We start from the raw sequence: 1,153,433 nt of genomic DNA, 5'->3' as shown, positions 1-1,153,433 counted from the left end.
TGCCCAATTTTAGAGTTAAATGTCTTAGCAAGAGCTTCACTGCGTGGAAGTCACCCTGAAAAGACATTGGATTCCATCCGCACAGTCATTGCCCCCCGGTCTCTAATGAGAATTTGCCCAGTTAAAGTTGGAACATTGGGTTTAACCTGAGAGATCTTGACTTTCAGCCTGTAACTTTTGAAAAGGGTTGATATACTTAGGAGTTCCTGCCACAAAGTAAGAGTCAAGGACCCTCTTCAGCAAAGAGGAGCTGGCCTTAGTGGTAAATGGAAAATGAGCTCCTTTAAATCACCGCTCTGTCACCAATCATTAAGAAAACTTTCTAAGAACATACATGTATCGTGTTTTTAGGAGGGCTGGGATTTATGCAAGGTTCTGAGTAACATGCTACCACAGGAAGGTGGAGGTCCTGCTCAGCCCTAGAGACAGACACACACATACAAACACACACACAGAAACTTTAGACACACAAGTGGTAGTGTCAAGCCAAAGACTTAGTAGTATGAGGAGGGCACTGAACCAATCCGTGCTCCAAAGAAGGAGAGACCTTTCCCTAATTCACACGGGCATTCTCCCTCCTTCTCCCCCAAACCTGCCTCCTCCTCAAGCCCCCTCATTATTACATAGAATACAATTAGGCAGCGCTATCAGGTTACAGAATTGTCAGCGATGCTCTCATTGAAACAACGGCACAGTCAAAGAGACCGCATGCTAGCATATGAAATGCGATCAACTCTTTCAGACATGGCTCATGATGAACGTCGCCACACAAGGAGGACTGCAGCTGTGCTGCGCACCGCGCCTAACTGAGAGAATGGCTACCTACCAAAGGGCTTCACACTCTCATTTCACCCTCAGAGGCAGAAAAGAGGACTGCAAAGGACTCATGGGTCTCCCACGCTCTCTGCAAAGGACTCCCATTCCTCCTGCGGACCAAAAGTAACAACAAAAGTAGCTTTTGATCTGCAGAGCACGCAACTTTTGGGAAATACACAGCTAAAACTGTCCCCGCTTTAAGTGCTTTACAGCACTTAAAGCGGGGACAGTTTTAGCTGTGTAATTTGAAAAACTTGCCTCTAAGTGCATAGGTGATGAAGTAAGAACGGGGGAACTGCGTCCACTTGCGTTGAGCATTCTTTCAGTGAGAAAGGATTTGGTTATATTTTCACTCTTTAGAACTGATTCTCATTCTTGTCAATCAACTGTGAAATTTCTGTGTTAATTTCTAGGAGAGGTAATAGAGTTAATCCAAAATCATAGCTGTATATAAGTCCAGGTTGACAAGTATACTCAAAATCCCAGGCACTGAGCTGAAAAAGGGATCATTTCCCAGTGGGCCTTACGTCCCACAGAAACTGCTGTGCAAAAATCGAGAAACAGATACAGAAAGTGACTGGCCTAAGGCTTTTCCCTTGAATGTGAGTGGCTGAATGAGTGGCGGATGGTTGGAAATGAAATCCAAATCTCCTGACCCCTAACTTCAGAGGGTGCAGTGTCTCCCCAATGCCCAATTTTAGAGTTAAATGCCTTAGCAAGAGCTTTACTGCATTGAAGTCACCCTGAAAAGACATTAGATTCCATTCGCACAGTCACTGCCCCTGGTCTCTAATGAGAATTTGCCCAGTTAAAGTTGTAACATTGGGTTTAACCTGAGAGATCATGACTTTCAGCCTGTAACTTTTGAAAAGGGTTGATATACTTAGGAGTTCCTGCTAAGAGTCAAGGACCCTCTTCAGCAAAGAGGAGCTGGCCTTAGTGGTAAATGGAAAATGAGCTCCTTTAAAACACCACCCTGTCACGAATCATTAAGAAAAGTTTCTAGGAACATACATGTATCGTGTTTTTAGGAGGGCTGGGATTTATGCAAGGTTCTGAGTAACATGCTACCACAGGAAGGTGGAGGTCCTGCTCAGCCCTAGAGACAGACACACACATACAAACACACACACAGAAACTTTAGACACACAAGTGGTGGTGTCAAGCCAAAGTCTTAGTAGTATGAGGAGGTCACTGAACCCATCCATGCTCCAAAGAAGGAGAGACCTTTCCCTAATTCACACGTGCATTCTCCCTCCTTCTCCAACAAACCTGCCTCCTCCTCAAGCCCATGCATAATTACATAGAATACAATTAGGCAGCGCTATCACGTTACAGAATTGTCAACGATGCTCTCATTGAAACAACAGCACAGTCAAAGAGACCGCATGCTAGCATATGAAATGGGATTAATTCTTTCAGACATGGCTCATGATAAATGTAGCCACACAGGGAGGACTGCAGATGTGTTGCGCACCGAGCCTACCTGAGAGAATGGCTACTTACCAAAGTGCTTCACACTCTCATTTCACCCTCAGAGGCAGAAAGGAGGACTGCAAATGACTCATGGGTCTCCCATGCTCTCTGCAAAGGACTCCCATTTCTCCTGCGGACCAAAAGAAACAACAAAAGTAGCTTTTTGCTTGTAGAGCACACAACCTTGGTAAAATACACAGCTAAAACTGTCCCAGCTTTGTAGCACTTAAAGCGGGGACAGTTTTATCTGTGTAATTTGAAAAACTTGCCTCTAAGTGCATAGAAGATGAAGTTAGAACGAGGGAACTGTGTCCACTTCAGTTGATGATTCTTTCACTGAGAAAGGATTTGTTTTTATTTTAACCCTTTAGAACTGATTCTCATTCCTGTCAATCAACTGTGAAATTTCTGTGTTAATTTCTAGCAGAGGTAATAGAGTTAGTCCAAAATCGTAGGTGTATATAAGTCCAGGTTGACAAGTATACTCAAAATCCCAGGCACTGAGCTGAAAAAGGGGTCATTTCCCAGCGGGCCTTACGTCCCACAGAAACCGCTGTGCAACAGTCGAGAAACAGATACAGAAAGCGACTGGCCTAAGGCTTGTCACTTGAATGTGAGTGGCTGAATGAGTGGCGGATGGTTGGAAATGAAATCCAAATCTCCTGACCTCTAATTTCAGAGGGTGCAGTGCCTCCCCAATGCCCAATTTTAGAGTTAAATGTCTTAGCAAGAGCTTCACTGCGTGGAAGTCACCCTGAAAAGACATTGGATTCCATCCGCACAGTCATTGCCCCCCGGTCTCTAATGAGAATTTGCCCAGTTAAAGTTGGAACATTGGGTTTAACCTGAGAGATCTTGACTTTCAGCCTGTAACTTTTGAAAAGGGTTGATATACTTAGGAGTTCCTGCCACAAAGTAAGAGTCAAGGACCCTCTTCAGCAAAGAGGAGCTGGCCTTAGTGGTAAATGGAAAATGAGCTCCTTTAAATCACCGCTCTGTCACCAATCATTAAGAAAACTTTCTAAGAACATACATGTATCGTGTTTTTAGGAGGGCTGGGATTTATGCAAGGTTCTGAGTAACATGCTACCACAGGAAGGTGGAGGTCCTGCTCAGCCCTAGAGACAGACACACACATACAAACACACACACAGAAACTTTAGACACACAAGTGGTAGTGTCAAGCCAAAGACTTAGTAGTATGAGGAGGGCACTGAACCAATCCGTGCTCCAAAGAAGGAGAGACCTTTCCCTAATTCACACGGGCATTCTCCCTCCTTCTCCCCCAAACCTGCCTCCTCCTCAAGCCCCCTCATTATTACATAGAATACAATTAGGCAGCGCTATCAGGTTACAGAATTGTCAGCGATGCTCTCATTGAAACAACGGCACAGTCAAAGAGACCGCATGCTAGCATATGAAATGCGATCAACTCTTTCAGACATGGCTCATGATGAACGTCGCCACACAAGGAGGACTGCAGCTGTGCTGCGCACCGCGCCTAACTGAGAGAATGGCTACCTACCAAAGGGCTTCACACTCTCATTTCACCCTCAGAGGCAGAAAAGAGGACTGCAAAGGACTCATGGGTCTCCCACGCTCTCTGCAAAGGACTCCCATTCCTCCTGCGGACCAAAAGTAACAACAAAAGTAGCTTTTGATCTGCAGAGCACGCAACTTTTGGGAAATACACAGCTCAAACTGTCCCCGCTTTAAGTGCTGTAAAGCACTTAAAGCGGGGACAGTTTTAGCTGTGTAATTTGAAAAACTTGCCTCTAAGTGCATAGGTGATGAAGTAAGAACGGGGGAACTGCGTCCACTTGCGTTGAGCATTCTTTCAGTGAGAAAGGATTTGGTTATATTTTCACTCTTTAGAACTGATTCTCATTCTTGTCAATCAACTGTGAAATTTCTGTGTTAATTTCTAGGAGAGGTAATAGAGTTAATCCAAAATCATAGCTGTATATAAGTCCAGGTTGACAAGTATACTCAAAATCCCAGGCACTGAGCTGAAAAAGGGATCATTTCCCAGTGGGCCTTACGTCCCACAGAAACTGCTGTGCAAAAATCGAGAAACAGATACAGAAAGTGACTGGCCTAAGGCTTTTCCCTTGAATGTGAGTGGCTGAATGAGTGGCGGATGGTTGGAAATGAAATCCAAATCTCCTGACCCCTAACTTCAGAGGGTGCAGTGTCTCCCCAATGCCCAATTTTAGAGTTAAATGCCTTAGCAAGAGCTTTACTGCATTGAAGTCACCCTGAAAAGACATTAGATTCCATTCGCACAGTCACTGCCCCTGGTCTCTAATGAGAATTTGCCCAGTTAAAGTTGTAACATTGGGTTTAACCTGAGAGATCATGACTTTCAGCCTGTAACTTTTGAAAAGGGTTGATATACTTAGGAGTTCCTGCTAAGAGTCAAGGACCCTCTTCAGCAAAGAGGAGCTGGCCTTAGTGGTAAATGGAAAATGAGCTCCTTTAAAACACCACCCTGTCACGAATCATTAAGAAAAGTTTCTAGGAACATACATGTATCGTGTTTTTAGGAGGGCTGGGATTTATGCAAGGTTCTGAGTAACATGCTACCACAGGAAGGTGGAGGTCCTGCTCAGCCCTAGAGACAGACACACACATACAAACACACACACAGAAACTTTAGACACACAAGTGGTGGTGTCAAGCCAAAGTCTTAGTAGTATGAGGAGGTCACTGAACCCATCCATGCTCCAAAGAAGGAGAGACCTTTCCCTAATTCACACGTGCATTCTCCCTCCTTCTCCAACAAACCTGCCTCCTCCTCAAGCCCATGCATTATTACATAGAATACAATTAGGCAGCGCTATCAGGTTACAGAATTGTCAACGATGCTCTCATTGAAACAACAGCACAGTCAAAGAGACCGCATGCTAGCATATGAAATGGGATTAATTCTTTCAGACATGGCTCATGATAAATGTAGCCACACAGGGAGGACTGCAGATGTGTTGCGCACCGAGCCTACCTGAGAGAATGGCTACTTACCAAAGTGCTTCACACTCTCATTTCACCCTCAGAGGCAGAAAGGAGGACTGCAAATGACTCATGGGTCTCCCATGCTCTCTGCAAAGGACTCCCATTTCTCCTGCGGACCAAAAGAAACAACAAAAGTAGCTTTTTGCTTGTAGAGCACACAACCTTGGTAAAATACACAGCTAAAACTGTCCCAGCTTTGTAGCACTTAAAGCGGGGACAGTTTTATCTGTGTAATTTGAAAAACTTGCCTCTAAGTGCATAGAAGATGAAGTTAGAACGAGGGAACTGTGTCCACTTCAGTTGATGATTCTTTCACTGAGAAAGGATTTGTTTTTATTTTAACCCTTTAGAACTGATTCTCATTCCTGTCAATCAACTGTGAAATTTCTGTGTTAATTTCTAGCAGAGGTAATAGAGTTAGTCCAAAATCGTAGGTGTATATAAGTCCAGGTTGACAAGTATACTCAAAATCCCAGGCACTGAGCTGAAAAAGGGGTCATTTCCCAGCGGGCCTTACGTCCCACAGAAACCGCTGTGCAACAGTCGAGAAACAGATACAGAAAGTGACTGGCCTAAGGCTTGTCACTTGAATGTGAGTGGCTGAATGAGTGGCGGATGGTTGGAAATGAAATCCAAATCTCCTGACCTCTAATTTCAGAGGGTGCAGTGCCTCCCCAATGCCCAATTTTAGAGTTAAATGTCTTAGCAAGAGCTTCACTGCGTGGAAGTCACCCTGAAAAGACATTGGATTCCATCCGCACAGTCATTGCCCCCCGGTCTCTAATGAGAATTTGCCCAGTTAAAGTTGGAACATTGGGTTTAACCTGAGAGATCTTGACTTTCAGCCTGTAACTTTTGAAAAGGGTTGATATACTTAGGAGTTCCTGCCACAAAGTAAGAGTCAAGGACCCTCTTCAGCAAAGAGGAGCTGGCCTTAGTGGTAAATGGAAAATGAGCTCCTTTAAATCACCGCTCTGTCACCAATCATTAAGAAAACTTTCTAAGAACATACATGTATCGTGTTTTTAGGAGGGCTGGGATTTATGCAAGGTTCTGAGTAACATGCTACCACAGGAAGGTGGAGGTCCTGCTCAGCCCTAGAGACAGACACACACATACAAACACACACACAGAAACTTTAGACACACAAGTGGTAGTGTCAAGCCAAAGACTTAGTAGTATGAGGAGGGCACTGAACCAATCCGTGCTCCAAAGAAGGAGAGACCTTTCCCTAATTCACACGGGCATTCTCCCTCCTTCTCCCCCAAACCTGCCTCCTCCTCAAGCCCCCTCATTATTACATAGAATACAATTAGGCAGCGCTATCAGGTTACAGAATTGTCAGCGATGCTCTCATTGAAACAACGGCACAGTCAAAGAGACCGCATGCTAGCATATGAAATGCGATCAACTCTTTCAGACATGGCTCATGATGAACGTCGCCACACAAGGAGGACTGCAGCTGTGCTGCGCACCGCGCCTAACTGAGAGAATGGCTACCTACCAAAGGGCTTCACACTCTCATTTCACCCTCAGAGGCAGAAAAGAGGACTGCAAAGGACTCATGGGTCTCCCACGCTCTCTGCAAAGGACTCCCATTCCTCCTGCGGACCAAAAGTAACAACAAAAGTAGCTTTTGATCTGCAGAGCACGCAACTTTTGGGAAATACACAGCTAAAACTGTCCCCGCTTTAAGTGCTTTACAGCACTTAAAGCGGGGACAGTTTTAGCTGTGTAATTTGAAAAACTTGCCTCTAAGTGCATAGGTGATGAAGTAAGAACGGGGGAACTGCGTCCACTTGCGTTGAGCATTCTTTCAGTGAGAAAGGATTTGGTTATATTTTCACTCTTTAGAACTGATTCTCATTCTTGTCAATCAACTGTGAAATTTCTGTGTTAATTTCTAGGAGAGGTAATAGAGTTAATCCAAAATCAGAGCTGTATATAAGTCCAGGTTGACAAGTATACTCAAAATCCCAGGCACTGAGCTGAAAAAGGGATCATTTCCCAGTGGGCCTTACGTCCCACAGAAACTGCTGTGCAAAAATCGAGAAACAGATACAGAAAGTGACTGGCCTAAGGCTTTTCCCTTGAATGTGAGTGGCTGAATGAGTGGCGGATGGTTGGAAATGAAATCCAAATCTCCTGACCCCTAACTTCAGAGGGTGCAGTGTCTCCCCAATGCCCAATTTTAGAGTTAAATGCCTTAGCAAGAGCTTTACTGCATTGAAGTCACCCTGAAAAGACATTAGATTCCATTCGCACAGTCACTGCCCCTGGTCTCTAATGAGAATTTGCCCAGTTAAAGTTGTAACATTGGGTTTAACCTGAGAGATCATGACTTTCAGCCTGTAACTTTTGAAAAGGGTTGATATACTTAGGAGTTCCTGCTAAGAGTCAAGGACCCTCTTCAGCAAAGAGGAGCTGGCCTTAGTGGTAAATGGAAAATGAGCTCCTTTAAAACACCACCCTGTCACGAATCATTAAGAAAAGTTTCTAGGAACATACATGTATCGTGTTTTTAGGAGGGCTGGGATTTATGCAAGGTTCTGAGTAACATGCTACCACAGGAAGGTGGAGGTCCTGCTCAGCCCTAGAGACAGACACACACATACAAACACACACACAGAAACTTGAGACACACAAGTGGTAGTGTCAAGCCAAAGTCTTAGTAGTATGAGGAGGTCACTGAACCCATCCATGCTCCAAAGAAGGAGAGACCTTTCCCTAATTCACACGTGCATTCTCCCTCCTTCTCCAACAAACCTGCCTCCTCCTCAAGCCCCCTCATTATTACATAGAATACAATTAGGCAGCGCTATCAGGTTACAGAATTGTCAACGATGCTCTCATTGAAACAACAGCACAGTCAAAGAGACCGCATGCTAGCATATGAAATGGGATTAATTCTTTCAGACATGGCTCATGATAAATGTAGCCACACAGGGAGGACTGCAGATGTGTTGCGCACCGAGCCTACCTGAGAGAATGGCTACTTACCAAAGTGCTTCACACTCTCATTTCACCCTCAGAGGCAGAAAGGAGGACTGCAAATGACTCATGGGTCTCCCATGCTCTCTGCAAAGGACTCCCATTTCTCCTGCGGACCAAAAGAAACAACAAAAGTAGCTTTTTGCTTGTAGAGCACACAACCTTGGTAAAATACACAGCTAAAACTGTCCCAGCTTTGTAGCACTTAAAGCGGGGACAGTTTTATCTGTGTAATTTGAAAAACTTGCCTCTAAGTGCATAGAAGATGACGTTAGAACGAGGGAACTGTGTCCACTTCAGTTGATGATTCTTTCACTGAGAAAGGATTTGTTTTTATTTTAACCCTTTAGAACTGATTCTCATTCCTGTCAATCAACTGTGAAATTTCTGTGTTAATTTCTAGCAGAGGTAATAGAGTTAGTCCAAAATCGTAGGTGTATATAAGTCCAGGTTGACAAGTATACTCAAAATCCCAGGCACTGAGCTGAAAAAGGGGTCATTTCCCAGCGGGCCTTACGTCCCACAGAAACCGCTGTGCAACAGTCGAGAAACAGATACAGAAAGCGACTGGCCTAAGGCTTGTCACTTGAATGTGAGTGGCTGAATGAGTGGCGGATGGTTGGAAATGAAATCCAAATCTCCTGACCTCTAATTTCAGAGGGTGCAGTGCCTCCCCAATGCCCAATTTTAGAGTTAAATGTCTTAGCAAGAGCTTCACTGCGTGGAAGTCACCCTGAAAAGACATTGGATTCCATCCGCACAGTCATTGCCCCCCGGTCTCTAATGAGAATTTGCCCAGTTAAAGTTGGAACATTGGGTTTAACCTGAGAGATCTTGACTTTCAGCCTGTAACTTTTGAAAAGGGTTGATATACTTAGGAGTTCCTGCCACAAAGTAAGAGTCAAGGACCCTCTTCAGCAAAGAGGAGCTGGCCTTAGTGGTAAATGGAAAATGAGCTCCTTTAAATCACCGCTCTGTCACCAATCATTAAGAAAACTTTCTAAGAACATACATGTATCGTGTTTTTAGGAGGGCTGGGATTTATGCAAGGTTCTGAGTAACATGCTACCACAGGAAGGTGGAGGTCCTGCTCAGCCCTAGAGACAGACACACACATACAAACACACACACAGAAACTTTAGACACACAAGTGGTAGTGTCAAGCCAAAGACTTAGTAGTATGAGGAGGGCACTGAACCAATCCGTGCTCCAAAGAAGGAGAGACCTTTCCCTAATTCACACGGGCATTCTCCCTCCTTCTCCCCCAAACCTGCCTCCTCCTCAAGCCCCCTCATTATTACATAGAATACAATTAGGCAGCGCTATCAGGTTACAGAATTGTCAGCGATGCTCTCATTGAAACAACGGCACAGTCAAAGAGACCGCATGCTAGCATATGAAATGCGATCAACTCTTTCAGACATGGCTCATGATGAACGTCGCCACACAAGGAGGACTGCAGCTGTGCTGCGCACCGCGCCTAACTGAGAGAATGGCTACCTACCAAAGGGCTTCACACTCTCATTTCACCCTCAGAGGCAGAAAAGAGGACTGCAAAGGACTCATGGGTCTCCCACGCTCTCTGCAAAGGACTCCCATTCCTCCTGCGGACCAAAAGTAACAACAAAAGTAGCTTTTGATCTGCAGAGCACGCAACTTTTGGGAAATACACAGCTAAAACTGTCCCCGCTTTAAGTGCTTTACAGCACTTAAAGCGGGGACAGTTTTAGCTGTGTAATTTGAAAAACTTGCCTCTAAGTGCATAGGTGATGAAGTAAGAACGGGGGAACTGCGTCCACTTGCGTTGAGCATTCTTTCAGTGAGAAAGGATTTGGTTATATTTTCACTCTTTAGAACTGATTCTCATTCTTGTCAATCAACTGTGAAATTTCTGTGTTAATTTCTAGGAGAGGTAATAGAGTTAATCCAAAATCATAGCTGTATATAAGTCCAGGTTGACAAGTATACTCAAAATCCCAGGCACTGAGCTGAAAAAGGGATCATTTCCCAGTGGGCCTTACGTCCCACAGAAACTGCTGTGCAAAAATCGAGAAACAGATACAGAAAGTGACTGGCCTAAGGCTTTTCCCTTGAATGTGAGTGGCTGAATGAGTGGCGGATGGTTGGAAATGAAATCCAAATCTCCTGACCCCTAACTTCAGAGGGTGCAGTGTCTCCCCAATGCCCAATTTTAGAGTTAAATGCCTTAGCAAGAGCTTTACTGCATTGAAGTCACCCTGAAAAGACATTAGATTCCATTCGCACAGTCACTGCCCCTGGTCTCTAATGAGAATTTGCCCAGTTAAAGTTGTAACATTGGGTTTAACCTGAGAGATCATGACTTTCAGCCTGTAACTTTTGAAAAGGGTTGATATACTTAGGAGTTCCTGCTAAGAGTCAAGGACCCTCTTCAGCAAAGAGGAGCTGGCCTTAGTGGTAAATGGAAAATGAGCTCCTTTAAAACACCACCCTGTCACGAATCATTAAGAAAAGTTTCTAGGAACATACATGTATCGTGTTTTTAGGAGGGCTGGGATTTATGCAAGGTTCTGAGTAACATGCTACCACAGGAAGGTGGAGGTCCTGCTCAGCCCTAGAGACAGACACACACATACAAACACACACACAGAAACTTTAGACACACAAGTGGTGGTGTCAAGCCAAAGTCTTAGTAGTATGAGGAGGTCACTGAACCCATCCATGCTCCAAAGAAGGAGAGACCTTTCCCTAATTCACACGTGCATTCTCCCTCCTTCTCCAACAAACCTGCCTCCTCCTCAAGCCCATGCATAATTACATAGAATACAATTAGGCAGCGCTATCACGTTACAGAATTGTCAACGATGCTCTCATTGAAACAACAGCACAGTCAAAGAGACCGCATGCTAGCATATGAAATGGGATTAATTCTTTCAGACATGGCTCATGATAAATGTAGCCACACAGGGAGGACTGCAGATGTGTTGCGCACCGAGCCTACCTGAGAGAATGGCTACTTACCAAAGTGCTTCACACTCTCATTTCACCCTCAGAGGCAGAAAGGAGGACTGCAAATGACTCATGGGTCTCCCATGCTCTCTGCAAAGGACTCCCATTTCTCCTGCGGACCAAAAGAAACAACAAAAGTAGCTTTTTGCTTGTAGAGCACACAACCTTGGTAAAATACACAGCTAAAACTGTCCCAGCTTTGTAGCACTTAAAGCGGGGACAGTTTTATCTGTGTAATTTGAAAAACTTGCCTCTAAGTGCATAGAAGATGAAGTTAGAACGAGGGAACTGTGTCCACTTCAGTTGATGATTCTTTCACTGAGAAAGGATTTGTTTTTATTTTAACCCTTTAGAACTGATTCTCATTCCTGTCAATCAACTGTGAAATTTCTGTGTTAATTTCTAGCAGAGGTAATAGAGTTAGTCCAAAATCGTAGGTGTATATAAGTCCAGGTTGACAAGTATACTCAAAATCCCAGGCACTGAGCTGAAAAAGGGGTCATTTCCCAGCGGGCCTTACGTCCCACAGAAACCGCTGTGCAACAGTCGAGAAACAGATACAGAAAGCGACTGGCCTAAGGCTTGTCACTTGAATGTGAGTGGCTGAATGAGTGGCGGATGGTTGGAAATGAAATCCAAATCTCCTGACCTCTAATTTCAGAGGGTGCAGTGCCTCCCCAATGCCCAATTTTAGAGTTAAATGTCTTAGCAAGAGCTTCACTGCGTGGAAGTCACCCTGAAAAGACATTGGATTCCATCCGCACAGTCATTGCCCCCCGGTCTCTAATGAGAATTTGCCCAGTTAAAGTTGGAACATTGGGTTTAACCTGAGAGATCTTGACTTTCAGCCTGTAACTTTTGAAAAGGGTTGATATACTTAGGAGTTCCTGCCACAAAGTAAGAGTCAAGGACCCTCTTCAGCAAAGAGGAGCTGGCCTTAGTGGTAAATGGAAAATGAGCTCCTTTAAATCACCGCTCTGTCACCAATCATTAAGAAAACTTTCTAAGAACATACATGTATCGTGTTTTTAGGAGGGCTGGGATTTATGCAAGGTTCTGAGTAACATGCTACCACAGGAAGGTGGAGGTCCTGCTCAGCCCTAGAGACAGACACACACATACAAACACACACACAGAAACTTTAGACACACAAGTGGTAGTGTCAAGCCAAAGACTTAGTAGTATGAGGAGGGCACTGAACCAATCCGTGCTCCAAAGAAGGAGAGACCTTTCCCTAATTCACACGGGCATTCTCCCTCCTTCTCCCCCAAACCTGCCTCCTCCTCAAGCCCCCTCATTATTACATAGAATACAATTAGGCAGCGCTATCAGGTTACAGAATTGTCAGCGATGCTCTCATTGAAACAACGGCACAGTCAAAGAGACCGCATGCTAGCATATGAAATGCGATCAACTCTTTCAGACATGGCTCATGATGAACGTCGCCACACAAGGAGGACTGCAGCTGTGCTGCGCACCGCGCCTAACTGAGAGAATGGCTACCTACCAAAGGGCTTCACACTCTCATTTCACCCTCAGAGGCAGAAAAGAGGACTGCAAAGGACTCATGGGTCTCCCACGCTCTCTGCAAAGGACTCCCATTCCTCCTGCGGACCAAAAGTAACAACAAAAGTAGCTTTTGATCTGCAGAGCACGCAACTTTTGGGAAATACACAGCTAAAACTGTCCCCGCTTTAAGTGCTTTACAGCACTTAAAGCGGGGACAGTTTTAGCTGTGTAATTTGAAAAACTTGCCTCTAAGTGCATAGGTGATGAAGTAAGAACGGGGGAACTGCGTCCACTTGCGTTGAGCATTCTTTCAGTGAGAAAGGATTTGGTTATATTTTCACTCTTTAGAACTGATTCTCATTCTTGTCAATCAACTGTGAAATTTCTGTGTTAATTTCTAGGAGAGGTAATAGAGTTAATCCAAAATCAGAGCTGTATATAAGTCCAGGTTGACAAGTATACTCAAAATCCCAGGCACTGAGCTGAAAAAGGGATCATTTCCCAGTGGGCCTTACGTCCCACAGAAACTGCTGTGCAAAAATCGAGAAACAGATACAGAAAGTGACTGGCCTAAGGCTTTTCCCTTGAATGTGAGTGGCTGAATGAGTGGCGGATGGTTGGAAATGAAATCCAAATCTCCTGACCCCTAACTTCAGAGGGTGCAGTGTCTCCCCAATGCCCAATTTTAGAGTTAAATGCCTTAGCAAGAGCTTTACTGCATTGAAGTCACCCTGAAAAGACATTAGATTCCATTCGCACAGTCACTGCCCCTGGTCTCTAATGAGAATTTGCCCAGTTAAAGTTGTAACATTGGGTTTAACCTGAGAGATCATGACTTTCAGCCTGTAACTTTTGAAAAGGGTTGATATACTTAGGAGTTCCTGCTAAGAGTCAAGGACCCTCTTCAGCAAAGAGGAGCTGGCCTTAGTGGTAAATGGAAAATGAGCTCCTTTAAAACACCACCCTGTCACGAATCATTAAGAAAAGTTTCTAGGAACATACATGTATCGTGTTTTTAGGAGGGCTGGGATTTATGCAAGGTTCTGAGTAACATGCTACCACAGGAAGGTGGAGGTCCTGCTCAGCCCTAGAGACAGACACACACATACAAACACACACACAGAAACTTGAGACACACAAGTGGTAGTGTCAAGCCAAAGTCTTAGTAGTATGAGGAGGTCACTGAACCCATCCATGCTCCAAAGAAGGAGAGACCTTTCCCTAATTCACACGTGCATTCTCCCTCCTTCTCCAACAAACCTGCCTCCTCCTCAAGCCCATGCATTATTACATAGAATACAATTAGGCAGCGCTATCAGGTTACAGAATTGTCAACGATGCTCTCATTGAAACAACAGCACAGTCAAAGAGACCGCATGCTAGCATATGAAATGGGATTAATTCTTTCAGACATGGCTCATGATAAATGTAGCCACACAGGGAGGACTGCAGATGTGTTGCGCACCGAGCCTACCTGAGAGAATGGCTACTTACCAAAGTGCTTCACACTCTCATTTCACCCTCAGAGGCAGAAAGGAGGACTGCAAATGACTCATGGGTCTCCCATGCTCTCTGCAAAGGACTCCCATTTCTCCTGCGGACCAAAAGAAACAACAAAAGTAGCTTTTTGCTTGTAGAGCACACAACCTTGGTAAAATACACAGCTAAAACTGTCCCAGCTTTGTAGCACTTAAAGCGGGGACAGTTTTATCTGTGTAATTTGAAAAACTTGCCTCTAAGTGCATAGAAGATGAAGTTAGAACGAGGGAACTGTGTCCACTTCAGTTGATGATTCTTTCACTGAGAAAGGATTTGTTTTTATTTTAACCCTTTAGAACTGATTCTCATTCCTGTCAATCAACTGTGAAATTTCTGTGTTAATTTCTAGCAGAGGTAATAGAGTTAGTCCAAAATCGTAGGTGTATATAAGTCCAGGTTGACAAGTATACTCAAAATCCCAGGCACTGAGCTGAAAAAGGGGTCATTTCCCAGCGGGCCTTACGTCCCACAGAAACCGCTGTGCAACAGTCGAGAAACAGATACAGAAAGCGACTGGCCTAAGGCTTGTCACTTGAATGTGAGTGGCTGAATGAGTGGCGGATGGTTGGAAATGAAATCCAAATCTCCTGACCTCTAATTTCAGAGGGTGCAGTGCCTCCCCAATGCCCAATTTTAGAGTTAAATGTCTTAGCAAGAGCTTCACTGCGTGGAAGTCACCCTGAAAAGACATTGGATTCCATCCGCACAGTCATTGCCCCCCGGTCTCTAATGAGAATTTGCCCAGTTAAAGTTGGAACATTGGGTTTAACCTGAGAGATCTTGACTTTCAGCCTGTAACTTTTGAAAAGGGTTGATATACTTAGGAGTTCCTGCCACAAAGTAAGAGTCAAGGACCCTCTTCAGCAAAGAGGAGCTGGCCTTAGTGGTAAATGGAAAATGAGCTCCTTTAAATCACCGCTCTGTCACCAATCATTAAGAAAACTTTCTAAGAACATACATGTATCGTGTTTTTAGGAGGGCTGGGATTTATGCAAGGTTCTGAGTAACATGCTACCACAGGAAGGTGGAGGTCCTGCTCAGCCCTAGAGACAGACACACACATACAAACACACACACAGAAACTTTAGACACACAAGTGGTAGTGTCAAGCCAAAGACTTAGTAGTATGAGGAGGGCACTGAACCAATCCGTGCTCCAAAGAAGGAGAGACCTTTCCCTAATTCACACGGGCATTCTCCCTCCTTCTCCCCCAAACCTGCCTCCTCCTCAAGCCCCCTCATTATTACATAGAATACAATTAGGCAGTGCTATCAGGTTACAGAATTGTCAGCGATGCTCTCATTGAAACAACGGCACAGTCAAAGAGACCGCATGCTAGCATATGAAATGCGATCAACTCTTTCAGACATGGCTCATGATGAACGTCGCCACACAAGGAGGACTGCAGCTGTGCTGCGCACCGCGCCTAACTGAGAGAATGGCTACCTACCAAAGGGCTTCACACTCTCATTTCACCCTCAGAGGCAGAAAAGAGGACTGCAAAGGACTCATGGGTCTCCCACGCTCTCTGCAAAGGACTCCCATTCCTCCTGCGGACCAAAAGTAACAACAAAAGTAGCTTTTGATCTGCAGAGCACGCAACTTTTGGGAAATACACAGCTCAAACTGTCCCCGCTTTAAGTGCTTTACAGCACTTAAAGCGGGGACAGTTTTAGCTGTGTAATTTGAAAAACTTGCCTCTAAGTGCATAGGTGATGAAGTAAGAACGGGGGAACTGCGTCCACTTGCGTTGAGCATTCTTTCAGTGAGAAAGGATTTGGTTATATTTTCACTCTTTAGAACTGATTCTCATTCTTGTCAATCAACTGTGAAATTTCTGTGTTAATTTCTAGGAGAGGTAATAGAGTTAATCCAAAATCATAGCTGTATATAAGTCCAGGTTGACAAGTATACTCAAAATCCCAGGCACTGAGCTGAAAAAGGGATCATTTCCCAGTGGGCCTTACGTCCCACAGAAACTGCTGTGCAAAAATCGAGAAACAGATACAGAAAGTGACTGGCCTAAGGCTTTTCCCTTGAATGTGAGTGGCTGAATGAGTGGCGGATGGTTGGAAATGAAATCCAAATCTCCTGACCCCTAACTTCAGAGGGTGCAGTGTCTCCCCAATGCCCAATTTTAGAGTTAAATGCCTTAGCAAGAGCTTTACTGCATTGAAGTCACCCTGAAAAGACATTAGATTCCATTCGCACAGTCACTGCCCCTGGTCTCTAATGAGAATTTGCCCAGTTAAAGTTGTAACATTGGGTTTAACCTGAGAGATCATGACTTTCAGCCTGTAACTTTTGAAAAGGGTTGATATACTTAGGAGTTCCTGCTAAGAGTCAAGGACCCTCTTCAGCAAAGAGGAGCTGGCCTTAGTGGTAAATGGAAAATGAGCTCCTTTAAAACACCACCCTGTCACGAATCATTAAGAAAAGTTTCTAGGAACATACATGTATCGTGTTTTTAGGAGGGCTGGGATTTATGCAAGGTTCTGAGTAACATGCTACCACAGGAAGGTGGAGGTCCTGCTCAGCCCTAGAGACAGACACACACATACAAACACACACACAGAAACTTTAGACACACAAGTGGTAGTGTCAAGCCAAAGTCTTAGTAGTATGAGGAGGTCACTGAACCCATCCATGCTCCAAAGAAGGAGAGACCTTTCCCTAATTCACACGTGCATTCTCCCTCCTTCTCCAACAAACCTGCCTCCTCCTCAAGCCCATGCATTATTACATAGAATACAATTAGGCAGCGCTATCAGGTTACAGAATTGTCAACGATGCTCTCATTGAAACAACAGCACAGTCAAAGAGACCGCATGCTAGCATATGAAATGGGATTAATTCTTTCAGACATGGCTCATGATAAATGTAGCCACACAGGGAGGACTGCAGATGTGTTGCGCACCGAGCCTACCTGAGAGAATGGCTACTTACCAAAGTGCTTCACACTCTCATTTCACCCTCAGAGGCAGAAAGGAGGACTGCAAATGACTCATGGGTCTCCCATGCTCTCTGCAAAGGACTCCCATTTCTCCTGCGGACCAAAAGAAACAACAAAAGTAGCTTTTTGCTTGTAGAGCACACAACCTTGGTAAAATACACAGCTAAAACTGTCCCAGCTTTGTAGCACTTAAAGCGGGGACAGTTTTATCTGTGTAATTTGAAAAACTTGCCTCTAAGTGCATAGAAGATGAAGTTAGAACGAGGGAACTGTGTCCACTTCAGTTGATGATTCTTTCACTGAGAAAGGATTTGTTTTTATTTTAACCCTTTAGAACTGATTCTCATTCCTGTCAATCAACTGTGAAATTTCTGTGTTAATTTCTAGCAGAGGTAATAGAGTTAGTCCAAAATCGTAGGTGTATATAAGTCCAGGTTGACAAGTATACTCAAAATCCCAGGCACTGAGCTGAAAAAGGGGTCATTTCCCAGCGGGCCTTACGTCCCACAGAAACCGCTGTGCAACAGTCGAGAAACAGATACAGAAAGCGACTGGCCTAAGGCTTGTCACTTGAATGTGAGTGGCTGAATGAGTGGCGGATGGTTGGAAATGAAATCCAAATCTCCTGACCTCTAATTTCAGAGGGTGCAGTGCCTCCCCAATGCCCAATTTTAGAGTTAAATGTCTTAGCAAGAGCTTCACTGCATGGAAGTCACCCTGAAAAGACATTGGATTCCATCCGCACAGTCATTGCCCCCCGGTCTCTAATGAGAATTTGCCCAGTTAAAGTTGGAACATTGGGTTTAACCTGAGAGATCTTGACTTTCAGCCTGTAACTTTTGAAAAGGGTTGATATACTTAGGAGTTCCTGCCACAAAGTAAGAGTCAAGGACCCTCTTCAGCAAAGAGGAGCTGGCCTTAGTGGTAAATGGAAAATGAGCTCCTTTAAATCACCGCTCTGTCACCAATCATTAAGAAAACTTTCTAAGAACATACATGTATCGTGTTTTTAGGAGGGCTGGGATTTATGCAAGGTTCTGAGTAACATGCTACCACAGGAAGGTGGAGGTCCTGCTCAGCCCTAGAGACAGACACACACATACAAACACACACACAGAAACTTTAGACACACAACTGGTAGTGTCAAGCCAAAGACTTAGTAGTATGAGGAGGGCACTGAACCAATCCGTGCTCCAAAGAAGGAGAGACCTTTCCCTAATTCACACGGGCATTCTCCCTCCTTCTCCCCCAAACCTGCCTCCTCCTCAAGCCCCCTCATTATTACATAGAATACAATTAGGCAGCGCTATCAGGTTACAGAATTGTCAGCGATGCTCTCATTGAAACAACGGCACAGTCAAAGAGACCGCATGCTAGCATATGAAATGCGATCAACTCTTTCAGACATGGCTCATGATGAACGTCGCCACACAAGGAGGACTGCAGCTGTGCTGCGCACCGCGCCTAACTGAGAGAATGGCTACCTACCAAAGGGCTTCACACTCTCATTTCACCCTCAGAGGCAGAAAAGAGGACTGCAAAGGACTCATGGGTCTCCCACGCTCTCTGCAAAGGACTCCCATTCCTCCTGCGGACCAAAAGTAACAACAAAAGTAGCTTTTGATCTGCAGAGCACGCAACTTTTGGGAAATACACAGCTCAAACTGTCCCCGCTTTAAGTGCTTTACAGCACTTAAAGCGGGGACAGTTTTAGCTGTGTAATTTGAAAAACTTGCCTCTAAGTGCATAGGTGATGAAGTAAGAACGGGGGAACTGCGTCCACTTGCGTTGAGCATTCTTTCAGTGAGAAAGGATTTGGTTATATTTTCACTCTTTAGAACTGATTCTCATTCTTGTCAATCAACTGTGAAATTTCTGTGTTAATTTCTAGGAGAGGTAATAGAGTTAATCCAAAATCAGAGCTGTATATAAGTCCAGGTTGACAAGTATACTCAAAATCCCAGGCACTGAGCTGAAAAAGGGATCATTTCCCAGTGGGCCTTACGTCCCACAGAAACTGCTGTGCAAAAATCGAGAAACAGATACAGAAAGTGACTGGCCTAAGGCTTTTCCCTTGAATGTGAGTGGCTGAATGAGTGGCGGATGGTTGGAAATGAAATCCAAATCTCCTGACCCCTAACTTCAGAGGGTGCAGTGTCTCCCCAATGCCCAATTTTAGAGTTAAATGCCTTAGCAAGAGCTTTACTGCATTGAAGTCACCCTGAAAAGACATTAGATTCCATTCGCACAGTCACTGCCCCTGGTCTCTAATGAGAATTTGCCCAGTTAAAGTTGTAACATTGGGTTTAACCTGAGAGATCATGACTTTCAGCCTGTAACTTTTGAAAAGGGTTGATATACTTAGGAGTTCCTGCTAAGAGTCAAGGACCCTCTTCAGCAAAGAGGAGCTGGCCTTAGTGGTAAATGGAAAATGAGCTCCTTTAAAACACCACCCTGTCACGAATCATTAAGAAAAGTTTCTAGGAACATACATGTATCGTGTTTTTAGGAGGGCTGGGATTTATGCAAGGTTCTGAGTAACATGCTACCACAGGAAGGTGGAGGTCCTGCTCAGCCCTAGAGACAGACACACACATACAAACACACACACAGAACCTTTAGACACACAAGTGGTAGTGTCAAGCCAAAGTCTTAGTAGTATGAGGAGGTCACTGAACCCATCCATGCTCCAAAGAAGGAGAGACCTTTCCCTAATTCACACGTGCATTCTCCCTCCTTCTCCAACAAACCTGCCTCCTCCTCAAGCCCATGCATTATTACATAGAATACAATTAGGCAGCGCTATCAGGTTACAGAATTGTCAACGATGCTCTCATTGAAACAACAGCACAGTCAAAGAGACCGCATGCTAGCATATGAAATGGGATTAATTCTTTCAGACATGGCTCATGATAAATGTAGCCACACAGGGAGGACTGCAGATGTGTTGCGCACCGAGCCTACCTGAGAGAATGGCTACTTACCAAAGTGCTTCACACTCTCATTTCACCCTCAGAGGCAGAAAGGAGGACTGCAAATGACTCATGGGTCTCCCATGCTCTCTGCAAAGGACTCCCATTTCTCCTGCGGACCAAAAGAAACAACAAAAGTAGCTTTTTGCTTGTAGAGCACACAACCTTGGTAAAATACACAGCTAAAACTGTCCCAGCTTTGTAGCACTTAAAGCGGGGACAGTTTTATCTGTGTAATTTGAAAAACTTGCCTCTAAGTGCATAGAAGATGAAGTTAGAACGAGGGAACTGTGTCCACTTCAGTTGATGATTCTTTCACTGAGAAAGGATTTGTTTTTATTTTAACCCTTTAGAACTGATTCTCATTCCTGTCAATCAACTGTGAAATTTCTGTGTTAATTTCTAGCAGAGGTAATAGAGTTAGTCCAAAATCGTAGGTGTATATAAGTCCAGGTTGACAAGTATACTCAAAATCCCAGGCACTGAGCTGAAAAAGGGGTCATTTCCCAGCGGGCCTTACGTCCCACAGAAACCGCTGTGCAACAGTCGAGAAACAGATACAGAAAGCGACTGGCCTAAGGCTTGTCACTTGAATGTGAGTGGCTGAATGAGTGGCGGATGGTTGGAAATGAAATCCAAATCTCCTGACCTCTAATTTCAGAGGGTGCAGTGCCTCCCCAATGCCCAATTTTAGAGTTAAATGTCTTAGCAAGAGCTTCACTGCATGGAAGTCACCCTGAAAAGACATTGGATTCCATCCGCACAGTCATTGCCCCCCGGTCTCTAATGAGAATTTGCCCAGTTAAAGTTGGAACATTGGGTTTAACCTGAGAGATCTTGACTTTCAGCCTGTAACTTTTGAAAAGGGTTGATATACTTAGGAGTTCCTGCCACAAAGTAAGAGTCAAGGACCCTCTTCAGCAAAGAGGAGCTGGCCTTAGTGGTAAATGGAAAATGAGCTCCTTTAAATCACCGCTCTGTCACCAATCATTAAGAAAACTTTCTAAGAACATACATGTATCGTGTTTTTAGGAGGGCTGGGATTTATGCAAGGTTCTGAGTAACATGCTACCACAGGAAGGTGGAGGTCCTGCTCAGCCCTAGAGACAGACACACACATACAAACACACACACAGAAACTTTAGACACACAAGTGGTAGTGTCAAGCCAAAGACTTAGTAGTATGAGGAGGGCACTGAACCAATCCGTGCTCCAAAGAAGGAGAGACCTTTCCCTAATTCACACGGGCATTCTCCCTCCTTCTCCCCCAAACCTGCCTCCTCCTCAAGCCCCCTCATTATTACATAGAATACAATTAGGCAGCGCTATCAGGTTACAGAATTGTCAGCGATGCTCTCATTGAAACAACGGCACAGTCAAAGAGACCGCATGCTAGCATATGAAATGCGATCAACTCTTTCAGACATGGCTCATGATGAACGTCGCCACACAAGGAGGACTGCAGCTGTGCTGCGCAGCGCGCCTAACTGAGAGAATGGCTACCTACCAAAGGGCTTCACACTCTCATTTCACCCTCAGAGGCAGAAAAGAGGACTGCAAAGGACTCATGGGTCTCCCACGCTCTCTGCAAAGGACTCCCATTCCTCCTGCGGACCAAAAGTAACAACAAAAGTAGCTTTTGATCTGCAGAGCACGCAACTTTTGGGAAATACACAGCTCAAACTGTCCCCGCTTTAAGTGCTTTACAGCACTTAAAGCGGGGACAGTTTTAGCTGTGTAATTTGAAAAACTTGCCTCTAAGTGCATAGGTGATGAAGTAAGAACGGGGGAACTGCGTCCACTTGCGTTGAGCATTCTTTCAGTGAGAAAGGATTTGGTTATATTTTCACTCTTTAGAACTGATTCTCATTCTTGTCAATCAACTGTGAAATTTCTGTGTTAATTTCTAGGAGAGGTAATAGAGTTAATCCAAAATCAGAGCTGTATATAAGTCCAGGTTGACAAGTATACTCAAAATCCCAGGCACTGAGCTGAAAAAGGGATCATTTCCCAGTGGGCCTTACGTCCCACAGAAACTGCTGTGCAAAAATCGAGAAACAGATACAGAAAGTGACTGGCCTAAGGCTTTTCCCTTGAATGTGAGTGGCTGAATGAGTGGCGGATGGTTGGAAATGAAATCCAAATCTCCTGACCCCTAACTTCAGAGGGTGCAGTGTCTCCCCAATGCCCAATTTTAGAGTTAAATGCCTTAGCAAGAGCTTTACTGCATTGAAGTCACCCTGAAAAGACATTAGATTCCATTCGCACAGTCACTGCCCCTGGTCTCTAATGAGAATTTGCCCAGTTAAAGTTGTAACATTGGGTTTAACCTGAGAGATCATGACTTTCAGCCTGTAACTTTTGAAAAGGGTTGATATACTTAGGAGTTCCTGCTAAGAGTCAAGGACCCTCTTCAGCAAAGAGGAGCTGGCCTTAGTGGTAAATGGAAAATGAGCTCCTTTAAAACGCCGCCCTGTCACGAATCATTAAGAAAAGTTTCTAGGAACATACATGTATCGTGTTTTTAGGAGGGCTGGGATTTATGCAAGGTTCTGAGTAACATGCTACCACAGGAAGGTGGAGGTCCTGCTCAGCCCTAGAGACAGACACACACATACAAACACACACACAGAAACTTTAGACACACAACTGGTAGTTTCAAGCCAAAGACTTAGTAGTATGAGGAGGTCACTGAACCCATCCATGCTCCAAAGAAGGAGAGACCTTTCCCTAATTCACACGTGCATTCTCCCTCCTTCTCCAACAAACCTGCCTCCTCCTCAAGCCCATGCATTATTACATAGAATACAATTAGGCAGCGCTATCAGGTTACAGAATTGTCAACGATGCTCTCATTGAAACAACAGCACAGTCAAAGAGACCGCATGCTAGCATATGAAATGGGATTAATTCTTTCAGACATGGCTCATGATAAATGTAGCCACACAGGGAGGACTGCAGATGTGTTGCGCACCGAGCCTACCTGAGAGAATGGCTACTTACCAAAGTGCTTCACACTCTCATTTCACCCTCAGAGGCAGAAAGGAGGACTGCAAATGACTCATGGGTCTCCCATGCTCTCTGCAAAGGACTCCCATTTCTCCTGCGGACCAAAAGAAACAACAAAAGTAGCTTTTTGCTTGTAGAGCACACAACCTTGGTAAAATACACAGCTAAAACTGTCCCAGCTTTGTAGCACTTAAAGCGGGGACAGTTTTATCTGTGTAATTTGAAAAACTTGCCTCTAAGTGCATAGAAGATGAAGTTAGAACGAGGGAACTGTGTCCACTTCAGTTGATGATTCTTTCACTGAGAAAGGATTTGTTTTTATTTTAACCCTTTAGAACTGATTCTCATTCCTGTCAATCAACTGTGAAATTTCTGTGTTAATTTCTAGCAGAGGTAATAGAGTTAGTCCAAAATCGTAGGTGTATATAAGTCCAGGTTGACAAGTATACTCAAAATCCCAGGCACTGAGCTGAAAAAGGGGTCATTTCCCAGCGGGCCTTACGTCCCACAGAAACCGCTGTGCAACAGTCGAGAAACAGATACAGAAAGCGACTGGCCTAAGGCTTGTCACTTGAATGTGAGTGGCTGAATGAGTGGCGGATGGTTGGAAATGAAATCCAAATCTCCTGACCTCTAATTTCAGAGGGTGCAGTGCCTCCCCAATGCCCAATTTTAGAGTTAAATGTCTTAGCAAGAGCTTCACTGCGTGGAAGTCACCCTGAAAAGACATTGGATTCCATCCGCACAGTCATTGCCCCCCGGTCTCTAATGAGAATTTGCCCAGTTAAAGTTGGAACATTGGGTTTAACCTGAGAGATCTTGACTTTCAGCCTGTAACTTTTGAAAAGGGTTGATATACTTAGGAGTTCCTGCCACAAAGTAAGAGTCAAGGACCCTCTTCAGCAAAGAGGAGCTGGCCTTAGTGGTAAATGGAAAATGAGCTCCTTTAAATCACCGCTCTGTCACCAATCATTAAGAAAACTTTCTAAGAACATACATGTATCGTGTTTTTAGGAGGGCTGGGATTTATGCAAGGTTCTGAGTAACATGCTACCACAGGAAGGTGGAGGTCCTGCTCAGCCCTAGAGACAGACACACACATACAAACACACACACAGAAACTTTAGACACACAAGTGGTAGTGTCAAGCCAAAGACTTAGTAGTATGAGGAGGGCACTGAACCAATCCGTGCTCCAAAGAAGGAGAGACCTTTCCCTAATTCACACGGGCATTCTCCCTCCTTCTCCCCCAAACCTGCCTCCTCCTCAAGCCCCCTCATTATTACATAGAATACAATTAGGCAGCGCTATCAGGTTACAGAATTGTCAGCGATGCTCTCATTGAAACAACGGCACAGTCAAAGAGACCGCATGCTAGCATATGAAATGGGATTAATTCTTTCAGACATGGCTCATGATAAATGTAGCCACACAGGGAGGACTGCAGATGTGTTGCGCACCGAGCCTACCTGAGAGAATGGCTACTTACCAAAGTGCTTCACACTCTCATTTCACCCTCAGAGGCAGAAAGGAGGACTGCAAATGACTCATGGGTCTCCCATGCTCTCTGCAAAGGACTCCCATTTCTCCTGCGGACCAAAAGAAACAACAAAAGTAGCTTTTTGCTTGTAGAGCACACAACCTTGGTAAAATACACAGCTAAAACTGTCCCAGCTTTGTAGCACTTAAAGCGGGGACAGTTTTATCTGTGTAATTTGAAAAACTTGCCTCTAAGTGCATAGAAGATGAAGTTAGAACGAGGGAACTGTGTCCACTTCAGTTGATGATTCTTTCACTGAGAAAGGATTTGTTTTTATTTTAACCCTTTAGAACTGATTCTCATTCCTGTCAATCAACTGTGAAATTTCTGTGTTAATTTCTAGCAGAGGTAATAGAGTTAGTCCAAAATCGTAGGTGTATATAAGTCCAGGTTGACAAGTATACTCAAAATCCCAGGCACTGAGCTGAAAAAGGGGTCATTTCCCAGCGGGCCTTACGTCCCACAGAAACCGCTGTGCAACAGTCGAGAAACAGATACAGAAAGCGACTGGCCTAAGGCTTGTCACTTGAATGTGAGTGGCTGAATGAGTGGCGGATGGTTGGAAATGAAATCCAAATCTCCTGACCTCTAATTTCAGAGGGTGCAGTGCCTCCCCAATGCCCAATTTTAGAGTTAAATGTCTTAGCAAGAGCTTCACTGCGTGGAAGTCACCCTGAAAAGACATTGGATTCCATCCGCACAGTCATTGCCCCCCGGTCTCTAATGAGAATTTGCCCAGTTAAAGTTGGAACATTGGGTTTAACCTGAGAGATCTTGACTTTCAGCCTGTAACTTTTGAAAAGGGTTGATATACTTAGGAGTTCCTGCCACAAAGTAAGAGTCAAGGACCCTCTTCAGCAAAGAGGAGCTGGCCTTAGTGGTAAATGGAAAATGAGCTCCTTTAAATCACCGCTCTGTCACCAATCATTAAGAAAACTTTCTAAGAACATACATGTATCGTGTTTTTAGGAGGGCTGGGATTTATGCAAGGTTCTGAGTAACATGCTACCACAGGAAGGTGGAGGTCCTGCTCAGCCCTAGAGACAGACACACACATACAAACACACACACAGAAACTTTAGACACACAAGTGGTAGTGTCAAGCCAAAGACTTAGTAGTATGAGGAGGGCACTGAACCAATCCGTGCTCCAAAGAAGGAGAGACCTTTCCCTAATTCACACGGGCATTCTCCCTCCTTCTCCCCCAAACCTGCCTCCTCCTCAAGCCCCCTCATTATTACATAGAATACAATTAGGCAGCGCTATCAGGTTACAGAATTGTCAGCGATGCTCTCATTGAAACAACGGCACAGTCAAAGAGACCGCATGCTAGCATATGAAATGCGATCAACTCTTTCAGACATGGCTCATGATGAACGTCGCCACACAAGGAGGACTGCAGCTGTGCTGCGCAGCGCGCCTAACTGAGAGAATGGCTACCTACCAAAGGGCTTCACACTCTCATTTCACCCTCAGAGGCAGAAAAGAGGACTGCAAAGGACTCATGGGTCTCCCACGCTCTCTGCAAAGGACTCCCATTCCTCCTGCGGACCAAAAGTAACAACAAAAGTAGCTTTTGATCTGCAGAGCACGCAACTTTTGGGAAATACACAGCTAAAACTGTCCCCGCTTTAAGTGCTTTACAGCACTTAAAGCGGGGACAGTTTTAGCTGTGTAATTTGAAAAACTTGCCTCTAAGTGCATAGGTGATGAAGTAAGAACGGGGGAACTGCGTCCACTTGCGTTGAGCATTCTTTCAGTGAGAAAGGATTTGGTTATATTTTCACTCTTTAGAACTGATTCTCATTCTTGTCAATCAACTGTGAAATTTCTGTGTTAATTTCTAGGAGAGGTAATAGAGTTAATCCAAAATCAGAGCTGTATATAAGTCCAGGTTGACAAGTATACTCAAAATCCCAGGCACTGAGCTGAAAAAGGGATCATTTCCCAGTGGGCCTTACGTCCCACAGAAACTGCTGTGCAAAAATCGAGAAACAGATACAGAAAGTGACTGGCCTAAGGCTTTTCCCTTGAATGTGAGTGGCTGAATGAGTGGCGGATGGTTGGAAATGAAATCCAAATCTCCTGACCCCTAACTTCAGAGGGTGCAGTGTCTCCCCAATGCCCAATTTTAGAGTTAAATGCCTTAGCAAGAGCTTTACTGCATTGAAGTCACCCTGAAAAGACATTAGATTCCATTCGCACAGTCACTGCCCCTGGTCTCTAATGAGAATTTGCCCAGTTAAAGTTGTAACATTGGGTTTAACCTGAGAGATCATGACTTTCAGCCTGTAACTTTTGAAAAGGGTTGATATACTTAGGAGTTCCTGCTAAGAGTCAAGGACCCTCTTCAGCAAAGAGGAGCTGGCCTTAGTGGTAAATGGAAAATGAGCTCCTTTAAAACGCCGCCCTGTCACGAATCATTAAGAAAAGTTTCTAGGAACATACATGTATCGTGTTTTTAGGAGGGCTGGGATTTATGCAAGGTTCTGAGTAACATGCTACCACAGGAAGGTGGAGGTCCTGCTCAGCCCTAGAGACAGACACACACATACAAACACACACACAGAAACTTTAGACACACAACTGGTAGTTTCAAGCCAAAGACTTAGTAGTATGAGGAGGTCACTGAACCCATCCATGCTCCAAAGAAGGAGAGACCTTTCCCTAATTCACACGTGCATTCTCCCTCCTTCTCCAACAAACCTGCCTCCTCCTCAAGCCCATGCATTATTACATAGAATACAATTAGGCAGCGCTATCAGGTTACAGAATTGTCAACGATGCTCTCATTGAAACAACAGCACAGTCAAAGAGACCGCATGCTAGCATATGAAATGGGATTAATTCTTTCAGACATGGCTCATGATAAATGTAGCCACACAGGGAGGACTGCAGATGTGTTGCGCACCGAGCCTACCTGAGAGAATGGCTACTTACCAAAGTGCTTCACACTCTCATTTCACCCTCAGAGGCAGAAAGGAGGACTGCAAATGACTCATGGGTCTCCCATGCTCTCTGCAAAGGACTCCCATTTCTCCTGCGGACCAAAAGAAACAACAAAAGTAGCTTTTTGCTTGTAGAGCACACAACCTTGGTAAAATACACAGCTAAAACTGTCCCAGCTTTGTAGCACTTAAAGCGGGGACAGTTTTATCTGTGTAATTTGAAAAACTTCCCTCTAAGTGCATAGAAGATGAAGTTAGAACGAGGGAACTGTGTCCACTTCAGTTGATGATTCTTTCACTGAGAAAGGATTTGTTTTTATTTTAACCCTTTAGAACTGATTCTCATTCCTGTCAATCAACTGTGAAATTTCTGTGTTAATTTCTAGCAGAGGTAATAGAGTTAGTCCAAAATCGTAGGTGTATATAAGTCCAGGTTGACAAGTATACTCAAAATCCCAGGCACTGAGCTGAAAAAGGGGTCATTTCCCAGCGGGCCTTACGTCCCACAGAAACCGCTGTGCAACAGTCGAGAAACAGATACAGAAAGCGACTGGCCTAAGGCTTGTCACTTGAATGTGAGTGGCTGAATGAGTGGCGGATGGTTGGAAATGAAATCCAAATCTCCTGACCTCTAATTTCAGAGGGTGCAGTGCCTCCCCAATGCCCAATTTTAGAGTTAAATGTCTTAGCAAGAGCTTCACTGCGTGGAAGTCACCCTGAAAAGACATTGGATTCCATCCGCACAGTCATTGCCCCCCGGTCTCTAATGAGAATTTGCCCAGTTAAAGTTGGAACATTGGGTTTAACCTGAGAGATCTTGACTTTCAGCCTGTAACTTTTGAAAAGGGTTGATATACTTAGGAGTTCCTGCCACAAAGTAAGAGTCAAGGACCCTCTTCAGCAAAGAGGAGCTGGCCTTAGTGGTAAATGGAAAATGAGCTCCTTTAAATCACCGCTCTGTCACCAATCATTAAGAAAACTTTCTAAGAACATACATGTATCGTGTTTTTAGGAGGGCTGGGATTTATGCAAGGTTCTGAGTAACATGCTACCACAGGAAGGTGGAGGTCCTGCTCAGCCCTAGAGACAGACACACACATACAAACACACACACAGAAACTTTAGACACACAAGTGGTAGTGTCAAGCCAAAGACTTAGTAGTATGAGGAGGGCACTGAACCAATCCGTGCTCCAAAGAAGGAGAGACCTTTCCCTAATTCACACGGGCATTCTCCCTCCTTCTCCCCCAAACCTGCCTCCTCCTCAAGCCCCCTCATTATTACATAGAATACAATTAGGCAGCGCTATCAGGTTACAGAATTGTCAGCGATGCTCTCATTGAAACAACGGCACAGTCAAAGAGACCGCATGCTAGCATATGAAATGCGATCAACTCTTTCAGACATGGCTCATGATGAACGTCGCCACACAAGGAGGACTGCAGCTGTGCTGCGCACCGCGCCTAACTGAGAGAATGGCTACCTACCAAAGGGCTTCACACTCTCATTTCACCCTCAGAGGCAGAAAAGAGGACTGCAAAGGACTCATGGGTCTCCCACGCTCTCTGCAAAGGACTCCCATTCCTCCTGCGGACCAAAAGTAACAACAAAAGTAGCTTTTGATCTGCAGAGCACGCAACTTTTGGGAAATACACAGCTAAAACTGTCCCCGCTTTAAGTGCTTTACAGCACTTAAAGCGGGGACAGTTTTAGCTGTGTAATTTGAAAAACTTGCCTCTAAGTGCATAGGTGATGAAGTAAGAACGGGGGAACTGCGTCCACTTGCGTTGAGCATTCTTTCAGTGAGAAAGGATTTGGTTATATTTTCACTCTTTAGAACTGATTCTCATTCTTGTCAATCAACTGTGAAATTTCTGTGTTAATTTCTAGGAGAGGTAATAGAGTTAATCCAAAATCATAGCTGTATATAAGTCCAGGTTGACAAGTATACTCAAAATCCCAGGCACTGAGCTGAAAAAGGGATCATTTCCCAGTGGGCCTTACGTCCCACAGAAACTGCTGTGCAAAAATCGAGAAACAGATACAGAAAGTGACTGGCCTAAGGCTTTTCCCTTGAATGTGAGTGGCTGAATGAGTGGCGGATGGTTGGAAATGAAATCCAAATCTCCTGACCCCTAACTTCAGAGGGTGCAGTCTCTCCCCAATGCCCAATTTTAGAGTTAAATGCCTTAGCAAGAGCTTTACTGCATTGAAGTCACCCTGAAAAGACATTAGATTCCATTCGCACAGTCACTGCCCCTGGTCTCTAATGAGAATTTGCCCAGTTAAAGTTGTAACATTGGGTTTAACCTGAGAGATCATGACTTTCAGCCTGTAACTTTTGAAAAGGGTTGATATACTTAGGAGTTCCTGCTAAGAGTCAAGGACCCTCTTCAGCAAAGAGGAGCTGGCCTTAGTGGTAAATGGAAAATGAGCTCCTTTAAAACACCACCCTGTCACGAATCATTAAGAAAAGTTTCTAGGAACATACATGTATCGTGTTTTTAGGAGGGCTGGGATTTATGCAAGGTTCTGAGTAACATGCTACCACAGGAAGGTGGAGGTCCTGCTCAGCCCTAGAGACAGACACACACATACAAACACACACACAGAAACTTTAGACACACAACTGGTAGTTTCAAGCCAAAGACTTAGTAGTATGAGGAGGTCACTGAACCCATCCATGCTCCAAAGAAGGAGAGACCTTTCCCTAATTCACACGTGCATTCTCCCTCCTTCTCCAACAAACCTGCCTCCTCCTCAAGCCCATGCATTATTACATAGAATACAATTAGGCAGCGCTATCAGGTTACAGAATTGTCAACGATGCTCTCATTGAAACAACGGCACAGTCAAAGAGACCGCATGCTAGCATATGAAATGGGATTAATTCTTTCAGACATGGCTCATGATAAATGTAGCCACACAGGGAGGACTGCAGATGTGTTGCGCACCGAGCCTACCTGAGAGAATGGCTACTTACCAAAGTGCTTCACACTCTCATTTCACCCTCAGAGGCAGAAAGGAGGACTGCAAATGACTCATGGGTCTCCCATGCTCTCTGCAAAGGACTCCCATTTCTCCTGCGGACCAAAAGAAACAACAAAAGTAGCTTTTTGCTTGTAGAGCACACAACCTTGGTAAAATACACAGCTAAAACTGTCCCAGCTTTGTAGCACTTAAAGCGGGGACAGTTTTATCTGTGTAATTTGAAAAACTTGCCTCTAAGTGCATAGAAGATGAAGTTAGAACGAGGGAACTGTGTCCACTTCAGTTGATGATTCTTTCACTGAGAAAGGATTTGTTTTTATTTTAACCCTTTAGAACTGATTCTCATTCCTGTCAATCAACTGTGAAATTTCTGTGTTAATTTCTAGCAGAGGTAATAGAGTTAGTCCAAAATCGTAGGTGTATATAAGTCCAGGTTGACAAGTATACTCAAAATCCCAGGCACTGAGCTGAAAAAGGGGTCATTTCCCAGCGGGCCTTACGTCCCACAGAAACCGCTGTGCAACAGTCGAGAAACAGATACAGAAAGCGACTGGCCTAAGGCTTGTCACTTGAATGTGAGTGGCTGAATGAGTGGCGGATGGTTGGAAATGAAATCCAAATCTCCTGACCTCTAATTTCAGAGGGTGCAGTGCCTCCCCAATGCCCAATTTTAGAGTTAAATGTCTTAGCAAGAGATTCACTGCGTGGAAGTCACCCTGAAAAGACATTGGATTCCATCCGCACAGTCATTGCCCCCCGGTCTCTAATGAGAATTTGCCCAGTTAAAGTTGGAACATTGGGTTTAACCTGAGAGATCTTGACTTTCAGCCTGTAACTTTTGAAAAGGGTTGATATACTTAGGAGTTCCTGCCACAAAGTAAGAGTCAAGGACCCTCTTCAGCAAAGAGGAGCTGGCCTTAGTGGTAAATGGAAAATGAGCTCCTTTAAATCACCGCTCTGTCACCAATCATTAAGAAAACTTTCTAAGAACATACATGTATCGTGTTTTTAGGAGGGCTGGGATTTATGCAAGGTTCTGAGTAACATGCTACCACAGGAAGGTGGAGGTCCTGCTCAGCCCTAGAGACAGACACACACATACAAACACACACACAGAAACTTTAGACACACAAGTGTTAGTGTCAAGCCAAAAACTTAGTAGTATGAGGAGGGCACTGAACCAATCCGTGCTCCAAAGAAGGAGAGACCTTTCCCTAATTCACACGGGCATTCTCCCTCCTTCTCCCCCAAACCTGCCTCCTCCTCAAGCCCCCTCATTATTACATAGAATACAATTAGGCAGCGCTATCAGGTTACAGAATTGTCAGCGATGCTCTCATTGAAACAACGGCACAGTCAAAGAGACCGCATGCTAGCATATGAAATGGGATTAATTCTTTCAGACATGGCTCATGATAAATGTAGCCACACAGGGAGGACTGCAGATGTGTTGCGCACCGAGCCTACCTGAGAGAATGGCTACTTACCAAAGTGCTTCACACTCTCATTTCACCCTCAGAGGCAGAAAGGAGGACTGCAAATGACTCATGGGTCTCCCATGCTCTCTGCAAAGGACTCCCATTTCTCCTGCGGACCAAAAGAAACAACAAAAGTAGCTTTTTGCTTGTAGAGCACACAACCTTGGTAAAATACACAGCTAAAACTGTCCCAGCTTTGTAGCACTTAAAGCGGGGACAGTTTTATCTGTGTAATTTGAAAAACTTGCCTCTAAGTGCATAGAAGATGAAGTTAGAACGAGGGAACTGTGTCCACTTCAGTTGATGATTCTTTCACTGAGAAAGGATTTGTTTTTATTTTAACCCTTTAGAACTGATTCTCATTCCTGTCAATCAACTGTGAAATTTCTGTGTTAATTTCTAGCAGAGGTAATAGAGTTAGTCCAAAATCGTAGGTGTATATAAGTCCAGGTTGACAAGTATACTCAAAATCCCAGGCACTGAGCTGAAAAAGGGGTCATTTCCCAGCGGGCCTTACGTCCCACAGAAACCGCTGTGCAACAGTCGAGAAACAGATACAGAAAGCGACTGGCCTAAGGCTTGTCACTTGAATGTGAGTGGCTGAATGAGTGGCGGATGGTTGGAAATGAAATCCAAATCTCCTGACCTCTAATTTCAGAGGGTGCAGTGCCTCCCCAATGCCCAATTTTAGAGTTAAATGTCTTAGCAAGAGCTTCACTGCGTGGAAGTCACCCTGAAAAGACATTGGATTCCATCCGCACAGTCATTGCCCCCCGGTCTCTAATGAGAATTTGCCCAGTTAAAGTTGGAACATTGGGTTTAACCTGAGAGATCTTGACTTTCAGCCTGTAACTTTTGAAAAGGGTTGATATACTTAGGAGTTCCTGCCACAAAGTAAGAGTCAAGGACCCTCTTCAGCAAAGAGGAGCTGGCCTTAGTGGTAAATGGAAAATGAGCTCCTTTAAATCACCGCTCTGTCACCAATCATTAAGAAAACTTTCTAAGAACATACATGTATCGTGTTTTTAGGAGGGCTGGGATTTATGCAAGGTTCTGAGTAACATGCTACCACAGGAAGGTGGAGGTCCTGCTCAGCCCTAGAGACAGACACACACATACAAACACACACACAGAAACTTTAGACACACAAGTGGTAGTGTCAAGCCAAAGACTTAGTAGTATGAGGAGGGCACTGAACCAATCCGTGCTCCAAAGAAGGAGAGACCTTTCCCTAATTCACACGGGCATTCTCCCTCCTTCTCCCCCAAACCTGCCTCCTCCTCAAGCCCCCTCATTATTACATAGAATACAATTAGGCAGCGCTATCAGGTTACAGAATTGTCAGCGATGCTCTCACTGAAACAACGGCACAGTCAAAGAGACCGCATGCTAGCATATGAAATGCGATCAACTCTTTCAGACATGGCTCATGATGAACGTCGCCACACAAGGAGGACTGCAGCTGTGCTGCGCACCGCGCCTAACTGAGAGAATGGCTACCTACCAAAGGGCTTCACACTCTCATTTCACCCTCAGAGGCAGAAAAGAGGACTGCAAAGGACTCATGGGTCTCCCACGCTCTCTGCAAAGGACTCCCATTCCTCCTGCGGACCAAAAGTAACAACAAAAGTAGCTTTTGATCTGCAGAGCACGCAACTTTTGGGAAATACACAGCTAAAACTGTCCCCGCTTTAAGTGCTTTACAGCACTTAAAGCGGGGACAGTTTTAGCTGTGTAATTTGAAAAACTTGCCTCTAAGTGCATAGGTGATGAAGTAAGAACGGGGGAACTGCGTCCACTTGCGTTGAGCATTCTTTCAGTGAGAAAGGATTTGGTTATATTTTCACTCTTTAGAACTGATTCTCATTCTTGTCAATCAACTGTGAAATTTCTGTGTTAATTTCTAGGAGAGGTAATAGAGTTAATCCAAAATCATAGCTGTATATAAGTCCAGGTTGACAAGTATACTCAAAATCCCAGGCACTGAGCTGAAAAAGGGATCATTTCCCAGTGGGCCTTACGTCCCACAGAAACTGCTGTGCAAAAATCGAGAAACAGATACAGAAAGTGACTGGCCTAAGGCTTTTCCCTTGAATGTGAGTGGCTGAATGAGTGGCGGATGGTTGGAAATGAAATCCAAATCTCCTGACCCCTAACTTCAGAGGGTGCAGTGTCTCCCCAATGCCCAATTTTAGAGTTAAATGCCTTAGCAAGAGCTTTACTGCATTGAAGTCACCCTGAAAAGACATTAGATTCCATTCGCACAGTCACTGCCCCTGGTCTCTAATGAGAATTTGCCCAGTTAAAGTTGTAACATTGGGTTTAACCTGAGAGATCATGACTTTCAGCCTGTAACTTTTGAAAAGGGTTGATATACTTAGGAGTTCCTGCTAAGAGTCAAGGACCCTCTTCAGCAAAGAGGAGCTGGCCTTAGTGGTAAATGGAAAATGAGCTCCTTTAAAACGCCGCCCTGTCACGAATCATTAAGAAAAGTTTCTAGGAACATACATGTATCGTGTTTTTAGGAGGGCTGGGATTTATGCAAGGTTCTGAGTAACATGCTACCACAGGAAGGTGGAGGTCCTGCTCAGCCCTAGAGACAGACACACACATACAAACACACACACAGAAACTTTAGACACACAACTGGTAGTTTCAAGCCAAAGACTTAGTAGTATGAGGAGGTCACTGAACCCATCCATGCTCCAAAGAAGGAGAGACCTTTCCCTAATTCACACGTGCATTCTCCCTCCTTCTCCAACAAACCTGCCTCCTCCTCAAGCCCATGCATTATTACATAGAATACAATTAGGCAGCGCTATCAGGTTACAGAATTGTCAACGATGCTCTCATTGAAACAACGGCACAGTCAAAGAGACCGCATGCTAGCATATGAAATGGGATTAATTCTTTCAGACATGGCTCATGATAAATGTAGCCACACAGGGAGGACTGCAGATGTGTTGCGCACCGAGCCTACCTGAGAGAATGGCTACTTACCAAAGTGCTTCACACTCTCATTTCACCCTCAGAGGCAGAAAGGAGGACTGCAAATGACTCATGGGTCTCCCATGCTCTCTGCAAAGGACTCCCATTTCTCCTGCGGACCAAAAGAAACAACAAAAGTAGCTTTTTGCTTGTAGAGCACACAACCTTGGTAAAATACACAGCTAAAACTGTCCCAGCTTTGTAGCACTTAAAGCGGGGACAGTTTTATCTGTGTAATTTGAAAAACTTGCCTCTAAGTGCATAGAAGATGAAGTTAGAACGAGGGAACTGTGTCCACTTCAGTTGATGATTCTTTCACTGAGAAAGGATTTGTTTTTATTTTAACCCTTTAGAACTGATTCTCATTCCTGTCAATCAACTGTGAAATTTCTGTGTTAATTTCTAGCAGAGGTAATAGAGTTAGTCCAAAATCGTAGGTGTATATAAGTCCAGGTTGACAAGTATACTCAAAATCCCAGGCACTGAGCTGAAAAAGGGGTCATTTCCCAGCGGGCCTTACGTCCCACAGAAACCGCTGTGCAACAGTCGAGAAACAGATACAGAAAGCGACTGGCCTAAGGCTTGTCACTTGAATGTGAGTGGCTGAATGAGTGGCGGATGGTTGGAAATGAAATCCAAATCTCCTGACCTCTAATTTCAGAGGGTGCAGTGCCTCCCCAATGCCCAATTTTAGAGTTAAATGTCTTAGCAAGAGCTTCACTGCGTGGAAGTCACCCTGAAAAGACATTGGATTCCATCCGCACAGTCATTGCCCCCCGGTCTCTAATGAGAATTTGCCCAGTTAAAGGTGGAACATTGGGTTTAACCTGAGAGATCTTGACTTTCAGCCTGTAACTTTTGAAAAGGGTTGATATACTTAGGAGTTCCTGCCACAAAGTAAGAGTCAAGGACCCTCTTCAGCAAAGAGGAGCTGGCCTTAGTGGTAAATGGAAAATGAGCTCCTTTAAATCACCGCTCTGTCACCAATCATTAAGAAAACTTTCTAAGAACATACATGTATCGTGTTTTTAGGAGGGCTGGGATTTATGCAAGGTTCTGAGTAACATGCTACCACAGGAAGGTGGAGGTCCTGCTCAGCCCTAGAGACAGACACACACATACAAACACACACACAGAAACTTTAGACACACAAGTGGTAGTGTCAAGCCAAAAACTTAGTAGTATGAGGAGGGCACTGAACCAATCCGTGCTCCAAAGAAGGAGAGACCTTTCCCTAATTCACACGGGCATTCTCCCTCCTTCTCCCCCAAACCTGCCTCCTCCTCAAGCCCCCTCATTATTACATAGAATACAATTAGGCAGCGCTATCAGGTTACAGAATTGTCAGCGATGCTCTCATTGAAACAACGGCACAGTCAAAGAGACCGCATGCTAGCATATGAAATGGGATTAATTCTTTCAGACATGGCTCATGATAAATGTAGCCACACAGGGAGGACTGCAGATGTGTTGCGCACCGAGCCTACCTGAGAGAATGGCTACTTACCAAAGTGCTTCACACTCTCATTTCACCCTCAGAGGCAGAAAGGAGGACTGCAAATGACTCATGGGTCTCCCATGCTCTCTGCAAAGGACTCCCATTTCTCCTGCGGACCAAAAGAAACAACAAAAGTAGCTTTTTGCTTGTAGAGCACACAACCTTGGTAAAATACACAGCTAAAACTGTCCCAGCTTTGTAGCACTTAAAGCGGGGACAGTTTTATCTGTGTAATTTGAAAAACTTGCCTCTAAGTGCATAGAAGATCAAGTTAGAACGAGGGAACTGTGTCCACTTCAGTTGATGATTCTTTCACTGAGAAAGGATTTGTTTTTATTTTAACCCTTTAGAACTGATTCTCATTCCTGTCAATCAACTGTGAAATTTCTGTGTTAATTTCTAGCAGAGGTAATAGAGTTAGTCCAAAATCGTAGGTGTATATAAGTCCAGGTTGACAAGTATACTCAAAATCCCAGGCACTGAGCTGAAAAAGGGGTCATTTCCCAGCGGGCCTTACGTCCCACAGAAACCGCTGTGCAACAGTCGAGAAACAGATACAGAAAGCGACTGGCCTAAGGCTTGTCACTTGAATGTGAGTGGCTGAATGAGTGGCGGATGGTTGGAAATGAAATCCAAATCTCCTGACCTCTAATTTCAGAGGGTGCAGTGCCTCCCCAATGCCCAATTTTAGAGTTAAATGTCTTAGCAAGAGCTTCACTGCGTGGAAGTCACCCTGAAAAGACATTGGATTCCATCCGCACAGTCATTGCCCCCCGGTCTCTAATGAGAATTTGCCCAGTTAAAGTTGGAACATTGGGTTTAACCTGAGAGATCTTGACTTTCAGCCTGTAACTTTTGAAAAGGGTTGATATACTTAGGAGTTCCTGCCACAAAGTAAGAGTCAAGGACCCTCTTCAGCAAAGAGGAGCTGGCCTTAGTGGTAAATGGAAAATGAGCTCCTTTAAATCACCGCTCTGTCACCAATCATTAAGAAAACTTTCTAAGAACATACATGTATCGTGTTTTTAGGAGGGCTGGGATTTATGCAAGGTTCTGAGTAACATGCTACCACAGGAAGGTGGAGGTCCTGCTCAGCCCTAGAGACAGACACACACATACAAACACACACACAGAAACTTTAGACACACAAGTGGTAGTGTCAAGCCAAAGACTTAGTAGTATGAGGAGGGCACTGAACCAATCCGTGCTCCAAAGAAGGAGAGACCTTTCCCTAATTCACACGGGCATTCTCCCTCCTTCTCCCCCAAACCTGCCTCCTCCTCAAGCCCCCTCATTATTACATAGAATACAATTAGGCAGCGCTATCAGGTTACAGAATTGTCAGCGATGCTCTCATTGAAACAACGGCACAGTCAAAGAGACCGCATGCTAGCATATGAAATGGGATTAATTCTTTCAGACATGGCTCATGATAAATGTAGCCACACAGGGAGGACTGCAGATGTGTTGCGCACCGAGCCTACCTGAGAGAATGGCTACTTACCAAAGTGCTTCACACTCTCATTTCACCCTCAGAGGCAGAAAGGAGGACTGCAAATGACTCATGGGTCTCCCATGCTCTCTGCAAAGGACTCCCATTTCTCCTGCGGACCAAAAGAAACAACAAAAGTAGCTTTTTGCTTGTAGAGCACACAACCTTGGTAAAATACACAGCTAAAACTGTCCCAGCTTTGTAGCACTTAAAGCGGGGACAGTTTTATCTGTGTAATTTGAAAAACTTGCCTCTAAGTGCATAGAAGATGAAGTTAGAACGAGGGAACTGTGTCCACTTCAGTTGATGATTCTTTCACTGAGAAAGGATTTGTTTTTATTTTAACCCTTTAGAACTGATTCTCATTCCTGTCAATCAACTGTGAAATTTCTGTGTTAATTTCTAGCAGAGGTAATAGAGTTAGTCCAAAATCGTAGGTGTATATAAGTCCAGGTTGACAAGTATACTCAAAATCCCAGGCACTGAGCTGAAAAAGGGGTCATTTCCCAGCGGGCCTTACGTCCCACAGAAACCGCTGTGCAACAGTCGAGAAACAGATACAGAAAGCGACTGGCCTAAGGCTTGTCACTTGAATGTGAGTGGCTGAATGAGTGGCGGATGGTTGGAAATGAAATCCAAATCTCCTGACCTCTAATTTCAGAGGGTGCAGTGCCTCCCCAATGCCCAATTTTAGAGTTAAATGTCTTAGCAAGAGCTTCACTGCGTGGAAGTCACCCTGAAAAGACATTGGATTCCATCCGCACAGTCATTGCCCCCCGGTCTCTAATGAGAATTTGCCCAGTTAAAGTTGGAACATTGGGTTTAACCTGAGAGATCTTGACTTTCAGCCTGTAACTTTTGAAAAGGGTTGATATACTTAGGAGTTCCTGCCACAAAGTAAGAGTCAAGGACCCTCTTCAGCAAAGAGGAGCTGGCCTTAGTGGTAAATGGAAAATGAGCTCCTTTAAATCACCGCTCTGTCACCAATCATTAAGAAAACTTTCTAAGAACATACATGTATCGTGTTTTTAGGAGGGCTGGGATTTATGCAAGGTTCTGAGTAACATGCTACCACAGGAAGGTGGAGGTCCTGCTCAGCCCTAGAGACAGACACACACATACAAACACACACACAGAAACTTTAGACACACAAGTGGTAGTGTCAAGCCAAAGACTTAGTAGTATGAGGAGGGCACTGAACCAATCCGTGCTCCAAAGAAGGAGAGACCTTTCCCTAATTCACACGGGCATTCTCCCTCCTTCTCCCCCAAACCTGCCTCCTCCTCAAGCCCCCTCATTATTACATAGAATACAATTAGGCAGCGCTATCAGGTTACAGAATTGTCAGCGATGCTCTCATTGAAACAACGGCACAGTCAAAGAGACCGCATGCTAGCATATGAAATGCGATCAACTCTTTCAGACATGGCTCATGATGAACGTCGCCACACAAGGAGGACTGCAGCTGTGCTGCGCACCGCGCCTAACTGAGAGAATGGCTACCTTCCAAAGGGCTTCACACTCTCATTTCACCCTCAGAGGCAGAAAAGAGGACTGCAAAGGACTCATGGGTCTCCCACGCTCTCTGCAAAGGACTCCCATTCCTCCTGCGGACCAAAAGTAACAACAAAAGTAGCTTTTGATCTGCAGAGCACGCAACTTTTGGGAAATACACAGCTCAAACTGTCCCCGCTTTAAGTGCTTTACAGCACTTAAAGCGGGGACAGTTTTAGCTGTGTAATTTGAAAAACTTGCCTCTAAGTGCATAGGTGATGAAGTAAGAACGGGGGAACTGCGTCCACTTGCGTTGAGCATTCTTTCAGTGAGAAAGGATTTGGTTATATTTTCACTCTTTAGAACTGATTCTCATTCTTGTCAATCAACTGTGAAATTTCTGTGTTAATTTCTAGGAGAGGTAATAGAGTTAATCCAAAATCATAGCTGTATATAAGTCCAGGTTGACAAGTATACTCAAAATCCCAGGCACTGAGCTGAAAAAGGGATCATTTCCCAGTGGGCCTTACGTCCCACAGAAACTGCTGTGCAAAAATCGAGAAACAGATACAGAAAGTGACTGGCCTAAGGCTTTTCCCTTGAATGTGAGTGGCTGAATGAGTGGCGGATGGTTGGAAATGAAATCCAAATCTCCTGACCCCTAACTTCAGAGGGTGCAGTGTCTCCCCAATGCCCAATTTTAGAGTTAAATGCCTTAGCAAGAGCTTTACTGCATTGAAGTCACCCTGAAAAGACATTAGATTCCATTCGCACAGTCACTGCCCCTGGTCTCTAATGAGAATTTGCCCAGTTAAAGTTGTAACATTGGGTTTAACCTGAGAGATCATGACTTTCAGCCTGTAACTTTTGAAAAGGGTTGATATACTTAGGAGTTCCTGCTAAGAGTCAAGGACCCTCTTCAGCAAAGAGGAGCTGGCCTTAGTGGTAAATGGAAAATGAGCTCCTTTAAAACGCCGCCCTGTCACGAATCATTAAGAAAAGTTTCTAGGAACATACATGTATCGTGTTTTTAGGAGGGCTGGGATTTATGCAAGGTTCTGAGTAACATGCTACCACAGGAAGGTGGAGGTCCTGCTCAGCCCTAGAGACAGACACACACATATAAACACACACACAGAAACTTTAGACACACAACTGGTAGTGTCAAGCCAAAGACTTAGTAGTATGAGGAGGTCACTGAACCCATCCATGCTCCAAAGAAGGAGAGACCTTTCCCTAATTCACACGTGCATTCTCCCTCCTTCTCCAACAAACCTGCCTCCTCCTCAAGCCCATGCATTATTACATAGAATACAATTAGGCAGCGCTATCAGGTTACAGAATTGTCAACGATGCTCTCATTGAAACAACGGCACAGTCAAAGAGACCGCATGCTAGCATATGAAATGGGATTAATTCTTTCAGACATGGCTCATGATAAATGTAGCCACACAGGGAGGACTGCAGATGTGTTGCGCACCGAGCCTACCTGAGAGAATGGCTACTTACCAAAGTGCTTCACACTCTCATTTCACCCTCAGAGGCAGAAAGGAGGACTGCAAATGACTCATGGGTCTCCCATGCTCTCTGCAAAGGACTCCCATTTCTCCTGCGGACCAAAAGAAACAACAAAAGTAGCTTTTTGCTTGTAGAGCACACAACCTTGGTAAAATACACAGCTAAAACTGTCCCAGCTTTGTAGCACTTAAAGCGGGGACAGTTTTATCTGTGTAATTTGAAAAACTTGCCTCTAAGTGCATAGAAGATGAAGTTAGAACGAGGGAACTGTGTCCACTTCAGTTGATGATTCTTTCACTGAGAAAGGATTTGTTTTTATTTTAACCCTTTAGAACTGATTCTCATTCCTGTCAATCAACTGTGAAATTTCTGTGTTAATTTCTAGCAGAGGTAATAGAGTTAGTCCAAAATCGTAGGTGTATATAAGTCCAGGTTGACAAGTATACTCAAAATCCCAGGCACTGAGCTGAAAAAGGGGTCATTTCCCAGCGGGCCTTACGTCCCACAGAAACCGCTGTGGAACAGTCCAGAAACAGATACAGAAAGCGACTGGCCTAAGGCTTGTCACTTGAATGTGAGTGGCTGAATGAGTGGCGGATGGTTGGAAATGAAATCCAAATCTCCTGACCTCTAATTTCAGAGGGTGCAGTGCCTCCCCAATGCCCAATTTTAGAGTTAAATGTCTTAGCAAGAGCTTCACTGCGTGGAAGTCACCCTGAAAAGACATTGGATTCCATCCGCACAGTCATTGCCCCCCGGTCTCTAATGAGAATTTGCCCAGTTAAAGTTGGAACATTGGGTTTAACCTGAGAGATCTTGACTTTCAGCCTGTAACTTTTGAAAAGGGTTGATATACTTAGGAGTTCCTGCCACAAAGTAAGAGTCAAGGACCCTCTTCAGCAAAGAGGAGCTGGCCTTAGTGGTAAATGGAAAATGAGCTCCTTTAAATCACCGCTCTGTCACCAATCATTAAGAAAACTTTCTAAGAACATACATGTATCGTGTTTTTAGGAGGGCTGGGATTTATGCAAGGTTCTGAGTAACATGCTACCACAGGAAGGTGGAGGTCCTGCTCAGCCCTAGAGACAGACACACACATACAAACACACACACAGAAACTTTAGACACACAAGTGGTAGTGTCAAGCCAAAAACTTAGTAGTATGAGGAGGGCACTGAACCAATCCGTGCTCCAAAGAAGGAGAGACCTTTCCCTAATTCACACGGGCATTCTCCCTCCTTCTCCCCCAAACCTGCCTCCTCCTCAAGCCCCCTCATTATTACATAGAATACAATTAGGCAGCGCTATCAGGTTACAGAATTGTCAGCGATGCTCTCATTGAAACAACGGCACAGTCAAAGAGACCGCATGCTAGCATATGAAATGGGATTAATTCTTTCAGACATGGCTCATGATAAATGTAGCCACACAGGGAGGACTGCAGATGTGTTGCGCACCGAGCCTACCTGAGAGAATGGCTACTTACCAAAGTGCTTCACACTCTCATTTCACCCTCAGAGGCAGAAAGGAGGACTGCAAATGACTCATGGGTCTCCCATGCTCTCTGCAAAGGACTCCCATTTCTCCTGCGGACCAAAAGAAACAACAAAAGTAGCTTTTTGCTTGTAGAGCACACAACCTTGGTAAAATACACAGCTAAAACTGTCCCAGCTTTGTAGCACTTAAAGCGGGGACAGTTTTATCTGTGTAATTTGAAAAACTTGCCTCTAAGTGCATAGAAGATCAAGTTAGAACGAGGGAACTGTGTCCACTTCAGTTGATGATTCTTTCACTGAGAAAGGATTTGTTTTTATTTTAACCCTTTAGAACTGATTCTCATTCCTGTCAATCAACTGTGAAATTTCTGTGTTAATTTCTAGCAGAGGTAATAGAGTTAGTCCAAAATCGTAGGTGTATATAAGTCCAGGTTGACAAGTATACTCAAAATCCCAGGCACTGAGCTGAAAAAGGGGTCATTTCCCAGCGGGCCTTACGTCCCACAGAAACCGCTGTGCAACAGTCGAGAAACAGATACAGAAAGCGACTGGCCTAAGGCTTGTCACTTGAATGTGAGTGGCTGAATGAGTGGCGGATGGTTGGAAATGAAATCCAAATCTCCTGACCTCTAATTTCAGAGGGTGCAGTGCCTCCCCAATGCCCAATTTTAGAGTTAAATGTCTTAGCAAGAGCTTCACTGCGTGGAAGTCACCCTGAAAAGACATTGGATTCCATCCGCACAGTCATTGCCCCCCGGTCTCTAATGAGAATTTGCCCAGTTAAAGTTGGAACATTGGGTTTAACCTGAGAGATCTTGACTTTCAGCCTGTAACTTTTGAAAAGGGTTGATATACTTAGGAGTTCCTGCCACAAAGTAAGAGTCAAGGACCCTCTTCAGCAAAGAGGAGCTGGCCTTAGTGGTAAATGGAAAATGAGCTCCTTTAAATCACCGCTCTGTCACCAATCATTAAGAAAACTTTCTAAGAACATACATGTATCGTGTTTTTAGGAGGGCTGGGATTTATGCAAGGTTCTGAGTAACATGCTACCACAGGAAGGTGGAGGTCCTGCTCAGCCCTAGAGACAGACACACACATACAAACACACACACAGAAACTTTAGACACACAAGTGGTAGTGTCAAGCCAAAGACTTAGTAGTATGAGGAGGGCACTGAACCAATCCGTGCTCCAAAGAAGGAGAGACCTTTCCCTAATTCACACGGGCATTCTCCCTCCTTCTCCCCCAAACCTGCCTCCTCCTCAAGCCCCCTCATTATTACATAGAATACAATTAGGCAGCGCTATCAGGTTACAGAATTGTCAGCGATGCTCTCATTGAAACAACGGCACAGTCAAAGAGACCGCATGCTAGCATATGAAATGCGATCAACTCTTTCAGACATGGCTCATGATGAACGTCGCCACACAAGGAGGACTGCAGCTGTGCTGCGCACCGCGCCTAACTGAGAGAATGGCTACCTTCCAAACGGCTTCACACTCTCATTTCACCCTCAGAGGCAGAAAAGAGGACTGCAAAGGACTCATGGGTCTCCCACGCTCTCTGCAAAGGACTCCCATTCCTCCTGCGGACCAAAAGTAACAACAAAAGTAGCTTTTGATCTGCAGAGCACGCAACTTTTGGGAAATACACAGCTCAAACTGTCCCCGCTTTAAGTGCTTTACAGCACTTAAAGCGGGGACAGTTTTAGCTGTGTAATTTGAAAAACTTGCCTCTAAGTGCATAGGTGATGAAGTAAGAACGGGGGAACTGCGTCCACTTGCGTTGAGCATTCTTTCAGTGAGAAAGGATTTGGTTATATTTTCACTCTTTAGAACTGATTCTCATTCTTGTCAATCAACTGTGAAATTTCTGTGTTAATTTCTAGGAGAGGTAATAGAGTTAATCCAAAATCATAGCTGTATATAAGTCCAGGTTGACAAGTATACTCAAAATCCCAGGCACTGAGCTGAAAAAGGGATCATTTCCCAGTGGGCCTTACGTCCCACAGAAACTGCTGTGCAAAAATCGAGAAACAGATACAGAAAGTGACTGGCCTAAGGCTTTTCCCTTGAATGTGAGTGGCTGAATGAGTGGCGGATGGTTGGAAATGAAATCCAAATCTCCTGACCCCTAACTTCAGAGGGTGCAGTGTCTCCCCAATGCCCAATTTTAGAGTTAAATGCCTTAGCAAGAGCTTTACTGCATTGAAGTCACCCTGAAAAGACATTAGATTCCATTCGCACAGTCACTGCCCCTGGTCTCTAATGAGAATTTGCCCAGTTAAAGTTGTAACATTGGGTTTAACCTGAGAGATCATGACTTTCAGCCTGTAACTTTTGAAAAGGGTTGATATACTTAGGAGTTCCTGCTAAGAGTCAAGGACCCTCTTCAGCAAAGAGGAGCTGGCCTTAGTGGTAAATGGAAAATGAGCTCCTTTAAAACGCCGCCCTGTCACGAATCATTAAGAAAAGTTTCTAGGAACATACATGTATCGTGTTTTTAGGAGGGCTGGGATTTATGCAAGGTTCTGAGTAACATGCTACCACAGGAAGGTGGAGGTCCTGCTCAGCCCTAGAGACAGACACACACATACAAACACACACACAGAAACTTTAGACACACAACTGGTGGTTTCAAGCCAAAGACTTAGTAGTATGAGGAGGTCACTGAACCCATCCATGCTCCAAAGAAGGAGAGACCTTTCCCTAATTCACACGTGCATTCTCCCTCCTTCTCCAACAAACCTGCCTCCTCCTCAAGCCCATGCATTATTACATAGAATACAATTAGGCAGCGCTATCAGGTTACAGAATTGTCAACGATGCTCTCATTGAAACAACAGCACAGTCAAAGAGACCGCATGCTAGCATATGAAATGGGATTAATTCTTTCAGACATGGCTCATGATAAATGTAGCCACACAGGGAGGACTGCAGATGTGTTGCGCACCGAGCCTACCTGAGAGAATGGCTACTTACCAAAGTGCTTCACACTCTCATTTCACCCTCAGAGGCAGAAAGGAGGACTGCAAATGACTCATGGGTCTCCCATGCTCTCTGCAAAGGACTCCCATTTCTCCTGCGGACCAAAAGAAACAACAAAAGTAGCTTTTTGCTTGTAGAGCACACAACCTTGGTAAAATACACAGCTAAAACTGTCCCAGCTTTGTAGCACTTAAAGCGGGGACAGTTTTATCTGTGTAATTTGAAAAACTTGCCTCTAAGTGCATAGAAGATGAAGTTAGAACGAGGGAACTGTGTCCACTTCAGTTGATGATTCTTTCACTGAGAAAGGATTTGTTTTTATTTTAACCCTTTAGAACTGATTCTCATTCCTGTCAATCAACTGTGAAATTTCTGTGTTAATTTCTAGCAGAGGTAATAGAGTTAGTCCAAAATCGTAGGTGTATATAAGTCCAGGTTGACAAGTATACTCAAAATCCCAGGCACTGAGCTGAAAAAGGGGTCATTTCCCAGCGGGCCTTACGTCCCACAGAAACCGCTGTGCAACAGTCGAGAAACAGATACAGAAAGCGACTGGCCTAAGGCTTGTCACTTGAATGTGAGTGGCTGAATGAGTGGCGGATGGTTGGAAATGAAATCCAAATCTCCTGACCTCTAATTTCAGAGGGTGCAGTGCCTCCCCAATGCCCAATTTTAGAGTTAAATGTCTTAGCAAGAGCTTCACTGCATGGAAGTCACCCTGAAAAGACATTGGATTCCATCCGCACAGTCATTGCCCCCCGGTCTCTAATGAGAATTTGCCCAGTTAAAGTTGGAACATTGGGTTTAACCTGAGAGATCTTGACTTTCAGCCTGTAACTTTTGAAAAGGGTTGATATACTTAGGAGTTCCTGCCACAAAGTAAGAGTCAAGGACCCTCTTCAGCAAAGAGGAGCTGGCCTTAGTGGTAAATGGAAAATGAGCTCCTTTAAATCACCGCTCTGTCACCAATCATTAAGAAAACTTTCTAAGAACATACATGTATCGTGTTTTTAGGAGGGCTGGGATTTATGCAAGGTTCTGAGTAACATGCTACCACAGGAAGGTGGAGGTCCTGCTCAGCCCTAGAGACAGACACACACATACAAACACACACACAGAAACTTTAGACACACAAGTGGTAGTGTCAAGCCAAAGACTTAGTAGTATGAGGAGGGCACTGAACCAATCCGTGCTCCAAAGAAGGAGAGACCTTTCCCTAATTCACACGGGCATTCTCCCTCCTTCTCCCCCAAACCTGCCTCCTCCTCAAGCCCCCTCATTATTACATAGAATACAATTAGGCAGCGCTATCAGGTTACAGAATTGTCAGCGATGCTCTCACTGAAACAACGGCACAGTCAAAGAGACCGCATGCTAGCATATGAAATGCGATCAACTCTTTCAGACATGGCTCATGATGAACGTCGCCACACAAGGAGGACTGCAGCTGTGCTGCGCACCGCGCCTAACTGAGAGAATGGCTACCTACCAAAGGGCTTCACACTCTCATTTCACCCTCAGAGGCAGAAAAGAGGACTGCAAAGGACTCATGGGTCTCCCACGCTCTCTGCAAAGGACTCCCATTCCTCCTGCGGACCAAAAGTAACAACAAAAGTAGCTTTTGATCTGCAGAGCACGCAACTTTTGGGAAATACACAGCTAAAACTGTCCCCGCTTTAAGTGCTTTACAGCACTTAAAGCGGGGACAGTTTTAGCTGTGTAATTTGAAAAACTTGCCTCTAAGTGCATAGGTGATGAAGTAAGAACGGGGGAACTGCGTCCACTTGCGTTGAGCATTCTTTCAGTGAGAAAGGATTTGGTTATATTTTCACTCTTTAGAACTGATTCTCATTCTTGTCAATCAACTGTGAAATTTCTGTGTTAATTTCTAGGAGAGGTAATAGAGTTAATCCAAAATCATAGCTGTATATAAGTCCAGGTTGACAAGTATACTCAAAATCCCAGGCACTGAGCTGAAAAAGGGATCATTTCCCAGTGGGCCTTACGTCCCACAGAAACTGCTGTGCAAAAATCGAGAAACAGATACAGAAAGTGACTGGCCTAAGGCTTTTCCCTTGAATGTGAGTGGCTGAATGAGTGGCGGATGGTTGGAAATGAAATCCAAATCTCCTGACCCCTAACTTCAGAGGGTGCAGTGTCTCCCCAATGCCCAATTTTAGAGTTAAATGCCTTAGCAAGAGCTTTACTGCATTGAAGTCACCCTGAAAAGACATTAGATTCCATTCGCACAGTCACTGCCCCTGGTCTCTAATGAGAATTTGCCCAGTTAAAGTTGTAACATTGGGTTTAACCTGAGAGATCATGACTTTCAGCCTGTAACTTTTGAAAAGGGTTGATATACTTAGGAGTTCCTGCTAAGAGTCAAGGACCCTCTTCAGCAAAGAGGAGCTGGCCTTAGTGGTAAATGGAAAATGAGCTCCTTTAAAACACCACCCTGTCACGAATCATTAAGAAAAGTTTCTAGGAACATACATGTATCGTGTTTTTAGGAGGGCTGGGATTTATGCAAGGTTCTGAGTAACATGCTACCACAGGAAGGTGGAGGTCCTGCTCAGCCCTAGAGACAGACACACACATACAAACACACACACAGAAACTTTAGACACACAAGTGGTGGTGTCAAGCCAAAGTCTTAGTAGTATGAGGAGGTCACTGAACCCATCCATGCTCCAAAGAAGGAGAGACCTTTCCCTAATTCACACGTGCATTCTCCCTCCTTCTCCAACAAACCTGCCTCCTCCTCAAGCCCATGCATTATTACATAGAATACAATTAGGCAGCGCTATCAGGTTACAGAATTGTCAACGATGCTCTCATTGAAACAACAGCACAGTCAAAGAGACCGCATGCTAGCATATGAAATGGGATTAATTCTTTCAGACATGGCTCATGATAAATGTAGCCACACAGGGAGGACTGCAGATGTGTTGCGCACCGAGCCTACCTGAGAGAATGGCTACTTACCAAAGTGCTTCACACTCTCATTTCACCCTCAGAGGCAGAAAGGAGGACTGCAAATGACTCATGGGTCTCCCATGCTCTCTGCAAAGGACTCCCATTTCTCCTGCGGACCAAAAGAAACAACAAAAGTAGCTTTTTGCTTGTAGAGCACACAACCTTGGTAAAATACACAGCTAAAACTGTCCCAGCTTTGTAGCACTTAAAGCGGGGACAGTTTTATCTGTGTAATTTGAAAAACTTGCCTCTAAGTGCATAGAAGATGACGTTAGAACGAGGGAACTGTGTCCACTTCAGTTGATGATTCTTTCACTGAGAAAGGATTTGTTTTTATTTTAACCCTTTAGAACTGATTCTCATTCCTGTCAATCAACTGTGAAATTTCTGTGTTAATTTCTAGCAGAGGTAATAGAGTTAGTCCAAAATCGTAGGTGTATATAAGTCCAGGTTGACAAGTATACTCAAAATCCCAGGCACTGAGCTGAAAAAGGGGTCATTTCCCAGCGGGCCTTACGTCCCACAGAAACCGCTGTGCAACAGTCGAGAAACAGATACAGAAAGCGACTGGCCTAAGGCTTGTCACTTGAATGTGAGTGGCTGAATGAGTGGCGGATGGTTGGAAATGAAATCCAAATCTCCTGACCTCTAATTTCAGAGGGTGCAGTGCCTCCCCAATGCCCAATTTTAGAGTTAAATGTCTTAGCAAGAGCTTCACTGCATGGAAGTCACCCTGAAAAGACATTGGATTCCATCCGCACAGTCATTGCCCCCCGGTCTCTAATGAGAATTTGCCCAGTTAAAGTTGGAACATTGGGTTTAACCTGAGAGATCTTGACTTTCAGCCTGTAACTTTTGAAAAGGGTTGATATACTTAGGAGTTCCTGCCACAAAGTAAGAGTCAAGGACCCTCTTCAGCAAAGAGGAGCTGGCCTTAGTGGTAAATGGAAAATGAGCTCCTTTAAATCACCGCTCTGTCACCAATCATTAAGAAAACTTTCTAAGAACATACATGTATCGTGTTTTTAGGAGGGCTGGGATTTATGCAAGGTTCTGAGTAACATGCTACCACAGGAAGGTGGAGGTCCTGCTCAGCCCTAGAGACAGACACACACATACAAACACACACACAGAAACTTTAGACACACAAGTGGTAGTGTCAAGCCAAAGACTTAGTAGTATGAGGAGGGCACTGAACCAATCCGTGCTCCAAAGAAGGAGAGACCTTTCCCTAATTCACACGGGCATTCTCCCTCCTTCTCCCCCAAACCTGCCTCCTCCTCAAGCCCCCTCATTATTACATAGAATACAATTAGGCAGCGCTATCAGGTTACAGAATTGTCAGCGATGCTCTCACTGAAACAACGGCACAGTCAAAGAGACCGCATGCTAGCATATGAAATGCGATCAACTCTTTCAGACATGGCTCATGATGAACGTCGCCACACAAGGAGGACTGCAGCTGTGCTGCGCACCGCGCCTAACTGAGAGAATGGCTACCTACCAAAGGGCTTCACACTCTCATTTCACCCTCAGAGGCAGAAAAGAGGACTGCAAAGGACTCATGGGTCTCCCACGCTCTCTGCAAAGGACTCCCATTCCTCCTGCGGACCAAAAGTAACAACAAAAGTAGCTTTTGATCTGCAGAGCACGCAACTTTTGGGAAATACACAGCTAAAACTGTCCCCGCTTTAAGTGCTTTACAGCACTTAAAGCGGGGACAGTTTTAGCTGTGTAATTTGAAAAACTTGCCTCTAAGTGCATAGGTGATGAAGTAAGAACGGGGGAACTGCGTCCACTTGCGTTGAGCATTCTTTCAGTGAGAAAGGATTTGGTTATATTTTCACTCTTTAGAACTGATTCTCATTCTTGTCAATCAACTGTGAAATTTCTGTGTTAATTTCTAGCAGAGGTAATAGAGTTAATCCAAAATCATAGCTGTATATAAGTCCAGGTTGACAAGTATACTCAAAATCCCAGGCACTGAGCTGAAAAAGGGATCATTTCCCAGTGGGCCTTACGTCCCACAGAAACTGCTGTGCAAAAATCGAGAAACAGATACAGAAAGTGACTGGCCTAAGGCTTTTCCCTTGAATGTGAGTGGCTGAATGAGTGGCGGATGGTTGGAAATGAAATCCAAATCTCCTGACCCCTAACTTCAGAGGGTGCAGTGTCTCCCCAATGCCCAATTTTAGAGTTAAATGCCTTAGCAAGAGCTTTACTGCATTGAAGTCACCCTGAAAAGACATTAGATTCCATTCGCACAGTCACTGCCCCTGGTCTCTAATGAGAATTTGCCCAGTTAAAGTTGTAACATTGGGTTTAACCTGAGAGATCATGACTTTCAGCCTGTAACTTTTGAAAAGGGTTGATATACTTAGGAGTTCCTGCTAAGAGTCAAGGACCCTCTTCAGCAAAGAGGAGCTGGCCTTAGTGGTAAATGGAAAATGAGCTCCTTTAAAACACCACCCTGTCACGAATCATTAAGAAAAGTTTCTAGGAACATACATGTATCGTGTTTTTAGGAGGGCTGGGATTTATGCAAGGTTCTGAGTAACATGCTACCACAGGAAGGTGGAGGTCCTGCTCAGCCCTAGAGACAGACACACACATACAAACACACACACAGAAACTTTAGACACACAAGTGGTGGTGTCAAGCCAAAGTCTTAGTAGTATGAGGAGGTCACTGAACCCATCCATGCTCCAAAGAAGGAGAGACCTTTCCCTAATTCACACGTGCATTCTCCCTCCTTCTCCAACAAACCTGCCTCCTCCTCAAGCCCATGCATTATTACATAGAATACAATTAGGCAGCGCTATCAGGTTACAGAATTGTCAACGATGCTCTCATTGAAACAACAGCACAGTCAAAGAGACCGCATGCTAGCATATGAAATGGGATTAATTCTTTCAGACATGGCTCATGATAAATGTAGCCACACAGGGAGGACTGCAGATGTGTTGCGCACCGAGCCTACCTGAGAGAATGGCTACTTACCAAAGTGCTTCACACTCTCATTTCACCCTCAGAGGCAGAAAGGAGGACTGCAAATGACTCATGGGTCTCCCATGCTCTCTGCAAAGGACTCCCATTTCTCCTGCGGACCAAAAGAAACAACAAAAGTAGCTTTTTGCTTGTAGAGCACACAACCTTGGTAAAATACACAGCTAAAACTGTCCCAGCTTTGTAGCACTTAAAGCGGGGACAGTTTTATCTGTGTAATTTGAAAAACTTGCCTCTAAGTGCATAGAAGATGACGTTAGAACGAGGGAACTGTGTCCACTTCAGTTGATGATTCTTTCACTGAGAAAGGATTTGTTTTTATTTTAACCCTTTAGAACTGATTCTCATTCCTGTCAATCAACTGTGAAATTTCTGTGTTAATTTCTAGCAGAGGTAATAGAGTTAGTCCAAAATCGTAGGTGTATATAAGTCCAGGTTGACAAGTATACTCAAAATCCCAGGCACTGAGCTGAAAAAGGGGTCATTTCCCAGCGGGCCTTACGTCCCACAGAAACCGCTGTGCAACAGTCGAGAAACAGATACAGAAAGCGACTGGCCTAAGGCTTGTCACTTGAATGTGAGTGGCTGAATGAGTGGCGGATGGTTGGAAATGAAATCCAAATCTCCTGACCTCTAATTTCAGAGGGTGCAGTGCCTCCCCAATGCCCAATTTTAGAGTTAAATGTCTTAGCAAGAGCTTCACTGCATGGAAGTCACCCTGAAAAGACATTGGATTCCATCCGCACAGTCATTGCCCCCCGGTCTCTAATGAGAATTTGCCCAGTTAAAGTTGGAACATTGGGTTTAACCTGAGAGATCTTGACTTTCAGCCTGTAACTTTTGAAAAGGGTTGATATACTTAGGAGTTCCTGCCACAAAGTAAGAGTCAAGGACCCTCTTCAGCAAAGTGGAGCTGGCCTTAGTGGTAAATGGAAAATGAGCTCCTTTAAATCACCGCTCTGTCACCAATCATTAAGAAAACTTTCTAAGAACATACATGTATCGTGTTTTTAGGAGGGCTGGGATTTATGCAAGGTTCTGAGTAACATGCTACCACAGGAAGGTGGAGGTCCTGCTCAGCCCTAGAGACAGACACACACATACAAACACACACACAGAAACTTTAGACACACAACTGGTAGTGTCAAGCCAAAGACTTAGTAGTATGAGGAGGGCACTGAACCAATCCGTGCTCCAAAGAAGGAGAGACCTTTCCCTAATTCACACGGGCATTCTCCCTCCTTCTCCCCCAAACCTGCCTCCTCCTCAAGCCCCCTCATTATTACATAGAATACAATTAGGCAGCGCTATCAGGTTACAGAATTGTCAGCGATGCTCTCATTGAAACAACGGCACAGTCAAAGAGACCGCATGCTAGCATATGAAATGCGATCAACTCTTTCAGACATGGCTCATGATGAACGTCGCCACACAAGGAGGACTGCAGCTGTGCTGCGCACCGCGCCTAACTGAGAGAATGGCTACCTACCAAAGGGCTTCACACTCTCATTTCACCCTCAGAGGCAGAAAAGAGGACTGCAAAGGACTCATGGGTCTCCCACGCTCTCTGCAAAGGACTCCCATTCCTCCTGCGGACCAAAAGTAACAACAAAAGTAGCTTTTGATCTGCAGAGCACGCAACTTTTGGGAAATACACAGCTAAAACTGTCCCCGCTTTAAGTGCTTTACAGCACTTAAAGCGGGGACAGTTTTAGCTGTGTAATTTGAAAAACTTGCCTCTAAGTGCATAGGTGATGAAGTAAGAACGGGGGAACTGCGTCCACTTGCGTTGAGCATTCTTTCAGTGAGAAAGGATTTGCTTATATTTTCACTCTTTAGAACTGATTCTCATTCTTGTCAATCAACTGTGAAATTTCTGTGTTAATTTCTAGGAGAGGTAATAGAGTTAATCCAAAATCATAGCTGTATATAAGTCCAGGTTGACAAGTATACTCAAAATCCCAGGCACTGAGCTGAAAAAGGGATCATTTCCCAGTGGGCCTTACGTCCCACAGAAACTGCTGTGCAAAAATCGAGAAACAGATACAGAAAGTGACTGGCCTAAGGCTTTTCCCTTGAATGTGAGTGGCTGAATGAGTGGCGGATGGTTGGAAATGAAATCCAAATCTCCTGACCCCTAACTTCAGAGGGTGCAGTGTCTCCCCAATGCCCAATTTTAGAGTTAAATGCCTTAGCAAGAGCTTTACTGCATTGAAGTCACCCTGAAAAGACATTAGATTCCATTCGCACAGTCACTGCCCCTGGTCTCTAATGAGAATTTGCCCAGTTAAAGTTGTAACATTGGGTTTAACCTGAGAGATCATGACTTTCAGCCTGTAACTTTTGAAAAGGGTTGATATACTTAGGAGTTCCTGCTAAGAGTCAAGGACCCTCTTCAGCAAAGAGGAGCTGGCCTTAGTGGTAAATGGAAAATGAGCTCCTTTAAAACACCACCCTGTCACGAATCATTAAGAAAAGTTTCTAGGAACATACATGTATCGTGTTTTTAGGAGGGCTGGGATTTATGCAAGGTTCTGAGTAACATGCTACCACAGGAAGGTGGAGGTCCTGCTCAGCCCTAGAGACAGACACACACATACAAACACACACACAGAAACTTTAGACACACAACTGGTAGTTTCAAGCCAAAGACTTAGTAGTATGAGGAGGTCACTGAACCCATCCATGCTCCAAAGAAGGAGAGACCTTTCCCTAATTCACACGTGCATTCTCCCTCCTTCTCCAACAAACCTGCCTCCTCCTCAAGCCCATGCATTATTACATAGAATACAATTAGGCAGCGCTATCAGGTTACAGAATTGTCAACGATGCTCTCATTGAAACAACAGCACAGTCAAAGAGACCGCATGCTAGCATATGAAATGGGATTAATTCTTTCAGACATGGCTCATGATAAATGTAGCCACACAGGGAGGACTGCAGATGTGTTGCGCACCGAGCCTACCTGAGAGAATGGCTACTTACCAAAGTGCTTCACACTCTCATTTCACCCTCAGAGGCAGAAAGGAGGACTGCAAATGACTCATGGGTCTCCCATGCTCTCTGCAAAGGACTCCCATTTCTCCTGCGGACCAAAAGAAACAACAAAAGTAGCTTTTTGCTTGTAGAGCACACAACCTTGGTAAAATACACAGCTAAAACTGTCCCAGCTTTGTAGCACTTAAAGCGGGGACAGTTTTATCTGTGTAATTTGAAAAACTTGCCTCTAAGTGCATAGAAGATGAAGTTAGAACGAGGGAACTGTGTCCACTTCAGTTGATGATTCTTTCACTGAGAAAGGATTTGTTTTTATTTTAACCCTTTAGAACTGATTCTCATTCCTGTCAATCAACTGTGAAATTTCTGTGTTAATTTCTAGCAGAGGTAATAGAGTTAGTCCAAAATCGTAGGTGTATATAAGTCCAGGTTGACAAGTATACTCAAAATCCCAGGCACTGAGCTGAAAAAGGGGTCATTTCCCAGCGGGCCTTACGTCCCACAGAAACCGCTGTGCAACAGTCGAGAAACAGATACAGAAAGCGACTGGCCTAAGGCTTGTCACTTGAATGTGAGTGGCTGAATGAGTGGCGGATGGTTGGAAATGAAATCCAAATCTCCTGACCTCTAATTTCAGAGGGTGCAGTGCCTCCCCAATGCCCAATTTTAGAGTTAAATGTCTTAGCAAGAGCTTCACTGCGTGGAAGTCACCCTGAAAAGACATTGGATTCCATCCGCACAGTCATTGCCCCCCGGTCTCTAATGAGAATTTGCCCAGTTAAAGTTGGAACATTGGGTTTAACCTGAGAGATCTTGACTTTCAGCCTGTAACTTTTGAAAAGGGTTGATATACTTAGGAGTTCCTGCCACAAAGTAAGAGTCAAGGACCCTCTTCAGCAAAGAGGAGCTGGCCTTAGTGGTAAATGGAAAATGAGCTCCTTTAAATCACCGCTCTGTCACCAATCATTAAGAAAACTTTCTAAGAACATACATGTATCGTGTTTTTAGGAGGGCTGGGATTTATGCAAGGTTCTGAGTAACATGCTACCACAGGAAGGTGGAGGTCCTGCTCAGCCCTAGAGACAGACACACACATACAAACACACACACAGAAACTTTAGACACACAAGTGGTAGTGTCAAGCCAAAAACTTAGTAGTATGAGGAGGGCACTGAACCAATCCGTGCTCCAAAGAAGGAGAGACCTTTCCCTAATTCACACGGGCATTCTCCCTCCTTCTCCCCCAAACCTGCCTCCTCCTCAAGCCCCCTCATTATTACATAGAATACAATTAGGCAGCGCTATCAGATTACAGAATTGTCAGCGATGCTCTCATTGAAACAACGGCACAGTCAAAGAGACCGCATGCTAGCATATGAAATGGGATTAATTCTTTCAGACATGGCTCATGATAAATGTAGCCACACAGGGAGGACTGCAGATGTGTTGCGCACCGAGCCTACCTGAGAGAATGGCTACTTACCAAAGTGCTTCACACTCTCATTTCACCCTCAGAGGCAGAAAGGAGGACTGCAAATGACTCATGGGTCTCCCATGCTCTCTGCAAAGGACTCCCATTTCTCCTGCGGACCAAAAGAAACAACAAAAGTAGCTTTTTGCTTGTAGAGCACACAACCTTGGTAAAATACACAGCTAAAACTGTCCCAGCTTTGTAGCACTTAAGGCGGGGACAGTTTTATCTGTGTAATTTGAAAAACTTGCCTCTAAGTGCATAGAAGATGAAGTTAGAACGAGGGAACTGTGTCCACTTCAGTTGATGATTCTTTCACTGAGAAAGGATTTGTTTTTATTTTAACCCTTTAGAACTGATTCTCATTCCTGTCAATCAACTGTGAAATTTCTGTGTTAATTTCTAGCAGAGGTAATAGAGTTAGTCCAAAATCGTAGGTGTATATAAGTCCAGGTTGACAAGTATACTCAAAATCCCAGGCACTGAGCTGAAAAAGGGGTCATTTCCCAGCGGGCCTTACGTCCCACAGAAACCGCTGTGCAACAGTCGAGAAACAGATACAGAAAGCGACTGGCCTAAGGCTTGTCACTTGAATGTGAGTGGCTGAATGAGTGGCGGATGGTTGGAAATGAAATCCAAATCTCCTGACCTCTAATTTCAGAGGGTGCAGTGCCTCCCCAATGCCCAATTTTAGAGTTAAATGTCTTAGCAAGAGCTTCACTGCATGGAAGTCACCCTGAAAAGACATTGGATTCCATCCGCACAGTCATTGCCTCCCGGTCTCTAATGAGAATTTGCCCAGTTAAAGTTGGAACATTGGGTTTAACCTGAGAGATCTTGACTTTCAGCCTGTAACTTTTGAAAAGGGTTGATATACTTAGGAGTTCCTGCCACAAAGTAAGAGTCAAGGACCCTCTTCAGCAAAGAGGAGCTGGCCTTAGTGGTAAATGGAAAATGAGCTCCTTTAAATCACCGCTCTGTCACCAATCATTAAGAAAACTTTCTAAGAACATACATGTATCGTGTTTTTAGGAGGGCTGGGATTTATGCAAGGTTCTGAGTAACATGCTACCACAGGAAGGTGGAGGTCCTGCTCAGCCCTAGAGACAGACACACACATACAAACACACACACAGAAACTTTAGACACACAAGTGGTAGTGTCAAGCCAAAGACTTAGTAGTATGAGGAGGGCACTGAACCAATCCGTGCTCCAAAGAAGGAGAGACCTTTCCCTAATTCACACGGGCATTCTCCCTCCTTCTCCCCCAAACCTGCCTCCTCCTCAAGCCCCCTCATTATTACATAGAATACAATTAGGCAGCGCTATCAGGTTACAGAATTGTCAGCGATGCTCTCATTGAAACAACGGCACAGTCAAAGAGACCGCATGCTAGCATATGAAATGCGATCAACTCTTTCAGACATGGCTCATGATGAACGTCGCCACACAAGGAGGACTGCAGCTGTGCTGCGCACCGCGCCTAACTGAGAGAATGGCTACCTACCAAAGGGCTTCACACTCTCATTTCACCCTCAGAGGCAGAAAAGAGGACTGCAAAGGACTCATGGGTCTCCCACGCTCTCTGCAAAGGACTCCCATTCCTCCTGCGGACCAAAAGTAACAACAAAAGTAGCTTTTGATCTGCAGAGCACGCAACTTTTGGGAAATACACAGCTAAAACTGTCCCCGCTTTAAGTGCTTTACAGCACTTAAAGCGGGGACAGTTTTAGCTGTGTAATTTGAAAAACTTGCCTCTAAGTGCATAGGTGATGAAGTAAGAACGGGGGAACTGCGTCCACTTGCGTTGAGCATTCTTTCAGTGAGAAAGGATTTGGTTATATTTTCACTCTTTAGAACTGATTCTCATTCTTGTCAATCAACTGTGAAATTTCTGTGTTAATTTCTAGGAGAGGTAATAGAGTTAATCCAAAATCATAGCTGTATATAAGTCCAGGTTGACAAGTATACTCAAAATCCCAGGCACTGAGCTGAAAAAGGGATCATTTCCCAGTGGGCCTTACGTCCCACAGAAACTGCTGTGCAAAAATCGAGAAACAGATACAGAAAGTGACTGGCCTAAGGCTTTTCCCTTGAATGTGAGTGGCTGAATGAGTGGCGGATGGTTGGAAATGAAATCCAAATCTCCTGACCCCTAACTTCAGAGGGTGCAGTGTCTCCCCAATGCCCAATTTTAGAGTTAAATGCCTTAGCAAGAGCTTTACTGCATTGAAGTCACCCTGAAAAGACATTAGATTCCATTCGCACAGTCACTGCCCCTGGTCTCTAATGAGAATTTGCCCAGTTAAAGTTGTAACATTGGGTTTAACCTGAGAGATCATGACTTTCAGCCTGTAACTTTTGAAAAGGGTTGATATACTTAGGAGTTCCTGCTAAGAGTCAAGGACCCTCTTCAGCAAAGAGGAGCTGGCCTTAGTGGTAAATGGAAAATGAGCTCCTTTAAAACGCCGCCCTGTCACAAATCATTAAGAAAAGTTTCTAGGAACATACATGTATCGTGTTTTTAGGAGGGCTGGGATTTATGCAAGGTTCTGAGTAACATGCTACCACAGGAAGGTGGAGGTCCTGCTCAGCCCTAGAGACAGACACACACATACAAACACACACACAGAAACTTCAGACACACAACTGGTAGTTTCAAGCCAAAGACTTAGTAGTATGAGGAGGTCACTGAACCCATCCATGCTCCAAAGAAGGAGAGACCTTTCCCTAATTCACACGTGCATTCTCCCTCCTTCTCCAACAAACCTGCCTCCTCCTCAAGCCCATGCATTATTACATAGAATACAATTAGGCAGCGCTATCAGGTTACAGAATTGTCAACGATGCTCTCATTGAAACAACGGCACAGTCAAAGAGACCGCATGCTAGCATATGAAATGGGATTAATTCTTTCAGACATGGCTCATGATAAATGTAGCCACACAGGGAGGACTGCAGATGTGTTGCGCACCGAGCCTACCTGAGAGAATGGCTACTTACCAAAGTGCTTCACACTCTCATTTCACCCTCAGAGGCAGAAAGGAGGACTGCAAATGACTCATGGGTCTCCCATGCTCTCTGCAAAGGACTCCCATTTCTCCTGCGGACCAAAAGAAACAACAAAAGTAGCTTTTTGCTTGTAGAGCACACAACCTTGGTAAAATACACAGCTAAAACTGTCCCAGCTTTGTAGCACTTAAAGCGGGGACAGTTTTATCTGTGTAATTTGAAAAACTTGCCTCTAAGTGCATAGAAGATGAAGTTAGAACGAGGGAACTGTGTCCACTTCAGTTGATGATTCTTTCACTGAGAAAGGATTTGTTTTTATTTTAACCCTTTAGAACTGATTCTCATTCCTGTCAATCAACTGTGAAATTTCTGTGTTAATTTCTAGCAGAGGTAATAGAGTTAGTCCAAAATCGTAGGTGTATATAAGTCCAGGTTGACAAGTATACTCAAAATCCCAGGCACTGAGCTGAAAAAGGGGTCATTTCCCAGCGGGCCTTACGTCCCACAGAAACCGCTGTGCAACAGTCGAGAAACAGATACAGAAAGCGACTGGCCTAAGGCTTGTCACTTGAATGTGAGTGGCTGAATGAGTGGCGGATGGTTGGAAATGAAATCCAAATCTCCTGACCTCTAATTTCAGAGGGTGCAGTGCCTCCCCAATGCCCAATTTTAGAGTTAAATGTCTTAGCAAGAGCTTCACTGCGTGGAAGTCACCCTGAAAAGACATTGGATTCCATCCGCACAGTCATTGCCCCCCGGTCTCTAATGAGAATTTGCCCAGTTAAAGTTGGAACATTGGGTTTAACCTGAGAGATCTTGACTTTCAGCCTGTAACTTTTGAAAAGGGTTGATATACTTAGGAGTTCCTGCCACAAAGTAAGAGTCAAGGACCCTCTTCAGCAAAGAGGAGCTGGCCTTAGTGGTAAATGGAAAATGAGCTCCTTTAAATCACCGCTCTGTCACCAATCATTAAGAAAACTTTCTAAGAACATACATGTATCGTGTTTTTAGGAGGGCTGGGATTTATGCAAGGTTCTGAGTAACATGCTACCACAGGAAGGTGGAGGTCCTGCTCAGCCCTAGAGACAGACACACACATACAAACACACACACAGAAACTTTAGACACACAAGTGGTAGTGTCAAGCCAAAGACTTAGTAGTATGAGGAGGGCACTGAACCAATCCGTGCTCCAAAGAAGGAGAGACCTTTCCCTAATTCACACGGGCATTCTCCCTCCTTCTCCCCCAAACCTGCCTCCTCCTCAAGCCCCCTCATTATTACATAGAATACAATTAGGCAGCGCTATCAGGTTACAGAATTGTCAGCGATGCTCTCATTGAAACAACGGCACAGTCAAAGAGACCGCATGCTAGCATATGAAATGCGATCAACTCTTTCAGACATGGCTCATGATGAACGTCGCCACACAAGGAGGACTGCAGCTGTGCTGCGCACCGCGCCTAACTGAGAGAATGGCTACCTACCAAAGGGCTTCACACTCTCATTTCACCCTCAGAGGCAGAAAAGAGGACTGCAAAGGACTCATGGGTCTCCCACGCTCTCTGCAAAGGACTCCCATTCCTCCTGCGGACCAAAAGTAACAACAAAAGTAGCTTTTGATCTGCAGAGCACGCAACTTTTGGGAAATACACAGCTAAAACTGTCCCCGCTTTAAGTGCTTTACAGCACTTAAAGCGGGGACAGTTTGAGCTGTGTAATTTGAAAAACTTGCCTCTAAGTGCATAGGTGATGAAGTAAGAACGGGGGAACTGCGTCCACTTGCGTTGAGCATTCTTTCAGTGAGAAAGGATTTGGTTATATTTTCACTCTTTAGAACTGATTCTCATTCTTGTCAATCAACTGTGAAATTTCTGTGTTAATTTCTAGCAGAGGTAATAGAGTTAATCCAAAATCATAGCTGTATATAAGTCCAGGTTGACAAGTATACTCAAAATCCCAGGCACTGAGCTGAAAAAGGGATCATTTCCCAGTGGGCCTTACGTCCCACAGAAACTGCTGTGCAAAAATCGAGAAACAGATACAGAAAGTGACTGGCCTAAGGCTTTTCCCTTGAATGTGAGTGGCTGAATGAGTGGCGGATGGTTGGAAATGAAATCCAAATCTCCTGACCCCTAACTTCAGAGGGTGCAGTGTCTCCCCAATGCCCAATTTTAGAGTTAAATGCCTTAGCAAGAGCTTTACTGCATTGAAGTCACCCTGAAAAGACATTAGATTCCATTCGCACAGTCACTGCCCCTGGTCTCTAATGAGAATTTGCCCAGTTAAAGTTGTAACATTGGGTTTAACCTGAGAGATCATGACTTTCAGCCTGTAACTTTTGAAAAGGGTTGATATACTTAGGAGTTCCTGCTAAGAGTCAAGGACCCTCTTCAGCAAAGAGGAGCTGGCCTTAGTGGTAAATGGAAAATGAGCTCCTTTAAAACGCCGCCCTGTCACGAATCATTAAGAAAAGTTTCTAGGAACATACATGTATCGTGTTTTTAGGAGGGCTGGGATTTATGCAAGGTTCTGAGTAACATGCTACCACAGGAAGGTGGAGGTCCTGCTCAGCCCTAGAGACAGACACACACATACAAACACACACACAGAAACTTTAGACACACAACTGGTAGTTTCAAGCCAAAGACTTAGTAGTATGAGGAGGTCACTGAACCCATCCATGCTCCAAAGAAGGAGAGACCTTTCCCTAATTCACACGTGCATTCTCCCTCCTTCTCCAACAAACCTGCCTCCTCCTCAAGCCCATGCATTATTACATAGAATACAATTAGGCAGCGCTATCAGGTTACAGAATTGTCAACGATGCTCTCATTGAAACAACAGCACAGTCAAAGAGACCGCATGCTAGCATATGAAATGGGATTAATTCTTTCAGACATGGCTCATGATAAATGTAGCCACACAGGGAGGACTGCAGATGTGTTGCGCACCGAGCCTACCTGAGAGAATGGCTACTTACCAAAGTGCTTCACACTCTCATTTCACCCTCAGAGGCAGAAAGGAGGACTGCAAATGACTCATGGGTCTCCCATGCTCTCTGCAAAGGACTCCCATTTCTCCTGCGGACCAAAAGAAACAACAAAAGTAGCTTTTTGCTTGTAGAGCACACAACCTTGGTAAAATACACAGCTAAAACTGTCCCAGCTTTGTAGCACTTAAAGCGGGGACAGTTTTATCTGTGTAATTTGAAAAACTTGCCTCTAAGTGCATAGAAGATGAAGTTAGAACGAGGGAACTGTGTCCACTTCAGTTGATGATTCTTTCACTGAGAAAGGATTTGTTTTTATTTTAACCCTTTAGAACTGATTCTCATTCCTGTCAATCAACTGTGAAATTTCTGTGTTAATTTCTAGCAGAGGTAATAGAGTTAGTCCAAAATCGTAGGTGTATATAAGTCCAGGTTGACAAGTATACTCAAAATCCCAGGCACTGAGCTGAAAAAGGGGTCATTTCCCAGCGGGCCTTACGTCCCACAGAAACCGCTGTGCAACAGTCGAGAAACAGATACAGAAAGCGACTGGCCTAAGGCTTGTCACTTGAATGTGAGTGGCTGAATGAGTGGCGGATGGTTGGAAATGAAATCCAAATCTCCTGACCTCTAATTTCAGAGGGTGCAGTGCCTCCCCAATGCCCAATTTTAGAGTTAAATGTCTTAGCAAGAGCTTCACTGCGTGGAAGTCACCCTGAAAAGACATTGGATTCCATCCGCACAGTCATTGCCCCCCGGTCTCTAATGAGAATTTGCCCAGTTAAAGTTGGAACATTGGGTTTAACCTGAGAGATCTTGACTTTCAGCCTGTAACTTTTGAAAAGGGTTGATATACTTAGGAGTTCCTGCCACAAAGTAAGAGTCAAGGACCCTCTTCAGCAAAGAGGAGCTGGCCTTAGTGGTAAATGGAAAATGAGCTCCTTTAAATCACCGCTCTGTCACCAATCATTAAGAAAACTTTCTAAGAACATACATGTATCGTGTTTTTAGGAGGGCTGGGATTTATGCAAGGTTCTGAGTAACATGCTACCACAGGAAGGTGGAGGTCCTGCTCAGCCCTAGAGACAGACACACACATACAAACACACACACAGAAACTTTAGACACACAAGTGGTAGTGTCAAGCCAAAGACTTAGTAGTATGAGGAGGGCACTGAACCAATCCGTGCTCCAAAGAAGGAGAGACCTTTCCCTAATTCACACGGGCATTCTCCCTCCTTCTCCCCCAAACCTGCCTCCTCCTCAAGCCCCCTCATTATTACATAGAATACAATTAGGCAGCGCTATCAGGTTACAGAATTGTCAGCGATGCTCTCATTGAAACAACGGCACAGTCAAAGAGACCGCATGCTAGCATATGAAATGCGATCAACTCTTTCAGACATGGCTCATGATGAACGTCGCCACACAAGGAGGACTGCAGCTGTGCTGCGCACCGCGCCTAACTGAGAGAATGGCTACCTACCAAAGGGCTTCACACTCTCATTTCACCCTCAGAGGCAGAAAAGAGGACTGCAAAGGACTCATGGGTCTCCCACGCTCTCTGCAAAGGACTCCCATTCCTCCTGCGGACCAAAAGTAACAACCAAAGTAGCTTTTGATCTGCAGAGCACGCAACTTTTGGGAAATACACAGCTAAAACACTTTACAGCACTTAAAGCGGGGACAGTTTTAGCTGTGTAATTTGAAAAACTTGCCTCTAAGTGCATAGGTGATGAAGTAAGAACGGGGGAACTGCGTCCACTTGCGTTGAGCATTCTTTCAGTGAGAAAGGATTTGGTTATATTTTCACTCTTTAGAACTGATTCTCATTCTTGTCAATCAACTGTGAAATTTCTGTGTTAATTTCTAGGAGAGGTAATAGAGTTAATCCAAAATCATAGCTGTATATAAGTCCAGGTTGACAAGTATACTCAAAATCCCAGGCACTGAGCTGAAAAAGGGATCATTTCCCAGTGGGCCTTACGTCCCACAGAAACTGCTGTGCAAAAATCGAGAAACAGATACAGAAAGTGACTGGCCTAAGGCTTTTCCCTTGAATGTGAGTGGCTGAATGAGTGGCGGATGGTTGGAAATGAAATCCAAATCTCCTGACCCCTAACTTCAGAGGGTGCAGTGTCTCCCCAATGCCCAATTTTAGAGTTAAATGCCTTAGCAAGAGCTTTACTGCATTGAAGTCACCCTGAAAAGACATTAGATTCCATTCGCACAGTCACTGCCCCTGGTCTCTAATGAGAATTTGCCCAGTTAAAGTTGTAACATTGGGTTTAACCTGAGAGATCATGACTTTCAGCCTGTAACTTTTGAAAAGGGTTGATATACTTAGGAGTTCCTGCTAAGAGTCAAGGACCCTCTTCAGCAAAGAGGAGCTGGCCTTAGTGGTAAATGGAAAATGAGCTCCTTTAAAACACCACCCTGTCACGAATCATTAAGAAAAGTTTCTAGGAACATACATGTATCGTGTTTTTAGGAGGGCTGGAATTTATGCAAGGTTCTGAGTAACATGCTACCACAGGAAGGTGGAGGTCCTGCTCAGCCCTAGAGACAGACACACACATACAAACACACACACAGAAACTTTAGACACACAACTGGTAGTGTCAAGCCAAAGACTTAGTAGTATGAGGAGGTCACTGAACCCATCCATGCTCCAAAGAAGGAGAGACCTTTCCCTAATTCACACGTGCATTCTCCCTCCTTCTCCAACAAACCTGCCTCCTCCTCAAGCCCATGCATTATTACATAGAATACAATTAGGCAGCGCTATCAGGTTACAGAATTGTCAACGATGCTCTCATTGAAACAACAGCACAGTCAAAGAGACCGCATGCTAGCATATGAAATGGGATTAATTCTTTCAGACATGGCTCATGATAAATGTAGCCACACAGGGAGGACTGCAGATGTGTTGCACACCGAGCCTACCTGAGAGAATGGCTACTTACCAAAGTGCTTCACACTCTCATTTCACCCTCAGAGGCAGAAAGGAGGACTGCAAATGACTCATGGGTCTCCCATGCTCTCTGCAAAGGACTCCCATTTCTCCTGCGGACCAAAAGAAACAACAAAAGTAGCTTTTTGCTTGTAGAGCGCACAACCTTGGTAAAATACACAGCTAAAACTGTCCCAGCTTTGTAGCACTTAAAGCGGGGACAGTTTTATCTGTGTAATTTGAAAAACTTGCCTCTAAGTGCATAGAAGATGAAGTTAGAACGAGGGAACTGTGTCCACTTCAGTTGATGATTCTTTCACTGAGAAAGGATTTGTTTTTATTTTAACCCTTTAGAACTGATTCTCATTCCTGTCAATCAACTGTGAAATTTCTGTGTTAATTTCTAGCAGAGGTAATAGAGTTAGTCCAAAATCGTAGGTGTATATAAGTCCAGGTTGACAAGTATACTCAAAATCCCAGGCACTGAGCTGAAAAAGGGGTCATTTCCCAGCGGGCCTTACGTCCCACAGAAACCGCTGTGCAACAGTCGAGAAACAGATACAGAAAGCGACTGGCCTAAGGCTTGTCACTTGAATGTGAGTGGCTGAATGAGTGGCGGATGGTTGGAAATGAAATCCAAATCTCCTGACCTCTAATTTCAGAGGGTGCAGTGCCTCCCCAATGCCCAATTTTAGAGTTAAATGTCTTAGCAAGAGCTTCACTGCATGGAAGTCACCCTGAAAAGACATTGGATTCCATCCGCACAGTCATTGCCCCCCGGTCTCTAATGAGAATTTGCCCAGTTAAAGTTGGAACATTGGGTTTAACCTGAGAGATCTTGACTTTCAGCCTGTAACTTTTGAAAAGGGTTGATATACTTAGGAGTTCCTGCCACAAAGTAAGAGTCAAGGACCCTCTTCAGCAAAGAGGAGCTGGCCTTAGTGGTAAATGGAAAATGAGCTCCTTTAAATCACCGCTCTGTCACCAATCATTAAGAAAACTTTCTAAGAACATACATGTATCGTGTTTTTAGGAGGGCTGGGATTTATGCAAGGTTCTGAGTAACATGCTACCACAGGAAGGTGGAGGTCCTGCTCAGCCCTAGAGACAGACACACACATACAAACACACACACAGAAACTTTAGACACACAAGTGGTAGTGTCAAGCCAAAGACTTAGTAGTATGAGGAGGGCACTGAACCCATCCGTGCTCCAAAGAAGGAGAGACCTTTCCCTAATTCACACGGGCATTCTCCCTCCTTCTCCCCCAAACCTGCCTCCTCCTCAAGCCCCCTCATTATTACATAGAATACAATTAGGCAGCGCTATCAGGTTACAGAATTGTCAGCGATGCTCTCATTGAAACAACGGCACAGTCAAAGAGACCGCATGCTAGCATATGAAATGGGATTAATTCTTTCAGACATGGCTCATGATAAATGTAGCCACACAGGGAGGACTGCAGATGTGTTGCGCACCGAGCCTACCTGAGAGAATGGCTACTTACCAAAGTGCTTCACACTCTCATTTCACCCTCAGAGGCAGAAAGGAGGACTGCAAATGACTCATGGGTCTCCCATGCTCTCTGCAAAGGACTCCCATTTCTCCTGCGGACCAAAAGAAACAACAAAAGTAGCTTTTTGCTTGTAGAGCACACAACCTTGGTAAAATACACAGCTAAAACTGTCCCAGCTTTGTAGCACTTAAAGCGGGGACAGTTTTATCTGTGTAATTTGAAAAACTTGCCTCTAAGTGCATAGAAGATGAAGTTAGAACGAGGGAACTGTGTCCACTTCAGTTGATGATTCTTTCACTGAGAAAGGATTTGTTTTTATTTTAACCCTTTAGAACTGATTCTCATTCCTGTCAATCAACTGTGAAATTTCTGTGTTAATTTCTAGCAGAGGTAATAGAGTTAGTCCAAAATTGTAGGTGTATATAAGTCCAGGTTGACAAGTATACTCAAAATCCCAGGCACTGAGCTGAAAAAGGGGTCATTTCCCAGCGGGCCTTACGTCCCACAGAAACCGCTGTGCAACAGTCGAGAAACAGATACAGAAAGCGACTGGCCTAAGGCTTGTCACTTGAATGTGAGTGGCTGAATGAGTGGCGGATGGTTGGAAATGAAATCCAAATCTCCTGACCTCTAATTTCAGAGGGTGCAGTGCCTCCCCAATGCCCAATTTTAGAGTTAAATGTCTTAGCAAGAGCTTCACTGCGTGGAAGTCACCCTGAAAAGACATTGGATTCCATCCGCACAGTCATTGCCCCCCGGTCTCTAATGAGAATTTGCCCAGTTAAAGTTGGAACATTGGGTTTAACCTGAGAGATCTTGACTTTCAGCCTGTAACTTTTGAAAAGGGTTGATATACTTAGGAGTTCCTGCCACAAAGTAAGAGTCAAGGACCCTCTTCAGCAAAGAGGAGCTGGCCTTAGTGGTAAATGGAAAATGAGCTCCTTTAAATCACCGCTCTGTCACCAATCATTAAGAAAACTTTCTAAGAACATACATGTATCGTGTTTTTAGGAGGGCTGGGATTTATGCAAGGTTCTGAGTAACATGCTACCACAGGAAGGTGGAGGTCCTGCTCAGCCCTAGAGACAGACACACACATACAAACACACACACAGAAACTTTAGACACACAACTGGTAGTGTCAAGCCAAAGACTTAGTAGTATGAGGAGGGCACTGAACCAATCCGTGCTCCAAAGAAGGAGAGACCTTTCCCTAATTCACACGGGCATTCTCCCTCCTTCTCCCCCAAACCTGCCTCCTCCTCAAGCCCCCTCATTATTACATAGAATACAATTAGGCAGCGCTATCAGGTTACAGAATTGTCAGCGATGCTCTCATTGAAACAACGGCACAGTCAAAGAGACCGCATGCTAGCATATGAAATGCGATCAACTCTTTCAGACATGGCTCATGATGAACGTCGCCACACAAGGAGGACTGCAGCTGTGCTGCGCACCGCGCCTAACTGAGAGAATGGCTACCTACCAAAGGGCTTCACACTCTCATTTCACCCTCAGAGGCAGAAAAGAGGACTGCAAAGGACTCATGGGTCTCCCACGCTCTCTGCAAAGGACTCCCATTCCTCCTGCGGACCAAAAGTAACAACAAAAGTAGCTTTTGATCTGCAGAGCACGCAACTTTTGGGAAATACACAGTTAAAACTGTCCCCGCTTTAAGTGCTTTACAGCACTTAAAGCGGGGACAGTTTTAGCTGTGTAATTTGAAAAACTTGCCTCTAAGTGCATAGGTGATGAAGTAAGAACGGGGGAACTGCGTCCACTTGCGTTGAGCATTCTTTCAGTGAGAAAGGATTTGGTTATATTTTCATCTTTAGAACTGATTCTCATTCTTGTCAATCAACTGTGAAATTTCTGTGTTAATTTCTAGGAGAGGTAATAGAGTTAATCCAAAATCATAGCTGTATATAAGTCCAGGTTGACAAGTATACTGAAAATCCCAGGCACTGAGCTGAAAAAGGGATCATTTCCCAGTGGGCCTTACGTCCCACAGAAACTGCTGTGCAAAAATCGAGAAACAGATACAGAAAGTGACTGGCCTAAGGCTTTTCCCTTGAATGTGAGTGACTGAATGAGTGGCGGATGGTTGGAAATGAAATCCAAATCTCCTGACCCCTAACTTCAGAGGGTGCAGTGTCTCCCCAATGCCCAATTTTAGAGTTAAATGCCTTAGCAAGAGCTTTACTGCATTGAAGTCACCCTGAAAAGACATTAGATTCCATTCGCACAGTCACTGCCCCTGGTCTCTAATGAGAATTTGCCCAGTTAAAGTTGTAACATTGGGTTTAACCTGAGAGATCATGACTTTCAGCCTGTAACTTTTGAAAAGGGTTGATATACTTAGGAGTTCCTGCTAAGAGTCAAGGACCCTCTTCAGCAAAGAGGAGCTGGCCTTAGTGGTAAATGGAAAATGAGCTCCTTTAAAACGCCGCCCTGTCACGAATCATTAAGAAAAGTTTCTAGGAACATACATGTATCGTGTTTTTAGGAGGGCTGGGATTTATGCAACGTTCTGAGTAACATGCTACCACAGGAAGGTGGAGGTCCTGCTCAGCCCTAGAGACAGACACACACATACAAACACACACACAGAAACTTTAGACACACAACTGGTAGTTTCAAGCCAAAGACTTAGTAGTATGAGGAGGTCACTGAACCCATCCATGCTCCAAAGAAGGAGAGACCTTTCCCTAATTCACACGTGCATTCTCCCTCCTTCTCCAACAAACCTGCCTCCTCCTCAAGCCCATGCATTATTACATAGAATACAATTAGGCAGCGCTATCAGGTTACAGAATTGTCAACGATGCTCTCATTGAAACAACAGCACAGTCAAAGAGACCGCATGCTAGCATATGAAATGGGATTAATTCTTTCAGACATGGCTCATGATAAATGTAGCCACACAGGGAGGACTGCAGATGTGTTGCGCACCGAGCCTACCTGAGAGAATGGCTACTTACCAAAGTGCTTCACACTCTCATTTCACCCTCAGAGGCAGAAAGGAGGACTGCAAATGACTCATGGGTCTCCCATGCTCTCTGCAAAGGACTCCCATTTCTCCTGCGGACCAAAAGAAACAACAAAAGTAGCTTTTTGCTTGTAGAGCACACAACCTTGGTAAAATACACAGCTAAAACTGTCCCAGCTTTGTAGCACTTAAAGCGGGGACAGTTTTATCTGTGTAATTTGAAAAACTTGCCTCTAAGTGCATAGAAGATGAAGTTAGAACGAGGGAACTGTGTCCACTTCAGTTGATGATTCTTTCACTGAGAAAGGATTTGTTTTTATTTTAACCCTTTAGAACTGATTCTCATTCCTGTCAATCAACTGTGAAATTTCTGTGTTAATTTCTAGCAGAGGTAATAGAGTTAGTCCAAAATCGTAGGTGTATATAAGTCCAGGTTGACAAGTATACTCAAAATCCCAGGCACTGAGCTGAAAAAGGGGTCATTTCCCAGCGGGCCTTACGTCCCACAGAAACCGCTGTGCAACAGTCGAGAAACAGATACAGAAAGCGACTGGCCTAAGGCTTGTCACTTGAATGTGAGTGGCTGAATGAGTGGCGGATGGTTGGAAATGAAATCCAAATCTCCTGACCTCTAATTTCAGAGGGTGCAGTGCCTCCCCAATGCCCAATTTTAGAGTTAAAAGTCTTAGCAAGAGCTTCACTGCGTGGAAGTCACCCTGAAAAGACATTGGATTCCATCCGCACAGTCATTGCCCCCCGGTCTCTAATGAGAATTTGCCCAGTTAAAGTTGGAACATTGGGTTTAACCTGAGAGATCTTGACTTTCAGCCTGTAACTTTTGAAAAGGGTTGATATACTTAGGAGTTCCTGCCACAAAGTAAGAGTCAAGGACCCTCTTCAGCAAAGAGGAGCTGGCCTTAGTGGTAAATGGAAAATGAGCTCCTTTAAATCACCGCTCTGTCACCAATCATTAAGAAAACTTTCTAAGAACATACATGTATCGTGTTTTTAGGAGGGCTGGGATTTATGCAAGGTTCTGAGTAACATGCTACCACAGGAAGGTGGAGGTCCTGCTCAGCCCTAGAGACAGACACACACATACAAACACACACACAGAAACTTTAGACACACAAGTGGTAGTGTCAAGCCAAAGACTTAGTAGTATGAGGAGGGCACTGAACCAATCCGTGCTCCAAAGAAGGAGAGACCTTTCCCTAATTCACACGGGCATTCTCCCTCCTTCTCCCCCAAACCTGCCTCCTCCTCAAGCCCCCTCATTATTACATAGAATACAATTAGGCAGCGCTATCAGGTTACAGAATTGTCAGCGATGCTCTCATTGAAACAACGGCACAGTCAAAGAGACCGCATGCTAGCATATGAAATGCGATCAACTCTTTCAGACATGGCTCATGATGAACGTCGCCACACAAGGAGGACTGCAGCTGTGCTGTGCACCGCGCCTAACTGAGAGAATGGCTACCTACCAAAGGGCTTCACACTCTCATTTCACCCTCAGAGGCAGAAAAGAGGACTGCAAAGGACTCATGGGTCTCCCACGCTCTCTGCAAAGGACTCCCATTCCTCCTGCGGACCAAAAGTAACAACAAAAGTAGCTTTTGATCTGCAGAGCACGCAACTTTTGGGAAATACACAGCTCAAACTGTCCCCGCTTTAAGTGCTTTACAGCACTTAAAGCGGGGACAGTTTTAGCTGTGTAATTTGAAAAACTTGCCTCTAAGTGCATAGGTGATGAAGTAAGAACGGGGGAACTGCGTCCACTTGCGTTGAGCATTCTTTCAGTGAGAAAGGATTTGGTTATATTTTCACTCTTTAGAACTGATTCTCATTCTTGTCAATCAACTGTGAAATTTCTGTGTTAATTTCTAGGAGAGGTAATAGAGTTAATCCAAAATCATAGCTGTATATAAGTCCAGGTTGACAAGTATACTCAAAATCCCAGGCACTGAGCTGAAAAAGGGATCATTTCCCAGTGGGCCTTACGTCCCACAGAAACTGCTGTGCAAAAATCGAGAAACAGATACAGAAAGTGACTGGCCTAAGGCTTTTCCCTTGAATGTGAGTGGCTGAATGAGTGGCGGATGGTTGGAAATGAAATCCAAATCTCCTGACCCCTAACTTCAGAGGGTGCAGTGTCTCCCCAATGCCCAATTTTAGAGTTAAATGCCTTAGCAAGAGCTTTACTGCATTGAAGTCACCCTGAAAAGACATTAGATTCCATTCGCACAGTCACTGCCCCTGGTCTCTAATGAGAATTTGCCCAGTTAAAGTTGTAACATTGGGTTTAACCTGAGAGATCATGACTTTCAGCCTGTAACTTTTGAAAAGGGTTGATATACTTAGGAGTTCCTGCTAAGAGTCAAGGACCCTCTTCAGCAAAGAGGAGCTGGCCTTAGTGGTAAATGGAAAATGAGCTCCTTTAAAACGCCGCCCTGTCACAAATCATTAAGAAAAGTTTCTAGGAACATACATGTATCGTGTTTTTAGGAGGGCTGGGATTTATGCAAGGTTCTGAGTAACATGCTACCACAGGAAGGTGGAGGTCCTGCTCAGCCCTAGAGACAGACACACACATACAAACACACACACAGAAACTTTAGACACACAACTGGTAGTTTCAAGCCAAAGACTTAGTAGTATGAGGAGGTCACTGAACCCATCCATGCTCCAAAGAAGGAGAGACCTTTCCCTAATTCACACGTGCATTCTCCCTCCTTCTCCAACAAACCTGCCTCCTCCTCAAGCCCATGCATTATTACATAGAATACAATTAGGCAGCGCTATCAGGTTACAGAATTGTCAACGATGCTCTCATTGAAACAACAGCACAGTCAAAGAGACCGCATGCTAGCATATGAAATGGGATTAATTCTTTCAGACATGGCTCATGATAAATGTAGCCACACAGGGAGGACTGCAGATGTGTTGCGCACCGAGCCTACCTGAGAGAATGGCTACTTACCAAAGTGCTTCACACTCTCATTTCACCCTCAGAGGCAGAAAGGAGGACTGCAAATGACTCATGGGTCTCCCATGCTCTCTGCAAAGGACTCCCATTTCTCCTGCGGACCAAAAGAAACAACAAAAGTAGCTTTTTGCTTGTAGAGCACACAACCTTGGTAAAATACACAGCTAAAACTGTCCCAGCTTTGTAGCACTTAAAGCGGGGACAGTTTTATCTGTGTAATTTGAAAAACTTGCCTCTAAGTGCATAGAAGATGAAGTTAGAACGAGGGAACTGTGTCCACTTCAGTTGATGATTCTTTCACTGAGAAAGGATTTGTTTTTATTTTAACCCTTTAGAACTGATTCTCATTCCTGTCAATCAACTGTGAAATTTCTGTGTTAATTTCTAGCAGAGGTAATAGAGTTAGTCCAAAATCGTAGGTGTATATAAGTCCAGGTTGACAAGTATACTCAAAATCCCAGGCACTGAGCTGAAAAAGGGGTCATTTCCCAGCGGGCCTTACGTCCCACAGAAACCGCTGTGCAACAGTCGAGAAACAGATACAGAAAGCGACTGGCCTAAGGCTTGTCACTTGAATGTGAGTGGCTGAATGAGTGGCGGATGGTTGGAAATGAAATCCAAATCTCCTGACCTCTAATTTCAGAGGGTGCAGTGCCTCCCCAATGCCCAATTTTAGAGTTAAATGTCTTAGCAAGAGCTTCACTGCGTGGAAGTCACCCTGAAAAGACATTGGATTCCATCCGCACAGTCATTGCCCCCCGGTCTCTAATGAGAATTTGCCCAGTTAAAGTTGGAACATTGGGTTTAACCTGAGAGATCTTGACTTTCAGCCTGTAACTTTTGAAAAGGGTTGATATACTTAGGAGTTCCTGCCACAAAGTAAGAGTCAAGGACCCTCTTCAGCAAAGAGGAGCTGGCCTTAGTGGTAAATGGAAAATGAGCTCCTTTAAATCACCGCTCTGTCACCAATCATTAAGAAAACTTTCTAAGAACATACATGTATCGTGTTTTTAGGAGGGCTGGGATTTATGCAAGGTTCTGAGTAACATGCTACCACAGGAAGGTGGAGGTCCTGCTCAGCCCTAGAGACAGACACACACATACAAACACACACACAGAAACTTTAGACACACAACTGGTAGTGTCAAGCCAAAGACTTAGTAGTATGAGGAGGGCACTGAACCAATCCGTGCTCCAAAGAAGGAGAGACCTTTCCCTAATTCACACGGGCATTCTCCCTCCTTCTCCCCCAAACCTGCCTCCTCCTCAAGCCCCCTCATTATTACATAGAATACAATTAGGCAGCGCTATCAGGTTACAGAATTGTCAGCGATGCTCTCATTGAAACAACGGCACAGTCAAAGAGACCGCATGCTAGCATATGAAATGGGATTAATTCTTTCAGACATGGCTCATGATAAATGTAGCCACACAGGGAGGACTGCAGATGTGTTGCGCACCGAGCCTACCTGAGAGAATGGCTACTTACCAAAGTGCTTCACACTCTCATTTCACCCTCAGAGGCAGAAAGGAGGACTGCAAATGACTCATGGGTCTCCCATGCTCTCTGCAAAGGACTCCCATTTCTCCTGCGGACCAAAAGAAACAACAAAAGTAGCTTTTTGCTTGTAGAGCACACAACCTTGGTAAAATACACAGCTAAAACTGTCCCAGCTTTGTAGCACTTAAAGTGGGGACAGTTTTATCTGTGTAATTTGAAAAACTTGCCTCTAAGTGCATAGAAGATGAAGTTAGAACGAGGGAACTGTGTCCACTTCAGTTGATGATTCTTTCACTGAGAAAGGATTTGTTTTTATTTTAACCCTTTAGAACTGATTCTCATTCCTGTCAATCAACTGTGAAATTTCTGTGTTAATTTCTAGCAGAGGTAATAGAGTTATTCCAAAATCGTAGGTGTATATAAGTCCAGGTTGACAAGTATACTCAAAATCCCAGGCACTGAGCTGAAAAAGGGGTCATTTCCCAGCGGGCCTTACGTCCCACAGAAACCGCTGTGCAACAGTCGAGAAACAGATACAGAAAGCGACTGGCCTAAGGCTTGTCACTTGAATGTGAGTGGCTGAATGAGTGGCGGATGGTTGGAAATGAAATCCAAATCTCCTGACCTCTAATTTCAGAGGGTGCAGTGCCTCCCCAATGCCCAATTTTAGAGTTAAATGTCTTAGCAAGAGCTTCACTGCATGGAAGTCACCCTGAAAAGACATTGGATTCCATCCGCACAGTCATTGCCCCCCGGTCTCTAATGAGAATTTGCCCAGTTAAAGTTGGAACATTGGGTTTAACCTGAGAGATCTTGACTTTCAGCCTGTAACTTTTGAAAAGGGTTGATATACTTAGGAGTTCCTGCCACAAAGTAAGAGTCAAGGACCCTCTTCAGCAAAGAGGAGCTGGCCTTAGTGGTAAATGGAAAATGAGCTCCTTTAAATCACCGCTCTGTCACCAATCATTAAGAAAACTTTCTAAGAACATACATGTATCGTGTTTTTAGGAGGGCTGGGATTTATGCAAGGTTCTGAGTAACATGCTACCACAGGAAGGTGGAGGTCCTGCTCAGCCCTAGAGACAGACACACACATACAAACACACACACAGAAACTTTAGACACACAAGTGGTAGTGTCAAGCCAAAGACTTAGTAGTATGAGGAGGGCACTGAACCAATCCGTGCTCCAAAGAAGGAGAGACCTTTCCCTAATTCACACGGGCATTCTCCCTCCTTCTCCCCCAAACCTGCCTCCTCCTCAAGCCCCCTCATTATTACATAGAATACAATTAGGCAGCGCTATCACGTTACAGAATTGTCAGCGATGCTCTCATTGAAACAACGGCACAGTCAAAGAGTCCGCATGCTAGCATATGAAATGCGATCAACTCTTTCAGACATGGCTCATGATGAACGTCGCCACACAAGGAGGACTGCAGCTGTGCTGCGCACCGCGCCTAACTGAGAGAATGGCTACCTACCAAAGGGCTTCACACTCTCATTTCACCCTCAGAGGCAGAAAAGAGGACTGCAAAGGACTCATGGGTCTCCCACGCTCTCTGCAAAGGACTCCCATTCCTCCTGCGGACCAAAAGTAACAACAAAAGTAGCTTTTGATCTGCAGAGCACGCAACTTTTGGGAAATACACAGTTAAAACTGTCCCCGCTTTAAGTGCTTTACAGCACTTAAAGCGGGGACAGTTTTAGCTGTGTAATTTGAAAAACTTGCCTCTAAGTGCATAGGTGATGAAGTAAGAACGGGGGAACTGCGTCCACTTGCGTTGAGCATTCTTTCAGTGAGAAAGGATTTGGTTATATTTTCACTCTTTAGAACTGATTCTCATTCTTGTCAATCAACTGTGAAATTTCTGTGTTAATTTCTAGGAGAGGTAATAGAGTTAATCCAAAATCATAGCTGTATATAAGTCCAGGTTGACAAGTATACTCAAAATCCCAGGCACTGAGCTGAAAAAGGGATCATTTCCCAGTGGGCCTTACGTCCCACAGAAACTGCTGTGCAAAAATCGAGAAACAGATACAGAAAGTGACTGGCCTAAGGCTTTTCCCTTGAATGTGAGTGGCTGAATGAGTGGCGGATGGTTGGAAATGAAATCCAAATCTCCTGACCCCTAACTTCAGAGGGTGCAGTGTCTCCCCAATGCCCAATTTTAGAGTTAAATGCCTTAGCAAGAGCTTTACTGCATTGAAGTCACCCTGAAAAGACATTAGATTCCATTCGCACAGTCACTGCCCCTGGTCTCTAATGAGAATTTGCCCAGTTAAAGTTGTAACATTGGGTTTAACCTGAGAGATCATGACTTTCAGCCTGTAACTTTTGAAAAGGGTTGATATACTTAGGAGTTCCTGCTAAGAGTCAAGGACCCTCTTCAGCAAAGAGGAGCTGGCCTTAGTGGTAAATGGAAAATGAGCTCCTTTAAAACGCCGCCCTGTCACGAATCATTAAGAAAAGTTTCTAGGAACATACATGTATCGTGTTTTTAGGAGGGCTGGGATTTATGCAAGGTTCTGAGTAACATGCTACCACAGGAAGGTGGAGGTCCTGCTCAGCCCTAGAGACAGACACACACATACAAACACACACACAGAAACTTTAGACACACAACTGGTAGTTTCAAGCCAAAGACTTAGTAGTATGAGGAGGTCACTGAACCCATCCATGCTCCAAAGAAGGAGAGACCTTTCCCTAATTCACACGTGCATTCTCCCTCCTTCTCCAACAAACCTGCCTCCTCCTCAAGCCCATGCATTATTACATAGAATACAATTAGGCAGCGCTATCAGGTTACAGAATTGTCAACGATGCTCTCATTGAAACAACAGCACAGTCAAAGAGACCGCATGCTAGCATATGAAATGGGATTAATTCTTTCAGACATGGCTCATGATAAATGTAGCCACACAGGGAGGACTGCAGATGTGTTGCGCACCGAGCCTACCTGAGAGAATGGCTACTTACCAAAGTGCTTCACACTCTCATTTCACCCTCAGAGGCAGAAAGGAGGACTGCAAATGACTCATGGGTCTCCCATGCTCTCTGCAAAGGACTCCCATTTCTCCTGCGGACCAAAAGAAACAACAAAAGTAGCTTTTTGCTTGTAGAGCACACAACCTTGGTAAAATACACAGCTAAAACTGTCCCAGCTTTGTAGCACTTAAAGCGGGGACAGTTTTATCTGTGTAATTTGAAAAACTTGCCTCTAAGTGCATAGAAGATGAAGTTAGAACGAGGGAACTGTGTCCACTTCAGTTGATGATTCTTTCACTGAGAAAGGATTTGTTTTTATTTTAACCCTTTAGAACTGATTCTCATTCCTGTCAATCAACTGTGAAATTTCTGTGTTAATTTCTAGCAGAGGTAATAGAGTTAGTCCAAAATTGTAGGTGTATATAAGTCCAGGTTGACAAGTATACTCAAAATCCCAGGCACTGAGCTGAAAAAGGGGTCATTTCCCAGCGGGCCTTACGTCCCACAGAAACCGCTGTGCAACAGTCGAGAAACAGATACAGAAAGCGACTGGCCTAAGGCTTGTCACTTGAATGTGAGTGGCTGAATGAGTGGCGGATGGTTGGAAATGAAATCCAAATCTCCTGACCTCTAATTTCAGAGGGTGCAGTGCCTCCCCAATGCCCAATTTTAGAGTTAAATGTCTTAGCAAGAGCTTCACTGCGTGGAAGTCACCCTGAAAAGACATTGGATTCCATCCGCACAGTCATTGCCCCCCGGTCTCTAATGAGAATTTGCCCAGTTAAAGTTGGAACATTGGGTTTAACCTGAGAGATCTTGACTTTCAGCCTGTAACTTTTGAAAAGGGTTGATATACTTAGGAGTTCCTGCCACAAAGTAAGAGTCAAGGACCCTCTTCAGCAAAGAGGAGCTGGCCTTAGTGGTAAATGGAAAATGAGCTCCTTTAAATCACCGCTCTGTCACCAATCATTAAGAAAACTTTCTAAGAACATACATGTATCGTGTTTTTAGGAGGGCTGGGATTTATGCAAGGTTCTGAGTAACATGCTACCACAGGAAGGTGGAGGTCCTGCTCAGCCCTAGAGACAGACACACACATACAAACACACACACAGAAACTTTAGACACACAACTGGTAGTGTCAAGCCAAAGACTTAGTAGTATGAGGAGGGCACTGAACCAATCCGTGCTCCAAAGAAGGAGAGACCTTTCCCTAATTCACACGGGCATTCTCCCTCCTTCTCCCCCAAACCTGCCTCCTCCTCAAGCCCCCTCATTATTACATAGAATACAATTAGGCAGCGCTATCAGGTTACAGAATTGTCAGCGATGCTCTCATTGAAACAACGGCACAGTCAAAGAGACCGCATGCTAGCATATGAAATGGGATTAATTCTTTCGGACATGGCTCATGATAAATGTAGCCACACAGGGAGGACTGCAGATGTGTTGCGCACCGAGCCTACCTGAGAGAATGGCTACTTACCAAAGTGCTTCACACTCTCATTTCACCCTCAGAGGCAGAAAGGAGGACTGCAAATGACTCATGGGTCTCCCATGCTCTCTGCAAAGGACTCCCATTTCTCCTGCGGACCAAAAGAAACAACAAAAGTAGCTTTTTGCTTGTAGAGCACACAACCTTGGTAAAATACACAGCTAAAACTGTCCCAGCTTTGTAGCACTTAAAGCGGGGACAGTTTTATCTGTGTAATTTGAAAAACTTGCCTCTAAGTGCATAGAAGATGAAGTTAGAACGAGGGAACTGTGTCCACTTCAGTTGATGATTCTTTCACTGAGAAAGGATTTGTTTTTATTTTAACCCTTTAGAACTGATTCTCATTCCTGTCAATCAACTGTGAAATTTCTGTGTTAATTTCTAGCAGAGGTAATAGAGTTAGTCCAAAATCGTAGGTGTATATAAGTCCAGGTTGACAAGTATACTCAAAATCCCAGGCACTGAGCTGAAAAAGGGGTCATTTCCCAGCGGGCCTTACGTCCCACAGAAACCGCTGTGCAACAGTCGAGAAACAGATACAGAAAGCGACTGGCCTAAGGCTTGTCACTTGAATGTGAGTGGCTGAATGAGTGGCGGATGGTTGGAAATGAAATCCAAATCTCCTGACCTCTAATTTCAGAGGGTGCAGTGCCTCCCCAATGCCCAATTTTAGAGTTAAATGTCTTAGCAAGAGCTTCACTGCATGGAAGTCACCCTGAAAAGACATTGGATTCCATCCGCACAGTCATTGCCCCCCGGTCTCTAATGAGAATTTGCCCAGTTAAAGTTGGAACATTGGGTTTAACCTGAGAGATCTTGACTTTCAGCCTGTAACTTTTGAAAAGGGTTGATATACTTAGGAGTTCCTGCCACAAAGTAAGAGTCAAGGACCCTCTTCAGCAAAGAGGAGCTGGCCTTAGTGGTAAATGGAAAATGAGCTCCTTTAAATCACCGCTCTGTCACCAATCATTAAGAAAACTTTCTAAGAACATACATGTATCGTGTTTTTAGGAGGGCTGGGATTTATGCAAGGTTCTGAGTAACATGCTACCACAGGAAGGTGGAGGTCCTGCTCAGCCCTAGAGACAGACACACACATACAAACACACACACAGAAACTTTAGACACACAAGTGGTAGTGTCAAGCCAAAGACTTAGTAGTATGAGGAGGGCACTGAACCAATCCGTGCTCCAAAGAAGGAGAGACCTTTCCCTAATTCACACGGGCATTCTCCCTCCTTCTCCCCCAAACCTGCCTCCTCCTCAAGCCCCCTCATTATTACATAGAATACAATTAGGCAGCGCTATCAGGTTACAGAATTGTCAGCGATGCTCTCATTGAAACAACGGCACAGTCAAAGAGACCGCATGCTAGCATATGAAATGCGATCAAGTCTTTCAGACATGGCTCATGATGAACGTCGCCACACAAGGAGGACTGCAGCTGTGCTGCGCACCGCGCCTAACTGAGAGAATGGCTACCTACCAAAGGGCTTCACACTCTCATTTCACCCTCAGAGGCAGAAAAGAGGACTGCAAAGGACTCATGGGTCTCCCACGCTCTCTGCAAAGGACTCCCATTCCTCCTGCGGACCAAAAGTAACAACAAAAGTAGCTTTTGATCTGCAGAGCACGCAACTTTTGGGAAATACACAGCTCAAACTGTCCCCGCTTTAAGTGCTTTACAGCACTTAAAGCGGGGACAGTTTGAGCTGTGTAATTTGAAAAACTTGCCTCTAAGTGCATAGGTGATGAAGTAAGAACGGGGGAACTGCGTCCACTTGCGTTGAGCATTCTTTCAGTGAGAAAGGATTTGGTTATATTTTCACTCTTTAGAACTGATTCTCATTCTTGTCAATCAACTGTGAAATTTCTGTGTTAATTTCTAGCAGAGGTAATAGAGTTAATCCAAAATCATAGCTGTATATAAGTCCAGGTTGACAAGTATACTCAAAATCCCAGGCACTGAGCTGAAAAAGGGATCATTTCCCAGTGGGCCTTACGTCCCACAGAAACTGCTGTGCAAAAATCGAGAAACAGATACAGAAAGTGACTGGCCTAAGGCTTTTCCCTTGAATGTGAGTGGCTGAATGAGTGGCGGATGGTTGGAAATGAAATCCAAATCTCCTGACCCCTAACTTCAGAGGGTGCAGTGTCTCCCCAATGCCCAATTTTAGAGTTAAATGCCTTAGCAAGAGCTTTACTGCATTGAAGTCACCCTGAAAAGACATTAGATTCCATTCGCACAGTCACTGCCCCTGGTCTCTAATGAGAATTTGCCCAGTTAAAGTTGTAACATTGGGTTTAACCTGAGAGATCATGACTTTCAGCCTGTAACTTTTGAAAAGGGTTGATATACTTAGGAGTTCCTGCTAAGAGTCAAGGACCCTCTTCAGCAAAGAGGAGCTGGCCTTAGTGGTAAATGGAAAATGAGCTCCTTTAAAACACCACCCTGTCACGAATCATTAAGAAAAGTTTCTAGGAACATACATGTATCGTGTTTTTAGGAGGGCTGGGATTTATGCAAGGTTCTGAGTAACATGCTACCACAGGAAGGTGGAGGTCCTGCTCAGCCCTAGAGACAGACACACACATACAAACACACACACAGAAACTTTAGACACACAAGTGGTGGTGTCAAGCCAAAGTCTTAGTAGTATGAGGAGGTCACTGAACCCATCCATGCTCCAAAGAAGGAGAGACCTTTCCCTAATTCACACGTGCATTCTCCCTCCTTCTCCAACAAACCTGCCTCCTCCTCAAGCCCATGCATTATTACATAGAATACAATTAGGCAGCGCTATCAGGTTACAGAATTGTCAACGATGCTCTCATTGAAACAACAGCACAGTCAAAGAGACCGCATGCTAGCATATGAAATGGGATTAATTCTTTCAGACATGGCTCATGATAAATGTAGCCACACAGGGAGGACTGCAGATGTGTTGCGCACCGAGCCTACCTGAGAGAATGGCTACTTACCAAAGTGCTTCACACTCTCATTTCACCCTCAGAGGCAGAAAGGAGGACTGCAAATGACTCATGGGTCTCCCATGCTCTCTGCAAAGGACTCCCATTTCTCCTGCGGACCAAAAGAAACAACAAAAGTAGCTTTTTGCTTGTAGAGCACACAACCTTGGTAAAATACACAGCTAAAACTGTCCCAGCTTTGTAGCACTTAAAGTGGGGACAGTTTTATCTGTGTAATTTGAAAAACTTGCCTCTAAGTGCATAGAAGATGAAGTTAGAACGAGGGAACTGTGTCCACTTCAGTTGATGATTCTTTCACTGAGAAAGGATTTGTTTTTATTTTAACCCTTTAGAACTGATTCTCATTCCTGTCAATCAACTGTGAAATTTCTGTGTTAATTTCTAGCAGAGGTAATAGAGTTATTCCAAAATCGTAGGTGTATATAAGTCCAGGTTGACAAGTATACTCAAAATCCCAGGCACTGAGCTGAAAAAGGGGTCATTTCCCAGCGGGCCTTACGTCCCACAGAAACCGCTGTGCAACAGTCGAGAAACAGATACAGAAAGCGACTGGCCTAAGGCTTGTCACTTGAATGTGAGTGGCTGAATGAGTGGCGGATGGTTGGAAATGAAATCCAAATCTCCTGACCTCTAATTTCAGAGGGTGCAGTGCCTCCCCAATGCCCAATTTTAGAGTTAAATGTCTTAGCAAGAGCTTCACTGCATGGAAGTCACCCTGAAAAGACATTGGATTCCATCCGCACAGTCATTGCCCCCCGGTCTCTAATGAGAATTTGCCCAGTTAAAGTTGGAACATTGGGTTTAACCTGAGAGATCTTGACTTTCAGCCTGTAACTTTTGAAAAGGGTTGATATACTTAGGAGTTCCTGCCACAAAGTAAGAGTCAAGGACCCTCTTCAGCAAAGAGGAGCTGGCCTTAGTGGTAAATGGAAAATGAGCTCCTTTAAATCACCGCTCTGTCACCAATCATTAAGAAAACTTTCTAAGAACATACATGTATCGTGTTTTTAGGAGGGCTGGGATTTATGCAAGGTTCTGAGTAACATGCTACCACAGGAAGGTGGAGGTCCTGCTCAGCCCTAGAGACAGACACACACATACAAACACACACACAGAAACTTTAGACACACAAGTGGTAGTGTCAAGCCAAAGACTTAGTAGTATGAGGAGGGCACTGAACCAATCCGTGCTCCAAAGAAGGAGAGACCTTTCCCTAATTCACACGGGCATTCTCCCTCCTTCTCCCCCAAACCTGCCTCCTCCTCAAGCCCCCTCATTATTACATAGAATACAATTAGGCAGCGCTATCACGTTACAGAATTGTCAGCGATGCTCTCATTGAAACAACGGCACAGTCAAAGAGTCCGCATGCTAGCATATGAAATGCGATCAACTCTTTCAGACATGGCTCATGATGAACGTCGCCACACAAGGAGGACTGCAGCTGTGCTGCGCACCGCGCCTAACTGAGAGAATGGCTACCTACCAAAGGGCTTCACACTCTCATTTCACCCTCAGAGGCAGAAAAGAGGACTGCAAAGGACTCATGGGTCTCCCACGCTCTCTGCAAAGGACTCCCATTCCTCCTGCGGACCAAAAGTAACAACAAAAGTAGCTTTTGATCTGCAGAGCACGCAACTTTTGGGAAATACACAGTTAAAACTGTCCCCGCTTTAAGTGCTTTACAGCACTTAAAGCGGGGACAGTTTTAGCTGTGTAATTTGAAAAACTTGCCTCTAAGTGCATAGGTGATGAAGTAAGAACGGGGGAACTGCGTCCACTTGCGTTGAGCATTCTTTCAGTGAGAAAGGATTTGGTTATATTTTCACTCTTTAGAACTGATTCTCATTCTTGTCAATCAACTGTGAAATTTCTGTGTTAATTTCTAGGAGAGGTAATAGAGTTAATCCAAAATCATAGCTGTATATAAGTCCAGGTTGACAAGTATACTCAAAATCCCAGGCACTGAGCTGAAAAAGGGATCATTTCCCAGTGGGCCTTACGTCCCACAGAAACTGCTGTGCAAAAATCGAGAAACAGATACAGAAAGTGACTGGCCTAAGGCTTTTCCCTTGAATGTGAGTGGCTGAATGAGTGGCGGATGGTTGGAAATGAAATCCAAATCTCCTGACCCCTAACTTCAGAGGGTGCAGTGTCTCCCCAATGCCCAATTTTAGAGTTAAATGCCTTAGCAAGAGCTTTACTGCATTGAAGTCACCCTGAAAAGACATTAGATTCCATTCGCACAGTCACTGCCCCTGGTCTCTAATGAGAATTTGCCCAGTTAAAGTTGTAACATTGGGTTTAACCTGAGAGATCATGACTTTCAGCCTGTAACTTTTGAAAAGGGTTGATATACTTAGGAGTTCCTGCTAAGAGTCAAGGACCCTCTTCAGCAAAGAGGAGCTGGCCTTAGTGGTAAATGGAAAATGAGCTCCTTTAAAACGCCGCCCTGTCACGAATCATTAAGAAAAGTTTCTAGGAACATACATGTATCGTGTTTTTAGGAGGGCTGGGATTTATGCAAGGTTCTGAGTAACATGCTACCACAGGAAGGTGGAGGTCCTGCTCAGCCCTAGAGACAGACACACACATACAAACACACACACAGAAACTTTAGACACACAACTGGTAGTTTCAAGCCAAAGACTTAGTAGTATGAGGAGGTCACTGAACCCATCCATGCTCCAAAGAAGGAGAGACCTTTCCCTAATTCACACGTGCATTCTCCCTCCTTCTCCAACAAACCTGCCTCCTCCTCAAGCCCATGCATTATTACATAGAATACAATTAGGCAGCGCTATCAGGTTACAGAATTGTCAACGATGCTCTCATTGAAACAACAGCACAGTCAAAGAGACCGCATGCTAGCATATGAAATGGGATTAATTCTTTCAGACATGGCTCATGATAAATGTAGCCACACAGGGAGGACTGCAGATGTGTTGCGCACCGAGCCTACCTGAGAGAATGGCTACTTACCAAAGTGCTTCACACTCTCATTTCACCCTCAGAGGCAGAAAGGAGGACTGCAAATGACTCATGGGTCTCCCATGCTCTCTGCAAAGGACTCCCATTTCTCCTGCGGACCAAAAGAAACAACAAAAGTAGCTTTTTGCTTGTAGAGCACACAACCTTGGTAAAATACACAGCTAAAACTGTCCCAGCTTTGTAGCACTTAAAGCGGGGACAGTTTTATCTGTGTAATTTGAAAAACTTGCCTCTAAGTGCATAGAAGATGAAGTTAGAACGAGGGAACTGTGTCCACTTCAGTTGATGATTCTTTCACTGAGAAAGGATTTGTTTTTATTTTAACCCTTTAGAACTGATTCTCATTCCTGTCAATCAACTGTGAAATTTCTGTGTTAATTTCTAGCAGAGGTAATAGAGTTAGTCCAAAATTGTAGGTGTATATAAGTCCAGGTTGACAAGTATACTCAAAATCCCAGGCACTGAGCTGAAAAAGGGGTCATTTCCCAGCGGGCCTTACGTCCCACAGAAACCGCTGTGCAACAGTCGAGAAACAGATACAGAAAGCGACTGGCCTAAGGCTTGTCACTTGAATGTGAGTGGCTGAATGAGTGGCGGATGGTTGGAAATGAAATCCAAATCTCCTGACCTCTAATTTCAGAGGGTGCAGTGCCTCCCCAATGCCCAATTTTAGAGTTAAATGTCTTAGCAAGAGCTTCACTGCGTGGAAGTCACCCTGAAAAGACATTGGATTCCATCCGCACAGTCATTGCCCCCCGGTCTCTAATGAGAATTTGCCCAGTTAAAGTTGGAACATTGGGTTTAACCTGAGAGATCTTGACTTTCAGCCTGTAACTTTTGAAAAGGGTTGATATACTTAGGAGTTCCTGCCACAAAGTAAGAGTCAAGGACCCTCTTCAGCAAAGAGGAGCTGGCCTTAGTGGTAAATGGAAAATGAGCTCCTTTAAATCACCGCTCTGTCACCAATCATTAAGAAAACTTTCTAAGAACATACATGTATCGTGTTTTTAGGAGGGCTGGGATTTATGCAAGGTTCTGAGTAACATGCTACCACAGGAAGGTGGAGGTCCTGCTCAGCCCTAGAGACAGACACACACATACAAACACACACACAGAAACTTTAGACACACAACTGGTAGTGTCAAGCCAAAGACTTAGTAGTATGAGGAGGGCACTGAACCAATCCGTGCTCCAAAGAAGGAGAGACCTTTCCCTAATTCACACGGGCATTCTCCCTCCTTCTCCCCCAAACCTGCCTCCTCCTCAAGCCCCCTCATTATTACATAGAATACAATTAGGCAGCGCTATCAGGTTACAGAATTGTCAGCGATGCTCTCATTGAAACAACGGCACAGTCAAAGAGACCGCATGCTAGCATATGAAATGGGATTAATTCTTTCGGACATGGCTCATGATAAATGTAGCCACACAGGGAGGACTGCAGATGTGTTGCGCACCGAGCCTACCTGAGAGAATGGCTACTTACCAAAGTGCTTCACACTCTCATTTCACCCTCAGAGGCAGAAAGGAGGACTGCAAATGACTCATGGGTCTCCCATGCTCTCTGCAAAGGACTCCCATTTCTCCTGCGGACCAAAAGAAACAACAAAAGTAGCTTTTTGCTTGTAGAGCACACAACCTTGGTAAAATACACAGCTAAAACTGTCCCAGCTTTGTAGCACTTAAAGCGGGGACAGTTTTATCTGTGTAATTTGAAAAACTTGCCTCTAAGTGCATAGAAGATGAAGTTAGAACGAGGGAACTGTGTCCACTTCAGTTGATGATTCTTTCACTGAGAAAGGATTTGTTTTTATTTTAACCCTTTAGAACTGATTCTCATTCCTGTCAATCAACTGTGAAATTTCTGTGTTAATTTCTAGCAGAGGTAATAGAGTTAGTCCAAAATCGTAGGTGTATATAAGTCCAGGTTGACAAGTATACTCAAAATCCCAGGCACTGAGCTGAAAAAGGGGTCATTTCCCAGCGGGCCTTACGTCCCACAGAAACCGCTGTGCAACAGTCGAGAAACAGATACAGAAAGCGACTGGCCTAAGGCTTGTCACTTGAATGTGAGTGGCTGAATGAGTGGCGGATGGTTGGAAATGAAATCCAAATCTCCTGACCTCTAATTTCAGAGGGTGCAGTGCCTCCCCAATGCCCAATTTTAGAGTTAAATGTCTTAGCAAGAGCTTCACTGCATGGAAGTCACCCTGAAAAGACATTGGATTCCATCCGCACAGTCATTGCCCCCCGGTCTCTAATGAGAATTTGCCCAGTTAAAGTTGGAACATTGGGTTTAACCTGAGAGATCTTGACTTTCAGCCTGTAACTTTTGAAAAGGGTTGATATACTTAGGAGTTCCTGCCACAAAGTAAGAGTCAAGGACCCTCTTCAGCAAAGAGGAGCTGGCCTTAGTGGTAAATGGAAAATGAGCTCCTTTAAATCACCGCTCTGTCACCAATCATTAAGAAAACTTTCTAAGAACATACATGTATCGTGTTTTTAGGAGGGCTGGGATTTATGCAAGGTTCTGAGTAACATGCTACCACAGGAAGGTGGAGGTCCTGCTCAGCCCTAGAGACAGACACACACATACAAACACACACACAGAAACTTTAGACACACAAGTGGTAGTGTCAAGCCAAAGACTTAGTAGTATGAGGAGGGCACTGAACCAATCCGTGCTCCAAAGAAGGAGAGACCTTTCCCTAATTCACACGGGCATTCTCCCTCCTTCTCCCCCAAACCTGCCTCCTCCTCAAGCCCCCTCATTATTACATAGAATACAATTAGGCAGCGCTATCAGGTTACAGAATTGTCAGCGATGCTCTCATTGAAACAACGGCACAGTCAAAGAGACCGCATGCTAGCATATGAAATGCGATCAAGTCTTTCAGACATGGCTCATGATGAACGTCGCCACACAAGGAGGACTGCAGCTGTGCTGCGCACCGCGCCTAACTGAGAGAATGGCTACCTACCAAAGGGCTTCACACTCTCATTTCACCCTCAGAGGCAGAAAAGAGGACTGCAAAGGACTCATGGGTCTCCCACGCTCTCTGCAAAGGACTCCCATTCCTCCTGCGGACCAAAAGTAACAACAAAAGTAGCTTTTGATCTGCAGAGCACGCAACTTTTGGGAAATACACAGCTCAAACTGTCCCCGCTTTAAGTGCTTTACAGCACTTAAAGCGGGGACAGTTTGAGCTGTGTAATTTGAAAAACTTGCCTCTAAGTGCATAGGTGATGAAGTAAGAACGGGGGAACTGCGTCCACTTGCGTTGAGCATTCTTTCAGTGAGAAAGGATTTGGTTATATTTTCACTCTTTAGAACTGATTCTCATTCTTGTCAATCAACTGTGAAATTTCTGTGTTAATTTCTAGCAGAGGTAATAGAGTTAATCCAAAATCATAGCTGTATATAAGTCCAGGTTGACAAGTATACTCAAAATCCCAGGCACTGAGCTGAAAAAGGGATCATTTCCCAGTGGGCCTTACGTCCCACAGAAACTGCTGTGCAAAAATCGAGAAACAGATACAGAAAGTGACTGGCCTAAGGCTTTTCCCTTGAATGTGAGTGGCTGAATGAGTGGCGGATGGTTGGAAATGAAATCCAAATCTCCTGACCCCTAACTTCAGAGGGTGCAGTGTCTCCCCAATGCCCAATTTTAGAGTTAAATGCCTTAGCAAGAGCTTTACTGCATTGAAGTCACCCTGAAAAGACATTAGATTCCATTCGCACAGTCACTGCCCCTGGTCTCTAATGAGAATTTGCCCAGTTAAAGTTGTAACATTGGGTTTAACCTGAGAGATCATGACTTTCAGCCTGTAACTTTTGAAAAGGGTTGATATACTTAGGAGTTCCTGCTAAGAGTCAAGGACCCTCTTCAGCAAAGAGGAGCTGGCCTTAGTGGTAAATGGAAAATGAGCTCCTTTAAAACACCACCCTGTCACGAATCATTAAGAAAAGTTTCTAGGAACATACATGTATCGTGTTTTTAGGAGGGCTGGGATTTATGCAAGGTTCTGAGTAACATGCTACCACAGGAAGGTGGAGGTCCTGCTCAGCCCTAGAGACAGACACACACATACAAACACACACACAGAAACTTTAGACACACAAGTGGTGGTGTCAAGCCAAAGTCTTAGTAGTATGAGGAGGTCACTGAACCCATCCATGCTCCAAAGAAGGAGAGACCTTTCCCTAATTCACACGTGCATTCTCCCTCCTTCTCCAACAAACCTGCCTCCTCCTCAAGCCCATGCATTATTACATAGAATACAATTAGGCAGCGCTATCAGGTTACAGAATTGTCAACGATGCTCTCATTGAAACAACAGCACAGTCAAAGAGACCGCATGCTAGCATATGAAATGGGATTAATTCTTTCAGACATGGCTCATGATAAATGTAGCCACACAGGGAGGACTGCAGATGTGTTGCGCACCGAGCCTACCTGAGAGAATGGCTACTTACCAAAGTGCTTCACACTCTCATTTCACCCTCAGAGGCAGAAAGGAGGACTGCAAATGACTCATGGGTCTCCCATGCTCTCTGCAAAGGACTCCCATTTCTCCTGCGGACCAAAAGAAACAACAAAAGTAGCTTTTTGCTTGTAGAGCACACAACCTTGGTAAAATACACAGCTAAAACTGTCCCAGCTTTGTAGCACTTAAAGCGGGGACAGTTTTATCTGTGTAATTTGAAAAACTTGCCTCTAAGTGCATAGAAGATGAAGTTAGAACGAGGGAACTGTGTCCACTTCAGTTGATGATTCTTTCACTGAGAAAGGATTTGTTTTTATTTTAACCCTTTAGAACTGATTCTCATTCCTGTCAATCAACTGTGAAATTTCTGTGTTAATTTCTAGCAGAGGTAATAGAGTTAGTCCAAAATCGCAGGTGTATATAAGTCCAGGTTGACAAGTATACTCAAAATCCCAGGCACTGAGCTGAAAAAGGGGTCATTTCCCAGCGGGCCTTACGTCCCACAGAAACCGCTGTGCAACAGTCGAGAAACAGATACAGAAAGCGACTGGCCTAAGGCTTGTCACTTGAATGTGAGTGGCTGAATGAGTGGCGGATGGTTGGAAATGAAATCCAAATCTCCTGACCTCTAATTTCAGAGGGTGCAGTGCCTCCCCAATGCCCAATTTTAGAGTTAAATGTCTTAGCAAGAGCTTCACTGCATGGAAGTCACCCTGAAAAGACATTGGATTCCATCCGCACAGTCATTGCCCCCCGGTCTCTAATGAGAATTTGCCCAGTTAAAGTTGGAACATTGGGTTTAACCTGAGAGATCTTGACTTTCAGCCTGTAACTTTTGAAAAGGGTTGATATACTTAGGAGTTCCTGCCACAAAGTAAGAGTCAAGGACCCTCTTCAGCAAAGTGGAGCTGGCCTTAGTGGTAAATGGAAAATGAGCTCCTTTAAATCACCGCTCTGTCACCAATCATTAAGAAAACTTTCTAAGAACATACATGTATCGTGTTTTTAGGAGGGCTGGGATTTATGCAAGGTTCTGAGTAACATGCTACCACAGGAAGGTGGAGGTCCTGCTCAGCCCTAGAGACAGACACACACATACAAACACACACACAGAAACTTTAGACACACAAGTGGTAGTGTCAAGCCAAAGACTTAGTAGTATGAGGAGGGCACTGAACCAATCCGTGCTCCAAAGAAGGAGAGACCTTTCCCTAATTCACACGGGCATTCTCCCTCCTTCTCCCCCAAACCTGCCTCCTCCTCAAGCCCCCTCATTATTACATAGAATACAATTAGGCAGCGCTATCAGGTTACAGAATTGTCAGCGATGCTCTCACTGAAACAACGGCACAGTCAAAGAGACCGCATGCTAGCATATGAAATGCGATCAACTCTTTCAGACATGGCTCATGATGAACGTCGCCACACAAGGAGGACTGCAGCTGTGCTGCGCACCGCGCCTAACTGAGAGAATGGCTACCTACCAAAGGGCTTCACACTCTCATTTCACCCTCAGAGGCAGAAAAGAGGACTGCAAAGGACTCATGGGTCTCCCACGCTCTCTGCAAAGGACTCCCATTCCTCCTGCGGACCAAAAGTAACAACAAAAGTAGCTTTTGATCTGCAGAGCACGCAACTTTTGGGAAATACACAGCTAAAACTGTCCCCGCTTTAAGTGCTTTACAGCACTTAAAGCGGGGACAGTTTGAGCTGTGTAATTTGAAAAACTTGCCTCTAAGTGCATAGGTGATGAAGTAAGAACGGGGGAACTGCGTCCACTTGCGTTGAGCATTCTTTCAGTGAGAAAGGATTTGGTTATATTTTCACTCTTTAGAACTGATTCTCATTCTTGTCAATCAACTGTGAAATTTCTGTGTTAATTTCTAGCAGAGGTAATAGAGTTAATCCAAAATCATAGCTGTATATAAGTCCAGGTTGACAAGTATACTCAAAATCCCAGGCACTGAGCTGAAAAAGGGATCATTTCCCAGTGGGCCTTACGTCCCACAGAAACTGCTGTGCAAAAATCGAGAAACAGATACAGAAAGTGACTGGCCTAAGGCTTTTCCCTTGAATGTGAGTGGCTGAATGAGTGGCGGATGGTTGGAAATGAAATCCAAATCTCCTGACCCCTAACTTCAGAGGGTGCAGTGTCTCCCCAATGCCCAATTTTAGAGTTAAATGCCTTAGCAAGAGCTTTACTGCATTGAAGTCACCCTGAAAAGACATTAGATTCCATTCGCACAGTCACTGCCCCTGGTCTCTAATGAGAATTTGCCCAGTTAAAGTTGTAACATTGGGTTTAACCTGAGAGATCATGACTTTCAGCCTGTAACTTTTGAAAAGGGTTGATATACTTAGGAGTTCCTGCTAAGAGTCAAGGACCCTCTTCAGCAAAGAGGAGCTGGCCTTAGTGGTAAATGGAAAATGAGCTCCTTTAAAACACCACCCTGTCACGAATCATTAAGAAAAGTTTCTAGGAACATACATGTATCGTGTTTTTAGGAGGGCTGGGATTTATGCAAGGTTCTGAGTAACATGCTACCACAGGAAGGTGGAGGTCCTGCTCAGCCCTAGAGACAGACACACACATACAAACACACACACAGAAACTTTAGACACACAAGTGGTAGTGTCAAGCCAAAGTCTTAGTAGTATGAGGAGGTCACTGAACCCATCCATGCTCCAAAGAAGGAGAGACCTTTCCCTAATTCACACGTGCATTCTCCCTCCTTCTCCAACAAACCTGCCTCCTCCTCAAGCCCATGCATTATTACACAGAATACAATTAGGCAGCGCTATCACGTTACAGAATTGTCAACGATGCTCTCATTGAAACAACAGCACAGTCAAAGAGACCGCATGCTAGCATATGAAATGGGATTAATTCTTTCAGACATGGCTCATGATAAATGTAGCCACACAGGGAGGACTGCAGATGTGTTGCGCACCGAGCCTACCTGAGAGAATGGCTACTTACCAAAGTGCTTCACACTCTCATTTCACCCTCAGAGGCAGAAAGGAGGACTGCAAATGACTCATGGGTCTCCCATGCTCTCTGCAAAGGACTCCCATTTCTCCTGCGGACCAAAAGAAACAACAAAAGTAGCTTTTTGCTTGTAGAGCACACAACCTTGGTAAAATACACAGCTAAAACTGTCCCAGCTTTGTAGCACTTAAAGCGGGGACAGTTTTATCTGTGTAATTTGAAAAACTTGCCTCTAAGTGCATAGAAGATGAAGTTAGAACGAGGGAACTGTGTCCACTTCAGTTGATGATTCTTTCACTGAGAAAGGATTTGTTTTTATTTTAACCCTTTAGAACTGATTCTCATTCCTGTCAATCAACTGTGAAATTTCTGTGTTAATTTCTAGCAGAGGTAATAGAGTTAGTCCAAAATCGTAGGTGTATATAAGTCCAGGTTGACAAGTATACTCAAAATCCCAGGCACTGAGCTGAAAAAGGGGTCATTTCCCAGCGGGCCTTACGTCCCACAGAAACCGCTGTGCAACAGTCGAGAAACAGATACAGAAAGCGACTGGCCTAAGGCTTGTCACTTGAATGTGAGTGGCTGAATGAGTGGCGGATGGTTGGAAATGAAATCCAAATCTCCTGACCTCTAATTTCAGAGGGTGCAGTGCCTCCCCAATGCCCAATTTTAGAGTTAAATGTCTTAGCAAGAGCTTCACTGCGTGGAAGTCACCCTGAAAAGACATTGGATTCCATCCGCACAGTCATTGCCCCCCGGTCTCTAATGAGAATTTGCCCAGTTAAAGTTGGAACATTGGGTTTAACCTGAGAGATCTTGACTTTCAGCCTGTAACTTTTGAAAAGGGTTGATATACTTAGGAGTTCCTGCCACAAAGTAAGAGTCAAGGACCCTCTTCAGCAAAGAGGAGCTGGCCTTAGTGGTAAATGGAAAATGAGCTCCTTTAAATCACCGCTCTGTCACCAATCATTAAGAAAACTTTCTAAGAACATACATGTATCGTGTTTTTAGGAGGGCTGGGATTTATGCAAGGTTCTGAGTAACATGCTACCACAGGAAGGTGGAGGTCCTGCTCAGCCCTAGAGACAGACACACACATACAAACACACACACAGAAACTTTAGACACACAACTGGTAGTGTCAAGCCAAAGACTTAGTAGTATGAGGAGGGCACTGAACCAATCCGTGCTCCAAAGAAGGAGAGACCTTTCCCTAATTCACACGGGCATTCTCCCTCCTTCTCCCCCAAACCTGCCTCCTCCTCAAGCCCCCTCATTATTACATAGAATACAATTAGGCAGCGCTATCAGGTTACAGAATTGTCAGCGATGCTCTCATTGAAACAACGGCACAGTCAAAGAGACCGCATGCTAGCATATGAAATGCGATCAACTCTTTCAGACATGGCTCATGATGAACGTCGCCACACAAGGAGGACTGCAGCTGTGCTGCGCACCGCGCCTAACTGAGAGAATGGCTACCTACCAAAGGGCTTCACACTCTCATTTCACCCTCAGAGGCAGAAAAGAGGACTGCAAAGGACTCATGGGTCTCCCACGCTCTCTGCAAAGGACTCCCATTCCTCCTGCGGACCAAAAGTAACAACAAAAGTAGCTTTTGATCTGCAGAGCACGCAACTTTTGGGAAATACACAGCTAAAACACTTTACAGCACTTAAAGCGGGGACAGTTTTAGCTGTGTAATTTGAAAAACTTGCCTCTAAGTGCATAGGTGATGAAGTAAGAACGGGGGAACTGCGTCCACTTGCGTTGAGCATTCTTTCAGTGAGAAAGGATTTGGTTATATTTTCACTCTTTAGAACTGATTCTCATTCTTGTCAATCAACTGTGAAATTTCTGTGTTAATTTCTAGGAGAGGTAATAGAGTTAATCCAAAATCATAGCTGTATATAAGTCCAGGTTGACAAGTATACTCAAAATCCCAGGCACTGAGCTGAAAAAGGGATCATTTCCCAGTGGGCCTTACGTCCCACAGAAACTGCTGTGCAAAAATCGAGAAACAGATACAGAAAGTGACTGGCCTAAGGCTTTTCCCTTGAATGTGAGTGGCTGAATGAGTGGCGGATGGTTGGAAATGAAATCCAAATCTCCTGACCCCTAACTTCAGAGGGTGCAGTGTCTCCCCAATGCCCAATTTTAGAGTTAAATGCCTTAGCAAGAGCTTTACTGCATTGAAGTCACCCTGAAAAGACATTAGATTCCATTCGCACAGTCACTGCCCCTGGTCTCTAATGAGAATTTGCCCAGTTAAAGTTGTAACATTGGGTTTAACCTGAGAGATCATGACTTTCAGCCTGTAACTTTTGAAAAGGGTTGATATACTTAGGAGTTCCTGCTAAGAGTCAAGGACCCTCTTCAGCAAAGAGGAGCTGGCCTTAGTGGTAAATGGAAAATGAGCTCCTTTAAAACACCACCCTGTCACGAATCATTAAGAAAAGTTTCTAGGAACATACATGTATCGTGTTTTTAGGAGGGCTGGAATTTATGCAAGGTTCTGAGTAACATGCTACCACAGGAAGGTGGAGGTCCTGCTCAGCCCTAGAGACAGACACACACATACAAACACACACACAGAAACTTTAGACACACAACTGGTAGTGTCAAGCCAAAGACTTAGTAGTATGAGGAGGTCACTGAACCCATCCATGCTCCAAAGAAGGAGAGACCTTTCCCTAATTCACACGTGCATTCTCCCTCCTTCTCCAACAAACCTGCCTCCTCCTCAAGCCCATGCATTATTACATAGAATACAATTAGGCAGCGCTATCAGGTTACAGAATTGTCAACGATGCTCTCATTGAAACAACAGCACAGTCAAAGAGACCGCATGCTAGCATATGAAATGGGATTAATTCTTTCAGACATGGCTCATGATAAATGTAGCCACACAGGGAGGACTGCAGATGTGTTGCACACCGAGCCTACCTGAGAGAATGGCTACTTACCAAAGTGCTTCACACTCTCATTTCACCCTCAGAGGCAGAAAGGAGGACTGCAAATGACTCATGGGTCTCCCATGCTCTCTGCAAAGGACTCCCATTTCTCCTGCGGACCAAAAGAAACAACAAAAGTAGCTTTTTGCTTGTAGAGCGCACAACCTTGGTAAAATACACAGCTAAAACTGTCCCAGCTTTGTAGCACTTAAAGCGGGGACAGTTTTATCTGTGTAATTTGAAAAACTTGCCTCTAAGTGCATAGAAGATGAAGTTAGAACGAGGGAACTGTGTCCACTTCAGTTGATGATTCTTTCACTGAGAAAGGATTTGTTTTTATTTTAACCCTTTAGAACTGATTCTCATTCCTGTCAATCAACTGTGAAATTTCTGTGTTAATTTCTAGCAGAGGTAATAGAGTTATTCCAAAATCGTAGGTGTATATAAGTCCAGGTTGACAAGTATACTCAAAATCCCAGGCACTGAGCTGAAAAAGGGGTCATTTCCCAGCGGGCCTTACGTCCCACAGAAACCGCTGTGCAACAGTCGAGAAACAGATACAGAAAGCGACTGGCCTAAGGCTTGTCACTTGAATGTGAGTGGCTGAATGAGTGGCGGATGGTTGGAAATGAAATCCAAATCTCCTGACCTCTAATTTCAGAGGGTGCAGTGCCTCCCCAATGCCCAATTTTAGAGTTAAATGTCTTAGCAAGAGCTTCACTGCATGGAAGTCACCCTGAAAAGACATTGGATTCCATCCGCACAGTCATTGCCCCCCGGTCTCTAATGAGAATTTGCCCAGTTAAAGTTGGAACATTGGGTTTAACCTGAGAGATCTTGACTTTCAGCCTGTAACTTTTGAAAAGGGTTGATATACTTAGGAGTTCCTGCCACAAAGTAAGAGTCAAGGACCCTCTTCAGCAAAGAGGAGCTGGCCTTAGTGGTAAATGGAAAATGAGCTCCTTTAAATCACCGCTCTGTCACCAATCATTAAGAAAACTTTCTAAGAACATACATGTATCGTGTTTTTAGGAGGGCTGGGATTTATGCAAGGTTCTGAGTAACATGCTACCACAGGAAGGTGGAGGTCCTGCTCAGCCCTAGAGACAGACACACACATACAAACACACACACAGAAACTTTAGACACACAAGTGGTAGTGTCAAGCCAAAGACTTAGTAGTATGAGGAGGGCACTGAACCCATCCGTGCTCCAAAGAAGGAGAGACCTTTCCCTAATTCACACGGGCATTCTCCCTCCTTCTCCCCCAAACCTGCCTCCTCCTCAAGCCCCCTCATTATTACATAGAATACAATTAGGCAGCGCTATCAGGTTACAGAATTGTCAGCGATGCTCTCATTGAAACAACGGCACAGTCAAAGAGACCGCATGCTAGCATATGAAATGGGATTAATTCTTTCAGACATGGCTCATGATAAATGTAGCCACACAGGGAGGACTGCAGATGTGTTGCGCACCGAGCCTACCTGAGAGAATGGCTACTTACCAAAGTGCTTCACACTCTCATTTCACCCTCAGAGGCAGAAAGGAGGACTGCAAATGACTCATGGGTCTCCCATGCTCTCTGCAAAGGACTCCCATTTCTCCTGCGGACCAAAAGAAACAACAAAAGTAGCTTTTTGCTTGTAGAGCACACAACCTTGGTAAAATACACAGCTAAAACTGTCCCAGCTTTGTAGCACTTAAAGCGGGGACAGTTTTATCTGTGTAATTTGAAAAACTTGCCTCTAAGTGCATAGAAGATGAAGTTAGAACGAGGGAACTGTGTCCACTTCAGTTGATGATTCTTTCACTGAGAAAGGATTTGTTTTTATTTTAACCCTTTAGAACTGATTCTCATTCCTGTCAATCAACTGTGAAATTTCTGTGTTAATTTCTAGCAGAGGTAATAGAGTTAGTCCAAAATCGTAGGTGTATATAAGTCCAGGTTGACAAGTATACTCAAAATCCCAGGCACTGAGCTGAAAAAGGGGTCATTTCCCAGCGGGCCTTACGTCCCACAGAAACCGCTGTGCAACAGTCGAGAAACAGATACAGAAAGCGACTGGCCTAAGGCTTGTCACTTGAATGTGAGTGGCTGAATGAGTGGCGGATGGTTGGAAATGAAATCCAAATCTCCTGACCTCTAATTTCAGAGGGTGCAGTGCCTCCCCAATGCCCAATTTTAGAGTTAAATGTCTTAGCAAGAGCTTCACTGCGTGGAAGTCACCCTGAAAAGACATTGGATTCCATCCGCACAGTCATTGCCCCCCGGTCTCTAATGAGAATTTGCCCAGTTAAAGTTGGAACATTGGGTTTAACCTGAGAGATCTTGACTTTCAGCCTGTAACTTTTGAAAAGGGTTGATATACTTAGGAGTTCCTGCCACAAAGTAAGAGTCAAGGACCCTCTTCAGCAAAGAGGAGCTGGCCTTAGTGGTAAATGGAAAATGAGCTCCTTTAAATCACCGCTCTGTCACCAATCATTAAGAAAACTTTCTAAGAACATACATGTATCGTGTTTTTAGGAGGGCTGGGATTTATGCAAGGTTCTGAGTAACATGCTACCACAGGAAGGTGGAGGTCCTGCTCAGCCCTAGAGACAGACACACACATACAAACACACACACAGAAACTTTAGACACACAACTGGTAGTGTCAAGCCAAAGACTTAGTAGTATGAGGAGGGCACTGAACCAATCCGTGCTCCAAAGAAGGAGAGACCTTTCCCTAATTCACACGGGCATTCTCCCTCCTTCTCCAACAAACCTGCCTCCTCCTCAAGCCCCCTCATTATTACATAGAATACAATTAGGCAGCGCTATCAGGTTACAGAATTGTCAGCGATGCTCTCATTGAAACAACGGCACAGTCAAAGAGACCGCATGCTAGCATATGAAATGCGATCAACTCTTTCAGACATGGCTCATGATGAACGTCGCCACACAAGGAGGACTGCAGCTGTGCTGCGCACCGCGCCTAACTGAGAGAATGGCTACCTACCAAAGGGCTTCACACTCTCATTTCACCCTCAGAGGCAGAAAAGAGGACTGCAAAGGACTCATGGGTCTCCCACGCTCTCTGCAAAGGACTCCCATTCCTCCTGCGGACCAAAAGTAACAACAAAAGTAGCTTTTGATCTGCAGAGCACGCAACTTTTGGGAAATACACAGCTAAAACTGTCCCCGCTTTAAGTGCTTTACAGCACTTAAAGCGGGGACAGTTTTAGCTGTGTAATTTGAAAAACTTGCCTCTAAGTGCATAGGTGATGAAGTAAGAACGGGGGAACTGCGTCCACTTGCGTTGAGCATTCTTTCAGTGAGAAAGGATTTGGTTATATTTTCACTCTTTAGAACTGATTCTCATTCTTGTCAATCAACTGTGAAATTTCTGTGTTAATTTCTAGGAGAGGTAATAGAGTTAATCCAAAATCATAGCTGTATATAAGTCCAGGTTGACAAGTATACTCAAAATCCCAGGCACTGAGCTGAAAAAGGGATCATTTCCCAGTGGGCCTTACGTCCCACAGAAACTGCTGTGCAAAAATCGAGAAACAGATACAGAAAGTGACTGGCCTAAGGCTTTTCCCTTGAATGTGAGTGGCTGAATGAGTGGCGGATGGTTGGAAATGAAATCCAAATCTCCTGACCCCTAACTTCAGAGGGTGCAGTGTCTCCCCAATGCCCAATTTTAGAGTTAAATGCCTTAGCAAGAGCTTTACTGCATTGAAGTCACCCTGAAAAGACATTAGATTCCATTCGCACAGTCACTGCCCCTGGTCTCTAATGAGAATTTGCCCAGTTAAAGTTGTAACATTGGGTTTAACCTGAGAGATCATGACTTTCAGCCTGTAACTTTTGAAAAGGGTTGATATACTTAGGAGTTCCTGCTAAGAGTCAAGGACCCTCTTCAGCAAAGAGGAGCTGGCCTTAGTGGTAAATGGAAAATGAGCTCCTTTAAAACGCCGCCCTGTCACGAATCATTAAGAAAAGTTTCTAGGAACATACATGTATCGTGTTTTTAGGAGGGCTGGGATTTATGCAAGGTTCTGAGTAACATGCTACCACAGGAAGGTGGAGGTCCTGCTCAGCCCTAGAGACAGACACACACATACAAACACACACACAGAAACTTTAGACACACAAGTGGTAGTGTCAAGCCAAAGTCTTAGTAGTATGAGGAGGTCACTGAACCCATCCATGCTCCAAAGAAGGAGAGACCTTTCCCTAATTCACACGTGCATTCTCCCTCCTTCTCCAACAAACCTGCCTCCTCCTCAAGCCCATGCATTATTACACAGAATACAATTAGGCAGCGCTATCACGTTACAGAATTGTCAACGATGCTCTCATTGAAACAACAGCACAGTCAAAGAGACCGCATGCTAGCATATGAAATGGGATTAATTCTTTCAGACATGGCTCATGATAAATGTAGCCACACAGGGAGGACTGCAGATGTGTTGCGCACCGAGCCTACCTGAGAGAATGGCTACTTACCAAAGTGCTTCACACTCTCATTTCACCCTCAGAGGCAGAAAGGAGGACTGCAAATGACTCATGGGTCTCCCATGCTCTCTGCAAAGGACTCCCATTTCTCCTGCGGACCAAAAGAAACAACAAAAGTAGCTTTTTGCTTGTAGAGCACACAACCTTGGTAAAATACACAGCTAAAACTGTCCCAGCTTTGTAGCACTTAAAGCGGGGACAGTTTTATCTGTGTAATTTGAAAAACTTGCCTCTAAGTGCATAGAAGATGAAGTTAGAACGAGGGAACTGTGTCCACTTCAGTTGATGATTCTTTCACTGAGAAAGGATTTGTTTTTATTTTAACCCTTTAGAACTGATTCTCATTCCTGTCAATCAACTGTGAAATTTCTGTGTTAATTTCTAGCAGAGGTAATAGAGTTAGTCCAAAATCGTAGGTGTATATAAGTCCAGGTTGACAAGTATACTCAAAATCCCAGGCACTGAGCTGAAAAAGGGGTCATTTCCCAGCGGGCCTTACGTCCCACAGAAACCGCTGTGCAACAGTCGAGAAACAGATACAGAAAGCGACTGGCCTAAGGCTTGTCACTTGAATGTGAGTGGCTGAATGAGTGGCGGATGGTTGGAAATGAAATCCAAATCTCCTGACCTCTAATTTCAGAGGGTGCAGTGCCTCCCCAATGCCCAATTTTAGAGTTAAATGTCTTAGCAAGAGCTTCACTGCGTGGAAGTCACCCTGAAAAGACATTGGATTCCATCCGCACAGTCATTGCCCCCCGGTCTCTAATGAGAATTTGCCCAGTTAAAGTTGGAACATTGGGTTTAACCTGAGAGATCTTGACTTTCAGCCTGTAACTTTTGAAAAGGGTTGATATACTTAGGAGTTCCTGCCACAAAGTAAGAGTCAAGGACCCTCTTCAGCAAAGAGGAGCTGGCCTTAGTGGTAAATGGAAAATGAGCTCCTTTAAATCACCGCTCTGTCACCAATCATTAAGAAAACTTTCTAAGAACATACATGTATCGTGTTTTTAGGAGGGCTGGGATTTATGCAAGGTTCTGAGTAACATGCTACCACAGGAAGGTGGAGGTCCTGCTCAGCCCTAGAGACAGACACACACATACAAACACACACACAGAAACTTTAGACACACAAGTGTTAGTGTCAAGCCAAAAACTTAGTAGTATGAGGAGGGCACTGAACCAATCCGTGCTCCAAAGAAGGAGAGACCTTTCCCTAATTCACACGGGCATTCTCCCTCCTTCTCCCCCAAACCTGCCTCCTCCTCAAGCCCCCTCATTATTACATAGAATACAATTAGGCAGCGCTATCAGGTTACAGAATTGTCAGCGATGCTCTCATTGAAACAACGGCACAGTCAAAGAGACCGCATGCTAGCATATGAAATGGGATTAATTCTTTCAGACATGGCTCATGATAAATGTAGCCACACAGGGAGGACTGCAGATGTGTTGCGCACCGAGCCTACCTGAGAGAATGGCTACTTACCAAAGTGCTTCACACTCTCATTTCACCCTCAGAGGCAGAAAGGAGGACTGCAAATGACTCATGGGTCTCCCATGCTCTCTGCAAAGGACTCCCATTTCTCCTGCGGACCAAAAGAAACAACAAAAGTAGCTTTTTGCTTGTAGAGCACACAACCTTGGTAAAATACACAGCTAAAACTGTCACAGCTTTGTAGCACTTAAGGCGGGGACAGTTTTATCTGTGTAATTTGAAAAACTTGCCTCTAAGTGCATAGAAGATGAAGTTAGAACGAGGGAACTGTGTCCACTTCAGTTGATGATTCTTTCACTGAGAAAGGATTTGTTTTTATTTTAACCCTTTAGAACTGATTCTCATTCCTGTCAATCAACTGTGAAATTTCTGTGTTAATTTCTAGCAGAGGTAATAGAGTTAGTCCAAAATCGTAGGTGTATATAAGTCCAGGTTGACAAGTATACTCAAAATCCCAGGCACTGAGCTGAAAAAGGGGTCATTTCCCAGCGGGCCTTACGTCCCACAGAAACCGCTGTGCAACAGTCGAGAAACAGATACAGAAAGCGACTGGCCTAAGGCTTGTCACTTGAATGTGAGTGGCTGAATGAGTGGCGGATGGTTGGAAATGAAATCCAAATCTCCTGACCTCTAATTTCAGAGGGTGCAGTGCCTCCCCAATGCCCAATTTTAGAGTTAAATGTCTTAGCAAGAGCTTCACTGCATGGAAGTCACCCTGAAAAGACATTGGATTCCATCCGCACAGTCATTGCCTCCCGGTCTCTAATGAGAATTTGCCCAGTTAAAGTTGGAACATTGGGTTTAACCTGAGAGATCTTGACTTTCAGCCTGTAACTTTTGAAAAGGGTTGATATACTTAGGAGTTCCTGCCACAAAGTAAGAGTCAAGGACCCTCTTCAGCAAAGAGGAGCTGGCCTTAGTGGTAAATGGAAAATGAGCTCCTTTAAATCACCGCTCTGTCACCAATCATTAAGAAAACTTTCTAAGAACATACATGTATCGTGTTTTTAGGAGGGCTGGGATTTATGCAAGGTTCTGAGTAACATGCTACCACAGGAAGGTGGAGGTCCTGCTCAGCCCTAGAGACAGACACACACATACAAACACACACACAGAAACTTTAGACACACAAGTGGTAGTGTCAAGCCAAAGACTTAGTAGTATGAGGAGGGCACTGAACCAATCCGTGCTCCAAAGAAGGAGAGACCTTTCCCTAATTCACACGGGCATTCTCCCTCCTTCTCCCCCAAACCTGCCTCCCCCTCAAGCCCCCTCATTATTACATAGAATACAATTAGGCAGCGCTATCAGGTTACAGAATTGTCAGCGATGCTCTCATTGAAACAACGGCACAGTCAAAGAGACCGCATGCTAGCATATGAAATGCGATCAACTCTTTCAGACATGGCTCATGATGAACGTCGCCACACAAGGAGGACTGCAGCTGTGCTGCGCACCGCGCCTAACTGAGAGAATGGCTACCTACCAAAGGGCTTCACACTCTCATTTCACCCTCAGAGGCAGAAAAGAGGACTGCAAAGGACTCATGGGTCTCCCACGCTCTCTGCAAAGGACTCCCATTCCTCCTGCGGACCAAAAGTAACAACAAAAGTAGCTTTTGATCTGCAGAGCACGCAACTTTTGGGAAATACACAGCTAAAACTGTCCCCGCTTTAAGTGCTTTACAGCACTTAAAGCGGGGACAGTTTTAGCTGTGTAATTTGAAAAACTTGCCTCTAAGTGCATAGGTGATGAAGTAAGAACGGGGGAACTGCGTCCACTTGCGTTGAGCATTCTTTCAGTGAGAAAGGATTTGGTTATATTTTCACTCTTTAGAACTGATTCTCATTCTTGTCAATCAACTGTGAAATTTCTGTGTTAATTTCTAGGAGAGGTAATAGAGTTAATCCAAAATCATAGCTGTATATAAGTCCAGGTTGACAAGTATACTCAAAATCCCAGGCACTGAGCTGAAAAAGGGATCATTTCCCAGTGGGCCTTACGTCCCACAGAAACTGCTGTGCAAAAATCGAGAAACAGATACAGAAAGTGACTGGCCTAAGGCTTTTCCCTTGAATGTGAGTGGCTGAATGAGTGGCGGATGGTTGGAAATGAAATCCAAATCTCCTGACCCCTAACTTCAGAGGGTGCAGTGTCTCCCCAATGCCCAATTTTAGAGTTAAATGCCTTAGCAAGAGCTTTACTGCATTGAAGTCACCCTGAAAAGACATTAGATTCCATTCGCACAGTCACTGCCCCTGGTCTCTAATGAGAATTTGCCCAGTTAAAGTTGTAACATTGGGTTTAACCTGAGAGATCATGACTTTCAGCCTGTAACTTTTGAAAAGGGTTGATATACTTAGGAGTTCCTGCTAAGAGTCAAGGACCCTCTTCAGCAAAGAGGAGCTGGCCTTAGTGGTAAATGGAAAATGAGCTCCTTTAAAACGCCGCCCTGTCACAAATCATTAAGAAAAGTTTCTAGGAACATACATGTATCGTGTTTTTAGGAGGGCTGGGATTTATGCAAGGTTCTGAGTAACATGCTACCACAGGAAGGTGGAGGTCCTGCTCAGCCCTAGAGACAGACACACACATACAAACACACACACAGAAACTTTAGACACACAACTGGTAGTTTCAAGCCAAAGACTTAGTAGTATGAGGAGGTCACTGAACCCATCCATGCTCCAAAGAAGGAGAGACCTTTCCCTAATTCACACGTGCATTCTCCCTCCTTCTCCAACAAACCTGCCTCCTCCTCAAGCCCATGCATTATTACATAGAATACAATTAGGCAGCGCTATCAGGTTACAGAATTGTCAACGATGCTCTCATTGAAACAACGGCACAGTCAAAGAGACCGCATGCTAGCATATGAAATGGGATTAATTCTTTCAGACATGGCTCATGATAAATGTAGCCACACAGGGAGGACTGCAGATGTGTTGCGCACCGAGCCTACCTGAGAGAATGGCTACTTACCAAAGTGCTTCACACTCTCATTTCACCCTCAGAGGCAGAAAGGAGGACTGCAAATGACTCATGGGTCTCCCATGCTCTCTGCAAAGGACTCCCATTTCTCCTGCGGACCAAAAGAAACAACAAAAGTAGCTTTTTGCTTGTAGAGCACACAACCTTGGTAAAATACACAGCTAAAACTGTCCCAGCTTTGTAGCACTTAAAGCGGGGACAGTTTTATCTGTGTAATTTGAAAAACTTGCCTCTAAGTGCATAGAAGATGAAGTTAGAACGAGGGAACTGTGTCCACTTCAGTTGATGATTCTTTCACTGAGAAAGGATTTGTTTTTATTTTAACCCTTTAGAACTGATTCTCATTCCTGTCAATCAACTGTGAAATTTCTGTGTTAATTTCTAGCAGAGGTAATAGAGTTAGTCCAAAATCGTAGGTGTATATAAGTCCAGGTTGACAAGTATACTCAAAATCCCAGGCACTGAGCTGAAAAAGGGGTCATTTCCCAGCGGGCCTTACGTCCCACAGAAACCGCTGTGCAACAGTCGAGAAACAGATACAGAAAGCGACTGGCCTAAGGCTTGTCACTTGAATGTGAGTGGCTGAATGAGTGGCGGATGGTTGGAAATGAAATCCAAATCTCCTGACCTCTAATTTCAGAGGGTGCAGTGCCTCCCCAATACCCAATTTTAGAGTTAAATGTCTTAGCAAGAGCTTCACTGCGTGGAAGTCACCCTGAAAAGACATTGGATTCCATCCGCACAGTCATTGCCCCCCGGTCTCTAATGAGAATTTGCCCAGTTAAAGTTGGAACATTGGGTTTAACCTGAGAGATCTTGACTTTCAGCCTGTAACTTTTGAAAAGGGTTGATATACTTAGGAGTTCCTGCCACAAAGTAAGAGTCAAGGACCCTCTTCAGCAAAGAGGAGCTGGCCTTAGTGGTAAATGGAAAATGAGCTCCTTTAAATCACCGCTCTGTCACCAATCATTAAGAAAACTTTCTAAGAACATACATGTATCGTGTTTTTAGGAGGGCTGGGATTTATGCAAGGTTCTGAGTAACATGCTACCACAGGAAGGTGGAGGTCCTGCTCAGCCCTAGAGACAGACACACACATACAAACACACACACAGAAACTTTAGACACACAAGTGGTAGTGTCAAGCCAAAGACTTAGTAGTATGAGGAGGGCACTGAACCAATCCGTGCTCCAAAGAAGGAGAGACCTTTCCCTAATTCACACGGGCATTCTCCCTCCTTCTCCCCCAAACCTGCCTCCTCCTCAAGCCCCCTCATTATTACATAGAATACAATTAGGCAGCGCTATCAGGTTACAGAATTGTCAGCGATGCTCTCATTGAAACAACGGCACAGTCAAAGAGACCGCATGCTAGCATATGAAATGCGATCAACTCTTTCAGACATGGCTCATGATGAACGTCGCCACACAAGGAGGACTGCAGCTGTGCTGCGCACCGCGCCTAACTGAGAGAATGGCTACCTACCAAAGGGCTTCACACTCTCATTTCACCCTCAGAGGCAGAAAAGAGGACTGCAAAGGACTCATGGGTCTCCCACGCTCTCTGCAAAGGACTCCCATTCCTCCTGCGGACCAAAAGTAACAACAAAAGTAGCTTTTGATCTGCAGAGCACGCAACTTTTGGGAAATACACAGCTAAAACTGTCCCCGCTTTAAGTGCTTTACAGCACTTAAAGCGGGGACAGTTTTAGCTGTGTAATTTGAAAAACTTGCCTCTAAGTGCATAGGTGATGAAGTAAGAACGGGGGAACTGCGTCCACTTGCGTTGAGCATTCTTTCAGTGAGAAAGGATTTGGTTATATTTTCACTCTTTAGAACTGATTCTCATTCTTGTCAATCAACTGTGAAATTTCTGTGTTAATTTCTAGGAGAGGTAATAGAGTTAATCCAAAATCATAGCTGTATATAAGTCCAGGTTGACAAGTATACTCAAAATCCCAGGCACTGAGCTGAAAAAGGGATCATTTCCCAGTGGGCCTTACGTCCCACAGAAACTGCTGTGCAAAAATCGAGAAACAGATACAGAAAGTGACTGGCCTAAGGCTTTTCCCTTGAATGTGAGTGGCTGAATGAGTGGCGGATGGTTGGAAATGAAATCCAAATCTCCTGACCCCTAACTTCAGAGGGTGCAGTGTCTCCCCAATGCCCAATTTTAGAGTTAAATGCCTTAGCAAGAGCTTTACTGCATTGAAGTCACCCTGAAAAGACATTAGATTCCATTCGCACAGTCACTGCCCCTGGTCTCTAATGAGAATTTGCCCAGTTAAAGTTGTAACATTGGGTTTAACCTGAGAGATCATGACTTTCAGCCTGTAACTTTTGAAAAGGGTTGATATACTTAGGAGTTCCTGCTAAGAGTCAAGGACCCTCTTCAGCAAAGAGGAGCTGGCCTTAGTGGTAAATGGAAAATGAGCTCCTTTAAAACACCACCCTGTCACGAATCATTAAGAAAAGTTTCTAGGAACATACATGTATCGTGTTTTTAGGAGGGCTGGAATTTATGCAAGGTTCTGAGTAACATGCTACCACAGGAAGGTGGAGGTCCTGCTCAGCCCTAGAGACAGACACACACATACAAACACACACACAGAAACTTTAGACACACAACTGGTAGTGTCAAGCCAAAGACTTAGTAGTATGAGGAGGTCACTGAACCCATCCATGCTCCAAAGAAGGAGAGACCTTTCCCTAATTCACACGTGCATTCTCCCTCCTTCTCCAACAAACCTGCCTCCTCCTCAAGCCCATGCATTATTACATAGAATACAATTAGGCAGCGCTATCAGGTTACAGAATTGTCAACGATGCTCTCATTGAAACAACAGCACAGTCAAAGAGACCGCATGCTAGCATATGAAATGGGATTAATTCTTTCAGACATGGCTCATGATAAATGTAGCCACACAGGGAGGACTGCAGATGTGTTGCACACCGAGCCTACCTGAGAGAATGGCTACTTACCAAAGTGCTTCACACTCTCATTTCACCCTCAGAGGCAGAAAGGAGGACTGCAAATGACTCATGGGTCTCCCATGCTCTCTGCAAAGGACTCCCATTTCTCCTGCGGACCAAAAGAAACAACAAAAGTAGCTTTTTGCTTGTAGAGCGCACAACCTTGGTAAAATACACAGCTAAAACTGTCCCAGCTTTGTAGCACTTAAAGCGGGGACAGTTTTATCTGTGTAATTTGAAAAACTTGCCTCTAAGTGCATAGAAGATGAAGTTAGAACGAGGGAACTGTGTCCACTTCAGTTGATGATTCTTTCACTGAGAAAGGATTTGTTTTTATTTTAACCCTTTAGAACTGATTCTCATTCCTGTCAATCAACTGTGAAATTTCTGTGTTAATTTCTAGCAGAGGTAATAGAGTTAGTCCAAAATCGTAGGTGTATATAAGTCCAGGTTGACAAGTATACTCAAAATCCCAGGCACTGAGCTGAAAAAGGGGTCATTTCCCAGCGGGCCTTACGTCCCACAGAAACCGCTGTGCAACAGTCGAGAAACAGATACAGAAAGCGACTGGCCTAAGGCTTGTCACTTGAATGTGAGTGGCTGAATGAGTGGCGGATGGTTGGAAATGAAATCCAAATCTCCTGACCTCTAATTTCAGAGGGTGCAGTGCCTCCCCAATGCCCAATTTTAGAGTTAAATGTCTTAGCAAGAGCTTCACTGCATGGAAGTCACCCTGAAAAGACATTGGATTCCATCCGCACAGTCATTGCCCCCCGGTCTCTAATGAGAATTTGCCCAGTTAAAGTTGGAACATTGGGTTTAACCTGAGAGATCTTGACTTTCAGCCTGTAACTTTTGAAAAGGGTTGATATACTTAGGAGTTCCTGCCACAAAGTAAGAGTCAAGGACCCTCTTCAGCAAAGAGGAGCTGGCCTTAGTGGTAAATGGAAAATGAGCTCCTTTAAATCACCGCTCTGTCACCAATCATTAAGAAAACTTTCTAAGAACATACATGTATCGTGTTTTTAGGAGGGCTGGGATTTATGCAAGGTTCTGAGTAACATGCTACCACAGGAAGGTGGAGGTCCTGCTCAGCCCTAGAGACAGACACACACATACAAACACACACACAGAAACTTTAGACACACAAGTGGTAGTGTCAAGCCAAAGACTTAGTAGTATGAGGAGGGCACTGAACCCATCCGTGCTCCAAAGAAGGAGAGACCTTTCCCTAATTCACACGGGCATTCTCCCTCCTTCTCCCCCAAACCTGCCTCCTCCTCAAGCCCCCTCATTATTACATAGAATACAATTAGGCAGCGCTATCAGGTTACAGAATTGTCAGCGATGCTCTCATTGAAACAACGGCACAGTCAAAGAGACCGCATGCTAGCATATGAAATGGGATTAATTCTTTCAGACATGGCTCATGATAAATGTAGCCACACAGGGAGGACTGCAGATGTGTTGCGCACCGAGCCTACCTGAGAGAATGGCTACTTACCAAAGTGCTTCACACTCTCATTTCACCCTCAGAGGCAGAAAGGAGGACTGCAAATGACTCATGGGTCTCCCATGCTCTCTGCAAAGGACTCCCATTTCTCCTGCGGACCAAAAGAAACAACAAAAGTAGCTTTTTGCTTGTAGAGCACACAACCTTGGTAAAATACACAGCTAAAACTGTCCCAGCTTTGTAGCACTTAAAGCGGGGACAGTTTTATCTGTGTAATTTGAAAAACTTGCCTCTAAGTGCATAGAAGATGAAGTTAGAACGAGGGAACTGTGTCCACTTCAGTTGATGATTCTTTCACTGAGAAAGGATTTGTTTTTATTTTAACCCTTTAGAACTGATTCTCATTCCTGTCAATCAACTGTGAAATTTCTGTGTTAATTTCTAGCAGAGGTAATAGAGTTAGTCCAAAATTGTAGGTGTATATAAGTCCAGGTTGACAAGTATACTCAAAATCCCAGGCACTGAGCTGAAAAAGGGGTCATTTCCCAGCGGGCCTTACGTCCCACAGAAACCGCTGTGCAACAGTCGAGAAACAGATACAGAAAGCGACTGGCCTAAGGCTTGTCACTTGAATGTGAGTGGCTGAATGAGTGGCGGATGGTTGGAAATGAAATCCAAATCTCCTGACCTCTAATTTCAGAGGGTGCAGTGCCTCCCCAATGCCCAATTTTAGAGTTAAATGTCTTAGCAAGAGCTTCACTGCGTGGAAGTCACCCTGAAAAGACATTGGATTCCATCCGCACAGTCATTGCCCCCCGGTCTCTAATGAGAATTTGCCCAGTTAAAGTTGGAACATTGGGTTTAACCTGAGAGATCTTGACTTTCAGCCTGTAACTTTTGAAAAGGGTTGATATACTTAGGAGTTCCTGCCACAAAGTAAGAGTCAAGGACCCTCTTCAGCAAAGAGGAGCTGGCCTTAGTGGTAAATGGAAAATGAGCTCCTTTAAATCACCGCTCTGTCACCAATCATTAAGAAAACTTTCTAAGAACATACATGTATCGTGTTTTTAGGAGGGCTGGGATTTATGCAAGGTTCTGAGTAACATGCTACCACAGGAAGGTGGAGGTCCTGCTCAGCCCTAGAGACAGACACACACATACAAACACACACACAGAAACTTTAGACACACAACTGGTAGTGTCAAGCCAAAGACTTAGTAGTATGAGGAGGGCACTGAACCAATCCGTGCTCCAAAGAAGGAGAGACCTTTCCCTAATTCACACGGGCATTCTCCCTCCTTCTCCCCCAAACCTGCCTCCTCCTCAAGCCCCCTCATTATTACATAGAATACAATTAGGCAGCGCTATCAGGTTACAGAATTGTCAGCGATGCTCTCATTGAAACAACGGCACAGTCAAAGAGACCGCATGCTAGCATATGAAATGCGATCAACTCTTTCAGACATGGCTCATGATGAACGTCGCCACACAAGGAGGACTGCAGCTGTGCTGCGCACCGCGCCTAACTGAGAGAATGGCTACCTACCAAAGGGCTTCACACTCTCATTTCACCCTCAGAGGCAGAAAAGAGGACTGCAAAGGACTCATGGGTCTCCCACGCTCTCTGCAAAGGACTCCCATTCCTCCTGCGGACCAAAAGTAACAACAAAAGTAGCTTTTGATCTGCAGAGCACGCAACTTTTGGGAAATACACAGTTAAAACTGTCCCCGCTTTAAGTGCTTTACAGCACTTAAAGCGGGGACAGTTTTAGCTGTGTAATTTGAAAAACTTGCCTCTAAGTGCATAGGTGATGAAGTAAGAACGGGGGAACTGCGTCCACTTGCGTTGAGCATTCTTTCAGTGAGAAAGGATTTGGTTATATTTTCATCTTTAGAACTGATTCTCATTCTTGTCAATCAACTGTGAAATTTCTGTGTTAATTTCTAGGAGAGGTAATAGAGTTAATCCAAAATCATAGCTGTATATAAGTCCAGGTTGACAAGTATACTGAAAATCCCAGGCACTGAGCTGAAAAAGGGATCATTTCCCAGTGGGCCTTACGTCCCACAGAAACTGCTGTGCAAAAATCGAGAAACAGATACAGAAAGTGACTGGCCTAAGGCTTTTCCCTTGAATGTGAGTGGCTGAATGAGTGGCGGATGGTTGGAAATGAAATCCAAATCTCCTGACCCCTAACTTCAGAGGGTGCAGTGTCTCCCCAATGCCCAATTTTAGAGTTAAATGCCTTAGCAAGAGCTTTACTGCATTGAAGTCACCCTGAAAAGACATTAGATTCCATTCGCACAGTCACTGCCCCTGGTCTCTAATGAGAATTTGCCCAGTTAAAGTTGTAACATTGGGTTTAACCTGAGAGATCATGACTTTCAGCCTGTAACTTTTGAAAAGGGTTGATATACTTAGGAGTTCCTGCTAAGAGTCAAGGACCCTCTTCAGCAAAGAGGAGCTGGCCTTAGTGGTAAATGGAAAATGAGCTCCTTTAAAACGCCGCCCTGTCACGAATCATTAAGAAAAGTTTCTAGGAACATACATGTATCGTGTTTTTAGGAGGGCTGGGATTTATGCAAGGTTCTGAGTAACATGCTACCACAGGAAGGTGGAGGTCCTGCTCAGCCCTAGAGACAGACACACACATACAAACACACACACAGAAACTTTAGACACACAAGTGGTAGTGTCAAGCCAAAGTCTTAGTAGTATGAGGAGGTCACTGAACCCATCCATGCTCCAAAGAAGGAGAGACCTTTCCCTAATTCACACGTGCATTCTCCCTCCTTCTCCAACAAACCTGCCTCCTCCTCAAGCCCATGCATTATTACACAGAATACAATTAGGCAGCGCTATCACGTTACAGAATTGTCAACGATGCTCTCATTGAAACAACAGCACAGTCAAAGAGACCGCATGCTAGCATATGAAATGGGATTAATTCTTTCAGACATGGCTCATGATAAATGTAGCCACACAGGGAGGACTGCAGATGTGTTGCGCACCGAGCCTACCTGAGAGAATGGCTACTTACCAAAGTGCTTCACACTCTCATTTCACCCTCAGAGGCAGAAAGGAGGACTGCAAATGACTCATGGGTCTCCCATGCTCTCTGCAAAGGACTCCCATTTCTCCTGCGGACCAAAAGAAACAACAAAAGTAGCTTTTTGCTTGTAGAGCACACAACCTTGGTAAAATACACAGCTAAAACTGTCCCAGCTTTGTAGCACTTAAAGCGGGGACAGTTTTATCTGTGTAATTTGAAAAACTTGCCTCTAAGTGCATAGAAGATGAAGTTAGAACGAGGGAACTGTGTCCACTTCAGTTGATGATTCTTTCACTGAGAAAGGATTTGTTTTTATTTTAACCCTTTAGAACTGATTCTCATTCCTGTCAATCAACTGTGAAATTTCTGTGTTAATTTCTAGCAGAGGTAATAGAGTTAGTCCAAAATCGTAGGTGTATATAAGTCCAGGTTGACAAGTATACTCAAAATCCCAGGCACTGAGCTGAAAAAGGGGTCATTTCCCAGCGGGCCTTACGTCCCACAGAAACCGCTGTGCAACAGTCGAGAAACAGATACAGAAAGCGACTGGCCTAAGGCTTGTCACTTGAATGTGAGTGGCTGAATGAGTGGCGGATGGTTGGAAATGAAATCCAAATCTCCTGACCTCTAATTTCAGAGGGTGCAGTGCCTCCCCAATGCCCAATTTTAGAGTTAAATGTCTTAGCAAGAGCTTCACTGCGTGGAAGTCACCCTGAAAAGACATTGGATTCCATCCGCACAGTCATTGCCCCCCGGTCTCTAATGAGAATTTGCCCAGTTAAAGTTGGAACATTGGGTTTAACCTGAGAGATCTTGACTTTCAGCCTGTAACTTTTGAAAAGGGTTGATATACTTAGGAGTTCCTGCCACAAAGTAAGAGTCAAGGACCCTCTTCAGCAAAGAGGAGCTGGCCTTAGTGGTAAATGGAAAATGAGCTCCTTTAAATCACCGCTCTGTCACCAATCATTAAGAAAACTTTCTAAGAACATACATGTATCGTGTTTTTAGGAGGGCTGGGATTTATGCAAGGTTCTGAGTAACATGCTACCACAGGAAGGTGGAGGTCCTGCTCAGCCCTAGAGACAGACACACACATACAAACACACACACAGAAACTTTAGACACACAACTGGTAGTGTCAAGCCAAAGACTTAGTAGTATGAGGAGGGCACTGAACCAATCCGTGCTCCAAAGAAGGAGAGACCTTTCCCTAATTCACACGGGCATTCTCCCTCCTTCTCCAACAAACCTGCCTCCTCCTCAAGCCCCCTCATTATTACATAGAATACAATTAGGCAGCGCTATCAGGTTACAGAATTGTCAGCGATGCTCTCATTGAAACAACGGCACAGTCAAAGAGACCGCATGCTAGCATATGAAATGCGATCAACTCTTTCAGACATGGCTCATGATGAACGTCGCCACACAAGGAGGACTGCAGCTGTGCTGCGCACCGCGCCTAACTGAGAGAATGGCTACCTACCAAAGGGCTTCACACTCTCATTTCACCCTCAGAGGCAGAAAAGAGGACTGCAAAGGACTCATGGGTCTCCCACGCTCTCTGCAAAGGACTCCCATTCCTCCTGCGGACCAAAAGTAACAACAAAAGTAGCTTTTGATCTGCAGAGCACGCAACTTTTGGGAAATACACAGCTAAAACTGTCCCCGCTTTAAGTGCTTTACAGCACTTAAAGCGGGGACAGTTTTAGCTGTGTAATTTGAAAAACTTGCCTCTAAGTGCATAGGTGATGAAGTAAGAACGGGGGAACTGCGTCCACTTGCGTTGAGCATTCTTTCAGTGAGAAAGGATTTGGTTATATTTTCACTCTTTAGAACTGATTCTCATTCTTGTCAATCAACTGTGAAATTTCTGTGTTAATTTCTAGGAGAGGTAATAGAGTTAATCCAAAATCATAGCTGTATATAAGTCCAGGTTGACAAGTATACTCAAAATCCCAGGCACTGAGCTGAAAAAGGGATCATTTCCCAGTGGGCCTTACGTCCCACAGAAACTGCTGTGCAAAAATCGAGAAACAGATACAGAAAGTGACTGGCCTAAGGCTTTTCCCTTGAATGTGAGTGGCTGAATGAGTGGCGGATGGTTGGAAATGAAATCCAAATCTCCTGACCCCTAACTTCAGAGGGTGCAGTGTCTCCCCAATGCCCAATTTTAGAGTTAAATGCCTTAGCAAGAGCTTTACTGCATTGAAGTCACCCTGAAAAGACATTAGATTCCATTCGCACAGTCACTGCCCCTGGTCTCTAATGAGAATTTGCCCAGTTAAAGTTGTAACATTGGGTTTAACCTGAGAGATCATGACTTTCAGCCTGTAACTTTTGAAAAGGGTTGATATACTTAGGAGTTCCTGCTAAGAGTCAAGGACCCTCTTCAGCAAAGAGGAGCTGGCCTTAGTGGTAAATGGAAAATGAGCTCCTTTAAAACGCCGCCCTGTCACGAATCATTAAGAAAAGTTTCTAGGAACATACATGTATCGTGTTTTTAGGAGGGCTGGGATTTATGCAAGGTTCTGAGTAACATGCTACCACAGGAAGGTGGAGGTCCTGCTCAGCCCTAGAGACAGACACACACATACAAACACACACACAGAAACTTTAGACACACAAGTGGTAGTGTCAAGCCAAAGTCTTAGTAGTATGAGGAGGTCACTGAACCCATCCATGCTCCAAAGAAGGAGAGACCTTTCCCTAATTCACACGTGCATTCTCCCTCCTTCTCCAACAAACCTGCCTCCTCCTCAAGCCCATGCATTATTACACAGAATACAATTAGGCAGCGCTATCACGTTACAGAATTGTCAACGATGCTCTCATTGAAACAACAGCACAGTCAAAGAGACCGCATGCTAGCATATGAAATGGGATTAATTCTTTCAGACATGGCTCATGATAAATGTAGCCACACAGGGAGGACTGCAGATGTGTTGCGCACCGAGCCTACCTGAGAGAATGGCTACTTACCAAAGTGCTTCACACTCTCATTTCACCCTCAGAGGCAGAAAGGAGGACTGCAAATGACTCATGGGTCTCCCATGCTCTCTGCAAAGGACTCCCATTTCTCCTGCGGACCAAAAGAAACAACAAAAGTAGCTTTTTGCTTGTAGAGCACACAACCTTGGTAAAATACACAGCTAAAACTGTCCCAGCTTTGTAGCACTTAAAGCGGGGACAGTTTTATCTGTGTAATTTGAAAAACTTGCCTCTAAGTGCATAGAAGATGAAGTTAGAACGAGGGAACTGTGTCCACTTCAGTTGATGATTCTTTCACTGAGAAAGGATTTGTTTTTATTTTAACCCTTTAGAACTGATTCTCATTCCTGTCAATCAACTGTGAAATTTCTGTGTTAATTTCTAGCAGAGGTAATAGAGTTAGTCCAAAATCGTAGGTGTATATAAGTCCAGGTTGACAAGTATACTCAAAATCCCAGGCACTGAGCTGAAAAAGGGGTCATTTCCCAGCGGGCCTTACGTCCCACAGAAACCGCTGTGCAACAGTCGAGAAACAGATACAGAAAGCGACTGGCCTAAGGCTTGTCACTTGAATGTGAGTGGCTGAATGAGTGGCGGATGGTTGGAAATGAAATCCAAATCTCCTGACCTCTAATTTCAGAGGGTGCAGTGCCTCCCCAATGCCCAATTTTAGAGTTAAATGTCTTAGCAAGAGCTTCACTGCGTGGAAGTCACCCTGAAAAGACATTGGATTCCATCCGCACAGTCATTGCCCCCCGGTCTCTAATGAGAATTTGCCCAGTTAAAGTTGGAACATTGGGTTTAACCTGAGAGATCTTGACTTTCAGCCTGTAACTTTTGAAAAGGGTTGATATACTTAGGAGTTCCTGCCACAAAGTAAGAGTCAAGGACCCTCTTCAGCAAAGAGGAGCTGGCCTTAGTGGTAAATGGAAAATGAGCTCCTTTAAATCACCGCTCTGTCACCAATCATTAAGAAAACTTTCTAAGAACATACATGTATCGTGTTTTTAGGAGGGCTGGGATTTATGCAAGGTTCTGAGTAACATGCTACCACAGGAAGGTGGAGGTCCTGCTCAGCCCTAGAGACAGACACACACATACAAACACACACACAGAAACTTTAGACACACAAGTGTTAGTGTCAAGCCAAAAACTTAGTAGTATGAGGAGGGCACTGAACCAATCCGTGCTCCAAAGAAGGAGAGACCTTTCCCTAATTCACACGGGCATTCTCCCTCCTTCTCCCCCAAACCTGCCTCCTCCTCAAGCCCCCTCATTATTACATAGAATACAATTAGGCAGCGCTATCAGGTTACAGAATTGTCAGCGATGCTCTCATTGAAACAACGGCACAGTCAAAGAGACCGCATGCTAGCATATGAAATGGGATTAATTCTTTCAGACATGGCTCATGATAAATGTAGCCACACAGGGAGGACTGCAGATGTGTTGCGCACCGAGCCTACCTGAGAGAATGGCTACTTACCAAAGTGCTTCACACTCTCATTTCACCCTCAGAGGCAGAAAGGAGGACTGCAAATGACTCATGGGTCTCCCATGCTCTCTGCAAAGGACTCCCATTTCTCCTGCGGACCAAAAGAAACAACAAAAGTAGCTTTTTGCTTGTAGAGCACACAACCTTGGTAAAATACACAGCTAAAACTGTCACAGCTTTGTAGCACTTAAGGCGGGGACAGTTTTATCTGTGTAATTTGAAAAACTTGCCTCTAAGTGCATAGAAGATGAAGTTAGAACGAGGGAACTGTGTCCACTTCAGTTGATGATTCTTTCACTGAGAAAGGATTTGTTTTTATTTTAACCCTTTAGAACTGATTCTCATTCCTGTCAATCAACTGTGAAATTTCTGTGTTAATTTCTAGCAGAGGTAATAGAGTTAGTCCAAAATCGTAGGTGTATATAAGTCCAGGTTGACAAGTATACTCAAAATCCCAGGCACTGAGCTGAAAAAGGGGTCATTTCCCAGCGGGCCTTACGTCCCACAGAAACCGCTGTGCAACAGTCGAGAAACAGATACAGAAAGCGACTGGCCTAAGGCTTGTCACTTGAATGTGAGTGGCTGAATGAGTGGCGGATGGTTGGAAATGAAATCCAAATCTCCTGACCTCTAATTTCAGAGGGTGCAGTGCCTCCCCAATGCCCAATTTTAGAGTTAAATGTCTTAGCAAGAGCTTCACTGCATGGAAGTCACCCTGAAAAGACATTGGATTCCATCCGCACAGTCATTGCCTCCCGGTCTCTAATGAGAATTTGCCCAGTTAAAGTTGGAACATTGGGTTTAACCTGAGAGATCTTGACTTTCAGCCTGTAACTTTTGAAAAGGGTTGATATACTTAGGAGTTCCTGCCACAAAGTAAGAGTCAAGGACCCTCTTCAGCAAAGAGGAGCTGGCCTTAGTGGTAAATGGAAAATGAGCTCCTTTAAATCACCGCTCTGTCACCAATCATTAAGAAAACTTTCTAAGAACATACATGTATCGTGTTTTTAGGAGGGCTGGGATTTATGCAAGGTTCTGAGTAACATGCTACCACAGGAAGGTGGAGGTCCTGCTCAGCCCTAGAGACAGACACACACATACAAACACACACACAGAAACTTTAGACACACAAGTGGTAGTGTCAAGCCAAAGACTTAGTAGTATGAGGAGGGCACTGAACCAATCCGTGCTCCAAAGAAGGAGAGACCTTTCCCTAATTCACACGGGCATTCTCCCTCCTTCTCCCCCAAACCTGCCTCCCCCTCAAGCCCCCTCATTATTACATAGAATACAATTAGGCAGCGCTATCAGGTTACAGAATTGTCAGCGATGCTCTCATTGAAACAACGGCACAGTCAAAGAGACCGCATGCTAGCATATGAAATGCGATCAACTCTTTCAGACATGGCTCATGATGAACGTCGCCACACAAGGAGGACTGCAGCTGTGCTGCGCACCGCGCCTAACTGAGAGAATGGCTACCTACCAAAGGGCTTCACACTCTCATTTCACCCTCAGAGGCAGAAAAGAGGACTGCAAAGGACTCATGGGTCTCCCACGCTCTCTGCAAAGGACTCCCATTCCTCCTGCGGACCAAAAGTAACAACAAAAGTAGCTTTTGATCTGCAGAGCACGCAACTTTTGGGAAATACACAGCTAAAACTGTCCCCGCTTTAAGTGCTTTACAGCACTTAAAGCGGGGACAGTTTTAGCTGTGTAATTTGAAAAACTTGCCTCTAAGTGCATAGGTGATGAAGTAAGAACGGGGGAACTGCGTCCACTTGCGTTGAGCATTCTTTCAGTGAGAAAGGATTTGGTTATATTTTCACTCTTTAGAACTGATTCTCATTCTTGTCAATCAACTGTGAAATTTCTGTGTTAATTTCTAGGAGAGGTAATAGAGTTAATCCAAAATCATAGCTGTATATAAGTCCAGGTTGACAAGTATACTCAAAATCCCAGGCACTGAGCTGAAAAAGGGATCATTTCCCAGTGGGCCTTACGTCCCACAGAAACTGCTGTGCAAAAATCGAGAAACAGATACAGAAAGTGACTGGCCTAAGGCTTTTCCCTTGAATGTGAGTGGCTGAATGAGTGGCGGATGGTTGGAAATGAAATCCAAATCTCCTGACCCCTAACTTCAGAGGGTGCAGTGTCTCCCCAATGCCCAATTTTAGAGTTAAATGCCTTAGCAAGAGCTTTACTGCATTGAAGTCACCCTGAAAAGACATTAGATTCCATTCGCACAGTCACTGCCCCTGGTCTCTAATGAGAATTTGCCCAGTTAAAGTTGTAACATTGGGTTTAACCTGAGAGATCATGACTTTCAGCCTGTAACTTTTGAAAAGGGTTGATATACTTAGGAGTTCCTGCTAAGAGTCAAGGACCCTCTTCAGCAAAGAGGAGCTGGCCTTAGTGGTAAATGGAAAATGAGCTCCTTTAAAACGCCGCCCTGTCACAAATCATTAAGAAAAGTTTCTAGGAACATACATGTATCGTGTTTTTAGGAGGGCTGGGATTTATGCAAGGTTCTGAGTAACATGCTACCACAGGAAGGTGGAGGTCCTGCTCAGCCCTAGAGACAGACACACACATACAAACACACACACAGAAACTTTAGACACACAACTGGTAGTTTCAAGCCAAAGACTTAGTAGTATGAGGAGGTCACTGAACCCATCCATGCTCCAAAGAAGGAGAGACCTTTCCCTAATTCACACGTGCATTCTCCCTCCTTCTCCAACAAACCTGCCTCCTCCTCAAGCCCATGCATTATTACATAGAATACAATTAGGCAGCGCTATCAGGTTACAGAATTGTCAACGATGCTCTCATTGAAACAACGGCACAGTCAAAGAGACCGCATGCTAGCATATGAAATGGGATTAATTCTTTCAGACATGGCTCATGATAAATGTAGCCACACAGGGAGGACTGCAGATGTGTTGCGCACCGAGCCTACCTGAGAGAATGGCTACTTACCAAAGTGCTTCACACTCTCATTTCACCCTCAGAGGCAGAAAGGAGGACTGCAAATGACTCATGGGTCTCCCATGCTCTCTGCAAAGGACTCCCATTTCTCCTGCGGACCAAAAGAAACAACAAAAGTAGCTTTTTGCTTGTAGAGCACACAACCTTGGTAAAATACACAGCTAAAACTGTCCCAGCTTTGTAGCACTTAAAGCGGGGACAGTTTTATCTGTGTAATTTGAAAAACTTGCCTCTAAGTGCATAGAAGATGAAGTTAGAACGAGGGAACTGTGTCCACTTCAGTTGATGATTCTTTCACTGAGAAAGGATTTGTTTTTATTTTAACCCTTTAGAACTGATTCTCATTCCTGTCAATCAACTGTGAAATTTCTGTGTTAATTTCTAGCAGAGGTAATAGAGTTAGTCCAAAATCGTAGGTGTATATAAGTCCAGGTTGACAAGTATACTCAAAATCCCAGGCACTGAGCTGAAAAAGGGGTCATTTCCCAGCGGGCCTTACGTCCCACAGAAACCGCTGTGCAACAGTCGAGAAACAGATACAGAAAGCGACTGGCCTAAGGCTTGTCACTTGAATGTGAGTGGCTGAATGAGTGGCGGATGGTTGGAAATGAAATCCAAATCTCCTGACCTCTAATTTCAGAGGGTGCAGTGCCTCCCCAATGCCCAATTTTAGAGTTAAATGTCTTAGCAAGAGCTTCACTGCGTGGAAGTCACCCTGAAAAGACATTGGATTCCATCCGCACAGTCATTGCCCCCCGGTCTCTAATGAGAATTTGCCCAGTTAAAGTTGGAACATTGGGTTTAACCTGAGAGATCTTGACTTTCAGCCTGTAACTTTTGAAAAGGGTTGATATACTTAGGAGTTCCTGCCACAAAGTAAGAGTCAAGGACCCTCTTCAGCAAAGAGGAGCTGGCCTTAGTGGTAAATGGAAAATGAGCTCCTTTAAATCACCGCTCTGTCACCAATCATTAAGAAAACTTTCTAAGAACATACATGTATCGTGTTTTTAGGAGGGCTGGGATTTATGCAAGGTTCTGAGTAACATGCTACCACAGGAAGGTGGAGGTCCTGCTCAGCCCTAGAGACAGACACACACATACAAACACACACACAGAAACTTTAGACACACAAGTGGTAGTGTCAAGCCAAAGACTTAGTAGTATGAGGAGGGCACTGAACCAATCCGTGCTCCAAAGAAGGAGAGACCTTTCCCTAATTCACACGGGCATTCTCCCTCCTTCTCCCCCAAACCTGCCTCCTCCTCAAGCCCCCTCATTATTACATAGAATACAATTAGGCAGCGCTATCAGGTTACAGAATTGTCAGCGATGCTCTCATTGAAACAACGGCACAGTCAAAGAGACCGCATGCTAGCATATGAAATGCGATCAACTCTTTCAGACATGGCTCATGATGAACGTCGCCACACAAGGAGGACTGCAGCTGTGCTGCGCACCGCGCCTAACTGAGAGAATGGCTACCTACCAAAGGGCTTCACACTCTCATTTCACCCTCAGAGGCAGAAAAGAGGACTGCAAAGGACTCATGGGTCTCCCACGCTCTCTGCAAAGGACTCCCATTCCTCCTGCGGACCAAAAGTAACAACAAAAGTAGCTTTTGATCTGCAGAGCACGCAACTTTTGGGAAATACACAGCTAAAACTGTCCCCGCTTTAAGTGCTTTACAGCACTTAAAGCGGGGACAGTTTTAGCTGTGTAATTTGAAAAACTTGCCTCTAAGTGCATAGGTGATGAAGTAAGAACGGGGGAACTGCGTCCACTTGCGTTGAGCATTCTTTCAGTGAGAAAGGATTTGGTTATATTTTCACTCTTTAGAACTGATTCTCATTCTTGTCAATCAACTGTGAAATTTCTGTGTTAATTTCTAGGAGAGGTAATAGAGTTAATCCAAAATCATAGCTGTATATAAGTCCAGGTTGACAAGTATACTCAAAATCCCAGGCACTGAGCTGAAAAAGGGATCATTTCCCAGTGGGCCTTACGTCCCACAGAAACTGCTGTGCAAAAATCGAGAAACAGATACAGAAAGTGACTGGCCTAAGGCTTTTCCCTTGAATGTGAGTGGCTGAATGAGTGGCGGATGGTTGGAAATGAAATCCAAATCTCCTGACCCCTAACTTCAGAGGGTGCAGTGTCTCCCCAATGCCCAATTTTAGAGTTAAATGCCTTAGCAAGAGCTTTACTGCATTGAAGTCACCCTGAAAAGACATTAGATTCCATTCGCACAGTCACTGCCCCTGGTCTCTAATGAGAATTTGCCCAGTTAAAGTTGTAACATTGGGTTTAACCTGAGAGATCATGACTTTCAGCCTGTAACTTTTGAAAAGGGTTGATATACTTAGGAGTTCCTGCTAAGAGTCAAGGACCCTCTTCAGCAAAGAGGAGCTGGCCTTAGTGGTAAATGGAAAATGAGCTCCTTTAAAACGCCGCCCTGTCACGAATCATTAAGAAAAGTTTCTAGGAACATACATGTATCGTGTTTTTAGGAGGGCTGGGATTTATGCAAGGTTCTGAGTAACATGCTACCACAGGAAGGTGGAGGTCCTGCTCAGCCCTAGAGACAGACACACACATACAAACACACACACAGAAACTTTAGACACACAACTGGTAGTTTCAAGCCAAAGACTTAGTAGTATGAGGAGGTCACTGAACCCATCCATGCTCCAAAGAAGGAGAGACCTTTCCCTAATTCACACGTGCATTCTCCCTCCTTCTCCAACAAACCTGCCTCCTCCTCAAGCCCATGCATTATTACATAGAATACAATTAGGCAGCGCTATCAGGTTACAGAATTGTCAACGATGCTCTCATTGAAACAACAGCACAGTCAAAGAGACCGCATGCTAGCATATGAAATGGGATTAATTCTTTCAGACATGGCTCATGATAAATGTAGCCACACAGGGAGGACTGCAGATGTGTTGCGCACCGAGCCTACCTGAGAGAATGGCTACTTACCAAAGTGCTTCACACTCTCATTTCACCCTCAGAGGCAGAAAGGAGGACTGCAAATGACTCATGGGTCTCCCATGCTCTCTGCAAAGGACTCCCATTTCTCCTGCGGACCAAAAGAAACAACAAAAGTAGCTTTTTGCTTGTAGAGCACACAACCTTGGTAAAATACACAGCTAAAACTGTCCCAGCTTTGTAGCACTTAAAGCGGGGACAGTTTTATCTGTGTAATTTGAAAAACTTGCCTCTAAGTGCATAGAAGATGAAGTTAGAACGAGGGAACTGTGTCCACTTCAGTTGATGATTCTTTCACTGAGAAAGGATTTGTTTTTATTTTAACCCTTTAGAACTGATTCTCATTCCTGTCAATCAACTGTGAAATTTCTGTGTTAATTTCTAGCAGAGGTAATAGAGTTAGTCCAAAATCGTAGGTGTATATAAGTCCAGGTTGACAAGTATACTCAAAATCCCAGGCACTGAGCTGAAAAAGGGGTCATTTCCCAGCGGGCCTTACGTCCCACAGAAACCGCTGTGCAACAGTCGAGAAACAGATACAGAAAGCGACTGGCCTAAGGCTTGTCACTTGAATGTGAGTGGCTGAATGAGTGGCGGATGGTTGGAAATGAAATCCAAATCTCCTGACCTCTAATTTCAGAGGGTGCAGTGCCTCCCCAATGCCCAATTTTAGAGTTAAATGTCTTAGCAAGAGCTTCACTGCGTGGAAGTCACCCTGAAAAGACATTGGATTCCATCCGCACAGTCATTGCCCCCCGGTCTCTAATGAGAATTTGCCCAGTTAAAGTTGGAACATTGGGTTTAACCTGAGAGATCTTGACTTTCAGCCTGTAACTTTTGAAAAGGGTTGATATACTTAGGAGTTCCTGCCACAAAGTAAGAGTCAAGGACCCTCTTCAGCAAAGAGGAGCTGGCCTTAGTGGTAAATGGAAAATGAGCTCCTTTAAATCACCGCTCTGTCACCAATCATTAAGAAAACTTTCTAAGAACATACATGTATCGTGTTTTTAGGAGGGCTGGGATTTATGCAAGGTTCTGAGTAACATGCTACCACAGGAAGGTGGAGGTCCTGCTCAGCCCTAGAGACAGACACACACATACAAACACACACACAGAAACTTTAGACACACAAGTGGTAGTGTCAAGCCAAAGACTTAGTAGTATGAGGAGGGCACTGAACCAATCCGTGCTCCAAAGAAGGAGAGACCTTTCCCTAATTCACACGGGCATTCTCCCTCCTTCTCCCCCAAACCTGCCTCCTCCTCAAGCCCCCTCATTATTACATAGAATACAATTAGGCAGCGCTATCAGGTTACAGAATTGTCAGCGATGCTCTCATTGAAACAACGGCACAGTCAAAGAGACCGCATGCTAGCATATGAAATGCGATCAACTCTTTCAGACATGGCTCATGATGAACGTCGCCACACAAGGAGGACTGCAGCTGTGCTGCGCACCGCGCCTAACTGAGAGAATGGCTACCTACCAAAGGGCTTCACACTCTCATTTCACTCTCAGAGGCAGAAAAGAGGACTGCAAAGGACTCATGGGTCTCCCACGCTCTCTGCAAAGGACTCCCATTCCTCCTGCGGACCAAAAGTAACAACAAAAGTAGCTTTTGATCTGCAGAGCACGCAACTTTTGGGAAATACACAGCTAAAACACTTTACAGCACTTAAAGCGGGGACAGTTTTAGCTGTGTAATTTGAAAAACTTGCCTCTAAGTGCATAGGTGATGAAGTAAGAACGGGGGAACTGCGTCCACTTGCGTTGAGCATTCTTTCAGTGAGAAAGGATTTGGTTATATTTTCACTCTTTAGAACTGATTCTCATTCTTGTCAATCAACTGTGAAATTTCTGTGTTAATTTCTAGGAGAGGTAATAGAGTTAATCCAAAATCATAGCTGTATATAAGTCCAGGTTGACAAGTATACTCAAAATCCCAGGCACTGAGCTGAAAAAGGGATCATTTCCCAGTGGGCCTTACGTCCCACAGAAACTGCTGTGCAAAAATCGAGAAACAGATACAGAAAGTGACTGGCCTAAGGCTTTTCCCTTGAATGTGAGTGGCTGAATGAGTGGCGGATGGTTGGAAATGAAATCCAAATCTCCTGACCCCTAACTTCAGAGGGTGCAGTGTCTCCCCAATGCCCAATTTTAGAGTTAAATGCCTTAGCAAGAGCTTTACTGCATTGAAGTCACCCTGAAAAGACATTAGATTCCATTCGCACAGTCACTGCCCCTGGTCTCTAATGAGAATTTGCCCAGTTAAAGTTGTAACATTGGGTTTAACCTGAGAGATCATGACTTTCAGCCTGTAACTTTTGAAAAGGGTTGATATACTTAGGAGTTCCTGCTAAGAGTCAAGGACCCTCTTCAGCAAAGAGGAGCTGGCCTTAGTGGTAAATGGAAAATGAGCTCCTTTAAAACGCCGCCCTGTCACAAATCATTAAGAAAAGTTTCTAGGAACATACATGTATCGTGTTTATAGGAGGGCTGGGATTTATGCAAGGTTCTGAGTAACATGCTACCACAGGAAGGTGGAGGTCCTGCTCAGCCCTAGAGACAGACACACACATACAAACACACACACAGAAACTTTAGACACACAACTGGTAGTTTCAAGCCAAAGACTTAGTAGTATGAGGAGGTCACTGAACCCATCCATGCTCCAAAGAAGGAGAGACCTTTCCCTAATTCACACGTGCATTCTCCCTCCTTCTCCAACAAACCTGCCTCCTCCTCAAGCCCATGCATTATTACATAGAATACAATTAGGCAGCGCTATCAGGTTACAGAATTGTCAACGATGCTCTCATTGAAACAACGGCACAGTCAAAGAGACCGCATGCTAGCATATGAAATGGGATTAATTCTTTCAGACATGGCTCATGATAAATGTAGCCACACAGGGAGGACTGCAGATGTGTTGCGCACCGAGCCTACCTGAGAGAATGGCTACTTACCAAAGTGCTTCACACTCTCATTTCACCCTCAGAGGCAGAAAGGAGGACTGCAAATGACTCATGGGTCTCCCATGCTCTCTGCAAAGGACTCCCATTTCTCCTGCGGACCAAAAGAAACAACAAAAGTAGCTTTTTGCTTGTAGAGCACACAACCTTGGTAAAATACACAGCTAAAACTGTCCCAGCTTTGTAGCACTTAAAGCGGGGACAGTTTTATCTGTGTAATTTGAAAAACTTGCCTCTAAGTGCATAGAAGATGAAGTTAGAACGAGGGAACTGTGTCCACTTCAGTTGATGATTCTTTCACTGAGAAAGGATTTGTTTTTATTTTAACCCTTTAGAACTGATTCTCATTCCTGTCAATCAACTGTGAAATTTCTGTGTTAATTTCTAGCAGAGGTAATAGAGTTAGTCCAAAATCGTAGGTGTATATAAGTCCAGGTTGACAAGTATACTCAAAATCCCAGGCACTGAGCTGAAAAAGGGGTCATTTCCCAGCGGGCCTTACGTCCCACAGAAACCGCTGTGCAACAGTCGAGAAACAGATACAGAAAGCGACTGGCCTAAGGCTTGTCACTTGAATGTGAGTGGCTGAATGAGTGGCGGATGGTTGGAAATGAAATCCAAATCTCCTGACCTCTAATTTCAGAGGGTGCAGTGCCTCCCCAATGCCCAATTTTAGAGTTAAATGTCTTAGCAAGAGCTTCACTGCGTGGAAGTCACCCTGAAAAGACATTGGATTCCATCCGCACAGTCATTGCCCCCCGGTCTCTAATGAGAATTTGCCCAGTTAAAGTTGGAACATTGGGTTTAACCTGAGAGATCTTGACTTTCAGCCTGTAACTTTTGAAAAGGGTTGATATACTTAGGAGTTCCTGCCACAAAGTAAGAGTCAAGGACCCTCTTCAGCAAAGAGGAGCTGGCCTTAGTGGTAAATGGAAAATGAGCTCCTTTAAATCACCGCTCTGTCACCAATCATTAAGAAAACTTTCTAAGAACATACATGTATCGTGTTTTTAGGAGGGCTGGGATTTATGCAAGGTTCTGAGTAACATGCTACCACAGGAAGGTGGAGGTCCTGCTCAGCCCTAGAGACAGACACACACATACAAACACACACACAGAAACTTTAGACACACAAGTGGTAGTGTCAAGCCAAAGACTTAGTAGTATGAGGAGGGCACTGAACCAATCCGTGCTCCAAAGAAGGAGAGACCTTTCCCTAATTCACACGGGCATTCTCCCTCCTTCTCCCCCAAACCTGCCTCCTCCTCAAGCCCCCTCATTATTACATAGAATACAATTAGGCAGCGCTATCAGGTTACAGAATTGTCAGCGATGCTCTCATTGAAACAACGGCACAGTCAAAGAGACCGCATGCTAGCATATGAAATGCGATCAACTCTTTCAGACATGGCTCATGATGAACGTCGCCACACAAGGAGGACTGCAGCTGTGCTGCGCACCGCGCCTAACTGAGAGAATGGCTACCTACCAAAGGGCTTCACACTCTCATTTCACCCTCAGAGGCAGAAAAGAGGACTGCAAAGGACTCATGGGTCTCCCACGCTCTCTGCAAAGGACTCCCATTCCTCCTGCGGACCAAAAGTAACAACAAAAGTAGCTTTTGATCTGCAGAGCACGCAACTTTTGGGAAATACACAGCTAAAACTGTCCCCGCTTTAAGTGCTTTACAGCACTTAAAGCGGGGACAGTTTTAGCTGTGTAATTTGAAAAACTTGCCTCTAAGTGCATAGGTGATGAAGTAAGAACGGGGGAACTGCGTCCACTTGCGTTGAGCATTCTTTCAGTGAGAAAGGATTTGGTTATATTTTCACTCTTTAGAACTGATTCTCATTCTTGTCAATCAACTGTGAAATTTCTGTGTTAATTTCTAGGAGAGGTAATAGAGTTAATCCAAAATCATAGCTGTATATAAGTCCAGGTTGACAAGTATACTCAAAATCCCAGGCACTGAGCTGAAAAAGGGATCATTTCCCAGTGGGCCTTACGTCCCACAGAAACTGCTGTGCAAAAATCGAGAAACAGATACAGAAAGTGACTGGCCTAAGGCTTTTCCCTTGAATGTGAGTGGCTGAATGAGTGGCGGATGGTTGGAAATGAAATCCAAATCTCCTGACCCCTAACTTCAGAGGGTGCAGTGTCTCCCCAATGCCCAATTTTAGAGTTAAATGCCTTAGCAAGAGCTTTACTGCATTGAAGTCACCCTGAAAAGACATTAGATTCCATTCGCACAGTCACTGCCCCTGGTCTCTAATGAGAATTTGCCCAGTTAAAGTTGTAACATTGGGTTTAACCTGAGAGATCATGACTTTCAGCCTGTAACTTTTGAAAAGGGTTGATATACTTAGGAGTTCCTGCTAAGAGTCAAGGACCCTCTTCAGCAAAGAGGAGCTGGCCTTAGTGGTAAATGGAAAATGAGCTCCTTTAAAACGCCGCCCTGTCACGAATCATTAAGAAAAGTTTCTAGGAACATACATGTATCGTGTTTTTAGGAGGGCTGGGATTTATGCAAGGTTCTGAGTAACATGCTACCACAGGAAGGTGGAGGTCCTGCTCAGCCCTAGAGACAGACACACACATACAAACACACACACAGAAACTTTAGACACACAACTGGTAGTTTCAAGCCAAAGACTTAGTAGTATGAGGAGGTCACTGAACCCATCCATGCTCCAAAGAAGGAGAGACCTTTCCCTAATTCACACGTGCATTCTCCCTCCTTCTCCAACAAACCTGCCTCCTCCTCAAGCCCATGCATTATTACATAGAATACAATTAGGCAGCGCTATCAGGTTACAGAATTGTCAACGATGCTCTCATTGAAACAACGGCACAGTCAAAGAGACCGCATGCTAGCATATGAAATGGGATTAATTCTTTCAGACATGGCTCATGATAAATGTAGCCACACAGGGAGGACTGCAGATGTGTTGCGCACCGAGCCTACCTGAGAGAATGGCTACTTACCAAAGTGCTTCACACTCTCATTTCACCCTCAGAGGCAGAAAGGAGGACTGCAAATGACTCATGGGTCTCCCATGCTCTCTGCAAAGGACTCCCATTTCTCCTGCGGACCAAAAGAAACAACAAAAGTAGCTTTTTGCTTGTAGAGCACACAACCTTGGTAAAATACACAGCTAAAACTGTCCCAGCTTTGTAGCACTTAAAGCGGGGACAGTTTTATCTGTGTAATTTGAAAAACTTGCCTCTAAGTGCATAGAAGATGAAGTTAGAACGAGGGAACTGTGTCCACTTCAGTTGATGATTCTTTCACTGAGAAAGGATTTGTTTTTATTTTAACCCTTTAGAACTGATTCTCATTCCTGTCAATCAACTGTGAAATTTCTGTGTTAATTTCTAGCAGAGGTAATAGAGTTAGTCCAAAATCGTAGGTGTATATAAGTCCAGGTTGACAAGTATACTCAAAATCCCAGGCACTGAGCTGAAAAAGGGGTCATTTCCCAGCGGGCCTTACGTCCCACAGAAACCGCTGTGCAACAGTCGAGAAACAGATACAGAAAGCGACTGGCCTAAGGCTTGTCACTTGAATGTGAGTGGCTGAATGAGTGGCGGATGGTTGGAAATGAAATCCAAATCTCCTGACCTCTAATTTCAGAGGGTGCAGTGCCTCCCCAATGCCCAATTTTAGAGTTAAATGTCTTAGCAAGAGCTTCACTGCGTGGAAGTCACCCTGAAAAGACATTGGATTCCATCCGCACAGTCATTGCCCCCCGGTCTCTAATGAGAATTTGCCCAGTTAAAGTTGGAACATTGGGTTTAACCTGAGAGATCTTGACTTTCAGCCTGTAACTTTTGAAAAGGGTTGATATACTTAGGAGTTCCTGCCACAAAGTAAGAGTCAAGGACCCTCTTCAGCAAAGAGGAGCTGGCCTTAGTGGTAAATGGAAAATGAGCTCCTTTAAATCACCGCTCTGTCACCAATCATTAAGAAAACTTTCTAAGAACATACATGTATCGTGTTTTTAGGAGGGCTGGGATTTATGCAAGGTTCTGAGTAACATGCTACCACAGGAAGGTGGAGGTCCTGCTCAGCCCTAGAGACAGACACACACATACAAACACACACACAGAAACTTTAGACACACAAGTGGTAGTGTCAAGCCAAAGACTTAGTAGTATGAGGAGGGCACTGAACCAATCCGTGCTCCAAAGAAGGAGAGACCTTTCCCTAATTCACACGGGCATTCTCCCTCCTTCTCCCCCAAACCTGCCTCCTCCTCAAGCCCCCTCATTATTACATAGAATACAATTAGGCAGCGCTATCAGGTTACAGAATTGTCAGCGATGCTCTCATTGAAACAACGGCACAGTCAAAGAGACCGCATGCTAGCATATGAAATGCGATCAACTCTTTCAGACATGGCTCATGATGAACGTCGCCACACAAGGAGGACTGCAGCTGTGCTGCGCACCGCGCCTAACTGAGAGAATGGCTACCTACCAAAGGGCTTCACACTCTCATTTCACCCTCAGAGGCAGAAAAGAGGACTGCAAAGGACTCATGGGTCTCCCACGCTCTCTGCAAAGGACTCCCATTCCTCCTGCGGACCAAAAGTAACAACAAAAGTAGCTTTTGATCTGCAGAGCACGCAACTTTTGGGAAATACACAGCTAAAACACTTTACAGCACTTAAAGCGGGGACAGTTTTAGCTGTGTAATTTGAAAAACTTGCCTCTAAGTGCATAGGTGATGAAGTAAGAACGGGGGAACTGCGTCCACTTGCGTTGAGCATTCTTTCAGTGAGAAAGGATTTGGTTATATTTTCACTCTTTAGAACTGATTCTCATTCTTGTCAATCAACTGTGAAATTTCTGTGTTAATTTCTAGGAGAGGTAATAGAGTTAATCCAAAATCATAGCTGTATATAAGTCCAGGTTGACAAGTATACTCAAAATCCCAGGCACTGAGCTGAAAAAGGGATCATTTCCCAGTGGGCCTTACGTCCCACAGAAACTGCTGTGCAAAAATCGAGAAACAGATACAGAAAGTGACTGGCCTAAGGCTTTTCCCTTGAATGTGAGTGGCTGAATGAGTGGCGGATGGTTGGAAATGAAATCCAAATCTCCTGACCCCTAACTTCAGAGGGTGCAGTGTCTCCCCAATGCCCAATTTTAGAGTTAAATGCCTTAGCAAGAGCTTTACTGCATTGAAGTCACCCTGAAAAGACATTAGATTCCATTCGCACAGTCACTGCCCCTGGTCTCTAATGAGAATTTGCCCAGTTAAAGTTGTAACATTGGGTTTAACCTGAGAGATCATGACTTTCAGCCTGTAACTTTTGAAAAGGGTTGATATACTTAGGAGTTCCTGCTAAGAGTCAAGGACCCTCTTCAGCAAAGAGGAGCTGGCCTTAGTGGTAAATGGAAAATGAGCTCCTTTAAAACACCACCCTGTCACGAATCATTAAGAAAAGTTTCTAGGAACATACATGTATCGTGTTTTTAGGAGGGCTGGAATTTATGCAAGGTTCTGAGTAACATGCTACCACAGGAAGGTGGAGGTCCTGCTCAGCCCTAGAGACAGACACACACATACAAACACACACACAGAAACTTTAGACACACAACTGGTAGTGTCAAGCCAAAGACTTAGTAGTATGAGGAGGTCACTGAACCCATCCATGCTCCAAAGAAGGAGAGACCTTTCCCTAATTCACACGTGCATTCTCCCTCCTTCTCCAACAAACCTGCCTCCTCCTCAAGCCCATGCATTATTACATAGAATACAATTAGGCAGCGCTATCAGGTTACAGAATTGTCAACGATGCTCTCATTGAAACAACAGCACAGTCAAAGAGACCGCATGCTAGCATATGAAATGGGATTAATTCTTTCAGACATGGCTCATGATAAATGTAGCCACACAGGGAGGACTGCAGATGTGTTGCACACCGAGCCTACCTGAGAGAATGGCTACTTACCAAAGTGCTTCACACTCTCATTTCACCCTCAGAGGCAGAAAGGAGGACTGCAAATGACTCATGGGTCTCCCATGCTCTCTGCAAAGGACTCCCATTTCTCCTGCGGACCAAAAGAAACAACAAAAGTAGCTTTTTGCTTGTAGAGCGCACAACCTTGGTAAAATACACAGCTAAAACTGTCCCAGCTTTGTAGCACTTAAAGCGGGGACAGTTTTATCTGTGTAATTTGAAAAACTTGCCTCTAAGTGCATAGAAGATGAAGTTAGAACGAGGGAACTGTGTCCACTTCAGTTGATGATTCTTTCACTGAGAAAGGATTTGTTTTTATTTTAACCCTTTAGAACTGATTCTCATTCCTGTCAATCAACTGTGAAATTTCTGTGTTAATTTCTAGCAGAGGTAATAGAGTTAGTCCAAAATTGTAGGTGTATATAAGTCCAGGTTGACAAGTATACTCAAAATCCCAGGCACTGAGCTGAAAAAGGGGTCATTTCCCAGCGGGCCTTACGTCCCACAGAAACCGCTGTGCAACAGTCGAGAAACAGATACAGAAAGCGACTGGCCTAAGGCTTGTCACTTGAATGTGAGTGGCTGAATGAGTGGCGGATGGTTGGAAATGAAATCCAAATCTCCTGACCTCTAATTTCAGAGGGTGCAGTGCCTCCCCAATGCCCAATTTTAGAGTTAAATGTCTTAGCAAGAGCTTCACTGCATGGAAGTCACCCTGAAAAGACATTGGATTCCATCCGCACAGTCATTGCCCCCCGGTCTCTAATGAGAATTTGCCCAGTTAAAGTTGGAACATTGGGTTTAACCTGAGAGATCTTGACTTTCAGCCTGTAACTTTTGAAAAGGGTTGATATACTTAGGAGTTCCTGCCACAAAGTAAGAGTCAAGGACCCTCTTCAGCAAAGAGGAGCTGGCCTTAGTGGTAAATGGAAAATGAGCTCCTTTAAATCACCGCTCTGTCACCAATCATTAAGAAAACTTTCTAAGAACATACATGTATCGTGTTTTTAGGAGGGCTGGGATTTATGCAAGGTTCTGAGTAACATGCTACCACAGGAAGGTGGAGGTCCTGCTCAGCCCTAGAGACAGACACACACATACAAACACACACACAGAAACTTTAGACACACAAGTGGTAGTGTCAAGCCAAAGACTTAGTAGTATGAGGAGGGCACTGAACCCATCCGTGCTCCAAAGAAGGAGAGACCTTTCCCTAATTCACACGGGCATTCTCCCTCCTTCTCCCCCAAACCTGCCTCCTCCTCAAGCCCCCTCATTATTACATAGAATACAATTAGGCAGCGCTATCAGGTTAAAGAATTGTCAGCGATGCTCTCATTGAAACAACGGCACAGTCAAAGAGACCGCATGCTAGCATATGAAATGGGATTAATTCTTTCAGACATGGCTCATGATAAATGTAGCCACACAGGGAGGACTGCAGATGTGTTGCGCACCGAGCCTACCTGAGAGAATGGCTACTTACCAAAGTGCTTCACACTCTCATTTCACCCTCAGAGGCAGAAAGGAGGACTGCAAATGACTCATGGGTCTCCCATGCTCTCTGCAAAGGACTCCCATTTCTCCTGCGGACCAAAAGAAACAACAAAAGTAGCTTTTTGCTTGTAGAGCACACAACCTTGGTAAAATACACAGCTAAAACTGTCCCAGCTTTGTAGCACTTAAAGCGGGGACAGTTTTATCTGTGTAATTTGAAAAACTTGCCTCTAAGTGCATAGAAGATGAAGTTAGAACGAGGGAACTGTGTCCACTTCAGTTGATGATTCTTTCACTGAGAAAGGATTTGTTTTTATTTTAACCCTTTAGAACTGATTCTCATTCCTGTCAATCAACTGTGAAATTTCTGTGTTAATTTCTAGCAGAGGTAATAGAGTTAGTCCAAAATCGTAGGTGTATATAAGTCCAGGTTGACAAGTATACTCAAAATCCCAGGCACTGAGCTGAAAAAGGGGTCATTTCCCAGCGGGCCTTACGTCCCACAGAAACCGCTGTGCAACAGTCGAGAAACAGATACAGAAAGCGACTGGCCTAAGGCTTGTCACTTGAATGTGAGTGGCTGAATGAGTGGCGGATGGTTGGAAATGAAATCCAAATCTCCTGACCTCTAATTTCAGAGGGTGCAGTGCCTCCCCAATGCCCAATTTTAGAGTTAAATGTCTTAGCAAGAGCTTCACTGCGTGGAAGTCACCCTGAAAAGACATTGGATTCCATCCGCACAGTCATTGCCCCCCGGTCTCTAATGAGAATTTGCCCAGTTAAAGTTGGAACATTGGGTTTAACCTGAGAGATCTTGACTTTCAGCCTGTAACTTTTGAAAAGGGTTGATATACTTAGGAGTTCCTGCCACAAAGTAAGAGTCAAGGACCCTCTTCAGCAAAGAGGAGCTGGCCTTAGTGGTAAATGGAAAATGAGCTCCTTTAAATCACCGCTCTGTCACCAATCATTAAGAAAACTTTCTAAGAACATACATGTATCGTGTTTTTAGGAGGGCTGGGATTTATGCAAGGTTCTGAGTAACATGCTACCACAGGAAGGTGGAGGTCCTGCTCAGCCCTAGAGACAGACACACACATACAAACACACACACAGAAACTTTAGACACACAAGTGGTAGTGTCAAGCCAAAGACTTAGTAGTATGAGGAGGGCACTGAACCAATCCGTGCTCCAAAGAAGGAGAGACCTTTCCCTAATTCACACGGGCATTCTCCCTCCTTCTCCCCCAAACCTGCCTCCTCCTCAAGCCCCCTCATTATTACATAGAATACAATTAGGCAGCGCTATCAGGTTACAGAATTGTCAGCGATGCTCTCATTGAAACAACGGCACAGTCAAAGAGACCGCATGCTAGCATATGAAATGCGATCAACTCTTTCAGACATGGCTCATGATGAACGTCGCCACACAAGGAGGACTGCAGCTGTGCTGCGCACCGCGCCTAACTGAGAGAATGGCTACCTACCAAAGGGCTTCACACTCTCATTTCACCCTCAGAGGCAGAAAAGAGGACTGCAAAGGACTCATGGGTCTCCCACGCTCTCTGCAAAGGACTCCCATTCCTCCTGCGGACCAAAAGTAACAACAAAAGTAGCTTTTGATCTGCAGAGCACGCAACTTTTGGGAAATACACAGTTAAAACTGTCCCCGCTTTAAGTGCTTTACAGCACTTAAAGCGGGGACAGTTTTAGCTGTGTAATTTGAAAAACTTGCCTCTAAGTGCATAGGTGATGAAGTAAGAACGGGGGAACTGCGTCCACTTGCGTTGAGCATTCTTTCAGTGAGAAAGGATTTGGTTATATTTTCATCTTTAGAACTGATTCTCATTCTTGTCAATCAACTGTGAAATTTCTGTGTTAATTTCTAGGAGAGGTAATAGAGTTAATCCAAAATCATAGCTGTATATAAGTCCAGGTTGACAAGTATACTGAAAATCCCAGGCACTGAGCTGAAAAAGGGATCATTTCCCAGTGGGCCTTACGTCCCACAGAAACTGCTGTGCAAAAATCGAGAAACAGATACAGAAAGTGACTGGCCTAAGGCTTTTCCCTTGAATGTGAGTGGCTGAATGAGTGGCGGATGGTTGGAAATGAAATCCAAATCTCCTGACCCCTAACTTCAGAGGGTGCAGTGTCTCCCCAATGCCCAATTTTAGAGTTAAATGCCTTAGCAAGAGCTTTACTGCATTGAAGTCACCCTGAAAAGACATTAGATTCCATTCGCACAGTCACTGCCCCTGGTCTCTAATGAGAATTTGCCCAGTTAAAGTTGTAACATTGGGTTTAACCTGAGAGATCATGACTTTCAGCCTGTAACTTTTGAAAAGGGTTGATATACTTAGGAGTTCCTGCTAAGAGTCAAGGACCCTCTTCAGCAAAGAGGAGCTGGCCTTAGTGGTAAATGGAAAATGAGCTCCTTTAAAACGCCGCCCTGTCACGAATCATTAAGAAAAGTTTCTAGGAACATACATGTATCGTGTTTTTAGGAGGGCTGGGATTTATGCAAGGTTCTGAGTAACATGCTACCACAGGAAGGTGGAGGTCCTGCTCAGCCCTAGAGACAGACACACACATACAAACACACACACAGAAACTTTAGACACACAACTGGTAGTTTCAAGCCAAAGACTTAGTAGTATGAGGAGGTCACTGAACCCATCCATGCTCCAAAGAAGGAGAGACCTTTCCCTAATTCACACGTGCATTCTCCCTCCTTCTCCAACAAACCTGCCTCCTCCTCAAGCCCATGCATTATTACATAGAATACAATTAGGCAGCGCTATCAGGTTACAGAATTGTCAACGATGCTCTCATTGAAACAACAGCACAGTCAAAGAGACCGCATGCTAGCATATGAAATGGGATTAATTCTTTCAGACATGGCTCATGATAAATGTAGCCACACAGGGAGGACTGCAGATGTGTTGCGCACCGAGCCTACCTGAGAGAATGGCTACTTACCAAAGTGCTTCACACTCTCATTTCACCCTCAGAGGCAGAAAGGAGGACTGCAAATGACTCATGGGTCTCCCATGCTCTCTGCAAAGGACTCCCATTTCTCCTGCGGACCAAAAGAAACAACAAAAGTAGCTTTTTGCTTGTAGAGCACACAACCTTGGTAAAATACACAGCTAAAACTGTCCCAGCTTTGTAGCACTTAAAGCGGGGACAGTTTTATCTGTGTAATTTGAAAAACTTGCCTCTAAGTGCATAGAAGATGAAGTTAGAACGAGGGAACTGTGTCCACTTCAGTTGATGATTCTTTCACTGAGAAAGGATTTGTTTTTATTTTAACCCTTTAGAACTGATTCTCATTCCTGTCAATCAACTGTGAAATTTCTGTGTTAATTTCTAGCAGAGGTAATAGAGTTAGTCCAAAATCGTAGGTGTATATAAGTCCAGGTTGACAAGTATACTCAAAATCCCAGGCACTGAGCTGAAAAAGGGGTCATTTCCCAGCGGGCCTTACGTCCCACAGAAACCGCTGTGCAACAGTCGAGAAACAGATACAGAAAGCGACTGGCCTAAGGCTTGTCACTTGAATGTGAGTGGCTGAATGAGTGGCGGATGGTTGGAAATGAAATCCAAATCTCCTGACCTCTAATTTCAGAGGGTGCAGTGCCTCCCCAATGCCCAATTTTAGAGTTAAAAGTCTTAGCAAGAGCTTCACTGCGTGGAAGTCACCCTGAAAAGACATTGGATTCCATCCGCACAGTCATTGCCCCCCGGTCTCTAATGAGAATTTGCCCAGTTAAAGTTGGAACATTGGGTTTAACCTGAGAGATCTTGACTTTCAGCCTGTAACTTTTGAAAAGGGTTGATATACTTAGGAGTTCCTGCCACAAAGTAAGAGTCAAGGACCCTCTTCAGCAAAGAGGAGCTGGCCTTAGTGGTAAATGGAAAATGAGCTCCTTTAAATCACCGCTCTGTCACCAATCATTAAGAAAACTTTCTAAGAACATACATGTATCGTGTTTTTAGGAGGGCTGGGATTTATGCAAGGTTCTGAGTAACATGCTACCACAGGAAGGTGGAGGTCCTGCTCAGCCCTAGAGACAGACACACACATACAAACACACACACAGAAACTTTAGACACACAAGTGGTAGTGTCAAGCCAAAGACTTAGTAGTATGAGGAGGGCACTGAACCAATCCGTGCTCCAAAGAAGGAGAGACCTTTCCCTAATTCACACGGGCATTCTCCCTCCTTCTCCCCCAAACCTGCCTCCTCCTCAAGCCCCCTCATTATTACATAGAATACAATTAGGCAGCGCTATCAGGTTACAGAATTGTCAGCGATGCTCTCATTGAAACAACGGCACAGTCAAAGAGACCGCATGCTAGCATATGAAATGGGATTAATTCTTTCGGACATGGCTCATGATAAATGTAGCCACACAGGGAGGACTGCAGATGTGTTGCGCACCGAGCCTACCTGAGAGAATGGCTACTTACCAAAGTGCTTCACACTCTCATTTCACCCTCAGAGGCAGAAAGGAGGACTGCAAATGACTCATGGGTCTCCCATGCTCTCTGCAAAGGACTCCCATTTCTCCTGCGGACCAAAAGAAACAACAAAAGTAGCTTTTTGCTTGTAGAGCACACAACCTTGGTAAAATACACAGCTAAAACTGTCCCAGCTTTGTAGCACTTAAAGCGGGGACAGTTTTATCTGTGTAATTTGAAAAACTTGCCTCTAAGTGCATAGAAGATGAAGTTAGAACGAGGGAACTGTGTCCACTTCAGTTGATGATTCTTTCACTGAGAAAGGATTTGTTTTTATTTTAACCCTTTAGAACTGATTCTCATTCCTGTCAATCAACTGTGAAATTTCTGTGTTAATTTCTAGCAGAGGTAATAGAGTTAGTCCAAAATCGTAGGTGTATATAAGTCCAGGTTGACAAGTATACTCAAAATCCCAGGCACTGAGCTGAAAAAGGGGTCATTTCCCAGCGGGCCTTACGTCCCACAGAAACCGCTGTGCAACAGTCGAGAAACAGATACAGAAAGCGACTGGCCTAAGGCTTGTCACTTGAATGTGAGTGGCTGAATGAGTGGCGGATGGTTGGAAATGAAATCCAAATCTCCTGACCTCTAATTTCAGAGGGTGCAGTGCCTCCCCAATGCCCAATTTTAGAGTTAAATGTCTTAGCAAGAGCTTCACTGCATGGAAGTCACCCTGAAAAGACATTGGATTCCATCCGCACAGTCATTGCCCCCCGGTCTCTAATGAGAATTTGCCCAGTTAAAGTTGGAACATTGGGTTTAACCTGAGAGATCTTGACTTTCAGCCTGTAACTTTTGAAAAGGGTTGATATACTTAGGAGTTCCTGCCACAAAGTAAGAGTCAAGGACCCTCTTCAGCAAAGAGGAGCTGGCCTTAGTGGTAAATGGAAAATGAGCTCCTTTAAATCACCGCTCTGTCACCAATCATTAAGAAAACTTTCTAAGAACATACATGTATCGTGTTTTTAGGAGGGCTGGGATTTATGCAAGGTTCTGAGTAACATGCTACCACAGGAAGGTGGAGGTCCTGCTCAGCCCTAGAGACAGACACACACATACAAACACACACACAGAAACTTTAGACACACAAGTGGTAGTGTCAAGCCAAAGACTTAGTAGTATGAGGAGGGCACTGAACCAATCCGTGCTCCAAAGAAGGAGAGACCTTTCCCTAATTCACACGGGCATTCTCCCTCCTTCTCCCCCAAACCTGCCTCCTCCTCAAGCCCCCTCATTATTACATAGAATACAATTAGGCAGCGCTATCAGGTTACAGAATTGTCAGCGATGCTCTCATTGAAACAACGGCACAGTCAAAGAGACCGCATGCTAGCATATGAAATGCGATCAACTCTTTCAGACATGGCTCATGATGAACGTCGCCACACAAGGAGGACTGCAGCTGTGCTGCGCACCGCGCCTAACTGAGAGAATGGCTACCTACCAAAGGGCTTCACACTCTCATTTCACCCTCAGAGGCAGAAAAGAGGACTGCAAAGGACTCATGGGTCTCCCACGCTCTCTGCAAAGGACTCCCATTCCTCCTGCGGACCAAAAGTAACAACAAAAGTAGCTTTTGATCTGCAGAGCACGCAACTTTTGGGAAATACACAGCTCAAACTGTCCCCGCTTTAAGTGCTTTACAGCACTTAAAGCGGGGACAGTTTTAGCTGTGTAATTTGAAAAACTTGCCTCTAAGTGCATAGGTGATGAAGTAAGAACGGGGGAACTGCGTCCACTTGCGTTGAGCATTCTTTCAGTGAGAAAGGATTTGGTTATATTTTCACTCTTTAGAACTGATTCTCATTCTTGTCAATCAACTGTGAAATTTCTGTGTTAATTTCTAGGAGAGGTAATAGAGTTAATCCAAAATCATAGCTGTATATAAGTCCAGGTTGACAAGTATACTCAAAATCCCAGGCACTGAGCTGAAAAAGGGATCATTTCCCAGTGGGCCTTACGTCCCACAGAAACTGCTGTGCAAAAATCGAGAAACAGATACAGAAAGTGACTGGCCTAAGGCTTTTCCCTTGAATGTGAGTGGCTGAATGAGTGGCGGATGGTTGGAAATGAAATCCAAATCTCCTGACCCCTAACTTCAGAGGGTGCAGTGTCTCCCCAATGCCCAATTTTAGAGTTAAATGCCTTAGCAAGAGCTTTACTGCATTGAAGTCACCCTGAAAAGACATTAGATTCCATTCGCACAGTCACTGCCCCTGGTCTCTAATGAGAATTTGCCCAGTTAAAGTTGTAACATTGGGTTTAACCTGAGAGATCATGACTTTCAGCCTGTAACTTTTGAAAAGGGTTGATATACTTAGGAGTTCCTGCTAAGAGTCAAGGACCCTCTTCAGCAAAGAGGAGCTGGCCTTAGTGGTAAATGGAAAATGAGCTCCTTTAAAACGCCGCCCTGTCACAAATCATTAAGAAAAGTTTCTAGGAACATACATGTATCGTGTTTTTAGGAGGGCTGGGATTTATGCAAGGTTCTGAGTAACATGCTACCACAGGAAGGTGGAGTTCCTGCTCAGCCCTAGAGACAGACACACACATACAAACACACACACAGAAACTTTAGACACACAACTGGTAGTTTCAAGCCAAAGACTTAGTAGTATGAGGAGGTCACTGAACCCATCCATGCTCCAAAGAAGGAGAGACCTTTCCCTAATTCACACGTGCATTCTCCCTCCTTCTCCAACAAACCTGCCTCCTCCTCAAGCCCATGCATTATTACATAGAATACAATTAGGCAGCGCTATCAGGTTACAGAATTGTCAACGATGCTCTCATTGAAACAACAGCACAGTCAAAGAGACCGCATGCTAGCATATGAAATGGGATTAATTCTTTCAGACATGGCTCATGATAAATGTAGCCACACAGGGAGGACTGCAGATGTGTTGCGCACCGAGCCTACCTGAGAGAATGGCTACTTACCAAAGTGCTTCACACTCTCATTTCACCCTCAGAGGCAGAAAGGAGGACTGCAAATGACTCATGGGTCTCCCATGCTCTCTGCAAAGGACTCCCATTTCTCCTGCGGACCAAAAGAAACAACAAAAGTAGCTTTTTGCTTGTAGAGCACACAACCTTGGTAAAATACACAGCTAAAACTGTCCCAGCTTTGTAGCACTTAAAGCGGGGACAGTTTTATCTGTGTAATTTGAAAAACTTGCCTCTAAGTGCATAGAAGATGAAGTTAGAACGAGGGAACTGTGTCCACTTCAGTTGATGATTCTTTCACTGAGAAAGGATTTGTTTTTATTTTAACCCTTTAGAACTGATTCTCATTCCTGTCAATCAACTGTGAAATTTCTGTGTTAATTTCTAGCAGAGGTAATAGAGTTAGTCCAAAATCGTAGGTGTATATAAGTCCAGGTTGACAAGTATACTCAAAATCCCAGGCACTGAGCTGAAAAAGGGGTCATTTCCCAGCGGGCCTTACGTCCCACAGAAACCGCTGTGCAACAGTCGAGAAACAGATACAGAAAGCGACTGGCCTAAGGCTTGTCACTTGAATGTGAGTGGCTGAATGAGTGGCGGATGGTTGGAAATGAAATCCAAATCTCCTGACCTCTAATTTCAGAGGGTGCAGTGCCTCCCCAATGCCCAATTTTAGAGTTAAATGTCTTAGCAAGAGCTTCACTGCGTGGAAGTCACCCTGAAAAGACATTGGATTCCATCCGCACAGTCATTGCCCCCCGGTCTCTAATGAGAATTTGCCCAGTTAAAGTTGGAACATTGGGTTTAACCTGAGAGATCTTGACTTTCAGCCTGTAACTTTTGAAAAGGGTTGATATACTTAGGAGTTCCTGCCACAAAGTAAGAGTCAAGGACCCTCTTCAGCAAAGAGGAGCTGGCCTTAGTGGTAAATGGAAAATGAGCTCCTTTAAATCACCGCTCTGTCACCAATCATTAAGAAAACTTTCTAAGAACATACATGTATCGTGTTTTTAGGAGGGCTGGGATTTATGCAAGGTTCTGAGTAACATGCTACCACAGGAAGGTGGAGGTCCTGCTCAGCCCTAGAGACAGACACACACATACAAACACACACACAGAAACTTTAGACACACAACTGGTAGTGTCAAGCCAAAGACTTAGTAGTATGAGGAGGGCACTGAACCAATCCGTGCTCCAAAGAAGGAGAGACCTTTCCCTAATTCACACGGGCATTCTCCCTCCTTCTCCAACAAACCTGCCTCCTCCTCAAGCCCCCTCATTATTACATAGAATACAATTACGCAGCGCTATCAGGTTACACAATTGTCAACGATGCTCTCATTGAAACAACGGCACAGTCAAAGAGACCGCATGCTAGCATATGAAATGCGATCAACTCTTTCAGACATGGCTCATGATGAACGTCGCCACACAAGGAGGACTGCAGCTGTGCTGCGCACCGCGCCTAACTGAGAGAATGGCTACCTACCAAAGGGCTTCACACTCTCATTTCACCCTCAGAGGCAGAAAAGAGGACTGCAAAGGACTCATGGGTCTCCCACGCTCTCTGCAAAGGACTCCCATTCCTCCTGCGGACCAAAAGTAACAACAAAAGTAGCTTTTGATCTGCAGAGCACGCAACTTTTGGGAAATACACAGCTAAAACTGTCCCCGCTTTAAGTGCTTTACAGCACTTAAAGCGGGGACAGTTTTAGCTGTGTAATTTGAAAAACTTGCCTCTAAGTGCATAGGTGATGAAGTAAGAACGGGGGAACTGCGTCCACTTGCGTTGAGCATTCTTTCAGTGAGAAAGGATTTGGTTATATTTTCACTCTTTAGAACTGATTCTCATTCTTGTCAATCAACTGTGAAATTTCTGTGTTAATTTCTAGGAGAGGTAATAGAGTTAATCCAAAATCATAGCTGTATATAAGTCCAGGTTGACAAGTATACTCAAAATCCCAGGCACTGAGCTGAAAAAGGGATCATTTCCCAGTGGGCCTTACGTCCCACAGAAACTGCTGTGCAAAAATCGAGAAACAGATACAGAAAGTGACTGGCCTAAGGCTTTTCCCTTGAATGTGAGTGGCTGAATGAGTGGCGGATGGTTGGAAATGAAATCCAAATCTCCTGACCCCTAACTTCAGAGGGTGCAGTCTCTCCCCAATGCCCAATTTTAGAGTTAAATGCCTTAGCAAGAGCTTTACTGCATTGAAGTCACCCTGAAAAGACATTAGATTCCATTCGCACAGTCACTGCCCCTGGTCTCTAATGAGAATTTGCCCAGTTAAAGTTGTAACATTGGGTTTAACCTGAGAGATCATGACTTTCAGCCTGTAACTTTTGAAAAGGGTTGATATACTTAGGAGTTCCTGCTAAGAGTCAAGGACCCTCTTCAGCAAAGAGGAGCTGGCCTTAGTGGTAAATGGAAAATGAGCTCCTTTAAAACACCACCCTGTCACGAATCATTAAGAAAAGTTTCTAGGAACATACATCTATCGTGTTTTTAGGAGGGCTGGGATTTATGCAAGGTTCTGAGTAACATGCTACCACAGGAAGGTGGAGGTCCTGCTCAGCCCTAGAGACAGACACACACATACAAACACACACACAGAAACTTTAGACACACAAGTGGTAGTGTCAAGCCAAAGACTTAGTAGTATGAGGAGGGCACTGAACCAATCCGTGCTCCAAAGAAGGAGAGACCTTTCCCTAATTCACACGGGCATTCTCCCTCCTTCTCCCCCAAACCTGCCTCCTCCTCAAGCCCCCTCATTATTACATAGAATACAATTAGGCAGCGCTATCAGGTTACACAATTGTCAACGATGCTCTCATTGAAACAACGGCACAGTCAAAGAGACCGCATGCTAGCATATGAAATGCGATCAACTCTTTCAGACATGGCTCATGATGAACGTCGCCACACAAGGAGGACTGCAGCTGTGCTGCGCACCGCGCCTAACTGAGAGAATGGCTACCTACCAAAGGGCTTCACACTCTCATTTCACCCTCAGAGGCAGAAAAGAGGACTGCAAAGGACTCATGGGTCTCCCACGCTCTCTGCAAAGGACTCCCATTCCTCCTGCGGACCAAAAGTAACAACAAAAGTAGCTTTTGATCTGCAGAGCACGCAACTTTTGGGAAATACACAGCTAAAACTGTCCCCGCTTTAAGTGCTTTACAGCACTTAAAGCGGGGACAGTTTTAGCTGTGTAATTTGAAAAACTTGCCTCTAAGTGCATAGGTGATGAAGTAAGAACGGGGGAACTGCGTCCACTTGCGTTGAGCATTCTTTCAGTGAGAAAGGATTTGGTTATATTTTCACTCTTTAGAACTGATTCTCATTCTTGTCAATCAACTGTGAAATTTCTGTGTTAATTTCTAGGAGAGGTAATAGAGTTAATCCAAAATCATAGCTGTATATAAGTCCAGGTTGACAAGTATACTCAAAATCCCAGGCACTGAGCTGAAAAAGGGATCATTTCCCAGTGGGCCTTACGTCCCACAGAAACTGCTGTGCAAAAATCGAGAAACAGATACAGAAAGTGACTGGCCTAAGGCTTTTCCCTTGAATGTGAGTGGCTGAATGAGTGGCGGATGGTTGGAAATGAAATCCAAATCTCCTGACCCCTAACTTCAGAGGGTGCAGTCTCTCCCCAATGCCCAATTTTAGAGTTAAATGCCTTAGCAAGAGCTTTACTGCATTGAAGTCACCCTGAAAAGACATTAGATTCCATTCGCACAGTCACTGCCCCTGGTCTCTAATGAGAATTTGCCCAGTTAAAGTTGTAACATTGGGTTTAACCTGAGAGATCATGACTTTCAGCCTGTAACTTTTGAAAAGGGTTGATATACTTAGGAGTTCCTGCTAAGAGTCAAGGACCCTCTTCAGCAAAGAGGAGCTGGCCTTAGTGGTAAATGGAAAATGAGCTCCTTTAAAACACCACCCTGTCACGAATCATTAAGAAAAGTTTCTAGGAACATACATGTATCGTGTTTTTAGGAGGGCTGGGATTTATGCAAGGTTCTGAGTAACATGCTACCACAGGAAGGTGGAGGTCCTGCTCAGCCCTAGAGACAGACACACACATACAAACACACACACAGAAACTTTAGACACACAAGTGGTAGTGTCAAGCCAAAGACTTAGTAGTATGAGGAGGGCACTGAACCAATCCGTGCTCCAAAGAAGGAGAGACCTTTCCCTAATTCACACGTGCATTCTCCCTCCTTCTCCAACAAACCTGCCTCCTCCTCAAGCCCATGCATTATTACATAGAATACAATTAGGCAGCGCTATCAGGTTACAGAATTGTCAACGATGCTCTCATTGAAACAACAGCACAGTCAAAGAGACCGCATGCTAGCATATGAAATGGGATTAATTCTTTCAGACATGGCTCATGATAAATGTAGCCACACAGGGAGGACTGCAGATGTGTTGCGCACCGAGCCTACCTGAGAGAATGGCTACTTACCAAAGTGCTTCACACTCTCATTTCACCCTCAGAGGCAGAAAGGAGGACTGCAAATGACTCATGGGTCTCCCATGCTCTCTGCAAAGGACTCCCATTTCTCCTGCGGACCAAAAGAAACAACAAAAGTAGCTTTTTGCTTGTAGAGCACACAACCTTGGTAAAATACACAGCTAAAACTGTCCCAGCTTTGTAGCACTTAAAGCGGGGACAGTTTTATCTGTGTAATTTGAAAAACTTGCCTCTAAGTGCATAGAAGATGAAGTTAGAACGAGGGAACTGTGTCCACTTCAGTTGATGATTCTTTCACTGAGAAAGGATTTGTTTTTATTTTAACCCTTTAGAACTGATTCTCATTCCTGTCAATCAACTGTGAAATTTCTGTGTTAATTTCTAGCAGAGGTAATAGAGTTAGTCCAAAATCGTAGGTGTATATAAGTCCAGGTTGACAAGTATACTCAAAATCCCAGGCACTGAGCTGAAAAAGGGGTCATTTCCCAGCGGGCCTTACGTCCCACAGAAACCGCTGTGCAACAGTCGAGAAACAGATACAGAAAGCGACTGGCCTAAGGCTTGTCACTTGAATGTGAGTGGCTGAATGAGTGGCGGATGGTTGGAAATGAAATCCAAATCTCCTGACCTCTAATTTCAGAGGGTGCAGTGCCTCCCCAATGCCCAATTTTAGAGTTAAAAGTCTTAGCAAGAGCTTCACTGCGTGGAAGTCACCCTGAAAAGACATTGGATTCCATCCGCACAGTCATTGCCCCCCGGTCTCTAATGAGAATTTGCCCAGTTAAAGTTGGAACATTGGGTTTAACCTGAGAGATCTTGACTTTCAGCCTGTAACTTTTGAAAAGGGTTGATATACTTAGGAGTTCCTGCCACAAAGTAAGAGTCAAGGACCCTCTTCAGCAAAGAGGAGCTGGCCTTAGTGGTAAATGGAAAATGAGCTCCTTTAAATCACCGCTCTGTCACCAATCATTAAGAAAACTTTCTAAGAACATACATGTATCGTGTTTTTAGGAGGGCTGGGATTTATGCAAGGTTCTGAGTAACATGCTACCACAGGAAGGTGGAGGTCCTGCTCAGCCCTAGAGACAGACACACACATACAAACACACACACAGAAACTTTAGACACACAAGTGGTAGTGTCAAGCCAAAGACTTAGTAGTATGAGGAGGGCACTGAACCAATCCGTGCTCCAAAGAAGGAGAGACCTTTCCCTAATTCACACGGGCATTCTCCCTCCTTCTCCCCCAAACCTGCCTCCTCCTCAAGCCCCCTCATTATTACATAGAATACAATTAGGCAGCGCTATCAGGTTACAGAATTGTCAGCGATGCTCTCATTGAAACAACGGCACAGTCAAAGAGACCGCATGCTAGCATATGAAATGGGATTAATTCTTTCGGACATGGCTCATGATAAATGTAGCCACACAGGGAGGACTGCAGATGTGTTGCGCACCGAGCCTACCTGAGAGAATGGCTACTTACCAAAGTGCTTCACACTCTCATTTCACCCTCAGAGGCAGAAAGGAGGACTGCAAATGACTCATGGGTCTCCCATGCTCTCTGCAAAGGACTCCCATTTCTCCTGCGGACCAAAAGAAACAACAAAAGTAGCTTTTTGCTTGTAGAGCACACAACCTTGGTAAAATACACAGCTAAAACTGTCCCAGCTTTGTAGCACTTAAAGCGGGGACAGTTTTATCTGTGTAATTTGAAAAACTTGCCTCTAAGTGCATAGAAGATGAAGTTAGAACGAGGGAACTGTGTCCACTTCAGTTGATGATTCTTTCACTGAGAAAGGATTTGTTTTTATTTTAACCCTTTAGAACTGATTCTCATTCCTGTCAATCAACTGTGAAATTTCTGTGTTAATTTCTAGCAGAGGTAATAGAGTTAGTCCAAAATCGTAGGTGTATATAAGTCCAGGTTGACAAGTATACTCAAAATCCCAGGCACTGAGCTGAAAAAGGGGTCATTTCCCAGCGGGCCTTACGTCCCACAGAAACCGCTGTGCAACAGTCGAGAAACAGATACAGAAAGCGACTGGCCTAAGGCTTGTCACTTGAATGTGAGTGGCTGAATGAGTGGCGGATGGTTGGAAATGAAATCCAAATCTCCTGACCTCTAATTTCAGAGGGTGCAGTGCCTCCCCAATGCCCAATTTTAGAGTTAAATGTCTTAGCAAGAGCTTCACTGCATGGAAGTCACCCTGAAAAGACATTGGATTCCATCCGCACAGTCATTGCCCCCCGGTCTCTAATGAGAATTTGCCCAGTTAAAGTTGGAACATTGGGTTTAACCTGAGAGATCTTGACTTTCAGCCTGTAACTTTTGAAAAGGGTTGATATACTTAGGAGTTCCTGCCACAAAGTAAGAGTCAAGGACCCTCTTCAGCAAAGAGGAGCTGGCCTTAGTGGTAAATGGAAAATGAGCTCCTTTAAATCACCGCTCTGTCACCAATCATTAAGAAAACTTTCTAAGAACATACATGTATCGTGTTTTTAGGAGGGCTGGGATTTATGCAAGGTTCTGAGTAACATGCTACCACAGGAAGGTGGAGGTCCTGCTCAGCCCTAGAGACAGACACACACATACAAACACACACACAGAAACTTTAGACACACAACTGGTAGTGTCAAGCCAAAGACTTAGTAGTATGAGGAGGGCACTGAACCAATCCGTGCTCCAAAGAAGGAGAGACCTTTCCCTAATTCACACGGGCATTCTCCCTCCTTCTCCCCCAAACCTGCCTCCTCCTCAAGCCCCCTCATTATTACATAGAATACAATTAGGCAGCGCTATCAGGTTACAGAATTGTCAGCGATGCTCTCATTGAAACAACGGCACAGTCAAAGAGACCGCATGCTAGCATATGAAATGCGATCAACTCTTTCAGACATGGCTCATGATGAACGTCGCCACACAAGGAGGACTGCAGCTGTGCTGCGCACCGCGCCTAACTGAGAGAATGGCTACCTACCAAAGGGCTTCACACTCTCATTTCACCCTCAGAGGCAGAAAAGAGGACTGCAAAGGACTCATGGGTCTCCCACGCTCTCTGCAAAGGACTCCCATTCCTCCTGCGGACCAAAAGTAACAACAAAAGTAGCTTTTGATCTGCAGAGCACGCAACTTTTGGGAAATACACAGCTCAAACTGTCCCCGCTTTAAGTGCTTTACAGCACTTAAAGCGGGGACAGTTTTAGCTGTGTAATTTGAAAAACTTGCCTCTAAGTGCATAGGTGATGAAGTAAGAACGGGGGAACTGCGTCCACTTGCGTTGAGCATTCTTTCAGTGAGAAAGGATTTGGTTATATTTTCACTCTTTAGAACTGATTCTCATTCTTGTCAATCAACTGTGAAATTTCTGTGTTAATTTCTAGGAGAGGTAATAGAGTTAATCCAAAATCATAGCTGTATATAAGTCCAGGTTGACAAGTATACTCAAAATCCCAGGCACTGAGCTGAAAAAGGGATCATTTCCCAGTGGGCCTTACGTCCCACAGAAACTGCTGTGCAAAAATCGAGAAACAGATACAGAAAGTGACTGGCCTAAGGCTTTTCCCTTGAATGTGAGTGGCTGAATGAGTGGCGGATGGTTGGAAATGAAATCCAAATCTCCTGACCCCTAACTTCAGAGGGTGCAGTGTCTCCCCAATGCCCAATTTTAGAGTTAAATGCCTTAGCAAGAGCTTTACTGCATTGAAGTCACCCTGAAAAGACATTAGATTCCATTCGCACAGTCACTGCCCCTGGTCTCTAATGAGAATTTGCCCAGTTAAAGTTGTAACATTGGGTTTAACCTGAGAGATCATGACTTTCAGCCTGTAACTTTTGAAAAGGGTTGATATACTTAGGAGTTCCTGCTAAGAGTCAAGGACCCTCTTCAGCAAAGAGGAGCTGGCCTTAGTGGTAAATGGAAAATGAGCTCCTTTAAAACGCCGCCCTGTCACAAATCATTAAGAAAAGTTTCTAGGAACATACATGTATCGTGTTTTTAGGAGGGCTGGGATTTATGCAAGGTTCTGAGTAACATGCTACCACAGGAAGGTGGAGTTCCTGCTCAGCCCTAGAGACAGACACACACATACAAACACACACACAGAAACTTTAGACACACAACTGGTAGTTTCAAGCCAAAGACTTAGTAGTATGAGGAGGTCACTGAACCCATCCATGCTCCAAAGAAGGAGAGACCTTTCCCTAATTCACACGTGCATTCTCCCTCCTTCTCCAACAAACCTGCCTCCTCCTCAAGCCCATGCATTATTACATAGAATACAATTAGGCAGCGCTATCAGGTTACAGAATTGTCAACGATGCTCTCATTGAAACAACAGCACAGTCAAAGAGACCGCATGCTAGCATATGAAATGGGATTAATTCTTTCAGACATGGCTCATGATAAATGTAGCCACACAGGGAGGACTGCAGATGTGTTGCGCACCGAGCCTACCTGAGAGAATGGCTACTTACCAAAGTGCTTCACACTCTCATTTCACCCTCAGAGGCAGAAAGGAGGACTGCAAATGACTCATGGGTCTCCCATGCTCTCTGCAAAGGACTCCCATTTCTCCTGCGGACCAAAAGAAACAACAAAAGTAGCTTTTTGCTTGTAGAGCACACAACCTTGGTAAAATACACAGCTAAAACTGTCCCAGCTTTGTAGCACTTAAAGCGGGGACAGTTTTATCTGTGTAATTTGAAAAACTTGCCTCTAAGTGCATAGAAGATGAAGTTAGAACGAGGGAACTGTGTCCACTTCAGTTGATGATTCTTTCACTGAGAAAGGATTTGTTTTTATTTTAACCCTTTAGAACTGATTCTCATTCCTGTCAATCAACTGTGAAATTTCTGTGTTAATTTCTAGCAGAGGTAATAGAGTTAGTCCAAAATCGTAGGTGTATATAAGTCCAGGTTGACAAGTATACTCAAAATCCCAGGCACTGAGCTGAAAAAGGGGTCATTTCCCAGCGGGCCTTACGTCCCACAGAAACCGCTGTGCAACAGTCGAGAAACAGATACAGAAAGCGACTGGCCTAAGGCTTGTCACTTGAATGTGAGTGGCTGAATGAGTGGCGGATGGTTGGAAATGAAATCCAAATCTCCTGACCTCTAATTTCAGAGGGTGCAGTGCCTCCCCAATGCCCAATTTTAGAGTTAAATGTCTTAGCAAGAGCTTCACTGCGTGGAAGTCACCCTGAAAAGACATTGGATTCCATCCGCACAGTCATTGCCCCCCGGTCTCTAATGAGAATTTGCCCAGTTAAAGTTGGAACATTGGGTTTAACCTGAGAGATCTTGACTTTCAGCCTGTAACTTTTGAAAAGGGTTGATATACTTAGGAGTTCCTGCCACAAAGTAAGAGTCAAGGACCCTCTTCAGCAAAGAGGAGCTGGCCTTAGTGGTAAATGGAAAATGAGCTCCTTTAAATCACCGCTCTGTCACCAATCATTAAGAAAACTTTCTAAGAACATACATGTATCGTGTTTTTAGGAGGGCTGGGATTTATGCAAGGTTCTGAGTAACATGCTACCACAGGAAGGTGGAGGTCCTGCTCAGCCCTAGAGACAGACACACACATACAAACACACACACAGAAACTTTAGACACACAAGTGGTAGTGTCAAGCCAAAGACTTAGTAGTATGAGGAGGGCACTGAACCAATCCGTGCTCCAAAGAAGGAGAGACCTTTCCCTAATTCACACGGGCATTCTCCCTCCTTCTCCCCCAAACCTGCCTCCTCCTCAAGCCCCCTCATTATTACATAGAATACAATTAGGCAGCGCTATCAGGTTACACAATTGTCAACGATGCTCTCATTGAAACAACGGCACAGTCAAAGAGACCGCATGCTAGCATATGAAATGCGATCAACTCTTTCAGACATGGCTCATGATGAACGTCGCCACACAAGGAGGACTGCAGCTGTGCTGCGCACCGCGCCTAACTGAGAGAATGGCTACCTACCAAAGGGCTTCACACTCTCATTTCACCCTCAGAGGCAGAAAAGAGGACTGCAAAGGACTCATGGGTCTCCCACGCTCTCTGCAAAGGACTCCCATTCCTCCTGCGGACCAAAAGTAACAACAAAAGTAGCTTTTGATCTGCAGAGCACGCAACTTTTGGGAAATACACAGCTAAAACTGTCCCCGCTTTAAGTGCTTTACAGCACTTAAAGCGGGGGACAGTTTTAGCTGTGTAATTTGAAAAACTTGCCTCTAAGTGCATAGGTGATGAAGTAAGAACGGGGGAACTGCGTCCACTTGCGTTGAGCATTCTTTCAGTGAGAAAGGATTTGGTTATATTTTCACTCTTTAGAACTGATTCTCATTCTTGTCAATCAACTGTGAAATTTCTGTGTTAATTTCTAGGAGAGGTAATAGAGTTAATCCAAAATCATAGCTGTATATAAGTCCAGGTTGACAAGTATACTCAAAATCCCAGGCACTGAGCTGAAAAAGGGATCATTTCCCAGTGGGCCTTACGTCCCACAGAAACTGCTGTGCAAAAATCGAGAAACAGATACAGAAAGTGACTGGCCTAAGGCTTTTCCCTTGAATGTGAGTGGCTGAATGAGTGGCGGATGGTTGGAAATGAAATCCAAATCTCCTGACCCCTAACTTCAGAGGGTGCAGTCTCTCCCCAATGCCCAATTTTAGAGTTAAATGCCTTAGCAAGAGCTTTACTGCATTGAAGTCACCCTGAAAAGACATTAGATTCCATTCGCACAGTCACTGCCCCTGGTCTCTAATGAGAATTTGCCCAGTTAAAGTTGTAACATTGGGTTTAACCTGAGAGATCATGACTTTCAGCCTGTAACTTTTGAAAAGGGTTGATATACTTAGGAGTTCCTGCTAAGAGTCAAGGACCCTCTTCAGCAAAGAGGAGCTGGCCTTAGTGGTAAATGGAAAATGAGCTCCTTTAAAACACCACCCTGTCACGAATCATTAAGAAAAGTTTCTAGGAACATACATCTATCGTGTTTTTAGGAGGGCTGGGATTTATGCAAGGTTCTGAGTAACATGCTACCACAGGAAGGTGGAGGTCCTGCTCAGCCCTAGAGACAGACACACACATACAAACACACACACAGAAACTTTAGACACACAAGTGGTAGTGTCAAGCCAAAGACTTAGTAGTATGAGGAGGGCACTGAACCAATCCGTGCTCCAAAGAAGGAGAGACCTTTCCCTAATTCACACGGGCATTCTCCCTCCTTCTCCCCCAAACCTGCCTCCTCCTCAAGCCCCCTCATTATTACATAGAATACAATTAGGCAGCGCTATCAGGTTACACAATTGTCAACGATGCTCTCATTGAAACAACGGCACAGTCAAAGAGACCGCATGCTAGCATATGAAATGCGATCAACTCTTTCAGACATGGCTCATGATGAACGTCGCCACACAAGGAGGACTGCAGCTGTGCTGCGCACCGCGCCTAACTGAGAGAATGGCTACCTACCAAAGGGCTTCACACTCTCATTTCACCCTCAGAGGCAGAAAAGAGGACTGCAAAGGACTCATGGGTCTCCCACGCTCTCTGCAAAGGACTCCCATTCCTCCTGCGGACCAAAAGTAACAACAAAAGTAGCTTTTGATCTGCAGAGCACGCAACTTTTGGGAAATACACAGCTAAAACTGTCCCCGCTTTAAGTGCTTTACAGCACTTAAAGCGGGGACAGTTTTAGCTGTGTAATTTGAAAAACTTGCCTCTAAGTGCATAGGTGATGAAGTAAGAACGGGGGAACTGCGTCCACTTGCGTTGAGCATTCTTTCAGTGAGAAAGGATTTGGTTATATTTTCACTCTTTAGAACTGATTCTCATTCTTGTCAATCAACTGTGAAATTTCTGTGTTAATTTCTAGGAGAGGTAATAGAGTTAATCCAAAATCATAGCTGTATATAAGTCCAGGTTGACAAGTATACTCAAAATCCCAGGCACTGAGCTGAAAAAGGGATCATTTCCCAGTGGGCCTTACGTCCCACAGAAACTGCTGTGCAAAAATCGAGAAACAGATACAGAAAGTGACTGGCCTAAGGCTTTTCCCTTGAATGTGAGTGGCTGAATGAGTGGCGGATGGTTGGAAATGAAATCCAAATCTCCTGACCCCTAACTTCAGAGGGTGCAGTGTCTCCCCAATGCCCAATTTTAGAGTTAAATGCCTTAGCAAGAGCTTTACTGCATTGAAGTCACCCTGAAAAGACATTAGATTCCATTCGCACAGTCACTGCCCCTGGTCTCTAATGAGAATTTGCCCAGTTAAAGTTGTAACATTGGGTTTAACCTGAGAGATCATGACTTTCAGCCTGTAACTTTTGAAAAGGGTTGATATACTTAGGAGTTCCTGCTAAGAGTCAAGGACCCTCTTCAGCAAAGAGGAGCTGGCCTTAGTGGTAAATGGAAAATGAGCTCCTTTAAAACACCACCCTGTCACGAATCATTAAGAAAAGTTTCTAGGAACATACATCTATCGTGTTTTTAGGAGGGCTGGGATTTATGCAAGGTTCTGAGTAACATGCTACCACAGGAAGGTGGAGGTCCTGCTCAGCCCTAGAGACAGACACACACATACAAACACACACACAGAAACTTTAGACACACAAGTGGTAGTGTCAAGCCAAAGACTTAGTAGTATGAGGAGGGCACTGAACCAATCCGTGCTCCAAAGAAGGAGAGACCTTTCCCTAATTCACACGTGCATTCTCCCTCCTTCTCCAACAAACCTGCCTCCTCCTCAAGCCCATGCATTATTACATAGAATACAATTAGGCAGCGCTATCAGGTTACAGAATTGTCAACGATGCTCTCATTGAAACAACAGCACAGTCAAAGAGACCGCATGCTAGCATATGAAATGGGATTAATTCTTTCAGACATGGCTCATGATAAATGTAGCCACACAGGGAGGACTGCAGATGTGTTGCGCACCGAGCCTACCTGAGAGAATGGCTACTTACCAAAGTGCTTCACACTCTCATTTCACCCTCAGAGGCAGAAAGGAGGACTGCAAATGACTCATGGGTCTCCCATGCTCTCTGCAAAGGACTCCCATTTCTCCTGCGGACCAAAAGAAACAACAAAAGTAGCTTTTTGCTTGTAGAGCACACAACCTTGGTAAAATACACAGCTAAAACTGTCCCAGCTTTGTAGCACTTAAAGCGGGGACAGTTTTATCTGTGTAATTTGAAAAACTTGCCTCTAAGTGCATAGAAGATGAAGTTAGAACGAGGGAACTGTGTCCACTTCAGTTGATGATTCTTTCACTGAGAAAGGATTTGTTTTTATTTTAACCCTTTAGAACTGATTCTCATTCCTGTCAATCAACTGTGAAATTTCTGTGTTAATTTCTAGCAGAGGTAATAGAGTTAGTCCAAAATCGTAGGTGTATATAAGTCCAGGTTGACAAGTATACTCAAAATCCCAGGCACTGAGCTGAAAAAGGGGTCATTTCCCAGCGGGCCTTACGTCCCACAGAAACCGCTGTGCAACAGTCGAGAAACAGATACAGAAAGCGACTGGCCTAAGGCTTGTCACTTGAATGTGAGTGGCTGAATGAGTGGCGGATGGTTGGAAATGAAATCCAAATCTCCTGACCTCTAATTTCAGAGGGTGCAGTGCCTCCCCAATGCCCAATTTTAGAGTTAAATGTCTTAGCAAGAGCTTCACTGCATGGAAGTCACCCTGAAAAGACATTGGATTCCATCCGCACAGTCATTGCCCCCCGGTCTCTAATGAGAATTTGCCCAGTTAAAGTTGGAACATTGGGTTTAACCTGAGAGATCTTGACTTTCAGCCTGTAACTTTTGAAAAGGGTTGATATACTTAGGAGTTCCTGCCACAAAGTAAGAGTCAAGGACCCTCTTCAGCAAAGAGGAGCTGGCCTTAGTGGTAAATGGAAAATGAGCTCCTTTAAATCACCGCTCTGTCACCAATCATTAAGAAAACTTTCTAAGAACATACATGTATCGTGTTTTTAGGAGGGCTGGGATTTATGCAAGGTTCTGAGTAACATGCTACCACAGGAAGGTGGAGGTCCTGCTCAGCCCTAGAGACAGACACACACATACAAACACACACACAGAAACTTTAGACACACAAGTGGTAGTGTCAAGCCAAAGACTTAGTAGTATGAGGAGGGCACTGAACCAATCCGTGCTCCAAAGAAGGAGAGACCTTTCCCTAATTCACACGGGCATTCTCCCTCCTTCTCCCCCAAACCTGCCTCCTCCTCAAGCCCCCTCATTATTACATAGAATACAATTAGGCAGCGCTATCAGGTTACACAATTGTCAACGATGCTCTCATTGAAACAACGGCACAGTCAAAGAGACCGCATGCTAGCATATGAAATGCGATCAACTCTTTCAGACATGGCTCATGATGAACGTCGCCACACAAGGAGGACTGCAGCTGTGCTGCGCACCGCGCCTAACTGAGAGAATGGCTACCTACCAAAGGGCTTCACACTCTCATTTCACCCTCAGAGGCAGAAAAGAGGACTGCAAAGGACTCATGGGTCTCCCACGCTCTCTGCAAAGGACTCCCATTCCTCCTGCGGACCAAAAGTAACAACAAAAGTAGCTTTTGATCTGCAGAGCACGCAACTTTTGGGAAATACACAGCTAAAACTGTCCCCGCTTTAAGTGCTTTACAGCACTTAAAGCGGGGACAGTTTTAGCTGTGTAATTTGAAAAACTTGCCTCTAAGTGCATAGGTGATGAAGTAAGAACGGGGGAACTGCGTCCACTTGCGTTGAGCATTCTTTCAGTGAGAAAGGATTTGGTTATATGTTCACTCTTTAGAACTGATTCTCATTCTTGTCAATCAACTGTGAAATTTCTGTGTTAATTTCTAGGAGAGGTAATAGAGTTAATCCAAAATCATAGCTGTATATAAGTCCAGGTTGACAAGTATACTCAAAATCCCAGGCACTGAGCTGAAAAAGGGATCATTTCCCAGTGGGCCTTACGTCCCACAGAAACTGCTGTGCAAAAATCGAGAAACAGATACAGAAAGTGACTGGCCTAAGGCTTTTCCCTTGAATGTGAGTGGCTGAATGAGTGGCGGATGGTTGGAAATGAAATCCAAATCTCCTGACCCCTAACTTCAGAGGGTGCAGTGTCTCCCCAATGCCCAATTTTAGAGTTAAATGCCTTAGCAAGAGCTTTACTGCATTGAAGTCACCCTGAAAAGACATTAGATTCCATTCGCACAGTCACTGCCCCTGGTCTCTAATGAGAATTTGCCCAGTTAAAGTTGTAACATTGGGTTTAACCTGAGAGATCATGACTTTCAGCCTGTAACTTTTGAAAAGGGTTGATATACTTAGGAGTTCCTGCTAAGAGTCAAGGACCCTCTTCAGCAAAGAGGAGCTGGCCTTAGTGGTAAATGGAAAATGAGCTCCTTTAAAACACCACCCTGTCACGAATCATTAAGAAAAGTTTCTAGGAACATACATGTATCGTGTTTTTAGGAGGGCTGGGATTTATGCAAGGTTCTGAGTAACATGCTACCACAGGAAGGTGGAGGTCCTGCTCAGCCCTAGAGACAGACACACACATACAAACACACACACAGAAACTTTAGACACACAAGTGGTAGTGTCAAGCCAAAGACTTAGTAGTATGAGGAGGTCACTGAACCCATCCATGCTCCAAAGAAGGAGAGACCTTTCCCTAATTCACACGTGCATTCTCCCTCCTTCTCCAACAAACCTGCCTCCTCCTCAAGCCCATGCATTATTACATAGAATACAATTAGGCAGCGCTATCAGGTTACAGAATTGTCAACGATGCTCTCATTGAAACAACAGCACAGTCAAAGAGACCGCATGCTAGCATATGAAATGGGATTAATTCTTTCAGACATGGCTCATGATAAATGTAGCCACACAGGGAGGACTGCAGATGTGTTGCGCACCGAGCCTACCTGAGAGAATGGCTACTTACCAAAGTGCTTCACACTCTCATTTCACCCTCAGAGGCAGAAAGGAGGACTGCAAATGACTCATGGGTCTCCCATGCTCTCTGCAAAGGACTCCCATTTCTCCTGCGGACCAAAAGAAACAACAAAAGTAGCTTTTTGCTTGTAGAGCACACAACCTTGGTAAAATACACAGCTAAAACTGTCCCAGCTTTGTAGCACTTAAAGCGGGGACAGTTTTATCTGTGTAATTTGAAAAACTTGCCTCTAAGTGCATAGAAGATGAAGTTAGAACGAGGGAACTGTGTCCACTTCAGTTGATGATTCTTTCACTGAGAAAGGATTTGTTTTTATTTTAACCCTTTAGAACTGATTCTCATTCCTGTCAATCAACTGTGAAATTTCTGTGTTAATTTCTAGCAGAGGTAATAGAGTTAGTCCAAAATCGTAGGTGTATATAAGTCCAGGTTGACAAGTATACTCAAAATCCCAGGCACTGAGCTGAAAAAGGGGTCATTTCCCAGCGGGCCTTACGTCCCACAGAAACCGCTGTGCAACAGTCGAGAAACAGATACAGAAAGCGACTGGCCTAAGGCTTGTCACTTGAATGTGAGTGGCTGAATGAGTGGCGGATGGTTGGAAATGAAATCCAAATCTCCTGACCTCTAATTTCAGAGGGTGCAGTGCCTCCCCAATGCCCAATTTTAGAGTTAAATGTCTTAGCAAGAGCTTCACTGCATGGAAGTCACCCTGAAAAGACATTGGATTCCATCCGCACAGTCATTGCCCCCCGGTCTCTAATGAGAATTTGCCCAGTTAAAGTTGGAACATTGGGTTTAACCTGAGAGATCTTGACTTTCAGCCTGTAACTTTTGAAAAGGGTTGATATACTTAGGAGTTCCTGCCACAAAGTAAGAGTCAAGGACCCTCTTCAGCAAAGAGGAGCTGGCCTTAGTGGTAAATGGAAAATGAGCTCCTTTAAATCACCGCTCTGTCACCAATCATTAAGAAAACTTTCTAAGAACATACATGTATCGTGTTTTTAGGAGGGCTGGGATTTATGCAAGGTTCTGAGTAACATGCTACCACAGGAAGGTGGAGGTCCTGCTCAGCCCTAGAGACAGACACACACATACAAACACACACACAGAAACTTTAGACACACAAGTGGTAGTGTCAAGCCAAAGACTTAGTAGTATGAGGAGGGCACTGAACCAATCCGTGCTCCAAAGAAGGAGAGACCTTTCCCTAATTCACACGGGCATTCTCCCTCCTTCTCCCCCAAACCTGCCTCCTCCTCAAGCCCCCTCATTATTACATAGAATACAATTAGGCAGCGCTATCAGGTTACACAATTGTCAACGATGCTCTCATTGAAACAACGGCGCAGTCAAAGAGACCGCATGCTAGCATATGAAATGCGATCAACTCTTTCAGACATGGCTCATGATGAACGTCGCCACACAAGGAGGACTGCAGCTGTGCTGCGCACCGCGCCTAACTGAGAGAATGGCTACCTACCAAAGGGCTTCACACTCTCATTTCACCCTCAGAGGCAGAAAAGAGGACTGCAAAGGACTCATGGGTCTCCCACGCTCTCTGCAAAGGACTCCCATTCCTCCTGCGGACCAAAAGTAACAACAAAAGTAGCTTTTGATCTGCAGAGCACGCAACTTTTGGGAAATACACAGCTAAAACTGTCCCCGCTTTAAGTGCTTTACAGCACTTAAAGCGGGGACAGTTTTAGCTGTGTAATTTGAAAAACTTGCCTCTAAGTGCATAGGTGATGAAGTAAGAACGGGGGAACTGCGTCCACTTGCGTTGAGCATTCTTTCAGTGAGAAAGGATTTGGTTATATGTTCACTCTTTAGAACTGATTCTCATTCTTGTCAATCAACTGTGAAATTTCTGTGTTAATTTCTAGGAGAGGTAATAGAGTTAATCCAAAATCATAGCTGTATATAAGTCCAGGTTGACAAGTATACTCAAAATCCCAGGCACTGAGCTGAAAAAGGGATCATTTCCCAGTGGGCCTTACGTCCCACAGAAACTGCTGTGCAAAAATCGAGAAACAGATACAGAAAGTGACTGGCCTAAGGCTTTTCCCTTGAATGTGAGTGGCTGAATGAGTGGCGGATGGTTGGAAATGAAATCCAAATCTCCTGACCCCTAACTTCAGAGGGTGCAGTGTCTCCCCAATGCCCAATTTTAGAGTTAAATGCCTTAGCAAGAGCTTTACTGCATTGAAGTCACCCTGAAAAGACATTAGATTCCATTCGCACAGTCACTGCCCCTGGTCTCTAATGAGAATTTGCCCAGTTAAAGTTGTAACATTGGGTTTAACCTGAGAGATCATGACTTTCAGCCTGTAACTTTTGAAAAGGTTTGATATACTTAGGAGTTCCTGCTAAGAGTCAAGGACCCTCTTCAGCAAAGAGGAGCTGGCCTTAGTGGTAAATGGAAAATGAGCTCCTTTAAAACGCCGCCCTGTCACGAATCATTAAGAAAAGTTTCTAGGAACATACATGTATCGTGTTTTTAGGAGGGCTGGGATTTATGCAAGGTTCTGAGTAACATGCTACCACAGGAAGGTGGAGGTCCTGCTCAGCCCTAGAGACAGACACACACATACAAACACACACACAGAAACTTTAGACACACAACTGGTAGTTTCAAGCCAAAGACTTAGTAGTATGAGGAGGTCACTGAACCCATCCATGCTCCAAAGAAGGAGAGACCTTTCCCTAATTCACACGTGCATTCTCCCTCCTTCTCCAACAAACCTGCCTCCTCCTCAAGCCCATGCATTATTACATAGAATACAATTAGGCAGCGCTATCAGGTTACAGAATTGTCAACGATGCTCTCATTGAAACAACAGCACAGTCAAAGAGACCGCATGCTAGCATATGAAATGGGATTAATTCTTTCAGACATGGCTCATGATAAATGTAGCCACACAGGGAGGACTGCAGATGTGTTGCGCACTGAGCCTACCTGAGAGAATGGCTACTTACCAAAGTGCTTCACACTCTCATTTCACCCTCAGAGGCAGAAAGGAGGACTGCAAATGACTCATGGGTCTCCCATGCTCTCTGCAAAGGACTCCCATTTCTCCTGCGGACAAAAAGAAACAACAAAAGTAGCTTTTTGCTTGTAGAGCACACAACCTTGGTAAAATACACAGCTAAAACTGTCCCAGCTTTGTAGCACTTAAAGCGGGGACAGTTTTATCTGTGTAATTTGAAAAACTTGCCTCTAAGTGCATAGAAGATGAAGTTAGAACGAGGGAACTGTGTCCACTTCAGTTGATGATTCTTTCACTGAGAAAGGATTTGTTTTTATTTTAACCCTTTAGAACTGATTCTCATTCCTGTCAATCAACTGTGAAATTTCTGTGTTAATTTCTAGCAGAGGTAATAGAGTTAGTCCAAAATCGTAGGTGTATATAAGTCCAGGTTGACAAGTATACTCAAAATCCCAGGCACTGAGCTGAAAAAGGGGTCATTTCCCAGCGGGCCTTACGTCCCACAGAAACCGCTGTGCAACAGTCGAGAAACAGATACAGAAAGCGACTGGCCTAAGGCTTGTCACTTGAATGTGAGTGGCTGAATGAGTGGCGGATGGTTGGAAATGAAATCCAAATCTCCTGACCTCTAATTTCAGAGGGTGCAGTGCCTCCCCAATGCCCAATTTTAGAGTTAAATGTCTTAGCAAGAGCTTCACTGCATGGAAGTCACCCTGAAAAGACATTGGATTCCATCCGCACAGTCATTGCCCCCCGGTCTCTAATGAGAATTTGCCCAGTTAAAGTTGGAACATTGGGTTTAACCTGAGAGATCTTGACTTTCAGCCTGTAACTTTTGAAAAGGGTTGATATACTTAGGAGTTCCTGCCACAAAGTAAGAGTCAAGGACCCTCTTCAGCAAAGAGGAGCTGGCCTTAGTGGTAAATGGAAAATGAGCTCCTTTAAATCACCGCTCTGTCACCAATCATTAAGAAAACTTTCTAAGAACATACATGTATCGTGTTTTTAGGAGGGCTGGGATTTATGCAAGGTTCTGAGTAACATGCTACCACAGGAAGGTGGAGGTCCTGCTCAGCCCTAGAGACAGACACACACATACAAACACACACACAGAAACTTTAGACACACAAGTGGTAGTGTCAAGCCAAAGACTTAGTAGTATGAGGAGGGCACTGAACCAATCCGTGCTCCAAAGAAGGAGAGACCTTTCCCTAATTCACACGGGCATTCTCCCTCCTTCTCCCCCAAACCTGCCTCCTCCTCAAGCCCCCTCATTATTACATAGAATACAATTAGGCAGCGCTATCAGGTTACACAATTGTCAACGATGCTCTCATTGAAACAACGGCGCAGTCAAAGAGACCGCATGCTAGCATATGAAATGCGATCAACTCTTTCAGACATGGCTCATGATGAACGTCGCCACACAAGGAGGACTGCAGCTGTGCTGCGCACCGCGCCTAACTGAGAGAATGGCTACCTACCAAAGGGCTTCACACTCTCATTTCACCCTCAGAGGCAGAAAAGAGGACTGCAAAGGACTCATGGGTCTCCCACGCTCTCTGCAAAGGACTCCCATTCCTCCTGCGGACCAAAAGTAACAACAAAAGTAGCTTTTGATCTGCAGAGCACGCAACTTTTGGGAAATACACAGCTAAAACTGTCCCCGCTTTAAGTGCTTTACAGCACTTAAAGCGGGGACAGTTTTAGCTGTGTAATTTGAAAAACTTGCCTCTAAGTGCATAGGTGATGAAGTAAGAACGGGGGAACTGCGTCCACTTGCGTTGAGCATTCTTTCAGTGAGAAAGGATTTGGTTATATGTTCACTCTTTAGAACTGATTCTCATTCTTGTCAATCAACTGTGAAATTTCTGTGTTAATTTCTAGGAGAGGTAATAGAGTTAATCCAAAATCATAGCTGTATATAAGTCCAGGTTGACAAGTATACTCAAAATCCCAGGCACTGAGCTGAAAAAGGGATCATTTCCCAGTGGGCCTTACGTCCCACAGAAACTGCTGTGCAAAAATCGAGAAACAGATACAGAAAGTGACTGGCCTAAGGCTTTTCCCTTGAATGTGAGTGGCTGAATGAGTGGCGGATGGTTGGAAATGAAATCCAAATCTCCTGACCCCTAACTTCAGAGGGTGCAGTGTCTCCCCAATGCCCAATTTTAGAGTTAAATGCCTTAGCAAGAGCTTTACTGCATTGAAGTCACCCTGAAAAGACATTAGATTCCATTCGCACAGTCACTGCCCCTGGTCTCTAATGAGAATTTGCCCAGTTAAAGTTGTAACATTGGGTTTAACCTGAGAGATCATGACTTTCAGCCTGTAACTTTTGAAAAGGTTTGATATACTTAGGAGTTCCTGCTAAGAGTCAAGGACCCTCTTCAGCAAAGAGGAGCTGGCCTTAGTGGTAAATGGAAAATGAGCTCCTTTAAAACGCCGCCCTGTCACGAATCATTAAGAAAAGTTTCTAGGAACATACATGTATCGTGTTTTTAGGAGGGCTGGGATTTATGCAAGGTTCTGAGTAACATGCTACCACAGGAAGGTGGAGGTCCTGCTCAGCCCTAGAGACAGACACACACATACAAACACACACACAGAAACTTTAGACACACAACTGGTAGTTTCAAGCCAAAGACTTAGTAGTATGAGGAGGTCACTGAACCCATCCATGCTCCAAAGAAGGAGAGACCTTTCCCTAATTCACACGTGCATTCTCCCTCCTTCTCCAACAAACCTGCCTCCTCCTCAAGCCCATGCATTATTACATAGAATACAATTAGGCAGCGCTATCAGGTTACAGAATTGTCAACGATGCTCTCATTGAAACAACAGCACAGTCAAAGAGACCGCATGCTAGCATATGAAATGGGATTAATTCTTTCAGACATGGCTCATGATAAATGTAGCCACACAGGGAGGACTGCAGATGTGTTGTGCACTGAGCCTACCTGAGAGAATGGCTACTTACCAAAGTGCTTCACACTCTCATTTCACCCTCAGAGGCAGAAAGGAGGACTGCAAATGACTCATGGGTCTCCCATGCTCTCTGCAAAGGACTCCCATTTCTCCTGCGGACAAAAAGAAACAACAAAAGTAGCTTTTTGCTTGTAGAGCACACAACCTTGGTAAAATACACAGCTAAAACTGTCCCAGCTTTGTAGCACTTAAAGCGGGGACAGTTTTATCTGTGTAATTTGAAAAACTTGCCTCTAAGTGCATAGAAGATGAAGTTAGAACGAGGGAACTGTGTCCACTTCAGTTGATGATTCTTTCACTGAGAAAGGATTTGTTTTTATTTTAACCCTTTAGAACTGATTCTCATTCCTGTCAATCAACTGTGAAATTTCTGTGTTAATTTCTAGCAGAGGTAATAGAGTTAGTCCAAAATCGTAGGTGTATATAAGTCCAGGTTGACAAGTATACTCAAAATCCCAGGCACTGAGCTGAAAAAGGGGTCATTTCCCAGCGGGCCTTACGTCCCACAGAAACCGCTGTGCAACAGTCGAGAAACAGATACAGAAAGCGACTGGCCTAAGGCTTGTCACTTGAATGTGAGTGGCTGAATGAGTGGCGGATGGTTGGAAATGAAATCCAAATCTCCTGACCTCTAATTTCAGAGGGTGCAGTGCCTCCCCAATGCCCAATTTTAGAGTTAAATGTCTTAGCAAGAGCTTCACTGCATGGAAGTCACCCTGAAAAGACATTGGATTCCATCCGCACAGTCATTGCCCCCCGGTCTCTAATGAGAATTTGCCCAGTTAAAGTTGGAACATTGGGTTTAACCTGAGAGATCTTGACTTTCAGCCTGTAACTTTTGAAAAGGGTTGATATACTTAGGAGTTCCTGCCACAAAGTAAGAGTCAAGGACCCTCTTCAGCAAAGAGGAGCTGGCCTTAGTGGTAAATGGAAAATGAGCTCCTTTAAATCACCGCTCTGTCACCAATCATTAAGAAAACTTTCTAAGAACATACATGTATCGTGTTTTTAGGAGGGCTGGGATTTATGCAAGGTTCTGAGTAACATGCTACCACAGGAAGGTGGAGGTCCTGCTCAGCCCTAGAGACAGACACACACATACAAACACACACACAGAAACTTTAGACACACAAGTGGTAGTGTCAAGCCAAAGACTTAGTAGTATGAGGAGGGCACTGAACCAATCCGTGCTCCAAAGAAGGAGAGACCTTTCCCTAATTCACACGGGCATTCTCCCTCCTTCTCCCCCAAACCTGCCTCCTCCTCAAGCCCCCTCATTATTACATAGAATACAATTAGGCAGCGCTATCAGGTTACACAATTGTCAGCGATGCTCTCATTGAAACAACGGCACAGTCAAAGAGACCGCATGCTAGCATATGAAATGCGATCAACTCTTTCAGACATGGCTCATGATGAACGTCGCCACACAAGGAGGACTGCAGCTGTGCTGCGCACCGCGCCTAACTGAGAGAATGGCTACCTACCAAAGGGCTTCACACTCTCATTTCACCCTCAGAGGCAGAAAAGAGGACTGCAAAGGACTCATGGGTCTCCCACGCTCTCTGCAAAGGACTCCCATTCCTCCTGCGGACCAAAAGTAACAACAAAAGTAGCTTTTGATCTGCAGAGCACGCAACTTTTGGGAAATACACAGCTAAAACTGTCCCCGCTTTAAGTGCTTTACAGCACTTAAAGCGGGGACAGTTTTAGCTGTGTAATTTGAAAAACTTGCCTCTAAGTGCATAGGTGATGAAGTAAGAACGGGGGAACTGCGTCCACTTGCGTTGAGCATTCTTTCAGTGAGAAAGGATTTGCTTATATTTTCACTCTTTAGAACTGATTCTCATTCTTGTCAATCAACTGTGAAATTTCTGTGTTAATTTCTAGGAGAGGTAATAGAGTTAATCCAAAATCATAGCTGTATATAAGTCCAGGTTGACAAGTATACTCAAAATCCCAGGCACTGAGCTGAAAAAGGGATCATTTCCCAGTGGGCCTTACGTCCCACAGAAACTGCTGTGCAAAAATCGAGAAACAGATACAGAAAGTGACTGGCCTAAGGCTTTTCCCTTGAATGTGAGTGGCTGAATGAGTGGCGGATGGTTGGAAATGAAATCCAAATCTCCTGACCCCTAACTTCAGAGGGTGCAGTGTCTCCCCAATGCCCAATTTTAGAGTTAAATGCCTTAGCAAGAGCTTTACTGCATTGAAGTCACCCTGAAAAGACATTAGATTCCATTCGCACAGTCACTGCCCCTGGTCTCTAATGAGAATTTGCCCAGTTAAAGTTGTAACATTGGGTTTAACCTGAGAGATCATGACTTTCAGCCTGTAACTTTTGAAAAGGGTTGATATACTTAGGAGTTCCTGCTAAGAGTCAAGGACCCTCTTCAGCAAAGAGGAGCTGGCCTTAGTGGTAAATGGAAAATGAGCTCCTTTAAAACACCACCCTGTCACGAATCATTAAGAAAAGTTTCTAGGAACATACATCTATCGTGTTTTTAGGAGGGCTGGGATTTATGCAAGGTTCTGAGTAACATGCTACCACAGGAAGGTGGAGGTCCTGCTCAGCCCTAGAGACAGACACACACATACAAACACACACACAGAAACTTTAGACACACAAGTGGTAGTGTCAAGCCAAAGACTTAGTAGTATGAGGAGGGCACTGAACCAATCCGTGCTCCAAAGAAGGAGAGACCTTTCCCTAATTCACACGGGCATTCTCCCTCCTTCTCCCCCAAACCTGCCTCCTCCTCAAGCCCCCTCATTATTACATAGAATACAATTAGGCAGCGCTAACAGGTTACACAATTGTCAACGATGCTCTCATTGAAACAACGGCACAGTCAAAGAGACCGCATGCTAGCATATGAAATGCGATCAACTCTTTCAGACATGGCTCATGATGAACGTCGCCACACAAGGAGGACTGCAGCTGTGCTGCGCACCGCGCCTAACTGAGAGAATGGCTACCTACCAAAGGGCTTCACACTCTCATTTCACCCTCAGAGGCAGAAAAGAGGACTGCAAAGGACTCATGGGTCTCCCACGCTCTCTGCAAAGGACTCCCATTCCTCCTGCGGACCAAAAGTAACAACAAAAGTAGCTTTTGATCTGCAGAGCACGCAACTTTTGGGAAATACACAGCTAAAACTGTCCCCGCTTTAAGTGCTTTACAGCACTTAAAGCGGGGACAGTTTTAGCTGTGTAATTTGAAAAACTTGCCTCTAAGTGCATAGAAGATGAAGTTAGAACGAGGGAACTGTGTCCACTTCAGTTGATGATTCTTTCACTGAGAAAGGATTTGTTTTTATTTTAACCCTTTAGAACTGATTCTCATTCCTGTCAATCAACTGTGAAATTTCTGTGTTAATTTCTAGCAGAGGTAATAGAGTTAGTCCAAAATCGTAGGTGTATATAAGTCCAGGTTGACAAGTATACTCAAAATCCCAGGCACTGAGCTGAAAAAGGGGTCATTTCCCAGCGGGCCTTACGTCCCACAGAAACCGCTGTGCAACAGTCGAGAAACAGATACAGAAAGCGACTGGCCTAAGGCTTGTCATTTGAATGTGAGTGGCTGAATGAGTGGCGGATGGTTGGAAATGAAATCCAAATCTCCTGACCTCTAATTTCAGAGGGTGCAGTGCCTCCCCAATGCCCAATTTTAGAGTTAAATGTCTTAGCAAGAGCTTCACTGCATGGAAGTCACCCTGAAAAGACATTGGATTCCATCCGCACAGTCATTGCCCCCCGGTCTCTAATGAGAATTTGCCCAGTTAAAGTTGGAACATTGGGTTTAACCTGAGAGATCTTGACTTTCAGCCTGTAACTTTTGAAAAGGGTTGATATACTTAGGAGTTCCTGCCACAAAGTAAGAGTCAAGGACCCTCTTCAGCAAAGAGGAGCTGGCCTTAGTGGTAAATGGAAAATGAGCTCCTTTAAATCACCGCTCTGTCACCAATCATTAAGAAAACTTTCTAAGAACATACATGTATCGTGTTTTTAGGAGGGCTGGGATTTATGCAAGGTTCTGAGTAACATGATACCACAGGAAGGTGGAGGTCCTGCTCAGCCCTAGAGACAGACACACACATACAAACACACACACAGAAACTTTAGACACACAACTGGTAGTGTCAAGCCAAAGACTTAGTAGTATGAGGAGGGCACTGAACCAATCCGTGCTCCAAAGAAGGAGAGACCTTTCCCTAATTCACACGGGCATTCTCCCTCCTTCTCCCCCAAACCTGCCTCCTCCTCAAGCCCCCTCATTATTACATAGAATACAATTAGGCAGCGCTATCAGGTTACACAATTGTCAACGATGCTCTCATTGAAACAACGGCACAGTCAAAGAGACCGCATGCTAGCATATGAAATGCGATCAACTCTTTCAGACATGGCTCATGATGAACGTCGCCACACAAGGAGGACTGCAGCTGTGCTGCGCACCGCGCCTAACTGAGAGAATGGCTACCTACCAAAGGGCTTCACACTCTCATTTCACCCTCAGAGGCAGAAAAGAGGACTGCAAAGGACTCATGGGTCTCCCACGCTCTCTGCAAAGGACTCCCATTCCTCCTGCGGACCAAAAGTAACAACAAAAGTAGCTTTTGATCTGCAGAGCACGCAACTTTTGGGAAATACACAGCTAAAACTGTAAAGCACTTAAAGTGCTGTAAAGCACTTAAAGCGGGGACAGTTTTAGCTGTGTAATTTGAAAAACTTGCCTCTAAGTGCATAGGTGATGAAGTAAGAACGGGGGAACTGCGTCCACTTGCGTTGAGCATTCTTTCAGTGAGAAAGGATTTGGTTATATTTTCACTCTTTAGAACTGATTCTCATTCTTGTCAATCAACTGTGAAATTTCTGTGTTAATTTCTAGGAGAGGTAATAGAGTTAATCCAAAATCATAGCTGTATATAAGTCCAGGTTGACAAGTATACTCAAAATCCCAGGCACTGAGCTGAAAAAGGGATCATTTCCCAGTGGGCCTTACGTCCCACAGAAACTGCTGTGCAAAAATCGAGAAACAGATACAGAAAGTGACTGGCCTAAGGCTTTTCCCTTGAATGTGAGTGGCTGAATGAGTGGCGGATGGTTGGAAATGAAATCCAAATCTCCTGACCCCTAACTTCAGAGGGTGCAGTCTCTCCCCAATGCCCAATTTTAGAGTTAAATGCCTTAGCAAGAGCTTTACTGCATTGAAGTCACCCTGAAAAGACATTAGATTCCATTCGCACAGTCACTGCCCCTGGTCTCTAATGAGAATTTGCCCAGTTAAAGTTGTAACATTGGGTTTAACCTGAGAGATCATGACTTTCAGCCTGTAACTTTTGAAAAGGGTTGATATACTTAGGAGTTCCTGCTAAGAGTCAAGGACCCTCTTCAGCAAAGAGGAGCTGGCCTTAGTGGTAAATGGAAAATGAGCTCCTTTAAAACACCACCCTGTCACGAATCATTAAGAAAATTTTCTAGGAACATACATATATCGTGTTTTTAGGAGGGCTGGGATTTATGCAAGGTTCTGAGTAACATGCTACCACAGGAAGGTGGAGGTCCTGCTCAGCCCTAGAGACAGACACACACATACAAACACACACACAGAAACTTTAGACACACAAGTGGTAGTGTCAAGCCAAAGACTTAGTAGTATGAGGAGGTCACTGAACCCATCCATGCTCCAAAGAAGGAGAGACCTTTCCCTAATTCACACGTGCATTCTCCCTCCTTCTCCCCCAAACCTGCCTCCTCCTCAAGCCCATGCATTATTACATAGAATACAATTAGGCAGCGCTATCAGGTTACAGAATTGTCAACGATGCTCTCATTGAAACAACAGCACAGTCAAAGAGACCGCATGCTAGCATATGAAATGGGATTAATTCTTTCAGACATGGCTCATGATAAATGTAGCCACACAGGGAGGACTGCAGATGTGTTGCGCACCGAGCCTACCTGAGAGAATGGCTACTTACCAAAGTGCTTCACACTCTCATTTCACCCTCAGAGGCAGAAAGGAGGACTGCAAATGACTCATGGGTCTCCCATGCTCTCTGCAAAGGACTCCCATTTCTCCTGCGGACCAAAAGAAACAACAAAAGTAGCTTTTTGCTTGTAGAGCACACAACCTTGGTAAAATACACAGCTAAAACTGTCCCAGCTTTGTAGCACTTAAAGCGGGGACAGTTTTATCTGTGTAATTTGAAAAACTTGCCTCTAAGTGCATAGAAGATGAAGTTAGAACGAGGGAACTGTGTCCACTTCAGTTGATGATTCTTTCACTGAGAAAGGATTTGTTTTTATTTTAACCCTTTAGAACTGATTCTCATTCCTGTCAATCAACTGTGAAATTTCTGTGTTAATTTCTAGCAGAGGTAATAGAGTTAGTCCAAAATCGTAGGTGTATATAAGTCCAGGTTGACAAGTATACTCAAAATCCCAGGCACTGAGCTGAAAAAGGGGTCATTTCCCAGCGGGCCTTACGTCCCACAGAAACCGCTGTGCAACAGTCGAGAAACAGATACAGAAAGCGACTGGCCTAAGGCTTGTCACTTGAATGTGAGTGGCTGAATGAGTGGCGGATGGTTGGAAATGAAATCCAAATCTCCTGACCTCTAATTTCAGAGGGTGCAGTGCCTCCCCAATGCCCAATTTTAGAGTTAAATGTCTTAGCAAGAGCTTCACTGCATGGAAGTCACCCTGAAAAGACATTGGATTCCATCCGCACAGTCATTGCCCCCCGGTCTCTAATGAGAATTTGCCCAGTTAAAGTTGGAACATTGGGTTTAACCTGAGAGATCTTGACTTTCAGCCTGTAACTTTTGAAAAGGGTTGATATACTTAGGAGTTCCTGCCACAAAGTAAGAGTCAAGGACCCTCTTCAGCAAAGAGGAGCTGGCCTTAGTGGTAAATGGAAAATGAGCTCCTTTAAATCACCGCTCTGTCACCAATCATTAAGAAAACTTTCTAAGAACATACATGTATCGTGTTTTTAGGAGGGCTGGGATTTATGCAAGGTTCTGAGTAACATGCTACCACAGGAAGGTGGAGGTCCTGCTCAGCCCTAGAGACAGACACACACATACAAACACACACACAGAAACTTTAGACACACAAGTGGTAGTGTCAAGCCAAAGACTTAGTAGTATGAGGAGGGCACTGAACCAATCCGTGCTCCAAAGAAGGAGAGACCTTTCCCTAATTCACACGGGCATTCTCCCTCCTTCTCCCCCAAACCTGCCTCCTCCTCAAGCCCCCTCATTATTACATAGAATACAATTAGGCAGCGCTATCAGGTTACACAATTGTCAACGATGCTCTCATTGAAACAACGGCACAGTCAAAGAGACCGCATGCTAGCATATGAAATGCGATCAACTCTTTCAGACATGGCTCATGATGAACGTCGCCACACAAGGAGGACTGCAGCTGTGCTGCGCACCGCGCCTAACTGAGAGAATGGCTACCTACCAAAGGGCTTCACACTCTCATTTCACCCTCAGAGGCAGAAAAGAGGACTGCAAAGGACTCATGGGTCTCCCACGCTCTCTGCAAAGGACTCCCATTCCTCCTGCGGACCAAAAGTAACAACAAAAGTAGCTTTTGATCTGCAGAGCACGCAACTTTTGGGAAATACACAGCTAAAACTGTCCCCGCTTTAAGTGCTTTACAGCACTTAAAGCGGGGACAGTTTTAGCTGTGTAATTTGAAAAACTTGCCTCTAAGTGCATAGGTGATGAAGTAAGAACGGGGGAACTGCGTCCACTTGCGTTGAGCATTCTTTCAGTGAGAAAGGATTTGGTTATATTTTCACTCTTTAGAACTGATTCTCATTCTTGTCAATCAACTGTGAAATTTCTGTGTTAATTTCTAGGAGAGGTAATAGAGTTAATCCAAAATCATAGCTGTATATAAGTCCAGGTTGACAAGTATACTCAAAATCCCAGGCACTGAGCTGAAAAAGGGATCATTTCCCAGTGGGCCTTACGTCCCACAGAAACTGCTGTGCAAAAATCGAGAAACAGATACAGAAAGTGACTGGCCTAAGGCTTTTCCCTTGAATGTGAGTGGCTGAATGAGTGGCGGATGGTTGGAAATGAAATCCAAATCTCCTGACCCCTAACTTCAGAGGGTGCAGTCTCTCCCCAATGCCCAATTTTAGAGTTAAATGCCTTAGCAAGAGCTTTACTGCATTGAAGTCACCCTGAAAAGACATTAGATTCCATTCGCACAGTCACTGCCCCTGGTCTCTAATGAGAATTTGCCCAGTTAAAGTTGTAACATTGGGTTTAACCTGAGAGATCATGACTTTCAGCCTGTAACTTTTGAAAAGGGTTGATATACTTAGGAGTTCCTGCTAAGAGTCAAGGACCCTCTTCAGCAAAGAGGAGCTGGCCTTAGTGGTAAATGGAAAATGAGCTCCTTTAAAACACCACCCTGTCACGAATCATTAAGAAAAGTTTCTAGGAACATACATGTATCGTGTTTTTAGGAGGGCTGGGATTTATGCAAGGTTCTGAGTAACATGCTACCACAGGAAGGTGGAGGTCCTGCTCAGCCCTAGAGACAGACACACACATACAAACACACACACAGAAACTTTAGACACACAAGTGGTAGTGTCAAGCCAAAGACTTAGTAGTATGAGGAGGTCACTGAACCCATCCATGCTCCAAAGAAGGAGAGACCTTTCCCTAATTCACACGTGCATTCTCCCTCCTTCTCCAACAAACCTGCCTCCTCCTCAAGCCCATGCATTATTACATAGAATACAATTAGGCAGCGCTATCAGGTTACAGAATTGTCAACGATGCTCTCATTGAAACAACAGCACAGTCAAAGAGACCGCATGCTAGCATATGAAATGGGATTAATTCTTTCAGACATGGCTCATGATAAATGTAGCCACACAGGGAGGACTGCAGATGTGTTGCGCACCGAGCCTACCTGAGAGAATGGCTACTTACCAAAGTGCTTCACACTCTCATTTCACCCTCAGAGGCAGAAAGGAGGACTGCAAATGACTCATGGGTCTCCCATGCTCTCTGCAAAGGACTCCCATTTCTCCTGCGGACCAAAAGAAACAACAAAAGTAGCTTTTTGCTTGTAGAGCACACAACCTTGGTAAAATACACAGCTAAAACTGTCCCAGCTTTGTAGCACTTAAAGCGGGGACAGTTTTATCTGTGTAATTTGAAAAACTTGCCTCTAAGTGCATAGAAGATGAAGTTAGAACGAGGGAACTGTGTCCACTTCAGTTGATGATTCTTTCACTGAGAAAGGATTTGTTTTTATTTTAACCCTTTAGAACTGATTCTCATTCCTGTCAATCAACTGTGAAATTTCTGTGTTAATTTCTAGCAGAGGTAATAGAGTTAGTCCAAAATCGTAGGTGTATATAAGTCCAGGTTGACAAGTATACTCAAAATCCCAGGCACTGAGCTGAAAAAGGGGTCATTTCCCAGCGGGCCTTACGTCCCACAGAAACCGCTGTGCAACAGTCGAGAAACAGATACAGAAAGCGACTGGCCTAAGGCTTGTCACTTGAATGTGAGTGGCTGAATGAGTGGCGGATGGTTGGAAATGAAATCCAAATCTCCTGACCTCTAATTTCAGAGGGTGCAGTGCCTCCCCAATGCCCAATTTTAGAGTTAAATGTCTTAGCAAGAGCTTCACTGCATGGAAGTCACCCTGAAAAGACATTGGATTCCATCCGCACAGTCATTGCCCCCCGGTCTCTAATGAGAATTTGCCCAGTTAAAGTTGGAACATTGGGTTTAACCTGAGAGATCTTGACTTTCAGCCTGTAACTTTTGAAAAGGGTTGATATACTTAGGAGTTCCTGCCACAAAGTAAGAGTCAAGGACCCTCTTCAGCAAAGAGGAGCTGGCCTTAGTGGTAAATGGAAAATGAGCTCCTTTAAATCACCGCTCTGTCACCAATCATTAAGAAAACTTTCTAAGAACATACATGTATCGTGTTTTTAGGAGGGCTGGGATTTATGCAAGGTTCTGAGTAACATGCTACCACAGGAAGGTGGAGGTCCTGCTCAGCCCTAGAGACAGACACACACATACAAACACACACACAGAAACTTTAGACACACAACTGGTAGTGTCAAGCCAAAGACTTAGTAGTATGAGGAGGGCACTGAACCAATCCGTGCTCCAAAGAAGGAGAGACCTTTCCCTAATTCACACGGGCATTCTCCCTCCTTCTCCCCCAAACCTGCCTCCTCCTCAAGCCCCCTCATTATTACATAGAATACAATTAGGCAGCGCTATCAGGTTACAGAATTGTCAGCGATGCTCTCATTGAAACAACGGCACAGTCAAAGAGACCGCATGCTAGCATATGAAATGCGATCAACTCTTTCAGACATGGCTCATGATGAACGTCGCCACACAAGGAGGACTGCAGCTGTGCTGCGCACCGCGCCTAACTGAGAGAATGGCTACCTACCAAAGGGCTTCACACTCTCATTTCACCCTCAGAGGCAGAAAAGAGGACTGCAAAGGACTCATGGGTCTCCCACGCTCTCTGCAAAGGACTCCCATTCCTCCTGCGGACCAAAAGTAACAACAAAAGTAGCTTTTGATCTGCAGAGCACGCAACTTTTGGGAAATACACAGCTAAAACTGTCCCCGCTTTAAGTGCTTTACAGCACTTAAAGCGGGGGACAGTTTTAGCTGTGTAATTTGAAAAACTTGCCTCTAAGTGCATAGGTGATGAAGTAAGAACGGGGGAACTGCGTCCACTTGCGTTGAGCATTCTTTCAGTGAGAAAGGATTTGCTTATATTTTCACTCTTTAGAACTGATTCTCATTCTTGTCAATCAACTGTGAAATTTCTGTGTTAATTTCTAGGAGAGGTAATAGAGTTAATCCAAAATCATAGCTGTATATAAGTCCAGGTTGACAAGTATACTCAAAATCCCAGGCACTGAGCTGAAAAAGGGATCATTTCCCAGTGGGCCTTACGTCCCACAGAAACTGCTGTGCAAAAATCGAGAAACAGATACAGAAAGTGACTGGCCTAAGGCTTTTCCCTTGAATGTGAGTGGCTGAATGAGTGGCGGATGGTTGGAAATGAAATCCAAATCTCCTGACCCCTAACTTCAGAGGGTGCAGTCTCTCCCCAATGCCCAATTTTAGAGTTAAATGCCTTAGCAAGAGCTTTACTGCATTGAAGTCACCCTGAAAAGACATTAGATTCCATTCGCACAGTCACTGCCCCTGGTCTCTAATGAGAATTTGCCCAGTTAAAGTTGTAACATTGGGTTTAACCTGAGAGATCATGACTTTCAGCCTGTAACTTTTGAAAAGGGTTGATATACTTAGGAGTTCCTGCTAAGAGTCAAGGACCCTCTTCAGCAAAGAGGAGCTGGCCTTAGTGGTAAATGGAAAATGAGCTCCTTTAAAACACCACCCTGTCACGAATCATTAAGAAAAGTTTCTAGGAACATACATGTATCGTGTTTTTAGGAGGGCTGGGATTTATGCAAGGTTCTGAGTAACATGCTACCACAGGAAGGTGGAGGTCCTGCTCAGCCCTAGAGACAGACACACACATACAAACACACACACAGAAACTTTAGACACACAAGTGGTAGTGTCAAGCCAAAGACTTAGTAGTATGAGGAGGTCACTGAACCCATCCATGCTCCAAAGAAGGAGAGACCTTTCCCTAATTCACACGTGCATTCTCCCTCCTTCTCCAACAAACCTGCCTCCTCCTCAAGCCCATGCATTATTACATAGAATACAATTAGGCAGCGCTATCAGGTTACAGAATTGTCAACGATGCTCTCATTGAAACAACAGCACAGTCAAAGAGACCGCATGCTAGCATATGAAATGGGATTAATTCTTTCAGACATGGCTCATGATAAATGTAGCCACACAGGGAGGACTGCAGATGTGTTGCGCACCGAGCCTACCTGAGAGAATGGCTACTTACCAAAGTGCTTCACACTCTCATTTCACCCTCAGAGGCAGAAAGGAGGACTGCAAATGACTCATGGGTCTCCCATGCTCTCTGCAAAGGACTCCCATTTCTCCTGCGGACCAAAAGAAACAACAAAAGTAGCTTTTTGCTTGTAGAGCACACAACCTTGGTAAAATACACAGCTAAAACTGTCCCAGCTTTGTAGCACTTAAAGCGGGGACAGTTTTATCTGTGTAATTTGAAAAACTTGCCTCTAAGTGCATAGAAGATGAAGTTAGAACGAGGGAACTGTGTCCACTTCAGTTGATGATTCTTTCACTGAGAAAGGATTTGTTTTTATTTTAACCCTTTAGAACTGATTCTCATTCCTGTCAATCAACTGTGAAATTTCTGTGTTAATTTCTAGCAGAGGTAATAGAGTTAGTCCAAAATCGTAGGTGTATATAAGTCCAGGTTGACAAGTATACTCAAAATCCCAGGCACTGAGCTGAAAAAGGGGTCATTTCCCAGCGGGCCTTACGTCCCACAGAAACCGCTGTGCAACAGTCGAGAAACAGATACAGAAAGCGACTGGCCTAAGGCTTGTCACTTGAATGTGAGTGGCTGAATGAGTGGCGGATGGTTGGAAATGAAATCCAAATCTCCTGACCTCTAATTTCAGAGGGTGCAGTGCCTCCCCAATGCCCAATTTTAGAGTTAAATGTCTTAGCAAGAGCTTCACTGCATGGAAGTCACCCTGAAAAGACATTGGATTCCATCCGCACAGTCATTGCCCCCCGGTCTCTAATGAGAATTTGCCCAGTTAAAGTTGGAACATTGGGTTTAACCTGAGAGATCTTGACTTTCAGCCTGTAACTTTTGAAAAGGGTTGATATACTTAGGAGTTCCTGCCACAAAGTAAGAGTCAAGGACCCTCTTCAGCAAAGAGGAGCTGGCCTTAGTGGTAAATGGAAAATGAGCTCCTTTAAATCACCGCTCTGTCACCAATCATTAAGAAAACTTTCTAAGAACATACATGTATCGTGTTTTTAGGAGGGCTGGGATTTATGCAAGGTTCTGAGTAACATGCTACCACAGGAAGGTGGAGGTCCTGCTCAGCCCTAGAGACAGACACACACATACAAACACACACACAGAAACTTTAGACACACAAGTGGTAGTGTCAAGCCAAAGACTTAGTAGTATGAGGAGGGCACTGAACCAATCCGTGCTCCAAAGAAGGAGAGACCTTTCCCTAATTCACACGGGCATTCTCCCTCCTTCTCCCCCAAACCTGCCTCCTCCTCAAGCCCCCTCATTATTACATAGAATACAATTAGGCAGCGCTATCAGGTTACACAATTGTCAGCGATGCTCTCATTGAAACAACGGCACAGTCAAAGAGACCGCATGCTAGCATATGAAATGCGATCAACTCTTTCAGACATGGCTCATGATGAACGTCGCCACACAAGGAGGACTGCAGCTGTGCTGCGCACCGCGCCTAACTGAGAGAATGGCTACCTACCAAAGGGCTTCACACTCTCATTTCACCCTCAGAGGCAGAAAAGAGGACTGCAAAGGACTCATGGGTCTCCCACGCTCTCTGCAAAGGACTCCCATTCCTCCTGCGGACCAAAAGTAACAACAAAAGTAGCTTTTGATCTGCAGAGCACGCAACTTTTGGGAAATACACAGCTAAAACTGTCCCCGCTTTAAGTGCTTTACAGCACTTAAAGCGGGGACAGTTTTAGCTGTGTAATTTGAAAAACTTGCCTCTAAGTGCATAGGTGATGAAGTAAGAACGGGGGAACTGCGTCCACTTGCGTTGAGCATTCTTTCAGTGAGAAAGGATTTGCTTATATTTTCACTCTTTAGAACTGATTCTCATTCTTGTCAATCAACTGTGAAATTTCTGTGTTAATTTCTAGGAGAGGTAATAGAGTTAATCCAAAATCATAGCTGTATATAAGTCCAGGTTGACAAGTATACTCAAAATCCCAGGCACTGAGCTGAAAAAGGGATCATTTCCCAGTGGGCCTTACGTCCCACAGAAACTGCTGTGCAAAAATCGAGAAACAGATACAGAAAGTGACTGGCCTAAGGCTTTTCCCTTGAATGTGAGTGGCTGAATGAGTGGCGGATGGTTGGAAATGAAATCCAAATCTCCTGACCCCTAACTTCAGAGGGTGCAGTCTCTCCCCAATGCCCAATTTTAGAGTTAAATGCCATAGCAAGAGCTTTACTGCATTGAAGTCACCCTGAAAAGACATTAGATTCCATTCGCACAGTCACTGCCCCTGGTCTCTAATGAGAATTTGCCCAGTTAAAGTTGTAACATTGGGTTTAACCTGAGAGATCATGACTTTCAGCCTGTAACTTTTGAAAAGGGTTGATATACTTAGGAGTTCCTGCTAAGAGTCAAGGACCCTCTTCAGCAAAGAGGAGCTGGCCTTAGTGGTAAATGGAAAATGAGCTCCTTTAAAACACCACCCTGTCACGAATCATTAAGAAAAGTTTCTAGGAACATACATCTATCGTGTTTTTAGGAGGGCTGGGATTTATGCAAGGTTCTGAGTAACATGCTACCACAGGAAGGTGGAGGTCCTGCTCAGCCCTAGAGACAGACACACACATACAAACACACACACAGAAACTTTAGACACACAAGTGGTAGTGTCAAGCCAAAGACTTAGTAGTATGAGGAGGGCACTGAACCAATCCGTGCTCCAAAGAAGGAGAGACCTTTCCCTAATTCACACGGGCATTCTCCCTCCTTCTCCCCCAAACCTGCCTCCTCCTCAAGCCCCCTCATTATTACATAGAATACAATTAGGCAGCGCTATCAGGTTACACAATTGTCAACGATGCTCTCATTGAAACAACGGCACAGTCAAAGAGACCGCATGCTAGCATATGAAATGCGATCAACTCTTTCAGACATGGCTCATGATGAACGTCGCCACACAAGGAGGACTGCAGCTGTGCTGCGCACCGCGCCTAACTGAGAGAATGGCTACCTACCAAAGGGCTTCACACTCTCATTTCACCCTCAGAGGCAGAAAAGAGGACTGCAAAGGACTCATGGGTCTCCCACGCTCTCTGCAAAGGACTCCCATTCCTCCTGCGGACCAAAAGTAACAACAAAAGTAGCTTTTGATCTGCAGAGCACGCAACTTTTGGGAAATACACAGCTAAAACTGTCCCCGCTTTAAGTGCTTTACAGCACTTAAAGCGGGGACAGTTTTAGCTGTGTAATTTGAAAAACTTGCCTCTAAGTGCATAGGTGATGAAGTAAGAACGGGGGAACTGCGTCCACTTGCGTTGAGCATTCTTTCAGTGAGAAAGGATTTGGTTATATTTTCACTCTTTAGAACTGATTCTCATTCTTGTCAATCAACTGTGAAATTTCTGTGTTAATTTCTAGGAGAGGTAATAGAGTTAATCCAAAATCATAGCTGTATATAAGTCCAGGTTGACAAGTATACTCAAAATCCCAGGCACTGAGCTGAAAAAGGGATCATTTCCCAGTGGGCCTTACGTCCCACAGAAACTGCTGTGCAAAAATCGAGAAACAGATACAGAAAGTGACTGGTCTAAGGCTTTTCCCTTGAATGTGAGTGGCTGAATGAGTGGCGGATGGTTGGAAATGAAATCCAAATCTCCTGACCCCTAACTTCAGAGGGTGCAGTGTCTCCCCAATGCCCAATTTTAGAGTTAAATGCCTTAGCAAGAGCTTTACTGCATTGAAGTCACCCTGAAAAGACATTAGATTCCATTCGCACAGTCACTGCCCCTGGTCTCTAATGAGAATTTGCCCAGTTAAAGTTGTAACATTGGGTTTAACCTGAGAGATCATGACTTTCAGCCTGTAACTTTTGAAAAGGGTTGATATACTTAGGAGTTCCTGCTAAGAGTCAAGGACCCTCTTCAGCAAAGAGGAGCTGGCCTTAGTGGTAAATGGAAAATGAGCTCCTTTAAAACACCACCCTGTCACGAATCATTAAGAAAAGTTTCTAGGAACATACATGTATCGTGTTTTTAGGAGGGCTGGGATTTATGCAAGGTTCTGAGTAACATGCTACCACAGGAAGGTGGAGGTCCTGCTCAGCCCTAGAGACAGACACACACATACAAACACACACACAGAAACTTTAGACACACAAGTGGTAGTGTCAAGCCAAAGACTTAGTAGTATGAGGAGGTCACTGAACCCATCCATGCTCCAAAGAAGGAGAGACCTTTCCCTAATTCACACGTGCATTCTCCCTCCTTCTCCAACAAACCTGCCTCCTCCTCAAGCCCATGCATTATTACATAGAATACAATTAGGCAGCGCTATCAGGTTACAGAATTGTCAACGATGCTCTCATTGAAACAACAGCACAGTCAAAGAGACCGCATGCTAGCATATGAAATGGGATTAATTCTTTCAGACATGGCTCATGATAAATGTAGCCACACAGGGAGGACTGCAGATGTGTTGCGCACCGAGCCTACCTGAGAGAATGGCTACTTACCAAAGTGCTTCACACTCTCATTTCACCCTCAGAGGCAGAAAGGAGGACTGCAAATGACTCATGGGTCTCCCATGCTCTCTGCAAAGGACTCCCATTTCTCCTGCGGACCAAAAGAAACAACAAAAGTAGCTTTTTGCTTGTAGAGCACACAACCTTGGTAAAATACACAGCTAAAACTGTCCCAGCTTTGTAGCACTTAAAGCGGGGACAGTTTTATCTGTGTAATTTGAAAAACTTGCCTCTAAGTGCATAGAAGATGAAGTTAGAACGAGGGAACTGTGTCCACTTCAGTTGATGATTCTTTCACTGAGAAAGGATTTGTTTTTATTTTAACCCTTTAGAACTGATTCTCATTCCTGTCAATCAACTGTGAAATTTCTGTGTTAATTTCTAGCAGAGGTAATAGAGTTAGTCCAAAATCGTAGGTGTATATAAGTCCAGGTTGACAAGTATACTCAAAATCCCAGGCACTGAGCTGAAAAAGGGGTCATTTCCCAGCGGGCCTTACGTCCCACAGAAACCGCTGTGCAACAGTCGAGAAACAGATACAGAAAGCGACTGGCCTAAGGCTTGTCATTTGAATGTGAGTGGCTGAATGAGTGGCGGATGGTTGGAAATGAAATCCAAATCTCCTGACCTCTAATTTCAGAGGGTGCAGTGCCTCCCCAATGCCCAATTTTAGAGTTAAATGTCTTAGCAAGAGCTTCACTGCATGGAAGTCACCCTGAAAAGACATTGGATTCCATCCGCACAGTCATTGCCCCCCGGTCTCTAATGAGAATTTGCCCAGTTAAAGTTGGAACATTGGGTTTAACCTGAGAGATCTTGACTTTCAGCCTGTAACTTTTGAAAAGGGTTGATATACTTAGGAGTTCCTGCCACAAAGTAAGAGTCAAGGACCCTCTTCAGCAAAGAGGAGCTGGCCTTAGTGGTAAATGGAAAATGAGCTCCTTTAAATCACCGCTCTGTCACCAATCATTATGAAAACTTTCTAAGAACATACATGTATCGTGTTTTTAGGAGGGCTGGGATTTATGCAAGGTTCTGAGTAACATGATACCACAGGAAGGTGGAGGTCCTGCTCAGCCCTAGAGACAGACACACACATACAAACACACACACAGAAACTTTAGACACACAACTGGTAGTGTCAAGCCAAAGACTTAGTAGTATGAGGAGGGCACTGAACCAATCCGTGCTCCAAAGAAGGAGAGACCTTTCCCTAATTCACACGGGCATTCTCCCTCCTTCTCCCCCAAACCTGCCTCCTCCTCAAGCCCCCTCATTATTACATAGAATACAATTAGGCAGCGCTATCAGGTTACACAATTGTCAACGATGCTCTCATTGAAACAACGGCACAGTCAAAGAGACCGCATGCTAGCATATGAAATGCGATCAACTCTTTCAGACATGGCTCATGATGAACGTCGCCACACAAGGAGGACTGCAGCTGTGCTGCGCACCGCGCCTAACTGAGAGAATGGCTACCTACCAAAGGGCTTCACACTCTCATTTCACCCTCAGAGGCAGAAAAGAGGACTGCAAAGGACTCATGGGTCTCCCACGCTCTCTGCAAAGGACTCCCATTCCTCCTGCGGACCAAAAGTAACAACAAAAGTAGCTTTTGATCTGCAGAGCACGCAACTTTTGGGAAATACACAGCTAAAACTGTCCCCGCTTTAAGTGCTTTACAGCACTTAAAGCGGGGACAGTTTTAGCTGTGTAATTTGAAAAACTTGCCTCTAAGTGCATAGGTGATGAAGTAAGAACGGGGGAACTGCGTCCACTTGCGTTGAGCATTCTTTCAGTGAGAAAGGATTTGCTTATATTTTCACTCTTTAGAACTGATTCTCATTCTTGTCAATCAACTGTGAAATTTCTGTGTTAATTTCTAGGAGAGGTAATAGAGTTAATCCAAAATCATAGCTGTATATAAGTCCAGGTTGACAAGTATACTCAAAATCCCAGGCACTGAGCTGAAAAAGGGATCATTTCCCAGTGGGCCTTACGTCCCACAGAAACTGCTGTGCAAAAATCGAGAAACAGATACAGAAAGTGACTGGCCTAAGGCTTTTCCCTTGAATGTGAGTGGCTGAATGAGTGGCGGATGGTTGGAAATGAAATCCAAATCTCCTGACCCCTAACTTCAGAGGGTGCAGTGTCTCTCCAATGCCCAATTTTAGAGTTAAATGCCTTAGCAAGAGCTTTACTGCATTGAAGTCACCCTGAAAAGACATTAGATTCCATTCGCACAGTCACTGCCCCTGGTCTCTAATGAGAATTTGCCCAGTTAAAGTTGTAACATTGGGTTTAACCTGAGAGATCATGACTTTCAGCCTGTAACTTTTGAAAAGGGTTGATATACTTAGGAGTTCCTGCTAAGAGTCAAGGACCCTCTTCAGCAAAGAGGAGCTGGCCTTAGTGGTAAATGGAAAATGAGCTCCTTTAAAACACCACCCTGTCACGAATCATTAAGAAAATTTTCTAGGAACATACATATATCGTGTTTTTAGGAGGGCTGGGATTTATGCAAGGTTCTGAGTAACATGCTACCACAGGAAGGTGGAGATCCTGCTCAGCCCTAGAGACAGACACACACATACAAACACACACACAGAAACTTTAGACACACAAGTGGTAGTGTCAAGCCAAAGACTTAGTAGTATGAGGAGGTCACTGAACCCATCCATGCTCCAAAGAAGGAGAGACCTTTCCCTAATTCACACGTGCATTCTCCCTCCTTCTCCAACAAACCTGCCTCCTCCTCAAGCCCATGCATTATTACATAGAATACAATTAGGCAGCGCTATCAGGTTACAGAATTGTCAACGATGCTCTCATTGAAACAACAGCACAGTCAAAGAGACCGCATGCTAGCATATGAAATGGGATTAATTCTTTCAGACATGGCTCATGATAAATGTAGCCACACAGGGAGGACTGCAGATGTGTTGCGCACCGAGCCTACCTGAGAGAATGGCTACTTACCAAAGTGCTTCACACTCTCATTTCACCCTCAGAGGCAGAAAGGAGGACTGCAAATGACTCATGGGTCTCCCATGCTCTCTGCAAAGGACTCCCATTTCTCCTGCGGACCAAAAGAAACAACAAAAGTAGCTTTTTGCTTGTAGAGCACACAACCTTGGTAAAATACACAGCTAAAACTGTCCCAGCTTTGTAGCACTTAAAGCGGGGACAGTTTTATCTGTGTAATTTGAAAAACTTGCCTCTAAGTGCATAGAAGATGAAGTTAGAACGAGGGAACTGTGTCCACTTCAGTTGATGATTCTTTCACTGAGAAAGGATTTGTTTTTATTTTAACCCTTTAGAACTGATTCTCATTCCTGTCAATCAACTGTGAAATTTCTGTGTTAATTTCTAGCAGAGGTAATAGAGTTAGTCCAAAATCGTAGGTGTATATAAGTCCAGGTTGACAAGTATACTCAAAATCCCAGGCACTGAGCTGAAAAAGGGGTCATTTCCCAGCGGGCCTTACGTCCCACAGAAACCGCTGTGCAACAGTCGAGAAACAGATACAGAAAGCGACTGGCCTAAGGCTTGTCACTTGAATGTGAGTGGCTGAATGAGTGGCGGATGGTTGGAAATGAAATCCAAATCTCCTGACCTCTAATTTCAGAGGGTGCAGTGCCTCCCCAATGCCCAATTTTAGAGTTAAATGTCTTAGCAAGAGCTTCACTGCATGGAAGTCACCCTGAAAAGACATTGGATTCCATCCGCACAGTCATTGCCCCCCGGTCTCTAATGAGAATTTGCCCAGTTAAAGTTGGAACATTGGGTTTAACCTGAGAGATCTTGACTTTCAGCCTGTAACTTTTGAAAAGGGTTGATATACTTAGGAGTTCCTGCCACAAAGTAAGAGTCAAGGACCCTCTTCAGCAAAGAGGAGCTGGCCTTAGTGGTAAATGGAAAATGAGCTCCTTTAAATCACCGCTCTGTCACCAATCATTAAGAAAACTTTCTAAGAACATACATGTATCGTGTTTTTAGGAGGGCTGGGATTTATGCAAGGTTCTGAGTAACATGCTACCACAGGAAGGTGGAGGTCCTGCTCAGCCCTAGAGACAGACACACACATACAAACACACACACAGAAACTTTAGACACACAACTGGTAGTGTCAAGCCAAAGACTTAGTAGTATGAGGAGGGCACTGAACCAATCCGTGCTCCAAAGAAGGAGAGACCTTTCCCTAATTCACACGGGCATTCTCCCTCCTTCTCCCCCAAACCTGCCTCCTCCTCAAGCCCCCTCATTATTACATAGAATACAATTAGGCAGCGCTATCAGGTTACAGAATTGTCAATGATGCTCTCATTGAAACAACGGCGCAGTCAAAGAGACCGCATGCTAGCATATGAAATGCGATCAACTCTTTCAGACATGGCTCATGATGAACGTCGCCACACAAGGAGGACTGCAGCTGTGCTGCGCACCGCGCCTAACTGAGAGAATGGCTACCTACCAAAGGGCTTCACACTCTCATTTCACCCTCAGAGGCAGAAAAGAGGACTGCAAAGGACTCATGGGTCTCCCACGCTCTCTGCAAAGGACTCCCATTCCTCCTGCGGACCAAAAGTAACAACAAAAGTAGCTTTTGATCTGCAGAGCACGCAACTTTTGGGAAATACACAGCTAAAACTGTCCCCGCTTTAAGTGCTTTACAGCACTTAAAGCGGGGACAGTTTTAGCTGTGTAATTTGAAAAACTTGCCTCTAAGTGCATAGGTGATGAAGTAAGAACGGGGGAACTGCGTCCACTTGCGTTGAGCATTCTTTCAGTGAGAAAGGATTTGGTTATATTTTCACTCTTTAGAACTGATTCTCATTCTTGTCAATCAACTGTGAAATTTCTGTGTTAATTTCTAGGAGAGGTAATAGAGTTAATCCAAAATCATAGCTGTATATAAGTCCAGGTTGACAAGTATACTCAAAATCCCAGGCACTGAGCTGAAAAAGGGATCATTTCCCAGTGGGCCTTACGTCCCACAGAAACTGCTGTGCAAAAATCGAGAAACAGATACAGAAAGTGACTGGCCTAAGGCTTTTCCCTTGAATGTGAGTGGCTGAATGAGTGGCGGATGGTTGGAAATGAAATCCAAATCTCCTGACCCCTAACTTCAGAGGGTGCAGTGTCTCCCCAATGCCCAATTTTAGAGTTAAATGCCTTAGCAAGAGCTTTACTGCATTGAAGTCACCCTGAAAAGACATTAGATTCCATTCGCACAGTCACTGCCCCTGGTCTCTAATGAGAATTTGCCCAGTTAAAGTTGTAACATTGGGTTTAACCTGAGAGATCATGACTTTCAGCCTGTAACTTTTGAAAAGGGTTGATATACTTAGGAGTTCCTGCTAAGAGTCAAGGACCCTCTTCAGCAAAGAGGAGCTGGCCTTAGTGGTAAATGGAAAATGAGCTCCTTTAAAACACCACCCTGTCACGAATCATTAAGAAAAGTTTCTAGGAACATACATGTATCGTGTTTTTAGGAGGGCTGGGATTTATGCAAGGTTCTGAGTAACATGCTACCACAGGAAGGTGGAGGTCCTGCTCAGCCCTAGAGACAGACACACACATACAAACACACACACAGAAACTTTAGACACACAACTGGTAGTTTCAAGCCAAAGACTTAGTAGTATGAGGAGGTCACTGAACCCATCCGTGCTCCAAAGAAGGAGAGACCTTTCCCTAATTCACACGTGCATTCTCCCTCCTTCTCCAACAAACCTGCCTCCTCCTCAAGCCCATGCATTATTACATAGAATACAATTAGGCAGCGCTATCAGGTTACAGAATTGTCAACGATGCTCTCATTGAAACAACAGCACAGTCAAAGAGACCGCATGCTAGCATATGAAATGGGATTAATTCTTTCAGACATGGCTCATGATAAATGTAGCCACACAGGGAGGACTGCAGATGTGTTGCGCACCGAGCCTACCTGAGAGAATGGCTACTTACCAAAGTGCTTCACACTCTCATTTCACCCTCAGAGGCAGAAAGGAGGACTGCAAATGACTCATGGGTCTCCCATGCTCTCTGCAAAGGACTCCCATTTCTCCTGCGGACCAAAAGAAACAACAAAAGTAGCTTTTTGCTTGTAGAGCACACAACCTTGGTAAAATACACAGCTAAAACTGTCCCAGCTTTGTAGCACTTAAAGCGGGGACAGTTTTATCTGTGTAATTTGAAAAACTTGCCTCTAAGTGCATAGAAGATGAAGTTAGAACGAGGGAACTGTGTCCACTTCAGTTGATGATTCTTTCACTGAGAAAGGATTTGTTTTTATTTTAACCCTTTAGAACTGATTCTCATTCCTGTCAATCAACTGTGAAATTTCTGTGTTAATTTCTAGCAGAGGTAATAGAGTTAGTCCAAAATCGTAGGTGTATATAAGTCCAGGTTGACAAGTATACTCAAAATCCCAGGCACTGAGCTGAAAAAGGGGTCATTTCCCAGCGGGCCTTACGTCCCACAGAAACCGCTGTGCAACAGTCGAGAAACAGATACAGAAAGCGACTGGCCTAAGGCTTGTCACTTGAATGTGAGTGGCTGAATGAGTGGCGGATGGTTGGAAATGAAATCCAAATCTCCTGACCTCTAATTTCAGAGGGTGCAGTGCCTCCCCAATGCCCAATTTTAGAGTTAAAACATATATTTTATATATGTTCCCAATAGTTTCTCAGAGATTCCCAGGAGGACTGAGACCTCGTTGCTTTCAGCACTAACCTGCTCTATTATGCATACTTTATCAATTTTTTCTCTTTTCCTGTCTCACTTTTTTTTAACTTTCTAATTTGTGCTTCCAGGGATTTTCTCCCTCCAGAAGCTACCTGCACCCAAGTCCTTGTCTCAGGTCCATGGTAGACAAAATCCAAATTAAAGCAGATGTCCCATGAACAAATGGCCTTAGTTGGATGTAAGATTGAATGATACCCCATGGCTAAGAATTTGTTAATTGAATAAACAAATAATTCTTCCACAGGGTGAATGGGCTGCCTCCACTTATCAGGAAGAGGAGAGGCAAAAAGAGTTAAGTTGTGAGTTCTCATACTTCAAACAAATGTGACAATATGACAGAAAATTCAACTGTCTCCCAGCTATGCAATAAAGTATGCATCATTCCAAATGTGAATGAATCCTGTTTTATATAGCACTGGCATAGTTCGTATTGCAATTCCAAGTGGGGTAGACACAAGACCCTTTCATATATGCTGCAAAATATCTCCCTCTACCTCTCAAATTCTCTTCGTTATTTTAGTAAATCACCTGTAAGCACCCCCATCCCAATTCTAGACTCAAAACTTTAAGATAATGTAACTTTGGAAAAATAGCTGGACCTGTGAGTGCATCCGCTTCCTAACCAGAGGAAGATATAAGACTCTGGGGACAGGAAATTTTTAATTCATTTCTTTGTTATTTAAAATCATTCCTTTATCTCTGAGCCTCCACCACACTTTTTTCTTTCTAACTGGAAGAAGAGTACATGTTCAAAGAGTGTGAAATTAACACAATGCATGCATAATCTCAATAAATAAACACAAAAACCTTTTTGTTGCACATCACAGGTTTCATTCAATTAGTGAAATGTTAAAACACTGCTGTATTGCACAACCTAACCTTTTAATATCAGGAAAACCCAAATAAAACAAACAACTAATAAATAAGAAAGTCAGTGTTCTTAGCCAAACAGGGAACCAGCAGAATCTGTTTTCCAAGATTCACATTTCCATCTCAGAGCCTCATTAGCCCACTCTACCTGCTAGTTCCATAGTCTTCCTCTTTGCAGTCAGCTGTTTAAAACGTTGGCTGATAGCTAAGGCAAGAAGAGTGGTTTAACACATTCATGGCAAACATGTTACAGGTGCCCTAACTTTGCCCACTGTACACATGGCAGACATTGATAATCAATCATTGAAATGGTATTGTACCCCTCAGCAAAGTGCTGCCAGCCTCCGTCGGCAATCAGAGTCATTTCTTAACTAATATTTACTGAACTTATACTATGTTCCTGTCATTGTTCTGGCTTTAGGAATATAGAGGAACAAGATAGACAATGTTCTTGCTTCTTCTGGGGTACTAGCATTCTAACTAATGCTTTTAAAGACAGAAAACTGAAAATCCGAAAGAATAAACCTCCAGAACTTGATGATATTGGCATTTTCAGCTTCATACTCTAGCAAATAGCCATTCTCGTTATTTTCATGTAAGTTTCCTCCTATAAGTCCAGCAATTCTAGCATTGATTCATTAAGTCAATTATCTCATTATTAATAAAAATTCAGGCCTAGGGGAAGAAGGTAAATAAACTGAATAGAATATTCGATTCTTCTCTTTGCCTCTTTCCATTATATAATACTGAGTGCCTACTGTGTATCAGAGGCTAAATTTGGTATGGGATACAAGGATAATTTCATTCTCTGCCATTTAAGGTTCATAATGTAATGAAGGAGGTAGAAACACAGCAGATGAACTCAAAGTAATCCTATAAAGGACTAGGACCTGAACTCATTGTGTCAGCTCAACAAGCAGACCCTAGAATGTAATCAAGTCATTGTACAATTGTTGCAGTAAATATTCCAGATATAATGGATTACTTTTATGAACTATACCACGATAATTAGTGTCTTTAAAGTAAGCAATCTTTTCTTTTTTTTCTCTAGACATAAGGGACACTCAGAGGGCAAAAAGTTAAAAACCATGCTGTAATTTTTAATGAGCGTTTATATCCCATTATTTAAAAAAATTTTAAAGCAAAATCAAACATCTATGTATTAGCACCCAAAGGCATTTTCATATTTTATTAATCTACTGATATTTTAATAAGGGTAAGTTAAAATTATATTTAGTCAGCAGTTTTTGTATTTTTTCTTTTAGAAATTACAAGCATTTAAGGCTAATTTATTCACTAAATTGGGCCTAAGTTTTGTTTTGTTTTGTTTTCTTTCTTTGAGACAGGGTCTTACTCTCATCGACCAGGCTGGAGTGCAGAGGCATGATCACTACTCGCTGCAGCCTCAAATTCCTGAGCTCAGGTGATCCTCCTGCCTCATCCTCCCAAGTAGCTGGGACTACAGACACATGCCACCATGCCTGGCTAATTTTTCATTTATTTGCAGAGATGGGTTTTGCCACGTTGCCGAGACTGGTCTTGAACTTCTGGGCCCAAGTGATCCTTCCACCTTGGTCTCCCAAAGTGCTGGGACTACAGGTGTTAGGCACTGCACCCACGCAGGACTAAGTTTGTTTTGTTTTTGTTTTTGTTTTTGTTTTTGAGACGGAGTTTCACTCTTGTTGCCCAGGCTGAAGTGCAATGGCGCAATCTCGGCTCACTGCAACCTCCACCCACTGCAACCTCCACCTCCCGGGTTCAAGCAATTCTCCTGCCTCAGCCTCCGGAGTAGCTGGGATTACAGGAATGCACCACCATGCCTGGCTAATTTTGTATTTTTTTTTTTTTTTTAGTAGAGATGGAGTTTCTTCACATTAGTCAGACTGGTCTTGAACTCCCGAACTCATGTGATCCACCTGTCTCGGCCTCCCAAAGTGATGGGATTACAGACATGAGCCACCACACCTGGCCCAGGACTAAGTTTTTAAAGTTAGTTAAGAATCTGAAAATTACAATTTAGTATATATATTAAGTCTTTATGAATTGCATTATATTGTTATAAACTTAACTATTTAAGAAGACAACCACTGTTATTACACCATTCAGTTTAAAACAACATAATACATGTATAATTTTATGTTTTAAATTTTGTCTTGAACAAAGCAAAACAATGTCCCAACCTTTTTTTATGGTAAACTAATTGCTAGAGACTGAATGATGTCAAAACTTCAGGACTGCCACTCAGACACTTGCCATCAGTTATTTCAACAGTGAACCCGGTGTAGCTTAGCAGAATTCCTACTTTTGTTTTTATCTTTTCTCGTTTTAAAATGGTTTCTTTAAATGGGAGTACTTACGGCTGCTGATGTGTGTAGATCACATATGGAGTGAAATTACAATCATTCAAAGCTGTGTGGGAGTTCTTGCTGTCGAACAAGTGTCTCTGGTGATTCTTATGATGAAGCAAGTTTGAGACACCTGAATATCCTTGTTAAGGTCAACTTCGCCAATACATTTTTTTCTCTCCTTTTTTAAAAATTTTACTTTAAGTTCCGGGATACATGTGTAGAATGTGCAGGTTTGTTACATAGGTATATATGTGCCATGGTGGTTTGCTGCACCTGTCAACCCATCTTCTAGGTTTTAAGCTCCGCATGCACTAGGTATTTGTCCTAATGCTCTCCCTCCCCTTGCGTTCTAACTCCCTGACAGGCTCCAGTGTGTGATGTTCCCCTCCCTGTGTCCATGTGTTCTCATTGTTCAACTCCCACTTATGAATGAGAACATGTGGTATTTGGTTTTCTGTTCCTGTGTTAGTTTGCTGAGAATGATGGCCTCCAGCTTCATCCATATCCCTGCAAAGGACATGAACTCATCTTTTTTATGGCTGTATAGAATTCCATAGTGTATATGTGCTACATTATCTTTATCCAGTCTATCATTGATGGGCATTTGGGTTGGTTACAAGTCTTTGCTATTTTAAATAGTGCTGCAATAAGCATACGTGTGCATATGTTTTTATAGTAGAATTATAATTCTTTGGGTATATCATTCTTTTTTTCTTAAATGATCTTTTTTTTGAAGATGGAGTTTTGCTCTTGTCATCCAGGCTGGAGTACAGTGGTGTGATCTCGGCTCACTGCAACCTCCACCTCCTGGGTCCAAGTAATTCTCCTGTCTCAGGCTCCCAAGTAGCTGGGACTACAGGCGCACACCACCAGGCCCAGCTAATTTTTGAATTTTTAATAGAGATGGGGTTTTACCATGTTGGCCAGGATGGTCTCGATCTCTTGACCTGATCTGCCCATCTCAGCCTTCCAAAGCGTTGGGATTACAGGCGTGAGCCACAGCACATGACCCTTAAATGATTTTTATTGGCAGCTTCCCTGATTTCATGGCTTTTTAGCAGTTTTCATTTACTTCTGCTCTCACTCTCTTGTTCTATGTAGTGTAAAGTACTCTATATTGCACCTGTGTTTCCTAGGTTTTGGTAGTTTAATAGTGCAACTATCTGTCTTGCCCATTCAGAGCTATGGTTCTTATGGTTACAAAAGAAATTGCTTTTCAGTTGGGTGCTGGGTGGTTTTTCGGATCATGTCTGGTGGCTCCGCGAATTACAACAGAGAACATGGCAGCCCAGAGGGAATGGACCCTGATGGTGTCATTGAGAGCGACTGGAATGAGATTGTTGGTAACTTTTATGATATGAATTTAAAGAAGTCTCTTCTTTGGGGCATCTATGCTTATGGTTTTGAGAAGCCTTCCGCTATTCAGCAGAGAGCTATTATTCCCTGTATTAAAGATCCAAAAGGTAATTCTGGCACTTGGAGACTATATGGGAGCAACTTGTCATGCCTGCCTTGGTGGAACAGATGTTCAAAATGAAATGCAGAAGCTGCAGGCTGACGCACCACATATTGTTGTTGGTACACCCAGGAGAGTGTGTGATATATTAAACAGAAGATATCTTTCTCCAAAATGGATCCAAATGTTTGTATTGGACAAAGCAAACGAAATGTTGAGTTGTGGGTTTAAGGATCAAATCTATGAGATTTTCCAAAAACTAAATATAAGTATTCAGGTTGTGTTACTTTCTGCCACAATGCCAACTGATGTGTTGGAAGTGACCAAAAAAAAAATTCATGAGAGATCCAATTCCAATTCTGGTGAAAAAGGAAAAATTGACCCTTGAAGGAATCAAACAGTTTTATGTTAATGTTGAGAGAGAGGAATGGAAGTTGGACACACTTTGTGACTTGTACAAGACACTGACCATTACATAGGCTGTTATTTTTCCCAATACAAGGTACAAGGTGGACTGGCTGACTGAGAAAATGCATGCCGGAGACGTCACAGTTTCTGCTCTGGTTTATTAATTTGCAGCATGGTGACATGGACCAGAAGGAGAGAGATGTTATGAGGGAATTCCGATCAGGGTCAAGCCATGTTCTGACCACTACTGACTTGTTGGCTCTTGGGATTGATGTGCAACAAGCATCTTTGGTTATCAGTTATTATCTACCTACCAATCATGAAAACTATTCACAGAATTGGCAGAAAGGGTCGATCTGGGAGGAAAGGTGTGTGGCTATAAACTTTGTTACCGAAGAGGACAAGAGGATTCTTTGTGACACTGAGACTTTCTACAATACTACAGTGGAGGAGATGCCCATGAATGTGGCTGACCTTATTTAATTCCTGGAATGAGAGTTTTGGATGCAGTGCCTGCTGTTGCTGAATAGGCGATCACAATGTGCACTGTGCTTCTTTCTTTGGGAATATTTGAATCTTGTCTCAATGCTCATAGCAGATCAGAAATATAGATTTTGATAGCAAAGCAACATTAGTCATGAGCTCTTGTGAGGAAAGTCATCGGCTTTAACCTCTTGAGTTGGACTGTTGAGGTCTGCCAAATCTTTCTTTCTTGGAAATTTATTTCCTAGTTCTGTAGAAATGGTTGTATGAGATGTTCTCTATCATTTAACAATATATTTGTGCACTAAAAGATATAAGTGCTATATAAAATCAGCCAATTATGTTAAACTAGCATGTCTGCCTTTATTGTGTTTGTCATTAGCCTGAGTAGAAAGGCCTTTAAAATATTTTTAGAAAGCATTTGAATGCATTTTGTTTGGTATTGTATTTATTTAATTAAATTAGTGCTAAGTGTGAACTGGACCCTGTTGCTTAGCCCCAGCAAGCAATCATCCTAGGTAGGGTTTAATCCCCAGTAAAATTGCCATATTGCATGTGTTTTAATGAAGTTTGAATGTTAAATAAATTACATATTCACTTAAAAGAAGAAATACTCATTTATTATGTTGATGATGGAGCTTAAAACTAACTCAGAAATGTCTCAGCAACATCAATTCCTTATATGGAACATGCAGGTATAGTATTTGTAATGAAGGATTAAAAATTGTTAACTCACTTGGCAAGTTTGAGTCTATTGCCACGCACAGTGGCTCACACCTGTAATCCCAGCACTTTGGGAGGTCGAGGTGGACGGATCACCTGAGGTCAGGAGTTCAAGACTAACCTGACCAACGTAGAGAAATGCTGTCTCTACTAAAAATAGCTGGGTGTGGTGGCGCATGCCTGTAATCCCAGCTACTCCAGAGGCTGAGGCAGGAGAATTGCTTGAACCTGGGAGGCGGAGGTTGTGGTGAGCTAACGCTGCCCCATTGCACTCCAGCCTGGGCAACAAGAGCAAAACTTCATCTCAAAAACAAAAAAAAAAAAAAAAAAAAAAAAAGAAAGAAAGAAAGAAAAACAGAGTCTATATATCTAGAAAAAAGTTTCCTTTTTAAAACAAATCATTACACCTGTAACCTTAGCACTTCGGGAGGCCGAGGCAGACAGATTGATTGAGCCCAGGAGTTTGAGACCAGGCTGAACAAAGTGGTGAAATCCCATCTCTACAAAAAAATTAAAAATTAGCCAGGTATAGTGGTGCATGCCTGTAGTTGCAGCTACTTGGGAGGCTGAGGTGGGAGGATCACGTGAGCCTGGGGAGGTAGAGGCTGCAGTGAGCTGTTATTGCACCACTGCACTCCAGCCTGGGTGACAGACCTTGTCTTTAAAAATACACACACACACACACATCTCCAACCATTTTATATATTTAACAATATATATTTTGTTAAAATATATATAACAATATAATATATACCTATATATAACTATATATTACATATAAAGTATATATATGAAACTATATACATGTATAAACAATCATTACCATTTCTTTTCCTTTTTCATAGTTTCTTAACGTATTTGCCTCATTTCTTACTGGTCTCATTTCCCCTGGTAAGGAGGAAAGAGAAATGCAGTCAAGAAATGATGATCACAAAGAACAGTCAGTCCATTGTCTTGCTTCCACCCTTACCATTGGCTGTTCTTGTGAATTGCTGGGTGCAGAAATATCAGTCGTTTTCTCATTAGCGATTATACAGTACTAGACTAACCCCTTTGTGGCACAGCACCTGGGGCTGTGTCTGGCACATAGGAAGTACTCTGTAGTCTTAGGGATATTTCCCCCACTTAATCAATTGCTCGTTTAGTTCAGCGTCATTTTCTCAGAAAGCAGTTATCAATGAAAACCTTATCCAATATGAATTCTCAAAGGTTTATAACACCTCTAAAAGTAATTTCTGATTTCGATTTCTATTTTATAATAAGATGCATAACTCTGTGGCCAATAAGACCAATTTTCCAATTCCTAAAAATAGCTTTTATAAAAATAGCTACTGGAAACATAAGCACAGGTTTGCTTGCTAGCTTTCCTCTGTGGGAGACCATGAAAGTACCCTGATCATTTATCACTTTTGCTCCCATAAGGCATGGCTAATATGCATATTGTCATTCTCTGTGGAGATCCATTCTCTGTGGAGATCCTCAATAAGCAATAACCAGTGTATAATCTTTATAATACCTTTTATTAAAGAAAAGGATGCTAAAAAGATTTAGCATTGTGGGCCAGGCGAGATGGCTCATGCCTGTAATCCCAGCACTTTGGGAGGCTGAGGCAGGTGGATCACGAGGTCAGGAGATCGAGACCATCCTGGCTAAAATGGTGAAACCCTATCTCTACTAAAAATACAAAAAATTAGCTGGACTTGGTGGCAGGCGCCTGTAGTCCCAGCTACTGGGGAGGCTGAGGCATGAGAATCGCTTGAACCTGGGAGGCAGAGGTTGCTGTGAGCTGAGATCACGCCACTGCACTCCAGCCTAGGAGACAGAGTGAGACTCCATCTCAAAAAAAAAAAAAAAAATCCACTGTTATGGCCATGACACTTGGATCCATATCTGTGACCCATGAGCCAAGAACTGTGACCACGTCCTTGTGGTCTGTATGCTGTGCCACCCATCATTCCTCCCTGCCTGGATCGTGCAGCCAGCTGGCTTACCCCACCCAGCACCCACTAGGGAAAAGGTAGTAAAGACAATGGGCAGAGGATGGAGCCGAGCACAACAGCAGTCTCCCTGGCCAGCCAGGAGGCCCTCTTAGGGTGCTAGAATCAGTTTGGAATTCTGGGAAAGTTTCCATTTTTAGCCCTCTAATTCAACAACTGTCATAGTGATAATTTGCCATAGTAACAAATAAGAATAGTAATAGCCACTATATGTTTGTTTATATTTTTTACCTCATTGTATTAGACCATATGAACACGAATCAAAGTAGTATATTTGAAAATAAGCAGCAAAAGTTTAGGCAAGCTGGTAAATATACAAAATTCTGAAAATTAAATTCATATTGCAAGTTACAAAAGATCTAGATGAAACTAGAATGTGTGTACATACAAGACATCATGGTCAAACTCAGTTTGGTGATGAGGGTGCATGCCAGGGTTAGAGTGTAGTTGAAGGTCACGATCAGGGTCAGTGCAGCTCTGGTCAGGATTAGGATCAACTCTGCATAATGGTCAGGCGTCAGGTGTAGAGTAAAAGTAAGATTCAGCTCAGGGCATAATGAGGGTCAGGAAGAGGGTTATGACAGGGTGAGGTTGGGAGTCAGGATCAAAGTCATGGTGAGAGTAAGCTTAAATTTCATGATGAGGGTCAGGAAGAAGTTGAGGTCAGTGAAGGGGTTAGTGTCAGAATGAAGGTTAAAAAGGGTCAGGTCAGTATCAGAGTGAGGGTTAATGTCAGAGTCATAATGAAGGCCAGTGCACATTTCAGGGTCAGTTTCGGTATAATGGTCAGTGCCAGGGACAGGGTCAGATTGAGGATTCAGGTCATTGTCAGGGTCTTGATCAGTGAGGACAAGTAAATGTCAAGGTTCAAATGAGGCTGAAAGTCAGTGTCAGGGCCAGGATAAGGGTTAGGATCAGGGTCAACATGAGAGTGAGGGTCAGGTTTAGGATAAGGGTCATTGTTCAGGGAAGGGTAGGGGTGAGAGTCCAAGTCAGGATGAAGGTCAGAGTCAGTTTCAGTGTCAACATGAGGTATGAGTCAATGTGTGATTTAGATTACAGTCAGAGTCATGGTCAGGGTAAAGGTAGGGTGAGAATCAGGTTTGGGATGGGGTAGTGTCAGGGTCAGAGTCAGCGTCAGGGTCAAAGTCAGGATGATGGTCAGAGGTAGGGACAGGGTCAAGTAAGGTACAAGGATTGGGGGGATGAGAGACAGTGTAAGGGTGACATCAGGTTTGGGTCAGATTTGAGGGTAAGGATCATGAGAAGGGTGAGGATGAGTATCAAGATCAGAGGAAGGGTCAGGCTCAGGGTCTCAGAATGAAGTTCAGAGTCATGGCCATGGATAGGGTTAGGGTCAGTGTCAGGTCAGGTCAAGGTCGAGATCAGGGTCAGAGTGAGGGTCAAGATACAGATCAAGGTCAAGATCAGTAAAGGAACAGGTCAGGGTCAAAATAAGTGTGAAGGTCAGAGTGAGAAGAGTCAAGGTAATGGTCAGGGTCAAAGTATGCCACTGGGAACGTGAGGGAAAGAGTATGAGGATCAGGATTAGGCTGATGGTAAGGATGAGGGTAAAGGACAGGTTAAAGTCAAGGTGAAGATGAGGATTGGATTCAGTGTCAGGGTGAGCATCAGAGTGAGTGCCAGAGTCAGGATGTGGGTTGGGGTCAAGTGAGGTGTCAGGGACATGGTGAGGATGAGTGTCTGGGTGAGAGTAAGGTAGAGAGTGTGGGCAGGATCAGCATCAGGGTCATGGTGAGGAATAGGGTCTGGGTGTGGGTGAGCATCAGGGTCAGGCGCAGGGTCAGGATAGACAACATAAGGGCAAAATTCTAGGTCAAGGCAAGGTCCTAGTGAGGGTCACTGTAAAGATCAGATGCACCTGAGGGTCAAAAGTCAGATTCAGGGTGAAGGTGAGTGTCAGGGACATAATGAGGAATAGGGTGGGTCAGAATGAGTATGAGGGTGTGTGTCAGGGCTCACTCACAGTGAAGTATAAAATCAAGTTCAGATTCAGAGTCAACTTCAGTGCATGGGTCAACATCAGTTGAAAGTTAAAGTAAGGGTCAGCATCTATGTGGGTGTCAGGCTTAGGTCGAAACCAGTCAGAAAGGATCTGGGTCAGGATCAGGGTGAGTGTCAGGTGGCCATGAAGGTCATGTAAGCTTCAAGGTCAGTGTCAGCTTAAGGATAAAGACGAGGGTTGGAATCAGTGTCAAGATGAGCATCTAGGTCAGAGTCAGGTTCACATGAAGATGAGGTTCAGACGATGTTGAGTGTCAGAGTCAAGTGCAGGATAAAGGGGATGGTCTCAGTGATTGTAATGGTGGGTGTTAGAATCAGGTGAGGGTGACATCAGACTCATAGTGAGATAGGATGAAGTTCTCATCCTAGGCTGAAGGTCAGAGTCAGGCCAAGTGCAAAATGTGCAGTCATTTTGAGATTAGGGGTAGTCCTGGGTCAGGATGAAGGTTAGTTAGGGTAAAGTTCAGGGTCAAGTTCAGAATTAGGACCTGTGTAAGAGTAGTGTAAAGAGTAAATCAGGGTCAGGGTAGGGTGGGTTCTCAGTGCAGACAGGTTCAGAGTGAAGGTCAGAATCAGGGTCAGAGTAAAGGTCTAGTTCAAGGTGAGATAAGGTTTGGGGTGAAGGTCAGGGTTACATTCAGATGAGGGTCAAGGTAGCTACCTTAACTTGGGGTAAGGTTCAGTGAGAATCAGATCAGAATCTTAACTATAAGAGAGAAGGTCCTGGCGTGGGTTAGGGCAGTTTGAAGTTTCAGAGTAAGGATTAGGTGAAAGCTCAGGATCAGTGTGAAGGGCAGTATAGGCTAAGTTTCAGGGACGGGGCAGAGTGAGGGAAGTGTCAAGGTTAAGGGCAACTGAGGGTCAAGTTCAGGCTGTCGATCTTAGACGGATTGATCAGGGCCAGTGTTAGGGTCAATTTCAGGATAACTGCTAATCGGTGAGAAGGTCTGGGACAGTGTCAAGGCGATACAAAGTCAATTTGAATAGTGAGGTCATTCAGAGGGTGAAAATGAGGTCAGGGACAGGGTGGAGGTCAGTTTCAGAGTCTGATTTGGGCTCAAAGTCAGCGTGATAGCCAGGATCAGAGTCAGTATGTGGGCAGTGTCAGTTTAAGGTCAGAGCTTGCATGAGAGTCTGTATAAATGCCAGAGTCATGGCAAAGATCACAGTTGGGACCATTATGAGAGTGAGGGTGAGGGTCAGAGTTAGGGACATAGTGAGGCTTAGGGTCAATGTCATGGCTAGGGTGAGGGCAAGTTCAGAGTGTGTCAAGGTCAGTGTCAGGGTGAAGGTTAGGTCAAGTAGGTTCCAGGTTTATTTCATGAACAAGGTCGGCATGAGGGTCAGAATTAGAATCAAGGTAAGTGCGAGCAACAAGGACAGGTCAGAGTGGCAGGATCAGAGTCAGGGTCAGGGTCAGGCTAGGGGACCTTCAGACTCTGTCCTGTGTGACAGTGAGGATCAGAGTCTAACTCAGGCTTAGTGTCAGGGTCAGCCTGAGGGTCACTGTCGGGTTTACAATCAATGTGAATGTGAATATCGTGGTCATGTTGAGGGTCAGTGTCTGAGTCAGGCTCATGGTGAGCGTTGGCACGAGGGCTATCATAGAATGAAAGTGAGAGTTAGCAAAAGTTTGAGGCATAGGTAATTGTTAGCTCAGGGAAAGAGTGAGAGTGAGGGTCAGATTCAGGGTCAGGGTCAGTGTGAATGTCAGAGGAGAGGTGAAGGTCATGGTGTCGTGTGAAGGTCAGAGTTGGGTTAGGGTTCAGGTTCAGATTAAGTATCAAGGTCAGGATGAAGATACAGCCTAGGACAGGGGCAGGGTAAGAGTCATGTCTGGATCAATTTTAGGATGAAGGTCAGATCAGAGTCAGAATGAGGGTGAAGGTGAGTCTAAGCTTCAAGGGTAAAGGTCAGGGTCAGAGTCAGCATGCAGGTCAACATGAACCGCAGTGTCTTGGTAAGGATGAGAGCTACCATTAGGGCCAGAGTGATATATTGATAGACATGATGAGGTTCAGGCTCAATGTCAAGTTGAGTGTCAGGTTAAGTTTGAGGGGTCAACTTGACCCTGACTATGCTTAGACCCTTGATTATCATCCTATTCTGAAACCACTGTAACCTTGACAGTGATCCTGAAGCTGACTCTGACTCAGAAAATACCCTTAGACTAACCCTAATCCTGCACTTGACTCTGGACTTTTCCTGACACTAATCTTCACTCTGACCTTTATCATGATGCTGGCTGAACTTCATCCTCAACCTGACACTGACCCTGACCATCAAGCTGATGCTTTCTCTGACATATACACTCACGCTTATCATTATCTTTATGCTTATTCTGATGCTCTCTGACCCTAATCCTGTCTATGACCATCATGTGACCTTGGCCCTTCCTCTGATCCTCATGCTGACTCTGAGCTGACCTTCACCCTGAATCTGACCTCTGAATTTTATTGTCAAATTCACCATTTTTATAACTGTGAGCCTTATCCTTACACATATACTGACTCAGAATCTCCTTCTTATCTCACAATAACATTATCCTGTGCCTGACTCTGACCTTGACCTTCAGACATGGAAACTCACCTACTTCTGGCCCCTAATTCTTAGTCTTTCCCTAATCCACACACTCAAGTTCACCCTGCATTTGACATTGCCACTCATCCTGCCCTCACATTGACCTTGACCCTTGCTTACTTAGCCTGACAATGATTTCAACCCTCATTCTTAACCTAACCCTGACCCTGACCCCAACCCTGATCTTCCCTAATCTTGATAGTGACCCTCACCTGATATTAATCTGACCCTGAAGGTGAGCCTGACTGAGACTTACCTGATCTTACCTGATCCTTTCATTGTAACACTCAACTTGATGTTGATCCTTATACTGAATACTGAACCTTACTCTGAACTTCACCTTGACCCACACTCTGAACTTCACACTTGACACTCACACTTACCCTGACCTTATCCGTCATTAAGTCCCTGATGTCAACCCTAATACGGACTCTGACACTGACCTTCGCCCTGAATCTGACTGATATTCATTGTGTACCTGACCTTACAGTGACCCTCACTATTACCATGATGCCTAGACCCTGATCTAGAGCATTACTACCGTGTTCATCCTGACCTTACACTTGACCTTACAACTCACCTGATCCTAACCCTCGGCCTCATCCAGACCCTATTCCATACCATTACTCTGACACCAACTGTTGCCTACACCTTCAATATTACACTGGCCACATCTACTTTGCATTTGACCCTGACACTCATTGTTACTCTGACACTGATGGATCATCCTAACATTCAATCTGATCTTCACTCTCAGCTTGACCCTTTACCTCACCTAGTCCTTGTCCCTGACCTTTACCCCTATCTTCACCCTCACTTTCATGCTGTCACTAACCCTGAAGCTGAACTTGACCCTGACACTAACAACTGTCCTTACTTTCACCATGGCACACCCCGGCACAGACCCCTACCTTGACTCTTGCCTCGCTCTGTCTCTCACAGTTATTTTGACCCTCTCTCCCTGAACCTATCACCGTGATCTTGATTATTACCCTGAGCCGATATGCCGCTGACCCCAACCTAATCCTGATACTGACCCTGAACCCTGCCATGACCCCAGCCCTGACACTGAGCATTACCATTACCAAATAAAGTTAAAATGAAATGTATACATGCACTCTAGTTTTATCTCGATTCCTTGTCATCATAACAAGAAGGTACGTTTGAGAGCTAAGAATAGTTCTGAACTCGCTTACACTTGAACTGTGTGTTTTCAAACATGCTGCTTTGACTTGAGTTAATACAGTCTGCCTCATAGTAAGAAAATGCAGTTAAGAAGAATGCGTGGTACTCATTGATTTGCCTTAGATAAAGCATAGGTCCACCTATTAATTCTAAGTCATTAAAAATTGTCTTTAGAGACTAATGTTTGGTTCTGAGTTTGATTTCTTCTTTACTGCTTGTCTGTACAAAGACCTACAAGTTTCAACTATATTTGCTTTACCTCTCAGTGAGAAGTCACAGTCAAGAACAAAGTACAAATATACATTTTCACATATACAGCTTAGATTAGCCTTATCTTCTTCTAACTGACAGGAAGAAAAGGCAGTCAAGAGGAATGAGAGTTTCTGAATTCTGGAGTTTTTTCCCTCTTATAAATCATATATATGTGTGTATGTGTGTGTGCATCTATCTATCTATCCATCTATCTGTCTGTCTATCTATCTATCTATCTATCTATCTATCTAGATATATATCTGAGTTTAGGTTGGCAAACAGAAGTAATGTTGAAAAATTAATATTGGGGCAAACCAGCTCAGCCTTACACATTCCTCTCAAATGAAACTTCTTATTGCTTTTTAAGAGTAAACTGAGATAGACATAAGGATAGCAAAACATACTCATTTCAAAGGCACAATCTTACTAAAATAAAAAAATGTACAAAAGATCACATATAAGCCACATTTTAATTAACCCTTATTTCTTAAAATATCAACGAATTAACAAAATACACCTTTGGATGATAATACATATATATTTGTATTTGCCTTCTCAAAACTTTTAATTAAGATAATGCTTATAAAAAATGACCCAGATGGTTTTTAACTCTCTGTCCTCTAGGTGTCACTTATGTCTACAGAAAAAGAAAGAAAAGGCTGATTAATTCAAGACAATAATTAATGTAGATAGTTGATTATATTGGGTATGAGAATTACAGAGAGTGTTTCTAATTGATTTCCTATTAGTTTATTTTAAAAAGTTATTGCAGTTCATTCATATAATAATTTAATTTCATATAGATTGTTTTATTTAATATAGTGATTAATTACATTTTAAGGCTATTGTTAAACACTTTATTATTTAATTGTGTGTTGTATATAGCCACAAAATTAGCCAATCTACTAGAATTAGCTCCACTTTCTTTTTTTCTTTTCTTTTCTTTTTTTTTTTTTTTAAGACGAAGTCTTGCTCTGTTGCCAGGCTAGAGTGCAGTGGCGTGACCTTGGCTCACTGCAAACTCCACCTCCTGGGTTCAAGTGATTCTCCTGCCTCAGCCTCCTGGGTAGCTGAGATTACAGGAGTTGGCTACCACGCCCAGCTAATTTTTTTTTGTACTTTTAGTAGAGACGAGGTTTCACCATGTTGGCCAGGATGGTCTTGATCTCCTGACCTAGTGATCTACCTGCCTCGGCCTCCAAAAGTGCTGGGACTATAGGTGTGAGCCATCTCGCCTGCCTGGCCCCCACTTTCTAACAATGCCCAATCTAGAGCAAACCCCTCACTTCCCTAGACCTTCCCACAAATCACCCAACAAAAGATCAAATTCTGTAACAGCTACTTTCTGACACCTTCTTACTGCTACACCTGCAGTTCCCAGTGGTGTGCATTCTCCCTCAATGCAACCCATAATGAGCCCAGTTTATTCATCTAAGGTATGTGCCTGGGGGTCTTGGACACAAGGACACTGACAAGCTGAGCGCATAGATAGGCACAGAAGCTGTGAAGTCAGTGTGACCAGGGCTGGATCCCTTGTTTTCGCCTTTTCAAAATTTAAAATACTAGAAGATAAATTCTTACGAACAAATAAGTTGGATGGTTTTAAACTTTCTGTCTCCTGGGTGTTCCTTATGTCTAGAGAGAGAGAAAAAAAAACCAGACTGATTACTTAATTAAAGGTAGTAATTAATGTAGATGTTGATTAAACTGAGTAGAAAAATTGCAGAGATACAAGTCTATGCAGAGGATAAATGTATTTTAATAGAAATCTATTTTTATGTTTGTACATGTGTGCATGCCTAAATTCGTACAAGTAAATGTATATCAAGTTCCTACACTTGATCTTAGCCAAAGATGGAGAATTAATATCGATAGTTCTTTTACTACAATTTGTTATATAAATAATATGCCAAATGAATAAATTAGAATTTAGATCTTTCATGTAAATTTACTAAATATTTCTATGTCCAGATCAATAGAGGTTCCTTTTGTCACGAAATTATTCTGTTAATTCTCAATGCTTTATGCATACTCTTCAACCATTCTTTTGAGACTCCTTTGGATAGTGTTGACCTAATTTTATATGCTCATATTTTACAATGCCAGCACCTACTTTAATCCATCCCTAAAATACGGACCACACAGCCGGCAGATGGAGACGCCGAGCGCGTGCGCTCCTCGCTCTGCAGCACCACCCCTCAGCCAGACGCGCGCCCGAGGGCCTGCCCAGCGCAAGCGCACTTGCTTGAAGAAACAGGTGGTGAGAATCTGGTTTTTAGCTCAGCCTTCAACCCTGCCTCCTGTGTTGTTCCTCCTATTGAGGAAAGAGGAGGGTGCAACCCATCTCCCCGTTAATCCCGAATCCTTTTCAGGCCGCTGCAGCAGGCGCTCCCGGGGCTGCCGATGGCTCCCTACCACTTGGCAGCCGTTGCACCCGGAATAGTCTGTGCATGCTCAATAGTTGGGCAGGGGGCTTTTCCCAAAGATCATCACACGACAGGGTCAAAGGGATTACAGCGGGCGTTTCCTAGCAACGGTGAGTCCTGCCCACTGCAGATTCTGGGTAGGGGGAATGGGGCGGAGACTACTCTCTGCGAACTTTGCCAAGAGTGGCAGTACCGCATAATAGCGAGCATGCGTTGGGGACCAGTGGGAGGATGGCTTATGCCAAAAGAACTCAATTGCAGGATTCTGGGTGCATTAAACTTGCAATCCGTGACTGGGTCACTGGTAAAGGAGGAGGGATTGGGGTGGGCAGAGAGCTCTGTTGCACTTTCCTCCCTTCCCTACCAAGGGGAGGAGTGGGTGAGTGGCAGGGTGGGGTTCCCAGGTAGACCACAGGGTCCAACTTTCCTTTAAGAAAGTTTTCAGCCGGGCGAGGTGGCTCACGCCTGTAATCCCCGCACTTTGGGAGGCGAGGCGGGCGGATCACCTGAGATCAGGATGTCGAGACCAGCCTGACCAACAGGGAAAAACCCCGTCTCTACGAAAAGTACAAAATTAGCCGGGCGGGCGTGTTGGCTCATGCCTGTAATCCCAACTACTCGGGAGGTTGAGGCAGGAGAATGGCTCGAACCTGGGAGGCAGAGGTTGAGGTGAGCCAACATGGTGCCACTGCACTCCAGCCTGGGCAGTAAGAGCGAAAGTGTCAAGGAAGGAAGGAAGGAAGAAGGGAAGGAGGGAAGGAGGGAGAGAGGGAGGGAAGAGAGGGATGGGAGGGAGAGAGGGAGGAAAGAGAGGGATGGGAGGGAGAGAGGGAGAGAGGGAGGGAGGGAGGGAGGGAGGGAGGGAGGGAGGAAGGAAGGAAGGAAGGAAGGAAGGAAGGAAGGAAGGAAGGAAGGAAGGAAGGAAGGAAGTTTATTTTCACCCTTGCAGAATAAGGATCTCAGAAAGGGTTGATTTTAGACTTGAAAGCTAATGGTAATGCTTTCTGCCATGGGAGTTTAACAGATTTTGAGAGCCTTGTTAATTTTAGTTCTAAGATTCCATTCACTCTCTCTGTTCATCTTGGGGACTGCAGATGATAAGGACAGTGAAGTTTCTGCGTAAAATTACTTAAGAGCAGTACTAGTAAAAAAAAATGAGCACCTTGGTCACTAGAGAGATAAATGGGAATTCCCCAGGTGGGAAAATAAAACCAAGCCATCCCCTGAACCCTTTCAATCTCCCACCCGGCATGGGATAGCTCTCCAGCAAGGAAAAACTTCAGTCCACTCTGAGAATAAATGAACAATAAGAAAAACATATTTACAATTCATTGTAAAAAGTATTTGTATGAAGTCCATTTGTAGGTATTTAAAGGGCCATAGAAGCTATTCCTCTCTGTGACCCCACCTTGGCAGTTTATCAGGATGTGTCACAGGCAGATAAGACATGCTTTCAAACACATCCTTGGCAGCTACATCTAAAATTAAGCCACCAGTGTTGGTTTATATTGTTGTCAACTTATCATTCCTTTATGGTTATATCATGAAGAATTTTCATTAAGCTCCATTTTCAAGTGTTTAGGCATGCTTAGTTGGCCATCCTGATGATCATCTAATGATCATCCCAAATTGAATTAGAGACTTGTTTCTGACAGTTAGGAACAGCGTCTTTGAATTTCTCCAAGACTTTTCTTACTGGTGTGATGATAGGAGTGTTTACCTAGGTTAATATTGTTTATTTAGCATAATGACCAGCCAAAGCATTACCATGAGTTTCTGGGTCTAATATTTTCAATGACTGTGTTTTTATGATAGCTATTTTTTTAGGTAATAGCAAAGCATCTAAAAGTTCTTTAATTTGTCATCCACTTTGTGTGGTTTTTTTTTTCAAGGTTAGAAACACCTTTGTTTCTAAACAACTCTGAATTTGTGGACTACTCCCTAAACACATTTACTATCAGCATAAATATCTCTCTTTTATTTATTGATTTATCTATTTATTTATTTGTGAGCTGTCAAGCCCAGGTAAGGACAATGATGTTAGTTAACTGAACTGATTTAATTTCTGGAAGTTGTCTATGTTTTAAGGGTGAATTTCACTCCATGATAGCATTTTAACTTTGAACAAATAAAATTAGGTCAAGGTTATCCAAGGGAATCTGTGAGAATAGTTGAAGAGAATACAAAAAGCAGTAGAACAGTTTGTTGACAAAAAGGAACCTCTGTTGACCTGGGCATACAATCAGTCATTTCATACAAAAGACCTAAATTCTAAGTTTATTCTTTTGATATATTATTTATATAAAAATTTGTAGTAAAGGATATGAATTTTTTTTGTATGCATTGGGACATACACAGACATACAAATATAAATAGGCAATAATTTAAAGTTTTAAACTATAGCTTTAAAGCATAACTGTCAGTATACTAAATAAAGCAGTATGCATTATATCAAATTTATTATATGAGTGAGCTGCACAACTTTTAAACATTTACAAACAAAAAATCACATCCCATATATATATACTCATATTTCTCTGCAGCCCTTGTACCCAGTATCATGAACTGTCTTTGTTAATTACTATCTCTAATTAAAGGAGTGATTCTTTTTTCTTTTTCTTTTTTTCCTCTAGACATAGGAGACATCTAGAGGATAGAAAGTAAAAAACTAAATTAAAAAAAAATTAAAATTAAAAAAAACTTAAAAAAAAGAAAGAAAGTAAAAAACTACCAAGATAATTTTTCATGAGCATTTATCTCATAGTAATTAAAAGCTTTGAGAAGGCAAATATATACAAATATGTCTTATTATCCAAAGGGATTTACATATTTTGTTAATCCACTGACATTTTAAGAATGAAGAGGTAATTAAAATTAGGTTTAATAAGCAGTGTATTTTTGTCTTTTTTCTTTCTAGTAAGAATGTGCCTTTGTTACGTATTTTGCTGTCCTTGTGTTTGTCTTGCTTTTCTCTGAGAAGCAATAAGCATTTTTGATAGGAATATCTCAGGCTGAGGCTGATTATATGACTACAAATTCTTTTTAATACTACTATTCACTCTCATTCGCTCTGCTGTGTTAGTCAATTCAGGCTGCTATAACAGAATACCATAGACTGAGTGGCTGAAACAACAGACATTTATTTCTCACAGTTCTGGAGGCTGGGAAGTCCAAAATCAATGCACCAGCAGATCCTATATCAGGTGACAGCCCTCTACCTGGCTTGCAGATAACTGTCTTCTCATACCCTCATATGGTGGAGGGCAGAGAGAGGGAGCAATCTTTGGAATCTCTCTCTCTCTCTCTTTTTTTTGTAAGACAGAGTTTCACTGTTTGTTGCCCAGTCTGGAGTGCAATGGCATGATCTCAGTCACTGTAACCTCTGCCTCCTGGGTTCAAGTGATTATCCTGCCTTAGCCTCCCAAGTAGCTGGGGTTACAGGTGGGTGCCACTACCACCCAGCCAATTTTTGTAGTTTTAGTAGAGATGGGGTTTCACCATGTTGGCCAGGCTGGTCTTGAACCCCTGACCTCAAATGATACACCTGCCTCAACCTCCCAAAGTGCTAGGATTACAGGCATGAGCCATCTGGATCTTAACTTATGAATTTGGGGAGAACACAAACATTCAGTCTATAACACCTACCTTGAAAAAGAGAATATGCCTTTTAGATGGATATATGCTGTTCTTCTTACATTCATCTTAGTTTACTGCAGGAAATAATAATAAGATATTTTTGAGAGGAATGTCTAAAACTGGGTTTGCTGATACTAATATGGATTCTCTGTGTGTGTGTCTGTGTGTGTGTGTGTGTGTGTGCATGTGTGTGACAGGTTCTCATTCTGTCACCCAGGCTGGAGTGCTGTGGTATAGTCACAGCTCACTGCAGTCTCAACCTCCTGGACTCAGCTGATACTCCCGGCTCAGCCTCCTGAGTAGCTGGAACTACAGGTGTGTGCCATCGAGCCTGGCTAGCTTTTTGTATTTTTGTAGAGACGGGGTTTCACCACGTTGCCCAGACTGGCAGATTCTTTTCAGTACTGCTGCTTAGACTCATCCTCATTTGTTGTCCCTCACAATAGGGCTGCACCTTTGCGATGAACACAAACTCATCTGTGTTTATGTTCATCTCAGTTTAAGAAGCAAAAGGCGATTCTCCTGCTTCAGCCTCCTGAGTAGCTGGGATTACAGGTGCCTGGGCTTATATGCACTAATACAGATTGTTTTCAATGCTTCTTCTGTTTGCCTAAACCAAGATGTATTTAAGATTTATTTGACCCCCCAAAAAACTCAGAAACTCATATTCATCTCAATTACAATTTCTTCCTGTGAGTCAGAACAAGATAAGAGGAACCTAAGCTATATATGTGAAAATGAGTTCATATTTACACACTGTCATCAAGAGTAATTTCTTGCAAGTTAAAGGAAATATCATTAAAAATTGTATTTATGTGAACAGACTAACAGTACAAAAAAAAAAATAAGACACTGGTCTCTAAAGAAAATTCTGGTCAGGCACAGTGGCTCATGTCTGTAATCCCAGCATTTTGGGAGGCTGAGACAGGCGGATCACCTAAGGCCAGGAGTTTGAGACCAGCCTGGCCAACATGGTAAATAAAACCCGATCTCTACTAAAACTACAAAAATTAGCCAGGTGCAACTGTGTGCACCTGGGATTACTCAGGAGGCTGAGGCAGGAAAATCACTTGAACTTAGGAGGAAGAGGTTATAGTGAACTGAGATTGTGCCACTGCACTCCAGCCTGGGCAACAGAGTGAGACTCTATCTCAAAAATAAATAAATAAATAAAGGCCGGGAGTAGTGGCTCACACCTGTAATCCCAGTACTTCAGGAGGCCAAGGTGGGTGGACCTGTAATCCCAGTACTTCAGGAGGCCAAGGTGGGTGGGTCACCTGAGGTCAGTTCAAGACCAACCTGACCAACATGAAAAAAAACCCTGTCTTTACTAAAAATACAAAGATTAGCTAGACATGGTGGCACAAACCTGTAATCCCAGCTACTCAGGAGGCTGAGGCAGGAGAATTGCTTGAACCTGGGAAGCAAAGGTTGCAGTGAGCCGAAATCGTGCTATTACCCTCCAGCCTGGGCAAAAAGAGCAAAACTCCATCTCAAAAATAAATTAAAAATAAATACATAAATAAATGAAATTCTTAACTGTTATAATTAACCTATGCTTTATCTGAGGTGAATCAATGAGAACCACACATTTTTCTCAACTGCAGTGTCTTTCTTTTATTTATTTATTTATTTTTACCGGGGTTTCACTCTGTTGCCAGGGCTGGAGTGCACTGGTGCAATCTCAGCTCACTGCAACCTTTACCTCCCAGGCTTAAGCCATCCTCCTATCTCAGCCTCCCAAGTAGCTGGAACTACAGGTTTGTGCCACCATACTCGGCTAATTTTTTTAAATTATTTTTTGTAGATGACTTTTCACCATGTTGCGTAGCCTGGTCTCAAACTCCTGGACTCAAGCAATCCATCTGCCTCGGCCTCCCAAAGTGCTGTAATTGCAAGGCCTGAACCACTGCACCCAGCCTCAACTGCAGTTTCTTTCTTTTCTTTCTTCTTTTTTTTTTTAAGACAGAGTCTCATTCTGTTGCCCAGGCTGGAGTGCAGTGGCATGATCTCAGCTCACTGCAACCTCCACCCCCAAGTTCAAGTGATTCTCCTGCCTCAGCCTCCCGAGTAGCTGGGATTACAGGCACCTACCACTGCACCTGGCTAATTTTTGTATTTTTAGTAGAGATGGGCCTGGCTGGTCTTTAACTCCTGACCTTGTGATCCACTGCCTCAGCCTCCCAAAGTTCTGGAATTGCAGGTGTTAACCACCACGCCCAGCCCAACTACAGTTCTTACTTTAAGGTAGACCACAAATCAAAGCAGCATATTTGAAAACACACAGTAGGTTGGGTGCAGTGGCTCACACCTGCAATCCCAGTACTTTGGGAAGCTGAGGTGAGAGGATCACTTGAACTGAGGGGTTCGAGACCAGCCTGAGCAACATGGTAAGAGCTTGTCTCTATTGAAAAAAAAAAAAAAAGAATTAATTAGCTGGGAGTGGTCGTGCATGCCTTTGGTCCCAGCCACTCAGGAGGCTGAGGAGGGAAAGTCACTTGAGCCCAGGAAGTTGAGTCTGCAGTGAGTCATGATCATGTCACTGCACTCCAGCTTGGGCAATAGAGAGAGATCCTGTAGGTAAGGAAAAGAAAAGAAAGCACACAATGCATGTGTAAGCAAGTTGAGAATTACATGTAGTTCTCAAAAGCATATTCTTACTCAAAAGCATATTCTAATTGAGAACAATAAGAAATCCAAAAAAACCTAGAGTGTGAGTTTATAAGATTTCATGTTCAAACTCAACTTGGTGATGGTTAGGTCATTATTAGAGTCAGGATCATTATAAGGATCAGGGTCACAATGAGGGTCACAGACAGGATGAGGTTGTGAGTCAAGATCATGATAATGATGAGTGTTAGGATCATGGTAAGTGTCAGGATCAGGATCATGATCAGTATTAGGATCAGCATCTGAGGATGTATTTGGGGATCAAGTTGGGGGTCAGGGTCAGTGAGAAGGTTAGTGACAGGGTGAGGTGCAGAGGATCTGGTACAGGGTCAGAGTGAGAGTGGGTGTACATTTCAGAGTCAGTGTTAGGGTGATGGTTAGGGTCAGGGTCAACGTAATGGTCAGTGTGTGGGTTGGAATAAGAGTGAAGTCAAATAAGGGTCAGTGTATGAATGAAGTTCAAGGCCAGGTGAGGTTTAGGATCAGGATCAAGGTGAAAGTGAAGACGAGGCACAGGCACAGTCATTGTTCAGGGGAGAAATGATGTACATATCTAGATGAGGGGTATCCAGATGTGAGTTGGGATGAGGACTTCAGTCAGGTTCAGCATCATCGTGGGGTAAGAATTAAAGATTAGGGTCATGGTAAGGATTAGCCATCACAATAGTGTGAGGGTTAGGTTCAGGGTGAGGGTGGTGTAAAGATCAAGGTTAGGGCATCAGTCAGGTTCAGAGGGACTAACAGGGTCAGCTTGATTATCAAGGACAGTAATGTTTGCAGAGTAAGGAAGTCAGATACAGTGGCAGTGTGTTAATCGTGATGGGGTGGGGTTAAGTACCAGGTCAGTGTCTTAGTCTATTTTGTGTTGTTATAAACAAAAACCTGAGGCTGAGTAATTTATAAAGAAAAGGGGTTTGTTTAATTGACTCACAGTTCTGCAGACTATATAAAAAACATGGCATCAGCATCTGCTTCTGGTAAGAGCCTCAGGCTGCTTCCACTCATGGCAGAAGGCAAAGGGGAGTCACATGTGCAGGGATCACATGGACAGAGAGGGAGCAAGAGAGAGTAGGAGGGGAGGTACTGGGCTCTTTTTAACAACCAGATCTCATGGGAAATAATAGATCAAGAACTCACTCACTCCCCACTTTCCTCCCCATACCCCAGGGAGGGCATTATCTATTCATGAGGGATCTACCCCCATGACCAAAACAACCTACACTAGACCCCACCGCCAACATTGGGGATCAAATTTCAAAATGAGGTTTGGAGGAGACAAACTTTCAAATCATTGTGGTCAGAAACTTGACAAATATAAGGGTCTGGGTCAGAGAAAGTTTGGGGTTGCAGGTGAAGATCAGTTTCAGGATCATGGTGAGGGGTAAAATCAGGATGAGGATAGGGACAAGGTCAAGTACAAGATCAAGGATACAGTGAGGTCATGGTAAGTTTGAGGGTCCAGGTTAGGGTTCATATCAAGATTACAGTGAGTGATAGATTAGAGTGACCTTCAGTGTTAGTTGAGTTTCAGGGTCAAGATGAACATGAGAATAGGGTTCTAGGTAAAGTTCAGAGACGTGGTAATAGGAAGGTCATAGTCAGCATGACAGCCATTATCAGGCACATGGTGAGGGATAGGTTCAGGGTGAGAATAAAAGGTAGAGTCTGGGTTGCATCATGATAATGTTCAGGGTAAGCTTCAGCTTCAGAGTCTTTTCGTTCTCAAGATAAGGGTTAATATTAGGTTTAGGATCAAAGTGAGGGTCAGGCTCATTGTGAGGGTCAGCATAAGGGCCATGATCAGGATGAGTCTCGGGGACAAGTCAAGGTCCAGTTCATAGTCAAGGTGTTGGTCAGGGTGTGGGTGTGCATGAGTGTGGGGGTTATGGTCAGGGTCAAGTTATATGGAAATAGAAGGATCAATGACAATGTCATTGTTACAGTTAGGGTCAAGGTTGGGGTGAGGATTTCGGAGGAAAGATTAGTTGACTGTCAGGGTCAGTCAAGGTTCAGGGTAAAGTTCAGGGTAAGGGTAAGGGTAGAGTCAGGGTAGATAGCATGAATATCACAGTCTTTGTGTGAGTCATTATCAGGGTGAGGGTTACTGTAAGGATAAGGGTGAGTTTCAAGATGTGGGTCACATGCAGGGTGATGGCCAAATCCGAGTCAGGGTAAAGATGAGAGTTAGGTGCAGGTCAGGTTCAGAGTGAGAATAAGAGTCATCATAAAGGTCCAGTTTAGGATGAGGCCAGGGTGAGTATATGGTTTGGTCCAAGGTCAGAATCACTTTCAGGTGAGGGTCAGGGGAAGAGTAAAGCTGTGTGTGAAGGTCAAGGTGAAGGTGAGGATCACACTCAAGATCAGGTTCAGGAAGCTGATGAGGCTCATGGATGGTGTCATGGTAAGGGTCAAGGTCAACATGCAAAACAGTACAGGGTAAGGTCAGAAAAGTATCTGGTTGAGGGTCAGAGTCAGGGTTAAGATTAAGATTAGAGTTGGCCAAGGGTCTGGCTGAAGTTGAGGATCAGGGCTGATGTGAGAATAGTATCCATACCATGCTCAGCTTGAGTGTCAGAATCAGGCCAGGGTGTTGGTCAGGTAAGGGTGATAAACAGGGCCAGGATCGTGATAGGGTTAGGGCCAAGCAGAGGGTGAGGATCAGGTTGAGGTTAAAGTTCACAAGCAAGCTCAGGGACACCATCAGGGTTAAGGTTCAATCGAATATCAGAGTCTTGCTGAGTGTCATGGATAAAGTCAAAGTCAGGCTCAGGGACATGGTGACAGTCAGGGTCACAGTTAGGCTGAGTATCAGTTCAGTGTGAAGGTCAGGGTAAGAGTGAGAGTCATGATGTGACTCAAGGTAAAAGTAAGGGTGAAGGTGGTCAGGGTTATGGTCAGTATCAAGTTCAGCCAGGTCAGGTTTGGGGACATAGTGAGGGTCACAATTGTTTTCATCCTTATAATCTGGGTCAGATTGATGGTCAAGTTCAAATCGATGGTCAGGTTTAGGATAAGGATCATGTTAAGGGTCAGTGTCAAGGCAAAGGTTAGGATCAGGTAAGGTTCAGGATCAATGGAAGAGGCTGGTCAGGGTCAGAGTGATGAATAAGGTGACATTGAGGGACAAGATAAAGGTCAAGTTCAGCAGCAGAGAGGTCAGAGTCAGTTTCAAGGTGTCATCATGGTCAGATTTCATTTAAGATCAATGGAGAAAGTAAAGATAATGGTCAGGGACAAGTTAAGGGTCAGATTTAGAGTCCAGTTTAGGGTCAGGATCAGAGTGAGATAGTATCATGATAACAGTCAGTATGAAAGGTTGAGGGTCAGGGTCTTCATAAGGGTGGAAATCAGGGTCAGTGTGAGGGTCATATTTAGGATAAGGAAAAAGATGGAGGGTCAATATCATGCAGGTTTAGGTTAAGGATCAAAGAATCAGGTCGCCAGAATGAAGAATAGGGTCAGGTATGCACAAGGGTCTTGGTTAGTATCAGGTTTACTGTGAGGGTGAGAATCAGAGTCAGTGTCAGGATGAGTGTCAGGGTCAGAATCATGGACAGGGTCATGGTGAGGGTCAGGGTTATGTTCTGTGTGAGGATAAGGGTCAGCTTTAGTCTTTAAGTCAGGGTGAATGTGAAGGTAAAATCATGGCGAGGTAAGGGTTAAGTTGAGATCAGGTTCAGGGTAAAGGTCTGAGCAAAATCAAAGTAAAAGTCTAGTTCAAATTTAGATACAGGGCAGGGGTTAACTTCAGGGTCTAAGTCATGGTGAAAGAGAGGTGAAAGTCAGGGTGAATGTACAAGTATATGTGTAAGATACAGAGTCAGAGTCAGTGTGAGGTTGACAGTTTGGGGCACGGTCAGGCTCTAGCACAGTGTAGGGACATGGTAAAAGTCAAGACAGTGTCATAGTTAGGGTCAGCATGACGGTGACATTCAGGGTGGAGTTCAGGTTAAAGATCAGGTGGAAGGTCATTGTTAGGGTCAGGATGTAGGACAGGGTCAGGTAAAGTTCAGCATAAAAGATAGGGTCATAGCCACCATGGAAAAACAATACGGTCAGTTCCTCAAAAAATTAAAAATTACTACATGATCCAGCAATTCTACTTCTAGGTATATATACAGAAGAATTGAAAGTAGGGTCTCAAAGAGATGCTTGAACACTCATGTTTATAGCAGCATTATTCACGACAGGCAAAATGTAGAAGCAACCCAAGTGTCCATGGACAGATGAACGGATTATAAAATGTATATATTCTGAATATTATTCAGCCTTAAAAAGGAAGGGAATTCTGATGCATGCTACAACATGGATGCATCTCAAGGTTGCTATGCTAGGGGAAATGATCCAGTCACCAAAGGACAAATACTGTACGATTCCACCTATATAGTTAGGTTACTCAAAAGTATAGAGACAGAAACTATAATGGTGATTGCCAGAGGCTGGGAAAGGGGAAAAAGGAGTTGCTATTTAACTGATACAGAGTTTCCGTTTTGCAAGATGAAAAGAGTTCTGGAGATTGGTTGCACAACAATGTGAATATACTTAGTGCCATTGAACTGTATATTTTTAAATACTTAAGATGGTAAATTTTGTATTTCTTTTACCACAATTATTTTTTAAGCCAGAGTCAGTCTAGTCAGTTTGGTGGTCAGTGTGAATGTGAGTCTTGGTGAGAGTCAGTGTCAGGCTGATGGTCAGGATCAGGGTCAAGGTCAAGTTATTAGTCAGGGTCATGACCAGGGACAGGGTGAAATTCAAGTTTAGGGTAACTTTTGAGAGGTGGGGTGGTTAGAGCCAATGCCAGCATGATACCAGAGTCAGAGATACTTTTAGGGCCAGGGTCATAGACACAAGATGAGAGCAAGAGGGAGGGTCAGATGAGGGCCAATTTTAAGGTAAACATCAGAATAAAAGTCAGGGTCAGGGTCAGGTTTAGAATGAAGATTTGGTTGAGCATGTAGTATATAGTAAACTCAAGGTGAGCAGGGTCAGGTGAACGTAAAGGTCCTAATGAGGATGCCCAGCTAAAGTGGTAATGGTGAGGTAGAACCATTTGATGGTCACTGTGAGTGCCATGGTCTTTTCAAGGTCATAGTCATGGTCAAGACAAGGATAAGGGTCAGAATTTGGGTCAGGTTCAGGGTGAGGATGAATTTAAGACCAGTGTAATAGGGTGATGGTCTGGGTCAGGGTCAGGATTGAGTCAGTGTTCATACCAGGGTAAGGGTCAGGGCTAGAGTCAGGGTCATAGCTTCATCAGGGTCATGACGAGAGTGGGATAGTCCAAGGGTCAGAGTAAGGGTGAAATTCAGTGTCAGAGGGAGTTTTTGGATTAGGGACAAATTCAGAGTGAGGGTAAGGGTCAGAATAAGCATTAGAGCTGTGGTTCAGAGTGAGGATGAGAGATTCAGAGATAGCAGCAGATTCAGTGTCTCAGTCATGGGGAGGGTGTGGAGCAGGGTCTTGTGAAGGATAAAGTTTAGGGTGAGGTTCAGAGACAGGGCCAGATTTATGGTCAGGTTCAATGAGTGTGAATGGGTGATGGTAAGAGTATGGGTCAACATCAGTGTGAGAATGAAAGTTAGTGTCAGACTGTGTCTCGTAGGTTATGGGTAAGGGTCAGAGTCAAGATTAGATGAGTGTCAGGTTCAAATTATGGTTCAAGAAAAAATTAAGGTAAGGGTTAGACAAAGGTCAGGGTGAGGGTGAAGGTAGAATCAGGGTGAGAGCCAAGTTCAGAGTCAGGAGCTTATTTAGCATCACGTTCAGGGTCAAGCTCAGGTCATGGTAAGAATCAGTGTGAGGTTCAGGTTAAGGGTCAGAGTTCAGTCAGGAAGAGAGTCATGTAAGTATCTAGGTCAAGGTCAGGGTCAAGATCATGATGAAGGTCAGGTTCAGGATCTGAGTAATCGTGAGTGTCAGGGCGAGGATTAAAGTCAGATTCAGAGGGAGTGTGAGGTATATGTCCAGGGTTAACATCAGGATAAAGGTCAATGTCAGCATCAGGGTGAAGGGTGGGGTTAGATTGAGAGAGTAAGTGTGAGAGTCAGAGTCAATGTGAGGGCCATAGGTTTGGGGACATGGTGAGGGTCAGGTTCAAGATTAGGATCAAATTCAGGGTGAGCGTAGGATCAGCCTCAGAGTTAAAGTCTGCCTATAGACAAATTCAGTGTGAAGGTGAGAATCAGAGTCTGTGTCAGGATCAGAGTCTGGGTGGGCATAGCAAAGAATCATGGTAGTGTGGGAAACAGGGTGAAAGACAAGGTCATGTTCTGTGTCAGAGTAAATGGCAGACTGAGGCTATGGTTCACCAGGAGGCTCAAAATCAGGGTCGGTGTCAGAGAAAGGATTAGATTTAGGGTCAGCTTCAGGCTGAGGGCCAGGTTGAGGTCAGGGTGTGGGTCAAAGTCTGGGAAAATGCAAGGCCAAGGCTCACCAACACTTTTGGGGTGATTTGTTGTGCAGAATAATCAAAACACACCCTATCCCTTAGAGGGGCATTATTTATACGCACCAAAAGCCATGAGCTGCTTCGTTGACCCTCCACATCCCTTGCTGTCCAACCTACTACTTTAGATCCTTGGAAAGACCGACCTGAAGAACCCTGGCCCTTAGGAAGCCATCTAGAACAGCAGGAGTATCTGCTTTTGTGTTCCAAATGCCTTCCCAGTAGCATCCTTCAGCTAATTGGGCTGACGCCCTGGGATTGGTCCCAGCCTCCTAAAGCACATTTTAGTTCTCTTTCTTAGGAGTCGAGGACGACTTGTTGGAGAGCCCCTGGTCTTTTCTATGGATAGTCCCCCACTGCGGGTTGAGGCCATTGCTGCTCTCAGCCAATCCTGTTATGAGCATTAGATCTTGTGCCAGCGACTTCTCTCTGTGCCTCAGTTGCCTCATCTGTAAAACAGAGTTGGGTTTTATGGCTTTTTCAAACTCTATGGGAACCTTTCAAGCACTGATTCCTTGCAACTTTTTAGGCCTTGCTTCTTTTCTGAAGACTACGAAACAGCATTTTCCAGCTTTTTATATTCAAGTCCCTAATGGCCAAAAATACACGGTAATGATCTCAGCTCTCACGATTCAGAGCCCACCTCCTGTTTCATTGGAAATTGCTGTAACTCTTATATAACCCCAAGGGTCAAAAAGATTCTGGAGAGCTTTAATTTCTGTAGTTCGTACTATGAGAATAACAGCTTTTGTGAGGATATTTTTCTAAATACAAAATTGCTATATGAAATCTGCTTTTTCAAACATTCCCCCACCTCCTCACTCCCTAGGAGAGCCCAGCAAGCTTCCTCAGGCTGTCATTTTCAGGTCTCTTCTCACCTCCCCTTTGGGAATTTCTGCTCTCAAATCATTTAAAGATATTGATTATCTGCTCCACCACGGACCCTGTTCTCTTTCTTTTTGTCGTAGTTGCCTGTGCTTCGTGTCAGTTTTCAGATAAGAAAAGAGAGTGCTGTTAAGGGTCTATTTATAATATGTCCTTGAAAGCCAAATGCCATCTTTGCGCTAAAACACTGGTAGGTAAAGAGAGGAGACGCAAGGCAAGGTCACCCAGAGGGAGAATGAGAGCCCTAGATGCCCAAATGTGGGCACACAGGCATGCTCCCAGGCAGGCTCACACACGTACACACGCACAACATCCAGGCCAAAACAAACCAGAGAAAAGATACACAGGTCCAGGGAAAGAAGAGGAAATGCCTGGAATGTGACAGAAACTCAATACATGTTTGGTGGAAAAAAAAAAAAAAGACAAAGAAAGGGAGGGGACAAGGGAGGGAGGAATTCGGAGAGACTGCAAATTTAGTGAGGAAAGCACTGAGCTTGGAGTCAGGGGATCTTGATTTGAAGCCTGGCTCTACTTTTCTTAGAAATTTGAGCTTGGACAAGTTCCTTTCCTCTCTGAATTCTGGTTTCCTCCTCCCTCAAGTGGGTGTAAGATTTCCTTTCCAACTAATCTCATAAGATTGCTGTAAAAATCAAATGAAATAATGGCTGTGGAAGTACTTTGTAAACGGAAACTACTATAAACAAATGAGGTGCTCAGCATCGTTGTCGGAGCTAACATTTTTTAGGGTGCTGTTTGCCAGCAACTATGACACGCTCTGCATACATTAAAGCATTTGACCTCACAACAGTCTTGCAGATATAAGCTTTTATTATTCCTCTCCTACAGATGAGGAAACAGAGAGAGTAATTTGCTGGAGGTCACACTACTAGTCAGTGATCAACTGGGATTTGAACCCAGGCCCACCTTATTCCAGCAGCCAATTCTTTTAACCACTCGGCTACCTCCTAGGCCTTAATCTGTTGTCCAATGCCTTGTCACATACACAAGTGAACTTCAGTCTGCCTTTCAGTGTTAAAAGACATTGTATTCATTGGCTAGGACTGCCATAACAGAATATCACAGACCAAGCAGCTTAAACAACAGAAGTTTGTTTTTTCACAGTTCTGAAGGCTGCAAGTCCAAGATCAAGGTGCCAGAAGGATTGGTTTCTGGTGAAGGACCTCTTCCTGGCTTGCAGACAGCTGCCCTCTCCTTCTTCCTTACACAGGCCTTTTTCCTGTATATGTACACTAATGGTGTCTCTCTTGTTTTTGTTTTGTTTTGTTTGAGACAGAGTCTTGCTCTGTCACCCAGGCTGGAGTGAGTACAGTGGAGTGATCTCAGCTCACTGCAAACTCCATCTCCCCAGTTCAAATGATTCTCCTGCCTCAGCCTCCTGAGTAGCTGGATTATAGGCATGTGCCACCACACCCAGCTAATTTTTGTACTTTTAATAGAGATGGGGTTTCACCATGTTGGTTAGGCTGGTCTTGAACCCCTAACCTTGTGATCCACCCGCCTCAGCCTCCCAAAGTGCTGGGATTACAGTCATGAGCCACCGCGCCTGGCCTCTTTCTCTTCTTATAAGGACACCAGTCTTACTGGGTTAGGTCCCCACTCTTGCAAGCTCATTTAACTTTAATTACCTCCCTAAGGCCCTATCTCCAAATACAGTCATATTGGGGGTTAGGGCTTCAACACATGAATTTGAGGGGGACATATTTCATTCCCTAACAGACAAGCAATAGATAAATACTCCAAAAAATAAAAGTTTGTCTACTTCCCCTCTCTGTCCCCCACTCTGCCCCCAATGAAGGATTTTTTAAAATTTCATCAGGTTAACAATGGCCACTGCAGCAAGATTTTTCAGCTCTGGGTTCTGCCCAGATAACTGCTCTCCCATAATGCCAAGCAGCTCTGCTATGAAGGAACGAAGCAGGTTTTGTGCAAAACATTTAAAATGTTTCTGCTCTCTCCCTCCTGCTCAAGAGCATTCTGAAGAAGTGGAAAGATCTGTCCCATCTTTCCCTCTTGCCAGGCATTCCTATTTATAGTTTCTGATGCTGGCGGGTCTGAAGGAGTCAAGAGTTTTAAAATCACTTCCGTTGTTCTGCGGCATGTTCCCTGTCCCTGCGCCGGCTTCTTCTCGGCCATTAGAAACTTATTATTTCTGGTTCCCATGTGGTAGGGGTTGGGGTCAAAGGAAGACAAAGAGAAAGAAAGATTTGCAGCATGCAAAAGTGTAGGTTCTTTTTTTTAAAGCCTCAGAGGAAAATAAATTGTGGTTGTATCCCTGTAGTGTTTTCTATTTAGGTTTGCCCATAACTAAGCCCTCCCAGTCTGTTCCTGGAAACCTAGAGAAACAGTTTTAGGTTGACTTCATCCTTGAATCCTACTTCACAGAGATACTGATGAATCTGAGGGCAAAGAGAGAAAGGCAAGAGGAGTTTGTTGCCTGGATGCCAGAAGCCAGTAAAGGGTTTTGCAATTCATCTCCCTATTCCTAGCAGCACATGATAAATTACCAGCATCAATCTATTTAACAGTATCAGATTTCAGAACTTGTGAGTCATATGTTCATGGCATTGTTTTACGCAAATATATACCGTAAATATACATCGATCTGGCACATTTTATGAGTATTTATCAAAATGTTCTCATCTCCCAGCACATATATTAATAACAATACTACTAAATAATACCGCGTTGCAGCCATGCACAAGATTCCAAACTCTAGATATAGTTTGCAAATGTAATGAAGGCTATTTATAATCATAAAAAGAAAAGAAAAGCCCAGTAACAAGAAGTTCTTATGGAAGATAGACTAAAGCTTGTATGTTGTAGTTTTTATAGAGGGATGATAGAGGAAATATAGAAGTATGGTTGAACTTGATTTATTCCCAGTAAAAATTCTGCATTGGAAAGAACAGAAATTCTTTACTTTGAGAACCTTATCCATGTGACTGTGAACTAAGTCATAGCCTATATTTACTCTCACAGTGCTAATCTTACATTTTCTAGAAAATAAATCAGATGTACTCTTTAAATTTCTCTGTTACCTGGACTTCCTCCAAAATTGCCTTCTGAATTTGAGGGGGAAACATTTCACAAAGTTGCCGTAGACAACGATGAAACTTCTGAGTGTCTGAAGATACAGCAAGACTAACACAGTCACATTTCAAATCGACACACATGAAATTTAAAAAAACATCTGGAGGAACATATATATCAAATTGGCAATATTGGGTATTGCTTGGGGCTTGATGCTGAGTTTATAGGTCATCTTCATTTTTTTCAAAGCTTTGAATTTGCCAAATTTCATTTAAAAACATTTAAAGCTGTCTTAACTTCTTGCTTAATTTGGGAAAAGTTTAAAACACATAATAGAGAAAAATACAACAAATGTTCGCACAGCTTCCAACCAAAAATATCTAATGTTAACAATTTTTTCAACTGTCCTTTCAATGTTTGCCTTAAAATATATGACAAAAACTACAGATAAAGCTGAAATCCTCTCTATGTTTTTTGCAAGCCTCATGTTCCTGTCTGCCTCCCCAAAGCCACCACCACCAGGAATCTGGAGAATATCCTTTGGCCACAAATATGTGTAGCCATCCATAACATGAGATATTGCTTTGTGTGTCTTCAAACAATTATATATAAATACCTTACTGTATCATTCTTCAACTTAATTTTTCCTTCTGCATTACACTTTCTTGAAGGCTTTCTTTCTGTGTTACTTGCTGGCATTTAAAAAACATTTAATTTTTAAAACAATCTACATCTCCAACTTTAATTAGCAGGATAAGATGATTCATAACTTTAACAAATCAAAGTAACTGAGCGACCTCTATCATCTCAACACTTTACAGAATGTTATTGGGGAATGCTACTACCTCAGTGGCTCAGTTTGGGACTCCCTAAGATGAGGACTTGTGTGCACTTAATCTATCAGGAGAACCCAGAAAGTAAGAGTGAGGCAAGTGGGGCAGTGGACAGTGGAAGCCAATATAAATGTGCATTACCGAAAGTGCTACTGAGCAAGGGTAACACGGGACTAAGTCTATCAGTACCTCATGAAAAGCGCACCAAACACTTCCCAGAAATGCTGCCCCAGGAGGCGGGGATGGAACCTTCATCTGCAAGCTCCTTTTCCCTATTGGTTGAAGGTGGACCCAGGGCATTAACTTCCCCACACTTTAGGCTATTCCTTCCATAAGACAGGAGGGCATCAGAAAAGGTCTGGAAGCAAAGCAGGAAAGACACACAGTGCACACTTCAGTGGGGCTCAGTCAACCACCCAGAACTGTTGGGCCATCTGAATCTGGCTTCCAGTTAGGACCACTGAAGCTGTACAAAAGCTAGCAGCAGGCCTCTGTCTTCCTTACACGTGAATCCGACTTGACTCTATGAAGTAGGGCTGCCCTGCTTCCTGAAATTCAATGAATGATGGCAAGAGTAAGTTTTTCAATTCTAACTGTCTCAGTTAGAAAATTCCAAACAAGGGGTCACCATCTTTGAAGTCACCCATCTCTTACAGCCCCAAACAAACAAACACACAAAAACAATCCATTTAAGTCACTCATCTTACCATGTTCTTTCCTATACATAGAATCAAAGAGCAGCTCCCCAGCAGTGTGAAGAAGTCAACATCTTTCTGGCTGGCCTGTACTAGACTATAGGTAAAGGGAATAAGCCATATCTATTTCTAAAATTCCAGCACATAGTAGATGCTCAGTAAATGTACGGTAAAGTGTTGACTCCTACACACCTAAAATGCCAGCTTTACTTAGCATTACTCTTCAAAGGATGAGTCCATACCTGAGGTGGTTTCATACAGTGTCCAGATCACTTATTTATCTCACTCCTTCCCATCCCCAGGTTAACCACAGGACAGACGATGGGTGTGTTGTGAGAAATAAAGGGACTCACAGCATAGGTCCTACATAGGGCAAAAGGCAACAGTGGGGATTTAATGTGAGGTAGAGGGAAACAAGGAATTGGTAAGGAAGAGGTCAATAGTTCAAAGGGTGAGCCGGAGAAACTAGGAAGTGTCGTGAGTTGTTGGTGATAAAAACTTTCTGTATCTTCACAATGGCTAGGAGTCTACTGTGATTCTCTTTATGTGAAAAAGGCAATTTGTTCCAATGGTCTCTCTGGAATAACTTACTTCTTCAGGGCCTTCTTGTTACTTGTCATTGTCACTCAGATTGCCCAAACCTGTATGATAATCTATTGTGTTCAGTCCAACTATCTCAGCATTGCCAGTATTCTGCAGGGCAGAGAACATGTCAGCTGACCTCATTGTGGTGCCCAGTGTATTCGCAGTTCTCAGTGAACCCAGTTAACTGCCCATTCCCTCAATCCAGATGGCCTTTCTTTTGATTAAGCATACTAGGCTTCCACTGGCAAAGAGAAACAGAGGATGGTAGTTATTTTCTGGAAAATTCCAGCCATGATGTCACTTTTGCCTAAGTGTGATTTTTACCTTAATTGCCTTGGCAGCTAGAGGGACGTTATTCTTTATAGGGCCAGAAAGAGACCTAAGAAGGTTATTTATCATCAGGATAATAGGCTCAATTATCTGGTGGAAATAGAGACTAGATGCCTCTTCTCTTTCATGCTGTCTCTGGGAAGAAGGCCGATTTCCCAGGGCCCTCCCCTTTCATCTCACCACCTTTCACCCCTTCCCCAATTAAGGCAACCGAAAATGAAATCCTCATCGGATTCTACAAAATCAGGAGGGGACCCTTAGGAGAAATAACAATACAAGGTGTCTTTTGAGTCCCATCCACAAATAACGCCATTTATGTTACTCATTAAGTATGATCTGATGTTAGACTTTCAAACCATGAGTCAAGTAAACACAGAAGTCCGAGACTTTCTAAACTCTAACACCCTGTTTTCTGGCTACCATTTTCCCCCCAACAGTCTCAACTTTTAGGCAATATCCCGTAACTGCAAATAGGTTTCAGGAGAAGACTGATTTTTATTTTTTTACGTGATCAATAAGGTTCAAATGCGTTTTTGATTTAATAGGCTCCAAGGCATCCACTGAATTTATATTAGATCCGAGTATTATAGGAAGCAAGGGCTGTCACTTGTAAAGGATGCCACCATCCACACACTTCCTCCGTGTTTTCCCCCTTCTGGCTACAAGAACGTTCATCATTCCTAGTTCTTTATGCTTACATAACATCTCAACACTTTCTTAGTTTCGATGGAAGACACCAGAATATTTGCTCTAGTTTTTTTCTTAAAGAACTCTGTGCTATAGATATGCATAGATGGCTTTTCAAAACAGTTACTTAGAGATGTAGCTTATTCTTGTACTTCATACCAAACACACGATGAAACACTTCCCTCACAAATGGATAGGGTACCTCTTTCAAGATTAAAAGCATTAGCCAGATGTGTTTTTTCAAAGATTCCATTTATCCAAACATTATGTTCAAGCAGAAGGATCAAGTGCATTGAAGGTTTTCTAATTATTAAAGGAAAAAAATTAAATTAACAACTGTTACTGTTTTGCTGAGTGGTTCCTGTTGATAGATAGTATGCCATGTCTGTATGTGTTATGATTAATTTCATGTGTTAACTTGACAGGGCCATGGGTGCCCAGATATTTGGTCAAACAGTATTCTGGGATGAGATTAGCATTTAAACCAGTTAACTGAGTTAAACAGATTGTCCTCCCTAATGTGTGTGGACCTCATGCAATCAGTTGAAGGCCTGAATAGAACAGAAAGTTAGCCCTCCCTAGAGTAAGAGAGAATTCCTTCTGCCTGGCTGCCTTTGATCTGAGACATTGGCTTTTTTCCTCCCTTTGGACTTCTGTGAAAACATCAGTTTTTCCTGAGTCTCAAGCCTGCCAACCTGCAGACTACAACATACAACATTGGCTCTCCTGGGTCTCCAGGTTGCTGACATACCATCTAGGTCTTTGGACTTCCTGCTTCCATAATCACATGTGCCATTTCCTTAAAATAAACCTTTATAGCCTGGCATGGTGGCTCACACCTGTAATTCCAGCACTTTGGGAGGCCAAGGCAGGTGGATCACCTGAGGTCGGGAGTTCGAGGCCAGCCTGGACAACATGGCAAAACCGCATCTCTACTAAAAATACAAAAATTAGCTGGGCATGGTGGTGCATGCCGGTAATCCCAGCTACTTGGGAGGCTGAGGCAGGAGAATCACTTGAACCTGGGAGACGGAGGTTACAGTGAGCCAAAATGGCACCACAGCACTTCAGCCTAGGTGACAAAGCAAGATTCCATCTCAAAAGTAAATAAATAAATAAATAAATAAACTTTTATATCTTAAATCTGTGTGTATGTGTGTATGCATGTATATATACATAAACATATAATGTCCTGTTGGTTCTGTATCTCTGGAGCATTCTGACCAATCCCTAATACAGTAGGAATCTAAAAGTCAGTTTTGCAAACCACCATTATGCTCAGTGTACCAGCTGAGCTTCATTTAACATGTAAGTTCAGGCTGGGCACAGTGGCTCATGCCTATAATCCCAGCACTTTGGGAGGCTGAGGCAGGTGGATCACCTGAGGTCAGGAGTTCGAGACCAGCCTGGCCAAAATGGTGAAACCCTGTCTCTACTAAAAATACAAAAATTAGCTGGGCATGGTAGCACATGCCTATAATCCTAGCTACTAGGGGTGCTGAGGTAGGAGGATCGCTTGAACCTGGGAGGTAGAGGTTGCAGTGAGCCGAGATTGTGCCTCTGCACTTCAGCCTGGGCAACAGAGTGAGACTCTGTCTCAACAACAACAACAACAACAACAAACCATGTAAGTCCACATGCAATTCTATTCATTTTCTGGATTAATGGAGGTGTGGTGCCAGATAAACCAAGCTGTACTGACTGTATCTTTAGAGCTTCAGGTGGCATCCTCTGCAGAGCAATCTTTTATGACTTTTCATAGTGCATTTTCATAAGCCTGACATCATTTCATTTTGGCCTTCATTTAGAAATAATGATGAATATTAATAAGTGCTTAAGGCATAATGTCTCTTTTCTCATGAGAGTCTTGTCACATGAATAAGTGAGCTTCTAGAAAGTTTGGTGCAAAATGGAAATATGGATATAAATGCAAAAGTGGGGAGATATGGGTGTTCTGAGCTCTGTAAACTTAGGTAGAACTTCCCAAGCTAGGGCTTATCTCTGATGAGGAGTTGGAGGGAACCCTGAATTTTCTGGAGAGAGCTGTTCATCAGGCAGGAACTGTCTATCTTAGAAGAATTAAGTAAGTCTTATTTTGAGGAATACTGAATAGGAGCATCCTATCTGTCTCCTGCTACTTAATGTTTTAAGCAAGCCCATTCTACCAATGTCTTTATTAGGCTTTCATGTTATTCTTATCAAGACGTAGTGCCAGGTAGCAGACACTGTGTCACTATCAGGAATGCAAATCAAATCCCACTAAAACTCACTCCATTTGAACCAAAGGAAATTATGTTCTCTTATATAATCGGTCTTTATTTGGATCAAATGCTACTCAAGGAGGGGAAAGGAAGTTTAAGTATGTCATCAAAGAGAATCGCAAAATCCCACATCTGCAAGGCACCTTACAGATGATGTAAGTTTAAGCAAGTGAAGACAAAGGAAGCCTAACAAGTTTAAATGTCCACCCTGGCTGAGGAGCCTACGTGGCACCAAGCTAGCAGAACGGTGTTACCTGCGGAACTGTAGTGGTCAGCTTTTGTCTACTTACGTGAGGCCTCTGCTGGTAGCAGTACCCTACTTTTCTTCTGTGGACCACCACCTCACCTCTACTCTCAATCTACATTATTCAGGTAGAACTGACCTAAACCCTAGCTCCTGGGGAAAGCATGTGACCCAGGGCTGGCAAATCTGAATCTTCCAATCCCTGGCCAGGCATCGGGTCAGTGATAGGTATGTGATCCAAGTCAGGACAGCCGCAGACAATTCTAGGACTTTTTTTTTTACAACTGGACAAAAAAAGGCTTATTTCTGATTGTGGAGATGCTGATAGCGTATCATGATTTGGCGAGCGCCTGAACAATAATGAAGAAAACACAGAGAGCAGAGCCAACAGATGGAGAAAAAGATTACTGATAACACTGTTGGAGCCTGCTGGGGTTGAAATGTGTCTGCCTCCAAATTCATATTTTGAAGCCCTAACCTTCCTGTCCTCAGAATGTGACCTTATTTGGAAATTGGGTCCTTGTAGATGTAATTAGTTAAGATGAGGTCACTAGGGTGGGCTCCTCATCCATTATGACTGGTGTCTTCATAGAAAGGGGAAATTTGGACACAGAGGCATGCATCCAGGGAGAACACCATGTGAAAAGGAAGGCAGCACTTGGAGGATGCTACATGCCAGAGAACACCAAAAATTGTCAGCAAACTACCAGAAGCCAGAAAGAGAGGCAAAAACAGATGATCCCTTACAGCTACAAAAGAAACCAACCCTGGTGACATGTTGATCTCTAGATTCTAGAACTCTGAGACAATAAATTAATGTTGTTTAAGCCAGCGGCTGTGGCTATGGCACTTTGCTAAGGCAGCCCCAGCACACAGTATACAGTCCTGACCAGTCTTGCCTGAAGGAGGCTTACCCTAGAATTTTTAGTTTCCCAAACTGATAATTTGTTTCCTTTCTCTCTCTCTCTTCTTGTATTTTTAGTAGAGATGGGGTTTCACCATGTTGGCCAGGCTGATCTTGAACTCCAGACCTCGTGATCCACCCACCTCAGCCACCCAAAGTGCTGAGATTACAGGTGTGAGCCACGGTGACTGGCCATTTTTTTTTTTTTTTTTTTGACTGGCCCAGGCTAGAGCAAACATGGCTTACTGCAGCCTCAACCGCCTGGACCCAAGCAATCTTTCCACCTCAGCCTCTTGAGTAGCTGGAATTATAGATGCATGACATGACACCTGGCTAATTTTTGTATTTTTTGTAGAGACAGGGTTTCGCCATGTTGTCCAGGCTGGTCTTGAACTCCTGGGCTCAGGTGATCCTCCTGCCTCCACCTCCCAAAGTGCTAAGATCACAGATGTGAGCCACTGTGCCTGGCTTTTTTTTTTTTTCTTAGTCTAATTTGATTGAGTTTCTAGCACTTACTACATAAGATTCCTCACAAATACTCTATTAACCTATAAGCATCAGGGGAAGGGGGCCAGGATGTTGATGGAATAAGACTGTAGCCTAGGAAAGGTTGAAAGAGCTGAGAATATTTAACCAGCAAAAAAGACAACTTAACAGGAAAGCGGGGAAGGAAGAGTAGCTAATCCTCACTGGACCTCACATAAGCTCCATGAGAGTAGGGATATTTTCTGTGTGATTACTTGCTATATTTCCAGTTCCTGGCACATAGTAAGCTTCTCTATAAACATTTAAAGAACAATTGAAAGGAAAATCTCAGGGCTGAGTGTAGTGGCTCACGCCTGTAATCCCTATACTTTGGGAGGCCTAGGCAGGCAGACAGACCACTTGAGGCCAGGAGTTCGAGGCCAGCCTGGGTAACATGGCAAAACCCCATCTCTACTAAAAATACAGACAGTAGCCAGGCATGGTGATGTGTGCCTGTAGTCCCAGCTACTCAGGAAGCTAAGACATGAGAATCACTTAAGCTCAGGAGGCCGAGATTGCAGTGAGCAAAGATCTCACCACCGCACTGCATCCTGGGTGACAGCATAACACTCTATCTCAAAAAAAAAAAAAAGAGAAAAGAAAAATCTCAGAATCTTTCATAGCAAGCAACAGAACATGTTTAAGAAAACAAAAAAAGTAGAGGAAGGTTTATTAAAAGGATATTGTCAAAGAGACCAAACAACAGTTCAGGATGACTGGAGAACGTGACTAGAACAAGCAGCTGGCATCATAACCAAAATCATGCCACAAAACCAGATGTGAGGATCCCACTCACATTTGTCACTGTCACCAAGGACTAAGAGAAATTTTTTACAAAAACATTGCATTCCAATCTCAGTTTACCCATGCTACATCTGGTCCACAAAAGTAAAATATTCAAAATGTCTTCAGAAATTAGACCACGTTGGGGATAGCTCTACTGCCAACTATTCCAACACAAAGTAATGTTTTCAATGAAACAATAATCACATCTATTAAACGCTTGCTGTGTGCTGGGCTGCAGGCACTACATGTGTCAGGTGCTGTGGGATTATAGATGGATGGAGTAGCAGTTAGAATTCTGCAGGGATATTTAATAGCTGTGTGTCTTTGGTCAAGTGACTGAACTCCTCAGAACCTCAGTTTCTCAATTTATAAAATGGCAATGATTCTTAGGTGACATACCTTGTAGATTCTTAGGAGGATTCTATTAAAATTGAGTTAGTATATATAAAGCAGCTACAACAGCGCTTGGGATACATGTGCTCTTCATCACAATTCTGTAAGTGTGATGGTGTGCCATTTTATGATGCTGAAACTGAGGTCCAGTGAGGATTAGTGGTCTGTGCATAGTGACACAAAGTGGTTGGTCCTATATTCGAACAGAAATCTGATTCCAGAGCGTGAAATCTTAGGCATCTACAGGATTGACATTGGAAGCAAATTATGTGGAAATGCCTCAGTCATACCCGAGGTATAAAACCATGGACAGTTTTGGACCACAGAGAAATTAGCAAAGTTTTCAAAATATATTTCCTGCTTGATTTTTGCAGATCTTACACAAACTGCTTAGGTATCTAAGTGGTTTCAAGTATTTCTTTAATAGATTATCATAAAACCATAAAGGCAATACAAGTGCTTAATTTGGAACTTGCTTGGAACCTGAATGCAAGGTGCCCAAGCTTGCAAGGCAAAAATACTGGTTGTCCAAGTGTGTGCTTTTGTGCAGCAGAATTGGGTTAGAGTCAGTCTAGATAAGCAGCAAGTCAGCCTCAGCCCATCCCATTAGAAGTTTGAGGAATATGACTGCTTTTCTCCCCAGAAAAATATACATATAATTTCAGGGGGTTCATGGACCTCTAAAGATATCCATAAATTCCAAGTGAATAACCTCTCTTCTTGATTTGTGACTCTAAAATATTTTTTTAATCTGCGATCGTTTTTTAATTCAGCATCACACCATAGTTCCTCCTAATGTTCAGTAAAAAAAAACTAATATCACTGGGCGTGATGGCTCACGCCTGTAATCCCAGCACTTTGGGAGGCCGACGCGGGCAGATCACGAAATCAGGAGATTGAGATCATCCTGGCTAACGCAGTGAAACCCTGTCTCTACTACAAATACAAAAATTAGCCAGGTGTGGTGGCACACACCTGTGGTCCCAGCTATTCTGGAGGCTGAGGCAGGAGAATCGCTTGAACCCAGGAGGTGGAGGCTGTAGTGAGCCAAGATCACGCCACTGTACTTCAGTCTGGTGACAGAGCAAGACTCTGTCTCAAAAACTAAAAACAAAAACAAAAGCAAAAAAGCCTAATATCTGCATGCTAGTATGTGAAGTTGCTTAGAAGCTAGCCAGATTTTTTAATCCAACAAATATTTATCAAGTGCCTAGCATGCATTTGATATTGTTTGTAGGCACTGGTGACACAGATATGAAGAAGATAAACCAGGCCCTTGTCATGAAGCTGAAATTCTAAGGGTGAAACCAACAATAAACACGAAAAAGCAACATACTAAATAAAACAGAGTAAGGTAATCAAGAATGGCTGGTGGCTATTTTAGATGGGGTGGTTACAGGGGAGTCAGCTGAGCTGATACCAAAGAGAGGGGATGGAGCCAACTGTGTGAAGCACTCAGAGACTGCACTTGAAGGCAGAGGAAATGGCAAGTGCAAAGCCCAAACAGGTAAGGGATTGGTCCAACTGAGACAGAACCAGCGTAGTAAATTCATACTGAATTTGATGCTTCAGTAAATCTAATAATGCACTAAGTTCAGTTTCTGGATATTTAATTTGAGCAAGTATAATAACTACTTAGTGACTACTTAATAGATTTTTAAGAACATACTCTGGCCATGCATAATAATGAAAATCTAGGAAACCAAAAGTAAAATGTCAAGAAAGAACCAGGATTTTCTTTTCTTTTAGACACAGGGCCTTGCTCTGTCACCCAGGCTGGATAGCAGTAATGCGATCATAGCTCACTGCAGCCTCGAACACCTGGGCTCAAGTGATCCTCCTGCCTCAGCCTCCCAAGTAGTTGGAACTACAAGCACACATCACCATGCCAAGCTAATTTTTGAAAAATGTTTTGCATAGACCAGGTCTTGCTCTATTGCTCAAGTGGCTCTTAAACTCCTAGGTTCAAGTCATCCTCCCTCCTCGACCTTCCAAAGAATTTGGATTACAGGCGTGAGCCACGATACCTGGCCATTTTCTCAATTATTAAATACCTTATCAGGAAAACCTACATGGCTATCGATCAATTTTTAGAAATTGCCAAATTAAATGGTTCCTTGAGGAAGAGCCCCAAACTACCTCTGTGAGCCGGAAGCTTACATGTACCCAACTTTTAGACCCTGCCTCGGCCCCTGCTTTCACTTAAAGCAGTAAATCTTCAACATCTCTAAATTATATTCCAAACACAAGCTTACTTTTGGAGGAAAGACAAAGTCTCATGTTTCTAGGAGTCATATTTCAAGTTTGGGGAAAAACTAAATGTAATTACAGTTCTGACCATAAGTCAAAGCTCTAAGACTTTCTAAAAATGCCTTAGAAAGGCAAGACTTTCTAAAGAACCAAAAAAGAAGAAAAACATTAATTTTAAAACTGCAAAAATGTTTATCCTGCCTCAGAATTTCAGGAATGTTGCTATAATGGATTCATCTTAGTGAGGATGAAGTCGAGGACTGCAATAGTAAAGTTTTCTAATACCCACAACTGCAGCCATTTCACTGCCATTTAACAAAATATCGAAAGAGTAGTGGTTTCCTGAAGGTTCTTCCTATAAAGTAATGCAAAAAGCTGGTGGTGTTCAACTTTGACTAAATATATATTTTTAACCCATATTGAAATAACACAGAGATCTTTCAGTTTATTATTTAGTTTGTTGAGAAAATTACTAGATGAAATGCATTAGCTTAATGTCAAAGGAAAGAAAATGGAAGATTTTCCCCATCATCAGGCCATTAAGGCCACAGGACAGAATGGAATGAAATAATATATATTAAGCACTTAGAGACATGTAGAGAGATTCAAGTGTTAGCTCCCAGAGAACATTACTGCAGCTTTTGCATAGGGCTTTCAAAAATCTTATTTTACTTGGTCCTTATAATAACTCTTATAGTTATTATATTAGTTTTTGTGGTTGTAAGTGAAAGAAGCATGTCTTAAACATGCATAAGCATAAAAGGGAGCTTATTGGCTTATATAAAGTGTTCTACATTCAGGTCTGGCTAGATCCAGAAGCCAACTACCTCTCTCTTATTATTCTATCTCATTCTCTCTTGCTCCCTTCCCTGTGTCTTGGCTTCACTTTTTCTTTTAAATTTAACATGTTAGTGCCATTTTCTCCTGCTGCAGATGACTTCCCACAGGCAGCTAAAGCTTACATCACCCTTGCAGATTGCAAGGCCAGATGAAGTGGACATCAGATCGTGTGGAAAGAGTCTAAGTGGCCCTACTTTGGCCATGTGCCCTTTCCTTAAACCAGTCTCTATGAACAATAGAACCATTTACGATCTGTATTAGTCTATTTTCACACTGCTGATAATTTATAAGGAAAAATAGGTTTAGTGGACTCACAGTTCCACATGGCTAGGGAGGCCTCACGATTGTGGCGGAAGGTGAAAGGCATGTCTCACATGGTGGCAGACAAGAGAAGAGAACCTGTGTAGGGAAACTCCCCTTTATAAAACCATCAGATCTTGTGAGACGTATTCACTATCATGAGAACAGCACAGGAAAGACCCACCCCCATGATTCAGTTACCTCCTACTGGGCCCTCTCACAACACATGGGAATTGTGGGAGCTACAATTCAAGATGAGATTTGGGTGAGGACACAGCCAAACCATATCACCATCATTGACCAGGCTCAGGTCTATGGCCATTCCAATGGCCAGGCACTGGATATGACTGACAGTCCAACTGCAGCCACATGGAATTAGGGTTGGGGATACTCATTCAGCAATGGAAAGGGAATGCTAAGCTGACAAAAGCTACGAATAGGCAGTGCCAATATTGATAGCCCCATTTTGCAGATGAAGAAACTTTAATGGTGAACTTGACCAAATTAAAAAATATCTGTTAATGCCTCAAGTCTCTTTACCAGAATATTAAGTCTTCCATTCCAAAAGACAGGTCAGGTGTAAATTGTATAGTAGCACAATGAATTAAATTCACATCGAAGCAAAACTATCTGTTACAAGATCCTTCTCTGAGAGTCTGTCTTATTTAGGGGACAAATAGAGTGTCTAACTAAAGGATGAAAAAGAAATGCAGCAAGGAGAGTTATTTGAGTCTTTGTCATTCTCTCTCTAGATTGCAAACTTTCTGAAGGAAAAATTTGCTACTTCCTCTCCTTTATCTCCTGCAGGGCTTGGCAAATGATAGCACACAGCAGTAAAGGGAGCCAAATAAAAATAAATAAATTAGCACCCTTTGCTTGTCTTCTTTCCCTAGTAAACTGATGTCAGTTCAGTATGTTACCTTCAATTCTATATTCACCTGATAGACAGGACTGACCTTCCGCATTGGCAGAAACTGAAGGCATTTGATAGGGCTTTGAGAGCAGAGCAAATAACCCAGAATCATGAATATACAGAATATTAAAGCTGAGTTTTAAATATAATATAATTCAACTCTTCTAATTTTATATATCAGAGAATATATTTCTGGATGCTGGAAAGTCTATACCGAACCCAAAATTGACTATGGGGTGGGGATGGGGTTGCGGGGGAATAGGCGGGGTGGGGTTGGGGGGGGAGGAATTGGGTTGCTGTCCTTGGTCCTGAATTACCACTCCTTGCACGTTGTTTTTCCTAACGTTGGACACTTGGACTCCTGTCTAACCTCTCCAGGCACTAGGGATTTTTCTGTATTTTGCTTTTCAAGATCAATGGGGGAAAAGGCAAATTACATACTACTTTAGAGAAAATAGAATTGAGCCTTATATCACAGTATATAGGTTATTCCATATGCTTTTGATAGTTTCATTTTTCTGACAGTTGTTCATCCTCTCATTCCCAAGATTTGCTTATGATGTCTAAAGAAGTAAATCACTTTGTTTCACCTTCACAAATGAACTAGAGGTCCCAGGCTTACCAAATCCTAGCCAGCTGTTTCCCCATCACCCCCAGCCCTATAACTCACTGTCTCACTAGTATCTAAAGATGTCATTCTAAGAGCCTGGACACTAAGGCATTCTTACCCTCTTAGGAACCTCTCTATTCATTATCTATGGCTGCATTAAAAATCATCCTTAAAACTGAGGAGCTTAACATAACAGATATATATTATCTCATAGCTCCTGTGAGTCAAGAATTCTAAAGCAGCTTAGCTGAGTAGTTCAGGCTCAAAGTTTCTCGTGAGGTTGCAGTCAAGATAGCAGCCAGCACTGTAGTCAACTAAAAGCTTGTCTAGGGCTAGAGAATCTGCTTCCAGGGCTGCTCACTCACGTGACTGGCAAGTTGAAGCTGGGTGTTAATGGAAAGCCTTAGTTTCTCACTGTGTGGGCCTCCACAAGCCACTTAAGTGTCATCACAATATGGCGGCCACCTACCCCTAGAATGGGCAATCCATAAGACTGAGGTAGAGGTGGCAATGTCTTTCAGGATATAGTCTCTGAGGTCACATACCATCATTTCTATTTGTCTAAGAAACTAACCTGATTCAAAGGCACAAATGCTAGAGGCATGGATCACTGGGGGCATCTCGAAGGCTGGCTACCACAACCTCTTCCATGCATCCTTGTCATCTCATTTGTCCCACTGTGTTATAATTACCTTTTACTTGTGCACCCTTCTGTGGCAGATCTGGTTACTACCATGATAACTGGGTTGCTAAGAGAACCCTGATTTTGTGCAGGTATCAGAAAGCCGTTTCTCCAGGGGTCAGCAAACTATGGCCCATGGCCTGTTTTCATGTAGCCCATTAGCTAAGAATAGTTTTTACATTTTTAAAGGTTGTACAAATTGAAAGAAGAAGAATGTGCAACACAGATCATATATTGCATACAAGGCCTAAAATATTTGCTATGTGGCCCTTTACAGAAAATGTTTCTGACCCCTAGTCCAAGTCATTGATGGTAATCCTATTCTAAACTTTCCCTTAATGGCTTAAGAATGGGCAGGTATCCAATTCTGGCCTGTAGGATATAAGAGAAAGCCTACTGGACATTGGAGGGCTTCTGGAAAGGATTTTTCTCCCTCATTAAAAAACATAGATATATCAGAAGAGATCCTTTATGCCTTTCATCCATCCTGCTTTGGGAGTTATTTGCTAGAATAGAGCTATGGCAGCTATTTTGCAACCATGAGGGGAAAGACAAAAATATTCTGTGGAAGCTCACCCAGACACCTGACTTTGTTGAGTTGTCTAATTAAGCAATCCTAAAATAGCTTACTTCCAGATGTTTATTACATGAGAAAACTTCAAGTATCTTTGGGAAATTCTTTGGGTATCTTGTTAATTGCAGCTGGAAAAATTCTAAATGATATACGCTCCCTCTAGATAATGAAATTTTAGAGGGCAAAGGTCCTATTTAATACAGAATCTTCTATTTCTACAATAAGTCCTGGAATATAATTACATTTTAAGTATTAGTTGTTTAAATCAGGGTTTCTCAACCCCGATGCTATTGACATTTTGGGCCAGCTAATTTTTTACTATGGGGGCGTCCCTGTGCATTAAAGGATGTTTAGCAGCATCCCCGGCCTCTATCGACTAGATGTTATTAACATCTCTTTCCCACAGATGTAAGAAACAAAATGTTTCCAGGCATTTCCAAATATTCCCTGGGGCACAAAATCACCCCCAGGTAAGAACCATTGGTTTAAATGAATGATTGTTAGGATATTAATTACTACCACAAATTGTTATGCAAAACTTCAGATTCATCACTGGGTTCTATCAGACTTTGGTCAAGGCAGAGAGGACTTGGAGACAGTGGGTTGCGAAGCGGGATAGAACTATAAAGACAGTAAAGAGGAGGGAGGTGGGCACTGTAGCAACCTGAGCTCTTTCTCAGCCTCGCCAGGCCTAAAGAGAATCACTACCATCTCCTCTTCTGGTCCTAATTGACAGTAGAAGTCACGAGATCATAATGAGAATGATTTCTTGGTCTGTCTTAGACAAAACAGTTGTGGGGACTGCAAAGGTGCAGACAACAGAGATGAAAGCAATGTGATATTACCAATGGTATCCAGAGTCCAGACAGCCCCTAGCCCTTTGGGAGAAAGGTTATGACAAAGGATGGGGGGAAAAAGATGAGAAGATAGCACATGAAAGTGGTTGGAAAAACAACCCAATAATGAGAAAAATATATCAGTGTTTCAGAGTGGTTCTCTGCAACATGTCTCTCTCTTTTGAAATGACAACAGAAAAGTTTCCATCAAACTGTTTTCCATCAAATGCTGGCCCCCGGACAGATTGTGGCACATGGAACGTGGTTTGCCTTTTAAGTCATTGGGGTTTTCTCACTCAACTTTACCAAATAGTGGCTGTAATTATGGTAGTAAATGCCTCTCAAATAGCAGCTTTTTTCCTCATTAAAAGAGTGAACATTTTAACAAGGATGTCGAGGACACCACAAAGAAATATGCACTGCAGGGCTTCTCAGAAGACAACCTAGAGATGTGGTTCATGCCTCAGAAAGGAGGCTAATTTCCTAGAAAGAGCCAGGGTGAAAGGTGAAAAAAGGCCAGAGTTCCAATCCAGGCTGGCTCTTTGCTGGCTTTGTGGCCTTAATGAAGCAAGTCCCTCCATCTCTCTGAGCCTAAGCTTTCTCAGCTGTGAACTGGGGTTAATTTGTGAGGATTATATGGGAGCATCTATACGAAAGAGTTTTCATAACTTCACCTCTGTGTGCAGGGAATATTCTTATCCTCACCACCTCCACAATTCATGTTCCTCTATGAGTGGTGACAGCCACAAGACTGCTTCAGCAGGGCTCATGCTAAGCATTCATGCACCCATCAGTGGTCTTTAGATATTATGTAATTTAAGTATGATCCTCTTGCCTATAATTCTTCCATGTGCTTATTGTCCCATCTTTAACTCAGATGACAAGGACTTCCATGATCCAGCCCTTCTCAGAGCTCTAGCCTCAAATCTTCTTGCTTTCTACATTACATCTAGACTTTACTCACCTCAAAATGCTTGCAGTTTGCTGCGTGGACCACTTTCTCTCACTTCCAGGCCTTGATACATGGGTGCCTCTGGCACACTAAATTCTGCTTTTTCTCCATGTCCCAGCTTAGCAGTCACTTCTCCTGTGTTTTTGGCTCAGTTGTGTGACTCCCAGACTACACACACACAAATTCATGTTGAAGTCCTCTCCCCCAGGACCTCAGAATGTGACTCTATTTGGAGATGGGCCTTTAAAGGGGTAAGTAAGGTAAAATGAGGTCATCTGGGTGGTCCCTAATCCTATGTGACTGGTTTCCTGATGATAAGAGATTTGGATGAACACAGACATGCACAGAGGGAAGACCACATGAAGACACAAGGAGAAGACGGCCATCTACAGGCCAAGGAGAGAGGCCTTGGGAGAAACCAATCCTGCCAATGTCTTGATCTCAGACTTCTAGGCTCCAGAACTGTGAGAAAATCAATTTCTGTTGTTGAAGCCACTCAGTCTGCAGTACTTTGTTATGGCAGCCCAAGCATACTAACACACTCTAGAAGTCTTCCATGAATTCCCCAAGACCAGCCATGACACTATCACACCATTGTTCATTTTTCTTTTCAAAACAGCTGTCATATGGAACTGTCTCCTTTTTGGGTCTGTCTTCATCTTAGTGTGTGGGTTGGTGAGGTGGCTTGAGGGATGAATAGTGGAAAGTCCTGAAGTCAGGGACTGTGTATCTCTCTGCACCATGAATATTTATCTGAATACCAGGGATATCAAAGGCAAATGCGTGTTGCTCATAGATGAATGCATAGATATGAATGAAAAATATTATGTCAGTCATCCAGATAATTTAGGCAAACCAAAACCCTCTCACAGAAGAAAAGACATGAATTTGGAGTCGCATTTTCCTAGTTTACCTGAACTCACTAACTTCTAATAGAAGTATCTATACCTCACGAGACCTATGCAGTCACAGGTTCCAAACATTTCCCAGACTTGACCCTAGATTCATTAATAGAGAAATATTTCTAGTGGGTTTCCCATTATTTCTCTTGCTTCTGTGGCTCACCATTTCTAGATCACATTTCCAAGAGGGGTGAGGGTCAAGACTGGTGGGAGGGAAAGAGGAAAGAAAAAAAGAAAGAAGATTCTTTATATAATGTAGCAGTCTGCAATCAGGAAAATTTCAGATATCTAACCTCAACTCTCCTGCCACAGCTCAAATCCAATTAATGCTGATTCCATGGGGAAAAAGTTGGTCACCACTTTCCAGGCAACCATCAATCATAGAGCAAATTGGCAGTTTGAAGAAACAAGTCCAAGATTAAAGAAGTTATTTTTTTAACAACCAGAAAAAAGGATCTTTATCTATCCTTTTGGTAATTGCAACCACCCAATAATACCTAGACTGAATCAGCTTATTTAATATATGGATAACAAACCATTAAAAGCTGTGACAGCCAGAGGGAACAATTAGGAGGGGAAAGAAAATGAAGAGCTCTTGAATACATTCAGTTTTGTCAACTAATTCAGATAAGTGTTCCCTTTAATTACTTTTTTTTTTTTTTTTTTTTGAGACAGAGTCTTGCTCTGTTGCCCAGGCTGGAATGTAGTGGCACAATCTGAGCTCACTGCAACCTCAGCCAACCGTGTTCAAACGATTCTCCTGCCTCAGTCTCTCTAGTATCTGGGATTACAGGTGTGCACCACGATGCCCAGCTAATTTTTGTGATTTAATAGAGATGGGGTTTCACCATTTTGGCCAGGCTGGTCTCAAACTCCTGACATTCAGTGAGCCACCTGCCTCAGCTTCCCAAAGTGCTGGGATTACAGGCATGAGCCACCATCCCTGGCCCCTTTAATTACCAGTAATTTTCATAATCGTGTATTAAGCCAATATATCAATTCAAGTTTTGTCACAGATTATTATGCATATAGAATAATTCATTTTGCAATATTGTAGGGGAGGGGAGGCCAGGTGTTTGGGGAATAGATGCATCCCCTTCACACATTTGCATCTGACTTTTAAAACTGCTCTGCTTGAGCAGAACTTTATTTTAACGGAATTGATCAGTCATCTTGACAGTGTTTTGGCTCTGAGCATAAGCTTCTGAAGCAGTATTTTTACCCACTGGCTCTTTGGAACAGTGGTGAAATAGGGGACAGAACTGATTTGACAAATCAAGTTGATAAAGCATCTGACAAGATTTATTATTAGGCTGGGCATGGTGGCTCACACTTTGGGAAGCCAAGGCAGGTGGATCACCTGAGGTCAGGAGCTCAAGACCAGCCTGGCCAATATGGTGAAAACCCGTAAAAAAATTAGCCGGGAATAGTGGGGCATGCCTGTAATGCCAGCTACTTGGGAGGCTGAGGCATGAGAATCACTTGAGCCAGGGAGGTGGAGGTTGCAGTGAGCCCAGATTGCACCACTGCACTACAGCCTGGGCAACAGAGCAAGACTCTGTCTCAAAAAAAATAATTCATTATTAATATTTTATGAATGCTGTACAGGTGTTGCTTAGAGTTGAGAGAATCAGGGCCAAGACCCATTTTTTCATCGCTTGCTACCCTTCTCAAGCCTCAGTTTCCTCATGTAGTTACAATGGGTTGTAACAAAAGATACCTACCAAGTTGTACCTTTCAGGGTTGCCATGGGACCTGAATGAGATAGAGGCAGGGCTTTTCTTAGGGTTCAAAATGCACCAAAAGTGACAATAGGCTTTGCTGTTCACTGGAAGTTATCATTAGCTTGCAAACATCGAAGGACCTAGCAGGCTCTTCGAGTGCATGCCTGGAACCAATATCTCCCAAGATTTACTGATCTGGCTAATAAAATAGAAATTAAACAGCAATTACTATGGGAGGAAAATCAGATGAATGTAGTGGTGCTTTACCTGAATATTAATGATGAATTAGGAGGTTCTGTTCCAAGACAGTGGCAGGGCATGCTTTATTGGTTTATCAATAAGAAGCTCATGCTAATGTACTGGCAAAAACATCCTCTGAGGGATCAGCCCTGGTTTTCCCACCAGAGACCATAAACTCAAAATAATTTACATGGCACAAAATCTATTTTCTTCCAGTCTGTAAAACAGTAATGAAAAACACCAGGTTGGTGGAAAAATGAAGATTTAATAGGTCATAGATGCACATATCACCACTTTCTTCATTAGGGTCAAAGTTCCATATAATTGTCAGGCCTAGCATTCTTTAGAAGGAAAAAATAAAATTAAAACATTGCTTTGCACAGGGCCTTTGAGATAAGGTTTATGTACACAGTCCCAGTGTTTGCTGGCCTGTGGGTCAGAGGTTCATGCCCCTCGCCTGCTGACCCAGCTTCTAAAGCAGGACGTGGGCCCCACCATGTCGCCATATGTTCTTGCATCCTGGCCTCTTCTTGGAAGCCACTGCCTAGCAGCTATTTGATGAGGGCTCCCAGACTCTACATCCTTCCCAAGCTTCTGTGGGCATGTGGCAACGCTGTCCTGCTGTGCTGATGTCCCTCAGCACCTCACCTACGTGCTGTCCCACAGGATGGGGGAAGGTCCCCCTAAGCTGTTGAACCTGGTCACTTGGGTCCCAGTGTATCCTGCTGGTGTGGCATCTTGGGCTTAACTATATCTCCTCTCTTCTCTGAGACTCAAGAGCAATTCCTTAGACAAGGTTGGGTTACAAAACTCATGATTGTCCTCATGTCTCCCTTCTTCCCTCTGCCTCTCTACAAATAGATAAATAAATTCTATTTTCCTTCAGTCAATAAAACAAAAGCCACTTTGCATAACAACCTAAGAACTCAATGCCTGTGAGAATTACCTGCCCATAGCCAAAAAGAGGGACAATGACAAGTGTTGGTGAGGTCATAGAGAAACGGGAACTCTCCTACCCTGCTGCAAATGTAAAATGGCGCAGCCACTTTGGAAAAAAGGTTGGCAGCTTCTCAAAATATTCAACATAGAGTTAATGTATGACCCAGCAATTCAATTCCTACATATGTACCCAAGAAAATTCAAAATATAACATCCACACTAAAACTTGTACGTGTTTAAAGCAGCATTGTTCATAACAGCCAAAAAAAATGAAAGAACCCAAATTTCCATCAATTGATGAATAAATAAAATAACGTATGTGCATACAATGGAATATTATTGAGCTGTTAAAAAAGAACGATACATGCTACGACATAGACGAAACTTAAACATATTATGCTAAGTCAAAGAAGCCAGGCAGGAGGACCACATATTGTGCATCAAACTATACTGAAGCATCAAAAAGGCTGCCGTACTCTCAAATACTTCCCCACCTACTTGCTGATGCCTGAAATTCCACTGTGGGGTTCGATTTTTTGCTAAGTAGTTTGATGCTTTGCTCTCACCTTCCACGCTCAAGGGGTACTGTCTGGGACCAATCTTGTCTCTAAATGAAGACTAGTATAACACAACACATTCTCCCATCAGTAGGTGTCAGACTATAATGGTTTGATGGAAGAGTTGCAAAAATAAAAACAAAGGCCAGGAGTGGTGACTCACACCTGTAATCCCAGCATTTTGGGAGGCCGAGGTGGGTGGATCACCTGAGGTTGAGACTTCAAGACCAGCCTGACCAACATGGAGAAACCCCATCTCTACTAAAAAAAAAAAAAAAAAAAAAAAAAAAATATATATATATATATATATATATATATATATATGAAATTAGCCGGGCATGGTGGCACAAGCCTGTAATCCCAGCTACTTGGGAGACTGAGGTAGGAAAATCACTTGAACCTGGGAGGCAGAGGTTGCGATGAGCTGAGATCACACCATTGCACTCCAGCCTGGGCAACAAGAGCAAAACTCCATCTCAATAAATAAATAAATAAAAACAAAAACAAATTCTGTATTTGACCTGAAATCAGAGGTTGTTCACTCTCCTTTTCTGAATTTGAATAGGAAGTTTGAAAGACATCAGACATGTTGCACCACTGCACTCCAGCCTGAGCAACATAGTGAGTCCTTGTCTCAAAAATTTTTTTAAAATAAATTTTGTAAATGAAAGATGCCAGATATGCATGTGGCATGTAGTACAAAATTCAGTGGAACTTGTAAGTGTGATGGAGTCATTTCATTATTCAGTACTTACTTTGATAAAAGCCTCTATGTACAAGAGACAGGGCTCTGAGTCACCTGGGAAAAGGCATTATTGATAAGAAAAAAATGGATTTTGGAGCTAAAATGCCTAGATTTGAAGTCCACTTCTACCACAAGACTTTGAGCAAGTTATAGAAGATTCCTGTGTGATTTTCTCACTTGTAAAATGTGGATAACAATAGTACCTACCTCACAGTATAATTGTAGAAGTTAAGAGAATTAATGCATGCAAACTTTTTTTTTCTTTTTTAATAGAGATGGGGTCTCACTGTGTTGCCCAGACTGGTCTCAAACTCCCAAACTCAAGTGATCATCTTGCATTGGCCTCCCAAAGTGCTAGGATTACAGGCATGAGCCAGTACCCCCAGCCTGCAAGCAAGGCTTTTAGAACATTGCCTAGCATATGTTAAGCATTAGTTGTTGTTTCGTTATTTCTTTTCTTTTCTTTTGAGACAGGGTCTTGCTCTGTCACCTAGAATGGAGTGCAGTGGCGTCATCATGGCTCACTGCAGCCTCAACCTCCCAGGCCCAAGGGATCCTCCCACCTCAGCCCCCAAGTAGCTGGGGCTGCAGGTGTATGCCATCACACTCGGCTAATTTTTCTTCATTTTTTGTGGAGATCAGATCTCACTATGTTGCCCAGGCTGGTCTTGAACTCCTGAGCTCAAGCAACCCTCCCACCTCAGCATCCTCAAGTGCTGGGATAACATATGTGAGCTACCACGCCCGACCAGTTGTTATTTCGGAGGATGGTGATGGAACTGCCCTTAAGTTAGTTGTATCCTTTCCATGGAAACCTGTTGGGAAAAGTCTAAGAGGCCTAAAGTTGAAGTGAACAGGTGAGCTCTCTCCACCCACTACACTCCCTCTACTTTCCCCGAAGCCTGTATTAGGCAGGCTCCAACCCAATCAGAGGCGGGTGGCTCTCAGTGCGGCATGTTCTGAGCCACTCAGAGCTGTTTTGATAGGTTTGAAAAAAGAGTTAGAAAGGGTGGCCCCAGGGCCTGGTTGTCTCTTCTCCAGTCCCAAGATAAGTACTTTGCCTCCAATTGTCCCCCACATCATGACAAGCATAAGGAGAATTGCAAAGAACATTCTGGACTCTACTCTTATGCCCTTCTTTATAAACAGAAGAACCAAATTTTCGCACTGTTTTTAGTACTTTTGGCCAGTATAACAGAACAGGACACTAAATGGCAATCAAAATTAAAATTACCCTTCCCACCCCTGGCCCTATCACCCAATGTCATGTTGCTAATTTCTCCTCCACATGAAGAAATGAAGCTCTCTTGGTCATGTACTTGTTTGTTGGAATGTGGAATTGTTTGCATTGTAGAATAAGGGCTCAGGAGGGTAGGATCCTTGTCATCTTCCCTGTTACTGTTGTATCCCCAGCACCTGGAACACTGGCTGTTACGCCGTAGGCATCCAGTGAACATTTCTGGAATAAATGAGTGGTACCCCCATGTTCAGCACTGTGCCCGTGCTATTGATGGGCCTTTACCAATGATTACCTCTCAGCCGCCAATCCTCCCTCTTGGGATATGTATCCATGGTCTCCCTCTGAGCTCCTGCTTTTGGAGTCCCTGAGCAGTGAAGGGCAAATCAGAGGACCGCCCTATCTCCCCAACATCATCTACTTGTACCTGGAATTGACTCTGCCCCTAAGCTAAGACATTCATCATTTTTCAGAAATTTGGGTTTGGGACTCAGAGACTCTGGTTCCTAAGTAAAAGTCAGTGCTTAAAATGAGAGACTGGGGTGGTCTGGTCTCATGTATGATCAAAGCAGAGGAGCCTGTATGCAGCTGAAGAGAAGAATAAAACTAACTGCAGAGAGGATGTGAGGAGATGAGAGGAGAAGAGGGAAGTAGGGAGAGAGCAAGAGAGTCTGGGCAAGTGAACTTGCTGATCTGAGTGTGCTGATTTTTCAGTTTTTCACCTAGTCCCTGGAGACCTGGCTGTACTTCCAGACTTGGCTATTTCTTTCAGTTCACATTAGTTTGCTTGGGTTTCTATTTCTTGCAAACAAATAATTCCTAACGACAAAATCCTACCACATAGGAGGCATCCTCAAAATCTTTGCTGTTTGTAGGCAGGGTCTTGCTCAGTCACCCATGCTGGAGTACAGTGGCACAATCACAGCTCACTGTAGCCTCAACCTCAAGTCATCCTCCCTCCTCAGCCTCCTGAGTAGCTGGGACTACAGGCACACACCACCACCTCTGGCTAATTTTTTCAGTTTTTTACATAGAGACAGGGTCTCACCACATTGCCCAGGATGGTTTCAAACTCCTGGGCTCAAGTGATCCTCCTGCCATGGCCTCCCAAAGTATTGGGATTACAGGCATAAGCCACCACGCCCAGCCACATTTCATTCATTCATTTGTTTACTTAACAAGTATTTATTGAGCCGGTCACTGGGCTAAAAGGTAAAGGCACACAGATATGCAAACAGTAGACACTGTGTTGCCCTTGTGGAATTCTAGCAGGAAAGACAGCTATTAATAGAACAAAGACAAGAAGAGACATAATGAATTTAACTTTGTAGCACAGGCTGCCTACAGCGGACCAGGGATGTTATTGGGCTAAACAAAGACACCTAAGCCATCATCTAGATGAAGGACAGCATGGTCTGCTCAGAATAGGGAACACTCATAATGTTGTTTACCAAAGAGCTGATACATGCTTTATCTGATTTAACCTTCAAAATGATTCCATGAGATTGGTCTTAGAATATGCCCATTTTATAGGCAAGCTGGTAAAACTAGGCATCACCAGGGTTAAATGACTTACCCAAAGTAAACAAGGCTGGCCGGGCTTGGTGGCTCACACCTATAATCCCAGCACTTTGGGAGGCCAAGGTGGGTGGATCACTTGAGCCCAGGAGTTCGAGACCAGCCTGGGCAACATGATGAAATCCCATCTCTACTAAAAGTAACAAAAAGCAGCCAGGCATGGCGGTGCACACCTGTATTCCCAACCACTTTGGAAGCTGAGGTGGGAGGATCACACTGCAGCCAGGGAAGTTGAGGCTGCAGTGAGCTGTGATGGCGCCACTGCCCTCAGTCTGGGTGACAGAGAAAGACCCTGTCACCAAAAAAAAAAAGAAAAAAAGAAAGAAAAAAAGAAAACAAGGTTGGACAGAGGCAGAGCCAGAATTGAAAGGCAGTCTTCTGCCTCCAAAGCCCAGGATTTTTCATTTTCCTCCTCCACAAAATGTTGCCTCTTCCATGAGACAGCAAGTGTGGAAGAATAATACACATCTTACAACCCTGCAGAAATGAGGCAGAAGGCATCCGGGCAGGACTGGGCTGTGCTATTTTTAGGATAATCTCTGCCAAAACAATGCAAGCAGCAAAGGAAAGAGGCATTTAGTCAGCTCCCTCTGCTGAAGCTGCTACAGTGTGGGTCTCAGCAGGTCTATTTGCAATGCTCTGTCTTTGATAGATGCCCAGGGTCTCCCAGGGAGACAGGGTGGATGGCTGAAGTTTGTGAGGTCTGCAGTCCCATACCCAAATTGTCCAGACAGCCAGGGTCTGGTGCCCAGGTTTTATATTCAGGCACTGCAGTGAAAAGACAAACAGCCTGGTCACAGAGCTTCCCAGAGGCTCAGACCAGACTCTACCAAGCTCATCACAGCTCACGATTACATGAGGCAACTCGGCTAAACTATACACTCCTGAGAGAATCTCATTTTCCTTCCCTATCATCTCACATTATGGACAAGATAGAAACAACCTTCTCAGAGCTGTGAAAACGAATGTCACTAAAACCCCCAGATCTCCCTTGGTGCTTTGGAAGCAGTAACACTGTCTTCAGACACATCTTTCCTCGGTAGAAGACAAGATCATGAACTAGCTGGGATTTTCATGTCTTTACAAGACCAAGCCCAGCAAGGAGCAAGGGGGAGAGCTGCCAGGGCTTTAGCAGCCTGAAATATCTCCACACCCACGGCTGGTGCCTGAAATTCCACCAGGAGACTTGCATTCCTGGCTCAAGATGCTGCCTTTCATGATGCTATTTCTGGACTTTGCCTGGGTTCACACCTGAAAGCACGCATTGAAGGAAATTCTGTGCATTCTGAGGCTATTTCTCAAAGCACGGTCTGTGGAGCACCTGCATCAGAAGCAACTTTATCAGAATAAACATCTAGATGACCAGACTGGAAGAATCTATACTTCAGAGAGTCAAGCTTCAGGAACTTTCATCTTAAACAGGCACCCCTGTTAATTCTTAAGGACAATAAACCTCGAAAACCATGGTTCTATACTATATGTTTTCTTATCAGTGTGCCTGAATATGACGGAAATAAATAATTGGTTCTAACATCTTGTCCCTCTACGTCAAATGTCCTCAACCTTAACGCTATCAACATTTTAAGCCAAGTAATTCTGTGTCTAGCGGAAAAGAGATTTTCCTGTTCTTTATAAGATGTTTAGCACCAACCAACTAGATACCAGTAGTATCACCAAAAGTTCTCAGTAGTAATTATGATAACCAAAAATAGCTCCAAGCATTGAGAAATGACCCCTGCGGGAAACACAAAATCCCTCCCCTTACACACCCTGCCGAGTGAGAAGCACTGCTTTAGGTAAATGGCTCCTACCCTAACTACACATTAGAAACCCTCAAGGGTCTTTTAAATACTTGGATTATTGGGTCCTGCCCCAGGAAACTCATTTTACAAATCTAGACATCTATATTTGTAAAAGTTTCCCAGGTAATTCTAATGTGCCAGAGTTGAGAACCTCTGCCCTAGGTAGATGCTTGAAGGCAAACACCCAAGGCACAAGATGGGATTACTTGAGCACCTGTGTACCATCAGGACCCAGCTAGGACAATATAAGCTACCACTTCTGAAGCTAGCAAATACACAACTTCTGCCAAATAAATTATAAATTCCCTACCACTGCACCCCAGATAGCACCTAAGTTGGTCAAATTCTAGCTAAGACTAGACCTTTTCTTGATGGCTGGGGGAATCGATGAATTCCTTTCTACTAGATGATACCATATGGAGATGTGACAGCTGAAAAAGCTGATATCATTTTGCCACCATCAAGGAAGTCAGCCAAAAAATGAAAAGGACACTCGTAGGTGGGCAGTACCAAGAGAATCACAGAGAAACAGAGCTGGAGCCTTGATCAAATCGTGCCTGAATTCTAATCTGTCACAGGCCTCTTCAGTTGTATGGCAAAATAAATCATCTTTATTTTTTAAGTAAGTCATTTTGAGGTGGAGTTTCTCTTAATTGCAACCAAAAGCATATTCACTGATGTATTGCTCTAAGCTAATATCCTCTTGCAACTACGTTACATTGCTAAGAGTCTTGCTACTCAAAGTGTGGTCCTTGGGCCAGCAGCCTCAAATCACCTGGTAGCATGTTGAACATCTCAGGCTCCTCTCCAGAGCTACTGAACCAGAAGCTGCATTGTAACAAGATTTTCGAGGACTGGTACAAACACCAAAATTTTAGAAGTACCTGCTTAAATAATGGATCTCTCAAGCACTGGGCTAGATGATAGGGAGACAATGACAAGCAAAAGCCAGACATGGTTATTGGCTTCTCTGATTTGATTAGATGCCCTCTTATATACTCAGTAGCATGTCAATTTCATCTGTCCATTCATTTTTCCGCTCATTCTACAAAGATATATTTAGCACTACATTAACAAACTTAACAAAATTTAAAATATTTAAAAGTGAGCAAAAAAGAGAGAGGGGAATAGTCCCTGCTCTTAAAAATCTCACTGTCTATTTTAGGAGACAGTCATTACTTATTCACATAAACAAATGTTAAGTGCCAGTTATGTAAGTGCTACCCTGCAGAGGTATATGAGGGCATGTAGGAGATCAGGCCTGATCAGGATGGTCAGGCACAGTTGCCTCAGGAAAACCAGAAGGGTGAGTTGGAAGAATGGGGCAGGTGAAGCGGAAGGCAACCAAGGCAGAAGGAGAGGATGATGTGTAAGCCCCTCCATGCAAGAAGAAGCAGGGTGAACCCAGTGAGCTGCCACAAGAACAGGGAGCATGGGATGCAGAGAGTTGGGCATGGAACTTCATCATGAGCTCAAAGGGGTGGCCAAGGATCAGGCTGTGTAACACGTTACAACCCAAGTTAGAATTTTTTTCCCCTTAATCCCCAAAGTAACAGAAAGCAAGTGATCCACTTAAATACAATGTTTGCTGGCATGGCCCAGCTTTTTGCTTGAGAGTGAGGCACAACCTGAGCTGGGTTACCAATGCCTTTTGCTCTTATCTCCCCACTCCCCATCCCCCGCTTTCCTCATAACCCAGCAGAGTAGACCAACTTTGCTTAGCATGTCCATGGCTCACTTATTGGAGCTCATAGGCAGAATGGAGCAGTGGAGTAAGGCTGACTTGGCATGCACCTTTTTTGCAATGAGTGCCACAATGACAGGACTTACATGTGACATCATCATCACTCTGCACTTAGCACTCCACAGCACTCCCTGGCCCAGAGAAAAGGATGTGAAAAATATGTGTTGGAGGAATAGCCTAGCCCAGGTTCCTTAACTTTTGTGAGGCTCAACTTCCTTGTCTGTAGAATAGCATAAGAACAGTACCTGCTTCCCGGGGTGGCATTAGCTTGTGACTGTGTAAGTACACAGCACAGTGCTAGGCACATGCCATGTATGTTCTCACTTATAAGCAAGAGCTAAGCTACTAGGATGCAAAGGCATAAAACTGATGTAATGGGCTATGGTGGGGAGAGTGGAAGGTGAGTGAGGGATAAAAGCCTACATACTGAGTACAATGTACGCTACTTGGGTGATGAGTGCACTAAAATCTCAGAATTCGCCACTGTAGAATTCATCCATGTAACCAAAAACCATTGTAACCCAAAAGCTCTTGAAAAAAAATTTTTTTTTAGTCCTGAGTGTGCCATCTGTTTCGAGCCAAGGCTTTGACCCATTAATTAGAACTAATGTAATTTATTAGAATTTGAATTAACGTAATTAGAGTTATATTAGAAGACTAATGCTTTGGTTACATAAGTTTTCTCTTTTTCCCCCATATGTACAAATAATATCTATCCATATAGAAAAAATAAGAAAATACAAAAAAATCATAATCTTAACACCTACATGTGATAATTACTCAAATTTGGGATATAACCTTCCATATTATATTCTTTGTATGTAAATACATATACAGTTTATTTTTTTTTTTAAGCAAAAGTGGAATGATTATCAGATTTTTATCTTTTTTTTTTTTTTTTTTTTTTGAGACTGAGTCTCGCTTTGTCACCCAGGCTGGAGTGCAGTGATGCAATTTCAGCTCACTGCAAACTCCGCTTCCTGGGTTCAAGTGATTCTCCTGTCTCAGCCTCCCAAGTAGCTGGGATTACAGGCACCCACCACCATGCCTGGCTAATTTTTGTATTTTTGGTAGAAACAGGGTTTTACCATTTTGGGCAGGCTGGTTTTGAACTCCTGACCTCAGGTGATCCACCACGTAGGCCTCCTAAAGTGCTGGGATTACAGGTGTGAGCCACCATGCCCGGCTGATTATTAAATTTTTAAAAGGAAAGTTCTCACAAGTCAAAAATGTGTAAAAATGGTCTACTCTCATGTTAAACAGGTAATAGAAAGTTACTGTTTTTAAATTAAACTTTAATCACACAAAGGTTAACTTTCTGTTGGTAGAACATCATTCTTACAGTTATTCGATTTTTTTCAAAACAATTACAAAATAATTCTTTTCGAAGTTTTCATTTGTAAACAAACAACTCTGAAATTTTACTCAGGCCAGGAAAAATAAATGTGAGGAATGTTTTTGGATTTGACTGGTTTTCAGTGATTTTCTTTGACTGTCATAATAGTGTGAAAAAAAGAAAATTGAAATAAGATGAAACATGTTCTAATTTCTATTTCCATCTGTTTACTTAGCTTTAAACGAGAATACAACATCTTTCCTAGGCACTTCAATTTTAAAAAAATTTTAAAGTTGCCAATACTTATTAGTATTTTAGAAAACAAGAAAGTTATATATTGTATAATCTGAAAGAAATGCTGATTCAGCAATGCCTTTTAAACAAGGCAGAGGGATTTGGGACCCTGTTCCTACCAAGAATTATCTTGTAACTAGACTCCCTTGCATGGCTGAAACCAATCACAAATGCTATTCTCACCAGTTGGTAGTTCCACAGATGCAATAAATTTGAAGGCCACTTTAGAACCTGATATGGTGTCCTTTGAAATAAGTATGACTGCCTTTATAGCTCCAAGTTATTCAGAGTGACCTAGGATAACAAACTGTTTATCCACCAAAACAAACTGAGAACATTCACTGATGCAAACCCTATGAGAATTCAGACTCCATGTAATCATTTCTGTGATCTGGTGTCTTCACTTTCTTCTTTCACATGATAATCATTGCTCTTCTCTCATAGCTTTTAATACTGCTTGGAGAAGATAGAGAATACATAGATTTTTTTTTCATTGTTAATAGTCTCCAGCCCCATTAATTCAGTTTTCCAATCCATTGATTTTACAGTAATTCCTAAGGGATTTCTTCTGGCATGCATCATTTCTCTGATTCACCCACCACTCCCTCACGGCTCTGAAGAAGTCTCGGCTTGGATGTAAACCTTACTTCTTTGGCATGGCCTTCCCCAGTTGCAAAGAGAACTCCTAGGTCAGCCAGACGTATGACTCTTTCACTTACGCAGTTCTTGTAAATGTTGTCTAGAGTCATGATCTTCACGTTTTCCCAGAACCTTATGATTATGAGAGCTCTTGAAAGCATACTTAAAGTGATGAAAAGACACTCATCGAGTCAGTGATGATTGCAATACACTGACTACTCCAGTTTAACAAAGTCTGGTGGGGTCCATGAAAGTGTGCACAATAATCACTCTATTTTCGCAACCTCCTTTACTTCCAGGACTTGGCTCTCAGAAGCCCCACATTCTGCATACATCCCAGTAGACAATCTTTGGCATTATGATATGCTTCTTATCACACATTAGTACCAAACTGTACTCCACACACACCACATCCAACTAATCCTCAGTTCAGTATTCTGACAGATACTCTGTGTTCTCAGTTGAAGCAAAACAAACCGTACCCACTGGGCAAAACCTAGGCCCTATCGGGAAGTTCTTGGGAAATACCAGTGTGCTATGTCATCCTCACTGACAACCACAGGTCTAGAGTTTGATGTTACCAAGACTGATTTTCACTGGCTTTATTCCAAAAAAGAGGCCCAAATCTTCCTCCAGGATTGTGGTGTTAGAAATTGTACTTACACCCAGGCTAAACATAACCCAGTTCCTGCCACAGTGACCTTGTTTGGGTTCTGAACAACACACTTGGAGGCGTGGCTCAATCTCTTCCCTCTGCTTGGATACTCTGCTCCAAGATCTTGATAAAGTTGGTTCTCTTGTTAACATTCAGGTCTCAGCTTGAATGTGAGCTTCTCAGAGAAGCCTTTCCCAACTACTGAAAGTAGCTCACAGCCAGGCGCAGTGGCTCACGCCTGTAATCCCAGCACTTTGGGAGGCCGAGGTGGGCAGATCACAAGGTCAGGAGTTTGAGATCAGCCTGACCAACACGGTAAAACCCAGCCTCTACTAAAAATACAAAAATTAGCTGGGCATGGTGGCACACAACTGTAATCCCAGCTAGTCAGGAGGCTGAGACAGGAGAATCACTGGAACCCGGGAGGCAGAGGTTGCAGTGAGCTGACATTGCGCCACTGTACTCCAGCCTGGGTGACAGAACGAGACTCCGTCTCAAAAAAAAAAAAGAAAGTAGCTCACCCACTTCAATTTGTTCTCTATCATATTACCCCATTTTGTGTATTTGTGTGTGATTAACATCTGAAATTACTGTATTTTCTTATTGTCAGGGTTAGCTTCACGGGCCAGTAATGTATGCGGTCTCTCAGGGCACTGTGCCTACTTAGAAGGACTCCCCACTTGGTTTAAGGCTTTGCTGTTCTCATCTTAAAATTATTAATTTTGTTTTTGAGACAGGGTCTTACTCTGTTGCTTAGGCTGGAGTGCAGAGGCGCAATCTCAGCTCACTGAAGCCTCTGCCTCCCAAGCTCAAGCAATCCTCCTACCTCAGCCTGAGTAGCTGGGACTACAGGTGTGTACCACCAACCCCAGCTAATTTTCATATTTTCTGTAGAGATGGGGTTTTGCTATGTTAACCAAGCTGGTCTCGAACTCCTGGTCTCAAGCGATCTGCCAACCTCAGCCTCCCAAAGTCCTGGGATTACAGGTGTGAACCACTATGCCAGTCAATCCTTTTCTTTTTTAAGCAAGGGACCTCATTTGCATTTTGCATCACAAATTAGGTACCATTCCTGCTTATTATTTATTGTCTTTCTCTTTGCTATTAGAAATTAAGTTCCAGAAGAGCAGGGATCTGACCTTTTTTTTTTTTAAATTTATTTTTTTATTGCATTTTAGGTTTTGGGGTACATGTGAAGAACATGCAAGATTGTTGCATAGGTGCATACGTGGCAGTGTGATTTGCTGCCTTCCTCCCCTTCACCTATATCTGGTATTTCTCCCCATGCTATCTCTCCCCAACTCCCCACCCTCTGCTGTCCCTCCCCTATTTCCCCCCAACAGACCCCAGTATGCAGTGCTCCCCTCCCTGTGTCCATGTGTTCTCATCGTTCAACACCTGCCTATGAGTGAGAACATGTGGTGTTTGATTTTGTGTTCTTGTGTCAGTTTGCTGAGAATGATGGTTTCCAGGTTCATCCATGTCCCTACAAAGGACGCGAACTCATCGTTTTTGATGGCTGCATAATATTTCATGGTGTATATGTGCCACATTTTCCCTGTGTTGCCAGCACATAAAGCACTACAAGGAACGCTGTAGTTGCCCACCAAGTATTTGTCAAGTTCAACAGAACTGTCATATGACCCAGCAATTTCACTCATAGGTATATACCCAAAAGAATTGAAAATGGGTGGTCAAACCCATACCTGCACACAAATGTTATACCGGCACTATTCACAATAGCCAAAGGTGGAAACAACTTAAATGCCCACCAGCGAATGAATGGATAGACAAATTGTGGTATGTTCATACAATGGATATAATGGATAATGGCAATTTGTTTTTATTATTCAGCCATAAAAGAAAATTGTAGGAGAGAAGAGATTTATTTTCTAACCCATTGCTAGGTCTGTAGCTGAGGCACCTATCATAAAAGACAGTTTAGGCTCATACCTGCAATCCCAGCACTTTGGGAGGCTGAGGTAGGAGTATCACCTGAGGCCAGGAGTTCACGACTGGCCTAGTCAACACAGCAAGATCCCATCTCTATAAAAAATTTAAAAAAAGATTGGCCAGGCATAGTGATACTGCCTGTATCCCAGCTACTCAGGAGGCTGAGGTGGGAGGACTGCCTGAGCCCAGAGTTTGAGGTTACAGTGAGCTAAGATCACACCACTGTACTTCAGCCTGGGTGACAGAGGCAGACCCTGCCTCAAAAGAAAGAAAAAGAAAAAAAACAGCTTAACAAGAGAATAGTATACAAATTTTATGTGATATAGGAGCCTTTTAAAATGAAAAAACAAAAAAAAATTGGGAAACCTATGCATTTTTATGCTTAGGTTTGATGACGAATGGATAGTCAGGCAGCAGTACGAACGGACAAAAGTGGTATAATCGGTTGGTAATAAACTAGGGCGAATTTGGCAAGGCCTGTTTGTTCAGGTTCTTCTCTGAGTTCCTGTGTCTTCAGAGATAAGGACATTTTTCTCTGAGTATAGTGTGGCCATCTCTGGAAGGAGGGTCTTCTGCCCTACTTCAGGAGAAGATAAAAAAAAATTCTCTTGTAGTCTACTTCAACGAAGAAGGGTGGGAAGAAGGTCAGAGAGAACTTCCTGCTTCTGAGTGTTCTCAAATGCCACGGGGGATATTTTAGGGCAGTGTGTCCTGAACACCATCAGAACGAAGTACTGATACTGATACATGCAATGGCATGGATGAACCTCAAAAACATTATGCTAAGAGAAAGAAGCCAGACACAAAAGATCATATCTTGCATGATTTTATTTACCTGAAGTGTCCAGGATAGGTAAATTTAGAGAAACAGAAAGCAGTTTGGTAGTCACCGAGAGGCTGGGGTGGGGATGGGAAGTAACTGCCAAATGGGTGGGTGATGAAAATGTTTCAGAACTGAAGACAGTGGTTGTACAACATTGTCAATGTACTAAATGCCACTGAATTGTTCACTTTGAAATGGTTAACTTATGTTATGCAAATTTCACATCAATTTAAATAAAGGAAAGTGAAAATAAATAAAAATGTGTTGAACAGCTACTATTGATAGAACTTGTTTCAGAACTCTTTGCTGGCTGGGCACGGAGGCTCACACCTGTAATCCCAGCACTTAGGGAGGCCGAGGTGGCCGGATCATGAGGTCAGGAGTTTGAGACCAGCCTGGCCAATGTGGTGAAACCCCATCTCTACTAAAAATACAAAAATTAGCCGGGCATTGTGTTGCATGCCTGTAGTCCCAGCTACTCAGGAGGCTAAGGCAGAAGAATCACTGGAACCCGGGAGGCGGAGGTTGCACTGAGCTGAGATTGGGCTACTGCACTCCAGCCTGGGCAACAGAGTGAGACTCCATCTCAAAAAAAGAGAAAGAACTCTTTGCGATAACTAAATCCAAAGTATTTTTAACCCAGCCTAGGGCTTCAACAACTTCCATCCAAAGCTTTGAGTCTGCAGGAAGATAAGAACACATTCAGGCCCAGCACAGTGGTTCACGCCTATAATCCCAGCACTTTGGGAGGCCAAGGTAGGCAGATCAACTTGAGGTCAAGAGTTCGAGACCAGCCTAGCCAATGGGGTGAAACCCCCGTCTCTGTTAAAAATACAAAAATTAGCTGGGTATGGTGGCACATGCCTGTAATCCCAGTACTCGGAGGCTGAGGTAGGAGAATCGCTTGAGCCCAGGAAGTGGAGGCTGCAGGGAGCCAATATCATGCCACTGTACTCTAGCCTGAGTGACAGAGTAAGACTCTGTCTCAAAAAAAAAAAAAAAGAAAAAAGGAAAATTCACACTATTTCAAAGATTTGCTTTCATCAAGATGACACAGGACACCATTATTATCCTCATGACAATCCTACTCCTTTTTGTTTTAGTAGTTTTTTTGTCTTACGCAATTTTTTGAAAATTTTATTTGGTTGGAGCTGAGTGTGGTGGTATATGCCGGTAGTCTCAGCTATTTGGGAGGCTGAGGCAGACAGGCTCCTTGAGCCCACAAGATCAGACCACATATGTAGCAAGACCCCATCTCAAGAAAATTAGAAAAAAAAAGTATTTGGTGATAATTGAAGAGGTACATGCAACTATAAAATATTATAGAGAGATCTTGTGTGCCCTTCACCCAGTTTCCCCCAATGCTAACAACTGTAATACTATAGAATAAATGGAAACCAGGAAATTGACATAAATACAATCTGTCTACCTCATTTGGATTTCACTGTTTTATATGTGCTCATTTATCTGTGTGTGTGTGTGTGTGTGTGTGTGATCCTGTTTCTATATTGAAGTGTAACAATAGCTCCTTTCAGAATGGTAGTCTGTTGACTAGTAAGAAATTCCAGAGAGCTAGTGGCACCACCACAGTAACCGCAAGTAAGTGACCCAGAGCAAAAGTTAAAAGAAAGAAACATTTCTAAAGTCTTGCAAGGGACTTGGCAGTCTGGAACCTGTTAGTTCAATCATGCCTTTGACATTCATTTGACCCTTTTAGTGCCGCAGTTCTTAGAAGGGCTGGCACGCATTTTGTTTACTTCAGCAGATGGAGGGATGTGATACAGTAAGAATTTCTTTAAGAAATTGGGAAACTTGAAAGTGTAAACATAGAATGGTAGTGTTAACAAGATAGATGCCAATAGGTAGTTTTGCTTATGAAGAATACTTGCTAGTTCAGCCTCCTAATAGATTTAACTTGGAACTGAAACTTCAGGTGAGTGAACAGACTAAGGACATTTTCCAGTGTTTACTGCAGCATCCATCCTGAATTCATTTGAAGGTTCTAGTGAATGATCCTTCTAAAGTGCTCTGGTTGAGGGATGAGAAATCCCATTTTGCCTACTTGGCTTCCATGCCACCTTCCTGTGTTAGTAGCATGTCTATTTTCTTTGAGGAACCACTTATGCCCTCTCCTAGTCCAGCTGTCTTGGTGATGCTATCCACAAATCCCACTGACCCCTGCTCCACACTCAGGGCTCACAGGATGGACACATGGCTCAATGGAATACACATTCCATTCTTCCACATGTAATCATTGGTTCAGAAAATTCACATATCCAGAATTGGTCAAAAGAGATGTAATTTCTGATCTTTTGCTAGAATGATAACAAAGAACCTCTTTCCATTGGACTTGCAAGTGTTAATACATAGGCATGGAGCATCTGAACACCAGTAACGAGAGCCTGCTGTGAATGAAGCCACCATGCAAGAAAACAGATCTGACAGCCATACTAGCACCTAGAATCAGCCATACCTGAAGCTCTGATCTTCTCAGTTCCATGAGCCAATAAGTTAATAAGTTAATTACCTTTCTTCATGTGCTTAAATGAATGAATTTTGGGGTTTTCTTGTCCCTTACAACACCACAAGAAGGATCAATAGCAAATAACATCTACTAGGTTAAGCTTGGGGCCATAAATCCTTAAGCTAATTTAGTGTTTATGCTCTCATTATTCAATAATTCCCTTATCTTCTCATCTGTCTGCATTACTGCCTGCAATAATTTGCCTGACCCATGGCTTTGGTGCTTAGTGTGAAAGAAGTAACTCAAGTAAACAAATGGCACTGTGAGTATATTAATGCTCCTGGCCCTATAATGTCATCTTTTAAATAGGTTATGCATGTGTAACACTGCAGTGGACCATCTGTACTGCTTATTTAAGTTCTATAATGAAATGGCCAGGACTCTCATTGTTTATTTATGTGATATAGGCAGCCTCCCTCTAAATCTAATTCAATCGTCAGTCACTGTTTTGTAGGCTAGGAGCTCTAACGACTGCAAAAGAAATGTGTGCTGCTTCAGATGATGCTATTAAAAGAAAATTGTTCCCAAAGAAATTTTTATCTCCTGATCGGGGGAGCTAAATCACTATAAATTATGGAAAAGGAAATTGCAAATGTGTCTTGCTTTCTTTTTATTGGAGGAATTGTTTTATCACAACTGTCAAGTAGAGCATACATCTATTTTGAAAAGCTTTTTACAACTTTGAATTAAGCACAAATGGAGAAATAAGAGGCTGTATAATTAGAGGAGCTAATGGAGCCATGCTTTGCAAAGCAAAGGCAGAGTTTCACCATTCCTTTTCTATTCACAAATGGCACCAGCAACGAGGGGAGCGGGGTGGCACAGAAGGTGAAACGGAGAACGGCAACAGCAAAATACAGTAAAGAGAAGCGAGATCATCAGGAGAATCATAAGAATCTTTAAAGGAAAAGCTGAGACCTTTAGAATTTTCTCTTCTGGGGCAGAGGAAAAGAGGGTGGGAAGGGGAGGAGGGGAGGAGGGGTGGAACAGGAATTTGAATTTGTTTCAATTGAATAAGTAATCAACCAATCTACTCCTGTCGGTGTAAACTTTGATCTTATTTTTAAAAATCTCAAAAAGAATAACTATTTGTCTTTTCTGTCCATCACAGGGGATTTCAATGGACTCAGCTCCATTGTAGCTACCATTCACGTTAATCACACAGTGGCTGTGCTCGGCAGAGCCAGCAGAGGGAGCGCAAGATTAATGGGTGGGTTCCAAGCTTTGCCAAGGAACCCATGCCCTTATCTGAGACCTCCCAATATGGTTTGTGAAGATGAACTTCTGGCTTTCTCCCATGCCTCCTTCTTTACCTGCCTCCCTTCATCTCCCTCTTTCCCTACCCCCTGCATCAATCCTCCTACCCACATTGTCTGATTTGTCATTTGGAAACGTTTTACCAGAGTTCACAGGCTGACATTCTGTTGGCCAACCCCATGACAGATGGGAAAGAAAGGCCCCGATGTGGGTCAAACAATAAAAACCATGGTGGAAGAATTTTGAGTGCCAAGCAAAATCTAATATTAGGAGAAATTAACAGGTTGCAAAATTGCATATATACTAGGATCTCAGGTGTATGTTTTTTAATTAGAGAAAAAAAGAGAAATTTGTTAAATTAAGAGTGGTTGTTCTGGAGTGTGATATGTTTGGAGGGGGGTGATATTTGGGGGATGATTTCTTTTGTCTTCCTTCATTACCTATTTCCATACTTCAGATGTATACTTCAGATGTATACAATGTATACATTGAACAGCTTTGATCACCATAGGAAAAATGAAACATTATGAATGCTCATGTTTATTTTACATGTTCATATGCAATACTCTTTGTTTAACAATGCCACAGAAAATGTTCATGTGGGTCAAGCATGGTGGCTCATTCTGTAATCCCAGCACTTTGGGAGGTGGAGGCAGATGGATCACTTGAGGTCAGGAGTTCAAAACCAGCCTGGCCAACAGAGTGAAACCCCATCTCTACTAAAAATACAAAAATTAGCTGGATGTGGTAGTGCATGCCTGTAATCCCGGCTGCTCGGGAGGCTGAGGCGGGAGAATCTCTTGAATCCAGGAGGCAGAGGTGGCAGTGAGCCAAGATTGCACTACTGCACTCCAGCCTGGGTGACAGAATGACACTCTGTCTAAAAAAAAGAAAAGAAAAGAAAAGAAAAAGTTCGTGTGACTACACTAATTAGCCTCACAAAAGGAAAGAAGAAAACAAGCTCTTATGGAGTCCTAGGTGCTAGAGAGTATTAGGAGCTGGGGTATAACAAGATGAGTTAGACCCACTCTGACCTCAGGAAGCTCACAGTCACACATAGCATCTTACTCCCTTCTCACAATGACTCTATGAGTGTCTTAGTCCATTCTTGCTGCTCTCACAAAATACTACCAACTGGGTAATTCATAAACTGTAGAAATTTATTTCTCACAGTTGCAGTTTGGGACATTCAAGATCACAGTGGGGGTAGATTTGGTGTTTGGTGAAGGTCTGTTCCATAGATGGTGATTTCTCATGGCATCCTCACATGGTGGAAAAGGTGGACGGGATGAGCTCACATCTATTAGCCAAGCTATTTAATTAATGCTTTCCTTTATCTCAACTAATTTTTAACTGAAATATATTTTAAAAGAAGATTTGTGCTACTATCATAAATGCAAATCAGAATTGTTTTCCATAAGTAAGAGATAACCATTAAATAAGCAAAATAAAAACAAAAATGTATATACTATTGTTGAGGAAGATCAAGCTCTCTCTTTGTTATGAACGGGAGACTAGCAAGTATGAGAGCGGCATACCACCTCACTAAAGCTTTCTTCTTGAAATAAACAGAAGGTCTTAATAAGTCCAGAAAGGGAAAAGCTTTGTATACAATTTAATGCATACTGCAAATGACATGGAGGCTTTGAAAACACAGTACTACTTGATGCAAAGCCAAGAGAAATATCCCAGTCAAAGCAGAAGAGAGAAACTGAAAGCCAAAGCTTAGGTGAAAGAATATATACATCGAATTTCACTACCATGATTGTTTTGGAAATATAAGCATCAACTGGAACATGAAACTAAAAGCCATCTTTTAAAATACAAAAATTTTATTTCTCAGTGAGGAGGCAGCGCAATGAGTTAGAATATCAGTTTAGAAACCAAACAGACATGAATTCAAATCCAGTTAAGCTATTTATTGCCTGCTTACCTTGTTTTTCTCCAAGCTTCAGTGTCTTCATCCAGAGGCCAACGGAGAGCGATAAGCAGTTTTTAATTATACAATGGTCATTTGCATATCTTAAGTTAAAGGACAATTTTCCCAAAAAGGTAAAATTATGACTATCATATACACATAAAATGAACACCTGGAATATATTTTATTTAACTCATTACTAATGAGTGAACCAGTGAAATGTTATAATTCATTCAAAGGAGAAGTCAAAGAGCAGTTACATATGTAGATGGGAATACTAAAATAAATTCGCAACTGGACACGAAACTGTTTATTTCCACAATAAGAGAGGAAAATCAATTGGCCATGACCATCCATAAGACGGAACTTCCTTGAATGACTATGACAAGAAATATTTGCATTCCTATTAGTTTTATCATCAATTTCTGAATTGTTGTGGTCAACACAGAAATCTATAGTAAAACACTTTCAAGTTAACTTTTACATCAACAGACTTGTAAAATAGCTTAGCCAAAGACCAAGATGTATATCCTTGTAGGATTACATGGTCTCTAGAGACAGGTATTTCTTTGAAAGAATATTCAATTGAAATATTCCAAAAGAATATCTCTTTTATTTATTCCAAAGTCTTAAATTTTGCCTTATACTTAAGAATTGAAAAAATAATGGTAAAAGTTACCATTATTTTTTAATTTTTTTTTTTTGAGACAGAATCTCGCTGTGTCGCCAGGCGCCAGGCTGGAATGCAGTGGCCCCATCTCGGCTCACTGAAACCTCTGCCTCCTGGGTTCAAGCAATTCTCCTGCCTCGGCCTCCCAAGTAGTTGGGACTACAGGTGCACGTCACCATGCTCAGCTAATTTTTGTATTTTTAGTAGAGACGGGGTTTCACCATGTTGGCCAGGATGGTCTTGATCTCTTGACCTCATGATCCACCTGCCTAGGCCTCCCAAAGTGCTGGGATTACAGGCGTGAGCGACTGCGCCCAGCCTATTTTTAATTTTTTTTATTAAGACAAGGTTTTGCTCTGTCACCCAGGCTGGAATGCGGTGATGCCATCAGGGCTCACTGAAGCCTCAATCTCCCAGGCTCAAGAGATCCTCCCACTTCAACCTCCCAAGTAGCTGGAACTACAAGCATATGCTACCATGCACACCTATTTTTTTTTTTTTTTTTTTTTTTTTTTTGTAGAGAAGAGGTCTCACCTCGTCACCCAGGCTGGTCTCAAACTCTTGAGCTTAAGCAATCCACCTGCCTTGGCCTCCCAAAGTGCTTAGAATACAGGCATGAGCCACTGTACCCAGCCAATTGTGCACAATTAATAATTGTTCACATTAAAATGTTGCCAATGTTGGCTAGGCTCGGTGGCTCACACCTGTAATCCCAGTATTTTGGGAGGCCGAGGTAGGTGGATCACCTGAGGTCAGGAGTTCAAGATCAGCCTGATGGCATGGTGAAACCCCATGTCTACTAAAAATACAAAAATTAGCCAGGCATTGTGGCAGGCGCCTATAATCCCAGCCACTCAGGAGGCTGAAACAGGAGAATAGCTTGAACCCGGGAGGCGGAGTTTGCAGTTAGTTGAGATCACACCATTGCACTCCAGCCTGGGCAACAAGAGCAAAACTCCATCTCAAAGAAAAAAAAAAAGAGAAAGAAAAAAAGAAAAGAAATATTGACAAAGGATGACAACTATCAAAGAAGAAAAGCAACAAACTCCAACTCAGTGTCCTGTTCAATCTAGAAATTGATGGAAAAACGATTTCCAATACTTTTTCCAAAGGCATGGACATGATTTTTAGTGATTTTTAAGTTATTCCTTTGCAAGTCCTTAAACAGTATTTCACTGGCAAAAAATTACCGTTTTATACATTGAGAAAGGTAATTATTAAAGGTACACATTCTCTAAGCAATTAAGGTAGCTTGAGGGTGTTTGGGGGTTGATTTCTTAATTTCATGGTGACTCAAACTTAGATTTCCAGTGAAGTTCTGTAAGTCTGTTAACTGTTTCCCACTGGCCCCAGACTGCCTGGTTCTTATTTTTGGTGCAGAGGCACTTCTCTGTGACAAAGCCACAACTCAATGATTCTCTCTTAGCCACTTAAACCACCCAAGCCCTCAGATAAACTTAGTGAACTCAGCAAAGGAATTCAAATAACATTTCCTTCTATTCACAAAAGCTTCAACTTTTATGTTCAGTAATTAATGGTGCTATATAACCAGGGGTAACACGACAAAATAAGGGCAATTATTATTTACTGCTGCTGTGTAAGTAATAAAGTGTCAAAAGTTATCACAACAGGATATCTGTGTTTAAATAGAAAGAGATAAAAAGACCAAGTCAGGGGCCAGGCATGGTGGCTCATGCCTGTAATCCCAGCTCTTTGGGAGGCTGAGGTGGGCAGATCACGAGGTCAAGAGATGGCAACCACCCTGGCCAACATGGTGAAACCCCGTCTCTACCAAAAATATAAATATCAGCTGGGTGTGTTGGTGTGCGCCTGTAGTCCCAGCTACTCAGGAGGCTGAGGCAGGAGAATCACTTGAATCTGGGAGGTGGAGGTTGCAGTGAGCCAAGATTATGCCACTGCACACCAGCCTGGTGACAGAGTAAGACTTCGTCTCAAAAAAAACCAAGTCAAACTAGTTATCCTGGTTTTATTTTTCCACTGGAGGGAAGTCTGCTAAAATAAGTCTGCTAAAATAACTTCTAAATAGCTAAGTTGAGTCTTAGCACAAATGGAAACTTTAATGTTCTAGCCCTTCTTTCCTTCCAATTGGAAAGTGGGTGGCGATATTAGAAATAATTCTAATGAGTACCTGCAATGTGTAGATGCATTTTCTTTGTGTCTTTTCATGATCTGTATGTAGTACGTATTTTCATTCCTTCTTATAAAATGAGGGTAGCTAAGTTCTAGAAGCAATCTAGAAACAGGCATGATGAGCCCATGCTGATGGTTGGGCAACGATGAGCATGAACCTCATCAGGGCTCAACTCAAACCGCCTTCTCTCCACTTTCATCTCATGGTCTTGATTTCTCAGATCCCTCTACCATTTCTCAACATAATTCTAACAGCCATCATCTCAGCCTTTCATCCTTATGTTTATGGAAAAAGGTGCAGCTTTGGAGAATCACTTATTCCTCTCCCTGGGCTTACAGATGAAGACGGGGAAACTCTGAGAGCTTCAGGTTGCATACAAAGTCATGTGTCACTTAACCACTAGGATACTCTTCTGAGAAATGCATCATTAGGTGATTTCGTTCTCATGCAAGCAACATGGAGTGTAACAACACAAACCTAGATGGTGTAGCCTACTACACGGCCAAGCTTTATGGTATAGCCTATTGCTCCTAGACGCCAAAGCTGTACAGCATGTGGCTGTCCTGAATACTGTAGGCAACTGCAACATAGTGGTAAATATTTATGTATCTAAACATGAGAACAGAAAAGTTACAGTAAAAATATGGCATAAAAGGTCAAGATGGTCCACCTGTATAGGTTACTCACCATGAACAAAGCTTGCAGAACTGGAAGTTGTTTTGGGTGAGTCAGCAAGTGAGTGGCGAGTGAATGTGAAGGCCTAGGACACGACTGTACACTACTGTAGACTCTATAAACATTGTACACTTGGGTTACACTAAATTTACTTTAAAAATTTTCAGAGCGGAGAGTAGGAGGAGGGTGAGGATCAAAAAAACCACCTATGGGGTACTATGCTCATTACCTGAGTGACAAAACAAACTGTACACCAAACTCCTGAGACATGCAATTTACCCATGTAACAAACCTGCACATATACCTCCTGAACTTAAAAGCTGGAAAGAAAGGCCGGGCGCAGTGGCTCATGCCTATAATCTCAGTACTTGGCAAGGCTGAGGCGGGTGGATCACTAGGTCAGAAGTTCGAGACCAGCCTGGCCAAGATGGTGAAATCCCATCTCTACTAAAAACATAAAAATTAGCCGGGCACAGTGATGGGTGCCTGTAATCCCAGCTACCCAGGAGGCTGAGGCAGGAGAATCGCTTGCACCCAGGAGGTGGAGGTTGCAGTAAGCAGAGATCACGCCACTGGACTCTGGCCTGGGTGACAGAGCAAGAAAAAAAAAAGTTGGAAAGAAAAAAAAGTAACTGAATACATGTGGGTTTAAATCCAACTAACCATTTATTATACAGTCAGGCGCCCCATAATGCTGTTTTGGTCAATGATAACATATAAAATGGTGGTCCCATAAAAATTATAAAGAAGTATGAAGAAAACCTATTCCATTTTCTTTCTTCAATAATAAATTAACCTTAGCTTACTGTAACTTTTTTGCTTTTGAAATTTTTAATTTTTTAAACTTTTGACTCTTTTGTAAAAACACTTAGCTTATAAAATGAGTTGAAAAGGATTCCCTCTTTTTGGATTGCTTGGTATAGTTTCAGAAGCAGTGGTACCAGCTCCTCTTTGTATGCCTGACAGAATTCGGCTGTGAACCATCTGGACCTGGGCTTTTTTAGGTTGGGAAGCTATTAATTGCTGCCTCAACTTCAGCCCTTGTTATTGGTCTAGTCAGGGTTTCAACTTCTTCCTGGTTTAGGCTTGGGAGGGTGCAAATGTCCAGGAATTTATCCAGTTCTTCCAGGTTTACTGGTTTATGTGCATAGAGTTATTTGTAGTAATCTCTGATGGTAGTTTGTATTTCTGTGGAATTGGTGGTGGTATCCCCTTTACTGTTTTTTATTGCATCTATTTGATTCTTCTCTCTTTTCTTTTTTATTAATCTGGCTAGCAGCCTGTCTATTTTGTTGATCTTTTCAAAAAACCAGCTCCTGGATTTATTGATTTTTAGAAGGGTTTTTTGTGTCTCTATCTCCTTCAGTTCTGCTCTGATCTTAGTTATTTCTTGTCTTCTGCTAGCTTTTGAGTTTTTTGATCTTGCTCCTCTAGCTCTTTCAATTTTGATGACAGGGTGTTGATTTTAGATCTTTCCTTGCTTCTCATGTGGACATTTATTGCTATATATTTTCCTCTAGATACTGCTTTAAATGTGTCCCAGAGATTCTGGTATGTTGTGTCTTCATTCTCATTGGTTTTAAAGAACATCTTTATTTCTGTCTTAGTTTCATTGTTTATCCAGTCAACATTCAAGAGCCAGTTGTTCAGTTTTCATGAAGTTGTGCGGTTCTGAGTTAGTTTCTGAATCTTGAGTTCTAATTTGATTGCACTGTGGTCTGAGAGACTGTTTGTTATGGTTTCCGTTGTTTTGCATTTCCTGAGGAGTGATTTACTTCCAATTATGTGGTCAGTTTTAGAGTAGGTGCAATGTGGTGATGAGAAGAACGTATATTCTGTGGATTTGGGGTGGAGAGTTCTGTATATGTCTATTAGGTTTGCTTGGTCCAGATTTGAGTTGAAGTCCTGGATATCCTTGTTAATTTTCTGTCTCTTTGATCTGTCTAATGTTGACAGTGGAGTGTTAAAGTCTCCCACTATTATTGCGTGGGAGTCTAAGTCTCTTTGTAGGTCATTAAGAACTAGCTTTTTGTATCTGGGTGCTCCTGTATTGGGTGCATATATATTTAGGATAGTTAGCTCTTCTCGTTGCATTGATCCTTTTACCATTATGTAATGCCCTTCTCTGTCTCTTTTGATCTTTGTTGGTTTAAAGTCTATTTTATCAGAGACTAGAATTGCAACTTCTGCTTTTTTTTTTGCTCTCCATTTGCTTGGTAAATCTTCCTCCATCCCTTTATTTTGAGCCTATATGTGTCCTTGCATGTGAGATGGGTTTCCTGAATACAGCACACTGATGGGTTTTGACTTTTTATCCAATTTCCCAGTCTGTGTCTTTTGACTGGAGCATTTAGCCTATTTACATTTAAGGTTAATATTGTTATGTGTGTCTTCAAGGAGAACTACAAACCACTGCTCATGGAAATAAGAGAGGACACAAACAGATGGAAAAACATTCCATGTTCATGGTTAGGGAGAATCAATATTGTGAAAATGGCCATACTGCCCAAAGTAATTTACAGATTCAACGCTATCCCCATCAAGTTACCAATGACCCTCTTCACAGAACTACAAAAAACCACCTTAAACTTCATATGGAACCAAAAGAGAGACCACATAGTTAAGTTAATCCTAAGCAAAATGAACAAAGCTGGAGGCATCAGGCTACCTGACTTCAAACTATACTACAAAGCTACAGTAATCAAAACAGCTTGGTACTGGTACCAAAACAGTGATCAATGGAACAGAACAGAGGCCTCGGAAGCAATGCCACACATGTACAGCCATCTGATCTTTGACAAATCTGACAAAAACAAGCAATGGGGAAAGGATTCTCTGTTTAATATATGGTGTTGGGATAACTGGCTAGCCATGTGCAGAAAACAGAAACTGGACCCCTTCCTGACACCTTACATTAAAATTAACTCCAGACGGATTAAAGACTTAAACATAAGACCTAACACCATAAAAACCCTAGAAGAAAACCTAGGCAAAATCATTCAGGACATAGGCATAGGCAAGGACTTCATGACTAAAACACCAAAAGCATTGGCAACAAAAGCCAAAATAGACAAATGGGATCTAATTAAACTCCAGAGCTTCTGTACAGCAAAAGAAACAATCATTAGAGTGAACCAGCAACCAACAGAATGGGAAAAAATTTTTGCAATCTACCCAGCTGACAAAGGGCTAATATCCAGAATCTACAAGGAACTAAAACAGATTTATAAGAAAAAAAAACAAACAAACCCATTCAAAAGTGGGCGAAGGACATGAACAGACACTTTTCAAAAGAAGACATATATGACGCCAATAAACATATGAAACAATGTTCATCATCACTGGTCATTAGAGAAATGCAAATCAAAACCACATTGAGATACCATCTCACGCCAATTAGAATGGCTATCATCAAAAAATCTGGAGAAAACAGATGCTGGAGAGAATGTGGAGCAATAGAAACACTTTTACACTGTTGGTGAGAGTGTAAATTAGTTCAACCATTGTGGAAGACAGTGTGGCAATTCCTCGAGGACATAGAAAAAGAAATTCCATTTGACCCAGCAATCCCATTACTAGGTATATATCCAAAGGATTATAAATCATTCTATTATAAAGACACATGCACACATATGTTCATTGCAGCACTGTTTACAATAGCAAAGATCTAGAACCAACCCAAATGCCCATAGATGATAGACTGGACAAGGAAAATGTGGCACATATACGCCATGGAATACTATGCAGCCATAAAAAAATGATGAGTTTGTGTCCTTTGTAGGGACATGGATGAATCTGGAAACCATCATTCTCGGCAAACTGACACAAGAACAGAAAATCAAACACCACATGTTCTCACTCATAGGTGGGTGTTGAACAATGAGGACACATGGACACAGGGAGAGGAGCATCACACACTGGGGTCAGTTGGTGGGGACCAGGGGAGTGACAGCGGGGGGTAGGGAGGTAGGGGAGGGATAACATGGGGAGAAATGCCAGATACAGGTGACAGGGGGATGGAGGCAGCAAACCACATGACCAAGTATGTACCTATGCAACAATTCTGCATGATCTGCACATGTACCCCAGAATCTAAAGTACAATAAATATATATATGTTAAATAAATAAATAAATAGAACCATTAATTTAAAAACAACAACAAAAAACACTTAGCTTAAAACACAAACACATTGTATAGCTATACAATTATTTTCTTTATATCTTTACTCTTTTTTTTTTTTTGAAATGTTTTACTGTTTTTAAATTTTGCTAAACACTAAGACAAACACACACATTAGCCTAGGTCTACACAGTCAGGATCATCAGTGTCACTGCCTTCCACCTTCACATCTTGTCCCAGTGGCAGATCTTCAGTGGCAACAATAAGCATGGAACTGTAACCTCCTATAGTGACAATGCCTTCTTCTGAAATACTTCCTGAAGGACCTGCCTAAGGCTGTTTCACAGCTGATTTTTGTTGTTGTTGAGACAGAGTCTTGCTCTGTTGCCCAGGCTGGAGTGCAATAGCACCATCTTGGCTCACTGCAACCTCCACCTCCCTGGTTCAAGTGATTTTCCTGCCTCAGACTTCCAAGTAGCTGGGACTACAGGGGTGCATCACCACTCCCGGCTAACTGTTTTGTACTTTTACTTATATTAAAAAATGTCAGCCTGGAGAAGTGGCTTATGCCTGTAATCCCAGCACTTTGGGAGGCCAAGGCGGGTAGATCACCTGAGGTCAGGAGTTTGAGACCAGCCTGGCTAACATGGTGAAACCCTGTCTCTACTAAAAATACAAAAATTATCCAGGAGTGTTGGTGCACACTTACAGTCCCAGCTACTTGGGAGGCAGGATGATTGTCTGAATCCAGGAGGCAGAGGTTGCAGTGAGCTGAGATTGTACCACTACGCTCCAGCCTGGGTGACAGAGTGAGACTCCGTCTCAAAAAATAAAAAATTATCCTATCCTATAAATATCTAAACCAGTAATGTAGTCATTAATTATCAAGTATTATGTACTTTACATAACGGTATGTGCTGAACTTTTATGCAACTAACAGCACAGTAAGTTTGTTTACACCAGCATTACCATAAACTTATGAGTAACGCACTGTGCCATGGATGTTAAATGCTAGTCACTTGGCAATAGAAATTTTTCATCTCCTTTATAATCTTTACGGAACTATCTTTTTATATGCTATCTGTCATTTACCAAAACATCATTATGGGGTTCATGACCATATAATCAACGCTTTTTTTTTTTTTTTTTTTTGAGACGGAGTTTCGCTCTCGTTACTCAGGCTGGAGTGCAATGGCGCGATCTCGGCTCACCGCAACCTCCGCCTCCTGGGTTCAGGCAATTCTCCTGCCTCAGCCTCCTGAGTAGCTGGGATTACGGGCACGCGCCACCATGCTCAGCTAATGTTTTGTATTTTTAGTAGAGACGGGGTTTCACCATGTTGACCAGGATGGTCTCGATCTCTTGACCTCGTGATTCACCCGCCTCGGCCTCCCAAAGTGCTGGGATTACAGGCTTGAGCCACCGCGCCCGGCCAATCAACGCTTTTTTAAACCCTCATCTATTCAGTTTCTAAGCTGATGCCTTCTCCCTCATGCATTACCTCCTTATTGAAAAATAAGCTTGTATTCTTTTTAAAATTGACTTTACATCCGGGTCTGGTGGCTCATGCCTGTAATCTCAGCACTTTGGAAGACCAAGGCAGGCAGATCACCTGAGGTCAGGAGTTTGATACCAGCCTGGCCAACATGGCGAAACCCATCTCTACTAAAAAAGACAAAAATTAGCCAGGCGTGGTGGCAGATGACTGTAGTCCCAGCTACTCGGGAGGCTGAGGTGGGAGAATTGCTTGAAGGTAGAGATTGCAGTGAGCCAAGATCGCACCACTGTACTCCAGCCTGGGTGACAGACCAAGACTAAAAAAAAAAAAAAATTGGCCAACCATGTGAGAAAATACACTATACGAAAATAAAAACTACTCAAATTCCCACCGTGCAGTGGTTAATACTTGGATATATTATTTTCAACGTTGTTTTTCACAGTTGCTGTTGTTTTTGTTTTTTGAGATGGGGTCTCACTCTGTCACCCAGGCTGGAGTGCAGTGGCACAGTCATAGCTCACCCCCAAACTCCTGGCCTCAGACAATTCTTCTACCTCGGCCTCCCAAGTAGCTGCGACTAAGGCAAATGCCACCATGCCTGGTTCCAGTTTTTAAAATACATCTTACAAAACTGAAATCATCTAGTAATAACATTCTATAACCTACTTATTTTCACTCAACAGAATATCAGTACCATTTTTTCTTTAAATATTTTAAGAATATGGTTGCTAATCATTGCAAATAACCCCTTCATATTAATGTACTAATTTATTTAAATGATTCCAGTAACATTTTAATATAATTTTGGTTATCAAAATCTTTCATTTTAGATATTTATTCCATAAGTGGAGTTATTGCATGAATAACTCATAGAAATGAGAAATTAAGACTATAGGGTTTCTAGCCAGGGCAACATGGCAAAACCCCATCTCTGCAAAAAAATATAAGACTTATATGGGCATGGTGGTACACCCCAGTAGTCCCAGCTACACAGGAGGCTGAGGTGGGAGGATTCCTTGAGCCTGGGAGGTTGAGATCATACCACTGCACTCCAGCCTGGGCAACAGAGTAAGACCCTGCCTAAAAAAAAAAAAAGAAAAACAGTATAGGATTTTCTTACCAGCAGTTGCCAGTGCAATGGGCTAAAGAGCAGGGACTTCCAAAAAAATAAAAGAAAAAACAGTTATGCATAATAAAGTATAATAAAGATATTAACATGTCTGAACCCTTTAGAACACAAATTTCTTCTTTTTTTTTTTTTTTGCCGAATAAAAATCTCAGGACACAAATTTCTTAAAATTAAAAAGAAAAACTTTTCACTTAGCACTTACTCATACTGAAAAGATTCAGGTCAAGAATGAAAAATGATAAATATGGAAAATTATCAGGCATTTTTGTGTAAGTGGTGAATCATCTGTATGATTTTGGTAATATCTAGGATGAAAGTGTACTTCATCTTTAAAGTACAAAGGGAAAAACAAAACAACCGCATTGCAATCTAAAAATGAAATGCAATGGGATATGTTTGGAACATTTCTACATGAAGCATAAAAAGTCACTGGTAAATGTGAAGTAAGACGGTATTACAACCACAGTGTTCACTGACATTTTTCCACCCTTCTCCCTGTTGAGTCTCTTGCAAGTAGACTTGAACACACCTGCTGATTTGGGTCTAGCCAGGAATTTATAGGAGCTATAGTTCTCAAAGCGCACAAAGGGGTTTGCTTCCATCTGTAGCATATATTAGATAAAGGATAACTAATTAGAGCACAAAAACATTGGGAGGAAAAAAGCTGGCAGCAAGAAGTCATATGGCAACAGTCTCAAGAAGAAATAAGTTCAGTAACATTTAAGTTGCTTATTGTGACCAGCCAATCTTCCAGACATAAAAAGCACATTTCTCTATAACAACTGACTTACTAACATAAGCATGTGAGAGGCTTCTAAGGCTATGTGGATTAGAATGTGACATACCAAGAGTTTCACCCAATACCACAGAGATCCTCTTGAATCGAAAACATTGAGTATTCAGAAGGCATCTTCTTTGATAGTATCTACATTCACCAGACTGGCTGATGGGTTAAACAGAATTTTCCTAGAATTACTCCCTCTCTTATAAATTGTGCACATCTGGCTTATTTCTCTGAAAAAAAAAAATTTTTTTCTGGCATTAAGCTTTTTTTTTTGAGACAGAGTCTCGCTCTGTTGCCCAGGCTGAAGTGCAGTGGCACAATCTTGGCTTGCTCCACCTCCTGCCTCCCAGGTTCAAGCGATTCTCCTGCCTCAGCCTCCTGAGTAACTGGTATTACAAGCGTGAGTCACCATGCCCCACTAATTTTTGTATTTTTAGTAAAGACCAGATTTCACCATGTTGGCCGGGCTGGTCTCAAACTCCTGGCCTCAAGTGATCCTCCTGCCTCAGACTCCCCAAGTGCTGGGATTACAGGCATGAGCCACCTTGCCATGGCCACATTAAGCTTTGTTAGTCTTTAAAAAATAACAAACAAAAACTTCCTCCCACGCTCCATTCCATGATCATTTTCCATTATTGTCAAGGAACTACCTCATTTTTTGCTTTTTGTGAGAAAGAATAGGGAGGGAAGGGAAGGGGAAAGATGAGTACGAGAAGGACAAAAAACCTCATCACAGCTCTGAGGGAATGCTTAGGAGAAATAAGGATGATTTATCCCACATCTTGAAGGCTGGATTTTATAGAACTAGGCAGACATGGTTATACTGCTTTCTTGTCTGGGATGAAATTATAACCAACAAAGGATCAGTAAAACCAGTTAATCTTGGAAAAGTCGTCCCTGCCTCATCATTCAGAATTCAGCTCCAATGTCACTTCCTTGGAGAGCTGCTCCTCTGACTCCCAGGTGTAATATAGAACCTGAGTCACCTTTTAACTCCCCCTTATCATGAACCACCCTGCACAGCACTTGTGGCTGTTACATTTGGAATTTTTTACAAGTCCATATGTGTTTGCTTCCTTGTTTTCTATTTGTCTGCACTACAGTGACAGCTTCAAGAGAACATGGTGATTAGCCTTATGGCAGGTATTGCTAGTCACCTACTCAAGATGCATTTAATCATACCCTACTTCCCAAGTTTGTTTACAGAAAAAAAGGAGCCCATCAAAGAAAACAAAAGCAAACAAATGCTACATTTCTTAGCTCCCCTGCTGCTAGGGGTAGCCATGAGATGTGCAGAGAGATACGACCAGGTATTGTTGGGTAGAGCTTTTTGGGAAAGCATCTTGGAGTGAGGAATCCTCTGGAATACACATTCTCCCCTTCTGCTCCCCCTTCCTGATTGAAATGCTGCTGGAGGGAGAGCAAGCTGGGATCACATAGAGAAGGTAGAGGCAGGCATGCTCCCCAAGGGCCCCTTGGAGCCACTGTACAGGCACTGGACTGTCTGTGTCTAGACTTCTAATTACAGGATAAAAATAAAACCCTTATTTGGTATAAGCCATTGCTGTTGGTGTTTCTGTCACTTCCTGCCAAAAGTCATTCCCAGCTGATATATCGCAGTACTCCTGGAACTTTGAACAGTGTCTGGCACATGGTAAATGTTCAACATTTGTGGAAGGGGGTGAGATTGAAGGCTATTCACCATCAGGCCCTCATATAAAATAATAGATATACAACGGAGTTTGAAGATACCAATTAACCATATTCCTCCTTCCTAAGGATTACAAGTCAATTGACAAATAGACACGGGAGACAAATAGAGGTTTTTTAAAATGACCTTTCATTCATTCATTCAATATTTATTGAACTTCTATTATGTACCACACACCATACCAAGCACTGGGGATAAAGTAGTGGATCTAACAGACCAAAATGCCTGCCCACGTGGTGCCTCTGTTTAGTGGTAGAAGAAAGACCATAAACAAGATATATGTGTGCGCTAGGAGCTGGGGGACAATTTGGAAAAGGTGATCAGAAAAGGCCTCCCTGAGGAGTCATCTGAATATAGTTCTAAAGGAGCCACATGGGACTCTCTGAGGGAAGAATATTCTAGGCAGACAGAACAGCAAATCTGTGGGCCTGTCGTGGAAACTTTCAAGGTCTTGACTGTATGCCTCAAGTTTTCCCATTTTAGTGCCAGCCTGATGTCAAATTACCAGCATCAGCATCCCTTTTGCCTGAAGCCTTTCTCTGGGCGCTGGACCCTGCCTAAGCCAGGCCTGAGACAGGTCCGTTGAGAGAGCTATTGTTCACTCTGTAATTTCTACACTGGCTCCCAAACCTTGCCAGTGGAATTGAGATCACTTGCCCACAGGGGAAGCTGGCTGAGTGGCACCCCCTTTATTAGGGGCCTTTCCTTTCCAACTCCTCTCCCAATTTCCTATGGGTATTTCCTTCACTTTCCAAATAAACAATTTACACTCAAATCCTTGTTCCTGATGGAGGACACAAAGTGAGAAAGACAGAGTTTGGGTATGTAAAGAGGCCAGGACTGCTGTAGCTGAGGGAGGGAATGGGGAGAGTAACATCAAGTCATGGTACAAGGTCTTATAGGACCCCACACACTCCAGCTTTTATGCCAAGATAGGAAGCCTTTGGAGGGTTTGGGGTAGGGCTGTGACTTATGTTTTAAATGCTCACTCAGCCGGGTGCAGTGGCTCACACCTGGGATCCTAGCACTTTGGGAGGCTGAGGAGGGCAGATTGTTTGAGCCTAGGAATTACAGACCAGCCTGGGAAATGTGATGAAACCCTGTCTCTTCTAAAAATTTAGAAATTAGCCTGGTGTGGAGGCACACACCTGTTGTCCCAGCTACTTGGGAGGCTGAAGCAGGATTGCTTGGACCTGGAAGATCAAGGCTGCAGTGAGCTGAAATGGTGTCATTGCACTTCAGCCTGGTGACAAAGTACAACCTTGTCTCAATAAATGAATAAATAAATGCTTACTCTAGCTGTTGTGCTGAGAATGGGTGATAGGAGACAATGTTGGAAGCAGGGAACCTTTTTTTTTTTAAATAGAGATAGGGTCTTACTCTGTTACCCAGGCTGATCTTAAACTCCTGAGCTCAAGTGATCCTCCTGCCTTGGCCTCCCAGAGTGCTAGGATTACAGGCATGAGTTACCATTCCCTGCCTGGAAGCAGGGAAACTTCCAATAAGGAAACTATTATAACTAGTGCAGGTAAAAAATGATCAGAACTAGGGCAAGAGTGGCAGCTTTGTGGTTGTCAAAGCTGGAGTGAAGAACACTGCCCAGACACAATGCCAGCATGATCTTTGTCCCTGCTCACCTCAGCTGAATTTATCCTCCAGTAGAACAGCTGGAAAACCTCAGACCTACAGCTGCTGGCCAGAGTCAGCATTCATGAAGTCACACACTCAGGTCTGAGTCCTGGCTTCATTACTTACTACCAATGTATCTTTGCCCAAGCTGCCTAATGTCTCTAAGGCTAAAATATATTTCCTACCATATAGGACTGCTCTGAAGAATTAAATGAAATGAGAGAATGTTTGTAAAATGCTGAGCACAAGGCTTGGACCAATAAATTACACCTTTAATATGGTCATCCTGATTATAATATTTCATCAATTATAAGACATCATAGCTACTAAACGCATTGTTATTTATCTACCTCCAAGAAAGAATAAAAATGGTACAACTTAAATATGATGCAAGATCGTAATGTCAGTCTTGCATGACACATGAATGAGACACATCAGCTCTTCACTGCTTTGAAGTATCTTTCATCTATTTCCAAAGAATTTGGCCATTTCCTTGCAATGGAAATTTGGCCAATTTCATGCAAATGAAATTTGGCCAATTTCAGTTGCATGACGTGTGATGGGAAATGCTTTTGCATATATCTGAGAAACAGCATGAACTCAGTATAACTGGCAGTTTCATCTCCTTGAGGGTGTCTATCTTCTTAGGTTCCTTCCCCAAAACACTTAGAGGATTGATGTCATTCTTCATTTGACAAATATTTGTTTCAATAACATCATCTGCAACTACTTTACTTCTGTAGCCACAAAAACTGTGAAAACCGTGGATATAATAACTTTTCTTTTTAGTGCTGAATCACTATGTATTCTTTCATAAAGTATAGCAAATGTCCATTAAACTGAACATATAGAGTTCCAACCACGGGCAAAATGTCATAGAAGCAACAATTTTGGATGTATATAGCTAAGTTAACAGATTCATAAGCAAGAACAACTATGTCATGACCCAACAGAAGTGGATACACATGTGTGCTAAAACTCACATACTGTGATGTTCTTAGCAGCAGCAGGGGAGAAAAATAAGATCTTTTCCTCACCAACACAGGTTCATGGCTGAGACCCCTGTAACAAAAATCTAACTAACAAGAGAAAAGCAGATTTATTTCATGTAAGTTTTACATGACATGGGAGCCTTTAGAAAAGACCTGAAGAAACAGATACAAGTGTGTACTTTTATGGACAATTATGTCAAAGTATGACTGGAGGACAAAAGGGTATGATCTAATGGGAATAAGTTGGGGGAAACTTACAAGGTCTGTTTGTTCAGATTCTTCTTGGCATCTCTGTGTCTTCATACCTTACTACCAATGTATCTTTGCACAAGTTGCCTAATGTCTCTAAGGCTAAAATATATTTCCTACCATATAGGACTGCTCTGAAGAATTAGAGTGTGTTTATGTATTTATGTGTTTATATATGTGTGTGTATATCTGTATATAGATATACACACACACATACACATACCTATATCTGTGTATAGATATACACACATATGTAAACACATAAATACATAAACACACTCTAATTCTGTGTATAGATATACACACACATATACACATACCCATACATAGGTACTTGTACATGAGTTTATATAAATACAAATACAGTTTAGCTCACTGTAGCCTCCAGGTATCAGGAGGACCTCTCTGGAAGGAGAGTCTAATCACCTACTTTCAGGGGAAGGTCAGCTAGTTTTTATGGACTACATCAGAGGAGAAGGGTGAGACAAGGTCAGAGAGACCTTCTTGCTTCTGTGGTTTTCTCAAATGCCAACGTGCCGTATTTGGGAGGTAGCATGTCCTGAACCCCTTTTACAGCCCTATTCACAAAAGCCTCAAACTAGAAACTTCCCAAATATCCATCAATGGAGGAATAGAGAAATGTTGGTATATTCATACTATGAAATACACAGCATTGAGAATGAATAAAAACTACTAGCAACAACATATGTAAACCTTACAGATATAATATAGGGAAAAAGAAACCAGGTAACAAAATATAATTCCGTTTCAATGAAGTTTAAGAACAATCAAAACTCATCTATGCTGTTAGAAGTCAGGAGAATTGTTACTTGGGGTGGGGGTGGAGTTAAATAACGACTGCTTTTGAATAAGAGAGGAGCAGCTAAGAAGCTGATAATGTTCTGTTTCTGGAGCTAGATGCTAACTACATGTGTGTGAATGGTTTATGAAAATTAAAATTTGGCCAGGCACAGTAGCTCACGCCTATAATCCCAGCACTTTGGGAGGCCAAGGAGGGCAGATCATGAGGTCAAGAGATGGAGACCATCCTGGCCAACATGTTGAAACTCCAACTCTGCTAAAAATACAAAAATTAGCTTGGCGTGGTGGTACGTGCCTGTAGTCCCAGCTATTGGGGGGCTAAGGCAGGAGAATCATGAGAATCATTGAATCTGCGAGGCAGAGGTTGCAGTGAGCCAAGATCACACCACTACTCTTCAGCCTGGTGACAGAGTGAGACTCTGTCTCAAAAAAAAAAAAAAGAAAATTAAAATTTACGGAGTTGTGGACCTATGACTTTTTCTGAAGTTATTTTATTTCATTTTTTTTGAGACAGGGTCTCAATCTGTCACCCATGCTGGAGTGCAGTGGTATAACCTTAGATCACTGTAGCCTCAGACTCCTGGCTCGAGCAATCCTCAACCCTCAGCTTTCTCATTAGCTAGCACTACAGACATGTGCCACCACACCTGGCTAATTTTTAAATATTTTCTAGAGATGGGGTGTTGCTATGTTGTCCAGTCTGGTCTCAAACTCCAGGCTCCAAGCAGTTCCCCTGCCTTAGCCTTCCAAAGTGCTAGTATTACAGGCAAGAGCCACTGCACCCAGCCATTTTTCTCTAAGTATACTATAGATCAAAATAGTTAAAAATATTGAAGACCTAGAGTGTGTTTATGTATTTATGTGTTTATATATGTGTGTGTATAGATATACACACACATATATATACACATACATAGATATGTGTACATGAGTGTATATAAATACAAAACTCATCTTCATAAAGATAAACAAGTGACACTTGAGTGAAGGATGACTTGTCACATCTTATTAAATTTTACTGATTAAAATTTTATGTAAAACATATTCAGAAGGCTGAAGCAGAAAGGTTGCTTGAGGCCAGGAGTTTAAGACCACTCTGGGCAATACAGCAAGACTCTATCTCTAAAAATATATGTGTGTGTGTGTGTGTGTGTGTGTGTGTGTGTGTGTCTGTGTGTCTGTGTGTCTGTGTGTTTTGAGACAGAGTCTCACTCTGTAGCCCAGACTGGACTGCAGTGACGTGATCTCGGCTCTACCCCCCAGGTTAAAGCGATTCTCCTGCCTCACCCTCCTGAGCAGCTGGAACAACAGGGGCACACTACCATGCTCAGTTAGTTTTTAAATTTTTTGTAGAGAAGGTCTCACGATATTGAAAAATAATATGTTTTTAAACTTTTGTGCAAAACAACACTTATTTCATTCTTGGCCTCTTGCACGTAGTTGCAATCAGAAACAACATTTTATTGAATAAGAAAAAATAATTTTCTATTTATAATTTTATTTCTGTTTTCTTTCAAGGAAAATTCCCATTGAACCTGCATGCACCCAAACACACACTTATGCTGTGTACTGAAGTTTGCCCCTCATTTAAATGGTTTTTATCTAGTGGTAGTTTTCTTCAAATAATTAGGATTTCTGTGAGTGAAAATTGCTGCAGAAACACAGCACAAGAAACACGTATTTATTCCTTAGAAAAGCCTGGAAAGTATTCCTGGAGAAATGTGTAAAACTATGGCTTCTGACACAAGAATCCTCAGCTCAGAAGGCCAAGGCTCAATCATTAGATGAGATGAGACTGATGAACTAGAGGAATACCCAGGATTCAATGGCACTGTTTTCTCTGCACACTAGAAAATTGTCTCTTCTTATTTAGGCTGCAATTTACCAAACTTCTGGTCACTTCCCTTTACTTCTGTAACAGCCGTGGAGGCTAAGAAGACTAAAATCTTCTCCCCAGGGATAACCAACCTTCTCTTCCTACACACTACAGTGTAATTACTTTTCATATGTTCTTTTTTTTTTTTTAATTGCATTTTAGGTTTTGGGCATATGTTCTTACATGCTTGCCTGCATGATTCAGTTCACATTGCTCCTCGATGAGTATACGAATTTATCCACCAGCTGAATACCATCAACAGACTTCCAGCTACTCCAACTAGACAAGAAGAATCATCCAGCCCAGCCCAGCCCATCTCTGCACCTGCAAAATCATGACATATAAGAAAATGGAGACAGGCTCAGTGGCTCATGCCTGTAATCCTAGCACTTTGGGAGGCCGAGGTGGGTGGATCACCTGAGGTCAGGAGTTTGAGACCAGCCTGACCAACATGGCAAAACCCTGTCTCTACTAAAAATACAAAAATTAGCTGGGCAAGGTGGTGGGTGCCTGTAATCCCAGCTACTGGGGAGGCTGAGGCAGGGGAATCACTTGAACCCGGGAGGTAGAGGTTGCAGTGAGCTGAGATTGCGCCACTTCACTCCAGCCTGGGCGAAAGGGTGAAATTCCATCTCAAAAAAAAAAAAAAAAAGAAAGAAAGAAAGAAAAGAAAAATGGTTGATGCTTTAAGTCACTGGGTTTTGATGAAGCATGTTATGCATCAATACATAACTGAAACAGCAACAATTTGTTTCCAATGATGAGTAATTAAAAGGAAATACACTGATTTTTATAGATTTGGGAAGAGACTGAGAAACTTATTAGCCCCAAGAGAACTACAAAATAAGATAATTGAAAGGAATCTTAGAAACTCATTGGTACCAATCTTTACTTTTATTTTGTTTATCAATTTTTTGTGTGTGTAACAGAATCCTGCACTGTCACCCTTGGCTCACTTCAACCTCTGTCTCCTAAGTTCAAGTGATTTTCCTGCTTCAGCCTCCCAAGTAGCAGGGATTACAGGCACATGCCACTGTGCCTGGCTTTTTTGTTGTTGTTGTATTTTTTTTTTAAGACATGGGGTTTCACCATGTTGCCCAGGCTAGTCTCAAACTCCTGAGCTCAAGTGATCCACCTGCCTCAATCTCCCAAAGTGCTGAGATTAGAGGCGTGAGCCACCGCGCCAGCCTTTGATTCCTTTTTATCTATTTTTGTTTTAAGAGACAGAGTCTCAATCTGTTGCCCAGGCTGGAGGGCAGTGGTGAGATAATAGCTCACTGCAGCCACAAACCCCTGGGCTCAAGCAATCTTCTCACCTCATCCTCCCAAAGTGTTAGGATTACAAGCATGAGCCACCATGTCCAGCCCCAACCTCTACCTTTAAAGTTTAAGCTCAGCCCATGTTCCTCTGCTCTTCTCAAATACACTCAATCCTTTGGTGATTTCTTTCAGTCTCATGGCTTTAAACATCATCCACATATCCTTAACTCCGAAGTTATATCTGGCCCAGACCTTTCACCTGAGCTCCAGACTCACTAAACTACTCACTCAATTTCTCCATTTGGATGTCTAATACATATATGTTGAAATTCACATGGCCAAAACTTGACTCCTGTCCTTCCACCCCACCCCTGACTTGTTCCTCATGCAGTCTTCCATATGGCAGCAAATTTCAACTCCATTTATCCAGTTGCTCTGGCCTAAAACCTTGAATTTCATCCTTGCATGCTCTCTTTGCAGCGGCACGATCTTTGTTCACTGCAACCTCTGCATCCCAGGTTCAAGTTATTCTCCTGCCTCAGCCTACCGAGTAGCTGGGACTACAGGCACACGCCACCACACCCGGCTAATTTTTTATTTTTAGTGGAGATGGGGTTTCACCATGTTGGCCAGGATGGTCTCGAACTCCCAACCTCAGATAATCTGCCCGCCTCAGCTTCTCAAAGTACCGGGATTACAGACGTGAGCCACTGCACCTGGCCATTGTCTGACTTTCTATATTCTATCCACCAGAAAATCCTGTCGACTACATCATCACAATGCATCTAGAATCCAACCACTTCTATCACTTATGCTAACAATAAACACCCTGGTCTAAGTCATCATCATCTCTCCCCAGATCAAGCCACAGCTCACAGCAGCTGGAGGATGGATGCCCTCTAGGTAAAGGAGATTTGAGCAGGGCACTGACAGCATCGACTCCAGAGACAGCACATGGAGCTGCACCTACCACCGACGTCATCTGGCTCTCCATGTTAAAGTCCTTTGCCTTGCAGTACAGATACTCACGCATTCAACAAACATTGTAACCAAAAAGTATCAGAGACAAATCTCAATCAATTTAGAAGTTTATTTTGCCAAGGTTGAGGACACACCTCGTAGACAGGTCTGTGCCTTTCTCCAAAGATGATTTTGAGGGCTTCAATATTTAATGGGGAAAAGCAAGCTGGTGGTAGCAGGGAGAACAGGGAGGGTATGGTCACATTCCTGAATTCACACGTTGCAAGAGAAAAGGAGCAGGTAAGAGAAAAGCTGATTATGTGTCCCTCTTGCTGTCAGTAAATCGTCACTCTCCACAAGGTAAGGTGAACATAGAGTGAAGACATTTAACCTTTTATCTGTTGCTATCCGCTTAGGAACAAAAGGAAAGGCAGTTGCTTGCATGACTCAGCTTTCAGCTGAATGTTTTCCTTTTGACTTAGTAGAATTGGGGTCCTAGAGTTTTTATTTTCTTTCACAATATCCTGAGCACCTACTCCATGCCATGTGCTTTTCTAGGTACTATGGACAAAGGAGTGAACAAAGCATGCAAGATTTTTGGAGCTCATGCATCTGCCCCTTCACATTCTAGAGGGGATGATGACAAGCCTGGACTCAGCAGTGACCAGACTGATTCTTTTCTATTGTCCAGGTGAGATCCAGAAGTATTTTAGTTTCTTCCTTCTTACTCTGGATATGAATTGGTCTATAATTAAATAGGAAAAATTGGCTGGGCACAGTGGCTCATGCCTGAAATTCCAGCACTTTGGGAGGCTAAGGTGGGCAGATTGCTTGAGTTCAGGAGTTTGAGACTAGCCTGGGTATTATGGCAGAACCCTATCTCTACCAAAAAATACAAAAATTAGCTGGGTGTAAAGTAGCATGCACCTGTAGTCACAGCTACTTGGGAGGCTGAGGCGGGAGGATCACCTGAGCCCGGTTATGGCTGCAGTGAGCTGTGATCAGGCCACTGCACTCCAGCATCGGTGACAGAGTGAGACCTTGTCTAAAAAATATACATATATATGAAAAATGAACATATATATATATAACGTATACATGTGTATATATTAATATGTATTTGTGTATACGTGTGTGTGTGTATATATATGTGTGTGTGTATATAAATATAGGAGCAAATCAAAAAAGTTTTATAGGTCTATGTACATATTTCTAGTTTCTAGGATATGTGTGTATACGTATCTATGCATGTATACACATACACACCTACCTCTGAAAGTTGGAAGGCCTCAGGGTAGATCCTGGCCTAGACCACCAGCTTTTCTTCTTTCTTCATCTGCTGATTTCTCTAGCTGATCTCACCCAGTCCCACAGCTTTAAAATCCACATACTTATTTGTGGACGACCCTTGGTTACAGAAAAAAAAAAGGAAGGGAAGTGCTTAGTGCTATGCACTGGCAATGAAGAAAGACCACGAGTTCAGACTTCGTTTGGGGGCACAACGTTAAAAGTGAACTTGGGGAACTTACAGCAAAACTAAAAAGGCTTTTTCGAAAGTGAAGACTCCACATAAAACATGTAGACCAGAGTGTGAAATTGAGTATCCTACCTTCTTCATTTCCCACCGGGAGAATTTAAGAATATAAACATGCTGAATGGCCCACATGTAAAACAGCTGGGCTTCTGTGTAGTTATAGATATGCTCTAAACACCCTAAGGCTAGGGCTGTGTTCTCAACTGGGGAGAACACAGTTGCCCCCATGGAACATTTGGCAACTGACTGGAGATTTTTCTTGGTTGGCAAAATTGGAGGGGTGGCCGGTATTGTGGCTCATGCCTGTAACTCCAGCACTTTGGGAGGCAGGTGGATCAATCACCTGAGGTCAGGAGTTCAAGACCAGCCAGGCCAACATGGCAAAACACCATCTTTACTAAAAATACAAAAATTAGCCGGGCATGGGGTAGTCCCAGCTACTTGGGAGGCTGAGGCAGGTGAATCATTTGAACCCAGGAGATAAAGGTTGCAGTGAGCCGAGATCAAGCCACTGCACTCCAGTCTGGATGACACAGCAAGACTCTGTTCAAAAAAATAAAACAAAAAATCAAAATTGGAGGGGAGATGCTAATGGCAACCAGATAGAGGCCAAGGATGCTGTTAAACATTCTACAATGCACAAGACAGCCCTCCAGACAATTATCTGGCCCCAAATGTCAACACTGCTGAGATTTAAAAACCCTAGGCCAAGGATAAGTCCTTTCTCTGACCTGTCCCTTCCACCTTTCCATTCCATCCTGCTTTGGAGCTCTCATCCCTTCAATGATGTTCTAATGTAAATACTTATGACTCTATCAGTTTAGATAACCGCTTTTCACAGTCTTGGTCTCAGTTTCTGTAGTAGCTAATCTGCAGAGATTGCCCCCCATAAAGCACACCTCTTGTATGTATGCCCTCCGACAGTTCTCTATCCTTGAATCTGACTCATTTTAACCAAAGGGATGTGGCAGATGTTACACAAAGCTGGATCCAGGATAAGCCTTAGGAAGGCCTGGTGGCTTCTACTTTTGGGAGAGTGAAGGTGCTGTATAGGAAGTCCACATAGAAAGGCCACATGAACAGGGAGAAGCTCTGAAACTGCATGAGGAGAGAGAAAGGACCTGTGTCACAGCTGAGTCCAGCTTTCCAACTATTCCTGTCAAGGCATTAGACAAATGAACCCATTGAGTTTCATGGTAACTGTAGCCACAGCAGACATCACAAGGAGCAGAAGAACTGTCCAGCTGAGCCCAGTCAGTTCACAGAATTCTAAGAGGTAACAAAACAGCTATTGTTTTAAGCCAGGGAATTTTGAAATAGTTTGTAATGCAGCAACAGACAAGTCAAACTGTTGCCTTATCTCTCTCTATAATGAAAAGATGGGATGAGATCATATTCAAATTCTTTTTAGACTTGGAATCCTAGATCTAAACAAAATCTTATCTGGAAGCACAATATGCGTATGTCTATCAGGAATGCTTTTTGAGATTCAAGTGACAGAAAACCAAACTACACTGGTTTAGATAATAGTGGCTTCTTCCTCACATGGCAAGAAGTCTGGAGCCAGGTGGTTGCCAGAATTGGTTGAGTGACTCATAGAGGTCAGAGCCAATGTTTCTGAGATTCCAAGCATTCCTGTGCTTACAGCCACATGGTCACAAGATTGCTGTTGTAGTGGCAGACATGATGTTAGAATGGAAGGGAAGAGGAAGGAAGAAAGGGAAGGACCGTATCTGCCACATATGTCCCTTTTTAGTAAGAAAATAAAAGCTTCCTAAAAACTTTAGCAGCAGTTGGCTTCTTCTCACATTTCATGGGCTAAAACTGGGTCATATACCAATCCATAGCTTCCAGGGAGACTGGGAAATTGAAGAACAGGATTATCATGAATGACCTTGACCACACTCCATGACTTGAAGTTGAGCCCATTTCCCTGCATACAAAATTAAGAGTCAGGAAGACAGAGTGAGGGATGGGGTTCTGAGCCAATAACCAGCTTCTGAAATAATGTTTTTTAAAAAGAATTAAAAAGCAGTACATCTGATTGAATTAGGGGAGATGGGGCATGGATTTCTACCAGCTCAACTCCCCCTGCTTCCTGACTATTTCCCACTATATCCTAGATCCCCAGGGGGATCCAACAAAACCCTAGGTTTCCAGAGAGCCAAGTCTAAAAATCGCTCAGCTGTGTCTTAACAAATCTTCCTGCTTTAATATTCTAGAATCTGTACAGTCAATTGATGTAATTTCTTGGGGTTATCAAGTTTCATACTTTCTATTTGGTAGGATAAACATCTTAAATTTTACCATCTGTCTCAGATTGTGAGTGTTCCCCTTTCAGTATCATGAGATTTCATTGTCATTCTTTCATTTATCAAGGTCCTTTAGGAAACTCCCAAATTTCTCCAAACAGTAACAGAATAAAAACAGTAACAGAATAAAAAATATTTTATTGGCCAGGCATGGTGGCTCATGCCTGCAATCCTAGTGCTTTGGGAGGCTGAGGCAGATGGATTGCTTGAGCCCAGGAGTTCGAGACCAACAAGCCATGATCAAAGCATTGCACTCCAACCTGGGTGACAGAGTAAGACCCTGTCTCAAAAGATATGTGTATACTTTTTTTCTTGCTCATTGTTCCAATGATCTTCACAAGTACTCTGTGAGGTAGGTATTATTACTCTCGTTTTACAGATGAGAGAATGAAACTCAGGAAGACAGGAAACTGGGCATTTACACAGTTCTGGAACTGCCACCCAAATCGTCTGAGCCCATCAAGAGCTCTTTGTACTTACTAAATCCTACAATCTCAGTCAAGTGTCATGCCTATAATCTCAGTACTTTGGGAGGTTGAGGCAGGTGTATTCCTTGAGCTCAGGAGTTTGACACCAGCTTGGGCAATATCAGAAAAACCTGTCTCTACCAAAATTACAAAACAATAGCTGGGCATGGTGGTGCATGCCTGTAGTCTCAGTTACTTGGGAGGCTGAAATGGAAGGATCATTTGCACCTAGGAGGCAGAAGTTGCAGTGAGCTGTGTTGTGCCACTGCCCTCCAGGCTGGGCAACAGAAAAAAAAGAAAAGAAAGAAAAAGGGCTTAAGTATTTTATATATTTAAAAATATATAAAAAAGGGAGAAAAAAATAAACTCTAGAATTCATTCCTACTGGGAGTAGAGTAGAAAAAAGTCAAATGAGGTTTTTGCTCTCCTGAGGGACTTATGTTCTAGATGAGAAAAACATTAAAAAGCACAAACTGGGACAAGTAAATAAAGCTATTATTCCAGCTAGTGCATTAAGGAAAAGATACAAGGGTAAAGTGTTAAAAGAGTACTGTCAGAATAGGGTTGGAGCTCCTCTCAGCTGGGTTTTGTGTAAGCTTCTCTGAGAAAGTGGTCATTTGTGCTGAAAAGTGTCTGCAGTGAGAAGATCAGGGGAAAGAGCTCCAGGTCATCAGGAAGGACTTGTGTATTTGAGCATTTTAAGGAGACCACTGTGGTTGGACTGGAAGAAGACGGGGCGAACCGTAGCCAGAGGAGAGGTCAGAGAGGAGAGCAGGAGCCAGCTTGTTCATTTATCCACAACTGGCTACTTCTCAAAGCCCACCTTCCCCAGGATGCTTTTTCAGAGGATGCACTCTGCTTTCCCTTTTATCTCCTTTGAGGATCAAGATCTAGAAAGGCCAGACCCAAAGTCTCTGATTCTGGAAGCTAGTGGCTTTATAAAAGTAGGCTCAGAAGAGAAATGGAGGAAAAGAATCAAAGGATAATCTTCCTAATCATCTTTCTTTCTTCTCATTTAGAAGTTGGCACTGACCAGATGAATCACTGTCTTTGCAGCTAAGAACTGCTGCATCAAGAAAATATGACACTTTATTTTATGGCACATATACTCCATCCGTAATACATCTCTCCTGGGGGTAGGGACCCAGTGCAATGATATATGCTCCAAAATAGGAAGGGAGAGTCCTAATGTTCCTAGTTCCTCAGCTGCAGAATTTATGGCATAAGCCCTGGCTTTCTACAGACTTGATAATTGCAAAATCACCCTAGGCTAAGGTAAACAAATGGATTGACATGTCTGCAAGCAATTAGTAATCCCACAGGATTATTGCCCTAATAAACTTAACATGTTTGGGTGTTTTTTTTTTTTTTTAAATTAAGATAAAGATTGGAATTAGAAAGTTAGATGTGCTCCTTTTGAGCTAGAGCATCAGAAAGCTTCCAAGGACAAGGAGAATCTTTTAGTGTGCAAATGAGACCTGGAACCTCCATAGGGATTTCAACAAACACCAAACATCATTTACAAGTTTTCTTTTCTATTTTTTTTGAGATGGAATATTGCTCTGTTGCCCAGGCTGGAATGCAGTGGTGCGATCTCGGCTCACTGCCACATCCACCTCCTGTGTTCAAGTGATTCTCCCGCCTCACCCTCCCAAGTTGCTGGGATTACAGGCACCTGGCACCATGCCTGGCTAATTTTTGTATTTTCAGTAGAGATGGGGTTTCACAGTGTTGGCCAAGGTGGTCTCAAACTCCTGACTTCAGGTGGTCTGCCCACCTTGGCCTCCCAAAGTGCTGGAATTACAGGCATGAGCCACTGCACCCAGCACAAGTTTTCATAACAAGACACTGGGAAAGAAACTTAAGGTAATCACCTTTGCCCTTTGATGAGAGAGCTAAGATACTTTTTTAAAAAGTACAACACCATGGTGGTATAACCTGTAACAAAACAATGACTGAGGGATTGATACTGTGCAAGCACCATCCTCCCGTGCCCGCATGCCTGATGATGATTGCTATTGTCCCTTTACTAATATAAAGGGTCACTAAAGACCCTCAAATGTTAAATACCTTGACCAGTGTCAGCATTTTGTTCTGCAATCCTCAACGAAACGATAGTAAGCCATACAATAAGATGGTGATGATGGTGATGACGGCTACTACTGTGAAAACAATAGCTTCTGCCACTCACTGAGCGTGTATAATGTGTCAGGAGCCTGACATGTTTTATCTCATTTAGCCCTTACAACACCCATGTGAGAAAGTAGTAATATAATCACAGATAATATTATAATAGTACATGGTATTATAATCACACTGAAAATAAAGCTGAGTCTAAGTGTTCAGTAACATCCCTAAGTTCACTGAGATACTTAGAGGAAGATTTAGAATTCGATGCTTTTGAATCTAGACGATATGAGCTTAATCACTAAGCATTCAGACTCTCAAACAGCATTTGTGCCAATATGATCAACTTTCTGTTTTTAAAGATTGCCAGAGAGCAGCCAGATGCTTCCACTGAAGTCACTTCTCATCTTGGTGGGGGATCTTTTGCTTATCTGTTGCCCAGTGACACAATCAGTGCTCACTGCAGCCTCTACCTTCTACCTTCCTGGGTTCAAGCAACCCTCCCATCTCAGCCTCTCAAGTAGCTGGGGCCACAGGCATGTCCCACCATGCCCGGCTTTTAAGTTTTTTTTGTAGAGATGTGGTCTCGTTTTGTCTTCCAGGCTGATCTTGAACTCCTGGCCTCAAGCTACCCTCCCACCTCGACCTCCCAATGTGCTGGGATTACAGGTGTGAACACCATGCTCAGTCTGATTCAGCTAAATTTCTAAGTTCACAGGTTCACAGTAAACAAATATGTCAGGCCCAGACAAAGGCAGCCTAAAGTATATTCTAACTTGGCTGTGTAGTAGTCCATATTCTATGCCATATGGAAAGGCCAGTTTGCACACTGCTTGTTTTCTAGGAAAAATGCTATGAAGAAGTTCAAAATTCTTAACAAAACAAAGGTAATCACAGTCAAATTTCCCTTTTGGAAGGAAGGAAAGAAGGGGAGGGGAGAGGAGAGGAAGAGAGGAAAGAAGAGGAAGAAAAAATGAAGAAAGGAAGGGAGGGAGGGAACACTTTCTACAGCATCCTGATGGACATCCGTGAGTCGGGGAGGGCAAGGAGATGAAACCCTCCTTTAGGTTTCTGCAATGTCTGACAAAAACATTCCTGGGCTAGAAGAATTCTTAGCCAAAGATCAAGGGAGACACCCGTCTCCCTATCAGCCTCTGATCAATTAGTTTGTTTTGCAAGGTACTGAGCAACCAACTCAGGACTCCAAAAGATGGACATCAGTTAGAAAACTTTTCATCAAAGCCCTTTTGATTTTCCACTCAAAATGCCATTAAGTAATATATTGGAACACAGACCCGGTAAACCTTCTCAGGTGCTTCCCCTCTCCTGGTCCGTGCACCCCATTCACGTGGGTCACCCTTCCACTCCAGGGCATGGGATCTGCTTCCTCAGCAGTTGCCAAGGGGATGGGTTACACAACAGGAAGAGAGGAGGAGTCTCTCCTTATGGGGGTAAACCTCGGCCAGCCGGGAAAAAAACAATGGGAAATGCAAGATAGGAGGGAGCAGAGCAGATGAATCTCTCCTCTTTTTCCTCTCCCATGGACTATTTGCAGTCATAGTTCCTCTCTGCAATCCTTGCAGAAAAAACTATGTGCAAACCAAACAAGCCTGCTGGGTGGTTCACATGTCTCCTCATGACTGGCTCGAGATAAAAACATCACCTTGCTTCACATCTTTTCTTGCCTGGCTGGTCTTTTTCCCTCACCATCTTCCTGGGTTTGAAACTCCCAGATCAAAATTTTGGTGCCTTCCACATGACTGCACAGATGCGGAACAAACTCTTTGAGCTGAGTGTCTATTTGACCAAGTTCTTGCTTGTAGGATGCAAGCAGAAGTGGTATATGCAAATTCCAGAAATTGCCCTTAAAAACAAGCAAGTTTACACCTCTCTCTCAATACCCCTTCTCCCTCTATCCTCCTCCTCCTTCCTTTCCTCTCTCCTCTCTCCATCTATCCCCATCCCACACAATGGCTGAGAAGTGGCAACAGTTGGAACAATCTTGGATGCTACATATTAGTGACATAATGAACCAGTCAATACTGTGTTTTTAAGTGAGAGAGACACAAACTTTTATATTTAAAATAAAATTGGGCTGAGTGCAGTGGTTCATGCCTGTAATCCCAGCACATTGGGAGGCTGAGGCAGGAGAATTGCTTGAGCCTAGGAGTTCAAGACTAGCCTGGGCAACATAGCAAGGCCCCATTTCTATATAAAAACAAAACAAAATGAATAATAATAACAACAATAATAAATTTGCATTAGACACATTATGCTTTGCCTCAGGCTCTACTTTCTAAAGAACTCAAGCGAAAACCAATCATAATTTGCATTTTGTTTGACAGCTCTCTTCTGGTAAGGACACCTTTTTGGCTTTTTGTTTTTGAGATGGGGTCTCCCTCTGTTGCCCAGGCTGGAGTGCAGTAGCACAGTCATGGCTCACTGCAGCCTCAATTTCCTGGACTCAAGTGATCCTATCACTTTAGCCTCCCAAGTAGCTGGGACTACAGGTATGTACCACAGCACCCAGCCAATTTTTGTTTTTATTTATTTTTGGAAGGGACAGGGTCTCATCATGTTGCTCAGGTGGGTATCAAACTCCTGGGCTCAAGCGATCCATTCGCTTGGTCTCTCAAAGTGCTGGGATTATAGGTGTGAACCAACACAGTCAACTGAGGGCACTTTTTTGAATTCTACTGGAAGTCCCAGCTACACTAGAAGTGTTGCTCTGATTTAGGAGGGCAAGTACATCTGAAAAGAAATTATTCCATGGTCAAGCATACAGACATAACTTGGACCTCAGCTTTTCCCTCTGCAGGGTGATGTTCTATTATGTCTGAGATGATGGACAGATGACATCTGAATGCAACTTCTTTCCTTCTCTTTGGAGTACTGAGCAGTTGGTTGCCTCTATTCTCAAATAGGAATATGACAAAGACAGAAAGCATGCTCAAATGTTCATGATGTAGAGAAAGATAGAAGTCTTAAGAACTTCTCAGGCTTCCATTCTCTCCCTGGTAAAAATTATTAAATTAACTCTCAGGAATGAGCTAGCCCAGGCCTGTCATGCTAGGGTCTTATATGTTCAACTCTTGCAACATGAAAGAAAGACCCTACAGGGCTGGAATCATACAAAAACCCTACAAAACAACAGAATATATTGTTAGAAACCGTTATATAAATTCTAGTACAGCCACATAATGCAATACTAGGTAGTCATTCAAAATGATGATAAAGATTTCTATTTCTTGGCTAGGTACAGTGGCTCGCCCCTGTAATCCTAGCACTTTGGGAAGTGAGGTGGGTGGATCACCTGAGGTCAGGAATTCAAGACCAGCCTGGCCAACATGCAAAAACCCATCTCTATTAAAAATACAAAAATCAGCTGGGTGTGATGGCGCATGCCTGTAGTCCCAGCTACTTGGGAGGCTGAGGCAGGAGATTCGCTTGAATCCAGGAGGCACAGATTGCAGTGAGCCAAGAACACACCACTGCACTCCAGCCTGGACAACAAAGCGAGACTCTGTCTCAAAAAACAAACAAACAAACAAACTTCTATGGCTTGACATGAAAAGGAAGCCCATGATATATATTATTTGACTTTTTAAAAAACCATGTTACTAAATGCAGTAAGATGGTGTCTATATTCTAATCATTCTCCAAGTGTGGCCCCTGGATCAGCAGCCTCAGAATCACTTAGGAGCTTGCTAAAAAATGCAAGTTCTTGGCCTCATCTCAAACCTACTAAATAAGAAACTTCAACAGCTGAGTCCAGCAAGCTGTTTTAATCAACTCTCCAGGTGATTTGATGCACGCTAAAGATTGAAAAACAGTGGTTTAGAACAAACAGGAGGTTGCTAAACATATTTGTAGGGGATAAGTAAGAGCCTTGTCTCCCCTTTGTTATTCTACGTTATTCTAACAAAGCCTAGTACCAGGGGTATTAGGTAGAGTGGTCAGTAATAGAAAATCCCAGCTCAAATGGTCTTAAACAATTGGTGAATTTGTTACTTCACATAAACTTGAATAGGGCAGGTTCCAGATCCTGTATTTAAGGATCCATCTCCATTTGTTCTGATCCTTTCATGGATTTGCTTCATTTTCGGCTCGCAGCCAGATGGCTGTTGTAGCTCTAGGCATCACATCCAGACATACCACAACCAGCGGCAAAAAGGGGCTGTCTCTGCAGGAGTCTCTTTAGCAGTAAAAAACCTTTCCCAGGAGCCCTCCTCTCCAGAGGTATGCCACTGTTGCTCATATCTCATATTTTATTAGCCAGACTGGGTCACATGCTCATTCTGAAACTAATGGCTGGCGAGAGAAATAAGAAAGCCTGATTAGGGCCAGGCGAGGCGGCTCACACCTGTAATCCCGGCACTTTGGGAGGCAAAAGGGGGAGGATCACTTAAGGTCAGGAGTTTGACACCAGCCTAGCCAACATAGTGAAACCACGTCTCTACCAAAAAATATAAAAATTAGCTGGGTGTGGTGCCTCATGCCTGTAATCCCAGCTACCTGGGAGGCTGAGGCAGGAAAATTACTTGAGTAGGAGGTGGAGGCTGCAGTGAGCCGAGATCACACCACTGCAGTCCAGCCTGGGCAACTGAGAGAGACTCTGTCTCCAAAAACAAAAAAAAAGAAAGAAAACCCTGATTACCTTAGAGGTATCAAGATTCACCACTAAGCTAGGGATAAGATCATCTTCCCTGTTGAACATGCTGTTCAGGATGCATGCTGAACAAAACTGAGGTCCTGCTAGAAAGAAGGAAAGGGAAAAAGAATGTTTTCTTTGTTTTTTTCCTGAGATGGAGTTTCTGTCTTGTTGCGCAGGCTAGAGTGCAGTGGCACAATCTCAGTTCATTGCAAACTCTGTCTCCTGGGTTCAAGCAATTCTCCTGGCACAGCCTCCCCAGTAGCTGGGATTACAGGCACGCACCACCACACCCAGCTAATTTTTGTATTTTTAGTAGAGACGGAGTTTCACCATGCTAGTCAGGCTCGTCTCAAACTCCTGACCTCAGGTAATCCACTCACCTCGGCCTCCCAAAGTGCCGGGATTACAGGCATGAGCCACCATGCCTGGCCTGAAAACGGCTTTGGGGTAAACAACAAACTGTCTGCTACATTTGATCTAGACTCAAAACAGCTTTTCTATATTTTTCTATAAAACTAATGACAGTAACTTAGGTGTGTTTAGAAAAATGGGACTTGCTAGTTTTGTTTTGTTTCTAGCCATTTCCTGTTTTGGAAATGATTCTTGAGTTTCAAGAGGAAGAAGAATTATGTCATACAAAGTTTTCTTTCTTTTGTTTTCTTTTAAGGCAGCTTCAAAGACTGACAATACCAAGTCCTAGCAAGACTGTGCAACAGCGGAAAATCTTATACATAGCTGGTACAAGCACTTTGAAAAACTGTTTGGTATTATCTACCAAAGTTAAATATTCATTTATTCTATGACTGAGCAATTTCACTCCTAGGAATTCTGAGAGACATGTGTACATGGTTGTGCCAAAAAAAAAAATGTCCGTAACAGCTTTCTGCACAGCAGCACCCAACTGGAAACAATTTACATGTGTATCAACAGGAATGGATAGATACGTTGTAGCAGAGGCATACAAAGAAATATGACACAACACTGAAAATGAACGAGCTGCTGCTACTTCCAACATCATGAATGTATCTCACAGATATAAGATCAAATGAAAGAAGTCAGACATAAAATAACAGATACCATATGATTCTATTTATATGAAGTTCAAAAACAGGCAAATTTAATCTAAGGTGACAGAAGTCAGGATAGTTGTTACCCACATTGAAAAAGAAAAATTTCAAAGGTGGTCTTGCCTTACCAGACCAATAGACTTTTTAATCAAAGCAGTGTATAGTTGCAAAAAAAAAAAAAAAAAAAGACAAATAGACTTGCAGAATAAAATGCCCAAATATACATTCAAGTCGATATGAACACATTTAGCATGTGATAAATATGACATCTCAAATCACTGGGGAAAAGATAGATTTTCACTAAACAGGGTTGAGATAAATGAATAGCCACTTTTAAAAGATAAAATTAAATGCATATTTCCCACCACACGCAATAATAAACTCCAAATAGACCAGGAAGCTAAATGAAAAAGGGGAAAAAAAACCCAAAACCATACATATACTAAAAGAAAACATGAGTGAATTCCTTATTAACCTTAATGTAGGGAAATATTTTATGACTTAAAAATCCTGAGGCAATAAAAGAGGGATAAATTTGACTGCATAATGTGTATTTTGTCAAACACATTAACAATTGTATATAACAAAAAGACAACTGGACAAACTTAGGGAAAATATTTGCAATATGTATAAAAAAAGACTAATATCTCCAACTGGGCATGGTGGCTCACGCCTGTAATCCTAGCACTTTGGGAAGTTGAGGTGGACAGACTGCCTGAGCTCAGGAGTTCAAGACCAACCTGAACAACATGGTGAAACACTGTCTCTATTAAAATAAAATAAAATTTAAAAATTCTTTGGGTATGGTGGTGCACACCTGTAATCACAGCTACTTGGGAGACTGAGGCAGAAGAATCACTTGAAACCCAGAGGCAGAGGTTGCAGTGAGCAGAGATCATGCCACTGCACTCCAGCCTAGGCAACAGAGAAAGACTCTGTTTTCAAAAGAGAGAGACAGAGAGAGGGAGGAGAGAGAGGAGAGAGGGAGGGGAGAGAGGGAGAGAGAGAGAGAGGAGAGAGAGAGGAGAGAGAAAGAGAGAGGAGAGAGAGGGGAGAGAGAGGAGAAAGAGACAGAGAGAGAGAGAGAGGAGAGAGAGAGAGAGAAAGAGAGAATTCCAACACTTTGGAAGGCCAGGGTAAGCAGATCACTTGAGCCCAGGAGTTTGAGACCAGCCTGGGCAACATGGTGAAACCCCAATCTCTATAAACAATATAACAATTAGCCAGACGTGGTGGCATTCACTTGAAGTCCCAGGTACTTGGAAGGCTGAAGTGGGAAGATCACTTGGGCCTGGGTGGTTGAGGCTGCAGTGAGTCAGGATCAAGCCACTACATTCCAGCATGGGTGACAGAGCAAGACCTTGTCTCAAAAAAAAAAAAAGAAAGAAAAAAGAGTATGACAAATCATTCTGATAGCAAGATCATAGGGAAACAGGTGCTGTCATACGCTGCTGATGGAAATGCATGATGGTACAATCCCTGTAGAGAGGAATTTGGAACTATCTGACAAAACTACCCACTAACCTGTCGAGCCAGCAATTCCCTTTCTAGGAATTCATAGTGGAGACACATTTCCAACCATACAAAAATACACACAAATAATTATAGCATTGTTTATCATTGCAAAATATTGGAAACCACCTACATGCCCAGAGATGGGATACTGGATGAATAAACTGAAGCACACTCACACAATGGAGTATTGTGTTGCTGTACAAAGAGAATGAGGAAGCTCTCAATGAACTAGCATAAAGCAATTTCCAATAGTATGTTTCAAGTGAAAAAACAGAGTATCTGTAGTATGCCACCTCTTTGTAAGAAAGGAGATGAAAGGAAATATACAAGTGATGGACAGCATGGAAACTAATGAGACTGATTAACAACAGAAAAGTGGGAATGGGGTGGAAAGAATGGGGAAATGGGAATGGGGTAGAAGATATGAAAAGAGAATGACATAATTCTGAGTATAGTTCTAGATTCCAGAAGCAAGGTAATGTTTTTACATCCTAAGGAAATAAATACATCATTGAAATCAACCAGGATGTAGGGAGAAAACAAACAGAATACAAACATTAACAAATAAACCTGAGATACAACCAAGAATAATCACTGGGGGTAGGGGTGGAACAAACTAACCTAAGTAAATTTAGAACACAATATATATGTTTTGCAAGACTAAAAAATACTGCATATTGCAAGACTAAAAAAATGTATACAAATATTGTATTCTAGTTAAATTTTATTTTCAGAGGGGTATGGATTAGCAACTCTGAAGCTACATTATGTGTGTTCAAAGACTGAGCAAGTTAGTGAATATATTATGAAAAAGACACAGGTTTATTTCTGTCCGAGCAAAAAGTTACATTTAAAAAAAAAAAGGAAGAAGACTAGAATAAACCATGTGGTGTTAACTGGAATTGAAACTATCAATATGAAACCATAGCTTTTTAATTTTCCAGAGAGGGTCTTGTGCTCTGTCGCCCAAGCTGGAGTGCAGTGGTTGGAGCATAGGTTACTGCAGCCTCGACCTGCTGAGCTGAAGCGATCCTTCCTCCTCAGCAATCTGAGTAGCTCAGACTACAGGAATATGCCACTACACCCAGCTAAATATTAAATTGTTTTGTAGAGACAAGATATCACCATGCTGTCCATGCTGATCTTGAACTTCTGAGCACAAGCGATCCTCCCGCCTGATCCTCCCAAAGTGCTAGGATTACAGTCATGAGCCACCGCGCCCAGCCAGAACCACAGTTTTATAGACATATCTACAGAGTTATACAGATAGATAGATGTAGAAATAGAAGTAGATGCATGTGTGTGTGTTAGTATATACATATATGTGTCCAAGTGCTTTCTGCTCAAAGGACCTAGAAGCAACAAAAGCAATGACACCTCAGAAGTAATGAGCTCAGATCTCTGTCTCTATGCCATTCACCAATGAAAATAATAAGAGTCTCTTGGCCAGGCACAGTGGCTCATGCCTGTAATCCCAGTACTTTGGGAGGCCAAGATGGGAGGATCGCTTGAGGCCAGAAGTTTGAGACCATCCTGATCAATGTAGCAAGACACCATCTCTACTCTTTTATTATTAAAAAAGAAAGAAAGAAAGAAAAAAGAAAAGAATAAGAGCTTCTTAAAGAAAATATTGATTCCAGCACTGGGGCAGGAAAAGCATAAGATGAGCCTGGAACATCTTAGGTTCCAGAAAGCAGAGAAGCGTTTTGAGTGTGTGTGTTCAACAGTCTCTCTCTGTCCCCCAAGCTGGAGTGCAATGGCATGATCTTGGCTCACTGAAATGTCTGTCTCCCGGGTTCAAGCAACTCTCCTGCCTCAGCCTCCCGAGTAGCTGGGATTACAGGTGCATGCCACCACTCCTGGCTAATTTTTGTTTTTTTAGTAGAGACAGGGTTTCTCCATGTTGGCCAGACTGGTCTCGAACTCCTGACCTCGTGATCCGCCTGCCTTGGCCTCCCAAAGTGTTGGGATTTCAGGCCTGAACCACCGCACCCAGCCTTCTTTTTTATTTTTTAAAATGATGTTGGCATGTTTAAAGGACACAGGAGGAAGCATGAAGGCAATCCCAATGACCAAAGCTGGGACAATGTGAGCAATAAACCCGGCAGTGATTAAAAAATAAGAGAAAATAGCTATGAGTCCAGGCTGACACTAAATGAATAGTTGGTAAATAAATATATAAAATATATAATTATAAAAGAATTTTAAATGTACTTATTAAATTATATTTAGAATAAAAATTTAATTAATACATTTAAATGATAAATATATAACTGAATAAAGAAGTAAATGGGGGCTGGGCACAGTGGCTCACATCTGTAATCCCAGCACTCTGGAAGGTCAAGGCAAGCAGATCACTTGAGGCCAGGAGTTGGAGACCAGCCTGGCCAACATGGCAGAACCTCATCTCCATTAAAAATACAAAAAAAAAAAAAATTAGCCAGGTGCAGTGGCACATACCTGGTGCATAGTCTCAGCTACTCAGGAGGATGAGGGACAAGAATCACTTGAACCTGGAAAGTGGAGGTTGCAGTGAGCTGAGCTCGTGCCACTGCACTCCAGCCTGGGCAACAGAGCGAGACTACCTCGGAAAAAAAAATGTAGGCCGGGTGCGATGGCTCACACCTGTAATCCTAGCACTTTGGGAGGCCAAGGCAGATCATTTGAGGTCAGGAGTTCGACACCAGCCTGGCCAACATGGCAAACCCCCCGTCTCTACTAAAACTACAAAAATTAGCCACGTGTGGTGGTGGGCACCTGTATTCCCAGCTACTTGGGAGGCTGAGGCAGGAGAATCACTTGAACCTGGGAAGCGAGACAGGGGTTGCAGTGAGCCTCGATTGTGCCACTGCACTCCAGCCTGGGCAATAGAGCAAGACTCATTCTTAAAAAGAAAAGTAAATGGGGAGAAGGTATACCTCTTTCTAACAGTAGAATTCCAATTCATAAATGTAAAAGGAATGATCCAAGTATAGAACCACCATTTGGCAATAATGGGTGCTAAAATTAGTAGGTAAATGTATGATAAGTAACAAGATGTTTGCACCATTTCAAAATATCTCCCAACAAGATATTTATTAATTAGAAAGGCAGAAATAATAACTCTAAAGTTAAGAGATCTGGCAGACACCACCTTTAGCACGTGATCAAGGCCAATATCACTACCAGTGAGAAATTATCATGTACCTCCAGATAGTAAGCACTAAGAAGGGCATAAGATCTTTGTCGAAGCATTGCCAAAAATGCAGAGCTTGAATTTAATCATGAGGAAACATCACACAAGCTTAAATTGAGGGATATTATATAAAATAACTGACCAGTCTCTTTTAAACTATCATAAAAGACAGGAAGGACAGAGGAACTGTCCCAGATTGCAGTAGGCTAAAGAAACATAACAACAGGATACAATGTGTGAACCTGGCATGGATCCTGGACCAGAAAAAAAGACATTAGTGGAAAAATTGGTGAAAGGGGAATAAGGTCTATAGAATTCTATTGATGTTAATTTCCTGGTTTTTATAATTATTTCATGACTTGGGAAAGGTGAGTGAAGCATAGGCAGGGATACTTACACTACTTTGCAATTTTTCTTTCTTTTTTTTTTTTTTTTTTTTTTGGAGACAGAGTTTCGCTCTTGTTACCCAGGTTGGAGTGCAATGGCGCGATCTCGGCTCACCGCAACCTCCGCCTCCCGGGTTCAGGCAATTCTCCTGCCTCAGCCTCCTGAGTAGCTGGGATTACAGGCCCGTGCCACCATGCCCAGCTAATTTTTTGTATTTTTAGTAGAGACGGGGTTTCACCATGTTGACCAGGATGGTCTCCATCTCTTGACCTCGGATCTCGTGATCCGCCCGCCTCGGCCTCCCAAAGTGCTGGGATTACAGGCGTGAGCCACCGCGCCCGGCCTACTTTGCAATTTTTTAGTAAGGCTGAAATCATTTCAAAATGAAAAGCTACAAAAATTTTATATATTAGTTATCCTTGGAGGAAGTACCAATTAGGAAGAGCATGAGGAAACCTGGGTGCTGGAAATATTCTCCATCTTGATCTGGGTTGGAGGTATGTGGTTGTATATTTTACTTATTTACCAATTTTTTTTTTTTTTTTTTTGAGACAGAGTTTCACTCTGTTGTCCAGGCTATAGTGTAACAGTGCGATTATGGCTCCCTGCAGCACCTCCCAGGCTCAAGTGATCCTACCACCTCAGTCTTCTAAGTAGCTGGGAATGTAGGTACCTGTCACTATGCCCAACTAATTTTTTAAGAAAATTTTTTTGTAGAAACAAGGTCTCGCTATGTTGCCCAGGCTAGTCTCAAACTTCTGAGCTCAAGCAATCCTTCCTCCTCAGCCTCCCAGAGTGTTGGGATTATAAGCATGAGCCACTGCATACTGCCCATGTATATATTTAAGTTATACTGAGCAATGAATTTATGTACTTTGCTATAGATATATTATTCCTGAAATTTTTTAAGTGTTAAAAACCTACACAAATTTAGTTTGGCCAAGTAAAGTTAAAGAATAAGGCCAGGCGTGATGGCTCACACCTGTAATCCCAGCACTTTGAGAGGCCGAGTTGGGTGGATCACCTGAGGTCAGGAGTTTGAGACCAGCCTGGTCTCTACTAAAAATACAAAAATTAGCCAGGCATGGTGATGCATGCCTGTAATGCCAGCTTCTTGGGAGGCTGAGGCAGGAGAATCATTTAAACCTGGGAGACAGAGGTTGCAGTGAGCCAAGATTGCGCCACTGCACTCCAGTCTGGGTGACAGAGCAAGACTTCATCTAAAAAAAAAAAAAAAGTTAAAGAGTAACCTCAGTGATTTACATTGAGCTAGGCTCCTAATAAAAGTCCAGAAAACTGGGCACGGTGGCTCACGCCTGCAATCTCAGCACTTAGGGAGGTCAAGGCAGGCAGATCACTTGAGGTCAGGAGTTTGAGACCAGCCTGGCCAACAAGGTGAAACTTCGTCTCTACTAAAAATATAAAAATTAGCTGGATGTGGTGGCGTTGATCCTTCAGGACATAATACCGGAGGAAATTATAGTACCATTCTAATTTGTTTTAAGGATGAGGAAACCAGTCTCAGAGAAATGAGAAGACATTGGCCACCCAGCCAGAAACTGGCAAAGTAAGTACTGCCAAGCTGGCTGTGTCTGACTTCCAAGTCCGCAAAGTTTCCTGCATCCCACACTGCCTCAAACAGGAAGATTTTTACTTGTATTTTTTAAAAAATGAATTCTGAGTTATTTACTATAGCTGTAATTGTTAAAACCCATATTGTGATCATATTTAGCTGCATGCTATATAAAAAAAAAATGCCACAAAAAGGAGAGAGATCATGTCCTTTGCAGGGACATGGATAGAGCTGGAAGCCATTATCCTCAGCAAACTAATGCAGGAACGGAAACCAAAATACCCCATGTTCTCACTTATAAGTGGGAGCTGAATGATGAGAACACATGGACACATGGGGGGAACAACACACAGTGAGGCCTGTCGGGGGGCCGTGGGGAGAGAGCGCATCAGGAAGAACAGCTAATGGATGTGGGGCTTAATATCTAGGTGATGGGATGATCTGTGCAACAAGTCACCACGACACACGTTTACCTATGTAACAAACCTGCACAACTTACACAGGTACCCTGGAAATTAAAATAAAAGTTGAGGGGAAAAATGCCTAATTAAAGAAAATTTTGGACACTTAGGTCTTTTTATTTTCTAAAAAAAAAAATGAGACTTCAAATATTAGAAGAAAAACTTCAAGTTCAGCTTTTAAGTATCAACTTGACTTTTTTTTCTCCTTTGGCTAACTTTTGGGTTTCACTTCATTAACTTTCCCTTGACTTTAAGTTGACCATCTATCACTAATCATAACAAGATAATAGAGCAAGTTCAGATAGACTCATTGTCAAGTCAATGGACAATGACTAATTTCTTAGCAAAGTGCTTCTTTGTGTTACTTTGCCACACATATTAGAGGCTGGTCTATTGCACCTCAAACATCTTTCATTGTAATTAGTCCAGGAATCCTGAAATCATCTCAATGGATTCACAAAGTTTAGCAGTCTCCTCTGTGGGCTGCCTGTTGTTTAAGACCACTGGCCTTAAAATCTGATATGCCTAGTGCAAGTCCTGGCTCCATTTTTTTTTTTCCCCCAGTGGGATACCTTGGGCAAGTTACTTAACTCCCCTGAAGTCGAGTTTTCTTATCATTAAGGTGAGATAACTATTACTCCTTACTGTCCTTGGGTTACTGGAGAAGTCAATGAGATAAAGCATGTAAAACACTTGGCATATTCCTTGGTGTATAATCATTGTTAACCATTATTATTATCTGGCACTAATCCAGGCTGACTGGTATTATGTTCATTGTTCAATTGTTCACTTCAAACCTCAGAATCACATAATATACCCAAGTTACAAACCTGCGCATATTCTCTCTGAATCTAAAATAAAGGGAAGGGAAGGGGAGAGGAGGAAGGAAAGATGTTGAGTGTGTGTCTACAATGTTCCAGCCATTGTATCACATGTCGGGGAAACAGTGGCAAATAAGACAAAGTCCCCGAGCTCCTGATGCTTATATTCTATTGGGAAGAAAAAGACAATAAACAAACAAAAACACAAGATGATTGCAGTCAGTGGTGAAAGTAAAACAGGTTTATACGATGGAGAGTGCCTGAGAGAGCCACTCATTGTCTATGGAAGCCTTTCATTTTCTGCCCTTTCTGCCCTGACCTCTCTGATTGCTTAACTGCTTGAGGAGCTGGAACAGCCACATTGGAATAGAGGCAGGAGACACAGGTGGAAGGGGCTTTGATCCTGGGCACCATTCTACACCAGTGTCTCTTGTCTAAGCCACTGTTATCTTGTGGTTTTAGCCCTCATCATCTAGCTTAATAATAAACAAAACAGTTACTTTCTTCTGAGGACATTTCAGCTCCCAACATGAACAAAAATGAAAGTCTGGAAGAAGTTTAAAATTTGATTCATAAAAGTAGAATGTCAGAGACTGCATAGTAGTAATAATTTCGGTATATTTCATGAGTATCTTTAATTACCATTTATTGATTACTAAACTGTAAAGCATCATTCATATTCTTTTAAACATCATAGTAACTTTATGAATTATCTACCTTGAGTGTCATTTGAAAGACAAACACAATCCCAGCAATCAAAAAAAAAAAAAAACTTCTTAATGGGAGGCTGAGGCAGGAGAATCGTTTAAACCCGGGAGGCAGAGGTTGCAGTGAGCCGAGATCACACCACTACACCCCAGCCTGGAGAAAGGGCGACACTCTGTCTCAACAACAACAACAACAACAACAAAAATACTTCTTAAATACGTGACTCAGCCAAGATTTGAAACCAGGTATGAGTGAGCTTTGGGTCCAAATGCCTAATTCCTTCCTCATACCGTCTCCAGAGTTAACAGGAAAGTAGAAATAAACTGAAAAGATAGAGGCGCATGACAGGGATAAAGGAAGCATCAGATAAATGGCATGCATAAAAGGAGGTGAAAGCAAGAAGGACGACAGAAATGAAGAACTGGTGAAGGCCACGTTCACGGTCCTCTGGCTGGTGACTTGTTCCAAAATTGTGTGGCTAGAGACCATCACACATATTACGAATGAAAGCATTGTCTTATCATCCGAGGGTACTACCCAGTGAAGGATTTCCTACCTAGGAAAGAAAGCACTCAAGCTTTGTTCTATGGCAAGGTATGGCTCTTGGGCCAACACCTGCCTACAGTCTGTTTTTATAAATAAAGTTGTATTGACACAAAACCATACCCATGCATTTACCTGTTATCTACAACTCTTTCACACTGTAATGGCAGAGTTGAATAATTGCAACAAAGACCTTATGAACCTCAAAGCCTTAAATGTTTACTATCTAGCCTGATACAAGAAAAGTTTGCCAACCCCTGATGGATAGTATAGCTTCAATCCAAAGACCTCCCTGGTTATACTCTGCCAGCTCTCTTAACACATCAAGCTGAAGCATTGGGAACGACAATCTATTTCCTCTACTTTTTCCACGTTTGAACATACACTGTTCAGGGGAAATGCCGAACCTCTATATCCTAATGAAAACTTTAATTAAAATGCTCAGCAAAATCAAATCCATTCTGACTCCCCTCCTGTGTGTGAGTGATCCTTTTAATTCCCAGTATCTCTGACTCTATACCAGGAAATACTTCCGGAATCTTGTTAGCATACACCATCATATACGCCTGCTACTTTGCTTAAAAACATGACAGTAGCTTTAATTAAACTTAAATCCACTGATTCGATTTTTATTAAATCATAATAAACTAAAGCAGAAGAAAATGGGGAAACTTGCTACAAGGAAGATGGCTTTTAGAATGCAATTGGCAAATACAGTGAAAAAGGGCATCTTGGCTATATTTTTGAACTAGCAGAAAACTGCAGTGATTACGTTATTCAGGAGTAATATAATACTCTCACACATTCCCGGAGGGCAGAACCTAGGGTTTTAATCATTTAGTAATGCACTTGCATCGAATCTTGCAGATTTGTCAAATGCCATCTAGTTTGCTCTTTTGGGGCCAGCTCAATTTTTTATCCACAGTATGAGCATAGAAAGTTGGGAAGAGAAAACATCTTTCCCAAGAACTCCTAAATCTCCAGGTGCTGGCCAAGTTGTCTGAGGAATAAGTTGGCAATGGACTTTGGATACCTCCTATAATCCAGGTTTCCCAGAAGCCTCTGAAACCACCTTTGTAGAGATGACGACAGTGAGAGAAGTCTAGCATGGCTGACTCAATCTTGCTTCTAGCCTCACAGGCTGGCTGTCCTCGCTTATTCCCAGGCATAAGCCAAGATAATCATGGGATAATTTAGTTTCTAGTTTAATATTAAAGAAAGGATGATAATAGTCCTTCCCTAAAACTGACACCCTCCTTGTTCAGGGATGGAAATCACCTTTGTAAGACTAATGAAAGGCCACAGGGCTGGGCAAAGTGGCTCATGCCTGTAATCCCAGCACTTTGAGAGGCCAAGGCAGGAGGATTGCTTGAACTCAGGAGTTCAAGGACAGCATGGACAACAAAGCAAGACTCCACCTCTACAGAAAATTTAAAAATGAGCTGGTCATGGTAGTAAGTGCCTGTAGTCCTGACTGCTCAGGAGGCTGAGGCACAAGGATCACTTGTGCTCAAGAGTTCGAGATTGCAATGAGCTATGATCACACCACCACACTCCAGCCTGGATGACAAAGCAAGACTCTGCCTTAAAAAAAAAAGAAAGAAAAGAAAGGCCACAAGATTAGGATTATAGGAATGGCTTGAATTGTTCTAAAATGTAAGTGTAGCTTGCCCTTCTATAATTGGTTACTGTGTTGGAGGTCACACTTCCCCCAATTGCTCCTATAGATAACATCACTATTGTAGAACCTAAGGTTTGTCTTTTGAAATGTTTTTCAAACTTCTGCATTTTTGTGACCAACTGACTTCACTCGGACCCATGACTCATGATAGCTGGTCCTGTGGCCCCCACCCAGAGGCTGATTCTGTGCAAGAGGATCATTTTCCATACTCCTATAATTTCATCCCCAACGAATCAGTAACATACATTCCCTATCTCCCGCCAGTCAAAGTATCCATAAAAACTCTAGCCTTTGAGTGCTCAGAGAGACTAATTTGAGTAATAAACTTCCCATCCTTCCATTTGGCTAGCTCTAAGCTAATTAAACTCTTTCTCTATTGTAATACCACTGAATTGGTTTTTCCTGAACAGTAGGCAAGATGATTACACCTCCTTTAAGGCAGCAGAAGCAGAAATAACTGCATCGTTTAAAATTTTTCTGGGCCCTTAATGGGAACCACTTTTGGTGATGTTTGATTTACATGCTTGGTTCACAGTGCCCGTGTGCACCTTATGACGCTTGCCTCAATGTGATCCTTTTCCTGTGTAATTTCAGCCATGTATCATTTCTGTTTCTTCTTGGCTTTAGTCACACTATCATACGGCTCTCCAGGGTAGGAGGAAGTGTACAATCTATCTCCCTGGGGATTATTCACTGGGTAGATTATGCATGGCATGTTTCTTATCCCAGCTGGAGTCTCACATACTACCCAACATGAGCTCAGCAACACACTCCTCCATCATCTTGTGGGTTTGGGAAACAAAAATCAGTTTGAATGAGTTAACTCTGGCCTCCACCTAAGAAAAACTGTAGCGCTGGGCAATTCAGAGGGTAGAATTTAGCAGTAAGGCCAGCTTGGTTCCAGACATCAGTTTTGCCTCTGCCTGACTGTATGCCTAAGTCACTTAACTATTCTGAACCTGTGTTTCCCCATTTTTAAAATAGTCTGGCAAAACTCCATTCCCAAGCTTGCTGAGGGTTAAACAAGTTCACATATGTAGAGAATTTAGCTTAGACTCAAGAGGTAAAGGAGAATGATTGCTTGAACTCAAGAGTTTGAGTTCAGCCTAGGCAACACAGCAAGACTCATCCCCGCCCACCCCCCAAAAAAAGAGGAAAAAAAGAAGATCTTTAGAATGAATGTTCATGAAGAAGACTAAATTTTTCTCTGAGAAATTATTTTTAAACAATCAACAAAGCAATAGCAATATGACCAAAAATCATTGACAGGTCAAAAAAAAATACATAAGGGTCTCTTAACCATATAAAAATATATTTAATCTCATTTTTGTTTTGTTTTGTTTTTGAGACAGGGTCTCACTCTGTTCCCCAGGCTGGAGTACAGTGGTGCGATCATGGCTCACTGCAGCCTTGACCTGCCTGGGCTCGGGTGAACCTCCCAACTCAGCCTCCTGAGTATCTGGGACAACAGGCACATACCACCACACCTGGTTACTTGTTCTATTTTTTGTAGAGACAGAGTTTCACCATGTTGCCCAGGTTGGTCTTAAACTCCTAGGCTCAAGCAATGTGCCCTCCCTAGCCATTCAAAGTGCTGAGCTTACAGGCATGAGCCCCATACCCGGCCTAGCCTCACTTTTAATTAGAAAAGTGTACATCAAAGCTATGAAGGGATATCATTTTTTTTTCCTAGCAAATTGCCAAAAATCCAATCCAAAAGTTTTACAACATATTTTATAATCAATAGTAGAATGAAGTACTCTCATCCATTGCTGATGAGAGTGCAAAATGATACAACGCTTTGAAGAGCTGATTGACAATCCCTATCAAAATTACAGATGCATTTACTTTTTTATTCAGCAATTTCACTCCTGGGAATTTGTTTCACATCTAAACCTAAACCAGCACTACATGAAGTTTCAGATATACCCTGGTATTGGTTGTAGAGTTGTGTGCATGAGCCAGAGGCTGGGAATACTCAAATATTCATCTAGAGGTGAGCAGGTGAACAAGCCACAGTACTTCTACACAATATTCACAGCTATGAAAAAGAGAATGAAGTTCTCTATGCCCTGTGAATGTCACAGGAAAACAACTAATTGAAAAAGATAGCATGCAAAACAGTAATATAGTATCCAAACTTCTACATAAAAGGAGGGACAATAAGAATACATTTATATCTGTGCAAAAATAAATACCAGAGGCTATGAAGAAAATTAATAAGTGTTGTTACATATAGGAGGCCAAAGGATAGGAAATTAGGTAGGTTGGGTCAGGAATTAGAGTAAGACTTCTTTTGATTTCACTTTTATTTTTGAACCATATGACTATATTATCAACTCAAAAAATAAAATCAAACTAAAGAAAATGATTAATGTCTTCTAAAATGAAAAAGGACTTCCAAAATCAGTTAGAACTCATATTGGAATTACCTGTCACTTTGGATATACTGTATTTATGGACCCTTGATGGGCTGTAAACCTTGAAGATGGAACATGTCTTACATAAACATCACTATAACCTGGGTGGCCAGCCACATGTCTTCCTCTCCCTCACAGTTAAATGAATACTTTTTACTAAACCAATGAACAAATGAATGAACCTGTGGCTTTCAGGTGCAGAGAGAATGATCATTAGCTGGCTCTATCAGAAAACTATCAAACAGTCAAGAAATGACATGAAAACGATGAAATTTTCTTCCTTTTCTTAATTATACTTTAAGTTCTGGGGCACATACACATATCTTGCAGGATTGTTACATGGGTATACACATGCCATGGTAGTTTGCTGTCTCCATCCTTCCTTCACCTATATTAGGTATTTCTCCTAATGCTATCCCTCTCCAACCTCCCCACCCCCTGCTATCACTCCCCTAGACCCCCATTCCCCAACAGTCCCCAGTGTGTGATGTTCCCCTCCCTGTGTCCATGTATTCTCATTGTTCAACACTCACTTATGAGTGAGAGAACATGTGGTGTTTGGTTTCCTGTTCTTGTGTCAGTTTGCTGAGAATGATGGTTTCCAGATTCATCCATGTCCCTGGAAAGGACATGAACTCATCCTTTTTTATGGCTGCATAGTATTCCATGGTGTCTATGTGCCACATTTTCTTTATCCATTCTATCCTTGATGGGCATTTGGGTTGGTTCCAAGTCTTTGCTATTGTAAACAGTGCCACAATGAACATATGTGTGCATGTGTCTTTATAACAGAATGATTTATAATCCTTTGGGTATATACCCAGTAATGGGATTGCTGAGTCAAATGGTATTTCTATTTATAGATCCTTGAGGAATCGCCACACTGTCTTCCACAATGGTTGCACTAATTTACACTCCCACCAACAGTGTAAAAGCATTCCTATTTCTCCACATCCTCTCCAGCATCTGTTGTCTCCAGATTTTTTAATGATCACCATTCTAACTGGCGTGAGATGGTATCTCAATGTAGTTTTGATTTGCATTTCTCTAATGACCTTTTTTTTTTCTTTTAAGACAAAAGACAGGCTGAAGCACAGTGGCACAATCACTGCTCACTGCAGCCTCCGTTCCCAAACCTAAGCAATCCTCCTACTTTAGCCTTCTAAGTAGCTGGGACCACAGGTGTGTACCACCACACCCAGCTAATCTTTACATTTTTTGTAGTGACAGGATCTCCCTGTTTCCCAGGCCAGTCTCAAAGTCCTGAACTCAAGCAATCTACCCACTGTGGCCTCCTGAGTAGCTAGGACTATAGACTGTGCACCAACACACCTGGCTAATGTTGCTTATTTTTTTTGTATAGACAGGGTCTTGCTATGTTGCCAGGGCTGGTCTCAAACTCCTAGTATCCAGCGATCCTCCCTCCCCTCACTCCTCAGCCTCCCAAAGTGCTGTGATTAGAGACATGAGCCACCATGCCCAGCCAAAATTTTCATTTTTATAATGGGAAGTAGAAAGTAGACCCACTACTAAAGAGCTCAATGACAGAAAAGGAAAAAAAATCAACAACTATAAACATATTCCTTCTCTGAACTCTACAAACTACTCTAATCCAGTTTCCTTTTGGGGACGACATTTGAAACTGAAACCCAAACGCAACAGCAGTGCTTTCTTGACAAAGCTGGAAAAGTCCACAATTCTGCCGCTGTTCCTGTCAAACCTGAGGAGGGCCTTGTTAGGTCAGAGAACAAGTTTCTAGGCAGAACTTTTAACTCTTTCCTCATCACCAATCCCCTTAATAAGCACTGGGGGGAAGATTGTCCCAAACAGATGATTGATAAGATGATTCCTACGCCCAGAAGACAATAAAAATTTGTTCATCCACACTTTTACTTCCTGGATCCAGAATAATTTATTTTAAAATGCCATCTTCCTTACCGCAGGGTGGCTGGTTTATAGATTAGGCATCTGTTTCATATAATGGTCCCCAAATGGAACAACAATCTATGTTTTAACAAAACAGAGAACTCATTTCATAAATCACTTTCAGCCTATCTGATATCTCACACTGAATTTCTTTTAAATCCAAGCAGATTTCCTTCTCTTCAGAGCTTATCCTGCATGTTGTTATCAAAAACAGAAAAACACACCTATACTTCAACCTGTTACAAGACTCCAAAGAAGCGTAGTGGCTCATGCCTGTAATTCCAGCACTTTTGGAGACCAAAACAGGCAGATTGCTTGAGCCCAGGAGTTCAAGACCAGCCTGGGCAACATAGCGAAACCCCATCTCTACAAAAAAATACAAAAAAATCAGCCGCACATGGTGGAGCGCACCTATATAGTTCAGCTCCTTGGGAGACTGAGGCGGGAGGATCCTTTGAGCCGAGTTTGATTATGCCACTGCATTCCAGGCTGGGTGAGAGTGAGACCCTGACTCAAAACAAAAACAATAACAAAAACAAAGAAGCAATAGTAAATCTAGAAATCAATCTCTCTTTATTTTTATCCTATAATAAAATCCTTTTAAAATGTTTTCAGGATGAAAACATTCAAAATAGTCAATGTCCTCAGAAAGCTTCTAACCAAGAAATTTGCAAACAAATGGAATTACTTGGTCATTCCCTATTGCCTTGCTCATAGCAGACATGACTAATTGATTGATTCTTTCCCTCTGAGCTTGCTTGAGGCCCTACTGTACTTCTCAACCCAAAGTTCCAGGCAACCTCTATCAGGAAGAGCAATTAATATGCAGGAAAGTTCCAGGCAACCTCTCTCAGGAAGAGCAATTAATATGCAGGATGGAATAATCCAATTCAATCACTTTTATGGTAGCAGAAAAATAGAAGAGGTAAAAGACTTTGCCAACATCACACAGTAAGTCAGCGATGCACCTGAAATATATTCTTAAGTACTGGCTCTAGCATTCTTGTTTGTCTACACCAACACATAATGTGCATTACCAAGGTCAAATTTGAGTTTGTTCTATGTGTATGATTACTTCAGAGCAATTCTTCTTTTCTAAAAAGAAAAAAAAAAGGGCCTTACACATGAAAACAACCATATGCTTTCTAAATAAAGAATTTACTTGGCTGGGCATGGTGGCTTATGCCTATAATCCCAGCACTTTGGGAGGCCAAGCTGGGTGGATCACCTGAGGTCAGAAGTTTAAGACCAGCCTATTCAACATGGCGAAACCCCATCTCTACTAAAAATACAAAAAATTAGCCAGGCGTGGTGGTGAGCGCCTGTAATCCTATCTACTTGGGAGGCTGAGGCAGGAGAATTGCTTGAACCTGGGAGGCGGAAGTTGCAGTGAGCCGAGATTGCACCATTGCACTCCAGACTGGGTGACAGAGCAAGACTGTCTCAAAAAAATAAAAAGAATTTACTAATCATTCCAATACAAATGATTTGGAAGCTGCTGGCAGCCCGCCAGTCTAAATATCATTTTGTTGTGGCAGTAAGCTTTTTTCCTGATCAAATAAGCTTCTTCTTCAATACAGGAGGGATAATTGTTATTAAACAGGAAATGACTTTTCATTTGAGCTAACAAAGGATGGAGCGATGAGCAGGGATGCATGAACAATACCCTCCATCACAGTTGCACAGCAACACGGTGAAGCTGTAGTGACTCTAATCAATTTGTTACCAGGTTTATTAAATTTTAACTGGGCTTTATTTTTCCTTTTGATTCAACCAAAATTTCTTAGAATTACGCAATATCAGAGCCACATGGGACCTTATAATTCATCTGATTAAAACAACTACAAGAAACTAGAAGGAGAGTCCAAAAAGTGATTCAACCAGCATAACACAGGTAGGGCCCAGATTTCATGATCCTGAGCTCCTTCCTATTCAGCATCCCACAATACTGAAATCAAAATGAGGATTTTCCTGCCTAGGAGACAATGTAAAACACACTAAGTTCTCGAATCAATGCTTTTCAGACTCCAATGTGCACATGGATCACCTGGGGGGGGGGGTCTCATTAAGACACAGATGATATAAGTCTGGGGTAGGGCCTGGGATTCTGCATTTCCAGCAGCAGGTGATACTGATGCTACACTCCCAGGGACTAGGGTTCTGTTTAGCCCCAAGAGAACCATCTCCTTCTAGCAGAGAATCTTCATGGATTTCTACTAAAGAGTCGCACACAATCACGGTCAGTCAGGTTATCTCACATTGTATGCAACTGAAATACAGTTTACATGGTACTTAGGGTTTACTGGGAGAAACTTGCTAATTAAATAAGTTTGGTTTGATAAGATACAGAAAGAAGCAAATATATCTCCTCCATTGCTATCTTCAAATTTTCTCTGTTGTGTTTTCCTTCCCTCCCCAGGGGAATGTCCAGGGCAGATTCCCTGGCGTCTCCAAAAAGATTCAAGTAGTAACAATCACATTTTCAGGACTCCAAATGTACAACATAGCGTAATATCAAAACTTCAGTTTCTCATCCAAGTCACCCAGCTTTTCTCTCCAGCAGCTCAGACCCAACCCCAGATGAGAAAGAGGAGAAGCAAGAGGGATTTGCTGTTTCTTTCCTTGTTCTGCCTTCTCGCTTGCTCTCTCTCTCTTTTTTTTTTTTTTTTCCACTGGAGTCTTGCTCCCTCGCCCAGGCTGGAGTGCAGTGGCGTGATCTCAGCTCACCGCAACCCCCGCCTCCCAGGTTCAAGTGATTCTCCTGCCTCAGTCTCCCAAGTAGCTGGGGTTACAGGCGTGTGCCTAATTTTTGTAATTTTAGTAAAGACAGGTTTCACCATGTTGGCCAGGCTGGTCTCAAACTCCTGACCTCAGGTGATCTGCCTGCCTCAGCCTCCCAAAGCATTGGGATTACAGGCATGAGCCACCATGCCTGGCCTTTCTGACTTCCCTTTTAACCAGTCTCTGCTACTCCTGGACCCCAGAGGATTGGGGTTGGGAATGGGAGAGGAGCTTACAGAAAGGAACAATATGTTCTCACTGAACTGGTAATGTATCTCAAACATTGCCTCTTTCCCTACTGGGGCAGTTTTATCAGTTCTTTGGAGACTCACCACTCCCCCCACCTCCAAAGTAGGGATTTCTTCTTCTTTTCTTTTCTTTTTTTTGAGACAGAGTCTTGCTGTGTCACCAGGCTGGAGTGCAGTGACACAATCTCAGTTCACTGCAACCTCTGCCTCCCAGGTTCAGGCCATCCTTCCACCTCAGTCTCCAGAGTACCTGGGACTACAGGCATGTACCACCATGCTGGGCTAAATTTTCTGTTTTTACTAGAGATGGGGTTTCACCATATTGGCCAGACTGGTCTCGAATTCCTGGCCGCAAGTGATCTGCCCCCCTCAGTCTCTCAAAGTGCTGGGGTTACAGGTATGAGCTACCACAGCCAACCTAAACTAGGGACTTCTGATGGTGCCCTATTTTCTTAGTAAATGCATTATTTTGTGACTGCTTACGTGGCCCTTCCTGGTCTGCTCTAGTGATATAGTCCATACTGCCACATTCTGCTACACTCTTTTTCAGAGTGGGGTTCTTTCAAGAGATTAAAAGAAGGCTACTCATGCCAACAGGGCATCCACATTCTTGGTTCAAAGCCCACTCTATAGCCTTTGCCAGCACGATGGTCCCATCAGCCTCTCACCTTCAGGCTTTTCCATATAAGTCAAGTTCTGGGCCTTCCAAAGTCTAGGAGAAACTATTTAAGCCCTACTAAGAACATTTCCATTATGCTCCAGTGGATACCATTTTGCCAGTGGAGGAGTGGGGGGATTTCTTGACCAGGCAAGGTAGCTTACTCCTGTAATCTCGGCACTTTGGGAGGCTGAGGCAGGCAGATCAGTTAAGGTCAGGAGTTTGAGACCAGCCTGGCCAACATGGTGAGACCCTGTCTCTACTTAAAAAAAAAAAAAAAAAAAAGCTGAGTGTGGTTGTTGGTGCCTGTAATCCCAGCTACTTGAGAGGCTTAGGCAGAAGTATCACTTGAACCCGGGAGGCAGAGGTTACAGTGAGCAGAGATGGCGCCACTGTACTCCAGCCTGGTGACAGAACAAGACTGCCTCAAAAAAGAAAAGAAAAGAAAAGAAAAACACCTCATGAAAAACTGTACAGAATGTTAACCTATAGGGTTTTAATCTCTAGAGATACATATCTGTCATCCAAAAAAGGTTTCCAGAGTACAGAATAGTTTATATGTTTCTAATAAACTGACATATTCTACTAGCATAATAATTGGGTACATGGCATTCATTTCAGTAAATAAGAGCAATTGAGCATGTACTAATTTCCAGGTACTCCTTGAAGTGGTAACATAGTAAGATTGCTAGGAATTGATAATAAAAGTACTTTTAGAACTCTGGTAGCTGACATTTTCATTTTTTCCCCATGAAAAAAATATAGAGACCATTAATCTGGTGGGTTTGAATCCTAGGGTTGTTCAATGGTAGGACTGAAGCACGTTTCTAGAATGTGATATGACTAGGTGCCTTACATGATGCTTCCTGATCCTACCAGTACTAAGGCTAGTTGACTTTTTCATTTTTTTTTTTTTTTTGGTCTCAAACTCCTAACCTCAGGTATCTACCACCCACCTCAGCCTCCCAAAGTGCTTGGGATTACAGGCATGAGCCACCACACCTGGACATAGGTTGCACTCTTGAGCCATGTGAGACTCCACCACTTAGCTCAAAGCTGATTGAAACTGACGGCAGCACTTGAGTTTACAGCAGCCACCTGTAAGCTGGACAGTGCCCTAGGTGATGGTTCAGTTCCAAGAATTAGAAAAGTCCATGGTCATTTTAATTACATTCTTCCCTAAGGATACCAACCAACTTCTTTTCTAAAGAATCAAAACCTGAACCATCTTTGAGCCTCAAAAGCTGAAAGGGATATGGAAGTGGGGAGTGAGAGGGGAATCCATAAGAGATGATCCCTGCCCACAACCATGCGGGGTGCAATACACCAAAAATAGATGTTCCCTAAGCCTTAGAACTTATTGTTAAGAGTAAAACACAAACTAACAAACAAGGCACTGTAGGAATCAAAAGTGTGTCATCTGTTTTTTTTTTTTTTTTTGACCCAAGAATTCTATAGGAATGGATCCTAAGGAAATAACTGAACAAGTACCAGAAGATGTATGCATGGGGTCATCTGCAGCAGTGGAAGTTTCATAAGAAAGAAAAAACCCAACCTAAATCAGTAAGAGATTGTGTACATAAATACATTTACATAGTGAACTAGCCACCTATGTATTATTACAGAAAAAAGTCCATGATAGATTTAGCTAAAATAATGTTTAATGGATCATATATAGTATGTGGGTGTACATAGATAGATAGATAGAGAGAGAGAGAGAGAGTTTATAAGAATATAAGCCATAATGTTAATTAAAATGATTCAGCTTAAAGGAGAGATTTTGCTTTCTAATTTATGATTTTCCATGTTTCCAATCTTTTTTACTATGTTATAATACATTTATAATCAGAAAAAAGATAATTTAAGAAACAAGTAATGAGGCCAGGTGTGATAGCTCACACCTGTAATCTCAGCACTTTGGGAAGCTAAGGTGGGAGGATCTCTTGAGCTCAGGAGTTCAAGATCAGCCTAAGAAACATGGTGAAACCCTGACTGTACAAAAAATACAAAACTTAGCCTGGTATGGCGGCTTACACCTGTAGTTCCAGATATATGGGGACCTAAGGTGGGAGGATCACTTAAGCCCAGGGGATTGAGGCTGCTGTGAGCTGTGTTGGCACCACTGCACTCCTGCCTGGGTTACAAAGCAAGACCCCGCCTCAAAAACAAACAAAGAAAAATATCAACAATAAACAAACAAATAATGGGCCAGGCCCAAGGGTTCACACTTGTAATCCTTTAGGAGGAGGAAGACGTAGGATGGCTTGAGCCCCAGAGTTTTAAGTGGCAGTGAGCTCTGACTGTGCCACTGTACTCCAGCCTGGGTGACATAGGGAGACTCCATCTCTTAAAACGACAATAAAAAATAATAATAATAATGATGCCATAAAATTAAAGCCCTAGGCCTTGGTGTGGTGGCTCACGCCTGTAATCCCACCACTTTGGGTGGCCAAGGTGAGTGGATCACCTGAGGTCAGGAGTTCTAGACCAGCCTGGCCAACATGGTGAAACCCCATCTCTATTAAAAATACAAAAATTAGCTGGGTGTGGTGGTGTGTACCTGTAATCCCAGCTACTCAGGAAGCTGAGGCAGGAGAATCACTTGAATCCAGCAGGCAGAGGTTTCAATGAGCCAGGATTATGCCATTGCACTCCAGTCTGGGCAACAGAGCAAAACTCCCTCTCAAAAAAAAAAAAAAAAAAAAACATTAAAGCCCTATACTAGATTAATGCATCCAACGGAAATGTAATATGAGTTACAGATGAAATTTTATATATTCTAGTTCCTAATAATATATCTTACGTAGCCCAATGTCTAAAAATTATGATTTTAACATATAATCAATATAATGCCACCGAAATATTTACATTCTTTTTTTCCTAAGTATTTGAAATCCTCCGTGTATTTACATAGCACATTTCAATTCAGACTATCTTTCAAGAGGTCAATATCCACACTTGGCTACTGTATGGGATAGTGTAGTTTTTTGTTTTTGTGGGGTTTTGTTTTTTGAGACAGTTTTGCTTTTGTTGCCCAGGTTGAAGTACAATGGCGCAATCTCAGCTCACCACAATCTCCGTCTTCTGGGCTCAAGCAATTCTCCTGCCTCAGCAGCTGGGATTATAGACATGCACCACCACGCCCTGATAATTTTGTATTTTTAGTAGAGATAGGGGTTCCTCCATGTTGGTCAGGCTGGTCTTGAACTCCCGACCTCAGGTAATCCACCCGCCTGGGCCTTCCAAAGTGCTGGGATTATAGGCGTGAGCCACTTCGCCTGGCAGTAGTTGTTATTTTTAAGGAGAATAATTTTTAAACTTTAGGTTCTTAATTTCTGAAATTGTTTGATTCTGCTTAAATGATTGTTTATTGATAGTATTTTGGTAATCTTTGGAAGATTGTTGCTAGGTTTTTGGTTTGTTGCATTTTTAAAGAAAGTGCTGGTGTAATAAATGCTTTTTCCTGAACAAACACATCTTGGGTGAACTCTTACCTCACTCCTTATCTCTCCTTTCCTTCTCAGTTGTTGACAGGTGGGGTCAAAAGTCAGAATCTCTAGTAGATACATTTGTTGTCAGTCCCTGTAAGGAGGAGTGGCAATGGACAGCAATAAAAGGTCACATTTATCAGAGGTCCCTTACTTCACCACTAGAGAATGACTGCAATTATTATCAGGGTCCCCTGAACAATCAAAATAACATATATCAAAGGTCTGACTCATTCTAATTCTAAAGAGTTATTCCTCCACCCTTTTTTATTTTTTTACTTTTTATTTTTATTTATTTTTTTAGTATTTTACCAAGAGTAGCACCACCAAGGGGCTATTTCTGTTTTCTGACCATATAGACCACAGAGCACAGTGGATTCAGGTGGGCCTGGGCTTGGGTGTCTCTGGGCTTCCATATCCTCAACTATAGAGCAGAGATTATAATATACAACCTATTTCAAAAGATTCACTTTTAAACAACTTTGTATCAAGTATATAATATATAGAGAAAGTGTACACATCATAAGTGTAAAATACAAACTTCACAAATTACATACACTCGTGTGACCATCACCTAGATCAAGAAACAGAACACTCTCAATGCCCAGTAGCCTCCTTCTCGTCCCTACCTTCTGTGTTAGGTTTCTACTGCCATGTAACCTGCTACTACAAGTTGAGTAGCTTAAAACAACACAGATTTACTATCTCAGTTTCCATGGGTCAGGAGTGCGGGCACAGCTTAGATAGATCTCAGGTCTCACGAGTTAGCAATCAAGATGTCAGCCAAGGCTTGGGTTCTCATTCAGGACTTGAGCTTGTTGCAATTGCTGGCAGAATCAGTTCCTGATGGCTGTATAACACAGGTCCAGCTCCCTCCCTTGCTGGCTGTTGGCAGGGGCCCATTCTCAGCTCATACAGGCTGCCCAGTGCCTTGCCATGTGTTTCCTGCCCCATAGGCAGCTCACAACGGTGGCTCCCTCCCAGGCTAGAAGCAGTTTGTCACTCTGACTTCTGTCTCTGACCTCTATAACTGCTCATTTTAAGAGCTTGCCTGATTAGGACAGGCTGACCCATGATACTCTCCTGGGTGATTAGGGACCTTAATAACAGGAGTGATAGTCCACCAAGTCACAGGTCGCACCTGTACTTGAGGAACACGGATTGTATGAAGGAGCAACCCCAGGGGGCAGACATCATGTCCCCACCTTAGAATTCTGCCTGTCTCACCATCCCCTAAGACTGACCACTATCCAATGTCTAACACAGTATTTTTCCCTGTCTTCAAACTTTATAAAAAATTGAATATTTGTGAAATATACTCATCCTTTGTATGTAATTATAGATAATTCATGTGCATTGCTGCATTATGTTGCACTGTGTGACTATACCACAATACCATAATTTATTTACTTTTTTTTTTTTTTGAGACAGAGTCTCACTTTGTCACCCAGGCTCAAGTGCTATGACATGATCTTGACTCACTGCAACCTTCCCTTCCTGGTTCAAGTGATTCCCCTGCCTCAGCCTCCCAGGTAGCTGGGATTATGGGGGCATGCTGCCACATCTGGCTATTTTTTTTTTTTTTTTTTTTTGTATTTTTAGTAGAGATGGGGTTTCATCATGTTAGCCAGGATCTGGATCTCCTGACCTCATGATCCACCCACCTCGGCCTCCCAAGGTGCTGAGATTACAGGCATGAGTCACCTCGACCAGCCCCTATTTATCCTTTTAAAGGTTGATAGTTGAAACAATAATTATAACATGATGTATAGATTTTTTTTTTTTGAGACGGAGTTTTACTCTTGTTGCCCAGGCTGGAGTGCAAAGGCACTATCTCAGCTCACTGCAACCTCTACCTCCCAGGTTCAAGCAATTCTTCTGCCTCAGCCTCCCAAGTAGCTGGGATTACAGGCATGCACCACCACGCCCACCTAATTTTTGTATTTTTAGCAGAGACAGGGTTTCACCATGTTGGCCAGGCTGGTTTCGAACTCCTAACCTCCACCCACCTTGGCCTCCTAAAGTGCTGGGATTACAGGCGCCACCATGCCTGGCCAACGTATCAATGTTTTAAAAATGAGTAGCAAAGACGAGGAAATAACCACCTCTTAATTAGGAGTTAGAGAATAAAAATCATTTTAAGCATATGCAAAGAATTTGAGACACCAGAGTTTTACATATCACCTTAGAGAAAAAGGTGGTGTTTGGTAAGTTTTTAGTATTTTTTTTTTTTTTGGTTTGTTTTTTTGAGACAGAGCCTCACTTTGTCGCCCAGGCTGGAGTGCAATAGCATGATCTCGACTCATTGCAACCACACTTCCTGGGTTCAAGCAATTCTCCTGCCTCAGCCTCCCAAGTAGCTGGGATTACAGGCACCTGCCACCATGCCTGGCTAATTTTTTTTTTTTTTTTTTTTTGGTAGAGACAGGGTTTAACCATGTTGGTTAGGCTGGTCTCAAACTCCTGACCTCAGGTGATCCACCCTTGTCAGCCTCCCTAAGTGCATGGATTATAGGCATGAGCAACTGCACCAGCCAAGTTTTCAGTTTTCTAATGTGTAACAAGTTACCAGAAACTTAATGGCTTAAAACAATATTCATTTATTTTATTTTATTTTTGAGATAAGAGTCCTCCTCTGTTGCCCAGGCTGGAGTGGAGTGGCATTATCTGGACTCACTGCAACCTCCACCTCCTGGGCTCAAATGATCCTCCCACCTCAGCCTCCTGAGTGGCTGGGACTACAGGTGTGCCGGCTAATATTTTTTAAAATTTTTTGTAGAGATGTGGTCTCATTATGTTGCCCAGGCTGGTCCCAAACTCCTGGGCTCAAGCGATCCTCCTGCCTCGGCCTCCCAAAGTGCTGGTATTACATGTGTGAGCCAGTGTACCTGAGGGTAATATTACACCGGGCTAACATTTTTAAAAATTTATTGTAGAGACAAGGTCTCATTATGTTGTCCAAGCTAGTCTCAAACTACTTGGCTCAAGCGATCCTCGGCTCAAGCAATCCTCCCACCTTGGCCTCCCAAAGTGCTGGGATTACAGGTGTGAGCCACTATACCCAGCCAACATTCATTCATCATCTCAGTTTTTGCAGGTCTGAAGTCTCGGCATGGCTTATCTGGATTCTTTGCTCAGGGTTCTCATAAGGCTGAATTCAAGGGGTCGGCCAGGCTGCATCCTCATGTGGAGCTTGGGGTCTTCTTCCAAGCTTGTACAGATGCTTGCAGAATTTGATTCCTTGTGTTCCTAAGACTGAGGTTCCCACTTTTTTGCTGACTGTCAGCCAATGTCTGTTCTCAGCTGCTAAAGGGCCCCATAGTTCCTTGCTGCGTGATCCTCTCCACAGGCGATTGGCATCACGACTTCAGAAGAGCAGTGAAATCCCTCTGTGTGAAGTTACTGGCCCTTTCGAAAGGGATCCTGCCTGATGAATTTAGGCCTACTCAGAACAGTGCTGCTATGAACATTCTAGAACATGTCTTTTGGTGAACACATGTATGCATTTCTGCTCAGTAAATACAGAAGAGTAGAATTGCTGGGTCATAGGGTTTGCATACGCTCAGCTTGGAAGGTATTGTCAAACAGTTTTCCAAAGTGGCATTACCAAGCTGTATACCCATTAGCAGCGTTAAAGCAGCCCACAAGACTGTTTGGACGGTTAAAATATAATATCATGATAAAGAACTTAGGACAGAACCTGGGATATAGTAATAACTAAATAAAAGTATTTTCAATAGAAATGCTGACTGGTGTTTTCTACTACTCTGTTAAAGTCTATGGGGTGTGAATGCCCAGCTTATTCATATATCCCTAGTGGGTCGCCAAAATTTGTTAAACAGCCAAAGGAGGCCAGGCGCGGTGGCTCATGCCTGTAATTCCAGCACTTTGGGAGGCCAAGGTGGGCAAATCACGAGGTCAGGAGTTTGAGACCAGCCTGGCCAAGATAGTGAAACCCCATCTCTACTAAAAATACAAAAATTAGCTGGGGGTGGTGGCAGATGCCTGTAATCCCAGCTACTCGGGAGGCTGAGGCAGGAGAATTGCTTGAACCCAGGAGGCGAAGGTTGCAGTGAGTCCAGATCAAGCCTTTGCATTCCAGCCTGGGCAACACAGCAAGACTCCATCTCAAAATATATATGTATCCCAAGGAACACGTCAATGTTGAGTAGCCTGTGGTCCAAAAAGAGATTCTTCAGACTTGCATTTACTTTCCTTTTCTTTGGCCCTTGCATCAAGGCACACAATAAGGGGATAGTGAGGGATCTCCAGTATTAATACCTGAAATTAGTCTGCCTAGGCCTCACTGAGTAGGTGGTTTCTTTGAGCCCAGGAGCAAGAGGCTATTAGGCTATACCATCTAGCCTATGTGTGTAGCAGGCTGTACAATCTAGGTTTGTGTAAGTACTCTCTATGATGTTTGAACAATGAGGAAATACTCAAACCCATTTCTCAGAAGGTATCCCCATTGTAAAGCAATGCTTGATTTTATTTATATAGCATTTACATTGGATAGGTATTGCAAGTAATATAAAGATAATTTAAAGTACACAGGAGGATGTAGCCGGGCATGGTGGCTTACGCCTGTAATCCCAACACTTTGCAGGGGCTGAGGCAAGAGCCCAGGCGTTCATGCCCAGCCTGAGCAACACAGTAAAACTCCATCTCAGTAAAAAATAAAAGAAAAAGTATGCAGGTGGATGTGCATAAGTTATATACAAATAATACTATGTTTAATGAAAGGGACTGAGCATCCTTGCATTTTACCATCCACCAGGGTCCTAGAACCAATTCCCCATGAATACTGAAGGATGACTGGACCTTGCTTTGAAACCTCATCTAGAGAAAGATTCTGTGTCCTTTTGCAGGGAATTACGTGAAACTCAGGCCACATAGCAGCATTGAAATGTTAATCTTCTGTGCTTAGGTATTTTTTTAATCCAAGGGCTCAGACATGTGAATCGATTCTTACTAATTGTTTATTAGCCATTATTCCTAATAGAGGCAATGAGTCACAATTTTCAGCTGCTCAATTCAAAGTCTTTGAAGACCAAGTCAAATCAAGAGAAGTAGTAATCAGGAACTAGGAACTCTGCAGATTAATTCTCGGATAAATCAAAGTTCTTGCCTAGGCCCAAAGATCTTCAGCAGTTGACCTGATTTGAAGCAGCAGTTGGCCTGATTTGAAGAAGAAGAAGAAAAGAAAAAAAGAAGAAAAGAAGAAAGAAGGAAGGGAGGAGGAGGAGGAGGAGGAGGAGGAGTTGTTAGCCTGATTATTTTTTTCTTTTTTTTTTGAGACAGAGTCTCGCTGTTGCCCAGGCTGAATTTGCAGTGGCACGATCTTGGCTCACTGCAACCTCCGCCTCCCAGGTTTCAAGTAATTCTCTGCCTCAGCCTCCCGAGTAGCTGGGATTACAGGTGCCTGCCACTATGCACAGCTAATTTGTTTTTTTTTTATTTTTAGTAGAGATGGGGATTCACCAGTTTGGCTAGGCTGGTCTTGAACTCCTGACCTCGTGATCCCCCACCTCAGCCTCCCAAAGTGCTGGTATTACAGGTGTGGCCACCGTGCCCAGCCTAGCCTGATTTTAATCAGACTGTCACTTAGCCTAACTTCCTGTTACTCGTTTGTAAAATAAGGCAAATGAGAGTGTCTACTTTATAGGGTATCAATCATTCATTGATTTAACAAATATTTAATTTCTACTTTATATCAGACTCTGTGCCAGGCAATTAATAAGTATTTATTAAATGTTAATCATGCATCAGCTATTATCACTGTTAACAATTATTTGCATGTCAACTATCAGTCTTGTGGGAAAATAGCTGAAAAATGTGGTCTTAAGCTGGCTTTACACTCCCCCTCAGACTCACCCTATTCACATACATAATTTTCTTTCTAATTTCCCATACATAATTATAAGCCCACTGTCTACCACTGATGTGGATCCAACTCCTCAAGCCTGAATCCTCAATTACTGTGGTCAGAGAATGCAAACTAATTTTATTATCAGCCTAAGTGCTTCATAATTTAAAAGGCAAACATGCCACACTTCAAAGTCACAGGGGAAAGTTTTGGAGATTAACTGTCATTTTGATTATCTGCCCCACATTTCCCCTTCCATTAGCTAAGAAACATTGGTGGCAGATCACTAGACACATCTGAAAATGGACAGGTTCTTTTTTACAGGAGAGACTCCATCTCCTCCTACACCCCCGGGCCCCCACACCCCAGCTCCCAGGACTCTATGTGAAACTATCAGTGGAAAAATATTTTCAAAATGCTTTTTATCCCTCACCCCCATAGAAAAGTCCTCAAATTTGCTTTCAGCCTTATTCATAAGGTTGAGAAACAAATATTAAATTAACATTGGCAGAGGAACAAAAGAAGGTAGCAGAAACAAGAGAACAGTACTGAATATTCATCTCTGGAGCTAAATGCTTGGGTTCAAATCCTGGCTGAGGATTGCCTGGCTTAGGGTTGCCAGATAAAATACAGGACACCCAGTTAAATTTGAATTTCAGATAAACAATGAATAGTTTTTTTTAGTATAAATATATCCCATATGCAGATTTAAGACATATTTCTGCTAAAAATTGATTTGTTGTTTATCTGACATTCAAATTTAACTGGGAGTCTTGTATTTTGACTTGCTAAGCCTGGTAATCTGACTCTGTTGACTAGTTTCGTGATCTAGGACAAGTTACATGAACTCTCTGTGTTTGTTTTCTCATCTGTAAAATAGGAACAGTAAAAGCATATTCTTCATAAAATGGTTACAGTAGTCATTTTTGCTGATCAACAAATATGTCTGGTTCTCTTCTTTCCAGAAACATGGTAGGATAGCACTTCCCCATCTTCCTGAAGTTAAAGGAAGCCTGTGACTTGCTTTAGCCAATGAAAAGTGAGCATAAGGGAAATGTCATTTCCAGGTAAAAGCATCCCCTATCCTACCTTCCCCTACCAGATCCAAGAAAGTGACAGGTGTAAGAGAGAAATATACACCTGTGATTCTAAACATTAAAATCTGGGAGTTGTCACTGCAGCACAACTTAGTTCATCCTGACTAAGAGTTGTGAAGATTGCATGAGTTAACAATTGTTAAGGATTTAAAACATGCCTGGCACATAGTAGGCACTATATATGTATTTATTAGGTTAATTAGAAGTCTGCTGCTGGGCACGGTGGCTCATGCCTGTAATCCCAAAACTTTGGAAAGGCTGAGGTGGGCAGATCACAAGGTCAGGAGTTCAAGACCAGTCTGGCCAACATAGTGAGACCCTGTCTACTAAAAACACAAAAAATTAGCCGGGTGTGGCTGTGTGTGACTGTAATCCCAGCTAATCAGGAAGCTGAAGCAGGAGAATCGCTGAGGCAGAGGTTGCAGTGAGCCGAGATCACACCATTGCACTCCAGCTGAGGCAACAGTATGAGACTCCGTCTCAAAAAAAAAAAAAAAGAAAAGAAAAAAAATTTGCAACCCTTTTCTGGTATTAAAAAAAGATTAAGATAGGCCCTGCTTGCTAGCTATCATTCAGCTCGGGCTGCCATAGCAAAACACTGTAGACTGGGTGGCTTAAACCACAGACCTGTATTTTCTCACAGTTCTAGAGGATGGAAGCCTGAGATGAAGTTCTGGTGAGGGCTCTCTCCCAGGCTTGCAGACAGCCACCTCACTATGTGCTGGTCTTTCCTCAGGTGCATGCATTGCACATATGGAAAAGGAACAAGATCTTTCTTTTTTCCTGTTCTTAGAAGGCCACCAATTTTATTGCATTACGACCCCACCCTTATGACCTCCAATAACCTTAATTGTCTCTGAAAAGCCTTCTCTCCAAGTACAATCATATTAGGGGTTAGCACTTCAACATATACACTTGAGGAGGAAACAATTCAGCCGACAGCATCATACAAGCTTTAGTAATAAACGTTTATTGTTCAGTTTTCTTTCTCCAGGCTTAAGAAATCAAATCTACCCCTCAAAAGCAGCAGCATTTAGCTTAGGGAGTCCCTTTAATCATTAGACAGAATGTTTACGCCTAAAACACTCCTGATATGGGTCCACTCAAATTGCAGCACAGGTTATAACAGAGCAGTGGACTCGATTGCAGATGACCAGGGCTGAGCAATCTGTGGAAGCCAGCCATGTGCACAGTAATTCAGAAAGGGCAGAGAAACCGGATCCAGGGGAAAAATCACAGGCAGTTAATGAGAATCAGATGCAGTGTAATTCAGACCGCAGTGCACATCCTGATCTCTGGGCACAGGGAATTACATCCATAAACAGACCAGACTTGATTTTATGCAGCTCTTTCATCCCCCAAAGAATCCCAAAAGCCTTCCAAAAGCACACTCTTGTTACTGGTAGCTCAGTGATGTGGAAGACAAACAGAAAAATGTTGTGTTCATAACTCAGGCACAGAAACTTTGTTAGAATCCAGGCCATCCACATGGGCTAGCTCGACTGGAATGCCAGGTGACCCTTTACTGGTATGAAAAATACACTTTTTTTTTTCCTTTTAGATGAAAACATCCTCATAAAGGAATCCAAGTATGTACTAAAGAAGCTTTCAAGCTTAGACAGTGAACCACAGTTTAAAAGTATGAGATACATATCAGACTCATGCCATGGATATCTACATATATGTGCATATATATTTATTTTATGTACAGTGGAAACAAACTTGATAAAATATGACTTATCCTTATTATACATGATGTGTTCTGTACTAGATCTTAGCCAATGTGTTCTGATGCTATTGATCCTATTTTACTTTTTTTAAAGTTGATTATTATTTGGTAATTGATATGTTGCTTTTGGAATATTAGATTTTCTTTTTATTTTTTATTTATTTTATTTATTTTATTATTTTTATTTTTATTTTTTATTAAGATGGGGTTTCACCATGTTGGTCAGGCTGGTCTTGAACTCCCAACCTCAGGTGATCTGCCCCCCCTTGGCCTCCACAGTGCTTGGATTACAGGCGTGAGCCACCACGCCCGGCCTGGAATATTAGATTTTCAAATCAATTTCACTGAAAGATAGTGACAGAGAGTAGAAGACTCTGATATCATCACACTTCAATCATAATACAACATATGGCCCTGGGACAGTTACTTTACTTTTTTAGGTTACAAATCACTGGGATTCTTCCACTTTTAACTTGCTTATTTTTTATCTATTTATTTATTTATTTGAGACAGGGTTCCCCTCTGTCACCAAAGCTGGAATGCAGTATCATCATCATAGCTCACTATAGCCTTAAACTCCTGGGCTAAAGTAATCCTCCTACCTCAGCCTCCTGAGGAGCTAGGATTAAGAGGCATACCCCACCATGCCTGGTTAATTTTTATGTTTTAGAGATGGGTTCTTGCTGTGTTGACCAGGCTGATCTCAAACTCCTGGGCTCAAGTGATCCTCTTGTCTCTGCTTCCCAAAGTGCTAGGATTACAGGCGTGAGCTGCTGTGCCTGGCTATTTGCTGAGATTTTTACATATGGCACCTGTATACAGGTAAAGCCAAAACATGCTGAAATCAACTTCATGTGATGAGATTATTTTGGAATTCCTATGTTGATTCAAAGTTGGGGGTTATGGCAGGCGGAGGTTGCAGTGAGCCGAAATCGTGTCACTGCAATCTGGCCTGGGGAATAGAGTGAGAATCTGTCCCCCGCCAAAAAAAAAAAACACAAAAAACAAACAAACAAAAACAAGTTTGGGAGTTAAAAATAAGGAGAAAATCCATTTTCTTCTGGCGCTAAATGCAGCTTTGGGTGGCCCCTAAATGGGTCAGAATTTTTTTGGTTGCATTTAACAGAATGTCCTCCTATCCTAACAATGCAGAAGAAATCATTGACTTAAAGTCAAATGGTCCAAGGGCTGTATAGGTGTCAGCATAGCTGGCTCCTGCTTGTGAGATGATGCCACTGTTCTCCATCTCTGGGTCCTGCTTTCCTCTCTGTTGGCTTTATTCTTTCCTGTTATAGACAGGACACCTCCTTGTAGCCAGAGAAGATGTTTAGCAGTAGTCTGACAACCCACAGGAAAGAGGGTACCTCTCCTGACTCTTTCGGCAAAAGCTCAGGTGTCTCATGACCTCAGCTTGGGCCACATGCTCATTTCTGAACCAATTAATGTGAACAGGGACATGCCTTTCTCCAACTATTCAGGTCTGGGTCATGTGCCTACCCATGGTACATAGTCGTAGAGTCAGATCAAGGAAACTAAACAAACTTGAGAATGCCATTATAAAAGAAAACAATGGGCCATTTCTAAAAGTCAGGAGCAAGAAGTTTAAGTAGATAATGAAAACAATGGCCACTACTGACCTCTAAGCAGATGTCTTTGTCTGTTTTGTGTTGCTATAAAGGAATACCTGAGGTTGGGTAATTTATAAAGATGACGTTTATTTAGCTCACAGTTCTGCAGGCTGCATAAACAGCACAGTGCTGGTGTCTGCCTGGTTTCTGGTGAGGGCTTTTGTTTTGTTTTTTGTTTCTTTTTTGAGATGGAGTCTCTTTAGCCCAGGCTGGAGTGCAGTGGTGTGATCTTGCTCACCACAACCTCCACCTCCCAAGTTCAAGCGATTCTCCCACCTCAGCCTCCCAAGTAGCTGGGATTACAGGTGCCCACCATCAACCCACCTGTATTTTTGTAGAGACGGGGTTTCACCATGTTGACCAGGCTGATCTTGAACTCCTGACCTCAGGTGATTCATTCGCCTTGGCTTCCCAAAGTGCTGGGATTACAGGCATGAGCCACCGCACTTGGCCTCCCTCCCTCTTATTTAATCTTAAAAGTATAGAGGGCCAGGTGTGGTGGCTCACGCCTGCAATCCTAGCATTCTGGAAGGCCGAGGCGGGTGGATCACCTGAGGTCAGGAGTTCAAGACCAGCCTGGCCAACAAAGTGAAACCCCGTCTCTAAAAAAAAAAGGGGGGTGTTACAGAAAAGAAGCCGGAATTTTATCACTATACTTGGAGAATACTTTTCATCCAGAGAAATCCTGACATTTTCTCTCTGCAGTCTCTTAGAAGTTAGAAGCTGTGACAAGGGATTCTCTTAGCTTTCAAATGGAAAACTTAATGTGCCATGAATTTCTGGTCATAAGACTAAGAAGTAAAAACTCTCTTTGGGGCCTTTTAGAAATCATCTCTCTAACTTTACGCTCACGGCTTATAATGTCGTAATTGCCTCGTGGTTGTACTGCAGCTGCCTTTGCAAACGGAGTTTCAGCCCGCAGGTCACCTTGGATTAACCAATGTATTGTGTATTCAACTGATGAGCTGAACTGCCACAGTCATGAATACTTGCTCTGTCTCACACTGAAAAGCGTAGAGAAAGGGAAACACACACGTATACATGCAAAACTTTAACACAGTTTGACAAAAAGGGGGAAAGTTGGAAAAACATGGCTTGAGTATGATTATTTTCCTGCATTTCACTGAACACCATTTGTCTTGTGGGAAGCAATGCAAACAGAGCTGTGGCTTTCAGACTGCAAATATTATTGCTATGCATTGAGGTGATAAACTTGCTGAAACACAGAAGAAGACAGAATAGAAGGAAAAGTCATGGACATTCTGGCTTATACCCTTCTTGTGTAAGACTAACAGGGCCAGAGTTTGGGGTTTTGCTCATTTGCTCGCTTTGTCTTATTTTTTAATTAGTTTGGATTTTGTTTTTGTAACAATTTCTCATAGAATATTTCAATTCACACTGAAAAAAGGCTACCTGGCTGTGATGTAGGCACATTTATCATCATCAAGAAATAGACAGATTTCCTGTGATAACACTATTTTGCCTCAGGTTTTAGATATAAAAAACAATTACTATTTCCTTGTAGTTACTACATATGAAACAAAGAAACTAGTGGTTTTCTCACTGCCTAGAACATTTTCCCTTCTTTACCCTTGTCTTTTTCTCACCCTTCATATCTTGGCTTAAATGTCAGGCCATAGTTTCTGAAACATTAAACATTAACAAAAGCAAACAAAATAACTATACCATCAAGCAATTCCATTTCTAAGAATCTATTCCAAGAGAAATGAAAACATATGTCCACAAAAAACCTTTATATGAATATTCATAGAAACATCATTCATGATAGTCAAAAAGTGGAAACCACCCAAATAGTCATCAACTGGTGAATGGGTAAACAAAATGTGACAGAGCTGTGCAGTGGAATATTATTCAGCCATAAAAAGGAAAGAAGGACAGGTGTACTGGCTCATGCCTGTAACACCAACACTTTGGGAGGCTGAGATTGGCAGATTACTTGAACTCAAGAGTTCAAGACCAGCCTGGTAACATGTCAAAACCCTGTCTCCACACACACACACACAGAAAATTAGCCAGTTATGGTGGCATGGGCCTGTAGTCCCAGCTACTCGGGAGGCTGAGGTGGAAGGATCAATGGATCCCAGAAGGTGGAGGTTGCAGTGAGCTGCGATCATGCCACTGCACTCCAGCCTGGGCAACAGAGAGAGAACCTGTCTCAAAAAAAAAAAAATACTAATACACGCTACAACATGGATGAATCTACAAAATATTATGGTAAATGAAAGAAGCTAACACAAAAGAGTATATATTATATGAATCCATTTACATAAAATGTACTGGACAAATACCTCTATAGAGTTAGAAGGTAGATTAGTGATTTTCTATGGCTGGAGGTATGAAGAGGGATTAACTTAATCAGGCATGTGGCATCTTACTGGAGTAATGACAATGTCATGTTATGGTGAGAGTTACACAACTCAGCATATTTAATAAAAGGCCTTGAATTTACAACAATCATAATAATAAAGCCAGGCCTTTCTCAAGCCTGAGATTAAATAAAATGCCTCTGCTCTACTTTCTCTCGTCACCTAATTTAGAACTAGGCAGCCCAGGTCTGAATCCACTCCCTAGCTATGTGACCATAAGCCAGTTATTTAACTACATTATTTCATCACTGGAGAATGGAATTTTCATGAGAGGTTAAGGTTCTTGTAAAAATTAAATGAGATGATACACATACATGTTAATACATGTGCTGTGCTTAGAACAGTGCCTGACACATAGTAAGTGCTTCTCAGGTGTTTGCTATTATCTGTATACCCCATATCTAGAGAGATATAAAATAATGTACGTCTGCTTGGCTTTTCACTGCCTAAAAGTGTGTGCATTCACTTTAGGCTTACATCACAGGCACTGTACACTCTTCAACAGCAAATGCTCACAGAGTCTCACTCTGCCACTCTGGCTGGAGTGCAGCGCTGCGATCATGGCCCACTGTAGCCTTAACTTCCCCAGACTCAGGCCATCCTCCCACCTCAGCCTCCCGAATAGCTGGGACTACAGGTACCTACCACCATGCCCAGCTAATTTTTGTGTTTTTTGTAAGGACAGGGTTTCACCATGTTGCCCACACTGGCCTTGGTCTCCTAGACCAAGCAATCCACCCACCTTGGCCTCCCAAACCAACAAATCCTTTAATCTCTAGTCTCACGTTCTCATGGATATAGGTTGTCTTTTAGTAACAACAAACTCTTTTCTTTCTTTTCTTTTCTTTGCAGTTGCACAATCTTGGCTCACTGCAACCTCTACCTCCTGGGTTCAAGCAATTCTCCTGCCTCAGCCTTTCAAGTAGCTGGGATTACAGGCACCTGCCAACATGCTCAGCTAATTTTTTGTATTTTAGTAGAGATGGAGTTTCACTATGTTGGCCAGGCTGGTCTCAAATTTCTGACCTCAAGCAATCCACCCACTTTGGCCTTCCAAAATGTTGGGATTACAGGCATAAGCCACCACGCCCAGCCAACAGATTCTTTTGTACTAGCATTTATTCCATTAATTCGTTCATTGATTCTTTGAACATTTATTGAATACAGATTAATTGAATGCCAATGATGTGCCAAACAGTGTCCTAGATGCTGGGGATTAAATATAGAAGGAGACACAATCTCTGTCCCTAATAAGTTTATAGTCAGAATCAGAGGTCCCCAAACCTAACTGAGCATGAGAAAAACAACAGAATAATAAGTTGGGATGTGGAGCAGGAAGGTTTTAGCCTTCTTCCTCTCCCCTCACTAACCTGCATCGATCCCTGGAAGCTACTTCTAATTTAGAAACAATTGTGGCTGGGCACAGTGGCTCACACCCATAATCCCAGCACTTCAGGAGGCCAAGGCGGGTGGATCACAAGGTCAGGAGTTCTAGACCAGCCTGGCCAATATGGTGAAACTCCATCTCTACTAAAAATACAAAAATTAGCCAGGCGTGGTGGCGGGCGCCTGTAGTCCCAGCTACTCTGGAGGCTGAGGCAGGAGAATTGCTTGAACCCAGGAGGCAGCGGTTGCAGTGAGCCAGGATCATGCCATCGCACTCCAGCCTGGGCAACAAAGTAAGACTCCACCCCAGAAAAAAACAAACCCAAAAAATTGTTTTAAAACTGATATAATATATGAATAAAAACACCTTAGAAATACAAAACCTTGCTATGTGTATTGATCTGTAAGGGGCAATGTAAAAGCAGCGTGCTTGTGATGCAGACAATTTTATGGTAATTCTCCTATGGGTCACTCTCTCAAACTCCTATCCTGAGTTTCTTCTCTATAGAAATTCTGTAGCTCTCATCATGCCATAAAGTTTTACTCATTCATTTACTTTATTTTTTTGAGATGAGGTCTGACTCTGTCGCCCAGGCTGGAGTGCAGTGGCATGATCATGGCTCACAGCAATCTCCACCTCCTCAGGCTCAGGTGATCCTCCCACCTCAGTCTCCTGGAAGCTGGGACTACAGGTGTGCACCACCACGCCTGGTTGATTTTTTGTATTTTTTGTAGAGACAGGATATTGCCATGTTGCCCAGGCTGGTCTCAAACTCCCGGCCTCAAGCAGTGCTCCCACCTTGGCCTCCCAAAGTGCTGGGATTACAGGTGTGAGCCAGTGTGCCTGGCCCGGTGGTAATTTCTAAATCATAGATCCATTAGACCTTCTGAATCAGAATCTATAAGGGTAGAGCCCAGGCACCTGTTCTTTGTTTTTAACATAAAATTGTTTATATTGGTCACATATGCAAAAGCAAAGCAAAAGATTATAAGGGGTATTAATGGACAGAAATCATGTGATTAGTTTTGTTTTTTCTGCTAGGTGACATTTTATTATCTTTTTTTAAAAATGGTTTTAGGGGTACAAGTGGTTTTGGGTTACATGGATGAACTGTATAGTGGTGAAGTCTGGGCTTTCAGTATACCCCTCACCAGAACAGTGTACACTATACAAAATAGGTAATTTTTAAACCCTTGCTCCTCACCCTCCCCCTGGCACTGTATTTTTAACAACCTTCCCAAGGGTTCAGTTTATGGACCTGCTTTTGGGAACCACTGCTGTAAATCATGGGTGGAGGGGAGGGAAGATGAATTAAACTAAAGGTAGGGAGGCCAGCTAGGAGGTGAGAGATCAGGACACAGTGAATCAGGCTAGGAGGTTGTAGTAGGCTGAAAAACAACCCCCATAGATGGCCATGTCCTAACCCTTGAACCTGTGAATGTTACTTTACATGGCAAAAGGACTTTAGAGATGTGATTAAGATTCTTGAGAGTGGGAGATTATCCTGAATTATCTGGGTGGGCCCCAGATGTAATTACAATTGCCCTTATAAGAGGGAAGCAGAGTGAGATTTAACTGTAGGAGAGAAAGTAGGTCATGTGACTAAGGAAGCAAGGAGAGAAAAAGGGATGTGGTAGAAGGGAGGGGCCACAAGCCAAGGAATATAGGTGGCTTCCAGGAACTAGAAAAGACACAGAAATGGATTCTTCCCCAGAGACTGCAGAAGGAATCAGCTTTGCTGACACCTTGATGTTAGACCTGTAAGACTCATTTCAGATTTCTGGCCACCAAACTGTAGGAGGATACATATGTGTCGTGTTAAACCACTAAGTTTGTGGTTATTTTTTATAGCAGCCATAGTAAACTAATACAAAGGGAAAACCAAAACACTAATACAGAGGTAGCAGGAGTAAAACCATTAAAATGTCATAATTGATAGGCTCTATTAGGTTAAGAGAGAGAGAGGAGGAATCAAGAATGAGTCTAGATTTCTAATATAGATGGCTGCTGCCACGCCAACAACAGGAGGAGGTAAACAATTTAGTTGTTTGGCCAGGCGTGGTGGCTCACACTTGTAATCCTAGCACTTTGGGAGGCCAAGGCGGGATCATTTGAGGCCAGGAGTTCAAGACTAGCCTGGCCAACATGGTGAAACCCCATCTCTACTAAAAATACAAAAATTAGCCAGCGTAGTGATGCATGCCTGTAATCCTAGCTACTCAGGAGGCTGAGGTAGGGGAATCGCTCAAACGGGGAGGTTGCAGTGAGCCAAGATCCTACCACTGCACTCCAGCCTGGGTTACAGAGTGAGACTCTGTCTCAAAAAAAAAAAAAAAAAAAGAATATAATTAGTCGGTTGGTTGGTTGCTTGTATGATGTACAGGTAAAGGGGGCCAGCAGACACTTGGATATGCAGGACTGAAGTTTTGATTCTGTCATCATCTGCAAAATGGACAAAATAAAATATTCCATGTCTAGTGGTTGTGAAGACTAAAGGTAATATATTCAAAAGCCTAGCATGCGTAGGCATTCAAATGTTAGAGGAAATATCTTTACCACTATATGGTTCCATGATCTGGGATTTGTTTGGCAGGCAAGGCATGTGATGAGACTCTGCCTCTAATCCCCACCCTCTTCCCATCAGCCTATTTGGCAGAATGTAAAATAGTAGCTGGAGCAGTCACTGAAAGGATCATTAACACCAGCTAAGATTTTGTGGATTGCAGATTCAGTGCCTATGAAAAGTAACTCTTTTGACCGTAGAAGTAGTCCCGGGCTAATGCAGCTGGTCAATATTTTCTAATCAAGTAAAGCCTCATTGAGATAGAGGCTCAGCTGAAATTTATCTTTTCCTCTTTTTAAAGAGAAAGAGTTTGGGAAGCAAATGAGTTTAACAAGATTTCCAAAGGGAATATGTAAACGGTTCAGAAAACAAACTGCTTTTAATCACCTTCAAACACTTGAGAAGCACCATTTGCAGTCCAACTGATATGAGAATTGCACACCATTTCTAACTCTTTTTGTACAAGTGCTCAGGGCAGACCAGGAAATCATCTTATAGCCCAGTTCTTTTTCCTAGAAATCATGAAACTGTTTCCTTTAAAATGTGTCTTCATTCCTTACCTTCCACTTATTCTGGCTGGCTTTCCTCTAATAAGGAATCAGACTAAGTTTTGATAGATGTTTTTATTCCACCATGTCAAACAAAAACCTGTTCTCAATAACATCCTCTCCCTCATGTCCATATCGAAGCCATTACCAAGACCTAACAATTTCCCTCCATTTCTTTATACTGTGGCCTTCAAAATTCTAGTCCCAGCTTCCATCATCTCTTACCTAGATAATTGTAACAGGTCTTTCTCTGGTTTCCTGAATCCTTTCTAGTGCCTTTACAATTCATCCTGACAACAGAGACTGATCCCAAATAAAACATAGCCTCTGAAGGCAGACTGAACGGGATCACTAGCTGTGGGGGATTTAGCTCATGAGTAATCTTAATGAGGCTCAATGTCTTCAACCACAAAACTGGATAATCAATAGCAGTAACTGTCTCTGAGGTCTGAGGTAAGGATTTAGGTGAGTGAAGTGCTTCTCGTAGTGCCTGCAAATAGCAACTGCTCAGCAAATATTCGGTGTGGTTACTAATACTGCCAACCAGCCTGTCAGGACAATCTTACCTATTATTATAAACGTGCACATGTTTATTATAAAATACTCATTCATCTGTTTATATTGGTGAAGTTTAAAATGGCTCAGGACTTTTCTTTCCCACAATTTTTGAGGCACGCATAATTAAAAATGCATATGATTTAAATGAAACCAATCATACTTCTGAACAGTAAATCATAGATATTATATAAAAGGAACAAATAAAATATGGGTAGATGGACAGTTTTATGGATTTCCCCTTGAAGAAATTAACAAAATTCCTTTCATGCTCCTCTCAGCCTCTTCTCCCAACTCATTCCCTGGAACTCTCAGTTAAAAAAAAAAAATGACTTTGCTTTTAGATAGAGCCTCGCTCTGTTACCCAGGCTGGCGTGCAGTGACGCGATATTGGCTCACTGCAACTTCTGTCTCCCAGGTTCAAGCTATTCTCCTGCCTCAGCCTCCCAATTAGCTGGGATTACAGGCTCCCACCACCATGCCCCGCTAATTTTTGTATTTTTAGTAGAGTTGAGGTTTCACCATATTGGCCAGGCTGATCGCAAACTCTTGACCTCAGGTGATCCAGCCACCTGAGCCTCCGCGAGTGTTGAAATTACAAACAGCCACTCCGCCCAGCCAAAAAGAGGTAATTTTTAAAGAAATAAAAATCAAGTATCCAGAGTGGGTTATTAAGTATTCAGAAGGGTACTTTATCAGAATATGAAGAGAAAATTAAATCCTTAGCTCACCAAATATAAACCATGAAAAGTCAGAAAGTAATACTGCCCCCAAATCTCCTCCACTTGCAACTCTCCCTAAGCACCAAAGAGTTTTCTCTATCCGGTGATTCCTTTATCTTAGGAGCCCTCTAATCACTCAGAATGTGCTCTGCATTCGGTAATTCAAAAGCAAAATCTCTCACAAGCGAATTTTTCAAGAAAAGCTCATTAACTCAACGTGAGGAAAGCATTCTCTGAAGCAATTAAAAGAATATTTTTAAATGAAATGCCGTTTTCTTACTTTTAAAGGACCCAGGGCTGGAGTTAGAACTTCAAGAGACTCTGAAGACTGAGGAGGTTCTCTGATGGCCACGCCCATACCCTACTTTGTGTTTCAAAATAAAAGCCCCCTTATGGCCGAGCGCGGCGGGATTACGGGTGGCTCACACTAGTATTCCCAGTACTTTGGGAGGCTGAGATGGGGGGATCACTTGAGGTCAGGAGATTGAGACCAGCCTAGCCAACATGCAGAAACCCCGTCTCTACTAAAAATACAAATATTAACTGGGCGTGGTGGTGCGTGCGGGTAGTCAGCTACTCAGGAGGCTGAGGCAGGAGAATCGCTTGAACCCGGTAGGTGGAGGTTGCAGTGAGCCGAGATCGCGCCATTGCACTCCAGTCTGAGCAACTGAGACTCTGTCTCAAAAATAAAGTAAAATAAAAGCTGCCTGAAACGAAGACCAAAGTTGTAGTTTTCCCACAAATACCATATTGTCGTTGATTTTTCTTGAAAGAGCGTATATATATATATATATATATGTATGTATTTTTTTTTTTTTTTTTGCCAATGTACCTTCAGGAAAGTGTGTGTGTGTGTGTGTGCGTGTGTGTGTGTGCGTGTGAAATTGCTTTGCTGGTAACTAAGCACATGTTCAATCTGCCTAGCAAGGATGCAGAACTGTGAGGACATGCATACGCACATCAAACTAGTCTGGCACAGAGTGGTCTAGCAAAGGTGGAATTTAGAGGCCTGGGTTCAAATCCCAGTTGACCCACTTACCAGCTGTTACTCTCAATGAGCATCAACTACCCTGTTTGTTGTTGAAACATTGTTGCGACGAGATTAGAGAAGGTACACAGAAACACAGTAAGTATACCCTAAATGGCAATTAAATAACAATATACAGCTATTTGCCATTAACCCACTACTTTTGTGTAAATAGAGCCTAAAAGCACTATCGATTTCCTTAAGTAGACTAGCTTGGCACCTTTATAAATGTTTACTTTTTCAAAATTCTCTTAGCATGTTCAGAGGACAAAGAATTGTTCAAAAACTCCACAAATTTTAATTTAGCAGAATTGAAGTTAACGACTTTTTGGTATCCTAAAATGTAGAGAGAAGGAATGAAAAGGGAAGGTAAGAAAATTATATACAAAATGACCTAAGGAAAAAACAGTATACATATGATGTCAGAGGATTTTAAGCATTTTAGGAGTAAATAAAATGTTATTTCCAGGAGTATGTTTATGTTTATTTTATTTTATGTATTTATTTTTTGAGATGGAGTCTTGCTCTGTCGTCAGGCTGAAGTGCAGTGGCTTAATCTCGACTCACTGAAATCTCCACCTTCCGGGTTCAAGTGATTCTCCTGCTTCAGCCTCCCAAGTTGCTGGGACTACAGGCTGGCGCCACCATGCCCAGCTAATTTTTGTGTTTTTAGTAGAGATGGGGTTTCACCACGTTGGCCAGGATGATCTCCATCTCTTGACCTCGTGATCCGCCCGCCTTGGCCTCCCAAAGTGCTGGTATTACAGGCATGAGCCACCGCACCCAACTATTATTTTATTTTATTTTAGATGGAGTCTCACTCTGTTGCCAGGTTGGAGTGCAGTGGCGCGATCTTGGCTCACTGCAACGTCTGCCTCCCGGGTTCAAGCGATTCTTCTGCCTCAACTTCCCAAGAAGCTGGGATTATAGGAGTGCCACCATGCCGAGCTAATTTTTTTTGGAATTTTTTTGGTAGAGACAGGGTTTCACTGCGTTGGCCAGGCTGGTCTTGAACTCCTGGCCTCAAGTGATCCCCCTGCCTCGGCCTCCCAAAGTACTGGGATTACAGGTGTGAGCCACTGTGCCCTGCAGGAGTATATATAATGTCTGCTGGGAAAACCTACTTTTCTGAGACTATGAAGGCTTTCAATGCCTGCTCAATTACTTTAAGTCTTGTCACACAACACAAAGATGTCCTTATTCTTAGGAAATATGTACTAAAAATAATAATATTTAATATTGAGGATGATTAAAAAGAAGGAAGCTGGGCATAGTGGCTTATGCCTATAATCCCAACACTATGGGAGGCCAAGCTTCCAGGAGGAATAATTGAGCCTAGGAATTTGAGACCAGCCTGGGCAACATAGCAAGACCCCATTTCTATTTTTAAAAATGTAAAAATTAGCAAGGCGTGGTGGTGCATGTGCCTATAGTCCCATCTACTCAGGAGGATCACTTCAGCCCAAGAGTTACAGAAAGCTATGATGGTGCCACTGCCTTCCAGTCTGGGAGAAAGTCTTTAAAAACAAAAATGTAATGCCTGTAATTCCAGCAGTTTGGGAGGCCGACGCGGCCAGATCATGAGGTCGGGTGATTGAGACCATCCTGGCCAACATGGTGAAACCACATCTCTACTAGGAAAAAAAAAAAAAAAATTAGCCAGGTGTGGTGGTGCACACCTATACTCCCGGCTACTTGGGAGGCTGAGGCAGGAGAATCACTTGAACCTGGGAGGCAGAGGTTGTAGTGAGCCAAGGTCGTACCACCACTGCACTCCAGCCTGGGAGACAGAGTGAGACTAGGTCTCAAAAGAAAAAAAAAAAAAAAAACCCACAAAATAAAAAAAGGAAAAAAAAACCCCTCCTATAAATCGGTAACAAAAAGACAAATAATACAGTAAGAAAATGTCAAAGACTTTTAAAATACTAGAAAATACATAAAAAGTAAGTTGGGTGTCGTGGCTCACACTTGTAATCCCAGTACTTTGGGAGGCTGAGATGGGCAGGTCACCTGAGGTAGGGAGTTTGAGACCAGCCTGACCAACATGGAGAAACCTTGCCTCTACTAAAAATACAAAATTAGCCAGGCATGGTGGCACATGCCTATAATCCCAGCTACTTGGGAGGCTGAGGCAGGAGAATCACTTGAACCTGGGAGGTGGAGGTCGCAGTGAGCTGAGATGGTGCCATTGCATGCCAGCTTGGGTGACAAGAGCAAAACTCCGTCAAAAAAAAAAACAAAAAAAAAAAAGGAAACACACACACACACACACACACACACACACACCCCACACACACACAAAGTAAATAACCATTTCAAAAAGATTGAGACCTTGTCTCTAAAAGAAAGGAAAAAGGGAGATGCTGTCATTTAACAGATCTAAGGACACCTCGTCACTCCTGTTGTAGTCATTCATTCAACAATCTAGTCAGCCTTGTATTAGATACTGAGGAAAAAATGACCAAGATTCATGCATGCCCCTCACTCTCAGGGAAAGGGAGAAAAAGTGTACCCTTGAGGACATTTATTGAGCAGTACCTATATGCCAGGCACTGCTTTAAAACATTATACATGTAGCCAGGCAAGGTGACTCATGCCTGAAATCCCAGCACTTTGGGAGGCCAAGGCGGATGGATCACCAGAGCTCAGGAGTTCCAGACCAGCCTGACCAATGCGGTGAAACTCTGTCTCTACTGAAAATACAAAAATTAGCCAGGTGTGGTGGCATGTGCCTGTAATCCCATCTACTCGAAAGGCTGAGGCAGGAGAATCACTTTAACTCAGGAGGAGGAGGTTGCAGTGAGCCGAGATCGTCCCTTTGCACTCCAGCCTGGGTAACAAAAGCGAAACTCCATCTAAAAAAGAAACTGATATACACAAGTGGATTTATTACAGACTTTATTGAAAGTACTGAGTCAAATGTTATGTAATTCTCTTCTCTCCTTTTCTTACAAAGTTACCATTGAAAGCTGTTAATTGAAAAATAGCAACAACCATAAAATTTAGGTTTCTCAAAAAAAAGTCTATGTAAGCCATTTTAAAATAGGCGTGTGTTCTTCAAAAATGTCATTCTCGGCCAGGCGTGGTGGCTGACGCCAGTAATCCCAGCACTTTGGGAGGCTGTATCGGGCAGATCACAAGGTCAAGAGATTGAAATCATCCTGGCCAACACAGTGAAACCCCATCTCTACTAAAAATACAAAAATTAGCTGGGCGTGGTGGCGCGCACCTGTAGTCCGAGCTACTAGGGAGGCTGAGGCAGGAGAATCACTTGCACTCAGGAGGTAGAGGTTGCAGTGAGCCAAGATCACGCCACTGCACTGCAGCCTGGTGACAGAGCAAGACTGTCTCAAAAAAAAAAAAAAAAAAAAAAAAGTCATTGCCTTGAAAGACAAAGACTGAGGAACTGATCAAAATCAAAAGAGGCATAATCATTAAATGTAACATGCAACTTTGGTCTGGATTCTGTATTGCAGAAAAAAAAAAATGCAACAAAAGTCCTTATTGCGTTAATCGATAAAACTGAAAGATAGATAGTAGATTCTATAAAAGTATTGATCAATATTTAATTACCTGAATTAGATAATGGAAGTGTGGTTACATAAGAGGACATCCTTGTCCTTAGGAGATATACACTAAAGAATATAAGCGTAAGGCAGAATGATGAATGCAGCTTAATCACAAACTGTTCAAAAAAAATGTTTACAGGCTGGGTGTGGTGGCTTATGCCTGTGATCCTAGCACTTTGGGAGGCCAAGGAAGGCAGATCACCTGAGGTCAGGAGTTCGAGACCAGCCTGGCCAACATGGCTAAACCCTGTCTCTACTAAAACTACAAAAATTAGCAGAGCATGGTAGCACGTGCCTGTAATCCCAGCTACTCAGGAGGCTGAGGCAAGAGAATCATTTAAACCCAGGAGGCGGAGGTTGCAGTAAGCCAAGATTATGCCACTGCACTCCAGCCTGGGAGACAAGAATGAAACTCCATTAAAAAAAAAAAAAAAGTTTGCATATGACAAATGACAAAGTAAATGGGTAAAAACAGTTTGTCAATCTAGGAAAAAGGGATGTAAGCGTTTTTCAATACTATTCTTATAATTTTTCTTGACACTTGTAATTATTTATGAATAAAAGTTTAAAAATCATGTACATCTAAAAAACCACATTCCTAATAGTGCAAAGGTAGGAATGAAAATTCCAAACCCATACTCTCTGCAGCTGGGTATCATTAAGAATGATGTCCTGTTGTGACCAAATATTAAAAGTTTGATCCACCATGGTGAATTTCCATGGATTGGGGTAATAAATGAAATATTCTCCCAGTCTAGGATTTTATTATCATTCCCCTGGGAATGTATACTTGGTCAGATATTCTTTATTTTGGCACCAGGTCACCTGCCATTCCAGAATGCATTTTGAACTCAATTCATCTCTTAGGCCATCCAAATATTGAAAATGTTATTAAAATATAAGGTAAAACTGAACAGATTTTTATCTTGAAATTCTCCCAGCCCATTCCTATTTCTACTCATCACTGGGGAATTTTTACTTGTAATCTGACGTCCCTAATGAGCTTAGTCTCTTCATTGGCCAAACATAACTTTGCCCTGATTTAAAGTTTTTCCCTTATTTAACAATGTGATTTTTGTACTGACTTACACATATCTAGGGAGGTGAAGGATTCAAATACCAGCCGTGACTTGGGACTTTAAGAGAAATAACTTTATGTAGGCTCAGTTATAAATGGAGAGAAAATTCTTACCTCAGAGAGATGATGTAAGAGAGAATTATCATTTGCAAAATGTCTCAAGGTCTTAAGATGAAAGGGGTCATTTGGGTGTATCAGATTCTCATTTTTATTATGCATTCTCTCACATTTTTTTGATATTATACAGAGCACAATCATTTTAGGCTGTTTCCTCAGAAGACTATGAAGGTGGTTGCCTCATTTTGCCCATTAAACAAATGAATTCACTTGCCCTTGGCTGCAGGAAATGTTCCTTTCAATGGAATAAAAATAAAGAAATTCATAGGCCTAACCATGTTTCTTCTCCTTTATTTTTACTGACTGACTAGATTCGCTATTTTATTTTCAGTTTATTGTTTTGCTTTATTTTTTGTAAAAGATGAGGCCTCACTCTATTCCCAGGCTGGAGCACACTGGCTATTCAGAGGCACAATCATGGCACACTACAGCCTTGAACTCTTGGGTTCCAATGATCCTCCTGCCTCGGCCTCCCAAGTAGCTGGCTCTACAGGGGTGTACCCCCATGCTTGGCTTGTTTCACTTAATTGTTTTTCATGTTATTGTTTTAGTTTAATTTCATTAAACACTCTTATCTTAGTATATTTGAATCATAAGCACATGGCCAAATAAATTCCATCAATAGTTATTCAGCACCTACCATGTGTTAGGCACAGAGAGAAAATAGATAGATAAACAGACTCAGTCACTGATCTCATGAAACTCAGAGTCCAGTTGAGAAGAAACAAGAGAAATAATCACACGATAAGCATTTCAGTTAATTTTTCTATTTTTATTTTTTTAATTTTTTGAGATAGAGTCTTGCTCTGTTGCCCAGGCTGGCATGAAGTGGCCTGATCTTGGCTCACTGCAACCCCTGCCTCCTGAGTTCAAGCTATTCTCCTGCCTCAGCCTCCCGAATAAGTGGGATGATAGGGTCATGTCTAATTTTTTGTGTTTTTAGTATAGATGTGGTTTCATCATGTTGTCCAGGCTGGTCTTAAACTCCTGACATCAAGTGATCTGCCTGCCTTGGCCTCCCAAAGTGCTGGGACTACAGGCATGAACCACTGCACCTAGCCAAATTCATTTTAAAGTTTGGCAAAGGCATAAACAAAGTAAAGCATGAGATGTGAGATTATAAAGATGGGACTTGATGTAAATCAACTTCAAATAGATCTTTCCAGTTCTGCTTGTAATGAATGTGAGCACAATTTCTCATAGATAAGTTATTTTAATAACACAATTTGTCAGGAACCATGCGTCTAGGCCACAGGAAGAGTTCAGCATCACCTTCTTAGCAATGCTTCTTATTTTCTCAGAGTTTTAATATTTTTGAGGATTACATAATGAAATGGAATATTGCAACTATAGAAAAAAACAGCAAATACTGAGCCAAAATTGGTTCTTACATACTTGATGGTAAAAATCAAGATGAAATTAAATATTTTTTAAAAGCACAAAAGAAACGATATTGTAGTAATGAATTAAGGAACAAACTATAGGACCCATTGCTATTCCTAAGATTACATCTAGTTAGTTATTAAATGCTTTCTACTTTACTCTGTGAAGGCTCAATAAATGATACATTTGTTGGGCTCATACTGCCTTTTTCACTTAGAAGTATTGAATAATCTTGCATAAAAATGACCCCCTTCTGGTACAGGTCCAAGACTGAGTTGGTTCATACTGAAATAACTGTAAAGCTCTTACAGGCAGTCTCTTAAGTACAGTTACACATCGCTTGACGAGGGGGTCATGTTCTGAGAAATGTGTAGGTAGCAGATTTCCTCATTCATCACACGTCGCAGGGTACACTCACAAAAACCTAAATGGGACAGTCAACTACACACCTAGGTTATATGGGATGGCCTATTGTTCCTAGGCTGCAAACCTGTGAACCATGATACTGCGCTGAACACTCCCAGCTATTCTCCAAGTGCTGAACACTCTAGGCAACTGCAACACAATGGTAAGTATCTGTGTATCTAAACATATCTAAATACAGAAAACGGGCCAGGCCCGGTTGCTCATACCTGTAACCCCAGCACTTTGAGACACCAAGGGAGGAGGATCCCTTGAGCTCAGGAGTTTGAGACCACTAAGCAACATAGTGAGATTCTTGTCTTGACAATTTTTTTTTAAACTATCTGGGCGTGGAGGTGCACACCTGTAGTTCCAGCTACTCAGGAAGCTGAGGTAGGAGGATTGCTTGAGCTCATGAGGTGGAGGCTGCAGTGAGCCGTGATCACACCACCGCAATCCAGTACGGGAACACAGTCTGACCCTGTCTCTAAATAAATAAATATGTAAACAAAGAAAGAAAAAGTATAGTAAAAACACAGCATTAAAATCTAATGGGACTGTTGGAAGTAAAAAGTTACTTTCTAAAGTTTTCTTTCTTGTTAAAGAATAAGTGTGCTATAATTCTTTGTTAAGCCCTATCCTATGTAGCAGTTAGACATGCCATGTTTATATGTAGTACATTCTACGTCCTTGTACTTTAACCAAGATATCTGTGCTAGACATTCTCACAGGCATGTCCCAGCTCTCCATTGCTTTTACCTGTTTAGAAAAGTTTTAAGTTGTTAGCCAATCGGGTTTTAGTTTAGATTGTGAGGTCTGACTCCACCCAACAGAGATCAGACACAGCGGTATGGACAACCCCAGATGCATAAGGAATGAATATGTCTGCTTTCCTTGGTTCATTGTACTCTAGGCAAAATGGCTAGTAAGAGTACCCTTCCTGCAGTCCAGGAAGTAAAAATTGTGTTGCTAAAAGATCCTTTGTCTCAGTGCTGAATTTTCTTTGTGGCACTGAGCATCTATTTCCAACAGGGACCAATGTTGTATATGTGATTTGTCACTGACTGAAACATTGTTATGTGGTACATAACTTGTATTAATATATCTAAATAACCACAGAGGACTGGACATTCATTGGCCTTATCACCTGCTTCTTAAATGAGCATGCGATGTTAGGCCCTGGAGGTAACGATCAGCACTTAAGATACTCCCTGGCACATACTGAGTGCCCCAAAATATTTGTTGATAAATGAATGGATGGATCAATGAATGAGAAAAAGAAATCTATCTATTTGTAGGAGAAAAGAGGGTTACATGCCAAAAACTAAGGAACCAAACACAATTTTTGAATTCTTTTACTCAGCATCACAAATTTAAAACTTGTGGTTCAACAGCCTATATTTACATAGGCTATTGTTTAGAACAGTTTATACAGCTTCCAAACAAAGCAGCATGTACAACGTTTGTTGCAGCTTTGTGTATGGCAGCCAAAGATTATAGCCTGCAATCCTAGCACTCTGGGAGGTCAAAGTGGGAGGATTCTTTAAAGACAGGAGTTCAAGACCAGCCTGGGCAACATAGCAAGACCCTGTCTTTACAAAAAACTTTCAAAATTAGCTGGGTGTGGTGGTGTGTGTCTGTCATTCTAGCTACTTGGGAGGCTGAGGCAGGAGGAGCTCTTGAGCCCAGGAGTTCCAGTGAGCTGTGATCGCACCACTGCACTGAGGCCTGTGTTATAGAGCAAGACCCTATGGAAAAAAAAAAAAAGTTACAACCTAAATGACTCTCTGTAGGAGCTTGGTTAAATAAATTACAGAACCAAAAAATGAAGTAGTTTGCAGCTGTTTAATAATTTTACACATTTCCTCAGACACCTGTGCAGGTATTTGTTGCTGTTGTTTCATTTCACTGATTAAGCAAACAAATTTTCTCCACCCCCCATTTACGAGTAGGGTTCATAGCAATAAAATGAAGAATGAAAAATTTCTAGTCATGTTGCCATACTTAAGAAGCAGCTTAAATATTTTCGAATGTGAAACAACCTCTAAGATATATTTCTGAGCAAAAACAGCAAGGTTAATATAGTACCATTTGTGTAAATTAAAAGGAAGATCTATGCACAGAATATCTTAGAAAGTACACACAAAGAAATGTGCAACAACAGTTAAACTGTTGCCTTTGGAGAGAGGAAATGAGTAGGATTGATACCCTCTTCTCACTGTAAGCTCTTTGTACTGTTGACATTTTTCTAAAAAAATACACATATTTTTACTTATTCAAAATTTCAGTCTCATATTTAAAGGATGAACTCTTGGAAGATTATACTTAAAAACAAAACAACTTAAAAGAAGATGGATCTTGGAGCAATTCCACTCTCGTTCTGGTTTTCTATACATGCTGCTGTATTTTTAGAGAGCACAGAACTGTTTCTGGATTTCTATCACCCTTACCACCTAGGACAATTTCGCTACCAATTACCGAAGTTCCAATTCAAACAATAAATAGAATGTAGGGACTTACCTACAGAAGGGTCTAGAAGGAGAGCATGCTTCACATGGGATTTGATTCCAGGCTCCCCCACTGTTTTCCTTCAATTCTCTCAATTCTGGCCTCCTCTAAATTAACACTGGTCCCAGGCTTTGGTCCCCACTTGGTAGCAAAAAAAAAAAAAAAAAAAAGTCATCCACCCACTTTCCAGGCCCTGTATCTGCACCATCACCACCAAACTGCAAACGAAGGATGCCTCTGTCCCTGCATTCCAAGTACAACCAACCAGTCTATTTTATTATTTATTTATTTATTTATTATTGACAGAGTCTTGCTCTGTTGCCAGGCTGGAGTACAGTGATGAGATCTCAGCTCACTGGAACCTCTGCCTCCCAGGTTCAAGTGATTCTCCTGCCTCAGCCTTTCGAGTAGCCGGACTACAGGCGTGCACCACCATGCCCAGCTTATTTTTGTATTTTTAGTAGAGACATGGTTTTACCATGTTGGCCAGGATGGTCTCCATCTCTTGACCTTGTGATCTGCCTGCCACAGCCTGCCAAAGTGCTGGGATTATAGGCGTGAGCCACCGCACCAGGCCTATTTTTATTTTTTGAGACGGTCTTGCTCTGTTGCCCAGGATGGAGTGCAGAGACACAATCTCAGTTCATGGCAATCTCCACCTCCTGGGATGAAGTGATTCTCCTGCCTCAGCCTCCTGAGTAACTGGGACTACAGATGCGCACCACTACACCCAGCTAATTATTGTATTTTTGTAGAGACGGGATTTCACCATGTTGGCCAAGCTGGTCTCGAACTCCTGGCTTCAAGTGATCTTCCAGCCTTGGCCCCTCAAAGTGCTGGGACTACTCCCCTGTAGTGCCAACTACTTGGGAGACTGAGGCAGAAGAATCACTTGAACCTAGGAGGTGGAGGTTGCAGTGAGCTGAGATCACGCCACTGCACTCCAGCCTGGATGACAGTGAGACTCCACCACAAAAAAAAAAAAAAAGATACTGTTTTTCTATGTGGTCATTTAACTTTTTAATACAAAGTATTAAATGAGCAAAGGAGCATCCATCTAAGACATGCACAATCACCAAGTCAAGATAGGAACCGTGCCTCAACTCAGTATCCTGATGTGCCATTTGGATTCCTCTCCTCCAAGGAAGGAGTTCCCATGGTCATGGTCAGCTTCTATCTGTAGTTTTGAAATAGAAATCACAGCTTTGAATACTGCCGAGTCTGCTGGCCTTTTCTAAACCCGGAATCTGGCAGAACCAACTACTATCAAAACGCAAGCTGCATTTTCACTATTGAAGCTTTCAGATGGTTATGTCAGATTGTTTGAGTTGTTAGACAGCCAGTCAGCCAGTCAATAAATACAAACTGTGCCCTTTCAGTGTGCCACATTCTGGGTAGGTACTTAGCATGCAGTAGTTAACAAGACAGGGCCCAGCCACTTCCCACCCCGCCCGAGCTTGGTCCAACAGGGAATGCAGACAGCAAACATATTTAATGAAACAGCTACACACAAACTGCAAGAGAGCCTGTGTGATTTGTCCCTTGCTCCTGTCTTTCAGCTCATCAAGGATGCCTCCCCAATCATTCTCTGCAAGCCAGATGCTTTTATTTCGTAGAACTAGCGCTGCTTTTTTTTTTCCTCACCCTTTTGAACACACACTGTTCCCTCTTGTAAGGGAAACACCCTTCCAATGCCATATTCTTTTTCTGTTGTTTATTTGAGACAGTCTAGCTCTGTCACCCAGGTTGGAGTGCACTGGCAGGATCTCAGCTGACTGCAACCTCTGCCTCCTGGATTCAGGCAATTCTTGTGCCTCAGCTTTCCTGCTGGCTGGGATTACAGATGCACACCCCATGCCCAGATAATTTTTGCATTTTTAGTAGAGACGGGGTTTCACCATGTTGGCCAGGCTAGTCCTGAAGTCCTGGCCTCAAGTGCACCATCTGCTTTGGCCTCTCAAAGTGCTGGGATTACAGGCATGAGCCACTGTGCCTGCCCTGCAGGAGTATGTTTAATGTCTGCTGGGAAAACCTACTTTTCTGAGAACATGAAGGCTTTCAATGTCTGCTCAATTATTTTATGTCTCATCACAAGACACAAAGAATATCCGTGTTCGTAGGAAACACATACTAAAAATAATTTAAAAACATAAATAAAAATAATATTTAATATTGAAGATCATTAAAAAAAGAAAAAGGATGTAATGCCTGTAATCCCAACACTATGGGAGGCCTGGCCTCTTCCAATACCTTATTAACCTCTTCTTCTCTGGATTTCAGTTGAAACTACATTTCCTAAGGGAATCCTTCCCTCAGATTCAATCAGGTGTCTTTATAGGGTCTTCCAGCCCTATCTGTGTTTTCCTCTTGGCACACAGTCCCTTTAGATTAGACATTTATTAGCAAATATTTGATTGCTATCTGTCTCTCCAACCAGACTCTATGCCCCATGAGGGTGAGAGTGTTTGCATATTGTTTTCCACTTTGCTTTTCCATGCCACACCAAGCAGACTCCCAACTCAGGGCCTCACTCCTTGCTGATCCCTCTGCCTGGAACACTGTCTCCCAGATATCTACTTGGTCCACACTCTCACTGTCTTCAAACCTCTGCTTAGATCTGAACTTAGCCATGAGGCTTCCCTTACCACCTTGTACATAACAACAATCCTCACCTCGGGTGTCAAAAGTCCCCCTTCCCCCCTCCATAGCACCTATCTTAAGAGACTCTATTTTCTACTTTGTGTATTGCCACAGTAGAGTATAAGCTCCATAAGAACAAAGCCTTTGCTCAATTAGTTAAGGGCTTTTCCCTCACTAGCTCAAAAGTACCTGATATATCTTAGGTGCTCAATACATATTTATTGAATTAAATGATGAATCATTTCCTAATGCTTAGCAAATTGGCACATGATAAACACTTGTAAATATTTTGAGAATGCCTTCATGAGGAAGTACAGGTGCTACTAAAACAAATACAGGGCATTTAACCTAGCTGGAGGAGTCACATAAGGTGGAATGGAATAAGAAAGAGGGGGCTGGACAGAGTGGCTCAAGCCTGTAATCCTAGCACTTAGGGAGGGTGAGGCCAGCGGATCACTTGAGGCCAAGAGTGCAAGACAGCCTGACCAACATGGTGAAACCCCATCTCTACTAAAAATACAAAAATTAGCCAGGCGTGGTGGTGCATGCCTGTAATCTCAGCTACTCAGGAGGTGGTAGGATTGCTTGAGAAGTGTACCTCAGAAGTGGTAGGATTGCTTGAGCCCAGGAGGCAGAGATTGCAGTGAGCTGAGATTGTGTCAGTTTTCCAACCTAGGCAACAGAGTGAGACCCTAATGTCAAAAAGAAAGAAAGAAAAGAAAAAGAAAGAAAGAAAGAAAGGAAGGAAGGAAGAAAGGAAGGAAGGAAGGAAGGAAGAAAGAAAGAAAAGAAAGAAAAAGAAAGAGGGTTTCAGCCTTTTTTTTTTTTTTTGAGACGGAGTCTTGCTCTGTAGCCAGGCTGGAGTGCAATGGCACGATCTCAGCTCACTGCAACCTCCATCTCCTGGGTTCAAGCAATTCCCCTGCCTCAGCCTCCCAAGTAGCTGGAACTACAGGTATGAGCCACCATGCCAGGCTAATTTTTTTTTTTTTTTAATTTTTGGTAGAGACGGGGTTTCACCATGTTGGCCAGGATGGTCTCGAACTCCTGACCTCGTGATCCACCCACCCCAGCCTCTCAAAGTGCTGAGACTACAGGCATGAGCCACCACACCTGGCCTGATTTTAGCCCTTTTTATGGTGTTAATATAATAGGTCAAATGTCAGTCAAACTTTCTTACAGTTGGTGGTTAAACTAGAATGTACAAACAGGAATCGGAACAGTGTTAAACCCTTCACTCCCCAAATTTCCATCTCTCCCATCCCCCTTGCTTTTCAACATATTTTCATTCAGCTGGCAGTTTTTGTAGTTCTGCAGTTTCTTGCCAAGAACAGAGATTGAAAATGTCCCATAGAGAAATCAGCAACAGGGTTAACCAACTGGAAGCCAAACCCTGCAGCTATTTTCCAGCGTTCCTCAACTCCCAGGAGACTCAGAGCAAAAAAAGGAGCAGAGGTTAGAGGGTAGGGTTCTAGAAGTGTCATTCTCTTATGATGTCTGAGTTGTGTGGGTGGAGGGACTGTAGAGGGTATTGAACAGAGTGCCTTGTGCCTGAATCTTTTGGGAGATGAATTTCCTCTCCCTCTTTAAACGTTCTGGTCTTTTAGTTACTAATGATACTAAAGGATCTGTATGGTTTCTCCTGGAGCTGTGTCAGGATTTGCTCCATAAATTACCTGGGAGGATGCCATATGCAAATACAAGAAGAAATTGCAGTCTTGGTATTCATGGTGACAGCTTAGTTATCCTCAAGGGGAAGGGAAGGAGAAGTAGGTATCTTTTTTCTTAATAAAGTTTTTCCTATCACCTCTGAGGTTCCATGGCTGTTCTTGGAAACAGGTTGGAACCAACCTAGAAATTTTAGTAACAGCAATTTAGCCTAAATTTCAACATAATTCCATGTAATAGTTATAGTGCATTGATATACTCCTTTGGAAACTACTTTAAAGATCTATCCATACAATACTTTTCTGGGATGTAAGAAGCCTCAGAAGGAGATAAAAGCCATTCTAAATATGATGGTTATCTCCCTAAACCCAGAGCAGTTTGCTTTTAATGTAGCAATCGCTAATAAGATCAGCAACACTCAATTTATACACAAAGAAAGAACGAAAGGAACAAATTACATATTAACCATCAACATCGTTATTTTTAGGCTAAATGACACCTCATGTAAAAAGTATTTCATAATAATAGCAATCATGCACATTTTATGGTTGAGGACAGTAGAGTTTACCTATATAGGTTATATGACTTGTCCGAGGGCTGGATGCAGTGGCTCACATCTGTAATCCCAGCACTTTGGAAGGCTGAGGCGGATGGATCACCTGAGATCAGGAGTTCCTGATTTAAGTGATTCTCCTGCGTCAGCCTCCCGAGAAGCCAGGATTACAGATGCCACATGCTCGGCTATTTTTTTGTATTTTTAGTAGGGATGGTGTTTCACGGTGTTGGCCAGGCTGGTCTTGAACTGCTGACCTCAGGTAATCCACATGCCTTGTCGTCCCGAAGTGCTGGAATTACAGGCGTGAGCCACCGTGCCCGGCCGAGCATGGGCTTTTATAACTGGCGGAATCAAAGCCCTGTGCTTTCACATAATGTCTAGACATTCTCAGACAAGTCTTTTTTTTTTTGAAATGAAGTTTCACTGTGTCACCCAGGCTACAGTACAATGCCGCAATCTTGGCTCACTGCAACCTCTCCCTCCCGGGTTCAAGAGATTCTCCAAGATCGCACCATTGCACTCCAAGCCTGGGCGACAGAGCAAGACTCCGATCAACAAAAAAAGGCCCATGCCTAAATCAAGATGTTGTTCTAAGCACTGGTATTTCCCATAATATTTTTATTCTCTGTAAGTTATATGGTTATATTGCATAGCACATTCTATATTATTTTAGTATGTCACAACTTGGTAATGTTGCCACAGTGGTTTTCTAAAAATTATTTTAGGCCGGGTGCAGTGGCTTATGCCTGTAATCCTAGCACTCTGGGAGGCCAAGGCAGGTGGATCACTTGAGGTCAGGAGTTCGAGACAAGCCTGGCCAACATGGTGAAATTCCATTTCTACTAAAAACTACAAAAATTAGCCAGGCGTGGTGGTGGGCGCCTGTAATCCCAGCTTTTCGGGAGGCTGAGGCAGGAGAATTGCTTGAACCTGGGAGGCAGAGGTTTCAGTGAGTTGAGATTGCACTACTGCACTCTAGCTTTGTCAACAGAGGGAGAATCTGTCTCTCTCTCTCTCTCTCTCTATATATATATATATATAATTTATTATTATTATTATTATTATTATTATTATTGAGAGGTTTCACTCTTGTTGCCCAGGCTGGAGGGCAATGACACTATCTTGGCTCACTGTAACCTCTGCCTCCCAGGTTCAAGCAATTCTCCTGCCTTAGCCTCCCAAGTAGCTGGGATTACAGGCACCTGCCACCATACCTGGCTAATTTTTTATACTTTTAGTAGAGACACGGTTTCACCATGTTGGTCAGGCTGGTCTTGAACTCCTGACCTCCAGGTGATCCACCCACCTCTGCCTCCTAAAGTGCTGGGATTACAGGCGTGAGCTACTGTACCCAGCCTATTATTATTATTATTATTTAAATGGGTCTCACTATATTGCCTAGGCTGATCTCCAACTTCTGGGCTCAAGCAATCCTCCCACCTCAGCCTCCCAAAGTGTAGGGATTGTACATGTGAGCCACTGTGCCTGGCCATTTTTTTAAATTTTAGGTAAAATTCATATAAAATAAAGTTCCCCATTTTAACCATCATATATGACTCAGTAGCATTTATTAAATTCATAATGTTGTGCAACCATCACCACTGTCTAGTTCCAGAACCTTTTTATCACCTACCAAAATAAATCCCATAACCCTTAAGCAGCACTGCCCCCTCTTCTCCTCTCCTCAGCTTCTGACAACTACTAATGTATTTCCTGTTTCTGTGGATTTGCCTATTCTGGACACTTCATATAAGTGCGATCATACAGCATGTAGTCCTTTGTGTTTTCCTTCTTCCAGTCACTAATGTTTTCAAGGTTGTTTTATGTTTGCACATGTATCAGTACTTTATTCCTTTTTATGGTTGAATACTACTCCATTGTATGGATATGCCACATTTGTTTATCCATTAAGCCATTGAGGAACATTTGGGTGTTTCCACCTTTTGGCTGTTGTGAATGTTACTTCTATGAACATTTGTGTAGAAGTGTTTGTTCTCAAACCTGTTTTCAGTTCTGTTGGGTGTATATACTTGGGAGTGGAATGGCTGGATCATACAGTACTTTTATGTCTGACTTATTGAGGAGCTGCCCACTGTTTTCCATGACAGCTACACCATTCCACAGTCTCCCCAGCAATATATGAGGGTTTCAATTTCTTTGCATTCTCACCAACATTTGTTATTCTCCATTTAAAATATATATATATTTATACTCATCCTAGTAGATGTATAGTGGTATCTCCTTGTGGTTTTGATTTGCATATCTATAATGACTAATGATGTTGAACATATTTTTCATGGGCTTCAGAGTGTTTTAAGATAAATTTTAATTTTAGAAAAGTTTTAGATTCATAGAAAATCTGCAAAGATTATATAACAGTATGTTAGTAACATAATCCTCATATAAAATGTACTGGAAGGTATCTCTATGCTTCCTCTACTTCTTCTATCTTAGGCCTTACATTTTTTGATAGAGAAATATGTCATTGGAGCACACTAGAGTTATTTACTTATTTACTCTGTCACCCAGGCTGGAGTGCACTGGTGTGATCATAGCTCGCTGTATTCTTCAATTCCTGGGCTCTAGGGATCTTCCCACTGCAGACTCTTGAGCAGCTGGTACTACAGGCACATGCCACCATACTCTGTTAATTTTCATTTTTGTAGATACAGGGTCTCCTTTTGTTGCCCAGGCTGGTCTTGAACTCCTGGCCTCAAGGGATCCTTTCACCTTGGCTTCCTGAGTAGCCAGTAGCTGGGATTACAGGCATGAGCCACTGTACCTGGCTCATACTATAGTTACTAATGAAGACTCTACAATATTGCTTATTTTGCCTTTAAAACCATGGGGTAGATATTACAGGGATGTTAGAAATTAATAAATGAAAGTATATAGCACAGTGGTTAAGAATGTGGTCTTGGTCCTAGTCTCAGTGACACCAAGTCTGTATACTGGTTATGTCATCTTTGGCAAAGTACTTAATCTCTCTGAGTCCCAGTCTAAATTTTTAAAACAGGGATAGCATCTACCTTATAGTGTCATGAGGATCAAATGAGAAAATGCATTGAAAGCACTTACACGCAGTATTCGGCACATTGTAAACACTCAATAAATGAGATGTTTTCTTTGCTTGTATTTATTTTATTTTATTTATTTTACTTTTTTGAGACAGAGTCTGGCTCTGTCGCCCAGGCTAGAGTACAGTGGCGTGATCTTAGCTCACTGCAGCCTCTGCCTCCTGTGTTCAAGCAATTCTCCTGCCTCAGTCTCCCAAGTAGCTGGGACTACAGGCACGTGCCACCATGCCCAGATAATTTTTGTATTTTTAGTAGAGATTTTCACCATGCTGGCCAGCTGGGTCTCGATCTCCTGATCTCGTGATCCACCCAACTCAGCCTCCCAAAGTACTGGGATTACAGGCACGCGCCACCATGCCTGGCCTATTTTATTTTATTTTTGAGACAGACTTTCTCTGTTACCCAGGCTGGAGTGCAGTGGCATGAGCACAGCTTGCTGTGGCCTCAACCTCCCGGTCTCAAGCAATTTGCCTGCCTCGGCCTCCCAAAGTGCTGGGATTACAGGCATAAGCCACCATGCTCAGCCTGCATTTAAAAGCACAAAACAATCACCTAATGTGTCTATGTTGTCATAGTTGGTTAGGATCCATGGAAGATAATCATTCCATCTCAAGGTCTTTCAATCATTCATGCATGTATTCATTCATTCTTCAAATATACATCAAGTCCATCTTGTGGGTCAAGTTGGCAAGGAGCTACCAAGGTGAGTAGTAGTCAAAATCATTGGCCCAGAAGCAAAGAAACCTAGAAACAAATCCCAACTGCCATTTCCTAGGTGCCTGATGCTCTGCAAATTACATAGCCTTATCAAGCCTCTGTTTCCTCACCTGTAAAACGGGAAAACTAATACTCCCTGCCTTGTAGGGTGGGGAGGATTAAATACACGTATCACATAAAGAAAACATTTACCAAAATGCTCAGCACTATGAGCGCTTCCTCAAAAAACGTTAGCCATTATTGTTATTATGGTCATGATTTTTGTTAAGACAAAGACAAATTATTGTAAAGATTTAATGTGACAATACATGCAAAGATTTGTAGCAGTACCTGCCATGTTGTAAATGTGTCTCCATATAAATGTCATTCTTCTTTTGATTTGTTTTTCACTCATTTAAAAATGTAAAGCCATTCTTAGCTCATGAGTTAGACAGGGACAGGTTAAGGAATGGATTGACTATGGGTTGTAACCCCTGGCATAGGGTACTGTGGGCAGAAACGATAATTTTTTTTTTTTTTTTTTTTTGAGACAGAGTCTCACTCTGTTGCCTAGGCTGGAGTGCAGTGGCACAATCTAGGCTCACTCCAACCTCCGCCTCCCATGTTCAAGTGATTCTCCTGCCTCAGCCTCCCGAGTAGCTGGGATTACAGACGTGCACCACCATGCCTGGCTAATTTTTGTATTTTTAGTAGAGGCGGGGTTTCACCATGTTGGCCAGTCTGGTCTCCAACTCTTGGCTTCAAGTGATCCAACTGCCTTGGCCTTCCAAAATGCTGGGATTACAGGCATGAGCCACCGTGCCCTGCCCAGAAAGGATAATCATGGTGTCATGAAACCTTTGTTTCAACCATATGTATATATGTGTATGTGTGTGTGTGCTAGTGATAAAAATACATTTCCTATTGCAAACAGCAATCAAAAAAGTTTGAAAAACACAAATCTACAGAAGGTTCTCAGCTATCTGGATAGCAATATCAGGAAATGCCAGCCTGCCTTAGCAGGCAGATTGCATACCTTTAATAGTTTCAAGATTTAGTGGTTTCAATTCAAAAAGTGACGTCATACTGAGATTATATGATAAAATAAAATTAATAACTTAAGGAAGTTGAGTCTAGTCTAAAACAGTCTAGTCTCAATCCAGGTAACCCTGGATTTTAAGTGAATTAAAAAAGAAAAAAAGAAAAAAAGAGATTGTTATCTGTCTAGTTTTTCTCCCATCACTCAGCTGTGAGTATTCCCAGCACTCTCAGAGTTCTAGAGGCAAGGTCACGAGATCAAGGTCAAACATCTGAAAAATGTAGATGCTGTGAGTTTGGAAGCAGAAACATTCCCAAGCATATGCCAGCTTGTGCATTCAATAAAGCAGAGGGCTAACTTAATAATTTAAATTGCGGCCGGGCGCGGTGGCTCAAGCCTGTAATCCCAGCACTTTGGGAGGCCGAGGCGGGTGGATCACGAGGTCAAGAGATCGAGACCATCCTGGTCAACATGGTGAAACCCTGTCTCTACTAATACAAAAAATTAGCTGGGCACGGTGGCGCGTGCCTGTAATCCCAGCTACTCAGGAGGCTGAGGCAGGAGAATTGCCTGAACCCAGGAGGCGGAGATTGCGGTGAGCCGAGATCGCGCCATTGCACTCCAGCCTGGGTATCAAGAGCGAAACTCCGTCTCAAAAAAAAAAAAAAAAAAAAAAAAAAAAAAAAAAAAAAAAAAAAAAAATAATTTAAATTGCAAGATCTTCCAACATTTGGCTTAATTCAGCAGTTCTCAGCTGCATCTAAAATCCTTGGGGTACTCCAACCCGGACTGGCTGAATTTCTAAGCCAGGAGTGTCAGGAATGTTCAGGACACAAGGACTCCAAATTTGGGCACTGACTCCCTCGGGGATGTTGCTCATAACCACTCTGGGTTTGTCTAAGCCTTCCCTCAGTTAGGCAACAGTCCATAAAAACGAGTTTAAAATTCTAGGAACGTGCTAAATCTGGAAAGTGAGTAATACATTATTTTTTTGAGTCCTCATTCATCTGGCTATATAGTTTGGTGGGGAACAATTTTCCAAAGATGGCACAGTTCACGGAGCAAGGTTGCTCAGACTCCAGATTGCTTCATTATCTTGAGTCATTTTTCAAAATCCCACCTAGTGTTTCCTGGATCATCTTCATGGCAAGATAGCATTGTCCTTTATAGAACCATATATTCACATCGTGGGCAAATTTAACCACCTGAGAACTCTGTGAATGCCTCCATAAAACATATCTTTGAGTATCATAATGTGATTATAAAACTGGACTTTGTCTTTAACGTCTCAAAATACTTTTAAAATAAAGTAGAGGGGAGGAGGCAAGAAATTCTTCTAAGAATGGCACTTTAAATTTCTAATGCCACATTTACAAATTAAAATCCTCCACAATGAGATATCCTTCACAGTGACCTAAGTTTCCCTGTCATTGACCTTACCAAATACTGATATTTTTTCATGTTTCAGTATCAAATTAGGAGGTAGGCTTCCTCCAGGAAAAAAGAAAGTGTCTTTTAATGCTGTGCTATCAGTCCCTACAAGGAGTTGACAAAATAAGTGTTTAATCAATATTTGCTAAAAAAAAAAAAAAAGAAAAGAGAAAAGCCAGACGCAGCCGGGCATGGTGGCTCATGCGTGTAATCTCAGTACTTTGGGAGGCTGAGGTGGGTGGATCACTTGAGGTCAGGAGTTCTAGACCAGCCTGGCCAACATGGTGAAACCCCATCTCTCCTAAATATACAAAAAATTAGCTGGGCATGGTGGCAGGCACCTGTAATCCCAGCTACTCAGGAGGCTGAGGCAGGAGAATTGCTTGGAAAAAAAAAAAAAAGCCAGACACAGTGGCTTATGCTGTAATCTCAATACTTTGGGAAGATGAGGCGGGAGAATAGCTTGAAGCCAGTTCAAGAACAGCCTGGGCAACATAGTGAGACCCAGTTTCTGTAATAAATAAAAACATTAGACAGGTGGGGTGCTGTGTGCCAGTGGTTGAGCTATGTGGGAGGCTGAGGTGGGAGGATTGTTTGAGCCCAGGAGTTGGAAGCTGTAGTGAGCCATGATTGTGTCACTGCACTCCAGTCTGGGTGACAGAGGGAGACGCTATCTCAAACAAACAAAAATTTCTGGGCTGGGCACGTTTGCTCATGCCTGTAATCCGAGAACTTTGGGAGGCTGAGATGGGCAGATTTCTTCAGCCCAGGAATTCAAGACCATTCAAGACCAGACTGGGCAACACGGTGAAACCCATCTCTACAAAAAATATAAAAACTAGCCGGGCATGGTGGTGTGTACTTGTAGTCTCAGCTACTAGGGAGGCTGAGGTGGGAGGATGGCTTGAGCCTAAGACTCAGAGGTTGCAGTGAGCTGAGACTACACCACTGCACTCCAGTCTGGATGACAGTCAGAGCCAGATTCTGTCTCAAAAAAAAAAAAAAAAAAAAAAAAATTGCTAAATGAATGAATGAATGAATAAAAACAATCTACTGTCATGTGCCATCATGGGATATTTAGCTGTTGTTTTCAGCTTAGCCTCAGAGAAACTCAAGACTCATTTTGGAACATTTGAAATCAATGTTATGTAGTTTAACAAGCCATCTGTATTAAACAAGTATAATACTTGACTGGCTTCCATTGTAACGGGTTCAATCCTGCAGTGTTGCCAGCTTCAGAATATCTTCAAAACATCTATAAAAATATGGGCCAACCACTGCAGCTTTGATTGAAATCAAACTCCCACTATATTTGAATTCTTGGAACCTTTAGGTAACTGCAGAAAAGGAGATCATGCTAAGAGTCTGCAGAGGAACCCACCTTGATGAGGTTTCCCTAAGGAGCCCCGAGTCCACATACACTCTGCCAGGCTTGATTAGGCAGTTGATGAGGTTTTCGATCACTTGTGTTTAATGCCAAAGCCACCGCAAAGTAGGCAGACTCTACCTCTACCCTCAACTGAAATTGCTTTATTAGAGACTGAAGTTTCTCTATGCCTTTTCTCTCCTGTTAGTGAAAATCTCCTTTTGGCTGGGATTGCTAAACCTGGATCATGTAGGCTGCCTGTAGCTAGCTATCTTCCCCGGATGGCTGGAGAAGACCCATCTGTATGTAGTGGGAGAGGATGAGGGCAACAGATAGCAAAGGAGAATCAAGACACAGAGATAGAGAAAGCTGAGGACGTCACTTGAACCTCTTCATCCAGATGTACTGAAAACTAGTTTCACCTCTGGTTTGCCAATTACATGGAGTAATAGCTTTCATTTTTTTGCTTAAGGTAGTTAAACTGAATTTCTGTTGCTGGCAATCAAAAACATCCTAATACAAATTGTTATTTTAGTCTTCTTCAGAATCCTGAATGATCATCAATGGACTAATCATTACATACAGTTGGAAATATTCAGATAATAAAATATTATTCGGTTATTGAAAGTAAAAAATGCAGGTTTATGTGGGTCCAGTACAAGATTCACCCAAATATAAAAAGTGGTTAATTCTTGTTGGTAAGCTTACAAATGACTTTTATGTGCCTATTTACTTATCTGTTTTTAAAATTATCTTGCAAAAATTTGTTATTAGTAGGGCATTTTTTTTAAATATGGGCATTCTACCCTTAGTTGTGTATTTTCCTTTTTCTCCCTCTCAGGTCTATTTTGGTACAGTAAATTGCTAAACATATACAATAAAGAAGAGGAAGGTTGAGTGCAGTGGCTCACACCTGTAGTCCCAGCTACTCAGGCTGAGACGGGAAGATCACTTGAGCCTGGGAAATGGAGGCTGCAGTCATCTGTGATCTTGAATTCCAGCCTGGACAACAGAATAAGACCCTGTCTCAAAAAAAAAAAAAAAAAAAGAGGAAGAAAAAAATATCATAGAGTAAGCCATGTTCTGATTACCAGATTTGGCAGAGCTGATTAGAGACAATATAAAAGAGGTATACATGTCTGTTCTGGAGAAAATGACATTTCCTGTTCTCAAGGAAATTAGTATTAGTAAACCATCAGGTATAGTTTCAGTGGAATTATGGAGGAGGATAGGCTAATTTGAGATACTTAGTATTTTATATAGCTGAACCATTTGGGAAATTTTAGGAAAGATACTTGTGATACATTTTTCGATTTCCCTTAGTTCTTCAGACAGAAAGACTAACCAAAGATTCCAGTTCCTATTATTGTTGTTTTTTTTTTTGCACATAAGTGAAACAGAACATTAACCAGGAGTTAAGCCCTTCCTGGAGTTAATTCTCTGGGTTACTAAAAGAATAGTTCATATGTGATGTCTTGAAAGGTCACATAATTTAATATTTATTTATTTATTTATTTTGTGACAGAGTTTCGCTCTTGTTGCCCAGGCTGGAGTGCAATGGGGCCATCTCAGCTCACTGCAACCTCCACCTCCTGGGTTCAAGCGATTCTCCTGTCTCAGCCTCCTGAGTAACTGGGACTACAGGCAAGTGCCATCACACCTGGCTAATTCTGTATTTTTAGTAGAGATGGGGTTTCTCCATGTTTGTCAGGCTGGTCTTGAACTCCCGACCTCAGGTGATCCACGCCCCCCTTGGTCTCCCAAAGTGCTGTGATTACAGGTGTGAACCACTGCATCTGGCCTATTTATTTATTTTTTGAGACAAAGTCTTGATCTGTCACCCAGGCTGAAATGAAGTGGCAGGATCTCAGCTCACTGCAACCTCCACCTCTCAGGTTCAAGTGATTCTCTTGCCTCAGCCTCCCTAATATCTGGGATTACAGGTGGGTGCCACCACACCTGGCTAATTTTTGGATTTTTAGTAGAGATAGGGTTTTACCATTTTGGCCAGGCTGGCCTTGAACTCCTGACCTGAAGTGGTCCACCTATCTTGGCCTCCGAAGTGTTGGGATTATAGATGTGGGCCACTGCACCCAGCCTTATTTTGTTTTCTACTTTTCTTTTTTTGAGATGGAGTTTCACTCTTATTGCCCAAGCTGGAGTGCAATGGCATGATCTCAGCTCACTGCAACCTGCACCTCCCAGGTTCAAGCAATTCTCCTGCCTCAGCCTCCTGAGTAGCTGGGATTACAGGTGAATGCCACCACATCCAACTAATTTTTTGTATTTTTAGTAGAAATGCGTTTCACCATGTTAGCCAGGCTTGTCTCGAACTCCTGACCTCAGGTGATCTGCCTGCCTTGGCCTCCCAAAGTGCTGGGATTACAGGTGTGAGCCACCACGACTGGCCTTGTTTTCTTTCTTTTTTTTTTTTGAGATGGAGTTTCGCTCATTACCCAGGCTGGAGTGCAATGGCGCGATCTCGGCTCACCGCAACCTCCGCCTCCTGGGTTCAGGCCATTCTCCTGCCTCAGCCTCCTGAGTAGCTGGGATTACAGGCACACGCCACCATGCCCAGCTAATTTTTTGTATTTTTAGTAGAGACGGGGTTTCACCATGTTGACCAGGATGGTCTCGATCTCTTGACCTCGTGATCCACCCGCCTTGGCCTCCCAAAGTGCTGGGATTACAAGCGTGAGCCACCGCGCCCGGCCTTGTTTTCTATTTTTATTTTTTGAGACAGGGTCCTACTCTGTTGTCCAGGCTGGAGTGCAGTGGTGTGGTCAGAGCTCACTGCAGCCTTGACCTACTGGGCTCAAGCAATCCTCCCGCCTCAGCCTCCTGAGTAGCTGGGACCACAGATGCATGTCACCACACTTGGCTAATTTTTTGTATGTTTTATAGAGATGGGATTTCACCATGTTGCCTAGGCTGGTTTTGAATTCCTAGGCTCAAGTGATCATCCACCTTGGTCTGCCAAAGTACAACATTTTATTTATTCTTGCTTAGCTGCAAATACTAAAGGGAGGAATTGTATGATCAGAGGAAACTGCCCATCTTCCTCCCTGGCAAAGAAAAGAACAAGTTATTGAGTGAGCCATAAATGCTCTCTATGAGACGACTAGGAGCATGGCCCTCACTGCCCTTTGCCATCTATCTGTTCTAATGGGTTCAATCTGCCCTATTGGTCTTCCGCACTAAGTTACCTATTTGGAGTCAGTTACTCTACTGTATACAAACTATTTATATTGACAACTCCAGTGTATGCCTCCTAATAGCTTTCTTCAGAAATTAAAATATAACCAGTATATAATATATAAATTGGTCCTCCTTTGCCCTTGCAACTGACCAACTTATTTCCCACCCTCATATTTTCAGAAAAAGGAGGAAAATTACCACTTTAAACTGCAATGATACTTTAAAAAAAATACTTTAAGTTCTGGCGTACATATGCAGAATGTGCAGGTTTGTTACATAGGTATACATGTGCCATAGTGGTTTGCTGCACACATCAACCCATCATCTACATTAGGTATTTCTCCTAATGCTATCCCTCCCCTAGCCCCTCACCCCCTAAGTGGCCCCGGTGTGTGATGTTCCCCCTCCCTGTGTCCATGTGTTCTTATTAACTCCCACTTATGAGTGAGAACATGTGGTATTTGGTTTTCTGTTCTTGTGTTAGTTTGCTGAGAATGATGGTTTCCAGCTGCATCTATGTCCCTGCAAAGGACATGAACTCATCCTTTTTAATGGCTGCATAGGATTTTGTGGTATATATGTGCCACATTTTCTTTATCCAGTCTATCGTTGATGGACATTTGACTTGGTTCCAAGTCTTTGCTATTGTCAACAGTGCCACAATAAACATACGTATGCATGTGTCTTTATAGAATGATTTATAATCCTTTGGGTATGTACCCAGTAATGAGATTGCTGGGTCAAATGTTATTTCTAGTTCTAGATCCTTGAGGAATTGTCACACTGTCTTCCACAATGGTTGAACTAATTTACACTCCCACCAACAGTGTAAAAGCGTTCCTATTTCTCCACATCCTCTCCAGCATCTGTTGTTTCCTGACTTTTTAATGATTGCCATTCTACCTGGCGATAGTATCTCAATGTGGTTTTGATTTGCATTTCTCTAATAATCAGTAATGATGAGCTTTTTTTCATGTTTGTTGGCTGCATAAATGTCTTCTCTTGAGAAATGTCTATTCATAGCCTTTGTCCACTTTTTGCTGGGTTTTTTTTCTTGTAAATTTAAGTTCTTTGTAGATTATAGATATTAGACCTTTGTCACATGGATAGATTGTAAAAATTATCTCCCTTTCTGCAGGTTGCCTGTCTTTAATCCACCTTGAGTTAATTTTTGTATGAGGTGTAAGGAAGGGATCCAGTTTCAGCTTTATGCATATAGCTAGCCAGTTTTCCCAACACCATTGATTAAATAGAGAATCTCTTACCCATTGCTTGTTTTGTCAGTTTTGTCAAAGGTCATATTGTTGTAGATATGTGGTGTTATTATTGAGGCCTCTGTTCTGTTCCATTGGTCTATATATCTGTTTTGGTACAAGTATCATGCTATTTTGGTTACTGTAGCCTTGTAGTATAGTTTGAAGTCAGGTAGCATGATGCCTCCAGCTTTGTTCTTTTCGCTTAGGATTGTCTTGGCTATGCAGGCTCTTTTTTGGTTCCATATGAAATATAAAGTAGTTTTTTTCCAATTCTGTGAAGAAAGTCAATGGTAGCTTGATGGGAATAGCATTGAATCTATAAATTACTTTGGACAGTGTGGCCATTTTCACAATATTGATTCTTCCTATCCATGAGCATGGAATGTTTTTCCATTTGTTTGTGTCCTCTCTTATTTCCTTGAGCAGTGGTTGCTAGTTCTCCCTGAAGAGGTCCTTCACATCCTTTGTAAGTTGTATTCCTAGGTATTTTATTTTCTTTGTAGCAATTGTGAATGGGAGTTCCCTCATGATTTGGCTGTTTGTCTGTTACTGGTGTATAGGAATGCTTGTGATTTTTGCACATTGATTTTGCATCCTGAGACTTTGATGAACTTGTGTATTGGCTTCAGTAGTTTTTAGGCTGAGACAATGGGGTTTTCTGGATATAGTATTATGTCATCTGCAGAGACAATTTGACTTTCTCTTTTCCTAATTGAATACCCTTTATTTCTTTCTCTTGCCTAATTACCCTGGCCAGAACTTCCAACACTATATTAAATAGGAGTGGTGAGAGAGGGCATCCTTGTCTTGTGCTGGTTTTCAAAGGGAATGCTTCCAGTTTTTGCCTATTCATATGATATTGGCTGTGGGTTTGTGATAAATAGCTCTTATTATTTTGAGATACATTCCATCAATACATAGTTTATTGAGAGGTTTTAGCATGAAGGACTGTTGAATTTTGTGGAAAGGCCTTTTATCTATTGAGATAATCATGTGGTTTTTGTTATTGGTTCTGTTTATGTGATGGATTATGTTTATTGATTTGTGTATGTTGAACCGGTCTTGCATCCCAGGGATGAAGCCGATTTGATTGTGGTGGATAAGTTTTTTGATGTGCTGCTGGATTCGGTTTGCCAGTATTTTACTGAGGATTTTCGCATTGATGTTTATCAGGAATATTGGCCTGAAATTTTATTTTTTTGTTGACGACACATCTCTTTAATCACAACTGGAAAACTTTAGAAAGAAATATATTTGGGAGAAGGAAAAGAAATGCACATTTCATACTCATGTTTTCTTTTCTTCTGTCTAGTAGAATTAGCCACATACAATTAAGATCTTAATTTGTCTAGATTTTATTTTGTTACACTTTATTTCTCAGCTGAATCTACCCTCTGTATTAGGAGTTTATTGTTGAAATGCTTATGTAATAGTGTAAGGCTGATTGGCATGTCACCTGTACTGCAGCCTAAACACTGTAGAAATGTTTGCAAATTAATTCTCTTTACATTCCTGAATTATTCGAATCTTCAGAGCCCACAGATGGAGAACAGGAGATTGAGTTCTGGAGTGGAACACTGTTTCCTTTAGAGTAAAGTGAAGAGATAGAGAGGAGGGGGACTTAATTACTGTGTATACACTATGTAGCAGATTCAAAAGCCCAGAATATGCTGTTACCCAAATATGCTAAATGGCCACATCCTACCCTCTCAGAGTACAGTGGTTCTGAGCATGGGTTTTGGGTCATGCCTCCAGGCTCACTTCCTGGTTTTGTTACTTATAAGCTCTAGGGCAAATTTATTCACTTTCCTAGCTTCATTTTCCTCAGTTATAAAATCAAGGTCATTCTTGATAGTTCCTACCTCACAAAGTTGTGGTGATTGCATAAAATAACTCACATCAGCTGGGTGCCATGACTCATGTCTATTAACCCAACACTTTGGGAGGCCGAGGTGGGCAGATCATCTGAAGTTAGAAGTTTGAGACCAACTGGCTAACATGATAAAACCCCATCTCTACTAAAAAAATGAGGTGGCTCATGTCTGTAATCTCAGCACTTTGGGATGCCGAGGTGGGCGGATTGCCTGAGGTCAGGAGTTCGAGACCAGTCTGGCCAACATGGTAAAACCCCATCTCTACTAAAAAAACAAAAAAAATTAGCCGGGTGTGATGGCGTCTGCCTGTAATCTCAGCTACTCAGGAGGTGAGGCAGGGGAATTGCTTGACCCAGGAAGGTGGAGGTTGCAGTGAGCTGAGATCGTGCCACTGCACTCCAGCCTGGGCAACAGAGCAAGACTCTGTCTCAAAACAAACAAACAAATAAACAAAAATTAGCTGGGCATGGTGGTGCACGCCTGTAATTCCAGCTACTTGGGTGGTTGAGGTATGAGAATCACTTAAACCCAGGAGGTGGAGGTTGCAGTGAGCCGAGATAACACCACTGCACTCCAGCCTGGACGACAGAGAGAGACTTTGTCTCAAAAACAAACAAACAACTCATATCACTATGCTGACATGTATGGTCAGCTTGAAAATTAGGTATTTTATAGCATTATTTCTCCCATCAGCATGTATTGCCAAATTCATAGTTTAAGTGAAATAAGTCAGAACACCAGGATCTTAGATCTATTCAGGAAAAATCTACTTCACAATGACATAACTGTAAGCTCTTTCAAGAACAATCTATTAGGTTGGTGCAAGGGTAACTGCTGTTTTTGCCATTGAAAGCAATGGCAAAACCTAACCAACCTAATATAAATACTCCTGTTTTGGCCACCATATCTAAATTGGTTTTGGATCAAAGGGCACATATTACACAATTTTGTGTCCCCATTCATTCATTCATATATTCACTCAACAACTGTGTATGGTGCACACTTCACATAAGGCATGGTTTTCCGTATTTAGATTTCAAAGTTTGGATAGGAGAGAGATGATCTCTGCCTTGAAGTTCTCCAGGGTGGGACATAGGAAGCAGACCAGGTGAAATACCAGCCAGGAAGAAGCAGAGGGAGCATCCTGGAAATTGGCAGCCTTGGCTACTTTATTTTTTATTTTTTATTTTTTCCTGTTGATTTACAAACCTTGGCTACTTTAAAGGTTGAAATCCAAGTTCTTTCCTTTGTCAGCTGCTGTGGGGACACCTGGAATCCTGGCAAGTCCCGGGATATTGTTGCAGTGGGAGGAATCACAAAACGCCTGGTCTTGTCCAGCCCTTGGACTCCCCCAGGTGGAGGTGAGAGTTGAGTGGGGAGGTCGGGAACTCCTAATTCAAGGTTGGTTATGGGTATTCTTAGCAAACAATTACACTTTACTAGACTATGAAGTGGCAAAGTGGGAAAACACAGAAGGTTAAGCTTACTAAGCTTACTAATGATTTATAGGGGAATTTGAGACTCCCCACTAACATGGAACGTAAAAAATGTACATTTTTGTGGAAAGAGTCATTTGATAAATATTTGAGCATTTACTAGTACCAGGCACCATTCTAGGGACTGGGAATAATACATTAGTGGCTGGGCATGGTGCCTCATGCCTGTAATCCCAGCACTTTGGGGAGGCTGAGGCAGGTGGATCTCAAGGTCTGGAGTTCGAGACTAGCCTGGCCAACATGGTAAAACTCTGTCTCTACTAAAAATACAATAATTAGCTGGGCATGGTGGCACATGCCTGTAATCCTAGCTACTCTGGAGGCTGAGGCAGGAGAATTGCTTGAACTGGGACCTGGGAGGCGGAGGTTGCAGTGAGCCAAGATTGTGCCACTGCACTCCAGCCTGGGTGACAGAGTAGGATTCCATTTCAGTAATAATAATAATAATAATAATAAATCGGTAAATCAAACTGTCAAAGTGTCCTGCCCTCCTTGAATTTTTATTTTACACAGAGATGTGGAGCCCAGGTTTATTGGACAAAAGGGTCTGGGACCCAAACAATGCTTTGCAGTCAAGATACTAAACCTAAGGGGAACTTTAAAAATCCAAATGACTGAACCCTTTGTTGAGATTCTGATTGGCTGGATCTGTGTTTGGGTTTGAAAATTTATGCTTTGAAGTGCTGTTCATATTGACCCAGATTGCATCTGAAAAAAAGAAGCTGGAGATGAAGTTGCTCTCATCAAGCAAAGCTATGGAAAATTGGTCACCTCCTTCTTTCAGAAACACAACAATGCAATGGGATTTTCAGTTCTGGAAATCCCAAGAGAGAAGCGTCAACATCCCTCCTTATTTTTATTAGCTTAGAATAGCACCCCACAAATATCGCTTTAAAAGCACATTTAAACGTGTGCCTAAACTGAGTATGATGGCTCATATCTGTAACCCCAGCACTTTGGGAAGCTGAGGCGGGACGTTGGCTTGAGCCCCGGAGTTTGAGACCAGTCTGGGTAACATAGGGAGACCCCCCACGTATACAAAAAGTTAAAAAATAAACTAGCTGGGTGTGGTGGTGAGTGCCTATAGTCCCAAATACTCAGGAGGCTGACTTGGTAGGATTGCTTGGGCCCAGAAGTTTGAGGTTACAATCAGATATGGTCAAACTACTGCACTCCAGCTTGGGGACAGAGCAAGACCACGTTTCTAAACAAAACAAAAAAATAAAAACAAAAACAAAAAAAAAGCACACACACACACACACACACACATACATGCCCATATTTTTTAAGTTCTAGAAAGGAGGTGATAAATTATCATACTATCTAACTTGAATCCCTAAATGATTTCCTAATTATCATCCCAAATAGTAATACTACTATTAATAATATAATGAGTTACCATATACCACTTTATTTTATTTTATTTTATTTTATTTTATTTTATTTTATTTTGAGATGGAGTCTCACTGTGTCACCCAGGCTGGAGTGCAGTGACACAATCTTGGCTCACTGCAACCTCCGCCTCCCAGATTCAAGCGATTCTTCTGCCTCAGCCTACCGAGTAGCTGGGACTATAGGCACCCGCCACAGCACCCGGCTAATTTTTTTTGTATTTTTTTTTTAGTAGAGACAGGGTTTGACCATATTAGCCAGGCTGGTATCGAACTCCTGACCTTGTGATTCACCTGTCTCAGCCTCCCAAAGTGCTGGGATTACAGGCATGAGCCACTGTGCCCGGCCTTTAGATACTACTTTATAAGTGTTTTCCCATGTGATACTTCCAATCACCCCGTGAGGTCTTGTTCTACTCATTTGATCAGTGAGAAACGGAGGCACAGAGGTCACCGAGCTTGCTCAAGGTCACACAAAGGTAGACCCCTGAACCTACCTCTCAGCCTCGACCGCTGTGGCATTCCATCCTTTCTCCATCGCTTCAACGTACCACCCTCATTTCTTGGAATCTGTCCTGTGACCAGAGATGAACAAAAGTTATACATCATTAAAGAGGAAAAGAAACTGCTGGGGAGACTACTGCTCAGGCCATTTGAATATTTGGGAAGGGCAGCCTTCCTGGGGGGCGGGATTCTTTCTGTCCGCCACCTCCCTGGGACAGAAGTCACTTTACCCCTACTCTACCCTCGGGCTCCGAATTCCGAGAGGTGGCCGCCGCGCCCACGCCCCCGCGGGCCAGGACGCTGGGGCACATGCACGCCCGGCGGGGATCCTTATCTCCTGGCGGAGGATGCACTGCCAGGAACTTGAGGCCGGGGCCGTTGCCTGGCTCCAGCAGTCTCTGCTGAAGGACAGTTAAAAAACTAGAGGGATCTCTTTTTTGGTTGAAGACCTTAATCCACACTAGCCCCATGGGGTCTCTCTCTCTCTCTCTTGTAGTTTCTCGTGTCCTAAAAAGTTGGTCCCAAAGTTTAAGGATGCGGGTGTGTGCGAGGGTGCGTGTGACCAGCACAGGGATCTCAGTTCGGGGACCGGGGAATCCCACTGTCCCCCTTCCCAGGGTCGCACAGACCTTGGCAGACTCCGTGCCAGGACGCGAACCCGTGAGCGCAGGGCAGCCAGAGAGGCGGCTCGCGCCCTGGGGCGGGTCTCAGGGGTTTCAGTGGGACCTGCGGCGGGGGACGGCGGACCCGCTGGGCTGGGTGACCGACAGCCTGGCCAGCCACTGGCCGAGGGCGGTTAGGAGGCTTAGGGCCGGCGCGAGTGCGTGCGCCTGTGCGTGAGTGTGAGCGCCTGGGTGAGTGTGGCAGTCTCCCCAACCCCCACCTGTTTGAAATGGTTTTCAAATGCCAAAGCCAGATTGCTCGGTTTCAAAAGTTGCTAACAGTTGGAGGAAAACACGTGCGCGGCCCCCCTGGCCCAAAGGAATCCGCGGAGTCCAGGGCACTGAAAGAAAAGGAGGAGGGAGGAGAGGGGTTCAGGAAAAGTGAGGGGGAATTGGCTGCTCCTGGCCGGTAGGTTTTAGGACCCATCGGGAAGCACGTTGGAATCTCTCCCTCGGAGGAGGAGGGGAGGGGTGGGCCGGCCGGCTGGCGGCCGCGGGGCGCATGCGCGCGCGTCTCCTGTCGCCGGCCGCTGCGCTCCGCGGCGCGGAATAGAATGAACTGTAACAAAACAAGCCGAGCCTTTGTATCTGCTTAAAGGGGCCGCGGGCACTTACCTCCCGACCCGCTACCCCCGGCCCCGCCACCGCGTCTCCACGGCTCCGGGCAACTGGCTGGAAGGGCTTCCTCCACCCTCAGGAACAGCCCGCCGGCGAGGAGAGAAGAGCCGGGCGGGAGGCAAAGAGGAGGCACCGCATTTGTAAAAGGCAAGAGAGAAAGGAAGGAAGAAAAAAAAAAATAACCCGAGCGGCGCAGAGTGGACTCTGGTCCGGGAGAGCACGGGCGGGCGCCGGAACGTGGACCCGGAGGCACCGGAATGCAAACAAAGCTCGCGGGCGCCGGTGCGGGGCTCGCGGGGAAGCCCAGAAAGTTTGTTTTATGATGGCTTGAGTGCGCGAGCGTGTGCAGGGGAGCGAGGCTGCCAAGTTTTTCTCTCCTGTTTTGTGATTTGGGGAGAGATGTTTCTCCCATGAACCAGCGGAGGCTTCGGGGCTCGTGCTGTGGGGGGCACCTGTCTGTCGTTTTATTTTCTTTTTTTGGAGGAGGGGTGTAACTCATCATGTCCAAAGTGATCCAGAAGAAGAACCACTGGACTAGCAGGGTTCACGAATGCACCGTGAAGCGGGGACCCCAGGGCGAGCTGGGGGTGACGGTGCTGGGAGGCGCGGAGCACGGGGAGTTTCCCTACGTCGGAGCGGTGGCAGCGGCCGAGGCGGCGGGGCTTCCCGGCGGCGGCGAGGGCCCGAGGCTGGGCGAAGGGGAGCTGCTTCTGGAGGTGCAGGGGGTCCGGGTGTCCGGCTTGCCCCGCTATGACGTGCTGGGGGTCATCGACAGCTGCAAGGAGGCCGTCACCTTCAAAGCCGTCAGACAAGGTAAGGCGGGGCGCGCCTTTGGGGGGCGCCCGTAGGAAAGGACGGCGGTCTGTGGGCTGCCCCTCATCCTCGATTTCCCGCTTTTCTCCTCAGAGCGCAGCGAAGAGAAGTTGAGGCCGTGCGCCCTGTGGTGGCGGTGAAATACACAAAGTTGTTGCGAGGTTGTGGGTTGTTTGCCCACCTGCGTTTGGAAGAGGGGGCTGGGTTTGCGCAAGGTAGGGGTGGGGGAGGGGGGGTCGGGGTGAGGGGGGGGCGGACGTTTCCCAGGCCTGGCTGGCCAACCTGTTATCTTCGCCACCAAGTGCAACGCAGTCTCGCCTGCACCCGAGGGAGAGTTGGGGAACTGAGTCAGAGGCACGGTGGACGCTGTCCTGGCTCCGGGAGGGATGCAGTTGGCGTTCTTTGGCCGCGAGTCAGTTTCCATACTTGGTGAGTTGGTATACAGAAAGAGAGGGTCTGCAGTTTATTGGACCTCCCCCATCAGAAAATCTGCTGCACCCCGCGACCCCTCCAGGTGAGCTAGGACACGACTGCCTGGTGATTCCTGAGCCCGCCGCCAGAAGAGCCTGCATTCACCCCTCAGCGGGATGACGCATGTGTCTCCACCGTGTGGCCCAGCCTTAGGCATGGGAGGGGGGAGGGGGTGTTTGCTTTGAGCTCGAATCGGGTCCGAGTTTACCCTGCCACCGCCGCCACCATCGTCATTATCGATGTGATAATGAAGCTACTATTCATTGTTAGTTTACTACATGCCCGGCTCTGTGTAAAATACTTTACTTTTACTATCTCACTCGGATTCACAACAGTTCTAAGAACGAGTGGTTCTTATATACCCCATTTAGAGATAAGGAAACTGGGATTGACATTGGTTAAGTGACTTGCGTAAGGTCACACAGTTGCCAAAAGCTAGGGGTTGAACCCTTGTTGCAGAGCCTTAAGTACGGAGAAGGAAGGAGTCGGGGGATGACCCTACAGGACTGGAGAGGCTGATTCTTGAGGAGGGAATGGAAGCAAATTCCTCTCTCAGAAATCTGTAGAGGAGGGGTGGCCTTTTAAAAGATGCATTTGGTGGTTGCTGGTGATGGTAGGTCCCTTACCTCTCACCTTGGTACAGACGAGTGGCTGTCCTCATATCAACCCGGTGGAGAACAACCGAGGTCCTTAAAGGGGTCCCTTGTGCAACCAAGTGCCATGAAGCAGGTTCTCCCCAGGGAAAGCACCAAAGGAAGTGGTGAAGTTGAATGGGATGAAAAGTTCCCATTTGTTTCCATAAGAACAGGCAGTAGCTGGAGGCATGTGTCAAAGGAAGGGCTGGGCAAAGGCAAGCTGTTCCTCTCTTGGAAACAGGCATGTTCCAGATGAAATTGAGGAGGGGGCAGGGGTACTAGACTGGCCTTTTAGCAGCTTTGGGAGCTGAGGAAGCTGACAATTGGCTATGGAAAGCTCCTTGCATTTATGACTTCATTCTCCACCTGGATACCTCCTCCAAGAAGCCCTCCAGCATCCTGCTAGGATGAACAAATTCCTCCTCCTTTGGGTCCCTTTAATGTCTACCTCGTGGTTTTTTACTTACTCTGAACTATGAGTTAGGTCCTCATTTCCATACAAGGTAGTGAGCTCATTAGAGGGAGAGATTGTGCCTCATTCCTGGCGTATCTCTCCAGGCTTTGCGTGAGGTTCAAAACGTTGCCTGACCTAACAATGTGTCTTCTTAACACTGACTTTCTTGTGGGTATTACATAAGCTAACACGTGGAAAGTGTGCCCAACAGTGCCTGTACATAGTGAGTGCTCCATAAAGATTAGCTATTTATGTTTGAATTGATTTTGAGCAGCTATTTATTTCTGAAACTAGTTTTTAGTGTCAGGAACCTGGATAATTATGACTTGATAGAGCTATAGAGAAAATACTGTGTGAAGGCATTTGATGGGAGCAGCTGCAGGTGTCACTTCAGGACCATTTTGGAGAAAGGGTAGAGGAAGGACAGGGAAGGGTACCTGCCCAACTAGTCGGTTGTCTAGCAGTGTCTAATGAGTCCTGAATAGGGGCTGGTTTGCAGTGTTTGTAGAGTGCAAGATGCTGCATGGCCACCAGTTGGCAAAAAGCTGGGAGGCATTGTCCCAGGGCTGTCTCATCATGGAGTTTAGGAAGGCTTGGTGAGATAATCAAGTGGGTTTGGAATCAGACAGCTCTGAGTTGCAAGGAAACTGTAGTGTCTCCAAGTTTGTAGCTCTTGTCACCCAGTGTGTACAGATTGTTCACAGCAGGAGCGAAATGTGTGTGTGTATGTATATATGTATGTATGTGAATCTACTTGTAATGGGATAGAAATATGATACTGATTGGGAAACCTGAATGGCCTGGAATTCATTACTATCTGAAAGTGACAATTTCTTTTTTTTTTGAGACAGAGTTTTGCTCTGTCACCCAGGCTGGAGGGCAATGGCATGATCTCAGCTCACTGCAACCTCCCCCATCCTGGGTTCAAGCGATTCTCCTGCCTCAGCCTCCCAAGTAGCTGGGATTACAGGGGTCGCCACCACGCCCAGCTAATTTTGTATGTTTAGTAGAGATAGGGTTTCACCATGTTGAGCAAGCTGATCTTGAATTCCTGACCTCAGGTGATCCATCCACCTCGGCCTCCCAAAGTGCTGGGATTACAGGCGTGAGCTACTGCGCCTGGCCCTCAAAGTGACTATTTCATGTAATAATTACACCGGTACAGTTGGATCTTCTGACATCTTCATTACCAGTAAAGATGGGCCCTAGCAACTGTTTCACCAGTTTTCTGTTCCCTCTTCCATGTTGAGAATATGATTTAAACTGTATGACAGAATTGCTCTTAATGTGTCTTCATTACATTTTAAAATCGTATCAGGTAGACTCATACGTGGTATATGTAAAGAAAAATGTTACTTTTGTGTTGTTTGCATCCCAACTTAGTCACTCCCAGGGACATGGGTCACTCTGGTTACTGACTGTATAGTGGGAGAAAATTCTGCTGTTTCTACTTCATGGCAGTTCTCTGGAAAGATACATGGACCAAAGCTGTCTGTGGCAGGACTGGATTGTGCAGGAATCAGTGGATCTGCCAGGTTGGAGTTGGTTCATTTTAAATGGAGAAGACAGTCCTTTGTCATAAAATGACTTTACAAAATTATACATAATTATGTATGTGTATTCAGGTATCATTTACCTATAGTAAAGTACATAGATCTTAGGTATATAATTTGATGAGTTTTAAGAAATGTATGCACTCATATTAATCACTCAAGATAGAGAATATTTTTATCACCCCAGAAATTTTTTTCATGCTCCTGTCCAGTTAATTCCTCTTCCCCCTGCACCATAGGTTTACCCTAGAATACTTTTGTCTTAAACTTCATAAAAATGAACTAATGCAGTATGTACTCTTATGTGTTTGGCTTTTCTATCTCCAATATGAAATTTTGGAGATTTCATATTGGTGCACGTATACTTCATTTGGCTCTTTTTTTATTGTTTAGTAATACTGCATTGTATACTTGTACCAGTTTATCCTTTTGCTTGTTGATGGACGTTTGGAGTGTTTGCCATTTTTGACTATGACAATCAAAGCTGCTATTATTAATGTTTTAGTTGCTCTACATCTTTGCCAATCTTTGATTTTGTTTGTCTTTTGAATTTTAGCCATTCTAGTATATGCATGGGAAAAATGTAATTAAGGAAACTTTGATATAGGATATAGGATGCTGCTAGTATTATTAAGGTTTTGCCTTAGAATTACCAGGCGCTAGGCGAAGCTGATGCTTTATGGGTATTCTCTTTTTTAGTCCTTACAGTTGGACTCAGATATTAAAAGCTGAGGTTCAGAGAATTTGGATAACTTTTCCAAGGGTCATACCACAGTGGTAGAAGTAGAGCTAGAACTCAGCTGTGTCTGATTCCAAAGCCAGTACTCCTAATTCCTGGGACAGTGGGGTCTCCAAGTGAGGTTCTCAGATCACTGGCATTAGTATCACCTGGGAACTTGTTAGAAATGCAGATTCCTGGGTCTCACCTTAGTTCTACCAATTCAGAAGCTTTGCAGGGGATGGGGTGGTGTGGGGTAGCATCCATGGTTTGTTTTAATAAGCCCTCAAGGGATACTGCTGCTCACTCAGTTTTAAGAACCACTGTACTAGGGTATAGACCCAAATTGAGAAGATGACATCAGATGAGGCCAGTGAACTGGGTTCTAGAATAAGCTTGCCGTCAGTCCAGTCACATTCTTAGAGCCTAAATTTCTCTATGCCAAAAATAAGTGGGTGTGCCTCTTCAGCTTATTTGCGCTCGTGAAATCCTCTGTTTCCATGAATCACCCAGACTCCAAAGGTTTACAATGATATGATTGTAGTTTCCCAAAGTGGTATATTACAGGTGAATTTTATGGTTTTTTTCAAATTACCCAGGAACTGTAACTATCCCTCTGCTTTTGTGTGTGTGCGCGTGTCAGTATGGAGATAATAAAAGAATTACGATTTCAAAGCCAAACCAAACCACCACCAGACCCTTCCCCTCACTGTAATGAGGGAAATTGTCACCACATATGGTTGACTATAGTTCATTGTGTGGTTTTTCATTTCGTTTTGGTGTTGTTTGTTTTGATTCCTTGGAATTTATGGCAGTAACTCACATTTTAAAACAGGGCCTTGTCTTTCAGAGTTGCTTGGTTTCCCATGAATCTCTGGGCTTGCTTCTTTCTCTTCAGTGACGTCCTTCTGGTGTGCTGCTAAGTGCTTAACAACCAGTTCTGGTAGTGTAGACCCTGATCTATAGCATAGCTGGAGTTAGGAAGAGACACATACACTTGCTTTTCCCAAGACAATGTGAGCTGGCCCTAGCACACCACTGACCGAGTATAAGGTAGTGCCCTTGTGGTGGCTCACACCTGTAATCCTAGCACCTTGGGAGGCCAAGGTGAGTGCTTCATTTGAGCTCAGGAGTATAAGACCAGCCTGGGCAACATGGTGAAGTCTCTACCAAAAATACATAAACTAGCTGGGCATGGTGGCGAACTTTCCTAGTCCCAGCCGCTCAGGAGGCATAGGTGAGAGAATCGCTTGAGACCAGGAGGCAGAGGTTGCAGTGAGCCAAGATCGTATCACTGTAGTCCAGCCTGCGTGACAGAGTGAGACCTTCATCTCCCTGCCACAAAAAAAAAAGACAGCTCCCTGAGTAAAATACCATTCCCTCACTCTGTTTGGTACCTTCATAGCCTCGACACAATGTCATATTATCTTCTTTTTTTTTTTTTTTGACAAGAGTCTCGCTGTGTCACCCAGGCTGGAGTGCAGTGGTACGATCTCGGCTCACTGCAACTTTTGCCTCCCGGGTTCAAGCGATTCTGGTGCTTCAGCCTCCTGAATAGCTGGGATTATAGGCGTGTACACCACGCCCAGCTAATTTTTTGTTTTTTTAATAGAGGCAGGGTTTCATCATGTTGCCCAGGCTGGTCTCCCAAGCTCAGGCAATCCGCCTGCCTTGGCCTCCCAAAGTGCTAGGATTATAGGTGTGAGCCACCGTGCCAGGGCCCTGTTTCTTTATTGTCTGTTTCCCCTCCCGTGGGAATAGAAGTTCCATGAAAACAAGAAGCTTACCTCTCTTGTTCACCCCTGTATTTCTCAGTGCCTAAAAAAGACCCAGGAAATAATAGGTGTTCACTAAAATTGGCTGAATGCGTGAATGAATTTTCCATTGTTTCAGGAGATAAGTGCAACTAGGCCACCTACAACATCTTTCCTCCCTTTCTCTTGATTTGTCTTTTACTTCTTGTTTAGGATCTGAAGGTCTTCACTTTCTTGTAACCAGCTCTTCCGATTAGCTGGCTTTCTGTGTCTAATAATTTATACTGGGCTATAAATGACTGACAAGGATTAATGAATCCTATTCAAGTATTTCTGCCTGTTGAATCTAACAAGTTTAACAAGTGAGCCTCTAAACGTGAAATTTCAGATGTTCAGCAGGTAGGATGATGAGGTTTTTTTTTTTTTTTTTTTTTTCGATGTGGGACCCGTGTCATCATCCCTAAAACGACGCCTTCACTCTGTTTTCTTGCAGCATTGTCCCTGTGTATTATTTTTTTGGGCAACAGCAAATGAGATCTTTGCTACAGAACACTGTCCAATTTTAGCCCTCTCACTCTTAAATTGTACTTGATGTTTATGTCTTTTTTTTTTAACGTAAACTTTCAAAAATCAATCTGTTTTTGTTCTTAGGGCTGAAAGACCACTCTCAGAGGGATATTTTTAGGTTACACTGTGGAACACTGCACAGCTTTTACAAAAAATGAAGCAAGGACAGACAGCCCAACTTGCCCATTGTTTCTAGTGGCCACCCCTTGTCATTGGCTATGTTATTTAAAAATAGATTGACTTGACCTTCTGTGGCAATGGCATACAGTTGGCTCACCGTGTTCCTTGGCATTCATTATCCAGCTGGTTTTAGATGGTAGAATTGATGATATCCACCTAGGGGAATTAAGTGGTTTATAAGAGAAAACATTCTGACATCTCCTTACCACAAGGGTTTACATGAAGGATGTTGCTTTGTAAACGATGGTTATTTAATGCAAAACACCACTTTCTGGTGTTAGTGGCCCTTTTGTTGAGTTTGTATATACATGTAACAGGATATACTGATTTTGTATATACTGAGAATCAAGGCTGTCAAATTCATTAAGGGCTGACATTCACATTCTAAAAAAGTAGGTTACTGCATGCCTGACTGTCTTTATGCAGCTCATATGTGAGATTTATAACCTTGAAAAATCCCTAGTACACACTGGCGCATTGCTAGACTGCACCCCTATAGAGGTTGGCATCGATGTAGTATTTCTTATGAATTCATTTTGTTGTTTCCACGGATGTCAAGGATGGAACTATCATATTGGCTCTGCTTTCTAGTAAAGTGTCCTATGGAAGGTCTAATGTGTTCTGGATGTCAGCTTTTCTGAAGGCATGTAGCAAAATTAGAAAATGTAATCTGAACAGTGACTTTTATGATTAAATAGTAATCTTCTCTTTTTATGGCTCGGTAATTATATAATGGAATAATCCATTATTTATCATCATTTCTGTAGTCTCTGTGTCTAAGTGAAAGCTGAAGTCCTTATAGTGACTTCCAAGGCTGCCCATGACCTGCCCTATGAATATTACTTCTCTCTCTCTGTCCTGGCCTGCTAGTCCCCACCTAATCATCTTATAGGCTTGTTACCTCTTGAGCTTCAAGTCTTTCTCAAATGTCACCTTCCCAGTGAGGCCCCTTGTGAGCACATTATTGAAAACTGTAACTGCACTGCTACATGTCATTCCCTGTTCCCCTTCTCAGCTTTATTTTACTTCCTAGTATTAGATCACTTCACCATAAGGAAATTTCTTATTTTACCTTTTTCTCTCGAATGTAAGCTCTGAGAGGGCAGGAATGTTGTCTTGTTCTCCCACAGTATCCCCAGTAGCAAAAATAGTGTGTGGTGCATAGTACTTGCTTGAATATTTGTTAAATGTTTATGGTCAAATTTAAACCTAGAATAAATCTCTCCTGAGGTCAGTTACCTCTGAAAATTCAGATATATAGAAGTGTCTGAAAATTTAGGTGATTCATGATGGATCACATTAAAGTTGGTAAGAGTTTTAACATTTACAGTCAATGGCTGGGGCTAAATAGAGCTTAGCTGATTGATCCAGGAATACTCTTAAAGACAATGAACATTGCTGGCCTGCTTCAGTTGGTTTTAATATTATGGGTTTATAAGTAAGAACATGTGTGTCCTTGGTCTCTTCTGAAGAAGAGGAGGAAAGAGTCCGTTGGAGTCTCCTTGGAGTCAGAGAGAAGGTCACATTTCCAATTTTAGGGTTCCTTGCATGGAAGAGGTCCTTGACTTTAAGATTAATTGAGTGTCCTGATTTTCAGAGGTTACTTTGATTTGGGAAATGATGGTAAGAAGGGTTACCAGGTGGTTGATGCAAACAGGAGAGTTGAGGCTGCTGGAGTCACCATGAAGATCTTGTCAAGTTAGGGGTAGATTTGTGCACAGCATCCCTTTCTTAGCTAACTCATTGACCCTAGACCACTTTCAGTTGTGTGTGCCCTCCACCAACATGAATCCCTAGAAGCAGACTCTAGATCAGGATTTGAATGCACAGGGCTTATCTGGGAGGTGCTCCCAGAAAACACCAGTAGGACAAGGAAGAAGTGAGACCCGTGAGTGAAGTAGGCCAATGGAGGTGCTTTAAAGAGCAGGTCATCATTGTGTGTTTAAGGCAGCCCCTTGCTGGGTGTGTCAGGGAACTTTGCAGACTCTCTTACCCCCAAACAGACTGTGAGAGGTTCTTCTGACTGTGTGTAAACTTTTTCTGTTACATAAGAGAATTACATTCTCATAGCTAAGGTATCAACCCCACCATTACTGCAGATGGAGGCATTTGTGTGTGCCATTAATGGGCCACAGTTATGTTTCTTACAATAAGGCTAATCTTTTAATCTGTTATGAGACAGGACTCGAGGCTCTCTTTATGGACAGTGGCATGATGGTGCAATTAAAAGGCAATCATGCCCTGATTATAAGCCATGTTTCAAAATTACTGCTATCTATAGTGTCAACAGGACCGTAGTACCGCTCATAAAATGATCCACAGATAGCAATTTACTTATGTGTCACACAGTCTGGCTTGGGTGAAAAGGCAGACTTTACACTTTACTAGCTGGGTGTTCTGGGACAAGATACTGAACTTCTTTGACCTAGGTTTTCCCCTCTGAAAATGGGGATAATAATGATACCTACTTTGTAGGGTTGATGGAAAAGTAGACAATAAACCACATGACTCAGGCTTTGGCACATAGTGAGTGCTCAATAAATGTTGGCTTCTGTAATTGTTTGAATGTTCCCCATTTGAAAGCCCTTAGGAGAGAAAAAAGAATCTCTTGAGAGATGGAGATTGCAGTGCACAGTTCTCTGGAGAGCTTTTCAAGTCTAGAAAAAAAACACTCTTTTTTTCTGCTTGATTCAGATGCTGTCTTGTTAAAAGGCTGAGACTGGATTAGTTCAGACAAGTAGGAAGGAAACCTCTGGACCTCACGGAGTTCTAAGCTGCCTGAGCTTCTCCCACATTGTCCCCGGTGACGAATTGCTTCTAATGATTGTCCGCAGGTTGCAGGTTGTGGTATTGTGGAGGGAGGGCCAGTTCCTGGGTGTTCCAGGCTGGCTTTTACCATCAACGATGATTATTGAGAATGGGATTCTGTGGTCCTCTCTTCCTGCTACCACGTCTGGGCTTCCATATGAGGAATGGCTGGGGATGCAGTGGGGATTAGTGGTCATAAGAGTTTGGAGTCAGACCGCCTGGGTTCAAATCCAGGCTCTCCCACTTCCCAGCTGAGAGACCAGGGATAGGTTAGCCTCCCAGAACATCAGTTCTCCCAGTTGCAAATGAGAATGTTACCTGTCATAAGGTGGTTGTAAGGACTAAATAAGATAATGTATGTAAAACTTGTAGTATCCTGCTTGACTCTTAAGTGGTGCTCATTAAAATACCTACCCTACTAGCAGCTGTGATTTTTTTCTTTTTGTGATCTCAGCTCACTGCAACACCCACCTCCTGGGCTCAAGCAATCCTCCTACCTCAGCTTCCCGAGTGGCTGGGACTACAGGTGTGTACCACTATACCTAGCTATTTTTTGTTGTGCACCACCACACCTGGCTATTTTTTGTTTGTTTGTAGAGATGGGGTTTCACTACATTGCTCAGGCTGGTCTTGAGCTCCTGGGCTCAAAGGATCTGCCTGTCTCGGCCTCCCAAAGTGCTGGGATTACAGGCATGAGCCACCATACCTGGCCAGCTGTGATATTTTCAGCTGAGAAATGGAAGTACGTCAGTTAGTGCCTCTGAATCAGTGGTTCTCAGCTGGGGCAAGTTTGTTCCCCAGGGGACATTTGGCAACATCTGGAGACATTTTTGGTTGTCACAATTAAAGAGAGAGTTGCTTCTGGCATCTAGAGAGTAGAGGCCAGGGATGCTGCTGAACACCCCACAATGCGCACTACAGCCGCACAACGGATAATTATCCAGCCCAAAATGTCAGTAAGGCTGAGGTTGAGAAAGCCCCTCTGAAGGCATGACTCCATGTTTAATACTGGGAATCTGAATTAGGAGGGATACACTAGTAATTATAACTATTATTTATTGATCCTCTGAAACATCACTTAAACCTAGGTTACGGGTTTGCCTGTATAGATGAGCTTATTCTCAATTCAGCTGTGAGAAAATTAGCTTGGGAGGTCAGGTTCTCCTGGTAACCTGACTGCTGACCCAGGTGAGATTCAAGCTCAGATCTACCTGATTCCAGTAATCTTACTCTAGGTTTCCATGCTAGCAATGTCTTGACAGGATGGTTTATGCTTATAGTCCCAGCTATTTAAGGGAGGGAGGCTGAGGTGGGAGGATTGCTTGAGCCTAGGAGCTCGAGGCTGCAGTGAGCCATGATGGCACCACTGCACTCCACCCTGGGTAACAGGGCAAGACCCTATCTTTAAAAAGAAAGGGAAAAAAAAAGAAATGTGTCTACCCTATAGCTTAGAGCCCCCATGTCCTTATACTGTGGGGGTCAACATGGAGACACCGGTCTTAGGCTGGCCCTTTTGCTGCCAGAGAGTCAGTACAACATGCCTGGTGACTCCACAGAAGATAGTCATAGAAATAAAAAATGGGTTCCCAAAGTGTTTCCTGCCAAAAATCAGTGTGCTGCTACGTATTTTAAAGCAATTCTGCTTAATTGCCACCATCTTCTGTTCTCTTTGATCAGCCTCACCAACACTGTCCATTCTTTCCTCCCGTGTGCCCTCTCTCTATCCTCCATGCAGTTCATTATTTCAAAGAGTCACAATGGTGCCTTGTAATTACTGGATTATGTGTTTCTTGAAGGCAACATTCTTGTTTTATAGATCTTTGTAATCTCTGCCCTCCGTAGGTACTCAGGAATATCTGTTGAACTGAATTCTTTTTGAGGGTAATGAGTAGGCAAAATAAAAAAAATTGTCTAAGATCTTGTTGGCTAGAAAATCCGTGTCTTATTTTTAAGGCATATTAAATATACTTAGCCATATGTCTGACTTTTCCGTGATGATTTAAGATGGTTGTCTGCCAGTTGTTGTAGCATTTTGAACTATAGAGAAAAATATTGAATAAATTATGTTGAAGGTCTTAGAGGGCCTTTATTCTTGCCAGATGTGTGCATCTGCTTGCGCCTCTTGCTTATGTGATATGGTCGTGGAATGTACCACCTTGGCCTGGTTTAAATAGTCAGTATCTTACCACCTGGATTCTTGGCCAAGCGTTAGAATTTACATCTGATAGGGAGAGCATGTTCATTTCCTCCTCCAGCTATCAGCCTGTTTAAGTCTGTGTGAGTTGGTTAAGAATTCAAAACTCAAGATCAAGTTGTTAAAAAATAACTTTCTCTGATGTGGAGCATGTGTTTTTTAAAAAATTTTATTTTATAAAAAGCGTAGGCATCTAGATTTTGGTTTCTACTCTTTTAAAAACTTAAATAGTATTGTGACCTTGTATGACTGTCAATCACTATGTAAAATTGGTCTGTGATTCCACAGCTTATGTGTTTTCCTGGTGAATTTTTTTGTCTCATTTAAACAATGTATACATACAGAAATATCTTAATAGGGCAGAAAAATATGTCCACATTGCCTGTAATCCCACCCCAGAGAAATACATTAGTTAACACTATTTTTATCCACACACACACAGACACACACACACGCATACACACACAAACACAAACGTATACTTCTGAAGATTGGGAGGGGCTTTTTCTTATGAAAATAAGACTGTACAGTATATGCTGTTTGGCTGGGAGTTTTCTTTGTGCCTAACAGCAGCATATCATGGACTTTTTTTTTTTGAGACAGAGCCTTACTTCTCTGTTGCTTAGGCTGGAGTGTAGTGGCATGATCTTGGCTCACCTCTGTCTCCTGGGCTCACACATTCTTTCCATCCTAGCCTACCTACTCTCTGGGACCACAGGTACGTGCCACTGTGCCCAGATAATTAATTTTTGTATTTTTTGGGGGGTAGAGACAGGGTTTCACTCTCTTGCTCAGGCTGGTCTCAAAATCCTGGGCTCAAGCAATCCACCCACCTTGGCCTCCCAAAGTGCTGGGATTACAGGCGTGGGCCACCAAGCCTTGCCAATCATGGACTTACAAAAAATACTATATATAGATTAAGTTGACTATTTCAGTGACTACAAATTTTATTTTTGGTTGCTTTCTAATATGATAAGCCATACTTTGAGGATGAACATTTAGAGTATTTTCAGTTCCCTATTTTATGTAACATATTGATGACTATCCTCATACATACATTTTAGTGAACATCTTCAGATATTTTCTTCGGATATCACTCTAGAAATAAAGCTGTTGGCTCACATGAATTATTTCTTTTTAAGACTTTTGGTATCCATTATCGTCTTAGCCCCCAGAGAATATATTAACTTACATCCCTGCTGCCTGTATATTGAGAATCCTGTAGTTTTTCACTTATCTCACTTGTAAAGATAATACCTTCTACTGGAATTGTTGATTTATAGTGGTCATCACAAGTCAGATACTGAGTAGTACTTTAAAGGACGTTAGGGAGTGGTGGGGACTAGGGTTATTACCTGGAAGGGCTCATCCTGTTCAATGGGAAAAGCTCCCGTTCTGCTTTGGCCTGTTGCTGCCATGTAGGGACTTTAGCCCACTGTTTCTAGTCTAGATTTTTCAGGTTTTCGAGAGAACCCAGAAGCCTGTTTTTTTTTTTTTTTAATTTTTTTTTTAAAATAATTTAATAATTTGCCAGTTTTAAAGTGCTTGTTCAAAGTTTCTTTTTTTTAAAAAGAGTGAAGCAAACAGAACACATCTGGGAGCCATATTTGGTTCTCAGATGGCAAGCTTGCAATGCCTTGTTTGTTGTATATTTGTCTCACTTGGTTTCTCTCATACCTTATCTTTTCAAAAGCAGTAATTGTATTACTCTTACCTGCATTCTCAGGGCCCAGGATACTGACCAACTCACAAAAAGGGTCAAGAAATACATGTTGAAATGAATAGTATGTTCTGGAAGTGGTCTACTTTGGCAATATAGTCCATGTAGGTTTGTTTGAGGCCCAGCTGGTGAAGAGCTGAGGATAGAGTATATTTTGATAGCTGATCATAAGTCTTGGAATATTTTGTCCCAGGGCTCTGGTCTGCCGTGTCTTAGAACTGGGTGCAAAATCACATCTTGAAATTGATGTTCACATGAATTTGAGTTTTTTAGTACAGGAATAGAATCTATTCTCTGCCCTGAAGTGATTTTATTGTGAAATGTGTAGCCTTACCAACAAAAATGAATGAAGTTTATATATACCATTTAGGGAGGTTTTAAATTTGGCAGGAAAGTTTCTAATAATACAACTTGTTTGGACTTTCTATAGATAACTTGGACCCTAACCTTTACCCCAGGAGTGGACACCGTCAGAACACGATTAACCTGTAAGACCGGTAGGCATCTGTTTTTCGGTGCCAGCATTACATGGTAGAATTTTATTTTACTTTTTTGCAAACCAGTGCAGCCCTTCTTGCTTTCCTGCCTGCATAATGGATTGTTCTGCATTGCGTAATTCATGTTGGGCACCAGGTTTGCTGCACTAGGATGAGGAAAGGGATTCAGGTAATTCAGATGAGAAGTTTAGTCAATGCATTTTTTTTTTTCTATCAGGGAGCCAAGAAAGGACCTCTCTTGAATTAAATCTATAAAGTTATCAGCAAAAGTTTAACGCGGGGTTAAAGTCTTACTTGGTTTGGGCTTGTATTGTGTATCTTTTCTCTCCTTCTCTAGTCTCCTTTCCCCCTCCATTCCCATATCGGAATGGAACATTCCAATAGGCTGTCGAAGAATTCAAATTTTAGATAGGATATTCTTTATGTAATCCAGAACTTCTGATGTGAGATGCAACCAAGGAGAGTTTTTAAGTTTAGACTACTGTATGCCCTGATCCACTTCCTTCATTATGGTAACTGCTTTTGGAGCACTCAGAAGCCCCCACCCCCCAGTTTGGCATGAAGTTTGACTTCTGTCTGCTACTATAAAATGCTCAAGGATAATGTAGCACAAAAAGCTTATATTCCATGGTGTTTCAGGCTGGGTGATCCCAGGTTAAATTTCTGTGCTTTGGTCTTTGTTAAATTGTCTAGCCATGTCACAGTGCAAATGCACAGTTAAGTACCTCCACAGTGTGTGTGAAACCTGTTTTATTTCAGTTAACATTAGCAGAGCTCTCTAGCTGAGGCTAAGTGAATGTTTATCACATAGGTGCATATGTGATAAACGCATATTGCTATATGCCACTAAAGTTTCATGATTATTTATTACATAGCATTATAATGGTAACAGGTAACAGAGACAATGAGATTCCATGTTCAAATTGCTGACACATGGCCAAAAGCTATTTAATTTGGGACTTTGAATCTTGGGTTTAAGCAAAGATAGAAAGAACCCCCCAGTAATTGTTCATTCCAGTAATTAGACTGTTTTCAGATACCTACATCCAAGGAAATGCCCTGGCTTCTGCCTATTTGAATCTACAAACCACATTTATTAATCCCATAAATTTATTTTTCTTTTAAAATTAAATGTAGAAAACTTTTGAAGACACAAAATATTATCTCAATATTGATATATCATATACATATCATTATTTGTAAGGAAAAGGTCAGCAAAATAGCATGCCCAGCAAAGGAAAAACTCATGTAGCTGTTGCCTATTTATGTCTCTTTAACTTTGTGGGAAAATACTGCCATACGGAAGAAAGGCCCTGGCTTTCTTAAGCAATGTGAATTTGTTTCTGTGACATTTTAGCTAAAAATGTAAGCTCAAAATATTCTCTGTGAAATAAATTATCCCAAAGAAAGATAATTGTGAGAAGAAGCCATTAATGGGAATAAGATAGCTGGTTGTAATGATTGGAGGCTTTTTTTGGTGGAAAGAGTTTATCCATGGGTTTTAATAAAACATGGTGAGTCACCCTGTTGCCTGAATTCCAGAGGGGAAAGAGACATTCGGGAAAAGGCTGCGGGGGAAATTTGCGGTTTTGTGCACCTGTTATCAAGCACTTACATTCACCTGATGGCTGCTAACAGATTGCAGGCACAGCTTCTTGAAGAAAATCATCAGCTTTGAAGACAGTAGCCCACACAGTGGATTTGGGTGAACAGAAAGTATATCAGAATTACCTGGGAGAGTTTTCAAGTTATGGTCACTGGGGAGTGGCTTTATTAGTGATTCTGACTCATGTCTCCCTGCTCAGCACAGTCCTGGTACCCCAATTCCAAAGAGTAGTCCACAGAACAGCCACTTACATACAATCAGGCAGGGTGTGCATTAAATATGAGGATTATTAGACCCCAACCCAGACCTGCAGGATCAGAATCCTGGAGGTGTGGGCTCTGTGAATCCAGTGTTTAAAGGTGTTCTGGCTGAATGTGTCATGTCAAGTCCAGTGTGTGATGCTCCAGGCTCTAAAATACTGGCCTTTTCCATCCCAGTTACCTAATAAATGATGGTAACAGACCCTGCTGTACACTTGAATGCACACTGATTGTGGGAGACGATCAAGAATTGAAAGATAAATTGAGTTATTTGAGCTGCAAGTTCTTCTAGGGGGCAAATGCTAGGTGTGTGTATATATGTTTGTAGAAGGTCATTTTCTTGCTTCAGGGTCTTAGCATCAGTCTTGTAATTAAAGGGACCTTTTCCTCTATAACACGCTTGCTCTTTTAAGGCAGAAAGGAAACTCTGGTGGAAAGACAGCATCGGCCAATAGAACTTTCTGTGATGATGGAATATTCTTTATCTACACTGTGCAATATTTTATTCCCTAGCCACATGTGGCAGTTGTGTACCTGAAATGTGGCTGAGAACTGAATTTTAAATTTTATTGACACACAACTTTAATTTAAATCTATCTGCTTATGCTAGTGTCTTCAATATTGAATGGCACAGAAGACAGTGCCACCACAAATAGGACAGTCACAGATCTTTGGTGTCATATCCAGCTGCTGTAAGACAAGGTTGGGGTGATGCTTTGGGTTGATGCTTCTTAAATTTGAAAGCTTGGGGTAGATAATGTTTTATTGTCCTTTGGCCTTTTTCTTTTTAATCAGCACATTTACCAATGACAGTTTTCTTAAGGAAGCTCAGCATATGGTAGTATGCTGATTGTCCCCAGTGAAGTAGGCTAGGGGTGATGTTTCTCTTGTTGACTGCTCTGTTGCCACCACCTGTAATGGATGAATATAATGGATGGCTGAAAAGTGATTTTATCTTGAGTGTTTTATGCAGGGTGGGAGACTCTGTGTTACCCTGAGGTTGTATAGTTAAACTGTTGTATCACTTGATGCTTTTGGTTATAATGAATTTAAAAAATGCAACTCAAATGGCTTAGATAGCAATAGGAATGAACTGATGCATATAACTTAGAATTTCAGACGGATGGAGCTTCAGGTATGGTTCAATCAGGGTATGGGTCCAGTTTCTCTGTAATTTTCTTCAGAGCTGCAAATAGTCTGTGCTCACTACCAGTGAAGATGCAACCTACGTATCTGTAATGGATAGCCTTGATTTTCTCAGAGCTGCTTTCACTGTCCTGTCTGGAGCCTCAAGATGGCTCTTCTTTTTGAGATGAAGCCTCACTCTGTCACCCAGGCCAGAGTGCAGTGACGTGATCTTGGCTCACTGCAACCTCTAGGTGCAAGCGATTCTCCTGCCTCAGCCTCCCAAGTAGCTGGGATTACAGGCGTGCACCACCCAGATAATTTTTGTATTTTTAGTAGAGACGGAGTTTCACCATGTTGGATAGGCTGGTCTCAAACTGAGCTTGAGTGATCTGCCTGCCTCGGCCTCCCAAAGTGCTGGGATTATAGGCATGAGCCACTGTGCCCAGCCAAGATGGCTCTTCTTATTTGCAGGTGGATAACAGTGGCAGAGAGGAATGATATGCCTTGTTACTCACAGCCAAGGCGAGAGAGGCCCAGAGGTATGTCACTACTGTGTGCTGAATGCCTTATTTCTGCAATCCCTAATCATTTATGCAAACTGATGCCCACTTGCAGTAAGGGGTGGGGTCAGTCCTTATCTGGCCTTGTGACTGTTGCACAGGGAGCAAAGCATGGTTCCCTAAGGAAGAGGAAGGTGCTGTTGGGAAGAGAGAAGCCACGGAATAGATGCCAGGTCAAGTAGCCAACTGATCCCCACTTCTGACACCTGCCTCCAAGGGGATGGTGGATTTAGAGAGAGGTCAAATTGGACAGGTGCCATGGGAAATTTAATTGCAATTGAGTATCCGTGAGGCAAGAGTAGACTCCTTGGATATGAGTTTTAACCTGACCTGACGACTTAAAAAATACAGCTCCCATTTATTGACCTTTTGTTACCTTAGCTCCACAGACACTATCTTAATTTTTTTTTTGCAACAACTTTTTAAGTAGATATAATTTTACCCATTTTAGTGATGAAGGAGCCAAGTCTTAGAGACGTGAAGTAATTTGCTTCAAGTTAATAGCTAGTAAACTGCAATTCTAATCTGGTTCTAATTCCAGAGCCTGTGCTGTTAAATAGTATTCAAGACCAGTGGTTTTCAACTGGGGTAATGTTGCCTTCTCAGGGAACATTTGGCAATGTCTGAAGACAGTTTTGGTTGTTACATCTGGGAAGTGCCACTGGTATGTAGAGGGTAGGGGTTGGGGTACTGCTAAACATCCTACAATGCACAGGACAGCCCCTTGCCAACAAAGATTTATCTGGCCCAAATGCCAGTAGCAGCAAGATTGGGAAACCCTGCCTTCTAGTTCTCATAGAACTCCGCATAGGTTCACTCACCATCTCCTGAGCTCACTTTATTTTCTTCTTAGCGCTCATCACCATCTGAAGTTAGCCTGCTTCTTATCTGTCCCACTGGCATGTAATCACTCCATATATTCTACTCTACTTATGGCAGCTGAGCAGCATAAACATTTGTGGAATGAATGAGTGAATGAATGAACCCATCAAGATGGCATCCCTCTTGGTGTGGGTAGTGCCTTAAGATTGGATATGGCTCAGGGAAGATGTGAGAATTAACCAGAAGCCTTGAACAGTGCTGGGAACAATGGAGACACACTATGGCTTCCCAAAGAGAAGAGCGAGAGGTGATTAGACTACCAGTTCTTATTCTTGCAGAGCTCGACAAGCAATGACTTGAAAGAGGAGAATGGGAGGTAAGTAATGAGACCAACCCATACTGTGCTGAGTGGGGTGAGAATTGGAGCTCTGGTGGCTGATGAAGACCCTGAGCACTCAGAATGCAGAAGGCTACAAAGAGGGCCACCAGCCCATCAGTGGCGATGTAGCAGGTCCACCTAGAAACTAGTCACAAGGGGCAGTGATTATGATCCATGTGAAGCAAGATAGCTTAGAGGTTACAGTGGTTACTGCTCTATTTTTAATTCTATCACCATCCCTTACTGGCTGTGTGACCTTGATCACTTGCTTAACCTCTCTGTGCCTCAGTTTCTGCATCTATAAAAAGTGATCATAATGCCTAGCTCTTTGTGCCTGGCTGGAGGCCATTTAGCCTAGTATTTAAGAATTTTGGAATCCCAGGGTTTAACTCCTGGCACTGAATACCCTGGTTGGAAGGCAGAGAAGGAGATGTCACCTTTGGGGGAAGAGAGCATGCTAAATGCTGTTAACCAGGCAGACAGTCTTTGGAAGAAAATAGTCTGCTTTTATATCCGCTGCTGGTGGCAGAAAGTTACATGTGTGAAAATATGCAGGGGCTGCTCGTGAATTTGTTGGGGTGAGGGGGTAGTGGTGGGTAAAGGTATTTTGTTCCAGCCAGGCTTGTAAAAGAAAACATTAAATGGGCATGTGTTTAAAGACACACACACACACACACACACACACACACACACACACCCCCAAAGTGTCCTTCCTTATCTTTGTCTCATGGTTGTGTGTGAAGCACAACCAGCAAAAATCGTGGACCTCATCTCTGACCAAGATCAGAGGTGGAAAAATAAATTAGTCCAAGGCATAGCAGTTTACAGATATTAATTCCCGAAGAAGAGTAGAAATGTTTGCCTTTTTTCTCAGTGTGTTGGTTCCCAGCATTCTCATTGTTTGGCTACTCTAATGACTTCCTCCTCTTTCCTTGTATTTGCCTAAGAGTCTTTTCTTTCTTTTCAAAGTTGGGATGGCTCCCATCTCTCACCTGCCCACTCTGTCCTGTCACCTGGCTGTTGGGCTTCATGTATGAGTGAAAACCGCGGAGAGAAGAGCCATACGGATGATGACAACAATAGCGGAGCTTGATTTGGTGCCTCTCTGCTCAGGCTTTGCTCTGAGGGCCACACGTGCACCATCCTTCATCCTCAGCACGTGCTGCAAAGTGTGTGTTCCACCCTCCCCAGTTTAGAGGTCAGAACTCTGAGCCTTGGAAGTTGTTACTTGTCTGAGATTTTCCCAGCTGATTAAGTGACAGCAGTGGGTTTCCTCCAGCTTGGTGTTAACCTGGAGGCTGCATTTTTGCCTGGTGGCAGGTGGCGGGATCCCCTTCAGGCTGCAATGTACCATCGTGTGAATTAAGAGTAGGTGACCTCCTGGAATTTGATCTGAGGAAAGCTGAGGCCAGGCACCCTTCCTTTCACCCTCCATTGGGAGAGAGACGTCTGTGCCTTGGTGGTGGTTTTACAGCGAGCCTAGCTCGTTGCAGTGAAGAGCTTGCCTGTTTCTCTATCTGCAGCCGCGCCCTGTGCGTGTCTAGACACAGGTGCTTGTGTCTTCCCACACTAACTCCCACTTTCTCCTTGGGCTTCCCAGCAGTGCAACTTGGCACTTCATGAACATAGTAGGGTTCTATGAGACTTTAAAAAATTGCAGTAAAATATACGAAACATAAAATTAACCATTTTAATTATATAATTAGGTGGCATTAAGTATATTCAGGTTATTATACAATTATTACCGCCATCCATCACCAGAACTTTTTCATCTTCTCCTAGTGTACCCATGAACAACTCCCCATTTTCCCTTCCTCCTGCCCCTGATGACCTCTGCATTTCTTTCTCTTTGGATCTGAGTACTCTAGATAACTCATGTAAGTGGAATTGTACAGTATTTACCCTTTTTGTGACTGGCTTATCTCACTTAGCATAATGTCCTCAAGGTTCATCCACGCTGCAGCATGTGTAAGAATCTCCTTCTTTCTTAACTCTTCTTTCTTAACTTCTTTCTTAACTCCATCGTGTGTGTACCACATTTTGCTCATCCATTCATCTGTTGATGGACGTTGGGTTGTTTTCACCTTTTTTCTATTTGACTTTTATCTTCCCACTCTCCTCAGAAGCAGGTGGAGTCAGATTTTCTTGATATAGTGGCCTCCTCCCTTCTGCTTTTCTTTCTTGTTCAGCTTTGCCTGACTTTCCCTGGGTCTCTCCGGAGCACTGCTTACCTAACGTCTCCAGCTCTGGAGCTGGGGCACATATTGCCAGGGTAGGGCTTTGCCAGCAACGTGTCCTCGTCGCTTCTTTGCAAAGGGTGTGCATGTTGGTCAGCTGTTCTTCAGTCCCGCCATCAGCTTTGACCAAGTCAACACTTCCACCTTTTTGGGTTTGAGGCTGTATGCTCAATAATTATGTGCACAGGATTTGAATTTCATGTAGTCCGAGTTTAAATCTGGTCCTGCTGCTTCCTTGCTATGTGGTCTTGGGTACATGATTTTACTTCTGTGAAGTAGCAGTAATAAGAGGACATATCTTAAATGATTGCTACAAGGATTCATTTTGAAATGATGCAGTGGACTCTTGGCATGGAACACAGAGCAAAGGCAACACTGAATAACCGATAGTTATTACCATATTAAGTTTGTCAGTTTTCCTCCTTTGAATCTGATCACTTGATTCTAGGCTTGTGGAGGCGCCGAATAGACTTCATAATTGACTCAAAACACTTCTGTTTAACACTCTGGGTTTTTATCTTCTTTCCTGGCACCACCACCTCCTTTGAGATTTTATAGAGCTAAATTTGTTGGACCAAATTATGTGGAGCATATTTGATAGAAACACATTCTAAGTATACTGTCTTTATGTCCTCATGTTATTTCCTTTTGATTTCTTGAAGTCTCAATTTAGTCACCACTCTGTAGGAAGCTACAAATGATGATAGAGCAATTAAATGATCCTTGAGTCTTTAGTGTTCTAGAATGATTGATGTACAGATAGAAGGATAGAAAATGCATATAGACATTTTTTCAATAAACTTTATGCTAGGGTAGTTGTTTGGTTTGGTCTATTTTTTTTTCTTTTTTTTTCTTTGAGAATCTTGCACTGTTGCCCAGGCTGGAGTGCAATGGCACAATCTCAGCCCACTGCAACCTCCACCTCCCTGGTTCATGCGATTTTCCTGCCTCAGCTTCCCAAGTAGCTGGGATTACAGGTGCACACCACCACACCCTAATTTTTTATATTTTTAGTACAGATGGGGTTTCACTATGTTGGCCAGACTGGTCTCAAACTCCTGACCTCATGATCTGTCCGCCTCAGCCTCCCAAAGTGCTGGGATTACAGGCCTGAGCCACTGCGCCCGACAATTTTTCTTTCTATTGATTATTCCAGTATGAATGGGATAAAAATTAAGCCACTAGACATTTATTGCTTATAAACTTTTTGGCACGTTTAAAACATTTCATTTAATTTTTATTTAAGGTAATAGCTATAGAATATCTAGCATTTACATAGCCCTTACTGTATACCATCCTTTGCTAGAAGTGCTTTTTATCAGCTCATTTACTTTACAACTCCGTCAGCTCTATGAAATATGTTATAATCATTCCCATTTTTGAGAGGACGAAATTGAGACACAGAGGAGCTAAGATATTTTCTGTCACTGCTGTTAATGGTAGGCAAAGTTGGGAAACAAACCAGGTTCTTAGGTCCAGCCAGGCTGGGAGGTGGTTGGCTGTGTCCACAGTTACCAGTGAGGAAATGGACGCCTGCAGGATGTACGGTGCTTTTCTGGGTTCAGCAGACTCAGGGCTTTATATCCAGGTCTTTTATATATCCAAAGCTTATTTTGATTTACCATAGCTGTCTTTTTTTTGTTTTTTGAGACAGAGTCTAGCTCTGTCAACCAGGCTGGAGTGGAGTGGCGTGATCTTGGCTCACTGCAACCTCCGCCTCCCAGGTTCAAGCAATTCTCCTGCCTCAGCCTCATGAGTAGGATTACAGGCACCTGCCACCACGCCCGGCTAATTTTTGTATTTTTAGTAGAGATGGGGTGTTGGCTAGGCTGGTCTCAGACTCCTGACCTTATGATCTGCCTGCCTTGCTCCCAAAGTGCTGGGATTCCAAGCATGAGCCACCATGCGCAGCCATGCCATAGCCATCTTAATTGATCAATTAGCACATGTGTATTATGTCTTTGTATTTCTCTTTGTGTGTGTGTGTGTGTGCGGGGGGAGCGGGTTGTGGGGAGATGGAGTCTTGCTCTGTCACCCAGGCTGGAGTGCAATGGCATGATCTTGGCTCACTGCAACCTCCGCGTCCTGGGTTCGAGAGGTTCTTCTGCCTCAGCCTCCTGAGTAGCTGGGACTATAGGTGCATGCCACCACACCCAGCTAATTTTTGTACTTTTAGTAGAGACGGGATTTCACTGTATTGGCCAGGCTGTTCTCAAACTCCTGACCTCGTGATCCATCTGCCTCAGTCTCCTAAAGTGCTGGGATTACAGGCATGAGCCACTGCACCCAGCTCTATTTTTATTTTTTAGAATTTTTAAATTTATATTTTTGTAGAGACCAGGTCTCACTATATTGGCTAGGTTGGTCTTGAACTCTTGGGCTCAAGCATTTCTCCTGCATCAGCCTCCCCAAGTACTGGGATTACAGGCGTGAGCCACCCTGTCCGGTCTGGGAGAGGGTACTGGGTGAAGGGACAGTGGTGTGGGCAGGATTAAATAGTGCTGTGAGCATTCCCAGAAGGAAAAGATCGTGTAAAGATGGTTTGTTGTCATTTAGAATTAGAACTGGCTTTAAAGAGGAGGTAGTAGTTGTTTGTAGGATATTTATAGAGATGGAATGGAATGTTATTCTAAGTGGAGAGAATAGTGGGAGCAAAGGCCTGGAGGCAGGAAAATTCCAAGTGTACCCTGGACCCAGAGTGTCTTGAGTTGAGTGAGCATGTAATAAAATGATGCAATGAGATAGCATGTGTCCTTTACCAGCCTAGCAGAATTTCAGAAGTGTTCATTAACTCTTGGTCTTGAAATGATTTGATAAGGCCTCTTTGGAGAGTATTGAGAAGAGCCCATTAAAAATGGTCATTTTGACCTAGCCTTTCTACCACTAGAAACCTATTCTCTGGAAATACTCAAACCCATAAGAGTTATATATAGGCCTATGTTCTCTATATAGCATTGCTTGTAAAGACAAGAATTTAAAGTTGTTGTGGGTGGTTGAAAAATTATATGTTATCTCCCAACAGTGACATAACTGACTACATATAACTGTAGTCAGTTAAAAAAGTAAGGTGGATCTCTGTCCTGACATGTAAACAGATGATGACATATTAAATAAAAAAAGTAAGAGGCAGCAGCTATAGGATGATCTCATTCTTATATCACAGCTACAGCAGACCTGGCTGGGTATGCTCGTGTGTGCCTTAAAAATAAAAAAAAGATCTGGAACAACAAGGATCTGTTCCCTGTGGCTACCTCTGAGAAGGGTGACCATATGTCTCGGTTTGTTTGAGAAATACCTGGTTTACACCTGTTGTTCTGGTGTAATTATTAATAGTGCCCTCTTTCAGTGTTTGGTGAACTGCTTTGGATGGTTAATTATATGGTTAGCCTACCTTCCTCTGAGGATTGGAATTGGGGCAAGAGAAATGGGAAGCGGGCCGTGACACAGGTAACTTGTTGGTGTAGTTTATAGCAAGCGGGTATTATTTTTATAAGGGAAATTGAGGATGGTGGCCCTGATGCATTACGTAGTGGCTCATGGCAGAGCCACCATTTCATGGTCATTATCAGGGGAGAAGTTACCCTTTTTCTTTTCATCAGGTATATGAGTATCCTTCCTTCTACTTAAATAAGAATTCAGTCAAATAATTGAAGATTTTTTCGTTGTCTGAGAAAAGTGGGTAACATGGCCACTAACACACTTTTTCAAATACCTACCGGGGATTTTTGCATTTCCTTCTTTAATTTGGCTCCAAGGTAGTTGAATTGAAGTTCTTCTTTGGGAAAACAACACACCTTTTAAAAAAATGTAAAACTGTGACCTTCACCACCCCCGGGTTCCTCAAACATAAATTTAGACACAATAGGAGGTAAAATTATTAAATCAGCTACATGTAAACTGTTGACCTAGAGTGGGCTTCAGAGTTGGCTAGGTTCCCCTTTTCTTTGCTTCCCAGTAAAACCCTAGAGGAAATGGGGATGGGTGGGAAAGAGCTGTAGTTAAAAAATAGCAGTGATTCAGATTTACTGGACATTACAAGGGTACTTCTGATGTGCCAGGCACTGTGCTAGAGGATTTCACATCTGTCCCTTTATTCTTTTTTTTTTTTTGAGATGGAGTCTCGCTCTATTGCCCAGGCTGAAGTACAGTGGCGAGATCTTGGCTTACTGCAGCCCCCGCCTCCCAGGTTCAAGCTATTCTCCTGCCTCAACCTGCCAAGTAGCTGGGATTACAGATGTGTACTACCATACCTGGCTAACTTTTGTATTTTTAGTAGAGACAGGGTTTTGCCTTGTTGGGCAGGCTGGTCTCAAACTCCTGGCTTCAAGTGATCCACTCACCTCAGCCTCCCAAATGGTTGTCTGTTTTTGTTTCTCATCCGTTTCTACCTCTGCTTTTCTGTAATTAGCTAGTTATTACTGAGCCTTAATTTTTTGTGTGTCTTTCAAGCTAAGACTGGTGATATGGAACTTTTAATACTGCCTCTTCTCATATTTATATTTATAGGAAAAACTTGGAATGAATGTTTATTGCATGAAGTATAGTTTGTATTATTCAAGTTGAGTGGATCATGGTATAATTCCTTTTTATTTGCTCTCTGCTGAAAAAATAATTTCTAAGATATTACTTGATAATTTGTCCAAGAAAAGTTTACTTAAAAGTTTGACAGATTAAAGCCTTTATGCATTTGAAAGTTTGGTCTTTGGGGTTAACTGAGTATAGAATGTTTTGGTGGCTGTCATTCTTTTGAATTTGAAGGATATAACTTTGAAATACCATTTTGTTGCCCATCCTAACTAAAACAAGCAAAAGCAAATCTGATTTAGACAAGTTTGTGTGATGTAAGGGCAGTTACAGCTAAGGAATATGGGAATATTGAGCATCTACTGGGTATCCTATTGCTCCTTAAAAAAGTTAACTCATTTTTTTCCCCCAGATTTGCATTTTACTTGACCTTGAAAAAATGACAATCCAAATAACTTAATACTATTACTTGGCCATACTTCACTATCTCTCATTCCAGTTTTTTTGTTCGACATATTGTCTGGCTTCCTGTTGTTCAGGATATTGTCTGGCTTCCTGGAAAGCAAACTCAGAGATGATTACTATATAGGACATTTGTTAGGGAATGCTTTTGGGATCAACCCCTGTTGGAGAAATTGGGCTGGAGGGGAAGTTAGCCTGTGAAGTTGTCTCAACCAAGGCCCAGCCAACCTGCAGGAAGCTGTGACATTGAGATGGTTCTTCAGTATTGTCCTGTGTTGGGATGACAGGGCGAGGCTTGTATACCCTCAAGTCAACCAGGATTGGAGGTGGCTGTTCCGAGAAGGCTCTGTGGCCTTAGGGAAGGTGACTCCGTGCAGCCAACACATGTCTTGGTGGGGGATCCTGGAGGCAGGTGGCATAGTACAGCATAGTGTTCACTGCATGTGAGCATGTGACATAGGGGTATATGTTTGTGTGTGTGTAATTGCCTTAATAAGCACCACTTTCTTCAGTAACTTGACCAAGAACATCCATCTGGGAAGTGGGTGTGCTTGCATTTGAACTCATGTTTGACTAGTTCTCAAACCTATCTTTGTGTTGCTGTAGGACTGTTGCAACGTTAGTTGGCGAGAAAAGAATACTTGAGTCATTCCCTTTCATTTTCCCTTTGGCTCATTTATGTGTGCTGCCATGTGGGGACACCCTTGAAGTTAACTGAATTGGCTTCCTCCGGTACCTCCAACCTTTTGTCACAGGGAGTTGAAAGGAAAGGTAAATTCCTTTGTCCTAAATGAATCATCAGCTGGAAGAAAAGTCTGAACTCTAGCCTTCTATTATGTTCCCCAGCCAGGGTTGACTTTGGGCAAATTGGTGTCCCTCCAGTTCCCTGGGAAGGCACTTGACTCAACAGGCCCCTTTCCATTTAAATACCACAGGTAACACTTGGCTTCCTCTGAGAAAGCTTTCAAGTCCTGCCCCTTTGCTTACAGCTGGCTGGCATTCTGTGTACCCCCTATGGCACTAGGATGAGACCAGCCATAAAATATTTGCTCTATGCTTTTATCACTGCCTGGAAATCCTAAGGGCAAAGGTGCTTTGTAAACATCAAGTTGGCAGTGAGTGGTGTGCAGAAAATTTGAAAATAAACACAATTCAGTTCATGTAGGAGTTATGGGACTTCTCAAATATCACAAACTGGAAATTCTGAAAAGAAAGTTACGTTTTACCAAAATTTAGGTGTTTGAGATTTTCAGAGAGCTGTCCTACTACTGACATCAGAGTCCCACTAAGCCAAAGAAAGCCTCTTTTCAATAAAATGGTGTAAGTGAAAGTGAGGAACGCCTAGAAGTATGCTTGCTTTCAGCCTCTTACATGTACCCACCTGCACCCTGGTCAGAGGATCAGATTCTTTCAGGAGGAAGTTTCTTTCATTCAGCCTTTTACTTGAGCGAAGCAGGCTTGTTGAGCATCAGTGAATACGCTGAGTCCCATGCTTCAGGGAGCGCTAGAATAAGGGGGAGAGCCCTTTGTGAATTGCCCAAGTTACTGCCTAGGGATATGGATATTGGGAGCCCTGAGGAGTGGCCAAGGCACCACAGAAGCTAGACCCACACTCAGTAGCTGAGCAAGATCCTTACTTTGTGTGCTGTGTTGTAAAATGGAGTTAATAGCAGCACCCATTTCATAGCATTATTGTGATGACTTAGTAATACATGTGATGCTTAGTGTTGCTTAATGTTGTGCCTAAGCATTTTCTATATGTCAGCCATTATTATTTTTTCAAATAAACAATTTTTTATTTTTTTGAGACAGAGTATCACCTTGTCACCCAGGCTGGAGTGCAGTGGGGCAATCTTGGCTCACTACAACCTCTACCTCCCGGGTTCAAGTGATTCTCCTGCCTCAGCCTGCTGAGTAGCTGGGATTACAGGCACCAGCCAGCATGGCCATCTAATTTTTGTATTTTTAGTAGAGACGAGGTTTCACCATGTTGAACAGGCTAGTCTGGAACTCCTAACCTCAAGCAATCCACTTGCCTTGGCTTTCCAAAGTGCTAGGATTATGGGTGTGAGCCACCGTACCCAGCCAACAATTATTCTTTTAGTTTCCAGAGTTAATGTGCTCATGAGGGCAGGTTGAGAACCACAGTGCTGTGTAAAGATAATACATTTTTTATTGAACACCTACCATGTGTTAAGTTTCATGCTTAGGGCTTTGTAGACACTACTGTTTAATTCTCTCAGTACCCTTATTATGTAGGCATTGTTAGGCACTCTTAATAGATGGAGCCTTGGAAAGTTTCCCTTGTCCATTTAGTCAGTGGTAGAACCAGATCCTGAATTCAGGTATTCCTTACTTTTAAGAGTCTTAGGTACTATGCATCAATCCCTCCAGTGTCCCGGGGCAGCCACCGGGCATATTCATCCGTGTGTGTTTTTGTTTTGCTTTAGCATTGGGGCATTTCTTGCCTATTTCTTTGGTAGGAAAGTGGCTTTGTTTGTCTTGTGGGGTTGGTGGCAGGCAGGCCGGCTTACCCTGGATACGGCCCTGGGTCAGAAGGGAAGGGAAGATAAACTGTTACACATATGGGGCTAGCTGGGGTCTGAATCCTGCTTCCTCAGTAAAATTCCTGGAATCTGCCAACATCTTCTTTCCTCTTACCTGGCATACCCTGCTTAAAGCCTTTCAGGGCTTCCCTCTGTTCTTAGGATCAAAGTATTCAGAGCTACAAGAGCTCACATGGTCTGGCCCCTGCCTCCCTGGCCAGCTTCATTGTATACACGATGTTCTCTTTACAGTTCCTGTAATGTGGTATGCCATGGGACCTTTGCATATGCCTTTCCTCTTTTCCTGGACACTGTTCCCTGTCTTCCATACTTATTCTAGTTAATATCTAGTCATCCTGCAGATCTCAATTCTAGCATCATTTTCTCTAGGGAGCCAGCCTGGCCTGACAGTCTCATCTTGTTGTATGCTCTTGTAAGACCACATGTTTCCTTTTTTGCAGCTCTTGTCACTTAGTTGTATCTTTATGTGTATTTGTGATTGTTTGGGTTGTGTCTGTTCCTCAGAATGCCCAGCTCTGAGCTGCATGAGGGTCAAGGGCATCACTGTGCCTGCCAGGTATAGTGCCTGCAGGTGGTGGGTGCTCACGTTTTAGAGACTAAATGGAGGAGGAGATGAGGAAAAGATCGAACTCTCTGTGTTCACCAGATGGTGTAGGGCCCAGCATTGTAAATCCGCAGCTTGACTGTGCTTGTGAATTATCTGGAGATGCAGGTCCTGATTCAGTAGGCCCAAGTTGGGCATCTCCAACAAGCTCCCATATGATGCTGATGCTGGTCCTGTGAACCACACTGAATAGTAAGAATCTATGGATCCATGCCAGGCGTGGTAGCTCACACCTATAATCACAGCACTTTGGGAGACTGAGGCAGGCTGATTACCTAGGGTCAGGATTTCAAGACCAGCCTGGCCAACATGGTGGAACCCCATCTCTACTAAAAATACAAAAATTAGCTGGGCATGGTGGTACATGCCTGTAGACCCAGCTATTAGGGAGGCTGAAGCAGGAGAATCACTTGAACCTGGGAGGTGGAGGTTGCAGTGAGCTGAGATCAGGCCACTGCATTCCAGCCTGGGCAACAGAGTGAGACTGTGTCAAAAAAAAAAAAAAAAAAAAGAATCTGTGGAGCCAGGTAAGCTCCACATCCTCCCCTCCTCAAATTTAGTATCTTGCCTTCTCTTCTGCCCTTAGGAAAGTACAGCAAATACACTGAAATGGTTACTGCTGTACCAGGGCTTATCTTGCTTACGAGCTGTGTTCCTTCTTGTCTGCAGTATGTTTTCTTTTTTTTTTGTCAAGCCCATCCATATTACTACCCCCAGTGCCCTTGATAAATGGTCCTGAAATGTTTCCTCCGAAGCACCAGCAACAGACCTACGGACAACAGCAGCTTAGGATGCAGCTAAGGAATTTCTCTTCAGCCTTGCACCATTTCCCTTATCCCGCACATTTATGCTCTTGAATTTCCTCTTCCTCACTCTCCTCCTCTTCACTAGAGTTGGACTGTGTTGGTGACATGTTGTGTCCGAAGGTTTAGAGTTAATTCTTGATTTCTCAGACACTGATTAGATTTTGAGTGTCTTGCTCAGCTTTCCTGCTTTTTGGCTTCCTAATTCTTTTGTTGCAACTTGATTCTTACCAGTTAATGATATAGGAAAAGTGACAGTGTATCATTGGGAAGATGGGATTGCCGTGCTGACGTGAGGCTTAAAGAGACAACAATGAGATAGAAGTGATAAAGTTCTATTAAGGCAGGGCCAGAGACTCCCCGCCTCCTGAGTGCCGTGAGACCCAGCATCTGCACTGCACCATGAGTGTAGTCGAGCTTAATAGACTTTATATGACATACATGCTCTTCAGGCCAGGTGTGGTGGCTCATGCCTGTAATCTCAGCATTTTGGGAGGCCGAGGAGAGGGGATTGCTTGAAGCCAGGAGTTTGAGACCAGCCTAGGCAATGAAGTGGGACTCTGTTTCTACATACATACATACATACATACATACATACATACATACATACATAAATATCTAGCTAGCTAGCTAGCTGAGCATGGTGGCATGCACCTGTAGTTCTAGCTACTTGGGATGCTGAGGTGGAAAGATCACTTGAGCCCAGGAATTTGAGGTTTCAGTGAGCTATGATTAAGCTACTACACTCCAGTCTAGGTGACAGAGTGAGACTCCATCTCTAAAAAACAAAGCAAAACAAAACCATGCTCTTCAAAGAGAGGACTGGTAAACCAAAAACAAACTGAAACAAAAATTTAAAACTCATAATCCCATTCCCCTGTTTTATTTATGTGTTTGTGTGTTCAGATGTTTTTATGTCATACTTTCTTTAAACACCAGTATTATATGTGACATCATTAGAAAGCTCCTTAAAGTTCTGGCATAGGCTGGTCAGAGTCTAAACAAATGAAAAAGCTTTACTTCAGCATTGCCTAGGGTTTGACATATGCTGAAAATAAATCATTCTAGTTTGTCTTAGTCATATGTATATGTATAGGCACATATACATATATAGCTACACATAAACACATATACATGTATACCTATATATACATGTTTATATGTGTCACAAGTGAAAAATAGCTTGTTTGACTTTATGAGACGTTTTTAAGACTTTAACATTCCAAATAAAATCCTGGGCAACTTTCTTAGAAGGTGGGATTTCATTTTTTGTCCTATCCACCACTGGCAGTAATAGTTTTCAGCCTCTCATGAGTTAATTCTCGTTTGCTGACATTATTCATATAGCAGCCACACAAATGCTTCCATACTGGTTGCTGGTTCCTGCCTGGTGAACAGCTAAATCCTCATGAGCAGTGGACTATAAGGGCTAAGTGAATGTGATATATTTCTGTTTACCTGGCTGTGTCTGGAAGTGGTAGAAGTCATAAACTTCAGTAACAGGCAGAATTGAGTTGTCACATAACAAGTTACTGATCTCTCTAAATGTCATTTTTTATCAGCTCAACATAACCCAAGTAAATCCAGAGATTCAAAGTGACTGACTCTTGGCACAATGTGTCAAGACATTCGGTCCAGGAACCAACCCTAGACATGATTGCAGTCTTCTGGGAAGTCGGGTGATTCCCTTCTGCAGCCCTTCCTAAATGCCCTTTCCCTCTCTGCTTATTTGTCGTCATTTCATCTCTAGATACCTGGTAGATCCATGGTAGATGCGTGGAAGGTCTCTTCATGGTATGTTTCTTGTCCTCTACCAAATCTCTCCCTGGCATGATATGATGCTGCTATTCTTCTTTGTGTCATCTTCTCTCCTTGTCTTTGTCCTTCAGCTATTTTCTTCTCTCTCTTTGATTTCCCCCCTTCCACTCACACACACTGATGGCCTCAATATGTATAGTAAGACACAAGGGGAAGGCGTGGGAGATTTAGGAATGGGGTTAGTGCTGAGTGGGAAGTGTTAAAGATTCTCTTAGTGGGTGAGGAGAGGCGAAGAGGCTGTGAATATTGATTTTTGAACAGCTGAGGATGGGGCTGCTACTTATAAAATGAGGATATTATCCTGATGGGGATGGTGTTCCTGCTTAGTGATGTAACCAGAAGTCTGAAAGGTGGACCTATTCTGTCCTTAAAACAGAGGAAGAGCCTGGAGTAGCTATCATTTTTAGGTTGGGACAAAAGATGCTGAAAATCAAGGTATGGGCCACTCATTGCAGATGATCTTCTCTGCCTCCCCATCTCCTGCTTGCCCCAGAAGCAGCCTGCTGGGAGACAGAGCATTATTGAAGACTGTGGTCTCCCTTGCAACACACCCAAAGCTCTGTAGGTCACATTGACTCTGAGTTAAACCTAACCCACAGCTTTGCATATGGGACTGCTTTAAAAACAGCTGCCCTCTGTGTTCCATTAAAAATAAAAAAGCGATTTAACATGGCAAATTCATAGTTTCATAGATTTCATCTTGATGTCATCTGAACTTTGGAGTTATAATTCAGCAGATGTTTTAATACTCTTGTACATTTAAATCAGATGTCAGTGGGATACAGAAGGAACCAGGCTGCAATAAAACAGCAAAGGTATATACAATAATGTGTGTTGAGGACCCTTCTAATTGTTGCCAGGAGTAGTGTTTGTAATCATGGCTTCAAAGGCACCTTGGTGGGCTTCTGTGACTAGAATCCCATTCTTCTAGGTCTCTTCTGTGATCTTTTGCCTGTCAAAGTGTTTGCTTTAAATCCGCAATAGTCAAAGATGCCTGAGACTTAGAATTTTTGGACTTACCTTGTTCATGGAATTTTATCTGTCAGTGGTTTGTCTGCAATGGCAGATTGCATTTTTTGCCCCAAAGATGGCGACAAAAATAGCTCCCATGCCAGATACAATGTGAACTGGACTGTCCTTTCATGGGGGTGGGGAAGGTGATATCTCTATCCCATCCTTTTAAACCTGGGCAGACCTTTGTGATTATCTGGACACACAAAGTATGACAGAAAGTCACACCATGTGACTCTTGAGGCAAGACCGTAAAAATGCCATGTGCTTCTGCCTTGCTATCTTGGGATGCTTGTTCCTGGATCCCAGCCACCATGCTGTGAGGAAGCCCAAACTAAGCCCACACAGAGAGACCATGCAGAGAGGCCACGTGTAGGTGTTTTGACCGACAGCCAGTGTCAACCTCTAGACATGTGAATGAAAATGCTTCCAGATACTCCAGCCCTCAGCCATCAAGTCACCTCCAACTGAAGCCCCAGACACTGTGGAGTCATACTGTCCCTGTTTCTATCAGGCTTCCTGAACCACATAACCGTGAGCATAATGAAAGGGTTGTTTTATGCCACAAAGTTGAGGTGGCTTATTTTGGAGCATTAGTAACCAGAGAGAGAGAATGAGGAAAGTCCTTCCAATGAAATCTGAGCAGGACTTTTTTCTCCACATCTGTTTTGGCAAATAGGAGCGTCAGTGCCTGAATTGTTTTAGGGATTCTCACAGGTATAAGGAAGTTGCGTTGTTAGTTTACAAAGCGGGTGGGAGTAGATGATTGTGATATACCCTCACTTCTCTTGTTACCATTATTATAAACAAATAAACATCTTGGCTGGGTGCAGTGGTGTTGACAATTGGTTGATCACAACCAGTTACTGTTTTCTTTGTTCTTTCTCTACTCTCACTACTTTACTTGCTGAGACAAAAACAAACAAAAAAGTGAGAATTTGCTCTACACAGTTACCAAGTTACTCTTAACAGTTGAAGCTGTCCAGGTGTGGTGGCTCACACCTGTAATCCCAGCACTTTGGGAGGCCAGTGTACATGGATCACTTGAGGTCAGGAGTTTGAGAGCAGCCTGGCCAACATGGTAAAACCCCATTTCTACTAAAGATACAAAAATTAGCTGGGTGTGCTGGCATATGCCTGTAATCCCAGCTACTCAGGAGGCTGAGGCAGGAGAATTGCTTAAACCTGGGAGACGGAGGTTGCAGTGAGCTGAGATTGCACCATTGCACTCCAGTCTGGGCGAAAGAGCCAGACTCTGTCTCGAAAAAAAAAAATTAGTTGAAACTTCATCCTAACTTGGAACTTGAAAGCTCTGAGTTTCTGATGTCGCATAGGACCTGTTGTGTTCCTGATTTTGTGTTATCTTCCTTCATAGCTTTCTACCCATGGTGATTTTTCTACACCAGACTTGATGAATATTTGGCAGAACATTTTCTGGTAAGGAGTTTTAGTGCTAGATGGGATCTTGGGCCTACCTCATCTTTACCTTTATCTTACGGAAACCCATTCCTGGAGAGAAGTGACTTGCCTGATGGCACACAGCAGGAATGTGGTGGAGTTGAGATCAGGGTTCTGGCCTCATGGCTGTCAGGTGAGAATATTTCCCAGGACAGCATGCTGTCCTTTAGGTGGGAGCTTGCTTAAATCTGGGCTTTGTGTCAATAAAGGATGTTTGCATTCAGATGCCTTGGAAACAAATTCATTCCTTTCTTTCCTAGTATATAAAGAAGTATATTTACAAAATGGTACCTGTGAGGAGAGAAATAAATATGAGAATAGAATTGTGCCTTTTTTGTGATGTAGTAGTTTTTTCTGATGCCTCTCCTTTTTTTTTTTTTTTTTTTGAGATGGAGTCTCACACTGTCACTAGGGCTGGAGTACAATAGCACAATCTTGGCTCACTGCAACCTCTGCCTCCCAGGTCCACACGATTCTTCTGCCTCAGCCTCCAGAGTAGCTGGGATTACAGGTGCACACCACCGTGCCCAGCTAATTTTTTGTATTTTTAGTAGAGACAGGGTTTCACTATATTGGCCAGAATGGTTTCAAACTTCTGACCTCGTGATCTGCCTGCCTCTGCCTCCATAAGTGCTGGAATTAGAGGCATGAGCCACTGCACTTGGCCTGCCTCTCCTCTTTAACATTGAATCAACAAACCAAATCTCCATTCTTCATTACACTGTGGGTGATTGCAATTATGATGTGTGTCCTTGTCTCCATGTGGGAAGAGGGTGTCGGATGGCTGGTGAGAAGGAGATGGAAGGAGGGAAAAGTTTGTATTAGAGTTTATGGCTTCCTCTGTGACTCTGCTGTTCAAGGGGAAAGGGCTTTGTAGTTTTGCACCAACTGCCATGTTCATATTCACAGTTTTACGGATATCAAAGTTATCACGTCTTCTTGATCAAAGCAGTTCAAAGGGAAGTTTTGCCTAAATATATGAATATAGATCTAATAGTACCTGGGGTTGTGTATGTGTATGTATAGTGGTTATTGTTAATTCCAGCTGTGTACTATTAATAATTCTCCAATTAGTGTCAATTATTAGGTATAATTTACCTGCCTTGGCAAATGGCCCTTCCTTTGTTCCTTGTACCTGAAAAATACCAGGAAGACCAACTTTGAAGTGCAGTGAATCAGAAGCACTATTTTTGAAAAATAGGCCAGACACTGTGGCTCATGCCTGTAATCCCAGCACTTTGGGAGGCTGAGTTGGGCGGATCACCTGAGGTCAGGAGTTCGAGACCAGCCTGACTAATGTGGAGAAACCCCGTCTCAACCAAAAATACAAAACATTACCCAGATGTGGTGGCAGGTGCCTGTGATCCCAACTACTTGGGAGGCCGAGGCAGGAAAAGTGCTCTACCCAGAAGGTGGAGGCTGCAGTGAGCTGAGATCGCACCACTGTACTCCAGCCTAGGTGACAGAGCGAGAGTTTGTCTCAAAAAAACAATAAAAGAAAAAAAAAAAAATCTATGTGGGACAGGTGAGTTTTAAGCAGCATCGAGTCATTTCACAAAAGACAGAGATCTTCCCTCCACCTCCCACCAAATGTCCCTAATTCCTGCCTAAGAGCTACATCCTTACAGATAAAATTGGAGATGATAGTATTGTCTTCTGTATGATTGTATTAAGATGAAACAAAATGCCAAGTGATTAAAATTGGTACCTTAGGGAATTCTTTATTATAGAGACATTTGATGTAGAGAGATTTCCCCTCCCCATCCAGACATTTTTTTTTCTTTTCTGCAAATTTGCCCTGTGTTTCTGAAAATGTGAATTTAAAATGCCTTATTTCTGAGCTAAGCATGAAAGTTAATTCTTTATCTGAAGAGAATTAATGCAAGCCCCTTTATTGGCAAGAGATTTTTGTGCTGGGCATTTGTTTTTGTTTGTGAGACTCAATCTATGAAATTGAGGCAGGAAGCCCATCAAGTGGCTTCAGAAGGTCTGGGCACACTGGGGCTTATAAGACTTGAAGCAGGAAGTGGTTGATCGAACCTGAGCTTGCCTTGGGAACAAATACTGAGGCAAGGGGAAGGTTTGGACCTTGCTAGTGATCATATAGGGTCACTTTTGTTTTATATACATGAGAGCTTTCAGCTTCCATCTTTTTCTAAAGGCTTTAACAGCATGGCCTGTGGACAAGCAATTATTTAATTAAAGCTGGCACAGATGTCCAGCATTTTCCGTTGTTCTTCAGACTACTTGCTTTCTGTTAGGTAGACACATTATTATGAACTGGACAGGAAGCAAAATTGGAAGGGCAGGTAGGAGCAATGTTAAGCCCATGGGCCTGTAAGTTTCTGCATTATATAGGCTTGGGGTCCACTTGTCATGTGATTTTAAGCCATGATAACCTTTCTGAGCCTCAGTTTCCCCCTGTATAAAACAGGGGTAATTATAAGACCTGCCTCCTCCAGTTGTTGTGAGGATTCAGAGAGATCTTGTCTGTCAAGTGTTTACATTTTAGATTTTTATTGAGTTATACTCCTTTCTTTCTAGCATGACATTGCAATCGTTTTATAAATCTTGGCAAATCTCAACTTTGGTCTGTGGATAAGTTGGTGGGGTTTTAGTGGTTTGGATCTTGCATAATCGTAATAATTTTTAGGCATGTATCTTTTTTGAATATTCAAAGTTTATTTCAAAATTGTCTTTTTGAAAACCTCATGGAGGTGACTGACTTCTTTACTCCTGGAAGGTCTTCCTCCCCCTTCACCTGTTCCATCCTAATCAAACCAATGCCTACTTGTTCTTCAAGACTGAGCTCAAATGTCATGGCCTTGAGATCCTCCACCCCCAAATACTTAGGGGCCTTCTCTGGGCACCCTGAATTTGATTCTTCTAACTAACTACATTTTATTTTCTAAAGACCTTTCTGTCTCCTCTATTTGATAGCAGTTCCTTTGAGGAGAATAATTTCATCTTTTCCATTTTGCTGTCTCCAGCCAGGACAAGGGATCTAATATCTTAATACGTGCTGACTGCAACTCTTGGAGCCTCAGTTTCCTAATTGTTCACTGGGTCCTTGGGATGACTAAATGAAATAATGTCTGTGAAGCACTTTAGACAGGGCATGGCCTGCTGTGGGTTCTCATTAAAATTGGTGGGCTGAGAGGATAATAATTGCTGCCCTTCTGTAAAAGCCTGATATGAAAGGTTTAGCCCATGATGCAGGATGTTGCCCTGTCATGGACAGGAAATAAACACCCATTAAGTGCCCATGTTGGGCCAAGCCCCTTGTGCTGAGTCCTACCCCACCATGGGGACTGAGCAGAGCTCTCGGCCCGCCTGCTTCTGGATTGAAATACTCCAATGTGGAATGCCTTTCATCATGTCTGTTGCCTTTGGACGGTTTTAGCTTTTATTCTCCACAAGGCCCATCTTGTGCCATTATTTACCCTTGGTAAGTAACCAAGGTAGAAGCATCACAGTATGTGTATTGGGATTATTTTTGCCTTAGTCATATTAGGTATTTTTTTTTTTTAATAAAAAACCCTGCTTTTATTTCAATAACAAAATTTAACTGGTATAGGAAGAAAGAAGATGAGAAATAGGGATTAAAATAGAACATCGGCTCTCAGCCTGGTTTCTTGAGCCCATTTGGAGGTCTTAAAAGGCATCTGGGGAAGGCATCTCAAGCTATTTTGTCATTAAAAGGGAACAAGACCTGATTAACAAGAGTACATTTTCTCAAGATATGGTTACCTATTTTAACTGAAATGTCAAGTTTCTTTACTTTTGGGTGGACAGAGGTTAACTCTGTGTGGTTGCAGTGGCTATCTTGGGGACAGATAGATTACTTATTAGTTCATAAGTGCAGTTGGGGAACACAGACTTCTCAAACTGGGCTGTATTTACAAAATGTGATGCAATTAGTGGAGCATTGGTGTATCCTATCATGGCTTAAAAGGGAATTTAGCAACCTTATAATGAAGAAGGGAATAAACCAACAGTAATACCATATGTCAGAAAGTGATTTGAGATGAAGAAAATGATAAACTTTCCAAGGTGATCTGGAAGTATATGTTAAAATAGACTTGTTTTATTCATGGAATATTTCACCATATATTTGCCATAAGGCCTGAAGACTCTGTAAGGTGCTTTTCCCATTTTCTTTTTTCACACTTGAGGGGTAAAGAAAGGTACAGGTAGGTCATAATCATCTATATGTGTGAAATTTTGATACTGCATATGCTTGGCACATGGAAAGTAAGCATATCAGTACCATAGATGAGGAAGCATATTGCTGTCAGATTTTATTGATCCTTTCTCATTTCTATCTGTCTCTCTTCTCCCTGTCCCCCTAAATTATTATTTTATTGAAAAGGGCTTCTTTTCAACACACACTGGTGCCTGTCAGTGGAGTGCGGGGGTGTGGGGAAGAGGGCATCAGGAAAAATAGCTAGTACATGCTAGGGTTAATACTTAGGTGATGGTTGATAGGTGCAGCAAATCACCATGGCACACGTTTACCTGTGTAACAAACCTGCATAGCCTGCACATGTACCCTGGAACTTAAAATAAAATTAAATAAAGGGATTCTTTCATAGCCCTTACCTTGAGTGATAAAGGGTCAAAATGAAAAGGTCCTTATAAAATGTAATACGATTTTATCCCCATTTAGATATTATTCTATTCTCTGTTAAGAAATTAAGTAACTGTAAACACAATATGTAAGTGAACTGTAAAACTACTTCCATTAAATGTTTCAAGTAATGGAAATACATCAACACTAACCCTACAAGCTATATGCCTTAAAAGTTTATAGCCTCAGTTTTATGAGCTTCAAGGCTTTTTGCACTAGATGAAAGGAATAGTACCCTGTAAAAGTTGGTATCTTATGGGTTTGAAGCTTTCACCAGCATTTTAGGAAAGGAGAGGGTAAAAAAAACAAAAAACAAAAAACCCATCAACTGGTTTCAGAGTATAATCTACAAATGGGATAAGTGGTCATTATCTTTTGGCTCCAGTCAAATAAGGAAGGCCTAACAGATTAGATTAGTCTTGGTCTCTTAAGTCTTAATCTCTAAATATGTAGTCTTTTTTAAAGGAGTATATTCTAGAGCAAAACTAGGCTTAATACTTGATTTGTTGCAGAATTATCACAATTAATGGGTTTTTGCAAGTGCTAACAAGTGAAATCTTTTCATTTGTCACTTACTTCAGCCAATGTTTATAGAGAGCTTGCTGTATCACTCATCTCTTGGCACGAAAATGCTATGTAATAAACTATCCCAAACTGTGTGGCATTCAGCATCAAGTATTCTCACACTCACAGGTCTGCAAGTTGACTGGGAAACTCTGCTGTGTGTCTCATTCTGCAGCCTGGTTCTGGGACATGACACGCTGTCATTTCAGCACATAGTCAAAGCAAGTCAGGGAAGTGTAGTCTTCCCATGGAGGGAAGAGAATATTTGCCAAAAATAATGGAATCCACCACAACTACTATTTTTTTTTTCCCCAAGATGAAGTCTCGTTCTGTTGCCCAGGCTGGACGACAGAGTGAGACTCTGTCTTGGCGCAATGGCGTGATCTTGGCTCATGGCAACCTCTGCCTCCTGGAGTTCAAGGGGTTCTCTAACCTTATCCTCCTGAGTAGCTGGGGTTTTGCCATGTTGGTCAAGCTGGTCTCAAACTCCTGATCTCAAGTGATCCACTCACCTTGGCCTCTCAAACTGCTGGGATTGCAGGTGGGAGTCACCATGTCTGGCCCACAACTACTATTTTGCCATGTCTTGTGAGACTAGAGTTGGCAAAGAGGATGTATAAGTCCTTGCTTTTATGGGTCTTATGTTCTTGGTGTCAGGGGCGGTGTGGAGGGAAAAGACAAGAAACACAAACGCAAATAATTGAACAAAATAATTTCAGATGGTGAGTGGGATGACTTGGTACAGAACTCTTTGAAATTTAATCACATATATGATATTTTCTCATTTTTATTGAATTCTGTGAGGCTGATATTCTTTTCTTTCTAGTATGACATTGCAGTCGTTTTATAAATCTTGGCAAATCTGAATTTTGGTCTGTGGACAAGTTGGTGGAGGTTTTAGTGGTTTAGATCTTGTGTAAGGTCTTACACAGTGCTGGTGGTCAGTGTATATGAGGAGGTGCTGCCAGACCACAGCCATCGAGATCGGGTGTATACATAGATGTATTTTTAAGTACTCCCTACAACAAAAACCATTCTCTGGGGAATGTAAAGTGCTGGAGGCAGCATAATCTGCAGAAGAAAATCTAAACCATATATATCCCAATTAAATTTCTGCCTCTGCTAAGCAAATTGCGAAAATCAGCGGTCTGGTTCCTTTTCAGCTGTGAGAAAATTGAGAGTAGAATACCTGACAAGGTGTGTGTTGGAGATGATGTCATTCATGTATGACAACCACAAGAGTTGCTTGTTAAGATGCAAGTATGCTAGTCATTTGATGACTTAATCTTTTACCTTGGCCACCCGTGGCCCTTAGTTCAGGCTGCTGATATCATCAGAACTAACCTAGAAAGAATGGGAGGAAGCTTCCTGAGTGCCCATCCCTCCAATGGTCCCAGCTGTCCCAGCACAAGCTGGAGTGTCTCTTGCTTTACCTGGCAGAGAGCTCCCGGCTTAGAACAGGAAATGTGGGAGTTCTCCACCCAACTTTGACAGACGGGGTGGAAAGGAGTGAAACGAGCGGAAGTCTGACTTCATTTTTGGTTTTCAGACTGTCAGACTGGAAGGGTGACTTTAAGTAGGGGCTTGCTTCCCCCCCCCTTAGTTTTTCATTTATAGTTATCACTAAATATATTCCAATGATGGAAAATTACGGCTTTTTACTTGCCATTTGGCAGCTGTGCCTGTATCTCTTTTTTAGTTTTTGGTGTATATTTTAAATTTAGTTAGGATTGAATGGGGTGGAATTATGAGACTTAAAAAAAATGAAGTGTTGCACTGTTAATTTGGGGTTAGGTGCAGTATAAAAAGACAAGTTATAATAGTAGCTGGCAATTATTGAGAGCTTAATGTGTTCTGTGTTGTGGGTGAAGAACTTGACATACATGGTATCATTTTTTTATCCTCCTTACCATTCTAGGAGGTAGGTGCTATAATTATTTCCATATTCTAGATGAGGAAACTGAGGTTCAGAGAAGTTCAATAGTTAAAGTTGCTCAGTTGTGAAATTCGATAGTGTTATCTCACTAATGAATGGTGGGTCTTAGATTCCAATTTACATTTGTAGGTTTCGGGACCCAAATTCTTAGAACTCTGGTTATTTTTTAGAAAGCAGAAAAGATCCCATTTTTGTTTTGTTTTGTTTTTTAAAGAAAGAGTCTTGCTCTGTCACCCAGGCTAGAGTACAGTGGCACGATCATAGCTCACTAGAACTTCAAACATCTGGAATCAAGAGATCCTCCTGCCTCAGCCTCCTCAGTAGCTAGGACTACAGGTACATGCTACCACATCCAACTAGGATCCTTTTTAATTGAAGCACAAATTTTTGTCTGAAAGTATCTATTCCCAGAGAACAGACTTAGGTAGTGGTTGAGGAGGATAGAAATGAATGCACCTGAATAATTACAAATGGGAATAGAAGGGCCCGATGGAGCAGTGCATGCTCAGCTGGAAGAGATTATGGGAGGCTGTTAAATTTGCTGCCTCAGGAATGTGCTTGCTGGTCTGTCATTTCCTCTCCTTCCCTGACAATAGTTTAAATAGGATTTGAATTTACTGTTTGGGGCCTAGTGATACATTTTGAATCTGACCTTTCTCAAAAAAATCCTTTAAGGGAGCCATATATCCTTATGGGAAAATGGATGAAAAGAGTGTGTCCTCTTGTCTGTATCAGACTCTTTGCAAAATATTTAAATTTCTTATTACCTTGAGCTTTCAGTGGGATTGAATTGAACTGTCTTATTATTTCTCAGCTCTCCTGCATTGGGACAGTATAAGCCACTCACCTACTAATGAGTCATTGTAATTATTGGCTATTGCTGAACCCCTCTGGACAGCACCATTGTGTAACAAATCCATCTCTAGACCATATTGCATTTGTTATTTATGTTTCTGCTTATCTCAGCACCTTTATGGAAATGTGTTTCTTGTTGTCCATCTTCACCAGGGAGAAGCCAAAGCTGAGTGACTCATCAAATGATCATAGTTCCTTCTGGATTTGTCTAGGGCCTGCAGTATGGACGAGAGTTGAGGGTCAATGGGGAACAGACAATGTTCTTGTCCCTGAGAAACTTATATGTGGGTGGAGGAGCTTTCCCTGAGAAACTTATATGTGGGTGGAGGAGCTTTCGGTCTCAGGGTACTAACCTATGCCCCTCAGGGTTAGTACCTGACCACTTAACCCTTTGTTTCTTTGCCATGGTTAAGGGAAATGATGAGTTAATTTCTTCTCTGTGCAAATGACTCATCTTTGTGGAGGATGGAGGAGAGACAAATGGAACCAGTGATTGAAGTTTGTTCATTCTTCATGTATGTTAGCTGTTGGATAGATGGCCCCAGTGAAACCCACTTCACATGCTTAGAGAGTTCTCTTCTGTTGAAGGTAGTCAGGGTTTCTGCACCACTTTAAGAGTGTGGCAAGCGGTTGGGTGCGGTGGCTCATGCCTATAATCCCAGCACTTTGGGAGGCCAAGGCGGGCAGATCACGAGGTCAGGAGACTGAGACTATCCTGGCTAACACGGTAAAACCCTATCTCTACTAAAAATACAAAAAATTAGACGGGCATGGTGGTGTGTGCCTGTAGTCCTAGCTATTTGAGAGGCCGAGGCAGGAGAATCGATTGAACCTGGTAGGCAGAGGTTGCAGCGAGCCGAGATCATGCCACTGCACTCCAGCCTGGGTGACAAAGCGAGACTTAGTCTCAAGAAAAAAAAAAGAGTGTAGCAGAAGTGATGATACTTTGATTCCAGCTAAGCAATTTGAGCCAGCACCCAGCTGTCTGAGCCATTCTAGCTGGGACCCCAGATGGTCCAGCCCCAGCAGACAGCACAAGGAGCTGAGACAGAACATTCTGCATTCCCTGTCCACATTCTGAATGCATACAGTTGTGAGAGAGATGAAATGGTGATTGGTTTTTCTAAGCCACTAAATTTTGGGTAGTCTGATATAAAACATTAGATAATTGAAACAAATACATCCAAGAAGTCTTTAGTTAGCACCCACGGTGGATCGACTGGGTTGGTCTCTACCTCAGGGGATGCTTAGTGTATGAGTAGGAGGGGAGATATTTAATAAGCATTTCTAAGTTGAAAGTATTGTGAAAAGTGTACTGAGTTTCTCACTGTATGCTGTGTTCTAGAGCATTCTGTCTTGGAACCACTCAGTTTCATGCTTTAATCATTTACCAATTTTTTTTTTTTTTTTTTTGAGATGGAGTCTTGCTTTGTTGCCCAGGCTAGAGTGTAGTGGTGCAATCTTGGCTCACTGCAACCTCTGCTTCCCAAGTTTAAATGATTCTCAGGCCTCAGCCTCCTGAGTAGCTGGGATTACAGGCACCCGCCACCATGCCCGGCTAATTTTTGTATTTTTAGTAGAGACAGGGTTTTACCATGTTGGCCAGTCTGGTCTCTAACTCCTGACCTCTAGTGATCCACCCATCTCGGCCTCTCAAAATGCTGGGATTACAGGTGTGAGCCACCGCTCCTGGCCTACCATGTTTGTTTTAGTGCCTCCTGTCTGTGAGTTTTCCTCTCTTTTTTATCAGATGGTCAGCTTCTTGAGGGCAGGCAGGAAATTGCTTTTCTTCTCTGGGGAGGGAGCACAGACTAGAGGTTAAGGGCATGAAACTTGCAATCAGATAGAATTTTGTTCCATTTCCAGGGTTAGCTAATTGTGTTACCTGGGAGAAGTTTACTTACTGACCCCAAGCTCTGTGTGTGTGTGAGTGATTTGTTAACTACAGGTAATGCTTACTTCAGAGTCTAAAAATGATGTAAGATGATGTCACACGGTGGTTGATGAGCTCACACTTGAATTGCGTAACTCACAAGCTTGTGATCAAGTTTCATTCAATTTGATTAAAAGAAAATTAAGTGTACCAAGGGTGTAAAGCCTCAATGGTGAACAAGTTTTTGGGTTCAGTCCATGGAGCCTGCAGTAGTGCTTGGCACCCAGTTAGTGCCCCATAACTATTTACTGAATGAAAGACTAATGTGTTAAGTGTGTTTCTCTGTGAGTTACTCTTGTTCAGTAGGTGTTCAGTAAGGGCTTGCTGGTTCTTCTAATTGCCTGTGGATTCCTACTGCAAATCATCCACCTCTAGCTACATGGGTTCTTGTTCTACCAACATAGGTCCATGCCCTGTGGAATAAGTGAGGCAGAAGCCTCAGTGAGGAAACTGGCATCAGATAGGTTGCTGGTAAAACTTTGTGAAGCAATAAAACGAATAATCTGTCATTTATAGGCAGCTCCATGTGGCCTGCTGATGGCTCTCAGTTAAAGGGGATGCTCTTAGACATTTCATTTCCATATGAAGCATCTGGAAATAAAGCTATAATGAAGCTGGGTGCAGCGGCTTATGCATTGTAGTCCCAACACATTGGGAGGCCGAGGCGAGATGATTGCTTGAGCCCAGGAGTTCTAGACCACCCTGGACAATATAGTGAGACCCTGACTCTACTAAAAATAATTAACATAGCCAGGCATGGTGGAGTGTGCCTGTAGTCCCATCTACTCAGGAGACTGAGGCAGGAGGATCTTTTGACCCAGGAGATTGAGGCTGCAGTGAGCTATGATCATGCCACTTCACTCCAGCCTGGATGACAGAGTGAAACCCTATCTCAACAACAACAACAAAAAGATTAAAAAAAAAAAAAAAAGCTGAAATGATGCCCAGACTCTTGGAAAGAGAAAGAAATTTCTGATAAGGTCTTTGCCCCTTGTTTCCTTGTTCTCTTTCCTGAATCTGGAAGGTGTTGGTGGCATTGAGGGTTTTATTATTCAAAATGTGGTCCATGTGCCAACTAGTGGCTTACACATCTCCCGAGAGCTTGTTAAATACAGAATTTCTGTTGCTCTCCCAGGTGCATTAGATGACAGTCTGCATTTTAACAAGATCCCCTTGGAAGGGTCATTGGAAAGTTTTGGTTAGACAGTCCTCTTATTGAAGGGAAGCAGAGTGATGGAAATTAAGGGGGAAAAGTACTACTTTCTGGCAGCCGGTTTTTTGCTCAGGTTTTCTTCAGTGCAAACTGTACTCAATCCATGTTATTTCACTACAGAGAATAAAGGCTAGTACTCAAGAACCTGGAGGAGCAGAGGAAGTACTTGCACTAAATAATCTATGGAAGGACTGTCTTTGTCTAGATATAGGTGAGCCGCTGTTACCTTAGATGTGCAACTGTGTGGCTTATTCAAGAAAGAGGAAGCTGACATTTATGAAGTGCCTATTATATGTCAGTTAGTGTATAAGGTACTTTCTGTGCATTATTCATTGAATTCTCTTACAACTTCTTGAGGATGTTATGGTTTTGTTAGGTTAACTTACCCATGGTCAAACTCCAAATTTTTGTGGCACCCAAATCCTTCCATGTCATCATCCTGCATGTTTATTTCTCATGGCATTCGGATTTATGTATTTACTTGTTTATTTATTTCTTTTGAGATGGAATTTCGCTCTTGTTGCCCAGGCTGGAGTGCATTGGTGCCATCTTGGCTCACTGCAACCTCCACCTCCTGGGTTCAAGCAATTCTCCTGCCTCAACCTCCCAAGTAGCTGAGATTATGGGAGCTTCCCATCATACCCAGCTAACTTTTGTATTTTTAGTAGAGATGGGGTTTTACCATGTTGACCAAGCTGATCTCAAAGTCCTGACCTCAGGTGATCTTGCCCGTCTTGATCTCCTAAAGTGCTGGGATTACAGGCATGAGCCACCACGTCTGGCCCGGATTTATTTTTTAAACTGATACCACCATGTGACTTAGGGAAAACTCTAAACAAGAAAGGTATCTAGACCAAAACTCATATTTGGTCAATCAGAACAAGTCTTAAAATGTTGTAGTATTTGTTAAGTTTTTGAATTTCATTGCATCAGAAACAGGCCAGGAGATGGTCTTGCTAGCATTAGTTCACCCAAGCTATTTCCTCAGTTTCCTGGGAACAAGAAAAAGCCATGTCTGGTTCTGTCACCTAGGTTTCATAAATGCACTGACACTGGAGAGAAACACTTTCAGAGTAATATTGAGGATTGACACTCAAAAATGGTATTGGAGGCAGAAGTCTTCAATGTAAGACACTTGGAAACCACCTTCAGGAGTTTTGCCATGTTCACATATTATTACAGTATTATTAACTTTCATTTACTTACTTTCTTTTTTTAGACAGAGTCTTGCTCTGTCGCCCAGGTTGGAGTGCAGTGGCAGATCTCGGAGATCTCGGTTCACTGCAACCTCCACTTTCCAGGTTCAAGCAGTTCTCCTGCCTCAGCCTCCGAAGTAGCTGGGACTATAGGCATGCGCTACCACACATGGTGAATTTTTGCATTTTTAGTAGAAACAGTTTCTTCATGTTGGCCGGCTGGTCTCGAACTCCTGACCTCAAGTGATCTGCCCGCCTTGGCCTCCCAAAATGCTGGAATTAAAGATAGGAGCCACCGTGCCCTACCTTATTTACTTAGTTTTATTTTTTAGAGACAGGGTCTACTCCATCATTCAGGCTGGAAGACGATACAATCATAGGTCACTGCAGTCTCAAACTCCTGGGCTCAAGTGATTCTTCTGCCTCAGCCTGCCAAGTATCTAGGACTATAGGCATGTACCACCACGCCCAGCTAAGATTTGAGGTTCAAAATCAGAAGGTTTGAAAGAGAATTAGAAAGAAAATAATTTTCTCAAAATGCAATTTACCATTATTTATTTCTGTATCTGTATATATACCACATAAGTTCTTCTGCATAATGGCAAATGTATTTGAAGATACTAAGTTTTTATAGTCAGCATTCTCTTTCTGAGCAGGTCCAGTTTACAACACTTGGCCTTTAGGAGTGTTACGTTATACTAGGTTCCTGCTCATCATAGTTACTCTGTGTTAAGAGGCAAATCAGCTCAAAGGAACATCATGCCAGCAGGAGCTGAAATCTGAAGAATGAATCTTGAAGCGTGTGCTTGAGAATGGCCTGACAGCTATGCTCATCTGGTTTTAGGAGCTTCAGCTACAAGGAGAGTCTCCCTTACCAGAGGGCCACTCTTTGGCAGGCAGCCATGGTAGGTGGCAACCATCCTAAGAGACTTGTAGAACTTTCCTAAGGGAAGAAGCCTGAGCAGTTGATTTAGATGTTGGTCTTCCCTCAGTTACCTCCCTAATATTTAACTTTTCCATTTTGCCAATGGTGGAATGCTGACTGAGAACCTGCCTGGTATTTATAGTACTTGGAGCAAGATACTGAACTTGACTTCGTGATCCTGCACCTTGCCGTGCTGACTTGTGTTAACTCTTTCTTCCCTCCCCTGCCTCAGGTTAGTCTCACTCAGGTCCTGCCAGTTCTTCTTCCTGTGTCTGCTACTTCCTCTCCATTCCCTCCCAAGATATCCTTTTCATTATCATCATCATCATCAGATCTGTAGACTTTAGTCATTCTTGAACCACTTTCTTAATTTCTTCATATCTGTGTACTACCTGAACCAGTTTTTATTTATACTTTTCTTTCAATAAGATTACTTTTTAAACTTTAGTCTGTAAAGAACTGTAAAATCATAGCTCTCATATGACAGCTAACTTTCTCCAAATATTCACTAAAATGAACACAACAACTGTATAACAGTAAAAAAATTATGTCTGGGCTGGGTGCGGTTGCTCATGCCTGTAATCCCAGCACTTTGGGAAGCTGAGATGGGTGGATTACTTGAGGCCAGAAGTTCGAGAGCAGCCTGGCCAACATGGTGAAACCCTGTCTCTACCAAAAATACAAAAATTAGCTGGGTGGCGGTGCCTGTAATCCCAGCTACTTGACAGGCTGAGGCAGAGGATCACTTGAACCCAGGAGGTGGAGTTTACAATGAGCCCAGATCGTGCCACTGCACTCCAGCCTGAGTGACAAAGTTAGACTCCCATCTCACAATAAATAAATAAATAAAAATAAAAAAATTTATGTCTGGTATTACAAATTCATCTCATATACCACTCCTGGCTCATGTACTATTTATACTAATCTTTGACCTATAGCAGTGATTCTCCACAGTATCATTACATTAGATTCATATGGGAAGATATAAAAAAATACCAGTGCCTCATGCTTCACTGATTAAATAAAAATTTATGGGAATAGGGTACAGAACTTCTAAAAAGTTCATTGGACAAGTCTAGTGTGCAGTCAGAATTGAAAAACTCTGAGGTGGGAATGTGGTCAAATACCCTTCCCATCTTCACTCTCTACCTGTTTGAATCTATGTTTTACATTGTTTCTATATTAATCCTCTTAAAATCTTCCATTTTTGAGGCTTACTGATTATATAAAAGCAGTAACAGTGCTTTGAATAGTGTCCACATAGGAAGCATTTTAATTGTATAATTTTGTGGTGGTTATTGGGATAAACGTGAGCAAACCTAGGTTCTAGGCTCTGTCCTTCGACTTACTAACTTGAGGATTACAAGCAGTTGTCTGCATCTTTCTGAGCCTTAGTTAAGTCAGCTGTCAGATGGGGAGACTAAGCCTTATCAGGCATATCTCCCAGAATTGAGTAAGGGTCAAATGAGAAAATATATTTTTAAAATGCTCTGTTAACTGTCTTCAGGGAATCAGGCATAAAAATATTGTTAATTAACAAGTCGATGGGTGGGTGCGGTGACAAGAAGTAGAATAGGACAAGTTTGAGGACAAAATGTTTCACATTAGGGGTGATAATTCTTAAACATGAGTTTTGTCTAATTGTAATGATAGAAACTGTGCCATGTTTTTGCTCTTGGACTGTTGATTGTCCTCAGAATGAGACAGCTGGGCTCATCTTACTGCTTGAACTGAACAACAGCTGCTAATTACAACTCAAGCAAAAGCTACAGGCTGATCTGATTATGGTGTCTAGAGGTTAGACTCCCTTTCACCATATCTCATTGTGTTCTTTGTTGTGTTTCTGCTGTGGTAGGTTAACTCTGGATTTGCCCTCATTTGTGGGTAGAATCCTGGAAGTGGCGTATCTCTGTGTTGTTAGTAGAAATCTTGCTTTGCAGCCGTGCTCATATGGAGTGATGTGAGTGAGGAGAGATCTCCACCCTCCCAATCTGTTACTGTACTTAGGGGTACTCTGTCTGCATTCCCCCCGGAACTGGGGCCAGTTGCCAACATTGTCAACAACACAATTGTGCCTGCTTTAACCTTCAACTCCAAAATAGCTGACCACTCTGGCTTCTGTGCTGAATGAAAAAAAGTAGGATGTCACCAACACAAATGGATAGCCTGAATTTTGGGACAAATGTAGATTTGAGTAACTTGTAGAGGCTCATGAATGTTTCCTGTTACTTACTTTGTTTTCTTACTTGATTGGAATGTCATGGACCCCAAATAGGCTCTGAAAAGCTGAGAGGTTTTTTGCTTCATTTTTTAAGCTTTTAACAATGTGTCCAAATAATAACTTACACTTTTCTTATATCTTCAACCCATTTTCAGATTCATGGTCTCATTTTATCCTTTTAACACTAGGAGGCAGGGGCTTGCAAGTGCAGGAGTAGACCCTGAATTTATTTACAATTTTGGTATGTAGTTCATCATGGACTTTACCACTCAATTTTATCTTTAAAAGTACTGCAGTCGGCGCAGTGGCTCATGACTGTAATCCCAATATGTTGGGAAGCCAAGGCAGGCAGATTGCTTCAGCCTAAGAGTTTGAAACCAGCCTGGGCAACGTGGGGAAACGCCATCACTACAAAAAAATGCAAAATTAGCTGGGCATGGTGGTGTGCACCCGTAGTCCCAGCTACTCAGGAGGCTGAAGTGGGAGAATTGCTTGGGTCCAGGAGGCAGAGGTTGCAGTGTGGGGGGATATCACACCATTGCACTCCAGCTTGGGTGACAGAGTAAGACTCTGCCTTAAAACAAAAGGAAAGAAGAAAGGAAAGAAAGGCAGACAGGCAGGCAGGAAGGAGGGAAGAAAAGTATTGCCTTATCTCTTACTTAATTCTTGAGGGTTTTGGTGTCTCTTAAATTTTGCACCCAAGGTAAGTACCTCACCTGCCTCACCCTAGTTCCCACCCTGGTCTCCGATCTCTAGTGAGCAATTACTTACATCTTAGGCTTCATATGCCAAGCACTGTGTCACTTGACTTACAAATGTCTGTTACATCTTTGATTTAATCCTCATAACAACCCTAAGGGGTCGGTACTGATGCCATCTCCATTTCATTTAGGATAGTAGAGCACAAGACAGGGTGCATGCCTTGCCCAGGGATGCACATTAGAAATAGCAAGTTCAAGCTTCCCTCCCAAAGTTGCCAGAGTGAAATCTGTAGCTATACTGGTATCTCTTGGTAGGTAGGCTTAAAATCCCGTCTGTAGGCCAGGCACGGTGGCTCATGACTGTAATCCCAGCTCTTTTGGATATTGAGGCAGGTAGATCACTTAAGGTCAGGAGTTCAAGACCAGCCTGGCCAACATGGCAAAACCTTGTCTCTACTAAAAATGTAAAAAATTAGCCGAGCATGGTGGTGTGCACCTGTAGTCCCAGCTACTCTGGAAACTGAGGCAGAAGAATCACTTGAACCCGGGAGGTGGAGGTTGCAGTGAGCTGAGATCGAACCACTGCATTCCATCCTGGGTAACAGAGCGAGACTCTGTCTCAAAAAAAAGGAAAAAAAAAATCCATTCCATAATTGCACTGCCTACCTTCATTGTAAAGAATAGACCCCTGATAAAAATTACATTATTCTCAAAGTACCAGCCCAAAAACAGCTTGTAAGAAGTCTATTGGACTATGACAAGCTAAACACAAAAATGTGACACCTATCTTAAAGAATATTTAGGCAAAAAGCTTCTAAGGTGCCAGATAACATTTCAGACATGAATAACATCCCACAGGAGAAAACAGTCTCTGCTCCCCAACCTGAGCCAGAACCAAGCTTTGGAAATCCTGGTAAGGCCTGGACACACCTTGAAAAGGAAATCAAGTGCATCCAGGGTGAAAGGACCAGGGCTGTGTGCACTTGCACCTGCGGAACATCAAAGCAAGAGCTAATTTTAGGATTGGCTGGCCTGCTCCCGCCCATTATCTTAATTACATACTTTTGTTAATAGAGCCTAGAGATTGGCCCTGATTCGGATGCGAGAGGTAAATTCAGGTGCACATCTCAATTCATCTGTGGATAAAATTAGTGTATAGGTTGTAAAGGTATTTATAGACTCTATTTCTTCAGCTGAGCTTAGAAATTTCTGTCTACTAAGGCAAGACAATCTTTTTTTTTTAAGTTGATACGGGTAAAATCTGGACTACATCAACAGAAAAAACAGTGTTATATATCAAGGATGGTATATAAGTTTCATGTGCCAATTCCAATAGAGAATGATGTTGAAAACACATCTGTGTTTAGTGGGAAGAGGCAACATGATCAATCAGCTATGTCTGCCTGGGAATGGAAGGAAATGACTGCAAACATCTAGCCTATTTGCCCCTTCTATCCTATTACCCTTTTACCTTTGAGCTGATTATCCAAAAGCCAATGAAGGGCAGAGAATCTATCAACTAGGGAAGAAGTCTTTACAAATGCTTACAGCCTTTAATACATTCTTCTTGACTAACAGTTCTGAGCTAGGTCACTGAGCGTGTTCAAATGGGGCACTATTTTAATTGCTTTAGTTTCAATATTGCCATTTTCTATTTCCAGTTTTCTTGGGTTTTCTGCAGTGCCACTCACTATGCTTTTCACCTGAACTAAGAGATGCAAAAAATATGAGCCAAACTGGGTCTATCCCAACTGACTACCTGGATACTTCCCCCTCTCCTTGCTCTTGTGGGACCACAGCTTCCATTGTTCTGAGACAATATCACATTTTCTCCAAACAGGCAGTTAGTAAATAAACAATTAGATACTGGAAATGATGTTTAAGTTTTCTAAGTACCAGGGGAAAAGAGATGAGAGATTCCCACTTAAAAAAGTCTACTAGTCCTATCCTTATTTCAAAAATGTTCAATTCCACGTAATCTTTTGGAATATGATACCTAAAGTAATTTTCTTTTTTCTTTCTTTTTTTTTTGAGATGGAGTTTCGCTCTTGTTACCCAGGCTGGAGTGCAATGGCGCTATCTCGGCTCACCGCAACCTCCGCCTCCTGGGTTCAGGCAATTCTCCTGCCTCAGCCTCCTGGGTAGCTGGGATTACAGGCACGCGCCACCATGCCCAGCTAATTTTTTTTGTATTAGTAGAGACGGGGTTTCACCATGTTGACCAGGATGGTCTCGATCTCTTGACCTCGTGATCCACCTGCCTCGGCCTCCCAAAGTGCTGGGATTACAGGCTTGAGCCACCGCGCCCGGCCTGTTTTTGTTTTTTTAAGTATAATTTCCATTTTATTTTTCTCCAGAGAGTAGTCTGTCTTCAGTCTTTAAGGACTCAGCTCCTTACATGGGTTTCGGTGGGGTCGTGGGACAGCACTCGCAGGTCTAAATCGGGGTGGGGGTGTTTGGTCCTTTCAGGCTTCATAAGATCGATTCCTGACTACTTTGCTGTGAATGGCACAACTCACACAGTAATTTAGCTTCACATACAGCTTGAGAAACACATAGGCATGGAAGATGCTCGCTTTAGAAATATCTCTGACTACTGTGGCCTCCACTGTATTTCAGATGATGAATTTCTTAAAAGGTCTTGTCCTTGGGCACACATTGGGCACAGTTTGTGCAGTGAATAGGCTGCACATGGCTGCGGCCCTTTTTTGGCACGACAGTTGTTCCTTCTTTTTTGTCATCTTGGAGGCACGAACCAGAGAGCAGGAATTTTCAATGAGACTTGAGACAGATGCATTTCCAACTTTTCTCAACTGCTTGGTGTGTTCATTTCCAAGGAGGAGACTGTATACCAACTAATTCCAACTCTCAAAGTCCACTGAGAACATTTCTGCAGATGACCAAAATGATCAGGCTAGCAAACTGGCAACTGCGATCATTCTAGCTGTTCTTAGATTAAATTCATGAACAAGGTGTCAGCTTGAATGCTTCTCTTGCAGGAAGCCTTACATGACCTGCCACCCCGCATTCATATAATGTTAATAATAACTTGGCATGTGTTTCTGAAACACTTTGAACTTCTCCATCCAGTATTCAGTATGTTTTCAGTCACATGGTCAAGGTAAAGTCATGGCTATCTTGCTTCTCACAGAAATCAAGAGACTAAGAGAGCCTTTTGAAAGTCACACATGCTCAATAAATGAGGAAACACTGGGGTTGCTATCAATACCAAAGGTCGGGTAGGGAGGGCTACTGCAGAGAACTAGATGAAGTATTAGAAGGCCTGGAGCCTCTGTCCCATTGTAAACCTAACCTCAGACAAGACCTTCAAATATCTGTCCTCGAGTTGCTTCATCTACAAAGAAAAGGGAAAATTTCCCCTTATCTCCATGGCACCATCTGAGAATAAAATGGTATTTTATGCCAGGCATGGTGGTTCACACCTGTAAATCCCAACACTTTGGGACACTGAGGCTGGAGGAATCACTTAAGCCCAGAAGTTCAAGACGACCCTAGCCAACATAGTGAGACTCCCATCTCTTAAAAATAAATAAATTAAATAAAAAATAAATTAGCCAGGCATGGTAGTGCATGCCTGTGCTCTCAGCTACTCTGGAGGCTGAGCCTGAGGTGGGAGGATCACATGAGCTGGGGAGACTGAGGCTTCAGTGAGCGGTGATTGCACCACTGCACTCCAGCCTGCGTGACAGAGTAAGACCCTGACATACACACACACACACACACACACACACACACACACACAAACACAAAACTATTTTATTTTGAAAATATTATTTTAAAACTGTTTTAAAAGAGGGGAAGGGGAAATATGAAAAATACAGATTGATTATCACAGTTCCATGAAGCATTTACATCTCAGGATAAAGAGAATTTTTAAACAGTAAATAAATTCTGTGTTTGAGGATCCATGAATGCAAAACTGCATCTTTATATTAACCACTAGATTCTAGTATCCAGCACACTATTTGTTTGTTTGTTTTTTAGACAGTCTTGCTCTGTCACTGAGGCTGGAGTGCAATGGCGTGATCTTGTCTCATTGCAGCCTCTGCCTCCTGGGTTCAAGAAATTCTCCTGCTTCAGCCTCCCAAGTAGCTGGGATTACAGGTGCCTGCCACCACGCCTGGGTAATTTTTGTATTTTTAGTAGAGATGGGGTTTCACCATGTTGGCCAGGCTGGTCTTGAACTGCTGACCTCAGGTGATCCACCTGCCTCAGCCTCCCAAAGTGTTGGGAATTACAGGTGTAAGCTACCGTGCCCAGCCCACACTATCTTTTAAGGAGGTACTCGGGGCAAGGGGGTTAAAAAAGAAAGAAAGAAAAAAAGAAGGTACTCAATTACTATTTGATGAGAAAAATGTGACAACATGAGTACTTCCTGGGTGCTAGATACAACTTTAAGTACTTTAGATGCGTAACTCGTTCAAACCTCCCACCAACTTATAAACTGTACTGTTATAATCCCCTTATGGGTTGAGTGCCATTACTATTCCCATTTTACAAATACAAAAAACTGAAACATAAAGAAGTTAAGTAATTAGGCAAAGTTACCCACCCTGGAAGCAGCTGCTCTTAACTAATGTTCCCTCTCGGAGGAGTGCTGAGTGACTTTTTTAGCCAGAGCATCAGTGAATAAGTGACAGAATAATTGGGAGGGAGACAGAGACAAGGAGGGGTGGAGAAATGACTTATTTAAAAGACTGCTATCAAACTCTAATTTTATTTTTTAAAAAATTTAAAACAATATTTACCTAAAAAGAAAATATATTTGGAGAAAAGCATTCAGATTTAGACTTAGGCTATGTAAATCTCATTGTCTGTTCAGATTCTTTTCTTCCAAACTATGTGAGTGAATTTTAAAAGACTGAAAAGTCCAGAGTTGAAATGCTCACCAGTAGTTTTAAAGTCATTTCACAGAGAGGACTTGGAGAACCTCATTGTACTCTACATTATTCACATAAAAGGACTTCACTTAATTTTCCCCAGCTTCAAAGGAGAGCACTACTAAACAATGGTTCATAAATCAGTAACTACTGAAGCAGAAAGCAAGACCAGAGCAATAAATAATATGCTCATACAAAGAAAGGCAAATATTTATGTCAGAAGGCAAACAAGTTTTACTTTATGATGTGTCCTGAACTTTATTCTGTGAAACCTCATGCATTAAAATACTCATTTTCCCATCCTGGGCAACAAAGCAAGACCCCATCTCAACAAAAACAAAAATAAACTGGGTGTGGCAGCATGTGCCTGTTGTCTCATCTGCTCAGAAGGCTGAGGCAAGAGGATCCCTTGAGCCCTGGAGTTGGAGGTTGCAGTGAGCTATGGTTGTGCCACTGTACTCTAGCCTAGGTGACAGACGGAGAGCCCGTCTTTAAAAAAATCATTTTCCTCATTGTCAAGAAATAAAAAAACAATGTGTGTGTGTGTGTGTGTGTGTGTGTGTGTGTGTATATATATATATATATATATATATATATATATATATATATATATATTTTAAAGTAAGACAGAACTTGGCTCTCTCAGGACCTCTCATGAGAGCTTTTAGTACCTGGGATGCATCAGTCACAAAGTGCTTCAAATGTAGATTTTTGGCACTGGTGCCTACTGAGCTTAGATATACAGTCACTATAATCTACTGGGGCCTGAAATTACAATACAGTCATTACAATGTTACACATGAGCCCTATTACCAGAGCACACACTCTACAAAACACTGATAATTAATATTTTTTATGAGACCATAATTATCTCATAATGGCAGTCACTCCACATGGCATATTATGTAGGTATTAAAAGCATTGATTTATTAGGTTATTGATATTTAAAATATACTGTCATTTTTACAGCTGTATTCTGGCATTTCTTCCCTTTTTAAATGCACCTTAGAAGTTGCCCAGATGTCTCTGGACTTCTTCCCAAGATGGATGACACAGAGAGTTTCCCTGGTCAGAAGGAGAAAGGTCAAGAACAGGGCTCTGCCTTTTTTCTGTAAACTGCACCTTGCAGATGAAGACTTTGCACCAAAGAAGGGGCATGTGTGGTGCGCCCATATGTCAGCTAAGAGATAAGCAGAGGGTGGGAATTAAAACCCCAGGCAAGTCTCAGGCTCCAGGGATCATGGAAGCCCTCTTCCTAAGTCAAGGCCTCTTCCCAAAGCCACTAGGAGAGGGCCAGATGCCCAGGGAACTCAGCCAAGAGGTGCAGGCACTTGTTGTTAGAGTAAATCCAGCTCTGGTCAAAATGACACTGCGGGAAAAATATTTTTTCACTGTTTTAAGTCACATAATTAAAGTCTAACCCTGAAAGGGGAGAAAGTGTTTTAAGAGATTGGCTTCTGGAGGCAGACAGATGCCTCCACTTACAAGACCCGATACAAGTGATAAACGCTATGTAAAATACATACATGCCATCTCTTGAGCATTTAATACTGTATTAGTCTGTTCTCACACTGCTGATAAGGACATACCTGAGACTGGGTAATTTATAAAGAATAAGAGGTTTAATGGACTCACAGTTCCACGTGGCTGGGGAGGCCTCTCAATCATGGTGGAAGGTAGAAGATATGTCTTACATGACAGCAGGCAAAAGGAAAAAATGAGAACCAAGTAAAGGGGGTTTCTCCTTATAAAACCATCAGATCTCATGAGACTTACTACCACCAGAACAGTATGGGGGAAACTGCCCCATGATTGAGTTATCTCCCATTGGGTCCCTCCCACAACACATGGGAATTATGGGAGCTACAATTCAAGATGACTAACCATATGAAGTATTAACCACATATATCTAATACAATATCTCATATAATATTTACAAGTCTATAAGGGGCTATTATTATCCCAGGTTTACAGATGATCAAACTGGAGCCAAGTTGTTTGCCCAATGTCAGTCAGGCAGGATTTGAGACACCAGAATCAGAATCTGAAGTCAGCATAACTCCAAAGACCAGCATCTTAATGGTCATATTTTACCAACTCCCCAAAAAAGCCAAAGTGGAGGCCAAAAGGTTCACCTGCTTGCTAGAGCAGTACTGTCCAACAGAACGTGCACTGATGTTTAAAATGTTCCATAGCTGAGCTATCCAATATAGAAGCCAAAAGCCACACATGGCTACTGAGCTCTTGAAATGTGGCTAGTGTGACTAGCAAATTAAATTTCTTTTCTTTTCTTTTCTTTTTGTTTTTCTCCCTCCCTCCCTCCCTCCCTCCCTCTCTCTCTCTTTCTTTCTTTTTTTCTCTCTTTCTTCCTTAATGGTCTCATTCTGTCACTGAGGCTAGAGTGCAGTGGCGTGATCTGCAACCTCTGCCTCCTGGCTTCAAGTGATTCTCCTGCCTCTGCCTCTCAAGTAGCTAGGATTACAGGCACACCCTTCGATGCCCAGCTAATTTTTTTGTGTTTTTAGTAGAGACGGGATTTCACCATGTTGGCCAGGCTAGTCTTGAACTCCTGACCTCAAGTGATCTGCCCGTCTCAACCTCACAAAGTGCTGGGATTACAGGCGTGAGCAACTACGCCCTGCCAGAAAATTAGATTTCGAATTCTATTTCATTTTAATTCATTTAATTGTAATTATTTAGATTTAAGTAGCATAAACATTGGACAATGTAAGCTCTAGAGCACATATGTGATCTGTGGTTGTGCTGGCACTAGTAAGTGAGCATGCCAACTCTCAGACCAGGGCCTCTTCCACAATAGCAAACATTAGGAGACCTGTGTACTACTTAGTTATGCACACCCATCATTTTACCAGTCTGCACCTCAGCTACTAATTAGCAACTCTGTGCTAAGTCACAATGACTTTTTTCTTTTTTTGAGAGGGAGTCTCACTCTGTTGCCCAGGCTAGAGTACAGTAGCATGATTTCAGCTCACTGCAACCTCTGCCTCTTGGGTTCAAGTGATTTTCCTGCCACAGCCTCTCTAGTAGCTGGGTTTACAGGCGTGCACTACCATGTCTGGCTCATTTTTATATTTGAAGTAGAGTTGGGGTTTCACCATGTTGGTGCTGGGATTGCAGGCATGAGTCACCATGCCCAGCCGTTATCCATTTATTTTTCATGTACCTATGTGCTATATTCCAACTGATCTCCAAAAGTATGGCTTAGAGAGGCTAATTAATTTGCCCAATGTCACACAGCTAGTAAGTGGCATGACCCAGAATTTAAAACACCTATTTTTTGGCTCCAGCTTTTTAAAAGCTGGACCTAATGCCACCACTGGTTGCTTGTCCCACCCTCATCCAGATGTGTCAGTTGCCCAGGGACAAGGCCATGTGCTGAAGGCCATGTGCTTAGCAGCTTTTCCAGGAATAGCGATCAGTTTGTAGTGACCCACTCTAGAGGCCAGTTCCTATTGAGTCATCAGCACATACTTTCAAGATGACTCTCTGGAGTCCAGGGTGCCGCTTAATACTGGAATATTGCTGAGCTCACAGTTTGTTAATAAGACTGATTCTGTATTTTTGGTCTCATGGTCTGGTGCTAGAACCATCTGAGCTATGCAGCGCAGATGCTGGAGTAATTGGCACGTCCTATTAACACATAAGCTTTTCCCTTGTTGTGAATTCCTTTGGATCCCAAGCCATCAAGTTTATCGATGTCGGGATTCTTTGCAGAGGTGTCACATAGTTCCCAGTTTCTGATCCTGACCTGCATTCTGAAAACAAAATGAGGAACAAAGAAAGAGAAAGAATATTCATTTCTCCAGGTACTTCATGGTTCTAATGAATGAAACAGAAGTGCTGCCATTAAAATTCCCCAAAGCAAGAGAGCAGTGAGTTTTACTAGCACATTACCAAAGAAGTTAATCAGGTTTCCTTGGGGTTGCTGGGCTACGTTGCTTTGAAGAAAAATAGCACTTCCCTGAAGAGTAAGAATAGCTGAAACCACATGTCCCAGCGAGCTTTCAGCCAACTGCTCCTGAGGGAAACGGAATTTAACTGCGAGAATGGTTTTTGTTGGATGACGTTTTGATTAAGCAGCAGGCTGCTTCTCCACCTCGGGAATGCGATCATTTGAAGATAGAAATATTATGACCCAAATAGAAGCTGGAGTAGAAGGAAGGGCTTATAGGCTGAGGTTGTGCCTTATTTGATAAATTATTATAAGAAAATTGAACTGGGTGGGTTTAATATTCAGTCCTTATTTTTCGTTCCAGAGATCTTGATATCTCTGTGAGTAGCTCTGGAGAGGAAAAAAAAAAAAAAGAGGAAAGAAAAAAACTTGGCTATTCTCTCTGATTTGACTCCTTTTTCTAGAATTTAAAAAAAGCATGAGTAAGTGAGATGGATAGTTGGGCTCACTGAATGAAGAGATGCTTTCTGAGTCCTCAAAATCATTGCTCTGTGAATGAAGAAATTAAGAGCTGAGTGGGATGTGATGGCTCACACCTGTAATCCCAGCACTTTGGGAGGCTAAGGAGGGCGGATCACTTTAGGTCAGGAGTTCGAGACCAGCGTGGCCAACATGGTGAGACCCCTGTCTCTATTAAAAATACAAAATTAACTGGGCTATGGTGGTGCATGCCTGTAATCCCAGTTACTCAGGAGGCAAGGCTGGAAAATTGCCTGAACCTGGGAGTGGGGGTTGCAGTGAGCTGAGATTGCATCATTGTACTTTTGCCTGGGGAACAAGACCAAAACTCCATCTCAAACAAAAAAGAGAAAGAAATTTAGAGCTGAGTCACCCCATTGTAGGATTTCAGATGATACTTGCAGTAATGGAACTGGGTAGGATTTCAGATGATACTTCCAGTAATGGAACTGGGTTTACTGTTAGGAGTGGGGGATAGAATCCCCAGGCTGGAATTATTTTGGTTAGTCTACCTAGGCTAGGGGACAGTCAGCTCCCTCCCCGGGCCTTCTCTTCCAAGCACTCTAGGCTCCTGGAGATTGAGCAGTGAGCAGGACAGAGCAGGTCTCTGCTCTTGTGGGAAGGAGGCAGAATGTCCTGCTTATCAGTGTGGATTCTAGAGCCACACACTTCCAGACTTGGATCCCAGCTTTACCATTTAGTGGCTGTATGTCTTGGACAAATTACTTCACCTCTCTGTGCTTTAGTTTTCTCATTTGCAAGATGAGGATAATACTCTTACTTGCCTTATAGGCTTGTGGTGAGAACTAAAGTTCTCAGAGCTGAGCCTGGCACGTAGTAAATCTTCCATATAGGGGAAGCTTTAGTTTTGATCAGCTGCTATTATTATAACGATTACCATCTTATGTGCATACGTATGGCATGTAATACACATGTGAGTGAATAAATGTGGACAAAAATAACAGCTAGTTTTGAGAGACAATGGGTAATGCAATAGATGTTAGATATACTGGTCAGGGAAGGCCTTTCTGGGAAATAGAAACTTGAGACAGGACCTGGATTTTGAGTAGGAGCTGGTCGCCTGGTGATCTAGGGGCAGAGGACAGCGGGCAGAGGGAGCAGTGCCAATAATTCACTGAGGTGGCAAAGAATGTGGTAGGTTTGAGGAAGAACTAGATGATGAATGTGGCTCAAATGGGGCACAGACAGGGGATAAAGTCCTGTAGGGCCTTGCAGGTCATGGAGATGAGGCTTTTTTTTTTTTTGGTAATAGTGGGAGGATGGAGTCTTTCTCTGTTGCCCAGGCTGGAGTATAGTGGTGTGATCTTGGCCCACTGCAACCTCCACCTCCCAGGTTCAAGCTATTCTTATGCCTGAGCCTCCTTAGTAGCTGGGAGTACAGATATGCGCCACCATGCTCAGCTCAGTTTTGTATTTTTAGTAGAGACAGGGTTTCACTATGTTGGCCAGGTTGGTCATGAAATCGTGATCTTGGGTGATCCACCCTCCTTGGCCTCCCAAAGTGCTGGGGTTACAGGCGTGAACCACCACAATTGGCTGAGTTTGGATTTTATTGTAAGGGTGGCAGGTCTAGCTGAGCAGTGGCATAATCTGGTTTTGAATAGGCTGCTCTGGAACACAGAAAGTCAAGTGGAGTCCTCGTGGGTTGAAGGTGTCAGTGACAACAAAGTGATGATATTGACAGCCTTTCACATATGCCACTGTGGGATGGCGGTGGGGCCACAGGGTTAGACTCCATGATGACCTATGGTCTCCTTTCCAATGCTGAGATGCCTAAAGCACAAATTAAATGGAAGGAAATCCTATAATATCACCATCATTTATAAAGAGATATTGAGCATCACTAAAAAGTCCAGGGTGTTTTAATTGACATTTTGGTTTCCTGGAATTGGGATTTGAAAGATTACTTGCTGAGATAGTTTCCATTTCTTGTTAACTTATAATATGCACACAATTTCTGCTTGAAAATACGTGTAAGAGATACCACTGAGAATGAAGAGGTCATTTTAGGATGCCTTCTACCTGTTGTACCTTTTGAACAAAGCAAGTGTGAAAGCGTGTAATTTGAATTAGGGCAGGTAATAAAGCTTCTGCTAATTTGTGATGACACTGCACAACCTCTAATGCTTCTTCATGGTTTACCTGTGCTTTCAGCTAAGTGTGTTTTGATTAATTCTTGTATGCATGAGTTTGGTTCAAAGTCAAACACAATGGTAATTAGCTCCAGAGTATGATCAAAACATTTTTTAACCATCAATAAACTCATTGATGAGAAAGGCCTTTTTTTTTTTTTTTTTGTGACAAGAGTCCCATTCTGTCACCCAGGCTGGAGTGTAGTGGTCCCATCTTGGCTCACTGCAACCTCTGCCTCCCTGGTTCAAGCGATTCTCATTTCACAGCCTCCTGAGTAGCTGGGATTATAGGAGCGCACCACCACGCCTGGCTAACTTTGTATTTTTAGTAGAAACAGGGTTTCGCCATGTTGGCCAGGCTGGTCTCCAACTCTTGTCCTCAAGGAATCCACCCTCTTCAGCTTCCCAAAGTGCTGGGATTACAGGTGTGAGCCACTGTGCCCAGCCCGAGAAAGGTTGTTTAAATAAATTTTGTATAGCCTACATCTCAGCACCCCCATCCCACTCTGTTTAAAAAATAGGTATGTACAAGTAATTATATCATTTAACGTGTTGGTGATGGTTAGCTTAATTCGTGAATATCTTATGACTTTTACAATATCATCTTATGTCACATAGGCGTTGCCTAGGGAGGAGCAGCAACAAGTCACCTCCAGTGCAGAGAGACATAGCCGAGTTCAGCAGATGTTCCTGGCTTCTCAGCACTTGGAGTAGAAATGTGATGAAACACTTGCAAAGGGCAACTTTGAAGGCACCAAGCTAGGATGAAGCCATAAATAAAAACTGCCCTTTGGAATGGAGGCTCTCCATCATTCAGTGGCAGTAACTGAGTTCAGCCTGGTATTTGTTTCTGTTTAATTCCCAGTTCAAAAATATAATTTGAAGTATTTTGTGTTAATATATGATAGCCACTGCCACCATCCCTCAGAAGCTTCTTACATAAGGAAGAATGTGTAAAATAAGGATACTCAAGGGCTTGATACAGTCAGAGAAGAGCCTGAAAGGGTCAACAACTGTCAGTTATGACTTAAATCTTAGTCCAAGTCTGAGTGACGTTTGATTGCAAAGGAAGAAGTGGAGAGAAATCAGTGCAAATATTTGATGATGCAAAAATCATCTTTATTATTTTATTTTTAATTTTTATCTATTGATTATTTTGATACTGGGTTATGAGACTGCCTAATTTTTGTATTTTTGGTAGAGAGGAGATTTTGCCATGTTGCTCAGGCTGGTCTTGAACTCCTGACTTCAAATGATCTGCCCACCTGTGCCTTCCAAAGTGCTGGGACTACAGGCGTGAACCACTGTGCCCAGCCTAAAAACTATCTTTCCATTCAGACTTGGGTAGTAAGCCATTCTAGAAAGTATTTTCTTATATTTTATGCCTTACATAAAACGTCCAAGACCCCACCATTTGAATTTGCTGGTATGAGGGCTAGAAATGACAGATCATTTTGTGATCTAAACTCTTTTTCCTTTAAGTTTGGCCTGTGCTTTGGGAAGAGAGACAGACATAATTTTGGAAATTTGCTTCCTTGGCACTGATGTGTTTGCTGAGTCAAGTCCTGAATTTTTAGAATGAAATTAACTATTGCCATGAGTTGACAGTTGGGCAGGAAGAACATTTCAATCATTTTTGGGTTGGGAAGAAAATCCAAGTTGACATTCTCATGGATATTTACTTTTTTTTTTTTTAAATAGCTATTTCCCTTTTAATCTTTGCAACATAATATGAATGATTTGAATACATTTTTGCAGCTGTTCAAAAATAACCCTGCCTATGGTACTATGTTAATTTGTTACTGGCTGAGTGTGGCTTTGCGATTTAGAAGATTTAATGATTTCAAACTCCACAGCCTCTATGATGTCTTCCAATGACCCCTGACTCCTGGTATTCATACCTTTGTGCAGTCTGTTCCCAGGTCTGTGTGACCGATAGCCTAATGATGGCATGTCACTTCCAGGATAATGTTATAAAAGTCTGCCTGCTGTCCTAGTCATCTTTTCTATTTCCCTTTCTCTGGGATTGCTTGATCTGGGGGAAGTTATGCCATGAGCAGTGCTGTGGACAGGTGCACACAGTGAGGAACTGAAGTGTCCTGCTGACAACCATGTGAATGAGCCTGGAAGAATATCCTCTGGACCAGTCAAGCTGTTGATGACTGCAGACCCACTAACACTTTGCAAAGGTATGAGAGATCTTGAGCCAGAACCAACCAGCTAGGCCACACTTGGATTCCTGACCCACAGAAACTGTCAGATAATAAATGCTTATTATTTGAAGCCAGTAAGATTGAGGTTACTTGTTACACAGCAATAAATAACTGATACAAACTGGCAACATAAGGTTGATTAATTCATCTGTCCATCCATCCATCCATCTGTTCATCCATCTATCCATTCCTCCCTCCTTCTTTCCCTCCCTTCTTCCCACCCACTCTTCCATGCTTTTGACAAATGTTTGAGGGCCTACTATTTCCCAGGAACAGTGCTTGGTGATTAGGATGCTAAGATGATTGTCACAATCCATGCTTTTAAGGAGCAAAATATCTAGTCGTCTTCAGCAAAACAAGAGTTGAATTCTACCTTGTCACTTCCTGGGATTAAATTTGAATTCTAGTAGTAAATGTCTAAGAAAGTTTTTATTTTTCTGTACCTTTCCTTTTTTATATTCTTCACTCTAATTCCAAAAAAGGAACAGTCAACTTCTGTTTAAACCATATTTGATCTATAGAATAAAACTGAATTTTAGATGAAATTAATGCAAAGTATATTTTATGACATCAGCACTTATAAATGCTTTAAATGAATTATTTGTCTTCACTGATTACATTTTTCCCTGATTATATGAGTTGTTCTAAAAACAAAAAGGTGCTAAGGAATTTAAGAAAGAAAATGAGACTTGAGCCAAATGAATAATTAATAATAATATTGATAGAGTGCTTTCTCTTTGTCAAACTCTGTGCTAAGCAATTTATGTACATTTCTTTTAGTAATCCTCACAAGGGATTGTAAGTGTTATCCCTATTTTATGGATAATGAAACTAAGATTTTAGAATCATTAATTAGGAACAAAGTCCAAAAATCAGTTAAGAGTTGGAGGTGAATTTCAAACACAGATCTCAAGCTCTTAGCTGCTCTGTTGTGCATCTATTTCTATGGTTGTGTTCCGACATGCAGTACCATGCTTCAGGAGTTCATAGTTTGGCTAGGAGACATTCACTTATACTGTCTCCTGTGGACACACAGTTTTTAAAGCATGGTTTGGCCAAATTTGTATCAGAGTATCATGGAAGCTGCAATAGTCAAAACTTTAAATGGTGTATCTTGTTAAATCCTTTACAACCCAGAGGAACTTTTTTTCTACTTCTCTTACAAAGGTACTGAAGAAGAAAAAATAGAATAGAAAATACCAGATTAGGGAACTTCCTTTATCTCATAAAATTTTGATTACTGTTAGAAAAGGGGGCTGAGATAAGAATAGGGAGCTCCTATTCTGCTGAGAGGAGCACAGATTGCCTTTTATTTTTACTTTTTTATGTTATTATTATTATTTTTGTTATTGGAGGCAGAGTTTCGCTCTTGTTACCCAGGCTGGAGTGCAATGGCGCGATCTCGGCTCACGGCAACCTCCGCCTCCTGGGTTCAGGCAATTCTCCTGCCTCAGCCTCCTGAGTAGCTGCGATTACAGGCACGCGCCACCATGTCCAGCTAATTTTTTGTATTTTTAGTAGAGACGGGGTTTCACCTTGTTGACCAGGATGGTCTCGATCTCTTGACCTCGTGATCCACCCGCCTCGGCCTCCCAAAGTGCTGGGATTACAGGCATGAGCCACCGCGCCCGGCCAATGTTATTGTTTTTTAAGATGTTCTCACTGTGTCACCTAGCTGGAGTGTAGTGGCATGATCATAGCTCACTGCAGCCTCCAACTCCTGGGCTCAAGTTATCATCCCACCTCAGCCTCCAGAGTAGCTGGGACTACAGGTGTGAGCCACCACACCTGGCCTGCCTTACTTTTAATCCTTGTAACAGTGTATTTGGTATGCACTGAGGGTAGTATACTAAAGTGGTTTGGAGAACAAGACTTGATTGATTGGCTCTGGCTTTCATAGGAGCACCACTGTCTTTCATATGTTTGACTTTGTTCAAGTTGCCAGAACTCATTTGAGCTTATTTTCCACATATAAAATAAACATGTTTTAATGTTGTTCTGAGGATTGAGTGTATGCTTGTAAAACAAACATGTTTTTGGGTTGTCTGAGGATTGAGTGTATGTGTATATATGCTTAGTAAATGTTGACCGTGAGTAGTTGAGTATCTATCTGACTGCTTCTCTTGATATTTTTCCCCTTGTTGTCCTTCATCATTATTCTTATTGTTAGCAGCTGATCTCACCCCATCCTACCCCTTCAGGGAGGATCATAATGATTTTAGCAAAAATGTGTGATATTTTGGACAGAATAGAAACTGTAAATAAAAATTAGGAAGCAAAATAGCTCCAACCAAGTAAAGATCATATGGTGCCTGCTGCCCGGAAGAAGGTTACATAATAGAAACAAAAAGGAATACCTAATTAAAGTAATTTATTATACTTTAAATAAGGGAAGAAACATACGTATGTCACAGGCATATGTCTTAGACATAGGAACGTGACTGCATCAGAAAATATTTAAAATCACCAGTTAAGCAACAAAATTTCTTCTGCTGAACATTTTCTGAAGTACAGTCTCTGCTCCTTTGAATTAGCAACAATGGCTTTATGTCATAAACCTCTTTCCATGGTCTTCTCTCCTTCACTTTCTTTGTCTGCTGCTAGTGTGTGTGGACTTCCTGTCTGCTGTCCTCGGTCCCTGTCAGTTTTTCAAATGAGAGATAAGAACTGCTTTGCAATGTGAGGTGGCAGAATTAGGGACCAGTTAGGCTGCCAGGCTGGAGGGAGGTGGGCTGAACAAGCCTTGCCCAAGTACCTCCTTTCTTATTTCCTAGAATAGTCTGTTCCCCTTTACTGTTTCTCTCATCCTCTGGCTAAGAGCTTGTCCCATTTGCCTTTTGATTTTATCATCTGCTCCTTTTTGCTGAGGTACAACATGATTATTAAGTGTGCCCAAGAGGAAACTATATTGAGCTCTTGGGGTAAAACAGGGTAAGAAGTTTGCTTCTTAGGAAAAATAAAAATCTTAACTAGCTCAGGTCCTTGGTCACTGTACAGAGGTGGAGGGAAGTGGAGCTGGTTAAAGTCCAGGAAAGTGTGTCAGGCAGGAAGCTGGGAGGGCTTCACTCAGCGGGATGCAGGAAGGCTTCTCTCAGCGGGATGCAGGAAGGCTTCTGTGTCTTGTGGAAGTGATGATGTGCCCGAGTCTGCTTCAGGAATCTTTGTAGATGATAACAGGGCTCCTGTGAGCCCTCAGATTGTTCATAGTTTGGTTTCTTTGAATTGCATGAAAATATCTGCTTGACTTGGATGTAGATTTTATTTCCTTCCTGGATGGAGGATTGCAGACAGTAGAGTATGCTGGCTGCCAGCTTGGAGTGATTGCCAGGGACTGCTGAAAGGAGAAATTTAACAATGAAAATGCTGAGGCCTGAAGTGCTTCAGGGAGCATTTCAAATTGCATCTCTTTAGAATCAGATGGTCTCCAGAGATGATAATGAGTTATGAGAGGTGCCAGGGTTTGTTTTTTTTCAGGCTCAACATCACTTAAGACCATAAGCCATAGACCCTTAAGGAATGGAGCACATTTCTACACTGGACCCACCTTCTTCAAGGATCTGAGGCCTTGTGGGCCTTTTAAATAATGATTCATCAAATTATATAGTTTATGGTTTTTTTCTTAAATTTATCTATCTATAGTTTTGGAATGCAGCTGATCCTTAAGCACACTGTGGCAAGTATTCATTATTCCCTGAATATTCTCTTGGTGGCAAAGCCATGACCATTGAGACTTAATGTATCTGACTCTTGGTGTAAACATGCTGTATAACAAACTCCCTCAGAACCTCTAACCTGCGACAAGAAGGATCTCATTCTCTCAGTCACAGCTTTGTAGGGTGGCTTGACTCAGGGTGTGGGTTGGCTGTTGTTAGCTCTAGAGTGTTGGGTTGGGTTCAGGTTTGTTCCATTTGTTTCTGGAGTATAGGGATACTGTAAAGAATTGTGAGCAGTGATTCAGTCCACCATACCATATTAAACTTTCATGATTCTTTTTTCTTTGTTTTTTTAAACAAACTTATAAAGTATACCTGACATAAAATGTACCATTTTCGCCACTTTTGTGTGTGCAGTTCTGTGCCATTGGTTACGTTTACATTGTTGTGCAGCCATCACCATCATCCCTCTCCACAGCCTTTTCATCTTCCCAAACTGAAACTCTTTATCCATTACACATTAAGTCCCTATTTCCTGGTACCCTCAACACTTGGCAACCACCATTCTACTCTCTAGCTCTGTGAATATAATTATTCTAGGTACCTCATGTAAGTGGACTCATATAATATTTGTGCTTTTATGATCAGCATATTTCACTTAGCAAAATGTCTTCAAGGTCCTCCACATTGTAGCATGTGTCAAAATATTCTCCTTTTTTAGAGTTTAATAAATATTCTACCATGTGTGCACATCTCATTTTGTTTATTCATTCATCTGTTGGTGGACACTGGGTTGCTTCTGTTTCTGATCCTTTGTCATTGAGTTCCCAATTTTCCTATGGGTGAAACCATCTGAGTTGGTTTAATGATTTTCACCACCCAAGACTCTGTGCCCAACCATATTCATTCCTTTATTCAACAAATACTTATTAAGCCCCCACTGTATGCTGGCAACTGTTCTAAAGGAGCTTGAATGCTCTTAATACTTAGAGCTGTGCTGTTTTGTTAGGTGGTTGAGGGTTACGTGTGCCTATTTAAATTTAATTAAAGTCAAATAAAAATTTATAAAATGCAGTTCTTTGCTAATAGGAACTGTATTTCAGGTGCTTAATAGCCACATATGACTAGTGGCTGCTGTATTGGACAGAGCATGACGGATGTGTTCTTGCAAAAAGTTCTGTTACACAGCACTGACTTAGAGGGTTTGGGGAAAGTCCAGTAGCAGTGGTAAACAGCAGCAACTCTCTCCCCAGACCATAAGCTTATGAAGGGGTCACCTTGTGAGTGCAAGCATGCTCTAGTTATTCGGCCACATTTGAGCCAAAAGCTAGGCAGTCAGAGCCCTTCCTCAGCACTTAGGAAGGTGAATAAGCAAGCAGTTCAGTTTCTCCCAGGTCAGTGGCAATTTTGTCCCCATAGGGAGCACTTGGCAGTATCTGGAGATATTTTTGGTTATTGAAACTAGGAGGAGGGGGAGTGGAGGCCAGGGATGTTGATAAGCATTCTATAATGCTCAGGATAGCCACCCCCCGTCCCACAACATAGAGCCATACCAGCCAAAATACCACTAATTCCAAGCTTGACAGATACCTCTGCTCCTGGTGCAATGGTTACAGATAACAGCTGGGAACTGTGAGAACCGTATTTTGTGGCATGCGGAAGAAGCTACTGTACAGTGAGAGGAAATGAAAGCATGGAGATGGAGAGAGACTCCCCACGGTGTTCAGGTCTTCACTTCCCTTGTTCTCCAGACCCGCCTCAGTTCTTCCTTTGGGTTCTGTGAAGGACCTCAGTGTGATAATAACTTTACTCTTTTACTTGAATTACTTTGAGCTGGGTGTTAGCCTTTTGTTAAATGTTCCTAATACAGCAAATTATGTAGCAAGTTCTTCATTTAATTATATACCATGTAAAACTGGGTCTACAAATATGCTGTCTGCCTACCTTGCATTTTAGGTAGTCTCATCACATGTTTAGCACATGGTAAAGATTTAATTGCATCAAGCTCACAGAGATGTTATGACTAAATTTCAAATAAAGCATTACATTTTCTATGAATAAAGGATTATTTTAAATGGTCTGATGTAGAATATTCATGTGTATTTAATTTAGTGGAAAAAACGTGTGTAGAATAAAAGATTCAATCAATATAAAAGGGTATAAAGTGAAAAGTCTCTAATCTCCTGACTTCTCCAGTTTCTTGTTCTAGAATTGTTTATACAGTATACAAGTTTATACATATACAAGTATACTTGTTTCCCCTCCTCTCTCACTCTCCTTTACAAAAAATAGTGTGAGTATATTATATAGAGAATGTGTGCACATATACACACACGCCTCATTTTAAAAATGATATGTATATATGAGTTTCTGCTCCTTTTTTCCACTTAACATTTACAACTGTATTTTAGAGCTCTTTTTTCATCAACACCAAGATGGATTCCATTCTTTTCAATGACTTGAAGTTCACCTTTAAATCAGTGTTTTGTGTGTAATTCATTCAGCCAGTCCTCTGCTGATGAGCATTAAGTTTCTTTCCAGCCTTTTGTTTTTACAAATAATGCTGGAATGATTGACATATCCTTGTATTTTGATCTTTATGCGCATATAATTGTATTTGTAAAATAAAATCCCAGTAGCAGACTTTTCTGGTTCAAAAGGTGAGCACATTTCTGTTTTTGTTAGATATTGCCAAATTGCCCTTTCAAAAAGATGCATCATTTTTCACTTTTGCCAACTGTATATGAACATGCCTAAAGTGTAATCCCCTTTCTTACCATGTTTTTCTTTCCATTTCTCTCTCTAACTTACTTACTTTCCTTAGATCCATTCTAGAAGGTGTCAGGCTTTCAGTTCAAGGGTTTATCTCTTTACAGTCTGTACAGCACCAGCCATAGGAACATTTATGAAAGATACAACCTATCTCCTTTGAGAGTACTGCCTCAGTTTCCTCCTTGACCCCACCTTCAGTGGGGTGGGCAGTGTCGCTGCAGACTCACCCTTCCTCTCCTTTAATTGCTGGCTCAGCTTCACCTGGATGAAATCCCCTTCCTCACTCTTCCCTCTCTCCCATCCCCTGGGAGGCCTTTAAGAGCTGGTACTCATCTACAGAGCCTGAGAAATTGAAATCTGTTAACTTGCCTTGGTTGCTTGCCAGTACTTAAAGACAGGCCTGGTTGGACCACTGCATTCTTTGTCTTTGTGGACGAAGCCGTATCTGTTTGCATGTACAGTGTCAAGAAATGTTTCCTGTCAACTGCTTTGGCCTGGCATTTCCATTAACACTTTCAGTTGGGAGATGGTTTCTCTAGCTTAGCTGGCAGAGGACCCAGTTTTACAGTCCATTTGCTTCTCTCTCTTTCTCAGCCATTGGCCCCAGTTGGGGCAACCTATAACTTGATTCTGTGGCCTATAGAGTTTAACTAGGAAACTTTCTGGAGGGGAGGTAGGTGGGGGTGGGGAAATCCTTTCACCCTGAAAGGATTTTGGCATATTATTGGCATAGCCTTTTTTTTTTTTAAAGTGCGCTTCCATTGTTGAGGAGTAAATGACACTCTGGGCTCTTCCTTGCTCTCCTCCCAGTGTTTTATTATGAAGAATTTTAAACATACAAGGAAGTTGAAAGAATTTAATAGCAAACACCTGTATGCCCATTACTTAAATTCTGCCACTGACATTTTACTATGCTGTTTTATCACATAGCTGTTTATCCGTCTATCACTCTGTCTACCTTCTCCAGCATTTCAAAGGTACCATGGTATGGGTAGTTAGGAATATGTGCTATGGTGCAGATTACCTGGGTTTGAATCCTGGCTCTACTGTCCACTAACCCTGTGACTCTGGGCAAGTTGCTGAGCCTCTTTGTGCCTCAGTGTTCTCATCTGTATAATGGAAATCATGATAGTGCCAACTTCATAGACTTCTGTGAGATTAAATGAAGTAGTAGACGTATGGCATTTAAGACAAAGGTTACTGTATATTAACTATTTGGTATATGAAAAAGAGTACATGCTAAAGGAATATTAATTTCATGGATTAAAAAAACCAATTTAATAGGTTTCATGGATTTTAGGGAGAAGCGACTGTATGCCAGACGTGCAATATGACATACAGTACTATGCCAGACATTTTATGTACATTGCCTCATTTGATCTTCAAAACCACCTAAAACAGATTATCCCCACTTGCAGATGAGCAAGCTGATGCCTAATAATTAGCAGCAATGGGGTTTGATCACAAACCTATTTTATTTCAATGGCCATAATCTCTAGGCTTTGGCCTCACCCCCATTCCCCCTGCCCCCCAACCAATCCTGGAGTGCAGTGGTGCTCTCAAGTCCACTGTGACCTCAAACTTCTAGGCTCAAGCAATCCACCTGCCCCAGCTTCCCAATAGTTGCCCTTTCTCTTTTTGTCCGTCACAAGATGAAGAAATTTTAGAATTCCATAAGGTGGCAGAGATTTCTGTGATTAAAAAAACCAAATAGATGGACACATCTAAGGTTTATTATTTTGGTGTAATTTTTAGATATTGAAAGTCAATCTTGCAGAAGAGAGAACACCTTACTGTTTTTTTGTATCTTGGTAAAACACTGTACCTTCTGTTAGTATTTCCAATTCAGAGGGTTTTTGCTGTATGGGAATTACCATGGGGTGTTTTGGCAGTGCCATCATTTGCCACCTGTTTTGTGTCTGAGATGCTAGCAAATGTACTCTTAGTTTGCTGTCCAAAATCTTTTGTGGGAAGAAGGTTAGAAAATAGAAATAGGTACACTACTGACTCTATCTTATACATGGATGTTTTGAGGAGAAGCCACACTCCACTTGGTTATTTACCCTAAGTTGTGGCTTTGGTACCATCTTATATCTCTGAGAAGTGGCCCATAGGAAGCAGTGTAAAGAGGAGGGTGAATGGCCGAGTGCTGTGGCTCACGTCTGTAATCCCAGCACTTTGGGAGTAGGAGGCAGACAGATCACTGGAGGTCACAGTTCAAGACCAGTCTGGCCAACTTGGTGAAACCTGTCTCTACGAAAAATACAAAGTACTAGCTGGGTGTGGTGGCGCATGCCTGTGATCTCAGCTACTAGGGAGACTGAAGCAGGAGTATTGCTTGAACTTGGGAGACAGAGGCTGGACAACAGAGTGAGACTCCATCTCAAAAACAAACAAACAAAACCAAATAAATAAATAAACAAAAAAGCAGGTGAAATAGAGCCCTCAGATTTTGTTTTCTCACTTGAGTTCCTGCCTCAATTCAAATTCATTGCTTTCCTCCTCCTCTATTAATCCTTTCTCAGTTCTTGAGATAACATCAAATAAGTCTCTATTAAGTGTTAATATGTCTTCAACACCCCCTCACAGTTGCCAGTTTTCCTTTCTAATACAGAGACCATACCTTTTAATGGCATGATTTTGCTTTCGTTGTTTTTGCTTTTAGTTACTTTATTTTTATGGCAGCTGGTTCTGTATGTCTGTTCCTAGAGATGATATAAAGTTTTCATTTAAATACATTTAGTTACATGAAGAGAAAGTGGTTTAAAAAGGCTAAAGTGGAATAGTAGAAGTGGTACCCATATGTGGCAAAAGTCATGAGGCTGGAATGCAAATGATGGAAGTTTCTTATAACACTAAATTGAATGAACCTCAGAGTTTGTGTGCCTAGTCTCCATTGACAATGGATGCTCTCGGCAGATGGAACATTTACCAAATAGTTGCATCTGTTTTGAAGGTACTCAGTGGAAAATAATTTATGCTCTACATCTGTTTCTTGGCTAAGAAAAATATATGCAGTAGATTCTGGCCACTTAGGAAAGTTTTAGAGCAAGGCTAATTATGCCTTGGGGCTTTGGCCAATGTGTTTGTTTTTATGAAAGAGTCCATGGTAGGGCCGGGTGCGGTGGCTCATGCCTGTAATCCCAGCACTTTGGGAGGCCGAGGCGGGTGGATCACGAGGTCAAGAGATCGAGACCATCCTGGTCAACACGGTGAAACCCCGTCTCTACTAAAAATACAAAAAATTAGCTGGGCATGGTGGTGCGTGCCTGTAATTCCAGCTACTCAGGAGGCTGAGGCAGGAGAATTGCCTGAACCCAGGAGGCGGAGGTTGCGGTGAGCCGAGATCGCGCTATTGCACTCCAGCTTGGGTAAAAAGAGTGAAACTCCGTCTCAAAACAAACAAACAAACAAAAAGCAGAAAGAGTCCATGGTATCATCAGCACCCGGAAGTAGATATGCATATGCATATAGTTTCCAGAAGAGTTTCTTACTGAAATTCTTTCCATTTCTTGTGTGGCCTGGACATCCATCAGAAGGGGACTGTATATCTGTTGGACTTGGGGGTGGCTTCCTAAGGCTGAAGAACATCAAAAAGGGGCATCCTCAGGGAATCCCCTGAAAGTGAACCCAGGATACACCTGAGGATTTGCATGATACTTAAGGATTCTCTTTAGGGAGATAAAGTTATGCAACTGCTCAAAAAATCTGTCTGAATGGAGTTAGTGGTAAACAGCCTGAAGTTTGGAGAGGAGTGGAAGTTAAGGTAGAGAGCCCCACCTTGAAAAGAGAACCAGATGCTCTCTGGTGATAACTTGTGGACAATTCATGGAGGTATGAGAATGGGAGTAAATGAAAGATATGGTTGTCCTCCTGGCTTCCAGCAAGATATATAAAAGGTTATACCTTTCTTTGTATTTCTGTAAGAAAGAAACCAGTGACTCATACCCTGTCGTATGAAGAGTTGTTCTCCAATTCGTTCACTCTCTGACCCACAGATGTAAGTCCCTGTTTGGAGTGTCAAGGTGATTTCAGATGATCTTTCTTTCTCCTTTGTAAGGTCTGATTTTGATATCAGTAGGAAGGTGACTTCCTCTCACAGAGCTGCCTTACTTCAGGGAGTGAGTGGTTTGGCTTCTCTCAAGTCTTAATATTCTTTTTGTTTCCCTGTGGATCTCTGACGCTAAGGTAATTACTGGGGGCAGAGGTACACTGTGAATGAGACAGGGACAGGCTATTGAAAGACAGAGCAGGGGAGTTTCCATGCTTAATGGGTGAAAATTGTGTTGGTTTTTCAGTCTTCAGGATGGTGGCTCAAAGCTTCTTTGCAGAAATGTGATGCAATAAAGATTAATGTTAACACCCTTAACAATTATATTAAAAGGGCTAGACTCACAGAGTGGTTACATGGCAGGATTCAGGAATCTGATTCACTGCCTCTCACAGGAAGTTTGGCTTAGTCATTTTCCAGCCTTGTGGTCTCAGACAAATTTCTTAATCATTATGAGTGTATTTGTCTAACATATGAAAAAGTGTTGACCTTCAGTTAACAGATTTCATTAAATACCACTCTATCCCTGACATTGTGCCAAATATTGAGATAAATAGATGTGTAAAGCAAGAAAAGCTCTCAGTTAACAGATTTCACTAAATACCACTCTATCCCTGGCATTGTGCCAAATATTGAGATAAATAGATGTATAAAACAAGAAAAGCTGTCTGTTTTTATATAAATTTTCTCCTGTTTTGGGAGTGTTGTGATATTTCAACTAAAATAGTGCATATTAAAGGAGTTGGCATAGGGCCCTTTTAAAATCATATAAGAATTATTATGGAAAATTTGCAAACTGCCCATCCTACAATAGATTGTCATTAACTAATTAATTAATTTTTTAAGATGGAGTCTTGCTCTGTCGCCAAGCTGGAGTGCAGTGGCACAATCTTGGCTCACTGCAACTGCTGCCTCCCGGGTTCAAGCAGTTCTCTTGCCTCAGAGTAGCTGGGACTACAGGCGCATGCCACCATGCCTCACTTATTTTTCAGTAGAGCTGGGGTTTCACTGTGTTGGCCAGGCTGGTCTTGAACTCCTGAGCTCGGGCATTCCACCCGCATCAGCCTCCCAGAGTGCTAGGATTACAAGTGTGAACCACTGCTCCTGGTCAGATTGTCATTATTTTAACAGTAGAACTCTCTGAACAAATAACTTCATTATTTTATATGCAGTATTTTAAAAAATACTTATACTGTTTTAACTTTCCCCTCCCTTTTTTTTTGCCAGCACTTGAGATAAAACCAAATTTCTCTGCTCATTGTGTTGTGACTTTCTTTGTCTTTCTTTTTGTTTTTTTTTTTTGAGGCAGAGTCTCGCTCTGTTGCCCAGGATGGAGTGCAGTGGCATGATCTCTGCTCACTGCAACCTCTACCTCCTGTGTTCAAGCGATTCTCATGTCTCAACCTCCCGAGTAGTTGGGATTACAGGCATGCGCCATCGTGCCTAGCTAATTTTTGTATTTTTAGTAGAGATAGAATTTTACCATGTTGGCCAGACTGGTTTTGAACTTCTGACCTCAAGCATTCCACCCACCTCGGCCTCCCAAAGCGCTGGGATTACAGGCATGAACCACCATGCCTGGCCTGTGTCATGACTTTCTAATGGATGTTTTCATGTAAGAAGTTGATCTTCCTAAGTAACAGAGTTGCAAAGTACATTTGTTGTGTGTGTAGCTCCTGATAGAACTTGAGTACACTTGAAAAATACAATTCAGAGTAATGTCCATATGAACAAACAGTCCAAATATGCTTTCTTCTTATCTTGAAACTAGTGATATGACGATAGGAGGAGACAAACCACCTCTTCATGAATACCATGCCTAGTCACTTCATGGAGACTGTCCCAATTTGGAAATAGCTTTTTCCAAAGCACTTAGCTGATTTGCTCAGGTGGCTCCCAGACTCTTAGCTGTAACCAAGCAATTTGCTGTCAGCTTTCTTCTCAGCACAATGGAACATTCATGATGTTTATCTGGCAGAAACTTTATTAAGGGAAGCCTGACAGGAAGGTTAGGGGGAAGAAGAATGGAGTCTGTCTTCATTGGAAAGTTTGTTTCTTAAAATGTGTAAAATGAAAAGAATGGATGTGGTTCTGTGGCATCAGTTCACCTCATGACTGCAGTGAATGCGAGGATCCCTGTTTTCTGTAGAATGCCTTGGCAAGGCACTATCTAGGCACTAGGCCTTTAAAAATAAATCATTAGTTTCTCCAAGAGGGTTCCATTTTAATATTATTTTCTAAGATACCCTGTATAGCATGTATTTAAGGGTATTTCTGTGTTGAATACACAAATGATTTTTCAGTGGATTTTTAACATGTTTTCCTTAATTTACATGAGGACTCTTTGTTATCCTGATCATCTATTCAGTTAACAGTGTACAGTTCAATTATGCATCTTCAGTATTGCGTAAGGAACTGGAGTTAAAAATAACAGTTGCAGTTACCACCTAGGAAGGGAAGGGATGAATAACAGAATGAATCCAAAGAGGTGAGGGGAAATGCATTATGAGTAGGTAGTACTAAGCTCAGGGTGACTTCTTTCTGTAGATTTGTGTTGACTAATTCTTTGACTGGACAGAGACCAGTTCGTTTCCTGGCTGTTTGTCCTATCTTTAATGCATTGCAGTAAGTGGGAATAGCCTGTTGCAGGAGTATACCAGACGGACGCAGGAATGCCCCCTTCTGCCTTCCCCTCTTATCCCTAGATGAATGGTGTCATGGAAATTCAAAGATTATTTTGGGATTTCATGTTAGTTGAAAGCAAATTCACTTATTTATCATTTGGCATATCAATATTTGTATGCCTGCCATTTCAGGCTGGCTGGTGCTCTGTACTGCCTATAGCATAGGAAAGACAGATGAGCTTATAGCTTAGAGCCAGGTACATAAAGTTAATAAGAGTGATGTCTTATTAATAGACAAGGGCGGAATCTATTACCTGGGGCATTTCAACTCATATCTCAGAATTTTTCTTTGCGGCCATATACGAGCAAGGATGGGGAAATTGTATGGAAACAAAGGTGGGGAAATTACAGAGAGAAATGGAAGGGTTGAAAAGAAGCAAGGGTACCAATAGCCCACCTCTCTGCACTCTGCTCAAGGGAAATCTTGTGCAATTTGTGTGGACAATAAGATTTATAATTTTAGCTTCAAGTCTGGATGACTTTCTCCTCTCTGATTATAGGAAAAATTATTATCATTTCATTAGGATTGGGCACTTTTTCACCTCTTGGGTGTCCTTCCGTAGGACACACATCCTTTTTGTTTGGTGACCACAGGGACCAGTGACATCCTAGTTTTCTTGGAATTGTTTGTACTAATTGCTATATTAGAAACCACTCTATAGTCAGATGTCTGCCCACCCTTCCCCAGTTCTTTTCTCCCTAGATGTCAAAACTCTGGTGAGGAATCTGTGAAATGTGAACTATGACTTGGTTGTATGAGGTTCAGTGAAATAGCTGGAGGTTTTCCTAGCGGGAAGCTAAAGCAGAATTGTCCAGACATCACTTTTTTCTTATCTAGTCAAGCTTTTCTGGGAGCCTTTCCGCATGAGGAATCCAGGCTCAAAGGAAAATCAGTTTAACTGGCTAAAAACTCATCTGGGAAGTTTAAATCACTCCTGAAAGGTACAGAGCTGCAGTCATTGGTTTGACAAGAACAGAAAGATACTTGTCTCTGTTGTTGCTGGGATTAAAAGAGAATTTATTCATTTGTCTATTCAGACATTAGGATGGGTATGGTGCCTTATACCTGTAATCCCTGCACTTTGGGAGGCTGAGATGGGAGGATCACTTGCACTCAGGAGTTTGAGACTAGCCTGGGAAACATAGGGAGACCTCATCTCTATTATAAAAATAATAATAATAATAATAAATTGCCAGGATGGTGACCCATATCTGTAGTCCCAGCTACTCAGGAGGCTGAGATGGGAGGATCTTGAACTGAGGAGACAGAGGTTGCAATGAGCTGTGATTGCACCACCGCACTCCAGCCTGGGTGACAGAGCAAGACCCTGTCTCAAAAAACAAAAACCAGAACAACAAAAAAGACTGTTAACTCACTTATTGTGCACAGATATAGTGCCTTGCCTTGGGGAATCAGTGATGGGTAGAAAAGTGATGTTCTTTGTGCTGAATTAAATCATTGTATAGCTAAGAGGATCAAGACAGCTTGAGTAAAGGACAAGTAGAAGAGGAACAATGTCCTAAGGGAGTAGAAGACAAAGGATTCAACAGAGAGGAAGGAGAGATCAGGGAAGGTCTGAACGCAGTAAGCCTGAGGTGAGCCTGATACAGTTTTGAAATTTAACCAAATGAAGGGGCTGTGAAACGAAGTTAGTTCAGACTCCCAGGATTTGTATCTTTTGAAGCAACTGTGCCCCTCAGAGACTTCCAGAGAGTTTTAGAACTCATTCAGGCTTTGGCAGTTGTAAGAAGCATTTTCTTTCTATACTGGACAAAGGGACACAGTGTGTGTATGTATGTGTGTGTGTGTGTGTGTGTGTGAGTGTGTGTGAGTGTGTTTTATTTATTTATTTATTTATTTATTTATTTTGAGATATAGTCTCATTCTGTTGCCCAGGCTGGAGTGCAGTGGGATGATCTTGGCTCACTGCAGCCTCTGCGTTTGAGGTTCAAGTGATTCTCAGGCTTTAACCTCCTGAGCAGCTGGGACTACAGGCGCACACCACTGTGTCCAGCTAATTTTTGTATTTTTGGTAGAGACAGGGTTTCACCATGTTAGCTAGGCTGGTCTCGAACTTCTGGCCTCAAATGATCCTCCTGCCTCAGCCTCCCAAAGTGCTGGGATTACAGGCCTGAGCTCCTGTACCTGGCTAAACGTGTATTTTTGCTCATGAGCACTGTGAGCATCAGCTTTTAATGTCAGATACATGGCCATATGACCCAGAACTCTGTTGTCTTCTGCCTGTTGAAAGTTAAGTCTAACCATGCGGATAAGGACATTTAAGCCCACACTAACCCCAGCTTCTCTTAAGAACTACTGCAGAGAATGCCCAGTTTTCACCTAGTCTCAGGCTATTTTTGGTCAGGACATGAAATGACTTTGTCATTGCAGTAAGCCCTAGGTAGTGTGCAGGTAAGCCTCTTCTTGAGATGGATTGTATGCATGCCTTTTTGATAGCATAATAAGCAGGTCTTTATTGGATGTGAATAGAGTTTAAAATGTTGCTGAGTTGAACATTGGCGGGTGAAGGGATTTCTCCATAGAGTTGTTCCTGCATGTTAAGAATGTTGAGCTAGGCCGGGCGCGGTGGCTCACGCCTGTAATCCCAGCACTTTGGGAGGCTGTGGCGGGTGGATCACGAGGTCAAGAGATCGAGACCATCCTGGTCAACATGGTGAAACCCCGTCTCTACTAAAAATACAAAAAAATTAGCTGGGTGTGGTGGCGCGTGCCTGTAATCCCAGCTACTCAGGAGGCTGAGGCAGGAGAATTGCCTGAACCCAGGAGGCGGAGGTTGCCGTGAGCCGAGATCGCGCCATTGCATTCCAGCCTGGGTAACAAGAGCGAAACTCCGTCTCAAAAAAAAAAAAAGAATGTTGAGCTAAGTTTAGAATGTACCTATTTTTTCCTGTGTAAGTCTCAAAAACTTGATTTAGACTTTAAGGTTTTATGAATGTCCCTACTTTTTTTTTTTTTTTAAGAGAGAGGAAGAGGGAGGGAGTGGGAGATCGTTTGATAGAGAAGGGCATAAATCATAGTGGATGAGTTATCACGAAGTCAGCTCATGTGGGTAATGCAAGCTCAATCAAGAACTAGGCCAGGCACGGTGGCTCACTCCCGTAATCCCAGCACTTTGAGAGGCCAAGGCGAGTGGATCACCTGAGGTTAGGAGGTCAAGACCAGCCTGAACAACATGGTGAAACCTCAATTCTACAAAATCAGCTGGGCGTGGTGGTGCATGCCTGTAATCTCAGCTACTTGGGAGACTGAGGCAGGAGAATCACTTGAAACTGGGAAGTGGAGTTGCAGTGAGCCAAGATCACGCCACTGCACTCCAGCTTGGGCAACAAGAGCGTAACTTTGTCTCAAAAAAAAAAAAAGAACTAAAACAATGATAGCAACCAGGTATGCTCATTCCCTAGTAACCATTTTCTGACCTCTATCCCCATTGATCAGTTTTGCTTATTTTGGAACTTTGTACAGATAGATTCCACTTAGTATGGATTCTTTTGTGCCTGGCTTCATCTCCTCAACATTGTATTAAGATTTGTCCGTGTTACATGTAGCCATAGTTCATTCATTTTTATTTTATTTTATTTATTTTATTTTGAGATGAGGTCTTGCTCTGCTGTCAAGGCTAGAGTGCATTGGTGCAGTCACAGCTCACTGTAGCCTTGACCTCCCAGGCTTAAGTGATCTTCCCATCTCAGCCTCCCTAGTAGCTGGGACTACAGTCGTGTGCCGGCATCCTTGGCGACCTTTTGTGTTTTCTTTTTTTTTTGTTTTAGAGACAATATTTTGCCATGTTATCCAAGCTGGTTGTGAACTCCTGGCCTCAAGTGATCTGCCCATTGAGGCCTCCCAAAGTACTGTATTATAGGTGTGAGCCACTGTGCCTGGCCCATTTTGATTTCTGTATAATATTAGAGCATACATATATCTACATTTATTCATGTGTCCTACTTTTGATGATATTTGTGTTTCTTATAGTTTGGACTAATATGAATTATGATACTGTCATTATGGCCATATATGTCTTTTGGTATATATGTATCTTCATTTCTCTAGGGTATACCCCAGGGTGGAATTATAGGATTGGATCATAGACTGTGCATTTTTCTAATCCCAATAAAATACTTCTTTTTTGAGAAGGAGTCTCAATCTGTCGCCCAGGCTGGAGTGCAGTGGCACAATCTCGGCTCATTGCAGCCTCTCCCTCCAAGATTCAAGTGATTCCCCTGCTTCAGCCACCTGAATAGCTGGGATTACAGGTGTATGCCACCATGCCCAGCTATTTTTTTTTTGTATTTTTAAAATATAGGTGGAGTTTCACCGTATTGCCCAGGTTGTTCTTGAACTTCTGATTGCAAGTGATCCGCCCTCCTCAGCCTCCCAAAGTGCTGGAATTACAGGTGTGAGCCATTGTGCCCTGCCTCCAGTTCTTCCAGTTTATGTTACCATGAGTAACCTGTGGATTTCCATTATTTAACATCCTTGCCAGCACATGGTATTGATGATCTTTTAATTTTAGCTGTCTAAAAGTATGCCAACTTTGAATTTTTAAAATTATTGTGTTTCGGCCAGGCGTGGTGGCTCACGTCTGTAATCCTAGCACTTTGGGAGGCCGAGGCAGGCAGATCATCTGAGGTCAGGAGCTTGAAACAAGCCTGGCTAACATGGTGAAACCTTGTTTCTACTAAAAAGAGAAAAAATTAGCCAGGCATGGTGACATGCACCTGTAATCCCAGCTACTCAGGAGGCTGAGGCAGGAGAATCGCTTGAACCAGGGAAGCAGAGGTTGCAGTGTGCTGAGATCGTGGGACCATTTTCTTAGACCTCACCCTACAGAATTTCACACACCAGGCTCCAAATGCTGGTGGCAAGCTATGCAAACCTACACAGTTATTTACCTCTTTGAGACTCAGTCTCCTTATCTGCAAAAGGATATCATTTTACATTCCTCACCAAGGCTGGTATGAAGAGGATATCAGTCATTCCACCAAAAAGCTCGAGTTCTTGGTCCGTAGTTATTATCAAAAAGAAGTTATGAGGTTGCTCTGAGTCACAGGAAGAAATGGCTGGCTACATTGCTGTGGAACACTCTTAGATTTATTTTAGTTTATCTATTTTTAGGGGAAACAAAGTTATTTCACCCAGAGCATTAGACGTCAAAAGTCGATATATCCTTTCTGGAACTACCTTGTTTGTTTGATGTCCGGGTGTCTGTGTATGTTTTGAAGGCTGGCATGTTTATGGCTGAGCAGAACCATAAACACTCCTTGGGCCCAGGGCTGCTCTGGATTTGTGTATATTTGATACAAGGGCAGTGGAAAAGGAAATCATCTTCAGCTTGTGTTTTGACACAGAGGAGTTTTGCTTTTCCTTTATCAACTCTCTGCATCCTCCACCAAAAACAAACAAAACTCCGGCATGGGTAAATATTGTGACTGGCAGCCTTAGTGGTGTTGTTTTTCCCTTTGCTACAATTGCAGAGAGACTGAGGGTGGCATTGTAGAAGATCCATGGTTGTCATTCTGATATTTCAACCAGAACCGTGGCAATTCTGGAAATGAAAAAGTGAAGGAAAGAAAAATAAGAATTACAAGATAAAAAAATTTTTTTCCCAAGGGAAATTGTAAGGCAATTCAAAGATGGAAAGGAAAAAAATGTTATATGGGTTTGCATTTCTTCTCTTATCACCCATATTCATCACGCCACCACTCCTGAGCCTTAGACTAGATAGACTATTCAAACGCAGTTGAGCTTCATTTCAGGTGGGTTATTTGGTACCTTCCCTCCCAGCCTTCTGCTTCATTTAGGCTGCTCAGTGAAACTCAGATGGAATTGAGGTGCACCTGGTCTAGGAGGCTCGGAGAGGTTTAACCACTTATTATGTAGCCACTGAGAGTTTGACCTGGTGGCATTTCATGTGCATTTAATTATGTTTGTTTGTTTATTTATTTATTTATTTTAAGACAGAGTCTCGCTCTGTCACCCAGGCTGGAGTGCAGTGGCGCAATCTCAGGTCACTGCAAACTCTGCCTCTCGGGTTCAAGCAATTTTCCGCCTCAGCCTCCCTAGTAGCTGGTATTACAGGTGCCTGCTACCACATCTGGCTAGTTTTTTTTGTATTTTTAATAGAGATGGGGTTTCACCATCTTGACTAGGCTGGTCTTGAATTCCTGACCTCATCATCCACCCGCCTTGGGCTCCCAAAGTGCTGGGATTACAGGCATGAGCCACTGCACTCGGCCCTATTTATTTAAGAGACAGTGTTGTTGAGGCTGGGCCTGAACTCCTGGGCTCAAGTGATCCTTCTGCTTTAGCTTCCTAAAGTGTTGGGATTACAGGTGTGAGCCACCACACTTGGCCAAGGTTATTTTTTATCAGCTTAAAAAGTTATTTACCTCTAATGTGTTTTCTTCACTTCCCCCTCCTCCTCCCTGTTTCTGTCTTTCTCCCCATCTCTCACTTTCTCTCTGTCTCTGTCTCTCTCTTTCAGGAAGTGAGTAAGGGAAGAAAGACCGGATAAGAGAGAAGTTAAAATTGCCGTACTCTGATTTCATCAACAGGACTGGATCCCTCCATGTAGTCTCTTACTAACTGCATGATTTTGAGCAAATTCCTTCATTTCTCTAAGTCTTACTTTTTAAATCTCTCAATGGAGGTAACACTCATTTGTGTACCTCATTTGTTATAAGGGTTATGTTCAGAATGACAAATGTGAGAATTTGCACAAATAGCAGCAACTGCCCTTACTGGCACTTCCTCAGTGCCAGGCACTGTTCTGAGTACCTGCTTGGTATATATCCTCAACAGCTCTGTGGGTTGGGGCCTGTGGTTTATAGGTGAAGAAACTGAGGCAGAGAGTGTTTAAGAAACTTGACTGGCCAGGCAAGGTGGCTCACACCTGTAATCCCAACATTTTGGGAGACTGAGGCAGGTGGATCACATGAGGTCAGGAGTTTGAGACCAGCCTGGCCAACATAGTGAAACCCCATCTCTACTAAACATACAAAAATTAGCCAGGTGTGGTGGTGTGCACCTGTAGTCCCAGCTATTCGGGAGGCTGAGGCAGGAGAATTGCCTGAACCTGGGAGGTGGAGGTTGCAGTAAGCCGAGATTGCATCACTGCACTCCAGCCTGAGTGACAGAGCAAGACTCTGTCTCAGAAAAAGAAAAGAAAAAAAAAAGCTTGACTAAGATTCCTCCAGCAACAAGTGGCAGAGCTGAGATTGGAATGTGACGCAGTGTAGTCCTGAGTCTGAGTCCTCTGTTGCAGCACTGCTGTTTCCCCACTGTGCCTCCTGAAAACACACCCCACCCCTCCTCCTTCGATCTGTAGATAACTGTTTCACAGTTTGACATAACTTCCTATGTAATTTGAAGCAACAAACCTGGGGTCAGACAATCCACTGCCTGTGCATCTTGCCTGTTTCCGGATCTGTCGTGTCACAGCCATTTTCCATGTCAGTGCCTATGGCTCTACCCAGGTAAAAAATTAACCACCTTGGCCAGCGTGGCCCCTGTCACTCTGGCTTGGCGGGGGCTGGCTTTCTTTCAGAACAGCCCCGTTCTAGCTGGCCTGCTGCCTAGGCCCTGGCTTTCTTTCCCACAAAGTAGCTTCTGAGAAAAACTGTGGGAAACAAATGACTTCAGAGGTTTTTAGAAACAGAAGTGCAAACTCTAACAAATTTCATCTGGCCCAAAAATGTTATTACCAAAATCTTGAAAACATTTTCTTATAGGATTATTCCCCCAAGGTTGTTAATCTGAGAATGATCTAGGGCTAACAGACCTGACTTTTTGCCCCCTGATATTGGAGTCTTGTGTAGTTGAATGCCAGAGTGTTGGGGGGTGGAGGTAAAATATTTCTCTGGAGGAAATGAAGTCATTTTATTTAACATTATAGTTACCTCTGGGACTCTATCATTTCAGAAAGGGAATGCCAGTTCACACAGCCAAAATGAAGCTTTTAAATTAGTCCAAGAAACCTTTTAAAAGGTAGCACTAGGTTTTCAGATCCACAAATATTTATTGAGTCGTATCTGTCCTAAGGATTCTTGCTGTGGTTAAATTTTACCTAATGAGCATTGCCTAGTCTAGGTAAATGTTATTGTAACGTTATCTGCTTCTCTCTTTTAGTGGTTGGTGTTTTACTTTGGGTGCTACAGAGTGGCAGCAAGCTGCACTGTTTCTGTGCTGAGGTTATTGTGTGAAAGAGGCTTATCTGGCCCTGTGAGCCCGGCACAGCAGGGAGACAAGCCTTCATTTGTTCAGTGGAGGAAAGAATGTGGCCTTGTACACCTGCCTCCCTGGATACACCTGTAGGGCTGGTTTCTCTGCTGAAACCTCCCTGTGGAGCTCTTGACACTGCTGCAGTTGGCTCAGCCCTGGCAACATTGTCAACAGAGACTGGGCTTGGAGGGACCCGGGTTTCTGTGTCCTTCTCTTGCTGGTTAAATCCCAAGTATGTGTGTAATCGCTCTCAAGCTGGGGAGGTGAAGTTGAAACCTGGCTTATCACTGGGCCTAGATTCTCCTGCAGCATATTTTAGATAAGAGTGGAAAAAGTGCCAGGCCCAGCATTAGCTGCCCTGAGACTGAGGAGCTTTGTTTTTCCTCATGAAGGCATTTGGTTTAGTCTGGAAATATGCCTGTGAATAGGCCAGAAGGTATAAAGGCAGCTGTCCTTACCTTATCTAGTTTTAATTTTTCAGCAAGTGATTTGGAAGCAAGCATGAAGATTTGATCAGAACCTTTGCTCACTTGCAATGAGTAGAATCTTGTTGCTTGTTTTTTCTGGTATTGTCCTCCTCTTGAAAACCCCATAAGCAGCTGCTCTCTGTTGAAATTCCAGTTCTGTGACCTTGGGCAAGTTACTTAACCTCTCTCTGAGCCTTGGCCGTCTCATCTGTAAAAGGGGTAGTATAATAATAGTACTCGACTCATAGGTTGTTTTAGGGATTACAGAGTTAGTATTTGTAGACCTCAGAACAGTATCTGCACCTGATAAGTGTTATGGAGGTGTTTGTCAAGACAAACAATGGGAAATACTTTGTACAGTCAATTGTATGAAGTGCCACTGATACTTATGTGGTCTTTCTGGTTGGTGAATATTCTAACACACACAAATTAATCATTAGATCCAAAGAATTGTGTTTTGGTATATAGTAAAGATACTCTTTTCTTTTAAATATACACTGCTTGCTGTTCTTCCTGTTCCCTTTGCAGAGCAAAAGTATCGGAAAAAAACAAGTGCAAGCACTTCCTTCTAATATTGGTTTGGTTGTGGGCAAAAACAGGAATTATGAGTCATGAACACCAAATTAACAGGAATGAGCCAAGGCAAAATGACATCCTAAGGATGGAGGTCATCTTTGACAAACAGACACACAGATTTATCAGGCATTACAACAGCATTCTTAACCTTAACCTTGGAATCCACGGGCCCCAAGAAGTCTGTCAGAGAAATAGGGGATCTGCAAATTCGGGTGGCCTTAAAGTTATCCATCTACGCTTTCACTGACCCCTAACCGAACTTGAGCATTTCGTTTTATTACGAATGTAGGCAACAAACCACAGTGGCAGAATACTTCTGACTTTGTTGTCAGTAGGAATCTCAGATATTTTAATATCACATTACAGTCTCATTTACACTTATCACTGCAGTAGCTAATAGATTCACCACTATTTATTTATTGTTCTTCATTGCCTTAATTAATCATTATATTATAAATTTAATAATTTTTTTTCACTACAGTTCAGTATAATTAGTTTCCTTTGGACTCTTACACATTTTATTTTATTCATTTATAAACATAATTCTGAGGTAATAATAGTCATTACTAGACTGCCAAAGAACTCCAAGCACAAAAAAGATGAAGGAGTTTTAAAGCTGAAGGCTTAAGCTGATTTGAATCACTAGAGCTGTGCTGTCCAATAGAAATATAATGTGAACCACCTGTAATTTGAATTTGTCTAGTAACTACTTTAAAAAGTAAAAAAGCAAAGGTGAAATTAATTTTAATACCTTTTATTCCATTAGATATATTTAAAATAATATCATTTCAACAGGTAGTCAATATTAAAGTTACTTGTGGGATATTTGATGTGTTTTTCCTAAGTCGTTGAATCAAATGTGTAATTTATACTTTAGAGTATATCTCCATTTCGATGGACAGTTTCATTGGTAGCATTTGATCTGTTTTTACGTTTAACAAAATTACACTGAGAAAGTAGATTCAGGTGGTTCCAAACACATGAAATGTTTTCCACTAACAGCATTGAGTATTTTAGATTTAAATCATTGAAGATGAAATAAAATGAGAAATTCAGTTCCTCAGCCACGTGAGCTGTATGACAAGCCCGTAGGGTCTGCCGGGGGTTACCATATTGGACCACGCAGCTCCAGAGCCTGACTCCACACACAGTTCTCTGGGAGGAGAATACGGTGATTGAACGGATGCTTTGAATGTGGCCTAACATAAATTCGTAAACTTTCGTAAAACATTATGAGATTTTTTTTCCTCCCTCCCCTGCCCTCCCCTCTCCTTCCACTCCCCTTTCCTCCCCTCTCCTCTCTCCCCCGCTTCTTTCTTCCAGCTATCGTTGTTGCTAGTATATTTGATGTGTAGTCCAAGACAATTCTTTATTTTAATGTGGCCCAGGGAAGCCAAAAGAGTGGACACCCCTGCCCTAAGGTATCCCTGTACTCTACCCGTTTGTTAGTAGGTCCTCACGTGGGTAGTGACTGCACACAGTGCAGAGCTCTGTCTGGGACTTTGTGTGACTCAAGGGAAGCATTTCCATTTAAGTGGTGGCTTTTGCACATCAGTGGGGGGTAGCATTTTGTAATTTCCATTCCAACCAGTTGAAGAGGGATTTACAAATTCTTGGAAAGGAAAGATTATAATTTTTTTTCCTTTGAGCAATCTTTGGCATAACAATAGAGTTTAATTTACATAGGGATTTTTAGTACTTTGCTTATATTCTTTGTTTGTTTTTCTCCTGTAGTGTCTTCCAGAAAGGATAAGCTGCGGGACACATTTTAATCTTTTAAATTAGTTTTTCATTGATTCTCAACATTCTTTGACTATCATTCAACAGCAAGGGTACAAGCCTAGGCTTTCAGTCTTTTGGGGCCATGGGAGAATATGCAGATCTATGCAGAGGCTCCTTACCAGAGGGGTTCTTTGAGTCTCCATGCCTCCCAGGCCTTTCGCTAAAGTTGTTAGAAATGTCTTTTCCTTTTCAGGAGTGGTCACTGAACTAAAGCTCGGTAATTTCAGCCAATGCTAAGTTATCCACTTGGGTGGTCCAGTCTACTTTCATCTCCTAACTTGTTTGTTTAACTTTAATACTGAATGTGGCTTTTTCTTTTCTGTTGATTAACATTGACAAGTGGAAAATATTGCTAGTCCTGATCTAGTATTTTTTTTCTTTTGAGATGGTCTGGCTCTGTTGCCCAGGCTGGAGTGCAGTGGTGCAATATCAGCTCACTGCAACCTCTGCATCCTGGGCTCAAGCCATCCTCCCACCTCAGCCTCCTGAGTAGCTGGGCCTACAGGCACACACCACTCTGCCCGGGTAATTTATGTGTTTTTTTGTAGAGGCAGGGTTTCGCCATGTTGCTGGTTTCAAACTCCTTACATGCATGTGCCACCATGCCCAGCCCTGATTTAGTTTAAATATAAAACTGGAGCCTAGATATAAAAGTAAAAGAAACTTTTTTCCCTAGATAAAAAAGTTTAAAAACTGGGGACTTTAGGTAGATGTGGAGGTTAAGGTTTAGATCCTACCAGTAAGTGGACTTTCCCCATGTATCACTTGTGATGTATCTTGGCACGTTGGAGAGAAAGTTGAACTCTTTTGAGCCTTAGGAACTTGGAGGCATGTCTCATACTTCAGCTGAATGCTGGACATGTTGAATATTATACTGTGCTAGGACTTGCGACCGAGAATAAAAAGCACATTTCCTTCTCATGAGGGATTGTTGTCTTGGTAAAATGAAGCAGTAAACTTGGACAAGTCTAAATGATGATTGAGACAGAAGATAACATTTGTCAGTGAATTCTGTTTTGTTTTCTTAAGTCTGCATCTAATGGAACTTAGTGATTTCCAGCTAGCTAGTAATAATAACAACAGAAATAGCAATTGACCTTTAACACCTCATCCAACAATGTTTAGTGGGAGCAGAATATAGGGACGCAAATGATAGACACGGAGCTTGCATCATTTTAATATGCAGGTGATGGGAAGGTATCTGATATGACATGTGCTCTGGACCAAGGCCCTTGCCTTTATTTAATAAGTGGAGTGAATAAAAATTTATAGCCAAATGTCATGATGGCAGCAATGGAACTGTGCTTCGAAAGTGACAAATGCTTTGAGGAATATAGAGTGTCTGACAGGACGTGAAGGAATAACAGCTGCCATCTTTGCCTGTCTTTTTCTCTGTGCTACATTCACTTTGCTGTTGTCACCTTCTTAGGCTGGTGACTGGGCAGTTGGAAGAGACTGTGGATAATTCAATTTGGGTATTTGGCTTTGGGACATAAAATTGAACTACATAATTCATGAATAGGTTTCTGTAGCTTCACCTTCGTGCTCTGTAGAATGTGTTGACTGATAAAGGATTTTATGATGCTAAAATCCTAACAGTTTTACCATTAGCTTAAATATTATTTCTTGGCATATATAGCTTTTTAAATCTGTGGGTCAAAGATAGACTTCCTCATTTGAGACTTATGATTTGTTTTATAAACTTATTGAATAAGCTAAGCCAGTTTGAATTGTATCCTTCTCTTTTAAAGAAAAGATTTCCCCAACTTAAACCTGGATTTAGATGTCTTTTGGGTTAACCCTACTGAACTTTCCAAGAATTTTTCAGGCTTCTGGGCCTAACTGAAATTGTAATTTAGTGAGGCTGGACAAGTGATTTTTAATTTCATTTGAAAGTTACCATAAGCTCTACTTTAGCAATTTGGTTTTTAGAATAATAAAAGAGCACATGTATTGGGCACTTTATTTAGGCTATTGCAATAGGGAGAACTTTCATTAATGAGGAAAGTCTCAAAGAAAAGGGAGAAAATTTGGGGTTTTATAAAACAAGGGAGTCATTTAGGAAGGCTGGAGGTAAATCTTACAACATTCCAGGGTAGTGTCCATTGCTGCTAGAAACAATTATTTTTAAAAAGGTATTGCTAGGTGGGTCATGGTGGTTCACACCTGTAATCCCAGCTACTCGGGAGGCTGAGGCAGGAGAATCCCTTGAACCCAGGAGGTGGAGGTTGCCTTGAGCCGAGATTGCGCCATTGCACTCCAGCCTGGGCAACAAGAGCAAAACTCCGTCTCAAAAAAAGAAAAAAAAAAGTTAATACTGAAAATAAAATAAAGTAGCTGGGCATTATGGTACATGCCTGTAGTTAGCTACTCAGGAGGCTGAGGTGGGAGGCTTGCTTGAGCCCAGGAGATCCAAGCTGCAGTGAGCTGTGATTGCACTGTTGTACTCTAGTCTGGATAACAGAGCAAGACCCTGTCTCAAAAAAATAAAGCAAAAAACTGATATTGCTGATTAAAGCTTTCACTTGAAAGCCTCAACAGTAATCAGAAATGTGTAATTTATAATTAGTGCAAATTGAGCATAATAATTTTATTATAGCTTACCTCAGTGTATTCATTTGATTATTTTAAAATATAAACATAGGAGTTTTCATCCTCTAAATTTATGTCAGAATTTAGAGACATGTTGTATGATTTTCTCCATTTTAGGTTGATTGTATAATTGTTCCAGGTATTAAATATATTTAGAGGATATTTATACCTTACATATTCTGTTTGGGGCATTACAAATTCTAATCCTAGAATTATTTTAGATAAAACCATACATGTAAAAAGACAGAGGCCTCTTATCTTAGCATTTTGTTAGTGTGCTTTTAGGAACTGTTTGCTATGGCTTACAGATACAATTTTCTTCCAGCATTGGGATCCTCTTTCCTTCAATAACTGCAGGCAACATAAGCTGGGGAGTTATTTTATATAACAATAGGATAAGATGTTATTTGTTTATAAGTTATTCAGCGTCTAAAGGCCTTTAGGTACCAAACATAACACAAGATAGAAAAGAAACAAATTTGCCTTGACATTTAGCTGTAAATTGAAATTAATTCATATAAAATACTGAGATGAAACACTTTAGTTGTAGAGTTTTGCATACTGCTTAGCTTTCATGATTTTGTCACTTTAGATTTCCATTCAAAAGTGTGCTTTTAAACTCTGTAAACTCATTAGCTGAATAAAATTCTCCAGCTATCCACTTTTTCCTGTATTTTTTTACTCTGCAGGCAAAAACACCATTTTTAATATTTAACATTCTTACATGATCTCTTTCATGTGGATTGTTTTTCGTTTTCTTGTCCCTGTCCCTACCTATTCTGGAGTCATCATAGGCCGGTGGGTGCACTGCCAGATCTGGGTGTGCGTGTGCGGTGTCAGGATACCATTACTGGGAAATGGATGACTGCAAAACAGCGAGGCCTGCTTGTAGGGAGATGACATAACCAGCAGCTCACTGAATGCCACTGCCAAGACAAATAGGATTGAGCTCTCCCCTCTTGGTGGCTGTTCTCGTCCATGCTGAAATTCACTGCAACCCTTGGCTCGGCTTTTCTCTAACCTGGAGGAGCTTACTAAAATTTCTACCCAAAGGAAAAAAAAAACAAAGGGACCAAAACAGGATGTAAGTGAAGTTTCAATATTCTAAACCAGGAAATAAATGATGAAATGTAGAAAAGGCAGGGAGGAAATTCTAACTGGCACCAAGTTGGGAGGTCAGCATCAAAGGCCGCAAGATGCCGACCAGGACTTGTGTCCCTAAAGTTCTTTAACTTGTGCTTCTTGTGAGTTGAAGTAACACATTTTTTTATTCTTTCTCCATCACCACCCTTTCTAATTCCCAGTTACCACCCTTAGTGCCCTGGGAGGGCATGCAGGAATGACAGGAAGTTCCAGGACCTTACTTGGACAGCCACCCTAGGTGGCCACCCCCTTCCAGTGTCCATGCAGTAGGTGGACTGTAGGGTCAGGCCCAGAGAACTGTTTAAGGTGCATTTCCTCTTAAGTAAAACATAAATTAGAGAGCAAGAAAATGTTGGCTGTTGATATTTTTTTTGAGGGAATTTATTTAATACTATTTTAATATTAAAGAATTTTAAAAGAATTATTATCACTTTACTGCTTACCTCTCAAGTGTGGTTTATCCACTGCTCTGTCTCTAGCACTTAGGACAGGGCTTGGCAGTGTTAAAAGAAAAACTTCAGCCAAATTAAATTTAAAGGAGTTTAATTGAGCAATGAATGATTTACGAATCAGGTAGTCCCCAGAATCACAGCAGATTCACAGAGACTCCAGGGGTGCCTTGTGGTCAGAATAAATTTATAGACAAGAAAAGAGAAGTGACATACAGAAATTGGAAGTGAGGTGCAAAAACAGCTGGATTGGACACACACTGGCGTTTGCCTTATTTGAACAAGATTTGAACACTCAATAGTATATTACTGGTTGAAGTATGGTTGCTGAGATTGGCTAAGACTTAGTTAGCTATTGTTATAGGCGCATACTCCTAAATTAGATTTTCAATCTTGTCTACCTATTAAGTTAGGTTATGGTTGGTCCACAAGGGCTCAAATATAGAACTACAGAGTCCTTCTCAGGCCATATTTAGTTTGCTTTAACAGCATATACTAGATACCCATTAAGTTTTCATGAAATGAATGTGTGGTCCACAGATCATCAGCCTCAGAATCTCCTAGGTGGTCGTTACAAAATAACTATTAGGTACTAAGTTTAGTACCTGGGTGATGAAATAATCTGTACATCAAACCCTCATGACACAGATTTATCCATATAACAAACCTGCACGTGTACCCCTGAACCTAAAGGTTAAAAACAACAACAGAAAAACCAAATGCAGATTCTTGAGCACAGCCTAGGCCTTCAAAATCAGAATGTCTGGGAGAGAGCCCACAGAATCTGCATTTTAAAAATGGTTTCCCCTGCAGATCCATTGGTGCTCTCAGTTTTGAGCTCTCTTACCCTACAGACACATCACTTGTTTCCAATTTCCTTGTTGCTTTTCATATATATTGTGGATGAATTTGGTTCATGATGGATGAATTTGGTTCCTGTCCTCTATTTCATGCCCCATCACAGCAATATTAGGTAATGGATATCCTCAATATAATGAATGAATGCCAATATTATATAATGAATATTTGCCTGGCTGTTACACATTTTAATGCTGTCGGACAAAATTGACACTCTCCTTATTATTACCTATTTCCCCATTGTTGAATTACCCACCTCTCTACCTCAACTATCTTCCTTTATGCTGTATTGTTGCAGAGAGTATGAAATTTAGACATACGTCTTTGTTTTCTTTTATTTTTGAGCTATTTCTTTAGTGAGCTGGGTGTTCTTTCTAGAAGTTTCTTGCACACAGGATATCTAATATCCAAAGGGCTTCCTTCATGGTTCCCTCCCTCCATCCCTTCCTTTTCCTTTTTTCTGTTCTTTTTTTCCCCCCCCTTTTTTTTTTGAGACAGAGTTTCACTGGAGTGCAATGGCATGATCTCAGCTCACTGCAACCTCAGCCTCCCAGGTTTAAGCCATTCTCCTGCCTTAGCCTCCTGAGTAGTGAGGTTTCACTATGTTGGCCAGGCTGGTCTCGAACTCATGACCTCGTGATCTGTTCATGGCCTCCTTAAGTGCTGGGATTACAGGCGTGAGCTACCACGCCCAGCTGTATTTCTTTTTCCTAGGGCATGAGTTAAGATTCAGAGAGAAAAAGGGACATTTTCAAAGTATGTTTCTCCATCTTCTCCCAGCAAAAGAAACACAGAACAAAACAAAAATATAGCCAATCTGACATGAAAAATGCAACTGTAAACATTATAATTTCTCTTTCAAATAACAGAGTTGAATAGGTTGTATTTGTTTAACAAGCACTTACATACCACTTGCTATAGGTCAACACTCTTGTGGGCATTTTACAAATTTTTTTTTTTTGAGACGGAGTTTCACTCCACCACCCAGGCTGGAGTGCAGTGGCATGATTTTGGCTCACTGCAACCTCTGCCTCCTGGGTTCAAGGGATTCTCCTGCCTCAGCCTCCTGAGTAGTTGGGATTACAGGTGCATACCACCATGCCCAGCTGATTTTTGTATTTTTAGTAGAGATGGGGTTTCACCACGTTGGCCAGGCTGGTCTCGAACTCCTGACCTGAAGTTATCTGCCTGGCTTGGCCTCCTAAAGTATTGGAATTACAAATATTCACCCTCAAAACAAAATTTGATCTGCATAACAACCCTCTAGGGTGTAGATGCTCTTATCTCCACTTACGGATGAGGAAAGTTAGACACTTGCTAGCATTCTGCATGATATACTTAACTGTAAAATCAGAAAATGACAGTAATAATTAGAACTTTGACCTCATATTGAACAGTGGTAGTTAGAAACCAAAAAGAGAGCCAACCATTTTATATTAGAGTTGGGATCATGCCAAATGTTTTTTCTGGCCCCAGGGTAATGGGTCTGGGAGACCAAGCAAATTATGTTCAAATCCCAGAATGATCAACTGTCTGTTTGAGGCTATTAAAATATATCTGTACTTCTCCAGAGCACAGATAAAACTTCTTCAGATATCATTTGCTTGTTTCTGGGCAAAGCATGTGAAAGCCAGTCACCCTCAGTAAGGAATTCTTTTGGTTTAAAACTGAATATTTCACTAGTGTCAGGATTACTCCTTTTGGTGGTTTTTTAACGTGGGTTTTTTTTTTTTTTTTGCAAGTGGTGTTATATTAGCCATTATTAAAAGTAACACTTCTCACAGTCTATACTGTGCATACTTCGTGGTGAAGCTGCTGGTCACAGGTGAGGAAGGAAAGTGACATTCTTAAGAAAGCTAAGGATGGGTGCGGTGGCTCATGCCTATAATCCCAGCATTTTGGGAGGCCAAGGCAGGCAGATCACTTGAGCCCGGGAGTTCAAGACCAGGCTGGGCAACACAGTGAAACCCCGGCTTTACAAAAAGTAAAAATAATTCGCTGGGCATGATGGCGCATGCCTGTAGTCCCAGCTACTCAGGAGGCTGAGGTGGGAGGATTGCTGGAGCCCAGGAAGCAGAGGCTGCAGTGAGCCAAGATCACATCACTGTACTCCAACCTCATCAACAGACTGAGACCCTGTTCCAAACAACCACAATGACGACAACAACAGAAAGTTAATACTTTTCCTTTAATGCCTCAAAGCCATTGGGAAACACTTCTTATTTCTAAGAACGTTATTTTCTTCATTTATAAGAGAAGCCAAACTCAACAGCTTTAGACTTTAAAGTTGGGGTTTCATTTCAATGGTGTTCAAGTAGCAGTGGTTCTTAAGAGGGTGTGGGGTGGGGGATATTGTCCTTTTAGGCGACAGTTCGTAATCTGGACTCATTTTTGGTTGTCAAAACTGTGGGAGTGCTACTGCACATAGAGGGTAGAGGCCAGGGATACTGCTTAAACATCCTACGATGCACAGGACAGTTTCCCACCACAAAGAAATATCTAGCCCCAAATGTCAATAGGACCAAGGCTGAGAAAGTGTCCTTTGGAGCAATTTGTTGCAATTTTGTGTTAGTGAACTGTCTTGTTGTTTTTTTTTTGGAGATGGAGTCTTGCTATGTTGCCCAGGCTGCAGTGCAGTGGCGTGATCTTGGCTCACTGCAACCTGTGCCTTCCAGGTTCAAGCCATTGAACTGCCTCAGCCTCCTGAGTAGCTGAGATTACAGGCTTGTGCCACCATGCCTGGCTAATTTTTGTATTTTTAGTAGAGACGGGGTTTCACCATGTTGGTCAGGCTGGTCTCGAACTCCTGACCTTGTTATCTGCTTGTCTGGGTCTCCCAAAGTGCTGGGATTACAGGCGTGAGCCTTTGCACCCAGCCCCTGTCTTCGTTTTTACTAGGGGTAATGTAATTCTAATTCTTTGTACCTTGATTCCATTTATGTTTTTTTTCTTGAATACTGTTTCATTTGAAATTATAAATTTTGAGGGTGGGGGCAGTGGAGGGAAGAGGTGACAGATGGTGTCAGTTGCCAGGAAAACTATAGTACCGCTTAGAGTTTCCGTCATTGTTGAATTTAGGAATAAGCGAGGATGGTTTAAGGTTTGGGGTTTGTGGGGACTTGAGAGATCTTCCGCTGAAACATGCTATGAACAAACTAAATCATGGGTAATACCTTGTGGGTTGTCTCTGGGTTGTGCAGTCTGATAGGCACTTTGCTTACATTTATTTTATTTCTTATAATAGTTCAATAAAATTCAAAATGTTACCAATATTAAAGTCGAGGAAACAATTTCAGTAGAAAAGTAATGAGACCCATGTTATAGATTGAATGTGAATCTCTCCAAAGTTTTTATGTTGAAATCCTAACCCTCAATGTGATGGTGTTAGGAGGTGGGACTGTTGGAACCTCTGGGAGGTATTTAGATCATAGAGGTGGAGCCCTCTTGAATGGGATTAGTGCTCTTATAAAAGAGACCCCAGAGAGCTTACTCACTTTCTTTTCTGCCACATGAAGATACAATGAGAAGATGGCAGTCTACATCCCAGAAGAGGATGCTCAGCAGAACCTGATCATACTGGAACCCTGAACTTGGACTTCAGCCTCCAGTGCTCTGAGAAATAAATTTCTGTTACTCATAAGTGACCTAATCTATGATATTTCATTATAGCAACCTGAATGGACTAAAACATCCCCAAGTTTCTTGTGGAAGTGTGGCGTACAGAGTAAATTCTTTGAGTAACCGTTCTAGTATTGCCTTCCCTAAGTGCTCTCTGCTTTGCTTGGAATAAGAGGTAGGAGGGTTTGGATAACACGCCCCTGGGTGTTATTCTAGTTGCTTCGCTGCTTTCCCTCCTAAAGGGTGGTGTAGCCCAGCTCTTGGCACATGGTGGCCAGTGATGTAGAAGTTCTATTTCTAAGGATTAAAGAGGGAGGGCTGACAACAATTAGGCAACTTGCAGCCTCTGCCACACTCATATTTCAAGATTCTTCTTTGTTTTTTTTCATTTTAGTCACTTAATGATTCTTCCTTCTTTTATTCTTCCTTGATCTGCAGGGATTGTGAAACAATCCAGAAACTTAGTAATATTAAATATTATGGACAACATTTATCAAGTGGCCACAATGTGCTTACTAATGTCCAAATAAGATGAGGAATGTCAGCTTTGCTCCCCAAATCTTGTTAGACTCAAACCCTCATGAGACTTGGTACCATGACTGCTTATGTCCTTTTATTCCCCAAATCAATTCCCCTTTCCTTTTTTATTGGGTTTTAAATGCAGAAGACACATTCAGGGAAGATCAGAGGGCCTGTCTGAGTTGGAGAAGTAGGAGTTGGTATTTTACAGAGCCTGTGACAGTCATACTTCATGATTTAGATGGGCCCATAATTTCACTTTCACCATTGAAATATTTTTTCCCAAATTAGAAAATGAACCATCGTTAGTGCTATTTGACAGTGTTTCTTTGGGATGCTTTTCATCATTCAGTCTGTTTATGAGTAATTAAAGATCCACCATCATCATCTACATTTAGCTGTTTGTGATTTGTGCAGAGTTCACATTGAGTTATTGATTTTACCCCCTGCAGTGTAAACATGAAAGACTATGAAATAATGATCTTGCTGGTAAAATGTAGTTTGCATATTTTTTAATAATGAAGACATTTGGCTGTATTAGTCTTCCTGCCCATAGGAATAGAAATGTGGAAACCTGAAGGAGATATAAAAGGCATTTTTTTAAAAAAGGGAAATAAAAAGAAAAGCTCTTCATGTACAACTCTAGGGCCACAATAAATTCAAAAGAATTTATTTTCTTGATGACTTAGTAGCCCATTTAATTCATAATCCATGTTAGTTTAAAGTCAATGTAAACTGGTTTATGTGTTTTTCTTTAGCAATATAATAAATTGATTTTGAGATGGGGTGCAAAAGAATTACAAGTGCTAGTGTTTTACTCTAGTGACTGAGGGTCTTCTAAATTAATGAGTTAAACAGGACAGGATATAGCATCAGAAGAGAGTTCCTGCTGTTTACCTACAATGGTTGCATCCTCACTAAAAAAAATATGCACTGCCCTCTACTACAAAGACACCCGCCAGAACCTTGTTCTTTTGTCTTTGAGAACTGTTTCCCCTTGTGCTCTGCCAGCCTATCACAATAAAGTGGTTTCAATGATGTGGTCTCATTGCAGGAAATGTTTAATGAGTCTCAGGAAAACTATAAATAAATCTTATGTCATTGTTACACCAAAGAACATCTTCAGGCCTTAGATAATTAGGATGTCCCGCCTAGGTTTATTATGAGAAGTTTTCATTCAAAGAGGTGTGTTCTTGATACTTGATTTTAATTTATTTTATTCTGGGCTTTAAATTGTCCTGCCTCAATGCAGAAAAAAAGAGAAGTGTCAAGTCTCTTGGCTAGTAGGGAGGTTGTCATTTTTAACAATGTCCTCATAACACAGAAGGGGACATTCAGAGGTTGGTCATCTTGTCCATCTCTAGCCTGCAAATATTAGTAGTACTCGAATCACCTTGAACAGATAAGTGAGAACAGAGTTTGTTGTTAAAGGTCCTTAAAGACCTTTATTTATATTAATTTAATATATTTAATATATTTATATTAATTTATTTAATATATTATTAAAGTATATTTCAAAATTTTTCCTCTGAGTAACATTTTAGTTAAATTGAAAGAAACTGTTTCTATCCACTGACCTAATTCTTTATTTCTCATGAAAGCTCTATTTTTATTTGTAGCTTAGATAATTGAAGAATGTTCTTAGCAGCTTGAAGTTTGTCTTCCTTGTATGCATTTGGATTTGATAGGAAGAATGATCATATTGACATATAACATGGAATATACTTTTTAAGGTCAAGGTATCTGGTCATTTATTTCCCAATAGAATATTACTTGGTCCATATTCTTTTGATTCTGATGATTTTTTCTTTTTTAGAAAAGTACATTAAAAAAATAAATGCCATATTTAATTTTGCAAAAAAAGGAATGATAGCCTGATTTATGCTTATTTGGACTAGATTAATCATCTAACAGAACAATGTCCCTTAGGCAAAATCTTACTTAATTTGGGTATAATTTCATTATTTATCTCTTTTCCTTTTTTTTGATGTTAAACATTACTGTCTGCAGTGGCTCTCCTGCTTGTCAGAAGTTAATTAAGCTGTAACTATAAAAAACCCCACAAAATAAAAGATGTGGCTTACAGATTCTATTTAGCAGGTTAGGCATAGCCAGTTGTGCTTGTGCTTATCCAAAGCAAGCCGCCTAGCAAACACACATGCACCCTGATGGCTTCACACTGCAGAGGCTGCTGGTGGCCATGTGGTTAGACCATCATCCACAAACTAGCTCACCAGGGGAGTACTCTCAGCCCCTGACACAGTCTCTTTCCTTCCCCGTGGGCCTGCGGGCCACCTCCAGGAAAAAGCTGACTTCTAAACGATTTCCTGGTGAGCCAGCTGGGGAAGGAGAGGATTTCCTTAGCTGAACACTGAGCACTGCTATTCAAAACAGACAAAGCTAGCAAGCGCTGGAAATCTGAGGGAAAAGGGCAAGGGAGAAGTGACAGGGAGGGGCTGGCTGAGGTCTGCAAATAGGTTGCAGGAGTTTTTAAGGTGTTTTTCAGGCTGCCATTCTTTTGACAGCTCTTCGAAATCTCAAACAGTAATAACTTGCTATTGGAATTTAGATTTCAGAATATAGCCTTCCTTGTCTATTGCTAATTTACTTCACTGACGAGATTCTCTTCCTGTTAGGTGGGTATGGTGTAGGCTTTGCTTTTGGTAAGCTGTACAAAATTGTTAATCATCAGGAGGAGATACTGTCTGTGGAGAAAATTAGGTAGAAATTAACAACAACAATAACAACAACAGTTGGAAGCTGAGCTCAGTGGCTCACACCTGTAGTCCCAGCTACTCAGGAGGCTGAGGTGGGAGGATTGCTTGAGCCCATGAGTTTTAGATTGCATTGAGCTGTGATTGTGCCACTGTCCTCGAGCCTGGATGACACAGTGAGACCCTGTTTACACACACACACACACACACACACACACAGACACACACAGGTGCACATGAGACTTTGAAGGTGCAAGATACTTTGGAGTTTGCCCTCCTCCATAACTAATATATTAAAATGTACCCACTTTCCTGATGAAATATATATATCTACATAGGAATTTTTTTTTGTTTTGAGAGAGAATTTCGCTCTGTCACTTAGACTGGAGTGCAGTGGTGTGATCTTGGCTCACTGCAACCTCTGCTTCCTGGTTCAAGCGATTCTCATGTCTCAACCTCCTGAGTAGCTGGGATTACAGGTGCCCACCACCATGCCTGGCTAATTTTTGTGTTTTTAGTAGAGATAGGGTTTCGTCTTGTTGGCCAGGCTGGTCTGAAACCCTTACCCTCAGGTGATCTGTCCACCTCGGCCTCCCAAACTGCTGGGATTACAGAAGTGAGCCACTGTACCTGGTCACTACATAGGAATTTTTGATTTGCAGTTGACTTGTTGTGGATTATACTTAGGGATTCTGATTCTGCTGTTTCCCTTTGTATTTTGCAGTCAGTTCCCTTCCTCCCACCATATTCCTGATATTTCTAGGGCCTTGGGAGGTTTGTTGGCCTAGGTACTGTGTCTGTGGTACTGATGGATTATGTTACTCTGTTCTTAAAACCCTTCCATGGCTCTCCATTGATTTTAGGATGAAGGTCAGTCAAAATCTTTAACCTGGTCCTTTGTGTTCTGGCTTCTTTCTGTCTGCTGCCTAACAAAGCCCCCAAGCTTAGTAGCGTTTTTTTTTTTTTTTTTTTTTTTTTTTAAAAAGCAATGGTTGGTTATTCCTCATTATTTTGCGAGTTGGCCAGATACTTCTTAGGCTGGTTTCACCTGGGCTCACTCATCTGCCGAGTTGACCTGGGTGGTGACTGAGCTGGAAGTTCTGATGTGACTTCCTTCACGTGTTTGGCCTTGGTACTGACTGTGCTCTGAGGCACCTTGGTGTCTCTTCCACAATGATTTATTTTCCTGCAGTAGGCTAGACTGGCTTCCTTGGCAGTTTCAGGGCAGCATTTCAAAAGAGGGAAGGTGGCGGTGGCAAGGCACCTTGAGGCCCATGCTTCTGAGCTCACACAGTGTCACCGTTACCACATTCTGTTGGTCAAAGCAAGTTCCAGGCTAGTCAAAATTCAGAGGGTGAGATAGTAGATTCTACCTCTTTTTTTTTTTTTTGGACAAAATCTCTGTCTGCTGCCCAGTCTGGAGTGCAGTGGCACGCTCGTGGTTCACTGCAGCCTCAACCTCCTGGGCTTGAGGGATCCTTCTATCTCAGCCTCCCAAGTAGCTAGGTCCACAGGCACACACCACCACACTCAGCTAATTAAAAAAATTTTTTTCTGTAGAGATAGATTCTCACTTTTTTGCCCAGGCTGGTCATGAACTCGTGCCCACCTTGGCCTCCCAAAGTGAACCACCATGGCTGGCCTCTACCTCTTGGTGGAGTTTACTGCAGAGAATTCAATCTACAAAACCATTCTTACTCTTTCCACATGACCCCTTTTGTTCAACATTGTAATCACTGAGCCTCTTTCAGTTCTTTAAACTCACCTTGTTCTCCAGCTTTTGGCCTGAAAATATGTGTTTCTCTCCACCTGAAATATTCTTTCTTGCCTGTTTTTTTCTAGCTGACTACTTACTATACATAGTTTAGATTTTTATCTTCAATGTCATTTACTAAGGGTGTTCTTGCTTTCCAGGCACCCTAGCTTTGGGGAACTGTAATCTCTCTTCTGTGATCTAATAGCTCCCTATGCTTTCCTTGTCATAATAGCACTAATCATTCCTTTACTGGAATGTTTATTTTTTGTTTTTGTTTTTGGCTTTCCTGATAAACTGCATACTGTAGAAAGGTGGGACTGGTGTCTGTCTTGTTCTTACTGTGTTTGTACCTAGCACAGTGGCTTATTATAGGTAGGATTAAATAAATACTTGTGGAATACAGATAAAATTGGTGCAGATTACTTACTGACATTTGCTCGCAAGAGGATTTCAATGTTCCCCTTTGTAATATCCCCCAACATCCTCCCCTGTAGAAAAAAACAAACTTTTTCTTCTTAGCCTACAATCTGGCATCTAGCCCAATATAGGAGGGGTGGGACTTGGTTTTATAATTAGTTGTGAGCCTTTTCCTTAGATATACTGCACCATTAGTCCTGTTAAATCACTTGCTAACATCAAATGGATGTTTGGAAAAGGTTTACCTGTAGTCTATAAAATACATGGTTAAAGATGGCACCTTAAGCTAGCCTTTATTCGTAAAGAACAGAGAAAGACTTTTTGCTGCTTCATCGAACCTATTTTTTGTTTCTTCTTTTTCTGAACCTCTATGTATTTAGAATCATCCTTATAATCCCAGCATTTTGGGAGGCTGAGACAGGAGGATCTCTGGAGGCCAGGAGTTTAAGACCAGCCTGGGCAACATAGCAAGATCTGTTGCTATCTTAAAAAAAATTTGGTAAAATGTATTAAAAAACAAAAGAATCAGTTCATTACGCTAATCGCCCTCTAATTATTCCTGTGTGTATCTTGGTGTCTCACCTAGATTCATCATTTTGAAGGAATAGGGATATGTTTATACTCCATTTATTTTCCACTGTGCATGCATCCTATGATAAACAATTAATAAAACAGGCTTATCTAAGATGTCTTTCTTCTTTTACTCCAAATACTATATTTAGTATAATTTAGGAGTTTCAATGAGTATATATCCTAATCTAGCCAATTGTAGCTAACCTCCAAGACCTCTCCCTTCTTCCCAATAATTTTCACCTCCATATATTCATGGCCTTGTATAGATCCCTCCCAAGCTGAATAGGACTGACATTCAAGCCAACAGTATGTGGTAGAAATGACACAGTATTGCTTCCAAGGCTAGGTCATAGCAGAATTGTGGCTTCTGCCTTGCGTTCTTGGATCTGTCACTCTGGGGTAGGCTAGCTGCTATATTATGAGGACAGACAAGCAATGCAACCATTGAGAAAGGTCCATGTGGTGAGGAACCAGGGTCTCTTGTCAGCAGCCATATTAGTGACCATTTTAGAAGCAGATCCCTTAGTCTCAGTCAAGCCTTCAGATGAATGCAGCCCTGACCAATATGTTGACATGAGATAATGAGCCACAAACTAAACTGTCCCTGACTTGTAGAAACTCTGTGAGATAATAAATACTTATTGTTTTAGGCTACTACGCTTCAGCCATTTTGCATTCTCTCTGGACTCCAAGGGTAGGATATGGTTTTTGTCTTCAAGTGGATTAATAATGAGTTTAGTCCTGGAAAATGTTCTTTCAGCCATATACACTTATTATTTCAGCCGTACACACTTAAAATACTTATTCAGGGCCGGGCGCGGTGGCTCACGCCTGTAATCCCAGCACTTTGGGAGGCTGAGGCGGGTGGATCACGAGGTCAAGAGATCGAGACCATCTTGGTCAACATGGTGAAACCCCGTCTCTGCGAAAAAAAAAAAAAATCAGCTGGGCATAGTGGCACGTGCCTGTAATCCCAGCTACTCAGGAGGCTGAGGCAGGAGAATTGCCTGAACCCGGGAGGTGGAGGTTGTGGTGAGCCGAGATCGCGCCATTGCACTCCAGCCTGGGTAACGTGAGCAAAACTCCGTCTCAAAAAAAAAAAAAAAAAAAAAATACTTATTGAAACAAGTATAATCATAAACTTCCCTAAATGCTTAATTTTCAATGGAGCTTTTGGTTAGGTGCTGCCTAGAGGTAGATGATATTGTTTCCTCTTTCATATCAAGACTCAAACTTGGAAAAGATAGAACTGTCAAGTAAATGTAGTCTGGCATAGGATAGTGTAGCATCATACTTTATTTAAACATAATTATGAATCAGCTTTGGTTGCAATTAATAGCCTAAGCAGAAAGGAGAATGTATTATCTAGAGAAGGCAAAGTCTCATGCAACCCAAGGGGAAGGATGGAGAGGGCCTCATGAAGGGTCTTCTTCCCTCTGATTATATTTTTTTTCTAGATAGGCTTTGTTTGATTTTCCATGTACAAGGTGGAATTTGGAAGCCCCATTGGCTCTCTTATTATACGACGGCTTTAATCACAGAGTTTCTGTGGTCCAGCTTCCTTGAAAGAGAATTTCGTAGGTAGAGCTTCAAGTAGGTGCCCATGCCTAAGGAAGTCAGCCATTGCTCGGGTGGGTGGAACTCAAGGGCTGCCCAGAGCTTATTCCTGTTGATGGTATATGTATGTTGGGGGTGGTGGGAATGCTGAAGCGGATTGTGTTCTAAAAAAGAAACCTGAGGGGAAGACACATACATCAAAGTTACCTGCTATGGGAGAGAGCCAGTTTTAGAAAACATATTACCTAATCTTTCCTTTTTATTTTTGGTTTTTCAAATGAAGTCTTACTCTGTCTCTTAGGCTGGAGTGCAGTGGTGCAATCTCAGCCTACTGCAACCCCTGCCTCCCGGGTTCAAGGGATTCAAGTAATTTGAAAATGACATAATCCACAGGTCTCTGAAGAGACCTTCTTTGCATTATTTTGTACTGATTGGGAGAGAAAATGAGCAAGAAAATAATCTACAAATCAGATCAGAAAAGTGCAGGTTCAAGGCATTCTGTCCTAACAAATAAAATGGTTTAATGAAATATTTTGAAATATTTGTAAGCATCTGTGTCCACAAAAGTTAGAAAACTTGATAACAGTTTTCCCTGTTTCCAATGTCTTAGATTTTCCATCTCTTGATTTATCTCTGTAGTTTATTTTCTGGACTATTTGGTAACTCCAAGTTTCAGTAAAGTGTTTTAAAATGTGATAGTATTGCAGTGGAGAGCAGGTATTTTGAAACACGTAGTTTAGTGTCATCAAGCTTTTCTATAAGTTTGCGTATACACTTTAATCACAGTGCAATGAAAAGTCAATCGTACAATATAGGTATGTGATTCAAATGATTTGTTTCACATGAACCCACAATTGGGTTCAATTCCACATGTAATGGCAGGTTATTATAGTCCATGGAGAGGAATAATGGCTGAATTGTTTTTTACTCTGTAATATAACTTGAAGAGAACACAAGATGCCAAGTGGATTTTTGCTGTTGTTGTTCTTGTCGAGACAAGGTCTTGCTCTATCACTTGGGCTGGAGTGCAGTGGCACAATCATGGCTCACTGCAACCTTGACTTCTGGGCTCAAATGATGGATCCTCCCACCTCAGCCTACTAAGTAGCTGGGACTATAGGTGCGTGCCACCACACCTGGCTAATTTTTATATTTTTTATAGACACGGGGTTTCCCCATGTTGCCCAGGCTTGTCTCAAACTCTTGGGCTCAAGCTGTTACTATAAACGGGTCTTGATCCACACCCCAAGGGAGGGTTCTTGGATTTCACACAAGACTTTGAGGCAAATCCATAAAGTGAAGACATGTTTATTAAGAAAGCAATGCAGGGCTGGGCATGGTGTCTCATGCCTGTAATCCCAGCACTTTAGGAGGCTGAGGTGGGCAGATCTCGAGGTCAGGAGATCGAGACCATCCTGGCTAACACAGTGAAACCCCGTTTCTACTAAAAAATACAAACAATTAGCCAGGTGTGGTGGCAGTGGCACACGTCTGTAGTCCCAGCTACTTGGGAGGCTGAGGCAGGAGAATCGCTTGAACCTGGGAGGCAGAAGTTGCAGTGAGCCAACATGAGCCAAGATCTGCCACTGTGCTCCAGCCTGGGTGACAGGAGCAAGGCTCTGTCTCCAAAAAAAAAGCAGTAGTGGCATGGGCTGCTCCTTGGCTATTTTTATGGTTATTTCTTGATTATATGCCAAATAAGGGATGGATTATTTGTGCATTTTCTAGGAAGGGGGTGGGTAATTCCCAGAACTGAGGGTTCCTCCCTTTTTAGACCGTATATGGTAACTTCCTGACGTTGCCATGGCATTTGTACACTGTCAAGGTGCTGGTCGGAGTGTCTTTTAGCATTCTAATGCATTATAATGAGCATATAATGAGCAGTTAGGAGGACCAGAGGTCATTTTCATCATCATCTTGGTTTTGATAGATTTTGGCTGGCTTGTTTACCACAACCTGTTTTATCAGCAAGGTCTTTGTGACCTGTATCTTGTGCTGACCAATGTGATCCTTTAACTTAGAATGCTTAACCTCCTGAGAATGCAGTCCTGTAGGTATCAGCCTCATTTTACCCAGCCCCTATTCAAGATTGAGTTGCTCTGGTTCAAACACATCTGACAAAGTGATCTACCCAACTCTGCCTCCCAAAGTGCTGGAACCACAGGTGTGAGCCACCTGGCCCAACCACAAGTGGACATTTTGATGAAGACACCTCCATCTTATTTGGGGAAATTAGTAGTAAACACTGAGACACATGGGAAGACATTGGTTTTTCTTTCAGATACAGATATCATTTTTAATGTGATTTGCCCTTCTAGGAAAGCTGTGAGATACACAGGGGAAGTATTTTCCTCTTTGGCTGATAAAGGTAACTGCAACTTGGTTTAAGTGACTTGCCCAAAGTTTCATAACTCTCAGTAAAAGTTAGAGAATAGACTAGACCCCAGGATTTCTACCCAGCCTAATTTCCATTCTACAGGCCTTTGGTGTACTTAGCTTCTTACCCTGATTTATTACCATTTGGGTTGATTTGCTCTTTGAGGCCTTTTGTTTGTGGGAATTTGTTGGAGTTTTAAGCTTTCATGGCTTTTGAGGCTTGAAAAAGTCTCGTTATTCCAGATAGAATTATCTAGTATCTTATGTGGATTGCATTGAATTCTTGACATAAAAATCATCCTTGATCTCTGCCTCTGTGATGACTGAGGTTTTGTCAGTTTTAGAAATGCTACATATGAACTGAATTTTGAGTTAGATTGAGAAGAAAGGATGAATGAGGTATAGAGATAGGTTGTGGGACAGATGCTTTACAAACAGCTTCATTGTCACAGGTTTTTTTCTTTCTTTTTTTCTTTTTTTGAGACAGTTTCTCCCTTTGTCACCCAGGCTGGGGTGCATTGGCAGGATCATGGCTCACTGAAGCCTCAACCTCCTGAACTTAGGTGATCCCTCCCGCTACGACCTCTCAAACTGGTGGGATTACAGCTGTGAGTCACCATGGTGCTAGGCCTGCTTTTTTCATTAAATACACTGAAAGCATCAATGATAACCTCTTATGTCCTGCCCACCCATTATCATTATATCTCAGAAAACTCATGCTAATTGCATCTTTAATTAAAACTGTTTCAGTCATCTTCAGGGTTCTTTTGAAGTACAGAAAAGATTTCATTATTTTGCCTAGAGGCTGAAATAATGGGCACCCTGCTCGGTATGGTTTTCCTTATGTAATGGCTCTCATTGAGGTTGCATTTTTATTTGAAAATGATAAGTTTTAAAAGGGAAACTACACCTTTCATATTTAAAAGAAGGCATTGACCCATTTTCTCTAGTGATTAGAACCGTGGAAATTAGACTTAATGTAGTTTGACATGTACTATAGGGTTTTAGTCTTTTGGCTGAAAGGAGACAATTGAATACAGCAACTCAAAGTTACTTGCCTGCCACTGTGGCAATGTTGAGAGATGCAGTTGAGATTCCTGCCTTCACAGAGCAGTTGAGGCCAGTGGAAAAGCTATACATTGATTTCATCTCATGTGCTCCTGACAAATGAGGCCACCCAGTTTCTATTGAAACAATGGTACTAGTTCAATATCTGAAACACTCTCTCACTTTTAAGTTCATTCCTATATTCTTGTTGGCCCAAGTTCTCTTAGCAAGTGTAATAAGTGCTGGTTAATGGCTGAGAACCAGCTCTGGGCAGGGAGCACTGATTTGTAGTGTTTGCCAATTTCCTTTGTGTAAATGCTCCCACCACGGCTAGTATGAAGTGACCAGTGTAAACTCACTGAAGCTAGTATTTGGAGGAATTGCACACAGTTGGCTCTCTGGTGTTAATATGTATCAGTCATTGCTCTACACACCAGAGGTGTATCAGTGAATACAGCTGTAAAAAAATCCTTGTTTCTTGGGGGTGGGGAGCAGAAATTCATGTAAAAGCAAATCATGTTGCATATTAGGAAGTGAAAATTCTATGAAAAAAAAAAGAACAGGGTAAGGGATATTATGTCTACTGGAGGAACTTGGGTTGCAATTTTAAATAGGGTGATCATATTCCTCAAATGGCTTAATTTTCAGATACTCATCATTCTTGATTGCTTTTTCTGAAAAGGACATGCTGTGTTAAGTAGCTGAGTTTCCTGAGCGCCTGGTGTGGTCTGCTTGGCTCGCTGTGAGGACAGGATCTCCCTTCCCTTGGTTCTATCCCTGACAGGTTAGGAATAAGCCTAAGCATTGATTCTGTCTTTTCAGCACCCTGTCACACTCTTGGCTGATGTTGATCTTGTGGTCAGCCCAAACCACAGTCCCTTTCCACAGAAACTGCCAGCCAAGCCAGGCTTTCCTCATTGTATCATTTTACCAATGATTGATTGAACCTAAAAGTAGTACTTTACATTGATCTCTATGATTTCTCATTATGTAAAAAAACCTACAGAAGCAGCTTGATTTATTGGCAAATAAATCTGCATTTGTGACATCCCTGGTTGTTAATGCTGCTTGAAGCAGTGTTTTCTGAAGTGTGGGACCACCTGTGATGGGTGAGGGCATTGGGAGCAGTTTGCACTTGTGGCATTAAATGGCTTTGAATCCTACAATGAGTCAGTCAGACCCTTTGCAGGTCACATTCAGTGGGTGTCGTTATGTGGAGGAGAAAGTATTATTTTAGTGCCAGTGAATCTTTAATATATTCTTATACTAGCAAATCTACCTTTTCAGGAGAGGAAAAGGCACAGGTGTTACCAGAAAGGGGTCCCCATCCAGACCCCAAGAGAGGGTTCTTGGATCCTGCACAAGAAGTAATTTGAGATGAATCCATGGAGTAAAGTGAAGGCAAGTTTATTAAGAAAGGAATAAAAGAATGGGTACTGTGTAGGCAGAGCAGCCCTGAGGGTTGCTGGTTGCCCATCTTTATGGTTATTTCTTGATTATATGCTGTACAAGGGGTGGATTATTCGTGAGTTTTCCGGGGAAGGGGTGGGCAATTCCTGGAACTGAGGGTTCCTCCTCATTTTACTTATTTATTTATTTGAGATGAGTTTCACTCTTGTTGTCCAGGCTGGTGTGCAATCTCAGCTCACTGCAAACTCCGCCTCCTGGGTTCAAGTGATTCTCCTGCCTCAACCTCCTGAGTAGCTGGGGTTACAGGTGTGCACCACCATATCCAGCTTATTTTGTACTTTTAATAGAGACGAGGTTTCACCATGTTGACCAGGCTAGTCTTGAACTCCTGACCTCAGCTGATCCACCCATGTCAGCCTCCCAAAATGTTGGGTTTACAGGTGTGAGCCACCGCGCCTGGCCCCCATTTTAGACTATATAGGGTAATTTTCTGATGTTGCCATGGCATTTGTAAACTATCATGTTATTGGTGGAAGTGTAGCAGTGAGGACAACCAGAGGTCACGCTTATCACCATCTTGGTTTTGGTGGGCTTTGGCTGGCTTCTTTATTGCAAACTGTTTTATCAGCAAGGTCTTTATGACTTGTATCTTGTGCTGACCTTCTGTCTCATCCTATGACTAGGAATGCCTTAACTTATTGGGAACGCAGCCCAGCAGGTCTTAGTCTTATTTTATCTAGCTTTCTTTCAACATGGAGTTGCTCTGGCTCAAACTCCTCTGACAAAGGAGGTAGAGGAAGGGAGGGAGGAAGAGAGAGAGAGAGAGAGAAAGAGAGAGAGAGAGAAGACTTCAGTTTTGTATCTTCTGCAGATGACAGTTTTTAAGTAAAAATAACATTCTTTTAGATTAGGTGATAACACACAATAACGTAATAAAATTTCCTTTCAGGTTAAATCTATTGAAGTTAAAAAATGAATTCATTTGAAGAAATAATAAGGAACGGTTTTGATTTGAATTTTTTTTTTATTAGTTGTATGATCTTGAGTAAGGTGCCTAGTACTTGCCATCTCAGTTTACTCATCTGCAAAATGGAGATAAAAGTATTTACCTTAAAGGGAAGCTGTGGTGATTATATGAGTTAATATGGCCAGGTGCAGTGGCTCACGCCTATAATCCCAGCACTTTCGGAGGCTGAGGTAGGTGGCTCTGTTGAGCCAAGGAGCTCAAGACCAGCCTGGGCGATATGGTAAGACTGTCTCTACAAAAAATACAGAAATTAGCTGGGTGTGTTGGCTTGTGCCTGTAGTCTCAGCTACTCAGGAGGCTGAGGTGGGAGGATGGCTTGAGCCCAGGAGGCAGATTGCAGTGAGCCAACGTTGCCCCATTGTACTCCAGCCTGGGTGACAGAGGGAGGTTCTGTCTAGAAAACAAAGTCCATTAAGGATGGTTAAGAGTATATGAGTGAGCTATTATTATTTTTTGAGAGGCTGGGTGTCTTTATTTTTATCAGTGTAACAAACATGTTCTAATTGTTGAAATATTTAGTGTTCTAGGTTATAGAAATAGAAAGAGGAGTAACCATATTGTGTGAATACAGTGAACAAAGTTCCCGTTGTTTTTCTCCCAACTCTGGATCAGGGAATTATGTGGTCCCTGGCCTTGGGTTGTTTACAGTTGGCCTTGTTGGGTCAAGATGGGCCTGTTTACATCAAATCTGGGCAAGGTGCCCTTTATTGTCATTCCGTTTGGCCTTTCAGCCAGTTTTTGTGTATAAATAATACAAAAAACAAAACAAAACAAAACACCCCGCTACCTGTGCTGAGGCCTTTTATTACCTCGGAATTTATTTCCAAAGGAAATATCAAGGACAATTCAGTGGAAGAAGAATTGGAAATTTACAGGTGGCTTAAACAGGCATCTATTTTTTTCTTCCTCTGCCATCTCATGGCTTAAATGATAAAGTCTTCTCAATTCCTGGGTGAGCAATGGAAGTAGATGAGGCAGAGACACAGGCGTGGAGCAGGTATCCCATGGTGAACTCTACAGGACTTGAGCTTTCCCAGTGATAGAAAATGTTTTATGGGGAGATCAAAGGATCCTGTGGTCAGCCAAATTTGGGTAAGACCGGCATATGTAAAGCTCAACAAACTTATTTATTTTCGTGACTTCTCTCAGAAGGTTTTTATGGACAGAAATTCATCAAGATGTGCTACAAAATAAAATAATAACAACTAACTTTTATTTAGCACTTACTATGTGCCAGGCATGAATGTGAGCAGTGTACATGCATTAACTCGTAAATTCCCACAACAATTATATGAGGTAGGCATGGCTGCTTATTCTCATTTGATATATGAGGAAACTGAAGCATACAGCAGGGAGGGGCAGTATGGGATGCGGGGATTCCTAACCAAATCTGACCCGAGACCGGTTTAGTGGTGCACCTTTCATAATTAAGAGCCCACCAAATCCATCTGGGAAACCTGCTCTAATCCTCTAAGCAGGCTGTGACTTGAGGTAGATAATTTGGGGATGAGGGATGGCCCCACTTTGATCTCGTGTTGTTTGAGCGTTCTGATTTCTACCCTAGAAATGATGGCTTCTCCTAGAATCCTTGTGTTAAATAAATTTATCTCCCAATAATATTCTTGCTTGATTTGATGCTAGAAATTCTTGAAATGGGACTCATATATCTTAAAGTGACAGGCTTAATTTTCTAATTTTACAATCTCCTGGAGAGGGAGATGCAATCCCACTGCTGTAGACCAACCCTTCTTAATTTGGGTATTTTAGTAGCTTCTCTGGAAGGTGAAAATTTGATATGTGGAAAGGGAAGACAGGTTTGAATAGGGCTTGTGATCCTACTTTAGTCCAGTGAAATAGCACTTGATTAATAAATCATTTAAATCTTCCTAAAGTTAAAAGGATGGAAAACGCCACTTTTTAAATCACAGTTTTAAATGCATGTCAATTGGTAAAGAGCCGTAATGGCATTTTTTACAGATGGTCTTAGCTTCAATTATTCATACATCTCCTTGAATTATTTTAGTATTGCCCAAGTGATGAAATAATGTTGGATAAATTACTGTTTCTGCTCTTGTGGACAGCTGAGTCTAATACTTAAAAAACACTTTAATTATTTTATGTTAATATTACTCTTAATGTAAAATTCAAGTTCATTGATGCTGTAAGATTAGGTGCTCATACTTTACAGTTGCAGAGCTGATGCTAGTTGGAATTGCTTCTTTGTGGTAATGAGAAAACAACACTCATTTAGTTAGGTTGTGAATATGGAGAGAGCTGTACTTGAGGCCCAACATGGTGATTTTTTTTTTTTTTTTTTGACAGAGTTTTGCTCTTGTTGCCCAGGCTGGAGTGCAATGGCACAATCTCAGCTAACCACAACCTCTGCCTCCTGGGTTCAAGTGATTCTTTTGCCTGAGCCACTTGAGTAGCTGGAATTACAGGCATGCACCACCATGCCTGGCCGATTTTGTATTTTTAGTAGAGATGGAGTTTCTCCATGTTGGTCAGGCTAGTCTTGAACTACTGACCTCAGGTGATCCGCCCGCCTCAGCCTCCCAAAGTGCTGGGATTATAGGCGTGAGCCACTGTGCCTCGTCCGAGGCCCAACATGTTACTTGGCCAAATGAGCTTGTGCAGTTCCGTCCCTGTACAGCTGTATAGGATTGGCCAGCCTTATCTCATATCTCCCATAGCACCCTTAATATCTCCTTGCTAATTCTCATCTCACTTGAAGTTACCTGTTGAATGTCTCTCATTCTTGCTAGAGGGTAGACTCCCTCAGGTATGGGCATAGATTTGTCATATTTACTCTAAGGACAAACACAGTGCTAGGTACCTAGTAGGCTCTTTATGATGTTTATTATTTAAGATGTTTATTGAATGCTAGCTTAACATTTACATGCATGGATGGGTGGATGGATACATATGGAATGGATAGAGCAAGTATAGGTCTTACATACAAGAATTAGAAATCTTTTGTCTGGGGCATGTGATCCTGGGATGTTGGAGTCAAAATTGCAGGCCGGTATGGAATAATCAAATTTTATCTAAGCACTTTTAACCCCTAAGGGAAGCTATAATTTGCAAATCTTCTCTGTTTTGAATCTCTTGTGTTCAGCATAGCCAGATGTTCTTGTTATCAAAAAAAAATGGTATGTTTTCCTATTACGTGTAGTCCTACCAGAGTTCCTCTTAGACATATTTGTAAGTTGAGTCTTCTCATGGCTATTGGAAGGGGCTGGAGATACATCAGTGGTTATTATTTGACACAAACCTGCTGATCTTCTGACTAGCTGGTTATTCCTGTCTCTCCTTTCTGTACACCGATTTTCTTTGGCGATGAAGAGCTGGCATTGCAATGCTCCATTGATTCATCGTATACTCTTCCCAGGTGTAATCGTTTCCCTGAGCTGCTGTAATACAATACCACAAACTTGGTGACTTAAAACAACAGAAATGTATTCTCAGTTTTGGAAACTACAAGTCTGAAGTCAAGCAGGACCTTGCTTCCTTTGAAGGATCTATGGATCCTTTCTTGTCTCTTTCTAGCTTCTGGTGGTTTCCAGCAATACTTGGCATCCTTGGTTTGTATCTGTGTCACTCCAATTTCTGTCTCCTCTTCACATGGCTGTCTTCCCTCTGTGTGTCTGTGTTTCTGAGTATCTGTTCCTTTCTGTAAAGGGACACCAGTCATATTGGTTTTAGGGATTACCCTGATTGATTATGACCTCAACTAATTATATCTGCAAAGGTCTTGTTTCTAAATAAGGTCTGGACACACAAATGAATAGTGTCCCCTCAAAATTTGAGTCCACCACGGGTTCCAGGTGGACCCAAAATTTGAGGGGACATTATTCAACTCGGTATACCATATTGTAACTCTTGTGTTTGGCTGCTAATGTGCGAGTCTAGGTCTAGGCTCTGCTTTTTTTGTGTGTGACCTTGTACAAGTCATTTAATCTCTTAGAGTCTCTGTTTTTATGCGGAGAACTAATAATAGTACCTGTATCTTAGGAGATTTTGAAGGTTAAGTGAGTGATGCAGATAAACCATGTTAATACAGAGCTAGCACATGGCAGATACTTGATATACTCCTATTACTGTTATTCCTTTCTTTCGTATCTAACCCATATGCATTTTCTATATTTGTTTCTCTTTCTGTGTGTGTGTGTGTGTGTGTGTGTAGACAGACTCTCACTCTGTTGCCCAGGCTGGAGTGCAATGGTGCAGTTGTCACTCACTGCAGCCTCAAGCCCCTGGGCTCAGGCTAAATTTCTTTCCTGATTTTCTTCTGTGTTCTTTTAGCTTTTACTAGCAGGCTGCAGACAATTGTCAATCATTTTGATTGATTCTCTTTTGATTGATTATGTGGAATGACCTTTTCTTGAGGAGGAATGGATGAAAAGAGAGGTAAGAACTTCTGTTTATGCTTCTGTGTTATTCCAATATGGTGGTAAGATCTTAAGAAAATTATAAGTCATCTGGGTGCAGTGGCTTACTCCTGTAATCCCAGCACTTTGGGAGGCTGAGGCGGGTGGATCACTTGAAGCCAGAAGTTTGAGACCAGCCTGACCAACATGGTGAAACCCCATCTCTACCAAAAAATATAAAAATTAGTCAGGCGTGGTGGTGCATGCCTGTACTCCCAGCTACTCGGGAGGCTGAGACGGGAGAATCACTTGAACCCCGGATGCAGAGGTTGCAGTGAGCCAGGATTGTGCCACTGCACTTCAGCCTGGGCAGCAGAGTGAAACCCTGTCTCAAAAAATAAAATAAAATAAAATAATAAGTCATTGGTAAAATGTAGATCGATTTAAGAACCTTATCTTCTCAAATCAATTTTTTGATTACACATTGGCCTAAGCAAAATACCATGTGGTAGCTTTCTTCCAACATGGCAAAACACTGTTAAATAATTCTGCAGTGAGTTGAAATGATAGTAAAAGTCAAACTTATATGTTTGCATTTTTTGTGCAGTTGTAATCTGAACTGAACTCAGTTTGGCAGTAGTAAAACTGCAGCCCAATTCCATTTTGTTCTTACCAAATGTAAATGTTGTCATATAAATGAAACCCATTGGGGAGGATAATTCAATTAATCTTAATTTTAATTTTCTTCTGAAATGTGAAATTAAATAAAAGTTGTTAAGAATGTTTTTGGGAAGGGGAAAAATGGGCAAATTTAATTGTACTATATTGTTTTAAAAATATGTCTGAAGTCTCAGGAGAGAGTGAAGCTTATAAATATGGAATGCCTTGAGGTGATTGAATCTCAGAAAAGAGAGATTAGGTTTTCACCTGACACATGTATTATAACCTTAAAAAGAGGTGGTTCAAGATTAGAAATTCATATGGTGTTTGTGTATGACTATCGGAATTTGTTGGAATATCCAGTATGTTCTGTTCCCCCCACTGCTTAAAAGTAAAAAGAAGATAATTTTAGAGCCACTTGTTTTTTAATATCACTGTCTTTAATGACTATCATAGGGGTCTTTGAGAAATTGAGGGCACAGTTTGAGGTGCTTAGCTAGATGAAAAAATAATAGCAGGATATAGGTGGAAAGTAACACATTTAGATGGCTAATATGTGTAAACGAAGTCTGCCTCATTCTGTATGGGCCTAAAGGATGTAAACAGGACTGTTGGTGGTAATTTGTGATGTGCAAAGCTCCCTAAAATAAATGTGGCTGCCAAGAAATGTGGGTTGTTCACTGATTCAGACCTCTCTGAATCTAGTCTGGGTCACTCCAAAAAGTTTGTGTGAATTTAAACATCACATCAGAAGTTAGACCAAGTGACCACTTAGATTTCTTTCATTCCTGAGTTTCCAGGAATCTTAAGTTGATGACCAACGGGATGAGATTGAAAAAAGTTAAAAGGGGCAAGATGATGGAAGGTCTGTGATGTCTGGCTAAAAATGAGAGTTCTAATGTTCAAAGCAGTAGTTAGATATTAGGAAGCAGGCTAGGAGACTGTGTGAGGGAAATTATTCCAGCCTTGTATATTGGTCATTGTTAATAAAGCCTCAAATAGGGAACTACACCTTTTTCTAACTTGAAAAATAGAGAGAGAGAGAGAGAGAGAGAGAGCGAGAGAGAGAGAGAGAGAGAGAAAGAGAGAATGAAAATATATCCAAGTTACCTCCTGATACCTTCTCTTGTGTAAGTATTTTTTATTTGTTTGTCTCTTTTTATTTTATTTTTTGTTGTTGAGGGGATGGGCAGGGTCTTGCTTTGTCACCTGGGCTAGTGTGCAGTGCCACAATTTAGCTCACTACAACCTGAAACTCCTGGGCTCAAGAGATCCTCCCCCTCAGCCTCCCAAGTAGATCAGACCACAGTTGCGTGCCACCACTCCTGGCTAATTTTCAAATATTTTTGTAGAGATGGGGTCTCCCTCTGTTTGCCCAGGCTGGTGTCAAACTCCTGGACTCAAATGATCCTTCAGACTTGGCCTCCCACAGTGCTGGGATTACAGGCATGAACCATTACATCTGGGCCTTGTGTAAGCATTTTGGAGGTTAAGAAATAGAAAATCTAGTTGTTCTTACATTTATAATTTCAGAACAAGAAGTCAGCATTTTGTCTTATGGGGTAAAGCTCCCTCAAATTCAATGAAATTAATTTAGTGTTCTCCAAAGGAAAAAAGCCAGTGAAATTCTGTTGAGCAATGATCATGAAAACTGAGTCTTCAGTCTTCACAATTCAATGTTAACCGTATTATCTGGTTTCATGTGTAGTGTGTGCCCTTGTGGGCACACTGTTGTTTGCCAGAATAATTTGGGATTCCAATTTTATACCCTTTTGGGTAGTTTACAGTTTGGTTTTTTTTTTTTTTTTTTGAAAATGAGGATATTTATCTTTCCTTAAGAAGAACAGATCAGTCTGCAGTATAATTGAACTCCTCTTAACTTTTTGTAAGCATTCTCCTTAACTTGCCTTTATTTGTTGGTAGGGATAATTTGAAGAGAAGAACATTTTAAATTCTCTGAATTTAAGCAAACAATAATTTTAAGCTGACATGCGTGGTCACGAAGCAATAGGATGAAAACAATTATTTGTTGGCAAAAGAAATCAGTTTAAGAATCTTGTGGAGCAAGACACTACTGTAGATCCTCAAAAGAGTATAATGCACAGGTGAATGTTCCCAGCCCCAGATTTTTAACAAAGAGAAGCAAAAGTAAAGAGTGCAGAAAACTGGCCTGATAGAGTTATGTAAATTCCTTCTTAAACTACAGGTGCCCTTCTGGGGATTTAATAAAAATGCTTAATGATAGGAATTCATGTTTACTGATTCTGACCCTACTTCAGTGTGTAGCTATTCTCTTTGTAACTGTAAAATTAATTTAGTTTTATGCTTTTGTTTTTCTGAGTAGCTGTTTAAAAACAATAGACTTTGTTAGAGCATTTTAAGATTCACAATAAAATTGAGAGGAAGGTACGGAGATTTCCCATGTACCTTCTGCTTCTAGCCTGTGCACAGCTTCCCCCATTATCTATCAACGTCCTTCATCAAGATGGCATAGTTTTTAGAATTGATGAACCTGCATTGACACATCATTATTACCCAAAGACCGTAGTTTACATTAGGGTTCATTCTTGGTGTTGTACATTTTATAGGGTTAGAAAAATATATAATGACACGTGTCCACCATTATAGCATACAGACTAGTTTCATCACCTAAAAATCCTCAGTGCTCTGCTTATTTATCTTCCCACCCCCTTAACCTCTGATCTTTTTACTATTTCCATCGTTTTGCATTTTCCAGAATGTCAGATAATTGGAATCATATGGTATGTATCCTTTTCAGATTGACTCCTTTCACTTAACAGTAAGCATTTATAAGTTTTCTCCATGTGTTTTCATGGCTTGATGGTGTTTCATTTTAAAGTGTTGAATAATATTCCCTTGTCTAGATGTACCATAGTTATTTTATCCATTCGTTTACTGAAGGACGACTTGATAATTGCAAATAAAGGTTCTATAAACTTTCATGTTCAGGTTTTTGTGTGGATATACGTTTTCACCTCCTTTGGCTGAATACCAAGGAGCGTGATTGTTAGCCAGATTGTGTAGTAAGATTACATTTAGTTTTGTAAGAAACTGCCAAACTATCTTCCAAAGTGGCAATATCATTTTGCATTCCCACCAGCAGAGTGAGAGTTCCTGTTGCTCCTCATCTTTGCCAGCTTTTGGTGTTGTCAGTGTTCAGGATTTTAACCATGCTAATAGGTGTGTAGTGGTATCTCACTGTTGGTTTTATTTTTCAATTTCAAAAGTGCTACTAGTGATACAGAAGGATAGAGTAAAAAGGAAACTCTGTAGCCCCAGGTAACTCCTCATCCTTAAGAGTTAGTGGTTTGATATGTATCTTTCTAGATGTTTTTCTCTTTATATGTAAGAATGTAGAAAGTCTAAGGATAAACTTAAGAAATAAAAACAGATTATTTCAATTGCCTTTGATATAAGAAATTTAAAATATAAGAAAATACCTGGCAGTCCAGACAAATTTTTAAAGAGGTCGAAGGTAACTTTTTTGAGCCATTAATACATTTATCAGGTGTACAATTATCAAAGATTTTAAAAAGTATATAATGAGAACAGTAGGTCTTACCCCAGTCAACTGTCTTCTCCAATCCTCATTATTCCATCATTTGTTTTTTCTGGAGGTGATGGCAGGATGTATGTATATGTGTATGTGTTTGTGTGTGCATGTGTATGATATATATATGCTTAAGTAAGAAATTCATGAATATAGGCCAGGCACAGTGGCTCACATCTGTAATCTCAGCACTTTGGGAGGTTGTTGTGGTTTGACTGTGTCCCCACCCAAATCTCATCTTTAATTGTAGCTCCCATAATTCCCATGTGTTGTGAGAGGGACCTGGTGGGAGATAACTGAATCGCGGGGTGGTTTTTCCCATACTGTTCTTGTGGTAGTGAGAAAGTCTCACAATATCTGATGGTTTTATAAGGGTTTTCCTCTTCCACTTGGCTCTCATTTTCTCTCTTGCGTGCTGCCACTTAAGATGTGCCTTTTGCCTTCCACCGTGATTGTGAGGCCTCTCCAGCCACATGGAACTGTGAATCTGTTAAACCTAAATTGCCTGGTCTTGGGTATGTCTTTATCAAGCAGTGTGAGAACAGACTAATACAGTGGCTGAGATGGGCAGATCACTTGAGGCCAGGAGTTCAAGATCAGCCTAGCCATCATGGTGAAACCCTGCCTGTCCTAAAAATACAAAAAAATTAGCTGGGTGTGTCGGCACCTACCTGCAATCCTAGCTTCTTGGAAGGCTAAGGCATGAGAATCGCTTCAACCCAGGAGGCAGAGGCTGCAATAAGCTGAGAATGTGCCACTGCACTCCAGCCTGAGCAACAGAGCAAGACTTTGTTTAAAAAAAAAAAAAAGAAAGAAAGAAAGAAATACCTGAATATATATATATACTGTATATTGAATATTTTATAAATTATATGCATATATATCCATGTTATATAAATATATTCACATTTTATATGTGTATAAGTATATATGTATTTCTTACACAGAAATGATAATATATACCCAAATTTGCATCTTGCTTTTTGTCACTGATGGTACATTTTGATTCAATATAAATCAAAGCTTGATTCACTAAGTTCTGAGTCCTTTTTCAGGGTTATTTATTTTTAGAAATAAGGAAACACAAATGAACTGGTTTGTCCATAGAGAGGAAAGCCAGGAAGTATAAAATGCCATTAGTTACCTGATAGTCATTGTTTTACCAGGCAAAGAGAAGACAGTTTTCGGGAAAGCATATGGAATATGGCTCTTGATGGAACTATGTGCCACTTGAAGGATGCACGTGGATAACCCATAGGGATGATTCACTACCAGTGCAGCTGTAAACTTCTCTTTTAATTAGGTAGGAAGCACCTGTGTGCTATTACTTCATCATTTTTCCTCTTCCCAGTCCAGTCTCTTCAGGGATTAAAAAAAAAAGAGTAAAGAAAAAGACCCAAACAAGTTGGAATTTAAATTTTCTGTAGGAGAAAGCAGTCAGTGTCTAAAAAGGGGCAAGTGTGCAGATCCTCTGCTGGAAGACAAGGTGAGAAGAGTAATTCGAACGGGTGTGAATTTTGGAGGGCAAACAACTGTGCACATTGCAAGGTGTTTGGCATGGAGAGGTGTATTAGCATCCCGTTGGTGTTTGGATTTACACTTCTGAATTGAGTGTTTAAAAATATTTAACAGAATTAATGCTAAATGTGTACAAGCTGCTGTTCAAATGTGAACAGTACTAGCATTTTTATCTTCTCTGGGCTCTGAGCATTACCATGAGATGGCACCAGCATCCGTTCATGACTTCTGTCTGGCAAGATGCTAAGAGAGACTGGTTACACGATTAGGAGTTTCTTTCACGGGACTGATCAAAATCATTTACCACACAATTTGTCTAAGAGATTGACTTTATCCTCACATGAATTGTTCTAAATGCATTATAATGCTAGGCTAAATATACTTTGTAATAAAGATTATTAACCGTCATTTATTGAGTGCCTACTACATGCTGAGAGCTTTACAAATTTATTCCTGTGTAACTTTCACTACTACCCCAAGGAACTGGTAGTATCTTCATTTTAGAGATGGGGATGTTGATGCTCAGAAGGCTAACACACCTTACCCCCAGGTCACACAGCAGGTTACTAAGGCGTTGAACTCAGTTGTACAGTGCTGAAACCCTTTGTATGTGTACATATACCCTGCAAATATCCATCTACCATAGCAAATGTGTTTCACACAGTTGGATTGACACTGTTTTCAACTTTGTGATTTGTAAATTTAATAGGCTCATTAGGCATTTGTCAAACATTAGGCTCAAATCCTCTTAAAGATAGGGACCCTCCAGGCTCTCTCAATTTGGTAGCCTGTGGGCTGAATTTGGACTACACCTGCTTTGTTTTGTCTGAGGGGAGCTAGAATCAGCACTGTGTTTTAATTGAATTGAGCATGAATGCCTTGAGGGTTGGTTTGAACTCTCAGGTTTCCCCTTTGTCTTTGTAATTCTCTACTTTCTCAAGCCTTATCTGCTTCACTAGTTAAGGTTATTTGCATGGCCCCTGTTGGCATTTGAATTTGTGATAGCAGAAACCATTAAACCACGAAGTATTCCAGTTGGAAAGTGTTAGTGTGTGGGTTCAGATTAATTAGTTAACAGATCGGTCCTTGCTCTGAAATAAATATTGCTGGGTTTACATTGCGCAACGTGCAACAAAGAGTTGACTTTTTTCAGGCTTTTCACAGAAGGCCCTCTGTTGGTAGAAGTCCCTGCCAGGTTTATGCTGGCTGAATATGTCTGCTGACCTGTGGTTGTAGTCATATGGTGCATTTCCTGAAGACTGATGTTTGGTTGATTATAATATGCCCTGAGGTGATTTTGATCATGAAGCTAAATCTAATGGAGAAAACATGAAAGCAAATTAGTTGTTAATAGGCATTAAGGGAGAAAGGAGGGTCTAAGATCCTTTTTCCCCTCTTTGCCTCTCTTAAACTTCCTTCCTAATTGACTTTCTGGCTCTGAAGCAATGGCTTTCCGGCTCCATGTGAGTCTTTTCTTTTTTTTTTTTTTGAGACGGAGTTTCGCTCTTGTTACCCAGGCTGGAGTGCAATGGTGTGATCTCGGCTCACCGTAACCTCTGCCTCCTGGGTTCAGGCAATTCTCCTGCCTCAGCCTCCTGAGTAGCTGGGATTACAGGCACGCGCCACCATGCCTAGCTAATTTTTTGTATTTTTAGTAGAGATGGAGTTTCACCATGTTGACCAGGATGGTCTCGATCTCTTGACCTCGTGATCCACCCACCTGGGCCTCCCAAAGTGCTGGGATTACAGGCGTGAGCCACCGCGCCCGGCCCATGAGTGTTTTCTAAATTACCAATAATATTCAGGAGTGTTAAGAACCTTTGAATTGAAGATAAAGACCTTGGGATACACAGACAGTGGTAGAATTCCTCCATGATACTCTTTATTCACATTGCCTTAAAATAATATGGTATGTTCTGAAGGAATTTCTCTTCCATGTATTTCCTCTGTTAACTGTCTTCTGCTCTGTTTTCAGTGTGCTTTCCGTGGAACACCTGCCTGAAGGATGCTCTGTGCGAATAAGTTTGAGAAATGCTTTTTATTCCAATACATCCTTAGGGATTTGAAAGACATCTCATGGTAAATGCTCCAAGCAGTACTGTGTTTAAGGAACCAGTTTTGCGCAACATAGCATTTCCCAAATTTAGTGAACTAACAGAACCCTTTCTGGAATCTCTCATTTCTGAATGCCACCTCCCCATCTTCCAAAACAACCTATACCTATTAGCTTTCTATAGGCCATACTTTGAGGTTGCCTCTCCTAAATTTAGGTAGAAATTACCTGAAAGCATTGAACCATATTTTGGATTTTTTTGGGGGGTTGGAGAGGAAGAATGATCCCAATTCCATCTAAATGCAAGTTTGTCAAATATGAAAAAATGATTATCAAATAATTGAACTTCATGACTTAGAAGTATTTATTTATTTTTGTTTGTTTGTTTTGAGACAGAGTCTTTCTCTGTTGCCCAAGCTGGAGTTCAGTGGTATAGTCTCCACTCACTGCAACCTCTGCCTCCTGGGTTCAAGCAATTTTTGTGCCTCAGCCTCCCGAGTAGCTGGGATTACAAGTGCGCACCACCACGCCTGGCTAATTTTTGTATTTTTAGTTTAGACAGGGTTTCACCATGTTGGCCAGGCTGGTCTCGAACTCCTGACTTCAACTGATCCTCCTGCCTTGCCTCCCAAAGTGCCTCCCAAAGGCTTGAGCCACTGCTCCCAGCCCTTCATGGCTTGGGTAGTATTTACAGATATCAGACTAAGTAAAAGTTTACTTTATTCTTCATGATGTCTGATAGATTTTTGGCTGACATAGGTGCTGTGTCTAGTTCTGCTGTCGTGACTTGTACCTAGTGTAGCCATTTATAGTGTATTTGACCAACTTGTCAGGTAGGCCTGCTTGACCTCTTCTGGGCATATTTGTTAATGTCTTGTCAGAGTTGAAAAAATTTTCCATGTGTGTGCTTTCTTTTGAGTCTCATAATAATCTTCTGAGGTAATTAAAAAAAAATCCTATTTCCCCATTTGATTAAGGAAACTGGTCCTAAGAGATTAAGTCACTTGCTCAGGGTCTCTTGGTGAGGTACTTTAGTGAATTTGGTTTTCCAGGTGGCGGTCTTCATTCCCCAAACGAATCCTACTTTGTATGTGACCTGAAAAACACTTTTCTGTTACCTGTATTTGTTTGTCTAAGCCAAACATGTACTTGTTTATTAGACACAACAGGGAGCCGAAATAAAACCAGATGTGAGCTGCTTTTAACCATCCCCAAATTGTAATAATCCATATGTGAATTATCCCCTTGTAGCTAGTTTTTTGTCCCAGACGGGGCTCTTGCAGTTTCTCAGCCTGCTGTTCAAATCTCTACGGCCCCTGACTTGGTTTTGTCAGAGCAGATTTGAGAGAAATTCTACAGTCTGAGAACATGATGTGTATGATTTAGGAAGCAGAACTCTTTTTTTGTTTGTTTTTTTAAAAAGAGATCAGAGTTTTCTTTGTTTTCCATTTACCTGAAGTAATGCATTGTTTCATTTAAATCTAAATAGCTTTCAAGATTGGGTTCATGAACATGTCAGTGGGCAGAGTTTCATATCTAGATCTGAGATGACAAAATATACGCTCCTAAGACAGAATTATTTTCACACCTACCTTTTCCCTTTCAAGTTCTATCATCATCAGTGATTGACAATTTAGGCTTTCAAGGGCACATTTGAATTTAAATCTTAGTTTGTCCATTTAGTAGCTGTAAATGCCCTTGGGCAAGTTAATCTCTTAGCCTTGGAGTGGTTATCCTCCAAATGGGGTAACCCCCACCTAAATTGAGGAATTAAATACAGCAATGAATGGGAAGCCACTAAGCACAGTGCCTTATACAGAAACATTAATACTAAATAAAGAATTTGTATCACCTTCTAGGTGCCAGGTTTGATGCTAGGAAATAATCCAATGGGCTACAAAAGTATGATTTGGTAATTTGTTTGGAGAAGCGGAGTAAAGGAAAACAGTAAGAATATATAATAGACTTATAAAAGTTTTGAAGAGACAGTGGTCATGCTGTTGGGGTGTGGCTTTGAAGGGCTTAAATATAATCAGGGGTATTGAGTTTTGATCCCAAGGTTTAAGAATGACTTTAATAAGCATGCGAGTTAGGATTGGTCCAAAGTGGCAAAAGTCTACCCTGAATACACTCTAAGCAGAAAAGGAATTTGTTGTAAACAAACAATAGATACATGGAGTAGTTTACAGGATCTGAGGAATAACTGAAAAATGGGATCAGAAAGGCTGATGCTGGGCAGCCCCAGGGCTGCTGGTGGAGGGAGCTGAAGCCACATCTCTGTAGAGTGTCCCCCAGAGGATAAGCCAACTCCAGCCCTTTTCAGTCTTTTTCTGCTTGAGATTCAAATTCCATGGATGGACATTCAAATGTCCCAGCTTGAGTAAAATGCCTAAACCAGCCCATGGAGATAAGCTATTTTTGTTTGACAAAACTGGATTGTTTCTCAGAAATGGGGAAAATAGATGTTGGATAGCAAAAGTCCACCATGTCTGAAAGAGGCCTGAAGGTAGACATCCATTTACTGTGTTGGATAGGTGATGAGCAGAGATTTAACTACTAGGTCAGGACCTTTATGTCAGGAAATAAATCAAAGAGGTATTTTGGGATTATGGCCTGACAGTGATGGGAAGCCACTGTAGAGTTCTGGTGGAGATCAAGGGTCACTCGTTTTTACCTCAGGGTATTTTAAATAAGCAGTTCTTTAATAAGCAGTAGTGACTCTTAGACGATCACTTTCCCAGCTATCTCATGGCCCCACGTCCCCCATCACATCAGTATTTGGCATGGTGCTGCCCCAGCTACCACTTCCATTAGTATGTAAACAGGAAAGCCACTTGCGGAGGTGGCATACTTTATTGGTTGTTTTTCTCTGATTGATTTTCAGGAGTGCTTGTTTTTCCTCTGGAATATGCATTCGAAAGACTTATTATTGTCAACAATATAATGTTGTATTTATCCTCATTTTTTAATGTATTTTCATTGTGAGAACTGGTATACTTTTCATGAGGGATAAAAAGATCTTTTTCCAATGTGAGATTCTCAGTTATATCGTTATATCTATCTCTTAACAAAAGTACTCTGTAACTCTTTACTTTGGCAGCCCCAAATACTTAAACATGTTTATTGTTTTATATTCAGTTATTTAAGGTAATATTATCCAAACGTAGACAAAAGGTTATGAGCTAGATCAGTGGTCCTCAACCCCCAAGTCATGGACTGATGCTGGTCTGTGTCCTTTTAGGAACTGGGCCGTGCACAGCAGGAGGTAAGCAGTGGGCAAGTGAGGATTACCACCTGAGCTCTGCCTCCTGTGAGATCAGTGGTGGCATTAGATTCTCATCAGAGTGTGAACCCTGTTGTGAACTGCACATGTGAGGGATCTAGTTGCATTCTCCTTACGAGAATCTAATCTGAGGTGGAACGGTTTCATCCCCAAACCATCCCCCTCAACTCCCAGCCCGTGGAAATACTGTCTTCCACCAGACTGGTCCATGGTGCCAAAAAGGTTAGTGATCACTGGTGTATATACTACTTGGGTTTGATTATCTTGCTTGGAATCCCTACATTCCTGAAATAAAGCTGGCAGCAGCTACTTTAAATTCTTTTCTTCATAAATTTAAAAAATTTTTTTGGGATATAGGGTCCCACTCTGTCACTCAGGCTGGAGTGCAGTGCTATGATCTCAGCTCACTGCAGCCTTGACCTTTTGGGCTGAAGTGATCCTCCTGCAACAGCCTTCTGAGTAGTTGGGATTATAGGTACCTACCACCACATTGGGCTAATTATTATTATTAATTTATTTTATTAAATTTTTTTTAAAGCCAGTCAAATTTGGCAGTGGGGGTTATATGCCAACTTTAGTGACACTAATGTTAATAAGTTCTGATAACCTACTACCATCGGACCAGCCGGGCTGATTATTGTTTTTTGAGACAGAGTCTTGATTTGTCACCCAGGTTGGAGGGCAGTGGTGTGATCACAGCTCACTGCCGCTTCAACCTCCTGGGCTCAAGCAGTCCTCCCCACCTTGGCCTCCCAAGTAACTGGGACTACTGGTGTGTGCCACAACGCCTAGCTAATTAAACAAATTTTTTTTGTAGAGACGGGTCTCACTTTATTGCCCAGGCTGATCTTGAACTCCTGGGCTCAAGTGATCCTCCTGCCTCTGCCTTGCAAAGTGTTAAGGTTATAGGCATGAGCCACCATGTCCAGACTACATTAATTCCTTAAAGGTGGGCTATGGATATAACGTAGATACTAGTACTTTAGTGATGGCGTTAGTACAGGAAGACAGAATTTATATACTTGAATACATTTTGAGGGTAGCTTCATGAGGCACTGTAAGCGAAGGCTTTTGGTAATGAGAATACTTGCTCATAGACACACCTTAACTTGATTCCCAGTTGTGCATGGAATTGGCACTATAAAAGGCCATCCCTAGAAAATGGGTTATTTGATCACAACTAGAAGTCATCCTCTATATTTTAAAACCATAAATTTACCACTTTTATTAAAAAATTGATTCGTGTCAGCATAACATGCTGAAAATAAGCAGACTTCTGAGTTTCTGCCCCACTGTGTTGTAGAGGGAAATGTAGATTGTGAATGGCCATTATGGTTAGTGGCCAAGCGAATCCTCTAATGATATGGTATGCTGGAGAGCTGCCTCAGGAGTCTCTTGGAAAGACTAATTCATGTTTTCCAGAGGGGGAAGTCGGCCAGGGAGTCCTAATATCCTTTACATTGGACAGATCAGATATTAGTTTTTCCTTAGCTGGTATTTGCAATCTCACTTATTTCATAGAGAGAAAAATATAGAAGATAATTTGCAGAAATTAAAAGTTGTTTCGTTTAGTAATATTAAGGATTGCCGGGTGTGGTGGCTCATGACTGTAATCCCAGCACTTTGGGACACTGAGGCGGGCGGATCACAAGGTCAAGAGATTGAGATCAGCCTGGCTAGCATTGTGAAATCCCATCTCTACTAAAAATACAAAAATTAGCTGGGTATAATGGCACATGCCTGTAGTCCCAGCTACTCGGGAGGCTGAGGCAGGAGAATCGCTTGAACCAGGGAGGTAGAGGTTGCTGTGAGCCGAGATTGTGCCACTGCACTCCAGTCTGGTGACAGTGTGAGACTCCGTCTAAAAAAAAAATTAAGGATTATTGTGGACGGTATTGGCAGAGAGAAGAGTGTTCAACACCAGGAGAAAGAGGTTGGTATTTTGTTGTTTGGTAGACATTTTCTGCATATACTACCTTTTAATGTTTCTTACTGTGTGCTGTGTGTGAGCTAGCAAAATATTCAATATTTGATGTCTTCTGTTATTTTGAATTTATTTTGTTATTTATTATTATTATTTTGAGACGGAGTCTCACTTGGTCTCCCAGGCTGGAGTACAGTGGTGTGACTTCTGCCTCCCAGGTTCAAGCGATTCTCCTGCCTCAGCCTCCTGAGTAGCTGGGACTACAGGTACATGTCACCATACTGGGCTAATGTTTTGTATTTTAGTAGAGATGGGGTTTCACCATGTTGGCCAGGATGGTCTTGATCTCCTGACCTTGTGATCTACCCGCCTTGGCCTCCCAAAGGGCTGGGATTACAGACATGAGCCACTGCTCCTGGCCTTGAATTTATTTATAAGAACTTTTCCTTCAGGGCATGTTTGTTAATGAGTGGCATTTGGTGTATTTCTTGTGTTAATTTTGCTTCTGCCTTTTTTAGTTGTGCTCATGTGGTGTTTGCATGCCCCATGAATCATAAGAATTTCAGTTAATCATAAGTACTAGAGAGAAAGTAAAACAGAGGAATTTGACAGAGAATGATGGAGCCAGGGTAACATGTGACAGGGTATTCCTAATTAGCTCCTTGGCAGAGGGGATATTTTGAGTTGAGACACAAATATGGGGCCAAGTCAGGCAAATGAATACTGGCGGCAAGAGTGTTTCCTAAAAAGCGAATGACAAGCACCAAGACTCTGAGGCAGGAACAAGCCTGAAAAGACCGTCAGACGCTTGAGAAAGTAATTGGGGTGGAGAAGGAATAGCCTCAGGCTCATGGGGAGTTACAGGGAAGTAACCTAGAGGGAGCAATGGCAACTCTGAGAATTCATGACTGGGCATCTTGAAACACCAGGTCCACTGAGGACTTCAACCTGAAAAAGATAAAGACTTGTGGTTTGTCATTTCCGGAGGGCAGCACATTCCTAGATTTTTAACCAATCTGTGCTTTTGCTTTTAATGTGTCTATTTTACCTCCAGATTGCTTATATTTCCATAGCCAAAGCTTGACTCGCTGAGTTGTTGTAAGTTCCAGGGAAGGTGGGTGGGTGTTGGGGGATAAGTACTTTGCATGTGGTGACCTTCAAAGGATTTGGCAGCAGAGACCTGGATTTAAGACTTGTTTTTGTCACTGACAAACTGTAGGACTTTGAGCATATAACTCAACCGTACCAGGTCTCAGCCTGTGAAAAGGATAATCTCATCCACCCACTAGGGTTATCTAAAGGATCCATGTGAATAACGTATATTTTAATAAAATGTTTATTTTCAGTAATATTATGCATCATGCTATATTTGAAACCAAAGGGAGTTAAGCAGTAATATTCTTAGCAATTTGAAAAATCTAATTAAAGGCTCTCCTTAGGCAGTAGAGTAGAATTCATGTTAGTTTTGTCATCGAGCCATTTCTTGTTAAAAATCCTTAGCCTTCACCAAGTGGAGCTTTTTTTTTTTTTTCCTTGGTGGGGGGAAGTAAACGAGACAAATTTTTTCTCACTGAATTTGTGGATCAGTGCTGGAGACAAAAGTGAAACCTCATTTCTCCACCACTGTTCAGGTCCAGAAGTACATTGTTATGTTCTCCCCTTTTTTTGAAACTTACTAGGATGGCTGTAAACTCTATTTTTTTTTTTTTTTGAGATGAATTGTTATAGTGAACCCCAAGTTTCTCTTCAAAGAATCAGTATAGTCAGTATGTTCCGCTCTCTTATTCTTTATTTCTCTATTTTAAAGTTTAACTTCCTTGTAATTCCAGTAAACAACTTTCTCCACCGGTTCTAGTCAGTAGTTCACATCTGATCCCCTGGCCCCAGCTTCATCTTGACTCATCCCGGTCACCTGCTTCAGTCACCTGCTCCAGTCACCTTCTTTGACCTCGGTCACCCCTGGCTGCCTGCTCTGACCTGCCTGTAACTGTCTTTTCTGCCAAAACACCCACCCTGCCACTCCAGTTCGGACCCCTGCTCTCTTTAAAATAGCCATTGGGATTAGTCTAGCTTGTGCAGTCTAACCCTAAATAATAGGGGAATGACAAAGCCGTAGGGACTACCCCGTCAGGCATAAGTACCTGTTCTCTGCCTTGTCCAATCTAGCTTGTGCAGTCTAACCCTAAACAATAGGGGAATGACAAAGCTGTAGGGACGACCCTGTCAGGCATAAGTACCTGTTCTCTGCCTTGTCCAAACGTGTGGCCACAATTGCTTCATCCATGAGCTACACCCTTCTAGGGAAGTAAACTGCCTTGCTGAGAGGATTTATCTTTGAGTGCTATTTTTTTTGCGGCATCAAAATTTTACTTATAACAAGAGTCTTGCTTTGTCACCTGGGCTGTTGTGCAAGGGCATGATCTCTGCTCACTGCAATCTCCACCTCCTGGGTTCAAGCAATTCTCCTGCATCAGTCTCCCTAGTAGCTGGGATTACAGGTGCCCACGACCATGCCCACATAATTTTTGTATTTTTATAGAGATAGGGTTTTACCATGTTTGTCAGGCTGGTCTTGAACTCTTTACCTCAAGTGATCTGCCAGCCTCAGCCTCCCAAAGTGCTGGGATTGCAGGCATGAGCCACCACGCCCAGCTAGGATGGCTACAGATTTTGACTTTGATTAATGAAATTTTTCTTTGTCTTTGGCATTTCCTTTGAGAGTTTAATGAAAACATTGTGTTTTATGGATACTGAGTAGGATGGGAATGGGCCTGGGAGAAAGGGAGGGTGATCCCCTCTGGGAAAAGAAGCCCACCCATTGCATCTTCCCCTTCTGTGGTTCAGCCCTGTGTTAAACTGACCAGTGGACAGGCTGCCCTTCAGACTGGGCTGAAACTCCTTCCCTGCTCCCATCTGCCTGCCTCATCCTAACCACCAGCCTTGGTGCTTCCTTCTTCATGGAGCCTTTATGTGCCATTCCAACCCACGTTGATGTCTCCTATCCTTGACTTCACTTCAAGCCACCAATTGCTGTTTCCTAGTTTAGTCCTATTTCGAGTAATATATTCTTTTTATTATCAGATGCTACCATTTTCAAGATCTGCCTTCGTGGTAATGGTGTATTTTCAGGGAGAAGAATGATACATGTCTACATTATTAGCTAACACAAAGCACATGCTCAAATAAATCGATGTTAAAGAAACCAAGCAAGCAAAAGCAAGGTTATGTTTTTAATAAGAGAATGCCTTAATTGTGCATAAACCATCCCAGAAACTCTATTGTTTCAATATTTTCAAAACACTCGGAGAACTCTTTCTTACCTCCAGAAAGCACCACAAAAATCTGTCAGATGACAAGTCTGTTTTGATCTATGTGGCACGTTTCTGACTAGATACGTAGCCTTTTACTGCTGTGTAGTATAATTTGAGTAGGGTGTACTTCTCAACTAAGTTGTTAGACTACATTTTGTCCTTTTTTTGTAACCTCTGAGTAGTGCTACTCTAAATTTGCTCTGTAGACCTGAGCTGAGGTACAAAGTCTGTTTTTGTTAACCTGTGCACAATGATATAAACATAGAAATTGAGACTTAGAATTTAGAAATGTAATAGTAATTGGCTGTGTGTGTAATCCTAGCTGCTTGGGAGGCTGAGGTGGGAGGATCATTCCAGCCCAGGATTTCAGGACTGACTTGGGTGACAGAGTGAGACACTGTCTTTAAAAAAGAAGAAAAATATATATTTTTTAAAGGTTTTGTCACCCAGGCTGGAGTGCAGTGGCATGATCATAGCTCCCTGCAGCTTTGATCTCTCAGGCTGAAGTGATCCTCCCACCTCAGCCTCCCAGGTAGCTGGGACTAGAGGTGTGTATCTCCATGCCCAGCTAAATAGGAAAAAAGTTATTTCATAGAGATGAGGTCTCACTATGTTGTCCACGCTAAGAAAAAGAAATATAATAATAATTGCACAGGACAATTGTATATCTGTTGAGCTTAATAATTAAAAGTTGGGTCTTGTGTTTTGTAGGGTGTGCATGTGTTTTTTGTAGTCATTAATTTTTATTGTCTTTTGATACTTTGGGAAGAAACAGATGGTCCTTTCTTACAAATAGTTTGAGAAACGGTGCTCTAAAGCAGTAGTTCTCAACCTAGCTGAATATCATATCATTTAAATCAGATAAACCGGATTTAATATCAAATTAAATCAGAATCTTAGGGATATACTATAGGCATCAGTATTAGTGTTATTCTTATTTTTAGTGTTATTTTTAAGCTCCCCTGTGTATTGTAATGTGGGGTTCTGGTTAAGATCACCTATATGGAGTACCTAATTTTGTTGAATATATATTGATTTCCATAACAGAGAAAGTTCCAGGATGAGGCCTTTTCTTGTCCTGTTACCTGCTTAAGCTTTGTCTCCAAATGCTGTCCAAAGAGGAGATGGGCAGCTTCACAAGGCAGTCACCACCTTACGTACCTGGTCACCCTCTCTATGTGGCAGATGCTGTATCCACATGGTGACCAGCATATGGCCCAGCCCTCCTGGAGCTTCCAGTCTAGTGAGGAGAGGGAGGCAGATTATAAACAGTTAAACCCTTGACTATTTTGTCAATGATACTTGTGAACCGAATGGTGGGTAGGTGATCTGTCTTAGCCATGGTGGTCTAAGACCTGGAGAATGAGAAAGCCAGAGATATGAGTGATGGAGAAAGGGCATTCTGGGCTAAGGGATGGTGGAAGCAAAGTTCTAGAAGTGGGCAGAACTTGGAGTGTTGGATGAGCTAGGTCTAGGGGAGAGCGGTGGGAGCTAGGCTGAGAAGGGCAGCAGAAGCCAGGATGCAGGGCCCTGAAGACCATGGTCAGGGGTTTGGATTTTGTTCTAAGGGCAGTGGCCATTCACTGGAGGTGTTTTAGCAGGAACCAAGCTTCCTGTCGCCCTGTTTGATATCTCAGAGGCTGGATGTCTCTATGGAGATGTGGTAGGTGAGAAGGGGCCTGAGATTGGGTGTCCTTATCGCTCCTTCTAATTCTGAATGTCAAGCAGGCAAAACAGAAACTGAAGTAGGGTTGGTCAGTCTAGGCCATTCTCACCCTCACTGGCTCTCCTTGCTGCATATTTTGTAGAATATCAGCCCTCAGGGTGGTGGTGTCTCTTTACTGTCTGGAATTAGTTAGAAAAGGTGAGAACTGAATCAAAAAGTTATGGTACAATGTTGACAGTTCCCCCAAAGATTAAGTACACTGTGCTCCTTTCTAATTTGCTAGATTTACATGGCTTTGAGGAATTTAGAATTTTCCTCCCCTCTCCTCCCCTTCTTCCCTCTTTTTCCAAGAAGGAGTCTTGCTCTGTCACCCATGCTGGAATGAAGTGGTGTGCTCTCGGCTCACTGCAACCTCCATCTCCTGGGTTCAAGCAATTCTTCTGCCTCAGCCTCCCAAGTAGCTGGAACTACAGCTGTGTGCCACCACACCTGGCTAATTTTTATATTTTTAGTAGAGACAGGGTTTTACCATGTTGGCAAGGCTGGTTTTGAACTCCAGACCTCAGGTGATCCTCCTGCCTCAGCCTCCCAAAGTGCTGGGATTACAGGTGTGAGCCACTGCGCCTGGCCTAGAATTATTTTGTGTGCCTGATTTTAGGCAAATCGAAAATAAGAAGCATTTAGGAAGTTGGATTAAATCAAACCAACTGGGAAGGATAAAAACAAAACCTTTCAGAAAGTACCTTCTTTTCCCTCTGTCTTGGGGAAACTGATCTCTGGAGAAGGTGTGTGTACGTGCAGGCATGCATGTATATGCGTATGTGTGTGTAGACTTTCTTGGGTTGCATTACATTTGATAAGGACATTTCATGAGTGCTCTGTGTGCCAGGAATTTCATTCTCATGCTACCCTAGAAAGTAGGTACTGCTGTTATCCTTAATTTTATAGATGAGGAAACTGAACTCTAGAGAGAAGTTACTTGCCTGCAGTCACACCTGAGTAAGAAATAGCAGATGGGATGCACACCCAGGACTCCTGGTCCAACCTTCCGCTTGCCACTCTTGCACTATATTAAGACTTCAAGTTGCAATTGCTTATACCTGTAATCCCAGCACTTTAGGAGGCCGAGGCAGGAGGATCATTTCAGCCCAGGAGTTTGGGAGGCCGAGGCAGGAGGATCGTTTCAGCCCAGGAGTTCAAAACCAGCCTGGACAATATAGAGATCCTGTCTCTACAAAAAAATACACAACATCTGCTGGGAATGTTGGTGTGTGCCAGTAGACCTAGCCCCAGCTGCTTGGGAGGCTGAGGTGGGAGGATTGCTTTAGTCTGCGGGGTTGCACCACTGCACTTAAGCTTGGGTGACAGAGTGTTATCTGTTCCCACCACTACCCCCAAAAAACACTTTGACCTGAGAACCCCTACTGATTCTTACCGGGTTGACCTTGGTGGCCTCACTCCAGCCATTTGGTGACACTTATGGCCCCTTTCATTCTCTTCCTTTTGATCCTTAATTTCTGATTTTGTTAAAGCTCCTTAAGGCAATTTTTTTTTTTTTTTTTTGGCTCTGATTTCCTGAGGTTAGTGGTAATGTTGGCAGGGTGATGCTGCTGGTCTGGTCTGAGTCCCAAGCTGGAGGTGAGGGCGTGTGTCCTGCCCTGGTGCTGCTTCCTGTTGGAGGAGCATGCTCAGTTTCCTGCATTCAGGTGAGAGCAGACTTGGCAGGTTCCGCCCCATTCAGAGTTGCGGGAAGAGCCCTGGTTGCCTGTCCCAAATTGGAATAAGTGGGAGGGAGCCACAGGCTGGTACAGGTAAGAGAGCTCAAGCTCCATCTGTCTTTTCACAGCTAAAACTCAGCCCTTCTGCTGTGATTCTTAGGAGGGCCAGGGGTGCTTCCTGCAGGAATGAATGACTCCATATAGGAGCTTACTTTTTGATATACAAGGACTGGGCTGTGGCTGCCTTCTCAAGTTCTCAAGTCAGTGTCTAGGGATTGCTACCTTCCTGAATTGCTTGGAATTTTATTGTTAAGAATCCATCTTGGCTGAGTTTGTTTTTATTCTACTATTTGAGGTTGGACTTGCATTCAGACTGGGAGCAATCTGTGGCTTCTCTCCTTGTCAGACACCTTGGAGGTGGGAGCAGTGTTCAGGAATCTGATTCTCTGGGAAGACACAATTACGATGTGAGAGTTTTCGCTCTCCTTTAGCTTTGCTTGTTTGCTTCCCTTGTATTTGTAAAGCAGTAAAATACCAACCTGTAAGATTATTGTTTAGTAAACAGAAGCAAATCCAGACATGTATTCCCTACTATTGCTATATTTAGACATGATCATTAATCCGTATCTGAGAACTCTTAAAAAGGTGTGTTATTTTTTCATTCTTTAGTGTTTCATAAATAGCATGGGAAAACATTAAGAAGTATGTTACCGTTTTGAGGAGACCAGTCTTGGTAGTGCTTTTTGTGTAGTGAAAATGATATATTAAAAAAAAAAAGAATTTAAAAACTTGGTAAGTATCTTCTACAGCAGAATAAGCATGTACTAGTAAAAGTGCTAATTATTGGAACCCTGTGGGATAGCAAGCATTTGTGAGTTTTTGGGTATTCTTGGATGTATTAATGTAAAATCGTGGAGGGTGCTGAGGAAATGAGAACAGTAGAATTAGTCTATACAAAATATGCCTTTTTCACAGAATTTGGGGATTAGACCAGAGCCCCAATATAGCTTGAACAGAAGTTACTGGTGTATGTAGATAAACGATATTCACCACTCTGAGGCTTAACAGAAATATTTTCAATAGGGAAAAAACCTTGCCGTTGCAGTTCCTTATTTTCCACAGCGGTAGCAAGCCGCAAGTGAGAGAATGTTTTTAATTGAAATCACATAACTTCATCTCAGCCAACTTCCAGTTGCTTCCCCTGTGCAGCGTTTTGCCAGAGTTTCAAACAAGACTGTACAAGAAAGGAAAAGAATGTGGTATTCACAGATACTAAAACATTGTAAAAACAACGCTGATATCTCCAGCCAATTTCGTCACCACGTGACTTTTACCCTTCCAACGAGGATGAACAGAGATGTCGTCCATACACTTTCTCTGAGCTCCCAGTCTCCGGTCTGGGCCTGGATGGTGGATTCCTCATGTTTTTAAGGACCACCCTGGATTATTTTGCCCTTCCTTTTGTGTGGCGTCATCTTGTATTTTTTCCTTGTCTCTTGATTGTTTTGGTTAGAGAGGAATAGTCTTCATGATGAGCTCTCCGTTGCCAGTAGTATAAATGCTCTTGAGCAGAAATAAAAAGAGGATGTTTATTGTAAGGATATCTGAAGGATACCCAAGGTAAGGGTTATCCAGTGTAGGCCAGCCTTGGAAACACCCCGGGACTAAGGACTTTGAACCTTATCAGGTTTTTCTGTAGGTATTTATCACTTCCTGCCAAATGCGCTCTTGTTTCATTCTTCTGTTCTCTCAAAATAGACTGATCTGCTTCCCAGAGCCTGGCTCCCCACATTCCTAGCATATATTTCTTCCTCTCAAGGGTTCATCCAGCCTGAAGCTGGAATCTCTTAGTCCTTATTGTGAATTCCAGGGAGAAGATTTCTCATTGGTCCATAGTGGGTCAGATGTCTGCACCTGGGACCAACGTAATAGAGTTCTATGCAAAACTGATGGCTGAAAGTATGTCTTTTGTAACCTAGAGGGGTGAGAAAATGGCTAGAAGACTGGGGAGACAGGGTATTCATCTGGTAACCACAGTTCACCACAGTTGCCTTTTTGTGTTTCCTTGTGGGGCCTCTTATTAACTCTCCACGCCAATTTCAAGTTCATCAAAACCTAGTCAGACAGTGGTGAGTCTTTATATGCCTGGTATTGGACAGTCAGATATGACTAAGTAATTCTATTCTAGTATATTATGATTAGGTGAACACTTATTGAGTGCTTACCATATACTAAGCCCTTTTTCAAGTCACTAGACAAAAAATACGTGACTCTTACTTTTCACCCACACCTTTATTACTTCTTCCGAATTATAACACTGTGTTTTCTGTCTGCCTCTTACACATGATGTTCATTGTAGTGAGTGAGAAGTTATCTTGAAGGTTGATTAGTGATGTTGAGAATTGTATCTTTTATGTCCTGGGTGATGGATGGGATTTTCAAGAGTTAATGAGTTCAAGGATGCCTGACATATGAAAGACACGATATTGCATGTGTCCTCGAGATAACTTCCAAAGCATGACGACTGGGTGTGACGATTCATCACTTTTCCTCAAGATGAATTCTTGTAGGACAGAAAACTAATTTTTTTGGTCCAGGTAATTGTAATCATGGGACACATGATAATTAAAAAGCTAATCTGAAATTCTTTTGGAACTTTGATTATTCCCTTTGATCTAAGTATGCAAGTGATTAACTGCAAGATATGTGAAAAATGTTCCTTTCCCCTTTTCTTTGGAAGCGAAATCTGTATTTCTGTGGGTACAGTGCCATTTTTAGCATTCTCACTTTGGACTTGATGAAGACTTTTATGGTATCTGAAAAATTAGTGCATCAGGAAATGTTTATTTTGTGTTCCTTAATCCAGTTTTAACTGTAAGTCCCATTCAGAATGTAAGCAAATTAGCAGAAGTATATATGAAACTGTATTAGAAATCTCTTTGGGGCTCCACATGTATGGAGAATTAAAATTGACACCAAGGTCCTGCTGTGAATTCATTTTTCCAGCATAAAACATGAGAACAGATCATAATTGTTCTTTTTGTTTCCAGCTCTCTTAATTTTACTCCCTGGTATTGTTGTTTGTAGGAATTTTTATCCCAGTTATATCACAAAAGGATGGTAGTGTTTTACCATGGTGACATTTCATTATCTGTCAGCACCTCTGAAATGATCTCAGTTTTTTCTGTGGTTGACATTCCTCCCCTGCCTTCCTGTGATCTGTTTTCATTTCTTGATAAGCTGATTTCTTCAGTGGAATGATCATAATGGGACGTGTTATTAGTAAGAACAGTAGAGAGAAAATGGACCTGAGTAATTATGCACTTCCTTCCTTTGATAACTGTTTTCCTGGAGCTGAATCCTCACATTTTACTTTTTACACTGTGAATGTATTTTCTGTTTTGAAAGATATCCATTTAGAATATATTACTTAAAAATTTTTTTAGGCCAGGAGTGGTGACTCACACCTATATTACCAGCACTTTGGGAGACCGAGGGAGGTGGTTTGCTTGAGCCCAGAAGTTCTAGACCAGCCTGGGCAACATGGCAAAACCCATCTCTACAAAAAAATTAGCTGAGCATGGTGGTGGTGTGTGCCTGTAGTCCCAGCTGTCCAGAAGGCTGAGGTGGGAGGATCACCTGAGCCTGGGAAATTGAGGCTGCAGTGAGCTGAGATTGTGCCACTGTACTTCAGCCTGGGCTGTAGAGTGAGACCTCAGTCTCAAAAAATTTTTTTTGAAAAATTTCTTTAATTTTTTAAAGATATATTTAAATTGATAAATGATTGTACACGTTAATGGGGTACATAATGATGTTTCGATACCTATAACATATAGTGATCAGATTAGGGTACTTAGCATATCAGTCTTCTCAAACATTTATCATTTCTTTGTGTTGGGAATGTTCAGTATTTTCCTTTACAATATATTATTATTAACTACTACTTTGCCTTTGGTTGCTGTTGTTTTCATTTGTTTTTCTATGTCAGTGTAGTTTGAGGGACCTTATATTGTAAGTTTTTCAAAATAATAGGAACTTTTGTGAAAGGAGACATACAAATGAAGGAACCATCAACTTCTGTTTTCTGTACCTATCAACAGTTTGAATTTCCTGGTTTTTTGGTTTTGTTTTGTTGTTTTTGTTTATGTGTGTGTATAAGTTACACATATACATGTACACATACAAATGAAAAAGCCTGTGCACATTTAATTTTTACAAGTAAATGTCTACTTTTTATGATGCCATGCTAAACTCTTCCATATTACCACTTTTCCCTAGGGTTTTGTAAAATGGTACTTTGTCTCCAAGCTACTACCCAGCCCTCTTTTATTTAAAGTGTTCAGTGGACCATTATTTGGGATGAATAAATATTTGATGTTATGCCACATCAAAGGTAGGATTTTAGGGAGAAACAAATACAGGAAACAGGTAGAAATAGGTAAATTGAGAAGAATCCTATTGAGCAGGGATTTTTGTAGAAAACATTAAAACAAATATCAGATTCTCGGGCTGGTGGTCAGTCTAATGACAGGCATTTATTCTTACGTGTTCTACACAGACAAAAAGCTGTTTATGGCTATATCTTGAGTTAAATATTTGCATTTGGGTTGCAAGTTCATTTTAGGGAGAAAACATCTGTCTTCTCTGAAAACATTATGCCTTTAAAAGTGATCCCTGTGGCAGAATGTTGTTGAAGTGCTTAAAGGCTTTCCATTAGGTTTTTTTCCCATTTCCTTTCTTTGTTTCTTTTTTTGGGGGGCAGGATTTTACTGCCCAGCTGGAGTGCAGTGGTGTGATCATAGCTCACCGTGGCCTCAACCTCCTGGGCTTAAGTGATCCTCTCACTTCAGCCTCCCTAGTAGCTGGGACTGCAGGGGTACACCATCATGCCTGGCTGATTTTTAAAAAATTTATTTGTGGAGACAAGGTCTTGCCGTGTTTCCTCAGCTGATCTGGAACTCCTGGGCTTAAGTTATCCCCCTGCTGAGGTCCCTCAAAGTGTTGTGATTAAAGTCCATTAATTTTATAGTGCAAAAGAGTGGTACATGTTTATTATAGAACTATTAGGAAGAACTGACTCAAAAGCTCACCTATGATTCCACCCATCAAATATAACCAGTTTTATTATTTAGTGATGTATTGGTCCTCTGTATTCACAGGTTCCACAACCAACTACAGATATAAATTATCAAAAAAAAAAACAAAAAAAAAAAACCACCCAACATCGCAAACAGTACTACAATATAGTACAAATAAAAAATACAGCATAACAACTATTTACATAACATTTATATTGTATTAGGTATTATAAGTAATCTAGAGATGATTTAAAAAATTATACAGAAGAATATGCATAGGTCTTATGCAAGTACTGTGCCATTTTATATCAGAGATGTGAGCATCTATGTATTTTGATATCCAAGGGGATCCTGGGAACCAATTTGTCTCAGATATGGAGGGACAGTTGTATTATTCTAGGTGTATTGTGTGTAGGTGTATAAAATCAAAATTTGTATTTAAGAGTATACATTTTGTTGCTTGAATATTCATTTCCTATGAAATCATGAACATGTTGCCACGTCAAAGAAAAGGTTTACCTGATTTTATACTATCTTTTTAAAGTTTTACTTAGTATTTCATTGTATGGATGTATACTGTTCATGTTATTGTTGGGTATTGAGGTTGTTTTCAGTTTGTTTGTTTTTTTGAGACAGGGTCTCTGTTGCCCTGCCTGGACTGCAGTGGTGCAATCAGCTCACTATAACCTTAAACTTGTGCGCTCCAGCGATCCCCCGGCCTCAGCCTCCTGCATAGCTGAGACTACAAATGTGGACCGCTGTGCTCAATGAGTTTTTCATGTTTTAAACAACGCTGTGTTGAACATCCTTGTAACTAAATCTATGTCTACACGGTTAGTAGTTTTCTTGGACAAGCTCCCCAGATGTGAAATTGCTGAATCCAAGGTTTTGATAATTTCAAGTCTTTTTTTTAATTCCTAAACCACATACAGCCAAATTGTCCTCTATTGATAACCTTCCGGTCAGTTATGGGCATGGTTGTACTTTTTATTGTCGTGATTACTGCTATTGGTAGTAATAATAAAAATACTTACTCTATTTAGTACCCTGGTTGTTTTAGTTTTGACTGGGACTTCAGTTTTCTTCCTTGACTGAGTCCTGTTACTTATGCCTGAATTTAAGGTGAATAGGAACATTTGCCTTTTGTCTATTGCCTACAGGGAGAAAAATACCATAGTGGGTAAGAGATTTTGTTCTAGCTGGGGGCTTCCCCATGTCAGCCAGGCTGTTGGGTATTACTGAGCTGGTCCCCTTGCAGCATCACTTCTTGAGGTTTGCAGAGATGCAATGGTAGTGGGTCAGCCTGTATTCCTTTCCAAGCTGGGGGTGGGGGTAGGCGTGCTGAAGTGTGTTTTCAACAAAGCTGGGGACTGGGGGCTGGGGGCAGGTAGGTGCTGAGTGAGTGTTTCCAACAAAGAGCAACCTGGGTATCTATCTGTTTCTAGGCAGCTAAGGAATGTTGAATAATTAATAGCTTTCCAGGGAAATATTAATTGCTATAGTTGGATATTCTTTAAGACTTAATGCCAACTATAGTTTGATTATTGAAAAATTCTTTCAGAGAATAAAAGTGTTTAGAAGCAAATGTGTTGATGATAATTGATAGATACTGTTTTTCAATGTTAATATGGAGCGTAATTGACACGAGTTTGGATGACGCTTCACCATCTCGATGACTTTCTTTTGATTTTAGCCATTAACTATGCAGTTGGCACTTGAAACTATAATGAATTTAGGTTAAGTTATTCCCTTTGATAAAGAAAGCTGCAGGATAGATGGTCATTAATTGTATAAAGATTCTTTGCAGGGATTTGGAAAGAAAAAATTTGGTTGTTGTTTGAAGACAAAGGTAGTGTCTACTATGCCCTGCCTTTTCAAATGAATTGTAGTACTTTTGAGAATTCTGATCTCTGACTCTGAAGGTGGCAGTTTAATTACTGAAACCTGAAGGTGTCACACAAACTCAGACCAGCAAATTGCCTGATTGCCTGTATATTTCACATGTGCTCTTTTTTTTGGAGATGGAGTCTTGCTCTGTCACCCAGGCTGGAGTGCAGTGGCGCTATTTCGGCTCACTGCAACCTCTGCCTCCTGGGTTCAAGTGATTTTCCTGCCTCAGGCTCCCTAGTAGCTGGGATTACAGGCATATGCCACCATACCCGGCTAATTTTTTTGTATTTTTAGTAGAAACGGGGTTTCACTGTTTTTAGCCAGAATGGTCTTGAGCTCCCGACCTTGTGATCCTCCTGCCTCAGCCACCCAAAGTGCTGGGATTACTGGCATGAGCCACCACACCCAGCCCACACGTTATCTTCATGCCCGTGGTTAAGACATCGAGTGGAGAGAAAAGGGGCTGGAAAAGAGGTGCTGAAGTTTTGAATGGGGCATTCTGCCTGTTGTACTAGCTGTGAACCCATCTAGGGAACAAATGCTGACACTGCCTGCTTAAAAGAAGACACAGTGTTAAAGAGGCACAGTTGCTTTTATGGCTGGCATTTTAGTTAACCAGTACCAAAATAAAGGACTGAAGGATTTACTATCAGATTATGCATAACCATGCACATATTGCTAAATCCTCCATGAACATCACAGATATCTAAAATGAAAGAGAAGTTTTGATTTGTTTTAGTAAATAACATTAGCTAGCACCTCCATTTCCGACCCTTCAATCCTGTTTGGAAATGCCACAGTCTTGGGTGTGTGCTATTTTGACCTCATGTGAAGGTTCCATGACAACAGTAAACATTAATATTGCAGATTTTCATAAGGCAATAAATCTGGATGAGGCAAGTGGCCTCAGCCTGCAATAAAGATGTGTTACGAAATTTCCCATGCCAGAAGAGACACTCAGCTGGGATTGGCCTTTTCAGAAGCTGCTGATGGTGATGAGTGATAACTCCCCTTTTAGTCTTGGCATCAGTTGGAGTTTGTAGCTCATTGGTTTCATTGTGTTGCCTCTATGTCCTATTTAAATTTAATTGGATGGTTTACACTACTATCCTAGGTAGTTGCTGTTCTTTTCAAGGACTGTCCTTACTGAATACCCTTGGTATTTTGTTTCTCTTTTCTTATACAAATCCTCAATTACAACAACAAAGAAAATGCTAACATTTAACCTCAGTGGTAAACTAAGAATGCTTTAGATTAGGATTTCCATTTTGGTGCCTTTCCAAATTTGCTAATTTATATTTGGATATCCTTTTAGCATATTTTTGGTGGAATGGTTCACTTTGTTATTATTTTTAAAAGATGAATGTATCCTAGCTTTTACCAAGGAACAAAATATTCAATGGAATATTTTGTAAGTATGGTGTAATGGAAACTACACAGGATTTGAAGTCACAAGGGCCTGTGTTGGCATCTTAGTGCCATTATTTATTAATTGTGTGACCTTGAGTTGCCTCTCTGAACTTCCATTTTCTCACTATTAGGTAGGGATGATAATATTTATTGTTATTTAGGGGTTGTGGCAGAAATGATGCTGTTCTTATGTTATGACTGAGATTCTTTCCATAGGGAGGCGGGTACTGATGTCTCATTCCTTGTTTTTGTATGGAGGGGTGGCCATGTAATTTTGGTGGAGCGGTGTTGTGAGATCTCCAAGATAGGATCATAAAAGGTGATACAGCTTCTACCGGGTTCTTTTGGGACACTTGGTTTTGGAAGCCAGCTAGCAGGCTGCAAGGGGGCTCAAGCAGACAAATGGTGAGGCTACATCTGGGTGAGTTGAAAGGCAGCTGAGGTTTCAGATGATTCTAGCCCTGGGCCATTGAGTCGCCTGCAGTCTTCCCAGTGAAAGATCCAGACATCAGGGAGCAGAGACAAGCATTTCAGCTTGATTTATATAAATTCCTGACTCACAGAAATTGTGAGAGATAATAAAATGATTGTTGTCAGTTTAAGGCTTTATGTTTTGGGATGATTTATTACGCATCAGTAGATATTTGGAATAATATATATCATGAGATTCAAAGAAATAGTAGATATCATGAGATTTGAAGAAATAGTAGTTCTCCTTCTAATTTAGCATACTGTCTCTACCACTTAGTAACTGTGTAACCTGGGGCAAAATATTTGACTTCTTTGTGTCTGTTTTCTTAATTGTAAATGGGGCTAATGATAATTCCCTCTGACCTTCTGATGAGAATTACTGATTTAATACTTGATATGTTCAATAAATGTTACTTGTCATTATTTTCTCTTAAACTGTATTGTTGGATTTTGAGAATGCATGAAGAAATTTATGTTAATTGTATTTTGATTTTTAAAGGAGTTATGTATATTACATTCATGTGCCTTTCTCTAGACAAGAAACCATTTTGAATGTAATTTTCATGAAATAAAAAAAAATTAATAGTAAATCTGATGCTAGTATCTGCCATTTATTTCACATATTTGTTCTGAGGTTGTATATGTCTGGGAACTTTTGGCTTTGCTTGGTAGAAAGAGGACTAATGACTCCAATTAGAGGACATTAGTAGAGAAGAAGAGATGAAGGATGGGAGATAGGAAAGAAATCCTATTTTCAGTAACTTATGTACCAAAAACTGCATGGCAGTCTTTTACCAGTGTAGTCTTCTTAGATGCTCTGAGACAGATAATAAGAAAAGAATGGATTGTTACTTAATTTTTATTGTCCCTGGAATTGAGGTTGTTAATGCCCTTCTCTTGTGTGTTATGCGAAGAAACAGGAACAATGATTACAGTTTTACTTTCAGGCTAAAAACTACACATCTTAACTCACATTTCCAGGTTTGTTTCTGCCTCTGATGCTGGGTAGCTTTGTGACCTCTCTAAGCCTCAGTTTCTTCAGTTGTCAAATGGGTGTAATAGTGTTTCCTACTTCCTGGTATTGTTAAAGAACAGTCCATGAGAATCTCTTTCCTAACCTAGCTTGGTCAGAAAAATGACTGTAATGCATTTTTAAAAATAATAGAACCCATCCCAGAGCTACAGAATTAGAATTTCCAGGGATTCTGTGATTAAGTGCCCCAGGTAAGTCTTATGGTTAGGCTGTTTTGGGAGACATTAAAACAACATGTAAAGTTAACAGTTAAGACCTAATAAATAAATATTATCTGCTGTTATACTTAACATTAATTTAATGTTTTAGGTAAGTTCTTTTATATATGTCCTTTAGATTTGCTTTGGTAGATTTTGACAATTTCTGCAAAATAAACACAAGAATGGCTGCAAATGTTGGTGTACTACTTAAATAAAATCTGATTCTGCTATTACTTTATGTCCATCAAAAAGTTATGCACACTTTTTTCTCTCTTTTTCTTTCCTCTCTGGAATATATACTGTCATAACTAAGTTAATGAGTTTCTTCTCAACCAACCAAACCTCATGAAGTTTAGGACGACCATGGATTGAAACATCTTTTTCTGTAACATAATTAAAGAAAAATGACTTCACAGTTAGGGTTACTGAACCTTGAGGGAATTTGCCCATTGGCTGCCCATCAGGCTGTGATCAGAAGTCTTCGTGTTGTATATGACATGATAATTAAGGATGGGGAAGAGCTATTTTAGAGACTCTAATTAAAGATCGTGTTTTCTATATAATGAGTATCTATAATATGTTTTCTGTATAAAGCATCTGTTTAGAAAAATATTCGAGGGAGTGTATCTCATTGTCCAGCATAATCCTGTTATAACTGGTTACTTGTCACAAATTTGAATTGGAGCAACGTGGGTTTGTATCCCAGTCCTCCAACACCATAGGGCTGTTGTGCATGACATGTTGTTTGTCAAGTATTTTGCTGAATACTTTGGAGTATGATTGCTTTTGTCATCCTTGGTTACATTGTGTGTCATGTTGACTCCTGCAAAGTAGTGGGGAAAAGTAACCTTGGTAATGTATAATTAACTTATAAAGTAGAAAATACTTCTTTCCTTAATCTAACATTTTAATTTGCTGGGGCATATTGTGCTAGCAGCCCAGGCTTCTCTTCCAGTTGTGCTTTAAGGGTTTTATTGATTGTGATTACCTAAGCCCTAGTTCAGTGGTTGGCCAGTGATGGGTGGTAGGGCCTGGCATATTGCCAAATTTGTAATAGGAGTTCAATAAATGACTCCTTACCATTATAATTATCTGTCTCATTCTTTAAAGAACAAGTAATTGTCCAAGTTACAAAACCATTAGAATAGTGGGGGTTTTTTTTCTTCTTGTTTTTGGTCCCTTTCCCTTTGCCTTTCCCTTTCCCTTTCCCTTTCCCTTTCCCTTTCCCTTTCCCTTTCCCTTTCCTTTTTTGAGATGGGGCTCACTGTGTCACCTAGGCTGAAGTGTAGTGGCATACTGCAGCCTCTGCCTCCTGAGCTCAAGGTAGCCTCCCACTTCAGCTTTCCAAGTAACTAGGACTACAGGTGCATGCCACCGTGCCTGACTAATTTTTGTAATTTTTGTAGAGACAGGGTTTTGCCATGTTGCCCAGGCTGGTCTTGAACTCCTGGCCTCAAGTGATCCTCCTGCCTCTCAGCCTTCCATAGTACTAGGGTTACAGGTGTGAGTCACCACCCAGGCTAGACTAGGTTTTGTTGTCTAAACAAACAAGGTGATAAATTTCATTCTTTTTTTCCAGGCTAATGTTTTGTGCTGTTCCAGCTGACTGTTGACAAATACAATGGGAGGAGTTCAATCAATGTAGCTTATTGGTATAGTTCTAAAATCAGAATCTGGGTTGCAGTTCCAGCTGTGTGACTGGCTTTGGGCAAGATTCCTCAACCATAGTGGTTATCAACTTGCACCTCTTATAAATGGATGGGCTAATATTTTGTGACTTGTTCAACTCCTGTGTTTTTGGCTATGTGAATCTGCTTGTTCTTTAAGAGAAGCTTTTGGGTTGGATGTGGTGTTAAAGTAGGAATGTTCTTGCAAGTCCTTTGGGAAATTTTGGTCCTTGGGTCTGTGCTGGGCCGTGTTCAGGCATGAAATGGGAAAAATATTGTTGAGTTTTATAAAGCTTAATGTTTTGAAGTTGGATGCACAAGAACATGTTTCTGACCCCTCGGGGGGTGTGTGTGTATGTGTGTGTGTGTGAGTTAGGAGGGCATATAATGAGTTTTAAATATCATCTGCAGCTGGGAACTGATTTCCCGCTTTTTTTTTTTCTGTGAACAGCATGAGGTAGACATTAAGATAACAACCTGTTGAAAGACAAAGCTTGCTTCTGTGTTTTGGCTTTTATAAAGAACACTGCAGTGACTATCTTCATACATGTGTCAACATCCTTATGCTTCTCTCTTGTGAACACATACTAGTACATTTACATTCTGCTCATCTTTTCGGTGTCAGCTCAGGTGGCACCCCATCCGGGAAGCCTAACCTGGCAACTCCCCATGCCCCCAGACTATGAGTATACATTTTTCAATGTAGTAGCTCTCCATAGATGGTAACTGACATTATTGTTTTCCTTATTAGTAGAGATTCTTTCATTGTTGTGTTACTTATTGTTACATTAAGGCCTCTCAAGTTAAACTCCTGTGTTGCCCTGACACTGGAAGACAGACTTCTGTTTCTGGCGACAGCTTTTAGGCGAGTATTTCTCCCCTGCGTCGCAGATGTTCAAAAGTTGGTTGGCATGAACTTAGAATTTTTTGAACGTCACCAGTGGTATTCAAGAATAGTCATTACCATGACTCATGATGTAGCTGAATAAAGGAGAGAACAGAGAATCATGACTCTGGACTGAAAATGTTGAGTGTGTCGCTAAGCCTAGAAGAGAAAGTCTGTGCGGATACAAAGTATGTGGCAGCAACTGGGCTCCTAAAAAGACTCAGAAACAGAAGGGGTTCTGGTCTTTTTAAAGTGATGGATCTTGCCCATCTCCTTGCCCACATTCTCTCCTACATATCAGATGATTACCGTTTTTGCTTATTTAATTCAGCCATCTCACTCTGACCCATGGACATTATATTACCCAGGTCAATTGAAAGATCACTTTGGATAGTTTCAGTCTTTTAGAGGTCATGCTTCAAAAAGTTTCACAGATGCTTACTTAATATTAGTTGTACTTTTAGGATCTCTTGGTTTTGGAAAACTGCTATAAATCTGATAATGAGTAGTACTAGCCTATAGAGGTAATTATACATTACATCTGTGTAACATTACGTTTGTTACATATGTGTACATACACACATATATAAATATATACTAATACATATACGTATATATGGCACCTGTATATTATAAAAAATACGTACCTTTTACTCACATTTTTATAGTGCACAGATAATTTCTGGTTTGCATGTAGAATCCCAAACCCCTTGGAATAACCGTTTTCCATCTGCCAGTTTTTGTGGTTCATAGTTTTGGGGAGCGTTGGATTGGAAGCTCTTGGCCATCTTGGCCAGTTTTCTGGCTTTTTTCTTTTTTTAGAAAGGGGAAATTAAATCTCTTAGTTCTTTAAAATCAGTGTTTCATTTTTGAGTGCTTTACAAAAAACCTTAAAGATTCTTTTAGTGTGTATGTACTTGTGTATATGTTTGTATTTAAGACTTGGGAATTCAGTTTCTAGTTTTAATTAAATCTCCTTTAATTTCTAATTTCATTAAAAATGTTGTATCCCATTTATGACTTGGATAATTTTATTTTCTTAACATCTGCCAGTGGCAACTTCCAATGTATTCCAACATTTTTTTCTTTTCAACGTAGCCTCATAGGAATTCTTTTGGACATAAAGCTTTATAATGGCACGGTGGTTCATGCCTGTAATCCCAGCACTTTGGGAGGCCAAAGTGGGTGGATCACCTGAGGTTGGGAATTCGAGACCAACCTCACGAACATGGAGAAACCCTGTCTCTACTAAAAATACAAAATTAGCCAGGTTTGGTGGTGCGTGCCTGTAATCCCAGCTACTTGGGAGGCTGAGGCAGGAGAATCACTTGAACCTGGAGGCAGAGGCTATGGTGAGCTGAGATGGCGCCATTATACTCCAGACTGGGCAAGAAGAACAAAACTCTGTCTAAAAAATAAAAAAAAAATTTTAAAAAAAGGTTTGTAATGGGCCTCTTGAATATTTTGGTTGCCAGTGCTAGACATACGCTAATTCACTGCTTAGTACTTCCCTTAGTTCTGGCCCTGGAGATGAAAGACATAGTCTTCCTTTGTCAACCTCTCCTTGACTATCCTTGTGTTTTGTAAAGTTACTGAAATGGGTTTTGATGCTTCATATGGCTTCTTAGATTTTAAGTCCCGTCATCATCAGGAGCAGTCTGTTCTAGGAATATTTGAAGTTCAGGGCCTAAACACAATTATGTGGGGTCTTTGTTACCATCAGGTTGGGTATTGGGAATTGTTTTCATAGTAGAGAGAATGTAATTTGACTAATCAACTGGGCACCTTTTATAAAGATTGGGTTTTGCTGATCTCAAAAAAATCTTAGTTTGGTGATAGGTTCTTTATGAAGCACACAACTTACCATATTGAATTAATAGCAACTTAAATGATATAATTATTGATAGAGTAATAAACAGGTTCTAATAGTTGCTGATAATGAGTACAATGTTAATATGTGTTTTACATGCATGATCATTTAGGATAGATAGTGTATATATGCTGTTCTCTTATGTGTGTGGAAATAATGACTAATAGGTCACTCTGTGAGATTATGGGCCATCTGCCATATCCTCATATGATCTTGATAGCCTTAAGACATTGATTGAAGCTCAAAGATGAACTGACTTAGCATCCAAATTGAAAACACTGTGCCTTAGACAATAGTGGTATCCTGTGACTGTGAGCTTATTAACATTCTAACCAGACATAGAATTTTTATTTTTCTGTCTCTTTAGGTTTTCATGTGTTTTCTGTTTACTGTCTCTAATAGACATTGTGGTATTTGTTAAAGGTAAGGAAGTTAAAAAAATAGATTAAGGTTTTATGGTATGTTATAGTTTTTTTCATACACAACAGAAGTTACAGGTTTATGTATTTACGTCACAGGATTCAGAAGGCTGTGGTTTATTTGTAGATAGAAATTTTATTACCCCCTCCTGTCCCTGCCTTGTATTTTTGTATTAGTCTGCTGTACAGAATTCTAATACATGCTTTATTTTTGTGGTTTTTGTATATTATTAAAGAAATACATGTATATGGCAAAAATTCAAATAAAACACAGGAATATAAAGTAGAAAACTAAATTTTTCCTGTTACCTCCTTCTGTTCTCAACCAAAATTCTAATCCTCCAGAGGCAACCTATTTGGGATATATTTTTTCAATTTTTTCTAGACAGATAAAAATATGCTTATGATCTTTGGAATCTTTTTTCGAGATGGCATACATACTTATTTTGCTCATGTCTGAGAATCTTGGTTTCAACGTAGACTATTCTTAATCAGTGTTTTATTTTTAATTTAAATATACCTTTTATGAGTTTGCGCAGAAGCCTTTGACATTAACTGGGTATTTTCTTTTCTGAAATTATTAAGAAATGACAGTGGTATATATCCATTATGAAATTTTTTTGGAGAAGAGATGTATAGGATCAGGTTGGAGAAATTAAATAGCTTACTGGTTCTATTTTGTTTAAGTTTTCTGTGTATCAGCCAACATACAGGTTTGCCTGCATTAGCAGATACCTCAAATCATAGTGGTCTTAGTATGATAGAAGTTCATTTCTATCTTATGTAACAGTTTAGCCACATAACAGTCCTACACTACTGTGGTTCTGCAAGGTTGGGGGCTCAGATTCCAGCTCATATATTGCTCTGCCATTATAGAGATATTGTCCTCCTGTGCATTCTAGCTAGCAGGACAGAGACAAGAGGAGAGCAGCTTTCTTCTCTTCATAGATACAGCTTGGAAATAACACGCTGTGCTTCTGCTCACATCTCATAAGCTAGAACTTGCTTGTGTGGCCATAACTAGCTGCAACAAAAGCCTTTAATCAGGGCAGCCATATTCTCAACTCAGAGTTTGGAGGAAAGGGAGAACGTATTTTTGGAGGTGAAAAGTATGCCTGTATAATTTTTTAAAAAGGGAATCTTGAGACACACTTATTTGAGATTAAATGAAAAATCCCTTTGATGTGCCAAATGAAAAAAAAATTGCTATTTAAAATATTTTCTTGTTCTCATCCATTTATGTGGTTTGACTGTCAAAAAAATGTAACATACAATGTTGCTAACAATAGGATATTTACATATGAACTTTCTATGCATGGGAAACAGTATCTTATTAGGTAATAAAACTATGTAAAGTAGGGAGATGTAGAATATAATAGTCTATTTTTCAACTGAATGAAAGGTTGGCCCATTGCAGTACTCAAGAATATAGCACATTATTCCTTATAAGGTGATTTTTGCTTTAAGTTATACTTGTTTGCTGTAGTTAGAAAATACAGATAAATAAAACTGTAATATATCTACTTAGAGCTAACCACCATTCAACATTTGATTTTTAAATGGTATTATGTAGTATGAATGTATTTGTGTGTATGTGTATGTATATTCACATGCAGACAGATACCACCTATAAGCACATGAGCATTTCTTGTATAAATTATAACTGTTTCACACTGTATTAGTTCCTTTTCACACTGCCAGTGTACCTGAGACTGGGTAATCTATAAAGAAAAAAGTTTATTAGACTTACAGTTCCACATGGCTGAGGAGGCCTCACAATCATGGCAGAGGTGAAGGAGGAGCAAAGTTACGTCTTACATGGTGGCAGGCAAGAGAGCTTGTCTTGTGCAGGGGAACTGCCCTTTATAAAACCATCAGATCTCATGATACTTATTCACTATCATGAAAACAGCATGGGAAAACCTGCCTCCATTATTCAGTTACCTCCCACTGGTCCCTCCCACAACACATAAGGATTAGGGAAGCTACAATTCAAGATGTGATTTCGGTGGGGACACAGCCAAACTGCATCATACACTCTGAGTCTTTTTCCCCCCTCATTATACTTGTTAGGGAATAATGTTCACAATACATGTGAAAACATTTTTAGATCAATCACTATCCAGGTATCTACTTTATGGCTGTCTTATGATTTATTTAATATGTGATTCTTTGTTAAATATTTAGGTTGTTTCTGAACTGCTTTCATAAACAGTGATGTGATGAACAATTTTTGTACATACAATCTTATATATCTCTCTGAGTATTTCCTTGAGACAGATATTACATGTGAAATTACTTGGTGATAGGATCTGTAGGTTTTGGTACAAATCATACCAATACAAATTTCCTTATACTTTTCCCAATCTTGAAATCTCCGTTCATCTAACAGAGAACCAAATGCCATGTGTTCTTATTTGTAAGTGGGAGCTAACATTGAACAATAGGCACTGGAGATCCCAAAGGGGAGATGGAGAGATGGGGAAAGGAGTTGAAAATGTCTGATAGAATTGTGTTCACTAACTCGGTGACAGGATCTTTGGAAGCCCAATCCCCAACATCATGCAGTATACCCATGTAACAAACCTGCATATGTACCCACTGAATCTTAAAAAGAAAAAAGAAAAGAAATCTTTGTTCATTTGATAACATAATTAGTTGTTTGATAGCTCAGTATTTTAATAGTTAGAAAATGGATTGAAGTTTATGCTCTTCCTTAATTTTATCTCACATTTTGATGCCATGTTTTTTGTATTTAAGGGAAGTACTTTCTGGCCATTATTCACCTACCTTGTGTGTTTCTAGATGGGAGCTTGGTCAAGTTCTCCCTTTGTTCTTCCACTCCATGTGGTACAATTTTTCCTTTTATATCGGTAATGAATCTGCACTTGGATACCTCATGCTCTGTGAGTACTGTCACTTGTTCCTTGTTGTATCTAAGAAAAGGCAGCAAATGGCAGGGCAGAGGGAGTTGGTAGGCTATATTCAGACATGTTTTTCTTTTTGTTATATTGTGAATTCAGGAATCCTACTAGTTGACCATCACCTTGAAATCCCTTTAATAAAACCTGTGGTTGGTTCCTTCTACTCACTGTTTATCTTGCTCTTTTCATTCTTGTTTTTTTCCCTTTAAGATAAGTAAATTCTATCTTGCTTTTCTACTGGAGTCTCATTTCATTTTCCTTCTTTCTGATTTTTTTTAAGCCTTTTAGGGAATGATTCAGAAAGAATTCTTTTCTTTTTTCTTTTTGGTAGACTGGAAAATTAAGGCTGAAAAGCTTACTTCTTTCTGATTAACAGGAAATATACTGGCCCCAGTAGTTTATTCGGGGGAGTCACATTTTGCGAAACGCCTACAGGCAATTCATGTGTACACAAAACCTAAGATAAACAGTTGTTATTGCTGCAGCCATTGTTTCTCCCTCTGTCTGAGGGTAAGAGACAGGGAAAATCAGACTGAGGAGAGGCATTAGAACAGTGGGAAACCCAGTGGCAATTCAGCAATGTGTCATTGGTTTCATGCCAGTGTTTAAACCAACAGATCTTTTTCATAGAATATCTTTTGGAAATTGTGAATATTAATAATTCAGTGAAGGACACATTCCATTTAAACTGGGTGGTCTTCCAGAAGTAGAATCTCATAGCAAATTGCCAGCTTCTGTAGAATTCCAGAAATAAGTCTTTGTTATAATTGTTGCCAAGAATTATTTGTCTAGTAAGTATTAAATTCTTCCTTACTGTGACCCACCCTGTTTATAAAATATATATTCTTGTTTATTCTTGAGGGTCATATTTTAGAATTATTTAATTTTACTTCTTTTAGGCTAGAATTTGCTAGTTCAACTTCTGTGTGGGAGGGTTTTGTGAAATATTTTTTTCTGTCTTGTTTAGGTAACACAAAATCCAACTTCAATAACTGTTATGTAGTAAAATGCCTGAATACTTTTTTAATGCCATTTGCTGACATTTGGGTCTCATTTCTAACATATGCTCTTAAATTGTGCTCTTCACATGAGTGGCCATGGTATTTCCAGGCCTGTGACGTTTTACTGTAGCTTGAGCCATGAAATAACTGGGATGTTAAAAGAAACTGGGGAGAAAAATGGTTGTATAAGTTGCTGATATAGACCACTGGTTAGGGGCAGCTAAGGTACCTGACTGCTTGTGAGGTCAACTTGTCCCTTCCCTTCCCTGCCGTGCTCTGCCCTTCCCTGCCGTGCCCTGCCCTTCCCTGTCCTGCCCTGCCCCCTACCTTTTCCTTTTTCCTTAATTCCTTTTTCCTTTTTTTTTTTTTTTTTTGAGACAGTCTCACTCTGTTGCCCAGGCTGAAATGTACAGCCTCAACCTCCTGGGCTCATGCGATCCTCCCACCTCAGCCTCCCAAGTAGCTGAGACTGCAGGTGCACATCACCACACCTGGCTAATTTTTTTTTGATATTTTGTAGAGATGGTGTTTCACCACGTTGCCTAGGCTCATCTTGAACTCCTGCGCTCAAGCCATATGCCTGCCTCAGCTTCCCAAAGTGCTGAGATAACAGATGTGAGCCACTATGCCTGGCCAACTTGTGTATTTTTGGTGTGGACATTTTCTTTTCTGATTTAGTCTCTTCTTTTTCCTTTCTCTCTCCCCTTCTCCTCCCCACTCTCCACTCCCCCAATTGAGGAATGTCTCCTTTAGTCTTAATAAGATGATCAATCGAGGTTCCCTGCCCTCTTGTAGATGGAAAAACTTGAGCTATGTCAATCAGACATATTCTTCTTGAATTTGAGTATGGAACCGAGTGATAGAAAAAACTGTTCACCCAGAAGTGAACAGAAGAGATTGCTAGTTGCTGCTGCCTAGGTCCTTAGAGTTATTTTGATTTCCTTTCTTCCTGAGTCTCTTTCTTCAGTTTTTTCTTTTGTGTCCATGTAGCAAATGTCCTTTTCTTCTTTCTTTTAAGTTAGCCAGAGTTGGTTTCTGTTACTAACCGAAAAAACTGTCTGAAAGGTGCATCTTAGAGTTATCCCAAGGAGCCTCACAAAGGGTGTTCACCCAAGAAACTCACATCAAGCCAACTCACAGAGAATGATACACAGATCAAAATGATTACATATGCATTTATAGAAAGAAAGTCAACTTTCTTTGGGTAGAATGTTTATTGTTGCATTTTAATGCATTTGTTCCCTGTTGGCAAGCCTCAGAGGGCAGGGAAGTTAGGAGTTTCCTAAATTGAAGTTTGCCTGGGGAATAGGAAGCATTTGTCATTTGGTCTGTGATAGAACCTGATCTTGTCTTGACAGGACTTGATTGGGCACTGCCTAGCTAGAGCCCTTTCCTCTTCTTGCTTCCCAGAGACTCTTAGCCTTTTTGACCACAGCTAACTTAGATAAAGAAAGGAATTTAAGGGGTTCCTCTCCTACTCAGCCCAGTTGCTAAAAAAAGTACTTGGATGAACATGAGGAGTGGAATCCCCCTGCCATAGACTTGAGAATACATTCCTGTATACCTAGACTTTCTTTTTTTTTGAGATGGAATCTCGCTCTGTAGCCCAGGCTGGAGTGCAGTGGTGAGATCTTGGCTCACTGCAACCTCTGCCTCCCGGGTCCTGATTCAAGCAATTGTCCTACCTCAGCCTCCCAAGTAGCTGGGATTACAGGGACAAGCCACCATGCCCAGCTAATTTTTGCATTTTTTAGTAGAGATGGGGTTTCGCCATCTGATCTTGAACTTCTGGCCAGTCTGGTGTTGAACTCCTGACCTTGTGATCTGCCCACCTTGGCCTCCCAAAATGCTGGGATTACAGGTGTGAGCCACCATGCCCAGTCACCTAGACTTTCTTAAAATAAAGTAGAAATGATTTAATGAGCTTACAAATGTCTGATGAGCTTATTAAACTCACACGGAAGTCCTAACTTTTCTTTCTTCTTTTTTGAGAAAGGGTCTGGCTCTGTCACCCAAGCTAGAGTGCAGTGATGAGATCATGGCTCACTATAGTCTCCAACTCCTGGGCTCAAGTGATCCTCCTGCCTCAGCCTCTTGAGTAGCTGGGACTATAGGCATACACCACCATGTCCAGGTAATTAAAAAAACTTTTTTAGAGATGGGGTCTTGTCACCCTGCCCAGGCTAGTCTTGAACTCCTGGCCTCAAGCAATCCTCCTGCCTTGGCCCCCCAAAGTGCTGGGATTACAGGTGTCAGCCACTGCACTTGACTTTGTTAAGAGATTTAGCTCTATCACTTATGCATTGACCAGATATTTATTATCTATTTCCTAATACGAGGTACTCTTTTATCTAAGAGTATTGGTTGTATAGCAGTGAACAAGTCCTAGTGCTTGCCTTTCTTAATCTCAGGGTGCTGAAGAGGAGTTAAAAATCAGAAGCCAGAGTGGCTCATTCCTGTAATCCCAGCACCTGAGGAGGCTGAGGCAGGTGGATTGCTTGAGATCAGGAGTTCGAAACCAGCCTAGGCAACATGGCAAAATCTGGAATCTACAAAAAAATACAAAAATTAGCAGACTGTATTGTCTCATGCCTGTAGCCCGGCTACTTGGGAGGCTGAGGTGGGAGGATCACTTGAGGTCAGAAGCAGAGGTGGCAGCATGCCACTCTACTCCAGCCTTGGTGACAGAGGGAGACCCTGTCTTAAACACGTACCACACACACACACACCCCCACACCCAGCCACCCCCCCCGACACACGCACACACCCCAGATATTTTATTTCCATGAAAATGTGGAAGAGGTTGCAAGTGATGAGTTATTGCTGAGATGTGTCCCAGGGCGACAGTAGTATCTTTATCTTTTTTTAAATTCAGGAGGTTACAACTAGTTCTTTGGATTTTACTCTCAGTGCTGTGGAACTAAGTGAATAAAAATTAAGGGTGTTTCTTCTCTGCCTTTGCTGCTGTGATGGGTTAGTGAGGATCTTCTCCCAGTGGTCTCTAGTTGTCAGCCATTTATCAACTCAAGTTGGAAGTGTGGAATGCTACTTTTATGACATGGCCATTTCATATGCTGATTCTCCCACCCCCATCTGTCATAAAGATACTTGTTTTGGGACTAGTCAGCAATATTTCTTGTTCGTAATTGTCCTGCCAACACATAGCTCTCCTTTGGTGATACCACTTCCAAATCCCTGATGTTTTAGCTAAGTTGTGACACATGGAGTCCCTCCTGACAGGGGTGATGAGATGTTGTATGTACACCATTTAGCCCACAGTGACATGCACTAAAGGTCACCGACTTCGGCTACTATTGTGATGGCAACAGCTATTACTGCCACCACTACTGTTAGTATTGTTATCATTATTACTGCTGTATGGATTTTTACAGGAATTTTCTTCCAAAACTTTTATTTTTCCCCTTAAAACAGGGTCTTGCTCTGTCACCCAGGTTGGAGTGCAGTGGCGCAATCTCAGCTCACTGCAACTTCCACCTCCCTGCAACTTCCACCTCCCAGGCTCAAGAGATCCTCCTGCCTCAGCCTTCTGAGTAGCTGGGACTACAGGCATGTGCCATCACACCCAGCTAATTTTCATATTTTTAATAGAGACGGGGTTTCATCATGTTGCTCAGGCTGGTCTTGAACTCTGGCTTCATCCTCTCAGAGTGCTGGGATTACAGGCATGAGCCACCACACCTGACTCTTTCATCACGTAGATATCTAGTAGCTGATACCATGTGTCTGTTAGGGATGACAAGGGCAGGAGGACAAGGGGAGTGGAGAGACTGTAATAAGTAAGAGAGTGAGCTTCGGAGTTCATCAGACAGACCCAGTGCAGCCCATTTATCAGCTGTGTGAATTGAGACAGATTTCTGATTCTAAGGTTGGTTTACTTGTCTGTAAAGTGGGAATAATAATAATAACCATCATGAAATGATAATGCTGCCATCTGGCTCCTTTCCACGTAGCAAGTATTATACCTAGGCTATCAAGTTCAAACTTTATAACTCTAACTTGAATTGTAAAATTCATGATTATTCCCAGTTTATGGATGATTCTGAGCACAGAGAGGTTAAGAACTTTGCCTGAGAACACAGGGCCAGCATATAGAGGAGCTGGGATTAGGTCACAGATGGTCTGGTTGCCCAAGGTTGTTATAATGTGTGAAGCTTTGAGCATGATGTCTCCTAGTGTGTTGTAACATTTATTCCAAGTGTAATAGCATGATCATAAGGTAGGCTTTAATTGTCAAAGAGACCTGTTTCTTTCCTTGAGGAAATTACCTGACTTCTCTCTGCATGGAACCTTTATTCCCATATCCAGATTTTGCCTACTGCAGTGGTGTGGGCCAGGTATTCCACTGTCCTTAGCAATGCAAATTGATTGCTGAGAACGGGGCTTAGTGGTGGACCCTGGGACTCCCAGAGAACTTAAGTGACTTCTCTTTGCTCTCTGCTTCCATCTTGATGTCTGGCTTTGTATCAACAAGTTGAGAAATTTTCAGCCTGAGTCTCTGGTGCATTGGTGAGCTGACTCACTCCCAACTAGGCCATAGACCTGCCTGGTGGGGATACTCTTGTTTACCAATGAGCATGAGTTTTTTTGGTGGTTGTTTTTCAAACATGGATTGATGGTATGGAAGCCATTCTAAAGTGAGGTCTGTATTGACTTTGATCACTGCAATCTCTAGCTGGAGCTCAGGCAGCAGGGTCAGGTGAAGAGAGGTCAAGTAGTCTGAATGATGTGGAGGGGGTCCTTGGAGAAGGAAACTACCCATTCCAAAAAACCATACTCACCTCTGCTCCTTCCCTTACCTGTTTCATAGATAAATTGGAGGCAGCTTCTGGTCCGAGCTGGTCATTAAATCAGTCCAGGCAGCCTTCCTTTGAGCTGTGATCAGGAACAGGGCCTTGGGCTATTTGTAACCAGCAGACAGCATTGAAACAAAGTTCAGTATTTAAACTGCCACAAACGAAATATGCATTCATGGTGGGAAACCTATCCATTTTGTCACTGGTGTGCTTTATCTTTTACTTTTATTTCTTCCTTCTAATCTTTGGGTATAAGAAATGCTTATTTGAGGATGGTAGAGAATAATTTATTTTTTCTTTATTTTGGCAAATAAATAATAAGTCTGCATTCTTTTTTTTTTTCCCCAAGCCTCAGTCTCACTCTGTCATCCAGGCTGGTGTGCAGTGGTACGATCTTGGCTAACTGCAACCTCTGCTTCCTGGGTTCTAGCAATTCTCCTGCCTCAGCCTCCCAAGTAGCTGGGATTACAGGCATCTGCCATAATGCCTGGCTAATTTTTGTATTTTTGAAGAGATAGAGTTTCACCATGTTGACCAGGCTGCTTTTGAATGCCTGACCTCAGGTGATCTGCCTGCCTTGGCCTCCCAAAGTGCTGGGATTACAGGCGTGAGCCACTGTGCCCAGCCAAGTCTGCATTCTTATATCCAACTTTTGACTTGCCTGGAAACCATGTTAGGTGAGGATTCATCCAAAGCCCAGTGTGGTTTCGTGATGTACCATGTTTCTATGTTTTTTTCCTTTTTTTTTTGAGACACTCTATCCTGAAGGCAGGAGTGCAGTGCAGTGGTGTGATCATGGCTCACTGCAGTCTCCAACTCCTTGGTGCAGGTGATCCTCCTGCCTAAGCTTCCTGGGAAGCACCAGTTCCTCCGCAACTGTGCCTGGCTAACACTTTTTGTAGAGACAGAGTCTCACCATGTTTCCCATGCTGGTCTCAAACTCCTGGGCTCAAGCAGTCCTCCTACCTCGACTTCCTAAAGTGCTGGCAGACGTGAGCCACATGCCTAGCCCCATGTTTCTGCTTTGTTATGGATTTTTCTGTTCTCATAGATGATCAGGTTCTTTTCCAGTGATCATAAAGCTTTTGAGTATCAGTTAAATAGAAACACAGGTGACTGTTTTGGTAGGAAAATATTTTTCCACCTTCTTCTTACCTTACTGATTTTATATCTGAGAGCTAAGACTTTCTCCAAGTGTCTTAGAGGCATGCTTTCTGCTGGTGGATGCAAACTGAGGTCATCTCTAGGGAACCTGTTGCATGAATAGAACTGGAGAAAAACACATTAAAGTATCTGTGAGCATTTGAGAGCTGCTTACGTTTTTCAGGGAGACTGCCAGCACTTATGTTTGTGGTCTAAGTATTGTATAAGTCCATGCTCTGAGATGTTACTTATTTCAGTTACGTATTTTTTTGGTAGAGAGGGAGTTGTACCTTGTAGAGTTTCATTTCTTCTCTGCCATATGTTGACTCATATTGGTGATTATGTCAAAAACTACTTAATTTGTATAAAGGCATCTCCGAGAGCTTTAATATAAATCCCATATAGACAAAGGTCTCATAAGTTAGACCACCGAGTATATTGATCACAGCCTGGAATTTGGACTCACACCTGCATTTGAGTCCCAGCTTAAACTTGGATATGTTTTTTTTTTCTGTTTTTTCTTCTTTTTCTTTTTCCATTTTTTTCTTTCTTTTCCAAAAAGAAAGATCACCAGTTTTTTTTGGTGTGTGTATTTTAATTTTCACTTAAAAATTAAAGCATAATACATGTAGATAATCTAAAGAAATTCAAAAGTACTTTAAGATTTATCACAAATATATTAATCTTTAATATTACTGCTCCCCGTTTTTCAGTGTGACATCACAGAAGGTACCACCTTTAACTCTGTAAGGTGTTTCTTCTGGCATTTCCCTCTATATTTAGAAACCGTATGTTCATATTTCTATTTCTTGTAATTTCAATTTTAGGTATTATCTATTGTTATTATCTATTATTATCTCTAGTAAAGAAGTTGATGATTTGATTATTTTTTACTCCCTAAAACCCACATTTTTTTCCATCTATCTTCTTCCAAACTACATAGTAATATCAGTATATCTACATTTCTTAGCTGAGCCACATAGAGTACTATATTGCCCAGGCTGGAGTGCAGCCCCTGTTCACAGACATGATCGTACCACACTGTAGCCTTGAACTCGTGGGCCCAAGTGATCCCCTTGCCTCAGCCTCTTGAGTAGCTGGGATCACAGGCATGTGCCACTGTGCCCAGCTGGTTTGCTTTTTTATGACTTGAATAAAATGCTTTCCTTTTTTTTTTACTTAACTTTCTTTATGTCCATCTCTAATTCTTCCCTAAATTTTCATGCAAAACTGAAAAACCCTCACAGCAGGACTGAAAAACCCTCACAGCATAGCTAAACCTATTAAAGAATCCATTAGTCATTAAAAAAAAAATTCTTTGTTTCTTCCCTCTTGTTTTCTGTCCACCTGATTTAGTGTGAACTGGTTGCTTTCTATGTTGATTCCACAACTCTTATCCTGGAATTTCCCTCCATAGTATTTTTAAGAGGAAGTATTTCTCATCCCCTTTCAGCCACAGTTCCTCATCTGTGCAGTGAGGGTAACAGCGGTCTCAGGGAGGTGTTGTGAAAATTTAATGAGCTGAGACAAGAACAGCAGTGGCATGAAGTAAGAGCTCTGTCAGTACCAGCTGTTGTTATTACTTTTTCTTCTTTATCTGTTTCCTCTACTTCATTATTATGTTAGGCTGTGGTCACTAATCTGTAATACATCTTTAAGAATGAGGATATAGTAGGGCTGTAAGGGAACTACAACATGACCTATTGTAGTCCTTCATTTTCAGAGAGACCTGGAGGAGATTAGTGTCTTTACCAAGGTCATGGGGCTGATCGATACAGAAAGGCAGAGCTACAAATAGAACCATGCACCTCTGACATTGGTCATAGTCATGTGTTTTTTCCATTTCTTCATGCAACCTCAGTAGCCTTAAGGTTTTTTTTTTAAAAAAAGTTTTCTAAATTTTATAGTCATTTATTCTCCTTTTTCCTGATTTATTTATTTTCTGAAATCTATAAGAGCTTTATTGAGATGTAATTCAAATACCATACAAATCACTCACTTAAAGTTTACAACTATATACTTTAAATATATTCAGAGAATTGTGCAGCCATTTCTGAAGTCTAACTTAACATTTTCATCATATAAACAATAAACCCTTTACCCTTTCTGTATCACTCTCCTACTGTGAAGTTCTAGGCAGCTACTAATCTGTTTTCTGTCTTTTTGTATTTGCCTATTTGTATTTCATGTAAATGTAACCTGTAGTGTGAAGTCTTTTGTGACTGGCTTGTTAGCATAGTATTTTCAGTGTTATTTTTATAGCAGCATGTATCAGTACTTTATTCCATTGTTTTTTGTTTTGTTTTTGTTTTTTTTTTTGTAGAGACAGGTTGTCACAATGTTACCCAGGCTGGTCGCAAACTCCTGGCCGCAAACGAGCCTCCTGCCTCAGCCTTTCAAAGTGCTGGGATTACAGATGTGAGCTGCCACACCCAGCTTTTCATTCCTTTTGATGGCTAAATAATGTTCCATTGTGTAGATACACATTATTTTCCCCATTCATCAGTTGAGGGACAGTTGGGTTGTTTTTACCTTTTGGCTATTATGAGTAATACTGTTACGGATATTCATACACAGGTTTTTGTGTGGACATATGTTTTTATTTCTTTTGGGTACATACCTGGAAATGGAATTGCTGGTTCAAATGGAAACTCTTTGTTTAACTTTTTAGTAACTGCCAGACTGCTTCCTAAAGCAGCTGCACAGTTTTACATTCACACTAGCAGTATGAAGGATCCAGTTTCTTCATATCATTACCAGCACTTGCCTGTCTTCGTACACCAATCAAAGGTTTATGAAGTTGATCTCATTGTGTTTTTCACTTGTATTTCCCTGGCTAATGATGTTGCACGTCTCTTAATGTGTTTATTTGTTCTTTCATATATCATCTTGGGGAAAAATGTCTGTTAAGATGGTTTGTCCATTTAAAAATAGTGTTATATGTCTTTTATTATTGAGTAACGGTTCTTTGTATGTTACGGATACAAGTACTTTATCAGATGTGTGATTTTAAATATGTTCTCTCATTCTGTGGGTCATCTTTACTTTTTTTTTTTTTTTTAATTTGAGACACAGGACTTTTTGTAAAAAAAATTTTGAAACAGAGTCTACCTCCCAAGGTGGAGGGCAGTGGTGAGATTTCAGCTTACTACAACCTCCACTTCCTGAGTTCAAGCGATCCTCCCACCCCAGCCTCCTGAATAGCTTATACTACAGGTGCATGCCACCACATCTGGCTAATTTTTGTATTTTTTGTAGAGATGGGATTTTGCTGTGTTGCCCGGGCTAATATCAAACTCTTGGGCTCAAGCTATCTGCCTGCCTTGGCCTCCCAAAATGCTGGGACTACGGATGTGAGCCACTGCACCTAACCTGCGTCTTCATTTTGTTGATGGTATCATATACAGCACACATATATTTATTTTTTCTTTTGTTTGTGCTTTTATTTAAGTAGGCTTTACCTGATTCAGGGTTTTGAAGATTTACTTTTGTATCTTCTAAGAGTTTCATAGTTTTAGGGTTTAATTTGAGGTATATGGTCCATTTTGAGTTAATTTTTGTGTATTGCATAGGAAAGTATCCCAACTTCATCCTTTTGTATGTGAACGAGAAGTTGTCCCAGCACCATTTGTTAAAAAGGTGATTCTTATTCTTTTTTTATTTTTATTTTTGAGATGTAGTCTTGCTCTGTCTTGCAGGCTGGAGTGCAGTGCACGATCTCAGCTCACTGCAACCTCCACCTCCCAGATTCAAATGATTCTCCTACCTCAACCTCATGAGTAGCTGGGACTACAGGCACCCGCCACCACATCCAGTTAATTTTTGTGTTTTTATTAGAGACGGAGTTTCACAATGTTGGCCAGGGTGGTCTCGAACTCCTGACCTTGTGATCCACCCGCCTTGGCCTCCCAAAGTGCTGGAATTACAGGCATGAGTGACCATGCCTGGCTGAAAAGGTGATTCTTTTTCTATTGAATTTTCTTGGTACCTGTGTTGAAATCAAATATGCAGAGGTCTTGACACACTGTTATTGTCCAGTTTCCACACATGCTGTCCTTCTCTCCCACAAAATGTGATAATGTAATAATGTAGTAACATGCCTGATAATCAAATGAGTGGATTTCAGCAATCCCCCTTTGTCTGAAACCTTTGTGATCAGAGGGAATAAACATCTTAGAGGCATAAAGCCTTGCTCAGATAAGGAGTAGAGAACCAAAGTGCCATAATGTACCAAGGAAAAATCATCAGATATGCCAGAAAATATGCAGTAGGAATTGACTTTGAGGGTTATCACAAGAACACTATGTAGAGTAAGCACAAACAGCTCAGCTGTGGATGAGCTGTGCTGTAGCTTTTGCTGCAAACCTCTGCAGGCCTGAGAGCTTGTTGTGGGTCCAGAGAGCAGCAGATGTACTTGGCTGTGACGTCACTGGATGTGTCCTGATCTACTCCTTCTCCTTCTCATGCACAAGGTTATCTGAGGTCTCAGCGAAGAGACAAATCAGCACTTTACCCGTGGACAGCACCAAAGCCCACCATCTTGGCTGCTGCCCCAGAACCTTGGAAACTTCTGCAGTGAAATGGATTCTGATTATTTTTATTACCTTTGTTCTTTCTTTAGAATTGAAGTCTAGAATACATAAAGTACATTAATATTAAGTGCAGCTTTGTGACCTTTTAATCGAGGTATTCGTTTGTAAGCATCACCAGATTAAGATATGGAACATCATAAGTACCCTGGGAAGCTCCTTGTGCTCTTTCCAACTCAGTGCTCTCTTCTTAAATAGGTCAGCACTGTTCTGGGTCTTCTATTACCATATATTTGTTTTGCCTGCTCATGAATTTCAAATAAATAAAAACGAACTGTGGTATGTACTCTTTTATGTCTGACTCAATTTGTCCAGTATGTTTGGGAGACACAACCCTTATGTGTATCAGTAGTTCATTTTTATTGGTTGTATAATATTTAGTTACATGCATATACAGTAAAATATTTATTTTTCTATTCACAGACATCTGGATAACTTGTAGTTTGGGGCTATTTTTGATAAAGCTGCTCTATTTATTGTTGTCTGAGTGTTTTGGTAGACATAAACACTCCTTTCTTTCATTTGTTTGGCTTTAGAAGACACTGCCAGTGGGTTCTGATTTTGTATCCTCTTCTGTTTCAATCTCACTCCCAGCTTTGTGTTTAGAGTATGTGTTTGTGGCCTCAAGTATGTGCAGGTTGGAGACATGAAAGAGGAAGACAAATTGATGAAGGTAGATTGGGGAAGGGGGCAGGCTAATGTGTATTAAAGAAAGGGAAGAAAGTGGAGAGGAAGAGTTGGAGACAAAATAATTATTAGTTGGGTACATACATGTTCAATATGGATTCTAATTCTAGCTCTGCCATTTACTAGCTACTTAACATTAGAAAACTTAAGTCAACTCTGAGCCATATTTTTATCACCTGGAAAACAGGGTTGATAACAAGCACTTATATTACAGGAACTGTGAGCAGTATATGAAGCATTGCCTTCAAGTAACAGCTCATATTTACTGAGGACTTTGCATTGCTAGTCACTGTGCTAATGTAATTATCTAATTTGATCCTTACAACAACCCCACGAGCTGTGTTCTGTTAACTTTCTCAGTTTTCCCAGTTAGGAATGTGAAAGTATGAGAGGGTCAGTAACATGTCCCCAGGTCACACAACTGGTTAGTTAGGAGAATGAGAACTCTGGTAAGTTGACACCACCGTATTGATTGCAGAAGACTGGGAGGCAGACAGACATGAAAGAGTGTCTTCGTTTATAGACCGAAAGAGGTAGAGGACTCTTACCCACCCAGGCAGAATAGAATACTAGCCAGTGATTCATCTAGGGCTTTCCGGACTGGTCCAGTAAGGGACAATGACTGCGTGGCGTGAAGGAGAAAGGAAACTTGGAAAAATTCTTTTTATATTTAGCCTTATCTGAAGGGCAAGGTTTTGAGTTTCTGTCCCAGCATTCACTAGAAAACTTTGCATAGAGGTAAACCTGAGTAGTTGAGATTCCTCCTCACCTTACTTTAAGTCCCCTAGCCTAATCTTTCCTAAGCCAGATCCCTGGGCCTGCGTGTTCCTTCCCTCCACCTCATTCTACCTGCTGTGTTTCCAGCTGTACTGGCCTCATGCCAGCTCTTGACTGCTGACTGCTTTGGCCTCTAAGCTCTAATACTGGCCTCCTGGGAAGCACCCAGAATTCCACAGTTATTTTTCTCTCTTTCCCCTTCAGCAGTTCCCAAATTTGCTTCTCTCAGTGTTGGGCTTTCAGCTGGCTGGCTGTGCTACAGTCACGCCATCCCAGTCCTGGAGCAAGTCAAACATTAATTACACAGGTGCATGAAGAAAGAGTGCATGCATTCTTCTCTCCTACAGCCCCCCAACCCAATTTCAACTCGCCCTCGGTCCCACGGTGAGGCATTCAGTGTTACCTGGTTGAATATATCTATATATTTTGTTTTGCAAATATAAATATTAGGCTGGGTGTGGGGGCTCACGCCTGTAATCCCAGCACTTTGGGAGGCAGAGGCGGGCAATTTGCTTGAGTCCAGGCTCCAAGACCAGTCTAGGCAACATAGTGATACCCCATCTCTACAAAAAATACAAAATTAATTGGGCATGGTAGTGTATACCTATAGTTTCAGCTTCTCGAGAGGCTGAGGTGAAAGGATTGATTGAGTCCAGGAGGTAGAGATTGTAGGAAGCTATAATTGCACTACTGCATTCTATCCTGGATGACGAAATGAGACCCTGTCTCAAAAAAATCCCCCAATTTTTATACATATGTATATAAGATGGAGTCTAGTCTCAGTTTACTGTGCAGGCTGGTCTCAAACTCCTGGGCTTCAGTGATCCTCCCACCTTGGCCTCCCAAAGTGCTGGGACTACAGGCATGAGTCACCACACCTGGCCTGAATATGTTTTCACACTTATAGAAACGTATAAAATTCTTAGTCTTTCTTCATTTCTTTTTCGTTCATTTTTTTTTTTCACTAAAATGGTAAAATCCCACTATGAACAGTCCTACTTTTTCTTCTCCTCTACCCTTCTCCCTATCCTTCCCCACGCTGCCTTTCTCCTGTGCTTCTCTCTCTGTCTTCTGTCCCTCCTTCTCTCTCTCCTTCTTCTCTACTTGATTTGACTCTCTTACTGCCTTCCTTTCTGCCTCTCTGTCTCCTTTTCCCCCTCCTTTCCTCCTCTCTTTCTCATTTCAGTGAGTCACTGCCTTGGTGCATTCATGGAGCTGGGGCCAGGGGATAGATAGAAAGATTCATACCCTCTAGGTCCTAGAGAAGAGATTAGGGTGCTGTGGGGAGATCAGAATGTAAATAGGTCCTTGCTACATAGGCTTTTCCTATCATTTGGACAGTCCTCCTCTTTCACTTAATGAATGAAACTGAAGGGTTGTTGGAGGCCCAGGCTTCCAGTATTGAATTGACCTTGGGTCCTGGGAATTAAAAAAAAAGAAAGTATCTCAGTGCTTAGGCAGCCTATTAAATTAAGTCCAGTTCCTGCCCTTCCCATGTTTGTTTACTGATTGTTACGCACATTTGTCAATATTATATGCTCCTGTCTATGATAGAAATAAATGCTCAGCATCCATTTAGAACAAATTGCTCTTTCTAAGAGGAATTGCATGTAATGAAGAATGGCTCTCCCAGATTCAGAAACAACTCGAGGGTAGTAATCAATGGCCTAAGCTGTGAAGCCAGGTTCAGAATGCAATGCAGATTTCATTTTCTAGGGTAAAGAATAGGGGAGATGCACTGAATGGTTGCTTAGTGCCAGCACTAGGCCACGTGCTGCTCTTGTGTCTCTTGCCCTCTCTCATGAAGTAAGCAGCACCATAACCGCTTAACTGCAGGTGAGGAATGTGTGACACCAAGCGGCGAGATCCTCATTTCATTTCAGTTCTATTAAAAATGTTTATGGAGTGCCTACTTTGAGCGAGGCTCTATTGTAGGCTCTTGGAATACATCGGTTAAAAAGCAGTCTTGCCTTTGGGATCTAAACATTCCAGTGGGGGTGGCAGGTAGGGTAAGATAAATGATACAATACAAACATAATCAGTTAGTAATTATGAAGTATGTTAGAAGTTGATAAGAGCTGTGGACAAAGGAAAAAGTAGGACAGGGTCAGAGGGTTGAAAATGTCCAGGCAGGTAGCCGGTGGTAGTATTACATGGGGTGATCAGGGTGAACTTCATTGAAGTCAAGAATTCAGAAAAATATGCAAAGTATTCAAAAAAGCTACCTTATCTTAGAATCTAGCTACAATTATTTAAGAACTCATTTAACAAGTCTTTGCTGAGTTGGGTAATGTAGGAATGGTTCTTGTCACCCTTGCTCTCTAATGGCCTGTGGTTTTTCGAGGGAGATTAGCTATTCCCTAGCATATAATTAGGTGCTCAAGGGAATCATGCTGACCATTGGCATTAAGAGCAGGAAAGACGGGATGTGGGTAATCATTCTCCCAAAGATATATGCTGAGTGTTTTTGTGATGCCCCATAACTGATACAATGAGATACTGAGGCATTTTTCCAGGGTGCAGGGAGTCTGTCTAGGAGGTTATGTGGTGAAGTCAGGACAAGCCCTCTGTTCAGAGTCAAACAACAGTTTGAATCTGCGCTCTACCCGTCAACATTTGGTGTGTTGTGTCACCTCTTTGAGATTTGTTTTCCTCCTCTGTGAAATGGGAATATGCATTCTCAGCCCAAAGGTTGATATAAAGATTGCTGGCAGCATTTAGTCTGGGGTCTCACACATGTTAAGTATTTACTGTGCAATGGTGATCACTGTCATCCATCCTCAGTCTGTGGGATCATTTGAGGTTTTGCTTCAAGGTAAGCCTCGCTGATAAGATGGCTGTGATAGCAATTAGTTTCTTAAAGGTATCCGGAACGTATGCCAGAAGAGAGGCTGTGGTAGGGAAGCACAGGAGCGTCTTTCTTTGTCTACCCAAAACAGGGCCAACTTTCCAGAATAGCATATGGACCCTCAGAACTCATGGGGATTTTTCTCAGCAGGTAGATTTGTAAGCAAATGACAGGGCAGGGAGGAGCGGCTTACGGATTCCTGATAGATCAGCGGTTACAAGGAGGCACTTTTGGAACTGCCATCTGTTTCCTTCCTCCTTAGATCTTACACCTCCTTAGACTCCTGGACCCTGAGTCTCCAATGCAGAGTGGAATTCAGAAAGCAAAGTAAATGACAGGGCTCCTTGGGGGCTAGTGTGTGGTCTTATCATGCTTATTGCACAGCCCACTCATACCCCCACTCCCACCCCTTTTTGATTCAGGGTCTTGCTCTGTTGCCAAGGCTGAAGTGCAGTGGTAAGATTATGGCTCACTGCAGCTTTGCACTACTAGACTCACGTAATCCCCCCACCTCAGCACCAGCATATCCTCTCGCCCCACAATAGCTGGGACTACAGGTGTGGGCCACTAAACCTGGCTAATTTTTAATTGTTTTGTAGAATCAGGGTCTCTGTATATTGCCCAGGCTGGTCTTGAACTCCCTAGGTTCAAGCAGTCCTTTCACTTTGGCTGCCCAAAGTGCTAGGATTACAAGCATGAGCCATCATGCTTGGCCTCCCACTCACACCCTTCGAAGTTAGGGGGATCTGGGCTAATGATGCCGGAAAAGTGCTGTGGAGCTTAACTTTTTAGGAATTGTTCTACAATTGATTGATGTATTTAGAAAAAGCTGCTGCCAACAGTGTGCCAGCAGCCATGCCAGAGATTAAACAAATGAAGATAGCAGAGGCATATCCTCACCCTCAGGGACCCCCTAGCTCTCAGGTAGTAGCAGCCCAGGGGATGCAAACTGGTGGCCTGTGGATACTGGTGGTTGGATGATGATGATGATGAGTGACAAATGCTTACTATGGGCCTGGTAACTTTCTAAGTATTCTGGATAGATCAACTTATTTAAACTTCACAAGAGCCTTGTGAGAGACATATTCTTATTATCTCCAATTTCCAGATTGGGAAACTAAGCAACTCACCCCAAGGGGGCATGCTCATGGACACTTGAAAAATAGAGAGATTTCTCAGACATCTGGGTTTTCAGCTTCTCTTTAAAAAGATCTGAAGCTAAGTGTATGCTGCTGAGTTCGTGTCCTGTCCGGGACAGCAGCAGTTGAACTGCTCCTGTGTCCACCATCCACTGTTCTGTGACTCCTCCCTTCTTCCCTGTTTACACCGAGTAGCTGCGTTTTTTTGTTCTTGGTAAGGGACCCCAAGTTACATTTTTGTTTCCGTAGCTCATTTGATGAACGTGGCAGTGCGTTAGGAAACAATCATCCTTAGAAGACAGAAGTTTAGGTCTCTGGGATGAGGGGAGGTGACGGAGAATGTAAGAAAAGTTTAGTAGGCAGTACCCACAGTGGACTTCATATGTCGGCCATATATACATACATATATATACACACACGTACATATATACACATATGTGTGTATATATAAATGAGGTGCTGCATCTGTTTAGCTCTTTTGTTCCAAAGTTCAGGTTATACAGGTTAGTCTGTCACTGCCTGGTCTTGCTGTGTTTGCTGGGATCAGGTAGTGGTTAGGTGGGAGGGATTATGAACAGTTGCTCAAAAGGCTGCTGAGATCTTAGATTAACCTGCTTTTCTAAATCCCAGCCTAGGATTTTCTCTTCCTTTTTCTTTTAGTGATTGCTTTTTGTGTTACTGCTTTTTTTCCCCCTTTTAAATGCACATCTCATAAAAAAAAAAAAAGGTAGGCACTCAGGAGTTTGAGGTGGGAGGATCACTTGAGCCCAGGAGGTTGAGGTTGCAGTGAGCCATGATTGCACCGCTGTACCCCAACCAGGGAAACAAAACAAGACCCTGTCTATTTAAAAAAAAAAAAGAACAACAAAAAAAATTGAAAGCAGCAAATGTCAACAATTTCCCCCCAGCCACAGTTATTCTCCACATATAGTATATATTTATTTTATATAATTTACACATATTTATAGTTCATATTTATATATTTATTCATTTATTACGTTTACTTAATTGTAAATTATATGTTTACATTACAAAAATTGAATCAAAACAGTACATAGTGTTTTAAAACCTGTTTTTCTCTCAGTCATATGTCATGAACATCATTCCATGTCAGCTGCTGGCATTGTGGTTTTAAAAGTTTGCAAAATATGGCCAGGCACGGAAGCTCACACCTGTAATCCCAGCACTTTGGGAGGCAGAGGTAGGTGGATCGCCTGAGGTCAGGAGTTTGAGACCAGTCTGCCCAACATGCTGAAACCCCGTCTCTACTAAAAATACAAAATTTGCTGGGTGTAGTGGTGCATGTCTGTGATCCCAGCTACTTGGGAGGCTGAGGCAGGAGAATCACTTGAACCTGGGATACAGAGGTTGCAGTGAGCCGAGATTGTGCTACTGCACTCCAGCCTAGAGCGAAACTCTGTCTCAAAAAAACAAAAACAAAAACAAAGTGTTTATTATTATTATTTTTCATATTTTGAGACAGGATCTCACTCTGTCACCCAGGCTGGAGTGCAGTGGTGCAGTTTTGGCTCACTGCAAAGACTGCCTCCAGGCTCCAGTGATCCTCCCATCTCAGCTTCCCAAGTAGGTGGGACTACAGATATGTGCCACCACCTGGCTGATTTTTGAATTGTTTGTAGAGGTGAGGTTTCACCATATTGCCTAGGCAGGTCTCGAACTCTTGAGCTCAAGTGATCCCCCTGCCTCATCTTTCCAAAGTGCTGGGATTACAGGTGTGAGCCACTGCACATCGTCAGTGCTTCCTTTTTTTTTTTTTTTTTAAGTTTAACAGGTGCCATTAGGATTTTTCTAATTTTTTATATTACTTCACATCCTAGACTATTTATTTGGTAAAACTCTAAGAGAAAATTGTACCATCAAAGGGCAGAGAATATGAGTTTATGCTGACTCGGTTTCCTTCTGATTTTTCAGTAAACATTACTGTATGTTATATAGAATCTCTCTATATATATGTAGGTGCATGTATAGCATAATTACAGACGTACATATACACAGTATTGAAGCAGAGTGCTACTTAGTGTCTATCTGTATGTTATATAGACCCTTTCCGTATTTATGTAGGTATGTGTATGGCATAATTACAGATGTAGATATCTACAGTCTTGACGAGGAGTACTGCTTAATGTCTGCCATTTTGATAATGGTAAATATTTGCATATCTTTCTTTATCCCTGCCAGCCTTTAAAAATCTTGATTTTGCTAATATTTGTAGCCTCAGTAGAATCTTCATTTTGTGACTGTAGTCTGGATTTGGACAGTGGCAGGTGAGTAGGCAGGACTCCCATATGAGTTTAATATTTCTGGTGAATAGCCATGAAGAGCCACCTGGTGTTCCTCCCACAGCCCGAGGGCAGGTGGCATAGTTACGGAGGCAGAGTCTTGTTCCTCCCTCCATTCTTCACCTTCTCCTTTCTGTAGTGAGCCAGCTCAATCTGGGAAAGTGGAATGAAAAGTGCTGTTTTTCCTGATTCTGCTATGCAGCTGTGCAGGGCTGGATGTAGCCGGCATAGCTGCGTGGCATGTGCCATGGAGTCTGCCATCTTGCTGTGGCTGACGGCCTCCACAGCCCAGGCTTCCCCATCGCTCCTGCCATTATTGTAGTTGGTGAGCAAAGCAGGGAAGCAGGCCACCTCCGCCACATGTTTAGAAGAGTTGTCCGTTCCATCCTTCACTTTGTAGGAAACTAACCCTGGCCTGTACCAGGGATAAAGAAAGCCTAAAATCTCCTGAATGAGGTCATTATCACTCCACATAGATCCTTTCGACCTTGGCGAGAAAAATCCAGTGCTGAGCTTTTGGTGAAGAATCTTCCAGAGTTCAGGTTATATAGGTTATTTATTGATACACTGCTCTGTGTCTTTGTGTGTGTCTGTGTTTATTTAGGTTAACAGAGGGGTCTAACATTCTTCCTTTACAAAATAAGATCATGCTATACATGCTATTATGTAACCTAATTTTTTTTCATTTACAATAATAAATTTTTTTCATTTTGTTCATATTCCATTGAATGTTTATTCATTCACTCATCCTATTTACAATTAAAAAAGAGAAACATTCTTTTCACATTTACTTAGTAGTAGTTAGAGAGACAGACAATAATCATTTATACAATACACGTGAAGGAGCTCTGAGGGAAATTACTCTGGGGTTGCATAATAGAGGGGATTGATTTCTAAGGAACTGACACGTCGGCTACAATCTGAAGACTAAGATGTGGAGGTAGAATTGGGAGAGGAAAAGAGGGGACTATATCCATTTTTATAGATGTATAATATTTAATTCATGGATATGCCATAATTTATGTATGAAGTCATTTTGGGTGGCATTTAGATTATTGCTGATTTTTCATCTGTTTTATCAGTTTGGATGGGCAGATTAGAGGCTTTGAACTCTTAGTCTAGCAGCGGAGTGGATCCATCTGAATTTGCCAACATTCTCATTTGTCTTTCTTGTGTCCAATGATCCAAATTTGCAAATGTCAACCAGGGTTATCGACAAAGGTAATTAACCTGCAAATAAATTACACCAAGGAAGTAGTCTCACTTTTGTGATAGATATTTGAGGCCAAGTAGTCATGCCTGGGTATACTACCTAATGATATATGGCACGTGCTCTTATTTCTTTATGATTTTTAAATTTACCCTATATAACATTTACCAAGTTCCTTCTTATTCCAGCTAGTGTGTTAACAGTTAAGAATATGAAATTGAAAGGTTCTTAGTCTCTCTCTCCAGAAGTCCTCAGTAGTGTGAAAATACAGAGAGACAGTTGGCTATATAATATCATAAGTAATACTCTTAAAGTAAAGGAGTGAGCATGGTCTATTCTGTCCATTCTGGTAGCCAGACGGTAACCAGTATCACATGAGCTCCTGAGAGGAGTTGGTATTTGAACTGTTCCTTGAAGACTGATCCAAATTTTGTCAATTATTAAGGAATTTGGTACTTTATGATAGAAGGAACTCTAAGAGCAGAGATTTCAAGGATTGGGAAGGTTTCTTAATGCCTGGTACTTATGGAAAGTACTGGGTACATTACTGGCTTCATGGTGAGAAATGGGCTTGGAAAGTAGCTGGGCTGGATTAGGGGAGACCTTGAATGCCGTGCTAGGGAGGTCAGGTTTTAGTCTGTAGATAGTGGGAATATATCAAATATTTAAGAATGGAGAAACTAGGCTGGGTGCAGTGGCTCACGCCTATAATACCAGCACTTTGGGAGGCCAAGGCAGGTGGATCACGAGGTCAGGAGTTTGAGACCAGCCTGGCCAACATGGTGAAACCCTGCCTCTACTACAGGTACAAAAAATTAGCTGGGCGTGGTAGTGCACCTGTAATCCCAGCTACTCCGGAGGCTGAGTCAGGAGAATCGCTTGAACCCGGGAGGCGGAGGTTGTGGTGAACCAAGATTGTGCCATTGCACTCCAGCCTGGGCGACAGGGTGAGACTTCATCTTAAAAAAAAAAAAAAAAAGAGAAAGTAGGGTAATGTTAACTGCTGTAACAGAGAAACTCCAGAACCTCTGTGGCTTAACCTGTGAGAAATTTATGTTTTCTTCACTAAATATCCAAAAGAGGTGTTTCTAATTAGCAGGTGATTCTCTTCCAAGTGGTGATAGGGCTCTAGGCTCTGCCATTTTGTGGCTCTGCCATCTTCAGCATGTGGTTTCCATGGCGCTATGCACACTTGTAATGAGCTGGTGGAAGGGGAAAGAACGTGGACTGTCATGAAGTGTTTTATAAGCCAAGCCTGAAATGATTTCATGTCACTTCAGGTCACATTTCTGTTAGCTGTAGAACCCAGTTACGTGGTCCCACCATATTACACATGAGGCTGTGGAATAGAAACTAGGTGTGTGGTGCAGGGTGAAGAGGAACAGAGTGGTAGATCCTGCTGTGCTGCTGTTTATGACAAGTTAATTGTGATGATGCTGGTGTTAAGAATGACCTAGAGGAATAAAACACAGAGTCAGAAAGGTAAGAGGGCACATGGTGAAGGCATGAGTAATTAGATTAATGAAGGCTAACATTTATTGAGTACAAACTCAGTGGCAGGTGCTGTTAAATACTTAATATACACCAACTGTATGAGAATAGGTGCTGCTGTTCTCCACTTTATACAAGAAAAAACTGAGCTTATGGGGGAGCTTGCTGAGAGAAAAACCAGGATTTTCAGTCCCAGGCTTAGTCCAACGCTGAGGTTCTTAACCACTAATGAATGCCTCTTGCTAGGCAATGTAATTTTTCTGGGTATTCATAAAGAATAGAAGGTAAACAAAAGAACCGTGTCTTACATGAGGTGGATGGGGCCTCATTAGACATAATGCAAAGGGAAGCATTGAAGGTGAGTAAGATGTCAGGTCTGGGAGTGTGGTGGTGCCAGTTAGAGAAACAGGCATGCTCTGTGTGACTTCTGTGCAAGAGGTCCTACCAGTTGTTCCAGATCTGCCATCTTATGATGCCTGGCCCTGATCTAGCATTGTGGACTGCACATGCCTGCTAATATCTCAACAAGTTGCTTTATAAGGGTTTTTGTTGACTGCTGTGTGTTGGTTGCTCAAGAAAAGTTAGATCCACATTTTAGATGGGACACTGAAGGCCCAGTGCCTGTGATTCAGCCATCGAGTCACTCTGCTCTTCATTGTACGAGTGTCTTTTTCTTTTTCTTTTTTTTTTTGTTTTTGTTTTTGAGACGGAGTTTCGCTCTTGTTACCCAGGCTGGAGTGCAATGGCGCGATCTCGGCTCACCGCAACCTCCGCCTCCTGGGTTCAGGCAATTCTCCTGCCTCAGCCTCCTGAGTACCTGGGATTACAGGCACGCACCACCATGCCCAGCTAATTTTTTGTATTTTTAGTAGAGATGGGGTTTCACCATGTTGACCAGGATGGTCTCGATCTGTTGACCTCGTGATCCACCCACCTCGGCCTCCCAAAGTGCTGGGATTACAGGCGTGAGCCACCGCACCCGGCCACGAGTGTCTTTTTCACATGATCCCCCTTCCCTCTGCAAGCTACCACTCACCATTATGACTTAGGTCAAATGGCCCCTCACTCTGAAAGTTTTCATTGCTTTCTTGAACAAAGATGGACTTCCCTCTTCTCTGTTCATGCTGCACTGTTACCGGTCTTTATATATAATAATATCTTCTGGAGTCTATTTTCCCTATGACAGTATTAACATACCCAGTTTCAGCAGTTTATACACAAGAGGTGTGGCCGGGCGCGGTGGCTCAAGCCTGTAATCCCAGCACTTTGGGAGGCCGAGGCGGGTGGATCACGAGGTCAAGAGATCGAGACCATCCTGGTCAACATGGTGAAACCCCGTCTCTACTAATACAAAAAACTAGCTGGGCATGGTGGCGCGTGCCTGTAATCCCAGCTACTCAGGAGGCTGAGGCAGGAGAATTGCCTGAACCCAGGAGGCGGAGGTTGCAGTGAGCCGAGATCGCGCCATTGCACTCCAGCATGGGTAACGAGCGAAACTCCGTCTCAAAAAAAAAAAAAAAAAAAAAAAGAGGTGTTAGTAAGAGGGGTAATACTTTTTTTGTGTAGAAAGGGGTTTTGTTCTTTTCTCCCCATGAATACAGGGGTTGCAAACTCCAAATCTTTACCGTCAAGGGGGTAACTCAAGAGTGACACTGGCCTGGCTGAGAGAGTCAGAACCTGTGGGTGGGGTGGGGGCTGCACTAGAGAGTACACACCTGGCATACGAAATTCGACGCTTGATTAAAAATGAAACAAACATTTTCTTGGCAAACAAAATATTTGCAACAGCCTTCTTCAGCCTCCATGTTTCTACTTTGTGACTTCTGATTAGGAATACAGCTCCTTGCCTCCCCGCACTGGAAAGCTAGAGTGAGGGGGCTTGCTTTCTGTCACTCGTACATTTGAGTGTGACCCTGGCCCCAAGGTCAAAGGCTGTGTTGTGGCTGTCCCTCTCACATCCACGCAGATGCTGCTGAAAATAAGAACCTTCATTAAAGAAAAACCTTTGCCCTTCTTATTTAAATTCTCTATGTTATCCTAGAAATAATGGGTAAAATAATGATTATTGTTTGTTACTTTGAAATGGCTTGACAAATGTATTTGTCATGCCAGACCTAGTTTAAATCTCTGAAGGACAGCTTCCCTTCTCAAAGAAGCTGGGGAAATGGAAGAAGAGGGAAAATTCCTCACCGTGAACCCACGGCACACATCCTGCCTTTCTCCCCCATGGATTCTGTTCAGCGGCACTGGCTGCCTTGGGGAGGACAGACTCTTGACATCATCCTAGGGGACCTTTCTCTGGCACCTCGCTGAGCATGCCATCACCATGGCAGATCCCCATGGCTCCTGTTGGAGAGGTGCCCAGAAATCCCTGCAACACACCCCAAGGACCTGTCCCTCTTTTTAGTAGGTGCAGAGGGAGGGGAACATGTGGGCTGCCCAGCTCAGTGGCTTCTGACACGCCCCTGATCAACTCTGCCTCCGTGTCTCTATCTGTAAAGATGGCTCTGTCAATACTCTTGTCTGCAGTTCTAATATAAGGATTAAATACAGTCACATATTCGTCAAAAGACAAAATTACAGTAAACTAAGTTGTAGATCTAATTGACTTTTATTTGCCATTCATGAATCTGAGCAGCCTCCTTCAAAATGGAGTAAGGGCTCCCTCTTGGCAGTAGTAGAACAGTAGGTTTTGTTAGGTGGGTATGAGGAAATAGAACAATAGAAAAAACACCCTATTGGTTAGCATAGGTTACTTTTGGTAAGGTTTAAAGCAGAGGGTACCTACTTATTTTGCTGACTGAGGTAGACTGGAATCTCCTGTTTTCAAGAAAACCTGGTCTGTTTGGGGATCTATCTGCTTCCTTAAAGTTTATTTATTTAATTTTTAAAATTTATTTTTATTTTTTTATTTGAGACGGAGTCTCTCTCTGTCACCCCAGTCTGGAGTGCAGTGGCATGATCTCAGTTCACCGCAACCTCTGCCTCCTGGGTTCAAGCGATTCTCCTGCCTCAGCCTCCCGAGTGGCGCCACCATGCCCAGCTAATTTTTGTATTTTTAGTACAGGCAGGATTTCACCACGTTGGCCATGCTGGTGTCAAACTCCTGACCTCAGGTGATCCACCTGCCTTGGCTTCCCAAAGTGCTGGGATTACAGGCTTGAGCCACCTCGCCCAGCCCTCCTTCCTTAAAGTTTTAATTTGATTGTGTGGGATTTAGCATGAGTGTTTCCAGGCTAAATGGAGTTTTGGTTTTGTTTGGTTTATAGGGCACCTAGTACAGGTGCTCAGCTAAAACAATGACCTCCCATAAATTTTAGCTTTTTTTTTTTAGATGGAGTCTCTCTTTGTCACCTAGGTACCTCCTGGGTTCAAGTGATTCTCCTCCCTTAGCCTCCTGAGTAGCTGGGATTACAGGCATGCACCACCTTGCCCAGCTAATTTTTGAATTTTTAGTAGAGACAGGGTTTTATCATGTTGGCCAAGTGGGTCTTGAACTCCTGACCTCAAGTGATCTGCCCACCTCAGCCTTCCACAGTGCTGGGATTATAGGCATGAACCACCACATCTGGCCAATGTTAGCATTTGTGAAGCACATAGTACAATATCTGGCACATAGCAGGCATTCAATGTGAATGTGATCCCTTCATTTCATCCCTCCCTTTCTTGCTCTTTAAGTTTGATGACTCCAATTATACTTGTGGTGGATACAGAGAGACTTGGTGTTAGCTCATTCAGAAAGGAAGAGGAATTAACTGTGAAATAATAATGCAAGTCAATCAGAAAATAGGATTTGATTTATTACTATTTTAATTTATATGCAGTTGGAGCATAAAATACTTCTTGAAAATTGCACTATGGGTTTACCCATGTCACCACAGATGAGAAATTTTTTGCAGAGATGATAAGACCAGGTCATTGGTGGTTTTAAAAAGCAAAGATTTCTGGCTACAATGCTATCTTCCTCCTCCTTTCCTCTTAAGATAGATATTCATACTTAGATCCTGTGATGAGATAAAGAGTTCAACAGATTTAAAAGGAAAAGAATCTTCAGTTCTTTCTGGGAAAAAGCAATTATTTAGTTATCTTTTATTTGAACTGTGAAAATCTTGATTCTTATCTTTTACCAATGTATTAATAGCATTACTCAGTCAGAATCACAGATCTATGAGATGAAAAAATTAGTTGAACGCAGCAAAGACCCATTAATTTGTTGTCTCTGTAACTGACTTGTGTCATAGTTGGTAGGCTGAGCTCCTTTTCCTCATCATTCTGTTTAGCTCTATAAATCACAACATCACTTTGTATTATGTCAACATGGAGCAGTGAGTTCTTTCTGAAGTCTTCCGGAAACTTCTGCTTGTCATGAATTTTTTGTTTGATGGTAAGGATGGCATTTATGCTTAGGTCGTTATTAAAATATTGTATTTGTTAGCATCATTTTAGAATTAACATCATTTTTGTTGTTTGTTTTTGCTTGTTTTTGAGACTGTGTGTCTCTCTGTCCCCCCGGCTGGAGTGCAGTGTCAAAATGTCGGCTCACCGCAGCCTCAACCTCCTGGGCTCAAGCAATCCTCCCACTTCAGCTTCCCAAATAGCTGGGACTACAGGGACAAGGAACATACCAGGCTAGAATGAATACTATTTAAAACACAAAGTTTTCATGAATCTCTGCCTAATCATCTTCAGCTAAATGTTATGTTGTTAGATTCATTTGTTCCATTCCTTCTTGCCTTCCTACCACTTTTTAAATGTCTAAGGGATATTTTCACCATGTCCCCCTGAAACGAATGTCACACAGGTAAAGCAGGTCCTCCTGTGTCTGTCCCGTCTATGCGGGTGGCAGACTACAGCATGACCTGACTAGCTTCCTAGTACATAGCAGTTGTCAAAATTTCACCAAGGACAGCAGCTGAAGTTGATACACCTTTATAAGATCTTCCAAGATGTAATATACTTGGCAAAAGAGCTAAAAATCACAGCTTTGCTGACCAGCTTCCTACAGTATGTTATGGCAAATATCTCTACCAGGGCAGCCTGAGCTATTAGCTTTGGACCCTGGACTGTGTGACCCAGCAGGACACCCGCTCTTGTTTCTCCTGTGTGAATTGGGGCCAATGATACCTGCTCTGGCTGGAGTAATGCAAGGATTAGCAGGTGTAAATTAGAGAATAGCTAAGAAAGTCTTCTGATTTGCAAACAATCATAGGGTGATAATGAACAAAAGTTTATCAATTTTTAACTTTTTCAAATGTGAAGAATAGAACATCTCTGTAGTCACATTACTTGGTAGCACTTCTGTGTTTTGATGGTTCATAAAATCTGAACCAATCCTAGATTTTTGTGCTGTACTTTCTCATGTTTCTTTTCTCCAGGAAACTGCTTGCCAGTCCTCATAAAGACTAGCTCTGTTTCCTGTTCTGAATGCTTCTGACCATGACTCTGGCAACTGACCTATGAACAAAGGCCAACTCCTACTGAGAAAGAAGAGCTGCCTTTCTGCCAGGTGTAGCCTGTGCGTGCGCAGTGTCCATGAGCCCCAGTAAGCCCCATTACCTCTGTAGGAGCTGGCCAACTCCTGTCAAGTAAACAGGGATGTAATGCTATATTGGTTTTAATGTGATTCCTGTGTTTCTGGTAGGTTAGTTGACAGTTTCTAATATGTCACTGGATTAAGAGGAAAGGAAGTTGGGATCCATGGACAATTTGAGTTCCCCTTCTGTTGGACATCCCATGAACTTGAACATGCCTGGAAACTCCCATGGAGAGACAAGGTCCTCTTAGTTCGTGCTTCTGGCTGGAGCTAAGAGACCATTGTAGTTTTGCAGAGAGGGTTAAGATCATCGGCCCCCAACTTCGGTGTCCCAGGCATCAGTATGGAGGGGACACAGTGACCTCTTGAAAAATTGCCATTGACATTGAGGTTTAACACGTGATGTCCTTACTTGTTCATCTGGAGATATGTCAGAACGGAGGGGAGCAAAGCCTGGTGTGTTGTCTTAGAATCTTTGTTTTCCATAGTCTTGCAGCATCTGTGTCACCCAGTGACCTTCTCTAGGCAGAGATGTAAGGAGAGGACACAGCATTGGGCAGCATTGCAGTTTGGGTCAGATTGGATCAGACACATGAATTCATTGACTCTGTGCTCTGTCACACTTTATTGAGTAGGACGTTGAGTGTTTATCACCATCTGCCATTCATTTTTAACTTCTGCCATCTAGGAGGGTATGTTATAGGATTGGGGGAGGCAGGAATGGAAAAGCTGTGCACTTGATTGGTATAAAAAGCTATGAGTATACAGGAAGATAAAACCTGCATTCTACTCTTCTGGAGTCTTCTATTCCTTTTGTGTTTTCTTCTCCCTAACCAGAGGGTGATGCTAGGACACCCTATCTGGACCTTTACTATCCATTATGGTAGCCATTAGCCATTTGTGACTATTTAAATTGAAATATAAATTAATTAAAATTAAACATAATAAAATACCGCCCCCCCCCATCCCTTGGTTGCAGTAGTCATATCTCAAATGCTCAGTAGCCACATATAGCAATCGTATAGGGCAAAGCAGATCTAAAATACATCCATCATCAGGAAAATTCTGCTGGACAGTGCCAGACACAGTAAGCTCTGAAAGAGTTCTGTGTTTGTGTAACATCATGTCCTCAGGCCAGAGCCAGGGGTGCCTGGCATGCGAGAATCTTCCAGTGACTATCTGTTGTATGAGTGAGGGAAAGAATGAGTGAATGGATACACATGAATGAAAGGCTTCACTTCACATTTGCTTTTCCCCACCCAAGCCAATGTATTGACATGGTATTTTTCCCTACCCAAGCCAATGTATCCATGGGGTTTCGTGGCCTATCCAGGCTTGGTTCTTATAAATCTACATGTGCTATCTGCCTCTTTCTAATTTTATTTCTTTTCTTTTCTCTTCTCTCCTCCCTCCCTCCCTTCCTTCTTTCCCCTCCACCCCCTCGCCACCTGTTGCCCAGGCTGGGGTGCAGTGTTTTCATCTTAGCTCACTGCAGCCTAGAACTCTGGGGCTTAGGTGATCCTTCTGCCTCAGCCTCAGAGTAGTTAGAACTACTAGTGCATGTCACTCTGCTGAGCCATTTTATTTATTTTAAAAATTATTTTATTTTATTTGTAGAGATGGGGTCTTAACTTGCCAGGCTGGTCTAAAACTCCTGGCCTCAGTCCCACCCTCTAGTTGGGAATACAGGTGTGAGCCATCACACCAAGCCATTTCCTCTCACTTCTTTAGTACTGTTTATCTCTTTCTGCAGATCTCTAAGCAAACATTTCACAAGTATTTTTCTCTCTTGTGGACTCAACAAGGCTTCCTGCTTATAATAGCATCTTTTACTGAGCACATCCTGTGGGCTGGTTAGGGTGCTAAATGCTTCAGGCTGTAAACTCACCCCCCATGGATTTGGGCAGGCTTTTTTTTTTTTTTTAATCAGTCCAGAGTTTAAATAATAATTTTTATCCTTCAGGTGTGGCACACCCTCTGCAGCTGCAGCCAGCACCATCCTCTCTTGCATAATACCCAGCAGCTGTTGTATGTACTTATTTATGTTACCTTCCTTATCCCTGTAGACATTTGAGTTTGCAACCCTTGATTAGAGGATGCTGTTTAGAGGTGCCACACTTCTCCCTTTGGTTGTGGAGTTCTAGTAGGAATCCCCCTTTCAGTAGTGTGACCATCTGTCATGCCTTTGTACCCTGGGAGGTTTGTGGGAACTGCGAGTCACGGTGCTACCAGATGAGCCAGGCCACAGCAACTCTTTTAGGTGACAGAGACTAGCTGTGTTTTTAGGTGTGTGCCTCATTTGCAAAACCCACTGGCTGAGCACCTTCTGATGGGACATTTTATTCAAATTCTTTCAAACAAAACTTCCTTGAGTGGTATTTGTAAGAACAGCATTGAGCTTTTCTGTGAATATATTGCAGAGTTACCCATTTTGCAGAAAAGGTGGCTGTTTATTTTAATCACATGGAAATGGTAGTTGTGGAGATGCTGGCATGGGAATTTCTGAGATTTTAAGGAGAACTCAGGATTTTTGTGGAAAGATAGATGCACATTATTGCCTCATTCACTTAATCTTTCAAAGATGTGTGTACAAAGCACTGTCACATTTACTGGGATAGCAAAATCCTAGAGTGAAAAGGAGAAAGTGTGTTGCATGTACTCTTGTCTCCTTGTTTCCTTCTGCTACTTCTTTGCTTTTTTTTTTTTTTTTTTTTTTTGGAAACAGGGTCTCACTATGTTGCCCAGGCTGGTCTGGAACGCCTGGCCTCAAGGGATCATCCCATCTCAGACTCCTGAGTAACTGATGCTTTTTTTTTTTTTTTTAACTTTAAATAAAAGATTAGAATTTTTACATAGCTAACCTGTTTTTGTCAGGGACACTTTTTGTTTGAGACAGAATGTCTGTTGCCCAGGCTGGAGTGCAGTGGCACAATCTCTGCTCAATGCAACCTCTACTTCCCTGGTTTCAAGTGATTATCCTGCCTCAGTCTCCTGAGTAACTAGGACTACAGGTGTGCGCCACCACACCCAGCTAATTTTTTTTGTATTTTTAGTAGAGATGGAGTTTCACCGTGTTGGCCAGGCTGGTCTCCAACTCCCAACCTCAGATAATCCGCTACTAAGTGCTGGAATTATGGATGTGAGCCACCACGCCTGTCAGGGGCACTTCTTGATTGAGATTACCATTTTCTCCCAGGAAGGTTTCTATATTGAGTGTTAGCAGCAAAATTCATCAAGCAGAGGGAAGCATTTTGAAATCATTTAATAAAATATGGTCTTATAAGCATAGAGACTGCTTTTGTTTCCTTGCATTCAGCTGCCGTTTTTTGGATACATCTTAGGTTTTACTTACTGATCCAGAAATTTATTGCTTGTCTTCCTAACATTAAATTGATGGGGAAGTTATTATGGGCAGAACTGAGAAATGAATATGTTTTGATACATGCGAACTTCCCAGCAGCTTGGAAAAAAGCATGATGTGCATTTTAGACTTTGGATACTGAAACATTTGAGGGATGGAACTCATGTTAAACATTTCGTTAGCACAAGGTATGCATAAGTGAATGAATTAAGGTCTTATCTTTGCCCTACTAGGAATTCACCTATCAATGCGTTAAACATGTGCTTGCAGAACTATTTGTATCACACAAGCCAAGGTGATATTTACATTTTCAGTCGAGTTGTTTTCGACATCATGTTGGGTTGGGCTATCTAGAGATTGTCATTAATCTGAAGACTTATTTTTAAATCTTGAGTCATGAATTAACAGAGATGCTGCTGATGTGTCTCAGAGTAGCAGCCACAAATATTTTCTTATGCTTTGCCAGTTACTTAAAATTTGGTGTTAAGTGTGCCTTTGAACATCTATATGGTAATGGAGATGTGTGTATATACACCCGTCTGTCTAGTGTTTACCTACTGGGTAGAGTTTCACATGTTGTTCCACCATCTGAAACAGTGTGAGAGTGATGGTAACAAGTAAGATATGTTTGCTCACTACCTTCCTCTTCCTTTCTGGGGAGGCTCAAACCTGATGCTGGCCAGGTGCAGAGTGCCCATCCTGGACAGCAGTGGTACTTCCATCGCCAGCTACCTTGTTACCTTGTGGAAGCCACCAGCAGGATAGCCTTGGCAATGATTTCTTCCTTATGATAGGGCTAAGCAGGAGGGCAGATATAGGTAGTGATGATGCATGAATTCGCTTGGTATTTAGGCTGTTTACAGCCCTATCAGGTATCTTCCTGGTTTGACAGGTTTGTCTTGGGCCTACAATTCCTTGAGCCTTCCCACCTGTAGCTCAGTGTGTTCGCTTTTATTCCTACTTAAAAACTTTCCCCGTATGATTCAACTTTTGGCCTTTATCCACATTCCTCTCAAATTCTTCCCTAGTTCTTGCTCTTTCGCAGATCAAAACTATGCAGCCTCTTTCTCTTTATGATGTGTATGTTCTAAAACTTCTTTGATTAAACTTTTTGTGTTAATGAACATAAACATTTGACTTCTGCCTGGATATTTTTGAAAATATTTCCAAACATGTGCTACCATCTTATATGTGTGTATACATGTTAGCCTAACAGGTTTTTTGTTTTGTTTCGTTTTTTTAGACAGAGTCTTGCTCTGTTGCCCAGGCTGGAGTGCAGTGGCACCATCTCAGCTCACTGCAGCCTCTGCCTCCCAGGTTCAAGTGATTCTCCTGCCTCAGCCTCCTAAGTAGCTGGGATGACAGGTGCATGCCACCACGCCCAGCTAATTTTAGTGTTTTTAATAGAGATAGGGTTTTGCCCTTTTAGCTGGGCTGGTCTTGAACTCCTGACCTCAAGTGATCCACCTTCCTTGGCCTCCCAAAGTGCTGGGATTACAGGCGTGAACCACTGCTCCCGGCAGCCTAACAGATTTTCTTTGATTTAGTTTGCAAGATTACACTCCATCACCAATGCTCATCAAAATCCAAATAAGGGAACAGCATAATATTCATAAGTCCTTGTGTAGGAGAAAATAAGGTAATAAAGAGATCTGCAATATAATAGAAATCACTGTTGTACAGTTCTTGTTAATATGCAGAGCACTTTTACGTATATGATCTTCTTTGACAGCTTCCACAATCCTGATGTGGTTACTAGTTTTATCCCTGGCTAAGAGATTTAGTTACTGATTTAGTCAAACTCCAGGCATTGTTCTAGATACCAGGCATACAGCAGTGAACTAATCTAAGTCCCTGCCTTCTAGTGAGGCATGCTTTTAAAATAAAGGTAGCATGATTGAGGCCAAGAGCAAGGTTAATGACTGGTCTCACCCCATGGAGAAAGTAAGGGAGGGAGTGAATGTTGCATCCCGGTTGTTTCTATGTTGGTGGCTTTTCTTCTAAAGTATTGCTTATCAGTCTTTTTCTCCAGTGTTCCCCTGTAAAAACAGAGAACAAAAAGCCCAACATTACGTTGACAGCTAGAGTTCTATTCTAAAAGTTCATCCAGAGTTTATATCGTATTCTATTATGTATCTTTGTTTTAATGGAAAACTCTTTTAGATGATGTAATGTTCATCCCTTGTATCTTTACATTCCAGGAAGAGGTGTCTTGCTTATCTTGACACTTCAAGGATATCTTTGTGTGAGGATGACTAGCCATCCTGGCTTACCCTGGATTGAGAGTGTTCCTGGAATGCAAGACTTTCAGTTTTAAAACCCAGACAGTGCCGGGCAAACTGGGATTAAGTTTGCATAATATTTCCAAGTTTTTCCATGCTAAAACTGGTCACGATTTTGGCAAATTGTGACTGATTGGTCATCCTAGTTTGTATACTGCAAAAGAAGAGGATTGCATTTACCATAATTCAAGCATGACACAAACACATGGGTTCAAACTCTTAGTGCATTCCCTGACATACACTTAAATTAGCACTATTTTTTACAAAGAAACAGGGTATTCGAACAAGTTTGGCTGATAATGTTTTATTTTACTTCTAATATTGGTGATCTAGTAAACAATATACGGTATTACCCTAAATCATAATAGTGTATAAATGATAAAGTACATAATTGATAAATTAATGTCAGATACATATTCTTGCTTTGAACCAAATTAATAAAGTGACTTATTTCTCTGCATTGCAGAGGAAATTTCACAGTATAAAGCTGAATCTAGAGAGGGAGAGCTAGTTTCTTGGGGTTAAATTTCTGTTGATTCCCAAACACTGATATCAAATCTTTGGTGGAACCTGGAAAAAAGGAAAGAAGATGTTTATAGATTTATATTTTTAGCTCAATTACATTCTTTCTCCATTAGATGTGATGAAAAACATACAGTCTAACCTTGCGTAGAATAAATGCGTGTTCCTTAACAACAGCAAGAAAATGTCATTTAGTAAGCACTTACAGGCGTCTTACCAGGCTTTATTCTTTATTTCACTTAGTCCTTACAATGAGTTTATGAAGTAGTTTATCAGTCAGTATTAGACATCTAACAATAACAGACAACCCTCAGATCCCAGTGTCTCATATATATATATATATATGTATACATATATATATACACACACACACATATATATACATATCTATGTATACACACACACATATATATATGAAGGTTTACTTTTAGCTTAGAATACTTGTGCATCAAATGGGTCAGTGGTAGGGAGAGGGACTTTGCTCATCATTGTCACTCAGATTGACAGAGAGGCTACCCAGCATTGCTAGTTGTTATCCAGAAGGGATAAGAATGCTCTGGGCCGGGCACGGTGGCTCACGCTTGTAATCCTAGCACTTTGGGAGGCCAAGGCAGGTGGATCACCTGAGGTGAGTTCAAGACCAGCCTGGCCAACATGGCGCAACCCCATCTCTATTAAAAATACAAAAAATTAGCCAGGCATAGTGGTGGGCGCCTGTAATTCCAGCTACTTAGGAGGCTGAGACAGGATAATTGTGGAGGACGCATGGTGGTGGGGACCTGTAATTCCAGCTACTTGGGAGCTAAGAGATCAAGCCTTCTCACTCCATCCTGGGCAAAAGAGCCAAACACTGTCTCAAAAAAAAAAAGATAAGAAAAGAAAAGCTCTGAATAGTCTTGAGCTGCCAGTTAAGTGGTTAAGTGTTGGACTGTAAGTGATTTGCTTCACTTCTGCATACAACTCACTGGCTAGAACCAATCACATGGCCCCACTCACTCACTCACAAATCAGGAGGCCAGGAAGTGTCCCCAGCAGCAGAGAGCTGGAAACATTTCCTATCCCCAGCATCAGAGAGTTGAAAACATTAGGTGATCTGTTCTGCTGTGTACTATGGCAGGAAGTCTTTTCCACTTGAAGATGAGGGACCTGAGGCTAAGAGAGTTTAAATAACTTGACCAAGAGCATTCAGCTTGCAGGTGACTGGGCTCAAACTCAGGACTCTCTGAGTCTAGCACCCAAATGTTTGACCCTTAAGCTATAGGTTTTTCATCTCTTAATTCACTGTAAAATCAGTTTCTTCCCTTCAATGGAAACTCTCAGCTTAGCAAGTAAATATAAACAAAAAATTGAATACAACGTATGCTGGGTAACTTAACTAAGAGAATAGTCATTTTCTTTGTGCAAACTGTGCCTCAGGTTATTTTCAATGTATTTTAATTAAAGATTGCCTATCAGCTCTTTGAAAGTGTTGTATTATTGAAAGTTGAACAAAAATAGGTCCATGGGGTCAGGAATAAATGTCCTTCAGTGCTGAAGTGGATCCCCAGGCTATCGGATATTGATCTCACCTTCTTATTAAGTCTGTCCAGAACCAACGTAGGATACGAAACATTCTAAGTTGCTTCGCTTGGCTTCACTTAGCCCATCTCTTTAATTCTTCCATGTGTTTCCCATTTGGTTTTCTTTTATATGAAGTTTCATTTAGGATAACATGCAGTTCTCATGTTCATCATTCTTCCAGTAAACCAAACAGAGACATGTGGTCTGACAAAGTGGAATGCTTCTGATTTCTTTCTTCTTTTTGATTCTGGCAATAAATTTGGCAAATGAATTTCCTGTCCTTTAGGTAATTCTTATTATCTGTTATCTCTTTTGTTCTTCTGTGGGGGAAGGAAGCTCACTTCTGAGCTGTCCAAGGTCATCCAAACTGTTGAAGTCTCACTGTGTTGCCAGACTGGACTCAAATCCTGGGCTCAGTGGATACCCTCACCCGTCTCCCAAGTAGCTGGGACTACAGGTGTGAGCCACCATGCTTGGCTCCAAAACTACATTTAAATTCCAGCTCTGCTATTTCTGTGACCTGAGACGAGTTCCTTAATTAGACTGAGTGTCAGTGTCCTCACCTGTAAAATAGTGAAGAGCCTAGTACCCAGTGAAATTTCATTATTAAAAACACATTTAACTTACACAAAATCATCTCTGCATCCTTAGCATAAAAGAATAAATAGATGAATAAGGGAGTGAATGAATAATAGTTGAACAATCTGGTGGTTGTTCCCCATGATGTGTAAGCTCAGGAGCACTCTGAGGATTTTAAATTCATATATTTGGATATTTATCATACACGTTGATAAATATATTTAAGAGAATGCACTAGAGATTAAACTATCTCCATATGGATAAAAATGAATTTGTTCAACACATTAAAATTATATGAACATGAAACTAAGATTTCTTACATGGATCCCTTTGACAGAAAGAACGCTGTCCAGATCTTAACTTTATGGCCTGTGGGGACTTAGAGTTTAGAGGAAAAAGAGCCACCAGGTGGTGCCAGCCATTTTCTGATCCAGAGAAGAAATAGAAACCTAGCTAGGGTATTTCTATCCAGGATACCCCTAACAATTTGGGAATTCTAAAGCATTCAGCCATCTGCCTCAGATTTTATGTTATTAAGTACATTGGAATTCTTGAGCTTTAAATCCTCACATAGAAGTCTCTGTCTCTGATTTGTGATTTGTCATGCCACATTCTTTTAGCTGATAGGATTTTTGTATTTACAAGAAAGAAAATTGCCTCTAGTGATCAGCTGTTGCTTTTTGCATAGTCATTTCATTATGTTGGCAGTGTTTTCATAAGTACCCAACCTCAGGGTAGTAAAAACTTGTTGTAGGAAATAATTGTCTTAAAATTGGTATAAACAAATGTGCCTAGGTTTTTTTTTTTTTTTTTTGTAAGACACTGTTCTTTGTAATCTGTAAGAACAAGTCAGTGTTTCTTTGCTTTGTTTGGGGGAGTAGAACCCCAGAGGATAAAAGCACCAGGTAATTATATTTGTCAACCCATCCATCCTTTCAAATATGTATTTAATACTTCCTCAGAAAGGCAATGTAGTATAATGGCTAAGACCATAGGCCTTGGAATTAGACTGCTTGGATCTGAGTTCTAGCTGTATCATTTCCTAGCTGCCTTGGGTGAGTTACTTAACTTCTCAGACCTGCAGTTAATTCCATCTGTGGTGGCAGTAATAACAGAACCTACTTCAGAATTGTTATAAGGCTGAAGCACATATTTTTACAGAGTGTGTGCTCAAAACATATTGGTGATCATGACTGCTAGTACTTTGAGGCAATTGCTACTCAGGCTTACTCTAATGACCTTCATGAGGCCCTACTGTGAATCTGGTGGCAGAGCATCATGGAACTGTAACACCCTGGAAGATCTAGATCATGACCCCCATTTCACAAATGAAGTGTGGTTTGAGCAGCTACGTATCTTATTAAGGTCACTCAAAGGCGAAACTGCACCCAGTGTCTCAACCCTGCCCTAGATTTGCAATGTTGCAGAGTTTGGGGTGAAGTTTCCCTTTCCAACTGCTATTCATTTGAGACCACACTACATAAGGGCTTGAATCCTAGAATGAGACTAGTTTTCAGGCAGATGCTAGCCAACTTTAGGAGTCATTTTCATAGATTCTAGTGAGGATTTTGAAAATAATACTTTTACATAACCACTGCCTTCTGTTGGAGGGGCTGGCAGATGCTGGATTTATAGCTGCCTGGTCCCTTTTCCTTTTCTCAGTGTATATTACCCATGTACAAAGTCAGTTTCCATGGCTTTTGACCTTAGCAAATGAAGTATTGAATGTGGCATTGTTACTACTGGTTTGAAGCTTTGATTCCCAAATTTTATGAAAGAAAGATTTAAACTTTTTTAGCCTGGCCATCTACCTGCTTTTCATCTTAGAACCAGACAAGGACAAAAGGATCCGATAAGCTTTGCAGGTTAACCTGTCTACTAGATCACAAGGCCAGCAAAATATTGATTGGCATCCTGAATGATACAGGAGGCAAAACAGCAAAGCTTGCCTTTGTAAAAAACTATGAAACTTCTAAAATTCAGGTTGTCATTTGGAACCAGAGAAGGTCGAGACAGGTGTGGCTGGAACAGATGGGGAGGAAGAGCTAAGAGCTGCCACGTGGGAGTGAAGTTAACACATCAGTTTCTTTAGTCTGACAGTGCAAAGACATAGCAAAGACATGAAATTGGTGCAGTTGTGAGTGATATGGCAGAAATATGTTGAGATGTTTGGACCCGGCTGGAAACTAAAATTGGTTTAAGATCTGATGCATTGGATGATAAAAAGTGTAGCAGCAGTAGGTGGCATTTTTTGAGTGCCTACTCTGTGCCAGACACTGTACAAAAGCTAAACAAGAATTGTCTCATCCATTTCAGTGTGGTAGATATTATGCTTATTTTCAGATAAAGATGGTGAAACTTGGTGAGATTAACTGGTATAGTAATTGATGGTTATAATTGGTTATAATTGATGGTTATAATTGACATGTATAGTAAGTGATGGTGAGATAGCAAGTTCAGTACTCCGTGGGCCCATCATCTTAACCACTACACTGTATATACCCAAGAATTTCAATGGACAGAAGAAGTACTACAACATGACCAAGAAGGGTGTATTCTAGGGATATAAGGCAGGTTCAGTATTTAGAAATCAATCAAGGTAATTCACCTATTGGCAGGCTAAGAAAGAAAAATCACAGGATCCCATCAATTGATGCAGAAAAATTATTTGATAAAATTTAATACCTATCCATGATAAAATCTCTCAGGAAAGTATGAATAGAAGGAAACTTCTTTAACTTAGTACAGAGTATCTATAAAAAACTAGAGCTTTCATTATACTTAATGGTGCAAGACCGAATGGCTTCTACCTAAGACAGTGAACAAGGCATAGATGTCCATTTTCTCCACTGCTATTCAATACAGTACTGGAATTTCTAGCTAGGGTAATAAGACAAGACAAGGAAATAAAAACCATGTACTCTGGAAATGAAGAAATAAACTACATCTTTGCAGATGTTATCTTTGTCTACAGAAAAAAGCCTAAGGAATCTACCCCCCCACCAAAAAAAATCCTAGAACTAATAAATGATTTCAGCAAGGTCACAGGATATAAGATAAGCTTACAAAAATCAATTTTGTTTCTATATACTGGCAATGACCACATGGATACTGAATTTAAAATATATACCACTTACAGTTACATAAAAATATATACTTAGGTATAACGCTAATAAAATGTATACCAGATTTAGTATGCTGACAACTATAAAAAGCTGAAGACATTAAATGAGATCTAAATGAGTGGAGATATATCTGGTTGCATATATTGAAGACTCTACATTGTAAAGATGCTTTACAACATGACTTTATTTGGTTTGCAAGTAACGTCTCTCAGTTCGTAACTTTTTTTTGGTCTGCTTCACAGGTCTTCTGTGTAGTGAAAGTCTTGAATTTTTATAAAGTCCTGTTTGTCAGTTCTTTTCCTTTTATGGATCATGCTTTCAATGTCGTGTCTAAGAATTCTTCTCCAAGCGCTATGTCCTGAAGGTCTTCTCCTGTGTTTTAACTAAACAGCTTTATAGTTTACATTTTACATTTACATCTCTGATCCATTCTGAGTTAATTTTTGTTTAAAGATGAGCTCAGGCTCAGCTTGCTTTGCCACTATTTGTTGAAAAGACTATCCTTCCTCCACTGAATGTGTTTGTGCCTTTGTCACTCATGGAGCTGTCATTTCCTGTAACAATACTTTCTTCTGGAATGCTTCCTCAAGGACCTGCTTGAGGCTGCTTTACAGTCAATTAAAAAAAGTAAGTAGAAGGAATATATTCTAAAATTATGATAAAATATATAATATAATAAATACATTAACCATAACATTTATCATAATTATCAAGTATGATGCACTGTACATAATCATATGTGCTGTCCTTTTCTACGTCTGGCAGCACAGTAGGTTTGTTTGCATCAATATACCACAAACACATGAATAGTTAGAATGTTATAATGGGTACAGTGTCACTAGGCAATAGGAGTTTTTCAGCTCCATTGTAATTTTATGGGACCACCATTGTATATGCGGTCTGTTGTTGACTGAAATGTTGTTATGCAGTGCATGACTTAATAAAGGACTCATCTAGAATTTATAAAGATGTCTCAAAACTGAACATTAAAATCCAAGCAATTCAATTATAAAATGGGCAAAAGACAACACAGATGGCAAGTAAGCACTTAAAAAGATGTTCAACATTACTAACCATTAGGGAAATGCAAATTAAGACCATGATGTGTTATCACTACACAGAGAACAGCTGAAATAAAAGATAGTGGCAACACCAAATCCTGGTGAGGATGCAGAGAAGCTGAATCTCTGATACATTGTTGGTGGGAATTAAAAATGGTACAAACACACTGGAAAATGATAGGTCAATTTCTTAATTAATTAAACATACATTTACAACAGGACCCTAGTCATACTTCTAGGCATTCACCCTAGAGAAATGGAAACTTATGTCCACACAAAAACCTGTACATGATTGTCCATGTTGATTGTTTATAATGATCAGCAACTGAAGTGTGAAATGTGCTACAATAGCTGAATGATGAAGCAAACTGTGGTGCATCCATGCTATGGAATACTGTTCAACAATTAAAAGGAACAAACTATTGGTATACACAATAACTTGGATGGACCTCAAAGGCATTATGCTGAGTGAAAAAGAAAACTATCTCTAAAGATCATTTGTTGTATGATTCTATTTATATAATATTCTTGAAATGATCAAATTACAGAGATGAAAACATGTTGCCAGATGTGTTGTTGTGGAGAGGTGTGTATACACTAAAGGAGGTGTGTATACACAAAGACTCAAAACAAAGGGACGGAGGAAGATTTACCAACCAAACGGAGAGCAAAAATAAATAAATAAATAAAAAGCAGGAGTTGCAATTCTCACCTCTGATAAAATAGACTTTAAAGCAACAAAGATCAAAAGAGGCAAAGAAGGACATTACATAATGGTAAAAGGATCAATGCAACAAGAAGAGCTAACAATCCTAAATATATACGCACCTAATACAGGAGTACCCAGATACATAAGACAAGTTCTTAATGACTTATAAAGAGACTTAGACTCCCACACAATAATAGTGGGAGACTGTAACATCACATTGTCAATATTAGATCAACGAGACAGTAAATTAACAAGGATATCCAGGACTTGAACTCAGACCTGGAACAAGTAAACTTAATAAACGTTTATAGAACTCTCCACTTCAAATATACAAAACATATATTCTTATCAGTACCATATCACACTTATTCCAAAAGTGACTACATAATTGGAAGTAAATCACTCATCAGTAATTGCATAGCATTTCATAGGTTTAAATGAAATATTGGTTGGCTGCTTGTTTGTTATTTTCTTCCCTTATTCCTTCCTGTCTCCATTGTTAAGTACAATTATTGGCATAAAAGAGGTTTTCAATTCCCATTTTTAGACTGCATTCTAGCCTGGGCAATAAAGCAATATTCCTGTTCTCTTTCCCTCTTTCTCTTCCTCTCCTTCATTCTTATTTTTTCTTTCTTTCTCTCTTTCTTTCTTCCTTTTTTTTCTTTTTTCCTTTTTAAAAAAAGAAAAAAAGAAAAGGAAGGCTCTTCCTTTTCAGTGCAGTATCATTTTGTACATGAAAAAAAGAAAAAAAACACTAAAGGAGTAGCACAAGGAAGATGTTTGTGGTGATGAAATCGTTGTTTATCTTTTTTGTTTTTTTGAGACAAGAGTCTCCTGTCGCCCAGGCTGGAGTGCAGTGGCAGGATCTTGGTTCACCACAATCTTCATCTCCTGGGTTCAAGCAATTCTCCTGCCTCAGCCTCCCTAGTAGTTGGGATTGTGGGTGTGCACCACCATGCCCAGCTAATTGTTTTTTTTTTTTTTTTTTTTTTTTGCATTTTTAGTAGAGACAGGGTTTCACCATGTTGGCCAGACTGGCCTCAAACTCCTAACCTCAAGTGATCCGCCCCATTTGGCCTCCCAAAGTGCTGGGATTACAGGTGTGAGCCACCATGCCCAGACAGTTGTATATGTTGATTGGGGTGGTGGTTACACAAACCTACATGTGATAAAATAACATAGAAAATATACACAAATATTCTAGTACCAGTTTTCTGGCTTTGAAGTTGTACTATGGTTATGTAAGATGTAACCTATGGGGCAATCTGGGTGAAGGGTATGCAGGACTTCTCTGGTCTATCTTTACCACTTTGCGTAAACCTAAAATCTTTTTAAAAAAAAAAAAAAGTAAGACCTTCATAGGTTGGTCAAACTGAGTTTGAGAAACTCTAAATTAAACCTTTAAAGATGTATAAGAATGTTGGAAATTTAAGATTATGCCTTTTAGGAACTAGAGAAACGTCAGACAAGATACCATAGATGAGCCAAACAGACCAACATAGATTTAAATGCTGGCTGAAACCGCACTCCTATGATCTTTAAAAGAAAAACGTATAGCATAAAAGAAAGACAATGGCAAATTTGAGTTACTTGATGCTTTGCATTCATATTTACTTTTTATACTTTAGAGAAGATGCTCACTGTTACCAGGCATTAGGAGGTTGGCCTCCATCATTGGGTAAGCAGCTGGTTGGGGTCGTGGCATATTTTATAGAAACAGACTATGAAGACACCTACTGGCTGTGGTTCCCTTATGTGAGCTGGATGGATATAATGGTTATCTGACTTTGCAACTGTTTGGGGACTGGAGAATGTTGCTGGAAGAATTCCAGGAACTCTGCTCTATCTCTGGGAGGTGGCAGCATCAGCCATCCCTATTTTCATATTGTGCTATATCTTCCTTCAGCAGGTGTGGCAGCTGCAGTTGATGCTCATCTGTGGGATTGTTCAGCCAGCTGCTGCAGAAATCACAGCCTGGATGGGGGTGGGCAAGGCCAGGAAGGCACACATCTACCTTGGATACTATTTTTTTGCCTGTAGTTATTTCTAGCAGGAGGTGACTCTCATATCTTACCTGTGTCTCCTTGGAACTGAGAAACCATAATGCTTCTTGGAGAAGCAAGTTCTCCGTTTTAGATTTTTTTTTTTTTGAATTGAAGAAAACCTTTATTTTTTTCTTGTTGGTGTCAGTAGTTACTTCTTAGAAACCTTTTCCAAAGGGTGTCACATTTAGGACCTGTCTGTGAGCAAAGGTCAGAGGTATGTAAGATGGCAGCATTATTCTTGTTATTATAACACCTCCCATTTATATTACAATTGAGCAGTTTCGAAGACAGTGAGCGAGGGCAGATGATTGCAGGTATGCTGTTTGTGGCACCAGATACTTACAAAAGTGATGGCTCCATGAAAAGCAGAGCTCTTTCCCTTTCTTTCGACAACCATCATCTTTCCTGTTTATCTCTTCATACCTATTTCATCCTGTCTTTGTCTTGTACTTCCTTATTTTTGTCCTTTCTTCATGATCCTCACCACTAAGCCACTAGTCCTCAACTGCTTTTATTTTAGAGATCCTTTAAGAAACTAGAAAGGTGAATGAACATTATACTGCACCTGCAGAGTTAGATTTATTTCTTTGTTACCATCCAGCATATCACTGAGTAGAGTGGTTTATTCTTCTGACTCAGATCTTGGAGCAAAGATCACTTTCATGGAGCAAAGTGTTCACATTTTCCAATGACAACATCATTTTTTCTTTGGCTTTGTGATGTTATGTGCTATACCTTTTACCCCTTACTCGAGAGTGGTTGTACCTGCCTTCCATCTTTTGTCTGACGACCTGCTTAATGCAATGTCTGGTTGGTAGATGACAGCACAGCAGTGTGCCCCTTGGGAAATGTGGATGATATGCCATAAGCCACCAAACTTGTGCCTTGATACTGGGTCCTGAGTTGAGCAGGTAACACCCAGCTTGCTTGCCTGCAGTGATCTAGACTTCAGTTCTGCTCTCATCTCTTATCCACCATACCAATTTTTATAATTAAAACAGGAATAAACAAGACGCTTAATGTAATTTGCAAAGGAGAAACAAAGTGATTGAACAGAAGGGCTGCATTCTGGTTTCAAGCATAGGGCGGGAGAGTCTATATTTGGTGTAGTGGGTACTAAAATTGTAAATATAAATTCTTAAATCTGCCAAATAATGGTCTGTAAATAGTTAAAAATAAGAATGTTCTCATTTACATTTAAATAGTTTAGATTTCTTGTTTTTTACTATCAAAAGGTAATATTAATGCAAATATCTTGGCAATGAAAGTAAATACATCAGACAGAGTCATTAATTTCTTGTATACAGTTATCTGTTTTCAAAGATTGGCTTATCATGAATGGCCTTTATCATACTTGTGAGTTCTATTTGTTAAAGTAGCAAGAATGCAAATGCATAGGATTAGGAAATACATTGACTTTGGGTTGAAAGTGAGTCTTTTCTCTGCTGCTTGACACAGTTAATTTGCTGGTCCATTTGTCATTGCTATTAAGTGGCCCCTTTAACACTGTTTTCTCTTCCTTCCAGACAAGTTTGAGCCAATGAAATTTTTAATGTCCTTATCACATGACTGTAGTTTCTTGTTCCCTTGATGTGAATAAGGTATTTACCTAGTACTTAGCACATAATAAGTTCCTGGATATGATACAATAAATATTGAACCAGAGAAGCACTCACAAAAACTATAGACAAACCCAAATGGAGTTTTAAAAAAGTTTAGGTAACCCATAAGAAGGTAGGAAAAGTAAATTGGAGAAAAGAAAAACAACAAACAGAAAACAAAAAATAGAATAATAACCATAAGACCTAACACATTAGCAATTTTATTAAAAGCAAATCATCTAAGAACATCAGTCTAAAGACAAGAGATTGGAACAGTGGACTAAAACATGACCCAGCTATATGCTGTTTTCAAGAAACTCACTTCAAATGAAATAATATAGGCAGGTTCAAAGTAGAAGGATGGAAAAAGATGTATCATGCAAACACCAATCAAAAGAAAGCAGTAATGGCTATATTAACATCAGATAAAGTAGACTTCATAGCAAATAAAATTACCAGAGACAGAGAGGGACATTTTATAATGATAAATAAAAGGGTCATTCCACCATGTCTACATAGCAATTCTAAATGCCTATGCAAAAGACCTGCAAAATATATGAAGCAAAAACTGCTGAAGATGAAAGGAGAAATAGACATATCCACAATTATAGTTGTAGACATCAAAACCCCTCTCTCAACAATTTAAAGAATAACTAGAGAGAAAAATAAGCAAAAATGTGAAAGAATTCAACAACACCATCAGCTAACTGAATCTAATTTGCATTTGTAGAACTTCCATCCAACAAAAGTAGAATAGATATTATTTTCAAGCACCCACAGATCATATACCAAGAAAAACTATATTGTGAGCCATAACACAAAGCATGAAATTGAAAATAATTGAAATCATACAGAGTATAGTCTCCAGCCACAGTAGAATCAAAATAGAAATCAGTAAGAGAAAGGTAGCTCCAGCTACTTGGACTTCCTGAGCTGTTTCCTGAACATATTAAGCTCATTCACACTGTTTGAGGTTTCTGTGTGGAATGCTCTTCCTTCCGATTTTTCTCCTGGATGATTGATTCAGGAGCTTTAAATTCAATGCCATTTCAGAAACTTCTGTAATTACCCAGTCCAAAGTAGCCTTTGCAGAACCTCCTCTGGCTAATATCTTCATGTTCCTACCTCCTTTTACTTTCATACCATCCTATTATTTTCTTCTTAGCACTTACTGTTATCTGAAGTTACCTTTTTTGTTTATCTATCAGTTGGTGTTAGACATAAGAATTTTAGCTGCAAAAAAGTAGGAATTACATGTGTCGTGTTCACCACAGCATCCCCAGTGCCTAGGGAAGTAGGTGCTGAGTAAGAATTTGCAAATGGATTGCAGATTTCTGTTACATAGCTAGTCTGTGTGCTAATAATCTAGAGAGAGTTTCACTGCTACAGAAAGCCACTAGGGAGCTTGTGAAAGTTCATAAACAAACTTTTTCCTACATGCAAATGAATCAAAGAGATCTAGCCCCTCTCTTTTCAGCCAACCTTTGGTTTCATATAATTGTTTACTCAATTAAGGAAACTTTTCTGGGAGCTCGGATTGTGATAGGTTGAATGTGCTCAAAAGCATGCTGAAGCCTGCCAACCTAACTTATGGAAAAAAGCTGGTAGTTACTTCAAGTTGGTTGTAATAATAAAAAAAAATCTCATAAAGCCTGGAATTTAAAAATGAATATTCTCTATCTTATATAACATAGTAAAAACTTACAAATAGGTAAGTCATCAGTGATTATACTATTAAATAGATATTGGAACACATACTTGCACATTCAGTGAAAGTTCATCTTCAGTATTTTAGTCTTTCTGTTTTAAATTGAAGTTGTTCCTATGCCGTTGGTCTCTGATGCTATTGGGGAAGCCAGAGAGGTTGTATTGTATGGGTGTTAGAAATTCAGTAGATCTGCATTCCAGTCCTTGCTCTCTATTACTGATTTACCTGTTGGGAGATGTTGGAAAAGTCATTTATTTACCTTCCCAAGCCCCATTCGTTTCCTTCATCCATACGGATGGGAATATAATTGTACCACTGTAGAGTTCCTGTGAGACTTTTAGTGAAATATAGTAAGAATGCATACTTAATCTGTTTCCTTGATACACTCATATACTGGGTGAAAGCAATGAATAGGATTCAAGCTCCCTTACGTTGAATAATAATAACCACACTTGAAAACCAAATAGTATCCATAATGGTTTGCCATTTTCATCAAAGTGGTTAGAGGCCATGATGGTTAGATTGAAGGCCGATGCTTTGCCTGATTGGTAGTCATTTAAGTAAGTATTAAATATCTCTTGTATGCCTGGAGCTGCCATAGGATGTGGAGGTAGAGAAATAAACAAGAGGCTCAGGTCTTCTGAGACAGATGGTCAGAAAAACAAATGGCTCCAAAACACATGGGAATTGTTGGAACAAAAGCTTTGGGCTGAGTGCTTTTGTGGCACAGAGAAGGGAGCATCTAGCTTCACCCAGGAGTCTTGAAAGATGAATGAATATTCACTTGGTAAAGGTGGAGAAATACAGGCAGAAGTTACTTGCCAAGCAGATAGGTATGGAAGAGCATGTCATATTCAGAGACCTGCTAGCAGTTTGGTCTTGAAGAATTGCTGTAAGCCTTTTATTCTTTTATGATTCCCCATTCCTAGTAGTTTTCTTTTCAATGTGTTCAGTTTTATTACATGTGCCAAAACCACACTGAAAGTCTTTAACTATTGTTTTGAAGAACCTCTCTTAGCTCCTCCCTTGGCATCATTTGTAAAGGGCTTAACCAAATTATAAGGCACAAAGACTGCACAGAACCAGCTGCATTTGCAGGCAGTGATTTGGGAGACATCAATTCTGCCAGTTAAATGTGGTGCTTAGTGGATCTGCCGTGTGATTTATGCTGATGGCTGTGCAGTTGTCCCCTTTCCAGCTGCGATTAAACATTCATCTATGGGCAGTTGAGAGAAAGGTGCTCTGAAAAAGAGGGCTGGTTGGAAACATCAGGGACCAAAAGGCACTCTTGAATGATGACAACAAAATGTTACAGACTGCCTGATAAATGGTAATGTAAGGTCTCTCGAGATTATTGGCACAATATGAAAGGCAAGGCCCCCACAATTATCGCTCAACATTCAGTAAGTCCAGGAATGGGTAAAGTATGTGAATTGCAATTTTGGCAAACTGTAACCTTGTGGCTCACATATGTGGTGGCACATTTCAGATTTGCCTTGTTCAATTTTAAATCTGCAGTAAAGACTGCCATGTTTTATTTTCTCTTTAGAGTAAATGTATTTCAAATAGGCAGTTTATCTAAAACTTCCATTCACACAAGTAAATTCTCTCCAGTAGATGCTTTTTAAATAGTTGCGAAAACCTATGTGGAATTTTTTTGTTTTGGTCTCATGAGTTGCCTGCCTGACTCTTAAGACCAGGAGTCATTTAATTCTTTGCTTTTTAGTTCAAAAACTTGGCATTTTTATAGTGGTAGCATGCCAACTTTCAAGGGTTAGAGGCTGATCTTTAAATATACTCTATGGATTAAGTGTTCTATTTTGTGTACTTTGGAAGAGTGGTCAAGTTCAGCTGTGTATATGGTTATACAATAAGATGCTTTATCTCTACACTTCTGCTCTTCGCACATTCCATTCTTAAAAGTCTGGAGGAATTTGAACTTACTAGCTTTGGGTTTCGGCCTGTACTTGTTTTAGTTTTTGAGACTAGGTGATGTTACTTGGAGTCTATAGAAAATTTTTGCCAGGTAGCCCTGTTCATCTTCCTCAAAATTAGCAGAGGAGGCTCCTAGCAAAGGAGAAACTGAAGCTTGCTGGGGAAGTGACACTTGCTTCAAGCTGTCCATCAAGTCAGGGGCAGGTTACTGAGTAACCTGCTGGCTTCTAGCTCGAAGTCAGAAGTGAGAAACAGTACAAAAAGGTCATTGTTACAGACACTGCCAATTCACTTAGCATTCATGACTGTAGAATGCAAAATCAAATGCAGACCAGTCTCCTCATTTCACAAATAAAAGGGAATATCACTTAGCAGTTGGAGCTCAGAGAGGTCCAATTGCTAAAGGTGCATATAGCTGATTACTGGCAGAGTCTAAATATGTTTATATTTTTAAGATATTATATAACCTTCCTAAAACCACCCAATGTCACCCTCTCCACAGTTTTGCATGCTTTTTTGCTTCAGTTTAATACTGTAAACCTTTTTGATTTGTATTACCAGACGTCACAAATGGAACTCCTAATAAAAAATGGAGGTCCCATTGTCTCCTTATATTTATATTACTGAAAACATGGTGGGTATAAACAACCTTGGTAAAGTTTGGGCAGGCAGTCCCATGTTTTGTCACTTGGACACATCTGATTATTAAAATCTGTCTAATAGATTGCATAATATAGTACTGTGAATCATAAACCAATGGAAAATCGATAGCAAATATAAGTCAGTCTTGTTTAATCATTTAGTGGTGGCTGCCAGGCACCTCGTTCGATGAGGAGACTGATACAGAATCTGGCTGTGGAAATCTGGTGGGAAATAATGTCCACTGAGAGAAGTTGTGTTGTGGCAGCCCTTTCACTTAGCATTGGTTTTAACCTATTTTACGTTTTGCATAAGAGCTCTTACTGGAGCCATGGTTGAACCAATCAGTGGTTTGTTGGTGATAAACGGAATCATGCCAACTACAGGTACCCCACGTCTTTATTTGGAAGTGAACTTTATATGTTCATGTTCTCTTTCCCCCCCGCCCACTTTCTCTCTCTCTCTCCTTGTATAAGATTTTCTCCAGGTGTGGTTTTAGCATTACACAAAAAGCCTCAGGAAGATTTGATTCCAAAATTAGGCTTATCTTTAAGGTGGAAATTAGAAAAACTGTGATGCCTCAAACATGTGTTCCCTCTGAGACAGTATGTGCCAAGACCTTAATGAGAGTGTTCAATCCATGGCACTGGCTTTCATATTAAAGATCTGGCCAGTGCTGGTAGCCAGAACTCAGAAAGGTCTTTGCCTCTGTATGTGTATCAGGCTTTGTCTGCATAAATAATGATCTCATGTGTGTCTAGAATGTAATTTTTCACCTGTATGTAGATACTGTTGTGACTAATAAGACAGTTCATTTATAAGCATTACTGAATCCAAAGTAGAATTGGAAAAAGTCAGTCAACACCTAATGAAAGCACAACTGTTCATGTAGGGATCCATGCCGTAGTTTTGCCATTGTAAAAGCACATTATACTGAAAAAAATTTGAGATTCCTGATCAAGTTTAATTATCTATGCCTTTCAGAATAGTCTGGAATGATTTAATATCTTTGAGAGTAATGGCTCAGAGACTTTCCCCAACACCAACATGTCAAATGTCAAAGGTGTCTTTGACATTGCAGACATTGCAATTGGGGTTTTGTGCAACTCTCATGCTTATTAGAAACATTTGTAAGGAATATACCTTGTGTCTTAGTGTGTTAGGGCTACTATAATAAAATATCTTAGACTGGGTAATTTACAAGCATCAGAAAGTTATTTCTCACACTTCTGGGAACTGGGAAGTCCAAGATCAAGGCGCCTGCAGACTTGGTGTGTGGAGAGGTCCTCTTCCTCATAGATGGTGCGTTACTGCATCTTGACATGCCAAAAGGGTTGGAAGAAAGCACCCTTGAGCCTCTTTTATAAGAGCACTAATCATATTCATGAGAGTGGAGCCCTCATGACTTCCTCTCTTCCCAAAGGCCCCACTTCTTGATACTGTCACATCGGGTATTAGGTTCCAACATAGGAATTTTGGGAGGACACTGACCTTCCAACCATAGCACTATACAGTTGGTTCCTGTTGATTTTAAAGACTGAGAGGCTAAGAAGATGTTCAGAAATGTGGTTCATTTTTGCCTGAGCCTATATATTGGTTTTCTGTTGCTGCTATAATGAATTACCACAAACAGAGTGGCTAAAACAACACAAAGTTATTATTTTAGATTTCTGAAGGTCAAAAGCCTAACATGGATCTCAGTGGGCTAAAATCAAGATATTGGAAGGGCTGTGTTCCTTTTTAAAAGTTCTGGGGTAAAGATCCTCTTCCTTGCTTTTTTGGGTTGTTGGCAAAATCAGTTCATTGTGGTTGTGGTACTAAAATCCCCCTTTTCTTGCTGGCTGTCAGCCGAGGGCCATTCCCAGCCTCTAGCAGCCACCCACATTCCATGACTCATGGCCCTCTTCCTCCACTTTTAGAACCAGCCACAGGGAGGTTGAGCTCCTTTTCCTTTGGAATCTTTTCTCCTTCTATCCCATCTCTCTGACCAGGAAAGGCTCCCAGTTTTTAATAACTCATGTGATTAGATCCAGCCGACTGGATAATCCAGAGTAATCCCCCTATCTCAAGGTCCATATCCTTTATCATAAATTGCAAAATCCTTTTGTAATGTAAGGTAACATATTTGAGATTCTGCAGATGAGAACGTGGACATCATTAGGGGGCCATTATTCAGCCTATCTGTTACTTGACCTTAAAACTTGAGACTGTGTTAATTTGCTTAGATTTCCACCCTTGGGATTTGGAAAGTACAGCATTATCATTAACCACTTAATGACATCAGTAGGGCTCATTCCTTTTCTTTAAGTCTCCCATCTTACGCTAACTGTAAAAAGGGGCTGAATACATAGGTGTAAGATATACTACCCTGGAGAACTACAGTGGTGCGGAGACCAGATTTAGCCATAGAGAAGTGTTTGAGTTTGGGTGGTTAGAAATCTTACTGTGGGATAGACCTTCTCCCTCCTCCTATAAAAGTTGAGCTCCACAGTTAGCCTGTGATGCTGGTGCTTGATGTTCACCTGTCTTGGACAGAACCTGATGGTCCTCTTCTGGCCAGTTGACGAAGTCTGATAAGATACACTGAGTTAACAGTGAAAAGTAGAGCCAGATAAGAACTTTGAGTTTACTATGCAGATGGAAAGAATTCCAGACTCAAGTCTCCCTTAAGCTGATTTGAAGTCCATCACTTCTTCTATGCTAAGAAAGCAGATGGGCTTTTGTCACTGCAGAGTGAAGCTATGTTGATTAATATCTTATAAATCAACTCTAGTTGAACATGTATTTTTTTTTGAGTGAGTGGTTCCTGGTTTATCTGGAAGTAAGTGTTCAGGGAATCTTTTTGGATGGATTTCAGCATGACTATTGTCATGATAGATATAAAGATGCTATTAATTTTACATAAAACATTAAAAAAAATTTTGCTGTAGGCAATTAGAATAATATAACGGGAAAATAAATGTTACATAAATGTGCATTTAAGTATACTTCTGTGTACTGAAAAGAGACGGGAGAAAGCATATCCCTCTTTGTAATAATTACCTCAACAACATTATGCAGCTTCTTCCATGCCGAAAGTGTGTAGCTTGGAACTTCAGTGTGAGAGAATATAGATGAGTAGAGCTTGAAGTAAGGGTGCATCTGACCCATCTGTGTTTGACCCTTTTGAGTCAACCATCCTAGGTCAAAGGCATTTCAAAGTTTAGACCCAGGGACTGCATGAAGGGAACAGAGTATAGAGCTTAACAAAATGGGCTTTGGAGCGAGGGCAGTTTGGCTCCGTAGTTAACTAGCTGTGTGTGACTTTGGCATTGTGTCATTTTGCTAAGTTCCAAGTGATAATATTGCCTCTTGAAGAGGTTTATGAACATAAAGAGACTTTAAAATGTTTTTCGTAATATTCCTTGTGCTGTGCCTAGCATAGTGTAAAGTGATCAATAAATGGAAGTATTTGTTTTTTGTCTTTTACGTCTTCCTCACTTGCTGTCTTACTTTCTAATTTGCCATCAACTTTCTACGGTCTGAAAGTCTCTTAGGCTTTTGGTCATCAATGTTGCTGTTTTGTTCCAGTATCAGGGAGAAGCATGGAATATAGGAAGGAAAAAAAGGAGAGCTACCCAGATAGTTAGTCGTGAAAGTTTAGATTTATAATCAGTCCCTGGTTCCTGGGGACTGGATAAAGCAAATCCTTACTTTAAAAACCTTTAATCAGGCAGTTACCTTGGATTACAGAAAGTGAATCCTAAGGTTGATGCTGAACTTCTTTGAGGAATAAGGGAACATTGTTATGTGAGCAGTAAACCAGGGGGTGGTAGCACAAATTCATATTAGAGCAAGTCAGGTAATATGAGGAGAAACTGAAGAATGTTGTTAAGGGCAGTGCTAATAGAATGGATTAATTTCCTTTTATTAATTAATTTCCTTATTCCTTTCAGTAATGTTATTGATAATGTGTTTAAAAATTGTTAGAAAGAGAACTCCTATTTGAAATCTAAAGTTCTAAAGTTAGTTATGTTTCCCATCTTTAAAACCCACTACAAAGGGTTTTAGGAGGGTATGAGATGGTTAGCATATCCTAATTGCAAAAGCATTGATGTCTCAATACAGTGCCCTTAATGTAATTAGAGAGATTTTTAAAAAATTCATGCTGATAAATGTCAGGCTGGTCTGATCTTCTGAGTTGGGCACAAAATGTACCAATTGTTGAATAACGAAGGCCAGCATATGTAATAATAAGAAAGGTCAGTAACAAAAATATTCTCCTCAATTGTATACCAGTTTTTTTTTCAGTTTCATCAGACTGAGTAGCCATACTTAATTAACCCAGAAGCAAATGAAGGCTCATTTAGTCAAAAGTAACAGGTAAGAATTTGCACAGAATGCTGATATCCAATTTGTTTCAGTACATGTTTAAAAATAACATTTCCTTCTACTTCTTATCCTACATATAGGTAGCTCATAATGCTGGCATTGAAATGCATATGCTTATGCCAGTATAATAATATTAATTTATTTTTATTTAAGTTTTAGCATGGACTCCTACCTATTATGAAATAATAGCTGTTCTAAAAACTTTGGGAATTTCATAAAAGTAAAAGTAAGCAAACAGAATTCAGTCATAATCCTTCTATTCATTGATAATGCATTTTTACCATTTGTATTTTTTCCATGCATGTATATATGTATGTGTACATGTGTATGTGTACATGCATGGAAAAAGTAGTTACATATGTGTGTGCATGTCCAAATATAAAAAACATATGCATATATATATACAATTCAAAAATTATCTATCTATATATTTTTGAAATAGAAATCTTGCTCTGTCACCCAGGCTGGAGTGCAGTGGTGTGATCTTGGCTCACTGAAATCTCTGCCTCCTGGGTTCAAGTGATTCTCCTGCCTCAGCCTCCTGAGTACCTAGGAGTACAGGCGCATACCACCATGCCCGGCTAATTTTTGTATTTTTTTTTTTTTGAGATGGAGTCTCGCTCTTGTTACCCAGGCTGGAGTGCAATGGCGCGATCTCGGCTCACCGCAACCTCAGCCTCCTGGGTTCAGGCAATTCTCCTGCCTCAGCCTCCTGAGTAGCTGGGATTACAGGCACGCGCCACCGTGCCCAGCTAATTTTTTTGTGTTAATAGAGACGGGGTTTCACAATGTTGACCAGGATGGTCTCGATCTCTCGACCTCGTGATCCACCCGCCTCGGCCTCCCAAAGTGCTGGGTTTACAGACGTAAGCCCCCATGCCTGGCTGAAAATTATCTATATTTTTAACTTAAAAATACTGTGGACATCTTTCCTCATTGATAAATATATAGTTTTATGTTACCTTTCAAGTTGTTTTAGAAGTCCATTGCATAACTGTGCCATAATTTATTTAACGTTTCCCTTTTGATGGGTGTTTTAGCCTCACTAGTTGCTAGGAAGTGTTTAACAACTGGCTCTCTAAGAAAGAAAGAGTCCTGATTTGTAGCACTTGCTAATTTTTATGATGTCAACATATCTACCATGGTTGATTTTACACTACCAATATAAAGTCACTGAATGTGAAGTTGGGGAAAGATGCTACTTTTGTGAGCCAGCCAGCTTCAGCACACCACTGCGTAGGTTAAAGTATTTAAATAATTGATTTTAAGGATAGTTTTTCAAAGAAGTATTGTTTAAATGGGAGACAGATTCTAAAGATGAGAAGAGACCCTGTTTGCTAGGGGAAAAAAAAGAATGTGCCATGGGCCAAAATGTTTAATTGATAAGCTATAAACTCTTTTCTTTTCATGCTTAAATTAGTTTTCCCAAAAGTAACGTCAGGCTTAGATTTTTAAAGATAAACTTTTAAAACTTCTCAGACCAATGTGCTTTCTAACAGTGGTTAATACATTTTCTGTGTCTGTGCTTTTGAAGATAAGTTACTCTTACCTCCTCTTTACTTTATGGGTGTTTTACCTTAAGCCATTTGTATGTGTATTTGCTCACTGGGGGCAGGGAGTACAAACATGCTTCTTTCAGGGAATAATTTTGAAATATTTAGTATCCATATAATCTTTCAACATTTTTTAATATTCCCACAGATGCTTTGGTATCTGGGAGCAAAAGAGGTTAATACAGAAAGAAATACGGCATTTTTCGGTAAAGAGGTATTTTTTATAACATACTAAGAGGTTAAATTATTGATAGACAAGAGAATAGCCATGGCTTCTAGTAATATGGCCTTTCTGGGTAAAACCCCCAATCTCTGAATGCTGCATTAGATGTAGAAGGTATTTAGGCAGACAACTTAAGGAGGGAATGGAGGGCTACTGTGTCTGTTTCTTTGTTCATGAATTCATTAATGTTGGAAGGAGATTGGGTCAGCTGATGGTAGAGGACAGATTTATTTTTGAATTTAAAGACACTTACACTAAATCCTTTCTAGAGCTTAGTTGGCTTGTATATGCAGCTTTCTTAAGGTCTCCAGCACTGTTCACATGTTTTCTGAGAGCTGTAGTTTGGGAATTAATCTGGGGCCTCTATGCCTGTTGGGCCCCTTGTTTTCTCCCGCTCATGCGGTGGTATATGTTCATTTCTGACATGTTGCTTTGGACTTGTGAATCACTCTTGGCCACCTATGAATTGGAAAGCAGGCCAGATGTGATGTGAAAACAAGCCCTACTGTTTGCACAACTGCAGCTCTGGCCATTATTTACATCTGTCCTTCATGATCCCACATGGGCTTAGGGAAAAGGCAGAGCAGGGATTCCTGAAATTATGTCAGGTTCCAAATTCACAGGGACATAAGCTAGGCATTGGCAAAATAACTTTTAATCCTCTTTCAATTAAAACAATTCTTTAAATTTTTCTAGGGAAAAAATTGTATGGTAAAAATAATCGGTAACCTGATTGATTGTTTTGTACTTGGCATTGTGGTAAGCATTCCGTGTTTATTTCTAACAATTCTAGGAAATAGATTTTAAAGGGTTCTTCATTTTATCAGTGAGGATACAGTCACAGTTTAAATAATTCATCCAATGTCCTATCATCTGGTAAGTGGCAGAACCAAGATCCATACCCACTTACTCAAGTTCTGGAGTCCAGTGCGCACTATTACCTCTCACATGGTGAAATTGGGGAAGGAGGCACGTGTCCATCATTAAAAATGCAAGGTTCGTGAAGCATCCTCCGTGCTTATAGGTCAGTTCTGGTGCATTGTATAGGCTCAATACATATTGTTTATTTTTTTAAAAGTAGATTGCTTTGGATAGGATTTTTCTCAGTGTTATTGTATTTTCATAAAAATAGAGATTAGGTACGAAAGCTGTCAGTACTGCTGGAGAAGCCACCTGGAGGTGTAACAGTAATGACAGTGAGAAAGAGAATAAAGATATGTTGTTGACAGCAGTGTATGCAACATGTGTCTCAGGAGAAGCAGGCTGGGGAGGTTTTATGTAGCTTTATATGGCATACCACATTGCTCCCATGAGCCTTGGACTAGCGGAATGAATAAGAAATATTCTCTCATTCATTTAACAAATATTTATTAAGTCCCTACTATGTATTAGGAACTGTGCTGGGCACTGGAAATAGAACAGAACAAGATAGCAAACATCCCTGCTTCTGAGGAACTTCTTTTCCTTTTTCTCTAGAAACTATAATGGAACATAGAAAGGGTAGACAGAATAAGATAAGGCACCCCTTTATACCATCATCCACTTCTTCAAACTCTGCTTAATTCTACCCAGGCCCACTAGTTTCATCCTTCCTATTTTGTTATGAAATAATTCTTAGATGTCATATCACTTTATATTATATATATTTCAATATGTATATCTAAGAGGGTATTTAAAATATATGTGATTAAAACATTTAAAGTTAAAACATTTAGCTATAATACCTTAGTTGTCAAATATCCAGCGTTCAAATTACGAATTGCCAAAGGTTGTGAACTATTTTTTCTCTTTGATTGAATAAGAATCTAAATAAGGTGCACACATTGTGTTTGGTTGGTGATATGGTTTGGATCTTTGTCCCCACCAAATCTCATGTCGAATTGTAATCCCCAGTATTGGAGGTAGGGCTTTGTGGGAGTGATTAGATCATGGAAGCAGATTTCTCACAAATGGTTCAGCACCATCCCTCTAGGTACTGTCCTCACAATAGTGAGTGAATTCTCACAAGCTCTGATTGTTTAAAAGTGTGTAGCATCTCTCCCCTCACACTCTCTCTTGCTCCTACTCCTGCCATTGTAGATGTATCTGCTCTCCCTTCACCTTCTGCCAGGATCGTAAGCTTCCTGAGGCCTCCCCAGAAGCCTAACAGATAGCAGCATCATGCTTCCTGTACACCCTGTGGAACTGTGAGCCAAGTAAACCTCTTTTCTTTTTTTTGAGATGGAGTCTTGCTCTGTCACCCAGGCTGGAGTGCAATGGTGCAATCTCAGCTTATTGCAATCTCTGCCTCCCGGGTTCAAGTGATTCTCTTGTCTCAGCCTCCTGAGTAGCTGGGATTACAGGTGTGTGCCACTATGCCCAGCTAATTTTGTATTTTTAGTAGAGACGGGATTTAACCATGTTGGTCAGGCTGGTCTCGAACTCCTGATCTCATGATCCGCCCACTTCAGCCTCCCAAAGTGCTGAGATTACAGGCGTAAGCCACCACACCCAGCTAAACCTCTTTTCTTTATAAATTACCTAGTCTCAGGCATTTATTTTTATTTTATTGTTTATTTATTTATGTTATTTTCTACATAAAGTCTCACTCTGTCATCCAGGCTGGAGTGCAGTGGCACCATTTTGGCTCACTGCAGCCTCTGCCTTCGGGATTCAAGTGACTCTCCTGCCTCAGCCTGTCAAGTAGCTGGGATTACAGGCATGTGCCACCAAACCCAGCTAATTTTTGTATTTTTAGTAGAGCCGGGGTTTCACCGTGTTGGACAGGCTGATCTCAAACTCCTGACCTAAGTTGTCTGCCCTCCTCAGCCCAAGGCATTTCTTTATAGCAATTGAGAAAGGACTAATACAATTGGTCTCTTATGTTTCTTTTTGTCTATTTAATTCCTTTTTCATTTCTCCCTTCCTTCCTGACCTTCCCCATCTCTCTTTCTTCCTGGAATTTATATCGAAAGAAATTGGGTTGTTTGTCCTATAGTTTCCTATGGTGTGGATTACCTGATCCCATCCCTGTGGTGTTAGTTTGCATGTTCCTCTGCTCTCTGTGTTTCCTTTAGGTTGGTAGGTGTTATAAGGCCTTCCTTCTTTGCATGAATGAAGAAAAGGAGAGATCTGGTCAGGTTGAAATGGTCACCTGGAATTGTGGAAAAGAACTTCTAAAAAAGCATATTTGTTTCAGGGTTTATTAGCCTGTCTAAGCCATCATGCCTTGTTAGGGTTTGAGTTTCCTCATCATCCCTGACGTCTTACTCTTTGGCCTCTGGTATCTTAGCTGCTTGTCGTAAGTTTTGCCCACTTCTGAATATGTGAAGTCCTAGGGGAACCAAGAATCTCCTTTGCCCAAGTAAACTGATGATTGACTGTATTGTGATGATGTTGCTTCTTTAGGTTTGGCATTGGCTGTAGGTTGGGAGTGATTTCCATTCTTTGTCATGATAGCTTCTAGAGCCATGCTGGTGGATACGAATCCAGCCTCTTTACTTTTGTAACATCTTAGACCTCTGAGAAGATTGGAGCGATAAAGCCTTTAGTGGTTCACTTGGTAAGAAAGCATTTGCAGATAAAGATCCAAGGAAATATCCAGGTGTTATGGCTGTATTCAGTTTCTCATCCAGGAAATGCTGTTGACTTCCAGGAAGCATGTCAGGTGTGGAGCAGACATGGCAGACGTGGATGTTAACTACATGGAGCTTATAGTGGTGAGGAGGATACCAACCACGTAAACATATATGCTGTGATCAACTCCAGAAGCCCTCAGGGCCTGAAACAATGCAGGAGAATGATTCAATCTTCGGAGTCCTGGAGGTCTTAGGACCTCCAGGACTCCAGGTTCATACTTTGAGAATTGCTGGTTAATATCACTTTGTTTCCTTGAGTTCTACAATCCTGTGATACTAAGATTCTAATGCAAAGGTTCAGTCTACTTAAATTCAGTGTGTAGATTAGGAGTTTGTAACTAGCACCCACTCTCTTGTCTTCCCCCAAGAGCCTCCAAGATTTACTTTAACTACCACCACCCTTTCCTTTGCAGATTTGGCCCCCAGCTCTTGGAGTCGGCACATGGCCCAAGATTGGGCAAATAGAGAATAACATCCTCTTGCCTCCAGTGATTGATTCATCGATAAGCATGTGGCCCAGTCAGAAAAATTAGAATTATTATTGTGAGTTTTGTTGGTGCGTCAGAAGAAGGGTACCATCTTCTTTCCTGTGGCCTTAAATTTGGGATGATATTGGCCTGGAACAGTTAGTTGCTATGGTACTAACACAGGGATCCTAAAAATGAACCCCAAAGCGAAGAGAACCTTGATGATGCAGACTACTCAAAATGTGCCTGAAGCATGTTACTTACCTAAGACAACAGAGTCCTGGGGGCTGGGGGACTTGAGTTAGTTTGATTTAGATTTTCTGTTTCTTGTGACCTGAAGAATCCTAGCTGATCCACCTACATTGAGTCCATGAATAGGCTTCAGAAATTGTTTTCAAGATTTTGTGATTCTAGGGAGTGGTGACACCATAGGCTCATGACCCCAAAAGATTAAGGATGCCTAATGCCTATGTTTCTAGAGTAGAGTGGAAGCAGTACTCCTCGACTTAAAAGAGACACTTATACCATCACTATCCCTTGTATCCATCAGCCCCTTGACATGGAGATTCATGCTGCCAGTGTGACTGGAGATGGGATGCGATCATGACAGATTGGCTGTAAACAGCAAGAAATCTGGATAAATCTCAGATGATAATGAATGAACAAGCTTCTGAAACTGTGGCAGAAAAGCACCAGGGGCTCATCTCTGAGGCTCTCCCAGATAGTGGTACTTTTATACAGTGCAAGCTGAAAGACTGAAAAAAAATTGCCACAATAAATAACACTACCTTCAAGTGTGGCATTTTTTTTTTCTCACTTTGAAATACTTGCTTGTGTGGCGGCAAAGATTTGTTTCTGTTTGGGCACTGATTATCAGGTATTCTAGTAACTCTGTTGAAAGATCAATCAGCTGATTAATAAAATGCTGGGACAACATCCCAGTTGTCCAGTGGAATGATTCTTGAGTTATATACGCATGCCAGTGCAGTGTATTTGCTTAATACAAAGATACATAATTCTGCTCAGCAATTTCTGAATTGAAAAGTTCTGTTGACCTAAGCAGCCTTTATTCCAGAACCTTCCTTTTTTTTTTTTTTTTTTTTTGGAGACAGAGTCCCGCTCTGTTACAAGGAAGGAGTGCAGTGGCATGATCTGGGCTCACTGCAACCTCTGCCTCCTGAGTTCAAGTAATTCTCCTGCCTCAGGCTCCCAAGTAGCTGGGACTACAGGCACGTGCCACCCCACCCAGCTACTTTTTGTATTTTTTGTAGAAACGGGGGTTTCACCATGTTGGCCAGGATGGTCTTGATCTCATGATCCACCCGCCTCGCCTCCCAAAGTGCTGGGATTACAGGTGTGAGCCACTGCACCCGGCCTCAAACTTACTTTTGCTACACCCCGGCCTTAATGCTGGGGTGGATTTCAGCATTTAAGTTGATGCAGTCAACTTTGTAAACAAATGAATTAACTTGGTTTGAAGGAAGATCTCTCACGCCCTCCTGCTGTTACCGAATTGTATACATTGGTCACTAGGATGACCGATGTGAGGGTGGAGGGAAGGGGTACAGTGTATAAAATTTAGGGTAAGTGAATTAAGTGACGATAAAACAGTTCTGTTGCTGGGAGATCGTATGTCTTGCTTTTTGTTTTGTTTTTGTTTTGAGATGGAGTTTTGCTCTTTTTGCCCAGGCTGGAGTGCAGTGGTGCAATCTTGGCTTACTGCAGTCTTTGCCTTGCCTCCCGGGTTCAAGTGATTCTCCTGCCCCAGCCTCCCTAGTAGCTGGGATTACAGGCTTGCTCCACCACACCCAGCTAATTTTGTATTTTTAGCTAATTTTGTATTTTGGAAACCCCAATGGGGTTTCACCATGTTGGCCAGGCTGATCTCGAACTCCTCATGATCCGCCCTCCTCGGCCTCCCAAAGTGTTGGGGTTACAGGCATGAGCCACTGTTCCCGATCCATACGCCTTGTTAATAAAGCATGTTAGAATTATAAATTTTTCTGAGGGAACAGTTAAATAGATAGGTTTTCCAGTACAAATGAAGTTCAATCAACATTATTGATCATTTGTTGAACTGTGGTAAACTGCTTTCTGGGAGGTGGTGTTGTAGGAGTGAGTCTTCTGCATTCTGGCTTCCTGCATGCTCCAGTCTCCTCTGTGCAAGGCTGCTATAACAGTTGTCCTGTAAAACTCAAATCTGGTGGCTCCGTACTCTCAGAATAAAAGTTGAACCTCCTCAGTAAGATGTATGAGTTCTTCGGTGATTACATCCTGCTAATTCTCTGGCCTCATCTTGAACTCCCTGCCTTCCCCTTGAGTTATTAAACATTGGGTTCCTCCTTCAGGCAGTGTTTTGTCCATTGCTTCACTGTTGTACGTGTCATTTCTTGGGCTAGCCATGCTCTCAACTCCTTACCCTCAGCCCCTCTGCAGCTTCTGTGGCTAATGTTGATTCATTGTTTGGGCTGTATCTTCTGGGAAGTCTTTCCTTTCTCCCACATCTGGGCTTGAACCCCTTCTGTTCTGACTGCATGCTATGCTTACTGTCTTTAGCACTCAGCCCCTATTCAGCTGTATATCTAGATGCTGTTCTATCAGACCAGGAAACTTACCATGTTTATTATCAGGTCTCCAGCACCTTGTATGGTGCTTGGCAAATGGAGCCTCAGTAAATATTTGTTGAATTAAATTGAGATAGACATAGAAACTAACCAAAATAGTATAGTGAATGCTTGGTAGAAAAATGTATGTGATAACTCATGGAGGACTAATTAACCCGTGTTTTCTCGACTGGGATAGTGTTTGAATAACATAGAATTTATGTGTGTATGTGTTTTAAGGACTGTGGTTTTTTGAAAAATTCTGTTTAACAAAAGACGGGAAGAGAGAGAGAGAGAGAGAGACTCATAATTTTACTTAGTTGTGTTTTAACTACAGTTAATGCATTATGTCTTTTGGCTTTCACTGTGTAACTAGAATGGAGCAATTAGTCACCATGGTCTCTTGCTTTGGAATTGACTGTTTGAAACCATTATCGTAGTCCAAATTTCTTTTAGGATTAGCTTTTCTTTTTTATTAGACCATTGTGTCTTGTTCTATTACATTTGCGATGTCATTAGCTTAAAAACAGGCGACACCTCCTTTTTTGTTACTGTTGTAAAAATGATATTTACTGAGGCCAGCGCAATAGCTGTTACTTCGATGACATAGAGCAGAACAGGAATGGTCCAAAAGAATTGTGTCCTCAAAGCAACTGATGAATTGAGCACATTTTACACATTTTCAGTGTCATTAATCACTCTCCTTCTTTCTCTTTTAACACTACTCAGTTGTTAACCTGGCTTCATCTTGGATAAATGGGAGGAAGTGCGAATATATGATTGGGTCAAGAAGAAGTATATCAGTATGTTTTTGGCTTTTCCTCTCCAGACAATTTAGTTTTTGAAAGTAACCTCTTGTTTTCCTGTAGATTGGTTCCATGCCTAGGTTTTAGTATTATTGCATATAAAGGCAAATGTAGAGCCATAGATAATGTTTTCCTTCTTGCAGGCTCCATGCAGAATATAATAAAATTATGTTTAACTATGGAGGCATTTCTACATACAATTAGTTAAGTATAATTTACTGCAAAGCATTTCTAAATTAAATTAAGTTCAGATATAAAATGTCAACATCTGATATGCAAAATTCAAATAATCTGAGGCCTTTAAAAAAGCATATAATTTTATGTCAAACTTCAGGGGAATATGCACATTTCCAGAATTTGTCCTCTGACATATGTAGTCTTATAGTTCAAATTAAGGAATGTATAATAGCGTGGCACACAAGCATGTTACACACTTAAGTAGTAAACAACTTTCACTGAAATAAAAGTGAGACGTATTGGTAATTTTTATGAATTGCAATTTATGTCTAAACCCTTCTAAAATGCTCCATTATTGCTCTATCATTAAATTATATTTTAGTCCATCGAATACATATTTAAAGTACTGGAGTAGTTACCAGAGATAGGCGGATGAAAGAAAAGATTCTTTTGACCAACAATAACAGCAGAAGTTGACAAAACATTTCACTTTCTTATTGTGACGACATGGTATTTATAATGGGGATGGCTAGCAACTGGTTCTTGCATTATAGGGAGCAAATTAACAATGACATGAAGAATTATGTCCTTAAAGAGTATTTAGCTAAATATATTTGACATATTTTCCATGGCATTGATTTTTTTTTCCTGTTACTCAGAGCATCTGACTTGTTAACAAAGCTCCCTTTTAGACAATTGGTCATGTCACATAGTTGATATGGACAGTAAGAGCTCATGTACTTGCCTCTTTGTTTATGGTCAACAGCTCGGTTGACACATTTCGCCAGTAAAGCAGAGGCACATTGACAGATCTCTAGAGCTGTGCTGTCCCGTACAGTTCCTACTACCCCTATGTGGCTATTTAAATACAAATTCATTGACATGAAATGAAATGTAAAATGCACTTCCTTAGTCACATTAGCCATTGGCGACCACATTGGACAATGCAGATGATGGAACATTTTCATCACTGAAAATATATTTTTTTGATAGTCCTGTTCTAGAGATTTCCAAAACCTTGTTTGTTCACTTAGCCTCTTCTATGAACATTTAAGTTCTCCAAATCCTTCTCGATGGTGATTTCCAACCATGACTCTACATTAAAATCACCTGGGGAGTGTTTGAAACTGCCAATGTTCAGGCAAATTAGAATCTGAATTGGGAAGGGAGGGGGCTTGGACTCAGGCATCACTATTTGAAAAAATGCCCTCAGTGATTCTAATCAGCTGTCAACTTGATTTCATGTATGCCTTCCTACATTGTAGGCAATAATACTTTATTTTTAAATATACAAATCAGTGTCTCCTGAACTTAGTATCCTTCTTTTTCTTTGTCCTCCTTTGAATTCTGCTTAGAGAGAGGCAGTGAAGTATGTTAGATCTCTGCACTGGGGCGTCAGTTCTGCCTCTTACTAGCTGAGTAGCTTTTGGTCAGTCACTTAGTCCAAGCTTTTGTTACTTCATGTGAAAAATGTGGATAATGGTACCTTCCTTGAAACATGTGAGGACTGTCTCTGGCACATAGCCCTTAATAAAAATACATTTTATGATATAATTTTAATATTTCAGATGTAAAAGACAAATAAGTAATAAAATATATTTTAAAATATATTACATGTTTAATAGAATAGAATATACTATTTTAAAATAACGTTCTTGCCAAGATAGTACTACATGATTTGACTTCATGGATTTTGCTCTCCTTGTCAGGGAACTTTTAAATATTTTCCTTAATATAACCATTGGTGAATCAATATGGGAATTTAGGCACTCTTGTCAAAGGAGCTGGGCGGCGGTGGGTGGGTATTTTGGGGCAGGAAGGCATCTGTAGAGTCTCTGTTAACTACCAGAAGTTGCTCGCTCTGCTTTCTTGATTAGTGCCTTGAAACTGCTCGATTGGAATGAATTAAAATGCCCTTAGCAGGTGTTTTCTCTTGAGAAATGACTAAGGCTGGTAGTGCTTCATTCTTTAAAGTAATCAATAACCATGTGTTGGCCCCAGCCTGGATTAGGATGGACCATTTCATTCCCAGGCCATGGGCCCCAGAATTGTCAGACTTTTTGACAAGAGGAACTTCTATTCAGTCCCTTGAATCATTGAGACTTCCACTAGCTTGGCAGCACAGGTTGCACGGGGAGAGCAGATTTGAATGCTGCTGCCTCCCCCTAGAGAAGGGACTCTCACGGCAGCAGCTGACTGGGAACTGTATGAGGTAGGACCTTGAAATACAGCCGTAGATGTATGGACTGTGTTTCCCAAGTGGATGATCTTACAGCTTTCCCAAATCAAAAGTAAAATGCAGTTAAATTTTATGAGCTTCATCCATCCTTCTCCTCTCTGTAGAGATTAGTATTTTCTTTCAAAAGGTATGTTTTCATAAGCTGCCTATTAAAATGCCAACACTCTTAGCAACTGGTTATATAAATGAACCATTTTGTGTCTGTGTTTTAAAATGATCAAATCAAATCACTGTAGAATTGAAATCTGAATTATTGTCATTTCTCAGAGACATAAAAAGATGACAGCCATATTTTTCTCTATAAAAGAGTTCTGTAAGATTCTGTGATGCTCTGAGCATTCTTTGAGTAGTCCTGTGATTTTGAGGGAAGGATAGTCTGTTGGGGTTGTTAGTGCTGAGATGCAGTTGCTTGAGAAATGCAGTGGTTGCTTCCTTAGCTGAAAAACAAAACAGAACCAAAAATCCAAATTGTATAGTTCAAAGACTGGAGTCCTCTGGGCAAAAGAAGTCATTTTTACTTTATAAAAGACTTGATTTCATGTATGCCTTCCACAAAACTCAGGAGGTCTGAGCTGATGATGATTTCAAATGCTATGTGAATGACAGGTGAGGAATAAATACTGGTAAATGTGAAATTCTAAGCCTTACTTAGATTGACATACATCAAGGAACTTCTATGATGGAGTATTGTTTACCAGTCATTGAGATAAACACCATTACATGCATCATCTCAACTAATTTTTTTATTTTTTTGGGATAGAGTCTTGCTCTGTCACCCAGGCTGGAGTGCAGTGCTGCGATCTCTGCTCATTGCAACCTCTGTCTCCCAGGCTCAGGTGATTCTCCTGCCTCAACCTCCCGAGTAGTGGGGATTACAGGCACCTGTGACCATGCCTGGCTAATTTTTTTTATTTTTAGTAGAGATGAGTTTCACCATATTGGCCAGGCTTGTCTTGAACTCCTATAATTTTGTGATCCATCCGCCTTTGCCTCCCAAAATGCTGGGATTGCAGGCGTGAGCCACTGTGCCTAGCCATCTTAACTAATTTTAACTACCACATTTAGAGAATGAGTTTTATCATGACTGCTTTATACAGATGAATATGAAAGGATACCCATTATTAGGAGTTTATTAGTGATGAGATCCCTGTGTCTGTCTAGGTAATCTGTATCTTTAGCAGCTACTGAAGACCCTCCCTCCTCTGAAACTTACTGGGTAACGTGATTTATAATGGCTACATAATAGTCCTTAGCATCTAACCATTTTTGGTTTGCTGCTTAAGCAGTAGAATCATTCCCTTACTCATAATTTTAGAAGGATGGCTAAGTATGGGATGAACGGGAACAAGACCCATCCATTGGGAGTCATTAGTTACTCCTGCAGGGTACCTTTAGATATGTCTGAGCATCTCCTTGAGCTTTTCAGAATAGAGTTTGAAGAACCCTGGACTTAATTATGTGTGTTATATTTCAGGGATCCAGTCCATTAATGTGGAACCTTTAGATGGGTGCCATTATCTCTCTATTATAAATACCCTTTTATGGCTTTAATTGTTCTAAACCTCTGTGTACCCTAAGCATTCTGATTATTTCTGTAGGATAAATTTCTAGAAGTAGAATGGCTGGGACAGAGAGGATACATGTTTTAAAGAGATGTGCATTGCTAAAATTCCTCCCAGAAAGGTTGAAACAAGTTACCTACTCATAGTCAACTCTGAGGCTGCTCTTTTTGTATATCTGCACCATCACTATGTAGCATATATTTTTTCCGAATAGTTGCTAATTTGATAGGCCCCAAATAGAAGCTCATTTTGTCTATTTGGCTTATTTGTTAGTGGTCATTTTTCCATAATTCACATCACCTTCCTATTTCCTTATTTTCCTCCTTTTCCCCCACATTGCCTTCCATCAGCTTTAGCTTCAGGATGGTTTCGCCACGCTGTAGGATTTCTTGGAGCAGCCAGTTGAGGAGTGAACAAAAAAAGGAGCCTCAGTTGTTAGAGGTCTCACCCAGTCCATGCTAGATTCATGAACAAGCTGGGAGAAATGTGGGGAGTGGCTCTTGGTGAGACAAAGAGGATAGGTTGGAAGGCTGTTTGGGTGTATGTGCAAATGCCATGCTGACCTCTCACTCCTTCTGGATTCTTTCAGAAGAATAAAGATCGTTTCATTTCCTTGAATGTTGTTGTGACTGTGTATTTTTGTATTGCTTCTCTTTAATAAAATAAATAGAAATGGGCATTTTTTTCTTTTATATAATGTATACTAATTTTAATCAGTCAGTTTATATCATTGATTTAATGTGGTCTAGCATTTCTTTAGAACGTAGAATGTCAAATATCATTGCCAACTCTTAGAATGATCCTATAATTTTATTCAATCCTTGCACAGCACTGGCTCATAGTTCTGCCATACTTGAAACCATTAGAATAAGTCTTAAAATAGAAGAAAATGATAGAGAAGTGTGTGTGTGTGTGTGTGTGTCTGTGTGTGTGAGAGAGAGAGAGAGAGAGATTTTAAAATTTTATAAAATTATAAAATCCTGTAATTGTATTCAACCCTAATGTATTTAGGGTCACAGCAGCATGTGCCTACGTCATGTCAAGGGGAGCACTGGGTCAGGATCAGGTAAATAATAATAATAACAGCAACAATTAACATTTTTAGAATATTTGTTTTGTGCCATCCTTTACATTGTGTCTATACTGAGTCAGGAATGTGATAAGATTAGTCAGCTTGGTGGTATATTAGTCTTTTTTTCCTACACTTAAAAAAAGTATTTATTATGTGTCTAGTGTCTAGGAAAAAGTGTTTCCTGAGAGCTATTTAAATAGCTTGGCTTTAAATTACAGAGAGACACAGATCAGTTTCAGGCTGGATTAATGCAGAGATCATGAGATTACCTCCTCTCCCCCAGAGTTCTTGTGGGAGTTTGCACAAAAAGAAATAGTTTTGTGTTTATAGCTGTGAGTGCATGCTCACACATACACACATACATGAATATACAAAAGATTTGAAAATTCTCAGGAAATTAGATTATACATATTATAATGAACTAGCTAGCAATGACTAACTTAAGTAAAGGAAGAACAAGGGGGGATTCTTTATAATAAAGGTACAGGGTTAGTTCATGCCACTTGGGGAAGAATGGGCTGGTACTTAGGAATGGATCTGAAAGATTATCAGTTTACCTCTCTGTCTGGGCTCTGCTTTTCTTGTTTTTGCTACATTATCTCTTTCTCTGCAGCCCAGCTTTCATGTGGAAGAAAACATGAATAACCCTTTGCCTGTTCTACAGTTTCAGCCACCCATAGAGACTGACGAGCTGGCTCTCAGTCATAGCTCCACATTCCTTAGAAAGAGGCTGTGCTTTGCCAAGCATGAGTCAGGTGACTGCTCTTGGTCAATGAGTGGAGCTTGGATTCCCAGTCCAAGTATGGCTGCCTGGGAGCTCCCCATGGAGATCTGGCAGGAAGCTTCCCAAGAAGAAGGTTAGCTTCTGGGTTTGGCTGACAGTCTAAAAAAATAAGAAAAAAGCAACCCAACTTTTAGACACTACTCTCCTAGCCTCTTACCAGCAAATGTTAGTGAATGTAGTCTTTCATTGTTTGTCCCTGTCAGTAGGGGCTGGGTGATAAGACATTACTATAGCAATAGGTGCTCTGCAAATGTTGAAGAGTCACGATGCAAGGATTATCTTATGAAATTGCTTAGAGGAAAATAATGAAGGCTGTATGGCAGCTTTCTGCTTTCCTGTATCTGTACTGTGATACTGTATTTTCTATAGTTAGTTATCAGAACCTAGCATTCAATACGTGATGGAAAAGAAAAGCAGGCTTTCCTTTGTCCACATGTGACCGTTCATTCAGTTGTTTATCAATCTTTTGCTTAGAAATCAGTGGATTATTTATCCCAACAAATATATGTTAAGTATCTACTATATGCCATGTACTTGCAAGGTAATGAAAGTATTGCCTGGAGCCCTCCTGAAACACGTAATCTCATGGAAGAGAAAGAGGAAAGAGCTAAACACATACACAAATAACAAAACAAAGTAAATTACAAGGTGTGTATGCACCATGAAGGACCTAAACAGGTTGCTGGAGTTGAAAGTCAGTAGACCTGGGGAGGGGTTCTACTCCTTGCCTTCTATGGAGGTGGGCTTTCCCTCTCTGGCTGATTGCAGAAATGCAAGAGCTCTATGGGAGAGCTGCCATCATCTTCCCTGGCAGTAGACTCCCACCATTACTGACAGAGATGAAACCTTTATTAGATCCTTGGAAATTAGAGAAGGAAAATACCCATCAGTTCATTCAATTCTCTCCGGGGAGCCACGTTGGAGTTCGTTTTCCATTTGTTGTTGTGGTTACGAGTTTCTTGTCTGGAGCAGTTTCTGACTTGTGTTCCTAATCAACACTGTAATGGAATTACTCATGTTTCATTTAACAGTCTGTCTTGAAATAACCTTTTGGAAGTACTGAATTACTTTTCTGAGTAGAGGCATTAATGCCACATTCATGAGCCATTTGAGTGTATGGGGTAGAGATTGGATAAAAGAGAGAGGCCTTCTGCTAGCTAGACTTCATAGGTAGCCTCTCTCTGTGGCATGAATTGAATTTCTTTGGGAGAAGGGTCCTCTTGGTCTTGCCCAGTGTGCCACAGTATCTAAAATTCCACCATTAGCATGCATTTCTTTGAGTTAAAATGGCTTTACCTACTATGTGACATTATAGGTAAAGAGGTTGGTAGTACTTTTTGATGAATAAATTCATGTACTGGCTCATAGTTCTGCCGTACTTGAAACCATGATACTTGGGTAAATAAGTGTTGAAATAATAGAAAATGATGGAGAAGGGTGTGTGTGTGTGTGTGAGAGAGAGAGAGAGAGAGAGAGAGAGAAATATGTGAGGATGTGTATGTAGGAGCAACAGTGGGAGAAAAGTTGGGGTGGGGCATTCAGAATGGGGGTGTATAGTAGGGCACTAGAGAGGAAAGGAGCCTAGATGAGTTTTGAAGACTGTGAGCCCTCGTGAAAAGAGACACTGGACTGGAGTCACTAATTTATGTGCCAGACAAAGCTGAACTGCATGTCCAGTGTATTCGTTTTGCCTGCAAAGCATCCGTTTCCCCTTACTTTGGTAACTGGGTGTCACTTTTTTTTTTTTTTTTTGAGACGGAGTTTCGCTCTTGTTACCCAGGCTGGAGTGCAATGGCATGATCTCGGCTCACCGCAACCTCCGCCTCCTGGGTTCAGGCAATTCTCCTGCCTCAGCCTCCTGAGTAGCTGGGATTACAGGCACGCGCCACCATGCCCAGCTAATTTTTTGGATTTTTAGTAGAGACGGGGTTTCACCCTGTTGACCAGGATGGTCTCCATCTCTTGACCTCGTGATCCACCCGCCTCGGCCTCCCAAAGTGCTGGGATTACAGGCGTGAGCCACCACGCCCGGCCCGGGTGTCACTTTTTATCTGGGCAACTGACCTCTTCGTGGCCTCAGGGCTTCAGGGCTGGGCATGTCGCTAGGCCAGCAAATGAGTGCGTCCTATCCTTAGTTTGAGTTGTTTTCCATCACAGCTGAAAGTGTTTTGATTGTTCAGGGTTTCTGCAGAACAGTGGTAGTGAGTGGAAGGTATTTCTGAAAGACCTGTAGTTTAAATTGTTCCTTCCCACTCCATTCATGTCTCTTCTCTCTCACCTTTATTGGCTTCAGTCCTCTGACTTGGATAAGCAACAGTATTTCCATACTGCAAGGGAAACTGAAATAGATGATGCCTGAGAACTGAATTTCTGTGATCTTGGTAAAGTTTTACATAGTTTTCTCACTTTTTATTCAGCCTCCCCTTGGAAATGGTGACAGTGGTTACCATGTCCTAATGGTCTTAAATTTATCTTCTACACTTGACCTGTTGAAGTGTCCGGAAACAAGTTTAGGGTCCCAGTGTGGTCAATTATCCCAGTTAATAGAGCACATCATTGCTGTCTGTGCTGGGAATGCTGTGTGAAACCTTTTCACTCTACTCTGCTGTGTGTGTGTGTGTGTGTGTAGCATAGCATTTCAATGTAAATGTATTTTTTAATAACCTGCCCAGGGGCCCTGTGGACCACAATCATTGGCTCACTTCTCCTTTGGAATTCCCAATGTCCAAATATTTCTCTCAGATTAAATATCTGTACTTTAGATTATTCTCATTCTGAGTATTACTCTCATTTTCCCAGCATAAATCTCCCCTTATTTCCTTTCTCTTTTAGATTACCCGTGGAGACACATCATTGCTGTACCTCACATTTCCCAGCTGAGTTTTAGCTGGGAAGTTAATTAATGTTCTTGTAAGAGGAGAATGCACTTAAAAAAATCTGCTTCTACTTTAAATGAGATATAAAAAGCCGGGGCCCATGTAGGTCCCGAGTGAGTGCAGCGTAAGTTTTCTCAAGTGACAGAAGAGCAGAATGGTCCCCAATTTATGAGGTGGGTGGAGAACGAGGCTGGAGTTCTGTTGGTGTTGTGAAGGTCTCACCTTGCAGTGGGTCCCAAGGGTATGTAACTTGTGTCATTTCCTGATGAGAATGTGTTGGCTGCTTACATTAATATTGTTCCTTGACCCATAAAATCATTGTGCTGGAAGCAAATGAGGCTCAGCAGTCAGACCAGTCTCATTTTATGTATTTTATTTTATTTATGTTTTTGAGACAGAGTCTTGCTCTGTTATCTAGGCTGGAGTGCAATGGCACAATCTTGGCTCACTGTAAACTCTGCCTCTCAGCTTCAAGCTATTTTCATGCCTCAGCCTCCTGAGTATCTGGGATTACAGGAGTGTACCACCATGCCTGCCTAACTTTTTGAATTTTTTAGTAGAGACAGGGTTTCACTATGTTGACCAGGGTGGTCAAGAAATCCTGATCTCAAGTGATCCGCCCACCTCGGCCTCCCAAAATGTTGGGATTACAGGCATGAGCCACCATGCCCGGCTGGGTCTCATTTTAAATCTTGGCTTCATCAGAAAAACTAGCCCTGTGACCTTGGATAATTTACTCAATCACTCTTTACTCAGTTTTCTTGTCTGTAACATGGAGATACTGGTATCTATGTTGAGAGGTTGCCCGGAGGATTATCATGTTATGTTTAAAGCACATATTATTAATAGGGAACAGAGTTTGCAGTCTGGTGGTGGCCCACTTCACTCACTGCCAGACATTATCTGTTGTATCCTTTGAGTACTGTGTTCTCCATTTACCTCTGTTTGGAATAGCTTGATGCTGGGTTCACAGAGCAGTCTCATAATTCTCTATGTGGTGGAGATGGCAATATATAACATGTTGGTTAAAATTATGAGCTTATAAATTAGGCCTGTTTGTGAACCCCTGGTCAGCCTGTGCTATGGTGTGAAGGTGTCCCTCTCCTGCCCCCGAATTGTGTTGAAACTTAATTGCCAATGTGATAGTATTAAGAGGTGTGGTCTTTAGGCTGTGATTAAGTCACGAGAGTGTAGCTCTCATGAGTGGGATTAGTGTCCTTATAAACAGAGGTTGAAGAGAAAGCCCCAGTCCCCTTTTTGGCCTTCCTTTATGTCAATGTACAGTAGGAAAGCTCTGTTTTGAAAGCAGAGATCAAGGCCTTGCCAGAACAGCACATATGTTGGAATGTTGATCTTGGTCTTCCCAGCCTCCAGAACTGTGAGAAATAAATTTCTATTATGTGTAAATTATCCTCTAAGGCATCCTGTTATAGCAACAGGAACAGACTAGGACAGCCTCTTACTGTGTGACCTTAAATAGGGCATTTAACTTTCCTGAGCCTCAGTTTCTTTATCTATAAAATGTGGAAATTTAAAATACCTATCTCATAGTATAGTCTTACAGAATAAAGTGTGTTTAAAGTACTTGGCACAGCATCTGAGTAGAGTACTGAGTAGGAGGAAATTGTATTATTTTATTGCTATGATGATGTTTCTTTCATCATCATCATCATCATCATCAGTTATGTCATCAGTATAAATCAGTTGTTCTCAAATAATGGATGTCTGTTGCACTGCCTCCTCCCTCCTCTCTTCCAGGGGACATTTGGAATGTCTGGAACAGTTTTTATTGTCACAAACTGTGGGGTGTGTTACTGGCATCTAGTGGACAGGGGCCAGGAATGGTATCTTTATATCAGTTTGATATAAACTAATTTTCAGATGACATCACTGATTGGTGTTGACAATTAATTTATATCAGCAAATTGATATTGATAAAAACTCCAGCTGAATTAAATTTAAAGGAGTTTAATTGAGCAACGAATGATTGGTGAACTGGACAGCCATCTGAGTCAGAGAAGGCTCAGAGATGGCAGTGCGGCTATGTGGTACAAGATTTATGGACTATAAAAGGAAAGTGATGTACAGAAAATGCAAGTGAGGTACTACAGCTCGGTGTTTGCCTTATTTGAACACAGTTTGAACTACATTTAAAAAAATGTCTTTACATTTTATTTTTGGCTCCAGGATACATGTGTAGGATGTACAGATTTGTTAAACATTTGCCATGGTGGTTGCACCTGTGAACCCATCACCTAGGTATTAAGCCCTGCATGCATTAGCTTTTTATCATGATGCTCTCCTTTCCCCTGTCCCCCACCTGACAGGCTTCAGTGTGTGTTGTTCCCCTCCCCATGTCCATGTATTCTCGTTGTTCAGCTCCCACTTATGAGTGAGAACATGCAGTGTTTGGTTTTCTGTTCCTGTGTAAATTTGCTGAGGATAATGGCTTCCACCTCCATCCATGTCCCTGCAAAGGACATGACCTCATTCCTTTTTATGGCTGCATAGTATTCCATGGTATATATGTGCCACATTTTCTTTATCCAGCCTATTGTTGATGGGCGTTTAGGTTGATTCCATATCTTTGCTATTGTGGATAGTGCTGCATTGAACATACATGTGCATGTATCTTTGTAACAGAATGATTTATATTCCTTTGGGTATATACCTAGTAATGAGATTGTGGGTCAAATGGTATTTCTGGTTCTAGATCCTTGAGGAATCACCACACTGTCTTCCACAATGGTTGAACTAATTTACTTGCCACCAACAATGTAAAAGCATTCCTATTTCTCCACAGCCTCACCAGCATCTGTTGTTTCTTGACTTTTTAATAATTGCCATTCTGACTGGCATGAGATGGTATCTCATTGTGGTTTTGATTTGCATTTTTCTAATGATCAGTGATGTTGAGCTATTTTTCATATGTTTGTTGATTGCATAGATGTCTTCTTTTGAGAAGTGTCTGTTCTTGTCCTTTGCCCACTTTTTAATGTTTTTTTTTTCTTATAAATTTCTTTAAGTTCCTTATAGATTCTGAATATTGGACCTTTGTCAGATAGATTGCAAAATTTTTCTCCCATTCCATAGGTTGTCTGTTCACTCTGTTGATAGTTTCTTTTGCTGTACAGAAATTATTTAGTTTAATTAGGTCCCATTTGTCAATTTTGGCTTTTGTTACAATTGTTTTTGATGTTTTTATCATGAAATCTTTTCCTGTGTCTATGTCCTGAATCATATCGCCTAAATTTTCTTCTAGAATTTTTATAGTTTTGGGTTTTACATTTAAGTCTTGAATCCATCTTGGTTACTTTTTGTATAAGTTGTAAGGAAGGGGTCAAGTTTCAATTTTCTGCATATGGCTAGCCAGTTCTACCAGCACCATTTATTAAACAGGGAATCCATTCTCCATTGCTTGTTTTTGTCAGGATTGTCAAAGATCAGATGGCTGTAGATGTGTGGTATTATTTCTGAGATCTCTGTTCTATTCCATTGGTCTGTGTGTCTGTTTTGGTACTAGTACCATGCTGTTTTGGTTACTGTATAGTTGGCTACATTTGATTGGCCAAAACTTGGTGATTGGCACAAATGTAGGCTACAGTCTGTTTACACCTCCACTTGCTATAGTTCATGATGTACAGAAAAACTTTTAGACCAAATTTACATTATGTAAAGAGGCAGCTTTAGGCTAAACTTGATTTAATGTAAATATCAATTTATATCAATATAACATATTAATATAAATATCAATATGATTTCTATCAGTATAACATATTGATTTACATATCAATATAATTTATATCAGTATAACATAGTGATATAAATATCAATATAATTTATATCAGTTTGTATCAATATTGATATATATCAATTCATATCAATAAATTTATATCAGTTTATTGATATAAATAAATTGCCTGTACTAATCAGTGATATTATCTGAAAATCTCTCTCCCTTCTTAATGTTTGGTGTCACTGTGTTGTTTTTTTTTTACTAAGCCATTGGGGAAATGTTTGTTTTGCAAAGTGATAAATTCTATAGAATGTTCTTATTTGTGGCTAGTGCCAAGCAGAGTGTATGCTAGGCCATTGGAGGAGTTCATAGTGTAATGCTTTTCTGGACTTCTACCTCAGTAAGATAAATGTTTGTTTTTTGAATTTCTTCAGTGTTATAAAAGGGACTTGAATGTTCTTGGAGTTGTCCCCAGGAGTGGAATTTAGGGATGCTTCATTTGTGCTAGGTTCTTGTTAATCTGTCCTATCTTAAAGGTTTAAGGAGTCTTCATGAATCTTAGTTAAAATTTTTACTGAAGCACTCATGTTATTGTTTCTGAGTAAGAGGAGGTGTGAGATCTTTTGTCATATGCAAAATTCTTTTAAGAAATTATTTTTCAGTATTTGGTTTTCTTTTCTTGTATGAGTTTGCTAAGGAGAATGGCTTCCAGCACCAATACCACATGTTCTTACTTGTAAGTAGTAGCTAAATGATGAGAACACTTAGACACAAAAAGTGGAAAACACACTGGGACCTATTAGAAGGTAGAGGATAGGAGGAAGGAGAGGATCAGGAAAAATAACTGTTGGATACTAGGCTTAGTACCTGGGTGACGAAATAATCTGTACAACAAACTCCCATGACACGAGATTACCTATGTAACAAACGGCACATGTACCCCTGAATCTAAAATCTAAAATTAGTTTTCCTGCTGACATTCTCAAATGATGGCTTGAACAAAGTTTCACAGGGAATAATTTGAAGATGAGAATTTAGAGAGGGCATATCATGTCATATCTAAACATTCCCTCAGTCTATCTTTTATTTATCGTCAATAAGCATGTAAAGGACAATTATTTAAGCATTGAGCAATGAGAAAAATATGTTAAAATTAGAAACCTTTGATATTTTTTCATATGTAAAATTTCCATTGCAGTAAATTTTACCTACATTATTTTAGTCCAGACAGTGTTAAATTGTCATTTGCTGATACAGTATCTCAGGATTCCTAATACTTTTTTAAATTGACATCACTTTACTAGATTAGAGATGTTTGCTAACTCTAATTAAAAATACCAGCTTGCTTATTTATTTATTTATTTATTTATTTATTTATTTATTTATTTATTTCTGCTACTATCAGTTTGCAAGTAGCAGAAAACAAAGAAAAAATGGGTGGAGATGTTATTAAAAGGAGGCCATATTGAAGGAGTATGGTGGGGGTTCTGCTAATGTTGTTTCTTTATCTTCATCTGCATGTTGGTTACATGGGTGTCTGTATCAGTAGAAATGTTGAGGTTGCAGAGATAAAATTTGTGTTTTGCACCATAGATGAGTTTGATGTCAGCAAAAGACACATACGAACACACACACACACACACACACACACACACACACACACACACGAGAGATGATCTTTTAAGTGGAGTCTTGGAGAGTGTGTTGAAGTCACCACCATGGAAGGAAAATGGTTAGGCATTCGGTACTTAAGGCAGGAAACTAGGCATTCTTCAGTCATCCACTCAGTCAGCCATTTACTGCTTACCTAATTCAGTGTTTGTTATGTGCTAGGTCTTGTGTACTTGATAATGTTACAGTAGCGAACAAAAGAAAGATGGTCTTTGCCTGAGTGTTGCAACCAGATAATTAAACTGAATTGATATGAACAGTTTGCAAGAGCCACTGCTTTCTGAACCCCAGGGCGCAATGTGGGTTTGGGCACATCTTTAGAGGGCCTTGAAATAATTGTAAAGGACTTTTTATTTTTCTAGACATTTCTTGCACAGATGCTCTCTTTACTGTCTTTTATGTTTAATTATACCAGTAATTAAAAATAAAAGAGTAACTCATGAATGCATTCACATGGTGAAAAATTACAACCCCAAGGAGGAAGGGAGAGTGGCCTCCATCTTCCTTGCCTCCTCCATCTCTCCCACCAAACAGAATTTAGAATTCTGTCAGAATAACCATTTTGTTCAGACCTTTTCTGATAGGAGGTGGAAAGGAGAGAGGGAAGGAGAGAGTTTTAAGGGCAGAATTGTATCTTAAATGCTAAGAACAATGCCTAGCACATACCGGGTTCTCAAATAAATTGTAACAGAATGAATTTTTAAATGAATGAAGCTGCTTTAGGCTAGTGGTCTGGAACCTTTTTGGCAACAAAAAGTTTCATGGAAAACAAATTTTCCAGGGGGTTGACGGGTGCAGGGAGGATGGTTTCAGAATGACACTGTTCCACCTCAGATCATCAGGCATTAGATTCTCATGAGGAGCGCCCAACCTAGATCCCCTGCATGCGCAGTTCACAATAGGTTTTATGCTCCTCTGAGAATTGAATGCCACTGCTGATCTCACAGGAGGCAGAGCTCAGGAGGTAATGATGTTCACTGCTCACCTCCTGCTGTGTGGCCTGATTCCTAGCAGGCCATGGACCGGTAGTGGTCTGTGGTCTGGGGGTTGGGACCCCTGCTTTAGGGGTTAATAAAATAGAAACTCTTACAGTGAATTGAAGAGTTTTTGTTTCTCTGCATTTTCTTACCCAACAGATATTTAAAATATAATTACTGTCATGTTAGGTTTCACTAAACTTTAAGACCAATTTGCATATTTGAAAGAGTTGGGAGCCACTGGATTGGAGTGTAGGACAAGTAATTGGTTTGGGAGCTGTTAGAAAGTGAGGGAGGCTGTCAGGGAGATGGAGATCTGGATTTGCAGAGATCTTCCTCAGATCTTGATAATGGGGAGCTTTTTCTAGCCAAGTTTGCCTATAATGCTATTTCTGCCAAGTGATCGAAGTATAATTATTCTTCTCTAAATTTGGTTATCACCTTGATGGAATCTACAACTTCAGTGTCCGGACATTTTTCTAGAATGTAATAACTTTGCATCTGATGTCAAGACCTAGCTACTTTAACCATTTTAAAGCTTTTGATTTTCTTCCCCATATCAGACCTTTCCTTTGGATGTTCTGTATTAGATCTCAAAACACTCAAATGATTGGTGTTGTCTGCATCAGTGTTTCTGTTTAACTTGAAGCTAAACCCCTGCTGTTCTTGAAATCTGTATTTTTTCTTGGCTTCCTATAATTTTTTTTTAACCAATTCAAGAAGTGATATTTCATTGGAAATGTTAGATCTGTGTTGGCCAAGAAGAGCTTTACCTGAAATTATTCTTTACCTCTCATTTTCATAAGTATCTCAGATATAAACCTGTGGTGCTTGGCAATTTGCAAATAAATGTAAAGTGACTGAGGAGAAGAGCTAAGTAGGAACTTCTAGAGAGATTTACTGTGAGCACTTGATTCATCCAACCCTCTTTTATCCCAGGGGAAATATTACATTGGTGCAAAAATTATTGCAGTTTTTACTATTTTAATGGCAAAAACCACAATTATTTTTGTATCAGCCTAACAGGAACAATAAACTGTGTTCTATTTGTGTGACAAATAGGTTCACCCTAAGATAAAGGAAAAAAAAATATGAGAAAAATGCCAGGCAGTTCCTGGTAGACGCTAACATCAAAATACTTGGAAACCATAGGAATTGGGTACGTATTTAAAAATTTTATTTTTTTTTTATTTTTAGTTTTTGCTATCACTCCTTCTGAGAAGCAACAATTTTGCCAATTTCTTAAATGAGTTTAGAAAAAAAATCTAATTAAAATACTTTTTTCTCATGGTGGGAGTTCATATCTGAATAGATGCATTTCTGATTGTTTGAAGCAGTCCATGTTTTGCCCTTCCAAGCACCTGTTCACTGGGCCTCTTTTCTGGGCTACAAAGACTGTGAGTGAGGAGAATTGGACTCATTGATATACAATGTCCGGTTTTTCTAAGGTTTCTCTCTAGCTGTTTGTGGGAATAGAAAAGAAATTCATAATTACTAAAGGATACCCTTCAGTTTATAGAAAATACTCCAAGGCAGGGAAGGATTGATTATATTTAATATTTAACACCCGCCTCTAAAACTTTGCCTGCTCATACTTTGAACTACTCTATGACACCTTTAAATGTAAGAGCCACAAATTAATGATGAAGAGGAAAAAGATGATGATCAGGATTAGCACTTACTAAAGGCTTGCCACATGCCAGGCATTATTCTGAATACTTTACATGTGTTAAGTCACCTGTTCGCCTCTAGAACCCCATATGGAGCAGGTATTATTAGGATCTCCATTTATGGATGAGGAAACTGAAACTTGGGAGGCAAGTAACATGGCCAGCGTCTTTCAGCTAAGTCAGTGGTAGACCTGGAATTAGATAGTCGGAACCTTCAGGAAGTCTGAAAAATTGGGAAACATCATATTAACTTATTTTTAAATGGTACATTATTTGTGTGTTTAAATAATATGCTTGCTTGTTTTATTTATTTTCTTCAACTACTAGACATCTTCTCAGATGAAGAATGTTTAAATGTAAAGCATTGGGTACAATTATTAATGTAGGGGGAAAATGTACACTCTATGTGAGTATATATATTATACATGAGTTTTGTTTTCACACCTGTTTAAAACTACGATTAACTGACTTATCAGCTGCCCTTTCAGTATTTGTAGTCCTCCTTTATCTGCAGGGGTTATGTTCCAAGATCCCCAGTGCCTGAAACCGTGGAATAGTACTGAGTTCTATAGCATACTTTGCTTTTCCCCATACATATGTATGTGTGATAAAGTTTAATTTATATAAATTAGGCACAGTAACGAGATCAACTTCTTCAGCTCTGCTGGAAATGTGACAACAGCTTCTTCATCAGCAGATAGAGACTCTCCAGTAATTTTTATATTTTTCAACCCAAGCTTACCATGAATCTGTACAACCATTCATTACTTGCAACAAATAACTTGGTGTCACTCATTTTAGGGGATCCCTTACTGAAATCTTTGTATAAGCTCAATGCTTCCTGGTGCAACATTTCGATCTGTTGGAACCCATTTCTGTTGATGTCTTCCACTGAAAAATTTTCATGTCTTTCATCTTAACTAAATACTTGTCATGTACTGTGGCCCTAACTTTTGTAGTTTGAAGTGTGACAGAAAAGTAGTATGAATTTCTTTTTCCTTCATTACAATTTCATGGATAGAATATTCATTCTTACCATAGTGTTCAGCAACCTCAGCATATGATTTTTTTCTTTGCTTATTAAATTGAGAATTTTCACCTTTTTCACTTAAAGGAAGCACACTACAGCTTCCTTTTGGCTTGTCTGAGTTGCTAGCCTCTCTACTTTTGCACTCTGGGTCATCATTAAGTAAAATAAGGGTTTCTTGAACACAACCTGCTCACTGAGATGGCTGCTATGCGACTAATGGGTGGTGAGGGTGTACAGGGTAGATATCCTGTCCTAAGGACTGATTCTCGTTTCATCTAGACACAGTGGGATGGCGAGAGATTTCATCACGTCACTCAGGATGGTGTGTGATTTAAAACTTAGGAATTGTTTATTTCTGAAATTTTTCGTTTAATATTTTTGGACTGTGGTTGACCATAGATAACTGAAACTGCACAAAGCAGGGCATCCTTCCCAAACTATGTTAGAGAGGCAAGAGCCATGGTAAAGGACAGCAGCTCTACACCCATCTTGACTCGAGTCCTACAGCTGGTGGTTTCCTTTGGAACTTCAGGGTGTCTTTGATGCGCCTTTCAGAATGATGTCTGCTCCATGGTCCTGATGACTTGTGTTTCCTGGGAGGAAGAAAGACATGGAATAAGTGAGGAGGGAGTGTCATTTTTCAATGCTTCTGAGGCTGTGTTTTTAAGGTGAATAATTGAAGGTGTGTATTAGAAACTGAGGCAAGCTATATTCCTTTCAAGGGCTGTTGCTCTATAGCTATAATGCCCATAAACAGTACAGCACAATCAAATCCAAGGATACACTTAGATTTGAGTGTATCCCTAGATGACAAAACTTCACAACACATTGAATGATCTCCACTAGAAATCTGTGTTATTTTTCCTGTCTATGCTTTGGATTCTTCAAAGTTCCTAAATGTTAATATTAGTTAAATTGTTAGTATTTACAGAAACTAGGTTTCTGTTTTTCTTTTTCCTTCTTTTTTCTTTTGAGACAGAGTATTACTCTGTCACCTAAGCTGGAGTGCAGTGTTGTGATCATGGCCTACTGTAGCTTCTACCTCCAAGGCTCAGGTGATCCTCAGACCTTAGCCTCCCAGGTAGCTGGGATTACAGGCCTGTGCCACCACACCAGGCTAATTTTTTGTAGAGATGGGGTGTTGCCATGTTGCCCAGGCTCGAACTCCGGGGCTCAAGCGATCTGGGCCCCTCAGCCTCTCAAACTGCTGGGTTTATAGGCATGAGCCATTGTGCCTGGCCGTTTTCTGTTTTCTCTCTTTTCATTTTTAATCTGTTTAGTCAGAAGCAGTAATTGCCCTACACAGATCAGAGTAATTAAAAACGATTCTAGAATAATGTAGTGAGTCATAGACTCTTTACAGGTATCCTGCCCCTATTAAAACTTCTTTAGATTCATCCTTAATGTTGACTGGACTACAGCGTTTACCTGCCTCCACTCTTTCTTTTGAAAATATAAGAGACCATTGCAGCTGGATAATGGCTTATACTATGTGCAGTAATTGGGCTTGGCTTGTATCTCAGAGACTGAGGGCTTTAACATTCTTTTCCAAACATTTAAAAGTGACCAGCAAATAATCACTTGAGCTTCATGTATAATAAATAATCAGAACTCTTGAGGCATAACTAAGGTTTTCTGGATGAACAGTAAGTGTTGTTGGAAAAAAAAAATGAAAATACAGATGATTAGTTTCAATCCAAGATCACACCCTTGGAAGATGAAAGAAAGGATGAAAAATACCTGAAATGTTGTTGATAACAGAGGCAGCATCCTCAAACTATGGCCCTTAGGCGAAATCTAACCCACAGCCTGTTTCCGTAAATAAAGTTTAATGGTCACAGCCATTCCCATTCGTCATGTATAGTACAAGGCTGCTTTCCCACCACAGCAGCAGAATTGAGAGGTTAGGGTAGAGAGCATATGGTCTGCAATGCCAGAAATATTTACTGTCGGCACCTTATTATAGATGAAATATGCCGACCCCTTGGTTAGAGCATTAGAAATAGCATATTTTTATTCCGAAGGTTTAGGCATTTAAAAAGATTTAAAGTAAATGCATAAAAATACTCTTAATATTTCTTGGCAAAACTTATTAATAGCTAACTTGCCCCATAGAGATATAGCTGATGTCAGAGAGCAGCCACGTGGGAGCCAGTGTGCCCCTCCCCTCATATTTTCTGCTTAGTGACCAAAAGCCCAGCAGAAAAGAGATGAAACAGCAGCTGTGATGGTTAATTTTGTTTCTACTTGGCAAGGCCACCATACCCAGGTATATGGTGAAATGCCAGTCAGGGTGTTACTGTGAAGGTGTTCTTTAGATAAGAATAACCTTTACATTGGTATTAATAGATTCAGAGCAAAGCAAATTACCCTTTCCAATATGGGTGGGCCTCATCCATCGAATCAGTTGAACACCTTAAAAGAAAATAGACTGAGCTCCTGGGAGGAAGAGGAATTTTGCCCGGAGAGTGTCTTTGCATTAGCTCTTCCCTGGGACCCCAGCCTGTGCCAACCCTGCTGTTTTGAACTTGCCATCCTCCACAGTCCTGTGAGCCTTTTTTTTTTTTTTTTTGAAACAGAGTCAGTCTCTGTCACCCAGTCTGGAAAGTACAGTAGCATGATCTCTGCTCACTGCAACCTCTACCTTCTGGGGTCAAGCAATTCTCATGCCTCAGCCTCCTAAGTAGCTGGGATTACAAGTGTATGCTACCATATCTGGCTAATTTTTGTATTTTTAGTATAGATGGGGTTTCACCATTTTGGCCAGGCTGGTCTTGAGCTCCTGACCTCAGGTGATCCACCTGCCTTGGCTTCCCAAAGTGCTGGGATTACAGACATGAGCCTTCAAACCCCTCGGCGTGACCAAGTTCTTAAATCAATCTCTCTCTCAATCTCTCTCCATATGTGTGTGTGTGTGTGTGTGTGTGTGTATGTATGTGTATCTTATCATCTTATGGTTCTGCTTCTTTGGAGACCCTAATACAGCAGGTTTCATTTTAAGTTAAACTTTTTATTCTGAGATAATTGTGAGAAATACTACAGGGCCATCATCCAGTGTATCCTTTGCATAATTTCTTCCAATGGTAATATTTGACAGAACCCCTGGCAATCACTAATATGTTCTCCAGCTCTATAATTTTGTCATTTCAAGAACATTATATAATGGAATAACACAGTAGGTAGCCTGGGATTGACGGTTTTCGTGCAGTGTAACCACCTAGAGGGTGTGATCCAGGTTACTGTGTGTATCAGCAGTTCATTTTTTTTAAAATTGCTGAATAGTGTTCCATGGTTTGGATGGGCCATACTTCTTTTTTAGCCACTCAGCTATTGAAGAAGATCTGTGTTGTTTGTAGTTTTGGCTGTTACTAATAAAGTTGCTGTAAACATTTGCGTATTTCATATACAGATGTTCAGAGTATATGAAATATGCAAATGTTTTTGTGTGTTTGAACATAAATGTCCTTTTCTCATTTAAAGGCACAAGAGAGGAATTGCTGGTCACATGGTAGTCACCTGTTTAGTTTTGTAAGAAAGTGTCAACTGTTTACCGTGACCTAACTAGTATTTACTGTTGTTACTGTTTTTTATTTCACCTGTTTTTTTTTTTTTTTTTTTTTTTGAGATGGAGTTTCACTCTTGTTACCCAGGCTGGAGTGCAATGGCGCGATCTCGGCTCACCGCAACCTCCGCCTCCTGGGTTCAGGCAATTCTCCTGCCTCAGCCTCCCGAGTAGCTGGGATTACAGGCACGCGCCACCATGCCCAGCTAATTTTTTGTATCTTTAGTAGAGACGGGGTTTCACCATGTTGACCAGGATGGTCTCGATCTCTTGACCTCGTGATCCACCCGCCTTGGCCTCCCAAAGTGCTGGGATTACAGGCATGAGGATTTCACCTGTTTTGATAGGTATGTCGTGGTATCTCATTAGCATCAGTCATTTGCATCGTTGGATAATGATGTTGCACGTCTTCTCATGTGCTTATTTGTTGTCTGTATATCCTTTTGGTGAAATGTCTGTTCATATCTTTTGCCCATCTTGTAACTGGGTAGTTTGTGGGTTTTTTTTCTGTTGAGGTGTTTTTGTTGTTGTTTTTTATTTTGTATTGTTCAGCTTTTTATTGAACATATTACAAAAAAGATTGCGTCAAAAAGACCAAGACCCGTGTCATCATGGGACTCCTCAGATTCTCTTTTCTCTGCTGCCTCCTTTCTTCTCACTGAGGACAGCAGGGTGGAGGGATAGGGTCTCCTGCTGGGGCATTGTTGGTTGCTGGGCAGGTCCACTAGTCTCTGCACAGCAGAGGGGGCTCCTGAGGTCGACATTGGCCAGGCCAGAAAGATTCACCATGGACATCAGCTGCTTTAATAAGGGTTTTGATTTTTGTTCTGTGACTGTCACCTCAATATCCTGCAGGATGAGAGGCGGTGGATGCAGGTGAGCTCAGAGATTGAGGCTTCATTATGGGTGGGTGCTGGGGAAGTGTCTGCTGGGCCCCTTCTTAGTCACTGGATAAAGAGAGGGCCACACCCCAGCTGGTCTTGAGCTTCCTTGGCGGGAGCCAGTGCCTTAGCAGCAGCTGAGAAAAAAGTGCTGTTGAGTTTTGAGAGTTCCTTATATATTCTAGATCCCAGTCTTTTGTTAAATCTGTGGCTTGCAAATGTTTCCTCCCCGCCTGTGGCTTGCCTTTTTTGCCCCTTTTCTCAGAGCAGTGGTTTTTTTTTTTTTTGATGAGGTCCAGTTTATGAGTTTTTCCTTTTACGGAAAGGAAAATGGCCATTCTGGATCTTCTGGCTATGGCTTGCATCTCATCCTTTTAGTGTTACTGCCGTCTTCTAGCCTTAGCGTGTGGTCCAGGTCAAGTCGTGTTCTGTATTTTGGAAACACGGTAAATCACAGATATGGTGCCTATCTTGCTCCAAGGAGAAAGGAAGGCAGTGGTTTTGACACAAAGACAGCAGGTTCATTGTGGTTAGTCATCAATTGAAAAGGTTGTATAACTTCTTAGACAACAGAAACTTGATGCAGCATCTGTGTCTACAAAGAACCAGCATCAAATAGCAGAAAATGGAATTGTTTTTGTCCGTATAATGTTGGTACAGAGCTATATCTGCGTAATGTATTTTCTTGATTTTTCCTTAACTGGATTCTCCTTCATTGTTTAGAGAAGGTAAACTGAAAGGAGAGACCAGCGAACAGACTGCCCTGGAAATGCAGAGTCCTCCCAGACAGATACACACCTCCAGCTGCTCCACTCAGGCCAGAAGCTGCAGGCATTTTCATTATCTCAACTCAGATTCTTAGGCTCCACCTGTGAAGTGAGCTTGATGGTTATTCTAATTCTTTAATTTATCCAGAGTATCTACTTATAAACACTTTGAAGATTAAAGCTCTCAGCTCTGTGCTTCAGTAATACTGCTTTTCTTTTCAGTGAAAGGTAGGGGTTTGGATAATGTCTAAGTTCCTTTTCACCTTTGGCATTTCTGAGATTCACAGTGGAAAGTAATTGGTTTAATTGTCCCAGCCTCTGTGAACCAGAGTTCATTTCACTAGCTACTATTGTTTACAGTTGACCCATTTATAGATCTCTTGCCAGGGCCTGAATAATCTTAGGAGAAATTGTCACAGATAGATTCATTCCATATTCCATCTATCTTGGCTCAACTGGCTAAGCCCTGAGAGTGCCGGCATGGTGCACACCTGATAATGTGATGAAGCCCTGCTAGCAACTGCCACCTTGAGTCCTTGTTCCTGCCCAACATCCCTGTCTTCCTAAGCATGTCTTCTCCAGAGACAGTGCTCAAAAGGGTTCTTAGCAATAAAAGAAATACATTCAACTTAGTTGGTGGATGAGACTTATCTCTAGGGTCAGAATTCAGCCTGATGAGTAACCAGTTTTCCAAACTCAAATGCCCTATTTCTCCTACTTTGGTGTGTGTGAGACTCACTGAGAGAGATGTAAAATGCAGAAATCACAGCCTCACCTCGGAGGTTATGATTTATAGTAGCACCTCCCCTGCCCAATCCGTGGTTTTGCTTTCCGTGGTGTGTTACACACGGTCAACTGTGGTCCGAAAATATCCCGTGGAAAATGTCAGAAATAAGCAGTTCATAAGTTTTAAACTGCATGTGGTTCTGAGCAGTGTAATGAAATCTTGAGTCATCTCACTGCATTCTGCCAGGAATGTGAATCCTCCCTTTGTCCACCGGACCCATGCTGTATATGCTACCTACCTGTTAGTCACTTAGTAGGTGATCAGATCATTTGGGATGGTATCTCAGTGCTTGTATTTGAGGAATCCTTATTTTACTTTTATTATATTGTTATAGCTATTTTATTTTAATAAACAACTTTATTAGTTTAAAATAGCATTAACAGCTCTTATTATTATTGTCTGAGATGGAGTCTTACTCTGTCACCCAGGCTGGAGTGCAGTGGCACAATCTCGGCTCACTGTAACTTCTTGCTCCTTGGTTCAAGTGATTCTCCTGCCTCAATCTCCTGAGTTGCTGAGATTACAGGCATGCACCACCACACCCGGCTAATTTTTGTATTTTTAATAGAGATGGGGTTTCACCTTATTGTCCAGGCTGGTTTTGAACTTCTGACCTCAAGTGATCTCCCACCTCAGCCTCTGAAAGTACTGGTATTACAGGTGTGAGCCACTGCTCGCAGCTCACTATTAGTTATTAATAGCTATTTTATTTATTAGTTTTTTATTAATAGCTTTTTATTAATAGCTATCTTATTAGCTATTGTTAATCTCTTGCTGTGCCTAATTTATAAATTAATTTTTTATCATAAGTATGTGTGTATGTATATATAGAAAAAAACATACGTAGACTTTGGTATTTATTCATGGTTTCAGGCATTCACTGTGTGTCTTGGAATGTTTTCTGGGCAGATAAGGGAGAACTAATGTAAAAGGATTCAGATGGGGCTAAGATCTGTGTTTTAAAAAGGTACCTGTGTGTGGTCCCAGTTCAAACTGTCCTTTTGAAAAAACCTTAAAGAAACATCCAGAACATTCATCTATATATTTGAATTGTTTTTCTACTATGAAAGTAATATATCTTCAATGTAGAAAATTTGGCAAATGGAAAAAAAACACAAAAAAATAGAGTAAATGCCGGGCACAGTGGCTCACGCCTATAATCCCAGCACTTTGGAAGGCCGAGGCGGGTGAATCACGAGGTCAAGAGATTGAGACCATCCTGGTCAACAAGGTGAAACCCTGTCTCTACTAAAAATACAAAAAATTAGCTGGGCATGGTGGCGCGTGCCTGTAATCCCAGCTACTCGGGAGGCTGAGGCACGAGAATTGCCTGAACTCAGGAGGTGGAGGTTGCGGTGAGCCGAGATCGCGCCATTGCACTCCAGCCTGGGTAACAAAAGCGAAACCCCGACTCAAAAAAAAAAAAAGAGTAAACATTACCCATAAGCTACTAATAAGAACGTTTACCTCATCATTAATTTAATTTGGGGTGGAGAATAGAATGTGGTTTCGATTTTATTCCCGTGACCATCCTCCACCTCTTCCTCCCTTCTCTCCCATTCTTTAATTCATCTTCTTTGTCTCCTCCTTCCCTTTCTCTTTTCTGTGTTTAAAAAGTGTAACTGTATACCCTCTAGTATAATGTTTAGAAATTCTCATTTGAAACCTTCTTCCATGTAATGTCCCTGAAATATTTTCTAATATTGCTATTTTTTCAACAGCATGCTTTTCAATGTCTACCATGATATCAGCAGGCTGTAGACTTAAGAATATTCTTAACCGAGGTTGATTGAATTCACAGATGTGGAACACATGGATATGAAGGACTGTGTCTTCGTTGTCCGATGTGCCCCTCTTGGGTTTTTCAGCTTTGCAGGAGGAGAGCACGTGTTCTTCCCATGCAGGCTGCGTCTGCACCAGTCATTAAGCTGGGGTGAGGAGAGATTGGCAGTAATGGAGGCATGGACAGCAAGCTCTGTGTGGGGTGTCTGTTTTAAAAGAATTGCATATGTAAAGAATGTTGATTTGCACATTCTATTTATTTGAGAAGGAGTCTCGCTCTGTTGCCCAGGCTGGAGTGCAGTGATGCAACCTTGGCTCACTGCAACCTCCACCTCAAGCAATTCTCCTGCCTCAGCCTCCCGAGTAGCTGGGATTACAGATGCATGCCACCCTGCCCAGGTAATTTTTGTGTTTTTATTAGATATGGGGTTTCACCATGCTGGCCAGACTAGTCTCAAACTCCTGACCTCAAGTGATCTGTCTGCCTCAGCCTCCCAAAGTGTTGGGATTGCAGATGTGAACCACCGCACCCGGCCTGCACAGTCTTTATTGTACCAGCCTTGTAACTCTGTAGAACTGAAAGGCACAAGCTTGTTCTCCCAGGAGGCTGAGGTTGTTAGCGGAAATGTCATGATGCTTTGAGTCTGGGCTACCCTTCTCCACGTTATTAGCTTGAGCTGGACACTTTCTTCTTCTATAGCTGACTTCAGAGGGCTTACAAAATGCTATCTCATCAAGATCTAACTCTGCGTTGTGTAGGAAATATAGGCTTTTTGTCTTCTGCCTAGCCATTCAAGAACATTAACTCTTAAAATGGCCATCTAATTTGGCTTTTAGTAAAAGGAAAAGGACCATTACTGGACTTCAAAAGGGTTGGATTAGAAACTTGCCGAGTCTGGATTAATAAAAAGTTTATTTAGGCAGAGCTTTGCTGGACAAATATTTTGTAAGGAGGTCTCAGTGGACTTCCATGTCTTTTTTGTTCTTTCCCTCCCGATTATGTGAACTGCTGTAATTAAGAAGGCAATAAGATCCGAAGGTCAAACAAAGCGTTTCATCTTTTGCTTTCCTTTTTTTCTTACTATGGGCCAGTGGTCTTATAGTTCTTTTTAATTTTGAGTATTGCATCTTGGGTTTTAAATATTGGGTTTATCTGGTGAAATCGGGGTAAACATAAACTTGCCTTGGCTCTTAAGCAAATATAGAACTAGTTTTCTTCCCAAGTAATTTTTTTTTTTTTAAAGAAAATTTCTGTTAGCCATCTTTAGTTAGGTCTGCAAGTTTTGAAGTAAAAGACATACAATACATTTAATACATTAATAATCATTACATGATTCTGCTGATAGTGTTTCTGATCCTGAACACTGGGCAAGAACTTTATTTCGTGAACTTCGAGATTTTTGTGTGCAGGATGCTTGCCTTTTGTGGAAAACAGAAGAAAGGAACAATTGTCTGAATTATTGAGATTGCATATTGCCCAAGGGCTTTTGAAAAAGAAACTTTGTTTTTTGTATTGTTTTTATTTGGGAAGTAGTCCATCAATCCCGCCCAGTGCTCATCAGTTTTGGGGACCCTAATTGTAGCTATAGGACCATGGTTGAGGGAGATGCTGAGAAAATCAGCCTCTTTATGTGCTTTGGTTCTATCCTTTAATACTTAAAGTGGCTCAGTAAGTTTGGGCTCAGAGACTTGGATTTCTTTTCTGAATTTTCCTTAGACTGGCGAGTTGACTTTAACTTACCTAATTTCTCTGGTGATCATCTGCCTCAAGTGTAAAACGGGAATTGGCTGAAGGATTAAATGATACTCAGTAACGTTTGGAACCGAGGGACCTTATAGCCAAGCAAAATGTTCCTTGTCCTGGAACTGTAGAAGGTAGTGGGAGATTTCAGGATGAGTGTCAATCTCTTGGCCACACCAATCTGATTTTCAAGGCCTTTTGTTATAGCCTGAAAGAACTCTTGACTGGGGAACGTTAAGCATCCTTTGGGAGTGGTGTGGGAGGGAAGAATACCACAGGACTGGTGGCACCATCTGACTACCTACTTGCTTTCCTTTCTTCCCCACTGACTGGACATTTTGGGTTTTATTTACTTATTATGATTTGTTTATTTTTTTTTAGAGACAGAATTTTACTCTCACTCAGGCTGCAGTACAGTGGTACGATCATAGCTTACTATAGCCTCTACCTTCTAGGCCCCAGCAGTCCTCCTGCCTCAGCCTCCTCAGTAACTGGGACTACAAGTGAGTGCTACCAAGCCTGGCTAATGTTTTACATTTTTTTGTGGAGGTAGGGGCTCACTATGTTGCCCAGGCTGGTCTTGAACTCCTGGCCTCAACTGATTCTCCTGCATTGGCCTCCTAAAACACTGGGATTATAGGCATGAGCTACTGTACCTGGCTTCATTATTTATTTTTAATTTTTTATTTATTGTGTGAGCTTGGGGCATTGGGAATAAATAAACTTCTCTAAATTTTCTTTGTATTCTCACTGAGCAGCTCCCACACATAATTGTTGGTTTATGGCTAATATTGAACTAATATTATTTTCCTTTGAGGCTGCCTCGTTTCTCTGAACACTGATTTATTTAATGGTTTCTGAGACACTTCCGTTTGGTGTGGGTCACAATACACAGAATGCAAACTGGAAGTAATTTAGAGTGAGCCACTGTAGAGTTGATTTTATTGCCACAGAGGGTCTTGAGTGCAAGCCAAACTTAGAACTCTGTGTAAGCTGTCTATAGACCTCTGCAACGCAGCTAGTGATGGGGCTTGTCAGGACTGAACTTGGGCATGGAACTGCAAGAGCAGTTCTGTAGAATAGCTTGAAATGAATCATCTAAAATGCATAGGGAAAAGTGGTCATGACCTAGGTATATACTAGCTACTTGCTTCCAGAAGGAAGCAGCTGTTATGGTAGCAAGTAAATGACATTTGGAATTAGACAGACTAGAGTTCTGTGTCTGAGTTCGAGACCTTGGCCAGTCTATTCTCCTTTAAATAAAAATTAATATTTATAAGATTGGGATGAGAAAGCTTGTGGGATCATTATGTGATTCCCAGGACAAACTGCATTTGAAAACCCTTCAAAAAACCTTAAAGCACTTGTGACCATGTGACTTGCTAATCTTGCCCAAATGGGCTTTTGGAGATTTTTTTTCATCATTGTTTTATCTAAGTTAACTTGGGTACAGTTGAGTGTCAACTCATGTTAATTACTTCTAAGGTTTCTGGTTTGACCTTAAGGAAACCTAGAAAGGTCTAGAAAAAGTGGGGGAAAAGGAAAAATGCAACCTGTAGCTTTGTAGGCCATTGCAGGGATGACTCCCTAAGGATGAAGACTAAATAAATGTTTTTTGTGATTGGCTCATGCTTACTTTCTCAACCCTGTCACTTTCTATACTTGGTTTCAGCTGTACTGAACTCTCTTGTACTTCTTGAACTTGCTGAGCCGTCCTGTCTTCAGTCCTTGGCACAGCCTATTATTTTCTGAGAAATATGCCTTTCTCCCCATATTTTAATGGCTCCTTACTTTCAGCTGTATTATCACATCCATTTATAGTTATTTTTAACCACCCAAGGCTAATTAGGTGTTCAACCCCTGTGTTCCCATAACACCATGTGCTTGGCCCTGACTCTCTACTCTTGTTTATCATTGCTCATTTATTTGTCCATCTGGCTCACCAGGCGGTGCAGTCCCAGAGGGCAGGGAATGTGCCCTGCTTGCTGTCATATTTCCAGCATCTAGTATAGTCCTTAGTTACATGGAATAATTTTTAGGACTGTGAGTGAATGATGTGTAAGAGTTGGTTCCCTTGTCACTCAAACACAATGTGTTTTGGCATTCTATTTAAAGTTTCTGGGCTGCCTAGTACCGACTAAACATAACATCTTTGTTTTGACAGTAGACTGTTCACTAAAAAAAACGGCAGAGGAAGACTTTTCAAGTTGAGTTTATCATTCAGTGATCGGTTTCTTTTAGAGTGTGTTGCTATAAAAATGCTCCAGTGGCTTATAAACTCGAGGTGTCTTAAAGATGACTGGGCCCTGTGTCTGCAAAAGCTCATCCTTCACCCATTTGTCACATCCTAAATGAAAAACCTTTCAGAGATTGCCTTTCCATGCCTAATTTTTGTTGTTACTGCGCTTAGAGTAAAAGTTTTAGCAACACTTTGTGACTTCTGGGGAGGAAATGGGGCAATTTTATTGTTGCTCCAGAAATTAGGCTGCTGTCAGGCCCCTTGAAACATGAGATAAGAGAAGAATATGGTTTCCTCTAATGAAATGTTCTGTGCTTGTGGCTTAGTAAAAGGTGCATTCATAGAAAAACGTTAAGTAGGAATACGAAAGGTAACACAATGAGAGAGCTGTGTTGGTTAGTATTAAAAGATTCTTGGGGCCAAGTGTGGTGGCTCACACCTGTAATCCTAGCACTTTGAGAGGCTAAGGTGGCCGGATAACCTGAGGTTAGGAGTTCCAGACCAGGCTGACCAACCCTGTCTCTACTAAAAATACAAAATTAGCTGGATGTGGTGGCACATGCCTGTAATCCCAGCTACTTGGGAGGCTGAGGCAGGAGAATCATTTGAACCTGAAAGGTAGAGGTTGTGGTGAGCAGAGATTGCGCCATTGCACTCCAGCCTGGGGAATAAGAGCAAAACTCCATCTCAAAAAATAAAAAAGATTCTTGGGTTGTGCATGGCGGGCATGGTGTCTCATCTTGTAATCCAAGCGCTTTGAAAGGCTGAGGTGGTAGGATTGCTTAAGCCCAGGAGTTTGAGACCAGGCAACATGGTGAAACCCTGTCTCTATAAAAAAATACAGTAAGTTAGTGGGGTGTGGTGGTGCATGCCTGTAGACCCAGCTTCTTGGAAAGCCGAGGTGGGAGTATCACTTGAGACCACGAGGTTGAGGCTGCAGTGAGCTGTGATTGTGTCACTGCATGCCAGCCTGGGTGACAGATTGAGGAGAAAAAAAAAACAAAAACAGTTAAGATTGGCTGGGCGTGGTGGCTCATGCCTGTAATCCCAGCACTTTGGGAGGCCAAGGTGGGCAGATCACCTGAGGTCAGAAGTTTGAAACCAGTCTGGTCAACATGGTGAATTCCCATCTCTACTAAAAATACAAAAATTATCTGGGTGTGGTGGTGGGAGCCTGTAATTCCAGCTACTCAGGAGGCTGAGGCAGGAGAATCACTTGAACCCAGGAGGTGGAGGTTGCAGTGAGCTGTGATAGTACCACTGCACTCCAGCCTGGATGACGGAGTGAAACTCTGTGTCAAAAATAAATAAATAAATAAAATAGGATGACAGCAGGAATAAGGGGGAGGAAGGAAGGATTTATGGCCCAAAAAATTACACTTGATTTCATAGAATATCTCTGTGAACTTGTTTGAGAGATACTTAATCAGTGAAATGATAGTGATATTTGCGATATGGATGAAAAGAAATATTTTGATATAGTCTCCAAGGCACAGTAGTTGAATTTTTTTCTGAAATTTAAGAAATATTGATTTCACTCATTCATTCATCTCATTCATTTAATAAATATTTATTGAGTGCCAGTTATGCTAGACATTGTTCCAGAGGCTAGAGATAGAACAGAGAAACAGAGACTAAGTATTTATAACATGTTTCATTTCCTGTGATGATTTATATTATCTCACGGAATTTTATTCTAAACGAATAACTTTGTATAATCTCTTGCTTGACGAGAAGGAAGGAAATGAATGCAATGCAACATTATCCGTAGTTTCTGTTACTGAAGTTTAATTTTAAACATTTACTTTTTATCTGTTTATAAGTCATGATTTCTCAACCTGTCGCCAACCTTGGTCATACTGTTGTCTTAAATGTGTTGTTCAAAACATACTAATACCTCATTCCATCCAACAAAAGGGGGAGGAATGAAATCAAATTGGTAAATGGGACCCAAGAATGTTGGACGCTCCTTTTTCTGTAGCTGTGAGGAATGCGCCCTCTTGTGGTTGTCTGTGGTTCTCCTACAAATATTTCGTAAACATCTACTTCCTTAAATAAAAATTAAGTAGTAACTCATGAATACATATGGGGTACAGAAGTTAAATCACATTTTGAATAGCGTTATTGAGGTATAACTAATATGTCATGTAACTTATTCATGTAACATATACAGTTCAGTGTTTTTAATAGATTTACAGCGTGTGTGACTATCAGTATAATCTAATGTTAGAACATTTTTGCCCTCTCCAAAAGGAATCCTATATTCATTAGCAGTCATTTCCTTCTCTGCCCTCCACTGCCACCCTGTCAAGCCCTAGGTAGCCACAAATCTCTTATACATTTGCTTATTCTGGAAATATCACATAAAGGGCATTGTAAACTTTGTGGTCTTTTGTGATGTGCTGCTCCACCTTATCTTGTTTCAGGATTCATCCATGTTGTAGCACGCATCAGTGCTTAATTTCTTTTTCCCGGATAAGATTCTGTTGTCTGACTATACCACATTATTATCCAGTCATCGGTTGATAGGCATCTGGATTGTTTCTGCTTTTTGACCTCTTATGAATAACGCTGCTGTGAATAACCATGTTCTAGTTTCTGTGTGGACATGTGTTTTCATTTCTCTTATATACATACCTAGAGTGGAATTGCTCCTAGGAATCTGGTAACTCTATGTTTAACTTTTTGAAGAACTCCCAGACTAGTTTCCAAAGTAACTGTACCATTTTGCATTCCTACCAGCAATGATGAGTGTTCCAGTTTCTGTGTGTGCACATTACTGCTTGTTATTGCACTTTTTTTTTTTTTTTTGAGACAGAGTCTCACTCTGTTGCCCTGGCTGGCATGCAATGGCATGATCTCGGCTCACTGCAACCTCTGCCTCTCGGGTTCAAGCGATTCTCCTGCCTCAGCCTCCTGAGTAGCTGGGATTACAGTTGCCTGCCATCATGCCAAGCTAATTTTTGTATTTTAGTAGAGAAGTAGTTTCACCATGTTGGTCAGACTAGTCTCAAACTCCTGACCTCAGGCGATCTGTCCGCCTTGGCCTCCCAAAGTGCTGGGATTGCAGGCATGAGCCACCACGCGCGGCTTGCACTTTAAAAAAATAAATAAATTTTTTTTTGATATAGACTGGGTGTGGTGGCTCACACCTGTAATCTCAGCACTTTGAGAGGCCGAGGTGGGCAGATCACTTGAGCCCTGGAGTTTGAGACCAGCCTGGGCAGTATGGCAAAACTCCATCACTACAAAAAATACAAAAAAAAAAAAAAAAAATTAGCTGAGCCTGGTGATGCATGCCTGAAGTTCCAGCTACTTGGGGAGACTGAGGTGGGAGGATCCCTTGAGCCAAGGACATTTCGGCTGCAGTGAGCTCTGATTGTGCCAGTACACTCCAGCCTGGGTGGTGACAGAGTGAGACCCTTTCTCAAAACAACCCCCCGCCGCCCGCCGGAGGCAGGGTGTTATTATGTTGCACAGGCTCATCTCGAGCTCCAGGCCTCAAACAAATCCTCCCACCTGCCCTTTCAAAGTGTTGAGATTACAGGCGTGAGCCCCTGTGCCTGGCCTTTTTTTAATTGCAGCCACCCTAGTGGGTGTGAAGTGGTATCTTATTGTGGTTTGATCTGCATTTCCCTATTGTGTAATGATGCTGAGCATATGCTTCTGAGCTCTTCGGTTCCTTATGTATCTTCTTTAAAGAAATGTCTATTAAAATATTTTCCCTGTTCTTTCTTTTTGTTGTTGAATTGTAAGAGTTTTTTTTTTTTTTTAATTTATTCTGGACACTGGACACTTTCAGTGTCCAGTTTCAGAGAGTCAGGGTGATGGAGATTAACGAGAGAATCAGTAAAAACCTTTAGCAAATCTCTTCTGTGGTAGCTGTTATTAGATATGTGATTTGTAAATATTTCCCCTATTCTGTAGGTTGCCTTTTCCCTTTCTTGATGGTATTGTTTGCAACACCAAAGTTTTTCATTTTGTCCTCAAACTTACCTGTTTTTTTTTTGTTGTTGTTGTTTTTTGTTTTTAAAGTTACTAGTGCTTTGGGGTTGTATCTAAGAAACCATTGGTTAACTTAAGGTCATGAAATTGATTTCTCTCTTCTTTTTTTTTTTTAATGTAGTTTTACTCTTAGATTTAGGCTTCTGATCCATGAGATCATTTTTCACAGACGGCCCAGTAGTAATAGTGTCTGGCTCAAAGGTTGTGAGGAGATAACACATCACAAACATACTAAACGCTCAGTAGATATTAACTGTTGTAGTTATTACATCTGAAAACAAATCAACTTGACTAAACAGAGTCCTTTAACATATTAAGATTATATCCTAAGCTAAAGTGTTGAAAATCCATTACTTTAGAAGGCACATGTTTTGAATGAAATGAACCTTCCATCTCACTTTTTTTTTTTTTGGCTTAAGAAATCCAAATACTTTAAAAAATAGTTTTTATTCTCCCTTATTCCAAAAGGATTCAGAAAAATAACTCAGTAGTTTCTTCCTATGTTATTGTCTTATTTGCTGCTATAACATGTTTTCACAAAGTTAGTGCCTTAACATACATGCATGCAATATCTTACAGTTCTGATGGGTGACGCTGGGATAAAATCATATTGTCATAGGGGTATGCTCCCCTCTTGAGACTTTATGGGAGAATCCGATTCCTTGACTTTTCCAATCTAGGGACCCTTTTTTCCTCTATCACTCAGCCTGCTAGCAACATTGTATCTTTCTGTGCCATTCATTTTATAGTCTTATCTTTGACAGACCCTTGTCATTATATTGGGCCCGCCCAGATAATCCTATTTTAAGGTCACCGTAAGTATCAACCTTAATTCCCCTTTGTCATGTAACATAGTCACAGGTTCTGGGAATTAGGATGGGGACATCTTTGGGGGCAATTATTCTGCCTATTATGCTTCCTAATGATAATTTCTACAATCTGTGATTGACAAGTGTTTCCCTTTGATAGTTAAGGGCTCTAGGCATCCCATCCCCAGGCTATATGGGAAAGTGAAATCTATCCATCTGCCGCGGAAACCCCTGCCTTTACCATTGACACTATTTTTACAGATCATTCTTAAGTTTATAGTGAGGGACTCTCCAGTCAGATGGTTCAGCCTCCCACTGACTTGTGACTTTAGGAAAGCTACATATACTCTCTGTGTTTGTGTAGTTTCAGAGAGTCAGGGTGATGGAGATTAACGAGAAAATCAGTAAAAACCTTTAGCAAATCTCTTCTGTGGTAGCTGTTATTATTATAGATGTTGCCATTATTGGCCAGAAGCTATTTAGGATCTAGTAATGGCTTCTCAATCATGAGATGAAAACTGAATTATCTATAATATGACTTTAATGTCAAGTCAATTTCATTATATCCTTGGTCTTTGAAAATCGGCAATTGCTATATAATTTATATAACAATTTTTTAAATGAACCTATTTCTGGGAAACAAACCACTACTGTTTTTAGTTTTTAAAAACCTACTACATGCAGCAAACCACCATGCATATGTTTACCTGTGTGACAAACCTGCGCATCCTGCACGTGTATCTGGAATTTAAAAAAAAAATCTACTTCATTTCCTGATCAAGGTAGATAAGTCAATTGTGAACCATCAAATGGTCAGATGATCAAATGACGCCCTCAGCAACTACTGCCTGGCACATGTAAATATACTCAATGAATGCTGTCAGATGTCTTGTGGTGTGTTAGTATCTGTTTTGGAGAGCTCTGTGTCCAGATACTATTCTGTTTTCCATCCCAACTTTTAATTTTTACATTTTATTGTTTTTGAGACAGCGTCTTGATCTGTGCCTGAGCTGGAGTGCAGTGCCATGATCTTGGTTCACTGCAGCCTCTGCTTCCCAGGTTCCAGCAATTCTCCTGCCTTAGCCTCCTGAGTAGCTGGAATTAACAGACATGCGCCACAATACCCGGCCAACTTTTACATTTTTAGTAGAGATGAGATTTCACCATGTTGGCCAGGCTGGTCTTGAACTCCTGACCTCAGGTGATCTGCCTGCCTTGGCCTCCCAAAGTGCTAGGCTTACAAGCATAAGCCACCATGCCTGGCCCATTCAAACTTTTCAAAAATAAAATATGGAAAGTGGTGAAACATAAAGCAGAAAAATCATCCCTAGTCATAGCCCTTACATAGTATACAATACGCAGTGCAAATCCCTTCTTCTGCCTCATGTGGGCTACATTCTTTTCCTCTCTCATCAGCCCCCTTCTGTGAACCACGGTTGATAATTTGGTGGCCATCTTTCCTTAATTTTTCTGTTTTTACAACCAGCTCTGCAAATGAAACTGTATAGTGGGCTTATTCATCTGTTGGATCAACGTAGTGATTTATCTTCAATGTTAGAAATTTTTTCTTTTTTCAAAAATGGATTCTTCACTTAAAGAGGAAACTTTAATTCAGCTGTTAACCATTTCTTCTTTCTTTTTCTTTTCTTTTTTTGAGACGGAGTTTTCCTCTTGTTGCCCAGGCTGGAGTGCGATGGCGCCATCTCGGCTCACTGCAACCTCCACCTCTCAGGTTCAAGTGATTCTTCTGCCTCAGCCTTCTGAGTAGCTGGGACTACAGGCATGCGCCACCATGCCCGACTAATTTTGTATTTTTAGTAGAGACAGGGTTTCACCATATTGGTCAGGCTGGTCTCGAACTCTGGATGTCAGGTGATCTGCCCACTTTGGCCTCCCAAAGTGCTGGGATTACAGGCATGAGTCACCACGCCCGGCCAGCTATTAACCATTTCTGACCCTGTGTAATCTTGAGTTTGAGTATTGAAACTTTCTGTGAATAGATATGCAAGTTAGCTCTCCAAGGCCTCTTCTCTCAATATTTTTGGACCTCATTGTTAGTCAACCACAGTACTAAGGAGTTAGTACTAATCTCCTTAGTACCGTGGTTATAGAACTTTTGTTTTAAATCTCTGGTGCTTTTACAAGTATTTAGGTCAAGTTAGTAATTTTAGAATTAAGCTTGACTTAAATTAATCAGTATATATATATATTTTTTATTTTTGAGACAGAGTATCGCTCTGTTGCCAGGTGCTAGGCTGGAATGCAGTGGCATGATCTCGGCTCACTGCAACCTCCGCCTCCCGGGTTCAAGCAATTCTCCTGCCTCAGCCTCCCAAGTAGCTGGGACTACAGGCGTGCACCACCATGCCCAGCTAATTTTTGTATTTTTTTAGTAGAGACGAGGTTTCACCATGTTGGCCAGGATGGTCTCGATCTCTTGACCTTGTGATCCGCCCGCCTCGGCCTCCCAAATTAAGATGACAGCATAGGCTGGACTTGTGGCTCACTCCCTTAATCCCAAACTTTGGAAGATTGAGGCGGGTGGATCTGTTGAGCCCAGCAATTCGAGACCAGTCTGGGCAACATGGCAAAACACTGGCTCTACAAAAAGTATAAAAATGAGTCGGGGTTAGTGGTGCATAGCTGTAGTCCCGAGCTACTCAGAAGGCTAAGGTGGGAGGATCACCTGAGCCCAGGAAGTCCAGGCTGCAGAGAGCCATAATTACACCAGTGCACTCCAGCCTGGGCCACAGAGTGAGACGCTGTCTCAAAAAAAAACAAAACAAACAAACAAACAAAAATTGGCAGCATGGTCTCCAATCTAAGGGCCACCCTTTTTTACGTTTGTCAAATGTGTTAGGAAACTATGGACTGCAGTACAATTGCCAATTTTTTTCATTTTTTAGTGCTGTTATTTTTGTGATATTAAACATTCCCATAGCATGTAATTGATAACAGAACTAGCTGGTAAGAAAAAGGTTATAGTTACCTGCTACTGCTTTTGCTTAACAACATACTTGTCACTTTCCAAAGATAGATTGTTTTTGGAGACCTTAAGGGATCAAGATCTTTCTCCCCATGGTGTGAATAAAATTCATTAGACTATTAGACTGTGACTTTAAAAGAAGACTTGTGTTCCCATAGGAGAACTTTTCATCCAAGTAGACCTATAAATCTTTAGCTGAGTTTTTCTGGGAAGGGGCAGAGGCTATCAAATTAGGGGATAAATTTATCAAGTGATTGTGCAATTCTTGGTCTTAGAAAGTTCTGAGATTCAACTTTTAAAAGTTTACTTTTAAATCATCTCACAGTTCCTTTGCCAGAACACACAGGCAAAGAAAACTGCATTGCTGGGTTGAAGATACATCATATTTGGAAAAATGTTGGGTGCTTTAGTGTATGGCATCAGATATAGTGCCGTCCCAGCCCTTCTTACTTTGGGTGTGGCCCTTCCAGAAGCAGACTGGGGACCTGCTTGTGTTCTCCTGAGACCAGAATATTCCATTTGTACACATTTACATGGAGAAGAGGGCCACTCACATTAACGCTGCCAGAGCCCTGGGTGTGATGGAAGAGGTCATATTGGCAGTAATGTGTACTGAAGCATAAACTTAATAGTGGAGAAAAAAAATGAGAGGCTAAGTGGTTATTCCTTTGGGATTCTAGAGCATGACTAAGGTAAGTACAACTTTGGAAAGTCAAAAAATTTTCATTTTGTTGGTTGATACAGGGTTCTTCTTTTTTCTTTTTCTTTTTCTTTTTTTGAAATGGAGTCTCACTCTGTCTCCCAGGCTGGAGTGCAGTGGCATGATCTTGGCTCACTGCAACCTCTGCCTCCCAGGTTCAAGTGATTCTCCAGTCTCAGCCTCCCTAGTAGCTGGGGTTACAGATGCCCACCACCATGCCCAGCTAATTTTTATATTTTTTGTAGAGACAAGGTTTCACCAGGTTGGCCAGTCTGGTCTCAAACTCCTGACCTCAGGTGATCCACCCTCCTCGGCCTCCCAAAGTGCTGGGGTTATAGGCATGAGCCACCACGCCCAGCCAGGGTTTCTTTATCTTATGCACAATTGACTTGGACTGGATAATTCATTGTCTGGGGGTTAGGAGCAGGCAGCTGTTCTGTATGTTGTGGTTTATTTAGCTGTATCCCTGGTCTCAACATTTAGATGACACTAGCACCTTCCTAATTGTGATAATGATTAATGTCTCTGGACATTGCCAAATGTCCCCTGGGGTGGGGGAGAGGTGGTATAACTGTCCCTGATTGAGGACCTCTGGAGTATATTGGAATCTTTGGAAAATTATTTATAGGAACTTGATCCAAGACAAGAGTTGTTGTTTTAAGTCATTAAAAGTGAAGTCACATTTTGACTGGCTTCCATCATCTTAGTATTTTTCTGTTTGGCAAATGTTAAGAAGTTGGACAGAAATCTAGAGTCCTAAAGCCAGGTAGATTCAAGTATGAATTCTGACTCTTTGACCTGAGTGGTCCTGGCAAGTTGTTTAACTGCTCTTTTCTCACCTGTGCTGTTGAAGTCGTGGTATTCATCTTCTGGGTGTGGAGTGAGGACACAGATTGCATACATAAAGGGCCCTATATGGGACTTAGAATGTGATGGATATTCAACAAATGTTATCTTCCCTCTGATTCCTCCCTACAATTCTCAAAAGACTTTTCTTCTTCTTCTTTTTTTTTTTTTTTTTGAGATGGAGTTTTGCTCTTGTTGTCCAGGCTGGAGTGCAATGGCACGATCTTGGCTCATTGCAACCTCTGCCTCCTGGGTTCACGCAAATCTCCTGCCACAGCCTCCCGAGTAGCTGGGACTACAGGCACCCACCACCATGCCGAGCTAATTTTTGTATTTTTAGTAGAGACAGGATGTCACCACATTGGCCAGGCTGATCTTGAACTCCTGACCTAAGGTGATCTGCCAGCCTCAGCCTCCCAAAGTGCTAGGATTACAGGCATGAGCCATCTTACCCAGCCAGACTTTTCTTTTTACGTATGTTTTCTTCATTAACCCTTAGTGCTATGAACTATGTCTCACATGTCTGTTTTGGGGCTTTAGAGAATACAGTATCTAAAATGGCCTGATATGATGTACACACTCATTAAGTATTTGATGTATGAATAAAAGATGCCCAACATATAAATTATTATGTATACCTATTTAATCTTGATTTACCAGACCGCTCATAGCTCTATAGTAGTATTAGTTAGGATTTATTGATTGTTGACTGCGTACCAGTTTTCTTGCTAAACTTTTTATGCATATAATTTAATTTAATCTTTCACAGAAAATGTATGCAATGGGAACTATGATAGCTCCATTTACAAACTGTTTACCTGGAGGTCCAGAAATTACACAGCACAACAAATAGGTGGGATTTGAAACCAGCTGTTTACATTTGTTCTCCATCTTTTAGGAGACTGAACATAGTTTTCTTTTCCCTTTTCTTTTTTTTTTTCAAGATAAGACTCTCACTCTGTTGCCCGGAAAGTCTTTGCGTTTTCAGCCTTTGCGTTTTGTTCATTCATTCCTATCCATGCGCATGCTCACTTAGCCTACAGTCTGTCTACCTACAGCCTTGATTGAGCATCTACTATCTTCCAGGTGCTGTGCTAGGCCCTGGATGCCCTTCAGGAACTCTAGCAAGATGAAGCAAGGAGCGGGTAGAAGAAGGTTCCTTGTTGGAACCTGTAGTATGATCGAAATAGGGAGCACTGTTCAGCGCAGACATAGCCAAGGTATAAATGAAGCAGCCAGTGATGGATGGAAACGAAAGTGGCTGAGATGCAGAAAAGTCTGATGGAAGAGATCGAATGACTCTTTGTTCATGAATCACATAAATGTCTTTCAGCTGCTCCAGGCTGGAGGCCTGTGGATTCATGTTTTACATTAAATTCGTGGTTATTCTGTGTGTCTGTTGGTGGGAGTACCGTTTTTTGTTGCTGTCATGAATTCTTTTTCATTGGGATGCCTGAAAGCTGGCATTAATTATTGTAGTGGTATGTCTGCTCAGAGATTTCCTGCGGCTGCCTGGAAAACCAAATATTTGAGGAGAGCCAGAAAATCACCCCAGATGTGTTCTATTATAGTTTAGAAATCAGCCTGTACAAAACTGATGTCCAATTTATAATTTAATATATTTGACAAGATCTCTTTTTATTATGCATTTAAATAAGGGTTACCATTTTTTCAAACTGTGTTTCTTGGGACTCAGAGACTATGAAAAATGTTTGGAAATATATCTTCCATTCTCTCATCAAATCATTTTTTTGGACATTAATATTTGTGTGGCCTTTTTTTTTTTTTTAAATTGAGAGTAGAATTTAATTACTGGAAGGTAAAGCATTCAGAAACCATAAAACAAACAAAACCAGTTATCTGCCAGTAGTATTTCATGCAGCAAGTAGGAAAGAATGTTACATTGATTTTTAAAATACTTTCTATACCACCTATGTAGAAGACAGGAGGATGAGTTATTTCAAGAGGAGTGGCAAAAATTGCAAACTAAATAGAAAAAGCAACAAAAAATTCTTAGAGTAGTTTATTTGGCTAGATTTGGGGCACACTAACAAAGTAGGGGATTTATGGCAAAAATTTTTGTTTGATTTCTTTGTTTTGCAAATAATTTAAGTTCATCAATGGATAATTAGAAAACACTTTTTGTTGTTGTTGTTGTTGTTTGTTCTTGTTTTTTTTTGGTTTCTAAAGACAGGATCTCACTCTGTCACTGAGGCTGAAGTGCAGTGACGTGATCATGGTTCTCAGCAGCCTCAACTTCCCAGGTTCAGGTGATCCTCTCACTTCAGCCATTGTGTAGCTGGGACTACAGGCATTCGCTGTCATGTCCAGCTAATTTTTTATATTTTTGGTAGAGATATGGCTTTGCCATGTTTCCCAAGCTGGTGTCTGCCCACCTCCACCTCCAAAAGTGCTGGGATTATAGGTGTCAGCTACTGCACTTGACCAGAAAACACTGTTAAAAAGAATTATAGTATTACCTCTCATAACCATAGTTAATACTTAGATATATGTAACTGCACAGTTTTTTCTCTGCATATTCATTCACATATGGACTATGTTTTCTTTAAAAAGCTTTTTTTTTTTTTTTTTTTGCAGAGTGGGTGACAGGAGAAAAACACTTTTTCCCCCCCTCAAACAGAGTCCCACTCTGTTGCCCTGGCTGGAGTGCAATGGCATGATCTAGGCTTACTGCAACCTCCACTTCCAGGCTTAAATGATCCTCCTGCCTCAGCCTCCCAAGTAGCTGGTACTACAGGCATGTACCAACATGCCTGGAAAATTTTTAAATATTTTTTTGTTAAGACAGGGTTTTGCCATGTTGCCCAGGCTGGTCTGAAATTCCTGGACTCAAGGGATCTACCTGTCTTGGCCTCAAAAAGTGCTGGGATTACAGGTATGAGTCACCACACTCAGCCTGAAAATACTTTGTTATATCACAAAACTTCAGAAATTTTAGAAAAAAAATGCATTTGAGATCAGTCAGTTTATAGGTTACATTCATGTGGCTCTTTGGGTTGATAAGAATGATGATGATAATAAAAAAAGCCAATATTTATTGAGCTCTTAGTATATGCTGGGTACTATGAAATTCAAATACATTGTCTCATTGTTTTACTACTGTCCTGTGATGTTGATAATATTTTTATCCTTATTTCATAACTGAAGCTTAGAAAGGCTAAGTAATTGACTCATGTAGTGATCAATAGTGAAGACAGAAATCAATTTTTTTCCCTACTGCCCTAGGCGAGTTTGTATGTCTTAGAACCCCTTGTTAGGCACAGAACATAGGCCCAGTACCAGCTGGCTCTTTGGTTAAATTTCTTGTTTTTCTCTTACTTGAAAGTCACTTGTGTATATGTTTCATGTACTTGTTCATCACCAAATGGGAAAACATTTTGTGTATGCCTTTTCCCTTAGGCGAGCAGATGCATGTCAAGTATGGGTACACAGTATATCCACAAATTATGTGAACAAAAGCTTGATGGACTGAATTTTTAGGGGACACAAGCCAATGGGATTATGAGGGAAAACTATGCAGGCACTTATTATGAATTCTTTTCCACCAAAACTCGAACATTCAAACTAGGGAGGATTTGGCCCCAGGAAGATTTTGAATATATAACAAACATGAACTTTAGAAACTAATTATCCAAGAGGGATACAGGACACATGTTTTGCTCATTTCAAATACATTTTCAATAAACTCATGGGTAAAAAGCATCACAGGGAGATGGTAGAGACAATAGTGATATTAAAATAAATGTCTTCCATGCCTTTGACGGTAACATCAAAGTAACATCAAAGATGATAACTACCATTTCACCTTGCTCAGGACGTCTTTGCTTGTGTAAAACAGAATTTTGGTTTAGCTGGAATTATATGTCAGATATAGAAATTTATAACAAGGAAAAGTTTCACCCAGTGTTAGAACAAAACCTTATTGTTAGCAATTAATATATATTTTTTAACAAGCTAGAGGATCTGGGGCTATGAAAACAAATGCCCATATGCCATTTAGTTATTGGGGTGGTTAGCATTATGAGATTCTGAAATGTGTAATTTCTGTAATAAACCTATCTTTTGGAAATTTTTCTCTTCTTGTGAATTCTCCTTGATATTGTTCCCTGGAAGAAATTGTTCTAATTTGTAGCTCATTCAGCAACCACAAGTAATTTGTATTAAAAGGAAAACACAATGGGATATAAAAATTTTAATCTTTTTATCTAATTACAAAAAAGTCATTCAAATGAAAGACTTAGGTATAATTAAGGCATAAACAGCTGAGTCAAGGCAGTCTGAGACCCAAGGAAAGGAAATTAGTGTAGTTATATTTTCCTTCTGAATTCACCATGTCCTCCAGAAGGTAGGCTTGTGAACTTCTAGATCATCAACAAGGAGGCTGTAACTTAGAATTCCAAGGCCTATATAAATCAACATCACAGCCAGACAATCAGTGATGTAGATAGACTTTATGCCAGAATATTCTGAGTTTACCCACCAGTGATCCCACCCCCACTTTTTTCCTTTTTGTTTTTCTTTTTTTTTTGAGACAGGGTCTTGCTGTGTCACTCAGGCTGGAGTGCAGTGGCACCATAATGACTCACTGCAGCCTCTGCCTCCCAGGCTCAAGTGGTCTTCCTGCCTCAGCCACTTGAGTAGCTGGGACTACAAGCACAAACTACCATGCCTAATTTTTAAATTTTTATAGAGATGAAGTTTCACTACGTTACCCAGGCTGGTCTTGAACTCCTGGGCTCAAGTGATTCTCCTGCTTCAGCTTCCCGTAGTGCTTGGATTACAGGCGTGGGCCATGGCTACTTTGTTTTTTTAAATTTATTTTTTATTTTTATTGTACTTTAGGTTCTGGGGTACATGTGCAGATCATGCAGAATTGTTGCATAGGTACATACATGGCAGTGTGGTTTGCTGCCTCCATCTCCCCCGTCAACTATATCTGGCATTTCTCCCCATGCTATCCCTCTTCAACCTCCCTACTCCCTGCTGTCCCTCCACTAGTCCCCTCCCAGCAGACCCCAGTGTGTGATGCTCCCCTCTCTGTATCCATGTGTTCTCATCGTTCAACACCCGTCTATGAGTGAGAACATGTGGTATTTGATTTTCTGTTCTTGTGTCAGTTTGCTGAGAATGATGTTTTCCAGATTCATCCAAGTCCCTGTAAAGGACACGAACTCATCACTTTTTTATGGCTGCATAGTATTCCATGGTGTGTGTGTGCCACATTTTCCTTGTCCAGTCTATAATTGATGGTCATTTGGGTTGGTTCCAGGTCTTTGCTATTTATTGTAAGCAGTGCCGCAAAGAACATACATGTGCATGTGTCTTTATAGAACAATTTATAATCCTTTGGATATATACCCAGTAATGGGATTGCTGGGTCAAATGGACTTTCTATTTCTAGGTCCTTGAGGAATCACCACACTGTCTTCCATAATGGTTGAACTAATTTATACTCCCGCCAACAGTGTAAAAGTGTTCCTATTACTCCACATCCTCTCCAGCATCTGTTATCTCCAGATTTTTTAATGATCTCCATTCTAACTGGCATAAGATGGTATCTCAGTGTGGTTTTGATTTGCATTTCTCTAATGACCAGTGATGATGAGCATTTTTTCATATATTTGTTGGCCTCATATTTGTCTTCTTTTGAAAATTATCTGTTCATGTCCCTCACCCACTTTTGAATGAGTTTGTTTTTTTATTGTAAATCTGTTTTAGTTCTTTGTAGATTCTGAATATTAGCCCTTTGTCAGATGGGTAGATTACAAAAATTATTTCCCATTCTGTTGGTTGCTGGTTCACTCTAATGATTGTTTCTTTTGCTGTATGGAAGCTCTGGAGTTTAATTAGATCCCATTTGTCTATTTTGTCTTTTGTTGCCAAAGCTTTTGATGTTTTAGTCATGAAGTCCTTGCCTATGCCTATGTCCTGAAAGGTTTTGCCTAGATTTTCTTCTAGGGTTTTTATAGTGTTAGGTCTTATGTTTAAGTCTTTAATCCATCTGGAGTTAATTTTAGTGTAAGGTGTCAAGAAGAGGTCCAGTTTCTTTTTTCTGCACATGGCTAGCCAGGTATCACAAAACCGTTTATTAAACAGGGAATCCTTTCCCCATTGCTTGTTTTTGTGAGGTTTGTCAAAGATCAGATGGTTGTAGATGTGTGGCGTTGCCTCTGAGGCCTCTGTTCTCTTATATTGATCTATGTCTCTGTTTTGGTACCAGTACCATGCTGTTTTGATTACTGTAACCTTGTGGTATAGTTTGAAGTCAGGTAGCCCTATGCCTCCAGCTTTGTTCTTTTTGCTCAGGATTGTCTTGGCTATATGGGCTCTCTTTTGGTTCCATATGAAGTTTAAGTTGTTTTTTTTCTAGTTCCATGAAGAGGGTCATAGGTAGCTTGATGGGGATAGCATTGAATCTATAAATTACTTTGGGCAGTATGGCCATTTTCACAATATTGATTCTTCTTAACCATGAGCATGGAATGTTTTTCCATCTGTTTGTGTCCTCTCTTATTTCGTTGAGCAGTGGTTTGTAGTTCTCCTTGAAGAGGTCCTTTATGTTCCTTGTTAGTTGTATTCCTAGGTATTTTATTCTCTTTGTAGCAATTGTGAATGGGAGTTTGCTTTTGATTTGGCTCTCTTTTAGTATCTTATTGGTATATAGGAATGCTTATGATTTCTGCACATTGATTTTGTATCCTGAGACTTTGCTGAAGTTGCTTATCAGTTTCAGGAGATTTTGGGCTGAGATGATGGAGTCTTCTAAATATACAATAATATCTTCTGCAAATAGAGACAATTTGACTTTCTCCTTTCCTAATTGAATACCCTTTATTTCTTTTTCTTACCTGATTGCTCTGGCTAGAATTTCCAATACTATATTGAATAGGAGTGGTGAGAGAGGGCATCCTTGTCTAGTGCCAGATTTCAAAGGGAATGCTTCAGTTTTTGCCCATTCAGTATGATGTTGGCTGTGGGTTTGTCATAAATAGCTTTTATTATTTTGAGATATGTTCCATCAATTCCTAGTTTATTGAGAGTTTTTAGCATAAAGGGCTGTTGAATTTTGTTGAAGGCCTTCTTTGCATCTATTGAGATAATCATGTGGTTTTTGTCTTTGGTTCTGTTTATGTGGTGAATTACTTTTATAGACTTGCGTATGTTGAACCAGCTTTGCATCCCCAGGATGAAGCCTACTTGATTGTGATGGACAAGCTTTTTGATGTACTCTTGCAATCAGTTCGACGTATTTTATTGAAGATTTTTGCATCTGTGTTCATCATGGATATTGACCTGAAGTTTTCTTTTTCTGTTGAGTCTCTGCCGGGTTTTGGTATCAGGATGATGTTGATCTCATAAAATGATTTGAGAAGGATTCCTTCCTTTTGTATTGTTTGGAATCGTTTCAGAAGGAGTGGTAACAGGTCCTCTTTGTACATCTGGTAGAATTTGGCTGTGAACTCATCTGGACCTGGGCTTTTTTTGGTTGGTGGGCTATTAATTGCTGCCTCAGCTTCAGCCCTTGTTATTGGTCTATTCAGGGTTTCAGCTTCTTCCTGGTTTAGGCTTAGGAGGGTGCAAGTTTCCAGGAATTTATTAATTTCTTCCAGGTTTGCTGGTTTATATGCATAGGGTGATTTGTAGTAATCTCTGATGATAGTTTGTATTTCTGTGGAATCAGTGGTGATATCCTCTTTACATTTTTTATTGCATCTATTAGATTCTTCTCTCTTTTCTTTTTTATTAATCTGACTAGCAGTCTGTCTGTTTTGTTGATCTTTTCAAAAAACCAGCTCCTGGGTTTATTTATTTTTTTTGAAGGGTTTCTTGTGTCTGTATGTCCTTCAGTTCTGCTCTGATCTTAGTTATTTCTTAACTTCTGCTAGCTTTTAAGTTTTTTTTAATCTTGCGCCTCTAGCTCTTTCAATTTTTATGTTGGGGTGTCAATTTTAGGTATTTCCTTGCTTCTCATGTGGGCATTTATTGCTATAAATTTCCCTCTAGACACTGCTTTAAATGTGTCCCAGAGATTCTGGTACATTGTGTATTCATTCTCATTGGTTTCGAAGAACATCTTTATTTCTGCCTTTATTTCATTGTTTATCCAGTCAACATTCAAGAGCCAGCTGTTCAGTTTCCATGAAGTTGTGCGGTTTTGAGTTAGTTTCTGAATCCTGAGTTCTAATTTGATTGTGCTGTGGTCTGAGAGATTGTTTGTGATGATTTCCGTTCTTTTGCATTTGTTGAGGAGTGATTTACTTCCAATTATATGGTCAATTTTAGAGTAGGTGTGATGTGATGCTGAGAAGAATGTATATTCTGTGGATTTGGGGTACAGAGTTCTGTAGATGTCTATTAGATTTGCTTGGTCCAAATCTGAGTTCAAGTCCTGGATATCCTTGTTAATTTTCTGTCTCGTTGATCTGTCTAGTATTGACAATGGAGTGTTAAAGTCTCCCACTATTATTGTGTGGGAGTCTAAGTCTCTTCGTAGGTCATTAAGAACTTGCTTTATGTATCTGGGTGCTCCTGTATTGGGTCCATTTATATTTAGGATTGTTAACTCTTCTTGTTGCATTGATCCTTTTACCATTATGTAATGCCCTTCTTTGTCTCTTTTGATCTTTTTTAGTTTAAAGTCTATTTTATCAGAGACTAGGATTGCAACTCCTGTTTTTTTTTTTGCTCTCCAGGTGCTTGGTAAATCTTCCTCCATCCCTTTATTTTGAGCCTATGTGTATCCTTGCATGTGAGATGGGTTTCCTGGATACAGCACACTGACGGGTTTTGACTTTTTATCCAATGTGCCAGCCTGTGTCTTTTGAGTGGGGCATTTAGCCCATTTACATTCAGGGTTAATATTGTTATGTGTGAATTTGATTCTGCCATTTTGGTGCTAGCTGGTTGTTTTGCCCATTAGTTGACACAGTTTTTTCATTCTATTGATGGTCTTTACTACCTGATACATTTTTGGAGTGGCTGGTACTGTTGTTCTTTCTATGTTTAGTACTTCTTTCAGAAGCTCTTGTAAGGCAGGCCTGGTGGTGATGAAATCTGTGAACAATTTTTTTGTTCTTAAAGGATTTTATTTCTCATTCGCTTATGAAGCTTAGTTTGGCTGGATATGAAATTCTAGGTTGAAAGTTCTTTTCTTTAAGGATGTTGAATATTGGTCCCCACTCTCTTCTGGTTTGTAGGGTTTCTGCTGAGACATCCGCTTTGAGTCTGATGGACTTCCCTTTGTGGGTAACCTGACCTTTCTCTCTGGCTGCGCTTAACATTTTTTCTTTCATTTCAACTCTGGTGAATCTGACGATTATGTGCCTTGGCGTATGTTTAAGTTTGCTGCAGTGGAACTCTAACTGCCTTTTCCCCAGGTGCTCTGTCCTGGGAAGGTGGGGCTTTATTTATAAGTTCCTAATGTGCTGCTGCCTTTTTTCAGAGATGCCCTGCCCAGCAAGGAGGTAGTCTAGTCACAGTCTGCCAGCAGAGGCGTTGCTGAGCTGCTGTGGTCTCTGCCCAGCTGCTGTGTGAACTTCCTTCTGGTTTTGTTTACAGAGGTACAGTTAGAACTGCCTCAGTAATGGTGGTCTGCCTTAGTAATGGCAGCCTGCCTTGGTAATGGCAGTCTGCCTTGGTAATGGTGGACTGCCTCAGTAGTGGTGGACTGCCTCAGTAATGGCTGACACCCTTCCCCACACTGAGCTGGATCGTCCTGGGTCCAGCTGCACTTACTGTGAAACTCTCAATCCAGAGTGTTTCAGATTCCTGGTCTTTGTGGTCTGACCCCCCTACTCTTAAGGTTGTTAATCTCTTAAGAGTGATGGTTGTTGTTTTAATATATTACTTCTTCATCATAGTGATTCATGGTTGTTGAGAACTTGAGAGTACTTTTTCTACTCTGTCAGGTACTTTTATGAATATTTTATACATATTATTTCATTTATTTCTACAACAGTCCTGCCAGGCAGGTAGAGTTTTTTTCCATTTACCAGGTGAGGAAACTAGTGCCTGATAGATAAAAGAGGAGGCTGGTATGAGGTGGAGTCTGTATCTTCACCCAGTTCTGCAGACCTCATGACCTCTGTGCTTCCTCATAACTTTCAATTCCTGCCTTCTCCCATTGCATCCCCTTCTTAAATTCACATGCTATTAATTGCTTTCTGTGCATCTTTTCTGTCATCTGTAAACACCAGAAATTCTCATCAATCTGTGCAGGAATGACAAACTGGGTCATAAAACCAGGTCCCTGGTAATGTGTCCTGTCCCTAACTCACGCTCATTTACCATATACTGCCCTCAGTGAGCCTGAAGTTTGTTAGCTTCCTGGTTTATGAAGCTTATCCTTACACTTTCTCGTTTTCTTTTCCTCTGCTCCCTGTTTGCTTCCTCTGTGTTTGCTTCAGTCTCATCAAGTGTTCTCCACGTGGCAGCTCCTGGCCTACTTCCTTCTCATGGCTCCTGATCCCAGGGAAAGTAGTATCCCTCCCTTCTGGAACCTCAGGTGATCCTACCCACCTCGGCCTCCCAGAGTGCTGGGATTACAGGCGTGAGCCACTGTGCCCAGCTGGTTGTATTCTTTTAAAATATTCAAACCATAAATTAAGGTCTTACATGATCTAGCATCATAGAATGGACTTCAGACTCCAACTAGTCCCTGGTTCTCATAGCATGTTCCAAACAGCAGTGGGGATTCCTGGGTTAGGTGGAAGGGGAGTCAAATCATGATGAGCCTTATTGAATAAAATTAAATCCATTAGGCTTTGTTTTCTATTAAAGGTTTCAAATTTTTTGTTGCTGACTCTAGCTTATTTGCTTTCTAATGCTAGCAGAACATAAAACAATATGAGCTAAATAGCAAATAACTATTCATCACATTTGGAGAAGGCTGGTTATACCTTATTTTGATAGCTAGCTTTAAACAAATTGCAGACATGTAAACTGATGGTTGAGCTTTTATATTACACAGTTGTAAAATTTTCTGTATTTATGATGAAATAAAATATCTCTATGTTTTCCTATGTTCTGTGAAGAGATATTCACTTCCTCCTGGTACTATACTACCTGAAATGATTGAGGAACGCCTTTAGGACTTTCCCCCTCATGTTCACCTACTATCCGAGCTGATATTTGCTGAGTAATCTTTTTTTATTTTTTATTTTTTTGAGACATCGAGACAGAATCGCTGTTTGTCACTCAGGCTGGAGTGCAGTGGCATTATCGTGGCTCACTGTAACCTCTTCTTCCTGGGTTCAAGTGATTCTCCTGCCTCAGCGTCTCGAGTAACTGGGACTATAGGCGCATGTCACCATGCCTGGCTAATTTTTGTGTTTTTTAACAGAGACAGGGTTTCTCCATGTTGGCCAGGCTGTTCTTGAAGTCCTGACCTCAGGTGATCTGCTTGCCTTGGCCTCCCAAAGTGCTGGGATTACAGGCGTGAGCCACCTCATCCAGCCCAGTAATCGTCTTTAAAAATAAAATAATTTACTAAAAAAGGATACACCTATATACAGACGTCCAATATTTTTCTAATGATCACATTACCTATTATATTAAGAGCATCTTTCATACCTGTCCCTCAGCTCCCATGGTATGTGAGTCATACTTTGAGAAACACTTGAGGCACACAGGTATTATTTACACAAGAGTGAACTGAGGCATGTAGAGTACCTTGCCCCTATTAAGGGTTGCTGGACACGAGATCACAGCTGGACAGTAGGTTTCCTCATGTCGGTTTCTTTCTGCACCTGTCAGGACGGATGGGAGTTTAAATTACCAATGCCCCGCAGCACCTAGAAGACAACTAAAAGATGAACACATGGTAATATTTTTGATATTTTTAATAATTAGTGCTTCATCAATTTTGATGAAAAAACTGGGAATCCTGATGTTAGTTTTCTCAGGGTCAGTCTTTGGAACTGGGTGAAGTCATAGAGTCTCTGGGAAATGCTGAATGGCCACGTCGGCCTTCACCCACTGGTTGCGTTTCTGTAGGCAGGAGTCTAGAGCAAACTCATGGTAAGCAGACAAAGCCGTTTCTGCCAGAGATGTGTATTCTTCTGCCTCTCTCACCTTTATTGTACTCTCAGTAATAAGGTGCATGAAAGCAGTAATAGGGTCATGGGCCCAAGATAGCAATCCTCCCAGGTGGCACGTAAATCTCCAAGTTGCAACTTTCACAGTGAATTTTGGAAGTGGACATCTTTGCCCGAGGGTCCTGTTGGGTACGGCGACTCTTATTGAAGGTTTTGACAGGAGAGGCTCTCTGATTGGTGATATTCAAGTTACTTTACTGGGGGAGGGATGCAATAAAGGAAAACTCTTTCCGTCCACCCTCTGTCCCAAAACCTGAACTTGAAGAGGCCTTCTCACCTTGCTTGCTTTTAACAGGCACTGTTACATACAGATAGTAATCACATGTTTAAATCCAGGTAGATACTTACTTCTGTAGTGTCCAGATATATGTGTTAACATCTGAATCTTCTGATCAAAGGCAAATAGGGAATGGTGCTTCATAAAGTATCTTACCAGCTAGGGCTTCTTCATTTTTCATTTGCATGCCCATCGCCTTGAAATGCTGTGAAATTGCAGCTTGTACCTGAATGGGGCCTGGGATTGTTTATTTCTAAAAAGCTTCTTGTGATTTTGATGAACCTTGTTTTTATTTATTTTGTATTTTTTTCTTAGAGACGATCTTGCTCTGTTGCCCATACTGGAGTGTAGTGGCATGTTCATAGCCCATGGCAGCCTAAAACTCCTGGGTTAAAATAATCTTCCTGCCTCAGCCTCCTGAATAGCTGGGACTACAGGTGTACACCATCATGCCTGCTATGCTTATGAACTTTCAGCAGGAAGTACAAAGTGCATGTGCAGTGTGAGCTCATTTTTATGAAAAGATCAAAAGAAAACCAAGTAAAAACCCCATTATATGCTTATGTGAGGATTATATACCTAAGTAATCATTTGGCTTTTTCTACTCATTTTTTTAATCATCAGAAAAAAAAGATTGACAACTTTTAAAGAATATTTTCCTATTATTTTCTTCAGTAAGAAAGCCAATATTGAGTTCAAGTTTTGCAATTTTTTTTTTTTAAAGGCATTTCTTTTTGTTCAGGCACAGTGGCTTTAAAATTGAAATTCATCTGTTTTAGTTACCAAGAGGCTTTTTGCTGGTTTCAAGTTTCAAGGAGTTCTTCGCACTAAGTTTGCTTTGTCAAACTCCTGGTGGGCTGCAGTAAGATGACACTGGAAAATTTGCTTTGTCCCTGGAGTTTAAAGGGGAAAATATTATTCTCTATACGGAACAGTTTTTATCTTCTTAAACACATTTCTCACATTTTCTGAAAGATAATGATTTCTTTAAAGTAATGCCACTGTAGTATTTTCTAAAGCAGAGATATTAAAAATTAAATTGTAAGAAGGTTCAAACCAGGATCCCTGTGTGTTCTACCACAACTAGAAAATCTGAGCCTCTACTGCTGCATTTCATCTTTGCCATTTATTAATAGATGTGAATAATGTCATTCTGCCCATAGCTGGCTGTTATTATGTGAGCCTTGCAGGAGTGATGAGTTTTTTAGAAAGCATTCTAACTTTCTGCTATTGGATTTCAATGGTTTTTTTTTTTTTTTTTTTTTTTTTTTGGTACTTTAGTGAAGCCAAACAATGAAGAAAAAGCCTGATTGAAACATGCAGCCTTTGCTTTACCACTTCTTGAATTTAATATGGTGGCATCAATATCCTTAAGTACTTTTTTTTTTTTGAGATGGAGTCTTGCTCTATTGCCCAGGCTGGAGTGCAGTGGCACGACCTCAGCTCACTGCAGCGTCAGCCTCCGGGATTCAAGTAATTCTCCTGCCTCAGCCCCCTGAGTATCTGGGAATACAGGCGACACCACCACACTCGGCTAATTTTTGTACTTTTAGTAGAGACAGGGTTTCACCAAGTTGGCCAGGCTGGTCTAGAACTCTTGACCTCAAGTGATCCGCCCACTTTGGCCTCTCAAAGTTCTGGGATTATAGGTATGAGCCACCATGTTCGGCCTCCTTAAGTAATTTTTTAAGCAACTTGTGTAAAGCGTTGCTAGAAGGAATAGAACGTTGCCTATTTTGGTTGCATTAAAACACAAAATTTCAACAAATTAAGTTTAAAGATCTTACTTGCTTTTAGTAGCAATTCATGAATTGGAGAGCATGTCATCCAAAGATTTCGAAAAGGCACTCCACTGGGCATGGCAGAGTGGTCAGTTTTTATATGATAGCTTAAGCCAGGAACAAGGAAATGGCATAAATAAAAAGCGGATTGGTTTACATCAGGTTGCTTTTCTCATAAGGGTTAAAGCAGAGGTTTCCCTTTCATGACAGCTAGAACTGTCTAGGGATTTGGCTGTCATCTCTGTTTGTCATTTCTCCCAAGGTTAGACACCTTACTTTTGTTTTGGTGAATGAAACTTTAGCATGAGGAAACCCATTTTGGTTTGGTCTGTTCTGTTGGGGCCTCGTGCAGGAGATCAGTCCAAAACATGTTAGGAGTGGCCTCCTAACATAAATTCATGTAAAAATCGCCAGAGTTTCATTTGGGGAGAGTTCTTTCTTAGTAGAAGGATGAATGGCTTTGAGTTTTCTAAATACTATAAAACTGTTCTCCAATTTAGGACAAGAATTTTGATAATGCTTTGAGTAAAGTCTTTCTCTCTCCTTCCTCCTCCTCTTCTCTTCTCTTCTCTTCTCTTCTCTTCTCTTCTCTTCTCTTCTCTTCTCTTCTCTTCTCTTCTCTTCTCTTCTCTTCTCTTCTCTTCTTTCTCTCCTTTGTTTTTAATACATACAAGGTTTTATTCACCATGTTGGCCAGGCTGGTCTAGAACTCTTTACCTCAAGTGATCCACCTGTTGCGGCCTCCCAAAGTGTAGGATTACAGTCATAAGCCACTGCCCAGGTGTAAAGTCTTTATTAAAAAAAAAAAAAAAAAAAACTAAACTGTGAGTGAGTCAGAAAGAGATATATATTTTTGGATCTGTAAGAAATATTATAGAACTTGGGGGATAACACTCTTGCTTGGGTCAAGCAGACAAGTAAAATGTGTGAATAGGTGATTATTGATAAGATAGAGAGGTAGACTTGATAATCTGGAGAGTTCATGCTAGCCAAACAGAACATGTGTGCAGATTGATTTTATGTGTCATGATTCTGCCATTCCTGCTACATAATCTAGACCATGCATTTATATAAGAAAAAAGAGAAATGGAAACTCACAGAGGGTGATATGACCTGCCCAAGACAGTAGTTTGTTACCAACCAAATTGGGACTAGAACTCAAGTATCTTTTATTCCCAGGCTAGTGTGCTTTCTCTTATTCTGTTGTTGTTGTTGTTGTTATTATTATTATTATTATTACTATTATTATTATTTGAGATGGAATCTCTCTCTGTCACCCAGGCTGGAGTGCAATGATGTGATCTTGGCTCACTGTGACCTCAGCCTCCCAGGTTCAAGCGATTCTCTTGCCTCAGCCTCCTGAATAGCTGGGATTACAAGCGCCCACCACCACACCTGGCTAATTTCTGTATTTTTAGTAGAGATGGGGTATACTGTGTTGGCCAGGCTAGTCTTGAACTCCTGACCTCAAGTGATCCACCTGCCTCGGCCTCCCAAAGAGCTGGGATTACAGATGTGAGCCACTGCACCCGGCCTCTTATTCTGCTATAATAACGACTGTGATTGAGATCATTCTTGCATTTCAGCAGGTCACATTCCACATCCTTTTCATTTTATTAAGAGACCTTCAGTGTGTCATGTTTTGATGTCTTGAAGCTCTTGTTGGTGATTGGCAGTTGCCAGCTATGGTGTAACTGGGATTAGATCATTGATGTCTAGGTAAGGTAAAAAACAAAAACAAAAACAAAACAAAACAAAAAACTTTAGCATCTATTCCTTAACCGTATTCATTAGAACACTAGTATGGTTTTAAACTCCAAGAGGAGAACATGATATGTCACATATCGTTTCAAACTATTGGACCATAAGATTATCCTTCTTTCCTCCCCTTCCCTCTCCTCCCCTTTCCTTTCTCCCCTCTTCTCCTCCCCTTTGTATATCCCATTCAATTCATATTTTGAGATAATCTAAGGAACACTGCTTTAGATATATACCTAACATGATACTACTTGAGAGAGCTGTAGAATCCTTTGCAACCTAGTTTCAAATTTCTATTATCCACATCCTCTTTGGATACAGTCTAGTTTGTGTTCCTCTTAAAGTATGGTACCCAGAAAGAATCACAATAGCTTGGGTATATTCTAGCTGTTGTCCACCAGGCCAGGATTGGGACTCCTTCTGCCTTGTTCTACATAATATTATGCGTTGAATGCAACCTTAGCTTATTAAACTCCCAATTTCTGAGTTGAAGAAGGTATCCCCCACTTTACCCAAATGAAGGTTTTTTGAAGATTAATTTGTTAACTTGTGCCATGCCTTATATATAGAAAGAGCTGTGCTAAGTCTGTGCGGTTCAATTAGTACCAAATATGTTAGGAAGGCAAATGTCAATATCCATAGCTGTTAAATAAACAAGCAGGAAAATGTTAAGTATAGTTCAGTCCTGCCTACTCATCTCAATTTAATAAGCAGTGAGAAGAAAGCCACAGATGGGACCAAGGTTGGGATGATCAGATGAAATTATTTATTTAAGGGCAGCAAATGTTTTGGTGTTATTAGCAGGGTTCACAAATGTATTAAAAATTTAGGCAGATATTTGCAGAAACTGACTGTTGTATAGGAAGAATCATTGCTTTCCTTAGAAGCAAGAGTCAGAAGGACAGAGAAATCTGAAAATGGCTTCCCATGTTGAAGACTGTCCGTTGACTCATATAATGGAAACATGGATAGATTTTGTGAGGAAGAAATCACTAGCATTCCCCAGCCAGTGATTAAATTCTCTGCAAAATTAATTCCAAAAGGCCATATAGCCTTTGATTGAATATTTCTAAAGAGCAGGAGCTCACAACTTCTCAAAGCAACTTAAGGAGAGAGGAAAGGCACCACAGCCTAATGGGTTTGGTATTAGCTTTTCCTGGGGACCTGAATCCTGACTCTTCCAACTCTAGCTAAATGACTTTGGATAAGTTACTTAAGTGTTTTAAAATTCAATTTTCTTTATTATATTTAAGGTAGAGTAGTACATCTCTCCCAAGTTTGTAAAGGGCACTAATGGGACTCTGGAGCTTAATGAGCAGTTGAACATTGGTTTCTTTATAGTTGTCCCTGCCAGTGCCACATCCAAATGCTTGGCCTTACCTCAAATAAAAACCAAGGTGCTTAATGGCAATCCTATTATGGGATCAGTAGCCTTTCCCCTCCTTTGGTAAAGGTTCATTCCCAAAACCAGACCTATAAATAGGATTTATTGTCTCTGCCAAGTATTTTTATTCTATAACAGTTGATTACATATGTTATACTTTTAATGGAAACAGGCAGGTCACATAATGTTAGATAAATTCTATAGCACTGAGGATACCATGTTAGGGGCCATCCATTGACTTCCATGATGGGAAGGATGCATTCCTTACCTTGGGGACATTCCCTCTTTCTGAAAATCAGCTTCATCATTAGGTTGACTTAATTTAGTTTCTATAATTTCTTTAATTGTGTCTGTTTTTTGGTCATCTTCTTGATTCAGGGTTGAACCCCCAGAAAATTAGTATACAGTCTGTTGCCATGTCACTTTGTGAGCCAAGTAAAAAAGGACAAAACAAGAGGTTCTGTTTTTAAATATGTAGGAGAAATCAACAAGCCCCAGGCATATACTAAATCTGTGTGTTTACACCTATGCTTATTCCAGAAACTAAAATAATTTCTGAAATTCCTTCCAAAAAGCCAAGCTAAATGACACGACTTTCTCAGTGTATTCTAAAGAGGATTTTTTTTTTTTTTTTTTTTTTTTAAAGGAAGCTGATTTATGGTGGATGGTGGATGGTGGATGGTGGATGGTGGATGTCTGCTGTCTGCTTTTGATGACTTTTTCCCCTAAGTAGTCTGTAGAGTGAGGTGATCTTTCCAAAAGGCCTCAGTTGTCAGCATTCTTTAAAACTTTAAGGTAAATTGAACTTTGATTTAGAGTAAAAAGTGAAGAACCAAATTAAATAAACTGATGTTCCTTTTCTTTTAAAATATTGGTTCCTTTGAAAACATAGCAAACATAGTAAAATAGAATATCAGCAACCCTTGCAATGTCAAAGCTAGACATTCAGATTTTCCTTTCCTTTTTGAATAGTGGGGGAGAGGAGAGTGGAGGGGGAGAAGCACAGAGAATGAATCACAACAATAAGTAGTATCATGCTGGCTTACATTACATTTTTGCCTGAGAATCTCTTGATCATTAAGTGTCATGCCATTTTCACATCTACATTCTTTTTTATGGTGAGCGGGTGGGTGTGGAACTAGAAATTTTGATTATTTGAGGATTTCATGTTGATCATAAAAGGAAAAGGAAGACCACAGACCATGTTAATACCCACTATAATCCTTTGAACAACCAGGTTTTTTTTTTCTTTTGAGACAGAGTCTTGCTCTGTCCCCAGGGTGGAGTGCAGTGGTGTGATCTCGGCTCACTGCAACCTCCACCTCCGAAGGTAAAGTGATCCTCTCACCTCAGCCTCCCCAGTAGCTGGGACTACAGGCATCCACCATCACACCTGGCTAATTTTTGTATTTATTTGTAGAGATAGAGTTTCTCCATGTTGTCCAGGCTGGTCTCAAACTCCTCCCACCTCAGGCTCCTGACGTGCTGGGATTACAGACCTGAGCCACTGTGCTCGGCCTGACGATTTCTTTTCTTTCTTTCTTTTTTTGTTTTTAAAGCACATGTACGATGTGAAATATACCTACACTTCCAACTAGGAGACTGTGCTATTTCGTTACCATTAGTGTAGGGAAATGCTTATGGGCACAGATACTGCATTCAGACAGTTTGGGTTGGAATCAAGCCCTTGTGTTAGCAGTTCTGTGACTTGGGAACGTTACTTTATTTCTTTATGCCTCAATTTTCTGGGGTTGTTTTGAGGATTAAATGAGTTGCTATTTAAAATGGCGTGACAAATGATGTGTGCTATGTAAATGTTATTGCAAGATAGACAGATTTTTACCTTCACCTTCCTGGTTTTTTCTCAGCCAGGCTTGAGAATTAAAGCACCATGAGAAAGAGTCACAGGAGGAAAGCCTATCAATTTATATAATGTAAGTCTTATGTGGCATGGGAACCCTTATATGGAAATGTAGATCTAAGGAAGTGGCAAAACCTAGATGCTTTTATATTTGGTTGAACATAGAGAGACAATTCTGGAAAAGTAACTGAATTATGTAGGGAGGATGAAGGAGGGTAAGAATTATGTTAACAAGGTTAGTTCATATAGAATTCTGTTGGTCTCAGCTTCCCATCCTTGATGATATAAATGTGACTTTCCTATGAGTATAGGGAGAACACTTCCATATGAGAGTTTTATCCCTGCTTTCAGGAAGGAAAAGAGGAGGGTCAGAGAGCCTCTTGCACTGCCGATATCCCTTTGAATGGCTGTTTTCCAAAGTAGTAGGGATTTAAAAAAATATACCATCCTTGCTACTTTGGGGAATAGATGTTTTTTCCATTATTGGTTCCAGATTATGCAGCAACGAATATCTTTGTATGTAAAGTTATGCCTGCATTTAGACCACATTCCGGAAGAGGCAGAATGATGCTTGTATGAATTACTGTGCAGGCCAGAGTTTCAGTCCCATCTGAGCCACTTACTAGCTCTATGACCTTGTGAGATACTCAATTTCTCAGGACCTTGGTTTCCTTATCTATAGAACAGAGAAAACAATAGTGCCTATGTCAGTGGGTGGTTGTAAGAATTAAGTGAGAAAAGTATGTAAAGGACTTAGCAAAGTGCCTAACCTATAATAACACACCCATGTGATATAACTAAAGAAACAAATAGTAAGTAATTATTGTTACTGATAGCATTTTTGTTTCTTTGGGTCCTGCTCATGTTTCTCCAGTGAATGAACAAATGAACAATGAGTAGTCTTTTCTTAGGATCATTATAAAGTAAAATAATGATGGCATCCTTTGGAAATCTGTGCACTTTTTTCTTCCTGTTTTTTTTTTCTTCCCATTCTTTGTACTTCACTTGTTCACCTGCTGTGCAGTAATGAGATTCCTAGGAGAGGCTGGTGTTCATAGAATCAGTCAGTGCCTTGCAAGTCATCTCTGCTGCATGTATCTCCTATATCATCAGCAGTCTCTAACTGTTCAGAGTTTCAAAATCTGAGAAGGAAGAAATGGATGTTCAAGGAGCTGAACTGTTAGTGGAACCCGCTTCCAGGAGGCATTTGTGATTCTCATTGGAGTGGGAAAGGAACCACTTGAGCTGTGATTATGATTATTCATGGACTGCCTTCCTAGTAGACCCTGGGTGTTGGAAGTGGCTTTTACTTGGTGAAATGCAGCCATTCTGGGGTATTGTGGGCCATGGATAATGAGTTACTATAAAGAAAAAATGGGGCAGTTCCCACCACCACCCTGTTGACCTCCTGAAAACTTTTTAGGCTCTTATTCCAGACTGCTCTATTGAGATGTGGATCGGGAAGGGTTAAGCAGTCCTCATTTTATGTCTGTTTAAGCCCATTTAAGAACAAGATGGAAAATGCAGCTTTTCGTCTTGTCAAGACGATTTTTCATTTCTCACAGCACCATCCCACACCTGACTTGTTTTCACAAACACTTGGGGGCTCAGCAATCCTTGAAAGGAGGATGGAGATGAAACAGATCACATTCCCTAGTGAGTGGTACTGAGAGGCAAAAACAATCAGTTTTACCTGCAGCCATCATGGGCATCTGTTTTCTGTGATTAACATGAAATTGTGCATTCTAGGCTCATTCTCTGCTGGTTAATGAGGAACCCGCTGGCTGATGAAATAAAGACTTCTTTTGTGGCATTGTGCATTTGGTTTGTGGCTGGCTTGAAACAAAATGACTTGCTCCTCTTAACCTCCCTACATTTGCTACTAGAAAAGAGACAGACATGAAAGCGTGTGGAGAGGTTAGAAATGAAACCTCATGTAATTACTATAGGAAATGGCTTAACATTGTTGGAATTTAGCATTTTGCTGCAGTTCTGAAGAGTCCTTACTGGACAAGACTAGTACTAGGTCTATTGGAAAAATAATTGAATCTTTATAAAAATGTCTAGCGGTGTTCTTCATTTGACTCCATTTGTCTTCTTTAATTGTACCAGGACAAGATTCTTCCATTTCAATCTTGTATCTAATAATTATTCCCCTGTAATTTAGTTCACAATCAGGTGGTGAAGGTGTATGGATGTTAAGTTGTGATACCTGAGAACTGTTTTCCCTGAAACATACCATCTTTTGCCTAGTACATCCCAGAACACTCTGGAAATTGAATGTGCCTGGTGGAAGTCAAGAGGACTTGAATATTTCAGATCGCATAGGTTGGTTAGTTACATCTGTCCCGTGGAAAGTCTACCTTCTTTCATCCTCAAATATCTGCGTGGTTTCAGTGTTTGGGATCTCTGATTCTGTCTTCAGGCCGCCTGTCTGTCTATGGGTGCTACGTATGTTTAAAATGGCAAACAAGCTCACTGCACGCAAAGACTGCTTTCTGCCTACCTCTACCCCTTGTTTCAAAGAAGTGTTTCTGGGAAGCCTCCCTCTGACTGGCTATCTCAGGAGTGTGGTTTCTTTCCTTCCATCTCAGGTGGGTCTCATCTGTTGAGATTTTATGTTGATAAGAGCTTCCTCAAACCCCGTCTTTCACTTCTTCTATCATAAGGCAGCATTGTGTGGTAGCTAGGGACAGAGGCTTTGCAGCCTGACAGCCTGGGCTCAGTTTACAGCTGTAGGCTGGGCCAGTGGCTCATGCCTGTAACCCTACCTCTTTGAGTGCCAAAGGAAGAGGATCACTTGAGGCCAGGAGTTTGAGATCAGCCTGGGCCACATAGTAGGACCGCATCTTTACAAAAATAAAATAATTAGCTGGGCATGGTGGCGTGGGCTTGTATTCCTGTCTTGTATTCCTATCTATTCCTATCTTTTATATTCCTGTATTCCTATCATTTGAGCCTAGGAGTTTGAGGATGCAGTGAGCTGTGATTGCACCACTGCACTCCAGCCTGGGTGACAGAACAAGACCCCATCTCTTAAAAAAATATTTACAGCTCTGTTGCTTCCTAGCTGTGTGACCTTGGGCAGGTTTCTTACCCTTTCTGGTTCAGTTTCTTCCTTTTTAAAAGAGAATGATAGTAGTAACTACCTCTTAAAGCAGTGTCTAGTGTGTCATAAACAGTTATTAATCAGCAGACATTTATTGTGAAACTCCTGTGAGCTAGACTTACACTAGGCATTACGAAGGAGGAAGGGGAGGAGAAGAAAGAGGAGGAGTAAGACAGTGGTGACAACAATAGTAACAGTGGTTAGCATTTATTCTCCATGTGCAGTATGCCAGACCCTGTGTTGAGAGTTTGACTCCCAACACAATTCTATTAGATGAAGGCACACTATTACATCTATTGTATCATCCCGTTTTTGCCAAGGAAACTGAAGGTTAGAAAGGTTTTGTGGCTTTCTACTACTCGGGGCTAGTTACATGCTAGAGCCAAAATTTGAATCCAGGCTAATTCTAGAGCCCTGAATCTTAATTTCAGTGCTATATCACTCAAATAAAAATGGGCTCCCTTTTGAGTCTTTCTCATCTCTTCACTACCTCTTTAAATAAGGAGGTGTAGACTCTATCAGTTTTACTGGAACACATAGTATATTCAAGCCCACATTTATTAGGCCCAGCTTTGCCCCATGACTTTGAAATCAAGACCATTCTCTTATGCCTTTAATAACATAAAAGAAAATAAATGCAAGTAAATGTTGAAGACTTCTGTTTGATTGGTCTTGTGCTCCATATAACTTGAAATCAGCTTCCTCTGCCCCCTACCCACTGCTGCTGGTTGAGATAGATAGTATTTTGCAATAAATGCTTTTTTTTATGTTGGGTTTTCTATCCCACTCTTTGGGTTCTTTGCTCAGATAATATTCTGTTGTAATGGCACACATTGTCCTGAGATCCCACTAACAAGAATAACAAGAGCAGCTGCCTGTTGTAGTTGAGTGTTTCTTTTGTGCTAAGCACAGATGTAAGGAACGTTATCTCCTCTTTTCCTCACGACACATTCCCATTTTATAGATAAGGAGACTGACACTTGGATGGGTTCAGTGACATCCATGACTATGTGGCATTGAATGAGATGGTTATAATTTTAGCAGCTCAGTTCAGTATTTTAAAAACTGTCCTAGAGGAGGGCATCATGTATTGAGAGGAAGAACACTACAACTAGGGACTTGATTCGATTCCTTGCTCTCCTGCTCACCTATCGGGAAAGTGGAGACAAGTTGGTTTTTATTTCCTTCAGTTTCAGGTTCCACTCCCCCCCGCTGGCCCCCACTGGACATAACAGTTCTTTCTGGGGCCGTGGTAAAGAAAATACGTATGAGATCATATATGAGAAAGCTCGCAAGGATTAGATGGATTTAACATGTGAATTCTAACATTCACCAGCACATATGTTCCTTAAGTATCTTGTTTTTAAAATGTGGGGACTAAGTAAACATTTACCTATTTTTCAGAATTCTTGGAGGTGTGTACTGGAGCCAGTAAAGAGTTTGGAGTCAGAAAGTTTACCTTTCTGAGAAACACTGCCCTCACTGAATGAAGGCAACAACAATATTATTAATTGATTTCTCACAGTTTCTCAACCTTGCCATATTTGAGGCAGAATACTGCTTTTTGTGGGGGCTGTCCTGTGCATTGCAGGGTATTCAGCAGTATCCCTGGTCTCTACCCATTAGATGCCAGTAGCATCCCCCATTTGTGACAACCAATAATATCTCCAGATGTTGCCAGGTGTCCCCTGGGGCATGATAGTTCCTCTATTTGAGAACCGCTACTTTGGGAATATATAGTGGAAATTAATTTACTTAAAAATATTATAAATATACCTCAGGCTGGGTAAAATATGGTAATAGATTCGTGTGGGCAGTTTGCAAAATCTGGCTCACTGAGGACCAAAAAGGACATTTTTTCCAGGTATTTCAAGAGTGCTCTTTTTAGAAACGAGCTCCAAGTGATTAAAAGAAAAGAGCAGTCAGACTGGATGTCTAATATTTGGGTGGTTTTGAATAGAATAAAATCAATAGTGTAAGTAAGCATCTTTGAAAAGGATGAATGACCTTTCTCTCTCTCCTTTCCCCTAGTTTTGTTTGTAAGCTTTATTTCTCTCCCTCGATGCTCCACTTTGTGTCTTTCCATAAAAAGGTGATTGACTCAGCAGCTGCATTTTAGGGAGTCTTTTCTGCATTTCTCTGAAAAGACCCAACTAGGACTGGGAGATTAAATCTCCTCTAGTCAACAGAACTTTGAAGTCAACAAGTGTTGCTGTTGCTTTGGTTAGAACCCAGTTAATTTGATCCTAGGATTTCAGGAGACTTAGAACTTTGTGTGTGTAAGATACTGTGATATCACAGAAATGGGTCTCTCAAGCCAGTTTTTCCTGAAGGAAGTTTCTGGAAAGAGAAGAAATGTTCTAAGTATCTCCCTAGAGAACATTATGTGTCTTTATTGTTTAAGGGAAATTAGGTGACACATTTAGTTAAAGTTTGAAGAGTGTCTTGCTTTTTAAACCAATGAATGTCTCAACTTTATAAACCAGAGAAAGCAGAAATGAATATTTAATTTCTCAACTGATTTATTTTAGGTTTTCTTTTTTTAAATCATGTGGCTGAGAAACTTAAAAGTTGAAGCAGTTAATAGTTCCCACATGAACTAAAACAATTTTGAGAAGATGGTTTAAGTCACTAGGAGGGTATGGTTCTATTTATAGAAATTGATTGATTGATTGATTGATTGAGACGAAGTCTGGCTCTGTTGCCCAGGCTGGAGTGCAATGGCATGATCTGGGCTCACTGAAACCTCTGCCTCCCAGGTTCAAGCGATTCTCCTGCCTCAGCTTCCTGAGTAGCTAAGATTACAGGTGCGTACCACCATGCCCAGCTAATTTTTGTATTTTTAGTACAGACGGGATTTTGCCATGTTGGCCAGGCTGGTCTTGAACTCCTGACCTCAGGTGATCCACCCGCCCCGGCCTCCCAACATGTTGGGATTACAGATGTGAGCCACTGCACCTGGCCAGAAATTTAATTTATGGTACATTTTTGAAAAAAACTAATCACTGGTTATATAGCTACGTTGGAGTTTCTTTATTTTAAAATTTCAGAAATCCTCTTTTGTGTGGAAGCCCTCTCCCTGGCCTCCAGCTTTGGTCCTCTGGAATGGTTATAAGTCAGTGCTTGTGCCCTGAAACTCAGTGAAAATTAAAAGAGTTAACATAGACAATCATATATGTTTTTCTCTCCAGGTTACTTTTAAAAAGTAGCAAATGGAAAGCTACATAATTTGAGAAGGGCTCCTAAGTGATTTTGTAAACCTCTGGGGAAGGAGGTAGCTACCCAGAGCTGTGATAAATTATGAGATTCTCAAGTATATTTTCTTAAGTGTCTGAAAAGAATTATTTCAATATGGTATTTGAGTTATTTTCTTTAACTAAAATGCTTTCAAATTTGGCATTCCGTGTATGGGTTCATACATAAGTTCATTACCAGAGGATTTCTGTTTTTCATCAAGAATAGGTAATAAAGTATCCTGCTTGTATGATGGTTTGTTTGTGTATGTGGGTATTATGTTGTTTTAGTTGAGACTGAAATGTAGGCACTGTCTTCTATCGCTTTCATTTTAGCCCTATTCTCTGAGCACTCTGTATTGAAGATAAGACTGTCTCCTGATGACTTCAAAATGTGTCATCTGGAAATATGACTGTAATTTTTCATAGAGGTAGTTTACAGGAAGAGACTGTGCCACCATAATTCACTTCAGAGTGTGTACAGTTGGCAAAGGACGTATCTCAGGATGTACAGAGATGCTTATGAAAGACTTGTTATGGTAGAGACCTCTGCTGACATCAGGAGCCGGAGGCTGGGATGAACACGTATCATTTATAAATATATGCTCCGGTTGTTTTGTCTTAGGGCAGGGTTGCATTTAAATAAGCAGGGTCCCCATGAGAAGTATGACCTTTACTCATGTTTTTATGAGAGATTTAAAGTGTTCTAAAGTTACTAGTACATGTCACTTTTACTCAAGTCTTCCAGCTTCTCTTTTCTAGCTCCCTATCACTTGAGAACATTGTTCTCATCCACACCATCATGCACCACCATTTAACTTACTTATGCTTGCAAAAACATGCACAATTTCTTCCCCACTGGCCATCTTTAGAATCCATCTTTAGAGGAGTGTAGTCTCTAACTGCTTATTTTTTCTCAGGGAAAATTACATGGGATTGTCCCTTTTCTTCTCAGTAAGTTGGGATCAATCACAGAACTAAGTTGAAAAAGATAGAAGTCCATAAACCCCAACACAGTAATTTTTAACTTCATGAACATTGTGTAGTTGTTCCCAGATACAGAAAATCTTTGGAATCTCATTCTGAAAGTTGAAATTATTTTAAAGAGGGGAGAGCTTATTCAGAAGTAAGAAATGGTAAAACTATGAATTTGAAATGTAAGTGATCACAAATGATGGATTTTGAATTATCTAGGTTTAGATTATTCAGTGTTTATATTACAGAATGATAATGCGTAAAGTTGCCTCCAGGGTAACAGTTTTCTCAAATTAGTAGTATCTGAAATGAGTTGGCATGAGGTTAATAAGATTTTATTTTAATAATAATGGTAACTTTGCAGAATAGCTGTTGCCTGAATTTTTTCAGGCTTACTCAATTGTGGGTAAGTTAATTTCATTATTCACATGAGAAAATATTAAAGCATTATGCTAACCTTCCTGTAGGCCATAAAAGTATACAGTTGTATCCTTGGGTCTCATTTACTTAGAACACTTAATCATTTTATATGCCTATGTGTAAATTCCTACCACTTGATGCTGGATTGTATCACAGACTATCTAGAAGAAATGAATTCTAATTACCACCCGCACTGTTTCCCTGCACCCAAACTACTTTATGCAAAACAGTGATTTTTCATTCAAATACACTTTCACATGCTTGACTGAATATTCTGATATCAGAGACCAAAGGTGTAGAGCAAAGAGTATGGGTTCAATCAGGTCAGATATGACCTTGAACCTGTCCAAATTGCTTAAGCTTTCTAAGCTTTTTCTCTTTGATTGTTAGAGAAAACTACCTCCTTGAGTGAATTGTAAGCATTAATTGATAGAATGTAAATATACTATTTGTGGCCAGGCATGGTGGCTCACGCCTAATCCCAGCACTTTGGGAGGCCAAGGCGGGCAGATCACCTGAGGTCAGGAGTTAGGGACCAGCCTGGCCTACATGGTGAAACCCCATCTCTACTAAAAGTACAAAAATTAGCTGGGCCTGGTGGTGCACGCCTGTATTCCCAGCTACTAGGGAGGCTGAGGCAGGAGAATCACTTGAACCTGGGATGTGGAGGTTGCAGTGAGCCAAGATTGTACCACTGCACTCCAGCCTGAGTGACAGAGCGAGATTCCATCTCAAAAAAGAAAATGAATGAATGAACTATTTGTGGTGTAACAGTTATTCAGTTGGCCAGTCCCTTTCTCACCTCTCTTTATATGAAAGATACTTCTTTTTAAAGATAGAAAACTAGCTGATACTTACTCTAAATAAGTGTAACCTCCAAGATTTAGTCTCTAATTTGGACAGTAATCCAAACTAGTTGGCTAAGACGTCGCCATATGTTCATTTGTAACTTGGCATATTTGGTTTGAAATAGTGAGAATAAAGTATTTGGAAACCCAGCAGGCCTTCTCCAAAGCTTTAGTTCTTTTAGCTGCCTAGAACTAGCACTGCCTTTAAGGGGAAAACCCGGTTTACACAAAACTCTTTTCCTTAAGACACTGCCTTTGAAAGTGGCAGTAATGAAAAGGCAGGCCCAACATCAAAAAGTGAATCATGAACTACATCTAATGAGGTACTTGTTTCAAAACCTTGTGGAATAACTTTCTTGGTCTTGAAAAGTGATGTTACACACAGAAATCTGGGGACGAAAACAAGTGAGTGAGCATAAAATTGGGTGAATGAGTTTTCCTGTGCCCTATAAGTCCTTGATAGATGTTTTAAATAGTTATTTTTTTCCTTTCTTCAGTAGTTAACTCATTTTTTTCCTCTTGCAATCATCACTTGAATGAGAATGGAAATTAATTGTAAATATGCCATTGTTTTGACATCACCTCCTGGCATATTTGCTTGATTCACACTTTGTAGTTGTGATCAAAATTCTGTCTCTCAGTAATAAGAAGGAATTGTGGATTTTGCTTTTATCCTTTAAAATAATTGGTAAAAAGTCACTATATTATAGCAGTATTTATCATGTGATAGATTTCAAGTGAACAGAAAATAAGGTTGGGGAATTGAAGAAAGTTCTTTGGGAATCCCTAAGATCAATGAGAAAGATTTTATATGATTATAACTAATGCAGAGGGTACCATAAGTTATTCATTCTGTTAGACATTGTGTTCATTCAGATATTCTCTACAGCCTGTACCTGCAGCTGTGTGGTCCTTTCCCGTGCCTATGATCTTGAAGTTAGGTGGTTCACCCCTTCTGGGCCCTTCTGCTTTTCCTAGAATTTCAACTTTACTTTTTCTTTCTGCTGGATATTACTCCCTGGGAGGCAGTTTTGTTTGGTGATTAAAAGAATGGGCTTTGGAATCAACTTGCCTGGGGTTGAGCCTAGACTCTTTCACTTGCCAGCTATATAACATGGGCACAAACTACTTTTTTTTTTAATATGGAGTTTTGCTCTTGTTGCCCAGGCTGGAGTGCAGTGGCATGATCTTGGCTCACTGCAACCTCTGCCTCCTGGGTTCAAGTGATTTTCCTGCCTCAGCCTCCTGAGTAGCTGGGATTACAGGCATGTGCTACCATGCTCAGCTAATTTTGTATTTTTAGTAGAGACAGGGTTTCACCATGTTGGTCAGGCTGGTCTCGAACTCCTGACTTCAGGTGATCCACCTGCCTTGGCCTCCCAAAGTGCTGGGATTACAGGTGTGACAGATTATTTCTTAAACTCGTAGTTACTTTACCAATAAAATTGGGATAATAGCCGTATCCACTTCATAGGTGTTTTTGGTGAAGATTTGGTGAGATAACATGGGAGAGTGCTTCGTGTTAGTATTTTTCTTAGTTTTCTCTTTGGGTTGACGATGGCCGAGTGTCTACAATACCACAAATTCTGATGAGCCTGGACGGTTTAGATCTCACAAAATCAACTGAATGTGTGTGTTTGCAGTGTATCTGTATGGTTCTCAGGCATTCAGTTTCAATTCAGGATATATGAATCTTTCCAGATTTTCTTATCCCGATCTCTGCCATCTTTGGTGTTGCACTGTGACATTCATCTTTCTTTCTTTCCCTATTTCTTTTTTAGTCACTGTTGAAGAAAAAAATTATTCTGGCACTTGTTAAAATTGTCCAAAAGACTTTACTGAGGACTACTGTAATGGCGGTATTAAATAAAGGAGAGAGATCAGGCTCAACTTTGAATACAGCCAGGACAAGTGGAATTTATAGCTAATGAGCAAGGTCTGGGGTGAGGGGAGGTCAGTGGATGGAAAATAACTAAGAGGAGATATCAGAGTAGGGGGATTCTGGCTACACTCACCTAACAGGATTCTTGCTGAAGGCAGGCCAAGATGATCAGATATCAAGGACCAGGATCAGGGTGGGATATGACTTAGTAGGATTCTTTGCTACGACTGGGCTGGCCAGCCAAAGACAGGACAGGGGTTAAGGCTGAGGCCTTGTCAGAAAAGAGGGTTCATAGGAACCAGACTGAAGTTTGATCAAGAAGAGACTCTGTCAACACACATCAAGGCCCTGTCCTCAACCAAAAATACATGGCTGCATGACACCATAACCTTAGTAGCTTGCTTCTGCATGCTTAGGAATTGTGCCTCTGAGATTACAGATGTCATTTACAAGATTACTTTTAACATTTTGTGGAGAACAGCCATTTTGGATTAATTATTAATTTTGACATTAAATTACATTGATTTGATTGGTTACCAATTATAAAGCACTTTCCCATATATTATTTTATTTATTCCTCACCCCAAACCTAAGTAGGCATTTCCTCATCTTATAGGAGACAATTAAACCTTAGAGAGGTTAAATGACTTACCTAACATCATATTAAAGTAAACAACAGAAGCTGAGGTTTGAATCTGATCCTAAAGCTACTTCTAAGTATCTTTAAAGATATCTTTGCTAGGGTGCAGTGGCTTACGCTTGTAATCCCCAGCACTTTGGGAGGCCGAGGTGGGCATGTTGTTTGAGTGCAGGAGTTTGTGACCAGCCTGGGCAATATGATGAAACCCTGTCTGTACAAAAAATACAAAAAAAAATTAGCCGGGCCTTGTGGGTTGTGCCTGTAGTCCCAGCTACTTGGGGGTGCTGAGGCGGGAGGATGGCTTGAGCCCGGGAAATTGAGGCTGCAGTGAGCTGAGATTGCACCACTGCACTCCAACCTGGGTGACGTAGCAAGACCCCATTTCCAAAAAGCAAAAAACCTCGTAAGATATCTTTAAGGATAAATAGCTTTTAAAAAAGTTCTTCCATAAGAAATTCTGTGTTTGTAAAAGAATAGAAGCAGGAATTTTTTTTTTTTTTTTGAGACGGAGTCTTGCTCTGTCGCCAGACTGGAGTGCAGTGGCGCAATCTCGGTTCACTGCAACCTCCGCCTCCTGGGTTCAAGCGATTCTTCCACCTCAGCCTCCCGAGTAGCTGGGACCACAGGCACGTGCCACCATGCCCGGCTGTTTTTTGTATTTTTAGTAGAGATGGGGTTTCACCATGTTGGCCAGGATGGTCTCTATCTCTTGACCTCGTGATCCGCCCACCTCGGCCTCCCAAAGTGCTGGGATTAGGGGCTTGAGCCACCGTGCCCCGCCAGAAGGAAAATTTTAAAAACTGGATGCAGATCAAGTCTTTTGATTCTAAATATTGTACATCTTTTAAACTGTAAAATTGTTGCATGAACTTGAGTGTAAAGTTTTAGTATATTTTCTTTAGAGAGAGAACATACACATGGTATGCACATGCATATGCAAATATGCACACACACATCCTTTCACACTGCCCGCATTTGATTCAGTGATACTTGCAAAGGCCATTTTTCAGTGACATTTGGAAACTTCCTTTGTCATCCCTCTCTTTCCTGAGGCCACTATTAAATGACAAGATCACCGTCTTTTCCACTTGGTAAGAAGTACATACTGCTAGCATCCAGGAAGTGTTTTTTAGAAAGCGGCTTATCAGAACCGTGTACAACAATCACCTTTTCTCCGAAGGTCAGTGCAACATCATAATGTTAGATTGAAAAGAGACATCAAAAGTAGACAAAGGGAGAGACACTGTGTGCTCTTTGAAGGGGACCCTGCCACACAATAAGGCTGCAGCCTGGCTGTGATGCCAGGAACGTTTCTCTAGGCTTTCTTTCTGTCAGTGCACCATTGCCCAGCAGGGGGCAGGACAATTTCTTTCTTCATGAGAAGCCTCCAGCTGAAGGATCTTTACATTTATTTCAGAGTCTCTGTGCTAGAGTAAGGGCAGAAATGGGATTGATACTTTTCTCATCTTTCGAATGCAGGACTAGGTCTACCATTTTCATCAGCTGTTCCTCTTAAATAATTATAACTTATACTCACCAAACTCTTGCCCAGTGCCAGGCACATGTGCACACAATAAACACATTAGTTGGGTAAACCCTCATAACAAATTTCTGAAACTGTTTTTAATTCCCGTTTTAAAGATGAGGAAACAGGTTCAGAGAGGTTGAATCACTTGCCTGGTGCATCTTATAACAAGGAAGATTTCAAGCCTCTTTTGTAACTTATTTTAATGTCTCATGAGGCCTCCCACTGTAGTATTCTTTCTTTTCCTGCAAAAATTTCAAGTAGTACTATGTATTTCTTATGTTGGTTGAGAACAGTTAATATGTAAGAGCCCTTCCTTCAGGGTCTACTTGCTTTCCCTGGGTGGCTTTCACCTTTCAGTGTATGTAAAATACCTTGCAGGGGAACTTGTGAAAAAAACACATTCCTGAAACCCAAGATTCTAATGTTATAGATCTGGGATTGGACTCCAAAGTAAGCATTTTTCCTCAAGTGAGGAAAGTACAAGCTGTTCATTGACTACATATGGAGAACTTCTGATTTACATAGCAAAATTTGACTTCTCATAATTCTGATTCCCATAATCGCTAATTACATTGCATATGTTTCTAAAATATGTATGAACCGGTATTTGTTAAACAAATCAAATCACTATTTAGAGGAACTATATTGTGAAGTCTTTTATAAACTTTATGGACTCATTTTACAGTTCACTTAGCTTGTCGATTTGATTGTAATGGTAGATTTTGTCTTAGAGGGAGATGCATTTCTACTGGAGAAGCAACATTGAAGATCCCTTTCTCAGTTCTGTATTGATAAATCCCTGGTACTTCTTCCCTTTTTAAAAAAGCCTTCCCAACCTCCTTATCATATATGTAACTCTTTTCAGGTTCTTCAGATTTCTGTCCCTGCCCTCCATCAGCACCGTGACCAGAATTACAGGATGTTTGCTTTGGAGTCCCTAACTATTATTTTGCCAATTATGGGACCATCTTGTTTTGGTGTTTGCCAGTGGATTTTGGCCTTTGGGTTTTAATTTGCAGCATGTGTCTCAGCCTCATCACCCACAGGAACCCCTTTCTGCTCTGCCTGGCCTTAACCAGAGCCTTGGCCGCCAGGAATGTGCGTTTTCCTCATTTGCTGTGCTGCAGTCTCCCTGACCCCATTTCTCGTTGCACCATCATTTTGAGTTTAAATGCTTCCCCCTGCGTTATGGAGTAGGTGGAAGAAGTATGCTCTGTATCATCTGGATCTTGCTTGAGAAGGCCAAACAAAACCTCCTCTTAAAAATAAAGATTCCAGAACATATCTTGAGGCCTCCCCTTTTGTTTGCTTGGTCAGCATTTGATTCAGTAGTGTCATTTCTACTTGCTATAACCCTCAGCCTAACTTGTATAATGAATGACTGGCCCAAAGCACAATTGCTTTTCTTTACTCAGACTAGACCTAGTTTTATATATTTATTTGTTTTATTTTCATAGGTTTTTGGGGAACAGTTGGTATGTTGTTACATGAATAAGTTCTTTAGTGGTGATTGATGAGAGTTTGGTGCACCCATCACCTGAGCAGGGTAGACTGGATCCAATTTGTAGTCTTCTACCCCCACCCCCTTCCCATCCTTTCCCTTTGAGTCCCCAAAGTCCATTGTATCATTCTTATGCCTTTGCATCCTCGTAGCTTAGCTCACACTATGAGTGAGAACATACGATGTTTGGTTTTCCATTCCTGAGTTACTTCACTTAGCATAATAGTCTCCTGTCTCATCCAGGTTGCCACAGAACAGTTTTGCAATGGATTTTGGTTGTGATTTACATAGAATCACATCACCTACATCTTACTTATTTGACAGATGCTCAGTTATAAGGATAGCTATGGTAACAGTAACCACAGCTCTTATGAATTGCATTAGGCATTTACAGACATTGGGTATTCTCTCATTTAAAGTTCACCATCACCATCTCTGAGGTTTGCTGGCTACCACTGAGTGCCTTGCATCTTAACATGATGAAGTCTTGGGAGCCCCCCATTAACTCTCCCACCATAGAGAATTGGCTGGCTGTGCTGTGTTCCTCTTATTCCTCCCATACCTCCGTATACAGTCATGGCTGGGCTCTGTCAGTGTTAACACATCTACTCTCTAGCCCCACTGCCCCTGGCCTGCTTGAGGACACCATCTGGACCACCATCACCCACCCTATTACTCTCCTGCCTCCAGTTTTGTTCCCCTTCCCAGGGCTGCTTTGGGATCCTCTGTTGTTTCCGCTCTGTGGTCCCTATCGTTTCTCCAGTCTTAACTGTTGTATACCCCACTGTCTACTAACCTGGCCAAATATTAATCACCCACCGGACCTCGATTTTGACAGTAACTCCTCCAGGAAGTCATGTTTCTCATGTCCTTCTTTTTGGGGACCCATAGCATCCTTTCTTTAACTCTCTCATTACATGTGTCAAGCTCTATAATTGTGGCCTGTTTTTTAAAATATATTCTTAAACTTGATCACCAGGTCCTTGACATCAGATGTGACACACAGTAGTGTTTAATGAGTATCAGTTGAAACAATGGAAGGACAAGTGAACCCAGCCTGCCCCACACTGTGTTGCAGTACAAAGCAGCAGCTACACATTCTTATCCTGTGTCTGCAAAGATACATAATTTTCCTTCTATTCTGGACTCTCTGAGGGTTTCTGCTCAATTTTAGAAAATCCTAACTCAGAGCAGAGCCAGATCTAAAGACCCATATCCTACCCACCCTCGGCTTTGCATTAGTCATCCCCAAAAGACTTGAACTTGAGAATCAGAATGTTCCTGTGGCTCACAGTTTTAGTGTTCTACTTGACACGCAAGAAAGTAATGTCAGTGAGCATGGGCTCAGCTTAATGCCACTATTCTCAGCAACTCTTTGAGGGCAATTTTTCAGTTACCTAATAGATATTAAAACGACAATAACCACACCTTAATTCCTTTAGGAGTAAGATAAGTGCAAACCTGAAATGTCTTCATGTCTAAATTTGGCTACTAAGGAGCACCTGAGCCTATGCTTGGAGCCTGACTGCCTCGGAGACTCTTAGGTTTTCTTTGCCCTTCTGAGCGATCATCAGTTTAGGAGAGATGAGGAGAACTGTTTTTGGCAGGAATGTTGTGAAGCATTATGTTTTTAAAAACTGCCTTTTGAGCCACATCCTGGTCCTAATCATCAGCACCCTGAGTCTTGGTTTCCCAGCATCTGGCTCACTGGCTTCTCTGCCCACCACCCCCCGCCTCACCCACTGGCTTCTCTTCTGCCTTTCTGTAGGCCAGTGGTTCTCAAACCTTTTGGTCTTGAAATTCTTTTAGACTCTTTTTTCCCCTTTAAGCAGAGTTTAGTTTTTAGAGCAGCTTTAGGTTTAGCAGGAAGATGGCATAGAAAGTAGAGAGTTTCCATGGACGCTTTCTTCTCCTCCCCCGCAGTTTCTCTTCTTAACATCTTGCATTATTGTGGGACATTTGTTTTACTGATGAATCTATATCAACACATCACCTATTTCAAGTCCACAGTTTACCCCTCTGTACTCTTAAATATACTTGAGGACACCAAAGAGCTTTTATTCTCTGCATATTTACCTTTTTAGAAATGGAAACCGAGAAATTACAAATGTGTATTAATTCATTTTAAAAATCACAATAATATACCTATTATGTATTAACATAAGTAACATTTTTGAAAGAAATAGTTTCTAGAGTTGAATATTTGGTGAGAAGAGTGGAATTTTGTTAGGGTTTTGGCCATCTCTGGGCAGTCTGGTTTAATGTAGAGCAGCTGGGTTCTCATTGCTGCTTCTGCCTTCAGGCCTGTAGCCTCTGGAAAACACAGCTGTAAGAAGATGAGAGTGAAAAGGGCATGTACATTTTTGCATTATTAAGAAGTGGTTTTGAGCTTATGTATCTCCTGAGAGGGTCTGAAGAATCCTCAGGGGGGGTCCCTTGAACACAGTTTGGAAACCACTTTCATACACCTAAATGACACTTTCCTTTAACTCCTATTCATCCCTTAGGTGATTGAGACACGGTCTTGTTTTGTTGCTCAGGCTGGCTTTGACTTCCTGGCCTCTCACGTTCCTCCTGCCTCAACCTCCTGAGTAGCTGGGATGTCAGGCGTTAGCTACCATGCCTGGCTTAGATCTCAATCTAAATGTGCCTTTTCAAGGCAGCTTTCATTAGCCCAGACTACATTGCTCTGCTTGACCCTCCCATTACATGTGCAATACAGACTAAAATGTCTGTATTTGCTACTAGACTGTAAGTTCCCCAAGGCCAGAGATGGGGCAGTCTTTGCTGCTGTATTACGTATTCCTAGCACAGAGAAATGCTCTGAATATACTTATTGAGTCAGTGATTGACTAGGCAGAGGAAGTCCAAACTAATATAATTATTTTCCAGATATTCATCAGTAAAGAGGGAAGAGGCTTGAATATAGTTTATTTCTATATTGTATTAGTCCTTGATGGCTAGAATCATGCTTTTCCTGTCCGTGTCATCAGCAAGCATAGTTTGTGCTCACTAGATGTGCTGAGTGAATGGATAGGTACCTAACAAGTCAATGGGTGAATTCAGGGGTTGGATGAGATTTTAAGTGGGATTTGAGGGTCCATTTGATTATATGATTGTTATGTCCCAGAAATAACTAATTGTGCTGTCAATAATATCGTCAATTCTGAGTTAGGTTTGATACAGTGACTCCATATACTTGCATCAGGAGCATTTATTATCATCCTATATAGGAACATTTACATCAAAATAGTCTTGAATCAGGGTAAAATATGCACTGAATTAAGAATTCAGGACTGAACACAGTGGCTCACGGCTGGCCAAGGCAGGCAGATCACAAGATCAGGAGTTTGAGACCAGCCTGGCCAACATAGTGAAAATCTGTCTCTACATAAAATACAAAAATCAGTCGGCGTGGTGGTGGGCGCCTGTAGTCCCAGCTACATGGGAGGCTGAAGCAGGAGAATCGCTTGAACCAGGAAGGCAGAGGTTGCAGTGAGCTGAGATTGCGCCACTGCACTCCAGCCTAGGTGACAGAGCAAGACTCCATCTCAAAAAATAGAAAGAATTCAGTATCCTGCCAGGTGCAGTGGCTCACACCTTCCCAACACTTTGGGAAGCTGAGGTGGGTTGATCAACTTAGACCAGGTGTTTAAGACCAGCCTGGGCTACATGGCAAATCCCTGTCTCTACAAAAAATATAAAAAATTAGCTGGGCATGGTAGTGCACATGAGTAATCCCACCTACTGGGAGACTAAGGTGGAAAGATTGCTTGAGCCTGGGAGACAGAGGTTGAACTGAGCCAAGATTGTGCCTCTAGCCTGAGCAACAGAGCAAGACTCTACCTCAAAAAAAAAAAAAAATTAAATATCCAGTCGCCATAGACAGCCTGCCATCAGAAAAAGAAATAATTGATTAAACATGTGGCTTAAACTACTAAGAAAGACATAAAATTTGCCTATTGAATTTTAATATGTGTTATGTGTTTATGTTTTTCAGGTAAGGAATTACATTTGGTTCTGCCTGGTTTCCTAAGGGGCTTGACAGATGCTGTCTTCTTGTGTTCATTTGTAACCTGCCAACTCATGCAAAATATGCTTGCCTGAGAAATTTGGGCTTCCAATTGTAAGTAATATGCTCTGTATTTTTGTTAGCGGTTTGGATCTGTGGTAAGAGCTGTGCAAGATGATCTGGGTTATATCTCACATGTAGGCTGATTTCAGAGGTGCAGTCTGACTTACTGATCATTAATCCTGGACACCACTCTCTGTGCCATTCTGGGGGCACTGCCTGTCCTCTGCCCTGTGCCCCTTTGCCTGTCTCATTCCTCCTGCTTGAGATAGCTTCTCTTTCCTGCTTCTGTTTCTCTGTATCTTGCTCATTATTTGAGACACAAAGCCTTCTGGTTTCCTGTATATAACATTTCCATTGTAAAAAATAATTTAATATGCGAAAATAATTTTCCAAAAAAATCACTTGTGGATGAACCTTGAAAATATTTTGCTAAGTGAAATATGCCAGATGCAGAAGGACCAACATTGTATGATTCCACTTATACGAAAGATCATTCAGGGCAAATTCAGAGAGACAGAATGAAGGCTAAAGGTTGCCAAAGGGCTGGAGGGAGGGACCAAATTGGGAATTTATTGCCTAAGAGTTAAAGAATTTCTCTTCAAGATGATGAATAAGAAAGATAGTAGCGATAATTGTACAACATTGTAAATGAAATTAATGGCACTGAATTACACACTTAAGAATGGTTAAGATGGCAAATTTTCTTTTATATATGTTAATGTAATTTTTAAAAAGGAAAAAAATAATCAGTTGTCCATAATCCCACCCCTCAGAGATTTCACTGTTAATACTTTGGCACCTTTTTCTTACCCCCTTTTTTCTTTAAAAAAAAAAAAAAAAAAAAAAAAACCAAGAAAACAAAAATGTTTCCTGATAGTCTTTCTTATCATTGAAGTTTGGATACTATAGTATAATACAGTCTATATCTCACTTTCTTTAATTCAGTCTTCCTTCTTAAGCATGTTTCCATGTGACTGGAACCTTTGCATCAGCCTGGTGAGCTGCTTAAGATTTCATTATAACCAGACTCATTCCTTTAAAACAGTGCCACTATAATCTTTCTCAGCCTATTCTTGTTATGCTGACTTCTCCACTTCGTTTATTCATCAGGCATTTACTGAGCATGTACTATGTGCCAGTTATATTTTTGGGGCCTCAGAGAGAGGCAGAAGCAAGTATTGGTGTTCAAACTCTGGCGTCACATTGTCTAACCTATGCAATCCAGTTCTATGTGACTTATTTTGAGAGACACTGGATGATCTATAGATTCTATGCCATTCCTCTGGTCCTAAAATTCTCGGATATGGGGCATTTAGTTCTGATACTGAAAACTAGCTAGAAGAAACCTGGCTGTGAACAAACCGTTAGAAGCATTTTTTAAAAGTTAGCTGTCACTCTTTTTCTCTGAAGGGAGATATCCAGTTTTTAGCCTTTCAAAAACTGATGTGTAATGTAATGAACAATTTGAAATTGTTGTTACCAACAACAAAACACAACACCCAAGTGCATCATCCCCTTATTAGAAGTCTGATGAAGGAATGTCAGGTCTCACTTTTTTTTTAAGTATTAGAACAACAAAGCCCATACACAGTAATGGTGTCTTGGTGAATATGTATTATCCTTATGTGTAAATTAATTTTCCCCAGACTTTATTTTGTTATATTAAAATGTGTTCCACTCAAGACTTGAGAACCAATGCAGAAAATGAATATGTATTAAATATACCCTAGATACGGAAAACAATAATAACTTTAACAAAAGCCTTTGTGCCACTAATAGAATTTTCTTTTAGACTGTTTTTTTTTTTTGAGATGGAGTCTTGCTCTGTCACCTAGGCTAGAATGTAGTAGCACAATCTTGGCTCACTGCAACATCTGCTTCCTGGGTTCAAGTGATTTTCCTGCCTTAGCCTCCCGAGTAGCTGGGATTACAGGCCCACGCCACCACACTTGGCTAATTTTTGTATTTTTATTAGAGATGGTGTTTCACCATGTTGGCCGGGCTGATCTGGAACTCCTGACCTCAGGTGATCTGCCCGCTTTGGCCTTCCAAAGTGTTAGGATTACAGGCGTGAGCCACCGTGCCCAACCTAGATATTTTAAATACTGACAGAGATGAAGGCTGCTGCAGAGATATTTTTCTTGGGTGATGTAGAAGGAAACTGGTGGAATATGAAGAACTAGGTGGACAAACACTTAGGAATATTCTAGACTATATCTTCATTTTATAGTACGAGGCACATAGTAAAAGCTTGATATAAAGTTGAGCAAATGAATGGATTTCGAAAGGACAGAACTTTTAACATTAGGATATGAATGTTATCACCATGGGAATAAAGATATATTATGTGATCTCGGTGATTTAACATGTGATCTCCAGAGTGATAATAATGAGATGATGTGGTATGAATCATGTTTATATGCCTAGATGTATCTAGCATCCAGGAAAATATGCAGATATCCTTGTAGAGAGAAGGCATGTAGGGTCTTTTTCTTTTTTTAAGCGCTTGATAGAATGAGGTTTATTTTACCTCGCCTCCCATTTACTCCTTTCTTCAAAAGCTAATTTTCATATCTGTTTTCAGACTTTTATGTGGACAGATGTCTCAGAGTTTGTTTACAAACATTTCCCATACATATTGTTGATCAGCAGGTTTCTTCAATTAACAGCATCTTCTTAAGCCTGTTTCCTACATTCTGATTGACTGTATGACAAATGCTGTAGGTTTTCACAGATGCAGGGAAAGAGAAGGTTACCAGCTCAGCAGAATCCTGTGGAAATCAGATAATGAGTCTTAGGACAATTTGCATGAAATGGAATTCAGTAAAAGGTTGAGAGCACATGAAGTAGTGTGGTTGTGGGTCACATCTTGAATAAAGTCAACTGTTGTGCATGTACCACAGCAGGTACTGGGCAACTCTCAGATACATTCACTCACACACACTATCTCCTTTAATCCTCTGAAGAATTCTGGGGAAAGCGACTGGGGTCTTTATTTCAGGGATGAGGATAGAGAGGCTCAGAGACCATAGAGCTTGCCCCAAAGCCCATATGACACATTCACGATGGAGCCCCAAGTCACATTCTGATCTGAAGCCCTTACTTGCTCTACATAAAAAATTATTCATTAAAATGAGAAGCATGCTCTGGGTGTACTGGATTTGCATAATGGGGAAAATGATACATACATCGTCTCAAAACGTGGGCACGGGGATTCTAAGAATTTTCTCTTAAAATTAATGAAATAATGTTGTAAAATATTTGGCAGGGTACCTGATGCATTGAACGTGCTCCAAAGCAAGGCCTGCTGTTGCTATTGTTTTTGTTATGATTCACAACAACAGGAACCTTTGAAGAACAACTTTTGTTCTTCTTGGACTTGATATGGTGTTAAATATTGTAGAATTCTAAGTATTTTGGTATAAGTATATTTAAATGTCATGTCCCCTTGTGAGTGAGCGGGGGCATTGAAAGCCATGTAGTAATCATTTTCTAGAGTGCATTCTAGTGGATTCCAAACATCCTATTATGTCAAGGTGGTACCTCCTCTGTGCTGTCCTCATTAGGCTATACCTAGTTCAGGGCATGGCACTTATTAGATATTTGTCAAATGAATGGGTGATTAAAGTAGGTTGTGGGCATTAACTGGCTGCAGCTTGGATTGGATCTCCACGTCTGTAGATTTTCTGGAGTGTGAATCTCTGTGTTGAAAGCTTTCTGCTGATGTGTAATGAATTTTATTCATAAATGAAACACGTCCTTTGATTTCTATGATATGGTGTGATCTGAGGGTATATTTCTCAGCATAAGCCATTAACTTAGCCCAATACAGAAGCATGGTTTAAAATGAGTCTTCTCAACGTGGCTTCTTAAAAAATCCACAAATTGTAGCTCAAGGAAGATAGAATTACTTCACATTAGCTTTTTAAGTTCTTTTGTAAATTTTAAAGATTGACACGACTGAAGAAGCCAACAACAAGAACTTTTTATTTTACTAAATGTGCTCATCAAATGTAGCTTAATAAATAAAGCAATGACAGCAACCTCTTTTATTTTGATGGAACTGCAGATTCCGCAGTTGATCAGGTTCTGTCTGGTCATAACCATAGTCTTTGATGTTGTTCGAATCGTTATAGTAGGAACTTCAAAATGTGCGTTTCCGAAGCAGCCCAAATGGCATTAAACTCTTCTCACTATTACCCCAAGCTGCCATTGAATCATACTTCCCCCATTACAAGAACAGTAAATCGGAAACACTTAGGAAAGATGGAAAAGCGTAAAGAAGGAAAAACAGTGATCTCAAAGATAATGACTGAACATTCTTGTTTATATTTTCTAGTGTTTGTGGATGTGTGCAAACAAAAATGTGGTCACGTATTTGTAATTGGATTTTTATTGACTTAGCAGTATGTGCCTAAAATTTTTAAATCTTAATACATACTTTTTCATGACCTGACCTTAGTGGCTGAAAGCAATGGTTTTACAGAAATAGAGATTTCCAGGAGGTTTTCAGAGTGTCTATTGGTAACAGTTGAGAGAGTAGATTATTTCTTAACTGATGCAAAATAATGAATAGTGATTAAGTTTTCCATTCTTTCTCCCCACTATCACTGGGGCTTTCCTGAGACCTTAATGGTAAATATGAAAATAATGTGTGGTTCTACAGCTAGACACCCTTATCACTGCCCTCTCCACCTTCCCTGGAATGGGCAGTGGGCATGTCTGTTAGAAACACAGGGTTCAGATTCAGGCTTTCTAGGTTCAGATCCCAGTATCCCAATTTACTGGATGTGTGACCTTTGGCAAGCTCATTAACAATTCCAAGCATTGGTTTTTGTACTGATACAATGAGGATGGTAATTATACTAATCTCCTAGGATTCGTGGGAGGATTAAATTAAAATAATGTATGTAATGTCCCTCACACAACAATGAGCACCCAGAAAATATTATTAGCATCATTATCAGTCCAGTAGATTGTTTTAAAAACCAAAAAGACAGTAGTAGAAATTGATTTATGGTATTTCCTGGCAGAAATATGAATATGGGTTGTTATGTTTCTGTGTGTGTGTTTGATGGTGTGTGGGAGTACCCATGTATATGAATGCACAGAGGCTTCAGAGAAACTAGCACTTGAAAGCCATTCCAGGCACACCCTTTGTATTAAGTGCCCCTTTATTACGCTTTGCAGATACTGCATTTTTCTTTACAACTTGAAGGTTTGTGGCAACCTTACATTGCCCAAGTCTGTTGATGCCATTTTTCCAACAGCATTTGCTCACTTTGTGTCTTTGTGTCACATGTTGGTAATTCTCACAATATTTAGACTTTTTCCTTGTTCTGTCTGTCTTGGTGATCTGTGATCAGTTATTTATCTCTGATGTTACTGTTGTAATTTCAGGGTGCAAACTTAATAAATGTTGTGTGTGTTCTGATTGCTCCAGTATCCCCCTTTCGAATGTCTCTTTCCCTCCCTTTGGACCTCCCTATTCTGTGAGAGACAACAGTACTGAAATTAAGTCAGTTAATAAGCCTGCAATTGACTCTTTAACTGTTTGAGAGAAAGTAAGAGTCCCACATCTCTCACTTTAAATCAAAAGCTAGAGATGATTAAGCTTAAGGAAGAAGGCATGTGGAAAGCTGAGAGCGGCTGAAAGCTAAGCCTCTTGCACCAAACAAACAGTTAGCCAAGTTGTGAATGCAAAGGAAGAGTTATCATGGGAAATTAAAAGGGCTACTTCCGTGAGTACGCGAATGGCAAGAAAGTGCAACATCCTTATTGCCACTGTGGAGAAGTTGATGATCAAACCAGCCACAACATTTCCTTAAACCACACCCTGATCCAGAGCAAGGCCCTAACTCCCCGGTTCTGTGAATGAAGACGGAGAGGTGAGGAAGCTGCAGAAGGAAAGTCTGAAGCTAGCATATGAGTTGATTCATGAGGTTTAAGGAAAGAAGCTGTTTTTATAATAAAAGTGCAAGATGCAGCAGCAAGTACTATTGTAGAAACTGCGGCAAGATATCTAGGAGATCAAGCTAAGATAATTGATGAATGTGGCTGTACTAAACAACAGATTTTCATTGTAGATGAAACAGCCTTCTACTGGAAGAATATATTGTCCAGGACTTTCCTAGCTAGAGAGGAGAAGTCAATGCCTGGCTTCAAAGCTTCAAAGGAAAGACTCAGTTTCTTGTTAGGGAGTAATGTAGCTGGTGACTTTAAATTGAAGCCAATGCTCATTGACTCTTCTGAAAATCCTAAGATCTTAAAGAAGATGGTAAATCTATTCTCCCTGTGCTCTATGTATGGAACAACAAAGCCTAAATGATAGCACAACTGCTTACAGCATGGTTTACTGAATATTTTAAGCCCTTGTTGAGACCTACTTCCTCAGGAAAAAAAAAAAGATTCCTTTCAAAGTATTGTTAATACCGCTCATCGACAGGCACCTCAAGAGCTCTGATGGAGATGTACAAGGAGATGAATGTCGTTTTCATGCCTGTTAACACAGCATCTGTTCCGTAGCCCATGGATCAAGGAGTCACTTAAACTTTTGAGTCCTGTTATTTAAGAAATACATTTTGTAAGCTATAGCTGCCATAGATAGTGATTCCTCTGTTGATCTGGTCAAAGTAAACTGAAAATCTTCTGGAAGCAATTTACTTTTCTAGAGGCCGTTAAGAACACTTGTGTCTGGGTGTGAGGGCTCACGCTTATAATCCCAGTGCTTTGGGAGGCTAAGGTGGGAGGATCACTGTGGTCAGGAGTTTGAGTATAGCCTGGGCAATACAGTGAGACCTCATCTCCACAAAAAAATAAAAAAAAAAATAGCTGGAAATCGTGGCCCATGCCTATAGTCCTAGCAACTCAGGAGGCTGAGGTGGGAGGGTGGCAGAAGCCTACGAGTTTGAGGTTTGAGTGAGCTGTGATGGCACCATAGCACTCCAGCCTAGGCCACAGAGCATGATCCTACCTCTAACAACAACAACAACAAAACTGTAATTCATGGGAGGAAGTCAGAATATCTACATGAACGGGAGTTTGGAAGAAGTTGATTCCACCCTCAGGGATGACTTTTAAGGGTTCAGGACATCAGTGGAATAAGTCTTAGCAAATGTGGTGGGAATAGCAAGAGAACTAGAATTAGAATTGGAGTCTGAAGATGTGACTGAATTGCTTCAGTCTCATGATCAAACTTGAGTAGATTGAAGTTGCTATTATGGATGAAGAAAGTGCCATCTTGAGATAAAGTCTACTGCTGGTCAAGATGCTGTGAACATTTTTGAAATGACAACAAAGGATTTAGATTATCATATAAACTTAGTTGATAAAACAGCAGCGGGTTTTGAGAGAGTTGCCTCAAATTTTCAAAGAAGTTCTGTGGGTAAAATGGTACCAAACAGCATCACATGCTACAGAGAAATATTCCCTTCCTGAAAGGAAGAGTTAATCAATGCGGTAAACTTCAGCATTGTCTTAAGGAATTGCCACAGCCACCCCAACCTACGGTGACCCCCACCTTAATCAGTCAGGAGCTGTCAACATCAAGGCAAGACCCTTCACTAGCAAAATAACTATGACTCACTGTAGTCTCAGATGATTTTTAGCAATTTTTAGTGATAAAGTATTTTTTAGTTAAGGTATGTACATTTTTGAGACATAGTGCTGTTGCACACTTAATAGACTACAGCACAGTACAAATACAACTTTTATATTTGCTGGAAAACAAAAAAATTTATGTGACTTGCTCTATTGCAATATTCACTTTATGGTGGTCATCAGGAACCGAACCCACAATATCTGTGAGTTATGCCTGTATAAGTTTTCGCTGAGGATATTGATGGGATGAGTGCCACTGTCAGTGCAAACCTGTGATTTAAACCCTTTGCTACTGTAGTGAGAAGATGTAGTCTAAAGCCACATCTTCCTAGATAGGTGAAGCACAAAGAGGGAGGAAAACTGGAGGGTTTTGAAAGCACTAGTTGTTTACAGTGAGTTTTTATTTTCAAGTTAGAAAATTGTAAGGGAATGTGGAATCTGATTTTAGGAGTCCTAATGAGGCAGGTTTAATGGTGTGTGTGTGTGTTTGTGTGTGTGGAGAGGGGTATGTGTGGTGTTTTTGTAATTGGTTAAGTGAAACTTAAGGCTTCTGTCTTCACCCCTTCTAACCCATTTGCCATATGTGGGTAGAGTCATGTTGGTAAAGTAGAATTTAATAATCTCACTTCCTCATTTAAAATATTTAATTGGTGGTAATTTGACATGATTAGCCTGGGCCTTTGTGATTTGACCCTAGCCACCTACCCATGTGAAATCTTTATTTTCTGCTTCTTGGAAGTTTTGGAAAATCTGGCACCATATGGCAGCCAGTGATTGTGAGTGAGCTACCACCTGCCAGGATCCCACAATGCTCTCTTCTTCCCTGTATTGGAACAGTGTTACATCATTGTCTTATTCCCTGTTGTATCAGTATTTAGCACATTGCTGGATTCTAACTCAGGGCATAACTGGTAAATAAATTAATTAGTTCTGAACATTGACTTGTTATTTACTGGAAGAAGTTGCTTTTATTCATTAATTTTAGGGCAGATTTCTTCATCCATCTCTCCATTTATCCGTCCATCCATCCATCCATCCATCCAATTTAAAAGTCTTGATGCAAGTGTGAGGATATTAACAATCAGTTTTGGCTGGTGAGTACAATGGTGTTTGTGATATTCTAGGAATGAAGTTGTCTTTGAAATTTTTAGTGAGATGATTAATTTTATGTGTCATCTTGAGTGGGTTCCCAGAGAGCTGGTAAAACATTATTTCTGGGTATATCTGTAAGAGTGTTTCTGGAAGAGGTTAGCATTTGAATCAATAAACTGTGTAAAGAAGATCTGCCCTCACCAGTGGGGATGCGCATCATCCGGTCCTTCGCTGGCCTGGATAGAACACAAATATGGAGGAAGGATGAACCTGTTCTCTCTTCTTGAGCTGGGACACCCGTCTTCTCCCACCCTTGGACATTGGATCTCTTGGTTTCTGGGCCTTTGGCCTCTGGGGGATTTAGCCCAGCACAACCCTCACTCACCCCAGGTTCTCAAGCCTTCTGTCTTGGATTGGGAGTTTATGCCATGATGGATTGAATTATACTACCAGTTTTCTTGGTTCTTTAGCTTGCAGTTAGCAAATTGTAGGACTCTTTGGCCAATTCATGTGAGCCAATTCCTATAAATAAGCCTCTTCTTATACATCTATCTATCTATATATGTCCTATTGGGTCTGTTTCTCTGGAGAGCCCTGACTAATACAAAGAGTATTCTTTTAAAAGGAGGCTCTGTTCTTGTCACCTAGAGCTCTATTGATCTAAAAGTCACCACTGGAAGATCCTAGATAGGTGAAGCTGCTACTTTTGCTAGGAATTTTTCTTATGGGTTAGAAAAAGAATGAGAGAAAGATAGAAATGAAAGTGCCCTTGTGGCAAGACCTGTAGAAAACCATAAGAGAATTTAATGATGGTAACAGAGAATGAACCATCTGCTCTCTGAATTCATGTTCAAAAATATCAGTGTTATTCCTGAAAATTTTACGTCTGGGAGATTTAATTGTTGAAGTGTCTTAGGTAAGAGCAGTGTTTTTAGAGATGAAGACATGGGTTCACATTGCAGCTTGCACACTCACTGGGAGTGGAACTTTGATCAGGCTATCTAATCTTCATGGGTCTCTATGAAATCTGACTGTGGAGATAAGAATGGTGCTCACAGAGGCTTCACCTACTGACATGGTGCCTGTGAAGTGCTTGATATAGTACCTGGCACATTGTAAGTATTTAATGAGTGGCAGCAGACATCAATGTTAATATATGTGTATTGGCATGTCAAATTTCCTTTGTTGTAGGTGAAAATTAGCAGAGGGAGAATCTTTAATTGTGGAGTCTCCTTGGTCAGCACATGTTGCTTTTCGTCTTCAGTAGGTTGTTGATAATAATGATAACTGAGGTGTTGCTTGGGGGTTTGGGGGTTGCATTTTTATACCAGCTAAGGATCTTTCACTGGATTGGATTGATCCCTAGCAAGACCCGTGAATACCAAATTCAGTGCTATCTGACCATCTGTAGGGGTTTCAGATTGCCCCGGATCTGTTGACAACATTACTGCCTACTGTGATTTATAATTTACACATAATAGATCAACTCCATGGAATGTCTCTGATCTCATGCATCTTAGTGGTTTTTATGTAGATCTCACCATCTTACATAACCTTAGGAATCACCTCCAATATTTATATTTTCTATTGACCTCTTGTATGCGCACACACACACACACACACACACACACACTCCTCTCTCTCTCTCTCTCTTTTAAAAACAGGCTTTATCCACTTTTGAAATGAGAGCCCCCCCAACACCAAAATACATAACTTATTCCGTTTGTCTATTATCAGAACACTAGCAGACAGCAATCTATAAAGTAAAATTTTAAACAAAGCAGTCTGCATGGCTCTTATTCATTCTCAAGAAAAAAGTAAATGCTAGGAATACAGCATGATTCCAATAAGTATTTAATGAAACATCTTCAGAGGTAAATGACATTCATAGATATTTAACTTTAGCTTTGTGTTTCTTTCAGGAGTAATTTATTATTAAATAAGGGTCTTTTGCCAGATTTTCAAGTAACTCAATTGTATGCATAGGTATGTACTTTCTTTTCTGAGAAGCTTTCATGTGAATTGTAATGATCTATAGGATAATTTTAGGATTTGTCTTCCTTCCCCGCTTCCCCTCCCCTCTCTTCTCCTCCCCTCCCCTCCTGCTGTTTATCCAGATATGATACTGGATTTAGCTTCCCTAGAAATTTATAATAAAACCATACACACATTCAAGGGGACTGGTCCTTTTATTAGGTTTTAAGAACTCTGCTTCATTCAGGAATCTTCAGCAGTCATATATTTGAGTTGGAAACAGTCACTAAGGAGTTTTCAGTGCTGTTGAAATAGAGATTTGACTAATGATAATGAGGGTTATATAGATAAGACAGTTTTTGTTTTCTTTTCTGTATTTTTTTTTTTTGAGACAGGATCTCGCTGTGTTGGCTCGGCTGAAGTGCTGTGGCATGATCATGGGTCACTGCTGCCTCAAACTCCTAGGCTGATGAGATCCTCCTGCCTCAGTCTTCCAAGTAGCTAGGGCTATAGGCAAGTGCCACTGTACTTGGCCAAGTTTTTACATTTTTGTAGAAGCAGGCTCTCCCTGTATTGCTCAGGCTGCTTGAACTCCTAGGATCAAGTCTTCCTCCCATCTCCTGCCTCAGCCTCCCAAAGTGCTGAGATACAGGTTTGAGCCAGAACACCCAGCCAAGACAGCAGTTTTAACCTGCAAATGAAAAATCAGTTGGCATCCTTATCTGCTGAACCTGTTCTCCAACCCCTAGTCTGTCAGCTATGGGAAAAATGGACTGAGACAATGTCCTTCTTTTTGAAAAAGATAAATGGATCTCAGAAAGGGACATTATACTGATAGGAGGAGTAGATTGGAGTTTAAATCAGACCCAAGATGGAGAAAAGTAATGCTCAGAATTAGAGCAGGAACTTTGGTGTTGAACAGTAAACCTGCATTGCCATCCCTGGGAGAGGATGAATAATAGCTGTAGTGACACGGCCTCCTACAAACATGTGAAGGTGATTTCATTGCTTCCATCCCCTTCTTGAGAGTGTCCATCTGACTATCTTCTGTGCTTCTGGACTGAGCTGGCAGAGAAAGAAGTAGCCTAGATGGTTGCAGTGATTTATTTATGCCTTAATATGCCATATAAAGCCACTTTGTTTCAAGATTAAGATCAAACATTCAAGGAAGGGACTGGCTGAAGATTTAAACAGTCTTCAAATTACCACATCTGCTACATCTGTCCCTATAAACCAGATGGTTTTTTGATAGGATGAATCTCATTGTGCAAGAGATGGATGAGGTTTCCTTCTCTGGTTTTTCTCATGGATTGCAGTCGCCACCGACAGATAATCTTGGAACAGAAATGTCTGCGCTGATGGGCTAAATCCAAGATATTGTCATTATTTGTTTTTCTCAGTACTGTGTTTTGAGGTCATTCAAACATTCTAAAATATAGAGATTTTTACATACAATTAATTTTCTGCCTTTTTGCTTAAAAAAACAAGACATGGCTGGGCGTGGTGGCTCATGCCTGTAATCCCAGCACTTTGGGAGGCCAAGGTGGGCGAATCACCTGAGGTCAGGAGTTCAAGATCAGGCTGTGTAACACGGTGAAACCCCGTTGCTACTAAAAATACAAAAAATTAGCCAGCCATGGTGGTACACACCTGTAATCCCAGCTACTCAGGAGGCTGAGGCAGGAGAATTGCTGAGACCCAGGAGTTGGAGGTTGCAGTGAGCTGAGATCACGCCATTGCACTCCAACTGGGACAACAAGAGTGAAACTCCTTCTTAGAACAAACAAAGAAACAAACACAATGACAAAACAAGTGATTTTGGAACCCTGAATCCAGACAATCAGCAAGAACTTAATAGATTCTTGCCCCATTAATGGGGCAGGAGATTCACCAGTTTGCCACAGTCCTAATCATTCCCTGATATGTTATACCTAGTTCATTTCTCTCATTTGAGTTTCTCATCAATGAATTCAAGAATCAGAGTCATAGTTTTTTTCCCAGACCCTTAAAGACCCTTCTTAGCATGTAGTCTAATACTTTGAGTTAGCACAACTCCAGGAAGTAGTTCAGACTTGGGGAATGAGGGAAGATATGCATTACTTTGCTTAATTGTGATGTATAATCTGTAGCAGGATATTTGCATAATTTTGTTATGATAGTTTATAGTAAAAACGCAAGTCTCAAAGGAGTTTTGTGTATTTTATTGACGGAATCCTCATTCTATTCAACTGCACATTCTTGTGATGCTATGCTGTGATTAGCAGTCTTTCTTCTTTTACTGCTGTAATGTTGATACCCTCCAGAGGGTGGTAGAGAGCAGCTTGATGTTAGAGAATTCGAGGCAGCATACTGGTTTGAAATGATTCAGAAACCATACCTGTCTTTCTTGCATAGCTAATCCTGATAGTACATGGAGCTCTTGGAAAGTGTGGCAGGAAGGAGGAGGTTGTACTCTTTAGTAATTACTGCTTATCAGTATCCCCAAGAATCAGTCTAATGAGATGTGGGTTTGTGTACAAAGTCTTTGTAAGTTTTCATGTCTTATAAATGAGAGTAGCCCAATCTGGTTTGTCTGTGTGTTTTGTCTAAGTGCAGAACACCTGGACTGCAATCCTAGCATAGAGATATTGAAAAGAGGCCGGAGCTTTTCTTCTCTAGATTCTGTTTTCTCTCTAAGGTTGGTGCCTTCCTCTTCATACTGAGACTGAATTCATTTTATTCCTGCACAGTTCAGCAGGGGCTAATTTGCTAAATTGATTTATGTGAATGTTTTCTACCAGGACGCTATGTAATTTAAAGAGGAAAAATGTTCATGAGAACTTAAAATAGAATTGTTTAATAGCGACATTTCATTATCATCCCAAGTGTGCCACAGATAAGCACCTCTGACAATATTCTACATGACAGTTTCTAAAATTTAGACATTTATTCTGTCCTGTGCTTGTAAACTTAGAAAGAATGCAGATTACACCTTATATTCCAATTCTGGCTACTATTCACATTTACCGTTCTTCTTAGTATCAGTCTTCGAATCCTGGGGATAAATAAGAACAGTTTACTTATAGGCTGAATTTTAGGAGCACCATTTATTATTTAAAGCACTAACAATGGCTAATTTATGCAAGATAATGTAAATTTCTCTTTCATTTTTATTTTGAGACAGGATCGCACTGTTACCCAGGCTGGAGTGCAAAGGTACAATCACAGCTCACTGCAGCCTCAACCTCCCAGGCTCAAGTGATCCTCCCACCTCAACCTCCCCAGTAACTGGGACTACAGGCATGCACCACCAGGCCCAGCTAGTTTTTTTTTTTGTGTGTGTATATATATATGTGTGTGTGTGTATATATGTGTGTGTGTGTATATATATGTATTTTAGAGATGGGGTTTTACTGTGTTGCCCAGACTGGTCTTGCACTCGTGGACTCAAGTGATACACCCACCTCAGCCTCCCAGAGTGCTGGAAGTACAGGTGTTAGCCACCATGCCTGGCTGTAGATGTCCTTAAATGCTGTTAGAATTCTGTTTTAACCCATCTGGAGCCAAGTTTTAAGGCAGGCTGTGTGATGGTGTTTTTAGCCATAACATGAAAATTCCCTTTATGTATGTCTGACTTGGCAAACAAACATTCCCATATTTGCTCCAAAGCTATTACACTCTGAAGCCAGGGTTTATCTCCTGAGAGTTCAGCCTTTTATTTATATACCATTCATTAAATCACAGGGGTATGGGTTATATGTTTTAAATAGACATTTTGATCACCCTTCAGGGAAACTAGAAGAAATGCACCATGGTTACCTTTTGAGTTATCCAGTCACTAGATTTGGGGGCTAGAAGATACCTCCAGAGGTAACTTGATTCATTGTGATTCTTTTCATTGAATTTGACAAAACTTGCAATTGAGGTAACCATTTTGCTTATTAAAAAGAAAAAAAAAACCCAAGGGGGAGAGTTAGACAATTAACAGATTATATTCTACAGCTCTGACAACACTTCAGCCTCTCACAATGTTTTGCCTTTAGAGAAAACAAAAAATGTGCTCTTTCAGTGACCATTTGTTCATTTGTTTATCCATAGATCTTTCCATTCTAGGAAACACTTGTGGGATACAATACTGTCCTTATCTCCTCAGCAACATCTCCCCATGTTCCCACTAACAGACCTCTGATTTTGTGTCTAGTCAGCACAATTACTTGATCTCAGGCAAAGCAGGTCTGTCCCAGGTCATACATCATGAATCACGGTTGATGTAAGCCAGTCTGGTCAGTCCATTCTGCCACACCAGTGATTGGTCTAGAGTTGTACATGTGATCCATCTCTGGCCAATGAGACATGAGGGGAAGTAGGAGAGATTCCCTTCCTCAATAAAAATGACAGATACTCATGAAGATAGTCATTTTGCCCCTGTGTCCTGCTTCCTGCTTTTAATGAGGATATGTTGCTTGGAAAGGCAGTAGCATTTTGTGAAAATAAAGTGACAGGCTTGGGGAAGAAAATTCACATGCTGAGAATGGTGGAAGCCATTTTTTTTTTTTTTGGACAGCATTATTGAAGAGCTGAAGCAACCTCCCTCCAGATTTTGTGAGATAAATAAGCCACTAACTGTTTAAGCTACTGTTATGCAAAGATTCTCTTATTTGCAGCCAAAAGCATTCCTAACTGATAAACTACCTAAAAGGCAAGTGATATAATGGAGATATTCACCAATTCCACAGCAGTATATTTTGTCTCAATCTGCTCTTTGGTAAATATTATTTTCTTTTGGCCTGGAAAGAAAGACAGATGTTGAGAAATGTAATTAGACTCTTGGTGTGTGTGGCCAAATTTTAATTTTTAATTGAACATGAGGCCCCAAAGTGTTTAGTGACAGAAAGTAATCCAGCATCTCTTATTCAATCAAGTCATTCTGAACTATTGTATAACCAAAGATCAGTGGTAGCAGGATTGTATTACATGATGATTTTAATGTTCTGCCTTTTGTTGCTAACTGCTTGTTTTAAAATCTAGTCCAGTCTGCTGCTGAGACTGCAGTACTGTGTTTGCAGTAGATAGATTCAGAGATTCTCTTGGGAGACTCTCGTTATGGCTGGATTCCCAGAGCAGCTAAAAAGGTCAGGAGGTAGAGTTCACTTTCATTAGCAATGGGGAACCTCAAGGATGGGTTCCAGGGTCAGCAAACACAGATTTGGTCGAGGAATTTGGCCTTCCTGGGTAGTGGCTGTAATGTTTAGTAAAGCAGGATTGGCAGTGGCTCTTTCCTGAGTTAGATTCAGTGTTGTTTCTAAAGCTTTGGCTGTAAGTTTGTCCACTTCGACATTCAGATGAAACCATATCTATAAGTGATGGTATAAAATATGTATGTTTTATGTTTTATATTGTCTGTTGTGCACAATATTATACCCAAAATGTTTATACATAGTAATTTCACGTGATTTGAGCCAACCTCAAACTTTGGTCCTAGCTGTATTGTTAGCTGAGGTCATTGAGAACTTTCAACCAGGAAATATTTTTAAATGGATATAGTTTGTTTAGTAATATAGGTGCAAGCAACCTCAAAATATGCTTCCATAATGTAACAGAGATTTTGGGGTGACCTGCTGTCATGAATAGATAAGCAGTTTATAATTAGTGCGTTGGTCCTGTATGAATATATTTTTAGATAGCTTGTTTTCTTCAGAGTGAATATCATCCTCCCATGCCATTTTTTGTTAACTGATGATTTGTAGGACAGTTTTTTTTTTTTTTTTTTTTGAATAGAGATGGGGTTTCTCCATGTTGGTCAGGCTGGTCTCAAACTCCTGACCTCAGATGATCCGCCTGCCTCAGCCTCCCAAAGTGCTGGGATTACAGGCTTAAGCCACCATGCCCGGCCTAACAGATTTGTTTTTATTGGATAATGGAGAACACAGATTCATACCACACCACGTCCAAATTTTTGCAAAACTTGATTTAATCAGGTCAGAATTAATCAGGTTTTACTGCATGTCATTTCTATTTAATCTCAAGAGTTATTAAACACAGTGAATGTTCATTTTGTGAGGAGATGTCATATGGGTATTGATTAGGAATCAAAGTAAAGCCTTACTATTTTAAAAAATAATTGGCTTCGTTACACACTCAAGTTCTACTAGAGGAATAGTGCTTATGCAGTTAAAAAAGTTTTATCCCCAAATTCTTTTACTTAAGATTTAAAAAAAAGTGTTAAGCATAGTGGTGCCCTAGACAAAATAGTATTAAAGCAAACGTGGTTTTTCTTTGTGTCATTTCTTTGAGATGATTGTATGACAATACTGTTTGAAGGGTAAAAGTTCAACTGTGCCACAGAACGCCTACTCTTTGCTTAGCTGAATGACTATCTAGTTTGACTTATTTCTCCAGGATTTGGAATTTTAGGCCCCGGGTTTTGAGGAAGTAACTTACCATGTTTAGGGGTGAATTATTTCTCTTCATCTTTTTAGCCTTTCTTCTTGCTGTTTCCCACACAGCAGCAGCTGTTTTTAACAACAGAAATCATGTCATAGCATTTTCTTGCTGAAAACTGCTGAGCAGCTTCCTGCAGACGAAGATCTAAATTCCATACCATGGGCTATACAATCTCACGTGGTCTGTCCCTCTTTGCATCTCCAACCCCTCTTAGGCCACCTTCTGCCTCTCACAGGGTGCTCCAGCTCCAGTTGTCCTGTTCTTCATTTTCACTGAGCTCATTCCATCTCAAAGCATTTACTCTTGTCCTTTGCCTGATATGGGAATCTCCTTTTCCAGATCTTTCTTGGCTGATTCCTTCTCATGACCCCAGACTAAGTTCCTATGCCACCTCCTGAGTCTGGAAAATGCTATTCTGATAATACTTTATGTTAGCTTACATTGAGGTTGCCTGCACCTATATTAGCAAACAGACTGTATCCATTTACAGAGGTTTCCTGGTCTATTTTGGGTGGGGTACTAATTGACTTTCTTCTCAAATGATACCCCCACCCAAATCTCTACCTGTAGTCATTCTCCACCACATCATCTGGATTGTTCTCCACCACATCACCTGGATTGATATATCATCCTTAAAAATGTAATTTTCACTTCTGAATTTTATATATCTGTGTCCTATCGTCTGTCTGCCTCGGTGAAAATGGAAGCTCCATCTTGTCTACCTTGTTAACCCATCTTGTCTGTCTCTCTGAGGGAGACTGGGTACCCCAGTGCCTAGAGCATATTTGAGGCACTCATAATTACTCATTGCTTGAAACAAAAGGAAGGGAAACAAGCAATGTGTGAATATTGCTTGCATCTGGAATATTTTAGAAGTAAAATGACAGGATTAATTTAGGCCATTCAAATATATTACTCTCCTCCCCCAGTTTACATTCAGTTTATCATTAAAATATCGGCCTCATTAGAAGTTTCATTTGGAGTAATTCCCTTAGAGCTAGGCACGGTGGCATACACCTGTAGTCCCAACTACTCAGGAGACTGAGGCTGGAGGATTGCTTGAACCCAGAAGTTCGAGGCCAGCCTGGGCAAAATAGCAAGACCCCACCTCAAGAATGAATAAATAAATGGAATAACTCCTTGTTTCTTTATATATATAATAATTTGATTGTAACTCAAATGTTTATTGAAGCCCCTTTATCAGGTAACACAAATTAACTGTGTGAAGCAGTGGTTCTCAAGCTGTGTTCTGTGAATTACTAACTCTGGTAAAACTCCATTTAAATAGGTGTGCTGTCAGATAAGTTGTTGAATTGCAGCAGTATCATATTCTTTTAACATATTCTATCAGCATGTTAAAGAATTGTTATAAATCCTGCAGTGAAGAAATTGCTATTATGTTGTTTCACTATTTACTACACATATTTGGCCACGGAATTTTCTCCAATCCATGTGTTTTGTTTTCTTCCAAATTCCTGTTAACATTGTATGGAATTACAGGTTGAATATTCCTTATCTGAAATGCTTGGGACAAGAAGTGTTTCAGATTTTCGATTTTTTTTTTGATTTTAGAGCACATTGGATTTCAAATTTTTGGGTTAGGGATAATCAACTTTGTTTATCTGTCTCCCTTTATCTGTTCCATTCTGCCTTTCATCTTTTGCATGCCATGGCTATGATAGGTAATGGTGATACTTGCCTGGGGATTTGAAGCCCTGTCAAGATGCTCACAGGATAAGAGAACATCCTGAGGTCCCCAGGTGTCTGAATCCCCACCCAGGCCCCCAAGGGCTGAAGGCATCAGTGTTTCTAGGAACCCTGGTGGAGAAGTTGTGCTTTATAGCTCACTTGTGGATGGTGTCCTAGAGAAATTATGGCTCTCCTTCAGATCAGTGTATACAAAAGACAATAATTTTCTCTAGCCATTTTTGAGATATCACTTGTGAACTGAAGGTGGAATTATTTAGAGAATGCTGGGCTTTGTGAATGCTGCAAAAACTTGATATCTCAACAACAACAAAAATAGGGCAATATATGCCTGCCTTGCAGTGTGATCTTCAAAGATTTGCTAGACTTTCTGAATCTACTTCTTATCTGTAGGAAAATGTACATTGCAATACTTATCCACTGTCAGAGATTCAGTATCTTTACCAGATTGAATGGTTAGCATCCCGCATGCTGAATATTCTATTCTTTTAGACTTCCATTTTGACATAATTTAATTCAAAATCAAAGTTTCTCATTGTGAAATATTAAGCCAAGGTGTTTTATATAAAAAGCATTGAATTATCTTATTCCTCAGGTGGCATAGTTTAAATAAGATGGAAATGTAAATCTAATCAACGACATGACTATGTCTATTTTATACCATGTAGCTTCTTTAAAAAAGACTGATTCGTATGCAGCAGTAATTCATTTAATCTCAACAAGTCTTTGCATAATTTTATATTTCTTTACTATACTCACTTTGCCAAGAATGTGTTCATATAAATTACTTTTCCTCTGCTAAACTGGCTTCAGAAAATGCTTGAGAAGCAACTACCGACTATTAACCCTTTAAATAATGGTTTCTCTTTTCCTTTTCATTCCTTTATTTTTATGATGAATTAACTTACCTGGAATCAAGTTTTTGAGAATTTGAGTTTCCACCTTTTTCCTGTTATACATAGACTTTTCTAATGTTGGAGCAACCAGCTTGGAGAGTCTTGAAATGCTAACTTCCAGATCTTTTGTCTTTGATGATCGGCTAAGGCTGTGCTGCTCCCATTTTAAGTAGGCTGGAATGGAATGTGCTGCTACTTATTCCAGGATCTGGCAGAGTGAAGAAGGAGATGCACTAATTCCTGTCTTTTGGCATTGTTAGCTTGATGACATTTGCATTTCTTCTTTTCCATGCTATGCCAGAGAATGTCAAAAGGTTAGTCTACATGTCTACTTGCCAGGCTTACTTTCTCAATGGCCGAGTTGTCAAGCTGCAGCCACCAGTGTTTGGCAGAGTTGAAACAATAGAAGACTGTATGATAATTGTTCCTCTGTCCTCCTACTGTCTTGTTAGACATATAACAGGATATATAATACCATGTGGGTGGTGCTGTAATAAGAACTCGAGGATGTTTTATTCATCTTTGTAGCTATAGTGTGTGCTCAAATTATAATAGCTAATGTTTGAGATAGGTGCCACTACTCTCCCTGTTTTTCACATGGAGGTACTGGGGTACACAGAAGTCGAGTGGTCCCTTCAAGGCTACAAGGAGATAGAGCCTGCCTGGTTTCACATCTCAACATTATGGTTCCAGAGTCCATGCACTTAACCATTGTACTCTCCTGCTTCAATTGAATGACTTAATGATAACTAGAAGGGATAAAGAATCAAACTTTGTTGCAAAGTAATCTCATTTAGAGTTGCTTACTTCTGAGCAGATTGAAAAATTGAGTTCTTTTGACTCAAATCCTGGGCGTTGTGATTTAAAAATGAAATAGAAAGGTTTGAGCTGGGATTTTAATTTATGCTGTGTTTTTCATGGTGATTGATATGGTTAGGCTTTGTATTGCCACCCAGATTTCATCTCGAATTGAAGTGCTCATAATCCCCATGTGTGTGGGAGGGACCTAGTAGGAGGTAATTGAATCGGGGGATGGTTTTGGCTGTGCTGTTCTTAGGATAGTGAATGAGTTCTCATGAGATATGATGGTTTTATAAGGGGCTCTTTCCCTCTTTGCTCTGCACTTTTCTCTCCTGCTGCCATGTGACAAAGGACATGTTTGCTTCCGCTTCCATTTGATTGTAAGTTTCCTGAGGCCTCCCAAGTTATGTGAAATTGTGAGCCAATTAAACCTCTTTCCTATATAAATTACACAGTCTGAGGTATGTCCTTAGAGCAGCATGAGAACAGACTAATAAGGTGATCATTCATGTATTTAACAAATATTGAGCACCTAGTATATGTCAGACATTATCCTAGATAATAGAGGCTCCTCAGTGAACAACAAAGGGGAAAAGCCCTCCTTTCAGGTAGCATCCATTATAGTGGGCAGCATAGATTTATTTGATCCACTTATCCAGTAAAATTTCCCACCCAAAGACTTTGTAGTTATGGCTGTACTCAGGTGAAGTTATGCCTGTGCTCAGGTGATTGAGAATAATGGTTGTTCCATGCTGAAAGGGCTGTCTTCTGGATGGCTGAAGGATAACGTGAGCAAGCCATTCTGACAAGAACCTGAGAGATGTAACAGAATTACTCAGACATCTTTAGTGTGGTGGTGATATTTGTTGCTATGGTAACCACTTCTCTTAGCATCCCTCTCCACCACTACATTATAATTTTCACAGGACAGTATGAGTTTATATACAAACACATGTGCTTTTATAAAGCCTGGTCGAGGTGGAAGAAAGCTCTAGGACATGTGTTCTCTTTTTTAAGACATACAGTGTTTGGGCTAATTAAACCTGTCTGTTCAGGCGTATTATTGTCAATGCTTTGCTTGGAGTTAAGTTGCTTTCTTTGAAATGATGATGTATGTGTATGCAATTGATGGGATTTTTGAAATGTGTATGTTCACAGACACATCTAGTAGATTCTTACTTTTTCCAATCCCCAAACATGCTAATCTCTACACAGAGTTCTCTGGCACTCATGCTGAATCTCACTAAAGCTTAAATACTTGAGGCTGTAATGAGACTCTCCTATATAATTAAGATCATTACTCTCACTTTAGCGTAAGTTCTCCACCAAAACTGTGATTATGATGTGTATTTTTATATGTCAAAATTGCTAATTTTGTTATTTGTTGTTGGTCATTGTTGTTAACTTTCTGAAGTTAATGAGAAAGTCTTGTTATAAGAGGAGCATATCTGTAGAGAAAACACAGATCTGAGTTTATTATCTATGTTGACTGATGTTGCTAGATATGTTACACATATAACATCTATAGAACCCAGTCTCCCTCATGACAAACACCATGATCAGGGAAAGGACTGGAAAGGAATAATTTTGAGGAGTATAAATGAGTCCTGAAACTTTAAAATCTGCTGCTCAAGGAGAGTCTACAGCCAGAGGTGCCAAGAGATGGCTCTTGCTATTATTTCTGCCTCTGGAGATTCTCAGCTTTCTTTTGGAGTTACCTTGGGGTGGGGGTACTCTTAACACCTTCCAGAGATACTGGATGTTCTGCATGAAAAGTCTAGGATTGGAGCATCTTGGTGATGTAGCTCTTTTCACCAATATGCTTATAGACACGAGATGCTCTTATAGACACAAGATACTTATAAACACACATACTTCCTTCCCAGGTGTACCCACAATGCCACAAGGGGTTTCACATCTAGCCACGCTCTGACCTGAACTGTGTCTCTTCCTAGTTCATCTAGGTTTTTTTGAGCACTGGCCACTGGTTCAGACTCTAAGGTAGGTTTTCCACTGGGCCTTCCTGACATCCTTTTCTGATCTATATGATGACAGTCCAGTCAATCTAGTTCCATGAGGGATGTCCTAATATCATTGTTACTTCTCAGTGATCTTTGAGCTCCAAATTCTCATTTGTGACTTTTTTTTAGAACAATAGATACCTATGTCTCGTATCTATAAAAATCAAGTAGCATTCAGGTTCCCTCCAGTCCCCCAGGTATTCACTGTTAGAACAGAAGTGGCTGGAAACTCACATGGTGATTCTTTTGTTCCTTTACAGAAACGTGGGCCTATGAAGGGCTAAATTTGCTCATGAGAAACTTTTGCTAACGTTCATAATTTCATGAGGCTTTTATGTCACACTAATATTTTATGATTTAGATAAAATTTAGTCTTCATTATAGATTTTTTTTTTTTTTTTTTTTTTTAAATAGAGATGGGGTTTCACCATATTGGCCAGGCTGGTCTTGAACTCCTGACCTTGTGATCCGCCTGCCTCAGCCTCCCAAAGTACTGGGATTACAGGTGTGAGCCGCTGTGCCCGGCCCTCACAGAGTTTAACAACCAGGTAGAAAGAAGATGAGTCCAAAGTAGTTTTTTTTGTTTTTTTGTTTTGAGACAGGATCTCCTTCTGTGGCCCAGGTTGGAGTGCAGTGGTGTGACCAAGGCTCACTGCAGCCTTAACTTCTTGGGCTCAAACAATCCTCACACCTCAGTCTCCTGAGCTGCTGGGACTACAGGTGCGTTCCACCACGCCTAGTTAATTTTTGTAATTTCTATTTTTTTTTTTGCAGAGATGGGGTTTTGCCTTGTTGCTCAGGCAGGTCTTGAACTCCTGGCCTTAAGTGAATCTGTCCTCCTCCACCTCCCAAAGTACTGGGATTATAGGCACGCGCCACTGTGCCTGGTCCCCAAAATAATTTTTTCTATTGTCTAGCTTTTCATCTGTTTCCCAGAATTTTCCCATTCACTAGGTCATTTAATTCTTAAACAAATCCAGGTAAGGTAGACAGTGACAAATCCACTGTGGTTAGAGTACTTGTATCACGACATACTAAGTTTAGTTTCCTGGTATTCAAAGTAGAAATATTCCACCTACCTCTCAAGATTGCTGCACAAATTGGTTGATTCAGTTCTAAGCCATGGAAGATGCTCTCATGTGAAAGAGAAACTGCACTGTGGAAAGAGCAACTGACTCTGAGTAATAGGAATGGAGGAGGGAAGGAGGTCAGCAGCAAAGACTTCACAGTGGATGAAAAGAGTTTTAAGGGCAGAGTGAGAATGTGGGAGGACATTCCAGGAAGAAGAAACAGCATTATCGAGAGCCCAGAGTTGAGACACACTCTGGAAAGTAAGGAATTATAAATTCCTTAGCCTCCAGAATTAGTAATCAAGTCTGTGTAAACCCACTTGAAAAAAAGAAAAAGAAAGAAAGAAACAAACAAACAAAAACGTACAAACAGCCATTGTAAGGAAACCAACTGAGGCAGTGTGCAATGATTTAATTCCGTAAGTGTTCATTGCCACATTGTTTGGAATAGTATAAATAAGAGGAGTAGTACTTTCAAGTATATTAGTATGTTTTTCTCTTTTATGTTTCTGTGTAGACGACCTTCTTTCCTAATATCCAGAGGCATCCATTTGCCTCAAGGGATTATGACTCTTAAAGCAGGAAGGCAGGAAAGAGTCAGTGCTCAAGTTTTGTCTACCAAAATAAGATTTTCTAAATCCCTTAAGCCTCCATTAGCATATCAAGAACTAGGCCCAGTGAACTTGAATGTCAAGTTTAATGTAACTAGGGCGACCACACTTACAGGCTTGCCTGGAACAGCTCTAATTCATGTATATTGTCCTGACCTAATTATCAGTAGCACCCCTTTTACTCTCAAATGCATCCTGGTTTGGATGATAAATTATAAATAAGGGAAGTCCCTGCCCCAGAAGAGATGGAGTGACATGGAGCCCAGCCCTACAGGCCCTGTGGAGTGTTGGGAAGGAGAAGGAAGATGAAAAGGGAGGGAAGTAACTAAATATGTGTGTGTGTGTGTGTGTGTGTGTGTGTGTGTGTGTGTGTGTGTGTGATCTTATACCCTGGAGTCAGAATTCCAGTGTATGTTGGGAGTGGTGGCAGACATATTAGTTAAAAGCAATAGGGGCCAGGCGCGGTGGCTCATGCCTGTGATCCCAGCACTTTGGGAGGCTGAGGCAGGCAGATTATGAGGTTGAGAGTTCAAGACCAGTCTGACCAACATGGTGAAACCCCGTTTCTACTAAAAATACAAAAAAAATTAGCCGGGCATGGTGGTGGGTGCCTGTCATTGCAGCTACTCGGGAGACTGAGGCAGGAGAATTGATTGAACCTGGGAGGAAGAGGTTGCAGTGAGTCAAGGTCATGCCACTGCACTCCAGCCTGGGCAACAGAGCAAGACTTTGTCTCAAAAAAAAAAAAAATGCAATAGGGTGTTGGTCTTACTACCTCTGGAACTCTAGGAAGGCTACACTGCAGGGCCTTATCAAGACAGGTTAACAACAGCTCGGTAAGTTTAGGAGCATGGTCAGGCATGGTGGTTCACACCTGAAATCCCAGCACTTTGGGAGATCGAAGTGGGCAGATCACTTGAGCCCAGGAGTTCGAGACCAGCCTGGGCAACATGACAAAATCCTATCTCTACAAAAAAATTAGCCAGGCGTGGTGGTGTGCACCTGTAGTGCCAGCTACAGGCGAGGTGGGAGGTTCTTTTGAGCCTGGGAGGTGGAGGTTGCAGCTGAGATTGTACTGCACTCCAGCCTGGGCAACAGAAGGAGACCCTGTCTCTAAAAAAGAAAAGAAAAGAAAAAGAATAGGAGCATATCAGGCTCGGGCAGAGAGAAGACCTGAGACATCTATCAATCCTGAGCTTCCTCAGCTCCCACCTGGTGTGAAAGGGAAGCTTTACATGTTTCTTGGGAGGCATATAAGGTCCTGAGGAGAAAGCCTGTGGATTTACCATAGGGGATGCTTGGGTGATCATGAGATAACATTCTAGAAGTACAGGCTAGATGGGCTGAGTCAAGGGTTGGTTGGGGGATGGGACTGGGGCACGGAGGTTCATCAGAATTTGAGGGGGTTAAATTAGGATGGAATTGGTAAGGGAGAATGTAGCGGTCAGTCCAATCCTGGAGAACAGAGCCAAGTCATCCAGGGCAGATTTCAGTGTCAGATGCCTGTGGGGCATACATTGGGTAACCTGGCAGAGAAGGTTCTTCATAGCACAGAGAGCAGAGGACCCGGTGACCAGCGTGCGCCCCCTCTTCCTCCTGCCACAAGATTGCCTGAGCCTCCCAGATACATGGAAGTCATTGTAGGGATTAGCAGGTATAGGAAGACAAGAAGAATGGAGGACTTGGATTCACATTAAAAAAAAGAGATGGATTCGTTCATTTAAAATACATTAATTAAACACCCTATGCCTAGCACTAATAGATACTGGGAATACAGCAGGAAATGAAACTGACAAAAATTCCTGCCTTCATGTAACTTACATTCCAGTGACTTTACCCAAAGACTCCATTTAAAACATAAGAAATTGAAATACTGTCAACAATAAATTAGCACTATTCAGCTACCTATCAGGGTAAGAGCTCTTAAGGAAGGTTCAATAAACTATAGACAATTAAGAAGTTGCATTTAGTTTTGTGCATCTGAGTAGTAACATTTTAAAATTTGACACTGCCATTGTAACTGTACAAGATAGAAGGTTGAGCAGATGGGCTGGGTGCAGTAGCTCATGCCTGTAATCGTAGCACTTTGGGAGGCCAAAGCAGGTGGATTGCTTGAGCCCAGGAGTTTGAGACTAGCCTGGCCGATGTGGCAAAACCCCTTCTCTACAAAAAAAAAATACAAAAAGTAGCCTGGCATGGTGGTGTGTGCCTGTGGTCCCAGGTACTTGGGAGGCTGAGGTGGGAGGATCACCTGATCCTGGGAGGTTGAAGCTGCAGTGAGCTGTGATCGTGCCACTGCACTCCAGCCTGGGCTACAGAGTGAGACCCTGTTTCCAAAAAAAAAAAAGAAGTTGAGTAGATAAATTACGGTACTTCTCTAATAAAATACTATGCATTAACAATGATGTCATAGATGAATATTTATTTATATATTACAGTGTTCACAATGTATAGTGTAAATTATAGAAAGCAAGTTACAAAATCATACATAATTTTAATTTAAATTATATAATATATACATTAAACATTGTATAATATCCATATTCTACAAAAATGTAATTATATATGGTAAGCCCAGATATATATATATATGTATGTATGCATTATATGTAATATATATACATATAAGCCAAATTCAAATAAATCTATAGCAGTGTCTTGGTTACATTTATGTAGCTAGACTGCTGTTTGTGGATCTGTTTGTATTTATCTGTGTCTTCTGATGCTTTTGTTATTTATAACGTTTTCATTTAAAAAGTTATTTTTCAAATAATTTTTTTCTTATTTTTAGTATTCAACAATTTAGGGCATTTGCTTTGTGTCTCTTTTTTTTTTTTTGGCAGGGTTGTGTGCTACTGGGTAGAAGTTCTGAAAAACAACCTATAGGCTGGGGTAAGGAGCAGAGAGAAGGCAGGGAAAGGGAACGGGCCTTGTCTCTTAGTGCTTTTTGAAAAGAAGGGAAAGAAGAAAACAAAAATGGGAAAAGTACTGCAGCCCAATTTGAAAGACCAGATGGAAATCTGTAAAGAATGCCTCATGCTACCTGACTTGGGAAACTTGAATACAAATGTGACAAATATATTGTTTCTGGAAGATTCAGATGAAAAAAAAAGGATTTTCTTTTCCTCTCAGTTTTTATATTGTCCTCAGTATTATCTCAATTTCTAGGCTCATATATTTATATGTGAATTCTATAATAATTTGATCTGAGAAAGTGCTTTGAAATCTTTGTCGTCTTTCATCACAGGCTACTTTGACTATTTATACCAGAGTCATGAAAATGTGAAATAACTTAAAGGCAAGATGCATTACTAGTATGTAACTAACGGGAACCGCCTGTGATTTGCAGAGAAAAGGAGTGTGATAGAAGTAGATTGGAAAAGAGAGGGCAAAGGTACAACGTTGTAGGATTTGTGCTGTGGCACAAGGTCGTTTCTGTTTCTCAAATGTCTATTGATATGTCTGTTCAAAGATTGGTTCATTTCTATCTTGTGTTGGAAACATGTTCTATGAAGCGAATTGCAACAAGTTCTCACAGTTACCTTTTTTTCATCATCTTAGGAAGCTGTCTCTTAGAGCCAGCCAAAATGCTTCTGGCAATATTGCATAAAATTTCTGCTGTTAGAGTGCCCAGTCGTGGCTTTCTCTAAAAAAAAAGTTTGTGTTGACCAACGTAATGTCACATTAACCACAGATGACATAGCCTATCAGTTGTGTGTCATTGTGACCTTGTAGAACACCTCATCAGGAGTTAGATTCACAGACCAATCAATTCAAAGTCCTGAGTGTTGGTAATAATATTTTAAATCTGAATAGTAACATTTATCTGAGTAGTAACATTTTAAAATGTTAGAATCTACCAGGGTAGTAGAAACTTGGAGGGGAAAGAAATCTTTCTTATGTTTTCTTTTGGTGACCACCCTCTGCTATTACAGTAGGTTTATTTGGAGCTGGAGCTGATTCACCCCTTTTAACCCGAGGGGAGGGCAGGTGACCAAGCTTGGGCACTTAGGTAGTGCCCCATCCTCATGGCCACTGTGATTAGTTCAGGAATCAGAGGGTGATCTAAGCTGGACCAATCAGAATTAACTCAAGGGCTTTTGCCAGACCTATCTAAGAAGGGATTCCTGGAATGGAAAGTTTTGAGCTTGAAGCTGTAGGGGACTGTCTAGGTATTGCAAGATGTTGAGTAGCATCTCTGGCCTCTACCTACTAGGTGCCAGTGCACATTCCCTCACTCCTGGTTGTGATCATCAGACATATTTTCAGGCATTGCCACATATTTCCTAAGGGACAAAACTGTTCCTAGTTGAGAACCACTGGTTGAATCAACTGAGTCTAACTGGGTTTGAAGACAACTGTTTGACTTTTCAGTTATTTGTCCTGTAGTAACTTTCTTTCACTGTCATCTAGTGAGCCTGCTTCTGTTATCATATGTATTCCTCTGACTAAAGCCAGGAAAGGGTCTCCTCTTTTAAAGGTTCATGTGATTTGGCCCATTCAGAAAACCCAGGGTTGTCTCTCCGTCTCAAGGTCCTTTAGTTAATCGTATCGGCAAAGTCTCTTTTGCCATGTAAGGGAATATATTCACAGATTCTGCAGAGCCGGATGAGGACATATTTGGGGAGCCATTATTCTGCCTACAGGCTTCACCAGTATTTTTTTTTTTTTTTTTTGGCTTGAGCAAGTTGATTTGACTTCCAGTTTCTGCAACCAAGATTTCATGATAAACTGTGACATAGTTTGGAAAACCACTTTTTAACTCATGCTGCAGTTTATAGATGAATTTTTTAAAACCCCTCTCACTTAACACAAAGCCTGGCCCATGATGGGCCCTCCATGTGTACTCTTTGAATGCAGGGTTTATTGTTCCCTTTTATCTTGGGTCCCATGAAGAAGAGTTATTAGAAACTCTACCACAAGAATTGTTACGCAGAGCTTTGGGAGAGAAGACACTGAAAAAGGGAGTAAACATTCCCTGCAAAGATAAGCAATTAAGTGATTTTAAAGAGCTGGGAATTTTAGAGTCAGGTAGCAAGAAAGGAATTGCTGTTCCCCACTGTTCCTATCACTCTGTGAAATAAGATAGTCTGCCTTTGTGTCAGCCTAATTGCTGCTTTTCCTTCCCTTCATTTTTTGTGCACTGCACATTGAGGAAGGTGATGGATAAATCTATCCTAGATGGAGAAGAATTTATTTTTCTTCTCAGAGAAGTTTCTCAGGATGAAATGTATTTACGTTTACAACCTTGTGTATTGTGAAGTCTGTGCATTTTCTAACAGAGATTACTCACATCCCTTTGGGATTACAATCTGTCAGCCCTGTAGCATACACAGCAGTGCCTGCACCAATCACTCTCTGTGTCCGGAGAAACTATCCCAGATCCTTAGGCTAGTCCTGCATCTGATACAATGTCAAAATCCTAGGAAGATGGTGTCTGATACATCAGTCCCTAAGTTGAGGATGAGAAGATGCCTTTAATTTAAAACAATCCAAGGGGACCTGAATGGTTTTGTTTTGCAAATGCTTTTTTGGAATCTAATTTTTTGTTTTCAGAGGCCTTAGAAAACAGAGAGACCTGAATCTCACTTACCTTCGATTGTAACACAAATTTTTGAAAGCTCTACTTCAAGAAACCACTTCCAACACCTCTGTTGCTCCAAGGGACATCTCAACTGAGATATGCAGCTGCCTTGGCTTTGGTACTAAATTTACAAATTTACCAATCCAAAACGGAAGGCATTCTACAACTTAAACGCTCCCTGATTTTTTACTTAAGCAGCACAAATTTTTGGTTATAAAATGAAGTGTTTTCATATAATGAGTGCACATAATTATTTCATTGATGCAATTATCTTTGACATGAAATAATTCCACAGCATGGCGAGTGCCTGAGAGAAGTGATAAATCTGCTTCCCCTCCCCAAGTGATTTCTTTTTTAAACAAACAAAATGTGTGTCTGAAGCTGTGGTGCTTGTGTGTACGTGTCTTTTTGTACCTGCCATTTCCTTCCCTGGAATGTGCACGTGACCCCTAGGAGTAAGTGGCAATCAGAGAGGAAAGCAGTGTTGATTTTTGCAGACAAGATGTAATAGACAAATGCTGTTTCAACTAGAATTTCAAAACTCCCAGCAGTATGCTTAATTAAAAATGCACTTCAAATTCTGTGCTTTTGGCCTATATAGGAAGAATTAGCCTATTGAACTTACATGTGTATTCTTAAAAACAAAACAAAACAAAACAAAACAAAACAAAAAACTAAAATCCTGGCCTGGAGAGAAGGATGAACATGATATAAGGGGACCAAGAAAATCTTTATGACCTGTGAAAACTATAATTGTTGTCTCTGTATTTTTTACTTTAATCTGGGATGCAGAAAATTGTTACACCAATTTACCATCTGATAAAAGTGATATACCCTTGATGAAATGCCTTTTTGTGAAGCATTGGTGATTAAAATGTCTGAGGTCGTTTTTCTTTGTAGGTAAGTCTTCATTTTGAGAGCAAATCTATATACTACACCACATTTACAGATTTCCCACCTGTTTCGTTTGTATGATTCTTTGGCCATACCCCCTCCCCACCAGTTTTATCTCTCCCCCTCTCCCCATCCCACCCATCTTATATGTTAGTCACCATCCTTTGTGCACATTCTAAACCTGTGTCTGTGGTCCCTGCTCCTTCTGAGTTTCTGAGAGAACACAGTGCCATCATCAATATCTATAATATTTTTTCTGTAGTGAGGAACAGAAGAAACTGCCAGGCTTGGTGGCAATGGTAAACAGAAATTTGAGATGATTTAATTGGTGGTGTGGGGTGTGTGTGTTGTGTGTGTGTGTGTGTGTTCATTTCATGATAATGACACCTAAGAGTTGTCCTTAAAATAGACTATGATGTCAGGGAAGAAATGACTGAGGACTTGATTTATCTGTACAAAGCTAAGTTAAGGATCGCTGATGATTCTTAAGAGATACACTATCAGGCTTTGGTATTTTATCCCATTTACAAGCTAATAATTTAGCCTATTATACAGTTTCATGCTGACAACCAACATGAGACTTTTGGGTCGGAGATAAAGGCTGTTACCGCTCACAGCACAGCAAGCGGCATGAGCATCATGTTTATGTAGCCTCCCATGCTCCCCAAATCCTGAGGAGGGTGATTCAGAGGGGCTCGGGTGGAGATTGTACACACTGAGTTTGCTTTGCAGCTGAGAAACCCTGAGCTGGGGGATTCTGCCTCTTGTATTGCAAGCCTGCTCTTTCCTGGATGGAGACATTACCTCATCTCTCAAGACTTCGCTGCGAATATAACCCCAAGCAGTGGTCCAGGCAGAGGGCATTCAGGGCTTAGTGTTCTCTGCAGGAACATTCAGGGGTCAGAGCCCGTGGAGGAATGCCTTTCCTTAGGAGAGTCACTCAAGGTACTTTCATGTGTCATATTGATAATAATAATAACTGCCAGTTGCTGAACATCTCTGTGTGCAGGCACTGTGCACACACTTTACCTGGGTTAATTTTAACCCTTACCTCAACCCAATGCGGTGGCATACTTGTTTTACAGATAGAGCTGCCAAGACTTCAAAGTTCAAACAACATTGCCTGCTCTGACCACAGTTCTAAAGTCAGGCACTCTATTTTTTTTTTGTTTGAGCTTTTTGTATGTCCCCTTCATGGTTCTTATAATAATGTTACTTTATTTTAATTTTTATTCCTCTTTTTCCACCAGTGGAGTGAAAGCTCTTCAAATTCAAGGACTTTATTTTGTTCGCCTCTGTTTTCCCAGCAGCTAAATTAGTGCCTGGTGGTATGAAGCAGGCACGCAGTAAATGTTTAGGAAGCATGTCTGTTTTGAACCCCAGTGTTTTCTCAGTGTTTTAATAAGAGTACCTATGACCTAGTAGGTGCACACACAATACTTATTGAATGAATACGTGAATGAATGAATGAACTTATCCAGGTCCTGAGTAATGGAGCCAGGACTTGAACTGGCTCCTGAGCCTTGTGCTGAACTATTATGTATTCTCTGCCCTTCTCAGTTATTGGTAGAATCAGCCCAGTGCTCAAAAATTGTTGGGGCTTAGGCTTCTGTCTGACTTAGTAGTTCCCACAGGGTAGATAGCCAGTGTTATATTGGAAGGCACTTCATAATGAAAGAATTTCTTTCTTTCTTTTTTTTTTTTTTTTTAAATCTCTCTTGCAGCTTGATAGGGGGAAAACAATGGTTACCTCCCAGAATCTGAAAGAACCATTTTTACTTAAATACAAGGCTCTCTTTCCAGAGCTCCCTGTGGGTGACAGCACAGAGGGTTTGACCAAGAATGTTGAGTTTCTTCCCGGGCTAGTTTCCATGGTGATGGCTGCAGCTTTGCTAAGCCTGGTATGGCAGGGAGAGGAAGCAGAAGACAGGGTGATGTTGCGTCACTCAAGCAACCAGAATCTTTTATGCCCACAAACAGTAGGGTCTGCTGCAAATGACAAAGGACAGAAATGGCTCATGAGTAGAGGGAATGGGCCCTGGAAAGCTGTTCTCTCTTTAGGACTTTCTGTCTTTATTGCATTTTGAGAGATTAGCTTGTATTTGGGTCAAAACTGAACGGTAAAATTCCTTTCCTAGCTATGACTTCCTGAATGAATATTTAATTGGAGAGCCTACCAGTGAGAGAAGAGAGGTAGAGTGATGGTCACCTGCTAAGATTTGCAGAGACATTCCAATACATTTAGGGGCAACATTTGTAGAAATATCCTAGAAAGTGTTTTATTGAGCAAATATTTATAGAGTGCTGTTCAGATCGTCTGTTGCTGCATAACAAATCACCCAAAACATAGTGGTTTAAAACAATTTATTTGGGAGGCCATGGCGGGTGGGTTCCTTGAGGCCAGGAGTTCAAGACCAGCCTGGCCAACGTGGCAAAAACCTCATCTCTATTAAAAATGCAAAAATTAGCTAGGCATGGCAGTGTGTATCTGTGGTCCCAGCTACTCAGGAGACTGAGGCATGAGACTCGTTTCAACCTGGGGGCGGAGGTTGTAGTGAGCCGAGATCATGCCACTGCACTCCAACCTGGGTGACAGAGTGAGACTCTGTCTCAGAAACAACAACAGCAACAACAAAAGCAAAACACAATTTTACTATTATCACTCATGGCTTCATTTTTTCTTGCTTGGGGTCTCTCATGTGGCTGCAGCCAGATGGTAGCTGCAGCTGGATTCCTCTTGAAGGATTCCTGACTCACACGTCTGGCAGTTGTTACTGGCATTGTTTGGGACTGGCTGTGAGGACCGTCAGCCAGAAGGTACACATGGCCTCCCTGTGTGGCCCTGTTTCCTCGGAGCATGGTGGGTGGGCGCCAAAACTGAGTATCTAAGAGAGAGGAACTAAAGTCTCTTAACCCTTTGACCTGGAAACTGGCAAAAATCACTTCTGTCTTATTCTGTGGGTCAAGTCTAAGAACCCAAATTAAAGACAAGGGCACATGGACCCTACCTTTCAATGGGAGGAGTGCCACAGAATTTTTAGGCTGTGTTTTTAAACCATCACAGGAGCCAACCATTTGCTAGGCACTTTGGAGAAACACCTTCTCTTTCTGTCCTCATGGAGTTTTTAGGCTGGGAGATAGATATCAATCCAAAATCACACAAATCAAAGATAAATTGCAATGTGGTAAGGGTCCTGAAGGAGACATGATCATAGAGTCTACAATATGGGGATTGTATTCATTTGCTGGGGCTGCCGCAACAAGGTGGCTTAAATGATGGGCTTTGTTTTCTCTCAGTTCTGGAGGCTGGAAGTCCTAGATCAAGGTGTTAGTAGGTTTGGTTTCTTCTGAGACCTCGCTCCTTGGCTGACAGACTCCTGCTGTTGTCCCTCAGTGTCTTCACATGGCCTTTCTGCTGTACACATGCTCATTCTTGTCCTAACCTCCTCTTTTTCTCAGGACACAAACATATTGGGTTAGGGCACACCCATATGACCTCATTTTGCCTTAATAACCTCTTTAAAGGCCCTACGTAAATACATCCACATTCTGAGGTACTGGGGGTTAGGATTTCAGCATATGAATTTTGGGGGGACAACACTAAGCTCATAGCAGGGAATTGCCTGAAGATTTCTTTGCAGGGTTTTTTTTTTTTTTTGTCTGTAGTTATATCTTGTTATGGATATAAACTCAACTTTTAGAGTTTTAAGTTATTTGGGCTACTCTGTTTTTAGATATTGTTTAATTGTGTAAAACCTTTTTACATAAGAATAAAACATTTACGCAGTTCCAAAGTAAACTCTATTTGAAAAAGTCTAGCTTCCAAACTTCAACTTCATTTCCTCTGGATGTCCTTATCTGTTTGACCTTGGCATAATAGAGTTTATAGTAATTGTTTCTAACTAGTAATTATTTCAACTCTTCCAGGCTGCAGGCTTCATGAAGGCAGAAACTTCTATTCTCTTGTTCATAGCATCATCCATAAAAAGCTAGCACTGTACCTAGAACACACTTGGCATTAGGTGACTAGTTGTTGAATGAACATGTAGCTTTGGAGTTTAAGGTGTAAACTGGAACCAGTGGATTTGGGAATCACTTTCATAGACACTACGAAAGTGGATGAGACCATCTAGTGGGATGAGTATAAAAAGAAAAGGCAAACAGTTGAAGGTGTAGATTTAGGGGACAGAGCAAGGAGAGTAAGCAGAGAGAAAAAGGAACAGTAGGAGGAGAATTGGTTGGAAAGTGGGAGAAAGTCTGTATCAATGGGCATTGGGAAAGAATATATTCAAAATGGACCCCTTTGTCAAGAAGGGCATGATTGAAAAGTGCTAACTGGACACTGGAAGACATTGGTTCAAGTTTTGCTTCTACCTTGATTTGTTGTGTGACCTTGGGGAAATTAGTCTCTGAAAATCAGTTTCTTCATGTGTGAAATGAGAATCATTGTATCTATCTGCATTGTCTACCTTGTAGAGTATATGAACTTCAATAGAGATAATAGTGTTAATTCAAATCGAGAAACTTCTAAGTGCTTTAGAAATGTAAGGTTAATAAGTGATTCACCAAATAAAGAATCTTCTAAACTTACCTAGTTTAAGCTTGTCTTTTCACTGATAACTTGTCTCTCTTCTATTTTGCCTTATAGTATTTTGCTTTTAAAAACCATTCCTAAAAAGGCTTGTGAAATCTTGGGGGGTAATTCTTAGCATATTTTCGGTACTAACAAGGTAGTCTACACAAGACAACTTTCAGAAGTCAAAAACTTAGGCTTTTTATGCCACGTTTCACTATTTGCTCACCAAGTCAGCTTTTTGGAGGAGCTTTGGTTATAGGGTCACTGGTTTTGGATGCAGGGTTTCTCACAACTTAATTCATGCCAGATACTTCTAGGCAAGAGAGTATCAATCTTGATTTGATTCACATGAGTTATAATTTATGTTTTGATTAATGTAGAGGCTAGTTCTGTAAGTCAATTAGAGCTTCTCAAATTCTTTTCAAATTGCTTGACAAAAGCATATCTTCAAGTTTTAATCCATCAAATGCAACGTGAAATGAGCACTCTTCTCATATTCTGATGAAGGTGATGAAATTGGGTGTCAGTGTGCTTAAAGACATCTCTAATGGATAAGGTATGGAAAGACTGATCCAAAGTGCATCTGGTCTTGCTGGAAGCTCGTGTTGGCAAAGAAATGCTGTTAAGACCACTGACGTTTCCTGTTGTCTCTAATTTTATGTCTTTGCTTTCCCAAAACTCACCTATGATGTTGCTAAACGAGGTTTAAATGTTTTGTCCTCCAATCTTGCCCTTTCAGTGTCTCTTAAAGATGAAGAGAGACCTCTGAAGTATTAATAGAGGTGGGTGAGTCAGCTCACTTTTAATGACAGAGACTTGACAAAAGACAGCTTCAAAGATACGTTTTCTTAAAACTTTTGAAGACTCTGTAATCCAGTGTGCTAAGCATTGGACTGGAAAAAAAAGAGATAGCGGGTTTTCATTTCTGGCATGCCACTTGACTGCCCTTGCTTTGGAGATTGGTTTAAGAAATGTGTTGAGCTGCACATTTTCTCCTTGCCCCTTTTCATTACTTGGAAAAAACCAACAGAGAGTGATGTGAATGCTGAGCACATTTCTGTCACTGAAAGAGAACAGTGATGCAGTGTATATACATATTCATATTTACTTGAAAATCACTGACTAGCTTTAAGCATAATTTCTATTATGCCAAAACCCGACTGTGCAGGCTTGTCCCTCTTCTGAGGTCCACGTAAATTAGAACCCTTATAAAACCTCTGTTAACCCTTACAAAACCTCAGGTTTGCCCCTCTAAGGCCACAGAATTTGTGAGGCATTGGGAGATGGGTGATAGAGTTGGAAATTACTCCTTCCTGCTTGGGTAGATTTACCATTTCTCCTTTCTCCTCATGTCCATCACCTACCCAGATGTCCTGGAATTTGGTGAAGAAGGAGAAAGAAGGGAAGGGTTGATTGAGAAGAATGGCAAGGTCTCTCTGGAAGCCACCAGAGGAAATATAATGCTAGCTCTTGTCTGTTCTTTCTCTGTCCTACCCCGTTTTCTTTCTCTCTTCTTACTTCCTTTGCTTTTTTCTCTCCTCCCATCCTTCTCCTCTTCTTCCCTCCCTTCCTCTTTCTCACTTTTTCATCCTTCCTTTTTTCTCTCCTCCCCACCACCAATAACCCACTTGCCCACCTGACTGCCCCCGAAAGAAATAATTGAGCACTTTCTCCCAAGTTTCAAAAGAAAAAGATATTCTGAGTTAAGTGAGGCAGTGGCATGTCCCAGCCCATCTCTGCTTCTTCATTTCTGAGGGGTCTGTCACCTCCATCAGTGAAGTAAGCACTGGTTGCTCCTCTTAGCCTATTCTGTCTCTTTCTTCAGGCACAGAAGAGCTTCTCACTGGTAACTATAAGAGGATAGAGGATACTTATCCCAGTGAAAGCTGACCTTCCTCTTCTCTTGGCCTTTACTACCATCTCTTTATTCTTTTAACAATTCATTTCCATATTTAAATGCTATTGATTTTATTAAAAGGAGAGAAAAGCCAGGTTGGGGCCTGTCTGTGAATCACTGTGCTATCTTGAACTTGGTTTTGTCAGGTTGATTCTAAAGATGATTATTCAACTGCAGGAAGTGGGTTATACTTAGAGGGGTGATTTACATGGGTAAATAGGACATGTGTAGAACTATGTCCAATTCCACGCTCTTTGATGATGAAATGCTTTTTAATGTGCAGGTATGGATACTTTATCCAGTAATGCCTCACTGTCTCTGCCAGTTTTATATTCTTCCCACAGTTACAGCCCCAGGTTGGATTGGCATGGCCGTGGCTTTGGATTTTTAGCGACCTCCTAATTTTATTGGCTTGCTTTCCTGTGGTTCAGCTGTCAGTATAGTTTAAAGGTTTTACTGAGGAAGAAACTTGAGAGGGAGTGTGAAATCCATGGTTGGTGAAATACCTTGTTTTCTTTAGCTTAATAATTTAGCTTAATAATTATCTTTTATCATGTTGGCAAAGAAATGCTGTTATCTTTTATCTAGGGATTTTTTTGCCATCTTTTTTTTTTTTGAGATAGGGTCTCACTCTGTCACCTAGTTTGGTGTGCAGTGACCCCATCATGGTTTACTATAGCCTAGATCTCCCGGGCTTAAGGGATCCTCCCACCTCAGCCTCCCAAGTAGCTGGGCCTGCAGGCATGCACAACCATGCCTGGCTATTTAAAAATTTTTTTTTTTTAAAGAGACAGTGTCCTATTATGTTGCCCAGGATGGTCTCAAACTACTGGGCTGAAACAGTCACCTGCCTTGGCCTCCCAAAGTGCTGGGATTACAGGCGTGAGCCACCACGCACTTTTGCCACTTCAGTTGCATAGTTTGATTCTTGACAAAGTGCTTCTGTGTGGTATAGCATCAACCTTGAAACATATGAGTCATTAAATATTTAATTTGAAAGTATGAAATGGCAGATTCACTTTTTAGGTTACACTTGAGGAGCCCTGCCAATCAGCATTGAAGAGAAGTTGCCTACATCTACGGTTTGGTCAGACTTTGGGAATAGAAGTTTATACAACATCTACAGTAACTACGGCAAACACATTTGTGTTTGATCAACGAGCTGTCATTCCCTGAAATCTTTTGCCAAGTCTTTAGTTTATCCTACTGCCAATGCCGAGACGGTGGTTCACTTGAAATGATAAATGAAACCCACAGGTGGTTTTGGTATGGACATTTTTTGTTTACGTCTTGCGAGATGGAATTATAGGAGTAGGATTTAAAGCAAATTGAGCATCCTGAATAAAGGCTTTCAGTGTTTTCCTGTTGCAATTAACATGATATGCTGAAACTTATTACCATGGCTAAGAGAGTCCTGTGGTCCCTGGTTCCTGTTTGCCTTTTCATTTCCATCCCATACTGTTCCCTCCACCCACCTACCCACCCACCCATCCATTATGTTGTAGTCAACAGGAAGGCAGTGATGCTGTCAGACTTGTTTTGTCTCAGGACCTTTGCATTTCCATTTCTCCTTAACATCTCGTTCCGTTTCCTCCCCTGCCTGGATCGTCCTCATCTTTCACTCCTCTCCAGGATATTCTGGACTTGTAACACCTCAAGCCTTCCTCTGTCCTTATTTGGCACAGTCTGTTGTGATGCTATTTGCCAGCTCATTGAGAGAGAGGACTTTGGCTCATTTTCGACAGTTTTCCATTCAGAGCACTGTGCTTGGCACCTGGAGGCACTTGGTGCACATTTGTTAAGTCAGTGAATGGAGACTGCGTAATTTTAGGGAAGGCAGAGGCTATGGTATGGCGCCTTAGTCTTTCTGGAATAGTTGCTAAATATTCTGGGAGGCTTTTAAGAGTTCTGCTCAGATTTAGCTCATTCATGTCAACAGTTGCCATGGTTTGCTATTTCAGAGCATTTTTAAAACATAAATTTTGGTCCTGTTAGAAGCATCAATTTGATAAAGATTATTTTGTTTTAAATCCCATTTGCAAAGCAAAGTGAAATTTAAACTGGCCTGTGTACCATCTACTAGTCGTTTTCCTGACAAAATATAGCAAAAGTGCCATTGTTTTCATTATATTGATTAGAAAAAAAATTAATTGGAGAACTTTTTAAACAGCTCAGTTTGCTGAGCTGTTTAATAGAAAGTGCTGAAAGGCATATTCTTACAAATATAGCCAGTTTGTACTTTAGAGAAGGATTTGTTACTCTTTGACTCAGAACTGGGTTTATGTCATACTACATTTCCTCTACAGAAATACACTGCAGATAAGGAAATATATCTTCACCATAAGAATTTCTTTTGCCAATCAATAAGAACATCAATGTTAACACTCCATTTGATTCTCTGTTGAGAGGAAGGATTAACCCCAAACTTATACATTAACTCTGTCTGAACAAGAGGCTTAGAATTCTGTTTGTTTCATATTAGTGAGCTCAAAGTGTTACAGTCATTTAATTTTGAAATTCCTTTTCCAAACTCAGTCTTTGGAATGGGACACATTAATGTCTAATCATCTAGGGGTATGTGAAGATGTCCAAGATCTATTATGACTTAGCTTTTAAGAATTATTCAAAGGCATAAATTAGGGATTCTGCAATTGAATATGACAGTCAAGGCTGATCACCATGTGAATAAAGAAACATTACCATCAGAGGTTGTTTAGACTGACTTGCACCTTGTACAATTTCTTTTTGTACAAATAGGGGTAAAATTCATATAACACAAACATAACCATTTTAAAGTATACAATTCAGTGAACACTCACAGTTGCTTTTTAAGGGATAATGTATTGTTGGTATTGCTCCTCTTGAGGGCTTACTAAGGTACTCTGTATTTAATTAGGATCTTAGCAAATTCCAGAAGCACATCATAGCTGGCCTTGGTGTGCCACTGAATGCTAACCGCTTTGTGAAATTTTCTAGGGCAGAGAAACTACTCAGTTAAGCTAACATACTCTAAAAACATTAAATTACTTAAAATAACATTTTATTATCCAAATGTAAGCTTAGAAATCTTTTTTTTCTTACTTCGAATAGACCTTGATAAGAACATAGCTTGACTTAAAACCATGACAATGAGAGTTTTTGTAAAATCTTGTGGAATTCTCTGCATCTCTGTCCTATCTAGTATTTATATGAAAGTAATATAAGATGAATTGTAACTGATCCTTAACCTCAGCATAGGTCTCTAGAAATTCAGCCAGGCAGAGCCATTTTTAATTGGTTGGGGATTTGGGGAAACCACTGAGGAGTTTGTGCAGTAGTAGAAAGCCGTGTCTTGAGTCTGGAAGGAAAATAGGGATTATTGGGAAGGGTAGGTAAATATAAGAAGCGCACATCTACTGCAAAATTGGATGAGATAGGGTCTAGAGGATGACTGACAAGGAGGAGATAGATTTAGCTCGCCATTGAGGCGCATTTCTAAAGTGTTAACTACTTGTGCCTTTTTTTTTAAAAAAATGAATTTTTATGTCGTTATGCACTTGAATGCACAGAAATTTTCAGGAACTGATTAAAATGATTGTTGAAAAGAAAATTGAAGTGAGTACCATAGCATTCCTAAATTTAAAAAAAACCACATAAACCCCATTGACTCTTTTTTCAAATGTGCAAGTTCTTGGTGCCAAATCAGATGAGGAAGAAAACTTCTAATTCAGAATAATCTCTCTGGACAGAGCTAATAGGGAAAGAGAAGATCGAGGGCAGGAGAAACCTGGCAAGTGGTAATATCTGGAAACCCCTGAGGAAGCATGGGGAAAGGAGGCAATCTAGGACAGCCAGGCCAATTTGAGCTTCCCACTGGAAAGGATAGATGCTCCCTCCTGGCATGGCAGCCAAGTTGACACCTGGTAACAACTGTGTCTAAGAACACTGGAATGAGTTGAAGCTTGGAAACAAACTGCAAATGAAGTGTCTCCTAAGGAGGACAGTGCTCTGTTCAGGGCTGGAGAAAACTAAGCCTGTTTGTGCTGATGAACTAAAATGTGGAAGAAATGAGGCAGAATAGATAGCCAGCTGGACTTGGAGGATGTTGTGGGATGGTATTTTCCTATGAGGATTAGTAAAAGTGAATAGTGGATTAGTGATGCCCTGCCTTCTTTCCCCTCTTCTCATTCCCCTGTGCTAGGAGTTATTTCATTAACTGAGAACCTTAAGAAGCAAAGTAAGCAATAAAAAAGGTTGTTCAGGTTGTACCAGCTTCCCAAAAACTCACTGAGTCTTAAGCAAGTGAATTTCTTGAAACAACTTTAAGCCCATCTGTATCAAAGAAATCCCTAGTTAACAGTGAAGTTAACAACTCCCAGGGTTAGTGTGAGGTTAGGTAGCATTTTATTGACATCCTCATTGCTATTACTAATCTAGAATTCATTTTCCTGAGGTTCATTTACCCAAGCAAGTCAGTACAATGGCTCCCTCCCTCCCACTCTCCCACAGGCATCCCTGTCAATGAGGCAGAGGCGTCTGGGCACACTGGGAAGCCTGTATATATTTGGTATCATCTAAACTATAAATTAGCCTGCCACTTTCTATCAGTGTGATCTTAGGTAAGTTTTGCTCATTTTGAGTCCGAGATGCCTGCAAGATATCCAAGTAGCAGTGTCCAAGAGGCAATTGGATATCTGGGAGGAGCTCAGGAGGAAAGGTCCTGGCTGGAAGATGCATCAGCAGAGAAAGAGTAATCGAAGCCTTGGGCTTGGATAGAATCGCCTAGGGGCAGTGCATCTAATGAAATGAGAAAGGGCACCTGAAGTATATTTAAATAGTCTTAGACAAGTTTTTTATTGGGTCTTTATTCTAATCAGGGAGAAAAGTTGTCCAGGGCAGTCTTGCTTGCATTTGAATAGGTAATTGACTGTCCAGTCATGGGTCCTCACTTACACCCTACTCCTGCGTCCAGCAGATGCCCTCGTGGTGTTCATTACTCTAGTTAAACTCACTCGACATTGGAGCAGTTGTCAGATTTGCTCATCTTCTGGTTGAGTAGTCAGGAAGCACGAATAGCAGCAAAAACTGAAAGCCAGCCACCCCCTGCCAAAACAGTAGGGAGATGTGCATCGTGCCTTGAAGGCCAAATGAGGCAGATTGTCAAGTGCAGCCCGGCGCTTCTGAACGTGGAGGGTGGGCTGTCTGTCCCAGCCCATCCTCTCAGTGTCTCTGCTCCAGATTCTGCTTGCAAGTATTCTATGAAGGCAGGTACCTTCTATCATTCTCAGCAGGAGATAGTCCTGCATCTCAGGGATCTAAGGAAGACAGTTTCTCACTACCATATGCTGAGACCGAGGTTTTGGGAGTGGAAATAAAAAGGAGGAGATGCTTATTTATTTGATAAGTGTGCATTAAGGCTTTAGAGATATCCTGGTTGCCAAGATGGACCAGGTCGCTGCTTTCAGGGAGTTCAGATCCTGAAGGAGATAAGTAAGTAAATAAAGTAAGTACCAGTGGTTGTAGTACATATACAGGTGGTCTGGCAGAAAATAATCGGGTTATTTTCTTTAGCTAGGGAAGGCCTCTCAGAGAAGGGGACTTTAAGGCTGAGCCCTGAAGGATACAAAGGCATGAAGAAGAGTCAAGAGCATTTAAAGAACAAGCAGAAAGGCCAAGGCAGGAGAGACATGGTAATTAATTAATTCTAGGAAGTGAGAGGAGGCTAGCAAGACTAGTTAATAGCTTCTGGCCTGGATTCTGCATGTATATTGTAAAATTTACACTTTATTGCCATGCGTGTCACCTCTGCCGTGTGAGAGATGTCTCCTGGGGTAGCCTGCACGTGGTTCTATGATAAATTACGACATTGACCCTAAAGGTTATGGCAGTATTGTATTCCACTGTGGAAACTCTTTTTGCCTGATGACTACATCCAAGAGGTGGTTTGTTGTGTTTGTGCGTTGATTTTAAAAGAAGTAGGTTGGCTAAAGATCGCCTGTAACTAGGCTGAGGCCTTATAAACCGACACTTAAAAAATATATGTATATAAATTCCTCTTGACATTTGGATTTAATGCTGCTATTATAGGGGACCAGTGAGCTTGCTCGTAAACATAGGTACAGAATACTGATCAGAAACCTTCAGATTTGTCATCTCCAGTAGAGCAAATGTTCCATCCAGAGTGCTGAGCCAAGGGGGTAGATTTCCTAAGGGCCACATCCTAGGGAGAGAAAAAAAAATAACAAGCGTTGGGAAATATATGCAGGCATTGTGTGGGATTTGCATATAATTTGCATAGCGCTTGATAAGCTGAAATCTGTTCTCAGAAAATGTTCAAATTAAAATTTTATCACGGCTACCAGTACAGCCATTTCTTACTATTTTCCCCTCTATTTTATTCTTTTGCTCATATTGGCTGTCTCTGATTCATATATCTTTTTGTTAGAAATGTACAGCTGTGAATCTGAGCATCAAGGAAGAAAAAAGGGAAAAATCGGAGTCCACCAGAGACCATTTCTTGGCAAATGAAGCTCTTATTCAAGCCCTTCCTAGTTACATCTTGCTCAGTCCTATAGTAAAAGTGCCTTTATTTGGGGTCTTTTGGAAGCTCAAGGGAGCCATATGTGTGATAGGAAAAAAAAAGTGAACCTTACATTAAAAGTTACTTGGGGCCAGGTGTGGTGGCTCACACCTGTAATCCCAGCACTTTGGGAGGTTGAGGCAGGCAGATCTCTTGAGGTTAGGAGTTTGAGACCAGCCTGGCCAACATGGCAAAACCTCATCTCCATTAAAAATACAAAAATTAGCTGGGTGTGTTGGTGCATGCCTGTAATCCCAGCTACTCAGGAGGCTGAAGCAGGAGAATCACTTGAACCTGGCAGGCGAGGGTTGCAGTGAGCCAAGATCGTGCCATTGCTCTCTAGCCTAGGTGACAAGAGCGAGACTCTGTCTCAAAAAAAAAAAAAAAAAAAAAAAAAAAAAAAGCTACTTGGAATCACATTTGAGCTTTTCTCTTATGAATTGTGCAATTTTAGATAATCTATTGGTACATCAATTTTTTTCGTTAGTAAACTTGGAGATACATGAAAACCTCATAAAGCTATTGTGAAAATTAAATAATATGTGAAAACACTTAGTGCAAGGCCAGCAATTAATATTGGTAAACCTCTTTTTAGAAACTGCCCTTAAGCCATATTTTGGGCTTAATTTTTGTGTCTCCACATTGGTAATGAGCCCCTTGATGGTGGCCCCAGTGTGTTAAGAAAGGGCTGTTGAATAAGTGATTTGGGGATCCCAGCCCTCCTCTTCTAAAGGATTGGAGTGGGTAAGGAGTATTTTGGTGATCTGAAGAGCTGTGCTTTCTCTTATAAGTACTCACATTTGCACTTAATATTTAATTAACACATGCATCAACTTCGTTAGAAGCAATTAAAGAAACAGCTTCAGGTAAAGACATTTGGTGAAATTTTTGGATGTGAGGCTTTTAGAGATTCACATTTTCTATCCTTCAAGGGTTCCTTATACGATGTGTTGCAGTCATTTTGTAATTTGTTGATCCCTACTAATTATCAGAACTGTTACCTTAAAAAAAATCACAACATTAGGATGAAATCAGATGTGCTTGTTCAGTTTTATTTATAAGTAGATTCAGAGCAGCTGTGGAATACAAAGCTTGATTTTAGGAAAATATTTACAATATTAGATCAGTTCATGTATGATTACTATTCAAAATTATAATTTGGTTAAATGATAGTATGAAATTTGCTATTTATTATTTAGAGGCTATCTCAACCATCTTATAAGGAATATTGTTTGTAATGTACAAACAAAAATATCAAAATTGTACGTAGTTAAAAATCAGTTTCTAAAATCTCACGTTTTTCTTCAGGGGAGTAGTTTTCAAACTTGAGTGTGCTTTGGAGGGTTAGTGAAAACAAAGATTTCTGGGGCCCTGCCTTCAGAGTTTTTGATTCAGTAGGTCTGAGGCGAGGCCTAAGAATTTGTGTTTCTAGCAAGTGCTTGGAGCTTCTGATGCTAAGTCTGGGGATCACATTATGAGAACCACTGCTTTAGGGAAAATTTATAAGGGTTTGGCTTTTCCCCTATTCTTGTTTCTTTATTATATGTATGTTATGGTGAGATTATTAATTTTTGTTGAAAATCCAAATGTGTATTTTTATTTTTATTTTTTGCCACAAATAATAGGAAATTCATTAGGAAATTCTGTTTCTGGTATCTGGCAGGAGGGAAACAAAACATGAAGCTCATAGACATGTATTTTCATGGGCAGTTAAACTATTCTTTAGATGAAAATGGCTTTAATCATTTTAATTATAAGTGTGGATACATTTATTTATTCATTCAACAAATATTTACTGGGGACTCCTTATGTATCAAGTACTGTTCTGTTAGAGATGCTCCATGAATATAAAGGATAAAATTCTTCTCCTAATGGAGTTTAGGTATTAGATGGGGGCTACAAAGGGTGAATAGAAGAAACAGATTGTCAAAAAAATGTATCTCAAATGGAAGGTGTTATAAAGAAGACCAAAGCTGGATGAAATGGCAGAAAGTGATGGAGACAGAGGATTTCTTTACATAGGGTGAGGAGGGAAGATCTCCTTGATAAAGTGAGAGTTGAATAGGTACCTGCAGAAGCTTATGGGAGGAGAATGTTTCTGATGGAGGAAGATACTTCTAAGATAGGAATGAGCTCACTATATTTGAAGACTAGCATAGATGCCAGTCAAGCTGGAACCCCTTTGGTGGGAAGGGAAATGGATGATGACTGGCCATTGGATTTTATCTTAAGTGGCAAGAGGAGCTGTTAGACAGTTTTGAGAAGTGCTGTGATAGTATCTGCCTTACCTTTCAGAGGGTCATTCTGACTGCTTGTGGAGGGTAGCAACCAGGAAAGCATCATAGGTGATGTACGATGAGTAAAGAGTGAGTAAAGCACTCATATTGGTAGCTACACTCATGGCAGACATCACAAATCAACCACAGAGGCCTTTCCCGATGGCCTGGATGTTGATTGGGACAACTTCCCAATGCATCCTGCAGCTGGAACTGAAGGCCCTTGGAATCTGCACAGTAAATGAAATCTTTTTATTTCTTTTCCAACCATTCAAATATCTTTTTTTTTTTTGAGACAGAATCTGGTCTGTTGCCAGGTTGGAGTGCAGTGGCATGATCTTGGCTCACTGCAACCTCTGCCTCCTGGGTTCAGGTGATTCTTCTGCCTCAGCCTCCTGAGGAGTTCGGACTACAGGCGCCCGCCACCATGCCTGGTTAATTTTTTTACTTTTAGTAAAGACAGGGTTTCACCATATTGACCAGGCTGGTCTTGAACTCCTGACCTTGTGATCCGCCCCCGTCGGCCTCCCAAAGTGCTGGGATTACAGGCATGAGCCACCATACCTGGCCCAATTCAAATATCAAATGGCTTTCCATTGCCTTATCTCTCCTTAAAAGAGGTCGAAGCATCTACTGTAGATTCATTCAACCCTCAACACTACCTATTGAGCATAAAAAAAGTAAGTCCATGAGTGAATGAGCCTGATGATTTCAGATCATATGTTCTGGGAAGTAAAAGGATGTGATTAAGACCTGGAAAATAAGGAGTTGGTCCTTTCAAGAACAGGGGATGGGCAGTCTAAGTAGAGGGAGTAAGTACCAGGTCCAGGGTCGCTGCAGCTAGGAGGACTGAAGTGGGGGATATCCCGGACCACCGTCTGTTTTCCCTTGGTTCACATGTGTCCTTATTGTCTGCTTCCATAAAATATGCTCTGCAAGTCTTAGCTCCCTGGGACAAGATGGGCAACATCTGCATTATTTAATGGGGATGATGCCTAAATCAGGCCCGAACTTTGTCCCAACAGTCTCCTACCTAAAATACGTCTCTTCTCCTGTACTCATTTTCTCATTTTTGTCTTTCTTCCTTGAATTCAGTTCTTTCTGACCCTCTTTTTTCACCTCATCAATTATCTCTATTGAAGTGAATTGTTCAGGGGAATAGAAGAGAATGGATTTCACTTGACATTTTTATATTAATAAGATTATTAATTTGGGGACCTTCTTCCCTTTCCTGCCTGCATAATTTTTGGTAATAAATGCCCATCTAATTTACTAAATAATCCCTTGAGCACGAGCAGCCTTATATACAAAAGAAATTTCACATTTTGTACCTGAATGTGGTAGTGGCTAATACATACACACAAAAAAAGCAATTCAGTAGGAAAAATAAAATATAGAGAAAACCAATTATCTCAGCCCATTCAAAGGGCCAGCCAGGTAGTAAGTAGTAATTACAGTATTTTATTATTGGAGTCTTTGGTTGTAATTAATAGATTTCTGCCTTTTAATACATTTTTTTATTATGCATTAGAGGACCTTGCTTTGAGTAGTGCAGCTCAGGGGTTAGTCACAGGAATATGAGTTAGGGGGAAATATCTGGTCACCTGCTGTTTGCAGCATATTGTAGCTATTTCCAGGTATGGCTGGAGATGAGCTGGAGGCTCAGCCAGAATCAACTGTTGGTGCTGCCAGACTGTCCTGATTAAGTCCTTTTTGTTCTCTGACCCCTGAGGATGGCTTATTAAGGCTTGGTTTACTCATCTGAAAAATGGAGTTGATGAAATCTTCCTTAGAAGGTTGAATCCCGGGTAGTGGTGATAACAGTTCATATTTTTTTTAGCACTTAACTACCTGCCAGGCATATTCCAAAGTGCATCACGTACACCATTTAAGTCAGTCCCCACAATAGACAGGTGGGGTAGAATCTGTGCCTGTAGATTAAACCATGGCATGGAAACCATGGTTTAAGTGATGTGCTCAAGGTACACTGCTTAGTGCAATGTATGACACGTATTAAGTGTTTATGTAAAAGTAATAACCACAGCTGCTATGGCTTAGGTAGAACTTTTTTTTAAAGGAGTTTGAGTATATTACAGAAGTAGGAAGTCTGATTCTCAATGCCTCTTGTTTTCTGTTTGTTTAGTTTGTTATCTGGCTCTATTTTACAGCCCCAATTCTTATCATATTGATTTTCTGCTGATTAAAAAAAAACTTATCTGTTTTTATCTTTTACTCATTTTTTTTTGGTCCTCCTTTAAGAAAGTGTTCTGTACCAGGCATGGTGGCTCATGCCTGTAATCCCAGTACTTTGGGAGGCAGAGGTGGGTAGATCACCTGAGGTCAGGAGTTTGAGATCAGCTTGGCCAACATGGTGAAACCCCATCTCTACTAAAATTAAAAAATCAGCCAGCATGATGGTGTGCCCCTGTAATCCTTGCTGCTCAGGAGACTGAGGCAGGAGAATCGCTTGAACCCATGAGGTAGAGCTTGGCAGTGAGCCGAGATCATGCCACAGCATTCCAGCCTGGGCGATACAGCAAGACTCCATCTCCCCCGACCTGCCCCCCAAAAAAGGAAAAAAAGTTCTGAATATGGATGCCCTGTCAAAATTCAAGATCTGCTGGTCTTCTTGGATCAGGCCATCTTTGGTCTCTTTGGTGAGAGGACATCAGGCCTCTTTGGTGAGAGGACAGTAGACATTTCAAATAAGGCATTGAAGTTCCTCCAGGAAATTATGCTTGTGGACATTTCCCTCACTTCTTCAGGTTTCTAGTGTCTTTAGAATCTCACTTGGCTTTCTTAGAAACATGGCCAGTTCTTGTGCTATATTTTATGCTCCAGTTACCTTGGAACTTAGTTGTAGGCAATGTGGACCAGGGGCCATGTAGACCAGGGGCCAAGTCCTAGCTCTGCATTTAAAGGTTACATGATCTTAGGAAAGTTTTTCAGCCTTTTCGAGTTTTAGCCTCTGTCTTAGTCTGTTTTCTGTTGCTATAACTGAATCCCTCAGACTGGGGAATTTATAAAGACAAGAAATTTATTATGTGGCCAGGTGCAGTGATTCATACCTGTAATCCTAGCACTTTGGAAGGCTGAGGTGGGAGGATTTCTTGAACATAGGCGTTCAAGTCAAGTCTGGGCAACATAGGGAGACCCCATCTATATAAAATTTTTTTAAAAAAATTAAAATAAACCAGGCGTGGTAGCTCATGCCTATGGTCCCAGCTACTCAAGAGGCTGAGGTGGGAGGATCACTTAAGCCCAGGAGATCAAAGTTGTGAGCCAAGATTGTGCCATTATAATCCAGTCTGGACAACACAGTGAGAACCTGTCTCAAAAAAAAAAGAAGAAAGAAAGAAAAAAATTCTTACAATTTAGAGGTTGGAAAGGCCAAGGTCTAGGGCCACATTTGATGAATACCTTCTTGCTTGTGAGTACTGTCTTGCAGGACAGGACATAACATGGCAAGGGGGCTCACAAGAGACAGCCAAATGGGTTTTATAACAGACTCAGTCTCGTGAAAACTAATCCACTCCCTCCATAACTCACTCACTCACTCACTCACTCATTCATTCATTCATTCATTCATGAGGACAGAGCCCTCATGACCCAATCAGTTGCCAAAAGTCCCCCCTTTCAACACAGCTGCGCCGTGGGATAAGATTCCAATGCATGAACTTTTGGGATACATTCAAACCAGAGCAGCCTCCTTATCGACAAAATGGGATTGGTGGTGTTGATGATATTGATTATGGCACTAACTGTCTCACAGGGATATAGGAATTGTATAAAACTATGTAGGGTGAGTCAAGTCCACTGTAGTCTTTTTGTGAGGGACTTGGGGCTAGGACTTCAACATGTGAGTTTGGTTGGTGGGGAGGCACAGTTTTACCCATAGCATGAGGGGAGGCTCTAGCCCCATCACCTAATATAGTTCTTAACCCAGAGTATGCCATCAGTAAGTATCTGCTAAATGAATTAATTCATATGTGGAAACAGGCAAGAATGAATAAATGAATAAACGATATCTTTGTTGACCATTAAAACATTTAAAACATGGATTTGTATTGCATGTTCTAACACTGAGAGTTCTTAATGATGCTTATTCCTTGAGTTCTATGTTTGACTGTACCTAAGTTAGAACATCTGATCTAGGAATGTCCAGATCACAGTTTTTTTAAAAAAGTCTCATATACCTATACTTGTATACTTGATTCAGCTCAAGTAGCATTAGAGTCATGTAATTAAATTACAAATACAGAATATTTAAATTTCAACTCTAGAGTAATTAGCTCCAACTTGAATTTTGTTATGTTCTGAACTGCAGCACTTTGATTTTGATTTAATAATGGTTATTTGGTTGCATAAAGCAGGATTTTTGCTTTTGTGAGAAGTTAATTAGGTTGAAACTGGTTTAAGCAGTTATTTTCCTAGAATGATTTCAGTCCAGTTAGGCATACCTTTTTCTTCTTGCTCAGATGTAAACAAAAGTACCTACTGCAGTCTCAAATATAAAATTGGTAAACGTACTATGATGCTGACAGTATAACTTCTGGAACTATATTGTTTTGGGATAGGCTGAGGTAGTGAGATTTAAATTCTGTTAGATTTGGAAATTCAAGGGTTTTACATTTTTCTCAATACAGCAGTCAACTGGCAAGAACAATAATAGGAATTTGTTTAAGATGGAGCTGGTGGGCCTTTGAGTTCAGTGTTCTCATGAATGTAATGTTCTGCTTAAAGTTTACACTGGCTAAAAATAAATAAAAATAATATAATATAACAGATTTCTCAGTGAAGAACATTACAGAGCCCTTAATGTGTTAAGGTATTTAGATTGGTACAAAAGTAATTGCATTTTTGCTATTACTTTCATACATTTTGACTTTCCAAGAGGGGACAGTGGTATGCAGACTTTGCCACATGCATTTGCTCTGATACCACTTTTTTCTTAAGGCACCAGTGTCCTAAGGAAGACTCTCAGGATGGTCACTCTGGACAGTCTAAAATTAGGTGCACATTTTGCTAGTTTGGTAAGTGGGGCATATTGATCAGAATTTCTTTTACTGCTGATATATCATAGTATTATATCATGATGTTTCATGGGCATCATTCCAAATATCAATTTTTAACATAGACTATTATAGTGGTTAAAATGTTGTAGATCTAGGCTGGGCGCGGTGGCTCAAACCTGTATTCTCAGCACTTTGGGAGGCCGAGGCACAGGAATCACTTGAGGTCAGGAGTTTGTGACCAGCCTGGCCAACGTGGTGAAACCCCATCACTACTTAAAAAAATAAATAAAAAGAAAAACACAAAAAATAAGCCGGGCATGGTGGCATGCACCTGTAGTCCCAGCTACTTAGGAGACTGAGGCCCGAGAATCACTTGAACCTAGGAGGTGGAGGTTGCAGGGAACCGAGATTGTGACACTGCACTCCAGCCTGAGTGACAGAGTAAGACTCTGTCTCCAAAAAAAAAAAAAAAAAGAGTTGTATATCTAGTGCTGTTTTTCAAAATTTAAAAAAGCACTTTAAAACATTTCTGTTAAGACTTTCTTTGAAAGTGTCAGAAAGTCAACTCCAACTGGCTATAGCAGTAACAGTGCAACAGTGTGTCAGGAGAGGGTTTTGAAGCTAAGAATGTGTCACCAGGACTCAGCCCTTCTCTGTCTCTTGGTTTTTCTCTTCCTCTGTATTCATTTGATTCTCAAGGAATATATTTGACTGTGTAAGCAAATAGACTTCATGTAGTCTACTCTACATTTGCAGTGGAAATTAAACCTTTATTTTCTGTCCTTTCGACAAAGTCCCTGATTTAAATCTCATTGGCTGCTTTTGGGCCCAGTGAGTCTTTTCCTTCCAACCCCTCCTATTGCTTGTTAGGTGAAGCTGGATTGTGTACAGCTCTTGTGCCAAGGAGTAGAGTCAACCTCAGTGAAACAACATATGCTGAGCCGGGGAAGGGGCATGAGATACAGATCCCCAGAAGAAAATAGAGGCGCTGCGGCCAGAAGCAGCAGAAATGTAAGCCTAGCAGGTAAAAATGACAGGTATCTCATATATTTGCCCTTAGCTTGCTGGCTTGTGAAAAACCTTTTTTCCTGTGAGTTGAATTAAAAAAAATTCAGTTAATTGACCTTCTATTTAGTTAAGCTGCAGCTAATTAGGTTAGTTAGATGACTAGGTGCTGATGGAGTGAGTAAATGGACACTTGGCCAAAAATAAAGTTAACAGGTCCTGACATTTCACTATGGGAAGCAATTGAGAGGGAGGATTTTAAGACGACTTTAAATATTCCAGACTATGTAACTGTAACCAGATCAGGAGTTTTCTTTGTCTGTGGGCTTCTCTACCAGGGGGATGATGTGTCTTTTGTCTGGGTGTCACTGTGACCTGGCACATGGTTAATTCTGAAGGATATTTTATTATTGTAGAATTAGGAGATTGGGTTTTTTAATTTTTATTTACTTTGGATCATTAACTGAAATAGGGAGCAAAGGACAGAATGTTGATTTGGGAAAGAAGATGCTGAGAGTGAATTTGAAGGTGAAATGCATTTGAGCTACTGGTGGGACACTTTGGTAGAATTGGGCAGTTAGGGACATGGAACGCAGGTCTGTTTTATTGTATCCTGGGAAAATCCAATCTTACCTTTATTTTGGTTCAAAACAAAACTTTATCTGATAAAAGCAAAGGCATATTTCCTTGTGAGAGGCAGTAGGGTGGAATGCTTTATCAAGTAAAAAGACTGTTCAAGGGAAGTGCTCCTGGAACATTTATTTTCTGTTGAGGACATTGATATCTGGGTCTCAGAGGGATTATGTATTTCCAGATGTTTCCATTTGTGAGTGTCAAGTTGCATTAGGCGCCACATTTTAGTGACCTAACATCACATTGCCCCAGTGAGGACAATTTGGGGCACAAAAATCATAGTCGAGGAAAATTTACATTTACTTCTCTTGCAGTCTGTTTTTCCAGAGCTACCGATAGTGTAGAAAAAGAAAGGTACAGAGCTGGCAGTGTCAATAGCTTCTTACTAGTTCTGAAGTCAGTGCCTCTCTGATTTGTAGCAAATATTTTTTAATGTATTCCCTTTATTATCCTAATAGGAGATGAATAGATAACGCATCCTATTAGTATGCCTAATTTAAAAAATTATATAGTGACTCAACTAGTGTCTATAGAAAATAAAAATGAAAGGAAAGTAACATAATAAATGATGCATATTGCAGTATGTGTAATACATTCTTGGGTGCAAGCTCACTAGAACTGAGCTTCTCCTAGGGATCTTGTTAAAATGTAGATTCTGATTCAGCAGCTCCAATATGGGGGCCTGAGATTCTGCATTTCTTTCTCTCTTTTTTTTTTCTCCCTACTGGAAGTATTTTTTTAGAAAAAAAACTTCTATACACTTAACAGTTCACAACATTTCAACAGCAAAGTATTAGTTAAGAGAGGGGTTTTCAGGAGGTGGGGATTTAGAATATTAGGAAAATATGTTGGTATCCTCTTCATTTTAGATGGATAGCATAGGTCATAGTGCCATCCATCTGTAATGAAGGAGGATACCAACATTTGATACTGGCTGCTAAGCCAATGTCAAAACCCGGTGGAATGACACTTCTATAGAGTTTATTTCCCTTCTTGCTATCTTCCCTACCCCATGGAAATGTCTGCCACCATATAAAGCCCAGTAGCAGCTAACTTAAGCTCCCTTCTTCCCCGCTAGGGTAGGAAAGAGAGTGAAAGGAAGGTCACTCTTGAGTTTCCATGCTTTCTTCTTTCTCTCCTTGAGGTGGTTCTTCTGTCTCTTCTTCTTCTTCCTCTCTTTCCTTTGTCTCAGATGACCTCTCTAAGTCTTTTCTGAAGGTGTTACTATCACTCCATCCCAGGTAGATATTTCAGAAGCAAGATGGTTGGCATCACCCTCCTAGCCAAGGATCTTCTAAAGCCACCATGTGAGAGGATTTGGACCAGAGTCTGAGCTGTGTAGCCAACTATGTCCTACTGTCATAGGGTCATGACTGTGTGTCCTCTGAAGTTGCCACTCTCATAGAGGTCAGTGATACCCACGGACCCTGGCAGAAACAGTCCTGCAGCCAGAATCTGCAAGCAACACCTGCGTGCAATGTTTAGGGCCAAAGGCTGTCTGTTGGGATTATCACAGCATTATGACCTAGTAGGTCTAGGATCCAGGGTGTGGGAGGCTCAGAGCCAGGGAATAGAACCCTCAAGTCCTTCAGTAGTCTGATGAGAACTTTAACTGTGTACTGGGAAGCATTTGCCTTGAACCAGTGGGCATGTTGGATAGCTGCTAAGGCACCATGCAATACCTTGATATCCAAATGGAGTTCTGGGTCCAGTTTTGGAAGATTGGGTGGCACTGTTGTGATGATAATCTTTACTGTAGCATCAGAAGAACTGATTTCAAAGCTAGTTTTGTTGGTCAGCATGGTCAAAACTTCAGAAGGGGCCGGGTGTGGTGGCTCTCGCCTATAATCCCAGCACTTTGGGAGGCCGAGGCGGGTGGATCACGAGGTCAAGAGATCGAGACCATCCTGGTCAATATGGTGAAACCCCATCTCTACTAAAAAATACAAAAATTAGCTGAGCATGGTGGCGCGCGCTTGTAGTCCCAGCTACTCGGGAGGCTGATACAGGAGAACTGCTTGAACCTAGGGGGCGGAGGTTGTGGTGAGCCGAGATTGCGCCATTGCACTCCAGCCTGGGTAACAAGAGCGAACTCTGTCTCAAAAAAAAAAACAAAAAAACAAAAAAACAAAAAAAAACTTCAGATGGATCCTGTGCTCTCAGGCTTCCCTTAATTTTGTTTCACAGGGCAGCAACAGCTTCTAATGTTGGCAGAATCTTTCGTATTACCAAAGGAGCAGCTGCATTGTGGCCTGTAGCGATTGTTCTCTTTTTATAGGAGCCCATGTGTCCAACTTCTTCAATTTGCACTTCACATGTCCCTGGAGCTACAGTGCCAGAGGAAGGTGAGAGGCCTGCTCAGCAGAATCAGGAATGGGTTCTGATTTCTCTTCAGCAGGGCCTAACTGAAGGAAGTTGCGTCAGATGTTGGCTTGACCCAAGGGAAAGCCATTTCACACATATAGGAATCAAATGGGACATGTGGTACAAAGGGTCTCTTCTGGAGCCAAAGTGTCCACCACAACCACGACCTTTGTCACCTCTCATGGTGCCTTAAATCCCAAACTATGGAGGCCACATCAATCACCCCTCCCAACCTCCCTCCTGCCCTTTTCCCTTTTACCATCTTGAGACAGGGTCTTGCTATGTTATTTAGGCTGGTGTTAAACTCCTGGGCCTATGCAATCCACTTGCCTCAGCCTCTCAAGGTAGCTTGGATTTCAGGTGCATACCACCATGTCTAGAGATTCTTCATTTCTAATTAACTCCCAAGTAATGTCAGTACTGCTGTTCCGTGACCACATTTTGAATAGCAAGACTTTTTAGGACTTAATGAAGTAGTCAGATGCTTGGGCCTATACATAGAATCACAGTGAATGTTTCAGCTATAAAAGTTACTGCTACAGATGCATCAAATGGGCTACTGTAAACCAGAAATGACCTTGCTGTTGGTGATTCAATATTCCCAAATGATAACCCTTAGTAAGGTTACAATGAAAACAAAGTAGCAGTTTCCTCTAAATTTGCATGGTTTAGCATGTGGTGTGTATTAAAACTATAAAAAACATACTGTGCGTTTATTTTTATTTGAAATGAAGGAATATTCTTGACTCAGATGCTTGGCATTTCCTTTACTGTCCATGGAGACAGTCAGAAGTCATGCATGCCATAGCACAATTCACTGAGAGATTCTGCCTACCAAATCCCAGTTTTGGCTTCCAGCTGCTGCCACAATCCCCTGCCTCTCTGCGTTTAGAAAACACCCCTACAGATTTCCAAAGTGCCCGTAGGAGAGATACCATCTATAAAGAACCCTCGAACCCAGAGGCCAATGAAGGAACAGGCCATAAGATGACTCAGAGGTGTGATATGACTGCTCCTAGTTTGTTCAAGCAAATTGTCCCATGAGCCAGGGGCCAAAGAAAATCAAGTAGAGAGCCACAGTTACTGCACAGAACACGAGCACAGAGCCGTACAGTCTTTCCGGAGGTGTTTTCTCTGCTGTTCACTTTGTTTCCCTAGTAATTGGGGAAAAAGTTTCTATGGCCATATTTGCAGCTGACAGATTTGTTTTGCACCGTGCTGCAAGAGGGTGTTAAGTGGAGGCCTGTGAAGAATCTGAAGCAAATGGATATTATTTTGGGGAAAAAAAAAGTGTCTAACTTCCTAGTAACCACAGACTGAATTGTGTTTTTCCAGCTTAATTTCTGTCTCTCTCAGTAGCCCTTGAGTGTCAGAGACCACTGGCATTCCTCCAGCACTGGAAAGGTGAGAAAGCAGTTATTCAGAGCATCATAATCCTCTGAAGTTCATTTGTACTTTGTAGTTTTCCTGAAAGCCTTATTTTTACCAAAACAGAAACTGATGGAAGTGATCGAATGAAAATAGCAATATGTAGGGTGAATTTTATTAGTTGAACGAAGGATGTATTTATTTGCTACTTCTAAATTCACATGATCACCTCAGATAGTCTCTTAACTGAAAACATTCTAGTCTCCAGACAAGCAACATTCTTTGACATTGTGTGTAATTCCAAATATATATGAGATGAATTTTTCTGCTTTTGATATCAAGTGTTTTTGTAACACGAATATGAAAATGATATATTCATTAGAGACTGTTTGAAAAATAAATTTAAAATTTGAGGAAAAAGTTAAAATGCAAATAAGCATATGTGTAATCCTACCACCCAGAAATGATAACTATTAACCAATTTTTCTTCTAATATTTTTTAATGAAGAAATACATAAGCATATGCTCACATTTTAACAAAATTAGAATAGTGTCACTACTTTTGTATGCTGGTATTTTTACTTCTGCTATGAAATGTGCGTCTTAATGATACTCATTTTTAGCACTTGTTATTAATGGAAAATTTTGAGGTAATTGTGGATTCATATGCAGTTTTATGAAATAATACCTTTAGAACCCTTCTACACTTAGCTTGGTTTCCTCCAGTGGTTAATTTTCTAAAACTATGGTATAATATTGCAATCAGGATATTGACTTTAATACAGCCTACCAGGTCAAACATGATGGTTCATGCCTGTAATCCTAGTACTTTGGAAGGCTGAGGCTGGTGGATTACTTGAGCCCAGGAACTCGAGACCAGCCTGAGCAATGTAGCAAAACCCCATCTCTACTAAAAAATACAAAAAAATTAGCCAGGTGTGGTAGTGTGCACCTGTGGTCCCAAATACTTGAGAAGCTGAGGTCTGTGGGTTGCTTGAGCTTGGGAGGTTGAGACTACAATGAGATGAGATCGCATCACTGTACTCTTGCCTGGGCGACAGAGGACTCTGTCTCAAAAAGCAAAAACAAAAAAATCCTAACAAGTGTAGTCAGATTTCCCCAGTTTTGCTTATATGCATTTGTGTGTATGTATGTATTTAGATGTATGCAATTTTATCATGCATGTAGGTTCATGTATCCACCACCACAGTCAAGATACTGAACAGTGCTAATACCACCAAGATCCCTTTTATAGCTGCACCCATCTCTTCCCTGGCACCTTTCAAACTCCTGACAACCACAAATCTGCCTTCAATTTCTGGAACTTGGTCATTTCAGACGTTTTATATTAATGGAATATATAATTTTTATTGCTGAGTAGTATTTCATGACCTGTGTATTCCACAGTTCTACCACTTACCTGTTGTTGAAGGACATCTTGGCTGATTGTAGTTTTTAGCTATTACAGATAAAGCCGTTGTGAGCACTTGCATACAGGTGGTGGTTGTAGTTGTTTTTAATTTAAATTTTCCTTTTTCTGGGAAGAATGTTCAAGAGTACAATTGTTGGTTGAATATGTAGGGTTTATTTTTGTTTTTATTTGAGACAGAGTCTCTGTTGCCCAGGCTGGAATGCAGAGTTGTGATCATAGCTCACTGTAGCCTGAAATTTTTGGGCTCAAGCAATCCTCCTGCCTCCGCCTCCTGAGTAGCTGGGACTACAGGTGTATGCCATCCATCCTGGATAATTAAAAAAAATTTTTTTGTAGAGATGGGATCTCTCTAGGTTGCCCAGGCTGGTCTCAAACTCCTGGGCTCAAGCGATTCTCCTTCCTTGGCCTCCCAAAGTGCTGTAGTTACATGAGCATGAGTTTTCTTATGCAGCTATACTATTTTACGTCTCACCGGCAGTATGTGAGTGTAATCTAGATTTTTCACATCCTTGCCAGCATTTGGTGGCATCACTGTTTTCATTTCATCCATTCTGATAGGTGTGAAGTGCTCTCATCGTGGTTTAAATTTGCATTTTCCTAATGCCGAATGATGTTGAGCATCTTTTCATGTGCTTGCCATATATATATCCTATTCAGTCAATTGTCTTTTCAGATCTTTTGCCCATTTTCTAATCTGATTGTTTATTTTTTTCAATGTTGACTTTGGAGAATTCTTTATATGTCCTAGATACTTGTTCTTTGTCACCTATGTGATTTGCACATATTTTTTCTCAGCCTATAGCTTGTCTTTTTTTTTTTTTTTTTAAGATTTTGTGTTTTTTAGGGCAGTTTTAGGTTCACAGCAAAATTGAGAGACATGTCTATAGTTGTCCCATATACTCCCTGCCCCCATACGTGCACAGCTCCCGTTATCAACATCCCTCATCAGAGTGATGCTTTCATTACAGTTGGCGAACCTGCACTGACATGTCGTTATCAACCAAAATCCATTGTGTACATCAGGGCTACCTCTTGGTGACATAGCTCTATACATACATTTATAATGACATGTATCCAACATTGTAATATCATATACTAGGGGTCCCCAATCCCCAGACCACAGACAAGTACTGGATGGCGTACACCTGTAGTCCCAGCTACTCAGGAGGCTGAGGCAGGAGGATTGTTTGAGCCCAGAAATTTGAGGCTACAGTGAACTATGATCACGAAACTGCATTCCAGCCTGGGCAACAGAGACTCTGTCTCAAATAAAAATAATAATAATTTTAAAACCCTAAATATTCAACCAACTATTGTACTCTTGGACATTTATCCCAGAAAAAGGAAAATTTAAATTAAAGAAACAACTGCAACAGCTGGTGCTGGTACTGGACTGTGGCCTGTGAGTAACTGGGCTGCACAGCTGGAGGTGAACAGCATCAAGTGAGCATTACTCCCTGAGGTTTGCTTTCTGTCAGGTCAACATTGCAATTAGATTCTCATAGAAGTGTGAACCTTATTGTGAACTGCACATGTGGAGGATCTAGGATGCGCACTCTTTATGAGAATCTGACTAATGCCTAATGATCTGAGGTGGAATGGTTTCATCTCAAAACCACGCCCTCCCATCTCCTCATCATGGAGAAATTATCTTCCACGAAAACCTGGTCCCTGGTGCCAAAAAGCTGGGGGACCACTGCTATACACAGTATTTTCACTGCCCTGAAAATCCTCTGTGCTCTGCCTGTTAGCTTTCTTTTTCATTCTCTTCATGTGGGCTTTCACAGAGCAAAAGTTTTAAATTTTGATTAGATTCAGTTTTCCTTGAGTGGGTCATGCTTTTGGTGTCACGCCTAGTAACTTTTTCTGTGGCTCTATATCCTAAAGATTTTTTCTTAAGTTTCTTCCTAAAAGTTGTATAGTTTTACGTTTCACATTTAAATGCATGATCCATGCTAAGTAAATTTAGTGTGAGAGATGAAAGTCACCCTTGACTTGTAAAGGAAGGTATGAGAGGCAGGTCAATCTTGGCCTGTAGATGGCCACTTGCTCTAGCACTATTTGTTGAAAGACTATATCCTTCCTTCATTGAATGCTTTTTGTATTTTGATCAGTAATCAGTTGGGCATATTTTAAGTCTGTTTCTGGGTTCTATATTCCTCTTCCCTGGATCTAGTTCTCTTTCCCTTTGCCAGTGCCACAGTCTTGATTACTATGGTTATATGATGAGCTTTAAAATTGGGTAGAGTGATGCTTCCCACTTCCTTCTTTGTAAGGAGCATTTTAGTTAGTCTAGGACTGAGCTGCTTGTTGTCACTGGGTCTCCTTTTCTGGCTTTGCATACCCATCCGTCATGCTAATTTTTAATCTTGGATTCATTTTCTAGATTTCTTTCCAGAGGGTGTTTTGTTTTACTAAAGGAAATAAATTCCCTTTTTCCAGGGAATTTTTTCTTTTTTCCTTTGAGTACCCTAAAAGCTAACCCTAGAAGTTAAAATTGTGGATGTGAATGTTGTTATTTGTGCCCACTTAAACCTGCCAAACTCAGCTGGATGAAGTAGCATGTGCCTGTAATCCTAGCTATTCAGAAGGCTGAGGCAGAAGGATAGCTTGAGATCACAAGTTCAAGACCAGCCTGGGCAACCTAGTGAGACTTCATCTCTTAATTGCAAAAAATAGAAAACAACAAAAAAGCAACTCTTATTAAACATCTTGCTGTGAACTTGTTCTGTTTTTGTATCATCTACTTGCTTGGGCATCTAATTTTTAAGTTCTTTTTATTTTGTTTAGATTATCTGTATGATTGAGAATGGGGATGAAGATATGGAAAGTACTTGTTCTCTATGAGTGCTTTGTTCAAAAGCCGAATGGCTTTGTACTGAGTCTTAGTAAACTTGAACATAAATAGAAGTGCAGAGGGTCTGCTAGTATTTGTTTAAACACAAAGTTTTCAGGGGTTATCTTCTCTGGAAAATGTTTCCAAACAATGTGACAGCAAAATGATAGTGTAAATTGTAATGTCTGTCCCAGTTGGATATATAAACATATGAATTGCTTTTTTCTTAAAAATATTTGGGTGGTTTATTTAGAGTAAAAAATGATATAACTCACATTCTAAAATAATGATAGGATAAAATAAGGATTTTATTTTTCAGTGTCATATAGATGCTTTGTTACTTTCTAGGGACTCCAGTGAAAAATGGAATTACAGGCATAGCTTATTTGGGGCAGATGTTTCTAGATTGTGGTCTATAAATGAGACCCAGGTCTTTGAAAGAGAGAGGGAATAAATTCTGGGAGAAAGGATTTAGAATTATTCTTAGTGTTATAAATAATGAAATGGCTGCTCTTAAGTAATTATAATGGCATTTTAGCCGGTAGACCAAATAGTACCTAAGCCCTATTTTCAAAGTCCCTGAGACATTAATGCACAGATGATAAAGTACGAGAATATAGGTGCCTTGTCCCTAAGCCCTACTGCAGATCTTGATTAAGTAGGTCTGGATCTGTGGACTCATGGAGAACTCCTTTGCTAGAATGGCTTAAAAACTCAACAAGTCCAAAACTGATTCTTCATCTTCCCCAATGCCCAAACTAACATACTGAATCTTTCCATCCCATTGTGAGAAAAACTCATACTGTATATTTTTGACTTGCCTGGGAGGATAATTCTAGTATGTATGCCTGGTTGTCCCATAATTGCTATCATTATTATAACTTTAATAATTTGAAAATAGCATATTATATCATGATTATATTATTTCAAGTGCTGGCTGGGCATGGTGGCTCAGGCCAGGTGTTGTGGCTTACTCCTGTAATCCTAGCACTTTGGAAGGCTGAGGCTGGAGGATCACTTGAGCCCAGGAGTTCAAGACCAGCCTGGACAACATAGCAAGACCTTGTCTCTACTGAAAATTAAAAAATAAAAAGTAACCAGATGTGGTGTTGTGTGCTTGTAGTCCCAGCTGCTCAGGAGACTAAGGCAGGAGGATCACTTGAACCCAGGAGGTTGAAGATGCTGTGAGCTATGATTGTACTACTGCTCTCCAGCCTGGGAAAAAGAGCAAGAGACTGTCTCTAAATAAATATGACAATCAATTGATCAATCAATAAGCCCTCCTTCACAAGAGTGCCCCTGTTTGAATGATAAATGGTATGATCACCATATTCTTATTATACTTAAGTTAGAGACAGATCAAAAGGACAGAATGAATGACCTGCAAGAGATGGTACCTTGTAATTTGGTGAAGACCTGCTCAGGGCTGCTGTCCCTTGGTGGGTATAGGCTGAGGTGAGAATAGGGTAGGGCACTGGAATCCAAGGAAGATGCTAGAACTGTACTACCTAATGTTATGGAAGAATATAAAGTGTACAAAGAAAAAATGAGAGACGTAAGGCCTTTGTCTATAGCATGCTGTCTCAGCTTTCTTGTCTCCATACTTAGAAGGGAAAAAGCTTTGAGATCAAAGAGAGAGAGAGCTAATCTTTCTACCTTCTAAGTAAGGACTCTGTATGCCTTCATCCTACTTAAGAAGTAAGCCTGACCCTGGTCCTACAGTAGTCCTAGCCTTTGCTACCACCCAAGCCAGCTTCATGGAAACTAGGCCATATTGGTATACAAGACTGAGAGTACTATTTTAAATAAACATGCCCTAGATTTAGTCTAGTTTATAAGAAAAAATAATAATTTGCAAACCAACAGCAATTATTAACACAATTTTTGGTGACATTTTCCCACACCCTTGTTTGAAGATAGTGGGTTTGAAAACTGCTGACCAAGAGTTGTGGGCCTTGAATCACAGGCAGCATGCAGAAGCTCCTGAGGATGCTCCCTGTATCTGGTTCTGTGCCTTGGACTCCCATTCTCCTTTTTTCTTGATGGCCTTTCTTTCCAGGGGCATTTTTTTTCTTTTTTTTTGAGGCAGAGTCTCACTCTGTCACCTAGGCTGGAGTGCAGTGGCATGATCTTGGCTCACTGCAACCTCTGCCTCCTGGGTTCAAGGAATTCTGGTGCCTCAGCCTCCCAAAGTGCTGAGATTACAAGTGTGAGCCACCATGCCCGGCCCCAGGGCATCTTTAATTAAGTAATGGGAATGCAGTTAAGGAAGTGGTGAGATTTATCAAATAATCCTTAGGAAATGTCAGCTACAGCTCTTATCACCATGGCTGCCGGTAAAAGGATGCTCCTGAGATGAAGTAGTCACTGAGTGCTGGATTTTAAGACCCATCTCACTGTATGGGATTCATATATCAAACACAATGAAAATGAAGAGTACTTGTGACAGTTGAGTATAAGATATTTATTTTATTTTGTTTTTATTTGTTTATTTTTGAGCTAAAGAAGTAGGCAGGTAAACTGAAAACCTTCACTGCAGAATTGACACACTGTAGAGGAATTGCTTTGTTAGTCTAAAGAAATTAAACAACATGATTGAGGAGGAAAACCTGAACAAGTGGAACACGGAAGTAAGAAAGGATTCTGTCACCATTTACGCCCATTATTCAAGTTGGAAGATGGGTTGGTTCTTAATTATTCATTTGGGTGTCAATGCGGATAGAAAATCACCATCATAGAAGGATACGTTAAAATGAGTAAGAGATTTTCAAAATTCACGGAATAAGTATGTGTGGAATTTCGCAGGTTTTCAGGAGCCTGTTGAGTTCCTGGGTAGGAGAGAGATGTCACGCCAAATGACAGTTTTCTTGTTCAAGGAGTGTGAATACAACAGGCTGACAAAATTTGAAAAGAGCAGTGCTGATGAGCAAAAGGAAAGAGAAGAAAGAAAGGATGGCTCTGGGCTTCCTGCTCTTAGTGAGCCAGGCTGTGGGTGAGTGTCAGTTAACCAGATATGAATCTGCGTCCAAGAACGTGGAGTGGACTTGAGGAAGTGCCGGCTGCCTATTCCCTGACATGATCTGTTCCCTCTACTCGGGACCAGTGGACGTCTGTGTGTATGCTTCCCCCTAATCCCCTTGTGTTTTTACTTGTTATCAAATAGCTCTTTTGTTTTGTTAGCAACAAAGCTTGATTTAATTTCTTGGTTTGCAGAATAGATACTTAAGGAAAATGCAACACTGCTCTCACTTTGCTATATAAGCAGCTAATTTTTTAAGGGAAAAGAAGTACAACCTGTCAATGATTAATATGGTGTTGGATTTTTGTCTTCGTGTGCAGCAAGTCCACTGATTTAGTGCATTCCTTTGTGGATTGGGGTTCGCCCGAGGTGCCTCTCTTGGCATATGTAGAGTTTGACCTTTGACATGGATATGAAAGGGTGGGAGAAAGTACAGAAATTGCCACCAAACTCCCATACCAACTGCAGATAGCTGTGAGGTCTGGAGAGTGAAAGAACACGAAGTGATGATTCTGTCTCCTAAATCCTAAGTCTGGGTCCAGTATTGACTTTTAAAACTACCTTCCTGTTTCCATGTCCTGAGATGCTGAGATTCTTCCCTGTTACCTTAAGCACCCTGCTCAAATCCAACATTCTTCTTCATTGTGTCCATCAGTTACCTGAAAATCCCCTTTGGTCACTGAGACCCAAACCTTGCTGGTGTGTCATTGAGCCAGTTCAAGTCTTTGATATCACTGTGCTCCTACCCTCAACCCAGCCTCTGTTGTTGCTGCCCTAGTGACTGCAGAAGCCTCTTAGTCCTCCTGTCTCCACCTTGCTCTGTACCCCTGCCTTGACTCTTGCTGGCCAACAGTAAAAATCCCCACCCAAAATATTTTTAGGTAAACAAACAAAAATACAAATTTAGAACTAGAAAATGAAAAGTTAAAAAAAAAAATCCTGAATGTTTATCTCCTCAACTTATTTAACCTAGTGTCAACTCTAAAGATTTTCACAGTGCTTCAAAAATAATAATGCCTGCACATTCTCCTAGTTAACATTAAACTACCCTGGATTGTTGATCTCTTTCTCATCATGTATCTCCCTGACCACTATAACATTTTAAATTTCCAAAGGATCCTGCACAGCTCATAATAAAATGCCAAGGGCATGGGAGTCATTGAATTAATAATTGTTGAATTAAATTAGGTACATCTGGTAAAATCCCTTTGAATAGCTCATTAATAATGGAGTCTTGTATGTTTGTATGTGGGGAGCAGACTGGGACATGTCATTCTGTATTGTTGAACACAATAGTGTCCCTCCAGAAAAACACTGTTGATTTTGTGTAATTCATTGACAGATTCAAAGGATGGTGTAACCATCTGTTTTCTGTAGCTCTTGAGGAAAGAACAAAAGGATTGGGCTTTGAGTTGAGAATGAGAAGAAGGGGGTAGATAAAAGGCAGAATTTTTATCACTGCTCAGGTTGTATAACAATCAACTGGCTTACCCGGGAACTCTGCCACCTCCTTCCTGAGTCTGAATAAGAGGAGTATCTTCCCCTTTGATGGAGATAGTGGACACAGCCTTTACTAGATGACCTCTCTGGCCTGGTCCAATTCTGTGTTTTTAATTGGAGTGTTTTCTCCCTTATCTTCAGATTTATTTTTTAAATTACAAAAACAGTATGTTTGTTTAAAAAAAATCTGAGAATTCTGAAATTTATAAAGCAAAATCCCCTGCTCCAGTTACTTTTCTTGGAGTTAACCATGATTATTGCAACCGTGATTATTTGCTGTATGTATCTTCATGCTGTTGAAATAGAGACATGTGTGTGTACATGTCATGACTTTCATAAAGATATGATTAAAGTTTTCATTCTGTCCTTCAGTTTGCATCTATCCTCATCCTTATCATGTATGAGTGCATTTAAGTCTCATTTCTTCTTAATGGTTACGTAGAATTTCTCTGTATAGATATACCATAATTTTGCAATTGTTCTCATGTGGATGTATGTTTGTGTTTTCCCAAAATTTACTGTTAAACATAATGCTACAAATAGCCTTGGTGCTTTACTAAAAGCTTGTCAAAAATATGCACTCAATTTATCAAATGCTTTCTTTACATTCTTTGCTGAGATAACCATGTGGTTTTTCACCTCTAAACTATTGGCATATATAGGGAAGTTTAAAGTTGTCAGACAAGGTGAAAATTGAGTCCTGCCGTAATTATCTTTGAAAATCAATTAAATCATCCCTGTTTGTGCTCTAGTATTTCTCAGTAAGAGCAACTCAGCTCAGTTTTTTTTTTCCTGTTGGAACAGAATGTTGTTTCTTTGGTTGAAGCCATATAAAGTGGTTGGCTTGTATTCTAGAGCCATCTTTTATCAAAGACAATTGTTACCAATTTTGTTACTGTTGTTGTTTTATTTTGTCTTGTTTTTAGCTTACATTGTTGAAATTCATAAGCTAGAGGTACATGTGCCACTGTGACGCTGTAATGAGCCACCTCATTAGATGGCTCCTAGAATTTTTGAAGTAAGCCCTACTTGGTTTGTGATGGTTTTATTTTTTGGTTTTGCTTTTAATATACCTTTGAATTCATTGTGCTGCCCTGCTTTGTGAATTCATCTGAGTTTTTTCTGTGTATTCTTCACAAATTCTCTAATAAATAGTTTTTATCTGTGTTCTATAATGTACTCTTAATAAAACTTTCAAGTGGTATTTTTCTGGCATTTTCCTCCCTTTTTTAAATCACCTTTTATACTTTGGCAGAAATTACTTGGAGATTGATGACTGCAGCTTTCCAAATTGATTTATTCTAGGCAAGCATCTTCTTCTATTCTTGAAATTTAGAGGCCACGGGGGTTCTGTTTTTAAGGCTGATATGTTGCTGTTTCAAATTATACTTGAAACTCCGAACATATGGAGCTTTTCATCCACCCTTCCAACACCCACGTAAGTGAATATCATAATTTTATTTTCATTTGGCCTCATGAATCTCAGTGCCCACACATTGTGATTGAGACTGACGTTGTGGCTGAAGTTTTGTTGGGGAGATCAGAGAGCGTCTGGTCAGAATGTTTCTCTTTCTCTAATTTCTGATTCTTTTACGAGATACAGCAGAGCCCACTACGTGAATACTTGGGAAGTGGAGCTCTGGAATATCAATGGAGCTCTCTGTGTCCTCTCTATTGGGAACCAGGCAAGTTGGGAATGTACTTTTCAGTGTCTGCAGGAAGTTCAAAGTTTATTTATTAACACTAAATGCATCTGTTGGGCTGCGGTGATGAGATTAATCCTCATTTTAAAATATTTGATCTGTAACTGATTAAGCCTTGAAGCTTTTGCAGTAGTACAAATTTAGACTACTGATGCGCCTGGGAAGTGCACCAGGTTCTGAATTATATAGCAGGTTATATAGTGAGCAGCCTTCAAACCAGAGAACACCTGGGTCCAGCAGGAGTGGGAATACTGAAAAAGTGAAGGGCGCACTGGAATTTTTTAAAAATTTATTTTGGTGATGACTCTGAGGGGAAAGGCAGTGTTGAAACTTGTCTGAGAACATAAAGCCTTGGAAATAACTGCTGCTAGAAACTAGGGAAAGCCGAACTGTGTTAGTAAAAGAGAAAGAAGGGGTTGTTCTTGTGATACATAGCCTCTGACACCTTGGCCCTTTTCCTAAAAATATAGTTCCCATATGTGGAGTTTCACAGGCACCTCATGGGCTTGGGAAGGTCTGCGATCCTAGGGGAGAAATAAAATGACTGGTTCTTGAAAATACATTTGAGGGCTTGAATTCTTTAGCTTTGGCAAGAATCTTAACCAAAGGCCTCATGCTGATAGGGCTGAGATCGGGCTTTTCTGTGCTTTGTATTATCTTTTTGGGTTTGTCAGAGTCCAAAATCCACAGGCTGTAACATGCAGAAATCTTCGCTACTTAACATCATTTTTAAGACCTCCTTTGATATGGTCATTGCTTCTATCTTCAGTGTTGTTACACTCTTGAACACTAGACCTAACCTTATTGAGCCATCGTATGAGCTTAAATTATCAGTATTTTTTGAGATGGGATCTTGCTGTGTTGCTTAGGCTGATCCCAAACTCCTGGACCCAGGACAGCTTCCAACCTCAGCCTCCCGAGTAGCTGGGACTACTGGCACATGCCACTGCACCCATGCCACTGTGTATGCTTAAATATGAGGTGATCCTAATAGAAGGCATTCCTCCATTTGCTAATGAGAAGAATGAGGGAGAACATGCTTGTGTTTTGCCAACATTCTTGAATATATAAGCTTTTAGGACTATAGGTAAGGCAGGAAATGCCTATTTATAGTAGTTCTTAAACCAGTTATACTATATACAGTTATATAACTTACATATTTCTGTGCCCACATGTTATAGGAATGTACATGCAGGGCTCACCATAGTGAGGTGAGTGAGGTGTTTGCGTCTGAAGATCCAAAGAACTGTTGCTTCAGTGAATGCCACAGCTGGAAGCACCCTTAGAGATCCTGTCCATGGTCATTATCTCACAGGTATGGAAACTGAGGCTCACTGTGGGCACACAGCAGGCTGTGGCAGAGCTGAGTTCCTACTTGTTTTAAAATTGGGGCAGGAGTATCTCTGGAGGATGTAAGTAGCCAAGGTAATATGCCCAGGGGCTAAATATGGTACACCTCAACAAATCATCTATTTAACCAAAATATTTGGTGATAAAAGTTAAGTAGTTGAACTATAAATAATTTATACATGTTTTTACATAAAAACCAGACACAGCTTACTCTCGTGTACAGCACAAGATTCATATCAAAGTTTAAGATAAACTAAGACATCAGGAAATTTGAGGCAGTTATTTTAGGCTTCACGCCCAGACCATTAGAAGAAATTCATTCAGTGTCTAGCCATGTAAAAGTGTATAAACATTAGAAGAAATGTTTAAGAGCTTCTGCACTATACCACTTAGAGTAGTATAAGGATGCTCTCCCATGTGTAAAACTTTAGACATGGAACCTTGATTCTGGTGAACAAAAACTCGCAAGCCCAGGCACAAGTGCAGCAGTTCTGTGTGCCACCAACAGATGGCGCTAGCGGTTGTTTATGTGATGCTCTTTTGAGCTTGGGAACAAATATTTTTTAACACTCACCTTTGCAGAACCTGTCATAACACATATATTGAGAAACTAGGATAGAAGAAAGCAGTTTATTATACTTGATCATGGCCTGGTGTCATATCACTTAAGATTAATTGATTGCCTCCTACTATAATTTCATACTCATAAAGAAATAAAAATAATTTCTTTTAACACTTCAGTTGTGGCTAGGGCCTACCTTTGATAGAGTGTACTGGTAGTACATGCTTTAAAGGAAGGAATTTGAATTTAGTTACAAGTCTGTTTGCTCCAAAGTCAGTTTCTGGTAAATGGATTTATTGGTATCTGATCAACTGAATCAGTAACAGTTTCTGAGTAGAATCCTATTATGGTCTCATAATCCAGGAAATTTTCTCCTTTCTCTTCATGCCTTACAGACACCCTTCTATTCAACATTCTGTTAAGGATTTTTTTTTCCCTTCTTATTGAAGATTGTTCCTATTTTTATTTGACAACCTCAAACACTTTCAAATGTAGCCATTTTCATTCTATTTCTACACATGGGTATGTAAAGTAAATGTGACGTAAACTGATATAATCTGATATATCGCTATAAATTGGTAAAATTTTAAAAAAAGGCTTCTTTGTAAGCGATTTATCATCAACAATTTCTCATCTGGAGCTTAATTAGCATGTACAAATACAGCAAAGACTAATTCTCTAAAGTACTTTCTTGCCATGGAACAGATTTGTGTTGGGTTGGAGATAGGATCTGGGATTGTCAGACTAAAGCCTCCATGTCTATAGTGTAGACAATCCCCACTTTTTTCTTTTGCATTTGGCTTCATAAATGACATGAAAACATTTCGTGAATCTGAAAAGAGGATCACATTCCCCATTGTCATTTGGAGTCAAGATTTCTAGTAAATTCAGTTTATGGCAATACTGGTTTGGGGATCTTATTTTTCTCTCCCAGGGATGCAACAACACTTTGCATAATGGGAAAATTGCATCTTCAATTTGGGATTAAATTTCCACCTCCCTCAGATGTGAAGTAGAAACTAACTTTTTGTAGTGGTAATTGTGCCCAGTTTTGTATTTATGGTGAACTGATTGTAAGTCTATCAAGGAGTCTGCCTTTGGCCAGGTTTCCTTATAGTTATGTGAGGATTGGTGTTGTATAAACTTTTTGTTTTGTTTGTTTTGGTTATTACATCCTCTCTGTGCAGTGTGGAATGGAAGGCTGTCAAGGAGGGAAGTGATGGGTATCTAAGTGATTTCACAGACTGGATTATTAGCCATGGAAAAGTTTGACATACAGTCTAGCTTTGCCCACTCTGTAGCTAAATGAAGAATTTGAGGTACAGAGAGGGCAAGTACCTTTCTCAAGATGACATAATTAATTGGTGACAAATGATGGATTATTCTGCCGCACCCCTCAACACTCTGACTCTCTGAATCAGTGATAGGGCTTGCTATCTGCATTTTTAACTGATTAAAAATATCCCCTAGGTGTTTCTAATATAGTCAGGTTTAGGAATTCCTCTACTTTATTTCTTTTAATTTATAACAGTGGTTTTCAACAGGTGGCAATTTTGAATTGCAGGGGACATTTGGCCAGCCCATTTGGGGAAGTTGGTTCTTATTGGAGACATTTTTAATTGTCACAAATGTGGATTGCTCCCAGTATCTAGTCAGTAAAAGCCAAGGATGCTACTGCACATCCTACAATGGACAGCAGTGCAGAGCAAAGAGTTATCCAGCCCCAAATGCCAGTAATGCCAAGATTGAGAAACACCTGCTTTACAGTGATTAACAGTATTGGCTCTAGAGTGCCAAATCCTGGTTCAAATTTTAGCTCTTACCAGCTCTGTAGTCCTAGGCAACATAATCAGTCTCTTGAAGCATAGTTGTCCCATCTGTAAAATGGGGATATTAACAGTTACTTCACAGGGTGGTGGTGAGGAGTAATGCAAAGTGCTTAGAAGAATTGCATGTCTGATTCTATATTCTCAACAGGCATTAGGTATTATGATAACTATTAATATTATTACAGTGCATAATTTTCAGTTATGTTACGACATCATAAAATGCTAAAAACAGTGAATGAGTAATTCCCAACAGGAGAAACTTACATAAAGCACTTTGGCACATTCTAGAGGCTTAATACATGCCTTGTTGATTTTTACTTAATTGAAGAATATGAATATGGTTGTATATGTGCCTTTATACCTTGGCTTTTTTCTGTATATATCTAGTAAGAGTCATAAATAACAAATTTGCACAGTTTCAGGGCAAGGGCTTTATTTATCTACATTAACTGTGGAGACCACTGAGGTTCCCGGGGAAGAGATTAACAATGGATAACCTTCGGCTGGTCGCAGTGGCTCACGCCTGTAATTCTAGCACTTTGGGAAGCCGAGGTGGGTGGATCACCTGAGGTCAGGAGTTTGAGACCAGCCTGACCAACATGGAGAAACCCTGTCTCTACTAAAAATAGAAAATTAGGCAGGTGTGGTGGCACATGCCTGTAATCCCAGTTACTTGAGAGGCTGAGGCAGGAGAATCGCTTGAACCTGAGAGGCGGAGTTTGCTGTGAGCCGAGATGGCACCATTGCACTCCAGACTGGGCAACAAGAGTGAAACTCCATCTCAAAAATAACAACAACAACAACAACAACAACAGCAACAACAGCAACAAAACAGTGGATAAGCTCCTTGAGTACCAAACGTGATCCCAGAAAAAGCAGCACATACCAACTATATGGTTCATTAGCTTTGCCAAAAAATCTTAGCAAGATTGTAAACTCATTACAGGTAAAGACCTCTTATCATTCTTCTGTAGTCCATAATGTCTAGGCCTCTGCCAGACATATTGATGGTACTCCATAAATAATTGTTTTGGGGTTGAGAATTTGAGAGCAACCTCTAAATTTTCATAAAACCTGCATAAAAGCCAGAAATTCAGATAACTCAGATTCTGCTCAAGTCATATTAAAAAAAAAAACCTTAATGTTGGCAATATTGAAGCCAAGCACTTAAGTATATATGTAAACACTCATGGCATATGTGTTATATATATGTTATATATATGTTATGTATATATGCATATACACATATATACATGTCTATGTACATGCATACATATGAGGAGTCCTTAAAAAGTTCATGGAAAATATAGAATATGATAAAACTATACATGGATTTCAATTTTTTGCCCACAATAAACTTGTACTAACTTGTTATAAAGCGACTGAACAGGATCTAGTTTCAGATACTAGGAATGATGTATATCAGTTTGAAAAGAACTTCTAATAGAGCAATGTGAATTCTGCTAAAGTTAAAGCAAGAAAAATTATCAAATTTATGGTGAAATCATTGATGCTTCACCAAAAGTTTATGAGGGCAATGGCTCAGAGAAATCTGCAGTTTACAAATGGAAAATTCGTTTTAAGAAGGGATGAGATGATGTTAAAGATGATGCCCACAGTGGCAGGTCATCCACATCAATTTGCAAGGAAATACATTGATCTTGTTTGTGCCCTAATTGAAGAGGACTGACAATTAACAGTGCAAATAATAACCAACACCATAGGCATCTCAACTGGTACAGCTTCTACAATTCTGGCTGAAAAAGTAAAGTTGAGCAAACTTTCTACTGGATAGGTGCCAAAACCATTGCACTAGATTAGCTGCAGACAAGAGCAGAGCTTTCAACTGCAATTTTAAACAAGTGGGATCAAGATAATGAAGCATTTCTTTGAAGAACTGTAACAGGAAATGAAAGATGGCTTTATCAGTATGATCCTGAAGACAAAACACAATCAAAGCAATGGCTACCAAGCGGTGGAAGTGGTCTAGTCAAAGCAAAAGCAGACTGGTCGAGAGCAAAGGGCTTGATAACAGTTATTTGGGCTCTTCAAGGCATTCTGCTTGTTGACTTTCTGAAGGACCCAAGGATGATAACATCTGCTTATTATGAGAGTGCTTTGAGAAAGTTAACCAAAGCTTTAGCAGGAAAATGCTTGGGAAAACTTGACCAAAGAGTCCTTCTCCACCATGACAATGCTCCTTCCTGCTCATTCCTCTCATCAAACAAGAGCAATTCTGCAAGAGTTTCAATGGGAAATCATGAGTCAACTTTACAGTCCTGATTTGGCTCCTTGTGACTTCTTTTTTTTTCTAATCTTAAAAAGTCTGTAAGGGACACCCATTTTTTCTTCAGTTAATAATGTAAAAAAGATGACATTGACATGGTTAAATTTTCAGGACCTTCAGTTCTTTAGGAATGGACTGAATGGCTGGTTCATGACTAACAAGAAAGTGTTGAACTGGATGGAGTTTACGTTGAGAAATAAAGTTTATGTTTTTAATTTTTATTATTTAATTCCATTTTTACACAAACTTTTTGAAGTCCCCTCCTATATACGATGTATGTGTGGTATGCTGGTAAATGTTTAACACCTGGCTCTGGCAGGGGATGACTGATGTCTCTGAGTATAGAGGTGGGAAGAGGTGCTAACACTTGACTCTCATGAGCCAGTAACAAGCCTATTCCAGTGCACAGCTATTTAATAACCCTTGTGTGCCAGGTACTATGCTAAGTGCCTTATTAAGTGTATTCATTCATTTAAACCTCACATCAACCCTTCTGGTGTAGATGTACTATTATCATCCCTGTCTTGCTGATGCAAAAACTGAGGCAAAAAGAGTTTACGCACCTAGCCCAAGGTCACACAGCTTGTTAGTGACAGAGTTAGGATGAGAACCCAAGCAGCCTGGCTTTGGAGTTCACGCTCTGAACCTCAACATTATACTGTTATCTCTCAGTGAAACTTGATGTTACTAATTTAATTTTTGTTTAATTAAGGAAAAAGTTACACAGGGAGCAAACCGTTAGTACATAGCTAAACTTGATGGAAATCTCTTGCACTATGCCATATACGTGCCCAGCTGTAGGTGGGGGTGTTAAAAAAAAAAAGGTTTCTTCTTGGCTGGGTGCGGTGTGGCTCACACCTGTAATCCCAGCTTGGGCAACATGGCAAAACACCATCTCTACAAAAAATGCAAATATTAGCTGAGTGTGGTGGTGGGTGCTTGTAGTCCCAGCTACTCAGGAGGCTGAGGAGGGAGGATCACTTGAGCCCAGGAGGTTGAGGCTGCAGTGAGCCATGATTGCACCACTGCACTCCAGCCCAGGTGAAAGAATGAGATCTTGTCTTATAAAATAAAATAAAATAAAATAAAATAGTAAAATTGAATTGATCTCTCCTTTAAGAGTACAGAATTTATCCTGAGAAGACACGCGTTCCTCCTGGTGCTCTCACTTGACCCACACGTGCAGCCCTTTCTTCCCCAGTCTGTTAGAAGCACACATAATGCTTCTCATGCGGGAGCGTCTCTGATGGCCTTGGAAAATATAATTAAGTTTTACTTTCTGGCTGCTTTTCTCCCAGGAATCGGCCACCATGGAATTCTGATGAACCAAACTCTGTTCTGTATTATGTTCATTCATTCTATTTAAACCATTTTGAAAACTCCCCTCTCATCCTGGCCCACCCACCTCCAATGCCCACGTACTCTAGTCCCACTTTCTTGTTTTTGAATTATCCCTCAAGGCCTAGCCCATTACCCCTTCTTCATGGGAGCCCTTCTAATGGCATCAAATAATTTAGGTAAATGCTTTTTGAAAATGAAAATGTCTCTAATTTGAACACTTTTTTCCCTCTGTTCTCATTCTGAGCAGGAGGAATGGCCTTTTCACTCACTGTGAACAAATAGGACACTGCTGTTTATCTTGCAGGAGAACATTGTGTTTTTCATGCTCATCTCTCCCAATGGGATAATTGTAGGTGTGTCTGAAGGCTTCATCTAGTTGGGGATGGATATTCTTGCGGAGGAAAGGGTTGTGAAGCACAGTGCCCATCTCCCCCTAATGGTGGACCTTGCCTGTGATCATGAGCAAAGGGTGCGGCTGTTGAATTTCTGGAAGAGTCCAAAGCTTTCTCAGTAATTGATCTGTGATGAATCCTTGCAGTGGAGAAAGGGTGAGGAATTTTCATCAGAATGTAGAAATGGCCATGAGTGGAGTGGGAGGTTGTTTCATCTTTTTCTATGGCCTCCACCACCAAGATATTAAAATAACATTCCTCAGCATTGTTTCCTGGAATTTATAGGTGTTTAAAGGAAATCCATGGTCAAATCAGTCTGGAAATTGCTCATTGAAACATATTTTAGACAGTTTTCATTCCTATCTTCCCTTCAGGGCTTCTCAGAGCTTTTACTATGCTAATGTGTGATTGAATATCTGTAAGGTTTTATAGTAAGCAGCATTTTCCAAACTCACATGCCTCAGAATTTTTTCTACTCAAAGCATTCTGTTTGACTTGTGTTCTGCTGAATAGCCTTTGGGGAATTCTATATAGAAAGATTGTTGGGCATCTGGGGATGACCATAATAAAATCTATCCTGAGCAGGAATCTTGTCATCATTCTCTTAAGAAAGTATATTTCCAAATCACTATTTATAGTATCTCTGATGATCTTTTAATGCTCTTTGTACAATGCCTTGCTTACTAGGATTAGTACATTATGAATGCACATACACAGATGTGGAAAGTTTTAAAGAGGTAGGAAATTTGCTGAGAGTGATAGGGAGTTGATGGTGAACCCCTGCTTTGGATTGATCAACAGGAGTCAGTGTATCTGTGATTAGTACTGAAAGCCTCCTGACTCAGCAGGTAGACTTCTGGCTAGAATTCTGGGTGGAGTTAGTTACTTTTTGAGTCACCATATGGAAAGTGTTTGAATTTTTTTTTCCTTAATGGTTTAAAAAACGTGTTGCCTAGAAACAAGGATATAGGCTAAACAGTTTCACAGTATGAGCCCTGTGTAACTGTAAGTATTCTATGGCATACTAATCAAATTTATCAAAAGTAGGAAGAATAGTTTTTTAAAGATTTTTGTTGGTTTTGTTGATGTATCAAAGTGGTTCATAAACATGGGTCTGTGGATGAGGAGCTTTTAAAATATTCAGATTTCTGGGCTCCACTGTTGAAATATAGGAATTTGAGGAGCAGCCCAGGAAATGTTCTAAGAGTGATGAAATGCTGTCAGTTCCTCTGTGTGTGTGTGTGTGTGTGTGTGTGTGTGTGTGTAGTTATGAGTTATATTCTATAAAGTTACTATAAACACTTAGTTAGCAAATACTGATCTCCTAAGGGAAGTACAGGATTGGGTTCCTACGAACTTCTGGTCACATTTTCATTAACTGATCAATACATAATTGTATTTTACTTGTGTTTCTGTTTAATGACACTTCAATGTTCATGTCTTTCAAATCACATATGCAGTATTTCTTTATAATAAGATATCACTGAGAATGTCCTGATCCTTTATAGCAGTGCTGTTCACTATGTATTTTCAAATTTTTCATCTCAAAAATCCACAAATTTAGCCTGTTTTCCATCTTTTTCATTGCCTCCTTATGCAGTATAGATGTTACTTAAGCAATCTGAGGCTTGGCCTCGGATCAACCAATTTCCTCTTTCTTTTTCTGGACATACATTATTGTGGATTCATTAACACTAAACTCATAGCCAAAAGGCTCATGCCTGAATGAAGCATATGCAGCACACAGTTTTCTCTGTATGGCTGCTAAGTTTTAAAGAGATAGGAAGTTTGCTGACAGTGACTGGGAGTCAAAGGTGAAACCTTGCTCTAGATTGATAGCATGAGTCAGTGTATCTATGATTAGTACTCAGAGTCTCTTCTGCCTCAGCAGGTAGACTTCTGGCTAGAATTTTGGGTGGAGTTACTTTTTCAATGACCAATGGAAGGTGTTTGAATTTTTTTTTTTAATGGTTTAGGGAAATTGTTGCTTGGATGCAAAAATATAGACCATATATAGCCTTCTTGCACTTAGAAACACTATACAGACTGTAGCACTCCAATTGGAGATCATTTTAAACAGGGAAATTACCAAGAAAAAACACAAAAATGTGAAAGAATGGCACTATGGACTGTAAAAAGCACATTTGTTCACAGTATGAGAGCTGAAACATGACAACTGGACATGGTCTTATTTGATCTCCACTGGAAACATACTCATTGGTCAACTACAATTTTTCACTTTCTGCATATGCCCATAAATGACCATGAAAGTGCCATGAGTATTGATTTTGAGGTTTCAAATAAAATTCAGTGAGTAGGCAAATTTGAAAATATGGGATCTATTACTAGTGAGAATGGACTGTTTTTCTCTACAGAAACTGGAATGAGAAACCGTTGGTGCGGTAGAGTTCAAATTCCCCTCCGCCCTTTGCAACTTAATAGTGGTGTGACCTTGGATAAGTTATTTAATTTATCTTGGCTTGAGTTTTTTCATCTGTAAAATGTGGCGATATCAGAAGCTACCTCATAGGGTTGTTATGAGCAGTAAATGAGATTATGATCTGAGAACATTAGCTTACATATGTACATGTTCTCTGAATGAGCGCTATTAGGCTTTGTTGTTATTGGTGGTAGTAATGACGTTATTAGACTCAGAGACAGTAAACCTGAATATAGTGTCTACCTGGCCCATGTTATGCAACTGGCTTATTTTTTCTGGACCTCTTGTTTACTTTTTCATGCAATGTATACTGTAATAATTTCTTGGTGAAGCTGTTATGCGCATTCCATGAAATACCATAGGTGACAATTTGTCCAGCTCTGAAGCCCATTGCAATAGTAGTTGGGAACTGTTGCAGTGGCATGGAGCAGTGTAAATGTAGCTTACCATTTTCTAATGATCATAAATATCACTTAGTTGAGATATATGTTTTCTAATGGACATTATTTCTTCATGAGGATTTCACATTTTTGGGTTAAAGCCCTATCCATCAACATGACTTGACATGTTATGGTTGTTATTAACTGTAACTATCATTCCTTTGCTGTAGGTGAGTGGTTCACAATGGGGTTGATTTTGATCCATAGGGGATGTTTGGCAATGTCTGGAGACATGTTTGATCATCACAACTTGGGGAGATATTGCTACCAACCCTAGTGGGTTTAGGTCAAAGATACCGCTAAACATCCTACAGTGCGCAAAGAATCTTGACAGGAAAGAACAGTGCAGCCCAAAATGTCAGCAGTGTCCAGGTTGAAAAGTTCCCAGGTAGCTGAAAGCTCCCCAAGGGCTGGCACTGTGGCTTGTTCACTGTCCTGAACCCTGGCACAGGAATGGATACCCAGTGGGTCCTCAATACATACCTCTTGAATGAAGTAATCTGTAAAGACACAAAGCCCTTTAGTTTGGCATTTCTGCAGTTGGCTTCATGACCTCTGAATTTTAGGATCCCATATTTGACTCCTGTCCTCCGTTCTGATATTATTATTTTTAAGATGTTAATTGTGCTATATCTCAAACATAAGGAAAAATAGTATAAGTAGTGTTCAAAGTGTGGTCTGTGAACTGGTGCCATAGTCAAACCATTATCAGTCTACAAGACGGCAAGAACAGAAAATAAGAGTTTAGACATTTTTGTAGCACTTGACCAATACTGTGATGTTTCTACTAAATATATATAAGTATCCATTTGCAGCAATATGGAAATTAAAAACCCTTGTAGCTGCAGAAGTGCAGATAACCAACATTTGCATTTCCACTTCCCAGACTTCATACATGTTGAGATTTTACTGTGTTAAATTTATATTTGTATATCCTTTTCAATCTCACTTTGTCACCCTTTAGTCCCCTTTTCAAGAAATAAAACGTCATGGACATATGTACTGAGCTCCCAGTATGTGCTAGGCACAGGTGGGTGCACCTCCTTTGAAAGAGGGTCTTCTCTGCTCCTCCAGCATCTGCCTCTGCTCCACCATCCATCCGCTGGCTCACAACTGAAGGTGGAACTTCAGGAAGTGGACAGAACCGTTGGTTAGGGAAACAACGAACAAAAACCTGCCTACCAATAGAATGGTGGTTACCAGGGGCAGAGAGTAGGGGAAGAATGGAGAGATGAGGTCACAATGTGTAAAGTTATGGTTATGCATGGTAAATAAGTCTAGAAATCTAATATACAGCATGAGGACTATAGTTAATAATGTCTTATACCAGAAATTTGCTAAGAGGAGATTTTAGGTACTGTTGACACAAAAAAAGAGAAAGGTAACTGTGGGATGATGGCTATGTTAATTTGCTTGACTATAATAATTAGTACAACTGATAATGTACATTATTAGTAGATATCAGAACATCACACTGCACAACTTAAATTGATACGATAAAGAAGAGAAACATCATTAGGACATACAATCAAACAAACATATCTACCATACTGACCTCTTAAACTTTCATTTAGATCAGTGGTTGGTAGACCATACCTGTTCCAATGAAGTTTTACTGGAACACAGCCATGGCCATTTGGCTGTGTATTGTCCATAGCTGTTTTGACATGAAGTGGCAGAATCAAGTGGTTGCTACAGAGACCGTATGGTCTGCAAAGCCTAAAATAATTGCTGTCTGACATTTTATAGAAAATGTTTGCTGATCCCTAATTTAGACGAGTACATTTTCATTTAAACCCAGGCCAGGCTGCTCATTTGAATACCATATGTAAACAATTTGGTTTCTCTATGGACTGAGTAGGTCTTACTTGTTAATTGAGGGAGAGAAGGCACAGAGGGTACCCAGTCTTCTCATTATTTTTATTTTTTTCACCTTTCATTCACTTTGTGGTTTGTTCCACTTTAGCCTCCATCCTGAGCTTGTTAGAATTCTTGGTAATTCCTCTGTTTTTTTTTTTCTTGGCAGCAATAATAAAGAGATGATTTTAAGAATACTAAAAACAGGTAACCCTTACTAGTGCCAGGTGTCATGCTGTGAACTTTATGTGCTTCCCATCATAGTAAGTTTATCATCCACTGTTTTCAAATGAAACTGACGCTTAGAAATGAGAAGTGGCTTGCTCAAGGTATCTGGCTTGGAAGAAGTAAAGCCAGGATTCCAATGCAAACATCTTGACTAAGGTCTCAGACTTTAACCATTATGCAGCAGGGCTTGAGGGTTATTGATATGTTGCTGTGGTTTATTTGGACCCTATATTTCAGAATGTTAATTTTCAGTCTCTTTTTTCCCTCTGAAAACCAAGATGCCATTTTAAATGGCTTCTTTCCTGCGCATTTGCGCTTGTTTAATTATGAGAATGACTTGTGTGTTTAATAAGGTGCTACTTCCAAAACAACATACAGAATTCATTTTGTTGACAGGAAATCATTCATTCTGTAATTTACATATGATAATGGGGGTATTGCTTGACATTTGCTTTTCACCCCAATCATTTTGATTCTAGACTGGGGATCCAAAAAGGCTAGTTCTACCCCCAGGGGATATATACTTACAATTAATCTAGTTGTATACCATCCTGTGAGCAAATATGTGTAAGAATATACAGTGGGGCTTTTCAATATGTTTTTTATTTTTTAGAACTCTAAATTGATGTCAGGAAAGATGATCCTATGTCCTGATGGGTACCTAATTTACTTCAGAAAATTAGTATTCATCTTGGAATCCTGAGGTGTACTTTAGTGTTTTGTTAGATGTGCCTGTGAGGTGTCAGTTTGATGAGTGTATTTTTGCTTGAACTTGATGCATTTTTCCCTACCAATCTTGTTCCCAGAATTAAGATTCTAGTAATAATTGGTCCTTTGGCATTATGGATATGGGTTCAAATATCATAATAGCTTATTATGGAAGATGAGACATGGTGGCCTCCCATGGAGATGATGTTCCCTGTTCATCTCATTTCATTATAGCAGAATTTGTCTAATCTGAAAGTGAAAAGAATCATTAGAAGACAGATGTCAGAAAACTTTCTGACATTACAGCTTTCTGTGAGTTTAACCATGGTTTGAAGTAATCATATGTTAAGAACAAAAATTGGGCCTATTTTTCTCTAATGAGATCTGGAAACTTTTCCAGAAGACAATAATACTCTTTGTTTCCAGTGAATGCATTGATTTCAGAGTTGTCAGAGGATCATCACCCTGTGTCACTAGACTTTCCCATTAAAGGTTAATGTCCATGTTTGTTTATCTCAAACTTGTCTGAGTTTCCTAGGATGAATTGTCTGTGCCCCTAGACAAGGTTAAGTTTCACAGAACATCTTATACTTGACCATTGTAGTGCTTACCACAGTTGTAATTATTTGTATAGTTATGCATTTAATGTCTATCTCTTCTTTTTGACTATATACTCAGAGAAAGTGAAGCCCATTTGCCATCTTTGCCTTCATGAAGTTAGTGCCTTAGAGAATGCATGACATGAGACAGTCACTTAGGGAATATTCGTGGAATGAATAATCAATAAGTCAATGAACTTTTACCTCACCAAAGTGTTGGACTTTCTTAGAGACAGAAATTACACATTCTCATTTTTATATTTGCCCCACAACATGTAACAATTGGCATAGCTGCATCATTTTGTAAATACCAGGTAGATCGAATAGTTGAGTAGTTTCCATGTGGGCGTCTTGTAATTTGTGTCTTGTCAGTATGGTTCTGGGTGGGTCATAAACTATGATCTTGATTTAGCACATGGAGAGATTGTAACCAGACTCTGGAAACCTTTGCCATCTGCTCATTTGGAGATTGGGGGATGAGAAACGTAGAACCCAGGGCAATATCACTATGACACAGAGAGTGGTTTTGATGCCAGTGGGCTGGGGAAGGTCCCCAAACGCTGGTGGGACTTCAATCCCAGCCAATGTCCAGGTTCTTGGCCCCATTGCAAGAAGGAATTCAAAGATGAGGCAGAAAATAGTGAAAGTAGGGAGATTTGTTGCAAAGTGAAAAATACGTATGAAAGGAGAGCACAGGTGTACTCAGGAGAAAGTCATGCAGTGGGATTTGGGGTTTCCATCTTCATGGGTGTCTTTAAATAAGTCATGGAACATTCATGAAAATTCCTGGAAAAAATTGGAGATTTCTCTGAACTATGTTGCCCCCCATTTTTACACCGAATATAGGTGTTTCTGGAGCTGTCCTGGCACTGGTGAGTGTGTGGTTTAGTATGTTAATGAGCATATAATGAGGTTCTAGTTGAAACCTAGGTCAAATGCAGCACCATGTTGGGCCCAGTCAGTCTTAGCCAGCTTGGTCCATAGCCTTTTTTTCAGGGTCTTTTCAACTTAAAACTTTTGTAGCTATTTCAATAATTTCCTTTTGCTAGTTATGTGAAATTAGTGCCTGGAATTTTCTGTTCTCTTGTAACTACACTGTATTATTCCTGTCTCATTTTCATGTCCCTTTTCTTTTTCCTCCAGAAACAGAACTGGTAGTTCTAGGGTAACTAACTGTACTTCATAACACAGTGGTTAAGAACATGGACTTTGGAGTCAGACTCTGTGCTTCCTATCTGGGTGACGTTGGTGAAGTTATTTAGTCTGACTGAGTTTTCCCTTCTCTTCTATAAAATAGGAATAAAAATAGGACTTACCTGGCAGTTGTTGGCATTAAATGTAAAAAAGGAGCTGGCATGAAGCCCATAAAATGAAAGTAACTATCATTAATCCACAAGGAAAGGAGGTGTGGATATGTTCTAGTTTGATTTCTAGTATTTATTGTGCATTACTTCATGCTCATGTGGGTATGTCAAAATACAGGGCAAGAAAACCCTCAGATTTAGTCAGGCACAATATTGAGCTTTGCACTTATTTCACTTGGTATTGATATTGGACAGAAACTTCTTCTGAGATAGGAGGGCAAAAGGTGGCTTGTGAATGGTTGAACAAGTCAAAGCCGGATTAAGAGAGAGAGAGAGATAGGGAGAGAACTTGTGTTCTATAGCCTTGCTGCTCCAAGGTATGGTCCAGGGACCAGCAGCATTAGCATCACCTGGGAGCTTGTTAGAAATGCCAGATATAAGGACTCATCTCAGTCCTACTCAATCAGAATCAGCATTTTAACCAAATCCCTAGGTAATTGAGATGCATATTAACATTTCAGAAGAGCTTGTCTAAAGAATTCATTTGTTCAGTCAGTGTTACAATTTGGTTACTAGTAACTGGAATCTTAGTGCTTATACATTGTGTTGGAGAACAGAGCAACTGGATTTTTTTAACAGTCAAACAGGACCATTAAAATAGCAGCATTTTAACACATCATTAGGTTTTGAATAGCAAATGCAGGAAGTTTTGTTAACTGTACTGATGTATTGATATTTGGTCCATCATATCCTTATTAAAAGTCAACAGTGATATTCATAAAGAGAACTGTAACATTCACCAGTGCCCAAAAGGAAGGGTTTTAAAGTGATTTTGAGCCAAAATCCAAATCAGTTAATTATGATCATCACATAATTCTGTATTCTTAATACAAATTGTTATTTTCAACATTAAGACTCATTCCCCCAGGGAGCACATGATAAAGTTCGTGATTTTCCTTCATGTGACTTCCACATTCTTTTAAAGTCCTAGCATATTAAATTAACATTAAACCCCAAATTATTTTCTGTGTGAACACTTAATGATTCATTGGTAATTATACCAGACATTGTGCAAACCATTTCACATACATTATTTCAATTAACAATGACCCTCTAAAGAAGGTATTGTTATGCTCATCTGACAGATGAGAAAATTACAGTCCTAGAATATAAGTGACCTTCCCAGTATCATCTGGCTATTATTCAGTAGCAGACTCAAGATTTAAACCAAAATTGTCATGCTATCACTTCACTGGGGGTCATCATGCAAGGTGGTTTGATTTTTATTGGACTTGGCTCTAAACTTGGGAGCCAGTTTCATTGCTACCAGACAAAGCTCAGCTTAGAATGCAGCCAAGTAAAGATTTTAAAGGAAACAAATAAACAAAAAATTCATTTAAACTTTCAGGATGTTGTCAATTCCCCAGTTGCTGGGGATTCAACTTACTGACTCCTTTGACAGAGAATGGTGTTCATGTGGGCAATAAGTACAACTGGCTCCCTAAATAAGTAGCTTCCTGTGGCTTTCCATGTTGCTTGCTGTTGTGTGTAGAGAATAGAGGACAATGTCTTCCACCCCTCTTGATTCAAAGACAAGTTTTCGTGTTTTGTTTTTTTTTTTCCTTGATAGAGATGGGGGGCGGGTCTCACTGTTTTGCCCAGGCTGGTCTCGAACTTCTGGGCTCAGGTGATCCTCTCACCTCAGTCTCCCAATGTGCTGGGATTAAGGTGTGAGGTACGGCACCTGGCCTCAAAAGCAAATTTTCTATTTGCCTACCTGGGAGGCAGTATCACCACTGGTTCTGAGTTTGAATCCCAGTGCCACACTTATTGTGTCACCTTGGGTAAGACACTTAGCCTGCCTCAACCTCCATTTCCTTATCTTTAAATTGGGAAAAGAATAGTACCTACTTCCTAGGAATGTTACAGGGATTCCAGGTAGGGGACGTGTGTCAAGTTCTTAGCCCAATACTTGGCATGTAGTAGATATTCCATAAATATTAGCCAATGATATTGTTATCCTTATCCTCATTTTCGCTATTGTGTCTTTTTTTTTTTTTTTTGAGATGATGTCTTGCTGTGTCATCACAGCTGGAGTGCAGTGGAGCTATCTTGGCTCACTGCCACCTCTGCCTCACGAGTTCAAGTGATTCTCCTGCCTCAGCCTCCCAAGTAGCTGGGATTATAGGTGCCTGCCACCATGCCTGACTAATTTTTGTGTTTTTAGTAGAGATGGGGTTTCACCATGTTGGCCAAGCAGGTCTCGAACTTCTGACCTCAAATGATCTGCCCACCTTGGCTTCTCAAAGTGCTGGGATTACAGGCATGAGCTACCATGTTTGGCCCCATGCCTCTGTTTTGATATCTCGTGATATATTCTACGTTTGATGTGGAGCACAATAAATATCCTTTAGGTGGCCCTTCTTCAATTCCCCCTCCCCCTGACCCCCCACCTCCTGGAATAAGAAGTTTGCACTAAAAGATTTTCCCTGTCGATGTTGTCTTACTCCATTAACTTCTTATATTGCATAACATTTTACTTACATAAGGTTTAGAATCGAAAAGCACCTAAAACATGTATATTCTTCTATGTATATTGTTTAATGATGGTTTGACATATAGAATGATGGTTTGGCATAAATCGTTTAATGATGGTTTGGCATGTAGAATTTGGTTCCTTTTAATCTGAGACACCTTGAAAACTGACACCAGACTAATTTCCAACATTAAGCCCTTTGGAAGGCTGAATGCAGCAGAGCCTTGCCAGAAAATACAAATGGAGCAGATCCTTGCCAGTTCAGTGTCACAGGTAGTTTAAGAGACAGTAAACTGCATCAGAGGCAAAGGGGCTTTGAGATGGATGCAAGTTTTCTGACTTCTGATTAAGAAGAACAAAATTTTCTCAATATATGGTCCAGAATTTCCTTGGTGATATTGAGGGAATTTTTTTTTTTTTTCGAATTTAGCACTTTTGAAACTTCATTTCTCTTTTCCCATTGCAGACTTGATGACATTAGGGGATTACATTTGTATTAGGAAACTGAAATCTGGAATGGTTAGTGAGGAGGCCCACACCTTCATGCATACGTAGACAGCACTAATATCTGACACAAGAGCTTTCTGGGTTCTCAGTGAACTCAAGATACAGCCAAGATTTGAGGAGAGACAGAAATAAAACCCGAAGAAAGATTATTTCTTTGTTAAATAACATGACTTTTCACACAAAGTGTGGAAGAGCTTGTACGTGGGAATCGAACTGGAGTTGGAATTCACCTGGACATTGGAATTGGAATTCAACTGGACATTGGAATCCAGCATTGGAATTCAACTGGAATTCAATTGGATTCTAGTTCAAATCCAATTTCTACCTCTTACTAAGCTGTGTGAACTTGAACCAACTTTCTCAGCTTCTCTGTGCTTCCATTTTTGTTCTGACAGAGGTAATGATAGTTCTTATTTCAAAGAGTGGTGAGGACTGAATTAAATAATGTATGTGAGCACTTAGCACCATCCTGCAGTAAATTGTAGTTATCATGGTGATGGATGATGACAACTCAAAAATTCTCCTCTGCATGTCAGGTTGAGCAATATGGAAAAACTCTTTGAATTAATAAATCTGTATGAATTCCATTGTAATCTCAGTGGAAGGAGGAACAGAAGAGCTCTTTATTTTGTCATCTGTGTTTTGCTGGAGTTTGACTCAGTTATATTTCAGAAGTCACAGTTGACTGTGTATGTAATAATCTGTACCATAACTACGTATGGCTGGATGTAGATTTTTTCCTTTTAATTAGCGTATTTCTTTATGTGTTTTTTAAGCCTTTGTGGGTTTATAGTGAAGTGTCTTCCAATGCCATCTGGGACTACAGGTGGTGAGACACTGTTTTTTCTCCCCTCTACGTCTCTGTCTGTCCTCCCAGTCATCATATTGTCATAATGCTAGAAGGCCAGGGAGTAGAATGAGACATCCCCACCCCACCCTACCCTGCTTCACTCTAGTAGGAAGACATACTGTGTGTAATAAAGGGAGCTTACAAAGGCTCCTATAATGATTGCAACTGGACTTGCTATTCCAAGGCAGGAGACAATATTCACCTTTTGAAATTGATATAAAATAAATTGGGTAATGGCAAGAGGCATTTTCATTTGAATTTAAATGATTTGACAATTGTAAAATACAAATAATCACTCTGTAGGCAATCTATGCTTAAACTCTTATATTTCTATAACAACTGGGCAATAAAGTCAATGTAGCTTGTATTCTTACTTTTGAGCCCAGCACTCAGAAATTTAGGAAAAGAGATGCAGTGGGCAGTGACAGAGCAGTTGGGGGCCCCACGCAGATGTTCATTTCATGCTCTAACCAAGACTCATACTGCAGCTTCTGGGTAAGTAGAGGAGAGAGTATGTAACATTTAGTAAATGAGTATCTAATCACATTCATCATGTTATACCCATATTGAAAAGGATATTCTTCAATGTAAAAAAAAAAAAAGTCATTACTCATATGTCACTAACACACAGAAAGAGACTCAATAGTCTGTGTTGAATGCAGATTTGAATTTGAAGCTTTTAATATTCTTGGAATCTTCTATTTGAAAGTGCTGGCAGAAAAAGCTTTTCACTGATTATTATAAGGCTGCCATACTTCAAAACTGTTTTTCTCTCTTTGTTTGCATTTATGATAGGTCACCATTCCACCAAGCGGCACAGAGGCACTAATACTCAACTGTAAATACTTAACAGATTCACTGGACATTTTTATGCCCTCAGTTTTGTATACCTTCATGTGTGTGTGTTGAAAACCTTAGAGTGATTGATTTTTGGGATGACTTGCGAAAGTATCAAATAACAACAGTTTCCATTCTGGGGCTGTTATCTGAGCATAAAGATCTGCAAACTGAGAACAATCAGGGCAGGTGATAAATCTTTTCATTCTAAAACAATTTAATGTTACCTTTGCCATGTGTCCTATATCTAGGTCTGTATAGTAATATAAAGACTTAAAGTAACCATTTAGAGTTTTTTTTAAAATTCCATTGTTGATAGTAGAACATACATGAAAGTATTGAGAATGAAATTAATCATCTCTAATCTCACCATCCAGAGATATTCCTGTTCACATATGGCTGTATTTCTTTCTAGTTCATTTGCCTTGCATATTTCACTGTGTGTAGCAGTCCCCTCCTCCTCACCATGGAAATATAACGCCTATGTGTATGCATATTTTGAACATAGTTGAAGTTGTGTTTTATATACTGGAGTCACATGGTAAGTGCAGTTAGACTCCACCAGTGTAACAGAAACTCTTTATAAAAAGAAAAGTGAAATTTTGTTAATTATACTATTCTTCCCCCACTCATAATCCTGCTAGATTTAAAAGAACCTTGGCCTAACTCCCTTTCATTGTCTTAGGAAAAGGAAGGGCACAATAGAAATGCAAAGAGAAACTTAGAGGGGTTTCTTGGCTTTTGAGCTCCCCACAGTCCAGATTCTGGAAGTTAAGGAAATTTTTAAATGCAATTTGTGCTATCAATGATTTGGGTTTTATAAACTCCTGTAGTACTAAACCCTGCATAAGTGTGATTTCATTGCACATAACATTGTGTTGTGTGCTCCACATCCTTGACTCCTTATATTAAGTCATGGTCCTGATAACACAGAAGCTTGCGGGTGTCTGTAATTTATTCTAAGAACATTGGGAAGCCAGTGAAAGAATGCAAGCTGGAGAAAGGTAATCAGATCCATGTTTTAGAAAGATTGCTTTATGTCTGGTGGAAGGAGCCAAAGTAGAAGGTAAGTGACTGATTAGGAGGCTTCTGTAATAGTCCAGCAGTGAAAGGTGTGTTGGAAAGGAGTGGGCTCATTCAAGGGCTGCCCAGTAGGTGGAACTAGAACTGGGCAGTTGATGTGATGTGAGGGATATGGAAGATGGAGGGAGTCAAAGGTAACTTTGTGGTCCAAGAAGGTGTTCTTTATTCCTACTCATGTTGTGATATTAATGCTTATTTCCACTGGGGAAGAAAAAAAAAACATACAAGGTTTCTCACCCTGTTGAGATGATTCTGAAACTACAGGTGATTTCTGGATTCTTGTTGGATAAATTCTCTTGGTAGACCTCTGATAACTTAGATGTCCTGGACTCCAGCAAGTTAGGCTAATAAGTGGCCATATGTTTTATGGTTTCTTAGGCCAGGACTACAGCTTGCTTGTCCACAGTTTTGGGCATCATGGCTTTCTCAGGTATGCCTCATAATAATTCTGGTCATTGGCTTCAGGCTTCCGAATTACATCTTCAGTCTCTTGAAAATCAGTGGCCAGTTAATACTGCCATTATTTCAGTTCCTGTGAAGCCTTGTTATGGCCTTGCTTTACATGAAACCTACTAATACTTAGGTGATTCCTAAAATGTGATCTTAGGAAGCTCAGTGGTAACCGTCATTCTATTGGGTTTGCAAACCACAAAACCCCTAGAGGGCCAAAGGAGAGTTGAGTTACATCTGAAAATTCAACAAGATTACTGTATTCCTTAAGTTAAAAGAGTAGTTCTCAACTGAGGATGATTTTATTTTCTAGTAGACTTTTGATAATGTCTGGAGATGGTTTTGGTCGTCACCAGCTGGTAGGGAATAAGTATTGGCATGTGGTGTCTTGTGGACGGAGACCAGGGATGCTGCTGAACATCCTACATGCAGAGCAGGCCCCCTCCTCCTAACAACAAAGAATTATCTGGCCCCATATGTCAATAGTACTAAGATTGAGAGCCCTGAGTTAAAGTTATAATTTATTTTCCCAGGTTATTTCTTCCTGTTAGTCACTTTGAATGACTGTGAATCCTATTTTCTTTTTGAAACATTTAAGTGATGGCAATGGCAACCTATTTAGAAGTGAAAACAAAAATTTTTAGAAAAAGTGTTGAATTATTTATCTACTGTTTGCTAATCAGAGTTTAAAAATATTTAAATAATGGCTTCACTGCAAGGGTGTGACTAGTGTAGACACAATAATAAAATTTTAACCATTTCTCATTTAGTTTTCATTTTGGATGGCATATATATAAATAATTGTTGAAATTTGGAAGTAGATACTGTTTTGTTCATCCAACTTATCATTATTGCTTTAATTAAAGTGGGTTTTTTTTTCCTTCAGCATAGTAGTTAGAGAAGATAGGTTTTTAGATGTTTACATATAAATATTCCTAGAACATGTTTGAACTGGAGAGATGCATTCTCCAAAGATGAGCTGAAAAGTTTGTCTGAAATGTAGTTACTTTAAGATGAATGGGGAGAAGATTGACTTACAGGCCAAATCATTTGAAAAATTAACTTTGGAGTTGAATGAGGCATATTGTTGCTTTCAAATATGCTAAAAAGGATTCTCTCTTGGATCCTCTGGATATCTGGTGGTGGTTTCTTGGTGTCACATGCAAGGATGGCATGCCTGGGATGTCTTTTTGCAGTGAGAAAAAGAAGGAAACATAATTTAACAATTGACTCACTGACGAACAGTTAGTCGACTTAATTGTCTGATGGATGCTGATTCCACATGGCTGGCAAAGTGAGCTTAACATGCAGGTCCACATGCTGCAGTGTACAGAAAAGGTCTCCATGTGCACAGCTAACCACCATCACCATCAGGGCAGTGAGTGTTTCCTGGGGCTCTAGGTGCCGGATCTACGTCCTGGAACAAATGTAGACCCAAAGACTTTGGACTTGCACGGAGTATGGCCATACTTGCTACTTTGCCTTAGTTCCAGGATGTGTTTGAATGACTCTGGGTGTTTCTTCAAAAGAGAATTATCTGGACCAATATTTTGTTTTGTTCTTCTTATGTGAGGTTGAATTGGCTAAAACCAGGCAGGTTCCTTGTACATCTGGAATTGTTACTGAGCCTGGATAAGCCCGTACTGTGGGATTTTATTCTTCCATGTGACTCATGATCCTAGAAGAGCAGTGAGCAACAAAGGCAAATGCTGATCTTCATGTAAGTCTGCTGACCTTAAAAAAGTTATCATAAAATAAATTAGCAAAATTAGAATAAAATGGGGATTAGATGGAGTCAGGCAATCCCTTTACCATAAAGCAACGATATTTTGTCTTGCTTATTTTCATTCAGACTTTGACTATATACACTCCAAGAAAAACTAATAATATGCATTTTTAGATATGTAATCTACTTATTTAAGCATAAATGTTTTCTACATTGGTACTAAAGTCATTGCTGTAAATTGTAAGAATCATGTAGTAGCTTATATCAATGCCTCTCAAACTTTAATTGCATTCTCATCACTGGGAGCATTGCTTAAATCCCAATTCTCATTCACTAAGCTTGGACCAGGACCTGAAAGTTTGGATTCCTAACAGGTTCCCAGGCTGGTGATGTGGCCAGTATGTTTGTTTCCTGTGGTTGCTGTAAGAAATTACCACAAACTTGTCAGCTGAAAAGCACAGATACTTATTCTCTCACAGTTCTAGAGGCCAGACATTGGAAATCAAGGTGTTAACACAGGGGTGTATTCGCTCCACAGAAGACTCTGTCCCTTGCCTACACAGAAGGCCCCCATTTGGCATTTCTCATTCAGCGTGATTCCCTGGAGATTCTGTAAGCTGATGCATATATCAATAGTTCCTTCCTTTTTATTGCTGAATGGTATTCCATGATATGAGTGTGCCACAGTTTGTTTAACCATCTTCCCTAAAAATATTTGTGTACAGGTTTTTGTGTGGGCATGATTTTTCATTGTTCTGGAATAAATGTCATGGAGTACTATTGCTGGGTGTCTTAGTCCATTTTGCATTGGTATAACAGAATACCACAGACTAGGTAATTTATAAAGACAAGAATTTTATTTCTCACAGTTCCAGGGGCTGAGAAGTCCAGGGTCAAGAGTCCTTCATCTGTCATAGGGTGGAAGGGCACAAGAGCATTTATGCAAGAGCATGTGTTTCAATGCAGACTCATTCTTTTATCAGGAACCAACGTATTCTTGAAATAATAGCATTAATTCAGTTGTGATTGCCTCTTAAAGGTCACACCTCTCAACATTGTTGCTTTGGGGATTAAGTTTCCAAAACATGGTTTTTGGCAGAATACACCTAAACTGTAGTGCTGGGTCACATGGTAGTTGTGTTTAGGTATTTAAGAAACCACCAATCTATTTTCCAGAGTGACTGTATCATTTTAACATCCCCACAAGCAGCGAATGTGTGATCCAGTTTTTCTGTATCCTAGCCAGCATTAGGTGTTGTCATTATTTTTGCCATTCTAATAGGTGTGTAGTAATGTCTAATTGTAGTAAAGACTTTACACATTCTATTTTATTTTGTTTGTTTTTTAGAGATAGGATCTCTCTCTGTCACCTGGGCTGGAGTGCAGTGATACAGTCAACTCACTGCAACATTGTAATCCTGGGCTTAGGCAACCCTCCTGCCTCAGCCACCCAAGTAGCTGGGACTACACCTGTAGTACACACTACTACACCTGGCCAATTTTTAATATTTTTTTTAGAGATGGCTGTGGGGGCAGGGGGGGTCTCACTGTGTTGCCCAGGCTGGTCTTGAACTCCTGGCCTCAAATGATCCTCCTGCCTCAGCATCTCAAGTTGCTGGAATTACAGGTGTGTGCCATTTTTCACACATTTTATAGTTTTACATTTAAGTCTACCATCCATTTTGGGTTAATTTTTTTGTAAAATGTGAGGTTTAAGTCAACATTTATCCTTTTTTGGCTATGAATGTCCAATTGTTTCAGTATCATTTGTTGAAAAGGTTATACTTTCTCCACTGAATTGCTTTTGTATCTTCATGAAAAATCAGTTGGGTATATTTAAGTGGATTTATTTCTGAATTCTGGATTCTTATCCATTAATTTTGTGTCTGCCCCTCCATCAATACCATGTAGTCTTAAATACTGTAGCTATATATTAAGTTGCAAAATCAAATAAGCTGATGTTTCCTTTATTACTCATTTTCAAAAATTTTTTGCTATGCCAGTTTCTTTGCCTTTTCATATGAATTTTAGAATAATTTTGTCTGTATCTACAAAAACATTCATGGGATTTTGATAGGAATTACATTAAACCTAGCAGTTTGAAGAGAATTATACTATATGTACTATCTTGACTCTTTCAATCCTTAATTATGATATATCATCATCATTTATTTAGGGGATTTTAATTTCATCACTGTTTTCTAGTTTTCAGTAAAAAAAAAGTCTGGAATTTGTTAGATTTATACCTAAATGTTCTAACTTTTTGAGCAACTGTAAACTAAATTATATTTTTATTTTGATTTTATTGTGTTCATTGCTAATATATAGGCGTACCTTCATTAAGGCCACGTGCAGTGGCTCACATGCCTTTAATTCCAGCACCTTGGGAGGCTGAGGTGGGAAAATCTCTTGAGTCCAGGAGTTAGTGAACAGCTTGTGCAACATAGTGAGACCCTCTCTGTACGAAAAGCCAGGGGCATGGTGGTACAAGCCTGTAGTACTAGCTACTTGGAAAGCCAAGGTCGGAAGATTGCTTGAGCCCAAAAAGTTGAGGCTTCAGTGAGCCATGATTGTGCCACTGCACTTCAGCCTGGGTGACAGAGTGAGACCCTGTTTCAAAAGAGAAAAGAAAAATACATTCATTTTGGATGTATATCTCGTATCCTGTGACATTTCCCAGTTCACTTATTAGTATTAGGAGGCTTTTTGTTTTTAAAATAGATTCCTTGGGATTTTCTGTGTAGATAATCATGATATTTGCAAGAATAACAAGACAGTTGTATTTCCTCCTTTCTGATTTATATGCCTTTAATTTACTTTTCTGGCTTTTTTGCCAGCACTTTTGCCAGAACTTCTAGCTCTTCTTTGAACAACAGTGGTGAGAGCCTTGAGCTGTTCCAATCTGAGGGGGAAAAGTATTCCATTTTTCATCATTAAGTATTATGTCAGATGTAGGGTTTTGAGTATTCTTTACCAGCTTGAAGAAGTTACCTCTATTTGTAATTTTCTTTCTTTCTTTTACCTTTCACATAAAGAATACAACTTGCATATTTGTAGTTTTCTTAAAGTTTTTGTCATAAAGGAGTGTTGAATCTTATTAAATACATCTGAATCAGTTGATGTGATCATATTGTTTCTCTTCTTTAACATGTTAACTGTAGATCACAGTAATTTATTTTCAGGTAGTGAACCAACCTTGCATTCCTGGAATAAACTCTACTTGGTCATAGTGTACGTTCTTTTTATATATTCCTGGATTCAGTGTTTAAGTTTTTTTTTTTTTTGATAATGCTTACATGTAGGTTTGTGGGAAACACTGGTCCACAGTTTGTTGTTGTTATTGTTGTTGTTGTTTTTGTACCGTCTTTGGTTTTGGTATTAGGGCAATACTAGCTTCATAAAATAAATTGGGAAATGTTGTTTTCTCTTCAATTTGCCTAATAGCTTTCAGACTATCCAAATTACATGTTTTATATTGGATGAGTAGTGGTAGTTTGTGTTTTTTAAGCTCCATTTTATCTCAGTTGTCAAATGTATGTTTGTAGGTTTTTTTTATAGTATTCCTTTACCCTTTGATGTATGCAAGGTCTTTATTGATATCCCTTGTTTGCTTCATACTATTGGCAATTTGTGTCTTAGGTCGGTTTTTCCCTGTTGTCAATCTTGCTAAAAGTTTATCAACTGTTTGATCTTTTCAAAGAATCAGCTCTTTGTTTCTTTGATTTTTCTTTATTGTTTTTCTGTTTTTACTTTCATTGATTTGTTCTCCTTTCCTTATTATTTCCCTTTTTCTCCTTGTTTGGTTTTATTTTGCTCTTCATTTTGTGGGTTCTTGAGGTGATAACAGAGATTATTGATTTGAATCTTCTTATGTGATCTCTGTAAATTTTCCTCTTAGCACTGCTTTACCTATAATCGTACAATTTTGACATGTTGTATTTTTATTTATTTCAATGTGTTTTTAAAATTTCTCTTGAGACTTCCTCTTCGATCTATGAGTTTTGTTTTAACAAGTGTTAGGTTGTAAGTATTTAGAGGTTTTCCTCCTGTTTTTCTTTTGTTGATTTCTACTTTGGTTCTCTTGTATTTAGAGAACACATTGTGTATGCTTGTGACTCTTAACATTTGTTGAGATTTGTTTTATCATGCACAACATGGTCAATCTTGGTATATATTATGTTCTTTGGGCACTTGAAAAAAATGTGCATTTTGCCATTGCTGGATGGATTGTTCTGTAAATATCTTTTTGATCCTATTGTTTGAAGGTGTTGAGTTTTTCTACATCTTAGAAATTTTCTATCTAATATTGAAAGAGAGATAGAAATGTTAAAGTCTCTAAAAAAATTGTTGATTTGTTTCTTTCTCCTTTCTGTTCTATCAGTTATTGCATTATGTATTTTGCAACTCTCTTGTTTAACAAGTGCACACACATTTAGGATTGCTATGCTTGGTGGTTTGACCCTTTTATCATTATATAATGTCTCTCCCTGTGTTTGTTAAGTTTCTTTGCTGTGAAGTCCATATTGTTTGATATTAACATAGCATTTCTGTTTTCTTTTCATTAATGTTTGCGTATTTTCTTCTATCCTTTCACTTTTGCCATGCCTATCCTGTTATATTTGAAGTGAGTTTCTTGTTAACATAATATAGTTGGGTTATGTTTTACAGTTTACTCTGCTAACTTCTGTCTTTTAATTGGTACATTTAGATAATTTATACTTCATGTAATTAAGGACATGTTAAGGCTTAAAAGTCTGTTTATTTTTCATTTATTCTCTTATTAATTTATTTTCTTTTTTCTTCTTCCTATGGGTTGAATATTTATTAGCATTCTATTTTGATTTATATAGAATGTTTTGGAGTATATGTCTTTTTTTAATTGCATTTTAGGTTTTGGGGTACATGTGAAGAACATGCAAGATTGTTGCATAGGTACACACATGGCAGTGTGATTTGCTGCCTTCCTCCCCATCACCTATATCTGGCATTTCTCCCCATGCTCTCTCTCCCTAATGTATATGTCTTTGTAGTCTTTTTAGTATTGCTCTATGTATTACATTATATATAATACTAAAAACAGATCTACTCAAAAGTATATTATATATATGTCATTTTACTAGTTTGAGTGAATTGCTGAAACCTTACTTTACATCTTTGTTTATAATATTATTGTCTGAAATATTTTCTCCACGTACTCTTAGAGCCACATCAGATAGCTGAACTTCAAACCTAACTGAGAAAACTCAGTGGGAGAAGAAAAATGTCTACCTATACTTTTATTCTTTTCATTGTTTTTCTCCCCTCTTTTTATTCTAAAATTCTTACTTTTATAATATCATTTCAGAGAACTTCTTAAGCCATCTTTTTAGGTTAGGTTTACTGTCAACAAAGTCTATTTATTTTTTGTTATCTGAGAAGCTCTTGATTTCCCCTACATTCCTGAAGAATATTTTTACTGGATATAGAATTCTGGGTTGACAATTCTTTTCTTCTAGGACTTGAAAAATGTTGTACCCTTTTCTATTAGGTTTCCATGGTTTCTGATAAAAAATTCACTGTTACTCTATTTTTTCTTCAGGTCTCAAAAATTTCTTCAGTTTTCAAAAATTTAAGTATATTTTGGTGTGGATTTTAAAAACCTTCATTTTGGGTTTGCTCATCTTCTTGAATCTCTATTTTTATATCTTTTGCTAACTTTAAGAAATTTTTAGTTATTATTTCTTTAAGTAAATGATTAAATTGTTCCTTTAATTATTTTTAGGATGACTTTTTTGAAATCCTTGTCAAATAATTCTAACAACTTGTCATCTTGCCTTTTTCATTCAGATTGAGTTTTTTTTTTGATTCTTCATATGATGCGTAATTTTTATCTGGACATTTTGGATGTTATGTTATGAGATTCTGAACCTTACTTAAACCTGATTTAGATGGTCTTGACACCACTTTGTTAGGGGAAGAGGGTATGATACCTCGTTACAGTCCAGTTGGGGTAGAAGCCTAGGTTTCCTACTCCTCTTCTTCTTTTGGCATTCAATGGGAGGAGTGACTTCATATTACTGCTATGTGGAGCAGAAGTGCGGAATTCCTCTGGAGTCTCCAAGGATAAGGAAGAAGGGATGAGGAAGAGGTGATGTGGGAAGGAGAAGAGATTCCACCCATGGGGTTGAAGATTCTGTCTCTACTCAGTCTTCTTTGGCAGTACCCTGGAATGAGGAGCAGAGATTGGGGTACCCCAAAACAGCCTGAAAAGGGTGCAATTCTAAGCTGCCTACTCAGTCGTTGCTGGCTTGGGTATAGAAAAGAACTATAGTCTTTTTCTGTGGTATTTGGCTGAAGTAGAGCAGTTATTGTCTAACAGTTTTCTTTATTGTCAGTTACCTACCTCTCTCCTAGTTCTTTAGCTAGAAAGAGCAAGCTTTGGTGGTGGTGGTGGTGGTGGTGTTTTCCTTCATCCCAATTGGTTTTTACCCATTGCTGTGTTCTTCAGCTCTGATTCTGGGATATGAGACAAAAACTCACCAATTTGAGGTTTGTCCCAAGATTCCTAGTTGGTCTGCCTTTTTCTCTTTACATTTCAGACTTCTTGTTCATTTCCTAGATCCAAGTCCTATATAGTTGTACTTAGTGGGAGGAATGGGGAAAGGTATGTCTGCCCTATCCTTCCAGAAGGGGAAGTGTCAACCGCTTTACTTTTTGTAGATAGCAAGTGAGACATTGACTTGACTGTATAATCCAGAACACTTACTAACAAGAGCTGTCAAGTTGGCATGAGGTGTTTGCTAGTAACATGGTTTTAAAGTAGAATAATAAGTACTAAGAAAACTAGTTCTATGTATTTATCCAATTCTTTTATTTCCAGCTCTTATGAGGGACCCTGAACTAATGGAAGGGCAAAGTGGGTGAGGAGCTGAGAAATGAATAACTCACCCCACCATCTGGCCTGCTGCAGTTCAGAAAGTCACATGGCACTACCAAGTTAGATCTTCTCCTCTGTGTTTACTTGAGGTGCCAAATGCTATATTTAAGCCAAGAACTGATTTTGAAAATATTTTTCTACTTCTGTTTTGTCAAACGTGTTCTCTGGCATATTATGTTAGGGCTTGTTCTGCTAAAGCTTAGCAGAGCCTTCTGTTTCTTCAAGCTGATTTGGCTTGCACCACTCAAAACATTAGACCCTCATTTTGGAACAGAAGTCTTCTCCAGAGAAAGCACTAAGTATGATTTAATTTCCAGGCAGGTAATACCTATCAAATGGGAGATGGAGCTTTATTCCTTAATTGTTATTCTTTTATATAAGGCACTTTTTATAAAAGCTATTTTCTGCTCAAGCCTGTTTGACTACATTTTCTCTTTCCAGAATCTTTCTAATTATGGGGAGAAAAGCAAATGTTAAGCTAGCCTTCTTTTATCAAAAAAAGGATAGAAAATGTAACCGGTTTACTTTCGTAATTTGATTTTGCTTGAACTTTTTAGATACCAGTATGACTTCAGTATGTATAAATATAGCTTACATATGAAGGTTATAGATAGGGCGGACGTCTAGCTAAGTCATTATAAAAAGACTTTATTCAAAATTTTGGTATCTGGCTAAAGAAGATGGTTTTCTACTAGACTTAAGTATTTTTAGTTTGCTGATGAAAAATTCTCAAAACCTTTTCATTCCGTGCCAGTCTTTGGGATGGAGGGTGTGTTGGTCATAGCATCTTTGACCAGTGGCAGAATAATGTCTCAGTGAAGAAAATTGATTGTGTCTGTGGACACTGAAGGGCTTGCTCAAGATAGGGGAGTGGCTGCAAGCATTCATTGGTGCTGGTGCTTAAAGAAACCTTTTGAGGTAGCACATGGTTCAGTGTTAGCTGGAATGTAGAATCCATCAACAAGATAATTACCCAGCTCACGGCAGTCATGTTGAGTTGTGTTTAATTTTGGGGAGCCTTCTATTTGTTCTTTCATCTTTTCCAGTGCTTTTTAAATGTGTTGGTGCTTTGTGCAACTTCACAAGTCAGCCTGTGCAACTTTGAAGACATCATTATTAGGATTTTGGTGTGGGAAAGCCCGGCATTTGTGATCCCCGCAGGCCCTTTCTCACCTTGTTCTTTGTCATCGATCACAGCCTGGTGGAAACCTTGGTCCCCCGATCCCCTAGCCCATCCTTTACATTTGATGTCTGATCTTCAAACTACATATCAGTCACTTATGACTTTTCTCAGAAATTGATGTGGAAGAGAAAAGTGTGGCTGAGCCACAGTGAGAGACATCAAAGTACAGGTCACTTGGAGTCTCCTGATTCTTTTAGATGAAATTTCTACCCAGCTAATTTGAGTTTTCTTCCCTAGTCAGGGAAGGCAGAAACACAATTTAAATTCCCAGGGCTGTGACTGTAAGAAGGTGTTAGAGTTTTTTCACTTCCTTATCTCATTGATGTTCTTCATTCTTCACTCCCATACCAGTCTCTGCACCTGGTTCAGAGTCGTACATTTCTTCTTTGAAGCTAAGGACACTTCATCTTAGGAGATTATACAGGATGCTCTATAAACAGAAGATTCTGTATATATATTTTGACAATTAGTGAATCTACTGTGAATTCACAATCTGAGAAGCAGGGTAAGCTTAAAACCCTGGCTGCACATTGGAATTATTAGTGGAGATTAGGGAAAAAAATACCAATGCCTAGTCCTTCCCTATAGATTCTGAATAGGTCTGAATTGGGGGCCTAGGCACTGGGGCCATTTTAGACATGTCCCAGGTGATTTCAGTGTTCTTTGACGTTTACATCTCTGTCTTAGAGGTAACAACATTCGGTTACCACTTCCATCCTGAGTAAGCCTGGCTGGTACCTTCTTGTTAGAACATTCCAGGACCTCAGGAGAGAGCAGCTCTGTGCTTTTGCTGTTAGAGCCATATGGGAAACTTAGTGAACTGAATTCCTTCAGGTTCTTCCTATAGCTCTTTGTCATCATCACCTACTTTTTAGTTTTTAGTGTAGGCTTATTAGAAAGAAAAATTCTCAGTTGTGGTTTGGTATCTTCATAGGGTGTAGGTTGGTCTCAAAGGGCATTGCAAAATTTATTTTAAGTCATGCGGATGTGTCAAGATAATTTTCTTTCTTGTAAGGACTGGTTTGGAATCGAGCAACAGAAAAGAAGGTGTCACACACAGTTCCCAAAGGCTGAAGTGTGGACCTGTTTCAGTTTGTTCCATTGACAAATGTTTTATCTCCTGTGTTTTGGGAACTCTAATGTGTCAGGGACTTGTTTGCCTAATAGGAACACTCATTCGTTGGGTTTATTGGTGCATTTGGCTTCTTCTTTGCAGTTTTAAATGTTATTTTAGGATTCGGGTAAATATGTCAGTATATAAGCAATATAGTTGGAGGGGAAGCTGAGAGAATTCAGCTGCTGCAACCCGTGTGAATAAATATACAACAGTGTTGAATTTTTGTGAACTCTTTAGCTTCCTTCCAAAAAGGTGAGGGCAATCAAACCAGAACAGGTTTCTAGGTAGCAGGAGCCTGTTAGAATTACTTCTAAGCTGATTAGCTGGGAGGGAGTGTTGTCAGTGTGAGACCAAGATAAGTATCAGAGGCTTTTAGAATAGGAGAGGCCTCTGGGGTTGTTGAATCCAACTTATTCATTTATAGATATGTGAATTAGAGCCAATGTGTTAGACATTCCAGCAATGTTCATTAAGAATTAAGTAGAATGCTTCACACTGTATTGGAGCTAAAGGAGGTAGATGATGTATTAGACAGGGTTCCTTAGAGAAACAGAACTACTAGGATGTATATATAGAGATAAGGAGATTTCATTTAGGGAATTGGCTCACGCAGTTATAGAGGCTGGTACCTCTCGAGACATGACGTGACAAGATGAAGACCCAGAGAAACTGACGGTACTACTGGTTTGAAGGCTGGTGGACTTGAACCCAGGAAGAGCCCATGTTTCAGTTCTAGTCTGAAAGCAGGAAAAAAACTGATTCCCAGCTCAAAGCAGTCAGATGGAAGTAATTCTTTTATTTGAAGGAAGGACAGCCATTTTCTTCTATTCAGTCCTTCAACTGATTGGGTGGGGCCCACCCACACTAAGGAGGGCAATCTGGTTTACTCAGTCCATTGATATGAATGTTAAACTTATCCCAAAACCCCACCACAGAAGCACCCAGAATACTGTTTGACCAGATACCTGGACGTGCTGTGGCCCAGTCAAGATAACACATAAAATAAACCCTCACAAATAACGTCCCCAAACTCAGATACCTGTGCAGATTTAGGTCTCGAATCCAGGCCCCCTGACTCCTTGCCCAGAGTTCTTCTGTTTCATTATGTTGTTTACTGACTCATCTGTAGTAAATTAATAATAGAGAAGAAAAGCCATAAAAATAGATAAATTAGACCTAATTTTAACATTAAACATTTCCACTCATCAAAAGGCATCATTAAGAAAATAAATTGGTAACCACAGACTAGGAGAGAATATTTGAAAAATGTATTTTTGTAAAGGACTGATATGAAGGATCTATAAGGGGCTTTTACAAGTCAAATATTAAGAAGACAACTAATATACATTGACAAACAATTTGAAGAGAAACTTCATTAGTACTTGACAAGACTAACATTGTTAGTCATCAGGGCAATGCAAATGAAAATAATGGGCTGCCTGCAGTGGCTCATGCCTGTACACTCAGCACTTGGGGAGACCAAGGCGAGAGAATCTCTTGAACTCAGTCAGCCTGGGCAACATAGCGCAACCTCGTCTCTACTAAAAGTCAAAAAAATTAGCGGAGGCCGGGCATGGTGACTCACACCTGTAATCCAAGCATTTTTGGAAGCCAAGGTGGGTGGATCACCTGAGGTCAGGAGTTCAACACCAGCCTGGCTAACATGGTGAAACCCCATCTCTACTAAAAATATAAAAATTAGCTGGGTGTGGGGTGCACGCCTGTGGTCCCAGCTACTCAGGAGGCTGAGGCAGAAGAATAGCTTTAACCTGGGAGGCAGAGGTACAGTGAGTCAAGATCATGCCACTACACTCCAGCCAGAGTGAAAGAGCGAGACCCTGTCAAAAAAAAAAAAAATTAGCAGATTGTTGTGGCACACTCCTGTAGTCACAGCTACTTGAGGCCCGAGGTAGGAGGAAGGAAGGAAATCCTGTCTTCTGCTTGCACACCTTCGGCCATACAGTGTAGTACAAACAGAAGTGGGTATGTGAAAGCAATCTGGTGATAACACACCAGTTTTAATTAGTTTGCAGTCTAGTGATATGGAAAGGCTGGCTTGTTTAACTCATTTGTTTTATACATTGTCATCATCATGAATCTTAAAACAATTCTTTTCTGTCATCTTCTTGGAGAATAGGATTTCATGAAAGGTATATTTGAAGCATGTCACTTTCAAGTCAGATGATGAAGGAAAGGGTAGCTCACATTAGTGAGCATTGCATTGTATATTCTTATTTAGTCCTCATGACAGCCCTGTCAGGTAGATGCTATTCTTAGCCCCATTTTTCTGAGGAGGAAATGGAGAATCAGAGCAATTAAGTAATTTGCCCAAGAACACACAGAGGCAGCAGATAGCAAAGTCAAGATGGGAACATACGTCTTTAGCCACTGCCTGTGTTGTTTTAATTAGTAGTATCATCCTTCATTCATTCACCTGATCGGTCACACAGTCTATGCCAGCTCCTCCTGTAGGCCAAGAGACTCTATTCTAGACTAACAGGATCTCAGTCCTCATAGGAAACTCTCGTGATTTGGGGGTGATGGGATGACAGACAATAAACAAGATAAATACATAAATAAGAATTTCAAAGAATGATAACTGCTATGAATGCAATAAACCAAAGCAATAGAAGAGACACTGATGGAGCAGTGTTTTTTAGATACAGTTTTCAGAGAAGGCCTCTCAAACGTGTGTTCCCGGCACTAAGCCGTGTTGCCTCTCACACAGAAGCCCTGTACTAGAAGAAATGTGTAGAAATATATGCATGTGCATATCAAATCTTAACAATTTGTAATCATCCCAATATAAGCCCTTTTGCAATATTTTTAACTTTTTTTTTTTTTTGAGACAGGTTCTCACTGTCACCTAGGCTAGAATGCAGTGATCCCATCATGCCTCACTGCATTCCTGACTTACCAGGCTCAGATGATTCTCAGCTTCCCAAGTAGCTGGGACTACAGGCGTGCACCACCACACCTGGCTAAGTTTTTGTATTTTTTGTAGAGGCAGGGTTGTGCCATATTGCCAAGGCTGGTCTTGAACTCCTGGGGTCAAGTGATCTGCCTGCCTCGGCCTCCTGAAGTGCTGGGATTACAGGCTTGAACCACCATGCCCAGCTTGCAATATATATATTTTTTCTAATAGGCTCTTTGATCTAAAAGACAAATAAGAAAAGAATCCACCTTTGTGATATGGGGACTTAAGTATGACTCTCCCCATTTGCTATATGTTTACCCATCTCTAGGGTGAGACTGTCACACTAAAGTTGTCACAATAAGTAGGGAGTATGCCATGCATTTAGTTTGGAGCTGCCAAGAACAGGGTTGCTGAATGTCCAGAGTTTCGTGGAACAAATTTACAAGAACAAAGAATTGTCCTGCCCAAGATGACAGTGGTACTCCTTTTGAGAAAGACCAGGAGAAGCCTGCATTGGACTTAAGCTTGTGTATATTGAAGCCTTTTGTGCTAGGTCTGAAGTTTTTGTTTTTTGTTTTTGTACTTGAGTTTCATTGAGGTCTTTCCTAATTGATGGCAAGTGCCAGGAGTTTGACCTGATCTAGTTTACTTCATTCTGTGCTTTCTCTCTTTTCTCTGGATATGTTAAACGACAAGACAGAAAATGGCTTTTTGTTTGCTTTTTTTCCCTTATAAACATAGTTGAAAAAAGCTGTAGCACTTTGGATTGCCAGTCTGCTCTCTAGTCAAGAAAAAAAATTATTATTAAGGGCAATGTTAATATGTGACCATCGAGCACATCAGAGGGGAAACCAGGATGGCAGATGTGATAGGGTTGTCTTACATAAATCACCTTTCATTGTTGAGGTTGGCATATGGCCAGTGAGTGTCCTAATTACTGAATGTCTTTTATAGCCCCATTATTTATAATCACTTTTGAATAGCAGCTGGAAGGCTACAGTGAGGTGGAATGAAAATACTGGAGTGTGAAAATTATAGTCGTTTATGGAATTATGGAGATTAGAAATATCTGATGATCAGCCTAGAACTCTCTCCCCTAAATATTTTTTAAACAAGTGCAGTATATACCACACTGTTGAAAAATGAGAATTGTGGTCATTCAGAGAGATGAATCTTAACTTAATGGTTTAAGAATGTTTAATTTAATGGGTTGGCAACATATGAAATAAGTCTAGAACACGTACACAACCACATTTACATAAAATAGGTGACCTCCTCCTCCCTTACCCCCCTCTCTCCCTCTGCCTCTGGGACCATGGCTATTACTTGTGACTCTCCTTTGTTTCTGACTTTGAAACTATTTAAAGAGAGACTCTGTGCAATGAAGAGACACATAAGGATGCTCTGTTGATGGGAAATTATCTCACTTTTCTTAGACCCATCAAATGATATTTGTATCATGGTGGTCTCTGATCTCACAGTCCAGTAGAAATTCAAGTGGCATACTATACTGTAACACTCTCTGTATGAGATTTCTCAATGTAGGTCAGAGCGCCTAGAACTCTGCAACTGTTGCATGAATGACTTCAGATCATATTAGAATACAGTTTGCAATCCAGATTATCTGTTCCAGTCTGTGAATAAATTGGAGTGAGGCTGGGAGGGTAGGAGCACAGTTGTGTTAATTACTGTGGTTGTTCAAGGCTGTGGAATACTAATGGGATCTCAGTAAAACATCTTACCTGTCAGCAGATTCCTAAAACCCTGGAGTACAAGGCTTTACCCCTGGGTGCTGGTTCATGGAAAGTAACTTTGCTTATGTTCCTTGGCTGAGTGTTCTCTGGAAGCCTATGCCATTCAGATTTCACTCTCTTGGTTTCTTCATATGGTAGGCATTGAGATGGCCATTTGGACAACTTTCTGATGTGGCAGTTTAGAAGGCAAGTCCGTCTTTAGTTTTTATATGGAGATTTACATAGATGTTTTACAGTATCCTTTTATATTGAGATTCACATAAATGCTTTATAGTCCTTATGACTGTAACTGCTTCTAAAAAAATTATTTTATTTTACTTTTTTATTTTGAAAGTTTCTAAACCCAAACTAGTGTTGAAAAGACAGCAAAATATATGCCCCCATCACCAAGATTCACCAGCTATTAACATCTTGCTACACCCATCCCATCTGTCCATATTTACACCTATTTCCATTTTGCCAAGTTATCTTAGTTTTGGGTGTAAATATCATGATACCTCATCCCCAAATAAACAAACATTACCACAAAATGATGACATTTTCCTACAAGCCATGATGCAGTTGTTATTTATCAACATTCATTCAGTAATATCATCAAACTTTCAGTTCATAGTCAGCACTCCCTTAGCTGAGGCATAAACATCTTTTGTTGTTTTTATTTATATATTTTTAAATTCCAGATCTAGTCACGCTTACACACTGCATTGTTATGAACTTTGGTAAAAGTAACAGTTTACTGCACGCTTACTATGTATTATACTAGATATTTCATTAGTGCATGATCTCCTGAAGCTGCATAACCTTTTTGAGCAAATGCTATTATTATACCCACCTGATTGATTAGGGAACTGAGGCTCAGAGAAGTTCAGCAACATGCCCAAGGCAAGCTGGTGAATTTGGAGCCTAAATCTAAACTTATCAAGCCTTGCTTGAAATCCAGGGCTCTTAACCATATACTGCTGAAAGAAACACACTCCGTAAGGACATTGATCATATCAACAAATTTCCACAACACCAGCTATGCTTTTGGGAGACTTCCCAGAAGCAGAAACTGTCTTAAAAACCTTTGGAAGTATAAGAACTTCAATACAGAAAAAATATGTGTTGGTTTTTTGCTTTTATTTTCTATGCTGGTGCTTCCTGATTTATCTTTATCATCATTCTGCTTGTTAATCTTTCCTAGACCCTCTGGTCAAGAACACAGACAGTCATACTCCCCCGGATTTGAGTCCCATCTCCTCCGTTGCTTGCTACCAGGGTGATGGGGCAACTTCTGAGCCTCAGTTTATGCTTCAGTAAAATGGGACTAGCAATCTCAGTGGTTGGGAGTAAGGATTATAAAGTTATTGCTTAGTCCTGCTATCTAGCTCATTGATAATGCTTAATAAATGTTCACTGTCTTTTGAGTCTAATTGGTCTAGTTAGAATTCTAATAGAGTACCTTTTCAAGAACTTAGCATGTTCTTGAAGGGCACAGACACATGTTATCTTTAGATCCCACTCAGCATTCTGAATGTAGAGACACTTGATTTCAGCTTTTGGTGAGGCCATGTAGCTGTTTACAAGGGCATGCCATAAGCTCACATCAGCTCTGTTACTTTACCAATAGGGGAACATTGTCTTTCTGCTTTCTGTATATAAATCCTTCATTTTTTTTCTGAACAGATGTTATTCCACTATCTTAGTTTAACTGGAATAAATACAAGCAGCACCAACGGCTCTAAATAATGAAAAAATCAAGATGATGGAATTTAAACTTAAGCTTGCTTTTCTTTCCTTGCTTAATTTAATTTTTTTCTCACTGCGGGATGAAATTTCTAATAAAAAGATTCACCAAGAGAAAAGAACAGAGAAGGCAGGCAGAAAATAATAATAAAGCAGATTTCCTGAAGTGCTAGCAAAATGTTTCATGCTTGCTCATGTGGGGAGTTAAATGTAAATAGTTTCTTGAGCTTTATCAGCATACATAAATCTGTCTCACAGGCTCTCTCTCACATCACACTCACCATACGTTTCTTTTTCATTTTTATTTTTTAACTTTTACAGAAGCACAACTAAAAGAACAATAGTCTTTGTACCACTAGGGGAATCGCTTCCATCTCTGCATGTGTGATGAGGTACTCTCTGTCTGGAGTCATGTGGTGTGTGCCTGTATATTATCAGCTCCGTAGTGGGGTGGCAGCACTTGAGATTAGTGAGAGATGAGAACCTGCTGTGAGAAATAGAGCCTAGCTCCCCATATTACATTAGGGGGTTTTGGTGTGGCTTGGACCATTGGTCCAAAAACTTTAGCATTTATTAGAATCATCTGGAAGGCTTGTTAAAATACAGATTGCTGAACCCCCACCCCTAGAATTTCTAATTACATGAAGTCTGGGGTAGAACCCGATAATTTTTATTTCATGTAAGTTTCTGGGTATTGCTGCTGCTGCCAATCCCAGGGGACTATACTTTGAGAACCGCTGGCTTAGACTAACCTGGGAAACAATGAACACCCTCCACCTCCACCCCAAGTGTTACTTAAACTCTACTCCAAAAATTACTTAAGGAGAATTGCTTACCTGGAGAGACAGGACCAACATCTAGACCAGGATTTAGCAAACTATGGCCCAAGGGACAATTCTACTGCCTTTTTCTGTAAATAAACTTTTATTGAAAAACAGCTTCATGTACATATTGTCAATGGCTGCTTTCACACTACAAAGGCAGAATTGTGCAGTTGGATAGAGTTCATATGCACTATCAAGGCTGGAAAATAGTTATTATCTTAGCTTTTTATGGAAATATTTTGCTGACCCCTGACCTAGACCAATGCTTGAATGTTTGGAGAAGGGAGGTTACAAGTAATTGTATAAAGAGCAGACCAATGGAGTGTTCCCAATTTGTGTATTTTTTTAGATGTGAGAGTTTTTGTTTTTTCAGTTGAATAAATATGATTATGGCAGTCATTTGTTATTTCTCACTAAACCATTCTCCAAATTAATTTTCTTACAAGCAATTTCTCAAAATGAAAGGGAACAGTTTTACCATTATGTAGCCTCTTTAATACATTGTTGACATCTCTTCAAATTATTGGTGGAAAATTTTTAAAAATCATAATTGAAAGGTGAAAATTTCTCATTTTGACACTATAATTGTTAGATGAGTGATGCTGAATTTCTTCCAGATTTGGTAGAAACTGCCATAACCTTTATGTAAAACAATTTGTGAGTATTTATTCAAGAACCTTTAAAATAATATTCATACTCATCAATCTAGTAATTTTACTTCTAGGAAATTTCAGCAAATTTTATGTTTAAAGTTTTTATTACAGAATTATGTATAATAGTTGTTTTAAAGGAAGACATGCAAATGTCTTTTTTTTTTTTCGAGATGGAGTCTTGCTCTGTAGCCCAGGCTGGAGTGTAGTGACGCAGTCTTGGCTCACTGTAACCTCCACCTCCCAGGTTCAAGCAATTCTCCTGCCTCAGCCTCCTAAAGTAGCTGGGATTATAGGTGCCTGCCACCATGCTAGGCTAATTTTTTGTATTTTTAGTAGAGACATGGTTTTACCATGTTGGTCAGGCTAGTCTCAGACTGCTGACCCCATGTGACCTCATGCCATCCACCGCCTTGGCCTCCCAAAGTGCTGGGGTTACAGGCGTGAGCCACTGCGCCTGGTCACAAATGTCTATTAACATGAAACTCATAATATTGCGATGAATTTACATACCTACTTCATTTAAAATAAAACTGGATGAAGGAAAGCTAATATGATCTTGTTGGAGGTAATTCATATCAAGGGCCTTAAACATTTTTGTTTAATATTTCCACTTGAGAGATCTCAAGAAAGTCATCAGAAATACACAGATGGATTTTGTACAAGGAGGATAATCAAAGTAGAAACAGTTTATATGCCTACTAATTGGTAATAGGTTAAATAGGTTGTGATGAATTGAAGAGATAAAGTACTGTGTAGCCCTTAAAACTATATTTTTGAGCATTAATATCACAAATGCATATGAATTACTTGTTAGAAAATGTAGATATAAATCCACATATGTGGCATGATCCCACACATCCTATACTTAATAGATACCTAATACATCTCTGTATTCCACTCAAGAGTTTTTCATTACCAGCTACGGACAAACATTGGGCTCCTTTTTGACTCCATTGCATGTAGTGTCTTCCTCCATCATGTTGCCAAACCCTATGAGTTCCAGTTTTAAATTACATCTTTTCTCTGCCCCTTCCTGCCTTTCTTCCCAGCCACTCCCTTAGTCCAGGACACTTCAGAACTTGTGTGATCAGCTCTGCTGGCTTCTGAGTCCTGCCTCTACACATGACCCTGTGTGTGCATACACACTACACAACTGCAAAAGAAACCTCGATATTTAGACCACGTCCTCTACCTCCATGACTCAAATCCTGTCAGTGCATTCTTATACACTTAGAATGAAATGCAAGCTCTTTATCATGGCCTGCAAGGCGCAGAATTGTCTGGTCACTGCTTCTTTTTCTCTCTTTTTAAAAATTTTAATTGTATTTGGGGTACTGGTGGCTTCTGATTACATGGATGAGTTTTTTAGTGGTGAATGCTGAGATTTTAGTGCACCTGTCACCGAGCAGTGTACACTGCACCCAGTGTACACTGAGTGTATTCTTTTATCCCTCACCCTCCTCTCAATCTCCCCTCCTACATCCTCAAAGTCCATTATATCACTCTGTATGTCTTTTTGTCCTTATAGCTTAGCTCTCACTATAAGTGAGAACACAGAATATTTGGTTTTCCATTGCTTCACTTAGAATAATGGCCTCCAGCTTCATCCAAGTTGCTGCAAAAGACATTATTTTGTTCCTTTTTATGGCTGAGTAGTATTCTATGGTATATAGATATCACATTTCTTTATTCACTAGTGCTTCTCTCTTTTTTTTTTTTTTTTTTTTTTGAGATGGAGTTTCGCTCTTGTTACCCAGGCTGGAGTGCAATGGCGCGATCTCGGCTCACTGCAACCTCCGCCTCCTGGGTTCAGGCAATTCTCCTGCCTCAGCCTCCTGAATAGCTGGGATTACAGGCACGCGCCACCATGCCCAGCTAATTTTTTTTGTATTAGTAGAGAAGGAGTTTCACCGTGTTGACCAGGATGGTCTCGATCTCTTGACCTCGTGATCCACCCGCCTCGGCCTCCCAAAGTGCTGGGATTACAGGCTTGAGCCACCGCACCTGGCCGTGCTTCTCTTTTTAACCTCAAACTGAGCCACCCTCTGTCTGAACTTCATCATGTTTCTCTAACATGCCAACCTCTTTCCTACTTCCAAAACTTTTGCACATGCCGTTCACTCTGTCTGGAATATTCCTTCCCCAACACTTTGCAGACCCAGCTAGCCTCTTATCCTCCTTTAGTTCTCACCTTAACAACTGCCTCTGCCTGGAGTTTATCTCTGTTCATCCTTCCTAAAGCAGGCATGTCCCCTGCTGCTCAGGGACTGTTTATTATCATTGTTGCATCCTCAGGGCTCACAGGGTATTTAGCTCTAGGCGCTTAATGAAATACATGTTGAATTAGTGAATGAACCTCCCCAAATGTATAAGTGTATTACAAGTGTGCCTGTATGTTTATATATACATAGGCATACAGAGGGGACCATACGAAAATGTTAATTATGCCATAAATGAAGTCACAGGTGATTTTAACTTTCTTTGTTGTACTTTTGTGTATTTTTAAAGTCTTGAAATTAGTTCATATTGCTTTTTTATTGTGGTTGCATAAATTTGATCATGTTTCCATTTTTAAGTGTGTAGTTCTGTAGCATTAAATGCATTTACATTGTTGTGCATCTGTCAGATTTATTTTCAATTTATCCATCATATATGTTTTGAATTTATAATTTGTGTTTAAAAAATCCTATTCTTTATAATACTGAAGTGCTGAACTGACAGTTTTTTTTTTTTTTTTTTGCTGTAATAGCTATCCTGCAGTACAAACCATTTGTTGTTGCCCTAATAAATGGACTTTTCCTACAACTATAATCATTCTTTGAAGAAATTGTGTGCTAAAGCAAAATCACCTGAAAGTGTGATTAGTTTAAAATCCTTATGCAAGTTCTCCTCAGCATTGAAAATTTGAAATGTATGAAAGTGTCAATTCTCATTGTAATGAAATACCATTCTTCAACCTTCTGCATGTGGATGTGGACATGGAGCACATGTAATACAGACAGGGAATTGCATTTTACCTTCTTGGTCACAGATAGATACATTAAGAAGACTCAAAAGTGTTCTCTTGGGAAACCTGGTTTCTTGACCACGATTATTCTTCCTACTGAGCAACATTCCTTTTGGGATCTCTATCCTTGGAGATAGAGATTAGTCCAGGCAGGGTCCCCTCATCATCCATCACCTTAAAAAGATGCTTCTGGTAAGAGTTGGCAGAAAATGCATGTGAGAGAAAAAGTGGGAGAAACTACACACTCAGTTATATTAGGGGATTATTTTATGTTTAAATAATGACAAGCAAAATTTATAGCATAAATAAGTGCTAAAGGAACCCTACCCAGAATATGTAAGAATATCTCTTTATCAAGAATAACTAGATAACCTAATAGGAAAAGGCAAAAGCATAGAAGAAATGTGAACAGGCAAGTCACAGAAAGGAAAACATAAAAGACAATTTAAAAAACATAAATGCTCAGTCTCAGTCATAATAAGTTAATTATAAATTAATATAACATTAAGATATCATTTATCTAGTAGATTGGGGGGCATTTATAAAGTTGGAATGTGCAGAAAAGAGTTAGTGGCAGCTAGTTTGAATGCTGAGGTGGCCCTTGGCTGGCATCTGGGAATTTGCATTTCATGGGATTTCTTTCACTTTGATAACTGATAAGAGTGGCTCACTATATCTAGTCTGTATACCCAAATGCTATTATTTATGCTTTTTTTCCCCCCAAGATTTTGGAGTTTTTGTTTGTGTCAGGCAGAGGCTGCTTATGTGACCAACTCCTAGTAAAAACCCTGGGCCCTGGATGTCTAAGGAGCTTCTCTGGTGGGTAGCTTTTCACATGTGTTCTTCTGGGATGTATGTGTGTCCTGTGTGATGTCATTTGGAGAGGACACTTGGAGACTTACACCTAATTTTCTCTGGACTTTGTTCTGTGAACCTTTTTCTTTGATGATTTTGCTTTGTATCTTTTTGCTGTAATAAACCATAGCCATGAGTACAACTATATAAGGAGTCCTCCAGATCTTCCTAGTGAATCATCCAGTCAGGAGTGATCTTGGGGACTTGAAAGATAGTGACAACAGCAAAAGGTGGCCTAAGTGTGGAAAACAAGACCGCCAAAACTATTTATGGAAAGGCAAATTGGTACTACCATTTTGGAAATGAATTCAGAAATACTAAGATAAATGGAAGATGTCTGTGTCCAGGTTTAGATAATCTAGAGAGAGAACCCTCACACATTTGCTGAAAAGAAATTGAGGGAGGGAAGCATTACAGTAACATTTATAGCAATATTGTTTATATTGGAAATAACTTAATTTTCTATGAAGGAGAAATAAATTTGGTTTATTTTAATATTGAATATTATACAACATTTAAAATAACAAAAATTACATCCATCAAACATGATCAACATTTTGTAAACTCATAGGTGAAAAAAGCAGAGTTATATTGCTGTAAATATAAAAGACACAGAATTCCAGATGTATAGATAAGATACAGAAATATAAAATAATGGCACATCAAGAGAGAGTCTAAGTCCCATTTTCCCCAGTTAAAATTTCTTGGAAAAAGTTCTACATATAGTCATATGTTGCATAATGACTGGAATACATTCTGAGAAATGTGGCCTTAGATGATTGAGTCGTGCACACATCATAGAATGCACTTACATAAACCTAGTTGGTATAGCCTACTACACACCTAGGCTATATGGTATAGCCTGTTGCTCCTAGACTACAACCTGTATAGCATGTTACTTTCCTGAACACTGTAGGCAGTTGTAACACAATGGTAAGTATTTGCGTATCTAAACATATGCAAACATAGAAAAGGTACAGTAAAAATAGAGTGTTATAATCTTGTGGGACCCATGGTGCATATGTCTTTGACTGGAACTTTGCTATATAGTGCATGACTGTATTTTTGACCTATGTTCTCTTTTCTATTTACACAAGAAATCTTGAATTTCAAAGAAAGTGAAGATGCTATGACAAACTGTCTTCTAACTTACTATTGTATTGGCTCACTGCCCTTGACAATTAATAGACAATTTATAGACATGTCCCTTAGGTAATTGGCAATTAATTTGAGATTAGATGCCAAAAATTATAGTATTCTTAATAGAATGTGAAAGTTGAAGCTTTTCAAGTCCAAATGTCGTGGAACTCAGAGTAAATGTTAACTGGCAGCACAGTAAACCCTGACCCTTTACACATCCACAGTAGAGAGGAGTTTTAGTTTGATAACCATAAACCCCTAGCTACCTTGGCTAGTTTGAACCTAAGTTTAGGTGCAAACCAAGAGCTTATACTTAAGAATGCCTTCCAGGTGGGGCACGGTGGCTCACACTTGTAATCCCAGCAGTTTAGGGGGCTGAGACAGGAGAATTGCTTGAGCCCAGGAGTTTAAGACTAGCCTGGACAACACAGTGATAACCTGTATTTACAAAAATTTTAAAAATAGCTGGATGTAGTGGTGCATACCTGTAGTACCAGCTACTTGGAGGGCTGAGGCTGGAAGATTGCTTGAGTCTGAAAGGTCAAGGCTACTGTGAGCCATGATCACACCAATGCACTCCAGCCTGGGTGATAGGCTGAGACTCTGCCTCCAAAAAAATAAAAAGAGTAGAATGCCTTCCAATCTGTATACCTCTGGTTTATCTTGATAGTTACCACATACGATCCATAAGGATGTACAAATCTTTGTTACATATGTGATGAAGAGATATTGTATCCCAAAACTCCTTTGGAATGTTGCTTTTGACTCAAGCATTTTGGATATCATAGACATCTTTGCCATGGCTCAAATGATAACTGTCAGTGTCTTTTTAATGTCAAGAACTCTTGTCACCTAGGAGAAATAAAAAATCCTACATTGCAAATGGGAATTTTGCTGGTAACATTTGTTTTAGTCAGCTTCTAGTGTGCCTTATACCTCAAGCTAGAGTTAGAAGGTAGAGAGATCACATATCAGTGATTTACTAGTTGATTTCATTTCCTGAATTTCAGCTCCAGCACAACGCCTAGAATACGTTAAGCACACACTAAATATTTGTTAATGAGTTTATGTACGTCCACACTAGTGGACTACTAGCACAAGTAGATTAATAAAAATCTACTTGTGCTCAAATATAAACACTAGAAATACAGAAGCACTAGAAATATCCTTTGATCCAAATCTCCGTAGATCTATATTTTGTTTCTGGCTATTTCTAAGCCAATAGAATAAATTTTGTTTGCATGCATTTTTTTTTAAAAGAGTAAGAGTTCACATCTGGACTGATTTTTTTCTTTGCCCTCTCACCTTGACAATTGTCCATTCAACAACATAATAATTATACTTTCCATCTTTCACTGAGTGCTGTCTTTCATTTAATCCTCACAACAGTCTTATGACAGAACTACTGTTACATCAGTGTTCTATTTTTACAGATGAGAAAAGCAAGGTTCAGAGATTAAGCCCTGTGCTCACACTCACCAGCTAATAGACAGTTGAGCCAGGATTCAGAAGTAGGCCTGTCTGGCTTAACTACCAAGATTTACTTTCTTTTTCCTTCAGTTCAACTCTCTAAAGGGAAACTGAGAACTATGCAAACTGAACATTGACTGACACATAGTACTCATTCAATCATTATGTATATTTTAAGCTTTTGAAATCAATTTTGTTGGTATAGCTTACATATAATAAAACACTTGTTTTATGTATACAGTTCTGTGAATTTTGACAAATATATAAACCCATGTTATTACTATGTCGATCAAGAATATTATACTGGGGCCAGGAGTGGTGGCTCACGCCTGTAACCTCAGCACTTTGGGAGGTCGACATCGACAGATCACTTGAGGCCAGGAGTTTAAGACCAGCCTGGCCAGCATGGTGAAATGCCATCTCTACTATAAATGAAAACTAGCCGGATGTGGTGGAAGGTGCCTGTAATCCCTGCCACTTGGGAGGCTGAGGCACAAGAATCACTTGAGCCTAGGAGGCAGAGGTTGCAGTGAGCTGAGATTGTGGCACCGCACTCCAACCTGGGCAACAGAATGAGACTCTGTCTCAAAAAAAGAAAATATTATTTTGGCGTCTCCTCCAGAATGTTCCCTTGTGCTCCCCATTTTTAAAACACCGATGTTGAAAACATTATATATTCACAGGATATCACTGTGGAAGACAGTGTGGAAATTCCTCAAGGATCCAGAACCAGAAATACCACTTGACCCACCAATCCCATTACTGAGTATATACCGAAAGGATTATAAATTATTCTACTATGAAGACACATGCACATGTATGTTTATTGCAGCACTCTTCACAATAGCAAAGACTTGGAACCAACCCAAATGCCCATCAATGATAGACTGGATAAAGAAAATGTAGCACATGTACACCATGGAACACTATGCAGCCATAAAAAAGGATGAGTTCATGTCCTTTGCAGGGACATGGATGCAGCTAGAAACCATCATTCTCAGCAAAGTGACACAGGAACAGAAAACCAAACACCGCGTATTCTCATTCATAAGTGGGTGTTGAACAATGAGAACGCACAGGCCCAGGGAGAGGAACATTACACACTGGGGCTTCTCAGCGGGTAGGAGACTAGGGGAGGGATAGCATTAGGAGAAATACCTAATACAGATTTTGGGTTGATCAGTGCAGCAAACCACCATGGCACGTGTATACCTATATAACAAACCTGGACATTCTGCACATGTATCCCAGAACTTAAGGTATAATTTTTAAAAAATTTAAGTAGAAACAAGAAAAAAGAAAGTATTAAATAATTATAAATAAGCATAAAAAATAATAATATAGAGGCCCCATGTATAGAAACCTCCATGTGTAGAAATCATATAGAAGTCTTTCACCCTGTTTCCCCCAATGGGGAAGACCCGTAGATCTTATTCCCTTATGCCCTTTGCAGTCAGCTTTTACCTATCCTCAGCTCTCTGTAACAATTAAAATGTTTTCTTTCACCATAAATTAGTCCATTCCAAAATTTTTTAGTCCATCCCAAAACTTTGTAAATAAATGAAAGCAGGCAATATTTTCTCTTTTGTGTCTGACTTGTTTTGCTCAACATTCTGTGTTTGAGATTCATCAGGATTAATGCATGTGTTAGTAGTTTCGTTTAATTGCTGTGTCACACCCCAGTGCTTGATTATACCACAGTTTTCTTATTCATTCACCTTTTGATGGACATTTAGGTTGTTTTCAGTTTTTGGCTATTTATAAGTAAAGTTGCTGTGAAGACTCATCTACAAGTTGTTGATTTTCTTTCTTTTTTTTTTTTTTGCGACGGAGTTTTGCTCTTGTTGCCCAGGCTAGAGTGCAATGGCTTGATCTCGGCTCACTGCAACTTCCACCTCCTGGGTTGAAGTGATTCTCCTGCCTCAGCCACTCGAGTAGCTGGGAGTATAGGCATGTGCTGCCACACCTGGCTAATTTTGCATTTTTAGAAGCAGTTTCTCCATGTTGGTCAGGCTGGTCTTGAACTCCCAACCTCATGTGATCTACCCGCCTCAGCCTCTAAAAGTGCTGGGATTACAGGTGTGAGCCACTGCACCTGGCTCATCTGCATGGTTATTTTTGTGGACTTCTTTTCATTTCTCTCGTGTAAGTAAGAGTAGAATTGTTGGGTCCCATGGCTATTGAAGGTATGACTTTCTAAGATACTGTTTTCCCAAGAGGGTGAACCATTTTGTATGCCTGCTAAGTAGTATATTTGAGTTCCTTTTTTGCTACAACCTTGCCAACACTTGATATTGCCAGTCATTTTAATTTTCGTTATTCAAGTTGGTACTTAGTGGGATCTCATTGTGATTTTATTTTTTTTCTCCAATGACTAATCATGTCTAACATCTTTTTGTATGCTTAATAGTCATATATATTCCATTGTGAACTGTCTGTTCAAACCTTGTGCTCATTTTTCTTGGTGGGGGACAGGTTCATGTGGTATGTCGGTGTCTTCATTTAATAAATAATTGATGAATGATTGAATGACCTAAGTTTGATTTGAATATATGTATTTTCCTTTAGGCCACTTGAAACAGTAGATATAATACTGGTCAAATAAAATAGCACAAATTGGGTTTTATTAGTCTATTTGAAAATGAGCAGGTGTAGCCGGAATCTTATATTGAATGTGATATTAAAGATCAGTAGTTTCCTCCCCTAGGTAGGAAATATCATCATCTTCACTATCACTGTCGTTCTCATGATTTGCTCTTTTTGACCATGGGGAAGTTATCATTTGAAGACATGAGTTTTGTGGCTCACGTGATTCCTGGGTTGCTGCATTGTTTCTCTAAGGCTAAAAATGTTCTTACCTAATTTGTATCTTGTCTAAAAATGGAAAGACAGCCGCAGCCTAGTTATTTTTAGCTGTCATTGAAGCATCTTTCTCCATTAAGAGAGAATTCTAGTTAGGTTGATCTACAAGCCTTCTGTTGATCCTGTAAACTGTAATTTGTGATGATGATTTTTTAAAATGTGTCTCTTTTCTATGACACATTTTTGTGATAATATAATATTTTTAGCTTTTCTTTTGTTCTGTTAAGTGTGGAGAATTACAAAGAAACAAACACAGACTTACTTAGATAACTATGCTTTAATAACAACAACAAAAGCAACATACATTTAGTGTTTAAAAAGTAACACGGGGTAGGGAGATGTCTATGTCTATATCTGTCTCTCTGTCTGTGTGATGAAGAGTGAAGTCTACTTATTTATCCCCAGCTCAAGTCCTTTTTCCTAAATGAAATTAGTGTTAAAACTTTCTTATGATTCCTCCTATTAGTACCCAGTATTCCCTTTTCCAAATTCATTTTTACAGAAAAGGAATCAGACATTATGCACAATTCCACACATTTTCTCCCAATATCAAGCCATGGAAATCTAGCTGGTGTAGAGTAGTTGTTATATGGAGGAACTGCTTTCATTAATCCCTTTTGGTTGTTTCCAGGTTTTTGTTTTCGTTTATTTACTGTCATAAAAAAAGCTATATTAGGGCCAGGTGCAGTGACTCATGCCTGTAATCCCAACACTTTGGGAGGCCGAGACAAGCGAATCACTTGAGGCCAGGAGTTTGAGACAAGCCTGGACAACATGGTGAAACCCTTTCTCTACTGAAAATACAAAATTTAGCTGTGTTTGTGGCAGGTCCCTGTCATCCCAACTACTCGGGAGCCTGAGGCAGGAGAATCGCTTGAATCTGGGAGGCAGAGGTTGCCTTGAGCCAAGATCACGCCATTGCACTCCAGCCTAGGTGACGGAGTGAGACTTCATCTTAAAAAAAAAAAAAAAAACTATAGTAATACTCATGGAAATTTGAGCAGACTTATACAAGTATACCTGTAGAGTAAATTCCTACTAGTTGAATTCCTGGTCAAATAACATTTTATCATTTGACAGTTATTGCTGGATTGTCTTCTTTAAGATTTCATCAATTTGGTCTTTTAGTAAGTCTCTACATGTGTCTATGGCACATATTTAAATGTAATAGGCTACATTAAACTCTTTGATATTTCAGCCTTCTAGTATTATGTGAAACAGGATCTCCAAATTAATGCATTGCCAGTGCCATTTTATCTAATGATGTTCTTGCTTGACTTTACCCCTGCAGAGGAAAATCTAAAGTACATCCTCCTAGTGACCAGGCATGGCAGGCTAGAATTGCATCCTGTTGCTTTCACGCACTCAGTTCTTGGTTACTCCTTTTCCAGGAGGCCCTGTTGTTGATGTGATATGTCTATTTTATGTATTTCCTGCAGGAGGAAGGCTGAACAAGGACCTGCGACATTTTCTCAATCAGCGGTTCCAGAAAGGATCTCCTGATCATGAGCTCCAGCAGACCATAAGGGATAACCTTTACCGCCATGCTGTGCCTTGTAAGTAGCCAGGCTTTGGCATGTCACTGCTGGGGTGTGTGTGTGTGTGTGTGTGTGTGTGTGTGTGTGTGTGTGTATAAAGTCCAGGGGAGAAAGGAGATCTCAAAAACTGGTTCTGGAACACCTGGTGGCTTGCCTACTAAGTGACTCCTTAACTCAAGCAAATCAGAATTGAAAATGGGACAATAGCCCAATGTCATGGTGTGCCTGGGTTTCAGTCACAGCTCTGCAGTGAGGGGCAAATTACCTACCCTTTGTAAGGCCCACTTTTCACATTAGTGGAAAGGACATGTCACTGATACTAGTTTCACAGAACTACTATGAGGAGTCAATGAGATGAGGGACAGAAAGCATTTTGTAAGGTAATAGTGTGCTGTAAGTCTCCATAAATGTTAACCATTGCTGTTATTAACGGAGTAGAGCAGGCCAGCGGCCTTCGGACTGACCAGTGGCTCTCTCTTCCTTCTCAGGGTTCTCCTTTTCGCCAGCTTTATCAGATTCATAAATCAGGATTTTATGTATAATTTTGTTTGAAGAAATGATTTCCACAGATCAAAAAATCCCAAACCTCTAGACCACTAGATTACACCAAATCTGAAAAAACAAGACACAGGACACAGGAACGCTGAAAGCAGAGTATCTGTGTTAAAGAAAGGCAGCTTGTCTGTCTGTCTGTCTGTCTGTCTGTCTGTCTATGGGTGGATAAATTGGCAGCTCAGTGGTATGAAGTATCACTGTGCTGTGGCACACTGTGTTCCTGGTTGTTTAACTTCTTTTAAAATATGAGGAAGGAATGATTCTGGTTTTATTACTTAGAATTTTTCTTTCTCTTCTCTACTACCCAGTCCTTCAAAGTTTGAAATTTATTTTCTTAGAAATACCATTTTTTAAAGCAGCAAAAGAAAGGAGGAATAATTTAATGTTCAAGGTACCCTGCTTATTTTTATGATTTGTTTGCTATAAATGGTTTTTTAAAATAAATAAATAAATAAATAAGTAAAAAACCTTGCAAATGATATGCTAGAGTACTGTTGTTTCCTGATACTACTTAACAGAATAAACAGAACTAATCTAAGGCGTTCTGTAGATTTGCAAGGACTTAGACTATGGTTCTGGATGATAACCACCAGAGATTAGATTCTAGAATAGCCCCTGGCTCTCCATTTTACTCGTTAATAAAACAGAGGCTCTGAGAGGAAAAGAGGTTTACTACAAGCAACTTGGGACAGGACCCCAAGGTTGCCTCTGTTCATGGAGTGGCTAAGCTGCATTTGATGGAGAGGAAGTTGTGATGATATGTTAATGTGAATTTGTGGTCCTCAGTTCTTTTAGTCTTTTAGCATTGAAGTTGTAAACTGTAATCCTAGTAATAACCTAATAATAATTTCTTACATTCTGGCTTAATAATTAATTCCTAATGTTAATCACATACGTGGGGCAGGCGTTACTATTCTATTTTTATAAATCAAGAAACTGAGACAATGCTGTAAGCCAATAAAATCAAGTCCAGAGATGATCAGGGCTTTGAGTCTCCTGAGTTCACTATTGCCCTGCCTTTTCCACATTGAAGGACTTTCCTTCTATAGTAACCCTTTGAAGTTGGGGGTCTTTAATACCCATTTTACAGATGAAGAAACAAAGTCACAGGGAGGTTCGGTAACCAGTAAGTGGCAGATCTGGTCTTTTTAACTCTTAAGTAATCTAGGGCTATTTTCATAGCTGCCCCATAGCTGCCTCCGAAGTTATAGTATAGCAGGTTCAATACAACTTTGCAGAAATCAGTAATTGCAGAATCATGATTGTTCTCTGTGTAATTTTTCCCCTACTTAGATTCCAATTTAAGAAATGGGGATGAAGCAAATGAGCACACCATTTCTTGACGCATCTGTGGTGTTACCATGGTTACATTTTGGCATGCTCTCCCATTTTTTCCACTGATTTATTGGACCTGATTGTGAGCTAAATGGCTTGATTTTAAGCTTACCACTGTTTAGGAATTGGGGCAAAACTGACCTCTGTCTTTTACATACAGTGGAAAATCATGTTTGTTTTTGCTTGTATAAAGCCCTTGGCATTGATATTTTACGGCTGTGAAACCAGTAAATTAGGAATTTTGAAAGCAGAAATGGTGTTCCTACTAAAAGAGAAAACAGGTAACAATTCATTTTACATTTCCTTCATAAAATGGGAAGGAAATTCAGAAGAGTTCTGTTTTGGAGTCTGGTGTAGTGTGCGTGCCTTTGAACATGAGTAGGCTGGGGCTGACTTGGGATTCTTTCGACTTGAGTTACTCTGGCCACATTTGTGTTTATTTTGATTCTTTGGCCCATATGACTGGGAAAGCCAAGCTCTCCACCAGCTTGTTTTGCTAATGGATTAGGAAGCTGTGGATTTGGGAAATGGTTCTCTTGATGATGATGTAACTGTGCTGCAGAGAAATGGGCTCGTGTAATCTGTAAGTTCCAAAACTTCCTGCCATTGACATTTCAGTGACTTCAGTATTTTGAGAAGAGATGACCTCATGAACAGGTGCTTGCTGTGGGGGTGGACTTCTTTCCCTGTACATTTTAGGAGGCTCATGGGTCGTTGGAAATGAAGAAATAAAGCTCCTTCATTCTCAGGTTATTTTTAGTGTTGCCATAATGCAGTGGAGCTGTACGTGCATCATAGCACATTTTACCACTTAGGATTCAGTTTATCTTAATTCGTTGGCAAAGGAAATGCAGGTAATAGCACCCCTGTTTTACCGGTCAAAAGATGAAACAACAGTATCGAACTTTCTCAAAATTGTACTGTTTGAAATGTTGTATTACTCACTCCTCATCTGCTGCTATTTTACTTTTTAAAATTTGTAATGGTATTAGTGAGATATAATTCACAAAACATACAATTTACCGATACACAGTGTTCATCCAGTGCTATTTTTGTTATGGTTATTTATTTTTCTCCACTCTTTTTTTATTCAATAACTTTTATCATTTCTACAGTAAGAAGAAAGGGCATGTTAGTTGAAATTTTATTATATTTACCACTGAAAATCACCACTAGGAAAACCCCAATAGAAAAGAGATCCAGATGCAGAACAAGTTCAGGGGCCTGCTGTGAAGTCTGAGGGCTGCTCTGCTGGCTGCCTGGCCTAGCACAAGTCACATAATCTCTCTGAATCTCGTTGACTCTTCAGTAAAATGGAAATAGTAGTGCGGACTTAACGATTGTCTTATCAGATACACATAGCAACCCAATAATGTGAGTTTCTTTAAAGGAAACAGAGGCTGAGAGAGGTTAATAGTTTGTTTAAGGTCACACAGCAAGTTGCATGGTCAGGGTTAAACCAGTTCTCTCTCTAACTCCCAAGTTGGGTGTTATTAGTAATAGCCAGATTAGAGTAATATACAAACAGACTATTGAGAAGAAAAGAAAACAAATTTTCTGATGACTGAATTTAAAGCTCTAGCTCTTTAAAATAATGACGTTTTTATGTCTTGGGGTTGGAAGCAATGTAAGGCACAATATCTTAAAAATAAGGATATTCTCTCTGATGTTCAAGTAATTCACTGCTATGTACAATATAATTTTAATAATTACTTAATGATTATTCAGATACAAAAAAATCATTACATGATTATCTTAGGATATCTAGGTTTATCATTTTCTGTTCGGTCTTTCCTTTACGTACCTATGGGGAACCACAATATATGGGTTTGCAACGCATGTAAACATGCCTACGTCCCTTATTCCTCAGAACCATCTGCTAATATTTCTGTCTTTTTCCCCCTCCAGTTTTGTTCACATTCCCAGCCCCTCCTGCTCTGCACTTCAACCCTACAAACTTCATCTTCCACACACACTTTGTGTCTTCTTATAAATGGGTATTATTTATAAATGGGTATTATTTTCTCCTATTTCCCTACCTGTGTGGCTGACCAGTTCACAGTCGTCTTTTTAAGTGTTAGCCAGATGCCACTTCCCCCACGAAGTCCTCCATTGCCTCCCCAGATTGTGCCTGTTGCCCTCCTCCGCACTGCCCAAGCCCTACTCCATGACCTCCTTCGTGCCTGTTTTGTGCCTGACTGTAGTGCCTGCTGCTTGTCTGCCTGTCCTAATTAGATTCTAACTTTCATGAGTCAGGCAGCATCTCTAACTCAGTGACCAGGCCACTCCTAGCTTGGTGCCTGGATTATAGGATAAATATTTGTTGAATGAATGAACAAATGAACAAATTTCTTCCAGGAAGAAATCGAAAAAGATCTTCTTTATTTTTCTTCTTTTATTTTTTTCTTCCTTACTTAGCATTTGAGAGAAACAGCAGAATTGCTTTGACCATAAGGCTTTCCGAATAAAAGGAAGGTCAGAGTCTTCAGCCCCAAGAAGGGTCATAGATGACTGACAAGGGCTTCACTAATTACTTGGCCGGTAATCGAAACACACAAGAACAATGTCAAAGCTCCCATGAGCTTGGAGCTGGAGTACCCGTTCACAGCTCCTCCTAATTGTAGTCTAGATATCACCATATCCCCCGCATTGGTAGCCTTCCTGTTTTATGACTTCTTGTCCTAGCTGATGTGACAACATCTGAGATTCTTGCTTTGGAATGGCTGCTTTTCCCATGAAGATAAATGCATTACCTGACAACGCTTGTCATTTACTATGCTGCTGCTGTCAAAACGAGATACAACTCATCCAGTAGTGCTGGCTCTCTGGAATGCTGAACACTGCCCCTCCCATTCCTCCTGGCTTCTCTGGGCTCAACTCTCATCTTTCTTTTCAAGCAAAGGTCACCTAAAAGAGGAAAGGATAAGTCAGTTTTGTTCGGCAGCTTAACACTTTGTTCATCAAAGCTCTTCCCAATACCGAGACCATTGTAACCCATCTAAGAGGTATTGATCATTGACTTAAAGGACTTTACAGAGGGATTACATGCATTTGATCTACAAGGCAATTTAAATTTGATGTGGTAAACATAGGTGATCTATTCTTTATTTATACGGTTGCCATATTCAAATGGGCATTTTAGCATCTGCTAATATTGTTTACTATTTTAAATGGGTCCATAAATTACCATTAGTTCTATTTGAACTTACTGTTTTCTCTTAAGTGTAGTTGTTTTTGGTGCGGCTTGCCTAAAATCAAACACTTCTCCTATGACTTTTGACAATTAGAGCTGATAACATGAAGTAGACCTATTTGTCAGCAAGTGTCCAGGATAACGAACTGGATGTTGGAAAATAGTTTGTCTCCTGGATTGTGCATACCTGTTCAGGTTGTGTTGGAAACTGGTGGACTGCTTCCGGTCATAATTCATGAACAAGAAAGTTCTGCAAGCATCATAGGACTGATCAGATAAAGAGATAAAGGTCACTGGAAACATTCTCTTTATTGTTATTTCTCTGCCCTCGTCCTCTATCTAAACTAAGGGCTGTCTAAAAGGATTGCTTTAGACTTTACAAAGCCTAGCTTGTGGCAAAACTATGACTAGTAACAATAGCAATAGCTCTCCAGCTTTTGGACACTTACTGTGTTCTGGATACTCTGTTATGATATCTCTCTGTCCCTTTCTCTCTATTATGTCATCTCTAACTTTGGCTTCATGTAAAGCACACAGACTCTTAAGGATCTGAACTCTCACCTCTTTTCTATGTAACCACAGATGTTTGTTGTTTATAATGTAAACAACCTTTATCTTTATCAGTTTTCTACTCTTTATCTTCCCTTCCCTCCTACCCATCATGCCTGTATTTTCCCATGTTCCCCTGGCTTGTCTGTAATATGGGGACTCCTCTCACCTGCTGACCCACCCCTTGACTGCTTACACCTGTCCTTTTCCATCAAAACTTATTTGCTGTGCATTGGTTTGCTATTGGCCTTCCTTTAAGAAGCCAATCATTAGAACAAAGAAGTGAATGTTTCTTACTGTGGTATAGGTTTCCTTTGTCCATCATATGTTTGTGACTTTAAATGTGGTTCTGTCCAAAATACCCCGTGTAAGAGGATATTCTAACAGAGAATATTCATGGGCAGCAATGAATTCTTATGCTTTTGATTTGTTTTTATACTCTTCATAATGTTTAGCACAAACTGTGTACATAGAAATCACTTTAAACACAAGATTGCCCATGTCAAGGTTGTTACTGTGTCAAGGGTATCACTGCTTGCCATGTCACTGCTTATACATAGTCTCCTATTTCACCATGTATGAGGTGAGCTATGATTTATGTTTCACAAAGTAAGATAATAGTCCAGGCAAGGAGTTTTGTGCCAAATTTAAAAATCATGGGTTTAGAAAACAGTACTTTTTGTTTAGATGTGATTTGGAGCTAGAGTATGGGATCCGATAACTGTAAACACATTTTCATTGATGGGACTCTCTGATGGAGCACTGGAAGGTGGTGAGGGAAGCAGGAAGGTTCTTTGTTATTCTGGAGTTTTATTCATTGAGGAACTTGGAACATCCTTGGAACCCTCCTGATAAATGACAGCAGCATTCCCTGTGTTTGTGACAACCCAGAGCAGAGCACCACTTTGCATTTCTGCATAGCCCTTTCAGGAGCATTGAACTGTGGAATCTGTATTTACCTCTTGCCAGGGGAGAAGTGAGTTTTCCTGTGAGTGACTTTATGAGAAAGACCTGGACTTTCCTGATGGTGACAATTCCTGTTCTCCTGGGGGCTCTGTCTGATTCCAGGGAAGTGTGCCATTCACTGTCCATTCCTGCTGGAAGTCTTACTCAGGCGGGTCTTACTGGGAATACCATGGTTTTGAGCTTTGCCGAGGAATGGGTTTGGTAAGTTAAAAGACCATTTTTTCAAATTAACGTATTAAATTTTAAAAAGGAGTCTTCTCTTAATTTTGGGGGTGATTTATTAACAATCTCTTTGTTAACAAAGATCTAAAGCCGTTTTCTCCATTGTAGCTTTTGTTAGTAATAAAACTGACATTGTGATTAATGGATTGTCATGGCATTTATTACAAGCCATTGTTTATTCTAGTCCATGTAAGTTACTTCTATTGATACTCTACCTTACCCTTTTCTTTCTTGCTTTTTCTTTTTCTTTCTTCATTTTATTTTATTTTATTTTTTTTGGAGACACAGTCTCACTGTTTCCCAGGCTGGAGTACAGTGGCATGATCATAGCTCAGTACAGCCTCCAACTCCTGGGCTCAAGTGATCTTCCCACCTCAGCTTCCAGAGTAGCTGGCTCTTCTTTTTATTTCTGTTTTTCATCTTATGTATTTTATCAATCCTTCTCCTTAGAGCTTATCTAGACTGATTTCTTTAAAGCTTTAAGATCGGCTCTGAAATTCTAAATTCTGCACTAGACAGGGCAGCTGGCATTCATCACTCTTTGTCAGTAGACAGCCTAAGTACTTTACAAGTATTATTTGGTTAGTTGTACCATGATGCTAGTGGTAGTTATTACTGTCATTACATATGAGGTAAAGGTGGAGCAGAGAGGCTGAGTAACTCATCTGACTTTATGCTTTCTAATTTAAAAATTAACAGTTTTTTAAAAACCAAGTTGTGTTTATTGAGTGTGCCCATTGTGTCAGGAACTCTGTTAAACACATTACTTACGTTATTTTCTTTAATCCTGTTAATCTTTTGAAGTGTAAGCTATTATTATATCCATTTTCCAATGAAGAAAATGAGATTTAGAGAGGCTCAAATACATGTATTTACAGAGCTAAGTTGATTTCAGTCTGATAGATCCCAAAGTCATTATCTTAAACCACTGCATTTTATGACCATTTGTACTATCAGTTTAATTTAGCAGAACGGTGTATGTAATGGAAAAGAAAACCACTGGAAAGGCCATTCCAGTACCTTCAGGCCACCTTTCAGAGCCCATTCAGCATAGTGCACTTTAGACTCATGCCCTCCCTCTGCGTATCATTAGTGCTTGACTTGTTGAGTCTAGAACATTCAGATGTGATGGGCTTTCAGCTGTGGTGGACCTGAGAGGCTGGCAGGCTCTACCACTTACTAGTTTTGTTGGCTTGGGCAGATTACTCATGTTTTGTGAGGCTCCATTTCCTCATTATCTTTACTGATGTTTACAGGATATATGGAAGCACCCAACCATGAGCTTGACACTTCATACGCCCTCTGTTAAGATTGATCTTTCTTCCTTACCCCTTTCCCTTCCCTTTCTAGCATGACTTCCCAAGCGCTCTTTTCAATATCTCTTCAGGCTTTGAGGACTTATTTATATGAAGATTCTTTTTTCTTTTTTTTTAAACAAGCTAAGTTTTGAAAAACTGACTTCACAGAATTTGTTGAGCATACCAGCATTTGTTGAGTATAATAACCCAGTGCTAGATGCCAGGCGAGAATATAGTGAAGATTAATAATTGGATGATTTAGCCAATAATAGGCATGCTTGAAACAGCACATTTTCTGCCTATTCCCAGCATCAGCTAATTCTCCAAAGTTCTGTTTCTTTGTATTTCTTACTATATGTTGTTAACCTTAATTGCCATTGTATAGTTGCTGAGTGGATAGAGTTCTACTGGAGAAAAAAAATGGGAAAAAAATTACAAACGTAAAAGCTCATAACACTGGACTTGATTTATATGTGTCTGTTAATAGATTTAAATAAACATGGTTTGGCTGGTGTTCCTTATTTTAAGGTTCTTGGGGCATAGAAAAAGGGAAAGCCATAGGAGTTTTAGATTAAATTTAATTAGAGGGTGATAATTTATAATTTTCTTATGAAAACATATTAGACCAGACCTCTCCACTTAATAATAACATCTATCATTAATCGAGTGCTTACTGTATGCACCAGGCACTGTGCAAAGTGAGTCACAAGATTTGTCTCTTTTAACTATCTCTGAACCCTGCACGACATAGTGTTATCAGTTCTGTATTCTGTATTCTGCAGTACAAGTGCAGCAGTTGAGGTGTGGAGAGCTTAGGTAGTGGCATTTCCAAGGAGGCACGGTTTAATAATGGTGGAACTCAGATTCAAACCTTGTCTAACCACCTCCGGAGTCCAGGCTCTTGGTTTGTTTTACTGCCTGCCATCACCTTAAAGACCCATGTTTTCAAATTAACATATTAAATTTTAAAAAAGAGTCTTCTCTTAACATATGGATTAGTCTTTGGCTGAGTGTAGGTTACTAATATATCTATTTGGCAGTCATGTTAATTTATTTAATTGCTTTATAATTTTAGCTGACATTTTTCATCAAGGTTTGTTGCAATTATAAAGCAATTTCCATGATGATTTATGAAGGTACATGAAGGTTTTTACAGTATCCTTACCATGTATTATTTATTTTAAGAAAAGGGTAGTTTCCCAACAATCATTTGAATCAAGAGAATGAGATTATAATATATTTAAAAATAAATTTCCTTGTACCAAATATGTTCCGTATATGTAAGTGAAATTTCTGGCTTCTATAGTGGACTGTGTGCATTTCTTCGGTGCTCCAAGTAAGGATATTTCACCAATTGTGTTCTGATTGCCTTACCTAGTTTGTGTTGGGGAGTGAGCTGCCCAAAATTTAAACCTTAAATTTGAACAAGAAAATGTCAGTTGTGTTATTTTCACTACAATATGAATAAAGTAGACTTTTAAAAGAATCAATGACATATTTTCCTATTGCATTTAAAATTAACCAATGACACATCCCTATTTTTAGGAAATATATGCTAATACATTTAGGGGTAAATGGCCATGACAAATGATGCAACTTATGCTTAAATGGCTACAAAGCGTAATAAATGGTTAAAAATATATTATGTATGGGAAGAGGGAGAGAGAGAAAATGACAAGCTAGTAGGTTAAGACGTTAATAACCAGCAAGTCTGAGTAAAGTGTATATGGTGTTATTTGTACTATTCTTATTCTTGCACCATTCTGTAAATTTGATATTTTCTACAAAAGGAAAATCAACCTATACCACCCCCCCCCAAAAAATCAACCAATTATAGTTTGGAAGAAAGAGAGAGACAAAAGCATCACATTCACATGGGTTATGTTTTTGTGTCTCTTCCCCCTCATTTATATCAGTGTTTTTAGCCTAGAATTGAGATTTTTGTTTCTACTGTGATAGATTGTGTTCATTAAAGTATAGAGAGACTAGCCTGAAAGATGTTGTGCATATATTAAAACAAGAATCTAGCACTTACAGAATACCAAGTTTATGCTAAGTGTTTTAAGTATAGTTTCCCATTGAATACTTGTAGAAATCTTATAAAGGAAGTAATTACTACTAGTATCTTCACTGATGAGGGTACTGAGGCTAATAAAGTTAAGTGACTTGGCTTACAATTGTTGAATAGGACTAGAACTCAGTCAGTCAGGTTGGTTCCTAGAACTCCCACTAATAGCCACCACTGTTTCTTTCCTCAGACTGTATATGTATATATACACACATATATAGTATAGAAATATATACTATACATTGTATATATACATATAGCATATATGTGTATATATGTATACTATAATATACACATATATAGTGTATATATACTCTACATATATACACATATATAGTATACATATACACATATTTAGTATATATGTGTATATATAGCATATAGTATATATGTACATACAGTATTCTATGTATTCTATATATAGTATATATACATGTATACTATATATAGTAAGTATTCTATATATAGTATATATGCACGTATACATATATATGTATAGTATATATAGTATAAACAGTATACTGTGTATATACTGTGTACATATATAGTATATATGTATATACAGTATGCAGAGTATATTTACTGTATATGATAGGTGTGAGATGCAATGGGATGATTCCTGTGGACCAAGGTGTGGCTGCTTCAGACCCAGATTCAGTTGCTTCAGTTAAAGGGAGAAGCTTAAGGAGGGTAAGTACTATATACATATTTTGTATATAGTATATGTATAGTTCATATACAGTATATGTATACAGTATATAGTGTATGTATGTTATAGACTATATACTATAGTATATATACCATAGTGTATAGTATATAGTATAGTATACATAGAATGTATACTATATGTGGCAAATGTGTATATTGTATAAATACAATGTACCATAGTATATATACTATACATATACTATATGTATATATACACAGTATACTATACATCATATGTATATATATATGCATAGTCTGAGGAAAGAAACAATGGTGGTTATTAGTACATCTGTATAGTTACATATATAGATACATAAATACATGAAGACAGTAAGTTAGGAAGAATAATTTTAAATGGATCCTGAGTATCTGCTAATTGGATTCTAGATGAGCATAAAATTATTCATTTTAATAATTACTATTATCATTAACATATGTTGAATACTTGCCATGTGCTAGATTTTATTTTATAATAGTGTTATAACTCATTTGACCCTCACAGTGATCCTATGATATAGGTGCTTTTATTCTCCATATTCAAGGAAACTGAAGCACAGAAGGTTAAACAGCTTACTAAAGATACCACAACTAAGGTGGAGCTGTGCTGTGCCATTCTAGAGGTTTCACTCTAAGTCAGTGGCTCATACTGCCTATTACTTATACTTCTAAAAAATATAAAAACAAAAAAATAGGAAAAAGAATAAGTAATTAAACAGATTCTTTTTCTTGGGGGAAGGGGTGTCGGTTTTTATTCTCTCTTCTGTAACATAATTATATCCTAGTCTCAGGTCCCATCAGAGCCACCACAGTACACAACTCAAGGGGGGCAATATTCAGTTTGTAATCTGTGTGAATAGTGCCCTTCATAACTGATTGCGTGGCCTTATGCAGAGGCCATGTTTTAGTAACAGATACTCAGCTAGATGTAAAACCTGAAAAATAGGGAGAATCAAATTGCCATTTGTTTTGGAGGCAAATGTCTCAACCATGCTTTACAAATATGGTGAGATGGTGCCTTGCTTCATTGGGGGTAATATCCAATGGATATTTGATTATCAGAAACCTAATCCAATCTGATTGCAAGATCCTTCCATTCTTAATTCAGTTCATTATAGGATGGAGATAGTATTAGAATTGGATCTTATTGAGTAGTGACTCTTTTTTCATATGTCAATCAATTGATGCATCTGTTCATTCAGTCATTCTCCGTTAATCTACTTCTCTGCCCATTGACCAAACGTTTATTGACAACCACTGTGAGCAGGTCTTCAGCATTTAGAGGTAAACTGGATAAATTTCCTGCACTTAGGGAACTTCCTGTGTAGTGGGAAGACAAGAGGCATTTACAGTAGAATTTGATGAACTCTTTTGGGATGAGGTCAGGACTATATGATGTACAAGGAGGGGTACCGAGCTCAGTCTTGAGACCAGAGAATCAGTGTGACACAAAAAGTGAAATAAATACCAAAGTAGGTCCCCCACCCCCCTACAAAAGGCAGTAGGATCTCTTTCCCAGGAAGAATCAGGAAACATGTACCTGTGTGATCTAGGCATGAGACTTCACTTAACCTATTTAAGTCTATTTTTTCTTTAAAAAGGAATCTTGTATTAGGGGAACAATAGACACATTAAGCAAACTCCCAGACCCAATCCCAAGATAATGTAGTCCAGTGGATGGGGCTTGCTCCTTAAGACCTTGAACTCTTAAGTATTGAGAGATCGAAGATGGCTGATCACTACCAGCTCAGGCTAGTAGCTCCCAGTGAAGGCACAGAGAACAAGAGGATGCCACACTTTTAGACAAATTTTTGTTGCTCACGGACTAAGAGATTCCCAGCGGAGGAGCCCCATGGGTTGCCAGGGCAACTCTTGTGGCCAGCGCGGCGGTTTTGCTGGCGCCTTGGCGTGGCAGTTCTTGGTGCACAGTCTGGAGATTCCCAGGCAGAAAAGTACCGTCAATCTTAACACCGCTGTTTTGGCCGGTGCAGTGGATTGCTCAGATTTCGGCACTGGGAATCAACAAGTTGGACATCCGCTCAGAGACGTAGTTAGAAAGTCGGTAATAACAAAGACGACAGAGGGATAAATATATAATGAAGGGAAGAAACCACCTAAAAAGGCAGAGAATACTCAAAATCAGAATGCCTCTCCCTCTACAGGGGATCACAGTTCCTCATCAGCAACGGAACAAGGCTTAATGGAGAGCGACTGTGTTCCATTATCAGAAGCAGGTTTTAAAAGGTGGGTGATAAGAAACTTCTGGAAATTAAAAGAACTTGTTCTAACCCAATGCAAAGAAACTAAGAACGTTGAAAAAAGGTTTGATGAAATGCTAACGAGAATGGACAATTTAGAGAGGAATATAAGTCAATTGATGGAGCTGAAAAACACAACATGAGAACTTCACGAAGTATGCACAAGTTTAAATAGTCGAATTGATCAAGCAGAAGAAAGGATCTCATCTCGAGGAACAGCTTAGTGAACTGAAACGAGAAGACAAGATTGGAGATAAAAGGATAGAAAGGAATGAGCAAAGTCTCCAGGAAATATGGGACTATGTGAAAAGACCTAATTTACGTTTGATAGGTGTACCTGAATGTGACGAAGAGAATGAATCCAAGTTGGAAAATACTCTTCAGGATGTCATTCAGGAAAACTTTCCCAACCTAGCAAGGCAGGGTAATATTCAACTCCAGGTAATACAGAGAACACCACAAAGATATTCTTCAAGAAGACCAACCCCAAGGCACATAATCGCCAGATTTATTAGGATTGAAATGAAGGAGAAAATACTAAGGGCAGCCAGAGAGAAAGGTCAGGTTACCCATAAAGGGAAACCTATCAGACTTACAGCAGATCTCTCAGCAGAAACCCTACAAGCTAGAAAAGAGTGGGGACCAATATTTAACATCCTTAAAGAAAAGAACTTTCAACCCAGAATTTCATATCCAGCCAAACTAAGCTTTATAAGTGAAGGAAAAATTAAATCTTTTGCGAACATACAAGAACTTAGAGACTTCACCACCACCAGGCCTGCTTTACAAGAGCTTCTGAAAGAAGCACTATACATATAAAGGAACAACCAATATCAGCCTTTCCAAAAATATATCAAAAAGCAAAGAGCATCAACACAATGAAAAATTTACACCAACTAATGGACAAAACAGCTAGCTAGCATCAAATGGCAGTATTAAACTCATATATATTCAAATTGGATAAAAAGCCAAAACCCATCGGTATGCTGCATTCAGACCCATCCCACATGCAATGATACACAAAGACTCAAAACAAAGAGGAGGAGGAAGATTTACCCACCAAACAGAGAGTAAAAATAAACAAATAAATAAAAAGCAGGAGATGCAATTCTCGCCTCTGATAAAATAGACTTTAAAGCAACAAAGATCAAAAGAGGCAAAGAAGGACATTACATAATGGCAAAAGGATCAATGTAACAAGAAGAGCTAACGATTTTATAGATCAACGAAACAGAAAATTAACAAGGACATCCAGGACTTGAACTCAGACCTGGAACAAGTAAACTTAATAAACATTTATAGAACTCTCCGCTTACATACATTACCACCTCATACCTATTCCAAAAGTGACTACATAATTGGAAGTAAATCACTCCTCAGTAATTGCATAGCATTTCATAGGTTTAAATGAAATATTGGTTGGCTGCTTGTTTGTTATTTTCTTCCCTTATTCTTTCCTGTCGACATTAAGTATAATTATTGGTATAAAAGAGGTTTTCAGTACCCATTACTAAACTGCATTCTAGCCTGGGCAAGAAAACAATACTCCCATTCTCTCTCTCTTTTTCTCTTCCTTTTTCTTTCTCTTCTTCATTCTTTTTTTTTCTTTCTTTCTTCCTTTTTTTTTCTTTCTTTTTTTCTTCCTTAGAAAAAAAAAATACAAAAAAATAAAAAAGTATTGAGAGATCACTTCTGGTGGTTTTGAAATCTCCAGAAATATTTAAAAACTGAAAAACCATGCTACAACAAAAGTTAGGACTTGGTTTTAATAGTTGCAATTTAATTAATGCTTTTAAATATACTCAGCAATGTAGTAGTATTCTGCTAGTCACTAATTACAATATATATAATACATTAACTCAAATATGCTAAAGATCGTATAGTCTGGCAGTGGTCCTCAGGTTTAAATATCTTTTATTCCTTCTAATGTGTCTTTGTACTGTAGGCATAACTTTATTTGAAGAGAACAACAAAATTCTAAATTGGAGGCCCTTCATGAATAGAGAACCTGAGGCAAATGACCTCCTTGCCTTGTCCCTCCTTGCCACCCTTGACAGGTGTGGGATGCAATGGGACAATTGCTTTGGACCAAGGTGCGGCTGCTTCAGACCCAGATTCAGTTGCTTGAGTTAAAGGGAGAAGCTTAAGGAGGGTAAGGGGCAAGTCTCCAGAGACCATCTAAGGAAGCAACAAGGGCTCCGCCCAAACCCTAGTCTTTTAACAGGGCCCATTCTTTCACTGGATTTCTAATTACTCCCATCACTAGAAGGAAAACTCTTCAGACGATAAGAGTAGAGAAGCCCCAACTTCAAAGATGGCAACCTCAGAAGGAATGATCTGAGGATTCAGATGTGAAGTTGGAACTTCTCTACTCTTATGACCTGCTTTTAAAAGTGGGGCCATCGCCAGATGCAGTGGCTCATGCATGTAATCTCAGCATTTTGGGAGGGCTTGGAGGGCACATCATCTGAGGTCAGGCGTTTGAAACCAGCCAGGCCAACAGTGAAACCCCATCTCTACCAAAAATACAGAAATCAACCGGTTGTGGTGGTACACACCTGTAATCTCAGCTACTTGGGATACTGAGGCAGGAGAATTGCTTGAACCTGGGAAGCGGAGGTTGCAGTGAGCTGAGATTGTGGCACTATATTCCAGTCTGGATGACAGCATGAGACCCTGTCTTAAAAACCAACCAAACAAAAAACAAAGTGGGCCCATTGTATTGTTGTTTCTTAAGTGCTTTGCTTTGAAAAGTGAGACAAAAGTTGGTTATACTGGAAATGAAATCATTTCCAAGGTCACCAAGCTGCTGACCTTTAAAAGATTTATTACTTTGGTTTTCTAATCATTGTTCCTGTACGTAAATGAACATGACGTTTTTCTCCTTTCCCAACTCATAGGATAAGATTACAAACAGACCTTATAGGATTATTGGAGTTGCAGTTTCTGTATTCTTAGATTTCATCAATTGGCTTGAGGGATACACATTTCTTATTTCCATCTCAAAATGGCTTTACACAGTCTCAAGTTCACTTAATTAGTGACTTGGGAGAAAAAAAGATATATCTGTTTCAGTGGAGTTTTGGAAAAAAAAGTTGCCTGAGTTGTAGGTAAAATATTCTTTAAACATACAATATGACTTGGAAATAAAACATCATTTGAAGTCATCTGGTGGACTGAAATTCTGTTCGAATTCTCTCAGTGTTGCCTGCCTGACCCTAGCTAATTCTGGGAATCTAGATGGCTTTTTCCCCAGTGGATAGAAGTTTGTGGCTGTTGCAGGTTTCATTAACTTTTGTGTTTGATGCTCAATTCTAGTCCTCCCAGAGCTGACCTATTGAAAGGAGGGCATTTAGTCTCATGCATCGCTTCAGAATTAGATACCCCATACAAATCCACTTGAGTCAAGGATCCTGTAGGGGAATTTTGTACCTTCTTAGCTTACTGTTGAGTGGATCATTTACAAATCAAGAAACCATCAGATATAACTAAAACACAAGATATCTCTAAAGAACAAGGAGTAGGTTAAAAAATATATATTGTTGATATAATAATTGCTGTTTTGTTCTTAATTTGTATTATATACTTAAGGATCTGGCCTGTCCAGGCACGTCAAAGTCTCTTTCCCTTCCTCTGTTCTTTTCCTCTCTCCCTCTGTCCTCTTCCTCCAGTTATTTCCCTGTCTCTCTTTCCTTCCTTTCCTTCTACCTCAAACAGGTCAATTTCTTTCCCTTATTCCAGATTCTGGCAGTAGAACACAATGATTATTAACAATTACTTGCGCCTAGTTATATTTGGATTCTAATTGAAACCCTTTAAAAAAAAATTAAGGATGCAAGTCATGATGGCTCACACCTGTAATCCCAGCACTTAAGAAAGTCAAGGTGGGCAGATCATTTGAGCCCAGGAGTTTGAGACCAGCCTGGGCAACGTAGGGAGACCCCATCTCTACAAAAAAATCAGCCAGGGATGGTGGTGCGTACCTATAGTTCTTCAATAGGCTGAGGTGGGAGGATCACTTGAGTCCAGGAGGTCAAGGCTGCAGTGAGCCGTGAGCCATGAACATGCCACTGCACTTCAGGCTGGGCAACAGAGCTAGACCCTGTCTCAAAAAAAAAAAAAAAAAATGCAGTAGCTCACCCCTGTAATCCCAGCAATTTGGGAGGCTGAGGCGGGTGGATTGCTTGAAGTCAGGAGTTCAGGACCAGCCTGACCAACATGGTAAAACCTTATCTCTGCTAAAAATTCAAAAATTAGCTGGGCGTGGTGGCGCGCGTCTGTAGTCTCAGCTACTCGGGACGCTGAGGCAGGAGAACTGCTTGAACCTGGGAGGCAGAGGTTGCAGTGAGCCTAGATCAGGCCACTGCACTCTGTCTGGGTGACAGAGCAAGACTCCTCTCAAGAAAACAAAAAGAGAGAGAGAGAGAGAGAGAGAGAGAGAGAGAGAGAGAAAATAAATATATTAAGGTATAAAAGTCTTAAGTGCATGGTTTGAATTTTTACAAACACACACACATTCACACTCATCCATATAACCATTACTCAGCTCAACATATTGAACACTGAGGATTTCAGCAGCTCCCTTGTGTCTCCTCTTATTGAACACTTCCCTTCCTTCCCAAAAGTAACTACAATTCTGATGCTATCACCCTGGATTATTTTTGCCTATCTTTGAATTTCATATAAATGGGATAATAAAGTATGTATTCTTTTACTCTAACTTTGTTTGCTAACATTACTGTATGAGATTCATCCATGTAGTTTGAATGTAGCAGTCATTTGACTTTTTAAATTGCTGTGTAGTTGATTGTATGAGTATACCAGCATCTGCTTACCTATTCTTCTGTTGATTTGAATTGTCATCTCCAGTTTTTAGCTACTGTTGTGAGCATTCTTATACAAGTGGACATATGTGCACAATTCTAGGAGTAGAATTGCTAGATTACAGTGTAGTCATATGTTCTGCTGTAATAAATATTGTCAAATAGTTTCTAAAGTAATTATACCAATTTGCACTCATACCTACACCATGTAAGAGTTGTAGTTGGTTCTCATCCTCACCAACATTTGGTATTGTGAATCTTTTAAATTTTTGCACATCTTGGTAGATATGCATTAGTATCTCACTATGATCTTAATTTGCATTTTTCTGATGTAGAATGATATTGAGCACCTTTTCAAATGTTATTGTCTATTTAGATATCCTCTTTCATGATATTTTTATTCAAGTCTTTTCCCATTTGTCTTTTTTTTCTTTTTTTTTCTGAGACGGTGTTTCAGTCTTGTCATCCAGGCTGGAGTGTAATGGCTCACTGCAACCTTCGCCTCCCAGGTTCAAGTGATTCTCCTGCCTCAGCTTCCCAAGTAGCTAGGATTACAGGTGCCCGCCACCACACCCAGCTAATTTAGCATTTTTAGTAGAGATGGGGTTTCAAGCCAGGCTGGTCTTGAACTCCTGACCTCAGGTGATCTGCTTGCTTCGGCCTCCCAAAGTGCTGGGATTACAAGTGTGAGCCACCGTGTTCGGCCCCTGTTTATCTTTTTAATCAGATTGTCTTATTCTTTCTGATTTGTAGAAAAAACCTGGGTTTTAAATTTTGACTCTGTTGCTTATTGGCTGTGCTTGCACTGGTTGTGTAACCTTTTTGAGCTGCCTCTATGGAGTGGGTCTAAATATGCCTGCTTTATAGGTTGTTGTGAGAATGACACGAGGAAATGTATGTGAGTTCCTAAGCATAGTTCCAGGCACATAAATGGCATGGAAAATTTCTAAAAAATCTATTCTTAAATTAGATGAACAGTTCATTAAGTTATTCTGACATTATTTTTTCCGTCTCTTTTCTTGTGTACTATTCTCTTTTTTATACTTGTAGTACAAAAGGAAAGACAGTGGCCACATGCATAATACACAGTAGGCTGAAGCAACTTACTTGTTCAAAGGATCACTAGAGGTCATATCAATTCTCCTAGGAAATTTTTCTTTGTAATGGGAACAAATGAGGACCAGAAGTGAGTTTCCAAAAAGAGAGAATAAGATAAAATATAGACATAGGACCCAATTAAAGAAATTTACCTGCCCTGAGTAGTGGTGGGGAGCACGCAAGAATAGTCAGTGGGCTTTGTCTTTTGTTTCCCCTCCTTCCCTTGTCAGTTAGCTTCTCAGAGACTCAGTTTTGTCATTTGCAAAGCAGAGATAACAATGACTGTTTTAAAGCCTTGTTGTGAGGCCTAGCACAGTGCTTGGACTCCTATAAGCACTTTGTATGGTGGGGGGATGCTGTGATGCGTAATGGTCATGGTGGAGTGAGGATGATGTTGAAGGTGATGAAGATACCAGAGGCATTGCCTGCCTTTACTGTTGCCTGTTGAAAAGCTGCTTCAGGGGTAGATACAATAGCAGTTTCAGGGAGTGGTGTGACCTTAGCAGGAAGGGGAAAGTCAGGAGAAAAGAATTTTCTTCTCTGCAAGAAACCGGGGTGGGTACCAAGTATTTGACAGTATTTGACAGGGAGGTACTATTCCTGGAGGTCTATTTGCACACTAGGTTCTTGTGTGTTAGAGATTACCTGGGCACCCCAAACCATATGTATAGAAAAAGTCGGAACGGCAAACAAATCATAATGACTTAGGCAGTTATTGGAGCTTGCTTTAAGAACCCATATCAGTGTTGACCAGAATCAGGGTTTCCAGAGAATTGTCAGAAAAAGCAGTCTTAGGCCAGGTGTGGTGGCTCATGCCTGTAATCCCAGCACTTTAGGAGGCCAAGGTGGGTGTATTGATTGAGCTCAGGAGTTTGAGACCAGCCTAGGCAACATGGTGAAACCTCATCTCTACAAAAATACAAAAATTAGCCAGGCAGGGTGCAGTGGCTAAAGCCTGTAATCCCAGAGAGAGAGAGAGAGAGAGAGAGAGAGAGAGAGAGAGAGAGAGAGAGAGAGAGAGAGAGAGAGAGAGAGAGAGAGAGAGAGAGAGAGAGAGAGAGACGAGAGAGAGAGAGAGACAGAGAGAGAGAGACAGAGAGAGAGAGAGAGAGAAGAAGGAAAATAACAGCCTCCTTCAGGGCACTGAGAGGCACAGTGCGGTGGTTGCAGAGTGAATATAAGTTTTGGATGTGGAAAGATATGGGTTTGACTCATAGCCCCTCTATTCTCTGGCTTTGTGCTCTTGGGTAAGTTCCTTCCCTGAGGTTTCCCAATTTAAAAAATCAGGACCATAGTATCACCGCCATAGACTCATAGGGAGAGTTAATATAATACATGAAAAACACCAAGAGAGGCTCTGGCACATAGTAGGTGCTCAAATTGCAAAAATATGTCCATGTATCTGGTGAGAAGAAATGCACATTCTATGTTAATTGAAATAATCATCTAGTAGGCAGAGTTGAATGGATACAAAGGAGGAGGAAAGGGGTGTTTTATATGTGACTACCCTGCACACAGTAGGATTTGCTGCATCTCATCTCTGGGTTGTGGGTAGAAATTGACTTCATTTCAGAGTATGGTTCTGTAATTCTTTCATCAAAATATTTGATGTTTCCTAGAGCAGTTGCAATTGAGGTATGACTTTTATATAAATAATCTACCATTGAGCCCAAGTTGGACAATTTATACTTTACTAATATAAGGCACATCAATGGGCACACTAAAATAGTAAGTGTGATTTTGTAGACTTATTTTTTCTCTCTCCTTCGTTAACTCTGATCTGCTGAAAACCCTTCAGCATGCTTTAAAAGTAGGCCAGACACTCTAGAAGGTTCTGGTTGGCCTTCAAGGGCTGGGTTTTCTTTTATTGCCACCTCTTAGGCTCTCCATCATTGAGTTTGTCTGTCTGCAGGGAAGGTGATCACTTCCTACAGTGGTGCATGGCCAAAAGGAAGCACAATTACTTTCACATCCTACTTCCCAGCAAGTATCAAATCTATCATTTCTGCCCCCTTTATTTATTTATTGTGGCAAGTTTATTCAGGAACTCATTTGGGTGGTCAGGGTGGTGTAAAGTTCCACAGGTGAACATGATGTCAAGAGACGTAATTTGTGTTTTGAAGCCAGTGAGAGTCACAACACGAAATACAAAAGGATGATACCACCACAGGTTCATTGTAGATTGCATGGTTTTAAGGGTAAAGGGGTGTGGTCTTGTAAAACAGGCTATTTGTAGTAAGGTCTGATCATACAAATTAAAAGGGTCATTATGATAACATCTCTTATATAATAAATGTTTGAAGTTTCTAGAACTTTATCCTTGATAGGGCGGTTGTAGAATGGTTCTTCTCTCATTAGCTATCTTAAGTTGCATATTTTCATTGCATGAGTCATTTTCAGGCATAACAACTGGAAGCGTGCTGCTTTTGTGTTTTCTTGGAAAACCTGTAAAAGAGCCCATTTGAGTACATTCCAAGCAGATGGTCATGTTTTGGACCTTGGAGGGAAGTAATGCTAGAATAGTAGCACATTAGGGGAAATGTTCCACGTCTGTTCTGTTTTCACTTCTTGTTGAAATTTATAGTCATAGGAGTTCTGTTTATTCCCCATTTACTGTTTGATTCTTCAGTTGACTAATAAAAGCCAGACAGTTGTCAATGGAGGTTTTTTTGTTTGTTTGTTTGTTTTTAATAAGCGGTTGACTTCTTCACCCATTTGTGGCAATTCAAGTTAAAACCCAATAGGAAAATAACATTTCAAGCTGCTGTTTTTGGTTTCTTTTTTCTATATGGTGGAAATAAAAGGTTCTTATGAGGAAAACACCTGTCTCTATGAATATATAAATAACGGCAAAGTGATTTATTACTTGTCTTTGACATTATATGAAAGTCATCATATTCCACAAGCCAGGAAAAACGTCAACAGTAGCAACTCTGATATCATTTCTCTATTATATGTTGATATATTTCTTTAGCCCCTTGCCCAATTTAAAAAGCATCAGATAAATTGAGGCACTTTTGTTTTGCTTGCCTTTCCCCAGCAATATTTGCTGTTTCTTAAATAATCATTATACATTAATGTCGATAGCTAACTAAACATCATTATCCAGGCAAAACTTTGCTGTAGAATCCAACACATCTTAAAATGTTATCTTTGGAAGAGTGTTTTTCATTTTTATCAGTGTTTTCTTTGTCATATAACACCAGTATTTCTTGATCCTCAGATACATATTTTTTTTGCATTTGAATGTTTTTAGACATATATATATATTTAATGCCATCGTTTTCCTTTTTCCTGAAAAGCCATAAATTGAAATTTGTATCTTATAATTACTTATATCTTAGAACTAAGGAAATTTTGGTATTGTGAAAATTGCAAAGTACTGTAATGTGAATGTATTATCCAAAATTCATGTGTTGAAACCTAATGGCCAGTATGTATTAACAGATGGGGCCTTTTGGCCGGGCACGGTGGCTCACATCTGTAATCCCAGCACTTTGGGAGGCTGAGTCCAGCGGATCATGAGGTCTGGAGTTCAAGACCAGCCTGGCCAACATGGTGAAACCCCGTCTCTACTAAAAGTACAAAAATTAGCTGGGTGTGGTGGCAAGCAACTGTAGTCCCAGCTACTCAGGAGGCTGAGGTAGAAGAATTGCTTGAACCCGAGAGGCAGAGGTAGCAGTGAGCTGAGATCTGGCCACTACACTGCAGCCCGGACGAAAGAGGGAGACTCTGTCTAAAAACAAACAAGCAAACAAACAAAACCCTGAGATGCAGCCTTCAGAGGTGATTCAGTCACGAGGGTGGAACCTTCATAAATGGGATTAGGACCCTTATAAACAGACTTGAGAAACTGGTTTTCCTTTCTTCCAGTCTTCTGCCATGTGAGGACCCAGCATTTTCCCTCCAGGATGCCGTAACAGGGCATCATCTTGGAAGGAGAGACTAGGCCCTCAACAGACAAACCTGCCAGCGCCTGGATCTTAGAATTCCCCACCTCTAGAACTATAATAAATAAATTTCTGTTCTTTATAAATTACTGTTTCAGGTATTTTCTTATAGCAGCACGAAGACAAGGCTATTCCTTTTTGTTGTTTCTGCTTTAACTTTATATTCAAGCTTATAAGCCCAGCATGTAAGAGGTTTTTTAGTTCCTTAGGGATTTTACCTGCAATTAGAATAACTTTCTGTCCAATGGCAGTAATGCTTCCTTCTTATCTACACTCCATGGTTCAATCAACTAGACAGAAAATTTAATGCATGTTTCCAAATAATACCTTAATTTTTTAATTGCAAATAATTGTCGCATTTTTATTATGTAAATTGTCATATACATTTTTTTTGTTCAAAATAGAAGCAGCACCATGAATTTCAGTGTCCCCTTTGATCATCTCAGCACTGTGCTATATATACTTTTTGGTCTGGTAACCATAGATTATCATTTTTTAAATATTCATCTGAGGTCCTTTTCTAATAATTCATAATATGTATGAGCCTATATAAAATATATAATAAACAGTATAGGAAGTATGCGTGTTTGGGTTTGCATAAAGTGTATCACACTCTTATTTGAAAGCTTGGTAAAATCTGTCCATAAAATATCCCGGCCTAGTACATATTTTTTTCTTTGCAGTAGCTAAGAAGAGGGAGGTAGGGGACAGTTCTTTAACTTCACTTCATTTTAGTTATAGTCATTCACATTTTCGATTGCTTCTTAAGATAGTTTCGTTAATTTATTATTCTAGGAAATGATCCATTCTGTCTAATTTTCAAATTAATTGGTATAAAGTTGTACATAGTATTCTCTTATACATGAAAATAAATCTTTTTAATACTTGTATTGCCTCCTTTTTTGCTCCTAAGGTTGATTATATATGATTTCTCCTTTCCCCACGTATGGTCCTATTTGCCAGAGGTTTTTCTATTTTGATAGGGCCTCCCAAGAAATAGTTTTTCTCTTGGGTTTTTTCTTTATTGCCAACAGTGTCCAGTATAAATTTCTACTTTAATTTCATTATTTCTTCTTTCTATCTTTAAAAACAGTTTTATTGAAATATAATTCCCATACTACACAATTGACCTGTTTTTAAAAATCATTATTTTTTTAGTTTATTCTCAAGATGTACAACTGTCACCAGAAAATTATAGAATGTTTTTATCACCCCAAGAAGGAAACCCTCTACCCATTAATAGTTACATCCCATTTCCTTCTAGCTTCCACCGCTATAGGTAACTTCTGATCTACCTTCTGTCTCTATACATTCACCTATGCTGTAGATTTCATATAAATGGAATAACACAATAGGTAACATTTTGTGTCTTCTTTTACTTAGCATAATGTTTTTAGGTTTATCCATGTTGTATCAGTATTTCATTTCTTTTTATTGCCCAGTAGTGTCCTCTTATATGGATGTGCCACATTTTATTCATTCATCAGTTGGTGAACATTTGATTTTTTTCTACTTTTCAGCCATCATGAGTAAGAATGCTGCTATAACATTCATGTATATGTTTTTATGTGGATGTATGTTTTTATTTCTCTTGGGTGTATACCGAGAGAATTGTTGGTTCATATCATAAATTTAACTTTTTTGAGGAACTGCCAGACTGTTTTCCAAAGTGGCTGCACCGTTTTATATTAGCATACAGGACACTTCCAATTATCAACATCTTTATTTACTTGTCCTTTTGATTATAGCCATCTTAGTGGGTATGAATGGGATCTCATTGTGGTTTTGATTTGTTGAGCATCTTCCCATATGCTTGTTGGCCATCTGTGTATTGTCTTTGAAGAACTGTTGAAGTCCTTTGCCTATTTTTAATTGGGTTATTTGTCTTTTTATTGTTTAGTTGTAGAAGTTTTTCGCATATTCTGGATACAAGTACCTTATCAGATAAATGCTTCACCAATATGTTCTTTCATTCTATGAGTGTCTTTTCACTAATTTGGTAATACGGTTTTCAGCATAAAATTTTTAAATTTTAATATAGTCTAATTTATGTAATTTTTGCTTTTTTATTTGTGCTTTTGATGTCACCCAGGATCAAAAAGATTTACTCCTTTGTTATCTTTTAAGAGTTTTATAATAGATATCACATTTAGGTCCCCGATGCATTTTTAATTAATCTTTGTGTTTGGTGTGGAGGCGGGGGTCCAGCTTCATTCTTTTGCATGTGGATATCCAGTTGTCCTAACACTGTTGAATTTTCTACTTTTGTTTTTTAATTTATTTCATTTTAATATTTATAGCATCATGAGTAGAAAGCATAGTCAATTTCTGTCTCTCTTATTCTGTAATAAATGCATTTAAGGTTATAATTTCCTTCTGTGTGGGCATATGGGTACATCCTGCAGATTTTATTAAGAATTTTTGCTTTCCTTTTGACTATTAATGGCCGTTCTTATTGCATTTTAGTCAGTGAATGTGACCTGTGTTATGTGAGTTCATATTTTATCCAAAGGACATTTCTGTTTATATATATATGTACACACACACACACACACACACACACACACACACTCCTTTCCAACCCCATAGATATATTCTACCTCTTTATTATATCCAACAGAGCTATATGCTTGGTATGTACTCAATAAATATTTGTGGAAAGACATATGCAGAGCAAGCATTTAGAGGGAATCCACACCTAAGAGTTAGCAGTGTTGATGTGCCAGCAATAATACTTAGTCAGCACTTTCTCTGTGCCGGGAGCTCATCTAAGTACCATGCCCTCTATTCACCTACTTAGACTTTATCATAGTCCCATAAGGCAGGAACTCTTTTTGTTCCCATTTTACAGGTGAAAAAGTAGACTTATTGCAAGGTCAAGTTTGCCCAGTGGTTCATACTGAGAAAGAGCCAGAGGTGGGGTTTTGAACTGGTCTGGCCCCAGATCCCACTCTCATAACCAGTATGTTCTGCTGCCTGGCAAGTGGTCACTTTTCCACAACATTTAATCTGATTCCTAAACATTTCTTTAATTACTTTGAATGTGTTCAGTAAGGGAAACTCTTGGGCCTTTTCTCACAGTTATTTCTCAAAAATTGCTAGAAAAGAAGTGTCTACACTTTACTGGCTCTCTAAACCGTGTCCTCAAGGCACTGCAGGCTTAGCTTGCCCTCAGGCTCTAGAAGCCTGGCACCCATAAAGCCAGGTAGCCCAGGACCTAGTGGTTTTAATTTTGTGTGTGTGACAAAAGAGACTTTAAAAGAAATGCAATTAAGCATCTCTCCTGGCTCATGCTGGAGACCTCACACAAGCTGGGAGACCCTTGGTTTTTGAGATCTAGTGTGTAGTCTCTGAGAAAAACCAAATAGATTTTCATGGACTGTTTTTCTTGTGCTTCTCTTGTACATAGAAAAACCTGGTCTTTGGAGCTCTGATTGAAAATAATTTGTTATTGTTAGGGATATTTCCTAACCAAATGACAGCTATTTTTCTCCCCCTATTGAAGATTGGAAAGCTACATCCTTGAATACTTAATAAAAGTTCCCTTCTTTCTCTCTTAAAAAGAATGCCTTTTGTATTTTTGTTCCCTTCAGTGAAGTCTCTATGCAGCTTCCTTGCGGAAGAGCAATTTAATTTGTACTGCACAATTATTTTCTTGTGGAAAACTAATAAAATACAAATTCCACTTTTCAGCATTAGGTTGTGGCTAAAGGCTTTTGAAAGTTTTATGTAGTATCTGCTTTTCTTTTTCCAATTTTTAAAATAATGATTGAGAGGAGAAATGATGTAAATGCTCATATGTATTATGTACATGGTTGATAAAGTATTCCCTTAAGTTTATTGTTTCTCTCAAACAAAACATGTAAGTGAGTACTTTGCATGCAACTCTCAAGTTCTTTTCACCTTCCTACAAGTACATGTGAATCAAGAATGAAGCTAACGAATCTGTGTTTCTTCTGAGGTCCGGGATGTCTAGGGTTCCGGTGTTTGCATTTCACTATTGAAGCCCTGGGAGCTGTTCCATTTTGCAGTTTTCCTCAGAAGTAGAAGATGAGCACTTTCATTTTGTTGAGATGTTTTTACATAGAAACAATCATAATAGAAGTAGTAGTGATAGGTGACATTTAGTGAGCACCTGTTTTGTAAGATGCACTGTACCAAGCACTTTTTATGTATGATCCGCACAGCAAGTAGAGAGTTTGTTCCATTTTGTACACCAGGGGAAACTTTCAGGCAAGTAATTTATCTGTAGCCACACAGCTGGAAAGTGGAATGATGAGGTTGGAACCCAGTGAATCTGACTCCAGTATTGAGTCTTTACACCACAATGAGTGACTAGACGGAAAAGGAACCTTAGAAATGCTGTCCTTCCACACCCTGGATTTTTCGGATGCACATCCATAGGTTTACTGAGTAGCAAATGTGAAGGAACAAAATTTATTTTCTCATCTGCTATGAAATCCAGCTGATACTGCATTGGAAGGAAAGGTCTGTGCTACTTTATTATCTGAATGGCCTGCTGCCCTGTCACCTTTCTCCCACACCCTTAAGCCTACTTTGCCATCCCATGATGCATCCATTTGTAATCTAGCATTGCCTCCCCCCACACACTCCCAAAAGAGGCATGCCCTTGCTTCCTTTCCCCTCTTGCCTTATTTTCTTGGCATTCTTCATCTCAGAACATCTTCCAATTCTTTTATCTTCTGTCCAAGTCTTAGTAATTAATTCTTGGAGGATGCTTGCATGCGATTCTTTAGCACCTGGATTATGAGAAGGCAGGCAGTGGATAGAGTCCTTTCTTTGACAGTCTGCAGGCATTCACTCTCTTGCTAAAAGGTATAGCTTCACTAATGACTGACCATTTGAGAATACAGAAAACTTACCTTCCCAAAGCTAGAGGTCCCTCCATAAAGTTTCTCACTAAGGTGGATCAGGAGGAAGGACTCTTCAAAAGAAACAGGATGGAGATGCTACCACTGGTTCTTACAGAATATTTGAAAGAGGCAGCTGCTTTGCCGGGCATCTGCTCCAGAGCCTAGCCTCTCCCTATCCACTGTCCTATCACTCCTTAAAAAGAGTGAGTTTTAATGACATTGAGGTGAGCAGTAAAGAAGCAGCTTGATTCTGAGTCAGATTCTACCCTTGATTCTTCAAGTGTCAATTCCTTGAAACTGGATTCTTCAAATTCATTTTCTAAGCCACTCGATCGTCTTTAACTCCAAAGGAAGACAGTTATTTCTAACATAAGAGTTGTCATCTGTTGGAATTCCTTCCAAAGTTGGGGAAGAGGCAGGAAGGCAGAAGTCAGTTGCATCAGAAGGGACTTCTGTCCTTTGCTCTTGGGAAGTCAGGGTTGCATCCCTAACCAAGAAAGGGAGTCACACCCCTTCCCTCGCCCTCACCCACCCACTCATGCACTCAACCTCCAGCATGTCGCAAATGGGACAGCCCTATTTCCCGCCTTTCCATGGCCACGGGCTCCCACAGGGCCACACTGGTGATGGGGACCTGATACGCCCCAGCAGGGAGAGGCTCTCGGTCCCCGCCCCCTCCGCAGGTGCGGCCCTAATCCCCCCGGCCTAGATATCCGGCAGCCTCTAGGAGCCTGGGCGCTGTGATGTAATGCTCTTTTTTCACACTCCCGGCTTAAATACAGATGGAAATTGTTGTCATGTGTTAGAAATGTCGCCAGTAATATAAAAGGCGCAAGCCTGGGCATCTTCTCTCCCTTCTCGCACCATCAGCTGCTCCTGCTGCCAGCACCTCTTCCCTCGAAAAACTGCTCTGTGGTCAGGTGGCCGAGGCGCCCCCAGCCTTCCGAGGAAGGGGTTCGGATCCCACCCCCCCACCCCCGCCTCTCTTTACAGCCGCTGCAGAGCCGAGGACCAGCGTGGTGGGAGGCGGTTTCAGGCTCACAAAGGGAAGGATTAATCTTGGCGATTGGGCTGGGGTTTGCAGGCAAGTACAAGTGGTCCATGATCTCCTCTCGCCACCCCTCCGCCGCCCCCTGCCCACCTCTGGATTCGAACGCTCCGCCGCTGGAGGAAGCCTGGGGACAGGCAGGCGGCAGCACAGGCGCCCTGCCACCGGAGGTTTGCACTTGGGTTGTGGGAACATCCATGGAGGTGAAGATGCCGTGTGTGGTGTGTGGACCAGGGAGGAGGGGCGGGGAGAAACCCGGCCAGCTTGGGAGGGCCAGATGGCTGCGGCTGCGTTTTAATTCACCAGGCAGGCCCGTTTGGCCAGGCTGGGAGGAAGGGGGAGGGGGGAGAAAAAAAAATCAGAGGTCAGTGGATAGGGAGAGGCCGGGCTCTGGAGCAGATGCCTGGCGAACAATGGGGCTTTTGAAGGGGATGCTGGAGGAAGTGTGGCGCGCGCTTTGTATTGCCTCCTCCGCATTGCAGGTTGGAATCGGGCAGCTAAATTTTAATGAAGTGCATTCCAAAGTGTGCTCGTCAGCCCGGGCTTTCGGAGCGAGGGGCTTGGCTGAATGGGGACTGGGGGTGGGAGGGGGAGGGGGCCGGCGAAATGAGTTCCTGATGGATGGTAAAGGAGGAGATGAAAGCCTGCTCAGTGTGGAGGGCAGAGGAAGGGAGGGGGAAAAATCAATACGTCCCCGTGCATATTAATAGGCTCCAGCAGGTGTTGGTAAATGTATGTTGCTGCATTGTTCCGGCGCCCAGGCTGGGGAAGGCGGGGGAGAGGGAGAGCTGCTTCCCCGGGCAGCGCGGTGGGCAAATGCCTTTGCACTTTGGAGGGCTTTGTAAGCTCTCGGGGAAAATAAGGAACGGAAGAGCTGCGATTCTCCTCTGTCCATTTTCCTATTTCTAAAGGGAAGAATGGGCGTGCAGAAGGCTTTTTAAGTTTGCTTCCTGGAAATTAACAAGTGTATGTCAGAGTACTGTCTTATCTAGGTAAGAGATGCATGTCTGTGGGCAACAGAAAACAGGAAACAGAATCGAGTCTGGCTTGCTGTGTGCTTGGGAGCTAAAAGGCTTTTTTTCCCTATCTGGTTCTTGTAAGGGAGTGGGCCAAACCAGGAAGGCTGGGGGATTTTTACAGAGTCAGGAGGGGTATTCCTCCCTTCCTCTTCCTAAGTCCAAAGTCTAACTGACCTGGGTACCAGGAGGCAGTGGAGTGTACAAGGAAGCTGTCTTGTCCACAGTGTTGGTATATAGACTTCGTCTTACACACAAAAGGAGTGGATTTGTGCCCGAACTAAATTATTTGAGGGTATGTATAGCTTATTTAAAAGGATTAGGTATGTTGGGCCCTTTTCGCTTTCCCAGAGTTTACCATGCTCAGGGACCTGTCAATTGAGAATCAATTAGGCGACTACTTATGAGAGTGTGCTGGCCAAATAACCCTGGCTGATTTATAGTGTTGCTTGTTTTACTACTTCTCTTGGATGAGTATTCAGTGCCTTCAAAAGGTTCGGACATATTTGTTGGGGATTTCAATAAAATGGGAAGCTTTTGCATGAGGACATTGTGACTTTTATATTGAAATCATAAAAACTCTATATGCACATGGTAACCCACAGAATGACATACTGTCTTTGGGGTTCTGGGAAAGTAAGTACATTTCTTAGTTGAGAAAAGCTTGTCTTTTATCATCTATAAGGCTTATACTTTCTGAAAAACTGGTGTTTTATGATCACTTTGAAGCCTGTATTAATTAGATATGAAGTTGGATTCTTTTTGTGATTTAACTTGCACTGAAACTCGTCAACAAGGCGCAGCTCATCACTTGCCAATGAATTTTAGTGCTGTTGAAAGCTTTAGCAGATTAATGGTATCAACAGAGACTTGATTCCTCCATTTCTCAACTGAGCAAACAGAAGCAGTCTGCCCCTGTCTCTCAATGCCTTTCCTCTTTTGGCTTTGGGAAATGCGATGGGGCTGAGAGAAAAGATTTCTGATGAGGACACACTGCTAACTCGCCACCCCCACCTCCACCCCACCCAAGGAGTTAACTGCAAGGAGTTAAAAACTGAAGCTTACCCGTTTGCTTCCCTATGTAGTTTCTTAGGCTGTATATTTCAAGTTGTATTTCGGTGTTTAAAAAGATGCTTGAGGTTTGGTGTTTGGATTTGTTGTGTTTGTGCTAGAGAGATGTGGAATCAGTCTGTTATTCTTTTCACTTAATTATGGCTCTTAAATTGGTCTGTTCTTTTGATTAGACTTGAGGCTCCTCTCCTGAGCCTTGCTGAGCAAAAGCATGGGCATTTGTGTTTGACATGAAACCACCCCCAGGGAAGACTAGAGCCTCACTGCCTCTTCAGTTAACTGTGACCAGAAGAGGCAATTTGTGAGGTGACCCCTGGTATGTCCACTGGAACTACCAACCCTGAGTCTAGATTCTCTAAAAGCTTGTGGCAAAACAGTTCCACATGGGCTGTATGAACAGAAAGGAGCTCCTTGAACCTATACGTATGATACCCAAGACTGTTTTTGTGATAAACAGTTATATAGATCTTTGACATTCTTGTGTATAAGAATAGAAACTATGCCCATGAATTAATGGCACCATAGAAATAATGACTATAGTTGATTTTACTAACATGTAGCAAAGCCTTCGATGAGGCAATCTCTTCTTTCCCCTTGTTTTCCATTCACTCTTGGCATATGGATGGGGGTAGAGGAGTGGAAAGAGGAGACAGAGAGAGAGAATGAGATCTCCATATTTACAAAGGAGCTAACCACCGTGCTTAATTGACACCAGTTATTGAAAAATTTAATTGTAATTTCTCTTTGACCCTGTGCTGTGTAATGTAAAGCAGGTGATGTGATACTAACTGAAACTGCCTATTTAATGATTCCAATAAATAAATACACAGACCCATGCATTTTTCTGATGTTGGCTTATTAGACTTGTATGGAATACAATTTGGGAGGCCCTGAGAACTGAAGATAAAAGGATTTCTAAAGCTGAAAGTAAATATAGAGAGGATAGTACTAGAAAAAGCTAAATCTAAAGACCCCCCCCATCAAAATACCACAAATATTTCTTTTTCTTTGCAACTGTATTTGCATAACAAAATTCTGTTCATTTAGTAATCACCATTTTCTCAGCATGTTTGTTTCTTCCTTTGGAAAAAAAACACATTTCTTATGTTGATAATCAGACCCCAAATATTTGAATGTAAGCACATCCCTCGCAGTCATACTGACACCCTCTGGCACCAGAAAAACTGTCATAGCATTTTTTGAGATGTCTGGTGGGAAGAAAAGGCAACAATGCCAGCCATTACTTCAGTAAGTCTGCTGATCTCTGTGTCTGACAGTAGGCCAGCTCTTGATGACTTTTAGGCTTTTTAAGTGTTAAAAACCCTAAATGTAAAGATGCTGCCTTCCTTTGCTTCTTGGGTCTTATTGACAAGTTTCTGCCACTGTTGGCATTCAGTAGATTTACATGACTAATTTGGGATGCCAATAGCCAGGAAAATTATGCCTAAACAATGCTTCCAAATAGTGAGATCTGCCATTTTTTATTGGTAAACCTATTTGACAAATGGTTCCATTTGATAAAAATGGCACTCAATCAATTTGCTTTTCAAGAATCTAGTGAGTTGATGACTGATGCCATCTAGATATCTGGTTTTGTTTTTTGTTTTTTCTAATACAGTCCTTGAGCTGCTGTTGCTGATTATTATTCTTCCGTGGAGGTTGACATCCTTAAAGTTTTGATAGGTGGCCAGATTCAAGAATAAAAACAGGATGGAGAAAATATTACCTGACTTACTAAGATGTTTAAGAAGGTCTTAAGCATGAGAGTAAAGGGACGTTTTGGACTTGAAAGTGACTCACCAGGCTGAATGTTCTTGAATGAAAGATTTTTAAAGTAGTAATGTTTGTGATTATCTGACCTGAAAGGATGAGGGGAAAAAACCATATTGCATTGAATTCCATTCTGTGAGGCTTAACCTTTTGTTTGTGGAGATTTTAAAATTATTTCTCTTTCTATATTCCAATATATCTATATCCATATAATGGGTTAGCAATATATAATCCAATATTTCTATATCTAGTTCTAAGAATATGCCTAGCACATAATACATGTTTGATAAATACTTGAATGAATAGACACATTAAGAACTTTGACCTTATGAAGTCGTTATGAAGTTCAAGCTATTTCCTAGAGTGCTATTGTAATTATCAAAACAATGCAAAAAAGTACAACTCCGTGAAAAATCATTTTGAAAATGGAAAATGAAACATAGGTTTGTTTGCATTAATCACACATATTATTTCCCACCAACCAGGTTGTTTATCCTACATTCTATTGGAAGTAAAAAAGCGTTTAGATTTCTGCTCACTGTTTAATTATTGTGAAAAGTTGATACTGCTCTCCTGATTAAAGAATGTCCTTTTCCCCCTACCCTTCACAGTCTTGTAGTCCTTGGGTCTGAATTATTGTACTGGGTATATATCTTTGCCACAGTAAAGATTAGATCACTGGAAATCTACAAATTTGACAACGACTGTATGAAATAACTTGGCTATAAGACAGACAGTAAATGCCATAATTTTCTCGTTAATTGTGGAGTCAGGCCAAAGAAAGTTGCTTTAAAAATATGTGATTATAGATAGTGACCTGAAACGGAGCCAAAAATGTCTGTAAACATTTAAACTCCTTTTTATGAGGCTTAACACTCTAGTTTATGAACACTTTTGCTATATCTCTTTCTAGCTTTGGGATCTTTAAATTTACTACTTATAATTTTATCTGAAGGTGACCTCATATTGGAATAACTTAAAATATTTGAGTGCCTACTATGTGCTACGTTCTTCTTAGGCACTGGGGATCGATCATAGCCTCATGAAAAAAATATAAGAGCCTCCTGCCCTCTTGTAGTTTGTATTAGAACCCATCTTAATTTACTTCTAATAAGATCAGGGAATAGGGAATAGGTAGAAATGATTAGTTAAAATGAGATCTTTCCACTATAAGAAGTTTGTTCCCAAAATTACTGTAGTTGGCAAAACAGAAGTTGGGTTGATTGCTTGCAAAAAAGTCAAACACAATGGAAAAATGCAGCATAAAATTACACACTAGCCCTCATTCTTCTGATGTCCTGCTCCTCAAAAGTAACTGCATGTGCATGTGTGCCTTTGTTTCCCTCTTAACCTTTCTGCACTAATATACATACACACACAACTTTTTTCTTTCAAAGAACGTACTATCACACTCTACCTCCTGTTTAATCAGTCTATTTCTTTTTCCCACCTGAAATTGACATCTTAATACATAACAGAATATCCTACATAATTCTTGGTAACAACCACCTAATGTCCCAAAGTATGGTGGGAAGATGGTATAATATGTGTAACCCTTCCCCTGATGGTGAGATGGTGGCATGTTTCTATTTTTTCAGTATTACTGATAATGCTATGTTAACTCTCCTTTGCACGCTAGTGCAGCTGCACACTTTGCATTCAGTTACAACTTGGCTTTTCTTTTTGTCATTACATCTGGGCAACTTTCCATGTCATTAGATGCATGCGTACTTCATTCTTTCTAATAATAACTGGAACCTACTTTCATTAGGTTGCTATGTGCTGGGGCTGGCTGATTTAGTCCTCACAAAAACACTAAGATATATTTATTCATTCAACAAGTATTTATTTAGCAACCAGTATGTACTAGGAACTATGTTCTGCCTGCCTGGTATATATGATCAAGCAAAACATATGAAGATCTTTTATAGGGTTTATGTTCTAGTCAGGTGAAATCAATAATAAAAACAGTACATATAATAGTTAAGTGAATTATTTAGTATATTAGAAGGTGGGGATTATATAGGTGGAAAAGCAGAGCAGAGTAAGGGGGCTGAGTGTGGAGATTGGGCATGTTACAGTTTTTAAATAGAGTTGTCAAGGTGACAGGGTAGACCACACTGGGAAAGTAACATATAAGCACAAACTTGACTGGATGAGTGAAGGAGCCATGCACTTAACTGGGTAAAAAATCCAATCCCGTGCAAAGGCCCTGTGGCAGAACTGGTGCCTGCATTTTCAAAGGCACAGCAGAGAGGCCAGAATGGCAGAAATAGAGTGAACAAGGGTTAGAACTATGGGAGGAGAGGTCAGCGTATAAGGAAGAATGACAGATTATGGTAGATATTTTAGACCATAACCACAGCACCCAGAGTGAAATAGGAGCCCCTGAAGAGTCTTGATCCAGACAGTAACTTGCTGTCAATGAACATTTGCAGAGCCTCCCTGTAGGTAGTAGGATGAGGTTTTCTGAAGGAGTGGAAGCAGAGAGCACTGATAGAAAGCTGTTATAATCCTGGTGTGAGATGATGGTGACCAGACCAGAGTAATAGTAGTAAAGGTGTACAAAGTGGTTATATATATATTTTGAAAGTAGACTCATGCCTAATGGATGACATGAGGAGTGTGAGAAAAAGAGAGGAGTTGAGAACGATTTCAAGGGTTTTGGTTTTTTGGTTTTTAACGAAAACAGCTAGAAGGACAGAGTTGCCATTTGCTAGATGGGAAACCCTGGCGGCGGGTCATCTTTTAGTTTAAAATCAAAAGTTTCATTTTGGACATAGTGAGCTGGACTGTCAGGACTCTCAAGAAGGCAGTGGTTGTAGAGTGTGAAGTTCATGGAGAATTTTGCTGTACCATAATTTAGCCCATCATTCCCCAGTTTTTGAATGTTGGAAACAGTGATGAAAGGAACAGCCTTGTACACATAGCTTTGTGTCTATTGTGAATTTTTCTGCAGGTTAAACTCCTGAGAGTGGCATCACTGAGTTAAAGAGAATGCAGATTTTAGGATTTGAAATACTTCCAAATTGTTCTACTAAAAGAATTATATAATTTATATTCCCCTCATCAGTGTGTGTAAGAGTGTTCATTTTCTTTTATCTTTGTCAAAACAATATAATCAGTTTCTTAACGTTTTGCCGGTTTGATAGGTGAAAAAAACATGGACTTGGCTTTAAAGGCTTTGTCCAGGTTCTGGAAGATGTCGGAATTTATCTTGTTCTGTGAAGGTTTGCCCAGCCTGGGCACAGTAGTGATGTAAGTCACATTTGGTAGGACAGCCTAATTGCTTGAGGACTTAGCTCTCCACAAGAGGATGTAACATATTCAACATTGTTCAAGCTGCTAATTAAAGACTACTGGGGAGACAGCTAAGTAGCAGTTTTAAAGTACATCTCCTTTAAAAGGGGAAATTTTGAATTATATCATCCTCAGAAAGAAGAGTTTATGCCGACATTTGGACAAGTTTTAATAGCAATCGTTGAATTAAAATAGTTGGCACAACCAAGGTAGTTAAGAGCACTGAGTGAATTCAGATTTCTTTACAGCTATACAAGGTCAAAGGAGTACCGAGTTGAAATCTTTATGATTTTTTTACCGATTAATCAGACAAATAGTTGTATGACACAAATATGTTTATGAGTCCAATATTATGCTGGGTGCTACAGATACAAAGATGTACAAAACGACTTTACCCTCACAGGGGAATTGGTGGTGGTAAGAGACACATACATGGCCAATGAAACCCCACCGTCACATGGGTTATAAGAGAAGTATGTCAGGGTGTTTGGGAGCACAGAGACCAACCTGACTTTGTCTAGAATTCAGGTCAGGGAAGATTTCATGGCAGAGGAGACACTGATGATGGGTTTTAAAGGCCAGACAGGAGTTTTTCAGAGGGAATGGAGACTTTCCTGGAAGAGGACCCAACCATGTGTATATCAAGTCATAAGAGACTGGTATTTCTGGGAAGGGATTAAGTCATGGATTGTTGAGTGTGCAACTTTAAGAGTTATGAAAAGGACCGGGCACGGTGGCTCACACTTGTAATCCCAACACTTTGGGAGGCTGAGGTGGGCGGATCGCAAGGTCATGAGATTGAAACCATTCTGGCCAACATGGTGAAACTCTATCTCTATTAAAATACAAAAAATAAGCTGGGCATGGTGGCGAGCATCTGTAGTCCCAGCTACTTGGGAGGCTGAGGCAGAGGAATTGCTTGAACATGGGAGGCAAATGTTGCAGTAAGTCAATATCGCGCCACTGCACTGCAGCCTGGCAACAGACTGAGACCCCATCTCAGAAAAAAAAGAGTTATGAGAGACAGACGGGGGGATGGACACAGAGATGCCAAGGAGCCTGGAACTTATCCTGAGGGTGATGGGCATCTTAGAAGAGTTTAGACAGGAGAGTCACGTGGTACTATTTATGTTTTTTTGAAAACCATCCTGGTAGGCCAGGTGCAGTGGCTCATACCTGTAATCGCAGCACTTCAGGAGGCCGATGTGGGCGGATCACTTAAGGTCAGAAGTTTGACACCAGCCTGCCTAACAGGTCAAAACCCCATCTCTACTAAAAATACAAAAAATTAGCTGGGTGTGGTGGTGGGCCCCTGTACTAATTCCAGCTACTCGAGAGGCTGAGGCAAGAGAATCACTTGAACCCAGAAGGTGGAGGTTACAGTGAGCTGAGATTGCGCCACTGCACTCCAGCCTGGGAGACAAGAGTGAAACTCTGTCTCAAGAAAAAAGGAAAAAAGATAAAAACACCCTGGCAACCATCTAAGGCAAGGGTCATTCAGGTAGGGTCCTGAAGTCAGACTTGGCCCACTGCATGTCGTGGTAAATAAAGTTTTATTGGAACCTTGTCGTTTGAATATTGTATTTTTTTGTATGGCTGCTTTTGTGCCACAATGGCAGTGTTAAGTAGTTGTGACAGAGACTACACAGCCTCCAAAGCCTATTTTCTATTTACTTTCTGACCCTTTATGGAAAAAGTTTCCCAACCCCTGATTTAGGGAATGAAGTTAATTCAGGGAGGCCAACAAGGAAGCTATGGTCAAAGTGAAATTCCAAGTTAAGGCAGAGAAGATAGGGGAGATACTCAAAAATAAATATTCAGGGAGAGAAAGGACTTGGTGAGTACTGGAGCAGGAAGTACAAGGGAGAGGAAGAGGTCCAAGATGCCATGCATGATCCTAGGAAGGGTGACTGGGTAGACGCGAAAGTCACATGGGCATGCAAGTGGAGCTGTCCAGCACAGTGTGGGATCTATCAGCCTGGGAGTGGCCTCAGTGGCTGTCCAAATGGCATGTTTAAGTTTGGACCTGTTTTCATAGTATCTTGTTAATGTATAAAAATATAGAAGCACCTTACTTCACTGCCCCATTCTAAGGAAAAGAATCCTCATGGCCATCATTTTAAATCATTTTTAACCATTTAACCATTCGAGTTTTCTGTCTCCGCAGTTTTCTGTCCACATACTGCAGGAAGCTGTCCCTGCATACTGTAAACTGTGAACTCTGACCTATCCCTGCTCTGAACCTAGCAACATTAGAAAACTCTTTACTTCCTAGATGGTTCTCTTTTTAAGCTAACATTTCTTGTTTCACTATCTAGAATATAAGTTTAAGGATAACTTCAGTATCTCATACATTTTTGTGTTCCTAGGGTCTACTGTGAAATCACAATTTAGGTGTATAAATATTTATTTTTTAATTATAGTACCTGATAGTCAAGTGATGGAGCCGGGCAAGCTTATCTTGCCTGTACTATCGTTCATCATTTGTTCAATAAAAATGTATTGAGCATGTTGTATATGCCAAACACTCTGCAAGGTACCAAGGGTACAATAATTAACACTTCTTTCCCTTGGGGAACTCGTATTTTAGTAGAGGATGACAGACAATACAATGCCCTTCGTTCTTTCTTAAGTCCTGGAGCTATAGAACATAATATTTCCAGAGAACTCTGAGATGTTATTTTTGTTCAATCCTCTCATTTTACAGATGCTTAACCTGCACAGAGATAGAATTTGAACTGCCTATCTCACCAATAGAGTGGTGAGACTTTCATCTGTGTTGCCTAGATTGAAAAATGTGATTTGATTTACACCGAGGCGCCTAGTCACTCATTGTTTTAATGTGCCTTTTACATATGGGGAGTAGTTTGTCATCTTTGGTCAGTGTTGATTCTGAAGGTAGCATTTTTTCTTTTTGTTAATATACCCCTACCAGACTTGCCTTTAAATGCAAACGCTCCACCTTAATGGGGTCAAATTTAGGGAGGAATGCTTCACCCTTAGAGCAGGTTCTTATCTCATATAACATGCTGCTATCTGTATTCTTGAAACTGATGTGGAAAATAATGGAACATAGAGTTTCTGGCAGCTTCCCGTTTTCATCGTTACAGGAGTTGAAAGCATCAATTTTCATTTCATGTTTTGAATTGCTTGTAATATGGGTTTTTAGCGAGCCTTTGGTAGGCAGATGAGCCAGCACTTTGAGGCTCTTCAGAATAAGAGCCTCTAAGGAAAGCCAGAGAATAGGCTCTAGAGACTTAGAGAAAGAACCAAATGTGTACTGGAGAATTGAGATCCAGATGTATTGCTCCCCCAACACTGGGAAGGTGAACTTCTCTCTGGCTTGCCATGCATTTTGTGAAATTACTCCCTGACAGAGTGCTTCTCTTAGTTTCATTGTGTTGTAATGTGAAGAAGTGGGGGGTGTGGTTAATACAGCTGGTCAACTTACGACTCGATTTCTCAACTTTAAAATGGTAAAGTAGGCTATGCGCTGCTGTTCATGCCTGTAATCCTAGCACTTTGGGAGGTCGAAGCAGGTAGATTGCTTGAGCTCAGGCATTTAAGACCAGCCTGGGCAACATGGTGAAACCTCGTCTCTACAAAAAAATAGAAAAATTAGCCGGGCATGGTGGTACATGCCTGTAGTCCCAGCTACTTGAGAGGTAGAAGCTGGGAGGATTGATTGTTTGAGCCCAGGAAGTGGAGGTTGCAGTGAGCTGAGATCGCACCACTGCACTCCAGCCTGGGTGACAGAGCAAGACCTTGTCTAACAACAACAACAACAAAAAAGATAAAATGACAAAGAAATGCCATATGCATTCAGTAGAAACCATACTTCGAGTACTCATACAACTGTTCTGTTTTTTGCTTTCAGTACAGTTCAGTAAATTACATGTGATATTCAGTACTTCATTATAAAATAGACTATGTGTTAGATGATTTTGCCCAGCTGTAGACTAATGTAAGTGTTCTGAGCATGTTTAAGATAGGCCAGCCTAGGCTATGATGTTCGGTTGGTTAGGTGCATTCCTAATAAACCAGTGGTTTATTGACCCCATAGTAAGTCAAGGAGTATCTGTATCCCAATGACATTAAGAAAAAAAGCAGCAAGGTCTTGGACCCAGCAATATCTTACTGAGGAATGTCAAAGATATCAAAAAAGCTTCAACCCCAACCTCAAAAGCAAAGCACTTACCCAGAAATAGATAGGGATCGAACTCCCAGGCCAATTCACTAGGCTGTTCTTACAGTGCCTCTTCCATAATGGGAAAGCAGCAAGCCTTTGGGAAATTTTAGCTTCTCCTGTAAAGACAAACGTTCTCTGCACCAGCTTTTGTGACCAGTTACAGGCTAAGGAGAAACCTTCATTCTCCCATACCAGAAGCTTCCCTATGCCCTGTTTGCATTTTCCAGAATGCAGAATGAAGGTGTTGGAGCGAATTGTTCTGCTTGCCAGCCAGTGAGAAGGTGTTGAAAAAAAATCTATTACTCACCAATTTGTAATTGTTCATGTTCCAACATTTTGTCATTAAGAATACATCTTATAGTTTGGGATGGCTTTAATCTAGGCAAAATTTTAGTATTTTTGTGTATCTTTGAGAGGTGTTTAATTTTTGTTGTTTAAATCACAGTTTGTTGAAGAATTTTGTTCACTTTTAAAATGTACTTGCAATAAAAGTTACTCTTTTTGTTTGCAGTGCTCTGAGTTTTGGCAGTTGTATGCAATCATGTAACTACCTCTTCATTCCCGCTATAGAATAGTAGTACTATCACTCATAAAAATTAGCACTCCTAAAATTATTTTCTACTGACCCTTTGTAGTCAATCATTTCTCCCTCCTCCAGGCAGTTATATCTATTTTCTATTCCTAATAATTTTGCCTCTTTTCTGAATATCATGTAAATGGGATAATCTAGTATAAGGGTATTAGATTTAGCTTTTCTCACTTAATAAAATGGATTTAAGCTTCATCCATGTTGTTGCCTCTTTTTTTTTTTTTTTTTTTTTTTAAGACAGGATCTCTTTCTGTTGCTCAGGCTGGAGTGCAGTGGCGTGACCATGGCTCACTGCAACCTTGACCTCCTGGGCTCAAGCAATACCCTCACCTCAGTCATCCAAGTAGCTGGGAGTACAGGCATGCGCCACCACGCCCTGCTAATTTTTAAGACTTTTTTGTACAGACAGGGTCTCACTATATTGCCAGGGCTGATCTCAAACTCCTGGGCTCAACTGATCCTCCTGCTTCAGCCTCCCAAAGTACTGGGACTACAGGTGTGAGCCACTACACCTGGCCTGTCTTTTTGTTTGTGTCATTATTTTGTTCCTTTGTATTGCTGCATATTACTACATTGTATGAAAATACTATAGTATGTGTAGCCATTCACCAGTTAAAGGACAGTTGAATTGTTCTCATTTTTTGGGAGTTAAGAATAAAGTTGTCAAAGGACCCTTCAAGGATAGCCAGAGAATAGTTTAAGAGGGCCAGGGAGAGAATTAAATATGTATTCGATAGATTTTTGTGTCAACATTGGTTTTCATTTTGCTTAGTAAATACCTAGAAGTGAGATCTCTGTGTAATATGGAACATATATGTCTAACTTTATAAGAAAGTGTCAAGCTTTTTCAAAGTGGCAGTACCATTTTTCATTTTCACCAGCAGCAGCTAAGAGTTCCAGTAGCTCTGCATCTTCACCTGCCCTTGTTATTATCAAATTAGAAACATTTTTTTTCTTAGCCTTTCTAGCAGTGGTGGTATTTCATTGTGATTTTAACTTGAATTTCCAAATGATTAAGGATGTTGAACATGTTTTCATCTGCTTATTTGCCATCTGTGTATTTTCTTTTGTGAAGTGTCTGTTCAAATCCTTTATCCATGTTTAAAATTGGGTTGTTTATAATCATACATTTTAATGCATTGCACAAGCTGTCAGTCAATCCTGCTCACCATTGGTTTGCATGGTTTTTTGAATACCAAGATGATGTCTTATTTTCAGACATTAAGCTTATGATAGGAGTTGGACATATCTGGCTTATATCCTGGCTGTGTCCTTGACTGTCTGAATGACCCTGACAAATCATTTGATCTCTGTAAGGCTCAGTTACCTCATCTGTAAATGGTCGTAATGCCTAATTGCTGATGTTAGGATTAAATGAGTCCCTCACATAGAAACCTGAAACATGGTAGGCATTCACTGAATGGTAGTTCTTAATACAAGTCAGTAAGTGTTACTAACGTAGGTGAATCTATTCAGCCCTTCTGCCTTCCTCACAGTGAATATGAAGGTCCCTCAGTGCAGGTTCTTGTTGGGGTCAGTTTCCCATTGTAGCACTAGTGTCTAGCACAGTACCTGGTACGAGAAAGACTTGAGTGAACTGGTCGAATGGATGAATAAATGAAATAAAGAATGAGTACTGTTATGCTTGACTTGGCAAGAATGTCACAAATACAGTTTTATGAGGCACTATCCTGTAGCTAGAAATGTTTGTTGTACTATACCTTTATTACATTTTCCATTTATTTTAGTGCTGTAGTCATTGATATCTTTGTACCACACACTTCAAATTTATTTTTAGGGAGGCTGAGGGCATAAAGATTTGGGGATGTGATGTACTTGCTTCCTTCCCCTTGCTTTTATATGCTTTTTCAAAGGCCAAAAGAGCTGTGGTCTGTGTCTTGTTCCTAGGTTTCTCGCCCACTTCAGTGCGAAATCTGTGAGTAATTGCAAAGTAAATCAATGGCTTTCCAGCTTTGTGCCAAACACTGCTTATCATTCAGGTCAACTGAGGTTGCTGCCCGTCATGTATTGGCTGTTTTTAGGATAGTGGTATGTTATAGTCTGGTTTTTTCCTTTCTCCAAGAAACCAGGCCAGTAGATGTAGCATCTGGGTTCCTATAACCTGATTTTAAAGAAATTGCTGACTTTGGCAGGGTACTGTCAGAGTCTTACCAATTCCAGCACTGGCCTCCTGAAAACCATTGTTCCAACTGGTCTCTGCTGAGTCAGCTGTTAGAACTAGGCCAGAGTAGCTCATTCTGTAGGCTGAGCAATGCTTGATAACAACCTTCCATGGAAAGGAAAAAAATTAACTTTAAGCCAGTTTTTTTTTTTTTTTTTTTTTTTTTAAGAGTAGATTTTTGACGCTCTGGCTAATGGAAATAGGGGTAGAGGATGTCAGAATCTGGATGCTCTGTGATGTGTTAATTATTATTTTATTGCTGTGAACTTCACACCACTGTCACTGTGGAAGGTTCTCCAAATTGAGTTGCCTTTCATCTTCTGGTAATCCATTTCACCTTTGAAAGACTAGTATTGGCCACAATCTCATCTTCAGGGAGGAAATGACAGAGCTTTTCTTAGTATAGATTTTCAAAACAACTTTCACCTGGTGAGTTAGTGCCTAACCTGAATGTGTTCTTTAGTTCTTCTTCATTTAGAACTTGGTTAAACATTCCTTTGAGTCCTTAAAGAGCCCTGTTCTTCCCCAGCCTCATCTTGGTTGTACCTATTGAAACACTAAGAGCGGGCCCACAGGGGTGCAGTTTATAATGAGAAGGTGAATGTACTTGAACTTTCTCTTGCTTCCAACCTCCTTTCTATTGCTGTTCAGTTTATGTTTTGGTGGTGGTGTTGGCAGAGCTGTTTCAAAAGAAAACCTTGTAGTCAGCATACATTTGCCTTGCTGTCAGTAAGAAACACCATTCTTAGAATCTTAGGAATGTCGTTGAAATTCAACAAAATGGGGTTCTGGTTAGTGATTAGAGAAACAAATGTATTATTTGCAAATCTCAGAGACAGGGTAACTCTATGCTAAGTAGGATAGAGTTGCCCTGTACACACTGCTTCATTCAACTGTCTTGCAAGATGCATGTTTTGGTGCTGAGAGTAATGAAAGTAGTGTCACTGTAAGTTAGAAGACATTCAAAATCAGTTCTAAGATCCTGAAATAGTGTAAATCTAAGAGCAACATTAACATCTTGGGAGAGAAGGTGCTTGACATCTGCACGCACACTGTCCAGGTTAATAGTCACTAGCCATATGCGACTGTTGGAGCCATTGAGGTATGTGCTCAGTGTAAAGTAGACCCCAATTTTGAAGACTTAGTATGAGAGATAAAAGGTAAAATATTTTATTAGTAATTTTATATTTATTTCATGTTGAAATTACAGTAGTTTGGATATATCGGGTTATAGAAAACATATTATTAAGTGGATTTCACTTGTTTGGTTTGACTTATTTTTAACATTATGTAATTTAAAATTCTATATGTGGTTTACATTACATCTGTGTGGCACAGCGCTGAGGGACTGGTGTGACAATGATACCTGTAATTCTAGAAGTTGTAGAAGGAGAAGTCATGTCTCATGTCAGCGTTCATTTGCTGATGAGGTGTATGTATCTTTGGAAAAACTCACATCCTTGAAGCAAAACCTTAACAGTCACAGCCAGTTAGAGGTGACTGGGGTAGGTGACTGCCAAGGTGACTTCCATGGGGCTTTGGGCTTGTAGTGGCATTGATGTAAAGTTCAAGACAGAGACATGAGGTAACCAGGATGCAAAGGGAAATCCCTACAATTTCTCTGGAGAGGCTTGCTTTCAACAGGAGTCTTATTTGACCTAAATTTTGTACTCAGAATCGTCAGGCATGTCAGCATCAGAAAGCCTCTCTTTGATGTGATGCACCTAATAGGAATTCCAAAGGGCTGCCACCTGAAGCGAAGCACTTATGTAGCATATTTAAAATCATCCTCTCCACTAATACTCCTGGGAATATTGAGGAAGGCCTGTGCATATTGTTGCTAACTGTGATTTTTTGAACCAACCACGAGAAGACTAGTTAGAGTACATAACCAGGGCCGAGCCTCTCCCATGTGCCTGGTGCTCTTCCTGTGTGCCAAGTAGAATCAGAAATGTAACACATACAAGAGTTTTATTCCTTGTTCACAGGGAGCTTACTCATTCACTAAATGTTGTATGCTTCTCTGTGCCATGCACTGTTCTAGGGCGGGGGATGTGGTAGCAGGAACACAGCCTAAAATTCTTGCCTTCAGGGCACTTGCACTCAAGTACAGGCTGTAATAGAGTTTAAAACACTCACTTGAATGGATTTCTGCACTAGAGAGGGACTTGGGGATTATGTAGACCAATCCATTTATTTAACAAAATAACACTTATTTTACATGTTGAATCGACCATAGGGGCTAGTGCAATGCCTGCCTACACTGGGTTCCAATTGTGTACACCAATTTTTTCCACAGATATTTTATCAAACGTCTGCTGTATTCCCGCACTTTTCTTTTTTTTTTGAGACGGAGTTTCGCTCTTGTTACCCAGGCTGGAGTGCAATGGCGCGATCTTGGCTCACTGCAACCTCTGTCTCCTGGGTTCAGGCAATTCTCCTGCCTCAGCCTCCTGAGTAGCTGGGATTACAGGCACGCGCCACCATGCCCAGCTAATTTTTTGCATTTTAGTAGAGACGGGGTTTCACCACGTTAACCGGGATGGTCTTGATCTCTTGACCTCGTGATCCACCCACCTCGGCCTCCCAAAGTGCTGGGATTACAGACGTGAGCCACCGCACCTGGCCCTCCGGCACTTTTCTAAGTGTCAGGAATATATTGAGGATTGGAAGGAAGTTTGTTGTTCTCAAGGAGTTTAAGATTCTAGCTGGAGGTAACAGAGAGTTAGATAAGGACCACAGAATATTAGTAAGTGAGTTATATGGTATGTCTGAAAATGATAACGCCTGTGAAAAGAAAAAGTAGAGCAAGGTAAGGGGCATTGGGAATGCTGACGGGAGATGAATGGCAAATTTCAATAGGGCTTAATTAGGAATGTGATGTTTGTGCAAGAGATAGAGTAGAGAGTATTAAGCTTACAAATGGCAGGGGAGGAGGGATTCCAGGTAAAGGGAACAGCCAGTGCCAAGTCACTAAGGGAGGACCATGACTAAATTGTGTGAATAGCAGCAAGGGGGCGGGGCAGTATGGCTGGGGACGAAGTGAGCAGAGGAAGAGAAGAAGATGAAGTTAAAGCAGTCATAGGGAATTGGGTCAGGCAGTAGCTTCAGCACTTACAATATAGGTTTTTGAGCAGGGAACTTGTGGCCTGATTTGCCTTTTTTTTTTTTTTTTTAACAATAATTTTTCTTTTACTTTTTACCATACAGTAAAATTCCCTTATTGGTGTACATTTCTGTGAACTTTAGCAGAGGTTCACATTCAAGTTATATAGTCTCCATCATTCCAGAAAAGTGCCTTGTGCTGCCCACTTTTACCTCAACATTTAAAAGGATGATTCTGGATGCTCTTTGCAAATAGAGTGTGCCTCTCAGACTGTAGGGAGTCAAGCTTGGATGCAGAAGATCAGTTATGAGGCTTGCGTGGCTATCAAGATGAGCAGTGTTGGGAGCTGGCACAGGGTGTGTAGATATTTGATGGGAGGTGTGGGAGGAAGACAGGAGAAAAGGATTATATTAATATTATGACTTTTCCCCTAAGCCCAGAGAAAGGTTAGAGTCATCATTTACTGAGATGGGACAGATTGCAGGTGGAGCCAGTTTGAAGGGGAAGATTGTTGTTTAACTCTGGATATTTTGAATCTAAATATCTATTAGATATGCAGGCAGAGATATCACTAGGGAAGTCAGCTGAATTGAAATGCACACATTAATGGTGGAAACCAATGTGCACACTGTACGGGAAACAATTGCCAAAAAAAATCTGTGTTTCTTATAGGTGCCACTTGTCAGTCTTTAGCATTCAGAGGTGCTTGAGTAATCTGATAACCCAAGATTGGTATCTGCCACATTTTCTTTTTTATTGTCCTTCACTTCTTTATTTATGCTTTGGTAGAAAGATATATTTACTTTTTGTGCAGAACATAACACAAAGTTCAATACAGCCATAATTGTCCTGGTGTGGTGTGACTTGTTAATTGAAAAAAATAACCTGTGTTAGGAGTAAGGAAGCACTGGTTGAGAAAGGACTCTTTATTCTACCAAAGTTGTTTGACTCCAGGAAGAACTTTTAGTTTTGACTTTGGGTCACTGTATATCGATTTGCTCATTTCTGACGCCTGTACCTGTCAATGCACTTGAATTGAAGAAGAGAGAACTGAAGAGCACGTTAAAATTAAAAGCAAGATGCAAGATTACTTGGCCAAAAAAAAAAAGGAGAAAAAAAAAAAAGACAAACCAAATGGGATACAAAATTCTTTATATAGTCTAATCTCAAATTAAATTGAAAACTTGTATGTACATATATGGAATACATTCTGGAAAGAATATATTAAAGTGCTAACAGTTGTTATCTCTGTGTGGCTAATTGATGGGAGAGTTTGCTTCATTTTTAATTTTTTTCCTACGTTTTTAGGACTTTCTTAATGAACAGATACATTTTTCTTTTTAAAACTTATTCAGGAAATGTTTATTTAATATTGGGTTGAGACCTGGACTAGGGATAAACCAGTGAATGAAGGCAGTAAAATCTTTGCCCTCAGGGAGCTAATAGTTTTGTAAGATCATGTAAAATCATTATTTTTTAGTAAGAAAAAAGATACATTAATCAATGACAAAAGAGTGCCAGTCAGCTTGTCTAGTTTCATTGGCTTTTTAAATGTCCTGATACTGATAGAGGTTTTTTTTTTTTTTTGAAGCCAGAGTTTCACTCTTGTTGGCCAGGCTAGAGTGCAATGGCACGATCTTGGCTCACTGCAACCTCTGCCTCCCAGGTTCAGGTGATTCTCCTGCCTCAGCCTCCCAAGTAGCTGGGATTACAGATAGCTGCCACCATAACTGGCTACTTTTTTTTTTTGCATTTTTGGTAGAGATGGGTTTCACCATGTTGGTCAGGCTGATCTTGAACTGCTGACCTCAGGTGATCCACCTGCGCTGGCCTCCCAAAGTGCTGGGATTACAGGCGTGAGCCAGTGCATCTAGCCAGTGAGGGAGTTTTTTATGAGTTATTCTCCATTCATGTTTATCCCTGTTACTGTTGTCTCAGAGGTTCTAAGAGCAGACATGTGTGACTGTGGGACTCCTGGTTGCATTTTGGAAGTCACTTATGTACTGTGGTGTATCTTGTAAAAATATGGCATGGGGTGTCACTTCACTTAGCCACAGAAATGAGCTATATACGGCCCAAATATGTGCCAGTCCTGTGAGCAAATGGTCCCACCACAGAGAAGCAGAAAACATCCTAGTTTTTTGGCAGAAGCTTGGGTAGATGATCGCACATGCTGCCATCATGACTTAGGTAGGGCAAGTCATCTGGCCTTGCTAAGTCAGTTACCCTATCTGGAAAATAATTGGGATGAGCTGGTAGAATCTGAGATGTTCTGACTCCAGGATTTGCATAGTGTGGGGCTAGACATGTGATTCCAACTTCAAGAACGTTTGCCTCATGGATATGTATATGAACATAATTATCTAATCTTCCTTCTGCTTTGGGAGGCTCAGTGCCAAGTCTATATTTTGTATTAGTGATCCCTGCCCCCCTCCCAAAATGCAGCTGATTTAGGAGAGCTTACAGGAAATATCTATTCTCTCTCTCTTTTTTTTCTGGAGACAAAGTCTTACTCTGTTGCCCAGGCTGGATTGCAGTAGTTCAATCTTGCCTCATGGCAACCTTCACCTCCCAGGCTCAAGTGATTCTTGTGCCTCAGCCTCCCAAGTAGCTGGGACTACAGGCATGTGCCACCAAGCCCAGCTAATTTATTGTATTTTTAGTAGAGATGGGGTTTCATCATATTGGCCAGGCTGGTCTTAAACTCCTGACCTCAAGTGATCCACCCACCTTGGCCTCCCAGAGTGCTAGGATTATAGGCGTGAGCTGCCACACGCGGCCGGAATATCTATTCTCGTTGACAGACTTGGACCCAGGAAGATTTCATTTCCCCCCATGACTGTCTCTCCTTGTAGGGTTAAATATGTTTACTGGAGTTGGCATCCAACTCTTATATTGGTAATTGGCTAGATGACGCGAGTGGGAACAAAGAAGAATAGGAGAGGATAGTTTATACCTCAAGTTTGGAACCTGCAAAAAATGTTTTCTGATATCTTCTCTATACTGGATCTCATAGCTGGTTGATTTTTCACTCTCCTCTTTTTTTTCCCTTTCTTCTTGTGTGCAAATGTTGGTAGGGTGATTTCTTTCTAATTTTATCAAATACAGTATGTCCAGAAACAAAACAGAACCATGTTTCTGTGTGTGATTCCTGGCAGAAAGGGTGCGATTTCATTTCAGGATAAAACTGTGAATTTATGGGAAGCAACATGGTATGGGCGCTTAGGGAAAGCAAAAGGAATACATAGCTTGGCTGCCAGAGTCGCCTTTGTCTTGGCGGCTGGAGGAAATCGCTAGTGATTTGTGGGAGCTGAGGCTCCTGAGGATGGAGGCAGAACCCGTGAGTCGCTCAACAAGCAGCCATGCTGGGTAGAAAGCCAAGGGGCGGGCAGTGTTTCATTTCCAGTAGAATGACATTATTTATTCATTCAAGTTACACAAGTCATGTGTAAGAGAGTGTGTAAGAGAGAGACGGAGACAGAGCACCAACAGGAGTGAATGCAGACAAATAAAATTGTGTAGTTGATTCGCCTGCCTTGGAGTATGTGCCTGGAGCCAGCATGAGTTGGGAGACGTTGTTCCACTGTTCTCGGTTCCCAGGAGCCTCCCATGGCATCAGCACCTCACTGAGCCAAGTGTGACTCTGCTGTGTAAAGACACACTTTTTGTATACAGCCTGGCTTCTTAAGTGGAAGCCATCTTCTTCATCCAGGGCTCACCTGGAGAAATGTAGTACTATTCCAACAAACTGATAGTGTTGAATTTAGTGAGAGTAGAATATTATAATTTGTGGATAGTTTAAGGGATTCTTCAAAGCCTGTTTTGATAGCTGTGCAGGGCCAGGATTGGGGTGACATGAGGGAGGCACTCGCCTCTGGCACAGAATTGAAGGGAGTGCTAGAAACCTCAGTTATAAGGATAAATAATATTCTAATGTAATTTTTAAAAATAACTATTTTAAGTAAAGAGAGGAGCCATGTTTGATTTGTCATTTTGCCTCACACATTGATATGGCTAAGTCCTGCACTGTGACTGATTTTGCCTTTGTTTAAAACTGATGTTTTGTTCATCATGGATTCCTTGCATTATTTTTATTTTAAAAAGTATTGCATGAAATATTATTTCTCTCATATGTGGAGTTTTTCTGGCATATCCTTAATATTTACCTTCCAGGATTATGATTCATTTGTTTCACTCTAGTCCGGCTCTGCCTGTGATATTTGCCTTGACTTCTAACTATAGAAACTCTGAGCAAAATATAATTCTAAGGGACAAAAAGAGCATCTAGGGTGACTGTCTTTAAGTAGCTCAGTTATTATAGGGTATTAAGTGTGTATGTGGATCCAATTTAATGTGCCATGATATGTGAAAGCCTACTTACTCATTTATTTACAGCTACTTGTTGAATGCTTACTATGTGTCTGGCACTATTCTAGGTACTAGGGTTATACAAACTAGACAAAATGTGTGAATTTGTGGAGTTTACATCCCAGGGGTAACCATACATCATCTCTAGTCCTGAAGATAACTCTGCAATATAAGTATCAATTTACAGATGAGAAAAGTAAAGCTCATAGAATAATCCTGGCAGCAGATACCTAAATGTGGTATTGTCTAGCGCAGAATCTAGTAATGAAAGGATTCAGAAAAAGTCAAGTTTATTATAACCTGAGCTTAGTCAATAGGAGCCTTCCTGGAATGTATGAGTTCTGAATTGGCTCTTAAAGGAAACCTTTACTTAAATGCAAGACTATAAATGCAGGCAACAATACAAAGCCCATTTTTCTTGATTTAAGCAAAGCAACAAGATAGCACAGAGACAGCCTGGCAAAAAGTTGAAGATAAAAACATATCTGACTACTTCAGTCAGCACATCAGCATCATCAACAAGACCCCTGGATGGCAGAGCGGGTTCACCTTTTGTATTAGCTCCAGGCTATTGGAACTGGAATCTTTTATCCAGGCTCAGAGAGCAAAGGTGCAGTGATTGATTAGCATTGTCTGCATAGGATTGACAAGGATCACCACTCATTTCATGCTGATGTATCACACCCATCATGATATGGATGTCACTATATTGATTGTTCTAGGGACCTGAGCTGAATTTTCAGAGGGCCACTGTTAGAATTATTATTGAACAGGTTATTAATACATGTTACTTGATTAACGGGAGAGTTTAGAAACAAGAAGCAAACCGAAAACCCTAAAAATGTTAAGTATGCTTGCTTTATGTTTTATAAAATCTATGTGTATATATACATAAAGTTATTGGAAAATAAAATTAGACAAATATCTAATGCCTCTTTAAAAACATCTTATTGAGGTACAATTAATATACAGTATCCTTTCTGTGCTTAGAATGTGTGATTTGATAATCTTGACTTGTGCAAATACCCATAAAACCAGCACCACAACTAAGAAAGTGAACATACATTACCTCCCCCCAAAATTTCCTTGTGGCCCTTTGTAATCACTCTCCTCTACCATGTATCTCCCCATTCTGAGACAACCAGTAAAATGTTATCTGGCACTTAGTTTGTTTTATCTAGAATTATACATAAATGTAATCAGGTAGTATGTATTATTTTTGTGGCGTGAAGAGTCTGACTTCATTCATAGCATAATAGTGAATTATATTTCATTCACTCACAATTTTTTGAGGCCCATTCATGTTGTAGCATATAACAATAGCTCACTGTTTTTATTGCTGAGCAGTATCTCATCGTATGGATGTATCATATTTTGTTTGTTTATTCACTATTTGATAGGTATTTGGGTTGTTTCCAGTTTGTCTATTACAGATTAAGCTGCTATGAACATTTGTGTGTAAATCTTTATATGGATGTATGCTTTCATTTCTCTTAAGTAAATATCTGTGGGTGGAATGACTGGATCACATGGTCATCTCAAATTTTTAAGAAATCTCTTAACCTTGTCAGAGTGAGTGCATCACTTTATATTCCTGCCCAGCAGTGTTGGAGAGTTTCAGTTCTTCCACATTTTCCTCAGTACTTGGTTTGGTCAGCCTTTTTAATTTTAACCTTTCTAATAGCATATCATGGTACCTCATTATGGTTTTAATTCTTATTTCTATAATGACTAATAATTTTGAGTCTTTTTCTGTGCTTATTTGCCATTCACATGTCTTTTTGGTTGAGGTGTTTATTCACATATTTTACTCTCTTTAGTTGGTGTTTTGTTGTCTTAAGTTTTTGGAACTCTTCATAGATTCTGAATATAAGACCTTTTTCAGATAGATGATTTTTACGTATTTTTTCCCAATCTGTGCCTTATGTTTTCATCCTCCTAACAGTGTCTTTTGTAGAACAGAGATTTTAACTTTGAAGCAATACAAATTACCAGTTGTTTCTTTTATAAATTGTGCTAGTGATGTGATATCTAAGATGTTTTTACTTAACCTAAAGTCACAAAAGTTTTCTTCCATGTTTCTTTCTATAAGTTTTATAGTTTTGGGTTTTAGTTTTATGTCTATCATCCATTCTGAATTGAAGTCGATTTTTTTTTAATGTGGAAGTCCAATTGTTTTAGTGTCATTTGTTGTAAAGATTTCCTTTTTCTACTTATTGTCTTTGCATTTTAGTAATTCGTCCATATATATGAGGGTATATTTCTTGATCATCTATTCTGTTTCACTGATCTACTCACCTGTCTTTATACCAGTACAACACTGTGTTGATTACTGGCGATTTATTGTGTCTTGAAATTAGGTACTGTTAGTCTTCTAAGTTTATTGTTCATTTTCAGATTTGTTTTGGCTATTGTAGGTCCTTCAATATGCCATGTAAATTTTAGAATCACTTTCTCCATTTTGACAAAAATGTATGGTGGGATTTTGGTTGGGATTGCATTGAATATCTAGATACAGATCAATACAGGGAGAATGGACATTTTAAAAGTGCTGTCCATCAATAGGGTAGATTTTTAAAGTTCTCTCAACACATTTTTGTAGTTCCTATGTTGGTCATTTACATCTCCAGTCAGATTTACTCCTGGGTATTTTATATATTTTGTTGCTGTCATAAATGCTTTGTTAAAATTTTTGTTCCTGAAAATACCTATTGGGTACTCTGCTTATTACTCAGGTGATTCAATTATCTGTAAAGCAACCCCCATCATATGCAGTTTACATGTATATAAAACACCTGCACATGTATCCCTGAACCTAAAATAAAAAATAAAATTTCTATTTCTGATATCAAGTTACAAGCATAAAGAGATATAATAGATTTTTATATATTGATCTGGTATGCTGTAGTGTGTACTTGCTTATTACTCCTAGTAGTTTTATTGTAGATTTTACTGGATTTTCTACATAGATCAGGGGTCAGCAAACTTTCTTAAAAGGCCAGATAGTACATAATTTAAGCTTGTGGGTTTCAGTGGCAATTACTTAACTTCCCATTGTAGTTGAGTAATTAGTAGAGTGAAAGCTGCTGTAGATAATATACAAATGAATGGGTGTGACTGTGTTCTTACAAAACTTAATAACAAAACTGCCATATTTTCCCTTGACATAGATAACCATGCCGTCTGAGAAATAATCAAAGTTTTACATCTTCTGTTTCTATTCTGAATGCCTTTTATTTCCTTTCCCTGCTTTATTGCACTGGCTATAGCCTCTAGTAAAGTGTTGGACACAAAAGGGGAAAGAAGATATTCTTGTTCTCAATCTTAGGGAGAAAACATTCACTCTTTCACCATAAAGTATTATGTTAGCCATAGGTTTTTCATAAATTCTTTTTATCAGGTTGAAGAAGTTCCTTGCCATTTATAGATTGCCAGAAGTTGTGTGTGTGTGTGTGTGTGTGTGTGTGTGTGTGTGTGTGTTTATATATCAGAAATTAATGTTGGAGTTTCTGAAATACTTTTTCTGTGTCTACTGAGAGGATTATGTGGTTTTTCCTTTTTAGTTTCTTAGTATGATAAATTATATTAATAGATTTTCTGATGTTAAAATAATCTTACTGGGATAAATCTTATTTGCTCATAATGTATTATGTTTTTTATTTATCGTTGGATATGATTGGCTAGATTTTTATTTAGAATTTTTGCATCTTTGTTCATGTGCAACATTGGTTTGCAGTTTTTTTGTTCTAATGATTTTAAATATGTCTATAATATTAAGTAGAAAAAATGACTTGTATAATATGTGCAGTTTGTTTCTATTTTAATTAAAATAAATTAACCCCATATATATGTATCTGTATGTTTATAGTTTTGTAAAAGGAATGAATATCAAACACCAAAATATTAACATTGATTATTTGGGGCATGTAATTGGCATACAGGGATAAGATGAATAACTTTGTCTTTATATCTGTATAACATTTTTTTCCCTTGTCAAAATATGTGCAAGTCTAAATTAAAATTCTTGAATAGACTATACCTCTGGGAATTGTGAATGTTGTAGAGAAACAATCTGCTCTTTGGCCAGAGTTTGACCCTTCTGAAAACAAATCAAATGTTCCTATGATCTAATTGCTCCTTTTGGGGAAAAAGGTAGTGTAATGGGCATGGGTTTTTGTAACTACACGTGTCTCACCTTGAATCCTGGACCCGCTGTGAGCCTTTGATTTTTCTGTTTAAGATGAACATAGTACTTATGGGACAGTATTGTTATAAGGATAAAGGATAATAGAATAATAAAGGAAAACAGCATATCATATATATGTGTGTGTGTGTGTGTGTGTGTGTGTGTGTGTGTGTATATATATATATTTTTTTTTTTTTTTTTTTTTTTTGAGGCAGAGTCTCACTCTGTTGCCAGGCTGGAGTGCAGTGGTGCGATCTCAGCTCACTGCACCCCCGGACTCCCTGGTTCAGGCAATTCTCCTGCCTTAGCTTCCCAAGTAGCTGGGATTACAGGCACATGCCACCATGTCCAGCTAATTTTTGTATTTTTAGTAGAGACGGGGTTTTACCATGTTGCCCAGAATAGTCTCAATCTCCTGACCTCGTGATCTGCCTGCCTCAGCCTCCCAAAGTGCTGGGATTACAGGCCTGAGCCACTGTGCCTGGCCGGCTGCTTCTACTTATGGGATCAAAGAAACTCAAGGTCTCTGATTCAACTTTGCACTCAATGCCTGAGTCCTGTCTTCATGTTTGACAGGCGACCTCTCTCCTCTGCTTAACTACTTTGAAGGATAGATACCTGTGACCCTGTGATGCAAGCTTCTTTCTTCTCCTGGAGTGGACAGCAGTAACTCCCCAGATGGTTATCAGTTTCCCCTCATTTTGTGCAATGCAATAGAATGCACTCTGGAAACATTGGCTGCCTTTCTTTCCCTTTAACATCATTTGCTTATTCCTAGTTCCTGGTGTTTACATTAATTGCCCTCTTAGCCTTGGCAAATTCAGCTCTCCTCACTTAAAGTCATTTGACCTTAGATCATCCTCTAACCTCTTTGAGTCTTTAATTTACTTGTTTATGAAAGTGGGATCGTAATAGTTCCCTTCTATAGGGTGATATTGATGAGACATTAAAGTATTGAGGATGGTACTTGGCACACGGTAAATGTCCGATATTATAAACTAGTCTATGCTGCCTCGTTTTTGTTAGTCAGAATTAAATAGGATGAGTACCTTCCTTGTTTTTCACATTACTGTTCTATTAAAGAATAATCTTTTTCTGTCCCTTTCTCTTGTATGCTTTTTTCCAATTTGTGCCTATATGGTTATTTTTTATCTTCACCCAAAGAATAGAACTTTTGTTTTTTAATCTGTTATGAGGTTGGGTATATTCACCAAAACTGAAAAAAAAAAAATGAGTTAAAGCCCTCATTTTGTACAAAATTTTATGCATCGAATGATCATTACTGTTTTATAGATATTTTTGGTTGGTATGCCATTTGTGTTTTTGTTTAATACATGCACACATTATCAATGGGACAAAATCAAACACGGAGGCCAGTGACATCTTTAAGAATGTATCCATCAATCAATAACCTGTAGTTGATACCCATGGCTCCTCCCTTATCAAGGATATCATAGAAAAACCCTACCAAATGTCTTTTTGAAATCTGTTTGCCCTTTGCTACGTTCTTTGACCTATTGTCTAAAGTAAAGAGTGATAAGTTACTTAGAGAAGTTGATTGCTTATAGATTTTTCTGAATAAACCTATGGTATATTCTAGTAATCATCATTTGCCTTTGAAGGATACATTTAATGAACTTATTAAGTAGTAAGATTTATTAGTCTTCTGAAACTTTAGCTAGGGATTCAATTTAAGATCATTTGGATCCTCTTATAAATAGTACTATACCATTTTCTTTGAGCGATAAGCCCTCATTACACATATTCATCATTTAAAACACCATTTAAAGAGCATTTATTTCTTCCACATTTTTGAAACACAAAATTTGAAGAAAATTTTATATTATATATTTGTATTGCCTTGATGGAAAGTTATATAAAATAATTTGTATACAGTTGAGTAAAGGGAAGGAAATGACCCTGAGTTTCATTCACTGCAATTTTTAAAACGGAATTTTCCGAGCAATTAATCCCTAATGTGGGCAGGTGTCGTTGGGTTTTTCATTTTCTGAAAATATTTCATGTTCAAAATTATAATGAAGAACAATAAAAAGCAAACTGGTTTGTAGGGTTTTTGGAAACAGAGATTCCTTTTCTGTTTGTTCTCTTCAAGGTAACAAAATTAGTAACTGCATCTGATGTTGAGGTTTTTTTTTTTTTTAAATGTAAGCCTCCTTTTCTACAGATACCATTGGCAAAATTGAGTGTTATTCAGTAATTGAATTCTGTGTGCTTGTTTAGTCCCAGCAGTTATTTTGAATCATTGCATTTAAAAGAGCCCCCCAAACTGCCAGACAGCCTAAAATGGGGTAGGATAGGGAGAAAAAGAGTTTAGTCTTGGTTTCTTGCTTATTCTGTTTTCTGTATGTAACTTGATCTGGATTTTTTTCTACAGAAGTCCAAAGAATGGTGTAATGAATCTAAATGCCCATCATGTAGCTTTAACAGTGGTCAACATTTAGCCAATCTTATTTCATCTGTATCACCATTTTGGTTTATTTTCCTGCCACTGAATTATTTTGTAGCAAACCCTGGATATCGTATAATTTCATTTTTAAACATTTCTATGTGTTTGATCTAGTTTATAAGCCTTAAATATAAAGGGCATTTCTAATATTTGATATTCTTTATATTTTAGTGCAACTTTTAATTTCTAAGCTATATATAATTTTTCATCATGGTTATATTTATAATCTGAGCTAATTAAACATTTTTCTTAAAGAAGTATTGCAGAAAGGCCCGGTCCAGTGGTTCATGCCTGTAATCCCAGCACTTTAGGAGGCTGAGGCTGGTGGATCACTTGAAGTCAGGAGTTTGAGACCAGCCTGGCCAACATAATGAAACCCATCTCTACTAAACGTATAAAAATCAGCCAGGCATAATGGCGCATGCCTGTAGTCCCAGCTACTCAGGAGGCTGAGGCAAGAGAATCGTTTGAATCCAGGAGGATGAGGTTGCTGTAAGCCAAGATTGTGCCACTGTACTCCAGCTTTGGTGACAGAGTGAGACTCTGTCTCAAAAAAAAAATAATAATAAACAAATAAAGAAGCATTGTAGGAATGGAAAGAGCTCACTTAGTTGTTGAGAGAGTATATTACCTCTCATCGTCTTTCTAATGTTGGAAAGTCCTCCTTGCCTTGTCCCATGTAAATATTTCAGTAAAAATAATGTGAGAGCCAACATTCACCAGATAAATATTCTTGAACTTTTTTTTTTCCTTGAGACAGGTCTCACTGTATTGCCCAGACTGGAATGCAGTGGTATAGTCATGGCTCATTGCAGCCTTTGGCAGGCTCAAGAGATCCTCCCACATTAGTCCCCCAAGTAGCAGGGACTACAGGTGCATGCCATCATGCATGGGTAATTTATTTTTTGTTTGTGGAGACAGGGTTTCATTATGTTGCCCAGGCTGGCTTCCAACTTCTGGGCTCAAGCCATCCTCCCGCCTTGGCCTCCCAAAGTGCTGGGATTACAGGCATGAGCCACTGTGCCTGGCCTCTTAAACATTTTAAATCTTAAAGGAGCCTTTAAAAATTATGGAAGGATTTATATACTTTAAACTTACCTACAGTTTTGATTTCCACAGTACACACATATTCATTTTTATAAGTGGAGAAGATTTTTTCAGCCTTGTTTATTGTGGTAAAATATAGATAACAAAAATTTACCATTTTAGCCATTTTTTAGTGCATATTTCAGTCACATTAAATACATTATGTTGTTGTGCAACCATCATCAACATCTAACTCAAGAACTTTTTCATCATCCTACACTGAAACTATGCACTCATTAAATGACAGTTTTCCATTCTCCTCCCTCTCACCCCCGGTAACCACAATTCTCTTTTCTGTCTCTATGAATTTGGCTATCCTAGGTACTTCTTATAAGAGGAGTCATGCAATATATTTGTGTGTGTGTGTGTCTGGATTCTTTCATTTAGCATAATGTCTTCAGAGTTCATCCATGTTGTAGCGTGTGTCACAACTTTCTTATTTAGGCCGAATTGTATGTATGTACCATATTTTGTTTATTCATTCATCTATCTATAGACACTTGGGTTGCTTGGCAAGTTATTTGAAAAAAGAATTTAAAGTACTGTGTGAGCCAAACAAAATATTTATCAACTGGCTGGATTTAGCACAGGGGCTGCTATTTGATGTCATCTGTTCTATATGAATAATAAAATTACACATGGACATTATTATGAACTCATTGCTATAGGTCATAGAAACCTTGGAAATGCAGAGGATAAAGTAACCCTGGAAATCATAATAAAATGACAGACCTCCTTCTATTTAAAGGCTTGACTAATTAGAAGTTCATGGAGCATTATCAGAGACTTTCCTGAACACCCTGAACTGATATTTAATAGTCAACATGGCTCAAGCCCTAAAGCAAACTTGTCAGTAATCCTCCTCCTTTGGGAGCCAGCATACAGCACCTTGCACAAAGTTTTGCCTAGAGCAGGTGCTAAACAGGTGTAGAATGAATGAATACATTTTAGACTTGAGTGTGCAGTCCCTATTATCCAGTACACTGCTATAGAAATTAAATCTACTGGCAAATCAGCCAACCTGAGCAGAGCATGAGTATAATCAAGTCACAGCTCTTTGCTCACATGCAGTGACTCCCCAGCTCAGCGTTTCACCAAGTTGACTCCATTATATGCCCTGATTTGATAATGGTTAAAGTTTTACCTGACCAACTATAACAAGGAATCACGTAGATTGCTTGCATGGATATAACAAGGGCTTTCAGCTCTTTTACACAACCAAGAAGAAAAAAAAAATGTGTCCAGTCAAAAAATATTTTATTTTTATTGCCACAAAGCTTGGGATATGAACTGGAGAAACGAGAGGGAAATGAGTTGGGGAAACAGTTCCTGCTTCAGTATCAATAAGTGCTTTGCCTGCTCCTTACCCAGATATGTGAAGAATGAATGATGAGTTGGTCTTTGGGCAGGAGTTTGGCCCTTTACCAGTCTTCCACTCTTCCATGTTAACTGCATCTCTGGTTGTGTCCTTTACCTGATAAATAGACTCCCTTGGGATTGTGCTTTGAAAGGTTTCTGTGTTAGTGTTGACATGGATGCTGACCTCAGGATTTATATGCTGACATCCCTTTGAAGGAAACATTTAACTACCAAAGGGATTTGCTAGAGTCATGTTCAGCCTAAATTAAATGTAAATATTACATAACATGCCAGTAGGATATGTTGCAGCAATGTGTGAAGATTGCATGAGCTCCTCTTTTTTTTTTTTTTTTTGGAGACAGAGTCTCACTATGTCACCCAGGCTAGAGTGCAGTGGCATGATCATGGCTCACTGCAGCCTCTACCTTCTGGGTCCAAGTGATTCTACTGCCTCATCTTTTCAAGTAGCTGGGATTACAGGTGTGCTCTAACATACCTGGCTAATTTTTTGTATTTTTAGTAGAGATGGGGTTTCACATGTTGGCCAGGCTGATCTTGAACTCCTGACCTTAAGTGATCCACCAGCCTTGGCCCCCCAAACAAAATGCTGGTGCCACCGCACCCAGCCATCCTTTTCCTCTTCCTTCTTTAGTTAGATGTGATGAAGTGATTAGGGATACAATTATAGGCTTTCCGTCAATGCTTTCTGTAGTAGGACTTTTTTTATTTTTAAATTTTAGTAGTTGTCCTTCTGTTAGAGGTGTTTTCTGGTCTTTATGCATCAGCCTTGCCTGTATAATTTTTTTTTTTTTCATGGTCAGTGGGAGTCATTCCTTTTCATACTTTTTACAGGGTCAGGATGAGTGTGGAGGGAGCAGAAATAGCCTCAACTGTAGACTTTTGTCATTATCTCCAAACAAAAGTTGATGTACAGCCATGTAGATACACACAAGATTTTAATTAAGATATCTAAAGATAATAGCTCAGCTTTTAAAACCATATTTGACTAGTTCATACTAGAGGTCTCAAAAATTATGAGTGTCCTGGGCCTCTTCTGATGTCTCAGAGGTCCTGGCAGTTTTGTCTGCTTTCGGAAGCAATGCCATTTAAAAGTACCTGTATCATCTTTTGGGTTGTTTATTGCTAAATGCCTAAACTCTTGGGTACAAGTATATGATCCACATTCCAAAACAAACAAACAAAAACTCAGTAACATGGGCTTGGGAAAACTGACCTCAGAGTAAGTATGCCACCTTAGACAAAGCCTTCCCCGGGTTATTAGTATGAGGTGTTTGCTTTTTGCTTTTGCTTCCATTTACATGTAACTATCACAGAGATCATTTCTGTTAATTATGGAAAGAAGATAAAGGTAAACAAAACTGGACATAAAAATCACCCTGAATCTTACTACTTAGTCCCTGGTAATGTTCTGATGTTAATAGCCTTCATGTCTTTCTGAATATACAGATACTATATGTGGATACGTAACATGTGCCTTTATTAACCAAACTTACTTTATGTCTTTTCTTTTTTTTTAAACTTCAAATATTATGACATTTTTCTTTGAGTGTTAATATTACTGTTAGATCATATGATAAGGACTCCTTCCAAATCCACTGTCCATTGTGTGATAGCAGTGTTTCTTTTTTTTTTTTTTTCTTTTTGAGACGGAGTCTTGCCTTATCATCCAGGCTGGAGTGTAGTGATGCAATCTTGGCTCACTGCAGCCTCTGTCTCCTGGGTTCAAGTGATTCTCCTGCCTCAGCCTCCCGAGTAACTAGGACAGGCATGCACCACCACACCCAGCTAATTTTTGTATTTTTAGTAGAGACGCGGTTTCACTGGTCTTGAACTGCTGACCTCAAGTGATCTGCCCATCGCAGCCTCCCACAGTGTTGGGATTACAGGTATGAGCCACCGCGCTCAGCCATAAGCAATGTTTCTTAATGAGAGCAGTGTTGTCCAAACTGAGCCATACTGTCACACTTGAGAAGTTGAGGATCTGAGAAGTTAAGTCACCCAAAACATTAACAGCCGTGAACACAAATGATCACTGGGTTTTGATCTTGCTTTTCTTAACTACTATAGTGCTGAAATATTTGCTGGCTATGAATGGTCCTATGTATTTTCTAATTAGTAGTCATATACTAGGTTTGGCTATATACTGTGGATTAACAGTAAGGAATATAATAGGCTATTGATAAAAATATTTATTTTCTACTAGAGTTAGCCTGCACCTGACATAAGCTACAACATCTGATAATGTGGAAAAGGGAATGGAAAAATATGTCTTCAATCATGCACCTCTTTTTTTCTTTCTCAGCTGTCACTAGAGGTGTGTTTCACCTTTTAATGAATTGTTTGTGTGTGCGCCCGTGTGTATGCAGATGTGCTTGCAGGCTTGTTTTGGAGCCTATTGGTGCTATCCAGGTTTGGAAAGAATGAAACAATCGTCACAGTATCTCAGCAGTTCAGCTGGCCTTGACTGAAGGTCTATTGTTTTTAAGTCTTCTGGGTAATAGTACTCAGGAGATGGAGCACGCTGACTCGTCTCTAAGTTGTCACTTCACTTGGTCTACAGCCTTAGGAAGCATATTGTGTTTCTGCCATTGATGAGCTAGTTGGCAGTATGGGGCCAGCAAACTTATTCTCACACAGGCATTTAATGATGAGAAGAAAATTCGTGATTCCATTTGAGAGCATTTTTGACAACTAGTCCCTCTGCTAAAGACCCTAGCTGCAGGTTAGAGTACTGTTAGGACATCAAAATGCTATGCAAATAAATCTTTTGGTTGCTATTGAACTTGAAACGAGGCTGTGCCTATGTTTGATTTCCCAGGGGATTCAGGAATAGCCACTGCATGGCCTACTATTTTTACTTACTTACTTACTTATTTATTTATTTTTGGTCTTCATGTTGTTACTATTGTAAATTGGATGACAATTCTTTGTCCACAGTTATTTCAAGATTTCTGCAGGGAGTTATTTATAAGCCATCTCTTTTTAAAATCTCATTCATTCTTATGCCATCTAATTGTCCGTTTGCCTTGGCTAGATCTATTCAGCATACAAGGAAAAGCAGAATTAGATGTGGACGAAGGCCAAAAACAGGGGTAGAAGATGGCAGTGGAAATATCAAAATCAGGGCGCTCGTGAAGCACATTGTAATTCTAAAAGGAAGGAAAGAATCTTTAAAATAGATTTGTTCTGCCTTTTTTTTTTTTCTTAGAAGATTTGTTATCCATTTTCATAGCCCTGTCTAAGGCAGCAGAGCTGGTCCAGGCTATGAGGTCACTTGCCAGCAGTCCTGCACTCCATTCCAGTTGGTTTTTCCTGACCTAGTCAGGAGGGTGGCTTTGAGAGGAGTGAAACTATGGAAAAGCATAAATGTAGGAGCTCCAGTGGCCCTTTTAGCCAGATCTGCTTCTTGTTTCCTAGGAGCCCAGTTTCCAGTTGCATGAAAGCCTGAATGTTGTTATATTCTATTGCTGGAAGCCACATTTATTAACTATTTCCCATGTGCCAGGCACCATTATCTACTCTAGTAAATGAGAAGAGAAGGACTGTGAAGGCTTACCACCATGATAATAATGAGTATGAATATAAAGCCTTGGCATAGTGGTCTCGTACAAGTAAACACTCAGTAACTATCAATTGTCAGCAATATTTGTCTTGAATTTGTAACAATTCCTGGTAATTACCTAATGAATCAGCACCATCATTAACCCATTTTACTGAAGAGAACGTTGAATCTTAGAGAGCAGAGTAACCTTACCCAAGGTTTCCCAGCTACAGAGTGGCTGAGTCTGGGTTCAAATCCAGGTTGATCTGATTTGACTGTTTGATCAGAGACACTCTCCAGTGTCTCACTCACATGCCTGGTCAGTTCACACGGAGTTTTGACAGGCTATATGGACTTCTCTGAAGGGTTGTTTGAGGGATCTCATGGCATGGCAGGCAGCTTCCCTAGAACAAAAGACCAAAGACAGAGCAAATTGGATGTTTTAATGTCTTTTATGACCTCACTTCAGGAATCACATTCTATCATTTCTGCAACGTCAGACCAGCTCTCTTCATGTGGGAGGGGGACTAACTACACTGGAGCTTGAACACCTGGAGGCAAGAATCATTGAGTGTCACCTTGAGAGCTGGTGTTCAGTGGCATACTGATGTTCCCACTGTGAGTTGCAAGCTGTCCAATAGTCCGTTGTTCTGAAACCTGCTTACATCATGTTACTCTAACAATATAATTTAATTAAATATTATGTAAACCAATGGAATATAAGTAGGGAGGGAAAGCTGATATTTCCCTGAAAATTTACTGGAATCCATTAGGATGACTTAATAAATGTCTGATGCATAAAAACTGCAGTTAAACTAGGTGTACGTAAAGATTGTAAAATATAAAGGGAAGTCATAAAAAATCTAAAGCACTCAAATCCATTTGCAAGTGTCTTTACATTATCACTCTATTTCAAATAAACCCAAATTAGAAATCATAGACACTGAATTGTAAGTATGGTTTATATCATGAAAGATACTACAGAATCCCAAACGGGGAACCTAGGTTCAAAAAAAGTTCTCAATCTGCTTTAAAAGATGGATGCAAGAATGAACACTGTGTGTGTGTGAAAATAAAATGCCTTAAATATGTATGAATAATTTTATATGATTTCTTGCTTTGTGCAAGAATTAACTCATCGTATACTGGTCTCAGATGTGTTGGAAAGCTTTTAATTTATGATATATTCCACAGGTTCTTTCTTACCCCTTAATTATTACAAAAGGAAATTTACCATATTGTGTTATTTCAGGAGTCATAAATCAGTCTGGCAAATTGGCTTGCACTTGTAATCCCACCTGCCCAGAAGGCTGAGGTGGGAGGATTGCTTGAGTCCAGGAGTTCAAGGCTGCAGTGAGCTATGATCTTGCTGCTGTACTATATAGCCTGGAAACAGAGAAAGACCCTGTCTCTAAAAAACAAGACAAAACAACAACAAAACAAACCAAAGAACAAAGCATAACAAAACAAGGCAAGAGTCATATAAATCATTACTTTTTTGCAATACCATATTTATCAATTGTAAGATGCATAGTGTTCTACGCTTTCTACAATGAGGGGCATTCTGTAATTGAATTGGCAGTATTATTTATGCCTTCTTGCTTCATAAGCTATAATTGTTACCTCAGATTTGATAAAACATGGTATATTTTATGATTTTGTTTTGTAGAAAACATAGTAATCTCCTTCTTATCCACAGGAGAGACATTCCAGGACTCCCAGTGGATACATGAAACTGCAGATAGTACAAAACCCTATATATACTCTGTTTATTCCTATACATACATACCTATGATACAGTTAAATTTATAAATTAGGGATAGTAAGAGATTAACAACTATTAATAAAATAGAACAATTATAACAATATACTATAATAAAATTTATTGTGAATGAATACATGTAGTGAATATGGTCTCTCTCAAAAAATATCTTAATTGTACCACATACACATTTATTTTCAAGCCGTGGTTGAACGAGAGTATCTAAAATCACAGAAAGTGAAACTGGATTGAGCGGACTACTGTATGTTAAATTCATGTGAATTACTGGTTTGTTAGAGTTGAGTTGCATATTTCTGCCCAGCTGTGGTTTGACTCACTCTGTCTTAACTTACTAATAAAGTTTTATAAAAGCAATGACTTGATTGAAGAAATGAGAAATTCATTTGATTTTCTTTAAATGAAGGTGGTAAATATCCCATCCGTATGTCTTAGTTTTCTCATGTATAAAGTAAGAGTTGATGTAAATTATTTCTAAAATTCCTTTTCAGCTTGTGCATTCTAAGATTCTGAGTCTTGTAGAGGGAACCAGAACTTTATACTTAATCTGTCTTGTGTATTTTCAGGGGGTTTATAGCCCCTCAAAGCTTGTTCCTGAACACTTCAGATCCTTTGAGTTCAAGTTAAGCACGTCCTTGAATTTTGCTTCTTGTGTTTAGATTTTTCAGGGTGGTGGTGGGTTTCATTCCTTAAGGCTCAAATCTGTGCAAATAATCCCCCCTTTAGTCCTGCTAGAGTTCGTAGTACCATTTGCCCCAGCCATAGATTGGGTGTCCTATTGTTAAGGGTAAGGGAGAAAATACAACAATAGAGGGGAAACAAAAGCTCTCGAAATACTTTAATAAAGTGATCTTTCTTCTAGAAATGACTCATACATAGCTCTGCCAAATAGGGAAGATTTATTGATAGAAAAAGAAGATCACTGTTATATTTCCAAGTTTTCCTACCAGTGTTTGAAGATCTGTAAAAGCTTTTTCTGCCTGGAGGTACAAAGTCTTGACAAAAACCTCAGGGGCAGAGTCCATTAGAGAAATAGGGAAAGTACCGTGTCTAACACTGTCTAAGTGCCTTGGACAGCTTGTTTTTATTTATTCCTTGTATATCTGCCATATTGATTGTTTTGTATCCCTAAGAATTACTGAAGGAAGGATCTACTGGCATAAACATTTTCAAAAGGTGGGCTTCATTTGTGCTGATGCAAAAATTTATGGATCACTTTCTCTGATGCTGAAATTAGCCAATGTAGTAGCTTCCATCTGGAATAGTCACTGAGCAGTCTTCCTCCCAGACTTCCCTAGTGTTTGGAGATTTTGCCACATCAATTTTGTTGTTTTTAGTGGGCACTATAGTAGGAAACCCGCCCACAGTGGCCAGCCTCATCATTGTGACTTTGCACTAGTTGGGTTCTACTTAGTGGCTTTTCTTTGTCCTTTGTGTGCTGTTTCTTTCCTATGTCCATCTTTTCCTATCTGGAGGGGGAGAGGGGTGGAGGAGCAGGAAACAGTTTACATTTCCTCCAATTTTGTTAAATTAATTGCAGTTGACTGGCTCCTTTAGAATCTAGAAACTTTCTTTAGAATTGTTGTAGCAGTTATAGTTTCTACTTATTAAAGAATAGAAAAGGTGATGAGTATATTTAAAAATAATTTTCAAAAAATTTATTTTGAATTTTTCTGAGTCCATAGTAGATATTTATGGGGTACATGGACATGAAATATATCATAATCACATCATGGAAAATTGGGTATCCATCCCCTCAAGCATTTATCCTTTGTATTACAAACAATGCAGTTATAAGGAGTACATTTTTCATTGCACCGTCATAATGGATGCTTTTAATCATATGTGTGTGTGTGTGTGTGTGTGTGTGTATAGAGAGAGAGAGTTTTGTATTTTGCTAAGCAAACAAGCTTTGAAGTCAGATGTGTGTTTTTCTTTGTTTGAGACAGGGTCTCACTCTGTCACCCAGGCTGGAATGTAGTGGTGTAATCTTGGCACAGTGCAGCCACGACCTCCAGGGCTCAAATGATCCTCCCACTTCAACCTCCTGAATAGCTGGGACTACAGGTGCACACCACCACACCAAGCTAGCTTTTTGTATTTTTTATACAGGTAGGGTCTTACTATGTTGCCCAGGCTGGTGTTGAACTCTTGGGCTCAAGGGATCCTTCTGCTGGCCTGTCATAGTGCTGGGATTACAGGCGTGAGCCACTATGCTTGGCTCAGATGTGTCTTAAATCCTGGTTTGTCACCCATGAGCCAAGATAACTTAGACAAGTTTTGTAGCCTCTTTGGGCCTCCATTTTCTGATCTATAAAAAGGGAATAATGATCCCTGCTTTGTAGGCTTTTGGGTTGATTAAAAGAAGTAGTGGATGAAATCACATAGTGTAGCCCCTGGCACACAGTCACCATAGGAATGTTAGAATATTAGAGACAAATCTATTTCAAAAGAGAGCAAAGAAAAACAAGCAAAAGTAAATTTGGAAATTTAAAATAATATGTAGATAAATATTTTCAAGTTAGATTAGTATTTTGGAAACTGAAAATATTGTGGACTCATTCAATCATGTGGAAGTGTTCCTCAAATTTTCAGTTTGATTCAAAAGTAGCTTGAGAGTTGTGGTCAAAACCTCCTTCTTCTTCATGACCCATGAAAGATGAGAAGAAGTGGCTAAGAAAACTGTTAGGATTATTTAATCCTCTAATTTGGAACATAATGTTTTTTAATATAATGATAACTGACATGAGAAAATAACCTTTCTGGTAATTTTCCTTAGATGCTCACCTTCTGAAAGGGATATTCTTAAAGAGATACTAACATCAGTTTTTTATTTGTGAGTTCACTGTGGAAAATGGACTCCAAGAAAAAGACTGTTATCTTCTTTGTTGTAAGACTTTTTTAAACTTCACTTATTATGAAAAGGACTTGACCTGTCTCATGTGCAGTTTGTATAATTTAGCCCTTTGGTTCCTTTGTGAGAAGCCTAATCTAGCAGAGGAGTAGTACTCGAGAATGAAATTACTCAAGTTTTTTGCTTTAGAAGATTCATTGTTTTCCTCAGTTTGAATTAGAGCAAATATTTGCATTTGTAGCCCATTATAGTGGAATTGGTTTTATGTGACATATGAGCTTTTATGCCTGGTAATATAATCTAATTTTTGAGTTAGTGGTTAAAATTGTAGATTGCTAGGCTTCTCCTCTGGATATTCTGACTCAGATCAGGATGGAGTCCCAAATCTGCAGGATTTTTTTGGTAAGCATACACCCCATTTGAAAATTAGCCAGCCCATTGGAAGTGTTGACTAAAACCCATATATTTCTTGGAAGTGAAACTTAGCTTTTCTCTACCATTATACCTGAATTTGGGGAAATGAATGAGAGAGAATGATGTAAGAAGATAATAGGATCTACTGTCAGCTGTTTTTTTGTTTTTGTTTTTTTAAATAAAGAGGCAAGGTAATGCTATCTTGCCCAGGCTGCTCTCAAGTTATCCTCTTGCCTCAGCTATTATCAGCTTTGATTAAACATTGTGTGCTGATGGCCTGTCAGCTCTCTTTGTGTTACTATTAGCTGTATTTAACTAAGTCTTTCCACTTGCAACCAATAGTCATAATATTCCAGAGAGGAGGCCAATAAAGTGTCTGTCATCCATGAGAAATAAAATTCAGCCAATTAAAAATGGAAACTTTTAGACACAGATGGGGGCACCTGGTATCCTGATTGGGTATTGATAGCATCAATGTCTGTTACTAAGCAGGACGTTGTACTTAACATGAGAATGATGAAAATTATCCTTCAAGGGTGAGAAAGCCTGGTTGGTGCCCTGGACTCATAGATCTATAAGAAAGTGACAGTAGAGAGACTGCGGTCTGCACAGACCTGGATCAGATCCTATTTTATTGTTATTAATTGACTTGTGGGTGGAAAGCAGCTTATCTCCCTATTGAAGGCATACTGCAGAGTGAAACTAATGGTGGATGAGGCCGGGGTTGGGGGACCTCTCTGTACGGTTATCTTCTATTAATTACTGTCTGATTTTAGGGCTCACTTACATGTTAACTCCCTACCTAAAGCAAATTTAGCAGAGCGATTAAGTTATTGAAGGGAAGTCTTCCAGTTGTAATGCTAGGACAATTAATTCACCCACCTAGTGTTTTTGAAGGCCTACATTTTGCCTGTCACAAAGTTCTGGAAATATGGTAATGAGATTGGGAGATAAAACTGATGAAGAGAGAGACATTGATCGATTTAGTTCAACAAACATGTAATTGCCAAGTGAGATATGCAAAAAAAAACCCAAGATTCCATGAGAGGATATGACAGAGGCATTTCACCAAGCAAATTCATTATCTATTGGTAAATTTTAGGGTAATTTCTTACTAAAAAATACTGCAGTATGTATAATTTGGCCCTTTGGTTTCTTTGTGAGAAGCCTGATCTAGCAGAGGAGTAGTACTCGAGAACGAAATTACTCAAGGTTTTTGCTTTAGAAGATTGATTGTTTTCCTCAGTTTTCTGTCATTTGAATTAGAGCAGATATTTGCATTTGTAGCCCATTATAGTGGGCACTATTTCCAGAACTTTGTGACAGGCAAGAAGTAGGCCCTCAAAAACACTAGGTGGGTGAATTAATTGTCTTAGCATTACAACTGGAAGACTTTCCTTCAATAACTTAATCGCTCTGCTAAATTCGCTTTTGGTATGGAGTTAACATGTAATGTGAGCCCTAAAATCAGACAGTAATTAAAAAAGATAACCGTACAGAGAGGTCCCCCCCACCCCAGCCTCATCCACCTTGAGTTTTACTCTGCAGTATGCCTTCAATAGGGAGATAAGCTGCCTTCCACCCACGAGTCAATTAATAACAATAAAATAGGATCTGATCCAGGTCTGTGCAGACTGCAGTCTCTACTGTCACTTTCTTATAGATCTATGAATCTTACTGGGAAATTACTCTAAAACTTAGCAAGTTAAAACAATATAATAATCTCACACAGTTTCTGAGGGTCAAGAATCCAGGAGTGGTATAGCCGGGTGTCTTGACTCAAGAACTCTCATGAGGATACAGTTGGCTGTCAGGCAGGGATACAGTCATCTGAAAGCACGACTGGGGCTGAAGGATAGACTTTGACTATCACTTACATGGCTGTTGACAGGAGGCTTTAGTTCCTCACTATGTGTGGCTCTCACCATGTGGTAGCTGGCTTCCCCCAAAGCAGATAGTCCAAGAGGAAGACAGAGAGAATGCACAGAACCAAGGTGGAAGGGATAGTGTCTTATAACCTAATCTTAGGAGTGACATACTGTCACTTCTCCTATATTCCATTGGTTATCCAGACCAGTTTTGTACACTGTGGGAAGACAATACACAAGAGTCTGAATACCAGGAAATGGGGCTCATTAATGGCCATCTCGAAGGTCAACACACCGAGTCTGGGGATTTGTTAGAAAGTTCTTCTGAGAAGGTACTGTTCAAGTTGACACATGAAGAATAAATAGATGGAAGGAAGGATACTTTGGCAGAGAGCCTTTCCCAGGTGGTCAGACTGTGGAACGTTTTGAAATAGTGAACAAAGGCCCGTGCAAATAGAGCAGAAAGAGTCTGGAAGCATGCACCGAGAGATGATACTGCAGAGGTTGGCATACCAAGAAAAATGTAATTCTAGTCTAAGTGACAAAAGCATGTTCTATATTTAAAACCATATGATAAATTTGGTTTTTAATTCAATTTCTGTAAGTAGCTAATGTCTGGAAAAGTACATCAGAGATTTCTTGGTGTTTCTCTTTTGATGATCATTCTTGTCTTTCAAAGTGAGAAGATGCAATCTTTTAAGTACCAGCTTATGTTTTGAAGTGTTAAGGTCCATTGGGATGTACTAGTTCAGGTTTCTGTTTCTCGGTTCCACTACTTCCAAACTAATTCAGTAACACTCCCTCATACAATCTTTCCCTCTCTTTCACATACACACACACAAACACACATACATTCTTACTTGTCAAAGAATCAAACATGACATGTCATAAAATTATAACATTTGAGAGTCTACAGACACCAACAGCTGATCATTCTTATACTCTAGGCAAGAAACATGTTAAGTGAATGCCTATTTTGCACCAGGCTCTGTATTAAGGATGTTTGTTTTGTTTTGAGACAGGGTCTTGCTCTGTCACCCAGGTTAGAGTGCAGTGGCATGAACATGGCTCACTGCAGCCTCAGTCTCCCAAGCAGCTGGGACTACAGGCATGCATCACTATGCCTGGCTAATTTTTAAATTTTTTTTGTAGGGACGGGGGTCTCACTTTGTTGCCTAGTGTGGTCTTGACTTTGGCTCAAGTGTTGTTCCTCCAGCCTTGGTCTTGCAAAGTGCTAGGATTACAGGCATGAGCCACTGCACCAGGCTGGGTGTTCATGTTTTTTTAAATGGCACCTCCTCTCACCTATCAAAGGTCTATGTTCAAGCAGTGTTCTAGGCATGTGCTACATACTAGGCAGTGGACCACAGGAGCTCTCCTCATCATCCACTCCCATGAGTGAAAGGCAGAGAACAGGAGCCATACCCTGTCCCTAATATGAGGACATAAGACAAGAGTAGATGAATTTGACATGGTGGTAGTGGACAGGATAAGACTTAAAAGGCATTGCCTCATAGCTATTCTTAGGCAGAAAGGAATCCCTAGAATACTGTGTTAACCATGATATTAGGGATTATTGTCTTGTTTTGTTCAAGCTGATTCCCAAGCCTCTGGAAGGGCCTAGCATGGGGATAGGTCTTTAAAATACATTTGCTGAAAAAATTGAATGAGTAAATCACCATTAAAAAAAAAACTTTAATTTTGAAATAATTAAAAACTTGGAGAAAAGTTGCAAAAATAGTATGGAGAGTTCCCATTTATCCTCCTCTCAGCTGTCTCTAATGTCGACATATTACATTTGATACCATGATCAAAATCAAGAGGTTGACATTGGCTGTTAACTAAACCATGTACTCTTAACATGTACAGTACTATTAACTAAACCATGACCATTTGGAGTTCACCATTTTCCCCTCCACTAATGTCCTTTTTGTGTTGCAGGATCCAATCTCGTCTCTCACATTCCATCTCTTTGTCGTGTCTCCACTGAGGGACAGTTCTTTAGTCTTTCCCTTTCTTTCATGATATTGACACTTTGAAGAAGTGCTCTGATTAGTTATTCTGTAGAATATCCTTCAATTTAATTTGGGTTGTCTGATGACTGAGTGACCTTTGTGCTAGAAAGATTTCATGAAGGAATTGGGACCATTGGTAGGTTTGATGTAGGGATGAGACTTGGATGGACAGAGGGGTGGAAAGAGGGTTTTTCAGGCAAAATGAACTGTGCCTAAAAGTATCTATCCTGGAACACTTTGATGTTGTGTTGCTTCTTCTTTGCATGTGTAAATGCTGGGTAGTCTTAGCTGACTCATTAAGAGATGTGATCACCCTTGTCCAGCTGCCCTGCTGCTTTGCATCTTGTCTTTTCCCTGTTGGTAAGAAGGTCTTCTTGGTTCATGCTCAACTACAGCCTCCATATGCTACCCTCTGTACTGTTGGATTCAGGCTTTGATTTCCTGAGTGTCAGAGCTGATGTGCCTCTTATCATCTTTTTCCATACTTTACTCTGACCTTCTCTAGTCTAGGGGTATAGAATCTTATATTTGTTTTGATGATTATTACTGTTATATTTGCTAAGATTTAGCAAGCACTGCATGACTCTATATCACATAGAGTTCAGAGTGACTCTTGACCATGCCTTCTCAAAGGGAACTGATGTCTCCCCTAAGGGGGGTGAACATTGTTTCTTCGGGGGTGAAACAAAGCTTACCCTTTTTACGTATAAAGTACAGATCTACCTACAATAACTGAACAGATACACAGTATATCTGTGGTATTATAATTCCATTGGAAAGCAGGGATTGATTAGGAGAAATAAAATCTGAAAAAGCTCATTCGTTGGAGGAATAATGAAGAAAAGGGTGAGCAACACTATTGTAGGCCAAAAGATTTGCCTGTATTATCTCATTTAATTTTACAACACTACCTCAAGGAAATTTGTATTCTCTGTTTCTTTGTTTTTATTTTATAATGGAGATAATGAGAATTAGCAAAACAGAATTAGCACAAGGTCACAGAGCAAGTGAATATAGATTAGGGGGATACCCATTCAGGACAGACAGACTCCAGAGTCCAAGGTCTAAACATAGTTTGTTGCTATCAATTTGTAACCTTACTCACATTAAAAAACAATTAGAAAGTCCATGGAAAAAATATATAGCATATCCTAAAACCAAGGAAAACTTTTTGAGGCTTGTTCATTCATTTGTATTAATATTTCCCATGGCACTATTGCTATTAGGGTTGATAATTATAGTGTACTCTGTATACATTTGCAACATCCATGTCAGGATTCTGGTCAGGCACAGGTGTCTATTCATCGTTACGTCTCCATTGTCTAGAACAATGCAACACATACGAAGTGCTTTAAAAAAATATGGATTGAGTGAATAAAGGAGAAAGGATGTTATATTTAAAAATTTTGTTTTCAAAGCCAAACTGAACTCATTCTATTTGATGCTAGGGCAATATTGTTTACACTTAAAAAATAAATGAACATGACCAAAATGTAGGACAAGACTCATACCTACCACAGAGAATGTAATTCTGGGTGGCCAATTGAGTTTGATGTAGAAATTGCCTCTAGCTACTTATACTCTAAATATATGACTTAATATTGTTATACCATGCATAGCTGATAGATTAAATCAGACTTAATTTTTCCATCCATCTTGAGGGGCTCGAAGAAAAAAAACCCAACAACCCATTATTGTTGTTTGAAATAGAATGGTATTAATGCAGTTGAGTGAAGTTATAATTAAGGCATCTTTTTTCTTTTTCATCTGAGTATCAAGAATAGCTATTTATGTTTGAAGTGGGGACTAAACGTCCCTTAGATCTATTACCACACTGAACAGATCAGCAAAAACCTCAAGTTGCAGAAGGATGTAATTCCCTCTCCTGGAGAAATTTTACGTTTACCATCTGTGAACAGGAGACATAAGTTAATCAGTATATTACACAAAACCTATGAATTTATCTCATAATTAAACCAAGGCATAACACATGCATCTGGTTGAGATATGTTGAAGGTTCATATGTCATGTCAAGAGTGGCTATGGAATGAATTAAGTTAGATTTCCCAAACTTCCCTCTATAGGCAGATGCAAATTTCAGTTTTCACAGGCCCTTCCCAAAGTAAGTAATTCTTAAGATCAGGGCCCCAAGAAAAGCTAGATTTGCTCAAAGGAGGCCCATTTTCATCTATATGAGTGGAGACAGACAAAAGAATGGTGACATCACCACCAAGCCCTCATTTTCTTGTCCCCAGTGGCATTTACCCATAGTCTTGAGAGGGCTTCTAAGAAAATCTATCGTGAGTGCAAATAAAACCAGAAAGTTGTGTAGCTCAGAATCCAAGAGTGGTTAGGAATTTTGCTGGCTGCTTCAAAGGATAAGCCACTCTTTCACCCCTGTATTAAATGCGAGCTTCTTTTGGAAGTGGGTTCAAAAATCTTTTTTCGCTAAATCACTGTTTGCTTTTAATTCTCATTTTCCCACTCCCCTGAAGCTTATAAGATTTGGCATAATTAGATGTTCATGTTGGGAAATCAGAATGGGGACACACACACACATACACACAGATACACACACACACACACACACTCCTAAGCTGAGCCTTATTACCTGGACAGGCTGTACGCCAATCCTCTTCATCAGAGAGAGTGGGTGCTTCAAGGCTTCTAATTACAGGTTTTCTGCCTCCTAACACTCAGCCTTTGAGAACCCTCTCAGCAGGAATGCCGTGCACTACAGACACTCCATTCCACACAATGAATGACCTAATATAATTATTTGAAATTGAAAATCGCTTTCACTCTGACAGGAATATCTTACCACCTCCCCCACTTTGGAGTTACTAACTTACACATTCCTTTTCTGCTGCTTATCAGCATCGGGCTTATCTAGTCCTCTGATGAGCCCTACATAGGGAAATCATACCAGCTTGGTTTGGGGAACCTCTCATGTCAAATTAGTCCTCTGTGTCTACTTTAAAAAAAAAGAGAGGAGTAAATGTGATATTACTCACTGTCTTAGCTAATGCATTTATGCATTTCCACACTTTTGAAGGAAGGTCTTTTCAGATACTCAGTGTGGATTGTATATAGTCTTCTGCTTCTGTAAGTCACATGGAAAAAACATTCTAATATTATGTGAAGTATAACAAATACTTGCTTTTTGGCCTTCTTCTTGGGTGTATTATTTTGTTTTCACACTGCTGTAAACTTTCCTGAGACTGGGTAATTTATAAAGGAAAGTGGTTTCATTGACTTACAGTTCCTCATGGCTGGGGAGTCCTCAGGAAACCTAGAATCATGGCAGAAGGGGAAGCAGGCACCTTAACAAGTCAGCAGGAGGGAGAAGCAAGCCAGGGGAGAAGAGCCCCTTATAAAACTGTTAGATCTCCTTAGAACTCACTATCATCAGAACAGCTTGGCAGAAACCGCCCCCATAATCCAGTTACCTCTCTCCTTGGACACATGGGTGTTATAGGTCTCTCCCTGGACACATGGGGATTACAATTCCAAATGAGATTTGGGTGGGGACACAGAGCCGAACCATATCATTGGGAATTCCATTTTCTTTTTCATTTTTATTTTTTTGAGAGATAGGGTCTGTATTGCCCAGACTGGAGTGTAGTGGCACAATCACAACTCATTGCAGCCTCAAATGCCTAGGCCCAAGCAGTCCTCTCACCTCAGCCTCCCAAATAGCTGGGACTACAGGTACGTGCCACCATGCCCAGCTAATTTTTGTATTTTTTATAGAGATAGGGGTCTCCCTATGTTGTTCAAGCTGATCACAAACTTGGAGCTCTAGTGATCTTCCTGTCTTGGCCTCCCAAAGAGCACCATAGCCTCATAAGCATGAGCTGTGGTGCTCAGCCTTGGGAATTCCATTTCTTCTTGCCATTCCAGGCAGTGATGTGAGCATGCTGGGGGCTAACACCAATTTAGTCAAGTTGATTATTTCCCCTAAATGTCCGATCGCTATTGCCATGGTCCACCTGAAACTAAAAGTAAAATTGTTCGGGGTAGGGGTGGGGGACTAGGGGAGGGATAGCAGGAGGTACGGGGATAGGGGAGGGATAGTATTAGGAGAAATACCTAATGTAGATGATGGGGTGATGGATACAGCAAACCACCATGGCACGTGTATACCTATGTAACAAACCTGCATGTTCTGCACCTGTACTCCAGAATTTAAAGTATAATTTTAAAAAAGTAAAATTGTATGTGAATAAAAGGAAGGGCTACCCAGAGGTGACAGGTTCAAACAGGACTCTCTGGGATTTTCTTCTTGGCCTAGGGAGTCCAGTTTCTTTCAAGTTGTATTCTTGCCAATGAAGAGGTGAGATATCATCCAGAACTCAAAAGGGCATGATGCCCTCTTGGTCTTAGAAGTTTACGAAAAGCAGTAGCATGGAGAGACTAAGACCCAGGACTTTGAACTTGGACTGACCTGGGGCATTGCTCCAGCATTTCTTAGCTGAGTGACCTTTGGTAATTACTTAACCTCTCTGGGCTTTGTCTTTCTCATCTTTAATTAAAAGACAAATACTTAACCCCTTCCTGGAGTTATTTGAGGGTGAGATGTATCAGATTTGAGGCTAAAGAGTAGGGCTAGGATAGAAACTTAAGGGCCTTTGAATGCAGAGCTAATGTGGGTAGCTTTTCTTCTATGGACTGGGACCAGCAGAAGTTTCCACTGAGAAGAAGGAAGATGTGAACCTATCTGTATTAACCAAAGTGCCAGGTGGTGGATCCAGAACACACAGCTCTTTTAAAATGGTCTGCACCAGAAAAGAATTTTTTGGCTCATAGTAATCACTTAATAAAATGGCAGATGCTAGTTAAGAATAATTATAAGTAAAATAGTGATGATGATGATGATGATGATGATGATGATGATGAAGGGTTCAGCTTTCTTCCTGCCTTATTTCAAAGTCAACCCCACACTCCAGTGTTTGACTGGCACCTCCATATTCATTTCAAGGTGGTAGCAGCTCTTGGTGGCTACCTCTTACCCTGGCTACCCACGTGACTCCCTTCCCCTAGTGGGTGCCCTGAGAGCCATGTTTGTCCCCCACCCCCATCCCTACCCAAGGCCATGTGGATGGGGGCGGGCGGGCAGTTGCGCATTCCCGGGGGGCGTGTAGGGGGGTACCAGCCGCAGCCCCGAGTGTGAATAGCGTGCATTGACGCCGCTGCCGCCCAAGCGCGCTGGGGACACCCTGGCCGAGCCTCCTGCCTGCGAGCCCCATAAAAGGAGCAGCTGCCGCCGGGCAGCTCAGACGCACTGGGATGAGGCGGGCGGCCACCGAGCGCGCGCCTGGGCTCCGGCAGTGACTGAGGCGGACCTCGGGGCCGCTCGGGGGCCCGCAGGTAACGGTTTTGTCCTTGGGTTTGGAAGTGACAGCAGGAAGAGGGGAGGGGAGGAGGTTAGGGAGGGAGGAAGAGGCTGGGCGGGAATGAGGAAGAGGGGAAGAACGTAGGAGGGAGGAAAGGGAAGGAAGGAGAAGGCTAGGAAGCTGCCTTGCCGGGGAGCGGCTGGAACGCGCTGCACTTGCCGTCAGCCGGGGCGTTCAAGTTCCTCCTCCCGCCTCCCCGGGCTGGCGGCCGCGTCCCTCCGCGCCCTCCCGCGCGTGGCGCTCGTAGCACGGAGGCTCCAGCCAGCCATGTTTCTCGGGCAAGCATCTTGGCCCGCGCCGCGGAGCGCAGGGCCCGTGCGGGGACCGCCTCGGCTGCAGCGCCAGGGCAGGTGCAAGGAGAAGCGGGCGGCCCATCAATGCCAGGCGCGGGGGTCCGTTGGAGCACAGTTTACTTTGGCTCCAGCGGGTTGAGAGCCAGGGTCCCTTCCCTTTTGCCGCCTCCGGTTCCCGCCGTCCCCTCTTCCCTGGCCTGCTGCTACTTAATGAACTGTTGGCTCACCCCACCCCTCCAGTGGCCTGCATTTTGAGCCTAAGAGTGTTGTTTGCAGCAGGGCGTGGTGGCTCACGCCTGTAATCCCGGCACTTTGGGAGGCCGAAGTGGGTGGACCACTTAAGGTCAGGAGTTCGAGACCAGCTTGGCCAACATGGTGAAACCCCGTCTCTACTCAAAATACAAAAATTAGCTGGGCGTCGTGGCACACGCCTGTAATTCCAGCTGCTAGGGAGACTGAGGCAGGAGAATAGCTTGCACCTGGGAGGCGGAGGTTGCAGTTAGCTGAGATCGTGCCACTGCACTCCAGCCTGGGCGACAGAGCGAGACTCCGTCCCCCCCCCCAAAAAAAAAGAGTGTTAAAAGAGTGTTGTTTGCATAAAGCTGGGCTCAGCTGGAGAAAATGGAGAGGCATTGAAAAAGGGAGACCCTTTTGTACAGAGCCTTATTGTAGAGCCACTTTTCTCCTCTGGCCCTGAGCATCTGGTGGTCCCCAGTGCAGGGAGAGGGGATGGTAGGGTGCCCCAGACCTTTTTGCCAGTTGTGTGCCAGCTGCCGCTCTTCTCCCTCATTGGGCTGCTTCATCTGTGAGTAGAAGCCTTCTCTGAAGTGATGAGAGCCTCATTTCACCTGGGATGCCTCTGGGTGCCCCATGGCTCTAGTTTCCATGGCTTTCCTGCTCACTCACAGGAAATGTAACTTCTGGCAATCAGGCCTGTCTGCCATGAGCAGAGCTTACTCCTCCAGAGCAAAGTGAATTCACGTCAGGCTGTATGGGTTCCAGTCTGCTGGGCTGGGAGATTATTGGAGACCTTTGCTTAAGGAGCTCTGGGATGGTAGTTTTGTAGTTCCTCAAAATCATTTACTTCTCATTGGAACATTGTTCTTAATTTTTCTTCATTGTTCTAAGCTCCTAATGAAGCTTCATAGTTGGTCTTTTCCACAACATGTGTTATGTATGAACTCCAGGCTCTGCCCTGAGTCTGGGATAGAACATAGCTGATTGTTCTGTTATGGAGTGAATATGGGCAGATAACCATAGTTGCAAGCTATACGAAGTACCTAAACATAGGCCAGACACTGTTATCAGCTCTTCACACACACACACACACACACACACACACACACACACACACACACATATATTCCTCTTCAGTACTCTCAGCCACCAAGAATATCATTCCCATCATTCCCACGAAACAAATAAACAGAAGTGGGATTTGTCCAGTGCACACGGCTACCATGTGACTGTGCTCAGATTTGAATCTAGGCAGTAGCCCTCCAGAACTCATGCTTTCAACCCTGCCTCTTTGCAGAATGTGGGCAGTACAATTTCTCCATAGCTTCATTTTGGCATACCTTGAGGTGGCAAAAAAGAATACCCAGCTGTGGAGTACATAGATGTGGGTTGAATCATGGATCCCACATTTACAAAAATCATAATTTAACCTATATAAATGCTACATGATATTTTATACTAAGGTAATAGATATAAAATGCCAACTCATAATTTATTATCGGATGTATTTAGAAGTTACAACAGTGTCATACATTTTATAGAGATTTTAAAGCAGAGGCTGCCTACACTGACATTTAACTCTATCACTTAGGGGTTGATTGAATGTGACAAAGTACCTAAGCCTCTCTAAGAGTCAGCTTTCATATCCTTACAGTGAGTTATTTTGTGTAGGAGATGCTCTTAAAATGGCACAGAGCATGGCACACATTTTAGGTGCTCAAGAAGTGTTGGGGTTATTGTTCTGTAAATCGGTATGGATTCTTGTATTGAGTATGTATTTATTTTGTAACATGGATTGATGTAACAGTGGTTCAACATTACTCCTTCAGCTGCAGTGCATCGTAGGCCTTCTATGAATGTTAGCTTACATACATGTACACGCACACTCACATGTATACATACACACAAATATACACATATATACACATACACAGCATTCAGAAAGTCTACATTTGAAATTATAAGAACTTAGTGAATTCTGACTTGTTCAGTAAGGGCTCTGTTTTTCTTGGCAAAGCAATCATTGACTTTTTTTTTTAAGGGTTAGAGAAACTTCAAAGTTAATTTAAAAGCTGTCTGAAAACCAGCTGGAAGAATTAACACCACACCTAACAGTTGCAAGGAAAAAAAGATGGATTGGCTATGACATTTACTTTCTTCATAGGCTCTTAAAAACTAACGTAATTTGCTAAACTGTTGCAAATAATCAACTGGAATCTTAAATAATTCTAGAATGAATATCTTCTCTGATGTGGTTTTCTAGATGTTGATAAGTGAAAAACAAGTCATTGAATGAAGCATTTTCAAAATACAACCTTAAACAGCTGTTCAGCGTTTGGCCAAAAAATTTGCTTATAAAAGAAGAGGATGCTGCAAGCCCAATGTTTATAAAAAAGAATGTGCAAAGTAGAAAGCAAACTGAATGTCCATCAGTAAGGGACTATAAATTGTAGCATATATTTAAAGTAGAGTGAATCTGCAGTTATTGAAATACTGAGGTATTGTTTATATGCTGTACAGAATGGACCATGAGGCAAGAATTTTTTGTTTTGATTGCTTTTTTAGTGGTTCCTAGAATAATTGCTGAATAATGAGTAAATGAATGAGTGAATATTGTTCAATGAGACAAAGCAAAGTATTTAACAGGGTCTATAGTTAGTGGCCATTTATGATTTTAAATAAGTGTATCTGTGCAAGTGTGCATGTGCATAGAAAACATTGTTTGTCTCTGGGGAGGGACTGGAAGGCTAGAGTTGGGAGGGAGGGAGATTTGTTTTTTAGTTTGAGTGCATTTTTTTTTGGTTGTTGTTATTGTATTTTTCTTGGTATCATATCCCATTATGCCCATATACTAATTAAAAATAAAAGTTCAGAAGACCTGGTTCCCCTGTGTTTGGTCTTATTTTTTATTCTGCATAACCTACCCTTTCTGTGACCCCTTTACTACATACAGGCTGTTTAATTTTCTCACCATGGTTAAGTGTCTGCAACCTCTTGATGGAATAATCACATTGCTTTTAGGGGAAGGGTGTCTACTAGATGGAATTAATGTATAATAAATGGTGCATTATGCTGCCTATGCAGACTGCTCATGAAGGAGGCCTTTGGAGAAGTCTTCTTGGACCTCTGACACCTTAGGCCAAGCTTGGTCCTTCTTTGGAATTCTATAGATGCTCAAGAATGAGTAGATGGCTAGAATATGAGTCATCTAAGAATTTATAATTTTATCACAATAAAGGACTGTCAGAAAGAAAGCAAGTTTTGCTTTACTATGGGTACTTCCTGGTCTTTGATACACATCTTATGTACAATTCCAATACTCTGACCTCTTGTAATTATGTCTTTTAATGAAGTAGTCTCTAAAGTGTGAGATGACCCATGAGAATATAGGAAGAAACCCTCAGGAGTTCCATGTATATACATTTTTAAAATATTACCTTTTTAATATCATATATACACCACATTACTGGTATGCCATATTTTCCTTCTCCCTCTTTCTTTCTCTCTCTCTTTTTCTCTTTTTTTCTCTCTGTCTTTTTTTTGGCTGAACCATTAAAAGTAAGTTGGTGGCCTGGAATGGTGGCTCACACCTGTAACCCCAGCACTTTGGGAGGCAGATCATGAGGTCAGGAGATCGAGACCATCCTGGCTAACACTGTGAAACTCCGTTTCTACTAGCAATACAAAAAATTAGCTGGGTATGGTGGCATGCGCCTGTGGTCCCCTCAGGAAGCTGAGGCAGGAGAATCCCTTGAACCCAGGAGGCAGAGGTTGCAGTGAGCTGAGATTGCACCACTGCACTCCAGACCAGGCAACAGAGCAAGACTCTGTCTAAAAAAAAAAAAAGGAAGTTGCTGACATTATGCCACTTCACGTTTGCTCACATTTTTCATTTCTTAAGTTTCTTTTAAGTTACTGTAATTTGGGATAGATGTTAAATTTTTTTCTTTCTTGTGGATTTCTCAGGAGTGACAAGTTATGAGGGGATGCATATATTAAGAGTTGTGTCTGAAGTTTTCATATGTGTCCATTTCTAAGATACAGGTCTTAATTTCCATCACCCCTGAGTATTTTGGTAAACTGAAACTAATTTGTAAATTTCTGTTGCATCCTGCCTCTTTCCAAAGTTATAGATCCTCCTGCACTAGATGGGATTGAAATAAATGACAGTGATGGTGAAGATATTAGCAACGTGGTAACATGCATATAGCTATTTATATTTTATAAATGGCACTCACATGTATTACTTAATCTACAAAATAACCCCATCAGGTTTTCATTATGTTTGTTTTCAGAAATAACCCTAATCATACCACTTACTTCTCAGTATTTCTGACAGCTTATATATTCTTTGACGTTCGGGAACTGGCTTGGTGCTATCAGTTAGGCATTGGAGTTGCTAGTGGCTTGGTGATAGATCACAAGAAAAATGAGACCTCTTGTAATCACACCTTAACACAGACAAAACATGAAAATTGTCCAGACCACAAAAATGACCACACATCCTCCCATTCTGGCTAATATGAATGACTGGTGCTTCTTTACATGTTAGAGTTGTAGTATTGCTTCCTTCTTCCTGCATGCCAGGTAAGATTTATTAGGAAACACAATTATAGAATTACTTCCATGTCTTAACAGCATTTAGTCCTGAACAAAGCCCTACTTCCTTGAACCCTCCCCCAAATCACGTAAAGTTATCCAACACATGCCCAAATCCTATAAAAATTCTTTGCAATCTCCTCTTCCTGAGCTATCCCAGTTCCCACAGTGTGCATTATCTCTATTGCACTGAATGATAAATTGACTAGTACAACTACAGGCATGCTCCTAATGGTCTTTGAAGCATTTGCTATTTAGTTGCTTACAAACAGAAGAACTTTCCAGAAGTCTTTGGGTAGTATTTTATGGTAAAATACAGTATTTTAAAATAAAATAGTCATTATTTATTATAATTTGTAAATTATAAAAATATAAAGGTACCAAGAATGAAAGAAAAATGTGCATTAATTTCATAACCCAGGAATAATCATAGTGAATATCTGGGTATATCTACTTTGTGTATCTGCATCTATGTTTACGACACCTCTGTCTCCCCCCATATACACTCACACAGATATACACACTCATACACTTGAGACATAGATAATTGGTATTATCCCGTGTATGCAGTTTTGTATCCTGCTTTTTTCCTTTAACGTGATTTTCATGACTATTTCTTATGTAATCTGATTTTCCTCCAATACATATCTTTAATTGTTAGTGTCTTGTCATATCAGAATAGAAAGGTGTTCATTCATTATTCTGTCTAAAATGATTAGGTTTTCCTTTTTAAATGGTTGTGATAAACATCTTCATTTTTTTTGTTGTTGTGGTTGTTATACTTAAGGTTCTGGGGTACATGTGCAGAACATGCAGGTCTGTTACATAGGTATGCACATGCCATGGTGATTTTCTGCACCCATCAACCCATCATCTACATTAGGTATTTCTCCTAATACTGTCCCTCCCCTAGCCCCCCACTCCCTGAAAGGCCACAGTGTATGATGTTCCCCTCCCTGTGTCTATGTGTTCTCATTGTGCAACTCCCACTCATAAATGAGAACATGTGGATGTTTGGTTTTCTGTTCCTGTGTTAGTTTCCTGAGAATGATGGTTTCCAGCTTCATCCATGTCCCTGCAGAGAACATGAACTCATCCCTTTTTATGGCTGCATAGCATTCCATGGTGTATATATGCCACATTTTCTTTATCCAGTCTGTCATTAAATGAGTGTTTGGATTGGTTCCAAGTCTTTGCTATTGTGAAAAGTGCTCCAGTAAATAAACGCATGCATGTGTCTTTTTTTTTTTTTTTTTTTTGAGACGGAGTTTTGCTCTTGTTACCCAGGCTGGAGTGCAATGGCGCGATCTCGGCTCACCACAACCTCCGCCTCCTGGGTTCAGGCAATTCTCCCGCCTCAGCCTCCTGAGTAGCTGGGATTACAGGCACACGCCACCATGCTTAGCTAATTTTTTGTATCTTTAGTAGAGATGGGGTTTCACCATGTTGACCAGGATGGTCTCGATCTCTTGACCTCGTGATCCACCCGCCTCGGCCTCCCAAAGTGCTGGGATTACAGGCGTGAGCCACCGCGCCCAGCCGCATGTGTCTTTATAGTGGAATGATTTATAATTCTTTGGGTATATACCCGGCAATGGGATTGCTGGGTCAAATGGTATTTCTAGTTCTGGATCCTTGAGGAATCACCACAGTATCTTCCACAATGGTTGAACTAATTTACACTCCCACCAATGGTGTAAAAGTGTTCCTATTTCTCTACATCCTCTCCAGCATCTGCTGTTTCCTGACTTTTTAATGATCGCCATTCTAACTGGTGTGAGATGGTATCTCATTGTGCTTTTCATTTGCATTTCTCTAATGACCACTGAAGATGAGCAATTTTTCATGTTTGTTGGCCACATAAATATCTTCTTTTGAAAAGCGTCTGTTCCTATCCTTCACCCACGTTTTGATGGTGTTGTTTGTTTTTTTCTTGTAAATTTGTTTAAGTTTCTTGTAGATTCTGGATATTAGCCCTTTGTCAGATGGATAGAGTGCAAAAATTTTCACCCATTCTGTAGGTTGCCTGTTCACTCTGATGATAGTATCTTTTGCTGTGTAGAAGTTCTTTAGTTTAATTAGATCTCATTTATCAATTTTGGCTTTTGTTGCCAGTGGTTTTGGTGTTAAGTCATGAAGTCTTCGTCCACACCTGTATCCTGAATGGTATTGCCTAGGTTTTCTTCTAGGGGTTTTTTGTGGTTATAGATTCTTATATTTAAGTGTTTAATTTATCTTCAGTTAATTTTCATATAAGGTGTAAAGAAGGGGTCCACTTTCAGTTTTCTGCATATGGCTAGCCAGTTTTTTCAACACCATTTATTAAATAGGGAATCCTTTTTGTCAGGTTTGTCAAAGATCAGATATTTATAGATGTGTGGCATTATTTCTGAGGTCTCTGTTCTGTTCCATTGGTCTATATGTCTGTTTTGGTACCAGTACCATGCTGTTATGGTTACTGTAGCCTTGTAATATAGTTTGAAGTCAGGTGGCATGACACTTCCAGCTTTGTTCTTTTTGCTTAGGATCGTCTTGGCTATACAGGCTCTTTTTTTGTTCCATATGAAATTAAAAGTAGTTTTTTCTAATTCTGTGAAGAAAGTCTATGGTAGCTTGATGGGAATAACACTGAATCTATAAATAACTTTGGGTAATGTGGCCATTTTCACAATATTGGTTCTTCCTCTCCATGAGCATGGAATGTTTTTCCATTTGTTTGTATCCTGTCTTATTTCCTTGGGCAGTGGTTTGTAGTTCTCCTTGAAGATGTCTTTCACATCCCTTGTAAATTGTATTCCTAGGTATTTTATTCTCTTTGTGGCAATTGTGAATGGGAGTTCACTCATGATTTGGCTCTCTGTCTATTATTGGTATATAGGCATGCTGGTGATTTTTGCACATTGATTTTGTATCCTGAGACTTTACTGAAGTTGCTTATGAGCTTAAGGCGATTTTCGACTGAGACGATGGGGTTTTCTAAATATACAATCATGTCATCTGCAAACAGAGACAATTTGATTTCCTCTCTTCCTACTTGAATACCCTTTATTTCTTTCTTTTGCCTGATTGCCTTGGCCAGAACTTCTAACATTATGTTGAATAGGAGTGGTGAGAGAGGGCATCTTTGTCTTGTGCTGGTTTTCAAAGGGAATGCTCCCAGCTTTTGCCCATTCTGTATGATATTGGCTGTGAGTTTGTCATAAATAGCTCTTATTATTTTGAGATACATTCTATCAATACCTAGATTATTGAGTGTCTTTAGCATGAAGGGGTGTTGAATTTTATCATAGGCCTTTTCTGCATCTATTGAGGTAATCATGTGGTTTTTGTTATTGGTTCTGTTTATATGATGGATTATGTTTATTGATTTGTGTATGTTGAACCAGCCTTGCATCCAAGGGATGAAGCTGACTTGATTGTGGTGGATAAACTTCTTGATGTTCTGCTGGATTCGGTTTGCCAGTATTTTATTGAAGATTTTCACATTGATATTCATCAGGGATATTGGCCTGAAACTTTCTTTTCTTATTGTGTCTCTGCCAGGTTTTTGTATCAGGATGATGCTGGCCTCATAAATTGAGTTAGGGAGGAGTCCCTCTTTTTCTATTGCTTGGAATAGTTTCAGAAGGAATGGTACCAGGAATTGTACCTCTGGTGGAATTTGGCTGTGAATCCATCTGGTCCTGGGCTTTTTTTGGTGGGTTATTAATTACTGCCTCAATTTCAAAACTTGTTATTGGTCTATTCAGGGATTCGACTTCTTCCTTGTTTAGTCCTGGGAGGGTATAGGTGTCCAAGAATTTATCCATTTCTTCTGGATTTTCTAGTTTATTTTCATAGAGGTGTTTATAGTATTCTCTGATGGTAGTTTGTATTTCTGTAGGATCAGTGTTTTAATATGTGTTCAGATTTCTGTTTATTTCTTTAGGATAGATTTCCCTTGGAAAGAATGTATCTTTTCAAAGTTTTTTATGTGTTGCCTGATTATTTAAAAAAATTTTTTTGATGCATATACCATCCAGATTTAGTAACAGTTGGGCCCAGGGGCTTCCTGCACCACGGGGAGCCCTGAAGCCCTCTCAGCCTGGCTGCTCTTCCCAGCACATCTGCTTCCTTCCTTTCTCACAGCAGACTGGTTATTACATTTTACCAACATGGCTACATTTGCAGTCACCACATGGAAGAAGGGAGAGGGGCACTTACCAATGAAGGGAAAATGATTGTGTGTTGAGGATGTAACCCAGTGTGTATGAACTAAAACCTCTTTAAGAGCAGACTCTGATGAATCATTACCTCTTTATCAGCACCTAGCAGGCAACTTTGTGAAATCCTCTGTCCAGTAGACATATTTTGAATAAATAGATAATAAATCTATTTTAGATGTAAAGCAACTTGCAGTATCAAAAATCCTTTTAATAAAATACAACCCCATCTCAAAAACAAATGTAGAAATTGATAGCCCCCCTGTATTTTTAAAATGTATATTCATTCTACCACCCTGCAATTATTTATTGAGGGTCTTTGTTTGCCAGGCACTTTTTTAGGCACTGAGAATATATTAGTGAGTTCAACAGAGCTCACATTATGGAGCACGAATATAGAAAAAAAACACCCAAAATAAATGTAACATGCCAGGAAGTGATATATGCTGTTATATAAAATTAATGAAGCAGGGTAGAGGGTTAGAGAATAAAGGGGTTTGATGTTATTTTAGATACAGTGGTCCAGAAAGGCCCGTTTAAGCAGTCTCCTGTTGGTTGTGATCACTGATCTCGAATATTCTTTCTAGCTTAGATGTTATTGAACAACTAAGCATAAGTTGCTATTGTATGTGGTTTGTGACTTTCCCTTTGAGCCCATTGTTGTGTTAAGCACTTTCTGTATGTTGTTTAATATTCCTGCCGATCTTATGAGAAAGCTCCTAAGCCTTTTCTGTGGAAGTGAGTATAGGGGAAGTGAGAGAGCTTACCTTACTTGCTTGAGTTCATCTAGTAAATGGTAGAGCTGATCCTGACAACTAAACTTTGTTTAAAGCCCCTTGAAACCCTATCATTAGCAAGGACTGAGAAGCCTAGGTTTAGTCCTCTCCCAGGTTCCTGAGGCTAAGAAGGAAAATGCACTCGTGGTCAAAACTACTGGTGAAAGGTTAATTAGAAAGCATTGGTATGTAAACTGTATTTATATTGACGACAGGCTGCTTTTGTTTCCAGAAAGTGGGTACCCGCACAGGCCTCTCTTCATATGCTAAATAGTTGCCACAGTCTGCTAGAGAGCCCAGGAAGCCAGCTCCGTTTGTGTCTAGGAGTAGTGTGGAAAGCCTGCCAGGCTTTTGATTCAAATATATTCCCTTACACCCTCCTCATTGATCCCTTCTACTTTGACCATGATCACAAAAGTGGATACTAGTTAAAAGGACACAGGCATCTTTTTTGTTTGTTCTTGGTCCCAGAGAACACAGTATCAATTTCAGATGGTTGCTTGGCAATATTGTGCAGAAGAGGTTTTCTCTTTGACAGTAATTGGTGTGTGTTAGTTTGACGGTAGTTGGTGTGTGTCTGTTTGACAGAAGTTGGTATGTGTGTTTGTTTGACAGTAGTTGGTACATGTTTCTGGTTGACAGTAGCTGGTATGTGTTTCTGTTTCACTGTAGTTGGTGTGTGTGTCTATTTGTTGGCAGTTGGTATATGTTGCTGGTTGACAGTAGTTGGTATGTGTTTCTAGTTGATGGTAGTTGGTACGTGAGCCTGTTTGATGGTAGTTGGTACTTGTGCCTGTTTGACAGTAGTTGGTATGTGTATGTGTTTGATGGTAGTTGGTATATGTTTCTGGTTGATGGTAGTTGATATGTCTGTGTGTTTGATGGTAATTGCTACGTGTTTCTGGTTTATGGTAATTCGTATGTGTGTCTGTTTGATGGTAGTTAGTACTTGTTTCTGGTAGACTGTAGTCGGTATATGTTTTGGTTGATGATAGTTGATAAGTGTGCCTGTTTGATGGTAGTTGGTACCTGTTTCTGTTTGCCGGTAGTTGGTATGTGTTTCTGGTTGACAGTAGGCAGTTGGTATGTGTGTCTGTTTCATAGTACTTGGTGTGTGTGTCTGTATGTTTGTCTTATTTAATAAAAGAAAAATATCGAGGAATGAACAGAGAAAAGAGGCAGGAATCTGACTGCTGCCATGCCTGTCCATCTAAATTTTACTCTGAGGGTTAGATGAGAGCACAGCATCTAGTGGATCTTCCTGATTGAAGAGAATCACATTGAGGCTATAATTAATTTTTCAGCTCAATTACAGGCTTCTTTCGATAGCCTTAATATTGTATTTGCCAGATTTCTAAGAGCTTTGGTAATACTGCAGTTCAACTCCAGCCTAACTTGGTATAAATCTACCTATAGGGAATTGATTTCTGGATAGTTACTTCTTTTAGAAAATGCTTAACACACAAGAAAAATGTTTTTGGATGAGAGAGAAGGAGGTAGATAGAGATTAGTGGGGTTTTTTTTTTATTATTATCACATAGAAGGATGGTGTGTATCTTTTAATCTGGCCAGAGAATATCCCCTGGGTTCATGCCACTTAAAGCATTTTTCTTAGCTGTGGTATTTTATTGTTTGTATTGAGAATTTAGAAGTCTTGAGGCCATTGCTTTTCTGGTTCCCAATAATGCTACCTTCTGGTTTTATCCTTATAGTCCTACCTGTAAGTTAGTGAAAAAGGCAGAGGGTGTTGTAAACATAACTGCTTACATTTATTTTATATATATATATATATATAGAGAGAGAGAGAGAGAGAGAGGGAGAGAGAGAGAGAGGGAGAGAGAGGGAGAGAGAGAGAGAGGGAGAGAGAGATGGAGTCTTGCTCTTGTTTGTTGCCCAGGCTTGAGTGCAGTGACATGATCTTGGCTCACTGCAACTTCCGCCTCCTGCGTTCAAACAATTCTCCTGCCTTAACCTTCCAAGTAGCTGGGATTACAGGCACCTGCTAGCACACCCACTAATTTTTAATTAAAAAAAATTTTTTTTTAAAATTTTTTAGTAGAGACAGGGTTTCACCACGTTGGCCAGGCTGGTCTTGAACGCCTATCCTCAGGTGATCCGCCCACATCAGCCTCCCATAATTCTGGGATTTTACAGGTATGAGCCATCGTGCCTAGCCTACATTTAAAAGATAATTATCTTCATAATCTGTCTCTTTAAATGTGTAATTTTTAGGGAGTTGGGGAGCAGCATGGGATCCTAATTTGACTATTAAATAATGATTGTATCCTTTGCATTTACTTAATACTCTAGTGATTTTTTTCAGTGGAAGTTGAAAAGTTGGGAGGTCATTTTGGAAATATTTGAATCCAGCAATGATTTCCTGATTAATGTTGTTATTACAAGGTATACCCAGGTTCTGAAGACTCTTGTTCAGAGTTCATCCTTCTCTGCCCTGAATGACCATAACATTCCCCCACTGCCATTTTTTCCTTCTTCTCACTTACTGAACATTAAAATATGAGGAGACAAAGGTGAATAAGTTACAGTTTGGGGAGAAATGCCTGAATAAATAACAGTGAACCAATGTGGCAAATGGCACAAAATGCTATAAATTACGGGGAAAATGCAAAAGAGAACACAGAGGAAGGAGTAAAAGGGAACACAGAGAAGGGAGTGCTTGCTCCTGGTTATGAATGGCATGGCTTCCACAGAAAATTGGGCTTTGTAATATCAATAGGGGTTTCCTGGGCAGAGAAAGAAGGAAAGATCTCAGGGAGAGGTAATAACTTGAGCAAAGGCATGTTGCCATAAATGTGTTTGATCTGTTCATGGACAATGTGTAGTGGAATGCATTTAGGACTTAAATTCACAGAATGGATGAGGGATTATGGCAGAGAAGGTTAGACAGCGTAGGTCAGGATATATTGTAAAGGACCTGAGTTTCACTTAAACACCTTTCACTTAAAACTCATTCCATTGTCATAGCCAAAAGAATTCAAACTCAAACAGAAAAGAGAATTTATTTGCTTACCTAATGAAAAAGTCTGAAGATAAACTACCTACAGGCATGGCTGGCTCTGGGTACCCAAAACATGTTGGCAGTCTGTCCTTGTATCTCTCTTCTGCCCTCTGCTGTGTTGGTGCCATTCTCAGCCTTATCTCTGATGGGAAGAGAGTTGTTCCTAGCACTATTAGATTCCCATCCTTGAAGCTTAGCATCCTTCATGAAAAGTGAGTTTCTTTTTCTCGGTGGTTACAACCAATGTCCCAAGATTGAAACCAGTTAGATTAACCAGGGTCATATGCCAGCCCTGAACACCTTGACTAGAGAATGGACCATGCTGATTAGCTTGGTCAGGGTCACAGGCACCTCAAGAGCTGGGAGCTGGTGGCCGGAAAATGGGTACTAGTGACTAGATAGACCAAAACAGTGCCTTTCCAGTATAAATCCCACCGTACCCTACTGGCTCCTTTGAAAAGACCCTGGAATCCTTTTTTTATTCCTTTTGCCTTTATAACTTTATAACTGGCAAAGGAGCCAGCCGGAAGACTCATTATCTTTTTTGTACAAACGCCCAGGAAGGGTATGCTCTTGCAGTATTTCAATGAGAGAGATATGTATGTATCCAGGTAACTTTTTATTTTCATTAATATTACCCCAAACTGGTTTCCTGAGACCTTCCTATACGGAAAGTTCTAGAAGCTAGGAACCTATAGTATGCTAGGAGTTATACAAAGATGAATCTAGGCTTCACAGAACTTGTAGCTTAGTAGGGATGATAAGATTAGCACAACAACAAAAATATATAGTGAAACGTCAGCATATATGTATATAACAGACACAAAATCAACAGTGTGTACTAACTTAAAGTTCAGGGGAAAACATATAAATGTAAATAACATAGTCCATGCCAGCTGCCTTTGCACGTGGTGTGTAAAAGTGTCAAAGTGAACAAGATCTTAGGAGTGAGTTGGATTTTTCCATTTTTCAGTTTCCATGTGCCCCTCATGGTGTGAGCATCTCTCCAAGTGGGTGTGATTCTAGTGTTTTACTACGTATTTTTAAAAATTCAACATAGTCCTTAAATTCAAGCCAGCTTCCTCAGCTACTGTTTAACCAAAGAAGCAGCAATGAAGGGTGATTTTGACTTTAAGCTGTCAAGAAAAAATATTGAAGTGTCATAATTAAGATAGAGGTTACCTAACTGATCTCTATTTTAAGAAATATTAATTTTCATTTTGCCAAATGAAACCTTACCTTTTTTCCTTTGAATAATCCCCTCGTAGGTACATGCATAAAATAGCTTTCAGCTGAATGAGTGATGGTATTTGAATGCCATTGATAGTTTCATTCCATTAGAAGAGAAAGAAACTGAACATTTGGATTGCTTTTAAGATTTGAAAAAATACGGCATTCATTGTTTTCCTGGCGTGAAGCATGCCTGAATCCTTAGAGAAATTTGCTGAGTCCTTGTTCCCTGTTCTTTTTCTTGAACACCAACTTTACTCATAGAAAAGGGGTAGGATTGAATCTTTACAGCTTCCTTCTTCCTCTTCCTCTTGCTATCTCTGGTATTGGCTGAAGTCAGCAGCTTATGTCGGAGCTGCAAGAGACAAGACATCTTATCTAGTTCACCTGCCTTCTTTTGGAGACAAGGAGAGTGAGCTTCTCAAAGTTAACGATAATCTTGTCTTGAAGCATTAGGAAAGGGGAAAATTTATTTAATGACCTGGTATTAGAACTATCCACTATCATCAGACTTCCTTTACTTCTTTTGTATCTTTTTCAAATTCACGGTAAGGAGTGTCAGTAAGGTCCCTTAGGGAACAAGAACAACACCAAGAAGAAGCTGACCTGGGCTGACTTCTCCTACCAGCCGTGCTGGATCCTGCCAGAGTTATTTTTGTCCTTGGCAGTCTTCTTCCCTCCTAATTGCTGGGCCATATGGTGCCTTGTCCCCCACATGGAGAGTTGGCACTTCCCCTCCATTCAATCTCTATCCTTTCTGTTGCACAAATTACCTGCCATGGTGATTGGGGTTGAACAAACTCACCCCCTAGAGGCTCTGCGGCGTCCATACCTTAGAAATCAGAGCTGAAACCTCCTGTTGATGCTCCGGATTGGTGACCAGGAATGAAAAACCTAAACAAGAAATAGTGAAATGGGATTGAGTTTGGAGGCAGCCATACCTGGGTTCAAATCTTGTGCTCTCTTGCCATCATCGTCAGTGTTCTCACTGACCTCACCGTCAACATGAATTGAATGCTCACTGTATGTCTGTGTATGCCAGGCATCATGATCTCATTTCCTTATCTCATTTGTCACAGTAGCTCTCAGGGAACTGTGGCTCACAATAGTTATTAAGACACTTGCCCAGGTCACATAGCTTGGGCTAGTTTCGGACCCTGGTCTCTCTCTTTCCAAATCCCACACTTTTCTTTTCTATTTTGGAGACAGGGTCTCACTGTCTCACCGGGGCTGGAGTGTAGCAGTGCAATCACAGCTCACTGCAGCCTTGAATTCCTGGGCTCAGGTAATCCTCCACTTCAGTCTCCTGAGTGTCTGGGACTATAGGTGCACACCACTACACCTAGCTAATTTTTATTTGCTTATTATTATTATTATTATTATTATTATTATTATTATTATTGTAGAGAAAGATCTTGCCATCTTGCTCAGGCTGGTCTTAAACTCCTGGACTCAAATGAGCCTCGCCTTGGCCTCCCAAAGTGCTGAGATTGTAGGCATGAGCCTCGCACCTGACTCCAAATCCCACACTCTTACCCAATGATGCCTTCTAACTCTGAAATATTATCTAAAATGGATATTAAATTGTGCTTTTAATTCCATGCCATCACATAATTTGGAAATAGGACACCAATGATCATCCTTTAGAAAAACACACACACAAATATGCAACAAACATTTATTCTTTCACCAGGTTTCTGAGAGTCAGAAATCCAGGAACAGCTTAGCTGGTTAGTTCTGGCTCAGGCAGTTCTGGGTAGTTCTCTGTCTTACAAGCTTGCAGTCAAGCTGTCAGGCTTCAGTCATCTCCAGCCTTGAGTATGGCCAGAGAATCCACTTTTAAGCTAGTGCTTGTGATTTTTATAAAACATTCTGAGTCTAGAATTTACATAAGCCATATAAGCTCTCATGCATGATCTTATCTATTAGTGGAGAATTTGGATTAGATGTATATAGTAATTGGGATGATTTCACAAGACTTTGCAGGTTGAATTTTCAAAGCCTCCACCAAGCAATGGTCTTAACCACATGGATTCAAATGCTCAGAGAATGTTTCGATAGAGGAGATCTTTTAGAACCTGCCTCATTGGGGGAATATTTGATCTTATTAAAAGGATTGTGTACATAGCTTTCTACATGATTTTGGTAGAATCCTACATGTTACTTTCCTCAGAGGGTAGTCAGAGTCTTTGAATTCTAGAAAGTGATTTTGAGGGGAACATGGTATAATGACTGAAATTTTTAAATAATTAGATATTTATGACATTTTGAAACTATTTTGGAAGTAATGATTATAGTGTGTTTCAAAAATGGATCAAAAAATGAAAATTATGTGTATAGTCTAAGCTTCTTTCTGAGTAAACACAATGCAAAAGTTATCATCAACTTACCATCTGTTCCTTCAGGATTTGATTCTGTGATAAGACGTGCAGATTGCAGTGTTACTATGAAGCCCCTGGGGTCACTGACCATGTCTCCTTGTGTCTTTATTTCTCCAGTGTCTACCACAGTGTCTCTACCTATTAAGTGCTCTATAAATGTTGGACTGAGTTCAGTTTACTAATATGAGATGAGAAAGAAAACCAGCCAGTATATGGAGGAAACGTGAAACCAGTCCATTCATACATACCATAAGTAAGCCAGTCAAAAAATAGGGATTGCTTTCTTTTTGCAAGCCAGGAGCTGTTCTGAGTGTGTGGGGCTATAGAGGATGCCCCCAAAAATTTATCTGTAGGTGGAAGGGGACAGACATTTACAAAGTAGATGAAGAGTTCCTGTGTTATCACATGCTACAAACCAGAAAGCATAGAGCCACATGGTATATACCAGGAGAGAGGGAAGGGTCCTGCTAAACCAGTGACACTCCTAATGTTGTGCCATTTGAGGGGAGACTTGATCAGTGAGAAGGAGGCAGCCATACATGGATCCATGGGGAAAATTGCTCTGCAAAGAAAGGGGGAATAATCATAAATTAAAGCAGCTTACAGGATAGGAGAGCATTGTCTGTTTCTTCTTCTCAGAGGTAAGTAACGTATAGCTGATGATGCAGCTTGATGATCTTCTGGACCCAGATTCCTTCTGTATTTTTGCCTCTCCCTCCACAGGTTTTGGCTCCTTCTCTCTTGTTAATTGCATTTTTCCAAACACATGCTCCTGGCTTGGGCTGCTGTATTTGCACTGTAGCCAGTCTGACCCAGAAAGAGCAAAAGAGAGATGTGTCTTTTCGTGAAAGTTACACATACTTCTGCTTAGATTCCATTGGTAGAATGTAATCGTTTGGTTATGTCTAGCTGCAAGGTGGACTACATATGTAGTCTTTATTCCAGGGCACCATGTGGCCCTGACAAATTGGGTGTTCTATTATGAAGAAAGCATGGGAGAATGAATGTTGGAGATTAAGTCACAGTCCATGCCACAAACAGCAAGTGCAAAATCTTTGGCATGCTCAAAGCCATTATGTCTTAGTGAAGCAAACAGAGACAGATGAGGTCAGAGAAGAAAGCAAGAGTGAGATCATATACAATTTTTTAGTCCATTATTAAGAGTTTTTCCAAAAAATTGCTCCCAATAGGAAACGATTGGAACATCGAATAGAAACCACTGGAGTAAAAGACAAGATGATTCAGTTTAGGATTTAGAAACTTTCTCTAACTATTATGGAAAATGAATCCTAGGAGGAGAAGACTGGGAACAGAGATATGATAGGAACATTTATGGATTTATAGGAATTGATAGTGGTGGTGGGTTATACTAGAGTTGTTGTTAGCTGAGAGAATGAGAAGGGGTCAGGTTTAGAATACATGTTGGATGTAAGTGTAGGGCTAAGGGAAAATAATAATAGTGATGGCTAATTCTTTATTGAAAACTTGCAATTACAAGTGTACCTTTTGAAGCACTTTAGTGTATTAACTCACTCTTTTAATCTGTATAATAACTATGTGCTATAGGTGCTATGTATTCTCATTTTATGGTTGAGGAAACTGCAAAATAGAAAAGTCAAGGAACTAGCCTGAGGTCATTAGCTGGAAACTGGGAGAGCCATGACTCAAATCCAGCAGTCTGGCCCCAAGGCACGTATGTTCTTAATGCTGCTGGATTCCACTCTAGGGTGATGCCTAAGTGCTTCACGTGAGCAATTGGTTGGATGGTGGTTCATTTACAAAGATGGATAGGGAAGCTGGAGCTGGAGAGCAAACCTCTAGTAGTTCAGTTTGGGAACGTTAATCTTATTAGAAATAAGTATTATAATTATAAATAATAATTGTGTGTTAAAAGTATTATAAATAAATATTATAACTTTAAATTTTGAAATAGTTTGACTCATATAAAGTTGGAAGCATAGTGGAGTGTTTGTGTACCCTTCACCTGAGTTCCCCTGATGATAATGTCTTAGGCATGCATTGTACTAATTCTAAGCTGTCTCTTACATATCTAAGTGGAAATTTCACGTAGGCAGTTGAATAATAGGCAAGACTGTTGCTCAGATGGCAACCCTAGCTATAAATTTGATATATAATTTGAGATCCATTAGTATATTGATATAAAAAAAATCCATGGGTCTGGATTGGAGCATTTGGGGTTGATTTCTTTCAGGGATTTTGTGTGTGTGTGTGTGTGTGTGTGTGTGTGTGTGTGTGCGTGTGTGTGTGTGTGTCTGTCCTGAGAGAATTTAATGTAAGAAAAGAGATTTTGCTTATGCTAGGAACCTACTTAATTAACGGTAAACAGTACCATTAATCTGTGGGCCAGACACTTTGTTAAGCATTACACATGACTTATGTCATTTAATTCTTATAGCAACTTGAAAGCATGTGGATTATTGTCCTTATTTTTCAAAGAGGCAAAGAGAAATTTATGGGAACTACAAATAATAACAGAGCCAATGGGGATTCCAACAGTGGACTGTTTTTCTCCAAATCCCACCCACCCTCTCTCTCTCTATGTATATATATACACACACACACACCACACACACATCAACACACATACATGTGTGTGTCTTGCTCTGCTGCCCAGGCTGGAGTAGTGCGCAATCTTGACTCACTGCAACCTCTGCCTCCTGGGGTCAAGCAGTCTTCCCACTTCAATCTATTGGCACACACCACCACACCCAGCTAATTTTGTTATTTTTTGTAGAGATAGGGTCTCGCTATGTTGCCCAGGCTGGTCCAGAACTCCTGGGCTCAAGCAGTATGCCTACCTTAGCCTCTCCAAACCTATATTTTTAACCACTATGCTATATGTTTCTGGAGGAGTTTATGATGGAGAAGAGGAGTCAAAGATAGTCCTAGCACTTGCCTAATTCAGTGACATGAATGACATTAATGACAGGCATCCAGAAGTGACATTCAAAGTAGCATTCTGAACACTAGGGATAACCTTCTCTATTTTAACCTTGGATATGATTATGGAGTTGATCTTGCTACAGGTGCTTACTGTATTTATGCTATATGCAAGGTATTGCTTCATTCATTAATCTTTTTTTCAACAAATACCTACTGAATACTTAGCTAGGCACTCTTATAGCTATATGGGTGACATATAAACAGGTAGGATGTGGAGAAGACTTAAAGTCATTTAAGATATTCCAAATGTGAAGATGGGAGAGGTCAAGATCAGCTAATAGTGGAGAAGGAGAGGGAAAGGCGTTAACTAAACATGTAGAGCAAAGGCTTACTACTGCAGAAATGAGCTGCTGTGTGTATATTATATTTATATACATATGTGTATATGTTATATGTATGTATATACATTTTTATGTTATATCTGTATCCATATATTATCTATGTGTGTGTAGACGTATGTAAATTCTATTTCACTCCTAGGTACAGACTCAAAAGAATTGAAAAAGATTTTTAAATAAAAGCTCATACATGAATGTTCATAGCAGCATACAATTCACAGTAGCCAAAAGTTGAAAAATTTTTTGTAGAGACAAGATCTCACTCCATTGCCCAGGCTGTTCTCAAACTTCTGGGCTCAAGCAATCCTCCCACCCTGGCCTCCCAAAGTGCTAGGATTACAGGTGTGAGCCACCACACCTGACTCTATAGTATTTTGTTTTTCAGTCTCTTTTTTTAAAAATTTATTTAATTTACTTTAGGTGTATACTATATCTGGCATTTCTCCCCATGTTATCCCTCTCCACCCCCCGCTGTCTCTGCCCTACCCCACCTAACTGTCCCCAGTGTGTGATGCTCCTCTCCCTGAATCCAAGTGTTCTCATTGTTCAACACCCACCTATGAGTGAGAACATATGGTGTTTGGCTTTCTGTTCTTGTATCAGTTTGCTGAGAATGATGGTTTCCAGATTCATCCAAGTCCCTACGAAGGACATGAACTCATCGTTTTTTATGGCTGCATAGTATTCCGTAGTGTATATGTACTACATTTTCCTTGTCCAGTCTACCATCGATGGGCATTTGGGTTGATTCCAGGTCTTTGCTATTGTACACACGGCTGCAATGAACATACGTGTGCATGTGTCTTTATAGTAGAACAATTTATAGTTCTTAGGGTATATACCCAGTAGTGGGATTGCTGGGTCAAATGGAATTTCTATGTCTAGATCCTTGAGAAATCACCACACTGTCTTCCACAATGGTTGAACTAATTTACACTCCCACCAACTGTGTAAAAGTGTTCCTGTTTCTCCACATCCTCTCCAGCATCTGTTGTCTCCAGATTTTTTAATGATTGCTGTTCTAACTGGCATGAGATGACATCTCAGTGTGATTTTGACTTGCATTTCTCTAATGACCAGTGATGATGAGCATTTTTTCATGTTTGTTGAATGGTAAAATAATGTTTTGGAACAGGGGCCAATGTTTGCCTTGAGAAAAGGGGAAATATTGGGAGTTGACATTTGCTGAGCATTTGCTCTCTGCTATGCATCATGCAAAGCCCTTAACTTATAGATTATCAAATTGAAATGATCACAAGAGCCCTATGTGGTAGGTGATATTTTCTTCACATTTCGGATTCAGAAATTGAGGTGCGGATGGTTCTGTGATCTGCCTGGTATCTTACTAGAGAAAGGTACAGTCTCTTGAGTGCCAAGTTCATTGGATTTTCCACTCCATGGGGATGGACACTACATCTCTTTATATATCCCTGGTGACTTTAGACCCTAGTTCCTGTCCTGCCCATAGTGTATCTATTGAATCTCTTCCATGAATGAATGTAGGACTTACGCTATGTAAAGTAGCACCGTGTTTGACAGCAATTACACTGTATTGAAAATCTTAGTTTTGAGAAAACTTTAGATAAATTTTGCAACATTAGATGAATTTTGCAGTGTTTTATCAATTTGTATCAGGTGACATGGAGTGAAAGAAAAAGGAGGTAAAAATATGGTGCTTCTGTTAGTTTTGCAGTCTAAATTTCAGATCACCTTTTTCAAGGTGTTTCAGTTTTTCTTGATGTACATGATAGCAGCGGAGCAAGGATAAATTAATAAGCCATTTTTAGTTAACTTATGATATTCTTAAAATCTCTGTAGTCTTTCACCCAACCAACAAAAGCAGTCTGTAAAAATATCTTTGTTTTATGTGACGATCAATACTCCCCACCCCCCTTTTTAAAAAATTGCCAGTTGGTACTTTTTATGATCTCTGTGAAATAACTTTGAGGCTTTTTGTTTTTGTTTTTGTTTTTGAGATGGGGTCTTCCTCTGTCACACAGGCTGGAGTGCAGTGGCATGATTTCAACCTCTGCCTCCCGGCTTCAAGCAATTATCCCACCTCAGCCTCCTGAGTAGCTGGGATTACAGGCATGCACCACCACTCCTGGCTGATTTTTGTATTTTTAGTAGAGATGGAGTTTCACCATATTGGCCAGGTTGGTCTGGAACTCCTAACCTCAAGTGATCCACCTGCCTCAGCCTCCCGAAGTGCTAGGTGTGAGCCACCATGCCCATCCCTGAAATATAATTAATTATGAACAATATAAGCTAGGTGTGAGACTCAGTGCCCTTATGGTAGCATCCCAAGCTCAGCAAGCTGTGGAAACGCCAGTGTTGAGGGCTGGGACTTTGCTTCCTAAAAGGAGCCACTGGTGTGACAAAGGAGCTATTGTTTGTCCTCTGCAATCTCAGCCTAAAAGCAGTGATTTAGGTTGGCTATTCGAGAAATATAGACAGTCACCAGTGGAAGAAGAGAAGATATGGGAATCTAAGCTTTCTTAAAATATCATAACCTTCCTAGATTTTTTAAAGCATCCAGTCTTTGCTTTATTCGTATCTTTCAGGCCTGGAATTAAGGACTTAATATTGTTTTTTCCTTTCTCACTCCTGCCTGCTGGTGGCCTTTGAAGGTCCCAGGATTTAATGATTGATGGCAAAGCTCGGAGCTAACAGCTGTGGGTTGGATGGCTGTTTAATTTTTTAACTGTTAAAGGATTGTAGGAATGTTTAATCCCAGTTACCCATACTGTCAGTTGAAGGAATGCTCCCGTCATAGCATTCAAAGAGGCAGGCCTGTAAAAGGTAGCATAGAAATTACCCTCTTGGTTGTTCTTGTATTTAAAGTGATAAGAAGGTGGGTTAAATACAGTGGTCTGGGCATGTGAGGAGAGAATTGGACTTTTCACTTCGTAAGCAATCGCAGGTATGTCCAGTGTATTATTAAGATAATTGAACTGCAGTTCCATAAAAAGGATAGTTTCTTTACCAGATTCTTTCTTTAATACTGTCATAATGCAATACTGTCATAATGGCAGCTGTAGCACATATGAACTAACTTGCATGCAGATAAAGAATTCTGGGCAGCTTGGTAGCATAATTGCTGCATAACATACGTTACAAGTAAGAGCTGGAGCTTTTACTAGAGGTATGCTCGTGGGACCTATCTCCCTGACTTTGTTAAATTTCAAATGAAATACAAGCAAGGAATAGCCATTTCAGTGACGCCCCATTTGTTTTACAGGCAATAACTTCCCAAGTTACCTTAATTTGAGCAGTCATTTTGGCAAAAAATGGCAAAGATGTCAACAACACCTTCACAGTGAACTGAACATGAAGGAGGGCAGGAAAAAAGAAAAATGAAGCAAGCATATATCCCACCCTGCCACTGGAGTGGGAAAGCACGATAAATATTTCTCACTTGGAAATCACATTAGTTGGGTGATGTAGATGATGATGGAAGTGGAGAATGTACAATGAGTTCTTTAAAAACGAATTACACATAACAAAAGATTCTTTGTTTTTGCAAAGATTAGGAAGCCTTTTCCCATATACATTTTCTATAAATTGTGATTTACCCCTAACTGTGACTTGGTGAAGTTACTGAAGTCCCCAGCAAAGTAAGCGATTAAAACAGGGGACAGTGTGGGCCTCCCTTACATGGAGCACTTTGATTGAACACAGTAGGTATTCAGGAAATAGTTGTATAATTAGTAAGTGGCTTCCCACCATCAAACCCAAGTTGCTGAGTTAGGCACATTCTGCTACTATATTAGTGACAAGATATTGTTTTGTTCTTTTGTTTTCTTCATACATTTTCACAACTCAGGCTTTCTGTGACTGTAATTGAATGACCATGTGATTATAATGTCAGATGATTATATAGTGCTTATTCCAGCCCGGAGCACACGTTGAAAGTAAATATGTCATTTTATTTTACCATTTTAGAAGCCATATTAGTGGACTTAAAAACCTAACATTTTAAACAGAACATTTCTCAGATTAGTATTGATTCCTTAGTGAGGATGAAATCTTTGAGTATCATGTTTGTATCTTAGTTCTACAGATTGTAAACGCATTCCAAAGCTTAGTCAATTGTTTCTCTGCAGATTATCTCAGTATAGCAGACAATGTGTTTGGTTACAAATACTGTAAAGGAGAAAAGAGAAAAAGAAAAACAGGGTTGAGGGGGTTTGTGGGAGTCATACTGAAGCACAGCTGCAGATTTGAGGAAGGTACTCCTCTGCTCAGCATATGTCTGTCCATAGAGAGATGGTGTGCAATTCTTCTGGGAAGGTTATCCACAACAGGGTGGCTTTGACATTGGTACAGTGGGATAGCAGCGTCTGGCAGTCTTGCTGATTGATGGCAGTGGGCTGGAGAGGGCTGCATTATAGGGAGATGAAATGTGTAAATTTGAGTCTAGGGATGCAATTCCAAGTAGGTGTTTAAAATTATGACTGAAGGTAGTGGGGCTGAGGGGAGAGGAGAATGATTTCTAGCAAGCAGCACAAGTCGACCTCAATGGTGAAATAATTGTTTCTGGAAGACATATATGAGGCTGCACCTCCAAGGCCTGTGGCTTGAGTATTTGATCTGAAGGGCACTATTTGCAGATCATTAATAAGCTGGGTTGGGAGCTTTGCCAGTTTTCCTATTACCTGTTTCTGGATCCTGGCCAAAACCTTGTGGATGAGCTCCAACCTCCAGAGAGAGCCCCTTGGAGCTGAGAAAGGGTTAGAATGCAAGTGACCACTAGGAATTCTGCATGGCCTGATTTATTAAATATACACCTATTGCGATCTATTGTTCAGCTTATCTTGGTTCTGGAGTAGAGTCTACATAACTTTAATACCCTTCACGGTTTTCAAACTTGAACACCAGGGCAGCAGAGTAGGATGTGTTGACACTTTGTCAACTGGCCTGTATTTGTTCATTGTTTCTATATCCTCATTTCTATTTGAGCATGATCCACAGTGGAATTGATTGATGCACTGAAACCCCTCCATATGTGCTTTGGGAATTTGACAAAAGACAGTCCAGTTCACCCTGCATGTCTCACTTTTCTATAAGCAAAAACAGAGTAATGGAACATGACTCACATATATTAAGTCCTGTAAGTTCCAAGTCCTGTATAAGAGAAACTTTCTATTCATTATTGCTTAGAAATTCTTACAGTAATTTTATGAGTTGCTGATTAGAAATGTGTACTCCTGTTTTATCTGTGGCACTTGTTTTTCTTCTCATGAAACGTATGAGAGACTCCATCATTTCCAGATAGAATGTGTCAGATATTTTCCATTGGGTAGTATTGCCTGTTGCCATTGTACACCAACTTTGTGATTTGAGAGTATACAGTACAGTGTTAGTTGTTAGTGGTGAAAGATTGCTGTCAAAAATATCCCAGAGACCAAAATCAACTTTTCTTTCTTTCTTTCTACCTTCTTCCTTTTTTCTTTTCTCCTCCCCTTTTCCTTCCATTTCTTCTTGCTTACCTTCCCTTTCTCCTTTCCTCTCTTCCTTTTTCAAAGTTTCATTGAGCATTTGCTTTGTAACAAGCACTGGAGTAACTTGAGGTCTGTGTTTCATGTGATCTTTGCGTTTGAATTCCTGTTGTTGATAGTGCTAATAGGACATCATAAGCTCTTCTCTAGCTCGCGCTCCCAGGATTCCTACTCTGGAAGTATTTGTGCTTGTGATTTTGAATGATACAAAATTATGGAAGGGATATTTTTACCCCTATGGCTAATTTCTGTTTGTGTTTCACTTCTAACCACTATTTCCAGTTTTTTCCAGCATTGAGAGAAAAATTCCTTCTTAAAATACTTTAGCAGTTGAGTTCTAACTTACATATGAGTTCCTTTTCAAGCACATGAGGCAAACAAAATTGCTTGAGGTCAAGATTTCCCTTGGAATTATCTTAATTTGTGCAATATCTAACATTCCATGGGACAGAATGCATGTGAAACAGAGACTGGTGGGAGAACAGCCTCCAGTCCCCTGGTCACTCCAGGATAGAAGTTCATTTACAAGGAGAAACAACACCACTCTTTAACTTGCTTTTTCTTTTTCTTGCATTCTTTGCTTTTTCTTCCCTCTCCCGCTCCTTGCCTCCCTCTCTTCCTTTTTAAAATGTCTGACCTTGCTTATATTATTAAGGTTGACACATTAAATGGTGTTTATAGTGACTCCACTTCACAGTTGTGTAGACTAGAGCATGGCCTCATGAAACATTCCTATTATCTGAATTAGAGTTTTCTACTCTTGAGATAAATGGTGGGCATGCATTAGTTCAATAATAAGTGGCTAATATGGTAATAGTATCATAGACAGTAAGATTATATGTATTTTATTGGTTGACTGTGGTGTAAAAGACTCTTTGGTAAACGTAATATATGTGCTTAGACTCCATCTTTAGCACTCAGGAAATATACATTCTGGTTGAGGAGATAAGTAAGGGGTCATTTCAGTGGAGAGTGGGATATTCTATGGTGTGGGTAGGGAATGAATACTATGAGAGAACCCATAATAATGATACCTAGCCCAACCTTTTTGTATCAGACAAGGTTCCTGGAAGAAGTGATATGTAAGCTGAGCCTGAAGCCAAAAGAACATATGGGAGTCTTCCCAACCCTACTCCAGCAGGAATTGGTGGCCTAAATGCTTTTTTGGTAGAGGAATCATAGGTATAAAGTCTCCAAGTGCAGACAATCATATTAAGTGCCAGAAGTACCACATTCAGCTAAATTAGCCAGGACTTGTCCGCCTTTGAAGCATTTACTTTGGGTAGGGGTTTGTGGAGGGCTAAAAGTACCCACATTGAAGTCTTGAGTGCTGACAGCTATGACTGGGGAAGAAAAGATGAGCAGGTCATAAAGAAACTTTCAAAAGCTTGATTGACAGAATTTGCATTTTACCATGTAGAGTTTGGGAAGCTACTGGAGGGACTTTAAACAGGTAAGTGATATAATTAAATTTGCAGTTGTTGTTGTTGTACGATGGGTCTAGAAAGTGTGCCTTTTCTCATATATCGTGAGGTTTCATCCTAAACTTAGCTTTATGTAGGGGAGAAAATAAGAACAGAAATTTGTTTGTGATTTAGAGATCTTTAAAAATATGAGTAAGTTACCTAAGAGATTAGAAAAAGTGGTAAACTCCACCAGCCTATATTTGTGTTCATAGAACACTAGTCCTGTGAAATGCTCTGTGAAGAAAGAGTTAGGTAAACACAGCATAGTTTATTTTTTTTGAAAACTCTCAATTAATATCAGCATGTTAAACACCTTTGAGAAGTCTTGCAGTGAAGAATTCTGTTTAATTGGGTTGAACCCAGTGCTTTTTGACATTATTTGACTCATATCCCTTTATTGCTGGGCATATATTAACACTTTTGGGCCATGTTGTGGGAGAAAATATTGCTTTTGTTGAAGGCCATTGTAAGAGTAAAGGAGGGTATGAAATTCTGTTTGGATTTTTTTTTCCTCTGTGATAGTATTCCCTCTTTATTGCTACTTTTCTGTTGTAATAGAGGTTTGGGAACCCATCATTTCCTTAAGCTTATGTAGCTCTAAAGAAGAGTAGAAATGTCAGAGGAATGCATCCCAGATACTTTAAGTCCCATCGAAATAAGCGATCAGGTTAATCACCAATATGAATTTTTAAAATAGCAAAGCTATGGTTTATGCATCAGCAAAGAAATAGTGGCTTCTTTGTAAAAATTGAGTTTTCTGATTGTTATCCTATAATGACTTTCTAATGCCTTACAACATAACATTCAACTTTTCATAAAGCTCTTGTACTTGAAATGACTCATTAACATATGGCAAGGAGTGTAGCATTTATTACCATGTAACAACCACCCAAAAGGAAGATAAATCACTCAGTAACTCAGGTATCCATATTTACATTAAAATAGTGAATTTTCATTGTCCATGAATATTCATTGTATTGTATATTAATAATCAGTAAGTAATACAGACCTCAAGTCAATATTACCTGATGTCTCTATTTCACAAACTAATGGCATGTTGGCACATGTATTTAAATATTTATTAAACCAATTCTAAACATCTGTTGTATTTGCTCCTAAATCGTGGGCTATTGATATTTTTAAAGCAGCATTTCTTTCCAACATCCTTCCACTGATGTATCTTGAAGGCTGGTTGTTTAATATAGAGATATATGCTAGGAGGTTTCTGTGTTTTGCTATAGCTGTGAGGTCAGAATTTTATTGCCTCTAGCTAAAGGCCACAGAAAGACTTTTATTGTTAAAAATCAGCTTTCTATTCAGTGTAATCTCTGTAATAAAGTGGAAATGGGATGTGAATATCTCCAACAGTGATCTGTTATCAAGCTTAGGTTAATAAAATGGTAAATTGATCCTTCTGTTTGAAGTCCCTTCTACTCTCTGTGGTATATATTACATCTCACATCTAGGCTTTTATAATGGGATTTGCACTAATTATCAGCAGCAAGATTTGGGATGGATTGATAAAATCATGCCCTTTTTCCTTCCTCTGAATTTGCAGAATCTCTTAAATTGGTGTCATAATAGTTTGCTCTCCAATGAATTGGCCAATATGTTTGCCAAAATAGATGTGATAGTATTATAATGTTGGAAAGCTATTTTGCTGAGGGTTGGTAATATTGAGTTAGCTCCCATGACTGCCATGATTCATAAGTCACAAAAGGCTTCTGAAAGGCAGTCTGGCAGTTAATCCTATGACATCTTAATAAACACTATTGATGCATAGAAGATGGCTAGTCAACTGTGGCTCTTGTTTCTCCTGGGACTAACTCTTTTTGCATCTGGTCTCTTAATGTAACGGAAATCAGGGAGTCACGCCACAGAAGCATCTATTTTTGAGAAAGTTGAATGATATGGTGCCATTTTTAAAAAGGTAAAAATTCAGTCCTATTAATAGCTCACTTTTTTTTTTCCTTTTTTTGAATACTTATTAAGTGTCAGGCACAGGGCAAAGCATTTTACATACACTATCTCCATGTAACCTCACAACATCTCAAGAAACTAGTCCATATTACTATCCCCATTTTCAGATAAGGGAACTGATTGAGGTGCAGAAAAATTAATTAATTTGCCAAAGGTCACCTGTTAAGTGGTACAGCTGTGTTCAAATATAAGTCTTTCTGACTCCAAAACCCCAAATCCTTTTTTTTTTTTGAGACAAAGTCTTACTCTGTCACCCAGGCTGCAGTGCAGTGGCACCATCCCAGGTCACTGTAACCTCTGCCTTCTGAGGTTCAAGTGATTCTCCTGCTTCAGCCTCCCAAGTAGCTGGGATTACAGGTGCCTGCCACTGCTCCTGGCTAATTTTTGTATTTTTAGTGGAGATGAAGTTTCACCATCTTGGCCGGGCTGGTCTTGAACTCCTGACCATGTGATCTACCCTCCTTGGCCTCCCAAAGTGCTGGGATCACAGGTGTGAGCCACCACACCTGGCCCCCAAACCCCAAGTTCTTAACCATATTATTGAAGGGTCTTCCATATAAGTTCTTAGGAACTTATCTTTTCCCTTATGGCTGATTTGAGCTATCATGAATTCTTTTTTGGGTTATCTATTGTGTCACAAATCACTCCAAAACTTAGTGGCTTAACACAATAATAAACATTTATTTTGCACATGATTCTGTAATTTGACTAGGGCTCAGCAGGGTGGCTTGTGTCTGTTCCAGGAAGAGTAGGTTGGGTGGTTCAACTGGAGCTAGCCAGTCCACTTCTAAGATGGCTGACTCATGTTGCTGCAAAGCTGTGCTTGTTGTTGACTGGGACCCTCCATTTTTCTCCTTGTGGGTCTCTCCAGCTTTCACTGAGAGTGACAGTCATGTTCTAAGAGCTGCTTTGCCAAAAGACCAGAGCAGAAGCTGCAAGTATTCTTCTGACCTAGCCATGGAAGTAACTCAGCATCATTCCCTACTCCCTCGGTCAAGCAAGCCACTAAGGCCAACACAAATACACAGGGAGTGGAATTGGACTCCACATCTTCTTAATGGGAAGAGTAACCTATCACAATCTGTAACTTCAGTTACTGTAATAAACACCAAACTGTTTTTCCTCTTTCCACTTTAGTCCATCGTAGAATTTATTCTCAATTTAGTAGATGGAGTGATCTCTTTAAAATCTAAGTGAGATCATGACACTTCTGTGGTGAAAACTCTCCAGTGGCTTCCCATCTTCCTCATAAGATCCAAATTCCTTATGGTGGCCTCTATCTCTCTGTGTTGTCAAGTCCCTGTTTTCTCTGATCTAGTAGGTTGGTGCAAAAAAGAAAGTAATGGCAAAAACCACAGTTTCGTTTACACTAACCTGAAAACATCTTTCTCTTACTCCACTCACTCTGCTTCTTACTGTAATTTGAACACATAGCTTGCTCCTGCCTCAGGACATTTGCATTTGGTGTTACCTGTGGTGCCTGGAACACTTCCAGGCTTGCCACATGACTCCTGCTCTCATTTCCTTTAGTTCTCTGTGTACATTTTACCTTCTCAGTGAGGAATTCCCTCATCATGTAAAATTGTAATTCTACTTCTACTGTTGAAAATTTCCTACCACTGTTATTCTGCTTTTTCTCCCTTGCGTTAAGTGACATATTGAGTATTTACTATTTATTTAATTTGTATGTGTACTGACTAGAATATCAACTCCATGAAGACATAAACTCCCAGTTTACTTATTTATTTTTGCTGCATCCACCATCTTACACATTACTTGGCACATAGTATGTGTTTAGTAAATATTTGCTGAAACCATAGAGGATTTCAGCACAAGTTTTACTTTTTCATGGTGTTGATGTTTGTGAAGTATTTTAATTTGTGAATATAACAATGTCTCATAATGCCGTCAAATCGAATTTGACTTAACAGACATTTGGGATTCTAAGTCACATCAAGGAGTTTAGGGTACAGGATCCCACTGAGATCACTACTAATTCCCGTCTCCTCCTACCTTTTGGGAAGAACAACAAAATGTCCAAAGGATTATTTTCTTGTGAAGTTAAGCCCCAGTGTACCTTTATTTCCACAAATAATCATGCAATTACTGCTTGACTAGCCTGCCCTAGTCACTGAAGATACAATGGGACAGACACAACTCTTATCTTTATGGTGTTAATATTATGGCACATAAGAAAGATAAGTAAATAAATATACAGATACAGAAAGCCATTTTACTGATCGTAAAAAGTGCCATGGTAGACTTATGCAGTGGTCTGTGAATGAAGGAGAATTATTGGGGATCTACTTTAGTTTGGATCAGAGAAGCTTTTGGGGGTAAGGTAGTCTTTAGGCTGAAACCTAGACAATGGCGTCTGGTTAGTTTTGAAATACTAACTAGAGGGATACACTCATTCAGCTAATGTTTATTCAGCACCTAATGTGGACCAGATACTATTCTAGGTGCTTAGGATTCAACAGTAACAAGACAAACAGAACCCTCTGTTCTAATGCAGTTTACATACTACTGTGGAAAGATTATTTTCTAAGTGTTGTTCATATCATTTGGGGTCCAGTCAAGAAACCAAAAATCATACTAGGTATTTCAACAGAGGAAGGTGGTGGTAGAGATCTGAAAAAGCAGAAAGAGAGCTCTGAGGGCATACAAAGGAAATAACTTTAGAAAGCAGCCTGCATTGTTGGGTGGGAGAATCAAATTAAAGAGTTTGGAGTTGAGTCTCAAGGCTCAGAGGAGGAACCCTGTGGCAGAGAGCTCAGAAGTCCGAGGAGATGGCACTGGTGCCTCTTGGGATGCAATGAGACTGGCTCTGAGGAGCTGGAGACTGGAACCAGCCGATGCTGTCAGGGTGAAGGGCCTCTGCTGGGGACATACTGACAGGAACAGCAAACGTATGGGAAGCAGCTAGTCCAACTCTGACCTCCCATCTTCTTCAGTTTTCCCCTATTGCAAAAGAATCCTGGGAAATACAGTTTATAGACTACTAACTTGAGCATTGCAGAAGAGTGTTTGGAAGGGTAGATTTGGAGGCAAGCCACTAGTTTAATAACCAGCACAGGTGGTGATATGTGCTATGGAGAAAGATAAAGCAGGATAGGTAGTTCAAGGGTGGGAGGAGGAGCTTACAATTTACAATAAGCTGTTAGGAAGCTTTTTGCCAAGAAGGTAACACTGGAGCAAATTCTTAAAGGAAACTGGGGAGCAGCGATTGGGGCTGACTTGAGAAAGAGTGGCCAACTGAAACAAGAGTGTTGAAGGGATGAGTAATAGCAAGTACAAAAGCCCTGAGGCAGGATTCTTTCTGGAGTATCCTAAGAACAGAGGCCAACATCCTGAAGCAGAATGAGACGTGAATCTAGGTAGTGTAAAACTTGAGAGCTTAGCCTCCAGAGTAGGAAATCCTGGGTTTCGATCCCAGTTCAGCTCCCTTAAAGAGGTGGGATATACAGTGTTTCTTTCCAAATCCTTATTTGGGAAGTGGGCTCATTTTAATATTTTGCTGATGATTGTTTTAAGGGAAAGGAGAATATAAAGTTCTTGCACAGTGCCTGACATGTAGTAAGTGCTCTATAACTCTTTTGTGGTGATAGTGATATTAACAGACCTCTGTTATTAGTTGAGTACCTGCTACTATTTATTATTATTATAGTTTTAAAAAGAGATGGGGTCGGCTGGGTGCAGTGGCTCATGCCTGTAATCCCAGCACTTTGGGGGACCGAGGCAGGCGGATCACGAGGTCAAGAGATCAAGACCATCCTGACTAACATGGTGAAACCCCATTTCTACTAAAAATACAAAAATTAGTTGGCTGTGGCACACACCTGTAGTCCCAGCTACTTGGGAGGCTGAGGCAAAAGAATTGCTTGAACCTGGGAGGCAGAGGTTTCAGTGAGCCGAGATTGTGCCACTGCCCTCCAGCCTGTCAACAAAGCGAGACTATGTCACAAAAAAAAAAAAAAAAAAAAAAAGAGAGAGAGAGAGAGAGAGAGAACAAAGAGACAGGGTCTTGGCATGTTGTCCAGTCTGGACTTGAACTTCTGGGCTCAGGCAGTCCTCTCACCCTCAGCCTCCTGAGTAGCTGGGACTACAGGTGTGTGCCACTGCACCCAGCTTATTATTACACTTTTTAAAGGACCCAGAGCTTGAAAACTAGGACAATAAATTGTTTTTGATAATTTCTGCTATTTCAATTCCTCGTGCCCCTGTAAAGATTTCCAAATTGTGCATCACTCAGCACTACCTTCTCCAATAAACTTTATGTGTTCTCATCCTTATTTTCAGTATTTGTGTAACCCAAAGCATGTAGGTGCCAGGTTTGATGTTATGGTTGTGAAAAATAGCAATACTTTTTCTCTGTAAAGTACTGGACCACATGATCCAGTGTTGATTACAATGAAGGCTGCAGTGGCAAGTGACAATTCTGATGGCTGAGAGTTTGGGTGAAGATTCCCAGAATTCATCCCTGGCCATGGGTTGGTGCCATGGACTTTGGATACTTAACTGTTGATAGAGTTTGTTTCTGGATGGTGCGGGTGCTTGCTTTCTTTGTGTTCTTTTGTAGATTCTATGTTGTCTACAGCATTAACATTTTATATCTGAAAAGAGAAATAAGGGATAACTACCAAAATTTTGATCAGGTCCTATTTTGTGATTTTTATATTTTCCATGGCTTGTTTTTGATATAAGTATCATTCATTGACATTAGTTAGTATTCATTTAAGCATTTAGAAAGCCACTTCTTTTTTCTTAGATGTCCCATTTTCTGTTTTGCTTATGTAAAACAAACAAATGAGAAATTCTTGTACAACATTTTATGAAGTGGTTAATTTAAAAAATTACTCTTTCAAATGTAGCATATGTTACATGTTGAGATTAGGAGCTCTCTGGATTTCCCAACTGATTCATTTAAATACCTGTGTTTTTGTTTGTTTGTTTTGTTTTGAAGCAACAAACCAATTGGAGGCCAAGGCAGTAGCTTCAGCATTTATTAAATGCCTTGACTCTTTTCTTCCCTCTGGGTAAAAATGTGGGTTTCCCAGAAGATGAGAGCTTACCTGCTAGGTAAATAGGTTAAGAGGCAAGTATCTGGTGAAAACTTCTTCAAAGAGCTCCAGGATCATCTATCATATCACCAGGTCTTCCCTGGCTGATAGGAAGCTAATGGCAGTCTTACCCTGTTGCCAAATGGAGGAAATAGAGATTGCCTCTGCCCTCTCTTTGCCCTTGATCAGCAGTTGGTGTTGACAGGGATGACAAATCAGATGGAACCCAAGAGTGAGAACCAGTAAGCATTGTGTGATATTGATATTCACTTAATACACGTGAAACAAAACACAACAAAAACAAAACTCCCCAGTTTTTTTCTTTTGTTATTTACATGTCACAACAAAAGTATCCATTTCCTTTTAATGAGAATTGTCTTTAATGAAAAGTCATTGATTGAATTTTATGTAGAGTCACATGGGGTCCAGTTTGTATAGAGGACGAAGGCATAATTTGCATTCTTGGATTAATGAGAATCTTAAAGGATTACAGGAATGCGACTGTCTTAGAAGGCAAAGCACTCACCTGATATCTCTGAAATAAGGAAGGCTTGTTTGAAAAGCCCAATTTCTATTAGATTCTCTTAAAAAAAAGTATTGTCTTTATGTAACTTATAATAATTCAAAGTACCTTATAATAATAAAGACCTCTGCTTGATTTTATTTTTTAAAGATTGGTCACTACTTTTTTGGTAATAACTTTGATACCTCAATAGTATTCTAATGAGAGTTATTTTTAAAGTCAGTGTGGGTAAAGACCAGAATTTGGGTTTATTACCTCAGCTCAGATTTCTGTTCCTCACCGCATTTTCCAAGCAAATGTTTAGAAGCATTAGTAATTGGCATTTTCATGTTGTTGTTGTTAAAAAAAAAAAAAAATCACCTCTAAAAGCTACCTAATTTGGCTTAACAATGAGACTGAAAAAAAAAATTTTCTGTGACTCATCTATCTAGAAACTATAGACCGTAACATAAAATGAGCTATCGTTGTAGCCAGAGAAGTACCACATAATGTGAGAATGTAATTGCTCATGGAGACATGAACTAATTGAAATGAGGGCAATAACACTTAATCAGCTGGGTCTAGGTGATTTTGCAGTTGCTCCAAGTCCATATATGTTTGGATTGTGATTTACAGTTACAGCAATCATTGGCAAGCATTACATAAGGTAATGGAAGTGGGTGGGGAATCAAAGCTATAGTTTAGTTTTCTGGGAATCTGCTGATGTCATTATTTATGGGGAAAAACATAAACATGTTATGAACAACACCAGAGTCCCAAGAGTGAATTCATTGGCCTGAGAACCCATATTATGACCAGGCTAAGCATTTCACATGTGTTGTCTCATGTAATCTTCACACAATTTTATGTGATATTTAAATGCTCGTGTTTCTCAGCCTTTGCTCCTGAGGCACTTTTTGAATGTTTGAGTTTCTGATGCCAAATCTAAACCTCCTTCAAGGTAAATACCACTATAAATATGAGGGAAAAGGGCACGTGTTAAAAAATGGAAAGATATGTTCAGTTTTATGCTGTTCACTCTGTGGCCCTTCTTTAACACGATATTGCTGCTCTGCTAGAAATTTTACTGTTCCTATTAAGTGTTCCCTAATACTATAAAGACCATGCACAGGCCATACTATAGCATACCTTTCTTTGGTGTCAGCTTAGTATTGTACCCAACTCTTATTTATTTTTTTCAACAAGTTATATATTGCACTCTATGATATTTCCTCTTGTTTACTTTGATGTAGTCATATGTATACTTGATGGGAGCCAAAATAAAATTTACATGTTCATGACTATTTGGCTGTACACTTGAGAAGGCTTCAGAACTATCTCGCCTATGTCAACAGAGAATGAATGTATTTATTAAATGAACATAAACTCCTTTATTAACTATTTTGAATTGCTGTTATAATTGCTTTGTTTTAGTACTAGATACAAATTTATTTCTCTTTATATCTAGTTATATAATATTTGCTCAATAAAGATCACATTCATTCAATTATAGAAGGCTTTGATTATATGAAGAATGACATGGTTAACATGGAATTAGGGCAATTGAGATCCTCAAATTTAGACATTGTATTTCAATAAGTAGCCATTTTCTTATGGAACTGTGCTAGTGACTAATGACTAGAATGATGGTATTTATAGAATATGTTGACTTTGTGATTTCTTATTGAAAGATAATCCAAAAAGTTGTGGTTAGGAGCTATATAGATTCTTGTGTGACTTTGAAAAATGGTGATTAAGGATGGAAAATTTTGTCAAGGTGGGAAAAATATACCCCTCTTGGAAGAATTAAATTAGGCATTACATATAGAAGACCTGTGCTCTTTGTTAGAGATGTAGCAAGTGATCCATAGTCTTTTCCCTCTTCATAATAGATGTAGTAAGTGATCCATAGTCTTTTCCCACATACAAAAGCACAGAGCATGTGGTGCGGGTGGGGAGGAAGATGCTATTGTTGTCATGACTAATGCTTACCGAATGCATATTATGACCAGGTTAAGCATTTTACATGTGTTGTCTCATGTAATCCACACACAGTCTTATGGGGCATGCATTACTATTATTCCCATTTTAGAAGTGAGGAAACCAAGGCCCAAAATGTTTACCTGTCTATGACTGCATCGTTTGCAAATGCCAGAGCTGAGATTTGAACTCACCAAATTTGGTTGTAGATTTTATAACAGTTTCTCTAGACTGCCATTCTGGAAGAGCTTTTGATCCCTGGAATTCCTAGGAAAATGACATAACATGGTCAGTGATTTCTGATCTGACTCTTTCTCTGGGTTTCCATATTGGGAGGACTAATGAAAGCAGCTGTTAAATTGTTGAAGAGTAAATTATACTATGTATTACTATTTATAGAACTGTAACAACTCCTCAACTAAATTATAATATCTGCGAGAACAGAGATCATGTTTTACCCATCTTTGCATCTTTGCAGGGTAATAGTTTTTCTAACAGCTTGATTGATACGCAATTTATACACAATAAAATTCATTTCTTTAAAATATATAATTCTTTGGTTTTTATTATCTGCACAAAACTGTGGAACCATTGAAACAATCTAATTTTAAATAATGTTCATTATTCCCAAAAGGAACTATGTAGCTATTAGCAGTCATTCTCAATTATTATTATTATTATTATTATTTTTGAGACAGGGTCTCACTTTATCACCCAGGCTGGAGTGTGGTGGCACAATCATGGCTTACTGCCATCTCAACCTCTGCTGGTCTTAATGGGTCCTCCCACCTCAGCCTCCCGAGTAGCTGGGACTACAGACACATGCCACTATACCTGGCTAATTTAAAAAATTTTTTTAGAGACGAGGTTTTACTATTTGCATAGGCTGGTCTTGAACTTGTGAGCTACCAGGCTTGGCCCCAGTTATTTTTTTTTAACTAAGCGAGAAAGCTGCCAAATAGTAGAAACATTCAGTATTTAGCATTGAGCATGCAAAGTCACCTAATTTGTGGAAACTTGATATTCTTAATTAATCACAGCTTTTCACCAAAGTAATTATTTTCTTTTAACATGCTTTTGAAAATTATCTGGTTGAAATCCTTGGAATTAGTTCATTCCATGTTACACAAACAATTGCTATAATTAATCAGAGAAAGTGAAAGTATTACCTGCCATAATGGAGAGAGTCTATCTGCTCTAATCCCTTTTCTCATAGACAACTTTTAGCTCTAGGGTATAGCATTACTGGTTTCCTGATCCCTCTTGGAACAAAAATGCCTCAAAGATAATCCTCAAAAGTTGATTTCTGATAAGTGTGTATCCGATGTTGAAGATTCTTATCCTTTATTTCCTGATGCTTTTTAATACTGTTTGAAATGAATCAATTACAGCTTGAGAATTTTTACATTCCTGACTTTCATGAATGCAAGGTTTCCATGAGTTTATATGTGTCAAAGTTCCCTTCCCTGCAAAATGAGGAAAAATGGTTAATGTTCAGGATCAAGTTGGGATCAAAGAAGTTATGGGGAGGTTTTATCAGCTTTCTTTTCCCACACTCTCAACTCCATCAGCTCCCTGCTATGTTTCTTGGATGAAGACAGTGTTGATTTATTCAACCCTGGGTGAAGAACTGTGGAAATTCGACTACACACCCCTCCACCACTAGTTTATCCTTCCACCCCTCCCCCAGTGTCTTCTTTGTATACAGAAGCTCCCACCACTCTATAGTAACAAAAACCTGGTTTCAAGTCTTGGTCCTGCCACTTACCAACTGTAATTCATGGCAAGTCACATAATGTGTGCATGTCTTCTCATCTGTGATGTAGGATAATAATATTACCTACTTTATAGTGTTGTTGCAAGGATTAAATGATATAATGAATGTAAGTATAAATTTTGACCTAAATACAGATTTTTTAAATGAACATAATTTTCAGTTGCCTTAAATTTGCTGAGGAGTTTGTATCCTTGCACGTGAATTTATTTGGTGTCACAGTCATTCTATGATACAGTTAGAGCAGTGGTTATGCTTTCTGTTTTACAAATAAGGACACTAAGTGCATAAAAAGAAATTTTCCAAGGTAGTCACATAATTAATTTAGTGGCAGAGCTGGATCAAGACTGGTTCTTCTTACATCAGCTCCTTGAGCTGCTGCTTTTGTTTATTACTGGGAACCATTTGCTTGCCCTAGATAAATGTATACTCTCTTTTTGTATTATATGATTCATTCAACAATCTGGAAAGTCCACATTTTTCTTTGACATAATGTGGATCTCCTTGAAAGGTAACATGTTCACACTTAACTGAGAGCACCTGGCCTCCAGAAAAAGGAAACATGGGCAATTTGAATAGTTCCTGTGGAGCTACTTGGATTTGGCACTCAAAACTTTCTGCTTTTCCTTCATCCCACATCGTGGCTATAGATGAAAAAGCTAAAGTAGGATCATGAAAACCAGATCAGCTGCTTCCCATCTCTCATGTCTAGGCCACTTTTGCAAATCATCAATACAATGGCATAAATCCCAAGTCCTTATTTATTGCATGTATTTTAGGTGTGGTTTTAAAAATGAGATTCTGGTACCTTCATCACACAGTGTTCTTCCATGCAAGATGGAACCTGAAAGAGTCTGCTGATCTCAAACATGCAAGTTATAGCTGGAATTAAATAATTGTCTTTACACACCTGCTGTTGAGTGGCTTGGCATTATTCCATTTATAAGACAATTACTGATACTTCTGTGTTGAAATCTGGGATAGAAAAAATGAGGGTCCTGTTTCTGACCTTTGTTACCGTGTTTGGGAGTTTTGGAGAGAGAATGCCCCATTATTCAAAATTGTCCTTCTAGAAAGGATCCATTTGTTTCCCTGAGTGGACTTGCTTCCTTGTGAAGTGATTTGTGGATCACCACATATAAAATGTTAATTAACTCAACAACTTGCCGATCCCCGAGGAGGCTGGCCTTTTTTATTCCTGTTTATTTTATAATGTGTTATAGGATGACAATCAGTCAAGTTTCTTTTATATGCTTTCTCATTTACAATGTAGCATCAATTCTGATTGCACACAGACCCAAGCTAATTGCAAGTTCTTTGAAGACAAGGATGTTACCTTTCAGCTTTGTTCTGCTGGAAGTACAGCACACCTGGAGGGTGTGTGTGTATGCATGTGTGTGTTGCTTAGTGACACTAACAGTTTGAGTCACATTTATTCACGTGACCCTTCTGAGTCTGCATAGCTGTCTCAACTGGGGTTACTTGTATCATGGATATTTACCCCCTCTCTCCACTGTTTGTTTTCTAACCTCTCACCCACCAAAGTAGTATGAGCCAGAGGTTTTCTTTCAGGCCTTTCCATGGCATCGTGACCACCTTGCCCACCCACCTTTTCTTGTCACTTTGGAATTGTTTCTGCTACAACACACCCTTGTCCCTCTCTCTCTCTCTCTCACATTTGGGTCCCTAATTCCTACTGTGATCGTATTTGAAGGTAGAGCCTTTAGGGGGTAATTAGCCAAAGGTCAGATCCTCGAGATGGAATTAATGCCCCATGTAAAAAAGAAGTGCCCTCATTTCCTGCCATGTGAAGATACAGTAAAAAGGCAGCTGTCTGAAAACCAGGAAGAGGGCCCTCTCACCAGACAGTTCTTGCTATGTTATCCAGGCTGGATTTGAACTATGGGGTTCAAGCAGTCCTCCCACTTCAGCTTCTCGAGTAGCTGGGACTCCAGGTGTGTGTCAAAACACCTGTCTCAACAAATGCTTATTATTTAAGCTCCCTAGTTTGTGGTATTCTGTTATAATAGTCCAGATTAATGAAGACAAATCATTATACTTATGTTAAAGAGAAGGTCTCAAATTGACATTAATTGGTGTTTCTAATGTTTGTCAATCCCCTTTGTGATAATAGGATAATTCAGACCTCAGGCTCAGTGCCTTAGACTGCAGATAAAAGAAAATGGCTTGATTTTTGTTGCATTTATTTTTAGTTATTTACTATTTATGGCAGGATGAAACTGATTCTCCATTTGAGGTACAGCTAAATGTTGCCTTTAAAAAAAGTGATAAGAAGTAAAGTTTACTATTCGTGGTGTGAGCTATGGGTTTTGACAAAAGCACAGTTGTGCAACCACCACCACAGGCAGGATACAAAACCGTGTCCTCCTCCTCTATTTACCTGTGCTGCTCCCGCCCTACATACCTGGTAACCACTCCTTGATTCTCCGTCTTTGTAGAATATGTAGAATGTAAATGGAATCATCATACAGCATGTAGCCTCTGACTCTGGCTTTTCTTTCTCTTAGCATAATGTATGTGAGACTCATCCATGCTGTGCCTATCTGTAGCTTTACTGAGCACTAGTTCTCTGTAGGGATGTGCCACAGTGAATTCATTCACCAATTGAACCACATTTGGTTGTTTTCCAGTTTTGGCTGATTATGTATAAAGCTCTTCTAAACATGTGTGAACTGGGTTTTGTGTGAACATGTTTTCATTTCTCTGTGATAAACATCTAGGAGTGGGATTGTTAGGTCATAGGAGAAATTTTATGTTTAACTTTTTAACCAACTGCCAAACTCTTTCCCCAACTGGTTGTACCATTTTGTATTCTTCCCAAAAAGGCCTGAGAGTTCTAGTTGCTCCATCTTTTTGCCAGCATTTAGTATTACAGAAACATTTTTAAACCATTCTAATAGGTATGTGGTGGCTAAGTATTTCCTTTTTACTTTAATTTTTTTTTTTTTAAGACAAAATCTCACTCTGTCACCCAGGCTGGAGTACAGTGGCACAAGCTTGGCTCACTACATCCTCACTACAAACCTCCTGGTTTCAAGCAGTTCTCTGCCTTACCCTCCTGAGTCGCTGGGATTACCGGTGCCCGCCACCATGCCCGGATAATTTTTGAATTTTTAGGAGAGCCGGGTTTCACCATCTTGGCTGGTCTTGAACTCCTGACTTCGTGTTCCACCCACCTCAGCCTCCCATAATGTTGGAGTTACAGGCGTGAGCCACTACGCTCAGCTTGTTAATTTTTTTTTAAAGCAGTTTCAGAAGAGGTTTTTAATTTTAAATAAAATGCCTGTTTCACCACAAAAGGCAGTTTGATTTGAGGGGTAGATATTGAGTAAATCATAGTGCTGATTGTCATGTATGGCAAAACTTGTGCTAGAGGTGGGTAACCGAGTAAATTTGGGAGACCAGTACATTCTGCTGTGCTCTAGCTGTATCAACTAAAGAATGAACTGCATGAGGCTGTCGTGGATATCTAACTGATATTCTGGGTATTTACCAAATGCAAATGATTGTGTTAGAATAGGAAAATAATGATCTGTTCTTAACACGGAAGCAGTTGAAGTGACTGTCATTTTTTGAAGTCTTGTTAGATTTTGACAAGCAGGACCCAGATTAATTTAACAGCAGGTGAGATCGTAGAATGTTGACAATCTAATCTTTGTGGGGTAATGATTTCCCTTTAACAATCTGGCCATAAAACGATTTGGACAGTTGCTGAGTGAGATCTCAGCATCTTGAAACCGGATGGCATTGGGAACGTGAAGCAGTAGGAAGTGGCTTATCAGAATTTTACCAGTAGGAGTTTTCTTTTTCTTCCTTAACTGGATATTTCAAGAGAATTTCTAGAATAAAAAGACAGAGTGAACAAGTTCTCAGTTTAGTTTCCTTTTCGTAGTCATGGTTTGTGTATTTTAGTAATAAGGAAGGTCACTTTCTGATTTCCTCAGCAGGAGTCTCTGAAGCCAGATACTCTGCAAGTTTATGAACCATAAAATGTGTATAAGAGGCAGGTAACCACTCAAGCTTTACTGGGTTAACTTTGGGGGCATTACTAATTCATTCTGAGACACTCACTAGGACGTAGCTCAAATTAATTACTTAAGATATGATCTAGTGGTGGGAAAGTTGATATTATTCACTATTCTAGTACAAATCTTGGAGACACTTATATACTTAAAAATGACTGTTTAAATGATGAGCGGTTTGAGGTTTAAAAATAAAATCAAGTGGAAAAATAGTACCACTGTCTCAAATCTACTTGTAGTATATTCCTATTCATTGGTAAGGCAAGTAAAGTACTGTTAACCTTGAGGCTGGCTTTCTATGAGATGGGAATCCTTGGAACATTGTTTGTGCGATTCAGCTGGAGGCTGTAAGTCTTTTGCATGTTTTTTGTGAGGACAAAGTTAATACTGAAGATACTTGAATAAAATACCCAAGAGTCAGGTCTTAAAATATTTCTTAAATAATGATTTCATTCCATTTATAAAATGCCAAAACAACTACCTGCCTATTGATACCATTTAGAGCATGAGAGATGTTTAAAGAAGGAAACAATCATTTCTTCCCATTTCTGAAGCTATCCTCCTGAGGTTACCACTGTTAAGGGTATAGCATTGTTATACCCATTTAGCTATGTGACCTCATAAAACTCATGCCATCTTCTGTTTCTCAATGAGATGCAGTGATAGTTTACATCTTATTCTGTAACTTGTTTTTATCACTTTAATGCACATTAAAGGCATTCCTTCAGGTAACCGCATGTAGATTTAACCCTGTTTTTTTTGAGACAGAGTCTTGCTCTGTTGCCCAGACTGGAGTGCAGTAGTGCAATCTTGGTTCACTGCAACCTCTGCCTCCTGGGTTCAAGCGATTCTCCTGCCTCAGCCTCCTGAGTAGCTGGGACTATAGGCATATCCTACCACGCCCGGCAATTTTTTGTATATTTAGTAGAGACAGGGTTTCACTGTGTTAGCCAGGATGGTCTCGATGTCCTGACCTCATGATCTGCCCACCTCAGCCTCCCAAAGTGCTGGGATTACAGGCATGAGCCACCGTGCCTGGCCAATTTAACCATTATTTACCATTTACCATTGCATAGCTAAAACATTTCCCCAAGGGTTGATCAACCATATTTCATTCAATCATTTCCATATTCTTGGACACTCATTTTTTCTGTGTTGGAGAGCTACTTTTGCTTGGTCTTGTTTTGTTTGCCACAAATCATGCTCTTATAAATATCTAAGAATTTTTTTTTTCCAAAAGACCACAGCCAACAGGAATTGAATAGAATTTTTAGGACGAATCATGGAGTTGACTATATAGTCTTTCAAAGCATATGAGAGTTTCTTTCTTTTTTTTTTTTTTAAGAGAGATTTTCTTAAAAATCTCTGTTCGAGATGTCATACTGTTTCAGATAAGTATGTTTCTTGTCCTTATTCTGAGTGCTCAAAGCTGTCTGGGACATGGTACTGAATGTGGTGTAATGCAGGCAACTCAGATATTCTCATGGTTGAGAGCTGTACAGACCAGTCCAGTAGCCACTAGCCACATGTGGCTACTTAAAGTTATTAAGATAAAATAAAAGTTCATATTCAGTTTGTCAGTCACACTGGCCACCTTTTTTTAAAGGCTAGTCAAGTGAAGCAGTGGGAGTGGAGAAGGAACAAAGAAATCTGTAACTGGTTGTGATCAATTAGTTGTAAACACCACTGCACTCGGACCAGCCTACTGGCCACTTTTTAATAGCTACATGTGGCTAGAGGGTACCATGTTAGACAGCACAGATATGGAATTTCCATCAGTACAGGTTTCATTGGACAATGATGGTTAAGGATCAAGGATGTTGCCATCAGATTGCATTCAGACAGATCATGGCTCTCCCCAAGTTGTTACGTGACCTTGGGCAGGTTACTTTACTTCTCTGAGTTTGAGCTTCCTCATCAATAAAATGAGGGTAATAATAATACTTCTGTGTTTCTTGTGATGATTAAATGCAATAGTATTGATTAAGTGCTTAATACCATTGATTAAGTGCCTGACACCTTGCTTGAGACATAAGTGAACATCTGAGAAATGGAAGCTATTATTCTTTTCCCAGTGTTTGATATATTTATTTTTTCTTTTTTGGGGGGTGGGTCACTGTGTTTATTACCTTAAAGCTAATAACTGTAAGATATTGTTGGCCCAATTTCTAGCTAGACAAACAGAAGGCAGTATTGTAGGCTAAGGAAAATCCCAGTTTGTCAGCCTGGTGGTTTTTTTTTTTTTTTTTAATTAATACGCTGTCCCTGAGAAACATGGTAGAATTTTTTTTACCCGTCTTCTGTCAGGAAGTAACCCTTCTGGCTTTATTAGAAACATGGTTTGTAATAATTGTACCCAACCCAGATGGCTCCTGAAAACCCTTTGAAATGCCATCTGCCAGGCGTGTGTCCAGCCAGCAGTCTGTCATTCTGCTACAAGAAAAGAGAAGGCGGGGTCCCCTCCCTAGGTCCTTTTCTCCACAGCATCACTGAATGGAGCCTGGTCAGGTTGGCCCAGACCCAGGGCAGGCTACTCAGAGGATAGTTGGGAAACCTCCTGCTAGCCTGAGCATGGGAAGGTTTTGTCTGGGTAATAAACCCTGAGCGTTTTATGGGTGGAGACTTGCCCGCCCACCCACTCCCTTCCCCTGCTGCTCTAAGGCATCCTAAGCATATTTATTTACACACGGAAAAATGAGATCTGCTAGTTTCATGTTTCCTCTGAAATGTAGCATTTTTGACATTCTTGATTATTTTGAATCCTGTCAGGAAATTAAGACCCCAGGGTGTTTGTTGTCTTTAAGGTAAACCTGACAAAGTGGATCTGAAAACATCATTGAAAGAATGGCAAAGATCGCTGCAGAAGGAGGAAAAAAACAGCGTTGTCTGGTTTAGCAAGACTATAAAACTCAACACATTTTTTGTTTTGTTTTATTTTGTCCTCATTTTTTTTAGATGGATTAAGTTAATGGAACTTTGGTATGGAGGCTGAATATGAGAGTTGCCATATAGAACATATTTAGGACAGATCCTTTCACAGCAAGTTTCAAAGAGATTCTATTCTTGCACTGCACTGGAATTCCCAGTGTGATGTAGACTGTTTGTGTTTTACAAGTAGCTGGCTGAACAGCTTTTTCACTTGGCTCCAAGACATGACACCCTCCTCTTTTGCTCCTATCCTGCTGGCTACTGCTTCTTAGTCTCCTTTGAGGCTCTTTCTCTTATTCCCGACTTCTAAAAGTTTAAAGTTTTTAGTGTTCAATCTAAACTTTTTGCCTTTTTTTTTCTAAACTCTCTCCCTAGATTTTATCTTTCTGTCTCTTGACTCCAGATGCCATTGGTTTACTAATCAACTGACCACTCTTATTAAGTTCACATTTTACCCTCTACTCTGACCTTCAGACTTTTAAGGTCAGCTCTGCTTCAGCTCTTCGCACATAGGTGTCTATTAGGCATTTCCAACCTAACATGTCCAGAGGTGAACTTTTTATTTTCCATTTTCTCAAAACCATTTCCCTCAACCTTCTCAGTCTCTGCAAATGGCCCAGCCTGTTTGCCCAGGTCATAAAATAGGTATTTCTGTCTTTATTATTCTGTCTTTCTTACATACAACATCCAGTCCATCAGCAAGTTCTGTTAGTTCTGTCTTCAAAATATAGACCTAGCATGGTGTGATGAGCTGACATACTTTTAAAAAAAATTAATTTTAAGTGCCAGGTTACATGTGTAGGACGTGCAAGGTTTGTTACATAGGTAAACATATGCCATGGGGGTTTGCTGCACCTGTCAACTCATCATCTAAGTAAGCCCCGCACGCATTAGCTGTTTATCCTGATGCATCTCCATCCACTTTATGCTCTCTGTTTTCCATCAGTGGGTGGCACAGAGAGCATCAGGATAAACAGCTAATACATGTGAGGCTGAATACCTAGATGATGGGTTTTACTTTTTTTTTGAGATGGAGTTTCGCTCTTGTTACCCAGGCTGGAGTGCAATGGCACGATCTCGGCTCACCACAACCTCCGCCTCCTGGGTTCAGGCAATTCTCCTGCCTCAGCCTCCTGAGTAGCTGGGATTACAGGCACGCGCCACCATGCCCAGCTAATTTTTTGTATTTTAAGTAGAGACAGGGTTTCACCATGTTGACCAGGATGGTCTCGATCTCTTGACCTCGTGATCCACCCGCCTCGGCCTCCCAAAGTGCTGGGATTACAGGCGTGAGCCACCGTGCCCGGCCTGGGTTTTACTTTTAATATGTCTATTCTATGGACTCTACTGTAGTTCTTTAAAATACTCATGTTTGTAATAGAAATCTCACTGCTTCTTATCACTTCTGTCTTACTATTCTAGTCCATATCCTGATTACCATTCATCTGGACACTACAGTAACCACCTAACTAGTCCCCCTGCTTCTATTCCTGCCTACCTTCTGCCCTACTCCCCCCATAATGTGTTCTTGAAGTCAAAGAGCTTTAAAAAGGAAACTCAAGCTGAGTGTGGTGGCTCATGCCTGTAATCTCAGTAATATGGAGACCAAGGTAGGAGGACTGCTTGAGGCCAGGAGTTGGAGACCAGCCTGAGCAATATAGTGAGACCTCCCACCTGTACAAAAAAAAAAAAAAAATTAGCTGGGTGTGGTGACATGCGCCTATACTCCTAGCTACTCAGAAGGCTGAGGTGAGAAGATCTGTTGAGCCCAGGAGTTCAGGGGGATCATGAACTGTGATTCCTCCACTGCACTGCATCGTGAGCGATAGAGCGAGACTCTGTCTCTAAAAAGGAAAATAAAAGAAAAACCAAATCAAGGCACCCCCTCACTCAAAACCAATCTAAGGATAACATTCCATTATCCTTAGAATAAAATATGAAGTGTTTTCTGTGGCCTACGTAATCTGGCCCCTTGCTTTCATTTCCAGCCGTTTTTTAATCAGTCTATCATCATCATGCTGGCCTTTCTGCCCTTCCTGGGATACAACAGATCACACCTGTATCAAAGCCTTTGCCCTTCCCCCTGCCTGGGTGCATTCCCCATCACCTTTGCATTAGTCGAGGCCTTCTGAATCAACTAGCTGAAATAGCTTGCCTGCTTCTTCTCTCCAAAACACTGTCTAAACCTTTAACCTGTGCTACTCTGAGATACTTTCCAATCCTTCAGTTTATAGAAGACAGATTTCCACCTGAGATTATATGCTATAGTCATTTATATACATATTTGTTTTCTGTGTCTCACAGTAACGTATAAATTCATCAGGCATGAGCTTTGTCTAGTTCACCAGTGTTTCCTCGGTGCCTGAACTAGTGCCTGGCATGTGTTGGGACCTCAGTAACTATTTGTTGAATAAATACATTATATAATGCCATGAATTCACACACGTATACTTATACAGATATGTATTTATATAGGTATATGATAACAGATTATTGTAGTGAGATTTGAACAGTAAGATTCTATCCATTCATTCTAACAAAAACATAAACTATAATGTGTACTAAAAATTATTGAGGAAAGCCCTCAAAAAGGATTATCTCATTCAATACACACAACAAACTTATGGATTAGGTGCTATTATTATCCCTGTTTTGCAAACAAGGACACTGAGAAATAGTAGACACTAAGGAACTTCTCTAAGACCACAAGTTGGAGAGGCAGACCATCAACCCAGCATTCCTGCTCCAGTCCAGAAAACTGCTCTTTTCTTTTTTTTTGAGACGGAGTTTTGCTCTTGTGCTCTTGTTGCCAGGCTGGAGTGCAATGGCGTGATCTCAGCTCACCGCAACCTCCACCTCCCAGGTTCAAGTGATTCTCCTGCCTCTGCCTCCAGAGTAGCTGGGATTACAGGCATGCACCACCACGCCTGGCTAATTTTGTGTATTTTTCAGTAGAGATGAGGTTTCTCCATGTTGATCAGGGTGGTCTCGAACTCTCGACCTCAGGTGATACACTCGCCTTGGCCTCCCAGAGTGCTGGGATTACAGGCATGAGCAACCGTGCCCTGTCCAGATCACTGCTCTTTAACAGTATATGAGACACAGGAAACAGTCCCTATGTTTCCTGTGCCTGACGCTTGAGATGTAAATTTAAAGGTTGTGAACTACCTCAAGGGATTTGTCATCACCTGCCAGGGGAGGCAGAAGTGGGAACAAATTAGGAAACAGTGTAAGAGTCGAATTCTTTAACCAGAAGGTTCTAGCATGCTGATCATGAGAAGCAAACATCTTTAATATAACCATTCTGTGCCCAACTTACAGCTGTTTAAAACACTCAGATTTCAGACAGAAAAATTACGTGCACTAAAAAATACATTTTGCCTGAGTAAAGTATGCACCAAGTGTTGAATGTTTTTCGCTTATGAGAGTTATGAATATCCAGTGTAGGTGTGGATACAGTCATTCACATGGGTGAATGATGAGAGACTGCACAATGCTAGGAACTTTAGAGCCACTAGGCACATATAGTTGGTTATTTAATTGCATTACATTTCAACGAAGAGATAATAGACATAGGGAAATATCCTTGCTCGTTATACAGGAAAACATTGACCTTAAATCACCACCACAGGTCATAATGCCTTGCAAAATGAGCTCTGTTGAATGTAACAGCAGAAATCACATTTTTTGCTCTTTTTTTTTTTTTTTTTGTTCCCATAATATTTAACATAGGCTCCTAGTACACAGTACATAATTGCTGCTTGGTTTATTTTCCTTTTTTGACTTATGTGTAAACCACCTTCTGCTCATTGCTTCCACTCTGTTGACTGAGATTGGGCTGAAATGATAGATCTATAGCCCAGCACCTGAGCTGGGTAACTTTTGTACTCTGGGTGCTCTCTGTTAATAATTTTGTAAAAGGAAGTGTTACATTTGTCAGCCATAGAGAAGATGACCAGATTGATTCAGGGGGAGAATTTTCTAGCAAATGCAGTGTCCTTTCTCTCTAGTCAGAATTCATGGATGGCCTCTTTTTGCCAAACGTATTAATTACACGAGGAGCAGCAGCATTTTAATCCCTGGGAGATGTCCAACCACAGATCTTGGGCAATCAGATTTCTCTAGTGATGTGTTTATGCAGCGGGTATTATTTTCTTTAAAGGGCTTATTACATTGAAACTTCCTGGTTGTATTGAGGAACACAAGAATTTCGAGGCCTATGATAAAAACACAAACCCCTTAGGCTCTGAGCTTAAGGTGGATACGTTTTTAGTATTTACTGGAGTCCTAAAAGCTGCTGACTGTGAATGTTGTCTGCATAAAATCTAGTTCACCTTTTTTATTCAGTGCATTGTCAAAATTATGAAACTCTCTCTAGATTACCCAGCTGTACTTGGTTTTCCCTCTCTCCCGTTGTGGGTCCCAGGCACTAGAGGATGGAAGTGAGGATGCTGTTGTGTTGTGTTAGAAAGAAGTTGCATTTACCGTGTCCCTGTCTGGACGGATGAGGCAGCAGAGTCTTGGGTATGCCAGCTTACTGAACAGGTTATTTTAATTACACCTGGATGTGGAACTTCCTGTTTTAGTTGACTGATGGCTTGTTGTGCCTCTGTATTTTCTGTTACAGGCACAACCCGATCTCCCAGAGAAGGAGAAGTGCCTGGCGTGGACTATAACTTTCTGACTGTGAAGGAGTTCTTGGACCTCGAGCAGAGCGGGACTCTTCTGGAAGTTGGCACCTATGAAGGTGAGTTACTTGTGCAGCAGCATGAAAAGCTTCTCTCTTGGGTACTTCAAAGGAGCCAGAGCCATCCAGGCAAAAATGTGTTGTGGATTCTGGAGGTCTAAACAAATAACAGGAGATTGCAGTTCACCTTAATATGGCGAGTAATAAATCAAGTCTGTGTAATAAGACTTTGTGGAGCTCTTTAAAAATAGTTTTTGTTTTTCTCTAGGAGTTTTCTTTTTTATCTATTCAAGTGCATGGGTCAGTTTTGTTTTTTAATATGAACATGTATGGTATTAGAAAGAAGAGAAGGAAGAATCATGGTTAATCACAAAAGGTGACCCTATAAGTAGTTTGTTTTAATCTTGAAGTAATAAAATATTCCTTTCCTACTGATTGGTTTCTAATGTATTTTTAGTAGAAAATACTTATATGTGATTCATAAAGGAAACTATTTTAAAAATATTTAGTTAAGTAATCTTCATATGCCTGTCTCCCACCTGCCTAATCTAGGATTCAATATTATAAACAATCTGATTATTCTTCTGAAGTTTATGTCAATACAAACATGCATGAGCACATGCATATATACATGTGCACATGCATGTTGTATGGCTATTCCCATTTCTTCCCTGTTTTCCCCAAAAGGTAGTATACAGTACATGCTGTTTGGTACCTTGCTCTTTTTGTTTAACAGTATGTCTTAATAGGTCATTGCAATTCAGTAATAAAGTACTTCTGGTTTTCTTCTTTTTAAAATAGAATTATAAAAATTATAATTCCTTTGCATGGGCATACCATAATTTATTTAACCACTTCCCTCTGAACAAATATTTGAGTCAGTTTCAATGTTTGATATTTCTAAACACTGCTGAGTTGAATGACATGGATGTATCATTTCACATAGATGCAAACATTTCCATAGGATCAGATTCCATTGCTAGGTCAGAGCCGAATGTGGTGGAAAAAAGTCACGTTTTTCTGAAAACAGTACTATAGCTTGATTACTTTTTGGAGTGTTATTATTTGAGACAGAAGTAGTATAATGATACTGTTAACTAGGAAAGATTATTAACGTGGTCAAGTTATTATGTGTATCTCTTTACAAACCCTTTAAAATTTGGATTTATTAGGCATTCAGGGGACGTTTTAAAGATTAGACTCAAACATAAAGGGTAAATACAAAGTAGATTATTATCTTATTAGGGACATTATAGCTTTAATGTGATAATTGCTCCTGTTACAGTGAGTAACAGTCACATCATGATCATGAATCTTAGAGATGCTGTTTCTGGGCTGATATTCTTTGGAGAAGAAGGGAAGGAACATTGTCTTTGTACATACTGCTCGTTTCCAAATGTAAATATACAGTGGACAGTGTATATTAATCAAATTCCTGCTCGTGATGTCAGAAAGCTTTTTTTTCCTTTTAGTATTGCTGATTATCAGTTGGCTTAGTTTCCTGAAACCATATGTTGGCATGTGACTGAGTGACTGGTGGGCTGGGCAGGGGTCCGAGAATAATCGAGGTCTAGGAGTGTATAGAGGGAAGGGAGGGGACTGAGGGAAGGTACAAGGAACTTCTTTAACATGTTGTGCATGTGAATTTAGCTAAAACTTCAATGGCCATGGATAGAGCATGTGTGATTCCTCTTTGGTTAGCAGAGAGAGAATTGTCCTCATCTGAAATCAGTTATTATGCCCATCTGGGGGGCTTGAGTCATCAACTACACAACACATCATTTGCATTTTTGGAGAGGCTGGGGTGAAAGTGGTTGTACAAAGCAAAAGAGAATTGGGTCGGACAGGAAAAACTTGTGATTTAGACTCCAACTTGGAAGAAGGAAAGTAAACTCTCTTTATTCAGTGTTAATGGAACAAATGATACATAGGTGGAGCCAGTTCTTTTTCTCATTTAATTTTATCATTGCAACAGAGGTGGCTATTATCTTCACTGAATTTTTAGATGGAGTCACTGAAGCCAAGTGGCATTAAATAACTTTTTCAGAGTTGCACAGCCAGTTCTAAAATGCTAGAACAGGAACCAAACCCAGCTCAGTGTCACTCTCAGATCCTACACTCTTTCCTGAAAACCTCAAGAGTATCTGAGATGTAACTAAAAAGTTAAGGAAAATAACTCATTAGTGCTTGAAGCTAACTTCCTGGTGTGTAGCAATAGGAGAATGTTTTTCAGAAAATGTCTGATTGTTTTATGGAAAATGAAACACTCACTTTGTGAGTGTTGCATAGTTATTTTGGAATTGGAATTTTCTTATGCACAGGATTAATCTTTTCTACTTCTAACCTATTTGATTGTACAGTGTTCTTCAGCCTTTGGCCTATTAGTAGTGAAATTTCCCTAGCATATGAGGTGGCTCATAATTTTTTGGAACTGGCCAGAATATACTATGTTGACTCTTATAAGCTGAGAGCCAAATGGATTTTTATTAAATGCCATATACCCTCATAGGAGTAGGGCTGGAGAGACATTTAGAGAACTTCCTCTGTTTTTGCCTCCCCTGGACAAGTCCCTTGATGGTGGCTGCTGTCTGTTGGTGGACACTAACAAGCCTGCAAGGCCTGCTGTCACACTGCCTGAGTTTGATTCTCAGCCCCTTTGCTATTGAACTGTGTGTCCTCCGGCAAGTTACTTAATGCTCCATGTCTCCGTTTTCCCATTGGTAAAATGAGGATAATAATAGTGCTTCCTCAGAGGTAGGGCTAAATGAGACAATAATTGGAAAGGGCTTAGCAGACTGTCTGACACATGTAAGCTCTCCATCAGCATTAGCTCTCATATTTACACACACCTAGTTGAAAATTGCTCCCGTAGTGGATCCCTTCCCCTCTACTAGTCAGTAAACCAGATTTGCCAGTAAAATGTCTTTATTTACTGTTTTCCCCTCCTGAAATTGCTTTCTCCAGATCTCTACTGGTTCCAGAGAGGAAAAATCTACCACCACAACACAAAGCACTCTTTAAAGCAAGACATATATAAATATTTAAGTAAAAGTAGTAAGTGTACGTGATGGAATAGTTCCTATAGTAAAAGACTTAAAACTATCTAAGTCCAAGTTGTTTTCCCTCTTCCATATAAGTAACCATTATTAAAGATGCTAGGACAAATATTTAGAAAACTTATACACAGCATATATGTATATCTTGTTTATTTCACTCTATTCTTGCCCTTTGCCCTTAACATACCTTGGAGATCTTTCCACATTACCGCATACAGTTTTTCCTCATTCTTTATAAATGCTGCATAGTATCCCAGTGAATGAATATGTGTGTGTGTGTGTGTGTGTGTCTCTGTGTGTGTGTGTGTGTGTAAAACTTAACTAGTCCCCTGCAGATGGACATTTTAAATGTCCCCGCCTCACCTCCCTCTTCTGTTTTTGGTCGTGGTGTTATAAATAGTGCTTCAAGTGTCTTGTTACACAGTTATGAGCATAACTATACGGTAAGTTTCTGGTAGCACAGTTTTAAAGCAAGTCTTTTAATGCATATATAGGCCATTTCAACAAGTATTTATTGAGCATTTATTTCAGGTCAGACTTTGTCATGAGGCAAGGGATATGATGTACAGGGCAATAGACCAAAACTGCCCCGACTTTGAAGGTGCTTATGTTTTTTAGTTAATTATTTTTGCAAATGCTTGTGTAGCACATAGCAGGTGCTCTTCAAAGGGCATTGTATGCACAAACTCATTTAGTCTTCCTAACAAGCCTATGAGGTGGGTTCTACTTATGACCATTTCACAGTATGAGGCCCAGAAATGTCAATGATCTCTTCTGAGAGATCATGGTAAACCAAAGATAGAGCTGGGATTCAAATTCAGGCCCCTGGGCCCCAGAGTCTACACTCTTCCCCTGCTTAGTCTTGTGAGGCAGATTAAACTTAAACAATTTTGTTGGGTTTGGTGGCTGGCACCTGTAATCCCAGCATTTTGGGAGGCTGAGGTGGGAGGACTGCTTAAGTTCTGGAGCTCAAGACCAGCTTGGGCAACATGGCAAAACCTCATCTCTACAAAAAATACAAAAGTGAGCCAGGCATGGTGGCGTGTACCTGTAGTTCCAGCTAACTCTGGAGGCTGAGGTGGAAGAGTCGCCTGATTCTGGGAAGTTCAAGGCTGCAGTGAGCCAAGATCACACCACTGCACTCCAGCCTGGGCAACAGGAGTGAGACTTTGTGTAATATATGAATGAATGAATGAATGTAAACAGTTTTAAGAACAGTGATGAGTGGGCCAGGTACAGTGGCTCATGACTGTAATCACAGCAGTTTGGGAAGCCAAGACGGGCAGATCACTTTAGGTCAGGAATTCGAGACCAGCCTGGCCAACATGGTGAAACCCCCCTTTCTACCAAAAAAAACAAAAACAAAAACAAAAAAAAACAAATATTACCTGGGCATAATGGTGCACACCTATAGTCCCAGCTACTTGGTAGGCTGAGGTGGGAGAATCACTTGAACACAGGAGGCAGATGTTGCAGTGAGCTGAGGTTGTGCCATTGCACTCCAGCCTGGGCAACAGAGTGAGACCCTGTCTCAAAAAACAACAACCAAAAAGAAAAGTGATGAGTGTTCTGAGAGAAACTACACAGCGCTCTGAAGCTTATAGGAAGGGCGCACCATTTCATCTAGTGTTGGCAGACTCCCTGGAGGAGGCGAAGCTATGGGAGGACTATGTTAGGCCAGGTAAGTGGCTGGGAGATGGTTTTTGAGTTTATTAGTCAGTATGGGCCATGGGGCCTGAATCCAGAGAGAGCGGTGTGATGATGAACCAAGAGAGGGTTAGAAGGATCATTTCTAGAAAGGTAGGGGAAGCAACCACACCCTGCTTCCCTTAGAACCACTGCTATTCTGTAAGAACTTCCTTCTGTGCTGGGAATGTTCAGTATTCTGGACTATTCAGTACAGCAGCCAGTAGCCACCTTGTGGCTCTTTTGACTGAGAAACTGAGTTTTAACTTAATTTTAATTCATTATAAATTCATTTAAATTTAAGTAGCCATACATGACTGGTGGCTTCACTTATAGAGTAAAAGCTTCTGAAAGGAAGAGCAAGGACCTGCTCAACAAGATCTTCTCTGTCCTTACCAGCTGACCTCACAAAGCAAAGCATGTCTTAAGAGTTAAGCTCCTTTAAAAAAGAATCCTTTTTGAGTCCTCCCAAAGAGGATGTTACTGCACAGGAGTGGTGAGCTGCTTCTGTGGGGACTTTTTATGACAGGTGAGATGGCAGACAAGTAGAGTGAACCCGTGAAGCCTCAAGACCCAGTAACCTTCAGAATTCTCTTTCAGGCCCAATCTTTGCTTGATTTAGATTGGTAGGGTTGTAGCACTTTACAGCTGGAAATGCAGTAAAGTTAGTTTCTTCAGATGATAGAACTGAGACCCAGAGAGAGCTTGGTTTAAGATACTACAAGGAATCAGGGATATAGCCTGGCCAAATGGTGCAGGACTTGGATGCTGTTATTTTCCTTTTTCCTGAAAACTGATGCTTCTTTTGTAGCCTCAGTTACGAGTTTATGCATTCACTCATTTATTCATTAAAGAGAAAATGCTGAACAAAAGCAGATATGGTTGTGGTCACTGTTTTCATGGGTCTTAACTGTCTAGTAAACAAGACACACTATTTAATCAAACAAATATCCAAATGTTAGTGTGTGAAAGTCTTTAAAGGAGACCATAAGATGGGGAGAGTGGATGTCTGTGGAATTGAGCAAAGGTGCCCCTGTAGAAGTAGTAATTGAAGTGAGATCTGATGGGTGAGTTGGAGTTAGGTTGCTAGATTTAGCAAATAAAAACACAGAACACCCTGTCCTGCATTTCATCTGGCAACCCCAGTTGGAACTAGCTTTGGACCACATTGGTGATGGTGGTGGTGAATGGTCAGCTGAATCTAGAGTTATTTATGGGAAAAGCTGACTTTGTTAATGTATTGGTTATTTTGAGAAGGAGGTGGAAAACACAGATGATAATAATTCTCCTAAGATAAATCCTAGTTTCTGTCTTCTATAACTGGATAGATAGTGGTACCATTTGTGAAAATAAAAAATTCTAGAATAGGGGTAGGTTTGGGGGGTAGGGTCTCCATTATGAAACTTTCTATCCCCCAGCAGCTATAACGCTGAGAGTTGCATATACTCCCAACAGAGTAGAGCCACTTCCTGGCTATGTAAGGAATCTGATTATCATCCCTCACAAGGCATAGAGTTATTAGTATTAGAATTGGCATCAAAGCAAGCAAAGAAGACAAAATAAGCACATCTTTCCAACTTGGCCCAACTTCCTAATTGTGGCACCGAGCTAATTTATTTGATATGGTGCTTAAAATAAATCAGCTGAACCATCTCCCTTTTCCTTTGCTTTTCTTTTTTTTCTGTTGACATTTTTGCTTTGCAAGACAAGTCACTGCCTCAGCCAGCCCTTGGGACTCCTCTAGGAGAGAGTTTACAAGGGATGTACTATTCAGTGGAGGGTGGGGGTCCAGACATGCCTGTTTTACAAATGCCTCTGGGTAGAAGAGGCTGATTATACACTTTGAGCATTGCAAAGGTTTTCCTTCAGCATAGAAGTGCAGTGCCAGGGTGACATTTCAAATTGGAGTTATGGGTTGCATATTTCTGCATGTTAATTAGGAAGAGGATATCAGCATTCAATAATGTTATTGTTTTGCTTCCTAGAAGGTCTGCAAAAAGGCAGCTGCCAGTGGTATAATTTTTGGGGACACAGAGCTAAAATGGGGTGAAGAGAGTTCTTGTTTCTGGTTAAAGAAAACGAGAATGTCTGGAGTCCTGTTCTTTGGCAGGCCCTGGAAGCAGTCTGTTGTGATGAGCTCTGTTGGCAAACTCTGCCATGGAATGTTCTCTGTTGATAATGAAAGTGACCAAATGAAATCTGTGCTATAATTGGCTGTTCCTCTGCTTATGGAGATGGGGAGGCTGGAGAAGTTTTCTTTAATTCCCTGCATAGAGATCCCCAAAGATTCCTGGAGTTAATAAGCATAGTTGTCTGAGACAGACTAATCTGTGTTTAAATGCCAGTAATCATTTTTGACTTGTGTGAATATCAGTTTCTTTATGTGAAAATGGGAATATTGATGCCTTTTTTTTCTGTAAGATTGTTTATAAAGATGAGAGTAAGTGAATATATGGGCAGTGACATTTAATAGGTGCACAATAAAGGTAACTTTAAAAAATACTGCTTTTTGAATATGTATTTTGATAATATACTCTTCTACACATTAACCCTGCTATTTGTCCACGACATCAGGCCTGACTGGAGACTGCTGGAGTTTATTATATGCTAACATTGTGCCAAGCACAGTGCTTGGTGCTTTGTACACATTATCTAATTTGATCTTGAAAAAACTCCGTTAGGTAGCTATGATTTTTACCTTTATATTGTGTAAACTGAGGCTGAAGACAGAGAAGTCCCTTACTTCACTCAGGGTCATAAAACTCTTATGTTGTCGTCTTTGGTCTTGTATTAGAAGCCAAATGGTACTGGCAAGGACAAACTGCTCATTATAGGACAGTGGTTTATTGTCCGTCTGTGCATGCACATCCTATTTTTGTAGAGTGGAGCAGGTAGGAAAAGGAAGATAAAAGAGAAAGTATTGCAGTTTTATGAAGGAACTGTCATGTGCTGAGCAAGCAAGTAGCAAAGCGAAGTGATGCAGGTCTTGGTAATTCAGATATAATTGATGGACTGGAAAGTGTAGTGAGTCATGCTGTTAAAAACTGGATCCACAATACAGGTTTTTAGGAGGACCCCAGGATGGAATTCATGTGTGCTATTTGCACTTAGTCATTTACTCATTCTGCAGTGAATTACCAGGTAATGGTATGTCCCTGGCACTGTGTCAGCCCTGAGAACACAGTGGTACACAAAATCAGATGTGACCCCTGGCCTTTTGGAGGTTACAGTCTAGAGGCGAAGACAGGTACTGATTAATTAAACCATCTACTATATACAACAAAGGGCATTAGGAGGAGGAGGTAGGTGTTTCCTTGAGAACATATAAGAACTGATAAGGGCAGCTTTGATCTAGTCTGTGGGGTCAGAGATACTGTCGCTGAGGATGAGCAGGCAATAAGGAGGAGCAGAGGGAGGAGTGCGTGCAAGAGCTGTGAGACGGGGAAGGGGGCACAGTTTCTATGCTGTGATCTGAAAGGCAACCAGTGAGTTCCATGCCAAAAGAACAAGTGAAGGCAACCAGGACAAGTGCCTGGAAAGTGGGCCGGAGGCAGACCACCCAGGGCCTTGAGGCCGGAACAAAATCAGATATACTGGATGTCCATGTGATCATGTACACTATACATATTTGCACTGTACATATACAGAGTAAGGTTTTTGTATGCCTACCCCCCAAAAAAGCAAACAATTTTTGCCTCCTTGGGGGTGATATTGCCTCTGTTGAAAATGCATGCTGTAGATTCCCAGCCATGGATGATCACTACCATCCTGTTCTCAGGCTTATTTTCAAAAGCTTGTCTTGTAGGAAGAAGGTAGACAAGTACCCCAGTTCTCACCCGCATCTACCCTGGACCAGCCATGTAACTCCATGGCAGGTGTTTCTGCAACTTTGGGCCTCTATGTTTATCGTCTGCAAAAGAGGAATGATTTTCTCTGTCCAAAATGGCTTTGCTACACAAACAGTGATCCATGGATCTCAGGCCCACCCTGACCATTACTTAATGTAATTTAATTGTTTGCACATTGAAGCTTGACAAAACTGAGGTATACCATGTAGAATGATTGCAAAGATCATGTTTCAGTCCAATTTTTCCTTTGTATTTCCCATGCCTGACGTTAAAAAGGTTTTCTGTAAGGAAATGAATGAATGAATAGTAAATTTGTATAAGTTGAAAGCCATACAGTTTTGATTCATCCTAGCTTAAATTCCAGGGTTACAATCCTTCTTAAATATTTTATAAAGCTCTAAAAATTGATTTGCAGTGCCTATTAATTTTTAAATGTGTGTCAGAAAAATATTTTCTTTGGCTTTGTCCTGGCCAGAGATTGTGCGTATTAATTAAGGCCAGCCGTGGCTTCCTCTCAAGTCCTCCTTTGCCCTCCGCTTTCCTCCTTGGCCACCCTCCCTGTTGAGTTTTGTTGTAGAACTAGTTCTGAAAATAGCAGCAGAGAGAACAAGTTTCCACTTGGGAGGGAGCCCAGCCACTGCAGGAAACGTGTTGGATAACGCACAGCCTGTGGGACAATCATGCTCACGGCTCCTAGACACTGTGCAGTCTGCCAAGTGATAGCCCCAATTAAGTTTTTAATCGTTTGTAATTTTTCAGATGATTTTTAGTTTAATACCATAAAGTCATCCACATATTCTTCACACAGAGTCTCTGTTGCATGGTGCATACTGTCTGTAAGGTTTGTGTTTCTACATGGCTCGATTTTGTAAGATTTGTGTTTCTGCTACGGGTAGACTTTGCTTGATTGTGTCAAGAGTGCAAACTATTGCAAAGGTGGAATGCTTTCTGGAAGGTTGGAGTCATGAACTCAAATGCCTGAGGGGCCAGACAAGTCAAGTAAGAGGGTGAATAGGCTGTATAGAGGCAAAGAAGATCAGTGGTGACTGTGGCAAACTGGAGCATCCACGACCCATCCTGCCCATTGCTGCATGGTAAGGACAGTTCACAGCAGAATAAGACAGCCAGAGTTGAAAGAAGACAGCCAGAGTTTTTGTCCAAAAGCCCAGGGCCAAAAGCAGGTTCTCCAAAAAACAATTCACTCAAAGGCTCATCTGTGAAATATTGAGGACTTTTTGAAGTTTGAGGTTTTCTTTATCCACTCATGCCTCTGCTCATGCCCCTGTATCTGCCTATGCCCTTGCATTGCAGCAGCCTTAGGGGACTGTTCTAGGTGGAGCACAAGGTCTTTGTCTGCCAAGGGTCAGGCAAACCAAAAGGAGAAGGAAAAATTTCTCTGCAGAAATCCTTGGTTAGTATGTTCACGTGAGTTGGTTTTAGACGCATACTTGCTTTTCAACATCCTCTGTAAGAGATGGAGTCCCTGGAACCAGACTTTACATTTTGTCAAGCAGCACTGAGAATCCAGACTTCAACTGGAAGCTTTCTGATTTTAAAGGTTGGTCACTAATCCAAATTATTTTAAAACAGTGGTGTATGAAAGTTTAAACCCTCTGCAGTTAGAAAACTACTAGACAGAAACTTTTCTATAAAGGTTGTAGGTTTCAGTACGGAAAATAAGAAATAGTGGAGCGATTTGGATAATAATAACACCGTCTCATATTTAACACCTTATGGTTTACAGAGTACCTTTGAAAACTCTGCATTAGTTAATTGTCACAGTAATCCTGTGAGGTTGCTACAGTTCCCATTTCACAAAGATAGTATTAGAGAGACTGAATGTAGAAGACTTGGCTATTTGGTTATTGGTAGGTTTGCTTGCTTATTGCTCGGTTACCATGTGTGGCACTTTGTATACATGATCTCTTTGATCCTCAAAACAATGTGGTACGGGCATCATTTTAAAGATTGGAAACATGCGATAGTTAGGTAGCATTTATCTAGCTTCACCATAGTGGCAGACTTTAGCGTTGGTTAAAGGCAGACCATCTAGACCTAGAATAGGACAAAATGAGATGGTCTGCCTTTAACAAAGTTCTAGGTGTAAACTAGTTATTGTCCTATTCTAGGTGTAAACTAGCTATTGTAGCTGTAAACTATGTTCTCTTAGAATGCCAAGTTAAAGGAGGACAAAGATTTGCCCAGAGTCACACAGCTAGTTAGTAGTGAGATTTCAACTCTGAGCTGTCTCTTCCAAGACTTTTACCCCATGATATGGTGTGCCAAGGCTCTGCAGTATCTCTTATGGCCACTCATTAGATTAAAGCAAGTGAAATTGCTTATGTGTGACAGTTTATATCTTCTACAACAGCAATTTCATATGATTCAACCTAATATTATCTATTTTTTCTGTCTCCAGTCAATGTTTAACTAATTTCCAGAAATAGGAAACCATTGTGAAGAAGTGGATTGTTTTGGGTTGTATGTAGTTGCACTGACAAATCTGCTAATTATTTATTAACTTAAGAAAGACTTTCAACTTGAAAAGTGAGAGTGGGTATCTAATAGAAAATCCACACATATTTGTCAAATTTAAGTGGAACTTTCATTTTCCAAGCACTTATTATTTCTGCCATAAATGCAGATGTTGAAGTTTTAATTGATTTTAAATGATTAATAATTTTATGAATGCTACACTTCAGTTTAATGGCATGGAAACTGAACGATATGGTTAGGAAATTATACATATGAAAATTATGCGGGAAGGGTTCCACCTTTTTCAGTGGAAGGTTCTTATTTATACACATTAGCCTTAGTTTAACATCTAACTGAAAAATGTACATGATCCCTTGATATAATAGTGATTGTAAGGAATGAAAAATTCAGTAGAGCTTTGTCTCTCTCTTTTTTTTTAATCACTGTGCAGACTATTTTTAAAACAGTTAACCATTGTACCTTCTTAAACTTCACTAAATAGTCTTTAGTTAATGAGAAAGTTAATAGTTTGGCCTAGTTACACCTTCAATGAAGGCATGAGAAACCCTTATGATACAGCCTCTGTAGAAATGCAAGATTAAGTGCATTTCTTTGTTGACACATGTGCTAATTTCTTCTTTGCTCAAGTGTTAGCCCCTAAAGACACATGTGGGATGCCTTTCTTCAAGCTGATTCTACTCAATTCTAGTGCCTTTAAGTTGGAAACCTGAAATAAAATTTTTGAAGAAATAGATAGATTACTTCCTATGAAAAAACTCGAATGATTGAGTTAAGTATAAGCCGAGTATAAGCCACCAGAATGTGCATGTCAGGTTTCTACCTGGCACCCTTCAGATATGAACATGGTGCTCTTTCATGTAATGCATTTTTAAAAAAATTGTATGTTGAATTTTCCTGCTGATACAGACTGTTACACTCATCTCAAAGAAAAGTGAGTATGTATCTCTATAAATTCTGATGATTCAAAAAACAATTTTAAAAAACATTATTAAACCCCTTTTTCTTAAAAAGGAAACCTTATTTATAAGAATAAAGCCTGATAGAAGCTTTTCTTTTTCTTTTCTTTTCTTTTCTTTTCTTGAGACAGGATCTAGCTCTGTCACCCAGGCTGGAGGGCAGTGGCACAATCTCTGCTCACTGCAGCTTCAACTTCTCAGACTCAAGAAATCCTTGCCTCTTCAGCACCCCTCCTCCCCCCGCCCCCAAGTAGCTGGGACTACAGGAGAGTGCCACCAAGCCCAGCTAATTTTTGTACATTTTTTAGAGACGAGATTTCACCATGTTGGCCAGGCTGGTCTTGAACTGAGCTTAAGTGGTCAGCCCGCCTCAGCCTCCCAATGTGCTGGAGTTACAGGAATGAGCCACTGTACCCAACTTAGAAGCAAATTCTTTATTATCTGTATGTCTTATGAAGGCTAGGCTATTACTGTCTCCTTTTGCCTTTTTCTGTGTGTGGAGGGTGCTTATGTAATAAAATGTGTATGTTATGTAACTGTGTACTGAGGTAAGACGGTGGGGTTGGATCGTTGGGAAGAAACAGTGTGTACAAGATTTATTATTATTTACAAATTCTGCTTTACTAGAATTACAAACATTAATTAGGATTGATTCAAGATCTCAAAATCATTTCCTATCTTCCTTTCCTTACTCTAAAAGATGTGAAGTGGTAAATGGATCGATGGCATTCTAAAGTTGATGTCTTTTATCATGTAGTCTCTGAATATTATTATCAACTGTGTTTTTCAAACTTTGATCTTGATGAACTACCCTTTATGATTTTGTTCATGTGAGAACACATATTATTTACTTAATATTATCTTTAAAATAACCTTTAAAAGTAGATTTTAACTTCTCAAAAGGAAACTCTTTTTACTACCATCACTATTATGTATTCAGCTGATTCATTTCTATATAAAACTGTGGTTTTAAACTTCAAGTGAAAAATAAGTCAGTTTTTTTAAGTACTGCTGTTTTCTTACATTCTAAAGGCAAACTTTATATTGCTATCATCCCTTACCAGTGAGATTTCTCTATTGCAAATTAAAAATATATGTATCTACTAAAATAAATTAAAATGTAAAAATCTATTTATGTACAAGTGAGAATCACATAGCACAGTACAGTGAAACATAAATCAAACTGGGAAAGGGTGGCTGAAAGTAAGATGGGCCACCACTAGAAGAGTGATCCATAGTGGGTGCCACCATTGACACAGGGTTTTCTGTTAAGACTTGGCAAGGGTTTGTTCCTACCCCGCTCGACCCTGAGAGTCAAGCCTGCCATTCAGCTAAAGAGGTGCCACGTGGGGTTTACTGTCCTCCTTTTTAAATATTGACCTGGTTCCCTCTTGACGAGTCCCCTTATTAAGGGAAGGTGACCTCAACTTTTTAGGCCTGTAAGGATGCCGGCAGTAATGAATTTTTTATCTTCCATGAGACTTGCTCTAAATCGGATTCAGCATTATGCTGGTGCATATATAAAAAAAGATGACCAATTGATATTCAAATGTAATGAGGAGGAAGGTTTACTGTTCAGCATAGCCTCCTTTGTTTTTAGCCCTAGTAGGTTCTTTGCACTAAAACAATACAGCTTTCCTCTTCCCTTCTGAAATCACTGTGTCTAGCTAGATAGGAAAGACATCTTTTCTAACCTACTCCAGAAATAAAATACAGTTTGTTCTGGTTTTCTAGTATAATTTTTTTAATGTGCCTAGAGATTTGGATGTGAAGTCTTGAAAAAAACAAAGTATTCCTTTTGAAACATGCAAATGTGTCTCTCCATCACCTAGGAAACTATTATGGGACACCCAAGCCTTCTAGCCAGCCAGTCAGTGGGAAAGTGATCACGACGGATGCCTTGCAAAGCCTTCAGTCTGGCTCTAAGCAGTCGACCCCGAAGAGAACCAAGTCCTACAATGATATGCAAAATGCTGGCATAGTCCATGCGGAGAATGAGGAAGAGGATGACGTTCCTGAAATGAACAGTAGCTTTACAGGTAAAGGTCAGACCATGTTGCCCTCAGTGGATGTGGGAAAGGGATGACGGGGAGGCTTTTGCATAGAGTTTTGAGAAGGATACTGTTCTCGAGGGATTTTGTGGTGTTGCCAGAATTCAAACTTGGACCACACAGTGCTTGGAAAAGAGATGTCCTTTCCATGGTCTTCTTTTCATGTCCGTTTACAGGAATATTTTAATTTCACCAGAATACCTTAAGGGAGCTGGGGTGAATGTGTGAAGAAGGAAAACGAGAAAATAATCAGTATGGTGTCTCTTTCTCTTCAAAATGATATATATATATATATATTTGTATTTTGTTCATTATTTTTGTAGAGGAACTTGCAGCATCTCTATTATGGCTGATTGCTGTGAAGCAAATTTTTCTGTTTAATGTCAGTTGATGCTGGCCAGCAGCATCCTCCTGTATCTTTGGAGGATATTATGTATTCAGTTAACTTATGCAAAATTGCTATATGCCCTAAAAGGGGAACAGATGGAAAAATAAAATTCTGACATTATATCTTATATATGCATTCTATATTATATAGCCTATGTATTATTGACTATATTATATACGTTTTATCTATATTCAGGGCTGTCTACCTCCAAGCTTAGGTATGTTGTATTTTATGAAGGGATTTTCAAGGACAAGGCCTTTGGGTAAGGCCATACAGGCTTAGTATTGCACAACTCCAGGGGGCACCATTCACAGAGGATATAATGTTGTGTGTTCCCTGTGGGACAGAGGTTGCAGTGAGCCAAGATTGCACTGCTGCACTCTAGTCTGGGTGACAGAACAAGACTCTGTCTCTAAAAATAATAATAATAATAATAATAATGTTGTTTGTTCCTTGGGTTAGTACAGTGACCCAGAAGAGCTGAGGAATATTTTTTACTATACGAGGATTTGATCTTACATAGTAACTCAAAATTTAACAGCTGAGTAAGATAGGAGTAACTTCAGTCTATAGTGCTGTGGATTAGAAGAACACCTTGTTTCTTCTGTTGTTCCTCTACTTAAATATTTTCTTTAATATTTTAGAGTTATAGCTATTAATAAATTATCCATTTTCAACATATGAGATTATCCTCTCCCATAGTGGCCCTTTCTCACATTACTATACTTTGGTCATTACTTTATTAGCATCAGCCCCAGTGAAGGGGGAGATTAGTAGACTGTGTTTTCCCCTGTGCTGCCAACTCTAACAGTATTTTTTTTTAAAGACAGGTTTCACCATGTTGGTCAGGCTGGTCTTGAACTCCCGACCTCAGGTGATCCACCCGCCTTGGCCTCCAAAGTGCTTGGATTACAGGCGTGAGCCACCACACCCAGCCTTCTAACAGGATTTTTAGGAAAAGTTTGTTATTTTTGAATACGGTCTGCAACCTATATGGACCTCACTGAGGTTTTTGTTATTTATTAACTAAATTCAGAAGCCTAAAATTTATCAAAAGGAAATAAAAATTTTTTTGATGACTTATTGTCATAACAGTAGGATAGCCCAACATTTGTACAAGAAGTGTTAGGTGAAGACCGGGGAGATTTGTTTGTTATCCTGACTTGGCTCTTGGGAGTTGTGTTTTTTTTTTTGAGATAGAGTCTCACTTTGTCACCGAGGCCGGAGTGCAGTCGCACGATTTTGGCCCACTGCAACCTCCACCTCCTGGGTTCAAGCATTCTCCTGCCTTAACCTCTTGAGTAGCTGGGATTACAGGTGGGCGCCATTGCACCCAGCTAATTTTTTTGTATTTTTAGTATAGGTGGGGTTTCACCGTGTTGGTCAGGCTGATCCTTTATGATCCGCCCACCTTGGTCTCCCAAAGTGCTGGAATTATAGGCATGGGCCACCATGCTGGGCCGGTAGTTGTCTTTTTATGAAAATTATGACTAACTCATTCACGTGTAAAATGACTGGCTAGGATTAGATTATTTCTGAGTTTCTCCTTCTAGCTGTATGAATTTGACTCCATGAAAATTTCTGTTTTCTCAATTAGAATGGGTTAGACCAGTGCCTGCCCTATAGTTGTAATATCTAGAAGAAATTTGCCACCTTTTACCTATGCTTTAATTGAAATCAGCTGATTTCATTCATTTAGGAATCTTTCATCTGTTTATAGTGGCCCTTACCAAAATGAAAACAGATCATGAACACATGTTAACATTTCTCATACTTTAATGTCTTGATATTTTAATAAATAAGAATAGCAAATCATGGCATAACCTAAACCATAGTTGTGGTCACAGAAATGGAAAACTTTGGGGGTAGTGTGCGGCAAAACTGTTCTGCCAAGCAGATTGGGTAGTCCCTAAGAAGCTTGTGTGCCTCTATTTGTCCTCCATTTATTAAATAGATTTTTTGGTAGAAAGGAGGAACAAAGTAGAGGTAGTTGACTGTAAGTCTAGATGCATTTCCTATTTCTAACTACTGTCAGTCTCCCTCTCTACAAGCCATGCCTCAGAAAATCTGACCCCATAAAACCCCTACTTGGAATCCTGGCATCTTAGAACAATTTGTGGGCCCTGGTTATCCTTGCCAAAATCGATATGATGATTAGTTTCTGCACAAAACAGAAAGCCAAGTGTCACCTGATTGTGTTCTTCAGGTTCTTGTCTGATACAAAGAAGATGCACGGAGGAAAAAGTGGCCTTGAGATATCCACGTGATGGGACCTCTTCACAATGTACAGAGCATGTTGACTGTCCCCTCATTTATAACACTACACCTGTGACAGCTAACAATCTGTCATACACTAACTCATGCTGAATCTTTCAGCTGATTAACACTACCCAGTCCATAAGTATGTGAAACTAGTGGTGTCAAAGCATTTTGTATTCTGAACCACGTTAAATAGGAATCCACCAGCCACTTTAAAGTTAGAGTGACAGTGGCATAATGAGCTGTTGGCTCCTGCTTGGGCCAGCTATGATAAAGGCATGAGCATTATATCAAAATGTGGAAATGCTATGAAGCCATTAAAAATTATATTTACCAGGATATTTTTAATAATTTGCTGCTGTGTTTATCTTAGCTGCCTTTTGCTTGAGTCTTGTGAATAAGGTATGCCTCAATAACATACCTAAATAATGCTGGTACTCTTTGCAGGCAAAAGATCAGGGAGCCTATTGGCCGGAAGCATCCTGGGAAGGCAGCCCACCCTTCCTTTCTGCAGTGATTGATTAAGGCGGAAGCTGAGCGGTGAGCAGCCATCCCAGATGCTCACCATGGAACTGACTGTTGAGCACAAAGCAATGGGGCAGTCTTCTACAAATTGTGCCCAATTTATGGACCTAAAAGAGCCCTTGAGAAAGAACACTTCCTATGTGTACTTAATGAAGGTAGAGTTATGCTGTTGTCCAAAGCACAGTTATATATACAAAGACTTTTGCAAAAATATTGTGTTCATTATAGACAATTTAGGAAGTGTGTAATAAGGGCCAGGTGTGGTGGCTCACGCCTGTAATCCCAGCACTTTTAGAGGCTGAGGCGAGCAGATCACCTGAGGTTTTGAATTTGAGACCAGCCTGGCCAACACGATGAAACCCCGTCTCTACTAAAAATACAAAAATTAGCCGAGTGTGGTAGCGGGTGCCTGTTATCCCAGCTACTCAGGAGGCTGAGGCAGGAGAATCACCTGATTCCAGGAGGCGGAGGTTGCAGTGAGCCGAGAGCATGCCATTGTACTCCAGCCTGGGCGACAGAGGGAAACTCTGTCTCAAAAAAAATAAAAAAAATAAAATGTGTAACAAATCACTACAACTAAAAAGTAACGTGTTCATCCATGAACACCTCTGAGAGACATCAAACCATTACCTAATCATGTTTCTAGGCTTTTTGTTTTTCAATAATCCCTGATATTCTTAAACATTAGGTTGCTGACACTTCTTTTTTTGTTGATAGACAGTGATAAAGCATCGCTTTGGAATGTTAAGTGATAATCATTTCTGTGAGAGCTAATGTTTCTCAAGTACAGACTGTATGGCAGGCACTTTGCTGAGCTCTTTATGTGTATACCAGGGAGGTCAGATACCTTGTCCAGTATCGCAAAACCAGTGAGGCAGGGTCAAAGCTGCCACTGCAACCCAGAAAGTCTGACTCCACAGCCTGAGTGCACACCTACTATGCTATTTGTGTCTTAAATCAAGTTCAGCAGCTTTATGAAGCTTCAAAGATTATTACTGGTTGTGCACAGTGGTAGATACACATAAACCTAAAAGCATGTATAATTTAAAATGAGCTTCAGAAATTTTCTTTGACTTGGCTTATGTTCTTGAAGTCACTTTCAAAAGTCAGAGAGAGAGAGAGAGAGAGAGTGTGTGTGTGTGTGTGTGTGTGAGAGAGAGAGAGAGTGTGTGTGAGAGTGTGTGTGTGTGAGAGAGAGAGAGTGTGTGTGAGAGAGAGTGTGTGTGTGAGAGAGAGAGAGTGTGTGTGTGTGTGTGTGTGTGTGTGTGTGTGTATGTAACTGCTTGGAAGCTTCTGATTTACTATGAATAAAAATATCATTTATATTCATTTATGTTTTACAAACCATTTTTACATGTATCTCACAAACCTCCTGAAAATCTTGAGAGAGAAGCAATCCAGGTATTACCTTCCCAGTTTTGCAGATGAGAACCCTGAAGGACTGACTGTAACTGTTATGCCATTGAACAGTGGGAGAACCAGGTTCCCTGTCTCCCCATTTGATCTTGTTCCAGTATTCCATTCTACCTGTTCTCTTTGCATTCACTGGCAACCTTTAGTAAGAAAGTGGTGGCAGTGCTCCTAAATCTTTGGTAAATTAAATGATAGGTTTTGTTTGAGACAGGGTCTCCTTCTCTTACCCAGACTAGAGTGCAATGGTGCAATCACAGCTCGCTGCAGCTTCAACCTCCCAGGTTAAAGTGATTCTCCCACCTCAGCCTCCCCAGTAACTGGGACTATGGACACTTGCCACCTCACCCAGCTAGTATTTAATTTTTTTTTTTTTAGGGATGTGGTCTCACTATGTTGCCTAGTCTGGTCTCAAACTCCTGGGCTCAAGCAGTCCTTCCTCCTCAGCCTCCTGAATAGCTAGGATTACAGGCACAGGCTCATGCCAACATGGCCCAACAGAAGGATATATTTTTTTTAAATCACAGCATAAGTCAAAGCCATGACTAAGGCTGTGAATTCCTGAGTCTGCCATATGTCTGTGCCAGCAGCTCATTTTTGGACTTTCCATTTTCTTTCAGAGAATGAGATTAAGATTCTGTTGAGCTGAGAAGAAGATATGGAAAGCATGTGAAATAAAAACAAATGCTTGGATAACTTAAAATAAGATCTAGTTGCTGGAGGGATTTTTTTCCTTCAGGAAATTAAAATTACTGAGAGATTTTCCCAGAGAACTTATATTCCCTTCATGCAGTATTTAGGAATACTGGCAGTACTTTTTTTTTTTTTGTAAACATGTATACACTCATTGTTAAATTGAGCGCATCTCATTTCACTTGTAGTGGCTCACCCATTGGCACTACCCTTTTCCTGTTATATCCAATTTCTATTAAAATAGGTTAATTAAAATTCTTTAATAATAATATTATTATCATCCTGACAGTTTGCTGCCTCCTAAGTGAAAAGGCATTCACTGAGTTTGGACAGTTGTATTTCCAAAAACAGGTCTCAGTCCCAAGCACCCATTGAGCACATCTGAGGTACCAGGCACTTTGCACGTGTTAATTCTGTTCTCATGCTGTGTACATTATGCCCGTTTTACAGATTGAGAAGTATGTGCTCAAAAAGGCAAAGCCAAATAGAAGCAGACAAGACTATAATCTGTGGTCTGGTATTATAACCTATGCTTTCCACCTTTTTGTAACATATTTGCAGGCTGGGGGCCAGGTCTGGCCTGAAGACACAAATAATCATAATTTTGATGAGGATAGAGGTGCTTTTGCTGCTGGCAGCTGCTTAGTGTGGCTTGCTATGTGCTAGATGCTGTTCTGAATGCCTTATCCATTTAATTCTCCCCACAACCATGTGAGGTAGGGATTGTTATTGTCTCAATTTTCCAGATGAGCAAGTGAAGGCACACATGATTAAGTACTTTGCCCATGTTAGTAAATGGTAAAGCCAGGATTCAAACTCGGGCAGTGTGGGCTCCAGGGTCAGTGCTCATAATCATGACTTTTCATTTTTCACTGGTGTCTCACTGCATTATTTTTTAAAGGAATTATGTTTGGAAACTTGGGAGATTTTACATAAAAACACAGATTTCCAGCTTGTCTTGAAAAATCAGAAGTTTGGCAACTGCAAGTCCCCTCTCCTCCAGGACACAAACTGTCTGGCACTGAGTGCCCAGCTCCCTTCAGCCTAGACCCACTCGCTACGCATCTCATTAGCAAACTGGCCTGGCACTGGTACACAGAGGAGTATGTAGCCAGAGACTGTACCACTCTCTGCTCATTAACTGCAGGGCAACACCTGTCTTAGGAGCCGGAGGTTCTGGTGGTTCTGGAATGTCGCAGGTATAAACCAAGAAAGTAGAGTAATTCCCAACTGAAATTAGAACTTTTTTAACAATTGATTTTCTACATCATTTTTTCTTTTAGTTCATAAGAGAATTCTCTGTGTCTTTGTCTTTAAAGTGTAGTTCATACAGCACCTGAATCTTCCTCACCTGGGTTCTTTTAAAGTGTGCATTTTGGGACCATATCTCAAACCTGTTTTCTGGAGGACAGAGCCAGAATTATGCATTTTAACAATCTCTCCAGGTGATTCTTTTATGCACCTAAGTGTGAAAAGTCTACTTTCCAAATTTATGCCAGAAATGAATATTTGTTGGCTCCTAGAGAATTAAAAGTGACTCTCTTAATTCTTGCCCGGTTTTGAATTTATTTTGCTATTGATTAGTAATTTCAAAACTTTTCTTCTGTGTTGGTGTAATTTTTTTTCTGTTCCCTTACTTAGAGTTGATCTATTAATCTGCACTCTTCGATGCAGGTTGCGACACTAACTCAAATTGGTTTAAGCAGGAAAGTGAATTTAGGGGTTCAAGCTATCAAAACAAGGGGTGTCCTTGATTTCAGGTATGAAATCAGAGATCAGATGCTCAGTCAGAGATATTAAATGACTTTCTCCATCTTTCACCTCTCCTCTTCTCTGTGTGGACTTAATTCACTGGCAGTTCATGTCAAGCTATATCAAGATGGCTGCCAACACCTACAGCATGAGAACCTATTAGCAGCAAATAGGTTCCAGCCTCAAGCGATCACTTCTTGCTTGATAGTTCCAGTATCTTCTATGTCTAACATTCAAATTTGTTTGCCTTAGATCATGTACCTATTCTTGACCTGATAACACAGATAAAAATGATAGAATACTCCTCATTGGCAAAGAGTATGATGTGGAGCCAGGAGTAGGTCCCCACCTGGACCATGTGGGCCTGGAGTGGAGGGGGGCACCACAAGGATACCTGAGTGGTGCTACCAGGAGAAGAGCAAATAGATGCAGGGCTGGGAATACTTACAGCCAGCCTCCCCAAGGGTGGTGCATTTTTGGTGGTGGTGGTGATTTAGTAGGCTTGGCATGTCCTCCATCCAGCTTTTAGATTACCTTTACTCCCATGTGTGTCATTGGGAGCTTCTCATCAGAGAAAGCTTTGAAAACAGCCTTTTATCATTCTTCAGTCTGTTTTCACTAACTCAGAAATGTCTACAGGAGAATTACTGTGGGAGATAGAAATTCACTGCATACCCTCATTATTAAGCTTTAAAGCCCCATGGAGATTGACAGTTAATATCATCAGCCTCTATAAAAATTCAACCAGAATGTCAACAATGCCGTTTGGGGATACTTTGATGACATCACCTCTGATGTTTCTAGTTAATAAGAAGGCAAGGAGACTGAAGTGCTTCAAGCCTTCTTTTACGACTCAAGGCAAATCAGTCCACCCACTTGATACTGTTCTGGGGGTAACTGTCTTGGTTTTCATAGGAACATAACTTTTCCAGAAGAGGTTCAAATATGACTCACTGGTATAACTGTCTCCATATTCTAAACTTTTGTATACTTTTCAGGTTAATTTATCATTCTTTGATCTTTGCCAGTGTCTACCAAAAATATTTATACAAATTTAAAAATAACTTATAAAATCATTTGTACAAGAATGGGTAATAATGCCACTGTATCTGTGTTTTCACCCTGAATACTTTTTTTTGTGTGTGTGCTCAAACATCTTCTGAATAATGAAATCAAATGATACCTATGGAATGAGGGTGCAGATCCATTTTTGTTTTGATGGCCTTCTTAGTTTAAGAGTTTGAGTCATAAATTGGGATCTTCTCTGACATTTCCAAGATTGTGAACGATGCATTATTTGAGATTTTTTTTCTCTTTCTTTTTAAGTAAAATGAATTTCATCGATTATTTTGATGCTTTCTAATTAAGGGACAGACATCTAAATAAGATAGAAGTCATAGTTAATGGCCAGGAATTAGGAATGGATAAAAGTGTTTAAGAATGTAGATGTATATAGTAATGTACTTCCCAGGTATGGGGTATGATTGCTGAATACCTTTTTTTTTTTCTCTCTCTCCCTCCCTCCCTCCCTCCCTCCCTCTCCACGCCCCCATCTCTTCTCATGGTTAAGCAGCCGATTCTGGTGAACAAGACGAGCATACTCTCCAAGAAGCGGCACTACCACCTGTGAATAGTAGCATCATCGCTGCTCCCATCACGGACCCTTCTCAGAAGTTCCCTCAATACCTACCTCTTTCTGCAGAGGATAATTTAGGTCCTCTACCTGAAAACTGGGAGATGGCCTATACCGAAAATGGAGAAGTCTATTTTATAGAGTAAAGTATACCATTATTTCTACCTAAATCTCTCTCTCTTTCTTTTCCCTTCCTTCCCTCTGTCTAGCAGCTACCAATATAAACTACATTTAAAGGATTGATCACCCACTGATGGTATTTTTTAATAAGGTTTAATAAGTTTTGCATAAAAAGGTAATTAAGTATTATCATCCTACTTACTGAATCTGAACAGTTTGAGGAAGAATAAGGTTATTTCCGTAAAGATTTAGACAACTAAATTATGCTATATAGAAATTATGACATAATATTTAAAGAACATATTTAACCATTAAAAATAGTAAATACATTGCCTTTTTTTTTCTTAATTGAACTGCAGTGTTCTTATTAAGACTTATTTATATATTCTGGATACAATGCCTTTACCATATTTGTGATTTGTATGCATTTTCTCCAAGTCTGGCTTTTCTTTTCATTGTCTCAACTGTGTCTTTCAAAGAGCAAGAATTCTTAATTTTGATGAAGTCTGATTTATCTGTTTACTTTTTAGTCAATTGTGCTTTTGCTATAGTAGTTAGGAAATCTTTGCCTAACACAAGTCATAAATATTTTCCTTTTTGGCATTTTGTGTTTAGGTCTGCTATGCATTTTAAGTTAATATTTTTACATGGTACCAGGTGTATGGATTAAGGTTTGAGAATAGACAGACAGGAATATCTTTCAGATTTATAAAATGTAAATGCTATGTAGTTAAACATTTAACAATGTTTTCTGAAAAGGAAAAAAATACCTACATTTGAAACCATTCTGGAAAATCTAAGATAATGTGGTTTTCCTAGCCAACAGTAGTCAGTTTTTAAATGCTGTAGTTTGACTTTATTATCCCATCATTGAGATTCACCATGTTTTCATGTACCATTAAGAAAGAAAAAGAAAATGACTGATGAAATTATTTAAAAAATCAAACCGAAGATTCATCTACTGTACTCACATAGATTGAAATCGATCTACTGTTAAATCAACAGTGACAAAGGGGAGGACATTACAGAAAACTATGAGAAGTATCTCACTTTTGCAAAATATGCATGTATACACACATATCCTACGTATGTTCTATGTGTACATTTGTTTCTATTAATATGTAGATCTAGTTCTAGAGACAGAAAAATTCTAGAAGTATCTATGAACAGTTGGGTTTAAGTAAAGAATTTACTTTCTAGCCACATTTTACATTGCTGTGGGTTGTGAATTTTTTATACTTTGTGTGGGTGCATACACACACATTTATTTATTTATTTACTTTTTATTTCCCTTCCTGAGATGCGGTCTCACTCTGTTGCCTGGGCCAGAGTGCAGTGGTGTGATCATAGCTCACTGCAGCCTCTGTCTCCTGGGCTTAAGTGATCCTCCCACCTCAGCCTCCCAAAGTGCTAGGATTATAGGCGTGAGTCACCAAGCCTGCCATATTTGCCATATGTTTTATAATTAGAAAAAAACAATGAAAATAAGGCAGTATGATTTTTCTAAACACCTAAGTGTTAGAGAAAAGGCTTGGATCTCAGAACACCGTCTTTGATAGCCTGGCGCAGTCGCTCATGCCTGTAATCCCAGCATTTTGGGAGTCCGAGGCAGGCACATCACCTGAGGTCACAAATTCTAGACCAGACTGGCCAATATGGCAAAACTCTGTCTCTACTGAAAAACACAAAAATTAGCCAGGCATGGTGGTGCACACCTGTAGTCCCAGCCACTTGAGAGGCTGAGGCAGGAGAATTGCTTGACCCTGGGAGGTGGAGGTTGCAGGGAGACAAGATCACACCATTGCAATAACAGCTTGAGTAACAGAGCAAGACTCTGTCTAAAAATTTAAAAAAATAAAATACCCTCTTTGAGAACCTACCTAGGAAGAATTCTGAGATAAGTGAACTAGAGCTTCTGTGCTATTTGCCAGCCAGAGGGAGGTGACAGCCCATCTATCTGTCTTCATATTAATGGCAAATGCTTTTTAAAGATAAGGATAAAAGAAGTAGTCTTTTTTTGAGAGTCAAGAAACGTACTGGTTAAGAGCTCAACTAAAGGGCCATATTGTTTCCATCATTTACAAGTTGTTTGACCTTGGGAACTTGAGTTTATATCTTTGCATCTCAGTTTTTTATATCTACAAAAGGAGGACATGAATATTATGAATTGTACCTACCTTGTCTGACTGTTGTAAGAATAAGAGACAGAGAAACTAAAGTACTTGGGCTAGTGCTAATTAGCGATCACTGTTGCTACTGTTACCATTGTCATCATTATTATCTGTGGTTATTACAGAGGAGTTTAAACATTGTTATAAAAATGGATGCAAGCTATAAACTCAGGAATTTTTACTTAGGTTTTGCAATAAATTGCCTTTCAAATTATGTCCCATTAATAAAGAAGAATTGTGCTAAGAAAAGGGAAGGTTAATGGTGGTTTCTGGTATAGAATAATCTGTGAAACTCAGATTCTTGGAAAAGAATGTACCAATAATTTTGTTCAAGACTGACTCGATATATTGGAAAAAGGGAAGTTGGATATCTTGATGGTTTGTGGGATGCTGGCCTCCAAAACTATGGCTGGCTTACAAGAGAATGTAGTGATTTGCCTACTTTTTTATAACTTAGCTTTTAGCTGATGTGAGGCCAATGTTTCATTTGCCTAAGGTTTAGTAGAAAAATTACACAAAAATGTGGCTTACCACAATTATGGGATTTAGTCTGCAATTATCAAATTTCACATATATTAAGTGATTAGATACATATCATTTATATTTTAGCCTAAATTATATGTACTGGTTACTGAATTTTCATGTGTTTTTCATTCTGTAAAACTTCTTTTTAGGACATCTTACATTGAAAAGCGAATTAAATCACATTAGAACCAGATCTACTTTGTTTATGCATGTGTGTGTGTGCGCATGCACACACTCATGCAGGGAAAAAAAAAATATATATATATATGGTTTTGGGGAAATTGAAGAAATACTAGAAATTTAAAAGAACATTAAAAAATCAAGCATGGATTTATAAACCTTGGGCATTGTATAGAAAACAAACATAAGAAGACTTTGAAAGGAAGACCAAATAAGTCAGACTGGGTAGAGAGCATGGGATCAAAGGAATACCAGGTGGTGAGTTCCCTTTCTTTTTTTTTTTTTTTTGAGATGGAGTCTTGCTCTGTCACCTAGGCTGGAGTGCAGTGGCACAATCTCAGCTCACTACAACCTCCGCCTCTCAGGTTCAAGCCGCCGTTCTCCTGCCTCAGCCTCCTGAGTAGCTGGGATTACAGGCGCCTGCCACCACACATGGCTAATTTTTGTATTTTTAGTAGAGACAGGGTTTCACCGTGTTGTCCAGGCTGGTCTCAAACTCCTGACCTCAGGTGATCCAAAGTGCTGGGATGAGGATGTGAGGTATCCCAGACTTGGAGCTAAAGAGCCAGCAACCCAGAAATATCAACAGAGTCAAGCCCTAATAGAAGCCTGCTCTCTCTAGCCAAAAGATCAGGAAAGGGGCATCCTACGAGACAGAAAACTTTTATTCAACAACCATTCTACTCCAGCAATAGCACAGAAAAACGTGGCCTCACACCCCAAGGGTAGAAGGTTACACTTCTATTTTTGACGGGCTGTGTGTGATTAGGAGCTGAATCCTTCCTGATGGGTGATGTCAGAAAAGGCTAAGTGTAGAGCTAGCACTTTGCAGCCAGGCAATAAGGAGACTCCCTGCTTTTCCACATAGATTTACTGGAGACCACTTGAGGGAACTCAGGGCTTCCACCCCACCTTGCAGTAATGAAACACCCTCTTCCTCCCCACTGGTGTGGTATCAGATGAGGTTTACTGAAGAATCAGGATTTTTACCACCATCCAGTGGTAAAGAGCCCACCCTCTCCCTATGGATTCAGAGAGGTCAGTTTGGGAACAATAGTGAGATAGTCCTATCCCTCCCAGCCTAGCTGGTATCAGCAAAGAGAGTGAGGAGAGGAAAGAATCAGTGAACTTGAAAATAGAAGTTACCTAATCCGAACAACAGAGAGAAAATCAGCTAGGAGAAGAAAACAGGGCTTTGGGGGCATTTGGAACAATAACAAAAGATCTAATATTTGTTTCATTGGAGGAAGAGAAAGTGGATGGGAATGAAAAGAAAAACATTTGAAGAACTAATGTTAAAATTTTCTGAATTTGGCAAAAGAAATAAACCTACAGATTCAATAAGCTGGCTGAACCTAAGCAGAACCCAATGAAAACCACAGTAAGATACATTCATAATTAAACTTAGGAAAACTAAAACCAGAAAAATGTTGAAAGCAATGAGAAATGACACCCTACATATGTTAGTGAAACAAGTAAGATGACAGCATATTTGTCATCAGAAACAACAAAGGCTGAAAGGAAGTGGCATAGCATTTTTCTAGGGCTGAAAGAAAAGAAGAATTAACCCAGAATTCTACATCCAGTGAAAATATTCTTTAGGAATAAAGGGGAAATGAAAATATTCTTAGATGAAAGAAAACTAAGAAAATTTGTGGCTGGATGTGATGGCTCACACCTATAATCCCAGTACTTTGGGAGGCTGAGGCGAGCAGATCACCTGAGGTCAGAAGTTTGAGATCAGCCTGACCAATATGGTGAAACTGCATCTCTACTAAAAAGACAAAAATTAGCTGGGCCTAGTGGCATGACTTGTGGTCCCAACTACTCTGGAGGCTAAGACAGAACCTAGGAGGTGGAGGTTACAGTGAGCCAAGATCATACCACTGCACTTCAGCCTGGGCTACAGAGCAAGACTCTGTCTCAAAATAAATAAATAAATAAATAAAATAAAAATAAATTAAAAAAAAAAACAAAGCCAGAAAATTTATTGCCAGCAGGCCTGCTCTCAATAAATGGCTAAAGAATGTTCTCTAAACAAAAAGAGAGTTATAAAACAAAACCAAAATTCTAAACAAACAGTAACGATCAAGAAAATAGAAGAATGGAAAAAGTAAAACTATAGATAAATGAACTACTTTTCTTCACCTTTTGAGTTTTCTTTTTTCCCATTTTTGTTGAGATATAATTGATATCTCTTTAAGTTCTCCAAATTAGGTTTGGGTGTTGAAGCAACAATAGTACTGTTTAATGTTTCTACATGTGTGTAGAGAGAATATTTAAGATAATTTATTCTAAGTCAGGGAGGGTAAAAGAATATCAATGGAGATAAGGTTTATCTACTTCAGAGTGGTAAAATGATGACACCAGTAGATTATAAGATATATATAAAATATATTTATAAATAATATGTGTGCATATATATGTAACGTAGTACCTAAAGCAGCCACTTATAATTATACAAAGGAGATATACTCAACAGTACTGTAGATAAATAAAAATAGATTCTAAAATATTCATGTAACCCACAGAAAGACCTGAAGAATAAAACAGAGTAAAGAAAAACAGCAAAAAGAAAATTACAAACAAAATGGAAGACTTAAGCCCTAACATATCAATAACTACATTTAATAAAGTGAACTAAATACAGCAATTTAAAAGATGGGAAATGACAAAGTGAATTAAAGCCATGACCTAATTATGTGCTATCTATGACAGATTATTTCAAATAAAACAATATAAGTATGTTGAAAATAAAGGATGGAAAAATATATCTTGTAAATGTTAATCAAAAGGAAACAAGAGTTGACATATTAATGTCAGATACAATAGGAAAATCTCCAACCAATTAGAAGCAAACTAAACAGCATACTTTTAAATAACCTATGGGTCAAAGAGGAAGTCTCAAGGGAAATTAAAGATAAGTAGATAAATTGAACTGAATAAAATGTAAATACAGCACATCAAGATAGGTGGGACACAGCCAAGGCAGTAATAACAGGTAAATTTGTAGCACTAAACATATATATGAGAAAAGAAGGAAAGACTCAAATCAACAATCCAAACTCCCAATGCAAGAACCTGGAAAGAGAAGAATATATTAAACTCAAAATAAACAGATAGAAGGAAACAATAATGGTAAGGGCAGAAATGAATGAAATCAAGACCAGAAAAACAGTAGACAAAAAAATCAATGAAAGAAATAGCCAATTCTTCAAACGGATTTAAAAAACTGAAGAACCTCTCATAAGATTGACAAAGAAAAAATGAGAGAAGACACACAAATTGTCAATTTTAGGAATTAAATAAGGAATCATTATGGGCCCTAAAGTTCGTCAAGAAAATAAGGGATGGAGAGTCCTCCTCTTTAAAAGGCATCTCTGAGAGAAAGGCAGCAGCCCCAGTCAGGGGCTTATAGATAAAACTTCCATCTCCCTGGGACAGAGCACTGAGGGGAAAGGACGGCTGTGGGCACAGCTTTAGCAGACTTAAATGTTCCTGCCTGCTGGCCCTGAAGAGAGCAGTGGACCTCCCAGCACAGCGCTCAAGCTCTGCTAAGGGTCATACTGCCTCCTTAAGTGGGTCCCTGACCCCCACGCCTCCTGATGGGGAGATACCTCCCAGCAGGGGTTGACAGACACCTCATACAGGAGAGATCCAGCTGGCATCTGGCAGGTTGCCCCTCTGAGACAAAGCTTCCTGAGGAAGGAGCAGTCAGCAATCTTTGCTGTTCTATAGCCTTTGCTGGTGATACCCAGGCAAACAGGGTCTGGAGTGAACCTCCAGCAAACTCCAACAGACCTGAAGAAGAGGGGCCTGACTATTAGAAGGAAAACTAACAAGTGAGAAACAATGGCATCAACATCAATAAAAAAGATCACCACTCAAAAAGCCCATCCTAAGGTGACCAACATCAAAGACCAAAGGTAGACAAATTCATGAAGAGAAGGAAAAACCAGCACAAGAAGGCTGAAAATTCCAAAAACCAGAATGCCTCTTCTCCTCCAAAGGATCACAACTTTGCCAACAAAAGACTAAAACTGGACGGAGAATGAGTTTGATTAATTGACAGAAGTAGGCTTCAGAAGATGGGTAATAAACTCCTCTGAGCTAAAGGAGCATGTGCTTACTCAGTGCAAGGAAGCTAAGAACCTTGATAAAAGGTTACAGGTACTGCTAACTAGAATAACCAGTTTAGAGAAGAATGTAAATGACCCAATGGAGCTGAAAAACACAACATAAGAACTTTGTGAAGCATACACAAATGTCAATAGCCAAATCGATCAAGCAGAAGAAAGGATATCAGAGATTGAAGATCAACTTAAAGAAATGAAGCGTGAAGACAAGATTAGAGAAGAAAGAATGAAAAGGAATGAACAAAGCCTCCTAGAAATACAAGACTATGTGAAGATACCAAACCTACATTTCATTGGTGTTCCTGAAAGTGAGGGGGGAATGGAACCAAGTTAGAAAATACACTTCAGGATATATCCAGGAGAACTTCCCCAACCTAGCAACACAGGACAGCATTCAAATTCAGCAAATACAGAGAATACCAGAAGATACTCCTTGAGAAGAACAACTTCAAGACACATAATCATAAGATTCCCCAAGGTTGAAATGAAGATAAAATTGTTAAGGGCAGCTGGAGAGAAAGGTCGGGTTACCTACAAAGGAAAGCCCATCAGACTAACAGTGGATCTCTTTGCAGAAACCCTGCAAGTCAGAAAAGAGTGGGGGCCAACCTTCAACCTTCTTAAAGAAAAGAATTTTCAACCCAGAATGTCATATCCAGCCAAACTAAACATCATAAGTGAAGGAGAAATAAAATCCATTACATACAAGCAAAATGCTGAGGGATTTTGTCACCACCAGTCCTGCCTTACAAGAGCTCCTGAAAAAACCGCTAACTATGGAAAGGAAAAACCAGTGCCAGCCACTGCAAAAACATACAAAAATGTAAAGACCATCAACACTATGAAGAAACTACGTCAACTAATGTGCAAAATAACCAGCTAGCATCATAATGACAGGATCAAATCTACACATAACAATATTAACCTTAAATGTAAACAGGATAAATGCCCCAATTAAAAGACACAGACAATCAAATTGGATAAAGAGTCAAGACCCATTGGTGTGCTGGGTTCAGGAGACCCATCTCACATGCAAAGATATACATAGGTTCAAAATAAAGAGATAGAGGAATATTTACCAAGCAAATGGAAAGCAAAAGCAAAAAAAAAAAGCAGGGGTTGCAGTCTTAGTCTCTGATAAAACAGATTTTAAATCAATAAGATCAAAAAAGACAAAGAAGGGCATTACATAATTGTAAAGGAATCGATGCGACAAGAAAAGCTAGCTGTCCTAAATATATATGCACCCAATACAGTAGCACCCAGATTCACAAAGCAAGTTCTTAGAGACCTACAAACAGACTTAGACTCCCACACAATAATAGTAGAAGACTTTAACACCCCACTGTCAATGTTAGATCAACGATACAGAAAATTAACGAGGATAGAGGATATTCAGGAGTTGAACTCAGCTGTGGACCAAGCAGATCTAATAGACATCTACAGAACTTCCCACCCCAAATCAACAGAATATATATTCTTCTTAGCACTACATAGCGCTTATTCTAAAATTGACCACATAATTGGAAGTAAAACACTCCTCAGAAAATGCCAAAGAATGGAAATCATAACAAAAAGTCTCTCAGACCACAGTGCAATCAAATTGGAACTCAGGATTAAGAAACTCACTCAAAACCGCACAACTACATAAAAACTGAACAACCTGCTCCTGAATGACTACTGGGTAAATAATGAAATTAAGGCAGAAATAAGTAAGTTTTTTGAAACCAATGAGAACAAAGACACAATGTACCAGCATGTCTGGGACACAGCTAAAGCAGTGTTTAGAGGGAAATTTATAGCAACTAAATGCCCACAGGAGAAAGTAGGAAAGATCTAAAATCAACACCCTTACATGACAATTAAAAGAACTAGACAAGTGAGAGCAAACAAATTCAAAAGCTAGCAGAAGACAAGAAATAACTAAGATCAGAGCAGAACTGAAGGAGATAGAGACACAAAAAGCCCTCAAAAAAAAAAAAATCAATAAATCCAGGAGCTGGTTTTTTGAAAAGATTTGTAAAACAGACCAATAGCCAGAGTAATAAAGAAGAAAAAGAGAGAATAATCAAATAGACACAATAGAAAGTGATAAAGGGAATATCACCATTGATCCCACAGAAATACAAAGTACCATCAGAGAATACTATACACATTTCTATGCATTAAACTAGAAAATCTAGAAGAAATGGATAAATTCCTGGACACATACACCCTCCCAAGACCCGTAAGAAGTTAAATCCCTGAACAGACCAATAACAAGTTCTGAAATTGAGGCAGTAATTAATAACATACCTACCAAATAAAAAAAAAAAGCCCAGGACCAGACGGATTCACAGCCGAATTTACCAGATGTACAAAGAGTAGCTGGTACCATTCCTTCTAAAAGTATTCCAAGCAGTAGAAAAAGAGGGACTCCTCCCTAACTCATTTTATGAGGCCAGAATCATCCTAGTACCAAAACTTGGCAGAGACACAACAACAAAAAATTTCAGGCCAATATCCCTGATGAACGTTGACGTGAAAACCCTCAGTAAAATACTGGGAAACTGAATCCAGCAGCACATCAAAAACTTATTCATCACGATCAAGTCGGCTTCATCCCTGGGCTGCAAGGCTGCTTCAACATACACAAACCAATAAACAAAATCCATCACATAAACAGAACCAATGACAAAAAACACATAATTATCTCAATAGATGCAGAAAAGACTTTTGATAAAATTTAACACTTAAACAAATTTGCAAGAAAAAAACAACCCCATCAAAAAGTGGGCGAAGGATATGAACAGATACTTCTCAAAAGAAGACATTTATGTGCCAACAAATGTATGAAAAAAGCTGATTATCACTGGTCATTAGAGAAATGCAAATCAAAGCCACAGTGAGATACCATCTTATGCCAGTTAAAAGCATAAGATTTAAAGGCGATCATTAAAAAGTCAGGAAACAAAGATGCTGGAGAGGATATGGAGAAATAGGAAAGCTTTTACACTGTTGCTGGGAGTGTAAATCAGTTCAACCATTGTTGAAGACAGTGTGTTGATTCCTCAACTATCTAGAACTAGAGATACCATTTGACCCAGCAATGCCATTACTGGGTATAAACCCAAAGGATTATAAATCATTCTACTATAAAGACACATGCACATGTGTGTTTATTGCAGCACTATTCACAATAGCAAAGACTTGGAACCAACCCAAATGCCCATCAGTCATGGACTGGACAAAGAAAATGTGCATACAGACACCGGGGAATACTATGCAGGCATAAAAAGGATGAGTTCATATCATTTGCAGGGATGTGGATGAATCCGGAAACCATCATTCTGAGCAAACTAACACAGGAACAGAAAACAAAACACAGCATGTTTTCACTTATAAGTGGGAATTGAACAATGAGAACACATGGACCCAGGGAAGGGAACATAACACATCAGGGCCTATCAGGGAGTGGGAGGCTAGGGGAGAAATAGCATTAGGGAGAATTATCTAATGTTGATGAGTTGATGGGTGCAGCAAACCACCATGGCACGTGTATGCCTATGTAACAAACCTGCGTGTTCTGCACATGTATCCCACAACTTAATTATAATAAAAAAGAAATAAGAAATAAGTAATGCAAGTAGTATTTCCAGGCTTAAATGAGGAATTACTCATCTCAAAAGAAAGTTAATAAGGGACGAATTTATAATTTTAAGAATTCCTGAAAAAGAAATAATGAAAGAGTAATACTATTTCTACATTACCTCTTTCAGAAAATAAGAGGAATAACACTGCAGTTATTTTTATGAAGTTAATATTACCTTGATACCAAAACTAAGCAGAGTACAAAAAAGGCATAGATGCAAAAATCTTTACCAAAATATTACTAAGCAGTAATCAGCAACATAGACTCTTCCCATGACCAAGTGGGAATTGTTCTAGGGATGCAAGGCTGGCTCAGTATTCAAATAAATCAGTCAACGTAACCCACTATGTTAACAGGCTAAAGAATAAATGCTTATATTAATTGATGTAGAAAAAGCATTTGAAAAATTCAGCACTCTCTTCACATTAAGATTTCTTAGAAAAATAAGAATAAAGGGAAATTTCTTTGACTTGATAAAGAGCATCTACATAAAAACCTATGGCCAGCATTATACTTAATGGTGAAAAGATGAAATGCCTTCCCTACAAGTCTGAAAACAAGCCAAAGATGTCAGCTGTCCCAACTCTTTTTTTTTTTTCTTGAGACAAGATCTCGCTCTTGTTGTCCAGGCAGCAGTACAGTGGTGTGAACACAGCTCACTGCAGCCTTGACTCTCTGAGCTCAGGTGATCCTCCCACCTAAGCCTCCTGAGTAGCTGGGACTACAGGTACATGCCACTATGCCTAGCTAATTTTTGTAGTTTTTATATAGACAAGGTTTCTCTATTTTTCCTGGGCTGGTCTTTCTTTAACTCCTGGACTCAAGAAATCTACCCTCCTCAGCCACCCAAAGTGCTGAGCTGTTCCTACTCTTATTCAACATCATGCTGAAAGTTCAAATCAGGGTTATGATTCAAGATAAAGAAGTAAAAGCCATACAGATTGGAAAGGAAGAAATGAAACTACTCCTGTTTGCAGATTACATGGTTATCTATGTAGAAAATCATGAGAAATGTACCAAGAAAATTTTATAGTAACTGAGTTAGGCAAGGTTGCAAGATAAAAGTTAAGCATATAAATAGCAGTTGGATTCTATGTTCATGGATTGGAAGAGTCAATATTGTTAAAATGTCCATACTACCCAAAGGAGTCTACACATTCAGTGCTATCCCTATCAATATACAAAGACATTCCTCACACGTATATAAAAAAAAAATTCTAAAATTTATATGGAACCACAAAAGACCCAGAATAGCCAAATATTTTGAGTAAAAAGAGTAAAACTGGAGGGATCACATTACCTGACTTCAAATTATACTACAGAGCTATAGCAACCAAAATAGCACAGTACTGGCATAAAAGCAGACACGGACCGATGGAACAGAGTAGAAAACCCAGAAACAAATTCATACATCTACAGGAACTCATTTTAGACAAAGATGCCAAGAATACACATTGGGGAAAGGACAGTCTCTTCAAGAAATGGCACTGGGAAGACTGGATATCCATATGCAGACAGGTTAAACTAGCCCTATCTCTCTCCATATACAAAATTCAAATCAAAATGGATTAAAGGCGTAAATCTAAGACCTCAAACTATGAAACTGCTAAAAGAAAAAATGGGGTAAACTCTCTAGGATATGGGAGTGGGCAAGATTTCTTGAGTAATACCCCATAACCACAGGCAACCAAAGCAAAATGAACAAATGGGCTCACATCAAGTTAGCTTCTGCACAGAACAGGAAACCAAGTGAGGAGACAACCCACAGCATGGGGGAAAATATTTGCAAACTGTCCATCCGACAGGGATTAATAACAAGAATATATAGGGAGCCCAAACAACTCTATAGAAAAATCTAGTAATCTGATTGAAAAATGGGAGAATGATCTGAGTAGACATTTCTCACAAGAAGCCTACAGATAGCAGATAGATATTGGAAAAGGTGCTCCACATCACTGATCATCAGAGAAATGCAAATCAAAACTACAATGGGATATCATCTTACCCCACTTAAAATGGGTTTTATCCAAAAGACCGGCAATAACAAATGCTGGTAAGGATATGGAGGAAAGGAAACGCTCTTTTTTTTTTTTTTTTTTTTTTTTTTTTTTTGAGACGGAGTTTCGCTCTTGTTACCCAGGCTGGAGTGCAATGGCGCGATCTCGGCTCACCGCAACCTCCGCCTCCTGGGTTCAAGCAATTCTCCTGCTTCAGCCTCCCGAGTAGCTGGGACTACAGGCGTGCGCCACCATGCCCAGCTAATTTTTGTATTTTTTAGTAGAGACGGGGTTTCACCTTGTTGACCAGGTTGGTCTCGATCTCTTGACCTCGTGATCCACCCGCCTCAGCCTCCCAAAGTGCTGGGATTATAGGCGTGAGCCACCGCGCCCGGCTAGGAAACGCTCTTACACTGTTGGTGGGAATATAGATTAGTACAGCCACTATGGGAAACATTTTTTCCTCCACACACACACACACACACACACACACACACACACAAAAAGACACACAAACAAAAACTGAAAATAGAGCTATCACATGATCTAGCAACCCACTGCTAGGTATATACCCCAAAGGAAGGAAATCAGTATGTTGAAGAGATATCTGCACTCCCATGTTTATTGCTGCACTATTCGCTATAGTCATGATTTGGAAACAACCTAAGTGTCCATCAGCAGATAAATGGATAAAGAAAATGGAGTCCATATACTCAATGGACTACTGTTCTGCCATAAAAAAGAATGAGATCCAGTCATTTACAACAACATGGATGGAACTGGAGGTCATTATGTTAAGTGAAATAAGCCAGGCACATAAAGGCACGCTTTACATATTCTCACTTATTTGTAGAAGCTAAAAATTAAAACAGTTGAACTCATGGAGATAGAATAGAATGTTGGTTACCAGAGGCTGGGAAGGGTGGTTGGGTGGCAGTAAGGCGGAAGTGGAGATGGTTAATGACTACAAAAAAGTAGAAAGAATGAATAAGTAAGATCTAGCATTTAATAGCTTAGCAGTGTGACTATAGTCAATAATAATGTAAATGTACATTTAAAAATAACTAAATAAATATAATTGGATTGTTTCTGACACAAAGAATAAATGCTTGAGGGAAATGGTCACTCCATTTACCCTGATGGGATCATTACACATTGTATGCCTGTGTCCATGTCTTCTACATCTCATAAATATATGCACCTATTATGTACCCACAAAAACTTAAAGTTTAATAATAAAAATTGTGTATATCTACATACTACCAATGAACACTTGGACACTAAAATCAAAAATAAAATATAATTTAAAGTTGCTCAAAAAAATAACACAGTTGTCAATCTAACTAAACATATATTGGATCTAAAATGCTAATGGAAGAGGTCAAAGAAGTTCCTTATAAATGGAGAGACATACTCTATTCATGGACAGACAGGAAGACTCAGAATTGATAGAGATGTTAGTCCTCCCCAGATGGATATACAAGTTTAATATAATTTCTATGAAAATCTCAGTCTTTTTGTAGATACAGACAAGTTTATTCTAAAATATAAATGGAAAGGCAAAGGAAATAGAATAACTAAAACAATTATGAAAAGGAAGAATGAAGTGATAGTAATTAGTCTGCTTGATATCAAATGTGCTAATTTACATTATTGTGGCTTTATTATATAGTCAAAATAATAAAGACTGTGTGGTGTTGGTGAAGGAATAGAATCATAATTTAATGGGACAGAAGATAGAACCCAGAAATAGATCCACAAGTGTGCCCAACTGATTTCTGACAAAAGCAATTCAATTTGAAAGCAGTCCAATGGAGGGAAGATAGCCTTTTCAGTAAATGATCCAGGAGCAAGTGGACAACCAGAGGTATGCAACCTAACCTCAACCTGAACCCCACACTTTATACAAAAATATTAAACCCAAATAAATCAGAGACTGAAATGGAAAACATAAATCAATAAAACCCTTAGGGAAACAAAAAACCAGAAAATTTTCCAAATATAGAGCTAGGCAAAGAGACATCAAAGCAAGATCCCTAAAAAAGAAAAAATGATAAATTTGACACCATCAAAATGAAAATTGTTCTGTTTGCGAAAAAGCCTGATAGAAGATGAAAGAACAAACTACGGAGAAAACATTTGCAGACCCTGTATCTGAAAAAGGACTGGTATGTAGAATATACAAATGACCCTCAAAACTCCGGAGTGAAAAAAAAAAGCAAACCATTCAGTTAGAATGTGAACTAAAGACAGGGACAGAGGGACAGATGTTTTCACTGAAAAGGGTATATAGATGGCAGATATGCACATAAAAAAAAGGTCAGCCCCGTTAGCTCTAGGGAAATTGAAATGAAAACCACAATGAGATGTCATTCGCCTATTAAGATGACTAAAGTAAAAAATGATGACAACACTAAGTGATGGTAAAATTTAAGTGAAACTGGATCTCTTATCCATTGCTGGTGGGATTGTCTGGCATTCTAGAAAATGGTTCCTATGGCAGAACGAAAAAAAAAAAAAAAGAAAATGGTTCCTAAGAAACTAAACATGCAGCTCATACCATCCGGCAGTGGTACACAGAGAAGTGAACAATTCACACAAAAGCATGTACATGAATGTTTATAGCAAATCTGTCCAACTAGCCAAAAACTAGAAATGATCCAGATGTCTTTGAGTGGTTAGACAGGCTGTGATACATTCATTCCATGGAATACTACTCAGCAACAGAAAGAATTGATTATTGACATATATAACAATCTTGATGAGAATTATGCTGAGTGAAACAGTCAGTCATAAAGTATCACATACAGTAATTTCATTTATATAACATTCTTTTAAAAATTATTTTTATTTTATTTTGAGACAACGTCTCACTCTGTCATCCAGCCTATAGTGCAATGGCACAATCTCTACTCACTGCATCCTCTGCCTCCTGGGCTCAGGTGATCCTCCTACCTCAGCCTCTTGAGTAGCTTGGATCACAGGCGCACACCACCACACCTGGCTAGCCCACCACCATACCTGGCTAATTTTCTTTGTATTTTTTGTAGAGATGGCATTTTACCACATTGTCCAGGCTGGTCTCGAACTCCTGAGCTCAAGTGATCCGCCTGCCTTGGCCTTCCGAACAGAGTGCTGGGGTTACAAGCAGTACTGTGCCCAGCCCTATATAACCTTCTTAAAATGACAAAATTATAGAAATAGAGGACAGATTCATAGTTACCAGGGATTAAGAAAAGGATTGGGGGGAATGATTGGAAGGGAACCAGGTATGACTATACAAGGGCAACCTGAGGGACCCTTGTGCTGATGAAAATGTTTGTATCTTGACTGTATCAAGTTATCGTGGTGTACTATAGTTTTGCAGGATGTTATCATTGATAAGATATTGGTAAAGGGTTCATGGGATCTCTCTGTTCTTTTAACTGCATGTGAATCTACGTTATTGACATATATAACAATCTTGTTGAAAATTATGCTGAATGAAAAACCGTAATAAAAACACAGTTTTTTTCTTAATCATGCATCATCTCCTCCCCAGCAATGATCATTGTTACTATCTTACTGTGTAGGAATAGTGCAGACTATGGCTTCTACTGCAAAACTCTCTGGGTTTAGTTCCCAGTTCTGTGATGTCTCAGCAGAGTGTCCTTAGGCAAATTGCTTTCCCTTTCTATTATCAGTTTTCTCATTTTTAATACAGGGAGCAATAATTTTAATGCTAATAATACTTCTCTCATAGTGTTATTGTAAGTATTAAATAAATTTTAACATGTAAAAGAACAGATTCTGGCAGTCATATGTGTTCACATAAGTAGCATCGGTGGTGGTGATGGTGGTGCTTGCTGTATTACCTTTTGTTATTTTTCTTTTAACACAGTTGCCATGATGTGTATACATTCGCACATTCTGTTTTTCTCTTAAGCCACATATTTTTTTTTAACAATTAATAAGATTGGAATCAAGAATAAAGAACTTTGGTAACCCCTCTGCCCTGCCAACTCCCAAATTTACAACTGAAATGTCACAGTTGAAAAAAGTTATAAGTTACTGCCTAAAGTTAATTTTTTTTTAAATTTCTTGCTTTCATGTCTAGTTTTTAGCCAAAACTACTGGACTGGAGTTGTTTGCCCCACCCACTTAGCTGCATGGTGTCCTGGGGGTTCAAGCAGATCTTTGTCCCAGCCACTGCTTTGGGAAGCACAAAGGCTGCATGCTTACAGCCATTCTGGTGACATTTCTAACATGATTGAATGGCGATATCTTTGGGAATGTGTCTCTACGCAATCAGATCTGCAGAGCCCCAGTCACCATCTGTTGAAATACTTCATCTAGAATTGAACTATACTCCTTAGAAGGCAGTTGAGTGACATGTTTAGCCTCTCCATTTCAAGGCTTTGGGTTTTCTAATTCTCCAAAATGAAAAAAATAAAATAAAACAGAGCCCGGATTCTATTTATGACAAGTAATTTGGGGCTGCCTTCTTTATGTCCAAAGCATAATTTAGGACACTGTGATTACACTGAATTAGTAGTTTTGAGTCATTTATGTGAATTAAGGTAGTTTCATGCTGTCATGAGAATTCTTGTGTAATATAATGAGTGAAATAGCAGCCCTCTTTGTGAGTTTCACCATCCAAGATTCAAATCAGAGATAAATTTAAAATAAATTGAAGTTTTCTCTGTGGCAAATGCAAAGACTAAAATAATCTAGACGAGGGTAGGTAGTATAGGCAAGGGGTATCATTTGTAACTCGTATATCAAGATAAAACTGTTACTACTTTTTAAGCTTTGAGTAATTGAATAATCACATATTAGGTAAGTAAAAAGCCTACCCAAGACCTTCCCCAAGCCATTTATAATCTAAACTCAGGCTTTCTTTTGGTTTGGATTTGCTGTTGGAAAGTATCTTTGCTGTGGTTAAGGAAGAAATACTCAAGAGTGTGTAACTCTGTCTTTGGCCTCCTTGCTTTTTTTTTTAAACAAATTTCTTATTTTTGTTTCTGGATTGCAGCCATAACACAAAAACAACATCTTGGTTAGACCCTCGGTGCCTGAACAAGCAGCAGAAGCCTCTGGAAGAGTGTGAAGATGATGGTAAGGGGCCAGACAGGTCTTGGGTTAAGTGAATTGGGGGCAGTGTTCACATGTGCAAATTTTAAAGAGTTATAGCCAGGTCAGTCGGGTCTTAGATTGAGTTTTTAAAAGGTAATTCAATTTCTGCTAAATGGATTTTCATTTACAAAAGCAGGAGGAAAGTCAGAATTGTTTCAAGAGAGCAATTTGCTTACACATAAAGACAGATGCATACTAATATCTCCATTAGAAGCAGAACAGTCAGAAACTATTCAAATGAAGATACATCCTCTGTCTTCAGGACGTTAGAGAAAATTTTAGACATTCTCTAGGAATGCAGAAACCAAAGATGCTCTGGTTACTCACACATTATCAACCTTAGCCCTATCTTATAAAAGTCTTAGGGGGAAAGGTTGGGAGTTTTTCTTGAACTCTACATATTTCATAACTCTTTTACTTCCCTAGACTTGGAGGTAGGGGAAGCAGATCTAGACATGTTTGAGAATCTCTGTGTAACTTACAGTATACCCACAATATATGATAAGTGTATTCTTTTGAGACAGAGTTTCAAGTGTTACGTAGAGCACCATTCTCTCTATTAATCTTGGAAACGAACTAACTGGCTGTAAGAGCTTTTGTTGAAAAAGTTCATTTCAAGGCTTTGGGTTTTGTAATTACTTCTCCAAAATGAAAAAAATAAAGTAAAACAGAGCTAGTGTATCCCCTTTTCATTACACAGACATCTATACCAAGTTCTACCAAAATTATTTTTTGATGTGGAAGAATGAAAAGGGAAATGGTTCGGTTTGCTTTGCTTTGCTACTCATTATTCAGTTCTGGTATGTGAATTGGTAGTATAATTATTAAATATGTATTTTACTGTAAGATAACAGAACTTTACTAATTTGTCCTATAGTGAAGAATTGTTGTATATGTAAACTTGAAGATTTTTTGAAAATGCAAGGCAGTTTTTAAAAGTGTAATACTGTCAAAACTTTGTACTTCATGATCCTGCTATTATACGTGGTTTGCAGATTACATTAAATGACATAGAATATTGTGTCGGTATTTATCTGAGTTACTTCAAATGGAAATACAAGTCCTTCTAACTTAGAAGACATGACCAGTAATCTTGTTTTATTTTGGTTGCTTTGTTTCATTCCTGAAGAAGGAATGGAACAGGTTCAGTCAGCTCTGATATTTTGCATGCTTGCGAGAGAATGGACTGTGCAGATTGTTTTAGTATTCTGTTGAACATATGATACTTGTTGAGTATCCCTGATCCCAAAATTCGAGTCCATAATGCTCCAAAATTGGCAGGCACAGTGTGGCTCACACCTATAATCCCAGAACTTTGGGATGCTGAGGCGGGAGGATCACTTGAGCCCAGTAGTTCGAGACCAGCCTGGGCAACATGGTGAGACCTTGAGTCTACAAATAATAAAACAAAAATTAGCTGGGCATGTTGGCATATGCCTGTGGTCCCAGCTACTTGGGAGGCTGAGGCAGAAGGATCACCTGAGCCCAAGAGGTCGAAGTTGCAGAGAACTATGATTGTGCTACTACACTCCAGCCTGGGTAACAGAGAGAGACCCTGTCTTAGAAGAAATGAACAAAACAGCAACATGCTCCAAAATCCAAAACTTTTTGAGTATTACCATGAAGCTCAAAGGAAATTCTCACTGGAGCATTTTGGAGCTTGTTTTTTCGGATTAGGGATGATGAGCCAGTAAATATATTACACAAGTATCTCCAAATCTGAAAATATGCAAAATTTGAAACCTTTTTGATTCTGACCATTTTGAATAAGGACTACTCAACCTGCACATAAATAACTAGTTTTCAAAGATCAGAACATAAAACACATTCAATCCTAAAACTTCGTGGAACAATAATTTATTATTTGATGACCTATGATTTTGAAAGCAATTTAGGCACTCATTACCATAGGATTTTTAATGTCAATATCCTTTTTGCAATTATTCTGGGAATGTATAAAATTGCCTGTTAATATAATTTTATAAATCATAGAATACTGCAATAGATTTTACTGAGAAAAACTCTATGTGGAGTAAAAGTATTGAGTGGAATTAACATTTTGTTACCAAATCTAGTAATTTTTAATTCTTAAAATTCTTTTGTGTAAGTGTTATTTCCTTTGGAATAAGAATGTATTCATATCAAATGCAGTTAGTTTAGTAATTATCTCTTTAATATTAGAATTCACATATTCTGTTTCTAGTAGAAATTCTATGTATATCTATGTGCTTGTACACACAAACAGTATAAACATATAATCAGATTATAAGTATCGGTTTGTATTTTCTGTTGCCAGTTAACGCAAATTACCTTGTTATTGTGTTTATATTATAACACAAAGCAGAAAAACATATTGGTTGCAAATATTGTCCCTGTATTTGTTTCTGTTCTCTGTTAGTGAATGACACCTTCTGTCATTGCTGTGTCTGATTCAGTTAGCAGCCCTCAACCTTGCCTTTGAACTCCAGGCCAATATTTTAATCCACTTGATTGATAATGTCAGCTGGTTGTCTCAGAGACTTCAGACTCAGTCATATTAAAACCAAACTGATGATCTTTCCCCCCAAATCTGGTCCTCTTTAAATGTTTCCTGTCTCCATTCGTGGTAAATTTATGCATACTCAAAATTCCCCCTTGATCTGTCACTTTTCTTCACACCTATTTCTAACTTGCGAACCAGCTGAATTCACTTGGCATCCTAAATATCCCTGGGATCCATTCACAGTTTTTTTCACCACATCTACCATTTTCATCTGGGGTCATGCCTATCTCCCATACAGATTCTTTTCACTCTCCTTTTTATGTTACACTCGGAGCAATCTTTTAAAATGTAAATATGATTATGTTATCGCTGACAACCTCCAGAGTCTGCTTAGGAAATGCCAGGTCCATAGCTTGCTTCTCTGAGCCCTATGTGGTCAGCCTCTCTAAATTTTCTCACACTATTTCTCTGCTTTCTGCTCTTCATCCCTACTAGTCCTCATTGAGTTCCTGCCTCATGTCAATTAAATGTACATATTTCTCTCTTAGGATACTCTTATATTTCACAATAGTTATTGAATACTTTCTATATGTCAGGTGCATCCTAGGTATTTCAAATGCGTCAATGATATAACAGACATTAAACTTTGCATATCCTTCAGGTTGTACTTCAGGGAATTTTTCCTTCACTTTGCCCCCAAAGATATGATTAGGTTACTCATGTAGCTTACTCTATTGAGAACTTATCATGGTTTTATTTTTCATTTTATTTGTGTGAGCTTTGGATTTGTCCCCTGTTCTGGAAAACTGGAGGAGGGTGTGTGTGTGTGTGTGTTGTGTGCGCGTGCGTGCGCACGTGTGTGTGTGTTTGAGCTGGAGTCTCTCCTGTGTTATGCAGGCTGGAATGCAGTGGCACTATCTCGGCTCACTGACACCTCTGCCTCCCCATTCAAGCGATTCTCCTGCCTCAGCCTCTCAAGTAGCTGTGATCACTGATCACAGGCAAGCGCCACCACGCCTGACTAATTTTTTTGTATTTTTAGTAGAATCGAGGTTTCACCATGTTGGCCAGGCTGGTCTCGAACTCCTGACCTCAGGTGATCCACCCACCTTGGCCTCCCAAAGGGCTGGAATTAGAGGTGTGAGCCACTGCACCTGGACCCTGATTGTGTTCATTTTGACATGTCTGTCACCTAGCACAGTGGCACATCATAGGTCTTGATAAGTAACTACTGAAGAAGTGAACAAATGATCCCAAAGACATTAGACAATATCCAAATGGGCATTTTCACAGATGACTTTGTGTAAATCAGATTCTCCTTTTAAGAAAAGATGTCAATCAAAACTTACTGTTGGCAGTGGGATCATTTTTAAGTCAAGAGTTTACAAGGTGTCTAGGCCCATGTTGGTTATTTAGGTCATTCATTCTTTGATTGGTTCATTCATTCATTCATCAAGAAATATTTAGTACATAACATGCAGAAAGCTACACTGGGCACTGAACCTATGGTGGTGGTGAAAACAGGCTTCATCCTTGTGTTTGTGAAGCTTATAGGAGCCACTTGCCCTGTAGCTGGGGAAATATTATGTATGAAATGATTTTTGTGTGCTCTCCTGTGTTTTCTTCTCAGTAATAATAAAATCTTTTACTGACACAAGAGGATGTCAAGAATGGAAAGGATTTTGACTTGTTTTGCTCACTGAAATTTTTGAGGACATTTTAATTCTAATATTTATGAGCTGCTTGACTTAGAGTGCATGTGCGTGTGTGCATGTGTGCGTATGTGTTCCCAAAACCAGTAAAACGCTTTTTCCCAACACTCCTTCAGAGAAGCTTTCAAGACTTGCTTCCTTGATGTATTTCATCTTGACGTAATTCATCTTTCTAGCTCCTTTTTGAAAGACATCAAACTTAGCTCATTATACAGCCTGCATTCTCAGTTTGACCTCACCTTCCATTTTTCAAGCAGCACTGTTAGTTGTAAGTTAAATAATGCTATAATTGTGAGTATAATTGCCTTACTGATTAGAGGATTATTGAAGGATTAAAAGGACTGATATTGAAAGGTCTAACAGCTTTGTTTACTCTCAATAAGGTCCATAATAAGTGACTTCCCACTTAAGAACATTGAAACCGAAAAGGTATTTGTCATCTTTTACAACCAATCAAATTCTATTTTGACATGCAAGGAAATGAGCCATATAATTATTTTGCCAATATCAGCTCTTCCTGGTTTGTAATTTACACTGAGGTTGTGAGTTCACTAGCCAAGCCAATGAAATAAGCCACAATGCAGGTAAGGACGAAATAGAGTGATGTGTTTGCTGCTGTTTTCCTGAGGAGATTTCCTTTCTTGGTGCTGGTGTCTGAATTTTGCTTTCTCTCTTTTCTGTCTCATCCCTGCTATTCCTTTGGAGAAGAAGGGGTACACACCGAGGAGCTGGACAGTGAACTAGGTAAACCTTCCCTGCCTGCTGCTGCTGCATGACACGTGCATGACATGGCCTGCATGGTTTTTTCCCAGTGAATTGCTTAATCCCTCTGTTTCTTTAGTTTGCACTCCTCCAATTATGATTTCCTTTCTAGCTTGTCCAGGAAAGGTCAGTCTTACAACCTCCATGTCTGACTGCAGGCATCACGCAGAGTTGTAATACATTATGTTTACAAAGAAAATGTCTGAGTGAACTGAGAGTTAGCAAATTAGTGATAGGTAGTCTTGTAAATTGAGGATTGGGAAACAACCAAAGAGATGCTTGCTGTGTTCCTTGAACTTTCGTGTAACCTGTCTCAGTCTTATTTCTTTATTGGTTTAGTGTGGATGGTTATTTGAGTAATACAAAAATGCCAAGCAGAACAAACAAAAATCCATGAGACTAATTTAAGGAGCATTATAGGAGCACTTGCAATAAAAGAAGGTCACTGAGGAATTGAATAGTTAAGTCTTAGGATCATGTTGTTATTACGTCACAGACCACATGTTGTTGACCTTGCCATTATAGTGAGTGGTGGTTTATATAGTGATGCAGCATCTATATGTACTGTTTTTCTTAGAGTTGTGTCAGTGTAAATCAAGTCTTCACTACTCTACTATTCTTCTTTAGGAATAATTTATATTAGCAATGATGCCAAATTCTTGTTTCTTTGCTGTTGGAATATATTGAATTATGTTCCCTATTAAGTTCAGTGCTTTATGTTTAATCTTGAACAATATTAAAATTAGTTTGCATTCCATCTGATACATTTGCTGATGGATAGATAGGAAAGTATAAATTTCAGCTAAATTGCAGATGAAAGCCTCAACTGATTGAAGATTCTTTAGCAATTGAAGATTGTTTAAGTAGAAGATTGTTTAACATCAATATGAGTGGAACTGTACTAATATTATTGAATCTGCCTGGCATTTTTGAGATTGCCTCAAGACCTGAAAATATAAATCTATTTAATACATTACTTTCATTTGGTTTTCTTTATTTTTGTTACACAGATAATCAGTCATGGTTGGCTAGAGTTATGATAGAATAGATCCAAGTTCTGTTTTTCTTAATGTTTGTAACATATTCTGTTGTAATTGATACATATGACAATGGTTGATAACTGTGATCTGTTTTTAAAGATGTTTAATAAGTTGTCTTTGTGGTCATTGTGAGAGGAACGACTTGAGGTTCACCCTGAGTAATAGAACAATTTGAAACTAATTTGATTGAAAAAAGAATTTGTCAATCCAATGATATTAGATAAAATAATTGAAAGAGACAGAACTAGGTTTTCTAGACACAAAATGAATGTCCTAATCATTTGTTCAGCCAATTTCAGCCACTCTTGCTCCCATTGTGAGAGATCACTCTGCTGTCGGCTGCAGCCAGTGGAGATGGCACAGCTGTGTACAGGGGCACAACCTTATTTGCTTCTCTGGAAATTTGAATTTGAAATTTTCCAGGAATGAAGTTTCCGCATTTTACCCACATGTAACTGTGATATTGTGGAACTTTTTTATGCTGTTAAAGACTCTAAACATTAGTTCCCTTGGCTTTCTCTGGGTTCAGATCAAGCTGCCTGGCTCCCTAATTTACTGGCTATGCAACCTTAGACAACCTATTCACTTTCTTTTAGCTTCCTTTTCCTTATCCATAAAGAGGGGCCAAAAGAGGAGCCCCCATGGTGCTTATGAGGTGACTTAATGAGAGCATGTTTTAGTATTTGTCCCTGTGATCAGCACATGCTGTTGGCTATTTGCAGTTGTGTTATTTATTACCTAATTCCCTCTTCTTGGACTTTTCAATACTTCCTTATGGTACTTTTTTCCATTAACACGGCGTAAGGGAGGAATGTGTTCTATACTACAGAAATGGCCCAAATGTGTTCTTGTAGGTAGGGCAGAGATAAAACCTTTGATTTTTGTCTGCACATATTCACTGTGTAAAGAGTAGCACACGTGCACACACACTGTTTTCTATCGCATTCACTCCAGATTCTGTTGACAAGCTCACTGCTCATTTTCTTAATAAGAGGGTCCTAATTTCAAACAATAGCAACTGTCAGGTTTTCAGTGAACAATGCAATTCCAGATGTGACAAGGAAACCCTTTTTGTAATCTGCCTCTGAGAGGCGTGGGTGTTTGGCTTGGGTGTTGGACACAGATCATTTGATTATAGAGTTGTCATTTCTGAACTCTGTTGTTTGAGCTGGGTCAGTTGCTCCATTATGTACTTTGGTTTGCAGAATTTATCACGTCCTCTGCAGACATCTCCCCAGAATTAAAAAGCACCTGCAGAACCTGCTTTTGGAATTACAGGGTATTTGTGTGGTGAAACCAACTATGGGAGATAGAGCCAAGAAAATAAACGCTCCTCCCAACCAAAACTAAGTCACAGTTTTGAAATGTATCTCTGATTTTGAACATGATTTTCAATCTATACACAGACAAATCTCTTTTGAAAAGAACTTAGAAACTTTAAGTGCTCAATATTTGCTCTGTGGAGACAAAATAGTGCAGCATGAGGTTTTCAGAGGCAGGAGTAGCAAGTACACAGGCCACAGATATCTGTCTTACTCCTTTTGTGCTTTCCTGGAACAGCTGCCATTTCTTGGGCACTTTCTATGTGCCAGGAACCATGCTAAGTGTTTAGAAGTATCCTCATTTAATCCACTGTTGACTTTTGAGGCAAACCCAGAAGAAAGATGTGGTTCAGAGATATTAAGTAAGTAGCCCAAGGCCACAGAGAGTAGTAGAGATAAATGAAAGAACTAAGGATCAGTCTTATATCTGGGCAATGCCAAAAGGGTCTCAGCCACCTCAGATCTCTGTGATAGGCTGTGCAGTCTAATTTGCTCTGACTGTCATTAGTCATAGGAGATTGCTTTTTTAAGTCTTTAGAGTGTTTGCTTAAAAAATTATAGTATCATTATTTTCTGGAATCAAATATTTTATGCCTTCTTCAGATTTTTTAGAACGAAATGGCAACTTTTGGGACAAACATCTTCCTATTTAAAATCAATGACCCATTTCTATTTTAAGCATTAGGAGACTAATTTCTATGATTAAGTTAATCACCACATTGGAAGTGAGAAACTGTCTTTTCAATTTCTGAAGTTTGCTCATCTGTTCCAAAAGATGTGTTTAAACTGACAAATGTCCAGAGATGCCAGTTGACTGGCCCCATTTTTTCAACTCTAGAATATTAAGTTGTTGACTAGGAACCAGGAAGGAAGTCACAGGTACCTTCTTTTTTAGTACTCTCCTCAGACCTCCATCAAAGCACATGCCAGGAGGCTGAATTTTCTGCTTAGATGATGCGTTTGCATCATCTTTGTGTCCCTGGTGCCAGCACACCCTGAGGCAAACAGTAGGCATTCAACAAATGTTTGTCAAATTAATAAGTGAGTAACTTGAATTCTTAATATTTCCCTAGTTTTATCTAAAGATAATCAGACCACATATTTCAGGTTGCAGATTTTGAAAAGAGATGTTATTTCTGTAAAACTTAATGTGGTCCCCTCACACCCACCCACCATTCTGCCCTATACAAATGTATGACTGTGCAACAATTTGCATTTTTTTAATCTTTGAGTTCTCAACTCTTTGGAAATATTTTCCTGGTTCATTTTCATTTAAATGGTAATTTCCAGATTTGTAAGGGGAAAGCATTTCCCAGGCATTTAATTTGCATCGGTCCGCAAGACTCGGTATATAAAAATGCCAAGTTATATCAACATCTGCAAATTGGACCTGTCTTGCATTTTAGCAGCTTATGTCTCCTACAAGTCAAAGACTTCTTTAAAACCTGCTAAATGTTTTTTTTTTTTTAATTTAGAAGAAAGGGGGGAAACCTGTCTCTTTGTTTGCAAACAAGTAACATGTGGAGCAAAAACCATGAAATTACTGTCTCTTGATGTGCAGCCAAATCTGAACAAAACATAAACTTTGAGTAATTAGTCTGTATGTGTTTACGTGCATGTGCATGCCTCCACCTCAGTCTGGAACTGTGTGTGGCATATGTAAACCTTCTGCCCTGATGACATGATCATTATTTAAATTAGAGACCACATGATTCCTTCAATTAAACAAAAATCTATTTCAAATATTTCAAGTTTGTAGTATTCTATCCAAGTTGGTCTTAAAAGCTACTTCTAGGACTAATTATTCACTTTAGAGTGTGGTATTACATAAGTTTGCCTTGACTATATATATCAGGTTAGCTTTAAAATTAAGTTGAATAATTGTTGCTCTGCCTGAAAGGATTGTTTAATGACAAAAAAAAACCACAACCTAGTTGCTTCTTGCACCAAGAAAATAACACGGTGCGGTGGGCCTTTCCACAACAGATTCTTGTTCAATCAGAACTATTACCTTTTTAATAGAGTTTTGACCTTTGATATGAAACCTTAGGAAGTTCTGTATGATTGAATTTTCAGAAAGGCACATACATCTCCCAGTGCCACTTTATCACCACATTTAAAGGAATAAAATTGTCTACCTTAGCTAGTGAGCTCTCAGCCATCAGGAGCTCTGTGACTGCTTTCATAGGTAAGTGCTGGGAAAGATGGGCCAGCCCAAAGATAGCAATTGAGTGATAGATGTGTGCAGTTCAAAAATGCAACTCCATTTTTATTAGGAACAAGGAGAAAATAAGAAGCAGATTTTATTTTATTTCAAGGAGAGCAAAGCAGCACTGTTGTATTGGAAATGAAAAGAAACATTAATTTTCATCCAGTTTTGCTTGTGTAATAAGATGGCCTGAAACAAAACGAGAAAACCGTAAACATTTAAGATAGGAACTAGGCATTCAAAGCAAGTTTAACCTATATTTTCATTAAAATCTAATTTAATAGTGATTTAGAATAAAGGCATCTGGGACTGCATTTTATTAAGTTTTATTGTCTTGCATAAAATACCAATAGATAAAGAATTGCTCTTCATATAGAAAAATACACTGATAAAATAATATACTTTTTTTGTTGTTAGGATACACAGTTTTAATTGGATTTAACGCATTCTTATGAGTCTTTCTCTTTTTGCCTAACTCAATTGTTGAAAATACTCAGACTCTTCAAGAATATGCTCTTCTTGCTCTAAATGTTCTTCTGTTTTTCAGAACTGCCTGCTGGTTGGGAAAAGATTGAAGACCCTGTCTATGGTATCTACTATGTAGAGTAAGTGCGCATTCACAATCCACACGTTAGTTTATACCTCTCTATAATTATTTACATTTGTGTTAAATACAGCTTGCTGTTATTATAAGGTACAAACCACATAACAATATTAATTTTATGATGAAAATATGTATGCATATTTTAATGAATGGGAGAATATTCAGTAAATCTGAAAATAGCAAATCATATTAATAAATTCACATGGGCAGGATTCATGGCTTTTGTTTACCACTGCATCACAAAGGCCTAACATGGTCCTGGCATATGGCAGGTACTTAATGAGTATTAGTTGAATGAATGAATGAGAAAAGCAAGGATTCAGTAGACCAGATGAAGAGGGATTATTTATCTTCACAAGGAGTATCTGATTTGTCTACTTTTTGCTCTGCCCAGATCTGAACTCCTTAGCAGTTACTTCTTTATTCATTCATACATTCTAAAAGGTTCAGGCAAATCTTAATAATTTATGAAATGTTGCCAGGATTGAGGAGGAAATGGAAAACTAGCCTAAGCTGCAGACCTTGTGTGTTTATTTCTCTCTTGCCTGGGTCTCGTTTCCCATTTTTAAAAGTCTGAAAACCTCGTGACTTTTTTATTGTGTGCCTTATTCTAGCATTGGGCTCCCACTTTTTCCTTTGATCGGAACTATTAATTAATAGGATGATACTAAAAGAAACCCAAAGGTTAGGACATTGAAAAAAAATAAAGCTTTATATTATATAGTTTCCTCTTAGAAAGATGAGAGGTAACTAATAAAAGTTCCTTCAAAAGAAGCAAATGCCATATAAACGTAGAAATATAATCCTACCAACCACACTGAAGATGTAACTGTCATATTTTCTTTTCCTTATCCTGCTGGTGATGAAAAGTCATTTGTATAATACTCTGGTGATGTGAACATAAGATGCAAAAAGTACCAGGCCATAAAATAAATGTCCAGCATCTTACTGTAAAAATCATGAGTTCAATATAGCAAGTATCCTTGGCCAATACTAACTTTTACCTCCACTTTGCCTAAAAAGAGGGATTGGCAATAAGGGGCATCAGAGAGGCAAACTTGGCTGTTTCTGTGACCCTCTGATAATAAATTTCTTTTGTGTGCCCCAAAGATCATCTTTCTCACAGATGTACTGTGGGGTTTTTGCTATTTGAAGCTCATTTTGAATTGTCTCCCTCAACTATTTTATGCATTAAGAGAGAGCAGGAACAGATGACAAAAGCTTTGATGGGTGAAGACACTAATTTGAGGGGCAAGTTGTTATCTTACCATACAGTTCTCTGTGTGTCTTTTCAGATTCATGTGCCCATTAATGGTAGACTATTTCTTAGAATGAAATTGCTACAAGAATTAGGAAATAAACATGTAGGCCTTTAATAAAAATTAAGAGCAATCAATCTATCCATTCTGTTTGATAAGCCTGCTTAAAAAAGTAAGGCCTAGCTTTTTATAAAACTTGGAGTACTAAATAATCACAATAGTATGCTCCCAAACGTCTAATAAACTGTTATTTTGAGTTAGGTAAAATAAGCCTGGGTATGGTGGCTCACGCCTGTAATCCCAGCATTTTGAGAGGCCAAGGTAGGTGGATCACTTGAGGTCAGGAGTTTGAGACCAGCCTGGCCTACATGGTGAAACCCTGTCTCTACTGAAAATAAATAAATTAGCCAGGTATGGTGGCACATGCCTGTAATCCCAGCTACTCGGGAGGCTGAGGCAGGAGAATCGCTTGAACCCGGGAGAGGGAGGTTGCAGTGAGCCAAGATGGTGCCATTGCACTCCAACCTGGATGATGGAGAGAGACTCTGTCTCAAAAAACAAAGAAAGAAAGAAAGAAAAATATATGCATATATGTATATGCTTGTGTTATGTTTGTGTTGTGTGTGTATACACACATACATGTACATATGTATGCATATGTATATACACATACATGTATACACACATGTACATACACTAAGGCCATAGCAAAAAACAAATCTGTATACGTATGCATATGTACAGGTGTGTGTATGTGTGTGTATTTTTCATTTTGTCATGCACGACCTAATTAGTTTTGTAGACATCTAAGTGTTTGGATCTTTGTCATTTTGAACACATCACATCTACTTAGGTTAACTGTATTTGGAGTCTCTCTGTCTAAGGCCTGTACTTTTATTTGTGCCTCCATATTTAGTGATCAAAATAGTTAACAGATGTGAGTAGAGTTCTTTGTTTAACTTTATTGTTTGGATGACTGTTTATGCTTCTGTGAACCCTACTTTAGATAGTTACACAGCAGTTCTGGCATTGTATGTTACAGACGATGTCACATAGCCACTTGAATCTTATTTCTCAATAATTCCTTAATCTACTTCTTGTTGAATTAAAGCAGCTTCCCCTGTCAGGTGGTATCTTAGACATCTGAAGGGGTCAGTGGTTAAAATTCTGGGATCTGAAAGCAGACAACCCTGAGCTTGCATGCCTGTTTACTGCTTACTGGCTATATTATGCTAGGTGAATCATTTAACTGCCCAGAAAGTTACTTTCCTTATTTATAAGATACGAATAAAAATAGGACTTAGCTCCTGGCATTTACTGAGGAGTTTTAAATAAAATGCATGTAAAACTGGTGGTCCAGTGCTTAGTGTGTATAAGCAGTCAGTAATGGAAACCTCTCATTTTTATTTCCTCTTTCTAATGGGCATTTTAACACATGAGGGTTGGCATTTCAGACCACCTGCTCTGCTCAGTTTGAATCCAGGGACTTGGTCTAATTGGCATTTTGCTGGTGGGATGAAGTGTTTCCAAGCTGAATACTATTTGCTGTCTTCCCCAGCCACATCAACAGGAAGACACAGTATGAAAACCCAGTTCTAGAAGCCAAACGGAAGAAGCAGCTTGAGCAGCAGCAGCAGCAGCAGCAGCAGCAACAGCAACAGCAGCCACAGCAGCAGCCGCAGCAGACAGAAGGTTGGCCTCTTCCCTCTAGGCTTTTTCTTGAGCAGGGAAGCATGGGGCGAAACCTGAGCACTGACACCCCCGTGTGGTCAAAACTGGCCTCGGTGATTGGTTCGTCTCTTGCCACAGTGAGGAGTTATGTCCTGAGGGGAGGAAGAGAACCCCATCTCCGTGTTCCTCAGGTCAGCTAAAGTGGAGATTCTAATTCAGAGACATCCAGATCTCCACTTTAATTTAGGAAGGAGCATGGTTAGATCAGGTAACTTTCTGAGGGGGAAGGAAATCTCTTGCGCCCGCAGTGTTTGCATTGCAACTGGTATCTAAATCCAAACCACATTTAGCATTTTTACTTCAAGTGGAGTTACTGGGCATGAAACTAACTTTTAATTTTAGGAACATTGCATGTAAGGAACCATACAAAGCTGGTAGTTTTGGGTGCCTTTTAAAAATTACAGACTAATTCATGCTCACTGTAAAAATATGGACAGTTCAGAAGTATAGAACATTAAATTTTCCCCTGCTTGCCACCTTCCCATTATCGGAAATAAGCCCTGTGCAGAAATTTTCTAGGGATATACATGTATGCATATTTTAACAAAAATTTGATTATAATTTATACATATATAGTATGTCTTTGAGACCTGTTTTCTCACTTTTTATTTCTTACACATATTTCAAAGTTAGCTAATATAAATTATACTTTATACTGGTGATATAATATTCCATTTATGAACGCCTCTACTTTAGCCACTCACTGATTACTAGAGACTCTGACTTTTCCCAGTTTTTCATTGTGATCTTTTAAAATAATAGGCTTAATACTCCCCTTAATATTAATATGTGAATGTCAAATAGAATATGAAATGTAATGCTTCTGTTACTATAATATTGAATATAATAAATATAAACCTTAGACTACAGGTTGGCAAACTTTTTCTGTTAATGGCCAGATAATAAATATTTTAGGCTTGGTGATTCATATAGTCAATGTCTGTTAGAAGTACTCACCTCTGCCATGGTAGTATGCAGACAGCTGTAGATAATATGTAAATGAATAGGTGCAGCTGTGTTCCAATAAAACTATTATGGGCACTGTAATTTGAACTTCATATAATTTTCATATGTCACAAAGTATTCTCCTTTTTATTACTTTTCAACCATTTGAAAATGTAAGTTATTCTTGGCTCACAGGCTGTATCCAAACAGGAATTGGCCCCAGTTTGGCTCGTGGGCCATAGTTTGCCAACCACTGCCCTGGACTATACAATTTAGGTAAAGTAGGTATATATGTCTGTGTGTATTCACCCATTGAAATGTTCTCTACCTTAGTCTCTTTTCTAGCTAAAAGGAAATTTTTTCTCATATACATTTAGTGGGTACAAGTGCAGCTTTTCACACACGGGTGTATTAAGCGGTGGTGGTCTAGGCTTTTAGTATAAGCATTACCCAAATAGTATACATGTACTCATTAAGTAATTTATCATCCTTCAGCCCCTCCAACCCTTCCAAGTCTTCATGGTCTATTTCCACACTTCATGTCCGTGAGTACACATTATTTAGCTCCCACTCAGAAGTGAGAACATGTGGTATTTGGCTTTCGATTTCTGAGTTGTTTCACTTAAGATAATGGCCTCTAGTTCCATTCATGTTGCTACAAAAGACATGATTTTATTGTCTTTTTTATGGCTGAGTAGTATTCCATGGCATACACAGCACATTTTCTTTATCCAGGTATCTGCTGATGGACATTTAGGTTGATTCTGTATCTTTGCTGTTGTGAATAGTGCTGCAGGAAACATACAAATGTAGATACCATTTTGATAGAATGATTTATCTTTCTTCAGGTAGATACCCAGCAGTGGGATTGCTGGATTGAATGGTGGTTCTGTAGAGGTTGCAGTATACATTCTCACCAACAGTGTATAAGCATTCCCTTTTTTCCACATCCTTATCAACATCTGTTGTTTTTTTGTCTAAAAATAGTTTTTTAAATGTGTCTTTCCTGAGCTGATAAAACTTGGTAGTGTTAGAAAGTACAGTTTGCACAGTTTGCAAATGAGAATGTGCAATTGAATATGATTGCTGAGCTGGAAGTGATTCTGGGGTGCATCTCAAGGGTCACTCACTGTGAATTGTGTCTGGCCTTCAAGGTACATAAGACTACAATTAGGGTCCAGGAGTATTCGTAATGGGTCTCATTTGGATTTCAGAGATGACCGAAGAGAGCACCCTTAGCAAACTGCTGAAATCTACCTTCATCTTCTTCCCTACCTAAGACAAGCTGGCTTCAGCAGCCCAGCTCATATCTCAATCACATTGAAGAAATTTCTCCCTTATACAGCTGCCATTAGTTGACTGTACATCTTTCCTGACACTTTTAAACTGACCTCACTTTGGACTTTCCAGCCAGAGAGAACTGGAGTTTTAATTCATTATATCATAATATTTCTTTCCCCAAATGTTTTAGACAAGAAAAAAAGATTTTCATAGAGTGAGGTCGGATAACAACTTCTTTTTAATCTAAGCTATCTGCCCTTGGTTTTATTGCTTTGGGTATTACTAATAATAAGGTGAATCATAAGTAAGTAAACAAGGCATTTGAAGGAAAAATAGGAAACTTTCTTTTCTTTCTCATAGAATGGACAGAAGATCACTCAGCCCTTGTGCCTCCTGTTATTCCAAACCACCCCACAAGCAATCCAGAACCAGCCAGAGAAGCTCCACTTCAGGGTAAAGTGCTTGTTTTTCTAATTGCGTTATGGTTTTAGCTTAAAATCTGATTTTTTAAAAGTATTTTAAAAAGTGGAGTCTTGTAACTCTCAAGTCATTCCTTCGATAGTGAAAAGAATAAATAATGAAAGCAGTGATAAAAGTATTGTTAGTTAGACTTGTCAAGAAAAATTAGAAACCTTCCTGAGTAATTTTTTTCCAACTATTTGTAATACTTTAAAAATAAAGATGATTTGTTACATGATCATTCAAACCAACGTTTCTCAACCTCAGCACCATTGCCATTTTGGGGTAGTTAATTCTTTGTTGTGTGGGGCTGTCCTGGGCACTGTGAGATGTCCCCTGGCCACTAGATGCCAGTAGCACACAGCTCACCTCTGACAGACATTGTGACAGGGAAACCGTCCCCAGACATTGCCAGATGTCTCTGGGGAGCAAACCCATCCTAGAGATAGGAATCACTGATTTAGACACCACAGATATTTAACAGTATGTTAAAAAAGATAAATCTGAAACTCGGCGTTAGATATTTCAAGATCCTAGCCAACATACTAGGTTTTGACTAAGACTTTGCTATAAATGTAATTGGTTTGATACTGTGTTTTCAGTTCCTATTCCCTATCCTTGCTGCAGTTTGGGTATTTATGCATGTTTACAATATTTCAATGGGTCTTGTTTGTTTACATTCACACATAGGATGAGGCCTTTATAGAGGATTATTCTTGAGAATTGGAAGCTCCAGAACCTTGCAACTTTCAGGCCTCATTACTCTTAAATTATAGAAAATAGTTGTGTTTAGTTTTCTTTTTCTTTTAAATGAGCATCATGTTTGACAGAATTGGAGAATGTTTTTAGTACAGAAACACTAAAAATACTCCAAAATTTGTTTTCCTTTCTACATTTTTAAAGAGATTTAATTGTGTAAGATGTAAAAAGATAAGTTGAACAATTCATTTCTCTAATTTTAATTCATTATAAGTTTTATAAGAAAGAAATTTTTTCTCTGCTAGGTGACATTTTATGAGATTAGAATTAATATCAATTTATGTAAAATAATTTCTTCTGGCATGAATATACTTTTTAATGGTGATAATGGCTTTAATAAAGATTGGACATAGTAGATAATAATATGTTGATTAATAGCAACTTGAATGTGGATTCCTCAGTTTTGTTTGTTTGTTTGTAAATATAAAATTCCTTCTGCAGGTTCATGCCTTCTTACCTTCCCCTCTGTCACAGTAAGTTAGCTTCCTTTCAGTTCTTTTAACCAGCAAAACTGTGGACTGCTTATGAGTCTTTGCAGAGGCTGTTCTTTCTGTTTGCAGTTGTCTTTTCCTCCTCCTCCTTACTGTGCTAACTCCTGTTCACCTCAAGTCCTTGCTAGATTCCCCTACTATGTTTTCTCTTAACCATTCTGTACTTTGCATTTATGAAATTTAACCATTATAACTAGTGTTCATTTGTGTGCTATAATTTAACAAGAGTTTTCTCGTTAGACTTTTAATCCCATGGAGGCAAGAGACTGTGATTCTCTGTTTTCTGTTTTGTTCACTGTGAGATAATCCCAAACAAGGCATAATCCCTTTATACCTATTTTCCGATGAAATTATTATTGAGTGAAAAAGTCTCCATCCATCTATCCATCCATTCAACTACATATACGTATAGAATAGCCAACCAGACTTCCTTAAATAATTATCTTAGAAATTAAATAAATTGAAGCTTTAAAGGTTCAGGTTCTGGGTGCCAAATTCTTCATGTGCCAACTAAGAATCTGGATGGTATTTATCTGTAGTAGACTCAAATTCTTACTTTTCTTTCACTCAGACTTTTTTTTTTCCTCTTCTTATTTCCTTATATCTCTTCCTTATTCCTCTTAGTCATCTAATGATTGACTAAGACATCCACTAGTGTCTTGGTTCAGGCAGCTTTGACAAGTTGCCATAGACTAGGTGGCTTAAACAGCAAACATTTATTCATCAATTCTGGAGACTGGAAAGTCAAAGATCACAGTGCTAGCAGATCCAGTGTCCAATAAGAGTCCACTTCCTGGTTTACAGATGGCCATTTTCTCATGTAGTGCAGAGTAGAGTGAGAAAGGACTAGCTCTCTTTCTCTCCTTATAAGAATAAGCCCATCACGCGGGCTCCACTCTCATGATCTAATCACCTCCCAAAGACCCCACTTTCAAATACCATTCATAGTGTCTGGGAAGGTTCAGGCTTGCTGAACTCTCCTTGGGATTGCCTCATTATTCTTAGCACTCTTCTACTGTGTAGTCTCTCTGTTGAGCCACACCTTTCAAGCACCTTTATAATCTTTGGAACATAACTAACACCAAAGAAACCAGTTAAAATCCGTACTGTTTGGCTCCAAGCTGTGATTTCAGTAAACATTAAGTTAGACTTTAGCCTTATTGGTTATAACTCTGGGTTACCTGCCTGCTGGTTAAGTGTCTTGATTAACCATCTAGTGTCTAATGTCTTGTATCTTGGGCAATATCTAGTGTTGATAGACTGTCAGGAAGAAGATATATAGCTAATCTGGATAGATTGTTTGGTATTAATTTTGCTAAATTGATAGATCAACTAAATTCGACCCTGATCAAGAGTGTACTTCTTATTCCAGCAAGTGATAATTTGAAGATATGCTGTTGTGAAAACTCCCAGCTTCAAGCTTGTGCTTAGAGAGAGATTTTTGCAGCTACCCCTCCACAACACTCACTCTGCCACCATTGCCATCAAAACAGTAACTCATTTATTGAGCTCTTATTATGTGCCAGGTACCTTCCTAGGCACTTTACCTCCATTATCTATCATGGTTGTTCCTCACAACTTTCATGTGAAATAGGTATCATCATTACCTCCATTTGTACTTGTGATACTCAGGCAGAGAGGTTTAGTACCTTGCCCAAGGCCATATAGCCACTAAGTAGCAGACTACAGATTTGAACACTAATTTTCATGAAGAATAGTTTAACTTCTCGTTGAAACATTTTTGGTTGAAAGGTTAGACTACGCCTCATTTATGTAGTCTAAGTCTATGCTGTTCAGTATGGAAGCCACTGGTTACACATTGCCATCAATTTAATTACAGTTAAAAAATCAAAAACTTCATTTTCTCAGTCTCAGTAGCCACATTTCAAGGGTTCAGTGGCTACATGTGACTAGTAGCTGCCATATTGGACAGTGCAGATACAGAGCATTTTCATCATCACGGAAAGTGCCATTAGACACTACTGGTCTAGGGTACTTAAACACTAGGGTCAAGAAATGACACTTCTTTCCCCTCCCCTGAGCCCAGCAGGGAAACAAACACCTAAGAGTTGTTCAGGCACAGAGTTTTGGGCCAAGACCCTCCTGATCAGTGAGTCTAGGGAAGGAACTGGAAATGAGTACATTTTAAAAAGCTACACAGGTGATTTTCCCACACAACCAAGTCTTACCACTGGTGACTGGTAAACAGAGGTTAGGATCTTAGAAAATCACATGCACCATAGGGCTGCAGCTGAGAGCTCCAAATTCCACTGCCTAGGGGGTGAAAAGCATTTCTTTCCAAAAGCTACATTAACTAATGATCCACCCAGACGTAAAGAGTAATAAAATGTGCATAAATGTGAAACCTTCTGATCTTCCCTCCCTTGTTAAACATTGAAAAAGGAAGTCAGTTGTATAATTTCAAAGCTCTGCTCATGTCTTTATTAAGTTAACATTCTCAGCACAAAATATGCTAATATATTTTTTTTAATTACATAAACTGCCAGGCACATTTTCACATTTTCTAACTTAGCCTATAATAAGAGTGAAAAGCTCTAACACCCAAACACCGCTTTTCAGCCTTCCCAAAAACATGTTAAATTTCACTTCTATGTGCTTTTATTTGTTCATTCATTCACTCCCTCAACAAAAATTTTTGGAGCACATAAAATGTACCAGACCATATTCTAGAGACTGGATATACATGGAAAAATTCTCATGGAACTAACATTCTAGTGGTTTTATGTACCTGCATAGGCAGTGCCCTTCATGCATAGGAGTGGGGGACAGGAGGAAAAAAAAATAGGTAAGATGTATATTCTTTTGGAAGGTGGTAAATGCTAAGGACAAAAATAAAGCAGGAAAAAGGGATTGGGAATGTTGGAGGTACTGCAATTTTTAGTAAGGTGGTTAGGGAAAGTCTTGCTGGAAAGGTAATGGCTGTCGATGATGTCTCTGCATAACTAAAATGTGTTTCCTTTCAAAGTCCTGGAATGCCCTAGCAGCCCCTACTGCAAGAGTGTAGGCCACTTACCCTCCTCCCCTTAAAGTAAATTTGGGGGTTATCTTACCAATTTCCATCTGATAATTGTCTTGGCAGTGGGCTCCCCAAAGCTCTTGGTGGAAGTGACACCACCCTTCCAGTGCCTTGGCAGATGACTTTGCATGGCGAATCCTTCTAAGTCTTGCCTTTCTTTCACCACTGTGACAGGGCTGTAGTTTGTCAAGCTTCCAGCAAGCCTTGGGACTGTGCTAAAGAGCAGGTTAGCAAAAGGACCTCTGATTGCAGGCAATTTAAAAAAGCCTTTTTTGCAAGAGCCAGAAACTTTAAAAATATGCAATTAAAAATTGTATGCATGCCCAGAGACCTTTTAAGGCCTTTTAGATATAACTAACCAAAAATAACTTTTCTTCCTAGGTCCCAGGCTCCTAGTGCGGGGGTGTAGGGGACCAATGTCTCCCTCTTTCTCTCTTTCTTTTTGTTTTGGATAACATTTTTGTTAGAAAAGAAACAGGGCAGGTGGAGAAGCTGTGTGTGGCAAGGACAGGGTATAAGAAGTAAGTAAAGTTAGGAGAGATGAAAGAAACTGCTCATGAAATTAGGTCTACTACTTGGGACAATCAGAGAAGTTCCAGTAAGTTTCTCGGTTACAAATATGTGCCTAGTAAATCCCAAAAGAAAACATTTTGGTTTATGTTCAAAATGTTATTTGTGAATGTATCAAGAAAACTCAATAAAACCTTAGGTTTCATGTTTGGAAATTATTTAACTATATCTCTATCTGTTAATTTAATTTATTTATTTATTTATTTATTTTTTTTTTTGAGACGGAGTTTCGCTCTTGTTACCCAGGCTGGAGCGCAATGGCGCGATCTCGGCTCACCGCAATCTCCGCCTCCTGGGTTCAAGTGATTCTCTTGCCTCGGCCTCCCAAGTAGCTAGGATTACAGGCACCCACCACCTCACCTAGCTAATTTTTGTATTTTTTTTTTTTTTTTTTTAGTAGAGATGGGGTTTTACCATGTTGCCCAGTTTGGTCTCAAATTCCTGACCTCAGGTGGTCCACCTGCCTTGACCACCCAAAGTGCTATGATCACAGGCATGAGCCACCATGCCCAGCCTAATGTATTTTAAATAAGACAGCTGAATTTGGAGCTGTATGGCTACTGTTAGTAACTACTTTAGGATTTCGAGGTTGTTTGTTTTGTTTGTTTTGGTTGTTTTTTGGTTTGTGTTTTTCATTTCTTTCTTTCTTTCTTTCTTTTTTTGTGAGATTGAGTCTTGCTCTGTCGCCCAGGCTGGAGTGTAATGGTGCCATCTTGGCTCACTACAACCTCCACCTCCTGGGTTCAAACAATTCTCCTGCCTTAGCCTCTTGAGTAGCTGGGATTACAGGCACCTGCCACCATGCCCAGCTAAGTTTTGTATTTTTAGTAGAGACGAGATTTTACCATGTTGGCCAGGCTGGTCTTGAATTCCTGACTTCGTGATCTGCCCACCTCAGCCTCCCAGAGTGCTGGGATTACATGAGCTGGTTTGTGTTTTTTAAACAAATATACAAAGCTTGTTATAAACACTAAATCTTAGCCTTGGACATGTGTTGGCTGTTTCACAAATTTAATAAAAGGTGCAAATTAATAGGAAAAAAATCAATTGAATTTAGAATTCAATTCAAAGTGATGACCCTTAATTTTGAAAATAGTCATTCTACATTTTTGTCGAATTATTATTTGTGACCATACTATGTTTTCTGTTATTATCTGTGCATTTTCAGCCTGGATTTTCTGTTTGATTAAAACTAAAGGTTTTGCTGCTCAGTTGGTTTTTCAAGTAGAAGCCAGGCCCAAAGCAGCACATTGGAAGCCATATTGCAAAATTAAAAATAAAACAAAAGGCATAAAACAGACCAATTCCGTTTTCTGTGAAGGAGCTTATGACAGCTCAATTCCTGTCAAACTGCATGAATGGAAACCAAGAAGTGTGTCACCTGACAGGGTCTAATGTCATCCCTCTCTTGTAGTTTCTTTTAGACCCTGGAGTTGACATACCTCTCTCCTTCAACAGTGGGGCCTAGGAGCATCCTTATTCCTGAAATTAAGAGAGGACTTTCTTAAGATGCTATGTGCCCAAAGACTCTAGGGCATAAGCTTGAAGAATGATCTATATGTTGTCTCAAATCTTGTTTAATTCTCCTTTTCACTGATGGTGACATTCCTTATGCTTTTCTTATTTTAATGCAGGCAAACCCTTTTTTACACGAAACCCTTCTGAGTTGAAAGGCAAGTTCATTCACACGAAACTGCGGAAAAGTAGTCGTGGCTTTGGCTTCACGGTGGTTGGAGGGGATGAACCTGACGAGTTTCTCCAGATCAAGAGCTTGGTCCTAGATGGTCCTGCTGCATTGGATGGCAAGATGGAAACAGGTAGCGTCCACATGGCCTTAGTGTGTTCTGCGTGGTAAGACTCCAACCCAGAACATAAACGTGTGCAATCATGATGTTTGGTTTGAGCAAGACCAAACAATGTCATGATTGCACATGCTTATACCTTAAAACACCTTGAGAATGAGCCAGGTCTCCACATCATATAAATCCATCCCTTGGGACAGATTAAAATCTGTGAAATCATTTTAACTTTGGGAAACTATTTGAGTACAAAAGCAATAATTTATTAAAACTGTAGATCCTCATTTGAATAAATGAATTCTAATCTTGGATTTCTGCAGTGAGATTTTTTTTTTTTTTTAGGAGAAAGCTCCAGTGTTCTCTCAGTGATTATTATATTCTCATTAGCGGGGAAGACACTAGGTGCTGAAAGAATAGAAGCAGTCTGTGCCCTATAGTAGCACACCCACATGCAGTTTCAGTTCAGCTTTATATTAGTGGAATATGTTATAATGCTGATGACAATTTTCTGGGTGCTTTTTTTAACCTCCACACTCTTCTCTTCTACAGGGGATGTGATTGTCAGTGTGAATGACACCTGTGTTTTGGGACACACACATGCTCAAGTTGTGAAGATCTTCCAGTCCATCCCCATTGGTGCCAGCGTGGACCTTGAGCTCTGCCGAGGTTATCCATTGCCTTTTGATCCAGATGACCCCAATACAAGTTTAGTGACCTCGGTAGCCATTTTGGATAAAGAACCAATTATTGTGAATGGGCAAGAGACCTATGATTCACCAGCTAGCCACAGTAGCAAAACAGGCAAAGTCAATGGCATGAAGGATGCCAGGCCAAGCAGCCCAGCAGACGTGGCTTCAAATAGTTCTCATGGTTATCCTAATGACACTGTTTCTTTGGCTTCCTCCATAGCCACTCAGCCAGAACTCATAACTGTTCATATCGTCAAAGGGCCAATGGGCTTTGGTTTTACTATCGCGGACAGTCCTGGTGGGGGTGGCCAAAGAGTGAAACAGATTGTTGACAGCCCAAGGTGCCGAGGCCTGAAAGAAGGGGATCTCATAGTGGAAGTTAATAAGAAGAACGTGCAGGCTCTAACTCACAACCAAGTGGTGGATATGCTGGTTGAGTGTCCTAAGGGAAGTGAGGTCACATTGTTGGTGCAGCGAGGAGGTAAGTAGGTTTGTTTTGTTCTTTGAATTTTTTTTTTGATCACAGATTCGTTGCTTAGCTCACTCATCTTCAGATGACCTTGGGGACTTTTTAAATGTGTATTCCTTTAAGTTCATTTTTATTTAAATGTTTCAAAATACCTACTGATTTCTTCAAATGCTAACCCCTTTCGCTTAAAAATTACAGTTTATATGTTATGATAGACATATGCTGTTAGAGTGATACTTTAAAACAGATTGAGCCTTTTTAAAACATTAAGATTTAAAAACCTAAGTTGGGTGTAGTGATATCCACCTGTAGTCCTGGCTGTTTGAGAGGCTGAGGTGGGAAGATCACTTGAGCCCAGGCATTTGAGTCCAGACTGGTCTCCTCAACTTGGCCAAATAGTCTGCCAAATGTGGGTGTGGTCACTCCTCCAAACGTGTCTCACATTTCTCTTCTCCATCGGATGGTGCTTTAGCCATACTGGCTGCTTTTCTGGAGCTCCTTTAATGCTTGAAAGCCTTTTCTTGCCTCAGGGCCTTTGCCCTTACTGTTCTCTGTGCCTGGAATGCTCCTTTCCCAGCTCTTCCCAGCTGGTGCAGTCTCATTCAGGTCTCCTTCTGGAAGAGGACTTCTCCCATCACTTTATCTAAAGTAGCTCCCAACACTTCCTTTTAATCTTTATCACATTTCTTCATAACCTTGATCATCATCACTCTTTTTAGCACAAGGCGTTATTTCATGCATTTATTATTATTTTTCATTATTTCTCTTTCATTAGAATATAAAGCTTCATAAAGCCAGGGCCCATGTGTGCATGTGGACAGCTGTTATCCCCAATATTTAACACAACGCCTGACTCCTTTTAGGTATTTATGAATGAATAGGTATTGAGTAAGTGAATAGGTATGTGATTATTTCATTTGGCAGAAACAAGAGGTCTGCTAATTATACTAAACACTTCCTTCCACATGCTCACGTTTTAATAAAGTAGTTTAGGATCTCAGAGATCTGAGTTATTCTAAATTTCGAGGCATTAAGCTTCCTCCTTTCTCTTTGACTCTACATCCCACACTCTGCCTCACCAGAAAATCCAGGACCTTACACTGAGCAATATTTTCCACCATATTGAAATGTCTTGCTCCTATGATATATACATATATGTGATTAGTCATGACTGATAGTGTCACACTGTGGGCCTGAGAATGGCTGTTCCCCTGATCCTTGCCACCATTTGTTTCATGCACAATATCTGCAGGCCTTCTGAAAAGAGATCAAGAACCAAACTTTGATTTCCTTTTGGTTTGTTGCAACAGAGCAGCTCATTTGTGTTACAGCAGCCAGATTCTCATGTTTTCATGAAGCCGTGTGTTCTGCAATCAAAATGGCTGGGATCATTTGAAGGAAACCCACAATACAGAGCAGGTGTCTATAGGAATTGAAATGCTCAGTGAGCCTGGCTTAGGCAGTTATAAAAGGCATTGTGCAAATTTTATTTTTAAAAATATCATTTCCAGTAACTAATTTTCAAGTCTCTTCTTGTACCTAGATCACTTGACTGCCCAGAGAATTGGTTTTTAACACTATCCAAGATGTATGTAGTAGAAAATGACTTGAGCATAAGAACGATTATGACAATAACGATGATAGTGATGATGAAACCTGGCCCTTATAGATGAATCAGTGATACATAAAGCACTTTCACACCTGCATATGCCTCTCCTCTGATCTTTGTCACTTCCCTGTGAGGTAGGAAGCCACCAGCCCACAGTAGTTCAGAGCTGTTCACCCTGGCTCTGTGGTTTCCAGTTCAATGTTCTGCCCTACTTACCTGAGTAACACTGAGTTTTGTATAATTGCTTAATACTGTGACTGACAACCTGGAAACTTTCAAAGAGTTCTTGGTACATCAGGTGCACTTCTGATTCAGCCACTGCTCATTTGACAGACACAGACCACCTTGTTCTCCTAACTCATCTATCTGCTTTCTCATTTCTGTTATGGATATGTTAAGTTTTTCTATCCCATTAGATTCACTTCTAAGGAGACCAAACATAAAATCCCATTATAGCCAGGTAACTTATTAGAACCATATTGTAATGAATTTGCCTAAGCCAGCAAACAACTGATTATGGAAACATGCTCCTTGATTTTATATTTCATTTCATTTAATATTTTATTTTATATATAAAACAAAATATTTTATATAAAAATATATTTTAATATAATATATATTTTATATAAATATATAATATATATTTATAATATATAAAGAATAAATTTATATTTTAAATAATATAAACAATATTTTATATATTTATTATATATTATAAGTATTTTATAATATATAAATAATAAATATATATTTTATTATATATATACACACATACATACATATATATATATATATATATATATATATATATATATACACACATATGTATATATTTGAGACAGGATCTCACTTTGTCACCCAGGCTGGAGTGCAGTGATGCCATCTCAGCTCACTGCAGCCTCAGCCTCCTAGGTTCAATTGATCTTCCTTCCTCAGGCCCCCAAGTAGCTGGGACTATAGGTGTGTGCCACTACTCAAGGCTGATTTTTGTATTTTCAGTAGGAATGATTTCACCATGTTGCCCAGGCTGGTCTCGAACTCCTGCGCTCAAGGGATCCACCTGCCTCAACCTCCCAAAGTGCTAGGATTACAGGCTTGAGCCACCACGTCTGACTATACTCCTTGATTTTAAATATGTTTGCATTCTCTCTTCTTAATTCCCAATGCCATTTTCTTGTTAATGCTGTTACATTCTATAACATTTATATGAAACAATTCAGAATGTATTGTCATATTCATCAACATCTACATAGTTTATTTCAGAATATGAGTAATTTAAAATCACTGTGACATCAGCAGTCTTTAAAATACACCATATGTCTTATGTTTGATTTATGTATAGGATAGAAAGTTTGTACATCTGCAGTTGGCAGGCTAGCACCAGCTACTATTTATCTTTCTGGAAAGCATATAAATATATTTGTTTCTGCCATACATTAGTTGCTTGAATCAGGACTGACATTTAATCATCTCTTCTATATAGTGGAGGTGTAATGAGAAAGCCTGGTGAAGGTACAAGACAGCAGCTAGGTTGAATGAGAAAGTAAATGGCCACTTCACGGATTCTTTCTCATGAATCTAGTTTTTTTTTTTGTAATTGCTAGTTAGAAGACTGATAAACTCATTTACACTGTTTGTAAGTCCCAGGAATTCCTGTCGTGAGGTTGTAGCTTTCTATGCTTGAAAGAACGGGTCGTTTTTACTTTGGGGCAGAACTGGCTGCTATGTTTGTAGCATCTATTTTAATTCCTAATCTCTAGTGCTCATTTTTGATATTTGTTCTTGTCAAGATCGAATACATTTCATTTTTAGTATTTTTAGTCCATTCCTAGAAATCGAGTTGAAGGTTGAAATATCATTGGTAAATTTCTAGGATCAGACAGTTTCCTGAGTCAGGCTTAGAGCTGCTGTGGGGTGCTCATCCACACTCCCAGCTAGCCAGGACCAGTCTTCATTTGTTTACAGATCTTCTCTGCATCATCAACATCTTCCTGCCTGCCAGTCAATCACTCAGGTTTTTAAAGGGCAGCTCCTTCCTGTGCCTGGTTTCCCTCCTCTCATGTGTCCTTACTCCTTCTTCCTCTGCTGTCCAGTCAGGAAAGTGTTTTTTACCGTTTTTGAACACAGCATCTGCATCTGCATTCGGAAATCCTGTCACCTGATGCCAGTGTGCATCTAGAGACTTCTCTGAAGTGTTTAGAAAATCAAACTAGAAGGTGATTACCAAATAGTTTGTGGGGGTTTTTTTTCCAATTTGTCACAGCTATCAAATTTATCCCATGAAGATTTTGTACTTTTTTTTAAAAAGGGCTTATATAGATAACATAATTACCTGTGCCCCTCTCTGTCAAATATTTTGGATATTCAGCCTATTCACACATATCAGTAGGTGTAACACTCTTTAAGATGTAATTTCATGTTGAGTGACAATACTCTGTTTCAAGAAAAGATTTGGCAACACTGTATGCAAGTGAAGAACCTATGTTTTACTTTTGAGAGAAGGCGTCTGTTAAAAAGAAAGCTGAGCTTGGGGTGCCAGGAGCTAACCTTGAGTACAAACTCTGCCCTTAAGCTGCTGTATATACTTGAGAAGGCTACTCTTCTACTCCGACACTTATTTTTTTTGTCTAAAAAATGAATATGAGCTAGAGAATCTTTCAGGCACTCCATTGTGGCTCAAATTTTATGCCAGGAATGAACTTATTGTTGTATAGAGGAAAAGCCACAGGACTCTGGAGCCAGAGGATGTAAGTTTAAATCCTGGCTCCTGCTTTAATCACACTGAGTTTAGGCAAGTCACTTGCCTTCTCCGAACTTAGTTAGACTTCTGAAAAAAAAATGGGAATATAATACCTGCCATGCATGGGCGTGACGTACATAGATTAAATAAGGTTCGCATTTATGCCAGTTCTTGACATAGTAGTCATCACATAATAAATCCGGGGTGTTACACTGATATTGCCTAACAGTAGCAATTGAGTGAGGAAGGATTTCGATTTTATTTTTTGAAAAAATTCTAGCTGGGCCATACAGATTGTTAGTCTCAGTGTGTGAGTTCAGACATCTTCCATTGGTAGGTTGTTTTTTTTTTTCTCTTGATATAGGGTCTTGCTCTGTTGCCCAGGCTGGAGTACATGATCATGGTCCATCACATCCTCAAATTCCTGGGCTCAACCGATCCCCCTGCCTTAGCCTCCTGAATAGCTAGGACTACAGGCATGTGCTACTATGCGTGACTAATCTTTTTTAAAAATTGTTTTGTAGAGGCAGGGTCTCACTGTGTTGCCCAGGCTCCACTGCTGATTCTGATGTATAACCAGAGTTGCAAACAATGTTAGGCTTCTGCCTCCATGGTCCCTTTTAGTTTTGATTCTGTGACCTATAAGGCGGGTGAAAATAAGTTTATAAAGCTTATTTGAATATTTTCATTTCTGAGTAACGTTTATGTTTTAAAGTCTGTTTTATAAGTGACAGATTTCTCAGTCTTCCCGAAGGTCCATTTCAGCTCCCACATTCTACATTTTTCTACTTCAGAGGAGAACAGAAGGGGGGACTTGCTATTGGAGATGGTCATTTAGAGCATCATCTCCCACTGGCTTTTGCTGATCACAACAGTAATGGAAGTGATATTTTCCTTTCTAGTTTGCACAAACCATGTACTGAATACTTTTGTCAGGCCACTAAGTAATTTCAGGGTCTGATTATAAAGTCATGAAATGTTAAAATTCCTAGAGGGCAGTAGTGTGTTTGACTCTTACTCTTGTGTCCCTGGCACTTCCTGGGGAACCTGGCAAGTGATAAGGTCTCAGTAAATAATAGCTGAATAAATTTAACTTGATCCACCAGTCACAGTAGAAGTTTAATCCTCTGTTTGGTAAGCACATTTCATAACTCTAGAAAAATGATGAGAGTTAAAAGGCAAAACTTAGATACGAAAATGTTGGTGGTGATGGTGGTGAGAATGTTACTGCTGTGATTTCCTGAGTACTTACTATGTTCCAGCTATGTTACCATGATACATGCAATACACATAACATGCATTCATGCACACACGCATGCACAAGAAGGTAAAGAAAACCTTTCAAGACTTCATTTTTGCCACCACATTGAAACTGCCACCAATTTGCAGTGTGATGCTGGGTTGGATCCTTGTGAAATGAAGGCAGTGATTGTTAGCTTCTAAGCTAGGACAAAATACAAGAAGAAATTCTTTTTGTTTTAGATGCTGAAGCCCCACAGCTAAATGTGGTGTAAATTAGTATAAAACAAAGGAGGAAATTCTGTTTAAGTCGGGAAAACCTGCATAAGATTTGTTGAAAACAATAAATGCTTCTACAGTGTTCCAGGCATGCTTCTAGACATTTTACATACCGTAATTCATGAGTCCTCTGAAGTAAATACAATCTTAGCTCCATTTTGGAGAAGAGGAAGCTGAGGCCCAGGGAGTTTCTGTGATTTACCCAGATTAGCTGGTTAGTGGCAAAGCTAGGATTGGAACCTAGAAATTCTGGCTCCAGGCAGTACTTAACCACTCTACTAAAGAGCCTCCTGCTTTACAGGCAAGAAATTGCTCCAGTGCCGTAACTGTTGACGACTGTCTCTTATGCATAAAGAAATGAATAAAGTCTGAAGTCTGTGGGCAAAGTGATGTCTCTTAATTCTCATCAAATTTACTGATGATATTTAGTTCTTAATTCGTCATCGATCCAAACAGAAAGCAGTGTCTAATCTCATAATCTAAGTGCATCGTTAGCATTAGTTCTGTGCGTGTGTGTGTGTGTGCGTGCATGTGTTTCTGTAATGATACAAAACCATTATAATTAGAACCACAGTGAGGCATGCACAGAGAGTTAAACCCAGGTGATCAGGCACTTCTGCTCTTTGCCCTCTGGTCTTGTACTAGAGAATGAATTGTACATTGTACTGCTTAAATGCTTGACTGCCACAATGTCTGAAACTGAGCTGTAGGGCCCCAGAAATGAGAATTCAGATTGTGTTTAGAGTGATATCTTAATAATGTTGGAGTCTTAATGTTCCCATCAGCAAGTACTGCCAGTTCTTCCTTCTGAGTGTACTCAGACTTGGTTTACATCTCACCCCTTCCCTGGCCTCTACCACCCATTGTAGCGCACCTGGCCTTGCAGTGGCCTCGCAACGGGTCTCAGTGCTTCCTCCAGTTCACCCTCAGCTACAGTGCTTTAAACTACATCAGATCAAGGCAGCGCTCGTGTCAGAATAGCTTCCCATCATTAAGTGTGAACTCCAAAGTCCTGTGTCAGGGCCCTAGCACTTACATCTCCCTCTGTCTGTATTTTTCTTCTCACAGGTAGCCACAGGACCTCCTCACTCACATCCTTCAGGCCTTGGCTCAGAGGTTATTTCATCCCCTTTCATCTGAGAAGTCTGCTCTAACCATTCCTCATAAATCAAGCAGCATCTCCCACAATCATTGTCCGCTCTCGTGATCTTTCTTATGTACTATACCTACCTGTGATCCCCATGAGAGAAGGGACTTGGTTGCAATCACCACTTTATCCCTGCTGCCTAAAACGGTGCCCAGTCCATTATAGGTATTCAGAACATCATCTGCATTGAATGAAAAGATGAGTTAATGCCAGACCCTTTGTTTTCCTAAGTGCTAATCCTCCAGAGAACTTTCTGAGATGTGAGCATTATCATGATAGCTGAGGAAATGAGCAGCAGGAGACTGACCTCTCCCTAGTCACACAGCTAAAAGGTAACAGAGCCTGACTCTGAACCCACATCTGTTTGCTTGCAATAGCTGTGCGCTCTGTTCACAGGCCGCCCTAAACAACTAGTAGATGCATTGTTTATTGTGTCCATAGGCCAAGATACGGGAGCTTCATGCCAGTGAATCGTGTTGGCTCCAAAGCCTGTTCTTCTGCATCTTGTAAAGTAGCCACTATCTCACGATTAAAAGTACGTAAGATTTAAATTTCAGTTTCTCAGTCCATCTGGCCACACTTCAAGAGCTTGATAGCCACATGTGGCAAGTGGCTACTGTATTGGACAGTGTACGTAAGGAACATTTCCACCATTTCAGGAAGACTGTTACACAGCACAGTTCTAGAGCTTTTAATTGTTTCACTCTTGGAGGTGAGAGACTGAATATCCTTTCTTTTACCCTTTCTTTTGTTTTTATACATTTGAATAGAAGAAAAATGTGGAATTGAAGGCACCTTCATGGTTAATAGATTTCTTTTTATGCAGATAGTAATAAACATAGGTCCTGTTCATTACATTATTTCCATGTTTAGTCACTGCTCCGAGTTCTTCATGTGTGTTAACTGGATGTTAGGGGATGCAAGGACTCAGAGGATTTAAGACTTGTAAAGTATAAGTGCTTGGAGGCAGTCTCCAATTTCTCAATCCTGGCATGGTGTCATCAAGTTTATAAGCGGATTACAGGACCTCCACCTGGCCGGGAAGCAGCTCAGCTTTTATACTAGACTGATGTTATTTAAGGAGCTTAAATTAAATTATTTCATAAAGTACCTTTAATCCAAAAAATGGGAGAAACTTCAAAACACAAGAAAAACTCAACTAAAATTATTACATATCAAATATGTATAATCTGCCATGTGAGCTATCAGCAAGTTACAATTTGTCAGAAGTCTATTTTAAAAGGAAGACTTTGAAGTCTCCTTGGTGTGTTTATCTGATTCATTGATTCAGTACCTCAAACTAATTGACCTCACTCACCACTTATCTGTGACGCTTCTATTTTCTAGTAATTTTGTAAGTTGAGTTCTCTTGTCACATCCAACGTGCTGCCTAACATCTTCATAGCTGTTAAGGGTTGTTCAAGTTAAAATTAGCAAATTTCCTGGCACTTCCACCATGCTAAACAGGATGGCATTCCAATTTGGTATTAAAGGAACCTTCTGGCCTTTTTCACACTGCAGTTTTAAGTTACTATTTTGATTTATTGCCATGGTTTAAAGTTATCAAGGATTTTATTTGAGAATTCTTTGTAGACTGATAGGTCACATTTGTATTTGAGATGACTTATAGCAAGAGATGAGATAAATATAAAAAGGTTTCTATTTTGATTCTGTCTTTCATTATGTAATGCATAAAAATTATTCCTTACTTTCACATCTTTAGAAACTCTGGTTTCTTGATGGATTTTTGATCTTATGGTTTTTAAACTTAAGTAAGCTTTACTTATTTAACATTTGTATGCAACTCAGACTGTATTGGATGATTTCAGTTATATTTCTGTTATATTCATAATGCAAAGTGGTTGGCACAGCTAAAACTTTTACTTTTTGTTCTACAAGGTGATGTCTCATTCTCCTTGAAGGTAAACTTAATGCATTGAGTTACTTGCTTATATGCATTATTTATTACAAATGTGTTTATGTGTGATTTATAATTCTCATTAAGGTGTGGTGGCATCCCTTCCCCTTTCTGGAAGAGTGGTAGAATTTCATTCCCTTGGCTGGCAGGCTATAGAATTATTATTCTGTGCTTTTATTTAAGTGCTGAATTTGAATATAGAGAAGTTGCTTTGTTGTCTCTTTTTGGGGGACAAATTCATTAACATGTGCTTGTCATTGTCACTGGGAGACAAATTGTCTCTTTTTGGGGGACAAATTCATTAACATCACGTGCTTGTCATAAGCACTGGGAATAGAGCAGCGTCATCTGCAAATGAAACAAACAGGCTCCTGATTTCATGAGGCTTTTATTCTAGGGGAAGGTGAGAAAAGGCAAAAATAAACAAATGAACAAGATCTTGTCAGCCAAAGAAAAGCGCTGTGAAGCAAATCAGACCAGGTAAAGTGAACAGGTGTGGCAGGCCCTGTGGTGAGGGGGCTCTTCTAGAATAGAGGTGAAACTTGAGTGTCCACAGAGAAGGGAACAGTATTTCAGCAGAAGGGGCAATTAGTACAAAGACCCCAAGAAAGAATTGGAGTGGAGATCTGTGTGCCTGGAGAAAGGGGAACAGGGGATTAGGGTGGCTGAAGTCAGAGACCGGAAGCCAGGATCTGGAGTTCGAATTCCATTTGCAGTGTGAAGTCCAGGTTCACATGGTAAAGGGACAGGCTCTCAGTAACATGTTCCGATAGTCCCTCTGGCATATATTTGAAGAATATATTTTAGGGGAGCAGGAGTGGAAGGGGAGACCCATGAGGGCTTTTGCAGAAGTTCAAGCAAGAGTGTCAGCAGCTTGGACTACAGGGCGGACAGCGGATCACAGCAGTGGGGGACTTGGGACATCTAAAGAATGGTCAGCAGCACTCCATAGGTTGACTGCAGAATGTGGGGGGACACACTTTTTCTATAAAGAGCCAAAGGGTAGACATGTTAGACTTTGTGGGCCCTACAGTCTCTGTCCCCACTACTCCACTCTGCCCTTGTATCAGGTGATATGTAAAGGAATGGGCTGGTTGTGTTCCGAGAAAACTGTATGTGGCCTATGGGCTGTATTTGCTGACCCCAGCTGAAGGAAAGGAAAAGGGAGGGAGCAAAAATGACCCCAGAATTTTTTATCATGGTGGAATCTTTGCTGAGATGTGGATCCTAGGGTAGAAGCAGGTAGGACTTGAGCTGTAAAGTCAAGGGTTTCTTCTCATACATGTTAATTGTGAGATACCATTTGACATTCAAATGAAACAGAAATGAGGGCGGTTGTCTGGGATCTGGGGTTTGGTGGTTGTGAGGTTAGGTCAGAAGAAATACACATTTATGGGCCATCATTGTTTCAATGAGTTCTACAAACGGTGGGTTGTGACCTATTAGTAGGCTGTGAAATCAATGTATTGGGCTATACCCAGTGTTTTTCTTGGAAGTGAAATAAAAAACATCAGAGTATATCACACTCACTAAAGATAAGTCCTTTTGTTATGAAACTCTTTGTGTGTACACCCACACATGCATACATGCATACACACACACAAACACACACAGTGTTTTGTAAAATGGGAAATACAATTTGTAACACATTTGTGTGTGTTTGTGTGTGTGAATGTGTTATAAAATGTATTCTCTTGACCAGGCGTGGTGGCTCACACCTATAATCGCAGTGCTTTGGGAGGCAGAGATGGGCGGGTCACAAAGTCAGGAATTCAAGAAGAGCCTGGCCAACATGGTGAAACCCCATCTCTACTAAAAATACAAAAATTAGCCAGGTGTGGTGGCAGGTGCCTGTAATCCCAGCTACTCAGGAGGCTGAGGCAGGAGAATCACTTGAAACTGGAACGTGGAGGTTGGAGTGAGCTGAGATCATGCCACTGCACTCCAGCCTGGGTGAAAGAGTGAAACTCTGTCTCTAAATAAATAAATAAATGTATTTCCCATTGTGGACCATAGTCACGTAAGTTTGTAAAAGACAGACTCGGAGGGTATTTAGAGCCATGGAGCTGATGAGATTACTGAGGGAAAGAGCAGGAAGGAGAGGAAAAAAGTGCAAGACAGAAAGAACCCTGAGGGACATTACCATTCAAGGGTCAGACTGAGCAGGAGACCCCAGTAAAGATGGAACCACCAGTGCAGACAGGCAAAAGAACAGGAAAGAGTCGTGTCACACAGCCCAACAGAAGACAGTAGCACAAGGAGATTCTAGCAGCACTGGTGGGTCAAGAGGTGGAGCCCTGCAGGGGCAAAAATGCTGCCTGTGGCATGGCGTCCCCTGACAGCAGGATCTGTGAAGTGTTGGCTGCGAATGCAGTTGGCCTAGAGAGGCTGGAGAGGGGATGAGGTGAGACCGGGATTGAGGCAAGCTGTTCAAGAAGATCTGCTGTGAAGTGTAACAAGTATTGAAAAGGGATGTGGCGTCAAAAGAGAGGGCTTTGTTTTTTTTTTTGAAGATGGAAGATACCACAGCGTTCTTGTGTATGGATAGGGATGACTCTAGGGAGAAAGAAATGATTGGAGGAGAAAGGAGAATTCATTGCCCTCCCTCTTTGCAGGTGTGAAGTCGTTAATAAGGGGAAGAAGATGGGATGCAACATAGGGAGAAGGGGTAGGCCTTGGGGTCAGTCTGTGTAAACTGTGCAGACAATGGAATGAGATTTGATCATTCTTCTTTCCCCTAAAAGTAAATTATTGAAATTTCTATGTAGTTGAGAAATAACTATTTAATTTCATAGTCCTGATAATAATAGTGACAAACCTCTTTCCATTTGACCCATTCTTGTTCTTCATAAAGGATTGAGGATATTGTTTTTGCACAGTTCTGAAATAAGGAGAAAATAGTACTCACAGTCTAGTTATGGAGGCAAGACTAACAAGTGAGCTTTACCAGCAGTGACATGTAGTCTGAGTCTGTGCTGTACATATTTGGATAAGAGGTGAATGGTAGGGGGCAGGGGATGGACAACAGAGTCCACTTGAACTGGAGCAGAGTGCCCCAGCCTCTACATTTTGTCATTTTGGACCAGTTATTTGTTGTGGGAACCCCTCCTGTGAATTGCAGGATCTTTAACAGCATCCCTGGTTTCTACTGAGACCGGTCACATACCTGCCCCCTTTCTCTAATGGTGACAGTCAAAAACGTCTCCAGACGTTGACAGTTGTCCCCTGAGTGGCAAAATTGCCCTCTGCTAAGAATGTCTGGACTAAAGCAGTGCTTTGAAATGTAGAAAGGATTTAAAGTTACCAGCTTGTCCATAGGCAGTATTTGACATGACCCACTCATGTATTTTTTATCAATCTTTAAAAAAAAATATTTTCAGACCTGAATGCATTTAGCTGGAATCCACAATTCCAGTTTCTCCCTGGCCTGCTATTTCTTACATCTGGCTTTAATCTTGCCCGCTGTGTGCCTGTGGCCCACAGGGCAACGAGTTTGAGACCCAAAGACAGCATACACAAAGACACCAAGAAAGACAAGGATATCATGCATGAATGCGCAGGCCTGTTGTGGATCCATTTCCTAGGAATTTCTTTTCACCATCATCTCAAAATCCCAGTATCTGGCAACTTTTTTTTTTTCTTTTTGGTTTAATTTATGCTTTAAATAAAAGCTATCCGACATTTTCCCTCTAACTTTGGAGTTTGTTTCCTACCCTTACTTTGGTTCCATGTGAAAATTAATGTACTAATTGTCAGCAACTTTAGATAGTGTTTCCCATTTGAAAAGGCTTTGCTATGAGGAATATTATTATGATAGCGTCTTCCTTCCCTTATGTTTTTTTCCCCAGCCTTTAAGTTCAGGAGTACATGTGCAGGATGTGCAGGTTCATTACATAGGTAAATGTATGCCATAGTGGTTTGCTACAGATCATCCCATCACCCAGGTATAAAGCCCAGGATCCATTAGCTATTCTTCCTGATGCTCTCACTACACCTGCTGCCCTCCTACAGGCTCCAGTGTGTGTTGTCTCCCCGCCCGCCCCCACCACCTCACTTATATTAGTTTTGTAGCCTCACTTTGTTGAACTTCTCTTTATTGCAAGTGGTATCATCCTACTTCTATTAGAAACGTTTTCAGCTCTGAGCATTTCAAAACCCTTATCTGAGGCAGAGAGTTTACCTTGTGTAAAATGTTCCCACCTTCCTTCATTTCCCTCAGATGAAATCACACGTTCTTTACCACCATCTGGAGGGAAATGTTTGCCATGGGGCTTACTGAGTCTATCTTTGCAGTGTCACCTGTAAAGTTAAAAATGTTTCCCAACATTTACCTTACCTGGTATTTCCATTTTTTTGTATTTCTGCTTAAATATTAATCATGTCCCTTATTTGTGAACACAGTCCTTTTTGGTTTAAACATCTTGGTGGTAGAATCTTAATGTCTTCAAAAATAGCATGGGCCCTTAGGAGTAACACATTGCCACTGGCAACATGGAAAAAATGCCCTTTTTTATGTGCCAAGTTGTTACCTGGGCTTATTTCAGACTCTTTTTAATAGTGTTCCTTTTGGCATTTCTAATGTTCTCAATGTTTTTGGTTCCTCACCATATGCAATGTGTCATTCATTCATCCATTCATTCAACAAACTTTAGCACTGTGCTATTTTCTCATTATAGAGAAGTGCCATGAAGGAAACATCTAAAATACAGTGTGGTTGATCATAGCTTCCCCATTGTCTCATGCCTAATCTTTTTCTGGAAATCTCATTTAGTGTATCACCTTTGCCATGCAAAATTCTAATATACCATTTTTGTGATCTTGATTTTTGAGGCCAGGTGGTTTAAAGGTCCTTTTACACTGTATCATAGAGTAGCAGTCAAAATAACTAGTAAGCTGCAACGTGGACCAGTTATGACTTCATGATGGCGGGACTTTCATTTCTTTCCCTAGCAGTGGCTGTCAATTCCACCCATTCAGCAACCTGAGTTTTTAATTAGGCTTTTATTTATGCAGTTAGTGTGCAAAAGGGGTCTTGGCATGATGAACCTATGTAAGAGCTGTGTTTTAAAAAGCTTTCTTATAGTTTCATAAACATGAATCAGTTTTTAAAAATCACTTGGAGGTAGCTGGAATTAGGTCTGCATGCATCTTATATATTTTTGTTGTTTCTAAATTTAAAAATGACTTAGATTCTCTGTAGTTACTTTTGCCATAGATACCACTTACCAAAGTAGCAGATGATTGCATTGAAAAAATAACAGCACTGCCCCTGAATTAATGGGATTCTATGTTTATGTAGTTTGTCTGCATCTGCAAAGCAACTTTCACTTAGACTTTGGCAACTGAAGGAGGAAGAGAAGGCTGTTTTAAAACCTGGCACTAGTTGCCAGTAGCAGCCCCCTCCCCTGAGTTTTAACAACCAATAATGTCTTCAGACAAGACCAAATGTCTGTTAAGGAGCAAAATTAGATGTGCTTGAGAACCACTGCTTTACCCCCTTCAACACCCAATTTGTTTTGCTTGTTATAAATTCTGCGTTCTGTTTTTTTAGATACAAATCAAATCCACTTCTGGGTTATTTTTTGTTGAATTTGGATTGAAGAAATTTTATTGGAGAATTCCTCACTTCTTCTTAGTGTTGCCTCTACATCTGCTCAGTAATGGAGTGGCAGTGTAGCCAGCTGTGAGGATTTCTGCTGTCAGCCAGCAGTGCAGCCTGAGCCAGCCCTGGGCAATGTCTCTGAGCCTCCAGATTATCATCTGAAGTATGGGTAGAACTGCACCCTTCTCAGCACTGTCATGAGGATGGAATAAGACGAGGGCCTGTCACACCTTCAGTGCTGCCCTGTTCTGATGGAGAGTTTCTTATTTTCTGACCCCTTGCTCTGTCACATTGAATTGGGTTTCAGGGAGAAGAGGTGAAGGAGAGGCCGAAGCAGACCTACTGTTTTCAGCCTTTGACTTAGTTGTCTGGAGTAGAGAAGAGATTAGGGAAGGTGAAAAGAAGAGCCTGGAGGGGGCAGGTGGTAGAAGATGTGTTCCTTTTGGTCTGTGACAACATGTATTTTCAGTAAACAAATGAGAAAAACCAGGATGGAGTAGTAGGTGTTTCACAAAGTGAAGATTTTCCAACATGAAAGGTTCTCTTTTGTAGGTAATGTTCTTCCTCTTTTTTTTTTCTTATGAAAAGATTGTTGTCATTTATCTCCTCCTTTTTAATATTCTTAGTTCTTAGCTTGCAAAAGAAAGAATTGGCAACTTAGGATCCATTGCTCAGTTCTACGTTGTCAAAATCTGCTGGCTTATGAAATGTGAAGTCTAGGAATCACTGCTCTAGGGAAAGGCCCACAGGAGGTTGAGAACAGAACAGAACAGGACACGAAAGCAGAGCCACTAAAGTAATGCATGAGTGGGGCTCTGGCATCCAAACCTCAGGGAGAGCAATGGGAGCTCCCCTCTTTCTTTTATCATTGCTTCTCCCAGCTCTTCATTCAAGAAGAAAGAGTTTGAATTCAAGGCCAGGGTTACATTTGTCACTCTTATGTAATACAACATTTATGGTCACACCCTTTTATGAAGCTCTTTTGTTCTATATAAGTTATTGGAGTAACCCAGAGAAGTGAAATCCAAAGGCAAGACAAAAATTGGGTGAACTGAGCACATTCAGTGTGCTCAGGAGCACCCCAAAATATCCATGGCTGGTTTCTTGTATGTAAAAAGCAGTCTCAGAAACTTTATGACAGCTTTAAAAAATTCATTTCAAGTTGTGTTTGCTTGCATTAAGATCACCACCTGCATTGACGCTAAGCCTGATTAGAGATTCATTTACCAAAAAATAAATAAACAATAGGAAACAGCCAGAATCAGACAAGAGAGAAAGCAAAAGGATTTAGCATTTATTTTCCACAGTGAGAAACTTGTTGACTTGAATGCTTACTGGGTCAGCATGTATTTCATTTCCATTGTACTTACTCTTCCCTGCCATAAATGCAACGCTCTGTTATACATCTTGTTCGCAGCTAAAACATTTCATTAAAGGGCCTCACAGTTCTTGCATTTTCCTGCATCTCCCATGTACTTGACCTATAAAAGTTACTTCTAATTGAGGCTCGCCCTGACTGGGATAGTGTGTGGGTTGGGGTGTATGTGGGTGAAACTGATTCCGTACTCAGCCTTTAAGCAAATCCAATTGGTACAGTGAGCATTGCCTCACTGAAACCTGAAATCTAATAACTGAACAAAGCCCAAGCGTCTCCTGCCCCTCATAGGTATATGGGGCAGCAATTCATTAGAAATTGTCATAGTCAAGGAAACAGCGTTTTTCCTTCTAAGTCACATAATCACTTAGACCAGTTCAGATACTGTTTCAGCAAGAGGATTTTGAAGACATTTAATATCTCCATGGGAGATGAATGGTGCTGCTCACTGTATGTCCTTGCTCTTTGGAAGATCCTGACCCCTCAGTAAATGGCTTCTTTAGGTCTGACTTGCAGACACTTTGAATAATGCAGAACTTGAAGCCTGATCACTGTGCTATTGTAACCATGACCTATGTTATCTGAGGCTTATATGATTTCTTAAATTTAAAATATTAGAGTAAAGCTTGATATGGTACCAGGCGTGGCCTCCATTGCAATTAAGCAGTTTGGTAATAAAGCTGATTGAGATTGCCAAATAATATACACCTATCCAGAGAAAGCTGGAAAAGTTCCCTATTTTGCAGAAGTATCTTGTGACAAAAAAGTGATCATCTCATCAGTCTGTTGAAACTGCTCAAGTGGATTTGCCCTAAGAAAAGGACCTGAGATTTTTTTTTCTTCTGCATGTGTTTGCTTTTTGTAGGGAAGGGTGAGGCATTGAGAGGCATTGAACCCAGTGTGGTAATAAAAGTTTGCTTTAGTAAGGATATGAAGCTATCCTTACCTGAAGAATTAGATCTCAAAGAATCCTTGAGAACATATCCATTTGCTGGGGTGGGGAGATTATAGGGTTTGGTGTTTCCTTCTGAGCTCTCAGTTTATTCTGAGACGAAAGCTCATCTGTTGTGATGGGAAGTCAGGACACAAGGTGGCACAGCAGAACCTTGTTCTCTGTGCTGAGTGAGGCAGCTGTGAGTTGAGCTGAACCTGGCAGCTCACCAATAAATCAAGGAACAGACCAAGGATCAAGAGCTGTTAAATAGTCACTGCAGCCATGATGGTGATAAAAAGAAAGGCCAAGCAGCTCCTCCCCTTTGCCTCATCAGCTCTTCCTGCAGCTTTCAAGGTGTAAACTCATTTCATGAGCCATGTACATTCACACATTTATTTGAGAGATACAGTTATTTATTGAACTGGTGACTAGATACTGTTCTAGGGACAGACCGATAAAATAGACTGGGTCCCCGCAATAGAGACAATAAATAAGTAAACAATAAACAATATAAATAATAGACAAGCAATCAAGGTAATTTTAGAGTAATAGGTTCAATGAAAACAAAGAAACTGGGCTGTGTGAATAAAGTGGGTCAGAAAAGGGCCACTTCAGATCTGCTGGGAACCTGCCTGGATCCCTGGTTGGCTCTCTGAAGAAGTGATCTTCGAGGAGGGTCCTGAGTGACAGGCAGAAGCCACCCACACATAGATCTGCAGGCATAGAGTTCCAGGCAGAGGGGGCAGCCAGAGAAAATGCCCAGAGAATTGCAAGGAAGTATTTCAGCAGTGGAGGATGCCAGCCTGGCTGGACTGTGTGTCCAGGAGGAGGAACTAAAATGAAAGGCATAGGAAGGATCACATCTAGGAGGGCTTAGTGGGACACTGAACAAAGAATTTGTCTTTCATTGAAACAGTGTTGGGAAGCCATAGGGACATGGAGCCAGGACACTGTACAGTCTGATTTCTGCTGTATAAAGTTGGTCTGGCCTCTGTGCGGATAAAGAGGATAAACAATGAAGCAGAGATTGGTTTCTGGACTCATGTGGTCATCTAGGCAAGAGAAGGCAGTGACAGTGGAGATGAACTTGGATGGACTCAGAATGTATTTGGAGATGGATGTGGTGGGAGAGAGAAAAAGAAGCCTCAGGCAGGGTCTTAAGTTTTAGGGGTTTGGTGTCCTATAAGGTTAAAAGCCAGGATATTATTCTGGGTTAGTATCTTGGTCTGGAGCCTAACTTACATTGCTAAAAATAAGCGGTCAGAATAAGAAACAACCTAAAAGTCAGTAACGCATATGAAAAGGGCCCCAGCATTTTTTTAACCTATAAGTTTTTCAGCACCAGTTACAGTGATAGGTTTCCCTTTGGGGCCAGTGACCTTAAAATAAAGGCCTACACAGCATCCTGTTTTTCCAACCCAGAAAAGGAATCCTTATCAGTTTTTTCTTTTGGTGAGCTATTTTGAGCTATTGTTTCATAATCCCCCCATACATCCTATGTAGTTAAAAATCACACTTTCAAATTTGTAGGAACTGCATGGGGCTACCAGGCTACCATAGATTCACCTGTCTTAGAGAGACCTCTGTGGACAAACTGTTAATAAGAGGAATGGGTTACAGAGTCAACTCTTGAGCATTTGCATAAAAAGCAATTCAAATTTGAAATACAGGTAGTAGAAAAGTTGTTGGTATGGTAGTTAAGGAGTCTTCTTAGAGGTAAGAAGCATTTTTAGATGAAGACAAGACCTGACTTCTGAATACCACAATTACAAATATTTTTAACCTACATAGAGTTAGAGAGCTTTCCTAGAACCATATGAGAAACTAGCTTAATTCTACCCTTAAAAAGTAGATCTTGGTAGGAATATTCCCTAGGGTAGAAAGATTGACTTCATGGTAGGTACATCTTGACAAATTAGTGGTTGTTTTAAGTTGACGGTTCTTTTTCTTTCCCTTCTGGAGAGAAGATGCCATAATTCACTGTACTTCTGACTCATTCCGTATCTTTTCTCTAAGCCTATTAAAAAAAAAAAGAAAGAGATATTGTTATCAGGTAGTGTCAGGAAACATTTACAAGCTAGAAAAAGCTCCTGCCCACCTTGAAACGGAATTTCACAAAGTCTGGTGGCCAGCCAACCTCTTAGCTGAGTAGCTTTAAAGATGTGCTTCATTGTCCCAAATCAGAGACTGATCTTATTGTATTTTTAGCATGTATAGCCTTGAATGATCAATGATTTAGGTACTGAGACTTGGAGGAAAATATCACGGATGTGTTAAGAAATTGATTGACTGTGCATAGACTCCTCTGCTATCTGTAGAAAAGAACCATCTTCCCAAATGCAGGTCACAATTATGAGTCCCAGACACCTTGACCCATTGACCTAGCAGTTGCCAGTGGTAGGTTCATGTACTTCATAAAGCTGTAATAAAAATGTTCTGTGAATGCATTTGGTATGTATGAATGGCTGTCGGATTAATCTCATCATAGTAGGCTCTAAACCAAAATAATTAGGGAACCTTTGAATGAGAGTTTAGTATTTAAAAGCATGGGCTTGGCTTTAGACCAAGTATCCCCAGCTATTCAACTGACTGTGTAACATTGGCCATGTTACTTGACCATCTGTGTCTTGGTTTTCTCATCTGCAAAATGAGAAGATATGAGTACTTAGAGAGCAGGTATGAAGAATCAATTTATGTCAAAGACAGGCTCTCAATACCGTTTAGTTATTTTTGCACTCAATTTTCAACTCTTTAGGTGTACTTGACTTGTTTTTGAGAGTAGCAGCAATAGGTTCATCCATGTCATTTCAATGACACCTTCTCTGGACTGACCATTTATTTCTCAGGAATTGCATGAAGACAATTCATCCATCTTACCCAGGTCTTTGAGCAGCCGAAGGTATTGATGACTTTGGGTCTTTCTTACCTGTGCCAGTTCAAGGCTTGTTACTTTGAGGTGAAAGGCTCTGTAAGCCATCAGCAATCACCAGCTTTGCAAGCCATTTATTTCTCCTGGGACATATTTATTAGACAACGTGTACTGTGTAATTGAAGCAGACTTCTCTATAGCTGTAAAACCAGTACGACTATGTTCTTAATCTTCTTCAGAAGATGCCAGCTGACACTGCCTTGGGAGCTACTTATTTCAGACATCTGAAGTCCAAACATCTCTCTAAATTATGATGGTCAAAATGCTCCATAATGACCATTATTAAGTCCCCAAAGGAAAGAATGTCTTCATCTTTTTGGAGACATTGGGTCTGATACTTATGTTCTTGGCAGCTGGTATCATATTTGCATTAAAAAATTAAGCTAAGGAGTTATGATGGTATTTACCAAGAAGAAGGAGGAAAAAAAATCAAACATGTCCAAACTAGGATCATTTTTTCATTTCTTTTTATGGATTCAATTTTGTGATATATAGTGTTTATAAAGTCCTTCAGTGAAAGTGTACTCTGATTTCAGGTTGGCCTTGAGTTTATGCTGGTACACTGATTTAGCTAAAACAAAACAACAACAACAACAAAATCCTTATTATTCACTCAAGCATCAATCATTGCATGTGTTTCCCACCCACTCCCCTACCCCATGATTAAAATGCTAGCCATTCTTCACTTCACCTCCTCCCTCTGCCCCATTCTTCATATTGGATGAGATTTCTTTTCTTTGTATTCCTAAAAGCAACAGTGCTTCCTTCTGTCCTGGCATATAACACATATAACCACTGTGAATTATAAAACCGTTGCTTTGCTTTTTCTCTTTTAAAATAGACTATGAGCTCCTCCAGGGCAGGGGCCATGTCTGATTAATTTTTTCTCCTAGTAATGCTTTACTAGGCATATGGCAGAGCTCCATAAATCTTGTATGAATTAATTGTCACATGACTGGTTCCTTCTCATACTTCAAGTCTTAGCTCAAATACTTTCTCTTCAAGAAAGTCTTGCATGATCACCCAAGATAAAGTAGCTGTGCATCCCTGGCACAGCTTGTTCCATTGTCCTGCTTCATTTTCATCACAGAAATTATCACTCTGAAATTATTTGCTAAGTTGTTTATTCTGTCTCGCCACAGAATGTGAAAGCAGGACCCTGTAGGTCTTGCTCATTGCTTTATTTCATGCCTGTTTCTAGGCTGCCAGCGCAGATTGGGTATATAAATGAGGAATTTTCACTGTTTTCTTTCCTGCCTTCAGTGGAAACTGTGAAGGCTGAGTGTACCTTTTCCTGTTTTCTGGACTGTTCTTAGCATTTTATTGGTACAGAAAGAGCAGTTTCAATTTATTTCATGGCCTATATATTCTGTATTAGACAAAGAAAAGACTGGTTGGCAGGAAATTTTTTTTCTTTTTTACAAGGGTTGCTGGCCATCGATGTTCATTGTTTAGAACCACTGGATTGCAGTCAAATAGCCATCAATTCTGATTGGCTGGGGAAGTCTCAGATTGTTCTCAATTCGTCTTTCCTGTGCCCCACCGTGTCTTTGCCTCAATAATCTTTTACTGTTTTGACTCATCACTATACTACCTCCAACAAATAAAAGGATGGCCTAGGAGGCACCTTCCTTTTTCCAGGGCGCAGCAATTTTGATAAAAATTACTTGTGTGCTTTAATACAGTTCCTCTCCTCATAATTTTTTTTCAGATGTATCTTTTAGTTATTTCCAAGAAAGAAGGAAAAGTAAGCAATGCAACTTTTACCTTTCTGTTTGATCCTTCTCATTGTCCCCTCTATTTATATGCTGCTCTTACTAAAAATAAAACCTTAGCTAAAGTAAATCTCACCCTAGGAATTGCTTCTAATGCTATAGCCATGTACTTGGACAAGGATGATTTAACTTAAGGACCACAGGCCCCAATAGGGTGGGTTTCTCAGGGTCACTAGTGAAAGTTTCAAAGACTCCCTGACATTATATGCAAAATCACGTGCTTCTGTGCAGCTTTACTTGAGAGAGGCTGTACCAGCTTTGTATCACATTTTCCAATCAAGGCCATGACCCAGTAATTTAGGAGCATAAACCCTTGAGTAGGAATGGCAGCGAGTCATTGAGTCAAAGGAGAGCTAGAATAAACTCCAGTAGTTTTTTTAATCCGGCACTGCACTAAGGCCAGTATGTGCCATCGTCCAGGCACGCTAAATACTGGCTGCAGTACTGATCCTGTTGATGATTATTGCCACATTATATGTAAAATCCAGAAAACTTTGAAAATACCGAAAACAAGAATGTGAATTACCTATTAATCCTAATGTTTGGAAAAAATATTTTAATGTATTACCTTTAGTCTTTGGGTGTCTGATGTGTGTGAATATATATGTATATCCACTTTTTAACAATGAGTTTATATATTTTATGCACAGTTTTTACCCTGCTTTTCATGTCTTTTATCATTACTATTTTCCCCAATCACTGAATATTCTTCGTTGTGCTCATTTTTAATGGTTTCATAATTTTTCATCTTATTGATATGTCTGTCTACTCAGTCCTCTGCTCTTGGAAGTTCAGACTGTTGCCCTTTTTTGTTGGTTGGTTTGTTTTGTTTTGAGACAGAGTCTCGCTCTGTCTTCCCCAGGCTGGACTGCAATGGCGTGATCTCGGCTCGTGCAGCCTCCGCCTCCCAGGTTCAAGTGATTTTCCTGTCTCAGCCTCACCAGTAGCTGGGATCACAGGAGCCTGCCACCACACCTCATTATTTTTTGTATTTTTAGTAGCGATGGGATTTCACCATGTTGGCCAGGCTGGTCTCAAACTCCTGACCTCAGGTGATCCACTTGCCATACCCTCCCAAAATGCTGAGATTACAAGTGTGAGCCACTGTGCCCATCCTGTTTCCATTGTTTATCTTCTTAAAATAATGCTGTGTCGACCATTTTTTATAGGAATTTTTGCAAGACGCATTATTTCCTTAGTACAAACTCCTAATGATGAGTTTGCAGAGTTAAAATTAACTGTAAGTTTAAAGTCTTACATTTAGAATTATGCATTGATAGGTTTTAGAATAACAGAGAAGGCTAATGGGCTCTGAGATTGTGCTCAGAAGTACTTTTATCTTCTTTGGTATCTAAGACCAGCCCCTGACCAAGACCTCACCGTCATTTTCTTTTAGTGGCTTTCAGTGGTCCCTGATGACTCCCTCTATAGCTCCTACTCTCTCTCTCTCCCCCTACACCTTCTCTCTCTCTTTCTACCCCTAGACAGACATATATATATACATATATATGTGTGTGTATATATGTAATATATATATAGGGAGAGAGACCTATAACTGTACACACACACACACACACACACACTCTCTCTCTCACACACAGACAGTTCCCTGCCCCTTGCACACTATATTACCTAATCCAGCTCCAGAACAGTTTTTATTGCAACATTTGCCTTGCAAAGCTGTAAAGAATTCCATGTGTTCAGTGACAAGTAGATTAGTGACACAGCATTTGTTGGAATGCTTAGGAGGAAAGCAAAATGTTTCCACAAAAATGCTGAAGTCTGGAGATCCAAATGCAGAGGGGAATGAATATCACAATGAAAAAATATAAATTGATGACATAAATAGTACATTTTTCTTATTTGTAGACCCACTTTGTATGTGACAGACACTTTAGGATTCACCATTTCAAAACCCTTTGCGCAGTTTTTCTCGATTCCTTTAGTTAGTGAAGTTGGTTGGCATTCCCACTTCCTTTAAACATGGAGGAAATTAGGTCCAGAGAGGTCCACTCTCTTTCCCAGAAACTCAGGTTTTGTTTGTCTCAGTGCTGAAATGGCAATGCTCGGCTTCTGCTTGGTTTCCCTGACAGCCCAGCTGAGCTCTCCTACTTCTTCCATATTTCCATTTAATCAGTAGGACAAGCACAAGTCCTAATCTACTAGGGTTCTTTAATAAAACTATATGTGGCCGGGCGTGGTGGCTCACACCTGTAATCCCTGCACTTTGGGAGGCCAAGGTGGGTGGATCACAATTCAGGAGTTCGAGACCAGCCTGACCAACATGGTGAAACCCTGTCTGTACTAAAAATACAAAAATTAGCCAGGCGTGGTGGCATGCGCCTATAGTCCCAGCTACTCAGGAGACTGAGGCAGGAGAACTGCTTGAACCTGGGAGGTGGAGGTTGCAGTGAGGCAAGATCGCTCCACTGCACTCCAGCCTGGTGATACAGCAAGACTCCATCTTAAAAAAACAAACAAACAAACAAACAAAAACTATATATGTATGCATTCATTTTGGGGAAAAGTAAGCAACTCTTGGAGGATATAGAGGTCAGTGATGCTCTAGAGATTTTAAAACACAACAAAATATTCTGAAACATGCTGCATTTGTCTTCTTTAAAAACCAGTAGAGACGTTTGTTTATTGTGGTATCTGTGGATATGTATGTGTGTATTTATAAATCGATAAAGCTTTTCTTGCTGTAAAGATACTAAAAATAGGTAATAAAGCCACACATAATCCCATAAGCCAAAGAATATACTGTTTTCGCGCATAACCTTCTAACCTTTCTTTGCAAATGGTGTGTATTCTGTTATAGCTTTACTTTTTTCATATAAATTATTTCTGTACAGGCATTATAAAATTTCACCAAGTGTGACATTCTGCCATTTAGTTATAGTTCATGGCCTTGATATTTACAGGAAAACAGATTTCTCCTCTTTACATTAGTTGGTCAGGTCCCAGTCACTAGCAAAAATTTGCCATTTGTTTTCTCCAAAGGGACACCATTTTAATAGGGTACTTTAGATATTCAGGTCCCAAATTTTTCTCGCTCTTGCAGATTGCACTTTGAACATACGCTTCCATGTGAAAGTTTTCCAGAATCCCTTAGAAGTAACATTTGCTGCCTTCTAAGGCCCTAAGAGCAGATACTGCTATCCATAAATTCTTTCTTCTGCTTCTTCTGAAACCTCCGCTTCCTTACCCTGAATGGACCAGACAAGCCCATTAAGACAGGTGCCATTTCTACCCATATGCCTTATATGTAATATGTGACATGATTTATAGAACACAAACTTCCTGCTGCCACAAGGCATACAAAGTGTTTGCTTGTCTGAGGAAAACCACTGGAATGCCATGAAGTGTGGAATGATGCTGCCTCCTATAGCCTGGCTGGTAGGGAAATGTCTGCAGTTAACCAGTTACACACAAGCTATCTGCTTTCCTTTGATTTCTAGGTCTTGGAGCATTCTGTCATGTCGAGCAGTGACCTTTTGAGTCTTTTCTGTTAGGCCTCCCAGTTGTTTTTCAATCCATCTGAATCGTTTGGGCTAAAATAAATTATAAATTGTAATAAGGTTTTTCCAGCATTCATATTTATTAGATTTTAAGATTTAATGACCATATGGGCCTGAAACAAATCTTTGAGTTTTTCTTTTTTAAAAAGCAATCAAGGGGAGTCTCTTGATTTTGACTATTTAAATATTAATTTGTGGTCATGACCTGCTTTGGGGCTCCTGTAAAAGGTGTGACTTTTTAAAATGAAGGTTTTCAGCAACTAGCCAGCAAAGAGGAATAAATGCCTCTTTAAATTAAAGATATTTTTTGTTTGTTATAATATACAGTTTGTTGTGTCAGTTGAACTGGGATCTTCTGGAATATTCCATGGACTGCTTCCTCAGAGGAAACATATCTTAATTGGTTACCCCCATATCCTTTAGACTGGTTGGTTTTGTGCAGTTAACAGTGAAGGGGCCATTAATTAATATTTTATTGCCTCAGGGATATGTGAAAATGCTGTTCTTAAAAAAAAATTCTAAATAAGGCTGAAGTCTCCTTCAATGAGTCCCTCTGATCCTTGCCCCTCCTTACCCTATTGGACATATCCCCGTTATCCATTTGACATGGACGTTCATGGAAGGGAAAAGCCATGCATGTGTTTGAGTGTGTGGAACACCTGTCTCCTGCTGTGCCTGCCATTCTGCAGCGTGCCATTGTACTGAACATTGTGTTTTAAAGACTGTCTCTGTTGTTACCTATAGAGATAGCTCATTGCTTTTAACCTACCTTTGTAGGTTGGCTACCCCACAGCTTTTTAGAACTTCCAGTTGCTTCCAGTTTTCCTTTCTACCAACAATGCTTCACTGCACATTGTTGTGAATGCACCTTTGAATGTGCATCAAGACAGAATGAAAAATGCCCCTTATTTTATATACAAAGCTCTTGAAGGATTTGAAGATCGGCCAGAGTCTTACAAATGATTAGCAGAGTGTAGACTGAAACCATTTTCCCTGACTCTGCTTACCTAGTGGGGGATTCTTTCCAAATTTTCATGGAGGTCACTGGGATACTAGGCAGAGTCAAGGGCAGTAAAAGATAATTATAGTGAAACCTTGCTGATTCCAACTAACTAAGAAGGTCTCTCTGAATTAGGAGAAAATATGAATTTAAAGATGTCATCTTATATAATTTTGAAGTTTATACGGTGACCCACACTTAATATAACCTAATAAAATTCCTTAAGAGAGTCATATTAATGAGCCAAGAAAAACACCTGATCATTATTTTAAAAAGTAAAGACATATCAAAATTGTTCAGCACAGTTACTTGTATCCATAGGTAAAATATTTCTCCTACAACCTTTTTTATATTTTAATATGCTTAGCAGATGATTTTTCTCTAGTTACTAGAGCAAGATAACCATAACCATTTCCTTTCTGAATGATGTAAATTAGGCCAATGAAAGTGAAAGGTGTAGACATTTGAGTAACTCCTCTGTGCCAGGTAGGAGGCTCTTGTACATTTTCTCTTGTTTCATTATTTTAATAATCTTGTGAAGTGAGTCTTACTCTTTTCACTTCATAAATGGAGAAACTGAGACAGAGAGGGCCCCAAAGCAGCTTGCTAAAGGATGCTCATCTGAGTTTGCCTGACTTGAAGGAATAATACTCTACTATATCAGAGTTTTCTTAAATACGGTCCTTGGATTCTCTGTATCAGAATCTCCTGGAATTTTTGTTAATACTACAGATTTCTTGGCACCCAAGGGTGGGACCTGGGCTGCTGCATTTCTTTCTTTCTTTCTTTCTTTTTTTTTTGAGACGGAGTTTTGCTCTTGTTACCCAGGCTGGGGTGCAATGGGGTGATCTCGGCTCACCGCAACCTCCGCCTCCTGGGTTCAGGCAATTCTCCTGCCTCGGGCTGCTGCATTTCTAACAAGTTACCAACCGTGCTTTATGCCCTCTGAGGTCTGGGAGCCTCACTTCCATGGTGACCTCATTTTGGTGATGTGTGGGACCTTACCAGAGAGTGCCCCCATGCCTCCCAGGAAGAGTAATCCTCATCATGCTTCACTTTGAGTGGGTACATTAGCAGGCTTATCTGGGCTGCTTCCTCCTCACTCACCCACTTGCCTCACCTTGCCTCATACTGCTTGTGCTGACCTTAGCATGGCTCATGGTTTGACAAGTCACTTCCAAAAGAGTTGAAATCGTCACACTCCCTAGGAATCACTTTCAAAAACAGGTTGAAATCTCCAGTACAGCATCACCAGATCCCAAGCATATCTTGTGTGCTTTATACAGGTAGAATCTGCATTTTGCATTCTAACTCCTGCCAAAGAAAAAAATAAAAAGAGGCAGCAATTTGCCAAAATGATTACTTTTGGAACACCAGTATATACTTTATTTTCCTTTCTCGCCTGTCTTTCGCACCCTTCCCTTAAGTCTGCCCCTAATTGCTGACTTCCCTAGAATTGAGGAAGTCACTTGTCCCTTTCAGCTCCAGCCCTCCCACTAAGGACAGAGTTTTGGAAGAGCCAGCTAGATTCAATGACCACCTTTGCCTTTCTTTCTCTGTTACTATCTTTTTCTTTCAGCTCTGTGCATTTTTTCTTTTTCACTCCCAAACGACGTGCTTTTTTTTTGAGGGGCTAGTCCAGCTCCAGTCCTTTCCAGCAAGCTGTGAGTAGGAGGTTGCTTGGATGGCTGGCAGACATCGAGACAGACATGTGCTGATGATCGAGAGGACCCTAGACCAACTTGGATTTGTGTTCATTTGTTAGCATTCTGTGTTGGCAAAAGAGCATCCGTCTTTGTTTTGGTATTGAGCTCATCCAAATAAAGAAAGCATTTCCTCTCCTGTAAGGCAGAGGGAAAAAAAAGAAAAGACCAAAAAAAATTTTTAATTTTAACCATGTACTCCTTTGAAACTAAATATATACCCTTTCCTCTGTCCTGATTGGTCCATTTCAATTGACAAGTGGATCGTGTGGAAAGGAAATATCCCGGACTTAATTGTAAGTTAAGTCTCTCTTAATCCAGAAGAGCATTTGAGATTCTGTCCAAGTGTTCAATTTCCCAGGCCGCTGAGGTCTGTGAATTTCTTTTCCCAGCCTCCAGGCTGCTGCAGTACAAGTCAGCATAGCTAATGCAGATAGATCTCCTGCCTCTCGCTCTCCTCCTCCCTCTGCTTTGATTCGATATGAACAGCCTGGTAACTCCGATGCTGGGGAGAAATCTGACATAACTCTGCAGATGGCTAGGTTGCCATGGAACACCTGGGGATTGTTCTTTAAGGAAAAGGTAACATTTGTATGCTAATGATTTCTTCCCCCCTCCCCTCCTTGTTGCATTTTTTCCAGGACTGCCAGTTCCCAAGAAGAGCCCAAAGTCGGTAAGGACTTGTCAGTTACTTGGTGCTTGTTGGGGCTCTGGTGGATGGTGGGGGGCTGGAGGTGGGAGGGTACGCTGTGTGGCTTCACTTCACTAAATGTGTTTTAGAGTGGATGGAGACAGGAGCCGGGGCTCATTTTCTTAAGTTCTGGGGATCTGTTTGTTATAGAAGGTATTTGGGCTTGTCTTTAACTGTATAGTGATTTGTGGGCAGGCTGCAGGAGCCAGGATAAAAAATGGATGTTTGGAATCTTCTCTATACAAATACAACCACACTCTCCTTCAAAGGGATGAGTTTCTTAGTCGTTTTAACTTGATACAAATGCTATTGTTTCCTTTGGAAGGAGAGAAAAAGAGAAAGCTCCACCTGCTCCGTGAGTAGCATTTCTCTCAACTGGTGTTCCCAGCTGTTCACATGTCTACCCATTCTCTCCCTCAGCTTTCTTAGGCAACGGAGGATGAATTATTTACAAAATAAAAAGCCTGTAGGTTTAAGGAAGAATTGCTCTGCCCCATATATATGACCATGCTCATATGGAACAATGTTCACTGCCCCAGCACTGAGAATAAGACATTTCCTTGCTGTGGAATGTCCTTTGTTGTTTTGCCAGCTTTCGCAGCATTATGCTGCAGGTATAGGATTCTTTAAAAAAAAAGAAAAATCAATGTTTTGCTGTCCTTTCTAATCTGGTTTCCCTGAAGATGCATTACCTAGTTGACATGTTAGCTAATAGCTTAGAGGCTATAGTGTTTTGTTTGGTGGTATGGGTTTATGCTCCAGGGGCACTAATGACAAATTAAAATGCTGCTTAACTCCAAATCTGGAACTCCAATGCCTGTGAAATTGATCTGGGTGGAAGGGGCTTCCCAATTCATTACTATTAGGATAAAGAGGGATGTTTCCAGGTGGTTTAGAAGATTTGGGGGTGGGAAAATTTACAGTCTCCTGCCATCCAGGGAGAGAGAACCTTTAAAACTTTGCAGCTTACGGCGCTGCAGCTGAATTCTTTCCACCTGTCTCCAAGCCTGACAGCACGAGACAGAAGTTTATTAAGGAGATGAGAGAGGGAGCTTCCTGCATTTTTAAACCTTACTCCTAAGTTCTCCAAAGAAGAAAAACCTGCAATAATTGATGTGATTCCGATGGCATAGTGCCGCGGTGATTGGAACATTGACTTCAGGGCTGGTTTCCTTGTCAGTTTGTGTTAATGTCCAGGCAGAAAAGTGCTGGTTGGTGCCCACATTGGAACCACAGAGATGCCAAAGTGTGTGCATGTGCGCATGTGTGTCTCCCCATCCCTGGGTCGTAGCCAGTAACCCATCCGCCTTCAGAAAAATGGAAGGAAATCCAGAAGATGTGTCTCATAAGCTTGAGTTAGCATGAACCGTCCTTTTTTCCTCCCCACCCCAGCCATGCTGTGGTGATACATGGGCTTATTTTACACACCTCACATGGTGTGGAGTCTTAACAAGGAGTGTGCTGAGGGAAACATAGTGGTTTTGCACAGGTAGCATGACATCAGGTGTAGCAAGGTGTTCTTTTCCATTTTGCATTCCATTTAAATTTAGTGTGCAAAAGGATTTATTTGCATTTCTTCTTCCCCCAAGTGTTTTGGAATTACCTGGTGAACTCAAAGGCTATCAAACAGGTATTGAACCTGCATTCGCCAAGTCAGTTAAGAGAATTCCCTATGACAGTTAATTTTTGCAGAAGCCATGTCGTTAACAAGCAGCAAGCCAATTATTCGGGCTGCATTCCTAAGAAAGAAGCTCTCAACTGCTTTGCCCATAGTCTGCTGGCTCTTAATTACCACAGGCTAAGAGAGTGATGTGTTGCTGGGTTAGAAAAGAATAAGCCCCCAGCTTGGGGCTTGTCCTTACCCAGTTTCTGTGCCAGGACAGGGATGAGGGTTTTCACAGCATTGCTAGCACACATTGGCAGCTGCTGTACAAAATTTGGGAGCTGTCGGCCAAGGTCTGCTGTTGGATGTAAAGCGCTGCTAACATCTGTGATCAGTGAGAGTTCTGTACAGGTGGGTTGAAAGCTGTTTCCCTTTCCCAGTTTGAATTTTGATGATGTCCTGCCAGGGAGATGATTGTGAGTTTTTTCTGGTGGGGTCAGAGGGAATTCAGGGGGAAGCTGGATGTCCTGGTACTGGAAAGCCATTCAGGTAATGACAGATAAGGTAAATTAGGCAGGATGCATAATTAAAAGCACACTGATTGTGCCTTGCTGTGACTCATTTAGATTTGGCAATAGCTCTCTGCATATGTGCACAGTGGTCTTAACCCAGGACCATTGTATTGTTGTTTTGTTTATTTTATTAGAGGCTCCTGACAATGTTGGCTTGCTCATGTAACTGGCAGCTTCCTTTTGCCCTCATCCCTTTTTTTTTAAAAAAAAAAAAAAGGTTTTCAATAATTAAGTAGTTGGGTTTTTATTAGAACAGAAGGACTTATCTTTTTTTGTCTTGTTTCTTCTCCTAGATAGTCCCTGTAGCTTACTCTTAATAAGCAATTTCACCTGCAAGATTTAGTTTAAATGTTGCAATTGTGGGTTATATACTCACTGGGGACAATGGCAGTATCTTAATAAAATTTTATTAATTTAATACCTGGACTTGCATAATATCAGGGATTTTTCTGCCAAATAGCAGAGACAAAAATAAGACATATTTTCTGTCAGGTTTTAGACCTCTCTGGGAAACTGATTCTGTAGCCCAACTTAATCATCCTGACTGAAAACTCATTTAACTGAGACTCTCAGTCTAAATCACCTGCAAGGATCTTGTGTGTGAGAATTTAAAACTCTAAATATCACACCAAACCCTGAATTTTAAGTCAGTATCCACCTGCTTTCCTATGAATTCATTTCCCAACTATTCTCCCTTCAGCTGCCCACCTCTTTTTTGAGATGGGGGTCTCACTTTGTCATCTAGGCTGGAGTGCAGTGGCACAGTCATATCTAGCTACAGCCTCAAACTCCTGGGCCCAAGCAGTCTCTCGCCTTAGCCTTCCAAGTAGCTGGGACTATAGGTATGCACCACCATGCCTGGCTAATTTTTATATATTTTTTGTAGAGACTGGGGTCTCACCATCTTGCTCAGGCTAATCTCAAGTGCTCCTCTTGTCTTGGCCTTCCAACATGCTGGGATTACAGGCATGCGCCACTGCACCTAGCTATCGTCTTCCATTTATCCATCTGTTCCTCCACCTACACATTCATCTTTCATCCATTCATTCATCCACTATTCAGCAAACCAGTATTTAGAGCCCATTAAATGTCAGGAGTGGTGTGAGGCACTGGATATACTATAATAAATAAGACCATGGCAACTCTCTTCTTGCAGTTTGCAAACAAATCATTTATTGATTGCTCCTTGCAAAAAAAAGATTCATTGTCACAAATTTCCAAAATGTTTATGCAGTCATTTCATCCGTAAGTATTTATTGTTTTCTGTGTGCCAGGCCCAGTGCCAATATTTGATAAGAACTAATCAGAAAACATCCCTGCCCTCATGTAAATGGGGAAGGAGAACGATAACCACATCAACAGGCAGATCTACAAAGTTCCTCAGCTCATGTAGATTAAAATGTGATGAGCATTAATAAAGCAGAAACATGGAACCAAGTACACATGTAATGTAATCATTCCGCTCTTAATTATAATAACCTGTAAGTCACCATACAGTGCCACCACCCACAATTGAGTAAGTGCTGTGATTGAGCTGTGGAGTACTTTGGAGTTTCCCAGCAGCCTAGGCAGCATAGGAAACCACATTCTTTACTTAGCTATTATTGTCAGTTGCAAGAAAATGTGTCATATTCACTAAAGAGACAAGATTTTCCTGTTTACTAAAAAAAAAAAAAAAAAAAAAATCTACAAAATGTTTATATAGAGAGGACCCTGGATGGTGGGCAAAGCATCCAGTGCCCATCCACGCTGAAGAGGCAGTCTCTTCAACAGCCTCTTTACAGCGGACAGAGCAAGCTGCCTGGAGGGTAGCCATAGTGATAGTCTTTTTCCCCCACTATCCTCTCTGTCCCTTTCTCCTGCAAGAGATGCTAAAGGAAATTACTGAAAACTAGCCATTAAGAGATGTGAGGAGAGACTCCTCTTAGATAATGTGCACACTGAGTGACCCTGGCCTGGATCATTCAGTTTTATGTACCCTGCCTCTTTCTTAGACTCACCCAGTTGTGTGGCACCTGTCTTCCTTTTCCCTGATGCCACTTGTGTGACAGCCAGCATGATGATTGATCCCATCAAACCTTCTACAGCCTACAAGAAGAAGCAGTGAGAGTAGAAGATGGCTGAAGGAATAGGATCACTTAAGTTAGTCTCCTTGCCTCTCACTTCCCATGGCAACTCCCATTCTCTGCCCTTTGGGGCCCTGGGAGATGAACTTTGCCATTGCATTACATTCCTTTAAAACATGCAGTGTGAATCAGAATCCATTTTCATATCCAGTCAGTTCCTGCCTTTTCTTCTCCATTAACTCCTCTTGCCCACCTTTTTGGAAGAAACTGTTTGACTTAGACCCATAAATGATAAAAGAAACAAACAAAAAGAAGGACTATCCTCTGCATTGACTTGGATTTGAGTGTCTGATTTTCATACAACCTTTAATGACATTGGCCTAATACCTCATCAGCACTTGGAGTTTTTCCTGTTGTCCATGTAAATCGCTGCAGTAGCCTTCGCTCTTGGCAGATAAGTGAACTGTAAATAATTTTGCTTTAAAATGGATCGATTTGTCATTTTTAAGCCACATGAATTCTTTTCATCATTTAAGCTTCTAAGTGCTGTCTGTATTCATTTGCTCTTCCAAGCAAATATTTTCAGTTCACTTTATAAGTACCTACATTTCGAAATCATTCTGGGAAATACTGATGAGTTGATTTTTTTCCCATTTCCATTTACAAAAACCATTATGTCTTCCCAATTTCCCTGGTTTGACATTAAGTAAGGGAATCATTCATTTCAGAGAGATTGGTACAGTTTTAGTTTAAAAGGTATTGTGATACAGGTTCATGGCCAACATGTGACCAAGGACCTTTATGGAATTTTTTTAATTGAGCCCATTTGCTTATTCCTAGTTGGCTAGGAATTAAGACTTAGAAATAAGACTCTTGCTTCAAAAATATCAGCATAGTGACAACAGTTAGCATTGGAAATTCCTATCTTAATATATGGCACCCCTTCTCAACCAGTTACTCAAACTAGAGATGTGGTGGGTGGATATCCTTGTTTCTAAGATCTCCTTTTTTTGGTGATCCTCTTCACCTCCCTTCTCCTCTGCCTGCCCCCCGCCCCCCATTCTCCTGCTCTTCAGCCGCGTCCCTTCAGTCTGTCAGCAGTCCCTGTTGAAATTGGCACCAAAGTGTCTTCTGACCTCACTTGTTCCTTTCCTGGGCACTCCAGCTACCCTAGTGTCACCCACCTGAGGTCCCCAAATTGACTGCAGCTGGGGCCTCCGGACTGGCCTCTCCGCATTCACTCCTCTTCCCCACCAATCCATACACCACACCAAACTTTCTGGAAATAGTTGACTCTTGGCAGAACCCCACTTGAAATTCATTAACAGATTCCCCCTCTTGAAACTAAGAATGAAACCCAAACTCCTGTGTAGCCCACAAAGCTCTTGCATTGTGTGGCCTCCCAGTTCCTCTCAGGTACCCCATCCCTTGCTTTTTCTTCAGGAAGTCCACTTAGCACACCCTCTTTTTTTTTTTTTTTTTCTGAGATGGAGTCTCCCTCTGTCACCCAAGCTGGAGTGCAGTAGTGTGATCTTGTCTTACTGCAACCTCCACTTTTTGGGCTCAAGCGATTCTCATGCTTCAGCCTCCCAAGTAGCTGGCGATTACAGATGCTCGCCACCACACCTTGATAATTTTTGAATTTTTAGTAGAGATGGGTTTCACCATGTGGGCCAGGCTGGTCTAGAACTCTTCACCTCAAGGGATCTGCATTCCTTGGCCTCCCAAAGTGCTGGGATTACAGATGTGAGCCACCATGCCCAGCCTTCTCTTTCTATTAATAGAGTTCTTCCAGAGTCCTCTCTTTGCCACCTTTCAAAAGGACATTGCAGTGTGTTGCTATCAATATATTTGATTAATATTTATCTATACACAGTACCTATACCGGCACTTAAATACATACCCAGGGATAAATTTCAAGAGCTCAGGTACCATCTATTCCTTATTTACATGTTCTATCTCTCAGTATCTGGCATACAGCAGGTGATCCTATGTATTTATTGGGTGAGTGAATAAATCTGTTGCAGGTACGGCAGTACACTTAGGAGGGCCTGGGCTGGATGCTCTGTCATTGGTGTACTAGGTTTTTCCATTTATCCATGTTCTTAGTATGCACAGGGTTTCATGAACAGACTTAAAAGTGTACCTTTAACTACAGCTACTTGTCTTTCGGCTAGTGTCTCGCCTAGGAAAATGAGGTGAAATACAATCACATTAAATGCAAATCTGATCCTGTGTCATAAATAGTTCAGAAGTGAATGTATTCTCATGCCTATAGTCTTCTGGGAGGTGATCCAGACTGCTGAAAATGCATACAAGTTGACTTTAATTTGGGAGATACATAAACATGGTTTTTCTCCTGGACAATTCTGGGCTTTAACCAGATAAACAACAACCTCCTAGCTAATTAGCATGCTCACAGAAAATAAAATATTAAAAAAAAAAACAAAAACATAGTTTGAACTCTGCCACCCCCACAGCATAGTTTTAAAAAACCCAGAGTGCCAACGAGATATTAAATACGGAATGTATCTTTAAATTAATGAGTTTTCATAATTGAACTTGAGAAGGGACATAGAGTGAAGTGAAGTCTTAGCAGGGAGAACATCCAAAAAGCTTCCAGATGACTGTGTATTTAGCCCATTAGTGTGCCATTTATATATGCCAGTTAGAAATAATTGAGTGGTGGCACAGTTTTTAGAGCACATTCTCAGGATGCTCCTTTACTTTTATTTTCCAAATTGAAGTATAAAGTTTAGATGGCATTTAAAAGAGACTCAGAGGTGTAGTTTGACCGAGAGGCAGTTTTGCAAACTCATTCCAGATTGTGTCTGTCATTTGGTGTTAAATTGGACCTAAATGAGTCATTTATTGGGGAGGTGAGAAAGGGTGTTATATTTGAAAAATGGCCCAAGCATTTCCAGTAGACTTCATTTGCACTCTGTTTCTGGTGGAACCATCTCTTCAGTTAAATGTAAGAGACCTAGGTCTTCCATGGCAGAGATTTGTTATACTAGGACAGACAGGAGAGGGTTTTAAAAACCCATGACGTGACTTGCTGAATCTCTGCACATGCATGTATGCGTATGAATGTAAAAGTACATATGCATTTTCTCTGGGAAATAGGTCCACTCCTTTTCTCAGACTTTGTTGGTGGGTCACGGTTGCCAGAAGGATATTTCTTTCCAGTTCAGGAAGAGGGATCAAGTGGAAAAGGTTTGAGTTAGGCTTCAGGGGGTAATGGCCCAAGAAGAAAATTACAACAGAAACTACAAATTACTCTACAAAAGCAACAGCAGGAGGACATTTCCTGCAAGTAATCCTGCAGCGTGCACACCTTGTGAAGAGTAGTTTCAACATGAGGAGACCAGAGCTTCCAGGGTCAGAATTTAGTGCTGGTAGGCTGACCCTGCAACCAATCTGGCATCTACTAATTTGAGGAACCAAAAGAGGGTGGTTCTTTGAAGGGAGGCATGCCACTCTCAGGGTAAATGCATAGGTCTTTCACTGAGTTTTTTGATTTTACATTTAAAATATCTTTCCCCTCCAGAGGTGAACAAAAATAAAACATTACTAAAATGTAAAAAAAATAGGAAACAGCAGTTCCCATTAATTCTGATTACCAAGGTTCATTTTGAAATGAAGATGACTTTAAATTTTGTCTTGATTATAAAAAGTATTCTCTGTGCACTATAAAAACTAAAAAAGGTAGGTAATGTGGGAACGTATAATGATAAAAGGGGAAAACTCCACCCATAATCCCACTTTTTCTATGCATTGTTATGTATGTTCACACAACAAATGGACTGAAGCTATACATGGTTGTTTATAATCAAGACCCTTGTAAAGTCCCCATTAAAGAGGGAAAAAAAAATTCCCATGTGCATGCAAAAGAAAATGGATGTGGTTTTCATCATTTACATTTTCTGACTCTGGACTCTTCAGCATGTCTCCCTGGGAAGCTAGAGGTATTGTTCTTTTGGGGCAGAAGCTGAGTTCCCTGTTGGGCGAGAAACTAGTAGTTGGCAGAGCCAGGTTCCATCACTTCTTTGGAAGCTAATCCAACCAAATCAAGTGAGCTGAGCACTTGGTCCTCAGAAGAGAACAGCGGTGATGTGGGGTTATGATGGTGTTTGTTCCCACCCAAACGTCGGTGTGTTTTCCTAGCATCCACACCAGTGTATGTTTCTCTCCTTGAATTGGATTGAATTAAGCCTCTCATACAGTTTTTTCAAGACCTCTAGGCTAGCTTAGAATATGGTCCTCAAATTTCTCCCACAGGTACATCAAGTATAATTTTAAACAGTCTATCTTGCCTTCATTAAATACATATCTGATTGTTCTCAGTTTTGAATCCTTGCCAATACCTGCATTCATATCTATAATAGTCAAGAGCAAATGAAGTTTTTGTCCTCCTTGGGCTTTCTTTAGATACTTGTTTCAAAGCAAGGACTAGAAGGAGAGGAATTATAGGGACCTGAGAATTAAATGAAAATGAAAGGACCTTGCAAATTTCCGCAGAATTTCAGGAGAATGAAAGACGAAGGATACCTGGGGAGGCAGCAAGGAAGAATGGTCTTGATAGGGTTGATCATAACACCTGGTGGTAGATTTGGGCTCTGCAAAGAACTTTAGGGATCTAGAACGCTCAAAGACAAAGCTCTTATAAAGTACTTTAAAACCACGAGCTCTACAGGATCTATAAGGGAGGATGGAGAGGCCCTTCCTGTCCTCTACCCCATGCAATGCTTTAAATCGGGTAAGTTTAATGACATGGTGTGGATATGAGGCATGACTTCAGGATTTTCGTTTTGAATAGGGAATGCTGAACACCTGAGATTACCACAGTCTTTTATTGGAGAAAATAAGAACTACAGTTATTTTATTTCTTACCCACTGTTTTCCCTCCCATTAGGTCTTACTCTCCATCCATTCACCATTCTAACAGAGCATTTCATAAAATGAGAAGGGTCTTTGCTGAGCAGGTTTTAATGAACAAGGAGTTGGTTATTCAATTGAAAGTTAAATGGAACTCTTCCCCTTTAAATGTTACAATACTTGGACGTTGGACAAGTTGTAAGTCTAAGAAAGGTGACCCCCAGAGGCCAACTCATATACAGAGTTTGATCCTGGTTTTCAACCAACAGTACTGTCGGCAGTTTAAGAGGCAAAGTGTAATGCTTGCAAAATTGATTAGCTAAGAATTATGGACGTTCTTCATATATTAGTAATTTATACACATAGAAATACCAGTAAACATATAATGCTAGGCATGATTTTTTAAACGTCTGACCTCTGTTTCTTTTAATAGTCTAAAAGGACAGATAGCAAACTCTTAGGGAGGAATTGGGTATTTTTATTATTAAAAGATGCAAGACATGGAGTCCCGAGGAGCATCTTGAGGCCTGATTATATTTCTTCTGGATATTATAGCCTTATATAGTAAACCACTCATGGTATTTGGAGTCACATATTTTTGTCAAAATGAGGATGTTAAAACTGATCCATCTTGCAGTAAATGAGCATAGCGTCTTAGCTAAGAACCTGTGATGAATATCGGATTTGTTTTCCGCTATAGCCCAGAGAACAGTATGGGTTGTGATTATGTCTTTCTATCTGGCCCACTCTTCTGTTTGTCTGCCAATCACCTGGGGATTTATCTGCATTCAGCATTAACTGGAGAAAGGTGGGAGCCAAAATACTGTTGATATGTATGTGTATGCAGAAGTGCGGAACAAAGACAAGCTCGTGGAAAACACCCACTCAGAGAACCAATAATAATCTTTTCTTCGTGCCCCTCTCCCTCCTTACTTTCAGCAACCACTGGAAAGGAAAGACAGCCAGAATAGTTCTCAGCACAGTGTTTCCAGCCACCGGAGCCTGCACACAGCATCCCCAAGCCACAGCACACAGGTGCTCCCCGAGTTCCCACCTGCAGAGGCCCAAGCTCCAGATCAAACTGACAGCTCTGGCCAGAAAAAACCAGATCCTTTTAAAATCTGGGCCCAGTCCAGGAGCATGTATGAAAACCGACGTGAGTAACATCCTGGCCTGTCTCTTACGCAGACCCCTCTGCAGGGCTCTACCTTTCTCTTGAAGGTTATTGAAAATAGAGGTGTTGCAGTGTGTGAACTGGATAAAGTGAAATCAGCAAGAAGCAAAAGTATCACAGAGGGAGTGGACTCCGCTGGCTGTCCATGGAGGCGCCACTGTGCCTGCACTTTGGGGAGGGGGTAGAAGTGGATGGTTATCAAATAAATGCCCTGGGTAAAAATTTTTTTTTTCTTCCCTCTGGTTAAAAGGAATGGTAGATAAGAGCTGCTGTCTCATTAATTCTCTGAGTGGAGGTTGTGATGTGCTCCTAGCACAAATTTGATATGCAATAGAACTTAAATATGATTGGCTGGGATTGTAGGGCTAATGAGAAGAAATTAAATGCTTTTCAAGTGGTCTCTTGATTTTCAAAAATGCTGGTAAATTTTTTTAACCATTATCAATCTTTCTAAACATTCCCCTCAGAAAGGAAAAAAACAATAGCAGTGAGTGGTTTGTGCTTTAATTACTTACCCAGTGCTTTGCCTTTTCTATAAATATGAGCTAGTGATGGTGTACTTCATAACTTCTTGGCTTGTATAAACATAATATCGCCCTCATGTTTAATGTCTTACTTTTTATTATGAAATAATTTCCAAAAACTATTTACCATAAATAATATTCTTACCAATGTAAGTTCCGAAAATGCATTAGTTTTAGGCAACGCAAATTGCCTTTTGTTGTTGTTGGGGTGCTGTTTTCTGATGTTTTCTTATGAGCATAATTGGTCAGGGTGAGGCAGCTATGAAGCACAGATCCCTCATTTTCTCTTTTTGGCATGAGGTAGGAGAGAGGTGTTGTGACACTGGAGATTAGGTTTGTTGAAGGGTCTGAGACAAGCTAGAAGAGTGAAGGGAATCATTTTGCTCATCCTCCCCTCTGCACAGGTTTCATTCCTAGCTGCAACTGTGGTCACCACTCAGCAGGGCTCCCATTGCAAGTTGTGGCAGAGAGGTTGTGTGAGGTGTGGGGGCCCCAGACTCCTGCCTACCACACAGACTTGGCTGTACTGTGCTTCCTTTGCCAGCCGAAGTGCATGCTGGGAGCCTTCAACTCCTCTGTGACCCAAGCAAAATGGGGCAGTGAGGCCAGCATCCTTGTCTGAGGAGGAAAGTTCGTCAGTCCACTGAGTAATGCTCAGCAGTTGTGGGGCAGGGGTGAGCCTGGAGTTTTGCTGGTTATCAAATGTTAGGAGTTGCTCAGGGCTTCATCCTTTCTTCCTCCTCCTCCTCCTCCTCCTCCTCCTCCTCCTCGTCCTCCTCCTGGTCCTCCTCGTCCTCCTCCTGGTCCTCCTCCTCCTCCTCGTCCTCCTCCTCCTCCTCCTCCTCCTCCTCCTCGTCCTCCTCCTCGTCCTCCTCCTCCTCCTCCTCCTCGTCCTCATCCTCCTCGTCCTCCTCCTCCTCGTCCTCCTCCTCCACCTCCTCCTCCTCCTCCTCCTCCTCTTACTCCTCCTCGTTATGTTACTGCCTTCTTACTACCATGATGCATGGAATTAAACAGGCTGTTTTGGCTATCAGTTCACTCTGCTGACAAAAAGCCCATTAGTTTGAACAGTGACTTATTTAGTCACTGGACTAGAAAGACACCTCTAACATACCTCCTCCGAGGCCAGGCTAAAGGAAATGAAGTTCCATTTGGAATGACCTCACACACAGTGGATGCTAACCAGGAACAGGTTCTGTCCTCACTGTGTCTCCTTGCTCATTGTAGTGATTTCACTGAAGAAAACCATTTAAGAGACGTTTACAAAGAGGAGCGTTTTCACATTCCCTCCACATTTCTCTCTAAGCATGTGGCTCCTCCAATCAATGGCCCAACTTCAGTTAATGTTGAGATATTGCTTTATTGACCATGCTCCTGCTTTCCTCAATACAGTACACATTTATGATTGAGTTTTCCTGTGTGAATCTTTTTGTAATAAAATGAATTGTGTTTTGAAGGGCTAGCAGGGGCATCATGGGTTGACAGGACAATTCTAAAACATCCGTTTAATAGGAGGCTCTTGCTCAAATGCCATTTTCACCCTGGTGGAAGCGGATTTTCTTAAGAATTTGATTTAATCAAATGTTTTTTAAAAGTTTTCACCAGGAAAAAAAAATAAGAAAAATATGTCATATGGCCATAGCCAGCTGCTGTAAGCACTGAAATTGCTCAGGTGACAGCTGGACTGAAATATTTGGGGATTGGCAGGGTGGCTCATGCCTGTAATCCCAGCACTTTGGGAGGGCGAGGTGGGCAAATCACGAGGTCAGGAGTTCAAGACCAGCCTGGCCAATATGGTAAAACCCCATCTCTACAAAAAATTGGGTGCATGCCTGTAGACCCAGCTACTCTGGAGGCTGAGACGGGAGAATCACCGGAACCTGGGAGACGGAGGTTGCAGTGAGTGGAGATTGCACTACTGCACTCCACCCTGGCAACAGAGTGAGACTCCATCTCAAAAAAAAAAAAAAAGAAAAATATTCAGAATGGTGCCAGTTTTGTTCCTTTACTTTCTTTAACATTTGAGCAATGAGCTAGAGCAGCACAAATGAGAATCTATTCCTTTTTGGTAATTGAAGGCTCTATAGTTGACTGATAGATAGTAGCAACCTAATTGATGTTAAGATTCACATGGATTTCTTCCTCACTACTAAATGAGGATAATGATGAGACCTCCCCCTGGCCCCCATGGTAATTACTCAGTATCTGTCACAGATTTTCTTCTTTTCACAGTACCTAGGAATGAACCTTGTCTTTGAATTAGTATTTTTCTTTATCTCAGCATCAATCTTGTCTTTGAATCAGTATTTTTCTTTATCTCAGATCAGTTTCTGCCATTCCCTTAGATTGTTTGGTATCTTGTCTTTGGAAGAGATAAAAGTGTGTAGCCTTATTAGATATGATTCCCTTCCCCTTCCCCACAAGACAGTAAAGTGAGCAGAGTATTCCAGGAAAAACAGGAGAATTGAAGTCAGCAGAGCAGCTTAACTGTGCCATTTTCTTTTATTATTAGAGGCAATGTGAAGTGTAACACAATATCTGATCACATTCCTTCACATGGTCTAAATGTGTTGCAATATACCATATTTTTGATATGGTCATCTCTCAAAGCAACAGTATTAGAATTAATCTGTCTGAATTACAAATGTGTTCATGAATCCCTTTGAAGGGCTTCAATGTTTAATTGAAAACAAAGATGAGCATGGAAGTTCTTTAAAAGCCATGTTGCCTTTTTATAGTTTTTCTAGAATTGTGTACATCTTTAAAAATGACAGTGATGCAGTCTTACTAGTAAATGTTTAGGAAAATCAGATCATATCCAGTAGCATTTACTACAAAAGAAATTATAAGCCTTGTGGTAGAAACTTTGCCTGTTCACAATATAGTTTGGAAAGAAAAAGCTCAAAACTGTCCTATTAATGAACGTTGCAAATCTGTTCCGCTTTGGAGAGACATGCTTACAAGTTTGGAAGGTGGCAATTGAGCTTCTTTATCATACTGAGCCTAAGAAGTTTGGGTGTACCTCTAGATTTTAAGAGCTATTATGACTGTTCATATTTGTTTTTTTTTGTTCAGTTCTCAGACCCATTGATTTGCATCTCTAAATATAACATGATTCTGGCTTGAAATGCTTAGAATTCACTTGAACAGATATTAGCACAAGAATGAATTTTATCCTGGACTTGATACACTTCTGAATAAATGCTGTAGTGTAGTGGTAGCACAAATATACTTAAATTTTTCAAAAAGCAGTAAGGGTTTAGACAAACCATGATTGAAATAAGGCCATTCAAGAATGTGTACTTCAGAGTGTCATTAAATAAGGAGAGTTTAAGATGGTAATAGGAGTTATAGGAAACTCTTAATGGTAAAATTGTAAATTCTAGCTTTTGAAAAGTAAAGCAGCATGAAAAAAAAGAAAAAAGGGAATCAAACTATAGTTTTTTTTAAAATAACAGCCATGACCTTTATTGTGAAAGCTGAACTGCCTGTTTCTTATTAATCAAAACTAAATTAAAGTGAACTAAGAAAAAGAATGTACATTAAGCTCTGCAAAATTGTGAAATTAATATTCCAGCTATGTCACCTTCACCTGCATCGGGATTGAGCAAGGGTGAGAGAGAGAGAGAAATCAATTCCACGAATTTTGGAGAATGTCCGAGTAAGGATCTGCTGAAAACTTTTGTCTCTCCATTCTCATTCATCTTGTTTGATGTTCTCATTGGTCTGGGGGCCTGGGGAGAAGTTCAAAAAAGAGAGGGAAGAAAAGAGGGGCATGAAGGGAAGTGCTCTTTGGAGCTCTTGTTGACCAAACGCAAACCAAAGACAAGATGGAATAAAAAGGGTTTTGCATGCCCTTGTCGAGTCTGGAAATGTGCTAGTATGTCTGTAGTAATGGAGACACCAGGAGGTTTCTCTACAAACCTGGTCTTTCCATTCATTCTGATTTTCAAAGGAAGTCTGTTAACTGCTTTATTGAATTGTCACTGGCATTACCAAAAGGAGACTGACTACAGAAATTGTTCGTATGCAAGAGCTGACAAATAAAAACTGGACAAGGTTTTCTTAGCTCCATTCGATTTAGCCTCAGTCAAAAAAAGTGTTATTAATATCAGAAAAATGGCTCTACCTTACTACTACCTACAAACTTAATTCTAATACAGTCTGCCTGAAATAAGGAAAAAACCTATTTTGGGGGAAGTCGTTTAAAAACTTCAGTGCCTCTAAGAAGAAGGTGGACTCAGAGGACACAAAAGAAATTTTATAACCCCGTAATGGGTTTTCAGTACTGACTTATTGCCACAGTTATACATTTGGGTAAATGACATTTAGTTGGTAGAAGAGTATAATTGTTAGAATGCCAAAATTAAATAGCAAAAGACTTTCTTTGTAACATGTCTGTGTGTCACCGTTTATGTCTGTGTTTTCTGGCCCATTGTTGTGTCTTTAACATCCCTAGTGTCAGTGGGCATCCTTCTTTTCAACAGAACAACTTTAAACAAATTGCCACTGACTCTCAGAAGGAAACGAAGCCTTTTTTTTTTTAATGTGCACTAAACGGTGTGATAAGCCTAAATCTGTTGACCACAACCTCCCATACCATGCTAGCTCACACCTAAATGAGCAACAGTAGGCAGAAACTTGTTACATTCGGTGTCACTGTAGGATAGGCAAATGTTCCAGAGTTAAATGATGCTGAGAAAAATGGAGCTGGGTTGGAAGTCTCTGCAGAGGCCCTTTGATTGTTTCCAGAAAGGCCACACACTCAGTGGACCTAAAACAGACTCTGCCAGGAACCCGGTGCTGGCAGGAAAGCGCCAGTGGTCTATTTCAGTAATAATCCTCCTGCTTGAGTGAACCAAAGACTGGGACACAACTTGATTTAATTTGTTGTTTCAATGAGGCTATTACAGCAAATATCCTTTAGCCAGCTAGTCGAACAGAAAGAAAATATTGTTACCTTAGCGTTCTCAAGAAAATATTACTCTAAAATTGTGTTTATGGAAGTCATGCCGTAGCTTAGCTTCATGTTCTGTGGTGTTTCGCAGCTTAGCCTCAGCAATTATAATAAAAGCAATGGATAGAAAGCACCCATTTAAAGCCCTGGCATTAAGATAGCTCAAGTAAAAATATCAGATTCAGACTCTTCAGACTTGTACTTACTGGTCATTTGGTTTCTTCTCTGTTGGCGTATTCATTCACTATACATTTTAAGTTTGTGGGTGAATAAAAAGGGACATTTCTTCACCAGCGTAAAATCTAAGCATCCACCTTCTTCTTCCCTATTCCATTGTACAAAACTGGGGAAGAAAAGAATTACAATCTCAGGCCTGCACATTCCTTCAGCTTCAAATCCAGTTAATTAAATAAGAAAGTAGGCACAACAGCATTTGAAAATCTCTTTTAGGATTGACTGCAGCTGAATTATGTTTTTTTGTCTTTAAATAAAAATGAAATCATTTAATAGGTCATAAAACACCCTGTATATACATTAAAACATTAAATAAGAATTAAATAGAAATAACCCTCTTTTACTTGAGTGAAGTAACAGAGTGTTTTGTAGAACAATTTCATATATAGTAAGCATTTTCTTAAAGAAATTACAGTTCTTTAAAAAAAACGAGATATTCATTTTAAAGCCCTAGACCATTACTGAGTGTTGAAAGTAAAATATCAAGTTATTGGAAAATGAATTAATACTTTTAATGTTGAAATATCACAGTCAAATTCTGGAATAAAACAATTATTTTGGCAATGAGATACATGGTTTAATATAATATAGACTTTTGTCATCACCATTAATCTTAAGGATTTGGAAGCCTGGCTGATTTTGGTAATAGTATTGAAATCCTAATAAACTTTGTACAGTCACCCCTCAGTATCTGCTGGGGATTGGTTTCAGGACATCTGCAGCCCCCACCAATGATATAAAAATCCATGGATTCTTAAATCTCTAGAAAATAGCATAATATTTGTGTAACACACACACACAAAAACTTCCTATATAATCTATTTTTTGTTGTTTATTTATTTATTTATTTATTTGAGACAAGGTCTCACTCTGTCACCCAGGCTGGAGTGCATTGGGCAATCATAACTCACTGCAGTCTCAACCTCCCTGGCTCAAGTGATTCTCCCACCTCAGCTTCCCGAGTAGCCAGGCACACACCACCACATCTGGCTTATTTTTTGTTTTTCTATTTTTATTTTTGTAGAGACAAGGTCTTACTGTGTTGCCCAGACTTGGACACCTGGGCTCAAGTGACTTGCCCACCTCGCCCTCCCAAAGTGCTGGGATTGCCACTGTAAGCCACTGCACCCACCTCCTCGTATATACTTTAAATCATCTCTACATTACTTATGATATCAAATACAATGCAAATACCATGTAAATAGTTATGGTACTGTATTTCTTAGTGAATAATGACAAAAAAAAAATCTGTACATATTCATCACAGCTAAAACCATTGTATGTCTAACAGATTTTCTGCCTGTGGTTGCTTGACTCTAAGGATGCAGAACCCACAGATATGGAGGGCTGACTGTATGCAGAAATATTAGGATGTTTGAGAGTAATTTTTTGCAAAAATAATTTACCAAATCAAATTCTTAACATTGCTAGTCTTAATTATTTTAAGGAAGAAGAAAGTGACTTAAAGATAAATCAGAAAGTCTTTTTAAAACAAGCTCTTCTCTTTCATCCTCTAGTAGATGAAACATCTGGTGACTTAACATGACCTCAGAATCCTTAGAGTCAGCTTCAGAGGTGACTCTGACTTAGTCTGAGTTCTGTTCTTGGACATGGACACCTACTTTGTGGTGCAGCTCATCATAATTTTAATTTACTTAATTCCCCTTGCAAGAATACTGAGTAAAGCAGTTAATGCTATTTGTATTCACGGATCATGGCTTGGGCTTGATTGGGAATTATCAAACAGGGATTAGTCCTTTGAAGACCTTTAGGGCTCAGTGACTATTTCCACTATTTACTTTATCCCTGTGTCTTTTGTTATTTTACCTGTTCAGAGTATTTTGTTTCTTTGCCTATGTTGAAAAGCTTCCACCTGAACAAGCACCACCATTCTTGGTCCTACAATTTTGTTCATCTTGGGGGTATCATTGTTTTTATCAGTAAAATAACTTCTCTCTTCCTTCTCCCCTCTCTGTAGTTCCAGATTACCAGGAACAGGACATCTTCCTCTGGAGAAAAGAGACTGGATTTGGATTTAGGATTCTGGGTGGAAATGAACCAGGGGAACCTGTGAGTCTTTTGCTTGTCTTTCCAGCATATTTTTCTAAGGCTTCAAAGAAAATTGGCGACAGTGACAAATCACCAAGATTTGAGTCCAGCTAGATGCAACACTGACTCTTTCATCTTGAGCAGTGTGGGGTTTTCATTGGGTTTTGCGGAGTTCTCTTTGTCTTGAGGAAGAAGAGACTAGATTCTTTCTAAAAAGTTTGTATGCATGTTTGTGAAAAGTGGCAGCTACAGCCTCTTTAGACCACTTCTTTCCCCCAAGGGAGAGGAAAGCAAAGCAAAACAGGAATAAGAATCACCTAATATAACAGTGGCCTGGTCCCTCTGGCCAGGTCTATTCAATCTGCCAGCAGGTAGTGGGCTTTGTATGTTGAGTTGCTGGTGTGCAGAGAGTATTTTGCAAGGCCTTATGAGACAGTGATTGGAGAAAGTCAGACCCCTGCCTTTGCAAAAGTTAAGAAAGAACCCTAAGCAAGGGTCAAGAGACAATGAACTTCCCTGGGCCTCGGTGTCCTCCATTTTGGAATAGATTTAGTATAACATCACAGGGTTGTTTTGAAGGAAGAAAAGAAAGCTAAAATAGGTATTGTTAATTTCCTCGTGATAGTAACAGCCATTATTATCAAGCCCCTACTAACTGCCAGGTTCTGTGCTAAAGGCTCTTAACATACATTCTCTCATTTATCCATCAAACCCACCAGTTTATCCCGTTTTCACATTTAAAAAAAAGAAAAGAAAAGAAAGAAAGGCTAATTAACTTGCCCAAGATCACAGAGCTACTAAACGGAGGGAGTGACAAAGAAGGTCTGACTCGAGTCCATGTTCTTAACAATTATTTTCTCAAAGTTCTTTGTTAACTATGAATACCATGTAAAGGCAACCATAGCATTATTGTCTGCTGAAAGGCAAGGCAGGCACAAATATTTTAGCTAAGGTTTAGTGAATGGCAAATATAATGGCAAGGCACTAACTATAAAGAGAGCTCTGCTTTCAAGTACTGAAAGATTTCAAAAATGGAGATGTCCAAGCAGCTTTTGCTTTATGCATTCATTCATTTAAGAGTATTTATTACATATTCCCTATTGCTAGGCATGATGCTACACCCTTAAATAAAAGTAATATTAATATTTTAAATAGCAGAGTTTTATGGCAAGAGAGTTTTTAGGTAGCCAGGAAAGAAAAATAGGTTGTACCATGAAGGGAGAAAAGTGATTTATATCTGCAAAGGGGAAAAAGAAAGAATGAGCCATCAATAGGCCACAGTTAAACATCCAGAAACTAAGCAAGAAATATTCTTTCCACCATTTAAGAATTGTTGCAATACTTAGCTCAATGTCTTGTACACAGTGGGTGCTCAGTAAATGTTTGTGGTATGCCTACAGACATGAATGAATGAATTTTTCCCAGAGATGTGAAGGCCACTGGTGTAACAGTAAACATAAGAGAGCAATGTTTCATCCATCGTTCAATTACTCAACAGATTTATATCGGTCACATCGTACCACTGGGTGCTGCTGATACGGACGGCCGCCTGAGGTCTGGAGATGAATTAATCTGTGTGGATGGGACGCCAGTAATTGGAAAATCACACCAGCTTGTGGTCCAGCTTATGCAACAAGCTGCCAAGCAAGGCCACGTCAATCTCACGGTGCGGCGTAAAGTGGTTTTTGCGGGTATGTGTTTCATTCATTCCTTCAGACAGTGCGTTGTCACTTTATTCACAGAAAAGGCCTCCTTCCTGTGTCTGCCTCCTTGAGCATCTATTTTAGCAAATGTTTGCAAATGTGATCAAGCTCAGAATTTCCAGATGGCTTGCTTCTCTCAAACCCTGCAAAAATTACTGTCATTCTAAAGTACTTTAATGTGCTGTTTGCATATGTTCAACAAAGGCTTCCAGAGGAAGGCTAGTTGAATATATATAACTTCCTTTCCATCTCCTTGCAAATCAGAACTTAGCCATCCTCTTCATTTGATGATAATCCTCAACAAATGAGGTCATTATGAAAGTTAGAAGAGGTGTAGCTTCATATTGAAAACAAAAATTGGGTTTGTGCTACAAATTAAACTCATTAAAAAGTTACTGATTTCTTACTGTCCTGTGTATTAAGCCAAGATTTTTTTTTTTCTTTCTACAAGAAAGTTGTAGAGCTGGCCAGTTCTAGGTCAGCTTTGATTCCTTCTTCCTGCCTATAAGCTTTGAACTTTAATTCTCAAAATACTACATATCCTTTCAGGTTTAGCTCAAATATAACCTTCTTCCCTTGGAAATTCTTCCTTCCTCCAACTGCCTTCAGATTTTAGCATTCCCTCCTTGGCATTCTAGTGACTCATGGTTTACTTCCATATCAGAATCTGCTATTTTGACACAGTGAATTGTGTGTCTATCCTTTCCCTTGACCTACAAGCTTCCTGAAAGCACACGTTGAACACAGCTTGATTGTTCACCTTTGGATGCAGCTCCCACCTTGAAGCCTTTTAGACAGAACCTGGAATGCAGCAGAGGCAACTGTCTGATATCAGTTGAATTACTGGAGAAATATGACCTGAAATATTATGAATTCTCATGGCATTAATATTAGTGAAACAAATACGTAGCAGATAAAATTAATTGGTACCTTGCTTTTAAAAAAAGAGTATAACCCATTTTAAATGGTATATGATTAATTATAGAATTAAGATGTTAAATTCCTGTGTGAGAGTCCTGCCTACTGCAACCATGGAAAACAGTGTTAATCCGCCGTAGATTATGTCCTTAGAGCTTGTTTATGGCCTCACAATCCTTCTAAACATAGTATTCCATGCAGCTAAAACCAGTCAGCTAGAACTGGTGTTTGAGATGAGATGAAAACTGTTTGACTTCCCTGGCCCAAATATAAATAGTTAGGTAATGTGATTTTTTTTTTTTTGTTTCAGATTTTTTTTAAAATATAAAATACTTTGGGTTTTTAGCTCTGTGTAAAAGGGCATGTCAAATATATGAAGAGACATTATGCAAAGCAAACTAGTCACAAAGGAGAAATATTGATTCCCTTTATATGAAGCACCTAGGGTGTCAAATTTATAGCTAGAATGCAGAATGGTGGTTGCTGGGGAGTGGAGGAAATGGGAAAGGGAGTTAGTTTTTAATGAGTACAGAGTTTCAATTTGGAAAATGACAAAATTCTGGAGACGGATGATGATGATGGTTGCACAAAAAATGTGAATGCACTTAATACCACTCAACTGTATGCTTAAAAATGTTTTAAAAATTTGTTATGCTTGTTTTCCCACAATTAAAACAACCTATGAAAAGAGAAGCTTTTGGAAATAGATATAGTCTGATCCAGAACTTGGACACAACACACATTTTGTTTTTTGCATGGTTGGTGCCACCTACTATGTTGGCTGTTTAGGAGTGCCTTACCCTGCTATCTGACAATAACGCTAGAATGGTCACTAAATTCAGAAGGAGGCCAGTGCATCCAGTTCTGTGATGAGAGTAGATGTTGACACCAGGCAGCTAAGAAGAGAAGCTGTGTGTATGTCTCGCAGGTGTTGTCATGAACTCCACATAAGGCGGGTAGCCTCAATGGTACTGTCACCTTAGTGTTTGTGGCCTGATGGAAAAAGCGGAGTGGAAATGTGACTGGAAGGTAACGACAATATGGACGTGCATCCAAGGTTGTATCTGTACAGCCAAGATGGCGGTCTTTGGGGTGTAACCCTCACCTACGCTTAGGCCCTTCCCTTTGTGCAATGGGGAAATGTTTTACAGCAAGTTGATCTTGCTGCAGACTTGATTCTGAGTGTGGATGTCGACGTATAGCATGCTATAAATTACAAACGTTATTTGGGAGTCCGATTTGGTGTTCCTAGGATATTGAATGGTTAATATTTGTCAAGGATCAATGTTCCTAGATACTGAATGGTTAATATTTGTCAAGAGAAGCTGCTTTCAATCCATATATCCAGGTTTTGTGAACCCTGGTGCTGTCTCCTCCCCTCGGTTCATGTTTTGATTTCTTGCAGGAGTTTCAGGAAGGAGGGCGGGGCAGCAGGATGGAGGGGCTGCAGGACGCGGTGATGTAAGCGTGCATCTCTGTGTTACAGTGCCCAAAACCGAGAACGAGGTGCCCTCGCCAGCCTCCTCTCATCACAGTAGCAACCAGCCGGCCTCGCTGACGGAAGAGAAGCGCACACCGCAGGGCAGCCAGAACTCGCTGAACACGGTGAGCTCGGGCAGCGGCAGCACCAGCGGCATCGGCAGCGGCGGCGGCGGGGGCAGCGGTGTGGTCAGCACCGTGGTGCAGCCCTACGACGTGGAGATCCGGCGCGGGGAGAACGAGGGCTTCGGCTTCGTCATCGTGTCCTCGGTGAGCAGGCCCGAAGCAGGCACGACCTTTGGTGAGTGCTGAATATGAAATTGCCCAGGGTTTCCCACCATGGAGTTTTTGTTCTCTTGCAAGTGAAAACTGGCCCAATGAGCAGAAATGCTTTACGGCTTCTTGCTCTGAGGTAGTTAAAGATTTAATTAGGGATGGAGTTTATTTGGTAGCTCTTTCCCTTCTGAAGGATGGGAATATTTGTTCAACCTTTTCAACTTCCATCTTGAGAATGTGATCACGCATACACAAAGCATCAGATTTGCGTGAAATTTGAATAGCTACCCCTGGACAGTATAGGCAGTCTACACTTTTTGCCATAGCAAGGCTTCTGAAAGGTTGTTTGTTTGAGACGGAGTCTTGCCCTGTTGTCCAGGCTGGAGTACAATGGCGCGATCTTGGCTCACTGCAACCTCTGCCTCCCGGTTTCAAACGATTCTCCTGCCTCAGCCTCAGGAGTAGGTGGGATTACAGGTGTCCACCACCACGCCCAGCTAATTTTTGTATTTTTAGTAGAGACGGGATTTCACTGTGTTGGCCAGGCTGGTCTCAAACACCTGACCTCGTGATCCCCCTGCCTCAGCCTTCCGAAGTGCTGGGATTACAGGCATGAGCCACCGTCAGGCTGAAGGGTCTTAAATAGGATAGCACTAATTGCAATGGTCTCAGAACGGTCTTAAGAATATCTTAAAAGTTTTTACAAGGAGCATATGGCTGTAAAAATGCTCTAGGAAAAATAGAGGTGTAAGGAGTAAAAATACTGCATGAGATGCTAGTCCCGCCTCAACTGTATTCTTTTTCTACTCTATCTCCATAAGAATTTTTATTTAATTTTAAATAATATTTTTACCATTGCTGGTTAAAATCAGAGTTAAGAGTCATTTGAGTATTAAGACATTGGGGGTTTCAGCAAAGTATGGAGAAACACAATTGTCACCCTCTCAGGAGGTTCACTCTCTGCTGGGTACACTAGCAAAGACCAGTAGGAACCCAGATGATTGCAGGAACTGGTGATATATGAACTGTTTCCCATTGCAATGTATTGGTTATAGATATACACTCCAAAAATGATCCACCTTCCTGATTGGGTAAAAAGTCATTTGTTATCTCCCAAGCACATTTGTTACTTAGTATAGAATACAACGGGAGAAGGAAAAGGGCTGTGGAGGCTGTGCAGGCTTTTCATTTACCTCAGCTCTATCCCTGAATGACTTATCCACATGGAAACTGGCTAGGATCAGCAAGGTGCTACATCCCTTTAGCATTCTCATCCAGTAGAACTCATTCGGCCTCCATTTAGCCTTGGTGTAGTTGCTTCCTGCCAGAGGGGACAGTGTCTCAGCCAGGTCTATGCATGTGTGGCTGCAGTAACAAACGCCCCTTACTAACAGTGCTTTTTGAGCTACATTAATAAAGTCATCATAGCATGTCATGGATGGATGACCTGACATCAAAGCAAGTTTTTTTTGTTTTGGTTTAAAATTAATTGCAGAGGCTGTCCTGCTTAATATAGAAATAAAGAGAAGGAAGAGGAGAGAAAGAAATCCCAAATTATTTTCTTCAGATGTACAATTGACTGTCTCCATGCAGCCTGTGATGTTCTTAAGTATTTCAGAATTGTCAGTTTCACCTTCCAGAAACAGCAAATATGTCAAGCGGCAGGTTATGTGTTATATAATGAATATTGTATTCACACTCACAATTTGGTCTTTGATTGTTTTCCTTTGGCTCTTACAACAAACAAATTAAACTTTCCCTAATACCTTGCATGAGACTTCTGAGCTTTGCTGAGCTTTCCTCAAACCTGCTGTTTGATGCCTTTGTTATACCAGTTGTCCTTGGAGATGAACTAAACTTAGTCAAGACTTTGAATTTGAGCATGGGAGCGTTCCAGCACACCTACCTGTTGGATTCCAATAGACTGTTTACTTTTAAAAATTATCTTAACCTTGATGTTCCTTCCTGTGATACAAACTCAGGCAAATCTGCTGAAATTCAAAGGAATTAAAGTGCATTTTCCCACATACTTTACCCTTAAGGTCCAAATTATGACAGAACAGCCTACTCAGTTAGTTTTAATGTCCCTCGTGTTAATTTTGTCACCCTTTCCAAAAGGTAACTCGAGTGCATAACTATCTTCATAGTTCCCAGAAGGACAAATTCTCAGATTAGGTGAATCTGCATAAGAAACTTTGGAACTCAATACATGATTAACTAGATTAACTAGAAATCCTGTGTCAGGCCTCAAAGCCAGCCACCTCTCTCTAGAAGTTAGCAATGACATGCAGTGCCTCAAAGTGCACGATAAACCTTTCTCTCCAAATGCACTTTGCCTGGTCTTTGATATTGTGGATGTGCAGTAACTGATGATGAGAAAGGAGATGATTAAAGGAAAAAGGGTGAGGAATGATTTGAACCTAGCTTTGGATCAATGTCCTCAGCCTGAATAGGTACTAAATTTTCATAGTCCTTTGACGGGATTTTTGTGAGGCAGAAGGATGATTTCAGAGCTAATGAACGAGTCGGGCCACACTCTGAAAGCACATGAGACTGGCTGCTTGAGCAAAGGTCCTAAAAGGAAAAATAAGCTTCAAGGTTGGGTGCTTTCTTGGCTCATCTCTTATAATTACACCCTTTTTCTAAAGCTTTCATCATTCTGGGGAGAAGGCAGAAAGTCTGAGTGTTTGTTCATTAGGTGTTTTCAGATTGAATTTTTGGTGCTAGCAGACTCTTATGCCTCACCAGATGCCCAGTGATTATTTTTCTAAGTGGAGAAAGAACAAAACATTGGCAGAAGCTTAAACAACAGCTGGCAAAAATGAAGTGACATGAACACAGAATGAGTAAAAGCATCCATCCCAGGCTTGGGTTTCACATTTGCAGTCCCAAAATAAGCCAACAGCGAGTTATTTTGGGGCTCTTAAAAATCTTTGAAGTTGCCAACTATCCCAAATTTTGTAATTGGTTTAAGGAGGAAAGCTGGGGGTTCCCCTAATTTTGAATCTGGAAAGGATGGCAGCAATGAATTCTAGTTTCAGGGCAGTGGCTCCTAATATAGACGCCCTGAATATTGCTAATGTTTTGACCATTGGTGCAGACCTCTCCTTTAATAACATTTGCTTAATGCTTTAATTAATTAACACTTAACCTTCTCTTTCCCTTTTCAATCCTTTTTCTCCTCCCTTTGCTATATTTCCACGTAACTTTAAAAAATTAAAACTCAATATCAAAGCAGGCAATGCATGTGTGGCTATGCCTCACAAAATAGGTCGGATTATTGAGGGGAGCCCTGCTGACCGCTGTGGCAAGCTGAAAGTAGGAGACCGGATCTTGGCAGTAAATGGATGTTCCATCACCAACAAATCCCATTCAGACATTGTGAACCTAATCAAGGAAGCAGGAAACACAGTTACCCTCCGCATCATTCCTGGGGATGGTAAAGTATACCTATTATCTCTCTCTCTCTCACTGTCTCTGTTTTTTCCTTTTCTCTCTCTCTCTCTCTTTCATTAGTGTTCGTGTAATTGAATAGTGTTAATTTAGTGGCAGCTTTATTCATCCCTAACTAAATATACCCATTAAATAAATGTGAGCCATTGTTACTAACCCATACCTCACCCTCTTATGTAATTAATCCTCTAGCCCTGTGACCCTGTCTTGCTACAGATACAAAAGTTTCAGAAAAATCTTCACCGTTTCCCCAACTTATTTAGTTTTTGATGTCATTGTCTTCAAAACTATAAAATAGTTTTAATACAGGTGGTATGGATCCCCTGATATGTATAATATATACTGTGTAATATGGTGACATGACAAAACCTGCATAGTGGCAATTCAGAGCCAATACTGTTTTTTTAGAATAAGTGAATACATCAAAGTTTTTTATTTAATGGGAGAATCTGAGAGTTTGTATCTACTGAATTTGTCCCTAATTTTTGGATGTGAATGAAGAAAGAATGAAATCTCTATAATTTTGATAGATTGTATCTGCATTAAACTAGGCCTATCATATCATTGTTTATTTGTTTGATTAGTTAAATACAAATCTTTGGTTCTTTTATATAAGTGGTGATTCTGCCAGGGAACATTGGTATTGTCTGCAGTGGGTACAAGTAGCATTTAGTGAGTAGAGGTCAGATATGCTTCAAAACATCCTATGGAACACAAAACAGCCATCACAATAAAAAGTTACCCAGCACAAAATAGAAATATCCATCGTATTACTCATGTTTAATAAAAATTAAGTTGAGGCTGGGTGTGGTTGCTCACTCCTATAATCCCAGCACTTTGGGAGGCCAAGGTGAGCAGATTGCCTGAGCTCAGGAGTTCGAGACCAGCCTGGCCAACATGGTGAAACCCTGTCTCTACTAAAAATACAAAAATTAGCCAAATGTGGTGTTGTGTGCCTGTAGTCCCAGCTACTTGGTAGGCTGAGGCAGGAGAATCGCCTGAGCCCAGGATGCGGAGGTTGCAGTAAGCAGAGATCACACCACTGCACTCCAGCCTGGGCAACAGAGCGAGACTCGTCTCAAAAAAAAAAAAAATTAAGTTGATACACTAATGTCAGGAAGTATAGATCCTTTAGAGAATTAGGTCCTGAATATTCACTTTATTCTAAGCTGACTTTGCCCTTAGGAGGAAAGTGATACTTTTCTCAAGATGTTTAAATGTCTTTTCAGTCTTGCTATACACTTTATAAAATATATATTCTAAAAGTCAATGAGTATTTCTTAAGGAAAAAATTTGATTTATAAAGATAGTGTGATAAAAACTCTGTGCCATATATCTATAAATAAGAAAATTAGAGGTTTCATCTGAAAGTTATTTACCAAATGAGTATTTTTATGTACTAATTGCTAGAAAGTGAACCTTACAGTTACAGATTTGAGAGGTATAGCCAGCGCCTTACAGAAAAGGTAAATGCAAAACCAAACAGTAAATATTTGAAAATTGTTGATTGCAAGAACAGAGAATTTTCTCTGAACCAAAAATATCCCACACTAAATGTGGAGGAAAAAACTGACTTCTTGAATGATTGCCTACTTCACGCTCCTTCAAATGCGTGGTTACTAATTTGCCATCTGGTCTGGAGTTCATTCTACCAATTCACCACTCTGGAAAGCTATTACAATTTAGGAAAGTGGTCACAAGATGATAGAACATAGGTTCCTGATGGGAAGGATGAAGAAGCCAGAAAATACAGTGAGAAGTGATTGAGAGAGCCAAATGCAGTCCAGACATCCCTCCTTTCATTGCGCTTCACTTTATTGCACTCTGTGGTTACTGCATTTTGTACAAACTGAAGGTTTGTGGCCACCCTGCTTCGAGCAAGTCTGTTGGTGTCATTTTTTCACAGCAGATGATCACTTTGTGCCTCTGTGTCACATTTTGGTAATTCTCACAATATTTCAAGCTTTGTTAGTATTAATTATTATTATATCTGCTGTGATGACCTGTGATCAGTGATCTTTGATGTTGGTATTGTAGTTGTTTGGGGGTGCCACAGACCATACCGACATAAGATGACCAACAATTAATAAATAATTGTGTTCTGACTGCTCCACTGAATGGCTGTTCCCCATCTCTGTTCCTTTCCTTGGGCCTCCCTTTTCTAAGATAGAGCAATATTGAAATTAAGTCTATAAATAACCTTACAGTGGCCTGTAACTCTCTTCATGTGAAAGGAAAAGTCACACATCTCTCACTTTAAATCAAAAGCTAGAAATGATTAAGCATAGTTAGGAAGCCATGTCAGAAGCTGAGATAGGCCAAAAGCTAGATCTCTTGTGCTAGACATTTATCCAAGTTGTGAATGCAAAGGAAAATTTCTTAAAGGAAATTAAAAGTGCCACTCCACAGAACACGTGAATTTTAAGAAAGTGAAACAACTTTATTGCTGATATGAAGAAAGTCTGAGTGGTCTGGATAGAAAATCCAACCAGCCACAACATTCCCTTAAGCCAGAGTCCAATCCAGAGCAAGTTCCTAACTCCTCAATTCAGTAAAGGCTGAGAAAGGGGAAGAAAGCTGGAGAAGATAGTTTGAAGCTAGCAGAGGTTGGTTCACGAGATTTAAAAAAACAAACCATCTCTATAATATGAAAGTAGAAGGGAAGCAGCAAGTGCAAACGTAAAAGCTGCAGTAAGTTTTCCAGAGAATTTAGTTATTAAGATCATGGACGAAGGTGGCTATACAAAACAACAGATTTTCAGTGTGAAAAACAGTCTTCTATTGAAAGAGGATGTCATTTAAGACTTTCCTAGCTAGAGAGGAGACATCAATGCCTAGTTTCAAAGCTTCAAAGGACAGGCTGACTCTCTTGTTAGGGGCTAATTTAGCTGATGACCTTAAGTTGAAGCCAGTGCTCATTTGACTGTTCTGAAAATCCTAGAACCTTTCAGAATGATGCTAACTGTACTCTATCTGTGCTCTAGCAATTGGAAAAACAAAGCCTGGATGACAGCACATCTGTTGTGCTGTGGTTTATTGAATATTTTAAGCCCACTATTGAGACCTACTACTTAGGAAAAAAAAAATTCTTTCAAAATATTACCGCTCATTGACAATATACCTGATCACCCAAGAATTCTAATGGAAATGTACAAGGAGATGAATGTTGTTCTCATGCCTGCTAACACAACATCCATTCTGCAGCTCATGGATCAAGGAGTCATTTTGACTTTTAAGTCTTACTATTTAAGAAATACATTTTGTAAGGCTGTACCTGCCATAGATACTGATGGCTCTAATGGATTTGGGCAAAGTAAATTGAAAATCTTCTGGAAAAGCTTTACCCTTCTAGATTCCATTAAGAACATTTATGATTCATGAGAGGAGGTTAAAATGTTGATGTTAACAGAACTTTAGAAGAGTTGATTCCAATCTTTATGGATGACTTTGAGGGGTTTGAGACTTCAGTGGAGGAAGGAGCTGCAGAAGTTCCTTTATGGTGGAAATAACAAGAGAAGTACAATTGGAAGTGGAACCTGAAGATATGACTGAATTGCTATAATCTCATGATAAAACTTGAACAGATGAGGAGTTGGTTCTTATTGATGAATAAGAAAATGGTTTCCTGAGATAGAATCTACTGGTAAAGACGTTGAGAACGTTGTTCAAATGACAAAGGTTTTCGAATATTACATCAACTTAGTTAACAAAGCAGTGGCAAAGTCTGAGAGGGTTGATTCCAATGTAAAAAAAAACATTTCTCCTGAGGCTAAAATGCTATCAAACAAAAAAACAACAACAAAAAATAAATAAAATGCTATCAAACAGCATCACATTGCAGAGAAATCTTTCGTTAAAGGAAAAGCCCCGCTATGTGGCAAATGTCATTATTGTCTTATTTTAAGAGGTTGCCACAGCCACTCAACCTTTAGCAGCCACCTCCCTGATCAGTCAGCAGGCATCAACATCAAAGCAAGACCCTCTATCAGCAATAAAAGATTACAACTCACTGAAGGCTCAGATGATTGTTATTAGCATTTTTTTTTAGCAATAAAGTATTTTAAAATTAAGATATGTAATTAAACATAATGCTATTGCACACTTAATAGACCACAGTATAGTGTAAACACAAATTTTATATGCACTGGGAAACCAAACAATTTGCATGACTCACTTTACTGGAATACTTGCTTTTTTATTGCCATGGTCTGGAACTGAACCCATGATATATCTGGGTTATGCTTTGTGTATAAATTTAGACACATTTATCTACATGCCATGGAAAGATTTCAAACAGACTAACCCGAAAGAACAGGACCCAGGGATTGACTTGCTGGGTTTATAATTGTTCAATCTTAACATGAGAATGAGAACATCCAAAAAAGGAAAGAAAGTACTCCCTGAGCAAAGAGCTTAGAAAAAGAATTTGAAGTCAGTAAAGACATACATACTCAGAAGCAACTTATTCTACAGTGTAGATTGTAGATGTTGACTTAATTTAATAAAATACACAGCTGGGTGCACATACCTGTAATCCCAGCACTTTGGGAGGCTGAGGCGGGAGGATCACTTGAGCTCGGGAGGATCACTTGAGCTCAGGACTTCCAGACAGCCTGGACAACGTAGCGAGACCTTGTCTCTACTAAAAATTCAAAACAGTTAGCTAAGAGAGGTGGCATTCACCTGTAGTCCAACTATTTAGGGCAGGGAACAGAAGGTGCTGAGGCAGAAGGTTGGCTGGAACCCAAGAGGTTGAGGTCGAGGCTTCAGTGAGCCCTGATGATGCCACTGCACCCAGCCTGGATGACAGAGTGAGACCCTGTCTCAAAACAAACAAAATAAAACAAAATACCCTGGAAAAAACTCTTTTTAAACCTGAACACCAAAGATTATCATGCACGATGGATTATCCAATAACAGTTGGCATTATAAAGGCAATTTTAAAATTTAAATGCTCAGGAAATATACAATTCACATAGACATCATGTGCTACCTTGATTAGAAAAAAGTAAACATAAAACTGGTACAAGATAGATGAGATTTTTTGTTGTTGTTTTGTTTTGTTTTTGAGATGGAGTCTTGCTCTGTCACCCAGGCTGGAGTGCAGTGGTGCAATCTTGGCTCACTGCAACCTCTGCCTCCTGGGTCGCAGTTCAAGCAATTTTACCTCAGCTTCCCAAGTAGCTGGGATTACAGGCACGAGCCACCATGCCCAGCTAAGTTTTGTATTTTTTAGTAGAGATAGGGTTTCACCATGGCCAGTCTGGTCTTGAACTCCTGACCTCATGATCTGCCCGCCTCGGTCTCTCAAAGTGCTTGGATTACAGGCATGAGCCACTGTGCCCAGCTGAGGATTGATATTTTTTAAGGCAGCACATGTTATACTGAGCATGTGATTTCATCCAAGATGTTTCAGGAATTTGGTTGCTGTGATTATAAACCTCTTCTCTAGTTACTTTGTAAGTGCCAGAAGCCAGGTAAAGGGAATCAAGTCTGGCAGAGGGCGAATATGTGATGCTCCTATTTTAAATGGGGCTGAGAAACAACATCTTGGAAATTAGAGGTGAAGCAGATTAAAGGGAGCTAGAATTTATCAAAAGATCTGGCAGATCTAGGAGGATTCTGCAAACCCCTAGAAGACAGTGACCATTACAGTTCAGTGAAGAGAAAATCATGCTGGATCTACTTCCTTTCTGTGGAAGTATGTTGGACATAGTTGATTCCAAAGTAAAATGGAGGTGCCGATGCCTCAGGTCTCCTTCAGATCTTTTACTCTAATATTTACTTCATTAAGTGGTCCAAAGACCATTTGTTTCATGATATCTCAAGGAGACTGAAGGTCTTCACTGAGTGGTTTCTAAGCTCTTAGAAATCCATCACCTGGGTCGGGCATGGTAGCTCACGTCTATAATCCTAGCACTTTGGGAAGCCAAGGTGGGTGGATTGCTTGAGCTCAGGAGTTCAAGACCAGCCCAGGCAACATGGTGAAACCCTGTCTCTACTAAAATACAAGAAATTAGCCAAGCATACTAGCGCATGCCTGTAGTCCCAGCTGCTCGGGAGGCTGAGTCACAAGAATTGCTTGAAACCAGGAGGCCGGGGTTGCAGGGAGTCAAGATCATACCACGGCCCTCTCCAGAGGAAAAAAAAGAATTCATCACGTCTGGGACACTGTTCTTGAAACCCTATGAGGCCCTTTGAAAAGATGCTCTGTCATTTGTGCAGTGCGTGGGTCTACTGTGAGCCCATTTCCATGTCTAGTTCATGCTACCTAATTCTTTGTTCTTGTCATTGGTCGCCTCATTCTTTCTCCAGTTTCACTAAGCTCAGTCTTTAGTTTCCCTCACTCTGCTTCCCACATTTCTTTCTGACTTTTCCAACAAAAACTCCAAAATGTGATTCCCCTTTCCTTGGCATTATTGTATGCTAGAAGGTCTGGCAGGCGTGTTTTCACAGATCCTGGTCAGGCCAGGGTTGGGGGAGTCCTTACCTTCTCTGCTTTGATTCTCTTTGGGAACAGCGTGGACAATTCGGGAGGGCAGAACCTTCTCTCTTGTGAGATATGGGTAAGGGATGAATAAATATACAATGACAGCACAGAAGGGCCCAGAGAATAGCTGAACATACTGAATCTGAACTTGAAATCTAAGAAGTGAAACGACATTTGCATTGTATGGAGATGCCCCATGGAGTGGGAGAGAGACTTTAATCAGACAGGGACAGAAGCTCACTGAGCCAGGTAACATGGAATCATGAGATTGAATGAAAACATAATGAAAATCTTTAGGAGCTTAAAAATACATTATTTGGATGATGGTCCTAAGTTTGCACTTCAGATACTCTGATTCAAAGTGTTTGCTTATATAGGTGGTAGAACTTGGCAACATATAGATATTGCTATTTTCTTGGCAAAGGCATTAGAATAGTAAAAAGTCTCCTCAAACTTTTCAAATATTTATGCCATCCAAATTTTCCTATGTCGCTCTTAGATATTTATTACATACGTGTTTATTCATTAAAATATTTTTGACAGGAATAATTGTATTCTTTGTTGATTTGCTTGGCTTTCAACGTGGATTCCATAAGGGGAGGCTAAGGATGTTAACATGGGAACCAGGTTAGAATTGTAATCACTTGTCACAGATAGATAGATTGAAGCCCAAGACGGAAGCTCCTGTGGGAAGAGTAAGTGCTGAGATTTGGAACAGTCCCTGGACAGGGCTATGAGATCTAGGATTTGCTTCTCTTGATATATGACTGCTATGGAAAGTGTAGTATCCCCATTGTCACTCCTGTGGAAGAGCTAAAGTAGGTATAAACACTGTTTAATAAAGGATATCAGGTACTTTCTGGAATTTGTTATAAAAGTACCCAATCTGTCCACGTGCCTTGCAGTTTTAAAAGTCAAATACATTGACAGCTCTTTCTGATCCTGTTGCTGGAGGGCAAGGAGACTCATACTCTTGTTTCAGGCCCTTCTTTTATGTTTTTTCTACCGTAAGGGACTAGTTTTGCTTTGGGATAAAGCTGTAACTTTTTTTATAATGGGCTCATCTCTCTATTTTAAACAGCTAAAGAGCATTTCAGCAAATACAATCCTGGTATAATTCCAAATGAAGACTTAAAAGTTCATTAAAACAAGTATAACATTTTGATAGTATAAAAACATCCCAGAAATCTAGGGTACACACAAAAATTATTTTGGTGCAGCTATGAAGATGGCTCATGAAATCTAGCCATCAAAGCGCACGGTATTTCATATTTTAATTCATCTATGATACTGTTTGGTGAAATTGTTGGTATTTATGCAGTAAAATAAAATTATTTCTTATTTGAAAGGAATGTACCAATTAGATATGATTTTCTTGATACCAACACATAATTCCCATGTAAATAGAAGACTAAAAGTTCACTGTCAGGCAGGTCCTGGGTTTAATTCCCAGTATCACCTGCTGCTGGAGTGACCTCAGGCATATTGCCTACATTTTCTACACCCCAGTGTCTTCATTTGTCAACTGGGGCCATAATTGCACTTACTTTATTGAGTGGTAAGAATCAAATGAAGGAATATATGTGTTAATAGACTTAGCACAGTGCTTGGCACATTGTAAATGATCATTAAATGGTGGTGTTTCATAGATTAAGAAAAACAACAAAAGGAGAAAAATTCAGCAAACTCAAATCAACATTTGCATGTTAAATGTTAATTTTAACATGCTTAAAATTAAGCTTCAACCTAAAAAGAGTTTCACAGAAATACAAATGAGGAAAAAAAATAGCAAATAAAGGATAGGAATAAAAATAATAAAGGAATTCTGTGTATTGAATGGTTATCTCATCAAATCATGAAAGCAGCAGAAAGACAAAAATAGTTTGAGAATGGAATCTGATCCGCTTAGAAAGCTCTGGCTACCAACAACACACAAGAACTCTAACGAGGAACCTCTGTGCAATTCAGTAATTCTAATCACTTTGATTACCAAGAAACATTCTTTTTAGTATCCTGATTATGATTTCCCCTTGGCCTGAACAACCCAGTGATTTCTGAGAGTCTCTATAAAATTAATTGCAATGAGCAATATGAAGTTTGCTAAAAGACCAATACATGTGTTTATGAAAGTTCTGGAGAGTCACAGTGATGGGATATATAGCTTGTTTGTCCTATTTAGTGACATAGTGAACATACTTTATGAAATGTCACTGATTCATCACCTTGGTTCTGCTGGTTAACTGCCCTCAAATGGGAGTCTTATGAAGGAGCTAGTATTCCTCCAAAAGCTCTGAAAATAATTTTGTTATAATAGCAGTCATCAAAATATACCAACAATATGTTTTTAATATTATGATGACAATAAGAAATACATGGTACCAAAAATAGGCTAATCACTTCTGAGCAGTTTTTGTGTACCAGGCACTATTCCAGACAATCTTCTTAGATCATCTTTGCCCCAGTTTCCTTAGATAATTCTGTTATTCTCCATGTGCAGACAAGGAAATAGAGGCACTGAGAATTTAAGTACCTTTGCTTAAGTCTCATCCAGGAAATTGCAGAGCCTAGACTGCAAAGCCAGATAATACAGCCTGACTCCAGAATTTGACCGAGTCATCATTGTGCTAAACTGTCTCCCAATAAGCCTGAGAAATACCACCTGCCCAGCTTGGATCACAGGCATATTGGTGCAGTAAAGGCTCAGAGGGGTCCATAGGAAACGTTTGGTAAAACAGATTGTGGGAAACATTGTCCCAAAACATGAATGGTATTCACATAACAATTCATTTGATTCAGTTATTTTCTTATTCTTATGCCTTAGCTATAAGAATAATGGGCTTTTATGACTGCAGTATATTAACTGTTGAAATCATATTTCAACTTCCTCATTTTGCAGAGAGTTTAAATAACTTATACAAGGTCTCATAGTAATAAAAAGTAGTAGCTGTAATAAATGTGTATTGAATACTTACTGTATGTCAGGCACAGAGCTTAAACATTGCATATATTTTTATCCATGAGAAGGGAATTATTGTCATCACCCCCTTTTGACAGATGAGAAAAATAAGGCGTACAGCTAATGAGTAGGAAAAAAAAAGATGATTTGATCCCAGGTCTGAATCTCAAGCCCATGCTTTTAGCCACTTTGTGTAATGAAAATAAAATAACAGGAAGGCAGACCAAAGCTGAGTAATATCCTTGGGAAATAGAAATGGAAGGTAGACCACAGGTAGTTGGGATTTGTGGGCTGTCTTCTGTTCCAGGACTCCAGTGGAAAGAGATGTATTCCAGGTATCTCAGTTTGGAATAGTTAACATATTTTCCCATAGACACCTTATTAAATCTTATGGGAAGTAAATCACATGTATTCAGCAAACATGAAAGTGCCTACTATAAGCCATAGGTCTTCTGGAAACTTCTAGACTTAGTGATGCACTGAATTAAATGGGCATGCACAGGTGAATCTTATGGTGGAACTTAACACCACATTTAGCATTTTCTTTATTAGAAAATGTATGCCAAGTTCCAGTCAACCTAAAATTAAATATTAAAAGTACGACTTGCTCATAGTTGGTTGCTGCTTGCCTTGATCTTAATGAAGAAATTATTACTAAATAATTTTATTAGCTATTACTAGAAGAATGGTTACATTTTAATACATGCATGTTGGTGTGCAGTCGGTAGTTGCACTTAAGAGTGTTTTTGGATTCTAAATCTCTGAACTTCTAGAGATTAATGAAGTTGCTTGTGAATGTGATTAGTGGAGAAGAAGGCCAACTTATATAGGGATTTAATAATATTCATTTCATGAAGGTGGCTTCGTGATTTATATAACTTATATTTACAAACTCTGGCTCTGACTGATGCAAATTTTAAAATTGACTTTTCGTGACACTAAACAAGATCTGTCAAGAGTTCCATATTTTCACTTGTACTTCAGTAAAAGCAACAGAAAAAAAATTGGATATTATGTGTGTGTGTTTAACAAGATGTTAGTACATTTCTGATTTTAATATTCACTTCAGGAAATCAAGCAGACTCACTAAATATTGCTGATAAATTGCAGGGAATGTTAGCAGAGACATTTATTATCAGCCTTTAAAGTTCTGGGAGATAATCTGCTTTGGTGCAGCACTTTGATGGGACTGCCGTTTTTCAGTGGCAGAGGAGGAGTGAGAAACACCTACCTGGGCTACAATTTTAGAGCAGTGTCTTCTTTGGCAAATCCTGTTTTATTTGTGGAGGTGTCTGTTTGGGAGGAAGGTCATGGGGGCACACATGACCCACATCAGAGATGATCTTAAAATGGTTTATTAAACTCCTAATTGTCTAGAAATTCAAGTCAGACTGTTTGAAATGGGGACAGAGAAGTTAGACTTGTTATTCAGATATAGGGCTTCTGTACACCTCTTGGCTGGAGGATGTCTTCTCTGGGGCCTTCATTTCTTTATGCTCTGTCCCTCTTTGCAGAGTCCTCGAATGCCACCTTGCTGACCAATGCAGAGAAGATCGCCACCATCACCACCACACACACCCCTTCTCAGCAGGGGGCCCAGGAGACAAGGTCAGACATGGCTTTGGTTTCCTTTGTAAAAGGGGAAAAAAGTAACTCTCAACATGACAGTTTCTGTCCTTGATTCTCTCAGTCCTAATGGGTTGCTCTTATATTTGTTTCTCTCACTTTGGCAGGAATACCACCAAACCAAAGCAGGAATCTCAGTTTGAGTTCAAAGCTCCCCAGGCAACACAGGTGAGCACCATTTCCCTTTTTTCTTTATACTTTGCACATTTCCTTCCAACTTTCTGAAGCTATTTTTATGGGATATTTTTTGAAGCACCTTTAATTTAAAAGAAATATCCTTTTGTGAGGGGACACACCAAATATGGACTTACAGTTGATTGTCTAGGAAACAACATTTTATTTTACTACCTTAAAATATTCCTAGATGGCCTTTTCTAGGGGGAAAAAAACACAAAATGAAAAGCAGTAATTGTCACAAGGATCAGCAGTTAGAGAAAGCAAAGCAGCCAATATCTACTCATAGTATTCATAGACATGCTTCTGCCAGGAAAATGTCTTTTTGATAAGGTGTTTCTCAGGCTTGGGAATGTAAGGTGAGATCCACAGAGCAAAATACCTGTCCTCAGCATGGTGAGGGGAGTGTGAAAATAATAGCAGGCGAAACAAATTTGAGGAACTTTGGGTGATGCAAAATTAAACAGATTCTGTTTTTTTTATTGAGAGACAGGGGTCTCGCTATGCTATGCAGGCCAGACTGAAACTCCTGGATTCAAGCAGTCCTCCTGTCTCAGCCTTCTGAATAGCTGGTAATACAATTGCCTAGCTGGGTTCCTTCTTTACTGGTTGCCTGGGGGCTTTCGTTTGTCCCTTCGTAATTTTCCTTGACCAAGATGGGGAGAGGTTCTGTTGGTATCCTCATGATGAGCCCAGCCAGCATTATTGGACACAAGTCCAGGAGGCTGGGCATCCAGCAGTCAGGTGGCTGGTATCATGTAATAAGGAATTGCCCTGCCCCAAATGCAAATCGCAGCCTCACTGATTAAATTTTAACCCACACATGTTATATTAAATACACACATGCATATAGACATGTTCATAAATGTTTTCAAATTCTGGATCTCTGACTTCTGAGATTAATGAAGAATCAAGATGATTAATAAACATTAGTCACCGAGAGGGGGATAGAGATTATGTCTTTTTGCCAAATCAGTGTAATAGAGAATGTGTGGGAAGAGCCATATGGACATGGGTTCTCCTAGAATGATTGCATTTAATTTCTTTAAATAGGAGCAAGATTTTTACACTGTGGAACTGGAAAGAGGAGCCAAGGGATTTGGTTTTAGCCTTCGAGGGGGCCGAGAGTATAACATGGACCTCTACGTTCTGCGCTTAGCAGAGGATGGTCCTGCGGAGAGGTGTGGAAAGATGAGGGTAAGTGGGGAGAGGAGTCTGGGGTAGGTGCAGATAAACCATCTGCAGTGACTTCTTGTCATATATGGTTAGAATGTTCATGTTCATAAGAATTACATTTTCTACAGCTTTCATGATTCTCTAAATGCATGACTCCTACCCTACCAAATATTTCTGCCTAAAGCATGATTAATTATAACTGCTAAAGTTAGGTGAACACTTTCAACTCTTTGGGGCTGAATAAGGGATTTAAATTACTTACAAACATATTAAAGTAGATACTTTCCAGAGCCCGCTTGTATAGTTCTTGTGATTAATCTCATGGGGCAGGCACATCACTTTGGCAGGAATTCTAGGGTACCCTGGGCTGCTTAGAAAACAGGAAAACCATGTGGCCCTATGGATTCTGGGCAGTGAGGTCTACTCATCCTCTAGCTGGTTACCAGTGGTCTTACCTTGGCTCAGAGAGAGCAAGTCTACTCTCTGCCTTAGCAAAGAGCCAGACATCTATGGCATGAATATTCAGAGTTGCTCTGTAGTACTTAAAGCTACAAATTTTAAATACATAAATGCCAAAAGTCCACTCTGTTTCGCTAATATCTGTTACTGTAGATGAATGTGCTGTTCTCCTGGGCAGATTAGATGATTAAGAAAACATAAATCATCTACTCATAGATAGGTCACATAGATTGGGACTTACCCATGGAGAGCCATTTACACCAAATTAAAAGAAATCAAGACAGTCAGGCCAGTAAAGGAAAAAAGTGAATGCAGTTGGGCCTGAGCAGAAAAAGGGAAAAACTGATTAAGGGTGAGGATCATAACACTTGCACGTAAGCCACCAGCTTGATGTTTAAGTTTCTTCAGAGTGAATTTTTTAACATTTTTGTAAAATTGAGAAGGTAGAGCATGAATATGTTCTAAGAAAATTAAACAGTGAAAAATGGTATGTAGTAAAAATGCAGTGTCCAGGGTCAAACAGTATGCCAGTTTCTCTCATATCCTTTTCTTTTGTATGTACAAGAGAAGATACATGATGGTACATGTTTCTTTTGTTTGAATTTCAGACATAAGGAATTTATTTTCCCTTATCTTTTAATCACTTTAAAAAGTTTCTGATCAAATGAAATATTATCATGCTATTTTGTATAATGGTGTATAGTTTACATGATAGGCTCACAGGTATTACCTGATTTGATCCCAGCAGCTTGGTGGGTGTAGGTGATGTTATCAGCCTCTTCTACAAGTAAGAAAGCAGATTCTAGGAAGTTAAAGTACTGTGAAAAAATCAGTTACCAAATGATAGGACTCAAATTAAAGTCTGTAGACTTGAAACTTCTGTTTAGAATATAAACTCTATTTGAGTGAGGAATCTGCCCTGTCTTATTTATTCTTTTATTTCCAGTGCCTAGAATAGTGACTGACAAAAAGTGAATGTTGCATTTAATGTATCAGTCAGGATTATGGTCTCATCTGAAGTCTCACCTGGGGAAGGGTTGGTTTGTAAGCCCACTCACATGGTTGTTACCAGGATTCAGTGCCTTACAGGGCAGTCCCTCATTTCATTATCTGGGACTCCAGAGCACAGCTCATAATATGCATCAGAGCAAACAAGTGAGAGAAGGAAAGAGGGCAAGTAAGACAGATGACAAAACAGTTTTATGACTGATAAACTGATATCATGTTTGCTATATTCTGTTTGTTAGAAGAAAGTCACTTGGTCCAGCTCACATTCAAAGGTTGGGGTAGATTGCACAAGTTGTGAATGCAAGGAGGCAGAGATCATGGGAGCCTTCCTAAAGCTGTCTACCCCAAAACATGCCCTTACTGCTTCTTTTTCCTTTATCACATAATTCGGCATACATGTAGTTTTCTAATTTTCTTGTCTTTCCTTTTTTAGAATATAATCTCCATGAGGGCAGAGATTTCTGTTAGTTTTTGTCACTGCCACATCCAAAGCAATAGATGTTCTGCCACATGCTTAATAAACATTCAGCAAATCCGTACATGAATTTTAAATCTCACTTAGTTTTCTTTTGCTCTGGCAGATTGGTGATGAAATTTTAGAGATCAATGGTGAGACCACCAAAAACATGAAGCATTCTCGAGCTATAGAACTGATTAAGAATGGTGGCCGCAGAGTTCGTCTGTTTCTGAAGCGGGGAGACGGCTCAGTACCAGAATATGGTGGGTCAAACTATGAAAACATTCCTTCCTTCCCTGGCATGACTCCATGAATTTGTCTCCAGAACGGCAGCAGGAAAGTCTTTTTTGTTTCCCCTATTCACGAGTGTCTTACCAGCCTCTCGCACCATGTGATTATTTGCCTCGCTTGTTCTGAAATCTCTACACATTTCATCCTTTTGCTTGCTTACGTGGACTGGGGCATGGCCTAAGACAAGATCTTTATAGCCCCCTTTCTGATAATCAGAGAGAACATTTTGTCTAGTCCGACCAAGAGCGAAGGAATGTTTGTTTGAACTGTGCCAAACTGTTCCTCAGATCCAGTTGTTAGCACAAAATGACTATATACTCCTTTTAAGAAGCAGGAAAGCAGGTTTCCTGAGTGATATGTTGAGGCACAATTATTTTTTCCTTTTTGGTTACTTGGTGTCTTTATCTAAGAGGCATGAAATTTTGAGAGATTTGGGGGCTTTGCTCACCTCCGTTATGGTCTGTATAAAACACTTCTCCATCCCCCCAACTGGTCTCTTACCCCAAATCAGACCATGTGAGCCCACTACCAACCAACAAACAAACAAGAACTGTTAATATACTAGCCATAATGTTTTTAAATGATAAAGGATGAAATAGATTCCCAGTGCTCATCATGAGGGAAACATGTGACTATACCTTTCCTATGAGGAAAGCCAGGTTATACATAGAGTTCCTTTGTCATATCTTTAGACTTGATTTGAGTAGACAGCAATGATCTTTACATAGCTTAGTGTCTGATGGCAAAATATTGTATATGATAATAATTATGTCCTATTTGAGATTTGTGTTTAAAAAAAAAAAAAGCTATGCCCTAGATGTAGGGCTTTTTTTCCCAACCAAAGGTCTACAAAAGTTTCTATAGAAACTGTGATTGAATAGTCCCCATATACGTTGGTCCCCTTTATTAGGGATTTATCTATTATCACTCTCTTTTCTGAAAGTCATTCTGCACAATTCCCAGTTGCATTTTGGACTTGATTAGATGTTTAATTCAGATGCAGCTCAAGGAGAAGGATAGCTCCTTGGAGGGGCAGCCTTCCCAGGTGTTGGACATTTGTACAGGTGCAAAATACGAGGGGTCCGAGGTATAGGGGGAGGGTGCGTATCAGATGAGGCCCCTATAGACATGGCCAACCACAGGGGAAGCATTTTGACAGCATTTAGATGCCGTGGCTGTGCACTGTACTAAACTTCTGACCATTAGGTGTATTGATACCACTGAAACTGTGTAACATTGTCTCCCTTTTCTGTCTTCCCTATGCTTCTGTTGGATGTGATATTTCATTTGAGAGTCATCGTCAGTAACCTGTGTACCTTCTCAAAACCTATGTCTGTTGCACTGAGGATGAAAATCCAACACTAACAAATGTTCTTTGGGCTAAAAATAAAGATCATTTAAATACACGGTTTCCCAAGGGTTGAACCTGCCAGGGTTGTGCTACTGTAATGTCTCCATGCGTCATTTGGACTAAATCTCTCCAATTCCATTGATTAGAGTCACAAATGGGTTATAATATGTTAAGTTCCAATATTTTTCTGACTTTATTGGAACCTGCTTCTCTGTGAGGCTATTTTTGTAATGAGTTTTTTGTACTTAATTTAACTGCCGCGGTCTTTGGCGGGGGAGGGAAGGGATTTTGTTCTTTTGTTGTTTATTGTTAATGCTCTCCTATGCCAGCCTGTCATTGTTCCAGTTGTTTGAAAAAAAAACAAAAAACAAAAAAAAAAACAAACAAAAAAAAGGATGCATTCATTGTCTGGGTTCTCGAGTCACCTGATGGCTGTCTAAAAATGTCACTGTTCCGATTGCGGTCTCTGCAGCCTTATTTGAGTGTTGCCTTAGACTGTCTGACTGGACAAATAAACTCTCTTTGCCCTATGTTAACAAATGCAGATTTTTTTTCTTTCCTCTGTGTTATAGGGAATCTAAATGTTCAACTTTTTCTCTTTCTCTCTTTCTCTTTCTCTCTGACTGTTCTTGGTGCTGGGCCCTCCCTTCCACAGCGATGATACCTCCTAATATCGCTGCATGTATGAGAAATGAAAAGCTCGGGGAGGCTTGCTTCTACCTTATGGGCCATAATCAAACTACGGTTTGTAGCTCAATCAATACTAGGTGTTTCTGTGCTGTGGCCTAATTTCCTCATTGCTTCTGCTTAGCTCTGTTTTGATATGTTTGGCAATTCATTCTGAGCACCCTGCGTTCTTTGAATTGTAAGTACACCGCTGACCCCATTGAAGTGTTGCCCCCTCTTATCTAAAAAGTAGGCATAAGAATCCAGTGGTGATCCAAGTACCTTCCTGAATTCAAATCTTCAAATGACCTCTGTTAAAAACCTGTTTTTTGTTCATTCTTGTAGCCAACCCATCATTTAGAAAGAATGACCCTTATATCATGGAGCCCTATATCATAGGGCTTTGCTACATGGGAAGATGAGATTTCCTGCTTGGTCAGGTATCTCTTTGCAAAGTACAGTCCATGGGCCCAATCCTGTCCATAGCCTGTTTTTGCAAGTAAAGTTTTAATGGCACATAGCTACACCCATTATTTTTGTGTTGCCTGTGTTTTTATGCCACAGTGGCAGAGCTGAATAGCTGTAATAGAGATGGTATGGCCCAAAACACCCAAATTATTTACTATTGCCCTTTAGAAAAAGTTGGCTGACCCCTGCTTTTGGCTTTTCTCTTGCTTTTGTTAAAAACCCACTCTAGGTTTTGGGAAGTTGTTCATGAAACAGATTAATTGCTAAATATTGACCTTGTTGCCTCATGAAAGATCCTTCAAGAGCCCCAGTTAGCCCTTAGTCTCTGACTATCATATGAGTCTGCCCTCCACACTGCTGCACCTTGTTTCAGGCGCTTTGCTTGGAATAGTGTCATGTGGATAACTTCCTGGGTTTAGTTGCAACAAAGCGTCCCAGCCTTGAAAAGAGCTCTTCTCAATTCAGGACACTGCCTAAAACATTTGCACTGTCATTTCAAATAATGAATAATGATAAATAGGGCCATTATGGGCTGCCCTGCTTTTAAATCTGTGGAAACCTTGATGTTATAGGAAGCAGCCCAGTGACTCCAAGCTTTTACATGTCATTATGACTACATCCCATATCATAAAGAAAAAGTGCCTCTAAACTGAAAATTTTATCTGACTCCCATCCAATCTCAAATGTGTACCTGACAGCCTCTCTTCCCCTCCCTTTTATCTACCAGAAAATACATTTTAAAAACAGTTCCTTATTTATTTATTTTAAAAAAAAGTTCCTTATTTTTTTAATGTACACAAAAGTAGAGAAAGTAGTTGAATAATACAAATAGAACAGTTTAATGGGCCCTTGCAAACTATCCCATTTGCCAGTCATCAACATCTGGCCAGTGTGTTGCCTCCGTAATCCCCTTTGCCTGCTTCCCTGGATTGTTTTTTTAAATAGAAGTATACTTTTGCATACGGTAAAATGCATAAATCCTGAGTATACAGTGCAGTAGATTTTTTACTTCTATATGTGCCCATTTAATCTCCACCCAGAAATGATATAGATGATTCCCACCCTCCTCCAGAAAGCTTCCCAGGTGCCCCTCCAGATCAATACCCTAAAATATTTTTAGATAAATCAAAGCAAGTGTTCTTTAAAGCAAAGAGTATTTTCTTGGGGGGTGGGAGGGGGTGGACGCGGGGGAGAAGGGCTGGGAGGTGGGAAAGGAAGAACAAGGGATAGCTACAGAGAGGAAATGTTGATGCCTCTAGACACAGACTATTTGGATTGTGCCTTTAAAAGACTCAAATCATGACTGATATTTGTCTGTTCTATGCCTCGGGTATGGAGAACAGTCAGCCAGCTCGACGCTGAAAGCCACAAGTACTAGTTTTCAACCCTAACTACATGCAGTTGTCCCAAAATTAACAAGATTCAGTTGGCTTTGAGTCTGACTGCTTTAACAGTTGTTTGCTTGTTGTGACTAATGAGGTCTCGAGTGTGGGTGGGAGCAGGGACAGGAGCCGAGGAACCTTCCTACCCAACTGTTGCTCTCCTTTATTTTCCTGGCAGACCCCAGCAGCGACCGCCACGGCCCCGCCACCGGTCCACAAGGTGTTCCGGAAGTGAGGGCCGGGCCCGACCGCCGGCAGCATCCGTCATTGGAGTCCAGTTACCTACCCGATCTTCACAAATCATCACCACATGGGGAAAAGCGGGCACACGCGAGGGATCCGAAAGGCAGCAGGGAGTATAGCAGACAACCCAATGAACACCACACCTGGAATGGGACTTCGAGGAAACCGGACAGCGGGGCATGCCGACCCAAGGACCGGGCGCCGGAGGGACTGAGGGACGCGCAGGCCGAGCGCGCGGCGGCCGCCAACGGCCCCAAGAGGCGGTCCCCGGAGAAGCGGAGGGAGGGCACCCGCAGCGCCGACAACACTTTGGAGAGGAGGGAGAAGCACGACAAGAGACGAGACGTCTCTCCCGAGCGGAGGCGAGAGCGGTCACCCACCCGCCGGAGAGACGGCTCCCCCAGCCGGCGGAGACGGTCTCTGGAGAGACTCCTGGAGCAGAGGAGGTCCCCCGAGCGCAGGAGAGGAGGCTCGCCCGAGCGCAGGGCCAAGTCCACCGACCGGAGGCGCGCGCGCTCCCCCGAGCGCAGGAGAGAGCGGTCCCTGGACAAAAGGAACAGAGAGGACAGAGCCAGCCACCGAGAAAGGGAAGAGGTGAATCTGAAACAGGATGCTGGCAGAAGTTCCAGACATCCCCCGGAGCAGAGAAGGCGACCTTACAAAGAATGTAGCACCGACCTCAGTATCTGAGACGCTGAGTCACATTCCAACCTTTACCGTGTCAAAGGTTCTAAGAGGAAGGTCACAAACCTGAAATTATTTAGTTTCTTACCTAATGAAGCATCTGACACCTGATGATCCTATGAATAACAACAAACATTTTATGCATTTGAAATCTTATAAGAAAAAAATATATGAAAAGTATTGTGCCTGATGTATCATATTAAAGAAAGTATTTTTAAATGCATACTTTTTTGGAAATTATTTGCCAAATGCTGGCCCAAAGGGATATAAATTTTGTTTCTACGTAACCTGTAGAATCGTCAAGAATTGTTCCCGTTTTTGGGCAATCTTTTTCTCTCCTGGTTAAATGGGGCTGTTGATCATTTTCTCTAAGTAAGGGAATTTATTGATTAAGTTTAATTAATTTGATATAGAGTGTTATGTAGTGATGTAGTGCTATACTGTAGTCAGGAGTTTTTCTTAAAAGCAGAGAGCAAAAAGGCAAAGTTTTATTTGTAAAAGCTGAGGACCCTTTGGGATGGATTAAGTTTGCCGATGATCCTAAAATTAAGCAAACTGTATGACAAGACTACTATTGCAAATGAAGGATATTTATAGCTAAACTGCGCAGCACAAAGAAGTTTTATATTGTGAGTTATAGTTGGTTCAGAAAACAGTTTGTACTCTCCCTGGCCCAGGAAGGCACAGAGACAAAAAAGTCGGCTACCTTTTACCCAATACAGCCCAAGCACAGACAGTCAGGTTCATGATCATCTCCAATATCTAATAAAATCTCATTTAAGGCAATGCCATCACAGCTTTGCTCAGTTACTACAAGGAACAGACAACAAGTATCTTCCGCGTTGTCTGATTGGAGGCTGAATAGTAGATGGAATGGGGACAGCATGCCTGGTGTGAGGAAGACATAAGATCTCCAATTTGGAAAGCATGGCCCCCCTTTTTAGTATAAGCCCATGGTTGCCCTTTGCCAAACTGGGGAGGAGGGAATGAGCGTTGGTGGAAGGAACCTCTCTGTTGATATTTAAAGAATTGAGGGCTGTGGGTATTCATTCTTAGAAATGCCAATTTCACCTTGAAACCATAGTCCCAAGTCTCTAGGTTGGTGGAAGGGAAAGAAAGGAAGTGGTCCCAGTGGTTCTAGATCTGATTGGGAAACTTCTGCCTCATGACTCTGTCCTTTGAGTCTTTGGACAGCAGCACAAAACATAACGATTTTTCTTTTTGAACAGACCCATTCTTTTTGATACCACAGGAGTTGTGGTTGGGTCGGCCATAGCCCCTGGATGTGGTTTAAGTGGATTACTGCCTAGCTGAGCCAAAATGTTTGCTTGTACCTGTTGGACCACTACAGCAAACCTGCTTACAGTGCATTGTGTATTTCTGTAGTACTTTTGCATTTTCCATACAGACAGAAAACTTTGCAAGTCAATCACTGTTGTTCCCATGGTACTGTAAGAAAAAAAAGGAAAAAGAAAAAAAAAAGAAAACCAGCCAATCATTGCGTGTACAGAGCTAAAAATTGTAATTAATAGAGCCTGTTGGAAAAAGAAAACAACTGTTGCCTTTTTTTCTTGTATAAAAGAGAATTTATGACAAAAATTTAGCTGTGAGGAATGTGATATGTGTTTATATTTCTGAATATGGAACAAATTGATTCATGGGGATATATTTTAATGTAAACTAAATCAGGTATGTAAAGTTGTTTTAAAATGGGAGACTATATAAGTAATTCTCTAAAGCTTTAGTTGGTTTGAATATCATCATTTCCTCCATGGTGAGCCTGCTTGTGAATTATTAAGCACTTGTTGCATTCTCTGTTTTTCACTCATTTATTTCTTGCAGTGTGCTATGGACTTAATGCTCTTTCTGTATTGATGAAAAGCAGTATGTGGGCCAATCTTTTTATAAAACACTATGCATATATAAATATTACATTGTTCATAGCTTTATTTGACTTATGGGTTTATATATAACATTAGAATGAGTAGCTATAGTTGTGTGGACATTTATAAAAGAAGTTCCTTTCCTGGAACAGACACAATACACATTCTATAGCTAAAAAGGAGGGAAAAGTCTGTGAATGCTATTTTTATTATTGAAGTTTTCCATACAAAGCATACATTGAGCTGTAGTAAGGCTGAGGAAGAGTACAACTGAATAATGATGTTCTTTTCCATCAAGTTCCTAAGAGTCGACTTGGAGATTTTATTCCCAAGACTCTACTGCTAGGATTCTTCTCACTAGTTCTAACAAAATCTGTGATGTTAAATGACTTATACTCTCAATTGTGGTCCAGAGTTTTAAATAAATGAAATCAAGGTGGATTTGGGGAGTATATCCTGAAGTTAACATCTCAATGTCCTTCTTGTTGTAAGATGATAATTTGACATTTTTAAATCTATGTGCTACCCACCTGGGCTTGTCTCAATCCGTGGACTTTTTGGTGTGGCAGTTTCACCTGAATTCCACACATCATGTTTGTTTGGAAATATTGTACTGTATAGGGACTATGCATTAAGCAGAAAGATAGAGTTTTCGTTGAACTACTGTAACCTTAAATTGGAAACTGATTCTTGTGAACCTACTTTCCTTAATCCCGCCCCCCTACTTAATGTAAATGTCTTGATGAGAGATGATGGATGAGTATTTTGTATGATGAAATCAAACAATTTAGGCATTTATCTCCCTCCGTTACACAGTTGATGCCTGAAAGAATGTTGAGGGGGAGGACTCAACACCCTAATTGTATTTTTTAAGTTTCTTTTGTGAAAGATTTTTTAATGCATTTTTACTGTAAAAATACATGGAAATGTATGCATTCCACAACCACTATTGCTTCTGCATTGATATCTTCCTTGTCTCTATGTTGTCTCAAATGTATCAGGGTCAAGTAATCAACTGAGGGCCCCGACTCTAACACAATGAAATGCCATTGTGCTGAAAGAGCGGGACCCATGCCGTTGCAGTAGCATAGTGCCTTGCGACTCAAAGCATGGTCTGGACCAGCTGCCTCATCATCACTGAGAAGTTTGTTAGAAATGCAGACTCTCAGTCCTATTCCAGACCTACTGAGTCAGAATGTGCGTTTAATAAGATCCTCAGCTATGTCATATGCACATGAAAGTTTAAACAGCACAGCATAGTATAGCCTAGAACCCTGGTAATAAACCCTGCCAAACTACGAGCTTCATCACTTATGGTGTGATTCTTGGGCACATTTCTTAACCTCCTCTGAAACCCCCTTTTCCTCATCTACAAAGGGACATACTTCACAGAGCTAAAGAATAGATGCACATCTTTGGCAATCAGAAGAGTCCTCAGTAAATGACACAACCTTTTTGAGGAGGATTTCTGCATGGTAATGAGTACTCTACTCTTTTTGATGTCCTGGTTTATTTTCCAATCAAAATGAAGAAAAAACTTTTTTTTTTTTTTTTTTGCGACAGGGTCTCACTCTGTCTCCCAAGCTGGAGTGCAGTGGCACAATTGCAGCTCACTGTAGCCTCAACCTCTCAGGTTCAACTGATCCTCCCTGCTCAACCTCCCAAGTAACTGGGACTACAGGTGTACACCACCATGCCCAAATAATTTTTGGTATTTTTATAAAGATGGGATTTTGCTCTATTGCCCAGGCTGGTGACAAACTCCTGTGCTCAAGCCATCTGCCCAACTTAGCCTCCCAAAGTGCTGGGATTACAAGCATGAGCCGCCATGCCTGTAAGAAAAATATTTTCTCACTGTATTAAAATAGGAAACAAGGCCTTTTAATTATAAATAGTATGGCACATATACTACTTAACAAAATATTACACTTACCATTGCCAAGGAATCTGAAACAAAAATGCTGTGCTGTGAAAACAAAGTCATCTCAAAGTCTAACTTCAGGAGGTAGATATGTGTGTGGAATTAGACATACTCCCAAGTCACACTAGATACAAAAGTTAACCATTCTCAAGTACCTGACATGCATGTGGGTTGATCAGGTCGTTTTGAGTAACCTCCGTGTCTCCTTAACACAGTTTTTGGGTTGTTCCTTTTTATGACTTAGTGTTTGGGGTTTTCCTCCAGAATCTAAGTTGCTGGGTGGTCAAAAAGCATTTTCTTGAATAGTAGGCCTTCCTGCAATCCATCTCCTTTGCTGTATTTTGCTTTATTTTGTCACCAAGTTGGTAATATGGACTCTGCTCACTTCCCTAGTATCTCCTTTATTAAAGATGGCATCTCAAAGTGGTCCCTGGCTTAACCAACAGTTGAAGCTGTTTGTAAAACCTTTATGTCATTCAGGTTCTTTACCTGCCATAATTAACCACACCACATGTGCTGAGACTCAATTATGCCGTCAGGATTTTTCCAGCTGGTGGGCAATCCAAGACCACTTTTGGTGGCCTGCATTAATCATAAGAGGAAAAGCCCCTTTGATTTCCTCCAAGTGATTTCTCCTGTGAGGCAACACCATCAGCATCGTGGATGTTTAGCACAGTCGGATGCAAGTGCTTTGGCAACACACATCATTAGAAGGGAAATGTCCTTTCCAACACAATTATTTGGGGTGTTTTTGGTGGGAGTGGATCTTCTGTGAAAATTTTTTGACTACTTCCTTCCTCCCCCAATGCATAAAACCAAAAGATTGATTTTATGCATTGTGGTCATTGTCAGGGCAAGAGGAGTATGGTTTTACTTCATTAGTGTAGATATTAGGTGTCCATTGGATCCAAAGCACAAGATCTCTTTGAAAGTACATGGATTTAAGCAAAGTAGTAATAACCTTTGCATTATACAGTGAATACTCAAGTATTGCCTGCGACTGCTACCCTTGACTGCATCACCTTTCCACCTAACCGAAAAGTCTTTATTGTCATGTCTCTGGAGGGAATAAAGGCATGGTCTTCACAGCCGAGAGCCCTAAACACCACTCCAGTAAGTACTGTACTGTATCCCTCAGAGGATAAATTCTCTTTGGTCTCATAAGATTGTAGAATTAAAGGGAAAATAGCTCAGAAAGCCTGCTCATTCCTACATGTGTAATAGGCAACGCTTGCTACTTTATTTCTCATTTTCTCCACACATTTATTGAAGACCAGCTCTGTGCCAGGTACATGGTGGGGCTAGAAATGCCTGGTTCCTGGTCTCAAGAGCTCGTAGTTTCTGGGGAGAAGTCAGTTACTTCCAAACTGCATACCAAGCAGAAGCACAGGGTCCTCTGATACCAATTAATAATAGGAGATTTAGCCAGATTGAAGAAGGTTTTAATTCAACTGGGGCCAGAAGGAAGAGAAGGCTAATCAGTGAAAGAAGGAACAAAGTGCAGGCTGAGCAAAGGCCCAGGTGCAAGGGAGTGTGGTCTAGAAGGGAAGGGTTGCATTATGAAGGGAACAAGGGTTGTGCTGGGCTTGCCTTGTTCCAGATTTTAGACTTCAGAATAACAGGAGACCATTGAAGAATTTTAACAGGGACTCCAGTGAGCTGTGTGTGTTCAGGGAGGGAGTGGTGACCAGCTCAGGTTTAAGTTTGAGAAAGATGGTCTCACAGCACCACAGGAGGGCAGACGTGGAGACAGGTGGAGAGAATCCAATTAGGCACAGGGGCTATCCAGGGCAGCAACTGTTACCATGAAAACCCCTCTTGTACCATGCAGTTCTCATAGTTCATAAGTCCCTAAGCCCGTGTTTACCTTCCTCTTACTAAAACAGTTCATTTTATTTCCAACCTAAATCCTTCTGCTTCTCTTCCCTATACCTTAATTAATACATACAGAACACTTTGTACTCAATTCCTTCCGTTAGATAAGGTCCATCGTTTACTATTCTACTGGGTTTTCTACAGGTTTACAAATTCCCACCTTACTAGCCTTTTTTTCTTCCAGATCCTTGTTTCAAACCTAATCTTATTTTTACTTTTTTAGGAAGTTGACCGCATCTTTCTTAAGTTACAGAAGCCTGTCTATGTATTATCCAGTCTTGGCTTGCCATTCCCCACATTTGAATGTGAAGGAAGGAACTCCTACGATACCCCATTTTTAAAAGCAGTGTTTTTATTTACAAAACTAATGCATATTTACAATAAAAGATTCAAGCATCAGTAAAGTATAAAAAGTGGCATTCTTCCCCACACCTGTCAGTCCCAATCCGCAGAAATAACTGTTATTAGCAACTTGGTTCATGGCATTCCCAGTCTTAGGTTTCTGTGTGTGTGTGTGTGTGTGTGTGTGTGTGTGTATGTACAACTGTATGTGTATATGTGTGTGTGTACATACAGTTCTTATGGGAAAAAAAAGGGCCATTAGCCCTTACTATGTTATGAACTGTTCCTGTATCTTATAAATTGTGGGTATTTCTCCAAGTTAGGAGTATGTATGTGTATCTAGAGATACACACATACATTAAAATAAAGCCTCTTATACCTAACTCATTCCCATGCTCTGTCCTTCTCTCTCTCCATCTCTTGGATTTGCTTTTTCACGGTTCTCTCTGCCGTTTCCCCATTCCACCTACACATTCCTCTCCCTGTAGCAGGCAGAATAATTCTTTTAAAATGTCAAACGAAAGGTCAAAGTCCTTACAGTAGGCTCTGAGGGTTGGCCCCTCCTTTTCTCTCTGGCACAGTCCCAGCCTTAGGGGCTTTGCTCTAGCTGGTCCCCGGCCTGGGACTGCTTTTTCCCCAGATATCTGTGGCTGACTCCCTCGTTTTATTCAAATCCTCACTCAAGTGTTATTCTTTCAACGCATTCTACCCTGATCACCCTGTTTAAAATTGCAACTTGAGTCCCGTGTTCTACTCTTTTCTCCTCTGCGGCACTCAACACCTTCTAACATGCTGTGTCATCTCCGTGCTTACTCATGATCTCTGTTGTGTATCACCTGTCTGCTCTATGATCAGGGCCAGCTTTGTGGGCATGCAACCTGTGCAGTCACACAGGGCTTTGCACTTAGCAGGGTCCTTTGCTTGATGTAATGCTCTGTTCTCATGGGCTTGAATTTTCAGTAGGTTTTTAATAAGGACCCCCACAGTTTCAGTTTGCACCAAGTCTTGCCAGTTATGTAGCTGGCCTTTTCTAGAATAAGCTTCTTCATAAGTTTCATGAGGATGAATCTTTGTTCTGAATCAATGAATTCCAAGGTCCTGGAGTAATGCCCAGCATATAGTTTGTATACTCAGTAAACAAAAGTACTGTGTTGTCTCTTAATAGCTGCATATTCTAAAGCTGACCACAATTTACTTAACCAGTCCTTGGACATGCAGTTGCTATTATAAAAACATGCTGCGGTGAACAACCTTATACTTTAAAACTGGTACCCTTAAGTGGTTTGTTTAAATACTTTTGAAGGGATAAATTGTGACTCCTAATCCTTCTTTGTTTCTGGTGACACCGATGTTACTGAGAATTTGCATTCTTTTATTGGGAGCAGCTGTTTTTAGCAAAGTGGTTGCAGTCTATGGGACCTATTTCCCATCAGATGAGAGTTGCCAGGCCTAGAGGAGCCACTAACCCAGTGGTTCGTAGGCTTGGGTGCACATTGGAATCACCTGGGAAGCTTGAAAAGCCCTCATGCCTGGGCACACTTCCAGAGATTCTGATGTAGTTGGTCTGGCGGTAGCCTGGGTTTATAAAAGGCCCCAGGTGATTTTATCAGAGAGCCATAGCTTTGTCCCTCACCTTTAACCCTATAGCCTGAGTGGGATTGAATGTGTCTGCTGCTTTCTCTTTTCTTCATAAGGTGTCTACTCTTGCCTTTTTAAGGTTGCAATGATGCAGCAGCTCAAAGAAAAGATGGTGTGAGATTATTTCCTCAAAGTAAACTAGAAAACCTTTCTACTTGCATAAAGTTATTAACCAAATATGAACATAATGGGCGTGTATATATCAATTGTGAATTCTGCTTTATATGCCTGTCACCACTGAATTTATTCACTAATAGGGATAGTTTTCCTCAACAAGAACAGGTCAGAAACACCATTATTTAACCAAGATTTAGCTAGAGTATTTTTTCACTGAAATTCTTTTGAGAAATGTTTTATGTTTTTATTTAAATAGAACATGTAATATCTTAACAAGAGAATACTGAATAGTTAACAATTAGCAGTCATGAAGAGGGAAAATTATTTCTCACAAGTTCTTAGTTTCCAAAGTATTTATGATGCCTCTGCCCCTGCCCCCATCTCTACCCACAACTAATTTTAACAGGCAACTTTGGGGCTGAAAAATAATTGCGTTATGAGTGAAGAAGTGGAATGTGACATTCCTATGACCAAAATTACATACAAGCCTTAAAATTTAGGGGAAAATATTGTTGGGAAGATGCTACTGACAAAAAGTGTCATTTACCTAGAAGCTCTAGTATTAATGGAAGCAACTGTAACATTGGTCCAGGCCACTGGCCCAGAATGCACCATTGATATGACCAGCCCTAACCTGAGACCAAAGGAGAAATCAAAACCATATTTGAAACAGTCATGAAATCTAGAACTAGATAGTATCCCTCTTTCATTGGCTGCAGAATGTGGCAAGACAAAATGTCATCTATCTCTCCATCTATCTGACAGTCCTCCCTATAGCCATCCCTTCCAGGAGGAATTTTATGAGGCATATTTTCCACTTATCCCTTGGAAATTATACCTCAGATGACCTTAACTCATTCCATTGTCTTCTAAAAATATAAATCAGGCCAAAGCAGTTTGTTAACAAATATGTACCGAGTATTATTTTCCAGGCTTGATGCTGGGCACTCAGTGTCAAACAAAAGCAATAAAACTTCAGCTTTCCTGAAGTTCAGAGGTTGCCAGGAAAGAGAGACATTGGGTAATTGAGTTAAATTGTGGTAAGAGCTATGGAGTGTATGTGGTGCCCTTGAGTGTCTATAACTGGGGGACTTAATCCGGATAGAACAGAAAAAAGGACGTAAGAAGGAAGAGCTCTCTCCAAGGAGAAAGCAAGACCTGGGCAAAGGCCTCATGGCCAAGGGTGTGTGTTTTATTCCAGGAGTGGAGGGAAGGCCCATGAAACTGAAGATCTACCAGAGCCACAGGGGAGAAACAGAAGCAAGAACTGAAATGTGTCTGTGAGCCTTAGGGAGAAAGACTTACTGCCTATTCCCACAGGCGGAGAAAAGAGAGACCAAAAAACCTTTTTAGAGGGGACCAAGTGACCCTCCCCATTGCTAAAATAAAAAGCAGTGAGGACAGCCTGTATTCAACATCTGGATCATCCTAAAACCTATTAGAATTACCACAGAGTATGTGAAAGGAAAATCATATGTTGGACTCCTTTTTACAAAGAAGTAAAGATTTTGTTTATTCTTTCTACAACAGCCAACAATCGAGTTCAGAGAACACACTTGGGCTGGGAGTACCTTTGTTGCCAGTTGCTTTCTTTTTACTGGTCTTATTGGAAACTTGTAACATGGAACACAGTTCCTGTAGATAGATGGGCAAAATTATTGTACACTGTCACGGGCCCTGTGGAATCACCCCAGGAGTCTGGCTGATGATGTTTTCTCCCCTCAACCTATTTCAGCTTTATTTTTGAAATCTATTTCATGGTGGTTATTTTTATTACTTTGGTATATTTTGTTTGGATTAGTTTTTGTTTCACTCTTTATTTTTATTAAAAATGTATTCCCTCTCTCTTTCTGGATTCCATTAAAATGGATGAGAAATTCCACAGGTAATGCCTGGGTAATTAAAACATCTCAATCTTCGTTCCTATTAATGAGTTTTATTTTGTGTTTTGACAAAACAGTTATTTTCTTGTGCCTCTCCCCAACTATGTCATTGATGATGACACTGAAACAGTGGGAAATGATCTGGTCCATTTATAGAGTTTAGACCAGAAAGAATTCCATAATCTCTATGATCGTAAGCTACTTTCAGGAGGGGCCAGATGTGGGTGTCACCAAGAACATGATTCAGGCTTTGAGAAGACTGAGAAGAGCAGTTGAGACCGAAAAAAAGAAAAAAACCCTTAATATTTTGTTTTATGATGCAAGTAATGCATACTACATTAGCTTGGTTTTTAAAAAAATCCAAATAGTCTAAGATAAAAACTCTTGGCCGCGCCTCTCCTCAATTCCAGTCTCTTCCCAGAGCTAATCACTGTTGCCATATTGGGACTCTTCTTCCAGACATGTCAGTGTATCTGCTAATGCACGAAAGTGTGTGTGCGTGTGTGTATGTTTTGTCTGTGGGGTTCTAAAATTACAAGTGCATAATAATGTACCTATTGTTCAATGGTGTTATTTTCTTTCACTTAATTCATATTTTGGATCTGTGCCTTTTTTTTAAACTACTAAATAGTACAGTCATCCCTTGGTCTCCATGGGGGATTGGTTCCAGGACCCTCTGCAGATACTAAAATCTAAAGATGCCCAAGTCCCTGATACATAATGGTATAGTATTTGCATATAACCTACATCCTCCTATATGCTTCGAATCACCTCTAAATTACTTATAATGCCTAATACAATGTAAATGCTATGTAAATAGTTACACTGTATTATTTAGGGAATAATGACAAGATAAATGTACAAATTCAGTGTAGACAATTGTTTTCTCGACTATTTTTGGTCCATGATTGGTCAAATGCACAGGTTTGGAGGGCCGACTGTATTCTATAGTGTATTGGTTAGCTAGGGCTTCCATAACAGAGTGCCACAAACTGTGTGGCTTCAATGACAGAAATGGATTTTCTCACAGTTCTGGAGGCTGGAAGTCCAACACTAAGGTGTTGGCAGGGTTGATTTCTGGTGAGGGCCCACTTGCTGACTTGCAGATGGCCACCTTCTCACTGTGTTCTCATGTGGCCTTTTCTCTTTCTGTATACCCCTGGGGTCTCCTCCTCTTCTTTTTTTTTTTTTTTGAGACGAAGTTTCGCTCTTGTTACCCAGGCTGGAGTGCAATGGCGCGATCTCGGCTCACCGCAACCTCCGCCTCCTGGGTTCAGGCAATTCTCCTGCCTCAGCCTCCCGAGTAGGTGGGACTACAGGCATGCGCCACCATGCTCAGCTAATTTTTTTTTGTATTTTTAGTAGAGACGGGGTTTCACCATGTTGACCAGGATGGTCTCGATCTCTTGACCTCATGATCCACCCGCCTTCCTCCTCTTCTTATAAGGACACCAGTCTTATCACATTAGGACCTCACCCACATGACCTCACTTAACCTTAACTGCCTCTTTTAAAGGTCCTATCTCGAAATACAGTCACATTGGAGATTAGAGTTGTAACTTATGAATTTGGGGGGTACATAATTTAGTATATAGCAGATGGTATATATCTTCTATACTTTAGTATTTTGAACTTTGTCTGCCATGGGATAAATTCCTTTACCTTCTTTCTTAAAAAACTTAATATAGTATGATTTTGCCTCCTTGGTCTAAAAGTATTTAAGATTTCCTTTACCTCCAAGGGTAGGGGGAGGCAAGAGAGAGGTAATGGAGATGGGAAGGGATGGCGGGGAGAGATTGATTTTTTTAAGGCTAATGTCCAATTACTCATTCTCAATAGCCCACAGGGTTTTCAGCTGCTTCTCTGCCTGCTAAGCTACAAAGTGGGAGAATTTGGCATTTGAGGATCCAAAGTTGGAGGAGGCAGGCAAGGCCAGAAATGTCCTGTGTGGGCTGCAACCTTCCTTGAAAATTAGCATTGCCAGTGGGAAGCCTGAGGAGATTTAAAAAGCTCTGGGCCCCAGGCAGACACCCCCAGTTCTGTTTCCAGTCGCTACGCAGACTGAGTTGTCTGGATGAATAGCATCCTGTTACCAAAATGCAATGTTCACCAGTCTGTGCATCTTTAAAGGACCTTCTGTGTGCTGGTTCACCTAAGTCCCCTTATGTCATGGGAAAATCTGAAATTCTTTGTTCAATTGGATCAGAGTAATGGCTCAGGGAAGACAAAAATTTTTTTTGAGAAATCTACAGGGGCGCTCTGGATATGTGTGATACTGGAGTGAAACACTCTGACCTCTAGTCTAAGCTAGTGGTTCTCAGGGGCAGTTTTGCCCCCAGGGTACAGTTACCAATATCTGCAGACATTTTCTTTGTCACAACTTGGGGAAGAGGGTGGTGTGCTACTGGCATATGGTAGGTAGAGGCCAGGGATGCTGCTAGACACCCTACAGTGCACAGGACGGCCTCCCACGGTGAGGAATGATCCAGCCTGTATTAGTCCATTCTCACACTGCTATGAAGCAGTGTGAGAATTACTTCAAGTTACCTGAGACTGGGTAATTTATAAAGAAAAGTGGTTTAATTGACTCACAGTTCCACTGGCTGGGGAGGCCTCAGGAAACTTACAATGATGGTGAAAGGCACCTCCTCACAGGGTGGCAGGGGAGAGAATGAGAGCCAAGCAGAGGAAGCCCCTCAGAAAATATCAGATCTCATGAAAACAGCATGGAAAAAAACCATCCTCATGATTCTATTATCTCTGCCTGGTCCCACTCTTGACGTGTGGGGATGACTACAATTCATGGTGAGATTTGGGTGGGGACACAGCCAAACCATATGAAGCCCCAAGTGCCATCAGTGCCCAGGTTAAGAAACTCTGTTCTGAGCCAAATGATAAAGATTTGTTCAGAACAATATTCTCCCTTACATTTGGGAGAATAATTTCAAAGAATGTTGACATCTTAATTTTGCAGAAGATCTAATTTTATGTAAGTCGGCATTCCTCTGAAATTGCTGATTTGAATGCTTCTTTGAAACAGTGGGTATCTCAGTAAGCGATTGCCTTTTCTATGTTTCAGATGGCTACTGAGGCAGTCTTCAATTTGTTAGTCATAACATACAGGATTCTTGGAGAACAGTTTGTGAAATCCAAAGCCATTCTATGTTTGGTTACATTTTCAGTTGGGTTACTTCTCACTATCAAGTGGCCTTATTTAAATTTCAGCCACCACTAAAGCTTTACTTTGAATTTAATAATAATGCACACCTCACAAGGTGTTATGACAATTAATTAGTTAACTTTGGTAAGGTGCTTTGAAGATAGAAAGTCCACTCTGAGTTCTATTATAAGTAGGCAAATTAGGTAATTTTTAACCCTGAGTCATGGCTTTGATCCTGCCTGCCCTCTCACATACCTGAGCAGTTTAGTAGGAGGAAGGATATTGGAGTAAGCAGTCATGGTCAGCAGTGGAAAATAGCTATCATTTGTGATAGCTATTTTCAGATTATTTTAATGGTGAGATGAAGAGGAAAACATCCCAAGGGAAATTAATATCCCTTAGTAGTGATGGAAGACTTCAAGTTATTACCCCAGAAACCCCAATAGGTAAACTAGATAAATGGTGTATTCTCTCACTCATATTTATTCATTCATTCTGTCTCTTCCTCCCTCTTAGCCTTCTTACTGCCCCTGCCCTTTTGCCAAGAGGAAAGCATGATTACCAGACTCTGCTGAAACTCTGTCAAGTAAACCACAGGTTACATTCAGGAAATCTTCATTTTCTGTGCAGCTTCTATCTTTTAACTCCTCTAGAGTTTGCCTCCTTTTCCCTCATTACCATCACCATTGTTATTGTCATCATCATCTTGTATTTGCACAGCCCTTTGCAGTTTGCAAAAAAAAAAAAAAAAAAAATTGAAGTCAAAAAGCACCTCCAGTGTGCCAGGCACTGTCCTGGGACTCCATCTAATCCTCAGAACACCTATTAGGATGGGTACAATTATCTCCTCTTTACAGATATGATAACTGAGGTTCAGAGACTACTATGAAGACCATGGTCACTGAGCTGGGAAGTGATGATGCTGGGATTGCTAGTTCTAAAGTCGGTGTTGTATTGTTTCCGGAACCTCAAGCTAAAAGAAATTTCACAGCACCCTGTTTTTCATCTGAGTGTCGTCCTCTTGGGAGACTATTAGGGAAGGTGGCATCTTCTCTGCTTTTCGGATAAGGAAAGAGGAGTAAAAGGGTTTGCTTGAGAATACCAAGTTAGCTGGTGCCTCGCCTCGCTCACCGCTCATACATGCCTCACCTCCTGCAATTTGGCCTCCACATCGCCCCCTGGTGGTCCTCAGCCATCAAGGCTACCGGTCCTAATAGACAAGTCCAGGGCTGCCTTTCCTCTCTTCCCTTTCTGCAGCCCTGGGCACAGGAGACCACTGCCTCCTGGATTCTCTCCCCTTGGCTTTGACGTTTCCTTTCTTCCCCTCTGCTGGGTCCCCTCCCTTTGTTTTCTCCTGGTCCCTCTGCCACCTTTATGCACTGATGCCTCCCCAGGAATCCCTCTTGGGCATTCTATTCCACTTTGGTGATTTCATCTATTTCCATCGCTTAGATCAGTGGTCCTAAACTTTGCTGCATATTAGAATCACATGGGGGATCTTTCTAACTTCTGGACTGCACCATAGACTAATGGAGAATCTCTGATCATCAGTATTTTTGTTTTTTTCCCCATATCTTTCCTGTGATTCCAAAGTGCAATCAAGTGTGCAAACCAGAGGCTGACTCATCTCTTCCCTCAGTACAATATCTACATCTCCACATGCTTACTCTGTCCTGTAGATACTTTAAACTCAGCACATTCAAAGAGTAGGATTGTCAGATTTAACAGGTAAAAATACGGAAGGCTCTGTTACACAGGAATTTCAGATAAACAACAAATCATTTTTGAGGGTATGTCTCAAGTATTGCATGGTGCAGTCTGGAAGTTTAAAATCTCCCCCAGGTGATTCTAATCTGCAGCAAAGTTTAGAACCACTGATCTAATCCATGGAAATAGGTGAAATATTTTTAGGGTAAGTATATCCCAAGTATTGCATGAGGCATACTTACCCTAAAAAATGATTTGTTGTTTATCTGAAACTCAAATGCAACCGGGCCTCCTGCAATGAATCTGGAAGCCCTCCCAAAGAGAAAATGACCTCTCTTGGAATTGCCTCTCTGCCTCTGCCCAGTAGCTCAGGGAAAAGCTTCACCATCCTCTCCAACCCAGTGGTGAACCTCAGAGCTTTCTTTAACCCATTTCTTCCTCATTCACCCTTGCATACAATCAATCACCTTTGACCATCCCTCTGCAATCATGAAATGCTTTGCAAATCTTTCCCTGTAGTTCCTTTGCCAGTGCCCATGCCATTGCTGTAAGTCTGCTCTCCTCTCCCATCTCATTTTTTCGGGATTATGTTAAGTTTGTACCTGGATCTCTTTGCCTCTGCACTTTCCTCTGACAATCCAATTTTCATGATTGGCCAAAATAACCTTTTAAAACACATCTGATCATGGCACCCTTCCCCATAAAAGCTTCTGATGGCCACTCATTGCTGAAAGACAGGGCAGCCATGTGCCTCACAGATCAGACTCTAACTCACCCCAGCTCCAGGCCTCCAGTCCTAGAACATAGCCTGGTTCTTTCCTGCACTTTGGCTTCTGATTGGTCTGGACTAGCTCACAAAATTCTGCCCATTCAAGGCCAGACAAAAATAAAATAAAAACCGACAAAACCAAACCCACCTTGGAGTCACCCTTTTCACTTTCTGATATATTAGTAATTCCTGTGAACCCTTCCTTATAATTCTTTCCAGCTGCCCACTAATTCTCCCCTTTCTCACCACGAATTCTCTTTCAAGACCTCAGCATCTTGCACCTGGACTCATGACATGGCTTTCTGGTCGGTCTCACTGCTTCTACACTTGCCTCTTCCTCGTGTGGGACTTTTGAAGCAGGTAAGATCTTGTCACCTATGTGCCTATGTGGGCCCTTCCTATTTTGTTACACCTACTCCCCTTGCTGGTATGGCCAGCAATTGTTTAGAATACACTGGCTGAACTTCCATCTAATGACCAGGATCTGAGCTTCACTGCCTGTGAGCTTTCTCTGGCTGGTGGAGCCACCTCTCCTCATGCAGGCAGGAGGCTGGCAGTGCCCAGCAGCCCTCAACCCATAATCGACAGACCTTGGGTGGATGATCTGCACTGTTTTTCAGAGTTCCCCAACAGGATTAAGCACAGTTGCCCACAGGGGTGATTTTCTTGTTAACGTCGTTCATTGGCTCCATCTGTTCTTCCTGTATTAGCATTTACTGGGCTCACCTCCCAAATTAGCAATTTGCCCAGGAATCCTTTTGACTCAGAGCCTGCTGCTCGGGGCCTCCAAACCAAGACACTGGTAAACTTAGTAAACTTCTCAGTGTGTTAGATCATTCTTACAAATGTGCCTGCTGAGTGGGAGAACATACAAAATTGAAGGACTGTACAGAATCAAGAGAGTATGAATAAACGACTTTTCATGATACCATAAGGCTGACCTTCTCTTTTTCCTCATTCTTATTGAAACCTATTCCTAAAACTGGAGAGAATTCCTATGATAAGCCCTTCTGAGGTATGCCTGTGTGACTCCCAACAACCCCTTAAGTGCCTGGTTCGCCCACAAAGGAGGGGTCCTGGGAACCTTGTTTACAGTCTCTGACCCTGGCCATAGATATTGAACCAGAGTGGACTTTATTTGCTAAGCTGGGCAAATAAAGTCCGCTCTCTCAGGGATATGGAGTTAGGATAAGACAGTTTAGCTCAATCCCACCTGCAAAAAATAAACAATGAGACAGCCGTTTTCCATCACATGGTTATTACTACCTGGGCTAAAGCTAGTTTACGCAGAGAAAAATAAAGGAGACAGAGATGAGAGGAGGAAAGTACTCTCCTGGTCCCTGGTCGCTTTGCAGCTCCTTCCTAAAGCTCAGCTGCTTGTCTGTCCATGGCTTCTGAGAGAAAACCTGTATCCTTGTGATGTGTTTTTATTTTTCTTCCTCCTTAGCTAGCTCAAGTTGGTTTCTGTTACTTGCAGCCAAGGGGTTCTAATAAATACTGTTTCCATGGAGCTTGCTACAAAAGAAATGAGACATCTTTGATGTGCTTTCCTGGTGGAAGATTTTTGTTCGGACAACTCGGGTGGCCAACAATAAGCATCCAGTGCCCAACGGGAGCTGCCTGAGGAAGGTAGGGAGCACAGGGCATTGCGTTTTTGTTTCTCGACAGGCTTTTGTTTTTTTGTCTTTTCTTCCTTTAATTTGACCACACAACTGGAGTATTTTGACGCCGTTTGGCTTCGTAAGATGTCTCTGTTAAGTCCCAACACTGGGACATAGGCATAGCCTATAACAATCATCCTTAAAATTATAAAGCACTTCTCTTAAGCATGGTTAAATATTGGAAAATGAACAATGCCGTCTTTCAGCTATCTTAAAAATGTAATGTATCAGAACATAGGTTTTCAAAGAATCCACGTCAATCAGTTAATTCTGCCACCCTCCCTCTGCTTAAGTGGTATTCCTGTCCTGAGAGCATGGCAGTAATGAGCTGGTGTTGTAGTGGTCAAGGTGGCAGACTGGCTGCACTGATGACTCCAGTTAAGGGCTTCTCTGTATTCAATTCTTTTTGTCCTGAACCTTTAGAGTCCTGTTTCAATGCAATTCTGGGCTAACCTTGTGACTTACTGTAGCCAAAAGAATGCAGTGGAAATGAGAGCATCACTATTCTGGGTCTAAGTCTCAAAAGGTCTTGTACACTTCACTTGCTCTCTGGCACAGTTGGTCTTGCTCACTCTTAGACTCCAGTCATGCCATGAGAACAATCCCTGGCTAGTGTCCTGGGGCATGAGAGACCAATGTGGAGCAGAACCAAGTCATTCCAGTCAAGGCTGTCTGAAACCAGCAAGCCCTACCCAACCTACCACTTCACTACAGATGCTTGGGCAAGCCCAGTCAAGATCAGCAAACGAGGCCAAATTAATCCAGGTAATCCATAGACTTTGGAAAAATGGTTGTTATTTTGGGCTACAAAGTTTTGGAGGTGATTTATTTCACAGCCCTATCGTAATAACAAGCACAGCTGATATACCACCAGATACTTATGCTATTGGAATTTCAAATGCCTAAATCCCTAACATGAAAGTTGAAAAAAAAGATACTTTTTTCTGATGTCTGTAGATAGAACTATAATAGTTCTATCTATAGGTATTATGATAGAATTTTTAGCAGATCTATTGAAAGCTGTAGTTTTGTAATTTTTTTTCTGAGATGCACTCTCACTCTGTTGCCCAGGCTGGAGTGCACTGGCATGATCTCAGCTCACTGCAACCTCTGCCTCCCAGGTTCAAGCAATTCTCCTGCCTCAGCCTCCCAAGTAGCTGGGATTACAGGCGAGCACCACCACACCCAGCTAATTTTTGTATTTTTAGTAGAGACAGGGTTTCATCATGTTGGCCAGGAGGGTCTTTAACTCCTGACCTCAGGTGATCCACCCATCTTGGCCTCCTAGAGTGCTGGGATTACAGGCATGAGCCACCATGCCTGGCTGGAAGCTGTATTCTAAATGATTGACTTAATGGGGGCTATACAATGTACCTGGAAGTCACTCTACAAAATCTTCTAAAAGATTAATCCTCTAGAGCAGAAGCAAGTGGGCATCTATAGCTCATGGGCCAAATCCTAGCCATGGAGTTTTTGTAAATAAAGTTTTATTGGAACACAGTCACACTTGATGTTTTACATATTGTCTGTGGTTGCTTTTGTACTGCAACCTTAGAGTTGCGTAATTGGGATAGACTGTACAACCTGCAAAGTCTAAAATATTTACTTTTTGGCCCTTCATTTAAAAAGTTTGCAAACCCCTGTCCCAGAGAATCTGAAATTAAGGTTTCATGTGCTAATAATTGGAAGAGATGTGTTGTATGGATTAAGATGGCCAGGGAAGAGAAAACAATGATTTCAAATAAAAAACAAAAACCTGAAGTTGCAGGAGTAGATGCTCTTAATGGCAGCTACTCACTTGGCATGGAGATGTTTTGCACAGAGGCACGTGCATGCAGCATGCTCCAAGGAGAGTCAGCAGGAGGTTATTTAGTTAATGACCAATAGCAATTTCTCAACCCAACAACAGGAAGCCCAGTTTGCTCTAAATATAAACATCACCCTTAAACTCCTTAAAAATCACTTTTTTTCTGTAGTTAATAGCTCAGAGTATGTAATCTTTCTCCCTGGAGTGTAACTTTTTTTTGGAATGTAAGAAACCGTGAGAAAAAATATTATAAATAGATTTGTTTCAATTAACTCTGCCACAGATTTACTGCTTAATAAGTAGAGGGAGACTCATGAAGATTAACCAGGATTCTCAGGGACAGTGGATTCCAGGTACCCAAATAATTTCTCTTATCAACTCTCATATTTCAGAAAACAACTGGGAGCAAAAATGTACAGGTGAATGACATAGATAAAATATTTTGGCCAGGTATGGTGACTCACGCCTGTAATTCCAGTACTTTGGGATGCTGAGGCTGGTGGATCACTTGAGGCCTGGAGTTTGAGACTAACCTGGACAATATGATGAAACCCTGTATCTACTAAAATTACAAAAATTAGTGAGGCATAGTGGCGAACGCCTGCAATCCCAGCTACTTGGGAGGCTGAGGCACGAGAATAGCTTGAACCCGGGAGGTGGAGATTGCAGTAAGCCAAGATCATGCCACTGTCCTCCAGCCTGTTTGACAGAGTGAGACTCTGCTTAAAACAAAACAAACAAACAAACAAACAAACAAAATTCTACCTAAATTTGTCTTCGTTGAAACGTATGAGAGAGATGCATACTTTAAATGAGCAGTTCATAAGCCTGTGTAAAGTAAACCCTGTAAATGATTTTATGCTGTGATTGTCCAGGCACGTGTGCTCTTCTCCTCTTCTTGCCCCCTTGACTGACCCCTTGCCATGTGTCAAGCACTGTATAAACCCCCACCTGAAAGCCGAAGTAGCATGTCAAAGTAGACTTGCCCAAGAAGACAGCCTACTGGTTCCTCCACTCAAACCTGTTTTTGCTCAGTTCTCCCTAGCCCTGTTTAATGGCAGCACGCCCACCAAGTTGTTCATGCTCAGTCCTAGACACTTCCTTGCCTTCTGTTCCTTTTATATCCCCATGCAACACATCATCAGATTCTGTCAGTCCTTCACTGAAGCAGAATCTAAAGCTGGCAACGTCTCCAAATCCCCATTGCCGTTACCACAGTCTATAGTATGAGTGTCCCGCTTTGATGCCTGGGCAAGCCCCGTATGTGGTCCTGTTGCTTCTGTTCTACCTGTCCAGTTCTCTGCGCAATGGCCAGAGTGAGCTTGTCAAGGCGTAAATCCGGGAAATCCTTTTCCTGCCCCAACCTTCCAGTAGTTTCTCTTGCCACTCCGATTCCAAACCTCTCACCGCCATCTACAAAGCCCAATGTGACCTGGCCCCTCGCTACTTCTCTGACTTCTTCCTTTGACCATTTTCTTCTCCTCTGACTTTGGCAGTCTAGGTGCTCTCAACTTCTTCCTGCTCTTCCAAATCACCTGGCTTATTCCCACCTACGTGCCTTTCACTGGCCCTTCCTTCTACCTGGAAGGCTGACTCTTTGGTTCTCTCTCTTACTCTACTTCCAGTGGTTCTCAGCTGGAGTGCCCCCATAGGGGACACTGGGCAGTGTCTGGAGACATTTTTGGTTGTCACATCTGGGACAGGGAGGTGCTACTGGCTTCTAGTGGGTAGAGTCCAGGGATGCTGCCAAACATCCTACGTTGCACAGAACAGCTCCCATAATAAAGAGTTTTCTGGCCTTATATCAGTAGTGTGGAGGCTGAAAAGCCCTTCCCTGTTGAGTTTTCTGCTCAAATATTTTCTCTTCTGAGAAAACTTTTTCCACCCACTCTTTCCAAAAAGGGCTTTTTCCCTCTTCTTCCTCTATTACTCCGTAGTTCCTCATCCAGTTTGACACTACCTAGAATTTGAGCATATAGTTCTGTTTTTTGTCTCTCATCCCCATTCAAATGTAAGCTTCCTGAGGGCAGGAGCTCTGCCTGGTTTGCCACTGGTATTTCAGCATCCAGACCAATATCCAGCACATAGTGGGCCTTCAATACATGCTTACAGCTCTCTGAGACTTGGAGGGGTTGGAAGGTCACACAAGGCTAGGAAGAAGGCAAGCCTCTGGGTTGTCTATCAGTTCTTTTAAGCCACTGAACATATGCATATAATCCAAAGAAAAGCTTTGTGCTAGTTATGAAAATGCAAATTTAAGACAATTTCCCTAGCATTCTTCTTCCAATTTTCTGTGCTTTCCCCATGCCCTGTTGCCAGTCCCTCCTATGTAGAAATTCTTTTTCCATTAAAATTCAGAAAGTCTCACCACTCCCACTTCCCTGCCAAATACTTCTTGAACACCTCTGATTTCTCTCCCTAATTCAGATATGGCTACAAATATGGTGGAAATGCTAGGCAACCTGAAGCCCGATCACACATGAGCTATCAGCAAACCCCACTGTCAATATTGGATTGATTGCTTGCATAACCTTGCTTTCTCTGTAGCTTTCCCCTCAGAGACAAAATTGCCAGTCTCCTTCAGCACCAACTTGGCAATAACAGAGGAAGCCTTGAAATGATTATCCTAATTTAAAGACAGCATGAATTCCTGGCTCTTTTTTAGGAATGTAAAATTGTGAGTGTCCTTTGTTCTCGCAAAAGTGATGCACTTAAAAAAAAGTCATTTAGGTTGCCTTCTTGACTTTTCTGAACTTAAAGATTACTTCAAATTTTATTTTTCAAAGACTTGGCATTCTTATTTTAACATTGGACATTTTAACTTCAGGCTTTGAATGTTTCTGTAGATTTTTTCTATTCCATTTCACCCCTGCTCCTCCAGCTCCCTCCTCCCCACATTCACCAATTGACTGCTCATTTCTTAAGCTGAATAAATAGCCATCATTACCATGCAAATTGACAGAGGATGGCTGGTTGTCAGAGGGAGCCCCCAGCTGGACACCCCCAAGGTTGCAAAATGAAGGTTGCCACTCTCTCCTTGGAAGAAGGTCCCAGACTTTTGCTGTGGGCTTGCCTTTTTGCCCTTATCAAAAATGCTGTGCTTTTCACTGCTCCAAAGCCTGTTCCTCAATGAATTAATTTCTTGGCAACCATTGTGGTGTGCAGCTGAGCACTTCAGTTTCTCATTTGGGATTTCCTGTCAACCTTGACCTCCCTTGGCTCTTGCTGGGAAAGTAGCCTGCCGACTAGCCTGATTCTAGCTTCGCTTAGGCTGAATTACTCCTTTCTTAGGAGACAAGCTGCATTTGTTCCCGCTCCATAATCCCTCTGAGGTCTTCGACTTGAGAGAAGCCCTGAAGCTCTTTGAATCACATTTGAGCAGCAGTTGTGTTGGCTGCAAAATTTAAATTAGCCAAGCCCAGGAGAAAGTGACTAAGACAATTAATGTTTCAAGGAAGTAGTATATATGGGACACAGAGTGGAAAGAATTCAAGTTTTTGTAAGTAGTTGGCTCAAATTTGATTCAAATGCATATACACTGTGTAATCTACTGTCAGCCACTGAAACTCTCTGGGCTTCGATTTCCCCACAAAATGGGATATACACTACCATTTTAGAGTTTGTGGAAGGATTCAGAATAGAGTATGAATAGTGCCTACCAAAGTGATGGAATCTTTTTTTTTTTTTTTTGAGACAGTGTTTCACTTTGTCACCCAGGCTGGACAGTGGTGCCACCATCACTTACTGCAGCCTTGAGCTCCTGGGCTCAAGCAATCCTCACACCTCAGCCTCTTAAGTAGCTGGGACTGTAGGCACATGCCACCACACCTGGCTAATTTTTAAATTTTCTGTAGAGGCGGAATATCAGCATCTTGTCTAGGCTGCTCTCAAACTCCTGGGCTCAGGTGATCCTCCCAGCTCAGCCTCCCAAAGTGCTGGGATTACAGTGAAAATCTTAAATATGGCTTATTGCTCTCTGTGAAAACCCCAGCCTAGGGCTTATGTTTCCATATAGATTCAGTCACAAGTGAGTTCTAATCAGATTTCTTTTAGTACCTATGTCTATGACCTGAGGTCATATACTTCCCTTCCCTGGGCCTCTGAAATGCTACTCATTAAGGAATCTGAGATGTCTTTTTAGTGGGTGTACTAACGTGAATCCCCTCAACCTCATAGCTTTGTTTGTGGTAAATTGTTTGGGTGGTTGACTGAATTTCTAGCCTCATTCTGTGAGCACTCTGAGCCTGGCTAAGGTTGAGCTGCCTCGGCCCAGCCTGTTCTCCTGGGCACCTGCTGAAAAACTGTTATAACTGGCTTTGAAAAACAACAGCCCTTACATTTGTGTTGAGTTTTAAAGCTATGTAAAGTGGCATGACAATAAAATTTCTCGTTTATAATCCCTTACAAACCTGAGATGTGAATATAACCATTTTGTGCCCATTTTGTAGGTGAGTAAACTGAGGCCTTGGAGTATAATAATTTGCCCAAGCTTGGACAGTTGGGGGATTAAAGCCAGATTTCCCACCCCACTGGCCTCTTCAATACAGTGTACATGTGGTGATCTCCACTTTCAGACTGATGGATGCCTTGGCTCCAGGGGCTCAGAACAGTCTGACATTGTGCTGATATTTAGCCTCCATTAAACCATTGCCTCTTCAAACCTGAGTAGTTTCTCCTTGTTTCCAACTTGCAATCAGTAATGGCTTTTCAACAAAGGGCCTGGATGCCTTTTGAGAGAGCATGAATGGATAATAATGATGGTGATGATGAGAATAATAGCATCTAATGTTTATTCAGGACTTTCAAAGGCACTGTGGTAACTGCTCAACAAAAGTGACTTTATTTAACTCATTTAACAAGCTTCATAATGCAGAAGAGCTTCCAAGCAGAAACTTATGTCTCTGTTCCTATGTGATGAAAGGGAAAACTAAGACTTAGAGAGGCAGGGTCACTTGTCCAGTCACATGACAGGTATGTGGAAAAGCCAGGAGTAGAACTCGGATTCTAAAGCCCATATGATTCACAATTCAATGCCCACCTGCAGTAATAGTTTAAACTAACTTACTTTCTTCTTTCTTTCTTTCTTCTTTCTTTCTTTTTCTTCCTTTCTTCTTTCTTTCTTTCAACAGAGTCTTGCTTTGTCACTCAGGCTGGAGTGCAGTGGTGCAGTCTTTGTTCACTGCAACCTCTGCTTCCCAGGTTCAAGCAATTTTCATGCCTTAGCCTCCTGAGTAGCTGGGACTACAGGTGTACACCACCACGCCTGGCTAATTTTTTATATTTTTAGTAGAGACAGGGTTTTGCCAGATTACCCAGGGTGGTCTCAAACTTCTGAGCTCAGGCCATCTGCCCGCCTTGGTCTCCCAGAGTGCTAGGATTACAGACATGAGCCACCATACCTGGCCAATAATTTAAACTTTCAATAGACAAATGTACTCAGAAAACTTTCCTGTATACCTGCTAGATGCCCAGCACTGCATTGGGTTCTGGGCAGATGACACTGTATTAGGTGCTAGAGAAGCTGTGAATTTAAGGGGAAGATAGTTGGAGAAGCAGGTCCTTCCAGCTCTACAAGCCAGATGTTATAGTAGAGGGAGTCACAAAGCAGTGTGAAGACATAGAGGGGGAACAAATAATGCTTCCTGAGACTGTCAGGCCAGTGTCTCAGCAGGACTTGAGGATGAGAAGGGGTTTATTAGGAGGAGAATCAAAGTGCGCTAGGAAGAAGTTTGAATATTTGTTGCCTTCTGCCACATTGAAATCTAGGATCTCAAATAATGTCAGCAGGAATCTGTCTTCCTCTCTCCCTACCTAGGATCTGCTTGCATGCAGTATGACTTGAGATCTTTGTGTTCTGTAACTAGGAGACACAAGAACAAGCTGGATAAGCACAGATGACAGTGTCTACCCTCCCCTACAGGAATGATAGCTTCTCATGCACTGTTTGTATATGCATGAGTTTCCATTGTTGAAAGTTAGAGCTGAAAGTGACCTTAGGAATCTGCTATTGCCAGGCCACGTGCACTGGCTCACGCCTGAAATTCCAGCATTTTTTGAGGCCGAGGCAGGCAGATCACTTGAGGTCAGGAGTTCGAGACCAGCCTGGCTAACATGGTGAAACCCTGTATCTATTAAAATTACAAAAGTTAGCTAGGTGTGATGGCATGCACCTGTAATCTTGGCTACTTGGGAGGCTGAGGCAGGAGAATTGCTTGAACATGGGAGGCAGAGGTTGCAGTGAGCCGAGATTGTGCCACTGCACTAAGCCTGGACAACAGAGTGAGACTCCAACTCAAAAAAAAAAAAAAAAAAAAAAAAGAAGAAGAGAAAGATAAAGAAATATGCTATTGCCAGATAATTTCCACGTCAGCCACCTATGATGCTACATGGTGCCACCCAGGCCAGGAACCCAACTCTGGTGATTCTCAACCAGTAGCACACATCTGTGAAGTAATCCTGGGATCTCACTGTGGAGTTGATCAGTTCATCTGGGAGACTTTCACATACTCCCCACCCACATTGTAAAGCAGCCCAAGCCTTTCCTTTTGACTCAGATGTTGAGTTGGTTTTTCATAGTTACTTAGTAGCTGGGTCCAGAAGTCCTGGCTCTTGAATAAAAATCTGGACTTCTGTGGAAGAGACTGTTGACTGGACACCAACAGTCATATCTTCTTCTTCCCTTTAGTTCTGTGAGCACCTGAGATAGTCCATGAATAGTCAATGTACTGTTGATGGAAGCCGTAAGCTCCACTTCAGCACTTGCCCATAAACCTCCCCAACTTCTGGGCTGTTTTTTCTTTCGGCTGGTGCAAATGGGGAAAACTCCCAAACAACCACAGAATTCACATGTTGAAGGTGGTAGCTGCTCCGCCAGCCTGGCTTCTCCAAATGACTGCATGGGAAGGACCCTGGCACCCCGTTTACCTACCCCAAACTGTTATACAAACAAGAAACAAACCTCTAATGTTTGGGGCCTAGTGGTTATGCCACTTAGCCCACCCTAACAATCAGAAGTTGTTTGCTTGTTAGTTTGTTTCACTATACCAAGCTCATTCTGTTGGATGGGTATATGTAGGATTACAAATAATATTTTATTTTCTCAATGCAAAATAGATAATTCCGACGTCATTGCGATCGTATTTTGAAACAAATATCTCGCTGTTCGTCTCCCTGTTGAATTTCCTTTGTGACTTTGCTTTGCCCCGATTACAAAGACAGGATAAATGGCATCATTTCTTCAAGATCTTTAGCAACACTACAGCAAAATTGAAACTAGAAGCAGAGAGCCATGCATCATTTTTTGCAAGAAGCTTTCAACTTCATCACAATAGCTTTTTTCTTGAGTTTTCCATGGCCCTTGGTCCTGTTCCCAAGGCCTCTTCCCTTAAGGTTAGTTAGTGTGCCATCTGTGTTCTTAAGGACTCTGTATTTCCCTTCTCCCTCAATGGTTCAAAGAAAGTCTCCAAATGGGTTTTTTTGTGATGAAAAGAGAGAAAGACTTGCTTCTACAATCTTTAGCTGAGACAGCCTGGCACCCAGGGAAGAGTTGCAGGAGGCCTTGACAATGGGAATAAGGGAGGGCTTTATAGAACACCAGCAACAATATAGCCACAGCAGGTATTACTGCTGCTGCTTGATAAAACTCTTCCCTTATGTCAGTATGTATATTGCAGATATCATATTGTTAAATCATCACAGCATTATTAGGGCAAGCATGACTACTGCACTTTATAGGTGAGAAAACTGATGTTTGCAGAGGCCAAATAGCTTATCTTATTTAGTAGAGACACCGAAGACTGGAGTTGAAGCAACTTGCCTGGCTTCTAAAGCTGGAGCTCAGAACAAGTCTGAGAGATTTCCCTCCCCACTGGTGTGCTGGGGAAGGCGAATGGTTAACTGAGTTCCCTGAGATTAGGAATTTCTATTTGAGGACTACATAGCAGGAGGAAGATTTTTAGGGGAGAAGCAAAACAGAATGTTTTACAGACAGTGGAGTTGTGGGTATAGTTGTCGATAAAAAGAAGTGTGTGCTGTGTTGTGTTGTGTGTTGTGTTGTGTTGCAGGCTTGTCCACAGGAGGAGTATAGTAGCTATGCCATCGACTCGACTAAATATCTGACCCACACACATGTTAAGATATCTGAGCTTGAGTTGATCTGGTCTGGGTAGTTCCCAGTGACCAACATGTAGCTTCTGATTCAACTCTTGGTGGCTCACAGATTGCATCTGTATACTCTCCCAAAGTCTTTTATTTTGTTCTATTTCATGTTATTTTATTCCTTCATTTTTTCTCTCTTTAAAACATTTATCCAATTTGTGGGTGTCATAGGTTGTACTTCCCCGAAGCAGGCGGCGAGGCAAGCGATTGCGTGCAAGTAATATATTTGGAAGGTGATCCCAGGAAGCACTGGGAAGGGGATGAAGAAGTGAGACAGAGAAAAGAAGGAAGCCATTACAACGAATGTTAGCGAGCAGGCTACCTCTGGGGGAAATGGGCTCAGTCCCTAGGGAAGAATCCCGGGGAGACAGCACAGAACATATCTCTGAGATATCTCACCAATAGTAGAAGCCACCAGCTGAGAGGTGAATGCTGAGTGGTAATGGTTCAGAAACACTAGAAGCATCTGTCACGTTGGACAAGGTGAAGACAACAGAGTCTTGGAATAAAGAGGGCTGAATTCTATCAGGGAGTCAGTGCAGTTTTGGTGAAAGAGTCCTAGGCCAGGAAATCAGGACTGCTTTCTAATCCCAGTTTACCTCCAAACCGCTGGGAATGCTTGGGTCAGCAACTTCCCCTCTCTGGGCCTCAGTTTTCCTAACTGTAAAGAAAAGAGCCTGGGGTAAATGATTCTAAAGACCCCTTCTGACTCAGAGGGTCCATGGTTCTTTGAATCAGTCTTGTGATAGACTCAAAGAAACAGATCGATGTTCTTCTTCTGCATTTTATCCTAAAGGATAAATTGTGATAGCTATCTTCTATTGAACAACTCCTCTGCAACAGACTTAAAGGTATAATATTTTATTTCATCTTCACAGTAGTGCCATGAAAACAGGCACTACTTTTATCTCAATTTTGTAAAAGAGCAAACAAAGCAAGGTTGACTAATTTGTCCACACATGGAAAATATGTGATGTAACTGGGGTTTGAGCTCATGCCAGTCTGAGTCATAAGCACTATATTCTGCTGCCTCCTACTTTCGTGATGATGGCCCAGAACATCTGTGACATAGAATCATCGCACATGTGAATGTTTATGTGAAGATACAGTGGAACTGGTTGCTCTGAAACATGTCATGAGACACATGGATTATGAACATACTCCAGGTCTGTTCAGTAGACATCCATATTACGAGCTGTGTCCCAGAATGGGAATCGATAACTGAATTACAGTCTTCCTGAGATCATCATCCTCATCATGGTGGCCTGCTAAGTTAGAGCTTGGACTTCATTTCACTGTGTCACCTAGAAAGCAATGGGAAGGAGTGACTGAGAGCCACTTTAGTCAAGGTTATTAGGTGTCGATATATGACTTAAAAAGGAGCATTCCCAGGTCATCTTTGTTTCCTGGTACGTTCTACTTACTGCAAATGCTTTTTGTCTGAAAGTTGGGTAAAGTCCAAAGAGACTTTCTGTTTTTTAACACACTGAGGGATACGGCATCTTGGTCCTTAGGATTGTTTGAAAGCTGTGTTGCATTCCAGTGTTCTCATAGTACCTATTCTTCATCTGCTGCCAAAGACTCCTGAACCAGGGCAAGTAGGGTTTTTCTGCAGGTCAATGAAATCCCACTGATAAATGTGTTGTTGGCTGCAGGATCTGAATGAAGACACCAAGGCTGAAAGACTGGCCATCCATAGGCACGTATGATGATTTCTTCACTTAGTTAATCTGACATCCATTCATTGACTCATTTCTTTGTTCATTAATTCAACAATTACACACCAATTCATTGTCAGATTCTGTATGAAGTACCATAGGGAACACAGAAAGATGAATAAGATTTATTCAGAATCCTTAAAAATCCACTGGCCAGCTTACTGAAATAGAAAGTTGAGGCATAGATAATGGAAGAACCAATTAATCATGGAACGAAATTAGGAAACAATCATGTTATTCATGAAACAAACATGAAATAGTGAAAAGTCACCATGTTAAGACTATGTAAGACTATGACCTTCAGAAAACAATAGGAACATTTGACTGCGACATGAGAAAAGAATGTCTTGAACTAGAAAAAAAGAGGAGGGTAAAACACGCAAGTTTTTAAAATAAATAACAATTTAGTTGCAAATTAAAGGTCATCTTAAGGTTTTCTTTTTTGAGAGGTGTACTTAATTTTTTTCTTTGGTTATTTGACAGGTTTAAAATCAGATCAGATTGTATTGGTAGCTCATTTGAACTCAACCTCTGATGTTAACGTTGCACAATCTAAAGGTTTGTTGTCAATCAGGACATAGTTACAGTTCCTTCATGGATCTGAAAGCAGTTTGTAATTAAACAAGAAGAAGGAGAAAGACTTAGTTTGTTCCTGAAGATGACAGTTACAAGTGTTGCAGTGTGGACTTCTCTCAGCAGTGATAGATTCATCTGTCCGCTGGAGAGCTGAGAGTAGAAGACAGTCAAGGGAAAATATCTCCTTGTATTAGTCCATTCTCTCTCTGCTAATAAAGACATATCTGAGATTGAGTAATTTATAAAGGAAAGAGGTTTAGTAGACTCACAGTTCCACATGGTGGGGAGGCCTCACAATCATGGCAGCAGACGAAGGAAGAGCAAAGGGACTTCTTACACGGTGGTAGGCAAGAGAGAATTCGTGCAGGAAAACTCCCCCTTTTAAAACCATCAGATCTTGTGAGATTTATGTATTATCACAAGAACAGCAGAGGAAAGACCCACCCTCATCATCCAATTACCTCCCACTGGGTCCCTCCCATGACAAAAGGGAATTGTGGGAGCTACAATTCAAGATGAGATTTGGGTAGGGACACAGCCAAACCATATCACTCCTTTTCAGGGAGCATTGCCCACCCTGATCTCTGCAAATGACTTGGCAGGAATATCTAAAGAGCATTAGAGATAACATGTATGGGAGATGTCAGTGATAAACCAGGATGTGGGCCCCATGACCTATTGAAATGAAAACTGATGATGACCATTCAAGTTCATCTGCCTTTTCTTCCTGGATCTTCAAGAATCCTTGAGCTATAAATAGTAAGTATACCCTACATTCTTCTTACTTGTTTATCTCACAACATGAATGTCAGCCACTGAAGATGTAATGTTCTGTTCACCTATCTTCATAATCAATTCGCTTCCTACCGTCCTATCCACTTACCCCTTTTCTGATCCCTTGGGATCTTATTCCAGTCCTGTCTTTACTTCTGACAGTTGTGCCACATGTCCTTTATCTCCAAAGATTGGCAAAACAGATTTCTGAGTCAAGAAGGCATTTTTTCACGTGAAAGATGTGATGCTATAGCAGCTTGCTTATTTGCAGGCCATATACCTAACACTTCATTAGGAACATCAATGAAAAAATCAAAGCCAAGAAATAAAAGATCCTGAGGGATAAAGCATAGGTCAGAAAGTCCAGGCATAGAATCTCATAGGAAAATTCATCGGTCCTTGATTGATATTCATTTCACTCTTACTGTGAATGGTTTTTACAAGCTTGTTTGCTTGGTCCCTTAAATTAGAAAATTAGATATAGTAATTACTTTGGGGGTAGTCAGAGTGGATGTTTTAGAGCAGTGCTGACAAATAGAACTTTCTGCAGTGACGAAAGTGTCCAATATGGTCGTGGCCAGCCACATGAGTCTATCAAGCACTTGAAATGTGGCTAGTGCAACTGAGGGACTGAATTTTTATTTTACTTAATTTTAATTATGTTAAATTTAACCAAATAGCCATATGTGGCTAGTGGCTCTCATGCTGGACAGTGCAGCTCCAGACAGACTCATTGATTGTAGTGAAATGATCAAAGCACTATGGGATGAGGTTATTTAGTATAGAGACAAAGAGGCTTCTAAAACTAACAACTCCGAAATCTCATGGAGTTATAGCTCTGATCATTCACTTATTTATCCATTCTTTTATTTGGTAAATATTTATTAAGCAATTATCACGAGCCTGCACTGTTCTAAGTGCTGGAGATGTGGCAGTGAACAGAATGGATAGAAATCCTTGCTTTCTTGCAGCTCCCTGAAGGGCTGTCTCCACTAAACAAATAAATAATCAAAATATATAGGATGTCAGTTGATTACAAATGATATGTACAAGTCAGCAAGAAGGGATAGGGAGAAGGGGAGTATGTAGCATTTGCAATTGTAAATAGGAAGGCCAGGGAAGTCCTCACTGAGAAAGTACAGAAGGGAAGGGTCAATCCCGAGGTTACCTGGTAAAGAAAGAGCATGCGAGTTAGAGGGAAAGTGAGTTAAAATGTCTCGAGTTGGGAGGGCTCCTGGCAGGTTCAAGGAATAGCAATTGGAGGAGCGCGGCAGTAAAAAGAATCAGAGGAGACACATGATGGTAACTCATGCCAGGGTGGCAGCAGTGGGGGTGAGTATTTGTTGATGGTAGAGCCATTAGCACTTGCTGAAAATTTGGTTGTGATGTATAAGAATAAAAGATGATCCCAGCTACTCAGGAGGTTGAGGCAGGAGAATTGCCTGAACCCAGGAGGCGGAGGTTGCGGTGAGCCGAGATCGCGCCATTGCACTCCACCCTGGGTAACAAGAACGAAACTCCGTCTAAAAAAAAAGAATAAAAGATGAGTTTGGGATGATTCCAATGATTTGGATCCGTGCGAGTAGAACGATGAAGTCATTTCCTGAAATGATGGACCATAATTGTAATATAATCTTGACTTACCAAATCAGATATGATAGATACTTGGAAGTGAATAGTTAGTTCGTCATGCTGCATCCGTGGGAGACATTAAGACTGGGTTTGGATGTGGCCTCGGAATCCTTAATATAGTTCTCCTGGAAGCCAGTATGTGTCTAAGTTAGCACTCAAGATAAAACCATCTCTAGATTTAATTATGCATGTAATCAAGTTAGAAAGGTGGGGAATATGTGATTCATTTCATGAAGCATTCAAACAGAATGACTTCATTTATATATAAAATAATTGCTTATTTTAATGGGATTGGATTATCCAGAAGTATATTTTTTTCTGAGAACCAATGCAAGTAAAAGATTAATAGAAACTTGGAACCCTCCGTCACCTCACTGCAACATCTTTCATTGTTGAGTGGAGTCTCCTGTGATGAGGGCTGACTTGTACCACTGTATCATGATTCTCTGAAGGGCAAGAGCCATTTTCATTCATATCTGTCCCTCCAGTGCCTGGATAATTGTAAATGATCAGTAAATGCTGGTTAACTTGAACATTTCTGAATTTAAAAAGGACCCAATTTTAAGGTGGCCTCACCACATTAAATAAAACTATTAAAATTTTATTAAATACTACTGTGTGCAGGATACGGGACATCTAGTCGTGCCAGGTGTGAGAAAACCTATATAGGAAATATTTAATCATAATTAAACCAATATTTATTGAGAACCTGCAGTATGTCACAAACTAGATGAGACATTAATACACAGAGCTGTGTAAGATTCAATTCATACCCTCATGTTGCTCAAACAAGGATGCTCTCAATGCAGTGTGATTGTTTCACTGAGTATTACAGATTCACATAAGCATGGATCTTGGACAGAGATCTCAGACTTCCTGTCCTTAGGCACGTAGGGTAACATTTTCCCTACTTTCTAGGTAAATAACTGAGGGCCAAACAGGATTAGTAACTTCCCCAAGAGCATGCACCTGAGCCTTTATGGAAATTGTTCTCAACTGGGTCAATTTTGCCCTGCAAGGGATATTCAGTAATGTCTGGAGTCATTTTTGGCTGTCATAGCTGGAAAGATGCTATGGGCATCTAGTGAGTAGAGGGCAGGAATGCTGCTAAACTTCCTGCAGTGCACAGGACAGCCCCTACAACAGAGAATTATGCAGTCCCCAGTGTCAACTGCTCCAAGGTTGAGAAATCCAGCTGATGTCTACCCTGTAATGCATTGGAGTTGTGGATTTACTTGCTTTGAATTGGAAGGAGGGGATGAAGCAAGAAGTATAGTTTTAGAAACTTATGTATTGACACTTTGCATCTTCAAAATACAAGGACACTCTGTGTCCACTCTGGAGAGCGTGGAAGTATTTGCTGACCCAGGTGCTCTGGAGGGTCAACTTTGTTTTCATCTTACTAGGCTTTGGACTTTGTTTTGGCTGTGTTTTTGTGTTCTTTGTCAAACTAGATGATGTTTGTTCAGAGAAAAATCAGGATGTTTGCCTAGAAAAAGAAAAAAGGAGGCCAGGTGCTGTGGTCCACGCCTATAATGCCAGCACTTTGGGAGGCCAAGGTGGACAGATCACTTGAGGCCAGGAGTTCGGGACCAGCCTGGCCAACGTGGCAAAACCTCATCTTTGCTAAAAATACAAAAATTAGCTGGGTGTGGTGGCACATGTCTGTACTTCCAGCTGCTGAGGCATGAGAATTTCTTGAACCCAAGAGGCAGAAGTTGTAATTAGCCAAGATCGCGCCTCTGCACTCCAACCTGGGCAGCAATCAAGACCCTCACTCAAGAAGAAGAAGAAGAAGAAAAAAAACCCAAGCTTTTTGCTGTTTTGTTGGAAACTTGCTATTGACCTCACGAATGAATCCAAGAGGAGAAAAGGGACAAAAAGTCTTCAAGGCTTCAGTTCAAGGAAATAAGGAGACTAAGGTGAGCCTTACCCTGTGGGCATGCCACAGGCTGACGACTTGTAAGTCCATCCTGTGAACCAGATAGTAGAGAAACTGTCAGTACAAAGTCAGGGCAACAGTAAGAGTCAGAAAGAGCTCAGGAAATATAATACTTTGGTCTCTCACTACACAACTGGATCTTGAAAAAATATTCCTTACACTCTGGAAACATCTTGACACACTTTAAGTAAAACACCACAATCCTTCCTATGATCTTCAAGGCCTCTCTGTGACCTTCTCTTTGGCTTGTTCACTGCCCTAGCACCTTACTGGCCTCCTTGCTGTTCCCAGAGCACACCAGGCATGGTCGTGCCTCACGGCCTTGGTCTTTGCAGTTCCTTCTGTTTGGCCCTCTTTCTCTACATTCCCTCCTGGCTTGCTCCCCAATTTCCTTCATGTCTCTACTTAGACAGGCCTTCTTTGACCATTATCACCCTCAACATCTTAAAAAATATTTTTTTGTTTTTGTTTTAGTTTTAATAATGTTCCTTTTTTTAATCGCATTTTAGGTTTTGAGGGGTACATGTGAAGAACATGCAAGATTGTTGCATAGGTACACACATGGCAGTGTGATTTGCTGCCTTCCTCCCCATCACCTATATCTGGCATTTCTCCCCATGCTATCTCTCCCCAGCTCCCCACCCCCCACTGTCCCTCCCCTATTTCCCCACGACAGACCCCAGTGTGTGATGCTCCCCTCCCTGTGTCCATGTGTTCTCATTGTTCAACACCTGCCTATGAGTGAGAACATGTGGTGTGTGATTTTCTGTTCCTGTGTCAGTTTGCTGAGAATAATGGTTTCCAGGTTCATCCATGTCCCTACAAAGGACACGAACTCATCGTTTTTGATGGCTGTGTAATATTCCATGCTGTATATGTGCCATATTTTCCCTGTCCAGTCTATCATCGATGGGCATTTGGGTTGGTTCCAGGTTTTTGCTATTGTAAACTGTGCTGCAATGAACATTCGTGTGCATGTGTCCTTATAGTAGAATGATTTATAATCCTTTGGATATATACCCAGTAATGGGATTGCTGGGTCAAATGGAATTTCTATTTCTAGGTCCTTGAGGAATCGCCACACTGTCTTCCACAATGGTTGAACTAATTTACATTCCCACCAACAGTGTAAAAGTGTTCCTATTTCTCCACATCCTCTCCAGCATCTGTTGTCTGCAGATTTTTTAATGATCGCCGTTCTAACTGGCATGAGATGGTATCTCAATGTAGTTTTGATTTGCATTTCTCTAATGACCAGTGATGATGAGCAATTTTTCATGTTTGTTGACCTCATGTATATCTTCTTTTGTAAAGTATCTGTTTATATCCTTTGCCCACTTTTGAATGGGCTTGTTTGTTTTTTTCTTGTAAATCTGTCTTAGTTCTTTGTAGATTCTGGATATCAGCCCTTTGTCAGATGGGTAGACTGCAAAAATTTTTTCCCATTCTGTTGGTTGCCAATTCACTCTAATGACTGTTTCTTTTGCTGTGCAGAATCTGTGGAGTTTGATTAGGTCGCATTTGTCTATTTTGGCTTTTGTTGCCAATGCTTTTGGTGTTTTGGTCATAAAGTCCTTGCCTACGCCTATGTCCTGAATGGTTTTGCCTAGATTTTCTTCTAGGGTTTTTATGGTATAAGGGCTTATGTTTAAGTCTTTAGTCCATCTGGAGTTAATTTTAGTGTAAGGTGTCAGGAAGGGGTCCAGTTTTTGCTTTCTGCAGATGGCTAGCCAGTTTTCCCAACACCAACAGGGAATCCTTTCCCCATTGCTTGTTTTCGTGAGGTTTGTCAAAGATCAGATGGTTGTAGATGTGTGGTGTTGCCTCTGAGGCCTCTGTTCTGTTCGATTGGTCTATATGTCTGTTTTGGTACCAGTACCATGCTGTTTTGATTACTGTAGCCTTGTAGTATAGTTTGAAGTCCGGTAGTGTGATGCCTCCCGCTTTGTTCTTTTTGCTTAGAATTGGCTTGGCTATGCGGGCTCTCTTTTGCTTCATATGAAGTTTAAGGTGGTTTTTTTCCAGTTTTGTGAAGAAGGTCATTGGTAGCTTGATGGGGATAGCATTGAATCTGTAAATTACTTTGGGCAGTATGGCCATTTTCACGATATTGATTCTTCCTAACCATGAACATGGAATGTTTCTCCATCTGTTTGTGTCCTCTCTTATTTCATTGAGCAGTGGTTTGTAGTTCTCCTTGAAGAGGTCCTTTATGTTCCTTGTTAGTTGTATTCCTGGGTATTTTATTCTCTTTGTAGCAATTGTGAATGGCAGTTCATTCTCGATTTGGCTCCCTTAAGTCTGTTATTGGTGTATAGGAATGCTTGTGATTTTTGCACATTGATTTTGTATGCTGAGACTTTGCTGAAGTTGCTTATCAGTTTCAGGAGATTTTGGGCTGAGACCATGGGGTCTTCTAGATATACAATCATGTCGTCTGCAAATAGAGACAATTTGACTTCCTCCTTTCCTATTTGAATACTCTTTATTTCTTTTTCTTGCCTGATTGCTCTGGCTAGAACTTCCAATACTATATTGAATAGGAGTGGTGAGAGAGGGCATCCTTGTCTAGTGCCAGATTTCAAAGGGAATGCTTCCAGTTTTTGCCCATTCAGTATGATATTGGCTGTTGGTTTGTCATAAATAGCTTTTATTATTTTGAGATACGTTCCATCAATACCTAGTTTATTGAGGGTTTTTAACATAAAGGGCTGGTGAATTTTGTCAGAGGCCTTCTCTGCATCAATTGAGATAATCATGTGGTTTTTGTCTTTGGTTCTGTTTATGTGGTGAATTATGTTTATAGACTAACGTATGTTGAACCAGCCTTGCATCCCCAGAATGAATCCTGCTTGATCATGGTGGATAAGCTTTTTGATGTGCTGTTGCAATTGGTTTGCCAGTATTTTATTGAAGACTTTCGCATCTATGTTCATCATGGATATTGGCCTGAAGTTTTCTTTTCTTGCTGAGTCTCTGCCAGGTTTTGGTATCAGGATAATGTTGGTCTCATAAAATGATTTACATCTTTTAAATTTTTACTGTTCACTACCTGATGTAATTTAAATTTGTGGTTTGTTTGTTGTCTGTTTCTTCCACCTAGTAGGTAAGTGGGACTCCTGCTTCCTTCTTACTCTTCCTCAGCACCCAGAATGATGCCTGGCACATTGTAGGTATCCAAGACATATTTGTTTAAAGAATGCAGATGGCTAGCCAGGCAGGGTGGCTCACACCTTTCATCCAAGCACTTTGGGAGGCTGAAGCATGTGGATCATTTGAGGCCAGAAATTCGATAACTGTCTGGACAATATGGTGAAGCTCCATCTCTTCTGAAAACACAAAAATTAGCCAGGCGTGGTGGTGCTTGTATGTAATCCCAGCTACTTCGGAGGTTGAGGCACAAGAATCACTTGAACTAGGGAGGCAGAGGTTGCAGTGACCCAAGATTGCACCACTGCACTCCAGCCTGGGTGAAAGAGCAAGACTTTGTCTCAAAAAACAAAACAAAGAACAATACACATGGCAAATAGAGAATTTTAGGTCATTCACACAGGCGAATGTTGTGTAGCAATGTAGAAATATTGCAAGTGTTATGTGTATCTGTGTTCTGCTCCTCAGCAGCTGTAGAGCCTTGTTGAGGCAGCTTCTAAAACAAATCCCAATGATCCCAGCCCTGATGTCCATGCCCTTGTGTACCCTGCTCCCCCTGGCAGACGGTTGGTCCTAATGACTTATTCTAATGAATACAATGTGGCAGAAGTGATGGAATAGCACTTTTAAGAGTAGGTTTTTTTGAGAGGCTGAGGCAGGAAGATCTCTTGAGCCCAGGAGTTCAAGGTTACAGTGAGCTGAGATTTTGCCACTGCATTCTAGCCTGGATGACAGAGAAATATCCTGTCAAAAAAAAAAAAAAGTAGGTTTTAAAAAGCTGTGGCTTCTGGGTTGCTTGTACTATTTTTCTCTGACTATTCTTGCTTTCTCCTTCTGATTAATCTAGTTGCCATGTGCTGGGCTGCCCCATGGAGAGGTCCACATGGCAAGGAAATGAGGGTGGCTTCCAGCCAACAGAAGAACTGAGGACTTCAGGCCAATGGACTACAAGAAATTTAGTCCTGCTAAGAACTATATGGGTGAGCTTGGAAGTAGAGTCTTCACTAGTCAAGCTTTCAGATGAGACTACAGCCCCACTGACCCTCTCTTGTAGCTTTGTGAGACAATGTAAAGCAGGCATTCATTTGCACCCAGATTTCTGACTCACAGAAACATAAACAATAAATATTATTAAGCTGCTGACTTTGGAAGTAATTTTTTAGGCAGCAATAGAAAACAAATATATCTCATGTAGGGGTTTGGTAAGGATTAAATGAGAAAAAGATGAATAAGAAATAACTTCTCCGATCAAGGAGGGTATAGCCCATTGGGAGATTTTACATCAGCTTTGGAGTATTAAGTATGAGAGTGAGATTAAAAAGAAATTCCAAGAATAGAAAATGGCATGACCAAAGGAATGGCAATGTGACAGTGCATGGCAGGTCATCTGAGGCATAGATGTTTATGGAAGGGGTGGAGGCTGGGATTAGGCCAAGGACAAACCCTTGAGAGGCTTGTGTGTCCTGAGAAGGGGTCTGGGAGATTTTCCTGTAAGTGACAGGTACACTGAAGTATTTTCAGCACTGGAATATGTTGGATGTTGGGAGGGGCTGTACCATAAAGGATTTTAAGGTCAAAGTCAATAGGCTACAAACTTAATATTTTACTTTTTTTTGCATTTTTAAATGTATGAGGAATTAATGTGTGTATTTTTGTTGTAAACAAATAATCAATACAAAGTAAAAAAAAATCACATTTTAAACTCATATTTCCCTTCTGAGGACACTATAATAGTTTTGATTTGCTGTGTCACACACAGTGACACAATGTACAGTGATGTGCTGGAGCTGGCTTGTAGCAACCCTTGTGTTTAGTGACAGCATGTTAATAGCTTGAAATTGAGCATATTTGCATCATAAACATTGGCAAAGACTCAGGCCACTTTCCCTCCAAGAAAATAAGCTTGCTTACAGGGACACCATTTGCTGTGTGTATGCTTTAAGATCCTTTTCTACTAATATACATGTAAAAATTAATTTTAGTTGGATAGCTAGAAATATGCAGTTAGTGGCTGAGAGCACAAACCCTGGAGTCAGACTGCCTGAGTTCAAATCTTGACTCTGTCACATGCTACGTGACCTTGACTGAGTTACTGAAACTCTCTGCTCCTCAGTTTCCTTCTCTGTAGAATGTAGATAACAATAGTGTCTGCCTCATAGACTTACAGTGAGGATTAAATGAATAAATGTATGTACAGGGCTTGGAATAGTGCCTGCCACACTGTAAGTACCTGTAAAGGTTACTTAACATTGACACACAGGGGCCATGGTGTATATAATGTTCTATAACTTAATTTTCTTTAAACATTACATCTTGGAGAGCTTAGACATAGCATTTATTAAAAAAAATTAAACATGTAATTTGGAGATAACTGTACATTCACCTGCAGTTGTAAAAGAAATACAGAGATAGCCCTAGTACCCTTTCACAAGTGTTACACATGGTAGCATCTTGCAAAGCTAAACTAATATCACAACCAAAATATTGACATAATACAGTCAATTTATAGAAAACTTCCATCAGAAAAGGACACCTCCTGTTGCCTTTTTATAGGCATACCTACTTCCCTCCCATCCCCCAATTCCTCCTCAAACTCTGGCAACTAGTAAAATCTTATCTATTTGTATAACTTTATGACTTCAAAAATTTTATATAAATAGCATATTACAGTAGTTAACCTTCTGGTATTGATTCTTTTCAATCAGTGTAATTTTCTGGGGATTCATTTAGGTGGCTGCATGATTCCATAGTTCCTTTTTATTGTTGAGTAATATTCCATAGCACAGGTGTACTGTGGTTTGTTTAACCTTTTCACCCTTTGAAGAACATCTTGGTTGTTTACAGGTTTTGACCATTAGGACTGTTACAAACATTAATGCGGAAACTGGTCTTATAGCTGTTTGTGCCAGTGAATTGGGTTGTCAGCTTCTTCAGCTCCAAATCTGAGGTTATAGAGGGCAAAAAAGAAAACCCAGGGCATTTCCCACCATGTCATTCCTTTGATCACAGATCTCTAGCTGGTTTGCCTTCTTCATTCCTCCTTTCAGAATTTACTTACATTTGTGTTAATTACATGTCCAGAGCTTTTAGTTATACTAAACAGAAAGAATAGGAAAAAGTGTGTCTAATCTCTCTTCCTGCAAGCAGAAGTCCTAGCATTCTTTTGAACTGCTGAGTATCACCCTATACAAACTCCTCTATTTTGATAAGTACTCCAAATTGCCCTCCAAAAAGGCTTTCCCAGTTTAAATTCTTACCCATCCTAATACATTCCAGATGATTTTTTGTGAGCATTTCGCTCATCTGATGTGTATAGGTTCATGTGGAGTGAAGTGGGGTAGACTGGTTATGATCTGGATATCGACTCAGACCTGAGCTTATCTTTTTGTGCCTTTGAGCATGAAGTATTTTAAGTGGCAGCCAGGTAGTGGTAAGAGACTGGTTTCACAGCTGTTTGCTCCAGTGAACCAATGGTGAGGGCCTCGTTGAGCCGATTGGAGAGGCTGCTGACTAATAGGAAGATTCCTGTTTAAACTCTCATGCCTCTGTTTAAGCATGTGAGAGACGGTTTGGTTGGCTAGGGGATATTAGCATGGGTTCAAAGCCAAGAAGAAAGTGGGTCACAAGTCTAAAGCTGGGGATGTCACTAAAGTTTGGAGTGTTGCTAGAGATTGCCTTTGTTGTAGAGAAAAGAGAGGGGTTGAATGGTGGGAAAGGAGGTGTGATAGGCCCAGGGAAGCACCATCAAAAGGTCATGAAGAAACAATCAGGCAGAGAGAGTGGAGTACTGAGCATATATGTGAATTCATGATGATCCCTGTGGAAACATGCAGGACCATGTGAGACATTAAGGCTCAGAGTCATCCATGTGGGAAAGGGGTGTAGAAAAGAGGCTGAAAATCACACTGCTTGGAAGCCCCTTGGATAAATTTTCAGATTTTACGTGAGAAAAAAGTGAAGGGGGAGATTTAAGTTCTGATTCTTGACAAAGGGGCAGGATTTCCAAAGAAGAAGAACATTCTAGAAGGACAGCACAATACTAGCTGAATTTGTTTCCTTGGCTGTGTAATTAACTTAGCAGCTTAAAACAAATACACATTATTATCTCACTATTTCTGTGGGGCAGAATCCTGGGTTCTCTACTCAGGCTCTTACAAGGCTGCAGTCAAGGTGTTGGCCACGGCTGGGTTCTCACCAGAGACGTGACTAGAAAAGAATCCACTTCCAAGTTCCATTAAATTATTGGCAGAATTCATTTCCTCATGGCTGTAGGTTTTGTGGCAGCTTGTTAAAGTAGACAGAAAAGTGTGTGTGTGTGTGTGAGAGAGAGAGAGAGAGAGCGTGCGAGAGAGAGTGTGTCCAAAACGGATCTGCTAACCATAGAGTTTATCTTGAAGTTTGTCTGCCACATAGCAGAGGCATGAAGGGTTATTAGAACACTGGGCTCATGGAGGAAGAGAAGAGATACATTGGCTGTTGAAGAACATTAGAGGTAAGGATGAATCTAAAGATAGGGGCTACATCCTGCAGAAGAACCTCAAAGGCCAGTTTGAGAGCTTTGCCCTGTGGCATTGTGGAACCTATGAATGGACTTTCCCAACCTTGGCCTCTTGTTGCTTCCTGAAGCCAACATCCTTGCTCAGACACACAGTTTTGCTTTCCGTTCTCTGCTCACTCATTTCCCAAGCAACTATTCCTCCTAAAGTGTTTCAGAAATGAAATTATAATTGTGTTTAAAGTGAAGTATCTGCATTGAATTAACCTTGGCCATTTTCTATAGTTTCATTATTTGGGGAGTTGTTGAAGGGGTCACACAAATGAAAGCATTGAGAAGCAAGATAATAGGTAACCTTCCCAACCTCTTCTCTAACTCAGCTCCTCAGTGACTAATTGTAGAGAAAAGAATGAGCTACTTGCTAAATGCATCATGTCTTTATCCTCTCCTATGAGTGTCTCTTTAAAGAGCTATGTTAGAAAATTAGAGAATCTTACGGAAATATTCAGGAAGGTAAAAATGCATGGAGATGGAGTGTATTTGAAGTATGTCAGAAACAGTTCTCAAATATAAAAAAAGATTAAAAAATAACTGTAGTGCCAAATAAACAAATTCCCTGTAGCTGGAGTTTGTAAGCCTCTAATACAGTGATTTACATGGTTTTAATTGTCAAATACTTTTTGAGCTTCCATATGATGGTAACGGTGTGTGACTGTTAGCATCCCTTGGTTGATAAGGTATACATTGACCAAAAGTAAAATCTTTACAATGAATTTATACTTTTTTGAAGATGACAATCAATGGCTGTTCAATTATTATTAGTATTTTGGTGACCAGGACTTCTTTGAGAATCTTGGTGGGAGCTATGGACTTTTCTCTTGAAAAATACTTATATACAGAAAATTACTTACAGCTTTAAGAGGTTCATGAACCCCCTGAAATTGTCCATTGTGGACATCCACAAATCTGACATCGAGAAACCTTGAATAATGTATCTTTGAAAATTATAGTAAATCCACATATAAGGTATATAGCTTAGTCTGTACCCAGTGATAGATGTCCTATGGATTTGAGCATCTTTCCAGGGCTATTTTGGACCACTGGTCTAAGTGACAGATTTTAGTATATTTTTGAAGTTCTCATGTCAAATCCTGGATGTAGAGGACTAGAAAGAACTGCTTTATTCTGGTATTGGAATTTTGTTTTCTAATAATGTTCAAAATTTCTCTGCATAGAAACTTGTTTTTCAGACAGAAGTTTTATTGTAATAGTGTGAGAGAATGTTACATTTCTCCCACATGTAACAGTCTATTTGGGGTTGATGATTAAGATAAAACAACAATGCCCTATGTGTTTGTGTGCATATGTGTATTTGCGTGTGTGGCTGTGTGCGTGTGTGTCAGAGAGGGTAAGTGAGAGAGAGGGATGAGAAGAGAAAGGGAGATGGAGAGAAATAGAGAAGAGCAGAGAGAAATACATAGAGAAAGGAACAGAGAGAGAGAGAGACATGCAAACACAGAGGTAGAGGGAAACACACATAGTGGCAAAGATGTGGGGTTAAGGAGAAAAGAAGAAACAGACATAGAGATAGACAAAGAGACCGAGATTCAATCAGTCAGTGCTATGATCTGAATGTTTATGTTCCCCCAAAGTTCATAAGTTAATACCCTAATCCCCAATGCAATAGTATTAAGAGATGGTGCCTTTGGGAGGTAATTAGATTATGAGGGTGGAGCCCTCATGAATGAGATTAGTGCCTTCATAAAAGAGGCCAGAGGGAGCTTGTTTGCCCAATCCACCATATGAAGATGCAGCTAGAAGGTACCATCTATGAGGAATAGGGCCCTCACCAGACACAGAATCTGCTGTCATCTTGATCTTGGAATTTCCGGCCTCCAGAACTGTGAGTAATTTATAAACTATTGTTTATAAATGATCCAGTCTAAGGCATTTTGTTACAGCAGTCTGAATAAACTAAGACAGGTTGTTGTGGATATGGACAGACAAACATAAGAGACAGGCAGAATGAGAGGCAGAGAGTTTTCAAACCAGTGAGCGCTCAGGGGTGCTCCTATCTGTTGGCTGATAGTAGAATGCCAGCAATGCAGTTTATCATCATGATAGGGCTAGGAAGGGGCTAGGGGGTGATTAAAGGCAAGGGCTTGCTAGGTGAATTACTTCCTGGGTAAAAATTAAATGATTCAGAAAGGACATTACTATTGACCTTGTGCCACCATGTGTTAAACATTGTCTGGGACAGTGTTGCTGGGCTGGAAGTAAAACTGACACTTCTTAGCTTTCCAGGAATTTTTGTTGAACTTCTGAAAAGTTTTGCTGAACTTTTGAAAATGTGTTTATCTTATCTTTCTATGAAGGATTAGATGAACATTTAAAAGAGAACATGCTTTCATCTCTTCCCAAAAACTTACTAAGGTTTTTTTTTTTTCCTGAATACCTAGTTTAAGAAAGTTACATAAGTAAAAAAAAAAAAAAGTCATTTAAAAAGACGTTATACTAGTCTTTCATGAGGGATCAGCCAAGGCCAGCATTAACACTGAGAGAGAGGTGATACATTTAGAAACAACATCTTTTGATGTGCAAAGAAATACCCACTGCTTCCCCACATTGTACACGGCTATAATTCATGTGGTGAATGATCAGTGCCTTTAATGTCTTGTAACGTGAAAATACTTGGAATTTAAAATTTTGCTTGAAAAAATGATAACTCATGTGTTAGTGCATATGTCCCTAATAAACATATGCTTTGAGCAGATATTCAATCTCTCCTGTATGCTGAGCTGTTGGAAACTCTAAGGAATTTACTGGAAAGCCTTCTTTTAATGTGTCCATCATCTTACATTAGCAATGTAATTTGTGTCTGAGGAATGACTTATTTTTAAATCAAACCTTGTCACGAACAGTTTTCCAACCACCAAAATTAAACATCAATGCTTCTTATTGACACTTATTGTGGTTTATGTTGTAGGGGTTTGTTAGGGGACCCACTAATTTGAGAAACCATGAATTAGAGACTAGAAGTGAAACAAAATAATCTTAATGAATCATATTCCATAAATAAAGACATAAATTTTATAGGTAAAGATGATATGGATCATCTTTAAGGGATGAAATGTTATAATAATTGACCGGAAAGTGCATTATATGAAAGGATCTGAAAAGACATTTTGGACCTTTGGTGGAACATAGCCTTAACTAAGATACTTGGGATCAGGAACGTGTCTACCTTGTTGATATTATTTAACAATGTTAAACTCAGAAGAGGAGCTGGGCATGGTGGCTCACACCTGTAATCCCAGCACTTTGGGAGGCTGAGGTGGGCAGATCACAAGGTCAGGAGTTCAAGACCAGCCTGGCCAACATGGTGAAACCCCATCTCTACTAAAAATACAAAAATAAGCTGGGGGTGGTGATGTGCACCTGTAATCTCAGCTACTTGGGAGGCTGAGGCAGGAGAATCACTTGAACCTGGGAGGCAGAGGTTGCAGTGAGCTGAGACCATGCCATTGCACTCCAGCCTGGTGACAGAATGAGACTCTGTCTCAAAAAAAAAAAAAAAAAAAAAACCCTCAGAAGAGTACCTGGTTCTTAGTAGGTGCTGAAAAATACTTTCAATGAATGAATGAATGAACAAATAAATAATGTGTTAAACAGAAATATGAATACATTAAAAGAAGGACTTAGAAACTACTCTTCAGCAATATAGAATTGCCCATTTGAAAAGAAATGAGATGACAGGAATTTTAGAAGACCACAGTAGATAACGTGAAACAGACGCAGCTAACTCCATAATGGCGAAAGCATTCAAGTAATCACTCAATATGATTTCTTTTTATACCTCTAGTCCCCCTACTTATTGACTTAAACAAAACACTTTGCCTTGATGGGAACTGAGTCATTAGGGACAGTTTAGGGATCCTGACTTTTTGGTAGGAGAAGGATAAACCTGATCAATTAAAAAATACCAGTCAACCATAGAGGAAAGCAGTATGGTGATTCCTCAAAGAGCTAAAAGCAGAATGACCTTTTGACCCAGCAATCCCATTATTGGGTATATACCCAGAGGAAAAAATCATTGTACCACAATGACACATGCACATGAATGTTCACTGCAGCACGATTCACAATAGCAAAGACATGGAATCAACCTAAGTGCCCATCAGTGACAGATTGGATAAAGAAATTGTGATACATATACACTGTGGAATACTATGCAGCCATAAAAAAGAAAGAGATCATATCTTTTGCAGGATGCAAAAGATGGATGGAGCTGGAGGCTGTTATCCTCAGCAAATAATTGCAGGAACAGAAAACCAAGTATATAATGTTCTCACTTATAAGTGGGAGATAAATGATAAGAACTTATGGGCACAAAGAAGGATACAATAGACGCTGGAGTCTACTTGATGGTGGAGGGTGGGAGGAGGGAGAGGAGCAGAAAAAGTATTTATTGGGTACTGGGCTTAATTCCTGGCTGATGAAATAATCTGTACAATAAACTCCTAAGATAGAAGTTCACCTATGTAACAAACCTTTACATGTACCCTTGAATCTAAAACAAAAGTTATAAAAACACCTGTAATGTGAAAAGCCTTTACTAATGAAATTAAGAATGTTCGAGCAATCGTTATCACTGTAGAAGTAGCTGTAAGTAGCATTTTCCACTTGTTCTGTGCTGGACACTGTACTTTATGCTTTACTAGCTAGTATCTTATTTAATTATCAAAGACTCCTTCAGTGTTGGATATTATTACTCTTGTTTTCTTCATGAGGAGAGTGGGACTCACAGAAGGTTTTGTAACTTACTCAAGGCCACCCAGCTAGACTAGAAATGGAAGTATGCATACACATACATTTCATTCCATTTCCAATTACTCTTATTTGTAAACATTAACTTCCATGCAAAGCCAATTTGTATGTGAAATAAGTACTTCGTGGCTCAAGAATGTTCAGGATTCATTCTTTTATTCTGTGCCAGAATGTATTTGCACATGTATCAGTGTCAATATTAGATTATTAATTCTTAGAGGATAGACTTAGCTCTTTAAACCTCTTTACAAAGTGCCTGGCTTTGTGTCTCCAGAGCCTGACACTTAGGAAGCACTCAATAATTTATCTAACAAGTAAATGAATGAGTGAGCAAGCATCACATGTAAATTAGGACCTTTCCTTTGGGCTCAGAAAACCACTTTTAGTGTACTAATAAGATTGTGCTTTACATGCTGATTACACATAAATTCAAAAGTATCAGAGAAAATGATCAAAAATAATGTTAAATTTCACATCATTAAACCGTTTGTAATGCTGAAGAGATACTTGGTTTTGTTTCTCTTGGGGCCAGCAGGGGAACCTGTGGCTCATGTCTCACTCTCTGGGTTGAACACTAGAGATTTCAAAGTTCCTTTGGGAACAAGTATAAAGGGGCTCCTTGGGGAAGGGGCTGGCAGTGCTCTCTCTACCTGTTCTCAAGATTTTTGCAATAGCTGTTCTTTGGGGGTTAAGACACATTTTAAGCTACTATAGCCTGACTTCCTTCACGATTCTTAACTTCCTTTATGATTATGTTTATGTTCCACTTTCTGCGGGCTTTCTAAATGTAAGATGGGAAGAGGAGAGGACACATAATTAAAAACTGTGTTCTTGAAAGAACCCTTGGATTTTCTTTTGCAGGTGCCCATGAGGTGGTCTGGACTGGTGCATCACAGCATTGTATCTGGCTGCAGGTATGATGGTTAACTTTATGTCTCGACTAAGCCGTGGAGTGCCTAGGTATTTGGGCGAATATTGTTCCCAGCATGTCTGTGAGGGTGTTTTTGGACGGGATTGACATTTGAATTGGTAGACTGAGTAAAGCAGATTGCCTCTCTAATGTACCTCATCCAGTCAGTTGAAGGATTGAATACACCAAAACAGCTGACTCACCCATAAGTCAGGGGAAACTCCCCCACCTGACTCTTGGAGCTTGGAACACTGGTCTTTTCCTGCCTTTGGACTCCAGCTAAGACCTCAACTCTTCTTGGGTCCTGAGCCTGCTGGCTTCCAGACTAGAAGTTACAACATTGGCTGTCTTGATTCTTGGGCCTTTGGTCTTGGACTTAACTTATCCCATTGGCTCTCTTGGATCTCCATTTTGCTGAATGCAGATGTTGGAATATCTCTGCCTCTGTAATCATGTAAGTACATTCCTTATAATAAATCTCTTTATATGTAAAGAGGTTTATTATATATTGTATAATATATATAAAGTGATTATTATATAATCTCTATAAAGATTATATAACCTTTATATGTAAAGAGATTTATTATATATTATATAATATATATAAAGAGATTATTAAAAGGAATGTACTTACATAATTACATGATTGTGTGTGTGTGTGTGTGTGTGTGTGTGTGTGTGATGTATTTATCCCTCTATCTCCTTTGGTTCTGTTTTTCTGGAGAATTCCAACTTGTAACAAAATCCCGACTTGTACCAAAAAAATCAAGTAAACGTAAATGAATAAGGTGGCTATTTGTCACATGAGAAATAATCCAGGACTAGGCAGTACAGGGCTGGATATGGCAGTCCAGTGATAGCATCAAGGAGTCCAGCTCTCTCTATCTTCCTTCCATACCTTTTTGTGTGGCTTTGTTCTTATGCTCTCAGGATAGTTGTTATACATTCAAGAGTCGTGTTCACGTTCCAGAAAGGAAGGAGATGGAAGGTCGAAAGGCCAAAAGAGCTTGCAGGGAGCCTCCTGTGGGGGTGCTACTTATATTGTCATTGGCCAGGTTCATGTCACATGGACAACTCTAGCTTCTGAGGGTCTGGGAGCTAATGCATTAGCTCAGCATATTACTGCCGCAAATAAATTTGGGGCTCTTTTGGAAGAGTGGGGAATGGATTTGGTAGGACACTAGCAATGTTCTCCATGGATTGTTAGATAGCCATGTCAAAAAAATGTTAGTAATTCACTGGTTTGGGAGGTTATGTAGATTCAAAATAAGTGTGAATTAAACATTATTTATAAGTTTCTCTAGCAGTGCATCAAAAACTGTTTCATGGAATACAGCAAAAATATTGACGTTTATAGAGCTTCTGTGATATGCCACACACATGGCCATTGCTTTACAAGCATTGTCTGTTTTGATTCTCACAGCCCTATGAGGTCATTTCTATTGTCCTCATTTCACAAATAGGGGAAATGAGTCTGGGAGAGGGTTTACATAAGTCATCTAAATTTGCACAGCAAGCAAGTAGAAGAATAAAGTTAGAACTCAGGCCTATCTTGACCTTACAAAGTCCTTATGAAACTCTTGTTCTTACAAGAAAATCCCAAACAGGTATTTCATATATAATAACATGTTTTTTAAAAACTCTGATGCTTAGTACAGTGTTTTGCAATTAGTAAGTTCCCAGGAAATGTCTGCTGATCATGTCTGCTTTTCTTATCATAGCCACTGAATTCGATCCTCCTTTTACAGGTATCTCTTTAAGTCCCAATCCAGAACAGGTGGCTCACATCTGAAGTCAGATAATAATGTTGTCTGTAACTGAGTGTCTTCCGTTTTAAGGATATTCAACAAATATTTGTTGCACACTTATGTTGAGTCAGGCACAGTGCTAGGACCTAAAGGTACAATGCCAAATAACTCAGGGAAGCTCCTTTGTTCATGAAACTGAACTTATTTTCTGTGGGAAAGAGATAGGAAAGACTCTAGTAAACAAATGAAGATGGCAATTGGAGAGAATGATGAGTGTGCCAAGGAAATGAGCAGCACAGTGGTACAATGACCTGAGAGGGAGGCTGCTTTAGAGAGGAGAGTCAGGAAAGGCTTTCTGAGGAGACGCCATTAAAGTGAGGGCTGAAAGATGAGGAAAAGCCAATCATAGAAAGAACCAGAAGAGCATTCCTGACTGGAAAAACAAAACAGACAAACAAACAAAAAACTGTGCAAAGGTCCTCAAGCAATTACGGGCTTGGAATACTTGAGTAACAAGCCACAGATCTGGACAGGGAGGAAGAGGGATAATTGTTGGGAGACAGAGTCTGCAAAGACAGGAACCAGATATATCCTTCCAGGACATGGTAAGGGCTATGCAATTTATTTGTGGCAATTTTAAGCTAGGACTTGATTTATGTTTATAAAAGTTCAGACTTGGAATCTAAACAATTAAACTTAGGGGGAACATGACGTATTGCAGAAAACAGTTTGTGCATCTTTCTTCATCTATAACTTTTCTATTGAAATCATTATTAAAACAATGAATGCAACATATTCATTCATGAAGGCTAATGTTATCAGTGAAAGGAAAATACATCAAGAAAATTTGAGAAAACACAAACGTCAAGGAGACAGCTAACTCTCAAAAATGATATATTTTGATCCTGCCCTTCTGTCCCTGCAAAGCTTTAAAAACACATTTTAAAAATTGCTTCACTCATGTTTGGAAGCCCCAGATTGGCTACCGGAGACTTTCTGCTCCGAGTTAAAGTTTTGCTGTTGCTTTTAGTTTATTTCAAGACTCTTACATGTGAGCGTTTACAAACTTTGCCAGAAAAGATGATTCAGACTTCTGCTTGTTTGTTGCACGTTCTTTGCTCTCCATTGCTTCTTGCTCATACATCTTCCATCTGAGGTCATTTTTCTTTTGCCTGAAGTTTATCTTTTAGAATTAGATCTTTGTAGGCGGTCTTAGTTTTTGTCTAAAATGTCTTCACTCTTGTTTTTGAATGATTTGGTGGAGGTGGGTATCGGAGTCTTGGTTGGCTGTTGTTTGTCTTCAGTAAATTGACAATACAATGCTGCTGTCTCTTCTTGTCTTCTGTTGTTACTGTTAAGAAGTCAGGGATCAGCCTAACTGCTGTGTTTTTTTCTCTGAAAAAATCTTTTTGCTTTTAAACTTTTCTTAACTTTAGTTTCCTGTGATTGATATATTTAGGTTAAGACTTTTTTTTTTTTAATGCCCTGTTTGGAATTCATTTAGCTTCTTGAATCTGTAGACTGACATCTTTCACCACTTCTAGAAAATTCTCTCTTCATTTGCTTCAAATAGTGTCTCTATCCCATTTTCTTTTCTTTTCTTTTTCTTTTTTCTTTTTCTCTGAGACAAGGTCTCTCTCTGTCACCCAGGCTGGAATGCAGTGGCACGATCACAACTCACTGCAGCCTTCAGCTCCCCTGGGCTCAGATGATCCTCCCACCTTAGCTGCCCGAGTAGCTGGGACTACAGGCACGTACCACCATGCCTGGCTAATTTTTGTATTTCTTCATAGAGGCAGGGTTTTGTCATGTTGCCCAGGCTAGTCTCAACTCCTGGGTTCGAGTGATCTGCCTGTTTCAGCCTCCCAAAGTGTTAGCCACCACCCCATTTTCTTTTATATCACTTAAAAAAGATTTTTAAAAATGTTTATTAGGTTTTCTCTTTCCCTCTCTTCTTATTTCCCCTCTCTATATTCTTGTCCCTGAGCCTTTCTTTCTTTTCAAGTATGTGCTCTCTGTGCTGCATTCTGGATAAATTTCTTCTAGTCTCTCCTTCGGTTTACTTAGTATTTTTTCATCTGATCTGCTGCCCAATCTATACATTAAGTTTTAAATTTTGGTTATTGTATGTTTTATTTGTGGAAGTTCAATTGCGTTCTTCTTCAAATCTGCCATGACATTTTGTTTAGTTTCCTATACCCTGCTTTTATTTCTAAATTTTTCTTTTATTTCTTTAAACATAGAACATAGTTTTTAATAATTTATGTCTAACAATTGCAATATTTGAAATACTTAGGTGTCCATATTTCTCTTGGCTTTCACCCATGGTGTATTATTTCCTTAAGTACTTGATTGTCTTTGTGAAATGTTTATTTCCCTTAAACCACTCTATATGGGGTGTTTCCCAATGACTGAAGAACTATTTTAAGTTAAAATCATAGTTCAAAATTGGTGACGTAAATCCTTGAGAGAAAGTGCCCATGTTTTGCCTCCTCTCGGGAACAATTTGTCTTTGGTTTCTCTTTCTTTCCTTCCTTCCTCTTTATTTCTCTTCTCTAGATCTTCTCAGTCCAAAGTATGTCTCCCTGCAATCTACCCGAGTGGAAGGAGATAGGTGGATATATTGGTTTGTCTTTTCCCCAATACTGTATGCCTTTGAGAGCTCAACGTATTATAGATGGAGGAGATTTACTAGACACACAACACTGAAAGGGCTTCATCCTTTAATTGTTGCTTCCTCCACACCACAAGGCCATTAAAAGCACAGCTCAGCTCCTTCCAGATTGTCAAATGGCTTCAGACCTAAAGCAACTCCAAGGTTTTCTATTTACATCTTTTATTTTGGTACTTTACTTGGTATTTCCCTTTTCATTTTGCCAGCTCTTTGATGCTGTTAAAAGGACTAAAAATGTTTACTTCATCAATTTTAGTTGTTTTTAGTGGAAGAGTTAGTCCAAATAACCTAATCTGTCATTGTTGACTCATCAACTTTTAAAAGCTTAAAAACTTTAATAACTTTTTCCTATTAAAATAACTTTTTCTGACTAGAAAGCAAGAAAAAAGCTAAGACATTAGTGAATGATTTTCCACTTTTTGGGATCTGTACCCTTTTCCAGTGGTGCCATTCATTTCACAATGCTAATGGGGAATGAGGCGGGCATATGGGAACTATGGCAGAGAGATCTGGGCTTCACTCTCGTCTAAACTGGATGTGGGGTTGCATATATAGCCCCATTTATTTTTGTAAAATTGGCCAAATTGGCTAATTTACATAATTTATTTAACATGTTTTCAGAAAGAAAGTGGTCAGAGATATCCACGAAGAGGTACATTGGGAGGGGAAGTGTGAGCCACCTACTTCCTTAGTAGGAATGCAATTCCAGGCTGCACAGATTTTGCAGGTCTTAAAACTAACTACCTTCACTCAGGCTTTTTATTAACCTGTAGCTGTATTTTTTTCATTCTCCAGGAAGTACACTTAGGATCTCAGTTTTGTTGTTATGGGAATGTTACATAAGCTGTGTTATTTTCTGTTTAGTGAGTTTTTAAAGATTATTTCTTCCTTCCCTCTCTACTATAAATGTCTTTTTTCCTTCCCTTTTAAATTCTCTGTGGTTCTACTTAAATGTTTTATGTTAACTGCTCATCTGACATATTTTCAATTTGCTTTTTTTTTCCTAAATGGAAATAGTTTTGCTTTTATTTTCCCATTATTTGAGTGATGTATTTTTGTAAAAAGTATATCGTCTCTAACAGCACTTTCCAGAGACAATTACTATGAACCTTTATTAAGAGTTTCGGTAGATACCATTCCAAACTCTACTTTCTCTTCTCTTTATATCTATGTAAATTTGTACTACACACATACCCACAGAGATGTATACAGTTATGCACTGCATAACTCTATTTCAGTCAATGATGAACTGCTTATACAACAGTGATCTCACAAGATTACAATGGAGCTGAAAAATTCCCAACATCTAGTAACATTGTAGGGTTCTTAATGTCATAGCACTATGCATTACTGATGTGTTTGTGGCGATGCTGGTATAAACAAACCTACTGTGCTGCCAGTAGTATGAAAGTCTAGCACATATAATTATTTACAGTACATAAATAACTATGTTACTGGTTTATGCATTGACTATACTTTTTACCATTACTTTAGAGCATACTCCTACTTATTAAAAAAAAAAGTTAACTGTAAAGCAGCCTCAAGTGGGTCCTTCAGACAGTATCCAGAAGGCATTGTCATCATAGGAGGCAACAGCTCCATGCATCTGCTTGCCCCCGAAGACCTTCCAGTGGGACAAGATGTGGAGGTGGAAAGTAGTGTTACTGATGATCCTGACCCTGCATGGGCCCAGGCTAATGTGCGTGTTTATGTCTTTGTTTTTAACAAAAAAAGGCCAGAAAGTTAAAAAAAAAGTTTTAAAAATAGGAAAAAGCTTATAGAATAAGCATATAAAGAAAGAAAATATTTTGTACAGCTGTACAACAGGTTTGTCTTTTAAGCTAAGTGTTATTATAAACGAATCAAAAAGTTAAAAAATTGAAATGTTTACAAAGGTAGAAAGTTATTGTAAGCTAAGACTAATTTATTATGAAAGAAAGAATTGTTTTAAATGCATTTAATGTAGCCTAAGTGTATAGTGCTAATGAAGTCTATAATAGTGTACAGTCACGTCCTAGGCCTTCACATTCACTCACGGCTCACTCACTGACTCACCCAGAACAACTTCCAGCCCTGCAAGTTCCATTCATGGTAAGTACCTATGCAGGTGGACTGTTTTAAATCTTTTAAACAGTGTGTTTACTGTACCTTTTTGATACACATAATGTATGTTATGTTATTTACCATTGTGTTACAGTGGCCTACAGTATGCAGTACAGTAACATGCTCTAGAGATTTGTAGCCTAGGAGCCATAGACTATAGAGCATACAGCCTAGGTGTGTACCAGGCTAACCCATCTGTGTTTGTATGAGCGCAATCTGATGTTCACATGAGAACAAAATTGCCTAACTATGTGTATCTTAGAATGAATCCCCGTTGTTAAGTAACACAGGACTATAAATGTAGTATATATCTATACATATATATGCAGCACATCATATATAAACATATGTATGAAATGTGTGCATGTGGATGTGCATACGTACACATATATTTATAAAAATGTGTCCAAACTATATGTAGATGTGAGAAAAAACAAACTGTTTTTTATTTAAAAAATGTGCAGTCACACTGTCTTTTTGAGGGGTGGCAACGTTTGTTTCTGGATTTGCTTAGCTATTTGTTTAGCAAAATATATTTATCAGTAAAATGATGGTCTCTCTACAATTTCTTAAGGTAGAAAATGGAAACAAAGATAACTGAATTCTGTCCAGGCGCAGTAGCTCATGCTTGTAATTCCAGCACTTTGGGAGGCCAAGGCGGGTGGATCACTTGAGGTTGGGAGTTTGAGACCAACCTGGTCAACATGGTAAAACCCTATCTCTACTAAAAAAAAAACAACATTAGCTGGGCATGGTGGCAGACGCCTGTAATCCCAGCTATTCAGGAGGCTGAGGCAGGAGAATCACTTGAACCTGGAAGGTGGAGTTTACAGTGAGCCAAGATTGCCCACTGCACTCCAGCCTCGGTGACAAAGTGAGACCCTGTCTCAAAACCAAACCAAACCAAAACGAAACAAAAAACCCAATAGGACAACAACCAAAAAACCATGGATGGCCAAAATCCAATCTTCAGCCAATCTCTGTGAAATGCTGTGGGTATCCTTCCCCTCCTTTGCCCTCTGCCCGGTCATTCTTTTCTAAACCATCTATAGAGGAGCGCATATATTATCCCTTGACTGGGCTGTGTTGTGGAGTGAAGGCATTGGGGTGGTATCCAATGTGGCCTGACACTCCCCAGAAAAGCACAAGCAGGAGGATGATTCAGAGCAGCGATGGAGAATTCAGAATGGATAGAAATAGGAGAGTGAGTTGGTGAGAAGATATGGACTCACACCAAGACTCCTGGCAAACCAAATCCCATGCTCTTAGCCACAAGTGTTCTGAGCATAGCGGCTCCGTCCTTCTCTTCCTGTGCATTGCCTTTAGCTGTAGTCCAGGACCAATATTGTTTCCCAACTGGCATTGCATGCCTCGCCATGTAGCGATTTCTCAACTCCATTTACTACTCCAGATATCCCATACCTGTTCTACAATTCTCCAACACAGCTTTGATGAGTTACCAACAAATGCCATCTCTTTGTTTCCACATCAGGTATAAGGTAAGACACTTTTAAAGTGACTCTTACCCACTCAAAAGGCAATATTTCAGAAGAAGATTTGGTTGATTGCAGCCCTCAAATATAAGAAATAGAACTTTAAAAAATCAGCTACAGTGCCTGGTATACATTAAGCCCTAAAAAATAATAACTTTCCTATTTTACTCTGTATTTATCTAACACATCACCACTTAGGGCAGGGGTAACAAATGGGGTTGAAGACACAGAGAGACTATTTGAAAAAAAATGGAGTGATAAAAGCCCAGATTCCCTGTCCATTCTGCTTCACCAGTAGACGCCCCTTCTCTATTCACCAGCTGTTTCTTTTATTTATTTATTTATTTTAGAGACAGGGTCTTACTCTATTGCTTAGGCTGGAGAGGGGCTGAAGGTTAAGCTGATTACCAATGGCCAATGGTTTAATTAATCATGGCTATATAATGAAGCCTCCATAAAAACCCAAAGGATAGGGTTTGAAGAGCTTCCAGATAGCTGGACACATGGAGGTTCCTGGAAGATGACTCACCAAGGAAAGGCATGGGAGGTCCATGCCCCTTCCCATACCTCACCTTATGCATCTCTTCATCTGTATCCTTTGTAATATCCTTTATAATAAACCAATAAATTAAGTGTTTCCCTGCATTCTGTGAGTCACTCTAGCAAATTAATCAAACCCAAAGAGGGAGTCATGGGAACCCCAACTTGGAGCAGTTGGTGAAAAGTTCCAGAAGCCTGGACTTGTCATTGGTGTCTGGGGGAGGAGGGAAGCAGTTTTGAGAGACAGCCCTCAACCTGTGGGATCTGACTTTATCTCCAGGTAGGTGGTGTCAGAATTAAATTAGAGGACACTCAGCTGGTGCCTGCTGCTGGTGAGTGAGGAAAAACTCCCATGCATTTGGTCACAGTGGTATTTTGTGGTGGTGGTGGTTGGTGGTGTGAGAGAAGAGGATAAAACTGTTTGAGTTTTTCCACACCTTGATCTTATTTGGAAATATGATCATTCCAAATAAGTAGCAGATGTAATAAGTTAACCTAAAATGAGGTTACACTGGATTGGAGTAGGGCCCATATCCAGTGCCTGGTGTCCTTATAAGAAGGCCATACAGAGAAATAGAGGAGACACAAGGAAGAAAGCTGCATAAAAATAGACAGAAACTGGAGTGATAATGTGACTTTAAGCCAAGGAATGGCAAGGATTGCTAGCAACCATCAACCCTTGGAGAGAGGTCTGGAACAGACACTCTCTCAGAGCCTCCAGAAGGAGCCAGGCCTGTTGACACCTTGATTTTGGACATCCAGCTTCCAGAATGTCAATACAATACGTTTCTGTTGCTTTAAGCCACTTGGCTCATGGCTCTTTGCAACTGCAGCCCTAGGAAGTGAATACAAGCACCCAGGGCGATGGATGAGATCAGACCTGCATGAAAGCACACCATCATGATGTTTCAAAACCCCGAAATTGAAGAGCCAGTTCTACAAGCTTTAAGAGAAGAAAATAAGTCATGTACAGGGTATTGGGAGTCACATATGGGGTATCAGGAGTGATTTCTCATCAGGAGCAACTCAGAAAACTGGAAGCAATGGAGCAACACAATTTGGAGTAAAAATAATCTTCAAGCTAAAATTCTACTCAGCCTATCAACTTAGAATAGACAAATGGCATTGTCATACTTGCAAGGATTCAAAATATTTGCTTTTAGTTCAGCCTTCCTTTGGAAGATTCTGGAGGGTGTGTTTTGATAATCGGGTCAACAATGACAACAAAAGCAAACATAGAATTCAGAAACAGACACTCCAAGACAGGAGAATTGCAAAGGACAGGACATGGAATGTCACCTGGACAGCAGGCATGGAAAGACAAGTCCAGAGTGGAGCAAAGTGGATGTGAAGTTCTGGGAGGGAGGTCTTTGGGAAAGAAAATAATGGAACCGATGTGTCTGAGTAAATGGAAAACATTATTCATAGGTGTGAAGGCAGAGATGTTGGAGTATTTTGAAAATATTAGCAATTTGGGCTTAGAAAAATCAGACAGGCCGGGCGCGGTGGCTCATGCCTGTAATCCCAGCACTTTGGGAGGCCGAGGCGGGTGGATCACGAGGTCATGAGATCGAGACCATCCTGGTCAACATGGTGAAACCCCATCTCTACTAAAAATACAAAAAATTAGCTGGGCACGGTGGCGCGTGCCTGTAATCCCAGCTACTCAGGAGGCTGAGGCAGGAGAATTGCCTGAACCCAGGAGGCGGAGGTTGAGGTGAGCTGAGATCGTGCCATTGCACTCCAGCCTGGGTAACAAGAGCAAAACTCCGTCTCAAAAAAAAAAAAAAAAACAAAAAAATCAGACAGATTAAAAAAAAAAACAAACACAACAACTCGGAGACAATGATTGCTTTCAGGAAAAATGAATGATTGCCCAGGGAAGAAGATATGGTCACAGTATACAGACGCTCAAAAGTAATACAAAATGTGTAGATAATGTCTAAAATTGCTAAGTTAAACAACAATAGTATATGCATTGGTTAATAGGTAAAAAAAAGTATAGCTAGGTAGGAGAAATAAATTATAGTGTTCTGTAGCACTGGAGGGTAACTATGATAAACAATAATTTATTGCATATTTTCAAATAGCTAGAAGAGTGGGCTTTGAATGTTCTCAACACAAAGAAATGATAAATGTTTGAGGTGTTGAATTTGCTGATTACTCTGATTCGATCATTGTACATTGTATACAGGTATTGAAATATCACACTGTACTCCGTAGAAAAAAAGAATTGCCTGGTCATGGAGGCTCATACCTGTAATCTCAGGACTTTAGGATGCCAAAGAGGGCAGATTTCTTGAGTCCAGGAGTTCGAGACCAATCTGGGCAACATAGTGAAACCCATTTCTACAAAAAATATAAAAATTAGGTGGATGTGGTGGTGCATACCTGAAGTCCCAACTACTTGGGAGACAGATGGGAGGATCACTTGAACCTGGGAAATTGAGGCTGCAGTGGGTAATGATAGCACTCAAGCCTGGGCAACACAGTGAGGCTGTGAGACCATCTCAAAAAAAAAAGAGTCAACATAAATGTAATTTAACTTCATAGAGCACAATTGAAAATTTCCCATTTAGTGTTAGGAAAATGTTAAAGTGTTATGTTTTTGTCAGTTATCCAAATAGAAACGATAAAATATTCATTATACCAGAAAAAAGTAAAAAGGCATAGTTTTTAAAAAAATAAATATGAAAGTAGTATTAAGGGAAAAAGCTAGGATTGAGGGCTTGTTGCCTATGGAGAATTGGACTGAAGTATCCAGAGAGGTCAGGTAGAGGAATGCTATTTCGTTATAAGTCATTAAGTATACTATTTAGTATTTCAAACATGTGTCACATTATTTTGATAAACATTAATTTAAGAAACAGACAATGTATTTTTGTTTTGTTTTGTTTTGTTTTTGAGATGGAGTCTCAACTCTGTTACCCAGGCTGAAGTGCAATGGCACAATCTCGGCTCACTGAAACCTCTGCCTCCTGGATTCAAGCAATTCTCCTGCCTCAGCCTCCCAAGTAGCTGGGATTAAAGGTGCCCACAACCGTGCCCAGCTAATTTTTGTATTTTTAGTAGAGATGGGATTTCACCATGTTGGCCATGCTGGTCTCTTGGCCAGTGTGGTCTCGAACTCAACCTTGTGGTCCGCCCACCTTGGCCTCCCAAAGTGCTGGATTTATAGGCGTGAGCCACTGCACCCGGCCAATGTATGTTTTAAATATAGCATTTTATACAGCATATTTTAATATTCAATTTAAAAACTTTATTTGGTGTTCAACTAAGAAGTTTTTCAACACTGCGGTAAGATCATTTGTTTTGGAATCACTGAAAGATACAATAGCACAGTGATATAAAATCAAGTAGACTTGATTTTGAGTGATTTAAAAGATTTCCCATGATAATTTTTAAGATAGGCAATTTTTGCGTTAATTACCAACTAAGAAACTAACCCCATATGAGACAGGATTTTATACCAACAGCAACTTGATTTGCAGGATTTAGCGAAAACAGACAAGCAATCAGCCAAGCAAGCCAGTTACCAGTTAGAGTCAAATTTCAGACAAACAATCTTTCTTTAGCATAACTATGCCCCAAATACTGACTGAGACCTTATTATACTAAGAAATTGTTACAGTGGTATCTTATTATACTAAATATTACTCATTGTTTACCTGAAACTCAAATTTAATAGGATGTCTTCTATCTTATGTGACAACCCTAATAGAGGTTCAAAAGGCAATCGTTGAACTTTTGTTTTCTTCATAACCTATTAAGATCTGTTATCCAAGAATTGTCAAAATCTGCTTGCAATCTACCTCTATTTTCTAGCTGTATCCAATTCTGGTGTTAATGAGTTCCATAAGGTAACCAACCACCCACAATTTCAGAAGAGTGGTTCCATCTATGCTGCTCTGTCATAAATTTATCTATCACTGGACAATGGCCAAAACAATGACCTGAATGCCAGACTTAAGGACAAGGCCAGGTAAATGTCATGGTAAACAAATATGGTAGCGTGTTTTTCCTTTGGTGGGTAAGGAACGGACAGGGTGTGTGAAATGGAATGGCATATCTAAATAAGTTGGCATGTACTTGGTGGAGGGTGGCAAGTTTGCCTAAAGGTTGCCAAACATAAAGTTGCTTTTATCCTTTCTTTGAACTCAGGTTCAATATCGTAAAACTCTGAGCTGTCACCAGTTAAGGTTTTATCCCATGTCAGTACAATTTTTGTTACAATTGTTCCCTGGGACCTCTTCCCCCTTTAATAGAATTGCAGAGTAATTCATTCTTCTTCATTGGCAATTAGATAGTTAGGGTTGGTATGCCCAGTTTTCAAATCCTTTCCAGAATTCAACTCTTCAAACAGCCTGGAGACATCAAAGAAACCAGAAAGTGGTCAACTGGATGCTTCTGTTTTTCAATTATTTCCAGCATTGATAAATATTCTATCTATAATGGCCTAATGAGTATTAAATCTCTAACTTTATAATGTGTTGTTTTCTGGTTATGAAAGAACTGTCTCAGACTGAATGTATCCAGCTCGTGCTGTTCTTCCCTCCTCCTGCCCCTCATGTCTAAAAGGCACAGTCATTTTCTCCTCCTAATTCCCATGTCTTTGATTTTCCATATCTATCCAAAAATGTCAATATCCTTCTCTGTCTCAAGATTGTTGGCTTCTGAAAGTCTTGTAGCTTCAATTGTGTAATTGCTTTTTTTTTTTTCAGCTTATGTCTGTTTCATTTACTTTATTCCCCTCCTAATAGTTTACCCCAAACTATAAAACTCCAAATGGGCTGCGTTAGTAAAATTTTTTTTTTCTTAGAGACAGAGTCTTACTCTGTTTTCCAGACTGGAGTGTAGTGGTGTGATTATAGCTCAATACAGGCTCCACCTCCTGGATTCAAGTGATCTTTCTGCCTCATCCTCCCAAGTAGCTGGGATTACAGGCATGTGCCACTCTGCTTGGGGAGATTCTGAACTGAAAATAATAAGCCACTGATGGAAAGAGCCATACAAATCCAAATTGGAATCCTGGCTCCATAATTTTCTGTGTATTTATTCTGATATCCATTTATCAACTGTAAAATAGTGACACCAGTACCTACCACAGAGTTGGGGCTTAAATAAGATAAGAGTAAAGGGTGCATTGTAGCATCTCTCACATACAAGTCACACAATAAAATGTAGCTATTTAGAAAGCACATGCACACAAAACACCATGTTTTTTGGTCAACCCTGTGCCCACCACCCAAACCCATAGTGTTGGCAGGAAATAGCTCAAGCTCACATAGGTGAAACGCTTCATGCCTAAGGGCTTATAACTGGATACTTGGGGCTTAGGATTCAAGGATTCAGATGCTCTCTGCTTTTCCAGCACACCATACTACCTCATGACTTCATTGGTAAGAAGATTTCTTAAAAAGCATCTACTTTTCCTGAATTAAAAAGTTCTCTGCCTTGTATTTTTGTTAGATTTTTAAATGTTTTTCATTGTAGAATGTATCTCTAAAGTCTCTCTGGCCCAACAAGGAATGAGAAATAATTGACCAAAAAATCAAATTTGAAAAATAATGAAAAAGTGATTCATTCTGTGCCAAATGCTAACATGCATGATACCTGTGGTTTTGAAATGTGAGAACATTTGGTGCTACCTCCCCAGAGTAAGAAGTGGTCTCCTGAATTATGATGGTGAGTGAAGTAGGATCAGAAGCATGTAGGGGCAGTGACAGTATGCTTTGATTGAATCTTTAAGTGGTTTTATTGGTTGATGCCCTTGAAGAACCTTCATGAAAAAGAAGCCAGATTTCACTTATCTGCCTCTGAGATATGATGTAAACAAGGTTAGGTTCTTCTGATGCACCCATCAGAAGATGGCATTTGCCCTATGGCTCACCTGCAAGTTTTGTCTCTCTGGCATAGAAGCTTGTCAATTATGGTAACTCTTCTAATTTATCATGAAAGTATTTCACTTTAGATGAATTTAGCCTGGCAGGGGTAGAATAAACCATTATAATTTATGGGTGCTTTCTGAAAAAATGGTTAACATCATTTTTTCAGAAACTCATCAACTGTGGCAAAACCTAATGGTTGCCTAAAAATGACACAGACATTTCTTTCTTTCAAAGACAGAAACCAGATTTTACTGGGGCTGCAATGTGCTGAAGCCTGGAAAGTGAATCATGATTGGTTTAAATGATACCCTTGCCACTTACCCTTGTGCTAGGATAACCATTGATGAAGCTCTAACTGATCAGATAAAGGAAAGTCTGTTGAAGCATCTTGGAAAAAAGCAGGGCTTGTTGGTATTATTCTCATCCCTTGCTTTACTGTGGATGTGTCACCTTCTCCGAGAGACCTTCTCTGCTCTGCTTAAAACAGACTCCCCTCCCCTGCTATCACAAAACTACTTGCAACATTTTCTTCTTATCCCTTAGCACCAACTAATATCCCTGAGAAAAGTGTTGTTTTACTGTTTTATTTAATGCCATAGCCTCAACATCTGGAGCAGTTCATGCTAGAGGCAATATTTGGGGAATGAATTAATGAATGAGTGTTTTGTTCCATAACCTGCACTCAACAGCCTGGCTCCATCTCCCATCTGTCTCGTGTGCAAAATAATACCTGAAAATGAATCTGAATAAGCCTTTGCAGTGGAAGAATACCAATTTTAAGCCACATGGCTGTCAGTACTTTTCTTCTTATATCTTCTTACTCTAGACATCAACAAAATGGAAGGAATTTTGGGTGGGATATCTATCAAAAGAAGCAGTTCTGAATTCTAACTCCAATGGTACCTCTAGTTTACTTGTAACAGTAAAGAGCACAATCTCTTTCATCTAATTTTGTCATCTCTTAAATTTCCATTTTCTCAAGCATGTTGTCTCACTCAGCCTTGAGTTATGTAATAGTAAAAACAAACTCCCAGTTCTTAAAAATGGTGCCTATTTCATCTGCATTCATACCATAAAATTTGCTTAATAAATTCCTGTTGATCTTAGGGAAAAATAAAGTCCAAAAGGGTTGTAATTGCTTGGTCTTGCCCTCAGGGCTAAGAGTTGACGGAGCCTTGGACTAAATACTTGGAAGATTACAGAGCTAGTTTTCAAGGCCTCACATTGACCACCACAATATAATTTGTCACAGAATCAAGGCCAGGGGCATCAAGGCTTTGATCTAGAATAATTGCTAATCTAATGAGGCTTTTATATTAAGTGTGTTATCTCACCCAACTAATTCTTCTCTATGAAAGTGAGTAGGGGAGAGGGTGCTGTGATAATAGAGTTCAATTCATATTAGCAGTTTTGGAAAGAATTATTTAAAACAGGATACCTCTTGGCTGCTCAATACCGGCTATTCTTTGTCATCTCTTCTCTGTTCTAAGAAGTTTTGCTAATATTTGGATCATTCTGTGTTTTTGTTAATATTTAGCTCATCTGTTTTAAGCAGTTTACACCCTTCCTGTGTCTGAAAGTAGCTTTTGTCAAGATATTGGGTTAGTGGCCATCTGGTATCTTCCTGCATTTCTCTTGGAGTCTCTCTCCCCATCTCTTTCTCTGTCCTTTTTTCTCTCCATATCTTGGGATATTTATATTGAAAGCAGGAAAATTCTAGTTCAAGCTGCTTCTGAATCTAAGGAGAATTTATTGGCTGGCATAAGTGGAAAGCTTCAGATATGGTTTGATCTAGAAATTTATAATATCACCTGATAATCAGATCCTTTTCCCTAAAATTCACTTGGTTCTACCCTCTTCTTCATCCTAAGGTTATTTTCCTTGTGATTGCAAGGTCAAGTTCTCACTTCAGTAAGCTGTACATCCTGTGTCACAATAGGCACCTGTTTTCCTGAATACCAAGCCAAAGCATGAGGATCTGAAATAATCCAGGCCACATGCCTGGAAGAGGCCACTGGTTGACCTCTCATATCTTCTCTCCCCTTCTTTTCTAGTAGTAGAATTTTATCTAGGCACATATATGCCTGGAAAAAAAAACACTATATTTTCCATCTTCTCTTCCTGCTAGCATGGCCATGTGACTAATTTCTGGCCAATAAGATATAAGTAAAATGTATTGTGTGCAATTCTGGTGTTTTGCTCCTAAAGAAGAGGAAACATGGGAGCTTTCCTAGTTGTAAGCAATCGTGACCACACAGGCAACAGCAGAACTCTAGGAATAGAAAAGCAACATGATAGAAGGTGCTCGGGCCCCAGATGAACCCACAGAGCATAGCCATTTTACCAACTTGAGTTTTATGTGATGGAGAAATAAGTTTTGATCTTGTTTAAGCCATTGGTAATTTTGGCTCTCTGTCCCATTCACAGCCAAACCAACATTCTTTCTTAAATACCTATGTACTCCTGAATTGTGACCAAGTGGATGGAATCTGTGGCTTGGGGTGGGTGTGCTCAGCTTCCCAGAGCCATGTGGGTCTCTAAATGAAAATGGAAGCCTGTTGAGAAAGAAGTGGGAGGAAGCATGGGAGATGACCATCAACTGTCTACTCATGTCTTTTCCTTTTTCTATCTGTTACTCTGGTTTTAATACCCATGACCGTCTTTGCCTGCAACCCACAGATTGTTGTTGGCTTTAAGTAGCTCAGACAGTCAAGCGAACAACACAAAAACCAGGACGCTGCCCCACTATGTTGGAAAATGGCAATACTCAAATGATAATTTGAAGACCACTGCTTCTTCAGCAGAACGAGGGAAGATTGAGATGCATGCTTAACCTTGATTTTAGGTTTTTGTGAGTAGAAGCTGTGTCTTCTTCACAAAGGATATGCTTAGTACATGTTCATCACTTGAATGTGCTTAATCACTGCAGTACTGAGAATTAAACAGGCTCTGCAGAGTGAATCTTGAATGTGCCATTAACCAAGAAAAATAGAGACAAGGAATAGATTGTAAAAATATGGAAATAACTCTTCCTAAAAGAGAATAAATTTCCCCAATGGCACAAAAGTAGTTTAGGACACATAGTTATATTTAGCACATTTATGGAGAGAAAACAGAAATAGGGATAGAAAAATCTTACAGGAGCTATCCTCCAAGTTTGCCTGCTTATATTTACTTTCATGGTTTGCTTGTTCCTCTGAAATTCAGGGATGGAGTATTTAACATGCTGGCAGCTTGTTTTAAATACATATTCCAGGCAGGAGTGGAGGGAATGGAGCCGAAAGGCAGTTTGCTTTTCTGCTTGTTCATATCCTGAAGAGATCCATCTCTCAGATTGAAGTAAATTGCCACCAAATTGCATTGCTTACCCTCAAATCTTCCCTTGTGCAGAAAATAAGGCATTTGAGTTTTCAAAGGGCATTGCCCCTAGGCTTCTTGAATAGAGTTAAACGTCTGTATGAAAAACCCATGAATGTCAGTGGAGGAAGGCTCAAAATGTACTCTGTCAAGAAGGATGGAACAAAAGCAATAGTATAGAAAAACTGCCAGCCGATAATGAGGAAATTGCCATGAAGGTGCTAGTGTTTATATTTGCACCAGAGCTATATGCATTGTTTCAACTAAATATTTTATAATATGTCACCTTGGCCTGTTTCACACATCAGTCAAAGTGGGGAGCTTTTTCTCAGTGTCTCTCTTTCTATTGTTGTGTGAACAATGTGCTTCAAACACTTGTCTAAATGAGGTTTATTGCTGCGGCAGGCAGCAGCAATGACTGCTGAGATGTTATACTAGAAAAGGGGGAAGAATTTAGCAGCTGAGTGGTGCCACTGCATAGACAGTCCAGGCTTGGATTAACCTAGTGCCCATTGACTTTGGATGCTGTTGGATATATTTTCCTGAGTTATTAGTCTATGATATAGGTGCTACACACATTTAAAGACTTGCTGGTAGCATATGGTGAAAGTGGTGACTTCGTTTGGACTGAGCTGACAGCCACATGTATACAGCCGTCAGCTCTAGTAGTTTTTACAGATTATAGAGAGCAACTTCTAGCCTTGGTTAGCTGCCTGCTGAGAGCAAAGTTCATTTTAAATGTTTCCAGAAAATCAATAGAGGTTTTACTTGTTGCAGTGAGTCTGTGCCATGCATACAACAAGACCACTTACGCCATTAACTCCTCTGCTCTAAGCCTTCGTGGAGAATCACAATGGGATCTTTTGGCTCTCAGTCACGTAGAGAAGGTTGGTTATCTCCTCAGCCTGACCACGATCTAGGGGACCAGGGATGGTTATTAATGGACAGTGTAACAGTCTATGAGGGAGTGGGATGAATGGAGGAAGAGCTAGGTCACAGACTTCATCCGTCTACGAAGCACAAGATATTTTAAAGGACTGTGGTCACAAGCTACAACTCATGATTTACAATTGGACTGAAAATTAATATTTGAGTGGCCCTTATGTTTGGGCAAAGAAAACTCTTACCTTTGACGTAGAGAATTGGCACTTGGAGTGAGTCCCTGCCTGCTGAGTTATGCCTGGTCCCAAGTGAGTTTGTGCTGCAGGGAAATAATTCCTTAATATTGGTGGAAGTATGGCTCTGTTGACTCCGAAGGTCATGGTGAAGGGGGGGTACAGTTAACTCCCTTCCAGGGACTTGGTTTTCTGCAGCTGGGGTTTCTTAATTCTTTTTATGTCTAGGATCACCTGGAGAGTTTTAAACATACTGATTCTTGGGCTTCCCACCATACCTACTGAATGGGAGGCTCTGGATCTGGGCCTTGAGGTAAAGTCTTTGAAAAAGTCTCTGGGGGGATTCCCAGGTTTAGACAGACCTGAGGAAGTGTGGGGACTTTGAGTTAGATGTACAGGGTTAATCCCTGCTTTGATACATCTCAGCTGTATGAGCCTAAACTAGTAACCTAACTTCTTTATACTTCAGTGCTGGCATCTGTACATGGGGGTTATAACAGAACCTCCCCACTGCAAAAGGGGAGGTTCTATTATGAGGAATAGAGGGATGTATAATATCTAGCACTCAATCAATTCTCTATAGAAGATAACTATTATTTGGCTATTAAGGCAATATTAGTCCTTAAGAGCCCAATCTATCCACACCTTCCCTACCCATCAAAGTCTAGAACAATGATAGCAATGACAATAGCTAACCCTCCTTGTTTATTGTGTACCAGAAAACACAAAGTTCTTTCCAGTTGTTTTCTCTTCATCAGAACTACTCGCTGAAGTGGCAGGATTAATATTGCTCTTGTTTAAAAAATGGTGTCTGACACTCAGAAAAGTGAAGTAGTATGTCCGGAGTCCTGTCCCTTATAGCTCGTGAGTGGCAGTGCTGGCATTCAGCCACTGGTCTATTGGACTGACCCCTAAGCCCTTGTCCCTAACAAGGCTACTTTTCATCACTACCCTGGGCCTCTCCTCTAGATGAAGCATTTCTAGGCCTTTTTAAAACCCATGTTTCCTCTCTATTTTTCACTGTCTTCTGTGTTTCTGCATCAGCCAGAGTCGTCATTTTTTTTTTGGCTTGTGATAAGGAATCCTTTTTCAAATCTCACATGTCTCCTTTCTCTTTGCTGAGAGTCACTGTCCTTGAACATGATTTGTCTGTTTTACAACTGTGCTCTTGATAAATGCATTACTCCTATTGTTCATTACTGTGAGCATCTTAAGGACAATGATAGTGCTCTATGGTACTTTAGCCCCCCACCGGAGGCACTGGGGCCCTGTACCATGCTGGGGACACAAGAGAAAATGGATAGATGCTCATGGAGTTCTTCGTTGAAAGCAAATTTATCATGTTTGGGGTCACTAAGGCTTTTCTCTCTGAGAAGTCTTAATTCAGAGTGTAGAAAGTGTTCCTTGCTCCAGAAGACTTAAATTTTCTTATTCTCAGCTATATCCAACGCCTATGTTGTGAGCCTTAAAAAGAAGGATTCTCAAATGAAACTTACCTATCTGGTTTGCCTTGCCTCTCATTTCCTTTGGTCTGTCCTAGAGCTGACTCTTTATTGCTCTCTAACGTCAACATTTTCTTTTTAATCTCGGACATTTCATAATTCTCTTTTGTGTCTAGGGATGGTAAGAGGGGCATTCTTTACAGTCTCATAGTGCTCTATATTCTCCTTCCCATTCATCACAATCATTTCAAGCATACTATCTGTATGTTTACCTGACTAATGTCTCCCTCCAGCACCATTCTCCATGTCTGTTTTGCACATGACAGCATCCCCTGTACCTACCAGAGGGCCTCACGTGTGATAGGTGCTCAATGAATATTTGCTGAATGAATAAATGAATTTGTCATTCTTCTGTTTGTGGAGAACAAGTATGGACAGAAATACAACTCAAATTGTCTCAGTTATGAAAAAGGAATTATTGACTCACTCTATTGAAAATTCAGGTGTAGACTCAGTAAAGGATACACTAATGAATGCATCTTAATGCTCAAATAGGGGAGTTCAAAATCTGCTTTTCTCCATCTCTCAGCTCTGCTTCTCTTTGTTATCTTCATTCTGAGGCAGTCTATTACCATACAGTGAATAGACTGCTACTAGCTAAATAACGTCCTCAGATTTTAGTCACCTGAATGTAAAAAAACAACTGTTTTTCAATTCTTCCATCAGAAATCCCAGACTAATATCACTGGCCCAACTTGGACAACACGCCCGTTTCTTGAACCAATCATGATTGCCAGGGGGAAGGATGGGGAAAGATGTCGACAGTTGTCCAGGTTTTGCTCATACCCATGCCACAATTAAGGGAAGGTGTGGTCAGAGCCACCAGGACTATGTGGTCTGAGAGTAGAAGAGGTGTGATTCCCTTCTGCCAGACTCAGATGCTATTTCTGGAAGGAAGACCAAAGGGTGCTGGGTAGGCAAAACTAATACATCTCCATTGTGGTGCCAAAATACCTCCACATCTGATAAATATCCCCGAAGCCAAGAAGTAGACCTGCCATTAGCAAGAAGAGCTGATAGGCTGATACAGTCTAGGGCTCACTAGATCACGGGGTGAGACCCACAATGACAAACTCCAAATTAAAGGCAAAAATGACCATGCAGGTTTAGTCTTCACTTCTTTCCGGTTAAGAACCCCGCTATAGTTATGACTGTGGTGTTTATGGGGAAGTGAAGTGGACTGAACTTGGAGAGCATTGTGATAGATGTTGCAGTGCAAAGCAGGGCTTATCCAACACAAGCCTTTGTAGAAGCTTATTTCTTTAAGGAGCACTGAAAATGTCTTCTTCTCTGACTCCAGCACATCTCACAAGGCTAGGAAGGTGTTGTGGGGTTTCATGTGTCCTACTAGCTTCTGTTTTCACTACTTTAACTAATAGACCCCAAGAAGGATCCACGGGATGGCAGGTGGCCCAGATCTCTGCTTGTAGACTTTAACTTCCTGTGAAATTCTCTTGGAGAATAGATTTATGTATAACCTAGAATAGAAAGCACTTGACTTTGATTGGCTCAATACTCATTCATCTTCCTAATGCTTAGTGTCAACAGCTTTTTTTATCATTCTAGAGAACTACTTCTTCTCCATGGGGTGGGGGCTTCTGTCTTATTACAGAAGCTGGGACACAGAGGTGGGAAAAGGAGAACCAATTCCGCCTCTACCTACTCCTGAAAGGCCAGGGGCTGGATCTCTGACTTGATCTCAGCCAATCAGACACTCTCATCTGTGACATTAAATCTTGAACTACTGATAAAAACTTAAAAGAAAATGTTTGGAGAAACTTTCTTGAGAATTGCGGGTAATTGGGGGTAATGTCCAGACACTCTCATCTGGGACATTAAATCTTGAACTAGTGATAAAAACGTAAAGAAAATGTTTGGAGAAGCTTTCTTGATAATTAGGGGTAATGGCAGTGACAAGTGTTCTGCCGGCAGTGCAATATTCTGATCAAACTATTTCTGAAAGGAGACAGTTGCTATGCTTCCTGCTCCTAGAAAATCAGCCCCCAGGATCCTAACATTCCTAAAACCCTCCTTCCAGCCATCCATTGATATGGAGCCCTTTATATTCTTCCAATAAACCCTTCTCTCTAAAGGTGGTTACAGTTGGTTTCTCTAGCTTGCAGATGGAAATCCTAACTGATGCACTTAGTTTCACAAAATTGCCTAACTGTATTTTGTAAGCAAAATTCCAAAGAAAAAGCCATTGTGCTGGGAAACAGAAGAACTGAATTTAAACCACAATTCAGTAGCTGTTTAGCAATACGATTTCCAGTATGTTATTTAATGTCCTTCTCAGTTTCTTCAACTATAAAATGAGAGTAGAGAAATTTTCTGCTTGTGGGGCTCTTATGAGTGGCAATGAGACTGTGGCAGAGCCCTGAGAAGCATAAATGTCGTATCAATTATAAATGTGCAATGCAATTATATGGGTCATCCATAAGTGGATGGATTTGATTTAATCCTTTAGTGTTGCAATTGTATTGTACCTCTACCTACTGCATGCTAATTACCGATGTTGGAATTCATGAATTCATTCCAGAGAAATTTATTAAATACCCACTATGTGCAAGATATCAGCTTTTAGTTAGCATTTTTATGAAATGTTGATTATTTGCTGTCTGTCTGTCATCTTCTTCCAATTCTATTGAACACATTACTCAGACCTCTACGCCTACAGGAGGAAACGCTGACTACTTTGCAGGTGTCTTGCCTCCTTTGCAAAGAGTCATTTTTTCCTCCAGAGTGATGAAACAAAGGCAACCAGGAAGCAACCTTTCTTTCTTGCAATGTTCTTCCTTTCCCCAGGAAAAAACTTTCAAGATGTAAGTGGCTTTCTTGGTTCCATATTCCCCTTGGGCAGCTTCTGAAGGTGTGCTTGATGCCCAGGGGAGAAGGCCATGATTAGCAAGCATTATGACTCTGTCATGAGTAAGGATTGGCAGAGCCAGTGAGGGGCAGATGATAATTTCAAACATCAACCGCAGCTGACACTGCTTTTTAGAAACAAAGAAAAGAAAAACCATATAACAATGTCATAAACATGTTAGCAATAGAAAAATAAAAACCAGCCTCTTAAGCACAATACCAGAAGAACAATTCTTAACGAATGAAGTATTTTTTTTAAAAACCAATCTTATTGCTTATTTAACAATTGAAAAAAGTGAGAAAAAAGAGGTGAGGTCTTCAATTCAATTAATGAATACAATGCATGTGTCCTAAAATCAAATGTCTTTGATACCCATTGAGAGCTACATTATGTGAACAAGCATCCAGAATTTCAGAAGAGGGTTTTGGTTAACAATGATGGCTAGGAAAGCTCTGCAAGTAGGATTTGTCTGGAATGTGCTAAGGATCTCTTACTCCTGTGAGAGCCTATGTGGTCTCTTCTTTCTTCATCAAAAGTAGAGACAATTTAGCTGGGAGATTTATTTGTCTACTTCAATAAAGCCATGAAATTACACTATCTCCAAATGTTAATATCTAGCTAATTCCTCTGAATTTTGGCTGATAGCTGGGCAAGGAACCATTTTTAATGTAGGCTATTTATAATTCTAAAGAGAACACAAGGAAGAGAATGTCCTTGCTGCATAATTATTTGAGGTGAGTCAATGTCTCTGGAGTGCCAGCTCTACCATGCAGGAATCAGCACAAATGCCCCCATCAAGAGGGGCCGTTAGCCTTTGTTCTGTGAAGCTGATTGTTTTCAGTGAGGTGGACAAGCCTATGTTGGGACTACTTTTGGTTTACCATCTAAAAAGCGAGCCCTTGCAAAATCTGATGTGTTAAATGTTGATTCGCAGAATGTGAGAACTGAAAGGGACATTGGAGATCATCAAATTCAGCCTCCCCCTCTTTTTCCAGAAACTATAGCTAGACCACCTGGATACTAAGAATCATGACAAATGTCATACTGGAATCCAGGACTTTGAGAATTTCAAAATCCTGCCCCCTGCCATATTGTTTCTTCATTCTTTTAAAACAGATCCATTTGAAGATGTAGCCAGTTTAAATGAGTGACTGCAGTGGCTATTTCAATCTACCAGGGGAGGTCTTTGCATCTCTTTTATTATGGATTATCTTGCGTCTTTAAATAGATTGCTTTCTAAAGTAATGTGGAGTGGAGAAAAGGAGAAGCAAATGTCATTTTCTATAAAACATCTCCTGTGAGAGCAAACAGAAAAGAAGCCTGGAAAGTGTGAAAGACTCAGCTTCCTGAAAGAGGCTCCATGGGCTTGATGACCTTGATGTTCATGCTATAGTTGTTATGGCAACAGGAAAGTGAGATTATGGTTGCTAAGGGACACTGAACTGAAGCAATTTCCATCACTTGCTGGTCACTCCACTCTGCAACTCAGAAATCCACCCAGAGCAGGGATGAGTCAGCAAAACAAATTTTAAAGATTGAGCTAAAATTGAGCTGTATTTTATATATCTATTTTTTTTATGTACTTTAGGTTCTGAGGTACATGTGTAGATCATGCAGGATTGTTGCGTAGGTACATACATGGCAATGTGATGGAGGTGTGCTCCCTCCATCCCTATATCCCCATCACCTATATCTGGCATTTCTCCCCGTTATCCCTCCCCAACCTCCCTACCCTCCACTGTCCCTCCCCTAGTCCTCTCCAACAGAACCCCGAGCTGTATTTAGTAATATTTGTTCTCGAAGAAAGTCTCAAGGTTTTGAAAGAGTTGTGGCAACTGTTTTTAAAGTCTTAAATGACTTAAATGTAATAATCTTCCAAATGGAAGGAGTGCTCCCAGGCACCACAGCACCATTTCTTTTACAAACAGATGATTTTTGAAATAGGAAATATATTCACAGTGTAAATCTTTGCTTCCAGAAAGGTCAACATAATTAGTGAAGAGAAAGCTCAGGCTATCTCTGAAAATGACTAATGAGTTGCTAAGTGGAATGTTTCCCAGTACCATCCTGGGAGGACACTCAGTGACATCAATGTCCATTTTCTTGAGTGATAATCCTCACCCCTCCACACATTTGTCAAAACCCGTCGTGTGCATGGGATGTTTTGTTGACCAAATCGTGCGGGGGAAAAACATGGATATCCATTACATACAGTAGAATCAAATGCCTCTGTGTTTCCGTGCCCAGGATGGAGACCACATATGTAAGTCACATGGTATCTCTCCATCTGGCACACAGCAAATGCTGAATATATATTTGTTAACTGTGGGGTAGATTACAGAAAAGGGCAGGCTACTGTATACATGCAGCCTGTGGATGAGCATTTTTGAACATCAGCTGTGAGCTGAGATATGCCAAAAATGGCTCCTATCCTTTAACTCTTCCTCCATCACTCTGTTCTTCCTGCCCTTCCCTTCCTCCAGTATTTGCTGATTGTGTCTTATGTACCAGGTACTGTGACAGGTGTTGGGGGATACAGAAATAAATAAGGCTATGCCCTTAGTCTTGGAGGAGCATGTTCACAGTGAGATCATGGACTTGCGAATAATGATGCCATGGTGCACTAGGTGTTATCACGGAGATAACACAGTACACCATGTGCAAAGGGACTAGAGAAGAGCTAAAGCTGCCTGGGGAGTTGGTTTAGCTTGCAGAGTGGCTGCTGCTTGCAGCGTACTTAGCCACAAGTGTGCATGCACACAAATACCATTTTCTCTCATGGGTATATAGGAGAGAACTTGTAGGTGTGTTGAGTGACTTGTGACAGTTAGTTTCTTTGAGAAGCAAATACCAAGATAGAGAGGTAGAAGTGTGAGAATTATGGGGAAAATGCCTATGAATGGTAAAGAGGGAGGAGGCAGGAGCAGACAGGAAAAGGCTTCAGACCTTGAAGTAGGTCTGACATCTGTGAATGGTAAAGAAAAAGGAAGGAGGAAGAGCCGCAGACTACACAACAGCTCACAGGAAGAAGTGGCATGAAGATTGGCTATAGAGCCATCTAATGTTAGTGAGCCCTTGGCTGGAATGTGCCTGGGAACTGGGTGATGTTTGCTGAAAACTGATGCAGGTTCAGAAGCACCCACAGCTTAATAGCACTCCTTGAGTTCACCTCTCTCTCTCTCTCTCTTTCTCTTATTATGGTCCAAAACATAGAACATAAAACATACCACCTTAACTATGGGTAAGTTTACATACAATAGGGTTAACTATATACACATTGTTGTCTAGCAGATCAGATCTCTAGAACTTTTTCATCTTGCAAAACTGCAACTCTACATCCATTGAACAAAACTGCTCCTTTGCCACTCTTCCTAATCCCTGGCAACCACCACTGCACTCTCTGCTTCTGAGTTTACTATTTTAGATACCTCATATGGGTGGAATCATGCAGTGTTTGTCTTTCTATGACTGGTTTATTTCACTTAGCATAACATCCTCAAGTTTCCTTCATGTTGTAAAGTATGACAGGAGTTTCTTCTTTTTAAGGTAAAATGATATTCTATTGTATGTGTATATCACATTTTCTTTATCCATTATCTGTCGATGGGTCTTTACATTGCTTCCATCTCTTGGCTGTTTGTGCCATGTTTACTGCACAGTGAACATGAATATGTGAGTATCCCTTTGAGATGCCAGTATCTCTCTTGAAGGGAAATCTGAGTAGTGTAACTCCATGACTGCAGTGCTGTTAGAGTCCACATTTCATTTTGGATGGATTTTGATAGTGAAGATGCCTATCATTAAGCTGTTTAAGAGAAGCCAGATGATTGAGACTAAACATTCATTTTAACATCTAAGGGTCATTTTTTGGCTACTTTTGGACTGCCCTGTTTCTGAGAAATTGTTGCTCTCCTCACATAAAGAAACATGAGCTTGCAGTCATGGTAAAATTACCTAATTATACTCCTCCCTGACTGCAACAGATTGGATGAGGATAGACAGCTGAATAAGGTAAGTCAACCTATTGAGTGGTGTCACCCAGTCAGATGTTCTCACCTGGGAATTTGGAACTGGGATGCAGAGATGGTAGTGAGCTCATCGGGGCATTAGAATTGGGAAGCAGTGGAAGGCATCCTCTCAGCCATGTATGAAGAGGCAGAGAAAGCTGGGTTTGAGGAAATGTGCACGTGTAGAGAGAGGGAAAAGCGAGAGACCAGGAGACAATTGTGGCAGCCGAGACGGGAAGAGAGCAAGACGGAGAACATAGTTTCCTCAGTCTGAGTTAGCCTTTGTTTTTCAGTTTCTCAATAGTCTTGAGATTACATAAAATATTCCTGATTCTTTAAAATAAATCTCCTCTTATTTAAGGCAGCCTGAGTGGGTTTCCATTTCTGGCAACCAAATGACTTTGAATCTTTGCCAAAATGAAATTAGCATTTATCTCATCTTTTTTGACGTGCAACCCAAAGTTTTCGACATGAGTCTGAGAGAAAGGTGAACTGGCTATGAAATGATATTACCCATTTGTGGGATAGAGGAAAGGATTTGGGTTCCAGACTCGTATAATCTAAATTTTAGCTGCCACTGTGCTACTTTTTGACTGTGTGGCTTTGGAGAATCACTTATTCTGTGGGCTGAAGTTACCACATCCTTAAAATAGAAGCTATTTCCTGTCTTGGTCCACTTTCTGCTGTTATAACAGAATATCTGTGACTGAGAAAGTTATAAAGAAGAGAAATTTATTCCAGAGGTGAAGTCCAGGAGGATGGTGTCAGTATCTGGTGAGAGCCTTCATGCTACAACCTCCCATGGTGAAAGGCTGAAGGGCAGGACAGGATTCTTGAGAGAGGAAGAAGTTGCCAAACTTACAACAATGCTCTCTCACAATAACTAACCTACACCCAAGATAACAACATTAATCCATTCATGAGAGCAGAGCCCTCATGACCTACTCATCTCTAATTAGGCCACATCTCCCAATGCTGTTGCACTAGGGATTAAGTTTACAACACAGGAACTTTGAGAAACACATTCAAACCATAGCCCTCCCAGTTTGTAAAATACTGTGTTTCAGTAACATTTACAGTGCAATATGTATTAATGAACCTTGACAGTCTGTAACAATAGCCAGCATACAAATGGGGGCCATTTTTTGGATGCATGGTTGGGTGAAAGGCAAGTGGATTAGCTGGTGCTTTGTAAAAGGTGATGTGATAGAAATACGTATTTGGGCTTGCATATTTTAAATACTAAACATTTTTAGCAGCTGTTTTCAAGCTCATTGCTCATCTCTGTACATACCTTTTCTTCCTAACCTGATAATGACCATCATTTCCCTTAACAGTTAATTAATAAATATTCATTAAAATGACTTTGGTATGCCTAGCACTGTGAAAGTGAAGATGACAGAAAAATGATCCGCTATTAAGTGACCTCTGTGTGGCAGATCATGTAAGCTTTTCCAAATGCCTTATTTCTTGTAATTCACAACGATTTTGCAAAGTAGGCATTTGTTCTTTTATAGATGAGAGATCTAAGACTCAGAAAGGTTAAGCAACTTGTAAGATCACCCAGCTGAGGAGTGCTAATACCAGGCCTGGACCCTGGGTTTCTAACTTCTACTATTCTGTACTCTGTGGTAGGAGTAAAGATGCAGCCCTGGCCCTCAATAAGCATATATCTAGCTTGAGGCAGAATCAGGTGGATTGGTGCATGGGAGGGCTAGGGAGAAACAAAACATAACCACCCAAGGAATAACAGGAGAACAAAACCTGACTCTGAATCCAGTTAATGTATTCCCATCACTATAGTAGTTTAGAAAAGAGTCAAAGGGCATTGGATGATTCTCAAAAGACATCACAGAGGAGGTCTGAGGGATCTGGCTGAGTTATCTCACCTCTCCAAGACAGGGATCCCTATATATAAAATAGGAATAGCAGTATTTGTTCTTTCTTCATGCTCATTTTGTGAGATCAAGTTGCTTGAAGTGTGTTGCAGCACTTCGAACTATCTAAGTGCTTTCTATATATGAGGGAATGATTTTAAAAATAAGAATAGGTAGGATTTTATACTGTCAGAGAGAGAGAAAAAGAGAAGGAATTCCAGGAAGGGAGAAGAGCATAAGGACAGAGAGAAGTAGAATGACATCAGGCATCTCTCTCTTTCTTAATCTCTGAATCTCTTGATCTCCATATCGATTTAATTTCTATTTCCATTATGATAGCTATTTCTATCATCTCTAGAGATACGGCTAATTGAGATATATATATATATAGATATATATATCTTTCTATATATCTATATATAAATATATATATCTATAGTGTATATATATATATTTCATATATATATCTCTAGGTGTAGGAAAGAGTGAGCTAGGGAGAATGAGGGAAGGGAATGGATGAATGGGGGTAAGAAAACTGACTTGACTTGATAGAAAATTTCTAAATGAAACTCTAAATGTCAACTACTTGTTAATGGCAGCATCTTACATAACACAGAAAAGTATTTGAGCATGCAGTGGATATATGACATTTATTTGATTGCCTGGTATCCATGCCCTGTCTTATTTATGCAAAATATCCTATTCTGTATAGTGTTTTTTTTTGGAAACTGAAGGAGACCATCAAAGATCCTGAGACAGATGTTTGCTTGCAGGTGGTTCGCTGGGGAGTACTCTTAGGAACAACACAGGTAGGGGAGTGAAGAAAGCTAGATGGGGCAGAGAGTGAAGTTGAATTGTAATGCAGTTTGTGTAAAGACCTTAGTCAACTCCTCATGGAGTTGGGAGACCAGGATGGCTGTTCAGAGATGTACCAAATTGAGGCACAGTTGGCAGGCTTTTGATTCTTGTATCAACTGTCAGAGGCATTAGAACCAGAGCGACTCTATCTTGAGTGAGGGCTAAGAAAAATGAGGCTGGGGTTTGCTGGGTTGCATTCCCAGGAAGTTAGGTATTCCTAGACTCTAGATCGAGTTTATGATTAAGGGAACAGATTGATAACATTTACTAAACAAACCCAGACTCAGGAATGTCCTGATATCCCAATATCTTGAGAACAGAAACATTCCTAATTTTGCTTTAAAGATAATAATATCAATTCTTGCAAAATATAGTAATTAAGAAAATCAATTCTTTATCACAAATCCTTGTAGTAGAGCACTTATCTCCATGCCTTTTTCCTTGTTGTTGTTATCATGTATATAAGCAAGCATTGTACCTAGAGTAGGCACGTTCTTCCTGTTACTATTGGGAATGCCCTACTCTGTCTATGGAGCAGCTATCCTTTCATCACTTTACTTTCTTAATAAACTTGCTTTTGCTTTGCACTGTAGACTCGCTCTGAATTCTTGCTTGCAGGAGATTCAAGAACCTTCTCTGGAAGTCTGGATCAGGACTCCTTTCCGGTAACACACCCAGGCATTGAATGTAGGCTGCCCCCAGTAGAGAGTGTACCGTTGGGGTGAGGCAGCTTCTCCCAGTGGAGGACAATTCCTGAGGAGGGATTTATCTGGGAGCCATCAGCAGGCAATACCCCCACCACCTGGGGGAATTGAGAGCATCGGTCTTGAGAGATCTGTCACTGCACCACAGCATCCCCGCTAGGGGTCAGCTTCCCCTTCTCCACGTTGCCTGCCTGCTGGGTCAAGTGCACATGAGCTAGGTTTGGCTCATCAGATTCTCTCACCAAGGACTTTATCTTGAGCAGATGACACAAAGATGAAAGATCTAGTGACGTTCACCTAGACAGCAGTAGTAGGCACGGTTATTTTTTGAGTTTTGTGGCAGTAGTAGCTGGCCAAAATATTCCTGAAACACAGCTTTTGCCATTGTCCTGTGGTTCTTTAATATTTTCTACTCCTTGTTTTAAAATCTCTGGTTGATTCTGTGAGTCTTTTCTTTCTTTCTAGTAAAGTCTATTTTATCTTTAGATGAAGCTCAGTTTTGGTTTCTTAGAACTAAGGAACTCTGATAAAGGGAATAAATGGCAAAACAGAAAGAGGAAAGAAAGAACGTTAACTTCTAGACTAATGCTTATTATCTATACTGGTATGAGTACAAAGAAGTATCATTTTAATAGAATATGACAGTGGTAATAGTAATTTGATTATTATTTTCCTTTGAGAGTTTCATTTCTGTAACCCCAAAGATATATGTATATCTTTCTGTATATGTGTGTGTGTATATATATATATATATATATCTTTCTCTGGGGTTACAGAAGATATATATATATACACACACACACACATATAGAATCTTATCACATACACACAGAATCTTACCTTTTTTGACAGACTGGCAAAGAGATACTCTCCATTATATATACTTCTTTTGCATTATATTCTCAATTATATTTGTAAAAATGAGTGAGTTTGCAGAAGACGGATCTCACCAAATAGGTTAAGTTAATTAGTTGAGAAAAATGAGAAGCCACGACTGGGTATATTAAAGTTACTTACAGGGCCAAGGTGGGTGAAGCCAGATTAAGAAGTACAAAAGTTAGTTAAGACTATGGTGGCAATTCCGTTAAGTCCTCTTTGGATAAGGCAGAATTCAAGGCTGAAGAGAGTGTGTAGAGAATATAAGGTGAAATAGAGATACCCATGGCGTTTGCAGCAGATACCCACAGGCAACAGTCTCCAGAAATCATTCTAAGAAATGGAATAGGAGGATGAGGAATAGGAAGGTAGTTTAAGTATTAATGACAGCATGTTTAGGGTGTTGAAATCTTTGACTAATGGCTTAATAAATCATGGATTAATAGTGAGATTTCCAGTGGGAAATTCAAAGTTCACAACCAATTTACTTACATGTGGATAGAGTGCTCCCCGGGTTAGGTCATTAAAACTCCGTTAGAATGTACTTAGTAAAGCAAGTGGCACTAAATATGAGGCTAAATTGCCTTGCCTTGTTGACCGGATTGAAAGCAAATCAGCTCAAGTGGGTTCCTGCCATCCCTTTTGGAGTATGCCTGCTGATAGAGGAAATGGATCCCAGCGGGAGTGGATCTCCAAGTATTTAATCTCCCATTGCTAGTGTAGCAGCATCGACAGGCTTGAGATGGCTAGGGTAAAAGCTAGGGTTTCTGTTTCTTGGTCTCTTTGAAACAAGGGAATAAGGAGAATACCCTAGAAGAAGGTATTAAGCATTCTCTTTTGGGGAGGTGGTGTTTCAAGATGTTGGGTTTTGAAGAGGAAACTCATGTTCTTTGGGATGTGTGGTCAGAGAAAGGCTCATTGGGGAGGTCATATCTAGGGTGTGACCAGTAAGATCAGAAGGAGGCAGCTATAGAAGGAGGATAAGAATGAGGCTGGGAGAAGTGAGGAAGGATGTTCCAGGAAAAAGGAACAGGGCATTGCAAATACTCTGGGGGAAGAAAGAGCTCGGAATCTTTGAGGAAGTGAAGAGTGGCCAACGTGGCTAGAATTAGTGAGAGGGTGGAGAAGATGATGGGGAGTGGGGATATTTGTTACCCAGACACAGGTAGAGAGGCAGGAAGGGGTCCATTATTTTGGCCAGCTGGATCATGATATTACACAAAGCTGGGATTTTGTTTGAAGGGCAACAGGAAGCCATAGAGGGGTTTTAAGTCAAGGAGTGACATGATCAAATTTCTATTTATAAAACGCCACCATGGCTTCTACAAAGAGAATATATTGGAGGAAAACAAAAGTGAAATCAGGCAAATTAATAAAAAGGCAATTAGGAAAGTGCAGGGGAGACGTGGTAAGGGCGTGATCTAGGGAGGTGGCCTATGGTGGTCAATAGAAGTGGATGAATTAAAGGTATAATTAGGAGGCAGAAAAAGAGGATTTAGTGAGGAATTGGCTGGTGGAGAGGGATCGTTAGAATGAGAGGAATCTAGGATAACACCCAAATTTCTGTCTTGAGCTACTACTGGTATGTAGCAGTCATTTTCTGGCTTGCCTTTTAGCCATTGGCCCTGTTTTTAAATTCTGCAGTTTTATTTCCTTCACCTCTTGCAAAGTCAAGGTCTCAGGCACTGCTCTTCTCATCACCCTCATGCCTGCTTTGTGTTCAGAGAAAAAAACAGCTCCTCTTCTGAGTGAGTTGTGTCTCTTGTCAATAGAAATAAAAAACAGAGCTCCTTCTTGGGTTCAGCACCACACGACTAGCCTCTCTTGCATGCAATGCTGGATCCTTGAGTGATTTAGAATCAGCGTTTTCTACTCAGCCCTAATATGAATGCATTGCCTGTTGATTATCTCAGACACAACTTATTACCCTGAATTTAAGACTCCTTCAGCGCTGTTTCAATTAATGTGGTGGTGAGTGCGCGCATTAGAATGGCCAAGCACAGTCAGGATTTAATTGATTTAATTTGCATATCTCATTCTGAAAGAATTATATGTTGTAAATTCACCCACTGGCAGGATCTGACCACTGTGGCCTTCTTTGTGAATACAAAATTAGCTTCCCTGAAGGTTTCCCTAACCCTGGTTCTCTTTAGATCACTTAAGACTCTTAATGTTTGTTCCATCTTTTTAGAGGGGAGTATAGAACCCTCTTGGGAAATAAATGCAGGTTTTGGGTAAGGCTGTGAGTATGACTAGATTGCTTATAAGAGGAGCATGTGCCACTGAGAATAGTATCATTTTTGAGCCATCTGCAAGGGATCTTTTGGGGACTCTGGTTTTGGGAGCTGAAGTCAGAGCAGATGCTTCTCTGATGGAGATGAGGATGGAAAAGGGAGTTATTGTATCTTTCTAGGCCAAGACAGATTTACCAGAAATCTTTCTGGGTATTGTTAGAAGTTTTATTATTAAAAATGTGTAAAAGACAAGCTAATGGAAATCTTATATTTCATATATACCTACGTATGCAATATATTTAAATATATTATATACATGAACACACACGCAAATAGATATACAGCTGGTAATCACCAAGTATACACCAGTACGTCTGTACCAGCTGATGACATATTGAAGTATTTTCATTACACTTGGCAAATAGCTGCTGCCCCTGAGTACCCCTCTGGCTACATGTTGTACCCTCTGGGGCTCCCCTTGATCTACTTGATCCATCCAAGTGGTAACACTTGGCTCTCGAGGGATGCCTCCAGGCCTCTGTCCTGATTCTACAGCCAGAGTCCTTTCTGACGAGTGTGTAAATCTACAGGTTGTTAGCCATTTTGAATACTACCTGTGTGTGCATGTAAATGTTTGGGATTTGACCTCATGTTGAAATTTCTTTCATTAATTCATTCATACAGTGAGACTGACTACCTACTATATGCAAAATACTATGCTAATTTCAGGGGATATGAATTTGAGTTAAATAGTCCCTGTGCTCAAGGAGTTTAGTCCAAGAGTGGAGACGGGCACATCAGTGTGTTAAGTGTCATGATAGAGAGAAGCAAACAGAATCAGAGGATTGTTGGGGGCTCCTAATCCAGCATAGGGTTATGGTGATGTAAGCAGTCAGGGAAAACTCTGTTGGGGGAGGATAATTGAGCTGAGTCTTACAGGATGAGTGGGGATTACCCTTACGAAGGGGTAGGGGCGAGGCAGTGGTGGAGGTGAGGAAGGGTATCCACTGGGATTCACTGGCAGGGAGTGTCTAGAGGGGTGGGAGAAGAGGGTGAGGCCAGAACAGGGAAGACCTGGTATGTGCAATAATTGTTATTTTGTCTGCACAGCATTCTTTTCTGCTAACAGAATACATCTCTTTCTTTTGAGTTACTTTACCTCTCCATTCTCAGACTGGTAGTTTGAAGATGATTGACTCCCACTTCCCATTATGGGGGCGGGTATGTAACCGAGGTCTGGATAAATGTATCCTCTGTTGCTTTGGCACAGGGATTGGTTCAGAGATAGGCATGGGCCCAAGTCAGTCCACTAAGAATCAGCTCCAAGATATATGATAGATACATTGGAAAAAGGAACCTCGCTTTTTCTGCTGGTATGGCTAAGCCTCTGCTGGCCAACTTGCTACTGTGAAAAGAACCAAACAACCACCATTTTGGAAGGCAGATTTGAGACATAACAAAAACAGATTCCTCATAGATACATCTGAGCAGCTGGATTCCACTGTGCCAAAGCCCATATAACCTGAGGCTTTTTAAGTTATGTGAACAATACACTTTTCAGTTTAAGCCAAATCAAGGGCAGGACCTAATGTGTGCAAATACAGGAAACCCAGTGAGCCCATGTTATCCAGCAGAGTGAGCCACTAGGAATCTTGGGAACAGTGCAAATTAAGAGGTAAGTGGATACAAAGGACTTCACCAAGAACGCAAAGATGGAAATGTCAAAGAAATGGGAGGAGAACCAAGGCACTTGCTTGTACAGAGAGCTTTCTGACAACTTGAATATACTATTTCCTCTTAAGCATGTCTGAGCAGGATCATGTTTGCATTCTGGCTTCTTGTTTCTGTTCATATTGGTCATATTCAGTCTATATAATCTGCATTTCACCATTTTATTTGCTTAAAAAACATTTTTTAAAATCAGCAGTTCAGAGGGAAGTGTCAGCAAGGCTTTTTTTTTTTTTTTTCATCCCTGAATTTGAAGTAGTGGATTTTGACTTAAGGATGTTTATTAAAATGTCCCCAAACCTATCTTAAAACACTGTAATTTCTGCCTCCTTGACTAATACAAATTTGTCTGGAGACCCTTTATTTTGTCTTTTGTACTTTGGATTTCATGGCAAGCTAATTTAATAATGAGGTAACATAAACAATAACAACATTAATCACTTATTCCATGCCCAAGAGTGTTCTAAGCTCTTTGTATGCAACTGGCCTGTGAGGATGGCCACCATTATAAACCCCATTTTATTTTATTTTATTTTTGCTTTTTTAATTAACCAACTTTATTTTTTTAGAGAAGTTTTATGTTTATAGAAAAAGTGAACAGAGGTACAGAGGGTTTCTATTTATCACCCCTAACCACAGTTTCCTGTATTATTAACATCTTGCATTAGTGTAGCAAAATTGTTACAATTGATGAACTAAAATTAATGCAATATTGTTAACTAAAACACATAGTTTATATTAAGATTCACTCTTTGTGTTGTACAGTTCTTTGGGTTTTCATAAAGGTGTGATTCATATATCCACCATCATAGTATGGTACCAAAATAGTTTCACTGCCTCCAATTCTCCTATACTCCACTGTTCATTCCTCCCTCCCTCAACATGAACACCTGGAAACCACTGGTCTTTTTATTGTCTCCATAGCTTTGCCTTTTCCAGAATGTCATATACTTGACATTATATACTATGTAGCCTTTTCAGACTGGTTTCTTTTACTTAATAATATGCATTTCATGTTCCTCTATGTCTTTTCATGACTCTGTGGCTCATTTTTTTAATCATTAGGAAATAGTCCATTGCATGGCTGTACAACAGTATGCTTATGCACTCACATATTGAAGGACATTTTGGTTGCCTCTCAGTTTTGACAATTATAAAGAAAGCTGCTATAAACATTCATTTACAAGTTTTTGTGTGGACATAAGTATTCAATTCATTTGGGCAAGTACCAAAGAGTGTGACTGTTGAACTGTAAGGTAAGAGCTTGTTTAGCTTTGTAAGAAACTACTGAACTCTTCCAAAGCAGTTGTGTCATTTTGTATTCTCACCAGCCATGAATGAGGGCTCCTTCTGTTCCACATTCTTGCCAGCATTTGGTGTCAATATTGTGGATTTTAGCCATTGTATAGCTTGTAGTGATATCTCAATATTGTTTTACTTTGCAGTTCCCTGATAACATAATGTTGAGCACCTTTTCAGATGCTTATATGCCGTCTGTATATCTTCTTTGGTGATGTGTCTGCTCAGACCTCTTGTCCATTTTTTAATTGGGTTGTGTATTTTCTCATTATTTATCTTAAGAGTTACATTTTTAAGAGTATCTCAGTTGTCAAATTTGTGGGCATAGAGTTCTTCCTAATATTTATTATCCTTTTAATATCAATTAAATCAGTAGTGATGGCCTCTCTCATTTCTGATATTAGTAATTTGTGTTTTCTCTCATTTATCCTTAGTTAGCCTGGCTGGGGGTTTATCATTCTATTGATCTTTTCAAAGAGTAAGCTTTTGATTTCATCATTTTTCTCTATTGGTTTCTTACTTTAAATTCCACTGATTTTTGTTCTGATGTTTATTTTTTCTTTTCTTCTGCTTAGTTTGGATTTAATTGTTCTTCTGCTACTTTCCTAAGGTGGAAACTTGGATTATTGATTTTAGATCTTTCTCTTTTTCTAATATTTGCATTCATTGCTACACATTTCCCTTTGAGCACTTCCTTTGCTGAATTCACTAAATTTTTATAAGTATTTTAAAAATGCTTTTTAGATTTGGAGGTATATGTGAAGATTTGTTACACAGGTAAACGTGTCACTGGAGTTTGTTATGCATATTATTTCATCACCTAGATATTAAGCTCAGTACCCAATAGTCATCTTTCTGTTCCTCTCCCTCCTCCCTCTGTCCTCTCTCAAGTAGACCCCAATGTCTGCTGTATCCTTCTTTGTGTTAATTTCATTTAGCTTCCACCTGTAAGTGAGAACATACAGTCTTTGGTTTTCTGTTCCTGCATTAGTTTACTAAGGATAATAGCCTCCAGCTCCATCTATGTTTTCTCAAAAGATAGGATCTTGTTCTTTTCCATGGATGCATAGTACTTCATGGGATAAATGTACCACATTTTCTTTATCCAGTCTGACATTGATGGGCATTTTGGTTAATTCCATGTTTTTGCTAGTGTGGATAGTGGTGCAATGAACATTTGTGTACATGTGTCTTTATGGTAGAATGATTTATATTCCTCTGGGAATATAAATTTACCCAGTAATGGAATTGCTGGGTTGAATGGTAGTTCTTCTTTTAGCTCTTTGAGGAATTGCCATATTGCTTTCCACAGTGGTTGAACTAATTTACCCTCCCAACAACAGTGTATAAATGTCCCCTTTTCTCTGCAACCTTGCCAGTATCTGTTATTTTTTGAGTTTTTCATGATAGCCATTCTGACTGATGTGAGATGGCATCTCACTGTGATAAACTCCATTTTAAAGATGAGCAAATTGAGGTTTAGAGAGACTGAAACATTCTCAAACTTATACAACTAGTGAGTGACAAAGCTGGGCATAAAGCTTACTTTTATTCCATTTTTGTGAAGAAAATATTTTTTTCTATTACAGACATCTATATGAAAACAACTAACCTTAAAGGCCTAGATGTTTAAGTTTTCTGAAATTTATGTTATATGACTTTTAACTTGCTAGGCCTTTGACTGTGTCTCATTGCTCTGAATATCATCTCCTTGTCAATAATTTACAGGACCTCTCATTAACAACAAATAGTAATGCTCTTTTTTTCTATGCAAATGTGATGATCTGCCTCTTTAGCTGTTCCCCCACCTGTTAAAAGTTGCTGCCTCCCATGAACAATTTCATGTGATTTTCAAAACATTGCAACTGATATTTTATCCTTGGTTGCTTCATAAATATGATCAACCCTGCAGCCTTTAGCATTTCGTGGAAACTGCTCTCTCTAATTTCTCAGCAATAATGAATACATCTACCAGAGGAACAGCCTTGAGGGACTCTATTTCTTGAAGAACAGAATGAAAAATTTTGCTCATAAAGCAAAAGCAGAAAATCTGGGACTTCCCTTGGTGCTATTTCATGATTTTTCACTGCTCAAACGGCTTTAAGCTCTGTGATTGTCATCCCTCAGTGTCATGACAGAAGCAAATAATTTCTCAAGTGACTGTTCAGAGATCTAGGCTTAGTCCAGCTCTGATCTTTGATGAATACTAAGAGTAGGCATGGCTTTCTCTGGAGGAGTATTTTTTTTTTTTTTTTGCAAAATACCAAAGCAAAACATACACAAGATGGTGAAATTTTCTATATTTTAAAACTTAAAATTCTTTGTGAAACATATTTGAATGAAGTCTCCCTTTATTGTTTTATTTTTGCTCACTGAGCGGAAATTGTTTTCAACCAAATCATCTTTTCTGTTCTGCCAACTAAAAATGAAATATGATTGTATACACACATACAAAGCTTCCTGAGAGAATCATTCCAGAATCTCTTAGCTTATTAGCAGTGAGGAGGAAACAGAGCAGTTGTCAGAAATGAAGTCATTCTTAGTAGCTGCCTCATGCGTGAGAATTGCCTATCTCACCATGAAAAGGCTGCTTCTTAACAAGAGCGTTTTAGTCACTGTTTTGTTTGAGGGAAGACCGAAGTTTTGTTATTATGTGTATTAGTCTGTTTTCATGCTGCTAATAAAGGCATACCCAAGACTGGGTAATTTATAAAGGAAAGAGATTTAATGGACTTACAGTTCCACATGGCTGGAGAGGCCTCACAATCATAGCGGAAGGCAAAAGAGAAGTAAAGGCACATCTTACAGGGCAGCAGGCAAGAGAGCATGTGCAGGGAAACTCCCCTTTATAAAACCATCAGTTCTTGTGAGACTTACTCACTATCACAAGAATATCATGGGAAAGACCCACCTCTGTGATTCATTACTTCCCACTGGGTCCCTCCCACAACATATGGGAATTATGGGAGCTACAGTTCAAGATGAGATTTGGGCAGGGACACAGCCAAACCTTATCATGATGTTTTTCAAAATGGTTCATCCCTGGAGTGTGTCCAGACTGATATTCTACCACTTGGATAAAATCATTGGGACATTCTATACAACTTTCTAATGTTTTGTTGTGTCTCTATATAATCTGAGTTGGAGTGGGTTTGAAAAGCTATTTCTGAATCCCAGAAAAGTAAAATGCCCCTGGATTATGGCAGATTTTGTAATTCGGACCAACCCTCCCACTGATGACAAACCAGAAAGCTGGACAAAATATTATCTATTAAAAATATATTTTAAGGCTTTAGGGAGCTAACTAGGTTTTGAGGAATTATTGAGTCCAGATGTAAGAAATAGAAGTACTCGAGAGAGGCGCAACTGCATTTTTGGCTGCTGTCACCCTGGGAGCACTTGCAGATTCCAGAAGAGGCAGCTGAAGCTGGAGCAGCACTTTGAACAGCCTAATGGAGTTGGGGGTTGGGGGGAAAGTTGGAGTTCAGGACCTGCTTATGGTAGAAACCTAGTAAGAGCCCTATACATTGAGTTGGGAATGTAAAATGCTGCTCCTTAACTAGAAAATGTGAACCAGAAGCAAAACTATGTTCTTAGAGTACACGTCTTTTAATTATCTGGGTGGTTCCAGAAATCAGATAGATATTATTTCTAGATTTCAAATGCCTTTAATTGCCTGAAAAAAATAAGTAAAAAATATTCCTTAGAAGAAAATAGCATGATTTGAGTTCTCAAATTATTTCTACAAACACTTTTTCAAATGCATTTATAGACACACGATTCACAGATAGATAGTCAGGCACATAAGACTACACATTGAGTGAACACAGAGGGAAAAGCTGACATGAGATAGGCCCCACCCAGATGTTGGAAAGTTCAAAAACATTTAAAAATAACTATGCCTAGAAAATTTAAAAAAATTGTGAGAAAATTGGAAAAATGACAAAATGTATTTTAAAACAAAATAGAAACACAGAGATTGAAAATGGCAGTAATCAAAATTAACATCTTAAGAGATGAGTTTAACAGTTGCTTATGAAGATAAAGAATTATTGAACTGTAAGATGTCAAAAAGAAAAGGGTATCTCAAAAACTGCTGGGGGCCACAAATAATGGGATGAACTCAAGGAAGGTACAGCATAATTCTGCTAAGATGGATTCCATGAATCGACCATGTGTAAAAAGAATTCAGAACAAAGTTTTATTTGTAGAGCGTTGTTCAGAAATTGTGGTGGATAACTGTGTTAGGATCCAGTTACAGATAACACAAAAAATCTACCTGACTTAAATAGAAAGGGATTAAATACACAGAGATTTAGGGGCTTACAAAATCACTGGAAAGACTAAGCAAACAGGCTACAGGCTGGGCTTCCAAACTGTCACAGAGCTGGTTTACCAAAAGAGTTCGTCTTTTGTAATGGTTAGGAAGCCACCACCACAGCTGGTGGCTCCAAGACTACAGTGCCTTAGCCATGAACCTTACCAGCAAATTAGGTTCCTGAGCTCTATTTCTTGCTACACATGAAACTGGTATGATCTGTAAGGATCTCACAAGTGTGTCCATGAATGCTCTTACTATAATAGTGTAAGCAGCTAGATTTTGCATGAGTGTGTCTGTTGGCAGAGGCTGCCTGGTGTGAAACTGAGTTGGAGCAAGCCTTGGATGAGTAGTTTTTAGCTTCTCAGCCTCTAGCATCTGTAAGGCATACTACAAAGGGAAGAAATAAAGAGGCATGAGTCCATCTGCCACATCTACCACATCTGTTGTTTGTGTTTCCCTGGCACCACATCATCCTGTTTCTTATGGAAACAGAATCTTTTTTTTTTCCTGTAAGGGAATAATGCAGTCAATGGTACACACTGACTCAGATCTACCAGTTGGACTAATCTGTCCCCTAGACACTGTAATTGGTTTATAGATGTGCCCTTGATCCATTGTGGTTGTAAGACTTGTCCCCAAGGCTCCTCTGCCAAAGTTTTGAAAAGAGACTTGTTCTTACTACCAAAAATCCTAAACATGCAGGATATGAATGTGGGCTGCTGCTGGTGGTTTCCCACCATGAATCGAGGGCATATTTGAAAGTGAAATGGAATAGATTCCAGAAGAGAAAAGAAGTGGGAGTAGGGAGTGTTCCTTTGATTTTGCGTGAACCCCTGGGTCAAACTGTGCCTAAGCCTGTTTCCTTTTTGATTCATCAATTATATGATCCTATAGATTCTCTTTTGCTTTTTCTAGTCTGAGTTGGGTTTTTGTCACTTGCAATATAGAGTTCTGATTAGGAATTGCATGAACTAATGTATTTTGATATGCACCATCTTTATGTATAGCTGGAAAACATCTCTCTTTGTAAAAATGACGTAAAGATTGTGGCATCTTATTTCCCATAGAAATCCACATTGTACTGGTCAGAGGTCTGTGGGAGGGATTCTGAGAGGCTCCCTTCAGGCCTATCCTGGATGTCCCTGTGGGTGGAAGTCTGAACAATCTAGCCCTTTGTGGTAGTAAAGTATTTGTCAAGTGAGGTTGTGCCATTTAAAACTGGGGTGACTGGACCAGCAATAAGCCTTACATCATATCTTGTACTTTTCTCAGGAGTCTTCTCAAGAATTCAGCTATTTTGGTATAAGGCTTGTTTCTGCATTCGTTCACTTATTCATTCAACATTTTGGAATCTCCACTTTGTAGCTTAGGGCAATTAATTTTCAAAGAAGTGGCTACACAACTCCACTGTGTACAAACTTTTAGCGGCTCCATACTGCCTGGGGAAAAAGGCCCAAGTCTAGATCCTTCTGGATCTAAGTCTAACCTGCCTTTGCAGTGACAGCTCAGCCTGCTTCTTTCCAGAGGGTCTATGTGGCAGGCGCTTTGTGATATTCACCTCTATATGGCAGTTTCTCTGTGATATTCACCTTTATGTGGCAGGCACTTTGATATTCACCTCTATATGGCAGGCGCTGTGATATGCACCTCTATGTGGCAGGTGCTGTGATATTCACCTCTATATGGCAGGTGCTGTGATATGCACCTCTATGTGGCAGGTGCTGTGATATGCACCTCTATATGGCAGGCGCTGTGATATGCACCTCTGTGTGGCAGGTGCTGTGATATGCACCTCTGTGTGACAGGGGCTGTGATATTCACCTCTATGTGGCAGGCACTCTGTGATATTCACCTCTGTGGCAGGGGCTGTGTCACCTCTATGTGTCAGGTGCTGTGATATTCACCTCTATGTGTCAGGTGCTGTGATATTCACCTCTATGTGTCAGGTGCTGTGATATTCACCTCTATGTGGCAGGCACTGTGATATGCACCTCTGTGTGGCAGGCACTCTGTGATACCTCACCTCTATGTGGCAGGGGCTGTTATATTTACCTTTATGTGGAAGGTTCTGTGATATTCACCTCTATATGGCAGGCACTGTGATATTCACCTCTATGTGGCAGGTGCTGTGATACTCACCTCTATGTGGCAGGTGCTGTGATACTCACCTCTATGTGGCAGGGGCTATTATAGTCACCTCTATGTGGTAGGTACTGTGATATTCACCTCTATGTGGAGGCACTGTGTGATATTCACCTCTATGTGGCAGGCACTGTGATATGCACCTCTATGTGGCAGGCACTGTGATATGCACCTCTATGTGGCAGGCACTGTGATATGCACCTCTATGTGGCAGGCACTGTGATATGCACCTCCGTGTGGCAGGCACTCTGTGATACCTCACCTCTGTGTGGCAGGGGCTGTTATATTTACCTTTATGTGGAAGGTTCTGTGAAATTCACCTCTATATGGCAGGCACTGTGATACTCACCTCTATGTGGCAGGTGCTGTGATACTCACCTCTATGTGGCAGGGGCTATTATAGTCACCTCTATGTGGTAGGTACTGTGATATTCACCTCTATGTGGAGGCGCTGTGTGATATTCACCTCTATGTGGCAGCTGCTCTGTGATATTCACCTCTGTATGGCAGGTGCTCTGTGATATTCACTCTATGTGGCAGGCGCTATGTGATATTCACCTCTATGTAGCAGCCGCTCTATGATATGCACCTCTATGTGGCAGGTGCTGTGATATTCACCTCTACGTGGCAGGCACTCAGATATTCACCTCTATGTGGCAGGTGCTTTGTGATATTCACCTCAATGTGGTAGACACTGTGAATATTCACCCCTATGGGGCAGATACTCTGATATTCATCTCTATGTGGCAGGTGTCTGTGATAGTCACCTGTCTCCTAAGGAGCCATGATTCCCACCCACACCCCCACTTTTTTGCTTATATGACTCTCTTAGGTTTGGATGTACTTCTTTGCCTATTCATTTTTCATAATTTGGATGAGGTGGCCCTTATTTCAGGCCCTAATATTTACATTAAAATCAACCTTTCCTTTGGACTCTCAATGTATTTTTTTTCATGTCACTCTTGTTAGATTTATCACATCCCAATGATGTTATTTTATTCCTTTATTACCCTGCAAACGACTAAAAAGTAAATGTAGTATCTCATTCACCCGTTTATCTTCAGTACTCAAAACAAATTAGGTTAATTCTTCATTCCTCAATTATACACTTTTATAGCATCACGTATTTCTTTATAATATTTGTCAAGATTGGAATTTTATAGTTGGTTTTGTGAGTTTTGGATTAATTTGTGTCTTTGTTACTAGATCAACAGCCTAAAAAGGGTGGGGTCAGGACTAATTTTGCTTGCGAACATATTCCTCCTGCCTAATGTAGTCCCTGACACACAGTAGGTGCTAAACACTTTTATTGAATAGATGAGTGAAATCTTTGTTGAATAAACGAACGGATGATAGATAATAGACTGTGTTAATCCCCTTCAGGAATACTAGTAATTAAAAAAGAGAAGTCTAGAAGAACTTTCTTCTAATGGAAAGAGCCAGTAATGTCACTATTAGTGGAATTTCAGCCACCATAAGACCCTGGGTGATTTAAAAACAATGTTTAAATTTATATCTTACAGAAAAGTTAAAGAAAGTATACAAATTATTTTTCCCCCTGTAAGTTGCAAACAGTGCCCAATTGTCCTCCCATACTTGAGTTTATCTGATCTAAAGGAGAATATTGCCCTATATAATTACAATACAACCATCAGTATCAGGAAATTGACGTTAATAAATGACTACCATTTAATCCACAGGCCCCATTCATGTTTCATCATTGTTCCAATAATGTCTTGTTTTTTTTTTCCCAGTCATCAGGCTATAAATGTATTTATTTATTTTTCTTTTCTTTTTAATTGTAGATTCAGGGGCACATGTACAGTTTCATTGCATGAATATATTGCATGATGCTGAGATTTGAGCTTCTAAAGATCCTGTTGCTCAAGTAGTGAACATGGTACTAATAGGTAGTTTTTTAAGCCTTGCCATCCTCTCTTCTTCCTCACTTTCAGAATCCTCAGGGGTTATTATTCTCATCTTTGTTTTTGTGTGCACCCAATGTTTAGTTCCCAGTTATAAGTGAGAACCTGTGGTATTTAATTTGGTTTTCTGTTTCTGCATTAATTCACTTAGGATAATAGCCTTCAGCTGCATCCATTTTGCTGCAAAGGACAAGATTGTGATCCTTTTTTAGTTATGTAATATTCCATGGTATATATGTACCACATTTTCTTTGTCTAGTCCATCATTGAGAGGCACCTGGATTGATTCCATGTTTTGGCTATTGTGAACAGTGCTGCAATAAACATATAAATACATTCATGTGTCTTTTTGGTAGAATGAATTTTTTTCCTTTGGGTGTATACTCAGTAATGGGATTGCTGGGTCCAATGGTAATACTATTTTTAGTCCTTTGAGAAATCTCCAAGCTGCCTTCCACAGGGGCTGAACTAGTTTGCATTCCCACCAACAGCATGTAAAGTGTTCCATTTTCTCTACAACCTTGCCAACATCTATTTTTGACTTTTTTAAAATAGCCATTCCGACTGGTGTGAGATGGTATCTCATTGTGGTTTTGATTTGCATCTTTCTGGTGATTAGTGGTGCTAGAGGATTTTCTTTTGTGTATTTGTTGGCTGCTCATATGTCTTTTGAGAAGTGTCTTTTATATCTTTTGTCCACTTTTTTATGGAGTTTTTTTCTCGTTTATTTGTTTAAGCCTTATAAATTATAGATATTAGTCCTTTGTTGGATGCATAATTTGCAAATATTTTCTCCCATTCTGTAGTTTGTTCACTCTGTTGATTGTTTCTTTGCTGTAGAAACTCCTTAATTAGGTCCCAGTTATCAATTTTTATTTCTGTTGCATTTGCTTTTCAGGACTTAAACATAAATTATTTGCCTAGGCCAATGTCTACAAGGGTATTTCCTAGGTTTTCTTCTAGGATTTGTACAGTTTGAGGTCTTACATTTAAGTCTTTAATCCATCCTGAGTTAATTTTTGTATATAGTGAGAGATAGGGGTCCAGTTTCATTCTTCTGTATATAGTTAGCTAGTTTTACAAGCATTGATTATTGAATAAAGTATCCTTTCACATGTTGACAAAAATAAACAATGCAGAAAGGTTATCCTATTCAAGAAGTAGGGTATCATGTATTTCAGTGGTCTCTATTCTGTTCCTTTGATCTATGTATCTATTTTTGTACCAGTACCATGCTGTTTTGTTTACTGTAGCCTTATAGTATATTTTGAAGCTGGTTAATATCACACCTCTGGCTTTTTTCTTTTGCCTAGGATTTCTTTGGCTCGTCAGGCTCTTTCATGGTTTCATATGAATTTTAGAATAGTTTTGTGATTTCTTTTAGCATCGTTTTATAGTTCTCCTTGTAGAGATCTTTCACCTCCTTAATTAGATGTATTCCTAGGTATTTTATTTTTTGTATGGCTCCAGTAATGTCTTTATAGCAAAAGTATTATCCAATAAAGAATATTATTGAAAAAATTGATAAAACTTGATCTAATCTTAGATTATCTGGTACATTAGTGGTCATGTGTCTCTTACATCTTCTTTATTCTGGAAAAGTTTCTCAGTCTATCCTTGGCTTTCATAAGCTCAAGATATTTTTTAATATTACACTTCATTTACTTTCTGTAGTTTCCCTTGATTTGTGTTTGCCTGATGTTTTCTTATGGTTAGATTCAGTTTATGCCTTGTTGGCAGGACTATCACAGAAGGCAGTGCTGTGTTCTTCTCATTGGTTCCTATTACAAGGGAAGTTTACTTTGATCGGTGGATTCAGTTGGTGTCTTCTAGGTTTCTTCAATGTAAAGTTTTTCTTTCTCTTCCCTTTAAAATTAAGTATTTTTTAGGAAAGAGACTTTGAGGTTATATAAATATTTCACTTCTCACCAAACTTTCAGTGAAGGAGATATTTTTGGGCAAAGAATCCTTTCTGGCATTCCTCAGATGCAGTTTTACCCTTAGACCTAGACAAAAGGGACTCCTTAATTTAAGTGAGCCCTTAATTTAAAGTGACCTTTTTTTCATTACATTTTCTTTTATTTTTGAATCATTATACTTTAAGTTCTGGGGTACATGTGCAGAATATGCAGGTTTGTTACATAGGTATACAGGTGCCATGGTGGTTTGCTACATCCGTCACCCCGTCATCTACATTAGGTATTTCTCCTAATGCTATCCCTCCCCTATTCCTCCACCCCCTGCTATCCTTCCCCTAATCCCCCACTCCCTGACAGGCCCCAGTGTGTGATGTTCCCCTCCCTGTGTCCATGTGTTCTCATTGTTCAACTCCCACTTGTGAGTGAGAACATGCAGTGTTTGGTTTTCTGTTCTTGTCAGTTTGCTGAGAATGATGGTTTCCAGCTTTATCCATGCCCCTGCAAAGAACATGAACTCATCCTTTTTTGTCTGCCTAGTATTCCATGGTGTATATGTGCCATATTTTCTTTATCTAGTCTATGATTGATGGACATTTGGATTGGTTCCAAGTCTTTGCTATTGTGAACAGAGAAGACACAAACAAATGGAAAAACATTCCATGCTCATGGTTTGGAAGAATTAATATCATGAAAATGGCCATACTGCCCAAAGTAATCTATAGATTCAGTGCTATCCCCATCAAGCTACCATTGACTTTCTTCACAGAATTGGAAAGAACCACCTTAAGTTTCATATGAAACCAAAAAAGAGCCTACATAGCCAAGACATTCTAAGAAAGAAAAAAAAAAAAAAAAAAAACAGAGCTGGAGACATCATGCTACCTAACTTCAAAGTATACTACAAGGCTACAGTAACCGAAAGAGCATGGTACTGGTACCAAAACAGATATATAGACCAATGGAACAGAACAAAGACCTCAGAAATAATGCCACACACCTACAATCATCTGATCTTTGACAAGCCTGACAAAAACAAACAATGGGGAAAGGATTCCCTATAAACAAGCAATGGGGAAAGGATTCTCTATTTAGTAAATGGTGTTAGGAAAACTGGCTAGCCATATGCAGAAAGCTGAAACTGGATCCCTTCCTTACACCTTATACAAAAATTAACTCAGGATGGATTAAAGATTTAAATGTAAGACCTAAAACCATAAAAGCCCTAGAAGAAAACCTAGACAATACCATTCAGGACATAGGCATGGGCAAAGACTTCATGACTAAAACACAAAAGGCAAAGACAAGAAAAGCCAAAATTGACAAATGGGATCTAATTAAAGTAAAGGGCTTCTGCACAGCAAAAGAAACTGTCATCACAATGAACAGGCAACCTACAGGATGAAGGAAAACTTTTGCAGTCTATCCATCTGGCCAATACCCAGAATCTACAAATAACTTAAACAAATTTAAAGGAAAAAAAAACCAACCCCATCAATAAGTGGGTGAAGGATATGAATAGATACTTCTCAAAAGGAGACATTTATGCAGCCAACAAACATGAAAAAAAGGCTCATGATCACTGGTCATTAGAGAAATGCAAATTAAAACCATATTGAGATGCCATCTCATGCCAGTTAGAATGGCAATCATTAAAAAGTCAGGAGACAACAGATGCTGAAGAGGATGTAGAGAAATAGGAAAGCTTTTACACTGTTGGTGAGAGTATAAATTATTTCAACCATTGTGGAAGACAGTGTGGTGATTCTTGAAGGTTCTAGAACTAGAAATACCAATTGACCCAGCAATCCCATTACTGGGTATAAACCCAAAGAATTATAAATCATTCTATATAAAGATATATGCATACATATATTTTTGCAGCACTGTTCACAATAACAAAGACTTGGAACCAACCCAAATGCCCATCAATCATAGACTAGATAAAGAAAATATGCACATAGACACCATGGAATACTATGCAGCCATAAAAAAGGATGAGTTCATGTCATTTGCAGGGACATGAATGAAGCTGGAAACCATCATTCTCAGCAAACTGACACAAGAACAGAAAACCAAACACTGCATGTTCTCACTCATAAGTGGGAGTTGAACAATAAGAACACATGGACACAGGGAGGAGAACATCACATACTGGGGACTGTCAGGGGTTGGGGAGTTAGGGGAGGGATAGCAGGCAGTGGGGGCATAGGGGTGGGATAGTATTAGGAGAAATACCTAATGTAGATGACGGGGTGATGGATGTAGTCAATCACCATGGTACATGTATACCTATGTAACAAACCTGTGCATTCTGCACATGTACCCCAGAACTTAAAGTACAATTTTAAAAAGTCAAAAAAAAGTTTGGATACTCCATTAATTATTGTAAATTTTGTCTTTTAATTTTAGTAGGTAATTTAAAACATTTTAGAAGACAGATAAAATGTGAAGGCAATAATTTAAGTAATATTAAATAGTTTATTAAATAATGTATAATAGGCATAAAATGATAAAACACTAAGTAATAATTTAATTTAAACAATTCTTTTCACCTCGTTACATTTACTTTAACTTTTGAATAAAAATATTCTCAAATTTTGTGTATTGTGACTATAATTTACATTTTATTTTGAATCCTTTAGATTATTATTGTGAATAGAATACAAATTATGTGAAAATCCTGATTGTAATATTAATAAAATTATTATAAAAGTGATTCTGTGGAAATAATGGCAAGAAAAGTAAAGCTTATGGGATAGATACATAAAATTTATGACTATGTATGACTTTATTTTATTACTCATTCAAATGCTGCTGGCCCATTTACAGAATACCCAGAGGTGTACGATAATATTTTCATTCAGTCATCTTTAATATATTATTAATTTTTGGTCACACAAAAACCATGGTTTTACATATTTTCCATTTTGTCTTTGTGGAAAAAATACCTGTCAAAGTAGGGAGATGGAACACATTCTACTTAACAGTTTTTAAGCCTGATTTATAAGATAGTGATAGAGTTTATGTTTTTCTATTTGAATTCTTGCCCCAGGTTCTGCAAATGTTATAGGTGGGCTTTCTCAGACTCCTTACCCACACCACCACTTATGTAACTACGTAGATTTATGATGATCCTGAACTCTAGGGACAATTGATATTATTTTCAAATTTTGTGCATCAGATACTATTGGATATTTTTTTCTGTAGAGTAGCCATTGGCATCTACTTCATCATCAGATAGCTTTGTGGACTATCAGGGGACTTCTGTGCACATTGCAAGTTCTTTTGGGGAAGGTCTGATGGCGATGGACAGTTGAAGCTGAGCCTTAACTAACAAGAAGGTTAATCAACTTCAAAAGTGAGTCCAGTGTTTCAGGGCGGGCTATTTATCCTTTAATAGTCTCTCCACTGGTTGGCATAGATCTGCAGGACAGTTGATATGGTTTGGATGTTTGTCCCTGCCCAAATCTCATGTTGAATTGAAATCCTCAAGGCTGGAGGTGGAACCTGGTGGAAGATGTTTGAGCCATGGGAGCAGAGCCCTCATGGATTGGTGCTATCTTTGAGATAGTGAGTGAGTTCACATGAAACCTGGTCATTTAAAAAACTATGTGGCACCTCCCCACCGCTCCCCCACCATTACTTTTGCTTTTTCTCTGTGATGTTTCTGCTCCCTCTTCACCCTCCTTCATGACTGTAATTCTCCTGAGGTCTCCCCAGATGCAGATGCTGCTATGCTTCCTGTACAGCCTGCAGAACCATAAGCCAATTAAAATACCTAAGGCTGGCCAGGTGCAGTGGCTCATGCCTGTAATCCCAGCACTTTGGGAGGTCAAAGTGGGTGCATCACTTGAGGCCAGGAATTCAAGACCAGCCTGGTCAACATGGCAAAATGCCATCTCTACAAAACACACACACACACACACACACACACACACACACAAATTAGCCATGCTTGTTGGCGCATGCCTGTGGTCCCAGCTGCTCAGAAGGCTGAGGTACAAGATTCGCTTGAACCCAGGAGGTGGTGGTTGCAGTGAGCCCATATCACACCACTACACTCCAGCCTGAATGAGAGAGTGAGACTCCATCTCCAAAAAAAAAACAAAACAAAAAAATTATAAATTTATATAAATTACCCAGTCTCAGGGTTTTTTAAAATAACAATGCAAAACAGCCTAATACAACAGGGTTGCATTTGTGCCCCACCTCCTCCTCTGAGGCCCTGTGGGATTGCAATTTGAGCAGTGCAGCAAGAAGTTTCAGTGCTCTCTCCCTTCTAGTAAGGGGCTAGCAGATGTTGAAAACTGTCTCCACTCTACCCTTGTCCCCACTTGTACTTTGATGGTATGTGAGGTTTTTTACTTTTCTTATCACAAAAGCAATACATGTTTATAGGAGGGAAAAAAAGATAAAGAGAAGCAAATAAAAACATCAACAATTCCACCAGGCAGAGACAGCCTCTGATAACATATCAGTTTATATCTTTAGAATTACTTGGGGAGCTTTTAAGGAATAGCAATGCCTGTTGCCCATTCCCAGAAATTCTGATTCAAATGGTCTGGACTGGGCAGGAATAGTTTTTTACGTGTAATGTGTAGTCATAGGTTAAAAACCACAGGTCTAGACGTTTAGTGTATACAATATACATTTTTACCAAAATGGGCATTCTATAATACAGTTTTATTACCTGATTTTTATCATTTAAGTTTATTACAAACATCTTTCTGTAGAAGGATGAGAGAGCAAACCCATCTTTTTTAATGGCTTTACAGTATAATTTAATTCGTTTACTGTGAACTGGGGAAGGAGGTGGGGTGGGGAGGGTGTGAGCAAAAAAGGACTGAATTATCCAGATTGGCATCAGATTGTCCCACAGATGCAAAGAACACTAAAACAAGCTCAGCTTGGGTTATGACAGACAACACAAAGACTGGAATTGTTTGCTACAAAGCTATGGTTGTCAGTGGGAGAGTCTACAAATAATTGCTTATTAGTCATAGATATACCTGGAAGTTTGTTCTGTTACTTATTTCTCATTCATTCATTCAACACATAGTGAGCATCACTTAGGGCCTAACAGTGGGAATACAAAGATGGATAAGATTTTGTCCTTTACCTCAAGGAATTTATAATCTAAGAGAAAGCAGAGACAGATATACAAATAACTACATGTATATTTATTGAGCACTTACTCTGTTCTAATCACTCCTCAAATCATGTTCAGTGAATTTCCTCAATTTTTACCATCACTGAATTACATCAGTGGTATTATTATTATCCCCTCATGCAGATAAGGAGACTGAGGCACACAGAGGTTACTTTTTCATGGTTACATAGCCAGTACATGGTAGAACTAGAAATCAAGACAAGGCAGTCTGGCTCCAGAGTCCACGCTCCTAGTCTCTATTTTCTACTGTATCAAAGAGCACATCAAACAGTAGATTCCAGGACAAGATTCATAAAGGAAGAAGTGGTAAGCTCTAATGTGGAAAGCGAGTAGAAAAGAGGAGTTTCAGAAAAGACACTGGAACTGAAAAAATTATTTAATTTTAAGAGAAAGTCCACTAGGAAGGGAGAACATGTGGATGCCTGGCATACATACCCATAGTGCTATAACTCTGGCTTGTCAGAAGTATTTTATTTCCTCTCTATTTGTCCTATTTCTGCCTACTGTGTCCCAGTGTACCATGGGAGCTGCAAGAGGACCAACTAAGGTAGTCTGGTAGCCCTTCTAGTGTGGGTGGGCTGACAGATGCATCAGTTTCGGGTGGGACAATGGAGCCACTGGGCTGAGGAGAAGGACGGCACACTTGATTTGGGAGGAAGGCCAACTCTGTGGCCTTCATCCAGGAGCAGATAAAGGTGCACCACTGTATTAGTCTGTTCTCATGCTGCTAATAAAGACATACCTGAGACTGGGTAATTTATAAAGGAAAAGAGATTTAATGGATTCACAGTTCCACTGGCTGGGAAGCCTCACAATCATGGCAGAAGGTGAAGGAAGAGCAAAGGCACATCTTACATGGTGGTAGGCAGGAGAGAATGAGTGCCAGCAGGGGAAATGCTAGATGCTTATAAAACCATCACACCCTGTAAGACTCACTCATTATCATGAGAACAGCATAGGGAACACCACCCCCATGATTCAGTTACCTCCACCTCGTCCCTCCCATGACACATGGGGAAGTACCATTCAAGATGAGATTTGGGTGGAGACACAGCCAAACCATATCAACTACCAAGGCAGAAAGGTAGCATCATTCAAAGTCCCTCCTCACAAGGGGAAACCACTGAACCAAGTGCAGAGAAGATAAGACTTGGGAGAAAATTTAACTTATTGCTAGATCTGAGGCAAGGAGCTCTCATCAGTGGATCTATCTAGAGAGATATCTCAGAATGCCTGCTGCTAAAATTCTCATTGCTGTAGGTTCCCTGGCTAGCTGGAAGAGGGTGCTGCTTAGGAAAATTTACTGTACCCATCAAGCAGAAATAAGCACAAAAACAGATCTTCCCAAAAGGAGAAGAAAATCCCATTAGAAAATAGACCACCCCTGAAGAGTGTTAAAAAAATTCTTATATTCATTGATAATCTTCTCTAATAGAGTGGATCCTGGCCTTGGTTATCTGAGCATCTTGACGGCTTTGTTTATATCAGAGCTGTAGAGATGTGAATTACTGTTAAGATGTTTTAGGCTAAAAAATGCCCCAAATGACCTTAAGGATTAAGTAAAGTAGTATCTCATAAGAGAAAGGTTAGAGGTGGAAAGACTTCAGAGTTTGTTGATTCAGGACTCAAGGAATGTGGTTGTATTAATCAGGTTGAGTAATGATATGTGTTATAACAATAAACTAGTACTGAGATCTCAGTGGCTTAACACACAAAAAACTACTTCTCATTCATGTAATCATATAATGGAAATAGAGGCCTCCACTACATTCAAGAACTTTGGCTTCTTCTATGTGAGAGCTCTGTCTTCTTTAATGTGGCTTCACAATCACCTTATCATGATCCAGCCTGCAGATGGAGAAAGAGCAAGAATGGGGAGGATGAAGCAGGCCATTCTAAAGGCCAGGCCTAGAAGCTGTAAATGTTACTTTCATACACAATCCATTGGTCAGGACTCGGAACTGCCTGATTTCAGGGGGTACTGTTAACTGTCGTTTACTCTGTGCTCGGGAGAAAAATAAAATGGGTTTGGTGAATTCGTTGTCTCTATCCCATGAGCTCTTCCTCCTTTTGTGCTCTGTCATTTTCAAAGTCACTCCTTCTCTTCTAATAGCAAGATGGCTGCAGCAGTTCCAGGTGTCCTGCCCAACTACCATGGCTGAGAAAAGAAAAGGAACAATTTCTTATTTGTCTGTCTCCCATGAATGAGAAACTTTCCCTAGAAGCCCCCAGCAAATCATCCCTTATGTTTCACTGGCCAGATTTGGATCATGTGTCCCTTTCTGGTGCAAGGAAGGGAAATGAGATTGCTGTTTGACAAGTCAAACCTGTCCCTGGGGCAGGCGAGGGGCAATGTTCTCTTAAGCACACAGTGGCTTGTATATGTGAATCTCTAAAAAATTTCATGGTTCTGTTAGGATGCAAGAGGGAAATGTTGCCAGGTATCCATGCAGCAGAGTCTGGTGTAATTATTCTGTGTACTCAGGAGGAACTAAGTTGGCTTCTCTGGGCACTGAGTGATGGGGACTGTGAGGAGGACAGGTGATGTGGCAGGAGATCTGAGGTGACTGCTCTCTCAGTTCCATGTCCTTCAATACATTCTTCCCCTCTCACAGGCTGCTTTTTAAAATGATTATTATTATACTTTAGGTTCTGGGGTACATGTGCAGATCATGCAGGATTGTTACATAGGTATGCACATGCCATGGTGGTTTGCTGCATCCATCCAGCCAGTCATCTACATTAGGTATTTCTCCTAATGTTATCCCTCTCCAGTCCCCCAACCCCCTGCTTTACCTCCCCTAGCTCTCCCACCCCCTAACAGGCCCTGGTGTGTGATGTTCCCCTCCCTGTGTCTATGTGTTCTCAGTGTTCGACACCCACTTATGAGTGAGAACACGTGGTGTTTGGTTTTCTGTTCTTGTGTCAGTTTGCTGAGAATGATGGTTTTCTGCTTCATCCATGTCCCTGCAAAGGACATGAATTCATCCTTTTTTATGGTTGCATAGTATTCCGTGATGTGTATGTGCCACATTTTCTTTATCCAGTCTATGATTGATGGGTATTTGGGTTGGTTCCAAGTCTTTGCTATTGTAAACAGTGCTGCAATGAACATACGTGTGCATGTGTCTTTATAATAGAATGATTTATAATTCTTTGGGTATGTATCCAGTAATGGGATTGCTGAGTCAAATGGTATTTCTATTTCTAGATCCTTAAGGAATCACCACACTGTCTTCCACAATGGTTGAACTAATTTACACTGCCACTAACAGTGTAAAAGCATTCCTATTTCTCCACATCCTCTCCAGCACCTGTTGTCTCCAGATTTTTTAATGATTGTCATTCAGACTGCTTTTATACAAACTGCCAAGGGGCTGAATTTCTTATTTAGGTTGACAAGGAGGGAAAAGTAACAAATGTAGGAGTTAGGGATAGAGGAGATCTAGGGAAGTGGCAGAAGCCATTGGGAGGGCACTGTAGTTGGGTTTTAGCCAAGTTAATCTACATCTCAGGCTGCAGACAGGGTCTCAGCAACTGCCTGGGTAACAAGATGGCAGCCACAGACTGTGTGGATTTTAACCTGATAGCATCATTCTTCCAGAAACTGTAAGTAACACTGGGAACAAAGCCTTGGAGCTGGGTGCAATTCTTTGGTTAGATTAATTAATGTACCATTTGCTAACCACAAAAGACATACTGATTTTGACTTCTTCCCTCTGCTGTGACAAAAGAAGACATGGAAGTAAAGAAATACCAGACTGTCTGGAAGAGTGAAGATCCTAGATGAATGGATGGGAGCTGGGCTAGGTGGAGTGTGCTTTACTTCCTAGGAAGTGATGCAAAGATTTCTCAGTCAAGATGCTTATAAAACCATCACATCTTGTGAGACTCACTCATTATCAGGAGAATAGCATAAGGAATTTTCCATGATGAAAATTCCCCACAGTCATCCTGTGAAAAGGTGACAATCTGAAGTTCTACCCAACGAATGTCCCAAAGGCTTTGAATGCTGTGCCCATGGGTGACCAGAGTTTATTTTCTGGGAAGTGACACAGAGGTTCAGAGCATTGTCTCAAGTTTCATCCTCTTTCCTAGCTGCTTGATCTAGAGTAGCTGACTTAACCTCTTTAGACTCAGTTTCCCCATTGGTAATATACATAAGGGTTGTTATGCAGTTTGTAAGAGATATTTAATGTAAAATTGATTGGTAGAGTCCCTGGATGGCAGAAAATGCCTAATAAATTCTAGCTGTTCTTTCTTCTGAAACTTTAGTCTGTAACACAGTAGCTATGGTGGCAGAAACTGAGATGTACTCTGTGGATGACATAAGGGTGAATAGAAGTGCATGCATGGGACTTTGGAAAAAGATATTCTCAAATGACTTTTTAAGAGACATTATATTGTCACCTCTCTGGCAGAGTTGAAGATAAAATAGAGGGTACAGTACTCTTCTTAGGAGGAAGAGCCCTGCTTTGAGCTTGACATCTGTTGGTGCATTTAGCAAAACTTACTTTAAACAACTAAGAATTTTATTCAATGTAAAACTTCTATATGTATCTAGATGGAAGTACTGATCTGGCCTTGATTCATTTTATCTGCCATCTTATCTTATCTGTCTATCTTACCTATCATCCATTCATCTAGTTATGTCCATAGGGTATAAATGATAAAGAACTTTCTGCCCTCAAGTTGCTCCTAAGCTGGGAGGGAGACATTCCAAAAGACAGAACAGGAGGACCATAGTATTCATGGGATGCTTTAATGTAGCACAGAGGGTATCCACTGCAGATTGGCAGTGAACCAGGAAGGCTTCTGAAGGGTTAAAAAGAAGAATACAGGTAAAGTGTATAGACAAGAGGTGGAGAAGGATGCTGGTAAGGACATTGGCAGAAGTATCCACAGTCTATGCAAAGGCCTGGGAGCAGGCAGGTAAAAGACACGCTAGGAACACATTGAGTAGTTAATCATGGATAAAGCCAGAGCAATGGATCATAAATGCTACTGAGCATAGAAGTCACCAAGAGAGCTTGTTAAAATGCAGATACACACACAAAATGTATTTGAAAAAAATACAGATACCATGACCCACCACAGAGATTCTGAACCAGTAGATCTGGGATGATGTCTAGAAAATCAGCATTTCACACAAAAGGCCCTAGGTAATTCTGAGGCAGGTATTCTCTTACAGTCCACTAAGAAACAATTGTGTGATATTGTAGGGATAGTTTTATATGTGTTATCTCTGAAGCGAAAGCTGTGGTCCCTTGCTATTCAAAGTATGGTCCTTGAAGTAGTAGACTTCGCATCCCCTAGGAGCTTGTTAGAAAGGCAGAATCCCAGGGCCCACTCCAGACCTTCTGAATCAGAATCTGCATTTTAAGAAGGCTCCAAGGTGATTTGATGCACATTAAAGTTTGCAAAGCACTTTATCAGACAGTGATAGCCCCTTAAATAGTCTTATCAATAATAGTGAGATACTTTATATGTAACAGGTGACGGCAAGTCAGCGAAAAGCTGTAGTTGAGGGAGTGGTATGGTTCAGTTTGCTCTTTAAGTTAAGATTTTATTTACGTTTTTTTTTTTGAGGAGTCTGCATGCTCCTTGCCTTTTCCCTTCTCTCTGTTCCAAGAAGGAGTCGTGCCCTTGATATTTCCTTAACTAAACTTTTTTTTTTTTTTTCATTTTTGTTTTCCAAGATTGACAGCCAAAGTTACCTAAACAAAATACTGTTTCTGCCTCTCCAAAAAGCCTAAGTGTGTAGAAGAGATGGGACAAAGGGTCTAAGCATGTAGAGCAGAGGGAGGGTGTTTGAGGCCAAGAATGGAAAGTAAGGATGTGTTTCTAGGAACTGAACAATGCCTAGAGATGGTGAGGACTGCCGGAACTGAGGTTAGCAGATCCATCTAAGGTTTTTTTTCCCCTAGCTTGGGGAGGAGTAGTGCCTACTCAAGGCACCCAGAGATGGGATCATAAACTCGGGACTAGCCCAAGATTCTCAAGTCACCAGCATGGCACAGCCACTATGGAACCTCTCCTTGGAAACAGTGTGCCATAGATGCCCTAGCTGGTAGACAAAGTGTCCCCTCCCACAATCTTGCTTGGGATTGGGTAAGACCCTGGGATGTTGGTGCAACCCTGGGAGGGCAGCAACAGCAATAAACACTGACAGTTTTTTGAGCCCATGGCCAGCTGGTCAGTGGGAACCAGGAATTTGATTTAAATAAAAAAAACAGCATTTCTTGCTCATCTGAGAATAGGAACTAGATTCATCTTGCAACATTTAGAAGATTCACCTTGATGCTTTTGCGAATTTCAGGAGGAGTTAAAAAACTATAGTGATGTAAACACAGTTGTCTTTGTCGGGGCTGCCTTCTGTATTTCCTCACCCTCTCAGCAACGCAGAAGCGTAGAGGAGCAATCAGAGCTCCTTCACTCACTTTGGGATACCCAAAAAGGACAATGCACATGCCGGTACTGCTGTCACAGTCACATCATTCATCTGCCCCCTTTTCTCAGCTGAAAGGCTGAATGCAAAATTTCTCTTAACAACAGGATCTACTCTTTCATTTTGCCATTTTATAATTCTAAACTACAGAGTCATACAAATTTCAAACTTCCAACAGTTTTAAGTCCTTTCTGTTTTTCATCAAGAAGTGCTTTACCCTTGGTGAATGGAATATCAAATGCTCCCTTGCACATCTGAATTTGATAATTGTCTTTAAGTATTTCTAATATCTTACACGGAATGATTACTGTGTCTGTTTAGTTCTCTAAGGATAACTAGTAATTATTTGCTTATCTGGGCGTGGGTATATGGATGAAATCACATATATGTTCTACCAGCATATATACATACTAAAATGTCATTTTTTCAGTGAAGCTCCCCACCATTCTTTCCTAGAGCAAATACCTTCATGTTTTTCTGAATCTCCATATCTGTCTAGCTATACCAATAATTCTCAAACTTGACCACACATCAGAATTACCTGAAGGTACTTTTAAGACACACAAAAATGCAGGGACTTGCCCCAGATGGATGGAATCAGGCTTTCTAGGGGAGGGACAGAGGCATCTGCATATATATATTTTAAAACTTTCGAAGTGATTCTGATGCACACTGAAGGCTAAGATTCACTGATCTCCACCTTTCTGATGATACTGATGCTTTTCTACCTGGTGATACAATTATTAGTGGATATGACTCTTCTGCTTTTCTGATTTAAACTCTGAATCTCATTAGTCTCTGTCATTTATCCTATCCCTAATACATGTACACTGACTACCTCAGTGCTATGTACATAATAGGTAATGATTTATTGGGTGAATATGATTGTCACCCTATATCTAATAGTAATAGCTACTGTTGCAAAATAAAAATATCTATACTATATGATAAAGGGAAAGGTATGATTTTAACATCCAAAATTTGGTACAAAGTTCTTAAATAAAAAATTGCAAGTATCCAAATCTATAACAAGTCTTTGGAGAATTGAAAGTTTAAAAAAGTTTTAAAAACATGCTTGCTTTTCTTAATACAAAAACATTTTATGTTCATCACTGAAAGATTAGTAAACACAAGACAGTCAAAAAAAAAAAGAAAGAAAAAGGAAACAGTTTTTTCAGTGGCCCCCCTCCAAGATAAATACTATCATTTTTATCCAAAGAGGCTTTCTGGTGTTTCAAGACATTGAAAATTTTCAGAGCCTTAGGCAAAGCTGAAAGTTCTGGACACGGTAAAAAGAACTGATCATAAAGCAAAGTATGACCTAAAAGGGAGGGAAAAAAAACTCATGGGCCACTTTTTTCTAAGGCACCTCCTCCTGTGTTCGTAATCTTGAGACATCCATCACTGACCAAAGCGTACATTTTCAAAGATAATCATGGAGATGGAGGCTAGATAAAAAAAACGAATAGAAATGGAGCAGTCATCAGAAGCTCTGTTCCTAGAAAAGCGAGCAGCACACCTCCAGAGGCATGGCTTATGCAATTCCTTTCTTTATCTCCTTATCTTAGAGGTCAGTTTGGCCGCATTTTTTCTGCTTCAGTAATTTATAGAACATTCAGCGTTTTCTGTATCTTTTTCCTACTTGTCATTTCTTGCCCAAAGTGCTGGGGAGTGGCTAATCAAGAGAAAAATACTAAGACCCAAGTTTTCAGCTAGAAATAAGCCTCAAAAAGTGGCCATTTCTGCATTACTTGATGTTGGGTTATGCCCTTAAATTACTTATTCCTTACAAATACTTTACTTTTTTTTGCAAACCAGAATCACTGACTGTCAATTTTATGAAACACATTGCTCAAAAGTCTCTGGAGCATGCCCCCATTTAAAAAAAAAGAATTCTCTGATCAGTCTGAGTTTAGTTTTAGATTGTGATTAGAACTCCTAATTAATCTCTGCAAACATGGAGATGTGGAAAGGAACTCAGCAGAAAAGCAGTTAAGGGGCTCTCTCTGATTGTTTTTCCTGTTAACCAAGTCTATTGCAATCACTAAGCCAGCTGTGGCAAGTCTATTTAATAACTTTCGTTTCATTTCCTGATTTTTTACTCAGTTTCTCCTGCACTCTTCATTCCTGGGCAGCCTGGATTCATTGTTTGCTGTTTCCATCCATATGCTACTTTAAAATAATCACATGTGGATTTATGTTGAAGTCTGTCCTTCGCGTTGGTTTCCTTGGCCAGCAGTTATCAATGATGGAAACCAATTTAACAAAAGACTTGGGTAAACCACGAAGGGAGAAAAACAAGAAACACATCCCCTCCTCCAGCATAATGTTCCATAGGGTGCTGAAATGATACGTTTTAGTTTTAATTGAAAATAATTTTTTTTCCCACAAAGTCCCCTTGTGTGGCGAGGCACAAGAGGGCAGTGTTACGTTAAATTACGTCAAATTAAACTTTATGAAGATGTGATTAGTTATGGAAACCTGGAGGGAATCTATTAATCATAATGTTGGAAATGTGACTTCTATGCTAGTGCCAGTGAGAACATGAATAGTGCACAAGGAAATCAACCAAGTCCTAGGGCTCAGATCTGTTGACCATGCTTCATGACCTTGGCAAGTGGACAGTGGTCTGAGAAGACATAGGAGATTAGCCCTCTGCAACTAAGCCATATCATGGGTTTTGAAGGCCATGACCTCTAGAATACATTTCTCATGACCCTTGGATTTCGAAAGCCTTGCTTTTCTTGATAATTCAATATTGCTCTAGAGTGCTCTAGAGGGCTGGTACAGGGTCAAGGAGAAGGTAGAAAATCAATGGTTGAGAAGAAAGGGTCTGCTCTCAGTGTTTTAGGGTCAGAGGGTTCCAGGGCTTCACTTAAGCTTCTGGGCAGCTGAAAGTTTCACTCAAGCTCCAAAGCCAGGAAGCATTGGTGTTCCCACGTCTGCAAGGTGCTAGCCAAGGAGTGTGATTAGCTTTAAACCAAGCAAATTTCCTTGTCTTTGCTTCGTCTCTCTGCCCTGTCTCTTCTGCTATCTTCCTCATTTCTCCTGGATGCCTTATCTTTCTTCCACAATATCCCGTCTGCTCCCTGAAGATTCCAAAAGTCACTTCTTTGTGCTTCATTTCCACATCTGTGCAAAATGGCCCCAAATGAAGCTATAATGTTTACCCATGAGATAAAATGAGGAAAGCAGCTGTCAGAATGACTAGGATATAGTTTCTTTTTAATAAATGATAAACAATTTTATTATTCCTGTGACTGTTAATCTATAATATAGATGATGTTGAAAATCAGTCTAACTTCTTTTACATTTTAAAGAATTTTCAGTATCCAAACACTCATAAGTTGTAAAAAAATTTTAAGGAGATTTACTAAAATTAGGTATAATTTATCATTCAAGCCGGGACAGCTTTGAAAGTGAAAAGTAACACCAGTATTAATTACACTAGGACAACAGGTATAAACCAGGACTATCTTAACCCAATCAGGACATATAGCCTTGCTAATATAATGTGCAGGTTTTACTAAAGCAATAAATTCAGATTTGAAATGCTGGGAGAGTGGTAAATGCACAAACATGTAATGGGCAGTGTCTGTTGGGGTAGACGCCCTATCCTTAGGTCTTTTGGTATGAATGATATCTCTCATATCCAAGGAAAAAAATCCATGGACACTTCCCTATCTCAAACCCTGAGTCCCAATGTTTCAAAAAACAGGAGTTTCTTCTTTTCCTGGTGATCTTTTCTTCATTCCGGTTTTCATAGCACTTAAATCTGGGTAGGGAGTTGTGCTTTTGTTTCCTGACACCTGTAGAGTGGTATTTGCAGATCCTCTTGGGAAAGGAGCTAGACCTAGGAAGAAAATGCCTTTTAAATATCACCCATTCAGGACAACACTACCTGAACCCAAGCCAACTCCCATGTTCCTCCTCTGTAGCCCATGGGTTTTTTTTTTTTTCTTTTTCTTTTATGCACTGATTATGTTACATTGTGTGTGTTATCTGTGGAGGACAAGAACTCTGTCTCATTCATCATCGTCAACAACCAGGAGGATAGTTGCTGGCACATAGTTTAATGTCCTTGACTTAAAGGAGAAAGAAAATAATGACTGGAGCCCTTAAAGAGTTAGAAAGGAAAAGGCCAGCCAGCTCACATAGAGACACACAGGACTCTTCCAAGCAAGATGTACAATTTATTGTGGTAACAACTAAGTATTTATTGAGCTCTTGCTATGTGCCAGGACTTGCTAAGCACTTTACCTTTTTCATTCATTTAATATCACAACAGTCTTATTCCTGTTTTAGAGATGGGGAAATTGAGGCTTACAGATTTGGGGCAGCTTGCCTTAGATTCTAGCTTTGCTAAGTTAATTTAGATCAATGCTGACTGTTTCAGGCAGAGCTACAGAAGCAACTTCTGAGAGGTAACAGGGACAATGAGGCCTAAAGTAGATGAGAGCCATTCAGATGCTGCAGCTAACATGGGGCCGTCACTGTGAAAAGTTTTATGAGCTTTTCCTTCCAAAAAATGCAGACCTATCCACCAAGTTATCTGCCTATTCTTTTCTGTTCTCAGAGAGTCCTTTTTTTCCAGGTTGAGTTTGGACTCCAAGAGACTTCTCCACTTTTAAATGATTTCTCTTTGGAGAGATCACTTGAGCTACTTTTAAGAAATCTAATACTGGCCTATCAAAGGGCCTCTTGCCATAATGGGTAATGCTTGTGGACTTGTGCAAAGAGTTTCGAGTGGTTAAGAAAGATGCTCTCTAAGTAGTTAAGAGAAGCCATTTACTTCTCTGGTTGGTACTGCTGATGAGTTCACACCAATCCCACTAACCTATTATAATTTCTTAGAAACTTCCTAAGGACCAGGTATATTTCCCCTTTTTCCTTGTCTCACAGTTTCACAGATTTAATGGACAGTGGTTTACTTTACACTGCTCTTCCCTGCTGACTCACAGGCCATGGGGCTAATAGGACAGATTTTAGAGTTTTGCAAATGTTGTTGTCACTGCTCTGAGACCATTTTAGAATGCATTCTCAGCGGTTAGGAAAGAAGGGAACAGCAATTGGAATCATTTTCCCAGTACTATTTAACAACACAGTTATCTTAAAAGAGTGATCACATTGTATTTGGTATTAGGCCACAATTTAATTGCACTTTGAAACAATAGCAACAAGAAGAAAATCAATATTTTAGTCTGTTCTGAGTGTGTGCTTGAAAGCTCCTATGTGAGCTAAAGATCTAGGAGTTAAAACTTCATGATTAAAACTTCCAATTATTTAGAGGATGGAGTATTGTTTTTTCTGCAGAGCATCTATTCTATATCAGTTAGGATATTCTAGGTTTTGCTGCTGTAACAAACAACCCCCAAATCTTGGTGGTACATAACAAGAAGGAATTATTTCTTGCTTAGGTGCATGACCATAGGGGTTCATCTGAGAGCTGTTCTCATGTGGTCTCACAGAAACCTAGGTTGAGGGAGATTTCATCTTGATAGATGCTTCCTTGATCTCTGCAACAGTGGGAAGAGAACATAGAGAATCACAATTTGGCCTACAAAGCTTCTTCCAGAAATATTACTTGTTCACATGTCATAGGCTAAAGGAAGTCACTTGTCTACCTCTAAATTCAAAGATGCTGGGAAGTATAAACTCACCATGTGTTTTGATGGCAGAGAGCTGAAAATACGTGATGAATAGTGCTCATGACCTCTGATTTTTTTTCCCGTAACATGAAAGTTACAGACATTCAACATTCATTGAAAATGAATACAGGGAACATCCATATACCATTTATGTTTAGATTCAACAATTGTTAACTTTTGCCACATTTATGCTCCTCTCTCTCTTTCTCTGCGTGTGAATGTGTGTGTTTCCTGCTTCCTCTTCACATTAAATTACATGAATTTTGCTTTAAGGGAAATGGATTTCCCATTCTTAGTCATGTGCCTGAGGGGGACCGACCACCTCAATTCTGGCAAGCTCTTTTGCAGGAACTACCAGAGGAGACTTTGCTTCCTTCTCTGGATGGTATAGTACAAGGAAGTGATGCTCAGACTGCTGCAGCCACTTTACATCCATGAACAGAGAGCTCAGAGCTGCCAAGGGCCCACTGTGAGACAGGCAGCACTGGAGGAATCAGGCTGTAGAGACAGGCAGGACCTGGGTACTTGATGGCATTGTTTGTGTCTTTCCTGAAATAATCTTTAAACTTTTCATTTGGGTAAGAAAATAATTTGCTGTTTTTGCAAATACTTAAGAGTATCAGTGAAAGACCAGTGGGGAGAACCCATGTGAGTGCCATGACATCTTAGGTGTGTTAAATGGTATTTGGTCTGTGAATGATGACAGAGTGAATGAAGCTCATATCATACCTGCCTTCTTCTTGTACCATCATCACTTTTATAATAATACAGAGAGTGATGATTTATAATGAGAACACTGTCCTTATCTAGGCCTTTGTTTTCTGGTGTTTGTCAGGCAACTTGAAGTTGGAAGTCCTCAATGCCTAAATGACTGTAAGGCAAATGTGGCTCACTTAACTGGTAGGTTTTGTGTTGAGGGGCTGAGTTTAGGGGTTCAAATTATATTTCCCTCATCCTACATGCAGGATATGCAGAATCTCTCTCCTCAAGATGAAAGGAAAGAACTCTGACCATTCCAGAGTCACGTCATCCCAGTTAAGCCATCTCAGCAATAAGAGGTTCTTCTCTCTACCTGTGTCCATATATGACTACAGAGGAGTCTGCTCAAACCATCTACCCCTTGTGGATCAATTGCTGTTGCAGGGAAATCAGGAAACAATTTTGCCCAGGTGATCAGGGAGGGGAGTGGACACCATGCTCAGCCACTCTTGGAGTAGGCAGTAATGGTGTTGGAGATCAGTTCCAGAAATAAGGATGCTGGGCAGATGAAAACAGCAAGATCCTCTGCTACCCATTGTGCCAGCCAAAACAAACAAGCAAAAATAATAGACACGTACTAAAAGCTTATAGGTAAGGCAGTCTACTAAGTTCTGTGTGAGACTCCCAAGGAGTGCTGGGCACAAATATTGCCATTTAGGAGCACATAGCACTCATAAAGATAATGCAAAATCAGAAGTGCCAAGAAGGGGAAGGATATAGTTGAAGGGCTACACATTTTTAGAAGAAAGATCTGTTTCCTATTGCTGGGGAAACTAGATGATGACTTCGCAGAGGTAATGCTGGCATAATGATTAAATACATACATTACTGGTCCCTTAAAGACAAGGGTTTGAATCCTGGCTCCACTGGTTATTAGCTGTGTGACATTGGGCAAGTTATACTCTCTGAACTCATCTCCATGTCTCCAAAGTGGGAGTAAGACACTATCTGCCTCATAGGGAGGTGGCATGGAGATGAGACACGTGCAAGCCCTCAGCACAAGGCTTAGCATGAAGGCCCAATGGATGACAGATGTCACAGTTTTGTTGTAATTGTTTTTAGAGCTTTATTTGAAAACTTCCACCTGGAAAAGAAATACAGCATCCTTAATGACAGTTGTGAATGTGCTGAGGATATTGAAAGCCGATGTGATTGCAAGAACACCAGGGGCTTGTCTGTGGGAATGAGGGAGGAAGGGGGTCCTTGTTTTCACGTGATGGACAGTAGCCACGTGGTGGGTGGCAGCTAGATTGTGTCATACC

The 1,153,433-nt window shown here is 40.9% G+C and overlaps 1 protein-coding gene, 2 long non-coding RNA genes and 2 pseudogenes across 16 annotated transcripts; 3 read left to right on the top strand and 2 right to left on the bottom strand.

The window, feature by feature from the left end:
- Window positions 1-189,955: 189,955 nt before the first annotated feature.
- On the top strand, window positions 189,956-191,056 carry LOC105729927 (eukaryotic initiation factor 4A-II-like; annotated as a pseudogene).
- Window positions 191,057-364,997: 173,941 nt separating this feature from the next.
- MAGI1 (membrane associated guanylate kinase, WW and PDZ domain containing 1) lies at window positions 364,998-1,042,856 on the top strand. 14 transcript variants are annotated; one of them, XM_012469472.2, is made up of 25 exons: window positions 364,998-365,926; window positions 774,421-774,537; window positions 901,940-902,059; window positions 915,874-916,080; window positions 924,693-924,894; window positions 942,527-942,609; window positions 947,530-947,565; window positions 952,702-952,759; window positions 955,576-955,709; window positions 958,335-958,427; window positions 964,925-965,107; window positions 965,639-966,259; window positions 994,660-994,691; window positions 1,004,768-1,004,984; window positions 1,009,104-1,009,187; window positions 1,012,696-1,012,787; window positions 1,014,265-1,014,457; window positions 1,016,874-1,017,167; window positions 1,020,381-1,020,581; window positions 1,031,556-1,031,649; window positions 1,031,775-1,031,835; window positions 1,032,895-1,033,038; window positions 1,035,066-1,035,204; window positions 1,037,239-1,037,327; window positions 1,039,278-1,042,856. In XM_012469472.2, exons 1-25 carry the CDS (start codon window positions 365,614-365,616, stop codon window positions 1,039,332-1,039,334), a joined length of 3,864 nt encoding a protein of 1,287 aa, XP_012324895.1. In that variant the 5' UTR covers window positions 364,998-365,613; the 3' UTR covers window positions 1,039,335-1,042,856. The 14 variants fall into 14 exon arrangements, with proteins under 14 accessions (XP_012324895.1, XP_064223387.1, XP_064223386.1 ...); XM_064367317.1 differs by having other exon boundaries at window positions 924,690-924,894; XM_064367316.1 differs by having other exon boundaries at window positions 924,690-924,894; window positions 1,020,378-1,020,581.
- Window positions 449,927-529,624, top strand: LOC135270844 (uncharacterized). Its single transcript, XR_010339008.1, has 5 exons — window positions 449,927-450,243; window positions 499,826-500,036; window positions 511,432-511,457; window positions 527,099-528,388; window positions 528,706-529,624. It is a non-coding gene; the product is annotated as an uncharacterized LOC135270844 (long non-coding RNA).
- LOC105728944 (uncharacterized) lies at window positions 669,483-676,337 on the bottom strand. Its single transcript, XR_001110164.3, has 5 exons — window positions 676,081-676,337; window positions 673,463-673,533; window positions 671,747-671,808; window positions 670,841-670,958; window positions 669,483-670,076 (listed from the first exon to the last, which is right to left on the bottom strand). It is a non-coding gene; the product is annotated as an uncharacterized LOC105728944 (long non-coding RNA).
- Window positions 710,114-711,557, bottom strand: LOC105729047 (interleukin enhancer-binding factor 2-like; annotated as a pseudogene).
- Window positions 1,042,857-1,153,433: the final 110,577 nt, after the last annotated feature.

This window comes from Aotus nancymaae, unplaced genomic scaffold (assembly GCF_030222135.1).
Source record: "Aotus nancymaae isolate 86718 unplaced genomic scaffold, 86718_ANA_hifiasm-v0.15.2.pri h1tg000067l, whole genome shotgun sequence".
Classification (NCBI taxonomy): domain Eukaryota; kingdom Metazoa; phylum Chordata; class Mammalia; order Primates; family Aotidae; genus Aotus; species Aotus nancymaae.
Note: the sequence above shows the minus strand (reverse complement) of the source record. Positions and strands in the feature narration are given on the sequence as shown.

Bases quoted from the DNA above. Each gene is read 5' to 3' on its own strand.
- MAGI1 (XM_012469417.2), top strand. From the start codon at position 365,614: ATGTCCAAAGTGATCCAGAAGAAGAACCACTGGACTAGCAGGGTTCAC. The intron at 916,081-924,689 runs GTAAAGGTCAGA...CTCATGGTTAAG, and splicing joins AATGAACAGTAGCTTTACAG to CAGCCGATTCTGGTGAACAA. The intron at 958,428-964,924 runs GTAAAGTGCTTG...ATTTTAATGCAG, and splicing joins CAGAGAAGCTCCACTTCAGG to GCAAACCCTTTTTTACACGA.